Raw genomic sequence first — 1,050,007 nt, 5'->3', positions numbered from 1 at the left:
TTACTATACTATATACGTACCTATACTAGAAAATGTTCGAATCTGTGAATAAGAAGAGAAATAAAAATTCTAAGAGCACGCTAATAACCATATCTTTGCGTTACCGTACGAGTTAATTAAAACCAGGAACGGAACAGAGAATCTTGTTATACGCGATGCCAGCTATTTGTTCCCTGATTTGAAGCTCTTTAGCAATTAATGCATAATGCAAAAGCATTTTATTTTTCCCGATGGCACGCGCGAGCGGCAAGGTCAGTGACCGGCGTTGACCAAACAGCGTGAAAAGCAAGGTGTGCCTTCGTAAATATAAGCGTATGATACATTCCAGTGGGAGTATCGGAGAAAAAAAAAAAATACAAAGGGAGATATCGACTCGTTGGAAGCGAGCACAGGGCGTAAGAATATCGGACAGTGACGTCACGAACGCGTGCACTTCTTTACGTCACCGGAAATGCAGATTCGCAAACGCTAGGAGGACTGTTTCTAATAAAAAAAATGAGGTTATCGATGTTCCTTATAAATTTTAAAATTTTCCACAGAGGAGGATATATTTAGAGCTTAATTTTCATAACATTTCCATATATGATGTTATTATACGAGCCCTTGAACGAGAAGTTGTATCGACTAGTCTACTTCAACTTTTATTAATTTTCTAATCTCATTACGTATTACGAGCTTAATTTTCATAACATTTTCATATATGATGTTATTATACGAGCCCTTGAACGAGAAGTTGTATCGACTAGTCTACTTCAACTTTTATTAATTTTCTAATCTCATTACGTATTACGAGCTTAATTTTCATAATATTTCCATATATGATGTTATTATACGAGCCCTTGAACGAGAAGTTGTATCGACTAGTCAACTTCACCTTTTATTAATTTTCTAATCTCATTACGTAAGTGAAATAATTAATATTGAGTTCTCGAGCGACGAATGATTTGCTCTCGCAAGTTCACTCGTCGCAACAAGATAACATAAACGATGGTAAATTCTATGGTATTTAAAAAATAGCATTTTTAACATCACCACTTTTCTGTAGTTGTGAATTTATGAAGGTGATCTGTGTGGCTTTCGTATATTATAAAATCATATTGTATATTATAAAATCATTGAAACTGTGAATAATGATCATATTGTATATTATGAAATCATTGAAACTGTGAATAATGATAAAGTAGAAATTCCACAAGCACAAGATTTATAATGTATTCTGCTTATAATAACGCGGAATAATTATCGTCAAAATTATCAAACGTTTCAGTAACTCGAACTTGGAAGGAACAGCATCGATTTATTTGTCAGATTTGATTTCTTTCATCACTAGAATTGCTCACGAATATAATACAAAATTTGTACCAAAGAAATCAGAACAAAAGGTATACTTCAACAAAATACATAATGCATGGACGAACTAACCTAACCCAAACGTTCGACAGACCTCAAACGAAATATTAAACCTCAGAAAAGTCTCTACAAAACCTTTGTCCTCAAATTTCAAAAATATCGTTCAAATCACCCCCAAAAACACTTATAAAAGTCGTAAATCCCCAAAGAAACGCGTTGCGTATCTATATTTCTACAAAAATTACAAATTGGTCATTTTAAACACTCTGACGATTGTACTCTTAACTCCCGCGTTCCCAGGAGGTGTCAGCAACGTCCGGTCATGTTCACCGAGGAGACACGTTATATAACTCGGTAACAATCGAAACAGCCGATTTCAATCAACGTAGCTACGGAGTCAGTCGTTAAACAGCGAAGCTGTGGCTGTTTTCATAGGATTTCGAGGGATTTCGGGCGAAAACAAAGAGGCCAGATACAGTGGGACAAAGATAGCTCGAGGAGGAAGCCCGAAGAGGCTGGCGTCGCCACGGTCGTCGGCCACGAAGAGGTCCGGCAGTGCTGCACCGAGCCTCGTGCTATATCGAGCCGAACACGTTCTTCCTCTCTCTCTCTTTCCTTCTTGCTCTCTCGCGAGTTCGGTTCAGCCATCGTTCGAAAGACAGTTCGGGGAGACACCTCGAGGGCTTTCCCCACTTTCCTCGACCGATCACCACGGAAACTCTCGGTCGATCGATGAGGATCTTTCGACGCTCGATGGTCCAAGAACCGTCGAAAAACTGGCCAGGAACGGAGTGATCGTCGAGCGGGGCTCGACGTGGAAGAGGAAGAGGAGGAACGATCATGGGCAACACCACCACGAAGAGCCACTACTCCAAAAGTCAGCCAGCCTCCGCCACTAGGAGACCACGTTGGGAGGGATCAGGTAGACACATTGCTTCTGTGCAAACGCGTTTACGTTGCTTGAACCGTGCCGTCTGATGCCTCGCGAACCGATCTCGAGGGATGAGATCGTTAAAACGCGTCATTTGGAACAGCGACAACCGATCGCCATCTTGATCGAGACTCGATAGACGAATGAAAGTTTCTAGTTTGCATACGATGCATTTCCACAAATTTTCTTTGTCAATTTTTCGTTCATTTAGTTTAGAGCTTCTCTCGTCGTGAATCGGACTTTTCGAATGAAATTATGGAGGGTTCGAGAGGTGTTTGAAGGGACGTGGGATATGGTGACTATGGGCTCTGTGCGGTGACACAGAGCTTCCGGTAACGGTGTGGCGAGTGTGACGATGCTCAGTGTGCCTGTCTCTCGATTGGCTTGCTTCGATAGTGGGATGATAGCTAAAATTAGGCTGCTTCTGCCGACAGATCTGTCATGCCCGCGCAACGTTTGAGTGATCGGTAATGGACGAGGAATTAGGCTAATCGGCAAGTTCATTAGGTCAGTGGGATCGTCGATTTTCTACATCACGTTGTTACAGAGGGTGAAATGTTGATCGATATTGGAAATTGTTGATACAATTGGTAGAGTATCGGTGAAATTTTCCGTGATAGTCTACGAGAGACTGTATCTCTGTCAGTGGCAGCTTCTATGAAGGTTTATTCGAAGATCGTGTATTTATTTACTATCAAATCAACCGGTTATCCAAAATTAACTCGTACGCGTTGAGGGCGTTTATTTTAATAGCCGATGGTGGGTCGGTTAGCGATGGGCAGGCAGCGTGGAAGGAACAAATGAAAATACAATCTATCGGATGAAACATATTTTTGTCTACTTTGTATCATGCTTACCAACTATCTGTGAGAAACAGTGAGAATCTACGTAATGTCTCAGTTAATTAATCTCTTAAAGATAATCGCTTTCATTAATACCTTACTTACTCATCTTTTATGACGTATGTGTGTATGTTTCATTTTTGTTCGACTCAAATATTATTTTAGAAGATGTATGAAATATTAATACGAATAAACGTTTCTAAGTGGGTAAAATCCTTTGACGAGTAATTAACTTCAACATCTAATAGCTACGTATGTATACATCATTTTCCTCATAAAAATAAAATCTTCCTTTTTATACGCTTGAGGAATTAATTCTTGAAAAAATATATGTACTCTTCCCAAAAAGTAGAAGATTTTAAAGAAATCAGTTTGATTTTTAGCATTTGTATCATAACGATACGCGTTAATCAAATATTACAAATATTAAAATTTTCTAAACGATTCAATTTTTTCCAAGGATTATAAAATTCAATCTATAATTTCGACTAAGTCGTTAACAATTTAGTATGAAGTTTAACATTGCTATAAATGATAGATTAAAACGATCAAGTATTTACAATTTCTTTCTTTTCTTCTTTAAACACATGCTCGATGGTAATCGATTGTCACAACATTTAGATAGACACAGAATCGATTCAAAGACGACAGGCACGTTGTAAAAGAGCGCCGAAGACACGTCGAGCCGGTGTCCAACACCACAGACTCGCATAGTTTTCCTCGACCTGAGGACAACGAAGCAGCGGCCCTAGGATTGCCAAACATTTTCAAATTTTATTTTGGGAGCGCCACCTGCGGACCTGTATTAGAGAACGTGTGTTCTACGCATATGCGAGCATCGTTCTGGCACGTGCGAGCTTTCTGTGAACTTATTAACCGAGGAATTCTTTCAAATACCATTATTTAGGCTAATGAATCATTTTCCCAAAATATACCGTAACTCTCATTGTTTTTCACTTGTAATGTAACCAAGTATTATCGAAGTAAGAATAAAAAGAAAATAATTCACAACATATAGATGGACAGATAGCAGGTAGCCATGTTATGTTCAAAATAGCATATTAAGTAAACAAACGTTTAAAAAAAACGTGTTGCCAAATTCTACATGATCCGTTCCCAAAGATTGAAGAAAGATGTAAAAACGAATTTAAAAAATTTGATGAAGTTTTGACAAATAATAACATCGTGGTAGATTTCATAGATTCTTTTAAATGTACTCGATGTAGAGGTTATGTAAAAATGGGATAACTTAATGCGTTGTCTTTTTAGAGTTACAGGTTATTCTAACGATTCTGATAGTCTCTAATGATTCTATTAACAATAAATATTAACCAAACTGGTCCACGAAAAGTGACGTTATCGAACTAAATTTGCAAATTTAACCCTACCATACTTTTATCCATCAACGATCCGCAAAAATAATTGATTCTTATTAGTAAATATAATTATTGACATTCATTAATCAATTATTAATATTCGCTAAACAAAGATACGTATTTATTCGTATTTTGTTCGAAATAACAACACATTATCTTCCACTAATTATTTTTAAACTGTAACTGCAATACCCTTAAGAATACCAAAGAGAACTAACAATAACTCATTAAGAATGTCAAGGAGAACTAATAATAAGTTATTGAGAATATAAAAGGAAACTAATAATAAAACTCTAACAATTCTTTTGTTAAGCATCGAATAAATGACATGAAAAAGATACAGAAAGCATTGCTATCCGTGATTTTAGGGCTTCCGGCGCCACCAGGAAAGCCAATTTTGATACCAGGAGCAGACGAATCGCAGCCGGATGTGGTCGCTATTCGTTGGGAGAGGTCACCAAGTAACGGTGGCTCGGCCATTGTCGGCTATTTGGTCGAACATCGAAGGCTCGGCTCGCAGCATTGGGTACGCAGCACACCAGGGCTTTGCACCTTTCCGGAACTGACCTTGAGCGGCCTCGAACCAGGATGGCGCTACCAATTCAGGGTCAGGGCTCAGAACGCGGTTGGTTTGTCTCGACCCAGCGAGATCTCGGATCCGTTGACTGTGACCTTGCAGAGATCCGCTTCATCCGCGCCCCAATTTGACCTTGAAGTCAAGGACACCACCGTGCTCGAAAATGAGCAGGTAATTCTTTCAATTGAAACTAAACCTACCAAAAAGAATCTTTCATTCTTGTAATTAAACAACTAAATGTGAACTTAATTGAACAAATTTAATGCTGACTTTTATTCCAATAGAAAGATGATTGAGGTTAGGTTTATGTCTCTTTTCACAGCCATACTGGGTTGTTGATAACGTATAGTGACTACAAAAAGTATTGTCGCACCGTGGTATTTATTGGTATTAATTAGATCAAATACTCTTACATACGTGTGAAGTTTTGATATTATAAAAATGAAACGTAGAAACTGATAAAGAAACACTTGCTTGGAAAATAGGAGTGTGCACTAATATTGTACTTTGGTCACTGTAAGTGAAACTTTATCCTTGAATTTATGTCCTTCCAATTTTCAATCTTAACGAATAAATTTTGGTCATTTGACTCAGAAAATGATTGTATTGCATAGCAGAGACATTGATACGTATTCTATAATTTTGTCAGATTTTTAAAGCTCTAGAACAGTGAGAGATTTAATCTTGAACATAAACGGCCTATTATACGCAGAGTATGGGAAGATATGGCAGGGACGAAGCTACTTACGTACGCCGTATCATTCGGACCCTGATAGTTCCAACGATAAACTGTTCTTAACGCGATAATATTCTAATTTTTGAGAATAAGTCTTTTAAAAAAAAGCTCAAGATACGTAATTGATCGATCGACTGATTTATTCGTTTTTGAAAATAGATTATTAATTACAATAATATTAACTCTTCTACGTTGTTTGTTTTTATTTCTAGGCTGAGTTCGTGGTGCGATTTACAGGATCTCCGCTGCCAAAAATCGCATGGTTCAAAGATGGCTTCGAGATTTTTAGTAGCAGGCGAACGAGAATCATCACGGACAGTGGCAGGAGCGTTCTCCTGATTCATCAAACCGCGCTCAACGACGAGGGAGAAATAAAATGCACCGCCACTAACAGAGCTGGTCACGCAAGCACCAAAGCGAGATTAATTCTAGAAGGTTCGCAAATCGCTTTCTCTGTTACGATTTAATTAGCAAGTCGATATAAAGTAAAATTTTAAATTATATTTCTTAAAACTAGCACCACCAAAGATACGACTTCCGCGTCAATACGAAGATGGACTTCTTTTCGAGCAAGATGAAACAATTAGATTAAAAGTGTCATTAGCTGGAAGACCTCCAGCATCGGTGATTTGGTACCACGACGGTGAAGTGGTTTCAAGCGACGAAAGACACATTTTTGAAACGATGGACGGTGAATCGATCCTGAAGATCCCTGATGCTAAACGCATTGACAGAGGAGAATATACCGTTAAGGCGATAAATAAGCTTGGAGAGGATACGTCGTCGTTTTTAGTAACTGTAACAGGTTGTTATTATAAATAAATCAATATAAATATATTATTTTAAGTTATTAGAAATAAAATTGGGATTACTTTGCATTGTATTTTAATAAATAAGACAAGTGTTCTCTTTGTAATCGAAATAAGTAAATTATTTCAATTTGATAGAAATGTAAAATTGGAATTATGTTTTGTACGAAACTTTTAATGTGAAATAAATTGCCTTTTCGGTTTTAGATCGACCCGCAAGACCTGGAAAAGCGACAGTCACGATGACCTTAGGGAGATCGGTTACACTGTCGTGGACAGAACCAGAAGACGACGGTGGTTGCAAAATTGGCACATACATTGTCGAGTACTATAGGGTTGGTGATAAAGAATAATATTGGAATTGTTTTTATAAAGATACAGTTTACCTCTAATCGGTGATTTGTTCCTTTTAAAAATCATTTCATAGGTCGGTTGGGACGTGTGGTTAAAGGCAATCACGAGTAGACAGACCAAAGCAACGTTGTCCGAGTTAATCGAAGGATCTGAGTATAAATTTCGAGTAAAAGCGGAGAATCCGTATGGTGTGAGCGAGCCCAGCGAGGAGAGCGACGTAATCTTCATTCCAGATATAAAAAGAGGGTGTGTTCGTTTCACAATTAAACGATTAAATAAAGTAAAATTATTTGGAAACATTATATTCACGCTTCTCCCATTTTTATAAAATTTTATTTTATTTTTTGACAAATATTATCCCAATGTTCTAAATAAAGTACCATTTTTTGGAGATGGAATATTCACGTTTCCTTTATAAAAAAAAAAAAAAAACAAAAAAAGAAAAATGCAAAGTGGAGCAAAGTAAAATTTACATATATATTTCATAATTTCTAGACTTAAATAAGATTTCTGTGTTACTAATTTTAAATAATAAATATTTCTTCGAATGTTCAGCATAATGGCGCCTTCGTTGAGCGGAAAGTCGCAGAGTCATAGAGAAATTAGATCGCGAGAGAAACGAGAAGTCAGTTTCGCAGTGCCTACTCAAAGAACGAGAAGCTTGACAAGAGACGAGGCTCGAAATCGGGACGAAGATGACGACGTACCTTTTGGACCAGCTAGTAGATCAGTATCAGCTCAAAGACTCACAGGTCGACCATCCAGAGCCGATAGTAGGGTGAAATTTGCCTTGGACACGGTAGACAATTCGGAACCACCACCTGTTCCTCCAGCCAGATCGAAGGATCATTCCATTTCAAAGGTTGAAAACCAGGTTGGAAATCACGTGGTTCGTTCGAGTGTTGCTATGGATCTACCAAGCACTGAGGCAAGTGAATTGGTTTTAATTCTGATACAATTCTCGAGATTTTATATTTCAATCTTGTTCTTATTTCAGAAATATTAAAACATTCTTTGAAAACCTGTAGCATAAAACTGGCACGAAAAATTGTAAATAGCAATGACAATTCTTTTATATTTTACTGAAGATGTTTTATTTAAGATATTTTTCTAACGTTGGAAAAATTGAGTCAGAAATCCTCTGGTACATGTGAGGAATGTTAATTGCCATAACTGTAGTCGTATTCTTAGATATCTTTGTATGAAACTTTATGAATTTATTATTTACTTTTAAAAGATATATGTGTCAATGTAGCAAATTTATTTTTCCCATTATGTGAAGAAAAATACTTTCAAAAATAAAATGAGAACAATAAGGAATGAAATTTTTCGTTTCGGAAAAGATCACCGAAATACATTTCTCATATTTTTCTCTGTGATCTCTGTGATATTTTAATTTTAATATAAATTAATAAAATGCTATTATAATTGGTATTAAAATATTAATAAATATTTAGTTCTAATATTTCAAACAAATTTTATTTCGTAAATAAATGGAAATTTTTCTTGTGTTTAAAACAGGACTTAATTCAGAATAAGGAGCCTTCGTCAGTGCCAATAACTGTTGCCACCGTAACGGTAACACCACCAGAGGTAGAAGAATCTAATAGACGGTTAGCGTACAGAGAATCACGATCTCGATCAGTTTCGATGTCCAGAGAACGCAGTATGTCACCGTTGTCTATGCCTAAAATTCAAGAACAACACGAAGAAGAATTTTCTTTAAGTTACTCGCCTCTTCGTTCATCGTTGAGTTTAAATTTCAAGAATCAAGAGGCGATCGTCGACGAGCCACAAATCGTTAAAAGTCACTCGTTAGATGATAAAACAGCATCACCTACCACTCCTAGGGAGGATGACGATACTGTTATACATGGAAGTTCAGAGTTTATGCTAGTTTTATACCCTCAAGATCAAGATAAGAAATTGGAGGATATTGCTGGAAGACGAAAGAGTTTAGGTGAGATTATAACTGAAAACAGAAATTTATTTCATTTCTATAATAATATAGATAAAATAATGCGAATTTAAATAATTTCTTCAGAAGAAACAAAGTTAGCTTTCAATACATTAAATATCCGATTTTTAAGAATTCATACTTCATTCAATTCTAGAAAAAGATTATATATATGAATGTTAATATGTGAAATAGAATGTTCTCAAATTCAGAATGACGTCAAATGACACATCTTTAAAGGTAAGAATATCTATCAGAAAAGAAGGGTTTAAAAAGATCGATACATTAAAATTGTGATATCGCTAATTGAACATTTCCAACAATCAGGATGCAAAATATCAATAAAAATTTCATTCTGAAAAAATCAACGATGAGTTTTGCTATATCGCTACTAGGATTTAGAGCAGTAAAATAATTCAGAGTAATTTTTCGATTCACAGAAACGCCGCAAATCACAGGGGATATCATAGAGGACATGGAAGACCTGATACCGCCACCCATGTCTCTCTCCCTGCCAGAACTATTCAGCGTGGAACACCAAGTAGTCGAAACCCTCCGCGAAGCAGTGAGCTCCACAGAACTTCTTCACGAACGTGCCATGGAACGTTTCTATCGTGCAGTGGCAGCCGAAGAAGCTTCCGAAGTAGCCAAAAGAAAAGTGCAAGTCGAACGAGCAACCGGAGAGCTGGCCTCAACAATGGAAACTAAACCAGCCACCGAGACAGAAACTGACATCTTCAAACGACGACTATCCAACCCTACTGTCGCTTCGCCAATTCTAATGAATTGGCAGTCAAAGAAAAATCGCAGGAGGCTAAGCGAAGGCCTACCAGAAAAAATTAAAAGTCCATTAAAAATACTAATTCCTAATTTATTGCCAGACGTCGAAGCAATGTCTGATCCCAATATACTTAGCGATTCAGAGAATCCAATTGTCACTTCGTGGGGGCTGGACAAGCCAGAAGACACGACCATACCACTGCGCAGGTGGCACGACGCCAACATACCATTGGTCGAAGAGAAACCACCAGAAGAATCGATAACCTGGCAGCCCAGCGCCAATGGAGATACTCCGCGCAACGAGAAGATGTTCCCAGACACCTCGCAAATAGACAATTTGTCTCCGATATCGAAACAAACCTCACAAATAGAAGAGAAGACAAAAGAAGAGGAAATAGAAGACGAGGAAGAAGAGAGTATCGAAACATCTGAAGAATCATCGGAAGAGGTCAGCACTGCCGACAGCGAAGACTTGAAGCTTCTGAAGACCAGAATCCTTGGCAGGCTGGTATTGGAAGAAGAAGACACGTATCATCCAAGAGGAAGACCTGTTCCACACGTGGAACCGGAACCACCACCAATTCCTCCGCACAGGATACCTATTTTAGATGTCACACCGCCAACGCCTCCTAAAACAGTTGCTCCTGTGTCACCAACTACTGTTGTCCCCAAATCTATACTGAAGAAGCCTAAAGAAGAACCGATTCCACTGAACAGCTTTGGTAGACCGATTCCTCCTGAGAAACCAATTAGAAAATCACTACCTCCGAATGTTCAAGCTGTGAATAGGAACGAAGAAGGACAAGTAAAGGCACCAATCATATCTGAGCCTCTTAAGGTACCTGTCATGTCCGAATCTGACACTGACAGTGTATTATCAGCTGGCGAAGCTGCGAAGAATCGCAGAATCCAGGCTAAGGCAAGGACCACTACGCCGGAAGAAGAGGTCGACGAGGAAGATATCGAGGCACGAATGGCGATGGTTAATCACTATACCGAGATCGTCAGGGAACACTCTAATCGGTTTAATTATAGAAGCTCGGAGGAGAGAAGACTTGGAGACAGTATAGCTAGTTCTAGAAGATCTTCGTTTTCCGAGGACCAAGATTTAAATCAGGTAAAGGATCGTGCTGCAATAAGCATGATCTCCGAGAAACTAAATGGAAGACAGGGTGTTAAAGAAATTCAACAGGTTCAACAGTCGAAAGAGACGAAGAGAAGTGAAGTTGATAGACAGGAGAAGTCGCAGATTAAAAGAGCTGCTGGTTCTCGAGGAACGACTCCAGCCAGGGATACGAAGCCTGTGAAAGAGAAACGAACGAGTAGACCAAGTTCAAGGAGCCAGTCACCTATATCAAGGTCACGAAACGTGTCCGTAGAAAGAGGAGTTTCTTCAAGGTCCTCCTCCAAGACCAGAGTCAGAGCTCCGTCACAAGATAGAAGACCTCCTTCGAGAACTGGCTCGGAGGAACAACGATTTGTCCGAGAGAGATCTGTCGATGAAGGTCCTCGCCGATCGAGGAAACCTTCTTCGAAGGCATCTTCAAGGTCTAGTTCTAGAGACAGGAATAGAGCTGAAACACCGGTAGAATTGAAGATGGAACGTTTACAGAAAGCTCTTGAGAGTAAAAAGTATAGGTCTTCCAGACGTGGGTCCAATGCAAAGAGAGAATATCCTGAGAAAGCTTGGCGCGAGAGTCGGCTGAACGAGGAACAATTGGCAATGGAGGCTAAGCATAACGTTAGGTCGATGGTGGGATATATAACTGACCTAACTTTATTATTGGCGGCTGTTTATGTTTATTTGTTTAAGAAGGAGACTATGGCTATTCCTTTCATCGCGTTGTTGCTCTATAGAAGAGTGTCGGAAGAGATTAAGGGAAGAGTGGTGGAAGGATGGTGGTTCAAACGAAAGCAATAATGATTTGTTTGTATATCCGCGCTTCGCGACAAAAAATTTCCAATAAAATTCGAATGAATTCGGAACCAAAGGAATGACAAAATATGCGATAGAAATTCACGAAAATTTCTATATCTTTGCAATAGAAATTGGAACGAATTTGAAACGAGAGCAATGATAAAATCTGCTATCGAAATACGTAGAAACGTTTATAGTTCGCGATGGGAAATTTAGAATAAGATTCGATTGGATTCGAACCAAAAACAACGATGAAATTTGCAATAGAAATTTGCAGGATTGTTTGAAGCAAAAATTCGAACGAATTCCAGTGATGTTCGCGGAAGATCAAAGTATCGAAGAGATTCTCAATTCTCGAAAGCGAAAATTGCTACAAAAAAGGTGATAGTAGTCCGAACGATGATTATTCGAAGATCAAATTCCTGACCTTCGATGCAGCGGCATTGCAGCGTGCTGATTTAAGTTTGTAGACTTCGAGATACATCGTGGCAATCTGTCAAGTGTACCTATCGATGGTGCCTCGCTTTTAAGCAGCCAATAGTTGTATTTCATTGAGGAATTATACCAAACGAGTACCAAAGATAATAGTATATTTTAAGAGATTATATTTAACGACAATGGTATATTATTATTGTTATTATTATTTATTCCTATTTATTATGAATATTCTTACTCGCAATAAATGTGTACATAACTGTTGAATTTCAAACCGAATCTTTTCTTTCTTCGATTATCCTATTCCATGTGTTTCTTATTTCAATTAACTGATATAATCATCGTTTAAAATTTAATTATTTGCGAATGTCGTACATGTATACATTTTTGTGTCATTTTTTAAATTTTTCACATGAGAAATACCAGGAATGGTTGGAAACTTATCACGTCGAAATATTTATGTACACTCTGTGCTTACCATTCTAATCTAGCGAAATGCTACTTCACATCGAATCATGACCACGACAGTTCGCTGCTGGCCAAGAATCTGTCCTTCCTTATCTAATTCTGACACTCTACGTTAAGACAAAAGCGAGCCTTAAAATCAAAATCGTGATAGCGGAAATACCATTATTTCTATTTAAATCTCGTACCTTTAAAATTTGTTATCGAGTAGATCAGACAGTTACTGACGAAATTGTAAAACTTGTAGGAAAATAAATAATAAATTTATGGATATTTCTTTCGTAAAGGAAGAAATTATAAAATTCACATCCTATGTCGTTAGACAATTGATATTCCATGTCCTAAGCCAAACATTTTATGTTCCTTGAAGATAACATTGTACTTCATCGCTAACAATACGCTACTATTTAACAAGCGGATCACTTTGCGATTCATAAATCACTCTTCTTACTGTTATTGCTGATTTACGTTAGCAACAGACACTGTCGTAGCGTCCTACTAATTTGCTTATACGCTACAAACAAAGTCACCGCGTGTTGCAGAAAATCCAAGAATTTCGAAAAAATGCCTTGAAAGATTCATTCGTCGAAAATCGATTCAAATAAAGGAAATTATTATTTCCAATAATAGTATCGCTCGTGAGCTTTGCACCATTAGAAATACGCAACCGTAGAATTGTAGCGCCTCACTGTTGCAATATTACAACTATGTTGCATCGTTTGTTTGCATCAGGCCTAAATCTACCGAAACGCATATGCAATATATTTATTAGCACGTAGTAGCATCGCCACTGTGAAATCACAACAACACCGCATCAATACCGAGTCTAAGGTCTAACGCAGACGAGCGACGACTGCATCTTCCGATCTTCGACATTTCAATTTTCGATATTTTAGTTTTCGATATCTAAATCTTCAACATTTCGGTCTGTAAGTTTTGAATCTCCGTAATTTTTAAACCGACGATATTTTAATCTTCGATATTTCAGACGCAACGGTAGCCCGTTGTCTACACCAGAAGCGATCTGCAACACCTGAATCTTCGATTTTCCATCTAATCTTATTCTACGCAAACACACGCACACACACACACGGCAAGAAAACTTCACTAAACAACAAATTTTCCTCAATAAATTGCCCGAAATGAAATTGAAACAGAGAGGAGAACGATGTTAAAGAAAGCGAAAGGAATAATAAAGAAAAAGAACGGCGAAGACGCAGCAAGATACGGGACAAGTTATTCAAAGATAAAAAAACAGCGATGCGCCGGGTTACATCAGGGATAGATAGGAGGCCAAAGAAAGAGGGGTAAAGAGGGGCGTGCCGATGGAAAGGGGAGAAAGGGAGAAAAGAGGCGTTGGGGCCGAACGCGTGTTAAACGGCGCATGTGCGCGTTTCGTTAAAACGACGAAGCCGAGAGTGGCGTGTCGAGACGATTTTAGACCGCAGCAGGGCCTCCTGCCGTCAGATTTCGTGGCGCAGGGTGTGCTGTGCCACAGGTCATCAGAGTGAAGAAGAGGTCGCCGGAGGGAGGAACGGAAGCTTTGGCGGTCGAGGCGCCGGAGCCCGCGACCGGAACAACGTGCAGGTTGCCTCTTTCCTCGAATCGAACGCGACGTGCTGCGTGCTCTCTTCCGCGAGTGATGTCAATGCGAGGAAGAATCGGTTTTCGTATCATCTGACGAGATGACCTTAACAGGTAAGGAGTCTGTGGCTTCTATCCTCGAAACGTGAATCGGTCGGAATCGAAACTGCGAAGGAAACGTTCGATGAGTCGCGCGTGGGAAACGCGCGAGAATCTTTCGAAGTTGTCGAACGTTACGAGAAACGACGTAGAGTATTTAGAGGCAAAGAAATATAAGAAGTTGCGTCTCGTTTTGTCGTTTGAAAGGTGAATCGTTAAAGATCGGAATCGCGGACGAAACATTGGATGAATCGCGCATTGAAGAAACGAGTGAGAAGATTCAGGATTGTCCGAGATCGCGGGAATCGATACAGAGTATTGAGAAAATAGTTTACGATTAAAATCGTCTCGGCCGAGTCGTATTTTATATTTTGAAACGCAAATTTGTACAAGTTGAAACTCGTAAAAATTAGTGAACGGAAAATTCGATGAACCTCGTGTGGCGAACGCGTGAAAAAGTTCGAAGTTGCTGAAGATCTCGAGAGAACCGATATAGAATGGTATTAAAAAGGGATAAAAATTACGTCTCGTTACTATTTTTCGAAATGTGAATGGACAAACATGGAGATTGTGATGGGAAGATTCGGTGAAACTTACGCGAAGAACGTGTGAAAAGGTTTAAAGTTGTGGACGATCGTGAGGGTGGAGAAATGCGTCCGGATGGGAAGAATCAACAAAGCTTCGATAAACTTCTCGGTTCGTTAAGTTTCGGTAAAAACGTGGATCCTCTTCGATCGATGACGTTCAGTGACGAAATTTGTTTAGATCGCTGGTCGTTGAATCTTTCTGCTGGGTGCCAGGTGGAGGCTCGTTCTCGCGTGAGCAACGTAGACGCGTTTAACATCGTTTGTAGGTTGTTTCGCGATCGCTGTTACATAAAAATCTCGAGACTGGTGGTCCCGACAGAGGCTGGCGGCAGAGTCAGGATTTATGCGTGCCTCGTACTCCAGGGACCGGTAATAACACGCGTTTACGAGAACGAAATCCACGTTAAAAATAAGAGTAAAAATCAACTTTAATCGTAGCGTGGAAAAGATCGGACCATGAAATAGTTTGAGAAAATTTTTGTCGATGTCGTGTTGGGAACAAAACCAAGTGTCCGAAACAATCGCGGCCATGTTTATTTTTTAATGTATTTATTTACCTGTTACGTCGAGTTCGATGGAGATACACGCGAGCGAAATTGCCACTCGCGGTGGAAATTACCAAAGAGACTTGCGAAGATGGATATGGAAAAATAAATTTATTATAGCAAAGATTTGATGTTGAGCCTCGTTTTATTTTCTTAGGCGGTTTCCATCTTGGTTGCTTTCTCCACTCAGGTATCTATATTTACACCACCGGTCAAAAATATTAGGACACTTATTGAAATTTGTACAAATTCAATGCTTTTCACTGTTTTTATGTCATCTACTTATTTTATTATATAAATTTATTATTTTTCTTTTTCTTGGCATCACATTCGGCGTAATCAGTACAGTAAATTCTTTACAGCGATGTACGTCAATGTTCTGACAACATAGATTTTCTCGTGTATTTCAACTTTCGAGACTATCGTGCCTTTAGTTTCGCAATCAATTAAATTACAATACTATAACTTTATTCTATGCCGCGATATATTTTCACGGTTCGAAAGAATATAATAAATTTTGTATAACGATAAATGCAAATTGTTATTTTATGGAAAATTACAGTGAATTAATTTACGCTTTTGGTACTTTCTACGTGCATTATAATTAAAATACTAAATAAAGTATAACTCATTAGAGTTTTCCAGTAAATGTAAATGATCAACTGTCGCTATACGTATATCCGGCAATGTAACTGCTGTACTTAAACACATAATTAGTCTCTAGGTATAGTGACTTTTTAATATACCCAACAATAAACCGTTTAAATTTTTTATCTCTTTGAAACATACATTTGTAATAAATACGTCTTTGTATTCGCTTCAAATGTAGCCAATATGATCATGATAGTTACGTCTAATTACACTGTTCATGATATTTTTCAAGATACTTTATACAATGATATATTATTATATTAAAATAATATATTAGTAAAAAATTTCTGTCCTGACCTACTGTATAACGTACACTACCGAGTCAGTAGCCATTTTTGATACTACGTGAAAGGAAAAATACCAAGTACCGTTCGCGAGTAATAGATTTTCGCCTGCGGTTTAACGGAATAACGTTATGACGATATCGCGTCACGTGCTTTTCGCTTGGAACGCGTCTCGTTCCTCAAGTAAACGTTGTCATCCGTTCAAGCTGTATTTTCATAGTCGCGTTAGTAATGGCTCATTATACAATTTCATTATACAATTCGTTGCAGATCAAACGACGAAAGCCAAAGGACCGCCGCGATGGCTGGAGCCGGACCAAGTCCTTCCGGTTCAAGGACGCGTCGGCGAAGACATCGTCGTGGAACCGAAATTACGGTGGTCCGACGTTTTCGACGAACTACGATTCGAACTGTAAGTTTAATTTCGTGCTCCATAACGTTTGGTATATTTTCTTTCGGTGTCTTCGAACTTTGTAACATAGATATTCTAATTATAAGATTTCGCTAACCTTGTGACGAATTTCGATAGTTTGGTAATAACCAAACATCTTTGGTTCGTTAAGATCAGACTGCAAACGTTTATGCAATTTTGTATTTCGATGAATATAAGTAAAGAAAAAAAAAATGGAACTTAAGGTAGAAATTTATTTCTATTAAATTTTGTCTATTATACTTCGTAACGAGTACTTTACTTTGGATACTTGAATTCTTTACCACACAATCTCATTTTTGAGATGTTTCCTTTCTCGATGTTTCAAGCAAATTTTTAGCATAACACCAGAATGAAAAATCACGATACAGATCAATAACGATTCCTCTTGTGGTTTAAGAAATATTCTAACAATAGAGAAGCATAGTTCGGTGGAAAATAATTCAAAGAACGCAAAAGGGTTGCGTTTCTTAAAAATTCATAAAAATCTTTAGCCTAAATATGATCCTTAATTTTACTATACAAAATATGTCTATTTATATAATGTTATTTACTATCATCAAAAATTTGTTAATTATATTTTTGGTCTAATTCCATGGGTATTATTACATCGTTTCAATACATTTACGATAGTAAAATTATGTAACAAGGATAATTATAGCGTAAAAATGAAATCGACGGAATACCTGTTGCGATCGGAAGTTAGAAACGCGGGTTGAAGCAACCGATAACAACTCGAAAGTTCACGACCCCTGAGCGTTGTTTCGTCCCGTGCTATAATGATCGAGCATCGTCGTTTACCCGTTATCGTTCATTCTCGACTATTGGCCCTAATTTCGGGTGGAAACCTTGAAACGTGCCAAGGATCAAACGCAGTTTATTTCGAGCTGTCGCGCACTTAATTTTCGCGGAGGACCAAATTACACCGTCGTCTCGTGTAATTTCGTTGCGCGAGTTTTCGCATATAATTCTCGCGTAAATTTTTCAATGCCAGGGACGTAATTGATCGGACGTAATTTTCCCAATTTTTTCAAACGATATCAAACGAAAGAGAAAAAATATTATTTCTCTCCGATATCTTCAACTAAGAAAGAAAAAACGAGAACCAAAAAATACAAATTAATTACAGACAATTTCTCCCCCGATCCTTTCGAATGAAATTAAAAAGAAGAGAATAAAATATGTAGCTAATCGCGGACAATTTTTCTCCAATTTCTCTAAGCGAAGCTTCAGTAAAAATAGGGAAAAATATATACTCGATCATAGATAATTACTTCCAATGTTTCCATGTGTAACTGAAAGACAGATAAAGCAAACGACACGAGAGTAATACGTAATTTAATGATTAACACTTGCAAACGTACATTCGATGATCTTGAATCAATCTCCGAGTACCAAAATGAAAAATATTCAAAATTAAGAATATAGAAACGTGTTATTTAAATGAGTGACTAGGTATAAAAATAAATTGTAACTGCAAGTAAACACTGACCAAAACCTTCAAATAGTCAACATCAATAATTTTCATAATGTATAGCAGAACGTAAAAGTTTCGTGTATTAGCATAATCGATGTTCCTTATCAGTGGCAGTTAGCTTTAGTGAGAATGTTTTTAGTTTCGCTGAATTTCAGGTAGTCTTTTTAGTAATGAGTAATATATCAAGCTGCCTAGGAAGGTGAAAGATTCGGTGCATAACCATCGAACGCTTATTTCGGGAACGCGAAACGTGACCTCATCTAGCCTCGCCGCTTAAATAAGACAAGGGTGACGGATCGATGGTAGTAATTGTTGTCTTTTTCAGGACGATTCGTCATCTGACTCGTTTCACCTGTACTTGCCGAATCCTTCTCCTCGAATACATGCGTCGAGACGTTTTGTCGAAGAAAAGTTACCATATAACGTACTATTATCAGGCAGTGTATCGCTATACGTGTATTAGTATGGCAACAATGTACAGTAGCATATTTTGTCTATTGTACGAAAGCTCCTTTTTTTTATCGAAATTATTTTCCTCTAAGTGATCGCTACGGTTTCAGAAATAGATTTTCAGCCGAAACCTTGACCTCGATACAGGCTAATTTCTTAGCACTATGTAAAGAATAGAAGGGACAAGAACGATACGCGGTACAGGAGAAAATCGTTTCGATATTACGAATTGGAAATCAGACGTTTAAAATTACTATTTATACTTCTGTAAGACGATCAGAGAACCAGTTAACAAATAAGTCCAAGCAATTCTTAACGCGTGCACTCACTTAACACGTTCAGAAAACAGTGCTTTTAGCTTCTCGCTTTATAATTTATTTTATTTGTTAACGACCCAAGTGAACCATTTAAGCTTTCCGCTTTTACAACATCGTGTAGGATTACGCAATATTGAAATACTGCACATAACGCGTATCTTTAATTATCTTTGATCCAAAGAATCGAAATCAAACTAACCCAATTGCGAATACGAATCTCAACTTCTATCGACTCAAAACTGTAACTCACGTCGCAAGTATGAATGAATATCGTAAGTGAAACAGCTAAAAACAAAAGGATGGAGCGTCTCTTGTAAAACAATTTCAAACAATTTGATTCCCAAAATCATTTCGAGGAAAAATATCACAAGAAAATTGCGCTCCTTTTACTAAGCAACCACCGAAATTTGAAATTCCTTTCGATAGCAAAGAAACGTAGCAGCAACGTTCAACGATCGTTTCTTCTTTCATCGACGAGTTGGCCAGTGACGGTCCCCTGACCATTCAGACGCTACGTCACCACGACGACGGAAGCGTTCCTCTCGCGAGTTACGAAAATTCCGACACGGCTTTGACGTTCTTCTCTTCGACCATCCCCCTTCTACCCCTCGATGCAGGCTAAATTCGACCGAGCTCGAAAATTTTCGCGAAAAGACGAAAGTGGCGCTGCTCCTTGGTTCCGACTCTAGGATGCTGCACGCATCTCGTTGCTTATAGCTTCCTTCGAACTATAGCGGAAGGTGGCGGATGTGGAGGTGGAAAATCGGGCGCGGACGATCTGGCGCTGGCATCTCGCTATCAGTCTTCCGAGGGAGCGTCGCGACGATCGACGAGCGGCTAAAAATCAGCTCGGACCTCTCTTTCCAACTCCCCCTCTTTTTCTCTCTCTCTCTCTTCCAATTCGTTTTAGCTTTACACGCATCGACCGCTAATTAGAACAGAGAGGTCTAGAGAAACAATCAGGATCGATAGCTGACAGATCGCTCGACGATCGCACGCTACCCCCCTCCACAGAGTTCGACCAACCCTCCTCGAGTACCTTTTTTTTTTTGTTTTTAACATAATAATTCCCAAATTTCGACACAACGATCGTGTTATAACAACGGTAGTAACGTTGCATGGTGGTTCACGCGAGCGAGTTTCAACGTCGAACGAAGATATATAATGGAAAGAAGAATAGAGTGAATTATAATATACCAGTGATAAGGAGCAAGTTTCGCGATCCAGCTGGAGCGTATTGTCGGAAGCCGTGGATAGAATGACGATCGGTATCATCGAGATAGACGAAGTGAAGTCATCGAACAGACGTGTCAGGGTCGTGAGACACGAAGAAACGCTTGTCGGTTTATTTTTGCGCCCCTGTCACCGTGCACACCAGCAATATCACGACAACGATAAATAACGCAACGGCGATGCCAACGTGTGACAGGACGACGCGATCGGCAATGAAATAAAAATCGATCGGTGACTAAGTATCAATGCGAGTACAGAACCGCAGGACACGGAAGAATCGATGCATCGATTCGGATTTCATCCACCTTTTCGTCCCTTATTTAGCTCTCGTATACGAAGCATGCAACTGTCGCGTTTCGTCTGGGATGGTTGGTTTGACAAATTCGCGAGTGATTATTGGTGGTGACTGTTGTTGTTTCGCGAGTGGTGAATCTTGATTCTAGGAGGAAGAGCGTCGAACGAACGTGTGACATGGGGAGCGACTGCTGCAAGTGCGCCAATGGCAACAAACCTGCCATTGCGGGATCGTTTAGAAACCGTTCTGGATACCGGTAGGATTTTACAATTATTGGTAGCATACTAAAGGTACTATACAGGATTTAGACTTATTAGAAGACTGTAGTTGTTTATGCAAATTCATATCTTTATGAAGATAAAAATGAGATCTAAATTGAGATTTGTAACGTCTAGCAAGTATGCCAACGAGTGCTATGTCGTTGATATTTTATATATTTTGTGTATCGTGTATTTTGTACATTCTTACTGGTTAAAATTTACAACGAATATACGAAGATCCGTAATTTAGTTACTGAAAGCGAAATCCTTTACGTCCATTTGGTTTCTCGTTTCTTTCGTTTGTTTGTATTAGCAGAATCTAGGATAATGTGATCGAAAAATGTGGAATTTTACTCGTTAGACAATTAGATTCTATTCTGTAAGTGGACTCGTATTGACATTATTAACTCTAATTTTGTTTAGTGAAGTTAATAACGGATGCCTCTAAAAATCGTCACACTATTCTCGAAAATTTCCTTGCCATAGCTGCTTGTCACGGATTTGGTTTCAATTTCTTGGCAATAAAAATCATTAGCAATCTTTACTATATAAAATCGAAAGTACAAAGCGAAATTAGCGGAATTATAATTATCGTAAAATCAGAGATCCTAACCTGTTGCGATTATTCGCAACTCGAGATACTAATCGAGATATTTTACGCCTTAAATTCTTCCATCGAGTCTCAGTCGTCCATCGTAGGACAATTATTCTCATCATTCAATTCGTTCAATTACAAGCTGAATACTATAGAAATATCAAGATGGCTATCGTCGAGTACGCAACCAAAATTAAATGCAAATAGAGTTTCTATTCTATAAAATCCTATTCTTATAAACATCAACGTGAAACGGATAGAAAATTCGATGTTAAATCATATTAGAGAAACCTTGAGTTTCGGTTCGGTTGTGCGAATAACGCAGGTCTTAGACGCTACAAACGAAGCTTATTTACACGATACTTCTTTCACTCATAAACACCCTAAGTATATACATCGTACGTTTAACGAAATTTTATACCGTTTTTACAAAGTACCTCGTGGTATCTTGAATTTCGAGCGCTCTAATAGGAAAATTCTGCGTTCCTATCGTCCGAAGGTATCTAAATAAAAATCGGTTGCACGCTTCCAACGTATTTTCGGCAAACAAATGATCTAGAGCGCCTCAAACTCTTGGCATTGCTCTACTGCCCTATTTTCGTCGTGTTTTTAATCAAGCGTGTATGCACGACAGCGACAACTTTGTCGTTCGATCGTCGCGAGATCGAGATCGCGGCAACTGCGAGTATCGATCGAATTTTTCGGAGGCCGTGTTACAGCGTTCGAATCACTGAAATATCTCGTAACGATCTAGAAATACCGTAACGCGAGAGATCAGTGGTGCAACCACGGCGTGCGACTGACGTAAGGGAATTAGGTACGCTTTGACCACGACGTGACGCTTCGTATTTTCCATTTTCTTCCCACTTGCGTCTTCTTCTTATCGCTATGTTGTTTCGACTAATGTCAAATCTCTTGACAGGATTCGAATATATTTATTTGTCGTGATGTGCACGCGACGATGAGGTTTTTATGGAATTATTAAAAAATTATTTTTTCGTGCGAAATTATTAGATTACTTTTCTTTGTGAATGAAGTAAGGTATAACAGTGATTGTTTTTATTAAATAGACTTATTTTGATGGAAGATTGATATGGACTGGAAATTGTTTCCGTAATTAAAAGTACATATGAACTTTAGACGTTATTATATTTGTTTTGAACGTCTATGTTTGTTATCTTACTTAAGTTTAATGTGAATCTTTATGTTACCTTAGAATTTACATTATAATTACTTGATACAATTGCAAACAATTTATTAGAATTCGGTGTTTCTTCTCTTCTCTGTGGCACCAATGTGATTAAATACTTGTCATTCCTAGATAAATAAATAGCCTTTCTTCTCGAGAATCCATAGCTGTTTCTGTAAAAGCTCTGAAACAGAATTAGAAAATTTCTAATGTATCATAGTATCTAGTTACGCTATTTAATGTATCAATGGAATAAGAAACTCCTCGTTACAAGATCAAAATAAAACAAATGTAACAATTGGAACACAGATATTTGGCGTCTATGAGAGAAATTTCAGCAAGTAGAAACCTACAGAGTGTACATAGTATGCAAATATCGTAGTCACAAGAATATAAAGTTACATAAACAACGTTCTAACTTCTAGTTAAAATAAATCGCTTAACTAAAATTCTCGATTAACAAACCAATTAAACTACAGGTCTAAACCTACACGCAAACACCAAACGACCACGTTAAATTCTTCCCAATTTCACGAATTGTCCTCCGATCGTATAATATTCCAAAAAGTTCGTGCTATTTTCTGTGAAAATTCCATCGGTTTTCCATTCTATTTGTTTTCACGCGAAGTTCCTGCAGCTTTTGAAACGTAAACGACGATAAGATCGATCGATATTGCGGAACGCGTAATCTGTTTCACGGTTAGGCAAAATAGATATTGCGTCATCGAGCTTGAGCGCGCGCGTTTGACCGCGTCGTCGTCGAGGAGGCGCCTATGCACGCGCCCCGAGCTTGCAAAGGGTTGCGCTTTTCAATGTGCGTACACATTGCGCAAACAAAGATTTTTTCACTATGACTAGTGACCACGAATCGAGCGAGCTTGCAAATGATAGCCGATCGTGTCGTTCAGACGGTGAAGAAATAAAAGATAGACGAATGCGAAGGTCCGATTGGACTTCGGCCATCGCCCTGACAAGACACACAAATTGGCATTTGGATATTGCAAAACCGACCTCGTTTCGTTAGAAAGTGTTCCTCTTCGCTTTCTCGCTGGCAGTCGATTCGTCTGTGTTTTCTTTTAAATCAGAAGTTCAGGGGACAAATGGCACGAGTGACGAAACTTTTAATTTAAGAAAACTCCGAGCAAAGTTCACTTTAGCAAAGAAATCTGTAAATCTCGAAGCTTCTAATTGTTGACGATGACACGATACTATACGTAACCATCGTTGAGAAATATGAAAAGTCGATCCTTAAATATTAATTTGTTACATTCCAAACTTTTAATTTGCAAACCAAAGTTGTGACGAAAACAGTCGACAAATCTGGGGGTTGGAAACATATTTGACGGAATATCCGAGAAATTATCAGATTTAGAGAAATGATTCGAATGTAAAAAATTTGGGCTGCGTAAATAATGGTTTAAAGAATTCATTCGTTCGAAAAATGTAACGAAAGTTACCATGTTTCTGCCAATTTTTGCTAAAAAATGTTTATTCATTTTTATAAAAATTTACGCGCACAAACTTCGAACAATTATAGGAAATACGAATAAACTGGAATTTACTCTTTCGGCGTTACAACAAACGTTATTTATTATCATATCAAATTATTTTTGTTCATGCTATATAAATGAAGTGACTAGTCACGCATGATCGTAAAAATTGTAAAAATTCTAACAGTTTGTGACCTTCCACATGATTATAACACATCGTCTAATGTCTCGTTAGTTTTTCTTCGAGCAACCAAAATTAGTATCCCACGTAATGGTCAAATAGAGATTGATGCAAGTCGTAAATGCCGAAATTGTGCAAGACGAGGAAGCTGGGAATGTTGGAATGTTCGCATAGGGTGTGAATTCGTTTCCGCCAGTCTGTTGTTTCAATGTACGCGATTCGTTCCAAAGATATTTATAGAACGCCCACGTATACCGAGAAGTCGTAACTCACTCGCGTTATCTGCGTACCTGTCTGTGATGATTCTGTGAATGATTGGATAATTGTAGAAAAGAAGAGACAACGGTTATCAGATGATCGAGTTTAATCGTAAGACATCTAAAGGTTTACGATTAGTAGAAAATAGAGACGAAGAACGATGACAATGACTGAATAGTATCGTAACGAAGAAAGACTAACTGAATTAAAATACGAACTTTTCCTACTTTTTTATATCTGAGTTTGTCCCTGTGTATTACTACGTTTTCAAACGTTCGAACAATTTTTTTAAGTAACAGAACTCTGTTAGAAGAATTGTGATAATTATAGATTTTTGTAAAATTTCTAATTAAAGCGCATTGGAATAAGAATCGACTAAACGAGCTTATAACGTTGCACATGAAATAGAAATTGAACAAGTGAACATATACAGGGTGGACCACACAGTTGGGACGGGCTATAGTTTCGATTTCGTTGAAGATAGCGATAAATCGTAGAGAGTACAATGGAATGACACGATAAGACCTATGTTCCTAGATATTTGCTGTTTGGCAACAAAATCGAAACTACAGCTCAACCCAACTACATGGTTCATTCTGTATATCTATGGATAAAACGCGTGAATCGCGATAAATGCTTTGGATCAGCTATCAATACATTTATTTTCTGACAGTTTATAAATATTTAGCTTTAACCAAATATCAAAACTGCCGATAAAATTATTGAATGGTTGCATAAAAAATGAAATCAATATACGTTACTATTATAAAATAGTATACTACCAAATTAATATACATTAATTAATGTAAATTTCCATATACATCTTACTTATTATATTTATCTATTATATTAATTTATATTATATATTATATTATTTTATGTACGTTAAATGGCAAAATTCCAATTTTACTGTAGGCTACGCGGAGATGTACCGATACCATCCGATCGATATAGAGTACAAATGAGAGGCAACGTCGTCCAGTTGACTCTGAAGCAATCGCAAAAGGACGACACAGGACACTATGCTTTGGTGGCTACGAGAGTTGGTCAGGGATTCGACAAAGGATCTTCCAAGAAAATTCACCTCAGCATCGATGAAGCTTCGGAAGAGGGTGATCCACCAGTCTTCTTACGAAGATTGACAGATCTTGCAGTTAAAGTTGGCACCAGGACCAGATTCCTCGTGGAAATCCGGAGTTCGACCACACCGCAGGTAATCATTTACATCGCTATATCGTGCTGATCACTCAACTCTTAACTACTACGATGAAATAGTAAAGTATATAGAATTAGGTAAATTGACGAATATTATGACAGTTAATATTACGTAGTATCTACTTGAGATTGAAATAATGACAGTTCCTAGATCCTCTTGCCCAGTTGGATTAATATTATCGGTGAAATTTTACAACTTATAAATATTATTAATCTCTTTGTAAATCAGTCAACAACCTTGGTAATAGAAGAAATATAATTATACAAGTGAATTTTTCCACCTGTAAATTATCCAATTATGCTAATAAGCATGTAAATAAAAATGGAAGTGAAACTGATAATGCTAAATTAACCATCATTGTGATTTCTTTATCTGTACACAATTAATCCATCTCTGCAAAAACAAATTACAGAACAAATTATCGACAAAGTGGAAAATAATTCCATAATTTTCTAACAGACACACTGAACAATATCACACGATAATATTCAATTTTTACAAAATATCATGTTGCACTTATTCTTCTCTGACAATGTTACCTAAGACATTCGAATTGTTGAAAATTGTCCAGTCCATGAGATTGACTATATTTTAATCGTTCTAAACAATTTACTAAGAAAACACACGTCAACGATGAGCACCGGTAATCTCACGGTAAACTTGTTAAACCGGGAAAAAATTTTATTTAGAATACACGTTCGATACCAAAGATCAGAAGATCGATCGACGAATTGAGATTCGAATAAAGAAGAAGCCTGGTATGTTCCAAAATTGGTAGACAAAATTGGTAGACAAAATTGGTAGACAAAATTGGTAGGCAAAGGAATCCGTGCCAACATCGGTGATTAACCCGGAAGAGTTAAGTCGAAATCAACCGGTGACTTATTGCGACGGTTTTCTGTTGGTTCTTCTATGGTCGACAGCGGACGAAGCGGGAAACGCGCGCTAAAAGGGAGCCAGCCGAGGTCCATGACCCGAGATTCAGAGACGAAAGGTAGAAAACGAAGATCGTTACGCGGTCCTGTGCGTCGTATTACGACTATTATTACGCGCGCGCGTATACTATGGCCTGAAACTATGCCCGCAGATCGGCTAAATCTGCGTGCGTTCTGACTGCTCCTCGGGAGCCCGTAAACTTTCGAATGCTCGTTTTTCGCGCGGCGATTCTCTCTGACCGGGTTGCGTAACGCTCGAGGGAAGAGAATTTGCTACGAAACGGTCCCGGCGGAATTTCTCGTTGAAATTGCGAGGGCAATTTTGAAATAATTGATGTGGTCTTTGAGATTAAAACCGAGACGAACAACTTTCAAATGTGGAATTTTGGTGCTGGCTAGTGTCAGAAGTAGAGTTTGTTATAAATAATAATTATAAAAATGTTGATTATCGAATAGATTGAATACGACGAATTATGTATTTATTTAGGTTGAATAGGAATTGTATGTTTGCGTGATTTGTAACTATTAAGAATTGACTATCCATCTGCTGAAAAGGTCCGAAAGAAAAATTGGACTTTACTTTCTCCTACCATTCGAGATTTCATGCATCTTTCAGATGAATTTTCATAGAGTTAGAGAACAGAACCGTGATAAAATAAAAATGTAGGTTAACAAATGAATAGATAGGTGAAATAAATCGATTTGCAGTACGAGCAGCTTAGGATTGTTATAAATGTTATAAAGACTATCAAGAATTTCTATTTCTCTAGAATCGTTAATCTGCTACATCCATATGTCAGAACCATTAATACCGCGTTTAGACTTTTCAAAAGTATTCCGAATTTACAAACTCGTTCCTGTTAATTATCTAGGCTTTAATGACATTTCATAACTAAAGAATAACGACTTTTAGATCCAAGGATATAACTTTATGTTTTCCTATAAAATCAAAGCAACATTTTAATACATTCAATATTTCTACAATTATGAAAATGACGAACAATGCGGGTTCAGCTTCAAAATTATATAAATAAACAGTATGCTAGCGTGTACAACAACGTACTGAATCTTAAACTTGCTTTTCCATAAAAGATTAGAAAAAGTCACTTATCGCCTTCTTCTTCTGTAATCTTCATATTTTAAATTGAAGTATAAAGTACAATCGATTATATTCTCCCCTATCCTGTCATAAATAAAATATACTCTACCATAAATAAAATATTGATTACGGACGACCAAGTAGAATATTAATTACAGGGGATTACGTAGGAGACTGATTACAGATGATTAACTATAATATTGATTATAAAGGATCAAATAGAGTAGCAATTGCAAAGTATTAAGTAGAACGAATCTTCCTGTCGTTCGTTTTCTCCGAAAGCACGTATCGTTTGATTTGTTGTTGGCGTCAGCAGGCTTGTCGCGGCTTATATCTCTCAACGAATCGTTGGTGTTGAATTCCAGATCACTTGGCACAGAAATGCCGAGCCGGTCCACGCGGGTTCAAGATTCTCTTTCGTCCACGAGGGAAATTTCTATTGCGTGGATGTGGCACCTGTCACGGTCGAGGACGAAGGACACTGGACCTGCATGGCGGAAAATCGAAGCGGACGATCATCCTGCACCTCCCGTCTTACCGTAATCGGTAAGAACACGTGTTCCTGTTTAAGTCTGAATTCGATAAAATTACGCGAGTGTCCTGGGACTCCGGAATTTCCGGAACTCCGATTCGTCGCGGCTGTCTTCTAGACAAAAATAGATACGAGCCGTACGTGGTCAGCGTTTTGGGATTCGGACGGAGAAATAGCGAATTTTGATCGAAGGTGTTAGGAAACTCTTCGAATGACCGTAACTTTGAATATTTATCGTTTTTCCTTTAACATTTTTAAATCAAATAAAAAGAAATATGTTTGAAGCTGCGGTCTTTTTGCTTTGTAGCTTTCTTTAATTCAATTTAATGACGTATCGTTAATAGAGAGTTAATAATAATTTGTTAATTTAAGATAATGGTTCCTTTTCTAAGAGAAAGTTTCTTCTAAATAGATTTTTTGCATAATAAATAATAATTACATAATTACTACAGGAAAAGAATGTTCCCAGTAACTATGTATAATGAACAAGACAACGATCTTTCTTTATCTTATTCAGCTCATTAAATCAAACTTATGTTGATTATTAACACTGTAAGTATCATAATTTTTGTCGGAATCTTTTCTTCCGGACAAAAATTCCTCTTAAATGTATTCGTTTCATACCGTAAATATTATCTTTGATGAATGTACTCCTTTCTGTATCGTATGTGCGAACTTCGACCGTGTACTATGAGTGGACTATGCACTTTCTTCTTATAATTAATTCTCTCTTTCGATTTGTTTTCATTTTTTAATCTACAGTTCCAAAAGCGTACAAAAGGCCAGAATTCGTGGAGGAGCTTCGAGCTCTTCTTACAGAGACAGGTACGGTGTCCTTGGAGTGTAAAGTAGTCGGTGTACCTACGCCGGTGCTACGATGGTTCAAGGACGACAAAGAAATCAAGGCTGGTGATGTCTTCGCTTTAACTGCCAACCTCGACGACCCAACCTCCCTTGGCATTTATACTTGCGAGGCAGTAAACTGCATGGGAATTGCTTATTCTTCTTCAAAAGTAAGCGAGCTTAAACAGTATTATAACGTTACATTACGTTTTCTTATATTATATTATATACGCGTATATTTTTATTATTATATTATATTTAAAAGTTTACGTCTTTCCCATTAATTGCCTCCGTTATCAGAAAAGAATTTTCACGACATTCGGACATATACACGAAGTATATTTTTTAGGTACATGTGGTTGGGAAAGGCAGTAGGGAAGGTTCTTTGAAGCCAGCAGATTCCTTAACACCGTCCGGTCCTCTTCCTACTTTCACGAGGATTCTGCAGGACGAATGTTGCAGGATTGGGGACACTCTCCGGCTTTCTTGCCAAGGTATATCTTTTGCAATTCCTTCTTCTTTTGTTTGTTTGTTTTTTCTATCAATCTTATCCAGTTACGACGATTATTTCATATTCAAATTATTACATTTCATTTTTCTATTTTCTGCTAGTTTTTAAGGACCGTAAAGTATACACATACTCGTACATCTATGTAACTCTTTTCTTTTCTTATTGGATATTAAATAAACGATGCGATTAATCGTCGAAGCGATTCAATTTATTACGATGTAACAGTTCAAGTACCACCATGGCCGAAAGCAATTACGTGGTACAACAAAGAAGGACGCATCGAGCCGAGCGAGAAGTACCACGTGATGGAAGATGGCCTTGGTGGATACTTTATAGAGGTAAGCCCTGTGGAAGCCATGGACGAGGGTGAGTGGAAGTGCGTCGCCACGAGCGCTGAAGATATGAAACAGTTTACTACTTGCTACGTTGCAATGTCCAGTAAGTGGAAAACTAACACTTTCTCCGCTCGATGCATTTTAAGTTAATTTCATCAAAATTTGCTAATTTTAAATTTCTTATTATAATTAACAATTTAATTAGAATTAAAATTAGAAATAAAACTGCTCGAATTTTCATTAGACGATTTTGAGAATCAATTAATTCAATCGTATTATTGGGTTGGAAACTAAGCGATTGTAGATTTTGTCAATGTTAACGTTATTTGATGTATGTGGAATCAAAGAAACGCGTGGGTAAATTGTAAGGTATTGTAAGTATATATATATGTCGGAGTAGAATTGTTTGAGTTTTGATTATGGGCGTGTAAAGAATCTTCGCCTGGATTGTTCATTGTAGTTTCACAATCAAGATAACGTTTATTAACACAAATACAGAAGAAATAAGTCTGAACAATAACAATGGTAACTAGACGCTGATGGCAATGACCTTAGATTCGATATAGCGAATCCACGGCTCACGGGATAACTGATCTACTTTACTTCTAAGTCGAACTCGACTTACTCCTTGTGATGCAAGGATCGCTTGATTAACTCTTTACTAAGACGTAGAGTATTCACTGATCGTACAAACACAATAGGTATCTAACCAGTGCAACTGTAAGAAAAGGAATGCCTCTCCGTCGCGACGACGCTGCAGAGGAAAACTATGGTGGGATGTGCCTAAGGTCACGAGGTCATAGGATTCGTCAAAGAAAACCTCCGCTCGGAGGGTGAGGGAAATAGACGTTGCTGTTAATTGGTTAATCTCCATGTTGGCGATTAGAAAAGGATGCTAGCCGCTCTTGAGAGAGAGTTCCTAGCGGGAAACGTCGTACTTAAGGAAAGCAGACGTCACGTATCCTGCCGCAACAGGCGACAGACACACGGGCTGATATAACAAAGACTGTTTGCCAATCTAAAGGACTTTAGTTATGCGTCGGCATCTGGCGACCATCTCACCCAAAGAATGGGGTCTGTGCGTGGCTGCTGGAATGTCTCATTGTCAAGTGCCGGTACGGCCAATTCTTTAAAGGAAAGCTATGTAACTTCGTATCTCTGTTAGGTGTAACGTTCATCCCGTGACCGTGGCTACACTCGGCGACAACCGGTCACGGGATGAACGTTCCACCTAACAGAGAAGTGCCAATATTATGAGACACACGTTGTGTTAACAATCAAACTCCGAGCAGGAGCAATGTCGCAGCTACGCGGGTCTGCCTAGCAACGGTGGCTGCAATTTTGTTGGTATCTCCGGCCAATATTCAACAAAACGAAAGCGATCGTAAGGAGAGGAAAGTTTTCATCAGTCTTTTATTCTTGCGATCTCCTTGGAGAGTTACACATCGTCTTTACGAGCAGTATATACCGAGCGTCACAGCGTACGTTACTTTGTGCTTCAAAATATATTCTAAGTTTAACAAAGAGTGGACCGTGGATTCGTCATATCGAACCTAAGGTCATTGTCATTACCGTCTAGTTAACGCGGTCACTGGTCGATCTTGTACCATCTATATCTGTGATAATAAACGCTATCTCGATTGTACAACAACGATGAACAACCCAGGCGAAGATTTGTTACACGCCCCTAATCCAAGCCCAAACTTCAACCCGACATATCTATATATATTGTGAATATTAAAGTACAAAGTGTGGAATACAATGTAAGCTGGTCCAGGTCCGCACGCTAGCAATGTTACCCTGAAACTAAAAGAACCCTGAAGCCAACGTCGCACATGTACCGCTTATGGTCTGTCATCGACGCATTCTTTTGTCTATGCGCTATTGTCACGTCGGAGACACAAAAGATCGCGAAATTAACGGATCGCCGGTGATCTCCTCGCGCCGCGGCACGAACGAAATGATTCTTTCTCGAATAGGTTGAAGAAAATAGAACTTGATTTGGGAAAATGAGATTTATTGCAGAAATCCAACAGAGTGACGGTTACAACAGCGTGGTTTAGAATGTTACAACAGATAGCTTCGAGATGCTACGACAGACTGTCTTTTCGTTGGTTTGGGAAGGTCCCTCCACCGAGGACATAGTCCCTTTGGAGGGGGTCTCGTTAGTCTATTGTTTCAACAGATGCGGCATGCAGGGTGTTCGGTCTATCTGGTTACTAAGCGGATGGTTTTCTTGAGTGCGTGACACTATCGATGGCCTCAGCGCTTGAGAAAACCGAAGACCAGATGTAGAGTTTTCTTAGAAGTGGCGATCACTTCGACAGTCAATACCACCTAATGACAAAATCCGCAATCACTTAGTTGCCAACCCAATATAACAGAAAAAGAAAATGAAGATTTCTGAATCTTTTTAAATCTTTAAATTGTTCAAAGGTAGATTCGTTGTTGATTGATATTTATATGGCATTGGAGATTTATTGTCAGATCGTGTAATTAATTTTGTATTCGTCAAGTTCCAAAGAACTACAGGAAACCCCGCTTCATGGAAAGCTTGAAAGCTGTCCTGACAGAAGAAGGTCTGGTGTCCTTCGAGTGTAAAGTCGTAGGATTCCCCACGCCATTGCTGAGGTGGTTCAAAGACGGTCAGGAACTAAAACCAGGAGATGTTTATCAATTAACCGGGACCAACTCCTTAGGTATCGATCGTACAATTGAAACATCCAAATACGTAATGGTCTTACAAATATTTGATTTTCTATCGACATATAATCGTTTCATTAATGCTCGTAATATTCGATTTCGTACCAGGATCCTATTGTTGCATCGCAAGAAATTGTATGGGAGAAGCAAAAAGTACAGCCGAATTAACGATCGAAGATATACAAAATCAATTAAACGAAGAAGAACGTCTGCAACTTTTAAGCACAAATCAGCCGCCCATTTTCATCAAAGGTCTTAGAAGTTGCGAAGCGAGAATTAACGAAGATTTCCGATTTACGGTGCAAGGTAACTGCATGCAGAACTTAATTTATTATCTTAATCTTCGACTTAGAAGATACTATTACGAATAAAGCATACTATTACGTTATTACGCCACAATTTTCTTAAAAGCATCAAGGTAATTGTCAAAAATTATTTTACCGTCGATTCTATATGACTTTCCAAATTTCTTACACATTTCAATACTTGCATTATCAGAACTGAGAAAAGCAAGATTGTCATAGATAACAAATTTCACGTTACGAGTAAAAGCATTACTAAACCTATATATTAGGTTGTCCGGAAAGTGCCTTTCTTTCGCAAACGTGTATTTTACAACAATGCACCTTCGCACAAACGCGAAAGCAAGTCTGCGAAACGTCGCGGTGTTTTTCCTCGACAGAAGAAAATGGATCGTACGTAATTCGACAAAATAATATAAAAGAAAAAACGTCGTGCGTCTATTATTTCCTCATAAAACGAAAGAAATTTTTCGGACAACCTAATACGTGATATTTATATCAGAAACTAAGCTTCTTAAAACTATCAAAAAAATATCTTCCTATGCTAATATCATATTGTCGTAAATTCTGTATGACTTTCAACCTTTTAAACGTTTCGGTACACGATCATAGATAAAAGACGGGACTGTCATCGATAGAGAATTTCAAGTTACAAATAACATTGGTCTGTGTAAATTTCGCAGTCAGTATTTCGCCCGAGCCAAGCCTAGCTTGGTACAGGGACGACCAGCCAGTGGAGGAGAACGAGAAATACCAGGTTGCCAAGGAAAATCTTGGCACTTGCCATCTCGACGTACAAAAGCTCGAATTCCTCGATCAAGTGAGTAGTAACTGTTTACAAAAATAATAAGAAGAAAATTTGCAACGTCAACAGACTAAATGGATAAATAATAACCGTTTCCGATCTAACGATTTAGGCCGAATGGAAGTGTGTAGCTTCCAACGATCACGGTCAAAGCGTCACTTCCTGTTTTCTCAAATTAATCATTCCCAAGCACTACAAGAAACCCAAGTTTCTTGAGAGTTTGCGCGCCATATTATCGGAAGAAGGCGCGGTAAATTTAGAGTGCAAAGTGATCGGTGTGCCTCAGCCGATTCTGAAATGGTACAAGGATGGCGTCGAGTTAAAGCCAGGAGATATTCACAGGATCATTTCTGGACAAGATGGCACCTGTTGTTTGGGCACTTACACCTGCGAAGCGACAAATTGCATGGGAACTGTCAGCAGTTCAGCGTCTCTTCTTGGCTTCGAAGGTATCCTAATTATCGTAATTGAGGATCATTTATCAGATCGGACGAAATATTTACACGTAACCGTTTCGTAAATTGAGACGCGTAAACGGTATAATTTGTACGTTGGTTCGTCGAGATTGTTGAGATTATTAGATACGTGAACAGAGAAACGCGTGGATAAATTGTAAGGTAGAAAATAAATTTTAATACAGAAGTGTAAATACAAGTAGGAATATAATTTGAGCTGGTCCAGATCCGCACGCTAGCAGTGTTACCCTATGACTGAAAGCCCTGAAGCCATCGTCGCCTGTGTACTGTGTTACGACCGTTCGCGGAGAGACGCGGTCGCGAGGGAAACGCGTGAGCGAGAGGCGTAAATTCTCGCTACAATTCGTATAATCGACGCCGCGAATTAGTCGTTCCCCTGTTTCGGTTAAGATAACAGAGGTGGTTCAATGAATTTAACACTGTATTAACAGGTTAATATAGCTTGTACATTTAACAATAAATCGTATAATAATAAAAGCGTCACGAATTATTTAGCGATGAATACAGTTAATGCGTTACAGAAATTCGACCCGACTTCACGATATCTCTCAATAAATTCGTTAGACTAAGCGACTTTAATTTCAATCGTCAGACCTCTCGATGTATGTCGTTTGAATCTTCAAACGAGACTGATTGCCCTTGGATCAATTCTTTGTCTTCTCGGGGAGACGACCCCCGCTACGCTCGGATCACGCTACCGTTCGCGCCTATGATCGCGTAGGCCACCTTCTTTGTGAGAATAAAATAATGGACCGAAATCGACGTTTCTGGAACTCGCTGCTTGGTGACAACTATGCGCTCGTCGATACATTGTATATTTTCCGTCGGGCAGATTAGACGATCCGTCTGCGACGCTGTAGGACCGCGAGCGACGGTTAGAAATACAGCCTATACTAAGCCTCGTGGCGTAACATACTGTTCATGGTGTGCCTTCGTCCTAGTCTTTCGTCTATACGCTGTCGATGGCTTCGGTGCTTGAGAAAACTAAAAAGACCAGATGTAGAGTTTTCTTAGAAGCGGTGATACAACAGATTCTTTAAAGAGATTTACTGCATACGACAAATTTCTATTATTAACAGAAAGAGCGAATATCATATCGCTAGAAATATTTCATAGTAGTTTATAAAATTGTAGGATCTAAACGAGGAATAAAATGTTTGCATTGACACGCAGTTAGGCAACGTTATAAATAATTTTAGAGTATTTTTAGCGACAGCAAATTTCTTATGAGTATCAAAAATTCACTAAATACGTTGCAAATCCAGCAAATGTATGTTTCATAGATAAACTCCCGGTTCAAAAAGAAGCGAAAGAACCACTGTCGCCAAACGGTCACGAACTCGCTAGGAACTTGTCACTTTCAACGATTCACGAAGAAAGAACGTCCCAGTTATACGATACACCACAAACCGATCATTCCGTCACGTTAGACGATCGAGGAGAAGTATCCTTCAGTTTCGATGGTAAAGAGGTTTCCGTTAGCTTATACGAGACACCTGATCTCACCGAGGAAGAAGCTCTCCAGATCGTTGAGATGTACGCTGATCAATTATCTGAACACGTAACAGGTAAACTTCTATGCTGTGTATAATTTAATCTTCAAATATTTTATTACTACCGTGATATAACAAAAGATATAGAACGTACCTTGAGGAAGAAAGTAGACTTTTATTTATTATAAATATAATTATGCGTATTACTTCATTTGTATGTTATTATTTTATGATTGTTTTATTATACGATGCCTGGTGACTCTGCTTTATTTTTCTATTTTTCATTGAATATTAGCTGCAATACTTTCCCCTTTTTATCTCCCGGAGTGCAAACTGTAATTCGCCTAAACAAATATCGCAAATCAATGAGTACACAAAATTTCGCAAAATTCATTACAGAAACTTTGTCTATCGGAATTACATGAAATAGAGTGAATATTATGCTTGTTGTATTATTATGATATACCCAATTATGTTAGACATTAAGTTTAAACAATTAGCAAACCAAATAGAGTATGTTACATATTTATTTATGAATTATATAACGCCTATTTAACGTTTTTCAAAACTTTTGCGTCTTTTAAATTCTCATGAAAACCGATAAGAAAGCTAACAATAAACTAATGATAAAAGAGGCTAACAAGAACCAGCAAGATGAAATCTTCAAAACTAACAAAATTATAATCTTCAAGACTTTATTGCCTATATTTTATAGAGCACAACGTGATCGAACTGCCTCCAATGCGATTCGTCAAGGAATCTTCGAATTCCGGAAACCTCTTAATGGAAGCAGTGGTGATCGACGTGTCCCCGGATTATTTCGTCAGCGCGGAAGATGGCGACGACCTTCGTACAGAAGCCGACTTCGAGGACGTGTCCATCATGGACGACGTAACCCGTGTCTTTTCCTCCCCGGATCAAGACTCTCGCAGTTCTTTAAAACGATCTGCCAGGTATAGCCTGGAAGAAGATGACAAACCACCGACGAGACCTCCGAGAAAAAAATCGAGCTCCTCGTCCAAAAGTGAAAAGAGCGAGAAGAGCCACAAAATGGAATCGGAAAGCTTTCACAGCGCTCAAAAAGACGAACCGTTTTCACCAGTGTCTCCAATGTCACCGGTTTCCTCGTTGAAACAAGATGACAGCGACACTTTCGCCGATGCACTGTCTTCAGCGAGACTTTCCATCTCGGAGAATCAAGTTCAAAGACTACACGAAGACGGACGAGAAAGGAAACGCAGTCTGAGTGCAGAGAAAACAGCTGGCTCGAGCATAGACGATGGAATAGGCGGAGATTCTTCCTTCGATTCCGTCACTGGTGCTCCAAAGAAGAAAAAACACCGAAAGAAGAAGCATAAAAGGGAGAAAGGTAGCTCGGAAGAGTCGTCCATTGGCAGCGAAATCGATGGGAAACGAAGAAAAAGTGGGTCAGCAGGCGCCAATACCGAAATGCTTCAACGTATAGAGTCTATAAACAAGACCGAAGAACCTTACGTAGAAGACGTGGCCGACAAATCTAGCGAGAAGAAACAGACGACCAGTGAATCTGACAAGTCATTATCGAAAAGTAACAAGGAAAGATTGTTGGACAATATGAGGAGGCTCAAAGAACCTGTTTTTATTGTTAGAGACACTTTAGTGAGCATCGACAATCTGGAAACAAAATTGAACGCTGGTAGCGAAGAAGAGTGTAAGATGATCGTGACGAATAACGTTATCAAACCTATTCAAAACTTATGCGAAGAAGTGTCTTCTATAGAGTCAAAGGCATTGAAGAACGCGGGTGATAGATCTTTGAATCAAACCATTCGAATTTCTTTGTTGGAAGCTATCGGTGGTCCGACAGAGGAGCTTCTTCGTGGAATGGAATTAATAGAACGTCAGGAAAACGTGAAAAATCGTAAGATGGATTTAATTGCAATTTTGGAAAGCCTGACAGACCCGGTGGATGAAATTCTTATGGGAATCACGAAGCTCGAACATGAGCTAACTGGACGAGCAAAGGGCGAGAGACCGATTGCTTTAATCAGGATGATTTCTGCAGTTTCTAAGCTCGATGAAAATGTCAGGAATGTTTTAACTGTGGATAAGCGAGCTACAAGATTGGTAGCAAGCTTAGAGGATATTCTCAATACCTTAGATTTCTTTTTGAACGACGTTTCTGTGGATCCAACTAAAGGGACGATAGAAACTGTGGATACGGTAGTGGTCGAGTCTCTTTCGAAGTCTATAGAAGACATGGCGCGAGCTCTCAGTCGGTTTCCCACCATCGAAGCAAAAGCAGACGGTGCTTCTAAAATTGCAGAAGAACTTATTCTTCCAACGCGCGAATTAAAAGCAAAATTAGATACGTTGAAGTCTGCCTTGGAGACTTACGAAACCAGGGGCATCTTATCCGAGCATCGAACGAAATTGATCGAGTCTCTTCAAGAATCCGCTGAACAAACAATCGTCGAGATTCAAAGAGTAAAAGATAAGAAGCCAATGGAAGATCAGAAAAGGGTAGTCGAAGAGCCTAAGCAAGATATTCTAAAGGAAGTGAGAGTGAGCCTTCGGGAAACGTTGAAAACGTACGAAAACATTGCTGATACTCTCGATCCTCGACTCTGCTCCATTTTCGACCGAGTTGACGAGATGTACAGAAGACTGAGAACACCACAAAGACGAGAAATTGGCTTGGAATCTCTAACAAATCTGGAAGGTCCATTGTATTCTCTTCAGTGTGCTCTAACCTCAATTTCCACCGCAGAGAACTGCGAAACGATATCTAAACTCTTGGAACCCGCCATTTCTCAATTGAAATCAACGATAACTAATTTGAACGAGAATTCTTTGCAATCTATATTGGAAATGGTTAATAATATCGAGCGAATTATTTGTAAAACGGACAACGAATTGGAAGAAAGTACATCTTCGAGATCGATACAGGAACAGCCTCACAATTTGACAGATAGAGTCCTGGATCCTTTAATAGATGTTCAAGCAGCTTTAAGCAGTGCTCTACAGAATATAGAAGACGTCGAACCTGTTACAAATGGAGCAGCTAGTTCTCAAAAATTAGCTTCTTCCGAAATAGCTGTTTGTCTCGTAGAGCTCAGACAATATGTATCTGACGCAGTTCATACAGCGATGACCTTGAGAGAGGATGAAACGATAAATAGCCTGATAGATCTGAAGGAACCATTGCTGGATCTTCAAACGGCTCTTGTTTCCAAAGGAAGAACTTTCCAGGAGCTTCCAGTGATTCGTAAAATGTCGATTCCAGTTGAAAAGCTGAAGATCGTTGTATCGAAAGCGTTAAAACACTTCACATCACAAGAAGATATCAATTCGATAAAAGATCTTTGGAAAATGATAGAAGAGATTGAAACTCAATTACCAAAGACAATATCTCAGTTAGTGGAAGCTGAAGAAGCGACAAAACATATTTTGGACGGTTTGAACGTCGATCAGAATCTCAGTAATGTTCACTTTGCTTTGTCTTCGGCGTTAGAAAGACAAGAAAAGAGTTATCCTAATTATACCTCGTGTCTAACGATATCTATAGAAGATCTAAGGCAGAATATTGGATCTTCAGCGGTGGCGATTGCTAATTTAAAGAATCCGGTAGACGAACAGATTGTAGAACAGGTTTCTTTACTAAAAGAATGTCTGTTGAGTCTGCAGAGATCTTTATTGACCCAAGAACATGAACCCGAAGAGGAGCAAATTTTAAAAGATCTAATAAGGCCAATCGAGAAATTGAAGAGATTGGTTCAAACTATGGTAAACACCGATGCAAGAACGGACGTAATTCTTCCAGTTTTGGAATTACTCGAAGAAATAGAGAAAGACACTCCATTGATTGCAAGGGAGGCATCAAAAAAGAAAGCTAAAAGAGAAGCAGAAAAATTAATTCCGAAAAAGGAAGAACCGAAGAAACAGAAAGTTCAGTCGTTCGGTTTAGCAGATAGGATCTCTCGATCCTTATATCCTATGAAACATTGGTTATCAAATACATCTGAAGAAAGCACGAAGGATGAAGAAGAATCTGTTTTAAGTTCAACCGTCGACGAATTGAAGAAAGACGTAAACAGAATTGCTATTGAAACATCGTATTCTGAACCTCCGAGCGACGAAAATTTGATAGAGGCTTTGGTAGATCTTCGTGAACCTTTAACAAGATTACGAAATGCTATATCGATGTACCACGAACCAGCAGATTTGACAACTTTGGAGGAATTGGGCAGACCAATGAAGTATCTCTTGCAGACTATCATGGACATTCTTAAAGACCACGCTGGAGAAGAAACACTTCGACCTGTAGTGGATATCGTGGAAGAAATTGAAAATCAGATACCTATTTCTATCAAAGAAGCTCTTTACAGGAAAGAATTGAAAGAAATGGTACAATCAATGACTCAAGAGAAGATGGTGGAAGCAACAACGTCTCAAGAAACCATTCAAGTAGAGTCCATTCCTCAGGAGACTATTCTTCCAGAAAGAGAAGAAATTACAGCACACGCCTCTCAAGAAACTATTCCTGAAGCGACTCTAATGGAAAGCACAACGAAATTGCTTGAAACACAGTTTACTGAATCGATAGTTGAACAGACTGCAGTCGAAGAAAGTTCTCAAAGAACAGAACAGTTAATTACAACGATAGAAGAATTGCCAAAGGAAAAGAAAGATATGAAGAAAGCGAAGAAAGAAGAAGAAGCAAAGAGTTTGGTTGTTTCTTTGTCTAAAACTCTGGAGAGTGTTCAGATAGATATAACAGGGATTTTGGAAGATTTTGAAGAACCTACAGCTGGAACTACCATTGTTCCAGTTTCTATATTAGCTAATTCTTTGGAAGAACTTATGAAGACGATTTCTGAGATGAGAGTGACAACTGGAACATCGGTTAATTCTTACGAAGAAATAGTTAGTCAGACTGTATCTGTGCTAAAGAACCTTCTCCAACCTTTGAACAATCTTCAGAAAGTTCTCCAGCAGTCACATCAGCATGGTGCCCAAGAACTATTAATCTTGAACCATTTAATTCATCCTTTGAACGTGATCGAATCTGAAGTGATCAATAGTGCAATTGAGAAGCTTGATCAAAATTCTGATCTGAAGAAAAATTGTGAACCTATTTTGAATCTTCTTAGAGATATCAAAGATACGGTACCAATCGTTGTGAAAGATATTCATTCTAGGCAAGAGCTTCTTGGATCTCTTCGTGAGATTTCAAAACCTTTAGAAAATATCGAGGAAAAGATGAAAATTCTTGAAGCTCAAGCTGATGTTACTCTGGAGACAGATGTAGCCAGAATTCTGGTAAAGCCTTTGGATTATTTATTAAACACAGTAAACGTCACTTCGCAAGAGCTTGAGCTCTTAGATCAGCGAAGAGAAATAATTGTTGAATTTCGAACTCTTGTTGAACCTTTAGTGGAATTTTTGAGCAGTCTTTCGGTCGTTCAAAGTAGCAGAAAAAGTTTAGTTCCAGAATCAGCTTTGTTAGACGAAAGGCAAAGCGTTATTTCAAAGGCAGTCGAAGGTTTACAAAGACAAACTTCAACTATTTTAGAAAGAATTTCTAATTTAGAAGGAGCAACACTTTTTGAAGGTGCATTGAGTTCACTGAAGAATGCTACTATCTCTGTTCAACAACAAATTGGTGGGACTGATTATTCAAGAAGATCTAGCAACGAATTTACTCTTCAATATAATCTGTCGAGTTCGTTTAATCATTTGAAGAATACAATTGCAGTTTTGGATAAGAATGTGGATAAATCTGTTCATCAAGTGATTTCGAAGTCGCTGGAAGCTTTAGAGAAGCAAATTACGTTATCAGAAACACATTTCATGCAAACGTTCACTGAGCAAGCGGTAGATGAAGAAGCTATCGTTGAAGGATTTTTGTATCCGACTAATCAACTTCGGTCAGCTTTGAATGTATTAAAGGAAAAAATTAATCAAAAATCGATATCCTCTGTTTCCGTCCAGACTGTGACTCTTCTACAGGCTCTGGCTAATTCTACGACAGAGTTGGCTTCCTCTTTGTCTCTTCATCGGGTCAGGTTAATAAGAGAACGAGCTTCTGAAGGTTCTTCGCTTGTCGAAACCTTGTCTGCTATGGTGGATGTTTTGGAGAGTGTAAACGATTCTATAAGAGAAATAGAAATGGTGGCGAATGTAGAGAAAATTATGACAGAAGAGAAAGAAGAAAATATTTCGCCTGATGTCCCTATTACTATTACACAGATTGAAACTATTGTGGATGAGATTATTGAAGTTTCAAGGGAAGAAGTGGAAAGTGTGTTAACTATTGAAAAAATATCACCTGAAGAAGAACGATTGAAGATAGAGGAAATAAAATCTGAAGAGAAAATTCACGAGCTTCGAGAACAGAAAACAGGAAAAGTTAAAGGTGCCGAACCAATGAAAGAAGAAAAGGTCGATACCTTTGAAGCAATGAAAGAGGAAACAACAAAAGCGCGTGAAACAACTGAAGAGGAAAAAATAAAAGCTCTCCAAGTAATGGGAAAAGAAAAAGTTGAAACCTTTGAAGGGGTGATAGAAGAAAAAGTCGAATTTCTTGAGGGGACAACAGAAGAGAAAGCTAAAGCTCTGGAAGTAACTGAAGAGGAAAAGATCAAAGATCTGCAAGTAATGGGAAAAGAAAAAGTTGAAACCCTCGAAGGAGTGACAGAAGGAAAAGTTGAACTTCTTGAGGGAACCACTGAGGAGCAAGCTAAAGCTCTTGAGGTAACTGAAGAAGGAAAAATCAAAGCTCTCCAAGTAATGGGAAAAGAAAAAGTTGAAACCCTCGAAGGAGTGACAGAAGGAAAAGTTGAACTTCTTGAGGAGAGAACTGAGGAGAAAGCCAAAGCTCTTGAGGTAACTGAAGAAGGAAAACTCAAAGCTCTCCAAGTAATGGGAAAAGAAAAAGTTGAAACCCTCGAAGGAGTGACAGAAGGAAAAGTTGAACTTCTTGAGGAGAGAACTGAGGAGAAAGCTAAAGCTCTTGAGGTAACTGAAGAAGGAAAACTCAAAGCACTCCAAGTAATGGGAAAAGAAAAAGTTGAAACCCTCGAAGGAGTGACAGAAGGAAAAGTTGAACTTCTTGAGGGGACAACTGAGGAGAAAGCTAAAGCTCTTGAGGTAACTGAAGAAGGAAAACTCAAAGCTCTCCAAGTAATGGGAAAAGAAAACGTTGAAACTCTCGAAGGAGTGGCAGAAGGAAAAGTTGAACTTCTAGAGGGAACAACTGAGGAGCACGCTAAAGCTCTTGAGGTAACTGAAGAAGGAAAAATCAAAGCTCTCCAAGTAATAGGAAAAGAAAAAGTTGAAACCCTCGAAGGAGTGACAGAAGGAAAAGTTGAACTTCTTGAGGGGACAACTGAGGAGAAAGCTAAAGCTCTTGAGGTAACTGAAGAAGGAAAACTCAAAGCTTTCCAAGTAATGGGAAAAGAAAAAGTTGAAACTCTCGAAGGAGTGGCAGAAGGAAAAGTTGAACTTCTAGAGGGAACAACTGAGGAGCAAGCTAAAGCTCTTGAGGTAACTGAAGAAGGAAAAATCAAAGCTCTGCAAGTAATGGGAAAAGAAAAAGTTGAAACTTTTGAAGGAGTGGCAGAAGGAAAAGTTGAACTTCTTGAGGAGACAACTGAGGAGAAAGCCAAAGCTCTTGAGGTAACTGAAGAAGGAAAACTCAAAGCTCTCCAAGTAATGGGAAAAGAAAAGGTTGAAACCCTCGAAGGAGTAATAGAAGAAAAAGTCGAACTTCTTGAGGGGACAACAGAAGAGGAAGCTAAAGCTCTGGAAGTAACTGAAGAGGAAAAGATCAAAGTTCTGGAAGTAATGGGAAAAGAAAAAGTTGAAACTTTTGAAGGAGTGGCAGAAGGAAAAGTTGAACTTCTTGAGGAGACAACTGAGGAGAAAGCCAAAGCTCTTGAGGTAACTGAAGAAGGAAAAATCAAAGCTCTCCAAGTAATGGGAAAAGAAAAAGTTGAAACCCTCGAAGGAGTGGCAGAAGGAAAAGTTGAACTTCTTGAGGGGACAACAGAAGAGAAAGCTAAAGCTCTTGAGGTAACTGAAGAAGGAAAACTCAAAGCTCTCCAAGTAATGGGAAAAGAAAAAGTTGAAACCCTTGAGGGAGTGGCAGAAGGAAAAGTTGAACTTCTAGAGGGAACAACTGAGGAGCAAGCTAAAGCTCTTGAGGTAACTGAAGAAGGAAAAATCAAAGCTCTCCAAGTAATGGGAAAAGAAAAAGTTGAAACCCTCGAAGGAGTGACAGAAGGAAAAGTTGAACTTCTAGAGGGGACAACTGAGGAGAAAGCTAAAGCTCTTGAGGTGACTGAAGAAGGAAAACTCAAAGCTTTCCAAGTAATGGGAAAAGAAAAAGTTGAAACTCTCGAAGGAGAGGCAGAAGGAAAAGTTGAACTTCTAGAGGGAACAACTGAGGAGCAAGCTAAAGCTCTTGAGGTAACTGAAGAAGGAAAAATCAAAGCTCTGCAAGTAATGGGAAAAGAAAAAGTTGAAACCCTCGAAGGAATGACTGAAGGAAAAGTTGAACTTCTTGAGGGGACAACTGAGGAGAAAGCTAAAGCTCTTGAGGTAACTGAAGAAGGAAAACTCAAAGCTCTCCAAGTAATGGGAAAAGAAAAGGTTGAAACCCTCGAAGGAGTAATAGAAGAAAAAGTCGAACTTCTTGAGGGGACAACAGAAGAGGAAGCTAAAGCTCTGGAAGTAACTGAAGAGGAAAAGATCAAAGTTCTGGAAGTAATGAGAAAAGAAAAAGTTGAAACTTTTGAAGGAGTGGCAGAAGGAAAAGTTGAACTTCTTGAGGAGACAACTGAGGAGAAAGCCAAAGCTCTTGAGGTAACTGAAGAAGGAAAAATCAAAGCTCTCCAAGTAATGGGAAAAGAAAAAGTTGAAACCCTCGAAGGAGTGACAGAAGGAAAAGTTGAACTTCTTGAGGGGACAACAGAAGAGAAAGCTAAAGCTCTTGAGGTAACTGAAGAAGGAAAACTCAAAGCTCTCCAAGTAATGGGAAAAGAAAAAGTTGAAACCCTTGAAGGAGTGGCAGAAGGAAAAGTTGAACTTCTTGAGGGAACAACTGAGGAGCAAGCTAAAGCTCTTGAGGTAACTGAAGAAGGAAAAATCAAAGCTCTCCAAGTAATGGGAAAAGAAAAAGTTGAAACCCTCGAAGGAGTTACAGAAGGAAAAGTTGAACTTCTTGAGGGAACAACTGAGGAGCAAGCTAAAGCTCTTGAGGTAACTGAAGAAGGAAAAATCAAAGCTCTCCAAGTAATGGGAAAAGAAAAAGTTGAAACCCTCGAAGGAGTGACAGAAGGAAAAGTTGAACTTCTTGAGGAGACAACAGAAGAGAAAGCTAAAGCTCTTGAAGTAACTGAAGAGGGAAAAGTCGGCACTCTGCAAATAATGGGAACGGAAACAGTTGAATCTCCTGATTTGGTAGAAGAAAAAGTTGAAGTTCTGAAAGAAATGAAAGAAGAAGCAGTTATGGCTCTTGAAGCAGCAGCTGTGTCTCCTGAATTAGTGCAAGAGAGAAAAGTTGAAAGCATTGAAGTAATAAAAGTCGGAAAAGTCGAATCGATTGAAGGAATGGAAGAAGAAAAAGCTGGCGATCTTGAGATAACGAAAGGAGGAGAATCAGTAGCAACATATAAATCAACAGAAGAATTGTCGAAAGCAGAGGAAAGCTTTATTGTGTTATCCGAAGAGACAAAAGAAGATGCTGGCCAAATATTATTTGATATAGCAGAGAAACTATCGATAAAAGAAGAAACAGTTGAATCTCTGCCTCAGATGACGGAGGAAATGCCAAAGGATGTGGTAAAAGTGGGAGCTCCGCTTGACGAAACCGAAAAGTTGGTAGAAGAAGAAAAAGCAGAGATTTTGGCAGGTGGAGTAGCACTGCCGGCTAAAACTGTGGACGAAGAAACAACATCGTCTGAAAAAGTGGCTGTAACAGAAAAATTAAAGGGAGCATCAGGTGTTGAAGAATCTGTGGAAGAAATAGACGCACAAACGATAGAATCAGAAGAAAAAAAAACAAGGAATGAAACAGCAGTCGAAAGAATGGAGGAAGGAAAAATTGAAAAAGAAGAAGTGGTAAGTCAAGAAATAAAAATAGAAGAATCTAAAAAATCAGAAGAATTAAAACAAAAGCATGATGCTAAAGAGCAAGTGTTTGAAAAAGTAGAGGAAACGCTAACAACAGAAAGAGTCGTAGAAGAATCACCAAGAGAAGAGAAAACAAAAGAATCAAACGAGGCAGAAAGACAAAGAGAGATTATGGAAGCTTTAGAACAAATAGAAGACCTAGCAAAAGCAGAAGAAAAGGCAGAGGAGGAAAGAAAACAGGCAAGAATCAATCTGATACAAAAGACAGGCTCGCTGATCAATGCTCTACAACAACCTTTCAAAGAACTAACCAGTCTCGTGTCTGTAGCACTAGACGAACCTCTTTCCTCAAGATCGGAAGAAGAGAAACGAAGAATTCGAGAATTAACAGCCCTCATACAAATCCTTTACGACTTAAAAGCAACCAGCGTATCGATTCAAAACACATTATCTTCCTCTTCAATCTCAGAACTTAAAACGCAATTTGTTGGTCTGTTGGAATCTTTAATAAACGTAGATCAAGCCACAGAAAAGATTCTTCGTTTGACTGAAAAAGAGTTAACACCAGCACTGAAAGAAAACGTAATGGTATCCTTGCAAATACTTTCAGAACCTCTAAAATCTCTTCAACGTGAACTCTCTTCTATCCAAGGAGCAACTTCTCAGCTTCCTACAGATTGTATTCCACTACGTGGAAACGCACAAAATGTAAATGAAGCGATTTCTGAACTCGTAAAGGTTATTCAACAGACTGCTGAAACGAAGAGTATGAAAGTGGTCGAAGAAATCAAAGTGATGGCGAAAACGAAAGAAGAAAATTTGGATATCGAGGAAACCACAGCGAGACCTCTTCAAGAACTGATAGAAGTCCTCATGGTCTCTCAAGAACAAGTGAAACCAGAGGATGCCTCGCCACTTGGTTCTGCTCCGCCTTCGATAGAATCAGCTGAGTTAATCAAACAGCAAAAATTAGAAGCAGATATCGCGAAGAAGATAGTCAGCCCAATACAAAATCTTCGTGAGGCTATTGCTAAAATCGAGGAAGAGAAATTGGAAGAAACTGAACAATTAGATTTGCCTACGAAGACAGCTGCAATTATCTTGAGTACTATTGTTTATCCTTTGGAAAAATTGAAACAATCTTTGGATATCTCTTCTCAGCAACAAACTGTAGAACATGAAGAAATTACGGAACAAACAGAATCAAACGTTCCATTTTTGCAATCGTTACCAGTAGCCAATATTCTAGAAGAACTGGAGAGATCCATCGCCAGAATTCAAGAAGAAATAATCCTCGAAGCGACTGAAGAAATGAACAAATCAGAGGATAAGGCGTTAATTGCAAAAGAAATAGACAAATCGCTAGAAAATCTTAAATTTTCAATCGGTGCGGTACAAAAAATAGTAACTTCTGGAACTGAAAGTGCCGGAACATTTTCCAATATAGAAGAGATACCAGCAGTCAAGACATTCATTGAATCGGTGAATGAATTAGGAGAAAAATGTACAGCGATTGTCAGTTCTCCTCCAATAAAGATAGAATCTCCAGAAAAAATTCGAAAAGAAGAATTGGAGCAAGTTTTAGAAATGATGACTCAGCCTATTCAGCTCTTGCGTGAAACAGCTTCTGAGATTGAAGAACAGAAGACTGACGAGGTACGAGCTTTAGATGAAACAAGCAAAAACGTAGTAGAAGCTTTGAAACCTCTGGTGCATCCTTTAGAAGAATTGGAACAATTATTATGCACAGCAATTGAACAAATTCGTCCATCGAAAGATGAAACGACCGAAGAAATAAAGAGTACTACTTTACCTACGGAGCAATTGAAGGTTAGTCCTGTACTGGAAGAACTGCAGAAATCAATTGTTATGATAGAAGAACAGATAGCTCTACAACCGAAAAAACTTGATGTGTCCACTACAAAAGTGGAAGCTTCTGTTGCTGAATTGATAGAAAGTCCATTGAAAACTCTCAAATCTACTGTGACGGCCATTCAAACTCTTGAGGCAGAAGAAACCAAAGAATTAACCAGTGAAGAGAAAACAACAGCCCTGAAAACACTTGCCAAGTGTGTGGAAAAGATAGCAAAAGTGTCTTCGGAGATTTCTAGTCAACAGAAAGTTGAAATTAGTATTTTGCAACAGCCACAAGTTGCTAAAATAGATATGCAAGAGTTTGGACAGCAAGCTCTTGATAATATAGCAAGTCCAATTCAAATTTTACGTGAGACCATTTCCAAACTTGACGAACAACAGACGCAAGAGACTGAAACTTTAATTATGCCAGAAACGAAAGAAATCGCTGGTGTTTTACACACCTTGGTCGAACCTTTGGAACAATTGGAAAAGTCTTTATCAGTGGCTGTTCAAGAGACGAGCATCGTTAAAGAAGAATCTACATCAGACTTGGAAGATGTCCAATCCTCTATGAAGTCGAATGTCGGGCCTGTTTTAGAGCAGTTAGAAAAGTCTATTGCTGTAATTCAAGAACAAGTTTCTTTGGAACCTACTAAAGAAGAATCGAAAGATAAATTGGTAGATTCTGTCGCGAAGACTATAGAAGAACCCTTGGAACAATTGAAATCTTCGGCAGCAGCTATTAAGGAAATAATATTGGAGACTGAACGAACGGGTGATTTATCAGACGCGGACAAAACTTTAATCCTAAAATCGTTCGCAAAATCTGTGGAAGAAATTGGTGAAAAGTGTTTAGCAGTAATTTCCCAGCAACAGATTGGCATACAGCTAGTCCCCAAAAAAATAAAACAGTCTCAAGTGGAAATACTAGACATGGCTGTCAGTCCTCTTCAACTATTTAGGGAAACTATTATGAAAATCGAAGAAGAAAAATTGCAACATGTGGAAGCTCTCGATTCTTCTAAAATAGCTGCATCAGAAAGTGCTTTGAAGATCCTGGTAGAACCGCTACAAAGATTAGAAACTTCGCTATCTTCCACTGTTCAACAGGCAATCTCGATGGAACTCGACAAAATTGAGGAAATTTCTCAAGCAGCTCCACCTTTGCAAAAACTGGATATTCAACCTATCGTGGAAGAACTTCAGAGATGCGTAGCATCGGTACAAGAACAAGTAAAATTGCAAACAGTGGCAGAGCACTCCATTGAGGAGACTACTATCATGCAAGCCACAGAAAAATCGCTGGAAGACTTGAATTCTTCTCTCGCGATCATTCAGAGTGTGGTATCCACTGAACCAGGCGTAGAAGAAACACCGTCGGAGACAGAGAAGGTGACAGCGCTGCAACACTTCGCCAAATCGGTGCAAGAACTAGAAGAATGCTTGGCTATGGTCAGTCAGCATCAAGTGGACGCGAAGGAGACAGTGATGGAGTCGATGGAAGCTGAAAAACTGGAGACACGAGTTCTCGAGACGATTATCGTGCCGATTCACACGCTGCGCGAGACTATTATGAAGATACAGGAAGAGAGCACCGAAGAAATTGGCACGTTGGAATTGCAAAAAGGGAATGTGCAAACGTTGACTCCTTTGATGCATCCTCTACAACAGTTAGAAAGAACTTTGGTGAACGTGGTTCAACAAGCGAGTGACCAGAAACTCGAATCCGTGGAACAAATTCAAAAAGAAACTCCACAGGCTGTTGTCCTTCGACCAATTTTCCAAGAATTAAAAGAAAGCATTGTTAATATTCAAGAACAGTTAGCTACGAGCCTTGAAGAATCCTCAAAATTGGAGTCTGCGAAGGATATAAATGAAGCACTTGAAGAACTAGAAACAGCTACTATCGCTGTTCAACAAGTAATCACGCTTTCTTCGGAAGGGACTGAAGAAATAAAGACTCGGAAGAAATCTGCCTTGGAAGCTTTTGCCAAATCGATAGAGCAGTTAGAAGAAAGATGTTCAGCAGTGATAAGTCAGAAGAAAGTAGAAAAGAAGTTGGAAGAAGCTGAGAAGCAACAGGCAAAGATGGTGGATGTTGAAATTCTTCAGAAGATAAGTAATACGGTTCATGTTCTACGCGAGTCGCTTTCTCACATTGAAGAAGAGAAAATGCAGCAGGTAGAAGAATTGAAAATACCTAAAGAGGAAACTAATGTGAAATTAAATGTTCTTATAGAACCATTGAATATATTGGAACAAGCTTTACAGGCTGCATTGCTAGAAGGTAAAATGCTAGAAGAAGAGACTACAAAGGAGTTGAAGAAGAGTGAAATTCCTGTTGATAAATTAAATTTGCAACCTGTATTGGAAGAATTACAGAAATCTATAATTACTATTCAACAGCAAACGAGCGAAACCGCGTCAATTTCAGAAGAAGTTAGTGAAGTTAGTATGATGCTAGCAGCAGAGAAGTCTTTAGAACAGATGAAATTGTCTGTGGCAGCTGTTCAGGAAATAACAATTGCTCAGCAAGATCAAACAAAAGAATTGAGGACAGGCGAAGAAAAGTCTCGATTGGAAGCTTTTGCACGATCGATAGAAGAAACTGGAGAAAAACTGTTAGCTGCAGTCGAACAATACGAAGTGAAGAAATCCGAAGAAGTTCCGGCGAAGAACAAAGTGGTCGAAGATTTTGTAAAAACTGTCATTGAACCTATTAAAGAGCTACAAAATACAATTTTGAATGTAGACAAAGAAAGTGAATTATTGGGGAAGAAGAAAGAACAAGAAGTTGTACTCCTCTTGAGCATGGTGCAACCATTGCACAAACTCGAAGAATCGTTCTTATTAGCCATGCAGCAAGAAGCAGTAACAAAATACGAAACTGTCAAGGAAATTTCTCAAGCAATTCCAGCTTTACAAGAATTACCAGTTAAATTGACGTTAGAAGAACTTGACAAAAACGTGGCAGAAATTCAGAAGCAACTGGTTTTTGCCAAGGAAACTTTAAGTTTAACAGGAGACGCTGAAGACTTTGCTGTAATGAAAAATCTAGAAAGATCATTAGGTGATTTAAGAACGTCCGTAGCTGTGGTGCAACAGTTGACAACGATAGAAAAACCTGGCGAACAAATTCCAGACGTCGAAAACGCGTCTGCGTTGCAAGCATTTGGAAAAGCTGTGGAAGAGTTCAGAAAACAATGTTCTGTGGCTATCTCAAAACCAAAAGTGATTGCTACAATTATAGGAACGATTCAATTAGAGACACCACAAAAACTTGAAGCTCAAGTTTCAGAAACAGTTACTGTTCCTGCCAAGTTATTACAAGAATCCATTTCGACTATAGCAGAGATCAAGCTTCAAGAAGCTGAAATATTGGAAACATCGGATACGAAGAAACCTATGACGATATTAACCGAACTTATTCCACCGTTGCAACGATTAGAACAATGTTTCGTTGCTGCGATTCAAGGAGAACATGTGATAGAGCACGATACGAAGAGTTTAGAAACTGATAAAGTATCGTTTGAAAAGACAACTTTAAAACCAATACTCGAAGAGTTTCAGAAATCAATCGCAGTGATTGAAGAGCATATGATGGTAGAAGAGGGCATGCAAAGTATGTCAGAGGCTGAAAATGCTTCTCAATCGAAAACAATGGCACAGACGTTGACAGACTTAAAAACTTCTGTGGCTGCTATTCAACAAGCCGTTGAATTTGCTCCAGAATTTTCAAAAGAACTCCCTAAAACTGAAAGTGTCGCAGCATTTGAAACATTTGCGAAGACTCTTCACGATCTAGTAGAACGTGCTGCTACTATCGATCAACAACAGATAATTATCGAACCAGCAGCAGATACTATCTCAGAAGAAGCCTCATCTTTGAAGACTTGGGCGGATGTTGTTGAAGAAGCAAATGTTCAAGTCACAGAACCGATAATTGTGGATCAAGGTACCGTAGAATCGCCTTCAGAAATGGCTCTTTCAATTTCTGAAGAAGATACACAAACTTTGAAGAGTTTGGCGAAGCCGCTCAGTGAATTGAAAGAGTGTTTGGCGATAATTGTCGAAGAAAGAAAATCAATGGACGCGAATGAGATTGCTCTGACATTATCCGAAAAAGAGGACATTTCTTTATTGAAGGCTATGGCACAGCCTTTGTTAGAACTGAAGAACGTAGCTGTGTCTGTTATTAACGAGCAAACCGCTATTGAATCTACGAAAGAGAAATCTTTTGATAGTGGGGAAAAGCCAGAAATCACGCTAAATCCATTAATTGAACCTTTAGAAGAACTTTGCAATTCGATTGCATTAATCGAAGATCGTATGTTGGTTGAATCTGTGGAAGATCGACCAGTCGATGAGGTGTCTTTGTTATCTGCTTTAGCCGAGCCCTTGATAACTCTGCACCGAAGCATTTCTGTACTCGAAGAACGAGTGATGTCTCCTGAAGTGGAACCAATGCCAGAAGAATCGAGTCATTGGATCACAGAATGTTTGGCAGTTCCTTTGCAAGAAATAGAAAGATCTATTGCTGAGATTCGAGAGTGCGTTGTGGTGGAACCTGAGCCTGGACTTGCCGAAGAGATGTCGAGGATCGATACACCAGATTGGTCTGTCGTTGAGAAATTGGTGCAACCGGTGGAAGTTATAAAATCGACGATCATTGAAATGGAAGAAAATGTTATTAAAAGTATGAAAGCTGAGAAGGAAAGTGAATACGAGGTAGTGAAGATATTGGTGCAACCATTAGCCGACGTGCAAGAAAGCTTCTTAGTGCTGAAAAATAAGACAGATATGAGTATAGAGGAAGAAGAAGCTAGTATCGATGCTATTGTGGATTCATTAGCTAATCTTGAGAAGAGTATATCGTTTATCGAAGAAGAAGCTGCTGAAAAATTACAATTAGCCTCAAATATAACAGAAACTATAATTGGATACTTGGCTGAACCTCTGTTGCAACTGAAAGAGAAGATTATGACAGTGGAAGAATCTTCGACTGTATATCTTGAAAACTTGGAGAAACCATTGAAAGGATTACAAGCTGCTTTGGAAGCTGTCCTGTCTGATCAACGCGAGGAAGTGCAAAGGCAGAAGAAAGAGAGTGCTATTTCTATGGAAGAAGCTACGAGAATATCGACGAAATTGATTCACTCTATTAAAGAAGTAAACGACTCTATTGAGTCGATTGATAATAAGATAGAAAGTTATAAAGGTTTGCTAGGTCTAGAGATTCAGATTGAGAAGGAAGCTTTGAATATGTTGGCTAAGCCACTTGAACAACTTAAACAGGGAATTCAAAGTGTTTTAGATAAACAAAAGATTGGAGAAGAGCCGATGGAATCATTGAAAATGCTTCGCAAGGCAATTGCGATTGTTAGAGAGCAATCTGCTGATAAACCTATAGCTGAACCATCGCATTTGGAGATTACGGAAATTTCTGGCGTGTTAAAAACCTTGAACGTAAGTTTGTATGAGCTGGAAGATTCTACTAAGAAGGTTGAAGCACTGTGGAAGGATAGTTTAAGCGGAGAAGGGCTTGTGGAGCTCGAAACGCCTATTTTGAATTTGATGAATGATATAAACTTGCTTCGAGATAAATTGTTGAATGTACAGGTAGTGTGGGAGAAGGATAAAGAGAAAAAGAAAAGTAAAAAGGAAGAGAAAGAAGAAGTCGAAGAAGAAATGAAAATAGTGGACAAGGACGAGGATGAACGTAAGAAGGAAGAGGAAGCTGACAAACAGAAACATAAGGAGGAAGAAAGGAAACGGGAGGAAGAACAACAGCTGAGAGAAGAGGAGGAAAAGAAGAAAAAGGAAGAAACTGAGAAACTGAAGCAGGAGGAAGAGGAACGTAAGAAAAAGGAAGAAACTGAAAAACTGAAGCAAGAGGAAGAGGAACGTAAGAAAAAGGAAGAAGCTGAGATAATGAAACAAAAAGAGGAGGAACGCAAGCAAAAAGAAGCTGAGAAATTACAAGAAGAAGAACGTAAGAAACAAGAAGCAGAGAAATCAAAACTTGAAGAGGAGCATAAAAGGCAGGAAGAAGCTGAAAAATTGAAACAAGAAGAAGAATTAAAGAAGAAACGAGAAGAAGAAGAACGTAAAAAGAAAGAAGAGGAAGAAAGACTGAAGCAAGAAGAAGAATATAGAAAGAAGGAAGAACAGGAAAGATTAATACGCGAGGAAGAAGATCGCAGGAAAAGAGAAGAGGAAGAAAAATTGAAACAAGAAGAAGAAGGTCGAAAAAAGAAAGAGGAAACTGAGAAACTAAAACAACAAAATGAACGCAAAAAGCAAGAGGAGGAAGAGAAAATAAAACGAGAAGAAGAAGACCACAAGAAACAAGAAGCTGAAAACCTACATCGCGAAGAAGAGGAACATAAAAAGCAAGAGATGGAAAAAATAAGACTTCAGGAAGAGGAAGAGCGTAAAAAGAAAGAAGAGGCTGAGAAACTAAAACAAGAGGAAGAGCGTAAAAAGAAAGAAGAGGCTGAAAAACTGAAGCAGGAGGAAGAGCGTAAAAAGAAAGAAGAGGCTGAGAAATTAAAGCAAGAGGAAGAGCGTAAAAAGAAAGAAGAGGCTGAGAAACTAAAACAAGAGGAAGAGCGGAAAAAAAAAGAAGAGGCTGAGAAATTAAAGCAAGAAGAGGAACGTAAAAAGAAAGAAAAGGCTGAAAAACTACAGCAAGAGGAAGAGCGTAAAAAGAAAGAAGAGGCTGAGAAACTAAAACAAGAGGAAGAGCGGAAAAAGAAAGAAGAGGCTGAGAAGTTAAAACAAGAGGAAGAGCGTAAAAAGAAAGAAGAGGCTGAAAAACTACAGCAAGAGGAAGAGCGTAAAAAGAAAGAAGAGGCTGAGAAACTAAAACAAGAGGAAGAGCGTAAAAAGAAAGAAGAGGCTGAGAAGTTAAAGCAAGAGGAAGAGCGTAAAAAGAAAGAAGAGGCTGAGAAATTAAAACAAGAGGAAGAGCGTAAAAAGAAAGAAAAGGCTGAAAAACTAAAGCAAGAGGAAGAGCGTAAAAAGAAAGAAGAGGCTGAAAAACTGAAGCAGGAGGAAGAGCGTAAAAAGAAAGAAGAGGCTGAGAAATTAAAGCAAGAAGAGGAACGTAAAAAGAAAGAAGAGGCTGAAAAACTACAGCAAGAGGAAGAGCGTAAAAAGAAAGAAGAGGCTGAGAAACTAAAACAAGAGGAAGAGCGTAAAAAGAAAGAAGAGGCTGAGAAGTTAAAGCAAGAGGAAGAGCGTAAACAGAAAGAAGAGGCTGAGAAGTTAAAGCAAGAGGAAGAGCGTAAAAAGAAAGAAGAGGCTGAGAAACTAAAACAAGAGGAAGAGGAACGTAAAAAGAAAGAAGAGGCTGAAAAGCTAAAGCAAGAAGAGGAACGTAAAAAGAAAGAAGAGGCTGAGAAACTAAAACAAGAGGAAGAGCGTAAAAAGAAAGAAGAAGCTGAGAAACTAAAACAAGAGGAAGAGCGTAAAAAGAAAGAAGAGGCTGAGAAACTAAAACAAGAGGAAGAGCGTAAAAAGAAAGAAGAAGCTGAGAAACTAAAACAAGAGGAAGAGCGTAAAAAGAAAGAAGAGGCTGAGAAGTTAAAACAAGAGGAAGAGCGTAAAAAGAAAGAAGAGGCTGAAAAACTACAGCAAGAGGAAGAGCGTAAAAAGAAAGAAGAGGCTGAGAAACTAAAACAAGAGGAAGAGCGTAAAAAGAAAGAAGAGGCTGAGAAACTAAAACAAGAGGAAGAGCGTAAAAAGAAAGAAGAGGCTGAGAAGTTAAAGCAAGAGGAAGAGCGTAAACAGAAAGAAGAGGCTGAAAAACTAAAACAAGAGGAAGAGCGTAAAGAGAAAGAAATGGCTGAGAAATTAAAGGAAGAAGAGGAACGTAAAAAGAAAGAAGCACAAAAATTAAAAGAGGAAAAGAAGCGCAAAAAGAAGGAAGAAACTGAGAAACTAAAACAAGAAGAAGAACGTAAGAAACAAGAAGCTGAACAATTAAAACAGGAGGAGGAAGAGCATAAGAAGAAAGAAGCAGCTGAGAAATTAAAACAAGAACAAGCACGCGAGGAAAAAGAAGAAACTAAAAAATTAAAACAGGATGCAGATCGTAAGATGGAAGAAGCTGAGAAATTAAAACAGGAGGAAGAACATAAGAAGAAAGAAGAAGTTGAAAAATTAAAGGAAGGGGAAGTGCATAAGAAAGAGGAAGGAGCACAAAAATTAAAAGAGGACAAGAAACGTAAAAAGAAAGAAGAAACTAAGAAATTAAATCAAGAGGAGGAACGTAAGAAGAAGGAAGAAGCTGAAAAATTAAAACAAGAAGCTGAGAAATTAAAACAGGAGGAAGATCTTAAGAAGGAGGAGGAAGAAAAACGTAGGAAAGAAGAACAAGCTGAAAAGTTAAGACAGGAAAAAGAACAGCAGGAGAAAGAGGAGGCTGAGAGAAAGAAACAAGAGGATGAAGCACGTAGAAAGAAAGTGGAAGAAGAACAAAAGATCGAATCGGAGGCATTGGAACAAAAAGAAGAAAAGTTACGTGAAAGGATAGAAAAACGAAGATCACAACAGGCGGAAGATGAGCGCATAGAACGGGAGGAAGCAGAAAAACGGAAGAAGGAGCAGGAGCAGAGAAAACGCGAAAGGGAAGAGCGTGCGAAGAAAGAGGAAGAGGAAAGGCTGAAACATGAAGAAGAGGAGCGCAAAAGGAAAGAGGAAAGGGCGAAATTGAAAAAGGAAGAGGAAGAACGTAGGAAAGCTGAGAAAGCAGAAAAATTAAAGAAAGAACTGGAACGAGAAGACCAGAGACGAGAAGAAATCCGGCGTCGAAGAGAAGAGCAAGAGAAACAGATAAGACAAGAAGCCGAGAAAGTTAGGAAAGCTGAAGAAGAACGGTTAAGAAAAGAAGACGAAACGCGCGAACGTAGAAGAAGGGAACGCGAACAAAGAAGACAGGAAGAGGAAGCGAAATTACGCAGGGAAGAAGAAGAAAGGCTTCAAAGAGAAGAAGAACGCAGGAGAAAGAGGAAAGAAGCTGAAAGACAATGGAACGAAGATAAAGAATCTATGAGGAGGAGGGAAACTGAACGTTTGGAAAGAAGAAGAGCTGAAGAGCGTCAGAATAGAGAAGAATCCGAACGTTCGAGGCGGGAAGATGAAGAAAGGAGATGCAGAAGGGAAACAGAAAGGCAATTAAGAAGAGAAGAAGCAGCGCGAGAAATGAAGGAAGAAGAAGAACGCGTAAGAAGACGACAGGAAGAAGAGGCATCCAGGCTTCGTAGACGAAGACAAGAACAACTAAGAGACGATACTTGGTCCAAAATAAGACAAAGCGAATCGGATCAATTATTTAGAAAAATGGCGGATGACGCGCTTCGAATTGGAAGAATGAAAGCTGGTTCTTCTGACGTGGAATTTTGGCGGGACAGACGAGACAAATCTTATCGACACGACTCTGGTTTCGATTCGGGGCTCTCTAGCACTTCTAGATCGTACAGCTGGAGAGATTCCCTGACATCTTTGACCAGGAAGAGAATCGATGATTTTCTTGATTATAAACTGAGGGATACTCCGATCGATAGATACTACTACGATACTGGGACGTACTACAGAAGAAGAAGAAAAAGGGACGATCAAATTACTCGAACAAGATCCATTAGTTTGTTGAAGTACGATGACTATTCGACGGGTGATAGTGATACGACTATTACAGCTGCTACTGTTAGCAAACCACCGAGATACACTAGTAGAACAAGGACTAGTTCGCGAATTGATTTAGACGATCGTGGTTCGAATTTGTCTATATATTTGCCACCTATCAAGGACGAGGTAAGAATATAATAAATGTTCTTATATCTTCAAAAGCCATCAAACGTATTTCATTATATTCCAAATACCAACAAAATAAAGAATTAAAATTCCAAAAGAAATAATATATTTTTCAAAGGACTATTTTTAAAAGTTACATATATAAAATGATTTCTTACACAGCTTACGCCGCGTGACAAGGGAAAGAAGCCATCGTTCTGCACAAGATTGACGAATAGAACCGTAGGAGTTGGTATGAGAACGAGATTAACCTGCACCGTACTTGGACACCCAGAACCAAGAGTTTACTGGACAAAAGATGGCGAGAAGCTTGACATAACTGCGAACAAATATAAAACTCGATTCGATAATGGTATGGCTTATTTTGAATTGCACGAAGCACTCCCTGAAGATTCCGGATTGTATACCTGTGTTGCCGAAAATATTCACGGAATCGCGACCACCGAATCCACATTAAAAGTTTATCCCGATTTCCAACCAGCATTGTCACCCCCCACTTTTACAAGATCCATCAAAGGTATGTATCTAAAAGTATTCTAACTACTAAATATTTGTGAAATAAACGAAAAATAAAGAAACGAGAAGATGAAGCATAGTGTTGGACAAAACTATCGTGTTCTCTAATGTTGCAACGTTATACGTTGTGTATAACACGATTAAAAATAATCGAATTACCCTTGTGTTAAAAAGAATTGCATGAATTTTTGGAATTTTGAAACGCTAAATGTTGGAAATCCTAATTTTCTATGATACTTGTAGAATCTTTACGCTTGAAACCGCAAACTTTTTATTTTTAGTTGATTTGATTTTGGGTCGTAAAAGCCCGAAAAGGTTTGGAAATTTTAATGGTATTAAAATATTATATCGATATTCTTGTATTTAAAGATATACATCTATTTTTAAACATATCTATTAATCTCTCTTAAGATTTTAAACCTTCACGATGATCGGATAACATAATTGTGGTTTTTCGAGTTTCGATCGTGTTTTATTAGTATGACGGAACAAAGTACAACGCACTAATATGTAAAAACACGATAGAAACCCAAACTACCACAAATATATAATAATATTTAATTTTCTAACATATTATTGATATTGCAATAAAATTATCATGACACAGACACTTATCGACCATCTGACAATGAGTTGATCCTGGAATGTCGAGTTCGTGGCCATCCGATACCGATCATCTCCTGGTTGAAAGACGGTTGCATTCTTCAAGGCGATCGATTCAGACAATGTTACTTAGACGACGGTATCTACCGGTTGGAAATTGCTGCACCCAATTCGACGGACAGCGGTCGATATACCTGCAGAGCGATGAACGATCTACGAACCGAAGAGATATCGCATGTCGTTCAATTCAACGGTAATCTTTGTAATTTTAGTTAACAAAATATCTCGTCCAAATATCACATTCGGATTAATTTGTATATTTTGAAGAACGGGAACGACGAATCGTGGGCAAACACGAGAAATCGTTCGACGACTACTTCAACATCGAAACTTACAAGAGACCGCGATTTTCTAGCTATTTGAGCGATTACAGCGTTCCCAAAGGCGGTACTATTGCTTTGCAAGTCGAAGTCAAAGGTATTAAACATTTAATTAATGAATATTTACGTTATGACATGTACATAGCTGTTCGCTGCAGAATTCAATTTCATCTCACTCGAACAATTCCATCCTTTGTAAATTTCTAATTTCATTAGAATAAATTCCCAGACGTGTTAATTTTCGATTTTCAAGAAACAAATGACCTAATTCCATGAGTTTATTTACAGCAAGAAGATAGCATAAATAATGAAAAATACTAAGCATTAATAAATTACTTGGAAAAATAGTAGTAAACTTAAGGAAAATAGTACTTGTAACATTATTGCTTTTCTTTATTTCCTACAGATTCGAAGATCGGTTCGTAGATTTAATCAATGTGATTCCTAAACGGTTGACATATACTAGGAACGTAAAAGATGCTACAAGTTCGAAATTAAAAAATTCTTTCTTCCCTTAAAACTGACACATGTCAAAAATAATTAGAGAAACGAATTGAACGAATAAATCTTAATATATTTGTTTATTTAATATAAAATTGAATAATTTCTAACAAAATGCCTATGATTAACGATAAATACAGGTGTTCCGGCACCGGAGGTAAGATGGTTCCGAGGCGAAAGGCGAGAGCCGGTCTCGATCCCGAAAGCGAAGACGTTCATAGAATCTGGTGTTCACACGTTGGTTTTACCGGAAGTCACTGAATCAGAAAGGGGCACGTACATTTGTAGAGCTATTAACGCTTATGGCCACGTAGACAGTATCGCTACTGTAGATGTAATATCACCTAGCGCCATGGATGGTGAAAAGCCAGCCATGTTCGTTTCCAGACCCTCGGAAAAATCGATTACAGTAACTGCTGGAGAGGACGTCAGTGTTTCCTTTAGGTTCTGTGGAGTACCTAAACCTCGTGGTAAGATTCGTTATTTAACACTAAAAATACCACAACAGTCAAAATGATTGGTTCTACAATTTTATAAATGTGTCAACCCTCGCTTAGGGATCATGGTCCCAGGTGGATTAATGTAGTATCGGGAATAATACTAATAATTAATAATGGTTTATTTACGAATATATGAATTGATACAGATGTTGATTAGACAGGAAACGATGGTTGTTTAACGTGAACTATAATCACAATAACGTACTATACTTTAGACAACTCAATAATTAATTTGCAACTCTCGTCACAACGGATCCAACGCTCTCTCTCTCTCTCTCTCTCTCTCTCTCTCTCTCTCTCTCTCTCTCTCTTTCTCTCTCACGCGGACCATACTCTCTCGACAACGCTAGTGTCGCGTAAATTTTAGTGATGACGATTTGACTGAGTTCAGTAGATGACTACTCTAATGGTAAGACCGTTAAGTTGACTACTCGAAGATTAGATGAACAGTAGTAGACCCGTCTCGTACTATTAAGGAGGAAAACTCGATGTGGGTGCGCCTTTTTGAACTAAGAACGCGGATTCGTCGTTCACTCTTTTCGGTAGAAAAGTGAGGGTAACGATCCGCGATGCTCATTGGTTAATAAATAAAATTATGAGGAGTTCATGGGAAAAGCCCGCTATTTCGCTAGCAAGCACCAGCTTTCTCCGTAATTGGCAAGAGCGTGTAATAAACATAAGGAATGTTTTAAGGACCATCCGTAAACCGAAAATACTTATATGAATAGAGATGAAGCTAAAAAGATTCGGTTTAGGGTTTTTTCTTAGGTTTATCGCGGGTCAGTGTAACAATGTGTAGGTCTTGGCGGCCAGACCGTGAGGGATCTCGCACGGACCATTTCACGCGACGTAACACATGATAATTAGAATTTGATCCGTGACACTAGCAACACTATCTCGACAACGCTAACAACACTATCTCGACAAGGCAACTCGTACTCTCTAACTTCTCGATTCACACCCTCTGACTTCTCCACTGACTGTGAATTTGTCTCTCTGCCTTAGCATCCCTTCTGTCCCTTTGTCTTAGTCTGACCACGCACGTGTTACGCAACCGCTCGTGGCCAAAGCCACGTAAGTCTTTTTCTACGAAACTCTTCAACCGAAGGACCGACGACACGGTTTATGGTTTACCCGATATTTTTAGGCCTTTTTGTCCACGATACTACATTAATGATACCAAAAATGTGCTACATAATATGGAATTGCTTCTGTAAGAAAGTAATAACTCAATAAATATAAAAATGTTCTATTATTAGGTATTTTTTAAAGACCAGTCATTTTCACTGGTTTTGGTAGAAATAGCTTCGTGTTAACTATACTTCGGTAGTTCTAGTGTTAAATGAACAGTTCCTGTATAATAATAGCAGTTAGGTATAATTTAATTATACTTTATTTTTTTAGTAAAATTATAAGAATTAAAATATTATCATCTTTATTCATTCGCTATTTCATAGTTACGTGGATGAAGGGATTAAAAGACATCACGGACGGTCCTCGATCTTACAAAGAAACTATCGACGATTACGTGAGACTAACACTGAAGAGAGTGGTACCTTCGGACGAAGGCACGTACTGCATTTTGCTTAAGAACAGATACGGTTGTGACAGAAGTTTCTTTTCGATCAAGGTAAATTTTCATACATATATGTAAGATTGTAAATCTCGGGATAATTCAGGGGATCGATTCTAAAGTCTAAAAATCGAGATTTATTGTGAAAGTATTTAAATAAAATTCAGAAGTAAACAACAATTGATATCAATCTGTAACAATAAATAACAATAAATTACATAAAGGATAAATAACAAGTTCTGTGCAATGTTTACCTGAAAATCGAGAATCGATTTTCAACGTCCTGAACTACCGATCTTTCTCCGTCGATCTTCGATATTTTAAATAATTATTCTGTGATCTTGTCTATCTCTGATGTTGCTCTCTGCCCGTCCGTTTGGCAAATGAGTGTCTCTCAAAATGGTTGTCCGTAAAACAAAAGGGGGTCGCTCTGTCCGTGAAACAAAGAAAGTCGTGCAATCCGTAAAACAAAAGGAGTCCCTATCCCACGTGAACTCTAGGGAGTTTACATATATATCCGACATATATACGATTAAAGTGTACTTTTATTAATCACTTTATTAATTGTATTAATATTATTGTATTAATATTAGTATTAATATTTATTAATTTAGGTAAAACAACGGGCAAGATCTCTGACACCTGACTGGAGCACTTTGAGCAGTCGTACCGAGACCGGAAGTTGCATTGGTCTGTCCAGCGAGAGTCGCGACGAAGATCTGCCCTACGTGAAAAGTAAGAGTATATATTTCGATTTAAAGATAAGGAAAGAGAAGGGAAATTGTATTTTAACAAATAATCTACTATCAATTGGCTACTTAATTTAATTCGACCGAGAAATTGTTATTAATTGTGGCTTCCGAATATTTTGGAAAGATATATTCAAACATTTTGCCAGCAACTGCAACTAGTCTCGTGAAAGGTTGACTAATGTTAACAATGACTAATACTAAAACTACCGATTAGAAAAAAGCATAAAACTTGTAGCAAAGAAGTCAAGATGAAAGATACATAAAAAAAAAATAAGCTTTTATTTATAAACGTATACACTATATTAAAAATCATATGAATATTTAAAGATGCATTGTTTTCAAATGAATAAAATTTCGATGGAAAACTACGTTATATATTTACAATTTTGACTGTGTTTAAGTAATAATAATGATTATAAGGATTATCAGTGTGTCATTCGGTTGCTGATGATGTATTCTTCCAGAAGAATATGGATTGTATCCAAAAGTTTCAATGTTATTGCTGATTGCGCGATTTTATATCAAATCATGACCGCCTTGAATTTCAATAGATTTTCACAAGCTTCTCCTTTTTGGAATCATAAATGGAAGGCATGCGTTTCATCCGGGATGTATCGAAAATGTCATGCATTACTAATTACGTTCTAACACGTATAATCAAGTGATTATAATTAGAAGTTCAGCGACAGTGACTGTAACTTCACTCGTACACTTGGCCCAGGTTTTAATGGACATAGTCCAAATGAACTAGAGTCGGACTATAGTTTCCCTTGAAATTACGTCAATATTTAGGATGATCATTCGTCGAGCATCCACAAACAAAAGGTAGAAAATCTGTTGATCCTATTTTCGCAGATCTTTTAACGAGATACCGAATTCTATTTTGGTTTTGAATAATTTGGCGCGTTTTTCTGAAGTAGCGGAAAATAAGTTACAATTTATCGTATTTTTAATTCGCTGAAAGATTTTTAACCCAAAATTCATATTGAGAATTAATGTAATATTAATACGAAATATGATTTATAATAATCGCTTTGTAATCTATACGCATCAATTAAGCATTGGAATTAGTTGTTTAATCGACAAAGTAACAATATCGGAAGCGCAAAATAAAAATTTGCGAAATGAGAAAGTATTTTTTATCCTAATAGCGAAAATCTCTTGGAATACGAATAAATCGCGTAAATAGCTGTCATTAAGCTTTTCAACGTCAGATACCAAAAATGCAGGTTAAAAAACAGACGATGAAACAAATTTCAATCAGATCGTCGTAAACCTTCGAATAAAATTATAAACATTTCCGATTCACGAATGGTTGATCTCGATGTTGGAACAGGGCCAAGTGTGACAGTTCCTTGACCAAACCTTTAAAATATAATAGCGCGCTATACTATATATAAACGAAACAAATGTAATATATCACATGCACAATTAAACGAAAAGAAACTCGGATGGCATGATTAAATGCGTACACTGAGCACAGAGAAGAAAACTACCGCGGCGACACGTTGGAAGGGAATCATGATTCTCAAATTAGAATCAAAGGTCCCGACGTTTATCGCAAATTAATTTCAAATATCTCGATGGTCTAAAATTGCATAATAAACATACTATATCATCTAAATATTTGTAACATTACTTAAATATTTTATATAAAATGTGATGGTTAAACTGTTCGATCAACTGATTGAATTTTTTAATCATAATGTACAACGTACTTCCTCCAAACGCCAGAAAACGTGCAAAAATAAACATAGCAAATTGTGGGAACAGCTGATTCCTACAAAGTAGGCCGTTCAATAAATAAACATCCTAGATCGTATTACGGAATTTGTAATATTAGATACAACGCTTTCAAAAATCTCTTTCCTAAAGATCGAAGCGCTTAACAACGTTGGAAAAATTGTAAAAGTTCATCGACAGAATGAAAAGAGGAAATGAACAGTTGCAAACGTTCGTTACTCTATTCTAACAATCGCATGAAAATTATATTGCACGTAGTAAATTTACCAACAACGAGTAAATGTCAATTGCACTTTTCTTCAAAAAAAAAAGGAAGAAAAAAATGAAGAAAGGGGGAAAAAACATTACGAACTTGTTTCTCGTCTGATAAGACGATACATACAAATTATTTAGAACTTTAAACATTTAACCATTGCAAAAAACTAATCGTAAAATTACAAAGAAAAGTATTACAAATAAAAATTAGAAATAAATACAAGTGTAACGGTTACTTAAGGATCGTTTCACAATTATTGGCATTATGATAATACACGCAAAACGCAGTTAACTATAATACAGGATAATATAATATAATAAAATTGACAAGTTGCTAACTTGAAACTGTTATCCAATATGGTAGAAGACAAACAGCTGTTGATCTAAATCATCGTCAATGTCATCTCCTAGCTGACTATACAATTGCCAACAAATCAATGTAACAGCAAAACATCAACGATATTATCGTCAGGACGTAACAAAACGAAACGAATTAACGAGAAATTACGAAAGAAAGGGGATGCTGTTACGATTTATGAACGATCGGCTGAAATAAGTGACACAATTCCAACGAAATATATAACGATCGTGTAACGACAAGCAAACGTGTGACATCACCTACAACACCTACAACACCTACGACACCTGTACTTACCTAAGCTCTGGTGGAAACACCTCTCTCGTGTTGAGTTATTTTCGTTTGCCTTGCTTATTCGACTCCCTCCAACATCCTCGTATATCCACAAATTCAAAATTCAGTCGGCGTCGGGACGCGAGTCATCTCGTATGCCCTACTTTTTTTACGAGCCTTGGAGTCACCAGAAAAAAAATAAAAACCTTGACATTTTTTAAATTTCTTCCTTGAAACGCTACTCGCCAAAGTAACAATTTCGCGAACGTTCGTATAAGAAATAATTTTATCGAATCATAGCTTTCGTATTTCTCGATGATGATTCAAGATCGATTCGTGAGTAATATCATTAATCGAGAGAAGGAGAATGTGATTTTTATCGCTGAAAAGCTGTAATGAAACGTGAGGTGAAATTAGAACGAGGATGAAGCCTCACGATCATGGAATCGTCGTGAACGACGATGAAGACACGACGATTTCTCGTCTGAGACGATCGTGGTCTGATAAGGATTGCTTGATCATCGATTTTTTGGAATATTTGTATGGACATAGAGGTCAGCTGGATTTGTGTAAAATTACCTGAAACCTGTAACTGTGAAAAGTGTGCTGCAGAATAATTTAATGTTGCTGACGCTCAAAAGCTTAGAGCATGTCATAGATTCAAAAGAAATAATAACTTTCTCGAGTAAAAATGAATATTTCATTTATAATAATACCATTGTATATTATTGAAACTGTAACACATAATTAATTATATTAGAAATGATATTTATCATTATAATATTTTTATTTGTCAGAAAAATGTACGAAAAAATGTATTTCGTTTAGAAAGCGAGGAGTGCTCCAAACTTGTTATATTTGTATGAAAATTTTATGAAAATTGATAGTAAAATGGAGCAAAGAGTGAGAGTAAATTGTTTCCTTTAGATGTTCCAGGACCAATTACGAGCGAACCGGTGGTGGTTGACGGAGGAAAGAACTGGTTGTCTTTGAGTTGGGGAAAAGCAGAAAGGAGAGGACCAGCGCCTGTCATCGCATACAAAGTCGACGCTTGGTTGCTGGGCAGTGACGGTGGTGCACGATGGGTCGAGGTATCGTCCATATTATTTATCGTTCTTTTAATATCAGATCTTGAGAAGTCAAGCAGTAAATGCTAAAAAAAAAAGGATTGAATTACAATGTTAAAAACTAAAATTTAAGAAACCGTTAACTCTATTTAAAGATCAGCTGATGGAATCTATACGAAGTTTAGGATTCGTTTTCGAAAATTGTGCAACTTTGAACACGATGAACTTCTTGACAGTTCGAGGTCTGGTACTGTAAAACTACGATGAATGTTTGAGTAGTAACATAAATCTTTTCTCTGTTACAATCTGCCACTTTTTAAGGAATCTATATAGTAAGAAATATCTCTGTTACTTTAACTTGTAGCCAAGCCATACTAACAAATCTTGATCGTAAGTTTCTTTTATTCCTGCAGTCTCGTATGTCCCTGGTCTCAATTTGACACATTGTGATACATGTAAAAACACGGTATTTCGTACAAATTTCCTTTGCAATTAATGAAAAAGTGGAATAAATGTATTTTTCTTTTACATGGAAAATTTTATCATAGATTTCCAAAGTTTTATAGCTACTTTTAATAAAAATGTGTATCTTGTTGCTTGAAAGCACACGGTTTGCTATATAAGGCGTTAACTTTGTCCATAATTTCCTCAAATTGAAGATTTCGTCTGCATGAACAATTTTACATCAGAATGAATTGAAATTTCATTTCTTTATCTTCAATTCTGTTTCGTGGCCAATTTTCTTATTTCATTAAATCAAATTGAGAAACGAGATTAAATTGATTTCACTATCAGCTGGGTATGACACCAATCAACGCGTTCGACGCGTTCAATCTGAAACCCGGTGGCGAGTACAAGTTCCAAGTAACGCCAAGGAACCGTTATGGATGGGGCGAGTCCGTCACTATGACGAATTCCGTCAAGGTCAGCGAAATCGTCGATCTTCCGGAGTTCACAAAGATTTTGCCAGGTCAGCTCAAAGTGCTCGAGGGGGCCACAGTCAAATTGGAATGCGAGGCAAGTGTGCTATTATTAGTCAATCGTTCGTTTCCTGCTTTTATTCCGGCCTATTTACTATTAAATTCAATACACGTACTCGATGCATGTTTACGATCAAATAGAAACCTCGAAAAAGGATGTAGAGCACATTCGAGTATCTTAGAGGCTAAATTGATCGACTCCGTTTTTATTAATTTTCAATTTCATTGCATAAGTACGTTATTAATGACTTTATTTATTATGTCAATGAGTTCATTTACTACCTGAAGATCACATCCAAAAATTAATTTAAAAGAAATAGCATTTATTTGCAACATCATTTTTCCTTCTTTCTAATCGTCGATTCAACTTTGATCAAAATTTGCTACAGATCCTCATTCGAGGTTTCCACGCTATTGGTCAGAATCTTGCGAGAGATTTATGAATCTGTGTAAAATTTTGTAGATACGGGCTGATTCGAAGGTAGACATAAAATGGTACCACGAATCGATGGAAATTGATCCCAACGGTGACTCTAGGTTGTCGATTTATCACAGTGCAACCAGGTGTTGTTTGACGATTGAAAACGTTCAGGAAATCGACAGTGGCAGATACGTTTGCGAGGCGGGTAATTCGATTGGAAAGGTTTCATCGTTTGCCAGAGTACTCGTTGTTAATGATCCGAAGATCATTGAAGCTGATGAGAAACTTAGATCGAGGTATGAGTAATCGATATGAAATCAGTGTCTAAATTAATAGGAAATTTACGTAACAGTTAATTGTAAATATTATAATAATACTATGGATTCTTGTTTATTCATTTATGAGGAATTTCAAGCATTATACAAATATGTAGAAAATACACGTATCCATAGCAAAATATTTGTCGAAGTATTTATTGAGACAGTTTCTATTTACAAAGTGAAACCTATTTAAGTTCCATATTCTATTGGATTCTCTATATTTCTATAATTTTCTATCTATTTCTATCGTGAGTGTTGATGAAACTATAAATTTGCATAAACCTTAGCGGTCTATCTATCACTCTTTCGCAATATTATAATTAAATTTTCTATTCTCAACGAGCGAAGATGGGAAATAGGAAATGAGGATGTGTTATTCGGTGAAATTTCATTTAGAATCAGCGAATGATAACCGATTATCGATTTTCATCTAATATTACGTAACACTGTGCGCATATGTAAATTTTCGATCATGTTTTTTTTTATCTTTCTCTAATCTCTGTTGAAATAATTTAAAATAATTTTAATAATTTTAATTATTAAAATGAAACTTTCGCGTTGATACGCAGAGGCTTGGGAGACGAAACGGAAGATAGACCACCGCAATTCACAATGAGAGTTCGAGATAGAAGAGTTCAAGCATCCTTTCCAGTTAGACTCACGTGTCAAGTGACAGGATATCCGGCTCCAGAAGTCACATGGTATAAGGATGCCGAAGAGATTCGACAAGATGGTAAATATGCTTTGTCAATATCTGCCTACTTCGTAATATTTTCAACAGATTAAAAGCATTCCTATTTTCTCGAAGAACGTCACGTATTCTGGAACAATGATTCGAACTTCCACACCCTGGAGATTATTCACTCCATGCTGGAAGATTCCGGCTGTTACATGGTTATGGCGAAGAACGCGAGTGGTTCGGTGTCCTGCCGATGTATCCTGGTAGTAGACAAAGGAATTCGCGCTTACATTGCTCCAGAATTCCTGTGTGGCCTTGACGCTGTTTATACCGTGAAACTAGGCGAAGATCTGCGAATGACAGCTCAAATAGAAGCTTATCCCAGTGTTGGAATCGTATGGTAGGTATCCACTTAGCAACCACGATATCTACAAAATATTCACGATTTAATAATACTATAAAAGTTATAAAAGAGTAATTTCTATAATAATAGTAAAATAATAAGCTTGAGAAGCAGTTGATCAAGGACGAGATATCTGGCGACGTAATTTGATTTATGTAACTCTAGATAAAAGAGATACTCGCCTGTTTCTTTACTTTTTTTCTCTCTAATTTTAATGCTGCTTCAACATCGAGGATCATTGGCAACATCGTCTAAAATTATAATCGTTTCACAATATCTAAGATTCAATATCGTTTTGTACAAAAGAGAAATAAAACACAGTTATTTTAACCCTTGTACATTCGAGACGACGATAGATCCCAATTCGAATACCTTTTTATCTGAATCTGTGGACAAGATATCTTGTTAGGTTAATGAAAGAGCGCGGGAAATACTTCGTCTGAAGCGTAAATGATATTCTCGGAAATGGACGAGACTTTAAATAAATAAAATAATTGATCGAAATATCGAAATATGAAATATGTCATCGACACGTATCGATGCCGAAGAGTGAATCTTAAAACTGAATCATCTGTTTAGGCATCGCGACGGAATTCGTTTACGTCCAAGCAGAAGAGCAGTAATGACCTTGAACCACGATGGTACCATCGAGCTGTGCTTGGCCAAGGTCACTCAAAGGGATGCTGGCGTTTATTGTTGTACAGCTACAAACGAGGTTGGCTTCGCCGAGACTTCAACAAGGGTATCCATTATTGGCACTGAAACGCAGGATGACGAGGTGTCCGTTGAAGGAGTGCCAACTGTAACGATCGTGTCCACGCCAGACATACCGTAAGTTTTGTATAACAATCAGTCGTATGAAGATCATTTTACATTTACATAACTGAATTAATTGTATTTGCTCTTGATAAAAATTTGTAGATACTCGAAGGAACCTCTTTTCGTCACAAAACCGCTGTCTACCGAGGCGATTGAAGGCGACAATGTTATTATATCCTGTGAGGTGGTGGGTGATCCAAAACCGGAAGTGATGTGGCTGCGCGATTTTCTCAGGGTAAGATTTTTTATTCATTTCTTTTAATCTTACATAATTTTTATGTTTAAAATAAATAATTTTGTTCAAACAATCTGAATACTGTTCGTATGCTTATCTTTGCGTTTAAGATCACAGTAAACAATTATTATTAGATTGCGGATGTTTATGATTTTAAAGATGCAGAAATATATAAGACGCATATGAGAGACATTTAATTTGAAAATGTAAATAATCCACACGAAGGAAATTCAACGATGTAAGGAATTTGCGTTTCTTAAATGAAACTTTATATCAAACAATTGGATGAAACTTAATTTAAAAGATGAAACGAAAAAGTAAGCTTACTTACTTTAATAGACGAAATATGTACTTTAATAGATGAAACAAATCTTTGTTTAGATTACCAGTGCTTTAATATATTTTATAATATGATACATTTGTGTAAACATCCGTACTCTAATAGTTATAGCTTCAACCCCATATTTGGAAGCTCTTCTCACCCCTGGTTGGCACGTACAATCATCGGTAGAAATGAAATGCGTATCAAATAGTACTTCTTCTCCCATATAAATTTCATTCAAACTTACATATCGAGTATATACCGGTTCTATAACGATCAAGAAAAGTCATAAATGACAAGCAGCGATAAAAATGTGGAAAAAAGTTTTACGAAGCACGTTCGCCACGTGACCAGCATGAAACTTAACTCTTCACTTTCGAACAAATCAATGACTCAACTTTCCTTCGGTCTTTACCATTTATCATCCTTCGTCACCAGTAGCCCTCAATCTTCTTAAACAATGTCGATCAAAAATTGAAAGAAAAATCGTATAAAATCCAGACTCGAGTCGATCTTTCGTACAAATCGATTCGTATCAGATAGACATCTGCGGATCGGCGGGTGGTTGATCGAACGGACAGGGAACGATGGAGAAAAAGAAAGAGAGAAACGTTGTGCAATTGGTGAAATGACGTGTCCCTAATGCCGAGTTGATCCATGATGTGGGTCAAGGTGATTGCGAAAAAGAAATGACAACGTAACATACCGCATTATGCCCATAAATGGGCCAAGCATTATATGCGTCGGGGAAACGGCATTGATATCAGACGGCTCTTTAAAAGGTAATAGTAAGTTACGTGAGGTTAGACACCCGGCTTCGGGAGAAAGAGAGAAATTTATTGCTCAATCGCGTGGAAGGTCCCAATAACAATGGGAATCGTCCAGGGCCCAGGAAATCTTGTCACTGCGGTCAATGCAGTCTGATCACTGAACGGATGAAACTACTTCGAACTACACTTCTGGCGTTCACGAGTGCTGAGACACCTGTTACACAGCGCAGTGGAAAACATTAGTCAAGATTTTGAGTTCAGAATTTGAATTTGACGCATATTTCAATTTTCGAACGTATCATGCATTTAGTTTCGTAGTTGATCGAAGTTTAGTTTCATAATTAAGTGAAAATTTCGATACGTTCTCATGACTTGGAGAAAGATAATGAATTGTTTGCAACGATAAACGCAAAACATTGTTTTAGGGAAAATAACAGTAGATTTACTTAGGTTACTATGATTCTCAATATAGTTTTATGCAAAATGTGATTAATTGGGATTTTCAAGAAAACGATTAATTGATCGAAATTTGGTTTTCGCATAAAATTAAGTTTGAGATACGCACAGAAATAATTTGATGGAACTATTTATTGCAATCGTTATAATAAATTAATAATATTATGTTACTCGTCCCCTCGCCTATCGTAGTTCGCTCACTAATTTTCTTTTTTTTTTTTTATATTTATTTATTTGAATTTTTACAATTTGTCCAGAAGGACATTTGGTAAAATATTATATGTTAGTGAATAAAAAAAATAAAAATGTAGCATGTGGGTGGCTACCCCCAGCGGGGTACCATCATCGTGTTTGCTAGGTTATATCCTTTGTGATCGCTCACTAATGGCTCAAAATTCCATTGAAAAGTTTAAGATGAATTAAATGGGAAATTTCAAGAATTTAAATTATGAAGTCATTCACACAGCAATCGTATGAATATCAAAACAATGATCGAAAAAATGCAACAGATATAGACGCGGAAGAAAATTAATTTTATTGCATCAAGTCGATAAAACTCGTATGAATTAAAATAAAGGTTTTAATAATTTCCTAATGTCTTTTTTTTCTTCTTTAACTTTAAGTTATGCAAGTGTCCTGATACTTATGAACGGTGTTGTACTTTGTATAGTCGTCTACTTCATATTGATAATGCTATCCGAAAAGCTAGATCGAATTTTATTGTACTACTAGCGACAAAGGAAAAAAATAGCCCAATTCGATGTAATAAACGTTTACCGGATCGACAGGAGTGATACGAAAGATTTGATGAAAGAATATGTTACTGTTGTTATTTCTGTATTTAGAGGTAGGACCACAACAGCTATTATTTTGTTCTTTGGATATATCTATCACACCATTTTGAGCCGAAAAACCTTTATTGCACTTTTTTACATGGACTAGGGATAAAAACAAAAGAATACCTTAAACCTATCGATTAAATCTGTCGATTATATCTTCTAGTTACTATTTATTGTAACTAGCGCATCTGCATATGGATGGCGAGCGCGAACTCACGTTATCATTTTCAACAGTTACTGCAAGCTACAGTCAGTTATATTCCATTCACGTGTTCATACGAGTTTCGTACGAACTCTTCCGAGTTTATTCTGGCGATAGCACGCGCGAAACTACGGTCAACGAATGCTAATTAATAATAATTTTAAACACGTTGACGTCATTCTAGCGTTGAATCGTCATCGTCACTGTCTGACGCTAGGCATTCCTTAGAAGCAAAATGAAAAATGACCGGAAGATCTTGTACTGATAATGAGATTTTTTAATTAAGTACGATACCTATGTCCTTTGAATGTTCAATTACTTAACTCTCGCGTTATAAATATTATATATACATATATGTGTGTGTCATTATTATTTACATAATATATAATGTGTTTACATTGAAAGAGGCACGAAAATAATAATAGATAAATAATACGAAAAATGTATTTGTCAACAAGTAAAAGTATAAGCTGCTAATATGTAGTCGAAAAGGAAACCGGAAATGATTGGTAACCGGAAAAAACAGGCGTATATGGTATCCGCGTGACAAAGGGATATCTGCATTATCGAAAAGCGTAAAGAGAAGAGGCTCCCCACTTATCCTGACGAAGCTGACTTTCTTCGTCGATGGATCGGTAGTGCAATAGCACAAGGCGGCAAAACAGTCGTCGCGTGTCTTTGGCGAACGAATAGCCACTCGTCCTCCTACAATTCCTCTGGATCGTAGCTTCTAAGATCGATAAGTGACATGGATATTTTTTATTTCGATCATTCTGAGTACTCGTTGAAAATCTCCTCACTAAGAAAGTGGCATTTATCTTTCGGACGCTAATTCTTCGTATCGCTGACTCTTTTATTTCGGATTTGGATATATTCGATGTGGAAATTTGGAACGTAAGCAGAAACTCATCTTTTATACTTTTTATAATATGCTTGTACTTTTTGTAGCGTTATCTATTACAATTTTTCCGCTGCATTTTTTGTAACTCTTTTTGAAAGCTCGAAGAATTAAAAAAATTACTTGTAAGAATCAGTATGTGCATGAATTTACTGTCTTGTAAATGCATTCTTTTTAGAACTAAGATATAAAAAATTCTTTCAAGAAATTTACGTAATTTTAGAATCTTTTTAGTGATCAATAATCGAACCAATGTATATTTTTTATAGTTATTTCATAAAGCTTCGTTTTCAATCTTCGTACTAAATTCCAAGTTGCGTAAGTGAATGTAGTGCTTGATAAGAATTAGCTTCTCTTTTTAAAATGCGGTTCACATTTATCAATTTTAGTGTCGCGTTTCTACTTTTTGAAATATGATCAATTTTCTTCAGTACTTGACACCCAATTTACATAAATCTGTCAAGTCGTTTTTACGTAGTTTCCATCCAATACCTTTATTTTCTTTTCTACTTGAGACCGCATAAATCCATGAAACCATTCATATAAATATTCGCACGTTCTTTACAAATGTTATTAGATTTTTTTCTTTACTTGACACCTACTTTGCATTAATTTCTCATATTTAGTATCTAATAACTAAACTACAGACACTTATACACTTATGGGAATATATCATCGTTATTATAATATTATTGAAATATATAATAACATATCAAATATATAAATATATAAAACATTGAAAGAATAAAACAAACTTTTATCTAATCTCACTTCTTTGAAAAAGAATTGAGTACTCGTAAAGATATAAATTTATACAAATATCTACACTATGCTAATATTAACACATTAACGTTAACATTAACATTAACACACAATATCTACGAAGATATCCTTCTATAGTAATAATATTACTCTTATACTTCCTCCATTCGACGTCTAATTCCTATAAATCTGTCTTACTTGATATCATTCTCTCATCTAACGATAATACCTACAGTTCTTATTTTTATCGATAAAACTATCGTTCGATCCACGACCAATTTATTGAAATATCATCGAGGATCTAATCGGGTTGTAAGATCTCAAAGCCGTGATCTCCGTGACGTGAGTCATCCATCGATCTCAGCGGAGCTCGTTAGGACATTCATCGAACTGGTCGACGCTTAAGCGCGAATGTCAGCGCCTGTTCGCCGTAATGTTGGCCGAGTCCGAGTTTCCTCTCTCGTTCTTTCGTCCCATCGTCGATCGGAGGGACGCGACGCGTCGCGACTGCGAATGTGCACCGCCAAATACGTCCAAGTTTGTTTTCAGTGCAGCTGCAGCTGCTAAATGGGGATAAACGAGTTGCGATTTCGCGATAGGGATCGATGCTCGTTGATCAAAAAGTTCTGGATACCGTGAAAGATTATGTTTTCAACGTCACGATTCCTCTTTCCTTTATCGGATGAATATATTAGATATACAAATATATTTAGTAAATAATATCTAATAATATTTTTATTTATTAAATATATATACGAATATTGACATCACAGGGGATGTGACATAAGTGCAAACAACTTCTTGAGATTCGTTAAAAATGATTACATCGATTTTAATAAAAATATCATCGTCTAAACTATGAATTAAGTATATTGTTAAGAAAGTTACAAATAATATCCCGTGAAGAATATTAATTTTCTGTCTGAGGTTTATCAAAAATATCTGTTTATTTTTATCAGCTATTCAGTGAAAAATTCATTTTAATAAAAACATGGTCGAGAATTTATTTTTGTTTAAGTATAGAAGAATGTAAAAATAGTGATCTTAAGTTTAATTAGAACTCTTACCACGAATTTTAATGAGAACATCAATTTATTACTTAAACATATTCTAGAAAACATTGAAAATAATACTCTAGGAAGATATTATCTCTATGCGTGGCTGACTAAAAATTCTTCCACGAATTTCTAATATTAATAATACAGTTTTTAAAATATACTATTTATGTATATCGTAGAACAGCCTAGAAATAATACTCTATTAATCCTTAAAACAGAAATATTCTCGGAAACTCGGAAAGTTTCTGTTCTCTATATGTCCACCAGCAAACAGATTTCTTGTATGTCGACAATCTGTTTTACACTCGTAAATATAGATCTATATAAGATGACATTGCAAGAAGTCCTTGCAGTAGCCGGCTCTGCTTCGGTTTATGGCGCCTCTCTTCCGTAACGGGAAGTGTCGTCCGCATAAATTTCATCGTAGGCGAACCGCGACAGGTGAAAGACAGATGGGTCTCAGAAGGTCCATTATGTCACGATTCGAGTTCGAGCATTAGAAATACTGAAAACTTCATTTCGTGATGACAACCATACTGCTATAAATCAAAGTCAGTTTCGGTGTTCAGCACGTGACAAAAATTTTTACAAACATCGGAACCCGTAATACGTATTTCGAACATTTATCATATTTAATGGAACTAAATTAAAACTACATAAATAGAATTTATTAACGACAGAGAAAAGTATTCCGAGGTATGTTAGAGACGTCAGGTGCGGAACAATTAAATGTAACTTAAAGCGCGTTGAAACGCTAGTTGTTCAGATTAGTTCGGTCGAAAAAGGAAACAATCGAGCCTTTCTTTTTCAACGACCTTAATTTTCGAGGGTTTAAGAAGGGCGTGTCTGGCGAAGAGACGCGCAATTAGTAATGAAAAAACGGTAATATGCGTTGGCACTCGTGTCATACGAGCAACGAGATCAGTCTCGAACGATCTGTTCAACTTTCGCTCCCTATATGGACTAGAGCCCCGACGAAGACGTTTCCCATCTTACTTTTATCAACTGCCCTTCCTTCTCTTTCTACCTGACTTTGCCTCTATGTATCTAGAACATTTTTTTCAACTGGATTTTAACCCCGGATTCGTCAAGCTGCCAAATTTATGAAGAATTTCTATTACCGAAAAAGAGACACAACGCCATAAAAAATAGTAAAAAGCTTTGCAAATGCAGCAAAAGATTTATAAAACGGAAGATTATGTAGCGAAACAATGAAAATAATAATTTCTTTCTCAGAAACCACAGAGAGAATAAACTGTAGTAAGAATATTGCAAGTTTTCCAAACACGTAGCGAAATGCTTATAAATTTGTTAATTTTGTAAACAATCGATAAAAATAATGGATAAATAATGGTTTAGCATTCGATCACAAGGGGTGACCTCGATGTGGGCGTAAATGACGGAAATGTCGGTATTCAGGTCGAGGTTGTACTTCGAGGTTGTACTTCGAGATCACTTCTCATTAACAGGGTAAAGTTCTTTTGGACTTAAAACTTCGTGGCGTTTCTCTTTTCTTCTTCTATGGCTCTTCCAGCACGAGTTTGCGTTGGATATTTATACACGCACTCAGATTACGTGTTATCGAAGTCAGCAATAAAAATTGCGTTTAGTAGCGTGAGATTTCAGAGTGCGTGCGGATAAAAGCAACGAATACATATTCAAGTTCTTGGTGGCGCTATTGAAATGCACTCGAACGTAAAGAAAATATCAGAACGTTATTTAGTCATCTAATTCGCTTACTGTAAACGTTGCTTTATTTGTGAAGAAGAAATTAATTTTTTTACATAGACTGATCAATTTGTGATTCGCTCTGAACCTGGTGAAGAAATACACAATATACACGGTTCATACAACTTGAGTTTCTATCCTATCTATGATCTCCATCTATGATTCAAATAAGAGCAGTTCGTGTTCAGATAAGTAAATTCAGTCGGCAACAATCAGACACTGAACTTTCGCTCCATAAAATGGGGCTCTACTGTATTTCAAATTCCATGTTCTACATTCTCCAGCGAATCACTAAATTATTCAGACCTGATGGAGAATGTAAGAAAAATTTGTGGAATATTTAGAACTTTTCAATACCGTGTAACAAGGACCTTTTAATATTTTTCATTTAGAAAAATGTACGGTTAATCTTTTACGATTTTGTTACCTGAAAATCTCAACTATATAGAAAGTCCTTTATGTTATCTTGTTACTTCATATATTTTTGTCAAATTCTCAATTGTATCAATAATATCGTGAGCCACTTTGTGTCTAACTTCTTCAACGCTTCTCAATTTATATTTTATTTCCAATTTTCATTCTTTTACAGCCTGATTACTACAGGGACGCAGCCCACTTCCGGCTGGTCGGCGAAGGACCTCAGTATCGGCTGGAGATACCGTACGCGAAACTCGACTTTACGGGAACGTATTCCGTAATAGCGCGGAACTGCCATGGGGAGGCCAAAGCCGTGATTTCTTTGCAGATCTACGCGAAAGGTAATGTTTAGCATTCGAAAGAAGCATGGACGATTTGCTTAGACGAAAGGATAATACATGTATCATGCTTTCAGGTCAAGGCAAAGAGGAGAAAATGAAGAAATCAGGGGTCACGCACGGGTAAGTGGATTACTGGCTAGATAAATCCTGTTACATGACGCGACACGTGGCAAGTTCCGCCACGTTTTATGAAACAACGGCTAATATTGACTAATATCTCGATCGTATTTACTAAATGACGCTTGCGAATTTTAATTGGCAGAAAGGTGCTGACTTTGCCGATAGTTACGAGGGAGCTGCGAGATCTGAGGTGTTGCGACGGCGATGCTGTTACCCTTGAATGTAAAGTACACGCTACTCCCGAGGCGCCATTGGTGCGTTGGGAACGTGGAGGAAAGGTAAATATTAATTGCTAACTAAGAAACATTTTCATATCTGGTTATGAAATTCACTGAATGGTATAATGTAAAACGAAAATTAAACTCTATAATATATATATATATAAATGTAGTATAATATCATATAATAGTTAAATATTCATATAAATCCGTATTTTTATGGATATTTTTATGCGATTCAAGAAATAGAATCTAAATAGAAATTTATGTAATCGTGTAAATTTGAAATTCATATAATTTTACTTTAAAGATACATTTTGTATGTTTTCATATATTATACTATACATCCTATACATTTTTGTATATTTGAATTTCCCATAATTTCATAAATATTTGCAGTCTAATAATAACATTCCGTATACCACATTATACCATTATACATATACAAAATTAGAGATATTCTATGTATTATTATTTCATTTTATACGAATTTAGAAATATTCCACATATTCCATATATTGTTATTCCCTGTGTTAGAATTATATAGCCCATCCGGTATATTGTATTATATACGTGTTAATATCCCACTACACTGTATGAACTAATACTATAATAATAATAATACTAAAATACATATATACAGAAAAATAAAGAAACTGCAAGTTTATATAAGATTATATCGTCTGTGTAGTGATAATTCTTACTTGCTTGTAATATGCACATTCAGATTCTACAAATGGGTGGCGATTTCTCCGCTGACTTTGATGGAGAAACCGCGCGTCTGTGCATCCAACATGTTTATCCGGAAGACGAGGGCGAATATACATGCGTGGCATATAACGACCTTGGAAAAGCATTCACGTCAGCCTGCCTAATAGTGGATGGTAATTTCGTATTTAATTCACGATCGTTTAATAAGGCAATATGGAAACGTCAAGTGATACAAATACGTGAAACCTTCGGTTTAAGTGTTATTCAATTACCACTGTATCTGCAAAGTAAATCGTGTCTCGAGTGCAGCCAGATTCTGATTTTATTGAAGTTTCTCGCGATAAGAAACACGTTTGCTACCTACGTTCTTGAAATACGTGTCAGAAATATGGAAAGCTGCCTGTTTGTAAGTCATTTTGTTTAAATACGTTTTAGTGCCTGAAGGGAAAGAGAATGTTTTGAGCCAAAGATTGACGAGGCCCGCAGGACTTCTATCGGCCGGATCGACGCCGAGATCGACGCCACGCTCGACACCGATCAGGAGTTTGTCTCCTGCAGTTTCGCGTAAGCGTAAAAAAATAGATCGTGTGAAATAATAATAATAAATTACTAATATAATAAAAAAATAATCTTTCGGAAAGATTTAACTCATAATTGGTAAAATGAAATCTGTCGGACTCCTGCAATTGTTATTTCATGATAACTTGTCGAGTGTTGTACACACAAGTACGTGTTAACGGTATAATTTAACTAAAATAGTTACATAAGGATAATTTAAATAAAGTAATAACTATAATCCCATAATACTAACCTTTTCTTATTTTTTTACGTATTCATCTTTATCCTTTTAATTATTTATTCTCATCGTAGCAATTACGGGTTAATTTAATTTCCATAAATATATCTGGCCTAATAACAAAATTTACGTTGACTCGATTAAACGGTGCTGACCAAACTCTTGCGTTGAATGCTGAAAAAGAAAAGGTTTACGTCGCTTGTACCAATCAACTTTTTAAATTGAAAAAAAAAATGTGACAAAATGGAACAATTACAGATGGTCGAGAATTAAGGTCTCCGCAGCTTCTTCCACGAAGTAGGTCGATGTCAAGACGGCCAAAGATCAGTCCACCGAAATTTTACGCAGTTCCGCACAATCGCGTGGTCGAGGAGGGGGAAACCGTGCGATTCCAATGTGCTGTAGTTGGCCACCCGTCACCATGGGTAAAATGGGACAAAAATGGCATAATCGTCACGCCGACTGCTAGAATTTCGATAAAGGAAAGAGACGACGTAAAGATATTAGAAATCGTCGAAGTGACTCAAGAAGACGCAGGACTGTACAGAGTGATCGTGGAGAATGATTATGGTCGTATCGAAGCCAGTGCCCGCCTGGAAATAATTAGTATGTAAATTGAGATTATATTTTATCGTATTCTTTAAATTACGGTAGACTTGTTGATATGACATTATCAGATAAATTGGCAATTTTCTATTCAAATATATCGTAATTACATAGTCACGTAATTATAACGTGTGTACGTTAATTTAAGTTACAAGAAAAATGGGCATTTCCTTTTTACACAAACATTCGAAAAACTGAATAGGATTACCTGTTGTTTCATTATTACAATTTTGATAATTTGTTCAAAAAGATCGTCAATTACTTGGGTCGGTTGCCAGAACAATCAGAACTAGGAGCGCATCGCCTAGAACGTATCCATCTTTTAGCCGAAGCCTCTTAGACACGACCAGCAGAATAAACGGAAGATTATATCTCGACTGCGGTATTAGAGGAACGCCTAGTCTAACACCAACGTGGTTCAGGTAAAAGTTCCCTTCTGAAACATTATTACATAATCATTTTTGTGAAAGACTTCCAATACACAATTATGTCTGAACAATTGCCATTTCTTCACACGTACAGACTTTTTGAGATTTTTCTGTGATTTATCTATTTCTGATTCGTTCAGATTTAGAGATGCATTTTAATTTTTCACGCGTGTTTCACGTAGCAAATAACGTAGTCATAAATCTCGGAGTGTCTAAAAGGTCTTGCGACAATGGCCGAACACCTAACGATTTCTGCATCGAGCTTGAATCCTGTAGAACTTTTCACAGAATTTTTTACACTTTACCCAGTTAGAATAAGACTTCCTTTGTTCCTATTTCAAAGACAAATCGCGTCGAGGATATAATGGAAGAGAGGAAGCTTTAAAAACTCGTAGCATAGTTTCTATGTTGTGTTCACGTATCTAGTTTGTAATCACAATTTATTCAAAGCATAAAGTATCAAAGGATCAAATTTGCAGAAATGGACGCCCGTTGGAACGATCGATTCGAGTAAAAAGGTACTTCGACGGGACAACTGCGAAAGTCGAAATTTTGAAAGTGAAAGCGAGCGACGCGGGTGAGTACACCTGCGTGGCAAAGAACGTCCTTGGTTCTACAAAGAATTCTTGTCAGGTAAATTATCTTAAACATATGCTAACTACGTGGCATAGACTTCTGCATTCTATTCGTTTTTCAACGCGACATTAGCTTCCTGCAATGGAAAATAATTATTTTCGTAATTGCTTCTTCGATAACAGGTGACTGTTCTTGATTCTCATAATCCGTCTACGTGCGACAAAGATCCACCGAAATTCTTACAGTCTCTTCCAGAAGAATCGATCGTCATGGAAGGTCACTGTTACGAACTACAGACGAGACTTGCGGGTATAGTAAACATAAAAATAATGTTAATTCAACGAACAATATAAATTGGCACTTATCGTAAACTATCGTATAATTTTTGGTGCTTTCCATCTTTTGTTACGAGCTTCTTCTGAAACCAAACTAAGCAACTCCATTCTTTTGTAAACTTTTTTTCATTTCCTGACTGCACATTAACGCTCAATTTCTCAAAAAAAGAATTATTTCTTTCTATAAGTTTATTTATCGCTAGGAGATATCGTAAATATTCGCAAACTCCAAACTAAATTAGTATCGTGAGTTTTCTCTATTTCTCAATTTATGGAGTCGATCAGTGCGACTTTTGAGCAACTACATTTCCCGTGAATTCTTTCGACTTTTAAGGGATGAAATCAATTGCGTCAATTAATATAAATGGTTGATTATATAATTCAACGAGCATTAAATCATGTTTTTCAGGTACACCGCCTTTTTCGGTGACTTGGTTAAAGGATGGTCGTGAGATACCTGACAACGATTATCATAAATACGTCATATATGGCGACGGTGGTGTCGCACTAAGATTGTCCAATGTTTGTCCACAAGATGCTGGCGAGTATACTTGTCTCGTTCGCAATAATTTCGGAGAGGTGTCTAGCAACGGCCTGTTTGCTGTTCAAGGTACATTTTTATCAATAAAATTTATTTTTAGAAAAATTTTAATCTTCCACACTTATAGGCAAAATATCTTAAGACTATACCGTGAATTTTTGTCCAAATTTATATTTTTGAGAAGATATTTAAAAAAGTAAAACCTCATTTGAAAAGTGTTTTACCTATCAAGTATACAAAGCACTATACTTTGGATGTTTTACATATTTTTTCATATTATGCGTAGTCTGCGTAATTTTGCACTTTCAAATTTCCTATAAACAGATAAAATGACGCGATGTAATTCATGCAATACTTTAGACCCATGTCTCGTCCTTTTATATATTTAACATTTGATACCTCTTTGATACCTTTCTATACGTTTCTTTTAAAATCTGACCTATGTAACAACTTATAATCTCAATACGAAGGTGTTAAAAAGTATTTTACTTTGTGCACAAGATTACAAAGGTGTTCCGAAATTGGCGCCGCAGTTCACGAAAACTCCTGTGTCGGTCATTACACCGAAAGGTGAGACTGCCTGTTTCTGTGCTCGGGTGCAATGTGGAAAACCCATGGAAATCACGTGGACGATCAATGGAAAGGACATCAGAGAAAATTCAAGGTGCAAGGTGCGTCAATTCGTCTAATTTAAGAAACTTCGTTTATGAGTTTTGTAATTTGTTAATTTCATTCGTTAACTTCATTTGTTAATATCATATTTCTGCTTTTACATTTAGGTTGAAAGAGATGATAACGTTAGCATTCTTAGGATACACGATGTACAACCGCGAGATATCGGTGAGATTCGATGCATCGCATCCGTGACTGGTAAAGGACCGTCGATTAGTTGCACAGCAGAACTACGATTGCAGCGAACGGTACAGAATTTTGAAGAATCCAGACGTCACGATACGCTGGAAATTAACAAGGAAAAGCCATCAAAGGCTGTTAACTGTAGCCGTAACAATTCTCTGCGAAAGACAAGAAGAGACGTTCTCTCTTCCCCTCGAAATCAATTAGACGAGTCTCCTATGCGAATCAGATCATCCTCGTTGCCTCTCAGATCTACTTCAGGTCCAAAACAACTGTCTCCTGCACCCGCGAAGAAGAACATTCTTCAAAGTCCGTTACTCGATACCAGGAAAACACTGGCGACCAACAAAACGAATAAAAGGAAAGTTCGCGGCTCGAAAAAGTTGGAACGTAAAGTTACTCAACAAGTGCGCTACAAATCGAATGAACACAGGATTTCGTCGTCTTCAGACGAGGAAGAAACAAAGGATATTTATAAAGAAAAATCTTCTGAAATATCGAACGAAAAGATATCAAAATTAGTTGAAAACAAAGAAGAATGTATAACGAGTTCAACAGAGGTTTCTGATCCGTGTAAGACTGGTAACAATGCGAAACAAATTCAAGATAACTATAATAAACACGATAATACACCTATAATATGCATGGAAAGCGCTCTGCAAGAGTTGGAGGAGGATTCGATTGTAAGGAAGGAAGAAATCGTGACGAAAGAGGAGGAGAAAGTTGCTATTAGGTCGGAGGAATTCGCGGCTGCCAGTATCGTGAAGGTACCAGCTGACGTCACGGTTTTCCGAGGAAACAGAGTAGTCCTCAGGGTCACGTATCGAGGTCATCCGGAACCAGTCGTCAAGTGGCTTCGAGCAGTGAGTATCATTTATATCTTCCGTCAGATTCTCCTGTCAAAACGTCAAACTTTGTTTAATGTAATTCGAGAACAAAATACAAGAAGTTTTTTGTTCTCCGTGCGGTTAAAGACGCTACTGTTACGAGACAAGAGAAGCTTTGTTCGATATCGTTCGTCAATTAAATGAAATCAGTATATTGTGACTCCCGGAACGAAGTATTTGGACACTAATACGAAAGAATTTGAACAGTCTGTTATAAAGATCTTTCATGAGTGTATCGAGTGTGGCATATACGAAAAATTTTGAAATTTTATCGGCATTAGGTATATTGACTGAGGTATATCGGTTAAGTTTGAACGAAATCCGAAGATGTACCTAAAAGTTACAAAATTGCGAACGTAAATTCACAGAACTCGCAAAAGCATATAAATTATTGATGATGTTATATTGTTATCGATATTATATTAATAAATTTCAATGTATTTAGCGAGATAACGTTGATTATACGTTAATTACATGCTTAGAGGCAAATATTCTACGAAATTTATGTGTATAAGATAAGCATAATTATGATAGTCTTATCTCATTATTAGACTTCGGACACACAGTGTTCTCATACATTAACGGGAATATTATTAATAAATGTACAATGAAAAAATACACGATACGTTTACGACAAAGTATTTATTCTGACGTCAAGGTGATAACAAAATTTCTATTTAGTCTTTGCTCTTTTATTTGTACATAAGAGTTTGAGTTTCCGCAACTGATTACAATGCTGATTACAACAAAGTTTCGCTATATCTACGTAAATTTTCTGTAGTAGATAACCAAATACTTGCATGAGTCACTATATATTCAAAACACGATACCAATATCAAGCTCAAATTTACCTTAACAAGGCCTAATTGTACGTTAATAAAAATTGCATCTTCAATGCCGTATTTAACTTCGTGTAGTCATGTACAATCGCTTGCGGTTATGTAGATATAGTAACTTACGAATTCATATATAGTAATGTCATAGTTATATATATGTATGGGAATCGTTCATAGGCACCTATCAGTCAGTTGTAATCGTCCGTCTCTGGTCGCGTTCAATCAACCGTTTAATCGAGAATTTTGATTAAAGGGTCGAGAGTTGACTGCAAACAAAAAGACTGCTATTACCTACGGCGGTGGAGTGTCCTGCTTAATATCGGACGATGTTACCGCCGATAATGCCGGGAAATACGAAGTGTCCGTGGAAAATAAACTGGGAAAGGACCGACGGTGTTTCAGCGTTGCTGTTGAAGGTATGTACGTGACAAAGAAATATTAAAATTGACGAACGAGCATCGTTACCTATGTACGAACGATGAGATACAAGCTATAGTAAAAAAAATTATGTTGGCATTACGTAAATGTAGCCTCAAATAGAGATGGAACACTTGTTCAAATTACCAACATAGACAAGAGCCACAAACACTAGAAGACGATTTATATTTACAAAGCTTTGAAGCGAGCGGTGTTACATCACAGAGTTTAAATTCCCGATATCTTATACTGCAATAAACGCCCGTTAATATGTGTGCGCATAGCATAAAAGTAAGTATTCAACAATACGAATCAGTGTTTTCGTTTGCGAACTCTATGAAACTAAGAATATTCTAGGCTATCAGCAACACTAATAAGAGAGAGAAATCCTACCTGTCCACTAGATAGAAGGAAATAGAAACTTCTTTGGAGTGAGTGCATTAAGCGGAAACGTTTTTACCGACGCGATCAAACTGCTGCAAAATATTGTTAATTAATACGTGAAAGTACGTGACTCAGTGAGACAAAAATTTAGAAAACTTGTCGAAGCATGAGAAATCGTAGAAATCTTCGACTGAATTAATTTAATTATACTAAAATAGTTGTCTCGACTAATTTCGCAGTTTGTCTCTTGCGAAAGTGCTAGAAATTCGTAAAAGTTTAAGCAGACAAGTAATCCCAGAATCACTGCACAGAATCAACTATTTCCAAACCGATTTCCGAACCTGTTTCACTTCTTGGAAATATATACAAATGCAGAAAGAGAAGGCTAGAAATCTTAAGAAATTTCGATTAAATTTAATTAATTATCTCCATCAATTTCCAAGCTTACCATGTTTCATAAACATGAAAGAGGCAAATAATTCTCTAACCTTTTTTATTTTTCACTAATTTAGAAGACTAGATCGATAGAAGTAAAGAAAATGAGAAATCGTAAGAACTTTCGACCGAATTAAATCAACGATTTCGATTAATTTCTATCGCATTTCCTGGTGTCTTCAAACGCAATTTAGAACGAAACATCCATTGTTCCACGTGCGTAAGCGCGTGTCACACGGTCCAGTTCCGCTTCTTATGTACAAGGCAGACGACAGTCTCACGTGACGTGTCGCGCAATAATTCCTTCTTCCCTCGTTTCTTCTTCCATCCCCACCATTTGCCTCGTCTACTCTTCCTCTTTCCTTGGGATCACGATAAAACGAACCAGTGCTGAAAAAGTGTGTGCGCGTCATGGCAGTGTTGTGCAAGACGAGAGTTGTGTAGAATAATTCGCGACGCCGAGAACATAAAGAAATTTTTCACGTCACACTTTCGCCAAATATTTTAATTAAACAATTTCTAAAATTCATTAACAGTGTTTTCTTTGTCGAGTGATTGCAAGGAAAAGGACGACACTCGAAGAGCAATGGGTAATGGCGAATTATTTACTACTGATTGTCAAGCGAGTGAACGTATTGCAAAATGTTGTATGAAATTGTCACGATAAACGAGTGTCAGTGCATGTAGTGTAAAGACGACACTTTAGAGCGTGCAACCTTGTTGTAAAGTTCTTTCATAAATCTTGTGAAAACGAATAATTCGTGTTTACGAAGTACGGTATATGTAGATACACAGATTGATGACTTTTTAGTTTCAAGACATTTTGATACCATATGATCGTTAATGAGACCCGTTCGAAGAAAAACAGTTTAGGCGGTTCTTGTTTATAATTTCAAATGGACTGTTGAACATGACGCCCTTGAAACATTCTTTAACGGCGAATGAGTTTGAAAAAACTAGCCGACTTAAAAATAAATGATACACAGGCAACACGTGTTCCGATTGTCAGTTACTTTCAACAAACCGTTATACCGAAGGCTCTACTTACGAGTTTCTAACATTTAAAGTAAAAATTATAAAATATAAAATTAAGTACAGACACCATACAATAATATAGTATAGCATAATATAGTATAGGTATTATACAATAGGTATATACAGTAACGGATAAACAAGTTTAAAACTGATATATAGTGGATTTTAATAACTTTTGTCCTACAAATTTTTCACTATATTCGTAAGTCATTTATTTTTTAACACGGATTATATTTATTCATTGCTTTTATTAAATGTAAGTCCACTTTGTAAAATTATGTACTGTCTCTTAAATATTTTATAAACATTATAAACATTTATATCATACACTTATGGATGTACACTGTCATCCATAAGTAATCCATTGTAAAAACAAAATACTACAATTTTACAAAAATTCTATATTCGTAATAGTCATTTATTTTTTAACACGAATTATATTTATTCATTGCTTTTATTAAATGTAAGTCCACTTTGTAAAATTATGTACTGTCTCTTAAATATTTTATAAACATTATAAACATTTATATCATAACCCGTAACTTATGGATGACAGTGTACATTCATAAGTGTACACTGTCATCCATAAGTAATCCATTGTAAAAACAAAATACTACAATTTTACAAAAATTGTAATGGTCCGCAAATCTTTTTCACAGGTCCACCAGACCCGCCAGCGAGTGTTCCAAACATATGCTGTTCTACAGGGGCAACGACCATTAATTGGCGATCGTCTCCCTACGACGGTGGTTGCACGGTTACCGGTTATACCGTGGAAATGAACCGTGCCGATGAAAACACTTGGATGACGATCGCAGAATCCTGTCTTTCGTTGAGTCTCACGCTACCAGCTGTTGGAACAGACACCGTGATACCTGGTGAAAGATATCGTTTCCGCGTGAGAGCTGAAAACATACATGGGGTTAGCGAACCTGGAGAGGAATCTGAATTTGTTCGAATTCCGAAACAAGGGGAAACGTGTTTGCAAGATGACGAAGACGGTAAATATGTAATTATAAACGATGATAGTACAGTCGAGAAGAAAACTAAACAGGCAGATATGATCAAACAGATAGGAAGTTGGTATTATGGAAGTTTAATAAAACTACACAGTACTAAATTTTATTTATTATATTCTTACAGTACACAAATTATTTAGTAAATAATTCAAATTAATACTTACATGTTTATGTAAAGAAGCTGTAATTAAGGCAACATCGTTGATATTTATTTTCACTATCTGTCCACTTATCTTTGTCTCTGACTACATTTTGTAAACTTATTGCAGTTCACAAGTTATTCAATTTCAATCATGCTGTTACTTTGACATATAAAAAGTTTGATATTTTAACGAAATCTATGAAAAAATTAAGACGAAAAATCACGCATATCAATACCGGTTGTTTTACTTCTTCCTCGAGCTTATGAAATTTGACAATGATAAAGAAATACGAGTGAGCTGAGAAACGATTCAAAGTACACAGCAGCATTTCAAGTATTATATATTTTGCATGTAACGAAGAAAATCAACGAAACATTTGACATTTCCAGAATTCAAGCCACCGTTCGAAGCTCGAATAGTGGACATGGAAGATGGACAATTGTTTAATCATCGATACGAAATATTGGAGGAATTGGGCAAAGGTCGATACGGAACTGTACGGAGGGTGGTGGAGAAATCTTCAGGTACGAGCTTCGCGGCGAAATTTGTCAGGACAATCAAAACGAAGGATCGAGAGCAAGTTCGAGAGGAAATTAGAATCATGAACATGTTGCGACATCCGAAGCTTCTCCTTTTGGCGGCTGCTTTCGAGAGTCCTCGAGAAATCATAATGGTTACGGAGTAGTAAGCTTCCATATTAAAATAAAATATATATTTATCCGTTTATAGAAACGTTAAAAAATAATTTGATTCGTAAAACGTTATATTCTTTAGTATTTCTGGTGGCGAACTTTTCGAGAGGGTTGTTGCTGACGATTTTACCCTGACCGAAAGAGACAGTATACTGTTCATGAAACAAATTTGCGAGGGTGTCGAATATATGCATCAGAATAAAGTGGTGCACTTGGACCTAAAGGTAAGGAAAGGTTTCATTTGTTTAGTTGAAACCTTGGACATTGATACAGATTTTACTATTCTAAAATTATTTAAAAATTATTACTGTATTACCGTAAATTATATTAATTACATTAATGATAAGTAATTTAATAATTACGCTATCCCACAGAATTAAAGAATCGCTAAATTTGTAGGGAAAAATTGTCGATTTTTAAACTGTTGTAACATGAATTATTATTCAACTTATGCTAAAATTATTTTATTAATTTTCTTTAGTTAATACAAATGAATTTCTTGCAGCCGGAGAACATAATGTGTCGAACACGAACTTCTCATCAAATAAAACTCATCGATTTTGGTCTAGCACAGACACTCAAACCAGACACACCGATCAGAGTCCTTTTCGGCACACCAGAATTCATTCCACCAGAAATAATAAGTTACGAACCGATCGGTACCGAATCGGACATGTGGAGCGTCGGTGTAATCTGTTACGTTCTGTAAGCGATTAAAATACTTGATTGCGCTCTTTACAAGTTTATTATATAATTAACAACGTCGTAAATGCTCAGCTTAACCGGTTTATCACCATTCATGGGCGACAACGACGCCGAGACCTTCGCCAACATTACTCGAGCTGACTACGACCTGGAAGATGAGGCCTTCGATGCGATTTCCAACGACGCTAAAGACTTCATCAGCAGCCTGCTTGTCAAACGAAAGGAGTACGCGTTTGATAAATATACTAGTTATAGCCTTTGCACTGTGCAATTAGTTTTTTCAATTGGCGAGAAATATCAACTTCGCGTTAGAGGAAAGATAAATTCTTCAATATTCATTTGTTTCTATACTCTCCTAAACTAACTTTTTCTGCGCAACGTGGGCATACTCGTCGTTGCATATAATGTGACAGCAAAGGAGAATATGTAAATTTTCGAAAAAAACTACAAGTAAATTATAAAACCAAATTCGACAATGATTTACGATTGAATCTATAGTGCAAATGTATAGATACCACGGTGTAAAGGTTGAAAATTATCCCTATGTTGGTTACGTTAGAATATTACAAGTAGAAATTACGGATGAAAACTTCGAACAAGGCATTTAATACATTTTAGGAAAAAACTGTTTTTAAGTTACGCCTTAAGCTTTTACATTCATAAGTTTCAAACATCTGACGTGCTTCTTCTATTCGATATTATTTACATCGCCTTCTAACGAAATATCTGCAATCTGTGTGTACTAAAACGATCGACAAGGATTGTAGAATCATATTTTACTACTGATTCAACTGTAACTAAAATGTTCTATAAATTCTTAATCGAGGTTTCTATGTAATTAATTTATTATGTTTACAGATCGCGAATGTCGGCGAGACAATGTTTGGAACATGCTTGGATGGCGCAACACGCGGAAGCCATGAGTAGGATAGCTTTGCCGACAGAAAAGCTGAAGAAATTCATAGTACGAAGAAAGTGGCAGGTAAGAATTAATAACTCGATACTCGTTACTTTACTTTATATTTTTCACATCGTCCGTCATTGTGATAGATTGCAATGTTTTGAGCTTGTTTAAAAACGATAAGTAATTTACGGTAAGTAATTTGATGCTAATATCTGAAACAACTGTTGCAAATTATCCCGAGTAAAACGGTATAGTATCTTTTCAAAGAGCAAAGACGAATATAGTTTTTTTCCAAAACTGTGAAATTGACGTATCGAGAAATTCTTTCACGTACAGTTGATACACTCATAACAAAAACGTTCTCTGTCAAATTCTTCGACTTTTCGAATAACGATACATTCCAGTAGTCGAAAAGAAAATCCACAACGTGGTCTAATTAATATTATAAAGATTAATTAATGTCTTGACTTATCGTCGAATAAAAGCTAATAAATTCAATAGAAGCAACATTTGTTATGAGATCCATAAATTTATGATTGCGATTCAGAGATACATTTCCAGCAATTGTATAATATGATGAATATCTTGCTAGAAAAAAGAAAAAACAAGTTTATCAAACCGAAATGGAAGATACTAGAGTATCCTTTTGCTCTGCTGAAAAAAGAAAAACCTGAACGAGGATCGGTTTTGTTATGAGCAATTCATTTAATTATGCGATTCTTTTTTATTAAAAAAAAAAATTATTTTGTTTTTATCAAAACTAATCACAAAAATTCGATACCGTAGTTCCCACTAATCTAAGCATGGATTTGATCGTGTTGCGTGTGCGTGCGCTTCTGTTTGTTACGATAGAAAACAGGAAATGCCATTCGTGCACTGGGAAGGATGGCGATACTTTCAGCGAACAGCAGACGAAGTCCAACAGCGACCGCAGAATCTTCACCAACCTCGGATCCCTCGAATCCCATTGAATCGCCACGAACGATCGATTTTAACGTTTCATCGAACGAACAAAAATCAAGTGACATTGACGACGCGATAGGAAAGAACAGCGAGAGCACGAGCGAGTTAGATACTCGAGAAAGGAACCTGTATTCGTTCTGTTATAAGACAAAGATGAACATCTCGCCAGAAGAAACGTTAGACTTGTCTCTAAAGGAAGAAACACGCGTATCGTCGGACCTTGACGAGTCGGACCTTGACGAGTCGTCATTGAAAAATGAACCGACGATGGATCACGCGGGATCGTGTTCTCAGGGAAATGGATCCGGAGGGACCCGAGAAACTGATACAGCTGAGGAAACTGAGGGCCAGAACGAAGTTCAGTCAGAGGAACTGCTTCCTATGGAGAGAATCGAAGAGGAAACCGAAATCGTGACGCGATGTCAGGTCGAGGAGCGTACCTTGATAACCGAAGAAATTTCGATTTTGACGAGTGTAACCGTGGAAGAAAAGAGTTCGATCGACTTCAATGGCAAATCGGAATCTTATCAGGATTTACTTTGGGACGAGGTTACTACAAAATCAACGATCAGTGATGAGATTAATTCTCCGGAATTAACGACTTCAGGATGCAAACAAGACTCGACCTGGAACGTCGAAGAAAAGACGATCAGTGAGGATACGGTCGTAGAAATAGACAAAGAATTGAAGCAGAAAACGGACCGAGAATCGAGTGTAAACTCGCAGAAGTCGCGTCGGGTTTTCAGAGGTGACTCGCGAGATTCTGGCATAGGAGATTGTATTTCCAACTTATCCGCGTCTTCGCAACAAGTGAACGAACTGGGTATTTCGTCGATTAAAGAAGAAGAGGCGGACAACGAAAATAATAGTGACAATCTTAAAAACGTGTTACAAAAGGTGGAGCAATTTGAAAGTCGTAGGACATCGCTGGAGGAAATCAGCGAAATGTCAGACGCAAGAAACATTGAAATTTCGGACCCAAAGAAACATACCAAAGGAAGTATCGAGGTAGCTACACTGAGTGGTGTGACTAAAGCTTCGCGTGAAATTAATCGACAGCATGAAGGTGTGTTCAATAAATAATTTTCCTTCTCCTCTTTTTTAACTAATCGAATTCTAACGAGTAACAAGCATTTTTTGATAAATGATTTTGCTACGATATTTATCAATTGATATGTTTTTAGTGCCCGACGAAATTGAGGACCCAAGGCTACTAATCGGAAGAATTCGTAGCAAGTTCGTTCCGACCGGAAACGTGAGTCGTACCGCCAAATTATTCGAGAAAGAGGCAGCAGAATCTAAATCACCGACCAACGTATCGCAAGTGTCGCAACGTACAAATCCTGCGGTCGCTATGACGCCAGGAAAACCACACAACGAGAGGATACAAAAAGCTTTCGCCTTTTGGAATAAATAAACCGTGAACGAGTGCATATGAATCATCATCGATATCACTCGGAAAACAACCGGTATTTTTCGATAAATTGACGAATATTTTAAAAATCGTTTGACTGAAACTCTATGTGGTATTACACCTAAAAGTGTTATTTTCGTGTTTTAAAAGAGTCACGGATGAATAGAATTATTAATAATATATAAGTTGTTTTTTAAACACCGAAACGTACGTTGTGTTATTACACAAACAATAATTTAATCATACACCAAACCTCGTTAATAATTAGGAGAAAAAAAAAAACAAAGAGAGATAGGGTAAAAACTGGAACTTTATCGACGCGATAGTGACGAGTTGAAGTTTAGTCTAAAACAATTCTAATCGCAAGAAAAGAAAAACCTATTTATTTATTTAACAAGTTTCTTATCAGCCCTACGTAACCTGAGATGAATATTTATAGCATAGGTACAACATATTTACAATTTATTTCATTGCCATTCTTTATCTCTTCTTCTTCGTCGAAATTACACTGAAAAAACATTTCGGCGCATTGAAGTCACGAATAAGACTTGATCTTTGACATTTACATTTTCCGTTGTGTAGATATTTTCGATGATTTCGAGAGTTTGGATTTCGAGATACTCGCAAATTTATTGCAAACGAGAAAGAAAGATTCGTTTGCATGGTCGATGCGTGTAAATAGCTGTCAGTAACATTTTACAAGCGTAGAGAATATGTAACGTATTTATTACTTCCTTTGCACCCTTTGCTTTCTTCTAAACGTAAGAAAGCGATTACATGTATTATTATAAATTACATGTGAATAAAACGAAATAAAAATTCTCCCAAAATTAATTTTCCTCCCACGCAAAAAAAATATTGACGTAATCTACTTAGAGGATAAAAGATGCGGTGAAATAGGCAGCAACTGTAACTCGTCGTCAATTTTCAAATAACACAGATCTTTCCTCGTTGCAGGCTTCCAAGTGACGTTGACAAACTCGTCCTTCACTGAGGTAGGATTCCTATATTAAACATATACGATATATAAATTCTAAAAATCAGATTTGTGCTTTTTAAAATCACGTTGAAAATTTACCCAGTTTTAGCAAAATTCGTCCACATTCTGGTCATTCGTTCTAACGTAATCCTATCCTTCGTACCAACCGTTGGAGGATCAGGGTTGTCAGTTTTACATCTAGGTAAATATAGTAAATACGCGACATCGTCGGTATGAGACGCTCCTGCGGTATAAGAGCAAATATCGTGTTTGATAGTTGTGCACATAATCCGATAATTATGCGGTAATGGATGTAAAAATTAAAGTTACCAGAAATCTGTCGTGTTATTAGGAGATCCGTGGGGGTTTTCTCATTGCCAACGTATGAAAATACACAAAAATAACTAGGCGCGGTCATTTTTTTCACCCGATCCTCTAGCACCAACATAGCGGGAATACCGAAATGAATAAGACTGAGTAATTCTGAAAATTCGGTTAAGTTTTCCACGCTGATCGGTTTTCCACCGAAATATTGATTTTTTACCAACTCGAACAATTGTTTTATTTCGGCATCCCCTAATTTCTTCAATGATCCCAAACTTTTCACGTGATCATAGAGATACTGGTTGAAAGCACTTATTATTTCTTCGCTCTTATCTGAGAAACACGAAAATCGCACAGTATCATTGTTCGTGCAATAAACAATTATCTTCAATATCTTCCACTTCTTTCCTTTAATTTTTTACTATACTCACCTTTTATGATCATCAAATATTCGTGTTTCGCGTAACTGATTATCACAGGCACATCTGCTTCTTTCGTAATTAATTGTTCGATCGGTTCTGGTAAAACGGGATTTTCCGCCACTTCGTCACTGCTTGGTGTAAAAGGTAGGTCATTGGCCTTCTCTCTCTACGATACAAAATGACGAGTTCAAATTCTTTGTTCGTTCCAGTCTCCGATGTTTGATTATAATTAACGAAGTATGTTAAAAGAAAACTTGTTGCCTCAGGAGATAAAAGCGTAATTTGGGCTTTTACGATGTCCTCGGTGGGCACTGTTCGTAGAAATTCAAAAACTTCGACAGGATCGTTAGAATCTTTGCCAAGGAGCGAGGCAAGTTTAAAACTGCCTTTGGAACTATTTTCAATCTTCACAGTTGCCCAAGGGCACGTCAATGTGCCACTCTGCAAAATCGCTTTGTGAAAGAGTCCTAAAAATCAACATAAGAACTAATGGGATTAACAAATCTTTTAGGATCCTCGATATATCTCGATGAATCACAAAGATTTGATTTAATTTTATCAAGAACGTAGTCAAAATCACGTTTCACCTTTTGCCCGAGGCGATACGAGTAAGCAATGCACTAAAGCTCCTCCAGCGCTAACTCCAAAAATCGTAACATTATTGGAATCTCCGCCAAAGTTGGCAATATTTTCCTTCACCCACTCTAAAGCTATGATCAAATCTTTCAAGCCCAGATTTCCTGGCGCGACTCGGTGACCCAAATTTAAAAATCCTTGAAATTTAAAAAACTGGATAATTCTATAGCTTTTCTGTTTATTCAGAAAGTAATAATTTTGTTTCTAAATTGCAAGCACAATCTCTTTTTTGATATTTTCCGAATGTATGCATATATGATGTCGACAGAATTAGGCGTCGTTTTACCGTAAAACTGAACCAAAACTAACCGAATGCGCCAACCCTGTAGTTAACTGAGACAACCACAACATCTTTGGCGAGTAAATAATCAGGCCTCGATTCGTGGAAACTCGAATTTCCTAGCATGTATGCCCCTCCATGAATCCAGAACATAACCGGCTTCGATTGATCAAGAGAATTCGTGTAAACATTCAAATAAAGACAATCCTCGTTGCCAATCATATCGAAAGGTGGAACTTCTTGCGATTGTGGGCAAATGTATTTCGTGTCTTTGGATGTATCCTTGATACCAGTCCATGGTGCAGGTGGTTGAGGATCCTATTTTTGTAAGAAAAAAGAAGGACACTTGGATGGAAAATAAATACAACATTACATGACACACTACTTTAACTATCTGTGCAAATCACTCGTATTAATCAGATTCTATTAAACGGTACTTTAAACTTACTGTAACGTTAGGTAATTTCCTCAACTTGTTTCCAATGGTAAAATAACTATTTCGAATGGTTTGAACAAAATGTAGTAAAATAATTTCAATTCCACAATTTTTCGATTTCGCATAAACGATATAATTATGGGAATTGAGTTCACATTCGAAAACCGAGAATCATGAAATAGGAAATAGATAGGAGACCTCGGTGCCGTTTTTAACATAGAGAAAGATCGGAGTTTCAACTCCGCTATCACATATTTCTTACAATTCATACATATTACGATTACTACAAGATGATGTTTGACATGGCGTGATAAATAATAAAAATAAATCAAGAACAAGTACCGGAAACGTACCTTAAATCTAAGATTTCCGATAGGAGGAGCAGCGAAAGGTATCCCTCTGAAAGCGATATATGATAATCCTAGGGCACTTTTCAATACTGCGCCCTTCAATTTTCCTTCCTTCACAGTTACTAACGGTTTGCTCATTGTTCACAAAGTTCTTGCCAACTTGACACTGTCATACCTTTTTGCGCACAAAACTATGTATCCTCATAGCGATATGAGTTCTATACAATTGTCACTGTCACGTCCATTACTATTATCAGACAGTTCGTCAAAGCTACATATTTCAAACGACAATAATCTACGTTAAAAAACTTATAAATATGTAGTTTAAATATTATATAATCTTCCTGTCTACATAGTACTACATATTATTACGATTACCATTTATAAGTAGATCGCTAAAGAATACATATAGTCTGGAACATGTATAGTATGGAATATAAAATTTATTTTTTGCTAAACACTAAAATACCAGGTATGTAACTATGAAACCGAAATTTTTAAATACACGTTTATTGTATTAAAACGATTAAAAATATTTTCCAAAAATGTTAGAGTATAGGAAATCCTTGGGACCCGCTATCCCACGACACAGTTCCGCAGAGAATTTCACATATGGCACTCTCGAGTATTTTGCCCTCGTCTTCTTAGAACCGAGGGTGACGAAAGTCAGACAACCGCTGCAAGCGTTCGAGGCTTCGCGTTTGCTTATATTTGTACGAAACATTGTTCGTATCATCGATGATTAACAAAAACCGTGTGCGCGGGTATGGAACATGAAACAAATAGCAACTTCTGTTTTCGTTTTCCTTATCCTCCATACGATCCATATCCTCCATAAGTTTTACGAACTAAGAGTTAAAATATCTACTAAACTATTAGTTTGTCGACGTAAGAGGGTTAATAATTTTCTATAGAGAATCTCGAGTTGCATCGATTAACGTTCTTAAAAAATGTATGATTTTATTTAAAAAACAAATCACATGACTAGTAAGTAAAACTAAAAACTGGATACACTAAAATATATCTCTCTCTCCGAAGCTATTCAACTTTTATTCGAAAAACTTCGCGATATAATTAACAGCATTGAAAATATTTCAGCTTAAAATCTCGAGTAACTCGCCCTGTATACTTTGCGGTCTTTTTATCAGATATTTTTCTAAAAACTATCGCCCGACAGTGACATTAGCTTTAGCATAACGTTTGATTTAAAAATAATCGAAAACAACTGATAAGTAATACAGTACCAGGAAATATATCGCGTTCAAAGCAATTGTTCTCGCGATATTATACGTATACATATATCTGTAAATGTAATACAGTAAAATCTCATTAACTCGAAACCTCTGTAATTCGAAAACGTCTATAAGACAAAATTTGTCTTCGTTCCCTTTCGCTTCGCTGTAAAAACTTCTGCAAATCTATATAATATAAAGATAGAAAAATATAGAAATATAATCTCCCTCTAACTCGAATCATTTCCTGTACGTTTAGTACAGTTGTTTAGAAGCTCGATTTCTTCGAGTCGAAGTTCACCCACATAAGTTACGGTTTTATCATCGCTGTGTCTATAACTCGAAGTACCGTGTCACCATATGTCTCCTATGCAAACTGTATGTGTTTCGTCAGCCAAATAAAAAGCAAATTACGCGCCTCTGCGCCTCTGAATATGTGTAAACCAAACAATATGATCCACGTAAGCGGCCTCTGTAAGTCGAGTTTTGTTCGTCGAAAACCTCACTTAGTCGAAAAGTTCGATAAGTCGAAACCTCTGTAATTCGAAAACGTCTATAAGACAAAATTTGTCTTCGTTCCCTTTCGCTTCGCTGTAAAAACTTCTACAAATCTATATAATATAAAGATAGAAAAATATAGAAATATAATCTCCCTCTAACTCGAATCATTTCCTGTACGTTTAGTACAGTTGTTTAGAAGCTCGATCTCTTCGAGTCGAAGTTCACCCACATAAGTTACGGTTTTATCATCGCTGTGTCTAGAACTCGAAGTACCGTGTCACCATATGTCTCCTATGCAAACTGTATGTGTTTCGTCAGCCAAATAAAAAGCAAATTACGCGCCTCTGCGCCTCTGAATATGTGTAAACCGAAAAATATGATCCACGTAACCGGCCTCTGTAAGTCGAGTTTTGTTCGTCGAAAACCTCACTTAGTCGAAAAGTTCGATAAATCGAAACCTCTGTAATTCGAAAACGTCTATAAGACAAAATTTGTCTTCGTTCCCTTTCGCTTCGCTGTAAAAACTTCTGCAAATCTATATAATATAAAGATAGAAAAATATAGAAATATAATCTCCCTCTAACTCGAATCATTTCCTGTACGTTTAGTACAGTTGTTTAGAAGCTCGATTTCTTCGAGTCGAAGTTCACCCACATAAGTTACGGTTTTATCATCGCTGTGTCTATAACTCGAAGTACCGTGTCACCATATGTCTCCTATGCAAACTGTATGTGTTTCGTCAGCCAAATAAAAAGCAAATTACGCGCCTCTGCGCCTCTGAATATGTGTAAACCGAAAAATATGATCCACGTAAGCGGCCTCTGTAAGTCGAGTTTTGTTCGTCGAAAACCTCACTTAGTCGAAAAGTTCGATAAGTCGAAACCTCCACAACTGGAAAATTTCAACTTTTCCCGTGAGATTCGAGTTAACAAGATTTTACAGTATTTATAATTGTCATATCGTCGATTTGAAATTTATTGAACACCTCTCTGCCAACTTTATCGTAATGTTTTCCTTCGTACAAAAAAGATTGTTATATTCAACATAGTCAAACATCTGGTGGTTTGTAGCGATTGATAAGCCGTGAATTGATAGTGGATATTAAAGGAAAAAAAGTAAACACGATAATGATTCATTTTCATGTCACACTCTGATTGTAACTAAGCCCGGATGAGCGTTTGATGGATGATATAGTGTTTAAATCAGTTATCAACTAGCGGGCTGGTTTGAAGTTTAGTATATAAAAGTCTGAGTCAACATATCTGAGAAAAAATTGCTAGTCGGTACCTAATACGCGATAAATGCGTTTAAGATACTTGTCGGAGTTAGGTGATATATCAAGTCCCTTACGCTTTGTGAACTGTGACATACCGATACCGGCTGCGGCAAGTGCAAGTTGAGCTCTGCAAATTTTGAAGCAGGTAACGTTTATTTAACAATTCTTATTTATTTAACTTTGTTTTATATTTAATATTTATATAGCGTCGTATGTGACAGTAGATAAAAGTTCTATTTTACTGTGTTAGTTTTCACTGCGTTAGTACATTTTATCGTGAAATATATACTCACGCTTGAACATTTCTTTCATTTAGCAATGTTGTCTATTTTTAATATTTTTCACAGTGCGCTTTTCATTTTATACGGTTTAGCGTTATTTGTTATTTCAGTTTTACAGCGAGCAAGTAAAGACGTCGTTCGTCGCTATTTGTCTTACATACACACCTGTGTCAATTTAAAGGTAAAAGTATATTTGAAGTATAAACGTGACGTTCAACGATAGATTTATTCAAACTCCTCTTTGAAAGAATTCTTTCGCGCATTTTATTTTCACAATTTTATAGCTAGTGCTTGTACAACGATATGTGTGATCTTGTTAAAATCGATAACAATTTAATTAATCAATTTTAAAACATTAACACGATATTTCGAATTAAGCTCTCCGTTATTTGCATTTCCAACGATGAAATTTCTATCGTTAATAGTTAACAAAGGTTGCTTATTATCAGATGTTGAAGGCGCTGTTCCTGATTGCTTTTATGGCGTATGCCACTGCGAACAACACGACCGATAGTAAGTATCAAATACATAATTACTGATAAAACTAACGACCGATAAATTTCCGTTTAAACCTCGTTATCAGTAACGTTAAATAATTCCGCGATCTTAAATATATTCTGTTCTATCGAATTGCAATAACGTGCAGCTTAAATTACAGTAATAACGATAATCCGTTTCCGATATTCAGAGAAAATCGTTTGCTACTATGGTAGCTGGTCAGCTTATCGTCCTGGACTTGGAAGATTCGAACCAACCGATATAGATCCCGCTCTATGCACTCATATAATTTATACTTTCATTGGTATCTCTGAGGATGGTAACATCAGAATATTGGATAAGTGGATGGATCTACCAAGCGGTAGAGATGGTTATGGAAAATTCACCAGACTTCGTCAACTGAATCCAGAACTGAAAGCCTTGATAGCGATAGGTGGTTGGAACGAAGGTTCCTCCAAGTATTCCAGGGTTTTCGCGAATCCTATAAAACGTGCGCGATTCATCCGGAGCGTGATTAGATTTCTGCAGATGTACGATTTCGACGGTTTCGACGTCGATTGGGAATATCCGAATCAACGCGGTGGCAAACCAGCCGACATACAGAACTACGTCACGTTGTTGAAGGAGCTGAGAGAAGAATTCGACAAATACGATTACATCCTCAGCGTGGCGGTCGGTGCTGCTGAAAACTCGGCTTCTAAATCTTACGATATTTCGCAAATGGCGCAATATCCTCACTTAATTAATTTGATGGTGTACGACTTGAATGGACCGTGGAACGATTTCGCAGCGGTTAACGCTCCTCTATATCCGTCCTCTCAGGAATTTGGGAAACAAGCTAAGCTCAACATGGTAAAATTGCATTCTCGGTTGTCTTCAACTTTTATTCGACAAATATTCGATACATCGATTCTGATGTACGGGAACATTTACGTTTTAGCATAAGTCTGTCGAATATTGGCTCGAACAAGGTGCACCAGCTGACAAGCTCGTTGTTGGCGTTCCTGCTTACGGTAGATCCTTCACCTTGGCGAAGCCCTCGAAGAATGGCGTAGGTTCTGAAACCATTGGTCCTGGAAAAGCTGGTCCTTACACGCGAGAAAGTGGTATGCTTGGTTACAACGAGATCTGCGAATATATTCAACGAGGATGGACGGTGCAACGCGAACCTGAACAACGTGTACCTTACGCTTTCAGGGGCAACCAATGGGTTGGATACGATGACACTATGTGAGTATTCGCTGTTACGAGAACGTGAAAAGAGAGATTAAAGATATAGAAATAAGAATGTAAAGTAATATGTCTACGTTGCTAGATCTGTTGAAGAGAAGGCCAAGTACGTCGTGTCTAAGGGACTTGGTGGTATGATGCTGTGGAGCATCGAAACCGATGACTTCAACGGTGTATGCGGTGAAAGGTATCCGCTTCTAAACACCATAAATACGGTGTTGAAAGGATATATTCCAACTGCTGCTCCTTCGCGTGGTCGAAACTAAACTACCAACACTATCGTCATCGGATTCTGCGTGCACGCAGGAAGACTATGTTCGAGATCCAAAAGATTGTTCAATATTTTACTATTATCGACACGTACGCAACAAATATCTGGTAAATACATTTCATTGCATTTCTGGAATTGTATTTGATAAAACGTTCAACGGTTGCAATTATAGATGTGAGATGTGATGTTCCTGATTGTTAGATCGATACGAAGATATAAAATAAGATACGCGTTACATCAAACGAGATAATGTATTTTGTAACGGAACGTAATATTTTAAATACAGTTCTAAACATACTGTAATAAATGATTATTTCAAAAAACGACTATAAATGATTATAAAATAAAACTAATATCAGCTGTCATCATTACCAGTTATTATCATTATCATTATCACTTATCATAGCTACATCGTCATGGCATGTATTTCCTCTAACAAAATTATATTAACGCAAACGTATACATACACAATTCTTTCATGAGCAATAACATCGTAAAGAATTGGAGAATAAAGTTGAGAATTAGGAGAACACGAATATTCTTCCTGTGTACAAACTTGGTCCAAAATAATAATTATGAAACTCGTTTAATAATAATCGATCGATCTCGAGCCATTTGTATAGTGCACTTAGAAGCAAAAGGCACTTGTAGTTTGAATTCGATTGGAATAGGAATCGACGTTCCCTGGAATTGCTTCAACCTCGAGTATCGCAATAAAAATTCATTTTCTTACTCGTCAAAGTAAGTATGTATTCGATAATACGTCGATTCCATCGAATTTCAAAAATATCTATCTAACAACGTCGTCTCTCATGACAAAAATACAGCTTTTCAATTTTTCTCAATGTTTTCCTGCGATACTCTCCTATTCCGAAAAAGACTATTTGTGAACATCAAAATAGTAATACCGATACCTCGTATTCACTAAAATAAGAACGTCTTCATTTCAATAATATTATGTTAATTATTGTTATGCATTCTTCTTGTGTAGGAAAAGTCTTCTGGAGTTGATACTAAAGTAAAAGTAAACTGTGGTGGTCATGTAACACAAATTTATGGTATGTGCCAAGCTATTTCTAAGGCTTTCGTGGCATATTATCAGAAATGTAAGTATTGATGAAAAATTTAATAGTAGATACACATATGTATATAAACACATTATTATTATTATTTAAATGAAACATTTCTTTGTAGATATCGATGTAATAAATAAATAGGAAGTAAGAGATATTGTCATTCGGTATGGCCATACGCTTCTAGTTGCTGATCTAAGACGGTGTGAACCAAAAAAATTTGGTGGTCCTGGTGTCAATTTTTGATGACGGATGCCTTTCGAGTCATTAGAAAGCATCGATAGCCCGATTGCCTGTTTCGTGCGAAACCTGAATTTTCACTTCTTGTTTCTTTCCTTTCTTTAAGAAGATGTTCTTTCTCTGGTGAAAAATTGCGGCTATAGAATGTGGAGTTTGCCGATTGACGAAGGAATTTTAAAGGAATTTTATCTTGTTGTATGGTGAAATTGTGCAATGGGTGTCATTTTATAACTCTTAACTGTATTTTTGTTTTATCGCTATGGTCTGAGGGAAAATTGTAGAAACATAATAAAGGGAAAGGGAAGAAAAATTCAATCGAAGAAAAAAGTTTAATAGAAGAAATAAATTCAATACAAGAAACAAATTCAATGGAAGAAACAAATTCGATCAAAGAAAGCTTAGTAAAATGCTATAAAATATGTATAGTTATTCGCTGATTGGTAAAGTTCAAACATTATTTCGTAATATTAGCTTCATTCTTTTGTTGGCTTCGTTTATTTCTCTTATTCTTATGAACCTTAAGCATATTGCATATTTAAGATGCTATGAAATAAAAGGAGAATAGTTCTTTATATTTCGCTACAAGTTAGATAAGTATCATTGTACAGAATGGGCACACAATGGAATTAACATATGTATCTATCTTACGATTAATTAAAACTAAAACGCACGCATCCCACGGTGTCCCTGGGTGTCCCACGGTGTCCCAGAGTATCCCAGAGTGTCCCACGGTGACCCACGGTGCCCCGCGTTGACCTCGCAGGGGCGTGTCAGCCCAGTCTAGATCATCCAAAATTCTCTTCGGTGTCTTTTGGTGATCTAAACTGGACTGCTGCGTAGTTCTTAGCTTGGTTTCGTTTTCCAAAGATTAATTAACTGATCAATTTTTGAAAAATGAAGCCAATTACCAGGTCTCACCACGAGGAGGTGACTACGCGCGAGACCCGCCCATGAGTTATTTAACATTATGCATCGGTCTCGACATTCAACCTATTGGCAAGAATGTCGAGTTCTGACTCTACTCGATCATGGGCCTGCGTGAAGAGATAGTTATTTCGTAGCCTAACCGCGAAACACCTATCTCCTACGCAGCAGTTACACGAATCTTTACAAACGTAAAACAAAGCTTACACGACGCAATATCTATCTCCCACACGACGCAACATGTATCTCACACACAACGATTACATCGATCGGTACAAACATCGTACAATAATTCGCAACCCTATCGGCAACATTCCGTATCAAAGATACGTTTGTCTAACTTGGAACGAAAGAAAAGAAATGAGGCTACTATGGGAAAGGAGCCTCAACAATCAGACGATGAAAAAAAAATCGCGGCCTGCCCCGAACCAACGTAATCGCGATCTCTCGAAAGAACTAACAAACCTACGTGACGTACCCCCGTGCACCAGATAACCCTAAGATTCAGTGGAAGCGCAAGCATTGACCTTCGCTCGATTCCTGTCGCGTCGTTTGGATCTTATCACGGTCGATGGCACATACCGATCATACCAGTGTCCAGCAAATGGGCCTGCAATTTAACACACTCCAACTGAACAGTTGAACCCGGGGAGGGACCGCTGAACAGGATTACAAAGGCAAGGCCCCAACTGAACAGTGGGGTCCACCCCCGCGAGTTCGAACAGAATTACGGAGGACATTAAACGCAGGTCCCCTGTCCAAGTACCGAAGTACCAATCGGGCAGGATTCCGGTCCTGCGACTCAATCGTCAACAGATTCACAGGTATCACCAGCGTGATGACAACGCCCGCGATTCGAGGCAAACGACGAGCAGTCGTCGAGTAGTCACCAAGACAAGAGGTGTTCTTGTGCGACTCGCAAATCCAAAGAGTTGTCCAGTGCACGTTGACCCGCACGTACCCGGAATACGCGCAGGCGAGTACGTCACGCGACAGTTTGAAAGAACTGAGCGATCGCGAACCGATAAATCTCGGGTACAATTTTTCAAGTGTGGTAAGCAATGAAGTCAAGGGAAACGAGATTCTTATTTTTCGTTCCAAGATGGATAAGTATCGTTGTACCGAATGAGATCACAATGCACTTAACATAGGTATCTATCTTAAGATTAATTAAGGCTAAATCGCACGCATTCCACGGTGTCCCCCGGTGGGTGTCCCACGATGTCCAACGTTGTCCCACGATGTCCAACGTTGTCCCGCGGTGTCCAACGTTGTCCCACGGTGTCCAACGTGGTCTCACGGTGTCCAACGTTGTCCCACGGTGTCCAACGTTGTCCCACGGTGTCCAACGTTGTCCAACGTTGTCCAACGATGTCCAACGATGTCCAACGATGTCCCACGATGTCCAACGATGTCCCACGATGTCCAACGTGGCCCACGGTGTCCAACGTTGTCCCGCGGTGTCCCACGGTGTCCAACGCTGTCCCACGGTGTCCAACGTTGTCCCACGGTGTCCAAAGGTGTTTCACGATGTCCCGCGTTGCAGTCCAGTCTAGATCACCAAAATTCTTTTCGCGGCTTTTGGTGACCCTCACTAGACCGACGGTGTCCAACGCTGTCCCACGGTGTCCAACGTTGTCCCACGGTGTCCAAAGGTGTTTCACGATGTCCCGCGTTGCAGTCCAGTCTAGATCACCAAAATTCTTTTCGCGGCTTTTGGTGACCCACACTAGACCGACGGTGTCCAACGCTGTCCAACGTTGTCCCGCGGTGTCCAACGCTGTCCCACGGTGTCCAAAGATGTTTCACGATGTCCCGCGTTGCAGTCCAGTCTAGATCATCCAAAATTCTTTTCGCGGCTTTTGGTGACCCACACTAGACCGACGGTGTCCAACGCTGTCCAACGTTGTCCAACGTTGTTCAACGCTATCCAACAATGTCCAACGCTGTCCCACGTTGACCAACGCCGTGCAACGCTGTCCAACGCTGTCCCACGGTGTCCAACGTTGTCCCACGGTGTCCAAAGATGTTTCACGATGTCCCGCGTTGCAGTCCAGTCTAGATCATCCAAAATTCTTTTCGCGGCTTTTGGTGACCCACACTAGACCGACGGTGTCCAACGCTGTCCAACGTTGTCCAACGTTGTTCAACGCCATCCAACGATGTCCAACGTAGTCCCGCGGTGTCCAACGTTGTTCAACGCTATCCAACGATGTCCAACGTAGTCCCGCGGTGTCCATCGCTGTCCCACGGTGTCCATCGCTGTCCCACGGTGTCCAACGCTGTCCCACGGTGTCCAACGCTGTCCCACGGTGTCCAACGGTGTCTGACGGTGTCCCACGGTGCAGTCCAGTTTAGATTACCCAATATTCTCTTCGTGGCTTTTGGCGATCCAAACTGCACTGTATTTGCGTAGTTCTTAGGTTGGTATCAAATTATTGTACAATGTTTGTGCTGATCGATGTAATCGTTTCCCAAAAATTAATCAACTGATTAATCTGCGAAAGTTATTACATCGATCAGTACAAATATTGTACAATAATTCGCAACCATACTGGCAGCATTCGGTAACAAAGATACATTTGTCTAACTTGAATCGAGAGAAGGAGAATGAAAATACCGATACTGCATATACAATTTAGAGTCTTGCAAAAAGGACATAGAACTCTTTGTACTAAACTTTTGAAGATATCGAAAGATATGAACTCTGGCGGTACCGTAATATACTTCTTTTAATAATGTGATAACAAGAACAATCAGGCTATGAAAGAAAAATCATTTGGGCCTCTTGCATATATATTTTATATGCTATGAAACGTTAAAATATGTAACTGAAATGTATTTTCTGTAAATTAATAAATCTGAAACAAACTCATTTACTGAATTTGATATATAAAAGAAACAGGCATCTCTAAAACGAGGTCATTTTATATATGAAAAATAAACTATTAATAATGTCCAATTATAGATCAAATTACTATTGTTTAAATTTTAGCAAATATAGAGAATCATTTGTATCTTTTTAATCGAAACTAGGGTTACGTCGAGAATAAGAATTTTAAGTAATTGAATTTAAACTGAATTAAAACTTGAGAATTTCATATGAAATAACTAAGATGAGAGAAATTCCGATTATTATAAAATCACATACTTTGTCTTTTAACTTTTAACGGTATCTGTTATTTCCTACAACAACATAGTGACTCGCAACATAGTGAACCGAAAGATATGCGCATAAATCGTATTTTGCAGAATTTTTGCTACAAACGTGACGATGATCGCGAATGAACTTTTGTTTCATGCAAATGAAATTCGAATATTTATAAAACTACTGTTACTCCTATGTTACTGTTAAAAGATTGAAAATATCGCGGCCGAAAGGATTCTAAAAGTTATGGTTCTAAGAACGAACAATCATCAGCATTAATTCTAATAGCAATGAATTAAATTTTTTAAAATATTTCAAGCCTTCGTAGCAATATTAAGATATTTCATTATAATACTTTGTTACGCATGAAATCGTTCATAATCTCATACATGTATATATATATATATTACATTCGTAATAAAGTACTGTATTTTAACAATCATGGTAACGTTAACGCTGATACAGGAATAAGTCTTTTAGCAGTATTTTCAGTAATAAACGTACTAATAAGGGGCGCATTAATAAGGGGCGCTGAAAAAGAAACAAAGCAGTAGCCAGAAGGGCTACAAAGATTCGATCGTTTTCCACTCTATATAAACCCGATCAATAAACCGTGAGTGGAACGGATTATTCTTGTTTCGCAACGCTAATTTACTATTAATATTTATGAAACAGAAAATTCTCAAAATAAAACGCGACGAGTGCTTCATTATGTCTGCAATATAAATAAATCTACCATTAAAAAAAAAAAAAAATTCTGAAGATTCCCGAAATTTGATACGCAACGCTAATAAATATAGATCTATGCACTCGTATTTAAGCAATACGCAACACTAATAGCAAGAGATCGTAGTGCAACCATTTAGGAGGTTGCCGATGAACGATCACACTTGCACAGCTTTTGCAGCTGTACGTGTGATCCAGGAACAGTGTCCGACAAATGCAGTCGGAGGGTTTGGGCATTTTGTAAACGCAACTCTACTTGATAAAACGCGATCATTCGTTATCGCAACGCTAAAGGGAAAAATTAGTAGAACTCGCGATGGAACGGTATCGCAACGCTAACTCTTAAAGTGAATTTAATAAAAATTACTATTTATTATATGAAAAATATTCTGGTATTGCTACTTGCAATACTATAAAATTAATTAAGAACTAACGTTTGTACAATCTAATTTTAATCAATAGAAAACAGGATAAATTCTTATACGTATAGTTCTATAAGCAATTCTAAAAATTCATAATAAAAATTGCAAAAGACAATCGCGCTATCGTAATTCGCAACTCTAAAGCGATTAAACGCGATTATCATTTTATCGCAACTCTAATTCAAACCGTAATCATTTTCCGCCACACTAATGAAAAGCCGCGATGTTGTTTCGCAACTCTAATTCAACTCGTAATTAATCTGTCGCGACACTAATAAAAAAAATCGCGATGTGCCCAATGGGACGATGGACCGATATATACATCGGCCAAAAGAACAAAAACTACTACTACTACTACAAATACTTAAAGCGAGCATAATGACAAAGTAGTAACAATAATGACTTCCCATGCTCTGGATGACCCAGAGGGTGGGCAGCCATTAGTAGTTGCCCTCTTGAGTGACAGTTTGTCGGGCCTCTTCGGCTTATAGCCTCTTCTTTCTTCGAGCGCAATGCCCGCTGAAACTTAAATCTAAGCTCGAGACTTCTAAATCGCAAACAAAAAAAAAAAACTTATAAAATAAAAATATAAACCGCGGAAGCTGATCGAAATGCACATGGACTGACCAACGATCACAGCGGTGATCGTTGCCCACTCGCACGTGCGTGCTCGAGCGATAAACGTTCGTTCGCCCACTCGCGACCGCGACCGCGAAATTCGAAAAATCGACAGACAAAACCAGAGACGAGAGCATGCTCTACTCGTGCCAGTTTCACCGTCGATTTTTCAAACCAATTTCCAGAAACAGGTTGGTCACACGAAAACGCGCCTACCCGACCAGAGACTGTGCCAACCTGCCCGGCCCTACCTACTTATAATTAACAGACACACCAGAAAGTATACTACCTATCCTACCTAGCGCTATATTTAAAAAATAGCAAAGCAGGCACACCAACACACTCGCTCCACGGTTCTCACGCAAACGCTCGGGCGCAAAGGTCCTACACTAGAGAGGACGTCCCGGGACGCCTCCGACACCCGAGCTTAGCAAACATGCACACTCTAAGGTACGTACCTTTTTCCTGAAATCGACCGACGAAGGCTAGTGACCATCGCGTAAAACGTGATAATTCACGTCTAAAGAAATTATATTTTTAAAATAAATATAAGCAAACTTGGAATTATAATTGCAATTGATAGCAATATTAAGACTGTGATTACACTTAATCGTGTGGATGATATTATCACAAATTGTGATCGTATCGAGACGTAAACTGAATCGATATATGTCTCGACATTTTTAATATTTGAAGTTTTAACGAATGAGAAAAAGCGACGCAATTCCACGGCCTAATAACACACATACACAATGTGGAAATTACGTCGTGCACGATACACTAACGCGTCGTCAGTCGCTGAGAAATTATTACATCACTTAATTCTAGATCATCGTGCCCAATGTCTTTCTCCCATTCAAGTAGCACCTGGGCACGTGAATGAGGTCCTGACAATGGGCACGGAAAGGGTTAGACCTGAAAATCCTGATCTAAAAAGATGATTAGTTTGTCCAATTTTTATTTAACGGCCTAACGTTCTTTGATTTTATATTTTACTACCTCGTTTCTGATTAACTCTACTTTATTAATTTAATAGTAACCAAGTAACTCTACTTTTTAATTTAATAGATCGGAACAAAATTTTAATATTGCAGAAAAGGTAGCGTTAATTAAAAAAAAAACTGAGACTCGATCAAATGAAATAATTGACTCTAAATATATTACTAAGAAAGAAACAATCTCAGGCGATCTTTTTATCAAAGCGCATACTCGAAAATGCAAAAACAGCGTTCAAAATTATTGCTTTGATTCAAAAATCTGCCTGTCGCGAAGTGTCTTCTTGCACGTAAAATTTCAAACATTATTGTACGGGAAAAAATGAATTTTAACTCATATTTTAAATTCTAGCCAAAGTGAAATAAACGAACATGACTTAATATTGTCACGATCAATTCATTGCTTAAGATCAAGTATAGTACGTCATACAGGTATATTCGTGTAGATATTTTTGCCATTTGCAAATATTCATACGGAATATTAACACGCATATTTATAAATAACACGAATATATTCGGAAATGTATATGTTTAACCTAACTATTAAAAAACTAATTATTATAATCGCGATGTGCAAGAAGACCTATCCTAAACTAATAAATTTGAAAAAAGAATGTTACTACTCACGGGTATAAAAAATACCCGCGGTCACTATGCTCGCAAAAAATTCTACGTAATACAACCGGTCACCCGTGCCGATTCGGACCTTTCATCCTACGACATGATTGAGTGACCGGAGGAACAGAAACGCATGCGACTCACCGTTCGATGCGGGGAAACAGAGGACGTACCATGGATGCTGCGCTATCCTAGCGAATATCATCAAGGAGACTAACATCAAGCAGGTACCGTGTAAGGTCCAATGGTAGCAATGGGGGTTGCGAAAGATCTGTTACAGAATAAAAGACGATGAGTGATCGCTGATTGTTTGAAAAGTTGGAGATAATGAAAAATGAAGTTTTATTAACTGTAGCAACTTTAGTAATAATAAAGCTTGAAAATCTAATAAACTTTGATAAGTATAAAAACCGAAACTTTAATATGAAAGTTGAAAATCTAAAAATTAAGAATCTAATGATTTCTGAAATATGTTAGTCATTTGTTTCATAATTCGGTATTAAGACTTTAGCACTTATTTTATTTTAATGAAAGAATAACCTCAGAAGATGCTAACCTCCACAATTTTTAATCAAATTGTATTTTTTAATCGGTAGTGATCAAAGAAAAATATACAGAATAGATATAATAGAAATACGATATGTAAAGATACTTACATTCTTGGCTTTTGAGCCACTGTTAGAAGATTCCCAAAGAAGGTGAACTAGTTGAAGCAGTGATATGTCTATAACAAAACATAAGATATCATTAATATCGTTAATACATAATAACAAACTCGAAACTTTAGCAATAATAAAGACTAAACTCTAATAAGTATGTAAATTGGAACTCTGATATAAAAATTTGAGAATAAAACATTCAGTAATTTTTCATACGTATCAGATAGTTTTATTGTACTTTAATGCTAAGACTTTATTTCAATTAAAAAGGACATTTACAGCTTTCTGAATTATCAATCATTTTTATTTTATAATTAACAATATTTCAAACAAAATATACTAAATAGAACAAATTGAAATACAATATATAAAACTACTTACATTCTTGAGCTCCTGGAGAGGCTTTATCCTCTTGAGGGTGGCACTGACTCTAATACCGAAAACGAATATTCAACAAAATAAATATATAAAGAAAGAAAAATAAAAGACTACGTTACCGCGACCGCTTAAATTATAATCGGCGAACAAGAATTCTATTATCGCGTACAAATTTGATTGATAAAATTTTATTACTTTCGCGTGTGATTATTCGATCGAATTTGATCAAAACTATCGTGATTTTAAAATATTGAAAAGAAACTGTTGCGTAACAAACACTGACTCTACAACCGCATTGCGCGCGGTCACAAATATTCCCTGAAAATAAAGCTGTTTAGTAGCGCGGGCTGTGGGGGGAGGGGCGGGGGTGGAAAAGAAGCGAAACGTTGTTTCGATAATTTTTTCTTTTCCCTATCGAACGTTTATTTAGGAAATACTGCTATTGTTTTATACTTAAAAATTATTATTAAGAAATTGGAACAAATATGAAAAATATTATTTAGTTGAAAATTGTGAGATATTTCTCGATAGCGAACAAATGCTTACAAATATCGTGAATGAAATGCAAATGTTTGCAAGAATTATACTGTTCGCTATTAGAATACATACTGTGAATTTTCGTTATTAGAATACGAAATATACATTCCATTAAAATACGCTATAGTCGCGTGTTGTAAATATTGGAAAATATTTGCAAGAATTCAAAAGTTCACTAAATATACTTAAAGAATACTCGACAAACGCGCGCGAAACCTTGTATCGAGGTATTTGAATCTAACTGTTACTAAGTTGCAAGTTTATGACGTTAACTGTAGCAAATTCACATAATACAACAAAAGAAATTGAATTCCATAAGTGAATTATTGAGATATAACTCAATTTGAAACAATAAGATAATTCCTTAAAAATTCGTTTGAAATAAGAGAATGATTTCATAAATGGGAAATAGAACGATAATTTATTTAATCGAAGCTATCGACACAGCATATACAAAGTCGCATCTTGCGAAAGGAACATTCGAGTCATTGTGCTAAACTGTTTAACATTCTCTAACATCACCACAATAATCTTCCCTTAAAAATGAGAAAATAAAAAGAAGCCCGGACAAACAGACAATAAAAGACAAATCGCGGCGCGAACTCGTTCGTTAGCGATCTTTCGAAAGAATCAATGGACTCGCGCGACGCACTCCCGTGCACAAAATAATCGCAAGACTCAGTGGCAAAGCAGAATCGATTTTTATATTTCATTCCAAGTCAGATAAGTATCATTGTACAGAATGGACTCAGAATGGATTTGAGAGTCAAGACATATCCCACGGTGTCCAACGGTGTCCAACGGTGTCCAACGGTGTCCAACGGAGTCCAACGGTGTCCAACGGTGTCCAACGGTGTCCAACGGTGTCCAACGGTGTCCACCGGTGTCCAACGATGTCCAACGATGTCCCACGTTGCAGTCCAGTCTAGATCATCCAAAATTCTTTTCGCGGCTTTTGGTGACCCGAACTGGACTGGTGCGTAGTTCTTAGCTTGGTATCGTTTTCCAAAGATTAATCAACTGATTAATTTTTAGAAAACGATACCAATTACCAGGTCTCACCACGAGGAGGTGACTACGCACGAGACCCGCCCATGAGTTATTTAACATTATGCATCGGTCTCGACATTCAACCTATTGGCACGAATGTCGAGTTCTGACTCTACTCGATCATGGGCCTGCGTGAAGAGATAGTTATTTCGTAGCCTAACCGCGAAACACCTATCTCCTACGCAGCAGTTACACGAATCTTTACAAACGTAAAACAAAGCTTACACGACGCAATATCTATCTCCCACACGACGCAACATGTATCTCACACACAACGATTACATCGATCGGTACAAACATCGTACAATAATTCGCAACCCTATCGGCAACATTCCGTATCAAAGATACGTTTGTCTAACTTGGAACGAAAGAGAAGAAATGAGGCTACTATGGGAAAGGAGCCTCAACAATCAGACGATGAAAGAAAAATCGCGGCTCGCCCCGAACCAACGTAATCGCGATCTCTCGAAAGAACTAACAAACCTACGTGACGTACCCCCGTGCACCAGATAACCCTAAGATTCAGTGGAAGCGCAAGCATTGACCTTCGCTCGATTCCTGTCGCGTCGTTTGGATCTTATCACGGTCGATGGCACTTACCGATCATACCAGTGTCCAGCAAATGGGCCTGCAATTTAACACACTCCAACTGAACAGTTGAACCCGGGGAGGGACCGCTGAACAGGATTACAAAGGCAAGGCCCCAACTGAACAGTGGGGTCCACCCCCGCGAGTTCGAACAGAATTACGGAGGACATTAAACGCAGGTCCCCTGTCCAAGTACCGAAGTACCAATCGGACAGGATTGCGGACCTGCGACAATCGTCAACAGATTCACAGGTATCATCAGCGTGATGACAACGCCCGCGATTCGAGGCAAACGACGAGCAGTCGTCGAGTAGTCACCAAGACTAGAGGTGTTCTTGTGCGACTCGCGAATCCAAAGAGTTGTCCAGTGCACGTTGACCCGCACGTACCCGGAATACGCGCGAGCGAGTACGCCGCGCGGCAGTTTGAAAGAACTGAGCGATCGCGAACCGATAAATCGCGGGAACAATTTTTTTAATGTGGTAAGCGAGGGGATCAAGAGAGACGAGATTTATATTTTTCGTTCCAAGATGGATAAGTATCTTTGTACGGAATGAGCTTACAATGCACATAACATATGTATCTATCTTATGATTAATTAAAGCTAAAACGCACGCATCCCACGGTGTCCTACGGGGTCCCACGATGTCCCACGGTGTCCAACGGTGCCCCCGCGGGGGGGTCTTAGTCCAGTCTAGATCACCAAAACTATTTTGGATGATCAAGACCAGACTATATTCAAGTAGTTTTTAGCTTGATATCGTTTTTCAAATAATAATACTAATATTCAAAATAGTAGTTGGTGTATTATTATTTGGAAAACGATACCAATTACCGGGACCCACCACGAGGAGGTAACTACGCTCGGGTCCCATTTACATAAACAGTGTTTAAGCATTGGAAGCAGAGATGTAAAATTATTTTATAATAAAGAAGTAGCGTGTATTGAAATTTATTAATTAGAATGGCTGTAGTACTTGGATCTGCACAATCATATTTGAATATTGAACTTATCATCGAAGAAACGAAACCATGCAAGATACCAATTGTAGTGCGTATGGATGAATGGTGAGTTGTCGCTGCCTTCTATTAAATTGCACTTGCTTCCTTCATTCCACGAATACGGTGCTGTTTCCTTGGTTTTGAGCAGACATGGAAAATTACATTCCATCCATAGACACTCAATAGGTACACTCTGCGTTACCACTGGTTTTATATGAAATAGTGAAATGAGAAATTAAATACTTTAGAATTTAAAATTAAAAAACAGTGCTATATAGAAATACAATAGCACTTCAGGAACTTCAAAGATTTCGTAAATATTAAATAAAACAAAATAAATCGGTAATTTACTCACAACGAATTGATGGTATTCATTTAAATCAATGAATGTAGAGTTGCTTCCAATTAATGGTACAACTGTTATAAATTAAGAACATAATTACTTTGAATTAATGGGAGGATATGGTTATAAATTATTGGTATAATTGTTAAGAATTAATGGAGTAATTGTTTTAGATTAATGGCTTAAATGTTATAAATTAATGGCTTAAATGATATAAATTAATAGTTTAAATATTAGAAATTAATGGCTTACATGTATAAAATAACAGTTTAAATGCTATAAATTAATAGTTTAAATGTTGTAAATTAATAGCTTAAATGTTGTCAATTAATAGCTTAAACGTTAAAAGTTAGAATGTAATGTTAGAATGGCTTAAATATTATAAATTAATAGTTCAAATGTTATAATTTAATGGCTTAAATACAATATATTAATAGTTTTAATGTTGTTGATTAATAATTTAAATGTCAATAATTAATAGTTTAAATGTCGTTAATTAATAGTTTAAATGTTGTTGATTAATAGTTTAAATGTTATTAATCAATAGTTTAAATGTTATTGATTAGTAGTTTAAATATTGTTGATTAGTAGTTTAAATGTTGTTGATTAGTAGTTTAAATGTTGTTGATTAATAGTTTAAATGTTATAAATTGTTATTGTAATTTGTAAAAGATACTCATCGATCTTTACGGTACGGGAGACGACACGCAAATGAGCTCGCGCGCGAGTTTCACATTGCATATATACCTGATGGCATGTACTTGCGAAGGTGACTGAAGGTGCATCGAACGTTAACGGTTTGCTGTTGTTGTGAAAGGTGGTTTTTCCATTATAACACGATCAAATTTAATAATTTTTATTGTAAATTGACGCCATTAACAATTTAATAAATTAGTGGCTTAAATGTTATAAGTTAATGGTTTAATTGTTATAAATTAATGGCTTAAATGTTATAAAGTAATAGCTTAAATGTTGTCAATTAATAATTTAGATATTGTAAATTAATAGTTTAAATGTTGCTGATTAATGGTTTAAATGTTGTTGATTATTAGTTTAAGTGTTGTTGATTAGTAGTTTAAATGTTGTTTATTAATAGTTTAAATGTTGTTTATTAGTAGTTTAAATGTTGTTAATTAATAGTTTAGGTGCTATAAATTAATGGCTTAAATATTATAAAGTAATAATTTAATTGTTGTTGATTAATAGTTTAAATGTTATAAATTGTTATTGCAATTTGTAAAAGTTATTTTTCGATCTTTACGATACGGGAGACCACACGCAAATGAGGTCGTGCGCGAGTTTCGCATTGCATGTACTTGCGAAGGTGACTGAAGGTGCATCGAACGTTAACGGTTTGCTGTTGTTGTGAAAGACGGTTTTTCCATTATAACACCATCAAATTTAATAATTTTTTAATTTTTACTGTAAATTGACGCCTTTAGCAGTTTAATAAATTAATGGCTTAAATGTTATAAGTTAATGGTTTAATTGTTATAAATTAATGACTTAAATGTTATAAAGTAATAGTTTAAATGTTGTTGATTAATAGTTTGTGTTATAAGGTAATAGTTTAAATGTAATAAATTGTTAATGTAAGTTGACGCTTTTAATAATTTGTTACAATAACCATTTTTATAATTATAATTTTTACAAGCTAAAATTAAATTCTCATTTCTGTGATTCTTGTTTTTGATTTAGAACTGTGTTAATTTGTATTGAATACCAGTTTATGATAAAAATAACTGCATTATTATAGTCGAACGATATAACTATTATAAATTTAGAGCATAATTGTTTTTAATTCAGGCAAGCATATTGTTGTAAATTAAAAGTATGATTGTTGAACATTAATGGAGTAATTGTTTTAGATTAATAATAAATTGTTATAAATGAATAGCGTATTTATTATAAATTATTAATTTGATTGTTATAAATTAATAGTTTAACTGTATGGAATTAATAGATCAAGAATTGTAAATTAATGTTGTTTAATTTTAAAGGTTATAAATGAATGACAATTTTTATAAGATAATAGTTTAAATGTTGTAAAGTATTAGTTTAATTGTTACAAATTAATAATTAAATTATTAATAAGTAAGTAAAACTTCTATTTCGATCTATACGGTATGGCAAATCGGGGAAGAATATACTCCCGCGCGAGTCGAAGGTCCTTATGCAGAGTGTCCGGCTACAGATGTCAGGAAATTTAAGGGGTGATTCTTGAAGCCTAAGTAGGACGAAGATCAACAAGAAAAGAATTGCATTTTCCGTTTGTTTTTTAGTTATTGACAGTTAAAAATCGACCAAGATACCCCTGCACGCGAGTAAACCTGCTTACAAGAACGAGAAAAGGTCAACATAAGCAGCGGAACATACAGTCAACCTCTATCCGAACGACATATGGTAAGCAGCTTACCACGTACAAGTCATAAAGAAGAAGACTATGGTATTCAGAGACGTAAACTGCGATTGACCCGTCCATAAATCATATATACAGTGCCCACAAAAAATACAACAAATTACAATAGATATTCGATATGTCCTCGATTTTCTTGTAAATAGAGCTGACTCTTCTCTTGCAATTTTGACGTATTGTGCGAAAATTTCTCATCGTATTTTGTGCGACTTCCACTATAGTGGATTATACATGTGGAAAATGCAGTGGTGCAATTATATTGTTATAAATACCGTTGATGCGTACATAAGTCTGTTCTTCCAAAACTGTTTTAATTTCTTGCCTCAACATGGCTAACCTATGACAATGTAGCGATGGAGAATTCATTCAGAAAGAAAAATGTACGATACTTTATTTATGATACGTATTGGGATATTGTCATTGGAAAAGTGGACCTTCGTTTTTCCTACGAGATCACGCTGTCTTTCGGATTACTGATTTGGACGTATTACGTCAGTTCAGCTGTGTTTGCAATGCGATAAACAATGATTCTTCCATCTGTCGTGAAGTGCAGTGATTCGTTTTTTGTAGGTTCCTATATGTAATTTCGATCTCGCAGAAAAAGTAATCACGACATTAAGTATTAATTGTAATATAATCAAGAATATTATGAATAGAATCAATAATTGCATTGTAATATATGTAAAAAGATGAATTAATAGTCATTTAAGAAATATGAATATATGTAATTATGGGTAATAAAAATACATGAAAATTATACAATACATTATATAATGAATTTGATCATTACACATCAATACAATATATTATATAAATATAGAAACAATTTTCAGACAGGCATTGTTTCTATAAGTACAATTATATAAAAAATATAATTCGATCAGTTTAATGAAGACATCGAGATAATCTAACACTCAGACAGATTAATAGAGATTGCATTTTTTATTACGTTTTAATATGTTTCCCTGAAAATGAAAATATTTTTTGATAATTTGTTGTTGTAAGAAAAATTGCAAATTGATCTTCCTTAAAACAAAAAACAATTGATGAGACCTATTTAGAGGATAAAAGATGTGGTGGAAGAGACAGCAACTGTAATTCGTCGTCAATTTTTAAATGACAAAGCTCTTTCGTCGTTGCAGGCTTCCATTCAACGTTGACAAACTCATCTTTAACTGAGGTAGGATCTCTATATTAAACATATACGATATATAAATTCTAAAATTCAGATTCATGCTTTTTAAAATCATGTTGAAAATTTACCCAGTTCTGGCAAAATTAGTCCACATTCTGGTCATTCGTTCTAACGTAATTCTATCCTTCGTACCAACCGTTGGAGGACCAGGATTGTCAGTTTTACATCTAGGTAAATATAATAAATACGCGATATCGTCTACATGAGATGCTCCTAGAATATAAAAGTAAATAGCGTGTTTGATAGTTGTGTACATAATCTGATAATAATGCGATAATAAATTTAAAAAATGTATTTACCAGAAATCTGTCGTGTTACTAGGAGATCCGTCGGGGCTTTCTCGTTGCCAATATACGAAAATACACAGAAATAACTAGGCGCGGTTGTTCTTTTTACTCGATCCTCTAACAGCATCATCGCGGGAATGCCGAAATTAATAAGAGTAAGCAATTCTGAATATTTGCTTATGTTTTCTTCGCTGATCGGTTTTCCACCGAAATATTGATTTTTCACCAGCTCGAACAATTTCTCCATTTCTGCATCCTCTATCGTCTTCAATGATCTCAAAGTTTTCACATGGTTATACAGATTCCGATTAAAGAAATTTATTGATTTTTCGCTTTTATCTGAGAAATACAAAAATCGTATAGTATCGATGCATGAACAAGAAACAATACTTTTCTTTCTTCGTGTTTTAACTGAACCCACCTTTCAAGAACATGATATATTCTTGAGCGGTGTAACTAATTATCACAGGCACATCTGCTTCTTTTGCAATTAATTGTTCGATCGGTTTTGGTAAAACAGGATTCTCCGCCACTTCGTCATAATCGAGACCAAAAGCAAGTTTACTAACCACCTCTTTCTACAAGACGAAATAAAGAATCCTGTTTATTTCAATCTCCGATATTTGATTATAATTATGAAGTATGTTAAAAGAAAACTTATTGCCTCCAGAGATAACAGAGAGGCTTGAGCCTTCACGATGTCCTCAGCGGGTACCGTTCGTAAAAATTCGACAACTTCGACAGGATCATTAGAATCTTTTCCAAGAAGTGAAGCGAGTTTAAAACCACGTTTAGGACGATTTTCAGCACCTCGGCTTGCCCAAGGGCATGTCAACGTTCCACTGTGCAAAATCGCCTTGTGAAACAGTCCTAAAATCAGTATCGAACTAACGGGATTAACATAAGTCTTTTAAAAACTCACAAAAAAAAAAAAATCACAAAGATATGATTTAATTTTATCGAGGATGTAATCAAAATACGTTTTACCTTTCGCGCGAGGCGATACGAGTAAGGAATGTACTAGAGTACTTCCAGCACTAACCCCAAAAATCGTAACATTATTGGAATCTCCGCCAAAATTGGCAATATTTTCCTTCACCCACTCTAGAGCTGCGATTAAATCTTTCAAGCCTAGATTTCCTGGCGCGACTCGGTGACCCAAATTTAAAAATCCTTGAAATTTAAAAAACTGGAATTCTATAGCTTTTCTGTTTATTCATAAAGTAAAAATTTTGTTTCTAAATTGCAAGCACAATCTCTTTTTTGATATTTTCCGAATGTATGCGTATATGATGTCGACAGAATTAGGCGTCGTTTTACCGTAAAATTAAACCAAAACTAACCGAATGCGCCAAGCCTGTAGTTAGCTGAGACAACTACAACATCTTTGGCGAGTAAATAATCAGGCCTCGATTCGTGGAAACTCGAATTCCCTACTACGAATGCGCCTCCATGTATCCAGAACATAACCGGTTTCGACTGATTAAGGGAATTTGTGTAAACATTCAAGTAAAGGCAATCCTCGTTGCCAATAACATCGAAAGGTGGAACTTCTTGCGATTGTGGGCAAATGTATTTCGTGTCTTTGGATGTATCTTTGATACCAGTCCATGGTTCAGGTGGTTGAGGATCCTATTTTCGCAAAAAATATTAAAATTCCTTTATAATAAGTGAATATAACCCACGTAACGCATCACATTGAGTAACCTACTTTTATTAATCGTTTTTCAAAAGTAATGTCATAATAAAGTAAAAGCATGATAAAGACAATTGTCGGAAATATACCTTAAATCTGAGATTTCCGATAGGAGGAGCAGCAAAAGGTATTCCTTTGAAGCCGATATATGATAATCCTAGGGCACTTTTCAATACAGCGCCTTCCAATTTACCTTGTTTTACAAGCACTATCGGCTTACTCATTGTTAACCAAAGTCTTGCCAACTTGATACTGCCACTCTTTTCTGTATTCAGAATCCGAGTGTTTAGAGCAACTCGAGTTTGTAATCTTATCATATCAAACAATATTATCAGTCTCTTAAAGATTTAAATGTCTGCTATCAAAAGTTGCACCTTAAAGTATATTTGAACACTGTTTATCACAATATTGATTAAAAATTGACTAAGATATATCCACAAACAGCGATACTTATCAAAATTATATATTAAATTATAAATATAATTAAATTATTAACTAAATTATATATATAGATTTTTGCCAATGTTTCAGCACTTAGCATACCAGCTAAATGGACTTTGTCCGCATAAAACATAATATGTATGCGAATCTAACTTTCTCTCCACCATACCGACGATAAATTGAGAAAGAAACTTATTATTCAGTTTAGTTATTTACTTCAACAAATAAATCATATCCGAAATATAAGAAAATATATTGTAAATATCTTTAGTCACTATTTATGTATTACAGAGTTTTATTTATTTTCATTTTAAGATACAATATATCAGGTTATAAAATGGCCATATTCAGAGTGAGATGATAGAAAAAGTAATAGTCACATCAAGTATTAATTATAATTAACATTCCGTGCACCAGAATGTATCAACAGAATTAACGATATTATAAAATCGATCATATTATACATGTATAAAAAGACGGGTTAATATCTATTTGGAAAATGTGAATATGATTATAGACAATAGGAATACATGAAAATTGTATAAATAACAGACAACAATAAACTTGCTCACTATATATGAACAAATATTGTGGAAGATTTTCGTAGGCACATTATTTCTTTAAATACGATTGTATAAAAAATATAATTTAGTTATTTTAATAAAGGCAGATCAGTTGAGGCTGCATTTCCTAATGTAATTAGCAAGTGCAATTTGATTACGTTTAATTAGGTTTCTTTGGGAATGAAAATGGTTTTTAATTAACGATATAAGAAAAATTATATCAAAAGTTATCTAGTAAATAGTAAGAAGTTATTAAAAAAGTCGATGCATATATTCCTTATTTTGACATTTTCAGATCTTTTCTAAATTTTGCTACGAATTTTTCGAAGGGCCATGTTGCCACTTCACAGATTCTGATGCCCTTAAACCCTATTGTCAAGATCACCATTTTAAATGAATTTTTCGTATGCATACAACGGGTGGTCGGTTTTAATTTTCTAATTATACGTTAAAGTACATTTGGTATTATATATACCGTATGAAACTTACTATGTCGATGTGTAATCTCCTCCTGAATTTTAATTGCACTGTTTTAGTATCTTTATGGTGACACAAACAACAATAAAACTAATAAAAATACCAATAACTAAATTCCATATGTGAAGGAGTATTTAACTGCTGGCGGTCCGGATGGACATTATCAATAATGAATAGCGCAACTGAATCAGCATAATTATAATTTGAACACACATGCGCATGTACAAACAATAATTATTATATCTAACCTTCAATTTTGTATAAAATATGGAAGCAAAGTACATATATGATGCCAAACATACTTTTATGTGTAACTCGTAAAGTGAAACCGACTACCCTATATATGTATATATGAGAAAAGATTGTTTAGAATGGTGATCTGACAATATACTTCAAGAGCATAGATACCGGCGAGGATACAACTATTCGGGAACTTTACCTTTCGAAGAATTCAGTATGTTTCGTCAAATATAAATTAATATGTATTTTTTATCATTTAATTATCGTACAAATTTTGCCCAAAAGATTTCTAGCTTATAATAGTTAATAAAGATTATCTTTCATCAACCAACTTCGATTATCTCTATTAAAATCTATCGACAAGAAAACAATAACGAATAACTCATACAAATGACACTTCGTTTAGCGAGTGTCCATTTCTAAAACTATTTACCAGTTTATCAAAAATATTCGAATATTTTTCTGCTAAATTGTGTTCATTGCGAAAAGCGTCGAAAAATAATAATAAAAATAATAATAGTTTCACTGGTAAAGAATGTATTCGATAGAAAACAATTTGTATCGAAAAGATTTAGTAGTAGTGATATTCTTACAAGAACGCCGGTTTTACAACTGAATAATAATAATTTTTTTTTAAGAATTTTTGTTCTATATACTGATACCGATTAGCAGGTACAGTTTTTCGAAACATTTCGTCAAGTATAACTATGTGCTTCTTCGCAATTCAAATGAGAATCGCTCTTTTTGCTTCGATTTACTTTATCACGAATCCAAACGAATCATTAAGTAAACTAATTTGCAACAATCTTTGATTAATCGCATTCGCAATGAAACACATGTTTGGACGAAAGCCACGATTCTTACAATGCACAGAAAAATTATATCAAAAATTAGCGTTTCATTTTATCGAGTATAGGAACGACCATATCAAAAGACGGGCGTTTCCCTGGATCTTCGTTCATACAAATTCTAATAAGCTTAGCAAGATGCGGTGAAATTCCTGGAGGTATACTGACACGTAAATCCTCTAGTGCGATCTACAACAAATACACAAAAAATGAATATAATCACTAAATTACCGACTTATGTTAAATGAACGATGTACAAATCTTAACGAACTTTCATGCCACATTCCATCGGCGAAAGATCTGCAAATGGAACTTCTCTTGTCGCAAGTTCCCATAACAGGACGGCAAAACTCCACATATCACTGGCCTCGAGATTTATATCCGCCGGACGTTTACTTAATGCTTCCGGAGACATCCACGCTGGTTCGTAGATTCGACCCACCTCTTGAAATGAAAATTTCGAATCCGCCATGTTCACGCGAGCTGTTAAATCTTCATCAATCTATACGAATATCGAATATATTCATTACCGAAACTCTTACATAATAATATTATATCATTATAAAGACAAATGAAAATACCATAATATGTTTACTATTAAGGTGAAATCTACATCTATTTTGCCTTTCGAGCCCATGAAGAAATGCCATAGCTCTCGCGACATCGAGGGCAAGTCTAAGTGCACGGGCAGTGTCGACAACGACGCCTGTACCTCCATGTAAAAGCCTATGCAAACTCCCACGTGCCATATATTGCGAGACAGTTGCTAATTGCGGTGGTTGATTGACACAACCAAGTACAGGTAGTACATTGGGATGTGAAAAAATTCTTAATTTTGGGAATTCTTCGTTAAAGTCTCTTGAAATTCGAGCCGTACACTCACGTATATTCAAAATTTTTGCCACAATGTCATTGTTTTGCCAACGCCCACGCCATGTTTCACCACTTGGCGTACTAGCTAAATGAGTATGCAGAGAAAGATCTGCCATGTTTATTCCTTTGTGCCTTGATAGCGTTGCATCACCTAAATGATATAACTAGACATTAGTAATTAACAGTTACTAATTAGAATTCTTAAGTATAATAGAATACGTATAATACAATGTTACTCACGACTTCTAGTTTTCAAACCTAGCCAGCTTTGATCTTTAAACTGAATCTTTTTTAAGTCCTGTCCATATTCTACAGCTAAATCTAAAAAATCAATTTGGTAGTACAACAGTTCATATATTACAAATCTCCAAACAATGTATCATATATCAATAACTCCTTATCAATTATTAAGTACCGTGTAATCTTTTGGCCAAATGGCCTCGTGCTTTATCTAACGGAGTATCACCATCCTTGTTTGCAATTGATACCAAAGCACCAGCAGTTACCAGTTCTTCGGCAACTGCTTGATCACCCCAAAAGCACGCATAATGAAGGGCAGTGTTACCATGCTCGTTTGTGACATTGACATCTGCTCGATTCCTAAGTAACTATAAAAATAAATTCCATTAAATTCTTAAAAATAAAGAAACATGATTATTTTAATTTTTTCTGCACTTGACTCTCCAGCATTGATTGTTTCTTTACGTTACAAAATTTTTCAATATGTGAGTATATTTCTATCTCATCATTTTAACATACAATCAATTATATTTGGCTTACCAATTGAACTATTTCTTTGTGCCCGTGGGCAGAAGCAAGATGAAGAGGAGTATCATCACCTCTGTTAGTTGCATTAATACGTGCTCCTCTGCTAACTAACAACTCGGCCAATTTCAAGTGTCCCTCTTTGCAACACCAATGGAGTGGACTGAACCCATGATCATCGCTATACATAGAATATGAAATCATAAATGAAATCAGATTAATGTTACAATTTAATATAATTAAATAAATAAGAAATATAAAAACGGATACAATGGGATGATAACAAGGATTAGAAAAACCAATATATATTTTTTAAATTGCTATTATTATAATTAAAAAGATCGATCCAGATAAAAAACTTTAAACAACAACAAAAATACATTCGAAAGACCGGTATTAAAGAAAACAGAGAAGAATAATGGTTATAAAAAAGAATAATAAAAAAACGAGAACAGGAGACGGTGCTTCTCGGAAAATGGAATTTTCCTATATTTACCCTTGATTCATGTCATGTTCGGTGTCATCTAGCCAAACACGTACTTGCATGGCATTTCCTTCGCGACACCATTGAAATATATCTTCCATTTTTTTCACTTACAAATAAAATAAAAAAATTGTAAAAATATTATAACGGAAGGAGTGGCAGTGCTCCGTGCTTCAAAACACCGTAGTCGTCATATACTAAATATAACCATAATTCCACACACAAGCAACGCTGACACAAAAACTACACATTACTTCGCTGTACTTAGTAGGCGGATTAGTAACGAGATTCGAAATCTGCGGCGTACACCAGTTTACAAAATAACACACAATGTTGAATATAATGATTTTATTGCATTACATTAAGTATAATCGAACATCTGACCATATATGACGCGTGGTGTTGTGTACAGTGTACTCCCCCAACCACGAGATGATTACTTCATACTAGTTCATATTATTAGAGAAGACACTCTCTCTCTAAGAGAGTTAGAGGCTAGAAACTATATAGAATAGTAACTCTATCTACATGTACCAATAAAATCGAAAATCAAAAAGATTTGCTATGTTATAACCTCAGTTGGTATCTACGATCAAAAGAGTTGCATAGTAATACGCCAGATGGCGCGTTGCAATTATTTGAATATTTCATTCTTATAAATTGGTAAAAAGATTATAATTTTCCGTTATTTTCTGTATTTTATATATCCAGATACAAGACTAAAGCGCTATAAAGGAAAAATAAATTTTAAGGTCATATATTAAATTATATTTCATTCAAAATATTAATAAATCATAAATTACATTATTTTGTTATATAATATACTATTCTGGTATTTTAACCATATAACGCTAAATAATTTATATTGTTTTTCCAACGTTTTTCCATATTTAATTAAGCTACTTTATACGTTTCAATATCTCTTCTGCATATTTTTGCTTCGAGCGTTGTTTATTTTACTTCGTTGCAAAGGAACGTTCAGATACGAGAAAGATTTATAATGAATATTCTATAGAGTTTTTCAAACGTAATTAACATATTTTTCTCTTAAGAAATAATAAGCAATACATATTTTGTATCATTCAGACGAAGCTTATTAAATAACTAATTTAATAATAATGCACGATAATATCGCACGATGCTTTCTTTTCTTTCTTTTTTTTTTTTTTTTTTTTTTTTCGTCCATCCTCGATATAACACGATGAGTCTCAACCCCACCAGAAGAACTTAATTACACAAAGTCAGGAATAAAAGAAATCCATAAAGAAATCCTCTTATCTCTCTTTCATTTCCCTTCTGTTTCTATATCATCCCCAATACTTTTCCAAGGATGGCTCTTGTACTTACCTTTGGATTACCTTTCCCTTCGTGTACAACGGTAATTACACGATCTCCACGCGAATCGATTCTCTGCTGTTCAGGTGGAATTTAAAATGATATGTATTTTCTAACGAACGTCATCCGAAACCATAACTCCTCCAAGGTGGACAGTTAACAAGCATTCAGCCGATGATTTTTCTAACAGTCGATGATCTTATTGGTCACCAGCCAGGCAGGCCTCCGGTACGTGATATTGTGGCAATCTTATTTGAATTGTTAATACGTTGTTAATACGCGGAGAAAAAAATCGCGACACGCCAATGGGTGTGCGCAATTCACGTAACCACGAGTCGATAATTACCGAAGGTGTGATCTCCACCTGTTTTCTTGCATTAAATTATTCTCTTCTATACCGCTGATATTACAATTTTTATAATAATCAAAAATAATTGAAACCACAACGTTCATCAGTGAGTCTTTCAATAGTAAAGCGACGCTTTAATTTTCATATCGTATTAAATAAATATTCGCGTAATATTATAATATACCGATACGTTTAAATTAAATGCAGATATCAAATATGCATAATGTTGTTGTTCGCCCTTGATCCGTACATACTTGAAGCACTTCTTTTTTTTTTTTTTTTTTCATTAGGAAAAAAAGTACGATAACTGCTGCACATTGCTATTCGATCTTGTCGTGTTTGCGATCTCAGGCAAGCGTGCATTCGGAAAATTCACACGTGTATAAAATATGTTAAACAGTTCGATTAATTTCATTTGTCAAACTGAACCGGCAAATAATCTTCATGAATGCGTCGTATACTTTAGAATAACTTAACTCGCGTAGCTCGTAAGAGCTCGGAAAGTAGGTTGGCCACGTGACCAGAAAATAATTCGAGATCTTAGGAAAAAGTTGACAAAGAATAAGGGAAATTTTTTCCGAAAAATTCCCAAGACATCGAGCTACGTTACGCCGTTTAAGAATGAGAGAAGGAAACACGTGAAAGCAATTAAGATCGACATGGTACGTTGTTATTCGTATCTTTCCCTTTTCCAGTTTCCCTTTTATCGCGCGATATTAAATGGCACCTGTCGTAGATTCCGTTTGACTAATCAAATTCAACCTTGTCTCTCTATTAAAGTGATATTGTCATTGAACGGTGCACTTTCGTTGTTCTCTAGTGTATCGTAGGAATATGTAATGCGAATGTGTTGGTTCGTCACGCCTCTAAACATAGGATGAAATCGAGGATAATAAATTACTAGCACGTGAGAGAACTTCACTGGCAAGAACGACGGGTTTATGATGGATATCGTTAAAACCATATCCCTGTTTTATGTGGACCGGTGATTTAGGAGGAGGAACAGTAGCACGTAACGTAAAAGTGCTTAGCGATTAACGATCGATATAAATTGTAACTATTTCACTGATGATTCAGCGAATTAATGTTCGAAATTACCAGTGTTATTATTATCGCTGGTATATGAAATAAGAGTTGAATTAATCAGATTGTTATTTCAATCTTGATCATCTATAGATAAAACGATTTCGCAGGAGCGAGCGAAACAATTGCAGGGAATCGTCGAAATGGCCGATAAGAAAACGCATAGGAATTAGTGGAATGTGACGAAATAAATCGGCATTGTGGAAGCTAGATAGAAGTCTTAGCCTTGCATCGTAGGTGTGGTCTTGCGCGGCGTAATATTTACGATGGTAACACGTCGTTACGATATGAATATTATCGGCTGATCCACGTACATTACGAATAATAATCCGAAAATAACACGTGGTGCCGTTCAACTCGAGCGTATTACATGCAAAATGTTTTTTTTATTTTTCTTCCTTTCTCTTTCTTCTCTCTTTGTGTAAACTGTATACGATGACTAAAATGATAAAAAAACGAGAAGGAAGAATCGATCTTATCTAAACAACTTTCAAACAATATCGTAAAGATTTGGTGAAAAGAAGGACGCTGTATGGCGCAATGATACTGCCCTTGTTCTAGATCGTTTCTTTGAACAGTCTGCACTCAACCTCGGGCAAAAGTGGAGGCCATACATAGACAGAGGGGGAAAAGTATTGTCTACAATGTTGAAACTCGGAGCAATTATTCGTATAGCTGTAATTGAGATGTATAGATGAAACGTCGAAATGTTTCAACGTTAAATACGAATGTTATATGGATTCTTTAAACGCTAATTGAATACAAGGACACGCGTTATGGTTGTTGGTGAAGTGGCCAATTCGAACATGAACGTTATCCGTGCGCATTGCGAGCCTTGATATAATAATTAATAATTGATTAAGTTGTCTTATTTATCATAGGAATTTAGGTATACAGATCCTCCCACAGGGGAGCGTACAGGGATAGTTTTAATATACGTTGAAAACGCCGAGGCCGATAATTATGTAAAATAGGAACGATCATGCAGCATAGAGAAACGTGTATTTAGAAGTGGATTAATCACAGAGACATATGATAATAAATTGTCAATAAAATCGTATAATTTATTACTTGACAAGGTTTACCAACTCATTCAGATCACGTTACTTACGAAGATTGGATTATTTACGACGTCTAGAACAACGTTTGATTTCTTTTCTTACGAAAGTTATTCTGTAAAATATATGTAACAGAACTATTTGTCGTTCTAAATATTTCAATCGTGTGACGTATAACTCTTTGCTAACGTTTGAGAAAGAGAGATTGTCTCGTTTCATTTATGACAATAATATTATTAATAATAGTAATATCGTGCGCAAGAAAAGAAAAATAGAGTTTACACTCGTTTAATACTATTGCGTGGAGATTACAATTAACTGGAAGATCTAATGATTTAATTCGTTCGACGTGTACGACGGAAAGTGCTCCTGTACCTTGAAACGCGTGACAAGAGATACGCAAATTAACTGCTGAGATACGATCTTAATTCGCCTGTCTATACACCATTCCTTCGTGATATATGAATAGCTAAACAACTGTTCAAAGTTGGAATAATTAATCGTATCGTTTCCACATTCTTATAATAACCTTCATTCTTATAAACAAATTTCGTAATTTTTCTAATACCGTTTATGATGTCATTTTGTTCCATTCATCGAAGTCACCGCATACAAGATAAATCTACAAATCGTTCAACGAGTCTATTATCGGATAAAATCAAAGATGAATCGTTTGCCAATGATATCCCACACTAATCATTGTCATTTCTCTTATTGTTTTACCTTTCCCATTTACGCGCGCGTGTCGAACGATTATGCAAGGATCCGAGCGTGGCTTTGTTCCATGTAACTCGAAAGCCCGAGGAATAATTAAGACGTTCAATGATTCATCGACGTTGATGGATCAACTCGAACATTTTGCTTTCTCTTCATAACGAGTTGTATTAGCGCGTTTCAGAGAGAAATCCGGCCGATCACCACGATAATAATTAGAGGAAGGAAGCCGATTTACCCCGAACGAAATCGGAAACAGAGTGCAGTAATACTCGCGTAAGGAACAAAAGATAGGAATGTAAGTTGAAAGGCTACGGTAAGGATAAAAAAATGTTGGAAATTTGAAATATCGAGCACTTTGAAAATGAAATTTTTAATTGAAAAGTAAAGAATTTGCACGTGTTCCAAAATTCGAGAAGGTAGAAGGTTTGAAAACACGAAAAGTAAAAAATCTGGTAACGGAGGATCTGAATGTTCTAAAATTCAGAAATATTAATTAAAATAAATAAATATATATATATATCAAGGATACGTTTACGTTATTGAGAGATAGTCCTGACGTGAACGTAGATATACGGAGCGCAAGTCAAGGACTCTTTGTTCCTAGAAAGCCTGCATTTTTCTTCTTTGTAATGCACAATAACAGCCATCTTAACATTTTTTTGTTATGTATAATAACTCTTTAAAGAACTTTATCGAGACAAGGACAGGCCGAAAGAAGTTATTACATATTAGTACATTGTTATTACATTTATCATGCTTCATTAGTCAACGTAAGTTTCCTATATCCACCTTCTTCATTTTTGTAATATATAAACAACGAATTTGCGTACTAATTTCTATTTTAACAATTTTGGTATTCCAGTCGTGTTATATTAATTTTTCAGCAGTAATTAAAATGCATATACTATGTATATATGTATATGAATCGTGACGGTAACGATGGAAAAATAGTTGAAGGAATTAATTAAATGTAACTTGTAGCAGACTGTTCAGATTCTTGTAGCGATTATGCGAATTAAATGAACCAAGATTTCATACCTCGCTTATGCATATACGCAGCTGTCTAATGGCTACAAAATGCCAATATTATATATATAATACGTACGTAGATATACGTATAGTCCTTTCAATTTCAATATAGCAAGGCACGCCTTTAAAATATTTCGCGCAACAAAAATTTCATCACGACATTTTTGAAAGATATTTTTTGGAAATTATTTTATGACGTTATTGATTCAATGTTGACGAATTTTTATTTACGACACCTTTCTATCAGACTATGACAATCAATAAATTCCTGAACACGATCACGAACACTGATCACCGCAGCGTCATGAACATCCTGTATAATAAATTCATACAATTACGTAACACGGATAAACGGAAAAAATTGGGTAGATTTAAATGTAATAAAAATTTCTCATTCACTCTGCGCTAAACAAAACCGATCGAACGTGAAATCATTTCATGACATTCACTGCTGGCTTTTGAATAACGCGGTGATATCAGTCGTGCCATTCTTGTCTCTAATTTCCTTCATTGCCTATATGTATTATCGTATTAATTCTGTTTCGATAAAAGTTTGTTCATTTTTCAGCGTACAAAAGGGAAATCCGGCATTTTTCGATACGCACCATGATGAAAATTTATGGCGTGTTATCCGATACTGAATCGTAAACACGATCCAAGCGAAATTGGCCAACAACAATAATTTTTAGACGGAGAAACTCGTTGTTTGACTTCAACCTCGACCTCAGGTTCAACCAGAAGAACAATGGATATTTTCACGTAATTTGCCTCGACCAGGCAAAGGCGAATTTCACGATTTCCTTTATCGTTTCACTTTTTTTTTTTTTCTTTTAGAAGCAAATACCGTTGTCTTGTACAATAAACTGGATTTATTGATATATTAGCGAAACATACGCAAGAAAAAGACAGGATTTAATACCCTAAATCGTCCATTATCTTGTTTGAGATTTTGTTTGTTCGTTACTCGATATGAACAAATTCTTTAAAAATATGACTTATTTGGTCTCGCTGTTAAATAAAATTACTTTTCGTCAAAATAAAAATTATGAAATAAGGGTAATTATGATAGTTAAATTGGCTCGTTATTTCAAGTTCTTAGTTCTTATTCTACCCCAAATAATATTTTCCTGAGCCAAATTCTAACGACACAATTCTTCCCAGTTTCTTAGTATCCTCTTTTTCTATACTTAGCTTCCCTCGTTTTTTCTTATTTGATGTCATAATTCTGTTTCTTTCCTCCTTGAACATAAGTTGTAAATCCAACTCTATATATCAATATGCTATACATGGCAATCTTTATGACGAAGTCCATGGTACAAGTAGCGTTTAAGGTATTTCGGTCTCGAGATACCTATATAAATAACCATAAAACAAACGAGCTACGCGGTTCATCTATCATTTTTATCACACCGGTTATGCGAAACTTTAACGAATCGAAGAAACCGGCAATTACGTTCCGTTTTATGTTAGTTGGAATCGTGTATCAGACACCATTTGCACGATTCAGCATCCTTGTGTAACGCTGATCGGGACGAAGTTGTGAGAAAAAAATCGCGTGACTTCTTGCAACTTTAAATTCCAGAAATGTTTCCCAGTCGAAGTATCAGTGATTGTCGATTGCGTAACAACGTCGATTATCGTAATTAGTAAATGATTTCTTGTCGTTAACGATCATTCGAACGTTCATTACGATACGCCGAGAATTTCTCATGCTGTTACATTGCACGAGATTAAGAATAACACATACCGATTTTTACGCAATCAGAATGTCTGTACTTCGTTAAATAGTATGCAAACTTGTCTATATTTATATTTTCTTCGATTAATGAATCTACATTATGGAATCAGTTATGATTGACAATACAGTTGCAAACGTATGTAATTAAGTACGTGTAGTTGAGCATCAGTCGATTAATTCTCGAAAGTTTTCCAATTAAAAGATTTTCCATTACAAATACCGACTGTTAATCGTCAGTTCTTAATAATAAAAGGAACATTGAGAAATAATAAATGATAAATAGTTGATATTGTCATTAGATAAAAATATCAATGATCGATCGTGATTTTCCAGTTTTTAATTGAAATTGAACGAAGTTTTAGTCGATGTATAACGAACGCTGTTAACGATGAAGGTAACTATACGATCAATCGACGAATACAGGTATTCCATAATATTTATCGATTTGACATTGACTTTTCTTATTTCTTCGTTATATCGTTATTTGTTGGACGGTATCGAATAATCCATAACTTAACGTACACTAGTTCGTCGATGATATAGACGTTAAATGTAAGAATAAAATGTTGCTGTATCTGGGTGTAGCGTTGCTATCTTGTATAATTGAGATTGTAAATTATTGTATCGGACAGTATTGTTACTGTAAAAAGTTGTGTCAACATAACGGTGAGTGTGTGTTACTAATTCCTTCAATATTCATTATCGATAATTGAATTCGAATTTTTCATACGCGTCATATCAATTATTGACAAACGACATCGTTAATTAATCGTGTTTTAATCGCAACACAAAAAGTTATATCTGTGAACATTTAATTACGAGATTAACAGCAGCAAGAAAACAAGCAGATTAAATGGAACACGATATCGAGCTTCGTTAAAGTTACTGATACGATCTATTGGCATAACCTATTTATTGTTCGAAAAATGAAATTGATCGACCGATCGAAAAAAGTATTTTTGGCAATGAACTTGGTCGTGATACGATCTTTTGTTTATGTTATCGAAAAGTAAAGTACGTAGGAAAATCGTTGAAACGATTAATCACGCATAATCGATCATCAGACTGTGGATAATTATGCAAATTGAAGAGATGTGACGAAGGTGACAAATGAAAAACATGAAATGATTGAAAGAAACGAGAGTTTGAATATTTTACGCACATATGTTTGCATATTACGCGTATTCTGTGTATTTTTACAATTAAAAATTTCATTAATTCGAAGGATGTAAAACCGTGGCCGAATTTTTTTAGACGGGAACGAACTTACCGAAGACAACGAATCAACTATAGTTCGTATTAGGGTGCCATGTTCAGAACGAAACTGTTGCTCGGGTAAAATCTCTTCCACTGTGTCAGATAAAAAAGAGAGTGATACAAATTTGGACAAAACTAAGGAAATAAAACTTGTGCAAGAGGCAAAACCGGTTTTCTCGGAAGAAACACGGACTGTTTCTGCAAAGTTACCTCACAATGGACGCAGGTAATAACCGTGTTTATTTATTAATTTAGAAACACTTACATCCTGATAATAATAGTATCGGTGATTTTTAATCGACGAGCTAAACATCTTTAGCAGTGAATTAACCTGTTAACCGAGAAAGACAAATTAACTTGTCAGATGAATTGTCAATTTGTTAGACATAATAATCACTTTATTTAAAAAAAACTACTTATCTTTTTACACGTCGTTTTCTTTCCGTTCAAAATTACGTCGTATTCATATTTCCAAGGAATAACTGAAATTGATCTTTATTCGTTTCAAATTTTACGATTAACTGTACGTTGAAAATGACAACGTGAGTTTGTGCTCGCCACCTATATGCAGATGCGCTAATTACAATAAATAGTAACTAGAAGATAGTTCTAGATATAATCGATAGATTTAATCGATAGGTTTAAGATGTTCTTTTGTCTTTTATCCCTAGTCCGTGTAAGAAAGTGCAATAAAAGTTTTTCAGCTCAGACCGTTTTCATAGATTTATCCAAACAATAAAATAATAGCTATTGTGATCCTACCTCTGAATACAGAAATAACAACACTGTATCGTGATTAAATTCCTTCCTTAATCCTCTATGATACTATTACCAACTATGAACTATCGAATATATATATCTAAATACATTACACTATAGGGAAATTATTATAATCGAAATGGTACAGTGATATCAATGCTTTATACGTAATTATTTTTTTTTACCTGACTAAAAGACGATATTAGTTTTATAAAAAAGTCACAAAAAACCCACTTGTTTATTTTCTGCGCTAGTTACAAAACCGAAGAGTCTGGAACTATTTGTTCTTTGCAGAAAGAAAAATCGTTAACAATCGCAAAGATAAGAAATGTCACTAGTTCCGATACTAAATGAAGTTACATTAAGTGGAACGCAAATTGAGAATTATCGAGCGTGACAAAATGTTTCAGAACAGCGATTTGGGCACCTGCGCTGCAAAATCAACTAGATAATATTACAAATTCTTCCTCGGAGGCTTGTAGAAATACGACAATAGTGCAAGCTCAGATGGAAGTACGTCCTATGAATATTGCGACGGACGACACTGCCGAATCTGTCCGAGACGATTACGCTAATTCTCCGCAACATTCATCCAAACGCAGTTATTTAACGGATAAAAGAACCAAGAAGTTAAAATGGAAGACGGAAATTTGCTCGAGGTTAGTACGCAAACATTTCGGTATTTGCCATAATTCTTATTTTCTTTCCAACCGAATGTCATCAGATATATTCTACTTATAAATCAAAGACTCTGTCGGGTTGTCGGAAAGTTCGTCGTGTTTCTAGTAGTTTTTTAAATAATCCTGATAGGTTTATTCTATTATATTTATATCATGTACTTAATTATCGTGTAGATGTTACATGTTATAAAACATTGTGCACATGTACATAGCTATCAGCGTTATGAATTTTTATAAGATTTGAAGAGAATTATTTATTATATTCTTTTGTAAAATATTGCTCGATAATACCGCTTTCAGACCAAACGCATTGATTAAAGAGAACGATCTAGCATTTGTCGGTAGAAGCAGTATTATTTTTAAAGATTTTGCATTTACATGAAAAATAAATAATCTTTACAAAATATCTGCGAAACTATTCAAGAAATCCATTGTTAAAAGATGCATTTTTTTTTTTTTTTTTTTTTTTTTTTGAAGCAGCGATTATAAAGTTATACGATAAATAGTAAACAGCATTATAAGAAAAGCATTGTAAAAAATATTGATTACTATGATAGAATATTTTCAAATTTTTCGAAAATTTCGCTACGAATTTTTCGACGAATGCGATATGTCGGTATTTTTATCATTCAATTATCGTAGAAATTTTGTGCAAAAAATTTCCAGATTGGGACAATTAAGAGCCAAAGACTTAAAAACCAATGAGAGTGGCCAGAAGTTTAGAAACCAAATGCTAGATATCCCTACTCGAACTTCCAATAATTTATCGCCAATTCGACACTCGATGACGCTGCACAAGAATCGATCTGCCAGCGTATTCACCTCAACGAGGATCAGTGTCAACGGTTCGAACTTTAGACCGATGGATGACGAAGCCATGGCGACAAACGGTAATAAAATGGAAGAGTACGATGGGATTTCGAAGAAATTCCAGAACGACTATCCATCGATCGTCAATCTGAACGAAAAATCCATTTGCAATCTGGCCATCAATGATATAACGATGAATCGAACTCAATTGTCAGATATATTCGAAAGTAAAAGTATGTCAACGTCTGTTCTAACAACCACAGGGGCTTTGATTATTACTCTGAAATTCTATCGGGAAGAAAACAATAACGAAATGCCTCGTAAAAAAGACACTTCGTTTTGCGAGTTCCCACTGCTGAGATTATTTGCCAGTTTTTCAGGTATGTTCGAAGATTTTTCTGCTAAATTATTCTCATCGCGGCAAGCATAGAGAAATTCTATTCGAATCTCTGATTATGCGAAAACAGGGACTAATTCTAGGAACGAAACCATGTACATGGAGTTTCCTAACGTTGGAAAGAAACTTACAGGTAACGAATCGGTATACGATAGGAGATAACGCGTATCGAGAAGAACGTCGAGTATAATATTCTGTTATAACGGAATAATATAAATAACATAAATTATTTAACAAAATAATTTCTTTTCTCGTTCTGGAAACAAGAATCTCAGCTAAGATTCTTAATACAAATAATAATTCGTTATATAAATAATAATGGTAATGAATCGTTATCTTCTATCTTTTATATATTTATATTTATGTTATTTAATTCTTGACGATTGTTTGTCGTTGATAATTATTGATATAAATTAATTATATACATGTATCTAAGTCGTATGCGTTATATATATTGTACATATCGATATGATCGTTATTACAATTGTTTTTCATGGTAAATTAGCGATTGTAAATTAATTAGGTTTCCGAAATATAACGTTTTAATTATACATGATCTTGTAATTTTTACAACTGGATAATAATAAAATGTATTGCTTGAAATTACCAACGTACTTCGTAGTATCAAGAATTGATTAGCATATCATTCATTTCGATCAATTCTATAAACGTTCTTCGTTCTTCTCTCTTATGTGCTGACACTGATTACCAGCTGCATGTTGCTTCTTCGCAATTCAAACGACAATCGCCCTTTTTGCTTCGATTTGCTTTATCGTGGACCCAAGCGAAGCGTTATGTAAAGCAATTTGCGATAATCTTTGATTAATCATGTTCGGAAGGAGACTCGTGTTTCAACGAAAGTCACGATTCCTGCACAGTGCACTGCTCATCCTTGCACGGTGATTTGCAAATTGAATAATTGAATAATTTAATCTATTCTTCCTACGTAAATCATTTAATCGGGAGATAATTATTACTTGAAAATTTGATGATCAAAAAATATTTATTAGAAGCAGATGATAGTAGTATAAGAAGTAACTTGTTTAATTTGATCTTGTAGAATAGACGAAGTAATTTTATTATAGTAAAACATGTCTATTCTAAGAATAGCCTTCAACGAATACTGTTAATTTTCATTAGAAAATTATTTTCGCAATTCTTTAAAGGCAATTTTTGGCATTTATTTTAGAAATCTTCTCCGTCAAGGCTGAATTCTTAAGATCGACTCTTCGCCAAAATTTCGATATAAATATTTGTCCATCACAGTGGTCAGTTCACGTCAAAGGTATATCATCAGAACAGTGGGCGATTACGCAATGATACACACCGCGCATCCTTTGTCGTCGTTTCCTCATTGAATCATCCAGAGACACGCGGCTTAATTAATCGAGACGAGAACATATTGCAGGTATTCCCACCGTTGGGTAACTGCAGGCGTTTTTCTTCGCGATAATAGCATTCTTCTTTTCAATTTGTGGCATCCTCGTTTTCTTACATTGCCACTGGCATAGGGACTAGAAATTTAATGCTTTTATAAATCCATTCGCTATCTTGATCAACCGGCAGCCAACTCGTATTTCTATTCACGGCGTGCATTGACACGATCAGATAATGAGAGACAACGAGACGATCGAAAACCGAATTCCTTTTCGCACGGTAAAATTGTTCACTCGCCAAACGTTAACAATGCTCGACTCAACTAATTAAACTTGGCCGATAGGAATCGAAGAAAAATGAAACAAATCGTGTTTTGATTTTTCTGATGCGCGAGTTCTTCTTCCTCTTTTCTTCTCTTGTTTGTTTCCTTCTTAATCACCCGATCGGATATTTCCAGTGGTTTTCCTCTGTTTCTGTTCTCTAGCGGTTGCTACCAGCCTTCCTTATAATCGTTTACTCGAATCAATCTTATCAATATTCAGGAATAAATCGTCTGACACACCTCCTGGTTATACAACCAATAACTTCCCCTGTAATAGAGTTGCAAATAAAACAACTATTGTAATGTCGCATGCAAATAAACCAGAGCCAATGAAACTTCTACGTTAAACATATCTTTGTATTAAATCGCGTTGCATAATTGAACATCTAACTGATAATTCATTTAAATTACGCGATCATGCGGAAGCTATTGTATCCGCTTTTTATGCGGCGTGACTTTTGTATCGCGTTCGCGCCTGTACTTGATGATGGATGATCTATATCTCAAATAATAAATCGTCCGTAACAAACTCTGTATCCTTCGCTAATTAATCGCCATTGACGAGTGAACGTGTGTGTCACAGGACGTCGGGAAGGGACGTTGGATATCAGTTTATGATTAGGAGACGCGTCGTTAAGAGATCGATACGACCTTGACCAATTAACGCGGAATTTAGTTTTAGAAATCTGTCATAGGATTAGATGATGGAGTGCGTAAATAAACACAAGCGACCACGGGTATACACGTCAGAAGCATCGAAATGAAGTTTTTGTTTGACGCGTATACTCGTCAAACGCAGGTAACTGGTCAGATCGACGAACAACTGCGCGTTTCGATCGCGTCTTTTCACGAATAATGATCTTTATTGGTTGTATCAAACCTCGGCCGATCGACTGAGTACTATAGTACTATAGTGTTATAACTAACTTGCAATCAACTCGTTTAATTCATTATTTCCAGAAATAGAATTGCGAATTCGATGGATCGTCGATGTCTATTGTTCGTTCGATATAAATCTTCTATCCTTTTCGAATACCAGGCGGTAATTATCACGATGGAATGTGCTAGAACAAAGAAATGCTGCGAATAGACTGCGAATGTTTATGCAAATCGAAGGAATGGAATCTAAGTAAATACGTGCTTACTAAATATTCGAAATATTTTAACAACCAATAGCGTATATTTCGGATATGTTACATAGTTTTGCATATACTGTAGATTTTAATATCTCAAAAGCGTAATTGTGTAGGTGTAATTGCAACAAAGTTCGAATACGTGTGGCGCTGGTTTACACAAGTTATTAGAAACGATTAAACTGAAGTAATCGTAATAAAAATGGCTCTATGTGTTTATCTCTCTACAAGAAAACCAAGCAACTATACAACTGAGATTTTTTTAACGAAACATTTTGTGAATATATCTGTAATTAGGTATATCATAAAACTGTATTTAATCAAATCACCACGTTGAGGAATTATTCTTATTTCTTTTTATTTATTATAGACAGATGTGCGTATATCATTTTTAGTAATTCGATTTATTCCACCATGTTATGAATTCTAATTGCTAAAACACGTTATTATTTAATAAGGTGGCAAATTTGACAAAGATCGTTCTTATTAGAAGCCTGTCGATCGTTTCCATTCGCTATTGCAAAAGAGCAATATATTATGATAAGTAACACAACCATTATATTTCTGCTACTTCCGAGGAGTGTTCCCAAGGACACAGTTAATGAACCTCGTTATTTGAAGTTTTTTTTTCTTCCTGATTTTGTAACTATACGCTTCGATAGTGTTTCCTGTTCACGATAAAATGGCATATCTATCTATCTGCAAAGCTGGATCATACTATAACTATACGAAAGATCCTATAGCAAACTCACCGTAATATAAATAACCATGATAGACGATCGAGATCTTCTTACGAGTCGATTAAGGCCAGTTTCGTGAGAACCAGTTACAGGTAGTCCCGCCAAAAGCCGCACATCCGAAACTGGCTTGTAGAAGGTTTCCTTATACGCGAGTTTGATTCAACATTGTCGATTAATTGAAAACGAATCGTTTCACAAACCTGATTTCACGCTTTTGCCTTCTTTCGACCATTCTCGACTCAACTGTATTTTTCTAACGCAAAAAAAAAAAAAGATACTTCGAGCTTGAAGAAAATATAAATAAATTTTTATTCGAACGAATGCTTTCACCTTGCAATCTTGCGTTATACATTTTAAAACGTTACAAATGCTTTTTGTTCGGTAAAATAAAGTATCATGAATTTTTCATTCTTTCGCAGGCGACATGTATATATGTATTTGGATCATAAAGGTATAAGAAGATAGATCAGTTTGAAATAGAACCCTGATGATAATTCGTCTGATAATTCTCATTGAACCTGCCGATTAGTAAGAAGTGAAGCGTTGCGTAACTGATTTATTTTCCTTTAACAATCGATAAGACACAATGACTGCTCATTATCGCGATATTTTCTCTTTCTTTCCTTTCCTCGGTTGACGCACGTGATCCCAAGACAATCTGGTCATGGATCTAAACAGACTTGTCCTGCAGCTGCGCGATCCCCTTGCAGACCTTGGATTTCCTTATCCTGATTAGACGTTTGATCTTCCATATACGGAGGATTACACGTACTTTGTCTATATATCAGGAAGAATCGTTCTTTCATCGTTTAATTGATCCACGTGTAAATTACCGTCACGGATCATCCATTTGATGAAAAATCTTTTTGTTCGAGGAAAGTTTCAATAGTTTACCGAGTTACAATCGTGAAGATAACAAGGTATAATTATCGATGTGATATTTGGTGATTAATATAATTTGTATTAAAAATTCTTTTTCTATAATATATTTTTTATAGACCGTAACGCTAAATTTCGCGCTCACATGCAAATTATTTACGTATCACGAGAATCTTTATTTCACAAGTGACATTTAGAAACCATAGATTATCGATGAGTTATCGAAGACGCGATTATTCATCGTTTTAATAAATCGAAGGTTTCTTTGACAATTTATTTACCTTCTTCGAAGGATAATTATCTTTGATCCTTCAGTTACATCTATGTAATACATATGTTTAATCTGTAAATGTATTTTGAAACGATTGAGAAAAATAATATAAGTAGGTACGTGTGTGATACCCAGCCTTGCTTCAAAACTGACATAAATATATTTAGTTTCCCAAAAGGATGCAAGAAAGTAATGACAAATTATTTTCCTAATTGAATTTATTAACGAGATTATCTTTCATAAAACAGTATCGGTCGACCTGTCATATTTATGATCTTACTGAAACCTATGAGATTTCTTATGGCGACAGCTTGAGAAACGTGTTCCTCGAGTTATAAAATATGCACATATATCACTCATCGTGTAATAAAATATATATTTACGTTATTATAGCAAATCAAGTCTCAGAGGACAGATAAATAGAGATATCAATGCAAAATTATAATACACAATTGACAATTTAATTATTCGAAAACGTATGGTCTAACAAATGGGCATAAATACTTTTTATCCCTGTTATTTTATAATGTTATCTTCTTACAAATATTTTTTACGTAATTTCATTAGTGATAAATAAAACTGCTGTGATATGGATTTATAAGAGATCATTATGCTAGCTACTCCTTACCAAATATCGGATATATTTATACATTTTTTCTGTGTTTCAAATTGGGATTTTGCAATATCAATTATCAGCATGAATTCAATTTAGTATAAATACAGCGAGCATCAGTAATGTAGGTTCGATCAATTATTATTAATACATTGCATATAATCTATTGGTTCCACTTTTGTCAGTGTGTCATTGGTAGATTCTCAGTAATCGTAAGCAATAAAATATTGTAATTATAATTGTAATAAAATATCTCGATCCTGACAATGATAATAGAGTTTATACGATCAGTTGCATATATAATTTCGTAACAATTTATAAGAATCAATTGTTATTCAGGTTTACGCTTAAAGAAACTAAATCGTTCGTTTCGTTGTTATCAGTTTGTCATGTTACCTAGAAGGATTCATATGTAGGAAAAATGTTCTTATACTTTACGACTTAACCGCTTCCTCTACGTATTAATCGTCGACTAATTTAAACGTTCCTTCGAGGCATTTCTTCGTATTAAAAAATATTGCACCTGGTTCTGCAATATTGCGTTACAGTGCCACGGATTTTTATCTCAGGCTCTCTATTCGTCTATTAGGTCTCTCGTAAGTTTATTTCGTAAGTAACCTTCAGTCGAAAATTATAAATAATTCATTTTCAGATAATTACGCTATTTCTACATATGATATCTTACGCTTCAATGCAATTTTCATTTATTTTTTTTTTTTTTTTTTTTTCATTGTCACAGACTTCTAATCTCTCGAATTAGTCGATATTTTATTATATTTATTAAATCATTACGCCACAAACATTAATTTATTCTAACTATTTTATTTCATCACATCGAATACATTTCGTCTACTTAGGTCTTTCACGATCGAAGCATTTACTCTCTAATCCTCGAGATTATAAAATTCTCCACTGCTTTAAGGTAATCGAATAAAAGTTCAATAAATCAGGCGTAGCAAGTAAAAAGTCGATACTCTTTAATCGTATCGTCTAATGCTACTGAAGATATTCAAGATTTTTGAAGTTTCTAAAATTCCTTACCATATAGTTTATGGTAATAAAATAAAAATTCAGAGCCTGCTGAAAGGCCAGTAATCTGTAATCAAGCATTAGAGTGTTCTCATTTTATCAGAAAATTTCTCAAACTCGTCACGTCGTAGAACGTTTTTAATTTTTGATCCTCGAGGAGTCCATTGCCTCGACAAGACACGTACTTAGAAGAAGCAACGAAGATCTTCGGGGGTTGCTACGTTGCAACGGTTAACCTTGACAGGTTTGTGAAGGCAGTTTTTTATTGCACCACTTCTCGGTAGAAAAGCGAGTATCATTCCCTCCATTAAACATTCCATACGTACGATTCGTCGAATACATGTTCTGTATGAGTGCCCGACAATTATATCAAAATCCGAGGGATACGTGGAAAGAGCAATTACAGAAATTGGATTCACCTGTTTCGTGTGGTGAATGTTATAAACCGTTTGCGGAACGTACGACGACTAATCGAGCTTCTTGGAATTGGTTACAATTTCTTGCGATTCAGCTGTTTTACTCGTTTCATAATCATCTATTTGCGTTGAGCGTGTTATATGAATATTTTATTTGCGACAACATCTTTAATAGGGCGTTACACAATATCGATAATAACATGATTGCTTTTGATGATAATCGACGCTATAATTATAAAAATACTGGTCGAACCAAACAGCATATCGAAATAATCAATCTGGAACTTCTTCAGCAAAACTTCATAGATTCACAGCTGTGCAATCATACGGGGTTTACAGGAATTTTTAACAAATATTGGTCTTTTCTTCCCGTGTTCGTTTCTTTTGCAAAAATTCTAGTAATATAAGGTATACACTCTACTAAAGTATTGTGTTGACAACTGAGTGATTACGGATTTTGTCATTGGGTGGTAATCACTTAGTTGCCAACCCAATATACAGATTGCTAAAATGTATTTTGACGTTTGGAAACCTCTATATTGGAACGTAACGTTACCCACAATCTTCTAAAATTAAAGTTTTCTCGCTTCTATCACTTTTTCTTCCAACATACTCAAATAAGAAGACGCTCCAATGTACTAGCTTCTTAAATGTACGAGGAAAAGATTTTAATTACGGAGAAATATCTTCTCCACGAACTCGAATTACACGGTGTGATGTCGGAAACGGGGAAAGACCGCGACACGACAACCGGTCGACCTACTACCGTAGGATTTCCCCGTGAGAGGTTACTGACAGATACGGAGGAAGAGTAGTCGAAAAGGAGTCGTCCTTAAGAAAGTGCAGTAACTCGAAACGACAGATTTTATCGAAGAATCATGTTGCATATCTTTTTCCTTGTAATTCTCGTTGGAAACGTTGTTATTGATTAGCGATTTGATTTTTTCCTTTCAGCTATTTTTCATTCCGTAATTGACTCTAATTAAATTTTACATTTAAATCGATTGTTGATATTACGTCGTAGTGGTATTTAATTACGGCATATTTTTTATTCTCGATTACGGTTAAAAATATACCCAAGCGATCGATCGAACAGAGTCGATCACGCTTGCCCTTGAATCATAATATCGTTAGATTTTTTCTATCTAGAATCAATCTATGAATTTTTCTATGTAACAACGAATTCGTTTCGTGAATAAGTCTCTCTCCTTTCGTCTAAATAATGCAATAATTAATAAAATAACTTGCTGACTTTTATGCAATTTCACGCTATTTCGAACAGAAACGAAGTTTATTTAGAAATTTGTTTTCCTAAAACCATACACTACCCAGTAACCTGTTTTCCGACGTGGAAACATCCCATTGACGAATCATATCAATTGGTCGTGCAGTTGCTGGAATACCAACGACGAGCTAAAATACCGAATTGCTTTTATCCCACTTGTTGTTTATTCAAAGTAGGTCATCGTCTATTAATAAAATTATTGACGAAATTACATAGTGTACGTAGATGTGTGCAATTTCGATCTCTAATTTGCGTATTGACTTTCAACATGCTGTCAAGCGTTATTATTTTACCGAACATTTCCGTATTTGATATGTAATTTCCGGTGTCACTAGATAGTTACGCTGGCAACTAATAAAATTCTAAACGTTCGAATAGCGATAGACCCGCTTATCAGATCCTATGCATTGACAGCTTAGACACTGACAAAACATTTCAACTGCTACTCGATCGAGTTAAACCGACCGTGCTGCAACGCTTAACGATCACATACATTCTAAATAATTACAATAATTAACGATTAATTTGCATCCCTCGCTGTCTTAGGTTTCACTCGAGATCCACGCAAGGTCGCCAAGCACACGTAGAACGCGTGTCTCGTTATATCACAATCCTGATACGCGAGTAAACACACCTTACACATAGAATGGAACTTTCTTGTATTTTATGCTACGTTTGTCCTACACCGACTCGTCCATCAAAATAATTTTCTCTTCTTTCAACCCTTACAGCTGAACATTATGCTTTAACATGTGAATTTCGCTTTAGTATCATTGTCCTGTGATCGTAACCATGTTATTCATAGTTATTACGAGTAGTAACTTTTCTATCTTTTGCGTAATATCGAATGATAATTAGAAAAATCTACTTGCATTTCTTTGACTCTGTTCGTTCTTGAATTAAAAACGTGCACCGAAACTCTATCCACTCTATCCGCGAAACAAAGCCAACATATTTCTCTGATAGCTTTTAAGAGTAAACTCCACTGCATCGTTTGGTTCATTTTCTATGGAATCATATTTTTCCGTTATTAAAGAATTTCTTAAATCTAACACACAATCACGAAAGGATCAAACGTGAAATAAGAAAACGATTGATTTCTCGTTTCAGTTACGTGCTAAAGAGTTTCTTAAAGCATTAAAATTCTTTTCCTCTGTCATCGATTGCTTCTACTCAAGTTCTTTCGAAATTCTTATTTTTATCGGATAAATTTCTTCGAGAAGCGATCGTACAGTTATCGCTGAAATCGTAACAGCAACTAGACGTTTAAAAGCTTACTTACGATTCGCTAACGACGGTAATAGAAAAGGTGGCGCGGTTGTTCGATCTCTTTGTCTTCGAATCAAGGATTAAAACGTCTACATGCGATATTTGTACGCCTTTTACCACCGGGTTTTCACTGCTAACAAAAAGTTATCGCAATACCGATCAACATATTAGTCACCGATTTTAACATCGCTCCTAATGTATTCCCCGTTTCGCAACAATTTCACGGTACAATGTGCCCACTGTTTTTTCTTACGTTCTATATAAAATCTAGATTTCTGTATCGCGTCTGATTGCAAGAAAATATATCTCGTCGATCGTGAAATAAATCGGAAAAGACCGGCATGAGATACCGGCATGACAATTCTAGCCATGCGGCGTCTTTCTCTTCTTCCTTCGTATCTTTCTTCCTCCCGTAGTTGTGGTTTTCTTCTCGCCCTTTGCCTTCGATTTAACATTGCGTTGACTCGTATTACTTGGCGAATAATTAAGCACGATTATAATACAACTTTCTTAACGAGAATCATGAATTTTGAATGTTCCATCGATAAGCTTCCTGTGTGGAAAATAAGAATATAGAAAAAATGGGAAGCTTCTTGTTCAATTTAAATGGATATCGTTCACATGACGTCTTATACGCTGAATTATAGATATACGTAAATTTGTAAAATTCGACAGAATCGCAAGATTCTTATTCGGTAGTTTTATCGATAAAATATGGTTCGTTAGCTGGAAACTGGAAATACAGGAAAACTCGAAGAATCGTTGTTCGATTAAATAATATATTTTTCAAACGTCGTAGTATATGTTACGTTATAATACGATAGAATCAACCAAGTGACTGTTGATTTCGTAACATCGTGACATGAAGGAAGACAGTCGGTTTCCGTCGGGATGTCACCGCGAGTCAGAAATCTCGATTATGGTTGCTTATCCAGAATAAGTGGTTCGTGAATCGCTAGAAGATCCCTATGAAATATGTCGTGTCTTAACCGAGGTACGTCGGCCATAAAATTCCAAGGCATTCCAAGAGCTTAACTCGCCGAGGGTGGAATTATCGTCGAATCATGAAAACGTTTCGAGAAGATTTTCCGCCAAGTAGATACGAAGAAAAATTCCTCGCACGACCTTTATCTTCACTTTTAATTTTCATTTTCCTGTTCACATCTGTTTATTTAATCGACGTTCCGTTCTAACTATTCTATTTACGCACATAGAACGAAACTTGAACGAAAGATACATTGTTTCGTTGAACGAAGATACAAAATCTTTTCTTCCTTCGAAATTCTTAACCTTTTGCGATTCTATGTTAAAACGAACTCGACGCTCTAATTCGTTTCGTTCATTTCGATACGAAATATTTGGTTGTCCGCAAAGTGTCTTTCTTTTACAACGATGCATCTTTATACAAACATGAAACCTAATTTGTCGAACGTTATTAAAAATAACTATCATAAAAAATTTTGTATTGTATTGATGAAATTATAAATCCTTATTTTTCTATTAAAGCTATTGGTCATCAATGATATTGATAATATGAATATCCCGAATTTAATAACTATGAATTTGATTCTTATATATTAAATTATGAATCAAAAAATCAATTTCGATTATTAGAAACAGATAATCGATTAATCATTCCATTAAAAATTTCTATGCGAATAATTATTTCTTCGTTAGATGTAATTCATTCTTGAACAATTCCATCATTAGGAATCAAAGTTGATGCAGTTCCAGCACGAATTAATCAATTAAATTTATTTTGTATCCGACCAGGAATTTATTTTGGACAATGTTCTGAAATTTGTGGTATAAATCATAGATTCATACCTATTATAATAGAAAGGACTTATTAAATTAACTAATTTTTCAAATTTTTTTTTAAATTCAATTTAAAAAATTATTAGATTGTCATTCTGAAATTAATATATTTTTATTATTTTTCTAATTTCATTAGATGTCTGAAATTAAAGAATTGATCTTTTAAATGATTTACAGTAATTTAAATTTACTTCTAATGAATTCCACAAATAATACCAATTAATTGATTAATTATTTTTTTAATATGTTTATTATGTATATTTATTTCTATTATTTTAATAAACTCATTAATTTTATTTATAAAAATAGAAAATACAAACAATAATTTTTTTTACAAGAAATGAATATGATTATGATAAATTTATTTGAAACATTTGATCCATCAATCAGTAATTATATTCAATTTAATTGAATTTTTATATTTATACTAATTATTATATTTCCAAATTTATATTGATTAATTCCTTCTCGAATTATAATAATTTTTAAATTATCAATTGAATACTTATTTAATGAATTTAAAATAATCGTAACAAATAAATATATTATAAATATTTCTATATTTTTAGGTATCATAATTTATATTATAATATTAAATTTATTTAGATTAATTCCTTATATTTGTACTTTAACAAGACATCTAATATTTACTCTATCAATATAATTTTCTATATGACTTAGATTTATCATTTACTCATCAATTAATTTTCCAATAAAAACTTTAAGACATTTAGTTCCCCTTAATTCTCCAAAATTTTTAATAAACTTTATAATAATTATTGAATTAATTAGATTAATCATGATCTTTATTTTGATAGAACAATGTGGGACATACGTCATTCGATAAAATAACATAAAGCGGAAAATATCGTATATCCATTATTTCCTTATAAAAGGAAAGAAACTTTTCGGACGACCTAATATATTCCTTTGTGTGTAACAAATTTAACAAATTTGAATATAATAATATTCACGATATATGTATATATTATAATAAATACCGTAATACCACAATATAACAATAGATATCGAAGGAGCCAAGAATTCAATTTAAATAATTATAGCGCCTATGGTATATGATATAATATATAGGACATGGTAACACAGATACGATTATCACTTCCAGAAATATGAAAATTCATCCAAATTATCTGTTTTGAAGGAATCTCTTATCGAATATAAATCGCTGTTCGGTGTGCAAAGGCTTAAATTCACTGCAGAAACTCCAAAGTCACGTCGATCTCGCGAGCATTTCACGATTCACTATCGATCACGACTCAAGAAAACGATCACGCTTCGTTGCTCGTTGATTAATCGGACGCGACACAATGGCAGGTTAAAACTAGGATGAGCGTTCCTTGAACTCGTTGAATCGCTTGTCACAACCTCCGGCAGACTGAACACGTGGTAAAAACAGCCGATCAGGAGTTCGACCGGTATTACGAAATACCGATCGAAATTACGTAAGAAAATGACGTGTCGGTGGAACGTGCAGAAGATCTTTCTTTTCCATTTTTTTTTTTTTTTTTTTCTCTTTTGCCAGACCAACGTAATGCCGTTTTTTGTTTGTCTCCGTTGCTAAAATTTACAGATACACGTGTTCGATCGAGATCTGGTTCCGGTGCGATGACAATCTATGGCGAAAATTGAAGGTGAAACGATGGAATTCCGGGGCCTCGTGTAACCTAAAAAGCGACTGTCGAAATTGCCCGTTTCAATGACATTGAAAGAAGAGAAAGAACTTGCTCGAGGGAGCGCGATGATTCGAGGAAGTCGCGAATCGACAGGGTAAACGTGGGACTCAAGGTCAAGTGGTGGAAGCAAATTGACGGATGAGTGATCGTGGGCATTGGTCGTCGAGGAAATATCTAAGAATGATTATCGATGGATTTGCACGACTCAGACTTTTTAACGCGTTCTTTGACCTCTTCAGGGACAAATTCGATACGATTGAAAAGAAGATAACTGTTTTCACCTGATATTATACGATATTTTTTATAATATTTCATATTACCGAATAACGAAATAACATTAAAATATGAAACGTATATGAAACTTAGATAATAATACTTCGAAGATTCTCCGAAGAATAACGCGTACGTAACGCAATTTACAAACAATGAACAAAATGCAAAGAACTATCTTCGAATATCGCAACGCGTCCTATATTTTATGGCGGTGGTAATATTTTCATATCTTTTGGAATCGTGGAATTATTTCTATCTATAGAATACATTTACATATATATATTTTTGACACTAACCTTTATAGCTGTAGAATGTGTGTCACGTTCCAGGTAAATGTCCTTCGTTGTACTAATTTAATTCAGATATCGAGAAATCTGCAAAAAATGTTGCTAAATATTTCGAGCTTGGTCGAAACTAGTTGGTTAAGCTTCTAAAAATAACTGGAACGCGTATCGAGTCAACATATTGTAAATGCTTGTACATAGTGTAATTTTACTAACGGTCCCTCGACAGCTGTTACGCAGACTTGATAACAGGTTTGACAAAAAAAAAAAAAAAAAAAAAAAAAACTACGTGCGATATAAAACATAACAGATAATTGGCGTTTTAATTACGCCCAGTTTCACGGTGCAAAAGCGTAAAAGCATTGACATTACGCGCACCATAGAAACGCGTAGGTCTCGTAGCCAGAGCTGTTTTCGAACGTTCCACGCGTCGATGTGCAGGATCGTCGCGATGGCGAGCTCTCGTAATTATTAAAAACCTCTCGGTGGCCTGATAGAGTGGCCTTCGTGCCACTGGCACGCTCATTGTTGGCCCGTCAATCTCACAGCAATTTCCCGCGTTCTGGAACCGAGCTCGACTTCGATTGTACACGCCGAAGTATCGACCGTGAAGATGTTTCTAAATCAACCCTTCCAAAAAGTACGAACAGAAGAAAAGTAAAAAAACAATGGGGAAAAAATGGGAGAAAGAAACAGAAGTGGAGGATTTGATGTTTATAAACATGTTGATGATTAATTCAACCAGGGTCAGAGATCGACGGACGTTTTAATCTTTTCTACCTTTCTCTAAAACAATACTTATATTTAGAATATTTACACTGTACCAGTATATTCGTAACTAAAAAATTTTCTCAAAGAAAATCTATTTATAGCTATAATAAATAGATATTTTTTTTTTTTCTAGTCAAATAGTCAAATTACTTTTTTAATGAGATTTTTATTTAGTTTGTAAACAGGAAAAGAACAAACTCTTTTGGGAGCTATGAATAATTAGTATGATTAATACTAAGAAAACGAAAATTTCAATCTCAATTTGCAAGTTTCATCGTTCTTCTCGTTTTAGGAAGTTCCTCAATTCCGAAATCTAAATGTATAAAGTTCGAATAAAAAATTAGATACGAAATTGTATCGTCGTTTTCGAAAGAAGCGAATCAATAGATTCTCGAGCGAATTGAAACGGTGAAACAAGAGCTGTACAAGGTGCGAAATTCTAGAAAGACGTCGGCGTGAAAAACACCCGGAATGAATCAACTGAGATTCGTGAGATCACAGATATCTAAATATAGCGCGATGAAAAAGGCGATGCAAATGTCGTCCGCGTACAGCAGCGAGATTTACTTACCACATTTACTCGGTTGTTGACTCGCGACAACATTTTCCTTTACGCAAGAATTACAAAGAAACCAATACGACGACCTTCCGCAAAGCGAAATCACCGTGTTACACAAACACATTCTCCCGTCTTGGATGTGGTTTTCCCGGTGAAACGAATTAATTAGAATCTTACCATTCCGCTATCAAAATTCTGAGGATCGCGTTTATGTAAAACGCGTGATACGTAATTTTGAAACCCGATTCGTTGATCGTTTCTGAGAAGCAAAGCGGCGGTAAAAAATAGAAGAAACTGTAGTTTCTTTAAAAATATTATAAAACTAAACAAAATTATCGTTATAAAACAAAAATTAGAAATGTAGCGCAACTTCGTGTTGTCACGCAGCTGCTCGAGATCGCGTTTGTAATCGATCGTAATCGGTTCGTAATCGAACCTCACGACGATACAAATATTTAACAAAATATACGATAAATCGTTTGTTTCTACCTTTTCCGATAACTAAGCATAGTTTTCGACTAAATTCCCTCTTCTATTCGATCCTATCGTCCAGGTGTCCTCGGATTTGTACGTTTATTCTTCAATTCATAAAATTTAGAAAAAAATCCAACTATATAGTTAATCTTACGACAGTTGGTATTTTAATATTCCAGAATATATGAATATGAGATTAATTAACAGCGTGTTGAATTTAAAAATTGAAAAATAAAAAAAAGACTCACGTTTCTCTCGTTTTATCTGCAAACGTAAAAGAAAAACAGTCATTAACCTACGTAATTTTCCGCTACGATTTCACATTGAAAGTTTATTTTTCTCGGAAAAGCGCGGGACTCGATGATAAAGAATTGGATCAAAAAACATCGAGGCCGTGGTAGGCTTAACAAAACACAACGAAACGTAAAAATTCTTCGTCTTCTTCGAACGATTTTCTTATTTACTCGTGTTCTTCCGTCTCGGCAGATTCAAGGTACACCGAACAGGATACAGATAGATCTGTTATAAGGTAAATCCATCTATACCCGATCGCGTAGAAAGAACAGTAAAAAGGAAGAAATCGAACGGATTAGAAGAGAATCGATGGAAACGAAGTCTAAGCGGAACCCTGTCGTAGCAGCGAAACGAATTCTTCGTTATAGACACCCCTCCTGCGGTGACGCAGGATCGCAAAACGATCTACCAGTCGCTGGATAATTGGTCCTTGAGTTTGGTTCCGGGCGAGGTCGAATTGCTTTCTGTTTCGCGGCGTTAATCGCCCCGCCCGGACGTGAGTAATCGTTCAGCAATCGGTGCATGTGTTACACGGTAGTCGACTGGCCACCATACAACCATCGATGTCTATTCCACGGATGAAAAGAGAGAGGTAGAGGCATTGAACTCACCCAGACCTCATTCGATGAAAAAGTTTTGTTTCTTTTGTGGAAAAGCCCACGAGTAACCCGTTGCGGTGCTTCGTTTCACGCGATCATCTCGTCCCGTAGTTTTCAGTCTTTTTCTCCCCTCCTTTCCTTTTCTCTTCTCTTCCACGTGTTACCTTCTTGTTCGATCGATTCTTTGGGTTAATTTCTATCGATTAGTTAAAAAAAAAAAAAAGAATCTAAGCGTAAAGAATTGTGTTTTAGACTAAACGTTATAATAATAACTATGCTTTGAATATAATTATATAGTTTCGCGTATTATATGTATTCTATGCGTCTTTGCACCACTTTACCTTCTTGTTCGATCGATTCTTTGGGTTAATTTCTAGCGATTAGTTAAGAAAAAAAAAGAATCTAAGCGTAAAGAATTGTGTTTTAGACTAAACGTTATAATGATGACTATGCTTGGAATATAATTATATAGTTTATTCTATGCGTCCTTGTACTACCAAATTTTCCGCGAAAGTATAAAACGTCGCAATCTATCGTTGCTTGTCGCGCTTCTTGTTAATTAAAAAAATTGTTTCGCGAATTAAATATCGCAGTGGATGTAGTTTTCATATATTGCACATTTTTGAATATTACGTATATTTTATAGATTCTTGCTGTTTCAGTTTTTCTCGTAAATTGACAAAAATTCACGATCTACCGATGGCATCGCGCTACTAGTTAATTAATCTGTTTCCTAAATATCATCGACGATTTGTTCCACGATCGAGTTCGATCTTTTATTTTCATCCTCCCTTCTAAGATCCAAACGAAATGGAACAGCGTGCGTGACCGATGGGGCACGCGCGCGATGTCACGAATTCCCGACCTTGCGACTGAAACCTAGTAGAATTCCACGCGGAATGCAGTAGCAGTGATAACATTTCTGGTTCGCGTACGCGGGGGACGGGGGACTCGTTGCGATTTTTCTGCGGTTCCGCTTCGATTCGATTCCCGTCGACGCCGGGTTTCTTTGTGCGATCGTAAAAACAACTCCTCTCTCTTTTCATTGGCATAGTTATCGATCGATCATCTGGTCGTTATTACGCATAAATATGTTATATATTATATTATGAACATAAATTGCAATTGAAACAGTTTATCCGCCACTGTGTCGACGCGTCGATATTAGCATCGAAGTGTCGTACTTTGCTTGATAATCGCGAACCGCTGATAACGATTTATAAAACGTCCAATATCGATCGTTTAAATATCAAACGACGTTATCGTTATGCAGCGGTTAGCTTTACTCGTACGCGGCCGAGATTCGCGAATGCATGTTTAATACCAGCCACTTATGAATCCCGCCGGCTTACACACCCTCGATAATGAATATTAATATGCCAGGCATTAACAGGCAACGTTAAGTATGCCTAACGGATATTACTTGCGGACGAATACCAACGGATGCGTAATAAAAGATTTTATCCGATTAAAAGCGGTCGATTAAGAAACAAGCCGTTACCTATCGCGAGTCTCGAAATCGTTTGGTGGCTGCAAACGCACGCGTTCGCCGATATGTTTCACATTGTTTCGTACTTTGTGACGTATAGGTTCGTGCAAATGTCTCGATGAATTTTTTTTACGAACGAACATAAAGATACACCGAAGTTGTTTCGAATACGCTGTTACTTCTTAAGAAACACGATTACATTACTTGTTATTACCTTTCTTATCGTTCTATCGTTATTCGTATTATTCTTCTTAACTCTGTTATATGCAACTGCGTTAAAAACTTGGCGATACGATTTTTTTGTCTTTCGGTATGCAGACTTACCTCTTCCTGGCCTGTTCTATTTTCTTCGAAGCTTCGATTCCTTTCTCGTCTTCTCCTACAGTTTTCGCAATTGCTTCTGTACCCTTATTTTTCTTCGCATTCCGCTATGACATATTTTAGATTCCTCCTTTCCATCTTCGCATATCCTACGTACATGTCTCTTCCTCCATTCCTTCGCAGCGTTGATTACCTTTCATACTTTTCCCATATCTGTACCTCGTTAATAAATTTCTGTGCTTGTTCTTCGCGTTGCCTTTCAGGTACCTCGGTAACTGTTCCGTTCGAGACACTGGGCTCGAAAGACGTAGCGGCAAAGATTATTTGCCAGCGGAATGATAAGTTGACAAAGAACATTTGCCACCGAATAAAAGGGTCGATAAAGATAATTTGCTCGTAAGATAAAGCGTGGCAAGAATCACTTGCTGATATATGTGATGTTTATTACGAAGTGGACTATATACAAACTGGGTGTGGGTGGTGTGAATGTTTCTGAATTGAAAGCGGGTTATCAAGCAACTAGCGAAAAACTATCGATGCACGCTAACTCTAAACTATGCGAGATGAGAGTCGTTGGTAGAGGAATAACACGTGGATTGGTTTTTTTTATACATTTTGATCTTGCAGGGATGGTGATCAGTTTAATACGATCGGTAAAACTTTCTCCGCAAGTGACACATCCCCGCGTCACTGGCACCCGAGGGTACGGAGCGACCCGCGATGGGCTGCACGGGAATTCCGTATAGAAGTTAAAGAGAAGGAAAGTCCAGATAGCTGCCACTGACGGAATAAGTTTTTTATGATTTCATAAGCTTATTGGTATTAGGAAAGTCAGAATTTCTTATAAATGTAAATTCTTACCAGTAAATTTATACAGATATAAACGTTTAAAGCTGTAAATGAATGAAAGGATAAAAACATAAATCGCGAACATGGGATCGGCATAAGAAGAAATTCTGACTTGTTGTATAAAATTTTATATATAATAAAACGTGCAGGATATCTGTGCATAACATAAGAATTAATAAAAAATCTCGATGCAAAGTAAAATTAGAAAAAGTACAAAGAAGTAGGCAGACATAAAGATTTCTATGTAGTACCATATTGAAGATATTTACGAAATATATCATTCCCAATATATGATGAATTACTATTTCTTTAGCCTTAATAAACGTTTAAAACAGTAAATGAATAAAAGGATAACAACATAAATCGCGAACATGGGATCAGCGTAAGAAGAAATTCTCACTTGGTGTATAAAATTTTGTATATAATAAAACGTGCAGGATATCTGTGCGTAACACGAGAATTAATAAAAAATCTCGATGCAAAGTAAAATTAGAAGAATTACAAAGAAGTAGGCAGACATAAAGATCTCTATGTAGCACCATATTGAAGATATTTACGAAATATATCATTCCCAATATGTGATGAATTACTATTTCTTTAGCCTTAATAAACGTTTAAAACTGTAAATGGATAAAAAGGATAAAAACATAAATCGCGAACATGGGATCAGCGTAAGAAGAAATTCTGACTTGTATAAAATTTTATATATAATAAAACGTGCAGGATATCTGTGCGTGACACGAGAATTAATAAAAAATCTCGATGCAAAGTAAAATTAGAAGAATTATAAAGAAGTAGGCAGACATAAAGATCTCTATGTAGCACCATATTGAAGATATTTACGAAATATATCATTCCCAATATGTGATGAATTACTATTTCTTTAGCCTTAATAAACGTTTAAAACTGTAAATGGATAAAAAGGATAAAAACATAAATCGCGAACATGGGATCGGCATAAGAAGAAATTCTGACTTGTATAAAATTTTATATATAATAAAACGTGCAGGATATCTGTGCATAACATAAGAATTAATAAAAAATCTCGATGCAAAGTAAAATTAGAAGAATTACAAAGGCACACATAAAGATTTCTAGGTAGCACCATATTGAAGATATTTACGAAATATATCATTCCCAATATATGATGAATTACTATTATAAGATCACCGTTAAAGACTTAAAACTTTCTGCACAGAACTGTATGTACGCGAGCCTGTTATCGAAAGTAATTTACAGGGGATAGGACAGTGCACGTATACCCTTCGAAGTAAAGTGGCGAACGTGTCGACTTACCGCATTAGCACGCTTTTCGCACGTGCGATTTAAATCAGACATCGTGCGTATATCACGGCTCGATGCGAGTGCATAATTACGCGTCCACGTCGAAGTCGTAGGTTGTTGCCCGTCGTAAGAATAATCGGCCATTTGGCAAATGGGAATCACCGGTCAGTGTTGTTCCGAGTATTTCAACCTCTGATTCGATCGCGTCACGCGTTTACGTATTATACCTACTAGAAAAGTTTTCCCTGAAACTCGATTTTTCCATGTCTCCTAGAATCGAGCGGAAGAAATCTGCCACTTGCACGTGAAAAGAAAGCGTCGTTAAAACGTCACTGAACGTTGCGTTCGACTATTTGCCTATCTGGTGTGGTCGAACACTTAAACTTAAAGATTGCAACGACGGATTTTGTTGTTCCTGAGTAAATTATCGATGGATCTTACAAACGAGACAGGCTTAACAAACGGTACTCCGATTAATTACATAATCAGGCGTGGAAATTAAGAGTTGGATACCAAATGGACGAGTTTATTGCCGGCTTAATTACCATAACCGTGCCTCCGTGTTGCGTTTACAGTTCCGACGCGTTCAAGGCTCGCTTCTAGACGATCGATTTGCATTAGGAAACTAATTATCCGGATATTGTATAAGTTATTGCTTGCGTCGGATGATTATGCTACTAATAATACGATTGTAATCTCGTATCGCGTAAAGTGTATACAGTTTAAGTGTATTAGTCGACTACAATTAGCGGCTGAAAAATATCAGAACGAACGCAGAGCGGAACTAGTTGCCGACAAGCAAATAAATTGTATCTTGTGTTAAATCTTACGTATCCTTGAGCTTTTCTTGTATCGACGAAAAAAAGGTTGTTTACGGATTATCTTAGAAACTCTGCAGGATACGCGTACATTCGTATAGATTTTCATTTCGCTTCGATTGCTCGGTACGACTGCGCTACTTGATTTTTTCTATTTAAATATTTCTTTCATTTTATCAGTTTCGGCAAAAATACTGTCAAACGAGCGAACAAACGTTCTATTTTACGATACCATTGAAGCGATAAAAAACTAATAAGTTAACACATTCGCCTCCGCATGTGCGACGCTCCGAAATTCGTTTATATTTAATTTTAGGTTGCGTAATAAACGAATACGCGTAACAGAGATGTTTCATTAAAATAGAGATAACGGCATCTTAGATAGATAAAAATATATTACGTGACAAAAATAGAAGAAATAAAACACGACGGGTGGCGTGCTTTTGAGAAACCGATTTACCTAAAAGGAAAGAGAAATTGATATATTCGTTAAAGATCTCCGAATTATAAAACTAGATAATATTGCTGAAATGTACAGAAACTCGTTTAGAATTTGAAAGAAATCGATCGAATGAAATATTTCGAGAATCTGGGGAATCTATCGTTAATTATCCTGTAATTGATTACATCTAGATAACATTTCTAACACACGTACATACCAAAGATTTCGTGAGAGAAAGTTATTAGGAAAGAAGGATCCGTAGATAGAAACGTAAACCCCTAAATTATCGACTCTGCCTCGTCTATTTCTTGCTAATTTCTTTCTAAAATCGGAAATACGCGACACGCGTTGCAATTTATCCGACGATTTCCCCTTCGTTTTTCTTACCTATGCGACAAGTAGGGCGACCTTAAACGCATTTCCGCGATCCTGCGTGGCAATTAACGTTTGCCGCGAGTTTCGTAGCACAATGGCGAATTTCAAACATCGCTCAACCACCGCACGTTCGAGCCATACTTTTCGAGAAACGCGCAACGAAACATATCAAACTCTTTACATGCCTGTGACGTTATATATCGATCAAGGCCTCTCGATTGTTTATGCGCGAAAAAAAGACAAAGGAAACTTTTGTACTTTCCTTGAAAGCAATCAGTGTCTCGTTGCATTTATTATATTTTATAAACACATCAATCGATGGTAATCCCGAACGTCGTAATGAATCACATTGTAACAAAAAAAAAAAAAAAAAAAAAAAAGATGTTAGTCAGGTATCACGGGGAAAAATTTTATCCTCGCGAAACTATGCCACTTAATTGCTGCAGCGTGTTTCCCCTTAGGACGCTCTGTTAGAGTTCCCTTATTTTTTGTTTTCCCGCCAATAAGGAAAGTCTGTGATAAAAAGATTCGAGCAACGATGGACATCACTGACACGACGATAGGTATCGAAGATAAGGAAAATAACGGAGAACCGCCTTGTTACTTCGCTTTAATAGGAAACAGGATCATTGCGACAGTGATACGATGACTGTTGCTGCGCAAACGAGGCAGATTATATATTTGAATATACGTGTATATGCGTATATGAGAATATGTTTGCGGCGGGAAATTGCAGTCGCGAGATACGCCTGAACTTTTCGACGTGTTATTTATTTAACCGTGTTCACAAATGCCCGAGACTAATTGAAAATTGTCTGAATTACCTGGAAATGTTTAAAACACGGGAGGAATAGTCGTTAAGAACTATAACCAGAATTATTAGCTTCGGGACGTTTCCATACAAGTTGGCGAATGGCCATATGGAAATTTTTACAATCGTCCGTATGAAAACGGAGTAGTAGAAGGTCTTACATACACTGTATTCGCTAATGGTACTTTTCAAGCTTCATTTACTTTGTAAATCATTAATATGTACGTTAAGTAAGACATTACCAGTTGAATTTTATTCGAAAAGATATTTTAAAAATTACCATCGCGCGTGTTTTACTCGTTACGTGTGGACAGCTCGAGGATACTGACATATAATAAAATACGTATATGTATTATCTTATGTTAATAATCATCGTACGACTGTGAATGGCACAATTCTTGCGTTGAAACGTCACATAAACGTACATGTGACATATTGGTGTTAGGCGCGCCGTAAATATTTTTATCTAAGAATTTTCTATCATCTATCCCAGATTCCTAATATTGAAACGTCTCGAATAATAAATATCTCGATAGTATGCGCGTCGTATTTCGTAAAGTCACAAGGTGCGCGTAATAAGTGAAAACACCTAAGTAGTTAACATTTCTCGTTGAGAATCGTTTGCCACGATTCTCTCGTTGTTTCGTTATTCTTCGTTCAAACATGTCGATACTCTGCACATTTTGACATACATGACACGTTCTTATTAACGAATCTTCTCATTCACGGGGAACGTCGATCGTCTCATTCGTATTTTTACGCAGATCTTTATATTCCATTGATGCAGGCAAGATTCGTGCAACGAAGAGAAAATGAATAAATTAATAACAAAATAAATATTATTAAAAAACTATATTTTAAACCTAATTATTGTATTTTATTAATATTCATTACTTTTTTAATATTTCTATTACTAATTATAACAAAAATTTGTTTTATTAAAAATAAAAATCTTCGAACAAGAGTAGCGTTACCAAATTCAATGTCGAGTCTTACCATAATTTCTTTATCAGAATTGAAATAATAGGAATCGAAACAATAGGAGGGCCGCTGCTATAAACGTTTTATCGCATCGGCAAACAAATAGAAAGCGAAAAGATTATAATAACGTATACTTCGTAACTCGGCACGTTGTCTAAACTTAACAAATTGACGTTCGTATGACAGTGCGATAAGACATAAGAACGCGAGAAGGGGCTATCAAAATCAGAATATAACGTAAACGATTCTGCAATTGCTTTGAACGGTATACCTGTTGAAAGAACACGAATTACACCCGTAAGCCAGAACTTTCCTAACAGGATCTTTCAGATTTTCCATACTTTAATAAACTCGAGAAATTGTAGGAAAGTGATAAGATGTCGCAAGCAGCAGGTTACTTTGTTACGTTAGGTACTTTGCAAAATTTTCAAAGGGAAAATAATTTAAGATCCATCGTGTCATCTGGCTGCTATAAATAAATTTATAAATAGAAGGAAGTTGTTTCCATCTTAAACTGAGAAAACGTAAAACGAAGTCGATCGATTCGTTGTTCGAGAGGTTGAATTGTGCGAGACTTTCAAATCTCAAACGTAGAGGAGCATTGTTCCTTGAATATTGCTTCGTCTACCGGGATCGTGGAATACCTCGTTTACGCGTTCTCCTCCCATTGACGCAAGATTTATCTAATGGAAAAGAGGAAAAGAAAAAAGAGAGAAAAAAAAGGACAGCGATAGAAAAATGAAAAAATAGGTATACGCGTACGTACGAATCGAACGCGTAGACCGGTTTATGGGACTCGGTAATTCGAGAACCGCTGGATTACGCGTCTTGTTGCCCTGACGCAGAGCAAGTGCCACTCCGTTTCCGTGCTCCTAGAGCGGCCTTGATGCATGAAAGTAAGATCTCGTCTCATTTAGAACACCACGACGATAGAATCAAGGCGCGTATGATCGCCGTATATGTATGCACGGTATCGTTGAGATCTATGCAATTTTATATTCTTAATGATCCTATTACTATATAATGTATGGATCTTTGACGTTAGATAAGAAGAAGGCCACTCGGAAACTTCCGGCTTGTCGTTTTTCTAAAATCTAAAATCGATTCAAAACGAAAACAGAGAGTACAAAATCCTAGCAACTTCGTTCCACGATTTACACTGATACGCGCAAGTTTATAATTCTGATAAGCAACTTAAATATTGAAATGTTTTGATTTGCGGTTAGCGATATGGAAGAGAACGTGCGACAACTGTCAAGTTTCGATCGCGGCACTTCCCCGCTGGTTTAACCGAGAATCGGAATTCCCAGAATCACGTCACCGTGGAACAGGTGTTTAACATAATGTAACGATACGATACCTGTTCGATCGACGATCCGAATGAAGCGTGATTAACGTGTCGGCATAGTAAATCGATCGTGTGTTTTGATCGAACGATGCGACGGTGTGACTCGCGCACGACCGTCTACTACGGAGGAAATCCAGGTACCTGGCCCTCTTTATCTTTCTCTTTCTATTCTATTCTTTCTACCAGCGGACAGGATCTCTTCGCTTACAGGGAATCCATGGCGTGAATGGAACGAACCGCCGTAAAGGATTCGCGACTGGGAGTTCCCAAATGCTTGAATCTCTAATGACTCGTGACGTGTCAATGACGTCGGTCGCGCCGGTCACACGGAAACGACCGTGGAAAATTTCCTACTTGTTTCGAAGAAATGACATTTCGCAGATAATATCCCAACGCGTGCTATTTATAAAGTTGCTTTACAGAGATTACTTTCGCGTTAACAACCACGTTAATAGCACCGTTAATAACACCCGTGCAAGCTAATTATCTATCCGATTATTCAGCAATTACACATCGTTTACAACAAAATCTTTATCCCATGTCAGGTGTTTGAAAAATCCGCGAGAAACATCGCAATCTTATTTCTCGTGACTCATACGAACGAGAAACTTGTCTCGAGTTCTTTCTACGCGACGTGCGAGGTAATTTAGCGACCAAAGAATCATAGGTCGTTCCGTCGAACACGAGTAGAGAGAATCGTGTAAAAAGCCTCCGATGATTCGGCGATCGATGATTAACGATAGCAGAGAAAAGGTGGATTGACAACAGAACGTGTCTTAGGGGTTAGCTTTGATAGGAAAGAACGAAGAGGAAGGGGAACGACGGTCGAACCACTTCGTGGTGTTCGAAAAGCTGGTCTGCGCGATCGGTGGAAGCGGCGATGCTGGCAATGCGAGGACGCGGTGGTGGTGGCGGCGGCGGTGCTAGACCACCCGAAACGAGGGGTGGGGTGGGGGCACCCCTGACCCCGGCATTAGCCGGCGGTGAAGGGAGGCAACGTTTATATGCGGCAGCAATCCGCCCCGTAGGCGCATTCGCTCGTACGCTTCATCGAAAGCGGACTAAGACGAGAGAAACCCGTTGTTTTAACGTCACAGCGTCGCCGCCGTTGTTGTTGTCGTCGTTGCCGTCGAGTCAAATCAGACGAATCGAATCGAACGGAATCCAAAAGGGAGAAGAAGTCGTAAGAGGCGAAAGAAAGAAAACAGACAAGTTAGAGAGAAGTCTCTTGCATCGAGAGAAGTTGCAGTGCGAAGCGGTAGCCAGTTAGCCGAGTTATTTAGCTCTTTTTGGAAAAGAATAAGCCATCGAGAAGAATATTTCTTCGGTGGTCCGTGATTGCCTGTACGAAAAATAAATCATTGTTATCCCGGTGATCCATCGACTTCGTTCGATCAGACGGCAGTGAAAAGCTCCAGGCGTCGAGTAGCCGATCTTTGGGCTTGAAGAGTTTTCATTACGAAGAACGACACGGCGGATATGATGGCTGTTGCAGCAGCGCAGAAGAACCGCGAAATGTTTGCTATCAAGAAGTCTTACAGTATCGAGGTGAGTAGTTTAGTATTTGGAGTTTTAGATTGTGGTAGAGAATGGAAATCGATCGTGGTGATTTTGATCGTAAAGACGAAATTGGTAGACGAAATTTTAAATTTTAAAATACGGTTAAGAAGTTGTTAAGACGAATGATTATGGCAGGGTAAACGCCGAGTCGAGTGTTAAACGGAGTCGAATAGGATCGCGGGAAAGCGCGGGAACTTTGCCGCACGTTTAAACTGCCACGATTCTCGCGCGTTGTACCGTAATTGCGAGTACTCCGCTCCACGTTCAATCGTTTCGCTTCTCTCGTTTCTTACAGTTAATGCGGAGCACGACGAGTTTCCATCGACGATTCCTCGCTATCTTGGCGAACCTGACTTTTTGAAAAATTTCGTCGTTCTTTCGTTTTATTTCTACGAAACTCGTAAAAATTGAAACGAAACGTCTTATAACGCGCAAGAAACGCGTACATTATTCAGTGATTCGAGATGTTCGGAACTTTCTTACGGAAGAATTCTCTTTTATCCTTGCCTACGTGACTTTCATGATAAACACTCGGTATATTTCGTAACAGATAAAAAAATAAACGAAAACCTATGTTCGTGTAAGCGCGTGCATACACACACGTATACGAACGCGACGCTCTTCGTCCGACCAAACAGCACGAGTGAAATTCTGAAACTGGAAACGAAAAGGAGGCCCAAAGGTCTAGAGAAAGTACACGTGATCGATTACAGCGATGATCGAGCGGTGATCTCTTATTCAAAATTCGTTGCATTCTATTCTATTCGGAGAGCCGGAAGATCGTTATCGTTTTTATCATCTTTTCCTACGAGCCGAACGTTCCGACGCGAGACGAAACTATTACGATACACTGACTCATCGTCGTCGCAGATCAATCGCGGAAGTTTCAAATTAAGAATCACGCTGAGAGAGGAAAGAGGGGAAGACGTTGAAACAGGTGAAAACGACGTAAGATCAGAAATCGACGAGAGTCACGAGTGCAGCCAGTGTGCTTCGATCTTTCACTTTTCCATAGAACCGCCGATGAAACAAATACATACACGCGTGCATACGCTTTTCCCCTCGATCATTCAGTTTCCATGGAAGAATTTTATACGCGTGGCATCATTTACATTTATCGGTAGAAGTTACAGCGACGACAGAAATTATCTATACGTCGTTCCATTTATTACACCATTTACACGTTGATCGCCTAAGTTCAAGCGTACGAAGCTTCGTGTATCGTACTTTCATATTAGCATAAAAATTTCATAGAAAAAATTTTATTTGCAAGATAACGCTTCGTTGGAAAAGAAGGATATGTACAAACGCTTTTTGTAACCGCCGTATATCGTATAAGCAATCGTTGCTCGATTGTGTTGCATGTTAAATCGTTTCAACGAGACGATAAATCGTGTTGCACCGGTTCTATAATTGCGACTTCGTCTCTCGCGGTTCTTCAGCGAACGCGTAATTCCGTCGATTCCGCTTCGGAACGTCGTCAGGAAATCGCGTGCTCGCAAAGTTCGATCCTACGTATCCTGGCGTTCGGTAATGGCGCGTTACATTAGAACAGTCGCGCAATAACGACTTTCGATCGGAGCCTCTTCTCGAGGCCGTGATTCTTTTTTCCATTCATAACAGTTACGGGAGCTCCGTCTCGGAACAGGTCATCCGAGAATTAGAATCACAAGGACGCGTCCCTGTGCGTTTTCTTCGCGCGCTTTTTTCTTTTTTTCGAATCGCACGGTAACAAGGCTTAATTGGCATCCCGACAAGGTCTGCGGCAAACTTTTTCATTCATACGTGTGCTTCATCATCGAGACGTCTGCCGTCAATTGTGATTTATTAGTTGCACGCACTGTCTTGTTCTAACGTTGCGTTCTGTTTGCGCAATCCTTTGGCTTTCGCATTTTTTCTTTCTTTTCGAAGGCTCGAATCCTTCGAGTCCATCGTTTCATCGTTTAATTCGACGCTTCGTCGATCAGCGATTCTTTGTTCATCGTAAACAGAAAAATTCACGACATGGAAGTCTGTTCGAGCTATATCGATCAACCATGAATCGAACCTTCTTTTTCCATTTACTTTGCTATTCGCGATATTTCATTTCTATGCTTGCCGTAAAATAGCAATTTAAAATTAAAATAGCAAATTAAAAGTAGCAATCTCGTACTAAAGTAACAATATCGAATCGTTACGCGTTCCGAGTTTTCCTGTTTCCAAGGAGCTTAACAATCGCTAATGAGTAACGCGTTGAGTAAACTAATAAAACGATGGATTTCAAAGCGTCAAACATCGAGAAAGACAAGAAAAGCGAGGAAAAAGGCGCGAATAAAGTACGAAAAAATGCAGTCGATCGGTTTAACTTTCGAGAAGCTGATTTAGCGATCGTCGAACTATGGAGGATGAAAAACTAAACTTTTTAATCGACGACGTGAAATTCCTCGGTTCCGAATTTCACCAGCGAAGACACACAGTTGGTCTCGTGTTTGACTCGTGAGCTTCGATCCTTTACTTTCTCCGTGTAACTTTACGAGCTTGAACGCTTCTGCGCTAACCCGTGTCGATATACGAACACGCGGTTAGGCAAACAGTTGGGTCCACTATCTGACGAAATTTTGGAAATCACGGTATCATGCATTTTCGTTATACAAGGTTTCACAAAGGTTTCGAAATCCTAACGGCGTAAGAAACTTACGTTTTACTGGCGAATTGTGTCTGTTGATATACAATGAAACGTTGCATACGTAAGCATATTTACGTATGCACCGTTGACGACAATGGGAAACAGCCACGACGACTCTGACTCACTCAAACGGAACTCTCGCACACGCCGGATCTAGTTACCAGATTGGATCCAGAATCCGCTATTCGCGCGCTCGTTCGATCGTTATCGATCGTGTTCGCGTCATTCTAACGGAGGGGTGAAAAATGACACGGCCTTCGTTGCGTTTCCTATTAAAACATTTCCAATGGCTATTTCATCGCCTATTACGTAGTCTCTTCGAACTATAGCTTGTTCATTTTTTGCTATTATTCATCTTTTTATAGACCGTAACGAATATTCAGAAATTAATCGATCGGCTGCCAAATGCTAATCGTGTATTCTAATAAAAAAAAAAAAAAAAAGAGAGAAAGAAAAGAAGAAAATGGAAACGTTCAAAAAATAGAGTGGATCGGTTTGGAATTATCTTTCGAATTGTTTCTTACGTCGATTCGACGACGTCGTTGCGACGTATGTAAAATAAAAAAGCATTTCTTCATATTCCAACAGTGAGAATAATATTCTGCTGGAACGTACAGATTCGTACATAAACATTTCATTATTTCCCATTTTTTTTGTAAATGAATTTAACGCATCCCTCGTTCGCATCGATTTCTCGACGATGGTCGAATTTCTCGGATCGTCGATCCGATTAATCTCGATGGATTAATTAAATCGGTCGATCACGCGCATTAGCTAACGAGCTAGCTGTTGATCGACGCGCATATCGATCGGTTTATTACAAAATCCCGTAATTAGTCATGTACACCCTCGATGAGTGACAGAAAAGTTAGCCGACCGCGCGGCAACATCGTATAATTGTATCGCGTTGCAAAATCGATCGACCTCGGCTCCCGCATGATAATTACGAATATGTCATATAAATATGAGAACGAAGTGATTGTAAGTCCAATGGTTACCGAGAGTCGCGGAGAGGCCCTGAACGCTGTTTTAAACTCCGTTATTCGCCTTTGGAGGCTCGCCGCGCGTGCGACAACGCCTCTAATCGCTCATCGACGACATCGACGATCGATCGAGATACGTTTACGTACATATACATACATATGAACAGACAGCGTGTATTAATGCCCGCTCGTCCATCCATTAATATGCTAATCGTTCTATTTAAATGTCTTGTTTTGCCCATTTCAATCATCGAGTCCGATTCCTGTTTGAAAAAAAATCATGCTAATGCGTCAACTGAATTATGCATATCGATCGCGTAACAATCCGTGGTGGTTGTCGTCCTGCAACGTTTATCCACGTTTTTTTCTTTCTTCTCCTTTTCGATTTACTTTTTACGTAATCGAAAATCCGAATCCCAATGATATTCACAGGAATCTCTGCCTCTTGTTTATGCGATCGATTCAATGCGAAACCTTTCTAAAAGGTTGCAATTGACCGTTCAGAGAATTTCTTTGCTAAACACCTCGATCGTTCATCCTCTTGATTATCACTCGAAATAACCGTGACTTTATCGAAATGAATATAATTTCGAATTTGCACGGTCGGCCAACGTCGAAGAACTCGTTTCGTTGTTTAGCCGGTAATTACATTTCTATAACGCATAATAGGTGTTACGCGGACAAGTCCGTGTAAAGTAACTAATAGCGCTAAGCTGGTATGAAATGGCGAAATAATGATCGACCTTGGATGCATTTGTTATGCATCATTACGCGGCTGTATCGACAAAAAACACCAATACTATGCGAATATCTCAATCAACCGCGAAACTCGTCGTTGATTTCGCTTGAAACGCCGACTGAGTTTCTTGATTCGATCGACGCGCCATAAACTTCCTACGAGATTTAGAATTAATTTAAATTAGACAATATCAGGCAAGCAGATAATAATACAAATAACGATAATAAACAAATAAATTAAGATCGTGAAATATTCGATCTATTACGCGATTTTTCACTGCTTGGCTTAATCGTACGATTTTACCTCTTCTCTTGTCAAATATACTTGCAAGATACACCGTACGCGTGAAATAAAAAATAATGTATATTAGAAAATGGCTCGAATAGAACTGTACGAACGAATATGAGTCACGATAGGGATAATTAACCATGAAGCAATGACTGAACGCAAGCGCTGACTTTACCCGACCGGTAAACGATCATATTGGTCAAAGTCGGTCGCATTTTTTTTTCATTAAACCGAACGAGACAATATTTTTAAATCGGTTAATCATCGAGTGACGCATTTGTCCGATAGAGTCATCGGTCATTTATCCGATCCATCGTCGAAGTACTTGGCCCAGTTCGCGCGATGTGTTGGTAAGGGATTACTACACGTTTTCTGTAAACCGTGCCAACCGCTTTGTACGCTTGAAAAATGAAACTGGGTGCCACCTTGCGTGTGCCATTCGTGAAAAACGATCGTTCTGAATTTGAACGACGCTGTTGCATCGGGCTTTGCAACGTCTAAGAATTTCTAACGAGCTTCTCGGTCGGTCGATTCTCGATATTCCATTAAATCTCGTTAAATTATCTTTTTATCCTTCTTTTCTTTCTCTAGCAAAGTTTTACCAACTCTTTGTAGTACTGACCAAGAATTCTCTTTTCCAACTTTCTTTCGCCTGTAACAATAAGAACATCGAATCGTAAGGATTAGTCGTCGCGCAATCCTCTTTGAGGCCGCGAAACGCTTTGTGTCCTCTGTCCCAGGATTCGATCCTAATTTCCGATCCTTCAACGGCAGCCGGATGACCGCTGTGGGCGCTAATTTCCGCGTCTTTGAATCTTTATCGGAATTACCAACCGTGCTCTTTGAACGTCAGGTAAACTTTGATTCGTCGCGAACAGGCAGTTGCAGCATCGAGATTTCACTTACCGATAGGATATCCGCCGTTTAAAAATGTAATTTAATCGCGATGCGTAGGATATCCACGTAAATTCATACTTTTTTTTTTTTTTTTAATAGAATCGAAAAACTGGAATTTCGGATACTTGCTACATTTTTCCACTTTGCGCATTTTTGTATCTTCAACGTATCGTACGCTAAATTAATTTGGCACTCGTCGGTTTAGAATTGTTTATTTAAGAAGCAAGAGATTCTCATGGTACATATCGTAAAATAATTATCGTTTATTATTTTTATTTCAAATTTTTAGAACTGATCGTCAATGGTCTTTACTTATATTACTAAATGATAATTATTCATGCTTTGTGAGTTCTTAAATTATTAAAATACACAGTTGTTGACTATCAAATTATCGATTCTCTACGATGTGACACACGGCTCGCTCTCGTATATATGTATTCAATCAGTATGCAATCAGTTAAATTTTCTATAAATGCACACAAGTGATGTACGTTCCATGCTATGACACGTTGTAAATACTGTTGATTAAATATTGAAATATCGTTTTGTTTATTTAGAACGGTTATCCAGCGAGACGGCGATCTCTCGTGGACGATGCTCGTTTTGAAACTCTGGTTGTCAAGCAAACGAAGCAGAGCGTTCTCGAAGAAGCGCGTCAACGAGCAAATGGTAAGTAACAGTACGTTATTTTTAACATAATTTTTGTGCATCTTAAGCAAACGAGCATGATCTTTTTCCAAATTTTTCTATTCAACGTTTCGTGTTGTTCGATGTTGCATTGCGTAATCGATGTTAAGATTATTTTCCAAATAGTTTTTTTTTTACTTCGTATTGCGGCGAATACTTTTGATGTTACTTGGTTTCAACTTGTTTCGTAACAGTATCGATGTTGCACGATAATTTTATTTGCTGTTGAACTCGATAGGCGAAGAGACTATCTGCCCAGATACGGAACGTTACGCTTCGTCGAGCGACGATGAACAGGTGGAAACATTGGCTTGCGCTGCTAAGGACGGAGGTTTGTATTTATCAACTTTTTTACGAATGTCCTCTGGACGAGCGAAAATTTCGATGCTTCGAGTTTCCTTTTTATCGTCAAATTTGTTCGTATCCGAGGGAATACGACAAAGTGTCGATAGATGTAGCATGTTGCATGAGCACGCAATTATTTCTGACTTGCAGAAGCCAAAGCTGAGGTTTCGTCGGACAGCGATATTGGCAAACCAGAGGATTACGACAATGGTAAGCGTATGCAACATGTTTTTCGTCAGATCGCAGATAAAGGACTTTTAACGCGTCAAGGATACTTCTTACGAAATTAACTCTGAAACGTAATTAGAGCTTGGGAAAATTTTATTCCAGATAAAGATAAAAGATGAGAATCTGAAATAACGATTCGTTTCAATCACTTCGTAAATTTCTCTCGTAGAGTACGAGTAATCGGACGAATCGTTTGATCCGTACTACGAGTAATTGAAATATAATAATTCCAAATAATCTGGTATTTAATATAAATAAATGTAATAAGAAAAAATATGTCGTCCGCTTCGTGAGAAATCGGAAAGACCGGTAAAATTCTGGAAGATGCGATCGTTATTAGGGTGCACGAAGCGAATAGAGTAAATGGGGAGTGAAGCAACTTCTATTGTAAATGGCATGTACCTGACCAAAGAGAGTCGAACCAAGCGCTTTCCGACACTTGGTTGAATTACGGGGGCGACCTTTTTCCGCCTTTTCCCGACCACTTCTCCGACGTCTCCGCTTTTCCTCACCCTCTCGTCACTTTTTCGAATCCGCTTTGTGCATTTAGAATCGTATTAGCCGGGGACCCCTTTCTCCCGTTTCTGAAACGCCTCCGCGCGTCCACGATAAATGTATAACAGAGTTATTTCTTTTTTACCGTCTCCATCTTTGCTCGGCCGAGTCCCGGCACGTTCGTGGGCGACAATAAGAGCTACTTTATTCTGTCCCTATTCCCCACCTCCCCAGCTGCACCGTAACCCATATAAAAGTAGGAGACATTTCGCGGAAATGGACTTTGAATTGCCCGATTATTACACAGTCCAGAGGAAATCACTTAGCGCCTGGAAATATCGCGTAAGAACCTCGGAGGAAGAACATTCAGTCTGAAATTTGATAACGCGAAAGCTCTCTTACTTACTTCGACGTATGCCTGTACTTTCAAGAATTTTATTTCGAAGAAAGAAACGTCCGAATTTCTTACGGTTTTCGCCCTCGAATTTGATAAAAAGGTTCGACTCTCCTACTCGGTTAGATGTTTCTACGATCTTAGGAATTCTGTTTGACGCGAGCGATTTATGGTTTTCCATAGACGTTGGATTAACAGAAGAGGAAGTGGTGCTCGCCAAGACGATCGCGGAGTGTCCCGAAAGCGAGCACACCGTGCAAAAGGCAGCGCTTGTTTTGCGTTTGAGAGAAGGCATAGGCTCCTTGGCTAGAATCCTCAAGACGATCGAGAATTTCAAGGGAACGGTGACCCACGTTGAGACACGACCATCGAAGAAGGAAGGACTCCAATTCGACGTTCTCGTGAAGATCGACATGACCAGGCAGTGTTTGCTGCAATTAATCAGGAACCTTCGTCAGAGTTCTGCGTTGGACGGTGTTACTCTGCTCGGGGATAATTCCGTCAGCATCAAAGATCCCTGGTTCCCGAGACACGCGTCCGAGCTCGACAACTGCAATCACTTGATGACCAAATACGAACCTGATCTTGACATGAACCATCCTGGATTCGCTGACAAGGAGTATCGTGCTCGCAGGAAGGTCATTGCGGAGATCGCTTTCGCGTACAAGTACGGTGACCCTATACCTAACATTCCTTATACCGAAACGGAGAACGAGACCTGGTCGCGTGTGTTCAACACGATCGTCGACCTGGTACCGAAACACGCTTGCGTGGAATATCGAAGAACCTTCAGGAAGCTGCAAGAAGAAAAGATCTTCGAATCTCATCGCATACCTCAGCTGCAGGAAGTCAGCGAATTCTTGAAGAAGAACACTGGATTCACTTTGAGACCTGCCGCTGGATTGCTCACGGCTAGGGACTTTTTGTCCAGCCTTGCATTCAGGGTCTTCCAGAGCACTCAATACATTCGTCATATCAAGACTCCTTACCACACCCCGGAACCGTAAGTATCTTCCTTCAGGATCTTTACACGTATTATATCTTCCTGAATTTATATCGTCAGTTTTTCGAAGCATTTTAAGGGACCAGTTTGTTCGTACGTTTGTCACGTTGTACTTTTTCTCCTTGTCTTATTCTCAATTTTGATTTTCGCATTTTTAAGTTCATACTGAGAAGATTTTTTTCGTACGAAAGTACGCGAGAGCAATCGATACTGCGTTATGACGAGAGCGACATCCTGTTACACAGGGAACGATGATAATAGAATTACCGTACCTCTCTAAGCTCGTAATGGAGCTCTAATTGGCTTTTAACGACACGATGGCGTTGATAACTTAGTTTCACAGTTGCGAACTTGTTTCTCCACTGAAACGGTTCGTTATAATTTTCGATTTCCGTCGAAGTATATCGTGTGCATTGTCGTAAGAGAAATTACAATCGACCACATTATTCCCTGAATCTTTGCACGAATTTCAAAAATATTCTTTCCTCTCGTCCGTCTGCTCATTTTCATCCTCGTAGCGCATTTTCCATAATTGTAATATCGTAGAGTTCGTGTAACGTTCATAGACACCTCTCACAGATACATCGACTCTACTTGAACGTGAAATTTTAAATAATGAGATTATGCATCGTAATTAGTCGAGAGATGAAAGCCTATCCTCCATTTAGTTGCGCGAGAACTTTCACCGCCGTACTTTGTCCTCGTTCTCTTACTCGCTCATCGGTACTCGGTTAATTACCTTCGACACGAATAAGCGAAATGAAAGCAATAACGTCACCGATATCGTCAAGACGTCTAATTGGAACGATTTTGTTAATTCTCCTTTAATTTGCAGAGATTGCATCCACGAGCTTTTGGGTCATATGCCGTTGCTAGCCGATCCAAGCTTCGCTCAATTCTCTCAGGAAATCGGACTTGCCTCGCTTGGAGCCTCCGACGAAGAAATCGAAAAATTATCCACGATTTACTGGTTCACCGTTGAATTTGGTCTTTGCAAGGAAGGTTCCGAGGTGAAAGCTTACGGCGCTGGTCTTCTGTCTGCTTATGGAGAACTTCTTCACGCATTGAGCGACAAATGCGAGCACAGATCCTTCGATCCAAAGACCACCGCCGTTCAGAAGTATCAAGATCAAGAATACCAACCGATTTATTACGTGGCGGAAAGCTTCGAGGACGCCAAAGAGAAATTCCGTCGTTGGGTAAGTGTCGATCGATGCTAGAGACTTGAACGCGTGGTAGTAGCGCGTATCTCGGCTATATATCGTATATATATATATGTACATATTAGAGTATTGGTTTCACGCGGAATATCGTAAACGGTGTTACTATTTTTACCGATTAAACATAAATTCTTTCGCAGGCGACTTTCGTCGAGCGTCGATTGAAACTTGCATTTGACGTTATAAATTAAAGAAACAATTTTTTATCACGGTGATTCACGAACTATAATCTTCGATATTTTCGGTTTAGGTATCCACCATGAGCCGACCCTTCGAAGTGAGGTACGATCCGCACACGCAACGCGTCGAAGTGTTGGACAGCGTGGATAGGTTGGAAAATATGGTGTCTCAGCTGAACACGGAAATGACCCATCTCACGAACGCTATCAACAAGCTGAAGAAATCCTTCGCGTAAAGACGAAGGGGTCCTATGCCCGTGTAACAGGATACGATTATTTCGCGAATCATCGAGCTTCCCTCAATCTTTCACTGTCTGTTTTTTTCTTTTCTTTTCTTCTTTTTTTTGGAAAAAGTCGCAGCCTCTCAGCCAGTTCGAAATTTGCTCGTTTAAGTTGCGAATCCTATTCTCGTCGTGGAGAATCGTTTCAAGCGGAATGTACATAAAAGTGTCGTAATTTCTTTGTCTTTTTTTCTTTTCGTTTCTATTGGAAGGACGTCGAGATCTCATTGACCTGGTGGTCTACGTCACGTCATTCGCATCATTGTTCGTCGTTTGCATTAAATCGTTCTCACTCTATGTATAAAGTCGTCCATCCGCGTAGTTGAATACACGTGCGCGTATCCAGGTCGTTCGAAGCGTGGACTCTGTATTTATGCACTGGTCGATCAAACGGATCACTCGTGTCTTACGTAACGCGAGTGTTCGATAATCTTGTCGCGCTTCTCGTCTTATTTATCGAATTCGCGTTTTACGTCGTTCACGGGCCTGACGTTCTTACGAAAAAGTATTATATTAAAAAGTATTGTCAAAAAACGGACCGAATTTGATACGCTTTGAACGTTCCACGCGTACATATTTCGTTATACGTTATTCCTTATTTCGTTCCGATACACGTATTGTATTGTATTGTATTGTATTGTATTTTACTCTACTGTATTACAAATTATTATTATTATTAATTATTTTATTAGTCGTAGAGTATTGCGTTGTCGCGTTTGAATTTGCTTCCTGCACCGCGACAGTACGTGATCAACGCGTCGTCGTCACTTGGATCAACTTTATTTCGAGACGACCAGTATTATAAAGCAACGTAGATTCTTTATTTTAGATAGAGTTATTAACGAACATATACCGCATCTTGGGAAACATGCTTGTTCTCTACCGGTAAACAGCAACGATCCTCTTCGTATCGGATCGTATAGATTTAACGCGAAACCTTAGTTAATACGATAGGTTCAAGGATTTTCCTTTATTTTTCCAGTCGGATTATAGGTTTCGAGAAGAGAAAAACGAGAGAATAGCATCGTTTCTCGAGAAACTAGTTACTATTCACGAACACAACTTCAATAACGAAGTCACGGATCAGTGTTGCATTAGAGACGCACTATGTAGCGTGTAGTGCGAGCACTTGCTTGCGCACCTTGCACAGTTTCCCGTCGCTAACTCGTACCAAATACTTTTCCGCGTTCGTATCGATGCGCACGTCACTCTCGCGCTTGCTAAGCTGTAGAAAACTATTGGCGTGTCCGCTAGATTTCCTTTGTATTATATTGTAAAGTATTCAGAGCATAATAAAAGTATAAAATACGAAACTAAGAAATTATTTTCGTTCACGAATTCCGCACAATCGTTACATATTATCATTCCTTCTATTCTGATCCTCTCTTACTTATCATTTTTATCGCAGATAACAGAAAAGATAAAACGCGAGAAACTGTAGGAATTCCGTGTGCATTTCTGCTTATTTAAGACAAAATTAGTACTCGTTCGACGATCGTTATCTCGCGAAGAGTTAAATCATCGCTTGTCTTATTACGTGCTGGCATGTCACTTTTCGTTTGCCTCGCTGTGTCGCATGACGCATCGATCTGTTGCACTATACCGTAGCACATCTCAACTTTTAATGTAATTTTCAGATCAACGACATAGTACGAGTTTGTTTTACCGACAATACGACGCATCGAGCGTATTTGCCTCTCGCTAATGTAACGTTACTTCGATTTTCTTTTCGTTCGATCGAAGCCATTGGAAGATAAGTCTCTCGTATAAGTTTCATAAGTTTTACATGGCGTTACACGAGGAAAGAAAGGAGAAAATTACTCCGAATAATCAACGTGTTAATATCATACGCTTTAATTCGATGTAAAAGCTACTTAAGTTTCGTTGTTCTTTACGTACGTGTTTGTTATAGCCGTGCCAATTCTACTTCTACGCTCTTCGTCTCGAAAAGTTTTTTTTTTTTTTTTTGTCGCTATTCACATGATCGAAGTGAAATTCGCTTCCCGATAATTCGCCTGGAGGCGAACGTCGCGTCAAAGAGGCTCGTTGCCATCTTCCGTCGTGACTTTGTTCTTTCTGAAAAATCATGGCGATTCCCACGTAAATCGAAGATCGGGTATCGGCCAACGAACGGCGAACCGGCAGTCCGGTTTTTAGAGATGAAACTGTTGGCGGTGCTTGGCGCGCTCGTGATACAGTGCGCCGCGACAAAATCATGGAACAGCGATAGTAAGTGAAAGCGTTTGGTTCGATGATCGAAGTCACTTTCTTCTCTGCCCGTCAGATTATTCAGAGGAGACGTTCTTCGTGTTTGCCTGGATCGGTTACCTGAAACGTTTCTCTCTGATTGTGCTGATGCTGTCTGGTGTAGTTCTCTACTATATCCCGGAATCGCGACCACGTAAGTAAGAAAACAAGTTTAAGGCGAAACGGAAGCTGGATGAAAGATTTATTTCCAGAAGCTCGACGATAATTTTATCTATTCCGATAAATCACTGTCACGCAGAATTCTAACGTGAAATCAGATGTTTATTTGTAAAGAGCGATGGTTTTCGTTTAACGAATTACACGCGAGATAGAGCAGAATCGACAGAAAGCCGCTATGCGAGAAATTATACAAAATATTAGAGTTAACGAATTACTCGTGTCAGGACTACATTTTTTTTTTTTACCAGTAGAAAGATATCGTTCGCATCTTTCGATCGATAGGATCGTGTACATATTTTTAGTCGTATGCGTTATACCGGAGATTTGTGAACAAATCCAACGATACGTATGCGTGTAGATATAGTGATGCCAGAAGTGTTTTAAAATTCAGAACCTACATATACGTAAACATTTACTTTGAAGTTTTACGATTTTTTAGTAGATTTAAAAATTGTCAAAATATTTATATTTCAGACGCGCGCAGAATCTGCTACGCGTTGATCGATCTCACAGCGAATGGTTTGAAATCCGCTTTGAGTGCCCGGGAGAGTGAGTTGTTGTACGAAAAAATGAAATCCAAGTGCCATCGCGGCCGATACGAGCCATCGTCGGCCATTGAAAAGTATCTGTCGCAAGAAATTCAAGATGACGACGAGACTTTCGAACGACTCCAAAGAAATTACGCTAAGAAGTCGAAAATCTTCATCGACGCGGACGATGTATTAGGGTTAGTATATATACATATATAATTATTTTCCATCGTTTTACAAAACGAAAAAAAAAAAAAAAAAATAATTACAAAGATATCTTTCACCGGAAGATAATTTTCCAACGATACGTTTATTTTAAATATGTTACTAAAAACGTTATAGAAGCAAGGATAAGAAAAAAGGCAGCAAACTGTATAAAGACAATCGACTATCGCGTCAACGTCTACGTAACGTGATTAAACACGAGCCATCTATGGAAATCGCTAAACCTGTCTATTTTTACTCCGACAAGGCGAACGATGGCCAAAAATACTTGAAAACAAACGTGTCTGGTTCGAAACACTCCAACGGGTCGGCAATGGAGAACTACGCGCTTTTAATCAGGCAAGAGATATAATAAATCAGCCCGAGCTCAACGATATAACGTTTCTCGAATTATTTTATTTAACGATAAATGTATTCGTTACAGCGGCAGTCCACGGCAACTGGCAATGTTCGATGAAAAATACGAAAAGGATGACATGGTGATCGTTGAAGATCCTTACGTGAGAGTTGATTACAGGGAATGTGGTACATCCACCGATAAACTATCGTCGAAAGCGGAAGCTTCGAGCTCGGAACAAGAGGGACCTACCAGAGATCATAACGAGCAGGTAACAGACTTGGTAATATAAAACGCTTAGAAATTTCGCGTTTCTACGGAAGACGTAACAGACTGACAAATGTTCATAAATATAGGAAGTAGAAACGTACGTGAAAGAAGTTGAATTTAATTCGACGTTGGAAGACAATGGTTCGCGTTACTCTGTTGACAAATCGTTGCATCGAACAAGCCAATATCAGTGCGGCGGTGAGTGTTGCGGGAGCAACGGGTGCTCCATATCGTCGGCAAACTTGAGTAAGAGAGCAAACGTTACATCCAACTCGTCGGTTGATGCGAAGAACGCTTTAAAGTAAATGACACACCGTACAACGTGACGAACGTTAACGAGAATATCGTAATTCCATAAAGCGTCGTTTAAGATCGTCTCGAAGCATGGTGACTCCGAAACTGCAGAAAAAGATTGAAGACAGCACGGAACACTCGTATACGGTCGATTATACGAACTATAATTACGTAGGTGATCGTCCTATGAGGCAAATTAATTCCAACAATAGTCGCAAAGTAGATTTTCGCAAGGAACACGTAAATGTCTACGAAGTAGGTACACGAGTAATCGATCGATTTGGATCCTATCTATAATTATATATTTGCGGTATTTCGAGAACATTTTCTATTTTACCATTAGTAACTTTGTATTTTGTTCGCGTTTGTCAGAAGCACGAAGAAAATGGACTCTCGCGTGAAAATATACCAAACGCTCGAAGAAAAAAGCCTAGAAACGAATCAACGCATTTCTGTTCTAACGACGGTTTTTACCTCACCGATCGAGGAGGGGAAGCGGACGATGAAAATTCTCAACACGGAGAACGAGCGACTAGGAAGCACGATCTCGATGAGAAACCTCAAAGAGAAAATCCCTTGTGCGAAAAATGTTCCGACGACTCCGAAGTCTTCGATTACTACAACGACATTTACATGGAACAAAACTTAAATAGTAGGTTCGAGTACTCGTCTCTCGAGTTATTACGACTCAGAAATATAAGTTACTCGACCTTTACGCTGCCAAATTGCCGTATAAATTTCTATTTCTACTTTCGAGATACGTGTATATATATATCTATGAATTTCAGAAGAGAAAAGAATTTTCCAATTCCTATTTATCGAATTACTCTTTTGTATTTTTTATATGACTATTTTTTATATCGTCGATTTTCCTAGTAAAAGAGAATACATTTCGAGAGAACGCGAATTAAAATCGAATTCTACGATAAATCACATTTATATCAGCGTGTGAATATGATCGAATATCGGGGCGTAAAAGCTACAAATGGAAAAAGAGATAGTAAGAATAGACGATATAAAGGTATTCCGCGATGAATATATTCGACGAACCAAATTATTTTAATGATTCAGATCAATTTAAGCCAGCTCTGCTACGAGCGGTAAACTGGATCTTCGGCGGTTGTCCGGAAGCTACGAGAAGAGCGGCTTTGGAGCGCGACAAGGTCGGAAAGGAAGAGAGCCAAGGGTTAACCGACGAGTGGCTCCTCTAGCCAAGGACGTTAAACCTGTCATCGTGTGAGACTCAGACCGTCGGCAAAACCGATACTCTGCCGCATCGAATAATCGCGATCTCGTTAATAAGCACATGGCGATCGTTCGATTTACGAACGATCGTGGAAATATCGTTTCTTCGTCGTGAAACTGCAATAAATTCGAAATATCGTTTCTTCGTTTATTTGTCTTATCTCGAACAGACGCGAAGTGCATAGCGTATGCTCGAAATAATAACCGAACGATCGTTCCGTTCCACGAACTCGTCGATTTACAAACAGATTTTCGTTCGATTCCCACGACGCATCCGGAAGTGGTCGGTCGTGAAAATATCTCGTCGACTGATTTTACGAGACTGACCGTGGCACGTTCGTTGAGTCAATATTTATCACGATGCAGCGCCAATTGGTAAGCGAATCGTCGAACGTACAGAAAGCGGGCGAGTTTTTGAAACGCAAAAGTTGCCGTTGGTGCGCGCTCTGGCTGCTGCCGGAAGTGGATATCGGCGCGTATATACGTGGCTTAAGAGCAATAAAGGAGGCCCGGACTCACGAGCCGCTAAAAGAGAATGGGGAGAGACAGTCGTGCGGAGACCAAGAAGCGCGTCGGATCACGCAACGGAACCGCGAAATTGTCAGGAAGCACGTGACTCGCTCGATATATGTACGTACGACGATACATTCGATCGAACGTTCCGTTTTTCTTGTCGTTTCGAGAACGCGTGGATTTTCCAATATCGATCCCTTCCGCCCTGTTTCGCGCGATTAAACGTACCTCTGCTCCCTTCGCAACATCGTCTACGAAAAGGAAACTTCCAACGACTCGGATAGTAGGGACGAAAGTATCGTCGTGAGTTCACGTGCACGCTCGGCTCCTTTTTCCCTTCCGTTTAATACAAGAGCTCCAAGAGGGTCCGCGATGTCTGCCTGTCGTACGAGTTGATAGAAAGTGCGGCGAGGAATGCTGAAGGAACGGTACATCGGTGTGTTCTAGGCGACTGGTAAGTAAGTATGCGATGAAATAAAAATAACGCGGAGTTTTTAATAGTACGAGTTATTGGAAGACGCGTGCAGTACGATCGACCGATATCTTCATTTCTCATATGAAAATTATTTCCCTCCGCGTAATCCAAAAAAGAAGAAAAAGAAGGAGAGAAGGATCGTGGAGCTCGGAGATAAAATTGGTAAAATTTGATGAAATTTCGTATAATATTAAACTTTGATACGAGAAGCTTCGTATATTTCCAAATATCGAAAAATCTCACTGCTATCACGAAACAACGTTATTACCATTTTTCTTTCCAACAAGTACGCATCTTATTTATATCGTAGTTTCTCGTATCCGTTTCATCTTTGAAAAGACGTATCCCGATTACTTTTCCACTCAGCTCGTCAATAATAAAGAGAAACATACGATAAATATATACACGAGTAAGAAATCTAAATATAAATTGTCTTAATCTTAATGTACGATAAAACGTTTATCGGTGGTTCAAGCGCACGATACGTGACCAAAACACGGTCGTGTCTAAGCCAGCGAACTGGTTGATCCGTAACGAGACTTACGTGCCGCGGTGGTACATTGTTAGACGCCGGAGTAAATTCCTTGAATTCCACGGGACATGTGCGAACTGTTCTATTAATGTACCCATCGTCTCTTCCCTTCTCTTTCCAGACGACGACGTCCGTACACGCACCTCGATTCCCGCTCTTTCCATCGCGTTCGTTTCTCCTTTCTTCCATCGCACCCCTCTTCCTCTTCTTTCACCCGTAACCGACGGAACAGGAGAGCACGGCGTATTTAAACTTTCGTTCGAAGGGGAACACGAGGCGAATGCCTCGGCCGATCGTCGCGGATGGTGCCGTTTTGATTTCGATGAAAGAGACACGGGACACCCGGTAAATGGAACCGCGTGTACTATATCCGAGAACGTCCACCGGAGTCTTAAGATCGGAATGTACAAATTAGTGATGGGTAAACGAGAGTAAACAGTAATTTCGTCCCAGAAACATCAAAACCATCCTCGAATTTCTTCTCCGTATCTATCTTCGCGATTAAATTTGTTTATTTGTCGATACCGAACTGGTATTATTAACCGTTCGTACGCGAATTTACAAAGTTGGACTGCGTGTTTTCCTTGGCAGACGGAATCCTCGTATACGGACTCACCTGTGCCGGTATTCGAATGTCTTATATGAAATTCAAAGGTGTTATCGACATGGAAGCCAGCCAAGGAAAGATGTAATCGTGACAAATTTTTGCTTGGTCGCTGGCCACGCACACGCGATCTCGCGTCACGGAAACGCTCCCTGTCTGTTCCGTTCGTCCGCGACGCTTCTTCTGTCTTGCAATCACGCGCTACATGGTTTTGTTACACTTTGTGCAGTGACAAATGCGCGGAGTATGACGTCAAATGCGATTAGAGGTATTCGGAGGAAGAAGAGTTCGCTATGCGAGGTAAAGGTGGCTGTGATTGGAGCGCCTGGAGTTGGAAAAAGCGGTGGGTACAACGCCTTATCACTAAACTGCGGATATTCCTACAGATTAATATTTTTATAAACGCGATCAAAGGAACGAAATTTCAGCAGAAATTTGTTTCAATAACTGGAAATTATAATAAAAGCGATACTTTGAATATCTCACATATTTTTGCCTATTACGCGCATTCTAGCAATCTCAAATTTCTCACGAATGCATAAAAACGCATGGTTTACTTATTGTTCTACATTCATATTACATTCAGAGATATTCGCGCCGAGATCCGGCATTGTCTTCTGCTTGAGATCGAGAAATGGTCTACAACAATCGACGTTATTTATACCAATAGATGTTTTGATACATTTGAATACGTTTTGCTATACCAGATGCCAAGTTTCGCTGGGATAGTTATGTAAAATCCGCTTTTACTTTTAGCACTGTTACTTCGTTTTCATCGGCTGGCGTGTTACAATTCGACCGCTTTCCTCGCATTTTCACTCGACTCGCTTTCAACGCGAGCACGCTAACACACGCGGTAGCGCTTAATTTTGCTATAATGGTAACGGGCGTGACATTAACCGTAATCCTTTGCATACAGCACCATACAGGCGCGCAATTAGAAAGTGTTATATTAAATAGATCGTAAGGATATCCGAAGGGAAGAGCTGTTTCTCCATGTTTTCGTGTGATGCATTTATACTATTGTTACGTTGATTGTCTTTCCTTGACATTTTGCCTTACAATCCCGAATCACACTTATCGCATGAATTATCGATTAAATTCAACGAAAGCGAGATTTACTATCGTATCGAATATCGATTTTAACTCTGATCCTATTTCGAATTACAAGACTGTAAATTACTAGATACGGACGTTCAGAACTGAATGTCCTTTAGACTTTGAAAAAAATTTGTTTTTGTCGATCATTAACGTAGATCAACGTAGAGAATAATATAACGACAGAGACATATATTTTCTGATATTTTTGTAAAGGTTACGCAACGCACTAAAACACGAAGCCAATTTATTTCTTAATTGGTTAATAATTTGTAAGGTCAAGTACGTTAATCAAGTACGAGTGGGTTAAAACAGAGAATAATCGACTAACGTGGAAACGTATCGGTTCGACTGTTTTATACTTGTTCATAGAAATAGATCTTTCTTCGCGAGATAAAATAATTATCCGCTAGGAATGAAATTATTCCGACTAATATTCGCATAAAAACGATCGCCGAAAAGTATCTCAAGTACGATTGATTCGAGTACAAGTGCATGCGTCGCGTATATCCACGCGATAGGTGTGTTTGTGTGCGTATGATGAACGTGGTTGGGACCCTGAAAGGAGCCAACCGCGTGTATTTTTGGTAATGGCACGTGTAAAGCATAGGTGAGTACATAATTGGTTGGGCCCCAGCAACTGTACATTTCAAACTGACCGCAAACCACGCTCGCGTCCTATTTATAAAGTTTTATTTCAAAATTTCCTTGAATCGCGTTTTATAAACGATTAAACCGCCCTGTCAATTCCTCGCGAATAAACGAGAGACCAATGGTTTATATATCTCGAAACAACGATGATACTGTTTTCCCATACGATGTATACTTTCCATCGTATATACGTATTTTTAACTCGGCAAATAATTGCTCGGTTCGTTGAAAGACAGGGAACAAAGGCGATTCGTATAACGGAGTTGATCCGTGCAGAAAATTGGCACGAATAACCGGCGAACTTTTAATGATCCGCACGAGGGAAAGCGCCGAAACGATGTTGGTCTAAGGACTCGAACGTAAATACACGGATCAGCAATAAATTTGTTTTCCACGAAATGTTCAGGTGGTCCTGTCAATCATGAAATAAAGCACACCGCAGAGTCTTCGGTGAACGTTCGGTAACGTCGGTCTGCGGTCAGTTTTGCTATTTTAGCTACCTTTAAAACTCGAGTATTCCGTATGAAAAAAATCAACGTTTCGGTTTTCACACTTTTCACGAATCAATGTTTCAGTTCTGTGAATAAAAATTCCTCGCAACGCTTACAAAAATTGATAAATCCATTCGATCGCTGGCTAGCCGACTCCGTATTCGACCGCATTGTCTCAAGTTTGCTCGAAGGAAACTTGTTCGCGGCGCTTATAAAGCAGGTCACTTTTCATTGAACTTAAGGCGAAACACACCATGGTGACGTTTAACGCGTGTACAAGGTTTTGTGGCGCCGTGGCAGGTTCGAGTTCGAGGTAAAAATAGTGTGGTGTGCCTCGAAGCGGGTCACTAGGCTGTAGCTCTCGTTTCTCTCGATTGAATCACGATATGTCGGAACGCGTGCATCGTATCGAGCAAGATAGCGTACGTTCTCACGATATCAGGTGGAAAATGATTTCGACCGGTCCAGAATGGAGGAAAGGTCGAGGGAACTGGAGGTTCGAATTCGGTTGTCTACATTTTCTATAAATCAAATATAAAATCAATAACCGAATATGGCGTACTATATTCTTCTTTTGTAAACAAATTAATTGTTTCTTACAATTACTTTACATTTAGAACAATTTTTATACGTCAGATAGCAAAGGAATCGATGTAAATAGGACGTACGATTAAAGAAAGCATAGGTTGACAACTTTCTAACAAGCGTGTGCATGGAATTTGTGTTGATTTGTATTGATGGCGATCTAATAAGTGTCACGCTCGTGGATAAGCACGATAATAAAGAAAAGTTATACAGATACTGATAGAAACAGAATCGAACGCGACTACTACTCTGTGTTTTAACAAATAATTACACAGAGTGATTCACGTGATCGTTTCTAGATTACATAGAACAATAACGTTTCAACAACGTTTCAATAACGTGTATTGTTCTTAAATTCCAGCATTGACAGTGCGGTTTCTAACAAGGAGATACATCGGGGAATATGATCACCAGTCGGGTAAGGAACATCTCGATTTACGAACTCGTGACCAATAAGATGCGGTTACTCGATGCGGTATAAATTACGATGAAATGTGAATAGAATGGACAATAGACCGATGAATTTTTTTGAAAAATTGCCAACAACCGGCGTGGCACCTCAGGGACCGCCTATACTCTCCCTGCGCGTATCTCGGTCCGCGTCCGATCTAAATTTATCGAAAACGAATTTGACACTAGACAGGACTGGTACTAATGCGACGTTGATACTCGAACAAAACTTGTTTTTTTGTACAAATACAGAGACGCGGATAGGATGAGCAAGCAGCTTCTCTGCGAGCACGTGTTCCCTCCGAGATCTAAAACTAGACCGGGCTGGAAAGATCTACTTAACGGTCGCGATAGCTACCTGATCTTTCTGTTGCAACGCGTTCTCGCGATGAAAATTTATTACACAATTTTTCCGTTGCCGCATCGAGGATGCTGATCGTTTCGAATCGTCTAAAATTTATCGACACAAGTTATATAGTTCACATTAAAAGAATCTTCCGATCGTTCTTTTCATTCTTGTCTCCTTTTTTTTTTTTTTCTTCAGAAAACAGATATAAACACGAGGTGTTGGTCGACGGTGAACCGATCCTTTTCGAAATTTTGGACACCTGCCCGAAGGTAACGTATTTATCGATGATCGTAAAGATCTATGTACATTTGCCGAGACGATTTCATTCATGGTCGAAAGCAAATCAAATTCTTTCACGTTTTTCTCGCGTCCTATCCCGGTGTTACAGAGCGAAGATGAATTACCTTCCACGGAAACTGTACAGTGGGCGGATGGATTACTTTTAGTCTATTCGATAACCGACAGGGGTTCTTTCAATTTCGTGAGAAAGGCGAAGGAAACGCTGGCGGTGGTTGATCCCGAAGCCACAATGCCCCTCGCTTTGGTCGGAAACAAAGCCGATATGGTTCATTTGCGGCAAGTTAGCACCGAAGAGGGAGAAATACTTGCGAAAGATTTTGAATGTTGGTTCAGTGAAGTGTCTGCCGCGGAACAGGTACGCTTCTAATCTTATTATTAGTTAGAAACAATGTTTCGTACGTAAATTTTATTACGGAAGTGTAATATGGTTTCTTAGGTCACACAAGTTGCTGAATCTTTCCATGAACTGTGTCGAGAAGTTCTGGCAGCTAGAAGAAGGAATAAGCAATCTTTACTGGACAGAATGCTTGGTAGCAAAGCGACGCGTGCTTATTCACGAGGTAAAAGTGACTCGGCGCTTCCAAAAGATTAATACACATGTAAAACCAGTTCATATCTACTTATATATATATAACATATAATATATAATATATATATATAATATATAACATATATGATATATATAATATATTATATATTTATATATATATCGTTTTATAAAATTTATATATATGTAAATTTTATAAAAGAAATGTTTAAAAAAAATTTATAATACAATCTTACGAATCAAAACTGAATGATACGTAGCTTATCTATATATGTGTACTTGTTATTGAAAGTTTAATTACCAAAGATTTATGTAACATCGTGTAATGTTTTTTGACTTATATATATTACGTAAATTATATACAATACATAAAGTTTAGAAGTTTCATATTACAATTTTGTCAACATGTAATGTAAGCACAATTTTTTAATATACTCTCGTGTTTTTTAATGGAAGAATTTATAGTTTTAATATCAATTAATGTATGTAAAAATTTGACGCAAGATATAAATATTTGAATCAAACTTTCACGCACTATCTTGCTATAACATACATATGAAAATTGTATCTGTTCACTTTGCGAGGCTGATTACAAATGTAACCTACATGAGAATAGATTAGATAGATATCGAAACATGTAATATATATAATTGATCTATATTTATTTTGTACTTACAATGAAATTATGACAATAAATATTTCTTATTTATTATATCACTGTGATATGTAACACTAACATGTTAACTCCAAAATAGACAATTTCTCTTACATAATGATCGTAAAAAGTTATGATAATAAAACATTCTTATCTCTCTTTTAACACTTAGGTCATAGATTTAGTTTCTTTACAAAATTTGAGTATCATTTCGTACTTATTTCGTATCATCGTACGTTTCTAAAAGATCTGCTAAATGTTCGTTATCTCTTGGTCTTTTGAACTGTTTTCTCCTACTAACAGGTTTCTTTCGTTTAATCGGGGCTGGTTTCTTGGGACCATGATCTTGCATAGATCGTATTCCTTGTTTTTCTAAGTATTCGTCGATTTTCTGATCATCCATTGCATCGACTGCGACAGCTCTCCACAACTTTTGAAATTCATCGTCTATTGGGAACTGTGCTGTTTTATCATTATAAAACACGATCTTTTTCTTGTCCAAGGGTCTTGTTATAAATAATATCTCATTTTGTAAACTCTAAAATGATTAAGTTCCGATTAAAATCGCTGACAAAACTGGTATACTGTAATCAATTATATTGGTATCGTCGCAGTTCTACCTATATTTATACCTTTAAATGTTTATCACAGTGTGGCAGACTTTCTTGTATATCTTCTAATAGTATTCCACCAAGACCTTTTAAATCTTGTTGTTTTAATAACCTCAATAAAGATTTTTTATCTTTAATTTTGTACATAGCTTTGAATACAAATCTACCATCCGAAGTTACTTCTATCTTTGGGTTTTTAATGAGAGCTTCTGTTTGAAGCCATTGTTTTACCTAATGCAAGAATAGCATTATATCTTTATATTTTCACAAATTGTTTAACGCATTATTAAACTTACCTTAGATCCAACATCTAATTGATTTGTTTCATCCAAGATTTCTTCTAACGTTAAAGGATGATCATCTCCTTCTTGATGCCTAGCTTTCATATGCTTTACTATTTTGGCTAACACACCAAATTTATATTGCGTACTGCCAGACATGGTTTTGTAGTTAACTATGTCTAGTTTGGGTCCGCTAGACACGGAGGATAGTTTTGGCTTCTTTTTGAATGACTCATCTCGCGTGGTATCTTTCTCCTGTTCCTTCTTTCTTTTCTCCACCCTATAAGAACATAATTTATTGCCTACAATATCGAACCAAACAAACAACAATATTCTATCAAATTGTATATAGGTTATGTTTGAAATTTGTATCTATCTTTTTAATATCTTTTATCGTAATTTGTAATATCTTGCAATCTGGTTCGAACAATTCGTACGTTTAAATTATTGCGCGAGCTTTACGACAAAATTTACGTACAGAACATTTTAAATTCAATATTTGCTTTAAACATAACATATACTTTCTACAAAAGTTGAGGTTAGAAGAGAAAATTCACAGATAATACTCACGATGGTGTTGTAAGAGCTTTTTTCTTAAAGAGCTCTCGCTCTCTAAGCAATGCTGGATCCATTGTATTATAAAATTTCAATTACACAAATGTTAAAATGTCGAATGTCAACTTTCTTTAAGAACTACCACTTCAGGCACATTCTAAAGCATAATGCATAATGAGTCACCTAACCACCTTAGTATTCGTTCCATGTTCATAGCGTGAAATGAAACTATACTGCGCATGCGCGTATTTGCTTTCGATAAATCGCTTCATAATTTCGATTATTCGATAATTTCGTTTCAATAGTTCAAATATCGAAATATGGCCGCACGAATAAAATAAAATGTCACGATGAAATGTGCGTGTGATCTGAAAAGTGAACAAAATAAACGAATATATTGGGGGGTCACCCGGAAAGTTTGTTCCAATTTACATTTCGATCAGATATACATTTACTGAACTGTATATTAGGTGCCATATTGTCCCACAACTTTTCTCCATTTTTCACGCAACTTGAACATTCAATCCTTTCAGAACCTCTCAGGTTTTTCGATAAAAAACTTTTCAGTATGATCTTCCGTGTCGACGAAATTCCTTAAAAATCGGAACGAATTTTCCAGGCAACCCAATATATATATATAAATTATGTGAATACAGTGAATTTAATTATCAGCTCGCGGGGTTCCGAATTATTCAGTTTCGATAATAGTTTCGATGAATATGATACGTATTTTTGTTCTTGAATTTTACTCACGCTATTTTCGTCTTTATCGAGAACTAACCGAACCGTCTACAATTCGTATATCAAATTCGACATCGATCGTCACAGTGAATTATGATTTTATGATTTTTTTGCAAGTATGAACGTTTTACGTGCTATAAAGTGGACATAATTCGTCAAAGTATTTCCACGCTCTTTGACGCCTGCGACGTTTTGCGAGCGACACAGCCGGCTTCCTTCATTTCGCACTTTACGAACGTCGCGTCAAAAGGGTAAAGTAACCGCTGCTTTAAGAGCAGTTCCTTCCACGAGCTTAAAAAGAGTCGACAGAAAGAACATATTGTTCTCATTGCGAAAGGTACTAACTTTTATATGAAGCAAAAATCGACGTTTTCCTTTGTCACGTAACACCGTGTTATCTTTACGCTTGATATTTGAATCTTATAAAATATATCCTGTATAAAATCTTTCATAATATATTCTATATAAAATATTCGATTCTTGTAGAGTAGCTATAATACATATATATTTATTCGGATTTTATTCCGTTAGATGCGTAAAAAATTTCCCGCCAATTTTATAACCGCCATGTTACGTCGCGTGCCTGCACATCGTTACACTGACCCGCAATAAACCCAAGGAACCACCATAGCCCACATCTGTTAACAATAGAATTGCATTCTTTGCAGATATTCGGTCTATGAGTGGTCCCTTAAAAGGGTCCTTAGGTTTATTGCACGCTCGTACTCATTACGGAAAAGCGGAGGTTTGCCCAGCGAGGTAGCGAGTTTTTCCCAAGGACAGAAACAAACATGAGTCATATTTGCCGAGGACTGTCCCCTCGTATTTAATTCATTAACATTGGGAATACCCAATGGGCATCGCCGATCGTTACCCTCACTTTTCTACCGAAAAGTGTGAACTACGAATCCGCGTTCTTAGTTCATCAAGGATACCCCCACAACGAGCTTTCTTCCTAAATAGTACGAGACGGGTCAATCACTGTTCTACTAGCTCTCAGACAGTCAAGTCCACTGCTCTAAGATCCCTTGGACAGTCAAGTCCACTGTTCTACTAGTCCTCGGACAGTCAACTTCAAGTTCTAACATGTCAGTCAAGTTCTCGCTTCTATAACTACCACGTCTAGCAACCTTCGGGTTCATCAACACGCTTTCCAAACACGGTCTGTTCACATCTAGGTCTGTAATCCAGTGTAAATAAATACATATATAATATAACTGTGAAGTCCAGTTATATTCCAACCCAATCACCCTTTATTCTCCCACAAGAAATAAGGGGATCGTCCAATTCATGGTGTCGATTCGTGCAATCGTAGCGGGAATTTACGACTCCCGTTGACGCGCTATAACGCGACCGTCTCCCCGCGACTGGACGAAAATACACGCCATGTTTATATAAACGGGCGTAAAATTGTCAGCAACATCGAACAGCCAGACCTTATTTTTTTTTTTTTTGTAAAAGCGTAATTTGCATCCGTACAAAGACAGTAACTATTCCAAAAGCTATCGCAATCTAGTGCAGCGTAAACATTTCGCGGGCGTGGTGCAAGAAATCACAGTTAGTCTGTGGCGTGGCTGGATCGTAGCAATTGCGCGCAAACATCGTAATCGTGAACAGCGGTCGAGAGGGGGGGGGGGGAGTGTCGGCTGGTAGGAGTGGTAGCAAAACAATTCGTTCGGTAACATAAACATCATTCCGAGCAGATTCGTAGCGTGTCACGATGTTTACATTCGATAACCCGCTCCATAACTTGTTATCACTTTCGCAGGAACGTTCGCCGTATTCCGTGTGTGTCCGCACGTTCCATCTTTTTTATTCGGTTCGTATGTACCGACGGAGCAACGTTGGCTCCTGCGCATCGGTATTCGCGATAGAAAGTAACAGGAAATGCCGTACGTAGGGAACGCGCGCGGTGCGCTAGGGTCGTAACATGCGCGTTAAGCGTGCGCTGCCGGTTCTCGCAGACGAGCGATAGAGAAGGAGGGGAAAAGTAGTTACGCGAGTGAGAGGGTGAAAAGAGGGCGCGAGGTAGAGAGGGTGTAGGACGGGGTTGGTTGGTGGAGATGGCACTGAGACCGGGATCTGTAGCAGGAGGAGAGTAGCAGAGGCCATAGGAGGGAAGAAAGAGAGGGAAGACGAGGGGCGAAGGGTAGGGAAGAGAAGGGCGGTAGGGCTGGTTAAATGACGACTGGTCGTAGGCGCGGGGTGACGCGGGGAGACACGAGAGCGTGGAAGAGAGGGATGCTGGGGCGGTTCAAGCGAGATCGAGTTCACGCCAAGTGGAGTACGGCAGTTTGTGTCAGACCACGGAGCACGGAAGATGCTCCCGGTTGTTTACGGAACGGGTGGACCACCCTCGTCGCGACGACGACGTCGCGCCACGATTTTTCTCGGTGTCGTGTCTTCTGCGCTTGGAAACACCAGGAACGTCGCGAGTTCTTCATCCATCATCAGGCCGGCTTCCACTGCCACCGTCATGACCACCGCTTTGGGCCTTTTAATGATCCTGCTGCCAGCAGCGTATCCGGACAAGATCTCCATCGGTGAGTGTAGCTATCGAGTGTTCTCTATCGAATTGACCGAGTATTCCGTGTACATGAAACACGCGTACGGGCGTCGTACGACCAACGACAGAGGCACGTTGCGCGACATCGCTGGTCGAACGTTGTGCAACTGCTCCAACGGTTATGGAGGGTTGTTGCACTCCAGTCGACCCGTACGTGTCTATTCAACGCTGGCTGGAAGTAAATACTCCGCGTTCTTGATGTGCAGTTGCTACGGTCCGCGTGAAAGCTTTTGCACATGATTCTCTTTGACGACGTGAGAGGAGGTGAAAGGGGGGAGGCAAGCGATGATCGTGTAAATAACGTGTTTTTCATGCGATGAAAACGAACGAACGATCGTCGTCGTTCCCAGAATCCTCGGTACTTCCAATTTGATACGTTCGTTCGTTGCTTTTCTGTTTTTATGAAAATACGCGTAATCGTAGCGAAGTAAACAACCCAGGTAGAGTTCGAGACGGAACCTCGTAGTTCTTTCGTTGTCCCCCGGCTTACGTGCTATTTCTAGAAACAGTAAATAAAAATCAGTAGCGTTATGGCGGTTTGTCGTGATTATCAAAACATTCACCGTCGAGTCTTTTCGGTTGAATTCGTAACGAAGGGAAATACGTTCCACTTGAAATGTTTATAAATCGCATGTACGAACGTTGTAGTCGTGACGACGTGCTTGTTATGCTTTATCACGTAGAATTATATTGTTATATCCACACGTACGATTGTTCGGAAAACAATAATGAAAAGAACGAATAATAAATTATGAAACGTATTAAATTTGCATTACATGCCGTTTTGTTAAGTAGCCTCATACATACGAAGTATTATTTCATCGCATGCTTCCAATTAAACATCGATTTCAGTAGTACAAAGCAAAAGTATTACTAATATAAATTTTACGATTTGCGTTATTACTATTTTTTTTTCCATTACGCTAAATTGGTATTTGCCTCTGTGTTTACGAGAGGAATAGATTCGAGTAAACCATCTGATAACGAAATCATGAAATGCAAACCCGTGATAGAATTGTACCGATTGATCGATCCATCATTGGTTACGGTTCTGGTTGAAATAACCACGATTTAAAAAATATACGCTATTTATCTCAAAATCATTGGTTGAACAAAATACTGAAAAGTTTTAAAACACTGAGCACGTTTCTCGAAACCTGCGGCGTTTATCCGATGTCATAACAGGCAAACAATTTGTTTCTTTAATTTTCTACGAACGAACATCATCACGAATCTGTATATATTGAGATTCTATTATCAAATAGTAAACATACACGAGTATCTACGTAAATCGTTTCGGTACCATCAATTAAAATAATTTTCTCGAAATCGGAATCTTTACGTCGAAGTTTCAACTTAATTAAGCTGAGTTTAAAGTTATTTCATATAACGCTACAGCAACCCTAATATTAACTCTGCCACCGAATGACGCCATCGTACATATAGACGCTTGGGAACATAAGTTTGAACGACACGTTTGTGAGCACACAAAGTGCGCGTAATTAAACAAGAAAACGGGGAATACGTTAAAAAATATTCGCAATTGAAGATAAGGAGAAACACGATAATTCACATTTTTCGTTTTTAGAGTAGAACTGTAGAGCAATAGTGTGATACTTAACGTGTTAATTAATTCGATATTATCGATACTGTGTTTTTATTCTCTAGATTAAATATATTTGTTTGTCATTTACTTGAACGCTCGAAGAATATTTATTATTTATTATTATTACGAAATTATATTGTTCGTTTCATGGAAGATTTCGTAGATTCGATAGTTAGTTTTAAGAGACGTGCATTTGTGGATTTATCAGTCTTTTCAATTTTTATATTACCACACAGTGATAGTTTCAAGTATCCATCGTTATCGATCAAACATTTATTGCGAACAATGAAAATTTAATAAAACATTAACGTCTATCACACGTCATATTTTGTTTCCGTTACTTTTATGCATCTTTAATAATACGATATATTTTTATTATAAACATTAGTCTGAGATCTTCTTTTTCTGTTGACCAAGCACATCGGTTACGTGTTCATTTATTTCGCAGTTTAAAATTAAATCGAGATTAATTTTAAAGCGTCACACATATGTGGCGTTGGTTAAGCGTACGCGTTAAAGAGGCTTTGGTTATTATTCCTGCATTATTAATTTAACATTATTTAAATTACATATTACTTGAAATCCTTATGTCTTCGCAATATTCCATTATTAAAGCGTTAAAATTAACCAGGTGCCAATATCGAAATTAGAATATCAAAAAGATCAAAATACACGTCAAGCAGACTCGAGCTATACAAACTATTTCTCACCTATGGTCTTCGATTCTTACCTAGAGATTATCCTTTCAAAAAGTTTCATTCCCCACAGAATTTCTCGGAAATATTCCTTTGTCTGTCCCCTACTCTACTTACTCTACGTATTCTCTTTCCCCTCTTCCTTCTTAATGCCAATAATTTCCCGGTGGGATTCAAAAATCGGTCATCAATGTCTCGCTCGACGGAGAAGCGTGATATTCGGTTAAAAGCCTGCTAGATTACCGTCAATGCGCATCTCAGCTGCGTAACGCTGGAAGTTGTGGGAAATGACTATGGAGAGAAGGAAAGCGTGGCGGCCGCGGGTGAAAACGCCGTGGGCAAGGGTAAGACGGAGAAGAAGCGAGCGAGATGTCTCGCGCGAGGGTGGAAAGGGAACGGAGAAAGTGGACGCGAGAGTGAGACGAACAAATACAGAAACAGTGGTTGATGTAAGAGGGCGCCGAGCAAGGGGAGGAAAGAATGCGCGAGAGACAGAGAACGAGGGGGAGGAAGAGAGGAACGTTGAGCGAAGAGTGAATGATGAATGCCTATAGAAATGGCGGTGTCTTTCTTGCACTCGTGTAGGTATGTAGGTAGAGAACTACCGGCTAAGTCGACGAAAAGACGAGGAGGAGGTCGTGGCACGAGAGGTGGTGGTGACGTTGGAGGAGGATGAGGATAGTTGGAAGGTTCGTTGCCTTGCCAAGTTATATAGCGCACGGCGGCTTTCTTTGCTACTCGAAGGGCGCTCTCTACCACTTCACCACCACTCGCTCTGTATATTTTTACGGAATTATGCGAAAGACCGCGGCGAAAATATATCAACGGAACGCGTCATCGGTACTTGACCTCGCTTATGATACCCGTCCTCGTCTCTCGTCCACCCCGATTCACCCGAGTCGCTCGTTGCGGGGAGTTTTAAGAGAGTTTTCAGTCGATTCCTGGTCGACGTCACGTCGCACGTACATTACGTATTCCGATATAAATCGCCGGATTAAAATACACTTGCGGTGGATTGTTGTCCACGCGGTCGCGCCACGCGTACTTCCACGATACGCTGTTTCTTCCAGTCTATCGAAATACTTGGTATATCTGCTGAAAGAGACATATAAGAGTCGTAACTTCTGAAGAAATTCAATCGAGTATGTTGAATCGTAAGATGCAAAAGTTGATGATTGAAATGTACAATGTAAGATAGTCGTCAATGGAAATAATTAGATTTCTTTACGATGAACATGATTTTCGAGTTTTATGCCGTACAAAATTTGTGTAAATGTAAATAATTATATTTACGATGTGTATGATCTAACGATAATATGAAAATTATGTAATAGGTCCTGATTTCGTGTTCTTTACGTACCTCCTGTTATATTTTCCAACTTATTATGTTAATTCTCGAAGCACGTATACTTAAACTTCTCTAAATTTGATTCGTTATATTTGTTCCATCAACATTACCTCCTTCTTTCGTATAATAATTATAATTTCATCAATCGCACGGCGTTCTAATTATTAAGTAGCGCACGTTGCGTACACGTTGCGTACACGTTGTCATCGCGTTATACACAGTGTCTTTATAAACAAAATTGTTTGCTGGGGATCATTAGCGTTCTCTGGTATGCTTTAAAATTCAGGGGAACGAGTTCGGTCGTCAGGGGAAAGCTTGACGCGTCGGAGGTTCGTTTTCACCTCGTGTAGAGTGCACTGTGGCGGAATCGCGGTCAAGGTTCAACGTATAGAAGAGTAGACTTTTTAAGCAGTTGAACTTAATTGCGAATTTTACTTACATCGTGTACGATGCTTTTACGCTGATGAACAAAGAAGACGCGAAAAAATTCCATTACACTCACTTTTCGTGGCAACCACCTCAGCTTTTTATCTTCCATACAACTTAAAAATTTTCAGTTACAAACCTATTTCGTTATCTTAACGTTCCGAGCTCGTCCAATTAACGCCGGCTTTCTTCCACAGAACTTTCCAATGGAATTAGTCGAAATTTTAACATTAAATCCTTCGTAAAACGCACGCTTTGTGAGATTTGTATTTTATTTGAAAATATAATGCATCTTCTTCGTACTTGTCTTGTCTATCCACTAAAGACGCTTATACGGCGGACAAAGGAATCATATAGCCGTATTTCCCCATTGTACGCAAAGATCCATACTACATCAATTTGTTCGTATAAAGTAGGTACTATGAATACAAACACGACAATAATCCTGACAAACATCATCCATAAAGCATTAAAAATCAACGAATTCTTTTCGACGTTTCATTTACTTTGATCTTTAACATTTGATTGTTTTGATATTATATATGGTACAAAGGTTACGGATGTAACACATAAATCACATTTTCTCTCTTGTATGCTACTATATACTTTAAAACTCTGTATGTTATTAACCAATTCTACGTCAGAACTATCTTCGCATTTAACTTTAGCATTAAATATATGTTTTCTGAATGCTTTAACGATATTAATAACGTTAAATACGCAGTCTAATATCGGTTAAATTAAATTCACGTGGTAACTAAACTAATATTATTCGCTTCTTATAAAAACATCGTACACTTATCATCAGTACCATTTTCAACAGGTTTATATCTTCAAATCTATCAGGTTGTTCCTTTCTTCCGCTGTATCATATTCAAATAATTCTTCTTAGCCATCAAGCGACATAAAAGTGTCATAATAATACACGTAAAATTAACAAAGATGGATTTATCATATCTTCCCGCGATCTTCATATAGTACAATAGTTTTGTGCAACGGTACAAGTGCACGTTGTCTTCGATTCAAATCGATCTGCTCGATGAATGCAAGGAACTCGCGCTGTACGACACAATAAACGCGAATTTCAGCCAGCATTAAACGAAAATTCCAAAAATTCAGCACCGAAGTAGTTGCGAGACACTGGCGTCAATTATATAGCGGTTCCTTCTCGAATCTCCGTGTCGACAAAATGGAATTAGAATGGCTATGGGGTGGTCGGGCGAAGTCTTTTGATTCGATGAGAACAGAAAATTTCTGTCTTCCAACTGTGTGCATGCTGGCAACGTCTGGCAAGTAGCATCTCGAACGACGCGAGCAAAGGTACGATGCCTTTGTAGAGGAAGGTAGCGGTACCTACCACTCAAGCGACCTACCGTCCGACTAATGCGATTAATAGCACGCCCGCTATCAGACAAGAGAGACAGGGCGATGTGCTCGTAGCTTCTGTATCGTCGTGTTCATCATTGAAGAATTTCCCTCTCGCTGCTAGAACGCGCACGTTGCGACGAAATCGAATTTTACCGCGTTTCCCGGGCATTGGCTGGCGAAATGAGTGCTCGATCGAGGTGTCTGCGGAAAAAAGTATTTTGTTGCTACTTCGTCACGGTAACTCTATGCATATGTATATACCGTTATGGATTATTTTCGAGTGGCGAGATTTACCTGTGAAATGGAAGAATTTTTAACGTAATCCTTAATGAATCCTTGATGTACGCGTCTCTTCCGAGATAACTACGTATCGAAAAAAAAAAAAAAAAATGATCGATTTTAGAATTGGTTTTCGACTATATCGTTTGTGTTTATAATGCTTTGATTTACATTTTAGCGGAAAAAAATGCTACTTTTTATAAAGGTGAAAAGTATCATTTTTAATCGATGTAAAACTATTACAATACAGGACGTGTATGATGAATTTTAACATTGTTAACAAAATATTTTAACATTGCTACTTAGAAATACTAACTTACTCTGGAAAATCTTTCAAATTATTATTCCTTACGTATTAATTTCTAGAACGAAAAAGTAAGAATTGTGTAAGGTATATGCATATTTATATGTACGTATCTTGCTCTCTCCAACTCTTAAAATAAATAAATCACTGGTAGAAATATATCCACGATGTGTCACGAATTCTTTAAGCTAAAGTTAAGATCTTTTTGTATATTACTATCGAAGCTTTTCTCAAAAAGTTACGAACGAAATTCATATTCACGAGACGATTTCTGTTGTTTCGATTCATCGGACGAGTTTTAGCGGTACAAATACCATAGACGCGATTCGATTTCATACTGTTTATGAATCGGCACGGCGTTGTGCCTGACCTTTCCTCGCGAATTATACTAATTCGCGCACAGAGTAATCCGTACAAAAGGTTGGCATTCTGAACGGCGAATGTCTCGGGTACCGATAGCGTCCGAATGCCAATTTATTATTCACATAATCGGGCGCAATCGGACCGCGTTATTCGGCGGCCGTGTAATGCGAGACTGGCTCGGCTGTGTTTCTATAATTGATGCATTGGCTCCTCTATTAGAATGACAAAACCGCCGGCTCGTGTATGGCCATCGACGCATATTCTACCATGCTTGAACACGACGGCCAACCACGCGAGATATCTCTCTAAAGCGTGCTTTACAATATCGTCTGTATTCCTGCGAAGTTACTCGCCATTAAAGCCACCGATCTGGAGAAATCCGCCATCCAAGTTCACGGAATTACCTACGATTCACGAGACACGTTTTTTTAATAAGATTCATTAATTGCTTCATTGGGCTTAGATTCATTGCGATCATTGAAATTGTTTACAATTTCGTTCAGTCAGTTACACTGTTACGACATTTGGAAATATAAAATTAATTGAATGTGTGTGACGAGACTGGATCGAGTGCGAGTCTGTATTTTATGAAATTGAAAGAAGGTCAGGCAATTATCATTTTTCCGGAGATAAAACAAAATTAGATGGGAGATTAGATTGCTTCGGAATATGTGGGTGTAGGTTCAAAGGTGAACTCGGAAATAAGAAAAGACATAATTTTATTCCTGTAGTTTTACGCTTAAAATCTTCGATTTTCAACATATCAACAGACAAGGACGAAGTGCTCCGACAATTCAAATCACATATATAACATCGAAAGGACTGAAACAACAGCGAATTCAAATAATATTTGCCAACTTTGATAACAAGATATTAATTAAAAACATTTATCAATACAAAGCTTAATATTTCAATCGTACGTTTCTTTGAATCTTCCTCTTATATTTACATTTTATTTGAAATATCATTTGTTCAAATTACGCGTAATATCTTCTACGAAATGTTAATGAGAGCATTCAGATATATACTATCTCTTGTAACGCCTCAACGACCATTTACAACGTATCAACAGGAATTCCGAGCGTCGCTACGCTACAAAGCTTATTCCAGATACGACCAACTTATTCCCGCCATCCATGAAACCTGCTCTTGTCCTCGTGCAAGAGTATACCAGCTTTTTCGCCTGTACCATATAATCTTCTATCTCGTATCTTTGATCAAACACACTCTACGATATACATACATCAAGTAGACATCATTGATAAATTTCGTGTTATAAAATGTAACTTCTCTCCCGTCTCGTTGAGTAACAACTCGAAGAAGAGCGAACGTTAACGTATCTGTATGCAGAAGAGCGAAATATTTATGTGAGAGCATTTTAAGCGTGTTTCGACGTTCCGCAGTGTCGTGTCTGCTGTGTGATCGTCAGTGTCAATGGAACGTATATCTGTATCGGAAAATAATGTTACCCTACCATTGCACACGAGCTTTGCCGTATCGCGGAGGCGGAATACACCTGCCATTACGAGCAACGTAGCAATAGTACGTAGAAGCATCAGACACGACCAAGAGTAATCCGATATTACCGAGCCGCTTTTCCACATAGAGATGGGTATGTCTTCGGTGGAAAGCATCCTGAGGGTTTTCAGCCGATGTCGTCTTGCTGTTACGAAAGATACGTTCAGTGATGTAGCTGTACGATAGGTCATACATACGTCTTGTCTCGCGGTCACCGTTGTCTCGCAAAGTGGTATTACATTTTTTCTATCCATTTTCCGGCATAGCATACCTTTCGAGAGAGACGAAAAATTATTCTTCAATTTGATCGAGTGACGCAGTTGCGACGAATTTTTTGGAAAACGTGCATTATGCGACATGGTAATTCAAGTTACCGTTCGTATTCGTTGTTCGTTGTTACGAATTCTTGGATTCTTCATGGCCTTGCAGTGATTAACGACGCGAGATCGTTTTGTTAATTGAGACGACGAACAATTCGACGACTGACTATTTTATATTTCCACGTACCCTGTCAGGACTCAAGACGAACGTTCGCGAAGGTGGAAGCGGTTTAAAAAATTTAAGGCAGAAAGATGATGGAAACAAATGGAGGGTAATTTCTTGATTTATCGAGGTGACTAGGTAGTAAATCTTTAGATGAAGCTCGACCTGCTTCGTAGTTTTTATGTAAACTCATAGTCTTGCGATATGTTCAATATACACTGCGTATAAAGAGATTGCAAGAAAGAAGAACAATTAAAATTAAAAATACAGATGAGAACCATGAGATTGAAATAGCATTCTAACGAAAGGGGTGGAATCGAAGGGTAATTGGAATGTTCAAACGAGAGCGTGTTTATCCATCGACGTTTGATTTGCGAGATGACTTTTACATTATGCAGTGCGGACATCAAAGCAATCCTAATGTTACACGACCGATGATTACGCCTGGCATTAATCAAATAGGATTCTCAGTAGGCAAAGTGGCATGTACGTCGCCACTGTTTCCAGATTAATTCGACTAGGGAATAACGTTATCTTCGACACTGGCTCGCACGCCATCCGCCGATATGTGTTCGTTTAACGCGTCGTTGCTCCAGCTGTATTTCTGACGCGTTACATTGAAACCCTGTGACTCGCAATTCTGCATAAAATGCCCGTGTAACGTCGAATTAACGTTGCCCCGTTTCCTTATAACGTAAGAGCAACGCGAAGAAAGATGAAAAGAATCTAGAATTTTTCTATCTTGGATATTTATCTCGCGAAAGAGATACTTCGCTTTGATGTTTTCACCGAGAACAGCGCGGGTCGTTACGAAACTCAAGCACGCAGTTACGCGACTCTCCGAAAAAGAAACTGTTTTTAGTCGCCTTTGCGGCTGCGGTGTGTGCGCCCGCGAAAAATTTTTACTCGAGATAAGCGTGTCGTCGTACGAGAAAAAGGCGAACCGGGGAAACAGCTAAAAAGGAAGAATAAGGCGACACAAGATAGAGAGAGAGAGAGAGAGAGAGACAGATCTGCAGGGTGTTAAAAAAAAAAAGAAAGGTCTGCGACCTTAAGGTCCTATAATATCCACCGAGAAATATAAGAAACGTGTAGTCAATGTAAATCACAAGAACGATACTTTCTATGTAAAATCATTCTTATTTAAGAGCATTCGACGTCGTAAATGAGTTTTACTTTTATTCCTTTGGCTAAGTACTATAAACTCGTTAGACATCCTTTCTTTAAATTCTTAATTACCAATGTATATTAATAAAACAATATCCATATAATTCTTTCGTGTACGGTACATGCGTCATCTCGCACTCAAGTCGATCTACTTGAAGAGCGCAAGCAACTCGCGCTGTATTTAACGATACAGACGAATCTGAGGGAGCATTGAACGAAAATCCGCAGGGTTCACGAGGCTGAATAATTCAACGCTACTCGCGAGACACTAGTTGAATTATATAGCGATTCCTTCTCCAATCTTCGCGTAGTCTCCCTTCTTTTTAACACTTTACATGTATGTATATGAAATTCACGAGTCGAAGTAAGAGGGTGTTCTTAGAAAATGATGCTTTAAGATCGTGCGATAACATCGTGTATCGACTGTCTGCGGAGCAGAGGCAGGCTGGCTGCTACGAGGCAATGAAAAAAACGTGACGAAGGGGTGAATACTGAAGTAGAGAAACGGCGAATAGACGGACATAACGAGACATGGGGAGATAGATAAGTAGATAGACGTGTCGCAGCGAGGAAAGACGGAGAAGATAGCGAAATGGAGGAGGATGGTATAGGTGTAACTATATGAAGAAGAGATGGAAAGGGATAGAGATAGATATAAGACACGTTCGAGTCTTCCGAGGCAGAGACGGTGATTCCAAGAACGAAAGAGTAACGAAAAGAAATTGGAGAAGAGCCGAACAGGGATAGATATAGGGAGATAGAAGAGACGAAGTTAGAGTAGGATACAAGCAGAGAGATCGATGCTTGACTTCGTCGAGCTCGGATACTCTTCTCTCTATTCGACTTCCACAGCCAGCAGCTACGCCGTACAGCCATTTGCCAGCTTCTTCTTGGCCTGGAGATCCGGGACGGTTATTAAAACCTGCGTGGCTGCTGTGAGCCGTTCGGTAACTGCCGCTGAGAACTTCTCCTTACCTTCGATTCTTTGGAATTTAATTAAAGTCGGGATAAGAAACGCAACCGGTCGGCTTCCGTTCGAAAGATCTTCCGATTTTTATACCAACATCCATTAAAAGATGTATCCGCGTTGGGCGCGCGATGAATCCTAAATAATATATAATAAGGTTTTGTTTGACGGGGATTAAAAGTTTCATAATTATAGATCAGGTTAATCTCAGGTTATTTTAGGTTCTTCTGACTTTTTAATGATATATAATGTTTCGCCTCTTCTCTTTTTTGTGAAAACGAGGGATCTCTATATCTCGAAGGAATTAAAAAGAAGACGAGAAGAATGGAAAGAGGGTAAAAAGAGAAGGAAGGAAATGATCTACTTTTGCTCCTATTGATTCCAGACTTCTGGAAATAAGACTTAATATCTTCTTTAACATAAGATTATTTCCACTATTTCACTGTAAATCTATTTCGTCAGAAATTTTACAGTAATAAGATACGTAAGCTATCCAACGTAATTATAAATAGTAATACAATAAACATAATACGTTACAACGTTGGATGTATTTTACATGTACAAAATTAATACAATAATAACGTTCTCCCAGAGCGACGCGAGCAAATTTATTATTCATCCTAATAGCGTTTAACGTAGGTATGATAAGAGTGACCACAAACAGGTAAGAATATCATCGGTATTCACCGCGTCTCGCATCGAACAACTTTTCGAAACTTAAGAAAATCCAACGTCCCAGTTGTAATTCTTCGCTTTGGTGACTCTGTTACGAGTTACCTCGTGGGTTCACAGAACGACCAGAATCCCACTTGGCAGACCGCTGCGGTTTAAGAACTTGACAGGGGTGTGCCGTCTAGCCTATTTCTATATAGTAGCCTTGCGTGGTTCACTCTCTTCTTCGGATCGCGATATTCCTATTTATATGTCGGGACACGCAAGGAACCTTCTTATACGCGTTCCCTTCCCTCGAGTATTCGAGTCGTCAAAGAATACAAGTTGACTTTGCAGCTTTTTCCACTCTTCCTTTATCCATAGCCGACCGTTCGATCCGACTTTTTGTCGCGAAAGCCTCAAAAGGTGAAGCTTTTTAATATTAAACGCAGAGATTATGTAAAACTTGAAACATCTCTGTTCTTATATTCACCAGTCCTAGATTCAACGAGCAACGGTTTAGGTTAGGTTTAGGAAATTCAGTTGGCATCGTAACTTTTGTTGGGAAATCGTGAACGAGGTGAAACTGGAATAGCGTCCATTCGGCGACCTTTACTCTAGCGAAGATTATGTAAGATAATGGATGTCGTAGAGAGTAAATTCCATGGATGGCTCGAACTCGCCACCAAGAGATATTTCCTACGGTATTTTATCGCCCACTGTGCGTGATACGATGACCCATTAATCCTGTTCTTGTTCGTCATTTTATCTCCGACGGTCCCTGTACGAATGTCCTCAGAGCCGGAAAGATGATAACAGGATCGTAGAAATAGTTTGTTACGTCGCACTGTTACAAAGCGACGTGTAGGTAGCTGTATTAAGAGAAAATGGAATAGAATAGAGAAACCTAGAGGCTCGTAGATCGCAGAACGTTTAATATTCCGTAGTCTTAATGCACCTCTTACGACGATAAAATTCATTGTGTATGATTTTGAACAATTTCGTTCGCGATTGAATTATTTATGTGTTTTTACGATTACTTTATAGGCGTCTTTTTGCCTATGAAAGGTTCCTATTTCTTATTTATTCGCCACCTTCATCTCCGAGCTTTCGTACAAGGGGAATTTCTATTCCAAGTTTACGAAGAAATTTGGCATTTCAATTACATTGAATAACTATTTCCTTATATGATCGTGGAAATACAAATCTGATATGACTAACTTTCAAATGGTAAGGATAAATTTGTAGAAAAACAGAGTCTGAGGTTAGGAAGAAGGAAGAGTGCATCACCAGTGAAGATTTTAATTATGTCGCTTGCATTACGCTCGAGTTAATGGATTGGTTTTCTTGAACGACAATTTGTCTGCAGATGTTTACGTAGTTTATTTGGAGCAAGTAAAAGAGAATATGCAACAAGAGAAAGAATAAGTATACGAATATTAGAAATAAATAATTTCATTTTACACTGCCTTTGAAGTTTATATGTTTAATACAGTAACGTACAGATTTACTTAACATCAAAATGAAAATTCGCCTAGTATAGATGCATTTAATGGCGAAGACATTTAGCGCAAATTCTCTAGCAAGACAAAATTTCAGTATTTCCATTAAATTGTAATTCTAGTCACTTTTCTGATAATGTAGATGATTCAATGTAAGGTACATAGGTTAAAAGGAACGCTAGGACGAGGACGAGACACAAGGATAGCAAGAAAGGTTTGGGTAGGAGATGTAGAGAAAATAAAGCGATAATTATAGGGAGACGTGGGTCCGGGAGAACGATTTTGCGTATGCGCTTACACGAATGCATGCGGGCTGTTTCGTGTTTCATGTTGTACGCTTCATGTTTTACGTATGTAATGGGAGGGTAACTCGCAAGTTACAGTCCCAAAGTTGACTCTGGTTTTGCCTTTAACGCCGGATTAGTGCGGCATCGCTGAGACTCATGGTGGCGTTTAATCATTTTCACTGCACACGGAATGTTGCGAATCGTGGAAATGTTGGGGATGTAGGGTAGCTGGTGACGAGAAAGCGATTCAGTATGAGAATGCAAAAGGGCGCCGAAGCTTTATCCGGCTTTTCTTTTGTACCACATGAAAATTTCATGCATTCGTTGTGTCTGCAGCCGAATTTTAACATCGTACAACCTACCTTTTTTCTCTTCCTTCGTTCTTTCATTTTTTGCTTTCGTCACGTCGTACTGTCCCCATTTCGAAAACGTTAACGTGCACCGTCGTTCTTAAACGTCTGAACACTTTGGTCGATTCGTAGAAACTATATAAATTAATAAATATCTGCTATTGTCTGTACTTATGCAATACGATATTGATATGTAATATGTATTCATATAATACCATGTAGCATATCTCATGGAATCAACAAATATTATTAATGCACGTCGCCTGAAATTTAAATTCTTCAATTACAATCGTGTCATTAGTATATTGAAATTAAATAGTAAATTCGTTGAAGTATGTTAACCGGTTTTAAATATTATTAGAACTAATCACGATAGTCTTTCCATCAATTTGAAAGATCTTTTCTATCTTATCAATGGTTTAATAACTAAACGAGAAGTATAATAGATGAACAACAATTTCTGTTTTATATTATTTTATTGAATTAGGTATGATCAATTTCGTTCTATTTCTATTATTACGTTCGCGCATAATTCAATAAACTAATATAAAACAAGAAACATTGTGCGTCTATTATTTCCTTATAAAACGAAAGAAACATTTCGGACAATCTAATAAATCCCTATTTTTTGTAAATTTACCAATAAATTATACCCTATCAAAAACGAAGCAAGTGTCCACATACACCCGCGATTAAAAATATTACGAAAAGAAAATAATTGTCAACAGTTCATTTAAGTTGAACATAAAAGAAGATATATATGTCAATGTCAACGTGAATGGCGCATACAAAGTTCATATGTGTATTATACATTGAAGTTTTCTTAAAAGTAGGTGTTCTAAGGCTTTTGAGTGGAAATGTACTTCTGAACGATAGCATAGATTTGCCTTACTTTGAAAAAAAGATAGAAAAAAAGGTGGAAGGCAAATAGAAAAGATTAATGAATCTCGAGCTGGGATAGCCATTTCTATTTATACATATGCAAGATTCGGCGTTTAACTCGTACAAAGGCAAAAATCCGCTAACCGAACTCCGATTTCACGTTTGACGCTGGATTAGGGTGGCTTTGCGACTTGGCGTTTAATCATTTTCATTGCTCCCGCTGCTATTCAAAGAACGAAACGGAGCCACGATAAGAGGCAAAAGAGGTCGAGGCAGAATTTACTTTTAGACTTGACGCTGGTAAGTCGCATGCGAGAAAAACGAGAAAGCGCTAAACCGAATTTTAACGATCTACTGAAAAGTATTTTATACGTGCGTGCATTTACTTAGCTTTGCACGTGAAATTGTTTCTTCGTAGATTATTGACAATTTTAATTGGAAAATCCTGCTCGTTTCGTTTGCCACTGAGATTCGAGGAATACAGAAGAGGAGCATCTGTTTCGTTTTCTATTATACGTCACAGGGAAGCAGTTTTCAAATTCGGTACGGTGCCGATTAATTCTATTTTATTAAAATTGACCTTTTTTCTTGGTTCTAGAACTAAATTCGTGTTTTTCCAGTCTTTAAAATTTTCGAAATATTTGTCGTCGTAATATCAAAGTACTACTCGTCTTAATAATCGAAGGTTGCGGATGAGAAACGCGATAAATCACATTTGCTCGTATTTTAGAGCAAAGAAGAATTTTCAAATTCGATACGTTTTTAATCATGTTGAACGTTAAGAAATATCAGTGTTACCAATTACGAAGACTAGAATTATTACAATATTCGTTTCTTACAAAACATTACGGGTCTGATGCTTACTCACAAACGATTTATATCTTCGAACCTATTACGTTATTCCCTTCTTCAACTATTTCATACCAAAACACTTACGTACAAAAATCAGAGAATTAGCAAGGATCAACTGTTCGTATTCTGTGCCACGTGGTCTTTGTCAAATTGTGCCTTTGATCGTCAATTAATCGATTACTTTGAAGAATTACATCTGTGGACCACCTTTTCGTTTCATCGTATTAAAATCTGTCTCTTCAGGTATAAAACGCAAAGTGACACTAAAAAACAAGAAAGATACACCTCTCGTAGCTTCCTCTTGCGATGTCCAGTTATTTTACTTTTCTTCTTCCAACTCATTTACGTTTTCTTTTGGAAAGCTTCGTCTATTCCACAATTCGAAACCAGAGACAATTATTCTTGGAAAGTGGATCACCGGTACACGGTCGAGTGCACAATCGTGAGCGTTTATCAGATACGGTAATGCGAAGAAATTTCGACGATTATCCAAGTCGCTGTTCGAGTAATGCGAATTCATACGCGTAGTTTGCCTTATGAATCGCGAAGTAGGCCGTGTTATATTCAAAACGGGATGGGAATAACGGCGCTGCAGCCGAGCCAAGAACTGTTTTGGAATCTGTATCGAAGCAGGGCGCGTGGAAAATCGAGGCGAAATGGAAAGAGTCGAAGTAACGTGGAAGTAGGTTCGAACGCGAGAAGGTGGCCAACTGATCGTGCCATGGAAAGGGGTACCGTGGATCCGGGAATTGTTTTGTATCGTACTAAAACCTGGGAAAGTTTCCCGTTGGCATGCATGTATGCTCCCGTTGAAAAGGGTGGAAGGCGGAAAAATCGTAAAAAGAAAAAGGACGAAACGGTGGAAGGATGTGGAAAGTATCGAGAACGGGAAGAAACGTGGGCGCCAGTTCTCGACAAATTATATTGCCGAGCTTGTTTTTGCTTTTCAGATGTTACGAGGAACGTGTTCGACAACGTTTTACCGTAAAAATGTGTCGCGGTATAAAACTTCTTGAATCGGCCGAATAATAGTGGCAAGCAGACGAGAAAAAGGATTCAACGACGTTAATCTTTGGAAGTTAGCGAAGAGAATTAGAGCTATGATAAATGTGTAGCGGATGTTGTTTTGTCTCGGAGTACCAAGTGTTTTAACGACCAGTATCGAACAATCTACGGTTGACTCTGTATTTATAATTATTTTAAAATATATTTGGCGGTTTCAGCATCGAGTAATCTCGTCATTTAAACTACCACACGACAAAACATCGTTCACAAGTGAAATACATGTTGCTACATACACAGTCTTCTTCTTCTTTCTTTCATTTTAAAAATCGAAGTTGGGCAAATGCAGTTGAATGTTTTTACATTTTTCTGTTGGAAAGATCAGGCAATTAGGCTCGTGTGGTTTTAAATTCGAATCGTTTTCCGAGGAACAACGTAGGACCTTCAAATCTTTATACTTAGTTTCAGGGACGCTAATTACTAGTTTAGGGCCAGGGTTAGGGTGTTAGGTTACGAATAGGCAACGAATTTACCTTGGAATATGATTGCGTCTGTTGACAATTTGCAACAAGTCCTATCAACACTAGTCATACATATTGCTTAAAAAGTCTAACTAGCAATTATATGTTAGATTCGCTAAATGTTCTTATTATACAACAGCCATTATTACTATACATTTCAATAGACTATTTCGACAGAAGATTGTTTACTAATTACTTGTTTTACCCCAAGAAACTGCGCTATAATTAATTTAAATGAAACGAATCAGTTTTGAAACGTCGAAACAGTAGGATTACGGAATGTGATAAACGGTGTTTACGAATTGAAGAACATTGCCGACGCAAAAGGCAGGTTAGAGCGATTTCGTGGGTAAAACGAGGGAAAGAGAAAGGGGAGAACGGAGCGACGACAAATCCGAATGTTTATTTGGTCCAGAAATTTTCAGTCACGAGTCACAATGAATATTTTAATGACTTCCTGTGGATGCTCGCGCCTCGCAGCTAGTTGCAAAGTCGGCATCCGTGGAGTGGCATTGCGACTGTATGGAGGATGAGCCAGGGAGGGTTGGAAAGGAGCTGAGAAGAACAGACTGCAGCAGAAGGGAAGTCCTCGGTCTCTCCTTTCCTTGGAAATTATAATCGCGCCACTTACCGTGGCACGGCTCGTCCGTTGCTACGTTTCTCTCTTCCTCCCGTCTCATCTACCCTTAGCCTTCTCTCACTCTCACCCCTTTGCTTTACAGAACGTTGATTTCATTTTACGGTAATTGTGTTTACGGAACGACACGCGAGTTACAAGCCTTTGTAACTCCGTGGAATCGTCAAACTTTAGTTACCTTCTTCAATGGAGGCTGCGGATGGTTCTCTTTTTCAACAAGTTCGCCGAATCGTTTTCATCTCTTCACATTTTGTTCCATCATCTGATTTCTTTCGATTGGAAGGGATGGTCATTCGCGCGATGTGTCGTGTTGGTATTTGTACGATAGTTGAAGATCGGTAAAACGGGTTACGAGAATAGGATGATCAAACGTGCGTACAAGATGTATAAAAATTGTATGTTACGACTGTCGTATTCAAATTTTGCGCTGTATCGTTAGAACGAATTTTAAAGTTAAGAGCAATTTTGTCTACTTTCTAAAATAAATCTGCAGCGGGAAAACTAACGTTGTATGCGTTTCTTTTCCTTCGTGAAAGTAATTAACGACTTCTGATATTCTTTTAAAGAAATGTGAACATTGCGCTACTATATGAATGTAGAATATAGCTACATCGGTGGATCAATGCCTTCTCGCTTTTTATTCCAGTTATCTTACGCCTGGCTGGATATCTATGTCAATGAACGAGCTACTTACTATTTCGTTATTGAACGAAGGATAAATGTCGTTTCTTATTTGACGTTTCGCTTTGACTTTTTATTAACGAAAGAGACATGCATCTCTCATTTTCTAAAGGAGACGATTTCGAGAGACGAGTAGAAATTTATTTCTGTGAAATGAAAGACGCACGTTCCGAATGGTTGTCGTGCTCTCCTCCCCCTCCCTTTCGGTGTATTAAAAATGCTTTTAAAGCGAAAAACAGTAAAGTGCGTTATAAATTACTTTTCAAGCGTGAAAGAGTAGCTTTTACGTGAGAACATAGAAGTTCCTACTCGCTCTCGCATATTTCTATCCGACGATGTATAAATGCGTGACTCTCGTAATTTCATGCTCTTTCGATCGATAACTCATATTATATAGCGTAGATCAACGATGCCGGAAGCTACGAGTAAAGATAAGTAAATGCAACGATTCGTATTTTGCCGAGAATCTTTAATTAATAAATCGTACTATTGGCTTCAGATTTGAAATCAGTGTTATTACAAAATTATAAAATCGATCGTACTCCACGGTAATTTTGTTTCTCTCTTTTCTTTCAATTTTTTAATACGTTGAACGAAGATTCCCCTTCATATCCTATTTTCACGCAGGGGATTTAAATCTGATTTCCTCTGACAGAGCGGAGCTTTATCGAAATTAGCATGGAAATCCACGTTACGTTTTAATTAACCTGAAAATGAAATATTTTTCAGATTCTTTTGAAACACCCTCCCTTTGTATACCTCTGGTAGTATGCTCCGCGCGGTATCGTTTAAGGATCGTAGCAGAATTCTCCAGATAGATGATCTGTTACCCTAGCGTCGCGACGCCTCGTGTTCAGGGCTTTCCAGTTATATTGAAAACGTCTGTCGTCTGAAGCAAAGTAAATCTAATCTCGATTCAGCTACCATAAAAGCTAGTGCGACATCTCATTTTACGATACGCTGGCTACATACGTTATATTCCACGTATGAGGTATGCATTTACACGGCCAGGCCCAGTTCCACTGTAAGATATATATTAAGCGGTCGGCTTATGGGTGTAGTAATATTCCATCCCCCGTGCTATCCACACGGCAAATCCTTAATCGAGTACTTCGACGATCCTGCATCGTCGCGATGTTAAGCCGAGACCGGAAATTTCGATCTATTTCGTTTTATGAATGACGCTCGTGAAATGGAAATTTCATCGTCTATCTTTCTTATTCGTGGCAAACGAACATATATAGAATGATTAATTAAAATGGGAGATTAAAAGAATTCCGTGCCGTCGATAAATGCTTGTTAGAATGCAGGTTTATCGTTGAACGGTAGAGCGAGGATGTGCGTTATTAAATTTATACAGCAGCATATTTAATCATTCATAGAGGAATGCAAAATTAGAATATTGAAAGCAAAAGTACGTAAAATATCCGAATTAAAGTACTCGTTGCGGGTTTCTTTGGATGAAACAAATCTCTAGTTAGATTTTATTTCTCTAGTAATATTCGTAAAGGATAATCTTCTAATCGGTTTGAAAGGAAGATCGAGGTATAAATGAAGAAAGACTAAGAATTTTAATAAAATTGCAAAGTTAGAAAACGATGGAAATAAGAAGAATCGATAAAAAATTAAATATATCAGCGGCAAAGAAAAACGAAAGAAATAATTTTTCGTGCCTCCAGTTTATTCCGAAAAATACTATTACACAAGATCGTCTATGCTCTAGGTTTAGGACATATTTTCCGTACTGTGTTGGTTAATTATCGTAGAAAATCCGATAGCACAACTCGATATCGTGGTTTTGCAGATATTAAATTCCTTTCGTGCATATTTCATCAGTTACGCAACGAGCTTGTTATACGTACACCATTACCTTGCGTCTGTTCACTTCGATTCCGTGTTATCAACTTTCTAATAAGACTCGCGGCGGTGTGTGATCGATCGCGACCCACAGCAAATTTAAGACAGATTTTTTTGTTTACAACAAGTTGCTTGTTACGAGAACTTTGTGATTAGATATATCGTACCGTGCAGACCTTCATCAAGATGCGACAAGGTAGCTAGTCTGCGACATTATTGAATGATAATTTCTGATCACTCCCTTGGGAGAAATGTCTCTTGGCATCCTTGGTAACCATACAGCCCGACCTCGAAACAACGTCAGCATCCATTATGCCATGTATTCTCTCGGTTTCGTACGCGTTCTACTGTGCACGCTGCACACACTTAAATCTTTGGCGCATAGTTATGGTTTTGCACGCGAAATCGAATATGTACGTTCTGTATTCCGTATCTCTTCCAACGATAACTGTAATTTTATTTTTCCTACGGTATTTCATGAACAATCGATTTGCATTTCTCTCTCTTTCTGTCCGTTCTATCAATGTTAATATCGATATGCTACAATGGGATATTGTACGCTCCGTTACTTTTCGTTTCACCTATTTTTTTATAGCACTTCTCTCAGTATCTTTTTGTTATTTATGTATATTTCCTGGTAATCTTCTTCTAGGGGAACATCGAGATTATTTAATAACAGATCCGAGTAACAGATCTTCTTTATTATTTCAAACTTCTAACGATAAAGAGTAGACTTGATATATTGTAGAGTTAAGTCGTGGTTCGTCTAACGTTCGTCTACATTTCTCGAATTTTTACGTCCTAATTTAAAAATAGATTCGATTTAGTATTAAAACCGTATGCTTAATCTTGCTACTTTCAAATTGTTATATCCCGATTTCACTGTAGTTCGGCCAAACGAAAGAATTTTTAACGTTTCGAGGAAAACATTAGCGTAAAATTGGAGGGAAAAATCACGCGTATCGATAAGGATCGTTTCATAATTTCTTTAAATTTAGGAAATCTTTTAGCGATTAGGAAACGTTACTCGAGTAGAAGAAAAGATACAGCTCGGTTAAAAACAGTTAAAGAGCATCGATTTGCATTTTCCGTATTCGCTATCGTTCTTTATGCTTGCTCTTCGAAAATGTATTTTCCGGTACAATTGCTGAAAGAGCTCGGCTCTTATTAGCATATAAACGAAAGGTATAGAGCCGTGCAGGGGGTTAAACATTGAACGGGTGTACGTAGATGGTGCATGTACGTCGTTACTCCGAAATCTATCTGTAATGGCACCCCTGGCACGGAAATGACTCGAACGTGATATTATCGGTGATAATAGCCGGTGTTAGCGCGTTCAAAAATTAATATCCTGGTGAATTCACTAGCGTGCGCTCGTTACTGGAAAGTGAATGTAATCAACCGACCGACATAACGCAATTATCGTTCTGAGTCTTTATCATCTGATTAAAACTAGCTGCGCTGTTCTATGCAACGTTTATCTAATATCAAATTAATCGCGGGACACCGATTCTCTTAAAATAACCAATAAAGCGTGCCGATCGGTCACAAAACGAAGGATGTATCGTATTTATTAGTTATTTTTCGATAAATTCCTGCCACTCCTTGTTTCATGTTAATTCTTTGATGTTAAAACAGGCAGAATTGTCAGGAAGGTAGATGTATGTGTATTATTTATTATATTATTTAATGTATGAGTAGATTTGTATGGTTTTATATCGGAGATATAGAAGAAGCTTAAGAAAAAGAAAATACTCGGCGTAATTCGACATCAGCATTATTCGATTTTCGACGTATTCCATGACAGAAAGATTCCAGGTACGCGATGAAAAGGGATTTTTACTGTTAAATTCAGCCATTGTACGAGTATAATATCGGTATTAGCTTTTTTCTAGCGTTCACATTGTAATTATATTGAAATTACGCACTGAGGTTTGTATAAATTTCAAAATTAAATATAACGAATACTCGGGGTTATGCACAATTTGCACAATGGTGATCTGTGCTTCTTTCATACCTTTATAAACCGAGTCATCAATGATACGGCGCACGATTTAAACATTTTTTCTTCGTTGCTATGTGCGCAATATTAGAATAAAAATTCGGAACGAATATTTAAACCATATCGTTATGTGGTAACTAAAAGTAGGTAGATAGCAAACTTTTAACGCGTCTACTTTTTCTTTTTTTGTCCCACTGACGAAAGTTGGTATTTCAGAGGATGATGCTTTTGACAAAGAACAGAGTGTCGATAAAATTTTCCAGTCCTATAGAATACTTTACCTCCGACAACCTGTGTATCAACCAGCTTTCGATCGAATATATCGAACTTGCGCTTTATCGAGCTTCCACGTTCCCTTCTGAGAATACAGATTTTGGAATGTGTGTTCGAGGAAAGTTCTTAAGAAAATACATTCCGAGCAATCGGTATCGGAGTACGAAGTCTGGTTCGAACTTTCACGACCACTCCACCTTAGTCGACCGACTAAGCAATCTTCTTGAAACTCTTCCTGGTACCTCGAGAGAAACTCCTCCTCTTACAAAAGCTAAGAACACGTATGCATCTCTAGATCATATCATTCGATCAACGAACGCTAATGAAGTAACACGAAACTACGTATCAATAATCCCGTTTCGATATTTTAAGACCTAGAAAGGAACGTGTAATAAATTGTAAGCTACTCTATATACATATATTATCTTGGACTTTTGTTTAAAATGTATGATTTAAAATTTGCAATCTTTATCTATCTTAAATTTGTGTCTCAATATTGGTGTTTCTAATAAATTTGGAATTTTCGAAGATCAAGAGAATCTTTCGAGATTTGGAAGGAATATGCAGAGCCTGGTTCGTAACACGATAAGCTATGCACAAAATAATCATTTTAAACGATAACCTAATGACTATGCGGTTGTCTCGTTTGTAATTTAATACATTGTTTATCGGACAAAGATGCTTGGTAGTAATTTAAGTTTTATTAAAAACATTTAGGGAAGTACTTTAGGAACATTTTTGAAATAGAAACGAGATTGTTAGAAAAGAATTACGTACAAAACCATAATGAACGCAAGAGTTAAATAACGAAGTTAATTACATATTTCAACTTTCGTACATTATGTAATAATGAAATAATTTAATTCGAAGAATAATTTCTCGAAGTTTATTTTACGATTACCCTTTTATACGTCACAATCTTTTATATTTTCCTGTTATTCGTTCAAATCTATATTTAATACTTTAATATTTCATACTTAAGAAACTTTTTGTAAATAGTGAAAAATTCCGATTTCGACCGTACGGTAAGAATATTTTCATTATCTCGTTAATATTTTCAATATTTTCATTATTTTGTATTATGTTATACCTCTTTATACAGAGTCGCAATATTTTGCAACCTTAGCTACAATAAATCGGATTAAATGTTAATAACCCATCGTTTTTATTTACCGATGGAATTTGTAAGAGAAAAAGAAGGAAGGAAACAGTACAATACGTTCGAACGTTAAATAGAATTCTCTTTGTCTTTGTCATTATTTTCCTTATTTCTGAAGTTACTGTTTCAGTGTTGATTCAATACCATTCGATAAGACAACTACGACCGTAGATTGAAACAATAAATAAAAATCGGTCAAGTAAAGCTTCGATTGTTTCATACATGTTGTTTTACGATCAAACTTAATGCGCCAAGTAGTCAAAGATAAACATCCTGCGAATGGAAGTTGAATCTGCTACTGACCTACTTAATTAATTGCTCAACCGGATCGAGTCTCGGAAAATATTTATCCTGGTGTTGATCAGAAGCAAAAGACTCCGGGCATTCAAAACAAGAAAGTAGAATTAAAGTTCGCCAAGTTGTTTATGCTTTCACGACTCTTCCAAGAGACACGGTTCTACACTTTGAAGTACGTTTTCATTTCCATGAAGATTTTTAACTCTCTTTAGTTTCTTTGTTTAATATCCACGGTCGCTGCGAGTATATTTTCAGAAATCCTTTAAATATCTGAAGAAGAAAGATACTTGTTCGCATTGCGATTTCTAAAATATTGCCATCGCTATTACCGTGCACCCGATCTTTCTTCTTTCCTTAACTTTCAAAGGCTGATGGTTTTACTCCATGCGAATTTCGTTTTAATATTAATGTTTCGTAACGATATCGTCGCTATGTTATTATTCCTGATCACCGCAAACGATAACTTTCCTATTCTACATACGATACTGAATAATACCGAATAGTAAAACGTTTAATTTCTCTTCTTTAACTTTATTGATTTTTTAATTAAAACAATACTATTCCGCATTGAACTTCCACGCATGTAGCTTTAATTGATTAACGTTAGAACTACGGTAGGCTAAAATATAAAACTTGTATCAAATAAACTAAAATGAAAGATATGTAACAAAATACCTGATACAAGAAAGAGAAAGCACGAGTCTTTAATTTCGCCAAGAATCCAAATTCGCAAGAAACGCGTCATTGCAAATCTATAAAATTTCAATGAAAAATCGTTTTGGCTACTTTAGTAGCTGCAATTTGAAATTTAGAAGGATTTATACTGTTCCTCGTAGAACGCTTAGATTGGTTTCCATGCAACGTCGAGTTGACAAATAGGGAAAAATTTCGTGAATACCAAAAGATCGTTAAGAGAGAATATGGAGATGAGAAGAATGGAATGAGGACGAAGGGAGGGCGGAAGGATGCAGATGACGTGAGGCCGTAGCTCTGCGAATTATAATTAAACTTAATTACGTAGCTCCGGTAGTTACCTAGAAATGCACGTGAGATTTTAAAGCAGAAATTACTCGATGTTCCTGTGAAAACTCTCGTCGCTCCGTCTTATCTCGAGCGATTCTAACGTCGACTGCCTACAAATTAAATATAAACCGGTCCTCCTTTTTTAATTTTTCTGTTTTATTGCTCGCCACGCAAAAGTTTCACGTCGTTTGATTCGTTCGCGTCTTCGTAACCGTGTCGCGTTGTTTGAAAGAGGAGCGAGGTATGGCGTATCTCTTTTACGGCATAATACAATACAAAGAGAAACAAAAGCTACAAGGCTTGGTCGTAATAATTAGCGACCATAGAAAATTAATGTAGCGTGGAATGCGAGAGAATGGTAAACTTTCGAGTACTCTGAAACAACGGCATCCCGCGTTATGGTAACATACAGCCAGCAACTCGTTGTCGTTACTGATCATTAATAAGGACGACGAGTCTTGCTTCTTATGTTCCCTCCTATAAACATGTGACAGGTATGCCTGGCATCGACTTACGAATTAATCGTTTAATGTCTTGTCGTTACGTCCCGCGATCGTTTATCACGCGAGACAAAAGGTAAATTCGAAACAACCAATTTCTCGGATAGCCGCGCATCGACGAATATTAGTTTTATAATTCAATTCTGCTACGTTCTTCCAGATATTTTTCTACCCAAATCATAGCTACCAATTATCTTTCTATCGTTTTTAGATTTAAGGATTTCTTTCTAGTGTAAATTTCATGTTAAAGATTCTCCTAAGATATTAATTTACGAGAAGAAACATCTCTTAATCATAAACTTCCAAATTACGGATTTATTTCATTTCTTACAAATGTAAATACGATGTAATTCGCTTGAGATAAAAATAGAAGGATACAATGAAAGGCGAAGGATCCATAAGCAGAGAAATTAAGAAATCCAGGACATGGAAGATCCAAGTGAGATATTAACAGGTTAAGAATCTGTTTATTATAGTCTCTATATCCTTACATTGTTTTAAATATTCAAAGACTATAACAAGATTAAGTTCATATAGAATAAGTGAATACAGTGCAAAGATACGAACGTACCTGTGTATTTGGCAATTTTATAATAAAATTATAATTAATATTTAGTTAATACTTAGTGGGTCAGAGAACCGGACATCCTTTCAAGGGAGCGTATGTACCACGACGTCTAATTACGAGGATGGCTGTCATTCGAATCTCAGGTTATTTCAGTCCCTGACTAGAGAGGATGAAAGTAATTACCTGCCGTGCGAACGATTAATTAAGTAGCTGCCGGTGGATGCGCGAATTGTAGATGGCCAGGGTAAATTGGAGGACCGTTGACGTGTCCCGTTATGTACAGCCCAGTATGTACAGCGGATATTCAGACCGTGCAGCATCGTCACGGTACGATAAAACACTTCATGACGTTCCGACCGGAAAATTTCACGATGAAAATTAATTTTGAATTCTGGCCAGGTCCGATCGCGAACACACAGTATCGATCGACGCCTCGCCTGATTTTTCCATCGTCCAACTCTGACACGTCAAATGTGATATTACTTCTCGCTAAAAGAAACATAGAAAAAAGAAACATAAGAAGAAGAAAAAAAAAAAAGAAAAGTAAAACTGCGAATAAAAAATATATCTCTGTGGTCCAGGATGGAAATACAATGGTCTAATAAGCGTAAGAGGCAACCCGAGGGAATACCAGCGGTACGAGTATTAAAAAATTCGTGTTAATTACGACTGTGTAAATGAAGAAGCCGGTGGTAATTACATGTTTGAAGAACGGGTCGCTTTGATACAGTCGCGTGCCGCTGTTGAATTTCTCAAAGAACATTCGCGTCGCCACCGCGACGCTTTATTACAGACCACCTTGGAAATTGTGCGTTCACGTGTGCGTGTATTTGACATAGATATGCAGGTACACGCACACTCTTCATATGCATTCGTCCGAACTGGAAGCTCGTCCACGTTGATGACACTACCGACAACGGGTTAATGTAATCATTCCTGAGTGTGCCGACGGTATACGTGTCGCGGCATGCAGCTGCACCTGGTCTTTCCTCTCTCTCTCTCTCTCTCTCTCTCTCCCGCTTTCTCTGTGATCAACGTCATCTCCTTGTGCACACGATCACAGGAGGAAAAGAGGAAAAGCGGAAGGAGGCGTGCGCTCGAAGGTGTAGCATCGTTGAAGTGGATACGTACGTACTTATGTGGGCATACGATCGTAGCTACGTGACTGACCTCATAACTACCATTGCTACTGGATACGCGTAGAGGACGAGTATCGCTGGATCAATAATAAAGCGTGTTGCTAAAGGATGTAACAACAATCCGCCTTCGTGGGATCTTCTTGAACGAGGCAACTTCGCGTACTCATTCAACGCGTTACGCGATCTTACGCCGTACAATTCTCCTTCGTTTCCTTCGAGTCGTTCGAATTTATCTTGGAATCGTACGTTTAGTGCACTCTGCTATTCTTACGTGGTGAATCGTTGATCAGCCAGGAAGGAAGAGGATAATCAGGGAAGGAAGAACGTTTTATCGAAAGATTCTTAATTCTTAGTCTCTGGCTGATCTTTTTCTTCGGTAGAAACGTCAGCGTCGATTACCTGTTATTTTAGAATAGTACGTTTAAACCACAACGTGGAAATATCGTGATTTATATTCAGTAATTTAGTCTGCAGTTTAAACGCGTTCAACTGTTTGGAGTTTAATTTGGAATTAAAGACGAAGCTGGAACATTGAATCTTGATAGAAATACAAAATCCTCTTCGTTGTATCTTATCTTCAACTTGTACACGATACAATAAAACGAAAGAACGAGGAACGTATGGGTTATTTTCTGATCGTCAAGATTCATTAAATTTCCGCTGTCAGATACAAGAAATACTTATTTTCAGTTTATCATAAGCGATAAATTTCGATAACCGCGTTGTGTATAACAATTGTCACGGTCTGACGTTTGTATTAGGTTGTCCGAAAAGTGTCTTTCTTTTACAGACACGTATTTTACAACAACGCATCTTTATACAAACATGAAAACTAATCTGTCGAACGTCGTGATCTTTATTTTGATAGCACAAAATGGATCATACGTAATTCGACGAAATAATATAAAACGGAAAATATTGTGCGTCCACTATTTCCTTATAAAACGAAGGAAACTTTTCGGACGACTCAATAGTATGTAGTTTGTACGATATATACGCGTATATACTACTGTATCCGTCACACTGTGAAAAGGATAATCTACTTCGCGAGTACGACTAAATATAATAAAACAAGAAGTTGACAGAATCAACCGAAACTGCTTTACTAACCAGAATATTAAAAAAAAAAAAAGAAACACTTTAGCTAAGTGTTCTGTTAAAATCTATGTTTTCCAAGCTTGAGCAGTATTGTCTGCCAGGGAAACGGTGAATTCTGTAGCGAAAGGGGGCGGTTATTCAATGCATGGCAGTCCTCGCGATAAACGACACAGCTAGGAAAAACGTTCGCATTGTTGATGTGGATAATTATTGCGGACATGATTAAACGCGAGAATAACTTAGCGCGCAAGTGTGCACGACGGCGGAAATGCCGCAGTTTGCACAGTAAATTGCACGATTTCGATATCTCGCGTTGGCGAGAGCAACCGGAGAATTAGTTGCGGAGATTCCAACGAAACCGTTTGTATATGCTTTGACCAAACTTGCCCGGTGGAATTTCACAATCTCGGGGATTGATCGATGTTTCGCCGCCAGTAAATTTCCACTATATTTCTCGCTTTTTACAATCTTTATAAAATGAGCTGCAACATGATCTAATCTACGTAGCCAGAATAATTTAAACGGAGATGGATCGTTAGCTCGATATTTCGTAAACTAAACGCGCAATATGTCGGTATTATCTTATAGAATGTTCCAATCGAACGTTGTTTTCATATACAATTTTAACAAAAATCAGGATTTTCACTGCTGGTCCTTTTTTCGCATAATCGAGTGAATGTTATTAATGAGATTTTACGAGCCACAAATTGCAAGTTATCGGTATTAATTGGTTTTCTTGTATTATAATAACAAGTTTGTTTGTAAACAAAGATTTATAAGTGTATTTGTACAAATTTGTAAAATCGTAAAACTATAAAATTTTTGTAACTCACGTTAGTCACGTGTAGATCGTACACTGACAAATATTTAACAAATTAGTTAGGTAGTTGCCTAGGTAGTTGGTAATACTTAGTTTCGCAGTTTAATTCTAGAAATATCATGAACGTATGATTAAACAGTTACACATTTTGGAAATAATATTTCGCTACAATCCTCAAGAATTATATCCAGTTTTCTCAAAATATTCAGGTTTGAAACATTTTAAAAAATGAGAACCATCGCGCTTGGAATCACCCTACGTTATCTGAATTGTCAAATGATAAAACGATCTTTGCCTCTTGCACGAATTTAATTATATATCGCACGAAACTCTGAAAACTACCAACGCGTTAGAGGATGAAATTCATCGGAGAGAAGGGCTTGGTCATCGCAATGCGCAACGAGAATAGTCGAGGTCAAACTTAATTGTAGTTAACGATCACAGATTAGTGTTTGGTCCCAAGGTAGCTACTAGATTATTATTAACGTGATGTTAGATACACATAATTGCCAGTGTAGTTCCAACTGCAATTGCAACTACTAATTTTGCTTGGAGGTGGATGATCTTGACGGAACATGTGTCTTAAGTCATCGCTAATGCAACGTTATGCTGTTACTGATAAAGTTAACAACACTACCTAATATATCTATATACAGTAAATTCTTCATCAGTCGAAGTCTCCGTATCGTGTTAAACTTCGTGACGTATCTATATAATACAATCTTCAGGTCTATCTTCAACTATATCGACTGTAACCTCTCTATTTCTTCATCGACTATAATACTCTCGTAGTATACCATTTGTCAATTCTTTATCGGATAAAACTGTATGAAGCGAACCAGATATAGTTAACAACTTCGATAACCAAAATATATTTTTTTTCTATCAGAGATATTTTCTTCAACTTACCGTCAAATCAAGGAGAATTATTTATTTACTTTTCTGAACATTAATCACAATCAGATATGAAAATATCAATTTCACGTTTATTCATGGACGGCTATACGATTAATATTCAGCGTTTCGAAAACAAATGACCTATTTTTATGAATTCATTTGTTACACGGAGTGACAAATAGTATAAATAACTGAGAATTTTAAGATAAACTTTATCATATAACGTTTATAGTCCTCGTGTTTCTCTGTATTTTTATTTGAAGTTGATTAGTAGTTTTTCAAGACAATCTTAATGCCAGTTCGACGCCAGTTCTTCTACAGAATTAAATTTTATCATTGAAAGCTCTCAACAACGTGTTATCGTAATAAAAGCTTAATATCTAGACGAATCATTCGTTGTGCAAACACACGGAAAATGATACATAAGTATTCCGTATTTGCCGAAAACGCATGAAACATTCTACGAGAGAGAAAATTGCATCCTTGGCGCATAAATATCCTTCATATAAACTATCTACATATGTACGTATATTCGGTTGCGACAGTATATGCTCTAGCTCGCAAGTATTAGGTTGTCCGAAAAGTGTCTTTCTTTTATAGACACGTCTTTTACAACGACGCATCTTTATACAAACGTTCAACCTAATCTGTCGAACAGATTTGTAATATTTATCTTGATAGAACAAAATGGATCATACGTAATTCGATAAAATGTAAAAGAAACTTTTCGGACGACCTAATATTAAACGGAAGAACGAAGAACCTTGGAACCTTGGGTTGTTCCATTCCCGTCCTTATAGATTTCTCGATTTTTCCCATACGCGACAGACAGCACAGATAATCGGCTGCTCGACACCAGTTGCATTCGGCAGAGCTAATACAGAGGCGGATAGCGTTAAACTTCCCGTTGACAGAAACGCGTCTGAAATCTTGTCGCGTGAAACGTATCGCGGCTTGTAGAACGAGCGTGTCACGGGTAAACGTGTCTCGAGTCACTGGCAGCCAAGTATCGTGTATCACGGCATGCCGCATAGGGTGAAACCTCTACGCGCAGGATGATAACGCTGACTATTATTAATCTACGTAGGACCGCGCGGCAATCAATTACCCTATCTTATGCCGCCTCTACGTGTAACCAGGGCTCCCGGGCTTTCTCTTCCCCCGCAAAATGGTAACGCCGGCAAGTCTGTGGAACAATCTACCTATATACTAACGAGTTTCCAGGCGGACGTCGTGTATATCGGGAGTTAAGTTATCGGAGCACGGTTGTGCACGGGCCTGCCGTGTCCGTGTGTGGCCACCCCTTAAGTACATACAGGTGCCGTTTACCGTTGCGCCACGTAGCTTCTGTAGTTCCATCTATGAATTCACGTACTCGCAATTCCTACACGGATATATATCTATATATATGTATATACGTGCGTATCTGAAACACGAATACACAACCGAAGAACATCATTAAACCGTTCATATACCGGAGCAATAATACCTTCTGAACGTGATATAAGACTGCTTCTACGTGGCTGGTCCAACGCTCTACTTGTGCACTTTAGATCGATGTATTAGGTTGTTCGAAAAATGTCTTTCTTTCGCAAACGTGTTTTTTACAACAATGCCAGTCTGTGAAATGTCGCGATGTTTGTCTCAACAGAACAAAATGGATCGTACGTAATTCGACAAAATAATATAAAACGAGAAACCTTGTGCGTCTATTATTTTCTCATGAAACGAAAGAAAGCTTTTGGACAACCTAATGATAAGATGCTATGGACGGAAGTTGTATTTATGCGTGTTAATCTATCTACGAGTAATGACATAAGTATGTTGGCATACAGAAGTTTTAATGGCCATTTACACCGATGATGACGTTCTAATATCTCGAAACTTTATTGGACATTTGTGATATTATATCACGAATGATATAAGTGTAACGATCTTCTTATATGATTCCTTGTCTCTATGTTTCTTTTAACAATTTTTTCACTTGCTAGTGAAGATGTTAGAAAATCATCATGAATTCCTATTCTTTGGATATTTTTGTTGTACGAAGACTTTTATAAGTCTGAAGTTTTAAGTTTAAAGTCCCAAAGCTTACATTTACTGTAGTTAGGTAAACGCAGAATTTTGCTTGTTTGCACGAGGATTAATCCTTCGCTTGTTTCAGTTCAAGCTACACGTGAACACTGTCGTTGCAAATGAATTGAGAAATTTACCAGATTGTGAGCGGAGAGTAGCTTATTTACGAGGTCCGATATCGCGATATTACGCGTAACACGTATGTACAAACGTGTATGTACGAATGTATGTAAGAAGCGTTGTTTAGGTATATCGAGGCAGCAGAGCCTAAGTTGGCATTCCCGGGTTGACCCGTCAGGAGGATTGTCGATGGCAGAGTGGTTTACTTTATTTGATTCTCAAATGGAACACATTAATATCGTTGTTTCGCCATTTTCATGATTAATCGAGTTACTCGATCATGCGACCATGTAGTAATACTTGTAAACAAAAATGATCGGTCCAAATATATTCGATGTTAGGAAATGTGGTTAGAGGTTTAAGATAATGGAACGATAATCTGTCCTTCGTTATTTAAATGATCAAGAGCTATTGGTTAACAGATTGTTTAAATGTAAATTTCAAACGATTCGATCTTAGAAAATATTCAAAATTGATTCGAGCATTCGATTTTGGTAAATTTGTTCACAGATATAATATAGCGTTGATGTATCTTTTTTTATTCGGATGTTCAAGAACTGTTGGTTAATATATCATTCAAACGAGATTCTAAAATCGTTAAATTTCCTTAAAATTGATCGAAACATTCGATTCTAGAAAATTTATGTAGAAATCTTAAGCAACAGGATAACGATATGTTATGTGTCCTTCTTTATCCGAACATTTCAAAGTCGATGACTAAATTTGTTTAAATGGTACACTGGAACACAATGGTACAATGTAAGAGAAGCAGCAAGACGTTCATAAATTTTGCACATTGTTCAACTTATCGAAGATGGATCGAAACATTTCATCGTAGAAAATTTCTATAGAAATTTAAGGTAACTTTAAGGTAATTTAATTTAAGACGATAACGTGTTCCACTTTCTTCGAACGTCCAAGGATTGTTACCCGATAGATCGTTTAAACAGGGATTTCACGATTCCTCTATAGATTCTGGAAATTGTCAAGCTTGTTGAAAATCTACTTAAGTGCCTCGTGATAAAGACAAAGGATAGGTCGAAACCAGGAGACCGGCTCCTCGAATCGCGGATATAGGTAAACGATCGGGCTTTCGACGAAAGCAGAGGCGATCCGGCTAATCGGTGCGGACGTAAACGACTCTCGTTATCTCTCTCTCAATGCTTATCGATTTAGCGAATCGCACAAGCGAAATCCGTTTTGGATGACGCTATTTGTCAACGGCAAATGAGCCGATTACACGTGGCTGCCAGACATGTATATATCCCTGTAACTGATATTTAATTAGAAACCGATCGTCGTTACTAAAATCGTCAGCCTGCAACCCTACGCAATCAAACGAAGAAATATTTTTAGAAAATCGAACGTTACATAATACGCAACGTTTGAACCATCGCCGAATGTCTGTCGAACTACTCTACGAAACGAGAAAATTTCAGCTGGTTTCCTATCGTTTCTCGCATCGCAAGATGAAAAAACACGTATATATATATCTCTCTCTTTTCTTTTTTTGCCGCGAATTTATTTTTCGACCCGAAGAATGCCGCTGTCGGGAATAATAGATTATACCGTACAAAATTCTCGTGGCTACGAAGGCATGCGCGTTCGCGGCCAACAGATGCAGACGAGCATGCCAGAAAAAAAGCTGTAACAATGAGTGCCATTTTGGCGTGCTTCGTGGCGTTTAGCGCCGTGTAAAAATGTTTGTTGATGCGTTTTGAACCTGTCGTTTACAGCGACACATTCCCGCCGGTGGGTGAAAATTTTTAGACAGTTGGGGATTATAAATGGAAACGTTCTTGCGTTATTTTTATCGTCCTATCTTCGTACTAGATGCTCGTTTTGTTCGCTATGATTAATTAGTAGCTGCAATGGGCCAACGTTTGTTTCGTCGAAATGAACTGGTTCGCGTTTACTGAAAAAAGAGAAAAATACTGACTGCGATATTTCCTTTTTTCTTTATATTTTGTCAAGAATGATTCGTATTAAATTTACGTTTGATCCTACGGAAAGTCAAGGATAAGCCGCCTGTGGAATCGAGATGGCGATGCGCGAAGGGTGAAAACGGGGCAAGATGAATATTCCATGCTAAATCCGTGGTAGAATCACTGCAAAGAAATCCAAAGTCGAGTCGGGCAAAGGAGACGAAAATCGTAGTAACCCTTACTCGACCAGGATTTACTGCTTCTCTGGAAGTTCTGGCGTTGGTTAACGTTCGTTCGAAAACGCCAACCTGTCCTTTCTATAACTTGTAATCGTCATACGTGGAATATTTTCCACGTTACTATTGTTTATCCATCGACGATAGATTTTTATTGAACGTAAACGACTTACGAATTTTTGAACCTGCACATTTATGATATACAAGAATATTTAATATAGAAAGTTGCTACGTACTGAGTCATTTAAAGCTCTATGTATGTTCGCGTTTCACCAACGAAGAAAGAATATGCATCTCGAACGATCCTTCAAAGCACGAGCTTGAGATGTAACTTTGAAATTGGATATCGATGAAACAAGGTTTCTTAAAGAACTTTCTCATTTTGTTGTTTATTCTTTGTTAAGCTTGGAGCGCAGGGCTACAAATAAAACGGGGAAGGGGGAAGAATATATAATTAAAAGTAAAAAGAAAGCGAGGAACGGGGATGGCTTCGTATTTTTTTTCAACCGAGAAATTTCGCGGTTTCGTTTCTTTTGTAGATAATTTTAGGTCATGGAACAAGTCGGTATGCAAAGTCAGGCCAGCGACGATGCATCAGCCTACTTCCGCTCGAGTAAATACAACGTTAATTAACGCCGCGTCTGCTCGCATCTTCCTTTGCAAACCTTGCTGCATGGACTTACGACATAGTAAACGGACGTAATTCAAATGATTGTCTTACGAATGACTCGGCGAACGACTCGGAGCCACCAACTATGAAGACAGTGCATTCTTCCTCTAGGTCTCCGCTTGGAAATTAAATTTTGATTTCTCGCTCGACAAGCTTTCAACCGTTATATTATACAGCATGTTAAAAACATTGACGATATTCACACGATGTGATTCTAGACATCAAGACAACGAAGAAAGTTCATGTACAAAAATGTCGTTTCAGTCTTATTTCTTAAGTTGTAAACAATTTATGGCTTGGAATATCAGAGATACGAATTGCCTGCCGTAGGTCAATGAATCAACAGACGAATCTTCCTCTCTGTTTCTCTTACGCTTCGTGTTTCTCACTCTGATCAAACAAACGACGATAGAATTTCGACAGTTAAATTTAATTTCGTTTATTTGTCTCAGAGTGAGAAACATCAGTTGTAAGCGTAATAAAACGTGTAATTGCAATAAGAAGAAAAATTTGTCAGTTGATTCACTGAGTTGTCAGTGTACTTGTAGCATAAAAATAGATAGTTAAAAATGATATTTCCCATTTTGTATATATATAAAATTACTTCATATAAGTATCATTCAGTTTTCAACATCCTCTCTATATATATACTCGTGCTCTCCCTTTTCAAAGATGCTTTCTCAATCTCCCACGATGGAAATTTCGTCACGATCAAGATATAAGAGAAACATTCTTCGTGGAACGTAGAAATATTTAAAAAATTCAATGATCGCATCTGACCACCTAGGAGCAGTTTCTGTTTTTATGGGAAAAGGTGAACGTGATCCACATCTTCTTCGATCATAAAATGTGATTTCCAGAATCCAATGGTAAATAACATTTTTAAAGCCGATGCTGGAGTGTGTGTGCCTTCTCCGCTCTTTCTCTACTTATTCATGAGTTTTTCACTTATTCAGGAAGCGAGGGTCCGAGAAGAACGAAATTCTGGCGGCGGCGTCGGTCATACATCCACGATCGATGCGAGCGTAATATAAATCAAAAAACTAAACGGAGCTTGTATTTCAGATTTTTCTCGCGACGTACTCTCGAATACACCGTAATAGGAAAAATCGTTCACGTCGTCGTACGAGCGACGAAATATCAAAAAAAGATGAAATCTTTGGACGGTTCGAGCGAAAGTAGAGAAAAATCTTACATTGTATACTTTCTTTGGACGTTTCGAAACCGCGAAACCTTTTCGAATAGTTTTCAGAACTTTTCTTTTCTTTCGCTATACGTATGTATAAGAGTCACGCGTCGTTTCGTTTACTTTCGTGTCTGACTCGAAAAGTTTTGTAACGTCGTCTGGTTTAATGCTCTTTAGGTTTCGAAAGGAAAGGTTGTTTCTGATCGGCCGTCAACGTTTTCCGTCCTGTGTTTTTATCCTGGCTCGCTGTCAAGTTAATACGGATCGAAAAGTACGAAGAATGTTTTAGCAAATTTCATGTTGCAGTTAGTCGTCCAAACTTCTTGAACTTTAATCTGTTTTTACGTGTCTCGCCAACTATGCACTACGCCGCGCTGCTTCAACTTTTCCCTTTCCAAGCGACCACGCTCACTATAGTTTTTTGCTATTAAATAGTTGCTAAGTTAAAAATGTTCTTATTTAGTTTCTCTCTTATCGTATAATTGTATAAGAAGTTTCATATCGGTTTTAAGCCAATGACTCTTCGCCGAGTAAAAGTAACGTAACTGGTGGCATAAAACGAAAGTGGGAATTTCTCTAGGCATAAAATAACTAAGACTTTGTCTTTATTCTTGAATATACTGAAAAGAATACCAAACGTATATTTATTAATCGCAAACATACTAATAAATCGTGAACGTGGATAAATAACAAAGAATACCTATAGAAGGCGTAAATTTCATGGTATTATTATCGTTCGTTCTTCTTTCTGAAGCAAGTTTTATCCGATCTAAAGTTAAATATAATTTGTTTCTGTAACCTTCAATCGCACAACGGTGATCGTTTGCTAAAACATTTTTTGTACAGTATAGAAAGAAGACATTGAAAGTTAGAAATATCACGTTCGGTAGAAAGTTATGCTAATTTTAAAAATACCGAACTACGTCGTATTCCAACCGTATCTTCGCCTGATTAAACAACGTACTAACGAAACATTTTCTGAAATTATAATTGAAGCTAGAAAAGATTTTAATTTATGAAACAGAAAGCATAATTACTGTTTAGAATATCGAAACTCATCGTGAACAATGATAATGTTGCCGCGGTGTCAGCTGCTGGCAGATGTGCACGAGAACGTTACGCGTTCGACACGGAGCATTAAATATACGGTTTGCATAGAGAACCGCGTAAAATCAACAGCTAGTGGCAATTGCTTTAAAGTACCTTAAAGTTCAGCATGGTTTAACTCGATTTCTCAAACGCAACGGTTACTTTTTCATCCGAACGGTTGTTAATCAACTAATTTGTTCGTATTAAACTTTGTTTGACATCCGCTTCCCGCCTTTAGCTACATTCTTTTTATCTTTAATTTCATGATTTTCTGAATAGATTTTCGTACTTGCCAACACGAACATATTATAGTATGTAATATTGGAGCTGGATGTCACGAAAATTTATACGGTAATTATGTTGAACGCAGTGTCGTTAATTATCAATTTTAAACGATACTCCGGTTATCGTTACCTCGTTGTTAAAGGGCAGCAAATATGTTATTTATTTCTGTCGATGGAGATCGCTTTGGGTAAATTTCATTTGAACCTGGTGAGTGTTAATCCAATTTTATTCCGTTCAAATATTCATTTCCTAACAGATTTATCAACTAATTCTTTTTTCGAAATAAAACATTTCGATATAATCTCTGTTAACATACTTGCGAAACGATACGACCAGGAAAGTAGAAGTAAATTTTGTCAGAAAACTGATTTGAAATGGGAAATACGTTGAGCTAGAGAATATTAATTATTCTACCATTTAACGATACATACAATTTTCTTTCTACAGCTTAGCTAATAGACTTCTGCTTTTGAGAGACTTCCACAAACTATTACGCATGTGTATTATTTACTACCGTGCATCTTCTTGCCTGTTGATTTTTCTAGGCCACTTTAACGATCGTTACCTGCTCATTCTACTATGACATACGGCCTCATGCAAAACTTCGAAACGTTACATGTGATTTGTACCTAGAAATGTACAAACTTAAAGTTGAAACTGAACATTGATACAAATACTATCGTATGGAACTGTAACCGATCTGTAACAGGCTCGTGATACGACGTTAGAGGAGAGGGTTGACGCGTTTTCTTCGAATTATGACGTTGAACCGTGTTAAATAAAATCGTCTTCATATTCAAAATTCATTTTCGTAGATAGTCGACAATTGGAAATATTTTCGATATAACTGTTCTAATAAATCAACGATATTAGTCGCGAACGTCTTTAACTCGAATATGGATCAACCATAAGAGGTCAACGCGAATAGAAAGATCGTTAAAATATTTTCATTAGAGTATTCCGTAACCGAGTCGTCGTTAATACTGGTACAGCTGATACAGTAGCAAAGTTTGGGATAAAAGAATGACGACGACGACAACGACGACGACGACAACCTCCTTCCCCTGTGCAGGCCATTGCCTCTGTTTGCCATCACCTTATCACTGACTTTCTTGGAAGAAGAGTGCTCACCGCTCTCCCCTCTCCTATGTATACTCTCATCGGATATGTCGTGCTCCTGGATAACGGGACACCGATATAACTTAAAGCCAGACACCCCCTTCGAAAAGACGAATGCCAAGCCGTCGACTGGTCTTTTGCCCGGATTAAGGGGCTCCTTTTCTTTTCTTCCTTTCTCTTTTTCTCCCTGTTAGACTTTCACAGTCGACGACTGCCCGCACGGTGTCTCGGGGCATCGCTCGTAAACAAAGCCAGGATAAATTGACATCTCTCCATCCCGTCCTATTTACCACCCTATTCGTCGGTTTTCTCTTACCACTTTATTTCGAGTTGGTTCGACAGTCTAGAAGTCCTCTTACCGTTGCGGTAGCTTTCGCGGAGGGGATACGTCGAATAATCCGGCCAAGTCTAATGTTCGAACATCAAACTCGACTCTGGACTTTGGCCACGTTATCGACTGGCCAGTTAAACTCGGTTATCCATTATGCGATTCGACCTGTCACCAGAGACAATGGGAATCAGTTTATTGTGCCAGGATCGAATATTCCGTTAATTGTAATAACTAGGAATGTAGAACGTTCGTTCTACGTTCGAATTACCTGTCATCTGTTTCTACTTTAAAGACCACAGCGAAGTGACGGGAGTCGTACTTTTTGTTTTTCACATAAAGACCACGCGGGAGAAGATAGGATAATTTCATTGTTTTATTCACTTTCTGATTTTTACATAACTCTATAGAAGAAATAGAAGAAATATTTTAATACGTTTTTGGAACGTTGCTTGTTCGTTGAATGATTAGTTTTTGTTAAATCGTCGGATTGTTAGAGTTTCGTCGTGTTAATTTAACTTGATTGATATTAGTCTGCAAATGGAGAGATACGTTCGACGAACGAATTGGATTCTTGTTTTATAAAAGACAGGAAACGTGACTCATCGTATGATCAAAATTACCTGTCTATTAAATTTGTTTATGGGGATCTGTTGAAAAATAGTAATTTCTCTGTTCTCTCGAAAACTATCTCAAAAGTATTGTTTATCGTATTCTAGGTATTAACTATGCCGTTAGATTTTTTTTTTCAAATTCATGGATCTATCGCTGAAATACTTACTTTTGTATCGTGTAGGTTGTTTCTCTTTTTAGGTATGTCATATCGAGCCACGATAGTCAAAAAAATTGTACTTCTCGTATCTTCCTCCTGTAATCGTTATTCGTGGACGTTTCCATGTGATTGTTATTGCTTAGAGAGTAAAAAAAAAAAAGAGAACGTTTACGACTGAAAGTTTTTGACGAGAGTCGGTTGGCGATAATATTATTCAGAGCCCTTCAAACGTGTATCTTAGATACGGACGGTGAAATGTTTAACAGTTTCCTTGGTGGAAAGTTAAAAGAAAAGAAACGAGCGGTGGAAATGCGTTCCTTTTGTTCTCTTTTGCATTCTTGGTACTTCCTTCTAGCGTACAGCCACTTGCGAAGAGCTTATTTAAAAGAGAAAGATAGCGAAGCACAATGAAGGATAACGCATTGTCCACCGACGGGGTAGTTAAAACTTGTCTCATAATTACTCTCATTTAGCACCATCTACCTCCGGCTCCAGCCACTCTTAGCTTTCTTTCGCCGCTGTCGAGCACCAACTTACTAACGCTTCTGTTTATTATTTATTTGCACGTCATATTGCGTTATAATTGAATTATATAATTAATTATTCTTTCGTGCGATACGTTCATCATACGTTCATCAAAGTACTAGTTATGTCCTATTTAATAAAAAAAAAAATGTACACCCAAGGTAAAATATAAAATTTGAAACAACAACAATAGGGCGACTTCGCTCTAATACTTGGCTCTAATAAAATCTTGAATTAATACTCGTATAGAGTCCTGAGAGGCAAACAAGAAGTTGCGATCATTGAACATGTGTTCATATCATACAGAGTCACGGCGTCAAAGCTCGTTCAGCATTGTGGATCTTACTACGGTACATAGAGGTAGTAACAGCTGATATTGTATCAACTGAGGATGGCAATACACAAGTCAGGATCGTTCGTAGGATCCAAGTTATACAGTCGAGGGATCTGGTCACAGTTAACATAAATACGGCAAAGTAAGTCGTCAGATCTCTCTCGGATACGAGAGACCAACGCTCAAACTTGGATTTAGGTAGATCGAAGTTTGTTTCTGAAGTAAAACGTCTTCGCATAGTTAGTATTTGCATTCGAAGGATCTAAAATCTTAGAAAACTCCGAGGTATCTAGAGTTCAGAAATTTTGATATTCCAACTTTCAGACTCTTGTATTTAGAGTTGTATTTAGAGTTACAGAAATCCTGTGTAAAGTATTCTAGCGTGGAATCAGGTCTGAGGCACCATTTTTGGACTCAGTCTTAAGAATCATCTATGGTATGATCTTCCATGGTTCAAATGGTTCACAATCTTTAGATTTTTATTATATACTTTTATATTTTATTTCATATTGAACCATGTTGGAAGATTCCAGAGTGGACACAGTCAGGATCGATCGTTCTCCTCATCATAGAATTCTATATGATTCGATTTGTAAACATTCCTAAGTAATAACAAAGATTTGTATAATGTATCTTCGTGATTATGTAAGAAAGATCCTATCAATGCATTCTTTGAAAATGAAAATCAATCTATCGTGCTACTCTATCCCATCCATATGTACATCCAATCAGAATTCAAACTGTTCGGATCTTTCGACTCAAAACCAGGATCCTTCGATACTGAAGTAACGTGAATCCTCAGCCCCTGGCGATCAAAGTTTATTTAGTTGGAAATCCAGTTTCGATCAAATATTCAATTTGAAAAACGAAAGGTTCGCCACCAAAACGTAACCGAGTAAATACAAACAGAAAGCGTCGGCGAAAGAGAAATTCACTCTGCGGCAAGACTGTTATACACTGCATACCGGACTTGTCTTCTTTTTCGTTTGATACGTTCCTGAGCCTCAAATATACCGTGAAAAAATATCAGTTTTCCGCAAAGTAACCAGATTGCCGGATTTACAAACGATTGTATTCGGTGAATTCCGAAATAGAATTTACGAGAAGATTCGCCCGACGTTTTAGCTGGATAGTATTTAATACGGGAAATATTTAACACAAAAAGAGAGAGATAAGTTGCTTCACTGTGACGTGAATAGATTAAGCGGCGTCGCGGCTGAATTACTCGTAAAATGAATCTCTCTGGCGGGTACCGGAGGCACGGGGGTGGTAAATAAAGTTTAGCAGCTAGCCGGTTTGACGCTGGTACGACGTTTATTCCGAAACTATTAAAGCCGAAGTTCAAACCAACTGGTTTGCGCAGCTGGTTATTGGACAGATGGCGGTATTATAATATGTGCTCGGAAATTGCTGCAAATATTGCAGCATCACATCCGAAAATTGTTAATTAATTTCCGAGAATGCTAATTGAAAGTACTATAAATAGACATCAGTAGAAGCAAGCATTATTAAACGCGTAACACATTTACGTTAATACTTACGAATTTACTTTACGAATTTACTGATCCATACGTTATTACATATATGTATTATTAGTCGCAGATCAAGCAGGACCTACATTTTCTTGGACCATTGAAATTGTCAAATACAACGACCAGAGTTTCACTTGTGAATACTTCAAAAGGAAAGATCTAGGCAACAGGAATTAGTACACGTAAAATATGAAAGTGCAACGACTCCGTATGCAATCTAATTGTTAAAATTAGAAGAACTGTAAAACATAATGAGTTGAACTTTTGTATTTCATTAATTTAGAATGGAACTAATTTAAACGTCGCCAATCTTATAACTTTTTAAACAAGCACTTACGAGCCTATGTTTATATGAAATAATTTTCTTCGTGTAGGGTTGGCAACTAAGTGATCGCGGGTTTTGTCATTAGGTGATAATGGCAAAATCCGCAATCACTTAGTTGCCAAGCCAATAGTTCTGGAATACGATAGTATTTACGGAAAAGGTCTATGTATAGAGATTGGTCATTTGAAATTGTAGCTCGCTATAGTATCTTGTTCGTTCCTTAAATTTTCCGTGTCGAAAAAAAAAAAAAAAAATAGGACGACAGACGAGAGATTCAGTTTCTTCTAAATCAACGTCGATCTAAGCTCATCTCAATTTAGTAAGTGTGCCATTGTCGCCTTATCAGGTTCACGCTGCGGAACCAATTTTATCGACGACAAAGTAACAATTTACTCCTGCTGGCAATGTTCCTGGTACCGTGGTAGACTTCCGATGACCAGGTCAGCTAGTAAACGCTTCCGTTATCAACCCGGGTTTACGTGTCATAAGTTAAACGGCCAGTCCCCTGGAAATTTGCTTTCCACGGTATTCGAATTCTGAGATATAACTGATCAACGTCAATATTGATTATAACCATATTTTGGTAACAGAGAATATAGGAAAAATATATGTTTCGAGTAAATCTTGCATTCGAAATGAAAAATTGAATAAGTTCTGATTAAGGAGATTCCTGTTATATTTTTATATACGCTTATTTATGTAAGTGTCGCCATATATATGTATACATATGTATGGTATTTTACACAACATTTTATAGTTGTGCATTTTTCCGTTCTTTTTCAATTTCCAAATTTTTTCTACGATATTTACATCCAGTGGATTCGCTAGAAAACAGACATACGTACGTATTTTAAATTGTAAAATATGACTCTAAGAAGGAATCATTTTGTAGAATATCATTATAGAATAGATACTGTAAAATAGATAAGAATATCGTTATTTCATCGAATAAAATTATATTATTTAATACGACGAGCATGCAGCACAATTCAAAAATTGTTCCAGCTCTTGCTTTAATAACATACAATGTATGTAAACAATACTTTTCTTTTTCTAACAGAGATCGTTGCCTAGCACAGATTGTTTCCTAAATTCTGAAAGATGAAACATTCGCTCGTCACCGATTGATCGAACGAATAATGTCCTTTTATTTGAAATTTACTTCTGAAGTATTTCTTAAACTCTTAAGAACTTACTTCCTCAAAATTTTACTTTTCCCAGTCATTGTCAATCTCGTAGCAAACTGTGATATGTATATAAAAATTCGAGAAAGAATTTGGGTAAGAAGGACGAAAAAATAGACAGCTGCGACGTTGATGATAACTGATGCGCGCAGAAGAGCAGCGATAATTTATATTTCACCTCATCAACAGCTTTCTGATAAAGCCAATATCCCGGCTGTACGTCCGTCTCCAATCCATCGTTCGTTTGCGATTTTTGGTTAGCGTGCACCGGTACGCGGAATTTCCTGCCGTGCACTTTTCAATGAATACACGCACCCCTATATTCGAAAGATATGCATGTGGATGTATAGTATAGGAATATAGTAGGGGCGCCAGGCCCGCGGCGCTGCGAAATAGAAAATTGGCCCATCCATTTCTCGTAACACTTTTCCTGCCAAGCGGGATTGCCTGAACCGCGTTGAATAAATGCATGTATCTCGAAGGCATACCGTATTTCAGGCTGCTTCTTCGAGATGTACGTATTCTTCTTCGGTAGACACGTATAGAAAGAATCGAGAAACAATGAATCAGACCCACCAAGACCAAGACATCATCGATATGTACTCTTTCGTTTAATTATTCTTTCAGAGCTTTCGGTTCGTTAGTCGAATGTATGGTTTAATAAGTACGATTAAATTTAATATAATGAAGGAAGAATTTCACTGGAAGAGGAAAATTGATCAGTTTTTTATCGTTGGATCGATAGAAACGCGAGCGTTGATTCTTACGAAGTGGATGTTTCTTTTAAAAGAGATCGTAGTAACCTAATAGTATCTCAGTAGGTTTAGCTAGCCTATTAGGTTAGAAAAATCATCAGTTTCAGAAGGATTGACACTAGCACTTTTGGTCAACTAATCATGGGAAACTGATAAATTGTTTTCGTCGGTGAAATTGTTTCTGCTCATAGTAGAGAGAAAAATGCAACGTAGAGGGTAAAATACTAAACGTAGAAAGCATAGTTCTTGTTTAATCAAACATTAATATGATACGTATATAAAAAAATTAATGCAAAATACCCATTATACGAGAATGAAACGTATCTTTATTTATCTTTAGGTTCTATTTTTTCAATCGCGCGTGAAAGTATGAATTTGCATGAACGTCTGCAGCTTGGCTTACTTATTAGCTATTTGTCTGTTCGAAGTTAGCTTGTTTAAACCTAAACGACTCGAAGTTAACGAACTTAACTAATCCCAGCACAAACTTAAAATTAAGCAATTTGACTAATCTGAACGACGAGGTGCTTTAGGATCTCTAACCAGAAGATTAATTATCTCTCTGTCTCTATTTCTCTCTGACACTCAGTTTATTGAGCTATTTGTGATCGATTGGTACATGGCGATAAGTTTCTTCGCTGTTTTCGAAGTTCGGTTATTTGGATATCGCGTTGCAAATTTATCATTCTTTATTCATTAATCACTCGGTGGTATTGTCAGGTCGACGTTGCTCGCCAGGCAAATGGAACGTCGATTATCCGGACAAGTTGACCGATAACTTGACCTAGTAACATTGATAATAATCGTATCTGTTCCATAATTCCGGCAGTAATTGTTCTTATATCTCCAGTATTAGAATTTCGTGTTACGGTATGTGGACGATTAGGAATTAGGGAATCGATGTCAGGATGATCGATGTCCGAATAACCCACGTTCCATTACCATATCTGTATAGCCGAAGATGATACGATACGTGCAAGTTAGATCAATTTCTAATCATTTCTACCCTATACGTCAAGATATCGTGTGAATGTGATTATAACGATTCAATCATTAACAAGCTACAGTGAAACTCTAACTATAAGAGTGATATAGAGATCGAAATCCAGTCGTTGAAAACACTAAATCCTGACAGATGACGGATCGAGTAGACACAGCTAACTGGAGTTGATACATATCAAACGACATATTTTGTTAAACACGTTGAATGCTGTGAAAGACATTGCATCAGATCGGCGTCAGTGACGCCATATAGATCAGCAATGCTGGAAGTAAATCATATATCTAAAGTAATGAAACTTCATATTTTTGAAATTTCGAATAGTTTTAGCAATGCAGCAGCGATATAAGATACTAAATGCAAGATAAAATACCCAAAGAATTTTATTCTTCTACCAAGGTGTACGTACCTACGATGTACATACAGTAGCGTGTGAAATATGTTAATTTTTTTCGGTTAGGGTGAGTATGCTTTCGCCTTTGATCGAAACAGGTTTATTAAACATCGTACCGTGTCATTGAGACGCGATATTTCTATACGCTTAACACTTTGTGTTACGACCGTTCGCGGAGAGACGCGGTCGCGAGGAAAACGCGTCAGCGAGAGGCGTAAATTCTCGCTACGATTCGGCTAATCGACGCCGCGAAGTAGTCGTTCCCCGTGTTTCGGTTAGGATAACAGGGGTGGTTAATTGAAATTAACACTGTGTTAACAGGTTAATATGATAGATATATTCAACAATGGATTATACAATCTTATGAGCGTCACAAGTATTTGACGATGAGTACAGCTTATGCGTTACAGAAAATGTGACCCGATTTGACGATATCTCTCGATGAGATAGTTGGACTTTGCAAACGAATTGATTGGGGTTAGGTAGAACCATGGTAGACTTACTGACTGTTCGGACGACGAAAATAGACTACTCCGAGAGTGACGATGCTGTGTCAGAGGAGAGCTAGGAAAGGGTGTGTCTAACGCACGGGATCATCGGATTCGTAGATGACAGTTTTTTGGCCAGGAAAGTGAGGGTACTAGACATTGTTTCTATTGGCCATTACGATTGTTGGTGGACTAGGAGGGGTCTTAGCCGCCCTCGATAGAAGGTTTGTGGTGGGAAGCATCGCACGTGTGAAAATAACTAATTTTTAAGTGTTTTCCGGACACAAACCAGAGATCTTAGAAAATACTTTCATAGAAAAGATCCTTGTTCGACCTGAGAGTCTTTAGTTCAAATTTTCTAAGATTTATGGTCGGTCCTTGAGGTTCTTTAGAGTACGCAATAAGGATGTGCAGACATATGGTTGCCATCCCGCTCGCGATGCGACGCCTGGTCCAGGTAGAGAGTCGGCCGACGTAACACTTTGACTGCCACGCCGAAATCACATGTGTCGCTCAGGATGCCACGGGGTATTTTTATTATTCAAAGCATATAATTCTTCCTCAATGAACCGTTTATCTTATTGATGGTCACGAGTGACCACTGTGGCGCCTTGCTAATAGTTGATAGCGACATATTATTGTTAAGGTATAGAGAAAATTTGGAAAAACAAATAGTTTAAATTTTACTTACAAATTATTCAGCTCTACATATACGTTACACTCTGACGGACTCGACATTCTGCTCGCTTGCTTGTTTGTTTTCTTCTGATGATTCTAATCACCTCTAACGGCTTTTAATAATTTCTAACCGCTTTTGATCGCTTTTGTCTCAACTGAGACCTGGACGTCCTTCAACGCTCGCATACACTTTCACACGTACAGTATAAATGTGCCATATATTTAACAATTATAACAAGGCTTCGTTTATTTTAAAAAACCATTCGCATTTGTTATTTCGTCGTAAGCAAAACGTCCAGAATATATTGTTGAGACGTGTAGAGAATATTCGTAAACAGTATTTGTTCATTCTATATATAATAGTAAGGTATGTGCACGCTTCTAACTTCAATGATGTGATTATAAAGCAGCATTTGCGATTATTTTCTAAGGTGTGTTCATAATAATATTCGTAGATTACCCCTCAAAGATGTGGATGCAGATATCGTTAGATCCAAGATTTGTGTTGAGGTTATTAGATCTGTGTGAATACAAAGGAACGCGTGGATAAATTGTAAGGTAGAAAATATATTTTAAATACTGAAGTGTAAATACAAATCGGAATATAATTGAGCTGAAAACCCTGAAGCCATCGTCGCCTGTTTACAGTTTATGGTCTGCCTTCGACCCAGTCTTTTGTCTATACGCTGTCGATGGCTTCAGTGCTTGAGAAAAGACCAGATGTAAAGTTTTCTTAGAAGTGGTGATCACTTCAACAATTTGTTCTCATTTTTTTTTTTTATTGATGTTCTAATAAAAATGTTTAATATGATATAATAAATAATAAAAATAATTATAAAATAAAATAATAAAAATAAATATAATATAATAATATAATAAAAATGTTCTAATAAAAACACTCCGGTCATCAATGATCACTGTGGCGTCACAGGAGAAACCGTGGTCGGTCGTATATGATCAACGCGGCGGTCAAAGTATCAACCCACTGAGGGGTTTCTCAGCGAGTTAGTCCGAAAGTTACCTCAAATATCTATCGTTGCCTGAATTCGAAAAATGTCTGACTAGTATGTACTCTGACTACTCGTGTCTCTGGTGAAACTTTCCTATTCCTTCGCCGGTTCGCGATAAGAAACAGAGAGCCTTGTCCAACATTCGAGTTGTATGCGATAGAAAAGTGTTACAGGACACCGAGTTTGCAACTGTTTGCAAACATCTTGGTTGAGTTCGTTCGTGGAAAATCGGAGGAAGAAAGTCGGTTCCGGACGTAGGAGAAAGTTTCTCTCATTATTCGGGACTCAACAAAATCCTCATTCTTGCAGTATTCACCTATACAGTGAACATGGTATAGATGAGTCAGACAAACTACTATTTCATAATGTCGTTAGCACGAAAACGTGTGGTAATCTGCTCGCTTCGGTTCGTCAGTTTAATCGATTTTACGTCTTACGAAATTTGTTCATTAACACAATTCTCTGTCTCTAACAATTTCTCAGCTATTCCAGAATATATGTGCGCGTTCTCCGACTGTGAGGACTGTTTCTATTCTGTACATGAGAATAATTGCCGAGAGAAAAAGATCAAATATTTTTTATATAATACCACTTTGCCCAAAAATTTCACAATTCACAATTAACACCTTTGTTATAAATAATGCAGTCGATACGTATTTTTTAGGTTATTGTATCGAATTGTTGTTTGAGCGTGAAACGCGAACCAAAAAATACGAAATTTTGATAAAATATTTACGGAATACATTTACAGAATAATGATACGATACAATAATAATTCACGTGTAAAGTTTTAGAATGTTAAATTATCTGTTAGCATCGTAGAAAATGAAAATCGAATGCACAGCAACTGTATTAACAGTTGCAAAATCATTCCTGATAGTACGGTTTATTAAATGATATTTTTCAAATATTTCATTCGATAGCTCTTTTGCATTACAAACCAATTGAACCTGTTAGCGTTCGTCATAGATGTGGTACAATTAATATCCCCTGAGAATGTATTTCAGGGGATGACGATTTATAGATGAAAGCTTTCAACGTTGCTCGTTCCTACCATGCAATTGTTTCCAATTGGTTGTAAATATATCTGACAACATTGATTTTATGTATTGCGTCGTTGCTACGGTAATGCTGATTTTTCGCATTTTCTTGTTGAACGAAAATGGTAGAAACGCTTTGAAAATAAGCAAAATTACGGTTTACAGCGACCGTTATTCTCCAGCAAGAATAATCAGCGAATTTGTGAAATTGTCAATACGTGCGACACTTGAAATTATACCAATGTAACCCAAGTACTTTGCAAAAGGCTTTCGAGTGTCGCGTTTGTAACCTATTGTCGAATAATAATGATATTCGACCAAGTTTAATGGCTTTGTTACGGCCGATTATATATCGACTTGCCAATTTTACACGACGACCGCGATTACTCAAATTATCACGTTCCGCACGCAAAAATACTCACGTAATATACATTATACATATATACACATAATATACGTAACATATATTACGTAGAAATTTTTAAATAAACCATCGTTCTGTAGGCTTTAAGGAATTGTAGAAGCGTAATCATAAGAAATTTTACGAAAACAACAGTGAAAGTGAAAAGAGTGCACAGAGCAAAAAATTGGAAATCGATAACTTCAAATGATCGTAAGTTTGTAACAGATGCGTGGGACGCAGAAATTCAAGCGCTATTTTGTAAATAAAAATGGTTATTTAAATTATACGTAAAAGATAGCTTACGAAGATATTACTTTACGATCCTGGAATATATATACTTTTATAGTCCTGGTGTATTTATTCGTAAAGCATTTTTTCATCACATCTGCGATAAATAATAATAATAATAATAATAATAATAAATAATAATCTTGCGTTATAGAAATGAAAATATCTTCAAGCAAGAAAATCGCGATGTAATGGAAACGAACCACAGAATCGGACGACCCGGTTAATTTTCCATAACGCGGTATCAGCTCGAGTTTCTGATGGGTTACGCATTATTCGGGTGCGATATACATTTGAAAATGTAGTATATCGTCGATGATGGATTCCGCGGCTTGATCAAGGGGCGACCAGGTAAATGCATATTTAATATGCCGGTGTCGAATGGATGCCTGGTCGAATAATTATTTTCTGCACGGAGCTGACTGACGTTTACCCGGTCAAATTACCGTTATTTGCGGCCGTACAGAGGTGAGGCCGATGAAATGTAGTAACCTGGACGAAAATTAGGTGATTTTAAGCGTGCCAGAACGGAGTCACGTTTGATGTATTGCATACACAACGAATTGTCAGTCGTATCAAAGGACGCAATTCGAAACCAAAATCACCAATTTCTGTGCGATTGTATCGACGTCCATTAAACTCGCAACAACGCGTCACGGTGCAAACCTATAACGACTCACGAAAGTATTTGGAAACTTAGCGTACAAAACTTTTATGTATATATATTTTGTATATATATTGTATATAAATGATTGTATGTATTATATAAAATATTTGAAAATATCGTTGATACTATAATCAGAAACGATCGTCACGATTAATATCGTTAACATGTGAAAGTCAGAGGGCAAGAACGTAATAAATCACATTCTTCATATTTTATAGAGGAGCAATTATAAAATTTAATATATTGTCGAATTTTATATTACCAATTTTTCTATTTTTCATTTCAGTTGGATATTAAATGTACGTACATATATGTCATTTTCTCGAACATTTCAAAAATATTAATTGTCATAGCGATGTGCCCATTGATTTGTTAAACTTGATAGATTTCAGTTGCTCTTCAAGGGCTTGTATCTTTCGATTTACTGCACTTTTGCTTTCCAATTGCGCAAACGTATTAAAATATTTCCTTGTGGCTTCTTGAAGTAGCGTAGAAATTAGAAAATCGACAAAATGAAACGTGTGCATATAACGTGCTTTTTCTCTGCCTGGTGCTTGTTTCAAATCGATCTCATAATGCATATAGAGTATTCTGTATATAACGCTATCTACTGCGGACATACATTTGATAAAAAATCAGTATACAGCACAAAGTTAGCTTAAACACACGAAAAGCGTTTAATAAATAGTCTCGTTGAGATACATACTCGAACTTAATACTTTGTAACTTTTACGTACATTTGCAGATTTGTTTCAAACTTTAGGAACATAATCACGATAGTCGTATCTCGTTACAGTGCCAATGACATTTCAGAATGTTTCGTATAACGTACATACTATATTCGTAAAAAGTTGGCGCAGAATTAAAAGTTTGTAGGAATACTTTGCCGAGCTATATTGCATGTACATATCGTACCATGACATAAACCATGAGGTAAAGTCGAAACGAAAAAGGGTAAAAAGGATATGTAGCGAACGGGAAACAAAAACTTTCAACGAAGGCTCCATATATTTGTCTGCATGGAACTTTTAAAAGCTTTACCATTCGAGAGGTTGAAAGCCATTATCGACCAATACGTTATCGACACGAAAGTATAATCGGTCGATCGGAAAACTGACCCGGACTAGGCTGTAACGTGGTACTTCTTAATTCCAAATCCTTTCTCTCTTTTACCTTTCTCCTTCTTTTCTCCTCCATTTTCGTTCGTGCATCGTAGGTAGCTTCGTCGATCTTCTTCTTCCTTCTTTGTTTCTCTTTCTTTTTCGCTGGGTTCCGCTCTTATACACGCATCTAGCGTTCATCTATCGAGCGCAACCAGCACGAAAAGGCCGCTACTGGAGAACTTCTGTTCGACGAACCGGTAGCCCGTCGAGTAAAGTAGAGTGCTTGGCCACGAATTTAAGTTCGATGTTCTTCGCGGAATGCTTTCCCTCTTTCCAAATGAACTGAGAGTCTGTTGTCTTGCTACTCCCACGTTTAAGCCGTCGTTACTGTTCGCTTCGTTTAAAGCTTCCGGAAAAATTGGATATCGTATAGAACGGTTTACTTCGATAAAAACGTTGCATTCTATTCAGGAAGCGAATAATAACAGGTGTTTTGTGAAACTCTCTTTTTCTTTTTTTTTTTTTTTTTTCGAGGATTCTCTGATAGAATGAAGTGCTATTGATCCTACGCGTCAGCTTTTGTACGGAGGAAGGTTTGAAAGGAGACGCGCGGACATCGTTAATCTGTTCGATTTCGGTTCGTCGATATCATGCATTGTTAAAATATCGGAAACAATCGGACGATTTCATATGCTACAGCTACTCGTCACTCCGTGTATTTTCTGTTTGCTTCCATAATCGTACAAAGTTTTCGAGTGGCGATCAAAGAGGAATTTAAATGGACCTCATGAAACGCCACTCGAACTGGTAAATGGTTTATTTACAATTGACATAACGCACAACAACGGCTCTGTATATTCTGAGCGTCTTTCTTTTTTTCTTTTTTTTTTTTTTTTTTCTTTTGCATAGCTGTTTCGACAGCCAGCCAAACAACCAACAGGGCTCGCCGCTTTTGGCCCGTTTCAAAGGAAGCGATAAATTTCTTTTTCGTTTTCTTGCAATCGCACGGTTGCTCAGTCGGTGAATTTTTACGCTGAATTTATTGCATAGCCGACTTGGACAAGTACGATCGAACAGGTAAAAAAAGCTCGTTCGCGAGCGCGGAATAATGAATTTTCAGAGGTTTGCCTACGGGTTTTGCGCATTTCCACGAGTGCTACCTCTCCAATGGTATCACCGATGAAAATTCATAATCGAGCAACGATCTCGCGAACGCGATACATTCGAGTTATTCTGAAAACTTGCTATTCCGTAAATAACGCGCCACTCGAGCGATCTATTCTCGGTAGATGTTACGATTTCTAATTGGATCATTAGAGCATTTAGTGGCTCTCGCGAAACGAACCGGTCATTGCGGTAGGAAAATAAACGGAAACGAGGATAGCCGCGTTTTATATCGCTTTGGCCGAATTTCATGGCGGACTGCAGGTATCCGACTCACGTAAAACGTATCAGGAAGCTTTATGCACGACGTACGGTTCGATGAGAATGAAATAAAACGGAACGTTTATGCTTAAGTATAAAACAGCAATTCTACTCTTCCGGGTGCGAGCGTGATTCGTTTTCTTAAACGCGAACAAGATAAAAGCAATGCCACTGTATCGTTCAACCCTGCTGCTATTTCTACAGTCGATTTGATTCGAAACGAAAATTGGATACCTATTTAACTAAGCTAAAGCTACCGACCAGGAACCAATGGCTAAATATATTGTATTTTGTAAATGTTTCTGATTAAACTGCTATAGTGAAAATAAATAGATACACGTGACTATGTTTTTGTCTTAATAAGGGTGAAGTAGATTCCCAGTAACTATTTTAAATTAATTAAACGATCTACATTTCATTATCTGGATAGGTTTGAAGTTTCTAGCGCGAAGAGCGTTTTAATTACGACGCTGAATACCTTTGTATTGACTTTTATTACTATTGGGTTGAAAACTAAGTGATTGCGGATTTTGTCATTAGGTGGAATTGACAAAATCTGCTATCACTTAGTTGCCAACCCAATATTATGCGTGATAGATGGTGAATGCAAAAATACGTGTAATCTTATTTAACGACATTTAACGATAAGTGCTTGTTATTGCAGTACTGTTTTTAATTCTCAAATTAATTAAAATTAATTAATTAAAATAGTGGACTGTCTACGCATAAGCAATTTTTTGTTTTCTAATCCTTACGTGTTATGATTCTCAGAATCAGAATTATTCGTAGCTTTTTCCTACTATTTTCTTTTATTACAAAACTGTCCATGCAATCGATCTATCGTATTTATACAATAATTAACTTTTAGTTTTGTTGATGATTTTGGATCTTAATAGCCGAAATAATGGTATGGGAACACTAAATTTACATTTAGAATTTATATTAGAATAATTATATATTTATTTGATAAACGATTTCAAAGATATTCATCGATACATACTTGCACGCGTCTCGGCACTTTCTTCCATTGCGACTATTAACCGACTGAACTGTTTACATTCCTTTGTTTTCGAGAAGCCGCGCACGCACATACTTCCACACACTGATATTCACATACAAGTATTACTACTACGCAGTTAACCTAGTCTAGCACATAAAATTATACATATCTCGATAAGTTTATTTCTATGTTCTATACACGTTGTAATGGCATAGATTTATTACATTATTATCATGTATTGTTATACTATTTTATTTACGTAATTTGACAATTCCGACATAACGTTTATTCGGATATTACATAAGGTTTAAAGAACACGGAAGGAAGAATTCTATCGGAAGATTGAAAAAATAGTGAGTTTTTTGGCGTAGTAACGCGAAGTACTTACATTTGCCCTGAAGTGCCAAGAAGTGATAATTTGTATACCGAACCCACGAAACTGTCTTCTCTAGCAGCTTCGTCGCTAGTATATCTTCGTTGTTACCCTCGCGTGTATGCTCGCCGTTCTTTCTACGCATTTATGGTTCAGCCGTACATTATTACGCTATTATCGATTATGGGAAAGAAAGAAAGAAGATTACTTCCAGAGAAAACGATGTTTTCATGAAACCTTTTCCGTGCTTTCGTTCAGTTTGTCTGTTTATTCCTTTCGCTGCTTCTTATATCATGTACGCGCAGAGTCACGTTGTCAACCGTGGTAATTTGAATCGGAGAAATTTCGAGATTCAGCTGGTCATTGGATTATTTCCTCGCTCCATTGCGAACCGGAGTGAAACTGCTTCGATTCGTTAAATAATTCCTCGCTATGGGGACAATTAATTTCGAGACACCGAGAACCCCGGAGCTTGTCGCTTTGTTTTGTTCGCTCGAACGGAACGGAAAGGAACGACAATTGGAATGCTTTCTTTAAGGAAGTAGAAACAATTCCATCTTTTCTCTTCTACCTCCTGCGTTTGTCTCTTTTTTCTCCTTTCTTTAAATAACGACGCTGGCAACTGGCTAAGAATTCATTGTAGAATTGGAGCGAAAACATTGTAAAGGCATAGAATATATTTTAGGAAAGATGTGTTCTCGATTCTTAACGTGGTTAGGTGAATTCTCGTCTTATTTTCGATCATTGTTTTTATCGACGATTTATCAGGAACGTGTTATCTGTCACGGAATTTCATAATTCACGCACAAACACAAAATTAGCAATACCAACACATTTTATTTGCAATTTTTTTCGTTCAATTTGTATTACTGAATTATACTTCTGTGGCGGCACTCGACAGCAAAATACCACCACTCGACGCTAATTAGCGTCGGACGACGGCAGCGCAGTGGTTAACGCCTTAGGTTACGAACGTTCGGGATCAGGGTTTCGAATCCCGGCGACCGGAGTCCGATTTTTCTTCCGCAGCATCAAAAATGAGAAGAAAAATGCAGTAGTATACCCCAGCAGCGACACCGGCGACCCGCAGCAGAACCTGTCTCTCACTCTACACGCGAGCAGTAGCGCACTATCACTCCACAACTAATACAGGCTAGCGCGCTAACTGAGGAGACTACAACAAACCACATCTCACTTCTAACATCACCATTACGAAAGAGAATTCGGAGATTTTCCTCTGAATTTTATTCGTCGCCAACACTATTCCTTCTTCCACCTATTTCTTACAATTCCATGGAATTTGAAAAGACTTAAGTAAATACTTAAAATGTATATATGTATGTAAATGTGTATGTAAATACTGTAAATCAGCTTTGTAATATAAACTATTTGGTTTAATGTCAGTTACCTTATGTGTATTATACTTGACCGGTACGTTCTTGTTACACGGTGCAAGTTTTGACCGATGTCCGAACACGAGTTCTTCCAACACGGATACAGGAACAAAAATAGATGTCGCGGAAAATACAGTTGACCGGTCGCGACCTGATAAGTCGGACGAGTGTACCGTGTCCGATAATATCCATATTGAATTGAATAGGTTCGTCGGTACGCGGCGAATACAGTTCTGGCGCGTGACAGTGAACAGTGAATCCCTTTGGCGTAATTGAATGATGGCCAGTGAATGATATTAATGCACGAAGATTGGCACCAGGACACATTGGAATGGTCATGGATCTGCGGCGTGGTTCGGTGGCTTTCACAAAGCGTCCGCTCGTAATCCAGCATCCGGATTTCTCGGAAAGGGTAGAGAGTATATCATATGTACGGCGAACCAGAGAGAATTATACACGGAACTCGACGTAGACGATCCGTCATTACATCTCTACAGTCGAATACCGGCCGATGATAGATGCTCGTCTCTGCACGAAGACAGTAGCCCGTGTCAGCGAACGAATTTAACCGAAGTCGGTATGCGGAGCTTGCATGCAAGATTTCGAACGTGAGCTATGACTCGCCTGTTCGAATTACACGTTTGATGGATCTCTTTCATTTCCTTCGCCAACCTCGCCGATATTAGTTCTTTCGTTACACGGGCATAAAATTCTGTAGGGTTTATCTACGTTCTAGCGAAAGATATTATGAAACTTTTTATTAATATATTATATATTATGTGTAATACAAAAGATTTTGGGATTTCGCCAGCGCCGTAACGAGAGACGATGAATTATGGTTATATTGGTCAAATTTGAAACGAATCTGAGAATGTTTATAGAAGTTACGAGATGTTATCGCGAGCATATGCTTCGTGAATATCACCAAACTGTTTCAACGATCAACTGTCCACTATATTAACGAATCACAATATTTAACGAGACCGTCTTTGGTACTCATTGTATTAGGTTGTCGGAAAAGTTTTTTTTACAACAGTGCACCTTCATACAAACGTGAAACCAAGTTTGTGAAATGGTGTTTTCCTCGACAGAAGAAAGTGGATCGTACGTAATTCGACAGAATAATATAAAAGAAAAAACGTTGTGCGTCTATTATTTTCTCATAAAACGAAAGAAATTTTTCGGACAACCTAATATGTTTAAGACATCTACCGATGCTCTCTATATATATATTAATCTTTAACCAAGCGTACTTGTATAATCTTCCACTTAGATTTTGACTCTAGATACATTGTCTGAAGCTTTAAAATCCTTCCTTTCCTCGCAGTTTCGAGAGCTTTTTAACGGCTCGCGCCCTTTCTTCCATTATGTCCTCGACGCGCTATTTCCCAGAAGGGAAATAGTGTGATTTCGCTATAGAAGGGGACCAGAGTTTGAATAATTCTATGAAAAATTTTCCAGGATTTGTCTGATCACGGGAATTATTGGACGTTCATCGTCGTAATATTATCACTTAAAACTAAGAGATTTATTTGCGACATTATAATTTGCTATTGATTGTACAAAATTGTAAGTACAAAGGTACATATACTATCGGAAAATCGCACAAATACTCTTCAAGCTACGTATCATCTAAATACTGACACACAAGTGACAAAAGCACCAAATGTAAACTCTAAAAAGTAACTATCGTCACTGACTATGTCGTAAACCTTTAACATTTAACTCGTAGAAACACAGCATTGTTAGAATCTCTACGCAAGTACTTTAGGTTTCGATGAAATCAAACGATTAAAACCTCTGTTCGTAATCGAACAGAATCTAATTTTAATCCTATAACTGTGACCATCGAGAATCGTTGCAGCGTATTGTCCTTCAGCGTTAAATCATCACGGTATTTAGCCAAATCCGTCGTTCTATTCCTTCAGCGAGTCTAATACCATAACTGTACGTGCGCGCGTCCCATGGCATTTACGAACAGTTTAATAAGATCGGTTAGCCGCGTGGCCAAACGTGTTTCCGCACACGATACAAATTCCAGGCTGCACGTGGGATTAGAACTGATCCATCTACAGTCCGACTTAATGGTACGTGTGATTACGGGAGTATCCTGTCGGCTGATAGCTACTACCGGCAGACAGTTGCTCGCACCTACTGGTCCCGTGTATTCGATAATTGTCACCGGTAGTTTCGATGATCGGTGCCAATTATCGCGTATACGCGCTTGCAATACTGTTGGCGCGCCAACTTCGATCTCGATCGGACGAAATCGAGATTCGAGCGAGTATGATTCGAATCCGCGTCAACGACCAGCAGCGAAAAATTACTGTAGTAAAGTAAACGTTTCCATGTTGCGAGCGACGTAGCTAACTTGTTTCGATGCATAGAGGGATCGATAGAGCAATCTGCTTGATGCAGTTTGATGCTCGCGTAGATGCGTTCTCGCGTGGCCATCGAATCGACTCGATCCTGGCTTTTCGATGAAAAAAAAAAAAAAAAAAAAAAAACGGCTGAACGTTCCGGAATCAACGATCGCGCACCAATGGCGGACCGTTGTTGATGACGAGCAGAAAGGTTTGGACGGGTACTGGCGTTCTTGATAGCGAAACAATTACACAGAACGCGTTTTAGTTTCGTTCGACTGTTTGGCTTTCCACGCGCATCCATATGGCTCGTTAACTCCGTTAATAGGAAAAATGCAATTTCTTCTATGTTTATCTGATTACGTTTAATCTAGTTCTCGGCAGAGTTTATGGTATCCGGAGTCGCGGAAGATAGGTGGATCTAGTTGAAATTTTTGTTAGACAAAAATAGTATCGAACCTGTTAAGACATTTTCCGTTGCTGAAATATGACTATAGCTCTTCGGAAGCTGCATACATTCTGCGAATGAAGTTCATTTGAACAGACCGTTAGTCGTTTCGTTTGTCTTCCAAAATTCTATCGAAACACGTAAAATTAAAAAATACAACGACTGTGTCAACGGCGATGTTTGAATAGACGCAACGTGTGCGTCAGTAGCACTTACCGTGTTTATACCGCCGCAAGTGCTTTCGCTCATACTTGTATATAGGTGCATCGATTTACTGAATCGTTCAAATTGTGCAAATTGTCATTATAGCGTTATCGAATAATGTTTGCCACATTATGTTATACGCGTAACGTTATACACGTAACATTATACACGTAAACTTATTGAAATTCAATCGTTCTATTCGATAGAATCAACCTGTAACGCACAATTAGCTTTTGCATGATACGACCAGTGAACAATATGTCAATAAACAAGTTTCATCGATTTCTGTGAATATCGAGGGAAATAGGATACGCAGAAAATACGGGAACATCTCTCAAAGCTTTACGAAAAGTAACGGTAAGAGGAAATGATCCTGATTAATGAGCGTACACGTATGTACGTATCATAATATATACATGAAACCGATTTTTGATCATATACGATGAATACGTATCATAACGTTGACGGATACGCGCACGGTACTTGACCGCGTTCGAATTGGTATTGATTTTAATAGCATGTCGATGGTCTGCATGCAAATGAACCGATACGAGGCATTTGGTCTCACAGATATGTAAGGAGCGAATACTAATGTGTGTGCTATTGGTCTATGGTATCGGTGGTCATTGAATGCTAGGTAAATATTATTAACACGAAAGGACGGAGGTTATCTCCGTACAATTTTTTAAATTAGCCCAAGTGCTATCTCTTGTTACGTACAAATTTAACTGTAACTTATACCGTACAGTAAAATTATACTATCTTTCAACGCTAGAATTATTAAATTTATCAAAAGCTTCCTTCTGCTTGCAATTATTAAGAACATCCACACAGCGGTACATAGAGGTAGTCTTTAAATTTATTTTTTAAATTCCCAAGAACCTTGAACGATTGATAGTTTTTACTCGTCTTCAATATTCTTATCTCTATCTAAAATATACATTGCATTAACTAAGCTTATTCCATATAGAACGTACATTTTATTTATACTGTATCGCATATACTGTATGGAATAACAAAGATTAATTCAACGTACATTATCATTGATAAGAATTTTCAGATTTTCTCAAAATTCAACAAAAGCTTCCTTCTCCTTGCAACTATTAAGAACATCCACACAGCGGTTCACAGAAGTAGTCTTTAAATTTATTTTTTAAATTCCCAAGAACCTCGAACGATTAATATTTTTTATTCGTTTTTGATTTTACTCATATTCTTATTTCTATCTAAAATATACATTGCATTAACCAAGCTTATTCCACATAGAAGGTACATTTTATTTATACTGTATCGCATATACTGTATGAAATAACAAAGATTAATTCAACGTACATTATCATTGACAAGAATTTTCAGATTTTCTCAAAATTCAACAAAAGCTTCCTTCTCCTTGCAACTATTAAGAACATCCACACAGTGGTTCACAGAAGTAGTCTTTAAATTTATTTTTTAAATTCCCAAGAATCTCGAACGATTAATATTTTTTATTCGTCCTCGATATTCTTATCCCTATCTAAAATATACATTGCATTAACTAAGCTTATTCCACATAGAAGGTACATTTTATTTATACTGTATCGCATATACTGTATGGAATAACAAAGATTAATTCAACGTAGTTTATCATTGATAAGAATTTTGAGATTTATATCGTACAAAAATATCGATTGTTTAAAGTCTTGAAAAATTAACGCTATTCACGCAATTACCGTTAACTCTTATCGAGTTTGAAATATAATTATACACATCATACCCACCTCGTTCTCAGCATATAATTTTAATCATAATGGTCGCTTATACGCGGTATACTTATACCGATATTAGGAACTAATTATTCTAGCGTTAATGTCACCGTGACACGGTAGAATTTGTCGTAAGGTAAGTGAAATTCCAGCTTTTACGGCAGCAACGCTTAGTTTCACTATGATATTCAACGTTTCTGCTTTACTGTCTTACGCGTATATTAACGTATGAGTGGAATGCATCTGTGAATGCATTCTATTTACCGGATATTCCGCGCGCTACGTATAACATGGTATATGGTCAGATCGTGTGCTCGATATTGTGCTGTTGATGCTTGAAATGCAAGGAAGACGTTGCAGAGGGTTGGTGTCAGGTATCAACTGTGTTTGTCCGTGACATTGTTCAAAGTGCCTACGATTCTGGCTAACGCGTTCTCTTTCTTCTCAGTTTTTCCACGTCTGTGTAAATTTTTCCGGACCAACGTCAAAAATCGATACTATCAACCAGACCTTATCAGTTTGTTCTAAATACTCTTCATCTCGTTTCGTTCTTGTTCTTCGTAGATAATTAATATTCTATGTAATATCTCTAATATTAATCGTTAAATCGTAGAGCTTTTGAAACGTGGGTCTTTCATGTCCGATGTATCTTTCGGTAGATAATATTTGTTAAAAAAATCCAAAAAGATTCGTATAAAATCTTCAAACATTCTAAATTAATGTTATCACAAAACCTTTGTCAAATAACTCCTTTTAGCCGGGGGAAAAATGGTTTTCCACCTATTACCTTGAGAGAAACTCAACCCGGTCAAAATATCCCGGGCATGAAATACCCATCTTTACAGTTCAAAGTTTAGTTATAATTGGATGGACTAGGTCGTCTTTATTTTAACCTTTTATTTCCCGCGAATAAAATTGTTTCTATCGCAGAAGATGATAGAAGATGGAAATCGTGCGAATATACAGAATATTTCTTATACGGAATTATGCAAGATTTAATCACTAAATTTTCTCCATGATTTTACGAATATTATTAAGCAACAAATATTGTATAAACATATAATCTCCGAGTCTCGTTAACAAATTACAATATAAATACGAAATGAAAGGAAATGCTTCGATCTCTAACATCGTTGTATATCGAAGAAGAAAGTTATATCAAACAAGCATTAATACAATGTGGCAACAATACGTTTCTCTGAATCTTTCACAAACGTTGTAGAACTATGATTTTTGCAAGGCGTTCGTCACATACTCCTCTTACTATGTCGCACATTGTGTTACTCGATCCGAACGCAATTTCGAACCTCGTTACCTTCCAAATAATCCACGCTGAACCTGCATTTCAATTCTTCTTCTTCTTTCGCCCATCCGTGTACTCTTCTCTTTCTTTCTTCCATCCACGGCGTACGAGCGCTCCCAGCTGAACCGTAAAAAAATGTGGAATTGTTGTTTTGAAGTTCAGCGTACAAATCCTATCTCTGCTGATGCTCTTTTTCATGGAACGCGTGTATAGAATATTTGAGAGAGACACAAGGAACGCGAGGAACAGAAAAAGAGAGACAGACTCTTTCGTTGTACTTGTGGTTCTCGCGTAGAAATTTCGTTCCATGCCTTTCGACTGTGCGTCCGGTTACCGATGCGTAGCGCGTACGCGTACGCTGTAGGCACACTACAATCGCACGATACACGCACAGCCTGTGCGTGGATCGACTTTGGTCGCAACGCGTTCTCGGTGTACCGCTCACCGCCCGACAACCACGCAAACGTGGAAAATAGTTGCCAGGAATCCAGTGCACCCGTTGTCCTGGCCATGTACTCTCTTATATCCAGAATTCGCTGTATTCTATAATACGTCTGCGCACAAATTCGTCTAATTTTTTCTTTTTCCGCCGCTTCCATACCTCTCTTTCCGGTCGACGAGGCGCGCGGCTCGTTGAAATAGGTTAATTATGAAAATCGTGAAAGCTCCTCCCTCCTCTCTCTCTCTCTTTCTCTCGTTCTTCTCTTCCACCCCTTAGTCACAGCTTCTACCGCTTCGCAAAAACGTGGAATTTCAAATTTTTGTTCCACCGTCTGTTTCTTCTCTTTTCGATCCTTTGAAAGCCAAAGGATGGGCAGGGGGAGACGTAACGTTTTCTTGCGCGTTTGCGTTTTACAGTCGTTACAAGTTTTGACGTCAATGCGCTTAATGTAACCTGCATTGTTCCACGGGCTGTGCCGGGAAGATTCTGTTCCTCCAACGTTTGCCGCATAATCGTACATACCTACGTATGTACGCGTTATGCCCACGTGTGCTTAGAGGCTTTAAGCGCGCGTGCGCCTCCTACCCTGTGTCGTATTGTGGTTGTATCGTGTTCTCGGTGGACCGCTTGGCACCTGCATGGTATGCAGACACGGAAAATAGTTACCGCGAATTCGTTGGCCCTGGCCATTCTTTACAGCATGTTTTGGGTGCCCCGCGTTAATGCTTCGAACGAATGAAGGAATTTATAGTAAAAGAGAAAGATCATTTTTATGTATATTAGGGTTGAACCATCTTAAGTAGCTCCGTAAATTGAACGAACATTATGTGTTAATTGAACGAAGTTTTAGATTGTATTTATATGACATTTGTGATTGCGATGTTTTTTATTTATAAGTTTGTCTAATTATTATTATATCGTTGTGAAGTAGGTTTTTCTTAAGCCTCGTTCAACGTAGTCGAGTTACTTGAATTATAGCGATTGATATCATTCGTTTTAAATTCACACGATTTCAAGTTAAACATATTGTTTTGTGTAAATACGAATTACACATAGCTTTGTAGATTCATTCTATTCGTAAAGGAATAAAAGCCTACAGGTTGCTCGTATTGACCGAAAATATCGATTAATCAAGTAGTTGTTGCGTCTTTCGCAAGATTCGATCGCTAAAGAGCGTGCTCGAAAGAAAATAAAACTTCCAGATGCTTAATTATGGGAAATATCAGCTCGTTACACACGTGTATTTCGTGAATATTCCAACTCGATTTTCTCAAAAATGGAACCTTTAACCAAATCGCTTTATTGTACGTTTTCAACTTGATTCTGTACATGGAGTAATCTTTCGTCGATCGACTATTCTTGTCTAGTTGAGATTAGGCAAATTCACGCGTACGTGACTATCGAACTCCATTTTCTAAAAGGTAACCTCCGATGTGATTCTGCTATCTTGGACTTTTATTTTAAACCACAGAATTTTCTTGATTTCTATCGTTTCACGAATTTAGCTACGTGTTCTGTAGCTTTTTAAATTTAATTCTTATTTTTATAAACATTACATTCTTCCTGTGCATAAATCATGTCCTTTTTAAACTCGAAAGAGCGTGATAATCCCATTATATCATCGATTAATTAAAATTAAATTGCTATAAAGCTCAAACCAAAACACACGACCTTTGTTACATCCAGTTCTAAACCGAATCAGCCATAAAACGAACTTACTGCAAATTCACGTTGGTCCTTCGCACGATCGTGGCTTTCGAGTGTCTGTACTAAGCAAATTAATGTCTGACCAACGAGTACCGTTGAAAACGATCAGCGGTTTCACGCGATGTGATCGTTACGCAATCCGCGTATTATTTCCCGAATATTGGGAATCTGCTGTACTCGATGCTCAACATGTCACGTCTCTTCTTGTTATGAAAACGTTGATAGTTTCTTTGATCTGGATCGATGGTATAAACGTCACGGTGTGGCTCGTTCGTTTACTTTGGTCTAACTACTTTGGTCACAGAAACGTATTAGGTCGTCCGAAAAGTTTCTTTCGTTTTATAAGGAAATAATGGATGTACAACATTTTCCGTTTTATATTATTCTATTGAATTACGTACGATCCATTTTGTTCCATCAAGATAAAGATTACAACGTTCTACAGATTAGATTTCATGTTTGTATAAAGATACATCGTTGTAAAAGACGTGTCTGTAAAGGAAAGACACTTTTCGGACAACCTAATATCTAAATACGTACAAGTATACTCGTAAATTCAATTAATAATCGCTCATAAATGTTGAGGTTATTAGATGTATGTGAACAAAGGAACGCGTGGATAAATTGTAAGGTAGAAAATATATTTTAATACAGAAGTGTAAATACAAGTCGGAATATAATTCAGCTGCTCCAGATCCGCACGCTAGCAGTGTTACCCTATGACTGAAAACCCTGAAGCCATCGTCGCCTGTCTACTGTTTATGGTTTACCTTCGTCCCAGTCTTTTGCCTATACGCTGTCGATGGCTTCGGTGCTTGAGAAAACTGAAAGACCAGATGTAGAGTTTTCTTAGAAATGGTGACCACTTCAACAATAAATATTAAGATTATGTATAAAATAAGATATAACGCGATAATTACTCGAAATTGTTAAATAATTAATTGGCTACAATTTTTGTTGAAGTGGTCATCAGTGCGGATCAGCTCATATTATATTCTGAACTTTGTATTTACACTTTAGTATTTAAAGTATATATATATTTTCTACCTTACAATTTATCCACACGTTCCTTTGTATTCTCATACATCCAAGAATTATAAATTATTATATACACCAAGAATTATGAAAACTATCCACCTTCTTTTTCTAAAAGATGTCTAATACGTGTGAAAGGGGCGCACATTTAAAATAAACACGATTAAAGGGAAAGAAATCGGCACAGAAGCACATTTTTAGGTCAAGATACGTCGACCTTCGTGCGATTCCTATGGCGATCACCTAAATCCGCTAACCAAGAGTTTTCCTAATTTCCAGTCAAGGCCATTGCAGAAATTCCCCTTTCCATTTATCGGTATTGTTCGTGGCAGAAATCAACAGCCGTTTCCGTGAATTTTTCGCGGTACAAATCGTTGCCACGGAAAGCCAATATTATTCGGTGAAATTATAAAGCAGCATTGATTAAATAATCGATCGGGCGAGAGCGGAGGCAGAAGGGGAGGTTTATAAATCACGCGACACTGAATTCGCAACGATTGAATTAATAACAATCCGCATTGCATTATCCACTCTACGCCTGTTAACGAGAACGTCTACGCGGTTTATTTGTAAAAACGAATTCCCACTCGCAATTACGTGATTTCTTAGTGCGCTTTGATTATCGCAGCGTACGAGTTTCCAAGCTACAAATATCATAAATGTTTCACAACATCTTTATCGTTGATACGACGGTAATAACAGAGGAAAGTTTCACTTCAAATTTACGTACGATATCTCTCACGGTATCGTCTTTACTTCCGTCTCTCTCTTTCTCTCTCTTTCTCTTTCTCTCTCTCTCTCTTTCTATTTTACTACATTTTTCTTTCCGCTACGTTTTCCAATATCGCGTATCGAACGACAAGAATTCCTTTTAGCCGTTGTAAAATCGAAACGATGGCGCACACGTTCGAGGAACTCGAGCGCTCTTTTCATTTATTTACGTCCTTTTTGTCTCGTGCGCCGCTCCAGAGAAGCTCTAATCGAAACTATTTGCTCATTCCCCGCCTACAATGTCGTGCCGTGTTTAAAACTGCACGGGCTTAGAATTTCTAGCAACCGGATTCCCAAGTTTCTCCCATTTCAATTACAAAATAATTCTTTAGCTATGTATCGAACGATAGTACATAGAACTGCGGTTATACGTCGTGGTTTTGTCGTTTCTGTGCTTGTAACCTCAGAATTTATGTTATACCATGCACTTCAATCAGGCTTCTTTTATCTGGCAATGCCGATCGACGTAAGCTCGCGCGACCATGGCGTTGCATCTAATATAAAGCAATAAAATGTTCGTCATAGACGCGTATGTATGTCATAAAAAAGGAGATGCGTGTTGGAGAAATCGATAAGCTGCTGTTGCGGAAACGGGTTTCCTCTAGTAGTCGATGTCGTGGGAAATTCGTTCGAATGTCTGCTCCTTTATAGTTTACTTCTATGTCGATAACAAACACAGACTTCGTAACAACGTGTAATTTATGTATTTCTAAAGAATACAATGTAATAGATAATAATGTTAATGGATACTAGGATACATACTGGTCCTCGTATAAAATAGTAAATTAATTATGAGGAAAGCAATTTTCTATTCGTATGATATGCATGATTTTAACAGTTCCAATAATTTCTCAGCGATTACACGGGTTTATCTAATTTTTCGTAACGATTGCACCGAACACGGCTGTACTTACATATTCACGAATTTCCATGTTCGTTTCAGATAGCCCGGATTAAATAGCTTTCTATATTTACCGCGACATTACGAGGATAAAATTACCAATTACCGTGGGATTATTCGGTGGTGTGTTATCGACAGAAAATTAGTTTGCTCTTTCGCGGAGGTGGTAACGATGGCGTCGCCGATGACGACGCAACAAGGAGTCAAGGAAACGCTTATCGTCGAAACGGTGACGCGTGCAACAATGACGACGCGTGCAACTATGCCGGCGCGTTACGATCGATCCCTCGGACCCAAGCTGAGTTGGGATAACGAAAAGTAGCAAGGAGGGGAAGGTTGCAGGATTTTCTGAATTTCCGCGGCATTTTCTCGCATTTCCTTGAAGCGTCAGCGAAGCTTTTCCTGCGCCAGCAGGTTTTCAGTCCGCGGAGCAAGCTCCATACAGGGATTCGGGTCAGCCACAGCCCAGCCGTACTATCGGTCTTTTGCTCCCTCTCTCTCTGTCTCTCTCCCTCTCTCTCTTTCGGTTCTTCCTCTCTTTGGCCGCGTTCCTTGTCTGTCTTGCTAATATTTGAACACAATTAATCCGAGCTTATGGCCGCTTGCTTTGCTCCATCCGCATTCGTTCATCCACTACATTGAAAGCACGGCTTATTACTGCAGATTTCATTCTCTAGCCCTTTTATTTTTCCTCTTTGACTTTTTGTTTCGACTTGAACAACTTCAACTGAAACCGCGTTGCTAGACGCAATTTTTTTGGTTGAAAATATTTGAAGATTACAGAGGAAGAATACGATAAGTCGAGCTTTTTACAGGGTTCAGTAGGTTATCCATCAATCCTATGTTACTAAGATTGTCCTTTTATTTGGTTTTGGAGCTTAATATATAATACTGGCGTTTTCAGTAATTTTTACAAAACCTTATCAACTTATCAGCTGTTTTTAAGATGTTTATATCTTTCGACTTAACAGATTATTTGCATTCTCGAATATGTCACGTTGATATACTATGTTTTAGTCACGAAATGACATCAAAATCAGAAAATTAACAAAGATGCATCCGTCATATTGTTCTATGGTCATCCTCGACGAGAAATATCTCGTGCTGATTCGTTGACTGCTATATATTGTGGTTGTTACGTTCGATCAAAAGATGACGTGCCCAGTGGTTGGTAATTACATCGCGCTAAGTTATTCAATGTGTAACAAGTTTATTCATAGAAAGCTGCGATTAATTATGAAAGTCCATTAAATTCTATCATTCGTTAAGAGCGGTAGCCCACAGGTTGAAAGCGAATTGATGAATTTCAAATGGAATGAAAATCCTCTGCTTGGATTTAGCGATCGATGAATGCTGTTTCAGCAACGAAAATCGAAAAGTGTATTTCTTTCGTATTGAAGCCAAAGGATCGAATTAATTAATAAATCATACATTGGACGCGCGGTGATCGATAATGGAAATTTCGTTGAATGTCCATTTCCAGTACCGCTCATTTGAATATCGAGAATATTCTTCGAAGTTTGCTTAATTTCTCTAAGAGAGTCGATACTATTTACCGAGTTTCACGTCGTCCTTTTCGATAACATAAAATCATGGAAGACATTGTAAGATTTCTCCGATTTTCATGACGGTACTCTGTAATGTATGTTAAATTAAATTAATGCAAGTGCATCGTTGATTAAGGAAATGAAATTTTCTCATTAGAGACTGTGCATTTATTTAAAAATATCGCCATAACATGGCTTACTTTTGTAGATGCTAATATCTCATCGCGTATCTATCAAACCAGAAAATATTGAGCTCACAACTAAGTGATTGCGGATTTTGTCATTAGGTGGTATTGACAAAATCCGCAATTACTTAGTTGCCAACCCAATACAATCAATATTTATCAACACGTAAGTTCTTACTCCTGATCCTCTGATTAAATCGCATTCGATTGATGATCACGGGAGAAGAACACCAAAGGTACATTTTTCTTCATCACTTTAATACCATTTTAGTACTGAAAGAAAATGTTTTAATATAAAATAGCTAAAAGATCCTATCAAGTCTAGAGATATGAACCGTCGAAGAAGCCGCAGATAAAGCTACTAAGATAAACGATATTTTCCTACGTATTATGACAAGCAATATTTCCAAAGTTATGAAGAGAATGAAGAGAGACATGTTTAAGTACATATCAAGTTTTTACAATCATTACAGATACATGTTGCAAAATCAAAGGAAAGAAGAATTTCATTAATGTTGAGGTTATTAGATGTATGAAGAAAGGAACGCGTGGATAAATTGTAAAGTAGGAAATATATTTTAATACAGAAGTGTAAATACAAGTAGGAATATAATTTGAGCTGGTCCCGATCCGCACGCTAGTGTCACACACTCAAGAAGACCACCTGCTCAATAATCAGATAGACACCCTGCATGCCACATCTGTTGAAACAATAACTGAAAAGGCCCCTCCAAAGGGACTAGACCGTCGGTAGAAGGACCTTCCTAAACCAGCGCTCGAACAGTCCGTCGTAGCATCTCGAAGCAGTCTGTTCTAACATTCCGAACCACGCTGTTGTAACCGTCACTCTGTTGGATTTCTATAATAAATCTCATTGTCGCATACGAAGTTCTATTTTCGTCACCCTATTCGTGAAAGAATCATTTCGTTCGAACAGCGACGCGAGGAGATCACCGACGATCCGTTAATTTCGCGATCTTTTGTGTCTCCGACGTGACACTAGCAGTGTTACCCTATGACTGAAAGCCCTGAAGCCATCGTCGCCTGTTTACTGTTTATGGTCTACCTTCGTCCCAGTCTTCTGTCTATACGCTGTCGATGGCTTCGGTGCTTGAGAAAACTAAAGAGACCAGATGTAGAGTTTTCTTAGAAATGGTGACCACTTCAACGATTAATATAGAATCAACTGATGTAAGTGCAGTGAATTTTAAAATTGCTGCTCTCTGAAAGATAAGAAATCTCACATATCATACCCTTCACCTGTAATCTTCAAACAACCAAGTGTCCAAATATTTGTAAGTAGACATATTATTCGCGTGTTATAAACAACCGAGATTCTTTAATCACTTTCTCAATTTATTCCGATGGAAATCGAAACGTTTACCAAATTTCCGAGTCATCTTGGTGGCGGATACGGAAAATTCGCGAGAAACGGTAGATTCGTCGGCCGTTTTTCAACGCGAACGAAGTCGAGACGAAGCCATTGTCCGGTCGGCGGTGCGCATCCAGCCGAATCGGCGTTACCGAAAATATTTGAATGTGAATATAGCGTGGATGCATATCGCGATTCCGAAAATATAATTCAGAAATCATTTCAACAATGGGAAGGGTGCTGGAACCCGGCCGTTTTATCTGTTATGTAAATCGATGCAAAATAGTGGCGGTGTGCCGTGGTCTGACGCAGATGTGTACGCGGGCTAGCCAGTCGTATGCCATTATGCTCGACATCTCGCAGCCTTTCGAGTTAAGATACGTATATCATTTTTGGTTTAACAGATCGGTTTGTTTCTAGTCGTTCCGTAGCTGTAACGAACTATCGTGTCGATTTTATGATTTCAACATTTCTAAAAGTATCAAATGTCCTTGCGTACAGATGTAACAGCGAGTTCAAAGAGCTGTACGTCGATGGTTTTGTTTTGATATCGATGCTCTCATTGTACCAGTCCAAGTATTAGGTTGTCCGAAAAGTTTCTTTCGTTTTATGAGGAATATTTTTCGTTTTATATTATTTTGTTTTATATTATTTTGTTTTGTTGAGATAAACGCCGCGACATGTTGCAGACTTGGTTTCACATTTGTATGAATCTGGGCATGATTCTCATGACACTCTTCGGACCACCTAATAAAAAGTTTAACATAATCGAAAGGTATTTCCATGGGACTCGAAAGAAAAGGAAGATTACGCACCCATATAACATTATATTATGTAAAACCTAACGTAATTCTATATTACGTAACGCTCATAATTACAACCATAAACATTTGTCTTTTTCACTTTTCTTTTATATAATCAGTAGGTGATTCGTACAAACATTGTGACATTTAGAAACGTAGCTACGATATACTGTTTCATGTTTTTAAAAATAATACACAGAAGTAATATGACAATGAGAAGATTAATAAAAATATACAATATATCTGTATTACCTAAATAGAGCAGAATTTTATTTGTATCGGTTGTATATAACGAATAATTATATTGACAAACATAGAACGTTTGTAAGAATCATTCGAGTAAATAGATAATCCTTGAAGACAATTTACGGAAGAGAGGAATTAACAAGATTTATTTCTTCGCACTTTGATGAATAATTTAGTTGTAGAATTTAAGATTTAACACGCTCCACAATACAGCATTTGTTCCAGGATTCGGGACAAAGATAAAAAAATGCATATAATATGAATGCCTGTATAGGTTTTCCTGAAACTTGATATCAGGGGATTCGAGGTGAAGAAAAGTCTGTGCTACTATTTTCCCTACTTCCTAGCACAGTTGAAATACCTTGAATATCTATTTCTTTGTTTAACCACACACGATGACGTTCAAGTAAATAGCGCCGATACCGGGAACAATGTTTCCATTTTTTTGTAAGTGTAATGCAAAAATTATTTATCCTTCCTTCCGTTTCGTTAAATATTGCGCTGACATTTACCAAAGAACAGAGTTTAACTCTAAATATTTTCTTGGAAGAAGCGTGGTCGGAAATCCGCTCATGAACCAAGTCGCGGTCACAAATGAATTTCACTAAAAAGAACAACGAGTGCAACGGTTTGTAGCAGAAAAAGATTACTTAGCAACGTAATACAACACCTTGTCGGCACAGAGCGATCAAAATTACAGTATGGTTTGAATAACTTTTTAGAAATTTCTCCCTGAAGACAGAAAGAAATTTTTAAATTGGACATTAAACTTACACGTATCCTTGCCCAAATTCTCCATGTTTAACCTATAGAAGACACTGTTTAACAAGAATTAAAAAATAAAAATGTACACCGAATAACCGAATTAATTTTCAAGCGATTAGGTTTTGACGTACAAACGATTTCTATAAAAACACATTTATATTGCTTACTTACAGACTAACGATATCATCGAATAACAAGATCAGAATCGAACAATAATTATTCCGATTTCTATTTATTCCGATTTCCACAGCACGCTGCACTGTGAGTTCGTTACGAAGGTCGTCAAATATGCTCGTTTTCATCCAAGCGGTTGTATCTAACTTGGAATTGTACCTGAACTTGTTTTCCTTCCTACCTCACCCGATACAGACGCGATTTTACGAACGACGACCAGCTCGTTGGGAATATCGTATTTACCGATGCTACGGTATCCCGTTAAAGAGAAAACGCGGAACTACTTTGACAATACGTAATAACATCGAGGAGGAAACAATGGCTGCCTTTATAGCGAAACGTATCGATGGCGGATAATGCAACACTCGACAGTATTTAGAATTTAACAAACGCCATTCGACCGATCCAGCTTCTCGATATTTAACCTGGTAATTTGAACAAATAACGGTCTACGTTCGCTTGTCGGCATTGTGCTCGAACGTTTTAATGTGTCGCATAATAGAGGGTTGATTTATTCGCGGTTCTGGTCGTGCAGCAAAAGCAGATATTTAAAAATAGCTCTCGTTTCGTTCGTCGTTCGCAAATGTTTCGCGATGAATATAGCTACAGGTGTCATGGTCCTCGATGAATTGTCAAGTCTGTTTTTGTTCCAGTTGTTTATTTAACTCCACAAAACGAAAGAATAGAGAAACTCGACGAAGTCGTATAATATAAATTATCGTCAATTAGGTGCTTCGCCAAGTAAAATTTCAAAACGTGGATCACTTCGCTCTGTGGAAATGACTGGCATCAAACTTTTTTTGATTCTCCAATTACTAGAAACGTGTAACTGCTTTCGATTATACTTTTATCGAGACATAAACATGGTTACGTATACTTTGTTATTTTCGTTATATCGCTTTAATTCTAAATAACTATGTACAATATATTTACGTATATATTAAAATTGTATAGCGTTAATTGGATAATATAACGTGTAATGACCATACAGCGACGTTTTCCAGTAGATCTGTAGAACATCACATTAGAGTATTATTCGAAATCCCCAAATCTATACACATTTCCATTTAATATGATGATATAATAGATAGTAATATGTACATAATTTCGATGGACGTAACGATGGGTCGATCATGACTAGTGATATTTTCCATTACATTTACAATATTATATTAGGATATTACTCGAAACTCTCGAATATCTCTACTGATTTAATACGACAATACGGATTTAATCGTAACACGATTCGATTGACCACGACTATAATAATTCCCATTACATTTGAAACATTAATTAACAATTCTCGAGTCTTTCATTTAATACACTTCTCATTTAATGCAGTGATATAATAGATCGTGATACAAAGTACGGGTACTTATAAATAATAAATTTATTGCAATTTTCGTCGTATGCCCTATCATATTTGAAATATCATATCGAGGCTACCTGCTTATCGTCATTTATATTTAATATTAGGTTGTCCGAAAAGTTTCTTTCGTTTTATAAAACGATAATAGATAAACAACAATTTGTTTTATATTATTTTATTGAATTAGGCATTCATTTCGTTATATCTGTATTATTATGTTCGTGCATAATTCAATAAACTAATTGTTACGCCACGAGGTTTAGTATAGATCGTATTTCTAACCGTCGCTCGCGGTCCTACAGCGTCGCAGACGGATCGTCTTATCTGTCCGCTGAAAAATATGCATAGTTGTCACTAAACAGCGAGTTTCAGAAACGTCGATTTCGGTCCGTTATTTTATTCTCACAAAGAAGGTGGCCTACGCGATCATAGGCGCGAACGGTAGCGTGATCCGAGCGTAGCGGGGGTCGTCTCCCCGAGAAGACAAAGAATTGATCCAAGGGCAATCAGTCTCGTTTGAAGATTCAAACGACATACATCGAGAGGTCTGACGATTGAAATTAAAGTCGCTTAGTCTAACGAATTCGTTGGGAGATATCGTAAAGTCGGGTCGAATTTCTGTAACGTATTAACTGTATTCATCGCTAAATAATTCGTGACGCTTTTATTATTATACAATTTATTGTTAAATATACAAGCTATATTAACCTGTTAATACAGTATCAAATTCATTGAACCACCTCTGTTATCTTAACCGAAACAGGGGAACGACTAATTCGCGGCGTCGATTATACGAATCGTAGCGAGAATTTACGCCTCTCGCTCATGCGTTTTCCTCGCGACCGCGTCTCTCCGCGAACGGTCGTCACACTAATATAAAACAAAAAACATTGTGCGTCTATTATTTCCTTATAAAACGAAAGAAACTTTTCGGACAAGCTAATATCTTCGTTTTGAAATTTGCTAAATAAGAAACAGTTAAGCGTGACCGAACGACGAAGAGATTGAGATACAAAAGATAAAAGCTCCATCATATTCGATGCACGAAATAACTGTTAATAGCAAAGTAGGTGTCTCGATGGTACACGTTCGATGGCGTCTACCGTCTCTACGACTGTCCATACTTTTTCGTTTCCCCATCTTCTGCTGGAAAATCGTAGCGAACAAACGAGAGCAACCTGGGGGCTGTGGCAATCAGGAAGGTTTTTCTACGATCTCGTTGATTCTCCTTTTCTTCCCTCCTACTTCTTCCTGCATTAGCTATTTCCTTTCTTTTCTTGCAGCAGCTGCAACCACGCAATCGTACAGTCCCGCACCTCCTTGTCCCATCGCTATCTGATGGTCCGTGCTAAATCGCCCATTACCCAATTGCCATGGTGTATGTACCGTACATATGTAGATACGAGTATGTAGTACTTCCACACACGTGATTTCAGATCGTGTGGGTGTACCAGATACGCGGAGGAGTTCGAATCTGCACGCTTCGATCTTTTCTATATTTTTCCCTTTTTGTTGTTATCGTCTGTATACTAGGTACGCGTGCCTTAGATTAAATTGAGCTTCGTCTATATATAGAGAGACCAATTTTAATCCATCAACTACCAATTCTTCGGTTTTTAAATCATTATTTTTCTATAGATTTTCTATGATGTCCGATGAATTTAATAAAAATTTGTGCATAATAGGCTGGCTCACGTTAAATTGGATTCTGCGTATATAATATTAATTTACTTATTAATTACTAGCTTCTTTCTTCACGAATTTATTATATAACGCTGTAGATTTTTAATAATAAATTTAAATATAATAGTAGTAGTAGTAGTAGTAGTATAGTAGTATTCAAATATGGTTTGAAGTATCAAATATATATAGTTATCAATTATAAAGATTTTTATTTTGAGATCATCGTATGAAATTTGTACAAATCGTATTCTATGTAATATCTGTCTATCTCGAAAATAAGAATCGCTGCGGTTGATACGTTAATCTGTACACGCGTACATTTTTTTTGTAAAACATACAGAATTGATATTCTTAGATTTTTTGGCAAGCATACTGAATTGAATTTCTTGAATTTCTTATGGAAAGCATACTGAATTAAGAAAGTTCGATAGAAGAGAAGTTGGAAACGTTATTAGAATTTCATGTGGATGCATGGAAAGTTGGTTGGCGGAGATGTTAAGCTTACTTTAAGATGGTCTTATTATTTTAAATAGAATCTATATTTTCCTTTTTAATGTGAGGGGAGGTAGAGGCGAAACGAGGTCTAACCGTGCTTTACATATTTTATTGAGAATTTCGAAATACGTTACATTCTGGATTCGTTTCATATTCCGACGCACCACAGAATATTACATTTTCTAGTTGATAGAAATTTTTCAAGTAACTTACATACATATCGTACTTTACAATTGGACGCACTTGTATTCTTCCCTTCAAGAAATTATTAAAAAATATACAAATAACTTCAAAAGCTCGAACGTGTTTCTATATCAATTTTTCTTTCGTGAAACATCAACAACTCTTTCAATTTTTTTAATTTTAATTCCAGTTACACGCGAATGAGTCAATAATTATTCGAAATTTATTTCTACAATTTATCAGTGCACTGTCGTATGGAAGGATAATATTCCAGCAAGTACATGCAGTTCTTCGTACGATACGATTCAAAAGGTAACACGGCGTATGTGTACGATACACGGAATGACTTTTGCCTTTCGCTCTTTTCACCTTTCTTTTTGCGTCTCCTCCTCTTCCTACCTTGCTTCGAGCCTCTTTCAGTCTTCGTCACGCTATGGTGTTAGCGACGTCGCGTCGTGGACGTTCCACCGGTTCGACCGTATCGCTCGGTTTGTACCACGATGTCGTAAATTAAACTCTTTTTCTCTTTCCTCTCCCTTTTCTACAATCCCTGCTGTTTCTTGACCGTTTCCACGGATAAGTAGTTGCTCGATTGTGGTATGACAAGGTTTTCGGATTACACGCACGTCGCGTGGAACTCGTTTCGTTGAGAAAATCACGTAATCCATAAACCATGCACCTTTTTTCCTAATTAATTCTTAAGCTCTTCGTTTCATTACGATACGAACTAGTCGAGTAGCAGAATCTCAGTAATTTCGCGTCGGATATTTACGCCACTATTCATGAAAATATTAATTGCAATATTTAACGCACGTAGTGATCATTGGTGGCCGCGAATTTCCTACATATTTTTCTGCCAACGTAGATTAACCAACAGGTACACGTTAATATCGTTAGAAAATTACAGAGAAACGGGAAGAAATGAATTAGAATTTAATTAGAGTGCAACAAGAACTGAGAAAGCATCCGATAATCGTGAAAATCCTTGCCCAATCCGTCGACTGGAAATCAATTTTCATATACATTCTAACGAATATATTGAAAAATCCAGAGAGATGGTATAACGTACAAAAATATATAAAATATTCGAAGTAGAATATTCGTCATAATTTCTTGCAGACAAAATAAATTACTAGGTACAACTCGTTTCTTTCAGCCCAGTTCTATTCATAAAAATATGAAATCGTATTGAACTTCACAGTCTCAAACATTTCGTATGAAACATTTTTGTTACATGTTGGACTCTCTTTAATGCTTGGAACAGGTATATCATACTGAAAAATGTTAAACGTATATTAATACGAAGTATAGCGATGAAAATACACGAGTGTTGGAGAAAGCGATAATTTATTTGAAAATTTTCACGCGTTCGACAGTTTGTTATCCTAAATTATGGTCACTGCGAGTTAAAATTTGGGAACAACGTTGTTTGCGAAAGTGGTTGATATTTTCTTGCCCGACGATGGATTATTTCCGCGACGTTCTCACGTTACTCGATCTCCATCGGGACGGAGTGTTCATTTCCAATCAAGTTATCACTGAGTAAATATTTGATGCCGTGTGTGTGGTGCACGATATTGTATTCTTGCACGTTGTTCGGTGAACCGTCTGGGACTACGCTCGATTACAATGGCCCTTGGTTGTATTGGCTGTCGAAACTTTGATCGATCGTTACTTCGATGGATTTTGTGTTTCTCGGGTAATGGAGTTGCATTTCGAATGGACAGACGTACTTGAACATCGACTAGAATTATTGCGACTAAGTAACTACTTGTTCCAAAAATTCCAAAGCGTAACGCTGGCGGGCTGCATAGAGGATTAATCCTAACGACGGAATTTCCTATGTCGATTGAACGGAGAAGAACATGAAACGAAAAGGAAAAGATAGGAAGAAAAGTAGAAAGAAGAAGTAAACGAGAGAAAAGAAACAGAAAGGAAGAAAAAAGATGGGAAAGAAGAAGTTACGAGATTGCAAAAATATGGTGCCATTTAGAAAGATAGATATAACATAAGAATTAACAACCACGAAAACCCACAGTTACTCAATTACTTGATACGACGGATCAGATCCGCAGGCTAAAAACATATTATCCTCTAGATTTAAACGTTAGATTCAGCTAGAATCAAACATACGATAATCACTTATTATTCACGTTATAGTATCACGCCAGAATAATTTACTTATAATTCTCAATGAGAATTGATTGTAAACTACTTCCAAATAAAAAGAAAAAAAAAAAAGAAAATTAGAGAGATGAGAAAGACTTGTTTACATTAATTGGAATATTAATTATTATAATTATGAATTATTATAAAACAGTTTTTGGCCAACTTTCCCATCTATTTTGTCTTATTCTGTCCTATTTCTATCTACGTATTTGGCTACTGCATTTTCATTTTGTATAATTTTGGTATAATTTGACGAAAAATAGTGAATACGCGATTAAATGCTATCGCATAGGCACAAACGCGCAGTTCGAAACGCGCGCCGTTCGTTTGAAAACTTTTCTCCAGATATTTATTACCGTCGATCAATTTATACGGCCGCCTTCCTGCCGTGATACGCAGCGACGAGAAAATTTTTGTCAGCCAGCAATCGGACAGAATACAGCGGCGGCGGCGGTAGTGCTGGAAACTGTATATTACTTTGAACGAACCTCGCCGTTATTAGTCTCGATGACAAATCGCTGTTTACCGGCTACTTCTACGCGAACCGTACATACGCTCATCCTTCTCAGCTATCGCCCCGATACAGAAAACGAGGCAACACGCTCATCATTTTCTCGCGAGTTTTCGTTTCTCGTCGAACGTCGTCGCTATAACGTAGTAGCGCTGATGTGGGTATACGGGAGAAATATGAGATCGTAGGAGAAATTCTTTCTGGCAATAATCTTGGTGAAAACTGTCCAAATATCTGCCTGGCGCGTGACGCAAATCGATACAGTTCTACACCAAGATGTTCTTGCTGAACACGTTCGTCGCCCAGCGTGATTCGGCTAAATTTCCTGCGGGGCCCAAATCCGACCGCCGGTACGCAGAATGTAAATAAAGCGACAAGCAAGAATTCATTGTTTATCCCCTTCGATTTATTGTTTATCGCCTTCGATTCAATGTAAAGAAAAGATTATTTATTTCTGAAAAGAAGAAAGCGATAAGCTTTCCAGTTAGAGTATTCCGAGGGATTTCATGGCAGATATCTCAGATCTTTCATTTAGTCGAGAAGCATACTTGTGAGACGTACATCGGTGATTTTTTCCTCAAAATGTTCGGTAAAGATCAAGCGTGAAAATATATTTGAAAGTGAGGAGAGTAGCGACGACGGAGTCTATAACTATTTTTCGAAGCGCCCAAAATCACCCCAAATGTGTTTGGAATGTTTTAACGAATACCATGCGATATAGAATAATGTAATATATTATCCAGAACATAAATTAATAACAAGTATGGTATAATGTGTTTTTAATATTTTTATGTTGTATATCCTATATATGATATCGTATATTTAATTAACTCGAACAAGAAGAGCTACAGGGCCCCCACGGAAGTATACCCATCGCATAGATATGTGCGACGTGGCGACGAACGTATTAAACCAACTAGTATTAGGTCGTCCGAAAAGTTTCTTTCGTTTTATAAGCAAATTACGAATGCACAACATTTTTCATTTTTATTGAGATATATATATAATTGTGTGTGCTAGACTAGATTAGCCGCGTAGTAGTGACACACGTATGTGAATATGAGTATGTGGAAGTATGTGTGTGCACGCGTCTCGAGGAACAGATGAATGTAACTGTTTCGTTGGCAGTCTGGTACGGAAGATGATGAGAGACAAAGAAAGTGCCGAGACGCGTGCAAATATATCGACGAAGATCTTGGAAATCGTTTATTAAATAAATCTAAAACTATTTTAATATGAATTCTAAATGTAGTCTTAGTATTCCTTTACTTTTATTTCGACAATTAAGATCCACAGTTCTCGACAGTTTTATATTATTTTATCGAATTACGTATGATCTATTTTGTTCTAGATAAAGATTACAACAGATTAGGTTGAATGTTTGTATAAAGATGCGTCGTTGTAAAAGACGTGTCTGGAAAAGAAAGACATTTTTCGGACAACCTAATATTATTAGCATATTGCTAATATTATTAGCAGAATTTCACAAGTTATGAGTTTACGAATTATCGGATACCTTCTGCGCTGTATACTAATTATCTTACTAATTAAACTAATATTATTAGTGAAATTCTTACAACTAACGGATTACAAATTATCGATATTGGTAAGTTTCATTGTATAAGAGTAATGGTTGGTAAGAAAACAATGGAATTTTATATAACACAAGACGAAAAATTACGAGATCGTAAAAATGAAGTTTATAGATAACGTACAATCTGTACTTTTTAATTTGCTAATATTAATTGGCAAATTATTGCGCGAGAAGACCTCCAAGTAAAATACGCGAACGAACTTGTGAAAATATGTAACTTGTTTAAACATTGAACTTTATTAATTTACTGATCGTGTAGCACTGATGTAACGAATTTACGAAACAGGCAGAAAGTGGAATTGATCAATTTCGCTTTGCTTCTGAAGGACTCATATATCGCTGTATAGAAGCATTCAAAGGTTTCCTCGTAAAGCAAGGAGAGAATACCTCGAGGAATGTTAATAACGTGGAGTCTACGTTAACGAAGGAGCCAGCAGTAGCGTAATGGATCATTCAGAGGACGCACGAAATGAAATTAATTATAATTCTTTCCTGTTTAATTAGATTCGTAACTGGCGAAACGACGTAACTGTACAATTTCCTTCTGCTCTGTTTCGATAATTCGAAAATTGCCATTGCACGTCGTCGATGTAATGGCAAAACTGCAACGAGATAGCGGAAAAATATAATGAAGTGGCTCGATTAGGAAACGTTCTTCGTCGATTTTGGCTTTCGAAGAAAAGGAGAATGAAAGATATCCGGCGAGCAGATCAAAGAGCTGCGAGGTGCAAAACGTAATATTCGGCATTCCGAAAAGTTTTCAGTTGATTAAAGCCAGTTAAAGTCCCGAACCCGGTTTTAAAAGGCCGTTGGAAGTTGCACCGACTCCGGTTATATCTCGGCAAAGAGTGGTTGGCAAACTCTTCGCAAACACCACGACCCGCTCCCGGCGTTATTCGGGTCGAATTTAATATTCGCTCATTATTCAAAATTAGCCTGACTTCCCTCGAGTCTCGCTGCTGTTCTACCAGCTAGTCGTTGGATGCTGAAAATCATGATTGTTAGAGATCCCTCGGGGTGACTCGAAGATGGGATGAAAGGAAAGAAGGAAAAGAAACGATAGGGGTGAAATTAGCGAATCGATACGAGACATCGAAAATTGTCGTAAGTCGACCGATTTGTTGGAAACTATATAGTGGTCTGGCAACGAAGTGATTACGGATTTTGTCAATACCACCTAATGACAAAATCCGTAATCACTTAGTTGCCAACCCAATAGTTTCATAGATTTCAACGTCGTTGATAGGTTCATTTTGCAAATTGTTGTAGATCGATTCTCTCGGAGTTATTGCGTTTTACAGATTTTATCCTAGCTTGGATTCATCGTGGAAATTATCATTAAATTATCAATTCGTTTCAAATTCTTGCGAGACTTTGAAAATTGTTTGGATTCGATGTAGTTCGTGGATTTTATCGTAGTTGAGATATCGAAAGTTGTTGTTAGGCGATCGTAAGACGAGTCGATTGATTTCTCGAATTTTATTATAAGAGTAAAAGCAGTAAATCGATATCAGTAAATGGCAATTTCGAATTAGCATAAACCTATGGATTCGTTTGAATTTATTGTGATTTATGCGTTGGATCGTAGTTAAGGTTTGTCTTAAGTAACGCGATTCGTTAGTGTGAAAGTTTACCTCGGATATTACATGAACGCGAAGATGACTCGTTTGGCAACTGTAACGTAGTCGCTTTGCAATGTACGTTGTGTTAATTAATATGTGTATGCAAATATGTAATAAATAAAACGACAAGCGGAATAGTAGCAGCAAGACATTATTTCAAGTGTGATTTATTTACACAGTTTATTCAAAATCGTTCACATAGTTGCACCTTGCACTGTGCAATTTTCTCGAAAGCTTTTCATTCGTGTTATATAAACGTAAGTAATTTTCTCTGCGACTAAGTAGATTCTCTAAGGTAATTGAAAGTCAAGGATATGGACACCGAGTTAGGAGACACTTTAAACTAACTTAATTATTCAACCTTCATTTGACAGGCTGAAATACTGTGTCTACGTAAGGTTGGATTTTACCTTAATCAAAGAACCAGGAAGATAGACACATTTCTTGATTTACCTGTATCGTGGCAGGCAAACTTACAAAAAACTTTCTCTACACACGGAATCTAGAAATTCATCCGCGAATATAAGTTGAGAATAAAATAAAAATAAAATTTCGATAGAAATTTTTATTTAACGCGAGTGTCGTGAATGATTTAAGAGCGTTAGAAATACATGTCAAGATTATAGATACACGCGACTGAATGTTTCTTCAGAATTGTGTAATTCGAATAAATTCAGTGCAGATTGGATATATATACTCTAAATGAGCGAGTCAACAGAGTTTGAGATATATTCTCGCTTGGCTGTAATTCAGATGGATGTACCCTGAATCGAGTGAAAAATACTCTCATAGAAGATACACGTACAAGTAGCGAATGTGTTGAATCGTTTGAATAATCATACAGATATAATCGGTAGTTGTTAAATATTCATTTTCGAGTAATACCGAAAACGAGAATTTTCCATCATTGAATCGTTTTATCTTCCATATTATCGAGTTATAATATTTATATCAAACTCTACGTATACCAATCTTATTTTAACATATTTTAGTTATAATCTTCCACAATCGTACGTTTGCATAAATAATACCTAGAATCTGTAAAACTAATTTCTACGATATTTCGATACTACGTGATGTACGTCGTTCCAAAATTAAGCAATAAAAATCTCGCAAGAGTCCAACACTCGTAATAAAGCTTTAATAAATCAAATGAAAATTCATTTTCTTTGCGTAGCGAACGTGGACGTGTAAAAAGAATAGAACAAAGTAGGTTATCACGGGGAAAGAAGGGAAAATGGTAGAAAAGGTAGAGATTCCGTGAATATACATATAGTTAGCCCTGATCGGGGCATTAGCATGCGCGGTGGCCGTTTTAGCCGATGATACGGTGGTATAGCCCGGCGTATCGTCCGATTATTTGCCAGGGGGTGCATACCCTGCCACGCTGAGTGCGGTTGATATTGCCTATGCGGAAAACGTGCCCTCGGGGAAGGGATACAGCGAAGTTAATACGATCGCCATACGAAGTACTATGCTGGAGAACGACAGAGCTCGCTTTCGTGCTTGCACCTCGATGCTTCAGCTACGTTAAACAGAACTGCAGCACGACGCTACGAGGTTAAAATTAAACATCGATGCTATTGTATAAAATCTGTTCGAGTTCTATGTCGTTCTAGCTAATCAGAAAGACGTATTTAAGTACAATGAATTCATAAATTATAAATTCGAACGAGACGAAGATTAACGTCAATTTGCTTGACTCTAAATGAAGAGTAAATCTTGTACGTTGCTTGGAAATGGCTCGACTCGTTATTTACTGTTGTTTCAAATGCTGTTCTTAATCTTTGAAACTGAAGGCATTTTCGTAAATATCTGAGTATTTTATAGATTACAATGAATTACGATGTAACACGTAGAAGACGAATATAGCAACGATTCTACAGATAACGCGTATGTGTGGTGTTTTAACAAATAAATACTCGATATTGGAGGATGTATGTGCGCTGCATCGTGAAACACTCGATCTGAAACTTCCATATGCTACGAGTCCTTCGTTCTGATTCCGAGTCTTCTTCCACGAGAACGTGAGACGTACGAGGTTGTATTTCCGATACAACGCCGATTAATGTGAAATTAGTTCATTTTCAAACGACTCTCACGAACGATCGACTGCTTTCGGGAAGGACTGCGTCTCAAGGAAAACTCACGCTACGATACGTGCTTTGCTACCGAGAAGCAGAAGAATCTCCGAGTTCTCTTCGAAATCTCCGAGGGTTTTCCGATACTAAATGAACACAAACTAAATAACGCGAATCTTACATTAGAATCTTACCTACGCAAATATATTCACACGAGAAATAATTGCATTCCTACGCTGTGAGAAGATACAGCGAACGTAAAAGAGACCAGCAAAGAAGACGACAGATATCCCATTATATTTCATATCGGTTGGAAAAGGCAGAGTATGGTAGCGGAGACGCGAGATTGCGGCAGAATCCAGCGAAATCGCATTCTGCCGCGACTGTATCGCGACTCGAGGGAGAAAGAGCCATGGAAGCTGTAGGTGGATGGAGAAGCAGAGGACTTCTCGGCTCGGCACGTCACGGCTACTTAGGGATTAATCCGGTATCGCTGATATCTCGTTGGAAGCTTGCGAAGGGCAGGTCAGAACCATAGAGAAGGACGATAAAAAAAGAGGAGGAGAGAGAGAGAGAAAGAAAGGAAAGAAGGAAGCGGCGATGAAATTACTTGGAGGTTCGTGGCTGAGAGGTTATGACGCAGAGTCATGGACTGACGAGGGAGAAAATTTTATCGGCGGTCAATCGGCTATATGGGATTATCCTGCGCGGTGATGTGTGGGAGTATGTGTACACAGCGAACCGTAATCCAGTTGGGGTCGGCAGGATAGTTTGCCGATACACCCTCCTCTGGTATATATGTGTATGCGTTCGTCGTTTCTACGTAGGTCGCGTCTCTCAATTTGGCCGCGTATAGTTGACAGGGCCAACAATGCGGAGTACAACCTGGCCGCAGCGTAAATCGCCTAAAATCCTTTCGGTCTTCCTGCCCCCACACCATTGTCTCCCTAATTCCGATGATTGTTCCATTGGAATGGCCGTCTTGTGATTAATCGAACGCGCAAGCATCTACGCGCTGTCATTTGCACGATACATCGATTCGGTCATCGTAACGTTATTTTTGTAACATTTGGACAGTTTTTTGGATAGGACTTTTACATATTATACGTATAAGATAATAACTGTACTTGATGATGATACGAGTTTGCGATAATTCTTAATTCAGGACGTGTCAATTCTTTCGAACGACTCTCTCAATTCCTCGATGATTTGCAGACAAGTTTCTTCAACTCTCTGAATAATATTCTTTTGGAAGATTTCACGCACTGGTTACAGAAAGTATTTGCACACCATTGTGTTTATTATGACCGCCGATATATATATATATATATATATATATATATATATATATTTATATGTCTATATATATTTGTCGGGTTAACATTAGGGTTAGGGGCGTGTAACGAATCTTTCTTCGGATTAGACATTGTTGTTATGCAAGAGCGAAGATATTTACTAGTACAATTATGATCATGACAGAATTTGACAAGTAACCGTGGTAATTAGATACTCGGGGTGTAAATGGCAATGATCTTAGACTCGATAACGAATCCACGGTCAACGGGATGACGAATGCGATTTCTTCCACAGTCTAAGTCGAACTCAACTCACTGATCCACGATTCGGGTGTGACTCGACGTACTTGTCCACGGTACAAGTAGAACTTGTCTGACTGCCCCTCGGTCCAAGTGGAACTGCCCTTATATACTCCTCTCCGTATCTCTCTGTACCCCTCGGGTCAATCTTTGTTTTTAAGGAGAGTTATTTAATTACTCCAGACTTCTGTTAGGTACATGTCCCTCCCGTGACCGTGGCTACGTTCAGCGACCCGTTATGTCACTTCGAGCCCGAGCCTACTGTCATTAATCTCTGTCACCCATACTCAGATTAAATCATAAACAACTATTTCTCAGTTTTATTATTTAAATACAGCTATAATAAAAAGTCTGGACTAAAGTATCGGGGACCTACCCAAACATTTCGAAAGAAAGGCCCCGATGTTCTTTCATCTCCGACATATTTATATTATAATATTTATAATGCCGATTAATTAAGTTCAATAGTATATTGCGTTTCGAGTCATTTAGCAGTACTTTTCATACGATTACAAAAATTGTATACTGTACAAATGAAACGTAGAACGAAAAGTAGGGAGATATCTTTTATTCTTCAAATTCTTCAAATCGTCTGTGACTTGGTATTGGTATAAGTACAGCATGCTATTACGTTTGTACCGCTAGTGTAAATATTCGCTCTGCTCTTAGCCACGTGTCATTCGCGCGAATTCTCTCTTCCGCGATATCAAAGACAATGAAGCGAAATCTGAATACCTATTGAAAGAGCAATGTTACAGCGAAACAGACAGTTATATGGAAACTTGTATACGCCGGAGTAGAAACTAGATTCCTTGAATTATTCCTAATTCAGGTTTTTGCTGTATTTCAACGTTCGCAGATCTTGTAACTTCATTAAACCGATACAGGAAATTGGCTGAGCCGGCGAATTTTTGATCACTGCATAAACAACGTATAATCCCATCGCTGTTTCATCGTTACAGGATTTTCCAGAGGATTTTCGTTAACAAATGCTCTGTTCCTCCGCTACGAGTATTCATCGACCGCTAATTCATTCGATCGTATCGCTTCGCAACGAACAAAGAGGTGCATCGTATTAATGAAGCGGCGTCCACCGTGCTTATAATATCGGCGTAGCTCGTATATTCGCGCATTATCATTTTGCATTGTAATTTCGGAAATCGGATCGCGTTCCTTTTCGCCTGACTTGCTTTTCTAATGGAAACGCTTTTTCTGGCACTGTAAAGATTCTCCAAGTCGACATCCCCTGGGGTATCATTAACGTTACTTCCCGCAAGCCAAGTCCACAAAGAGGGTTGCGTTATATTCGTCACAATTTAGGTCTTTCATCGCACAGATGTTCCTTCAGACGGAGAATCATTCGATCCCCTCGGATATACGTCTGATTATTTTCTTTCTGCACCTCGAAGATAGATCCAGATTCGCTTTCTTCCTTTTCCCTTGCCAGGGAACGCCGCCTATCGTTTTAACGATTACGTTCCTGTTGGAAGTCGTTGAATTCTGGCGCGAGCCACCTGGCCATCAAAGCGCGATAAATACGGAGACAAAGGTTTCGCGCGATCCATCTACGGAAGTGCTTTGATCGACACCGGAAATGTAGAACGTAGATGAAACCGCGAGCGTGTTCAACGCGAACGTGTAACGAAGCGATTAGGCTGAGGAAACGATGGTCCTGTAAGTCGCACACACGTAGTAGCGCGCACGTTAATTCGTGATAAGTCGTGGGATTGTTACGCGTGGTCGTTTCATGGTTTTTGAAAAATTGTAGATTTGTAGCGGCACATGAGTCAGTGGAAGATTTGAATCGGCAGAGACTCGTATTATTGTGCCTTGGAATATCAACGTTGTTTTCGTTTGCTAGGTTCAAAGGTAAACGATCTGCGGACAAAATATTGTCGCCGTTATTTGTAATCGTCACCTGGAGTTACATTCGAACTTCTTGTTGAGAATCGTGGATCTTAATTGTCGAAATAAAAGTAAAGGAACACTAAGGTTACACTTAGAATTCATATTAAAATAGTTTTAGGTTTATTTAAAAAACGATTTCCAGGATCTTCGTCGATATACATTTGCACGCGTCTCAACATTCTCTTTGTTCACCATCTTCCATACCACGCTGCCAACGGAACAGCTACATTCGTCTGTTTTTCGAGACACCGCTCACACACATACTCCCATACACTCATATTCACATACATGTGTCACTACTACGCGGCCAATCTAGTCTAGCACACAAAATTATACATTCTCGATACTTCTTGTAATAACATCGGTCGATACAGATAGACGACCGTACTCTCTAGGACAATGATTATAGCGAGTCATACAGTGGAATAGCGAGCGTAGAGTTGAACAGTAGCATTGAGCGAGCGACGATTACGACCGGCATACATTATCTCTGTACTTGTACTTAAAATGATTTTAATATACAATGACTGTTACAATTGTAGCGGAACTCGACAGTAAACTTCCCAACAGTTTCTGTTCCGTGACTCGCTACACAAAGACCCTATTCTTCGGATAAGATGATCGTCGATACATCCTCATAAAATATTTTCAGCTAGCCTAAGGACCCGCTATAAATCTTAGGATTTATTTAGATAAGGTTCTCCAAAGGGACAAATAGTCTTTCTCTTAACAGTCCCTAAATCCATCACCTACTACGGGAACATACGAGAAATCTATTTTTCTCACGTACGATGCTTCCCGCTAGCAACTTCCTTCCAAGGGCAGTTAGTCTCCTTCTTCAACCACCGATATAGAAATGAACTAATTAACAGCAACGTCCATTTCCCTCGCTTTCCTCGACGAATCCGATGATCTCGCATCCTTAGACACTCCTATCATAGTCTTCCTCTGTAGCATCATCGTGACGGAAAGCCAGTTGTTAGACACCTATCCGAATCGATAGTTCGTAGTTAGCAGTAATAACTGATCCGAGTTTCTCGACATATTAGGCAATCATCGTCCGAACTTGTATCGTACATCGAAACGCATCGACCCGAGTTCGAACTTGTAATCGCGAACCGCGAACCGCTAATAGTAATCGCGAGTCCTACGCATAATGTACAGATAGAGTATATGTTAATAAATATATATTGTTAAATATACGCGAGTGTCTCTTCCGCACCTATGACGACCTATCCACCTCACAATTTTATCACTCGTTTCTTTCGTTGAGGTTATTAGATGTGTTACGTCGGCCGACTCTCTGCCTAGACCGGGCCACACGTCGCGGGCAGGATGGTAACCAAATGTCTTTACATCCTTACCGCGTACCCTCAATAATCTCAAGTATCCTCCATAAAACTCAGGCATTTTCTATTTAAGGTCCTTCAGACCGATCAAATATTCTTTCACCGAATAGTTTATTGTCTACGGGAAAGTTGGTTTCTCTCACGTTCAGTATCTTCCTTTAGCGACTTTCTCTCGAGGGCGGCTAAGACTCTTCCTAGTCCACCAGTCGTCTATTATCCAATCAGAAGCAACGTCTATTGCCCTCACTTTCCTAGCCAAAATTGTCATCAACAAATCCGACGATTCCGTACGCGAGACACACCCATCCTTAGCTTTCCTCCGCCACAGCATCGTCACCGAACGGCACTGATTTTCCATCTTTCGAACGGTCATCATCTTTGACCGGGTTTCCACCTTTAGATCAGTCACTTAACTTATACATACGCACCAGTGTAACTATATTCATTACAAAGTTGTTGGAATAAACTGTAACTTATAACTTGTTATATCAGTGTCATATTCAATTTAACTACCTCTATTATCCTAACCGAAATAAGGGATCGATCATTTCGCGGCATCGATCGTCTAATCGTAACGGGAATTTATGACTCCCGTTGACGTGCTTCCTCGCGATCGCGTCTCTCCGCGAGTGAACTAAACAAGATGTATGAACAGAGGAACGCGTGGATAAATTGTAAAGTAGAAAATATATTTTAATACTGAAGTAAGTACAAATAGGAATATAATTTGAGCTGGTCCCGACCCGCACGCTAGCAGTGTTACCCTATGACTAAAAGTCCCAGTCTTTTGTCTATACGCTGTCGACGGCTTCGGTGCTTGAGAATACTAAAAAGACCAGATGTGTAGACTTTTCTTAGAAGTGGTGACCACTTCAACATCTTTAATAAATCAACGCGTATAATAAACCATCTGAGACTTGGTGAAAGATAATTATGGGTGTAGAAATACTAGAAATTTGACGCGAGATTAATTCACTTCTTCCGCAGGAGCGGCGCGATGTTATTCGCGCACCGCTTTGAACGAGATACTTGACGTGTTTAATTTTTAATATATAAATTTCGATATTACATTCTTTCGTGAAAGAGAAGAATGCAAACGATTTTAGTTTGAAATTTATAGCACGCGCTACAGTTAGCATCCATTAGGTAATTTCTCTTCATTTACGTACTTGCAAGACGAAAGTGATTTTTACAAAATACTTGGCGTCTGAATGAAAAGCCGCGCGCGCGAGGTACCTTCTTCGAAGCGTTGCCTGAACGACGTTGCTTAACGAAATATCTCGTCCGTAGAGGCACCCTTTAAATGCATCTTTTGCCAAGAAAAATTCCAGTTTCTCTTGGAAATAGTCTGTAAAATTGAAGCTGGCAACGAAGAAGTGACTTCCGCTACAGAGGTAGAGAAACGACAAAAAGACTTCGCAAGTTTATCGATTCGACGAGCTCCTTCCATCCGATCGGTGAACCTACGAAATTTCCTTTCATCGTGTTTAATAAAGACCCTATTTTGATTGGTCGCTGTATATAAGAACAGCTATACAGTATCATCATGCATCGGCCGTCCGAACGACAGTTTGATTAATGAGCGGCAAAGCTCGGTTCGATGCGGCTTTTAATTAAATCCCATGAAAGAGATCGTTCACTTTGCTGCTTACTTTATCAGGATCGATAAGACTGATTTAGAACAAGGCAAGGGCATAGAAGCAAGCGAAGTAAGGAAGAAAAAGGGGACGAAAAGTTAGCTCGACGATGGTTGGGGAACGCGACGAAAGCTCGTGTAGACGCGAGAACAGAGCGAACTTCGGCATGGCGGTTGCAAAATTTGATCCAGCGCTCGTCATCCTGAAAACATAATCAAACTTCATGGATAAGGGATCGCGACTTGGGACCAGCGTTCTTTATTTTTGCCCTCGAGCGATTTCTTTCTACGCGAACACTCTTTCATCTTCTACTTTACTCGCTCATCCCTGCTCGCAACGTGGACGAGAGTGGCGCGTGTCCGCTTGCTCTTCTTCTTCTTTTACCACTAGGCGTAAATTGGGACGTAAAAGATGAGGTCGACGCTTGATAACGTTATCTCGCGATAGAGAAACTTTTTATTTGTCTCCCTGTGTTTCTCGCCCTCGTTATCGACCTTAACTCATCTTGCTCCAAATTGTTTCCACTTGATAATTTCGTTTCACTTCCTTGTCCTTGAGGGACACGAAATATTTGTAGGAATGGAAGCAATGAAATATTTATAGAAACATGATAGTAAGATTTATGCGTTTTTGGCCGTAGAGAAGCGAGAAATCTTCGTAGCGAATGTTTCTAACGATATTGATGTCGAGATAAATGTCAGGTTGGTATGATCATTAGTTCCTACATGCAGAGTTGCGATTCTCTTCTGTTTTTCCTCGTTCGCCACGTTGTTTTAATCTGAGTATCCGGTGTGTGAAATGGCTGTACAAGGTGGTGAAATACAAAGCATACAAAACTAATCTGTGTGAATCAATTAAATATCAAACCCCAAACCTATTTAACAACAATTAATTTGTGGGGTGTTATTCACTCTAGAAACGTAGACGATAATAAACTCATTGCTAATTAACAAGAGCAATTTTGTTATTTATCTTCGAAGCGGAAGAAAATTTGATAGATTTTCCGAACGTCTATATTTCGCGCAACGTCTGCAACGTTAGAATTATCGAAGCAATCAAAAGGAGCAACTCAAAATTTCGCATAAAAATTTTCCATTATATTTCATGGGTTAAGTTCCTTTTTTTTTTTTTTTTTTTTTTAGTTGAGTTTCTTAGTCGCATCAGGCTCTCCACCAAAAATTGTCCACCACGTTCTAACGATCAATCATCTATATTTGCTACAAACGTACATTATACTCATATTTTACACATATCGTTGCGAACTCTCAAAAAATTACGACGGACTATTCGTTTTCTATTGCCATTTTGCGAATTGATTTATTATTCGTCTCACAGCGAAATGAAGTGGCTGACGTTTTGCGCTCGAACATCGGTAAACTATTTCAAGTAGAATATTGCCATGTTGACACGGACAGAAAAATCATATTTATTTACTCGGCACAGAGAGGCAGCTTTATTTTTCCGACTTTCTTTCGCAAGCAGAAATTGAATCGCGAAAAACAGCATCAAGTCTTGCCACTGTTACGCGATAATAGTGGATCCCCCTTGTTTCTCTTCAGTGCAACGCTGTCGTTCGCGTCGTTTCCAGCGTGATGGAAAAACTCTTTCTTTTTCGTTCGTTGACGTTTTCTCCTTTCTTTCTTCTCTTTTGCCTCCCTCCATCCCTTTTCTTCCCTTTTTTTGTTGTATTCTGGGATGACCTATATTCGCGCAAAGGTCTGAGTAGGTTTAACGGAACGCTTTCGGGTTGGGCTGGAACAAGCCAGGTGTAGCGAGCGGGATTTCTCGCCACAAATGGATGTAAATTGCGGAAATGAAAAAGCGATCGCACGTGAAGCTCCGGCTAAAGTATCGAACCAACGCCCCTTCTCTCTTGCGACATCTTCGCTACCTTAACGTGTCTCGATAACGAACCATTTTAAGCGAAATCACGAGAAATTACCCTGTCGTCATTTTTCATAATCCCTGATATCTTTGAACTGCGTCATAAACTCGATGGAAAGTTAACGAGGTAAAAAGGAAGTAACAAGAAAATTGAAAATCCCGACCTATTCGAGTATCGTGAAATTTTTGTCAAAAGACTCGCTCGTCTTGAAAGTTGATAAATTGAAAGAAAAGAGGAAGGGAGAAAGAAAATTGAAAATTTCGATGTATTTGAACGTAGCGAAATTTCGGTCTGATGCGTTTGGAAATTTTCCTACGCTTTCGAATACCTACATCGTGACGTTCTCTGACGCAGTTGATGATTCCAGAGAAGTTCAACGACCGTGCTACAGTTCCCGCGAGAGTACCGAACACGATGTATTATTCTCGAGTGTCATACTCGAATCGTATACAGCGCCTCGTTTTTCCAACCAAACCGCGTGTATAGGAGAAACGTCGACGAGGTCGCGTCGTTTGTTCTTTGTGTGATAACACACGGTGATGCTCTCTGTCATAAAGGACGACTTTTGACGAGTCACCGGAAAGGATCAGCCACGTGGATGCTTCAGGCCGAAGGATCAACTTTATTGGCCTGGAGAACCGCGATTTATTCGGGTTACCCGTGGATCTATTCACTCGGTCAAACCAGCTAAGGATCTTCGATACACAAAAGATTCGCTTCCCTATTTCGTACCCGTTGCATTTCATGCTTATTCGACCGCGAACTATTGTTCGATCGTGTCCTAGAGAGGGTGGATCGTATACCTATGGCGAGGGACTATCGTTCTCTTTTATTCGGTGGATCGACGATTCGTTCTCCAGAAAAACGATTGGCGAATTAAATCTGGAGATAGAATACCATACGATATCGGAGAAACCGTATACCTCTGATCGACTTTAACGTCACCTTTTGTACATTCGTCTTCCATGTTCTTCCATATACAACTTTAAAAAAGTTTTTTTTATAAAACTTTACACATATTTTTATTTTATTTATTTGCGTTTATTTTACAATCAATTCTCGTCAGAGAATTTTAAGTAAATTTATCTGACGTGGTACTATAACGTGATTAATAGGTGTCTATAGTATGTTTGATTCTATTTGAATCTAGTGCTTAGGTCTAAGGTGTAATGTCTTTTTAGCCCGTGGATCTGTTCCGACGCGTCGAGTAGTTAAGTAGTTAGAGGGTTTTGGTGGTTGTTAACTCTTGCGCTGTGTCTACTGCTGAATTTGGATATTTCTTCTTTGACTGTGGGTATCTCAAGGTCGTGGTGTATCGTTTCGTTGGTGACGTACCGAGGTGCATCTATGAGGGATCTTAAGGTTTTCGATTGGAATCGTCGGAGAATTTCTATGTTGGAATGACTCGCTGTTCCCCATAGTTGGATTCCATAGATCCAAATAGGTTTCAATATGGCCTTGTATAGTGTAATTTTACTTTGCGTGTTTAAGTTGGAACGTCGGCTTTACACATATCCATCGAATTTAGTCTATTCAACTTATCGAGAGAAATTGAAAACGTAGTTTGTTACTAAGAGTTGAAGTGGCCATCGCTTCTAAGAAAACTCTACATCTGATCTTTAGTTTTCTCAAGCACTGAAAAGACTGCGTCGAAGGTAAACCATAAACAGTAGATAGGCGACGTTGGCTTCAAGGTTTTCAGTCAGGGAATTTAAGAAATATGAATATTTAGATCGTACAAAAGCTTCGAGATAGAATTACAACTCTATTTATTGCAGCGAAATTTTATTTAATGATTAATCGAACTCCTGTCGATTGAATTCACTTATCTGGACATGGATATCTATTATGCGAATGAAAAATAATAGGAGGAGATTGATTTCATTGTACGAACTATTTATCCTCGACGAATGCAGATAAATGAAATTCTATTGTATAATTCTATCGTATCGGGAATAATGAAACCTTTTATCAATTTTATCAATATGAAGAAAAAAACAGTTCGTTATTGATGTATGTGAGAAACCTATAACATATTACGTATTATATACATAATAAAATAATAAATAAATGTGTCTATACACTATAAATCCCTTTCTTTGTTTAAAAATACGAGTTTAAGATACAATTAATGCGAATTTCGGTATCATAAAGTTTCTGGAACTAACGTGTTTCAAATTTAAATTGCAAACTTTTGTCACTGACTGTAGTTCAGCAACCTCTGATCGAGCATTGCTCTCGCATGAACAATAAAAGTATCACGCGTACTGGACATATATCACGCAGCAATGGAAATTCATAAATTGGTCAAAAAACTTTCATTGATGCATTGATTATCGACAGGTAGCAATGATTGATTTAAACTGGAAAAATATTGCAGAATCCAAATCAAATTATATTTATACATTGGAAAATATTTATGCTATTAATCCCCAATGTTCTTTATTTCGTAACCAATAGATTTGTTAGATAAATAGAACAACAACGAAGATAAAAGATACCAGGCTTTCACGGCCTGGATCGTCAACGTTCAATGCTGTCGTACACAACTGGTCGAGGCTTTCGGATAGAAGCCGTGTCCAAAAAGCATTTCTTTCCGACGTTTCGCTAACATTGCGGCATTGCACTGGGTATGTTTTTAGATCTCGAAGGATATAGCCGGAATGCTGGCGAAACGTCAGGAAGAAATTCCTTTTCGACACGGAGTTTACCCGAATACTTCAGACGGTGTTGTGTAATACAACAGTATTAAGCGCGAATAGTAAAAATGAAGGAATTTCCTGCGGTTTTTGACAAATTTATAATAATACGACCAGACACCAAACAACAGAATTTCAATAAAATCTACAAAATATTCCATTAATCGTTATATCTGTAGCGGTACTCGACAGACAACTTTCTAACGGTTTTCTGTCTCATGGCTATCCTGATGACGGTAGCGTAGTGGTTAGCGTAGTTGGTTACGAACGTTTAAGACTCAGGTTCGAACCCCGGCACTCCTGTTTTCCGGTAGTCCTGTTTTCCACGATTCCTAAAAGAGAAGAAAGAAGCGGTCCGGATGGTTGGAAGAAAATCCATCATATACAGTAGCAATATTTATCACGACCTATCTATACACCTCTTATCTCATTGACGTTGAACTATACACCGTAGTATCTCGTTCATTCCTCTTTAATATTCGCTGTTATACGACATAAAAAGAATATTGTGATTATCAATTTGAGAAAATGCATGGTTTCTGCATTGCGTAACAACCATGATAAATTAGAAGAATGTATACAAGCGTTCGTATTGCGTAGAAAATAATAATAAACCATAAAAAGATAATAATACAACCAGATACCAAAACAACAGAATTTCAATAAAATCTACAAAATATTTCATTTATCGTTATATCTCATTAACGTCGAACTATACAACGTAGTATCTCGTTCATTCCTTTTTAATATTCGCTGTTATACGACATAAAAAGAATATTGTGATTATCAATTTGAGAAAATGCATGGCTTTTCTGCATTGCGTAAAAACCATGATAGATTATAGAAGAGTACGTTTGCCTTTTTCTCCATTTGCCAGAAATATACTCGAGTGGTATACCCTGTTGTATAGCTTAATGATCATTCTTTCGAAGTGATCGTGGACCTCCTCCTCCGATAGGTAGTTGATAGCTCTAAAAATACGCTGTTATTAGTAACAGGATCGAAAGTTCACAAAGGTTGATTACCCGTGTAGGTTTCTTTCATCCGTTTAAAAGAGCTCGTCAACCGGAAACTCAAAGGTGATGTGGTGAAACACGCCTTTTCTGAAGCAAGGGCAAACGAAAAGCGAGAGAAGAAGCCGTCGTCGCGTTTCTTTTTCTTCGCTCGACGCGACTAGTTTTGCGGTGACTTTCGGCAACAACGGCGTTCGTGGAAGTGTCAGCTGGAGATACATGGATCGGTCTCAACGTACACGTCGTTTCATGGATACGTCACGATTCGCCGGTGAACACAGGCCGTCCATTTTCATAAAAGTTGACGAGGAATGGTTGTTTTTACGCGTCGGGACGTGCCAGAGTTTCCGGTCTCGCGACCACGTTCGTCTTCATCTTTGTCCGTTCATAAGATCCGCGAAAACTCCCGATTACGATCTGCTTCCGCGCGACTGCTTCTCGTGCCACGCTGTGTAACTATCTTCGGTTTTATGGCTTCACGCGATGCGCTTTTGGATAGTCGAACTGAAAGGCCACTTTAGGGATGATCGTTCTCTTTCATGACATATTGTAGACGTTTCTGACAAATGGCTGGCACCCTTTTCACGTTTCCTGTGTTGTCAATTATTCGAAGACTATAGAACTCGAAAAATCGAACATTTTTCTAAGTCATAGATTTTATGGATCTTCCAACTGTTCTACTTTCCATCGATATTGTTGGGTTCTAAGAGGTTAAAAAAAAATTTCTTAAAAAAATTCCATAAATTTATTATATATCGCTTCGACTGTCCTTATTTCGGTTGATATTATTTCACAGACGAGCGCAATAATTTGGCTTATATTGGATTCGCGTCACGTTAGGGTAGGATAGGATGTTTCGTTTCAATTTCAATTTATATTTTACACGAAGATGGAAAATGTGGCTGATGACACCTATCGCGTAAAGCACAGAATATAAACTAAAACGAGGTGCTATGGAGTTAAATGACATAATTCCAGCCACTGTAAATCGTATATGATTTGAAGGTACACTAATAGAGAGTTAAATGCGACTCACAAATAGTTGCACGTATAAATTTGCGGTATTAAACATGTTACAATTTGTTAATTCAATTAGCATACTGTACCATAGTATATTTGTTCGAATGCGTTGACATATTTGAAACTGAAACTAAGTGGAAAATATATTGCCAAAGATACAGTGTACGAAACATTGAACGAATTAGCGTTACAGAAATTAAATTTTACTTCAAATGATATCATTACTAGAATTTAGCTTAGACTCTGTCATGCGTGTGAAAACGTGCGTGTAAGTAATCGCGATGAGGTTTTAAAGTAATGCGTTCATAATCGCGGTGAAGTTTTAAAATAAGTATTGATATTTGCGAGAATTTACAGCGGTAGGTCGGTGGAGCAATGTTAACCAAGAAAATTTACTTCTTTCGTTTCGTTGGAGGTGTGTCTGGCTGCGAATGAATTTAAGCCACGAGAACGTTTCTCAACTGAAAGCATTTTCACCCGTTGTACTCGCTCGCCAACGTTTTTCCGGATTCTTGATTTTTCGCTCGGTCAGTGGTTCACCATTAAGCAGTTGCTTTTCATCGCGCGACACTTCACGCGTAACTTTAGTTTAACTTGTGCCTGCGTTTACATTGCTAGAGGCAAAGGATGCGGAACGGAATAACAAGTCTCGGGTAATCGATCCACGGAACCGGTTTCTCCTCTTCAACTCGTGGCTCTAACTCTAAGAAACTAATTAAAGAACGAAATTGCATGCTTTTTTTTCTTAAGAAGTTGGTAAAAGAATCTCGAAAACGCTAATTTTATTAATCTGTTACTGCTCGTTGTAGATAAGAAGCTTCCTCGCAAACAATTTGTTTCCCAAACTTTGCATCTTCTCACAAATTTTTCGACTTTTAAATTAATCACGGAGATCCATCCTAAGTAGACGATGCGAATATTTATGCGAATTAATATTTTTATAAACATTAAATGCAACGTAAGCGCAAACTTTCAAGTAACGAGTACACCGTTTTACATATTTCATATATTTTTCCATTTTTACGTGCGTTCTACGTATTCTTATACTTTTAAATTCTCCATAAGAGCATAAAAATCCGCGGTATAGTCAAAGGAATTTGAGAAAGAAGAAACGAATTATCGCGACCAAGGAAATTTTATTGCCCGGAGTCTTGGCGCGTTGATTTTAAAATCGGAATCGACGAAGTACCATCGTAAGCTTTATTTCCACGCCGATGTAGCGCGTCGCGTATCGCGCATAAAAATTCTCGGCTAACGTACGATGTAAACGAGCCTTTATGTCTGTCTTTGATAAAACGGCGACGCTTAGCGAATTGCAAAGTACGTAGATACGAAGCCGTCGAGGGCGGCAGCACGCCAACTCCTTAAACAAACATAAGCTTTTAAGCGTGAGCTCGCTTAAACTTGGCGCAACGGAGTTTTGGCCCAGTTAGGACCCTGGCCGGGACTTGCAAATTACGGCTACGGAACGCAACGTACGTTCGAAATGGACCGACCAAACGTTCCCTCTCTTTCCTTCGACCCTTCAACTCTCCTCTCCGTCTCTTCCCTTCGCGCTACCCTCTCCGATTCCATTTCTGTCCCTTCACCGTCGTGGCCGACGCTCTGTCAGTTTACAACGCCACCAGGTATACGTTGAGTACACGGACGAGACTTTAGTCCTATCGCACACAGTAGCTGGCTAAGCTAAGGCATTGTACACTTGTAATCTTGATACTATGGTTGATTATTACCGAATAGCCTTTAGAACTGTCGTCGTGACGTCGCACTTGACGAATTACGCGATACGGAGCATCGGTTTTTAATTGCAATTGTTGATCGCCAACGTTTTGCGTTCGAGGTTTCTGACTTTGTACTCTCGTTTGGAAGATAATCGTGGTGGGTATTTGTGGTTAATTCCTGATACGCAATGTCATTTCGATTTTTTGAAATTGCTTTTTTTTATTTGTTTTCTTTTTTTTTTTTTTTAAGACTAGTTGAGAAGAATTAGTAGAGCTACAATTATATTGTAGTGAAAAAAGGAGATGTCTTTACCGTGCATTCTCTCGAATCGGTTGTTAAATGTATAATGGAAACGTTAAAAAGTTCGTACTTTCGCGAAGGAGTGGGAATTCAGGAAAAATTATCGGATTCGATAAAACGGGTATAAATTATTCCCGTTAAAAGCGAAGTCATAAAACAGGAAAAGAAAGGAAACGTTTTGTTGTACACATACCCACTAAAATCGAGTAGTAAATTTATTTCCCTCTGATATTTGCCCGTTTCTTACGTCTGCGACATACATATAACTCATAACTCTCAACATTTATTTCTCTCTTGAAAGAAAAGGAAATCACATTTTCCAAACCCTAAAATATTACCAACAAGGTGAAATGAAAATACGTACTATTAATAGCTACATTTTAATATAGCTATTATAGCTATTTTTCAAAGAAGAGAAATAATTATTTTATAAAATTAGATGTTAGATGGGTGCTTGGATAATTTTCTTTTTGTTGTTATTTTTGTATTCAGATAACTATTATTTTATTCTTTGGATAAATCTACCACACCGTTCTGAACCGAAAAACCTTTATTGCACTTTCTTACATGGACTAGGGATAAAAAACAAAAGAACATCTTGAACCTATCGATTAAATCTATCGATCGTATTTAGAACCATCTTCTAATTACTGTTTAGTGTAACTAGCGCATCTGCATATGGATAGCGAGCACAAAGTCACGTTGTCATTTTCAACACTTTTTTAAATTCTATTTTGTTGAAGTAATTACTTCATCTTTACTTCTGTATGTCCGTGATCCGAAGACCGCTGTTACGAAGATAATAAAATTTAGTGAAACAAAATTTCGAAATAAGGAAAGGTCCATATTATCGTATCCTTGAATATAAATTATGTTTTAGATTACAAAATCTAGAAACAAAAGATCTACAAGTAGATTTCTATTGCTGTTTCTCGTAGCCTTCAGCTAGAGCTACAAGGTTAACTTTTTGGCAATGTCCTTTGTTATAAATATATGAACGTGCTTCCTATCGTAGCTTCTTCTATCGTATCGTAACACTATAAGAGAGAGGATCTGAATAAATTATATTTATTTCAATGTATTTTTCTATTACAAATTCATCCACTCGTTCTTCTATCAGTCAATCTCAACATTATTTCAATAGCAACCTTTAAACGTTTTACGAACTAGTAAGAAAAACTAAAGAAAGCAAGTGAATAACGTGGACTTCATCTTCGCGGTGGATACTTTCACAAGAGGATGAACTATGGTTGATGTACGAGTATTTAATGATATCGACTGCAATGCGGAAGAAGACTAGGGAGTGCAGGATAGTGTAAACGACGAATCTTCGATGGTGGTTCTTCCCGGGTCGATTTCAATGGCAGTTTTATGGCGAATCAGATAAAAGCCACGACCCTACTTCTTGGGAGTTGCCACCATGGCGAATACGTTTGACGACTAGCCGCTTGTGATCGTTTTTGCCGTTTCTTCAACGACCGATTCCACCGAATCGCTTTATCCTCGTGTCGTTTTAAAGAACGCGTTATTCTTCGACTCTTTTGATCCACCATCTTCTCGCAAGTTACACTTAAATTTTTTTCGACAAATTTTTTTATCCACCGTGGAAGTATTATCTAATTTTGAAAGAAATATTTTCTTTCCAAAGGTACTATTTTCTTTTACTCGTCTCTTTGGAATTCGCGATTGGAAGAATAAAAAATACCGAGAAAAATAAATTACATTTTCTTATTTATTATTTTGACCAAAATTTATACATTTTCTACTTGTCGTAGCTGGTCGACTCGATGGTAGAAGACACGTAGACATATCTGAAATTTTGGTACAAATAGTGGATCGGTCTAATGCATTCCAACGGTGACTATCGATCGAAACGGATGTTAGGGGTGAACGTCGACACGAGCGATACGACTCTTTAACGACAGTAACCCGAGGGCTCGTGTCGGAGTCTGAAAACTCTCTGGGGGATCATTAGAATACCACGTAATCGCGTGTGTCGATCACCTTCTGTGAGAATCGATGACCATACGAATGGAACGTAAATCGGACGTTGAAAGAGCGTCGAACGAAATCCAAGAAAGAAAAGAATTGGAAAAGAATATCCGTTGGAAACTTCATAACTTGGACTTTATAAATTAACTTTATAAATTGCACTTTATAAATTAACTTTGTAAATTGCACTTTATAAATTAACTTTATAAGTTACAAAACTTTATCAAACTTTGTAAATAGAAAGATTTCGACGCTTTCTGTCAATGTTTATGCAATTTCTTATTTTTATAAACGCAAGCAAAGCAATTGTTTACAGCAATGGAGCTTCCAAATTCAAAAGGTTGTCGATCAAAACTCCACGTCATCGCAATTGTCTTTCTATTCGATTTTGAAAGCTAAACGTGCGTCCGTCCAAACCCTTTATAATTTAAAAAATGTTTCCCATCTTTGGATCTAAGGTTCTTTCCATCTCCAACTATATCGTATTATGTTTCTTTTGGATCATAAAGCGATTAATTTGTTAACAACGAAAATCAACGTATGAACGTTCGTTCTTGCGATCCTCGTGTCACGTACATTCTCTACATTTTTGCACACTTAGCTTCCATAAACGCATCAACATTAATTATCACGATAATCATTTACAAACGCAAGATTCCTTCTCAATGTTCAAGCTTCTCCAATTTAATAAGGACGTGGGATAATCGTTCTTCTTCGGTATATTACATTAAACGTACGTTTCCATATGGCAATGTTCTTGGAGATAAATTCCCGTAAAAGCCAAGTATGACCGAGGGAAAAGAAAAAAGAAAAAGGAGCGTGTCAGGAGGAGATATGAAACGTCGTCTTGACACGACGCCCATGCCGGAAGTCGTAGAACTAGGAGGGTGACGCGATCATAAAATCATATCGTAAAATTCGAAGTAAAAGAAAGGCGTAACGACGGCCGACAATAAAGTATCGTTTCGGGGTGTCGTGCCTTGCATGCACGATGTCTATCGCGATAAAATGTCGGTGCTACCCTTTTAATGGGGCGTGTCGCTACCGAGAGAAAATCTGGTATTACCGGTCGACGCACTTATACTCCTTTGTTGACACAGCATACCCTCGGATCGTTCTAGTCGGTGACTTAAAGTTGCAGCATAAATTTCCGTGGAAAAAGACTCGAGCGTGGCGATAATGGTGGCGCGCGATGACGGCGTGACAATAACACGGCTGTTATTGAGCAAACTATCGCGATCGAAGCGTTTCTCGTAGCTGGAAGAATCGCATCGGCTCACGCAACTCTCTGATATATGGTTTTTCGACGTAAGGTTGGATTTATTTGGTCCCTTAAGTACCACGTTTATTACCTGTACTGGTGTAGCAGGAGGTCTGCAGTTAGCGGAAGAAAATAAAGTAAAGCGCGAGCAGTTTCTCCTTTTAACGACGCGAGTCCTAGCTACCGTTGAATGCCTAAAATTTTTACGGCTTATGGTCGTAAGATATACTCTTGGCCGACGTTTACGAGCAGCCCTATCGATACTAATGCGACGGATTTCGCGTATTCTTGGACCAGAACTTGTTAGAACGTCTACGGTGTTCGTGGTCGTTTGGGTGATAAGTTTCTGTTGTCGCGCGATAAATCGGATAAAATGGTTTGAAAACGTTGCCATCGGCGAATCCACGTTCTCACGAAGGTGATGCCACTTCTGATTCGTGCGTTTCGCGACGCTATCGTTTTGATAATTCCGTACAAGCAAAAGAAACGTATCCTGCCTCCTTTGACATTTTACGACGATACGATAAACGTCGAAACTGTACTCGTCGATCACGGGTAGCTCAACTATTCTACCATAAACCTTGACTACATCTGGGTTTATGGTAGATTTAATTGCTGCTAAGCTATTCTGAAACTCATAGGTGTAAACTATCTATAAACGTGCAACATTATTACCCGATGAAACTCTCGATAAATAATTGACGCTCGGCACATTTATCGCGACATCCTTCTTACGCTATATTTACAGCAGATGCGTGACCTGACGAACGAAACATCTCAAGATCGAAATATGTACCTACATACACGCTCGTAAAAGAATCTATACGTGTATAGTTCGACTTATTCGTTAGGACGATAGTTGATCGGAACACGTGTCCGCTGTAAGCATAACCTTAGCAGCCCTCAATATGGACGATAAACGAGGATGTAATTTCCATAGGTTATTTATGAATCAATAGGAATACTTGACGCACCAAGTATGAAATTCTTCGGAGGATGCCCGACGGCAGTCAATATTGCCTCTCTGGAAGTCGAAGGCATCTGCGGCGGCACTAGGTAGGTTTGAAGTTTCTCGGACCGGCATGGCAGCGGCAACGATTTACGAGGTCTCTGGGGTACCGACTATCTTTCCAGGAAGTAATACCTTTTTCTTGGTGCGAATACCAGATACCAGATACCAGATCCCGGATCCTGGTATATTTTCCATGCTTCTTCCGTCGTTCTATGTACCTCTACTCGCAGTTTCTCGGAGGTCTACTGACCCAAGAGGTACGAACGAACCAATCTTTCGGTACGGCGGATCCCCATAAATTCTTTCACGCAGATTCTCGCCGGAACACGCTACGAAATCATGGATTACGATGTCGGGCGTAACGCTTTCGCTTCCAACCATCCTCTTCTCGTTCCAACGTCCCTTTTCCGCCCGCCCCCACTGACGTTTCAGCCCTGCCGAACGCCCGCGCCTCACTCCTCCACTATTGATTTCCATTCTCATTCGACGCCATTTAATACGGCCGAACAAAGAAGCCTCGACATCCGTCGATCGCATTTATTTCAAACGGTGCCCGATTTCATCTAATTCATTGTCCCGTCCCAAGTTCCGAAGGCCCTAGCTTCCATCGATATAAACCAAGCAGCTTTCTGTCTCTGCGCGTTAATCCCGTCGTCCGCGGAACCCAACTTTATCGACGAACACCCCCGCCCCGTCTCGCGGACTCTACTTTCTTGCGTCGATCCTGCCGAGTTCAAAGATTTTTTAACTTTCCCTTCGATCGACGCACGCTTTAACCCGCTCCATGGAACTTTAGTATCTTCTCGAATTCTTTCTCTCTTTCTACTTTTCCCTAGAAACATTTTTGTACACGTTTCTTCAACAATGAGCTACGTTTATGCGTATTACGTGCATTCTATGTACATTTCCACCAAATTTCGCAGAAATACACAAAAACCCTTAGTCTACCTCAAACTTGAAAATTCAATAAAATATTTGATCGGTCGTTTAATTTTCCTTGTAGCACGCACGACTAATAAATATTAATTTCGTTTTAAACACATCTACATCGAGCGTATCTGTAACATCCATTTACGTCTACACTAAACGTGCAAAGACGTAAAAAATGTGTCTCGTAGCTTACGGAGGGCAGTTCGTAGCTCTTACGGAGAAAACGTCACAAGACGATTGCAGCTACGCATCCAGATATCCATCGCGCGGGAATTGTCCGCCAATTGCCAAGAAAAACATTGCAACCATCGTGTACGTACATAGGTCGTAAATAGCGGAGGCATCGCGTTACTTCCGCCACGTGTACACTCGGCACACGTAAACCAAGGCTGGCTTTTTAGCTTTCGGACATCTGTTCCGAGCCATACTGGCACGGTCCTCTAATAGTTCTCGTTTCGACGATATTACCTACGAGCCAACATTCCCGAGATAAGAAGTTTATCCAACGCGACATTGGAGTTGGCTCTGCGAAACATTGTGCAAGGACACGATTCGTCAGAGAAACGAAGGAAGTGACGCGAAGTAGACGCGGAAGGCGAGAAAAGAGAAAGAAAGAGGTCGAGGTCAAGATGGGAAAGAGAAGAGGCTGTCGGTTGACGAAAGAGGATATAGAGAGGAGAAAGCACGACAATGGCAAGACGACTAAACTCAATTAGAAAAGTTAGGGGCTCGCAACTCTTCGAGTTTCTTTTCTCCTCTTTCAACCTATCTATCCCTTTCTTGCGCCTTTTCCACTCGCGCTCGCGTCCATGTCGCGCTTCGAACCTCGGCCTCTTTCTCTCTTCCAACGCAATCGTGTTTCATCTCTTTTCATCCATCGGTCTGGTCCTTTGCACGCCGGTTTGCGTGCCTCCGCCACATCGTGCGTCTTTAATATGCAAGACGCGAACCGTAGACAATACGAGAGAGAAACGGCGTGCTTTCGACGTAGCGATGGAGTGGTCGCGAGTTCCGCTGGGGATCGTTTCTGCGAGACGAATAAGGACGAGGCAGAGATGACAGGAACGAAAGGGGCGACGAGAAGACGAATGGAAAATGAAAGGAACAGCCGCGAGTGGAGGTGATCGTAGTGTGTACGAAACGGAGATGACAGTTCCATGCGTTTTCGGATAATGTATTTCCGCTGGATCTCGTTGTAGATGATTATTCCGAAAGGCGAAATTTCTCGGGGAAAATTTCATGGCTTCCATACAGCTTTCCCCGTATTTCATAGAGCTTCGTGAGATTTTGTCGTTACAAACTGGTCTTGTTTACGCGATACGTATAAATTATAATTATGTAAATCGTGATTTAATGTTAAAGTTTCAAAGTTTCGTTATTAAATGAAAGAATGTAAGGTTCTAGTTGAAAATACAATTTCTCGCGTCAATTTTGATTCTTCCAACTACTGGAAGTTATCCCCGTCGTATCTCTCCATTCCTATCTCGTTGTCGCGTTATTTCCAATTTTAACTTTCGTCCTATACCGTGTGGATCAGTGAAAGACGTTATTCTTTTCGCTTTAAATGGAGGAGGACGCTCGAAACTTGGACATTTCAGAAACTGGTAATTTTCCAACAGGGATGAAATTTTACAATCTATTCGACATTTATTCGCAGAAGTTTCGTAATCGTCTTTTATATCGCGTTTATATCGCCTGATGGTTCCACATGGGCCCAGCTGTAAAAGAGAATTCAGATGGGAAATATGATAAAATATTTTGCACGGTTCCCTTGGCCTGTTTGCGTCGCAAAAGGGACAATATAGAAGAAGCGTGCGAGAGGGTCAAATGAAAGACGAGGGTGAAAAGGATACGAGATAGAAATGGCTGCAGGTTTGTCATGTCCGGTGTGGAGATGACAGTTCCGTTCGTCTTAAAGTTTGTTGTCTTTTCTGTGTGCCAAGGGGTGGAATCGCTACGTGACGAAACTACGTTATACCGTCCCTTGTCGCGGTCGCGTTCGAAGGAAATGAGTTTCCCTCGAAGGGAACTTTCACGAAAAGCGGGCTGCGCGTGTCTGCGGCCCGCGTGATTCGGTAATATCATTATCTTTATCACGGATAAAGGAAACGTTACCGTCGATCATCGTAGCCTCCTTTTATAAGTCGTAAGATCGCGCAACGTGTTCGTTCGTTCGTTTTAGTCTCGAAAATTGTCCGCACGTTTGAACATCTGGAACCTCGAAATCTCAAAACAAGCTCGAACTGTTTGCCCTTGCGGAACATCACCCTACGGGTAAAGATTTGCGGGTTGATTCAGTTATCGCGCGAAATTGAACGACTCCGTTTGGGTCGACCCTTTGCCACCAGCGAAATGATAGAGCGGCGTGAAACGTTTGTGGCGATGATCGAATGAAATTGTCTTCCGGCTGGAGTATTTTGTTTCTGTATAAGACGAAGCGAAGATGTCGATTTGTAAGTTGCCTTCTTTCTAACGCGTACAGTTAATAGCAAAATTTCTATCTCGCCGGATTTTTTCTCTTACGTGATACGAAAGTGATAACGAAGCTGGAAATTGTTCGCTATTTTTTCGTAGAATTTCATCCGACTGTGATAACGCGAAGTATATCTAATTGCACGTGTTACAATAAAAATAAAATAAAATAGTGAAAAGAATATAAAATATTTGTATATTTTTTACACGAAAGTGTTTCTAAAAAGTTCACTTGTTAACATCTTTTTGAAACTCGCATATGTGTACGTACCTATAACGTGGTTAGATTATTATATTTCGCTTCGTATATTCAACATGGTCGTGATATTAGAAACGTTTCTGTAACTAAGAAAAATGAAGAGAATTTTTATTTAAAAATTCCAAACTCATTTAATTCTCTCTTAAAGACATCGATATTTTCGTAATCAATGATTGTAAACTTTTATTCAAACGTCGTAGAAAAAATGTATCAAAATCGTGATAATTCCTCGAACGTTTGACATAGTTCCATGTCCGATCGTAAAACACGATAACGAAATGGCACATCACTGATCAAAATTCACAATATCGCCGATATTCCGTGTATTGCCTATAAATATCGTGTATCGAGAAGATTGGAAATGTCGACTGACTTTTCACGCCTCCCAGGAGACAGGGAGAAACTATTGCCTTTTATGCTTTTTCATTTAATTTTTGTTTGCCCGACTCGAGCTACAGTCGAAATCAATCCGAAAGATCACACGCGTCTGAAACGTGCAAATCGAATCTCCAACCGCAAGACGAAAACCAGCGAGCAGTTCGTAAACGGAAATGCGATTAATTTTCGTTCGAGGAGGATGTTAAGCCTCGTTCGGATTAACCAAGTTGCCGGAATTCAAGTGACTCGAATTCGATCAACTTGGAACGTCGTGCTTAACGCGAACCTGTTATTTAATTGGCTTCAAATATTTATCGAAGTTTGTACGCTCGCTTCCATTAGGTAAATTACTCGACTTTTAGTCGCCTAAATTCGAGTAATACGACAGAGTCGCGGATTTTTATGCAAATTTATACTTTTAACAACATAACTAAAGAAACAGAAGTTACAGAGTGATTCGTTTTATTAATTTTAAATACAAACACTTACTGCACATTATATATTTTTGTTTATTATATGCGTTTTGTGCACTTTGATATCTTTGCATTTTCCATCTACGTATAAACGTTCGCGATTTAGATATGATTAACCTAAACGAAACTTTAGGATCGCCTATCCACTTTGTATATCGCACATCGGATGGTGGCATTTAAATTTCTCTTATTAATTTAGAGGATCGTCCACGCGTGTGTAAACGAATTTCAAGTCGGATAAAATAAGGATAGCGATGACTATCGAGCGTTTATTCATTGACACGTTCACTGTTTTTGTGTGTTCTATAAAATTCTATCTACAATTCTGTTATCCGTTATGCTTCTACTAAAAGAACTTTACTGTGTTCTATTTGCTATTCTATTAAATTCTGTTTGAAAACTCCGTCGGATTCTACGTGCTGAGGGTTTCTAAAACCTCGTGTACCATCTTCCATCACGCTTCCAGCGTGTTATAGTTCTGCAAGGGAAACAAGAACCTTCTGCTATGGGGGTGAACGGTTTAATCAATCCTCTACGAGATTCCATAAGATTCAGATCTGATCAGAGAAATCATTAGGCAATTGTTTATTGTTGTAAAGATATAGGAGGGATTCGGAAATACAAATAATTTATTTTATTCAGCACACAACCGTTATACTTATATCTAATACTCTGAAGACCTCGTAAACCTACTCGCACGCACGCTTGTTTTCAACCAACTCTTTCAGATGCTTCTAAACGACTGCCAATCGTCTTTTGTCCCAACTAAGGCCTCTGACGCTTACACGCACGTTCACATGTACAGTGTAAATGTATCATCTTCCTAACAATTGTGTGCACGATTCTCAAGAAATTACGATTAATCTTAATCCTTTAGACGAAGAAAAAATGTTTGCATAATTCGTTTAGGTATAATACGATATAATATTAGAAGACCCTGGTCTTTCTATTTTATAGTATCTTTTTACGAACTACTCGCATTACTGAAATACGATACAGGCGAAAATATTAGGTTGTCCGAAAAGTTTCTTTCGTTTTATGAGGAAATAATAGACGCACAACGTTTTTTGTTTTATATTATTTTACCGAATTACGTACGATCCATTTTCTTCTGCCGAGATAAACACCGCGACATTTCACAAACTTGGTTCCACGTTTGTACGAAGGTGCACTGTTATAAAAAACACGTTTGCGAAAGAAAGACACTTCTCGGACAATCTACTACGAAAGACAAAATGTACGCTGCGTAAAATCCAATAATTAATTCATTGTCAAATTAGTTGACATTCGAGCGTTAGCGTCCGAACAGTAAAAAATCTAGATTCCAATTCTAAAAGAGAAAAATCGCCTGTAAGCGTGTTGTAAATCTTTCCTCGACCCGAAGCTGCAACAAAGCATTCGCTTTTATTTTTCACTCAGCTTGGAATCTTTTTCGAGATAAAATTCGAATTATTCAGAGCAAGTGTGAGAAAAACATAAACGTCGGTGCAAGCAAGGAGAGAGGAAACTGCTCGTAAGCTACGTTGGCCGTCGAGTTTCGTGAATGTCGAGGGGTAATTTGATCTAGTTGAAACGCTCTAACGTCGCCCCGAAACGCATCTACTTAGAGGCGAGATGGTTCTGGTTGTCGTACAAAGTGGTGGACACGCACGTTGCTTAGTGCTTCTCGTGGTTGTCTGCAGCATGAAGACGAGCACTACTGCGACGCGGTTAATTGCTACGTGGAGGAGGGAAAGCGACGAATGGCGGCGATATAGTTCTAGTACGCGAGCCACTGTACTCTTGGGAACGCAAACGGCAGACGGTTAAACGCGCCACGAACCTGCTGTGGTATTAAAATGGAAAAATTATCGCGATAATCGTTCGTCAAATTTGTCTTCCTCTTGAACTTCGATCATCGTTTCGATCGTGATGACGGGATACGTGTGTTATATCAATTATTTCTATCTCTGTCTCGCTTGATTATTTATCCTATGCTATTTTCCATGCTGATAATTTCAATGATAAATGGAAAGCTGAAAGTTGCTGTTAATCTTGACTTCTTACGTAGGCTGCGATATTTTTTTACAAGATTCTTATCCTATTTTATACATCCTTTTATCTTCTCTTGTCAAATATACTGCTCGAAACCATTAGGAAATTGCTATCGCGAATAGATTCATTGCAGTCAAGCAAGCAAATACAAGTAAACGAATCCTGTAGACTCTATAGATACTCGCAGGATATCGTAATAAAGATTGACTTTATGAGAATCATTGAAAAAGATATGCATAAAATTAATTGGCAATATAACTAAACAGAACTGTCTACATTCAACCACTGGATCTGATATATTGGGTTGGCAACTAAGTGACTGCGGATTTTATCATTAGGCGGTATTGACAAAATCCGCAATCACTTAGTTGCCACCCCAATATGTTCAAATAGACAGTAGCAAGCATATTTAATGAGACAACGAACTTTCTCTATTATTCTGCAATTTTCTGTATAATTTTTCCAATGTTCCCTGCCGCTAATCGAAAATAATTTTCACGCTGTATCACCCTTCCGTAATACTTAATTCTCAAGGTGGAAATCAATCGCCTGTTACGTTTCTTTCTGCGACTTTCTCTCAATCGTACTTTCCAAATTTCTTTCGTAATTATTCAAATGACGATGTTACTTGGTTCATCGTCTAGTGGATGATTGCTCTTAAACGAAATAGCCTACATAGAGATAGATGAACATAAACGCGTTTGTACCTTTGTGTCGCGAGCTTGTCCATACGGGACGACGTTTTTAATCGCGCGACGAACGGTGAGGTGGAAGCCTGAAAACCGGTCAAAGTGAATTTGCATTAATAGCTCGCACCGTCCATTAGCCTGCTAACTGAATTTTTGTTTCATTCTCCGAGCGGCGCGAGCGCGCGACGAACCGTCGTTTAACGAAGTCACAAAGCGAACAATGTTACGGACAGCCTCGCTTAATGGTTGATCAAGATTATATTTCACTATTACGTCGATTAATTACCGACACTAATATTCAATGATATACGTATACAATTTCGTGACGCGAATTACTCGCTGCTCTTTGATTCCATTAACAACTTAAATACATATTTACGTTTTCGAGCAAACGGTATTTCATTATGAGACCCGTGAAATATTTACCCGTGTAGGGGACATAATTTGCCCTTTGATTTATTACACGGCGTTGAAAGTTTCGCGATGGATCGAACGACCCTTTGCAAGTCACGTGCTCGTAAGAGGGTGCGCCCTATCGAGGGACGCGCTTCCTTTACGAAACATTAAACGCAAACGCTCTGATTCACAAGTTGTAAAGCTAATTGTGTTACACGTATAATGGATAATTTTAATAGAGTGCAACTTCGTTCGTATGAACGTAATTTATTTTATTTATTTTTACTATTTTAATAACTTTAATTATTTGTATTTTTAGCTAGTTACCTGTATGGAATTCTTAACTGCTTGTAGGCAAACATATTACTGTTCACGCTGCATATGTGCCTTTTCTTTAAGTTTATAAATAGAGTTTTAAATAATGTGAGAACGTTCTGTAATATATATCAATATCCTTGCCACGTTACAAAAACAAAAGATTGTTAAATCAAAAGATTGGAAATTTTCCGACAGAAGAGAAAATCCAAAGGCAAAGGCTGAAAACCAAGCGTGAAATTTCTGTTTATGACGCGTTAAAAATGATTTTTCGTTGGTTGCCAACTAAGTGATTGCGGATTTTGTCAATAGATGGTCTTACACATTCTTTTATTTTGTCAACGTGTTCAAAGCACCTAACTTATATTGTTTCTTGTTGATTGGACTTCCACTTTTAATTTAGTAAAGAAATTGTATCGATTAATTATTTAGTTTCGTTTTTATCCCAATTTAAAAATGGAAAAACAACACTTTCTTGCTAACCCATAATTATTTATAACTGGTTCGTGTAATTTACCCTCGTATTTTGCACTTTTCATGGATACTTCGATAAAAGACTCTTACAAAAGTAAATGTTGTTTAAACGCAAACTCAGAATCGTGAAAAGAATTTGGATCCGCTAACGATCCCAGCTAAGAAATGGAACGATATTTAGCGCTTCTAAAGTAAACCGAAAACTCGATCTGTTTAACCTGCAAATTAAGTAGTTGATCTTTGAATTCGCGATCGGTAGATGCGCCGCTTCTTCTCCTTCACTTTCATTTAGTTCAATGTAAAAAAAAAAGAAGAAAAGAAAGGGAAGGAATGCCAGTGGTGGAGAAAAGTTGGCAAAAGTGTCGTGACAATTCGCGTGCAGAGTGTCCGGTTGCAAAACTTTTCTCGATGTTGGCCGTCGGCCCTCATGCAGCTCATCGAGAAGCTCGAAGCATTGTCACCTCGACTCTGCTCTTCGTTCTCTTTTTTCAGATATTTTACACGAACACGTCGACTATCGTTGTCAATGCTTCCTCCCTTTGCGAAAGAAGCTTCATAATTACCTCGATTCGACTTTCTCGCAACTCATTCCTCCGCTATTCCATTAATTAAAGTTCCTGCCCATTCTATTACGCGAAGCTTTGTTTCACATAATCTGTTATAATCTGTACGAACAATGATAGCTCCTCGATTCGTGGTTTAATCTAGAAAACCATGTCATAGATCCTGGCGTGCTTGAGAAACGTGGTGAATTTTGTCTCTACTGTGCGAATTTGTGCATTAAAAATTGTATTAAAGTATCAGCGCTTGGAATAGATAGCATTGATATTTATTAACATTTATATTTCCAGAAATTCAAATTTTTGGTATCACGAGTAGACAAACAGAATCTCAGCAGAGATTTATTTCTCTTACCAAATATTGCTGTAACGAATATTCTACTTTGAATATTTTATATATTTTAGCATATTACGTAAATTCCATGTATTTCTACACCTTCGAATTTCCTATAAAAATATCCACAATCCAATAATTATCAATTGAAACTTCTTCAGATTTAATTCAGCAAATTTTCCTATTAAAAATTCAATTTCGTTTCTTCCCAGCTTCAACGAACAAAAATTTCCGCAGTTATCAAAATCGCAATTGTATCTTAGAAGAATTAGAATAAAATCGATAACATTCTGATGTCACTCATCTTGGAATTCGTTAACTTTGTAGAGTGTGGTTATCGCAGCGTTTTATGCGGCTACGTATTCTTCAAAGAACCGTTCGAAAGGTATCAAATAAGGGACTTCGTCTCGCAATCGTCATCAACGTGGCGCGTATCTTTCTTGAAGACTCCCTTAAAACAATAATGTCGCAGCGAAAGCTCACAAACTGAAAGAACTGAAGTGGCAGCGGATAGAGAATAAAACCAGTCGGCACGTCGTTTAGCTTCGTTCTTATAGTCTATGGATCCGATGTGCAGTCGAGTCGAACAGCTAATTCGAAACGTGAGACGACTGGGAATGTCGAAGCGATGTCGATTCCTCACGCGGCCATGCGAAAGAAAAGGCGTTTCGAGGGTAAAATAAAGAACGTTCTTTTAGCGGGGACTAAAATATACCAACCACTTCTGAACGCTATTCTCGTGAAAGGGGGAATTAAACAACGGTGATATATTTCCTCCTTGAATCATTCGTATTTTGGATCAAGCGACTGCTTATCGTTCGATGTTGTTCGTATAAAATGTCGATTGTCTTTCAAGAAATCATTTACAGTTACCTGTTTCTTTGGTGCGATAAAGCTGGAAATTTTATATGCGACGTAGAAACTTGTTCCGATGCATAAAGTGTATTTCTTCCTTTCTCTTTGTATCACGTCGCTTAATTTACAATTTGAAATTTGGATAAAATTCGATTGCAGAATAAATTAAATAAAACTGTAGCAGAGACGTAGAAGAAAAGAAATGATCGTTCATTGGTCGGTATTTTGTTAATTCCTTCGTGTAATAAAATTGTTAAACCTTCTTCTTAGTCCAAAGAATTGCATCGTGTACAGTGTACATCATTTGTTCTAATATATTGCTATTCATGACATACTTTCTTCATTTATAATAAATTAATATAATTACAGAACGAACAGTTACGCTTACAACTATTAAATAAAGTTGGCTGAAGCAAACGTGTCTCGATAAACGTTTTATTTAAAATTAGAAACTACTGGTGCTATACGAGTTTTACAGATATTTGATATGACCCATTATTTACTTTTCGTGAAAAAAATTTATCAAACATAGACATTCAGACATTTTTGCTTTACCTTCGATGTGTTTCTATTGAACACAATTTATTCCCAGTATAGTACGTATATTCAAAGAATTGGTCAACGTTTAGATCGAAAGTGCTATCCTACTTTTGGAAGTACGCATATATCTGGTAGTCTCGTGACGCCAGGAAATGAACTTCGCCAGAGAATACAGTCTGTTGATACAAAGCAGCGTTCCGTGTGATTCCTTGCATGCTGGATTTGTTGACTTTCGACCGAGAATAATTTTACCTCCGCTGACTGGACGATGAATAGCGACCGCATATTTTTAGCATCGGAAAGAAAATACGTGTTCCTCTGACATGCGTCTAGGGAGAGAATCAAACTTTCACGGCAGGATGATTTTGTATGGAGCAGTGGAAAGCTTGTTTTGTCGGTTAATTGCTTTTCTATGACGTTGGGATTCCCTCCAGATCATCCTTCGTATCACTTTATCAACTAACTCGATGAAGACGTTAGTCATTGTCATAATATCCGTCTAAGAGTAGATATTGAACGGAGATGTTCTGTTTAATGCAAATTTAATGAACGGAATACGTTTAAAATTTGAAATTTGTTAGAAAATATAATAATTTCAATTATGATACTAATTGCTTTTTAGTCGAATGCTTGCACAAGCGTGGGATTAACGATCAACGAGGACAAGCTAATTAGTAGATTTTATTCGATTTAAATGTAAAAATAATATTACCTGACTCTAACAGAAACGATACGATTCGCTAAAAGACAAAATAAATACGAATATCGTACAAATAACGAATTAACTCGATTTTCCATTTACGTTCTCATAAATTAAGTTACTTCGATATTTTACTTTCTTAAAAACATAATATTACGAAGAAATAAAATTTTCTAAAAGTCAGTCGAAAGGTACACGGTGTCAGTTTATTGGCCACGTCGTCGTCTGTGTAAGAGTCGTTGAACGTAGCTGGCCGAGCTAAGAATGCGAACCAGCTACAGCAATATTACACCAAGTGTGCAGTTTCTTCGGCTGACCGAGGTGGCTGGTAAATCTTAAAAGCGGCAGCAGCTGAACGTTCGCGATTGCGAGAACGCTGAAACCATATTTCATCCAGCAACTAAATAACCAAGTAAGCTACACTCCGTCGTTTGTGTCTACGTATACGAGTGAAACGTCGTCCTTACTCTCGATGCATTGTTTTTCCTTCACGCGTCGACGTGTACGCGGTAATTCTACGAACGACGGAGAAGTCGCTTGATTATTGAAGTTGGAGGAACAGATGGGAATAATGAGATCGGAGAAGAATCCAAAGGAAACGAAAGGGAATCGGCGAGGAATGTGCAAATAGAAGGATATTTATTCATCGATGTTTACTTTGCAAGGTGGTGCCTCTTGAGATCGGCATTCGTGGATGGCGCGAGCTTCGTCTATGGCGATCGTGTTATGTTACTGTGCAGCTGCAACGAATCAAGTACTTATCGATTTTATATAATCTTCTATCGAGTTTACTATGTAACATTCTACAGTTATAAGGAAAATAGCGTTAACGTATTCTTATATTATATTTGCATTCTTTCCAATTAGTTTCCATTGTCGAATTTTATTTTTTTGACATTATGTCCGTGAAAGAAAATTCCATGGGTTTGATTAATATTTTCGTCGTCGCTATTTTTCAATTTTATAAAACTCAAAAAAATCGAAGTATTTATAAGATTGTAATAGATGAAAATATTGTCTACTTTTCGATGATTTAACCAAAATATAAAAGAATAGTCGTCGATATGCATAAATTTTTCTTCGAGACTTATATCGAAATCGTTCTTACAGCAACAAAGATCTCAGCTTGTTGAAACAATAAAATGATCAATGCATAAAGCCTCGAAAACTGCAACAGAGTCAATCCTTGCTACGTTCTAATTTTTTAACATCATTAAAAAATATAATACTAAGTGTAGTAATTGAAAATCTCTAAATGGTCTTCCAACGATTTTGTGATCTTCGTTCAACGATCCAATTCGTATCTCTCGAACGAAATGGGTTATCGCTTTTTCTACAGCAAATCCCGGAGGTTTTCATTCAGCCTCTATCTCTAAACAGCGCTACAGCAGGACAAAATCCGTTTCTTTCATAATAACCTGGTAATTTGCGCATTATACCACGCACATACGTTCGTCGAACAAGAAGAGAAGAAAAGCGAGCTCGTACGTGAATGAAGAACGATCGAGTCGAGAGCCTCGCATCGCGTTTAAAGATCGCGTTCCTCGAAATATCGCGAGCAAGGCGAGGAAACCTGTTTTTCACGAACGAATGCGTCGAACAGATGACGATGGCGAGGTGATTCTCAACGTCGTAAATCTCAATTTCATTTAGACTTCTTAGATTTCTGCTGGATGTGCAGCCGCACAAAGGTGGAATTATTTTAGAAACACACGGTATATTTGGTAATATCTGTGGCCGATCCGTAGATCGTTTAGGCCTTAAAATTTAGAGCATTCGTGGATACTAGCGCGGGCAAGTAAATTGAATCGTTAGTTATCGTTAGACTGGGTTTTTATATGGGAAAATATATAAAATATCTAAGATATAGTACCTCTTATAATATTTTGCGAGTGAAACAAATTCCTGACTGGGTCCTACTCTTTTAGCGGTGTCCATAAAAATATGAATTTGCATAAATACCCACAGTCGAGCTACTGTAGCGTTATTTTATTTTGAGACTGTCTGTGATCGTCCACGAGTTTTCGTAGACTTACAGAGAGGCCATTTTTGTGAATATAAAATGTGAGAAAATTTCATTGCGAAAATGCATTTCACGCAAAAAATATTGAAAACTGCTTTGTCATTTATTTATGTGTTAAGAAACAATTATATTGTTATACCATGTTATATGTATATATCTTATTGAAATACAAATTGCCTTTCTACAAAGTGTACGAGGACTGTATGTGCTTCGCTACTTGCAAAGACTATTACAATCGCGTGTGTGTTAACTCGATTGGGAATTACAATTGATTGTTTTCCTTACTAGAAATTTAACGTCAAAGTTAAACGTTTTTGATTAAACGACACCCTGATTGACAATGTCCTTTCATTGTATCCTTGGCACGTCTTGAGCTACGTGGAACGAAGGCGTACTCATGTTTGCGTAAATTGAGTAAGACGTAGCAACGGGTCGGAATTTCCCTCCAGCTCAACTTTGACCATTCTAACGTTACAAGTAAATACACTCGTGGGAAACTCTTGGTTTACTGCACTCTTGTTGTTGAGAATAGGAAACGACGAAATCTACGTAAGACGTTTAATTTCTCTTTTGAAAATGTTTTCGATATTTGTAGAATACTTGATAATTCCGATATGGATAAATACAGCGGTTCACGAAAATATTTGAACAGTTAGCGTAGAAAACTTTCATATACACGTGTTATATAAAACAGTTTGAAATTTCATTAGTATCGTAATAAAACAGATTTGTCCTGACTATATTAGTAAAATTTGAAAACAGTATATAGAAATGAAAATATATGCAGAAGTTACAAAATATTTACTACAATCGTATATTTAGTAAAAAATTAATACGTAGCATAAATGACTATCTAAAGCATATGATAACTGTTAAATATGATCCTATTGAATATCGAGGCTCATTAATATACCGAATAACTGGTTGTTTAAATACTTTCGTAATCTCTATGAAATACATATGTGTACTGAATGTATCGTAGTTTCTACGTATCCTTTCACATTTGTTTCAAATTTTGCCAATATAATCACAATAGTTGTATCTCTCTGCAGCGTCAATGAAATTTCTAAATGTTTCATACGGTACACATAACGTGTTGCACATACTACAGTAAAGATTTCTACGAGTGTTTGAATACCTCGAGATACACATAATGTATTCGTAAAAGATTTCTGTAAATATTCGTATACCTCACAATACGCATAATATACTCGTGAAATGTTTTCATTAAAATATTAAATGTTGGAATACTTTCATCAGCAACTGTAGAAGCTATTCTTAAAAAGTAGCATCTCTGTCCGACGATATCGTAAATTGTACTTCGACGATGCCAGTCAGGATCACTCGATTCCTCGAGAAAAGTCGTCACATCCCATCCGTCTCGTGGTCACGCGCCTAACCTTAATATCGTAAGATTTAACCAGCGCGTGAGAACTAGAAGAATAAAGAACTCGAAGGCGTCATGTATGCAGAATACGAGACGATGTTACGCGCGTAAAAAACGAGCTTCGCTTCGGTTGGTCGACGTCGTGACTCTCGCCGGTCTCGTTAAGGTCGTGGAAGAGCATCAGAATGATAAAGCGCGCGACCTTCCAGCGTCTATTCGACGATTTCCACGGAATTCCACCTCGTGCAATCCGGCACGCGTAATTTTCACGCGGTCACGGAAAATGTTCGCCTGTTTTTCACCGCGTTTATTTGGTCGTAAATATTCAAGTCCGTTCCCTCTTTCAACCTATGCATACAACATGTTCCAGAAAGTTGGAACCAATCTTCAGGAACCTGTAATATTTATCGAAATAAGCGAAAAGGTCTGAATAAACGTGCGTCCAAATATCATTAGTTTCAGAATTACAAGACGTTTTCATTTACATAACACGAACAGTTTTGACTATAACGTAAGAGATTTTGCTTTCCTGAATCCCAGACATCGAACCAGCAACGCGTGCAGTGCCATATTTCAACGACTAGGACAGATTGGTATATCGAAGGGTGGAATTTTTTAGACTGTGAAATGATAAAATCAGTTCGTACTTCAAATGCGGAAGAAACTATTTTACAAAGAATTCAAAGACTGTTAACCATGTCACCGTATTGAAAATTGTACACGATCGATCGTTGTCTCTTCATCATACGAGCCGTTAAAGGTCAAAATAGTTAACATGATCTTCTAAAATTTTAATGTCAAAACAGTCGTGGTTGATGCTTATCTCATATAATTTTCTCCACTCTTTGTTGCGTGAATTTAACCGATTTGACAAATGAGTAACTCATACAATTCTATTTTCTAAACGACTAATACCTGCTTTGAATACTTTGACGAACACGTCTTGCAATATCTTAATTAACGATATATTAATGGACTCACGTCTGTTAAGACCTCTTTGATTCTTTTCGCGAGTATACTACGTACCCTTCAAGTTTGATACCCTGTACACCTTAGAACAACCTGTATAGCTCGTAATATACATATTGAAGGAGGGAAGGCTCGACAACGGCATAACAGCGTCGGAACACAAGGTCGTTGACGTTGGTATTTTAGCCGCATTTCGAGTTCTATGCAAGAAGAGTAAGACTATCGGTACCGGGCAAAAGGTTTTTCTAGCGCCTCATAGTTCCAGAATAATCGTCGAAACAAGAACTATTCGATGTATACGCGTCCGTGCGGCGAAGTTGGTGAAAGCGGCGGAGAGACCTCGAGGAGAAACACACAGTGGCAATTCCATAGGGCAGTTACCCTGGTCAGTATGGCATTGTCCGGCCGGTAGCCGCAATGCGACGTGTACCCCGCCTCCCTTCCACCGGTTTGCCGGCGTTTCTCTCTGTCGAAGTGGAAGTTTTCGGCCGGGTCGGTTGGTTGTTAGCGAAGTAACAAAACCCGCTAGGAATTCCACCGGTCTTCCTTTAACCCAAACCTTTCTGTGTCGTCTTGAGGCTATCGTTCTTTCTTCTCGTTTGTACATCGGTTTTCACTCCTGTTCTCCGAGTTTGGTATTTTCCTCTTTTCTCCTTTTTTTTTTTTTCTTTCTTTTTGACACTCCAGACTTAATAGGCTATCACTGGTTTACGATGGTTGGAAGAAACGAGGTTTATGAAAATATGGAACTTCAAAATCGAAATTGTATTCAGTAGAAAAAAAAAAAAACGATATAGGTTTAAAAAGGTGTAGGTCGCATATTCAGATGCACACGAGTTTATTCTACGAATATTAATTGGCTATGAATTTATAGTAGGCCACAAAAAGTGATATGATTTTGATCGATTCTGAGCTGGTTTTCGTTGATTTACCCGTACCATTGGAAAATGGGGCTGCTTCCCTGTTGCAGCGATCCCATCAATTATTGGCACGCTGATTTCATTCGTGTTTACAAACTTGCTCTTCGCACACATGTGCGTGTACATCTAATGGCTACGAGGCTTCGCCGAATGGACGATAATCACAGGGAAAGGAAAGAACGAAACGTGGAAAACGGGAAATAATTAACAGAGGAGAGTGAAACAAAACGGCCAATACCGTGAGATGCTGGTATTATTCGCGATGAATGGAGAACCCATACTGCAGCGATTTGGAAATATGCAAGCGGTTACGAGTGACAAAGAAGGGCGATGAAAAGGAGGAGAAACGCGGACGGGTTCCAATCAGGCGCGACAATGTGGCGGACGCGTGCGACGCGGCAAGATTCTCAATTCGTCAGAGCTGCGACGGTGTAAATGACACACGGTCGCGTACGTGTGCATGCGTGAAACGGCGTTGCGTTTCAATTTTGCCGCGATGATGGATTCCTCGCGCGCCGACCGTCAGAAAGAAAAGAGTTTTGATTGGAAGCAGACGCGGCCAAGTCGCGCTCAAAGAATGCCTTTTGTTCGTTTTCGACATTGCCGGACAAATCCCCCGGAGATTTTTCCCAACCCCCCTCTCTCTTTCTTCGTGTCCGTGCACTTTGCCTGGAAATTGCACGGCTGAACGAACGAACGGGATTACCATTGATATCGGTGCATATAGCGTCGAAAGGAGACTCACGACGGGGATGTCTGACGGCGTAGATCCCACCAGGATAAGAGGCTAAATGCCAGGAGACTTTTTGGTCCCGAAATCCCCCGTATACCCTGGTCTCAATAAGCGTCGTTCTCGACAGCGTGTCTCGAAACCGCGCGAGAAGAAAAACGATCCGTGGCAGGCGAGATGAAAGTCGGTTCGATTGAATCGTTGAGAGGAATGCCTGCATCGATAGCCCCCAATACCGCAACTCTCTCTCTCTCTTTCTCTCTCTCACTCTCTCTCTCTCTCTGTATTCTTTGTGCTCGACGCTGAAGATCCGCCAGCCAGCTTTTATTCTTTCGACCTTTTTCATCTCTCGAGATCGCCTCTTCTTGCCCATCAATATTTATCAATTATCCGCACCTCGATGGTGTCTCGAGCCAGGCTAACCATCGAATTGCAATTACTTCATCGAATTTCAAATGTTATCGACTCGAACGAGATTTCGGTTCTACGGAAGATTCTTCACTCGTTAGAGATTACGTTTGTATCGCGAGCAGAGCAAGGAATTGGCTGGATGATGTCTTTAGCATCGTTGAAGATACAGCGTTAGATCATCGATGATATATGAGACGGACTTCCATGCAGGTTCATATGTTTGAGAATATAATTAAAAGAGTAGAAATTATTTTATTTTTCAAGTACTATAGAAAGCGCAATAGTTTTGTATTACGCGTATTTTCTGCAATTTTACACTTTCGAATTTCCTACAAATGCGTTATAATAATGTTGCTATTGTTACACGATCATATAACGTAATATAGTAGGTACGCGTGCGTTACAATATATTATGATCGTACGTGATGCTCGTTATTCGTTGTATTTGTACTTTGTAATATTATACAGTTATATACAGTTATATGTATATACAACTTTGTGCTGGAAATTCCTGTAAATTATCTGGATGAATGATATTTATTCTCTGTATTGTTTATACTCGACGTATATGTACATATATAGCATGAAAATAATTGAACAAACGATGATACGTAGCACGAATGAAATATCTAAACAACGTTAAGGCCTGGACAGTGAATAAATTCATAGTTAATTCATGGTTGCGTCAATAAAGAATATGCTCCTCGATCTCGTCTTCGTATCTCATTTATTTTCTTTAACGCGTAATACGAGATGAAAATTACAAGAGAGAAACGCGATAAGCTCATTTTTCTTAATTTTCTGATTTTAACGTCGCTTTACGATCAAAGAGAAGAGTTTTGTTATGGCATAATAGAAAGTGTCTGTCAAGTCTAAAGGCGTATGTCTTTTAAAAGTAGCTGATAAGTTGATGAAAGTTTATGAAAAATAAAAAGATATAATTATTAATACAAGCGATATTATTTATAGCGATATTTCAATATCTTCGGTATTCTAATATCACGGTAAACAATATTTTGAAAATCTTGAAAGGCACGAAAAGATACAGTAGCTAGAAAATGGAATATAGAAGATGTAATTTATAGCGTTCTTTTCTTGCAGTCTTCGTACGATTCGAGGTATAACAGTTTCGACATTAACAGAAAATCTCGTGTACGCTATCTTTATGACAGGATAAAAAAATATTGACTGTTACACCATGACCAATTATTATACTATATAATCTATCACATTCACACTCCTTGCACTAGCCAGCTCTTCAGTTTTCCACGATACGTTCCTAAACGCAACAGCGTAAACATTTTTCTGTAAAATTCAAGTTGTTTGACTCCCGGTGTATGGAAAAAAAATGTACACGTCAGAAGTAACAAGGTTGAGACGAATGTCGGCCCAATCGAATTCTCTGGAGGAAACACATCATCCGGCCCGATACGTCGTTCCATGGCGGCCGCTGTTTTTCCCACAACAACATGAAAGCCACCTTACGCGCTTCCCTACCTTCTGTTCTTTTTCATCTGCACCGGCATCGTTTCTTTCTCGACTTTGCCCACCTCTTATGCCTCCAACCACCAACCCCTTGCTTCCTCTCTTTCATCCCTTCTTCCGCCTGCACTCGCTGTCGTCCCAAGTTCTTACCCCCTCTAGGTCTTGTTTTATTTCTTTCTTTCTTCCGGTTTCAGTTCTTTTTTGTCTCCATGGTATCCGGCCACCGACCGACATAAAACTTCATAAAGAGAGAGAGACGCCCTCGGGGGACTGTTCGCGCTCTAACAAATATTTTCAGATTGTAACTAGAGTCAGTCGCCACGGTTGCACGGCAGGACACATTATTAAAATTTACACAGGTGCAATATGGGGCTTATCAAGTGCAACTGGGAAAAACACAACGTCGCCAAATACTCGTCGTTTAATCTTCTTCCCCTCTTTTTCCCTTGGTTTTTCTCTCTTTTCTTATTGCCGAGGATTGCAGTCCTTTGCGACGAATCGCTATGAGAATTGTTGTTTTCTTTACCTTTGTAGTTGGTGGTAGAATAGGCCTGGGCAGGATAGACATCCGTTCGCTTGCCACTGCGAACTCCAGCGTTCCTTTGCCATTATTTCTGACAGGAAGCGTCGAAATTGTGAGTAGCTTCGAGAGAAGCGACATTCTTGAGTGGAGGAATAGGAAAAGAAGATGAAAGGAAAGGTGTCTGCAGTGGTAAAGGAGTTTGTAGAGAATTTTTAGGTGTGAATTGTCTCGTATTTGTATCGTAGGATCAACGAATAAATTTGCGGTTATGTATTTTATTCGTTTTATTACTACTACACTTTTACGACTATTCTACCGAGAATTCTACCATTCTACGCAGAATGTCTATGACTACTCTGATGCTTCGTAATTATTTTTCTTTGCTTTCATACTCTTTAAACGTTTTATGTACATGACGTACAATTTTGCCATGTGTCACTAAACACCTAAATCTCCAGTTAGCACGATCGATTCTAATCTCCAGGTGTGTTCTTAAAATCACGTACTCGCACTAGCAAACGATATCCCCATAATCTCATCACGTGGATACATGTAACACTCGTCACCCACTGTGTGTACAAGTCATTTTTTCCAGTAAAACGTATACGACGCTATACTTGCTGAAAGAAGAAGCGAATTTTAAACGTCATATAAAATTGTTTATACTCGTATTATAATTAATAACAAATAGAAAATTCTTGCTTTTGCAACTTCACATAGCGGTCATATTTAACTTACACTTATCACACGTTCAAATATCCTAAGGAATTTAATCTTATCCAATGCTTTGAAATTCTATCCAGTTGAGTTCACTCGTATATCTACGATATCTACGATAACGAAATTTCAAGCTTTACTACTTTTTTCACGCATTTAATAGTTCGGTGTTTTAATAAATAAATTTAGAATTCAATATGTGTCAGTACATAGTCGAAGCTGTCTTTCTATTTCGTTTTACAATTAGATGTCTGATTTTAGGAGCATTTGTCATATTTAGAAATATCAGTTGTTCTTCGATTTATCCAAACGTATTTTTTCACGCATTTACCACAACTTATCCTCTTGCTACATTTTCAAACGATCCTTCCAAGGATTACGAGCACCGCGTGGCCGAACAACGCCATTACGAAGCTTCGGTGTATTCCACGCGAGAATAGGAAGTTATTTTCGAAAGTTGCAGCCTCCGTTCCCTTTAGGTGCAGGTATTCGGTTCAGGGAATCGTTTGCAAGCGGCATTAATTTTGTACGTGGTACTTGTTTCCGCGGGCTCGATGTCGCATCGAGTTTCGTCGTTGGCGCGAAAAACGTGAACGCCATGTTCAACGGAAACGCTAGTAAGAATGTAAAAAAATGTTTTCTTTGTCGTCAAATACACTTTACTTTTGGAACGGTGCTTGCGCTAGCCGTTTTTTCGTACCATGGAACAATAAAGCAGCGACGCGGCGTAAAACCATGCGCAGCCAGTAAACAGAAAGAAACACAAACGAAAGGAACCGTGGAGAACGGCGACGTTGCGGGAAATCTTGGAGGGTTTATCCTGCGGGCTTCCGGCGGCTGTTTCGGTGTTTCTTCACGGTAGCCGTCGTAAGCGAGAGAATAGTGTTTATGGCAACTACTGCGACGGTTATTTCGCGAAAAAAGAATCATGAAAGCGTTTACCTTCGAGTCTTTCGAACGTTTTGGAAAATGTAACCGACGAAAACATTGATTTTCAGTTCAAAAAATAGTTAATATTATATTATATTAGCGTTAATATTAATGACGTTTCTGTTTTGCGCGAAGGACGAATACGAATGGTGGAATACAATTAATATTATGAAATGGTATCATTTTTCTTTCTATTTAATTAGATTTTAGAAACGCAGTTTCTTTTACAGATATATTAATTTTACCGTAACTTTCTCTTAACGGAAGAATAAAGAAATTGCTAGAAAGAAAATCGTAGTTATAGTAGGATATTTCTAAAATATATCCACTTAATCCGTGTTTAATTACAATTTTCTTAAACTATTTATAGCTGTGTGAGAAGTATTTTTCATATATATTCAATGTCAACAGATATTTCTTCTATGCTTTGGTTTGAGTGATTTGAAGACGAGCAATATACGAAAAACAAATCTTTTTTATAACTTTTTCAGAATCTTTAAATATCGTCTATATTTTTCTGTTTGAAAGCATACACGTTTAGTTACTGTACCTTGTAGCGAGCGTTAAAACGCATTCAATCATGTCCACAGTTTGGCCACTTTTTTGGTATCTAACGTGATATCAAGCTCATAAGTCAAGCATGATTGAATGCATTTTAACACTGCTGCGAAGAGCAATAGCAAGATAAATATATAGTTTCCAATAAAAAAGATACCTATAATTCGGAAAAATATTAGCTTTTTCGAAAAGTTTCTTTTACAAGGAAATAATTGACGGACAATGTTTTTTGTTTTATATTAGTTTATTGAATTATGCACGAACATAATAATAGAAATATAACGAAGTGGATCATACCTAATTCAATAAAATAATATAAAACAGAAATTGTTGTTCATCTATTGCCACCTTATGAAACGAAAGAAACTTTTCGGACAACCTAATATCTTAAATTAAATACTAAAAAGTAATTGAAACTTCTTTTCCAAAGTTATACACAATTACGTCATAAACTGTATCACCGTAAATAGAGAAAATACTCAAACACGTACTAAGCTTCCAACAAAGCGTTGTATCTTTTACCAGCCATAGAATGGTAACAGTAATTTTCTTTTTTATTTAGTAGATTATTTACAATCAATTCTCATATATCATAGAATTTTAAGTAAATTATCATATTTTGGCGTGGTACTATAACTTGGATTATAAAAGTTTATAGTATATTTGATTCTAGTTGAATCTAATGCTTCGATCTAAGAGGTATTTCCTTTTTAGTCTGCGGATCTGATCCGTCGTGTCGAGTAATTGGGCAACTAATGGGTTTTAGTGGTTGTTAACTGTTATATTATATCTGTTTCTGAACTTGGTTATTGTTTCTTTGACTGTGGGTATCTTGATGTCGCGATGTATCGTTTCGTTGGTAATGTACCAAGGTGCATCTATTAAGGATCTTAGAGTGTTTGATTGGAATCGTTGGAGAATTTCTATGTTGGAATTGCTCGCTGTTCCCTATAGTTGGATGCCATAGGTCCAAACAGGTTTTAATATGGCTGTAACAGCAATGATAATAATTGTTCAATATCGTAACGTCATACCGACTGACTTGATATTACTATGCATCATTTGCATTTAGCGATATTCAGTTTGAAGAATTATACCTGAAATCAGAATTCACACCAAACTTCGTTAAGGAGTATTACTTAACAAATATAATTTTTATTGAATCGGAACTATACTCGGAAAAAGGATCAGCATTTTCCCACAGATTACTCAGAAATCCCTACTTTTATCCGAAAGCTCATCCGAAAACCATCAATCAGAATAGCGACAGAAATATACTAAAACGTTTTGAACATTAAAAAGTAAAAGCTACGAAAAGGCCGCGAACGACCAACGAAAAAATGTTTAATCGATTGAACAAATCTTAGTCTCGTCCAAAATTCTCCACGAGAATAATGACAAAAAAAAAAGAAAAAAAAAAAGAAAAAATACTAGATACCTTAAACTCTGAAAGCAAAGGAACAATTACAGGAATCATTAAGTATAAATTATAAACTAAAGAAACAAATCTTCTAACGAGAAAGGGAAAGGTATTTAACCAACCGAGATGCAACACTGGAAAGAGCGATAGCCAGGGGGCGTTTAGAAAGGAACAGGGACATTTTCGCAACGACGATCGGTGTCTCGGCACAGAAAATATTAAGGACGTCGAAGAAAGAAAATCGCGCTCCGCGAACGGGAAATTTGCGCTCGCTCGTGTAAACGTTTTCGTCGTGAACTCTCAGACAAGTTCGGTCAGCCGTGAAACGGACCAGCATCCATCGGTAGTCCCGCTTTTCTTTGTAACTTTCGAAACAGTTCCCTCGTAAGCCGACAACTTTATCGCTCCCTCGTTCTAGTCGGCCGTCCTTGAGCCAGCGAACATAAAGAGCGGAGTCGTGCGTTACGCGTTTAAGGGTGGCAAAGGTCGTCGCGGGGGAAAGAATAAACGACTAAGCTACACACGGCAGGGTCGCTCGTATAGCCGACGGCTATAAAAATATAAGCACGGCCACCTAAAGCCAAGGACGACAGGAATATGCTTTTAGCTACCTTTTTGTCCGCAAGGTGAAACTTCTTCTATGCTTCACGCTCGTTCGAACGATCGTCTCTACGAACGACATAACTCGTCTCTCCTGTTCCGTTTTCATCGTTCGATTTAGTTGCGTGTTGTTCGATGGGGTAAGCGTGTTTTCATTTTATTTACCGCTTGATTTGCTGCGTGTTAGATCGTGGATAGGTTGATCGGCGTCGAAGGATATCTACTTTTGGATCGACCAGATCCAACGTAGCCTCAGGGACGTTGTCACGGACGATGGGGGAAAATAACCGGGGAAATTAGGGTCGCATTCCATTTGCGTTCGTACAAGAAATCCTTGGTTTTATCGTGCAATTGGTCGATCGTTACAACGTTACACGGTCTTGTAAAACGTTCGTACGGTGGCGCGAGCGTGAAATATGAATATCACCGAGACAGGTAGCGAGTCCGGCAAATCGCGGGCCGTAGAATTCGCGCGAGGGAATTTTATGTCAGCTGCAGATCACCGGATTGTCCGTGACGACGACGACGATGACACGGCGACGACAATGTAGCTTTATGACATGGCTCGGCGACACGAACGCGCCGGTGGAAGAGCCACCGAAATGTAGAAAAATGTAGCTGGCTTACGCAGCCAGCCAGCAGCCGGAAGCTTTTGAATTATCCACTATTTTCCGTCTGCGTGTATGCATTATGAAAACGTTCGTCTTGTTTCTCGCTTTGAGATCTCGCGATAAATTCTTCATTCGTCGAGGCTGTGGGGTTACGTGGAGGTGTAGGGGAAAAGAACAGGGGTGGGGAAAAAGGGACGAAAAAAATCGTCGCAGAGAGATTCGCGAAAGAGAAGACAACCCGACCCGAGTCGTAGAAGTTAGGGGATGGATTTCAAGAGCGTTGTAAAAATAAATAAACGCTATTGTATTTTTACACGTGACACGCTCGTATCGCCGTGACCATAACTCCGTCAATGTATTCCCTTGTTGCAGACCTCTATCCTCTGAATCGTCGTCCTTTCATCTTTACATCGTACAACCGTTTCCGTTTTACGGGTTTTATTGGCTTTCCATTCACCTGCACTTCAGAAGAGGATCCCTCGTTTTCCTTGTGCTCCGATTCGCCTCGTTACGCGATAGAAGCGCATCGTCGTCGAGGCGCTCCTTCTTCCGGCTCTTTCCACGTCGGCTTCGCGTTATTGTCCTTAATCGTATCCGAGACTTGCGACGCGAAACAACCTCACAGAGCTAACCAGCGCTGCGACCAGCAGCCCATTATCGTCGCGTGAACGCGTCTTCGTCGCGATTTTACTGCTAGCGAAATCATGAAAACGAGCTAGTCACGCTCGTTCGTTTTTCTTTTTCTTTTTTTTTTTTTTTCGTTCGTTGGTAACCCATTTCCTGGCCCAGAAGCCCGATTCAATTCACCTCACTCGTTGCGCAATTACAATCAACGTAATGGCGTTCCTCCCGGTTCACCTTGTTTCGTCTTTCCACTTGGCCCGCTCTTTTTTGTCATGCGATCGCATTATTGCCCTGATTGCCGACCTCTGATTGTACAAGTCGGGGGAACATTACGACTGGGTGAAAATTAAACGTTAAAAATGCTGTTCAATCGTAGACAGCGTTTATTGGTGAACGCTGGTTGATTCGATTTTGTTATCTTTGCTCGAACTCAACGGCATGATGAGAATCGACATCGGGTTTGTGTAAGAAGATGTCGAAGACTCTGATCTTGCTGTTTCATGGCCCCTGCAATTTGAAGATTCTCGTGCATAGTAACTCACTGGCTACAGACTTCTGTTGCACAGTTTCTACAATTTTATTGATTTTTATAAGGGATGACGATCAGAGCTGGTTTATGGTTTGTGAAATTTTCAAGTTGTATCTTATTTGTTCTATCGGCAAAGATACTATCACTCAAGAGAGTTTATTACAATTTGATAACTTGAAATTTTTAATTTGGAAACTGTCGCTACTGGTGTTAGTTATATCGTGTGTGACAGTCGGAAGCTTCAGAATTACCCACTCATTTTCATCGTTCTTCTTAGAATTATTAGAGATCCAACCACTAAACACTATCTTTCACTCACACGCGCTTCAACTTTCCTAAATATCGATCTTTTTCTTTCATCTACGCTGCGTGTATCAAATTTAAGATAATCTGCCTCGTTGCTTCTTAGCTGAATCATCGCAACCATACGTCTACGTAGTGCGACACTATACGTAATCATATTTTATTTATAATCAAACTCGTAACAATGGAGCTCATCGACTAATCGCTTTTAATAACACGGACGGACAAGTTCTCGTTAATTAGATGAAATTTATTTATATCTAGCTTTAACGAAACTATAGTGGCAGATGTAATTAATTTTTCAGAATATGTATATCGCGCTTGATTCAGAAATGCGATCCATTAACAAAATCGGTCGTTTCCCCTGCGAACTGGCATAGTCGGTCTCGACCAACGAGAACACGATTTCCGTGGACGTGGAATAACGTGTTGGCGAGGGAGATCGTATTTTCGACAGTGGATTACCCTTTCGAGGGGCTGCGTATTCGCTGGCGCACGCCCGACATCCGTACTATGAGTGTCTTAGCCGTGATCGCTCCATTTCCGGCTCCATCAGCGACGCCGATTCCGCTTGCCGCCGCTGTCTCGTTCATTGCTAATCCCCACCCCGCCATTAATAACAAGAACGAGACAAGATGGCCCGTTGGAACGACAGGACGAAACGCTAGCGGAAGGGAAACGCTTTTTCATTTGTTTGGCCTATCGTGAATACCCCTCCGTTTCCGTTTGACGGCCGCGTAGCAATTTGTTTTGAATGTTGCAAGAATTGTTAGACGAAGTACTCCATGTATTTTTTTTTTTTTTTTAAGTAAATATAGTGCTTTGAAATATAGTATATATATAAATTGTTGTGGGCTGTTATATAAGAGTTCGGTGTTTTAATAAATAAATTTAGAATTCAATATGTGTCTTCCTATTTCGTTTTGCAATTAAATGTCACACAAATACAAATATCAGTTGTTCTCCGATTTATCCAAACGTTAGTTGTACTCTTAATTTTTTATAGAATCTCTTAGAATTTTATTCGTTTTCAAACAGATCGTTTCGATTGTGTGTTATATCGTAACACTTCCTTTTAGAGAGTAAATAAGATAGAAATCAAGAAACGAGTTAAAATGAATATACAATCGAGTTTTCTTCTGTGACCATCATGATATATATTCTTATATATATATATATAGGATCGTGTAATTGTAAAAATTGGAGCTTTTTATATTAGAACGTTAGGAATATATGTTGTTAGTGACAGCTTAAAATACATATTGGAACGCTGAGCATTATAAAGTGATCATGGAAACCGTGTTTCATTTTAACTGGAAATTCGTTGAATTATATTCGTTCAAAATTCATATTGATTGGTACAATTTATTAAAGTATTTAATAACCGGCAGTGAAAAGAGATACATTTACATACATAAAATCATCGAAGTGTAATTAATTCATAACATTTACATAAGGATCATATTATTATTTAATTTACACGAATTATAATATACCTCTACAAGTATTACACGTACAAAGGAGCTTTTAACATTTTTCCCCGAATTAAACTAAAAGGAGAGCGCAAAAAAGTTTCGCTATTATGGCCATAACTTTAAAGCTAAATTAATTACAAAATAGAACAATGAATCTTTGAGTTACAAGATAAAGTAACCCGTGAGGAAATGAATGTTCGCGTCGTAAACGAACGAGAACGGGGATTCGGTATAATTGAAGGGGAAAGGGGGATCAGTAACGTTCATTCGTGCTGGTTCTCGCATTTTTTAACGCCTTCGTTCTCAATTATATCTGACGCGTCTCATCCTCGACAGTTTCCGAGATTACGCTCTTTTCTCTTTCTCTTCCTCTCTGTCTGCCTCTTTAGCCTCTTCTTACTCCCCCGTCCTTTCTCTATTCCTTTCAGAGGGTACGGCCGTGCTTGCTCCTCCCCGGAATTAATTTATTACGGCGCGCGGCTGGAACGTGCACCGGTGATGCTAACTCTGTTAATGGGTAACAATGTTTGCGGAACGCGCGTGGACAAAGAGAAAGAAAGAGAATAGGAAACGAGGGTACGGGTCGAACGATTTTTTTTTTTTTTTTTTTTTACCCCAACTGACCCAATTAATTCGCCGAGAGTTGGTGCTGTTCGACCGCGGCAAATGCGTAAAAACTCAAAAATGTTCGCAGCTTGGCGAAGCGTATCCGTCGAGGTATAGAATTGCCTTGCTTCAATCAGGTTGCTTATTCTTTCCTCTTCCAATTTTTCTCTTTGCTTCCTCGTGAAACAATTTCGTGTATGGTAAGGTACGGTTATTTCAGCCATTGTATTATCTCGAAATTCAATTTTGAACTTCTCGCGGAATAATCAAATTTCTTGTACGCGCGTACGAATATTATCAGATACAATTGGCCTTTGATATAATAAATATTTTATCATTTTCATATACATATACGTATCTATGCCTTCAGGTTTGTGTTTTAAACATTGCTAATGTATATCACGACAGTGGAGTCTGATAGGAATGTTAATGAAATTTCACAATGTTTCGTACAACGTACATAATATGTTGGTAAAATGCTTCTACGAGTATCGGGCACGAGCAACTGTACGTGATTTGTTTCGCTGTTTATCGTGTCACTGTGAACCGGATAAATAGTCTGTTTTCAGACGATCGGCAAAAAATTGTTCATGGCCGAGTTTCTTGGATTCATCCGGATATCCTATTGCCGCAGATGACTCTGTCAAACCCCGTTTCCCATTCTGCAGCTTCTCTCGCAAATCGCGCGGCCATTTAGATAGCATCTTCGTTCTCATCGACGCGATATGAATTCCCGTTTTATGGTGAGTTCGCAAAAACCGAGTTTCGAGAGAGTAATCGCATGCAAATTGACTTTGAAAGCTGGCACACGCTGCAAAGATTAAGGTTCGCGCGACTACACAGCATCTGCTGTAACTCGAGATCAAATACTTTCGATGCGTACGAGGATATTCGTCAAACGGCGCATGTTGCGCCTTTTCGTATACATTTTGCGCGCCAGTGTACGTAAATTCGAGCTCGTTTACGCGGCAAAATTGCGGAATATTTTGCGGTGAATCACCGTACGGTTACTCGTCGCTGTTAGAAAGTACCATAAGAATAGGGGTTTAATAAGCGAATGGGTACGTTGCCACGGGGCTCTGTATGAAATTTAATTAAGCAAACGCAACGTGGTTCTATATTACAGCAGTATTACAGCAGGGAGGCCGGGGAACGGTGGGATTTTTAATATCAAATGCTACGAGAACGCTTTATCGAGCGCGAAACTAAGAAAACTCGTGAGGGACATAATCGTAAAAGAAAGAGGAGCTTCCCTAGGAAGGTATCGAGGTCGTTCTATGGAAATCCTCTCGTGCTTTCTTCTCTGCTGGCTAACGATAAAAAAATATCAAGATGTGCCCCTCTAGGACACGTACGTACACATGGTGTAACACGATCACCGCAAGAATCGTCCGGACTTCCTTCCATAGTTTTGAGAGGGATGAAAATCGTGACGTACAGTTCGTTCGAGTTTGCCGGTAATTCGAATCAAACCAATCGACCAGAAAACAGAGAAACGTGGGAAACGTGGATAAGTGAGAGCACGGAAGGGGTTGAAAGAGAGAGAGAGAGAGAGAGAGAGAGAGAGAGAGGAGAAGGAGAGAGGGGAAGAGAGACAGACGGTTGGTCCGAGGGGTGGAAATTTCAACGTCGTCACTGGTTTTATGTCATTCCCGCCATTCGGCGGCTTCCATTTCCAGCCTGGGCTACTAGAGCTCGTAATTCAAACACGACCCAGGAACGAACGCCGTCGTCGTCGTCGTCCTCGTCGTCGACTTCCTCTCCCACATTCTCATCCCCTTTGGCTCGTAACTCACGCCGACTTGCTCCCTCTTTGGCGTCCGGTCTTCCTACAGACCTGTTCCCCCGACTCTTTCCTCGTCCCCCGACTCGATCCCACAGCAAACCGATAAATTCGATATTTGTTTCAACTTACGCCGCATTTCGTCGAACCTCACGCTCCCTCCCCCCCCCCCCCCACTCCTCTACGCCCCAGGACGTCCAGCGTCCCGACGGGTCGGTTTCTGTTTTTCCCTAGGTCCTGGCTTGCTAGCTCACAGCTCGAAGAAAATTGTTTTCCGTACAGGCAACGGAATTGGGCACGCCACACACGGCTCGCGTCAGACGCATGCCCCTTCCCGATGATGGACGCCTGCCATTACTCATTGAACGTATAAACGTAGATATATATGGTTCATATAATGCCCGGCTGTGCCGGAATTAAACGGTCGAGCTGCGCCAAATACGTTCACAGCTGTAAGAAAAAATGCGTTGCCGAGAGAAAGAGGAAGAGAAGCTGGAAAAGGAGGACGAGAGACGATCGATGGCCTTTGTGTCGGATCGAGACGTGAGACGAGTATTGAGTTTGTTGGGTGATTAGTAGACTAATAGCTGGATGTCGATTGGAAAGATACTGCAAAGTGGCCTGATGGAGAGTAATTAAGGAATCGATGTTGAATAAGGGTGTCGGTGACGATGTCGAACGATACGCTTTACTTTGCAGTCGCTTTGATACAATATTTTTGCTTTAGTAAAGTGTATATTTATATGATCGAGCTTATACGAGATGTAATTTCTTGCCATGCTTTTCTGTTTTTTCGTGTCTAAGGGAAATAGATGTTACAGATACACTAAGCTTGTATCGACTCGTGAAATCCATATGAATCAGTCTCGAATCGTAATAAGAGTAAGAGCGTTGTGTAAGTAGAAGCGATTCGCCTATAGTCAGACACATTTCCTTCTCGATGCAACGCGTACGTTGTTTGCTTCCAACATTATGTGTTCTAAGTGTACATTAATCGAATATTATTCGTATCAATATTTACGTTAAAAATTCTTTTTTTTATCGTGTACTATTATAGTTTCCTAGGAACTTTTCAAAGTAACATTTTGAGGATCTTCTCCTTTAAAAGAATAATATACATGTATCTTCCGTTTCGATATTTTCGTTATTTCACAACATTTATAAGATCAGTGAAACTATTTTTAATCAAATACTGTCATCAGCTCTTCTACGTAAATTTTTTACTATCAGTGAGATTCTAAGAATCCTTGTAAAAGTAGCACATATTCCATTTTTTCTCAATCCGTTTGCTATCTAATTAACATTTCTAAGATCGGTGAAACATAGAGCGTACGTGGTTGGTGAAATATCACACAACAGAGCGGGAACAGTTCTTTGATTATGATTTTGCGAGCGTGCGTATCGCGAATGCAGAGAATTCAGCCGGCTTGAAGGAGAAAAAAAAAAGTATCTTGCGTGGCATCCGCCTCTCTGTGTGCACGTACGCGGCCTGTGCACAGGTCTAGAATGGAATTATTTGTTGGTTATTCACGTCGAGTGGAGGACGAATGGTTTTGACGTGAAAAACGAGAGAGCTTTTCTACTCTTCTCGCGACGCGTGACCGTGGTATTTTTAACGGGCGTAACGTGATATTTGTCGCGCTTAGACCTTTGCCTTCGTAAACTTTCCGTTTTCATTTCGATATTCTTTTTAAATTCGCGTATTCCATACTTGAAATATTTCTTAGAAATATTTCCATTGTATTTATATTAAAACATTTATCGTATAACGTTATGGCATATGGAATGTAAATATACAATCGAATGTTAGTACTCAAAGTACTCATCCTTATGAAATAGGTAAAAGTAACGGGATCAATGTAGATCGAAACATCAGCTTTTATCGCGGTAATAAAACTTTTTATTATTGCTTCCTGCCAGTGCATGTACCATGAAACTTTATTCCAAGGACCGCATCAGTCTTGTCTAAAACCCGTCTCTTTATGGATGGGTAGCTCTTTTCACGTGAAACTGGCGTTAAAAAGAATTATTTCTTGAAATACTTCCAACTGTCTAAGAATGCAAGCTTCACGCTTTAATATCCTCTTGTAGCTTTTAACGTTTATCAAGCTGCTGCTGAATTATTTATTATTATTATTTATTATTATTATGCTCTAAAGTACTTTCACCGTGTCATATATTATTATATTATATCAATAAACGTCAGCCACAAAATGGGGGATAGCAACAATGTTAATTACCGTAAGGTCTTTGACGATATACGCTCTGCTTGACATTGTTCTTCGTACATTGTGTGAGCCAACCATCAAACTGGTATACTATATGACTTCTCATCAAGGCGTGCTTGTTCATTTCGCCAGAATGAACTTAAGCTCAATGCGAGTTTCTAACAAATTCTGTTTCGAACGTTTAATTATGAAACAGAAGAGAAGTCAAAAATGTATCAAATAATTTTGAAACAAATTTCTATATCGTCAATTGTTACTATTGCGAATGCAAAAGTGATATTTTGTTATCAAACAAATCAATTCGATATACATACATCAGAATAAACGAATTAGTGTTCCACAGATGATTAGTTTACTTTTTCAATGGCTTATTTGAACTTCTCAATGTCTTTTATTCTCAGGTACACAGACACGTAATTAGCATTCGAGTTCTCAAAGATCAAACTTCTTCCCATAAGTTTGTTCATTATCCGAAGATAGCACAAGTAATCATTGTAAATTACAAGATAAAAGATCGTACGATACTTTCGCCTGTTGTTCGCTAATTTATAAAACTAATCAATATCGCTGTTTAGTAATGCATACTACGATGACACATATAAAGTCGCTATAGACACATTGAATGAAAATCCGATAATTACGAGCAATTGCTCCGAAGTAACTGTAGTTAACAAGAATCTGTTTAGCTGTGAGCACGCGATTAACTGTATCCGTCTTCCAACCTGTCTTATACTTCATCCTCTCCTTTCGTGCTATTATAGGGCGTAGCTCTTATTGCACGAGCTTCTAAATGCTTCTAGCAACGCCCTGTTTCTAGACGTGCCTTCGCAATTCCGTTCCTGCTTGATGTTCCTGTCAAACGATAGGTAGGTACAAATCTTGCCAATATCCTCGGCTCATTCGCTTAAGCAGTCGATATGGTAGTGGCTAATTAATTCTGGGATCTGCGGTATCGCGATATGCTGCGAATTTGTCTGCAATTTGCCGAATGCCTCGTACGTGGCAAGTATGAAGATTAATGATACGATTATTCGACGGGAGAAGCTTCGATCTTCGAATTCCACGTAGATTGCATGTTACTGTGTTTTTAAGATTTTACCTTTTAGCCGCGACATGTCCTCGTCAGAAACTTCTATCGATAATTTCTTCGCGGAATTCGAAATTAGAAAAATTAGAAATTAGAAAGTAGTTCTAGAAAATTAATATCAGTTTCGGTTGTTCCAAATCGATATATTATACGATTCATTTTTAACAAGAGCAGGGAATTAATTTCTTTCCTTTTCGAGTATAGTAAAGCTATATTTATCGGCATACCATTGGTACGAAATCAATGAGGTTTTAATCAGCAGATTATTAGTACATTAGTACACAAATTAACCGAGCTTCTGTCGATTCCATTTATTTATATGTACGCGAATTCCAATTATTTCAACGAAAAATCAGTAAACTCCTATTATATAGATTGTAAATTAATTATCTTCATTGCAATGTTTATTTTTTAATCGTTTTTAATCGTTTAAAAACTCGCTTTGACTTCGATAATAGAAGAATTTAATGTGAAATCGTACAGCACCATAAACTTCCTTATTTGTGTTGCAAATAAATCTTCGTGTTATCCGATTTCACAGATGTCGACGTCCCAAGTCCTTGATTGTTAAATAGGTCGTAGGTTAGGGTGATCATGGGTATACGCACAGTAGGAAGCGATAATATTGTCCGTACATGATCTCGTGCTAGTAATTAGGTGCACGCGGTCTCGATACAGGCTTGGTTCGGCTGTTGTTTAGCGAGAGTCGTGATGTTATCCCTTCGATAGCATTGAACGGCCAAACTGAAGATCAGGTTCGTTCCCTTCAGCTTGCTACATACTCATCGAACGATACGTAACCGCCAGATGTTGCCAATATCCTTGGATCGCTTGCTGGAACAGCAAACATAGTAGCTAACTGGTTCGAGGCTACGGCTCGTGGAAGCTGCAAAGGAGCAGAGAACCAAGTTTCTCAGGCGTAACCTCGTAGTAGTCGAGAGATTTGCCGTGTGTACCGGTCGTAACCGCCGCTGAATCGTTGTACAAAGGATAAGTTCAACCAAAGTATACAGAAATTTTCTTAAAACCGTGAACATTCCTCCTTCCTTTCGTTCTCCTATAGCTGTCACGCTTAATTTTTATATAGCTATGTTGCAGTCTTCGATTATATGGCAACCATCGTTAGCTGTTTCGCTGTATTTCAACGAATATAATACAAAAGAGAAATATCGTATATATTTGGTTGTAAGATAAAATCAACAGAAAATACGTGGAATATTAAGATCCGACTCTCGAAAACAACAGAGAAATCTCGTTCAAGTCATAAACGTGGCGTAACTTTAATTATTCTTAACAACGGTATAACGAGTTCCCTTCTGTTATCGTAAAAATTAACGAAAGTAATTAACAACCCATTTAATCTGAATAATAATCCAGATATCGAGAAGTTTCATCGAATTTCGTTTGTAACTACGAATGGCTCGATGTTTTCACGATAACGATCGTCGATAATCGATAACCTATAGCTGTGAACAACGGTGACTTTATCTTTGGCTCGACGTTCTTGTCGTCCTTGTGCGGCTGGCTGCTACGTATAGCTCATCGGCCATGAAACGAGCTGCGCGTATCGGGGATGTATTTATACGTCGTGTCGATCGTGCACTACGTTGAAGCTTCTTCTTTCGCGAGAACGATCGCACGACAGGGAATAATCCCTGTGTACGTACATCGTGTAACACGTTGGTCGTGTTCTGTAGTCGCCTGCTACACAGCCAACGACAATATTTTGCTCGATACGCGAACGTGTGTCTAACAATTTCCCAGTTGTTGTCGTACTTCGTTAAAAGCTATCCATTAAGGAATTATTATTGAACGTAGATCGAGTTCCGTTTTTATTTCCATTCGGTTTTGTTCTTTAAAATCGAGTTCGAATATTTAGTAGTAAAATCCATCGTGGATCGGACATTCTATCCTTAATCATTTACAGTAGTCAAGTATTTTGCATTAAATATAAGTTTAAACTATGTATGGTTCGTCGATGATTGATCTTAACCTTGTTCTTTATTTTCAAATTTTTCTAAATTCGATCGACTGTCTTCTATCGTAATAAAACATCAAGCGATTAAGGAATTTCTAACACGGTTAATTTTTTCTCTCTAAAATTAACTTGAAATTAATACCTTCCATCGTTGTAATCGTTCGAACAATTTTTACAGTTTTAATTTTTCATTACCGCTACAACTACAATTATAATCGATATAGTTTGAAAAATCATCCACTTTGTTTGAAACTCTTTTTCACTGTTCGTTCGGTACTTGTAACTAAGTTACAATTTCTCTTGACTGATGCACACAGCATACGAGATCTCTCGTACGTAGCCTCTTACAGTACTATACGAAATACATTTTGTAAATTTACAAATTCCATCGTGCCACCAAGTACGCAATTAATATTTCATTCTCGAGGAGCAGATAACTTACTTCAACAAGTTCGTTTATCCGAACAAGTTGACGCAAGTAACGCTAACTTGCAAGATCAATTTCAAAAAACTAATATTTGCAATACCATTATTTTTCTCTACTTTCCAATTAACAAAGTCGATCAGCGTATCATCTGAACGACTCGTATGTAGCGCAAACGTTTTTGAAATACCATTGAAAGGCACGTTATCCCATCCCATACTCCGCGAGAACAACGAAGGAACTATTAACGCCGCGACATTGTATTCGCCCACGACAAAGCATCGTAGATAGCATTTCGAACGCTAATAGACTGCTTCTCTATAGCAAAGTCTGCGAGGCATCGCCTACATCCTACAAAGACGAAACGCTCCAACGAAATTATTATTTATCTGAGAACGTTTCGCTAAATCGAGAGAAGTCGGATGAACACATAGCTGACGAATGTTTGGCCGATCGGATCGACGAAATCGACGACAATTTTTCAAAAGAGTGTGCTCTACGTAACGTGGCGTCCGACATCTTCCCCTCGACGCGACTCCGTGAAACATCGAGGCAGCGTCGTGGCGTGGGGTTCAGCGTACCCACCCGATATGGGTATCGAGTAGGCTGCCAGAGTTGTACCGTCGTATCCTCGCAATCAGTAATTCGATACGCCAGAAAATCGTGTTCCGACGTCATCGTCGATCGAGCTTCGCCGTTGCCCAATCTTCTACTCCCTGGCCAAGATTTGATTTTTCGATTTTCGTTCATCCTCTCGCCTCTCTTCTCCCCTTCGCTCCTATCCTTCGACTTTCTACTTTTACCGGCTCTTCCTTTTCCCTTTTTCCTTTTCCTGGCTCATCTCTGATCATGGTAGCTCGGTCGTCCAGCCCGTAATGGGCGTACCTTCGCTTCCTGGTCGAGCGTAAGTCAGAAAAGAGAGGAAAGTTGCACAGGTTCGTCGGTTCTCCCTTCTCTTCTTTCTTCCAACCTGTCTTTTCTTTTTTCCTCCTTTCAATTGGTCCAAGTTTTCGGACGAAACGACTTATTCCAGTCGATCCAATCTGTTCCATTCTACTTTCCCCCGCGTAACCGTGCCGTTGAGAATCCTTTGTCATGGACGCTCGACGTTGGATCTCTCGGTCGGATGCTGGACGGAATGCGATTTCTAGCCAGCCGTTTCCTTTTCGGTTTAATCGATCGATCTCTGCCTCGATGAATCCAAGCCGGTAATTAAGTCTTTGGAATTTTTTTCCAACGGGAAATTTCACCTTTCTTAAGTAAAAGATCGAAGCCGACGCGAAGTTCGTAATATGGAACAAAAGTTTCGTAGGGTTCTTCCGTGGTCTATTTTAACCACCTCTGGAATTCTACTTTTCCATCTTGACGATTCTTCTATCGAATCGTCCAATTGAATTTACGAGTCGATATAACGAGCCCAAACTAACCTACATCAACGATATTCAAGCAAATAGCGCTTGACATAATTCTGCTTGATTTAGTAGAGGAAGCTTCGGAAGCCGAACTGATCAACTTGGTTTTTTGTTGTTAGGCGATTAATGTTCCATTCTTAAGAAACAATGACTTACTTCCAAGAATTCATTCATCGCGAGAAAATGACAGAGATAAGTGCAAAATTTCAAGGAGATTAAAGAAGAGATGTTTGTAATTGTCATTCTTCTGTGCATCGTAATTTATGTGTCTTCTCTCTATTTATTACACTGTTTGCTATATTTATATTATTATTATATTACCGTAAGATCAGCACAGCTTGGCTCAGTTTCTTTTATTATTTAATTTGTACTTTACAATTTGTCCAGCTGGACATTTGGTAAACTTTTCTAATTTAATTGCTAAATAACACGTGGATGGCTACTCCCAGAGGAATACCATCTTCGAGTTTGACTATTTTATTTCTTTAGCGAGGTCAATGGGGTGTTATCTTTTTAATCTTCTTTTTATGAGTTTTGCTCGCTTCAGCAGCCAGCTGATTTAGACGCGTTGCCGTTCTTTCCTTGTATTTTTCTACGTATCTGCCGATTCCTTCTTTGACCATTGGTATTTTTAAGTCTTTGCGTATATCTGACATACCATGGAGCGTTGACTATTGTTCTCAGTATCCTCGATTGTAGCGACTCTAGTTTATTTATGCGGCTCATTGCTGCTGTCCCCCATAGCGGTATTCCGTACGTCCAAATTGGTTTTATTACCGTTTTGTAGATTTATAGTTTATTTTCTATGCTGAATTGAGAGTTTCGACTAGTTAGCCAGTACATCTGTCTTCTTTTTATCCGTATTTTGTCTATAATTGATTTAGTATTGTCGAAGTGGTCACCACTTTTAAGGAAACTCTACATCTGGTCTTTTTAATTTTCTCAAGCACCGAAGCCATCGACAGCGTATAGACAAAAGACTGGGTCGAAGGCAGACCATAAACTGTAGACAGGCGACGATGACTTCAGGGTTTTCAGTCATAAGGTTACACTGCTAGCGTGCGGATCTGGATCAGCTCAATCATATTTCGACTTGCATTTACACTTCAGTATTTAAAATATATTTTCTACCTTACAATTTATCCACGCGTTCCTTTGTTCACACACGTCTAATAACCTCAACAAGTTTGTTGTTTCCATGTAAGTTGTGTGTCTAAGTGGAATCCTGGGTATTTAACTTGCCTTGTTTGTGTTATGCGCGTGCCATTCAATTGGATATTTGGTGGTTTCCGTTTCCTTAGTGTAAATGTAATATGGTTGCATTTATCGAGGTTTGCTTTTATTTGTTTATCTCGTAACCATTTTTCTTTTTTTGTAATGTGCTCTTGTAGTAATGTGACTGCTTTTTCTGAATTAGTGTGCCTGACTAGTACAGCTATGTCGTCTGCGAATGCGACTCGTATTTGTAAATCGTACGTTACGACAGAAAAAGGACAGAAATAGAACTTTCGATAATAAAATTCGTAGAATATACGACTTATTTTTCTTATTTATATCGCTGTGGAAAATCGAACCAGGTCGAATCGTCCATGAAGGACCTAATTGGTCGAGTGATTCCGTCCAATCGTGATCTTGGTACGTACCTATTTCAACCTTCCTTTTACGATCCGCTGCCGATCTTAAAATCTTTCGGCTGCCCTACCTAATGGACGTTTCATCTTTTCCACGACAGTCGGAACGAAGGAAGGGGAGAATAACTTCTTCCACTGTTCCCTCTTCTTGGCCATTATTCCTTTACCATTGGACAATGTCGTGGAATCGGGCCGACTTATTCCGCTCGATCCGTTCTATATAACCGCGTGTCGTTCCATCGTTGCTCGACCGTCCATCAAGGATCTCGTTTACCGGACCGGAGGAACACGTCAACCAAGATTGGATGAAGCCGTTAGCTACAGCCTTTTTCGTAAGAGTTGGCACACTTATCTCAAAACGAGATAAACTTGACAAATCATTAGAAACTTGGAACTTTTATCTATTATTATGTGGCTCGTCACTTTACGAATATATCGTGCGTGTTATACAAAACATTTGAAATTTTCGTTAGCCTTGCGATGAGATTCTACCATCGTGATTAATTTGCTGAAGTTTGAAAACGTATTAATGAGATCAGTTAAGTAATAAAAGAAAATGCTTTATCGAAGAGTTATAATGGTTCAACGATTTCCGGGAAAGTTCTTCGAACTCGATATACGGAATTGCAGACAGAAACAGACAGCATTTACTACAATAGTATTTCCACGACAGAAGCTTAACATCTTGAAATCTCGAACATTTCTTCAAACTGCCAAAACTACCAATGCAAATGTTTGAACGCTTGTAACTCCTCGATGAGACATTCTCGAAGGTGAATTTATATGAAAATGTTTCATCTCATTGACACGTAGAGACCGTAATCGCAGAGACCACAAAAGTATTTACATAATCAATTGTCTATTACGTTAATAAATCCAATATTCTGCGCGCTCTACTTTAATCCAACCTTCTTGTTCATGTCTTAACCTTCCTTCTACATAAACCTCGTCCCTGCTTTCCTCTACTTTGTCCGAAAATTAGGTAACCTTTGATAAATTCAGAGGAAGGTCAAGGCAACTGAAGGCAAGATATTCTATAGATAAATAATTTCCATAAACGTTCTGCGCGTATTTTGTATCATCACGAACGCATCGTACGAATACAAGCTTCCATTTAATTAATAACAACCTTTCTGACCAATTAATCTGAATTGATTATTTCAACCAAACCAGTAAACGTCGTAATAGTTCTGAACAGAGATGTATATCGTGCGATTCAATATCGCGATGGCTAGGAGGATTTATATCAGGGGAAAATTGCGTTAGCAACAGCTGGCTCGCCGTATATACCTGGCTCTTAACGGCCACGAGATCCCGTTACGGTGTAAGACGTGTTAATAAAGCGACGGGGTCTCAAACGCCACGCGAACCCATCTTGTTCGGTAACGTTAACCGTCTTTCCTAGCTTACCTCGGTTTTCCTATCGACTATTTCGCCAGTGAGCAAGGCGAAACCTCCGGGGATCACTCGAGTGCCAAATTTTCTTTCGACGTGGAAACACGAGCGTTGCACGTTGCATCGATGGTTATCGAGTTGGAGCGTGGTTGTGGGCGATGGTGGTTGTTTGTTTGGCTGACGGTGCTCGGGGAAAATTTTGACGTTAACGCACCAGGGGAAATGGGCGGTCCGGTGGAAATGATAAAGTAGTTTGGTGAAATAATATTTGCTCGTGTAAGGATACACGGCTTCTTTAACGGTTTGTACATATTGATTTTCTGCGAGCATTCGCGCATTGTGTTTTTTAAAAGTTTCTTCATACAGTTTTCTAGGTATATAATCCAAATAATCTGTTAATAATATACGTATACAACTATAATGATCTGTCTGCCTTTAATAGTAATAATAATGATAATAAAGAATGCGCGGAATCGCGTAAAAAGAGTATTTTCTAAATGAAACGGAGTATCGAAAAACAGCATGTATCTTGAAAAATTAGCCCAAAAAAGTTTTATCCCAAAACGATAGCTCGCAGAATTTATATTATCGAAAAGCGCCTGGTATAACACAATAATGTCTTCTTCGTAAAATATTGTTCAATAATGTAGTATATTAGGTATAGTAATATAAATAAAGCATAATAAAATGTATGTAATTAGATATTAGTTTTCCATAATTGTAACAACTCAACAAACATTTTTTCAAGATTTATTGGTTTCATAAAAAGATTACATTCTATTCTAAATTCAAAATTCATCAACCTATCGATAATAAGTTATATTATAATTTATATATTTATGTAATATTATTATTATTTATATTTCTATAATATTATTCCATAAAATATATTTTACTCCGATGCTTTTTTCCACAAACAAATCACTTTTCTCCTATCATAGGAGCATTCAAAAGCCCTTGTTACAAAAACCTATAATAGGGAACTCAGATTAAAGTTGCAGAAAGAAACCAGCTCGAATTTGCAAGCTTATCTACTCATAATCCACGTCCCCTTTCTATTCATGAGCATATCGTATAAACAGGATATCCAAAGAGTCTTTTAACCATGTTTTCAAAAGGGGGCTGAATAGGAGCAAGACGAACACAACTTTGGTAATACCCTGATCGTCTCTGGCCAAACATATCTTACCGAAGATAGAGTGGACTCTGGTTAATCTTGAGCTTTATTTGCTCTACGATCTGATTTTGATTCACCCAGTGTGACGCTGTTATTATTATAGGCTGTTTATTTTCGTATCTTCCGAAGGGTAGACAGATAGGGGTATAAAGTTTCAACATCGGAGTAAAAATATAATTAGACATATTCAAGTATAAGTATAATAATTGATTATAATCAATAATGTGGGAAAGTATAGCGCTAGTAGGTTTGGTAACGGTGTAATTTGTTTCAATATCGTTAACGTCAACACGAAATTAAGTATGTCAGTCTATATGCACGCAGTCATTATTCGTCACTCACTCCTCTCGTTACAACGGTTGCAACGCTCCTTTTTCACGCTGACCACCCTCCTCGACGACTAACTTCTCAACTAACGACTGCCTGTTAATTCGTCTTTCTCCCTTAAGCATCCCTTTGTCTTCTCTCATAGTCTCACCATGTACGTGTTCCGCAACCGTCCACGGCCATGGTCACTATTGAGATATGTATAATTTTGTGTGCTAGACTAAATTGGCCACGTAGTAGTGAGTGTGTGGAAGTATGTGTGTGCGCGGTGTCTCGAAAACAAAGGAATGTAAACTATTCAGTTAACAGTCTGGTACGGAAGATGGTGAGACACAGAAAGTGCTGAGACGCGTGTAAATGTGTATCGACGAATATCCTTGAAATCGTTTATCAAATAAATCTATAACTATTTCAATATAAATTCTAAATGTAAACTTAGTGTTTCTTTACCATTATTTCGGTAATTAGGATCCAAAATTATCAACAATCACATAGGCCTTTCTTCCGCGTAATTATTCGACTGAAGCATCGACGAAGCTGCTCGGCCCATTAAAGTGTCCAGATTCTTTTGACCTGTCGGCACTTAGGCTTTTTCGCAACATTGTTTATGGTTCACCCGATATTTCTTAGGCAATCTGTCCACGATACTACAATAATATTTTTTTTATTATTATTTAATTTGTACTTATTTGTCCAGTTGGGCATTTGTTAAATTTTTCTAACTTAATTGCTGAATAACACGTGGATGGCTACCCCCAGCGGGATACCATCTTCGAATTCGACTATTTTATTTCTTTAGTAAGATCAGTGGGGTGTTTTCTTTTTAGTCTTCTCTTTATGTGAGTTTTGCTCGTTTCAACAGCCAGCCGTTGTGTTGCCGTTCTTTTCTTGTATTTTTCTACGTACCTGTCGATACTACGATCATGATCAGACATTCTAGGCCACAAGGTGAAAAACAAGGAAACGCAACTCGATATAGCTCATCGTAATTTAACATAGCGCGAGATAATGTAACGATTACCTGAGAGAAAATTTTTCTTGAGAAAATTTGATTTCGGACAAAGGTAACGCGTAACGATTTAAAGTACTTAATCATTTTAACTAATTTATTAATTTTATGTTGGAAATAACACAAGGAACTTCAATTTATTTTATATCAAGATTTAAGGTTTAAAACTTTAAACGATCGTGCGCTCCTCGTTCACACTGATATCGAACACTCGTTTTTAGTATTTGAAATTGTCGCTCGCAATAAATAAAAATTGTCCGTTTTCGCAACAGAATTTTAAATATTGACAGGCTGTACGTTTCCTTCGCGATATTTCCTCGTAGTATACCTATTCCTCTTTCATCCCCAATTTCCACAGGTTTCAGTCGCATCGCGGAAAACACGCAAGCTCATCCGGCAGAAAGAAGGAAAATTAGAAACGAGATAACAAACGCGCCGTAGAGAATAAAATTTATCTAGGACCGATATAACCGTCTAATTTCTCAGCCGCGCTCTTTTTTCAGATTTCATAATAAGAGTTACGATTTCAATATTCCGGGAATACGGTTTTCACGGACTCGCGGCCAGATCCGCGCTAGCAGACGTCGTACAAAAAGATTTGAATTTATGGAAATCGCATCGAGAGCAAACGAGAGAAGAAAAAGAGAACAAAAACGAGACGGCGGTTGCTGCCACCATCGTAGACGCTTCTGTATTTACGAGCATCGACGAGCGAATTGCCCGCGAATCGTTTCCAACCTCGGTTACAAATTCTCGATCCGTTGGAATCCCCGATTCTTACGTGACGGTTTCGCGAAAATTCAAGAATTCAATGTCAGCTATCTTATCGTCTATCGACGATTAATCTACTAAAGCGAAGTAGACGTATAAACGAAGAAAGAATCGTGGAAAGACGAAACGGAGAAACGAGGCAGATAACCCTGGCCTTTGTGGAAAGAAACATGTTACAGAGAAAGAGAAAAGCGAAGAAAAGAGGGCAAGGTTTATCCCAACGGCAATATTTCTATTCCATCGGTGTCCTGTTAGAAGCTCGAGATTTTCACTCTCCCTTTTATTCCTGTTATTTCATATCACTCGCGCCCATCCACGTTTCTCTTTTCAACCTGAGATAGGACTGACATAATTTTCCGAGATAGGACCTTCTCCTGGCCCGAAGTCCCGCTTCCATCGTCCCCTGTCTTCCTCTCCAGAATTTGCCTTTCTTTCTCTACCATTCTCAACCTCACGGACCGTTCCAACCTCTTTTTTCTTTCCGCCCTCTTCCCCGACCATCCGTCCGCCACCCTCTTTCGCCTGGCGAAAGCAAAAGGGTCGCGTAAGTCACTCGATTCGAGGATCAACGTTCTTTCTTTCCATCTTTTATCTCCTTCTCTCCTTTTTGTTCGTTCGTTCTTCTTCCACATTTTTTTCTATCTCTACCTCCGTTCTCTTCTTCCTTTTTCCCCCCTTCCATCCTTCCTTCCGTTCCACCTTTCCTTTCTGTTCGGTTGCCATCACGATGGCACGGGTCAGATGATGTACGCCTTTGCGAGTTCATTATATCGTATTTGATAATCGTCGTCGTCGTTGTCGTCGTCGGTGAAACAGGCCTCATTATTCCTTCATCGTGGCGCACTTTGTCATGGCCCGCGCGCAACGATTATTAAGAACGCGTTTATCGAGTCGGTGCGGTGGTTTCATGGCTGTGCCATGATATGATAATCACCCGCGTTCTTTCGCCTTTAACGACGTGGATCTGCGGTTGTTAATGGACCCTCGTATTGACTTGTTGATCGGGCTGTTGATATTGATCGTGTTTACCAGATGTCTGATCAAAGCCGACCGTATTTACTGCGAAGGGTTCTTGCGACGATTTAATTTGATGCGCCTTGTTTTAACGTTAAATGTTAACCCTTCGATGTGGGTCACTTGGAAGCTAGATTTATCAATCTTATTTTCTAAAAATCTCCGTTGGTGTAACAATTAGTGTTTACTGCCTGAAAAATGAAAGAATTAATCTCGATAGAATCGATCGGCTCAGCTTATGTATAATTTGTGATAAAACATTTTGAAATTCTTAATTTATGTGTTGTGACATCAGAAAAAAAAAACTATTTGAAAAATCTATTTTATATTTTACATTTCGAAAATATAATAGTTCGTTCTACGAACGAATACATAAGTAAATTACGAAGTAATTATCGTAGAAATACAAAATGGTATAATACTTAGAAAAATTTCAAGGCATTATATTTTTATGTATATAATATAATACACGCACCGCTTCTCTTAATAACCTTCTGCTAAAAGCAAGGTAGATTTTCTTGAAAATCTTGCAGAATGTTTCTTTTAGAAAGGATTTCCTCGAACCACTTATTGAAATTGAGTAAATCCTCAGTGAACATTGAAGCATTTTATACTTATATTTTTAAAACATGTAGGACTTTTTTTGTCGACTAATACCAATTTTCTCTTTAACTAAGTTTGATATCCAATTAGAAGCTGTATTTTACAGCAGTACTGATAAATGATGATAAATGATTCTCTTCAAATTTCAAACATATAATGTGTAACATAAAACGCTACGAACTTTTCGAATAATCCAACACTTAGCCATAACCATATTCCTTAAGCCATAAACTTGCTCCCTCGCCACCAATATTCAAAATTAACACGTTGTCTGCTATCGTGGTGACAGTGACTACGTTGGTGGTCACCGGTGGCCCACGTTATTAAATCATTTGGAATGATCTGAAATAAGATAAATTTCACGGAGCAAATAATTTTCAACAATGTGAACAATTTGAGTAACATTGTCAGTAAAAAAGTATACAACTGCGATATATTTTACGAAAGTTTAATGTTATGGTACGTTTCAATGCATTTCAAAATATATACTTATACAAAATTTATAAATAAATTGTTGAGGTTATTAGATGTATGTAAATAAAGGAACGTGTGGATAAATTGTAAAGTAGAAAATATATTTTAAATACTGAAGTGTAAATGCAAGTCGGAATATGATTGAGCTGATCCAGATCCGCACGCTAGCAGTGTAACCTTATGACTGAAAACCCTGAAGTCATCGTCGCCTGTCTACAGTTTATGGTCTGCCTTCGACCCAGTTTTTTGTCTATATGCTGTCGATGGCTTCGGTGCTTGAGAAAATTAAAAAGACTAGATGTAGATTTTCCTTAAAAGTGGTGACCACTTCGACAATACTAAATCAATTATAGACAAAATACGGATAAAAAGAAGACAGATGTACTGGCTAACTAGTCGAAACTCTCAACTCAGCATAGAAAATAAACTAAAAATCTACAAAACGATAATAAAACCAATTTGGACGTACGGAATACCGCTGTGGGGGACAGCAGCAATAAGCCGCATAAATAAACTAGAGTCGCTACAATCGAAGATACTGAGAACAATAGTCAACGCTCCATGGTATGTCAGATATACGCAAAGACTTAAAAATACCAATGGTCAAAGAAGAAATCGGCAGATACGTAGAAAAATACAAGGAAAGAACGGCAACGCATCTAAATCGGCTGGCTGCTGAAGCGAGCAAAACTCTCGTAGAAAGAAGATTAAAAAGATAACACCCCATTGACCTCGCTAAAGAAATAAAATAGTCAAACTCGAAGATGGTATCCTTCTGGGGGTAGCCATCCACGTGTTATTTAGCAATTAAGTTAGAAAAATTTACCAAATGTCCAGCTGGACAAATTGTAAAGTACAAATTAAACGACCACTTCAACGTAAATAAATGAATAAAAATATACCTAATATAATGAAATAATAAAAGTTATAAAAAATATACTATCGTAACGTCAGTACCTGATCGCGTTTCCTGTGTATCGTGGCTGCAGCTAACGTTCATTAAATTAAAGAAACCTGTTTTGGTAATCAATCGGGAAAACAGGATACTAATTACCCACGGAAGAAGCAACCAAACAGCGATTAATTATCCCGCCGATTTAAATAATCGATGCACAAACAACTACATGGCGAAATTACCTGATTCGTTACGCAATCGTTTAATTATCTCGATAAAAGCCGTTTCCGTAGCGCGAATTACATCGAAACAGGCGTTCGCCAGGAACTTGGTCAAGCGTTTCCATGGAACGAAAGCGAGCTTGTATACCGCAACGTAATTTCGCTAAATTTACGTTCCGAACTAACCTCCTGACGTTCAAGAACCTATTGAATAATGAAACGTTTCTTTCTCCTTGTGAAACACACGCGAGAACCGGCTTTGTCGCTAGAATCGCAGATCGACGATGCCTGCAACAGACGAACAGGCACGTTTGCGACGTTAAGTCACCTCTCCTGGTTGCCAACGGTGACAATCGACAGTAAAATTCCACGGAGAAACTTCCTCGGCTGTGCATATGTTCTCGATCGAACTACGACAGAGGAAACTCCGGTGTCGTTCTTCCTTCCTTCGTTTTTCTGCATCTGTCGGATAGAGGTTGGTTGTGACATGGTTTGTTAGATGTCTACTGGTTAAGACATAATCTTTTGGAAATGCACGTACGTTGTGACTAGACGGTTCTTGTAAACGTTTCGTATAGCAGTTCTTCGTCATCGAGAATCTCTGTTTCCTTGTTCAATTTCTTTTACTTTCTTCTGTGTTTCTTCTTACAAATTTTCTGTAGAAGCGCATACAGAAATATTCAATGAACTTTGTTTACGTATGATCCTAAATAAAATATGTTTCAGTCGATCGATCGAAGGTAGTACGTATATCGACCATGACAAATATTAGGAAAAAATATGAAATATTGAGAATCCTATACCGAATGAACGAAGTCCGAAACTCGGTAAAATGCTATACACGAAAGCTTATTATTAGAAACCTCGAGATCATCATAAATATTTATCTTGTTAACAGAAAGAGATTGACTCGTAACGTATATGACAATTTTTATTCGTAATAATCCGCTAGATACGAACGATTCGCTAGATACTCGGTATACAACAGTTAAAAAGGATATCGCCACATATCCTTATTCTCCAACGAAGCGTTTCTTTATCAGATTCTACGATTCATGTTTGAAGTATCAAATTGTTGTATTGAAATGAAAATACTGACAAACGTTACGAAACTTAATGTACTTGATCGTAATTAACTAATACCCAAACACTACAATATATATATATAATAACATTCCAATAGCTTTCGCAACCGTTGTATGTTTCCATTTCGACGCTGGATACGCCGCAGGCACGTCGAGCAAATTCGCAGCGTCAGAGCAGTTAGATTTTAAAGTGTAATATTCAATTCCACCGCTGTAAATCCGCGACTTCGCCTTCTACTTTCGTCTTCCGCGTTCCACCTTTTCTTTCCCATCTTTCCTCGGACCTTAACTCTTGGTAAGAACCGGGCGAGCTGACTTTTATCGGAAAGTGATATCGCTTGAGCCGCAGGCAGCGCGTTTTGAGGATGGAAAAAAGTAAGCCGCGGCGAGGGCGGAGGGATAGGGTCGACTGAAAGTAGCTTAAAGAGAGTAGAAATACGCGGAACCGACGAAGCGCGATGTTACTTCGGACGAACGAGAGAAAAGAAGAAGGAAGAATATAAAGAAAGTGGAAGAAGCAGAAGAAGAAAAAACGGGTAAAGGGGAGATGTTTGAAAAATACTTGATCGGTTTGGGACTACGCGGAGAACCTTTTAGAGCGAGGAAACCGATCGGCGTCACCCATCGGGACAGTTCCCCTTCTTGAAGAAGCCGGTGCTCGTCCTTGAGTCTTCGACGTCGCCTCCAACTTCTCCGTCTTCGTTGCTTCTATCCCATCCCTCTGGTTTCTGCTCGTATTTTCGAGCGTCGAGCGGCGTCGATCAGCCGTAGACCGTGGCGCTGAGTGAGACGCGATTGTGCTGCCCAGCCACTGAATTCACCGACATGGAAAAGCCATTCTTCCGTGAAAAGAACCGAACTCGTTCACGTGGCCGCGGACCTCCATAGCGTAATCCACCGTGTACCCGCATCCCAACACCAACACTTCGTGTGTTTCTTTGCCAGTGCCCGCACTTACCGCTCCTCCTTTTTCTTTTGCTTTACCGCTGCAACGAGGACGAGACACTTTTCTCTTAAAGTTCGTCGATAATTGACAATTACTGGAAGAAGGTTAAATTAAGTGAGTTTTGTAATTCCATGTATTTTTATTCCACCACTTTATGATTTTCTTCCGTGCGTATATATTTTGGTATCGGCATAATGCCATTGTATCGAAGCCAAACGTTGAAATATTTTTAGGAGAACGCGAAACTTCCATATGAGACGCACAGAAGGCAATCTGATCAACCGCGCTAAGAAGTTCGTAGGAAATACGACTAGAGCTTAGAAACTAAATTATTAATACGAAAAGAGTGCGTCGGTTCCACTGTAGCCAATAACGCTGTAAAAAGAAATTGCAACTTCTTCTTCTTCTTGTATGTAGAGGTCGAATTTGCCGCTTAAACGTCTGTTATTCTCCGCGAACTAACGGTATTATTAACGTTTTACTTCCGTAACAATCGATAAATAGAAACGCACGAAGCAAGAATCGCATCGGTGCAACTTTCCTAATAAATTCACTGCACATTCCGGTACAATCGTCAGGAGCATCGAGCACCGAAGCTCGATGTGCTCCAGAAATTCCACCAGAATTTTACAGCTCAGTGCACGAGAATGCTTCGCGAATTAATTCCATTGTAGAATATAAAAGCTCAAAAAGATGGTCGATTTTTTACGCTGATTTTACTCCCTGTTGTCCAGCATCAAAGATTCTTTTCTTGTTGCATCGATCTTCCTTCAAGGGCATCTTCTTCCGGTTAAGAACCGTAAGCATTCGCGAGTACATGCGCTCTTGGAAGTCGAAGGCCGTGCTCAAGTATCGAAACGGCAAAGACCGGCAAGCAATAAAGCCTTCTTTGCCTCACAGGCTATCTTTCGTTATTACAGAATGCTTTACGAACCCTCGAGACATTCTCATCCGCGGATTTCACAGAGTTCGAGGGCGAGGAACGTTGAAATGCGACGTCCACGTGGTTTCGTTCGTATCAATTACGCGAACACGTGTGTGTTCCCATGAATCTCTATTGCTGGCGATTTGTCGAGTTAATGGATCGATATATTCTCCTAGTTGGCTGCCGTGTGATCGGTGTAGTTTCCTTTTAACGACCGTTTGATACGATGTCTGAATGTCACGCGATTTGTTTCGTCATATTCCTTCGTACAGTGATAGAAGATTCTTCGGAAGCTTGCAACGGAATGAAATTTGGAGAAAATTCAAATCTGTCGAACAATTGGGATTCTTCATCTTCTGTCGTATTATTACTCAAGATTTTGATAAAAGTCTCCTAATATACGCGTGGATCGTGCATTTATGCATAATTGTTATACAGTTACTATAATAATAAGCTTACATTGTTGAAGTGGTCGCCACTTCTAAGAAAACTCTACATCTTTAGTTTATCATCTGTAGGTCTTTAGTTTTCTCAAGCACTGAAGCCATCGACAACGCATAGACAAAAGACTGCGTCGAAAGCAAACCATAAACAGTAGATAGGCGACGTTGGCTTCAGGGTTTTTCAGTCATAGGGTAACGTTGCTAGCGTGCGGATCTGGACCAGCTCATATTGTATTCCAAACTTTGTACTTATACTTTTTTCTACCTTACAATTTATCCACGCGTTCCTTTGTATTCACATATATAATTCATTTCTTATGTACTTAATGATCTAACAATAGGATTTAGACATTGGAACATTTCGGATATTATTTTACTTATACTAATAATATATGGATGTGCATTCGTTCTGTTAGTCGTAAAATTACTTGCTGCTGCATAGCTTCATTCTGAATAGAGGTTTCTATGTCGTAGTCAAAAGATTAATATAATCCAGGATATTGAGGTGCGCTACGAAACCTCTGCATTTAAATCGCTACAGAAAAGCGTAATTTAAAATGTTAATTTCTTCGGGGATGAATATGGTGAAATCAAAAGAATATAATAGAAAATAATTATTTTTTATTCCCTAAGAAAAACAATAAAAAAAAAAAAAAAGAATCAATCATTTTTTCAGAAGCATGATAGACATATTTACATTAAAAAAAGGATTAAAGATACTGTTGAGAATTGTGGATCTTAATTGCCGAAATAAAAGTAGAGGAACGCTAAGGTTACACTTAGAATTCATATTAAAATAGTTTTAGATTTATTTGATAAATGATTTACAAGATTCTCCTCGATATACATTTGCACAGTTACATTCACCTGTTTTTTGAGATGTCGCGCACACACATACTTCCTCACACTCATATTCATTACGTGTGTCACTACTACGCGGCGAATCTAGTCTAGCACACAAAATTATAATATACATATATGTCAGAGATGAAAGGACATCAATGTCTTTCTTTTGGAATTTTTGGGACGATCCCCAATACTGCAGACTAGACTATTTATTATAGCTGTACTTAAATAATAAAACTTAGAAGTAATTGTTATGATTCAATCCGATTATGTTTGCCCAAGATTTGTGACAGTGGGCTTGGGCTCGATGTGACACAACTGGTCGCTGAACGTAGCCACGGTCACGGGATGGACGTTTTCACTTAACAGAGAAGTGCCAATATTATGAGACACACGTTGTATTAACAATCAAACCCCGGGCAGGAGCAATATCGCTGCTACGCGTGTCTGCCTAGCAACGGCACTACTAGCTTGAATTTTGTTGGTATCCCCGGCCAATGTACAACAACACGAACGCGATCGTAAGGAGAGGAAAGTTTTCATCAGTCTTTTATTCCTGCGATTACTTTGGAGAGTTTTCACATCCTTTTTGCGTGCAGTATATACCGAGCGTCACAGCAAACGTTATTTTGTGCTTCAAAATATATTCCACGTTTAACGAAGAGTTATTGAATCGTGGATTCGTTATTGAACTTAAGAACATTAACATCTCGAGTGTCTAATCATCACGGCTATTTGTGAAACTTTGTAAAAATCATATTTATACCAGTAAATATAATCTCTATTGTGCAACAGCGATGGCTAATCCGAATGAAGACTCGTTACACGCCCCTAAGTCTAACTATAACCCGACATATATAAACAGTGTATTCTTCACGAAATTAAATAAATCACGAGAACAACTACACTTTAATTCCCCATTATACATCGTACTCTGGTTTCTCTTTTTCCGTATCGATTGCAAGGTTGAATGCAAAGTTGGAATGTTTCGTTTATTCCTTTTGTCGCGTCTCAAAAGAAGCAAGTATTTCAGAGTTTACGAGTTTACCGAGAGCAGTGTATTCACTGGAGGTTATTTATCTTGTTCGGGATACGTCTGAAGCTAAAAATCAACGGGATAAGGAATTCTACTTTCGAAGTGGAAGTTTAAAGCAACCCCCATAACCCGTATAATTAATTCAACCGGAGAAAACCGACAAACGAAACTCCATTGGTTGGAAAGGAATCCCACTGAAGAGAATGCACCCCGATAAACGCCTAATTGCGTGAAACTTTCGCATAATACACTCTCGACACTCAAGTTCTCTATTTAACGTTTCACGAGACTGTTTATCGTGTTTCACGCGATCCCTCAACGTATATTCGTGGCTTTTAATCAGCGAAAACAATAGTAACCTGTCGTGCAAATAGCCATCGGCTATTTTAAATATTACCAAGGACAAATAGACAGATTGTATTGTGGCGAACGAATCTGTTGATCCGCGTACATAGATATTTGCTAGCAACGAAGGAATATGGTAATTAGGCGTGAAACTAGCTGGAATTCGGAATTTCATCATGGAAATTCCTCCACGTCGTTTTGTTGCGTGTTCCGCACTGTTACCAGCTTTGGAAGCCTTCGTTCGAGTAATTAAATAGCTTAATTCGATACGACAGTCCCAACTGTAATAAATCTGTCGAAATATTCCATTTCTTCGTTTACAAAATGATTCTGCGAATATAAAATTATGATATAACAATAGTACATCGATAATTACGTGGAAATGACGATAATTAATTTTGTATTTATCATGTTCGCTATTTTCCATCGGTAACAGTTGTGGCAGCGATGGGATTTTATCGAGAAACAATTGGGTCAAAATTATTTCATCGAAATGGTTGCATCAAGATCATTATCAATTTTGTAAAAAGAAAAAAAGAAAACAGAAGGAAATGTCTAATGAGCTGAAAGAACGTTCGTGACTGCGTGTTTGAAATTATCGCGCGGAAGAAGAATAACAAAAATGACGCATATGACTATCTTTCGGTAGAAAAAAAGGAGAAAAAAGAATAGGAGAAAAAGAGAGTGTGTAGTGTGTGTGCAAGGCTAAATGACTGAGAAGAATGCATGCCTTGGTTAATTACTGAAAAGTCAGAACTAGAGTGGAATGTTGAAAATACAGCGTTGAGACAGACAGAGTTTTTAATTGTATAGTATACAATGCTATTCTGTAGATTGAAATGTCTACTTTATTCCATAATCCTATAGAGTAGGCTCGGTATACATCTGGTATATTATATTGTTTCTCATACATTTTCACTAAGTTTTAATCAACAGAGATCGCATCATTCGCTCGTTGTAAACACGACTCTGACACGCATACGTTATGATAAATACGTATAGTAACTACATAAAATGTTCTGTTTATTACAACATTTATTAAAACATCGTGTTTGTTATAGCACTTACATGCTATGTACTTAGTAAGGTCACAAGTATATTAAATCTCGTATAATTTAATAGTACTCTCATATGACTAAAAAAAAATTTATACTTCAAAAGCGAACTCTAAAACCCGATGAAAAAAATATTACTTATTAAATATAACGACATTTTCCGCAGTTATCGTACACGCAAGTTCCACAAGTAGGAACCTAATTACAACTCAAAGTTCCCATTACAAATCTAACAAATACCTCATCTTCACGATGGACACATAATTTCCAACGGATAATCCGAGTGCGCTCTTCGGTTTAACACATAAAACAAGCGTTGCGCAAAAGGACGACGAGGGGTGCGAGAGAGAGAGAGAAGGTTGGCAAGGGTTGCAGGAGGAAGACGTCGACCAGACTCGTCGAGGCGTATACAAAATTCATAATCTCACGGCGTTATAATGTTTGCCAGGATAGTGGGCGGTATAGAAAGTCCTAGTATGCATAAAGTGCGGTGATGGGGCGGTATACGAGCAGACCAAGCGGTAGGACGGGCTGATGCTGGCTGTGGGAAGGGAAATATTATGACTCGAAGCAGCAGGAGGCTGTAATGGATAGCCATGAGCGGCACTCGGCCCACCGAGCTGCATTCCCACTTTATAAATCACCACCTGTACTTACCTACTGAAAAATCGGCCGAAATGGCCCAAGCTACGCCGCCGCGGGAATAATCGGGCCCGACTGGCGAATTTTTTCGCAACATCATCCTTTCTTCTTTCCGTTCCAGTCGGCGTTCTATCCGGAACGCGATAATGGCGTAACAGGGCGAAAGAGAAACTTTTGTTCAATGAGCTTTCTTTTGGTAATGGTTTTCGGCTGGCGGCGTTCCCTTGCGAGGGATTAGGGAAAATGAAGCAGCGATTTTTGGTATTTCATTCGGGAGTATGCCGGTACTCGGTTATTTCTTACAGAACATAATCTAGTTACGAAATTATAAATGAAGAGATCCAACAAGATTTTGTTCTTTATTAGAAAATGTTGTGTCACGATGAGATTTATCTTTGGAAGCTAGAGCTGTTTCACAGATCATTCCCGGCAAGATTGGTTGTCGAGGTATAGACAAGATAAAGGGAATTATTTCAAATTAATGGATTATAATTCATTCTACCAATTGTACATCTATTTAATTGTAATATATCGTTGGCAAACGTTAAGTAAACAATTTATACTTCATATTGTATGGATATATATCTGTTGATTCTACGAAAGGATAGCGAGTTTCTGATATGCAATTTGTTTACTAATTCAAATATTCCGGTAATATTCATGTATCGCCAGTACAAATTGACCCAAGTGGTCATTTACGAGCAGCAGCGTACCGCGGGTACAAGAGAACCTTCATGGAAAATGAGGAAATAATACACATTACTTACCTCGAAAGTTTCAAAGTCTGGCGAGAGATGCGTTCAGAATTTAAATAGCCAAGGCGATGAAATTCATTATGCAAATAAAAAGTCCACTTGTTTAAATTTCATGTGGAGATATTTCCTTTTATCTTTTCTTTTTTCCTTCTTTTTTACGTAGAAGTTACATTCCTGGTGCGTTAGTGCTGTAAATCCAAACTCGGAAGTACATGCAAATGTAGGAAAGTTACACGCGCGCTTGCGTGATAAATCATTGTTAAAGTAGAGTATTTCCTTTTTTCTTCTCAGCCTCTATCCTTCTACATAAACAATCATAAATCATAGCCGTAAATGTAGTGACTAGTAAAAAGATGTCAGGTCATTACTTAAAAAGACACTTTGGCGATTTGTCATAATCGTTGAAAGACGGAGAGCCATTAATAACCGGTTGAAAATTTATTCATAAACCTCGCGTGTATGCTAACAGATGCTTAATCTTTATAACTAATTTCCAACGAGGGCGATAACGCGGCCGAATAAACAGGAAATTCGCGGAGTAATTCGGATATAACTATAAGCCGTAGAACTGAATGTTCGGTTCGACCCATTTTCAATGGCGTCTATCGCGCGGACCGATGCCGAAAACAAGCTTCCGGACGTAACTATTGGGAAATATTCCTTGGAGGAAGGCGATAGTGGCGCCGTGAAAAATACAAGCAGCGTGCACTTCAATCGCGCGTTCAGCCAGTTCAAGAAAATTTATGACTTGTTCGAGCACGCCAATAGAGTTCTACAACGAGGCAGTATATCAAACAGTTTGATAGGGTACATCAGTCTCGACGAGCACGCTCATGAGAGCCACCACCACTGATTCTTGATCGAACTTGTAGACGACCTGTTCCGAACTCATAGCTTTCCGGTCAACTGTCTACCGGGAATAGATGGATCGTCGTCAAACCACCTACCACTCTGGAATATAAATTCTGATCGTTGCCTTACCGTAGACACGCTTCGACCTAATACAATTCGATCCAAGTTATCCGTTTCTTTTTTTCTTTTTATTTTCCTTTCGTGGCTCGTTCGTTCTTCAAACGATGTTTACGGGGACTTAGGATGAGAGAAAAATCGACGTGATATTACGATTTGACGTTACGATTCGTTTCTCGGATTTCTCACGAATATCTTTCGATATATCGTTGCTTGATTTCGTCTCTGTTCTCGACGTGAATTTACGTTACGTCTCGTGATACGTTTTACACCACTGTTCTTAATATAAAGAAGAATATAGGCTTTTTAATATAAAGAAGAATTGGCTTTCATATGGAATCACGTGATAAATTAAAACGATTAATATCGTTTATATCGTATTAGGTTGTCCGAAAATCTGTCGAACGTTGCGATCTTTGTTTTGATAGAACAAAGTGGATCGCACGTAACTCGATAAAATAATATAAAACGGAAAATATGTGTCCATTATTTCCTTACAAAACGAAAGAAACTTTTCGGACGACCTAATACATTGGTTACAGTTGTAAGTGCATATTTCTTGTAAAAATTATTTAATCGACCGAAAAAGTTGTTCGAATAATTGCGAAGTATAGCAGTTTCTCTATTTTGAGTACTTCGATATGTGTAAAAATCAGAATGTCGAGAATACTTTAAAGTCAACGCCTTTCGCGGAATATTTTATTCAAAATTCATGACCCTTTTCGAATCCAGATTAAGTGGCAAACTGTGGAATGTGAAATTTATCTGAGAACTGACAAGTTTCCCAACGCCATATAATTACAATATTTATTTCTTCGCAGAGAAGATATCGATAGGAACAAACAGAAGGAAAGCAAAAAGAAAAGGATATATAAATAACAACTAGACGATAATTAGAAAAAGAGGCCCAACGAATAACAAATATGCTATTATAAAACTCAATTTAAATTTCTAATTCGTCTTTTTTCATATCATTATCAGACACTGTAATATTACCGTGATAATATTCTTGCGAATATTTTTTGTACTAGATACAAATACAAATACTCGCTATAACGAGTCACCTAATATAAAAATTTTACAAATCCTAAATATCTATATAGTGAAATATTTGCGACATTTGTAAATGATACGCCTCACTTAATTTTACGAATAAAAATATTATTCTTGCACACTACACGTTTAAATTTTGTGCCATAATTTTCGGTACTCTTTCGATTGATAATAGCAATTCTTCCGCGGCTTAATTTTCAGCCGAACCATAAGAATTTATCGCCACCAGGGTATTTGGTTAAAAGCGAGTTTCGTAGGTGGCAAATGCGACGTGAAATGCGTTAACATGGAAGTTGGACTAATTCCTGGTGGCGGAACGTCGTTGAAGCGAGAAACGTCCAGCCAGAAGATTCAGGGACAATATAAAAAGAAACAGAAGGAACGTTATAGCAAGAATCGAATCGAGCACTTTTAACGGAGTCTCTACTCGTTCGAGTTCCCCTGTCCACTCGTAAATCTTTGAACAAAAGAGAGAAAAGACAGGATCTTCCGTCCGCTGGAACCATTGCCATTATTCGAAAGAGCTTTTAAGGCAACCTGCCGTTTACATGATTAAGAATGTTCCTGCTTGGTCGCCTCTTACTTAGCGAGGACTTTCCTCTCCAGCTTACGATCTTTAATCTCCTTTGCCGAAAGATAATTCCTCGCGTGTTACGTTCGCCACTTTGACTTGCGTGCGCTTAACGCTCCGCGATGACCCGCTTTGCTTTAGTCAAGAGAAAACCACGCTTCTTGACCGAGAAATCTTTTCGTCCGATCTTTCTTCGTTTTTAAGAAGATCGAAGTTAAAGTCACGCTTAATACGAAAAATTCGCGTATTTTTAATTTAATTACAATTAAATTCAGTATTTTAGAGTAACGAGATCATAGTGCAAGAAGAAATTGATGTTTTCATGAATTCAAAGAAATGGAACCTAGGTAGAGATTTCTTTAATCCGCTAAATATTATAACGAGAAAGAGAGAGAGGAGAGAGAGAGAGAGAGAAGATTTGAATCTATTTTACATATTTGTGCATTATAGAATATATGAATATACTATGCAATATATACAACACTGTACATATTTTTTAACATTTTATGTACATTCTGTGAATTTTTACATCTTTAAGTTCTTCACGAATATATAAATATCTACGATCTAACGATTATACCTTGAAATTAGTCGATTACCAAATTACGCGTAAAGTTTCTATTTAACGTCGCGCAAATTGTTGAAATTGAATAAGAATAGCAGAAGTTAATTACGATTTACCAAGATACGAATACTGTTATACCACTATGAATTCAGGAGAATTATAAATGAACAATTACATCGTAAAGTCTTTCCTTTACTATCTTATTTAAACGCTTCTTAAGTTCTAGCGAGCATGTAATTCTGTTGGAACGTACGTCACGCGTGAATTGAAAGTTACGAAAAATTCGGCTAAAATTTGTATAGTTCACTCTTCGGTAATTCATCTTGTACACATTATACATAATAGAAATCCAATTGGAGGACACTGTGTTAAGTCATCAATTTGTAAAACGTGCCTCTCGTACCTAAAAAGTTTCTTAATAACTTCGTGAACTATTCGCTGAAAAACGAAACGAAAGTTTTGCAAGTAGATGAAGTTCTGTTGTTTAAAGTTAACGGTAACAGTAGCTCTATATGCAAGCATTTCACGTACCGTAATACACCGCAACTTGTTATTCCATAATATGCCAACATGACTGTGCTAGCCTGATAGTTCACGAAAGTTATGTCTCGACAAAATTACCAGCGACCCGTCCATATGGTAATTACGGGCGAATTGGCAGTGATTTCAAGGAAAGTAAAGGAAAGTAAAGGAAAAGTTGAGCTGGAAGTTTGCGTGCGTGAAGCCTGTTATCTAATTATTCGATAAAGGGTAAGTAGACTTATCTCGATACGATATGGTGATTAAACGACGCCTTCGCGCGATAATTTGTCGAGCAACAAGAGAAGTTGAACGACTGGTTGCTGGTAGACGGACGAGGAATTGCTTGGTATTACCCTAAATTGCAGGGAAGTATAAATGCCCGCTCGTAAACGCGACGAAGTCGAGATTAAGCAATATATTGTGCGTGATTGAAGTCGCCTGCATGTTGGAGAATGTGAAACTCGAAAGTTCGAGATTGATCAATTTGCGTACGAAGCGCTGATTCTCTCGGAGAATGGCGATGCAGCAGGGATAGGTTGCATATTAGTTTTCAAATTAAATATTCGCTATTGAAACGGAATTATATATAGAAGTAATTCTCCGTTTCAGGATCAATGAATGTTACGTTAGAATATTTGTAAGAAGAGAGTCAATAATTTAAAAAAGATACGATAAAAATTCTAGAAAATATTTCGTTGAGAAATATTTACGTTTTTCTAATGTACGTTTCATAGAGAACTGCGTTGTTTATGAAAGGGTACAAAGATTTGGAATTCTTACCGATAATTACAGAATGAACAGTATTGGAGAATTCTGATCCGAACATTAATTAAGACCTGTTTACACTGACAATCAAGTAATCAAATTTTACTGGAAAGAAAGTATGATTATATGTCCACGTTATTCATCCAGAATGTGCAATAACATACTCTGTAATACTCAACTTTATAAATAGTCAAACATAGTTACACGTATAATTGAACAATTTTGTTATATCAAGTCTCGTAAATCGAAAAGTGTCACACATTGTAAATGTAAATAAAATTCTTGCGTTCCATTCGCTTTGGAATTCCATCTAATAAGATCTGCCTTTCGCAAACAAAATCTCGTTCATCTTCTTTCTAAACATTTCCCCGATCCTATCAAATAAATCGAAACAGTCGAGAGACTGCGACGAAACCGTTCATTAAATCGTTTAATTGAATTATAACCAAGGAAAAAGCTTGTGGCAAACGAAAGGACAAGCCAGTGTCAGTTGATTTTCGAAGAAACGGATCAGCGGCTCGGATCTTCCTCCTCTTCTTCTTCTTCTTCCTCTTCTTCGCCAGTTTTCTTCCAAGGAAAAAGCTTTCGAAAATTATTCAGCCGTTCGTCTTCGAGTTTCTCCTGGTGGCTTTCGAGGGTGGCGAGGATCACTCGGTATTAACATAAAGTAGATTCAATATCTACGGGCAAGAACTTAATTTAAATCCTTGGAACGTCTTAAGGGATACAATATCGGATCCAACGGGCGACAAGACGTCTCGCGGATAGTCTTCGTGCGGTCGTCAGTCGGTAGACTTCTCGAACGATATTGAGCACGGATTTAAATCGAGTTTGCTCGTTAGGTCATTGTCCTCGGATTGGATTTGTCATGGAACCGACTCGCTGATTAGCCAGGGTGTCGGGCAAAAGAGATTGCGCCGTTAACCTTATGAATCTCTGGCTCTCTCTGGTGTCCTTCGACTCCCCTGACGAATCGATTATCGCAAACGCGATAGACATAGAATTGTGTGACGCGTTGAACGCGCGGTAGTTTATTCCCTTGACACTCGTTAAACGAAGTGGAGAAATGTTCGGAGAATTTTTAAGTCGTTTAGGATATTTACGATGAAATTATACATGGTGAGTGCGTTTAACTACCTTGAAAAATATGTACAATTGTGTTCGGACACACGGGAAAAGGAAAATGTTTCAGAGAAATGTTGTATATATTTGTGGGAAATTTATTGATGCAGAAATGTATGGAAATATTTGTCACGGTATCCGATGTACATAAACAAACATGTATTATTATGTTCTTTATCTTTGTACAAGCTCGAAAATGTCACAAGTTTTTCGAATGTATAGGAAAGTCATAATCATATTTTAAAATAGAAATCTACATTTTATATCGGATATTTTTGTAATTAATATCGAAACGTTTACCTATCGCCGTAGTTTGGGTTATATATTTTTTGGACGTATATACAGCATGTTTCATTCTGCTTTCTATCGACTACATATAGCAAAACGTGGTTTTCTATAAAAGAGAATAAAACGAAAATAATAGCGCTGTATCTGAACGGGCATTCTAAATATTTCAGAGTAGCACTTATACCGATATTTCTAAATATTCCATAAATCAAGGGACCGTGGAATTCTGTAATACCTTACAGAACATAATACCTGAGAAAACATATCTGTAATCTCTTCGTTCAAATTTCCGTAGCTCTACTGATGTACGTGTACCTATATCCAGATGCGCACAACATCCTGACTTCCGATCCTCTCGCAAAAGCTATCGATCAGCTGCAACTCTGTATCCTGTAGCGCTCCACTTTGTCAAAAATCTACTCTAGTAAATTAAATACAAACATCTGCTTTTTTAAATGCCAGTACTATATTCTAAAAAAAAATTACGAGAACGTCGTTCAACAGTTACGCGAGTTTCATCGTAAAATATATGGCGAAAAATTTCTTTAACCGATAGATATCTGTTACGTAAAATTGACCAAAGTTCTATCCGTCTTTTTTTTTTCAGAATGCGGTAGCTTTGTAACATTTAGCGAGGTCCGAGATACGGAATTCGGCGCACGAAACACAGCGAATCAAAAGCCTGACGTATTGCCCGGCGAGACGAACGAATTTCGCTGCATGAAACGACCACTAATTTCCACTATCGCGTCGAATATTAAACCACTTCCCTGGAACTGTTTCTATTCGACGCAACGTATTGCGTTTTATTTAAACATTCCGCGTAATTTCTACGTACCGTTGAAATCCCAGGGAAATTTTCCACCGGGTTGAACACTATTTGGACACTATATTCACCGCTCGTGCTCGTACTTTCATGTTTAACGAGAAATCCTGTGTATACTCGTTTGCGAACACGCTTCGCGTGCTCGCGAACACACCGCCATAAACTCCATATCGACGCGATCGACGCCTGTGCGGACACCATAATAAAAGATAACGAATAAAGTTAATGGAAAACGCTGAAGCGAATCGTAGTAACCGAAACATAACGACATTGTCGATCGGTTCGGCGTCGTTCAGCTTGTAACGGCTATTATTCGAAATTTCCTCCATTTCGCTCTCTACAGCACCGATAATTTCAAGCTTCGCCGATCAAACCTTCAGCCGTGGCCTCCCTTTTCCTTCAACGACGTCGATTCAGCTGAATCCCCGTCGGTTCCTAGATTACTTAAACGTTACGTGTTTTGTATCGAAAGTCACGCTGTCCCTTTGTAATCGCTAGCTGAAGCGTTTGCTAGCTTGTGGCATGAATACCACAGCGGTGCAGACCTTCGTATTCGAAATCCTCGTTGTTAAGCACATCGTCGTCGATTTATCGTCGTTTCACCACTTTTCTCTCAGATGATTCGATTTAATTTAGTTATGCAATTAGATCGAATTTAATTTGGAGTTAGGTAAATTTCTTTGTAATAGACGCGTGCAGGTGACTCTGGTTAAGAACAGAGAGAACAGCGGAGAATACAGTGCTTCGCTATTCTGTTTCGCTGAATGTTTCATCGACAGAGGCTATTAAATATGTAAATACTATATAAATGAAAAGTTTGGGATCATTAAACGAATATAAACTCGGAGAATTTAGTAAAACTTGAGTAAATTCTTCGATCAAAGATCTGTCTATCGAAGTAAAAAAAATTAGTATTTTTATTCGTAGCATTAGCTTCAAATCTAAAATCTTCTAATAATAACATTGACAGGAAATTGTATATAGATACAATTAGAAGAATGTTTGCAAATTTTCTAGTGGTAATGTTTTCATGACATGAACGTGAAACATATATCCAAATTGATTCGGACAGACCCGAATTTTCATGGGATGTTTTTCAAAATAATATCGTTTTCCCTTCATTTCTGATTTCAATTAAATATATTGATTCCATCATTTATGACCAGACAATGGCCATCATCATCCGCCAGGAATTACTATCTCAAAGAATATTAAACAACATAAATACTATTAAATAAAGTCGTGTAACGAAATTATTTGCTCGTCGTTGTTTTGAAGGATGATAGACGTATTTACATGGAACAAGCGTTACTTCCAATTGCAATATAAATAAAAATCAATGAAGAATTTACAATATCAACAGAAATCTTATAACATAAACTTAAAATTTTTATGATATCAAAGTACCACGATACTTGCTCTATTGACATTATGCTTCTTGCGACGATCACTGATCGTCCAACATCGTTAAACACTTCTCAACGTCGAAAATCGACATTGATCGTCGACATTGCGGCGTGCTAGAAAGGTTTCAAGGCACAAAAAGCTAATACAAAGAGAGGAGCAAACGAACCTCGACGTTAACGAAATCAAGAGACGAGCGAGAAAGAAAGGGACACGCTAGGGGTTCGTCGAATTTTACGAATTCCTGGTGGATAGGGAAGGTCGGTTGATTCGGTCGGAACGGTCTAGGACAAAGCAACGACCAAGGACGATTTGTAAGAACGCGACTAAAGAACGCGGACAAAGAGGGGAGCTAAAATAAATTACAGGGCGAACAAACGATTAAGCACGTGTACGAGGGGAAGAAGAGGTGGAAAGCAAAGAAAGAACAGAGACAGGATCAAACTTGCAAATGTTCGTCGAAGGAAAACCTCGAAACTGACAATGTGTCTGACTCTCTGAACGAGAAAGTCCGAATATACTGGAATACTTGGAACTGGTAACAAATGAGCGAAAAAATTGGTCGTTCGACGTCGGTGGATAGGAGAGGAACGACGTTTGAAAACGAAGCGAGTACGAGGAAGAGAAGGACAGACAGAGACTGGGGGATGCAAGAAGCGTAAAAGCGGCGGTTCCAGGCGAATACCGATGTCGGCGAGAGGTGCAACGCCGAAAAACGAGGTTCGCGGCCGAAAGAAAAATATGAAGGACGCGCGAAGAGGAAAAGGAGAAAAGGAATGACACGCGGCTGGAAAATTGGGAAGCGTGGAAGGAAGAAGGTTGAAGAAGGTTGAAAGAACAGGGTGGCTCGACAGGGGAGAGAAGGGGAATCGATGTGAGTGTGAGTGCATGGTGGGGAGGTTGGGCACCAATCAATAGACGCGCGGCGGCGCCCCACCTGTCAACGCTCCCTGAGATAAACACGGCCACCCAGATTGGTATTTAAAGGTGCTATTGTACTCGATACACATACTTTTCACCTATTAGTTTTTAGAAATTTTCAGCGAACTGCCATCTATAAACTCGTGAATCTGTCAATTTTTGTTTCCAATATACAGGATTCGTCGTTATTAAGGGGGTTGATCGTTGGCTCGATTGCCTTATCTTGGATTCGCCTGTGTTTGATTTAGGATAAGTCGAAGGTGAATATGATGTGGGAAATGTTATTATACGAGGGATGAATAGAAGAGGAGTTGAAGGGGTTACTTTAGGGTATGGTTACTTTAAGGAGGATTGAAAGGGTAAAGTTGGAGAGGGTGAACTCGGGCTTAAGTTAAGCGCACTGGAAACCTTCGATCTTAACCTCTGTGATTCAAATTTTTAATTCTTTGTATTTTTATGCTTCCAGCTTGAAATTCTGATTTGAACTGTTTTGGCAAAGTATACCGCTTCTAAAATATCTCACGATATCTCTTACTTTTAATACGAACATTAATTTTTTACGTAGACCATGAACTTTGAATTATATGGATTTTTCAATAAATTTGTTAATACATTAACTAGATTCTTTGTCATACAAAGTTTCATGTTCAAACATATTTCTTTATACGTTTTAACGATCACTTAATATTCTCCACTTTTGAAGCTTATATATAATAATGATGAGCCTAAAATTTTTGAGTGGCTGTGTGTATGGAAGAGAAAATCAATTTTTACGGTTATTCGAGATACTAATATTTATTATATTTTCTTCTATTGTTCTTGGATTTCATGAGAAAAATTGGCAAATCCGATATGTTTTCGCGTATCAATCATACACGAACGAATTTAGAATGAAAACCAATAAAGGTTTTGATTTCATTTTCAATATTAAAGTGTAATCCATTCCAAGTCTCCTGTAACCAGTGGATACGTGTAACGTAATTTTTGATATTCGTAATAGTTTAAAAAACAAACGATGAAAAATATTTGATGAACTCTGTTTACTATTATTTGGCGACAGTGATCGAACAAAAGTTGTCACAGCTTCTCACATTGACAAAATCTGAAACACATTAGGTCATGAATGGTTGATTGCCTGTCGCAACTTTATGGTCGCAGTTCATCAAACTTTTGGCAATTATATTAGAATCTTGTTTCACGAACAAGCACCAACGTCTTAGATATTAAACAATGTTTACGCCTCTGCTTGTATAAATTTCATCATTCGCATCTACTTGCAAAACTTTCCACTTTCTAAATTCGTAATTTTCCATTAATCTTTCAGTAATCCTTAACCATAAATAAATAGTTATCAGCTATTTTATATCGTATTACAAACAATGAATGTGTTGATGGAGTATGGGAATCGTAATATATATGTAGGATCATCTTTGGAAAACGGGGCGTGTGATGAGTCTTGCTGCGAGTTGTCCATAGTTGTCTTATACCAGATGATGTTTGTTTATGGATGTTGAAGTGATCGTCACTTCAAACTCTACATCTAGTCTTCGGTTTTCTCAAGCGCTGAGGCCATCGATAGCGCATAGACAAAAGAATGCGTCGAAGACAGACCATAAGCGGTACATGTACGACGTTGACTTCAGGGTTCTTTTAGTCTCAGGGTAACATTGCTAGCGTACGGATCCGGGCCAGCTTACATTGTATTCCACACTTTGTACTTTAATGTATTACAAAAGTTAACAAGTGATATCGATGATCGAGTGATCGAGACGTCTATGACGATGAATTTAGGTTCGATAACGAATACACGGTCAACGGGATGACGATTGCGATTAGGAACTCGATGTACGTGTTCACTGGGTTAGTCGAACTTATCGGATTCCACCTCGGTCCAAGTGGAACTTGCCCTTATATACTCCTCTCCGTATTCCTCGGGTCAATCCCAGTTTTTAAGGAGAGTTATTTAATTACTTTATACCTTTGTTAGGTGCACGTCCCTCCCGTGACTGTGGCTACGTTCAGCGACCCGTTATGTCACTTCGAGCCCAAGCCCACTGTCACAAATCTCGGACAATCATAATTGACTTGACTCATAAACAGCTATTTCTCAGTTTTATTGTTTAAGTACGACTATAATAAAAAGTCTGGACTAAAGACCTTCCCAAATATTCCGAAAGAAAGGCTCCCTTCATCTCCGACATATATAAAGTTACAAATATATATAAAATTATATAAAAATATATAAAATATATATGTCTGGTTCACATTATGATTATAGTTAGGGGCGTGTAATGAATATTCTCTGGAATTAGCCATCGTTGTTATGCAATCGAGGTAATGTTGATTAGCACAAGTATTACAGAATCGACAAGTAGCCGCGGTGATTAGACACCAATGACAATGGTCTTGGGTTCGATAACGAATCCGCGGTCAACGGGATAACAAATATACTCTCTTCCAGAGTCTAAGTCGGACTCGTAGTTAAAAACGTGGAGTATCCACCGACCGTAAAGACGTTGTTTTACTCGCTGACGAGATCGCACGAGAATGTTCCTCTCCGTCACAGCGATGCTGCAGAGGAAAACTATGATGGGGTGTGTCTCAGAGCACGAGATCATCGGATTCGTCGAGAACAACCCTCGTTCAGAAAGTGAGGGAAATGGACGTTGCTGTTAATTGGTTAATTTCTACGTTGGTGGTTAGAAAAGGATGCTAGCCGCCCTTGAGAGAAAGTTGCTAGTGGGAAGCGTCGTACGTGAGGAGAGCAGATCTCTCGTATCTTTCCGTAGTAGATGACATATTTACGGACTGCTAGGATAAAGACTATTTGTCAATTTGAAGGACCTTAGTTAACTAAATTCTAAAATTTATAGCGGGTCCTTAGATTAGCTGAACATATACCGTGAATGATGCATCTACATCTGGCAATCATCTTGCCCGAAGAATAAAGTCTGAGTGTGACGAGCCACGGGGCAGGAACCGTTGGAATGTTTATTGTTAGGTGTCTGTACAACTATTTCTTTTTAAGGAGAACTATGCAATTCTATACCTTTGTTAGGTAAAACGTTCATCCCGTAACCGCGGCTACGTTCGGCGACTAGTTGTCGCCTTGAGCACAAGCTCATTATCGCAAACCTCAGACAATTATAATCGGGTTGCTTATGAGATTAAAGTGTTACGGATATTCCTAAAAATTCCAAAGGGAAGGCCCGGTGTACTTTCATCTCCGACATATATATAGATAAAATTGCCATACGAAACCTCTAAGCATTGAATTACGATCAAATTAAGTAAAAATAAAATGATTATGCGAAGATACTAGTTATTATATAAAAATAATCTGATTAAAAAAGTAAAATGTTGATAAGAAAATTTGTTATTGAAAGATACTCTAGTTAAAGTATAAATGAGGAACAATAACGAAAGAAAATTCTTTCTTTGATTATTAAAACACTTAAAAAATTGGAATCCTGTGATAAATATTTCTCCAAATATGTTTTACAATTTTGTACAGAATCGAACTAAAAGGAAATTGCAAGCAACGTACCAGTTGATAAAATATGGGAAATTTAATAAAAAAATCAAATTGTCACTGATACTGGATGTTGACAAATAATTTAATTAATTAAAAATGATACTGTGTAAAAATGTTAGTCATTGGAAAACAAGCAATTTAAAATATAATTTAGGAACAGCAATAAACTTAACGTTGTTTATTTAGTTACTATAAAAATTAAGAAGATAGATGTTGTAATAAATATTTCTTAAAATCATGTCTCTAGTTTTCTCTTTGTTAATATAAAATTAAGTCTCTAATTTTCTAGAAAACCTAATTTTAACAAAATTGCAAGAATGTACAATACATATAAATGATAGAGATGCATTCGCGTTATCTTTCGATCGGCTACGTTTAGTAACCTCCGGCTGAATAATAATCTCGTTTCTTCTGATATGGTTTTACAAAGTTCCCCGAAGCGGCGTATCTGAAAAGGCAGAAACAGCGGTGCTCCGATAAGAGAACAGAGAGAAGCGTGTCGCGTTGATATCGCAAGTAGAAAAGACGGACGAGCAAGCAAGAAGTTCTTTCATTCTGTTCGCCTGCGTACCTTTGCACAAAGAAAGTAAGGAACGCTTTCTTCGCAACCTTGTTCTTACGATTTCCACATTGCCACGAAATATTCAAGTTCTTTCGCCGCTAGGAACAAAAACAAGGCGGAGATTGTTGCGAACACCTGTTGAAAGTATAATCGACCTTGTTTCTATGTTCATTTGAGACAATTCGCTACGCTAGATTTTAGAAAAATCGATATATTGTTGCTTTTTTCGTGTCATCTCGCTTGACTGCTCAATTAGAACACCACATAATGCTTGTTTAGTTTGAGAACAGGAGTTCCAGTAACCTTCGATGTACCGGACTGAAAATAACGTTTCTGCGAGAGTTGAAAAGCCTGACCCTGATTGCTGTGATAATTAGTTCAGAAAATTTGAAAATGATTTTTTTTTAAGAAATGTTGAAAAATAAAAGCAGAATTCTGGAAGAAATTATTACATTTCTATTTGAAGATTTTTATCTCTATTTAACGTTACTATCGTATTTAAGATATATGAAATATGAAATATTAGAAAAAGAAAAAAAAAAAGAAAAGAAATGCTTTACTTCCATATAAAGACCAAGCCATGTAGGATGAAATGCATCAGTCATTTATAAGTTTAGTTCTCAGGAGGGGAAATCAGATAGCATAAGATATGAAGTGGAGATAGCTCGCTGAATGTTCGAATATGCCAATTTATCATAAAGCCATAAATTACCAAAATCATAGCTACCTTGACCTTCTCAAACTTCAGACACATGTATATCTAGGTTCAAACATCTCGACGTTCGCTTCTCTCCTAAAATCTATCGATCAGGTACGTCTGTATAATCATGTGGACTATCGTCTCGTCAAGAAGCATCCGCTATACTAAATACCGTGTTGTAAAGAAGTATCGAAGCATCGTCTAACATTTATGAAAATTTCGTCACGATATATGAAAAGTAAGCAGAAAAATTAATCTTCAAACAAACGTATATGTAAAACAGCATTTTTATTAAATATATCAAAGTATTTTGAAAATTTGAAAATTCTGATGATACACAATACAAATTATATCGTAATAGAAATGAGATTCGAGTAATTCAAGCTCTTAATTTACACTGGACCACGTACACTGACACAAGCATCAAGATACCTGACTTTTGTATTCATTGGAAGAATCAAATAAATTTTATCTTAATTGGTACCTTGTATCACGAGACACGTATAATGCAGAAACGAAATTATAAGAAATTTAAATAATTAAATAATAATTAGAAAATTATCATGATAAAACAAATAGCGAAAGATAAAAGCATTCGATTAAACGTCAGTAAGTGCTCTATTACGTATGCAACGTAGCTCCTTAACTTTTGCTCTGCTATTGTAAATAGAAACTTCAAACGAAATAAATAAAGATATTTGTAAGGTATAGGAGAAAGAAATAGAATTTTCGAATATTCGGTGCTTCGAGTATTCCCTCGGCGTAGAACAGCATTTGTTGGCTGATTTAATGGAGCTCGTGAGATTCGTTTCACGGTGATACGCGATTCTTTAAGGATTCGCCGGATTTGCAACGACAAGAAGAAATTGCGTAAAGTAGAAATAGCATTGGTAGCGGAGGCGCGCCGCGGTGCGAAGGAAACGCGAGAAAGGCGAAATAAGAAAAATCCGTGAAACGATATTACGTAAGGTTACGGCGTGCACGATGGCGTAGGGAAAGAGCATGCGAGAAGTTCTCTCATTTCGCGATGGAGAGGAGAAGCACTCGGAAAAAAGTCAAATTCAGCGTGGCGACTTTGAAAGTCGTAAAGAAAATCATTCCAATGTAACGTCTCGTTGCTTATGTTTGTTCACCAATCTGGGAAAAACACGCACGCCGCGTTTCTTTGGTTTGGCAAAATTTTTCCAAACTCTTTTCCTCTGTCTAAAAGTTGGAAAGAATATTCTGCCGGGCTATATGCAGCCGCCTTTGATGAACATAACGTTCGTTTAACCGTACACGGTATCGAAAAAATAAGAGAGCAGAAAAAATACTAGAGGAACGTGCGCCGAACTTGTTTAATTTTTGTTTACCGAAAAATCAATGTCTGTCGTGACAAATCGCTTGGAAGCTCGATGTTTGCCAACTGAAACGACCGGATATCATCGAACCACGATAATCGGGACGCGATGCTCGTTGAGAAATCTGCATTTTTTATCTTTTAAGCAAACTATAGCGTTTTAAATTGATCGAAGAAATCCGAAAATAAAGATAGACGAGAGAGTTGAGCCAAGTTAAAAGTAGTTCGGTTGTGAACAATTTTTGTGCGATTTACATTTGAAAATAAACTATTCGGCTTGTTATTAGTGGCGTGATATAAAGAGTGAAATATATCGAGTATATACGTCGACAGCGCGACAGCCATAATGTTTTACGAGCGTATAACTTCTACTCATCGGAAAGCAAAAAGTTGATGCGATTAATGTTAGTATTCTCAATTACAATTATCATGATTCAGTAGCGTGTGTATATTACTTTACTTTTTTTTTTATTTTATTAATTCTGGCATACTTGCCATAATGCTACACATACAGGGTTATTCATATCATTCTCACGTTTCTCATATTATTCTTTCTAAACTTAAGATCAATGGCGTTTCATAACATACGACAAGCTTGATTCTTCCGTGGAAAGTTTAAGACTGAATTTTAAAATATCGAAGCGTGGATCACCCAAATAAATTTACTTCACCATGCACCCTACATAAGTGAAATCATTAAACTTATGTATTATTTTATTAAGAGATATTGTAATTAGTGATTGAAGGAAATATCGATTGTATAGATAGTTTAGGATAAACCGTTGGACAGGTTGGACAGCATTAATATCGGTACGTATTACCGACTATTAACGGCGAATGGATCGACGTAATTACACGAGGGTCGTGGACCGGCAATGGCTGAACAGACGTCGGCTCCTACCACTGTACCATATGTTAGCCACTAGCAAACGAAATTCTATGCTATCATATATCCGATACAGGTTACCACTGTCGGATTATTATACCGTATTTCATTAATAAACTGGATAATCGAATTTTCTGTGAACCTAAAAAATGATACCACACTTTTTCTAAACATTTTCATTTTATTCATAGACGCGAAATTAAGGGTAGTTGTTTAGTGGAATATCTTGTTACATTGCCTTTTACTAGATGTAAATTTATTTATAACGTCATTTGAATATTAATAACGATTCTTATAAGAAAATTAACGATGATAATTAATCGTATAGATTTTGGTTTTGTTAGCAGGATTTAATAGAAATCTTTCTTCGATAAACGAATAAAAAATATGCATTGGAAATCCTACAATTCTTCGTTATATCGTTCCTTTCCCCTATAAATTCTCAGTTCAGCTTATCAAACACGTATGTATTGGTTAATCTATAGAAATTCTCCATCTGTTGAAATATTTGGTTGAAATATTAGTTTCTTTCGTTTTATAAGGAAATAATAGACTCACAATGTTTTTTGTTTTATATTAGTTTATTGAATTATGCACGAACATAATAATAGAAATATAACGAAGTGGATCACACCTAATTCAATAAAATAATATAAAACAGAAATTGTTCATTTATCATCACCTTATGAAACGAAAGAAACTTTTCGGACAAGCTAATAATACTTGGAATACGATATAATCCTAAAAAACAAGTCATTAAGAGACAACATATAGAGAAATTTTATTTACAAATTTTATTACAATTTTATTACAACGCGCCACATTTGATGTTGCGATGTGTATATATGATATGTATGTTATATTCTTAAGAAAATTGTTTTGTACTTTTTTAAATGGTTACAGAGCAACATCAAGTGCGTGCATACGTCCTTCTACAAATTTGATATATTTATATCAATTGTGTCGTTAGTTGATAAAATAACTAAAGTAATCGATATATGTGTTTTCTGATTGCAGGTGCAATCTTCGAGCAAGGCACCGACGAAGTTCAGTCAGCCTTCAAATTTGCGATGTTCAACCATAACCAGAATACCACGACTCGGAAGTTTGAGTTGCAAGCTTTCGTAGACGTAATTAATACCGCAGATGCTTACAAACTGTCTCGCCTTAGTAAGTATGAACTTCATATATCGGTCAAATTGATGGATAATGTTTGTCGATAATTTCGTAATTAAGAGTCAGACCGATCCAAGGCTTCTTTTTTATCTGTCAACAACCATATTCGTATAAAAATCAATTATTTTTAACAAAAAGAAACAATCAGAAAATTATAGTCTGCTGAAATATGTTTATCAACGATGTTGCATTTATTTGTACATAAAAATCGAAAGCTAGTGTACCTTTCTACTATAAAGAATCCACATCACAGAGAAGAAAACGAGACTTTTAACGATAAATAAGTTAGTAGTGGCTTTGAAGTACGGAATTATGCATGTTTGTCCGAACATTAAGTATATAATACTTCGTGTCTTGCTAGAAAAATTGCTACCATCATCGACGTATATCTCTAATAGGAAACTTGGTTTCTAAACTTTATAATTCGATTGATAGTTAAAGAACGGGAAGTAACAGAAACTTATATACGATGACCAAACTAGAATTATGTTGCTGCGAATCGCGTAACTTCTCTTTCCTTTTCAAACAAGAATTATTATCTAACTTCTTTAGAAACTGCCTTTGAGTTCGGAGAAAGACTGTTCGATAGATCTTAATAACACAATTTCCAACAAAATCGCAGTAAAACACCAAAAACTCGTACGTTTTACTGGCAAACATTTATTTGGCTATAACAGGCCGAGTATCGAAAAGTAGAGCACGTTGTGGAATATCAGGAATCGATGTCATTTTGTTCGCGATATCTCTGGCGTATCAGAAATGTCGAATGATCAACACAATACTCAGACTCGTACGTGCCGGAAACGCGGCATCACGCTTGCTATTGAATTCGGCGCTGGTGGAAATCGTTGGTAGCGTGTGGTCCACGAAGTAACGTTTCGATGTCACGGCGGAGATACTAATCTCGTTCCTTCATCGAGACATCCCTATTTCTCGTCTTTGGAAGTCATGCACGTACGACACAGGGTTACATGTCCTTTCTTATCGCGTCGATCGTGAACAGGAAGCTTCCACGTGGATATTACATCCTCGATGCTTTTGATAACACGCATCGATACGCCATACGACAGATTGGCGCGTGAGGCGAAAGATATTCCGTATAGCGTTGTATCATTTTTTAAAGTATTTAATTACAGTTTTCGAATATTCTACAACTTTTATACAAAGTAATTACTTTTAATTAGATGGATGGAGTTTCATTGGTTGATCGAATGTTAAAAGGAAACCGTAAATAATTTAATTAACTGGTAGAGCAAATCGCTTTGCAATTGCTTTTGGGATATGACTTTTGCGAAATTAACAAATTGATTACTTTTAAGAAGAATGAATTTTCAGGGATATAGTAATTATATTTTTCAGTGTAAAAAATCGATTTCTTTTTTCCTAGTTTATTCTCACGCATGATTGCCAACCAGAAATTTGTTCAATGGTTTAAATAGTTCATTCATCGCTTTATTAACGCGTAATTGCTATATGTATACGATATTGCAGACATGAATTCGCAATCGGATAAGAATTCGTTACAGAAATTTTCTACATCGAAAAACCAAATCGCAGATTTTGGTTAATCAATGTCAATCTCACCCTTGGCTTCATTAATTAACCGGTTGATTAATTTTAATTATTATTATCCTATTACATAACTATCTTCATAATTTTATTTGAGTTATTTATATTTTAATTAACTCGTAGTAATTTGATAAATTCAGCCATTAAAAACAATAGGCAGTCTAAAATCGATAGGAGAGATTGAAACTAACTAGCAATCATCTTTCGGCTATGATAAAATGGTAGGGGCAACCGATATCCAAGCTGAGCGTCCTAGTGCGAAATTGATTTGGAGCGTGACGACGCCGTCGTCCCCGCCGATTCTACACAGACTCATTGTTCACTTTGTCCTGGAACGTGTAGATTTGAAACGCGAACGAGCTGGCCGGCCATCCGCAGGATCGTTTGATGCTCTCTAACCCGGGGGTGTCGGCCAATCGAGCCGCGTTGGAATTGCCTTTGAAGCTGATCGGCTTCGTTCTAAACCGTAAACGAATAGCCACCTGGGTACCAAAGATATCGGTGTCTTGTCATCGATGAAACCCTTATAAGTGTGTCCCTATAACGGCAAAGGAACAGCGGCGTTCCAATTGTAACGTTAATGGCTTTTCATAATTCGCTTTCACCAAATTTCAATTACGTTCCTAATAGATCTGTTTGCAACGTATCGGTGTAACCATTATGGTTACACCGTGTATGGTAGGTTGTAGCATATGAAATGTCCGTTTGAATAGTTCAACCATTTCATCTAGATTATAATTAGTGGTACATTGTTTATCTGCGGTGTGGTTTACACAAACGTGCAATGTTGATTTATGCTATATGTTTTATGAATTGCTTGTTTAAAATAGAATTGACAGTTCTTTGGTATATTTTTCGCAATGAATTTACATCTCCTACTTTTCTCTCTTGCGTTTTCTTATGACTTTAATTAAACTCATTGTCAGTCATATTAAATTTGTAAAAATTTATTTGAAGAATAGTAAATGTATAAATGAAGAACAAGAGTAAGCTTGAGAAGGTTTATATATCTAAATCAAATTGCGAACATTGTATCTCATGGTAAAAGCGTGACAATTTTATCAGTGTTCATCTAATGCTTTGATCGATAAATTTTATATTTATACGTAGTACATTGTATATTTTAATGAAAAGCAAAAACATATTCTTCTTTTAATTGAAGAAAATATTCCATATATAATTCCATACTTAATATCATATACTTACTTATTATCTCTCTCTTTCTATATATATATACAAACGTATATTGTTTAGTCAGGTGACAATCTGTTACGCTATAATGTTGCACATACACAATATGGACCGTGATAAGATTTAAATTCGTATCATTCGAACAAAAGAAGAAAACATTTCATATAACGAACTCTATATATACATACATATAATTATATATATACATACATGTGTATAATAACAGATATGTTTGTACTGCGTGGTGGATAGTTTTACTACCTTTCTCGAAAGTGTTTTAGTAATTTATTGTTTTAATCGCATAATACAGTGTAGCGAAAGATAAGTACGTAGTCGTATGGTTCTCTGAGGGTAGGTGGATATTAAAACGAAATAGTTTTATGTACTTCAGTTGCTACTACTCTCGCGAGTTAAATTGCTTTCATTTTATTTCTAGCATCATAGAAACTGTTGGTACTCTAATATTATGCATATATGAATCGTGTAACTCGTATATCAAAAGCATACAGACAAGATTGCCTTGCATTATGATATATACGAGTATTAAAATACTGGAAACCTACGTATCTCGTAAATTGTCATCGTAAGTGAAACTATTAATCGTTTTAGAAGCAAATGTCGTTCGATCTATTGGGCAAAAATTTGTTGCGAATTGCCGATAATAAAAACGCATATTTTCAAGACAATTTACTAAAGTTCGAATCAATTTTATTACAAACGTATATTGTTTAATCAGGTGACAATCTGTTACGCTATAATGTTGCACACACACACAATATGGACCGTAATAAGATTTAAATTCAACAAAAGAAGAAAACATTTCATACAACGAACTCTATTAGATCGATTCGTCGAATAATAATTTACATTCTTCTTCTACTTCGTCTTACGTTTATTTTTCTCAAATACGTTGTTCCTTCTTTATCCTACATACGCAAATTCCATCTCTTCTATCTCAGTTTCACGATCATCCTACTTTTCGTCATCCACTAGCATTTCTGTCGAACTTGATGAAATATTCGAGGCACAGGGGCAGCATATCGGAACAGAGATTCGGTAATAGAATTCGTGGACAGTTAGCGGTGGCTTGGCCCCGAAGTAGCGAATATTTGGGCCAAGTCCAAGGGTCAGGCCGACCGTGCACCGCGTTACGGTACTTAGGAAAGCTCTGCTAATTGTATTAATGCTAGTTGGTTCGCCCGGATCAAGACCCCGTTGTTATAATCCCATGGTAAGCCATGTTGCTCTTCTGCCATATCTATCGTCGAGATGCGATCCATTTAAATGTTTGCATTCACTGAATCATCGCCCGAACAATTTCCTTGGGGTCGACCAATGCGAAATGCGTTTCTTCGTTTGAAAGTCTTGAAAGGATTGTTATATTTATTGAAAATCTAGCAAAAATGAGATGATTGGTAACAGATATTCCGTTATACTTATATTACATTTACAAGCCAGTGAAAAATATTTTGTTACATTGCGTAGCGTATTTGAACAGGACAAGTATGGATAATTTTATTAATAAACACATGTAGTTCAAAGTTTGTAATTTATACGAAACATTAGAAATTCATTCGCATCAAAACTAATGAAATTATCAAGGTATGACAGATATCATGTGTTTTTATTTTACAGTTACTTGAATCATTCCATTGATTTGGTATAATTAACCTCTAATTTCAATTTCCTTATCTTCCTATTTTTCATTTCATCGTCAAACTCCGGGGTGAATTTTAGAGTTCATCTGGATATTCGTTAATTTGAATATTTTTAATTGTACAGAACAACAATAGGCAAATATTAATTACTAATCGGTAATGATATTTAAGGTAATACCTTTCGTTCAAGGTAAACGCAGAGACTAATTTGCTTTAATCCTATGTGTTACACGTAAGGTAGTAGTTTGTAAATGAAGCAATTTTCCTAATTTTAATTACTTTTATTAAATCTCTCAGGTAATCGTCGAGAGTTAGTTCAATTTTGCGCGGTGCTGAATCTTATACGTCAGACATGTTCAAAGTTTGATTACCAAAGATTTCGCCACGAAAAATTTTAGATTAAAAGAGACGAACTTAAATGAAGATTTCATTTAGTTAACGTAACACGAGCTAGTAGCGTTCGATATTTTTCTTTCCAACGTTTCAACATTGCACGAGGATAGAAACGACTTGTCCTTTTCTTATAATTCAAACGTCGTATTTTCTAGTCGAAAATTTTACTTTTTTGGAAACACCAATTCTTTCTGAACGACCAGTATATCAACTGGATAAAACAAATATCTGTTTCTCATCGTTTTCATGTAATACCAGGGTGACATACACGTCGTCGTCGAGTTTCCTGGGGATTTGGACGTAATGTACCAAGAAAACAACAAACTTGTGTATTGTTCTAAATAGCTTTCGAAATACAATTCCATCGCAATTTCGAGAAATATAAATGATAAATGAACGACTGCGCGAAACAATTCTACAAGTTAAAATTGCATATACAAATTATTACATCGTGTAGTTTTGAATGATTATAAATTACCATCTTGAATTACGTATTATCTATGCATTACTTTTTACACTTTTACCAGAAATTCTCATCGAATCCTGTAAACAATTTTAAAGAAGAAACCACACAGAGAAAATAGTCGGTACGTTTTACTATTTATAAGCAGACCGCGAAAGTTTATGAAAATTTACAGCTTTACAAATATATCTAGAGAAATGAAATCAAAATCAAAACTTATCTCACCCTGTAAATATTATAACGAAAATTTTATTTTGGATATTTCGTATATTTCTGCACGCTGTATCCACTATATACATTTCCGCATCTCTAAATTTCTTGTAAATGCACAAACATCCGGAGTCTAGTTGTAATTAATTCTAAAGCCAGTTCGACTCGTACTTTTCCTCCGGTGAATACTACTTTATCTCTTTCGGTGGCGCACGTACGTTATAAAGCAAATTTCCCCGCGGCACGGCGGCATGGGAAAAAATTATGCTGAACGAAAGACAGCGGCTGGACATAAGTCCTCATTTCCGTTACTCGCGTCTCGTCCAGCAAAACGTATTACGATAATGCGTTTTCCGTTATTGCGAGATCCCACGAACACTATTTCGCATTGTATAAATTCGTCTGAAGAATACCGATTTTCCTGAACGATTGAACGCGTTCGTATTGGATATTTAATATGGATAAGTATTGTCGAAGCGTGTGAATTCGCTTAATTATAAAAAAAAAATTTCATTCGAAGCATAAACTAACCCATTGTTTCTTCATCCGCAACCTAATATCGTATAATAAATTCTCGATGAACGTAATTCTTTATTCCTCGAGTCGGTAATTTCGCGTGTAGTTGTTATTGGCTCAAGCGGTGATTAATTTGCAGGAATTTCCTTACTTTTATTCGAACTTGTTTAAAATTGTATATCACGAAACTAATGCGGTAATTTTCAAAAATTGCGAAGATACATTTAACGAAAGACAGTTTACGAAGGCCACTATTTCAAGGCTACTATCGTCAGCTAAACGAGAAACACATGAAATCAATTGCAATCGATTTTGCGACATGATTTGAGGAAATATTGTCGTTTCTATGAAATTGTCTCTGTTAAAATAATTTTCGATCCTAGATTTCCGTAGGATTCCAGTGAACGAAAGTAATGCCAGATATAAATACATTTGCTCGATGGCTATTGGTTCCTTATTTCGTAAACGCGATGATGTTTGCAGTACATGACATTCTATAGAACTGTTGTGCGTATCTATCAGTTTCCTCAACTATCGCTGTATGTTATTATTTCAAAATAAAAAAAAAAGTGTATCGATAACCGTACAAAATTCCCTTTGTACGCTTGAATTTCCAGAAAATAGCATTTTCGTCCCTTTGTACGAGAAATCAATTGAAACGCATTCCCATTTTTCTGACAGGTGATAATGGCTTATCGTTCTGCTCAAATTCAATGTAATACAAACGTGGAAGTTTCATTCTATGCGTAATCAATATTCTTTCGCATTATTTTCCACAAAAGTTTGACATAATATATTGTTGTCAGTATCTTTTACATCGGATAGCAACTCGCCGCGTGATAAAAATCTTGGTGGTTTTCGTAACGCCATTTCTATTTTCTATAACAAAATTATCAGTAACACGTTACATTGTCTGATAATTATAATTTACTAAACTTACATAAGGATACATACCACTCGTGTCATGTACCGCGGAAAAAATAAAACGAAAAAGGGGCAATGTAACTTAGGAAACATACGCTTGCACGTCGGATCACCGCGCTACAACCAACATGGTTACTCTGACGTACGCGTGTCCGTCAACCCGGCTTGAAGGGTTAACCACCTCTGATTTATCTGCAGGAGTCGTGAATAAATGCAGGAAGGTTAAAATTATTTCATCAACAGAGTTTCAAAAACTATTAGATCTATTAGAATCTTTCTATTTTTCCTTTTTGTCTTTCTAATTTTCCGAGGAAGTTCCCAAAGATAAAGTCATTACAAGCGAGTAACAAATATTAGTTGAAAAACTATTTCACCTTTTACATTCTCGTTCGAACATTAGAAGATTATATACAACAAAATATACGTAACAAACTTTATTGATAAATTGGTACAGAAACGCTATGAAGATATCAAGGAACCATAGACAATCCGAAAAATCATATTACAGAACAATAGAATACAATGGTTTCTTTCTATTTCTACTGGTAACTTTATCAACGTACGATTATTGAATTGTATATATAAATGCACGATCAGACAAGGTTTCACGAGAAAATTGTTCCACGTGCAAAATCAACTTTCACCAACAATCTCGCTAAACTGGCTATTAATTATTCTCCATATTCTTAATTATCAAATTCTGCGTGTATCCACATAAACTAAAAAACAATTATTATTTATTATTACTATATATACACATATTATATTGAAAACTATAATCGCTCTAAAATTGAGATAAATCTTTAACATAGAATCGAATACGAAAGCATTCGGCAAACTTAATAAAATTCTACCATCGAGTACGTACAATAAAGCGGTCGATCGGTCAGAAATCCTCCCTCTGTTAATATTTCTCTCGAATCGTTTTTACTACTCAAAAATCTCGCGAGGTATGTGGCGGTAAGGAGTAAAAAGTCACAGACACGGTTCAGTCGTTTGCACGAGTCAGACGATGAACGAGGGCCAAGGGAATCTTTCCACCGAAAAATCACATTCGTGAGCTCGAATACAGCCGAAGGATCGGCACGAGGGTAAGGAAGAGAGAAAGGAAGGGAAAAAAGAGGTGATAGACGGAGAAAGAGCAGCAGAACGTAGCATGCTCGTCTTAGCGGAACGTAATAGCCATCTATCAACTTTCGGTGCATATCGTATAATATCCTGCAGGATCCTTTGGTTAGGGGGTTACCCCGCGGCTAGGGGTGGATGTAGAGTAGAGGTATGTATATAGGGTGCACGGACTTGCCAGCCAGCCAGCCAGCCAACCAGCCAGGAGCGGTATAAATCTGCCGTGGGGTTCCCAAGAGTATTTCCCGCCTTTTTTCCTATATAGGGTGTCTTACACCATAACTCGAGTTCTTCGATATCTCCTTTATTTTGAACTTTATTGGAAAATACTTAAGACGTAAACCGCTTTTAAGTTAAATTTCGAAGGAATCCCCCGCTGTTTATGATTTATTCATTAGAATTACTTTTTTTTTTTCTTTAGATTGACATTTCTCCAAGAATTTTAAATACGACGATCTTTATCTTTCAATTTAGTCGAGATAATTATATCGTTATATGCGATTCAAACTGGTGCGATTTCGCAGAATTATTATACTCTACGAGTATCTATATTTCTCAGTTTTTCAATATCATGAATACCTTTTATGCAGCAAAGCATAAATTTGTTTTCTTGTTGTATCCTATACCGATTAAAATAGAAATTTAAAATGCTTTTAGGCGAAGAGTTATAATACAGCTATGAGATGGCTATGAATGTTACGAAGGTGATTAAATTTCAAGTGGCAGTTCATTCTTTTGACAATTAAACTTTCTTTTTATTTCACTATATTATATTATAGATTTTCAATTAAGCAACTTAAGCTTTAATTAGTCTTTGTAAACACGTGTGATATGTTCATAAACGTAACTCGGTACACACATTTAACGGCGGAGTAACATAACGTTACGGAAGACATGATGAATCGACCAATTAGAGCTTGCACTGTTATGCCAGTAATAATTTCAGAAACAGTGCACTTCGTAAGTACTCGTTTTAGATAATGTATCCTCGATGAACGCTATTTTCAGCATTTATGAACATAGGCAATAGGAAGTTCATTCGGTATCCTGGCACTGTATTGGAATTTGATCAGTAGCCTTTCGATATTCAAGGCCACGCTTGAATACATTTTAATACGTGTCACATGCAGTAGAAAAACCGATACGTGAAACGCCAATGAACTTTGCACTTGAATCATTGGCCTGTATTGTGCGCCTAAAAATATATGCTATACATAGATAATTATATTAAAATGATGTAGTAAATATAAACAGGCGTATACAATTATGTCTCAATTCTAATGAGAAAAACAATATTGATTTTGCCCAAAATATCTACAGACGCTAAAACAAATTTTCTAATTTCCGTTATTTTATTAAGTTTGTTAGTTCTATGAATTCCTTAAGAAATTCGTTCGTGGAAATTCATGCCCGATGAAAAAATCTATTTCTAGAAAGCTTAGTTGTGTTACAAAATTCATTTCGAGAAATTTGGTGGTATCGCGAGTTACATTCCTTTATTAAAATCATATCTTATAAATTTTCCAACGCTATTAAAGACTAACGAAATATTCGAACGTTTGACTTTTGTCGAGACACCCTATGTACAGTTCCATCGTTTCTCATCCGTTTCTCTCTAGTCATTCTCTTCTATTCCTGCGCGCACTTCGTCCTCTTCGCCGCACTTTTACACTTTCTCTCTATTTCTTACCTTCTTTTTCTCTTTCTTCCTTTTATTCTTTCTCGTTGTCGCGCTTCTGGCCGCGTACTATCGCCAGACGCGAGGCGAATCTCGAGCTTCAATTCCCGCGCGATTTATCTCGGAGCAGACATTGGTCTACTGTCACCGCAACCGAGACGTTCGGTACAACAGCAAGTAACCACGCAGACAATACACCTCTTTGCCAGGCATCTTTCCCAGAACACGCGACCGTAGGATTATGACTTTTAGGTTTGGGAACAGCTGCTGACATTTCTACGTGGTTTGGGCAGATTTACTTGGCAGAAGATAGCGCGATGAGTGACGCCCACAGCGGAATTGTTGATTCTATTATGTTCAGGACTTTTGGTTACTTCTTGGGTTTCGCTAACTTTGTTTGCAAATTAAGCTAGATCGCTTGAAATTTTCTTGAGATATTTTATAAATCATCTGTTGCTCGGCGCTTCCTTTAACGTTACACACATATGCGTAATACATAAATATATATGAAAGGACATCGGGGCCTTTCTTTCGGAATGTTTGGGAAGGTCCCCAATACTTTAGTCCAGACTTTTTATTATAGTTGTATTTAAATAATAAAACTGAGAAATAGTTGTTTATGATTTAATCTGCGTATGCGTGCCCGAGATTAATGACAGTGGGCTCGGGCTCGAAGTGACATAACGGGTCGCTGAACGTAGCCACGGTCACGGGAGGGACGTGTACCTAACAGAAGTCTGGAGTAATTAAATAGCTCTCCTTAAAAACAAAAACTGACCCGAGGGGTACAGAGAGGTACGGAGAGGAGTATATAAGGGCAGTTCCACTTGGACCGAGGTTCAGTCAGACAAGTTCTACTTGTATCGTGGACAAGTACGTTGAGTCACACCCGAATCGTGGATCAGTGAGTCAAGTTCGACTTAGACTGTGGGAGAAATCGCATTCGTCATCCCGTTGACCGTGGATTCGTTATCGAGTCTAAGATCATTGCCATTCACACCCCGAGTATCTAATTACTACGGTTACTTGCCAAATTCTGTCATAATCATAATTGTAAATATCTTCGCTCTTGTATAACAACAATGTCTAATCCAAAGGAAGATTCGTTACACGCCCTAACCCTAATGATAACCCGATATATATATATTTTTTTACTTTACATTTATATGTACACATTGTAAAATATATTTACAATATATACTTCTATAATAGTATTTCTCTTCCTTGAACAATAAAAGATAATTTTCCACTTATTTGACATAATATATGCGTGGCGTATCAGAGTTAGTGAAGTGAATTTTTGCATGTGGTTCTACTTTAATAATCAAGGACTGTAGGTTCATCGTTAAGTGAGCTATATAACATATGTTATTCTGAGTACACAAGGGATACGAAAACACGTGGGTATAAATGATGAGTATAAACTGGGATCATAAGAAGAACGAGAAAGGTTGCTTTAAATATTTGTTCTGTCTGTCCTGGTTTGCAAATTGAGAAACAGATTTGTATTTTAATAATTTTCCCCACAAACTGTGCTCTCGTAAATGACTTTGCCTGTACTTTATGCACGATCTCATTGTCTATGCACATTTTCAGAATATTGTACGAAGCTTGGTAGGTGTAGTACGTATCTAAGATCGAGTTTGAGTGAAGTTTCTTAGTAATTGCCAACCAAACAGAATTCGAATGTTATTTAATTTTAATTTATATTTTATGGTTTATCATAGAAACCGTCGGTGATATTTGTCGTGTAAGACATAAGATACAAATATCACTTAAATACTCTAACTTCAAATTTAATCCCAGCTCCAGTTCTAATACCAATTTATGGCTAGAACAAAATTGATTGATTTGGGGAAAATCGAAATTTACATCAATGAATCAGGTTGTCCGGAAAGTTTCTTCCGTTTTATGAGGAAATAATAGACGCACAACGTTTTTTGTTTTATATTATTTCGTCGAATTACGTACGATCCATTTTGTTCTGTCGAGATAAACACCTCGACATTTCACAGATTTGGTTTCACGTTTGTACGAAGGTTGTAAAAAACACGTTTGCGAAAGAAAGACACTTTTCGGACAACCTAACAGTCTTTACACGAAACAAAATGACATACATACACATTATTAAGAACAAAAACAGTTTGTTGTATACAAACAATTTTATATTTTTCTCATCCCAAAACAACGCTATTCTATTTTATTCTATTTATATCATTCTAAAGCTAGCGGTTATTCTAACTCTTCTAATGAGTGTGTCTTTCAATTTTCACCCGTATGTATAGGTATGCAAATCAGACACGAAAAACGCAAGAAGCAAACCGTCCTCGTTGGCAGTGTGTGCCGTTGTTGCCCTCAGTCTGTCATAACTCATAACAAATGTACGTCGCCGATAGTTGACAGCCAGTTTTCGAAAGTCGGAAAGTTGGCCAATTCCGATACGGTATTAAATTCTTTTCTCAGCGAGACATTTTCCATTAGTGTTGAGCCCCGCGGCACCGAGGGGCAACTATCATTTAATATTTGTTCCGAGCGAGTTGAAAGGGTTGCGAGGGTTGGAATTCGGTCGTTGTCACGCCAGGCCGGAGAAACGTTATTTGTTCGGAGCGTGGTAGCGAAGCTTCTGGTTAGCCGGGATCGTGTCATTTCCGATTGTCGTTTCTCACGAAAACGACCGTTAACTGGTTAAAACAGCCAAAGTTATGCAACGTGGATTATACGGAAGTACCGCCGATGGCAGTCCAATTTTTGCTCCTAATTGACTCACAGTTTAGTTCCTTTTCGCCTCGAAAAATTAAAGTTGTTGCGTTATACCGTCGACGTGAGCGGAACTTTTAATACAAATACATTGGAAGCATAATTAAGGACCTAGTTAGATGGTTAAAAGAAATGGTGTAAAGATAAGGCAGAGGGTTAAACGCGAACTAAATCGCGTTAGGATAAAACGCAGGAGGTGAGTTAATTATTTTGTTCGGATGGAGTATTGTAGTTTAATAATAATATGGAAATGGAAATTTGGCGTGTGACTATTTTGCACAGAGTGACGTTACCGTTTGTAACAGTGTAAAACTGGAATAGTCATCGGAGACACCGCATTTTTCGTTATATACGCACGGATGCTTTTGAATTGTTCGATGATTGGAAATTAGTCAGCATAAGACAACATTATTCAGCAATTTGTTCCTCATTAAATAGAAATTGAGCGGCAGATAGGTATATTTTGTTCAATTTCTTGCTAATTGGCGGTCGATCGAATAAATAAAATCGTTTTACGATCTCTCGATGAGATTATCTAATTATTGAAATATAGTAGACAGTTATAGTTACGTGGATAGATAGATAGATGAAATCCCTATAACGTTACTGCTACATTTTATGGTAATACGCTGGCTTTATTGCACATAAAACGGTGTTCAAGATTAAACAGAATAATAGTCGTGAAAATTATAAGGAATTGCGAAGGGCGAAGTACGACGCTTCCAGGTAAATCGTATTCTTTAAAAAAAAATACGCCAATATTTCAGAAACATCGTAGCATCAACAGGGATTAAGTGACACGCTGATAGGACGTATCTAGCTTGCACACCGAATTTACATAATTTTAATACCAATTGTAATCTCCTATACGTAATATTATACGGAAGAATCTTTGTCACATAAGTTTCATATATTTCATGATATTTCAGATAAAATAGTATACATTTTTAATAAATTTTTCGACAAACTTTAAAACATACAGGAAGGCTAAATTTTTTACAGGCTTTTAATAAAATAAAACGTCAATTATTATTTCTCCCTAGTTCACCAAGTATTCCCGTTTCGCACAAACTAACGATCCTTCCTTCGAAACTCATTATGAAGACTGCGCATAAACTGGAAAAGAAAAAAATACAGAAAATAAATGGAAGTAGAGGGGAAAAAAGAGGAAGAGGTCGGGATTACGCAAATCTCTGGCGGGAATCGGACAACGAACGAACCCTCGACCGCGGAATCCACGCTGATTGCGTGTCAGGCGTAAAACCGCGCGTACAGTCTCGTCAGCTGATTAGCCCAGCCTCGATTTAAAACTTTTCAATTAAGTCGCGAAACAGCGGGGCCGTTCGAAAAGTTCGTTCGCCGACTAGAAAAAGACTATCGTTCCTCTGGACGTGAAATCTCACCTGCCCTCTTCCCTCGGGAGGATTACTTCCGATCGTTTGTACCTCTGGCTCGTTCGCGTTTCTTCGAGATTGCCCGGCGACCGACCAGCAAGCGTCGTCGATTAATTCTCCATCGAGTGGACTCGATAAATTCCGGACGCGTTTCAGCCACCTCGGTTAGTTACTCTGCTCTCAGTTACGATCACTCGTTACGTTTAGCGGCTCGTATTTTCCGAGAGCATCCAGCTACCATCGGAATACGGGCCGAGAATTTCTCATCTGACGATCACGTCACGGTACACTTCGGAATTCATTCCGCGATCTCGCGTGAAACAAGCAAAATTTATATGTTAAGGCTGGGTCTATTTGTGTATGTTACGCGCCATTCAACGGTCAGGATAGTTGCTATATTTAAGTCAAAATTGAACGGATTTAAGTAATCGTAAAAACATAGAATGTGTGTGTATGTAATATCATTTAATTTGGGAATTTATATGACAAGGCAACTAAGCTGATGTATTAACAATTTTCTGACAAAATTCATGTAATTTAAAGTTTATTATTTACATCAATTCGCTTCGAGCGCCGCTTATAGGCGGCGACCACGCGACGAATCCCAAATCCGGCACCCCATATATCCGGCATCCAAATGATGCATATACAAATGCTATATATAGTCAATAATATATTATATATATTGACATATTGAATTAATCACTTCTTAAAGTCACTCATTGTTGAAACAACGTCAAAACGTTTCACGTAATATATTTCAAACATCCAAACGATCGTATACCGTTTCATGTTAAAAAATCCATTAAATCCATTGACAGTGAAACGATATTTCATATACGGTTCTTACAAGAATTATTGTTATTTAAGACTCAGGAAGACGTATAAACAGCAACCATACACACCGTGCGTATTTCTGGCGCGCGTTTCCGTTCAGTGACAGTACTTCGACGGACTGAACTACCGAAGCGAAAGGGTTAAAGGTAAAAGATGTCCTACGATATCTTAGGAATGAGTCTTAATAAAATCTTCAATAAGATCTGCAATAAAATGTTTAGAATTTCGTATAATTAATTTCCTTTAGAACAGACGCGGTTAATAAGTATAAATTTCATTTTGCAATTATAACATCTACTTATATCTGTTCTAGATATATTCTCTCGAGTTATAAGTGGTATTGCAGGTAATTAAGATTGAAGGAATGTAATGGAGCTGAATAGGTATACACGTGAAAATATATTTCTGACTCGACATTAAAAAATAACATTAATATTATCGAAAGCACTTGAATGTTTCTAGTAAAATAAAAAATCCGTAACCTGTCAATTTCATGCGTTTTACTGATTAATTTGAAAATTCGTTGAAGTAGGTAAACTTGACCCAATTACATTCTTCGAGTCATTAACATTAATCTAATCGTGTTTTTCTATCGTAAGAAATATGTTTTCAGCTTATGAAAAATATGAGCCACGCGCACCACAATTATTAAGTTGCTTTGGTAAAACCGTTGATCGCTTGTTACTTTGTAATTGCGATGTATCGAAATTGTGTACTTGTCCAATAATCTATAGCAGTGCAAGAAGTTCTTTGTTTATGGTATTTTAAGAACAGCACAGGAGAAAATATAATTTATAAGTTAAACGAATAGAAATATACGAGGAAGTACTTTTTATTTGACCGATATCTTTGTTTTAAACTTAGTTCGACCTCGATGAAAGTTCACGAAGGTATCTTTTATCGGTCACCTGATGGTTTTCCACCGAGAGGCGTCGTCTTCCTCGGTTACTTACACTTGACTACAACGAACTTCACTTCGAGTCTATAAAGGTTTCAACTCTCCCACTGGAATCATCATCTTTCTCGCGTCCCTTTCCTTGCAACAATTTGTTATTTATACGGAAAATGTTTTTAGCGTGATCATTTATTTAGAACTAGGGAAGCTTTCGATGGCTTTAACGCATATCGTGTAACGATATCAACCAAGGAAGAGGAAGTAAACTTTCAGACAACGAAATTTATTATTATCGTTTTCTACCGTTAGTCTTCTTTAACTGTTCGTGGGACTATTATTTATGTTGTAATTTTTTAAGATATTTTACTTATTTAAAATCCATCGTATTCGTTACATCTAACGTTTACTATAAACTGATCGCTCGTGAGGGTATATTTAATCTAGGTAGATTTTAAAAATAAGGAAGATTTTGTGACGCAAAGTAAGATAAAAATCAAGAACCGTAAAACTACATTAGAAGTTTTATTTTCGAGGAAAATCAATCGAGTCAATCTAAATTATTCTCGATATGCATCTTATCTTAACCATAGAATTTCCCTCGTCTTATTTCTTCCATGATCTTCAGCATATCGTATATATTTAATTACTTCGCTACTTCTTCGCTCTATTATTGAAATACTTCTCCGTATATGGAAATCGAAATTTCTCCACTTAACCGAGAAATTCACTCCGTGTCACTGGAAGCTCCCCAAGCTTTCAGCAACACAGTTCAACAAGGGCAATAATCAAAAGCCAATCACTCTGGCAAAATCGTAAATGAGACCTGAAAAAAATGGAGCCGAGAAAAGAAATAGGAAAAAAAGATGGCAACTAGATCAAAGGAGAAAATCTGCGAATAATTGGATCGTTTGAAAGCACGCTCTTTGATCGTCGTATGCACGTTGAATAGCTGAATCGCGTTGGGTATTCACGTTCGTATATCCGATCGATACGTTCCTCTGGAAAATATCGATGACTTTATCGTGAAAAAATAGGGAGCGAGCTAGTGAGAGAGAAAGAGAGAGAGAGAGAGAGAGAGAGGAGTCGCGTCGACGGAAATCCGATATGTTCGATGACGCGTAGGGTGGGTAGGTCGTCGTTCTTCGCGGATTTTCTCGTCAAAAAGAGTCGAGAGACGATCAGACGGGACTTGCTGACACCGGGAAACATCGTCTTGGTCGGAGATTAGCAAGAGGGCGAAACGTGCGAGTAACGACACCCACGAGACGACACCAGGCATCCGTGGAACGATCTCGTCGTCGTTGGAGGGGCACGCCTCTAAGTAATAAGAAATCGATAAGAGCCATGGATTGGATGCAGAAGGAAGGGAAAATCGGTCCCGAGTATCTTATCGAAACTTGACGGATGAACGGTCATTATTTCGTGGATGTGTTAGCGGAGCATAACCAGCCTCGATAACAAAATTCTTTAACAGGATACACCTTCGAGGTAGAGAGCGTAGAGAGTTCGATATTAAGGATGAATTATTTGATAAATCCGATCGATGATTTTGCACGGGAATTGTTCAATAAAGAAGTTCGAAGAGTAAGAGAAGCGTGCGTGTGGTTTAAAGATAGCGTCTAGAGGTCCTCGAGACGGCTATCTTGTAGAAACGCTCGACAATGGATCCACTTGAAAGCAAGTTTTACGTATTTCCGCAGACGTTTTCTGAATGCAAATCAGCCAAGTTTGCCAGACGCAGTAATAAACTATTTAAGAAAGTTTCTTGCCGGAGAGCGTTCAAACTATTGGTCTTCCTAATATTATTTTGATGATCAGTAAGTATAAGAGCTTCACAATCATGATACTAATATTGAATTACGAAAATTTTACAGATATTCATCGTTTCGCGAGGGATACGGTTACAGTTAGGTTTTCAGCAAACATTTTTTCCTTACAAACTTCCTAGGAGATAGGTGTAGCTTTTTCATTAAATTAAACATGTTTTCAAAAGATACAATCGACATTACCGTGAATAAATGTGGACATTTTTCCTTTAGAAACTTCGTGCGAGGTACGTTTAGTTTTTTCATTAAATTAAGCGTGTTTTCAAAAGGTACAATCAACATTACCGTGAATAAATGTTGACCGAATGTACCAATTTCTCTCACGAATAACCATAGCTTGTTACGCGTTTATCGGAAAACTCACACATGTTTTACTTTATTTAGCATTTTACAATACAGAGTTATATAATGCAGGCGAAATAGCGGATTTGTAATAACAAGATGAAAAGTTAAAAGGATCGAAAACCGTTCGATTTCTATCAAATACCAATTTTGTTCAAACACGTCGGATGTACTAATATTTAATATACGCGCACCCTGTATAATATATTTTTCTCGAGGAAATAACAAATAATTCTATTTTTTGAGCCTGAGAAATTCATCATCTCTGAACAGAGATTACGAGTCGATGATTCGACAAATAACGAAGTTTTCGATGATTCGTCATAATTATGGCCTACAAAGACGCAAGCCACTGGCTACTGGTAAATCTTAAGTTTCCAAATGCGTCCCTCGAGACAATCCATCTTGGTCGGCACTCGCAGCAAAGTACGAAATGATTAATTTCGAAATCGAACTGGTTAAATCTGACTTCGTCGAGCGACTTTGTACAGGCAACCAAAGTCGAAGTTCGATTTTCGATCGGGTGCTTTGTAAATCGAATCGAAAAGGGACAAAAGAAAAAAGGGTAAAGGGGAATGGGAAAGAAGGGAGGAAGTTCTCGCTTTTAAGGTATACCGTATTCTTTTTTTTCTTCTTTCTCGATGAACTTTCTTAATTCGGGCTCGGTTCAATGGACTAATTAATATTGATGATTAAAAAGTGCCCTCGCGGGTGATCAATTTTCATCGGTATTAATATTCGTCGTTTCGAACGGAACCAAAGCCCCCGGGCTTCGCTTTCTTCGCTCTTTGGCTTTAAGCGCGTCCTCGAATGTCGCTTAATTAAAATGGAACGTGAATTTTGATTAGACTTTGAGAGGGAAGGGACGCGATCACGATGACGTATGGCCGTGCGTGTTTCTTACTTACCGGGCGTTCGTGTTATGTTTTAACTTTTTACTCGATTGGAATTCGTTAAATATCAGCGAGACGTATAGCTGAGATATTAAGAAAGATTATTCACGGTGTATCGATAATTTACCGATACATTTTGTGATATCGAAAGTTGGCTAAAAGAAAATAAAGATGCAATAACAGTCATTAAGTTATATATTATAGATTCGATAAAGAAGAGGAAGAAATAAAACGTAACACTCTAGTAAACCATTAATATTCTTCTGTTCGCTTTTGCTTTGAGTTTTATGCGACCGATGTATTAATATCGTTTAATATATCATTCCACTGGCGAATAATTTGTCATCCCCTGGAAGAAAAAGGAATCGATGAACGAATTTCTACGAGGGGAGAGACCGCGTGAATAGCGTGACAAACAAGACGCGATACTCTTCAACGAAAAGAGGATTTCCAGCATTAACCGAGGTTATTAAGTCTTGCTTCTTTGTTGCACTCGACGTTCAGTTAGTCAGGGGAAACCAGTAAAGTAACCGGTGTAATTCACTCCGTTTGATTTATTCGGGCCGATTTATCTCGTTTGCATATTTTTTGCTTTAGCCGAACGGTTCTGCGTTAAATCACGCGGCGATATCGCGCAGGAACTAACAACGCCCGAAGCGAATCCTTGAAAATCACGGCTCTCCACGCTAAAAAGTTTCGCTTAATATTCTGATGTATTAATGCACCGAGAATATTAATGCATAGAAAGTTCAGTACAAAAATAGATTCACGATGAAAAAGCAACTGATTATAACTGACTGTTTGAAAAGGAACGACTAATCTGTATATTTCAATGACACGAATTTATAATCTCTAACGTATATATTTTACAATAAGGAAACATTTTATAAATATTAATAATTGCAAATCTAGCAATTTTATTATATTGAAAATGACAGCGTGAGTTCGTGCTCGCCATCCATACGCAGATGCGCTAATTACAATAAACGGTAACTTGAAGACTGTTCTAGATATAATCGATAGATTTAAGATGTTCTTTTGTTCTTGACCCTAGTCCATGTAAGAATTGGCAATAAAGGTTTTTCGGCTCAGAACGGTGTGATAGATTTATCCAAAGAATAAAATAATAGCTATTGTGACCCTACCTCTGAATATGGAAATAACAACATTTTATGTACGGATATTAGATTAATTATTTCCAAATTTAACGCGATCAAAGAATTAATAAAGTATAAGTATAGCACGGCTCACAACTTGGTAGAAAATACGCGATTTTTATTAGCGTACACGAAACCGTGTAAAAATATCATAAAACATCGATAACTTTAATGTTTGAAAAAGATAGTTAGAAACGAACTACCGCTTTTAGTAAACCATATACTGTTTCTGACACAATTATCTGAACGATGTACTATAGATAAAACAGTGATAAAAATATTTTAGCGTAAAATGTCGGTGACAATAGCAATTTAACTAACGCAACGAGTTTCACTGAAGGTCTTTGCTCCAATTCTTTACTGGCAACACAGGCTCTGACTTTTAACACTGACGCTTAACTCTGACACTTAACTCTGACACTCGACTCGAAACTAGTTCTTGTTTCAACTCTTCACTAACTAGCACACGCATTTTTGAGGACCATTTAAGTCTACACGCGCCCGTTCTCTTTTCTGTTGATTCTCTTATCCTCCGATTAGACGTCAAAATCCATCCCATGAACTCGACATACTTTTACTAACAAATCATCAAACTAGTCGAATTATTATAAATATGAAATTATGTATATGATATATTATATCTCCATATAACGATTAATTTCTATAATAATTTTATTATTAAATATTGCTTTACTTTTCAATCTTTTATTTCTCAAATTGTGCATCTTGACATCTATTGGGTTGGCAACTAAGTGATTGCGGATTTTGTCAATACCACCTAATAAATCTTTTATTTCTCAAATTGTGCATTTTGACATCTATTGGGTTGGCAATACCACCTAATGACAAAATGCGCAATCACTTAGTTGCCAACCCAATAGAACGTCTTGTTCCATCGGTATATTTGCACAACGATACGAAACCTTGCATAGTAAATCCTCGAAAGCATCGAATCTAAGAAAGATTTCACATCGCACATCACAAATGTCGCAATGTGCCTATCTATTATTAAAAGACTCGTGCATCCGAAACCTGAGATAGCGTTGTAGCTTTCATTCGTACAATAATCCAAACATTCGGTACAAGCATCCTTTTATTCGCTTTTCCAACATTGTAAAATTTAGAATCTAAACCAAGTACGTACACAGGAATTATTTGTACATATATGCAGCAGTATGGAAGTTTGTACTGCGAGTCTTTAAAAGTGTTGATCTAAGAATTCTAAGTTACCAAGATCTTGGTATTACGGAACGTCGTAAATTTTTTTATTCACTGCGCCCGTTATTCAAAAGTTTTCGCTCGTATAATAATCTCAAGCAGTTTGTATCCATCTCAAATACCCTTTTGTTCTTCTAACACGCTACAGTCTAGAACAAACATAATAGGTATCTGAAATGAAGTGCCCTGAAAGGACCGCGAGCTCGATCGGTTATTTCTTATAGACCTAACGTAGTGATAAAAATAAGTACCGGTCGAAAGTGTCACATACATAAATAAAACAGTAGCCATAACGACGCGTGACGATAAGCGATAGATAGGAATACCACTTAGCCTCTCTGTTGCCAGCGACATATTTTTTCAGATCCGTGGCACTTACGCACTCGTCATTCTATACATATGTAGTGTATTCGTAGAGGATTGGTAAATAGGTAACGAGAACTTGCTGTTGCAACCCGTCAAATATATTTGAAATAATTAAATAAATATAAATAAATAAATAACGTCGTGACACGCTCGTACAAACGTATTCGCTAGATAGTGTATAATCGCTCGCAGATAACTCGTACATGCTCATAGATACTGGGTATATACTGAACACTTTTCGATTGCGTCCGTTTATTTATACTGGCCGGGGAAAGTCGGAAAATTTAGATTTGTCCTTGTTCGACGGTTGCACGTAGCGGCGATATTGTTTTGCCCGGAGTTTATTTATTCTTACATTACGTGTATCTTAACGATCTTGATACTCCGAGGCAAAAGAACAACATGATTTGAATTCTCCTCTAACCATGTGCCGCTACACACACATATATATATCACACTGGCCCAAATATGTACTTTTCGCGGGTCCGTCAAAATTCTGTCACTGTCACAGAACGAATCTCGATGCCGTCGGTTTATAACCGATTCCCAGTTAATCGTGCGATCGGAAGAATTTGCAATTTATAGCTAATCGCTAATAATAACGCAAGTCGACAAGGGCCTAGCGTCGGGTAACCGATTTATGATTATAACGCGGCGAGAAAGTTAACGAGAAAAGCGGACCACCCGTTGGTCGCTACGTTGCAAACTCGTTTGTTAAACTTAAAATTGATCCCTTGGTCGTTCGACTAGCGGGGCGTGGGTCTAGGGGGGCGACCGAGAGAGATGACTGAGAGAAGTAGAGAGAGAGAGAGAGGAGAGCGTTACATTAATTACAACGCGATCCCTGCGACAGCCGGAAGAGGATTTTCAGAGCGGGTTTCTCGACGCTAGAATTAAAGGGCACTTCGCCTGGAAACGCGGCGCCTTTGCACGAAACTTTAAATTTCTGCCGACGTCTTCGCCTTTGAAAGCGGGGCAGAATGTCAGCCGGACCGTTGCTTGAAAGATCAACCGTGAGTCAAAGAGGATCCTTCGAGCAGCTGTTAATTCGTTAATTCCCGTTTACGTGCTCGACGATACAAAATGGGAATACGGCATCAACATCGCTGCTTGGTGTTGTTACATATACGTATATGTATGTATAGCATGAAACGAGAAAAAAGAACGAATTGAATAGTTTAGGTATGTGTATACGTGTAATATGAGTTGAGAGGAGCAAACTATCGTAGACTCAGGAATTAATGTTTCAAAAGATATAACGACACTTTGTCTTCCAATGACGCTGCTATGCAGATATTCGCTGATGTTCCTTGTATTGTTTTCGCGTATAAAAGAATAAATGGAAGAATACTATTTGAATGCTTGGATTCGAGAAGATTCATTGTAAAATTGTATGGAAATTGTTTGACGATATCGTAAATATTGCAAAATTTAATTAAGTTAAAAATTACATGTGTCTTTTCTGTACTGTCACTTGACCTCCAATCGTGTAAAGATATTTAGGCAAATGTGTAGATTAAAGCGTTAAAGTTCTGAAGTTCTCTTTATATTGATTTGTATTAAGATCTCTTTCGATTACAGCAATGTTTTTAAATTTGTAATTGTGTAATTTTTAATAGAAATATAACAATTTTATGTGAAAATGAATCGTTAGATGGTGTTTCGGCAATAACTTGGTTTCAACAATGAAATGTAAAAAATATTGTTTTACACGATCAGCGCGGAATACCGTGCGACAGAAATGAACATTTATTTGAGCTTTTCTTTTCTTATAACAGTTGTCCTATGTATTTATTTTCAATTTAAATGTAATAATTTGACGAGATGTTGACTTAAAATATTTCTTGTTTACATGGAATTATTCCAATGCATTCTGTATTTTGTGCAAACAAGCAAATATAATTGGAGATGCGAAAAGTATCTTTTTCACGATTAATTTACACAGCTATATTAATAAGATATCTTTTTTCGTTTATTTTAACGTAAACTACTGTTTACCATATTATCTCGAATAAAACGTATTTGGTGAAGTATTCGACATTTAAAAATGCCAGAATATATTATTCTGAAATTCTTCAAAATTCGATCAAGCCTTTCTATTCGATTCGTCGATACCACGATACCATTGTGCTTGCTGATCGCGCGATTTCCATTCAATCCGTCCCGATTATCGCCGATATTTACGAACTTTTTGTTTCATGTAGCCTATGGCAGTAAGTGTGAACAATTCGTGATCGACCACTGTTTCAAACTGTGGTTACACAAGCTGCGTTTCTTTTTTGTCAGAACAACAGCGAGAAAATTGTTTCGATTATGATTCTTTGTCGCTTATATGGCTGTTAATTAATGCGACACATTCGAAGAGAACAAAGCAGTTGACAATCAATGTACCTTTTTATTTGTTCAAAGTTACAATGAAATAAGGCAGTAACTATAGTACTATAGAAAAAACCTATTGCCAGGTCATTTACTATAACGATCTCATAACAATAATTAGTCATATTCTTAGAAAATATTTTCATATAGTTACATATATAAGAAACTAATCTGCCTTTTAGATATTCCTTTTACGATGCTTGTAATTTGTAATTAATAATGTTTTTTGTTGATTGGCACATTGTTTCGGAATATTGCAATGAATAAAATTTTGAACGAAATGTCATGAAACAAATATATAGTACAATATAAAATACTAGTAAATATATTTATAATTATATTCACGTGAAAGAAATATTTCGCTTTCTCAGATGGTTTAATATTTTTAAATAACTCTTCATAATGATATGATCGGAGGAAATAAAAGTAGAACTCTTTTCATGGAAATTAAAAATGTTCCTTAAATCACGTATCGTGGCATATTATTGCTCGATGTTCGTTTACGTTGATTATAATTACGCGACGAAATAACGTGACACAAATTATTATTAAAGTTTCTTTATTTCGAACACCTCGTTATCATATTTATGCGTATACGAGTTGAAATTTTATATTTAACGATTAACTTGCTTCTCCTTCGAAATGAAAGTTTATGATTCAAAAGCTTGAGATAGTAATCTCATACCTTTTGTTTATGTTATAGTTTTGTGTGTTCCGTCTTTTAATTAATTTCTCGCCGCTCATAACGTTGCATAATTATGTTTTAAAAACGTATACGCAGAGAAAATTAAAGTAGCACACTTTTAACCGCTTATCGCAAAATAAAAAGCAGAAAAAGAGTGGGAGAAAGAATTCACAAAACAAACGTAAGAAAAACGATCACGTTTCTTATGTTTTAATTAATCTTTTCTAGCACGCGGTAATTCTACTCTCAAAAACACGCGTGCATGAAGATTAAACTGACGGCTGACCGGCATAATTCGAGCAAGAACTTTTCTTTTCGCAACGATTTAATTAAAGTTCCCTCTGTTCAACGCTAGATAAGCATATACATGTATATCGCATTAAATTCGTTCTTACGCGTTATTTCAATATAACAATTTAACCATTTCTGCAAATTTAAGCATTCCCCGGAGTTTCCTCCGAAACATCGCCAACTCTCATATCGGCAACTTTTGTTTCAAAGGAACTATAGGCTGCGTTTTAACCGCAACGTAGTCGCGAAATTCCATCGAAACGCAATCCGTAAACAGAGAGAAGTGGAATCATTACCTTAACATTGCCGAGCATCCCCTAACTTTCGTCTATCAGCCCCTAGACATCCGTTATATTATTCAAACTTATCTGCGTTCAGATATATGCATATACATATAATAAATATATATACACAGCATATATGGCGAAAGTATTCGAACACTTGTAGATACCTTTGATGAATATATTACGCGTATTATGCGAAACATTTTGAAATTTCATTACAGTTATTATGACAGCCGACTATCGTTATTATATATCAAGCGAGGGCTTGAAACAAATCTGAAAATATACTATGTAGAAATTACGAAGTATTCAGTACAAGTATTACATTTCATAGAAGTCACAAAAGTATTTATGTAAGTTACTCGTTATATCAATTAACCTGAATATTTAGCGGAGCCATATTTAATACTTATTATGTGTTTAAAATACCTATTCATGTTGTAATTATCGTGGTAGACTTTTTCATTAAATATAAATAATGTTTTACTAGTTATATGCCTGCAATATATATCTTGTAATTTCTACATACGTTTTCAGATTGGTTTCAAATTTTAAATATAATTACATGTCTCCCCAGAGCTGTAAACCTAATGACTCCGAGGTCAGGTAAAAAACCTCGGGAAAGGACTAGCCGGAAGGGCACGATGAACGCACGAAACCCAACGGCTGGTAGAGAGAATTAGCAACGTAGGAGGACAGATCATCATCAGACATCGTACCGTACGGGCGAAATACTTCACTCCCAACAAAATCTTATCACCGCCGTGCATAATATCACGCTTTACGTTATTTAACAAGTGCAAATACAGTGCTAGACTACTCTAACACTCGATCTATTAAACCTCCTCCTCCACCTTGAACGTTAAGTCATTCGAGGTACGCGATATCGGTTTGACCTGACCGGTTGCTCTTTAGTCGATAATTCGCAACATATAGTCACGACAGTCGTGCATCGCTACATTATCAATGAGATTTCAAAATGTTTTATATAGCACATACAATATGGACATAAAAGTGTTTTTTATAGAAAGTGTTCAAGTACCTTCATAGGTGTATACGGTATACGTACATACATAGATGAGTTCGTATTCGATTTACGAACGATTCGAATATTACGCTCGGTCCTCCACTTCCCTGACGAAAATATTTTCATTTTATATGTTACAGTACAGCTTTTTTCCCCGTTAAACTCATTTATTTTAAAGTTCCTACACGTGTTCGATAGAATACGTTCTGGAAGCACATAACGTTATTCGATTACTTCTTTCTGACTTTATGGCGCTCCTGCTATATACACAGGCGTACAAAGGTGTTGCTATAAAAGGGCCATTTTTATTAGAACAAAATTTAGTGCGTTCTGTACTAAGAGGAGTAAGTGCTGTTTTATTATATTGCTTTATATATTATGAAACGATATGTTATGTTATGTTTAAATAAAAATGCTCCTTTTATAATATGTATAATGAATTTTGTGGATAATCGTACGCACCATAGATAGATGAGTTTCAGGGGACATTTACGTGCCATTTTGAAATTCTGCTTTTTCTGTGTCGATACTTAACTTTTATAAAGAACAGCGAAGGCAAGTATAAAATTAACGAGCAATTAAATATTCTAGTCGCCAATATTCACTAATTTTTTTACCCGTCCATTATTTTAATATGACACATTATGATAAACTCGAGGCATCATTTTTCTCTACAAGTCAGCTCATTCTTTGTGAGCAATATAATCACGAATAAAAAGTTTGCAAATGTAATTATTAATTTCTTTATCATTATGCCAATTTAACATCAAGGGAAAAATGAAATTGAGAAAAGAAGAGTTGGATAACGATTAATAAACATAAATATACAATGTGACTATTTAAAGGTATTATTTTACAATCATTTATAAATCATTTATAACCCGTTCTCTTAATTCTACCAATTATCTCCTAATTTGCGTTACTTGAGAACATAGCAGACATTCTTGGCATTGAAAATGTAAAAAATGTTCATATTGCTACCATCAATAATCTGTAATCCAAACGTCCAACTAACACGAAGCTAGCAAAACCAAAAAAAGAAAAAAAAAAACTGTCTGCAAAACTCGATACCGTTCACTGCTCAGCAAAAAATCTACCGATTAATACATCTTTCCAAACAATAATCCTCCAGTCCGTTTCAAATCCCAGAGAAACGTCGCTCGATTTACCAGTCTCCTTCCAACAGCCACGACCCAACCACCGACACAAATCCCTTTCATTTTACCCTTCGACCTTCGAGCCAATCACCCAATCGTAACCACCCAACTAATCAAACCCAAAGAGTCGCTCACCCTTCTGCCTAGGAACCCGTGTTTCCGACATCGATCTCAAGTAAAACGTGACACGCGTACCTACGCACGATCTTCGAATTGACACGTCCATCTACAACCTACGCTGTACCATATACCAAAGGTATATTACGGCTACTATTATATCAAATGTATTATACAGTCTGCCGAGGAGGCGATTTTTTATTCATTTTGATGAATTTATTCATCTTATCCGACCACAAGAGAGTAAAAGATTTTTTTCTTCTTGTAATTTTTAGCTGTACCTTCCTGAAATCGTGGTCAGATTTTTCTAATCTTTCTATCTCGACACTTAAACGCATAACTTCCTGTAGGTGTGTACGTGACACAGCACTGCGTTTGCTTTCCGCCTAATCGACTTTAGGTAACTTGTTCACAAGGGAGGTGTTGGTCGATGAATGGTACGTACCAACGACACTAAGAGCAGTGCTTCTCCGAACGATGAGAAGATTTCGAATTGTTTCCAACTGTTGAGGTAAAATTTACGAATGATTGGTTTTCACCGAGCGCAAGAAAACGACCGAGACTCGCTCGCTGAGCAACACTCGCTGCACTTTCGCAACTTTGTGTGCTAGAAGCGCGGGAGATCCGGACGAGCGTGAGGTTCTGAATTTAATTAGGTGAGGGTCACGGAAATTCTTTCGAATGGCACTCGATCGATCGGACCGTTACAAGTAGCTAAATTACCCTTCGGTGTTAACATCGTTTACGACGCGTTCGATTATTAAGAACACAACGGACAGGGAGAATCGGAGTACTAGTAAAGTTCTAAGTACTAGAGCTTCGATTCAAAAGTTACCTCTTAACTGTGAAAGAGTGCGTCGTAAAATTACTCGCGAAAATTATCATTTTCTCTTTCCTTCGGACGAAACATCTTCCTTCTTCGAGAAGACGAATTATCAACTTTTAAACGATGTCCTTCAGCACGTTAGAGATTACTGATTTCTATATATCCACTGGTGTATTTAAATAACGTTCATCGGTACGTATACAAACAAATACAGAAACACAAACCCCCAGCCGCGAACGACGTCGAAATGGCGTTCTATTTATTCTGTTAATTTCGACTAGCCAAGCTGCTTGTAACTTGTAGGTTGATAAATAAAAATATTTCTCTTTTTTCCATTCATCTTGTTTTTCGTATTGCGTTAAAAGTTTCCTAGTGATAAACTTGTACAAGGTATAAATTCCGTCCACGATTTTACACAGAAAAATATGAAAATCGTCCGTGACTGGAAGGTTAAGGAAGCCCAGAATCGAATAATAGAAAATCATCAAAATTATACCTTTACCCACTCGGACAACCATTCTGAAACAGTGTGCGTTCTTTTACTCCAATGCTTCACGCGCTTCTTCTTCATCCACCGCTCCCTTCCTTCACTTTCCACTTCGCAGCTCCGGCTAGCCTTTTTACAGCTAGTCGTTAGGAACCGGACCGCAAATGTCTCCGCATGAATTCTAATGTCCGACCCTTACTTCATTGCCCTCGCTACCAGTGTTCTAGCCACGGTAATCCCGGCCAGTTTTCCTTGGCGAGGGGGGAAGGGGTTCGAACCAACCATTGCCTGCTTTCCTCCAACCCTCGAGTCGTCGTCGTTCACGTCGTCCGTGGAATTTACGCAGGACCACGAAGCGCGAATTCCACGGAAGTCGTGTGAGACCAGAAAAGCGTTTTGCCCTGCATTTTCATAAGACGCCGTCGACCGGCTGTTAAGGCTAATTGTCCTTCTAATCTACGTTCTCGCTGCTATACGCTAACGAGAGGCCGGCAATTAGCGAGCTGTTCGATGCACCGATGCGTGGGCGTTCGACTGTGTTTCTTCTGCGCCAGAACCTCTCGACGAGACCATTTTACATTTCGCTTTTAAGACTTTTTCTTTGGTGGGAAGATTGCACTGGAGTATTGAAATATCGGCGCGTGTATAGTTGAAAATATAGATATAGTTGGAAATTAGATTACGTACTTAAATAGGCTACGTTACAAAAAAACGTTGTTAAATATATATTTATATATATAGTTGAATATTTTTTGTTTATTTTAGAAATTGCGATGTATAAGTTTTAATAGTTTGAACGAGATACAAACGAAATATAAACTCTCGGAAATTAGATCAATTAATTACATAATCTTGTGATTTTCCCAAGGTATACGAGATTGGTGTTGAAGTTTTATAAAAAAAAAAAAAAAAAAAGAACAAATCGCATAGTTCTATAAATTTATTTATCTCAAGGAGATGATACATAGTATCGTAAATTCCAAGGTGAATTTTGGAAAGTAGCAGACAATGAAAACGGTAGATGATGAATTTTAGGGAAGAACATTACATGTAATAAGCTAGAAGTTCAATCGTTGAAAAATATTGTTGTAGTTAGAAATTTCAATATCTATAGATTATAAAAGTAGTTGCTTCTGACGTCTACGTTTGTGATCCTTTTAATTATTATAAAAACATTAGCAAACATTTGGACACAGGAGTGCAATTTCCGTTCGACCAATGTTGTTGCATACGTAAAAAAAAAAAAAAAAAAAGGAGAAACAACAATATTGCTACGAAAACTAACGATACAAGTTCCATATTTGACTTGCTGTCGGTACCCGAAAACTCTGAAATTTGACAAATATTCCACGGTATTTACAATTTCGGTTTTACATAATAACGTAACATGCGAAATTTTAGTAACATTGGAAGCCACATTTTCGAACGATTATAACGTGAAAATCATAAAATCACGTCGAAATAACGCATTTTATAGAAAAGCCGCGTTTCCAGTGGCTGAAAATGATCTTGAAAACCAAGTATAAACCGAAGCAAGAGCTTCTGCAGTCTTTCTTTAAGATAATCTTCGTACCCGATGCTCATCTTCTCGTTTCTTATTTCCTTTTGCTTGTGTAAACGTCATAATTTAAAATTTAATCAACGTAACGCAGTCGAGAAACGAGAGTTTACCGACTGCGAATGAGATATTCTATTCCAAAGAATTCGTCCGGAACGTTCGTGAAATGGAATGACGGATAGTACGTTTGTACAAAAAAATAAAAAAATAAATGTTACAGAAAAAGAGGGGGAGGAAAATAGAGGAAAAGAACGGTATGGCGCTATTTACGCGCAGGATAAACAGCCGTTCGTCGTCGAGTCTATTCGATAATTCCGTTTGACGAGCCAGGCGACTCGTTTTTTAACGAACCTGCGAACGACTCGTCGATAAAAATGACAGAACTTTATCAGAACACCGCGCGGCCATACTGTCGCTGGCTCGATAACGCGGCTCCGTTCCTGTTGCGCGATTTATGTCGGACTCGTTATCGGCCCGTGCGGATCGCGCATTTTGCGTCGTGAAAAATTGGAAAAAATTATTTCTGTCCGCTCTTCGATGAGAAGCTAAGCGGCCCATACGTCATGATATCTGCCGTATCGGTTTTCATACAATTGCGCTCCGATGTTTCGCGATCCATCGATGAATTACTTAGCAGCATCATTTGAGATCGATAAGAAGCAGAACATACTTTATAGAGGAAAAAGAAATTTTAGAATCAAAGAATTGAGGATAGATGACTTTTTTTTGGAGAATATTTATATAATATTTATTTTAATATATATTTATATTTATATATAATATAAATATTCTAGAGAATATTCAAAAGAGAACAAGATTTTGGATGTTTTAATATGAAAATAATTTTAATAAAATTTGGAAATGCAAAATCATAAGGGACGTACTTTAATTGCTACTGTCCTTCGCGAGAAAAAGAAATAGAAACATTGTATTTTTGTTGTATCTATATTTTTATGGACATTAAAACAGTGCATCGAGATTTACTTCATACTAAATATTATAACGTGTATTATAGTTTGAATATTTTATATATTTTTACAAATTACGTATCTCTCTTTAAAATTCTCATAAATGCTAGAAGATCAGGTTGGTTTGATTGTTATTAGATATCATTAAAATATATGTATATGTCGGAGATGAAAGAACATCGGGGCCTTTCTTCCGGAATGTTTAGGAAGGCTCCCAATACTTTAGTCCAGACTTTTTATTATAGCTGTATTTAAATAATAAAACTGAGAATTAGTTGTTTATGATTTAATCTGAGTATGGGTGCCCGAGATTAATGACAGTGGGCTCGGGCTCGAAGTGACATAACGGGTCGCTGAACGTAGCCACGGTCACGGGAGGGACATGTACCTAACAGAAGTCTGGAGTAATTAAATAGCTCTCCTTAAAAACAAAGATCGACCCGAGGGGTACAGAGAGGTACGGAGAGGAGTATATAAGGGCAGTTCCACTTGGACCGAGGGGCAGTCAGACAAGTTCTACTTGTACCGTGGACAAGTACGTCGAGTCACACCCGAATCGTGGATCAGTAAGTTGAGTTCGACTTAGACTGTGGGAGAAATCGCATTCGTCATCCCGTTGACCGTGGATTCTTTATCGAGTCTAAGATCATTGTCATTCACATCACGAGTATCTAATTACCACGGTTACTTGTCAAATTCTGTCATAATCATAATTGTACTAGTAAATATCTTCGCTCTTGCATAACAACAATGTTTAATCCGAAGAAAGATTCGTTACACGCCCCTAACCCTAATGATAACCCGACATATATATAACTGTTATCACGTTAATCGACATTTGAATCTCTAGGCATACAATACCATTTCCTTCGATTGACATTGTTCCAAATTAGGTATGTTTTGTTTTTCATAAATCGGGGTTTTGATTTATACCATGTAATTGGTGCATTTATCTCTAGAACTACGAGGAAATAGCACGACTAGCAGAACAAATTACGCTGTTAACTTTTGATCAGATCATTCTGCTACGATACGAAAAACACATTCTTTAGGTTGCAACTACCGCACAAAATTACGATTTTGAGATTACCAGATAAAAATACGCAAAGTGGATGGAGCGCACAAAGAGCTCGTTTATTTCTCTTACCTGAAATTGTCAATCGATCACTTTTCCCTTGTCACTTTCGTCTTTTCCAATGAAGACGAATGTTTGGTTAAACGCAGCGAAAGTCACATATTAACGCTATCCACAATACTAAAATTACCAAATTGAAACCACCGAGAGAAACAAGGAAAATATAAAAATTTCTTCCGCCCAAAACAGAATTCTACTCGCTATTAATATTATCGAATAATCTTGCAAATAATACATTTTATTCGAGAGTTGTATTTAAATTCGTCGTAGAATTCTTACTGAAACGATAATGATCAAATTTATGCAGAAAATATTTTCTATTCTAACAAATAACAAACAACAAATAATTGTAGAACTAAGGGACAACATATCGCTGATTATTTATTTTCACCCGATACACATACATACGAATCGTACACAGCCCAATATTTATAAAATAACCTAATAAACCAGATATAAAAAATACAGAAACAACGAATAATCGTAGAAACGACATCTAGAGAAAATACATCGCTAAATATTTATTTTCACGTAATACATAAACATTTTGTAATAAACCAGGCATGAAATACTTCTCCTCAAGGCCATATTTATTTATTCCAAAGTCTCGACAGATCTGTACATGTAACTCTGTATAGAAATTAAGCGACGCGATTCCCTGTGAATAGGAATAACCGTTGAAGTTGCGCGTCTATCCTGTCGATGAAAAGTTTTCGTTGAAATTTGGTCTTTCCGCGATGAAAAAGCGGCTACGTCCAAGTTTCGAACCGTACGGTCGAAGGGTCGTCGTTGACGCGCCTAGAAATGCGTTTCCAAGATAAACCTACTGGCGACACACCCACCTCTCGTTTGTTCACTCGTAAAGTTGCTCGCAAGACGGAGGAATATTCCGGATCCTGATGCGCCGAAAATTTTCCAACCCTTTTACCGGATAAAAGATATTGAAAAAGCTAAAAGTTCGAAGAACTCTGTCAAATCCATGAAAAGTTGCAGCTTCCTTGCTTCCACCACAACGTTTCTTTCGCGCGTTTTGTTTCCGTTTCCATTGTGCTTTGTGCCGAACAAGCAAGTTTCTTCTCCCCCGCTAACCTTTTGCTTGTTCGTTTACGCCCCTTTTCAGGCATTCATGTATGTCGACCGCTTTGTGGTCTTACTTTTCGTATGTCCATTCCCAGTTACTCGTTCGATTGTTGGTTTTTCACCGTGTTTTATTAATTCTATCGTTCCTCGTTGTCGATTTCTCTTCTGTCGACCTGTTGAGTATTTGCGTGCATGTTACGCGTCAAACTTTTGCCGAGTAAACGCCAAGTAGTTGTTTACTTTATATTTTATTTGACTTAAATAATCGTAAAACGAATTAGAATGCGAATAGGAAGTAGATTTTTGCGTAACAAATTTATTAAATGTCTTTAGTTCAGCGAAACTATCAGAGTTGTAAATTTAGTTTCGTCTCGAATGCATATGCAATATTGAACTGCGTACAACGTCCCTGTAAATTGCAAAAAACTTTCACTTATTAAAACTGTCGATATTTGTCGATTTTAGTATATCTCACGGAATCATTATTTTCTTCGATTGCCATGATATTTAGTAAAAACCATTATTATCTGTGTTAAAGATAATTTAATATAGAAATTAAATTACCATGAAAGTCAGTTTCAACGTGTTCTCATTAAACGACTAGAAACTTTAAATGAAATTTTAACATTTTGCTGGAGACTATCAAAAACGAATTTGAAATTTTCTTGTACAATATTTGCCAATCTAATCTGGCTCTGTAGATTGTAGATGGCAACCACTCTGGATTATTAAATTCAAATAGCATGAATCCCTGAGCTCCAACAGCTAACCCAAGCAAAGAAAAACCTCTCTCTCTCTTTCTCCTGTTTACTATTTGCTCTTTGTATTTCTCTTTGCCAGCCTCTCTCTCTCTCTAACAATTTCCAAGGCAATAAATAAATAGACTTATGAATCTACAAATAAATCGCAGATAATTCAATAAAAATTCCATCGCAAAACTTTGAATTTAATTAATTTACAGCTCCGAATGTAATACTTATTTTGTACAAATGATATGAATTGTCATCATAAAATATAAAGATACGAATTAAAATTGAAAGTATTAACTACTTAATTTATCTAGATATTATTTGTAAAGATGTTCTCTCGAACATAATATAGAAACACGAATCGGCCACCGAATTTACAATGTATTTTACGTAACACATGCACCAGGTTTCGAGTCGTTCGTTTCAGTTGCTCGTGAGTTATGATATTCTTACACTTGCCAAACGAACACGCGTGTACATTACATGCAAGCAAGGCTTATGTACATCCCGACCATTAGGTTATTGCTACACTACAATTTCAACCCTATTCGCGTTCTCCCTACGACGACGCGACGTCTCGTAATTCACGAACCACCTACCGACCCCGAATTCGCTATTCCGCCATCGCCCTCCCCTTTCTTGCTGTTTCATGGTTGTTTTACGACGTCTCATGGAGTTAAAAATGCCTTAGAAATCTGTGCTCCGTTCGAGTTTCTGTAGTTTCTATCTTGTTTGATTTCTAACGACGATTTTCTCCAGATTGTGCAGTACTGTGCAAAAGTTCTCTGTCAAGCAGAAATGGTTTCTTTTTTTTTAAACGAATACAGACATACTTACTTGATGCTACTTTAAATTTCTACTTCTAATCTACTTTAAAATCTTTACTTCGCAAAGAGTATTCGATTCGTAACTAGTTTAAAATATATTAATTAATCGAAGTGATTATTATTTTGCGAACTCTCTCGAGATTAATTTCACAGATCTTGTCAAATAATTTCTCGATAAACCCTTCTCCTACTGTAATTTGTCTTTTTAACGTTTTCAACCATTTATTTTCATTTTTGATTCCGCTTTGTCGCACGACTCATTTTACCTGCAATTTATCAGCATTAATGAATCAGTAGGAAATCAAGAAAATCTTAATTTAATCGAAGGCTCTATTTATCAAAGTGTTTCGAGAAACTGAAGCAAACGAAGCTGTAATCCAGTAATGCTATGAAAAGAATATTCAAAAATTCGTTTCTATGTTACATCTTTCTCGTTATATTTCTTATTAATATAAAATATTTCTCATTAAATGCCATTATGAGATCATTATCGCAAACGAGCGAAGACTTTTGCACGGCGCTAAGTACGTCGAATTGAAAACGCCATACCGTTCGTCATTTGCAACTTCTCATTTTATTTTCGCTACCTTTCTTAAAACAAGTCGAAGACAAAGATATATTTATACATACAACGTTTCCATCCTTTTTCGTAATTGTTTCTTAAACCGTTTGAAAGCAACTGGCGACTTAAAAATCCAATCTTTAAAGAATCAAGGGAACAGAATCAGCTTTGTCCATAAAATGTATCGCAATAAGCATGACAATCGCTTGGAAATTACAAGGGATACATTCAAACCATCAACAAACACCGCCCACTCATAAAATTACCTTAAGAGCCGTTTCTTGTCAGATTTCAGTAGAAATAGAAGCGAATCCAGTTCTCAGAGCTGCGAGCAACGATTCAGACAAATTCTCCTCGTTTTTCTCCTCGTCCCTCTCTTTTCTCCCCTGTCCCGTACCTGCTGCGGCAAACACATTAAAGCTACCACTGGTACGAGATGAAATTCTGTTTCGTGGACACAACAAAGAAAAAAAAGGAATCACGTACATATGTATCCACGTGGAAGGGAGGTAAATATGAAATAGAAACGAGCAGTGGTATTTTTCGAGGACGAAAATGCCAAAAGGCTAATATAAAAGAGTAATTGGATTTTGTTAAATATCTCCGTAATTGCGATACTTGAGACCGTTACGATTTAATATGGTTGAAAATATTCCCATGGTTCGTCGTTGAAAAAATCTGTCAGAAAGATGGTAATATGGGATATCCATTTTGATTTTTGATCTAACAAATCTCGGATTATAAATTTATAATGGAAATCTCGTGGATTTAGAAAACAAGAGAGAAACGAATTAGGGAGTTTTATGCGTGAAATGTGCTGTATAAAATGCTGCGGACTTTGTGCAAGTTACGAATTTTTCCAGTTGTATTTCGGAGCAAAATAATAAAATAGAAAGAGCGGTTTATTGATTTGATGATTTAATATGGTTGAAAATATTCCCATGGTTCGTCGTTGAAAAAATCTGTCAAAAAAATGGTAATATGGGATATCCATTTTGATTTTTGATCTAACAAATCTCGGATTATAAATTTATAATGGAAATCTCGTGGATTTAGAAAACAAGGGAGAAACGAATTAGGGAGTTTTATGCGTGAAACGTGCTGTATAAAATGTTGTGGACTTTGTGCAAGTTACGAATTTTTCCAGTTGTATTTCGAAGCAAAATAATAAAATAGAAAGAGCGGTTTATTGATTTGATGATTTAATATGGTTGAAAATATTCCCATGGTTCGTCGTTGAAAAAATCTGTCAAAAAAATGGTAATATGGGATATCCATTTTGATTTTTGATCTAACAAATCTCGGATTATAGATTTATAATGGAAATCTCGTGGATTTAGAAAACAAGAGAGAAACGAATTAGGGAGTTTTATGCGTGAAATGTGCTGTATAAAATGCTGTGGACTTTGTGCAAGTTACGAATTTTTCCAGTTGTATTTCGGAGCAAAATAATAAAATAGAAAGAGCGGTTTATTGATTTGATGATTTAATATGGTTGAAAATATTCCCATGATTCGTCGTTGAAAAAATCTGTCAGAAAGATGGTAATATGGGATATCCATTTTGATTTTTGATCTAACAGATCTCGGATTATAGATTTATAATGGAAATCTCGTGGATTTAAAAAACTAGAGAGAAACGAATTAGGGAGTTTTATGCGTGAAACGTGCTGTATAAAATGTTGTGGACTTTGTGCAAATTATGAATTTTTTCAGTTGTATTTCGAAGCAAGATAATAAAATAGAAAGAACGGTTTAATCACTTACTCTACGATAATCATATGTATAATCAGAGAAAATAAATATCTTAATTACGATACGTATATTTCTTTAACATTTTCAAAAACTAAATATTCTTTCACTTTGACAATTTTAAATAGCCTTTACTTTGACATAAATTTCATTCTTTGCATCTCAAAATGCGATTGGATTGCCTCTTGTTATTTTTTAATACATTTTTATAATCTATATAATTATAGAAAATTACAGTCACGTCTCGTGACTTAAATCTATTGCTATCAACGCAGAATTTTACTTTTCAATATTTTATCATATTCGAAAGACAGAATTTATCGTACGTTTTATGAAACACAGGTTTTGCAACGGTATACTGTCGTCGATATTCTGAAATTGCAGTTACAACAGAACGTTTCATGCTTTCCAGTTTTTTGAAAATCAGAAGATAAACCACCGTAAATCAATATTGGAGGGAAATGTGATATTGGGTAAATAACAAAATTGTTATGAAAATAAACAGCTATTATTTCGAGATCCTGTGAAACTTACAAATAATTTACAAAATAATAAATATCGCTGTTGTAGCTACGTAATTCAAAATCGTGGCGTTCCATATTGCTACCCTATCCGATATTACTATCACTTTGTCTATTTATCAGATTCCAGTCGTATCACATCGATTACAAAGGAATTAATCGAAAATACTCGTTGTCTTTTCCCTGTAATGACAAATTACTGGATCAACGTGCTTGTAAACATAATGCGCCGCGATCGATGAAACGACCATAATCCGAAATATTCTCCGATAATAATAATCCTGAAATTTAACAGAACAAATCCGGCCATTGGAAATAGGCAGATGGAAGGGGAAAATTTACGGGCCTGGCAACGATGGCTCAATATTTCGTTTATCCGTAATCGTTGCTGGACGACCGGTTTTTATCGATTTCGTTTACCATCGCGCAAAATGGCCGTTATATTTACGTTTTGTAATTCACTGTGGTTCATTCGACGTGGTAAAATTGGCACGGCAACCATCCTCCATATTTCATACAATCCGCGTTAATTCTTTATTTCATTTCATTCCTTGTTTTATGATCCTTTTCTTTTGCGTTGTAACGGTCTTTTTACACGTAATAGTCCGAGCGTTTGACATCTTTCGAAGCAACGATTGCTTTATGAACGCGATTAATTGATTGGAATAATTTATAGAGTATAATAACTCGAGTGTGTAATTTTTATGCTGAGAATGGTTTACTGAAGTCTAACGCATATATTATTGAAGTATCGAAAGATATTAATAAAGTTGATTAAAGTTTTGTTTTAGTAATTTGTATAAAGCACAGGTGAGGTGCAGAGACAATTAAAGAAAACGAGTCAGATGTCCAGGTGAGCAAACGTTTATTTAGTCTAGTATTCATTTACATTACATTTTTACATTTTACATTAGTTTACACTACATATAATTTGTATAGTAGAATTGTATGAAATAAATTGCTGTTTATATCGTTAATTTACTTCCTACATAGAAAATATGATATAGGCATTCTATGAGAAAGATGAAACAATTGGAAGTTGTGATAATCTTTTTATTATCTACGTAATTATTTTATGTTTATTATTTAATTAACAAACAATTCGTGAACAAGCATACTTTTTGCATCTTTGGTAGACAATCTGAGTCGTTTATGTGGACGATTAATAAGATTCTATTTGTATTACAGCGATCGATCAAGGCGAATCTGAAAAAGCTTCCCATATATTAGGAGAAAAAAAAAAAAAGAAAAAAGAAAAATACAAATTTACTTACTTCGGAAAATACTAACGTCGTGGGCAACCTGGGTCGTTTACGTTTTGGAACAAATTTCGATTTGCACCAAATTCACGTTGGTTTCAAAGACCAGTCTCTTCTCCCTCGTTTTCCCCAAAGATAACCAAAATTGAAATTTCACTTCTCTTCTCTGACTCAGGTTCGGGAAATTGAACACCGTACTTTATTCCAACATTTTTTTTTATTATTTAATTTGTACTTTACAATCTGTCCAGCTGGATATTTGGTAAATTTTTCTAACTTATATTCCAACATGAACAGCTGTAAATGACACATTTCGAATAACACGACGATGATAATTAACCATACTCAAGGAGATAACTCAAGAGACGCGTATATTTCTTAGAATTCAAAAGCCACTGTACCAAACAATAAAAATAAATAAAATTTAATTAATCATAATTATGAGAAAATTATAGCGATATACTTCAATATATTACAGATATCATTATACATAGCTATATTATATTATATAAATTCAACTCCTAAAATTTCCATTCGTAGAGAAAGAATCAAGCGATTAAAAACTAGCGATCGACAAACGAGAGTCTCGTCTCGGAATCGAGGCCAACGCGAATATATTGAATAAGAGTCTCGACTAATCCGGCCTGAAAATAATCGTTTGTTATCAGCGTTAAGGTCAGTGGTACGTGGGTGGGTGGCCGCTAATCAGGCTATGCTATAGAGAGGACGACGAACCAGCGAGAAGAAACGTGGGTAGTGAAAGAAATAGAGCGAGAAACGTTGGGTTTAAGGGGGTGAGAAAGAGGAAGGCAGAATTGACCACGCGTGAAACGGAGGAACAAAGACAGGGGAAAAGGAAAAGACAGAGAGAAAGAGATAGAAACGTAGAGATAGAGGGGTGTGAGGTTGGTCCTCCCAATAGGATTAACCCTCGTCCCGTTAATCCTTTTATTGGGGCGGCAAATCCTGCGACAGGTCACGAAAGAGGGTGTCTGCTAGACCCGGATTCGCGGCTGGATATCCAGCACGATAGAGACCGGGACACGAACCGAAGTATATCGAAATCGTTATCAGGCTCGATGGTCTAACGATTCCGATAACGGTCTAATAAAGGATCTACGTATGTCGAAAGGGTGGCGAAAATTTCGGATCTAGTCGTATAAGACTATTTAGCTGGATCGTTTGGTGATAATTCGAGTAATTGCCTGGATTCGTTCGATTCTATTTTGTCTTGGATGGTGTTTAACGGAGAAGCCAATAAGGAATAGGTTGGTAACGATTACGTTAAAATAGAAAAGGGAATAGTGCGGGACGTAGGAGTTTTATTGAGCTCGCGTTTCAAAGAATAGGATAGCGCGTGATCTGGGTTTGCTAAGGCGCAAACAGACGCGTTTTTTATTGTTTCTAATTGGAAGTAAGTAACGCGCATATCGTGGGAATAATATTATCTATGCAAAGATGACAGGCAAATTCTATAAGAAAGATTGTAAACAATTCAATATTGTATTAGGTTTGTTGTATTAGGAAAAGTTTCTTTCGTTTTATAAGGAAATAATAGATGAACAACAGTTTCCGTTTTATATTATTTTATCGAATTACGTATGATCCATTTTGTTTTATCGAGATAAAGATCACAACGTTCGACAAATTAGGTTTCATGTTTGTATAAAGATGCATCGTTGTAAAAGACGTGTCTGAAAAGGAAAGACACTTTTCGGACAACCTAATATATCACAGACTTATACTAATACTATGTATCTTATGCAAGTTTTATTGCAAACTATCAAATGCTCTTTGATGGGAAAAAGTATATCGATGTTATAATTGTCTTAAAACATTTATATAGCGTAAATAATAAAAACATACAGTACAGTATATAAGGAAAAGCGAAAGAAAATCATGTCTGTATATGCGTATGTAGAAGAAGTATTATCCAGACATTTTCTCAGAAGTTTGTAATAATGACAGCAAAATAATTCTTCCAAAATCAAACGATTAAGCCCGATATAGTCGATCAATCTGGCTTTCGCGTGGCTCATATTTGCAAGTCAAATGCTGTCATGCATAACTATCAAAATAAGAGGGTAATGTAGCGTAGAATGGACCACCATTTCAGGCCACTAAAATACCAGGAAATATCGATTGCATCGTACGCATTGTCACGAAAGAAATGTCACAGGACCCGCAGCCGGTAAAAGGCTTTCCTTATCAAGCCCGGTGACCGTTTGAAAATTCAGCCGCACGGATCGAAGAATAAAGCAATTCCGTTTAAATTCGCGCCAAGCTTTTTCACCTCTGGCTAGCCGCATCGTTGCCAGCTTGGACATGAATATACATATATGTATAGATTGCATGTACATTCTGGGTCAAAAGTTCGGAGCATCCATTGCTTTTTAAACGAGACAGACTTTTTCTTACATTTTTCTGAAAAATAAAGATATATTGTGATTATAAACTTTGTTTTTAGATATAATTGATTATAATTTTAATTCCTAACTTTTAATAAAATAACGCATTCTACTCGTCAGACGTTGAAGTTACAGCATAAAGTTGATGTTTTAAAAAATGATCTATATCTTGACTCGTTGTCGAATGCGAATGAACTGGTCCTATAAAAATCTTTTTCATAATCTGCACAATTTCAGGATTTGATTCGATATAATTCTTCCACGGTATATAGTGTGTCGCTAAGGTATTTGAATGTTTAACACAGGAAATTTTTATGAACAGTTTTGAAATTTTATTAACAATGCATTCAGGGCACCACTGTCACAGTTATACCAGTAAAATTTCAAACCAATCTCACAATATATATACGACTTACAGGAATAATTAGTATACGGGATGAATAATTACCCACTAGACACATATTACATAGTAAATATTAAAAACAGTTCCACTATCAAAGTTTATTAATATATTGGATAACTGACTATTTATATACTTTCGCGTACTTAATATTTCATATATTTCATTTTCATACTTGTTTCAAACTCTACCAATATAAGCATGACAGTCTCGTCACAAAGCCAACGAAATTTCAAAAAAGTTTCGCATAAAGTACATTAAATGTATATATATAATAAAGATATTCTATAACTCTTTTCGTACTTGTTTCAAACACTACCAATATAAGCATGACAGTCTCGTCACAAAGCCAACGAAATTTCAAAAAAGTTTCGCATAAAGTACATGAAATGTATATGTATATATATAATAAAAATATTCTATAACTCTTTTACGCGTTGAAATAAATTTCATGATCCAGTGTACACTATAACAGTACAACAAACTGTACGTGCTTACATTTACACGCAGGTAGCCAGAACGAAACGACGAACGTGCATTAGCGAGTATCGGAAACGGAAACGGGAACGACGGAGGCCTAAAACGCGATAAATAGGGATGGATAGAATACATCTACTTGGGTCAATGGTCGACTTAAGTAGTTGTATACCACTCGTAGTGCCGTATGCACGAAGACGAAGGATAAGCTCGTTGGATCGCGATCAAAAGGAAGGGCATCGATCTCCATTTAAATGCGGACCCATGCTCCAAGTCAGGACGTGCCGGCTACCGATCAAACGACAAATTTTAGGCGGCCTTTGATGTCTGGCTGCGCGGCTGATTAAGTTGGACCCTTGCACGGTCAGATTCTTCGAGACGTGGCCAAATTGTCGAGACAGCGAAGCAGACGAAAGGAAGTGTGAAAAAGCGACGAGAGAGATAGGCAAGAAAAAATGATGGTAGGAAATGATCGAAGGGTGAAAGATAAGGGACGAGAAGGGTTCTACGTCTTGTGTTTAAGAAAAGGGTTTATTTGTCGAGGATGTTCCGAAGATTTCTTTAATTTATCGTATTAGCCAATTTCTTCGAAAATCAGATTTTCCAGCGACAATTCCGTGTTTTGCATTTAAGAAGATTTATTGATTCAGCATCGTTTGAAGACTTTTTTTAATTTATTGTGTTAGCAAATCTTCCTGAGAATTTCATCTTCTGGTGCCTATTCTATCTTTCGTATTTGAGAAGGAAATTTAAAGATCTTTTTAATTTATTGTAGGTATGAATTTCTTTGAAAATTTAATCTTTAAGTTTCTATGTTTTGTATTTAAGAAAGTTTGATTCGTCGAGTATCGTATTGATCGTGTTGATAGTTTCGATGAATTTGTTCTATGTTCTTTACATTAGAAAATATTGATAAAAATTGTTAAATTTTAGAATCGTGAATTTAATTAGAAGAAAAGGGATTGTTATCGTGGTATGTTAGCATTGATATGGTTTGTATAAAAAAACGCATAAATTAATTTTAGTTTGAGATCATTGAACAAGAAAAGACGTGCAAAAATGCATAAGATCCAAAGAAGTGGAACTCCTCTTCTACCCTGTTAGAGGCAATATCAAGTGTACTATTTATTGCGGTTAATTCTGTCGCTATCGCGTAATTCAACAAGCACAGTGATCGCAACAGTTATTCTGCATAATTTATTCGATTCCTTTTATTCGCTGGCAGACTGTTCAAACACGAACGAGACATCTCAAAATAAACTTCCCGTTCGATGAACGAACCTTAAGAAGAGTATCTACGTAAAGTCGTTTCTCTAAATTATCAATGATGCGACAATCGTTTTACCTGGTATTCCTGAAACGTTAGACAATGTTAAATGTTAATGTTATGAAGATTAACGGCACGTTATTAACAATCTACAAAATGTATTAAACAACAGAAAAGAAACAAACTTGAAAGTAGAAGAGATAACAATTGTTAAAAAAATTCATATTTTAAAACCAATTGAAAGCTCAAAAATTGGATTAAAAGTTTATTATCGAAACGTCCACGTGAAATTCACAGATTTAAACTCAAACGCTTCGATACGAAAATTTTCGTACAAAAAATTCCAAATTGTTCCGAAAATAAACCTTCGATAAACCAACACCATCACCGCAAACCTAAAAAAGGTTCGATCAATCCTTCTACATACAATCGTTTCTGCATACAATCAATTTTCCTTGCGATCAAATGCAGCAGCTCTCGCACGAACGAACTTACAAATCCAATCGTTTCGTCGGGTATTGAAAGAAACCGAATCCTGGCACCCTTCACGAGCTCAGGAGAGAAAGCAAGAAAGAAAGAAAATAAGATAAAAAGGTGAGGAAAACTCATGAGACAACATCGGTGACGAGAAACGACTAATGGCGGAAGGGTAGTAAAGGCCTGTGGAAAAAAAGGGTCGCGAACATGGTTCGGCCTAACAAATAGAAAAGCGAAGAAACGGCCGTTCTTATCGTAACCGATAAGATCTCCAAATACGTCCCCGACCGAATCGTTTGTCTCGAGCAAACGACGACACGTATGAAACCCTGATTTTCCTATTCCTCTTGTAATTAATCTTCTTTCGTGATCTTCGCAACCGGGCGTTCGATCGTGTGTTGGCCGTTTACGCGGAACGATAAATCCCTCTGGAAACTTTGACGCAGGGGGCGTTTCCAATATTTAGAAGGAACAAATTACTCGCGTCAGAATTTAAGCGTACCTTCGTTAGGTTTTTTTTTTTTTTTTGTTTTTTGATGGTAGATGTTACGTATTGAGAATTTTCTTCGGTTCAATATGACTACGATTATGGGAATTAGCTGTGTTTTGGATAATTGAATTTTGCGATTTATCGAACAACTTCCATTTAACTACATTCCATACGAAAAATTATAATCTTTTACATATATTACATACATATGTTTTAATTATCTTTATTCTGCTAATCTTCCTGAGTTGCTAAATTGCATATAGAGTTATTATTTCCTCGGCGGTACTTTCTTCATTATCTTCATACGATCCGGTGATTATTCTGATGTTGTGTGCGATGTGTGGAGATATCGTCTTTTTCAAAGTTTCACACTTTTGTTTGTTTTCTTTTTATTATATATTTTGATGTATTTTACGTAGAAATATGCGTGGTTATTGCATGAAATTTCATTGTATGAAAACAATCCGATTAAATTCATTATAACCATCTTACATCAGTGAACGAATATTCGTAAAATAATAGAACTTTACATATTTACATTGATTAATAAAGAATTATTTCTTTATCCTCGTGTATGTGTGCGTTTTTTTTTTAATACAGCAAGCTTCTGATCCGTTAATTTGAACGTAAACATGATCTACGATATCGTGGTATTGCTACATGCTCCGGTAATTAATCTAACTTTTTCAAACTCCGAAACAACGTCCCCGGTGCTCGAGTAACAAACATTTGAAGTTGGAGCACCTGTTTACCAGCGTTGACGCCGGATTTTCCTGAAACTTTCCTGCTCGAGTATATACTCGAGGCTTTCTCTTCTCTCCATTCGTCTCTTTTTTAGTATTTGCAACGCGAAATTCGAGTCAATAAATCAAACCACTTGATGGCTGATTAAATCGTGAAAAACATCGTCTTTTTTTTTTTTACAAAACCGAAATAACGTTTACGACTGAACCAGCGAACATTCGAAACGTGTATAACGTTTAAAATTATTTTGTATGACTGTGAAGCTGCTGTTAATTACCTATAAATATTAATTACCTAAAAATTCTGAAGTACGAATAGATGTATGTATGAACAAATATGATCTTTTTCATGAATTTCAACAATTTTTAAGTATGTTCCTCTCTCCAAACTGGTTACCTCTTATTTTCGTAGCTTTTAATTGGGATTTTGTAAAATCTCAATATTTGTTAAATTATTTCCCTGTATTTATACAGTCAGTTACTATCAAATCATACAAAAAAGGCAAATTCAATATAACATCTAGAATTAAGCATTAACATTTAGAAACGTAGAAAACTACAATATTTAATTTACGACTAACAATACCAGAGGAAGAAGCAAACATTCCAAAGCACATTTTAAAGGGAAGAATTTAGAAAACACTTTCATTTAGAAAAATTTTCGTACAGTCTATTACTATCAAAATTATACAGAAAAGGCAAATTCAATATAACATCTAGAATTAAGCATTAACATTTAGAAACGTAGGAAACTACAATAATTAATTTACGATTAATAATACCAAAGGAAGAAGCAAACATTCCAAAGCACATTTTAAAAAGAGGAATTTAGAAAACACTTTCATTTACAAAAATTTTCGTACAGTCTGTTACTATCAAAATTATATAAAAAAGGCAGATTCAATATAACACCTAGAATTAAGCAGTAACATTTAAAAATGTAAGAAACTATAATAATTAATTTACGATTAACAATACCAAAGGAAGAAGCAAACATCCCAAAGCACATTTTAAAGAGAAGAATTTAGAAAACACTTTCATTTGGAAAACATTTCGTACAGTCTGTTACTATCAAAATTATACAAAAAAGGCAAATTCAATATAACACCTAGAATTAAGCATTAACATTTAGAAACGTAGGAAACTACAATAATTAATTTACGATTAACTATACCAAAGGAAGAAGCAAACATCCCAAAGCACATTTTAAAGGGAAGAATTTAGAAAACACTTTCATTTAGAAAAATTTTCGTACAGTCTGTTACTATCAAAATTATATAAAAAAGGCAAATTCAATATAACATATAGAATTAAGCATTAACATTTAGAAACGTAGGAAACTACAATAATTAATTTACGATTAATAATACCAAAGGAAGAAGCAAACATCCCAAAGCACATTTTAAAGGAAGGAATTTAGAAAACAGTAAGGTAAAAGCAGATATTTCTGGGTAAGATGAAATTTAATGGAAGATAACAATAAAAAGATGACGATAATAGAATTAGATCTCTATGGGCAATGCACATTGTAATAAAGTAACTCGATGCAACGTCCAACATAGTTATAGAGAATTACGAGGCCACAACCGGACAACATTTGGTGTTTGTTAATGGCGTCGCCGACATTTCAATTACACGATAACGCAACGAAAGCTTTTGTCGTTTACTTGCAAGTTAACGTTCGCTCATGAACGTTATAAAAGGTCGCGCAGCCATCGTCATCATAGTCTCTATGAAAAAGTATTTTAACAAGTACGGAGGAAAAAAAAGAGGAAAGTAAAAAATGAGAAACAAAAAAAAAAAAAAAAAAAAAGAAAGGGAAGAGGAAACGTTTGTAAACTTAACTACACGAAGAATATTCATGAAATGTAACCGAGTTGGAAGAAACATAGCGGGCTATTTCAAATTTTAATCAGACCCCGTGCACGCAAAATAAATGTCGATAAACTGCATTTAGATTTCTATTCCTTCGAACGAAACTCGCTCGAACTTGCTTCGAACCAGAACTTTCAGCTTGTTTTTTTTAGCTATGATGTGGAATATTGAAAAGAAAAAGTTTCGTAACAACCTACGTAATTTAATCGATTAATCTTTAACCACTTCTAAATCAGGTCTGTAATTTCCAAAATTGATGAAACTCGTTCATTACAAGTGGTATGTTCGCTTATCGTTTATTAAGCAAATAACACGTTTAACTATTAATCAAGGACGAGATCCGCGATATTGTATCGTAATCGTAAAAATCTGTAGAAAAGTTTACGAACATTTTAGTAGCTCGCCGATTTTATTCCACAAAGAGAAAAAGAAAAAAGGAATTCTATGTAACAGATATCTTGAGGAGACGAAGATTCTCGATCTAAGTCTCGGTTCTCGATCTAAGGTGGTTCGTTCGAGAACACATCTTCTCGCGAGCCAGGTGCTCAACATCTCCGTTTCGTCGTTTTGCCATCGGAAAGCTGTCAGACACAGGCAGTTTCTTATCGTGCCGGTGATCTTCCATAAAACAAGTCGGAAAAGGGCGGATGTTCGCCGCCCGTTTTCTCCCCTATTGCCAGCTTCCGTTGGCAATCGAAGAGCTCCTTTTTTCCTCGCCTGTTCTCTTTCCTTTTCCCGATGGTTTCGCGGTTTGTTAAAAATGATCGCGATACGAGACAAATACGAGGGTGAAAACTTCTCGCGTCATCCGCGAGAGATTTCATCCCGGCCTTTCTTATTCTGTTTTTTTTTTTTTCGCGTCGTGCTAACTTTTCCGATCAAAGTGCAGATAGAGCGTGTCGAGGAAAAAGAAAATCTCACGGCGTTGCTATCTCCCGGGAAAACAGGCTGAAAATCAAAAAGGGTTGCGAGAGAACGTTAAGGCGAGCAATCTGGCGCTCTCGAAATTGTACAATACGCGGTATCGTTCTTCGCTGAAGTTTAATTGTGCAACTTGTTACGCGTATTGCACGCCGGGCTTGTGCAATTTTTATTACTGTACGAAAACACGTTTCATAAATACACTGATACGTTCATTGCGCTGTTCCAGGAATAATCAGTAACGTTCTATTTGACGAGTTATCGTAATGTTTTAATTATGCGTAGTCGATTTCGATTGGTAGAATGTTAAATATTTAAATCGAAGTTTCGATTCGACTGTTCGAGTTGGAAATTAAACGATTTCAGTTTGATCGACGTCAAAAACGCTATTGAAACTGTTTCGAATATTCCATTATTTTTATTGTATTATTTATGAGATACATAATAGAGATCGTTGTACCATTACCAGCAATTAAGATACTTGTTCCTTTTTTTATAAAATGTAGTGTGTGTTAGTTAGTGTAATTAAATTACAATATAATAGAATTAAGTTATAATTACATCTGTTTCTGACGATTGTCCAGAGTATCGGTAAATTCAATTTAATTAGAAATATTATTTCACCTCGATACTTTCATCGAAAGTTAAATCGAATATATAAAAACTCACATTTTCTGAAGAATCGAACGAGTGAGTATCTCACCATACAAACTAAGACACGTTTCTTCTATAAAATTTAGCAAAAGAAATATATATATATTTACACATCATGTGTCGTTTACTAGAAGCTAAATTGAATATATTGAATATACATAGGTACACATAGTAAAGTGGGATCGTTTGAATCACTTAATCCCCAACATCTTAAAATTCTACTTTGAACTTCGTACAAAATAGTCAAACTTGTTATATATTATGGGACACCATTAGTCTTTGATACAATAACGAAAGAATTAGAAAATATCCTGTACTTTACTTATAGCAAGAAAAACGATGAAAAACGAGAAAGTAACTGAAATTTTATTATTTTTTATTACTTAGTAAAAGTATAGCAGAGTTATTTGAATCAACGAGAAGTTAGTAAATATAAATAAGCGATACAACAACTTTAAAAAATAAGATAATATACATATGCTATTGAATAATGATTAGAAATTGTTCATAAACAATGTCCGAAGGAACAACAACACGCAAATCGTCGATAATTCTATGACACCAACTTTCGAGGACAAGAGACAATTTTTTTAATCGAGACATTAACACGGTTTCTCTTAGCCATGATAACAGTGCTTATAATTTTCCATGTCCATCGTGTCTCGATAGCCGAACCTGTCATAAACGCGATTACTTGCGCGAACGATAATTTAACTAATTATAACGGACCGATCTGTCGATATCATCGGGAGGAATTTCCACGACCATTACCTAAGCGTACGAAGTCTCGTGTTCGTCCACGTGTTGTTTGTCCGCTTCTCGCCAAGGGATGCTCGCGTCTCGAGTGCACGGAAATGCGCTAGTAACATCTAACGAACATACCGATTGGGTCTCTCATGCACATTTTTGGACTTTCGTCTGGGCCTTGACGAACTCTCCATCGAGTCGAGCAAGACAGAGAAAAATCAAAATTGATTTAGCTGTCGTAGCAAATTCGCCGATCGCCAACCCTATATGACGGGATATTTTATTTGAGAATCGTCTCGAGAAGCAATCCTTCAGCGCTTCTGTCTCTTTACTCCAACCATCGATCCACGAGTTTCTCGAAGCTTCGCAAGATAGTTTCGGTGGCGCATTTTTTGCGGATAGTTGATCCTTTCGCGTCTATTCCACTTCTTTGAATCAGCGACCTAATATTAATTTAACGAGCGACAAGCGCGGTGCATCGAGTGATCGAACGCGGAATTTGACAAATTGCAAGACAAACTGCTTGACTCGAATATCCTTATTCTAATAAGCCTAGCTTAATCTAATTCTTAAACTCATGAAACCAAGTATGTGGGCCGCGATAAAACCTGCAATTTTGTCAAAGTCAGTACCTATTTCTCGTCACATTTCTGTGACACAAAGTTGTTCGAGATGATAGGTATATGTATCTATCCTTATTGATAGAATGACCATCATCGATCACTAGCGCGTTGTCAAGTAGAAACAGACGCAACACCACAGACTCTCTCTTTCCCTCTTTATCTCTCCTCCGTCACTTCTTTCTTTTCTTGCTGTCGACCGCAAAGTCTAGGCGTCCATGACGATGAATTCTCCTGAATCTTGACGCTAATACGATTCCGCTCGCGTCTCGGCATGCTCGATCAAGCGACGAAGATGAAAGGGTTGAAAGTGGAAGTCTCACTTTGTGGAAAATCTCAAAAGAAGATCGACCAAAAAAAAAAAAAAAAAAGAAGAAGAAGCAAAAAGGAAAACGAAGAAAAGAGAGAGAGAGAAAAAGAGATATAGGGTCCGCCAGGGAAACTGGACGGTTCTCGGGAAATTCCATTGCGTTATTACGCGTCTTGTGCGCCACATATAGCGGAGAAAGAATAATGGCTGTTTCCTGCGCCGACTTCCAGCCCTTGCTCGAAATGAAAAATCCAGGGACACGCCGACGGTTCCGGGCATGCGCAGGAAATGAAACAGCGAGCTTGATCTCCCGATTTTTTTCGCAATAATATCCAACTCAAGATAAATATCGCGACTGGAAGCCTTAATCCCTGTTTGCGAGGGAAGTTGGCCTTTGCACGTTTTTCTTTTTTTTTTTTTTTTTTTTTTTTTTTATTTAGTCAAACCCGCGATCCGATGAAGTTAAAATCGAGAAAGGGAATTCTCGTAGAAGCGATCTCTTAGGCTTGTGGCGGGAGTTTGCCTTGCGATTACCGTCTTTGATTTAAGAGATGTTGAATGATTTGCGAATTTCAAAGTTTCGTGGAAACACTTTTCTTTTTTGGACGTGTATGTGTAGATAGAAAGTGCAGATTTATTTATTTTGATCTACGACTCTGTTAGGAGCGTAAGTTTGGTTAACTGAGCAAATAAGGATATATTTTTAATTGTAATGATTAATGCTGGTCGACCATAATTATTATTTACCTTCAGTTTCGTTAATTGTCTACCCATATTAATTTTCCAGTGACTCTAATAACTTCATTTTTAGTTTATTTATAAGTAGTAATATAAATTCTTTTTTTATTGTTTTATAAAGATTGAGAGGGAGTATGAAATGTCTTTCCTACCGTATTAATTGATATCGATGTACAACGATCCTTAGAAATAGACGTGTCTTTATACAAATGAAAATACATATTTTTTATTCTAAGAAAAATTGTTCGGAAACAACTTTTTCACGCGATTTAAAAAAATCCTACAACGTATGATTTAACTATAAGTAGACTCTTCCCTATTTATAATTTTACTTTTCTTTGACAAATTTGTCATCTTTTTCGGCGATAAATTCTCTCAAACATTTTCCAAAGTATTTCGATTCTTACCTGTGCCTTTCGAATAAATTCCATAAAGATCGCAATAAATAACAAGAATGCAACATTCAGCGAATCAGACAAATACAGATCGATCGACAGTCGACATCCAATTAAGAGCGGTTATTATCTTCGAACTATTTCGATACTTGATAGATATATTGGGTTGGGTTTTGTCATTACCACCTAATGACACAATCAGCAATCACTTAGTTGCCAACCCAATATACGTACCTATTAAAAATACTAGAAATTTCACGCGCAATCCAACAACTACGCTAATATCGTTAATCTCCTTTGTGTCCAATAGTCATAAAAAATAATATTTGAATTGCAAAATTGTTAACTCCTCTGCAGAGATTCCTCTCTAAACTGCATTTCCCTTGGATGTCTGTGCTTCTCCTAGCCCGGAAGCGCGTGTTCGCCTTCCGCCGCAGGAGTGGCTGCGGAATTCTGAAAACATAATACACCTACACGATCACGTCGAGCTGATATTCACTTTGGCTCTCGTATATAACCGTTCATCGGTGAATTCTAGAAATCTGGCGGCCGAGCCACTGCAGTAACTTTGCTCGAGGCCGAGATAATCGGTAAATCGAGGAAACTTTCTCTATTGTGCGGCGGTAAGTTCGCGGCGAGGAAGGGATCCCAGGAAACAGAGGCCCTGATAATTCTGATAAGAACGCCGTGTACAGGTGTCTGTATGTATGTGTACGTGTATGCACGTACGTATGTATGCGCACGTAGACCGTAGAGACGGCTGTTAAAGGACAAGTAGGAACACGCGTGATAGGACGAGTTAGCAACTTAAATGGCCCGTGAACCGTAGTTGGAATTACTTGTTGTCTAGTTGCTAAATATAATACGAGGGGACAATTCCAGATACGCGTCTATACTTGACGCTAAATTACGGTTTCGAGTGTCTTAGAAGACGGGAGTAGAGCGCGCAACCAGCATCGCGTCGCTGCCGCCGTCGCATTGTCGCGAATAATATTCGTTGAATTGAAGATCTAGTTGCGTTTACAGAACCCTTTGGGCGAGGAAAGTTGGTGAGTTTTAGCCGAGATCTTGTATTTTATCGAATGTGAAAATACCTTGCTTTTGTTGACTTCTGTGTGTGTTACTTACAATAGCGATTGCTAGACTGATAAGATTTACGAAAATTTATATTTTTATAAATATAAATAAGAAATGTTTTATATATAATTATTTTTCTAATATAATTACGAAATTATTTCACGAAGATTTCTCATTTAACAAATCCAATACCAATCTCATACCATTAACACGCCTAATATCAAAGCATAGTCAATAACTATTTCAAACATCAAACATTCATCAAGTTTTATTTGCCTTCTATTAAAGTAAACTTGGAAGAACTTACGTTTCGTTCGAATTTTAATTCACTCAATCTCCTCTGAAAACGTTTTCCATTCACAAACACGCTTTAATTTCCATACAGTATTAGTGGTACCTCTTTCAACTTATTAATTATAAAATCTCTCATTTGATGAAAGAGAAACGGAAGAACGCGGTCAAATCCGTACGACTCCGTCGCACATCGAAAAAGACTTCCACTAACTTCTAACGTTTCATTAACCCATTTCCACATACATGTCGCGTGCGTGATCAAGCTCGTTAGTACAGTCCTGTCAAGTGGGAATCGTGTTTTTTTCCTTTCATTTCCTTTCCTTTTCCTTTTTCTTTTTTTTTTCTTTTTTTTTTTTTTGTCATCAAGTAGTTCCACGAGAATCGCCCGACTTTCTTCGTTCCGGGCCACTCGAGATCTCGCGGAGAGAGTTTGGTTACATTACGGACCGGGATGTTTGAAACTTTTCGAGTGAAAAATAATTCCTGCAATATTCGAGTCTTCCAGAAGAATTTCCTCGACGACGAGTAGCGAACCGTTCCCGTTGACGGCCCCTGCGAGTTACGTCCCGACTTCTGGAAACTTTTTCGCGCGGGAATACCACGCGGGAATAGGGGTCAGACGGGGAAGAAAAGCTTCTTGAAATAATTAATAAGTACACTCGACGCTTCCATGACACGTGCAACTTCTTTGTTAACTGAACCGAACGCTTACGAATGTATTCTAGAAAGAAAATTCTAGATAGATTTCCACCTTTAGCTGTGGCTATAGAATATTTATAGTCAAAAATGACGGTTTCTTGAATTTTCTGTTCCGATTCCGAGAAATAAATCTGGAATTATTCTATCTGAAAGAGAGGAATATTTAATAAAATGATTCTTAACGTAGAACATATTCGTATTATTTCTCGACGGTTTGTTATAATCCTTTATACCAATTAAAAATATATATTTTTGGTAAATGCTACAAGGTTCGGCAAGAGATATTTACGCACAAATAAAATATCAATATGTCGTTCTATTTACAAAAAATGAGGCAACAAACTTTCGTTCCTCCAGCAGTACATTTAAAATTCATTTTATTCGAAACGATTATTCCTGTTCTATTTTATTAAAAAATGAAACGCATTTCAGATTTATAATTTAAAAAAAGCAGCAGCTAACAATTATCACAAGGACTTTGTATAACTATAAGGAATTTTAAATAGTATATTTCATTTTAATGTTAAATGTACAAGAAAAAAGGAGGGAATACTAGTTTTTTAAAATTTACTTTTTATATGGTCCATGGGGCATTCAATGGCAAGATCTCCCAGTAGAAATCTTCCTGTTCGTTAAAATGTAAACTATCAAAGCTACATACTAAAACACTGCAGTATCGTAGTTTCAAAGTAGAATCGTAAAAGTGAAAGTACAGGACAGGGAAAAGGAACGAGGTCTATCGGTAAAACCCTCAGTAACGTAGGAAAGCCGCCATCGCATTTACCATATTTGGGCCTGGGTGAATGATGGGCTGCGTTGGTATATAAAATAGCGCGAATGGACGGTTATAGGTAGAGAAGGTGAAAGGGAATTTTTCCTCAATATAAAAGAGAGTTGTAAGTCGTCAGAGCTGTCGTACGTACTTCGGTACGTAATATTCGTCGTCATATATCAATTTTCTATTTTTTAAATATTTCGTATAATTTATTCAGTAAATATATCAAACGATATATATATCGTTTTGTGTTAATAATAAAACGTGTTAATTCGTTTTTTTTTCTTTTTGAAGAATTCATCCAGAAAAAAAGAAGAGGTCTATTAAAGATTTATTTTGCCCGTAAGATTTTTTTTCATAAATCTACAACATCCATCCAAACATCCGTTTTAATTACAATAAGAAATTATACTTCCAACGATAATCCGCTAATATTTATTACAATCAAGTTACTGATTTAATTTTAGTAACCGCTGTATCATAATATTGTACAGGTTTCAATTTTTCTTTCCTTTCTCCCACTGGACTTCTTCCTGTTTCCCTCGTTTCACTCCATCGCTTCCCGTTATATAGATATACGATTTCAAAGAGCTTTTTCCCATTAACAAACAAATAAACAAATTCTAAAACCTGTTTCTTTGATTGAGAAACACAGATCTCCTTACTCAAAACTAAAGTGCGGATATTCATGGAAATTCATATCTTTATGAATATAATTTAGGAAATGGAACCTAGAGAGGAACTTGTTTCAGCTACTAAATATCCATAATAAATACCACACTTCGGATATTTCATATATTTTTTGCCTATTATGCGTATTCCGTGCATTTCTGAACCTCCAAATTTCTCACAAACGCATAATACTATTACTCGTGACGTTTTTCCTCTGAGCCCTCTCATTTATCACTAGCACTAGTAACCAGCCTGCGGATATTTATGCAAATTCATACTTTTATTGTAGTAATTACAGAAGTGGAATTCGTGGAGAGATTTATTTCATCCGCTAGATAATATAGCGTGTACGTACTTTATTTTAAATATTCTATAGAATTTTATATGCATTTTCCTTAGTTTTGAATTTTTCATGAATGCGTGAAAAATCCACAATCTATTAACACGTAACGAACCCACTATTATCTGTCATCCACATTCCGCGATATCGTTAAAGAAACGCGAATCATTTAGAAAATCTATTTCTTCCGAGGACACAGCGAATATTCTCGTTTATCGACGTCAATTTGTTAGACGAAAGACGCGTTACAGCCCGAAGCGAAGGGTGTGCATCGTGCGGTTGGCTGGTGGGTGAGGGTGTCATCTGCACGGATGGCAACACCTCCGTGTGTGCATGGGATGGAAACTTCGCTGGCATCATTAGTCTGTCCGAGGTCGGCAAGCAAGCGTAATCTATATAATAATAGACGTTAACTTGTTCGAACCAATACGAGGAGTCGATAATACCATGACCATCTGCTGCCTACTTTATCGCGAAACCCTTCTGCATACTTGTCGCAACTTTGGAATATGTATTTCGTAGGTTGGAAGGGAGAAACAGGTGTTCTTCGGTTATATGGTTGCTCGTATAATCGATATTGTTTATTACCGGTGAGGGAAGGATACGGAAAGTTATGTTTCACGGCCACGTGAGACCATACTAAACAACTCCATCGAAGCTGGTCATTATTAATTTTTGGAAAATTATATAGATCAATCGTGTACTCTGGTTATGGCGAAATGCAGAAATTTGGATGAAACGAAGTCGATCGGTGTTGATCAGGAATTGTCCATTTCCTTGTGAAGAAAAGTTTCATATCGTATACGGCAATGAGGTAATACTGGAAGTTGTTTCCGATTTTACGATTTTACGAAACGAACATGTTTTTTTTTTTTTTATTCGTATCAAAAATATTTAGTTCTGGCTTCTACAAATTTTGTAATTTTCATTTCAGCTTCTCGATAAAATTATGAAACGCTAGAAGTTTCTTCAGATATAGAGAAATATACTTCATCTTGTTGTACAAGAATTAAGAGTAACGCCATTAAATATTCAATAGCATCTTTATTCGTTCGTTCCTCCTTTTAATTCGATTTTATCGAGTTTTATCAAGATTTTTAATCCTCTTATATTAACAGAATCAGGATCGAATTGAAAGTTAATAATCAAATCAATGTCAGTTAGATCAATCTAAGAAGATACAAAGTATCGAAGGAATATAATTTTAAATTCTGTTTGATGGTACTTTAAACCAATACATCGGTAGTTCGATCGCACGGATCAAATAGGATATTTCCTAACATCTCCGAGTTTCAGAAACTGTGTACGTAGAAGTTTCGTAGGCTACTTAACGTACACAGGACCAAACGATCCGGAAGCGGAACTGGCGAAAACACCGAGCGAATTCGAGTCGGCTAAATACGGCTCGTAAATGTTCCGATAATTCGGGACAGTTGGTGGAACGGTGCGAAATCGTGCAACACGATCGATACACCTGCGGCGAACGAGCCGACACTCGATAAAACGGACAGAAAGGTTTTCGAACTGCGAAACGCGAAAAGGAGAGGCCGCGGTGGCGATATGATATCGAGTAAAGCAACGATTCAAACGTTTGGAGCTTCGCCAACCCGAGTACGCGAACACATCTAGTAAAAGAATCGTCTACACGAGAGAGAAAGAGCGGAAAAAGATATGCTTTGTATAAGATGTGAAGGGAAAAAGAATACTTGTTACTCCTTTGTTGGTGAATTTTTATATTTATATTGACAGACGTTTGGTACGTAGCTACGGAAAAATTATGGAAAATTCTGTCATTCGTGAATTTAGCTGTTTGTAGGTAAACTGAGTCGTGTATGTTCAAGTTGTAATTTTTCGGTTATTCTACGAGTGCAGAAAATTTGACGAATCTATCATTACTAATTAATATCTCTTTTACGTTATACGATCATTTACATTGGTAAACATTTTTTAGTAAAAAAGAACTTCAGAGAGAGTATATCAAGGATGAAATTTGCAGGTGAAACGAGATAATGACAGGGTGTAGATTGTTCATTAATGGTTAACACGTTTAACATGTTATATAAACGTTGTATTAACATACGAGTGAGCCTTCCTCGTGTTTTGTGATCAATACGCCTCTTTTTCTTGTCAAAGTTCAAAGTTGAAAGTTTATGTTAATCGGTATAGGTGTAAAAATAGATCCTTTAAATATAAAATCTACTTTTGTATTTATAAGAGTTTGATACTCTAAATGGATTTTATCGACGACGTTAAATATAAATAGAAAATACGTGAGGTTTTATGCGTAATTTAGATTTTGGACTATTTATCAAAGATAGCGAAGATTACCACCGTAATTAGAAAATTCACGTTATATATTTTTGAAGAATATTTCCGAATGTTAGGAATCAAGAAGAAACAGAGATCGATTGGAACAGGCGCGAAAGTTCGGTGACCAGTGTTTTTGCAAGAAGAAACCCGCTTCCCTCCAATTACCGCGCTCGAGAACCCGTTTTCATGTCTGCATAATTCATGAGCTTCGAAAGCGGGCCACCGTATAAATCCCAAAATTCCGATAGTTTGCATCCCACAACGTTATTCGAATTCCATCGAAGAACTTAACGGAAGAAATTCCATCTTGTTTAATGAAAATGAGAAAAGAAAAAGATCGAAGTATAAGAATGTCAATGAGCAAGTCAATTTCTAGACAATTTCCTTTCTTAGGAATCTCCTATAAGAATGGAAATTGAACCTTTGTTGCGAAATTGAACAATCGACTAAGATAATCTGTTAGATACATACAATATATTTATAATAAATTTCGTTACGTATAAATTGCTTATTTTTGTACGTTTTACTTATCTCGAAGATAAAGCATGTCATATTTGCATTACAGAAATTAAAATCGATCTAAATTATACTGATGCTGATTAAAGTACGATTCGATGTTCCGACGAACTGTCATTTTGTCGAATACGACACATCAATTAAACATACAGAGTATCACAAGATATATGGAAATTAATTATAGACGATGAAAACAGTTCACGTACAAAAATATCGTTTGACACTTACTTTGAAGTTATAAACAATTTTATTTTACGCTAAAAGTATACTGGTATCGATGAATTAGCCGACGAATCATTCTTTTTATCCCACTCACGCTTCATATTTCTTACTCTGGTAGAATGGACAAAATGCTATTCACATTCTGTCATTTGCTGAAGTTCGTGAATCTGGAATGAAACTTTCTTCATCATTCTGATGTCTGGCATTAACACTATAAATATTTCCCACATGTTCTGTGACGTCCTACATAAATTCTTATGAATAACTACGTGCATTTCCATCTTCACGTGTTTCATTCGTCACAACATGCACCCGCTGTAACCACAGCATAACAGATTAAAACAAGTATGGAAAGAGCCGCAGAATGTTGAAGTTCAACTATAACGAACCGCAAACACAAAAAGAATTTTAACACGAAAGAAGGACAAAATATTTATCTTCATTCTATTGATACAAAATGACACTTTACGCGCATCATACAACTAAAGAAAGTAACCATAACAGAATTTTTTAAAGAACGATATGAAAGTGGTACGCAACAGGGAAGCCAATAAACTTTTAACTTGCTAAAAAATTAATTCTCGGATCGAACACGATCCTAAAACATCTTTTCTATAATATTTTTTCTAACGCCGCAATTAGGCCGACGAGGTTCATGTCCTTCTGAGGAACGGCCCCTCATTAACTATTTCGTTGTTATCGTTATTGTGACCGCGCCACAATTTCGGCAGAATTACACGCAGCCTACTTTATTTTAATTATTCTTTTATGCGGACTGCTACGCGGTACCTTTCGCGGTCGCGCCCGTAGAAAAAGCAAAGGGACGCAAACGACCGTAGATGAGGAGATGTAGGCGAAAGAGGGAAGTGCATGGGAGGGGTATGGGTGAAGAGGGTGGCGAGGTGGTCAGAAGGGGCGGACGGAAGGATAGGAGTACGAGAGAAAGGAAGAAAAACTGGCCGGCGGCGCAGCGACGCCTTTTATTTTTGTTACTCAACGGGCAGCGCCGCGTGTACGCTGCCGTTTCCAGCAGAATTCAGAGATCCGCGCGGCGCTGTGACCGGCATTTATTGCGGCCACCCCCAAGGGTGCATTTATATTCATAAGCATAATGGGGCATCGTGACGTATACGGTCGCGGCACGCTCGACTCTGTCCCTTCGCTCTTTCATCATTATTAATTCCACGGGGCCCCGTTGCGTCCCACGAATTCGTCTCTGCTTTCGCCTTCGCCACCTTCGACCTTTCAACCACATGCTATTGATCTCTAACTCGACCAACAGCACACGACCTTTGATAACGACTGCTAGAAAGTCTCGATTTTTCATCATTTTTGTATTATTCAATTCTTCTTTAAGTTTCTATATTCTTACGAACGTTTAATTAGAATATCATTCAGTTGTGAAGATTTATTAAGTAGAATAACAGGCGTTAGATGGAAACGGTGTAGTTGAAACGAAAGCCACTGCCAAATCGTAAAAGTACGTACATTTAGATAAGTTTCGTGAGTATCGTAAGATGAAGGTACCCCTGGAAACAAAGTTATTGACTTTGACATTTTACTTTCGCTATTTTTCTACATAACTAATAGTTTAGTTAGACGATTACGTGTCAAGTTCAAAGTAGAGTGCTCCGTATAAGGACGATTCTATATGAAAAAATAAATTAATATATCAGTTGATATACATGGTTAAGCGTTGAATAACGTTAGTCTGCGCAACGTCCGCTGGATTTTTCCTACTCAGGCAGCCGTTCTAAAGCACTGCGCGGCATTAAGATTCCCGTAGCGAATCCGCATTTTGCGCCTCTCTATTTACGATTTCACGGTGAACGACTCTCCACCCTGCGGTTTCTTCCCGATCTATTTACACCTCGTCGCGCCACTTTACCGCCCCTCTAGCTTCGCTCTCCGATCTATGCCATGCTTGATTCGTCGTCAGCTGGCGGACTTTGCGTTCATTAGCTTTTCAGCCCCCTTCTTCTGTCGTATAACGACGCGCAGGAGAGTCGTTCGCCGCGAGAACCTTCTAATCGATATGCGATGCCGCGTGTTGCATGCAAGTCGTTGCATCAAGTAAGCGAGAAGGATGCACGACCAAGCCTGCCTAGCAAATGACCGACCTATTATCGGCTTTGCATACGTACCGACTCCTTTTTTTCAAAAACACTGCCCCGAGAAAGAGACTGCTTGATTCTGGGCACGTTTTGCTTTTGATAGAGGCGATGTACAGCTACCCCTACTCGCAAAGATACGAGAACAGACGTGTAGTGACTCGTGTAGGTTTGACGAGGTGGAAGTTAAATTTTAACGTCGGTAGTGTGAAAAGACAGATAATTGGCGAAGTCAAAGACGTAACATGACGAGTTGAGAATCACAGTGGTGTATGTAAAAAGTTTACAAACTGTGGTTCTTATCTTTAGTACAAATATTAGTTCCTCTTTGGAAGAGGGTACAGCTGAGACACGAAAGGGAACTTTTTTTTTGTTTTATTTAGTAGATTATTTACAATCAATTCTCATTCAGAATTTTAAGTAAATTATTTTGGCATGGTACTGTAACTTGAATTGTAAAAGTTTATAGTATGTTTGATTCTAGTTGAATCTAACGAAAGGAAACTTGGTAAATAGTTGATGAGAAGGTAATAAAATTTTTAAATAGATAGTGTGAGAGAATCGATCGTAATCGATGATATCAAAGTAATACGACGAGCTAAGAATCATAATGGTGTAAGTAAAATATTTAAATACACAGTTATTCATATGTTTTGCAGTCTCTAGAAGAATTATCCGCTTAATTCGGTAATGAAATAAGTTAGAAGTTTAATATCCTGGCATGGTTTGTTAACTTTAAAGATTATGCGTAGGTTTTTTTACGATGGTGAAAGTAAAACATCGTTTTACGCAAAGTAGCAGTGGCCTGACTTTATATCACTATGACTTTTAGTCCGCGATATGGAGGTTGAGCTAGGATTAAAGAATGGAAATTATTAAAGCTTATAGCGGAGAAAAAAATGTGTTGTTTTAAGGTACAGAAGTTAGGTACGGAAGGTTATTCATAAAGTTTGACGAGTTTAAATGTTTGTATCTGTGTGTTACAAAGTACATTACAGTATTAATTGGTTATACTGTTTAAAACTAGCTCACTATTTATGAAAATTCTCCATTTACGTTATACGAACGTCTTATTGCTCTTAAATATGTATACATTATGAGTCAATCAGCTATCGATTGCTGTTGTTACACATATTCGCAGATTAATCTATCCGACGAACTATTTTCCCTCAATATGTTTCTACATTTAATATCGGCAAAAAAAATTCAAAAAGAATTCAGATCCCGCATTAATACAAATTAAAAATAAAAGACAAAAGGACGAGATAAAAAATTGCGAGTTAAGAGATAAAATGAAAAATATGAAATTAATGATTAAACGTGAGAAATTAACGGCTGGAAATTGAAAATTAAAAATTAAAAATAAAAAACTGAAGATGGAAAATTATAAATAAAAGGTAGAGAATTAAAAACTAGAATATTATAAATAAAGAATGGAAAATAGAAAATTATAAATTACAGATAGAGAATTAATAATTGAAAATGAACAATTGAGTAGAGGTAGAAAATGAAAGATTGAACATTAAAATTACGTTCTACCTGCAAAATACTTTTTTACTGTAACTAGCGTGATAGATGAGCAAAATTTTCATGTTAATGAGCTGTTACTCGCGTAATTCAACGCGAGCGCTCGCGAGCGCGTGCATTACGCGCGGCTGTAGGAAAACTCGCGCAGACAGCGAAGCGTTCGATGGAATTCTCTTCGCTTTGTTCGCGACCCGATAATGAAAAACAGAGTTATTGGACTTCTGGCTATGCTTTGACACCTTTGAATGGATATTACACGTTTGCCACTGGGCGAGGCAACGAGAAACGCAGCTTGCGAATGAAATTACGCGTGAAATGCCGACGCGGCTCGTTGAACTTTGTCGCATGATTTTCGTGCAATTCGCTTCGTTTACTCGTTCGTTATTCGGTCTGAGAGAGGGTATACCTAAATGGCGGTGATCATTCTTTTATGATAATTGGCAAATTATAGCGTAGTACTTTTCTTTTACTACCGATGAAATTAATACTTTTATGATATTGTTTGGCTAGAATTACGTTGCAACATGTCCTATACATTATCATGGAACAATCGCATAAGTAGCTATTAAAATTTTACGTCATATAAAATCATGAGAAATTATGCGTAACAATATATCATTTTAATTCTGAGAAATCGTTTAAATACAATTAGAAATAATTTCAAGAAATAATAACTTCTAACGATGTTTCTTACAATTACAAAACGGATTGAAGTTTATAGCTATATCTCTAATTTATGATAATTTTCAATTGCATCACTTTGCTATAATTTACAAATCGTTACTGCGATAATCAAGGAAATACCACTCTATCTGTACGAAGTCTTCGATACATATATATGTATGTAAGAAATAAAGGAACGAAATTTTGTAGTCGTTGATCTTAATTTACATTAATTTTATATTGCATCATTTTTTAATAATTCCCAAATCGTTACTGCAGTGGCAAAGAAAATTCCATTGCATTTGTCCAAGCACTTAAACATTCATAGTACCTATGTGTATAATAGTGAAGAATAGAGAATGAAGAATGTGTATAGAAGAAGATTATACACATAAGAATGTGTATAATAATGAAGAAATAGAGATTTATAGTTAGCAGATTATAAAATAAAATATTCATTTATATTTATTGTCTGTAATTTATATTAATTTTCAAATTGCATCCTTCTTCGATCATTTCTAAGTCGATACTGGTATGATGAATGAAATTTCAAATTCTGCACGTGACATATTAAATACATCGAATGGAATTAAAATAAAAAATATTAATTACATTTCTTTTGATCGTTATAAATTAATATGCGATGGATGTAGAAATTTTAACGAATCGCATGTACGTGTTTGTTGCAGTCTGCAGTCAGTTTAGCAGAGGGGTGTTCTCCATGCTGGGTGCCGTGAGTCCGGATTCATTCGACACCCTCCATTCTTATAGCAACACGTTTCAGATGCCTTTCGTGACGCCCTGGTTTCCCGAGAAGGTAAATAGCTTTCCCAGCGTGGCTAAATAAAAACTTATAATATCGCCGAAGGGAAAAACGCACCGATATTTATTCTTATCTTACCCACCCCTGCGTCTCTGCTTATTTTCACTTATCGGCTTTCGACGCTTATTTTTATCGCTTTTCTCGAAGCTCAGCTGCATCGATAAAAAATTAACGCGAGCTTACGTTCAGCAAGTTTTATTAGCGAAAACGTCTTTCTTGCAACGTATAATTTGATCAGGATTTCCGATGAAAATGGAAGCGTTCTTTTTACAAGTAAACAGCGGAGACAGGAGAAATTGATAGATTAAATTCTCAGATTTAAATTACAATCTGGATTAATTGTTTGTTGAACGATTACTTTTTAATCTGTTAAACTGCCTTCGTTAAATTTCTCGACTCTTTAATACGAAAGAGAATTCAAAATATATCTCCAATCCGGAGTATTCTATCCCTATAATGCAAAGTATTTCTAACTTATTTGGGAATCGAAATTCTTTTTCCTCGATCATATAGAAATACCTACGTATCAAAAAACCGCAGAGAAAAGTTATTTTTTAAATTTTGTCATTTATGGCTTCCAGACTCAATTAAACAAACAATCGTCCAATTATACAAATTGATCAGTTTATTCTTAGTGAACTGAAGTACAAAAAAAAAAAAAAAATTAAAAAACGATAAAACGTTCTATCGCAAAAGGCAGAAAATATAATTCACTGATTACCAAAGAACAAACATGTGAGACATTACTGTGTCGAAGGAAAACGAAGGATACCTATCATTTCAAATCACCAACAATCTCAACAACTTAATTCAACTCAATCCGTAATTTAATCGATCAGTAGAGACTGTCCACCTTCCCAGGCGACCTTGTTAAACTTTTCCGTAACTACCATACGTACATACGTATATTCGTCGTCGATTGACGCGCGCCATATTCTTAGAAATTGCTGCGAATTTATCCTCGTGTGGTTCCAGCGATCAGTCAAAGCAGTTTTGCTTTCGTTTCTCTATCCTCTGGTACCTGGCGTAAACAAACATATAAACATTATCGTGTACGAGGAAATTCGAATCGAAATCGATAGAGATTCATCGTGCTGGTCGATAATTATCAGTTCGCGGACAGAGCTTGCTCGATCGACGTACAACCGTTTTACATACACTTTCCTATACCTACCATAGCTTCATCCATAAATACATAAATATGTATGGAGTGTATACAAACATATTACAATTTGAATTTCGAAATGAATTGGTCCGGTCGAAAATTTATTCGCCACGTCGAATTGCAAACGGTGGACGCATTTATCGGGTGGCGGCGTGGTAACGCCACTTGCAAAACTGATATCGTACGTCCATATTGGATGAATGGCGACCCCGTATATTCCAACCAGGATATAAGTGTGCGTTTTTATCCAGCCGTGTTTCGATACGTATGTACGTGTACGGTAAGTACGCACGAGCACGCAACACGATCCGCGCAACGAATGTCCATGTCGTTTAAATGCTAATCGCGTGGTAATGCTAATTCGAAGCCCTCTCTTCTTTTTTCTTCTTCCTATCTATCCTTCCCACACCACATTTCCCTTTCCCTACAGTGGCTGGTCAATTACGGTTCGCGAGGAGGAAACGACCATTTATATAAGAGCAGATCTTTTACAATTTCTACCGATCCGTACGGTACAGTGGCTCGTGAAAGTATTTGGACATTCGTCATGGAAAACTTTTACGTGTACATTGTGAATGTTATATAAAATATTTCGAAATTTTATTGGCAATGTAATGAGGCACGACTGTCACGATTAAATTGGTAAAATTTGAAACCAATCTGAAATAATGGAATGTAATCTGCGGAATGGAATGGAATGTAATAATGAAATGAAATCTGAGAGTACATATATAAGCTACAAGATGCGAATATGTAAACGTATAGTTAGCGAAAAATTAGTATATAGCATGAATAGCCAATTATAATAAGTATTAAATACGATCCTACTGAATATCGAGCTTGATTAATATATAATGGACAATCGGGTATTTAGATACACTTGTAATTTCTGAATTGAAATATAAATCGTTCGGAAGCCACGTTGATCAACTCAGGGAATTGAAAACTACAGAGAAATAATGATGTTACGAAACACTATTTTTTAAATCTGTCTTAAAATTTACTATTACTGTAATTATGTCATTCTCTCGTGATTAATGAACTTACGAAAGTATATAATTTGCTTCTTGTCAGTCAAATATTAATCATGTATTTATGTAATGAAATTAGAAAATTAATTAAAAGTGGAATCGATTAATTTACACCTTTTAACAGGTTCATATAGAGTATACTTGTACCAAGTACCTTGTATATAGACTTTCAGATTTGTTTCAAACTTTATCAACATAAACACGACGATCGAGTCCCATAACGATGCTAATGAAAATTCAAAATGTTTCATATAATACGCATGATACATTCAAAAAAGGTATCTACTAGTGTTCCAATACTTTCGTGAACATTTGTACAATGCTAGTTTCTCCTGGTATCTTACAGAATGCGACGTGTTCCTTGTTATTATATTTCTTCCTCCTTTTTCTCTCTTCGTAAGGGATTATTCTGTTACAGCAGATATTGGATGACGGGAAGTTGCTTCTGTAGTTAGCTCAGGAAACTTTAATGGCCAGCTATGGTCATTTTTACCGAAAGAAATCCCAAAGTGTTACCCTGATTTTTTTATGAGACTTCGTGACGTGGTAGAGCTTGAAAAACTGAAACTAATGGCACACGGTTTTTGACAGTGGATTTTTTAATAGTTTATAAGATACATACGAGTAGATGACGGTCTCATAGCTGTTCCATCGGATGAAGTTTCATTAAAAAATCATCTTGGAACCTCTCTTTGTCAATTGTGGGACGACTTACGAAAAAAAGACTAAGTTACTAAATCTTATAAAAACCTACACCATTTGTTACGTTTTTAAGTCAGTTATGATTTTTAATGATTAAAAGTCATTGTATTGTTTGAAATATATCTTTCCAAGAAGTATTTTTTAATTAGATGTACGTACAATTTAAAGTTTCGACAAAGATTTACACGATTATTCGCAGGTGTCTGGATACACACGTGTTTTTTGACAAAATGTATTTTAATTTACAAAATTACAGATGAAACGTACTGTCACGACTTTTATCTTCATAATTATCATAGCAACGTACAACCGAATTAGATGGATTTCTAAGAACTAATATTTAATAATGAAACTAACTAATTTGCAATTGTCAAGCCTATTAAGATTACAATATTTCTTAATTGTCAATTTTGTAAATTTTTTAATTAAAAGCCAGATAAAAAAAGGTTCTTCTAACTTGACAGTAAGACTTTCGATATTGATGGAAGCAGTAATATTTAAATGCTAAATGTATATAGTAAGCAGTGGAATATATTTCTAAATTAAAAGAAAAATCCCCTTATTAAAATCTAATATAATTTTAACTTATAGCGTACCCCGAGTCCATAAAGAGATAGTAAGTTCCAATTCTGTTCATTAATTCCCAATCAGCTATAATCTTCGTTTCTTTTCAAATACTTCAAATACTATTCTACAAATTAATATTACTACTAAATCGACTTATCATAAAGTGTCCAAATGCTTACGAACATTCGTACGTGAAAAAGTTCTTTCTTTCTGAATGCAAAAAAAGCACCAACGACCCCAAACGAAAGCGTAATTCGCTTAAATCAGCTGGTTACTTCGCAAGGGAGAAAGAAAGCTGGCGAAACGGTCCGATATTACGTAGCAAGGAGATTTGAAACTGACCAACATTCGTGCCACGGTACGGCATCGTAAATATTTACGGTTACATTTGCACTGGCGGCGTTTCCGTCCTCGTCGTGCTCGCTCGGAAAAACGGCGCCGTTCAACAGTTCACCACGCGTTCCCGCAGTTTTCGGTTTTGTTCGTCCCCCGACCGAATAAAATCTGAAAGTCGAAAGCGTATACGTGAGTGTCCGCCCTACGTGTTTCAGGTTCTGACACCGTCCTCAGGTCTCTTGGATTTCGCCATAAGCATGCGTCCGGATTATCATCGCGCTATCATCGACACGGTGCGATATTACGGCTGGAAGAAAATCATCTACCTCTACGACTCCCACGATGGTAAGTAGCCGACCTTTCTCATGCATTTCTCATTTTACAACGTGCCCCTATAGGCCACACAGAGATCTTGCTCCCTGCGTTGTATACGGATGTTTCTATTTTTATTTCACTCGCTAAGGATCCGGTCCCCGGTGACCGTGGTTCGGTCGATATAGCGAAAAATCGACAACGTTCGTTGGTCTAACGTTTGCATCGTAATCGCAGAATGGTAATGGACACGTTGGGAAACGAGAATTTCTTCGTTCTTCTGCCTCTATCGTGAGACGTGTTTAAATCTGCTGCGTTCTTTGCATTATCGTTAACAAATTTCTTAAGACCGAGGAAAAGATGAAAGGATCGTTGCCGACCTACGCGATTTCGCCTCTTGAGCACATGCTGAAGTTTTTCTTGAAGTGCTGGAAATATTCTTATCTGTTAAAAGTAAGAGAATCAGATGGGTTGAATCGTGGGGGTGGATTATGTTGTGCGTTAGTTGTGCGTGTTTGGTTCGAGTTTGAAGTCTTAGACTTGCGCCAAGTGGAATAGTATCAAATAGTATCATGTGTTTGTAAGTTTGATTAAGCTGATCGTGTTTCTTGTTGCGTAGTACTCTTTTAATTTCTGTTATCAATTGGGTGTTGACAATATTTGACATATAATTCGTATGCACAATTTAAACGGGTATCGACGAAGTAAATAATAAATAAGCTACGAATGTTTACTTCGTTCATTTATATCGATGTGCATAGGTCATGTGATATTGCAAAAGTATACAGAATAGTCAGAAGTACAGAAGTACGTGTTGCAGTATGCAATTACAAGAGATGAAACAAATATTTAATTAAGTTTCGTTCCTTAAGTCTTTTTCTACAAGTATAAATTTATATAAATATCCGCAGTATTTTTCTGGTTACAACCACTGGACACTCTAAACTTCCGAGTCTTCAAAGGAAGCGTAAAGGAAAGCAGAAATATGGAAGTTCGAGCACTTGTGAATTTAAATATTCTGAAGGATATCCCCACGGGGCTTGAATTAAAATATTTGAATGATGTTTTGAAATTTTTGAAACGTCGTAGGGCAGCGAGAAAATTATAATAAATTAAAGAGGTTTGGCTAAGTTTCTTTGAAGTTTCTGGAAGTATATAGTTGCACATATATGTATACGTATATGTACATAATTTAAAGTTAGGTCAGGATGAACAAATAAATTTGTTAAGTCCGCTTTTATGCAGTTTAAGTGAAAATTAATTTTTGTTACTTTTGTTAGACATTATCTTGCTATAAGTTTTCCTACACGTAAATTCTAAAATAACGTATTTGGGCACATAGGAAATCACAAGAAACTTCAAGAACGTTCCAAACAAAATAATTCGACATTTCCTATTTCATGTAAATCGAAGGTTCCTTCGCAGAATTTAAAATTACGATTTATTCATAGAAAGAGAGTTACAATTTGCATGTATAATCACTACACTGTATGTGAGAAACGTAACGGAAGGTTAATCTTTTCCTCGTTTAGTACGTTTCTTATTCTTATATCTCCAATGTCAAACGAATAAGTCACGAATAAATTTGACAAATACTGAAATGTTTATTACTGCCGTGAATATCAGATGGCCAGGGCCGATTTTCAACGCTCGCACGGAAAGGAAATGCATTTGCATGCTTAACTACGACACTGTGTTAATTTTAATTTCATACCGACACGGTCTAGTAGTTCGTAAAAATGAAATTTTTCATCTCCATCGTGATTCCGTATGCAAACGAAAATGTGGGCGACATTGAGTCTCGACGAGCGTGCTAGAAACCATGACACAGTATAATCTGTGGTATTTTTCACCGTTTACGCGACCTAATATTCTCGCAAGGAATACGCCTGTATAAATATCGAGCCGATATAAAAATTCTCCAATGACATTGAGCTCTAATTATTTCAATATTCAAAGTGAAAACGTTTAATGAAAACCTTGCGATGCTATTTTCATCAAGGATACCAATCCCCTCAATGATCACGCGCGTAACTGATACTAATTGCTACTTACAACGTTCGCGTACTATTTTATTAACCGTTAAAACGAAATTGTATAAGATAAATTAAATAAGTACAAGTGATTAGTTCTCATAATGCTATCAATGTTCAAAAAACGATATGTATGAGATCAGCCTCTGGATAATATACATATATGACTCTAAAAATGAAAAAAAACAAAGATTATCGTATCTATTGAATTATTTATTGTTTTCTAGTCCAATGTCTCAATCATCTACTAATTTTTAGATTCCTCTATAAGAAAAATGAAGAACTCGACGCAGAATATTCTATTTCGATTTTAATGTGCTCTATTGTGTTGTATTTCTTGAAACGAATGAAAATTATTATTCGTATGAAACATAGGAAATGGAGTAGATCTAATAATCTCCAACTATTGTATTAGATCGAGAATTGTTACAATGAAGCGGAAAAACCTTTTCAATTTATTATTATCGATCATTTCTGTATCATTGCACTATTATTTGTAGTCTTTCAAATTGCTAATTATCAATTCCGATACTCGCCGATTTGATTTTACCTGAGAGATTCGAACTACGATCTAAGAAACAACGTTGCTTATGGAATTACTTAATAGTTTACTGCAGTTTAATTTATTTCAAAGTCACTTTGATATTCTTCCTGGACGATCCATAAAACAATCACTTTAGACAGAACGCAAGACGTGCAATTATTCGACAAGGAAATTGTAAAATCGCGAAACGATCGCAGTTTTGCCAACGCCGGTTGCCACGCTATGCTTGAAATGCAATTGTGCTGCACGAGATTAGTGTCTGTAGGTTCGAAGAAATAATTTGGCCTCGAAGGTCGAATCAGGTGAATACCTAGGCGCATTCAAGGCGACGTTTTTCCTCTTACTTTCGCCATTTGCGTAAGCCGCTGATACCGCGATTTTATTACGGCGTAATTCCTCTATAATGATCATATCTCTCTATCAACATATACATCAACCTCCATACTGACGATTACGCGTATTTTCAACGACGTAGTTAAAAGTTTCGCGAATTCGCGATGTACACGATATTTGCGTCAATGTACGAAGTTACGACGTTCAAAGATTCGAAAATTTCTCTCGGCATGTCGCAGTAAATAAGTAGGATAATTGTTTAATAAATCGACATTTATTAATGCCAAGATTACAACAAATGCTAAAGCATTGCTATTGAAATTATAATAAAATACTTGATAAAGTATTCGGATCTATTTAAGCCACTGTGTCAAATAATTACTGTAATCATTATAATTAATAAAAATACTTATTGTAATTCACAACATTAACATATTATTGGGAATTTATCTGCATTTTATGTTTTGCATATCGTATATATTACAAATTACGTATTCGCTTTATTGACAATATTAATAAGAAATTTAATCAATAAAATCGATCAGGAAGAAGTACTTTTATAATACATTTTGATTCTTTATGATTTACAATGTGAAAATTGTGTGCACTTTTCACCAATAATGGGGAAATAAATGATTTAAATACCAATTATAGCGCTTGATTACCACTAATAAATCAACAGGCAAATCTTCCATGTTTTCTCCTTGATTATTACATCTCCTCGACGAGTTCCTAACCCGATTACCTTCGAATGATGGCAATCGCGTGTAATCACAAGATTTGCCTTTAAATCTTATACAACCGGCGCGACGCTTCGTTCAATACTCTTTATTACTTCTATTCATGCTTGATTCCAGATAATACGAATGTTGGAGCGCGTCCTATCGTCATCTCGATTTAAATTGTCAACATTCGTTCGGCCAACGAGTAATTATTCTTAATTAAACTTATGTATTCTTAAATTTATCAAATTATATCACATTTGCATGAATTATCACACATATAAGATGGACTAAGAAAAGATAAATTAATTGTTTGAATAAATAATTTTCAACCTAAAATACGGTTACGATTATGTCTTTCCCATGATTTTCTTGAAAAAGACAGGTTTAGTTATAACATCGTAATTGCAAAGAATAAAATGTGAATTGCAATGAATAGAATAAAAAAGAATAAAATGATGTATAAATTATTTAATCGTCAGTTGTCGGCTTTTTTCTGCCTATTACATGAAAAATAATTTCAAATAAATTACACGAGTATGATATGTAGATAATTTACTAATTACGTATAATAGAATCTTGTCAGAATTATTTACGAACGAAATGAAACTTACGTTGCTGTACGATGAAATTTTCAACACGTGTACAACTGACACGAATCTACGAACCGTATCGTTTAAATTTTCGTTGCAAGCTTAGATTTCAATTATTTCCAAAAACGATCTTTACTGTTTTCTTCATGATCGCGACCAGTCTCAATTTTTCCAAATCTTTTTCACACATCACTGTTACACTTTACCGTTGTTAAACTAAACCGTTTAGCTTTTAAACAATTTTAAGAAAGTTATTTCGTTTTAAAGGATATTGGAATATTAACGTGGCCGTCTGTATATGAACAAATTCACGTGTGTATAATTAAATGGTTTGGGATGAAACGGACGATCTCGAGGAAGGAATCACCACGAAAGCGCTCTAATCCTTGCAGGCGATCGAAACGTTAACTCTTGTGAAGGGGGCGAGAATTTAATTACTTAATGAAGCTAGCGGAACGGTCGTTCAACCGAAACTATTAATCACCAACTGCCTGCCTCGTGACCGTTCCGTGCCTTACCGGTTTCCGTTTCGTTATAACTCGGTCACGCGCCCCTTGTGCTAAATTATTTAGGATTCCCAGCAATTGCTCTTCTTCCACCATCGAACGATAAGAACGGCCATCGCGCAAACCCTACAGGGGTTTAATTACCGAATGCAAATGTAAATATACTTTAGGGACCATCGCGTGGCCTTTGTACGCAATGGTTTCTCTCTCTCTCTCTCTCTCTCTCTCTCTCTGTCTATCTGTTCGTATGGCGAACGTCCTTTACAGTTCGCCCTTTACCCTCGATTTCAGCTTGCATAACGTTGTACGATGCGATCTTACCCGATTAGTGCTACAATGTTAACAGAAAGAGATAACAGCAGGAAATTGTATACGTGAATTGGGAAGCTTTAGCCTAGATTTATTGCTCCTTTATGCGTCTAGTGCAACGTTTTTTCTTCAACTATCTGTTTACCGAGTGATAGGTCTGGATTAACGATTTGGGATATGTAAATGTTGTAAATTAGGGACGGGTTAACCGTTTGCGATTCTACGTCTAATTGCGGTATAATTCTGTGAATTTGTTAATATTATGTAGTCAGCATAGGGGCGAATGAATGGTAATTACAAAATAATGATAATAGTTATTAACTATGTACATTGGGAAGAAAATTTTACTGTGTTTATTAAATTAGGTCTATAATGACATCTTCGAAAGACAATATAATTTTCTTCTTAAAATATATATTATTTATAGTTAGTGTCTGATGACAATGGATATGATATTTTTTCAATCTGTATATGTAAAATACGTATGTGTATTTGTTTGACTTGTAACTTAATTTTGAGTATAAGAGGAAACTGTAAAATGTAAAAAAGTAAGTTTGTTGCTCGAGACAATGTTTAGTACTTTAATCCACTATTGAAGACATAATATTCGATTTAACTGTATTCCTTGTAATGTGCATTTTACGTCTTAATTAAACATCGATAAAGAAAATTACGAGTTTTGCAAGCGCAATTGCTACCAACAAAACACGTTATGCAGTATGCAGTATAATAATTAAAAATGGACACACGTGTATTCCCAGTTTACCTTTTCAACAAAAGTATCTAATTGTTTATGTTTTTCCATAAAATATGAAAATACAGCTTAATTATGAACAACTTTCAAAAACAGGTTAATGAGTACGACCTATTCGGAATAAAATATCAAATTTAACTGGGATTACCAATTGTTTATGCAATATCGTTGAAATTTCAGTTTAACGGTTTTATTAGCATAGATTATTGCGAATCGTTACATTCTCGCGTGCAGTTAACAGCTTTCAGAAATGTTCCCATTTCGTATTTTTTCCATTCAAATGAGATACTAATATGCATATACCTAAGTACATGCAATGCAACAATCGATAAATCGATCTAATCGAGTGTTTAATAATATCCACAATCTCAATTACGACAAGCTTGCTCAATTAAACTGATTTACACGTTTATTTTATTCCGTGCAAACCTGTGACTTATTCCTATCACGGATATGTGACTCTAGCACGTCGTATACGCTAATATTGAACAATTGTTTAAAATATTCTACGTTTATTGGATAATAATATAAAATTGGATAAAACATTTCAATGAATCATTTACATTTAACGTAGACAAAAAAACGTTTAAAAATAAATTCCTTATCGCAAAATTCCTAATTAGTTCGTAGAATTTCTTGCAGTTTCTTTTCCTTATTTCTTTTTCTTATAATTTCCAGGTCCTGAAAGAAACTCTTCGAAGGATAAAGTCTATTCTTTATAACTCGTAACTAAAAAAATTTTTAATAAACAACATCTTTCCTTCAAAATTCCCATCTGGTTGAAAGAAATCTTTTTCGCAAAATTCTCAATTCGCGCAAAATATGTTTATTAATTTATCACAGAGGAATTCTCCGGACATATCTATCAACATTCATCTCCACTACAACCACGACTCGATTTATACAAATTTCTTTACAGCTATCGCAATTGTCAAACATACCACTTAGATGTCCATTCACCCTGCCAAAGCGATAGAACCACATCTCAAAGACTGTCTCAGAGTGTTTGGAAATGCATTTCTGCTTGGTCAGTTTAGCGTCACGAGTTTCGCTTTTTCTTATTGGAACCGCCTTCTGACTCGGCGAGGCTTCCCATTCCTTTTCGTGTTCACAGATATCATCCTTGTATCGCCAAATTTTTTAAAAGTTACGATACCGTTGCAAATCTTTGCCTCTTCGATCTAAAGATCTCATCGTAGTTGTCGATTCAAAAAATCCCAAACATTTCCTTGTAACTCAGTTATTGAAAAAACGTCGTAAGAAATTTCTCATTTCTTCTGGTTTCGGCAAGTTTCGAACCTTTGTTAATTTGCGAAACTCGTTTCTGTCGTGGTCTAACCGTCAGGAATTGGTGCGTTCAAGGCCATCGAGTTAGAGAACCCTTGGTTACGCTCGGTCCGCTTTTTCTCTTCGCTTTGTTCAAGACGAAGGAACGTGTTTGGAAAGGATCAGAAAGAGTACAAACAGCGTTCGCGATCCATGTAAAAATACTTCGTGCTCCGTGTGCTGTACAAATTTCGTTAAACTAATACCCTGAAATTTTTATTTCGCCTGGCAAATGGCATCGATCTGTCGGGATTAAACAGTGAGTTTAAATATCTATTGGACTGATTATTTCGACAGAGTCGTTCAGATCGATATCAATACGGTTTTTCATCATCCGTGAACAGAAGAGAAGTGTGCATTTCCATCGAACGAAACGGAGAAACACAGAGACACACGTGTTTCGTATTTGCCACAGCAAATACGCGATTCGAATAAAAGTTAATTTCTCCTACTGCCTCATTGTATCATTCCGGTATAATTATATGCAAAATTTGTGTAAATATTTTTTTTCCTGAATGCAGAAGCGCGTTAAATAATAGCCGGAAATGAATGATGTGCGTTTTGATTCGATCATAATGGGAATATTAATTCAATTAAAATAACAGCGAGGCTGGCCAGTTGTTTGACTATCGTATCGTTGGAAATACGTAATAGAAGTGCAACGGAAACGAGAGGAAATCAATCAACACGGGCAAAACATGTAACAACGTTTCCCATATTCGATGTTCGTATTTCGCATTTTATATCGATAGTGAAATTGCACGGGTGTTCGACCTTTAATAACTTTTGCTCGAACGGAATCGTTTGTTTAACAATGCCTCGATGTTTTTAATGAAAACGTGCGAGAGCGTGCGTTCAATTGGATCAATTAGAAACATCGTTATGCGTAACGTCGTGCGAGATTCGAATGGATCGGATATTATCGAATTTCTTCCTTTAGAGCGTTTTATTGCGGTTCGATAAATTTGGGGAAATGAATTGTCGTATGAGGTTTATGTTTGGAATAATCCTATACAGAGACAGTAAGCCTCAAAATCTCTGGGTATCTGGTTAATTGGCTGCAGCATTGAATCAATAGCGTAAAAGCTGGTTCAATAATTTTATATCGTTCCTTTTTGCTTGTTATTAGCCATTTTCTTCGTTAATACGAGTTATATTTATTGTAGATATATGTAGATCAAGTGAAATAAACATATACATTATATTACATGTGATAGTACATCGCTGGCTATACTTGTTAAAATTCATTCATATACATTTACGTATATATTATATTTTTCTATAAATTCATTCAACAATTTTATTTGACGATACTGCAATAAATCTGCAATAACTCTGCAACGACTCATTGACGATTCTACCACTTGCTAAAGATTCACTGACGATTCTCTTACGTTTCTCTGGTATCTGTCTCACGACATTCCACGATGATTTTACGATAACTGTTTGATGATACACATCATACCGATGTCACATATTATACAATTTTTTCTACTGCAATCTCAAATATTTTGCACGTGTCGTCATAAGCCTAAATCTCCACGCTATTCACGCGTATTCATGGAAATCGCTATTTCGTTTTCTTTCACTCACTGTCGATGTTCAAGCACTCGTCGCTCGACGATTCACTGCATCCGCAAATCATTCCACGCAGCTTCTACATTTACAAACTTCTTCATATCGGATTACCGGATATACATGTGTGGAATTCCAAGTATTAATTCCGAGATCTCAACTTTCAATATTCAGTAGACTAATTATAATTACAAAAGTATTTCTGTTCAGAATAAACAAACGAATGTAAGAATTCCCAGGGAATTCCCGATTTCGAGCAATCGGTTTTTATCTCTATTTCCACGCGATCGGCACCCGCATTATTCGCAATTAAACTCACGGGAGGAAGAAGGATGCAGGCCAAGTCCATGGAACTGACCGCGAGGCTCTCGGGTGGAAAACGACTTTTCTTTTAAATCAACCAACGAGGAAAATGCTCGTGAAACCGCGAACTTGATGGTTTACCTCGGTTCCTTATTTCTCGTTGCGCTCTTCGATCCTGATCGATTTCAACTTTCGCCGTGATCGACTCACAATCAGAGAAGACGATTCTTCAACCCATTGAGGATCAAGTAATACAATAACACGCGTAAAGTCAACGTTATAATTAAATAAATTTTACATTTTAAACTTTCTCGATGTCTGTCAGACGACGTATTCGTGTTTTTCCGCATTTCGATCACTTTTATTCTGACGTTTCTTCAGGGCAGGAAATTTCAGGTACGAAAACAAAGCGTAACGTTAAAAACATAGTCGAAACAGGAGAAATCACAAACGTATCGACGTAAACAAAGTATGTTATTGTTTCGTCGAGTTAATGAAAAACGTATTACAAAAAGCGATACGTTGCAAGAAACAAGACAGACGAAAACAATCTTCACGTTTCAATCTTCTCTATTAATTAGCCGCGACGCATATCCAAAATGTCAAGTCTAAGTATGCCTTTTACGTTTATGTCGTGAGAAAGAACAGGAAAATAATTAGCCGCGTTGGAGCGTGTCGTCACAGTTTATAAAAGCGGACGAGAGTGGGATTGGAACAAAATCGAGCCGTGAGTTTTACGTGTCTAGGCGTCTACGTATCGTTGTCGAGTTCAGTTTCCTCCTTCGTCGTCTTCGAGAATGAGATCGACGCTGACTCGCGTCGACGGCGTTCGATCGCTTCCCGAGATCCGCGCGCGTGTCGATCGCGTGCTTCCACCTTTTTGACGGAAGAAATCATCGAGCCATTGGGAACAAGAAGGCACAAGACTGGCAACAAGTGAAGAAGAAAATTTTTTTTATTCAATTTTCTTTCCCAATTCGTATTTATTAGAAACGGTTGAGTTTTTTGAGAAAAATTGTGCGCGACAATCGAAACTTCAGAATCTCGAGTGAAAGGAAGTTTATGGAAAAGGAGAAACTTGGAATTGCTTGGAATCGTCAGACTTTCTAAGAAAAAGTGTCCCGAGTGACCTTGGATTTAGCCACATTTTAACAGGGTAACTTGATTTCTACAACGTTTTGACGCGGTTTATAAATATCGTATGAATAGGACGTTCGTAATTAACCGCGAGATGTCTTGTTTACGTAGTGTTGTAACAAATAGACAGAGTATATGTACAATATAATGACTTCACTTAATTGAGATCGTTGGATTACAGGTGAATCGCAACAGTTTGTGTTATATTCATTAATATTGGAATACTTCATTTTAATTTTAATTTCTATCCTATCCTGTAATATGTATTCTGCGTTTCACGTGATATGGTCTACAATATATATATAACGATATAGACTACGATTATAATAACAAATAAATATAATAGTATAAACTACAAATTCAAATTAATTGGTATAAGCTGAATTTAATATAAACTACAAATTAATATTAATCGATCTAATTCCAATGTAATCGAAATTGTTGCGATCATTGATAATCTAACGAACCAAGTTCAAGGTTGAATGGTTCCATTGGAAATTGTCAGACAGTTTATAAACAAAAAATGTTCCGCATGAACAAACTTTCGAGTATATTAAAAAAATTGACGATTCGGTTCGATAAAAGCGTGTGCTATTGCTTTGACGATATATGTATAATATTACAAGTACATATGTAGAGTCTCTGTTTACACAACCACGCCACAGGGTGATCCGTAATTAAATATCTATTTTATGAAACTATTTATTACGATGATAACGTTATAGCGTACATACATTGTACGTATTATAAAATACGGATACAGAAAAAGTGTTCTGCGTGCAGACGTAATTGGAAAGTATCCAAAGGTGCATTTATCCCACTTGACCTTGAATCTTGATAATTCTCATTACGACTTTAACTCGTTTCACTGGTTTTTCTCAGTTACTATCGAGATTGTATATCTTGTAACTTGATCTCACTAACCACTTTCATAATCTTATATGAATCATAGTCCTTACAATGGTAGAACTATTCGACGTATTGTTATTTTCAATTCCTGTGTTCTAAAGGTAACAATTATCCGATTAACTAGAATCCTTTGTGTTTCTTGATAGTGAAAGAATGTCTACAGATCATGTTTTGTTTCCAATTTCGCGCAATACATTTTTATTATAAACAGTAAATGTCTGAAAACTTCTATTTTTTATTAACCAAATGCTTGTTAATTTTAATGATATTGTTTGATCCTATCATAGACAATTTATACGATTAAATAAAATTCGAATTTTTAACCATCGGGCTTCTAGCAAATAACGTTTCCAGCAAAAAGAATTCCCAAGCTTCAAAAGGATAAAATCGATCTAGTAGTCTGTTCACAAAGGTCAACAGTGCTGTTACAATCGTAAAAGCTCAATTAGCGGTACGCGTGCTTACCCATCGCATAAATGACAGATAATGTTATCAAGTAATTCATTGAGCCATAAACACCTGGGTTACGCTCTTAACAAACAAAGACTTTCGATTTTCTCAGTCTTATTCTCTGCTAGAAAATTTAACAAGGTCGATATTACTCGCTTTTAAATACATAATGCAACTGTGATAAAAATTAGTTACAATTCTTCTCTATGCGGGTTTACTAACACCTCGTGCAATTATCACCATGTGTCACTGCCTGTACATATACACAGTGACGAAATAGGTAATACCGTAAGAATTCATATGTCGCAGTTGCCTCTTGCGCTAATTTAATGGCTGTTCATAATTTTCTAACATTCCACAAGAAAATAGTTAACCTTTAACGTAAGCTTCGAGTGAAATAGTTAGGCTATGCGTGTTTTCGTTCGAATGATATATAAAGGACTCGAGTAACAAACATCGATTAACAAATGCCGTTAAATATACAATATGCTAAATATAAAATACGTTATACGGGAAAATAAGGTATAACGGAGCAGATGAATAAAATTGAACGTCAATGTTTCTCTTAGGTAGGAGATACGAACGAATTGTTGTCGTATGACACGAGACTGAACGTCCTCGCAATAGTTCATGATCGACCATCGACCAGTGCACACGTTATTTCTTAACTGACAGACTTGGACAAATTTTTGGTGTGGAAATTTCGATTTTATGTTGGTTTCTCTACCATCTTTTAAAGCTTGTATTTTGAAAATTTAGAACAATAAGTACAACATTGAATTCTATACTGCTTACGTTGTATTTTGACGTTTTGTCTGGTTCTTTATATCACGTTGAAGTGTAACTATTAAATGTTGATTAAGTTCCCTCGACTGAGACAAAAGGACATTTTGGTAGTAAGCGAGATAAGTGAGGTACAACGTCTATACATATATCTGTAGGAGAGATTAGAAATGTTTCCTGGCAATTATTATTCTTTCTTGCAATTAGTAGATCGTGAAATAAAATTGTAATTACTGTCCTAATTTCCCAGAAAATTGACACGATTCGTTGCACCGACGCTGAGTAAGAAGATGACGTATTTATTTGTGATCTTTGTTCATGAAATAATAAAACTAAAACATATATATTGACATATATTATATAAATAAATAATTTTTGAATTCATAAGAATAAAGATTTTGCAGTTTTAAATCTACCACTTGAACGAAGCGAATATTTCTAGACTTTCCTAAATCTTATTTTCTTTCTTTAATAATCTAAAGCCTACTTAAAGCTCCTATTGAAACCCTATGCTTTTATCGCCTTTCGATTTTTTATTATTACAAACCAAAATTACCTAAGCGTTCCATTATGTCCCACTTGCCTGTATATATTTTGTAAAAAATCAAAAAAGAAAACATTTGCTTATTTTTACAAAATAAATCTAGAAAAATAGATCTAGGAAATGTCCCAAACATTGCACAAATAATAGTGCAACGCAAGATTTTGTTCGAAATTCACTTTTCAAGAATAAAATTCGAAGAAATAAATGCTATAAAGACTCACGTGAAGAATCAGCAAACTATATTCTATGTGCAGGGAAATTTGATGACTTTGAATGTTTGAAAAGTAAAAAGTTGAGGACGATAAACACTAGAAAAATTGTGCACTAACTTACATGGCACACCAGTGTAGCGTTATTGCTCGTCGTACCATCGACGCAAGTAATTTATCCTATCGATGAAATTAGATTTCAGCAACCGAGAAGAATACAAATATGTTATGTGACAATGCAGAAATCCTGAACGTTTCATTATCGAAATCATTGAGTTTCACCTATTGTTTTAAGTCGAGTGATTTTACGAAATCGACAACCGTAAAAAGAAGCTAATGAAATACCAAGATGGAATGGTAGAAGATACTTCGACGTCGAATAAAAGACAGCGACTACGGTTGTCAGCAATCTTATCATCGGTAATCGAACTTCGTTATTCATACAGTTGCGAATCAGCGTTTTTGTTATCGACGAAATTGTGTCGCGATCACTCTCGATCGACGAGTTATCGTTACACTGATCACAGTGACGTAATTGGAACCGCGAATCCCGGTTACATTTAACTAATTGCGATTTCGTGATCACTCGTCACAATACCGCGAAATGGTAACCGCGTTGCTTTCATCTTTGTCGTTAATTCTCTGTGGTTTTCCAATCAATCATTGCACATTTTTTCGCGTTTATATAGGTTAAACGACGTGTTTCTTTCTGGTAACTTAATTCGATTATTAAACCTTGCGATAAAGACCTAGTGAGATCTTTTAGTTATTATTATTATTGGCGACAGTATCTTTATCGTTTTGTTGTTCTTTGTATTAAAAATAGCTTTCGAAGAAGTATGTTTTTTAATTAAGATGCCTTTAAACTTGTCTCAGAATTTATCTCGTTGAATAAATTCAACTATTCCAAAGAAACCTCATCTTCTTTATTCCTTTAGTAATTTTCACTTTAAGAATCTTCTATTATCTTTTTTTTTTTTTTTATTACAACTACCTCTATGAATACATATCTTGTTTAAAATGCCTTCAATCTTCTTTTTAAATTGTTACGAAATTCAATACTTCGTAAAATTCTGTATCTATTATAATTAAATTTATGTAAAATCAGTGATATTAAATTACAAGAGCTGAAGGTCGTTGAATATATCATAGAAGAGAATCTCACGTAACATAATCCACCATAGAGGTAATAAAGGAATGGCCGTAAATATCACGGTGATCATGTTTTCCAGAATTGAACCGCGCTTTTACACGCGACGAACTCCGCGAAAATCCACATAACGAATGAACGAATAACGAAGGTAATTTAAGGTTTGCATACCGTATCAAATTTCCCCATGTATCCATACCATACTCAACGGAAAGTTTGCTTCCATAACAAGATACACGTAGGTTTCACGTACGTGGAAACAATTTACTTGGAACGTTCGGAAAATGGAACATGATATTTTAAATAAATCGTCGACGAAGTTTCTTACCATATTCCATAACCATAATAGGTATATATCATAAACTAGTAGATACATCAGATTTTTCTTCTTGTAGTAATAATATTTCTTCCTATTTATAGCTTCGTCCATAACTCATCCAATGCTTATTAACTTTAAAGGAAAATTTTCATTAAGATAAATTCCTAATATGATTTTAGAAATAGTATAATTTAGAATTCTAGAAAAGTATAATATAATTTAATTTTTAGAACGGTATAATTTAGTTCCATTATAATACAAAAATTTAATAAGCTTCATCTTAATATACCATTGATTTATTGCTTATTGGTGTACGCGTAATTTTAGTCCACTTGATGCACAATTCTTCTTTTAATTTAGTGGTAGGATATAATAAAATTTGTTAATAATAAAACTAAAAAAGAAACACAAAAAAGGTTACAAAATTTCGTTTGCTCAAGCTTTCACAGAAAATTTTCTTCTTCTAATCATAAAGCTATCCAAGATACCCAATATACATGGTATTAATTAATTAAAAATAACAAATAAAATATCTGACCGTGTATTATGGTCATCGATACAATTGTTGGTTATATTTTGAAAAATTATGATTGAAATTCATATATCTACATGTATTTTAGCAATTTAAGGACGCGATAGATCTATTTACTTACACGAACAAAACAATTTTAACGTACATATATGTAGGCTGCAATTTTGGAAATGGATTCAGCGATAATTTTTTAAATTAATCAAAAATAATGTTCAATAAGAGAACTTAAATTAAAGGTAGATAAATACGAATACAGACTTCGTACGTTGTATCCATTTCCGATTTTTTTCTTCGATTCCAACATACACGTAGTGGTATGCAATACACAGTAGTGTGTTATAGGTTACAAAATACGAAAAGAACTCTCAAACACTTCATTCGTCACGTACACAAGCATATGTTTCATTCACAAAACGTCTGATCGAAATAATTGAGACTCGACTGACTTGTAGCATCTAATTTCCAACGCTTATTGTTTATGGTTTTCAACGGCGATGAAAAGCGAAAGGACTCGAGAGAGTTCATTGTTGGTGAAACGTGCGAATGAAAATTACTCGGGACCGACAACGAAAACGCAAGATACATCCGATGCTCGGATGTAACTTCGTTTTCGATTACTCGATTTATTAATCGACAGCCGTACACTTTTCTACGCGCGAAGAACACCAGATAACTCTGGATAATAATTCGTGCATTCGTCTGCGCTGAATTTTCTCTCGTGCGCTAAATATTCGCCGTTGGAAAAACAGCGTCGTAAATTATATAGGAGCTACGACGACGGTAGAAACTTCCTCGGAAAAATACAATCTTTCAGGATTGCATTTTTCCAGCGGCAAAGAGGGACGGAGATTCCTACTGGCAGGAAAAAAAAGTATAGGTTATTTTGTGAAATGCGGAGGATAAAACGCGGATTATTTGTGCTTATGCGAATCGTTCCTAAAATATCGAGATTAATCTGCAGCACTGCAACTGTTGTAACTGTTAACTGAGTATATTCCCCTTATTTTAGTATCAAGTATTGTATCGTATAGATGTTTGAACAAATATTTCGAGAAAAGATAACTATATAAATGTAATATAAATATACATAAATATATATATTCTGTACATTTATACTATACACAGAGTGAGAGTCAAAGTACAAAAATGTGATTTGTATAATATTAATTTACCTGTTTTCACTTATGTCTTTTTTACTATTAATTTGTATTCCTACATACTTTATATCTGTTCAATCGATTCTTTTATATCTTCATATCTTTCCAACGAAACTGTGTGAACAAATATTTCGAGAAAAGATAGCTATATAAATGTAATATAAATATACATAAATATATATATTCTGTACATTTATACTATACACAGAGTGAGAGTCAAAGTACAAAAATGTGATTTGTATAATATTAATTTACCTGTTTTCACTTATGTCCTTTTTACTATTAATTTGTATTCCTACATACTTTATATCTGTTCAATCGATTCTTTTATATCTTCACATCTTTCCAACGCTACTGTGTGAACAAATATTTCGAGGAAAGATAGCTATATAAATGTAATATAAATACACATAAATATATATATTCTGTACATTTATACTATACACAGAGTGAGAGTCAAAGTACAAAAATGTGATTTGTATAATATTAATTTACCTGTTTTTACTTACGTCTTTTTTACTATTAATTTGCATTCCTACATACTTTATATCTGTTCAATCGATTCTTTTATATCTTCACATCTTTCCAACGCCACTGTGTGAACAAATGTGTCAAAGAAATAGTTATATAAACATAATAAATTGTCCATTCTGTGCATACGTCTATTGTACTATACGTATATACTGAGAAAAAGTGAGTATACATCTTATAAAAATAAAGTTCCTATGATATTCATTTACTTACAGACTCTTACCTATGTTCTTGTCTATTAATTTCTATTACTGTATACTTCATGCCTCCCTAATGAATTTTTAATTTACGTAACATGTGTATATATTTTTGTTGCGTGTGTATATAGAATCATGTTAAAAAATATTTCTGTTATTCACATTTTTGACTCTCGCTATATCTCTGTATGTATAATTGTATGTCTGCTCAGTTTGATTCCCGTTCTTCTGGAGCATCTGGCCTTCTGAAGTTACAAGTAAATGGAAGAAATCTGTTGTGTATAAATAGTTGGAAAAGAGAGAGAGGACACAGAGAGCATTTAATTATTCCTATATTATACGAACAAGAGTAGAAACCAATTTTCGTGGAACCTTTTTATACATGCGCATAAATGAATATACACTATGAGCAATGTCGACAGCAATTACAATGATAAAAGACACTCGTTTATCCTATTTGAAGAAGAATTCAAATTTAAACGCATTTCGATTAAAGAAAATGATTGCAGCTTTAATTACAGGTTCATAAATCGTAAAGATGGAATTTTTCCCACAAACATACATACATATTACCTATGTGTAAATAATATGAAGGAATAGATTGTATTTACTGAATATAAACATACGTAAGGTGGAAAGAATTCATATAGAATTGCTTAATTCTTTTAGAACTCTTAGAAAAAGTTAATAGTAAATCTTACTGAAATAAATTGAACTCGCGATGTTTACAAATAATAAATTTTCATATTTTGAAAACTCTATTACAGTTTATGTAACAGCGAAGGATAGATACTATAACAAGATTCTTGGAAAACACCGTCTAGATCATCTGCTCAAACTCACATTGCTAACAGTTTGCCATTATGCAACAACAGGAAGATATATTATCCGTATTACGAATCGGTATAATTATATCCGTTTTCTATAAAAATTGCGTAACGATGACGCGTCAATGCGCTTATTATCATAATTAGATTTTTTTTCGTGCGCCCTTTGTTCAACTGTAAGCAAGAAACGCATCGTAGGTCCAATTAAATATCGGTCTTTTATCATAATCCTCTGAATTTTCACATTTCCTCGGAAGTCGTTAAAAATAAAACGAAATAAAAAGTGTAAGTTATCAGTTCTAAGTTGATACGATTTTGTAAAATCCTTCGACTCATAGTAATTAATAAACTGTGCGTTATTATGCAGCTTCATATTTTCAGTAATATTAAGAACAAGTATGGAATCTTGCCAGTAATTTGTTTCACCTGATAAATATTATAATAATTTCATTTCAATATTTTACGCATTCTGGTATATTATGCGCGTACCTTATTTTTAATTATATAATAAGATCCAAATAAATAAATAAGAAGAAGAGTACAGTAATCCCTTCACCATGGAAATTCACCGATAAGTGAACGACGCTCGGACGCGGCGGTGCGCCATAATTATCGCAATTATGATTTAATTGTGCGACAATGATAATGGACAGAATTCACGTGATAATAATAACAAACGGAATAATAGAATAAACAAGGACGAGACTGCGTTATCAAGCAAAAGAAATGACAAATGGACGGATCCAAGATTTATATCGAAGAAAATGTTTGTGAACGTATGAGCAAAAGCGTAACAATGTTTCCTTTTCGGCCCAGTAATTGAAATGCAATATCGAAATGAATTCGGAATATTATTCAGAATATCGAATGCGCCTGAAACACGAGGAATCGACGATCATGTTGATAATATGCAATATAATAAAATGATTGTATTATTGACCAATAGGAATGATCATCGATAGGGGTGAATGTTAGCGATGTTGTTTAATATATTTAAAAAATAATCAACTAGTTAATTATTAGAAATAAATGTATACAGCAATACAATAATAATATTCAACACACTATAGTGTCTGAATATTAAGAACCAACATTAGGAATAAATCAATAGACAAAAGAAATAGATTTCGTGCACAACAACTGCTTCTATATCCGAAAATTATGAATTATTATAACTTTTTGATTTAAATCTTACGTTTAAATCGGTGTTACACATAATACGCGTAATCACATAATCTAAAAGTACGTGCCAACTCGGATTTACGCTGTAGGCGCTGAACGTATTAAACGACTCAACTCATTTAGTTTTCATCCCTTGATAACAGATGTAGCGTAACGTCGGTCATAAAGCCCCAGTCTACAACGTAACGGAGTTTCAAAACGCGCCTAGCGTGCAGGCGTAAGTGAATTTTATGCGAATTTTGTGTGCAACTGTGGTCGAACTGTCGAGGTAAATGAAAAAATTACAGGATAAAAACTGTTTGCGATATGACAGCACGATTTTCTTTTTCATTATCTTACCGCATTTACAAAAGTGATAAGTTATCGACGTACATACTTGTACGTACAACGATAATCGGTTTGACGATAATCGTCGCTGACACAGTGTGTAAAGATAATGTCGTATAAAGTCACGTGGCACGTAATGATCGTGTTGTATGCAAGAACGTCAGCTTGAGAGAGAAGCTCGTCTTTATTGCATGCTTTTGTCGCATAACAGCTTCCGAGATGAGATTAAATAACGCAGTTATATCAAGTTATTTGAAGTCGTGAACGCATAATACAGTTATCTCGAAGTTACATTGACGAGATGAACGTAAATCCTGACGAATGTCAACGCGTTAAACATCGTGCAGTGCTACTCGAGTTTGTGATAATGCTACTACTATTACGTATCATCCAACATCCTGTGGATTAAGTGTTTTAAATATGGATCGTTATTAAACTTGAACACAAATAATATTTGATTAGAGTTAACAAGTATGTATAAATCTTTCTATATTGGCAACGACGTGTCAAATGTTTGATGTCTCAAAATTCTTCTAAACCGTATCGAATAGTTATTGTCCACAGTTTCATTCGTCTCGACAATATTACAATGATAGAATTTTTACTCTTTTAAAAAATGTACAAACGTGACTTCTTTCGTCCTTACGAGTTTTACAAATTACTTCTTGCACTATTTGGAATATTCATCGCTCGCAAATATTATTTACAGACTTTAATTTATCTTTAAATAAAGCAACACTGTATCGTACGTATCGCGTCTATTACACCGGTACTCGTTTCTTCGCAAATTAATTCCCGTATTATTTCGACCACTCGTCGTTCACAAACATTGTACACAAGCATTCGTTCATTTTTACAGTAGATATTATCGTCACTACACTAAACAATCGATTATATTGAGACTTAGAAATTCTTATTTTGCGTTAATCACGCCAAAGCTCGTTATTCTTCCAAATATATCCCTAAAAGAACACAATTTCTCTCGTTCCCTTCTTGTCCGAATTACGTCCCTTCTTAATTGAATCGAGACGATAATGATTAATCGAATTAACACGGTAAAAGTACGTAAATGAAAAGTAAACCGAGAAAATAAGCAGCAGCGGTGATAAATTCGTGTCGTGAAGGATTTAGGGTGAGAACCGCGTTTCCCGTGTCCTAATGGCACGTCGGCCATAAAGCGTCGACTCGTAACAGAGGATCGAAGGTTACAAAGCGAAAACAACTGGCTCGAAACGGGGGAGGACAAGCGTGCAAAGCCGTTTCCATGCTCGCAAGCGCGGCCTTATTGCAGCCCTGGCTACGGGATACGTATCACGGGATCCTGTTAGTATCTTAGTTGGCTTTATTTCCGTTATCTCTGCGCCAAGCTAAACCGGAATCGCCGCGCTGTTCCGACACGTACTACCTGTTTACGACTGTTCACCGCGTACCACGGAGGACCAAGATTTCCTCGTATGACAGAACTTGGCCGGATCAACCGTTTGGAAACGATTTCCAATTGAATAATATTGGTCGAAGTTGTAGAAAATATAGAAAGGAAGGAAATCTTTTGGCAACAAATTTTAACATTGTCGCGTTAATGCGATTTGGATCGCTACGTGATTTGTTGTGTAGAAGCTTAATCTTTCTTCGGAATTCTATTTCCTTTTTCTTTAAATATTATTATATTTTTTTAACATCTCGACATGCGTCTATTTTGTGATGTCTTGCGATAATCTTCTTGCAAATTGTACGCCATTATGATTATAATTAGCGATTATAGTTAGCGATTGCTAATAACCGAGATAAACTCGTGTGAAAGTGTTAAGATAATGAAATGGTAGATAATGTCGATCGTTTTGATTTTAGGGCTGAATGTTCAAGCTACAAGGCTATTTCTAAGCCACTGAATATTCTACAAGCATAAATTCGAAGAACTTAATATGAAAATAATTTTTGAGAACCAATTTAACTTTGAATCTGAAGTGTAATTGCTTTCGTAATCTTTTTGAAACTAACCTTGTTAAAGTTCGATCGTTACAGCAACCTTAATTATTTAAAATCTTTTTGTATCCTGTTTGAAAAAATTGAGAACTAATATAATATTGGAAATACTAATATAATAATCGAACGACTCTATCTTTCTCTATCTATGGATTAACTGAATATGCTCACTTATTCTTGCTTTTCAACATAAAATTGCTGGCATAATGGGATTCTATAAGGACATATTTTTCTACAAAACTTCTGGTCCTGAAATTATCATCAATCCTTTGAGAATACTTGAGATCATTTTCCGCCCCCAATTATACTCATTGTTTGAATCATAATGAAACCCATTTTCTTATCTAAATATCTCAAATATTTCAATATTTGCCCGCTAAGAGAGATATTGAATTCTTTATTAGAATTCTTATAGTAACAATAATATTATAATAATTCAGGAGTCTATAGAAACGAATATAGTTCTCCAGAAGCTTTAAATTTTTACTGATAACTTACTATTACGATATCGACTTCTAAGCACGGATTTAAAGAAATTTATTTAATCAAAGATTTTAACTAATCTCTATCCTAACAAAATTAATTTGAAAAGTTCCGCAGCATATTTACCTCGCAAACCAATGAAACAGACTCCACAACTCACATACGAGTATCTACTCCAATAATTCTCTCGTTCTTCAACTTTCAAACCATCCGACTATAAAATCTGAAGGCTCAATGACAACCATGGAGCGTGGAATATTACGACAGATGTTTATTGGAATCGTTTGTAAGTAGTACTTGATCAAAAATCAAACCAGCATCGTAAATCATTGACCTGAATAGGAAAATCGATAGAAAAAAGAAGCGGCCGAATATTTTCAAATTATTCATCGTCGCATAGGCAACCTTCTGATCATCGATAGTGGATTGAACGAAGGATGGAGCACTCCTATTATACCAAAATTCGACCAGGACGATCCTTTGCAAGTGTCCAGCGACAAAGTGGTTTGGATAGTGAATTTGATGTACGTCGGTGTTGGTCTCGGCTCAGTCGTGCCGTTTCTTTTGATGGACAGGATCGGTCGCAAAGGAACGCTACTGTTCGCCACGATACCAAAGATTGCCAGCTGGATTTTAATCGGTTTGGCAGCTACCGTTCAACAGCTTTACTTTGGTAGAATACTTGCTGGCATTGGATGTGGAATAACGTACGCTGTGATGCCTATGTACTTGGGCGAAGTTAGCAGCAAAAAGACTCGTGGACCGTTAGGTAGTACTAATTTTTATTTTTTTATTTTTTACTTATATAGTATGAGATCGTTACAGACGCAATAGTCGAATTTTTATCGAAATGTTCGACGTCTATAATTTCATTGAAAATCGCTCGAATCATGGTGTAATCTTAATTCAAGCTAGCCGTTGCTATATTTATGACAGAAAATGTTGATTCATTACTTGGACAATCTTCTATTTTATAACTTTTATTATAACAAAACGGTTGATGATAAACCTGCAAACACCTGTTATATCGCATTCGTTTGGTTTCAAGCGTTGAAACGATACGTTATGACATATTTAACTATTAAACTGTGAAAAAGTTTAGAAATTTCTGATGTATCTTGCAACCTATTTTGCTTTCTATCTTTTGTTCTTTATCTACGATTATTCTTGCATTAAGTTGTTAAGTATGAAATGTCGCAATATCAATATCGAATCTTGACTAAATTGGTTGTTACTTTTAAAGATGTTACGTTAAAACAATCTACCATTGGTATGAAAAAATTACATCAGAAAATAACATATAACAAATAACATTATCAGTAATATTCAACGAAAGATCTGAACTGTACGTGATAAATATTTTACGGTGAATTAGGTCTTCCTTAACATTATTTTCAATGAAATTATAGACTGTATTCTCTAATATATACTCTTACTTTTATCATATTCAATTCATTCCTTATCCCTTTGGTTTGATGTTTAGGTACATCGTTATGAAATTTCAAAACTTCTTTTCAATGTATAATGTATTCAAGTCTACGTAGAACTTCAATATATTAGCATAGGCAAACTTCGAATAACAAGGTTAATTGGTCTCGCGTTATTAAGGGCCGTGTTATACAAATATTATTACACAAGCGTTACTATAACAATAATATACATGTATCACGTAATGACTATTTGTTCTTAACAATACAAAATTCTGTTTTCGGTTCTGTACTATCCGTTAACCTTAATATTCAATAACGCTAAATATTCCCAAGAATAGCGAAAAAAGAGAATTTCATAGAACCCGTAAAAACATCGCGTTACACGATGATCTCTTGTACAGAATTCTTAAACCTTTGATTGTACGGTTAATGAAAAAGAAAGCAATCTTTTATACAATTAATAAAAAATTTTCCCTCCCAAAGAACTACCATTCCTGTTCCTAAAATCTAAACCTAAATTCAACGATGTAACCACGATTAATCTCTCAAATCCCTTAACACTGTCCGAATCCCATAAAATAAACCGATCTCTTAGATGATCCAAAAGATAAGCAAACTTGTCGTCCAGGTACTCTGATGGCTGTGCTTCTAAACACGGGGATGATGCTAGCGTACGCGATCGGCTTATGGGTGTCTCGTTTCACGATGTCCATGATCTCGGTCTCGATACCCTTAATATTCCTCTTGACGTTTGTCTGGTTACCGGAAAGCTCCGTGTTCCTCACGAAGAAGAACAAACTAATATCCGCGGAGAGGACGTTGAAATGGGCGTTAGGAAAGGACGACGTCATGGAGGAACTGGAAGAAATCAAACGGATCGTGGCGACCGAGGATCACAGCCCCGATAGAACATTGGGAAGATCATTGAAGGAGATATTCACTAGGCGTGAGAATCGTCGTGCTTTTCGTATCGCTGTGATTGTCATGAGCGCGTTGACGTTAACGGGGGCGGCTCCTTTGCTCGCTTATCAATCGTTCATATTCGAGGAAGCTGGCTTCGAGGTCGCAACGAACGTTAGCATCGTGATGACTGGATGTGCAATTGTATTAGCTGGAAGCGTGTGCGTGTTGTTGGTGAGGATGGCCGGCAAGAGATTGCTGTTGCTGATCTCGACGCCCATCTGTGTGGTGTCCTTGACGATGATGGGAATCTTCTTCGGGCTCCTGACGAGCGACCACGACGTCTCCAAGCTACGATGGATACCTAGCGTGTTCCTTGTGATTTATGTGCTTGGGTACGGACTCGCGTTGAACCCGATCCCGCTGGCCTACGTAGGCGAGATCTTTCACATAGATGTGAAGGTACCCGCCGCGATATTCTGCTCAGTCTATTACGCCATCGCTACCACTACAATGGTAAAATTCTATCAGGTAGGTATTTGAGAGATATGGTAATCATCGTTGCTTAATCATTGAAACGGCGATCAGGTGACAGATTTTTAATTCGATTTGAGTTAAGACTTTGGGATGTCTTGAGAATAAAATTATTCGGTATTAATCGAACATGATGGCGGTTCACTTCAATTGAACATTTTCTTGGAAATAGAGCCGGAATGCTTTTTCTTGTTCGTTTACGGAGTATAGGATTTCACGTATAAACGAAACGTTTAAATTAAGGAAGAAAGAAGCGAGAAGAAATGATTAGAAGGTTTACACGATTTTAAAATATACTTGGTAACGGTAATTAAAAATAGCTGTTTTGAGATTATTAACGTTTCTTACGTATCAACATCTATTTCTTGTAATGTAGAATATCAGATTCAGTTCTTGAAACCATATAAACTTTTAATTACTTTTTCCTATCTTCGATAATTGAAAAAATAACGTAGATATTCAATTTCGACGAGATGCAATGTATAATTGTACATATCAAATATCATTCTTTTCTCTCTTTTTTTTTTTTTTTTACAATAGAATAGAAATATTTTTATTTTGCGATTGTTTTACAATTCTCATTTTTCTTTTTTTCTTCTTACGAATAGGACGAGAATATCTTTGTTAGTTACGAATGGAAGAAGATATTGGTGTAGATTAAATATTATCCTTCCATTTTTATTTTTATCTCTATTTTCGCGGTAGAAGCGTCTTTTTATCACCATGGAATGTAAATTTATATACGAACGAAACGTTAGCCAGTTTCTTTATTTTTATTTTACCGGTTCTTTTTATTAGCGTATGGCAGAAACTTGAATGTAAACTAAATATTATCCTCGTTTAGTTTTATTTTCCCGAGGTTCCCGAGATATTTAATTGGGAAAAATCTCATATCAGTAGCTATTTGTTCCGAATAGTAATCGGTTTTTACACTTTCGGTGTTTCAGACACAATAGCAAAATTGAAACGTTTATCGAACGAGAGATACCGTTTGTCGTAGAAATATTCGACTACGTTATATATTGAATATATTGTACGTAAAAATTATTTATTCGACAAAAATATTAATTATAAATCTAGCATTAATAAATATTTATTACTTTATATTGCAGTAATGACATAATTTTTTTCAAAAAAAAATATGTGTTAAGTACGTGAATGCTTATACTTACTACACTAGTACAAATACGAAACACGTGAATGTTATTTCTGTAACGAACTGTAATTCCATAATCTAAAAACATGCGTTTCGTAACGCATCGATGGAACGCAAAAACAACGAAGAATTTATAACATATTTTTCGAACGACTTTTTCCTCCTACGTTATTGCATAGCAGAGAAGATCATCGTCGTGTATCCGCATAACTTACGCGCATGTAATAGACTCGTGCAAACTCGAATAATTATTTCGCCTTATTCGTAGGTGCTGCAAGAATCGTACGGGACGTACATGCCAATATTGGTGTTCGCTGTGATTACTTTACTTATATGGTTACTAATTTATCGATACGTGCCAGAGACCGAAGGGAAGACTTTGGAGGAAATACAGATAGAATTACGAAGAAAATATTGACAATTCTTATTGACTCGATTCAGCGTTGTAAATTATTTAATAAAGTATATATGACACTCTTGAATAAAAGTAGTGGATACTTCGTTTTCCTTACTTTATAGCGTTACTTTGTTGAACTGTGAGTTTGATATACGTATGTACGATATAACGATATAACGTAGAATAGATGTTAGAGTTTCCCCGTAACATGAAAAGTCTAATATTAAATCGAGTCGAGATTTGAATATTTAAAGGACATTATTAGTTCATCCGGAGATGATCTAACTTTAATCAGAGTTTCAACAATGTTCGATGTATAATAATCTCGTCTTTGAAACTTGTGAATTAACATCCAATGGCAACGTATTGTTGGATCAGAGAGCTAGTTTTCTGCTAATTAAAATCTTCCCGTATGATATCCAATTATACGTCTAATTCACTATAGAAGCAAGTTTCGTTATAAATAACGAAATTTATTCCATTAGATCCTCATATTTATTACATTGGATATATTGATATTGTATATTACATATTTTATGTATTGGATATATCATGGATAAATTATACATTGGATACATTGATTATATCGAATGTACTTTCCGATGCTCTTCAATACAGTTTAATAATTGTTTTAATAAGCACCATTCCAATCTTCATTCATGAAAATTCTACATTTTTATTAATTTATTTTATTATTATTATTATTATATATTAGTATTATTCCGTAATTGCTATATATAATTTGCGACTTCTCGCTGCCAATTATATCCAATAAGAATTGTGTATATGCATGTGCGTATGTATGTATATACATTGCAACTAACTTCTTCAAGATACAGTAACAGACAATCATCTGTTCCACACGTTACATCGAAACTACATACATTTTCAAGTATTTATTACGTGTAACGTCAACGTACAAGTTAATACTCTTAAATTTCGTTTTACTATTTCCATTATTCTCAAACTTTCTCTTAATTTATGGGGACAGAAAGAATCCCTTTAAAAGTCAATCAAATATCATTTAATCCTTGGAGAAACTTAACTACAGCACTGAAACAGCGCGTTATTCCTATTGAAATCTACATTTAAAAATCTCTAACCGCGACAGCTATATAATCCCATAAAACCCGTGGAAGCCAAAAATTCGACCGGCCAAAAAATCCAAAAAATTCAAACAACCCGCTATAGATTAAATACCCATCGTGGTCCAAAAGTATCACGAAGAACGCATAGAATGCAAACCGATTACGTAAACGGCGTGGTGAACGTGATCATGGAAATTCGCGAGAGGCGGAAGATGAAAAACGAAGACGAAAGGGAGGGAAAAAAAAAGGACGAAGGGGTGGACGGTGATCAATACCGACGTGCTCTTGATTCCCCCGGAATCAGGCACGACGAAGAGGGCAAACTGTAATTTCGACAAATTACACTCGAAACTGCGTCAGAGATAGGGGGTGGGTGGGGGGTGGAGCGGGATAGCTTAGAAGAGGACCGTGGGACTTGTTTGATCGCGAAGTTCGCTATCTGCAAAGAGAATCGTTAAGCAGCGATATCACGGACGCCGAGGCGTTCTCGCACGTTTCCCTCTTTCTCTTTCCTCTCCTGGCTAAACTATTTGAGTTTCCGTTTAAAAAACGCGCGTGCCGCGTAACCGAACTGTGCTCGAAACGCGGTGCAGCAAGCTTTCTCGTTCCGTGTTTATTTAGAGTGGGCCGCAGAGGATTTGTTTGCGTTCGCCGCGTCATACGAAATTTTCCCGGGTCAGTGTACACACTTTACCACCGGTTTAGCGAACTTTGACAATCTTTTTACCCTTTTTCCCTCTCTCTTTTGTTGTTTTCATTTTGTAGTTTTTTTTCTTCCTTTTCTGTCCCCTTTTTTGTTTTTGTTCCGGGCTTCGTCTGTTGGCCTACAATTAGACTAGCTCGGACAATTGCAGCGCGTTGTCAAAGTATCGTAGAACGTTTCGTTGAATGGCGAACGACCACGGAATTGGTCGTAGTTTAGAAACGTTCTTCGAGTTGCCACAGTTGTGAATTTAGTTGAGCCTGAAAGGCTTTGCGGGTTATATTGGTACGCGAAATGTGTTTGCATGGAATGCAGATGTCCTCTTTTCTTTTTTTTTTTTTCTTTCTTTCTTTCTGTAGAAAATTCGCTCGAGATGCTTGGTCGAGTACTACGAAACGCGAAGATTTCTAGTTGCACATTTGTATCGGTATTTATTAATATTTTATTACATCTTACGGTTCCTCTCGTATTTTTTTATACAATTTGTTTGGGGAAAAAAATTACGTCCTATAAAATAAAAGTTGAGTTATTGTTGTAGTCGTTGGAACGATAATTATTCGAAACAGCATGAAATCGAAACAGACATCGGAACGAGCAAAAGAAAGAACAAGCGAACGAGTGTACAAGGCGATATTCTGTTCAACCAAAATATTTTTATTTTGTCGCGCTTACGCGAGACCTGGTGCACGATGCTTAAGCAGAGTGCAAACAAATACAGTTTGCAGATGTAAATAAAATCGTTTCGGTTCTCACTTAGTCGAAACTATGCAGCGATTCGTACAAAACTGAAATTACTGTAGCGGATATTAAAATGTACGCATTACTCCTCCGGTGAAAATTACCGGCTTCCTGTTTATTTTATCTCGAAAGTTACTGCACATCGTAATAGAGCAAATATTTTCATGGAAACGTGAAACCGGGATCAAAGAAATTATGCGTAATTATAAGTAAGTACATGTAAATTCGTGATAACAAAAACACTGTTCCGTGCTGTTTAAGTATTTCGATGTCTTTCATAATTGAAAAATATTCGTTTTTAAATATTTACAAATAAAAATATAGAACGATACTAATTCTATAATATAATATAGCAGTTTCATAACGTCGTAGTAGACGTATAACAATCAAAGCATCATTTTCTGTATTATTTTCTCAAATATCGGAAAAGTCAAATATACAACGTTGTCAATTTTATAATATCATAGTGCAGTAGTAAATGTTTAAAAACCAAAAACTATTCTTTCGTGTATTCTACACAAATACGATCTCTTGAAAAATCTAGAAAAATACAGATACATAACAATTTAAATTTTGTAACACGATAATTCTTTTTCACAACAGTTGTTCTTTTACCTAATCTTAGGTATTCTTCTATAATACAATACTTTTATAATACGACAATAGACGTCTAACTGTTAAACATTATTTCTTCGTTTATTTTCCATTAATTCAATATCTCCAATGATAAAAACAAAATAGTTTTCAAATATCTAAAAATACAAATATACAAAAACGTTAATTTTATAATATGGTAACTTTCCTCTACAATTATTCTCTTTTATTTCTTTTATAATGTAACAAAGGAGCTTTGATCTAGAAAAGTATGAAAAAAAAACGATACAAAGCAAGTTTATTAAAATTTCGCGTGAAATTCCGCTGCTTTCACCACAAAAATTTCGCTTTCGTGTTACTCGCAGCGTTCCTGGCATTGGCCAGCTAGTTCTCCAAAATTCCATCACACCGCACAATATTTCTCGCAATCAAAGTCCACGCTTCCTCGATCGTCGCTTTTCCACGTCCTTTATCCAACGCGATAACAAAGGATCGCTACGGTATCCTGGTTTTTATAAACTTCAGTGCGAACGATAGGCCGCAGCTTCCGTGCAGGCAATCTGAGCCTCGAAAATATTCAAATATACCGTGCGATGAAACACAAATAAACGTCAGTGAAAGGAAATTCAAAATATGGCTATAAATAACAATTCAAACAATACACTTCGCTTCGCAATGCGCAGTCTAAACTCTGAAATAACTTAATTTAAGTTTTAATACATCGATAATGTCTTCTGGTAAGTATTTTACAGAGAAAATATCAAGGATTATTACATTCAAGTGGATTTCTTGTATCTGGAATTATTATTATTCTCCATTCTCTACTATCTGTCATTTATTCTTTAATGTTTATTAAATTACTTGCTGAGAAATTTACCTCGCATAAATCATCGTGTAACACACATTACAGATAACACACATGATATACTTCACGTCAGACTACAAAAGTAACAGCAACTTGAAAAAGAATCAGAGTCATATTCAAATTATTTAATCAAACATCGCATCATACGTTATAACGTTAATGGAAGATGTTATGCATATAAAAATTATTATTATTACTATTATTATTATCAATAATAGGAAGTAACAGGGAGCATCCATTTTATAGACTCCTATAAAAAGGAAAAAGACGAATACGAACAGTAGAACGTGAAAATATATTGTTTCAAATAAATACAAGAATAGTGTGTATCGATCATTCGTCGTCTCATCATGTTTATTGACAAATCGCTCTTATGGTCATTAATTTGTCACGTATAAATTCGATAATTCGTGAAATATTGACACGTAAATTATGACGTGAGTTACTAAATCATGTACGAATAAATTCATACGAAAGAAACAATGTACTTTTACATCAACAATTACAAGAAACGTTAAACCGTAAAATACGTCGAAATCGAGTGAATATTTCACCAAGTTTACCATTCTTTTTTCAACGACAGGAATATTCACGGATGATTAAAGACGATTTTTTGGTTTTCGTAGTTTTACTTTTTAACCCAAATTCACACGCGACAGTCTTTTTTTTTTTTTAAATGGAAGAAATCCGCACGGACACCCACCGCTTCAAGGGGGAAAAGCGGCGTGGTAGTGTCGGATTTCAACCGACTAAAACCTCCACGATGACCGTCCCTCTTGCGATCAAGGGGTACCCGGGAACCGCTGGGGCGATACACCAAGCCCACAGTCTAACACGTGTGCTTCTTGCGGATAATCACAATCGTAACAGCGAATTTTACAACATAACGTTCGATAAACATATGTTTGACTATTTCCTGAAACTGTCAATTTCTGGCAAGTCCACTTATACAGAAGTCACTGCAACAGAGTAGCAAATCATTTCAAACAGAGAAACACAAGCACTTATGGTGTTAGACTAGCAATGCTGGTTCACTCTGTGCGATTTACCATGTACACGTTGTCAAAGCGTTACTCTACACCGAGCTGTATATGAAACTCATCCTTCTGTGTTCATATGTGTACAGATATGTATATGTACATATCATGCGTATACGTCTTACGTATTCCTGAACACTTATATGTACCTATATAGCCGTTATGCGTTTGTCGTGGCATGTGTTACGTATGCAAGTGCTAATGCGTTTCTGTGCTCGTGAATCGACCTCACACGTGTTTCGAATACGTGTGTCGGTTGACGTAGGTGCGCGCGAGCTCACGGGATCAAGATTGATAGGGTACAAATCGCAACACGTACGGAGCATCCACTTAGCAGTGCATTATCCCGATGAGAATGTGTACAGGTTGGATCTCTTACCTAATGCAACGGTTACAATCCTGATAATAGCAACCACTTGTCCACAGGAGGAACAGACTTGAATCGACTAATCGACAATTTCGACCATTCCGTGACAAACAATTTTGACTTCAAAAAAAAAAAAAAAAAGAACCATTAAGCAACGCTGATATAATTGAAAGTATGCTATCAATACGAACGTAAGATACCAATTGATTCTTCATGGGAGAATGAAGATGTTCTGTAAATATTTTTTGTATTTAGTATATGATTGTTTTTATGATATAAAGTGGAGTAATAAACAGGTCGTGTCAATGATATAGTTCTAACGTGGAATAATAAGTAGAACATCGCCACGATATAATATAAAGTGGAATAATAAGTAGAATATATCAACATCTGGCGACAATTCTGTCTTCAAAGCGAACGAAACATCGGCATAATTCATATTGCGCTACTAATATGAAACGCGAATATTGTAAAACACGAATTAGTTCCACGAGAGGAAATAAAAATTAATGTTTCTTGTAGCGTATGATTAATTTTATGATATAAAGTGGAATAATAAGTAGAAGATGTCAACGATATAATATAAAACGGAACAAAAAGTAGAATATGTCAATGATCGGTGGCACTACGCGAAATCAGTAGAAAGTGACCGCGCTATGTCGGACAATGTCTCTCAGCCGCACGGAGAGTGACCGTGTCATGTCAGACGGAAGTAGAAGTAGTCTTACCGTCTGGAATTTACAGAGGAGGAATAGGACCTTGTCGACGATTTTGCGCAGTACCTGAAACACAAATGGCCCAGCCTGGACCAAATATACTCATACCCAAACCCAATTTCGTAAAATTGGTAAATCGTGCATACTCGATGTATTATGTAGAAAACAAAGGAAAAGTTCACAAAATTATTCTGCATAGATTAACCATTACGCACAATTTGCCCTTTATTTGCAAGTATTAAATAAATTTCTAATCCATAAAATTGAAAAGTTAGACATTTTATAATTAATTATTTGCTTTTGAAGGTACGAAGGTATTTAAATTATAAAATAAAAAATGCAACGATGTTACAAGTGAAACACAAATGGCCCAGCTTGGACCAAATATACTCATACCCAAACCCAATTTCGTAAAATTGGTAAATCGTGCATACTCGATGTATTGTATGTAGAAAACAAAGGAAAAGTTCACAGAATTATTCTGTATAGATTAACCATTACGCACAATTTGCCCTTTATTTGCAAGTATTAAATAAATTTCTAATCCATAAAATTGAAAAGTTAGACATTTTATAATTAATTATTTGCTTTTGAAGGTACGAAGGTATTTAAATTATAAAATAAAAAATGCAACGATGTTACAAGGATTATTGTTTTCTTTAATTTACTTGTCCATGAAATATATATTTATCTAAGCAATTTCCTTATGATAAATAAACTTATGAGAGAAAATAATTTGTTTTCTAATGAAATTGAATACTAATCGTGTATCCGTACAATGAAACTAAGAAATCTTTAAACGCGAAGTTGATCAATTTAGTTCTCACGAGATTCATATTCTATTAGCTTCAACACCAGACGAACAATTCTGTAGAAAACTTTGCGTAAATTGGTGGAAACAAGTTGTAGGTTAATCGTACTATAAATGAAGATAAATATACCAGGGAAACCCGTATATTTTTGTTTTCTACCGCTTTTGTAAATATCCAGAGTGAAACGGACAAGGGAAGAGAAAACGAATGGAGAGAGGAAAAATAATGCAATTCGAGAGACCTAAAGAGGCATGTTAGCGCTGGAAATCTGTGGTATACAGTTCGAAATCGATTGTTGGTATCTGCACACGATTTCGTGTTCAATGAAAAACGCATTTCGTGTTTATTAAAAAGAGATAATAAAAACTGGTCGGTCGAGAACAAAAGCGTTCGGAAATTTATTTCGTCTGATAAAAGGGATCCCGTTTACAAAGCCATTATATTGTAAAAGTTGGCGAACCCGCGAATATCGCAGATGCTTTTAACCCGATGTTAAAATAATAGAAGTTGTGATTAAATAATTCCTCCTAAAAGTTCTCGTTAATCAACCAGCTACATTGTGAAAAATACATGAACAATGATCCTATACTTATTTACTTTTCCGAGACTATGTAATAATATCTAATCCTTTCAAACAGCGTAACCTAAGAAAAACTGAATCATTAAATATATTGTAGTAGCATAAATTTCACATCATAAGTGTCATATACAATTATTACTATTAAAGTAACGTATTAAAGTAACATAATATACTCGATACAAGAAATGCAAGAAGCTTTGACGATACAAAAGATTATTCTTTAAAAAAAAAAAGAAATTAAAAAATTGGAAAATTAAAACTATTCGGTAATCTCCCATATATCATGTATCATATTTTTATTCCTACATCGTTTAATGAGATTAAACGATAAAATGAGAATTCTAAGACCTTAAACGCAATATTCTAATGCATCGTTTTACTTAATTAATTGTATACATTTTTTCTAAAAATATAGTCAAAGTGATGATCGAATATTATAATCCAGCAAGGTAGAAAATAATTCATCGACGAATTCCTCTTCTTTAGTCGTCTCGACGTGTAAACAGATCGCGCGATCCCATCCATTTCAGCGTGTCGAGCGTAAGCCGGTAATTGCGGTTGATTCATCACTACGATCGTTCTTCATTATCGCCGAAATTGTCCTGGAGAAGTTTAAATGATCCACACCGCTGAACTTCGGCTGCCATAGTGGCACACTGGCTTCGCGAATTTGTCACGTGTGTCGAAAGAAAATTGCATCCATTTGAAACGATGGGAATCGTATTTACAGTAAAATATATCGTATTCAAGCGAATGCGACGTATTGGTTGTTAAATGATTTACACGCTCAATTCATTACCGCTACATATTATGCTTGTAACTGTTAAACTGCGCATGATTATACAGAATTCGTATTTCTATAAATGTAAAAAAAAGTGGATCTTAAACAAAAATTTGTTTTAATCATTAAATATTATAGCAGGTATTTTTACTCTCAATGTTTCGTATATTTTCGCGTATTATGTGTATATTATACGCGTTTCTACACTTCCAAATGTATAAACATTCGCAGTTTATTAGTTATTATTTTCTTATTACTTTTAAGATATTTTATCCATTTTGAACTTTTAAAGGTTTTAAATTTTATTATTTATTGGGTAATTTAATAAATGTAAAAATGTAAAAAAGAATTCCGTACATGCTAAAGAAAATGCAATGTAAATAAAAATACCCTTATCACAGATTGAAATTAATATTCAAGAGTACCATATTTCGCAAGTATCGATGTTGTTTGGTGTATAATATTTATATTATACACTGTTCTGACAACTGAGTACTTGAAATGACATATACTACTTTTATTTGATTTATTAAAACAATATTTTTAGTGATTCGGTAAATAACCAATAAAACGATATTTTGCGTCTCGTTGTTTTAAATTACATTTTTCAACGCGTTTCGCGTAACCCTTTATGATTAATATTTGTAACAATTGCCCTTCCAAAAATATATTCAGATTGTGTATTAAAATATATTTATTTACGAATTCGAAATAACTCGAACGAAAATCCAATCATTTATTTCGTTGATATTTTTGCCATAACTTTGTCATAATTTTAATCATAAAACATTCTGATACCGAGATAAAAATGAAACACCCTGTACATTTAAAAAATGTCGATCCAAAGAATTTTAATTAATACTATATAAAAGAGCCCAGGGGGAATATGGGGAACGTAGATTTTAATGAATTTTGAGTTTAACATTTTTTCGTATGCTCCTGTATGTGCTCTTTATCATTACGACCATATCGTAGTAACGTGAATTAAAATTCTCAAAGTTTCATGGCAGTTATTAAAATTGACCTGTAGAACGTACTTTTAATTTTCTTACAATTTTATTAATATTACATATTATTTAAAAATACAGGTAAAAGTAGAAAATCATACAGAATACATAAGACGACGAGTAAAAAGTTTTATTTTCATAAAATATCCACGAAATAGTACGAAATCGTTGATATTAGTTGAAAATTAAACTTTTATTTTCTGAAGAATGATAAAACTTGATATTCTCCCTTTTTCTCGTGGACTAAAAGTTATTATTTTCAATAGTAAATTGTAATAATAAATTGGATAAATTATTCGGAAATATACAATTTATTCGCAAGTATCGAATGCTGTTAACCGGCAAAATGCTCAACACGATCGCTTTTTCATCCTTTATACCAAGCTGTCGCGTCGGTCGCGGTTTCAGTGGACGCGATCGTTTCACACGCGGCTCGATAAATCCCGCGGAAATAAAAAGCGCAGAAAACCCGAGCGACAAAGCGTTGCTCACGACAAGGGAAACACGTTGATGGCGAATTATTCACTGCGGAAGATCAAACAAAATCTTGCAAGAGCGTCTCACGCTCTTCTGCCTCGTGTCTGTCAGGACAGAAGGTCGTGCCTGTCCCTTTCAGCATCGCGAACAAGGTTCACAAGGTTCGGATGTAAAATCGGTCGGGTTCATGCTTTATAGCTCAAGGGTAACCGTCGTTATCGACGCGACAGCAAGAAAGCGTCATTACGGATATGTTTCTAAAGCAGTGCGTGCATCGAAGAAAGAAATGAAAGAAATTGTGAAGAGAAATCAAATTTGACATGTTACACGTAGACTGGGGATATTCAAATATGTAAATGTCGAAGTGGTTATCACTTCTTAAAAAAAAAAAAAAAAAAAGAAAAAACTCTACATGATCTGTTTAGTCTTCTCGTAGTTCTTTTTAGTAATAAATTAATTTGAATGGTAAAGAGAAAGGCATTGACGAAATTAAGCTTCAAATATTTACGAAGAGATAATTGTCTGTAGGAATGTATGTTGGAATACAACGATATTTCACGCATAGGCACAATACCCTTACACAGACACCCACACAGGCATTTGAACAGGACACTTACACAGGTCATACTCATTACTGTATAGAGAGTGGGGCTCAAAGTATTTAAGGGATCATGGGTCACTACCTAAGTCTAGTCTGAGAGTAACTGACCAACAATCAACAATTCTTGTATACGTTGTTAATTATATACATCAGGTTCTGTAGTTCTGTTTAATAAACATCACTGAATATTACTTCAACACAAACAGTGTGTCTTCCAAAGATTATTAATCTTAACTTCAAGATTAAATTCTAACAATGTAGAGTTTTAGGGAAGGTGTCGAAGTGTTCAACACTTCTAAGAAAACTCTACATCTGGTCTTTTTAGTTTTCTCAAGCACCGAAGCCATCGACAGCGTATAGACAAAAGACTTGGACGAGGACAGATCATAGACAGGCGACGATGGCTTCAGGGCTTTCAGTCATAGGGTAACACTGCTATCGTGCGGATCTGGACCAGCTCAAATTATATTCCTACTTGTATTTACACTTCTGTATTAAAATATATTTTCTACCTTACAATTTATCCACGCGTTCCTTGGTTCACATATCTAATATCCTCAACAGTAAATTTATATTTTTATAGACATAATCAAAGAAAATGAATTTAAATAGAAAATAAATTTCCTTTATAGGTAGATGTTATAATCAGTAGTTTCTTATCTCGTATATAATTCTGGTACATGGAATTTCTTAAGAAATATAAACATAATAAACGTGACACATAAACATTCGCAGTCTAGTTGTATATTTATATACACAAATTTTTATGAGAGCAGCTTTGAAAGGATGACAAATTCGATATTAAATAAGATTATAATCAAGTACATTAAAGATAATTTATAAATATAGTAATATCAGAAATACCATGCAATCTTCTTTTGGATTCAAACTTATGGTACACGTATATTATTGACGATGCGAATTTAATTTTTCACCCAGGTCATTCAATTCTCGGGACGTAACGCAATAATCAAATATTGTGTCGTGTGCAAAATACGAACGAAGTATAGCGATATAAACAACCAATTTAAAAATGTAAAAAAGTAACTCGAGAATGTCAGCAAACTTGAATGTAAATAAACAATACTAATACAAAGAAGCAAACAAACTGTAATTTATCTAAAGAAAGAAAGACGTAAGATTCAAGTTTCCATATAAATTCTTAAAACCCACAATAATGGCAAGAAAATCGTATCAAAAGAACATTGAATTGATTTTAGGGTAGCGTAGCTTTCAGCCAGCTATGAAACGAAATTGATACGACTTATATAGAGCTCGTAAAATAAGTATAATCCAATCGTCGTCGGTGACCGGTTGAATCAATAAAAAAATAACATTGAAGATCGTTGATGGAACAAACTTTACTCGTTTCGGTGTGTCTGTAATCGTTTATTGCTGGCTACGTTGGCAAAAAGCTGGCGATCCGTAGCGCTCATAAGAGGAAACGACGACTGGATAAAAGAAACAAAAAAAGAGAGAAGGAAAACTGTGTGACGTTGGAACGCGTAGACGCGTACGGGAAAGCGGGAAAAGAAAATGGAAACGGAAAAATACGGGATAGACGCGAATAAGGAAAAGTTCTATCGTGGAAAATGGATTGCAGCAATTACGGCGTGGTATCGAATTTCACTTGTCGGACCGTGAGATAGCAGTGTGCGGCCGTGCATGTCTACGTCCAATGAAATTACCAAGCGATTCTTGCCTGGAAATGGAAAAAAATTGAATATTTCCTCGCCTCCTTCGAGGACCCTGTTCGTTGATTACGTGGGTTCCAGGTCGCGGCTTCTTCGCGGTACGTGACTTTCGAATAAGGGAAAGATGTTGGAGATAATTTAAAAAAAAAAAAAAAAAAGAAGAAAATATATCAGATGTCGACGGTAATAGGATTGAATCTGTATAGAAGATAGAAAGGAAGGGTTCTTTCAGGAAATTGCAGTTTCTAGTAATCTTGTCTGTGTCGAGTATAAGGTACTGTGATTGGACGATCGTGAAGCAGAGTATGGTTAACACTTTCTTTTGTAATAAGAGCTTGGTAGAAACTTTGCGATAAGATAAACATTACCCCAAAGAAGCACAAACATCGTTCTGTTTCTCTCAAGGAATTTTATGATCGCATTGCACAAATGTGGTTGACAGCCATGATAATGTAAAATGAGTTTACTTTCGGAAATTAGATTTTGTTATGGTGCATGGAATACTTGGTAGGGGATATTTTCAATATTACTCTACGATCATCGAAATTTTCATTTAAAATTTCTCATCATTCTGTTTGTTGAAGTTTGTAATCGTCTTCTCCGTACGAAAATGTCCGCTGTGCCTGAATCTTTTTTACAAATTGAAAATTGCATGCGTTTCTACAATTCGCTATATTTATATTATACTTAGTCTCTGCGTGGTTCGTACAATACATCTTTATATAAAATAAATCCAATAATAAATATTGGTTCTTATTCTTCTGTATGCAAAACCGCGAAGACCGATGCAAGTGAAAAGTGATAGTAATAGCCGGACAATCAAAACTTCGAGTATGAAAGATACTTTCGCATTATTCGTTCATAAACTTTCTACGGGTCAGCTGAATATACCTTACTACTTTAAATATTCCATCGATATCCATATAAATTATAGAGAACAGTCAGCATCAAAGGGGTTAATCATAAGGGTAGAAATCATAGAATCTTATCGATAATAGCCGAGGTTATAGGCCAATGTGAAAAGCACAGGGTCATGTAAATCGATATTGACGGGACGTCGAACTCTCGGCCAAGTTTCAAGTCGTAAGACTTGATCTGAACGACCCTGGAGACGTAAGTAATACTGACTATCCCCGTGTCGTGAGGTCGGACATCAATGACTCTAGGGACGTAAGTATTAACATCGTTGAAACTCAATGGCGATGACTCAGGAGAGCCAGGTACCATTATCGAGGACACAACGTGACGCGAAGTCGTAGGATCCAATATTTATGATCTTTCGAAGTGTAAAGCTTCTATCGATTTTACGACTAGAAAATCAACGGTAATTTACGCATATGTTATGTTTGTTACGGATGCCGAATGGATCTCAAAGTAGAATAAGACAGTCCCTCTCAGACCAGTAACGTTGATTCAATCAAGCAATTAAATCGCCTAATGTTATGTGTCTCTATGTAATTTTATTTATATCTCTGATTGATCGATCTTGGATTTATGATTTACTGTGAATTTTTATGAATTTACGCGAAGAGGCAAACATGAACAAAACGCACGTAGGAAGCAAATATATATAGTGTATGTAAAGTACAGTTCTCGTTGTAATATTTAGTAGAGGAAACAATTTTCTATCTATACTATATGTTTTTAATTATTTTCATAAAATTATGAAATTGTATGAATATATTTAGTTTATAAATCATTCTCGAAAACCTGTTAAATTTCACCCGAAATGTGATTGATTGATAAAAAAAAAAAAAAAAAAAATTGAAAAAATCTTGAGAAAAACAATCTTGAAGCTGTCCAATAAATGCCAAAAGGTCGTCGTAAAACAAACGGTGCAGATCATTTAATATAATTCTGATTCTATAAAAATGTATTATATTTTAATTTTGTATAAACTTGATTATGAACTTTTCCAATAAGTTAATAATTAATATATCCCCGAACTTGAAGGTAAATTGCGAGATTCTGAAATCACTCGTGTCAGATTTGCTATCGTAAGAATATTTGATGTCGAATTCCAAGACTCGAGTGTCATGTGGTGTGAGACTCGCTAATTAAGGGGCAGTCACACGGAGTTTCAGAACCGACAGAGTCATTGGCAGCAGGCTTTGCAAATGAGAAGCGGCTCGTAACGAATTGCACTGCTTTAATTGGTATCGAGTTTCGGTATTCAATTATTTACGTGGACTCGCTGTGATCTTTAATGAATAGTTTTTATCCTGCAGCCAGCCGCATCGTTGCTGTTCTAACTAAAATTCTTTTCTAAAAAAGACATAATCGATATACTATAAATTTGTAACTATTTAAGATATAAAGAACTAAAGAAAAGAAACAAAAGAAGAAACACGAGTTTTTGCCCATTTATTTTACGAAAAATCAGTCATATTTTTAAAAACGAATCGTTGTAAATTTTGTACATTTTTATGGAAACTTATCGATTGAAAATCCCAGCAAGAAATCAGGATTCTTCTAGAAAAATCAGTTCAAAATAACAGAAATATTTCCTTCGTTTTAAAGACCCATTTCAACGCTTCGTTTCGATATTCTTTCTCTTAAGAATCTTATCGATTAGGTGGTACAAATCAAAGTCCTTTCAGGCTTAGATATCCTCGATAAAACAATGTTGAATCTATCGAGATCAGATTTACTTATCTTCTTGAGCAAAGGTAATCGTCTGTCAGAGAATACGAAGCCGGTGAAAGTCCCCGGAAAGCCATTGGGGAACGAGAAAAGGAGCGAACGAAAAACCTTGGGAACGAAGGAAGAGCAAAATCGAAGACGGCATTAAAGTAATCTTTGAGTGTTGAAACGCTCCGATTGATCTTCGTCGATGTATCTGTACATTACCAGATACTTTCTCGTTTCATTCGAATATAGAAATATGAACGGAAAAGTAAAATTAAAAAACATGATGTAAGGAATTTGTATAATTCACGGAAGTAACAATATTTTTCAATTTCGAAAATAAACACACCGATGAAAACACGTGGCACGTTCCGCGTCGCTATATATTAACGTATCTGTGCAGGATAGAGAATAAAATTGCCAATGTCTGGCCCAATAATTCAAAAACAGCGTGGTGCTTTGCAACAAATTTCGCCTGGTGCTTGCAATTAGAAAAGTTTATCCCCGTTTTCCAGTGAATCTTTTATCGGCTGGTAATCGTTATCGTTTCGAGCGTTGAAGCGCTTAAAATTGTTGCAAAATATTACTGGAAAATTGAAGTATGTATCGTCGCTGTCGTGTCGACTAGCTTGCATGCGTTGCGTGCACGCACGATCACAAATAAATAATACAACGTATTTCACTCTGACACGAGACAAATTGTTTCGGGACGAAAATACATTGAGTGCATAAAAATTGACAGAACGGAGGCGAACGCGTGAATAAATATGAAAAGCCAAAAAAACAAAAAGAGGAAACGAAGAAAGATAAATAAATGAAAATAGAATGAAGAGAGGAGAGAGAAAGGAAAAATGATATTTTCAATGCGTATCGTTTCGACGAGAGATTACTCGCGAACAGAGCGCCGATGCACAGCTAAAAATTGTAAATTACGTTTTTAACTATTTCATGTTTCTGTCGTTTAATATACGCAGCAACAAGAATGCCAGTCGAAATTTATTCTGCTACTCGATCAAACAAACACCGTAGCTAATTTTATTGAAAAATTCTACATATTGTACAAGCAATTTTTTCCGTCACGTTATTTGACATGTTTTGCGAAGAGATTTTTTTTCAAAAAATAATTTCGTTTAATCTGTCTCAATGAAAGGTGTTTACGTCATTCGATAATTCATTTCGAAAGAGGAAAACATTTTTGGCACTAAATTGCTGTTATCGTTCACGATAAATAATCAGAACGACGTCTGTTGAAAGAAGAGCATTTTATAACAAAATACTTGCAAAGTTCGCCGGATGAAACGAATACAGAATTATCAAGCGATTCCTGAAAATATATTTTAATAGAATATATGCCTTCAAATAAATATTTGTAACCGAAATACGCATCGATACATTTTTTTGTAATTATATAGATTTATTGATTTCAATTTTATAAACATCTGACATTTTTGCTATTTTCAAATAAATTCGCCAAGTTTTGTGTAATATTCATACAGAAAAATGGTGCGATATGAAAGAACTAAAATGTTATTGGTTTCAGAAAAAACTAGTAGTAAAAAGAACGCTTTGAAACCTTTTGAACGAAACAGTGCGCTGATAAAAACAATTGTTGAATATTTTTTTACTTTAATTCTTAACATTGTATTGTAAATTTAACTTTATTTCCTGCACGTGTTTTCAAGATTTATCGTTCATTTCTTCCATCAAACATGTGTTAAAATGACCGAAACAAAAATATTTATCGTGTAACAACATAGTGGAGTTGACGAAACTGTTCTAAAAAAATTCTACCCATACCATTTCAGTATTATTTATTTATTTTCTAGTAGAAAAGATAATTAGATTAGCGTTAGCGACGTTAGAATATATTTTGTTAAAATGGCTCACTGTCGTCATTTACTAGTCACGTGTTCTCCATAGAAGTGCGATTATTCTATGTGAATGCTGGAACACGAAATTAATAATCCAAGCAATTTAATAATCGCTGGTGTAGTTCCCCGGAACAAACTCGATTCCCGCGAGATACGATCGATTCGTATCTGTCGAGCCATGTATCTGCAGGACCACGTTTTGAATACCCACATACTGGCACAAATACTATTTCGTGTCTGTCGGCTAAAAATTTCTCCGAATTCTGTTACAGTTTTTAACAAAGAGATATAAAAATCAGCTCCGCGTATCCAATCAAGCCAACGTATCTTCTACTCTACCAATTTAGAATGAAATCCATTTAATTTCGAGTTTCGGAAATGTACCTAACGCGATCACGAACTAGATGTCGTAGGTTCCTGGTTAACGTAAAATTTTCCTAATTCTGCTCCAAAAATCTTTTGTAAAAATTCTTTTCTAAATATCATTTTATCGTATAAATGTTTACAAAGTGATATTAAAAACAATTCTTTAAATAGAAGTTCTATTTTGGACTCGTATTAAAGAGTTGAATATATTGAATGTTAAAGCTCCTTAATATTAGGAAGATAAAATTTTGTGTTAGTATAAAGCAAACGAAATAAGTACAGGATGCAGCGGTAATTAAATACGTACGAACGTTCATGCTATCAAAATGAATTTTAAGTCACATTTAATTTCTGTGTTATGTTAATATAATTCCTGTGTAATGATTGATTTGATTAGGAAGAAAGAGAGGAATCTTTTGCACCAAAGATTTTGTACAGGAAGATGGTAATGTCGAAACAAGTTTGTAAAAGATACGATAAAAACCATAGAGAAAGAAAACAGTAGTGGAAACAAGTTGAAAAAAATCTTCAATTCATATTTTCGAAATAACTGTTATGATATTTCAAAAATTCTAAGCTTAAATCAAATTGGTTTACTATTTCAAACGGGTAAAATCACAAACTACAAGATATCCCCTTTAACATTACGCTACGTACTAATATAAAAAGGCACGCGTTCACCAATCTTTGCCGAAACATATAAAAGAGGACACTTGGCTATTGATTAGTGCAAAATGGAAACAGCAGAGCACAAAAGGAAAATAGTCGACGGGTTCGTATGCCGACGCAGCAAGAAGCTAATGAAAATTCGATCATCCGGCAATAAAGTGAACGGGAGCGTGGCCCGGAACAGGAATCGCGTTCCGTGTACCTTCCGGGTTCGATCGATATCAGGAACAGAGTCCGCAAATCGGCAGAGACGACAAATACCGGTAAGCGAAACAAGAATTTCAATTTGCGTCATGTACGTGGTGAGCATTCCGAGCGACGAAAAATTCCTGGCCTCGGACAAATCCTCTAGAACTGGTACCTGACCGGCTTGGAACACCTACTTCCGGTGTGGACTCGCGCGTCTTATCGTCGAAAATACGCCGGCTATTCCGTCGCGTTCCATTTCCACCGTAAGACGCCTTGCAGTCAACTGTTCTCGTAAGTACCGCGATGATCGAGGGTGTTGCTTCACCGACGAATTTCACGAATTCGAGCTACGAACGAGTCGTCTCGTTCCTCCGCTTCCTGTTCGCGATTCCATTCGGCCAGTATGCTCGATTACGCTCGGTCACGTCTAAATCGCGACGTTGCCCGCGCGCAAATTGAACGTGCAACGCGAGCGGCACAAGCGAACGTTACTTTGGGACATGACAACGTCGTGGATTGATATCTGGAACGTTTACGTCATGGCTGAGTTACACCAAGTCTGCCACGGTTCTAACGATTTCTGCCACGCACAACATGGCTGGAGTCTGGTCCTAGGCTTGTTAAATGTTTAACGGAGAGCTAATGGATAATCCGGCCTGATGGATAATCTTGGCTTTAAGCCGCGCTTTGTCTTAGCCTAATTTTCCATCCTGATTACTCCAGACGTCGTCCTAATGACGAATACAAATTCAGTTTTATTGATAATGAAGCCCGATGTAATGGAAATTTAATATGTTGTTGTAGGAAAGGCTCGGTTTGGATGGTTAGTTTTCTTGGAGTTATTTTTCAGGAGATTCCAACTTTCGGCTAGAAATGTCTTAGGTTATCCGAACGTTTCTTTCGTTTTATAAGGAAATAATAGACGCACGATGTTTTTTGTTTTATATTAGTTTATTGAATTACGCACGAACGTAATAATAGAAATAGATTATATAATTCAGTAAAATAAAACTTTTCGGACAACCTAATACAAAATATACTCAGATACGTTGTACGCGTACGCGTATAAAGGACGTTCGGTCTGTATAAGTTAAATTTGATTGACAATGAAATTTAATGCAATGTAAAGGTACGTTATTTTAAGAAAGAGTCGAATTGAACGAATCGAATGATTTGTTACGTTGGAATTACGTTTAGGAGAGGAAATTGCAATCGTTAAGTAGAAATAGACGAAGTATACTCAGACGTATCGTACACATACAACGTTGGGGACGTGTAGTCTAAGCAAACTTATATCAAAGAAAACATTTGACCTAAGGCATTATACCAAAGAAAATATTTCATCTAAAGCAACGTTATATCGGAGAATGCATTTGGTTCAAGCAACTTGCGCAGAAGAAGACATTTGAGCGGAATTTAAATCTACGATTTCGGTGACAATTCTTATTGCATCAACAATTTCGTTTACCTTATTAAATTAAAAGTAATACAGATAGCACAGCCACAGTTCTGTTACGTTCTCGCCTTGATCCTGCTGGATAAAATGTAATTTGAAATATTTTTACATTTTAGAATCAGAGCTGGCTGCTTGGTCGCTGTTGTTATTTCAAGCTTTCCACTAATGAGAAAGACAAAAAATACGACCTAATAAAGGCGACTTTTTAATTTGAAAGCAGAATTTATTATTCATTTTATTTATGAAGTAGAATAACGCAGATGCGCATGTTTGGACAACCACGCTTGTTTCGTCCAGTTTAAACCATTTATTTTCTTGAAAGCCAACGCATTTTTTTGAACACCGCGAAACATTAATTATCCACGGAAACTAATGACGACAAACAGAACAACTGTTGATGATATTTTATCTTAAAAAGAGATTCTTAAGATTTGCAATTTTCAAACTCAAAGTATATGATATTTGTTGAATTTAATTAGATTCAATGCGATTTCTTTGTAAAATAGATATCTTTGACATTTGTAACGTGAGTTTATTTTACAATAACAATAACTCTCGAATTTCCTCTTACAATATTATGAAACACGATAGTATGTGTTTCATAATCATCGAACACATACTATTATGTTTCATAATATTTGAAACGCATACTATGGTGATCTCTATGAAATATACATTTGCAGTAAATATATATCTTGCAGTTTCTGTATGTATATTTTTTTCAGACTTGTTTCAAATTTTATCGATATAATCGTGATAGTCGAGTGTCATAACTGGACTACATTTGTATGCATTTATGGAAAATTTAAACGCGCTAAAAAAAAACACAAAATGCACAATGTGCAAAAATATTAAAAAAAATATTCAAAGCGAACTACTTACGATAAAATTAAATGGATGAAATAAATATTTACGTAGGTTCCAGTTCTTTAGTTGCGTTAAGAAAAATATGAAATTTCATAAAAATCCTCGGTCTACTCGTAACAAACATCGAGATGAAATTTTGAAATTTCAAAATACATACTACATGTAATATATTCGTAAAATATATATTCTAACGCTTGTAGGAGCCTGTGTATTTATACAGAATCTGGATCTAGTGCTTCCACCGAAGCGTAGATATTCCTCCAAGCCGCGCACGTTACCCACAATCTGCCCAATTTTACGCCAGAACAACTTTCAGAATCAACGAAATAAAATTCAACGACGAACACACGCAAACTCATAAACAAAAACCAATCTGGAATTTGGAGAACGTTCGACTGGATCGACGAGGCGAGTATAATTTACGAGCAGACCGCGGTTCGCATCTAGAGGTGTTCGACCCCTCGATCGAGCCACATCTTGCTGGCACTGGCCGCACACGGGAGATGTTTATGTCCATTTGAATTCCAATTAATGGCACGTCGAGGACACTTTGGAACGCGTGACATATCGCGGCGCATTGTTCCGTCGCCGGCGTCGCCGAACAGAAATGCTGCTTCGACTCTGACCGTTCGAGGGGTTCCTGTGGGATCGATCGATAAAGAGATAGAGAGAGAAAAGATCGAAGAGAAATGGGGAACGTTGGAGAAACGTGGGATTCCCTTTTCATGAGGTCACAGTGATTCTTTTTTTTATTTTTTTTATTTCTTTTCCCATTATTTCGCGTTCCCGTGAAAGCACGGGGCTCTTTCATCAAAGCGGCGAGATGCAATATTTTATGGATACCTGGGCCATCGTATGCCGCAACACGCCCGATATTCCGACCCTCCGGCTAACAACTAACTGGCAACTTTTTTAATTACGGTATTTGTTACTTGTCCTGGATTCGAGATCGTATTGCTCACCTACGGTATCGATGATAATCGAAAACTATTGTACGACTGTGAATTTGAAACTGAATAGTGGGTGAATAGTGACCAGATTTCGAAGACTGGTTGAACTCTAATAAACCCGAGTTCGACTATTTCGGTCGAACGATGGTTGATTAAAAGCTCGTGTGATATTAGTTATAAAAAGGTTACAGGGGAGGAAAATAATAAGTTGCGTTTTTCATTTTTTTACGGAGAAGCAGTTTGATAATTGGATATGTTTTCAATTCATCCCACGTTACCCAAATTGTCCTTTTTATTATGGTTGTAAAGCAAAGCATGTATTTTTCCATGCTATAAATTAAAAAATATCGTTTGTCATAATATCAAACCTACGATCACGCACGTACGAACGAACCTTACATTTACATATTAGCCAAAGTACACACGCTTAATAAACCACTTTGCCAACGAAGGACTAATTACCGAAACCCAATTAATTTATCAGGAACCTAGAATGAAGTTCCGAAGTACGTTTAGCACATTTTGAGGAGAATGCGAATTTTAAGTTACATTGTTCCACAAGTTTCAAACATCTACTCTTGTTTTCAATACAGTAATTTGATTACATCCACTTCCGACAAAATATCTGTGTGTACTAAAACCATCGATGGAAATCGTAGAACCATACTCAACTTTAAATCAAAAATGTGCTATAGACTCTCGTTCGAGATTTTCATTCAATTTGAAGATATTTCAACTCCATCGACAAAAATTCCACGTTACCTATCAGCGTCGCAAAAAAGGAAAAAAGAAACGATAAAAAGAGCGGATCAAAATTCACGCTACTTTTACCATTCGTAAAATATCCGGGGACAAAAAAGTAGCGCGGAGTATACGAGGACGGGTAAAAGTGTGCCAGGATGAAAAATTTCCGGCGTGGATTCCCGTCGTTGGGCGCCGTTGGAGCGCGTGCTCGCATCAGTCTCGCTTCGTGGCGGACAATTTAAGGCGGGCGATATTAAAAGGATATTAATGTCTGCTAATTAATTCAGCTTTTTTCCGGCGTCGATTCGCGCCACGGCGGTTCCTAACGCTGAGAATCGTCGCGACGCGTTTTCCTGTGATCGTGAAGCACGTGCACACCAAGCTGAACAGGGAAATGTTGAAAGGAGACAAAGTGTTCGCGCGTATATAGAAGAAATTAGCCGCGACTCTGTGCGCGTTTTCTCCTCGGAAATTCGACGAAACGCGGCGTCGACGAGCGAACAAACCGTGCTGAAGCACTCTTCCTCGCCGAGTGGCACGGGCGTCCACCAACTCTTTCGATCGTGGTCACTACGGTAATCGAGCGGAAGAGCCGTAGAGAAAAATTGTCGTCCGGTCGATTTTCCACGAGCATTTTGTTCGGAGAAATTTTATCATAGCGTTTCTATCGCGAGGCGTTGGACTCGCATTTAGATTTGCATTTACACTCGTATTCGCTGAAATCGATGCTTCGTTCCCTGATCCTTCCTTGTGAGACGAATTATAATTGTCGTTGCGTTCATTTTCTGACAACGATTAAGAAAGGAAGGATTTTAATTCTTCCACTTATGACAAAAAATTGGACGTATAAAATCTACAAGCTGCTTTAATATTACTCAGGTAGTATTTTAAGCTAATACACGATAAAGAAGAAATGAATTTCGATCTGACGAATTTTTTATGCTCTAACGACAAATTATCATTGTAAGAGTGGTTTGATATTAATGAGATTATATTGATAAAACCGAGTACTTCAAATATAGTTCTATAGTCTGAGTCGCTGATAAACCAATTTTGTGGTTGATGCGACGTAAAATAAGTAAATAAAGAAAAAGCTGGTAAGGTAAGGTCCATGAAACTATAGGAGTTTTTATTTCTGTAATAATTTGCAAGATATATGTCCTCTCTGAAACGTTGCACGGTTAGCCAATGTATAACTTAATGATTACCAATATTTGTATAACCGACAATACGAGCTTTTGTTTTCTGAACATTTCTGCGATCTATTGGAGTGTAAGATAAATTCGTTCTGTTCTTAAACGTATATATTATTACAATATTATACAATATATTATACAATAAATATAAACACAGACCGAATTTATGTTTCAACCACAGTTATACTAATTGGGTTACACTGTAATTTAATTACACTGTACTTTAATTACATAGTGATAAAGTTACATTGTAATCGCTAATTGGTATAATCACGAGTGTAATTAAAATACAATTTAACTGAATTACAGCTGAGAATTTTGAAGAAGTGTGATAAATATCTATGAATAATATCACGTCTGTCACCGATAGGATTTTTTCCTGTTTAACACCTTTAAGTGGTTTTTCTCCTCTTATTACATCTTAATTCGTAACTCTGAGTCAGGTACGCGGTAACTTCAATTACGCATTGCACGAGAGATATGAATTACGAATTACAATCTAATTCGATACGACGTAACTGAATTACTTCGTGATTATAATTCAAGGAGTAATTCATTTGCAATTCTGCACGACTCGAGTTACAACCCAATATATTTTGATATCTACATACGTGATAAAATAACCAATATATCAATTACGTGTGAAAGGCGATGTGGTCATCGAATAAATAGGTTGAATATTAGAATAGTATTTGGTCCTGAATGCCTAGAGATTGAAAGATAAATTTTGCATTTTGTATGATCTGTATAATTATAAATGCAGGTGGAGCTCCTGCTACGTTGATCTTTTTTCTTTTTGCAACGATTGATTAATAATTTGGTTAATCGGATAAAATAACCAACATATCAATTACGAGTCAAAGGCGATGTGGCCATCGAATAAATAGGTTGAATATTAGAATAGTATTTGGTCCTGTATGCCTAGAGATTGAAAGATAAATTTTGCATTTTGTATGATCTGTATAATTATAAATGCAGGTGAAGCTCCTGCTACGTTGATCTTTTTTCTTTTTGCAACGATTGATTAATAATTTGGTTAATCGGATAAAATAACCAACATATCAATTACGAGTCAAAGGCGATGTGGCCATCGAATAAATAGGTTGAATATTAGAATAGTATTTGGTCCTGTATGCCTAGAGATTGAAAGATAAATTTTGCATTTTGTATGATCTGTATAATTATAAATGCAGGTGAAGCTCCTGCTACGTTGATCTTTTTTCTTTTTGCAACGATTGATTAATAATTTGGTTAATTGGATAAAATAACCAACATACCAATTACGAGTCAAAGGCGATGTGGCCATCGAATAAATAGGTTGAATATTAGAATAGTATTTGGTCCTGTATGCCTAGAGATTGAAAGATAAATTTTGCATTTTGTATGATCTGTGTAATTATAAATGCTGGTGGGATGCACGTGGAGCTCCTGCTACGTTAATTCTTTTTTCTTTTTGCAACGATTGGTTTGCTTTTAATTGCTACGAGTGTTTTTACCGGATGTTTTCCAAACGTCATTTGGCTTGCATTTTACATAATGGTGCCAGTAGCAGCGTGGGCGTGACCAAAATCAACGATTCAGCGGTTTCGTTTGTTTTTCGGGCAGTCAGCCAGATACCCTGTAATCGATCTTATTAAAGAATCATTAATGAGAATTTTGTCGACAAGTGCCGCGATCGACAACTAATATTTGGCATGGTGATACATTTTATGGAATATTTCAAGAGATCTGAGTAACGGACGCTTAAAATAGAATAGGTACCTTTTATACGTATATCATTTTCAAATTATATTAACAATGTTACGATACTCAACTATCATTATCATATTGATAAAATTTCAAACTACTATACAGTACGATAAAATTATAACAACTTCACGTTTCATGGGCTCTCCTTTATTTTTTAATAACTTTGACTATTTGATTTTGCGTATCTTTAATCAGATTTTGTCGCATTTTGTCACTTTCGTATCTCATACCTCTAGAAGAATTGGAAATTTCAAAGAAGCGTTATAGTTATGAGATACAGGCTGCAGTAGAATGAGAAAACGTTTGTGTAGAATAAAAAACAACGATACGACACACTGTAATAAGTAACAATTCCTACGAGAAATGAATTATAATACTCCTTCAACGATTCTTTTAAATAATACTCTGTCAAATAAATCACGAGTTGATGGTCGGCCAAACGGCGGTCGGAAGTAAAATTAATTTCGCGGGGCAAATGATCCCGGACGACGTATGGGAATATTCTATTTACTTTCATGAGCGACACTAAGCGGCAGACAATACTAGTCTCGCCATGACGGCGTTTAACTCAGGCTTAACAGGGCTTTAACCCTTGCGCCTCCCTTTACCCGTGTGTCCTGAAAATGGTTGGCGCAGATATCCAAGTCGATCCACTGTTTCAATTCATTCGCACGTGACCATTACGTCGTTCCAACCCTCTTCTGTTTGCCCTGCTTTGCCTCCTTCTCGTTGCCCTAACAATGCGACACAGGCTGCCACGTTTCCACGTAAAATTCACCCTTGTCGCCGATCTGCGAACGCGACATCCGGTTATAACTTCCTATGCTGAATTTCGAGCGTGAACGCTGCGTAAAATGACGTAGTTCGTAAATGTTACCAACCTGCCTCGCTCGATCTCAAAATATCACGATCTCGACGTTATTAGAGAGAGGGTGTTTTAGAATTGCGAGCAAGATACGGGGAGGAATGAATTATAGTTTGTAGTCTATATATAGTTTAGTACTTCATATTACAAGTAAGCTGCGAATGTTTATAGATCTGTGAAAAATTTAACGCGTTGACTTCTAGCGTGATCATCGGTGATCAGTGTTATTGAATATTTCAGGGTGACTAGAACGAGATAATAAAAAATAAAATTTTTTTAACAATGTGAGAATGACTTGAATATCATTGTCAGATAAAAAGCGCGCAAATGGAATATGACGTTTTGTAAAACTTAAATGTTATCGTACAGTATACTTCGATCTATCGTAGTTCTCATTGTTAAATGTAAGTGTAAAATTCATGTGGCAGTCAGCATATGTGAAAATGGACAGAGTGTACATGTACAAAATTATATAAAACATCCAAAGCATAGCATATGTCATATTTAATAGACGAAACGAATCTTTCCTTCGATTTCATTCCTCTAATTGTTTTCATAAAAATACAAATTTGAGCATAAAAAGTATTCCTAGGATTGTTACGAGTATTGGGATCTAAGATAGATATTATGCTGTAACATATGATATGTACGATGAATTTGAACGATTCATATTTCATTAAACCTTAATTTTCTCTTTCCTGCATGATTTTAATGTCTTAACGTTTACATATATAATATAAATATATCTTTTTTAAGGTTTAATGAAATATGAATCGTTAAAATTCGGACAAGTCATCAGTTTTAAAGTGATACAAATATTTGGTGGAAGAAAAGGTTCAGAAAATTTATATAGAAGTCACAGTAGAAACATATCGTATACGTCAGACATTTATCGCGCCGCTATTTCCTCATTGCGAGAGTTAAATATTTGCCTCGGAGAATATAAAAGGTGTCTAATAATAAAACAACAATTTTTGCTTTATTTCAGTTTGCGAATAGAGTGGCATACTTAAATTTTTATAATAAGTAACGTAGAAGATGTTTGGTTATTCCGTTTGCATTTATTTTTTAAATATTTAAACGTCGCGTTAATAAATATTGTACTGACTTTTTGAGTGAGTGATTATTTAAAAGACTTTTCTACATCATATTTTTATCCTCTTCCCTTCGTTTTATTTATTTATTCTTATTTCTTGCTCCCCTTCTTACTTTCCATTGAAATATCATCCATTTTGAATCCTACAAATTAACGTTGAACTTTCCTACATTTTCGTAAAGCTCTCCGAATGCTAAAATGCCTGCAGCAGCTTTTACGGAATATTATCCAAGTTTAAACTCGTAAAAAAGTTACGAGGAATATTTCAATGATTCATAACGTGAAATAACGAAGTTCTAACGCTTTTGTTATAATACTTATTAGCATGCAACGCTCATACATTTTTAATATTTTAATTTATAACAATTGCATATGAAACTATCCTAACTTCCAACTTTAAAGTTTATACATATACATTAACGTAGCACTACTATTATTAACGTCTTCATTACCTTGACACCGTAGAAGATAAAAAAGTGTATGCTATATAGTATACTGTTATAAATACAAAGGTGTGCCAATACTTTTTGTAGCCACCGTAACGCAGAATTAACGAACGATTTACTGAATTTTAAAACTATTAGGTTGTCCGAAAAGTTTCTTTCGTTTTATGAGCAAATAATAGACGCACAACGTTTTTTCTTTTATACTATTTCGTCGAATTACGTACGATCCATTTTGTTCCGTCGAGGAAAACACCGCGACATTTCACAGACTTGGTTTCACGTTTGTATGAAGGTGCATTGTTGTAAAATACGCGTTTGCAAAAAAAAGGACAACCTAGCACCATATTTAACTAATAATACTAATATCTAAAGCTATTGTACTATCGTGGACAGATTGTCTAAGAAATATCGGGTGAACCACAAACAATGTTGCGAGAAAGCCTAAGTGCCGACAGGCCAAAAGAGTCTGGAAACTTCAATGGACCGAGCGGCCCGTCGAATAGTTGCGTGGAAAGAAGGCCTATGTGACCATGGCCGCGGATGATTGCGGAACACGTACGTGGTGGGGCTATGAGAAAAGACAAATGGATGCTTAAGGGAAAAAGACGAATTAACAGTCAGTCGTGAGTTGAGAAGTCAGAGTATGGTCAGCATTGTGAGAGAGTGTTGTCAGCGTTGTCGAGGAGGGTGGTCCGCGTGAAAGAGAGCGTTGGGACCGTAGTGACGAGAGTTGTAAATTAAATATTTAGTTGTCTTAGTTATAGCACATTATTGTATTTAGTTCACGTTAAATAACCATCGTTATTTAACGTAAATTAACGTACACTACTATATGTGTAAAATTACGAATATGGAAAGTGCAAAATATCTTCCTCTTCCTCTGAAACAATTCTACTTGTACGATTTCGCTCACCGATCATAGACGATATTCGGTGACGCTTGCCACCCGATTTCGGCGTTCCGTATTTCCTGTCGATCTTGGATCCCGATTCAGAGATTAACGCGGTCGCGCGCCGGATTATTCACCGCAGAGCACGAACCGCGGACATCGATATTTTTTCCCGCAAGAGATCGTTCGCAAGCCGACAACCGCGCGTTCTGATTACAGCTCGTCGTGTTCCAGGCCAGCCCTAATTACTATCCGGTCAGTAATTCGAACCTTCCATTCACCTAAACGCCCATTGTACGCGCGTTAAAGCGGATACGAAAACTGATTACAGATATACCAGCCTGCTGAGAAATTCTTGCGCGATCGATCGATAGATTTTAAGCCCCGATTCGCAATAGTAGATCGTATCGTTTTCAACGGTGAAAACGACCGGCCAAACCGGAAATAGCTGGGTGACTGGGTTGGGATAAACGCTGTCCCGATTATGATCGTCATGCACGGTTATTCGCTGTATGCTGGCGATCGAATATCTGGATTTAGAGTACAGTGAAAATTGGCAGATAGAGTTTCAGACGAATGACTGGCTTGAATGGTGTCGAATGTGTTCGTAAAAATGGTGATTATTTAGTTGAATAATTTTCCCTTATACTGAAGTTTCACGAATTTTATCTAACTATATATAATAGTACTGAGTTGGGTAGAAAAATAAGTGCGTTATAGGATCTGCTTAATGCCTATTTGTCGTAATGATTTGTGCATTAACAGGTTTATACATTACGAGTCACACGACTGAAACGATTCGTGTCACTTTTTTAACTGAAGTTAGAAGAAAATATGAGAGGAAAAGATAAGAGGTTCGAGGGCAACTATATTTTCACGACCACGTTTATTTCGCAAGTGCAATTACTTGTATTATTTTTTTTAATGTAAAAATGTAAGTATGTAAAGTAAAAATGTTTGAACGCAGAATAAAAATTTAATTTTTGTTCTACGTAAAAAGCATTAAGGTAACATGGTCCAAAATTGATTGATTTAGACGATGCTTTAACTTCACTTTTGTAAAATAGCGTCACTTGGTCCTGAGGAATTGTTTCACATAACCATAAATAATAGAGATATTAAGGTATTCCTATTTAAATGCTCGGCTCTGTATTATACATAAATGACCATAATTAAAGAGGTATAACGAAAGCAAGCAACTGTATACGAACATCATCTTATCTTAAAACTTTAATAATGAAGCATAACGAACATCCTAACCAAAATTTACATTGTCCGTTGAAAACAGTATTTAACATCTTACGTCAAATGATCATATTGCAATTTATAATATAAAAGTTAAATACGCTTTAGCGCTCGTAAAAAATGCGTATGTAAAATCTTCCAGTAAATACGTTACATCGTACTTAATAATTGTTATCTATGAACCATTCTGTGTAATATTTAGTGAACAATGCTTCGTCGATCAAGTGCTGATAAAAGTCAATATTAATTTTGACAAAAATACCTGCATATTATCAGTAAACAACTGTTAGTCATTTTGCACGATATGCGATTAAAGGAATAAAAACTAACGCGATAAATTTAATTTTACTACTTTTGCATTCATCGAATATATTCACGAAAGGAAAAAGAATGAAATTTATAATTTTACAGTATTAATTATCACGAAATACAATATTAATGATCACTCGGATGCAAAGCAATGATTCTTCTAAAATCTGAGAGATGTGATTTTTATAAATTTGATGATTTCAGTATTAACCATTGCGAAAAGCGTTAATTACTCAAGAGACAAAACACCCGACGCAAAAAAAGTTAATCATTAACCAAAAGCTCGGTTATTCCATCCTCCGTGTTTCTGCGACTTCAACCGAGCGTTGATTAAACAGTCTCGCTGATATAAGGCAGGCGACAAAAGCGGAACGTGTTTTTACGCGAGGAAGTTGCAGGCTTTAAAGCGCGTAATAACAGAAGCGGAACAGTAATAAGCTCGGTTGTCCGCGCGCCTGTTGTTTCATGGTGTTCAGATGAACGCCATGCGACACCTGCTGCCTCTGCTCGTCTTTATCGCACGGCAACGGCTTGCCAAGATCGATTATGTCCTCCGTGCGAGATATTTGCGCGAAAACACTTCATACTTTGAGGATAAATTGAGCTCTCCCTCTCTCTCTCTCTTTCTCTCTTTCTCTCAACTAAATAGACTTTTTGATGTACAAAGAGCATTTAGGTGGAAATTGCAGTTAAGTAAATGAATACATTATAGCAAGTATAATTCTTTAGCGAGTATAATGTGTCAGAAAATTCTTTATATAGATTTTTAGTAGTTATACACGTTATCGGTGGTGGTTATGTACTACAGACATTAAAAGTGGTTTAAAAATAGTATAATTTCTTAAGAATAATCTAAGATGAAAATGAGCAATATTTCTTTCATATTTTTTATCCTCTATGGTATGTAATTGAAATGATAATGAGCAATAGAAGTTCGATTACGTTCAATATTGGCATTTTTTGCGTTCATCGAGTGCTGTTAATAATAAATTTTCGGAAGAAAATAGATATAGCTAAAAGTCATAAAAATCATTACGAAGATATCTACACAATAAAATGTCATTAGGGAATTGTTTACAAGAAGCTTGAAGTACACCATCATCAGATTATTTAGAAATGGATTATTTTAAAAAATTTTTCAGAAGAATATTACATATAAATATACAGTATCATTGAAAATCTACAAAATAAATTCCCAACTTGCAAAAATGAAAAAATTCTTAAAGAACGTTAATACTTGCAGCTTTTTTGTAAGAGCGCAGATATTTTTTTTTATAAGTAAACATTCTTATAATAAAAATATGTGATTCGATAACAAACGAAGGAGAAATGAACAAAGGGAAAATCTGAGATTGAAAAAAAAAAGAAACATCCTATAGAAGAAAATTTTTTACTTTAAAGTCAGTCCTACGAATTAATTAACAAACTTGTTTCTTCTCATACCTTGAAAGACAAAGTATCTCTGACTCTTCCGAAGCACAAAGTTTAACCACCAATAAAGTCTCAACAATCCGCGCAAAAGGAAAACTTTCTTCGGCAACTTCTTTTCGTCACGAACCTCTTTTCCACTTAGCAATGGCGTTTTTACGATTTTCGCGAAATCACCGGGACGATGATGCGACTCTGTTTGTCTTGGTAAATAGGACACGAAAAATGAACGCAGGAAAAAGCGAGAACATTGTCTTAAGCGAGCCAGCGTGACACGAAGGATTAGATTTATATGTCCCCGTGGTTGGCTTCGTTATGAAACGTATTTTCATTACGTAACTCGCGTATCCGCTTTCTCGTTAAAAAACAGCGCCGGTTCTCAAGGATGACCTTTCTAATCCCGCGCTTCACCGGTGGGAAAAACACGCGAAAGCTTTTTCGTTTTATGTCACCGTTGGTTCTTGTTGGGACGCGAGTAATAATTATTCCTCCGACCAGTTTTTGGTCACCATTTAAACGTTAAATGAAAAGGAAACTTTCGCTTTAATACGTTCCATAGAGCGCGTCGTTAATTTGCCAAAGAAACTTCGTTGCGTTTTCCTTTCGCAAATTATAGATACCAAATAAATCGCACAAATTGGATATATTTTGACAAATCGAAATAAATAATCGTTTGTTGAATATATACATTTGAATTATAATTGAATAAATGGAGAGAAGGTTTGATTATCAAGAAACTAAATATGAGCAGCGTTAAAATAATCTTGAAGTGACAGTAGCGATGGTAAATGCACATCAGACAGAATCTCTTTTCTGTCATTGACCATTGCTAGTATAATAGGACGATGATATCGTAAAATAAAATAGGAAGAAATATATTAATCTAATTTTTCAAAAAAAAAAAAAGGTACAACTAGTTTGATATAAATATTATACTTAATAAAAAAGTAACTTCACTCACAATTCTATGCATGATCGCATTATTCGCTTCGACAAGTTGATGTGAATAATTGTTTGTTGAATCTTTGTATTGAAACAGTAATTGGATAAACAGAAGAGAAACTTAACTACCAGGAAACTTGGCGCGAATAGTATCAAGTAAGACGTTCTTATAGAGTGGCAGTGGAAACGATGGATGTTGGTCAGACGGATTTGTCATCTTCGATATCGTGGAAAAACGAGGTTCTAAAATGGTTAACAAGCAAATAATGTTATAAACAAATAGAAGATAAATATTCCATAATGTAATAATTACGAGATAACTTTCATTCTCAATTTCATACAATTACTGTGGCCACTGTACATTTATAATTATCCACAAGTTTTTAAATCTCAAAGGAACATACGTAGCTTTCTGTGTTTTACTTGAGATAATAAATTATCTGCAGCGATTATTTTTAACATATAGCAAAGATGTATTTAAGAGAAATATTGGAAGAAAGAAACGTTGGTATTATCAGTGTGACGAGTCAGTAGAACAAGTTCTGAATCGACAGACTCCTCTTTAATCGTTTCGATATTTATATTATTTTTCTGTTAAACGTAATCACAGTATGTTTGCCATTATTTATCAAAAACATTCGCAATAATATATCTCGCATATATCCCACACCAATGTATGCCAATCTCTCCTCAAAAATCCAGACTTAATATCATCCCACCTCTAATCAACAATTCAAATCTGTCCACCTTTTCCTCTGAAAAAGTGCTTCCTACCAAAAACAACGAACTCAAACCAATTTGCATTCTCAGCCAGAACCAAAATTTGGTCCCTGGGTACGGAACAAACCGCAATCCGCTTTAAGGCCATGCTCGAGCAGGATTCGACATTGGTCAAGACGAAAACGAAAAGGTGTTCAATCTGACGGGAAAATTTACCAGCGGAGAGATCCCGCCGTCCATCGCGTTTGTTCTACGCAGACGATGCGACAACGAGACGCAATGAGACAAAAGTCTCGGGACAAAAATTCTCAAGACCTCTCGCTCGCCTAATATTCCAACCTTAAGACGGCTGGTTGCGCCAGCTTCTGGCGAGATTACGAAGAGAATGAAGCATTTCGCGATTGCCCCAGGGACGATTACCAAGACACGGAGCGCTGCTAATCAGTCCTCCACCCTTGTGTTATTACGGCTCATCCGGGATCGTCGAGTCGTTTTCGGGACGCGGGTTTCCTTCAGTCACACAGCCGCTTAATTCGAACCGGGGAATTATCGTACTAGCTTAGCAGTTAATCGGAGCCACGCGGTATTAGCCCATTGAATGGCGCGGTCGTTAGCCTGGTATGTCGATTATCGACACCGTTACTAATGCTATTATTGGCCTCTTACCTCGTCGAGCATCCTCTGGGGGGGCGAGTCCGCGCCGCGCCGAGGCGTCGCGCCATGTTTCGATTGAATTCGCGGCCGTCTCGTCAAACACGATGACAGTGCAATCAATAATAATCGTTGCTGCTTAGTAGCTTATATACCAGGGACTGACGTTAGCGAAGTTGAAGCATTTCCAGAAAGATTTGTATTTAGGATTTATTGAGATTTACGATGCTTCACTTTAAGATTCGTTTCAACGAGCACGTTGAAAATGTGGCGCTGAGTCCGACTCTCTATACGCGTGGTCGTCTCGACGTCTTTGACCAGAGAGAAGGAAGCGTAGGCGGTCTCAGGTAGCTGTTGTTAGCCGGCTAGGGAGAGATGGGAGGGAGTGAACAAATTGGGCAAATATTTCGGCGATGACTCACTCTCTGTACCTTTAAGACATTCGCATAACTATTGAATAATTACCGGCGCGTACAAAATGTTTTTTAAGATTCTAAAGATTTACATTTAGGTTTATTAAGGATTCTGTTGAGGTTATTAGATGTACGTGAATACAAAGGAACGCGTGGATAAAGTGTAAGGTAGAAAATATATATTTTAAATACTAAAGTGTAAATACAGGGACTATAATATGAGCTGACAATCTTTTGCCTATGCGCTGTCGACGGCTTCGGTGTTTGAGAAAACCAAAAACCAGATGTAGAGTTTTTTTTAGAAGTGATGACCACTTCAACAGATTTGATGATTTATATTGAAAATTGTTTGATACTTTTAACGTTTACGTTTAGATTATTTAAAATTGTTTTATAGCGTTGAAGATACGTCAAAAGAGAAAATGTGTAATCGTGGAAAATAATTTAGCGATAGAATTTATAGAGAATGTTAGATGTATCTGTAAATTTGATTGTCTCTTATTATAATGCTGTGTCGTGTTGTGACATATTATAAATAGTTTACAACAACCTGAAGAACAGAAAGACGATGTTATAAGAACTGGAAAACCCTAACGATTCTAAGGATCCTCGGGAGTTTCGAACATTCACACACCTCAAAGAGTATCGTCAGCTTTGTCGACCAGTGGAATTCCTAGGACTCGAGAAGTCATTGAATCTCTAAGATTCTTCAGCTGTAGGACACTCGCAACTAGGATGCCTCGAAATGTTGCCGAAATCTCCCAATTCTCCATAATCTTCGACTTACGATATCAACGGAACCTTCGCACTATTTAAGATGCTTCAATATCCTTAGGTCCTTGAAATTTCCACGACATCCATCGCGGTTTTAAAATTTTCTTGAAATTTTTCTAGAAATAATAAATAAGTTTGCTGCGACGAATGTTAACGACAAACGATGACAAATATACCTGTTGAGAATTGTGGCTCTTAATCGTCGAAATAAATGTATAGGAATACTTAGATTACACTTAGAATTGATATCAAAATAGTTTCAGATTTATTTGATATGTGATTTACGAGATATTCGTCGATACACGTTTGAACGCATTTCTTTACCACACTACCAACGGAACAGTTGCATTCTTCTGTTTTACGAGACGCTGTGCACGCACATACTCCCGCACACTCATACTTATAATCACAGCGACATTTGCTGACGATACAGCCTTATTAGCCTCACACTCAGACCTGACAATTGCCTCCTCTACTCTCCAGCGAGGCCTCGACTCTATGGAAGAGTGGTTCCACAAATGGCGCTTCAAAGTCAACGAAAACAAATCTAGCCACATAACTTTCACGCTACGAAAACAAACTTGCCCACAGGTGACGATAAACAACATACCTATTCCAGATAAAGAGTCAGTCAGATATCTGGGCATGACTCTGGACAGAAGATTGACATGGAAACAGCATATCTTAGATAAAACCAAACAACTCGAAGCAAAATTGAAAAAATTCTACTGGCTCATCGGCCGACGTTCCAACTTAAATACGCAAAGTAAAATTACACTATACAAAGCCATATTCAAACCTGTTTGGACCTATGGAATCCAACTATGGGGAACAGCGAGTAATTCCAACATAGAAATTCTCCAACGATTCCAATCGAAAACCCTAAGATCCCTAATAGATGCGCTTTGGTATGTCACCAACGAAACGATACGTCACGACCTCGAGATACCCACAGTCAAAGAAGAAATATCAAAATTCAGTAATAGACATAGCACAGGAGTTAACAACCACCAAAACCCTCTAATTACTCAACTACTCGACACGTCGGAACAGATCCGCAGGCTAAAAAGACATTACACCTTAGACCTAAGCACTAGATTCAAATAGAATCAAACATATTATAAACACTTATTAATCATGTCATGATAAATTTACTTAAAATTCTCTAACGAGAATTGATTGTAAAATAAACGCAAATAAAATAAAAAAAACACTCATACTCATATATATGCGTCACTACTACGTGACTATCCTAGCGTAGCACACAAGATTACACATATTTCAATAATACCATTAAAATAAATTAACACGTAAATAAACGTGATCAAAGATTCAAGGGACTCTTACAACAATTTTTCAATTTATACTCGACTCTAACAAGTCTCGATATTATTCCAATCAATCTGTCGGTTGACCCTAGCTGGCTGTATAGTTTTGTGAAATTTAAACAAATCAAAATATTTATAATAATATCGTAATTAATCCTTAATGGGTCAATTACTCAACACGAAACAGTGAAAATCTTACAAAACTATTTATATTAACACGAAAGTTTCTTAAATCGAGTTAAAATCCCGACACACAGTTTCGCGTCGATCATTTTCGCGGAAGTTGGTGTACAATAGTTTCAGAAGACACTCGGGAAAGATTAAAACTCATTGGGACTTTCCTATCGTTTAATAAATTCGGCACGCGAAGCAAATAGAATATCGATCTTCGGCAACGCGTGCAAACGCGGTGTCGAAGTTTCCCAACGGCGACTATTAACGAGCGGGCAGAAATAGCGGCGGAAACCAATATAGGGTGGGAAGTTTACGATAGCCGGCTACCGAACCGGCGAATTCGTCGATCACGAACTCGCGCCAATAAAACAGTTCACGCCACGAACGTTATGATCATCGTTCCACTCGACACGCGTTATTCTACGCTCACACTGCAGTTTCTGTATCTGTTCGCTTTTATTGTTACAACCTACGCGTGGTTTCCGCGACTCTAACCTATTATTCAATCGATAATTCAATTTCCCCTGTTACGGATGCTTTTTATTTTGCTTTAGAAAACCGCAGATCTATGGTCTATCTATAGCATTCGAATGCCATGTGTAAAAACTTGTGAAAAGGTTCAAATATTCCACGGAATTTTATTTTAATTTCATTGTTCCTTCTACGTTTTTTTTTTTTTTTTTTTATTTTCTTATTTTATAGTTTAATGAATGTGATTAGTATCGTGACTGATACGATACATAAAATAAGACAATGTAATATTATCGTTTTCAATGTTAAAGAACATAGCAGAATATATGATTTGTTTGAATGTTGCTATTTCAGTTCGTGTGACATGAATCTCGTAAAATATTAAATCTAGTTAGCCATCCACACACTCTAATCTGTATGTTCGTGCTCGTCGCTGAATAAGTCAATAATTAGCATGTATATTCATTTCATAGTGTATATAGAAGTCGATGATATTAAGATCATAGTATGCGTCCCATTCCTCTCTTCCTTTTAATCGAGCCACAGCTTACTGTTTAAATTATAATTAGCCAATCCTAATCGTGTACTCGACGCTTCAACCGAACATTTGTATCGTGTATTTTGTATATACTTATAACTGTAGATATAGGCAACGTTTTCCCCAAATATCATTATACTTTAAACGATTATTAGATCAAAATATTTATTATTGAATATGGAATTTTTATTTAATTTTCTTTTAGAGAAAATTATTTTGATTATGACAAGTCCTGTATCAGCATATTATACAAGTAAAAAGTTATATAGTAAATATAGTAACTGACAGTGAATCTAAACGAATATAAATAAAATATTTTTTTAGAACAAAATAAATCCTATGTGTATGGTATGAAATAAATAAAAAAGATACGATGCCGGCGTAAAACTTGGAATATTCTCGAAATCAAACTACAGACCAAGCAATCCGGTTCATTGTGACTGCGAGCAAGAAGGTGAACGACCAAACGAGTAAAAAACGAGAGAAAAGTCAACGTCGATATAAGATCGTTCCGCGAGAACGTTCGCGCAGAAAATGTTGTTTCACGAGGACGTTTCGCAAGGAAATTCTGCTTGACGCAAACTTTTAGAGGGGAATTTCTCTTGAACGTAAACCTCTCGCGGAAGGTTCGCTCACAAGAAATTTCACTCGACGCGAATCTTCGCGGGCAAATTTCGCTGTCCGTAAATCGTCGCGAGAAAATTTCGTTGCTGGTGATCCATCGCGAAGAAAATTCTACTTAACGGTGTTCCTTGATAGAAAATGTCGTTTAGCGTTGTTGTTTAAAAGGAAATTTTACGTAACTTTAGCTTTCATGGAAAAATCCTATTTGCCGTTACTTTTCGTCAGACACTTCTATTCGAAATTATTTTACACGACGAAAATTCTGTTTGACGACAATCTCTGCAAAGTAATTTTATTTATCGCTACCTTCGTTCAAACAATCTCATTAAATTGATTTTTACAAAATCCTTTTTTAAAGATTCAGCTACGGGCGATCCATCACGGAGAACATTCTACTTAGTAGTGTTCCCTGATAGAAAATGTCATTCAACGTTGTTGTTTAAAAGGAAGTTTTACGTGGAAAAATTTTAGTTCTCGTAGAAAGATTCTACGTCATTTATATCGTTTACGCGTTCTGTTAAAAAATCTGTTTGAAATTATTTTATGCCACGAAAATCCTATCTAATGCTAGTTTATAATAACAAAATTTTATAATCCGCCTTCAAAAATTCTAGTAGATTGATTTTCGTTTCTATATTATTATATGAATTAGTATTATATCTTACTACATAATATAGTGTATAGTTGTGATATATTATTACACAAACTACTATTTTAGTTATTTTCTAGCAAAATAAATTTGTACTATACCACAAACAAACAAATATTCAATTTGTTGCGATCAATTAAAACAAATAAGTACACACGTAACATTATTTTTGGTGGAAAAATCCTGCTCAACTCACGCAACTTACTAATATCAATCAAGAAAATTACACCGGCACAGTGTTGTACGCAAAAAAATTCCTCAAAATAAATTTGTAGTATACCACAAACAAACAAATATCCAATTTTTTTGCGATCAACTAAAACAAATAAGTACACACGTAACATTATTTTTGGTGGAAAAATCCTGCTCAACTCACGCAACTTACTAATATCAATCAAGAAAATTACACCGGCACAGTGTTGTACGCAAAAAAATTCCCCAAAATAAATTTGTAGTATACCACAAACAGAGAAATATCCAATTTTTTTGCGATCAACTAAAACAAATAAGTACACACGTAACATTATTTTTGGTGGAAAAATCCTGCTCAACTCACGCAACTTACCAATCTCACCCAAGAAAATTACAGCGGCACAGTGTTGTACGCAAAAAAATTCCCCAAAATAAATTTGTAGTATACCACAAACAAACAAATATCCAATTTTTTTGCGATCAACTAAAACAAATAAGTACACACGTAACATTATTTTTGGTGGGAAAATCCTGCTCAACTCACGCAACTTACCAATCTCACCCAAGAAAATTACAGCGGCACAGTGTTGTACGCAAAAAAATTCCCCAAAATAAATTTGTAGTACACCACAAACAAACAAATATCCAATTTTTTTGCGATCAATTAAAACAAATAAGTACACACGTAACATTTTTGGTGGAAAAATGCAGCTCAACTCACGCAACTTACCAATCTCACCCAAGAAAATTACAGCGGCACAGTGTTGTACGCAAAAAAATTCCCCAAAATAAATTTGTAGTATACCACAAACAGAGAAATATCCAATTTTTTTGCGATCAACTAAAACAAATAAGTACACACGTAACATTTTTGGTGGAAAAATGCAGCTCAACTCACGCAACTTATCAATCTCACCCAAGAAAATTACAGCGGCACAGTGTTGTACGCAAAAAGATTCACCACTTTCGTAGAAGCATCCTGCGAGAAAGATAAACAAACTTCATGCTCACCACGAAAAATCCTATCTTAACACTATTCTTGGCAACAAATTCTCCGTTTCTCTCACTGTTCATCAGAAATTCCACTTAACTCCATTCTTCGCTAGAAATTCCACTCGACGTCCATATTTCGCCCGAAAATTTACTTAGCTGGAACCGCGCTGTCGCGAGAGAAATTTCTTAGTTCGCGACTCTTCGCGGGTAAACAATTCCTCTCTTTCCTTTTCTCTCTCCTTTTCTGCTTGGAAACACTCGCAGCGAAGATTCACTTGGCGGCAGCCATAGAAGATTTTCGGGTCCGGGGTCGTTGTCTTCCTTAACAAGACGTCCTCTCTCCTTTAAAGCCGAGGCAACGAGGCTTACCGCAGATAGAATCAGGCTGCAGTCGATGCCATGGACCATCGCGCGTCTCTCTAGCTTCGTCGTCTATTTCGACGTTAGTTTCCGGCAGTCACGATGGCATTTCCGTCTCCAAGTACACGCCACGAGAAACCACAGACCTCTCGTATGAGGCGGCAGACAGGATTGTTCGCATACCGAAGCTAACATGCCGTATGCGTTTATCCGTACGGCATCCACGTGGATCGTTGATCGTTGGATTCTCACGCTCGTAAACGCTCTGCGTATATTGGTTTGCAGATAAAAATAAGTGGCCAGGTAATATGAATGGACTTTCGTTCTATACAGCGGCGGACAAGAGGAAATTTTAATGTAAGCGGTACAAGAAATATCATAATTTTATAAAATAGAATTATATTTGATAGAAGCAATGAATAAATACGATATACGCTACAGAATGGGTGACTGTGGGCAATATGATAATATTTACACAAATATCACACGTATGTGCGTATAAACGCAGATAGATTACTTGGTAAATTTAAACTTTCTTTCGTTCATTACTGTACGTCTCGTTTACACAAAAATGTAAATATTAATTTCAACTATTTATTAACTAATATATATATAATGAATAAGACTTAAGAATATGAAACTAGTACAAGTTGTACTATTCCCACTACCTTTTATCCTCGACTGTATTATCCTTAACCGATGATCACGTTGTGCGACGTTTAAATGGAGCAAAAAGAAATAATGGTGAGTGGAGAATATTTCTGTCGATCGTATCAGTTTATACCAATGTTCAGATAGTATTGGAACTATTCCATTTACATTTCACGTTTCTCATTTTAAACAAACAAACGATAATAGAATTATGATGGTCGTATTTGACAATAATTTTGTTCACTTGCCTCGGAGTAAGAATTACGGAATACGAGTAGAAAAATAGTTTCGCCAGCTAATTCACTGATCTACGCAGCTATTGGCGAATTTCTAACGTAATAAATATTATCCATCATCGTCATTGATCACTTTCTTCTAAATCAAATTCATGATATATTTACAAATCGTAACTATCGTAATTTGTGTCGTTAATGTAATACGATGTCCGAGGCAATTTTAATTACTCAATTACCCAATTTAATTTTAATTGCCCAATTAAACCGTTATTACATTATACTTCAGGCAGAAGCTACAGAATTTCAAAATATTTATGTTTTAATTATCTGTTACTAATTAATCGAGAATTTTCTACAAAATTTAATATGAATTTGCCTTAATACTAAATACTTGCAATAAGCTAATTAAAAATACTGGGGCGCTTCACTAGTCTCAAGTACGTTAGTATCGAAATTAATTGAATTATCTAAGGCAGTGTTTACGATCAAAAAATTCTCAGAAAAATAAAGTAATTCACGTAATTAAAAAAAATGTATAGGATATCGTGACTTTAATAATGATACGAAGAAAGATACTTCTTTATCGCGACACTCGTGTACATTCGAGGACGTAATAGCGAAAACAAAGCACTGGGATCGAATTATCACATTCGAGTACCTGTGATTATTCAATTACCGACCAACGGCGATCTCGAAGCATCGTACAAATCCTTGGAGACACTTCGTGAGTCAATTCGCAACCGGGAGAACAATAAAACCGGTTGTGCCATTTCGTGGTTCATTAATTCCACTGTTTTGATCGTCGTGTCCCTTCGTTCCTTTTATTTTCTTATTAAACGAATATTTGCATACCGCCCACTCCGTTTCGTTCTTCGTTAAGTTCCCTCCTACGCTTTCATAAACGGTAGGATAATTTCTTGGCAATAAGTAAGCAACGATAGTTCTAATTAACAGTTATCTGTACATTATCGAATAGAACTTTGAGAATAATAAATCGTCTGATCATACACCGAACAAGGAGAATTTAAGTAAGAAAAGTAGAGTTCAATTTCTGCGTTTTCCTTGTTTTATGATTTCCAAATCTCTCGGAAGTTGGCTTTCGAATCTTCAGAAATAGTCAATAATACGCATTTTAGAAGAGTAGCGAGGAAAAGAAGGAAAAATGAAATATGAAAAAAGGAAACAAGGAAAGTTGGAAAAAGTAGAAAGTGTCAAATAGAAAATAAGGAGAAAATTGGAGAAGGAAAAAGATGAAAAAGAGGGAATGCGAATGTGAAAGAAGTATAAAGTAGAAAACTTTATAGAAGAAAAAAAGAAAAAGATAAGATAGAGAGGAAGCAATTCGAAGAAATCCAGCGAGTATTTTCGAACTGAAAACACGGCAGCACATTCTATAGCCTATTTCGAAATGAAATTCCACAGATGCTCTGTTTCTTCCACTAATTTATCTATTGCTGCATCGTTGTTGCTTTGGTCAGACTCGATCGCTTGACAAACGCTTGCTTTTAGCGTAATTTCCTCGGCAACAGACTGCTGATAATGGAACCAGCTATGGAACTGCTGGGGTTTCTGCGAAACATCTAACTAAACAGGTAAAACGGCAAAGACCGCCGACAGAAGAAAAAGTATTTTACTAGATGATAATGTATCCTAAAAAATATTGTAAACGAATTTGATAAGTAAACAGAGACTAATAACTAATACGGAAAAATCTTTTAAGCCATTAAAGCATTAATGCATAATAGATGAATACACAGGTCAACGAAAATAATTTAATAATAACAACATCTAATTAGAGCCTTTTACCACCCCGTGCCATTAGCATTGTTAGATAGTTCAATAATAACTAGAAATAAAACTGACCAAAGCTTCGCACTATTTTCTGAAACATCTTATCAATAGACCTTTGATTTCTTCTTCTGAATTCAATAATATAGGTTTGAAAGATTTTTTGAAAAAGTAAGAATTTCTCAATGGTCATATACGTATCTAAGATATGTAGATATTGGAAAGTTTATATGTATATTTTAATATGCGTGTAAGTATATACATATTTATCATATTACACAACACAACGACTTAATCTTCTTGTCCCTTTTCTTTTATAATTCTAATTATTTAATTTTCTCAGAACTTGCTCAAGGTTAATTAAAATCTGCCTCACGTACTTATATTACGTATACAGTAGCGGACAAAAGAAAGTTTATAAGACAAGAAATATGAAAAGACACTATAATTTTAATTAACGAAATGAATTTATATTTAATAAAGCAATGAAGAAAAAATATGTACCACAGAATAGATGACTATTATTAATGCGGTAACCATTCGTTTTGGCACGAAAGTTGCTAAAATTTATAATGTAACAATTTTAAACTTTCCGTTGTGCTCCGCTGTATATGTTCCATGCCATAAACTCTCTCTCTCTCTCTCTCTCTCTCTCTCTCTCTCTTTCTCTCCCCCTTTTCCTTTCTCCCTTTTTATCTTTCTACTAATTTAAATAAATTTTCTAGACATTCCCAGAATCATGTCTCGCGTCGCAACTTCAAACACATTCGCGAAATGCCTTGGAAATTCGCGCTAGAACATTAACATGAAATTTTCAATTCTACTAATTTGTTGCTGAAAAGCAATTAGTTGGCCGAAATCAGACGAAAGCCATTGAATCGGTCACGTGTCGCCGCATAGACATCATCGGCTTAGTTGCGCGTGTCACTAAAGCCTGCGAACATTCACAATTGACGTCATATGGCTTTCTGTGAACCGTGGTCGACATCCATGTTGACAACGCGTCGTTAATTAGCCACCCTTATAATCATTACACCGATCGATTCGCGTTTCAGAGCGTATTGAACCGCAAAAGGTGATCGTGAATCCCCCACCGCAACCTTCGTGTAATTAATTTCAACGAATTTCGCGCACCGATATCATCATTAGTTGAATAGCAACAATTTTTGCAATTGCCCTGTTGCTGGTACTCCGGCATACACGAGGTTTTGGAAATTAAGAGATTAGAATTTCCTATCGTAAATATTTACAAAATTACCATTTAATTAATGACGATGTTTGTCAGGTTTCCTTGTTAATTAAAAGATTCAAATTTCTAAACTTAAATTACTTACTTATTTATTTATTCAGATCTTTTTAGTTACATCAACTCTACACGTTACTCTACATAACTCTAAATTAGTTACGTGTAAAATTAAAATCACGTATCGCAAATATACGAAGTTATTCTATGATAGTTTTGTCAGATTTATTTGATATTCTTATGTGACAAATTAAATAAAAATTGATGTGAGAATTCTCGTGTAACAAATTATATAAAGTCGTCGCTTAATACTAATCCGTACATCTTTTCGCAACAAATTACAAAAATTAAATGTCAAAACCATCGTGACTATAATTCACGTAGCATGCGCAAATTCTAGCCAAAGTATTATTTGGATTACCATCTCGGTGTGTAAAAAAATATCCACAAAAATGCTGCTTTTAAAAGTATAAAAAGCAATTCCCGGGAAATCTGTTGGATCGGTTTCCTCTGACCATACAAACCTAACACCACCTCTTTTGCCTTAATCACCGATCTATGAAACGGTCCATCACGTTCTCCAACGAGCGTACGGCGAGATTCCGCGCTGTCCGCGTTCCACGCGGAAATAAAACGCGACACTCACGGCTAGGCGGTTCGAAACGCGATCATAAAGGATTAACTATAGAGTCGCGGCTGCTTAATTGCTCGTGAAATGACAGCAACCGCGGAAAACTGAGTCACGTTCCGTGCATCGAATAAAAAATAAAAGTTTACCGGAAATGGTAAACTGATTAGCCTCGAAGAGCAAGCACGCTCGCGTTGTTCTGCAAATGAACGTCGACGCTTCAAACACGCTCCTGCGATCAGTCTGGCTCGGTTGAGTTGACTGGTTAACTCACACGACTAAAGGGCAAGGACATATGCGAGACGCTGACGCTAGGAAAAACGATCGCATAATTAGTAGGAGTAATTTACAGTTGGGAACAAAAATCAATGGGCAACTTGTTTATGAGAGAATTTAAATATTAATTTCAATTATTTGCTGAATAATTTACGTATTATAAGGCTATATAATGAATAAGACTTAAGTATGATACCATTGGGTTGGTCCGAAACGTTTCTTTCGTTTCATAAGGTGATAATAGATGAACAACAATTTCTGTTTTATATTATTTTGTTGAATTAGGTGTGATCCATTTCGTTCTTATTACTATTTTACGTTCGTGCATAATTCAATAAACTAATAAACATTGTGCATCCATTATTTCCTTATAAAACGAAGCAAACATTTCGGACAAACTAATACATGTTCACTTATTTTTGTCCTTGACTGTATATTTGATGTTTGATAGAATTGCATGGGACGATCCAGTGGTAAAATTAATTTGTTGTATAAAATTAGTATTTTTAACGATATTGATCAAATTATTGAGGAAGATGTATAGATACAATCATTGATATAATTGAGAAATAAACCCAAACTTGTATACAAATATTGGTATTATAGTTTCGAATACCTAGAGTTTCTAAACACTATCTTTGTCTTGTTATAATATATTTCAAAGATTTTTCGATAAATACAATTTATTTTTTATTAATATATAATACACTGTATATAATATATTTTAATTTGGCAGAAATATTTTTGCGACATACTATTTATAAACTTCACTGTCATCTTATTTTAATTTCGCTTTACTCTTCTAAAAATGCATAAATTTATAGCAATTAAGATTAAAGCAAATTTTTAAAAATTTTTAATTTATGAAAAATAACTACAGATCTACCTGAATTTTTCGATATCCACCATTTTGCATAATATATTACTATTTACGAAATTGGTTTATGATCTCGCTATATTTTTGTTAAATTGAAGCATATCATGCTTTTTTCGCATTAAAGAAAGCAGCTTCTCTGTCAGGCTAAATTCAGGTTAATCAGGTTAAATTTATTTTTATGTTTCTCGGAAATTTAAGTTTGAAATCGAAAGATAGTTTCGAACATCTAATTTCGTATAACAGTAGAATATCTTGATAGATAATTTACGATTAGGTGGTAGCCAATCAAAGAATTAGAGGCAAATTGGTTGGTTATATTGATAACAGAAATTTCATAGCATTCCGTGTATCAATTTGAAATGGACGTAGTTAAGAGAGTTCGTAAATTCAGCATTTCGAATTTTGGGAAGCTATTAATGTTAAAGGAATTCGATTAGGTACCGTTCAAACAGCAACAGAAATCAAAGTGAATACATTATCATACGTAGAATATTTTTCTTATGTTTCACATTTCGTGTCCAAGACTGTCAACGATTTCCTGTTCATATTTTACATAAAGATTATTCCTATGAATTTATAAATTGGTACTTTAAAACAGTTTAAAACTATCCTGATCGATGAGTGATTGATAATCCTGACGGGATATGTCATAAAATCTCGTCTCATCTTTTTTTGAAAAGTGTATCAAAGACTTCAATAACATCTGAAGAAATTTTTGAACGTCTTACAGAAGAACGAAAAAAAAAAGATACTTTGCAATACGCAGCAACGTTTAAAATAAATTTTACAAGAAAAATATCTTACAAAATACTAAATCAATTTTTCCTCGTGAAAATTGTTGCGGAAATGACGAGCTTCCCAAAAAGTATGCAAATATTAACGTAATGTTACGACCAGACATTGATCCATTTAAATTAAACAATATAGTAAACATTAGAAATTATTTATACAATTATATGTACCATTCTTGTACTTTTGTCGACAACATTTTGTAACAACGTAAATGTAAACGATGTAGCATACAACTAGACACTTTTTGGGCGAATAAACTTCTAACGCGACGAAATAACTTGTTAACCAGCCAAAAACTCTTATAATCGCGAAATTAAAAATTGACAGAAACAAATCAATCTTAGGTCGATTTTAATTTTTGCAGATATAGATATAATTTAACTTACTATTGCTAGAATTGAAGCGAAATATTAAATAGTAGATAGAAAAAAAAAGAAATTATTATATCAAAGAGGTCGAGTGTTGGCAGGTTCAACAGATTAAAAATCGTATAATGTGCAAATATTAAAGTCAATCACTGCTTGAAGAGAGAAGAATGACAGCTGAAAGTCTATAATCCTGCGTACAACATTTTTTGATATCGAGATCGGTTTAATATCCCTCCGAGCATTACACTGCTATTAAAAAAGAAGCAGAATGTTCAACGTGTTTGTGGGACATAAAATATGCAGCGACCAAACTCCAGTAGCCAAATTAGCAAATTTGTTGCTCTGCGACTTATGACGGAGTAACTATAATTTCTATGCTTATCGTTGAACGATAACAGTCGCAAGTGAAGCGGAAGTGAGCATCGAGATCGCATGATTCGCAGAAACGAGCCGCGTGATTTTCAACGCGGACATTATCGGCGCAAGAAACGGGACAGGAAGAAGCCACCATAGGACGGCGATGTTCACGTTACTCGTTGAAACGCGCCGTTCTTTTATAACGCGCCACCGGGCATACACGTGCACGGCGCTCGTTAACGCGACCATCAGTTTCACGCAGCGCGCTGCAAAAAAGCAGGACGACAACGCAAAACGTGGCCGACTCTCGGCTGTTGACTTTTCCGGACCCCTCTTTTTCGCTCCTACCACCGATCCACCCCAGCCGGTTGTCCGTTCTTTTATTTCTGATTTTTCAATTTCTATCCCTTTCGCATTACGCTCTCACCCGTATCCGCGGTTACGAACCACTCGATCCTTTCATGGCGAACGATTGTTCCACTTCCCGAAAGCGATTCCCTCAGCAAACAGAAAGACCGTTTAATATCTGCTTCTGCGAAACAGAACGGATGAATGCGAGTGGACTTTTGATTGTAGCCGCGAAAGATTTTCGAAAGATGCCGGGATTCTGGCGAGTCTGCTGGATTCCGCTATGAATTGCAATAGGAATTTGTTCGATAAGTATGAAGCAGTATGCTATAATACTGCAAGAATGGGAATTTAGGGCGATTTCTTGCGGGCGGTTGAGTTTTCAGTGTTGAAAATACAGTGAAAGTATATCGACAGTTATTATAGAAATCTTGTATGCGTATATTGTGTGCATTATATGTATGAAACATATTGAAATTTATATTGGTAGAATATAATTGTAAAACAATGTGGAAATGTATATTGAAGTAAGAGAACATTTACTGCATACACATATTTAGTAATAAAATAGTATGTATAGCCATCTCAAACATACAATATATGTATAATATTTCAGGCAGAATCGATTTGTCAAATTATTAATCTATTTATATATTTCATATATCGATCTATATTTTTAAATAAAATGTAAGAAATACAAATAAAAAAATCTATAACTGTATTTTAAAATATTATCGTTTAAAGTATTACTGATGGACATGTAGAGATATACGAATTCGTTCTTGAACAGATAGAGCTTTCTTAATGTTCAAACTTAAATATTTCTCATAAGTTTTTTTACAAAAATCCTATAATCTTCTCACTACTTACCAGAAATTATCCAAAGTATCGATAAACGTTCCAGCACGCGTCAATTCACAGATGATGAAAAAAACCGGGCGATGAAATTTTCGGATGAACGCATCAAACGAATCGCGTCATCTGATTACGAGATTAGAGGTGGTTCCGCTACAATCACCGCGGAACATTTCGGCCTCGACGGGCACCGCAGACCAAACACAGTGTCTGCCAATGAATTACGGCCGATGTGATGCGCAATCGTGCACGCATAATTTTCGGAAAACGCGAATAGTATAATGCATAATGACGAGTGGCGAACCGCGCGAACGACCGACCATAGAGAATTTTCACGTTTGCACTGCTGACGATAAATCTCTTGCTTGTTCCAGGATTGCTCAGGCTGCAGCAGATCTACCAGGGCCTGAAACCAGGCAACGAATCGTTTCAAGTAGAAACAGTGAAAAGAATACAAAATATGTCCGAGGCGATCGATTTTTTGCGCAGCTTGGAAGAATTGAATAGGTAAGAATTGCATTTTCGATAAAATTTTGTTGAAAATTAGATGTGTTTGGAGATTGGATAAGTTCGATGTTAAAATATAAAGCATCGAACGTAACGAATGATATTTTAACCGATTTTTGGCCTTCGTTAAGGGATTTAACGAATGAATGGTTGCGTACATGAAGCTCGAAAATTAATATTTACGTTGAAATAGAACGCAAAATGTAATAATAAAAATTGTTGAGAATAATAAATAATAGCTTTGCTCGTGGGGCTGATTCGTTCTTTGAATAACAGATTATTTCACAATTTTACTCTAAAAGCGCTATTTATGTCATTACGGGCAATGAAAGATTCAATTGCAACTAAAAACGAAGGTAACGAGAGAAACATATAAATCTATGCATAATAAAAATCACGAATTTTAATTCCTTCGGAAATAATCATTTTATTTGGCAAATTTGTCGAAAATAAAAATTTAGCAAATCGTGAAACATACAGAATTTATAAGAATATTCTATGAATCTAGGATGCTTCGGTCGTTTGCTTACGAAATACAGCGAAGTATGAAAGAATAGTCAAAAGAATAGTCAAATTTGATCAAAATTTAATACGCCAAAAAAGATATAACACGTGGACATTCTGCAAATCTATGATGCTTGTGATTTTTTGCGATATACAGGGAAAAAGAATAGGCTCTCTGCGATCGTTGGCGCATTAGTATAGCTTTATTTTTCGAGCAGTAAAATCTGGCCGCATTCGGACAGGCTGACGGATCACGCTTTTGTGCGAGTACGAGCGGTCACCGCGTATCTCGGCCGCAATTTACCATTGGCCACGCATTTGCACGGGCCAGGTAATCAACAACCAGCCTGACAATGAGCCCGAATCGAATGAACGTTCCCGTTACCAAAAACAAAACGTAACAATTTCGGATCGTTGCAGGCAAACGGCTCGTTGTACAGCGACTTTATCGTTGGAGGAACGACGCGACTGGAATTATGTAAATTCATTACGGGTCCACAGGGTTGTTAAAACCTGTTCCGTACCAGAGAAGTCGTGAAATATTTCACGAAATGGGGACGACAACGAATGTTCCTTGTTTAATTGTGATACTCACTTAAATGTGATACTATAAGCGAAATGAAAACGCGAAGGATATTCTATGAATAAATATATATATATATATATATAGTTTAAAAATTGGAAAATTTGCATACTAAATCCTTTGGAACATAGTAAAATCGTTTGGATGTGGTATTTATACGTTTAAACAATTGTGTAAGAAGATTATATTAATAAATCTTTCGAGATACGATAAAATTATTTGGATATGGTATCAAAATATGTATCTCGTTTAAATCGTAATTTATTTTGTTAACATATTAGTAACGTTTCATTAAATCGTATTAAGACATTTCCACATATTTTAACGAATTTGTAGCACTCTATCAAAGTAGATTAAAGTATTTCAATATTTATCCGAGATATTATTTGAATTATTTTATTGACAGTTCTCGCGTCTTTAATATCGTTCTCCTTGAAACTTTTAAAGATTACTCAAAGTGCCACCAACGTTACATCAGGACCACTCAAAGTCAATAGGAAACTCGATTTAGCTGTTATAGCGAGATTAAGTAATAAACGTAATAAACGATGTAAACTCTTTACAGATGGAGTAACAAGTACGTGATACTCGATTGTCCTACGGACATGGCGAAAGATATTGTGGTGAGCCACGTGAGGGATGTTGCGCTTGGGAAAAGAACGTACCATTATTTATTAAGTGGATTGGTAAGTATTCGCCTTATGATTAAATAATGCGATAAAAGCGATGATCATTTCGAACCATCATATAATAATAAAAAATACATATTTCGCTTTTGCGTTATAATTTATATATAAGTTGTAATTTTTAATTTGAAAAGAAATCTTTCAGCAACGTAGAAGACTTCACAGTTCAATCAAAACTACTATGACGTCCGCATTTTTATTCGTGGTTTTATCTCACCAATCAGATAAATTCTGTATCGACACGATGGCTCGAGTAATTTCAAATAAACGAACACGTTTCTAGCACACGAATACAAAACCAACCCTTTTATTTCTATGGACGTTCAAGTAGAAATGCGGAAACACTCGACTGATTGCGAGCTTTGTGTCTTTTATACGATGTTGCAAACACGTTGTTTTCGTAAAATCAGATAATGGACGACCGATGGGAGAGCGAGGTGATCGAGTACGGCGCCATCAACATTACCGGGTTTCGAATCGTGGATGCTACGCGACCCTACGTCAAAGATTTCCTAGCTGGTTGGCATCGTCTCGACCCAGCTACGTCTCAAGGAGCTGGCCGCGAATCCATTTCTGTACGTATAGTACTCGTTCTTTCCTTACGACTATTTCGTATCACCCATACAATTTCAAAGTTAACGATACAAACCAGAATATCCTTATTTCTAAGGATTATCATACTCCCATTGCACTGTGTTAGTGGGTCGTCCGAAAAGTTTCTTTCGCTCTATAAGGAAATAATGGATGCGCAACATTTTCCGTTTTATATTATTTTATAAAATTATGATATTATTATCATTTAATGATTCATTTTGTTCTATCAAGATGAAGATTACAACGTTTGACAGATTAGGTTTCACGTTTATATAAAGATGCGTTCTTGTGAAAGACGTGTCTGGAAAAGAAAGACACTTTTCGGACAACCTAATATTTAAACATTGGAAATTTGTAAGCAAACTCGTACATTTGTAAAGCCAATTAAACAAATGGAATTCACCATCGAGAAAATATCGAACATTTATGTAATTGGCGTTTAAGTGGTGGACGTTTCTTGTTCAATAACGATAGATATATCGTAATCTCATTCGTAAGACCAAAGATTTGAAAGACGAAATTTTATATTCTTCTGTTGCATATATTTTTAAAAAGTTATCTCGTTTCTCGTGGTAAAATGATCTTTCCTTCTCTTTGAAAATCAAGTATTATCCCTAGTTTCTAGTACCCCCAATAGCCTTGAACGCTCTCGGTAGTACCTGTCAGGCTGTAGTCGTCTTTCCAAGAGGGAGACGCCTATTCGAGTTCCATATGGGCTGTCGAGTACCATCAAGTACTCCAATTTTCTACCCTAAGCGAACCAGTTTACTCCGGTTTCCAACTTGTTTTCGGATACTTAGCACGGTCAAGTGGACGCGATTGCACGTAAAAGGGACGTTTCGAGTCGCCTGGAAAGAAAATCAAACTGAAGATCCGTAACCCGAGTAACCTGACTCTTTGTCAGACAAAAGGACCCAGGTCTGAATCAAATTAATGTTGGCTGAGTCTAAAACACTACACATGGCAATTTATACTGCTTTCATCAATTTTGAAAAATTACCGAATAAAATTAGATCGAGAAAACTTAACAAAAGATGCAGGAAGTTTAAGATGCAGAAAAGAAAGAATATAAAGCGTGTTTAAAAGTTTTGTTTTTTAGCTATTTGGTTGAATTTTGTTGATTCTGTGACTTTTATTATTTAGTGTTATATTATTCGGTGGTTGACACGAAATGTTTCAATATGACAGGGTTAAACGTAAAAATGATGTGTTAGTTACTTCAAATGTAAAAAGAAATGATTGTAATAGATATATAAGATTTTTTATTAAAAAGTTAATAAATATACAGAATTTTTAATATTTTTGAAATATTCAAGAGGGTGAAAAAATAGACATTTAATCTTGAGACCAAATAAAAATAATTTGTTATAATAAATATAGGATTCATTGACATTATATTGAATTTAAAGATTTCTCCTCTACAAAAAAGAATGAAAAAACGTGAGTTATATGGCTCCATAGCGATCTTCTATCGAAAAAAAATTTAAACTAATGTAATTTGAAAAAAGATTGCGTCGAATAGTATTACACAAAGCTACAAATAAAGGTAGGGAAAAGTTGAAGTGTTGAACAGAAAATTACATTAAATTACATGAAAAGACGTTAGAGAACGCTTTGAAATATCGTACGAATATTGTACAACATCGAATATCACGTACCTTCGTAGACGATCTAAAATTCACAATAACAGGGAATGGTAGCTATGAATCATTTTTACCTTTCTAGCACTATTGAAGTATGTTACCGAGTCCATTGAAATCATGCAACAATATTTACACAAGGCTATCAAACATTTTCAGCACTTTCAGCAATGTTATACAATATCAAAAATCGATAGACACGCCCTTACATGTTTTTTCCTTTGCAACAATATTGCTAAGTGCTCCGTCGATTCGCAATAACATAGCATACGAATGTTAGGGTAGGATACGATTAAGTCAGAAAGTCTCTTGACTGCAGCTAAGTAATTTGCCTTGTAATTCGTCAAATTCGTCAAATGCAACTCAACTTATTCGTTGTGGTATTGCGTTTACTTTAACGCGGTATCTGGTGATCCGGAATCCATCTAACAGCTGTAGATCCCACGTGCCTCTGACAGTATAAAAATCACTGTTACTCGCTCTGTGTATACGCACTGAGACATTACAGTACCATTAGAGTGTCGAAAACAGAGGATGCGTTGTTTTACCTAAATTAACGGTAAAAAGCTCGTAGGTTGCAAGCATACGAATTGAAATGACAATAAAGAAAGAAAGAAATTTTTAAGTAACCTACATTTAAGAACAGACTAGACTCGTTGTCGGTGGAGTGATAAACAGTAAAATACATATTCGTGTATCGTATACTTACACTGACAGCTCGACAACTATAGTGCTCTAGGAGGATACAATTTCTACTTGTCGAAAGGAGAAATGTTTGTCCAATGTTACTATCTTCACTTATAATTGTTATAATTCAATAACGTGCGTAGGTTACTTTCTTTCTGCAAGTTATTTTGTTAGTTAATTTATTAGTTTCTATATTATACTTTTTCATTGACTCGAACGACTCGAAAGTTGTTCCCGTTTGTGGTATCTTTCCTTGTCGGACCTAAAGTACACGATATTTTCTTATTTTTTCGTTGTTATATTAAAGACTAATGATATCTCATAATATACATATATATAATGAATTTGATTATTCGAGACAAAGTTCAAGACTGAATTTTAAGACGTCTAATCTTGAGTGACTCAAATATCTTATTACTTTACTATACAAAGTATTCCAAGATGTCGGGATAGTGTTACACAACGTAACGATGAATTTCATTCGACCATAACCGTTACCCCAAACCGGTATCAACCCTCGCACGTCCACCGTAGAATTTTACTGCGATCTATCAATGAGTCATAATCTCACCGAAACGATCGACGGTTATCACGATCTTGAGTAACGTTGCACTTCCATAGTTTTGGGAAAGATTCGATCCATAAGATCCGAATATAATGGTACGCGAGTGTGCTCAAACGCTTCGAGTAACTTTTCATCAATATTCTATGTGTGTTGTACAAAACACTTGAAAATTTCATTAACACGAAATTTAATTAGACAAAGCAATCGTTAGCATATTGATAAAAATTGGAAGAGATCTGAAAATATATCTAGAACAGTACAATAATAAAAAAATAAAAGTACAATATTAATAACCTACAATATTTATATTTATGTTCAATTTCTTTAATCGTGTGCATATGAAAATGAATCTGCATAAAAATCCGCGATCTAGCAATGAGTCATTACAGAACGCATAAAGTTCAAAAGTTTCGTACGATGTACATATTCTTTTATTATTATTTAATTTGTACTTTACAATTTGTCCAGCTGGATATTTGGTAAATTTTCTAACTTAATTGCTAAATAGCACGAGGATGGCTAAGCGGAATACCATCTTCGAGTTTGACTATTTTATTTCTTTAGTGAGGTCAATGGGGTGTTTTCTTTTTAGTCTTCTTTCTATGAGAGTTTTGCTCGCTTCAGCAGCCAGCTGGTTTGGACGTGCTGTCGTTCTTTCCTTGTACTTTTTGCGTGCCTGCCGATTTCATCTTTAATCGCTGATATTACGTACACATTATACAAATAAAAATTTCCTATAGTAAATGTTCAAAGACTTTCGCGAGCCACTGTAACTTGAAAGACTGTGTGCGACCCAACGCACCGATTATCCTGATCGATCCTCGTGTAATTTCTGCCCACGGTTTCCCAACTTTGGCCACGTGCCCGATGTGTCCCCGTACTCGTGAATCTGCGTACGTCCCGCGAGAACTATAAACGATTTTCTCGGTTGCCGGAGTCAGCTTAACCGCGCCGTCCGGAAACGACCACGAAGAAACTTCCCTTCGTCCTCCGGTAATCGTGTCCACGCGATCATTTCAATTATTACGACGATTAACAGAGGACTTGGATTGCCAAATCGAGTCTGGTACGTTTGCTTGTCTCCTGTAACAATGACGAATGGCCCATTGACGAGGATCGATTGAATGTTTTGAAACTGGCCAGGTTTTGCGATTGATAAAACGGGTTTTGATAGGGGAACTCGATGTGACAGGTGGAACTATGAATTGGTAATTTGTTTGATTGCGTCTAGAATGGCGGGAATAATTATAGGATTCGAGCAATTTTTAATACGTTTTGTAGACTGGAAAAAAATCTTTGAAAGTAATATGATTTGATTAAGAGTCATTTTTTCACGTACATCCTAAGGAAATTATAAATTATTTATTGTATATCCATTCGAAAGAACTGTCACTAAATATAAATTTTTTTTATTTAATTTGTACTTTACAATTTGTTCAGGACATTTGGTAAATTTTTCTAACTTAATTGCTAAATAACATGTGGATGGTTAAATAAATAACAGATATCCTCAGAGGGGTACCTTGTTCGAGTTTGACTATTTTATTTTTTTAGTGAGGTCAGTGGGGTGTTTTCTTTTTAGTCTTCTTTCTATGAGAGTTTTGCTCGCTTAAGCAGCCAGCTAGTTTGGATGTGTTGTCGTTCTTTCCTTGACTAAATATAAATGTATATAAATTGTATGATTATATTAATATAATTATGTATGTACAGTCCTTTAGAGATTCTAAACGATTTGCGTGATTCAAACCATTATATTAATACTTTTTAATGTTGTATAGTTCGATGAGATAACGAGCAGAAAAATAGAAGCAATGTTTTAAGAAACTAATGATTTTTTTCATGATATACTGCGAGCATTACAGTTAAGAAAATCTTAAGTCACGAAAAAGGAATTTTATATCGCTTTTAATGCATACATGATAAACTTTTAGTACATCGATGTTGCATGTATATCGGGTTACATTCTGCGAGAAAACTCTCTTTAGATTCACGATACTTACTCCTCGTGCCGCGTTTAAAAGCAAGCTTCATGTATAATTCATACCGCTACTTATAGCGACTGTATCTCTAACTGGAAAAGAAAACAGCACTATAAAGGTCATTGCAATTACCATGATTTCTTTCTTACTCTAATCACTTTAAAACCGAAAAATGCCCTTCTCAATTTTATTATATATACATACACAAATAACGTACTATATAACATTATCCAACATTAGATATTGTTGAGAACTGTGTGAGAAAACACTATCCAACATTAGATATTGTTGAGAACTGTGAACCTTAATTGCCGAAATAAAAGTAGAGGAACACTAAGGTCACACTTAGAATTCATATTAAAATAGTTTTAGATTTATTTAGTCATTTTCTATGTGCCATCTTCCTTTTTCTTCGTTCACGATTGTTGAGAATTGAGAATCTTAATCGCCGAAATAAAAGTAGAGGAACACTAAGGTCACACTTAGAATTCATATTAAAAATGTTTTAGATTTATTTAATCATTTTCTATCTGCCATCTTCGTTTTTCTTTGTTTGCGATTGTTGAGAATTGTGGACCTTAATTGTCGAAATAAAAATAAAGGAACACTAAGGTTACACTTAGAATTCATATTAAAATAGTTTTAGATTTATTTAATCATTTTCTATGTGCCATCTTCCTTTTTCTTCGTTCACCATTGTTGAGGATTGAGAATCTTAATCGCCGAAATAAAAGTAGAGGAACACTAAGGTCACACTTAGAATTCATATTAAAATAGTTTTAGATTTATATAATAAACGATTGCCATGATCTTCGTCGATATACATTTGCACGCGTCTCAGCACTCTCTTTGTCTCACCATCTTCTATACCCTTCAAAATAAATGAAAATAAATCCAGTCATATAACCTCCACGCTGCGAAAACAAACCTGCTCACAGGTGGCCATAAATAATATTCCAATTCCAAACAAAGAGTCAGTCAGATATGTGGGCATAATTCTGGACAGAAGAATGACATGGAGACGACACATCGTTGACAAATCCAAACAACTTAAATCAAAATTTAAAAAATTCTACTGGCTCATTGGCAGACGCTCCAACTTAACCGTGCAGAGTAAAATAATGCTACGTAAAGCTATATTAAAACCTGTTTGGACCTATGGGATCCTACTATGGGGAACAGCGAGTAATTCCAACATAGAAATTCTTCAACGATTCCAATCGAAAACCCTAAGATCCCTAATAGATGCACTTTGGTACGAAACGATACGTCACGACCTCGAGATACCCACAGTCAAAGAAGAAATATCAAAATTCAGCAATAGACATAGCACAAGAGTTAACAACCACTAAAACCCTCTAATTACTCAACTACTTGACACGACGGATCAGATCCGCAGGCTAAAAAGACATTGCCCTTTAGATTTAAGTATCAGATTCAACTGGAATCAAACATACGATAAACACATATTATTTAAGTTAAAGTAGCACGCCAGAATAATTTACTTATAATTCTCAATGAGAATTGATTGTAAAATTCTTGCAAATAAAAAAAAAAAGAATCTTCTATACCACACTGCCAACGAAACAGTTACATTCATCTGTTTTTCGAGACGCTGTGTACACACATACTTCCATACACTCATATTCACATACGTGTGTCACTACTACGCGGCTAATCTAGTCTAACACACAAAATTATACATATCTCAATAGATATATAAAATTTTATAAAATATCTTTCGACGATACAGAAAAGATTTTATTTTCCAAGACCATATGACGAAACAACGTTAGAAAAACGAATTTCATTTCTGAAATGTTAGACACGTCCTATGTTACCCTAAATTACCTTTTTCTGACCTTAAAACAAAAATGATCGCTGACGACTCCAACACTCATTCTACGATTTTCTTCGCGTTAGGCGCAAGCTGCGCTGATGTACGACGCCGTATTCGTCCTCGTCGAGGCGTTCAACAAGTTTCTGAGAAAAAAGCCGGATAGAAGCAACGTGAGGCGAACAGGGATTCCTGGCGGCAGTCAGATTACCAATGGCACCAGGGCACTGGATTGCAATAACAGTCGAGGCTGGGTGACGCCATTTGAGTATGGCGATAAAATTTCCAAGAATCTCAGAAAAGTAAGTCGACGCTAACTTCTTTTTTCACAAAACTTACAAATTGTTTTAAAAATAGATATCATGTAATTTAGTGAATCTAACCTTTGTCTTTGGTTTTACAGCCGAGTATAGACTATATAACTAGATAGTTACTATAAAATCGCCACTCATTGCCAGCTGCAACATAAAAATTCCATTACTAATTATACGTTTCGTTCCCTGTTCAAGCATCTATTTTGATTTTCAAGTCTCACCTTCTATTTGCATTCTGTAAAATGAGTATTTAATAGAAGTTATATATTGTACATCGTGGCATTCACGCAGACAGAATTTATTTTAAACTATCGTTCAGACATCTTAATAGTAGAAAATTCACTTTGTAACAACGAAACGCACATTTTATTTAAAAATTGACTTTGTCGTCTACAAGTACATACACTGTACCAAACATGGCATGCAACGTTTGGAGAAATACAATAGTCTAAAACGTGAACTATTCGGTTAGAAATTAACACACCGTCTTCATGAGCAAAATTATTGCCACAAGCGCAAGTTATCGTGAAATTTGTTCTACAAAAAAAAAAAAAAAAAATAAAAAATAATTCTTCATTCACAACTATCTATTTTTCTCACATATACGAAGTCAGATAAAATATAGAAACAAAACTTTTTCCAGGTTGTAATTAATTATTGTAAGATTTGCCGAGATGAAGTTGGCACAATTTATAAACCGAACACTCCTGCTATAAGAATTTCGTAATCGTTCAATTTTGGTACCAAATGCACAAACTGGAAATCTATTTATGTTTCATGAATTCTTCATGAACAGCTTTTACGACATGATCGTTTATTCACTACGCGTACATCTAATATTGGCACATATTTCCAACGAACGCGGTATTCACATTAAAAACATGACAAGACTACGCAGCTCTGTCGAAATGATTCATTCGGAAATTCTTGAAGCGCGGACAGAAACGCAGAAATAGTCAATATATTTGAAATACCGGTGGCAACCGAAATTACCAAGGACCCTTGCCGACGTTCCTCTGCCATTGACAGTAATTGGCGGTTATTCTGACTCTAACGGCATTCCTACGTCCACGTCAGATCGTCTCCCTTCGTTCTATATACGTCCGTATATAGTTACACCGGAAATGGCGTCCCTATATCTGCAACTCTGCCCCTCTTCATCAATTTGTCGTCTGACAAGATCAAGAAATTCCTCTCAGGCGAAAGAAATTTTTCAGGATTGATAATCATCGATAAAAATTTGCGCGTGGCAGTAGCGTATAATTAACGATTCCAGAAAAATAAATTGAAATAAATAAATTAAAGAAATTAATTTTCGTAAAGTGTCGTACATGTTAGTTGTGTTTATATCTATACAAGTCAAGTTGTATTCGACTCGAAATCACTTCAACTCAAATAACATGAATTTAAGTAAATTAGAATTGATACTTAATATAGCATATATCTAAAGTTAATTTAGTTCAAGAAATGGAGATATTTCGAATAATTTTAGCTTCGCGTGAAATGTGAAAGGATATTTTAGTAAGTAACCGATACACACTGATAAAGTGCGTTTGAGTAGCTTGGTTTTAAGTCGTTCGAGGTACGTAAATTGACTAATTTGAGGCGAAGCTTATTAGTGTATTATTAGTGTATTTGGGAAAAAAATAAAGAAATTTGAATTTATTTTGCTTCCATCTCATTTTGTAAATTTTTATGCTATGAGCGATGGAGATACTTTCTGTTGTGTTTTAGTGTTTGTTGATCGCTTATTAACTTCTTCGCCCTTCCGCTACAATCGTCTGTAAAATTTTTATATTTTCTCAACAATGGCAACGAACGATAAACAAATATTTTCGAATTTTACTAGATTATTATAAAACAAGCATACGCTATCGTAATATTCGTAGCACGGAAGTATAAAAGAGAAGTGAGTCATGACATACTAAAATCTTGGTTATATGAAACTACACCTTGACTGAAAAATACTAAAGTTACTAAATACAATGTATCTCCATTTTAATCGCTTCGTGTATTATTAACAAAAAACTGAAATATTATTTTTAAAAATATCGATAAAACATAAATAAGATACATCTTATCGAAAAAGGGCTACATTTGGTTTTAGACAACGTAATCTTCGCAAGCACGTGCTACTGTGTATTTAAAAACCATAAAAACAGAGTTGCAAAATTTAACACTCACGCGTGTTTAACTTTCAGGTGGAAATCGAGGGACTAACTGGGGAGATCCGCTTCAACGATGACGGTCGCAGGCACAATTACACCCTCCACGTCGTCGAGATGACGGTCAACAGCGCCATGGTCAAAGTAAATATTTTTTTCACCCAACGAACACGAGCCGCGTGCCTCCGCCCCCAGAGACCGAGGCCAAAATGTAATCGGACAGTTTCGAAATTTTACAACGTAAAAAAAAAAAAAAAAGAGAAAAAAAACATGGAAATTGTCGCGTGGAAAAACTCGACAATACCAATCCCCTTTAATTCCTCGTTTTATGTTGTTTGCTGTTTGACGAAGTCTACGGGTCCGATGACTTTACGCAGCAATGTTGACTATCGGTGACTATCGACCGACACGGACGCGAACATCGCTGTACGAACTTCATAGAGATAGCGACGTGGCTGAAAAGCTATTAACCGTTCACGATTTACCTTTCAAGGTAGCTGAATGGACGGACGAGGCTGGATTCCAGGCCATCGCCGCGAAATATATTCGACTTCGACCGCATACCGAAATTGAGAAGAATAAGACCTACATTGTCACTACTATTGTGGTAAGACATTATGTTACAGTTTTTCTAAACACTCAAAAACCAATGGACACGTAATATTGTCGCTTAAAAGCGGTAAAACAATTTTTATAATTTTTAAATTTTAAATTTTCACGATAACCAGATGACATATTAGTGATTCTTTGGGTTTCAATCGTATTGTTAATACATTGTGCTTTGTTTAAAGTCGCACTTGCTCGAGCCAGATTTGAAGTGTCTACGAAATATCAGAATAGAGCTAATAATATACTAATAACACGACTGAAGCCCGGTAACTCACAAATATGTCATTGTTACGCTTTTACTACAAAAGGGGAAGAAGTTACAGGATCTGTAAAAAACTTTAAGAAATGCCATTTAATTTAATACTCCATACGATAGAAAACGCAGCTAATGCATAAAATGATAATGTATTGGCAATTTGTAATTTAAAATTGACAATCTATATCAAATATTGAAATTTTACCCCAAGATTTTTGAGCGTGCATGTAAATTTACATATGTATGTGTAAATGAAATGGATATAAATTGAATATCTGAATTGAATATTGGTTGAATAAATGGAGACCTGTATCGACTAAATTGTCTTATTTATTTATATTATTTTTTAACGACGCAGGAGGAACCGTACATAATGAAGAAGAAATCAGACACCGGAGAGATATTGACTGGCAATGATAGTTACGAGGGCTACTGCAAGGATCTAGCTGACCTTATAGCTAAGAAATTGGGAATATCGTGTAAGTATTTTATTTTCAATGTATATACTATTACACGGTTTTCAAAGTTTATATCTTTATGTATTTCGTACAAGATAAAAAGTAATTAAACTGAACTAAATGAAATTGCAAGGACGTCTTGCCCTCCTATTTATTCTCTCGAGTCATTGGCAATTGTTACACGATAACTGAAGCTCATCCAATCGAACTAGCTCGTCCATATGACTATCATTGATATACCAATTTTACGATGAAAAAGAATAAAATTAAAAAAGAGGATGTTACACAAGAAGCCCCTAGTTACCCCGCCCTAGAGGTTCAAGAACCTTCTTCTCGCCCACTATGCATCCACATTGAGATTATCATTACTTTAACAATAATTTCACAACTTGTAAAATATCGATAATAAATTTAATATACATATTATAAATTAAATTTCCCTTTTCTAGATGAGTTACGAATAGTTAAAGACGGTAAATACGGAATGGAAAATCCAGACGTTCCCGGTGGTTGGGACGGCATGGTTGGCGAGCTGATTCGGAAAGTAAGTTTCAAAGAAGTCAATGAATACATTTCATCGCGATCTAGATGCGTTTTTCGCAATAATACACTTTGGATGTCGGTGTATTGGGGCGGACTAAACGATTTCGTGTAACTACGCGAAAGATTGTACTATTGATCGAGGTCCAACGAAACGAACGTTCAACGAGCTGTTTTATCTTTGGGCAGAAAGTACGAGGCTCTTCCACCAGATGCCACGAGCTTGCAAGCTCTTTGATCTTGTCTGCTGTATTTCGAGCTACATCTGGTGGACGAACTTCGAAAGAACGAAATGAGAACGCGAGAGCTGTTTATTCGCATTTGACGAAAATGATTCCAAAATGAAACATTTAGTGTATTATTATTATTATTAAATAGTTATATTAATATATTTTATACTAAATTGTTTAATAATTCTTCAAATAACAAGCATATTGCTTGGACGACGTATTTTATTCTAAAACTGAAAAGTGTTGTAAATTTTACCTTTTGTAATATTATTTATTGTTATCTTCCTGTTTTATAATGTAAATTGTTTTATTAACAGTTGTACTATATTTTTAGGAAGCAGACATTGCCATTGCTCCAATGACAATCACTTCTGAACGTGAACGAGTGATCGATTTTAGTAAACCTTTCATGTCACTGGGTATTAGTATCATGATCAAGAAGCCCATCAAACAGAAACCTGGAGTGTTCAGCTTCTTGAATCCGCTGAGCAAAGAGATCTGGGTCTGCGTTATCTTCTCCTACATCGGTGTATCCATCGTTCTTTTTATCGTGTCCAGGTAAATGCGATTTTTCCGCAACTGTTCGCTTATTTCGACGGATACACCGTTAAGTAGATACGGTCGGTATATGGTCAGACATACGGCGATACGTATGTTCCATGCGTTTAATGTTTCTTTTATTATGAAGCACACTTAATACTTTTCAAATTCGATTTAAACATAGTATTTCGATTAACAATAAAGAAGTTTCTCAATATTTTCAATACGATGACTAAATATTTTACAAGTGAATTTCTATGAAATATTGTTATATATCGCATCGTGCATTGCGCTTGTATGATAAAGCAATGATAATGCGTGTAATATTTTATATAAAAATCTTTGCTATTGCTATAACTACTTTCAAAAAAAAAATTTTTTTTAATGAAGTAAATAAACGAAATTCGGGGAAAACTACGACAAGTATATGTAGTAGCAAGGATTATGAATTTTTATTTTCGTTTATACGTATTTTTATATATTCTATCCTCCAATATATCCACTAACACGCATCCCTGCATTGTAAATCAAGGAAAAGGGAAGCTAGGCTTTAGAGCTGGAGAAAGCAGTAATGTACTGTCACAGAAATTCCCGTATTCGCGATTGACCGGCACATTCAATGCCGCGCATAAACCGCACGACATTAGCTTCCTTTAGCCTTTTCCTGTTGATGGCTAATTACACAACAGTTTGTTTATCTCTTCGCCACAGTTAAGAACTCTCGGCAATTATACGTACATTTATCACGATTCTCCCCTGCTTCTGTTTCAATTCCTATCTTGTTATTTATCGTTCCTTATCTCACGTGACCTACCCAAATAGGATTTCAAACGATCACGAGAATACGATCGTAATCTCGATGAAAGACAGATAAAACCTAAACAATTGAACGTTTAATTGCCGAGTAGATGGATACCTTGGTCGATCATTGTTTTTCTCTTGAGTTCCTGATTAATTAACCAAGAAAAATATAACCAGAGGGACCTCAGATTTTCTTTTGACGATTAAATTTTATCTTCTTTAATAAACGTTTTTCTTAAACCTCAACTCGTATTGTTGGGTCATACGTGACTACTGTAGATTAGCTCCGGTCAGATAATTTTAAGGTATTTTATATTTTGTGTTTTATGTGTTCTATATTTTATATGATAAAGATCACAGGTATCGGTAGTGGGATCATTTATTGTATAAAATAAGAATCCTAATATTAGCTGACCTAACATACGTTATTGGGGTGATTCAGTGATAGAGACAATACCTATAATACGATAATTTCAATTCCCGATTAATCCAAATCTTTAGTCGTAAAATTAATTTTCCTTGAAAGAAGTTTACGATTTAAATCGAACGAAGCTTTTAAAAGAGCTAAGAGTCGAAAAGATTCAAAATTAAGAAACTACTCCAAATTGAAACAGCTCACGGAATATCAAATTTATTATTCAATTTATTTATTTTACGTACAGAATATTAAATTCTAATCGTATGTCTTCAAAAACACAAATACATAAAGGACTCGTCATTAATTTCACACGTTTTCCACAGATTCTCCCCATACGAATGGAGAGTACTGACTCTAAGTACCGGTGGGGATCCCACAATGGGTACAAGGAACGATCCCACTCTACAACACCCACACGGATCGCAAGGATCTCCTCACATTCCGACCTCGAGCATGGCGAACGATTTCAGTATCATCAACAGCCTTTGGTTCGCTTTAGCCGCGTTCATGCAGCAAGGCTGTGACATATCACCCAGGTATTCGTTCATTTCCTCCTCCGCAACGATCATCCTCTGAGCCTCGTGGTAACGCGAATCGCTATCAAGTGCAGGTGCTTTGTAAAAATTAATCACCTTAATCTCGGTCAATTATCAAGCTTTCTTTTTACGTCGCGCTCGAGTCCTCTTATCAGTCAGGTGGTGCTATCCTGGGAGCTTCTAGAACTACTCTTATCTCGAAACATTTGAGTAAATGCAAGCTGAACATCTTTTATCAGTATCGCGATAGCGATCGAAGCGCACGTGGAGAAAGGTTTGAAAAATGTTTGCCTGGTCGTTTAGCGGAACAACGCGACGATAGGAAGCGTCGCGTGTTACGAGGGGAAAGATAGCTGGTTTCTTTCTCGACTAATTATAGCTACTTTCGCCCTGCGTCCTGTTTCCATTTCCGCGGTACAAGTAAATGGGGTGAAGTGCATAAAGTACACAGCGCACACGGAAGAATGGTTGTCTTTTAGTTGGAACAGGTCAACCGAGTTGTCTGCTAATGAGATGAATTGGATAAGATTCTAAAGGTTCGTCGCCCTGAACTCGCTTAAAGTCACCTGGTTAAACACTTCGCGGTTCTTCCTTTGTTTTCGTGAGAACAGGCAGCGCGATTCTTTTAAAAGAGATTATTTCTGCGTAATTAACAAGTTCCGATCGAAGATATGATAAATTGTGAAGGTTCTAATAGGCGCGCTTATAAACGCCTCACGATGATGTATTGTTTCATTGTGTGATTGTAATTAACTGTGTTGAATAATGTATCGAACCTAATACACGCTAACTCTCCTAATACGAAGCTAATACCTAGTTCTCATTTAGACAGCGATTAATATAGAGAAAGTATTTCTAGAAAAGTGTGTTCTACTAAAAAAGAACCTTTCTATTTTATCGGAGACGTGTTCATAATAAACAATAATTATTACTCTAGCATTCTATCTGTTATTTTGCTTACTTTTCAAAATCATTTCATCGAAGCGTATAAGAATAAAAATGCGATAGCTACGATATCAAAAGTATTACTTATCGTTGGAAAATTGCACGGAGGCAACGTATGCGCCAATAGCAGCGATTACGTTAAAGAGGAAAACAGATATTTCATACGTAACGACCTAATACAGGTTTAAGATGTCCTTCAACGCATGATCTCCATCGCCAACCGGTAGCAGATAGCTGAGCGATGATAACCTTTAGGAGGGTGATTTAGTAGGTTCGCCACCCGGGGGTTAAGGTGCAGGGTAATTACTGTTGCAAATTCCTTCGTTTAAATTACAACTGCGTGCCAGGTAAACGGCGATTATAAACCGCGTGGCCAGAATTATCAGAATATAATCGGATTACATTTCGTAGTCTCGTGCCGGGCGTAATTTAGAACGGCTCTCTCGCAATCAGCGCCGTGATTAGGCCTCCTAGGCTATTCGAGGGTGGCTCATTTGAATGAGCGTGCCGTTTCGTAGCCGCGGCTCGAAAATTCCATTAGCGACACGCTTTGCCGCCAACCGAGGCCGTATGTGCTACAGTGCCTAGAAAAAGTATTCGAACGTTTACCATAAAATTCTTTTATATGCGTTCTACGAAACCTTTTGAAATTTCATTAGCGCAATAACGAAACACGGCCATCATGATTATAATAATAAAATTTGAAGCCGATGTAGAGTTAAGTTATCGGACATTTATTGCAAATATACTTGTAGTGAATACTTGAACGTATAATTAGTGTTAAAGATGATGTCATTAAATATCGTGGCTTGCCAATATTGTAAGTAATCAAACGTACGAATACTTTGCTGATCTTGGCGAAATATGCGCTTTCAATAAATATCTTGTAACTGTTAAATATATCTTCAGATTTGTTTAAAAATTTACCGATATAATCACGATAGCCGTATCGTATTACAATGATAATGAGATTTCAAAATATTTTCCGCAATATATACAGAAGAAGTTTCTATGATTTTTCGAATACTTTCGTGAGTCGTTGTACAGTGGCTACAAAAAGTATTTACATACCCTTATTTTCCAATAAGACGTCTTTTTATCAAGTTCAAATGTAAATGAAAGTACTACTAAATCGTAGGAAATTTAATAGGGCTGGATTTAATTAATTAGTATGTAGATGCGATAATAACAACAATGATATGCAAATATCTTTCATAGCCATTGTACATATGTATATACGTATGTATGTATGTACGTGTTCGATCCAATTCGACCCCCTTTTTGCCCGCCTTTATATCCTTCTTCCCACGCATGGAACATTGATCAACTGACCTACGATCGCGGATAATACATTTCATGCTGAGCTAAGTTCTCGCCTTCTTTTTGCATAAATGTCCATATGATTTTACCGCATTTTTACCCACTTTTCGTGTACAACGAATAATTCACGTGTTTCTTCTGCTCGTAGAACGTGTCGAGATTATGCAGAGTTATACGGTCATTCTTGGATTACGATCAGATATTTTTTATCGCTTACTAACTATAGAAATATGTATGGATTTTTAAATATTCTTTAAAGAAGTAAATAATGGAGTTTCAGATTAAGTTTACTTGAAAGCTTGTTAAAATACGCTGTTACATATGAACCTCTCAAAGGCAAAATTGATCAAGACCACTTTTTATAATGTTATCGTTATTCAGGCACGTAATTAGTATTCGGCATCCTAGAGAGGAAATCTTATTTTCATAAATATATTTATCATAAAGAGATGGCATAAATAATTGTAGGTTCCGAGAAAAATTTAAAGAAACAACACTCGTCGTTCTTCGCATTTTACTTTACAACGTTGCTTCTATAAAACTAGTATACATATACACACAACATCGAACGTGAGAAATTCACGATAAACAACATGTCACTTGCCAAACATTTATGTTATTTAATTTTAGTATATCTTAACCTAGACACGAATATGACGAAACTCTTCAAATTGGCATAATCAGGCAATAATTTTAAAGTGTCTGAGAAAGTATCGCATAACTTGAAAGAATTTCCCAAACGATGTAATACTATCAAATATCAAATATCACAAAAATCGTATCTTTTTCACTAATTTTCTTTAATTGTCGACTAAATGAATTTTCATTTATTCGTCTCAACCTACGTAAAATTATCAAACGTGTAATGTATTTTACGGAACACTGAAACAAAACATAATACATTTTCGACATGCGTTAATCCTTCCTAAATCCCTCTAACGGGATATATCGTTCGTTCTAAAACAAACAGGAGCTAGAAATTGCGAAGGATGAAACCGTTCGCGACTGAACGTCTCGTAAATCTTTGGAGGGGCGATCGCGACGTTTTCGCGGGCCGTTTCGGTCGCTTCGGAACTGGGTCTCGATTAATTTCCATTCCACCATGCCAACCCATCGCGAGGTAGCCTCCTTGATTAATGGTTTAAATATTCGCGCAGCGCCCATATGAATTGTAAATTTCGCGGAACCTTCTGTCCCCCACCTTCGCCGCCTCTCGTTCCGCTTCTTCCGCGATACGACTTGCGATTCCGCCGTGGACACCATGTAAAGCTTCGTTATTTAATATCGTCACATCTACTGGACGAAAAGTGTAATCACATTGAAAAGCTGCCCTCGAGAAAGGAGAAGAAAGAGAATAAAAGTTACAACTTTCTGGGGATTTTGTTCTTATACTTGGTAAGAAGTTGAGAAAACTAATAAGAAAAGGGGTGCAAAACGTTTACTGCTGAGGAATTGTAAGTTTAAATTTGCATCGTTCGTAGGTGAGAATGTGCAATTTGAAAGAGAGAGAAAATAATAATTATTAATGTTACCTTATTATGTATGATATTACTATGTGTGTTATAATATGTGCTATTATATATAATATATGCACATTGCAAATGCGCTATAATATATAGAGGTGTTTGCTATGTTCTTTAGAAGTTATGTCCGAAAGTGATTATCGTGATGTTTGATAAGATTGCAGCTTAATGCTTGCTTTACAATATGATAATTTTTACCGACGTAGATCTCTTGGTTTCTCAGCAAATAAACAATAATCATATGCTCTGGTCTGTGGATTATAAATTTCTTTCTTACTATTTCCTAATTTTCCACCAAATATGATAGTCAGATAATTTGTCAAATTAAAATTCCATTTGTTTTATTACCAAGCTTGTTAAGGTTATACAAAGATAGTCATTAATATTGGTAACTTGTAACTTGTAATATATTAAAGTTTAAATGAACAAGACGACCGACACTGAAACTTTGTGCTTTATAATTAGTGGAGGTGATCAGTTCGACTACTCGATGGCTCATTTAGTATAAGCTTCGTGGTTTTGAAATGAAATAACAAATTTTAGAATTTTCACTAGAATGATAAAGTGAATTTTTCAAGAAAAAACATATTTTATATATTCGTCGACTTTAAATAGACTACTATATAATTTTTTAGTATGTTAATTCTCTTATTTGCAAGTAATTACCAATTAATATTCAGCACTCGTAAAATCACATTTAACAGGTCGATATCAGGACGAATCGTCGGCAGCGTCTGGTGGTTCTTTACCCTGATCCTAATCTCCTCCTACACTGCCAACTTAGCCGCGTTTCTAACCGTCGAGAGGATGGTCGCGCCGATTAACTCGCCGGAAGACCTGGCCTCGCAAACGGAAGTGCAATACGGCACACTATCTCACGGATCTACTTGGGACTTTTTTCGCGTAAGTTCGTCTCAGATTTAACGAAATAAATGCAGTAAAATATTAGATCGTAACATAGGATATGTATGATTTTTAACGATCTCTAATCATTTTTGCTTCACCGATCGTAAATCTAAAAAAACATTCGTTTATACGAAGAGTTACACAATTTTACTCAGAAAAGCATGGAAGAAAAAGATTTTAATTTTAACCTTTAACATGTCAATATGGGAATATACGACGATAATAATAGTAGCGAAGAACGGCGATCTTTAGTACACTGGAGATTAGAATAATATCTAGTTTTAAAATGGCAAAATTAATCGTTAAAAACACAAGGTTTAGGACACTGGCACAAAATTTCATATGTTACGACCTAATATGTCAAAGCTACATCAAAATAATGCATTATTTTAAATGCTCGATTAAAAAACACATAAACGTAATTAGAACTCCTATTAAAGACTGTGTTCCTTTTTCATAGAAATCGCAGATTAATCTCTACAGCAAAATGTGGGAGTTCATGAACTCACGGAAACACGTGTTTGTAAAAACGTACGACGAGGGAATACGAAGAGTGAGGACCAGCAAAGGAAAATACGCTCTCCTGATCGAAAGTCCGAAGAACGAGTACATAAACGAGAGGGAACCCTGCGACACAATGAAGGTCGGCAGAAATCTGGATGCCAAAGGCTTCGGAGTAGCAACGCCATTGGGATCTCCTCTCAAGTAAACTATACTGCTTTATTGTACCGTTTGCTTTTAATTTATCTCATTCCATGCAATTACGTTTGCATCGATGTACCGCTTTGACATCCTTGTTGCTTGAAACTCGCTCTATATTCTTTGATCAATAATTTGTCGACTGTCAGATCTTGTTTTCTCATGTACTCGTGTACATTACAAGTACAGGCTTCATTCAAAGTATCGTAAAATTAAAACATGTTTGATGATAACGTTCATGGAGGTAAAAGAGATTCAAGTATGTCTCTGTACGTACCATAGGAATATCTGATATGTTCAGAACTGCGTAGCTATCGTGTGCCGCACGTTAAACTTTTCATTTGAATCACTGAAGTTTTCAGTGTATAAAGACGAGCAGGTAATAGCATGCAACGCTGGTGGTACACGTAGCTTCGATATAAATTACGCGAAAATAAGGTAATATTAGACGTATTAGAGGATTAATAATAATCTTCATAGAAAAAGTCAAAAGTGAAAATATTAGGTTGTCCGAAAAGTGTCTTTCTTTTACAGACACGTCTTTTACAACGATGCATCTTTATACAAACATGAAACCTAATCTGTCGAACGTTGTGATCTTTATTTCGATGGAACAAAATCGACCATATGTAATTCGATAAAATAATATAAAACATAAAATGCTGTGCATCCATTATTTCCTTATAAAACGAAAGATACTTTTCGGACGACCTAATAAGTATAGGAAATACAGTATGCTGAAAAATATTCCCAATTATAGGTTGTTGTTGTTAACCCGTTGTTAATGGCACAATATGAGACAGTAGAACGTATCGTGGTAACTTTTACAATTACTGCAACGATAGCTGCATTATTATAATCCTTTTGACATCACTGATCCTATGATCTAATCTCATTGTAAACGTGGAACTGCATATTTCCTTTTAAACATTATATTTAGTCTATAGCATCAATATTGCATTAAGCTATATTTTTAAATTTGAATACGTTATAATTATTATTCGTTATTAAAAGGAAGATCTGTTTCAAAGGGATTAAACCAGAAATTTCACACGATAATGAGGAATCGACGAAAGCATCATCTCCTCGCTCAGTAGCACAAACAGCCGAGATTTAAAGAGCAACGTGCTCGACACGGTAAATACGAAAAGTTTCGAGCCTTCGATAATTCTCGACAAAGCCACTCACGATGCATTCGAGCAAGTGTAACGCACGAATTGAATGGAAGGACAGGTTCGACCTATTTCTTCCATACGAAAGCATAATTAACGAGGTTTTTTAGCGATCAGGAAGAGGCGAAGCATCTGCCCCTCTAACCCGCCCCTTTCGTGGTTCTTTGAAATTCCGTCGCCCCGGGTCTGTGCCTCCCTTTCGAAACACGCCACGTCGTTCCACACAATTAGCATAGAAAAACTCGTACACCCATTTTTCCGTATCATTACCGCTTAAGGGACGAGTCGACCCACTCTGCTCTCTCGTCTCGACTAACCAATTCAATCTCGTCGAGGATTCACCCCCTCGTCCGGGGAACATTCAATTTGTAATTCAACGAATATACGAACATCGATTTTATTACATTTGTTTGCGGCACAATCGGCTTTCTCCCTCTGATATCTTCTATGTATTTTTTCCTGTACGCTTTCTCCTTCTTCGGTCATTAATCTACTTTCTGTGGACTTCGTCTAAAAAGTTGTTGAATGTCATTTTACAAACTGGCTAGAAAACCTTCTTTTGTTCTTTCACCTTGTATATTTTATAAACTAATTTTACATTTTCGCTTACTGATATACGTCGATACATCGCCTCGATTTATTTATAATAAGCAACGTTATTCTCATAAAAAGATATCGGATTTTATACAGCCGTATTTTCTTAACAGCAAACCCGTTAATATACGTATAGTTCACAAATCTTGGTAAACAATTTTTCCAGTATTTTCTCGCATAATATTGTTGCCGTGAATATGGATGACGGATTGTTTAATCGACCATTCGCGGAGAGACGCGATCGCGAGAAAGCACGTCGACGGGAGTCGTAAATTCCCGTTACGATTAGATACTCGACGCCACGATCCCCTTATTCCTGTTACAATAACAGGGGTGATTCAATCGAGTATACACTGAATTAACACGTATAAATTACAGTTTATTCCAACAACTTTATATAGAAGGTAGTTACGCTGGTGCGTCTGTACAAGTTAAATAGGTGATTGATCTAAGGGTAGAAACCCGATAAAGATATGTTGACTATTCTAACGCTGAGGAATAAGTGAAGTTCAGTGACGATGCTGTGGCGGAGGAAAGCTACTTATGGGTGTGTCTAGCGCACGGGACCATCGGATTTGCTGATTACAATTTTGGTTAGGAAAGTGAGGGCAGTAGACGTTGCTTCTGATTGGATAATAAGAAGGTTGATGAACTAGGAAGGGTCTTAGCCGCTCTCGATAGAAAGTTGCTAGTGGGAAGCATCGTACGTGAGAAAAACTAACTTTCCCGTGTCTTCCCCTAGTAAACAATAAATATAAATTCGAAATGAACGATGCTTGTTTGGTTTGAAGGACCTTAATTATGAAAATGCCAAGACTTATGGTGGGTCCTTAAGACAATTGAGGGTACACAGTAAGGATGTGTAGACATCTGAATGCCATCTCGTCCGCGGTGAGTGGCCTGGTTTAGGTAGAGAGAAGGCTGACGTAACACGGATAATAGAATTAATTTAGGGTATCGATGAGTATAATGATAGAATGAAGAGTTATTCTTAAAAATATATATGTTGGATCAGCTTGCATGTGCGCAGATTTGATTGCGTGTGATAAGAATGTGTCGTATGTGCGAAGTCTTTAAGAATAATCGAGAGAATCATTCGGGAAGTCAAAGAAACAGCGTTTAAAAAGATCTAATCGTACTGAGTGCAAGTCATCATCGTTATTGTATTATCGTTATTTTATATTTAACAAGTAAAAACCTGGCTACAGTCCAGTATTACTGCAATGTCATATTTATTGTATTTTCTGTAATATTATCCTTTTCTAATATTCGACACGTTACAGAGATCCCATAAATTTGGCGGTGCTATCGTTGAAAGAAAACGGAGAATTGACGAAATTGGTGAATCGATGGTGGTACGACAGAACAGAATGCAGGCACGGGGACAAGCAAGACGCTTCTAGAAACGAACTATCTCTCAGCAACGTGGCGGGAATATTCTACATCCTCATCGGTGGTCTGCTTTTAGCCCTGGCCGTCGCGCTGCTAGAATTCTGTTACAAATCACATACGGAAGCTACCAGAGCAAAGGTAACGAGCTGGCGCCGCTCCGGAATAAAACTTTCTTCGATACTAATCTCAAACTGTGCAACTTACACTTTCGTTCGTAAGTCACGGAGCACTTGCTCGTTTCAAATATACGCTTTAATAAAATCTTCGAAACGTAATATAATTTGGTTCTTCTTATGATACACGCTATTGATAAGCATCAATTTTATTTTCTAGTTACCAGACGGCGGATACTTAAAATTTTCTGAATAGAAATTTGTTTCATTCACCAAATACTACAATCAGCTTACTTACTTTGGATATTTTACTACGAATATTTCAACGCATAAACGTATATAGATCCGCAGTCTAATAATTACAGTATCCACTTACGTATGCGTATGCGAAGTATATCCGTCACTTGCGAACGATATTGTAAGACTGTATCCGATGTTTCTTCTTGCAAACAAACGGGTAACAATCAACGACCGATTTTACCGCATCGCGCGTCATTAAGAAACGAAGGAAAAAAAATTCTATTTAAACTCACAATTTTCCAGATCCCATTGTCGGACGCGATGAAGGCGAAAGCTCGATTGACGATCGGTGGTGGTCGAGATTTCGACAATGGCCGGGTAAGTAGCCTGACGAATCTACACTTCTAGATCCTTGTTATCGATCGCACGCGTACCACGCGGTTAGAATAACGAGCTCGTAGAATCGTGTTGGCAACGGACAAGCAAGGAAACGGACTGAAACGTTCCACCTATGTTTCTTCGTTACTCGATGAAATAAAGCTTGAGAAACATATTTGTAACTCGGCGTACTTTACCATCGGAGAAGAAGCTATATATTTTATATTCAGGAACGTTTTTATCCTTTTTCCCCTGTTTCGAACCAACGATCTCGATGTATCGTGTAACATACGTCGGTAACATGGCGGCATCGGGCTGCATTATGCATATCCGTGTAATACAAGAACCTATAATACATATGTATACATAGAAGCATATAATAGAGTACGTTTGGCATGCAGTTAGCAGCGTGTATACGTTCGACGTGTATATTGTGATCGAAAGACGGTCGAGTATCGAGAATTTCAAACAGGGGTGTGGTTCTCGAAGGCTGTTTCGAAGACACGATCGACCCAAGGACGATAATCGATCGTTGTCGATATGTATATCGTATATAAATAGATACGAGATTATATACATATATATAAATAAATATTATATATACATTTATATAGGTAGATATATATATAATTATATATATATATACATACGTACATGCGTGCGATGTGCGGCTGGCTGGATGTGTTGCGCTCTTTTCTACTCTTTCTCTCTCTCTCATTCTCTCACTCTCTTCTTCTTCTTCTTCTTCTTCTTCTTCTGTCTCTCTCTTTGTACTCGATGGATGCAGGAGACGTAATTTTTGCTCGTTTTGCGCGTTTCGTTCTACTTTTGTTTTTGTCTCTAGTGGTACGGACTGCAGAGTTAGACGGAGGATGCATGCGCCTTTCCCGGGACCATAAGTGAGTACTCTCTAGCCCTTAATTTTAAATCCCCATCGTACGGTCTACGTCTCTCGTTTGCTGTACCTATCTTCTCTCTCTCTCTCTCTCTCTCTCCCAAATTTCCTTTCTGCTTCTCGTGTACGTCATCTTACGTAGCTTTCGTCATTCTCATTCATTTCGTTCTCTTTCATTCTCGCAATAGAGATATCGATATGAAATTAGTGAATCATCAGCGATATACTATGTCTGTAAACTTTATTAAACTTAATCAAAATCGTAGATATTCGATTTTTATTCAAAACTTTTCACAAACACGGCTCACTTTCTCACACTTTCTTACGTCACTGTTCTCGATCATTCGTTTCGAAGCAATTTCTAAGTAGATTACGTCCTTTCGTGTAATATACCGTTTGATAAATTCGTACACTTCTCTATATTGATGCACGATATCATGAGAGAAACCGAGCAAAGTAAATTCAAATAAGAGGATTATTAAAATTCTGAATTGTGTAATTTGAAGCTTAAATCGTTAAATAGTTTGGATAGTGTAAATCGACCAGATATTTGCATTTCTCTGCAATTTAAGTACACACAGGCGTCCTTCTACCTCCTGCTTTCGTTCCACGGCTCTTCCTTTACTTTCTACAGCTTTGGTTATCATGAAAACGCTGGCTTATAATCGCGAACTGAGCATGGCTTGTAGCGACGTTTTTAGAGGATCGTGCGAATGAAACGTGACTTGATCGAATGGCATGCAGCTTTGAAAATGCTTGTACGTTGGACTGCGTTTACACTGCTACTGTTGCGCACGCGATATATTAAAGATGGATCGTAAAGCTATACATTAAGTTACAAATATTCTAAACCGTCGATAGCAACGTTCACAGATCGCCAATATCGAATCATATTTTTCGAACGATCGATATTCGATTCTATGCGTTTCAAAAGGAACATTTTATGTTGCATTGAATTTCACGAATTTACGAATATCTGCTGCGTTCGGTTTGACAAAACGAAGAATGCTATATCGTTCCACAAACCTACATCGACAAATTTTTGCCCTTTTGTACAATTTTTCTCAAACAATATGTGTCAAGCGCGGTTTCTTTTTTCTTTTTTTTTTTTTTTTTTTTTTTTTTATTCCGTTTCAAGCGCTTTAAACGCTGCAAATGGAATTTTCAGTAGCAGTGTAAACAAACCTTTGAACGGAACTATGCATCGAATGACAACTCACCTTCATAGTGACGTTACTCTCGCGCCAAACGGGCGATAGAATGAATTCTTTCTCTTTCACTTCTCTACTCTTCCGGAGCAAGTACGTTTCACAAAAGGCAGGACGGTAGAACGACGACCGAGAAGAATTTTATGCACCGTTCGCGAAACACGCTTTTTTTTTAACGAACGGGAAGTCGTTTGTAACATCGCGATTCACGGCACGATTACTTTTTACCACTCTCGCGCGATACACGCGACCACGTAATTCCCACACAAGCCTGGATGGTAATTATCTGCAGACTGTGGATGTTTATGCGGATGAAACGTGTACAACTGTACAAAAAAACTGTGTAAGATGTGTGTAAATGTATAATTACGGAATTTCGAAGAGAATCTCAACAGGTAAAATTCGAATAATTCGACAAAGATGAGTATTTGGATAGCGTTAAATATCCTTGCAGTAAATTCGTTCATCTTATTCTGGAAACTTGTTTCGGATGAAAAATACAATTCGTTATTTAGAGATTACAAACCGTTTGATGCTTGTAAAAAAATACTGTATCTGAGAATTGAAAAATTGCATCATACAATTGTATTCTTTATCTATACGACAGTAACGGTTCTAAGTTTATAAACAGCGTACATGAAAAATATTATAATTCGTTCATGGTTCGTGTATAACATGCTAACAGCGACATAAATAATTTCTCCATTTTTCATTCCAGTTGAAAAATAGATATCTCAAAACAGGTTTAAAAACAAAATTGAAATAAGATTAAAGATCCTATAAAAATTTATTCGAAGAGAAAATACAATCTGGTTTGGAGATGTTCGTCTCAGGAAAAAGGACGTACAGCGAAGTCTGAGATAAACTTGTAATTTTTATTACAAACAGAATTTCAGATGTCAACTTTGAATCTATTATCCTATCATTATCCTCCCATTGTAAATAACATTATTTTCACAAAGCAAAGTGAATGAGAAATCTCAATCTCCCTCGCACAAACGGTACATGTTGTTATTTGTACTTTTAAATCGAAGCCATGTTTTAATGTATAATATTAATTCTTGCAGAAAGAAATTTAAGATTTCCATTATAAAGCTACGTGGTATCTGTTCGATCTTTCTACTATTTAACGAGATTATTCCGTAGTATGAAACATTAAAGCATGACTTTAACCAAGACATATTGAGGACTAAATATGTAGTAAGACGATGCGTAAAAGTTGCCCAAATGCAAAATTATTGGAAGAACCTGTTAAAAATTATTTTATCAATGTACGAAAGATATATATTGAAATAAAAGATTAGGATTTTAAAGATCTCCGACAAAATGTTGCTTATGTATATTTTTCAATATATGAAAACCGGTGAAAATAATATCTTAAATTATAAAATCATTCCTCTTAAACGTATATTCATTGTAACACCCAATTTCCTGTTCAAGTAAAACTCTCTGACAGCTTAAACCCTCGCCTAATTCAAGTCGATTCACAGTCCCAGCAGCATAAACATCCGCAGTTCACTCACCACGAAGAGCACCGTTCACACGAAAAATCGCCCCTATCCAGCCCCATGTAGAAACCACCGTAGGCCTAACGCGCGAACCATTGGATTTCCAGTACTACGCTCCGGCAAACGCGATTGGCAATACCGAGGGCGACCAGGTACACAGCAATACGCATACCCAGGTGTAAATTACCCGGAGGAGAGCCCAGGCGAGTCGCCCGCCATCTCCCTGCCCACGCCTCCACCGCCGCCGTTGATGGCGGCCCTGCCTCCACCGCCGCCGCCGCCGCCCAGAAGACCGCCTCGAAGAAGCGTCACCTTCGCGGAATCACCGCCGAAGAGCCCGAAAAAGTCGAGGTTCTCGCCTTTCCTGCGTAGGCCGAGCATCACGATGCTAGACATCGCGGTGCCCTGGACACCGGCTTCGCCGCGCGTCTGGGCTGGTCGTCTCGGCGACTACAAACCCGAATACATCACGTAAAAACGAAAACAAGGAAATAAATCATAGCACGAGCACGGAAGCTCTCCTGTCCCGTGGGCTGCTCATAGATCGTTAAAATTTCGATCTTCCGACAGCCTGGCACAAAGATCCAAAGATCCAATAATCCCGAGCAACGCGTTTGCCGCAAATCGAATCTCCGCGACGCTCGATTTCTCGAGCGCTTCCCTCGATCCTTGTTAGTTCCGTGTTCCAAAGAAGCTCGAAGGAATTAGAATTTCGAGCGTCGATCACGAGAACGATTCGTCTGTTTGTTCAAGTTCCTTGAATCGTACTGCCACACACACACACACACACACACGTGATTTGAGATCGTCGATGACATGTACCGAGTCCTTTCGGAATGATTCGTTCTTGCGAACAGGAACTAAACGAGTCCGAGGAATCGCTCGAGAGGAACGCAGAGGAGCCGTGTGTCACGACTGATCGACGAAGATTCTTGGTATCCATATTTGTTTCAGTTAGACGAGACGAACGATGGTTTTGCGACAGGAATCTTCGTGGACAGCCGTGTTTGTACATTGTATATATTACGTTGTAATCGAATCGAACGAGACGAATCAAATGGTGTAGAGAAAAGAAGAGAAGGACAACGCGTACGACCGGCTACCGGCGACGAGAACAGGTCGCGAAATTCGATAGTAGAATTCGATGGTCCTGGGGTGGGTGCATGTGCAACCAGCAACTCGAACTAACACACTCAACTGCCATTTCCGTGAGAGAACCCTGTATACACGCGAGACACGAACGCGTGCACGCGCGCGTGCACGTACGTATATGTATACATTATATTTCGCGAGGGAAGATACGCGGGTCGACCGAGGAAACGAAAGAACTTGCTGGAGAAACGATGAAACGCGTAAGAGGAGAATTCTGAAAGAAGTGACTGCGGATGAAATTCTGGCAGACATCGAACGAAGAAGAAGGAAGAAGAATAAAAAGGAGGAAAGAAACTGAAGAAGTTTGAGAAAACTGTGTGGAAAAAGAGAATACAGGTCGACCGCGACGTAACACTACTATTATTATTATCATTATTCTGATTACTATTATCGCGACAGCTAAGTTTTTATTACGGATTACGGTTCGTTACAGTTCGTTATACACCGGTGCAAACTATTTTGTGGATCTCGCGAGAATGGATAATTCGTTGCGTAAAGAAATAAAGAAAGAAAAGAAATCAAAAAAAAAAAAAAAAAAAAAAAAAGAAAAGAGGAGAGAGGAAGAAAAGAAAAAGAAACAACACTGGAGCCGCGATGCGTTTTTTAACTGACGAGAACGGTGTATAATCACATCGATGCGTGGGTACTGCGTGTGTGATAAATAATATATATATAAATATAAATATATATATATATACAAATATAAATATAAATATACATACGTATAGGCGTTTATCGAGAGATGTGAGATGAAAGCGTAGGAGAAAATGTGTCAGAGAATGCGTGATGAAAGCGTATGTGAAGAACATAGGATTAAACGATAATCGTGTAAACGCATTATTAAGTACCTATCACTGCCAGTTCGCGCCGATCCGAGCCGAGAGAGGACGAAGGACAATTTTTCTTTTGTCCACGGACACAGACTTTTTACACACGCCGCCGTTTTCAGGCCCCGTTTTCACGCCGCAAAACGAACAGGTTTCCTTGCGTTGTCGGATCGCCGTGATCTGGCTCGAAGAACGACGTTTACGGCCAAGGTTTTTCGTGCCAAAAGACGATATCTCTCCCGATAACGATAACGTCCAGTGCTACGCTGTTACGAAAGAAGAGGCTGGGGTAGAAGAAGACCTCCGACGCAAGGTATAAAACAAACTTGAAATATATACACACATATATATACATATATCGTTGGTCAAGAACAGAACACGAGAGGAGAACAGAATACGTAAAAAGAACGATGCTCTATTAGTGAAAATGTTTGAATCGTTTGGATATTATTTCTTGGAAATATTCATGGAAAATCAATGTTCTATTCGAAACACGCGTGCTTCCTTTAAACCGAATAAACAGTTTTTGTAATTGGAAATTTTCGAGCAATTCGCTATATAAAACACTGTGTTCGAGAGTTTTCTTTCGTTGATACTCTTTTATATTAATACGATAAATTCCACGATTCTAAAGGTGTATCAAGAGCGAAAAAGCAAAAACGCGCATGTACATATTTTTTTAAAGGTGATATAGATACCCTTTTAAAATTATGGATATTCCTCTGTTCGAAGCGGAGATTAACAAAATCAAAAAAAAAAAAAAAAACACTGATTCCTCGAAAAATACTTCTCAAGACGTTCAAAATATTGCGACTAGCGAGAAAATAATACGCCAGTAGTATGAAATAAAAATCAAAAGCTCGAGGATGTGCACGTTGAAACGTAAAGTGTAGACCGCCTGGAGCGTTTTTAAACCGTTTTGATCGATCGAAATCAAAATTAAAAATCAGAATCAAACTGTGTCGAACAAGCGTCGATTGTTACTCGGGTATCATCGTAGCACTGAACTGAACAAAGGGAGAGAGGTCGCGGAGCAAAATTGCATGTTGCGACGTATAAAACTATTTTTCTGGAACGCACTCTAACTATCCCGCCGAGAAACTTCGGTTCACATTTATTTACCGAAACAAACTGCCATAAACCGACGATTGTCGAAGAACGAAAGAAAAAAAAAAAAAAATACTCGTCAATTGTTCGTGAACCTTGGTGACTCTTCGTTTCTTCCACCACGAATTTTTTCTATTTCACGATTCCCCATAGATCCATAAAAAAAAAAAAAAAAAAGAAGAAGGAAAGAGAAACGAGAATCGAGCCGACAGTCGAGCAAGTTTTATACGTGGCAGCGACGAGATCGATTTACCTATCATATCGCCAGATTTTCTTATTACGACTAATTGTTATCTATCAGCGGTTTAAATAACGATAGATAATGCGTATATCGGGTATTAAGCCGTTAACGTAACGATGGTAACACACGATGAACACGGTGATGCATTTATCGAAGCATCAGAACGGTGCGGAAGAGAAACTCGAGTCATCTTGATCGAAGGCCGCACGTTCTCACGACTTTACCCAGCGTGATCCATTTGATCAATGTACAATTTACAGGACGGGCGTTATATACGTCTTTACAAAGAGGATAAAGTTACGAACGATTCGAGGGAAGTCAGATATTTAAATGGTCGTTGGAAATGGAATGAATCCGAATCGCCGGAGTAACTTATTCTTGATAGTAGCATGGCGCCAAATTCAAATATAAACGCGACGGTATTTTTGTTTCCTCCGTCGTTGTGGTCGTTAACGTTTTCATGTTGATGTTCGTCGTCACTTTTTCTATCCCTCGACAAAGTCACCGATACGAAGCGGAACGAAAATAAAAATGAACAATGTAACAGTCCCTGTATACCGTCCCGGCGTCGTTACGAAACAACTCACCTGTTTTCACCTGTTCTTCCTGTTCATCTTCTACGCTTTTCTTTTTTTTTTTTTTTTTGTGCGTACAATCATCGAAATGAAGAAGAAGAAGAAGATAAAGCTCGAAAAACTTTCAGGATATTCTACGACGGATGGTTGTAAATATTGTTCTCCTCCGAAAAGATCGGCAACGTGATTTTTCTATCGTACGAAGGAATTTCTAATTTTGTAAATAATAAAATAGAAAAGGATCGCCTTTCGAAAAAAAATTTCATAGTGACCGACGTTTTTCAATGTTATGTTTGACGAGAACAGTCGAAACTGACGAAAACAGAGTTATTTTGGAAGTATTTGCGGAGATTCGGTAGAATAGGTCAACGCATGATCAGACAAGATTTCTATTTCTTTATTCATCCTTCCTTCTCTGTTTATCTCTTTATATTTGAAATAATTCTTACAACATGTTACACTGAATGATTGTAAACGCTTCCATATTTGCGTAGAATAAATAAGAAAATTTTTGTAACTTTTCGTAATTTGTTCGAGTAATAAACATATAATGAATTTTTTTAATTAGTTAGATACATAGAAAAGTTCGATATCGTTGATCGAAAGCGATTAAAACGAGCATTTGGTGAATAGTATTTATGAAAATCCAGTAGAATATCCCAGTATCCGATCAGACGGTGCGTTACCAGCTGTAAAAGAAGGAAGCGCGCGAAGAGACCGGAAAGAATAAAAGCGAAACTCGAAACTCGTTCGGAAAAAAAGAGCAATTACGTAGAAAAAAATGTGGAACGAGATCACGTGACGAAAGTCGAACGAATTGCAAAACGAAACATGAGAACGAACAAGCAAAATTATGAGGGAAAAATAAAGAGAAATAAGAAATAAAATAGCGTCTTCCAGTTTGCGCTTTCACGGATCGCTGCATAAGAATTACGCTTGTACCTTCGATTCGAGTATCCTTCGTCATCTCCCGTACCATTCCGTGGCATGAAACGATCGATTCCCTTGTAAACCGTTGTATACCAATCAAATTTGTCACAATACAGGATCGTTTATTTAAATGTAACCTGCTATGTGATTCGATCCGACCCCTATCCAATTGCGTCACAGGTAAGTGAATCATTAATTGGTAATTTATATTTCAATCTGTACGCGAAATTGTCTCCTTTATTACGAACAAAATTACAAACACGAAAATATAAAAATAATCGAAAACGGGACAAAACGTAGAAAAGGAAAAAAATTGATTGAAAGTTGTGAATATAATCTGAAAAATTGGACAGTTTCGAAAATAAAGATTTTCCCGGGATAGGAATTTATTTTTCACGCGATTGGCCACGGTTTATGAAACAACTAAATATTCGGTTAATGCAAATTGTCCGACCGCAGTGCGGAAGCGCGCACAATGATTTATGAAGAGAGTTGTCAGAAATCCTCGCGTACTTTTGCGCTTTTGCATCTAAAGGTAGATACACTCCACCACCATTGGATATCGTATAAACCGCGCGCCATGCGAAATTTCGATGAGCAAAACGCGAATAGAAAGTTGCCTACGAACGTGGCGTTGAAAGTGTATAACGTTATAAAAAGTAACGACCAAGCGGAACAACGGGGTATACCGGACAAATTAACATATAATGAATAATAAAGTGGTAGAAAATCTGCTTTTACGGTAAGTACAAAGTAAAAACCGTTTTACCGGACGATAAAGAAATATTCTCCATTAGACTAAGTACGAAAATTGAGGTAAATTGCTGTTTAGTTACGCGATAAAAAAAAAAAGGGAAGGCCTTCCAAGGGGAAATATTTACGTCCAATGCTCTTTTCGGAATAGTAGGCGTTACTTTTTTAACGAACGACGTTTGTTCGATGTAGTTTTCAGCTTTCAGAGCTTCTTTCTTTCTCCCCCTTCCTTTTTTTTTTTTTTTTTTTTTTTTTTACTATCTCGAGGCTAGAAAGGTCTCTCTTGTATTAAATAACAGGATGTTCCTTTAAAGTTGGATCTGTTGCGATTCAGACAACGTACAAAGCGGTATTCAGCGAAAAAGAGTAGAACGAGACTTTAAAAATTGTATCTTAAGGCGAAATACGTAAACAGAATGGTAGACGCGAAGAAACAAGGGCAAGTATATAAATATTTCTACGACGCGGTGTAAGTGTTACGCTTCACCCTTTAACTCGACTCGGTAATTATTTTTAAAGGGGAAACGTCGATACGCGGTGTCGTTACCAGGCTTTCTTCTAAAAATAATCAAATTCCGCAAGCTCCCATCGTTTCCAGCCTCTCGTTTCTTCGCAAAGAAACATTCTCCGTAAAACGTTCAAGACGTTTTGCTTTCATCTCTCCTCGTTAAATACTCGACGTTTGTCTTGAATAATGTCTAAAGAATAACACACATCTGCTATTTTATCGTCAGACGGTTCTATTCGTTTTTAATATCCATCGTATACGGAGCATGGAGGATGAATTTGCTGAATATAAATCACATCTAAAAGAACAAAGATAAAAAAAGAATCCGTAAACGCAGTAACAATCAACGTCTGTAAATCATTAATTACCTAAAATCTGTACACAAGCAGCGTGATCGAGGCAAAGTAAACAACAACCACATCTCTCGATCATCTCCCATCATACTCAATTCCACGAACGTACCACGTTAATTTAGCTAATGCAGACTAATACGACCGATACAGTCAAAGGCAACCAACCTGCTGTGTACCGAGCGTCGCTGAAGAGCTATTTGCGTCAAAGTCTGGCAGAAGGAGCGTTAGAACATAAACAGAAGATGCCACTCCTCTTTCTCTCTCTCTTTCTCTGTCGCTCTCACTTTCTCTCTCGCTTTCCTTTTACCACCGAAACCGAAACATCAGATAGTAGAACACGTGACACGTAGATCAGATACGAAATAACGATGAGACGGAGGTAAAAGGAAAATTTCTCGAAAGAAGGTTCGAAATCGAGATCACGCGAGACCGCGGCCACGTGCGACGTACTAATTTCACCTATCGGACCTGGATTTACCTGGAACGAGGGATGACCATCGCGAGACTCGTGCTCGTAAAGGTTCTTCCCCGCTGTGTCGTCTGTTCCGCGGCGCATTTGCATTCGAATTATTTCAGCCAAATGGCAGGTGATCGATGGATCCCGCTGTCCTTTCCTTTCCCTCCCGCTCGTGTTCTCCGCCGCTATCCATGGCGAGCGGAGCTGAATTCGAACGACTCGCTTCTGCCTCATTCACATGCTAACGACGAAGCGGCACCGCGATCGATGCGGGCCAATCACGGGACGAGACGCGCCGCTCTAGATGTATTATATACACCAACTATGATGAGCTTGTCGATAAACATTAATCATGATAATTTAAACGAACTTCCTACGGAAGCGGGAGAACGCGTATCGATCCCGACTCGTCTACCTGGTGAAAACGCGGCGGCCAAGCCAGCCGAGCTGCCGGGGCTTGAATTTAAATCGGTCGAATTTTTACGGGCACCTAGCGCGTTGGAATTCGGAAGTGGGGCTGCGGAGGAACGAGTTTATCGCGCTGGTATGTAGCAAGAGTGGTTTGAGGTAGGCGCCGGTTGGAATGACCCGATCATTCTCACCTTATATTTCACGGTTTGTAGAAACGATTGTGTTGCGGTTAGATCGCGTATGCTCGTGGGAATTCATGTTTTTGTAAATATTAAATTGAGAAACAAGTTTATGGATGTTTGCTTACAACGTCGAGTCTTATTACTGTTGCGTAAGATTTATGCAATCGAGGGATAATTTGTCTATCTTACTTTTTTTCTTTAATAGAAATCTGTCATCGAAAAATTCAAACAAATATACTTTTGCAGTCTTGAAAGAATTTCCATAATATTCTTCGAAATGTATACAGTAGCGAAAGACGAGCGATTTTATTATTTAAATCAGTACAATAAAAGAAATGAAATTAGATAAGGAAAAAAGTTTTTCGTGTGTCCAATTTTCGAACGAGTACTATACCTTGGATGTTTCGTATAGTTTTGTATGTTCGGTGGATTCTGTACATCCTTGCGTCTATCTCAGTTTGCTAGAAATTCATAAACATCCGTAGTTTGGTCAGAGTATTCAAATAATGGTTCGACAGAAGATCTTTATACAACTTCATACTTTCGCGAATATAATTAAATAAATAGAATTCAAGCAGCGAATTGTTTCATCCGTTAGATATTATGAGAAATTCGGATATTTAAGCGTGTTTGTGCATTCTGTGCATTTCTGCACTTATAAATTTCCCATGAATGCATAAACAGTTACAGTGGTTGACGTTCAAATTATGTTGGATTTAGGATCGTTGGTATCGTATGAAGGTAATGAGAAGTCCAAAGGAAAGGAATCGTAGGATGCTATGGATGATAACGATGCTTACTTCTGTGAATAAGATATAATAAGAGAGTTCTTTTGTGCCATAGTCCTTTAGTTATACTAAATAACGATAATCCTATTTCCTTTCAAAATATGGTCTTCCGTATCCAGGTATTTTATTGGGTCAAATATTATTATTTTTATTCTGTTCCATATGAAGGATTCTCCCTCGCACTCTATTTTAGGAATTTATATTCTTGTTCTAGTCTATTTCTATTTTATCTTTCAATCTTGTTGCTTTGAAATATATAACGTTTCTTTCCAATTCTATCGAATGACAAGAACACAGAAGTTACAAAATATTTATCATCCAATACATATATATAATAAAATATTTATCAAATCGTGGACCAAGAGAGTGGCTCTAGATAAACCTAGACGATCGCGGAAAGACGAAGATCGAGCTCGATGGACGTATACGGAATTGACTGGAAAGGGTAAGAACGTTACGCAGCAAATTTAGAAGATACGCCTATCGAGCTGACACGATCATCTAGAATTATCACGCCGGTTTATCGATAGTCTGACCGTTCAAGATGAATCGTTCTTCCTCTTATCTACATCTCAATAGAGCCACGTCGTAAAATCTACGGCATGTCCCGCAATAGCACCATAAACAAAATTCTTTCTCTGCGACCAACTGTCCAGTTACAAACGAATCTTCTTCTTCTTCTTCTTCTTCTTCTTCTTCTTCTTCGTTCTCAGATACAACTTTGCAACAAGTACGTACCTCGCTAGAAAGGAAAAGTAATTCTACAAAAGATTTGGTTGTCAGCGTCTGAGCGAAGAGTCACGCGTGACCTCGTGAAACGATCTCATGCAACGAGTTTCTATCGGCAAGCAGCGATCCCGTGGAGGCCTAGAACGAGGAAGAGGATGCGGGAGACGAGCAACCCGGGCCTCTCTTTAGTTGTGTCTGTTGATCGGGCGTCGTTCGAGCCGCCGCCTCCCGCGGTCGACGCCGGCGCAGACCGCTTGTTTATATCGTTGCCTCGTCAGAGGGAAACACGCTGCTGAGGCTACGTAAAACGAACGGAGATGGTACGACAGCAAGAGAGCGCGAAACTGGAGAATAACGAAGAGCGACGGAGTGGAAGAGAGACTGTGACGCAGCAGAAGCCGCGGGAATAACGAAGAGAATACGGTACGAGGGTGACAAGGACGCAGAAGCGGGTTGATCGAGTGCAACGGAGAAAGGGAAGAAACGAAGAGTCGAGAATTCTACGCGGGGAATAGTAGATTCGCAGGCAGGAGGAAGAGAGAGGGAAAGAGAAACGCGAAGAGGAGATCCCTGGTGGGGAATGGAATGGATGCTAAATATAGACAGGGTTGCCAGGTTGCAGAAACAGCCGCCGCCCCTTTGAGTACTGGGACGGGTTAGTTCAGCCCGAAGGGGTAACGTGGAGAATCGTGGGTCGCGGAGGGCGGAGGAGGGTGCAGAAGGGCGGCAAGGTCGCGTCATTGATCGAGGGTGGAAGGGGTGGCGGTATGACGCTCCTAGTGACGTCATAGCTCTCTACAACCCCCTCGAACTACCCGCAGGCGCCCTCTCTTTCACCAGCTCTCCGCGCCAGGCCCGTTTGTTGCCTCGCCCTGATACACCTTATTCTCCTACCCTCTTCCCCCAATCCTCCTTTCAGCCCCTCGTGTCCTCTCTCCACCGAACTCTATCGGTGGCCTATACCCACCCCCATCTCATCCGGCCACCCTCTCCCGCCGCATCATCTTCGCTTTGCTTCGCTTTGACTCGCGCTTTTTTCGGTACGCTTTACTTAGCGCGCTACGTCGTTGTTCGACGCGTTGCTCTCTTTTTTTTTTCCCGACGCCCTTACTGGATTTCCAGCTTCCCCTTCGCGATGTCCCCGGTCTTCTGCCACCACCTCGCCGCGGCACCGTAGGGCGAGGATAATTTCGGCCGAATATGGAGCACCTCGAACGAGCAGAGGGTGCCTTCGCGGGAATCATACCACGGCGGTCGCCCCCAAGATCGATTAATCTCCATTACAAACTGTTCTAACTGCGTGCCACGGTTTTGTCGTCGATTCTAATTACCCCTCGTTAGCGGGCGCGCTCCCTCCCTCTTTCAGCGGCGTTCTTTTCGCGACAGGAAAAACATCGGGGAGAATCGATGATTCAGTTGATACCGTAAGTGAATAGAGGCGATGCTTGGGTCGACGATTCAGAATCTCTGGCTCGTAGATCCAACAGGAACAAGAAGGGACTCTTCAACCGTTGGGAACCGTTCATACAGTGACACAAAGAAAAAGGGAGCGAAGCAAAAACCATAGTACAAGGACGAGTGCTCTCGAGCAGAGCCCGATATGTTTCTCCGGGAGAAAAAATATTCTCTTCGGTATCATCGACAGCGGCGGTGGCATGGTGAATGGGGAAACGTTGCGATAAAAAAACCATGCTCGAGTAGCTGGCGGTAAAACGCAGAGACACGGAGAAGAGGCGCGGATGAATTCTTGCCAGGAGAGAGGAGAGAACAGAGAGGGGCAGGGCAAGAGTGGATAGCGTGGGGACCGAATAAAAAGTACGGAGAGCGTGTTAGTCGTGATCCGACAAGCCGTGCGTGTTCTGCAGCTTTTCGGCCGACAGTTTGGATCCCAGCAGACCCGCGCCAGCTCTCCCGTTCCTAGGCATGACGGGTATAAATTATGCCGCTGGCCTATTTACATGGCTGCCATCCTGGCCAACTCGACCCGGTCGCTCTTCATAGCAGAGATACCTACTTACGTACATACGTACGTGTGTGGTCCTCTGCATTCGGCTCGCTCGATCGTCGTGAGTGAAGGAGGGAGGGTAGAGGGGGTTAAAACCGATTCACGGCCAACCAGAAAAATTCTGCAAACCGCGCGACAGGATGGACGTTCTACTAAAAGCGAAGAACGTGGTCACGCCGCAGCTGCCTGACAGCCATGCTTTCCACCTGTGCAACGTGAAACTTTATTTCGGCTAAGATACGAGGTGTGATCGTCATGATCGAAGACGATAAAAAATTGGCTTCGGACGAATTCTGCTAACTCGTGCTTTTATGTATTTTCTTATGATTCGCGAATAATAGTAGTAGGAAGATTAAGAAGTGGTGAAAGATAAGGTAGTAGAAGTAATAAAAACAGAGTAATTTAAGAATTCGAAATGGGATGACGACTAACAAAATTTGCATAGTTTATTCTAGGAACAGTATAGTAATTCATCTGGTAATTCTTAATATTTGAATTCCATTAAAAAAAAATGTTCCCTCCTAATTCTTGAGGTATTGTAAGTATGATAGAAAGATATGAATATTCATACAGAGTATAGAACCGTATGTGTGTAATATAGATTACTATAATGCATAATCGTTTTTATGTTTTAAATATCGTCGTGTCTAGTATATAGATCGAGAAAGATTGAAAATTTGAATTAACCAATTTGAATTAACGCAGCTTATGATAGAATGCAAGCTTTCAGCCAAACATGATATCTTTTTGGTATATGATGAATCCTGTTTAAAACAGTACAAGATTATTTTGGTCATTTGGGACGTGATTGATTTGATAAATGATCATAATTTGAACGTCATATTCCTTCAACTCGTATATCACATTTTATAGGATTAACTGTAGTGTATAGAAACTTTTCATAAAAATAGTATTATTTTGTTTGCCGTTGATCGAATATTCCTCGTGTAATATACGTTTGCTGAAAAAAAAAAAAAAAAAAATAATATGGTTTTCTCAGAATCATAGAAATCGTATGAACATCGTGTAAACATTAACGAGACGTCAAAATAAAATTTCACGTACTCGTACTCATAAAATAGATTATATGCAAACGAGTTTTTTCTCCAGTCCCATATCAACATATATGCAAGAAAAGTGTGTAGATCATAAATTCTCTGGTCTCAGAGGGTGAGCAAAAAGATCTTATGAATTTTTAACAATAAGTGACAGTGATATGTGCTCCGAGCTTTTGAGCGTCGGTAAACAGTAAGAAACGCGGGAAAACAAAGTAGCTCCGAAAATAAAAATCGATTCTCGTTGAACTCGAGAAGACACGAACAGATTACTACACGTGCAACCGAAACAAATCACAGAAAAGTAGAGTAAAACAAATCATGTCGTTACTTTTGTTTTATCAACATTTGATCAACATTTTAGAGCTATTCTATCGATTTGTATTATATTTATAAAGCTACCATAATTATGTCGTCAATCGTATTTAATTAAAGAAATTACCTTTACAATCACGTTATCGTTATAATCACGCTACTTTAACGAAAATCCGTTTCATAAAAACTCAATAGCTTACGTGAGATACATTTTAGAAAAGGTCAACAAATTAACTTTAAAAGGCGAGAGATCCACCATCGTCTCTTATTTCTTAGTCAGAATTACTCGCGCTCATTTCCATGAAACTTCCTCTTTCGTCAACTCTGGTATTAAAATATTACCAGGTGAACACTGGAAAAGCGAGCGACGCTCAAAAAGGGACAATTTCGCTGAACGGCGAACGTCACTTGCCGGTACAGTTATCTCGTTAAGGAAGGAGCCATGGCCGGGAAAGGGAAGAGGAATGAAAGAAAAACAGGTAAGGATAGAGTAAAAAATTGGTGAAAACAGGGAAGAACGTTCGGATAGCGTTTAACAGCCCTGAGGCGCGACGATTTTTTTCAAAATATTTGCTTTCAATTCTGAAGGATCGGGGCACCGAGTGCAATTTGCGATTTTCAAGCGCCTGTCCCGCGAGCTTTAGTTTCAAACGAGAAAAGAAAAGACGTGGACGATGAAAGAAACGACGAAGAAGGACAGAGGAAACGGCGAAGAGAGAAAGGACGGTGGGAATGAAAAGAGAGAAAAAAGGGGGCGAGGAAACGCGAAAGAAAAGCGAGAAAAATAGACGGAGGCGGGATGTATCCGCGCATTCCATTTTCCGTGTCTTTCTTTTCTGCCTCTGCGCCAGCCAGACAAAGGTCCTTCCGGAACTCGCAGCCAGGTATTCTCCGGACCAATTAGAAACGGGGTGTCAAATGGAAACTTCGAATGAATAACCACTTTCCTCGGGGATGAGGAAGAATTATATTCTCGCCTCGTATCGAAAACGAAACTGTGTTGCGATAAATACGTCGGTCGACTGATCGCATTGTAATCGTTAATCGTCTCGATTGAACGACTGGGACGATTCTTCCGTTCTGGGGTTCGAAAGGGGGAAAAACAACAGAAGTATCGAGAGACGAACGCCGTGAAAGAGAGACAATCGACTTTTCGTGCAAAAGCAAAATGATCCGCGAAACTGGGTTACGAGACACGTAGATCCTATTTCCTGGCGGGTCCCATTGTGAGGAGCAAAAACTGGCAAGAAAATGCTGCCACTTCGATCTTCCACTTCTCTAACGATACTTTGAATCGTTCGCGCCCGGCGTCTTCTTATTCGCGTGCTTCCGACCTCCGGCTCGTTAAATATAGTCCACGATCGCCCAAACGGAGCGACTATTTCTCTGCGGGTGAACAATGGCCGCGACATGATTGATCGATCGACAAAAGAAAATTTCGAGAAAATTTTAACGCGGAACAAGTAGAAAGAAAATTTGAAATTTTCGGTTATTCTTCTTCGAGTTAACACAGGAAATTGAATATGAACGTGAAATATTCGTTCGTTCATACGTTGCACGTGTTATACAAGTCTTGGTGAATTTAAATAGTTTCATTGAGAATATAGAAGAAAGAAAGCAAGAAATTATTGCACGGAAGATCAAAGTGCAGTCAGCTGCTTTAATTACGGGGTATTCCAAAAATTATTCCCATTTCTCGTTCAGTATGTATAAAATCGCGTTTATTCCTCGAATTCACTGACTTCGCCTACACAATTCATCTGGAATAGAAAACCCGAACCTACGCGATCTTTTATTCCAGACACTTGTTATTCACACCCACGCTTTCGCGGAACATTCACCCCTACGGGAAACAAAAGTTGCTACCGCGTTATAAGCTGTATTCGATATATAAGCTGAAAATTTGAGCGAATATAAAACAGAGGCAATTTTCAAGACATAACCTGCTATATTTTATTTGGAACCGGACCAAAGCATACATAAAATAACTAATAAAAATAGTCAATAAGGAAACAATTTTACACGATCGAACAATTAATCGTAACAGTCGAGTTCCATCACAGTACCAATAAAAGTCCAAAATTTTCTGTATAACATACATAACGCGAGTCTATAAAAGATGTTTACAAATTTTCAAATACTTTCTATTTACCATAAATTTACAGGTCCTTTTTATTTAGAAAGCTTGTCGATTCTATCGCCAAATTTTACCAAGAAAATCGTCTATTGTAATAGAAATAATAAACGAACCACGACCTGAATCGCATCAAAGCGATTAAAGTGGAAAATAAAGTTTACAACGTCTCGTGCAGGCGTCCGAAATTGGATCGATGAGAACGCCGTCTTAAATGGTCGCTAAAATATGTAAATTGATAAACGGGCCGCTTTAAATTTGTCAAATCGTGTTTCCTCGGCATTCGATTGGCCGGAAACCGATCCTGGATCGTTAGGACCAGTTCCCGGGGACGGAGATATGGTTGGCTTGATCACTGCCACTTGGCTCAATGAATTAATTACAGTTAATTGGCAATTACCACCTTGCACCGCCTCGCGACCCTGATAGGTTGGCGCAGTGACGCTGCGGAGGAAAATATATTTTCTTCGTAATGCGATCCTGCGCCTCGGTGTTCCGCGTTTTCTGGCCCCGAATTGATTTAATAAACGCTTAACATCATCCTCCCCTCGCTCTTCTATCGCCCTGTCGCTCTCTTTTTCTCCCTCAATTTATTGGATTGACAAGTTATTAATTCGACAACGAGTAAACCGTGCCGAAGTTATTTCTGTAACAAGCTTTATTTATAATTACTTTTATCGATATGATCGCTTAATATAAAGTTTCATCGATGGAGATGACGACGAGAGACTAGTTACCCGAGAGGAAATGAAAATCCTGTGTGTACGGGGTGAATGGCGTAATTTACCATAGTTCTCTTTGTTAGCAGCGAAGTGATACTACTTTTCCACTTTTCTACTTTTTTATTTTCTTTCTTCGATGTTGTTTTCTATCGTTCGATATCGAACACAAGCGGCACCACAAAGGCCAATTGAACTGATTTTTTAATTAGAGCGATATCTTTCGAGATCTATGCAATTTTCACGACACAATTTTCAATTTAACCGCTAGCACTCGAGGCGATGCGTCGGTTGAAAAAACAGGGTAGGAATTCGAAAATATTAATTTGATAATATTTCCTTAATTAAGTGGAACCAATTAACTTTCGTTTAGGATGGCTTTCCTCATTCTCGTGACGTCTGGCTATATCAAGCACGGACCATTAAACACAACATTTAAATGGGAAAAGAAAATAAATTTCGTACCAGGTTGAAAACAACTCTCAGAACAAACTATCGTGTGTCAAAAAAGAAAAAGAAGGAAGAAGGAAGAAAATAAGACAAAATGAAAATTATAGGAAACCTAAGAAATATACACTTATTTTATTATCCAACGAGATATATTAAACAAATTATTAAAAAATTACTTTGGAGAAACTATCGTCGAGAAATAACATTGAAATTGCGACCCATTATGACTAAAGATATTTTTTAATCTACCGATTCAGTAGGGATGATTTAGTAAAAAAAGGAACAGTCACTCACTGTAAATCAATCATGTTACCCGTGTCACCCATTACAATTATGGGAGAACTCCGTTTATGAATGAAATATGAATTTGTTGAGAGATAATTTACACGATTCCAGTTCATATAAAAGGAATTTACGTTCAAATAAGTACTAAAGACGAAAATTCGACTTAAATAAACGGAGTTCCTATAAACGGAATTTTACTGTATTTTTTCTTATATTACATTAGGCTATTCATATCTTTATTAACAAATTCAAAAAATGCAACCTAAATAGAGATTTGTTTAAATTAATTTATTAATAACGTGTGTTTTACTTTATTTTGTATTCTTCTTGTGTATTTCTTTCAAAAACATTTTACTTATTACTCACTTCTGTATAAGTCAGTTTAACTTTAATCGTTTTACAATCGACGATTTAGCATTTCACAATCTACGTAACATCTTCTTTTTATTACCACAAAATAGATTTGTTCGTTGATAAATGATTAAACCCAACAAATTACATCCAATAAATCTAGTCGTTCTCTTCCAAAACTACTCGACGAAGAAAAGTCATCTCAAAACAATTCCAAATGTCTCAAAAACGAAAAGCTGCCGGTTTCGAGATCGGAACGAGCCCGAGTCGACGATAAAACGATTTCACGGGGCTATGAAAAGTTGGAAAGAAGATGTAAAAAGGTAACCGCGAGGAGAGAGAGAGAGAAAGGGATAGGAGTAAAAGAGAGGATTCGAAAGGTGAGTAGACGAGATACTCATTAAGAAACACCTGCGACGGGACATATTCAAAGGGCGATGGTTTGTCACGTCATTAGGCCGCAGCCTAATTTACTTTTTCCCGCGTTTCGTTTCACTTGCCTTTCCTCGTCGACGTCGTGCCGGCCTGGACGCGAATCTAAATTAAATCCGTCGCTGAAAAGCATGCCTGTATACATAAGGATCCCGACACTCGAGGACACATGAATGAAGAGAAGGACCAGCTCGCGCGTTTTCGCATTCACCGTCACGCGGCCACGTGTACGTGTGCGGAGGTCGCGCGCGCAACGCCACGTAACGTCGCCGATTCAGCGACGCCAAGGAGGCATGAATAAGCGGTATTATACTTACGAAGGTAACACGTTCGCTGTGCGTTAACGCCTCGACGGAAAAGTCGTCACGAGCCGCCTGACGATGTAACGAACGCTCGTGATATCCACCTACTCGCTGTGACCACGTCCATTTCCGTTTCCGTTTATTCGCCGATGAAGCTTTACCGGTCGTTTGTCGCTTTCTCTTTGTAGTCGAAGAATTTTTATGTTTTATGAAATCCATTGGGAACATGGGCTGGAAGAAAGAAAATAGAAAATGTAGAGATTATCCTGTAACCGATGGTGCAATCAGAGACGGATGGATTTACCTGAAAACTGAGATTGAAAATATAGAATAACATTTTCTGATACGAGGCAGTGTTTATGAAAAAATCGAATTTAAATATCTGATTTCACTGCGCTCGGATTTTGCACATGGACTGAGATTATATAAAATCGATCGTGCGTTTTAAAGAAATTGTCGTCGCAAAATTGTGTCCGTAAAAATGTTAGTCGATACGAAGAGCACAATTATGCGTTCAACAACATGGAAAGCATTTTTAACCGTTCTAAAGTAATGAATTTTATCGTACATGAGCATGAGTACTATTCTATTGAATATTTCCCATTGCACAGTGTGATAAGTACAAACTTGGACACGAGATAAGTAGACATAGATAAGTATATACTAGGCAAATACTTGAAGTCAATTCGCTAGAAAATATATGCATCAACAAATATAAAATCGTATGTTTGAGTTAATTTCAAGTCGTGTAGGTTAAGTAATTGTGTGATCAAGCAGTAAGATGTAAGTTCTAAGTAGTACAAATATAGCGACGTCGGACGATACTGCTTTAAGTAGCTCGAATCTATCGGTATCGGACGATGTGTACGATTTACAACTCCTAATGGCCGTTTATAAATGCTTTAATCGTTAAGTAGCATAGATCAAACAATTAAAAAGTTATTGAAAGCAATTTCAATTTTAAGTAGCTAATATAAATCTGTCCATGCAACGTGCAATTATATAACAAGCTTGTCCTATTCTCTTTGTAGGATTAAACGCAATTTCCAATTTTCTGATTATCTTCTACGAAACGATACTCCCCATAATTAACATAACACGATATTATCATCTCTTAACCATCTTCTATACATTTCCAAAAACTAAACATCGCTACCACTTTCTCGTTCCGCGCTATATCCTTTCCACGTGTAACAACGTATCCGACCATCAGGATTAGAGTCAACACGATCTAAAGCAGCTTATCAACGTGATTAACGCAAAACCGAGAGTGAGAGAGGCTTTGGGAATCGAGGGTGATCGTTAATTAATAGGCTTGTGAAATTCAACAGCGATCTTACGAGCTGCTTGCCAATGAACGAACAGAACGAAGGAACGAACGTCGCCCGAGAAATTAATCAAACATTAAACCCCATAAATTTAGCGAGCCCTCCATCGCATATTAAATACGATAAAGTCCGCTGGTGGCTAAGCTATCCAGGCGGTTGTAACGTGGTTAATTAATGTACCCGGTAAAGTCGACGCGTCGAAATGAACACACGTAACCGATGTGCTCGCAATTAACAGAATTATGCTTGCCGGTGTCTGATACTCCATTAACAGAATCGATCAATCGTAATGGCGGTGAAGTGGCCCGCTCCAAGGCCATCTTATCCCATGTTAGGAGCTCACAGGGGTTAAGCACCGGAATTATGGTGACGGCGATAATTAACCGTGAGGTTTCGAGGTACCAGCTATCGAGTATTAATTAATTATACGCACGCCCGGTCCCCATTTTCATTACATCGATATTTCGATTGTATGTTCGCCTAAATTCTCGGAAATACATCCCGAATAGTCGTTAGATATCCGAGGTAAGTCGATTTCACGGTGAAGAGAACGTATACCGTACGAGGAATTTCGGAGATGATTGTGGCGGAACCGTGAGCGATCAGATTTATTCGAACCGATGAGCGTTTCTTATGCGTTTTGATTAAAAGCATTGGGTTGCTAAACCGATATCTGTCAGACGTTAATACTTTAAACTGGCTGGTACTTGATATTTTACCTCATCTGATTTATATTCAACCAGTTATAATTTACAGCTGTGCATAATTTGATTACAGCGATTTCAGTTTTTCTACGCAAACTATAGGAGCACAATTTACAAGAGAAAATAAAAAAGATGTTGTACATGCATAAAATCTTACTATAAAGTTATAGGTAAATATTCACCTTTTTCTTATTTTTACTTATAGACGATGCTTCTGCAGTTTGAAAAATCCAAAATAACCCGTATTGTCATTATTTTGTATCCAATGATTTCTCTACACTGGTACATTTCTTTCTCGAATATGTTTTATATCCTACAAGCGACGGGAATAAGATAAATAGATCTTGCGGACAGCTCTTGTACTTTTCGATTTATATAACAAAACAATGTTTTCTTTCGTTCCTTTTCAACTTACAATACATGATAGTATTCCCTTATAATGGAAAAAATAATTTCCATTTATTCAAAAATATTCTCCTAATATCTGTTCAAATTATACCTATATATATATATATATGTCGGATTATCATTAGGGTTAGGGGCGTGTAACGAATCTTTCTTCGGATTAGACATTGTTGTTATTCAAGAGCGAAGATATTTACTAGTACAATTATGATTATGACAGAATTTGACAAGTAACCGTGGTAATTAGATACTCGAAATGTGAATGACAATGATCTTAGACTCGATAACGAATCCACGATCAACGGGATGACGAATGCGATTTCTTCCACAGTCTAAGTCGAACTCAACTCACTGATCCACGATTCGGGTGTGACTCGACGTACTTGTCCACGGTACAAGTAGAACTTGTCTGACTGAACCTCGGTCCAAGTGGAACTGCCCTTATATACTCCTCTCCGCACCTCTCTGTAACCCTCGGGTCAATCTTTGTTTTTAAGGAGAGCTATTTAATTACTCCATACCTCTGTTAGGTACAGGTCCCTCCCGTGACCGTGGCTACGTTCAGCGACCCGTTATGTCACTTCGAGCCCGAGCCCACTGTCATTAATCTCGGGCACCCATACTCAGATTAAATCATAAACAACTATTTCTCAGTTTTATTATTTGAATACAGCTATAATAAAAAGTGTGGACGAAAGTATCGAGGACCTTCCCAAACATTCCGAAAGAAAGGCCCCGATGTCCTTTCATCTCCGACATATATGTATCCATTTTGTAAAATTCGACCGCTTCTTTTATAAAGAGTTATCGTTAAATAATTTTGTAGAAGCATTCCTAATATGTTGTATGTTGTGTTTAAAATTTGTTCAACTCAAATAATACAGTACATCCTACTACAAGGATAAAAGAAAGATCAATCTCGGTGAGAATATACGCTGAAATGATTTCTAGTTGCGCGCGTGAAGTTGTCGGAAAGATAGATACGCGATGTAAACACGCACTGTGTACATAAACTGTAATGAAATTTAAGGGAGCTCTGTATGATGTGTAACGAGATTTTGGGGGTGCAGCGCGACCGAAGTGAAGCTACTAGATCAGCGAGTTATTATTGCATTAGATGAAGAGTTGATGTTGGTACGCAAACTTGCATAGTAGCTGTTTTAGCTGAAAGTTTGTTGCTCTTGAAATCGTTTATTAAATTCACAATCGAGGATTTAACTGCCAACTAAGTATGAAAAACGATTATCGATGGAAATGAAATTATTAGGAAATTAATCAAAGATTCATGAAAGATAAAATAATATGACAATATAATGTTCAACGAACGTAAAATAATATTATAATGTAATATTCAAGGACGATCAAGGCAAAGTACAGGTCAGCGCAAGAGAAATGTCTAGATATTACGTACACGACCACACGCTTCTTAATATTCCTATTTGGTGACGGCTATTAGGCGAGTAAATAATCGTGCGAACTCTCGCGTTTCCATTTCTCTCGTGGTACGCGAAATTGTGCGGTAAAATGGCATCGTTCCAGCTCATTGCGTTGAGTTATACGTCGTTGGATCGAAGATACGAGTCCTTACGAAGTGTTACAAAATTAAATAATCATACGGAGCTGATACGTGACGAACGTTCCTTAAAGAGATCATGGAATTTTAACGTTTTCTATAAATATTACAAACAACGAAACATGATACGATATCATCGAATATCTTAAAAATACCATAAACGCAAATTTATAGCAACTTGATACGGAGAAAGCGAACTAACGAGAAATAATTGAATGGTTTGCCAAGAACCTCCGTAAGTTGCACCAAAGAGTTTAATTTAACAACGACCGCAGTTCCAACGGATAGTTAGAGTTTTTAAGCCGGAATGGCGAAAAGGTTTCGCTTCTGTCACCGTCTCAAGGACTTTCGAGATTATCATCAGCGTTCTTTGCTGGAACACGGAAAAGCATAACCGCAACGAATCAAAAGGCATAAATCGGTAATTTTCCTTTTCATTCGACGAACCTGAGTCGCGTGTTGACGACGACGATTTTCCACGCAAGCCCCCCAGAAGGATATGCGTCAACCGTTAACGAAGTTTTAATTAATTTTACGTCAGAAGGCTTTTTCTGCTTTAGCTCTTCAAAACAGAGGAACGGTGTATGTGCAATGACGGGTCAAGGCTTAAGAAACTTTCTTTATTTTTCCTGGCGAAAGAAAAGATCAAACTTCCTAGAGACGCCAAGCTAAGGATACTTCAAACATTCCTCCGTCAATTGTTTCAACTTTCGGATAATCGAAAACTTCGAAACGCCGCTAGAAAGGTGTAAACATAAATGAGCAGAAGATGACAGAAACTGATAAAATTTCTTAGTAAGTAAAATATAACGCGCAAGAATAAACCATAATCTGCATAATAATAGGCGACGCGATGTATACTACTCGTATTACGGAATACGCGTTCTTTAAACATGCATGCATGTTTGAGTGCACGCGAGTATAAATTAAAATAATTAGCCATGAAACAGACGGATACATAAATGCACGTAGCACGTACAGAAAGTAGGGAAATGACTCATACGAATAATACGAAAATCTACATTAGCACGATTACGTTAACGCGAACTTCTAAAATTGTTGTGACAACATCCGAGTCAGACCTCGCTAGTCAGATTCGTTGAATTTTATTGGAACTTGAACCGTGTTGGTATCACCTCGTTGGTGTCAGCACGAAGAATTTATGACTTGGATGAAATTTCGGAACTGAATGGAATTATTTTGAAATTATCATGCCGAATTAATAAAACACCAGAATCACGAAACCCGAGTAACGGCATATTAAAATCTTAAAACTCGAATATTGGTATTCTAAAATTCGGGGTTCGTGCCATGATACAGTAATGTCATGGGACACGAATAACGAGATAATGAAGTCATGGGACTCTAAGACGCTACGTTAGAGTCGTTAGAGCAAGATGGTGGCACAATAGAGGCAAGGGACCTATATAATAAAATACAGGAGTTATGGAACTTTGATGACATTCTAGATTTGGGATTGACTTCCACGTCCTCTTAGAAATACTTTTATGTACTTGCTACTATTCGCTAGTTATGAACATTACATTCTTCTTGAAGCACATAGCAGGGACGCTTTCTATTTTAATTTGCCTGTTTTATTATTCAAAAGAGAGCTTACTATATCAATTTTATAAAATAGACGACATATTTTGTTGAACATTTAAGCTTCACAAAACATAATTTTTAATAAGACAATTCAATTTTACATAGTATCACGACTGTACAGCATTTTTACTATCTTGCCATTGGACAAATAGTGTGCAGACAAGTTGCTGTACGAACAAATTTGAAAATGTACATAAAAGTTACAGAATATTTATTATCACTTTACAAACATCTATTGTCATTATTATATCTCTACAGAGACGACTATTCATATTGTAGAGGATACTTTTGTGACTTTTACGAAACATACTCTATAAATATTCTACATACATACTGTACATACGCTATAAATATCTTCTAACTTTTACGTATATCTTCAGATTTGTCTCTGACTTTAACAACATAATCCTGGTAATCCCATTAGACAGCTAATAAAGTTTCAAAATGTTTTACATAACAAAGTAGTATATCTACATAAATTATATTATATTATATTACATTTTATTAATATTATATATTATATTACAGATATATTATGTTTTCTAACTTTTACGTATATCTTCAGATTTGTCTCTGACTTTAACAACATAATCCTGGTAATCCCATTAGACAGCTAATAAAGTTTCAAAATGTTTTATATAACAAAGTAGTATATCTACATACATCATATTATATTATATTACATTTTATTAATATTATATATTATATTACAGATATATTATGTTTTCTAAGTTTTACGTATATCTTCAGATTTGTCTCTGACTTTAACAACATAATCCTGGTAATCCCATTAGACAGCTAATAAAGTTTCAAAATGTTTTACATAACAAAGTAGTATATCTATATACATTATATTATATTACATTACAGATATATTATTATTATATCCATAAAATGTCTGCCATAATTCCACATTGATGTTTCGATCTCACGAAAAGATTATATCTGTTACTGCTATCTACCCCTGTCGTCGTAATAGCTGAAATCTTGTATAATGTTAGGAATAGGATCTTGAATCTTTGGATACCGTGGTAATACGTAAACCTGCGTATACGTCGAACAAAACCCCAAAGTTTCGATTGACTCTAGAAAGTCGCCTGCAGCTATGAGATCGAACTAAACCGCTGTTGCCTAGATTCGAAAGGGTGGCCGAGGGGGATAAATGAGAAGGAAGGAAAACGCGGAGGAAGCTTAAATCAATTCGGTGCATTCGCGCTGGAATACCCAGCAGGTATATTATGTACCTATTATCGGGAAAGCCAATCCACCGAATATCGTGGGCTTCGCGTATGGTGCAGGAAGCTCGATTTCCCCAATCGAGTACCAGTTAGTTAACTGCGTCCCTTCTATGTCTCAGCTTGCGTTTGTAAACCTGATCAACCGGAGGATATTGTGAGCTAAATTCTCAGTTTACTTTCGTTCCCCAGATATTTGATTGGATCTTTGATCCAGTTGCAATAAAAGTATCCAAACTTTTGTTAAAGTAATAGAGCACAGACGTTTCAATTATAGTTGAATATTTGGAATTCCATCGTTAGAATATTGTTATATATTTTGTACGAGTGTAGTAGGTAAACGAGGAATGAACGAAACAGGAAACATTTCAGCAGTTACAAACCAAAATAGCATCGAGTCCGAACTGTGAAGTCGAATATTAGATCGTCGTGTAATTAACGTGGATTTTTCAAGAGTCGAATTTTAAACAGCGGAATTAATCATGATAGAGAAAAGAAACATTAGTTGACTAATGATTAATTACCGATATGCAACTTATTTATATAGATATTTATTTCCCTTACAGTTAAAACTCACACTCTGATGTATCATTGAGTTTTGTATCAACTAATTTATTCTTGGTAGTTTAAAATCTAAAAATAATTTATATAAGTTTAACGAAGAATTAAAGTCATTATAAATAAAAAGATCGCCTATTAAATCTTTTATTTGATTGTTTCTAAAATCACGAATAACATCAAATTAATAATAAATTGTAACTTGTTAAAGCTATTATTGCCGGTACAGATCTCTAATACAACTATTTTTCTCTATTCGTATCAAATTTTAACGGATTTCACGCTTTCAGGCTAACATTTGCATTTAACATATATGCATATAAATATATATAGAAAAAACCGTCATACATATGAAATAACCTTATTCGACACAAGAACCCAAGAAAATATCGGACGGAAAATAAACTTTGAAACGTAGCTTGGAAAACGAGGGAAATCCAAGCGCACGAGGTGAGGAAAATCTCATCTGGTTGAAAAATCCTCACGTGTGTGTCGAACGTTGCGATTTCAACGACGTCGCAGGAGATTCGATAACCGATTCAGAGTCGAGACGAGGGGACGCGAGCCACGATTGCCATAAAAGTGAACGACGAGTATCACGGTTTTGATACAGAATCGCGACGCGACGAAGGGGAAACGCAGCAGAGACGTAGGAAAACAGACGGTCCCATCGAAAAATCCCGGAGTGGCTCGTTGACGAGAGCGGCGGAAAGTAGTCGCAGGTCGGCGCCACGTTGCACAGGCTGAATAATAAATACCAGGAGCGGGCACTGCGACCCCGAGAGTGGTCACAGATGCGCTAGGCTTAGGATGCACTTTACTGCAGTGCAGTGTCGCCGCGTTCCACGGCCATGTACGCCGCGTCCTCCTATATAATGCACGTATGTGCCGTAAACCTGCTCCTAAGTATCCTCCGCGGCGCTACCTTTTCCTCGTGACGAGGCCGTTTCGATTCGACTCGTGTCGTACATCTTTCCGAGTATTTTCGCGGTTCTGTCCGAGGTTCGTAATCTCACCTTTACCGCAAATGCGTCAATTTTGCTTGCGAATGACGATAGTGCTTGCTTTGTAGATTGTCAGTATTCGAACTCGCCCTGTAGCAATAGTTGGTGCAGTGGTACCGAAACTTTTTTCGTGCCCTTAGTATATCAGAATTTTTTCATAGCGCGTAAAATCAGAAGGCAATTATACTTAACAATTGTAGTAGGTAGTTGGTTAAATTAAAGAAACGAACGATGCGCGTATCTGAAATTGGGAAATCGTTTATGTAAAAAGTGTTAAATAAGTACAATGGCTGACTAAAGTATTTGGACATTCTTCGTAAAAGATTGTCATGTCCATATTATGCACGTTATAAAATATCTTGAAGTTTCATTGGCAGTGTGACGAGCCACGACTGTTATATTGGTCGAATCTGAAACCAATCTGAAAATGTTCATAGAAAGCACGAGATATTTAAATTGAGGATGAGTGAAAATGTATATTTCTATGTCGTGGAGATTGCTTTGGAATAGAATTGAGGTCGAAAGTTTCCCGTTGGTCCGAAGATTGAACTTCTCCGAGATTGTTATATCAAAAGCTAGATAACCGGCAGGATACGTGAGAAATATTTACCTGAGAGAAGAAGAACAAAACTTAATTATGAATATTAAAGTGGAATCGGACTAATAGCTTACCGATTAAAAAATTAATTTCCTACGGAGTACAGTCCAAGAAAAATAGTTTGTTGTTAAAAGTTCAGAGGTAAAAATATCGAAGAATTGCGCCGGCGGTAAATTTAGAATGAGTTCTACTACATAGACAGAGTTAGATCGATTCCGGTATGGTATCTTGGATAATCTGAAAAGTTTCTTGGATTCGGAGTCTCTTAAACTGGAAAACTTATCCGAGTCGACACAGCGAAAGTTCTACTGATTACCTGCTGATTAGACGCAAACTTGAGAATTTCATTCGCGTTGCATGCAATTTCGTAACAATCATCGATAACACAAGACACACGCCGCGTTGTTACAATCGTCAAATGTTAGTTGTCATTTTTCGAAACAATTAGCCCTACATGGATAACTAATTTCTTCGTCAGGTACTTCATAAAGAAATGCCGATCTTCTTCCTCGTACAGTTTACCTCTGGCAAATCGATTAAACCAATCATAATCCCCCAGCAGTCATATTGAACACAGATTTCCCGTGATTCTACTTGCACAGCAGAAAAGAGAGCAAACAATCCGAAGAAAAGCCATAAAGTGTAATAGCTTCGTTACGACACGTTCCTGGTGACACACCCATGCCACACCACTCCCATTTCTAATAAAACAGCGATTTTCCAAACGAGAATGGCGTAACGTGTTAATTAACATGCGATTAACAATTTCTGTTTCAAGGAAAATAAATATTTCCCCAGCGATTCAACTCCAAGTGAAACAATTATATTTTCACGTATAAGTGTTCGGATACCCTGATCGATTTCTTCGTAACAATGTACGAATTCGACGAAATGTACAAATTAACGATTAAAGGAAATACTAGGTTTTTATTGAATGAACAAATTATAAATACAAGTGGTCCGTTAAAAAATGTATGGTTTTAAATATGGTTATTCGAATTTAAGACAAGTACATATCTTTCTACGAGTTAAAACAAGTCTTCTATATTTGATTTATAATTTAGGAATGAAATAATCTGGAGATAAAAAGCTACTCAAGTAATAAAATAAAAAAATTATGGACACCAATTTTACTATTATACAACATCGTTTAAATATTAATTTTACACGTCATAATATCCTACTGTATCTAATATATTCTACTTTTTAGTGCTTTTATTCTACTACTCTACTATACTACGCTGTAACAATTGTTTTACCCGGAATTTCATAATCGATAGTAATAAGTTCGACTATCTGAAAAATAATTAACTATCGACATATTCCTGAACGGTAATATAAATATTTCATTAGCGAGGGATGACAGCAATATTAAACAAATTCCTAGTACCTTGATCTCCCTTTGCGTCTATCTTATACATAATTTTATCATCAATAACGATAAACTACGCCGTGTAAAAAAATAATGAAATATCCAGACATTTCTGAACGGTACTGTGAATATTTCATTAGCAAAAAACGATATTAATATTAAAAAATTCTTAATACTTTGATCTTCCTTATACGTCTACCTTACTTACATATCACTTTATAACCAAAAATAATAAATTACATTCTATGCAAAATGATTAAATATCCACATATTTCTGAACGGTACTGTAAATATTTAATTAACAAAAAATCCTATTTGATATTAAAAAATTTCTATTTCTTTGAAATCTACCCTACAGTCTACAAATATCTTTTTCAGTATAATAAAAGCTTCGCTTCTTAACTTAACCGCTACAGGCCATCGGTAGCTTACGGTAGTACGAAACGTGTCAGTCGTCGGTGGAGGATTTTAACCAACAATTAAGCAAATCCCCGCGACTCTCTCGTAGCACACTCTGGCGTCGCGGCATTTTCTTTTCAAGCAACAACCAAAAGTTGAGTACGAGCAAACGCGACGGCAGAGGGAAAAAAGAGAAGAAAGTGGCATGCACAACACCATGAGGGAGGTGTGCCAAAGCGGAAAGGGCGGCGCGCGGGGTTCAAGAGAACTCCAACGGCTTGGGACGAGGAACGCCAATGAAATAACGTAACTGAGTACGTACGTGCGACGGATAGAAGTCAAATGGAAAATGAGAGTCACGCGATGCCACGTCGCACTGCACCACGCAGCGGTTAGGCGCGTACGTTTCTTACGTGTGTGTACACTGTGCACGTGCTCGTCAATCCGTTGCTATTTCTTCGCATACCACCGCAAGGGATAACAGGACTCGACGACGCTCGGCGATTATATTCGCGTCGAAACTACTCTGAATTTATGCAAATTCGACAAACAAATTTTTAGGTATCTTCGAGCAATTGTTTATGACTGATATCATTAGCGAATTATATATCGTAAGTTATATACTTCTCTGGTACCATTTTACGACTCGAAATTAAATTGCAGATCAATTTCAAAGTCAAATAGAATATTCAACAGTCCTTATAATTTGTAAAATTTGCCCCTAAAACTTTATTTATTTCATTAACAAACTTGCCAGTAAGTGAATTTCTTAGTACGGAGAACTTGTAACTTGTGCAATACTGGTATCTCAATTATTCAAAAAGGTTTTGGTATCCGTAGTACTGATAAATTTCTACGGTTTTCAACGATAAATTTCAACAACTTCTTGAATCTTATAATGAAACAGATTTAAAGGATAGGAAAAAATGTACAGAAAGAAAAGGAATTTAACTTTTCGAGGTCTTAGAGAAGGGAATTTCTTCTTAAGTTTTAGTTATACGGAGGATATTTTATGTATAAAAAATAATTAGGGTAATGATACAGTCCATAATAGTGCGGGGAATTATACATATGTGCCTACGTATAAAAGATAATAATTAGGGTAATGATTCAGTTCATAATAATACAAGGTACATTCGCTATTTTAAACTTGCAATATTTCACGGAACTAAAATATTAATTCTATAGCAACCTATCTCTGATAGGTAAAGAAGATTGAATTTTGTTTTTGACTTTTGAATCGAATTTAGATGTCTTTTCGAATCCCCAGCTATGTGTACAATGTACTCTTCCGTTTGAAAAAACGTTCATTAACTTTAATAAAACTCTTATACCTGTTGTATATGTTGATTTTGAATTATATCAACTTCTCAGTACAATTCTTAACGTATCAATATCGTATAAAAAACCATTTTTTTAATTTTCTCAACTATTGGACTTACAAAAAGATATAGTAACTAACTTAACACCTATGTACCTGTTATGAAATTGAAACATCATTGGAACACTATTTCTACAATCTTTAAACAAATTTAAAATACTGTACGAGATATTTTCGAATCATTCTAAATAAATAATTACCATAATACTAATACTGTCTTAAGTTCTTACGAATTTCAGTAGTTTAATTTTTTCTTACTCTCACTTGATCCTATCGAGTTACAATTTTGTTACGAAACAATACTTAGAAAATAATCGAACAGAAAGCAGATGAATTAATCGAAGTTGAAATATCACTTCAAGTTCCCGTGTTTTGCCTCAGCCTCTTAAAATTCTCCTTGCTTCAGGTTTGCAATTTTATCGTGGCAGCGGTAGAATTTTCGTCTACAACAGCCACGCACTAATCAAGGATAAGGTCTACATTCGTATAATATTTTTTACGCCAGATTACCTCCTAAACAACCTCTCGAAGTTTTATACACTCGCTGGGAAACACCGTGCGTAATTCAGGTTTTTGACAGTTCGTGAGCTCGAAAAAAAAAAAAAACAAAAACAAAAACAAATATACGGTAGCTTTTATTTGGAACGAGGCAAGTCTTCACAATAACAAAAGGTAGTTACATGGATGTTTTGATATCACATAGACCGAGGTGAACGATGAACTCGCGCGAACCGGATAGTTTTTATTGCCGCCTCGTTCCGACCGTAGCAATAAAGATAAATAAAATAAATTCAAGCGTGCGATTATTATTCGAGCAAGTCGGCCTTTTTTCCCGTCGCGATGAGAAATTGCCGAACCCCCTTTTTCCCCGACCGCCATGAGTAGCGCACGTTTTATCGCGGTATCAGGTTAAATCGTACAATTGCCTGAGTATTAAATTAAAGGAGGAAAGAAAGAGAAAGAGAACGCGATGGACGAACAAAACGATCACGAAATATCGCGATTTCGATGAACGATCAAACACGGCACTCGATTTACATACCGAATTTATATAAACCGAAACGTCTCTGAAATATCGTACGCAACGTCACGATCGTACGATTAACGTAACAACGAATAACGGGACAGCTAAATTCGACTTTCCCTATCGAACAGTAACAATCTATAACATATATATGTGACAATTTATACGTGTATCGAAAGATATACGCGAATGATTCCATCCTTGTCGGCTCTGTCCCAAGCGAAATACGCAAGACGACGTAACGCGCTAATACCTTGATTAAATCCCATTGAAGGTATAGAATGTAACGTGTACCACGGAGGCGGAATTTCACCGTGCAGAATTTAGTTGCCTGCCGGTTACAATACGCGGGGCGGTTGTTCGTGTACGTACACGGCCGCAAGGTAATCCGATGGCATTTTCGTGGAAGCTAACTTCGCGACAGGTAAGAAGCTTAAAACGCTCTCTCTAGCCCTCTGTGCAAAGCGTCGCGACACGAGCAACACGAATACGTTTTGACGAGTTTCGTGCACGGATATCACGCGATAAGCATCGTCGAATCGCTGTCGGCTGCAGCTAAAAGTAGATCTACCCGGTCGTCTACAGTATCGAACGATAGAAGAAAAAAAAGCAAAAAGAAGATCCTTAAAGTGGAAGACCGGACTTGATCGGTCTGAGTAATTGTCTTCCTTCGATCGATCCATCGATCGAGCATTCGTTATCGCATTTCTCTCTATTTAATTATCGTTCGACCAACGGCTTCCTTCTCTCCACTCTCGCGCAACTTACCTCTAATAATGATCACTTACCAATACTTTCCATTTAATGCCCGCAATTACCGAGCTTCCATGCCATTCCTCTCTCTCTCTCTCTCTCTCTCTCTCTCTCTCTCTCTCTCTCTTTCGTCCTTTCCTCCTTCTATCACTTCGAACGATTACATACCACATACAGAGCGCATTTCATAAATTTTCGATACATTAATTATGCATGTTGCTGTACTGGCCTATTAAGGTCAGATTTGGACAATAAATTTTAGCAACCCCCTTTCCAAACTTCTTTTAATCTGTATCAGAGACTCTCGAACGCCGCCGGTTGCTGATCGACCAGTTCAGTTCGCTTAGCGATCGCTGAAACGGTTAAGATCGTTCGAGCAAACGAAGGTCGAATGGTTGAAGACGAAATGTAGGAGAGGGGGGGACAGAAGAGAAGGAGGAAAGGGGGTGAGAGGGACGCGAAACGAAAGGTAGATGCGGGACAAGGGGGTGGGTTACCTTATCGGACGAGCCGCCGAGCCGTGAAATCGATAGCTCGATACTTTGCGCCGTCGCGCGCGGCCTCGTTCCGGCGTGAAATCCTTCTAACGAGTTTCCGCGTTTTCTGAAGCCACCCCAGCACTCATGCCCTACCCTTCTCGCCGGTCCTCCGCGATCTATCACTAACCACCTTCGATACTTTTTCGAGCAATCCATTTCTCCGACTTCTCTGAACGGCACTACGTTCCTTTTCGCAGCTTCTCGGGTGAGTCCTTGCACCATCCGCGCCGTACTTCTCGTGCTTTGCGCTACTTCCGTGTTGAACAACGTATGTGATTCGTACCGAGGTAGTAAATCTAAAGGAGAAGTTGCAATTGTACGATGGTTTTTCGAGGTAAGAGTTAATTCTTAGGATTAAATATTTATCGCACGGGTGGTAAGCGAGACGCGTTTTTATTGTTGATGCGTTATTGAAAGAAAATAGATTTTTATATTTTCCTATTCGTGAATTCAATACGGTTAAAGAACTCCCAAGGTAAAACGCAAAGATATCAATATTTCAAACGTTAGGATGGAGAAATCAACGACTGGGGATACTACGTCTTACTTATTGCACAGTTATACTACTGAGACCACTGCATAGGTATACATTGCTATACAGAATGTCTTAACAAGCGTGGTGATTCCTCGTATAAATATGAGTAGTATAAAGCGTAGAACAACGTTTTTGGATATGATATCGAACTCCATTTGCGAGAAAAACAATTTTGAAGGCCTATCCGGTACACGTGTACTGGCTGTAAGTTTTCAGTTTACAAAGCTACTCGACGTATTTATAAACATGGATAACGTCATGATCATTATTACACTATCGATTCGTACAAAACCATCCCATGCTTTTGTATTTGACTAAAATAATCTCATAAATAGGGATAAGACTATTACTCTAAAAAATTAATTTCACTGTGGTTAATAGCTAAAGAAGATAACTAATATTTATTATAATTGATGCAAGCGATGTCTCGATCAAGCTTTACGTCCACCGCTGCTTCTAAGTGTATTTTCGTACTGTGAAATATATCGAAACTCTACTTCAACTTGGTTCGTTAAATATTCTGAAACTCGTGCGGTAGCGCGAAAATTACTTTCAAATATTCGAAATATTTTATCGGATATCTAATCGTTCGCGCTAACATCTACCCAATAATCTGGACAGTTTGATTTGCCGAATAAAAGTGGAAGAGTAAACCATCTGAACGTCTACGAGTTAAACTTTCCACCTCGCAATTATTTTCCATGAGTTCAGCATCGTAGAGCTCGTTAGCAAGCGTTTTTCCCTGCTGCAAGCTAGATTTCTTAATTGAGCTTTGAGAAAAAGGTCGGAAATTGCTATCTGGTTTTCAATTTCCTGTTATCAACTTCCTTCTCCTGTCGAACTCCATCCCCTCTCTCTTAACCAAGAGACGGGGGAATGAATTATACGCGATAATCGAGCAAAATCTCGATTGTCTAGAGAATTGCAAGTATCCATTTCCGATAGTTACATCGAGGAGGACTTTGAAGTGGCGCGGCAAGAAGCACGCTACCTGTCGAGCGAGCACTTGTCGATAAGGAATCGCGATAAGACGACCGATAAGCTGGCGCCAATTGCGACTGGACGTTTCGTGAATCCCACAACCCCTTGCAGAAGCACGCATTACAACTCCGAATGGAAACCAGATTCCCAACGGTAACGAGGAGAGTGTTACCTTTTCTCGAAGAAAATTCCTGCCGCAAGTATCAATGGTTACGCTTGTTGAAAAGAGTGTTTATGACGAGCACTTGCGATAAAGTAAGTATCATTCGAGCAGAAAGACAGAGTAGAGAAAACAATAAATACAAGTACGAGCCATATGGACTTGGAAATTTTTAAGTTTACCAAAAAACACTTTATAAATGAAAAAGGCGGTTTTCATGCTTGTTGAGGTTATTTGATGTGTGAACAAAGGAACGCGTGGATAAATTGTAAGGTAGAAAATATATTTTAATACAGAATTGTAAATACAAATAGGAATATAATTTGAGATGGTCCAGATCCGCACGCTAGCAGCGTTACCCTATGACTGAAAGCCCTGAAACCATCGTCGCCTGTCTACATTTTATGGTCTGAATCGACCCAGCCTTTTGTCTATACGCTGTCGATGGCTTCGGTGCTTGAGAAAACTAAAAAGACCAGATGTAGAGCTTTCTTAGTAGTGGTGACCACTTCAACAATGCTGGACATTGTGAAGTATAAATTAGCCTTTTGTTTGTTTCGGTGTATTGTGTCTTCTCCACAAAACCAAAAGAAAATATGTACATTTGTCGTTAGTAAATGATAAAAAGAACACTTTTTAACATAACAGATACTCAGCTCCGATGGGGTTAGAGGATAGGTTTACTACTCTTTTAGAAATACCGATATTTAGATATCCATAGAGTTAAATATCATATCCGAAAGAAATATTATTGTAATATTATTAGAATATAAGACGGACAACGAAGGAACATTGTTTTATTCTAATATTAGGATTGGAATTATCTAACATTGATTTAGGCGACGAAGTCTTGCCGAGGTAGTCGTTAGATCGTGCACCCTAGCTTGAGGCTTAGCGTTAGGAAATCTCAATAGGATACGGCACGATAGTGCCTTGCAGTCTCCCTCGAAGTACAGATAAAGTTACACCGCGATTCGATTCCAACGTGCAAAGTGATTCTAAATCCAAAAGAAACAAAGCCAAACCTAATGGAAATAATTCGAGAAACTAATCTAAACGAAATTCACATGAAAAGAAGAGGCAAAGAGTAAATTGCACGAGACTGCACTGATTAAGACTGTAAAATCAAACTTACGATAAGCGAGATCCTGCAAATCTTAGTGGACTCTAATCAAGCCCTATAACCTTAAGATGACTTCAGGGAAACCCATCGATCCCAAGATGACGTTAACCGGACCTTGCTCCGCTAGAATTGCTCTAGACATCGAACGACCCACAAGTTAGAGATCGTTGCAACTCTATCGTGAGTGAAATTTTCAAGACTCGAGTCCTTCGAGACTGTTCAAGATTTTCGTTCTCATTGAATATTTGCGACGCCGCTTCAGGGATCCTTTCGGACTAAAATCGTTCGAATCTAACTTCTCCAATTTAAAATTATACCAACAGAGTGGATTGAGTTCGTGGTGATCCTGCTCGATCCCTTGAGTCTCGAATGGTTTTAGCCAAAACTGTTGGTTCCGTGATAACGCTAACTCTATTAAACGAGTTATAGCTAGAGATAATCGAAACCGACGATATTAGGATTATAACGGTCGACTCTTGTATTAATGTAAATACTAATCATATACTTAAACGATACATGTAGTCAAATAGTAGTTTAAATGAAAGTTCGCTGCTAATGAAACTTGGTTCGCTGGTATTCGCTTAAATTCCAATAGAATTTCACCTAAATTCAAACGACCCAGCTTCGCCGCGCCTCGCTAACTCATTGTCAGCGCCTCGAGCTTAGTATAACATAAAGCTATTAGCGAAAACAATGAGTAGATATAGCGAGATTGGACGAGAAATATCGTAACTTTTTTATTCGTTCTCGCTAGATTTATCGTGTGTTCTTGACCAGGGGCTTAGAAATATTTCCAGAACAAAATCTCTATATGATATAGATAAAAATATTGGCATAACGAGCTTAGTATAGCGCACTACTAAAGCGATTGACAAGGACAATAGTTATAACGAGAATAGGCGAGAAATAATTGCGTCTTTCGAGTCTGTTCTGATTACGTAGATTTATTCATTTTTCTTGCCCAGGAACTTAAGAGTATTCCTGGAACAAAATCGCTACCTGTATCGCAAAAATTACAATGCAATCCCCCAATTCATTGGAATTTAAACGAGTACTGTTATACATACATATAGCGAGCTAAAAATTGCCGCAGTATAAATCAAGATTTTGAGAATTTGAATTTAATCACATGTTTCTCAATCCTTACAAGTATCGTCCTTGTAGTTGTATAATTAATGAATTTGCAAATTAACTCTAATTTTATTCGCTTCTAATAACTTATAATTTTCCTCGTGAAATGGTAATTTTTCACGGCTTCAGAAGATATAACAAATTTTATACAATAATAAACGTATTTTACGCAAGATAACGATAAACTGACTTAAGCTGTGATCGATGATACTCCATCGGTCATACGTATACAGCCAATTGTACGATCCTGTATTGCGAACTGAATCGAAACAACTCAATGTGGCCGATATCTGAAGTTTCAAAATCATGAAAACCGCCATTAAAGATGCTTAAATCGGGTATCCAATATCAACGAGTCCGCCGGTACTGAAACGCAATACCAGCAAGCTTCGAGTTGTGAAACTCGAGAGGCGAGACCTCGGAGTCGCGAGACCGATTTCCCGATAACTTCTATTGTAGTCGTTAATACCGGCTACTTGCAATTTGTAAGATAACCTCGGTAAACGTATCTCGTTACCATCAGCGAAAAGAAACAATCGCCGTTCCTCGATCCTCGTTGAGAGCACGAGTAACACATTTCCCTGGCCTGTCGAACGAAATTTTCCCGGCTACCCTCTGGTATTTAGGGTGCGCGCCGCGCTAACTTTAATCGCATTCGACGCCGCGACTCGAGGTCAATTCCGGTCGAGGGTAAACCGTGCAAATAACAGGAAGTTAGTTAGTGGCCGTGCGGCTTTCGAGCGGCCTTCGAGCAGCCGCACTATAAACGCGAGCATAAATACGTCCGGATGTATCCGATGCGAGTTAGAGTCCGGCAATAGATCCACGAGATGCAACAGTAACAACAATCCGGCTCTGTACGTGTCCATGTAACGTATACCTAACGCGTATGTAACGTGATATAGTGCTTGCTATATACAGGGTGCCTGGTAACTGGTGATACAACTAAGGTAGGGGTGATTCCTCGTGAAAAGATGGATGGAAAACGTAGAATAATTATTTTTGCATGTGAGACTAGGTTGTCGAGAAAAAGCGTTTCGGAAATCTATTCGGCACGCGTATACTTATTCCAAGTTTCAATTTAATACACTTCTATTTCTGTATTTTTTTTTATTTGTTTCTTATCGTTGCTTATTATTTATTATACTTTCTACCAACCTAGCTTCTTTGTTGTATTTCATTTGGATGATTTCATAAATAAATATGTATCGCTTTTTAAAACGAACTTAAATAATTTGTTAAATAAAAATTATCGAAGATATCAAACACGATATTGCACACAATTGTGTCTCTTAAGTTATACAACCCTTGTAGTATACTATTTGTATCTCTTAATTCTTCGAAAATAAAAACAGTGTTTGCTTTTAATTCTTCGACACACCTGTTAAAAATGTACCTCTGATTTAATAAAACGTCGTTAACGGAAGTTCGTCGCGTCGAAACAGAATACACATGTACCGAGTAGATTCTTTAAATCGTCTTTCTTCAACGAGAAGCCTCATACGCCAAACCTTTACCCTACGTTTTCGACTGTTTGGTCACCCTGTATGGGCACGTGTATGTGTACGTACATACATCTACGTAGAAGATGGTCGATGATAGTGTTGAGGCACCCTTAGCTCTTTCATCCTTTTTTCCGCCTCGTTGTTGTACCGACTCGAAAGAAGGAAAACGGAAGGAGAGGAAGACGGACAGAGTGGAAGAAAGAACATAGAGAAAAGGAAGGAAAGGGGAAGGAGAGAAAAGCAGAAAGTTGGCTGGATGCCAAGCCTGTTGAGCGCCACGCCCTGGGGAAAGAAAAGCAAACGAAAAGGGGATGGGCTCGGAGGCTGGAAAATCATCGCTGCGATTCGAGCCAGGTGCCGATCGGCCGACCGTCCGACCGACCGCTATATAGATATATACTCGCTCGACCAGGCCTTGTCGTTGCCTGTTGCATTCTCTGTGCTGAATACTTCCGCTCTAGGCGCGTCCAGAGGCTTTCCTTAGCATGTAGATGTAGTCCGGATACTCGTCTTTCCTCCGATAAAACGCCAGCCAGTTTTCCGCGTTTTCTCTGCCGCGAGTTTAGCGCACCCGGCAAATTAGGATGTAACCTGGCGCCTGTGCGGCCATTAAATGCCAGTCAGGAAAGAATAAAGCGGTGTAAACACTGTTTTCTTCTCCTTTTTTTTTTCTCGTTTGTTTTTCTTCCTACTTGTTCTATCTTTCTTTTTCTTCTTTTTCGCTGTTTTTTTTTCTTTTTTTTTTTTTTGGACATACACGCGTTACGTTACATTATCGTCGTAATGTACGAGTTTCAACGAGGAAAGGGAAGGAGGCGGCGGACTTTATTCGTTGTTTAAAGCGTGGAACGTAACACGAGCGTTATTATCGTAAAGTGTCTTTTTTAAGTGAGATAATTTGGAAAGAAGCTTCGAGATGCTGTTGGTTTACGGAGAAGAATACTAGCAACGGTGGCGTTAGTTTAATGCAGAGTTTGTCGCGGCTGAATTTTTCATCCTATACAACGTCCCCTCTTTCTCTTCCGCGTTTATTCGTTTTTCTTTCAAAGGTATACGAACAGGAAGGGACCAAGAAAGAAAGAAGAATCGCGTTGCCGCCTTATTCGCTCGCTGTCCCTTTAAAAACAAAGTTCCCAACGATTGTACGCAAAGTAACCGAGTTGCAAATTTCAGACATCAAGGTGAATTAGCGACTCGATGGTGCATTCTAATTTCTCTATCCTTCTTAAGGTGGCATTAATTCTTAAGTAGTCCCATGACTGTAGTAAATACTGATGGTAGTTGCCAGCAATAAATACTGCATAAAACACAAGTCCGTAAGCTTCCCACTAGGAGGATTCATTTAATCTCTCTGTAACTGTTTAATACTTAAACAATCATCCCAGGGGAGCGTGTGCCGAGGATTAACCAGAAAAAGTCGTTCGAAATTGCGACAGAGTAAATTATTTTCAATTTTAACGAACGAAGTAAAAGATAAATACAGCGGTAATTAAATGACTCGATTAACATATTGTCATTTGCAATTTCTTTCGATCGGCTTTTATCATTAAATACTGTTATTTAACGTGATAGTTGTGAAAGAAAATTCCAGCAGCTCGCTCGAAAATAGAGAGAAAGAGAGAGACTATGTTTTTTAAAGCAAAGAAATTTTTTTTATTTTTCTGAATTTTATAGATTATTATCCTACTACGGTTTCCGTACTTATCTCGATAAAACACATTATTCATATTTCTCAACGATATTGATTTCTCACAACTTTTGCGCATTAATTCACCGTTTGATCCTCGATAGGTCAACGTGTTTAACAAACGCATTTATTCTGAAAAATTCATCGTTCGAAATATGTTGTAGAACGAATACGAATGTGTTATCTACTCATTTATCGGTTGTTTGCATAATGGATAATAGAACGACGACAAGGTCTGCACCTACACAGGTAGGATCTAGATAGGATCTCGACTACGTCTGACTGCCACCGATTTTATCCAACCTCGTGTTCGCGGTAAACGATAAGACTTCCGGTCATTACAAGGATTTTGCTATCCAGGAAAACGCGAACACAGCCGAACTTCTCTTCCTCGAGTAGACAGCAACCACCGTCTTTCGAGCGTGCAACCCTCGTGCATGGTGGCTGTAATAACAATTTATCGCGGGAAATAATCACGAACCGCGTCGGGTGAAACAAATGAAACCGCGTGGATTAGGAAATCGCAAAAAGGAAACGCTACGTCGCGCGTCCCGCGAAATATCGCGCTCCTTTTCTACACGGCCCTGAAAATTTATTATATGTTCGCGTTTCTGCAACGTATTACTCATTTCACGGCTCATAAGCGTCAGGGAGTCATAAACTGGCGAGTATCGATTGAAAAACTTGAAAAATTTCTGGCGGCAGAACGTTTCGTAAATAGAAAGAAAAGAATATAGAATAAATATAGAGAATAATAAATATCGAAGAATAAAGTGAAACGTAAATAAATCGAGACAAAGGAGCACAGAAGCGAAAGGAAACACGGATGAAATAACACGGCGCGAAGATGTAAAATAAAAGACAAATGCAGGGTACGCGGTGTAAAATGTAAAAATACGGTTTTCGTTGAATTTTTATTAAATAGAACGAATGGAGAATAAATTTAATTGAAATCATTCTTGATGTTAGACACTCGACGTTGAATTATTTCTACGGTTTCAATAAAGCGCTTTAATTAGTGATTCACGATTATTCCGGTGCCTTCGCGGAGTTAAATTGGACAATCTTATTTATGAGGAACACGGATTCCTGGAGAACCAGAGACGCCTCGAAACGCCGGTGAACCGTGTCGCGTGATATTACGAAGTCAAGTTAGGGACCATGAAACGAAGGATAGCAATTGTACATGAACGATCTAGGTATCGGTGGGACGATACCGAACCCAGATCCGAGTCAAAATGACAGATACGTTTCAAAGTTTGCCGTGGATTCGGAATTTCGGACGAAACGAGAAGGGACAAACCATCGAAGCGATCGCGTTTCGATTTGAACTAGCGGCATCGATAAGCAAGGCACGATAGTCGAAAATTGAGGAAATCGATAAGGAACTCTGATTGTTTCGATGCGAATTGAAATTCGGCGATATTCGTTTCAACGAAAATTTATTACGGAGATTCTCTTAACTGTAAAATCCTTGTGGTGCTGTTAATTGAAAGAAGATAAGAAAAAGAAGATGGATGAAAGAAAAGGAAAAGAAAAGAAATGCATTTCATCGTGAATTTACCAAAGGTCTTGCCAATAAGAGGCTTAGAGTCCAGAATAGTAGAGACCAAGATAGAGAATACGTATACCACTACCGCTCGTAATTATTAAAACAACATCGATAGTCGATGCACATTTCTTGAATAATTTAAATTTAATACACGTACAATTTCTAATCGATAATAAGATCAAAACAATTTTTAATACTCCAATAAGAAACTGTATGTGTTAAGAAAAGTAAGGACTCTTTACTTGATTTTTGTGGCAGAAACGAAGTAAATAATACAAAGTGTATCGAAGAATTACGAGTGCTACTATATGTATGAAAAAAAATAATTGGACAAGACGTTTTACTACATATGTTTTTAGCGACGATCGAGGACCACCATCTTTAAGATTATACAAATGAGCAAAAATAAATTTAGATTAAATTACGACAGTTCCAAAGAAAAAGACGGAAAGGGTGTTATACAAGAAACAGACGGCGCCGCAAATCACGGTAATCATCCTTACAAACTCGACGCCTTACCCAACCGCAGTTACGAGTGTAGAAAAACTGCTTAACGAACCAAAAGTACTCGGTGTCAAACGCTAGCCTACAATAAACCCCAAACCAAACCACCGCTCGAGCCGAAAAAATCCCATGCAAATACCAACAATCCTCGCCTCTGTGTAATCGACCCAACCTTCCCTCTAAAAAAAAAAAAAAAAAAAAAAAAAAAAAAAAAAAAAAAAATAGCAGAATGATACAGGAATGGTATCAATCCCATGAAAAACTCAAAGACTTAATCTCGTTTGAAAATACACTTCAATCTATTGTACTAACAATAAAACAACTAAGTTCTTCTTTGCTTTCCTTAAGCTCGCATCTTCCTTGAAGCACTCGGAACAAAACGAAGAGGAAAGAAAGGAAGCAAACCCAAGGGGATGATGAAACATAAGGCCACCATTACGATGGATGTGTGTTGCGAAGAATGAAATATCCGCAGACCGAAATACGTATACTCGTGAGAATCTATATACACTGCCGGCTTTAAGTATCACGACATCTACCGGTTAGATTTACTGGAAAACTCTAACAAAGTTTCACTTTGCTTGATATTATACGTTATAGGACACACGTGTTTCGAGTGAAACAACTGATTTATAATAAAATAAGGAGAGAATCAAAATTGAAGAAAGCAATGTATAGCTGTGAATTTATGCTAAATATCGATAGATATCTCAATGTGTGCTTATGGTCGACAATGTACGTATTTGTTTGCTCTGATTCCTATCCTTCGGAACGTGCTATAATCAAGCTCTAAGAGTATTATATTAGCGAAGAACGCATCGGCTAGCGAGAAGATTTCCGCGTACGGCCAATTCAACTTAGTCTCCGTGGTCGGTGTATCATTTCGGGCCGGTGCGGTCCGTAGAGAGCAACGAGCGGAGTCGAGCCGAGGCGGGACGAGGTGAGCAACGCTGGCGTGTACGGCGACGAGGAGAGAGCGCGCCTCGTTCCGGCGCGCAACGTTGGCCAAGATCAATAGACGGGCCACGAGCCATCATCCCAGGCGACAGAGAACCCGCTGGTTTTGATCTCTCGCGCAAGCGCCCCCCGTCCGCGTCGTTCCTCCGCGTCGGCTGCCGCTCCGTTAATAACGGCCACGCTACCGACTATAATGATAACGTCATCAGAGAAATTCGACCAGGGCCAGGAATTCTGCGTGCATATGTACGTACTGTTCACGCTCGGTCACGCACATTCGCCAAAACGTCGCTAATACGAAAGGGGCGGTTTGCTTGGACGAGAGGTTGGATCGTAGATCTCGAGGCTGGGGTTTGCAGGGGGAGAAGGAGGGTTAGCCAAATCCAGAGGGTTTACTGATACGTTCGATCGGTCGCGTTAATTTGATTTAGTAATTCGGTTTGTTTGGGAGGCGCACGGATGATTTGGGACGAGCGTGTGTACGCGGTGTGCCGGATGGTGTTCGGTGATTTAAGGGGCTCAGGTTGAAGGAGGAGCAATCGTGGCAAGAAATACGAGAGGCGTTTTTTGCTTCGGGGGTATTTCACTTTCTAGGGCGAGAATGAAGGAGATAATTATTAAGAAACATTTACGGGGGCTACGAATGTGCCACGTAGTTTTATTTCCCAATTAAATTCTATGCATTTCATTTTGTATAACGCGACATTTTTGAATGTACTATTAAACCATAGGAAATTTAATATACTTGAACTTAATTAATTCGTACGTAAATGTTATTATAGGCGCAATCTTGTGCTAACACGTTTCATTGTTCCTGTAACACCAATTTCTCTTTCTATTTTGATCGAGTTATTTACGTTACTGAATTTGTCAAACGGTAGTCTACGTTGGTAACAAATTTTTCCATGTATATTTCAAAGCAACAGAAATGAATATAATTATAAAATCAATAGTATTGTAAAATTTAAAAACGATCGAAAAGCGTGTTAATTCTCTTTGAACAAATACGTGGTCTAAGAGACCAAAGATATCCCCAGCATGCTATTTATTTCGTCATCGTATTTTTCAAACGAAAGTATAGATTGTGCCCCAAATAAATCAACATTTCGAGTTCTGAGAAACTAGCGAACGATATAAAAGATAAAAGATAAATGAAACATTCTGGCCACGAATTAATTATTTCGTGAGAATTCCGAGGTTGTGTGTGTGTTTTAGAGTGACTGTTGGAACGACGTGGTTGTAATCGAAACAACTGTACCCCAGCTGGGCCATTAGAGGGGATGAAAATAACGCGTGAGTCTGACCACTGACCTATGCTACTTACGAGGGATTCTCTCTCTCTCTCTCTCCCCTTTTCTCTCTATCCTCGATACCCTAAGGCCAGGGCTAGGGGCAAATGCTCTTAATATGTGCCAATTTATTTCGGTTCTGTCGTTAACCTCGTGACAATTTTGGACGTGTGACGAAAGTTTAATTTATGCCACCGGCAACTGCACGGACATATGAATATTATCGTAACCAAAATGGGCGAACGTGACGTTTCGTTGATATTAACACGAAACGGAGATAAATATCGAACACTGCTTAATGTGCCTTGAAACGTTTCTCGGTATAACAACCCGCGATATGATTACATCGAAACACGTACTTTTTACACGTGTACAAGTACGAAAAGATAGATCCAGTCGTAATGTCGCGAGTTGTTCCAGATCGCGAGTGAAATCACACTCCGTATGTATAAATAACATTGTTAGAAGACAAATGTGCCGGTCAGGAGATACGTATCGAGAGTAAGCAAAATTATTCTGTTTTCGAGTATGCACAGACAACGTAAACCGCCGCTTGAGTAAGTTCCTTTATCCCCTACTATGAAAATATCCAAGAAATACACTGTGCGAGGCATTAACCTTAGCCATATTGTACCGACGTAAATCATCGTCGATTACAACTAAATAATCGATAAAAACGAAACCGTAGGGAACACGAGTAGATAGAACGAGACGAAGCAAAGCGCGAAGATTCACCGTAAAACGCTGAAAGACAAAATTACACGCGTTTGCTCGTGACGCGTGGAAATCTCAGCTCGACAACGTAGATACGAAAGACAGGGGTGGAAATCGGAGAAGCAGACAGGCAAATAGAGAAACCGGTAGAGGAAAAGACAGAAAGGGCGTGAAAGTAGTACTTGCACGTGTCGCTTTGTGATGAATGCCGAAGCGGAATTCACGAGTGAGGCTGTAAGACGAAGGTTCGAGGAAAGAACATGCTCCGCGCTTTCGTGCACCCGCCACCCCAAGTACAATGACACGTACAATATACACGTCCGTATTGACAGAACACGTCGACTCGACGATCGTTTCTAGATCGAAAGTAATTTTGCCTTGATCTATACACTTTTCATACGATCGATTAACTTTAGAATCGCGATGGTAACGCCAATGTTGTAGGCGAACAAAGAACGTGTACGAGTTTCACGACTCGTCGTGACTACCTCCAATTTACTCGAGATGCACGATCGTCTAAGACGCAGCAACCCCTCTTCTTTTAATTAAACGTTAGTCTCTTAATTAGAGGCGGTATTTTATATTTGATACTCCGTGTTTCATTCCGTCCCGCTTATTACGAGCACTGGTCGACAAAAGGGACGATGTCGCGCAGCACTAATTAGAAATCTTTGTCCATAATTTTTGTCTGCGATTAAGGTAATCGGCCGGGACAACGAGGTCAACGACGAAGACAGTATCAGCTCGCCATACAGCGGTACGATCGCGTCGAATGACTCCACAATGAGGCGTCTCGCCACGAAACGCCGCGTCCTTAATTAAAACAACCGCGCGTCCACGCTCGATTCTGCCTTCCTTTCGGCAATTTTCTCCCAACAAATCAATTTTCCGCAATTAACGAGCATCTTCTCGACCACCTTTTCTATACCTTTAAACAGAGACACGCATATAGACGCGTGTGTATAGATTACAAAGAAAAGAAAAGAAGAGACACTTGGTGTACACGTGTTCGCGAGGAACGCGCGTCGCGTTAAACCTCGACACAGTTGGTCCGTGAGGCTCGCTGTACAGGTTCAATTTTAAATGGAACGCTCTGGAGGTTGGACGGCGTACACGCTGGATGCGGTTATTAACGCGGATAGAGGCTGCTGTTCTCCCTTTTAATTAGCTGGCATCCCCGTGGACGCGTTAAGAAGGAAATAACGTGCTGGACGTGGCCTGTCGGCTGACAGGAGCAGACGCTCCTGTCAAACGTGTCCGAATGAGAATGTAGAGCGCGGGGTACAGGGGTGATCGATCGTGTGTCTCTGGAGCTTTACATTTCGATACCGTTTCTATCCGTCCGGCCCCGATAAGCACCGGAGCGGATCTTTATTTCGAATAAAATCCAATTTTCCAAACTGCTGGAATAAAGAAATTTATCGAGCCGCGTCCTCTCGACGCCGTCCTCAAATATTTTTCTATCGTTCGACGACAGACGCTGGTCGGAATCCTTGCCGTGCAGAGAACCGCGCCGTTTCGTCCTTTTTCCGCTTCCTTCCATCCCCTTCTCTCTACTCGTGAGATCAAATAGAGGAAGAATCTTAACCAACGTCGAACGAAATCTCTCTCTTCTTCCCGTTCTTCTACTTCTTTTTCCTCATCCTCCTCCTCCTCCTCCTTTTCTTTTTTCCTCTCTTCTATCGAGTTTTAAATGTACACCCGGAAACGAAGCTGCCACGAAAGAAAGATCCGATCGGACGGGGGTGAGGAAGGCGAGTCCTACGAATTCGATGAATCGAGGAATTTACCGAGACCCCGCCGGGACACTCGAGGATTATTTTCATCCCCGGAAATTCGACTGCCGCTCTGCAAGCTCCTTTTCTTCCTTCTTCTTTTCCTCGTCGTTTGCCTCTACCCTCCCAACATCCGTACCCTCCACCTCCTTCGTCTTTCTTTTTTTTTTTCTACCCTTACACGCTCCTAGTTTCTGCCAAAGCTTCTCCTTCACGACGATCGCAATTATATTCCGAGTCGACCCGCCACGGGTAAATATGTACCGAGACGCGAGCGCGACGAGATACAAAAGCGTTTCCCCTGCTATAATCCGCGTTTATGAAAGAGAAACAAAACGCTGAAGGAAATTAAAGTAGACTTGAGTGAACGGCGAACGGTGGCAGTGAGACGGCAGCTAGCGAAAAGGGTGGGAAAGAACGTTCAATCAGGTGGCTGAAATTAGACCGAGCGCTTCTTAGAAAATATCAAAATAGCGTGGCTAACCGAGTGACTCGGAGTAGACAACGACCGACCATATCGACGATCGTATAGAAATGTGAGCAAGAGAGCCGGCTGATGCAGGGGAAAAATATTCTTTGTACGTATTAAGCGGTTCAAGCGACTCGTGATAGAAGCTTTTCAGATACGCGAACTCGCATCCATGCGAAATAAAATCGCCGCCGACTCGTAATAACTCGCCGTGGCCAATATACACCGGAGAAGGTCGACGATCGTTCGAGACCACCCAAAGATACTTTCGAATATTCTCTCGTTCTCTATTCAACCCGTTGATCAACCTCTTGACCGATTCGTTTCACCGGAACATCCCACGGTATCGGTTTCGAAATGACCACTTGCTCCCGGCGTGATTCGATCGAATGGAAAACTCGATTACACGCGTGTCAAACGCAATATTTGTAACGCAACACGTGTGGTGCTTCGCATGATATTTCGTCAATTCTGTCCGTGTGTGATCGTAACAATACGATCGTAATCGTAACAATACCGGCTTTCGAGTAAAAATTGACCGACGGTCTGCCGAAGTTTCACTGACCGAATTCATTAAACGCGCGAAAGTAACAGAAAGAGGTAACCAGACCGATGGAAACGGGCAGACGAATAGAAAGAAGGATAGAGGAAGAGCCCTTGAAAAGGTATTCCAGTTTCGAGGATCGCGGCAGGGATCGATCCCGTCGATATGCAACGAAGATTCGACAATGGGTTCTCGAGTTACCGCGAAATGCCACCGTTAAACCGTCGAACGAACTTTTGCGCGAGCAATAGTTCGAGAACCGTAATATCGACTCTGTTCCCCTCTGTCTCTGTCCTCGTTCGGACAACCAACGCTCACCCTCTGACCTCTCTCTCATTCGCGGCTCACTTCCTGCACATTCAGCCGTGCGAATGCACAGGGCGAAACCTTGCGCTCGGTTAATTCGCGAACACTACCGATACCAAGCACCCTTCCTGTTAAAATCGCAACTGAAATTCTTGTTTCGGTGTCCACATCGTGTATGTCGTTATCGTGTATGCTGGCATCCTCCTTTGTAATCAATGGCAAGCACGGAAAAGTGTCCCTCAAAGCTCGAACGCTCTCTGTCGAGGCTCCTACATACATATAGATGTGCTTAACCTGATAGATTGCTAACTACGCTTGGTGGTGGTTCGTTTACTTTCATGGCCATAGTAGACGACTCATTTGAGGCTGCCTTACGCTCCGTGACACGATGTAATGGAAAATAAAATACAATTTTGATAGATCGAATAATTTAATACGCGAAGAATCTTTGTTTTTTCATTTTATTTCCTTCTTTTTTTTCTTCTTTTGGAATATGTAACGTCGAAAACGAATGTCTCGTTTTATTCAAATTTTTGTTTATTGTGGTTAAGAAATTGATATAACTTGAAGATAAAAAAGTAAATGGAAGGCGACGAAAACGATGAGTTAATCTTCTAGGAAAAAAATCGATCGTAACTCTTTAGATTTCGAAATTCACGTGTTTCGTCGCCACGAAGGTTTCCGCGCCCTTATTTCTACATTTTTATGAACTGTGTATACCGGGCACGAGACATCGAAAACCAATGCCATACTAACATCACCCTAAAATTCAAACTACGTTACAGGCCACGAGTTCACGGTGTATTCAGACATTCCTATACGAAATCTTAAGGCAGCATCGTGTGTCGCATCCCGTTTTCAGCAGTAGCACGCTCTGCGGTAGAAAGAGGCCAATAAAACTTGCCCCGTATACTGCCTCGTTTTATCCTCGCCATTCTATTGTACGCAAGGAACAAAACCAGAGCTACATCAACGATATCCTTTTGAAATCGAAAAATATATTCGAAAAAAAAAAGCTGCGATGAATAACACGGTGCGCTTTTAAACCTTCGATTGGGGGAACAAACAAAAATTAGCAACTCGACGCTATTCGATAATCGAGACAGGGTCAGAAACCATCGATAAAGAAATCCCACGAAGAACGCACATTGTGCGTATATAGGGAATAAAATAAAAAATGGAAAAAATGATAGAGGAAGAAAAATTGGAAAAGCGGAAAAAGCTTTCGACGAATGGGGCACCCACAAAGACAGGCTTTCACGAGCAATTGCATCGAAAGGTTTCGAACGGGATACCTGACGGTTTGCGTGGTTGGTTTGAGTACGCAGGTGTGCACGCGCAGACGCGCGTTTGCACTGCGTATTCAATGTTTGTCCCGCAAGCACAGAAAGAAGGAAAAAGAGTGCTTTCGATTCAGAATCACGCGGTCGGAAAGAATGTGCATCTGGTCGGCCTGCGACGATTCCAATTACTCTGCTTCACTAGCCAGCACGCAAGAGAGGCGCGGATTTTCTTACGCGAACGTGTGGACGTGCATATGTACGTACGTTCTTTCCCTTTTGTAGCCCTGTGTATTTCGTCTTTGTGACGTAAACCGGTGTTTAGCGATACACGCGCTGAATGAACCTCGGCCAGCCACGTTCTCTGTACAGGCAACCGGCAGATATGCAAAGTTCAAAATTAAACACGGAACAACTTCCTTTGTTGGAACGAAAGATTCTCGGATGCTGGTATATAATAGACGTAAATTTTAGATACGGTTGGAAGAAAAATATTTCGTATCTTTCCATATCGTTGATACAAGCGGTTAAGAATTCATAAATTCAGGTGAAATAGGAAATTACAAGAAAGAATAATGGGTAAGTGTCTTGAACGGATCTGGCCAGGCGCACAAGGGACGACTAATTTATAAGAGTCGATAATTTCGGTTTGTACTAAAAGAATAAAAATTGTCCATGCCTTAAAAAAAGAATGACAAAGTAAACATTTATCGCGTAGGAATCGGTATAACTAAAACATTCCAGGAATCTCGAAAGCGAGCGAAACTGTATAGAATCGAGTCAGTAGTTCAAGACCGCGGGCTAAACGTCCGATTGTCAGACAACCGAGGAAAGAAAGAAGAAGAATCGAGGGGGACGAAAGGAAACGAAAGGAAATAAAGAATTATTCTCGTTGTCGTCCATTACGAAGCCTTGAAACAGCGAATCAAAGAAAACCACGGGTAAATTCCAAGGAGAGGAAAATACGCTCGCAGGAAAGAAGTTTGGAGTGAAATAGACAGTCAGGAAAGTAGTCGACGGAGGTGAAAAGCATCCTTGGTGGTTTCGAAGCAGTCAGACGCGGGAGGACTAATCAGGGACGAAAGAGCAAGGCAAGGTAAGCAGGGGAACAAGCAGGCAGGCAGGCAGGCAGGTAAGGCAGGCAGACAGGCAGAGCAGGTGGGCAGGCAGGCGAAACAGGCAGTCAGGCAGAGATAGGCAGGGAAGCAGGCAGGAAGAGAGGAAGGAAGAGCGCTTGCGCGCTGATACGGCCGGGCTAGACGCGAGAGCCGCCACTCCCGAGCGCGTAGCGGTGTAGCGCGGGTGCTGACCGAGTGTCCCCGTGAGAAGAGCGAGAGAGAGTGCGAGAGCGAGCGAGCGAGCGAGAGTGCGAGAGCGAACGAGAGCGAGGAGAGTGGAGAAGAGAGAAGAATGTCCATCGTGGAAGGAAGGATCCCTAGGAAGCGGAGCCTGCGGCAGGACATCTTCTACGATCAGGCGGCTCCGTGCTTGTAGGACGAAAAGAACGGAAGAGAGGGTTCTCTTCGAAGAGGATCTCGCCGCTATCTCCCTCCTCCACCACACAAACCCCTTGATCGTTCCCTGTTCCCCAGATAACGTTGGTCCTCGTCCTTCTTTCCCAGGTGAACGAAAACGGAGGAACGAGAGGCTCGTCTCGTCTCGCCGACAAAATTGAACCAGAAGGTGTAAGCCGTGAGAGGAGAGAACGCTGGCGAAGGTACAAAGCAGTGCGTTTGGAAGGAAAGCTCGCGCCGGAGCATCGCGCGATTTAGTGAACAGAGGAAAGCATCGTGCTCGTGAAACCTGCGTCGCAGGGTTGGAAATAGAAGGCGTGTTAATAATATCGTGGAAATCGACCCGGGGACTATGTATGCGTTAAATCAGTGAGCCACAAAGATAACGAACGCTGGTGTGACACGGGTACACGATAATCGCACGTACTCTGCGAAGCTTCGAAACGAAAAGAGAACGATACAGATCGAGGGAAAGAAAAAGAGAAAGGAAAGTTGTTCCATACGTTGGAGAAAGTAGGAAAGAAAAGATCTCGTTGTGATCTAGTGGCGAGTGACAAAGAGGAGAGAGACTATTACTCTTCGCGCGAGAGCTCGAGGAGCACCGGTCTCTCGAGGCTCGGTCGCGAGCAAGAGATCGTGTGAGGTGATTGGATTTCGAGCTGCGATACACAGTGTTTCCGAGGAAACGTCGAACGCGAGTGTCAGTGAAGCCAAGAGATCTGGGTGAAATTCAAGTAGTAGCTGACTTTACTAAGCAGACCAGGCTGAACCGTGAATAAAGAGGAGAAAAAGTACAAGGAAAACGGAGAGAGCGAAAAGCGGACGGAGAGAGCAAGACGGAGGTAGGAGGGCGGGGCGGGTGGGTGGGAGGTAGGGTGGGAGGAGGAGGAAGGAGGGAGGGTGAGACGCGGACGGCACGCAGAGAGGCGCCGGGTCAACGCGCCAGGTAACAACGCCTCAGGACATCCGCTGACGTCCTCGTCGACGTCCTTGTCGTTGTCCTCGTCGTCATCGTGAACGGCAACGCGCCGTGCTTCTCCTCGAACGTGGACATCCCGTCTTGTTCCACGGATAATACGATGTCCTTCCACGCCGCCTCCTGGACCTTCGCCCTCCTCGCGGCCACGGTCGCGTTGCTGCCCGCCACGCATCGTGCTCCGTTCGCGCAAGCCGCGTAAGTACAATCTCTTCCCTGTCTTTTTACTCCTCGTTCGATGTAACGCGTTTCCGTTTCCTTCGAGGTTAATCCGATTTTCTCGTAAACGGCACGTTCGCGAAGTAAGTAATCGTCGAATCGCCTAAAAAAGAAAGATATTCTAGTCGATCCGATGGTTTTACCATCCAACGTGATTCCATTTCTAACAGCGACGCGTCTCGTTGCTCGAACGAGGCAGTCAAATAGAACGAGTAATCGCGTAGGATCGGTAAATGCACCGGTATCCGTGCGTAATCTGAAAACCCGGACGTGATGTCAGGCCACCGAAAGTAGAGACGCGTAATTTGCGAGGGTAGAAACGTAGCCGAGCACGTCTAAATCGATAGACGCTGAAACTGTTGGCGGACTTGCCGCGTGTATGCGAAGGTCTCTTTGAACTTTACGCTGTGTTCCGCTCGAAGTTGATGTACACCCACCTCCGCGGTGAGACAGTCACGCGCTCACATTAGGCGAACTCACGAACTCGAGTCTCCGACAAACTCTCCGAGAATAATTCTCTCTCTTGTCGTGACCTCGAACGGACGCCGAGTCGAAGTTAATCGACGAAGCCTAATGTGCCTAGAATACCACACGCTGGCAATCGATAGACTTGCAGCTGATTCTACGGCGCGAGCTAGGTGCAAGGATTTAATTAATGATCCATAATCCTATATCTCGATTACGTGTTTCGCCTGCGGTGAGCCGTGCATGCACACCCATCGAGGCACGCGAAATTGGTCGATAAACGGCTATAATGGGCACGATAGAAGGGCGAGAAAAACAATCACCTCGTTTGAGTTACGCGCGCGTTACGTTGCGATCGCATTTTCGACCATCTGGTTCTACATACGATTTCAAGTCCACGTGCGAGCGTGTATTACGCGAAACATCTATCTTTGACACGGTACCGTCGACAATACGGAGCTGCGAGGTTGTACAGTGTACAGCCTTCTCCGGTGTCTGGATGTACGTTCGTGATTGCATGTAAATGAGCGGAAACATGCAGACTACGTTGCATGCCCAGACATACGACACACCAGCCGGGCGCACACGCTCTTTCAATGATCACAATGACGCCACCCCTCGTGACTTCAAGACGCCTTGTCGTCGTCTCGCGCTTTAATAGTCGCGACGCGTTCGCTGTTACGTTAAAAAATTCATTTATCGAGCAATTATTGCGTCGTCCGATCGTAGAAGTTGCTCTCTAATTAGACTACGTTTGGTCCTCGTCTTAAACGTCCCTCTTCCGTTTCAACGTGAAAAATTTTTCTCTCGATCGTTTATCTCCTATGTATCTTTCCTAAAGTTCATCTTTCGACTTTCTGTGCCTCTCTCTGATTCGACATTCGTTTACTTATACTACTTCAACGATTCTACCACGACTCGCAATTCATAGAAAGTCAACAAAGTAATTTTACGAATCACAAACGCACGACTAAAGAACTTGTTACTTGATAATTATCAGAAACTGATAATATGAGAAATAAAATTGCTAAATTTGTACGGTATGACGGTAGGAGGGGAACGAGAGAGGGGATTGTATAGGATCAAAGGTCTCGCAAAGGCAAACATGCTGGCTTTATAACGTTTAATAACCGAATGGAATATACATTTGGTTAATAAATACACGATCGTGTGTATGCGACGCAGGAAGGTTTAGTCGGTACACAGCCAGTGTCTCGAGAGTGACAGCAGCACCGTGAGAACAATGGCGAAGCTGAAATTAGTTGTACCGGCTCATCCCTTCTCGCATTAACGCGCGATCCAGTTGCCTCGTATATGTGTAATCCGCAAACGTTTCTGTAACCCGAGCGCCTGATATCGAGCGCTATTTTCCGACAATGTTTAACACGTTTACTTATCAACCGCCGCTTCAGTGACAGCTTAATCGATTACAATAATAGAGATAGTTTTCAAAATGCACCATCATCGATAGTGACGCGGTGTTTTACAGCGAGGTCACTTTTTTCTCAATTTTCCTCGGTGAAAGGTATTGTTCATAAATTGTTGTTACGAATAGAGAATGTAGGTTATAAGTCTGAAATCTCAAGAGATAAAAGAGAATAAAAAAGATGTGATTAATCGACTCGATGTCGTTTGATAGAAGAGGCAAATTAATTTTACCGTAGAATAACAGTAACACTATCAATAAAGAACGAACGCTGCTATGAACAGTAACATTGAATCAAGGATTCTAGTTATATAATACGCATTACAAAGGAGCGAGTTAACATTCAAGCGGAAACGTTATCTAATACTTTGTATAATTTTTGATTTACGAGACTTTATCCGATTGCGGGATTGAATCCAAAGGATCCGTGATACAAACATTACGTCAGAGAGAAAAATTACAGAACGAAAAAAGGTCAGACAGATAGGAAACGATACCCTTTAAAGAAACGTCGAAATTTCTCAGGAAGAAAACTAAAGCCTCGAAGGGAAAGACAAGGCTTTATCCAACGAAACGGCGCTCATCTAATTACGTTGCAATCCTATTTCCATCGTGTATACGTAGAGCATCGAACTGTTTACAGAAAATCGTATCAACAAAATCCTCGTTCAATCCGCAACGATATTAACCTTAGCGAGGAAGGCGGTCCGTGGGCCGCTCGCAACAATTTTGGCCGAGACTACGATCTAATCCAGGAAGAGGATGGGAAGAGGGTAGTTAGGTATAGTCGAAGGGATTATCAATATTTACGCTCTTCCAGCAAGCTCACAGCTCGGGTCGTTCCACCTGTTTTCTCCTCGAGGGCCGTGCCTCTCTGTAGCCTCCTCCAAACCCCTAAGAGTACCAACCGCGGACGTTCTGTAGTGTGGTATCGGTGATCGCAGTAGAGCTCTCGAGCAAGAGGGTGCTCCCGACGTGGCAGAGCTCCAAATCCTCCTACGTTGCCACCCTCTCGCACCGCTGTCGTTACCACCACTCTCTTCGACCCACCGCCAACCGATTCCTGGTCCACCGACACATATCAACCCTCTTTTTCTTATCGAGAGGAACGTTCCTTTTCTTTCTATCTTCCTTGCTTCGTTTCCTCCACGTCGATGATTTTATTTTTATCCGGCTACAGCTCACACCCCCGTATCTTATTCTCCCTTTTTTCGGTCACCCGGACCAAGCTCGACCCGGAATCGTAGTCTTGCCACCATCTTCATTGACGTTTTCTTCTTCTCTTTCCTTGTCCAAGCCCAGCTTCGTGAGTATGCCGGTCGTAGATCCATAAGGGCGGACAGCCACCGTTCTTCCATAGTCGAGTAGTACGTCCCCGATTTCATGATTGAAACGGGTCTGAAATGGGTTCCACGTACACAAGGAATATGAAACAACGTTTCTTCGAGCGGCACGGGGCTTCGGGCTAAGCGGACGTTCGTTTTCTCTCACTCCCTCGCTCTCTCTCTCTCTCTCTCTCTCTCTCTCTCTTTCTCTCTCTTCCTCTATCTATCTATCTATCTATCTCTATCTTTCTCTTTCGCTTCTTTTTCTCTTTGACATTTGAGGTCGCTGTTTCGAGTGTTTTTCTTCGCGTCTTCTTTTCACCTGAACGAAATCTACTATATTCGTGTCAAAAATTTATGATCACGAAATATACATACGTTTAGACGTGTATAAATCCTGTAATGTTGCTTTAATTAAAAAAAAAATTGTGTAAAAATCAATGTAACAGCGAGAGGAAGAATATAAACGATGGTTAAATTGAACGCTCGAAAAGACGAAAGATTCTCGTGAAACGAGCTAGCATCCGTAAAGACCACGGTTGCTCCGAATGGTCGCGACAAAGCGGGACTCCAGAGCGGAGAAGCGTCGAAGAAAGATCAGAAGGTCTGTGATCTTGGAGCACCGCTCGCGACGTATAATGACGATGTCGTTAACCGTGGCGCGTCATCTTTCCCCTGGACGGTTCTGTGAAAGCGAATCTCGTGGGCGGAAGGGCGCGTGCTGCAGGACTAACAGGAATTGAAAACGCTACGGATACTCGTGCGGTCGCGAATGGTCGTGTTTTTGCTGTGAAAGCCGGCAGAATCGTCTACCACGGAAACGAGAGAAAACGTGCCAAGTCATTCGGCTTGGTCTGACCCACTTTTCGCGGAAGCGTAAAACGCGCGCACTTTGCGACGACGATCCGACGAAACTGATTCTCCTTTCTCCCCCTGTGCTTCTATATAGTTACACAGCTGCCTCGCGTTTTTTCTTCTCTCCTTCCACTTTTCCTCCCTTTCTCCCTCCTTTTTTATCTCTGTTCCCCTCTTTTCTCTTCCTCTTTTTTTTTTTTTTTTTTTTTTTTTTTGGTAGACACAATGAATGACGGCTGAAGAGCATAACTCCTGAAAAGAAATCCCAATTTCGTCGCGCGGGTTCCCAAGCCCGGCCTCTGCGCGAAGCCTCGCAAGCCTCGACTTTGTAATTCTGCGATACTTCCTGAACTCGACGAACCACGTACTTGTAAATTGCTTAAGCTATTTGCTAGAGACATTCTTTGAAATACTTTTTTACAGTTTCGTTAGATGGTAGATATAGACATTTCTCTTATTTCTTTTCTAACTTTAAACTGTTCAGAAGCCACACTGGTCAGCCCTACAAATTCAAGTGGTAAAAAAGTAATAACGTTAGAAATATTATTTATTAAGAGTTTCTTTGAAATTTTCGATTATCTACGGCACTTTGTTGTATCGAGTATTTTTATGCTCGAACGCAGTAATTGCGGAGTTTATCATTTATTCAGCTGCGAGATAAACGTATTAAGTTGCAGCATATGAAATGTGCGAATTTATTTTTCTCAAAGCTCTAGACGATATATGTAATCGTCTATAAAAATCTTATAAAGAAAAAACAATGCCAAGCTTCAAAATAACGTACGAGACGTATACAAAAATATTTATTGGAAACAGAGAAGCTTTACAAAATTTATTTAAGAAAATCGGACATTTCATATGTACAGCCTAATAATATCGTTCAGGTATTCCATTATTGTTCGTATTGTCCATTATATTCCACAATATTCTTCGAATTAATGGTACCTTTTCGTCATAAAATAACGACAATTAGCACGGTGTTAAGAATGTTAACAAACAGTATAGGTAAATTTAACGGTTCGTGTTCTCTCTCACGCCTTTTGAGCAGTTGCTTAACTATGCACATCAAGATGTAATTAGAAGTACGGATAATTATTCGCGAGTTCAAACAATTATACGTAGCAACTTACGAGGAGTAAATTTACTAGTCGACATTCACAAAGAAAATGTTCAGCGAGCGTAAGGTATCTTCGCTTAAACAAAGATGAGGAAAAGTAGCGAATTGTGTTTTTAAAGCTCTCGGAACGTACACGTGACGGTAAAAATAAAGATGAAAAATAAAGAGAGCAGGCATTGTCAAACCGTTGATTAAAAATTCGCATAATTACGCGTGGCAATAAAACAATGGCAAACAGAAATCGAAGCAGTACGCGGGGTATTTTCGAGCGTATGCAGTCTCTAGCCAACAACTGAAAATCAGTGGGCTGCTGTTAATTATCAACGACACTAATGGATACGATTCGATTGCGATATTGCAACTCGCGGGAAATCCGCGCAAATTTGATAATTCACGTGGGATAACACGGCCGCGTCATGTAGACCGACCAATAGCTGTCGCTTTTAAAACATTTAAAACGCGGTGTGCAAACGCGTTTAAATCTCGCCGACTAATTGACTAGACGATTACCCGTTAATCGTTCTGTTTGAAATAACTGAAACGCGGCCCAGTGTATATATATCGAGCGCGAGACCTAGGACCAAATTAATGAACCGTAATAACTTGACGGTATTCTATCGACGCTATCGAACGCAAAATATCGACCGCTTCGATAAGAGCCGAACTTGAAAAGAGAAACAAATCAAAGCACCGAAGAAATAAAGTTTCTAGTAACGCGATGATTAATATCGAATGAGAATGGAAACACACGGGAGAGAAAGTTGGCGCGAAGAGGGAACATTGTGGGGGGTGAGAAGAACTGACCGGACGACAAACGAATGCATATTTAATAGTAAACGATTATTAATGCGCGCTTACGAGAGATGATTGATGAAACTATACACACAGCCGCCTGGGGTTGGGCTTTTAATGATTTCCGGCCGTCATACACGAGCCGCGATTATCGTGAAATTTCCGTTTGGCTTGATGCGGTAATGCTTTTCATGGAAGGGGCGGGGGGGAAGGAACTCGGAAGAATCGCTACAAAAAAAAATGGACAAAACATGCAAACGAGAACGATAGAGATGGAATGGGGCGGGGTGAAAACAATGGAAACACTTGCAAATATTGCGACCGACCTTCGTATTGTGCAAGAACCGTTTGAAGAATTAATTAGAAGCGACCAAACGACACTCGTGTACGTCGGTGAAAAGCCGAGTTGCTGAATGCGCCGTTTACAATGCGCGTTATTAACCCTCCGACTTCATTTATTTAGACTCTGTTAATTATGGTTATAAAACAATAGCGGTGAACGCGAGGGTAACGCGCAACTCGCTTATTATTACCCCGCTTACGGATTACGCTCACAGGTATCCGTTACATTTTGCTGACTGAATAGCTGCTACTTTTTATCGATAACCAACGTTTCTCGGCTTGGAATTAATACATAAGGCTTGTCGAGGTAGACGATTCTTAACCTGGATATTCCCTTTATTCGTATACGAACCAAAAGATATCTGTAATATTATAATGCAAATACGACGGAGATAAAAATTCACGGTTAGAACAGCAGGGAGAAAGGTAACACCGTTCGAGATTTAACCGACGTGGAAAAAACATGAGAATTCAGGATCCAGATCAATGAACGAACCCTCCTAGTTACGTGGAAATCAAATATTCTTCAGTGACTGCAATATCCGACGTACTGCGGTTCAATCGAATCCGACCTAGGTCTGACTACGCGTTGGCCTATACCACTGCCGCCGCAAATTACATATTCCACGAGGCGAGGATCTCCAGGAAATCATCGCTAGAGATCGATGCTAATCATTCCATCCGCCATCCGATTCCAACATAACGTCTTTCCAGCTTTACTTAATTATTCAATAGTTCCTAGTCCTCATCCTTCTAACTTAACGAGGTTTCGTATTCATTTCCAGCGAGCCTATCATTCTACCAGCTCTCAACAGGATCGTTGGTACTTGTGGCAATCGTGGAAATTAAGGATAATCAAGTGAATTTCATTTCTGCGTACATTCCTTCGATTTGCAATCACCTTTTCGTTCAATATTTTACTATTAATGCGTTATATGTTATTACCGCGAACCTTTGAACAAAGTTTGTCGTTCCACTTTATCTTTCTCAACTACCATCGACGAAGTATCAATATACGAAGTACCTAGATAAAAACAAAACTTTCTCATTGTCAGTTACCAAGTTGTCGCCTCGAGTGATCAATTAGCAAAATTATAAGGAATTTTTCAATAACGTTTTTGCAAATTCGTGTTTTTACGAACACGTCTAAAGAAATGCAATTTAAATGGAAATTTGTTTCACTAAATATTATAAAATACGATAGAGCTCCGTTTATATAAAATTGTTAGGGTAATTTGTATATAAATAATTTGTATTGTTCGTGTAATGGCAGCTCGTTTATTCTAATTTTTATCTGTGATTTCTTGTTCATGTAGGTATTACAGTAAAAGTTCACGTTCAGATGGGTAGCTTCGACCAGCAAGAGGAGCTCGTTTAATCAGGCATTTACTAAAATTTCGTTCACATAGATATAGTTCATATACGCGAGGACAAGCTACAAATTATTTTAGATATTTTGTATATCTTTACATGCGACGATTACAGAGAAAATATTTGATAAGTATAATTCTGTTGATTTCCTGAGCTTCGTGTTATCTAGTAGTTAAAAGGATATATTTTAATATAACACAGTAGAAAATAAGAACAATCTATCGAACCCAAAGATATCGTTTTGGCGATAGATAAATTCATAAAGTTTTGCAAAAATCTAACAAAATACCTATTAGGTTATTCGAAAAATTACTTTCGTTTCATAAGATGAGAATAGATGAACGACAATTTCTATTTTATATTATTTTATTGAATTAGGTATGATCTATTTCGTTATATTTCTTTATTATTATGTTCGTACATAATTCAATAAACTAATATAAAACAAAAGACATTGTGCGTCTATTATTTCCTTATAAAACGAAAGAAACTTTTCGGACAATCTAATAATATCCAAGATGAAATAATCAATACTTTAATATTTTTTACGTACGATTTTCCAAAAGAACTGCGTAAGAAAATCGAATAGAATTGGTATTATCTGATAATACGCGATTGGATTATAAAGTTAGTATCAAAAAACAAAATATCGTGAAAGATAAAAGATGAGAATTATCGCGTTTGACATTTCCCTGTGATCTTCATATTCCGTAAGTTTTATAAACGTACGAACATCCGTAGTCTAATTATCGGCAAACGAAATCTCAAACGAAATCTACCCTCTTGATGTACCAATAAGAAAATCTGCCGCCCTAATCTTCGCAAGTACTCCCACTTCGCTTCTAAAACTTTCGCCTCGCACTCTGTTCTTTCTAAAACTTCCGGCCATCGTACACTGATCTCCCTTAGGAACTCTCTCGCGTCTGCAGCAAAGCGTATACACTCGGTGTACCGGCTGCATGTTGTGTCTCTAATACACGAGAACACGTTCTCGAAACCTTAACTTTCGAAACACGAGACCGCCCCTCGTTCTTGAAAAACTCTCTCTCGCCACGAGAAGTCGACACGATCGACTTTACCGCAGCGCGAATTATATAAAAACCGCGAAACGTATCGGTCAGAGTTGTTAACAGCCGAGTTAAGTACAAGGTACAATGGAGGGTCGAGTGGTCACGCGATTCAAAGACTTTCCCGACCGCTTCTGAATTTTCGTTTCGCGACCCTCGAGCTCGTAAATTCGTGCACAACGCCGGGTGTCACGATTAATATGCGGTCGTTCTCTCCCGCAAGCAAACCAGCAACCATGTCGTGACGATGTCCATACTTTTCGTATTATTTTCAAGTTAATGCGGTGGTTCTGCGGCATATACAGGTCGAGAAATTAGTAGAATTGTTTAACAGTCACCCTGCGAGTCTCGATATTTGCTTGCTCGCGATTCAGTCGCGAACTGGAAACGACACGCAGTTTGTTACAGTTTCTAAGTAATTGCAACGCAATGTCGAGACACGGTGTTATAGCTATGCTCGATGAAAATATTATAACGCAGAATTCTACGTTTCCCTTTTATGTTAATTGAAATCGTTTCCTTGAGTCGAGAGAATAATGCATATATTTTAATACGTTTAATCTCAGTCATCGTTAGAGAGCAAAGCGTTAAGGATATAAAGTTAAAGTAAGCTTTTAAGTTTAACTCTTAATAATAACATTTTTCTCTTCGTTTATCCCAAACTGTTTATGCTCCTTTAACACGTCCATTGTCGCTCACATTTTCATTATCTATTTTATATGAGAAACTCACTGAAAATGGATGTTTTTTGCAAAAAACGAGATAAGCAGGGGATAAAGTAATCGTATGCAAACTTTGTCTACAGAATTTTGCTATGAATTTTCAAGGTTTTAACACGTGTAACAAAGTGCTTTAATATTTCGAAACATACAAAACTTCAGCCACGATCTTTTCTCAAATTAAAATAACTTGTGCCACCTTTCTCCGCACGCCTCGTATATTAACTTAATAATTTTCATACAAAATCTGTTTCTCCATCGAAAAACTTAACATACGTCCTTGACGCGAATTATTCTACAAACTTTTTTCTCCAACTTTCATAATTTTTCATTTGCATTCCGCATACGAATCGGTATCAAACCCGTATCGCGAAATTATGCGTCAACCAGTATCCCTAACGTATGTAGTAAACGCGTTAGATCAAAACCATTCTACGATAATCACCTCGGCTGTTTAAAACTTCATCGTCAACTAACTATACTCTAAATCAAAGCCAGTAATATTATCAACCGCTGAAAACGAACTTCTTATGACGCGATGTTCACGGCAGCGAAAATCGCTCGGAAACAACGACGTCTGGCTGCAGATAAGTACGTTCGTCGCAGACGGAACGAGTGCATACGGTGCATTCGTTCCTGGCGGACGCAGAGAGACGACACGGGGTCGAGAAAGAGGAAAGAAGAGGGGAAGAAAGGAACAGAGAGTCGGCATGAAGCGAAACGTTGGTCGCGGGCTGCTGGCCGCGACGAGGGTGGGGTTGGCGGTCGCAGGAGGTCGAAGGGGGTTGACGGAGGTTGTGGGTGGTCGGAGGCGAACGGGGGTTCCTCGCGTGCAGCCTTGACATGGGCCAGGAAATCAATGGGACCTCCAACACCAACGCAAACTCGGTCAGTCGAGCCGTGCACACGGCCCATGCCTATAATTCGCAGTCGTACGCGGGAATGTTCGGTATCGTCGACGAACGATCGATCGTCGGATCCAATCGAGAAACGCCTCTTTTCGTACGGTCCGTTTTCCCCGCTTTTATTTCCCGATTAGAAACCTCGGTAGAGGGGTAAAAAGCATAGGAAGGGAAAGAGGAGAACAGGAAGAAAGAGAGAGAGAGAGAGAGAGAGGATGGAAGGCGATGCGAAGTGCCGACACTGCTTCTAACGTCGCTCCCGAAGATCGTGACCTCGATGAAACGTTCATTATTCGGTACACGCCAGTCGATTATCGAGAACGCCGGATGCGCGCCGTTTCTTTGCTGGGCGAACCTAGCGAGGGATAGGGCGAGTCGTTGTCTCACTCGATGTCGAGTGAGGACGCGGGTTTTTCGATCGCGGTGATCAGCGTTGATGATGAATATGATTAGGCTGGTTGGGGAGAGAATGAAAAAGCGATGATGATGGAACGAAGAAAGATCGACGGAGGGAGGTATCGAACGTTAGGAACGAATAGTTAAAAAAAGAAAGAGGTAGCAGGGTGTAGGTATGAACGATAGCTGTTTGAAAAATGATATTACAAATTGAATTGAATGAAACTTGACCACCGTTTGGAACGTTCAGAGTGGACGTATAAGGTGGATACAGTTTAAAGAATGACGCTAGATGTAGTGTTTGTAATTTGATTCTATCGACCAGCCTGAAGATTGAATTTCTTGATGTGAAAGGGTATGAGGGAGAAAAAACTGGTTAACGCAGTTATCGCAGAAAGGTAAGCTGTAATAGATCGATTCGCGAGCACACCTCGCGGTCGAGATCTCGATACAATGTCCATTGCAACGTCTGTCCCGATGACGACAGCGATACCGATAGCTGGGAAATGAAACGACGCGACGTTTCGAAGGAAACGTCAAACGGTTGAATAAGGACACACCGATCAGAAATGGAAACAGCGGCAACTTTCTTCAGACTTTCGAAATCTATTATCGACCTTCTGACTTCGCGTAATCTCTACATTTTCATTCATCAACGATATTATTCCATAAACACGATGTAATAGACGTATACAATCTTCAACAATTTTTATTCGTTATTCTCTTACGAAACTATTTTTCTGCTTCTATACATATATGATTGTGAATTTATTCTTAAATTAAATACATAAACTTCTTATCTACCGATAATTTTTTTAATTTCTTCAAACATTATCCGAATATTTTCATACACATGGAATAATTATTTTCACGAGGTATATAAAGAATAAAATTATTGCGTAGAATGGCCTATTCCTCTTGGTACTCTACGTTACAATTGCTCCGTGTAGTCAATCAAGGCCTATTCGAGTCGATCATGGCTTACGTGTATTATTCGATTAGTATGCTAATTTACTACATCGATAGGATATTTTATTAATCATAGATTTGATCAAGAACTGCCTAAACCGCATCGCGAACCATTTCACAGAAAATAAAAGGTAATCGAAATCGGTCTCCGACGTAATCCGCAACCAAAGCTATACATATATCCGAGTAAAAGAACCTTGACGAGAGCGCGGCCAGGGCTGCCAATCAATGGCGAGGACATCACCCTCGGCGACTAACATCTACGTCCTTGATCGTCCGTTCGCCGCCACTTCTAAAATGGCTATTCTTCTAAGTAATTACAACACCGAGGACAAGCAACTTTTAAACCTTATTTATCGTACACTTCGAGTTCCATTATATTTTATACATTTCCACGTTTAACGAAATATCACTTAACTTTGTCAATGTTACATCAAAATTGTTTTTTATACCAAAATTTATTATCCATAAGTCAAACTATACTTTCATTTTCGCACGGTTAATATTACTACAATGTTCACTTAATTGATCTTAATTGAGTTCACTCGTTAAATCAGGGTACCACGCTGTAATTCTTAGCATCGTGTAGATCGTGGAACGATTTCTATCTATAACATAGATATTTTGTTCCAAAAATATAAGAAAAAGAGTAGATCTAACAAGAACGAATGAGAAAGCCAGTGCTTCTCGCTGGCTCTGGCTGTAGCCATTCGCCGTTTTTGTCAATAGATTAAAGTTACACTGAGAGCGAGATATCTCGTGTCGAGTCATTTGAATTTATACGAAACCACTCTGTTGGAATTTAAGCGAGCCACTACCGCGCTTCCCAGCCATAAAATGGTCCGTGACTAAATTTTGGAAAATATTAAAGACTCCTAAAAACATCGTTAACGATTATCAACCATCGTCTACTTGTTGCGGTCGTGATAATCCTTCCAAAAAGAAAAAAAGTTAATTATTTCCATGAAACATGCTAAGGGATCGGGGACGAAAAAGGATTAATCACGATGAAAAACATTAGAGTTCCAAAAAAAAACGGCGTTCACCGACTAAAAAGTGGCAGAACTATGCTTCTTCTTTTTCTTTTTCTTTTTCTTTTTTTTTTTTTTTTTCAATTCAGCATAGCAATAGGATCAGAAGCAGCAGGGCATATGTACGCGATTGAGCGTGTGCGTGTAGCGGAGCATTCGGCCAGCGTAATGTGCGCGCCTGAGTACGAGTGTAATAAAAGAGCTTTCTGGGTCGCATTAAGGTAATGCTTCCATGGCGCGGCTAGGCGCGAGCGAGGCCCAGCTTGAAAGTTAGGCGAAATGGTGGAACAACGAGAGCCGTCGTACTTTTTGGCGGTATCAAAAGGGCAAGTCGCGCGATTTGTGTCTCCTTGGCGCCACCTTTCCATTTACTTCGCTTGAAAATACTCCAAGCAACGAAGATACAAGACTACGAACTGTTCGTATGTGCACGAGTATTTGAATACTTATCATAAAATACTTGTATGTTCATGTCGTACGTATTATATAAAACTAAATTTCAAACTAAATTTTCAAACTACAATTTCATCGGCACTGTAATGCGACAGGTCTGTCGTTATATTGATAAAATTGTAAATTCATTTGAAAAATGTATATAGAAATTGCAAGATATTAATCGTAAACATATATTTAGTAAAAAAAAGAATTAGTAAGCAGCATGAATAGGCATTTTAAGCGCATCGCAAGTGTTAAACACGGTCCCACTGAATATTAAGGTTCATTAATGTAACGAATAATTGATTGTTTAAATACTTCTTTGATCGTTGCGACGTACATACTTGTATTAAATATTGTAATTTCTATATACATTCCTGGATTTCGAGTTTCGCGACAGCGTTAATAAAATTACAAAATGTTTCATACAGCACAGATGATATATATTCGTAAAATAAGTGCTTTCGCGAGCTTGTGTATATACAAATTCTATGTACAGACTGTACGAAATAAAGAAATGCAGGAATAGTCCCGTAAATTCGTTGCCGATAATGTTTGTCTCGATGATTGTTTGTTCTCTTCGTGCAATCGTTTGTATTTGAAAATAGATGGAATCTGTCTAAAAAAGATGGATACGTTTAGCGAAAAAGAATTTCTCAAGCTGACCCGTTAATTAATCGGAAGCCGATGACGCGGCTGATAAATTATGATCTGCTTATCGATCGATCGTCCTCCAGCGCAGCCGGTATTGTCTCTTGCTTTTTTCCACTTGGTTTTTCTTTACCGTTTCCTGGACGGACTGCATTCAACCCTGAGACACTGATCACTGGAACACGCTATAAATATAATAATGAATCGAACGGTGCAACTGGAAGCGTCATTGACTAGACACACGATACTCGGCAGCGACACGGCTAACTTCGCGAAATCGATTACGTCTATGTCAGGGTCACTCGTTCCCTTGCCTATGGAACGCGTTCTACGACTTTTTTCCAGCTACGAAACCGTCGCTGTTAACGAAATAACAACGTATTCTACACCTGACGTTTCTCGTTCCTCGTCCCTCGTCGTGGCTCGATCGACAAGACGCACTCGCGTTCCACGAGTTTCCATTCAACGAGACCTCGCCGTCCTATGAAATTTCATTCACGCCGTTCGTATCTCGATTCTAACTACGCCAACCTTTCGTTTTACAAAGAACGAACTCGATCTTTACCGTGATGATCTTCTGTTGTAAAAAGAAAAAAAAAGTCGAAGTTTTCCCGAAAAACCGGCGGTTCCAACGCGATAATTAAGCGCCGGTGAAAAAAACCGTCCGCGTTTCGAGTAATTTTTTGTCGCCGTCTGACCGAAAAAAGCGCCAGCCTGCTGCAAGCTAAAGAACATCCTGTCGAATAAATTGGAGACAGAAGAAGAAAGGGAAAGGGGAGAGAGCACGAGAGGCCCTCCTTTTCGGCCGAGCATTACCGAGACGGTTGGTCTGACGGTGGTCGAAGCAATCCCCTAATTGGATAAAACTCAACGGCAACCCGGTAACTGGTAATTTCCCTGCAGCAACGTAATTACTGGCCCGTATTTACGCAGAGGACTGCGCGCGGACCAAGGCGGCGCGGCGGTGGCGGCGGCTGCGCTCGCGCTCACCGCTCCTCTGCTGTATAGCCAGGTGGAAAAAAAAGGCAAGAACACATACGGAAAGAGAAAGAGAGAGAGCAAGAAAGAGAGAAAGAGAAAGAGGGAGGACGCGCGCGCGGCAACGGCAAACCCTTGCACAGAGTGTATAAAAAGCCATCGCAATCTCGTGGTATAGTGGCACGCTAATGGGGCACTGATATAATTAACTGCTATACCTACGCTCTTATCGAGCCCTAGCAACGTTGCCGCCGTCGCCACCGCCGCTGCATACCTTGAATAAAAATAGCACTAATCCGATATATAACGGGTAACGCTTTGATATCGGTGCACCCCCTCTCTTCCCCCTCCTCCCTACCTTTAAGACCGTGCAACTTACACACACGCGACCACGTCATTTTCTTCGACTTCCCTTCTCCAACGTCTTGCGTCAATGCGCAACCTGTGCTTTTCCGTTTCGCCTTCCTTCTCTTTCGAGCAACGTTTCCCGCGTCGGGATCGAACGGTCATGGCGAAAAGGAAAAACGAGGGAAACGGTTTGTTTTGGCGTCGCGTTCCGCCAATCGGACGACCAGAGGACGCACGAGCGAAACCTTGAAACACGCGGAATGGAACGGTCCGATGAAAGCACGCGAACGCGACTGAAACGACATTGCAACACGTTAAAGGGATTGATTTTTATATACACGTGTAGATACGTACGGATACGCGTAGATCGAACGCGAATGCAAAACGTTACAGGTACATTTGCGAAGATTCGAAAGATATAGAATTTCGAATAAGACCAGGGACCACGAGAGTCCCAGAGGCGCGATGCTCGACGACAGCGAATTGAAAGAATTCAGGGCGTCGTCGGAGTGATTACGGGTTTAACGGTGGAACTTAAATCCGTACAGCCCTCGAGAGAGAAACCTGTAACCTTAAAGATAAACCGAGCCTTTGGCCCAGACCTTTGAGACCTCATTATGAAACGCAAAATGGATTTTAGACTCGATGACCCACTTGTCCGCGGAACCTCATTTAAGAATACCGTCGTGCTCGTTTTAGAAGCTTTCCGATCTATTGTGCGACTGAAACGTATGAAAAATTGTGAAATGCCGGATGATCGTGTTTACGCGTTCGAAACGACGAATTTTAGCCAAAAAGGAAGATCGACTTCCCGAAATAGACCATCCATAAAATTCAATCGCAAATGAAATTTAATGTCACGTTATTTAATCCATTGACTGTCGCGTGGGCCGTTTGGTTGCGGCTAATTTTCAGCTGTACACTGGCAGCTACTTCGAAAATGTCCCCGTTTAATTGGAGCGCACTGTTTTCGGCCGACTGGGAAGCAATGTTCATTATAAACGAACACGAGAACGACCCGTTAACAACCAGTGGGGTTGAGGGTGAAAAGAGGAGGGTGGTATATCGTGTCTTGCAAATTACACGAATAAACAGCCGTCAAAATTGATGTTCATTATAATGAGCAATGTGACCGAAGACATCAATTGCGTTTAACGATCGGGCAATCGCTAAACTTGGCGAATTAACCGTTAATTAAAATACCGTGTTGCCGAGTACGCGTTTCGAAGTCTACATATACTTTTGCTGCGGCTCTATGCGAGTATTTTCGCGCGTTTTCACGCACAAATTAACCCATGATTGGCGCGGTGTAATCAAAACTAACCGCATTATTGCATCGAAATATCGTACGATAATACGTAGCGCGAGCCTTCTATAATTTCGATACAAACTCGTCCAAATTGTGCCAATGATGAAATTTACCAAGAAGTTGGAAATAGTTCGTTGACTACTTCTTGTTACGAATTTGCAGTATATACAGGGTTTCAGAACTGCGAATCGATCGGGCAAAAATGATAGGAAATTATGAAAAGAGAAATTTTTCTAATCTCAGGTTATTTTCGGTAACGAAGCTCTAAAAATGTAGATTTTATAGTTGTGGATAAGAAATTGCATATCGTTTTGTCGTTAACCTTTCAATACGAATATTTAAAGCTTCACTATAAAAAGCAAAATTGAATATGTGGATGACTGCAAACAATTTCCACTGAATTGAAAAAAAGACAAATCGAGATTGTACGATTGCCGTACAATTCCACCATCGTCTGCACGAGCAATCTGCATATTCTTAATACATCTGAGATAATATTACATTCTTTTATCTCTATCTTGCTATAACCAAGTAATCTTTGAATATTTAATTTCCTCGATTATATAAAAACCCTGTTCCCCTTTTGAAACAATAAAAAAATGCTTTTAGTAGATTTAAAATAAAATAAACGCGTATTTAACCTACTTGTTCAATCATCGTACGAATCAGGTATATCTCGTCTCATCGACTTCAGGTCGAAATTAAGCGAATCCACGTGCATTGTAACGTACTTGCTTACACAGCGTTCGCCTGATCGGTTGCCCTTCGACCCGGTGCTTTCCTTCGATTGACCGCGTTACATTTCGCCACGAGATTGCGTATACCATCGAATCGACTGGTGCACCTTGAATAGAAACGGCAAGGCACCGGCACGCAGACCTTACTCTTCTTATCTGCTATTGTGGCCGCGTTATCGCGCGCACGTGAACGTTTCATTGTAAATTTTCCTTTCGACCCGCGAACTGTGCTTTAATTAACACGCAACATCGGCCACGCACAGACCGTTCTAACGACAGCAATTCCAAATACGCCTCTTACTTGCTGGATATCCGAATACAGTAGAATCGCCTATAAAGCGAGAGATACGGTGATTGCTAAAAGTATTTGTAAATATTCTCATTTTCCATTGAAACGTTCTTTCATCGGACTTCGCATTTCATTTTCATAATATTAATTCTTGTAACCACGTGAAAGTGATACGACCAAATGATACGAAGCTTCATATACTTGAACTTGATTAATTAGTTTGTAAATGCTGCGATAGATACAATATATTGTGCAGCTGCTATACGTTTCACTTTTTACGAATTTAGTGTTCGTGGACTCGCTCGTACTGCGTTTCTGGTCCTGTTAAATCAGCTTCAAATTGAAGATTGGTGTTTCTTCAGCGCGCTATGTCACATATACAGTCGCTACAGAAAGTATTTGCCCATCATTGTATTTATTATAGCATCTATGTATTAATTATTTGCATCCAATTGCATTAAATCTTACAAAAATTTGACGCGGAAGCAAAATCAAAGTAGAATCTCGTAAAAAACGCTTCGTTAAAAAACAAGGCTACGTATAAATACTTTTGGCGCCACTGTATAAAACCTCGAATATAGTAAAACTCTATTTACCGAAACTTGACGGAGGAAAAGCAGCTTATATGTATAATTAGAGTTCGTAATATTTTCCTCATTACCTATTATTTTTCTTCCGTGCATGTAACAGGAGGTCGCGTGCAGATAAGTGAATCCAAAGAGCAAAAGTTCTGCTAATCGAGCATTAACGAAAATTTCGCTCGAATAAATGGAATTTAGATAGACGGAGTTCTACCGTATCTAAATAGTAAGAACTAATCGAGTACTCGGGTCTCGATGGAGTGGATATCCAAGTACTCGAAATATGTTCAAATTCCAGCGATAAACGAAAGCATTTTATGCCATAAAAAAGCGTTATAAAAATCGGATAAACGTTTTCCACGATTCTCGATGAAGGAGGTATGGAAGCAGATGTGTATATGACGAAACGCGGAGATTTAGATGCATCGGATAATTCGAAAGTTTCAGCCATTAAATTACCAACTTCATGAAACTCGGATGAAATCTGTGTCCGGCCGAAGCTCGTTCTCCTCGAGTTTTGCGTAACGCTGTTAATTCCTCGTCTAGTCTCGTTGGATAGCCGAGCTTCGTGTCGGACACGTCCTGGATTAATCCGGGAATCGGTAGTTTTTGCACGTTGCCGCTGAAATGGTCCCGAGAGTATTCGCGAAATCCTGTATTCGTGTGCGTCGCGAATTAACTGTTCGCTGTAGGTTTCGTTCTTGAAGATATATATTAATATTAGTATTATTATGTCTTTTAAACACCTCATTAGGGTCGACGTATGTGGCAAAGGAAAACAATTCGTAAGATACCTACGTTAAACAAAAGATACAAATACGATATCAAATCGTGGAGCAAATAAGAATAATAATATATATATGTAATTTAATTTTCTGACTTTCTCCACGATTTAATATCGTATTTTTATCTTTCGTCTAGCGTATTTATCTTCGTACGAATTGCTTTCCTTTGCTAGAAAACGTCGACCTTATTGGGATGTTTAAAAGACACGTTGGTGATCCGAATACGTTTTTAATCTCTTTGTAAGAATTGTGAACAAATAACGCAAGAATTAAGGGATGTAATCACAAGCAACGCAGACGCTCGTTACGATAAAAATCGTTCGTTAAAATGGTAAAAAGCATCCAATTTTTCGAGAGTACTTTGTTGAAATTTCGGTTCACGGTTTAAGGAAGTAGATTTTAACGCGTATGCAAAGTCCTATTCTAGCCAATTACGAAGGAAGGCAATCGCTGTTAAACAACTAATTTCTGGGAATTTGCCATAAAATTTTACAGCCACGCTCTCTACATTTCGTCTAAAGATAATAAATATAATACTAGTTGTTTTGGCTTGCTTCTTGAAATCGATCAAAATACAAAGTTTTCATAACAATTTAGCTGGTTTTATATACTTTCGTAATTATTTAAACAGCGCATGCCTTATATGGCAAAAATAATAAATAACATTTAAACAGGTTTTTGCATGTTTCCAGTTCCGCGTTAAATTATATATACATATATGATCATTTTCACGATGAAATTTCGTTCGTTCGAGTTAATTAAGAGAAGAGACAATCCTTGACGTTTCGACTTGGGATAGAACGATGCGATCGTTGAAAATAATATGGAAGTATATGGAAGTAATAACGGAGAAAATCGTCATTAATTCGCACTAATTGACAGCGACGATAATTCGAAGGAAAATCCGTACGGACATGTTGAGATTCGTTTCTGTATGTAAGATGGAACTTACGATCCTGCGGAGCTGTCATACTATATCTGCACTTAAATTTGCACGACAACGCATCATACATTACGCGAATAACTACAAACAGCAAGTCGATGCGATCATGCTGTGTCAACATACTTTGCACTTCTGTGTTATTGTTGATCGATCTAAATATTTAATGTCCCTAACGTTCTCTCCTATGCATAATCTTCCCGAGTAATCAATTACAACCAATGAAAGATACCTATTTATGTAAGTTGTGTAAGTTATTCAAACTCGTGGATTAAAAGGTTCAAACAATTTGAAGAAATATGAGATTAAAAGTAGAGAACAGCTATACACGTTTATGTGCTAATTCTTGGCTAAAATTGCATGGAATTAATTTGTTATAATTAAAGCATAGTATGAAATTATCGTGCAAAATGCGATTTACTTTTGTTGAATCTTAAGCAAAGTTTAAGAATAATCAATAAGAAATAAATCACCAATGATCGGAGAAATCATAAATCGAAAGAGCAAAAGGTTGCAGAATTGATCATACTATCACAAAGTCTTTTCCACGACCTTTGGATTCACTAATACAATTACTAAGTAGAATTTAAGTACTTGAAAATTTAGGTAAGACAAGTTATCTAATTGGTTAAAACACAATATCGAGTCTACTTGAATCGAGACTGTCAAATGTCTACCAAAACATCCCCTAAAAATGGGGAAACATCCTTTCAATGAAAATGGACCTAAATACGCAAGATACGAAAATAATTCTAAATCTAAAATTCTAAACCAAACGGTAAAACTATCTTTAAATAAACTTCTATGAAAAAATTCCCGACAACGGAACGAACGCTTCCCAAAAAAAAAATAAAACAAAACAAAATTAAATCTTTCCAAAATATAAAAATAACTACGTTATTTTGCTAATCAGTCGAAACAAAAATTCGTATCTGTTTCATTTAAACATGCATCAAAAACTCCGCCGAAAATAAACAAAAATCCTAACAAAAACGAATCCAAATTCTCCAGGGCACAAGAACAAATCCAAATCGTTCTCGGTCATACAACCGTCACAAAATAAATGTCGTCCATAAAAAAAAAAAAATCCATCAAATATCGTTGGAAAATTGCTAAACACTAACGAGCAACGGCCAGGGTAAGAGAGAAGTAAAATCCGGGCCGGTAACTAAAAGCCATTTTCATCGACTGTCCGAGGCTTGTGTAACGCGGTTAATTCCTCATCCACGTCAGCTAACCGGAGAACGAGTTCGCGCGGACGGCAGCTAGGAACAGTGAAATCAAAGTAATCCGGCAGCCGGTCGCTTCTGCACGTTGAAGAGGATCCATTCTGTCTCTTTCCCCTTTCTCTCTCTCTCTCTTTCTTTCTATCTCTATCTCTCCTTCTCTTTCTCTCCTGCTCTATCCCGACACATCGACGAACAACAACCGGTGCATACAGTGGTCCGTGTTGGTTAGCCGTTGTAGACGGAAGCACGAGGTGCGCGATTACATCGACGGCAGCATTATCGGAAAGTGCATTACCAGCCGCGTCGATCGCAATTCCTATGCGCGATTTCCAGCGGCCGCCAGTTCGGCCGACGCTCCTTGATCGATGCTCAACGATTGGACGAGGATTACCAAGCTGCCGATTATAAAGGCAAAACTCAGGATTTCGTCTGTAATTACTCGTACCCAGTCGATTTTGCCTACCGGTGAAACGAGACCGAATTTTGAGCAGCGTTTTCCATCGGTGACGACGATAGGGTTAATTTGCCGCTGTTCCAGAATTTCGGTATTAACCATTTAACACTAATACCGTCGCGCCAGTCAAAATAACGAATGGGATCATCATACTAAAAATAATATAGTTCTGGCAATCGGCGAAAATGTGCAGGTATTTTTTTGTAATATTAACGTTTACTTTTATCGGGATAATATCGCGGTTACATAGAGCGGCTACGAAAAGCGTTTGCACACCATTGCGTTTGTTATAATATTTACGTGGTAATTAATCAAATCTTATGTTATAGTAAATTAAATTTCGTATCATTTAACAGTGCTTTCATACGAATATACAGATTCGACGCTGTGGAATTGAAACGTAGAATCTGATAAAGAAGCGCTTCGTTAAAATAGGGAATAGAGAAATAAGGGCATGTGCACATAGCTTTTGTAGCCACGGTATAGATTCTATTAACTTTTGTCACGAATAATATTAGTATCTTAGAGATAGAAATTTCTCATATTTACACGAACACATACTGTACTCGTAATATAGGTACGTGATATACTTGTTGGAAGAGGAGGGAAACTTTAATCAAGGTGTAATTATCAAAGCGAGTGAATAGACCGGAAGAGATTCGTACAGTATGCCCATTTTAAGGTATATGACACGAAAAATACGTCAGGAGAAGGTAATCTTCGAGGATAGAAAGTAGCGAACGTATTGTTTATTAATGTGGACCTTAATTTCGAGAGAAGGAAGATCCTGGTTAAAGCGAAATTATCCGGTACAATGAATAAGAAAAAGATTCTTCTCCGGTCTAAATTATGACTTGGGAACAAGATAAATTGAAAGATAACTTGATAACTTGAACGTACGTACCTTACGAGCTAGAAGATTGTTATAAATGCGAACGAAAGATAAGGAACAAGTATATATTACGAGAAATAATTTAGAATTCTATTTTAGAATCATGGTTATGCGTGCGTGCGTGAATTTAGTTGATGTATGAAATAATAAAAGGATAATAGCGAACAGATGGTGGGAAAGAGTTATGGTATTGTAATATTCATAGCGACAGAATGAAACACGGTACTTTAATATGCAAGGAAGAAGAATGAGTATGTCCGCGTATCTGATGAAAAAGAATTAATTTCATTCTAGATATACCCGCGCAAGACAATATTCAGACAAGAATCGCCATTCTACAATGGACAGGAATCATCCAAAATTGAATCGCCTTGACATAATGGAATTGTAAATTAAAGTATCAACTAGTGATACTGATTAATGCAGTAACATAGAGCCGATTACAGTATTCCGTCCCTTTCGATATAAACGAGCTAATGTTAAATGTACTTCGTGCATCCCTCGCTGAAATTTTCGTCTATAATCTTCGCAATCGATCAATCATCTGTCAATTTACTCACTGAAACGATTAAACATATGTACAGCGTACATACTGCTAGATGATTTTATGATTTCGCTATATTTCTTCTACCTACCAGCGTTTGTTGTATCGTTAAAAAATATTAGACAATTTACATAAACATCATCTACGTACGTACGATGATCGATCGTGAACTAAGATTTGCAATTAATACTTTATCGTTACGTTACAACGACGTTCGATGAAAATTAATCAAGATGTTATTTTTACATCGTTTATTTAATATTATCCGATTTATATATCGAACATTTGAAATACCTGTGTATCGTATTTACACATTCCAATGCGATTGTTTCGCATAGAACGTCAATTGATGTACGCGTTCATTAAAGTGTTCATAAAAAGCGTTCTTTCATGTGTGCGTTATTGAAAATTAATCGACTTGTCAGCAGAGATGAGAAGAGAAGCATCGATCGTCAGACTTTACGAAATAATGGATAAAACTGCGTATTTTTCACGATTCTAATTAATAAATCTAATAAATCTTCTTCCAGTCCTTACAAATACTAGAATATTTGAAACGACTCTAAAAAAAAAAAACGCCTCTTGATCGAATACCTACGACAGACAGTGTTCACCCACACTGTCAGCAGTCGCCATTCCCTCGAATTCTGTACCAAGTCGGCCTATACGACTACCTAACTACTGTCGACGTTTTTGGGGATTCCCTTCCAGCTCTAACTACTTCCGCGAACAACAGCCATCCCGAATTAGTGGTAGGAAATAATCTATCACTCTGCGGGTTTCACGTCGGCAATAGCTTCTTATGGTACACTCTACCGTGATGAAATTGAGACTTGTATAAAAACAGGGAAGCAATCTTACCGCAAAAGGGATAGTAGGAGTTCTAACAAGATGGAACACCAACCCTCTGAAGAAAGAAGAATTCCGACGATAAAGCGGACATGACAAGGGCATCGGGAAAGAAATTTCAACAATTTTTACTGCTGAAATTATGTTTCATTATGCTGCTTTTATAGCGACGAAGAAACATTAGAAGAGGAAAATAAAGGGGAGAAAATACTGGCAATGAAAATAATAAGCGACAACATAAAAAAAAAAAAAAAGTAGAGAAAATCAGAACACTTGGAAAAGTAAAGGTTTTACAGAAAAAGGCGTGGAAAAAGTATTTCAGGGTGTAAAATAACCTGCTACAAGTTTCTAGAACGTCTTGGAATTCTAGTGGCACATATTCCAGAAATAAAAAAAATTTATGTGCCACTATGGAAATGTAACGTGATACACACGAATTATACACGGCCGTTAGTGTTATACGCTATAACGTAAAGAGATCAACGTTAAAGACCGAATGGACATAGACTGACAATGTTCCTATGGCGAAATTAAGACCGCATGATAGCCCTGTCGATGTGTAATATAACGAATGGAGGATAGTTGAATAGAGAAGGAATAGGCAAAAGCGAATCTAAAGTGGCCGTTATCGTGAACGCAGATCTTCATTGCGTGTTAGAACAACCATATAGGTAAGCTGCTGGCAATTGCAGGGCTATGCTTATCGGAAGTGGCCTGATACACACCGCTTTGCCTTTTCTTCTCTACACTTGACCTGCCCTATCGGGAACGACAGAAATAAATTACAAACGTTTCCATGTCACTATAGAACGAAGCTCTCGCGCTACTTCGCGATCAAGTCGTTTTATAATTCTCTTTTGTTACTTCTTCCAGTATTTCCTTGCGTCAACTCCTTCGAAATTGAAATTTTTTTTTTTTAGACCATAGGAAATTTTTGTAAATTTTCTTTTGTAAATTTTCAACGATTTCTTTTGCACGAAGATCATACTAAAAAGATCATACTAAAACGCACTAAAATTCGAAATAGTTTTAACGAAAGCAAATATACAGTAACATCTCGATTATCAGAGTACCGACTAACAGAACGATCGATTATCGGAACATCGATTAGCGAAAAATTTGCAGATGGTCCTCTATAAGAAAAATTATAAAACGAGAATAGAAAGTGAAATAAATTATCGCAATTTTTATCCAAAAGTTTTTGTTTCTCTTCGCAAAACGATATTTCTAAAATAATTTGAAACAAATGATCGGCAATGAAAAGGCAATTGTGCCACGATTGGTTCGGATAATCAAAGTTGTAACGTATTCGTCATTTATGCAATCGATTTAATTGACGATCGCTTACCTATCTCGTGTATTATTAAACTGTATTTAATTGATAATTTGTCTGAATTAAATAGCGCACAATATCGAGTACGAACAAATTAACGACATTTGAATATTTTAGCAAAACGTGATAAGAACGATGGCATTCTTTCTAGTCTGATATCGTATCAAAAAGAATGGAACTAATTTGAGAAGAAACGATGGAAGTTTGGCTGTTCGTCCAGCGCGTGAAAACGAAGGCAAGGCTGAACGATCGTTCGAGTCGATTTCATTTTGTACATCCTGGCACGAACGCGGGTAGCTTCGCGTTTCCAGGAGCCGAACTCGTGATTGGCAGATCGAAGTAAGCCGCGTTCATGTCAGGGGAAACACGATAAAGCGTAACTTTATGACAAGGTCTTGGTACGCCATTCGCGTGGAACTGCAGTTCGCAAATCGTTCGAACTTTGTAAGACGGGTTTCGACGACGCGACGCTGCGAACGAACACTGTGCATCGATGCATCGGGGGCTGTGGTTGTGTAGCCGTGTTCCACAAATAACCGAGGAACGCTCGTTAATTAATATTCATTCACGCGGGCGAAGAAACAACGTGTGTATTAGTTAATTAAGTATTACACGGAACGACCGTGTTCTGTTCGTGGAAACACGCGGCTAACTGCGATATAACGGAAACTTGGAAATTCTCTAATAGATCATTATACGCAATATTTTAGGATTATATATACTATATCGTTGTACGAAATATTTTTAAAACTACGTAAACTACGCTGAAAAATCGAATCGTTTCCTGACTATACGATATCGTTCGTAATTGTTTTATTACCTTCGTAAACGACGTATGATTTATCGTTAGATCGCAGATTTTCAAAATATACACGTGACATATAAAAATGTACGAAATATTTAAAATAAAACGCTGAGGTCTCTTATGCAATTTAATATTATTAACGGCATACGTAAATCAATTAATCATTCTCTTTTAGAAAAGAACTTGTTAATTCTTTCTAAATTCAATGATATTTTTAGCTGGTAAACTGCTATGCGAGAAAACCTTGGCTGTAATACGCAGAGGGTGTTTATGATACTTAGCAGTACAAATCTTCGGCTTTAGTTTGTTCGATCGTAGACAGAAAAATACGAATTTGCATAAAAATTCACAGTCCAATTACCACCGTAACAACGTAGCAACAAAAACTGCTAAAGTTGCCATTAAAGAACGATCGTAGGAAATGAAAAACTTGGAAACGATATTATCGACAGAGAGAATCAGAGAAAACGGAGCGAAGGGGAAAAAATGATAGCGTGCCACAGCTGCATTTCTTCGGGCAAAAACCGAAGCCGAAATGAAAAATGTTATTTGCCAAGATTACAGTAGCACGTATATACGATGCATAATCCCGCGTCGGGTCGAAATCGCGCAATTTCTCCTTTCTAGCTATGCAGCCACTTATTAGAGACCCTCGGATGATTTGCATGCTGCGAGAGAGGCGCAGTCCCGATTTACTGCTTATTGCTTATCGATCGCGAGCTCACGCTTTACCAATTCCCGTCAAAATCATCGTGATTTCGCGTGCACGCTCTATTTTACGAAGACCCATACGTCATTATCGTCGATAACAGTTGTCCGCCTTTATCCTGCTTCTTCTAGGCCCGGCCGCGCATCTCCAACACCATTAAATCACGCTATAATTACAAGTACGAACCGATCGACCAGACTTATCGTTAGTCGGCACCCTGGTTCTCACGGCCGTTGATAAAATTCTGCTCGCCGTGTGTTTAGAATTTACAGCTTTGCTTGCAGATGCTCCGCCAGATAACTGATTAATGCCTGTCGAACAAACTTTTAAACAACCGCGATTCGTGATATTTCGAGGCGAGGATATTTCAAAAATACGACCAGTTCTTTCAAAGTCGAGTATTTCCCTCGAGATAAACCAAATTCCTCGGTATATTACGAATTATTATCACGAAAGATTTACAAACAGTCAGTCGCTGTTAGTAACATTATTCCTTCCTTCGTGTTTCCAAACGCACAACTTCACTGATCGTTATTTTTAAGACACAGATGTGGTAAGTAAAAATACTTACAATATCTAAGTAAAATGCAATTTTTCTTCTCTTTTTTCTTCTCTTTTTTATCGTTCGTAGAATAAAGAAATCAGAAGGGACTGATCCAGACATCATACGATAACTCAAAGAACTCAAAGACGAATGCTACAAACGAAGCCATCAAAAACGTGACACAAGTTCCGCGATATTTCACTCAACCATATATCGTCTGAACTACTCATAAATCTACGTCGCAACACAATTACAAAACGAACCTAATGTTCTCCACCCTTGTTGACTACATCAAGCCCGTTATGTCTGTAAATTACAGACTAGAAGCATAACTTCAACGGCGAAAATGATCAAGAAGCATCGAGGCATGCAACGATGCCTGTCATCGTAAAAAGGAAAAAGCATTTTAAGGTTTCCAAGCGTGAAACGATACAACCTGGATTTATAGCGTTTCATCTAGCTTCCTTGGAGCAGCGTGAAACGCGTAAACGACTGTATAAACCCGGTCGACCGGCATTTCTAACGTAAGAAACGGGCGGCCGGCTAATCTAGCCGGTTATAGTCTCCAAGCTGTGAACGAGGCTGGACTTTAATAACGGAGCTACGCCCTGCTGGCTACGAGGAACCAGTGTAAGACGTAAGAATAACGGCTCGTTGCATTCGACTGGCATGTCCATTAGATAATGGTAAACGCCCTGCAGCGTGCTCGTTGCACCCACCATCGTTGTTGCGTCGAGTCGCGACCCGACGTTGGTTAGTCGACGCTCGAACGATCTTTCTTGTCCGCGTCGTTATCGCTGTGAACGCCCGGAATGTACCTCTTTCGCGTTCGTTTCACGCAGGTGAAATTGACTTTGATTTAGACAGGTGATTTTATAGGAATCAGCGAAATTATGGCCCACTATCTACGAATCGTCGCTTCATAGAAGCGTAAGCAAAGTCTATTACACGCGGCGATACGTCTATGCCGGTGTTCGGTCTACGAAACGTACAGTAAAGCAAGATACATTTTGTGTTATCGTTAAAACGTCGAGCGATAAGGAAGACGCTTTCGTTTTGTATCGTGACATTTCTTTATAGCTGCAACGTGTGTCTTGCTACTGGCGATGTTAATGCCAATCGTCGCGACGGAAACGATTCGTTGCTGTTTCGCGAACAAGAAAATGTTTTGGAAATAAAGTACCGTTATGTGCTAGACAAAACATATCTCTATTTAGATTCCATTCCATTAGTTGCGTTTATAAAAATATGAAATTGCAAGACACTATCGCATTTTTATATTTAAATCGCCGTAAATCGATCAGAGGCGTAAACTAAACTACATAGAAAGATTTTGCCCGCTATACGCGTGAAAAATATTGAATTAAGAGAATCTAAGGGAGGATCATTGAATTGAAGATATTTGCATGATTGGTAACAGAAACGTTCGCCAGGTGTCATTTCCAAACAGCTCCAGAGAAAAGGAACGGAACAGATTGTTGAATCTTCGCGAGAACGATAATTACTCTTTCCACTCTACGTAAAGCAAACAAACTTTGCGGCGAGCAAAGACGGAAAAGCAAACTGGCCCACTGTTCCCGCCACATCGAAGCGTCGATCATCAAAGATTGTTTCATCGAACCGATATTGCTGGTCGCCTCGCGTCTTCAGTATCATCGATCTTGGTTAATTATACGAGCCATAGAAGCGACCTTTAATAGCTTCAACACATACATTGCATATGACACAGATCCCAGTAGTTTTATGTTATTTGTATATTTCTCTCCTCCTCTAGTTAAAATATTCAAATCTACCATTTCGAAATTGAACGAAACAGAAGTTTTGTTATTTTCTATGTGCCATTTTCGCTTCTTTTTTTTTTTTTTTTTCTTGTTCGCGATTGTTGAGAATTGTGAATCTTAATGGCCGAAATAAAAGTAAAGGAACACTAACGTTACACTTAGAATTCATCTTAAAATAGGTTTAGATTTATTTAATCATTTTCTATGTGCCACCTTCGTTTTTCTTTGTTCGCGATTGTTGAGAATTGTGAATCTTAATCGCCGAAATAAAAGTAGAGGAACACTAACGTTACACTTAGAATTCATATGAAAATAGTTTTAGATTTATTTAATAAACGATTTCCAGGATCTTCTTCGATATACATTTGCACGCGTCTCGACACTCTTTTTGTCTCACCATGTTCCATGCCACAGTGCCAACGGAACAGTTACATTCGTCTGTTTTTCGAGACGCCGCGCCCACATGTATTTCCATATACTCATATTCACAAACGTGTGTCACTACTACGCGACCAAACTGGTCTAGCACACAAAATTACACATATCTCAATAGAAAACAAAGGCTAAATATCGCTAACTTTCGTGTTAATATAAATAGTTTTGTAAGATTTTCATTGTTTCGTGTTGAGTAATTGACCCATTAAGGACTAAACGATAGTTTATTACGATATTATTATAAATATTTTGATTTGTTTAAATTTCACAAAATTATACAGCCAGCTAGGGTCAACCGACAGATTGATTGGAACAATATCGAGACTTGTTAGAGTCGAGTATAAATCGAAAAATTGTTGTAAGAGTCCCTTGAATCTTTGATCATGTTTATTTACGTGTTAATTTATTTTAATTATTGAAATATGTGTAATTTTGTGTGCTATGCTAGATTAGCCACGTAGTAGTGATACATATATATAACAACGAGTGTGGGAGTATGTGCGTGCACAGCGTCTCGTAAAACAGAAGAATGCAACTGTTCCGTTGGTAGTGTGGTAAAGAGATGGTGAGACAAAGAGAGCGCTGAGACGCGTGCAAATGTGTATCGACGAATATCTTGTAAATCACATATCAAATAAATCTGAAACTATTTTAATATCAATTCTAAGTGTAATCCAAGTATTCCTATACATTTATTTCGGCGATTAAGATCCACAATTCTCAAAACTTTTCTAACAACTTTTTCAGTTGTATAAGTTTGCTTAAAAGTTAACAAGGCGCAAGATATTTCAAACGTTTCCAAAAGAGGAGCAGTAGTTTTAGAAACGTCGGAATCGAAGCACAACAAGTTCAAGCTGTCTATAAATACCTTCAGGCAGAATCGAACACCGGTTTAGGAGCACTTATCAGAAATACACCATTTATTTAGAATCGCTTCTCTCTATTATTTTTAAATAGAGATTAACATTTATGGAAATTCTGTTCGTTATTTATAACTCGGTATAATTTGCTCAAATTTCTTCCAAGAATTCGATAAAAGTCTCCGACTGTCGCCATTCGATTACCATTGAAATATCAAAGTTTTGATATTGAGGTTCAAAACCAACTGATGAACATTCAATGCATAAGTATAATAAGAATGGATCATTTACATCTTACGAATACTATTCTACGAAATGAATCTTTCTATGAAGTGAATTTTGGATGTTTAATTTTCATTCGAATTTATAAGCAAATATTGAACTTAATCGCGTTACTACTTATATAACGCTACTTGGATAACGAAAATTGGATCAGTTACAGACGTGTTTCTAAACCGATTCGTACGGCGAGATACATCCTATGACCAACGTAACTCTGCAACATAGTAGTTCGCGTTTAACGCAGAAAAACGACTAAGTTCATCGTCGAACGACACGTACGCCGTCCCCGCAGGGGGTAGCTATGCATTTTTAAAGCTGCTCCGAGAAATACATAGTAGCCGTTCCTTGGCCCACCGTCTAATAGCCGTCTTTAAACGAGTCGACCTAGCTGAGAAACGATGCAGGGAAGGTTTCAGAAGAGAGGTGGAAGTCGTGTACAAGTTCCGATTCCGACGTTCGTACGGTCTAGGCCAAGGGATGCTTATCTAAATTCCCAGGCACATCGCGTGCTCCTCGGATAAGCCGACCACGAATCGTAATAAGGACAACGAGAATTTACTTGCAGCGAAATACGAGACGGCGCCGTCGACTCGGCCGAGAAACTTTTATGAGAAAACCTACCCCCGATGGTCCCTACGCCCTCGCCATCCCCACCACTACGATATAGAAGAGTTATTCCTTGAAATTCGTCCGGCGACTTTCTTCGCGCGTTCTCGATCCCCGCAGATCCTTTCTCGTTGGCCTCTAGCTTCGACGTAACGGAATTTCCACCCCTTTCACGATGTTCCAAGAGAAATTTAATTTCAAGGGATATTCCGATAAATATCGAAACGGAGAAAGCTTTTGTACGATGATAAAAGTATCAACACACGATCGAATCGAAAATCGACGGGAATACAAAATTTAGAGGGCATAAAGGGACGAGAGAGATTAATAAAAGAAAACTTTGCGCATAGAACGAAGAAAAGGACGAAGGAACGTGCTGGGGGGAAACTATGACAATTACGTGTCTACCGAAAATGGTTCAACCATAAGAGAGACTTTTTTTCTCTGCCGTATTCCGCGGACAATGCGAGTTTTTTAAGCAGCAGCCGTAACGATGATCATAGTAATAACACCACGAAGATGTTCTTTGCTGTTTTGAACGAAAAACTTCTTATCTACTAGAGTTCTTGGGAACATCGCGTGTCCCGCAGATAAGCCGACCATGGAGTTGCAATAAAGACAATGAGAAGTTAGTTGCCGACGAACCGGCCTGGCCCCGCGTGTCGTTGTCGTCGTGGCCGTCGTTCTTGTTGTTGTAGTCATTGTCGACGACCGTTGTATCTTCGATCTTGGTTAATCGTTCGAGTTCGTGATCGTGAAACGCGTCACGGCTAAAAAGGCCAACGAGTAGCAATAAGGACAACAAGAACAGTGTCTTTGTCGTCTCGCTGCGTATCTACGATCTCTCTTATTCATGTGGACTGGCGCAGTCTCGTTATTTACGTCCATCACTGCGAACACGGCCACGGTCAAGAGTGCGACGAATGGCGATAAAGAGCCGGCTGTCATCCCCATTGACGAGTTTGTAATCACATGCGATTTCGATTTCCAGCCAACTCGTTCGTTCAGGTATAAAAGTTGCGATTCGTTTCGTTCGTTTCGTCAACAACAAAGAGAATCGATAATAAATCGAGAAACTTTGCAATTTACAATCATATCTCGAATAGAAAGAAAGAAAGAGGAGTTTCGGAAAACTAGCAAATTAAAAGAAGATGTAACGCGTGTAAGATAGAATGGCGCAAGCAAGTCTGAGAGCGTAGGATTAACGCAAATCCCGTAGAAAAAGAACGACGTATCGTGCAAGAGGGGGAAAAGACAAGTACATCGACCGACCGACTCAAACGCGTCCCGTTTTCCGCGATCTTAATTTTATGTTTGATATCGCGCGCCAAACCAGCGTCCCGTGGATTCCACCGTAAAACACGTAAGTCGGTCGACCCGTATGCGCGTGATCGTATCTGGAACCATGATCCTGAAACGATGCAACGTGAAAGACGTTGCCAACGTCGCTGCTACGGTGTAAGCAGGCCAGAGACTCTCGAGACTTCGAGCCGAGATTTTCGACTCGTGTTCACCGTCTAAAACGCCCATGCCAAACAAGGAGAATAAAATAAACGAAGCGCGCGCGGGGGTAAGATTGAACGGAGAGAAAGAGAAAGGCGCAGTATTCCTCGTTGAATAATATATGCGCTTGCCAAGAGGCTGCAGGATAAATGTAGTCGTATTTGCACAACAATTTCCAGCGTGTAGCTCTTGTACCGTCGGTCCGTTTGCCGAGGGAGGAGGTCGACGTTTAATGAGCCGTGTCTCACCCTCGCCCTCACCCTCGCCCTCGTTCTCATTCTGGTCCTCGTCTTCGTTACATCGCGGCAATCGTTTGACGTATACAACCCCGTCGTTCGTCCTTCTATGCGGACGAGCAGGACCGTTAGTATGGCTGGACACAACCGACGAATTCACGCGAAACATAATTGAGATCGAGCGATCGTCCAACGTCGAGAGATTTGTCGAAGGGGATGCTCCGGGATTTTTTCGCCCTGGCTTTTTCCAACGGATGTTATCCTCGTGGTTTTACTCAGTATAAAACGGACTTGTTGTAGCAAAGAACGTTCCTAATTTCGCTGACATACGAGTTAGCTTCGTAGAAGTGGTTTCTGGTTTAAATGTAGAAGAAGATTTCGAGAAAGGAGTGGCACAGCAGAGATTTCAATGGCTTAATGAGCGAAGATTCTTTGGAAATGATAGTAGGGTTGTTAGATAATTCTTGCGAATTCTTCGTTAAAAACAGCGTTTCACGATGAAAAAAATTGCTGAAGTACGACTCGCTATATGTATTTCAATAATTAAAAAACTTGTTTGGTGTTGTTAGAGCTATGCTTCCACTTTCCTAACAAGAAACCCAAGAATATCCCAGCGGCAAACCCAATACCTAAATGAGATTCTTGAGACTTTCACGGGCCAAGTGTTTGCAATTGAATCTATTAGAAGCTTCCGGATCTAAACCGTGCCCTTTAGGGAAATAATCCCTAGGCTCCGTTACGGCTGGCTTTATCAGAGATCTTAAGATTCGTGGATATTCTGAGAAGAAACAACTTAGAAACCTGTGATAATTTCGTTAGCAAATTTTTCTCAAATTCTTCTTACAATCTTTTCTCTCCGATTATCGTATTTATAAAGTTATACATTTTGAAGTGAAAGAATTTTAAAGAATTAGTTCTTAGAGTGCTGGAAATTCGAATTCAAGTGGTCATTGACCTTTAAACTCGAACATTGGATTCGATGATGTATAACGGAAATGAAAAATACAGAAAACATCTGCAGTACCAACATATTCACTCGTCAATTTTTTAGAAATCCTCGTAGAATCGTTCTTATGATTTCTTATGATTATTTACTAATATACAAACTCTAAAACGAATGAATTTTTACTTCTTTTATGATCCGAAAATGCTTAAAATGTTAATCGAACAAGCGTTCATTAACATTTCAATGCATAAGTCGGAACAGACGTCCGGAAATTCGGAAAATATATCCAATACCACTACATTTTTACAGATCTCTCTAGAACATTTGTCTTAAATCTATATCTATAGAACGTCAAAATTTCAAATAATAGAGTCGGTAAAAACTTGTTTAAAGCGCTCGAAATGTCGATTCAAGCGTTCGTTAACACTGTAACACGTAACTCGAGGCAGATGTTCGATTCCATGAACTATAACATCAAGCACAGCACCAGCTGAACATTCTGAAAGTATCATCAAACGAGTTAAAGAAACGCCGCGACTGCAAAATCCGTTTCGAAAGCTCTTTCTCGCCTTTTCTCCGTCGACGTTCCGCCCATATTTACAAACCAAACACACGAACTTTCGCGCGGAAAGCACGTTTCAAATGTTTTCCTCCGTTGAAACGTTCCGTCTTTCAGTGAAAACGATGGCGCACAACGGGACGCCACTGGAAAATGTTATTTTTTCGGGTTAATTTGAAGTCAAACGATAATGGCCGAGGACAAAAAGAAGGGATGAAACGAGAACAGAGGCAAGACTGATAGCGACTTAAGCGCCGCCAGGGTCGCTCGTCTAATAGGGCTTCTTCGTCTTTCTTATCGTCCGTCGACGCCCGCAACAGTGTCGCTTACCTAAATACCGGACGTGGTTGCCTCGAAAGCGACGACGCTCTCACACTGCGATGGTCCTCTCCTTAAGCCGCCCTGAAACAAGAAACACGGATGAAAGGAAGATTAACCGAGCGCTACCTACCGTTCGCTTCAGCCCACAAACAATCACACAAAGGAACACAGACAAATTTAGACGCATGCGAAACAAATAGATTAAGTTTTTCATTGATCCAGAACTGAAAGCCTCTCTCGCTGTCGTCCGATTTCTCTTCTGTCGTGAACGCCCACGCGCCAATGCCACGATTTCTTCGCTCACAAACGATAAACGTCGAGCGAATCAAGAAATTTTCCTTGATCCGTTTTCTTTGTCGCGTTTCGCTACGTTTTTCGAAGTAACGGAAGCACACACCTCCGGTTGCATTTAAATTACTCGAATCCACGTTCTTCAATTACAGACCACCTTGACAACATCGCTTCGAAACGAGATAAGAACAAAGGGCAAAGAACGGGCGAAAAATTTCACGAGCCGCGTGAATCCGTTTAAAAAACAGGCTTGCTCGTCGGGCCATGTGAAAATTTCTCTAATTCGTTATGCTGCGAGGCAGCCGTCTGGCTTTTGTCGAAACGCGCAAACACAGCCTATGGGTTGGGAAACTTTCCACCGACGTTCGCGCCCGCTTTTCCAAACTTTTACGTTGTTTCACGGTGAAATCACGATTCGTGGAGAATCAGTGATCTCTGACTGGGCGAAAAGAGAATAGGCTGCAAGCGGGACGAAGGGAAAGAGAACGGACACGAAAAAAGAAAAAAGAAATAACCGAGAGAGGAGCGCGGGAAATTAACGCACACGGTCGTTGAAGGCAACGCGCGTGTGTCTATCCTTGTAACGGTGTGCCTGTATTTATGCGCGTGCAAAGTTGGCCAGGGGATGCCTTCGCATCGTGCACGCGGCTGTTTTCGCAAGCTTGAACCAAATACGTACACAGCCAAGGGGTTAACCGAGCGCGTATCCCCTGCTATCGTCATAACCCACATAGAGGGCGTCACACCGACGGGGTAGAGAAAAGGGAGCGAGGGCGAGAGGGGTGGCCGGTGACGTCAAATTCGCGCACACAGTCTCACACAGATGCGTCGATAAGCTTTGCTGGATGCTGCATTCCCCTTGCCTCTTTTCACCCTCTCCCCCCTTTTTCTATCCTAACTACCGAACTATGACGTAAACCGTTTTGCGAACGGTTTTCCATTTATCTTCGCTCTCTTAATTTCCTCCGGAAAAATCGAAAGCCGCGCTCGGCCCCGAACTCGGCCTGCAACCCCCCTGCACCGTAACATCCCCTCCTCCTCCCCCCACCCCTTGGGTGTAATACATTTCTGCGTCAAAGTGTCAACTCGACGTTGGATTCGCGCTGAAAACGCGGCCGGATTTTCGAACCAGGTTCGAGCATCTGTTTCGTTGTACCGTTAATTCGACGAAGCCGAGATACGGGGCTTGAATTCGTAATCGCACATCGTTGTTTCGTAGTTGAATAGGTGGGGATAGAGAGATTTATTCGTTGAAAACGTGACGTAGCGTGAAAATTTGTTGCAACAAATTGAAATATATACACGTAGCTCACCGATGTGGAGATAAATCGTTCCTAGAACACGGTATCCCTAACTCGATTTTAGTTGGTTGCGATTTAGGGAGCACAGAGCGTATCATATTCGTATAACTCTGGATTAACCCTCTCAACCGTTCATCTGCAATTCAGGATTATCCTAATGTATTCAAACGGGAAGCACAAATGACGGGTACCGACGGAAAGGTAGTTGAAAATGGTCGGAATAAACGTATTACTACGTGCATTAATTATACTTCCGCGCGATGTTGAACGAGAGAGGTGTATTATACACCTTACGCGGAACCGGTTCACATTCGGCGTTTAATTACCGCGGGATCCAATCTTGGTTGGCCGACAACGGGAGTAATTCACCGGGCGCCTTTATTAAAACGAATAACGCCGAATGTGTACAGGAAGTGATGCGTTCCAGGGGAACAGTAACCGTTTTAATTGAATTTTAAAACGGCCACGGAACCGCTTTGGCGATATTCCAAACAGCTTTCTACATCTCCGACTTTCGGCCAATTGTCTTCCGTTCGATTAAAAATCAACGGAAATAGCCGAGAGTATTGTTGAACGCATCGTTTAACAGGAAACAATGCTCCACTCTCTTATGAAATCTTTGGAAACGTTAAAAATGGTCACGTCATCGAACGCGATGATTTTACGTACAACGAAACGTAGACGAAGATTTCGAATCGTTTCGAGCAATTCTCGAGAAAATCCGTGGCTCTTGAAATCTTACGATTAGCGAACTCTTGTTAAAACAAGCTCGATGCTTCTAACAAAAGATTCGAAAATTCAAATATTCGTTCTATACGGTTTAATACATCGTGATCATCTATCTATGAAGCTGTCGTATATACTTTTGCTCCTGTAAATTAGTCACGATGCTTTTTACGCTACTTCGAAACCATTGGAGGATTACCTTTTTTTATACCAGGGCCCATAAATACGTGATAAACGAGGTAACACCGTATTAAATATAGTTTCATTACCAGGTAACCGGTGAAAAATACATCTTTGTTTTAACCACCGCTCGCTTCAGTCACTTTTTTAAGCTACTTTAGCGTCTTAATACCGACATCCTACGTTTCTATGGAAAAACAAAACTTTCCACCGCGAACGCTTAAATCCATAAAGACAGCGTTAATATCAAATATCCTTCGATACGATGAATTTTAGAAACTCTTAAATTCGCCGAACGTTAAACCTTAAACTCGCCAGCCATAACCGAACAGGGAAATATCTACTCGCTTTACGAAGAGTAGATTAATAACAAGTAAAAAATAAGAAGAACATTCTTAAAACTTACGAACTATCTTCTTCTGTTTATTAAATACAAAACTTTCCGCCGTCCGTGTGTGATAAAAAATTACTTACAAATTAAAATTACGAATTTTGAAAGCTTCTAAATTTACCAAAAATTAAACTCGTCGTCTACAACTAAACAAAAAGGTTTTTTGCAAATAAATCACGGATAAGCGAAAAGGTAAGAAAAAAAAGGGGGATTCTTAAAACTCTGGAACCATCATTTACACATTTTTTAACGCACAAAAAACGTTTTCCTTTGGCGCACGCTGTTAATCCCTCGTACATGATCGATCCCTCGTGAACGTTATGTGAGATTTTCGCGCACCGATGCCGTCGAAAGCGACGAAGGATGAAAGGATTCGCGAGCACGAAAAGAGGTAGGAGGACACCGTGCTCATTTGGACAGTGACAAATGGATTTAACGATGGATGACGCGTTCCAACGTTAAATGTATCCGGTCGTGTTCAAATCCGACTGCTTGTATCGGCAACCGGCTCCATTTCGAATTTTTTCGCAGGCTGTTTTTTTTTTTCTCTCTCATCGCTATCTGCACGACCATCCGTGAACACGTTTTTCCGATCCCATTACGCGCGTTATTTATTACCGGTCGCCGCGTGAAAATAGCACCGCACGACGTCAATGAAAGCGTCGTCTGATAATTATGTGGCAACGGGGTGAGGGAGAGGCAGAGGCAGAGGGACAGAACAGGGGGTTGATGGGGAGACCAGCCGCGGACGTTGAGAAACGACCAACGTGTGTATACGCATAACAGCGGGGGAATATTTCGATTTATTCCATCGCTGGAAAATCATGAATATCTATGAGGATGTTGCGTAAAAAACAGTTTGCCAGAAACAGTCTAGATTTAAAAATTATTATCTGTGCAACTGTGGTAAACAGAGTTCTCGATGTTCTTGATAAAACAGTGAAGTAGATAACATTTTTAGCTAAAAAAGGAACTGAATTTATACATAGGACGCGGTATAAATTTGTTGCCACGATGTCCGATTTGGTTCCAGCAATTGAACAAGAAAGTGTTTCAGACGAATATTCATCGTGCAGTGGGTGAAGTATCTCTCGCGTAAAGAGAATCTTTGCAAATATCTTTTCTCCTAAATAACACCCATCTTCCAATTTTTAAACGGCATTGTATATCTTTTGGTATTCTTAAACTGCAACCGAATCGGTATCGTCGTGCAATTCGAACGTATGAACAGAAAAATGTGCAATGTCATTTAGAAAATTTTTCGTGGAAAGCGAATACTTTCGAACGTACTGCGCTTTTAAAACATTTTCATATACAACAATTTTATCAACTTTGTATAAGAAATTATCTATTAAAAAAACCAAACTATAATCGTTGTTACTTGCAATGCTAAAATAAACATGACGCAAGACACTAGAGAAAGGGCCGACATTCGAGATACGTCGTTTCAACAATTTCTCGAGTCCCGCTAAAAATACAGAACATTTCCGTCGGTTCTCGTAAAACCTAGCAAACAGCCGCAGCAATGAATTCGCTAAGAGCTTGTAAATAAAACACGCGCTCAGCCAATGCTTCTACCGCGCGCTACACCCTCGTCCCTTTTTGCGCCATGCTCGCTGCCAGGAATATTAACCGACGGGCAAAAGATAGAAATTTAATCAGCACTCGCGTTCATTAGCATGAGGTAACGGCGAACTAATTCTGACTCGTACAACCGGACACAGAAATATGGGGGGCAAACTGAGAGAGAGAAAGGCGACGGTGGGAAATTTGTTGGCGGAACGGCGATAAAAAGCGCACACGCGACACTGGCCGGAAGGATGCGTCCGCGCACTTACCGGCTTCCTGGCTGTGGTCGAGCGTGTAAATCGGTGCCGAAATTAGCGTAAATCACACTGCAAAGCGTTTTCGTTCGCGCACACACGCCTCTTCTCTCGGTTATGTACAGCGTCCGGTGACCAGAATATAACCCGGTTTTTCGTTCGTGCCCGCGTCGGCTCGCTTATCATGAATAATTCATAACCGATAGCCGGTGACGTTGGCTGTTTGGCAAAGGAATAAAGAGAAGGGACGACGATGGTCGGAGAGGATGGGTAAAGGGGAGAGTGGAAAGAATTGGTGGAGACGAGAACAACGAAGAACCGGAGAATCCTAGGCGAGACGATGATCGATAGCTAGAAGGACCAACAGACGACGTCTTGTAGCCGATAACTTCTTAATTGCGAGAAGAGATCTTGACAAAGGCCGCGGGGCTTCGCCCGTGCAGCAACACTTGCGCAACTTGTAGGTGTTGCCGAAACTTGCAACGACGATTGTTCGGCCTTCTACCACGGTGATGTAATTGAACAGGCGGATAAACAAAGACCATTGATTAAAATACAGCGAGGATTATTCGAGTCGCAGGAACTTCAACAACTTAAAATTCAATCTTGAACTTTCCACGGAGTAATCAAATTTGTTGTATATGAGGAAAGTTCAGAAGCCACAATCGAAAAGTACAGGAACGCCATGATGTTACGAACGCTGCTTTTTACGTTTATCTTGCCATTCGCTGGTATTTGTGTGTACTTCTTGCAATAAATCAACTTATAGGAGCGAACTTTTTTTTTTCTTGAGAAATGAAAGTTAATCGTGTACTTTTCTAATGAAACTAGGGAATTAAGAGTAAGAGGAGTTTCCGAAAGGTAACGTAATAAAAAAAGAATGAGAAAATATCATGTACCGTAGGTCCAACGAATATGAAAAACGAGAAAATGATTCCTAATAATTATATAATAAGATTATTTACACAAAATCTAATGAAACAAATAACAAAAGAAGGTCCGGAAATAAAGTAATGTATACGCGGTACCCAAGTATGACAATTACACGATGACAATATTAACTTACAATGAGAATATCAACATTCAACGAACAATTTCCATTTGACGAATAAAAGTGATATTCTCGTAGAAAAATATAACCGCCGAACTGTCCAATGTAAGTGCACGATATATTTTACTGTTTATCGCGCCATTAACAACAGGTCAAATAATCTATTTTGAAACATAAGTCGCCTAAAACTCGTTCGCAATCGAATTTAATAAATTACAAGGTAAGAGACTTGGCTTCGCTCAAATGTCCTTCCGACTCAAATAACCCTATCTTATTGTACGTCGACAAAGCGAAAATGGGAAACACTTGTCTTCCATCGTCAAGCAGAGTATTTCAAGAAAATAAAAAAGGTAGTTGTATTTAAGTAATAAGAAAATAAAAAAGCACGGTATATATGTCCCGTAAGACGCATGGATCGTTAAAGCGGAATCGTTTTATCGAGATACGCGCGGCGTGGTCGAGAAAATGGATTGCACAGAAATTTCCCCTTCAAAAATTATGGTATTAAACAGAAGTTAAAGGAGGGTATCGCGAGGCGAACGTACGAAAGAAATCGGCCACGAGAGGCTGTGCATTTTACTGTCTTGGACAATAAAGCTGGTTGTACCAGGCCGAGCACAAATCAAATCGAGAAGAGGTATGAGGGGATTTCGTAGAACGATCGAGTAGAAAGAAACTGTTGGATACACTGCTAGCCACGTATGCTATATGTTTTGCGGCCACTCTTGATCTCCCTCCTTTTTCATCCTGTTTCTTGGCAAGCAAAGGGAAACCCGGAAGGAACAACGAATGGAAGATAAAGCTGTCGCAACGTGCAAGTTCTGGAAAAGTATTCCACGAATAAAAGAAAAACGTAAGTTAACGCAAGAGATTCGAATCCGAAGAAAAAGAAAGCAAAATGAGAACGACTGCAACCAGACGGAGAACGAAATAAGAAATAGCGCCACTAGTCGAAAGTACACGGAAAGAAAAAAAGGCACTGCGTTTGAGAAGGGAAAAACGTTGAAACTCAAAACCCGACATTTTTTCGATACTTAAAAAATCACAATTCGATGCATAACTTTACTTGCAAGCGAAAGCACTTCGAAGGGACATAATTGTGAAACCGCGATATCCGGTAGATACCATTTTAAGCTGATAGGGCATGACTGGTACAACCACGAAATCATGAAACTCGAATAACGCTACCCGGAACTCGAGAATTCCTCCGGAATTACTGGAATTATTGCAGCTGAAGTTATTTCGAACCTAATAGATCGGGATAGGATCTGCGTTAGCTTCAACTTGCCAGACCCAGCTAGGATCATACTGGATTCATAGAACCTGATTAGAATTACCACGGCCCTTGAAAACCTCGCATTCGATTGAATTGGTATTGAATCTCTCGAGATGACGGATCTACCTGGGATCATCCTAAATACAGTGTATTTTCTTCCAGTCGCGGGGAGACGCGATCGCGATGAAGCGCGTCAACGGGAATCGTAAATTCCCGTTACGATTATAACAATCGACACCGCGAACAGGTCGATCTCCTTATTTCTTGTGGGATAATAGGGGTGTTTGTTTTGGAATAAAATTGTAATCAACGGTTCTATAATATTTATATTTTCAACAACTTTTTACACTTGATATTGCGCCGTGTCGGAAGATATATTTGATATAAACAATTGATAGTTGTGGACTTGATAGTTGAGTCGTATAAGCAGAGAGTAGATCGAATTGATGTCGCGTAGACCGTAGTGAGGACTAAGTTTGTAACAACAGTAGATGGCTGCGTCGAGATTGAAAGAACAATAGATTCGACTGATCTAAGTTTATAGCAACAGTAGACGACTGCGCCGAGATTGTGAAAACAGTAGATGACTGCGCCGAGATTGTGAAAACAGTAGATGACTGCTCCAAGGATGAGACATTTGAGCTGACTACACGAAGATTGGAAGAACAGTGAAGACCCGTCTCGTACTATTACGGAGGAAAGCTCGGTGTGGATGTGCCTTTTTGAACTAAAAACGCGGATTCGTTGTTCACACTTTTCGGTAGAAAAGTGAGGGTAACGATCCGCGATGCCCATTAGTTATAGCCAATGTTAAGAAACAAAATACGAGGAGAAAGGCTCCTGCAGATGTGGCTCATGGGTGTCCTTGTTCATGGAAAAAACCTGCTTTTCCGCTAGACAAACATCCGCTTTCTCCGTAATTTGTAAGAGCGTGCAATAAACCTAAGGACTGTTTTAAGGACCATCCATAAACCGAAAATACTTACATGAATAGAGATTAAGCTAAAAGATTCGGTTTATGGTGGTTCCTTAGGTTTATTGCGAGTCAGTGTAACGATGCGTGGACCTTGGCGCCCAGACCATGAGGGACGTTGCACGGACCATCTCACGCGACGTAACATACAGCATATACAATTGATACCATACTAGTCCAAATTGAGATTGTTCTGGGTTCGTTACCTGTCGTTAGATTCATCACAAATCGGACCAACGTCGTGTTAAGTTCATTAAATCGCGATCTTTAGATTCTGGTGAGTTTGGATAGATTCTACGCGTTCAAGTTTGTTGAATTTGAATCGTCATGATTTCTCAGATCCTAATTAAGTTGGATCGAATTATACAATCACGAGCTCAACAAATTTAAGTTCTTACCAAGTAACAATATTGTTACAATGTATTAACAGGCACCGTAGATGAGTACATTTCATAGTTAGTCTAACAATCTTACGTCGATTTCTAATTCGTCGATTTACTCGTTTTGTTACCGAACTTGTTACTAATAATAATTATGAAACACTATTACTTTATCGATACTAACAACGAAATGACTAACGACTAATGTCCAAAAGTCACATGAATTTTGATTCCTATTTCTAAGATTTCAGACCTCGCTTTGAGGTGAGCCAAGATGATAAAAATGGGCGATATAAAGACATTCGTTGGTAGCTTTGTCACTCCATTTCATCGAAAACGGAAACGAATGATATTCAATCATAACTTCCCCTGCTTTCACCTAAGACATATAGCGATTTCGTTCTTATAACTTCTCTATCTGTTTCCCGTGGCATTTCTGTTATGTGGCTACGACGCATTTGGAACCTACGACGTGTACACAGGCGCTATCCACGCGCAGATGCTCTGACACCCGCCGACAGTATCATACCTTGCAAAATGTCAGATCATCGACTAACCTCGGCGTTCACGGTCCGACGCCTCCTAGATTGACATTGACACGGGTAACTTTCTTATTTGAACTTCTTTCTCCTTTTTTTGCAAGAAAAATTATTAACGCGGTGAACGAAATACTCGAATAAGTGCCGTATGTAGTATATTAAATGCATACAGACACGTGGCTTTTAAAATTCGAAATTTATAAATTAGTATCGTACAGTAAAGAAACTTGCCAAACTTGTAATTTAGAATATATTTCAAAGCGCGATAACTTTCTAAACCTACAGTGTCTATCGAAATTGTAACGTTATGTCTGTGTATACATCACTGAAATTCTTCTTGCGAAAGTTTAACTGACTTGGTGCAATACATCTAAAAAATGACAGGATCTTTATATCATTTCCGACATCATTGAGATCTACTACAACATAGAGTTTCGTTACAAATGAAAATACACATCCCTTTTAAGAAATTACCATTAACTTTTATTTTTTTCAAATTTGCGCCACTTATTGCGTTATTTATATATAATGTCATTTGTATAACAAACCTTTGGTCTTAGAAACTGTTCGTGTAAACGATACGACAAAAATATCTTCAAACGATTCAGGATGCATCGATAACACGAACGCGCAAAACAGCTGAAGTAAACGCTAAGACGCTCGCGATAAACGAGCGGGAGTAATTGTTCAAAAAAGCGAGGGACGTTGGCGGGAAGGAAAAGATGGGCGACCGAGTGACATTTCTGAAGGGAGTTCGCAAAAGGCTGCTTGCCAGGCCTGTACGCGTTTCATGCGCGACAAGGAACACGCTTTGGTCTGCCCGGATGAGACCAGTCGCTCATCCCGACGGAGGTCTTCCCGAATATTTCAAGCGATCGAAAATGTCATCCGCCGAGGACACTCTGCCCTTTTCCTGTCTCCGCTAACAACGAGAGACTACGGATCGCTCGAGTCGAAGTTGATTAAAGGGACCTGTAGGCGGTGTCTCCTCTGAAGCGAGAACGCCGTAGGAAAAAAGAGCCTGCCTAGGCTGAAAACCATCCGTCAAAGACTCGCCGGCTAAAATTTAAATAAATTCGTATCGCTCCTTCCCCATGCGCATCAGTGAAATACCTGTGCCACGACCACGTTTTATATAAAGAGAAACTTCCTGGCGGCGCGCAGGCGAATTAATCACACGTGACTCCGCGCCGCGAACTCCGTAGCGCATTTAATCCGCCGGAATTTACCGTGCTTCGAAGTTTACGGCACTTTGGCACTTTCTGTGCAATTAACGTCGCCTCCAGCGTACTGTTTCTCCACCGGCGATATTTCTTCCCTTTTTTTTTTTTTTTTATTTCCTTTTCTTTTCCTTCCTTTCTCTATAATTCCGATACTAACGAGAGGAAATTACGCGTAATTTCGATCCTTTTAAACGTCTGGCGACGATGAACAACGATTATATACGCGCATTATGAGAACCCACGATCCTTTCGCCAGATACGATCCCCAAACGATTATGACGTATTTGTATTCTCTGCGCGCGAGGTGTTCATTAGTAGGGACGCAACAACGCTCTGATGAGAGTACCGAAATTATACCATCTCCCGGTAATTTAATATAAATGAATCGAGGCTTTCCCCGTGTGTTATCCAATGAAACAAGAGGCTACCAGCACTCTGACGCAGAATGTGTATCTACACGTTCGTAACAGCGTCGACGATATTCGCACCCTTGTTCTAAGAGCGGGTATCTGCGTCTAATCGATACGCCTAACCTCTGACCTATTATCGCAGACCGCTAGTAAGTTCTTCGTAGATATCGTTGCGCAAGATTTAGTTCACAGCGGCTTCTGGGAGTTGTTCGATAAATCGTCCAGCTCCCCTTCCTCTAGGTACATACGTACGGTCAAAGGCACTTCCGCTCGGTGCACTCGTCAGCCAGCTCTTTTAAAAATAGTAGAACGCCAACCGGCACGCGGCGTTCCACCCAGATCTCTCTCTCTCTCTCTCTCTCCTCTTTCTCTCTCGCGCCATGATGTAGAAAATGGTTACCGTTCTGTTGTTTGATCGAAAAATCTCGCATATAGAATGTCAGGGGAAATGATGCATCGAGGACACTTTTATACGATAGTCGGATATTCCGTCGATGGATCGTCAGCGTTGTCACGCACGGGCTAAGCCAGAACATGAAAAGAACATCCTAATACCCTGGAACGATTTTCATGAAATTTACTCAACGCGTACGATCGAAGAAATCGGTTATTGGAGTTGACGAGCTTGCGTGCCGATGGAAATATTTAAGAACGTTGAAATATAATTTTAGAGGACGTAGTGCGAATAGTGCGTAAGAATGGAAAATGTAGATAGAAATGTGTGTTACGACCGTGCGCGGAGAGACGCGGTCGCGAGGAAAACGCGTCAACGAGAGGCGTAAATTCTCGCTACGATTCGACTAATCGACGCCGCGAAATAGTCGTTCCTCTTGTTTCGATTAAGATAACAGGGATGGTTCAATGAATTTAACACTGCGTTAACAGGTTAATATAGCGTGTATATTCAACAATAAATTGTACAATAATAAAAGCGTCGCAAATTATTTGGCGATAGATATAGTTAATGCTTTACAGAAATTCGACTCGACTTTTGATATTTCTCGATATTCGCTAGACTTAGCGACTTTATTCATCAGAGCTCTCGATGTATGCAGTTAGACTTTTCAAACGGACTGACTTCAGGGTAGAACCGTTATAGACTTGTTGACTGTTCTGACGACGAAAACGAACTACTTTGAAAGTGACGATGCTGTGTCGGAGGAGAGCTAGAGAAGAGTGTGTCTAGCGCACGGGACCATCGGACTTGTTAATGACAGTTTTTTGGCTGGGAAAGTGAGGGTAATAGACATTGTGTTTGATTGGCTATTAAGACCGTTGGCGGACTAGGAAGGGTCTTAGCCGCCCTCGATAGAAAGTTGGTAGTAGAAAGCATCGCACGTGTGAAAAACTAACTTTCCCGTGTTATCCCGTAACAAACCATAAACCTTAGAAAACGCTTTCGTAAAAAGGGTTTTTGTTCTATCTGAAAGACTTTAGCTAAAATTTTCTGAGATTTATGGTCGGTCCTTGAGAATCTTAAGGGTACGCAATAAGGATGTGCGGACATTTGGCTGCCATCCTGCTCGCGGTGTATGGCCTGGTCTAGATAGAAACGTAACAATGTGGGAAGGGAAATTTAGAAATTTGAAAAGAACCTACGGAGTTCTTTTGAAGTTTCAGCAGATTAGAAAGTCTGAGAGAATTCGAGGGTTTTAAAGGTTTCAAGAGATTACCATAACTCTGGCCATCCTGACAAGTTGATCCCAAAGGTTTCTAAGGATATTACAAGCATTGACGAATTCAGAACTATCGAGAGATTTTGCAAATACTGAAAACATTAAGTTCTGATAATTTCACACAATTTAGATAATTCTGGTTCATGAACTTTCGGTGTTCTGTAGTTTCTAAAAGATAAAAAGATCTTACGAATATGCTAAAGTCCAGGGGTTTCAAAGAATCGTCGTGCGTCAAGGGTTGAAAAATTGCAAAATTCGAGAAACCTCCGAACGAGAAATTCCAGAGATATGTAAAATCTTCTAAATCTTCTCGAATCCCTAGGACTTGACTATCTCGAAACCCGCAAGTGTAATTGAAGTACTATTTCCTAAACTGTTAAAAGCAGTGGAACTCGCTGATACGTTTAGAACCGTTGGAACTCCTGTATTCCTTAGAGACATCGAGGATCTCTAAAACGCTAGAATGCCTCGTGAAACTTCCGGAATCGCCAAAACTCTCGAAACTTCCAAAATTCCCGCAATCGTCGAATCAATCAGAGTCCTTCGACTCTCATTCTCAGCCGCTCCTTTAAACTTTCTACGCTTACAGTCGATATGTCACCGATACTTATCGATATATAAAATCCAGTAAATGATAATAATGTCAAGATCTTTATGCGATGAAACCAATCAAAACTAGCTATATAAAAATCGCGAGATTAATTCGCTATTAACGTTGAAACTATACGTGATTAAACTGTAACTGTGATATTAAAGAAAACAATATGGAAAATACATGGAAGGATACATAATACAAATCAAAGAACGAATCTTTGTCAATGTACGTACTTTACAAAAGTTCGTTCGATAATAATCAATGCTTGTTACTACCGTGACACGTCTATAAAATTTCTATGAAAGATGACCGATCAGCGATTTTGAATACTCTGATAGTTCTAACGTTAAAGATCAAACGGTGGAGTAATATGTAAAAATTGCATTGGTAAAATATTATTAAAAAACCTAGATGTATATAAAATAATAAATACCTTACAGAATTCTGATACATAAGTTGCAGATCTAAAAGGAAATAAATAATACAAAAAGAAGTTTCCATGATCTGAAAAAGAACAGTTTGTGGTTTCGATCGAGTAAATTCGATTGATAAAGAAGAATTGAAACTGAAATGTCGCGTTGTCGCAACGTTGGTCCTTAGTAGATTAACAGATAAAAGACCATAAGACGATATCTTAGGTCGTCCGAAAAGCTTTCTTTTATAAGGAAATAATGAAAATAACGTTTTATATTATTTTATCGAATTACGTATGATCCATTTTGTTGTATCAAAATAAAGATCACAACGTTCGACAGATTAGATTTCATGTTTGTATAAATATGCGTCGTTGTAAAAGAAAGACACTTTTCGGACAACCTAATAAGATGTAGCATAGACGTAGAATGTCGAATTTTAGAGGCACTCTATCTATAAATACGGTAACTATGCAAACTGCAATCGGGAGCAAGGCATCGATTAACAGTGAAAGGAAGGTCGCTCGAATTTCCACGATACCGCCGAACTGATCTGCGATAATTGAAGCCCGCGCAAAGCCTCGGTACCGCCCACTATTGTCGCATCAGTAAATTAACTTTATCACGCGTACGGTCATTTATTCCAGCGCGTATCTCGATCGAGCTACCTTTCACACCTCGGCAAAGATCACGACTACGTAGCAAAACGGCTAAAACGATATCGCTTCAGTCGGCGTTGAACGATCTTCACGAAATGATCGAACCAAACGTCTAATTACGGACTTCGATCTTCAACAATATTAAAATATCTTTTGTAAGAATAGCGTAAGTTTCCCTTACTTTTGTTTTTTCTCTCTTTTTTTTTTTTTTTTTCGTTAAAGCGGAGTATCTTCGATGGAATTCATTGATTCGAAACCGATTGATCGGCTGATCGAGCCCATATCTGCTGACCCGTTAAGTCAAACCCAGACGTTCTGCATTTTACGTGTCTAAGCTAACGTATAAGTTCCATCGTGCACGACTACGTTACACAAACCGTTACAATGTCTCTCCACTCGGAGGAAATCTCTGGGAAACGTAAGATAAGAGGGGAACGATAAATTACCCGCTATTGGAGAAACCTCGGATATTAAAAAGCTATTAAGCGTTGGATATTAAAGAGGTATCTGTTTTCTGTCTTTCTTTTTTGTATGCCTTTGAAAATAATTATTGGAAGAAAATGGAAGTACCGTACGGCAGAAATTTAATCGCCGGAATTAAAATTGAATTGAATTTCTTTCTCGTATTAATTAGGTTAGTATGTAAGAGCGTAATGTAACATTTAATGGATATCGTGAATTTTAAAAGGATTAAGAATACCAATGTCCTTTAACCTTCTTCTTTCGATATTATAAAAGTAGGAAAGAAAAATAGGACAATGTACGAGTACGCGTATGGATCACGTCATCGAACAAAGTATGGAGCAGAGAGAATATTTCATTGACAAACTCCGTTTTGCGCATCGACACTGAAATATAATTATCTCTTGCCGTTTCGCGTCATTGGCCATTTAAACGCGTTAGCCGCTTGTAAGCGTCAAAAGCATATTTTTCGTTTAACCGGGCAAGCGCGGTTGATCCACGAGAATCAGCCACCGCACGCTCGTTTCTTTGACACACAATTCTGTTTATCGTTATATACAGATGCGGTTGGCGGACTAAACAGTTGCTTGTTGATGCATAAAAATTCGAGCGTTTATAAGAGAAAAGGAGCAAAAAAAAAAAAAAAAGTAGAAACCGTGGGGGGAAAAGTAACAAAAAATAAACAACTCGAGCTACTCGGGACGCTCGTTCCACCGTGTACGAGGAAGAAAGAGATACGAAAGAAAAAAAGAAGTTGCTGTCCTAAATTTATAGTCGCATCGCTCTTTCATAATTAAAACGCAGTACGCGCGGAAAGTACGCGTACAGAGGGCTCTAAAATTCTTTTTTAAACTTCACCATAGCGGATGAAACTTTAATATCCTCAACGTGGCTTAAACATCAGACTTTGTACCCATTCCCCTTCTGTATCGTAACTCGCGGCACGTCAGTCATATTAAAAGTATTCGCCGGCCTGTGTTGTATACGCTGGTCTCGTGCCACCAGTTTCATACCGCCCCAGAACTACTTTACTGGTGTGCCGGTGGCGCAAGTTTTCTCAAAATCGTTATCCTCTTTATATTGCAGAACCGGCGGTGGCAGTATGCTGAATGACGTCAACATCTCCGCGATATTGGACTCGTTCTCCGTCAGTTACGATAAAAGAGTAAGGCCGAACTACGGAGGTGAGTAGAGGATACGACGTCTTTTTTTTTTCTCTCCTGCCTATCGATAGTCTGATCATTCGACCACTCTCTGTGGTAGCGTCGATATATCGTGCGCAAAACCGCAATCACTGGAACGACAACCGACGCGACTAACGCTGCCGCCAGACTAATTATCGTTGCCCCGACTAACGAACCTAACAACCATCCATAGAGAAATCAGGTTTTGCCTACGATGTTCGATTACTTTCGCATATACCTGCTTAATCGTCGCATTTCTGATAGTCGTTGCACGGACTGGGCGTACCGAGAGTTTGTTCCGCAGCGAACAAAGTATCGTCATTGAAAATTAATATATCACGCGTCTCTCTTACTATATAAAAAGAATGTTCGAAAGTTCGAACGAAAAGCTCGATGCTTTCAAGACGCGATGAATTACGAAACTTGCGCTTGGTTCGCTGCGAACATCGAACGAAGATTGCAACGTGTGCTTGGATCCAAATGGAATGAAATTCGCGATGAAAGTGGCTAGATAGCGGTGCTGAAACGTGGCTTTCATAACGAACCATACGAACGCGCAGATGTCGCGAAGGGAGAGGGGAAAAACGAGCGGCGAAAGAATAAAGTTAAAATCGATCAAGATCGAGAATCGGTCCTCGAAATAAGAGGAGCACGATTTTAACGATTGAAACGTGAGCGCGCGCGAACCAACCAACTCCGTGAAAACGCCGTGATAACGAACGAACACCGTCCGGAGACGTTGATCGGTACGTGACAGAGGGATAAAAGCACGACGATAACACGGAAGGGATAGAGAAACGCTCGGGGAAATATTTTTGACGCCGTTTACTCTTTCGTCGCGGACGATACAGAAAAGAATATTCCGGACAATGGGGAGCAACCTCTCGTGGGCGTGTACTTTGGCCGTGCGATGAAAAATCTCAGTTAGATACGAATACGGAAAGATGAAAAATTCCCCATTCGTGGTCCGCTTTCTCTACGTCAGTCATTTATTGACCCACTGATAAGCAATTTCGAGCAAGCTCTTTTTGATAAGCGTGATATTTCTCAGAGAGATTAATGATACATTTTATTCAAAAAGAATCGTAGGTGTATTTTATATATCGATGAATTAGAATTCGATCGAATCATCTCGTTTCCACGGAATTTTTATGGCTACGTACTTAGAATTATAAAATGGAATATTATCTGGAATGGTATCAAGAATTGATCATACGGTTATACATTAGTTTTATTCCATCCGTGAACAATGCTTCCGCCTTTCTAAATATCGAAATGATCGTACGAAGACTATCATTCCAAAATCTCACTTAAAAAATTACACACTAATATTCATGGTAATATTCATGCTTTTTTATCGTTTAAACATCTTTTAAGCAAACTTTATCATTTCAGTTTCACGTTAAAGCTTCTTCCCAAACATTAACTGTCTTTCCGTTTGTTAAAAACGAGCGAAATTACGATAGAAAATTCGAAAACAACAGGATCAAATTAATTAAGTAACGAAAAGATTAACAAGCGAAGAAAAATATGTCTCTATCGACTTGCCGTGAACGTAAATCGTTCTAGAAGAAAGTTACTCGGTTTGGTAAACCCATCGCCGGGACAGGGGATGCCAGCTGGCGTCCAAGAAACCGATAGGTGAAATTTGTTTACGTTGGAAGTGAATGGAATCGGTGGCGTTCGAGCCCCATAAACCGAATCCGCCGTTTTCAATTCCCGCGATAAAGTCGAATTTTCGGCCAGCTCCATAGAGGCAGGGCGGGGCTGGAGCGCTTCGATAAAACTTGGATCGATGCTGGGACGCGGCACGGGTTGCCACGGGTTACCGTTAACGGCATCTCTCTACTCCAGCCACGTTCCGCCACACAGTTCTTCACCTTCGATTACAATTTCAACATTCATTCCGTTAGTCGGCCGTCATCTCTCTGTCACTATATACCGCTGCGGTCCGTTCTCGAATTTCCGCTTCGGTCTCGCGATCCTCCTCGTGGTAATCCCGTCACCACGTGTCATACTCGAGAAATATGTGAAAAGTTTCCATACATATATAAACGAAGATGATTTATTACGCGATTCTATAGATAATTCATTAAATGCGAATCTTAGATTAGCCGAGTTGAGATTCTATTAGAATTCGGAATGAGGTATTAATCAGCGTTCGAGACAGTCGCTCAAGAATAGCTGATCGTTCTTCGATCGGTTAGATCGAAAATAAGAGAACTTCTTGTTAGATATTGAAGCGAATCGTGATTCGATCGGTATTCGGATCAGCCGAACAATTAACACTCGAGTTAGTTAGGCAATCGCTGGTCAACCGAAATCGCTTCAACCGAGAAGCAATTAGTTCCCACGTAGAATTAAAGCCTCTAGCAATTATTCACGGTTATCTCGGTTGATTTAGACGTTGTTTGCTAAACAAACCAGTAAAATATAGCTGTGTCCAACCGAGTTACTTTTCTTATATTTCGATAATAACGTAAGATATTTCAAACTTGACAATCGAATTTAAAAACTTCAGAAATACCTCGTTTGTTTTGTACGTTGCTTGTCAAACAGACTAACAAAACAGAGGCGAATCACGCAAATCACGTTCATGATGTTTCGAGAATATCGCAAACTATTTGGAAGCTGAGAATTGAATTTAGAGTCCGCGTCGTCGTACGAGGAAGAGACAAAGAAAAGAGGTCTTGGCGGCGAAATCGCGACTAACGAGATCGTCGGAGGGAATTCTGTCGGAAATTTTCGGTACGGTTTAACCCGCGAACGTGTCCAGAGCAGGGAAAAACAGTAAACAGCAACACGCTTTATTTATTCGCTACTACTTCGGAACGTGTGCATTCATTTTCATTCCTGGGCTGATCCTGTGCTGGGACAGTTCCAGGAGCGACTCCTGACGCTGGCCGCGAGCCACGGTGACCCACGGAGGCACGCCACAATTGCGGTTTCTTGCTCTTTTCTCGCGGGAGACAATGCCGGAGAATTGCAGACTCCGAAAAGTGTGCCGACCGCGCGAATTACTCCGTGAAACAGTTCCCTATCGGTTCTCTTGTTTTGCCTCGAGACGATCGATTTTCTTGGGCTACTTTTAGAACCGCGCACAGGCCCCCTTCGAGATCCCCGATTCTCCCGTTGAATATTCGACGAATGTATTCCCAGTAAATTACCCAGGGGAACAGGAAGAAGAGAAAGAAATATAAAAATGCGACAAACGTCGCGGATTGATCTGTGCGCGGAGTCAAATGGCAAACACGCGTTGTAAATAAGAGACCGATCGCGGAATTTCATTCGAGACTCGTCTCGTTCGCTTTTTCTCGTCGTGGCTCGCTTCGATATTTCGCGTCCGATAGAATGCATTACATTCGCGCGTTTCGAATTTATCGCTGCTCTGGCAAAAATGCCTATAAATCCCGAAGAGAATTTTCAATAGTCCCCTTATTTTTAGCGCGTTCGCCAAAGCCTGTGGTCGTCTCGAACCGTATCGGTTTCCCGCGGCCGAGCCGAGCCGAATCGTCGATCTCTACGCGGCTGGATGGAAGCGGCTCGAGCCTTCCAGACAGTCAGGATTTACTGGGTCCATGGAATACGAGGTTTTAACATTTAAAATTTAAATGGCTACGGCTTTTTCTCGGACATTACGGACGGGCAAACGGAATATCTTGCATCCAGCATGGAATAAATAGACATCACTGTGGCTGTTTTCGAGTAACCGGCCTTCGTTCGATATTCCCCGTAGCACGGTTAAATTTCCAGCATACGATTCTCTTTCGTTCCGGTCAAAGTTTACGTAAAAATGACAAAGCACGTGACGAGGAAACACGATGTGTGGATATATGTTTGCGTCTTTTTCTTTTTTCGTTCCTTTTGCTTGGCTTTCTCGAACGTCGCTACGAGGCTCGCGTATATTAGCGAGCAAACAATTCGATCGATGGGTGGCTACGTAATTCAATATAGTTCAAGGACTCTGGTGCAACGATGCGCCCTTGGGTGTTCGTTAAACCGCTGATCGATGGAGGGCGTAAAGATTCGTTGTTAGCTGTAACAATGTTGCGACGCGAGTATCTTCGACGAAACGGTGTATCGGCTGCGGGAATACTCGGTTTCAAAGAGACTTAATAAGGGTAGGATATTGAGACGTCGAGAGGCTGATACCGAATACTCACGATTTAGGGGCGATAACGAATACAGATAGGTAATAAGATAGGCTACGATAGGATATATACTGTCAAGGATAGCAATATCATACTCTAAAGTAAATTCTCTATTGTTTGAAAAAGGACCGACAGTGAAGAAACTCTTAAAGACGTAGGGAAAACTAGATCTCATTGTCAAGTGGAAACAATTTCGAAAATAAATCTTGAGACTCGCGTAGAAAAGGAAGAAATACATTTTTACGTTTAGACGAGATCTTTTACTAATATTTGCTAGATAAATTTGTTTGCTGCTAGAATAAAATTAAAGTAAAAAATGTATCCAGGGAATGGAAGAATTAATTTTTACGCTATCCTGGTAGCTATCATTTGTTGTTAGAGTAAAATTATTAGAAGAAATGCAAAGAAATTATCCTTTCTGTGAAGAAAATGTCGCGTATTCAAATATAATTGTAAAAGAGTTCCAGATAATAAAATAAAGCAAAGCATGTAGAACGGTGAGGTTGATATTTTTCGTTGGAAATTCGTTTCCACCGATGTCTGTCGTGTTTGCATTTTTTCCATCTGTCTCTTGTTTTTTTTTTTTTCTTTTTTTTTTAAACACGTTCTCATGGGCGATTGGCTTGGAAGGGTAAGCCATACCAACGCATTTCAATTAACCTGATACCACGTACGTTCGTTGCGTTTTGCAACGTGTACGCCGACCCGTCATTGTGAAATATGTGTCCCATATGGGACGTTCACTGGCTATAGGGTTTTAAAAACATCCCAGAAATGGAAATGAAGATATATCGAAGCAGCGCACGATGCCGCTGGCAGAGCCGTTGTTTACGAGTCAACTTTATCGCGAAAATGCCTGCCCTCGTGTTTCTCTCCCTTGGCCAACCTTCCCGACTCTTATTTTTCACTTCGTTCCCTCAAACTTTTCCAACAACCACCGTCTTCCACAGTTCTAATGAAATTCTTACGTCCTCTTCGTACAATCAGTCGATGCTCAGACTCCAACTTACACATCTGCGATAATACTCGAACAATTTCGTTCATTTCGATATTTGGATACTAAATATACGTATATATTAAATTATTACCTGCGCGTTAAACTGTCAAAGTTTGAATCGAATCTCGCGAATTTCTCCACAAAGTTTACCCCGTAAACTGTAACGTGGAACGAGAATGATATCGACAAACGCGTAGAAAGAATATTTAATGTTTTCGGAAAGTTTTAGCTGGGGCGATTTTTAGGCGTAAAGAGAGAAAGAATCGGTTAGATTGCTAAAAAAAAGAAAGATCTTATGTTTGTAAGAGGACAGGGCTAACAATCGAATCGTTCAATCAATAGGTTCTTTCTCTTTGAAAGCTACTATTCCGGCCATAAAAGACATGGAAATTCGATCAACGTTTCAGCACCGCGTCCAGAGTATCAACGAAGCTCTAAAGAGATAACCAAGCACACGTATCGAGAAACGATGATCCTGGTGGTCCTCTAATCGAGAGTAATTACCACTTTCAGCGATCCATCCGACGTAGCGATACCACTCAATACCCATGACATTCCACACTCACAGTAAAAAAAAATTATTCACGAAATGAAACGAAAAAAAAAAAAGAAAAAGCCAAAAAAAAAAAGTATACCATACATACATACGTATTTAGATACTGTAACGAGAATGATAAGAATAATAACTTAACGATCAGTGAACAAAAAAAAAAGCCATAGTCACCCCATCGTGTAACTTGTCCGCGGCCGGAAACGGTCGACTCAGTCTGACTAACCTTCGATTTCAGGTCCTCCTGTCGAGGTGGGCGTCACCATGTACGTCTTGAGTATCAGCTCGCTATCCGAAGTGAAAATGGTACTATACCTCTAGGTCTTACTCAGTCATTAACGCTGAAAATCGATTACTAATCATTTCGATCGTTCGATTAAAACATCCCCCACCCCATTTGCCCGAGCAACCACTTCTCTTTTTAGTGCCCGTGTATTTGAAACGACGATTGCCGTCAATCGTTACAGCCACGATCTTTCATGTACATATACCGACACACGATGCACAGATACACGAAACGAATAAACACACACGTATATGAATACGAACACACAGCCACACAATAAAAGGAATTGCTCTTTGAAACGTAACACGAAACATCGGACATACGAATGCACACTCGCAAACACTTACATTGGATGCATGCACGCGCACAGGAATGCATAGATTCTCCCTGAAACTCTCCGTCTTTCGTTTCCTTGTCGCTGGCATAACGTTCACCAAAAGGTTCGACCATACTCTCTGCTCGCATCTTTCTTTTACGTGTTCGTGGAACCTGGAAATACTTCGATGATTCGAAACGGCCCGGAATATTCCAGCGAATATCGAAAGACGAAGATCGAGCCGCGCTTCGAAGTTTTAAATACAATTTTCCGGATTGGTTCTCCGATTGGAAATCGCCCTATCGTGCAATAACGTCGTAGCCGTGATCGATCAAGCTGCGAGACGTGCAAGAGATAATCGATTAATTGCAGTCCGACCAGAGGAAATTCGTAGGTTTAATCTGGTTCTATCGCAGAGAGAAAAGGAGGAGTCGAGTCCCCGAGGTCTCGGATAGGGCGAACCATCCGTCGCCCATTCGTTCGCTCAACCGCTCGCTCGTTCGTACGTGTCGAAGGCCGATTGGCGCTCTGTCGATGAAATTAGTTCGGTTGCCGTGCACAGAACCGCATCGCCTCGAGCTGTGTGCTCCTTTGATCTACTCTACGTTTCGTGAGAACGCCTGGAACCGCCGCGACAATCGTGTAACACGATTACGATCAGACGATCGTTGTTCAAGCGCGTCTTCCAACCGGCTCGATGTCCAATTCCTTGACACGATGCATCGAAACGCCAATCGACGCTAAGAAATTCTAATTACAAACCTCGAGGTCGTTTTATTTAATTTACATCGGCACGAAAGTTCTCGTTTGTACGATATATAGAACGATAGGTGAATCGATGTCTACGAAAAAATTAAAATTAACTTTCCGCTTCCAAATAGGATTTTTTCTTGCATATTGTTTTATTAGGTTTTTCAACCAGAACCTGGCAGATAGTTGTTAAGCTTACGTTCGTCCTTTTTTTTTTTTTTAACCGTTATTTACTTTCCCGAACATTTTCTTTCCTTTTTTTTTTATTTTTTAATTCATTTGTTCCATACACCGAGACGCGTGTTGATTTTATCATACTGAGAAACTAAAATACATAACGGCAGAATTGTTGCGTTTTCCCCAGTTTGCAAACAATCGAGTATCATTCTCGTTCGTCCGGTTCGAATTGCAGTACCAGAGTAAACAAGGTACGATACAAATTTAACTAGCTTTTCATGTTTAAACAATCGAGCCATATTCTGATTTTTACGATTAATGCAAACAAGTACAACCCAAGCAGAATAATGTACGCGATAAATAGAATCAAGTAGCAGAGGTAAACGATTCGAACTACGCGACCATGGCTTACCACCGCAACTTCGTTAATGACGAGGCGAACCTAACCTTTCTTTATGGTCAAGAGGTGTGATCAGCTTGATACTGTGCATTAAGTCAGCCTGGTTACCATAGTAGCGACTCGTGTTAATGTTAGAATAATTGTGCGCGTGCATGGAACACACCGACACACGAAATACACGAAACACTCTCGTGGCAAGAAGTCACGAATAGAAACACGACAGAAACACCGAACCAAAAATGGACAAAGTACTATTTCGCGTGTGTGAAACGATGAAAGTGCTCGCAATCACCAAGTAGGCTACACTCAGAAAAAAAGAAAAGGATCGAATTCTAATCGTAGATAGAAGTCGGCTCGTGATACCTAGTAGTCTGGGCCCGTGAATCGTAGTCCGGTTGGATGGTTTGTATCTGTATTACACGCATAGTTTCTAGAAGGCACAGAACGTTCTATCTTTTTTTTTTTTTTCACTCTTCCTTCTCGTCGAATCTCTGGTGACCAATTTGTCAGTACTATACTGTTTTTTGCATACATATATACACATTCTAAACGGCCTGAATCGTTCTGATCTTACGTTTTTCCGAGTGTAGACCAAGTTATTACTCACTGTCTCCTGCTTGTTACTTTTTTAGCCTTTAAGCTGTCTGAAGCGTGGTCTGCTCTTGTAAGGAAATGACAAGAAAAAAAAAAAAAATACGAACGAACACTTTTGTTTCCTCTCTATGTAGAAGAATAGTATCTTGTTCAATTTTGGATATATATATATTATATATATATAAATATATTACATACGCACGAACCGTCCCGTTTAGACCATTTTTTAGACGCTAGCTGCTATGCCGCGGTTGCTAAGATGGGCTGCCCGCCTGCCACCACTTACAATTATTATTATTCTATATTTTATTCCACCCGATTAAACCCCTGTTGCCCCCTTTTGCCCCCCAGCCGCCGCCGCCGCCGCCCGCCCGCCCGCCCGCCCGCCCCCCTTCGAAAACCCCGCCCATCACCACCGTTCACCATCACACTTTCTACCTTCACCCCCTGTGTCTGACACCGCACGTATCACACGTTCGTTCTCAAACACGAAAGACCCCGATTTTTCCACGTCTCGAACGACGTCCACACGTCCGTCCGATAGCTGATTTGTCAAAGCAAAAAATAAATTAAGAGAAAAGGCAAAAAGAATAAGAAAGGAAAGAGACGCAAAGAGATAATATATAGCTATTACAATTACACGCGACTAAGATTCGTCGGGGATCGAAGATCGCAGTGACAATGACAGCGAATGTTTACGAGTATCGTTCGTTTCTTAGCTCGAGGGTGAAAGACGAGTAAAAGAGACAGCGAAAGGAAAGAGACGAACGATAGAGTTATAACTGGAAAATAGATAATTAGCGAACTTTGAAGGTCTGAAATGAGAAGGAATCGACATATCGCTCGGGGGGATGGACAGGTAAACGACAGGATTAAAACGATGGAGAAAAAGAGAAAGAATGACAACAACCGGAGATAAAAACAGTACCGGATACGTTCAAGATATACGAAGTAGAGACTCGCGTATAGCTGGCGCGATATAATTAGAGTGACTCGGTTAACAACACCGTAAAACAAGAAACGGAAAATGTATAAAAGGAAAGAGTAACGAGAATAAACCAAAAGAAAAAAAAAAAAAAAAAGAGAGAAGTGACAAAAGAGTATAAAAGGAAATGAAACAAAAGACGATAGTCGAGCAAGGTAAAGTCACCTTGCTTAACACGTGACTGTGATGGGTGTGTATATATATATATAATAAGAATTATATATATATAACGAGTCAAGTGTGTGTGAATAATTCTTCTAGCTTGGAAAACAACGTGGCCGACGAGTGCTGTTGATTTGGTTCCGTGCAGGGTGCGAGCTCTCTTCGACTTGTACGCTTGCATTGTACCCCTAATTCGCGATTTTTTCGCGCTAACGTTTGTCCTAGAGCAGTTGGTATTATCTTATCGATAGTCAAATATCGTTCGAATCTTTGCAAACAATATTCAACGACTATACTATTCTATTCTAAAAGAAATGCCTCTACTTTGAGCATTAAACGAATCTGTTCTATTCGCTTTTTCCATGTTCCGTGAATCAGGGGTAACACACGAACTTAACCGTTATCTACGTACAATGTACCTGTCACATGTACGGTAACTTAGAAACTAGCGGATAATCAGAGCGACCAAGGCCGGATGGTTTTGTTGATTGCAGGTCCACCAGTGGAGGTTGGCGTCACCATGTATGTCCTCAGCATCAGCTCCGTGTCCGAAGTGTTGATGGTACAGTTTGCATTCTCAAACTCATACAGAACTCACATCGACAGCCGTTCGTTCATTTCTTTCTGACCCTTCCTCTTCGTTCGTGCGTGTACCGACGCGTGTACCCCATTTTCTTTCACACTGTTCATGGAAAACTCGACTATTCACCGTGAGAGCGATCGCGGCGAATTGAATCGTCGCACACACGATACGATCCATCGATCGTTCCTCCACGCAAACGATCAATCGGGGTCGATCGATCGTATCGAGCCACGCGATACCAAACGCGTCGTCCGAACGAACCAGCTTTTCGAGCGCGTCGTTCATCCAACTATGCCGCTTGTTTCCGATTGTTTGTTTCACGATTATCCGATCCGCATGTGTGTACGTGTGTACAAACGTTCTCGCGCAAATATCAATACGCTCGCGTTCCACGTGAAATTCAACGAAAGAACAACACGAGACAACGCGAGACGGATTAATAAATATTCGTCCGTGAATATTCATCGTTCGTTAGCATTGTTCGAATCCGGTCGCGAAATCTTAGCGTTCACCGATTGGAACCGATGTGGCGTAAAGTTCGTCGTATAGAATGTGATCGGTCGCGGCGCATATACGCGTGTATCTATACGTCTCTGTTCTCGTACACAGAAGCCTAAACCGAAGTATTTCATACACGCATCGAAATCTCGAGGAATTCTCGACGGGTGACTGGAGAAACGTGCACCAAGAGACACATAGGCATCGCGGCTCGCGATATTTATGTTGGCAGCAAGGGGCATATTGGCACGTACACGTACACATTTGCATACAGATGCATATACTGTCTACCACTCACACGAAACAGAGACACACATAGAGAAAAGGAGAGATACATACGATGATACATACATACGTATAAAAACATACGTACACACACTCACACACCCTACACGGATGGCCTACTAACCTACGTTTTTATAGCTCGTCACAGCTGTTTGGTTGGCTGAACTGTTACAAGGGAACCTTGCTACGTTCCACAGTCTTCGCAAGATATATTCTTGTCTACTTCGTTTATGGTTTATGGTTGACTCGTTTAATTCGATTTGCGATGTTCTTGTTGCATGGCCCTACCCGCAGTGCTCGAATCAGCGACGAGAGCTCGATCAGCAACGAAAACCAGCCGCGAACAATGGGAACATATAGCACCCACGGACAAAAAAGTCAGAAAAATACGTTCCACTATACACGCCAATCTGCTCTAACGCTTTTTACGGTTCTCTCGCGCAATATCGTTTTCTACCAATTCGTTTTATCGCTTAGAAAGGATTTACGAATCGAAAGGTAAAAGCAAACGAACGATATACTGCAGGTTATCCGTTCGAGTGGCAAAAAATGTTGCGTCCAATAAACATCCGCGACGTTATCAAAATTTTCGCGAATTTTTCCTCGTCTCTAAGCCGAGAGTTTAAGTACGACTGCTCTGAGCGAGGTTGAAAAGCGAACGAATCGCGATTCGAGTACTGCAGGCCGCACATACGTTGAGGCACGCATATATACGCGTAGACTTACACGTATTTTTGCAATTTCTAGATGTATACGTATATAAGCGTGTATACAGCGTTACGTATGGTATATATATCTATATATATATTTTCTTTCTCAATATTTAAGATACGTACATAGCGTAATCATATAACGTATTGTGTATTGCGTATACTCCTGTAGTATTCAAAAGGTATCTGTTCCGGTGTCTGCAATCAGTTTCAAACTGGCACGAAACTGGATCCATTTCCGTCCGTCACAGTTTCAGGCTTCATACTTTTTTCCACCTTTATCGATCGATATCGAAACTTCAATTTGTGGATTATATTTTTTGTCGGTTTTGTTTAGTCGTGACTTATGGACAAATGACAAATACTACAGAAAAGCGAAGAATAAAGTTTTGCAAGTTGCGGACGATATAATCTGCCGGTTTGTCGAACGAACTCGTAAATCAAAAAGAGATCATCGACGCTCGATCGTGATCCAGAATGCGAGTTTGGAGCTGAATGTACGAGACTGGACCCCAGGTGTTGAGCCCTGTGCGGAAACCAAATCAAGTCGACACTGTCACCTGGGACGTGACTCGCGATTTTTATACCCGTTGGCGAGCCTCCACTGTATATTCCTTTTTGCCTGACCCTCTTTCCCCTTATCCGTCGGCTCTTCCGTTCTCAAGTCTTCCTTCGTACCAATTTAAGCAAGGAGTGCAGTCCATCGTCGGTGATCGTCTAATCGGAAACTTGTCCCCACTTCGGAAACTCGTCGAAGAACGACCCCAAAGTAGCCAATTTTCCTATCAATTTTCCCTCCTTTGTATTTCTCACTCGTTATAGGCGCATCAGTGAGAAATTTCGCGCCGAACGATGCTGCACGAAGGCTCCTTCTTTCCTCGCCCTTTACTCTCGTAGATTCTGGACATCGCGTTTGTCAGACGGACGTCTCGGATACCACGACGGAGACACGCAAAGAGGAGCGGAAATAGTGGCAAAAGAGAGAGTCCGTGAAACAATCGAACGAGAAAGACCATGTTCCTGAATTCCTGCTTCCTTCTGGCCAGCCGACGAACGCATAGAATATAAAAAAAAAAAAAAAAAAAAAAAAAAAAAAAAAAAAAAAAAAAAAAAAAAAAAAAAAAAAAAAAAAGAAATGAGTATATAGCTTGTGCAACGTTGCGACTACGAATCGAGACTATACGAAATAATGTGTCTATAGATATCTATACATATATATATATTTCACATATATATATTTATATTATATTATGGATATAATACGACACCTATATTGAGCTGTATCATTGTCAGTGTGTGCAGTACGCTTCTGGTAGCTATGAATCACTATGATGCCGTACACATTCTAATTATTATTAATATTCAAGTATGTGTGTGCGTGCGCTTGTACAATCATACACGTGCACATGTTAATATCCACGCAGGTGTATCGCATCGAGATTATGTGCACGCGTACACACAGACTGGCCACTCGTCGAGGCGCAGAAAGCACAATGTGAAATACACGTTGAGCCAACCAGTGTTCTCGTACGAGCCTCTCTTGCCTTCCATCATTCGTCGCACACACTCTGCTGTTGCGTTTTTCCTTCGTTCTCTTCTCTTTTCCGTTCTTTTTTTCGTCTCTTTTCTTTTTTCTTCAGTTTCGATTCGCTTGCAAGCTTCTGCTTTTGAAACTGCTTCTTTCTATGTATGTAACAGCTTCGTTACATAGCCGCTAGTTGTTTCGTACTCCTCGTTCTTGTCCTTCTTTTCTATCTCGATGTTCGTAGGCAAACGCTTACCTGCGCTACTTGCCTGCCCGCGAACTCTCTTCTCTTGCCAAGGAAAAGTTGCGAAGTGTCCTTAGAAACACTCGACAAAGCGCGACCGACGTTCTTTGCATCGTTACGATGCTACTCGAAGAACGTGATTCCGAATTATATACCACTGTGCCAGTCGAGAACGAAATATTTCTTGTAGACGTAACGCGATCGGACAGGATCACAACCAGGTCTTGAAGAATACGCGGAAGATACATTTCCCGCACAAATCGTTCGATAACTTTAGGAGGAACGGTTAAACGGTTCGAAGATTCGTAAAATCGATGGGTAACGAGCGTCAAAATGCATAATACGACAAATTAGACGTCCAGTGCGCATCACGACACGACTGCACTGCGCCTGGAGGAACGCCAAACGAAGCAAAGCTCGCTGCCATGACAACTTCCGCCCGAAGTGACATCAACACCACGTTACAACGGAGTTACTTTCGAGCCCACTTTAATTAAACTTGCATTCACGGATTCGCGTTCGCATCAGAAACTACTTATGACCACTAGGTAGACAATACCCAATTAATATAACAACCAGAAACTTTGCGCGCGTTCAATCGCCAAAGACGCAATATCATTTGATATTGAAGACTCGTTGAAAAGTAGACGATGCCAGATATCGAAACGTAGCATACGTTGTTGCGATCGAGCACCACTTCAAGGATCCACTTTCCACGGAAATGAAAAAACCTCGTGTATACAATTGCAAGAAGTTGTTTACATGTTAAACATTGCATAGATATTGTTCATTGAAAATTTTCTCGTATTTACATCACGGTTCGCTGTTCCGTAAGATAATCTAATATCGATACGTTGTTCTATCGCTTGGAAAGTTACGATTTATATTTAATATGTTATAAATGATGACGATGACTACGTGCTAAGCTTTAATTTTATATTCTATGCGTGCATAGTATTAGTTTAGAAAGTAAAAAAAAAAAAATTGATTTAGTTCGTTGACTCGGTAAGTAAGTAAATAAGTAGCAAAAAGTAGAGCTTCCATGCTCGATAAACAGGGTCGTTCGACTAATATCAAACGAAACAGTACGGTGAAATGGACTTCTCTATTTATTCCATTTTTATTATTTTCGTCTCCCAACTCCATCCTTGAAGCGGTATCCAAGCATCGCAATAGCATAAATCCGCACATTTATCCGGCATAAAACTTTCCGCGCTTGAAAACGTCACAAAAATATCGCGGCAACGTATACAGCGTCGATGACGGCGGTAAGCGTCGCCTCGGGTTGAAATCTTTCCAACATAGCTAGAGTGAGTGTCAGCCGTTATTGGAGCTGTAAAATGTCCAAGTTCGTTCCTAAAGTTTCCTGAATTTCCTCCTCCTCCTCCTCTCTCTCTCTCTCTCTCTCTCTCTCTTCCTCTATATATCTATCTATCTATCTCTCTATCTATCTATCTATCTTTCTATCTATCTACCTATCTGCCTATCTATCTATCCTCTATCTCTCTCTCTCACTCTCTCCTCTCTTCCAACAAAATTTCACACCTATAACGGTTGCGAAAATTTCAGTGCAACGTTTGTAATAGTCGTAAACTTCTCGATAAAGTGTACAACGGGACAAGAGAACGCGAACCTACGAATTTATGGCGACAATTGTTATTTTATCGGTTGCACGATCCCGCAATTTTTTTCCTCTTCCTCTGTCAGTGAACTCGTATCCTAAATCAAAACTTTCCCGACAATTTTTTCGTGCACGCATAAAAGTCATTTTCACATCCTCACGAACGAATCAATTACGAAATAAAGTAGAAAGGTGTCTACACACGTGCATCGCACGCGTATAAACGCGTCGAGCGAAATAACGGAAACATCGCCTCGAACAAACTGGACTACATAATCGGAACACCGTGTTTATGCAACATGCGATTATGATCTCACGTGCAAGGTGTACGGCGCAAACGCACGTGAAAGATGTTTCATTCCACGCTCAATTGTGTACGGCATTTTTGGTGCGCTTCGCCAACTGACGATTTAACGAAGGAAAATTTTCGATACGAAAATAATTCAACATAAGTATTGATACACTGATCCAGAAGTTGATCAGAATTTCCTTATATCCGTTACGAGTAAGAATCTAATCGATCTCAAGGATATATCATATTTCGAAGATGATCGTTATATTGGACAGAGTGTTGAAACAAAATGATATAATTAATCAAATTTCACACTAAAGTTCCAACAACTTTCAGATCCTGCTGCATATCGTTGCTACTGTTATCAAGTTCGAAGTTCGATTAGACATAAGTATTTATAATTAGACTTAAGATTCTCTCTTCGCAAGTACGGTATAGGCAATGCATGTTGCTTCGATAGCGTTTCGTAGCATGCTTGCACGTACTAGTAGTGTTGCCCAAGTAATAATAGTCTATATATGGAATACATATAATCACCATATACACGGTCCATGCACCTTACCGCTTTCGCGTGTACACACGAATTACCCTCGCGTCGTGGAACTCCCCAACTGAGATCGACCACGTCGACGGAGATCGGATGCGAGTGAACCGTATACCGAGCGATACAGCTCGGCTTCAACCTGTATAATTTCCATTTCTATAGAATTATCTTATCGTCGAAACTTCGAAATAAGTGTCGAAATTTCAGGAACAAAGTACGACATGTAACCAGTAATTGACTGTTCACGCTCAAAGATCTCGAATTATTAAAAATAACCTGGTATACAGTGGCGAATAAAAGAAAGTTTACAAAATAAGAAATATAAAAAGACACCGTAGTTTGTGTGTGTGTGTGTGTACAAAATGGGTTTGTATTTAACGAGAGCAACGTATAAATATAATACGTGGTGAAAGACGTTTAGTATAAAGTTTGTTAAAATTCATAGTGCCAATTTAAAATTTTCCTTTGTCCGCCACTGTATTTAAGTCGTTAAAATTAAAAACAAAAGCTTTCTGTTTTTGGCAGCTTCGCGTTTCTCGCGTTTTAAGAATCTCGGAATATTTGATTTCTAAAAATCTTTAATACTTCGAAATTCTAAAATTACTGGAAGACTTTTAACTTACTAAACGGGATGCAAATGTGATTTATAGCACGATCGATATACGCCTTACTTGTCTTTAATAAGTGAACTTTTAATAGCGTCTTCGTTAAATGGTGAAACTTTAACCGTGTTTAAATGTGTTCCCTTGTAATTACATCTCAATAATAATAGACTAATCGAGAAACTTTGATCTCGAATAATAAATCTAGCCATCGGAATCGGCTGATTACGCTCCAACTATTCGCACGGCCACTTAAACTTTCTTCTTGGAACAAATTACTCGCCTCGTAAGTGGAAATATACGACGAATAGCAGCACGCTACAACGTTTGATGAATTCATGATGAACTCGCGCGAGATCACTTCTTTTTTTTCCCCTCCACTTTGCCCGATGAATCGAACCAAGTAATCAAAGTTTAACGGAAGAACCTTGAATATTTCAAGACGCGTAACTCCTTTCCGTGAGAATCTATTCCTAGTCCCCTTAAATTACAGTATTTACGTTGGACGGCCGTCTATTAAAACGGCGCTACCTTTAAATATTAAATCTATTCACTCTGCGAACCGCTTCACATAAAATCGCGCCCATTCAATCGCGCCCCGATTTCTTCGTCATGCGTAAAATTTTTGATTGAGCGTTTCACGATCTTCCGTTCACTTGAACTCGAATAACCAACCCGTGAAATCATTTGTTGCGAGTGAAAATCGTTCAATTTTATGCGATGTTTTAACCGCTCTCTGGATTCGATGCATTTGTACAAAAATTGTATATAAATATACGTTGGTTAATACCATCGACAAATATAACATCAACTATCGAATACGAAACTATAGCTTCGTGATAGAGAGAAAATAAAAATAATTTCATCTCGATTCCAAAATTAAAACGTACGACGTTAAAAATTTTCGCGGGACAACTTGCGACAAGTTTCGCGAAAGACTGGTGTCTTGGCTTGCCTTAGCTGCCAGCGTGAGATCAGAACAGAACACCGAAGGAGAGTCTCGATAAGGTTACGCGAGTGTTCAAGTAGGCGATTTAGCGCGTTACGATAACCACGACACGTGGTAACCAATACAGAGAAGTCGTCAGCAACAATCGACGAGAGTTTCCAGCTACCTGTCGACGTTCGCGATCTCAGTTCTGCGTTTCCTCTCCCATCGATCGATCGCTCGAGCCCCTGTCTCCTACAATCGCGCCGCTTCACGTTTTCGTTTCTCCGTGTTACGTCTCGCTGTTTCCCCTAACCGTTTGAACCCTCCGTCAATTTCGCGTACAACCGTATCTCTCTTACTTTCCGTTTGTCTTTCTCGCGATGTCTCCATCCCCGTGGAAAGACGCTGAATCTTCCTTCCCTCACAAACTGCCCCGCCTCGCAAACAAACAAAGAGAATACGATACACGCGAGAAAAACGAGGAATAACGTGTAAGATAATCGCGTTCTCTCGTCAAATAGAACGACGAATATTTCTTTTCGCGATACGTTCATAGATATTCGCGTAGACGCGTTTTAATGACAATACGAACAGGGCTCTCGTATTCATCGACAGATAAACCGCATGTTTCGAACGTGCAACGTATCAAATAAATCAGAGAATTTAATCGATGCAAATCTATTTATTCGTATAAAGGGGGATGAGAGGCGCGTCAGATAGAAGGCTCCGCGTTATCCCGTCGCGATATCGGTTTGCATTCGCTCTCTTCCTCACGTATCCGGCGAAACTATGTTATTTTTAACGAAGGCATTGTCGCGTAAATGCTGTTAGTCTGTACGAACGTGTCACGTTGCATTGTTCGTACCCGATGCTTCGGCGTCCATTGTAATTCCCAGACGATCGTGTCGATCGAAAATACGATTCTCGCGGCGTTTTACGATCCGAAATTCGACCACGGAATTACTTACTTTTACGTTCTTCCATGCTCGTTCTCGCGTGTCGTATCGCACCACGATTATTTACGACTCTAATGAAAGCACTCGCGCGTGTGTGTGTGTCTCATGCCAGGACTTCACGCTGGATTTTTACTTCCGGCAATTCTGGACGGACCCGCGGCTGGCGTTCAAGAAACGAGCGGGCGTCGAGACGCTCAGCGTCGGCTCGGAGTTCATCAAGAACATTTGGGTACCCGACACGTTCTTCGTCAACGAGAAGCAGTCGTACTTTCACATCGCTACCACCAGCAACGAGTTCATTCGTATTCATCATTCGGGAAGCATTACACGTAGTATACGGTGAGTGACAACGATTATTTCATTTCTAATTATAAAATAAGAATATTCTCATCTATAAGTTGCTATTATAGAAAAGAAGCAAGGATAAATATTTTATCCTTTGCAATTCCTTGGTGCCTATACTGAAACGTTAATCCGTTCACGATTAAAGTTGTACATTGTATCTCAGTAAACTATTTATTTTCGGCAAAACTAATCGCAAGTTTTAGGTTGTTACGTCTTCTTCATTTTTTCTTTGAAAAGACCTGATTCTACTATTAATAATTGAAGCCACATCGACCGACTCCATAAAATGAGAGATAGAAGAATGCAATGATTTTACAAATACTGTTCCTTAAATGTATCTTAGACGTATTCGTGTCACCTGTTTGTAACGAAGGTAGGAAATTATTTGTTTCTTAAGAATCGAATATTAATCGCGTGCTTCTGTAACGAAATTAATTAATTAACAAGAAGTAGATCGGTTTGGCTTCTAAGAGGATCAATTAAGAGAATGCAATTTTTTTCACAGGCTGCAAAAAAATTCTGTCTTAAAAGGGTTAACGACGTAAAAATTTGTTTTGATATATATCCAAAAAATTGGAAGAAAGTTCACCTGCAACTTTACCTTTCTCAAAACGAAATTTTTGGTCTCAAAAACTTCACTCCAAAAGTATGTTGAAATTGCTATATCGCACGTAAAATTCTCAGTGTGCAAAGGATCAAGTCTGCTAAAAAGGCGATTTCGATTAATACCAGCTTTAATTTGTAATTAAAATCGTTGAAAAGTATCCTCGACAAAGTATCTTCCAATTTCTCCGAACACAAGACGCAGCAGTATTTCGTAGCACGACGTCGGCAAAAGTCGGCGAACCCCTAAACGAAGAAGACTTTCCGAGTAATGGAATATATTTTCTAGCGTGAGGAGGAGCGCGCGATAAAACTGCCACGTTCAGACGCGATTTTAACCCCGTTTCGATACCCCGTACCATTCAAGAACCGTCTAAACACCGGAGAAAGCAGTCGTACCAACGACGACAAATTTTCTTCCGAGGATCGGTCGTCATCGTTTCCATTCCCTTCTTCCTTCGACACTACGTCGTATTATCCCCCATATCCATTCCCCTCTAAAACAACGCCAAGTGTTCTGGTATTAACGGCGCTGCTATATTCACGCGATCCATGCATACCTAACTTTCCCGTGCGCACCCTTTCGTTGCTTTATATTACATTGCCTTCCGGATCTAGAAACTCAAGGCCGACTGAACGTAGGCAGAAAAGCGAAAACACCAAGAGAAATTGATCGGAACGGATATCGATGTGTATATTTGGACATAGATTCTCTATGGTCGAACGAATATTATAACGATAACCGTTGCTTGAAATTGGCAATAGTACGAGAGATTTGTACAAATTTCTTCTAGCGGACTTGAAGTTGGTCCTCTAGCAACGATATCGATGTACGAATTTTTAATGTTGGACAAACGTTTGATCGTAATTTTCGTTTATCACGTTCCATAGATTGAGAGTAATGTTTGCGTTTGTTACAGTTTAACGATCACGGCATCGTGTCCAATGAATCTGCAATACTTTCCGATGGACCGGCAACTCTGCCATATCGAGATCGAGAGCTGTAAGTACGCACGTGCGCGTGTATAAATGCATACATAACTGAACCGAAGTGACGATCTCAGAAAAGTTCGACACCCTCGCCTCTGTCCACTGTCACACAGACACGCTACATACTTTACATGGAAACATACGATTCGAATTTATCATCGGAGCATTAACAGTGTCGATCTTGCGAACGGCAATCGACGTTACCAGTATATTTAAAATATCGTTCTGAATGCTTAATATCTAAATTTCGCTTGCTAATTTCCACTCGTTATATACTCGGTTTCGATTAAAGTTAAAAACATTTTATCGCGATGAAGTTGAAGTTAAAAGACGTTTCGAATCGGACGAAGGAAGTCGATTGCCGTTGATTAAACGCGACTCAACTGTACATCGCTTTCAAACCCTTTTTCAGATAAGCTCAGAAAGACGCTTCTGTCGTGTTACATTTGCGTCAAACGTAACAGGAAAAAGAACAGATTATGAAAAAAAACGAAACCTAAGGGAACCTCGTATGTTCTACTTTTACACGCTCATACGAAATCTCGTTACCCGACACCTTACAGCCCACCCCCTTCAACGCGACCTCCCCCGCTCTCTCTCTATCTCTCTCTCTCTCTCTTTCTTTCCTCTTCCCACCTTTTCCCCGAATCCATGATAATCTCTTCTCTTCCTTTTTCTACTCTGTCTTCTCCTCTCTAGCTATCTATCTATCTGTCTGTCTGTCTGTCCATCACTCGCCACTTTACACGCTCACTAACACGAATCAGTCACACGATCCGCGGCATCGTCGTGGATCACTTTCATTCACTCGGTCCACTCACTCACTCGCTCACTCACCCGCTCTCGCTCACTCTTATTGGGTTTTCTATACCATTCACGATGACTGTTTTACCTACGTGACATCGTGAACTTGCCGAGGCAGACGCGTGCTTTCGTTTGAAAATTCCAATCATGGGCGAATCGAACAAAAGAGAAAAAAAAAGAAAAGAAAAGGAAAAAGAAAAAAACCAACGTAAAGAAACCTTACACCGAAGGGGATGATGTTTCAGAATTTAATAGTCGATCGAATCGCTCGATGGATATCCTCGAGAAAACTTTTATCCGAAAATTTGTCTTAACGCGTTCAACGGGGCACATAAGGAGGGAGTCCCTGGTGAAAATCAATTTTTCTATAACGCGTATCCATTTATCGAAGCATCGTTCGCGAGAAACTATAAAATTCCGATGATCGTACGTACGTTCGCGTCTTGCACGTTGAATGCGTTACATAAGATTGGACGTAATTAACTGCCTTTTGAACGAATCAGGATCCTGGAATAGTTGCAAGGTTCGCCTATTTCGATCGTTTCGAGTCGAATCACGCGTGTGGCTCGGCAACGAGGCACAGTGTGCGAACAACAAGAGCACCTTGACGAGAAGCGTGTCCGCAATAGCCGAGACGGCCGTCTCGATCGGGTCGCTCGCTGTATACGCAATCAACCCTGACGTTGACTTCAGCACGAAAACGAGTCGACGACACACGGCTCGATTAGACGTGCCGCTACGTTTAGGCTGCTAATAGTGTTACGAGAACGCATAGAGAACGAAAGGTCTCGCAAAGCGAGAAACAAGCTAACGCCCCTGGTAACACACCAGTGTACGGTGGCACGTACGGGAAAGCTAACCCAACCACCTTGCGTGGGTGTAGATGTGCGGCTACGAATTCCTCTTTGTGTGTATGTATAAACGCGCGAATGGCCTGTGTGCGTGTGCGTATTATCACGAGCTCGCGCCGATTATCACTGCTGCAAATTGCACGCGATTATTGGGTGTGTGAAACCGAAAGAGGATGCCCGGATGCTCACCCTCTCTCTCTCTATCTATCTATCTATCTATCTATCTATCTCTCTCTCTCTCTTTCCTCTATTCGATCGAAGGGTTTCTTTCAATCATTTTATTAGCAAATCAATTCGAACGAACGATTTTTTCTCGTTCCTCTTCGATCGAAGCATCGTATCTCGTTCGAGAGAGGGCTAGCTCGCGGTGAAAAACGATTAATTAGTCTTCGAAAATCGGTGATCGTCGAAAAGCGGGCAAACCGCCGCCTCGTTAGAAATATTTATCGTAAACAAGTTATTAACTCGTTAACGATAATCGGTCCAGCAGTCTGATCATTTAGCAGCCATTAAATCATTGCCCCTGTATCAATAAGTTCGGTAATTGTACCGTATAATCCAGTAGCCAGCTATTCGCCTCAGTTCTCGATAACGATACAATATGTATTATCGATGGTCGGATAAGCAAATAAATGATAAAACGAACGCACCTGGTAACCAACCAGCTAAATTACAACGATCGTTTCGCGTAACGATTCAAGCCGAGGATTGTATAAGGGTTGAAACGAGGAGAAACAAAGAAAAAAAAAAAAAAAAAAGAAACAAAAAGGAGTCGTGAAACGCATCCGGTGCCTTTGATTATACCAGAAGTCTAGCGGAGATTGGTAATCTATACGGGGACAATGGAAAAAGTTTCGGCCTAACTCGTTCCGGCTAAGAGATCTATATTAAAACTCAGTCGTTTGCAGGATACGACGAAAGGCCGCCGGAAGTCGGACGCTCGAGATATCAAAGTAACTTGACCAAGTTCGTTGATTAGTTTCGCGGAGTAGAAAGCCGGATCGTGCCGTCGTCCTTAATTGCTCCAGCTTCGTCCCCGGCGAAATTATTACTGTCGTTAGAAGTATTTCTGTTCCGATCTGTCGCGGCCCATGCGCCATTCCCACCTACCGCCCATTCCACTTCCTCACGAAATGGTAATTAATAACGATTAATATCAAGGCTGATACTACTTACGTAAATGGACGAAGCATCAGTCGTCGATGCCAGCCAGCTCGAAACATTCGGCAAACATTCCACTTCCTGGAAAACGATATAAAAGCGCGCTCTTAGTAATACCGTAATGGAGGAAATGCGTGCAAACGCAACGCGAATAGATTCCAATCTAACTATAAACGACGAGTAATTACAGAAAATTGTTCGATGACTTTCAACGCTACTCGTTTCCAGAATATTTCCATCGGTCGCTAATGTTCTCGCGTAATTTATTTTAATTAATACAACTTTATTCGTCCGACCAAATCCACGTTTTAATTCGGTCTAATTAAAACAATGCTCGCTTAATTATCGATCGAAATGTACTCTCCGTTACCCCGAAAATTCAGAATCGTCGTTATTCGTATTTAACGAGTTACGTAATATTTTCACCGTAACTATTTTGATTCGTGGAAAATAATGAATCCATTGTAACCCTACGCTGAATGGACACGGAGGAAGGATATTAATTAAATTTTTTCAAACGCGATTCATTGGCATCGTTATTTTTAATCCCGTTATCGGTCGATGTAACACGCCCACTCGTTATTGTCGCGATTTATCGAGCCGGCATAGGTCATCAACGACAAACTTGGTCAAGCCCGAGAATTCATTTGCGAGCCCGAGTGAAAAAATAAACAACGGCCTTTGTTATCGAACCAGTTTGCGATGTTTGGCCTGCTACGTGGCGCATTAACGTTATTGTACTACCGCGTTTTCCAATATAATCGCGTTTCGGCGTTACACGATGTTGCCATCGTCGACGAAAGCGGACGTGCAATTTGCAGTAACTCCAAACGACAGGTAGTGAGCTCGATCACGCAGAAGTACGGTCAACCGTTGATCCACCGTTGGTGGATATCGAGCTGACCGACGTTTACGCAGCAAGGGCAGACGCATTTCGTGGTGGTTTGTAGACATTAAAAAAAAAAAAGGGTAAACATTTAAAGAGTAAAAAATACATATCGAAAAGTACATAAAAGAAAAAGTTGAAAATGTAAAGAGATTATCCTCGTCGAAAATAATTCGAGGACGAGTACGAGTTTCCGCATCTTCGATCGCAATCTGCGTGACATAACCGTACATAACCGTAAAACGTATTTACGAGCATCCTCCGAAGGGTCTCCACTGTACCAATTTACCACAATTGTGAACTATCACGTCGGTCTTAGCAAACTTTAGTGTAATTTCTCCGCAACCGCATACAGCGAATGTCTCGCTGCCGTGTCGAGTTTCTGCTCGATCGGGAATACGCGCAGAGAATATCGACTCAGAACGGAGGTATTCAAAGATATCGATGTAAAGAATCGAAAACAAAAAAATAAAAAGATGCGAAAAAGTAAATAGAAAAAAAAAACGAGGAAAAATTTACGACACGATATCAAACGACGGAGAAATCGCACAAAAATTGAGAAAACCATAGAGCACACGCACAGCTGTATATATCAGACAATTTTTCGAACAAAAAACGATGATCAAAACATATTATAACTTTGGCTCCGACGACGAAATGTCTTTACGAACGTGTGCTACATGAATACACTAAAAGTCACCACTTTGCCACTGTCACAAAACCACCACCACCACTTGACCATCACTATCACAAAACCAAGCCCCCGGCCCCCTCTAAAAAGCCTCCGACATATAGCACTGAGCCTCGTGTCCGGGGACGTAGTAAAGGGCCGACGACGGCCAGCCCCGAAGGAGGCTAAACACAGAAAACGACGTGTCGACTACGATGCGACCGAATTAAAACGCATTGTGCATCTAGCCCAGCGCATGTAAGAACGAAACGACTGCAGCATTTTAGCCACGACGTGACGTGCCGTGGCCCCGTTCTCGGTATGCCTACATATTCATTTTTTCGAATATCTAGTTATGATATATCGACCTTGGAAAACCGATTTTCTCTTATTTTGTTAATATTCCAAAAACTGGTACCCAATTCCCCCGGCCACTTTTGCGTATGCTATTAATCATACTTATAGTAACCGTAGTTTGATGATACTCCGTCCTAGATGAAACTCGGCATGCCTTTGGCACGAAAATATTTTGTTCCGCTCTCTTAATCCAGGACCGAATTTTCGACTGCGCAACTTTAGTCGGCATCGAGTTTTTGCTTCCTGTTATTTATACTTGTGCGTGCCTTTAACGATCCGTTGAATGTACAGCTTTGGGTATCGTCGGTAATCTACCGTGTATTCACCAGAGAACGACCGGTTCTCGTTGCTTAAGCGAAGCATTTAGAATTTAAATATTTTTTTCCACGAGATCGTAGTGAAACGACTATCTCCCTGAAATTGAATTCAATAACGTTATAACGGATCTTGATCTATCTCTTTCTAATTCTACGAATTATCCGCTATGAAATATAAAACTTGGGCAAAGTTCCTGAAAAAGTTCAGACAGATAAAAATTCGATTTCAATCTTTTACTTTGAACGATACATTTCGCGAGTATGCTATCGCGATTTGAATAATTCGCTCGTCTCGTTTCAAAAGAAATAGTTGCCGCGGCGGGTACGGGCGATCGTTAAAGTAAAAAAATTGATCGACTGAATTCGATCCAGGCTAAATGGGATCCGATAATAGCATACTTTGCGAACGCGAATATTGCAAACGACCATTCCAACGGGAGTAAAAAGAAGTTAAATTCCGTGTTCAGAATTCGTGTCACTGGTAAAGCACAAAGCATGCGGCATCGGGCATGACGTACAAAATTACGTGGCACGAAGCATGCGATTGTATATGCTGATGCATGTATACGTGTGTGCGTGTGTGTGTATGTATATTTTGTGTGTGTACATTTGCGAAGGGAGCGCGCGCGCGCGCGCGCCTATCCGCTAAGTCCACCCACGTATTTTCCAAATCCTGCACAACCACCGCATGCCGAGGCACGAAACTTTTTTTCTTCGCTTCTCCATATCTACTTTATACACTTTCCACTTATCGTCTTATATAACCTAAACTTGGTACCACCACTACGATCCTATACGGTTCTCTTTGCTAATGTTGCCACAACCCTCCTTTTCTTACGGTATTTCGCCAGTCACTCTGACCTCTCCTTCTGACCCCTCCGCACCCCTTCAACCCAGTAATGCTTAACGTTGCCCCAATCCAGGAAAATTTTTTTTTTTTTTTTTTTTTTAGAGAAGAAAAAGAGAAAAAATGTAACCTGTCCATTTGTAATCGGTTTACGCGTATTGCTACATTTATAACGTACGCTATATTGCTATATGCGGCGAACATCGGCGAACAGAATATTCTTTTAGCGTTTATAAAAAAACATTTTTTGCAAACATCAGAGAGTAGTAACTATATTTTATACCGATTAATGTTTCGTTAAAATGTAGAGAAATAATGTAAACGTTTTACATTTTGTAAAATACGATATATTTTGTAGTATATGATGTATATTTTACGCTTTTTATCGGACGCGTTGACGGATACGTGAAATATGAGAAAATTAAAGTGTAGAGGAGAAATGTTTCAAAAAATGAAAACGACGAAGGGGAATTTCGTTTTCAAAAAGCGGAAACGAGATGAAAAGACGACGCGAATAGGAGAAAGCAGTAAATCGTTTTAACCAAGTAGAGGAAAAAGGGGGGAGAAGGAAGACACGAAGGAAAGATCGATAGTTTAAAATTAGCGAAACTCTTGCGACAATTAAATTACACGGTTTCTTGCTGAAGGCAGCCCGTTGAATGTTAACGAGGCTAGCTCGTGCATCGGGAAACATCGGAATCAGGCTGGCAATCGACACACGCCAGAGTCGCGAACATTGTACAGATAAATCTGCCGAGCGGCAAAGCATTCGCCAGGCGGAATTACAGAGAGGCATTTACCGGCCGAAAATGAGCAAACGGAACGGAGAACGGCGATAGTATTTCCGTGTTCCAAAAACAAAAGCAGTTAATCTCGAATACCCGGTCGTAGATCGCTTAATCCACGTTTCGCCGATGTTCGCGCAATGTGGCCGACGCCGCGATGGAATGCCACTTTGGTGCCTGGAATGCGGTGTAACGATCGTAATCACCTAAGATTCAGTTACGGAGGAATGTTTCTCGGGCCGGTATGTGCACGCTCGAGGCCGCGCCGAGGAATTAGAGGAACATAAATAGGTGCGAATTCCGATCGATCGCGGAAAATTCGCCGTCGATCGCGAACGGATACGTTTTGTGTCAGCGTGATTAAAACGCACGATCTGTCCCCGCGTTCGATAAATTGTTCCAACGTAGACATTCGTCTACAGTTCGGTTATTATTTTCGAGAGATACAACTCGTTCCTCGTGGCCTCGATAGCTCGTACCATACTCGAAAGGATTTTTGCGAGAAAGATTATGGACGTATGGAAAGTAAATCGCCGAAACGTCGATAGCATCGACGGATAAACGCAAGAGTTTACGAGAACTCGACGACGATTAAAAAGCGGATGATGCTGCATACGGAGGACTTTTTCTACGTCCATAAGAGACGATTATAAACGCTGCACACGCGCAACGGTTCAAAGTATTGTCGTTTTCGATCGCGTCTGATAATCGGCCGAATTGACTCAGTCACTGCGGCCGACGATTATTTCAACGCCTAGCTCGATTATGCCAACGATTTTTGCAGCGCAGAAACGCACCTTAAGCCGATCTATACCTACGTAGAATAGAATAGAACGAGAGAGATAAAATTGTACAAAAGCGTTGAATAATGGATAATGTAAATATAGCGATAGACGCCGTGTAGAAGCGGTTTAGGGTGCTAGATACAATGTTTTGCTTCTCTCTACGTCCTTACCCTCTATGACCCAACCTGCCCAGTTTAACCTCGTGACACCTCTGTTCTCCTGAAAAGTCCTCTTAATACCTACCACACAAAACTTGAGTGTCTAATTATTGTATGTTAGAGCGAAGATATTTGTGTTCTTGTTCTCCCGGCAGTTGGATACACAATGCGCGATATTCGGTACAAATGGAACGCCGGCCTACAGTCGGTCGGCATCTCGAACGAGGTGGAACTACCGCAGTTTCGCGTGCTCGGTCACAGGCAACGACATTCAACCATACACCTATCTACAGGTAGATATCCCCCTCTTATTAGTTCTTCCTTCTGAACTTCGTCCAAAAGGCTCGCGCAGATGATTAAATAATTATTGACTTATTGTAACATAATTGTCACACGCGTGTACACGCCGTTATATACAGTACGATATGTGTGAAGCGTTGTTTTCTTTCCTTTTTATAATTCTTATTTTTCTTCAACATGTATATATTTTGACATTTTCTTTTCTTTGTTTTTAATGTATATTTCTTTTCATTTTTTTTCCTGTTTATTGACTCGCACCGATATGCACCGATCACCGTTTCGCCTTCTATCGCGAACACAATCGATCGTTCCGATCAAGGAAGAGCTTACCCGTTAGGACGAAACCGTCCCCGGGGCTAACTCATTCGACCAACCGACCGATCGACTAATCAATCGACTTCATCGATCTTTAAATCCACGGAACAAAGGACGAAGACGAACTCTCCCAGTTCATACGAATCCATCGTTTCCGACTTAATCCTCTATCACGGGTCGGAAGTGGACGACGTACTTATTTCACTTACGATCGATCGTACAATCTTATCGTCAGTTTTTCTGTGGTAACTATACCGTATGGTAACTATCTCGATACCGTGATTCGAAAGAAGAAAATAATACCGAGTCAACTTCCGACGAATCATCCACAACATCAAATCAAACCGACACGACGGGCTCTCAGCAAAATCCAAAGAAAAAAAGAACCGTACGACGTTACCGTCATCTTTTTTTCTCGATCGTCTCCGTCGATCGAAAAGATCGCACGAATCAACTACGAGACCACTACACCAAAGAAAATGAACAAACAAACGAACAGCTAATAAATTCCGCTTGCACGTCCTCCTGCGCTCGTGTTCGATCTTTATTGTCCCCCCGTTAAATGGTTCTCTCGTGAGAAACGCAAAGAATAAGAACGAATGGATGGGACAGATAGATAGAGGAAAGAACGGAGAATAGAACAAAGAGAAAAGAACGAAACGAATAAAGCGAAACACGCACAGATTGAAAGAGAAACAAATAAAGAAACATTAAACGTTAATCAAACACGTGTGTGTAATAAGAAAGAGAGGGAAATAAAGAGAGCGGACTTGTTGGGGTTTTGACGGGGGTGCGAGGTAAGTGGAGGCCCCCTCGGAGCTGAAACGCGTTTGAGGGCTTCCGCGAAGGTACGTACCAACCGCGGGGGGTCTCTCTATTTTTTCAGTCGGATACACGATGAGGGACATCCGGTACAAGTGGAACGAGGGCCCGAACAGCGTCGGTGTCAGCAACGAGGTCTCCCTGCCTCAGTTCAAGGTCCTTGGTCATCGTCAACGAGCCATGGAGATTAGTCTAACTACCGGTAACGTATGAATAGAACCCCACCCCCACCAACAATCAAAAAAAAAAAAAAATAATAATTCAACCCTCGCTTTTAACGGTATGGGTAAGGTGGAGAGACACGTTTGCGCTATCCGATGTCCGCAACCACGATGTCGCTCGCAGCAACGTTACTCTACGTTGATCAATCGTCGATCGATCGATCGATATCTCTCTCTTTATCGAGATCTGCGGCCCTCTATGCAGATACATCACGTTGCTGGATGTGAAATCCTTAAGCTCGTTTCGTCGTTGCTTTTCATTGTCGTTGCGATTCCTAGAGATTTTACGTATTTTACGTATAGTGATTTCTAGTGATTCTACTGTTGCAAATAATTCCTAGAGATTTTGATCGTGTACTCTTAACGAGTCCAAACGGTCTCGATTATTTCTAACGATCCCCGATGATTTATTCCTAACAATTGCTAGTGAATGTTAGTAAATTTTATTATTCCTCATGATGCCTAGCGATTTCGATTATTTTCGGTAAATTTCCAACGATTTCAATTATTCCTAATAATTACCAGTTTTCGAACGTACGCTTCGATCGTTTTTTACGTCAGTAACGATCTTCCGATGAGTCTGATGTCGAAACTGTGCTTCTTCATTAAGGCTCGAGTTAATATCCTTTGGTCGGAAGACAAGCGGTGTAATCGTCGTTCGCGTCGCTACCAACGCATCACGCGAGTAATCTCACCACAAGACACGCCATCGTTACTCTCTTCCGCGCAGCATCTCTTCTTTGAAGTTCCATCTGCTCGGAGCTAACGACTGAGCTCATAACCGTGGGATCCGAGCAGCAATCAGACCTTCCGAGCAAATCCCATTTTCCTCCCGTGAACGTCGTTGATTCTTCTTGCGATTCGTAACGGAGAAGACGTAAAGCGAGAAGAGCTATAAACCGACGGGAATTCGCTGGGCGAAAAGAAGCAGCGAGGCAACAACTCGATTTTCTATCCACGCCGATTCCTCGTTCCGTCTTTTTCGCCTCGCTGCCGACCCCGCATAAACCTCTTTTCCTCGAGCACACGCGACATCCTCTTGTACTCTCGAGCACACGCAACAGATCTATCAACGCCGCGAAAACTTTGCTTAACATCTTGCGACGCGTATCTGTCTGACGTAACGAAGGGGAACGACGAGATGGAGAGAAAAGGAAGAGAAAGAAAAACAAGAGGAAAGGGAAGAACGTTTCTCCTTGCCTTTCGTAGTCGATAAGCATCGTAAAGAAGGCAAAGAGGAAAACGAAAAGAGAAAGAGAGAGATATCGATTCTAGAGAAGGGAAGTATAAAAATGAAAAGGGGCCAGAGTGAAAGAGAGACATGAAAAAAGTAACGACAACTAAAGAATAGAAAGAGACATTTCATGGCGCCTCTCCGTCCCCCTATCCTAACTGTCGATCTTTTCATCGTAGGAAATTATTCGCGGCTGGCCTGCGAGATCCAGTTCGTACGGTCGATGGGCTACTACCTGATTCAAATCTACATTCCTTCGGGCTTGATCGTCATTATCTCGTGGGTGAGCTTTTGGCTGAACCGTAACGCGACCCCCGCTCGGGTGGCCCTCGGAGTAACCACTGTGCTCACCATGACCACCCTTATGTCATCGACGAACGCGGCGTTACCGAAAATCTCCTATGTCAAGTCTATCGACGTTTACCTAGGAACGTGTTTCGTCATGGTGTTTGCCTCGTTGCTCGGTGAGTACTCTTACGTGCTCTTCTATAATACGTATGTACAAATATTGTTCGTTCTATATCGTTTATCTTAATCTTCGTATCTGGGAAATTTTATACCGCGTCACGATTTCTCCGTGAACAAAGGAAAATTCTCTAGCGTATAAGTTCTCTCGGTAGTTGTATATATATGTGTGTATCTTGTTTTATTGTTTGCGTGGGATCTTTGTCTTTGCAGAATACGCGACGGTGGGTTATATGGCAAAGAGGATTCAAATGAGAAAGAATCGGTTCCAAAAAATCGCAGAAAGTATGAAGACAGCGAGGGAGAATCCAGGACCACCTGGAGTACCTGGTGATCACGGAGATCACGCGCCTAAGCAAACTGTGAGTGTAACATCGACCAATCTGTCGCGCCCCATTCATCTTTCTTTCCGATTAGAATATTTCTGTTGCCATCGACATTCCATACGCGTTATGCCTTTAGCCATGTAAATAGTTCGATCGAATTGATCGAATTGAAGAAAGAAGCAATTTCTAGCTGCGCAGTAGAATAGCGTTATTATTACTAGCAATCACGTTAGTGCTGCCACGTTACTTTTGCTAGTCCAGCATTGCCTTTTTATCGTCGTATACCATCAATTATTTTCGCTACTTTTTCGCAAGTTTCAAGTTTTAACGTCATGACACGACACTTTCGACCACGAGGATCAACCGTATAGTTTGTTCGCGATAACCAGAGGTTCGATCCTCGCCGTGCACCAACATGAAAAACAGAGGGACGAAAAAACGAGATATTTTTTTTGTCGTTCGAAAAACGAGTGAGCCGCGAAAGGTCAAAAGCTAAAAGGTTCTCTGAAAAGAATTCCCATTCGGTCGTGTTACGCCGGTCGGTGGTGGCGGTTCGTGTTCGGACATGCGATGCACTATAAATTTTCTTTTAATCTCGGGGATTGTGAAACGAGAACGAAAAATATTAAAGGGACGAGGGGAAGGCCAGGGGAGAAACGACAGACAGAAAGAAGACTGGAAAGAAGGCGGTGCCGTCGGATGGATTGCATTGCGGTATCGCGCGTAAAATGTCGCCAGGATAAGGCAGTTTAATTAATTTTGAACTGGATTAATTACTCGCTCTTTGACACGCTGTGCGGGTCGCACCGCGCGCGATATAAACAAGAGTCGCTTCGTGTCGCACGGCTCATTTCATCGGCCGGTTTTGCAGCTTCGGAAAAGAAAAAAAAAATAGCACGCGGCAAAGAGAAAAGGAGCGAGGGGCGTTAATGAAAATGACACATAGATAAAAGCACAACGACGTTGCCCCGATGTCTTTCTCTCTGTTTTCTACTTTCAAACATGATTAAACGCGGACACGAAGCTTGCATTAACGCGGAAACCGCTTTGTACATCCGCTAGAATTCCATTACATTTCGAGCCACAGATTGAACGTAAATGAACGGTGGGAAGTAAAGAAGTCGCGTAGATCTTAAAAGTCAGGTGAGTCGTTTGATAGATTTGCGACTCGTGAAAGTATTTCAATACTTGCCATGGAAAACTTTTGCGTATATGTAGATTGAACGTGTTATATGAACACTATATAATATATGTATATCGTATATAAAACATCTTAAAATTTAGCTGTATAATAAGACTCGACTGTCACGATTATACTGTCAAAATGTGAAATCAAACTGAAAATATACGTAAGAATTACAAGATATTTATTCATACATCCACATTAATCCACTACGTGAATAGCCATTTTAAACGTATATTAAGTGTTAAATATGGTCCGATTGAATATTACGATTTATTAATATAGTGGGCAATTGGCTGTTTAAATACTTCTATAATCTCTGCAAAATATACATATGCTATATATTTGTAATCGTGCAAATGTCTAAATGTACTGAATACATAGCTGTACCGAATATTTTTGCAATTTCTATATATATTTTCAGATTTATTTCAAACATTACCAATATAATCGTGGTAATCGGATCTCGTTACAATGCTAATGAAATCTAAGAATGTTTCATATTATGAATACACGTAATGTATTCACAAAAGATTTCTACAAGTATGCAAATACTTTTATGAGTCACTGTAGGATGTGAAATTACGGAAGAAAAAGAGTAAAATATAGTAGAACTCGCGTTTGTCCATCCTCGATGTCGCATGCCAATCTACCAAAGTAAGGGGTTCTCCTCGAAAAAGGACACCCCACGCCGAACTGCCGTGTCTCTTGTAAGTGGTCCCGTGTTGTCCAGGAGGTGCGGTTCAAGGTGCACGACCCGAAGGCACACAGCAAAGGTGGAACACTCGAAAATACCATAAACGGACGAGCCGATGAGGAGGTAGCGCCAGCGCCGCAACATCTTATTCATCCTGGCAAGGATATCAGCAAGCTCTACGGTACGACCGAATATTCATTCTATCTCTCAAATTATCGGCTTATATCGAGATTTTCCTTTTGTACTCCTTTTACGAGAAATTAAAAAGGCATTAAAAAATGAAGTTAAAATATCTGATTCCCTAGGTTACCTATTCTTAAATTTTTAAGCTGAATTGACAGTAATAATCGATAAGTATAGAAAATTCTTAAAACCAGATTTGAACAATTGCATAGCGAATTACATAGAAGAATGTTTCATAGTTGTAAACTAACTCTATTCAAACCTTTACCCACCCACAGTCGTTGGTAAAATTATTCTCCGACAAGAAGCAAGACACCAATGTATTAATAGAAAAATATATTTACATCTGTACATCACGATAATCGCTTTCTTTAAGAAAAAAAAAATACATAATATGAACACACATGTATATGATTTGTCCGTTAAAACAAGTTAACGCATAGATGAATTTTTCTTGTTAGGTATGACGCCATCGGATATCGATAAATATTCCCGCATCGTGTTTCCTGTATGTTTCGTCTGTTTCAACCTGATGTACTGGATCATCTACCTGCACATCAGCGACGTCGTGGCGGACGATCTGGTGCTTCTCGAGGAGGCGAAATAAACGAAGAGAAGGCGACGATCGCGCGTGTACGATGGACGAAACGTGCGGTCAAAGACAGATACGAAAGTATTGGGAACAGGGGATAAAGTCGATTCGCAGCAGGAACTACGAAATAGGTCTAAAAATATTGAAAAAAGAATCAATGTCCCGCCAGGACTAAAAGTCCTAAGAGTGCGACGGACTAAAAATAACGTTGTGATTACTTCGATACGAAGGGAGATAGATAAACTGTACAAGCTAGATCGATATTGGCATCCTGGATCGACGAATAGAACTAGAAAAAGAAGAGCGAAGAAGTTCGAAGCGAGAACGACTAAGGAAGCGTATAGAGATCGGGGTTAGCGATTGTTAATGGCTAACTTGACCGCGAACACTGTTTCGATGTGAAATGGAAAGTGTCGAGACCAAAGACGTCGACGAAGAGGTAACAAACGAGCCGGGCGCCTATGTGCTTCGATCGAGTAAGGGATAGAGACAGCCGCTGGTCAGACCGGTCGGACGACTAAAACGCGTTGTGACTACTTCGTGACATTCCAATCGTAGCGCGCTGATCGTAAATCTCCCTGCGCCTGCGACGTGATCTTCGATTTTACGCGACCCATCGCTGACTCTCGTTCCCATGTTTAATCGCGAAGACGACGCGAGCGTATATTATCCACGATACGCGAAAGATTGAAAGTGGAAAACTTGCGATCGCTGGCGGAGGACAAAAACTAAAAAGAAAAAAAATGCGAACGAAATAGAAAAACAGAGAACAGTAAAGAAAACAAATTCAAAAACTAAAACTGCGATTCCACGAGAGTGCATACATTAAACATTGCCAGTCTAGATACCTAGGTCTTTAAAAAAGAAGAAGAGAATACCTTCGATATAAACACTTGTCAATTTAGCCACCATTATATACATACATATATACATACATATAAATAAATAAATATATATATATATAGTAAAAAAAATTAACTAAACGTAAGAGAGAACACAAAATAAAAGCCCGTCAGTTCGAGACCGACGAATCGAGACGAGGCCGATGGAAAACGAGAAATTCTAAGAACGAGTCGATCGAGAATTCAACGATCGTCGCTCGAATGGCGCTCGAGTGTACATGTGATTGAGCGGAACGACGAAGAATCGCGTGAATCTGCGTGTGCGAGACCGCGTGACTGTGTGTGTGCGCGCGCGCCACTGTCCTACGTGTACAAGTGCGTGCCTTCGTGTGTGTCTGCGTGCGTGCCTATACATGTGTGTATATGTACGTGCGTATGTGCGAGCGTGCGTGCGTACGTGCGTGCGTACGTACGTGCGTGCGTACATGCGTACCTGCGTATCTGCGTGCGTACGCGTGTGTTACTCTACGAGCGCCAGCGCACGTGCACGAAAGAATAAAAAGAGTCGAGGAGAAAAGGTTTTTGTTTCGAACGAAGACAAAAAACGGTTCACTACCGGAGACTGGTGCGACTTAATCCGTTAAGTAAGTACGTTTTAAGTATCCACGTATGTAAGGAGACATACGTGTGCATGTGCCGCGTAAATGCGTTACGTACGTACGCGCATGCACGTTAGGTAATTACGTGCAGACACACGTACACGACTATCCGCGCGTCGACAACACACGAGGTAACGGATCCTCGAGAAGCGTCCTCCCGATGAAATACGATCGATCCTTCGTCTGTATCGAGCCAGAAGAAAGATCGATCGCGACGAATCGCAAAGCATCCCGATGGACGCGGCCGGATCGACGAGCGGAGCGAGCAACAATTTCAACGCGAGTCGCATCATTTCGAGGTAGAGCTGTTTTCTCGAATGTCTTTTTTATTGCCACGAACGTTATGTGTGTCCGTTTCATTTTATACCACTTTTTTACCATTTATAGAACTCGTCGGACGAAGCGACTTTTATATTTCCGTCACTTCTATGATCGCGATCCTCCCTCGGAATCGTGTAACTTCCGTGGAATCGTCGCGGCGCGCAACCCTGTACGTGTTCGTGTACGTGGCTCAACGGGGAGTAACTTTTTAGCTCGTACTACTACGTAGCCGCGAAAAAAAACTGTTATACGTAGAGATCTACTCCCAGAACGTACGATTAGGTCGGACGTAAGAGTTATTCCAATTTTTCGCGAAATTGCAAAACACGAGGTTGGGAGGGGCCAGCCAAGGAGAAGTCCGCAAATTGAACGCGAGCCGCTCCAGGCTGCGAAGTAAGCTTTTTTCCTCCCGTCGTTTTAGCGTTGAAACAGAACACGAAAAGAAAAAAAGAGAAGCGCACCGCGATCAAACGAAATCAAACAGCTTTTTTCTGTTTAGTGGCACGCAGGCGTAGAGAAACGCTTTCGCGAAAACGATTTAAAATACGTCCTCGCTGAAGAATGCGGTAGAAAGGACAGAAGGGAAGAGAAGCGAGAGAGCGACGCGAGAATCTCGAGGAAACAGAAAAGAGAAAAGAGTAAAAAAGATCTCCCTTGAATCGTCCTTCTTTTAATGGTTCTTCTTAGTCGCGCGTCACTCTGCAACGAGTTATTCTCAACCGTAACCGTAAACGCAACATAAACGCTCTTGTTTCCTATTCGAAATACTTTTGACGTCCTATCGAGCAAAACGACAAACGAAATTGTAAGCGAAGAACGGTGTCGCGATGGTTCGTGCGACGCCGTGCATAAAGCACATCCGAGAAAACGAGCAGCGATCGCATTTATCCTCGCGCGTGGATTAGTTTTACCGTCGAACACATGTACACCGCGGCGCGGTCCTTCCGTGGAGAGGCCCTTGGTCTTCCCCGGTAGCTGTTCCGTCGGTACGTTTTTGCTGAGTTAATTAACGCCAATTGTATGCCGTTCTACTTCCGTCTTTTGGATACTCCATGCTGTATGCTCGCATTTTTCCATCCACCATCTCTCCTACTCACTGTGTGCGACCGCGCGCGTTCACGGACACGGACCTTAACCACATCCACGAATGCCAGTGTCGCACACACGAACGAGAATCATCTTGATTCCCCAAGTGCATATACGCATACGTACGTACGTACATGTAACACACTTCTGCTTTCCTGTCTCTCCTTTTCATTTCATCCCTCGTCCCTCTTTCTCTCTGTCTCTTCTGTCTCTTCCAACGTGGTTTGCTGGCTGCAGACTGGGTCGTGGAAGCTTGCCATTCAGGATATCGACCAGCTGACACGCCCAACCCACCCACCACCCTCTATTCTTCTCTCTCCTTCTCACTGTCCATACCTGCCTCTCTTTCGCTCAAATTCTTTCCCTGTCTTTCGCGTCTATCTCTCGATCTCTCCGTTTCCTTCTTTTTCCCGAGCGCTCTCCGCCGCTCTTCTCTACAATCGCCAAACAGTCCGTTTGCCAGACGCTCTTGCTCATTGTGCATTTAATAAGGAGCTTCTTGCCTTGGTACTCTGCGAGAATTCTTTATAAAAGTAGGTAATCTTGCTCGAGGATCTCCTTGGTCGCCATCCCCCTCGAATATACGGAAGAAGTGGCCGAGGGAAGTTCGTGTTTGGCCGTCCCGTTCCACCACCCTCCAAAAACCCGTGCAACTTACGAGAGAACGAATGCCCCTTGATTAACCTCGCCACCACCGTCGTTGTTATCGGCGCGTTGCATTACGCGTTTGCTTGTTATTACGTCGAACGATCGAACGATACACCGTTGAAGGGGCGACGCTCTATCGATCTGTGTCGATCGGGCGAGAACACGATAGTCGAAGCGATAATACGCACCTAAGGGAGATGAAGGCAAAAGGGTCGATCGATTCTGGCAGCGAGGTGGGACGGGACGTAAATTAACATTCTTAACCCTCGTTCGTCTCTTCGTTCTGCACGTATTATGATGATAATTGTAAGTAATATCGACGATACTTCCACGTCCGCCCCAACGGAAGCATTATTACGCAATTTATATATAATTGTACATCTGTTATCTACTTGGAGTCTCTATTATAGCGAAAAAGAAAGGGAAAAGGAACTAGCGTTTTATCGTTGTGATATATTCTACAGTGTCTATATGCATTTATTCATACGTATATCACGTATGCATTCATGCATACCCACGTGTTTGTACGTATGTACGTTATATACGTGTGCCTATTGTTTACGTTGAATCTATGAAGCCGTGTGTGCGCGTGTACACGAGGAACTGGCACGTCCACGAAGGTGACGAGGGTAAGGAGCTCTTCCGTAGCGAGCGAACTATAATAGGTAGTTAGGCTAAGCTACAAGCGAATTATACCGATAGAACGAAGGAAAGGACCTTCCTCGATAATCGTTTCCTTTTTCTCATCTTTTTCTCCATTTTATTTCTCCCGCCATAAACTACAAATTAGATAATAATCCGAGTGCACGAACAGAACACCAAGGAAACGAAACTGTAATAATACAGAAGAGTCGGGAGACCGATTCGGTGAATCACGACAGATCGCAATCGTGTACACTCGAACATTTCCTGTCCATTTCTGCGCGAAATGATTACGTGTGCGTGTATATATATATACATATATATATATATATAAGCTTATTCGATACGTTTCGGCGGAAAGTAAACGCGCGTGAAGGCGGAAACGCAATAGATACGTTCCAAGCGCAAAAAGATAGAGAAATTTCATATAGGATGTAACTCATACCTCGTACGTATATATTCACACAACTAGACACACGCACACACGTCTACCTACACAAACATATATAAATATATATAATCTATATTTTCGAAAGTTCGTTCGAGGAATGTTTCTCTCACCGTCTAGATCTCGAGCACCCTCGAAACACCAGCTTACGCTGAAAACACCATTGGATAACGATTGGCAAGCGAACAAACGTCGATTCGCGACAAAGTGTCGAAACGATAACGCTTGGAACTTTCTTAACGTTTCTCTTCCCCAACGACGCCACGCGTGACAAAAAAAGAAAAAAAACAGAGAAAAGAAAGTTAAAAAAAGGAGAAAGAAATTCTTAATCCGCGATATAACGTCATCACGAACAAGCTGACGCACGTGTTAAAACGTGCCTTGAAAATCGCGCGCCAGTTCCTCCGAACCGACCACGGTCAATTATTATTATTACTATGATTATTATTGCTATTATTATTATTATTATCATTATTATTATTATTATTATTATTATTATTATTATTATTATTATTGATACTATTATACTAATATATATATTATATACATAAACGTTTTAAGGATGAAAATTAAGAAATTTACGACGATCTCTGTCCTCTGGCAGGATAAAAGACAAAAGAAGAAAAAAAAAATGAAGAAAAGAAAATGAATAAGAGAAAAGGTGAAGACACGCGTTACCGACGGTCACCTACGTATATATATAGATATAAATATTACCACGTAATTATATTACCGAAATGAAACGATATCGTTTAATTACCGGTGAGCACCATCGACGCGCGCGCAGGCATCTCGGCATTTAAACGAGACGAAACAAAAGAAAAAGAAAGGATGAAACCAAAACATAAAAAAAAAGAGAAAAATAATGAAAATAGGGAGAAAGAGAAGAAACCTATTAATACTATACAAATCGATCATCTTGTAAATACGAGTTTTATACAGAGCGATTGTATTCGTTAAAGAAAAAAAAAAAAAACAAAGAGTACCTACTGCGAAGTAATATATACATATTATATATATATACATATATATACATATTATATATATATATAAATATATATACGCAAATGTAGTGCACACGAGAATGTGACTGTTCGCACATATTTAGGTAAATCACTTTTAAAGTATAGGAAGAAAAAAAAACAAAAGAAGTAGACTGGAGGCACGTCGGGGGACCGAAGTGAGTACGTACATTCGTTCGTTCGTTCGGTAGTGAGTGATTAACTGGAAAAAATGTTAAATTAGTGTGAGAGGAAGGAAGACAAAGAGAAAGAGAGAGAGAGAGAGAGTATTTAAGTATTTCAAATAAAAAAAAAGAAAAAAAAAAAGAAAACGTAGCGAATGATTGATGCGCGGCGAGCGAGAGTATTTTCCAAAATCGACGAATCGATCGAGAATCGTGCACCAAACAACGTAGGCGACCATACGACCACAATGTTCGAATTAGTTTACGATTTTCACGATTTTTCACGTCTACCCTAGAGAAATTCGTTGGGATATCGAACGAACGTGCAGGATCGAAACGATTCTAACGCTAACGATTCCAAAATAGTACCAAATCAATTACTCGATTTTATACGATCGTTCGAGAATCCTTGAGCCCTATCACGAAGTTCGGGAAACGCATAATTGCTCAAAACGAAACTCCTCGATCGGCGTACCCTTCGGTGTGCACAGATTTTCATTTCGAATCAACGTTGTTTATTCGCGTATAACAGCAGAACAGCAAAAAATCTTGCTCTTGATCTTGTTTCTCATTGTTTGAGGATACTCTACGGAATGTGCACACAGAGAGAAGAAAATGTTCCTATCGAGAGCGTAAAGTATTTTCTACGATAGATCGACCAAGTGGAACGAAGGTTTTTTTCGTCGGCACGATTCGATATCGTGGTCGATGGTCGTCCTCGTCGATGCACCGATATCGTAAATGAACAAGAAATCAAGCCACGGGCGTGCACACGACAAGACCATGTGAGTTCAAATCGCGTTGTAACGAAAACTGCCAACTTCATATTGCAATATACGTTTTAGTCAATCGTGGCGATGCACGGGGGGGAAAATAAAAATAATAAACCAGTCGACGAAACAAATGAATTAGAGAAAAACAAGCACTAAGCGACTAAGGAATTGGAAAATCTGTCTGAACGGGTGTTAAACTCCTCGAGACCTATTTTCGGTTCGACGATCGATCGATAGCAGGAGAATACTCGGAGCAACGTTTCTCCCGTTGTATTTTCGTTGCACCTAGTTCGATTTCACGACGAACGATCCGCGGTTCGCTGCACCGCCGCTTTGCTGTTCGCGTCGACGCACGGGACGAAACGCGCGCAAGCTCAACGATCTCGCGAAACACGACGAACATTTCGATCAACTCCAATATAGCGATGTATCTTCGAACGGATAAACCGTGTTCAACGTGTTTTGTAACCTGTATCCGTTCCCTTAGGTTTCGTAGCCGAACAAAAGAACAAAACAATTTGTATCATCCTGCTCAAAATAAAATTAACACCGCCGGGTTACGAATATATACCATTGGGCGTGTCTGACTACACATACAAACATATGAATTGATTTGGCAGCCAACCTTTTTCATTTAGGAAAATTACAAAGTAGAGAAAAAGAAAGAAAGTGACGGAGAAGAATTTAATCGAAAGAGATACATACGTTCGGAGTAACTCGTTGCTCAAATCTCGATTTTTAAGCGAAACACCGATGTTAATGTGAACATTTCGTTTTAATGTTGCTCGTAGCATATTAAAACAGATGAAAAAAAAAAAAATAAAATGGCAAACATGTGAACTTTGATCGATGGATATTAATAAGATGGTTTACGTTAGACTCGAACAACTATCGAATATTTATAATTTAATTTAGCCTCCCGTTGCTTTCATACCATGCTCTGTGTGTTTATTAGCGAACGAGATTCTTCAGACTTTCATGACCTCGCTTTTTTGCAGTTTATATTGTTCGAGGCTCCAGCGGGTGTAAATCATTTTTACGATCTTAATGGATCTGCTTTAACGCTGTCGCGAGTACGGCCGAGTTTATTCTCCAGGACAGCTTGCATTCTGTTTTTTCGTCCAGTCGCGGGGAGACGCGGTCGCGTTGAAGCGCGTCAACGGGAGTCGTAAATTCCCGTTACGATTATACGAATCGACACCACGAGCAGGGCGATCCCCTTATTTCTTGTGGGATAATAGGGATGTTTGGTTTTGAATATAACTGGAATCTACAGTTATATAATATATATACATTTATTTGCACCAGCCTACAATACTTATTGCGTCGACAGAAATTATTTGACTTCGTCGTGCCGTTTGATTTCGTCGTGTCGGAAAGTACAACAACTGATTGACCCGAAGGTTGATCGATTTGATGGGTAGAGCACCGAGAACTTGACTGCCCGAGTTGTGATAGAACAGTAGACTTGATTGCCCGATGAGTGATAGGACAGTATACTTGACTGCCCGAGTAGTAGACCCGTCTCGTACTATTACGGAGGAAAGCTCGGTGTGGGTATATCCTTTTTGAACTAAGAACGCGGTTTCGTTGTTCACACTTTTCGGTAGAAAAGTGAGGGTAACGATCCCCATCGGTTATAGCCAATGTTAAGAAACGAAATACGAGGAGAAAGTCTCCTGCAGATGTGGCTCGTGGATGTCATTGTCCTTGGGGAAAAACCAGCTATTTCGCTGGGCAAATCTGCTTTCTCCGTAATTAGTAAGAGCGTGCAAGAAACCGAAGGACTGTTTAAAGGACCATCCATAAACCGAAAATACTTATATGAATAGAAGTTAAGCTGAAAAAATTCGGTTTATGGTGGTTCCTTGGGTTTATTGCCGGTCAGTGTAACGAGGGGTAGACCTTGACGGCCAGACCGTGAGGGACGTCGCACGGACCATCTCGCGCGACGTAGCACATTCTTTAAGCAAATTAACTTTTTACGATCCAGCGTCACGTATGGCGTGACGGTTAAACCGTACGTCGAGTTGATCAACGTTTTTCAAACGAAAAATTGTTAGTCTGTTGATTAAATAATAAAACGAAAGGTCCAGTCAATTTAATACACTTAACATGGTATACTATATTTTTCATTGAGAAAGATATAAATGGAAAAGTCGAGGATGATATTGGGAAAGTTGTATTATATGCTATGGATTCCAGTATTTCGGTTCAAGTTACACGAAACACCAACGAAACTTCTCGCACTATTTTCCAAGCGGAAACGATTCACACTTTGAAACCTCGAACAATATTAGCAGGCGTCGGGCGTAAATATACGCGAGCGTATTCGGCGAGAACGGTGTATTTCTGTTCTCGAGTCTGATCAACGAGAAAGCATGTCCCGCTTCGTATTACGCAAGTTTGCAATTTCGTTCGCGTAGCTGCCAGAATCTTCCGAGATTTGGCACGTTTCTACGTTCGTAAACCGCTTGAAAACTTCGAAACCCCTTCGAATCGGAACTCTGCAACCCGCGTTACATACAGCGAAGAAAAATAAACGAGTTGTTCCAAGAGTATACTAAACCGGAGCTGTGCGGAACGTCTTCGATCGGATGGCGAACGACCGCGAATGTAAAAGATGCGGAATTCAACGGCCGAAGATCGGATACAGCGATCGTGCTCATGGACGACCGAAGGAAGAAGAACGAAAGTACGACGAGGTATCGCGCGACGGACTGTCTTGACGAGAGTATCAAATTCTAAAATGTATTTAATAACACACACTAATTGCATTATGTTGTAGAAACGTATTCTACGGTCGTTAACGATAAGAAGAACAATGTAGATACACGCAGTCAACAAATTCACATATACATGTACGTACACGATATATAAGCAAAAACGAACACATACACACATAAAGAATAATACTTATATACATGCATACACGCAGTACATAACACTATACAATATACACGTACACACGAAGCATACCCCGTAGGTTGGGTGATTACCATCTCGATGCGATTATACATATATATAATTAATTATAAATATATATATAAATATAAATATATACATATACCAGCACTTGGTAGATATAGGTACACCCATACGTTTACCTATACTACCTTAAGAAAGAAAATTAAATAAAATTAAACAAAAGGAAAACACATCTACGTGGCTGTAACGCGCCGATTCTACGAAAAAAATAAAGAGAAAGCGCGACGAGAGAAACGAAAAGAGAAGAATGGGCTAGGGAGAGAAAGGAGAGAGAAGAAAAAGAACGCGCGAGAATGGGCAGTGTTGCATTTTGCACGACAGGGGCGTATATAGCAGTGCGAACATACAAACATACATAACACACAATAGCGTAGACTTAATAGAATCCGTGAGAGTGTGGCTGATTTAATCGGGAGAGCGTGATTCGTCCGTGAAAGAATGTCCGCGTGTACACTATTGCATACGTGGTACGTGCGTGAGTATCTCCGTGGTCTGTATTTTATTGCGGAAGTTCCTGTTCCTCGAGAATTAACGAGAAGACATTTAGACGAAGACGATGATAACGACGATGCAAGTAGTCGAGAGCGGATGACAAAGTCGAGCCGTGAGAGTCACCGAGTTTTTGTAGATCCTTAAAGAACAAAAAAAAAAATAAGAAAAAAATATACCGATTGCGCGGGTGCCTCGATATCTGCCCGATTGTTCGATCTTTTTCCTGCGTTTCGTTCGAAAAAAGTCGAGAATCTCGTTTTGCAACCACGACCACGAAAAACATTTTTGTCCGCATGAGAAACGAAATAGAATCGATTGGCGAATGTGATATACCTATATTTCCTTTTCAGATTAGACAAACGACGAGAAACGATATAGAGAATATAAAGAAAAAAGAAAAAAAAAAGAAAGAACGGGCAGATTACGGTACGCCCTGAATATATGATTAGCCGTGCGCCATTAAAGAAACCGTTTTTTGTAATATCCGAATAAAATGCATGGTCGACGACAACGTATATAAATATCAGCTCAATTACCATGATCGTCCCACAGAAAGGCGACTGTCCGCTGAAGAATAACCAATCCCACCCCGTCAACGAATGGCTATTGGAGAACGCGCGTGCATAGACAAAAATTTATCCTCGTAATCACGACTATATAGATTACGCGGTACAAACGAAAATTCTATCGACGAGAAGGAAAAGTATAGGCTATCTTTAACGCTCACCGAATGCCAAACAGAAAATTGTTCGTTATACGAGAAAAACGAGAGCGATTTATATGACCTACCAAAAGACCAAAGAATACACGAAAGGCGAAACTCAACGAAAGCAACGTTCAGTCTTTGATACTTTCCAAACCTAACATCTTTTCGTTACTCGCGTTCCACTATTGCTCTTCTTCTATTTTTGTTCCCTGTTTTTAACGCTATTCTGGTAATATTACGCTTGATCCTCTTTGTTGCGCAACAACACGAGCAAACGCTAAATCGCGCCCGTCGTGTTACGCGAATCGCGTAAATCGAATTACAGTGTCTCTCGACCGATCTCACTCGCGATATTTTCAACGAGCATCTTCACAGCTGCAGCAACCGAAGCTAGCTTTCTTTGTAACAGACCAATACCTCGAAACCTATTCCCTCTCCCATTTAGCAATGTCTATTAATTACGAATAAAATTTTATCTGGTTTTCGATATAAATTACCGAGAGACGATAATCAATGGAAAGATAGCTAATCTTCGTTCCATCGTTTTGCAACAATTCAAGACGCTCTTCTTGCAAAACAGTTTACATTCGTAGTGGAATGAATTCTTGACTGGTAGAATTGAAACGATCCACTATTACACCATAACAATGGTATACTGACTCCTTCGGTAATGTAATGAAATTGCGAAAAATTCAAGGTGAATAATCTAAAAGATAATTATCCACGAAATTTCCTGAGTTTCTATCTTTTGTATCGGATACAAAAATAAAAATGTTAAATCTAAGATAAGATATATATGGAATGAAATTTATAGTACGACGTTTGACCACTTCTCCGAGCCTCTCTCCACTCGCGACGTTAAAGGGCTAAAAATTTGAATGAATAAATTTTTACTCCGATATGTCGTGAACTGTAACGTCCTACAAATTGAAATTATCAGCTATTGGAAATATTGATTTTGTTCGATAAATATCAAATTAAAGTTATTTTTTAATTAAATAGCGGATATTTCATTCTGCCAGTGGAAGATTAATTTCCGTTCGCAGCGTTTCGTCGTACACCGTGCTTCACCTTCGTCCACTGCAGCAATATTTTCGCGTTCTCATCGATAGCTACGCGTTTCTTCTCATCATTCGTAGTTCACGATCGTGAAACTGACATCCAACGAGCGCGATTCGAGGCGAAACGATTACATTGTAAATAAATCAGATGATATTAAAAAACTCAAAGAGAGAGGGGAAAAAGAGAAAGAGAGAGAGAGAGAGAGAGAGAGAGAGAGAGAGAGAGAGAGAAAGAGAGGAAAGAATGAGAGAGATTCATAAATGAGAGAATACGAATGTGAGAGAAAATGTGAGGGAGAAAATGCAGATGCGATAGGGGAAAAAGAGAGAATGTACGTATATGAGCGTGTGTATTAATAAGTTATAATACGCAATCGCGTGTTAAATGCGTTAGAATCGGAGAATCGCTCGTGCTAACTGCCGAGAAAAGGATATATTAAGGGACGTAAGCGTGCCCTCGCGTTCGTGTGTCGTTTAACTAAAAAAAAGGATTTAAGAAATATATTATATATATATAGGAAAGATAGAAAAAATGAGATGGTCAAAAGAAAAGATAAAAAAGGAGTAAATAAAACAGAGGCTCTCCTAGTTACTTGCTCATTGAAATAATATTCTAAATAACGTTCGTAACGGAACAAAAGTCTAGATATGCATCAGTATAATGAAAAATAATTTTACGTACGTATAAGTAAGATTCACGCGCGCGCGGCTGCAGTCATGCGCGCGCATACACGCGCCATTTCTTTACTTTCCAAACTATGGGTCTTTCGAACCCAATCTTACCAGTGATCCATATCGATCTCGAAACTTCGCGACTTGTTCCGTGAAATCCGTAGAATATATCGAAAGGTTGTAATATTTTAACGATATTTTCGAGTAATAGCTACTGTTACAAAGGAAAACGAAAAGAGAGATACGATCCTTCCCTCCCTTTATTAATATTTATAAGTTCATGCTTCCTAGCGAAAGAATATTGATATAGTAACGGTGGAACTTCGACTTAATCGAGTAGTAGAAATTGTTAAAAGATTATAAATATCGAAAGTAGACCGTAGAATCACTTTGCAACATTGGTGCTTTTTATATATATATATATAAAAAATATATTAAATATATATATATATATATATGTAAAATATATATATATATAACGAAAAGAAATAAAACGTTTCTAGATTCCGCACTGAAACATAACCCATACTATTTCCAACGATTAAGCACGGTATACATTTTTTATTCAGTGTAGTATATACTCGATAAATTAGAAGGATTTAATTGAGGACTGTATTTATGACGCAATTAATTTCATGAAATTGCATAATTGTTGATAAATCCATTAAAGATGAAAAAATAGTTTTCATTTTAAAAATATACACAAAATTGTTCATAGAAAGTTTTTAATTACGTTTGTATAAATATAGGGGAATATCGGGAAAAAGTGTGGTGTCGTGCGCGTGCCTGTTCGCCGCTGTGCGTTCACGAAGGATCACGATTTCTATATATTCAGATCGATCGCTGTAAGCCGTACAATTTACAGTGAGCATGTACGGCCTGTGAACAATTACAAGCTTGTAGCGAAAAAAGAAACAAACAAAAAAATATATACCAACAGAAAAAGAAAAGAGATGCACTCGAAATCACTTGGAGCATAACCATCTTTAAATGACGGCGAACATAACATACATTGTTACGTAAACGAGTATAACGGAAGAAAAAAAATCGTATCGTTGCATGACCGATATACCTAAATGAAACTATTACTACGTGATACGACGTTATTATGTAAAAGTTTTTATTGCGTGAGTAAAATTATGTTATGGATGAAAATGTGTACCTTGTAAATAATAAATCTCGTCCTCTTCTTCGTGCATCGAACACACTACCGACCAAACAATGTCCTTTCACGCACGTTTCGATCAGAATTCGACAATGATCGCCTTTCTTACATCCTCAACGATCACTCGCAATATCTATAAGAAAACTTTTAACTATCAATTCTATTCGCTTGCTGATTGGTCAGAGCATATCTTTGTGTAAAAGAACTTAATTATTTAACGAAAAAAAATAGAAAAATTAAACGCATGATTTGAACGCGTTATACGTCATTTGCAACTGACATCGTGAAGCTTATCCTTCGTAGTCACGTGATCGTAAAATTTTGTACCTAACGAAGGTATCTACGTTACGTAGGAAATAAGTATTTATTCCTACCGGTAGATGGCAAACTGATTTGAGGCCGATAAAATCATTACATCGGAAACGCTTGTTATTAAAAGTTAATTTCATTTTGTTTCGTCAATAAAGCATATTTTATCTCTAAATACATATGTTTTTTTATTTATTGAACTCCTTTTCCAGAATTTCAAATAGATAAACATTTTTAATGCTTTAGACTTTTCCAGAAGCTTTGTTCCTTCTAATCAATACTTCCGCAAACTATATTTTAGGAATGTGTAAATGCTATCACATAAAATTAAATTGTTAAATTGGATTAATGTTGTACGTAAAGTATATATATCTAAGTCTTTATAACATAAAGATGGTACACAAACTACAGAAATATATGTATATATTTATATTTAATACATATGTACACCTACACATCTTGAACAAACTGGAACTCGAATCGAATGTGAATTTCAAAACGACGGTTTGCGATTAAATTAAAGAATGTTTAAGTAACCGTTCTGTTAATGCGTGTCTTTCAGCATTGAAACTACGTGTATACTGTTTTAAGTTCGAAAATAAGAAGTTAAAGCCTACCTTTAGTAAGCTAAACCTAACCTTTTTCAACTTTTTCTGTAGCATTCTCTAAACAAAAGTACGTGAACTGCAGTTACGTTAACTTTTTCATCTACATAATCGTTTACTATCATCTTACAGATGAAAGACACAGATACAACAGCCTCGCTTTTGTTCATTTTATGTTGCTTTCATAAAATAAAATTAAGGTTAAGGACAATCATTTGAACGTTCTTGTACTTTGTATTCATTATCTCTACACATATACAATTTTATTATTTATGTGGTGTCGACAATGGAAATATAATATTTAGAACACTAAGATATACGTTACGTTGTCGCGGTTTAGTACTTTTCGCAACATTGTCATTTCTAGTAAAATCTATGTACTATGTTTACCTTTCATTGTAATATGATATTTTCCTTGTTTTACGGAATTTTTTAAACATGAGACTTTACTAATCGCACAGAATAAGTTCTATTAGAATTGTTTTTACAAAACTAGTGCAAAAATAAAAGTAAGATACATTGTTGTCACGCGAATACCGTTTCTGATACGGTTCTGCGAACAGAAATCATTGATCGTGCTGTGCCTAACAACCTTATGTTCACCTTCTTAACTTATAAAAACAAACCATTGTTTCAACAAGATATATCGTAATACTCTACTTAGAATAATAAAAATATTGATTTATGTTCGCTTTAAAGCATATAATAATATCATTCACCTTGTTTTCGAATAAAATTATTGATAAATAATTTCAGACATTCTAGAATAATTCGTTTATAATATATTGCAATATTTTGAAAACAACAATAATTAACAGTTTAAGAGAAAGAAATACTAACTAATTAATCACTAACTAACAATTGTGCCAAAACAATAATAAATGAGACAAAACTACAATTCATATAAGAAGTTTGGACGAACGTTGCTTATGTATAATGACTAGACTTATAAAAATAATATTGTATATGCAATACAACATGGTAAAGAAACCACTCAACACAGTTATATAAAATAATTACTATGATTGCAGTATTGAATATCAGTGTCGTAATTTTAACTTTTTACGATAATTATTAAGACTATTTTTACACGAGATAAATATCTATGTATTTCAACGAGTACTTTATGAAAAATACAATTCAGAGTTTTAAGAAATGATATCAGACATAATAAAAAATATCATAAACATGAAAAAATGTTACGTACACAACATCAAGCAGCGTTATACTCGTGTTTAATGTATAGATGTATACAAGCGTTATTGTGCAAAATTTTGATATTTGTCGCATCCTCCCTCAATTTCCAGCACCGAGGTATCGCGATGTTTCTAGACATGTGTATTCATGTCGTCATTTCCGCTACTACGTAACTGCGTTCAAAAGGGATTACTCTTGTTATAATCTTCACCAGAACCATTCTTAATATTATATGCTAAATACATTTAAAATTAATATTATGGATTTTAGAAACGTTTTCTCAAAAATATTCTGCGAAAAATTGCCTGAAAATATTGATTATAACAGCTTACATGATAGAATGTTCTAGAAAACGGACGAGCTTCCGGCAGGTGCCTTCTAGAATTTTCAAAGCTCAATAAAAGCGGCCACTGCGCGCTACTGTTGAATACTCTGTAAAGTGACGGCGGACGTAACGGATCTCCGAGAGTGCTCTAAAGCGACATTTCGTTTGCGATTATATTCGTACGATATAATCACAACATTAGTGTGAAACAAGTTATTCCTGATTAATTTCTGTGTGTCGTTATTTGATTATACGTAATCAAATACATTGAGGAAAGATGCCAGAAGACGTCACCATGGTCGGTGCCGGCGAGGTTGAAACCTTCGCCTTTCAGGCTGAAATTGCACAATTGATGAGCTTAATTATTAACACCTTCTATTCAAACAAAGAAATTTTCATTCGAGAATTGATTTCGAACGCATCTGATGTGAGTAAAATTTATTTTAATATTGTATTACATCACTGAAATCCTTCGCGTTAAATAGCTAGAATTCTTTGGATTAAATAATTTTAACCAAATTTTAGAGTTTAAAATGTTAAAATTACAAATTATATATCGTTTTGTAAAAATTTCTAAGTAATTTTTTATTTTTTCTATGCAGGCGTTGGACAAAATCCGTTATGAATCTCTCACAGATCCATCCAAATTGGACACATGCAAGGAGCTATTTATCAAAATCGTTCCCAATAAAAATGAACGTACCTTGACTATCCTTGATTCGTAAGTATTAGTTTTTATCGTATAAATTTTTTTCATATATCGATATTTTAATTCATTTTATTTATTCTATCAATCATGTGTTTTCTCAATTTATTAAAAAGATATGAATTATTTTAACTACTTGATGTAAATTCAGTACAAAAGGTATAAACCTGTATAAATCTAATCTATGTTAAAAAGCAGAAAATGAATAAAGAAATTTTCTTTCTTACAGTGGTATTGGTATGACAAAAGCTGATTTAGTCAACAACTTGGGTACCATTGCTAGGTCTGGTACAAAGGCATTTATGGAAGCTCTTCAGGCTGGTGCAGATATTTCTATGATTGGTCAGTTTGGTGTGGGTTTCTACTCTGCTTACCTTGTAGCGGATAAAGTTATTGTCATCTCAAAACATAATGATGATGAACAATATGTTTGGGAGTCTTCCGCGGGTGGTTCCTTCACGGTCCGTCCTGACAGTGGAGAACCAATTGGAAGAGGTACCAAAATTATCTTGCACATCAAAGAAGATCAAACCGAATACTTGGAGGAATCCAAAATCAAAGAAATTGTCAAGAAACATTCTCAATTTATTGGCTACCCGATTAAACTTGTTGTTGAGAAAGAAAGAGACAAGGAACTAAGCGAAGATGAAGAAGAGGAGGAAGAAGAGAAGAAAGAAGGAGAAGCTGAAGATACCAGCAAGCCTAAAATTGAAGAAGTTGGAGAAGATGAGGATGAGGATAAACCTAAAGATGAGAAGAAGAAGAAAAAGAAGACCATTAAGGAGAAGTACACCGAAGATGAGGAATTAAACAAGACAAAACCAATCTGGACGAGAAACCCAGATGACATCTCACAAGAAGAATATGGCGAATTTTATAAAAGTTTAACCAATGATTGGGAAGATCATTTGGCTGTTAAACACTTCTCGGTAGAAGGTCAATTGGAATTCCGGGCGTTGCTCTTCATTCCACGACGTGCACCGTTTGACCTATTCGAGAATAAGAAGAGAAAGAATAACATCAAATTGTATGTACGCAGAGTTTTTATTATGGACAACTGCGAAGACCTTATCCCAGAATACCTTAACTTCATCAAAGGTGTCGTGGACAGTGAAGATCTTCCATTGAATATTTCCCGTGAGATGTTACAACAAAACAAAATCCTCAAAGTCATCAGAAAGAATCTTGTCAAAAAATGTCTAGAACTTTTCGAAGAATTGTCTGAAGATAAGGAGAGCTACAAAAAATGCTACGAACAATTTAGTAAGAATATAAAATTAGGTATCCACGAAGATAGTCAGAATAGAAAGAAACTCTCAGAATTGCTTAGATATCACACATCTGCATCTGGAGATGAAATGTGCTCGTTGAAGGACTATGTTGGAAGAATGAAGGAAAATCAGAAACACATCTATTATATCACTGGTGAAAGCAGGGAACAAGTAGCCAATAGTTCGTTTGTAGAAAGAGTTAAGAAGCGTGGTTTTGAAGTAGTATACATGACAGAACCCATTGATGAATATGTTGTCCAACAACTAAAAGAGTTTGATGGCAAACAGTTGGTATCTGTAACTAAAGAAGGCTTGGAACTTCCAGAGGATGAGGAAGAGAAAAAGAAGCGCGAAGAAGACAAAGCTAAATTCGAGAATCTCTGCAAAGTTATGAAAGACATCTTAGACAAAAAAGTAGAAAAAGTCGTAGTATCGAACAGGTTAGTTGATTCTCCATGCTGTATCGTTACGTCACAGTATGGATGGACTGCAAATATGGAAAGGATCATGAAAGCTCAAGCTCTCCGAGATGCATCCACTATGGGATATATGGCTGCCAAGAAGCATTTAGAAATCAATCCAGATCACCCAATCATGGAGAATTTGAGACAAAAGGCTGAAGCAGACAAGCATGACAAATCTGTAAAAGATTTGGTCATGCTTCTGTTCGAGACAGCACTTCTCTCTTCCGGTTTTGCTCTCGAAGACCCACAAGTACATGCATCCAGAATATACAGGATGATCAAACTTGGTCTTGGTTTTGATGATGATGATACACCAAACGTAGAGGATGAGAAGATGGACACAGAAGTTCCTCCTTTGGAAGATGACGCAGAAGAAGCATCTAGAATGGAAGAAGTAGATTAAGACTTTTACAGTTTAAAATTACTTAACTAAATCCAAAGACTTCTAGGATGTAGAAAGACTGTTACAAATTAATTTTACTTAAGTATTGAAACTTTTCTTTGTCTTTCTATATGTAACAGAATGAAGTGTCATGCCTAATTAAGTATCGCATAGTGCTGATTAATATCTGTATTTATTTGAGAAATATGACAAAGTATAAGTTTCCTGCATTCCGCCAATAGCGCTCTTCAAATCAAGCTTGGCACTTGATTCTGTCCCCAAATTCTTTTTTATGATGTCATTTTCATGCGTCAGCATTATCATTTTATTTTTTTTCGTGCACTGTACATCATTACGATTTCATTTCGCACTTCCATCATTCCATATTGAAATCGTCATGTAGTCTGATAAAAGATTGAAACCGTTATAAACAATTTTGTGTGTAATAAAACAACCTTACACATTAAAGTAACCTGTGTATTTCCTAAATTACCATAATTTTATTTTAATTAAAAAATTTTGAGCGCAAATCGCAAAATTCCCCAACTTTAAATAAATGATTATATTTATTAAATTCCTTTACTTCCTGATAGAAGTTAACTTTTAAATTATGAGTAAAATTGAAAATAATGCAACAAAAATCTTTTCATGTTGAAATTTATAAGGATAAGTATACATGTTTCGAAATATTGACGTCACAATGCGTCGACCATGCTTATCGATTATAAGTGCATTCACCGCACATGGTGAATGGATTCATCGACCGCCTATAAATATACATAACTTTTTTAATGCAATAGGTTATAATAAATACAATAGATTAATCTAAACAATATTAAAGAGAAAAAATTGTATTCAAATCCATCTTGAACAATAAAGTCGTATAAATAATAAATAATTATATATGTACTTGTTCACAAGTTAATTATAAATTTTATAATATTGATACTTTTTTCTACCGATTGAATTATTGGTGTAGGTTGACCGATAGAGCGCGACACTGGAGATTGTCGAAGTGTTGCGTGTTGCCACATCACCACCAAATCAAACGCCTTGGACGATGTTTCTGTGTAGATTGCGCTCGTGCCGACTCCATCACAATACGTGGAAAGCGTGAGTTTCTCGACTCCGATTCAACATGACAAATTTTTCTTGAATTTCTAACGAATATTCACTAGAAAAGCAAAAACCAACGCGTAGATAGCTTTTTGTTTACCGAATAGCTTTTCCGGCTTGGCGTAGACTGAGAAATTATAAATTTTTTCGTGGTGCATAACGTGGTAAACGAACGACACGATGAGCGCACCCCAGGGGCAAGTGAAATCGAGAAACGGAGTAGTAAAACAGGTAAAGTATTAAAAATCCTATGGCAATCTGTTCGCTAAAGAATTTCTTACTCAAATGTAAATACGATTTATGTGATTACTGTTATGTATAACCTCATATTCTGACATGTATGTGGTCGTGTACGATATTGTTGGTGCAAATAATCAGTACCGACAACATATGGTCGTTACATGGAAGGAATTTCGTTTTATTCACTATTTCCTTTTGATAGCAGATTATTAATTGTTATTTGAACGTCTGACATGCCGTTAAAACATTATATACTTGATAAAGAAATACCTTTTACTTATTTATTATGTATTTTGTTTTATACCACTGTAAACCGAACAATCTACAGTAGAGCTTACTTTTAATCTCCTAGACTTCTATGAAAAATATAATATTATATTATAATATATTATCATTATACATACTGGTACACTGAAAATTAAAAATAGATTTAATTATATATTTTCAATGTGAAATTTTATATTTGAAGGTTATTTCGGGGGATACCATTGTTATTCGTGGCCAGCCTATGGGTGGCCCTCCTCCAGAAGTTACTATTACTCTTTGTAATATTACTGCTCCAAAATTAGAACGGTGGAAAGGAAATGATAGGTATATTTAATTTTTTATTTTATTTTGTCTACTTTGATTAGTTTATTAAGTTATTTACTAATATATATATTACAAAATCTTTTTTGTTTTCAGTACGGATGAAAGTAAAGATGAACCTTATGCTTGGGAAGCTAGAGAATTTTTACGTAAGAAACTCATTGGTCAAGATGTATCTTTTGTTACAGAAAAATCAATTAATACAAATAGAACATATGGCACTGTGTGGTTAGGAAAAGGTATATTTTACACAAATTCTTTTATTAATTATGTATTATATAAAATTGATTAAAGAATGGTTTATTTAACTTCCTAATAATAATAGATAGAAGTGGAGAGAATGTAATTGAAACATTAGTATCTGAGGGTTTGGTAACTGTAAAAAAAGATACCAGAAATCCGAGTCCTGAACAAACCCGATTAATTGAACTAGAAAATACAGCTAAAGCAGCAAAGAAAGGAAAATGGTCGGAGTCACCAAGTTCTGAACATATACGCGATGTAAAATGGACTGCTGATGATCCTCGCAAATTGGTTGAAAAATTTGGAAAGAAGCCAGTAAAGGCTATTATTGAATTTGTGTTTGACGGATCTACAGTGAAAGCACTGATATTACCTGATTTTTACAACATAGTATTAATGATATCTGGTGTCCGTTGCCCTGGATGGCCAAATGGAAGACGTGAAAATGCAGTAGGTGATCCGTACGCAGATGAAGCAAGATATTTTGTAGAATCCCGCCTTCTACATAGAGATGTTGAAATAGTTCTTGAATCTGTTAATAATAACAATTTCATTGGCAGTATTCTTCATCCAAAGGGTTGGTAGTTCAGAGAAAATTATGCAAATCAAGTCTTTTATGATTACATATTTGAATAAGCAATCATAAACTTTCTTATGTCCAACAGGTAATATTGCTGAAATTTTATTGAGTGAAGGTTTTGCTAAATGCCAGGATTGGTCAATTAATAATAGCAGAGCTGGTGCAGAGAAACTTTATCTTGCAGAAAAAGCTGCAAAAGAAGCACGTTTACGTTTATGGAAAGATTACAAACCATCAGGTCCACAAATAGAATTTACCGGTACTATTGTCGAAATTGTCAATGCAGATGCACTTATAATTAGGACGCAAAATGGAGAAAACAAAAAAGTGTTTTTGAGCAGTATTCGACCACCGTCTAGAGAAAAAAGGTCTAATGAGGAGCCAAATAACGCAACTAAAAAAGATTTCAAACCTCTTTATGATATTCCATGGATGTTAGAAGCACGTGAATTTTTACGTGAGAAATTTATTAGGAAAAACGTAAAAATCGTGGTTGACTATACTCAACCTGCTAGAGACAATTTCCCAGAAAAATTATGTTGCACTGTTACTTGCGGTAAAACGTATGTTATAACAAAACTTAGCTGTTTTTCACTTATCTCCATTAAAATGTTTTATATAACATAAATATTGCTTTAGGAACATTGCTGAGGCTTTAGTTGCACGAGGTCTCGCAAGAGTTATCAAGTACAGGCAAAATGACGATCAACGTTCTTCTCACTACAACTTGTTACAAGTTGCAGAAAGCAAGGCAGAAAAATCTCAATATGGTTTACACGCAAAGAAGGATATTCCTGTACATAGATTAGTAGACCTTTCTAATGATCCATCAAAGGCAAAGGCATTTTTAACATCGCTTAAACGAGCGCAGGGCATTAAAGCTGTGGTTGAATTTGTTACGAGTGGTTCGCGTCTAAAATTATTTTTGCCAAAAGAAGATCAACTCATTACGTTTGTTTTGGCTGGTATAAGAACTCCACGATGTCAAAGATCATTGCCAGGTGGTGGTATTGTTAAAGCAGATGAATATGGTGAAAAAGCATTAGCCTTCACTAGAGAACATTGCTTCCAAAGGGATGTAGAAATAAAAATTGAAAGTACAGAAACTAAAGGAAGTGGATTTATTGGGTGGTTAACTGTAAATGATATCAATATGTCCGTTACTCTTGTTGAAGAAGGTCTCGCAGAAGTAGTTACTTTTCCCGATTTCGGAGAATTAACAAGAACGCTTAAAGCTGCCGAAGAACGTGCCAAAACAAAGAAATTAAACGTATGTAGATTCAAATGTTACTTAAACGTTAATTAATAGCTGTAATAATTGTAATAATCTGAAAAAAATAATCTGTTTTGTATTACAGATGTGGAAGAACTATGTAGAAGTGCAAGTTGAAAATGAAAAGAACGAAAACGATAAAGAAATTGTTGAAAGAAAAATTGACTATCAAGAAGTAGTACTTTCTGAAGTTACCGAAGATCTTCACTTTTATTCGCAAAGCGTTGATCAACGTAGTATGTTGGAGAATTTACTTTTGCAATTGCGTCAAGAATTAGCATCCAATCCACCACTTCCGGGTGCTTATAAGCCCATTCGAGGTGAATTAGCGGTTGCCAAATTTACTGGCGATGATGAGTGGTATCGCGTTAAAATAGAGAAGGTTTTTGGTACAAATGTCAGTGTATTTTATGTCGATTATGGTAACAGAGAAGTAATTAATGTCACAAGAGTTGCGGATTTACCGTCAAGATTTGCTAATGATAAACCCTATGCTCACGAACATGTTCTCGCATGTGTTGCACTTCCAAACGACGTAAGTATTTTTATAAAGAAATACGGTTTAATTAATGAATGTTTTATTTTTAAAATTACAAATGGATTTGTTGTAATTTTCTGTTTATAACTATTCATAGAATGATGACAAAAAAGCGGCAGTTGAATTATTTAAGGAAGACGTCATGGATAAAATTTTATTATTGAATACAGAATTTAAGCTAAATAATATTACTGCTGTAACTTTAGTTAATTCTTCTACTAATGATGATATTGCGAAAGGACTTATTTCTGATGGGTTATTACTCGTTCAGAACCAACGCGATAGAAGACTTGTTAAATTGGTAAATTAATATTTACGTACTTTTATATTTACATATGTATATCAGTACTTTACAGTAGATGCATGAAATAATTTTTATGTATTAATTCGCTGCAGATTGAAGAATATAAGAAAGCAGAAGAAGATGCAAAGCATAATCGACGTAATATTTGGAGATACGGTGACATACGAGCAGACGACGAAAAAGAATTTGGACTGTAAAGAACTAAATGCTCAAGGAAGGACTGGTTAAAAAGTGATCAATACAGGGAAAAAAGACATGTTACAAACTGCATAATAATTATGTAAGAACCCATTACATAGATTAACGAAAAATAATAAATGTCCATATGAGAGTTATATGTTGCATTGATTATGATGCAGTTATACTTCATTGCATAAAAATATGAATTGTACATAACAATTTCATTAATTCTTGTAATTTTTAAACGAAACAGTGACATAATATATTGCATAATATGTTGTCATCAATCATTGTTTGTATTTCAGTGTAAAGTTCTGTTATTAATGAACTTCAAGAATTTCATGGTTAACTGTTTTAAAACTTTCACAATTTATGTGCAATTTATTTCTAATCATGTGCATTATAATTGTGAAAAATCATTTTTTTTTCTTTCTACAAATTTACATTACATTTAAAGTCATATGAAAATGGTATGAATGAATATAAAATCCATGATTGTATATTTTGTCAAACATACTCATTTAAGTATGTAGGAATTTATATTAAGAAAGCATATTATATTTTGATTAAAAATAGATCATTGGTCAAATAATTCTACTATTATACGTAATATATTACGTATATATACAAAAATTTTCACCTGGTAATATGAAAAGATACACCGTTATCTTATATCTACTTTGTTTCATAATTATATTTTTACTTTTCTTGAAATTGAAATCAGAATTACTTTCCTTAATTTTTCATAGATTTGCTTTTTTATAAACATTAAAAACAAAATATTTGTTAAATAATTCGTTCACTCTTCTATTTGCCTGATATAATAACAAGCTATTCTCATTATTTTTTTCATTAATGGAATGAATTATTTTGGATATAAAATCAAAAGAATTATTTCTTTTCATGAATATTGATGCAATTTACATATGATACATAGAATTTGAAATAATATTTCGTAAATAAAAAGTTATATTACTTTGAGTATAAGTTTGTGAAAAATGAAAGAAACATTGAAAAAACTTTTCAATAAATTTTGTATGAATATTCAGCTGAAAAGATTATGTATTCATCGTATCCTTAATAATTTCAAATACAGAGTTATGCCCATGTTTTATAACCGAATATTTATAAATTTATTGGAGCGAACAAGCTTGATTTAATTGTGAACATTTTAATAATTAATATAAATATATCATTAAAATACATGGTCAGGCAAGGAAGAGAGCAATATATACTATATACGTATATTTACAGTATAAGATTTAAAAGTGAAAAATTAAGAACCTTTTAAATATGGATGTAGTATCAGTTATATAATTTAAAGATTTGACTGATTTATAATTATTTTATGGTGACACATGTTACACATATGTGTACTGCAAATAAACTATGAAACTTTTTTATTTATATTGCTACTTTTTTTTTACATTAATAATAATTTTCTGATTTCAGTATCTTTATTCTTTAAATGCATTTTTTATTTTAATTTAGTGCGATTACACAAATAATTTCTATGTTTGAATAAAATTTTGTATTTAATACTTTATATAAACTGTATTACTTTTAAATATTCTGCTGTTTTATTATAAAAAGGTATAGAAATACTATAAAAAACAGTTACATAACTACAAATAATTTGTATGAATATAAATATGAACAATATAGAGGATTAACTATATGGAATGAAAGTGAAATAAACTAAATACACCAGTCTAAAAATCTATTTTTATGTATAGAAACACAAAAGTAGTATATGAGGTGAAACAATTTAAATCATAGTCATATTAATAAGTTAGACATTGTTTTGAAACTTTGTTGTATGTTTTAACACTGCATTATCCCAAGAGCAAGAATATAAATGGCGATCAAACCATGTAAGACCACGTACGAAGTCAGTGTGACGATCATCTTTGTATATTGGTGAAAGTTGATTGTTTACATCAAACACTTCTACAAAAACATCATCACAGCATACTGCTAACTCTTCCACCCTGTTATGTAATAATATTATGTAATTTATTATACTGATAAAATCTGTAATTTGTCAGCTTATATTACCTTCCTGAATCTGGATTAAATACGAGTCTATGCACTGGTCTAGAAGATGTAATTGATTTTGAAAATAGTTTTACACCTCCCTTTCTGATATCAACTATTACGACCTCTCCACTATCAGTACCAATGGCTACAATATTTGATTTATTGGGGCTCCAACATATTGCTCCTAAACCAACATTTTTTTTCAGAATACCTAACAAATAAAAGATTAGATTTAAATTACATTCATGACAACACTAAGTGTTATATAAGTATCTGTGTTATTATGAATACATGCTTTGGGCTGGTCTTGTTAGCCTTATATCCCACATTAATGCTTCACAATCATACGATGTTGACACAAATTCTGTGTTACTTCCAGGTTTAACATTGACACAAGTGATTAAATCTGTATGAGCAAAGCTAAATGAATATGTTGCCATTAACTCTGACATGTCCCATATTTTTATACTGTAAAATAGTTATAATTCATTATTATAAATATTTAAAATGCCTTTTAATATAAGAAACTTAGATTAGTTTTACCAACAATCCATTCCTCCTGAAACTACATGACCCTTATCAGCAAATGCAGACAAAGTTAATAGACAATCATCATGTAAAGTAGCATATCCTGCACATTGCAATTCTTTTGAATCATCAGACTTTGTAGATAGATCAAAAACTTGCAAGGTTCCACTATCTTGGCCAATTACAAATTTATCGTGTTGTAAGAAAATACCATCACAAACACCACTCTCAGTTTTTGCATGGAGGAAGGCTTTATCCCTATCAAAATCTTTAATATCATTGTAATACCAAACAGCACCATTCCAATAACGATCTGTCAGGTTACTTGCCCCAAGAATAGCACTTTTTTCTGCAAAATAAAGAAATGTTTATGTATTAAATGATATTTGTATAACAAACATAAATCTATTTACAAATAAATATACAATCTTTGTAAAGACTTCCACATAAAGAATTTAAATTATATTACCATTATATATATTGATAAACTGCAAGTGTTTATTAGAAACAGGTGGTCTATCTGTTATTGTCATGTTTCTATAAACATCGGTATTTAAATTGGGCGGTGTTAAAAAGTCCATAATAAATTAATTTTCAAAATTAATAATGTTAACAATGCCGAACTTAATTGATATACTGTAACATAAATTATAGCAAATAGTTATTTGTATCCGACTGTTAAAGGTATACTATAAATCATTGCAGATCACATATACAAATTAAATAGCACGTGAAAGACGTAGAATATTTATTAACCTGTATAATTTTATATTATAAGTCCATGTATGCGATCACGGTCGTAATACATGTGAAGAGGTGTGAGCACGCAACGAGGGAAATGTGACGAATATAAAGTCAAAAATATTTACATAGCTTGAGGATAGCTTGAGGATGTGTTTCGCGCATGCGTGATACGTACATGTATGTACATAGGTATACTTACTACTTACATTTTGTCAATGCTCAGATTGTATCGTGTTTACACCTCGCCCGTTAGAAAGTGATTTTTTATTGCAAAATACGAAGAAATGGTATTTTATTGTGTAATTTCTGGTTGCAAAACCAACCGCCCGGGTGGTTTAAAGTTGCCGCTTTTTTCGGTACCGAAAGATATCGTACGTAGACAAAATTGGGAAACTGCACTTGGTATAAAAAATTTGGAGTCCTCGAAACATCGTGTATGTGAAAAACATTTTCCTCCAGAAAATGTGATACGATGTACAGAACACAGGGATGCGTCTGGAAATTTAATTGCCAAGGTATAAATTAAAATACGTATAAATTAAATTTATTCTCATTCTTAAAGTAAACTCATATTCAAAATATTTTTTAATTGTTTTTGTTCTAGGTACCACTTCGAACTTTTCGACTTTCTGAAAATGCAATTCCATCTCTTTCTCCGAATGGTAATATGGATGAAAAGGAAAATATTGAAGAACTTGATAATCCTGTTCATGAAGACACATCTGAGAATGTTCTGTATGATACTACAAATCAGATTTTTGATAGTACAATTCATGACCATGGTTACACACACAATATAGTTACAATGGATATAAAAGAAGAAGTAATGATCGATTCATCAGAAGAAGAAAATATTCAGTGCGTAGATCAAGAAGAAGAAAATATTCAGTGCGTAGATCAAGAAGAAGAAAATATTCAGTGCGCAGATCAAGAAGAAGAAGAAGAAAATATATTTACGCAGTTATGTGAAAATATTAATTTCTTTCAACTACCAAAAGATTGGACTGTACATATTCCTTCTAATAAAAATAGCGTAGCTTTTTTAGAAATTGAAATCAATTTAACCAATGATAATTATAATGCTTGTCTAGTAAAAAGAAGTATTATAATAAAAGATAATATGGATATTGTATATATAGCATTGGAAAAAACTATATCTTCAGAAAAACTTAATCTTCCAAATAAATTTCACAATTTTGAAGAATTGAGGATAATACTAAATCATTTTTCTAATATGTTATTTTGTTCTGGGATAGCTGACATTGATGGTGTAAACCTAGTAAAAAATACAATTGGATATACTGATTGTCATGATAAATTAAGGCATAAAAAGTGTCATATATTAACTTTATTTGAAAAATGTGAAATGTGTGAAAAAGTGAGGAGAACTGTTAGACAAAAAAGACGCCGTATGTCCAAAAGAAATATGGGTGAGGAAATTACTGATTTTACAAACAGAGATGTTTTACACATCTGGAAGAAGAAGTTTGACGCACAAAGAAGTGCACTTTTCCGTGCAAAAAAAACAATTGGAACACTTCAAAATCGTATTAATGAAATGAAGGTTGATTTAAGTAATATAGATATACAAACTGTACTTAAAAAATGCAGAGAACACCAAATTCCAGATATACAGATGACGTTAATTGAACAAATTATAGCATCTGCAAAGTTGAAAAGTGTAAAAGGTCAACGATATAGTGGAGATTGGATGATGCTATGCACTTTAATGTACATTCGTTCTCCTGAAGGGTATGGACATTTACAAAAGTTGAATATATTGCCTTTGCCCTGTGCAAGAACTGTTCGTCGATGTTTATCTCTTGTAGAAACAAAGTGTGGTCTAGATAATAAGTTTTTCGAATAAAAGTCTATATGTTCGTTATAGAAAAGACTTAATTATTTAAGAATTTCACCTTTAATTCATCTGTTATTTCATCTGCTTATGACAATAATCTCTTGCAATATTTATATTTTCTTACTATTATTAAATTTATAATTTTCTATCTTCTTAACTTAAACTTTTAACTTAAAAAATGACATTTTGTTTTACAGCTTTTATTGCTTGAATTGATTATAATTATTTTAATAATAAAAACTGAATAAAAAAAAGTATCTACAAATTTTATAGTTAATTTTAATTACTCGAAATAAATCACAATTTTTTTGCGCAAATATGAAATGCTTCCTCAAGCTGACGCCATATGGAATTTTTGACTTCACTCGCACGCTTTGGTCTATGTTTGGTCTATGCTTTTGGTATACGATTTGTCATACGACTGTGTTTGCGGTATCACTTGTTTAAGGATGCATAAAATAATTATCGCTTTTGTATCATTTCCAATGTTACCGATTCAGCATAGAACAAGATTACGACACTAGCAGTGGTCAAAATTAAAACTAAGTACGACTATGAAATTACAATATGTTTTATATCGTTTGAGATACATGTAGCTGTATTTTGTGCATGTATTTTGAAAATGTTTGGAAATATATACGAATATGACTAATTCTTAGCGAGTTATACAAAGGTATATATAATTAGTATTACTAGCGATACTTCAAATTAATAATATGCACATTTGTAAATATAAAAAATCTGCATATTCTAATAATTATTACTTACTAGAAATAAAAGATTCATCTCTAAAAAAGGCAAACATGAGTGTTATCTTAAGATTAGCTTAGTTTCAAAGACGAGGATAAATTACTTACGCATTAAATCACCTAGTAATATTCTTTAAATACAATAACTGATAATAATAAGGATTTATCATTTTGTTTCATGTAATAAAGATCGGAATAAATTAAACAGAATCGGTTTGATCCCGGTAATTAGGAAATAGTTCCTACCGACGATGCTCTGGAATTCTGTTTATGTAGCGCGTCTTTTCGGCATTCCGAGTTTCGGGATGTACAAAAGTAGCGAATATGATTACCGCGGTAACGTCTGTCCGTGACGTAACGGCTATACTCTTGATAATTTCCGTCGTGACGCATGCGTATTCGATTCGGAGCAAAAATCAGAATTAGTTCAACGGTATCCCGGAAAGTAGCGAGAGTGTGAGACACGGCGGTGCCGCTGTATAAAATCATAAGGAGCGTTGATTAACCTGTCAAGACGTGGTCTCGTATCGTTATTTACGCGGTCAAAGGTGTTGCGGGTAATCGTTCGTACGATTCGGTCGGCTTCCAGACAGGATGGGGAAGCCTGAGCAAATTTTAATTATCGAACCGCGAAGTGAACTGCGATTCAAGGGTACGCTTTAAACGACGACTCATTCACTTATATTCGGATTTTACTTGCACATTTCCTCCTTACTTTCACTTCTTCTCCGAGTTTTGTTCGATCCATGACTGGCAGGCGCTTTGTTGGTTAGTTAACACGAGCTGCACACGGTGCGCTACGTTGTCAAGATGACGTAAGGTTGACTCCACTAGCCAATTTTATTGTATTTTCATTTATAACCAAATAGGATTACGTACGACGACCCAACAAAAATCATCAGCCTTTTCAGTTGTACCTAACCCTATTCGTCGTACGTCATTCGCTGTCAAAGCTAAGTGTAGTCACGAAGTCACGATTCAATTTTCAGCCTCCCCTCTCACTTCTCTTTTCCTCTAACTGATATACAGTCAGCATATTCGACGAGTTATAATTCTATGCACTTATTTTTCTTACTACATTTAATTTGTCTCTATGCTTTCCTAGACTTTTTTCAATAAAATACAGATTTTTCATATTTATGTAAACGGCATATATGGACGTCTATTTGGCAGGCAAATTTGTTTGCATTCAACGCAAATTTAAGAATACGTACACATTGTAAAAATACCGGAAGAACATTGTTTACAATACAATAAACATTTTTTGTTGAATGATATTTATGAAGGGATTGGTAATTTATTTAGTGTAGTTTTGGAAATGGAATATGAGTATATAAACAAAATATAGAAATGTTGTTTATAATTATATGCATCATTACAATTATATCATTTTAGTATTTTGGAGTGCATAAAAGAACGTGATATAGACAATAATATGACTAATGCATATATTTTGCAAAAGCAGTTGTGATTGCTTTTTGTTTATATAATCTTTGAATTAAAAAAGTAATAAAAATAATGTTAAACATTTCTTATGTTATATTTTAGGTCCTTTCCTAGAAAGAACAGTCACATCGTATATAAAATTAACTAATCCATCGAATCAGAAAGTTTATTTTAAAATAAAAACAACTGCCCCAAAGAGGTATTGTGTACGACCAAATTGTGGGTATCTTAAACCAAAGGAAATTTCACAAATAGCTGGTTAGTATTAATTCGCAAATCAAATTTACATATTACGATTGACTTATTATATAACCACAACAATTGTTAATACGGATCTTTACTAAAGTTAAAATTATTTTTATTTATGAAGAAAATGTAATTCATTACGTACTATATTTTTCAGTGACTCTTCAACCATTCGATTTTGATCCAGCAGAAAAAAATAAACACAAATTCATGGTGCAAGCTTTAGTAGCTCAAGATAACGACGATGAAGAAAATCCTGATATGGTATGTAATATATAGCTATTAATCTGTTTTCAGTTAATATTTATTTTTAATATTAGAAAATATTCATTTTTATTGGTTGTTTTTTGCGTTAGTTTTATTCCTGCCTTGTGTGAATTATAACATCTAATTTTGTTTCAAAGTGGAAAGGCATAGATCCAGAACAATTGATGGAATCCAAGCTAAAATGTGTATTTGAAAATCCAGTAATTAAAACTTTGGCATTTGAAGCAGTTAAATCAGAAGTTACTACAGATAATGGTAAAAATAAAGGAGTTGGTGATTTTGTTAAGTCATCGCCAAAGGTAATAATTAATATCACTTTTATTTTTAATGCTCCTTTACTATCGCTTATTATATAAGTAAGTGATATATTTATTTTATCAGGTCCCTGGAGAAACAGAGGAAAAATTGATAAAAGCAGCACAAGAAGTTAATCAGCTTAGGGAAGAAGAGAGTGCCCTTAGACAGGAAAACCTCCAATTGAAAGTAAACAATTGAAAAATATATTTGGCGTAAATTAAGTAAACAGATCAATAATTTTAACAAGAAGGTTAATAAAAAACATACTAATTTTTATTTGTAGGAGGATTTGTTGCAATTACGAAATGCCCTATTGGTTAACGAGGCTACGTTAGCCACCAAAAATTTTAACTCGCAGAACAGTAGCGAATCGTCACCACCGGTTACCAGCATCCTTATTGCTGTTGTCATGGTCATACTGGGATATGTGCTGGGAAAAATGATCTGAGCAGCCATTACTTTACCGCATAACTTGGCACATCCCCTCTTCCCCTGTGTTTCTTAGCCTGCCCCCCTGCTACCATATACCACGTACTGATCGCAGAGGTTGAAAACAGTCATCGTATTACACGATTGTTCATAATAAATACTATAAACATGAACGGATAGTGGTTTACAATAATAGAATTATTCGCTGCAGGAGTGTGCTTCTATTCTGGTAAAGCGACCAAATTCGAAATCCTTTTTTAAGAAATAAACACTATACTCGGATGATATATATCGGGGTGTAGATGCGGGAGATCCTATGGATAAATTTTGTTATTGTTACGTATCAGAAAGTACCATTAGTTTAAGTAGAAAATTATAAATAAAAACTAAATACTATATATCTTCATGTTTATATATTACTTCTGTTCTCACATTTCTTATAAAAGGATTCTCGCTTTACAAATTCGCTTGCGGCTGTGTCTTTGAAACCATGTTGCCACTAACTAAATTATATATGGGACACGAAAATTTATGAAATACAATTCTTTTAAACGAATACATTCGATTAGAAAAACAAGAACTCAATTGTTTCAAGAACTGTGGTGTATCCTTAACGTAAAATGGAAAAAACAGGATGAATTCGAATACTCTTTTTTTGACATTCTAACAGTACTTAACAATCACACAATGTAAGATTGTACATAATGTATTTTAAGATAATATATTAATGTCTAACGTATATAGTCAGGAGGGGGAGGGGGGCTGGCTGATCAGTAGTGGTTCATGATTCAGAATTTGGATATGCTGGCTCTATCCATCAGCAATGGAATATCATTTAAGGAGTTGATGCATTAAAGTTTTGGACGCTTCAGTGTATTTTTATTTCTTTATGTTTATCTTATAAAAATTCGAAATAAAGATATCTCGGATGTCACATATGATGAAAGTTTTATATTTTAAACCTTTCTGCTGGTAATTGTGTTTTCAAGTAATTTGAAGTGGTGCATGGTATACATTGATATGGTACCGCCTAAAAATGTTGTCATCACGAATCATATAAATTTAGCTATATAGATGTGTGTATAGTGTATATATACATATGTACACACACATTTATATAGTGGAAAATAGTTTGTAGATCGTCACATAACAAGTAATATCGAACACATCAGAATTAATTATTACGGGTGTGTGTATATCTATGCACTCACATACAAATATACATACGTATACATATATATATAATACTCATATATCTGTGCCTTAGAAATAGAGACAGCAATATAACATATTTGTGTTTCACTAAAGTTCCATTGTTCTAATATTTCCTGACTCTATAAGGTCTTTCCGACTCTTTTCGATAGTGAACATTTGTTTTTTTAATTGTAAAATAGGGATAAACTATAATTACATTGTCAAGCGTAAATATTTAAACTTTTATTATTTATAGACGGGCATTATTTATAATTTCGAAGTTATATATATATATATATATCTATAGTTTTTTCATCATTCTTCGAGTTTCTGATTGAGAAGTTACGAGTTCTCGATTTTTCAGATATTTCAAAAAAAAAAAAAAAAAAGAAAAAGAAAGAAAAAGAAATGAATTATCAGTAACTGGTAGAATGATGGTGTATGTTTAACGTAGCGCAAATTAAGTTTAACAGGATACAACGATTTTTTCAGATAAAAATTGTCGCATCATTTCATCGTTTTACACATCTTTACAGATTACGGAGCGTAATCGCTATAAAATTCTCTCTTTTATATTCTCGTGTTTATAATATAATTAAATAACGATCGTCCAGTGTATCGTCTAAGGTACAGGTATAAATTGCTTTTTCTATACGAATATACGAGGCACGTAAGAAAATGGTTTGAGAATTCTCCTCTGGCCAGATGCGTTACAGCTTTCTTGAACGAGCAACTTCCTAAGTTCCTGTTAAATATGTTATTTAAGATGATAAATACATAAATCCATTCTACTATACACCAGCACAAGTTGGAGTTTCGTCCAAGGGAAGAATTTTTTTTCACACGATTATTCCATTTATCGCTTGAATTCTTGATCCATTATAGAGTGTCTCACGATCAATGTTACTACGTTATTATCACTGTTGTAGAGAAGATATAACGATACATAGAATTATGATATTAATAATATGATTCGGGAACGAAACGAATAGATTGTCATTGTGTACATAAAAAAAAAAAAAAAAAAATAAGAACAAAATAAAATATGGCTGAACTTGTAAAAGTTAGAAAACAGTCACGATTGGATAAATATTATATATACGTATACCTAAACGATAATTTCTGACATACTGCGAAATAATTGTTCCAAACGAATGTAACATTCGATTTTCTTACTATACACGTTCAATAAAATTGCGTTAAACAAGTTCAAGTAATGATGTACTTGTACTTTAAATATCGTCGATCAATTACGACGAGGGTTACTCGATATCGCATATTGTTAGACCGGCATAAATATAGTTTCGAATCGATCGGGTACGCGAGATAATTTTATAGATGAATTTTAAACCCTTCATTCCCGAAAAATAGATACGCGAACCAAAGTAGAGTAGGTCAACTTATAATCAGACTACCTTCTCGGGTGCACATGCACTCGCATACTTTCTCCCTGCGCGACCATCGAACGGAAAAAGAGAGGTGAAAGAGGGTAGTGGGGAGAAGAAGGTGGAAGAAGATATCTCAGCCGAGAAACGTAAAGATCGTTAATCGAGCAATTTGCAAATTTTACTCTACTTCGTCATTATCCAAATATCTTTACCTAGCATAACGAGAAAGCAAATTTCAGCGCCATACTTATTTGGCTGAACGACGATATCTATAAATATATAGACGTAATAACGCCATATTTCTATACGTCAAGATAGGAAATTGTAAAGATCAGCGTAAACGCTACATCATTTTGTATACATAAGAATATTCGACGCTCGTCGTTTCGTTATCTCTGTGTGCATCGTACGAACATACGCGCGTTTTTTCTTCCGCGATAACACCTAAGTCTAAGACGGAAATAATTCTCACCGTAACGTTGCTAAAAGCGAAATTCGTAGTACGCTATCGTCGCCTAAGATAAAACGGAACATGAAAAAGATTGGTCGAGCGGAACTCGAGGAATAAAATTCGTTCACTGGACACGTGACTTTCTTTAATGGAGCTCGTCAAACGACACTCACCATAGCGAGACGTTCGACTGCGAACTAAGGTCGGACAGGAGGACTTGGTCGACCTGAACGTGCAGATAAATCAGGATCGGGGAAAAGGGAGGTGGATGGCAGAGAGTGGAGCGGCGGATACAGCGCAGAGCAGCCTGATCAGGGTGGCGGCGGCAGTAGCGACTGGCTATTGATTTCAAGGGCTTCCTTAACCCCCCGCTTTGCCGCTGAGTACCCGACAGCTTCAGGTCACCCCAAAGGGCTCTTGGTGCCCGCGACTAAAACAATTCCATACGTTTACTCCCACTACTGGTCCGCCTATTCTATACCTTTCGTCCTGCCAGCTAACCCGTATGCAACTCGCGCAAGCCTTTCTTCCTCTTTCTGTCTTCAATTTCCGCTATCTACGGAGTTGGAACAAACGAGACATCGTTTAAACGAGCAACTAGATTCTTCTAAAACGATAGACAAACGTTGAAAGGAGGAAGAAACGCGTCAAGACTCGGTCGAACGTCAAATTTGAAGATAACGCATGCAGATGGAAAGACAAAGACGGATAGAAAGATCGATTACCCTGTATCGGATTAGAATTCTTTCAAAGGGTACTCGATTATATTTCGCGTATCCGTGAGACGCGATTTGGGCGAAAAACTAATAGAAGGGATCTGCCTTGGATCGTAAACCGTCGATCGAAGCGAAAATAGGAAGGAAGGGAGGAAGAAAGCGAAACGATATACGATAGGAGAACACGCACGAATTAAAGGCGTTCTTCAAAATTTCGCGGTTAAGTAGCCGTTCGGTGGTAAAAGGAGACGGAGATAGGTGCGGGGGTGTATGAGGAAGCGACAGTGCACGGAGTCGGAAGAGAACGGAGAAGCGAAGAAGAGAGGGAAAAAGAGTAGGGATAACGTGGGGATCCTGGGTAGACGAGCACCCGTGGTGGTTACGGTACTGTGCGAGTCGGGCCGAGCGCAGACGGATCGCGGGGTGAGCCGTCGCTCGGCATACGTCGAACTAGGTGCCCCGCGTTGGGGCGTCTCCTGCCATCGAGCATCGGTGTCGTGCAGTCGATCGGGGGACGACCACCGCCTTCTTCGAAGTCACTGTTAGTTCCAGATCGTATCGGACTGGATTGGAACGGAACGGTGCCGCCTGTTCACCCGTTAATTCCCCATCGGTGTGTCAGCGCAGACACGGCGACGACGATGAGACTACGACGATGGTACTCGTGGTAGCGCGGCCACAGTGCGTCGTGGCCAGTGCGGGCGTCGGCATCGTCGTCGGTTGTGCACGCGATCGGACGAACAAGGAGATGGTGTCCCCGGATCGTTCGGAGGAAAGTGACTTGGTTGCTAACGCTACTACTGTCAGTGCCGCGTCCGCGTACAACGTCCTCGACGTCGTCGTAGCCGCTGCCATCGCCACCGCCGCCGCCACCACCAGCGTCGTCCTCGCCACCGCCACCGCTGCCGTTACTATCGCTGCCGTCGTTACCGCTACCGCCACCGTCAACGCTGCCGTATCCACCATCGCCAGTCTCGCCACTGCCAATACCGTCGTTTTTGACGCCACGAGCACGATTGCTCTTGCTGCCAACCAGGCTTCCAGCGCGACTCTTCAGACGGTCTAACCACCCCTATATCCCAAATGGTGAGTGTACATCGAAATGTTTCCATTTTCTACGGTATTCTTTCCTTTCTTTCGCGAGTCGAGCTAGCTCAGCTCGAGACTTTCCTTTCCTCCTTCGAAACCACCCTTTCTTTCTTCGGTGCGCTTGTCCTTTCCTACGGGAGAGGAACGTACGGATAGATTCACGTTTGAGTGAGATAGAACTAGGAAGACGGAAGTGGGAGAGAATGAGACGGAGAATGGAAATAAAGTATGCAGACAGAAATCGAGGCACAAGGAGAGAAAGAGAGAGTGCGAATGCTGTGTTGTATATGCGAGCAGAAGGAGGAGCACGGGAAGGGGGAGAGAGAGGAAGAGAGAGAGAGAGAGAGAGAGAGGTGAAGAACGTCACACGAAAGGGTGGAAGGAGGGAGGGGGTGACGATCAAGGATAAAAGGAAAGAAGCGCGACCGATATAAAAGATTTTATTTGTCTCTCGACGTTTCGTGTATGCCGTTGGAATAGGATTTCTACGCGTCCTGTGTTCTACGCGATCGTCGTGTCCCGGCGACTCGACTCCACATAACCTCCGTCAATCGATAATACAAGACGACGGCACCCGCGGCGCTCGGCAAGATCGGCCTAGGAACGAACACAACCCGCGTTCCTGAGTCGAGCTACCCTATCGATGAGCGTCGTCGATATTTCTACCCTTTCTCTACCTGACATTCTAATAGCACCTGGCCTTCACCGATTACACGTTCGATTTAAACGTTCACGCGATGAAAAGCGTCGAAAGTTGGTACGAATGCAATCCATTTGTTCGTTTCGTTGGGCGGTGAACGACGATGTTCTCCCTTTACCTGCCCTCCGATCGTCCACGCACAGGCACAGGATATATCCTGTTCCTCGTTGGTTCGTCGCACGGTCTCAACCTCGCCCATGTTAATTGGCGAGGATCGATTTTCCTAGAAACGATTACACGGCCGCGGCCTCACGGTTGTTCAATCGCGCGTTCGGGGCCCAGGTTTCGCGTCAACGTCGAAGCGAATACCTCGGAAAATCGGGGTTAACCGGTCGCTGAGATAAAGCGGTAAGAGACGAAGTATCGTTGGTTAGGAACGAAGATAACGAAGATCTGGCGTCGCGACGAGATCTCGTTCGTACACCTGACCGCGCCGTTACCTTTCGAACGCCATTTGCGTGCCGAAATGTAATAAAACGCGTTTTTTTACCCCGTATAGAATGCGCGAATGCGCCGCCGGCGATATACGCGCATACTTGCATATATCTATGTACGTGTATGCACGTATATAAATGGGTATACGTATAACGCGTTGCGCGAAGCGGATGAATGAATGCTGTGAATAAAAGTAAGTAGGTTAACGAGAACGAGATCGTCCGTTCCGAAAAACGCGATCTCTTCGTCTCGTTTTTTCCTTCGCGTTCCTCCCGCGCTCTTCTTCGAATCGTTACCGTAAACCGTGGCTCGTGATTTTGAAACTTGACCTATCATCGAGACGTTATCTCCAAGACGAAATCTCGCATAGGTCGGCCTGTTAAAACCAATCGAACGTTGGCCACTTGGACGCGAACGTAAAGGTACATTTTCTCCGATTCTTCTGTATACACGATCGCAAACTGCGCCCCATTGTCGTATTGTTATCTACACGCGAGCTATAATACTCCCAGGCCGGGGAAATAATCGTACGTATCTAGTTTCTGGTTCGAATCAATGTTTGCAATTGTGCTACTTGGAAATATACGGGCCTCCGTGGAAGCGTTTTACGCGGTGGCACGAAATCGGTAGAAAAGAACGCCTTCGCCTATCGGTTTTAACTTCTTTTCTCATTATTAGATAACGATCGGAACTGTAAGGCATGCCTTCCTTTCGCCGCTAGTTTCAACCGACCGTGTACCCGTTTCTCCAATCGTCGTTCCTCGCTTTCGTTTATATAGATACTTGGATCTTTCATCGAATTCGACAGATCGATGTCTTTCTAGCGTCACCGTCGTGAATTCCAATATCGCGCTTCCGTTCTTGTGCAGATTTTTAAACTCTCTGTACGCCCGATAAAAAACTGTTCCCTCTGTATCTACTTTTATCGAACTTTTATGTATATATATATATATATATATTCAATGGTGTCACGCCGCGACAAAACTATGCATTCGTGCGTCATCGGTTTGGAGTTGCGCTATGGAATCGCTGAATGGAAATTGTTCTGAAAAAGTTTAAGTACTACGTGAATTAATAATGATTCATGACAGACATTGACGGCATAATCTTCATTTAGCAACCTGCGTTCTAAGAAGTTCTTTAATTCAGTAAAGCACGTAAAAGAAGTAATCGCGTAAAGAAGAAGAAACTGTCAAGTTTTTAGATCCGTCGTTACTTTTTGTACAACTAAGCTAACGTGATATGCGGTCAAATATTCTAACGTGACATGTCGAACATTTGTTACCTACAAAAAGAAAAGAAAGAAACTTTTTAAATACAACGATGTTTTCAATTTTGAGTGTACAATGTCTAACGGCCCGAGACAGAATGGTAAAATATACCATTTATCTCTTGCTCTTTCTTCATCGATAAAAGCACACATAACGTGTGCATACGTGTACATGGTTATGATACATGCATAGGTAAAGTGCATATTCCTTACGTGCATATGCATATCCGAGCGCGTGTAGTATACACCGACTGCTTTTAGTGCGCTAAGTGCACGGAGCGCATACGATAAAGCGTGTGTACTTTTCTGATTAATTTAAGGTAACGTTCCCATCTTTCGAGAACGTAAGGCGTAATTCATCTTGTAGCTGTATCGAGCCGAAGAAAACATCGTGGCGAAGACAGAAAACGCAACTAACAATCGGCGATTAATTTCGGAACACACCAGTAATGACACGTTTCAGACACGCTTAATAATGATACGTTGTTACGCAATATATATTGGATTAAGACGATTTAAGTCTTAATTTGTTATCGAAATAAAACAAGAGAAGATAAAATTCTAAAATTCCTTCGTTGTAAATTTGTTTTATCTACTCACTGACACATACGTGTACATATGTACAACGATAACTTAATGTCTTAACTTTCAAACAGGCATTAATCATCGTTGGATATGTCCATTAATAAATCTCGCTCTCAACCATAGTCGAAAAGTTGCTACTAAAAAGAAGTTGAAGATTCACGGAAGAAGCGTAACTCGACGAGCGTACGTTCGTGACCTACTTCTCTCTTTTACGTTTGCTTGATCGATTACACCTGTACGTATACATATATATATTTTTTTTTTCTGAAAGTAAAAATTTTTATTTCCACGACTACCATCGTCCATTCTCATATTTTCAGCTAATCCCCTGTTTCACTGCAACCGAAATTAACATTCCTATCTTATCTCCGTCGAGCCCAATGACGATTTTCCTTGCCTCGTTATTTCCCACTTTTATCGCTAATCGCCATATTCACACGCTGTGCGGTTTAATGCGCGACTAGATGCTCTACCGACTATTTCGTTCCTTTTTCTTTTCATCATACGTTCGGAAATACGTATGGAAATCAAACGAAATGTACATACCTGGTCTCTCGACAAACGGCTTAACGTTTTCGGATTTACGTATATGGCGATGACGTTATTACGTGTACAGATACACACGTATAGATATAACGTATAGCGCAAATCTCCCGAAGGACCTGCTGGCGATTTGCCAATCCTAAATGCACCCTCGCGTCGTCTTCGTCGCAATGCCAACGTCTATGGTGCAGAAATGAGAAAAGCTTGGCTCCTGCCGTTTCGCCAAGCGCATCTCATTGATCCATTTAAATCACAAGCATCCGGAGACGTAAGTATGTGTGTCATCGTGAACGTTAGATATCACCAGATAACCGAGAGTTTTCGTAGGATCGGTTCTAGTATTTCTTACCAATCTCGACTCGATCTTGCCCTTAAAGTCGTTGAACAACGCTGAGAGAACTATGGAATTCTTTTTTATTCCACGAGATTGATGTTACAGAGTTACGAGAGCGTAAATATCATCTCGCATAATCCGCAATGTGTCATTTTCCAACAGAGATTTCTGGAGGCCAGCGCAGCGTAAATACCGCGAATGTAGGTTGTGCACCTGTTACTCGTTGAAACCGTTTAACAACAAACCTTATTTGGAAATTTTAACGCAACTTTCAGCCGGTTATATGCTTTTTAGATATAGAACGCCGCGTTATTACACTGCGAGCAGTCGCGAGTGGAAATTTCGCTCGGTACGTTCCACCGTCGGTACTCCTTTCCTAGTTTTCTCTGGTAGAACCGCGAAACGCGATAAATTTATTAGAATTGTGTTACTTTTGTTCAGAATGGTTGTAGAATCTTGTATTTATTTCTGATACGATTGTATCAAAGATTTCGATTAAGGAAGTTTAATTATTTGTCGTTTGTTCGCTATTCTAAATTTTATAAGCTACTTTCGCAAGTACTTGTTCGTTATTCGTATGTATTTTCATGTTTTCGTGACTAATAATGCATCTACGTTGATATACCTTTATTAATTTTCTATATGACTGGAATTTTCTTTGGTCACGAGAAACAGGAATATTATGTAGTCGACCGCAGTTTCTTGCTTTGATCTCATGATTATAGACCAATCATTATTATACATACGTAATTTAGTACTAATATTATGATAATTATATAATATATAAAGTACGATAATAAAGCGATAATAAAATAAGATTTAAAGCATATAGATAATAGAACAGAAATATGTACATGTTCTAAGGTACACGAAGTTATAGAAGATTACATTCTTTATATAAAAACTACAACGTAATAAAGAGGTACTAAATAACACCTGTCGATAATAATGATAATATCTTCCACATTCCTACCGTTCGATTCAATTTGTCGTTATTTACTTTTGGATTGTAAAAGCGAATTAAGAACACGCCTGACAAAATAGATAAAGAAATTAACGTAGTATCCCCACGATGATACGATAGCGAACAAGATCGCGTTGTTATTGGGTAGCAATAAATTTACGTAATTTCATAGATGGTCCGCTATGACTCGCGATACGTTACCTTTACTACCGATAAATATCGCATTTCGTTGGACGGTGAAAAATGTCGAGCGACATCATTCTCCGTTTCGCATCGAACTTTTTGCAACACATACACGTACAAACACGAGGAAAACAACCATCTCGAAGGAACTAGGAAACGCGACAAACTCCGTGAACTCGATATTTCTTCGTTGAACGAAGATCTATCGATCTCTCGTGACAAACATTACGGTTAAAAAGAAGTTGGGAAAAGAAAAGAGAGAAAGAAAGATTCACGCGCGTTCCGTATCTCGGTGTCGCTGGTGTTTAATCTTTCACGGTAGATGCGGACAGCTAAGGTACGGCGGAGCACAGAAGTACACAAGGAACTGGTATATAAAACTCGTTGAAAAACTGGACAACAAGACAGACACGTAACAGACTGTGAACAACGACGGATAGATTCCCTCGACAGATGGGACAAGGACGGTGAAGGAAAGCGATCTGACGGAGAAACAAGCGGCAGAGGAGGGGAGCAAGTCTTTGGATTTCGTTTAATCTTCGACGCGATACACAGAACGTACGCGTTAGTAGTACGCGACTCGTTGGCTAGTACTGTCGTTCCTTTCCGTTCGCTCGTCGCTACATAAAGCGGCATCTGTCCGGTTTGTCCTTGTGTTACTTGAAAATATTTCAAGAACGTGGTGTTTTGTGACGAGAATGCTGGTGAACGTTACCGAATTCAACGTCATCGAGGAACTAAATACAGTCGAGATTTTTGATACAAGGTGAGCGATTGAATGTTGTAGACTGAAAATACGATAGCATCGAGATCGTTGCACATCGTTCGAAAGGCCATAGATTTTGACAGAGTAATTATCTGAGTCGGTATATATACACAGAAAGAAAAAGTTAAAGGATTTCAGTGATCTTTCATTTAGGCTCGTTCATTTAAATTTTACTGTATGTCATTGTTGTCGTTAATATTCGGACACACTTTAAAACAGAGTGACTTTTTTAAAGTTTGATCGAACGAGTTGAGCTTTTTTGAGAAGTTAAAATTAGTTTACTAAATTAGTTGCTTAAAGAAAATGTCGGAAAATATACGATTGGTAGGAGTTGCGAGAAGAATAGTAAAAGTTACTGTTTACAATTTTTTATCTGAATCCGTAATGAGAATTTAAACAATACGTTTTGTAGATTTGCAGGATCGAAGCAAAAACAAGCGACAGGCATCGAAAGATGTAAGAATTTTAAGGTTTATTACAATTGGAGGAAAATTGCGAGAAAGTGTGATTTTCGTCAGTTTTAACGTTGTCTAGGTCGTAGCAACGTTAACCGATTCTGAGCATATATATAACTGTTATAAATCTACAAAACGTATTGTTTGAATCGTCGTTACAGGCTTGGATAAGAAATTCGTAAAAAAAGAATTTTGCTATATTTTTCGCGATGTGTTGAAAATTTGTTGTTCGCGCGTCAACTAGCAAACTAATTCGTCTAACGTTTGAAAAAAAGAGCTCGAATCGTTCGTTTCATCCATTTTAAAAAAGTTTTCCTGTTTTTAGAGAGCGCGTGAATATTAACGAGAATGACTGTACCTACATACTTATAGACATCGATCCTAGACGAATGAAAAATCAAACGTGTCCCTGATTTATCTTTTAATTATTCCGTTACTTTGTTTACGTTCATCGAGTTATTTATATATCATTTGATGTATCGACCCATAATAAATATACATAGATCCGTGTTGGTTGTTTTCATAGAAATCAATATAAGTCGATCGAACTATACTCGCGCCAAACTATAATTACAACGCTTTGATATCTTTACACGAAACGACGAAATCAATTATTTTTACTTTATTCGTTTACCTTGCTCGTTTAATTTCATTATCGGAAGGGAGAAACTTTGCCAATTAGCAAGCGGAATTATGTCGTTATCGCATAGAGGCAATTTAAACGCGCGTTCGACGTTATTGCTAGTCAGAACGCTACCGAGGAAGAATCACTGCTATTCCGTTCACCGGCTATCAAACGCATTCCACGCGTGTCTGTTACACGAATTTATGTCGAGTCGATTTTACACATCGTCTCGGTACGTCCGAGTTCTAGGACGACGTGCCGTGAGAATTCCGACTCGGTGCTCCGAGTCGCCAAGCAAGGTCATATTGGAAATTACACTTGCAGTCTGTAATTATACATTACTCGGCCGTGTTTACGACCGCCTTTGTACGGAGACGCATTCACGGTTTCTACAACAAGCGTGCCATCCTTTCCCTGGCATTCAGGCAATTTCACCACTCGCATTCTTTTCATTCGTATACCAGCGACGAATGGACGCTACAAAAACCGTGGTCGATCAAAGGGGGAATAATTATCGTCAACTGAATGCTTCTTCTTCTTATTCTTTCCCTCGATTCACCATGTTTTTCATTTCTTTTTCTCTGTTATTTGTTTCCTTGGTTTTTTTCTTTCGTCTTAGAGACGACCGAACTACAAGATGATCTTCCTTGAGATCGGTCAGGTAAAGAAGAATATTACGCAATTTTATCGGAAAATAGTTTGATGCATAACCGTGGATAAACACTATTTGTTACGTGTCTGATGGTAGATAACGATATATCTTTACAATGTACAGACGAGGATGCTTACGTTTCGCTGGAATACAATATTCTAAGTATCGTATAGTTCTGTTTTTACGACGGATTTTGTTATAAATATTATCTACGTAGAATCTTCGATATTTTATACATTGCTCGGAACAATCAGAGGATCGTTTTTCATCTTACTTTGATTTTTCCAGCCACTCTTTGTGGCCTGTACAATTCTTTGTAATTGTATTAAAAATTATCTTTATTACAATGCCGCATGAATAATACATGAACCGATCGAGTGCATAGAATTTACATTCATTGTGCTGTTCCATTAAAATTTTCATTCTGTCCGCTTAGTTGATGTAACAGTAGCGTTCATAGTAACGATCCTCTATTGTCCGGAACAAAACACGGTTACATTTTATCGTCTAAAAATGATTGCCGATACTATTACATCTGTTTTCTTTGTTTTCACAGGTTCACTTAGTGTATACCGCCGTCTTATAGTGAGTCGAAAACAATTCACGATCGGAGGAAGGACGTGGCTCTTCGGTACTCGCGATACGTCAGTGATTGTATCGCGGTGGAAATCCCACTGATTCCTACGTTTACGTCCGTATCGTTCGCGTTTTACCTCTTCTACCCTTCTTTGATCACACGGTCGAGACGTTGATCGACCTGTTAGAGAAACGGCGATTGTCTCTGCCAAATTGCAGGAATCCCGAGTGGCGAGTGGTCTCGCGACTCGAAATCGAGACACGAGAAACGTCGTGGCGTGATAGTATCATCGTCGAGCACGATGGCTTGCGAATTCTCTAAGGTGAGTCGAGAATGTTAACAGGAAAATGACAAATAAAAAGAGAAAAGAATAAAAGAGAATAAATACACATCATTGTTCATAGTTCGTGCACGTAAGCGCTTGCCAATTTATCGGCAGTAATATTTCATAGCCAGCTAATTGTTTCGTAATTACCGAGTATAACCTATTACTCCTACTTCTCGAGATTACGAGATTACCCGTTGTGAGATTACGGTGTTAATTGATCGAGGCGAGATGCGATTCAATGATTCCGTAATCGGTTGCACCAAGCCAGAAAATAAGGATGTTGCATACCTGTCATGCGGCTACGTGCAATATCCTTCGCTTCTAGAATTTCTGTATCACTAAACGCTTCGAAGTGCAGCGCACGATTTCATCGGCGACTCGACTTTCCCCCTCATACTTATTTATATCTTTTATTTTTACCTTCGTATTTTATAAATTATGCGAAACGAATTATACAGAGTGATTCTCGATACTCGAAACGATAAGTATGATTTTCCAACGATTAACGAAAAAAATTGTTATTGCCGAGATTCGAACGCTGCTCGATCCGTATTTGGCCGTGATATCTTCCCAATGTGCGATTTTTGCGAAGCATGGTCGAACGCTATTATTCAGAAGAGTGGAAGGAATTTGTTTCGGTTGTGGTATTTCGCATCGGACGAGAGCTGGAATATATTTAACGACAGTAAACGATATTAATAATGCTCGTTACTGTGGTACTTTAATTGTCGTCGTAAGACGAGCCAGTGCGATGCATGCAGGAAGCTCGGCTTAATTACTGCAGCACGATCTTGCAGTAACTGGCTCATCGTTTCCAATTTCACGTGCGCATCGGCTGGAATGAAAATTCATAAGCTTCGTTTCTCTCTAATCGATCGTTCGAAAGTTGTGTTGATATTTCTTCGAAATTTCACGATTCACGTCGTTCGGCCATGTAACGCTACAGAGCAGAACTTCGTTTTGATCGAATGGCGAAAGTAGCGGTCGATTTTCCCTATTCCCCATTAACGTTTCTCTATTTCTCTTTAAACGGCTGCACTTTCGCGGTAATATTCGCTGTCAGTGAGCAGGAAAGTTGCTCGGGCTTGGTATTATGTACGTTTCTAACAAACCGTGAGCAACTTTGCGTGAATTAATCATCGTGCTTCCTCGTTCTGGCTGCTGTCAGACTTTCAACGAATTGACGCGAGAATCGTTCTGATTAATTTGCAATAAAACAGTTATGGACTTGTACGGTTTGACTGCACGTCAAGCCGAATCATCAGGAAACACGGTAACACGGAATCACGCGTACACGCGTTCATCGTCGTCTTTTTTTTTATTCGTGGTCAGACGTTCTTTTAGCTCCCTTCCTTCTTTGCAGTTGTGTAATTTTATCGAATCCGCTTCCTGCGTGGCTGAATGACATTACCACTTGCGCATTTGTATCCACGCTTCTAACGTGGCGTGCCACGTAGCAAAAACCAAGCAAAGAAAGATCAAAGGCTGCTTTCACGATATCGCAATCACGATACAATTACGATAAAAAGCGATCGCAAAGATATTTATTTAGGAAAAAAAAAAAAAAAAAAGACGGAACTATAACACGTTAAGCTCACCGCAAAATCGCTGCTGTGCAAAGTCTAGACGAAGCTTATCAATCGATTTAGAATCATCATAATGTAACGCAAAAACACACGAAATAACGAAATCAACGAAACAAGAAAACGACAAAACAAAAAAGAAATTTATCGCTCGTTGCTCTTAGTATTCCTCGGATATGCAGCATCGGGTGGTCTTTAGTCAACACAGCCGAGGAAGACGTTGAAGGGGAGGATGATGTCGATGTTGTATAAATTCTTCTCTCTGTGTCTGTGTCCTGGCGTGTAGCTCAAACGATGGCCGATTCACGCGGCTTCAAGCCAATAAACCAGTTGTGGCAGAGCGCGGCAGTGTCGACGGACCCGGATTCGGAGTGCCTCTACGAAGAAATCTCGGGCCTTTCGGGGTCCCAGGATACGGAACCAGGGCCGGCTGGTGCCGCCGTCGGGGAGGAGGAGGAGGAGGAGGAAGAGGAGGAGGAGGAGGAGGAGGAGGAAAGAGGGAGGCTCGATTTTGGTGCACAGGTCGGCGGTAGCAGCTGGTGGAGGCAAAGCAAAGGAAGCGAAAGAATCGCCGCCAGCAGCAACGCCGGCACGGCCGGACGTAAAAGTAGCAAAAGTGTTGGAACTAGCGCGAGATCGCGCAGCAGATCGGCCGATCGGCCATCGAGCGGACGTCAGGACATTATCAGGGTGGAGGAGGAGCAGTATGCCTCACGAAGAAGTTACGTGGAGCCCGGTACAGGCGCCGTACTGCCGCCTCCTGTTACCGGTCTCAAGCTGACCAGGGGGCGTCCGACCAGCACCGTCGCCCGATATTTGCACTCGGCCTCCACCAACACCGGTCACTATCACCATCATCATCACGGGTCGCACGGACAGTATCCACCCGGCAATATCGGTAGGCCGACGACTAGGCGACATCAACATCATCACTCAAGTCGCGGCACGTTCAGTAATGAGACGCAGGAAGAGGTACAGGAGGACGATGAAGCCACTCTACGGGAGTTGCTTGTAAGGTACGTTTCCCCGACGTACCCACCATACATATCTCTCTCTTATACTTATATACCTTAACGTTTTCTGTGAAACACCTCCACGCGTCTTTTCGATTTTATATATTTTATATAGTATTATCGTACAATGATGACGCGGCTCTCTTCTTTATACCACGTACTACTATCAATTGTCGAATAGTACGAGCTTCGCGATCAGAGTTCGGACCTCGAGCGACACTACTATCACGGAAAAGGGAGAGTTTACGTTTTAAAATAAAATTATACACGATGTACAAATGATTTGTCGAAGACGTTGTCACATGGGCGTCGCCACCGACGTCTCTGAGAATTATCTGGATTGTTTGGATGTACCGGCCGAGATCATTTACGTATCTGACACCGGCGATCGTCTTCCGGTCCATCGATCATTCGGTCTTGCCGATCTGTTTCTCCTTGTTTTTGTTTCTTTTTTTATTTTCCTTGACGAAACGCGAACTTGTACATGTTCGAACAACGCGAAGGATCTCTTTCTTTTCCGGTTTTCAAACGAAACGAAGAAATTCGTTCGATTCGCGAGATGACATTTAGAGGAAAGTACGATCTGTTGTTTGTTAAGATTCGATCGTGAACTTTTAATCTTGGCGAATCCCGCGGGCGACGAATATCTCGAAACATCTTTATCATCTGATTTCATAGTTTAGCGCCTCTCTTCTTAGGATCCTGTATTGATATTCCGTAGTGATCTCTCTTTAGGCTCTTATATAGAATTATTATGTTCTTTGTTTCTTCAGCGATTAAAACGTAGTTGAATTACTCTTAGCAACCCTGCGTTTAAGTAAATCGTTGCGATCGTGGTTAACCCCTTAATCTACAGTATCGTGTGAGAGACGCGGTACGTCGATCGGGCCAAACATGAACAACACACGTGAGAGACGTGGTACGTCGATGTTATTGATTTATTATTTACTTGAAGATAATAAATCTTTCTTGTTCAATGATCAATTGGTAGTAATTATTTATGAAACATCTTGCAAAATAAAATTAGTCGTACCTTACACATCGCATTTATATATCAAAAGACATGTGCGATTTGCACAACTGCGGACGCTCGGCCAAACCGTGAAATGGCTCGACGTGTGACCGACCTCGTTGTTGTTTATGGCACGCGCTATTGGAACTTAAATCGTAAGGTAAGGGGTTAATCGAACTTTGTCAACTTTTTCAAATATTATTCCTTCTATTTTAAATAAGAGTCTTTCGAAGTAACTTTAGCTTAGTGCCACGGCAGTTCAGTAGAACAACGTATATAAGCTCTTAAGACTTGCATACCAATTAAGAGAACACTTCTCGCTCTCTATTATTCGCCCCGAAGTACCCGAATCGATAGCACTTACTTATCGATCATAAACTCTCTCGTAGACAAGAATTACTATCCAACGAACCTTTTCCATGGACATTGTTCTTTTCAATGTCCAACAATATTTGCGATATTCTCTAAACGCATCCAGGTAATTCCCGGCCTAAGTGGCGGTGCCTCGTTCACCTGAATTAACGATTGAACGGAGAGTACACAATAGAGAATTAGCAAAAGAAAAGAAAGAGAAAAAACAAAAAGCCAAAATGAAAAGAAGCAAACGAGATAAAAGAAATATAGAATGAATTAAGATAAAAGAAACAGACGTTTTCCCTGCTTATCGTTTTACATAGACTCTTTATGTATCAGAGAATGCAATGCAAGGCTTTGTGCCGTGCCATTTATCATTTATACATAAATCACACTCGCTCTAGTCCTGTACTTGTACATACTACACACCCTTGATCATAAACAGTAATATCGAGACACCGGTAATACGTTGTTATACGGTTTTACATGAAACTCTTTTGGCTGCGGCGCTCGCAGGCTTACCACTGATTGCTCATGTTCCATTCGATGTCATGTCACTTTTCTCGAAGTCAGGTACACAAATAAGTGCGCAAACAGCACCCAAGACGATAACGGAGAATATCGAAAACGGGACAAAGGGAAATAGATGCAGCTAGCGAATGCACAAGGCAAAACGCGACTAGTTTGTGTGAAACACACGCACAGTATATAGTATGTATATGAGCGTTTCTCACCGATCATTGTTTAAACCACGTTGTTCTGTGTGAATGCACTATAATGGAATTCACGCTCGAAAACGAACAAGAGAAATTCGTTGGTGATCAGAGGAAGGAGAAAACAGCTTTACCACCGACACGTGTACAACATAGATATACATGTATATGTTTTCCATATAGACGCGACAGATACGATCATTTCCTTGGCATCGTTCTAATCGATACACTCTCATATATCGTTACTTCGATGTGCCACCTTTGTGACTTATTTGTGTGCGTGTCTCCTGTTGTTTATCACTTTATCATGAGATCATGCTAATTTTTGTCAATTATTTTGCCGATCGATATCGTTTCGCATAAAAAGTGATGGGCCCAATTCAAATTGCAAGCTCGCTTGTGGACGCGGGCGACTAGGCAGGGGTGAGTAAGCTGGCGGCGCGTCGCATGGCGATGCGTGAGAAAAAGAACGAAAAAGAACAACAAAAAAAAAAAAAAAATAGAAATTAAAAAATTTACGAAAAAAAAAAAAAGACGAAATGTCTTCGCACGTGACGAACCTGTCCTTTAGAAGAATTGGACGTCACGTGACTAATTCGAGCGAATATACCATTATATGACATGATTTTGACTGAACCACGACTGTGTTTCCAAACTAGGTAAAGTTTTACAGAGTGAGATAAGAGGCAGGGGCGGGCGTCGTCGGCCTTTAAACCCCCCGCCACACGTTACCCCTCCACCTTTGGTTGTGGACCCACTTGACAACAAGCTGTGCAATCGTTCAGAGTCAATTGATTGGATTTGGTGGATAATCCAACGTACGTACATATGTCGTGAACAAAGCAAAGAACAAATAGATCTGTGAGAATAAGACGAAATACTGAATCAAGAGGAGTGAGTGGGGAGGCATAGAGGCTACTGTAGTTTCGGAACACAGCCATGGTCTCCCTACCTCCCAGGTACATGGCAACATCATCACTGCTCTTTCTTTCTCTCTATCTCTATCTATTTCTCTTTTTCTACCTGTCTGTTTACTTATCTAATTAATTATTTTCTTTAATCCCTCTTTTCTATTATCCCGTCTGTACCTTTTGATCCTTCTGTACAAGTATGTTTCGTTTTCTTTCTTTGTGTTTTCACTTTATCATCCGGGTCATACATTTTCTCTCTACTTCCACTAAGGCTCATGTGTTCATTCATTTTTCACTATTCACTTGTCACTCGACGTGCCTTGCGTAAATTTTCTCTCTTTTTTCACTCTGTCATATACTCACGTACACACATACTGTCTCTCTCTCTCTCTCTCTTTCTCTCTCTCTCTTTCTTTCTTTCTTTTTCTTCTTTGGTTTCGTCCCTGATTAAAAGATCACCTTTCTGCTTGGCTGTGCACATCGATCGATAAGTTTGCTAAAATCTCCTTCGATCGAGAGATTTCTGATCATTTATCATGATCTATGCGTATATATTATTTATTCATTGTCTACATGCAACGTTCGAATTGAAAATGTGCATCGAATCATATTTTTCTTACCCACTTGCACATTCCCGCATCGTGCCAGTAGAGTAATCACGCTTCGCGTGTGCCGAAGCTCTCTCGCGTTTATGGGGAAAACGATCGTGATATCGAGAAGAAAAGAAAAATATAACAAGGAACAAAGGATGATCGTTTTTTACTGCAAAATTTTGATGAATCATTTGAAACATGCGGGAGCGTACTTTACACTTCAACGGGGACTCTAGTTTCCATCTCTCACTTTCACAAACTTCCATCTAATGTGCACAGCTCCAATAACTATGTAATATATATAATGCATATATATATATATATTAAAAAGAATATATATATATATTTAAATATATATATGTCACCGTAGTGTTTCTCACCTTGACACTCACCTACACACAGTTTAGACGTGCTTTTAGTGGCGTTTGTACGTTGTGCTATTTTTCAATTTAATATATTTCTATGTTCGTATATACATAAACAGAATATGATATATTAAATACATATATATGTGTCTGTATATCTCTGTTTACACGCTACTCGTATACCCCCAACGTTTCCTTAGCTGCCGAGCTACCGCTGGCTCGCTGAGATTTAAAGCACGAGAGAAGAACATGGTGTACGTGATTACACCACGATAGAAATAGTATCTTGTCTTTTTCCCCAATCATAATCAAAATCACATTATCTCCTCGCGTATACGTAGATTAAAAGGAAAGAAATAGAAAAGTAAAAAAGAAAAAAAAAGTAAAGAAATAGAAGTAAAAAAGAGAGAAAGAGCGAACACACCCCGGTATAGTAAGCGTACGCTATTGAAGGCTCGGCAGTTTCCGCGCGGAGGTAGTTGGACTTCTTGTTTAGGGGACTAGGCATAGTTAGCCTTGATCGTGTCTAGTGTGTCAATGTGCTCGACAATGTCGATTTATTTTCCCGGGCGAGCCAGCGAGATTCACGTGAGGGTATGTGTGTGTGGGCAGTCTGCAGAAACAGGTCAGCGTTATGAGTATGAACTTGAGTGCCAAGCTGGACGAGCTGCAGCGGGGTGACCGCCAGCTGGAGACCACCGTCGCCCTCTGCGAGATCCGCACGCAGCTGCAGGAACTCACCAAGAGCGTAGAGTCTTGCCAGAGCGAGGTCAGCGAGGTCAAACGGGACATGGTCGCGATCAAGGTACTGTTGGTCTCTACGTTCAACGAGATATCGCTTCCGCGCCCCGAAATTTACCAATTAGTGATCGAACACGACGAAAGTCGATCGACTTTTCTATCCTAGTTATTGAAGAAAAACGGAGAAAAAGATATAGCGAGAAAAAAGAATTTGTCAGTTGTTTCGTTGTACATACACATATACGTCATACTTCCTTTAGAAAAAAAATGTATTCTCTTAAAAGAGGATGATATTTTGTCCTAAATCGTTCTAATGTACGGACGTGTTACGATACGCAGATTTCTAAATCATATTTCCTAATGTGTTACGCAGCACGAACTAGATACGGTACAGCAGGTGAAAGAAGAAATAGAGGAATTACGAGAATACGTGGATCGACTAGAAGAACATTCTCATCGACGGAAACTTAGGCTTTTGGAGCAGGTGACGCTTGATCTCTGACGATCAAAAAAAATTCTTATTTCTTGGTCGTGCAATTTTATGTTTCGTACAAAAAGAAACTTGCTACCGCTTTTGATGGCTGTTTATTTGTACCGATCGATTTGCATCGTTATTATCGTTATATCGATTATATTTGGTTACTTGCGTGATGTACATATTGTGTTATGATTATTCTGTTTGATTTTTCTTTTATGCGTCTGTTTGTACCTATGCACGATGATTATCTGTTGTAGCGTATGATTTTATATAGCAGAGCGACAAATTATTATTTAATAAACCATTATGACGTTGCTCGGCGCAGTTTTATTTCACCTCCCATTATTATTTCTATCCCACTCGCTTGTTATATGATTTTCGTTTCCGTTAGAATGCGCGTTCATCGATTATTTTGTTTGAAGCAGTTTGTATCGTTGGATTGAACTTTCAATTAAAAAAAAAAAAAAAAAAAAAATAATAATTTCCATAGAAATCTTCGAAATTTAATACTTTATTCGATGCTTTCAGGGGCTAACACTTTTCCTGTCGTATGCAATACTGGCAGCAGTTTTAGGAATGTTGCAGTTTGGATACAACACTGGAGTTATTAATGCGCCGGAAGTGGTATGTTCTTTCTTTTTTTTAGTTTCCATTTACTGTATTTATATTATATTCCAGTTATAAATAGGATCAGTTCAAAAAAATCAAAAAAATTCGTTCCTCATTCATAAATACTTAACACGTTCACTATCAACGCCACGCACATGTATAGACAGTTTAAAAGACAAATGTCAAACAGTTATTGCTTATTGCTAAAAATATATTATACTATTGCGCTAACACATTGTACAAAAATACAAGAGACAAAGTACGATGCGTTATAGACTTTTTGTTCCAATCCAATATGGTAGAAAACGTGTTAACGAACACGGAGGAAAAGAACTTAACGTTCCTATAAAATGTGATTTATTCGTTTCAGAATATTGAAAATTTTATGAAAGACGTGTACAAGGATAGGTATGGGGAGGATATTTCAGACGATTCCGTGAAGAAATTATATTCCGTGGCCGTAAGCATATTTGCGATTGGTGGTATGCTAGGTGGTTTTAGCGGAGGGATAATTGCCAACAGATTTGGCAGGTTTGTACTATTACTGTAGCAATTTCGTTTACGTGTAATTTCGCTAGGGCTTCCTACGCGCCAGACGTATCGATATTAAAAATCTGCATCGTGCAAACGTGTATCTTGCGATCAGGTAATCGGATGATCCGATCGTTTATTGTATCACTCATCTATATATTTTCTTTCTTTCCATTCGCTGACAGAAAGGGGGGCTTACTGCTAAACAACGTGCTGGGCATCGTGGGGGCGTGCCTGATGGGTTGTACAAAGATTGCTCACTCGTACGAAATGTTATTCTTTGGACGGTTCATCATCGGTGTCAATTGTGGCTTAAACACCTCGCTGGTTCCCATGTACATATCGGAGATAGCACCACTGAACCTGAGAGGCGGCCTAGGCACGGTGAACCAGCTCGCTGTTACGGTGGGCCTCCTGGTCTCCCAGGTGCTGGGCATCGAGCAAATCCTTGGAACAAACGAGGGTTGGCCTGTTCTCTTAGGGCTAGCTATCTGCCCTGCCATTCTACAGTTATTGCTGCTTCCAGTTTGTCCCGAATCTCCAAGGTAGAGACCATCGATCGTGTAGATAAAAAGAAATCTTCCCAACAAACTATCGCTATGGCTTTTAGTAGATACTAAACGATACTAAACGATAGATTGTAATATGTACCTACTTAAGTGGTTTGTACAAGACGATTTCTGTTCCCTGCTTTTCTTTCCCCGTCGACGATTACAGCTTCTCTCTTTTGATCCTCTGCTCTAGATATTTGCTCATTACCAAACAGTGGGAGGAAGAAGCCCGTAAAGCTTTGAGAAGGTTGAGAGCCAGTAACCAAGTAGAAGAGGATATCGAGGAAATGAGAGCCGAAGAACGAGCTCAACAAGCTGAGTCTAGAATATCTATGACAGAGCTCATATGTAGCCCGACTTTGAGAGCGCCTCTCGTTATAGGTGTGGTCATGCAACTTTCCCAACAGCTTTCAGGCATTAACGCTGTAAGTATCATCGTTTATAAATTTCATATACGTTGCTGCCTCCAAGTTTCGAATTCAACCGATGAACTTGCGCTGTGTTTTACTTCCACAACACGGTCCATTCACGAAAGTGGATGTAATAGCGCATGAAATTGCCCTCTGTGTGTTTCAGGTGTTTTACTATTCGACAAATTTGTTCACTAGTTCTGGTTTGACAGAGGAGAGTGCCAAGTTTGCAACCATTGGCATAGGTGCCATTATGGTTCTAATGACGTTAGGATCCATCCCGCTTATGGATAGGACAGGAAGGCGTACATTGCACTTATACGGTCTTGGTGGCATGTTTATCTTTTCAATATTCATCACAATTTCTTTTCTCATAAAGGTAAGTTCAAATTTTAGGACATCTTCGCTTTAATTATGCTACGTACTGTAATATCGATGTTAATTAAGTAAATGTTACGTCTTTCACCACAGAGTATATCTAATCCTTGATAGATCACGCGTATTGTCGTGTAAATCAACAATGATAATACATAGTATCTTTTGCGATTAAATTATTCGAGCGACAAGGGTCGAGTAGAAAATACTAATCGGCTTTCGCTAAAAGCTAAAGGGAAATAAATTGCCATCGACAAAAGTTATTTCGTCGAACGTAGAAAGTTGATGAAAATCGAGATCTCTTAGAACGTTAATTACGCCACAGAGAACGTGGATTGTATATAGCTGTCTCTCTTTGTGCTTTGTCACTTCATGCACCTTGGCGAAAGGTGTATCTAACACTTTGTTCACAGCTGGAGTGCAGCACTGCATCGACAGTGAGAATTATCACCACTTTACGTATATAAATATGCATTCGAGATACTCATTTTTATTTCTCCCGATCATTCATGTAATTTGTAAGGTCTATCCTAAATCCTGCATGTTATTTTTTAATTTGCGTTATAGAAATTAATAATATTCTGTGTATCGACACATAACGAATCCATTCTTGATAAAATAACAAGATTATTATTCATTTCTAATTACATAAATACAAACGTATTTGACGGAACAACGAAAATCTTTAAAGAAAATATCGATGTGTCGAATACCTAAGATGCATGCGTTTTATTTTATTTGCTTAGGCTTAAGTAACTGTGCTTCTTACAGATCCTGTCCCCTCCTTGCCCCATCCTCTCCCTTTTTCACTAACGGCCTCTTTCGTGACTGCCTGGAGGAGACATTTACTCCCTTTATTATTAGTCTATATTTCGGCTCAAACCTGTCACCCTCTTGCGCATAATTAAATCAACGATAACAACGTTAATATACCAATCACGGCTACGCAATTAATTACGACGATGAGATTAAATTTCATTTCTCTGTACGCTAAACGTGTGTAGCACTTTTGCTTCTTCCGCAACGCTATCCCGATGTGTATTACGATTCGTGTAAAGCAAACAGTGTAAGTCATACGCAGAAGCTACAAGAGTTCATCAGACTTTAACGTCGATCAACGACCTAATACGATAACGGTAGATATATATATATATATACGTGTATGTATACTTATTCGAACGTAAACGTTGTATGTCTGGCGCGTATTTATTCTCATACATTTAGGTTCTCCGAGGTCTATAAGCTACGTGTCCTGGTTACTCCTTAGGTATATAAAAATGGCCAGTCATATCGCTTGAACGCTTGAAACAAAAAGATGTTACTGTACATAATAACAGAGCACGTTATACGCATTGTCGCAATCGCATTATCGCCTTAAACACAGGGTTGAGCTGCACAATTTGCATGCAGGTTTATTACATTTCAGTTCTATTGGTTGAGTTTCGTAGGTCTTACGATTTTTGTTCTTCTGAGAGAGACTCCTCCGGCTGCTCAGGAAAGAAGAACACGATTCTACTGCCTGATAGGAGTTTTTCGGTTATGTGCAGGAAATGATTGACTGGATGTCTTATCTGTCGGTCGTGTCGACGCTCAGTTTCGTGGTATTCTTTGCTGTCGGGCCTGGCTCCATCCCGTGGATGATCACAGCTGAACTATTCTCGCAAGGTCCTAGACCTGCGGCCATGTCTATCGCGGTTCTTGTCAATTGGATGGCTAATTTTTTGGTTGGCATCGGTTTTCCAAGTATGAAGGTAAGATATTCTTTAAATTTTGAAAACGTCCAATTCGAGACAAACAAATTCTAGGGGATTTCGTGTTTTAACTTTAATCCAACAGTGGTTGAAACGTCAAATATTTTATTTCATATGGATAAAGCGAAGGACCAAATTAAAAGATTTTTTACATCTGTGCGATAACTATATTTATCGTACGTAAGAAATAAAATGTTTCGTTATAGTTTATTAGGATGATAACACGTAAATGTTACTTTGTTAGAAACGCCGTTTAAGGATTAAGGTTCTCGTAATTGAAACATAGACAAAAGACAGTGTTTCAAGCAGAAAGAAACGATCGACATTTGTTAGTTTTACGTCAGCCCCTTGTTTTAATGTGTTACAGACTAGCCTTGAAAACTACACGTTCCTACCATTCAGTGCATTCCTAGCCATCTTCTGGATCTTCACATACAAGAAGGTACCTGAGACCAAGAATAAAACGTTCGAAGAAATTCTAGCTTTATTCAGGCATGGTAACGACAGGTACGCAATAAATAAGCCACTTAATACCATTCCTAATACGTATAGCAAATCATTAGATAGATAATCTTCAGTTCTCAAGCCCTTTTTATTTCGCTGATTTCCATCGATCTCTTTCTTATTATACGTATCGTTCTATACGTACGGTGGTTCTATGAGAAGACAGCTTGTTCATTTTTGTTCGCTCCTCGCTTTTCGTTTGTTGTCACAGAGCGTGAAGAAATATCCAACTAACGGAAGACTTTGTATTCACGTTTTATAACACGTGTCCATCCGTTAACGATAAACGCGAAAAGAATTATTACCTTTCCTCTCGGAAAAAAACGATCGTATCCTGTCGATGCATGATATACTGTTATCATATCCGTCCACACGTCCGCCCGTCTGTAATTTACGACGAATCATCAAGCGTATACGCAACACGTGAATTCTTAATTGTTATTCGAATCAAATGAAAGCGTGGAAAATGAATAAAAACCGCAAGGCTAGAAAGTGCACGACTTCGACTCATTCGGCAATCGATATGATATTTATACGTTCATCGTGCGAAGATTAATAACGATTAAAAACGATTAATCGAATAGAGAGTATAACGATCACGAAACATCCGTTTGATGAGAGGAAAAAATGGAAAATACGAGTGCAGCAATTATCTTGGAATAAATCGAATCACGCATATAATATTGCACAGTAATACGCTATATCGAACACTTAATAATCTGTAAGAGCTTCTTTTAATCAACAATTACGCAGTACTATCGACTTCATTATTATTATTGTGTTGTCGTTATTATTACTATTATGTTATTATTATATCGAACATACAACAGCACAATTTCTTTAGTACTACTTTCTATACATTGTGTAGATGAGACATAACGTTACAAATGCGTTACCCTATAGTAAAACAGGGACGTACTATCAATTTGGTAGGATACTAATGTCATACTACGCGTCCATGCGTGTATCGCTGCCTAATCGAGGCTATAATACGGATTCAACTGTGATAGAAGTTCGTTCGATTTTCTCGAGGGAAATAAATTTCGAAATCAGTATATCAGTTGACTCGTACACGTACTAGTACGCTCGTTAATTGTATCTCCGGAGTAAGAGCAAAACTAAATAATATTTTCGCGAAGATTACGATTAGAATCGTGAACAGCGTTAATGTTTATAGGTTTCGAGATTGAATACCTAAAAGCTTATTATTGGGAACAGAGATTTGAAATTCGATCGCATACAAGACGAGATTTTAACTTCGTATCGTAACGTAGAAAATTATTCAGCAAATAATTGAGATTATAATATGTGTATAATATCATGAAAACGTTCATGATAATTGTCGCATGATTGTATAGTAACAATTTGTTGTTCATACCGTATCATAGTAGTATTTGCTAATAAAATTTTCGGCATTGACGTTATATCGAACAAAGTCTTTCTTGTAATATACAGAAGGTACAACATCGTTTTCGTAGATTCACGTGTTCTCTGTTTAACAGGTAATGGTTTCGTTCGACTATAAATACCATCTATCTAATGATTTATTTTTTTGTTGTTGTCGCATACGCGATTAAAATAAACGAGCCGAACTAATTGTCGAAGCTACGATCGTTTGTTTTACCTTCAACCTTGTGATTCATTTGAAGTTTCCGTAATTATTATAGATATTCATTTGTAAGACGTGCTCAGCTTGAAGCTTTATAGTCTTATCGTTACGTATTCCCCAAGGCCAAATGGATATTATTATATTTATTTGTTTAGCATATTGTACATGTATTATTTCAATAAATCGTTATTTGATGGTTCTGATAAATTCTTTAAGTTCTGAAACTTCCGTACTCTGTTTTGTTTTATACGATGACGAATTATGTTCTACATATCGTAATTGTGCTTTCTATGTTATTTGGAGCAGGAGCAGCTTGCGGGACAGCAGACTTTATGGGTGAGTCACGCAAAACATTCCCTGTTACTGTGGTGGCTTTATTACGATATACCATATGAATTTCTAAAGATTATTTAAATGCATGACAAACAATTATCAAAGACACCACTAGTCGTCTTTAAAAGAAAGGATTATTTTTTAGCGATCATTCATCCATTTTCTCCTCTTTTCTTTTTTTTTTTTTTTTTACTTTTTTATTCCCGCCAAGCCATTCGAATCTATTCGCATAAATATTTCTCTATATATTACTATTTGCTCTAACATTTCTATTTACACGAAGGTGAAACTTTGATGTGTGTCGAATTCGATCTGAATTTATCGTTCGATCATTGCTTTTGCAAGCGAAAAATAATCCTGTCCCTGCCTATTTTAAGTGACTACCATTAACTTCGGTCTAACAGCCTGGCATGTTGAAACATCTTTACTTACTATCAGCTCATGTGAGTTTCCATCTCATGCGCTACCTAAGTCAGGCTAATTAATCGTAATAAAGGAGAGAACATAGATTGCATGAATAACTCGTTTACGACAAATTGTAATTTTTCGTTTTTCTTTTGCGAAGATACATTTCACAGTTTCTAATAGTTCTTCAGGGCTATTATGTGATTAATACAAAAAAAAAAAAAAAGAAAAAGAAAAAGAAAAAAGAAGAATGCTTTTAGCGATCTTGCGAGAATATAAACAGAAAAAGAGAAAAGAAAGTGCAATTCCTAACGATTCGCTGGTAAGGTTTGCTATAACATAACAGCCCCGACCACTTGATTCCCTCCTGGAGCCTTGTATTTTACAGCATGCTCCTTTTTAGTCTACCAATACCCGATAAATGTTCGACGACAGATCAGTCTTGGAATAATTTTCATGTCGATAGTTGGCACGAGTTTATGGCGCTGTACTGTGCGATTGCATGTTAGTGCTTATATTACTGTTTGGCGTACAAATTCATTTCTGAGTTGTATACAAAGTGATATAGATATATTTTACTTCGATAGGCAAACGCAGCAAGAGCCGCTTTGCATATTATTCTATCATCGTTTGCGCAAAACGAAAAAAAAAAAAAAAAAGAAAATTTTTTTTGAAGTAGTAAGTAACAATGAAAATGAATAAAAGGAAAGAAAAGGGAAATGTTAACGCGAAGCGTGAAAGCAATTTTGCGTTCAAGTTCCCTTATCTGATCAGTGCAGCTCTTGATAAACTCGCAAGCTACGCAATTATTTTTTGTCTTCTTCTTCTCTTTTTTTTTTTTTTACTTTTATTTCATTTGTTTCTCTATTATGAATTACGCTAACACAAGGTTTTGCCGAAACATTCGATGAATCGTTAACAGCTTCTATATATATATATACATATACATATGAATGAACTCTAATCGATAGTCGGTCTATGGTTGCTTATGATTTAGTGGAATTTTATTAAATTTGTTCGTTTATAACAACCGTACGCTAGTTGATAAACGACATAGAAATAGTATAAAAAGCCATTTTCTTCTTGTCTTTTATGATCGAATGAGTGCTACTTATCAATTTATTATTGTGTATGTTTGACTTTTACTGTGCCAGTAAACGCATTTATGTCATCGATATTTTGTATCTATATTTATATACTGCTTAGGTAAATTATGGCAAATGGCAAAAGGTATAACATGAAGAAATTTCGATTTATCAATACGATTGTTCACCATGTTTTTCAATCGTAACGAATATACAGTTTGTGGACCATTATGCATTGGAAAGTTTTGAACAACAAACTGTATATCTAACTCGTTAATAAAATGATATCGATGATTTTTGTTAAGAAAAAACCAGTTTCTAACGATTGAAGCGAGACTGGTTTTAACGACGCTAGGAATCACTTGTCCTCAAAACTCAAAATACATATATCCTTCGATGGAGAACAGACTCTTTCTTTTTTTTTTTTTTCTTCTCGCTTCTTTGAAATATCTCTGCCGGAAAATTCTGTATTCTATTAATCATTCGCACGACAAAAATAGATAGCACGACTTAAGTCTCACGAAGTAGAACGGGCTACTTCGTATCGAACTGGTCGGACGACAGTCGATGAGGCTGTTGTTGCGAGCCGCGTGTGATAACTCGATACGAGTGTACTTGGAAATTGCGAGGGTGCTTGGGTATTTGGGAATCTTGAACGAACCCCCTTTTTTTCATTCTTCCAACGTAAGATGCGTAATGCGTTTGTATGTCTTTTTTTTTTTTTTTTTTTTTTTTTTAATAAATAGCTTCGTTGTACGTACGGTGCGAAACTAGGATTTCTCTCTCAAAATCGAACACAAAAACGATTCGAGGCTCGTTGGCCATGTAACATTATTATATTGCAGGGAAGAGGAGCTCGCCACTAACTCTAGCAAGGAGACCGTCCTATCTGACGCCACCACTGCCAACCATACCCATGCTACTGACAAACCATAAAAATATAAAAAAAAAAAAAAAAACTGATAATTGAGAACGATTTTAATCGAATAATCGAAGGTCACTATAGATTCTCGTAACCGGTCAATCTAATGGAATAATTGTTATCGGCAACGATTTAGCATACTCGTAGCACACAAACTGCTATAAGATATCATTGTATCACTGACTTACACACACGTTTAAGACTAAAAAGAAAACTTTTTGGAACACTCGTTACTAGCATATATTATATTAATGAACGAATATTTCGGCATCACCGATAAAATCGTATACATATACATATACATATATATATATATACATATATTCTATGTTGTAAAATAAATCTGTTTGTTTATTTAATTACCGGTTTCAGTTCTCTTCCACTCGTACATACGACGTCGACGTGGAATTTTTTTTATCGTTGGTCAAACTTTTTGACCTAATTTTCGTTTACCTTGCAGGGGAAGTCAATTAAGAATATTCGTCGCGCTGAAGAGATCGAAATGTCTCATGCAGCGTGCGTTTTTTTGTCTTTTGTTTCTCGATAATTAGCAAACGAGCCCGCGGACACCCGTTCCATTCGATTCGAGAGTAAATAATAATATCGAAGTTGGATAATTATGCAGACGATAAGTACATGTGTTTGAAGTCTACTACACAGGCCAGTGAACCACTGTAATCCTACAAGGCTAGAAACTGTGAAATGAATTATCATTTCTTGAGACGAGAAAGAAAACACGAACGTACGCGCAGGTCGGAACTAGATAATGAAATACGAACGAGAATAGGCAAAATTAAAGTTCGACTAATGGTAGCTTTGCAAGTGTATTATTGTGTAGCGTGCCACAGAACAAAAATGAAATACATAATGAATTATCGTAATAGTAAATAATAAGCGGAATTACGTCATAAACCTTGAAATTTTCAAATTCAAATCCAGGTCAATTAGGATAAAATAAACTAAAAAAAAAAAAAAAAAAAAACGGATATGTAACTTACGTTGACGAGTTGTTGATAAGACGCGATGTACTGTTTTGTCGTAATTCTACGACGTCGGTGCATGTTGAATCGATGCCCTTGACGAAGATCTGGAATGTAATAAGAGAAGGAAAGATTCAATAGACATGTATGAAGAAGCGGAAACTTGGACAAGTCGCGTGATGTTTTGCAGGAGCATGCTAAACTGTGTGAATGCATTAGAGGGACACATACCGCCAGCAGAGAGTGCAGCCCTGATGGTGGCCGAGGAGAAGCCACATCCTGATTCATGTAAGGCTTAAAAACCTGACCAAGATCGTCCACAATCATCTGTCACCAATATAGTCATTTCCGTCTTTATACGACAAACAATTCTTTCAATTTTCTTTTCGATAATCGACACATACGAATCGCGATAGAAATATGATATTACGTATTTAATTATAACATTTATTATAAAATAAAACTATGTCCAATCCAAGTTATTTTATGTCGTTTTCAAAGAATTGTTTGTTACTTGTCGCTTATTCCATCTACCTGTCATTGTGCATGTCATAATGCCATCTATGTATGTTGGTAAATTTTGTTTATTTGTAGTTTCATTGTGATACATTCGTTTTAAATTTATTTGCGACTATTATTTTTCTGCTTTCAGTATGATTCAAAAGTGCAGAGGAATCAAAGTGCTGATTATATGAAATCAAAATTACATTGCTGCTTCGCTACTACAAGACATACAAGTGGTCCTAGCAGAGAACAATATCACACTACCTATATTTTCGTGTTGACAATAGCAATTTAGAGGAGTACAATCGAGTATAATTCCGTTGTAAATGAGACAAGAAGCTATTTTAATCACGATCAACCACCGATCACAGATGTATTATACATATTTAAGACGTTAGACGTCGAAAATTTAACAACATCGGTATCTTTTGTAAATGCTCATTCCTCAACTGTTCGTTTCTAATTATTCACCTTTTATTATTCTATGGTAAGGAATTTTCACTAGAAATTTACGATCTCATAAATCAGAGCAACTGTGTCTCGTAAATTATTTGAAATGCAATTTATTATTACACGATGTTCTTTTCTTCTTAGGGAAAAAGAAAGATCGTTACTATCTCGAAAATTTAATTGTCTCGAGTTCATTTTCACTTTACGTAACTAAATACTTGCATTTCATCGGTCATAGTTCTATTTTAGCTTTTCATTACTCACACTGCTTCAGCCAAACACTCACACCATTACACTCGATTAAAAGTTGAATATAGTTGAATATACTTTCATTTGCATATAGAGCTTATATTCCTGACCTCACCACGTATGTGAATATAAATGATAGGTGTTGTAAATATTAAGGAATATTGTGAATAGAAGTAGACACGTACTTACTTTATCGTAATCCTTTTTTTTTTTTTTTTTTTTTTTTTATCATAGTTCGATAAAACTCTCAGCATTATGAGCTCTATGATTTATATACATATATATATATATTTATATATATATGTATGTATGTCTCTCTTCTGTCATCTGTGTGCAGTATGATAATCTGTTGTCCTATTATATATCTGATTCTAGTCAATTCTAAGTATTCCTATGATTCTTATAAATAACATTAGTAGATATATTGGCTTCATTTCCATTCTAAGAGTATACATGCGCTATTGACACTGGCCTTTGTAGTAGTTTAAATGGAGGTAGGCCATTAAGGATTCTTACATTAACACATATGGTCTCCACAGATCGATTTATCGATTTGTAAATGTAAAGGCATAAAAAGAATGAGGAGTCATATGAATGTTAAACTTACAAGATTTTAAAACAAATTATATATATCACATTATCATTATTTTTTATATGAAACTGTAAGACCGACTTTTTCAATACTACCGCAGTTGGAGCATGTGTGGCGTAATGGGCATGTCCGCATGAATGTAATTTACTTCATTTAGATTAAAAAAAAAAAAAAAAGAAAAAAAAAGAAAAAAGAAAACTCTGAATGGTAAATATTAATCTTCCGTATTTTTATTTCGAAATTTTCTCATCCTTGAGCTTATTTAAATGATAAGATGCTAAAAGATAATTATATCGTAGAAGTCGCAGTTTGCCTATTGATCGTGTAGACAAAAATTTAACTAAAATAAGTAACGTAATACAATTATTAAGTCTTCCAAACGTCATCATTCTGGTGGATACAGATAACGTTTGAATGGAATATTCGTAACATACGAATTAATATTCATGAGTGTATCGCATAAATATTTGTAATTATAATATTGTGTTTTTCAGGTATTTTTTAACATACTTCAGGATTAAGAAATAATTGAGTGAAAAATATTAATCGTTGAAAATAAAATTATTTTTTAATATTTTTCTAGCAAAGAATTATCTTTATGTCATATTTTCAGGATGCTGACGACAAAAAAATTTGTTTAAATTTATAAAAATAATAATACATAATTCAAGTATAAAAAAGTTTTACTTTTCTGAAAAATCTGATTATATTCTTAAATAAAATACAGAAACATGTTTGCCATGTTTTAAATACGCGAGACGTTACTTCTTATAGACAAACTAATTTTCTACTAATCGTTATAGAAAAATATTCAAACATATAATATTTACATAAATATATCAAGGTCACTTTAATCTAAATATATATTATACAAATACTAAAAAGGATAGCAAATATTTGCAATTATAAAAAAAGAACATAGTAATAAGATTTGAATCTCGGTAAGAGGATTACTTCATCTTAATATAAATCAGAAGCATTTAACAAACGATTTAATGCCTGAATATGCAAACGGCCCGAAGGTACATTGCTAAGAAACAGCTCGATATCCTTTAACAGTTTCTTTCTACAAAGAATCGTAGAGGCTTGCTATTTGTCGTCTATCTAAATTAAAACGGTTTGGTAGATGAATGCCAAGAGTAGTGTAACAAGTATTGCAAACGCGCATGGAAAAAATGTGCATCTGATTAATGTTGGTGAACAGTTGTGTTTGCAGCTGGATCAGAGCGATCTTCCGGCGCACCCGCTCAACCGGAGAGACCACCGCCCCCGCTTCCCCCGCCACGCTTTCCGAACAGCGGTGTCTGACAATGGGAAACAGCTCCTCTTAATATTGGTAATCTAGTGATCATGAACGCGTCAATCCCACTGCCGCTACTGCTCACCACCAACAGTCTCACATTGGAGAATCAACTATACGAAATCATCACGGAGAGGAGCAAGGCCTGCGCGGCTTTCTTGCGGAACAGTTTACGTCGAGCAGTGAACGCGACCACTATCAGTTGGAGTGTCGCGGAGAATTTCGAGAGTAACGTATCGTGCAATCATGCCTGATTCAATGGACGAAGAGGTTGGAAATGTGGATCACCTGTTGATTGTATTCGAATATCGAATAAAATGAAGTCGATCGCAAACGTTTAAGCGAGAAGCTCAAACGACCGATTTAGTTTGGTCTCGAGTATGCTCGCACGTGAGGTAACCTCTAAGAATGAATATATCTAGATACAAGATCGAAACGTTCTTGGTTTCGCGGAATTTGCCAATCGAACAAGATAGAACAATAGTAAGTGCAAATAGGTGGTCGAGACATCGAAAAGACTCGACGATGATTTGGGGATTTTTCGATACGATTTTGGTAGGCGAATCAACCGCAGCGTTCGATATGAGACGCAAGAATCTTTCCCGCGTGAAACGTAGGGAAAAAATAGATGAAGGACGAGGTAATGAGGATCCTCGAAAAAGAATCTAACAAAATGTTGCGAAAGTGATTGTGCCTAGACATACGTTTGAAAGATAGAAAATGAAAAGAAAAGAAAATAGAAAACGCGTAAGTTGAATCGTGATCACTAAAAAGCATTTGAACTTCGTGCGACATCGAAGAATATAGAACATATAATTGCTAGATGCGACGAATCGTTTAACGAAACCCCAGAGGAAAAGAAGGTGTATATCTATATATATACTTCACTTTTATATCGTTAATTTCATAGGTTTTATTGGACTTATATGTCATTTTGTATCACTGTCGTCTTTATAAGTCATTGCACTGTAATATGGTTATGCGTTACGTGTTTGTTGATAAATTAAATTCGATAAATTTTACGGCTGAAGTTAGGAACAAATTTCGGATCTGGAATCGACCAAATTATTATTCAGTCAGCATTAAACCAAAACACGGACTCGGTCTATCACTTTAACAGTCGCAGTGTTTAAAGACGTTAACTAAGATAACGTTGTATGTCGTTATACGGTGCCTCATAAAAACAACATTTATAAGTCGATCAATCATTTTATCTTATAAAAGTACGAGGATATAATGGTACAAACGAACGGGTGTTGGTTATTGCGATAGTAAGTTTTGAATTATGCGCATGCGCAGTTTTATTTCGATAGTCAGTTGTTTTAAAACTAGACAGATAACACCGACACAAACCTTTTTACGAGTTAAGATTAGTATTAATATGAAGCGAAAAATGAATTACGAATTAAGCTTTGACTAACAAATGTCAAATCATTATGAAATGTCAAACCCTTTCGTTTGGACTAGAAAATATTCTATAAAACCTCGTACATTTAGAAGCATGCCTTTTCTTACTACCTTTTGTCGTTAATATTTTACACCAAAATGCACTTCATTTGATGTCATGCAAATTTTTTGGGAAAAACTTCCCCTATATGTATATAGATGTATATACTGTATACTTCTATGGTACTTACCATGTCGTTGCATAAGAAGATGTATGATAATCCTATACTATTCGATATAGTATATTTAATGCCCTATTCAAAATAGCGTTACACGAAAATTAATTACATCGTTCGAGCGATATATCTATTCGATGCCGATACACACAAACATTTCAACCGATCGCTTTAATCGAACTGAGACGAACATTGACCGGATGCACTGTATAATGTTTCAAGCGCCATCTTTTTGTTGGAGAACGAACAACGCTTAAAATTTCATTCACTCAAAGATTATACTGGACATTAGATATATCTTATACAATAACATAAAATGATATGATTTTCACAGAGAAATTAAAGCATTATTTTAAACTGTTACAGCTTTTTATTTATTTTCATGATTATACGTAACATCGATTGAAAAGTGTAAACAGATCGGATTACTTTTAGTTCTTACACACAAATTAGGTTCAGAGATAGAGTAATAAGCACCAAAGAATACACTGACACCATCGGTAAATTCTCTTTCGCGCTAGCTTATAAATAAATTAAACAATCTCTCAAATCGGTTTGCTATTTAAGTATCGCGTTATAATCGCGATACAGTACCTAGAATAGAATGAAAAATGAATAAATAAATAAATAACATCGTGTGCAGTAAATCGTATGCTATAATTTCATGAAAAAAAAGAAACAAAATAAAGGGAAAACTTTTAATTATAAGCTGTCCAAAATCATACAGAATCAGTGAGAAAGGCAATAAAGCTATTGAATTGAAAATATGCTAAAGTAGATTTCCTTGCATTAGAGTATTATCAGAATTCCATTATTGATTATGGATACTTAGGCTAGAAATATACAAACATATATACATAGCTACTAGTTTATAGTAGCACATTGTAACGGGCTAATGATAACGATCGCAAACTTCGTTAATATCATACATGTATGTTGAACAAAAATGAACTGTACGTTTCCCACTCGAGTTATGGATGTACGATAATCGCGGACCGAGTGCTGGTAGCATATCCATTTTTTAAAATCATTACAGGCTTAAAGACGATAATTATACATAACTGTAGTTGCAATTACTTCAACTCAAACTAACTATGCATCTGAACGATGAGATCGATGAGTCGAGTTCAGAAAAAACTCTGTATTGTGTTAGAAAAATTATTTTAAGACAAAGGATTTACTTTTCACATCTTAAAATTTGTTAAACTATATGTATATTAGTAAGAGAAATTATCCGAGATTATTAGATGTGGGTTAACTACGTTTATAAAATTTTAACCTCTCATGATTTTTTTTGTTATTCTGTTGAGAAAAGGCATGCTGTGATATATATTCATTGAACATTTCGAAGCAAACACAAAATTATCTACATCTAAAAAGAAACAAAAGATAATCTATGAACGATTTTTCTACTTTCGCCACAATGAAAATTATAATTAATGTCATTAGATAAATATAACGTGAGATGCAGTTATGCCATATATATACATATGAATTTTGCAAAACACGAGACATTTCTCTTGTTTTTGAAGGTCTAAAGTCTAAAGTAATTTGTAGGTGTTCAAAGTGCTTTCAAAAAAACAACAAAAAAATACACTTCCTCGTACCAGAAAATTAATTTCAATATAATTCATCCACACGTAACGATATAATAAATAACTGGTTTCTAAAACTGTAATATTATGAATATGCATATAAATATATATATATATACATATATATATACATATATATGAACGGCAACCTTTATGCGAGGACCTATCCGTACTCGACATGACTTTGATAACAAAATCAGTTATAATTGCATATATAGTTTCGAGTCAATGATATGATACTAAATTCACCGAGTATTGCAACGTTTATAGAGCCTTAAAGAAAGATAAAAAAAATTGGAACAGTCCAACAAAGTGATCAGAATAACGATTTGTAAAATAAGTTCACTGCCACTTTAACGACTTGTGCTCCACGAAGAGCGCCAATATTCCAAATGTGAATGTGTACAGTTATGTGAAAAGTACTTATAACTTAATTATATTTACATAATATTAATTAGAGTTATGTAAAACTAAATAGCATGTAATAATATTAAGAATGGTATACATATGTAGGGTACAGATAAAAGAAAAAACCATCGATTGCAAAACTATTATATTCCAAACAAGAAAAAAATTATGCCTGCTCATTTGTATATTATACGTATATCTTAACACAGAAAAGTTTCTCTGGTAGAAATTCTACTTATTGACGTGATTCTTCTTTCTAAATATTTATTTCATAAAAAAGGTTATATCTTCTTAGGTTGTTTCATTTTAATTAGAATATATATTTGGTCACAGATATTTAGGAAAGAAGTTAATATTTCGTTTAAAAAAGATAAATTTCTCTTCAATGGTCTACAAACAATTTTTTATCTTCAAATTTGTTAAAATACTACATATTAACTTTATATTTATGAAGCATTATATAGATATTTCTTTTTTGAGGAGAAACTATTTCATATTTTCTGGAAAGACATTTTAATTATTTTCAATTCATGCAATGTTGTTTTGAGTTTGTATTACTAAAAAAGATACAAACATATAATATTGCAAACATGGTTTTATTTGCAATTGTATATATGCGTAGCAATTGTCTATAATATTTTAATTACATACTTATGATTAATGTATTTAAGCTGAACAGATAAATTTAAGTGGGAAGATCATATACAACATCTTTTAAAATCTACAAATAAAAATATTTACTAAGTAATATCGGTGTTTTTAATTATTTAGTTAGAGAGATGTATATAAAAAAAGCAAATATTCTTTTTTTCTGTATAATTAAATATATTTTATAAAAGAACAAAAGTATATTATATATAATATCAGTCTTAGAATTTGGAATTTTGTTGTGAATACTTATGGTTTACATTCTTGATGATAGGATTCCAGTGTTCGAAAATCTCTCCATGTTGGAGGTAAAGCACTGTGTAAATGTAAACCACAACGTTTACATGGATCACTAAATAAATTATTTAAACTATGGAACCAAGTCTGTAAAAATAATAATACGAATTGAATAAGTTAAATCTTATATCTGTTATATTATTCAAGTCCTATTATCCTTATTACTTCCTTACCATAAATGATCGTACAGCTAATTCAGGTAATGTAGGAGAATAAAAATGTAACATAGCAGCGTGAGCATTTTCTGTTACTTTTCTAAAAACCTTGTGTCTGGACTCTGTCCATAAATCCATAGTTTCTCCATAACCTTTAACTACTACCCATTCAATCATTAAACCTTTAAAAGCTATGACTCCTTTTAAAACATGTCCTAGGGTAACATGTAATACTACATTTGATGCAAATGGTCGAGATACAGATACTGTCATATCATTAAAGAGTCTATCAAATGTGGCTATTAATGAATCAACTTGTCTATAAAGGAAATAAAATATATATCAATAATCTTATTGATATTAACTCATAAGTTATAATTTAAACTATGCTACTTATAACTATGTCATTGAAACAATTTAACTTACTGTTGAGGAACATTATGATTACTCGTTTGGATTCGACCTCTTTTTACTCTGCTAGTAGTATTATAAGATCTTTTCAGAGAATTCTGGCTAAGTATTACTTGAGCAACATTGCTATATTCATGAACTTTGTCCGTCCACTTGTAACTATTTACTAATGTACTATACAATGCTTGTCTTTCTTGTGTTGTTTCTTGGCTAAGATATGTAGTACTTGCTAAATTAAATGGTCCTGGTGGTGGATTTAAACTGCTTACAGCTTGTTCAACATCTCTAAATACAAAAAAAAATGTTTAGTACGATATGGTTTTATGATAAGTGTATTGTTAGAAATTTAATACCTTAGGTTAACATTGACTGTTGTTAAAAGTTCTTGTAATTCAAGCAAATACTTGTTTTCTTTATTTTCTTCTCCATGATCAGCACGTAGTCCATTTCCTAAAGAATCAAAGACTTGGCCAACACTTGAGCGTAGTACCTTAATTGCTGTCAGTGCAGTCTGTAGCTGTTCCATTTTTATGTTAGTGTTGTATGTTAGTATTTCTAATAGAGCAGTCTTTCACGTTTCTTCTTTCGATGTACATATAAAATTGAAAAAAAATATGTAAAAAACATAAAGTCTGCTCCTGTTATTAAATCATCTTCCAATAACAACAACAATAGATTCGTAAAATAATTAACCTCTCAGAACATTAGGTCACGAACAAGATATCTTATAGATCTAACACTCAACGCATTCAGTCATGATCATGGTCATGGAAATCATGCGTCTATTTTCATGTACACAGTTTGGAAAATCCATAAAAGGGATAAGGCTTTTAATGTCGAAAGTTATGCTTTACAAATTGGCCACTATAGAACGCGACCGAAAAGTTGGGATTTTGTATTTAATGATATTTTGTAAGACATTAAAGGCGTTGAAAATAAAGAATATGAACTAAACCACTAAGCTTGTTGAATGACTAAACTAAACTATTTTTCATAATTTTTCACCATTTATTTGAAGTACGTAAATATACAATATTTCATTTGGTACAGAAAAATATTTATGTATATTATATAACATCTATTAAACATTAGTTAAATACAAAATAATAATAATATAATCATAATAATCATATATGTAAGACAAAAGTCTTTATTATCATTATCGTGGTGCCGCTTTTTCCTTCCAACCCCACAACTACTGTCCGTCATGAATCGTGTACGTGACTGCACTAAAAAAAAGAGAAAAAGAGGCAGAGACGACTCGAGCTATCTTTATACGATGATATTACACAACAAATTCTAACTTTTCGATTAAAGCGCCTTACTGCGGACAAATTGACTAAAACTGTCCGGTCGCTAAGAGTCTTATTCCCATAACAGAAGTTTCCAGACCTGTATATATGACCGTGGCCATATTAATCTTTAGAAAATTTTAATTATCTTCAGATGTAATGTAAATATTTCGAGATTAAATGATGGGATCGGTATTAAGGTCCTTAAATTTATGGTTTATTCGCGCTTTATAAGAATGTTGAAAAATAAATGATGTTATGTTTTAAAAAATACTTATAACCTTGAAATTTTGCAAAAAAAAAACAATCATGAGAAAGATCTATTTTCACCATTATGTGTGCCCTTGAAATGGTGTAACTTTGCCTTGAAAAGATTTTTTATATAACAATAAATAAAACAGATGTTTAGGTGATCCCATTTATCTGGTCCACTTTGTATATGATATACATACATTTACACGTATTGTATACGCACACATGCGCTGATAGAAATGATATTAAGTGAAAATTTGACATCGGAATAATACGGACTCAGCTGTCACTTTCTTGAATAATTTTAATGTATAGTTTTGTAATTTAAAACGTGACATTAAGAGATGATGTCCGAAAGAGATTATGCACCACTTAGTGCTGCTTGTGTACGTTCTCTTAATGATAAACTTTATGAAAAACGAAAAGCAGCTGCTTTAGAAATAGAAAAGTAAGGTTATATCTCTTGTTTACTTATTATAATATTATTTATTCTTGACATTTATTAATAATATTTTATTCCAGAATGGTAAAAGAATTTGCTGCACACAATAATACTGTTCAAATAAAACGATTGTTAAAAGTATTAGGCCAAGATCTTGCTACATCACAAAATCCACATACACGAAAAGGTGGTTTAATAGGTCTTGCAGCAATAGCAGTAGGATTGGGAAAAGATACTGGTCAATATATAGAAGATTTAATTCACCCTATCCTAGCTTGTTTCTGTGATTCTGATTTACGTGTAAGATATTATGCTTGTGAAAGCTTATACAATGTAGTGAAAGTAGCAAGAGGTGCTGTATTGCCACAATTTACAGATATTTTTGCAGCACTTAGTAAATTAGCTTGTGACTCAGAACAAAGTGTAAAAAATGCTACTGAGTTACTTGATAGACTAATGAAGGTAATTCAAAATTGTGTAATACACAGCATATATAATATAAAATTATTCATCTTAAATACTATTTCAGGATATTGTAACTGAGAGTGGTCTATTTGATCTAGTTGGATTTATGCCTTTATTACGAGAACGCATTTATACTAAAAATCCATTTGGTAGGCAGTTTGTAATAGCTTGGGTGTCTGTCTTAGATGCTGTCCCCAACATGGATTTTATCATATTTTTGCCTGAAATTCTTGATGGTTTATTTAGAATATTAGAGGATCCAATGCCAGAAATTAAGAAAGTTACAGACACAGTTCTGGGTGAATTTTTAAGAAGTATAAAGGCTAGTCCTGGAAGAGTAGATTTTCCAGGAATGATAAATATTTTAATTACACATGCCCAAAGTACAGATGAATTATTACAATTAACAGCAATTACATGGATTAAAGAATTTGTACAATTATCAGGTCCTCTTATGCTTCCTTATATGTCTGGTATTCTTGTAGCAGTATTACCATGTTTAGCATATGATGGAGATACTAGAAAAAGTATTAAAGAAACTGCAACACAAGTGAATATGAACTTGATGAAATTAATAACTATGGAAAATAAAGAAGTTATATATAATGCTAGTGAAACTGGTGCTCAAACTCAAAAAGGTAAAATTATATCTTCTTAAAATCTTCTAAAAAGTTCTAAAATACTTAAAGAATGATCATAATAAAAAAAACTGATTTTTTCAGATTCTAGTCAAACATATTCCCTAGCTGAAAGTTTAGATTTATCTAGTGTTGTTGAAGTGTTAACAAAGCACTTAATGTATATATCAGTCCAAACAAAAGTTGCTGTTTTAAAATGGATTCATCATTTGTTCATAAACATTCCACATAAAATGTTTAATCATATCGAAAATTTGTTCCCAATTTTAATGAAGTCTTTAAGTGATAATTCAGATGAAGTGGTGCAACAAACATTAGTTGTAATGGCTGAAATAATTAGCTCAAAATCACCTGAAGCAGCAATTCCAGATTCAAATGCAGAAATGCAAAACAAATATTTTACAAAATTTATTGTAAATTTATTAAGAGTATTTTCAACAGACAGACATTTATTAGAAGAAAGAGGAGCTTTTATTATTAGAGAATTATGTGTATTATTAAGTGCTGAAGATATTTATAAAACATTAGCAAAAATATTGTTGGAGGAACCAAATTTAAATTTTGCATGTACAATGATACAAACTTTAAACGTTATACTATTAACAAGTTCAGAATTATTTGATTTGCGCAATAAACTTAAAGATTTAGATTCTGTAGTGAGTATACTTCAAATATTATTTATTTATTTAATTATTGTTTTAAACTATATGTATTCTTATAGGAAAGTTGCGAATTGTTCAAATGTTTATATGTATCCTGGTGTCATAATCCTGTTGCAACTGTAGCACTATGCCTTTTATCGCAACATTATGAACATGCATGTAATATTATTCGATCATTGTATCCTTTATTATCGTATTATATCAAACTTTAATATTAATTTTTTCTAATCTAATATTTCTTAATTAAAAATAAATTAGCGAAAATATAGAAGTAACTGTCGAATTTCTTACTGAAATAGATAAATTGGTACAACTGATCGAATCTCCAATATTTACTTGTAAGTATATTGAATTATTGTGAAACTTAAATTATATTTACAGAAAAATAATGCATTTTAGATTTGAGATTACAACTTTTAGAAAGGGAAGAAAATGATGCTTTAGTATATGCACTTTATGGTCTGCTCATGATTCTTCCTCAAAGTGAAGCATATGCAACTTTACAAAGACGTTTAGCAGCAATTCCACCAACAACAAAATCTATACCAAAAACAGTATCGAGGCCAAAACCATTTAAAGATACATTTAATTTCTCTGAATTATTGAAACATTTTCACACTACTCAAGAACAACATAAAGAACAAAAACGTAAACAGCGATTAACAAATTTAACAGAAAGAAATACAAGTCATGCAGACATATAAATAACATTTTTATAATATTAAATTTTAAATAATTATAAATAATAATTTATGTGAAAGTAAACTTATGTATATGTATATATATACACAGATGGATACATACTTTTAAACTTTGTTATTGTATGAATTACTTGTCAAAAGAAATTTACACACTTTTATGATATTTTCTTTTTATTACAAAATTATGATTTTTTATCAAAATAAATTGTTTTTTCATAATATTTAATATATACAGTTAACTTTACAATTAGTATTTATTGGCTTTGTACATATAAGTACATCAAAACGATAAATAGAATAAATGTATTGATATTTACAGTCTTTTCCTCATTAAAAAAATAATAAAATTTACTAAACATTTTGCTAGAGTGATGTATACTCAGAATCATCTGTATCATCTAGACTATCAAGTTTTGATATACGATCAAGTTGATCTATAAGTAAATCATTTTTATATAGAATCATTGCAATTCGTTCCTGCATGACACACATGTTCTTCCATTTTTTTGTACTTTCTTGAGCGGGTAAATTAGTTTTTTCAATAGTTCTTAATTTTTCCGGAAATGTGTCTATTAAACGTAGGAAATTCTCATAACGTTCCTTGCTTTCATGGGACAAACGATAAGAATACGTTTCTAATATATGTTCATAATTATCTACATCTTTGTCTAAGATTTGAATTTGTAGGAAAACCGTTTGTGCCATTTTATACCAATCAGCAACACATTCAGATCGGCTTATCATAGATGGTACACAAAATGTTTCAAGAAGATTCTTTATTCTTTGTCCAGTTGATGTAACCTGAGAATAAGTGGAGAAAGATTAAAAATAAATATTGGTTTTCTTTTTATAATGCTCTGCTTTCTTGCCTACATGATATGAAGATATCTATATTGAAAAAATACCTTTATTCGTTCTAGAACATGAAACTGTTCATCATTGTATGTAAGGCCACGAGTAGCTCTGTCTCTTAATAAATGTTGCCAACCATCTCGTAAACGGTCAACTAAAGTCGACGCCTTTTGGCTTGCTTTGTTGGCCCATGGACACCACAGTCCACGAATAATATTGTCCCATTCACCACGCAGACTACCTTCCTTCATGTACCTATATTTGAAATAATACAACCAATTTTATTCAAATGGAATAAATCATTCTTATTAGACAAACCAAGAGAGAATGCTAACAAATATTAGTCACCTCTGATGAAGCTGTACTACTGCAGGTGCTAATTCAGTCAAAAGCTCTTTACTTTTCAAATCCAATTCTTTTTTCCAATTCTTCATTTCTAAAGTGTTTTGACTTCCAAGCTTTCTAGAAATTTGCCAAGCAAGATTTTCACTTCTTTCTATTGCTATAACTGTATCTTCTATAGCTTTTGTAAAATCTTTGGAATGTTGACATTTTTCTAATAATCTTGTGAGTTCTGTTGAGACAAGTCCACTGAAAGCTTCGATCGCATCTTGTGACAGTTTACTACACAATACTAGTTTGTCGATTCTTCTTTTGCAAACATAGCCTACAGAACAAGCTACTTTTGCTTGACTAGCATCATTTTCAACAGACACTAAATTCGCAAATACCGGGAATTTAGGTAATTCTGAATCCACAGGCAAATCAACATTATTGTTTTCTTTAGAAAATAACATTAATGGTTTACTCTCAGATGTATTTGGATAACCTTTTCCAGGAGTACATTCTTCAACAATATTTGTTAAAAATGTATCTCCAAAAAGAATTATCTGAGCATGAGGTGCAATGTCAGTTTGATCTTGTATATGTACTTGAAGCGCTGTCAACTTTTCTTCAAGATGCAGGAAGACTTTTATGAGACTCCCTTTATGAATGTTAAATATATGTATACGTTTTCTGCAAAGAGTATCAGTTACTTCTGAAAAGAATCGTTCAAAACTCCACATTTTTTGGGGATCGACTTCTAGCAAACCAGCTAATAATGGTGTTACAATTTTTTTTAAACCAATACTCAGCTGACAATTTTGTGGTAATTCTCTATTCCATTCTATAGGTCCACTTTCAGAAGTTTGTACACCAGATATTACACCAGATGCCTTTTTTGTAATAATATAAAACATCGTTTCTTTATTTCTACGACCACCAAACGGTCTAAATGGTAAATTCCCTGTAGCTACATGATACAATGTCACACCTATAGACCACAAGTCTACAGTTGCTCCAAAGGTTTTGCCAACAGGTTTACGTAAGACTGCACGTTCATATATATCTGGATGTAAATATTCCTCTGTACCGTACAAAGATACAAATTGCTGATCTTCTTGCAATTCTCTGGCAGCACCAAAATCAGTAAGTTTATAAATCGTACTACCATCATCAGCAATGAATTTCATTATATTACCTATAAGAACAGTAATGATTTATGACTTTATTAAACAGATAGATATATCATAGTTTTCAAACTTATACGTTTATATTTTTATATTATATAATTTCCTACCTGGTTTTAAATCTCTATGTACTAAATTATTATCGCGTAAATGTTTCATTCCAGCAGTTAAATGTTCCAAGACTAATAAAAATTCACTCTCTGCTAGCCCATAAGTATTTTCTGGATCGTCTAAGATGTTGAAGAGACTGCCTCCGGTACAAAGCTCCATAACAATTACCGTACCACGTCCATCTTGCTCTTCTTCGATTGCTAACAGTTGAACGATATTTTCATGATTTACTTTTTTAAGGACTTCAAATTCTCGCATCTGTACATCGTGTGGCCGCATATGACTGAGCTGATTGAACGTTTTAACCGCGACAGGTTCCCCATTGTTTTTATTCACACCTTGAAAAACTGCACCAGTTGCACCTTTCCCAAGAACGCTAGTCGTACACCACACAAAATTTGTTGATCCACGTAAAAAAGACATTTTTAAACTTTTCGGAGCCTATACAAGATTTGTGAGTTTGGAAATTTGACAAGCAGTTTAACCTATTTTATGATTGACAAATTTTAAAACTACAATTCTCCCGTACGTATTTATATATATTATACATCTGTAAACTTTCTACTTCTTACAATTACTCTTAATCGTTTCGTAACACGTTACATGAAAATTTATGCGAATGATTAATAATGCACTCTTGTCAGTGACCACCAACTTTCGAATAAAGTACATATGTATCGGTACAATTGTAAAATTTGTTATTCAGTGTGTACAGGAGTGTAACAGTACTTCGAGATCCTCGGCTTTTCATGCAGTAACAGATAGTAATAAATAATTCTTATTAAAAGTATATAATGTTTAGCGAGATCTATATTATGTTATCAATCAAATTCGTATAACAGTAAAAGTGAATAAAAATTAATAACACAAAAAATTAAATGGTTTCGTGTATTATATCGCGTGACATAAATAATGTATGTATACAAAGATGGAAAGAAGACTCATAAAACGTTATACGAGTAAGGAAGCTATTGCTGCCTATCGTCCGCTGTCATGCGATTCACGCGTTGCTATATTGTTTTATTTGTATGTGGTGGCACTTTCGGCCAATACGCGTGTTTAACTCTACGATCTGTCAAAAACAACCAATTAGATCAGTATTCCTTCCAGGAAACCTCTTTTCATCTCTGCTACGTATGCGACTGTCATCAAAGTAAAGACGTTTTTAAAGATTTCAAGGTTACTTCTATTTCTTTATTAAATTATATATTTTTTATACATCAATCGATGCGTTGTTTATCCTCTATAAAAACATACTGTGGTGCTTGTATACAGAAGCGATTAATTTAAAAGATATTTTAACCACAAGTTAACGAAACTTTTCATACGAAAGACCAGGGAAACATAAATTGATTCTGCTTTTCTTTGTCTTTTATACGATAGATTGTATAAAATTAAAGTTAAAGTATCTTTTAGACGAATCGTTTAAACCCTATACTTTTATGAATTGCGATACACTCTGTATAGAAATACACCCTGTCAGAGAGGAAATTTCCTCTCTGATTTTGTATGATTAAATAAGTTGAATGAAAATCCATAATAAACCTTGATAACTTTTATGATAACATGGAGTTATTGAGAAGAAGATATGTAATGCATGATGTAAACATTAGATCATTGCAACATTATTAATGTTGAATTAAGAATATTGGATTAAGAAACACGAATCGCAAGAAACAGAGTTTAGACGAACTCGTCCGCATATAATTTAATTATCAGTAATTAAACAAGAAGAATGTCCTACGAAATATAATATTACTTGTGACAAAGTTATTACAGCTCTTTATTAAGTATATTTCAATAATTTTATAATTATTCAAATTAGTACAAAAAGTTATTATATTTCGTCCTTTGTCGTAGATATCTTATAATTTTGTTAGATCAAACACGAAATTATACATTTTCTGAAATGTATAGAAAATTCTTTTATTATAATACTCCTTACCTCTATCAACAATTTCATGTTTCATTGTACGTTAAAGCTTGATAAGCGACGTAGGAGAAAATTGAACGTACGTCGTACGTGTTCTATTCGGTATTAGCGAAACGCTTAACCCTTCTCCTTACAGATTCAGGGGGTTAATAAGAGGGACCGAACGAATATCGTGCTTTCAGTCTGCGTACAGCGCAGAGTTACGTACATATATTAACGCATTGTTAAACGTTCTTTACGTCTTTATCGTACAGGAAACGATACTTGCCATTTAATGGACGAACAAGCTAGGTCTTGAATAAGCGTTAAGCATGTTCGCGAATATAGTTTGTCGAAACTAAATGTTAGAAACAGTGTGACTATACGAGATACGTACGATGGGTAAATTGGTGTTTTTCGTGCTGTTTGTTTATTCAGTGGGAATTTCACGCTACTGCGAAACTACGTCGACTCCAAATCGGTAATTGTAGCCGATCAAATTCTATGAATTCAAATTCAAGATAAAGATCAGATTATCGATCGCGACAATGTCTTAATGGACGTGTTAGACGTCGATAACTTTACGACAAGAATATACCGTCTCGAAGTACTAACCAATTGCGCGTATGATTTTCGTAAAGACTAGATAATATATAAAAGAAAGATAGGAAGAAGATAGGTAGAATATAAATAAAGTATAAGTGAAAAAAATATTTAATATATAATATTCAGGAGAAAAATTGTGTAAATACAGTTTTAATAGAATCTCCAAGCTTTCAACTTTCTTACTTAGTTACGATATTTGGTAATATACGGTGGTATGCCGATAATCTTTAACGTATATAAAGTTGATCGATGCAATATTACGTCGTTAAACATACGTATGCGCTGCAGGGTTTGCAGAACAAGACGAAGAACAAAGTTTGTAGCATATTATTTTGCATTTGTGCTAGCTCTATTTTGTTTTTAGGGGATATGTGTTTATGGCACCGAAAAGATTATTAGCCGGCAAAACAGAAAGCGGCTGTTTGTCTTTACACAATTTGGAACTACCGGCTCATGTTCTTCTCGAGCTAGTGTCCACGATAGAAAATCAAATATTGGCTCGTACTAGCGCCGTTGTAAAAACAGGTAAATACACTTGTAATTGAAAGAAGAACTGCAAATCAAAGAATATTGCAGGAGTAACGATAATCTTCGAAGAATTACGTGCACGCCATTATTAGTCACTTAAAAAATTCTTGTCATACGAAGAAGCAAAGTTCAATTTTTTAAATTTTAAATTAATAATTATTAAAAGATTGTTCACGCGTAACATCGTTAGTTGTCTTGATAGATGTTTGTAATTTGTATATACTCGTCTTTATTGTACTGCAAGAATAAATCCACAGTTCTTTGAGATCCAATCTAGACCTTTGACATCACATTGTGTATGTATATTATACATATTATGTATGTACTCAAGATCATCGGTATCATTTCGATAAGAGACCTCCGTCAATGGCATACATAAACTACATATAAAATTTGCAAGATGTATCTCAATTTATATTAATTTATACATCGCATTTGTTCAACAAAATGTTGATGATTTGTTAACATAGAAATACGTTTATTGCGTTAAATTATTACTGATTTTGATTTTAAACGTTAAACACGCAATTCTTCGATTAAAATTACTATTAACGAATTTTACTTAATTTTACGTAATCTCTGTTGCGATAACGAGTAAGCATAAAACTATTCAGATGTAAGACTGCTTAGGTGTGCAGTAACATAGAAGATAAAGATTTTACTAATAAAGATCGTTCCAAATTCTACGCTTTTACTGTTTAAGGGGAAAGATTAGTAGTTTTACAGTATTAAAGAATATTTCGAATAACTCGTTATTTCGTAGTTAATTTACAATTGTTTAGAAATGAAGTAGGAACTACAAAATAATCAGAGTTTTGACTTTTAAGAAATTCTTTTCCTATTCTTTTGGTTTTTCATTTTCTCCCTTATCTCTGTAAGTGTTTTCATCTCATATCGGACTCTTTAAACAAATGGTAAATTGAAATTGTCGCTTCCTGCGGGGGGACTGAATTGGCCGACTCCCTCTCTGCAGAGGAAATAAGCAATCGCTAGAATATATACATGAGAAACCCATTTATATTATTATATACGGGATGAACAAATTTAATCCTATTATTATTGAGAAAACTTTAGTATCAAATGTTTTTTTAAAGCTCGTATGGGCAACTGTAGGAACAACGATTATCTAAATCAACGTGTAATTAAGCAGCTAATTGTTTGTAGCCTTTCTTGGTATAGCAATTTAACGATTAAGGATATCCTTTTGCGTGAACGCATCTATGTCAGACGAAGACCGTTGCTTCGATGTTGCAAGCTGACATGGAAAATAACCACATGTTACATTTTCAAACTTAATATTAAAAATTACAAGCACCTGTTCAATGCCAAACTTGCTTTCTCGATGTTATCTACGAATTATATATATCGATGACTGTTTCCCTTTTTTAGGTACAGAAACATGCCTGCACTTAGCAGTACCGCAGACCGTTTCCAGAACCGCAAGGCTCCGATTAAAAATCAAATTCGACAAGTATCCCGATTACGTCGTGGTATCGGAATCAACTGTAGAGATCGAAGATGATTCTTTGATCACCTTCGTAGAAACCGATAAACCGACCTACAAGCCCGGTCAAGACGTTAAAATCAGAATTCTTATGCTTATGCATGATTTAAAACCGTCGCAAAAATCGGTGAGAAATTACTTGGTTCCAAATTTTTCGTTAGATTTCTACCGTTTCCCTAAAATTATCGTTTCATCGTTACTTTGAACATGTTTCGAAATTTTCGTTGCTCGCAGATTCCAGAAGTATGGATCGAAAGTCCATCGTTAGTGAGGGTAGCGCAATGGACGAACGTAAGCACGGAGAACGGGATGGCTCAGTTGACGTTTCCTTTGTCTCCGGAACCAACCTTGGTAAAATCGAAACGTCTATGGAGAAAATAATTAAATGCAATCAAGTTAAAGAGAAAGTTAGAAAGAAGCGAATACTTCGAATCAAAAGATAGAAAGAACAAATCGACTAAACGAGAAAATAATTGTTTCAAAGGCTAAAGACAAGTTGCTATTTTGTTAGATAAGAAAAATAAGAATATGATGGTTTTCTCTATGCTTAAATAATTTTATATAAACCCTACGTGTAATTTATGTAACAGGGAACGTGGAACATAAAAGTAATGAAAGAAAGAGAGTATTCTAAGTTGATTCACACTACTCGATTTGAAGTAGAGAAATACGTTCTGCCAAAATTTCAAATAACCATCAATTCACCACAATATATTCTTGCGGATGTGGAGAACGTGACTTGGAACATCTGTGTCAAGTATTGTTATCGTATCTTTACCATAAAATTTCAAATATTACGAACAACGTTGCTAAGCTATTACATTAACGCGTAAATCGTATTATATGTTAAAATTAAATAATGATTAACATTACAGATATAGTTACGGTAAACCTGTGAAAGGTAATCTATTGCTGAAGTTAACTCCTCAAACACCAAGTTGGAGAAGATTGCCCAATCTTCCGGCAATACGTTACGAAACGGAAGTACGTATATACGAGCCGTTTAATGCAAAAGTGATGTAAGTTAAAAAATGCTGGTTCCCGAATAACGAGGAATAGAGTAAGAGTTCCATAAGGACGATTGTCGCTTATTCTGCCATCCACCAAGAAACTAACGAATATATACTTGTTCTCGAGATTTACTGCTAAACCAAACAGACGAAAGATCGACCTATACCACTTTTGCATCAAACGGCTCATACATTCATTTCATTTTGATTATCGAAGTGGAAAGGTATATCAAAGACGAAATAAATATTTTAGCTCGATAAACCGGATGGTTGCACCGAATTTGTTCTTTCTGGAACGGTTCTTGGGTTGGCGCATTGGAAAATGGATCCGAACAATATCGTTCTCATAGCCGAATTCACAGAAGCCGGGACTGGCGTAGTAGAAACTACGATTAGTAGAACCGTGGTGATGCACGAAGCACTGAAATTAGAATACGAGAATTATACACCTAAATACTTCAAGTTCGGTTTACCTTATCATGGAAAAGTGAATTTTTATCTCATGCTTATGTTACTCGAATATAATTTTTAATCTGTCAATGGTAAATAATTACCATATTTAAATCGTATCTTTTTATGATAGTTACGAGTTTTGCGACACGACGACACGCCTGCTCCGAATGAAAAAATTCAAGTTTGCCTAAAAGTACGTGGAAAAATCGAATGGGACAAAGATGTTGTAGAATGTCGTGATTTTATGTCATCCCCCGATGGTTTCGTCGATTTTGTCGTACCACCGCAACATAAAAATATCGTTTTGTTAAGCTTCGTCGCCACCGCCGTTGATTATCCGACAACCTATTATCCACCAGACCAACGTTGGAAAGTATGTAATAGTAATTTATTAATATCGCTACTACCTATCGTTAGAGACTTATCAATCCTAATAACTTCTTAAGTTTATAAACATTCAGGTTTTAAATTCTCATAAATGTTGGTCTCATATACAATTTATTTCAGGTTTTTATGAATCAACCATCAGCATCTACCACCGTAAATCCTTGGTATTCTCCGTCCGATAGTTACTTAACGGTCGCTCGGGGAAATCAACCGATCACCTGTGGCGAAAAGTATTCCTTTAACGTTATGTATACGACACCTCCTAACATGAGTGAATCCATTTCTTTCCATTATTCGATCAATTCCAAGGGAGGTATTTTAATATATGGACACGTAAAGCACAAGCCTAATCGGGATACAGTGTTGAATTATTTCGAATTTCACAATTTATTGGGTTCTATTGAATCTTTTGCTAACAAAACGGAGGAGGAAGCTATAGTACACAGGTAAATTTTTCTAATATTTTTATATTACGATTTCTAAATTGTGTGTCATCGATAATTCGTTAACTTTCAGTTAAAAAATATACATATATATTTTTTAGATTCCCATTAAGCGTTAAAGTAACGCCAAGCATGGCTCCAGTTTCGGAATTGTTGCTTTATTACGTACGATCAGATGGTGAAATTGTTGCAACAACTTACACGATAGAAGTTGGCCACTGTTTTGAGAACAAAGTAAAAACCGCATGGCATACTGACGTTCAAACACCAGGATCGGCGACTCAGTATCACGTCGAAGCTGCTCCTGGATCGCTTTGTGGAATCTCTGCAGTAGATAAGTCGACCCTATTTTTGGGTAAATCGAAATCCAATCTGATCAGTGCCACTCAAACGTTCGACCAGTTGAGAAGGTTTCATCCAACTCCAGAGCCACATTTTCTATCGGCAATTCATTGCAAATGTACGTCTTTGAATTATTTATAACTTTGATACAATTATTGACGTGATTTGTGATATTAAATTTGAATCGTACAGCAATGGCATCAGAAGGAACGAACGAAGAGATCAATCATTTTCCAGGATTTACCGAATTGCGAAAAAGGAGAAACACGAAATACAACGTAATATACAACAAAAGGGTTAACTATGTGGACGCTGTACAAGCTTTTGTCGTAAGATTTTTTGCGTGTGCGTTATCCCTTTAATCCCTTTAAACTCTAGACACTCTAAACGATTCGATCTTGATTTTCATAGGACTTTGGAGTGATTGTAATGAGCGATCTCGTATTACAAACACGACCATGCCCGTGGATGTACATGGAACACACAGACATGTTTCTTGCCTCCCATGTGTCTTCTTTCAAGTCCTTCCATTCTGGCGAGTCATTGTTAATCTTTCTTATTACTAACGAATTTAATCTCGTGTAACAAATTACGGAAGGTACGCAATGCTATCGTTTCCCTTCAGTTTTTTACGAACATAAAGATATTCGTAGGTCATTTTATAAACTTCAATTAGCAACGAATCTGTTTTTAAAAAATTCCATTTACTCGGCATGTGTAATGTATGTGCAAATAAAAGAAAAGAAATAGAGTGTAAGTTTGTACGAATCGATGAGATATACATATATGTATATTTACAGAACTAGAATAAACGAAAGACGTTCTTCGATCGTTCGTCCAAGCTGACGATTTCAAAGAAAACGATTGCTACCTATGCATTCGCAAAACTAGTGGATTTTAAATTCAAAGCTTGCAAAACTTCTTTATGGAAGAAAGTGATTAAGTATAAAAACACTGAAATTTTTAACTTGTCCAACAACAGATGCTGTTGCTGCTGCGGCCATGGATCCAGGAGTAGAATATGTTGACCAAAATCCGGCTCAGACGGCTACACTTAGATCATATTTTCCTGAAACGTGGTTGTGGGAATTGGTACCTACTGGGTATGATCGAAATATATTTTAAAAGCGTACTGAATATTTCGAGAGTGCTAACAGTCTTTCTTATATGTATTGTGATAAATACGTTACTTGTTGGTCACAATCAAGATTCGATCAGATTTATTAATGTAACTATATATTTAATTATTCTTCATAGAAAGGAGGGCAAAGTAACGATAGAGCGTACACTTCCGCACACCATCACCGATTGGGTTGGATATACAACATGTATTTCGCCGGTTCACGGTCTTGGAATAGCCCCTCCGACCACTATAACAGCATTCCAATTGTTCTTCCTGGATTATAGTTTACCCTACAGCATAAAACGTGGAGAAATAATGCGTTTCAAAGTGTCCCTTTTCAATTACATGCATCACAGTTTACCTGTAAGTGCATAGTTATAAGTTTGTGTATAACACAGTGGCGGATCCAGAAGCCTTTCTGAGGAAGAAGTAACAAAACAGTACATTTTTGAACCTTATTTTACAAGATATAAATAATTTTTATTTTAATATTTCTATCTTGTACCATATCTAACTAGTTTTTCAAACTGTGACATAATATTTTTATATTTTATTAGTCTTGAGGAGAGGACAGGCGACCGCGCTACTGCCCTCACTACTTTTGAATCTGCCACTGTTATAACAAATAAATTTTTAAGTACTAAAAGACGTGAATTCTCTTATGCATGAAATTTCGTATTTTTAAATATACTTTCCAATAGATTGGTTTTAGGCGTATACCGTCTACCGAAATTACATCTTATTTCAAGTAATTTTCCCAACTCCAAAATCCATGTAACACGAAATTCGTATCCATGTATTTAATAATTCGTTTTATTTATTAATATACAGGTAAAAATTAAAATGGAAGAGGTAGAAGGACTTGATTTGCATTCGTCGGATTCTATCGCCTCGTTCTGTGTAAAACCACGAGACAGTATTGTCTATCAGTACATTTTGAAACCACGAATAATCGGAGAAGTTAACGTAACAGTTGCCGCTTTCATAGACACTGATTTTCCTGAACCATGCGGACCAGAGACTGTGGTATTTACGCGGTAATTAAGAATAAATAAATAGCTCGTATAGTAAAATAGTAAAAGAAAAAGAATAAATTCTAACGATACAAAAAAATAAGAAATAGAAATTAATAATAAACAAATAACTGACCTATTCATATTTAAGGAACGTAATGCTTGATCTATTCGTGTTTAAGGGACGTAATCATGAAACCGATTCTAATTCTACCCGAAGGTTTCCCCATGGAAGAAACGAAATCTACGTTGATTTGCCCGATGGATTTCAGCGATGATTCCGCGTTCATGTGGGAATTGGCATTGCCTGAAGATGCGGTACCGGATAGTGGGAGAGCGTATTTAAATTTGATAGGAGACATCTTAGGTCCGGCACTTGAAAATTTAGATAAACTTGTACAATTACCAAAAGGTTGCGGTGAACAAAATATGGTACTGTTTGTTCCAAATATTCACGTGATTAAATATCTGGATGTGATCGGCATCGATAACCCTGAACTTCGTGCGAAAGCGATTAGGAATATGGAAAAAGGTATCGTTACATATTTTTAAGAAAGAGGAATATTTTTTAACAAGAAATGTACTTGATTGAAACTTGTTTTATAAAATTAAAAAAAAAACCTTCCATTTTTCATTGATCAGTTAAGACAGTATTAACCGTTTTTATTATATATTGAACTTAGGATACCAGAGAGAGTTAACGTACAGACACGTGGATGGTTCTTATTCTGCGTTTGGAAGTAGCGAAAGCTCTATATGGCTGACTGCATTCGTATTAAAATCATTTGCTCAGGCTGCAACCTTGATTCATATCGACGAACAGGATCTTAAGCTATCTGTTAGCTGGATCACATCGCAACAATTGGAAAATGGTTGTTTCCCCGTAATAGGCACTGTCTTTCACAAACAGATGAAGGTTCGCCAAATTTTCAACTGTTCGAATGTCTCAATAAATTGCAACAAGTTTTACTTTAGGGCGGCCTTGAAGAATACGATGGTTCGTCATCAGGAATAACAGCATACATCCTAATTTCTTTGCTCGAATCTGGTGTTCCTTTGTCATCGTCTGTTGTTAATAATGCCCAAAGTTGTTTGGAAAAGGGAACAGCTAGTGGTCACAATAATCTACACACTACGGTTCTCACTACGTACGCGTTAGCATTATTAGGGGATCCAAAGGCCAATTCCAGCATGACGTCTCTGATGAATCTCGCTACACGCTACAAAGTAAGAATGAACATATATAATCAATCAGGAAATATATCTTATTTATAAATTCTTTTTCTTTTTTATTTGATACTTAGTTAAAATATATCTACAATTACGATTTTATTATTTTTAATACTTGATCTTTCTACGTTATAGAATCTAGTTTGGTGGGAGGATAAAACTAAGCCTTCGATCGGTCTAAGCATCGAAATGACTGCATATGTCATTCTTACCTTACTGAAATTAGGTGACGGACATTTGATCGAAGCCTTGAAAGCTGTTCGCTGGATATCGAAGCAAAGAAACGCCGAAGGTGGATTTACGTCCACTCAAGACACGGTCGTTGGACTGGAGGCTCTTACGAAATATGCTATGACTGTACAACATAGAAATATCGATTTGTCTGTTCTTGTTACTGCTAAAGAAGTGGATTATGTCTACAAATTGCATAACGAAAATCGTATGGTTCTTAAGCAAATTCGTTTATCTGTTTTACCAACTATCGTAGAAATCTTTGCTCAAGGCAAAGGATGTGTTTTAGTACAGGTAAAGTAAATGTCTTTATCTTTATTCAAGAATACAGGAACTTTGCTAGGATCTCTGTAAATAATTATTTACTTGCAATTTCTTTTTTGTTGCAAATTATATAAACATTGCGTTTCAATTTTAGAGCAATCTTAAATACAATGTCCCGCATAGTACCGGTTCGGATGCTTTTGATCTTTCGGTGAGAGCCCGTTCCGTTAGTCATGGAAACGAATGCTCGTTACAAGAAATTACAATCTGTGCTCGATATAAGCTGGCAGACGAGGAAAGTAACATGGCTTTGCTAGAAATTGGAATGATAAGTGGTTACGTGCCTGATCGAGCGAGTCTTCACTTGTTATTAGATCCGTCTTCAAGTAAATTCACTCTCTTTCCTATTACAAATTGAATTAACGGATAATAATACGATATTAATTGAAATCTATTCATAAATTGCAGAAGTTAAACGATTCGAGGAAGACCAAGATACTATGACGATTTATTTTGATAAATTAACTGGACAAAATACTTGCGTCTCGTTTAGAATAATACAGGAGTATTTTGTCGATCATCTTAAGCCAGCAAACGTGAGGCTTTACGATTACTATCAGCAAGAGCTCACCGTATCCACCGTAAGTCCAGACGATTTCTATTCAATTTTAATTAGAAAAAAAAAGATGTAACGATTGATAGAATAAATGCTTTCAGAATTACACAATCGCTTCAATTTGTAGCAGCGCGGAACCGGTCGATGAACAAACAACGCCAAATCAATTATCTACTATGAAGCAATACAAAGAATTTAATACCAGTCCGGTGAATTCCTCTTTCTTCGTCGTTAATCATGAACTAGCAATGCCAGATGGAATAGAGGGACCAATTCCAGTTTATATGAAACCGGATGCCTATGATAAAACAGAAATGGCTATCACTACCAATGGATCGCCTGATTTAACACCGGCATTTGAAACGGAGGACCAAACTGTATCAACTATACAAATAGAGAACGAAGAATCTGTACAGGTACTTATATACATTTCAAACTTTTTTAGTCAATCCAAACGACTTGCGAATAATTTGTCAAATAAAATTTGTCAAACAACGAAAAATTGTAGAAAATAAAAAGATTCGTCGAACTATCGATAGAGACAATTTCTTACAGGTGGAGCCAGACATTGAAATAAAGAATACTACGACAATCACCGAGACGAATATTCCGTGTAAGTAAAATGTATTTTACAATCTACAACAGTTACACGTACAATTATTGTTTCTCACGTTACATGTTACTTTAGTGCCAACGGGAGTAAACCAATCTTGTCCCGTCTGTATGGAGTTACCGTCAAACATTAGCGATGTTTATTGTTCGGCAAGTAGCGCGGTTAAAGTAGCAATCAGACGACTTCGCAAAGTGAGATTGCTGCTGGACTTGCATTCATCCCGAGAAGTTCAACGTCTTCGTGCCACGGTCGAGTTCGCTTTAAGCCCAAATTGCTCCTGTTTACAGTTAGATAACCGTACGTAACGTTTCACCGTACTAAGAGACGGGGTACACATTGATAAGTTAAACCACCATACCTCGATACACATAACACGTACACCGTTTTACAATGTATATTCAGTATAAAAAAATATTTTCTTGCAGCTGGAAGTTTTGCGTTAATTATAAACAAGGATAACGACTTTCTTGCATCCGGAGATCAGAAGCAAACACTGAACGATTCGTTTCATATATATGGTTTACCAATGGTAAGCGGTATGCCTTGCAAATTGGCCGAGGCACGAGCCTCTTGTTTCAATGAAGAGAACATTCAATGCGCGTACGAAGATCCCTCGGTTTACGGTTAGATTTACTATCTTAATGTGTTTAACGCGCAAAATGTTTGATACCGATTGTGTAAATTTCGATTACAAGGATATAACATACAGATGTTCTGTTTTCTTTTTTAACTGAAGTAATTTCGCGCAGGGTATATACATGAATCTTTGCTCTTTTCATTTTCTATTTTTTTTTTTTTTTATCTACAAATATATCAGTTACATAATATGTAAGTAATCATAGAATAAGCTATAGTCCACGTGAAAACATAAACGAACATCATCGTCGCAATTAGTTATATATGTATCAGGGAATGGAAAGTTCCTCTTTTTTTATATAGATTGTGAATAAAGTTTTCAATATAGTAAATTGATTAATTTATTCCTTCATAATTTTTTATATATATGTATATGTATATATATGTATATTGACAAGTGAACACGCAAAAAAGCGAATATCGGTTTTTTGTTTGTTATACTTTTATTTATTTATTCTTTGTATCTGATCTGCTACTGAAATAATTATTACAAATTAACAATCACCTCTCGAACTTTTTACTACATTAAATATTATTTTATTACAGCAGATTTTACGGTTATCTATTTTATTATTACGGCTCTTTTTATTTATCATACTAAGTATTTGTCATTTAATGCTGATGGAATTGAAACATATTCTCTTTCTTTCTTTTTTGCACAGCTACAGAGCATATTTGTTATAAAGCTATCGATCTTTCTTTCTTTCTTTCTTCTTTTCTTTATTGTTATTTATGTAATTTTCTATGTTCGACTTCAGCATTAAATACCAAATCGCATTATCACTGGAAATGTGTTAGCTATTTATCCACATTTGTAAACGGTAAAATGCTTGCTCGAAATAAATAAGACTATTTGCACTGTTCGCTAGAGAAACTACCCGTAGCGATGCTTCACTAAAGTAAAATGCAAAACCTAACACCTGCATCAGGAATGAAAGGAACGATTTTTGAATGTCTATAAATTGGCAGTAGCGTTTTCAGTTCAGTCGGCGTCGTTTCCAAAGATTTCAATTATACTCTATTCGATAGATATTTTTTGCTTGTAGTTAGTACATCACCGTTTATCCGTACGAATAAACAACACGGTACATGTAGTAGATATTATAGAATCCTATCCGCAAATGGTCACTTAAGAAAAAACGAGACGAGTACGATTAATAATACTTTGTTACACTGGGATCATAATTTTCATCAGTTAGTTAAATATGCGCAAAGGTATACATTCACCAAAAATGATGTATTAACGCACTAGTAATTTTCTCGCCGATCTGAGATACATATATACGTTTACTTTTAATATTTACCGATATTGGAACAGCATTGCCCAGGCAGAACACAAGTACTGTGACGAAATGTTGACTCAATATTTACGAGAATATTGGTCGAACACGTTGGCAGTAAATGCTCGAGTAAATAGTAAATGCACATATCTCAACAGCTCTCCTAACTTCGTAGATATCGATATTATAAAACAGTATTGTACAACACTTACCCTAATGTCAAAAAACACAGTGATACAAAAATTCGGATATGTAGAATCAATATGCATTAGACAGACATTGCAATCGCGAAGTATTCTAAATACAAATCCATTGTATTCTGAAATATGGATACGTTTTAAAACTAGGACTAAGTTGTTATCATCAGTTTGCTAGAAAAGTGATGCACAGTTAATAAAAATAAAATAGAATCTTTGAAATGGAAGATTACTAATTATTGAACAATTTAGTAATTATTTACCAATTTAATAATTTTGTTGTAATTTAACTAATAATTTCTAAAATTTTTTATAAAATATTATTCATATATATCGTTTAATATTTAAAAAAAAAGTTGGGGAATTTTTACAAACATATCGAAATTAAGGATTTTTTAAAAGTGTCACTTCTCTAGCAAGAAAGCGGTATGTGTAAAAGACAATTGGTATAATCTAAAGAAATCTACACTAAGTTAATACAAAAACTTTCAAGTGTGGTAAAATTAACTTACGAATTGTTCAAACAAAAAAAATAATGCAGTAATACTGTAGTCTGGAAAATACAATATTATTGTATATCGATATTGAATAAATATTAAAGATATAAATCTCGATGGAATCGGGCCAATATAAAAACTAATTCTAAAATTAAGTTCTACCTGGGCAGTAATACTCACATACATTTACGTTCAATTTTGTCATACCAAACAGTATTATATTGGTTGACAAATGCTACTATTAGAACCTGTGCTCGCATGGAACACGATACTGAGTAGGAAATAAAAATAGTCTGAAATAAAAATGACAATTGTGTTTGTGCGCTTCATACAGGAAAATGAAAGACAGACAATACAGGTAAAATTAATCACTACGTGTAAAATAGTAATATATTAAGACACGAGCTCTATATTAAATTATATATGCAGATTTTGTATTTCTTCTTTAAATTAAAATATAAAGTATTAAATTGCTACTAAAATATGATTCAGTCAGTCAGGTTTTCCATAGTACTGGCAAGCATCAGGCATTAGTATCAAACATCAACTTAAGTTAAAACTTAAAGTTGCAATAATATGTAAATATACTACTTTAATTTATAAATATATTATTTAAATCTTATTATTTTAAATTATAAAGTACGTGTACGATAAAATTGGGCTCTCTAATTAAACAAGATACGTCGTTTTATCTTTGCACTGAATTAATATATATGTATATATTATATATATTATGACACGCATTGTGAAATATAAATTAAAGATGGATTTAATATAGAGCTTGCCTTTCTTACACAATTTTACTCAAACTAAACACGATATTAACAAATTCAGGTAAAAAATTTGCTTTACTCTTTGAATTTTACGTCAGTGCACCGAAATGCAAAGAAATCAGTCTAACTGATTATCAATTACCAAATGTACGTTCGTAAAGGTACATATATACGCGCGATAAGCGCAATTTTATTTGGCGATGTAAACACGTTATTGTTCAGACTTGATAATGCGTGTTGCGATTGTTACAACAGTCGCAAATATCAGATGCATCAAAAATAACAAAGGAACTTGTACGAACATCCGTATTATAATACTCAATAAATTTTAGGTGCTGAACGATCGTTAATGGGACCACTGGTTTTCCTTAAAGAGGTACCTTTTCGTATTTGATCCATGAGAGAATCCCTGACTTGTAAAGGATCCATAATGGGTACACGATTACCCATTATGCGTCTTACGCTTGCGGATCTACTCGTTGTATTATTTCCCTGCAAGTTTTGCTGTTGTTGCGCTAATTTAGCATTCAAAGTCTCGAGAAAACCAGATGGTGTTTTAGAATTTTTACTTATCTGCTGTTCAATGGAGTGCTTTCTGGTAGATTTGGGACTACTATTCGTATTGTTACCACTTGTGGCATTATTACCTGTACTGTTAATGAGCTTAGCACTGAGAACCGCCATAAAACTTTGGCCAACCCCTCCCGGACCTTGCCCTTGAATATTTACACCGGTATTGACAGTAGTTATTTGTGTAGTATTTGAATTACGTTCTTGAGAAGCTGAACGAATGGCTGCACACGAACGTTCAACAGATGATCGAGTTACTTGCAACACAGCATTATGCGGTAATGTAGCAGACGCATTGTTATGCGACTGTGCTTGTCCTGTAGCCTTCCGTAATAGAGATGGACTAGCAGGTGTATGACGTAACTCTGTAAGAGTCCTTACCGTTTCCGACACCGAGATAGATCTGCAATATAGAATATATATTACATTACGTTAGCGTTTTACGTGCCATTGAAATCTTTTATAATAGAGACGGAAAATAATTATATTCTACCGTTGAGGAGTCGGACTAGCTGTAGGTGAAGAACCTTCTAACAAAAACGCTGGCGGGGGAGGAAGATTTTCAGTTTCGTCGCAAGTATTATCAGTGCGTTCATCGTTAGAACCTCCTGATGGATTATTGAATGTGGCAGTTATAATAGTAGACGTTCGTCTTGTTGGTGGTGGAGGTTTATTCACTTGCTGCATCGATCCTCTACGGACCGTTAAAGTAGATACAGCACCAGGTACATTCCATGCATTCTCACTTGGATTATGGAGTGAATGAGAATGCGGTATAGTAGTTTGACTTCCATATCCACTGCTAGATTCAATACTAGATTCTGATGTTTGACTTCCACCATCTTTTTCCGTAATTTCAGTCTAAAAATATATTTAGCTAAGCATTTATAGTTACAAAATGTTATATGTTGTTTCTTTACCTTTTCAGTTCCTGGTGCTGATAATGAAGCAGGAGGTGGTGGTAAAGGTAGCTGCATCTCTTGAGCGCGACTTGCAGCTAAATTTGCTAATTCATGCATGTTCACATACATTGGTTGTTGAAGTTGATGAGTTGCTAATTCTGTATTATATCGTAATATTATATGCTATTTTCTAAACATTTACATAATTCATAAAAATTAATAAAGACCTTTTGCTAAATGTGCTGGAAGTGGTAACTTAGGTTTCCCTCTAGGACTTCCAGGAGGTTCATTTTTTACTGGAACTGTTGGTCGCTCTAAACTGGAACATCTGTTTGGTATAGGAGGGCGATGACTACCATTATTTCTACGCAATTGTACTCTGGATGCTTGTTGATTAGAGGAAGAACATGAAGAGGAAGAAGAAACTGGAGAAGCGGGTTGACTATGACAACAGCCACTATTATCTGGAGCTTGGAATGTGTAGACACTGAGTGCTGGTCTTTGATGGCCTTTTTCATAAGCTACAAGAATAAGTGTAATATTATAAATAAATTATACGTTATTCTTTACTATATATTTTAATTAATAATTTTCTTACCAGAAGAGATCGTGTGCGGCCGTTCGTTGATTGTGTTTTGATTTTGTCTATCATACTGAACTGATGTTTCCTGCAAGTCAGGCCAAGTAGCAGTAGTTACAGGTCTTGTTGTAGTACAACCAGTATTTTGATTAGTTTGAGAAGACACATTTGATACCTACGACAACACAGTTTAACTTCAAAAACATAAAAAAGACAAATACCTCAAAGGATGCAGTGCTCTATTGAATATTGCAAATAAAAAGGAAAAATATGAAGTGCTAGCAAGCGACTAGTGTCTAACAACCTTACCTGATGTTCAGAGATTGGTTGTGTGTATAACGTGTCCTGAGAAGTGAAGCCAGAGTCACGGGAACTACCATTTACCAAGTGGCGTAGTGTCATCATACCGTTGATGCTGGAGGGCCTGACACCGACAGACTACAACGAGTACAACATCGACTACCACATACACACTAAGCCGATGCCAAGTGGCATTCATGCTATGATCTATAAGCAACTACTTGCTTAAAATACGGCTAGTGCATAAATAGTGAAACTAATATGCCATGCACAAATGATTCACATTCTTAATATAATAACGAAGCAGAACGAAAAAAATGTAATATCGGTTGTTTATGCTACCGTAATTTTCACCTGAGAAAGTGATCTGTGCCAAGGGTGTCCAGATGGACTTGGATGACTTTTACAAGAACCACTGCTGCTACTAGTCAAAGAACTAATTGAACACATTGAACTTTTTCTTGACCCAAGTGACAGAGAAGGACTTGAGGGTGGTGTAGCAAGTGACCACTGTGTTACATCGCAACCTTTTATATCTGTTATCACTTGTTCTGATGCCGGAGGTAAATGATGTGGAGAGGCTGCATGTCGTTGTAATTGATCAGAAACCTCTTGCAAGTGTGTCAGTTCCATTAGCATTGCAATTTCTTCATCCTACGTTTGTTTTTTTACATGTTGTTAACAGAGTTATTTGAAATTGAATTATTAATTACCCGGTAATTATAATTGATGTTACTAACAAGTACTGGTTTTAAAAATCTGGCAAGAAGACAATATCTGCCCCTTTCTTCGAGTAAAGCCGCGCGAACGGCTTTTCTTTCCGTTTCTTCTAAACTTAATCGTTTTTCTTGAACAACAGCAGCTGAAGATTCTAGCATTCGATTCAATTCAATATCACCTGATAATGTTCCATGCCCTTGTGACTGTCCTTGTAAATGATGACCTTTTCGTGCTTTTTTCTTTTGCAAACGTAATGTATCAGTAGATCGCTTTCTTAATTCTGCTTTTGCTTTTTTATATTCTGAAATTAACAGAATTTTAAGTATATTTCAACATTTTCAAATATGTTATCATTAAATATACTAACCTTTAGCATGTTCTTTATCTAAATTTATTAAAGATTTTTTCCAATCTTCTAATTTTTCTTGAAGAGGCAACACCAAGCAATCCATAATAGCACTAATAAAAAAATATATAAATAAAAAATGCTTATTTAACAGATGAATATTAAAAATTATTAAAATTTAATGAAAACTTACCTAGTAAATGATTTCATACGTGTTTCTACTGCTTTATGTCTAAGACATATCCGGGTTAAAGCAGTTCCAATTTCTTTTGTTGCACCTTAATTATAAATATTTTATTGGACTAAGAGCTAACATTTAAAAGTATTTCATAAAAAATTAAAAAAGAAAGTATGATACATATAAATATTGATGTATGATTGTTTATAATAAACATAGAAAATAAGACATAATTCACCTCTTGCACTAGTTGCAGCATCAGCAATTTTTTGAAAGGTTTCAAGATATGCAGAAATAGCTAAAATAGCAGCCCTAAAAAAATTTCTAATGTAATTAGAGTTATTATATTATTGTAAAGTACATTTTACAATACATCTGTAATTAAAATACAAGTTGCAGTAAATTTTATTTTTATGTTTTATGTACAATATAATTAGTATTACTATTGAATACAAAAGTCAAATCTTAAGTTTACTAATAAAATAAATATTAAACTGTAGTCAAAATATAATTATTACCTTAGACAAGAATGTAATTTGGTTGCTTTTGAAATTAAATCTTCCCATAATGGTGCTCCATTCTAAAAACAAATTTTTTACATTTTTTAACATTTTTTTATTTGTGAAATAAGAAATATATAAATAATTTATATATATGATTTTTATACATTGTACAAATACATATTATTACATTTGATGTAGATACTTTTATGTTATCATAAAAATACAACACATTTAATAGGGTAATGCAATCACATACGCCTACCTATCTTTTCTGATTAGATAATTTTATGAACTAGGAAGCTACCTGAAGAAGAAAATTGAATTGTTACATAGCTGCAATATTACATACATTTTTTGTGGCTGTTTAGTAAAATTAAGTAACACTTTATAAAAAATTTATATATGAAATTTATTAAATAGGATTATTTTATATAATTTACTTTGTTATAAATATTATTTGACGCTATATTCGTTGTTTACTAGTTCCATTAAGTAAAAAGAATATATACATTTATTATCTTGGAAATATGAAAAAATATTTCGGAGCAGTATTATAGAACTAGAACAAGTGTAAATTAGCTATCGTCCTCGTTTTATCGCATTAAAGTATCTCAATGGTTTCGAAGAGTAGTTTTCAGAATTAGGACAATGGAACCATATTCTTAAAAAGTACCATAAGAAGAAATAACTGAAGGAATATGTTGCCTCTTCGGTCATAATGATTTCATAATATTTACGAAATATGTATATGTATTAAGAACAGTTGCATCGACAACGCGCCTTGGCCTGCATCGTTACTTGTGCAAAGGTAGAAAAGCGTACAAAAAACAATGAACAGGAAAAAACGCGGTCGCGCTCAAGCAAAATAAATATCGAATATTGACACACCATTAACGTTACTTACCTTCATGTCAGTTATAATCTGTTGAAAGAGGCCACCCAAAGCACTGCACTCTCTCTCAATTGTTGCATCCATCTTTGACTATCCGAAATTTTTTCCTTACTTGGCCCCGATAAAGTTCTTCCACATTAGAATCGTAGAATAGTTTCACTTTTTGTTATCCATATAGATATATACAAAATTTCCATAAGAATATCGGCGATTTGTAAGATTCGCCATTTTCGTAACAAGACACAAGTTTGAAGTAACACAGGGAAATACAACTGAGTGTATTTACCTACACTGAGCCTCTCATATATCTGTATCACGAATAATTTCGAATAAAACTATTTGGAAATCGAATGATCACTGTACTATTTTCACAAATATTTTCCAACAATGTGCAATCATAACACCGATTAGTTTTGCCAAGGAAAATTGTAAACACTAGGGGACGGGTATCTCAACACAACGCACTCATTCTGACGAGCAAGTATGGCTCGCTCTCGCGTCTGCGTCGATTCTGTTTTCGTTGCAATACCTGAATATCCGTGCCCCCTACGGCGACCCCGTTTCACAACTTCAAATTGAGGATTCGGGGTATATCTAATCGTTACTCAGGGTAACGGCTCTCTCTACCCCTTAGACTTTAGACAATCACTTCCGGAGTGTCGACTACTTATTGAAAGAGGACATCCTGCATCATTGCTCGCTTATTCTGATTGGTTATTCAGAGCAGTTATGGGGAAATGTTTGCCACATGTAGATTCCTATCTGCTGTTCTTGTTCCTAGATCGTACGATTAAAAGGGGTTTCTCGATTCAAATATTGACACGAAACACAAGTGAGATTGGAAATAATTTAAAAGAAACAGAAACTATGAGCCTTATATTAAAATATAACGAATCATTTTACGATATCTTACTTAAATATTTTACAACGTTAAGTGAAATTACAAACATTTTTAAATTTATTGCCACTACTGGATTTATAGTAGTTGTTTCTTTTATACTCAATTACATTCATGGTACATACATTTTGAAATTTCAAACTTCTGATAGCTGATAATTGCATGTAAATTAAAATCTTATTAATTCAGATCTTTTTATATATTATATTCAGCTCTGTATATAGATTATAGATAAAAAGAATGTTTTTAATATCTTAAATTTTGCGTTTGAATTGCAGATTATCGTTCTAAAAGAATCACGAATGAGTCGAAATACAACTTATTAGAATTACAAAAGTTTAACACGTATAATCGAGTAATTGCCAGACATCAAAGTATTACCAGTCATAAAGAAATGTTAAATGCTTTGGAATATGCGACTGATGTAAATTGCTTATCTATTAAATATCGTTATATAATATGAGTTATACTGTAAATTATTAGATATAAAATTCTGTATGAAAAATATTTCTAAACATATTTATTTAGTTCTTATTATTAACTTTATTTTATAATGCGTCATATTTATAAAATATATAGAATTATATGTATTATTTCTTAGAAATGTTATGACAAATATTATGCATTAAAATGCATTGATATAATAGTAAATTGTCCACAATTGGTAAATGTAAAATCTCTACCTTATGGTTTAACACCTTTCCACCGTGTCTGTTTCCAAGGTCATAAATGTTTAATTGCTTTTATGTTAGCAAAGGGTATGTATAAAATAGAATAATAACACAAAACAAAATTACATTATACATAATATAATTAAATATTATAATACACATAGGTCTCTTTCATTTCTAAATTTGCATATAGGTGCTGATCCTTCCCTTGTCACAACAACAGGAGAGAATGCTTTATGTATGGCTATTTATTATTTTCTTAATAATTCAATGGACGATGACTTTTCTTGTCTTGAAATGATTGCAGAAACTGGTTAGTTATTATGAAAACTTAATTTATTTTACCAACATATTTGGTATTTTAAACATAATATTTTCTACTTTCATAGGATGTGGATTTGGCTTTGAAGACAAATGGTACAATAACTTATTAGAAATGGCATTTAATAATAATAACATAAAATTAGTACAATGGATAATTTTACATCACAAACTCTCCTCACACAAGTCCTTGCGTTGTTTTTCTACACCACCAATATGAAGGAATTATAAATTTAATTAAATATTATGTATATATATATTAATCATTATTTTTATTCATTTACGTATATGATATATAAAACGTAAGTTATGATATGATATGATATAAATTACAAATACAAATTAAAATATAGGTTATGAATGAAAAACGCAATATTTTGATTAATATTTGTTAATGTTAATTAATTACTTAATGTTTTTCACTAGAAATTCTTATTACTTTCAAAAATTATAAATATGTACTATTATTATTTGTAACAAAACCAATAATAAATTAAAAATTGAATGACAAAATTAAAAAAACTGATAGTAATAGGTTTGAGCATTTGTAATTACGTGTATATACTAATACTTTATATACTATTACGTGTATATGCATGGCAACTATGTGAAGATAATGAATATCCTAACACAGTTATATTCTTGATGATAAGAGAATTTTTTCATATGTTACAAGTAATCATGTGCAAAAGTTTAATATAATAAAACACGCATGAGCATAGCACAACAATATATGTTACATTTGAACTATCATCAAAAGATAAGGTTAAAGTTTTAGAAATTCTGTTACATGATGGCAAATACCGGTTTATTAGTTTTAACAAATCCTACAAAAGTGATGAAATTATTACCGATGATAAAAAAACACGTATTAAAAACTTTATATATCCAATATTTTCCAGAAAAGAATATATTTCTTTCTGGTAATCAAATGATTACAAATCCTCAGTGGGGAATAAGTCGTTACACTCAAATCGTTACTGATATTTATATTAATACATCTACTATATTTTCTCCACTTGATGTTCGAGTGTTACTTACAAGTATGAAAAATCCTAATATATCAGTAATAAATACCAAGAAACCTGTGGAAATAGTTATTTTTGATAAAGCTTGTAGTAAAAGAGAAGCTGACACATTCATTCAAGATTATTTAGCAAACACTTCCATGGGTTGTAGTTTTATTAATTTTACTGATGATCTAAATTCAGGAAAGTTAGATAGTATAACATCTTGTGTTAATGAAGAAAAAACTTACAAGAATGTAGTACTTGGTGGTACATTTGATCGAATACATAATGGACATAAAATATTTTTAAGTGAAGCTGCATTGCGTTGTACAGAGAAACTTACAGTTGGTGTAACTGATACAAATATGTTGTCTGGTAAGAGTATACAGATAAATATAAATTGTAAGAAATGTAATTCATATATTACTGATTAATAAATTATTACAGAATTTCATAAATGAAAAGTTTTTTTATAAATTAAATCTTGCATAATCCTTAATATTTTAACTAATCTACTGAATTAAATTTTCAGCAAAATTATTATGGGAACTGATAGAACCTTGCTCTATAAGAATTTTAAATCTCAAAGACTTTCTAGAAGACATAGATCCAACTATAACGTATGAAGTTATGGCCATAAATGATATGTACGGACCAACTAAATATGATTCAACATTTGAGATGATAGTAGTTAGCGAAGAAACAAAACGTGGTGGAGATAAAGTGAATGAAATACGTGAGAAAAATAATTTAAACAAATTAGATATTCATGTTGTGAAATTAATAAATGATGAGAATCATAAAGAACATGAAGAAAGTAAAGTCAGTTCTAGTAATCAAAGAATACGATTATTGGGAACAAAACTTAAAGCTCCTGTATGTATTATACTAAATTGTATTATACAAAGTTTTTAATCATATTAACTTTTTAGCAAATAGGGAATAAACCTTTAAAACCTTATATCATTGGTTTGACTGGTGGTATAGCAAGTGGAAAGTCATCTGTAGCTGAGAAACTACAAAAATTGGGTGCCGCACTTGTCAATTGTGATAAAATAGCACATGATTTATATTTACCTGGTAAAAAGTGTTTTGATACGATAATTGAAAATTTTGGTTCCACTATTTTGAAACCTGATGGATCTATTGACAGAAGAGCACTCGGAAATATAGTATTTAATGATCAAGTAAACTTTTATTTATTTCATATTATTACTAGTACCTAATATTGATATTTTTGGGCTTATATTTTAAGATATAAATCTATTTATAGACACAATTAAGCAAGCTAAATAAGATTGTTTGGCCCATAATTTTAGAAGAAGCAAAGAAACAAATATATGATTTCAACACAAAAGGATTTGATGTAATTGTAATGGAAGCTGCTGTTTTAATTCAAGCTAAATGGCAACATGAATGTCATGAAATCTGGACATGCATTATTCCACAAGAAGAGGTGAACTTTTAATTTATAGATTAAATTTTATAGATTAATATTTCATGTTAGAGTACTTTTTGTTAGTCAAATTTAGAACTTCTTTGTTCTTTTATTCATAGGCTATACGACGAATAGTAGAAAGAAACGGATTAACCGAAGCTGATGCAAAAGTAAGAATTCAAGCTCAACCAAGTAATGTAGAACAAATCAAAGAAGCAAATGTTGTGATATGTAGTTTATGGAGTCATAACATTACCGAAGAACAAGTGCAGAGGGCATGGAACGAGTCAATGACATTTTTAACCAATCAAGCAAAAAGTTAACAGAAATTATGTTAGTATAAAATCATAAATATCTATTAAAATCCTTATTATTTGTTTGTATAAAATATAATTTTTAATAAGTTGTGCTAATTCTAAATTATATTTAGGTAAATTTGAAACGTAATTTTTCCCATATTAATTGAAATGATTAATATGTCTTTAATCATAAAAATTATTTGTATGAGAGAATAAGATTAGTTTTAAGAAATAAAAATTTGGGGAGGGGAAGTATATTTAATTATATTATTACAATGTGTACATATTGCGCAAACAAAATAATGTTATATAATAGATCTAAACTTTTATATACAATATATAATATTTACGTGTAAGTATGCTATAATTATAATGCAAGGAATGTGAAGGTACATAAATATTTTATAAAAAAGATAATAATTGATTTTCTTACAATAAAATGTTCACGTCAAAAATAAATTGTTGAATATAATTCCTAAAAACAGATGATAAAAATTTATTATGCTATATAATATTGAATAATATTATTTTGCAAACAATATGTTTTCATTTAAAATATTTTTATCTTCTTGATTTGTATAATGATGCATTTTATTAAGTATTGTACTTATGAATGATGCAAAATCTGCTTTTAACTTACTTCCACCACTTTCTGTATTACATTTAACATGGGATACTTTCATAAATGTTGAAGCTGTTTATATAAAATAAAAATATATAATTTTTTTTTAATATTACGATTATTAATATTATAGGTCATAGGTACTCACAAATAATTTTTGATATTTCAGGATTTTTTTTTTCTGGGTCATAACAGAAAATTGCACATCTATCTGGATCTAATTTTGTTTGATCAATAAAATAATCATATAATTGTTGAATTTCTTTCAAACATTCATTCGATTTTTCATTATATACAAGTATAACACCATGCACATCTTTTCTTATAGCTGGCCAACAACTTTCAAATCTGAAATATTTTTACAGCACATTACATATATTACATTATTTTTTTAATAAATAAAGTACTGTTTATATATACTTATGATCTCCACTACAGTCCCATAATTCAATATCTTTTGTAATATGCTTATTATTCACATTTATATTTTGTACTTCGAATTCTAATATTCGAACACCTTTAGTTGGATGATAATCATAGGGTATTTCTGTAGCATCAGCAAGAAAATTAGATATTGTTGTTTTACCACTCTAAAAAGTATTTTTTAAATAATTGAAATTTTAGAATTAACTCAATTTGTATTTTTGTATACATTATAGATATACATATTGATTACAAGTTCTATTTAATACTACTTTTATATATAGTAGGTGAAACAAACAATGCAATAAATTCTTGCATAATAAAACAGTAATTACATAAAGATTATACAACTGAAATATTACCCTAATAGGTCCTGTAACAATTATTTTTAGTGGTTGCATATTGTATGTGTACTTTAATTTTATGTAGATACTGTACTTGAACCTAAGTGTTTGGAAAATTGTCGCCATAACAACTACTTATATTTACGTACTTTATAGTTTAATCAGCTTTCTAATAATAATATATTTAAATTAAAAATTTATATTTCGTTGAAAATAGAAGAGAATTTGTATTTTAATGCATGATAAATATTGGCAAACATAAAATTTATTTATACATGTCAATTTATTATGATATATAAACATCATTTGAATATAATAAAATAAGAAACATTAGATACAAAATAAGGATATATTACATATTAACCGTTTTAGTGCCAGGGGTTTTTAAGAATCTGTGTCTTATTGTGCCATGCAGCGCGATAGCGCTTCAAATTGACGATCGTGACCAAACATCGCGACACAATTCACCACAGTACGCAAACAGCGCGATCGCGCTGCGTGGCGCTAAAACGGTTAAAGTACAATTTTCTTAAGGAAAACAGATTTTCTGGAAAAATGCAATTTGAATTACACTTTCTTGTTAATTATATATTTACAAATACTTTTACATTATTATCATGACTATTATCAGTAAAATTTTTAAGTAAAATTTGATTACACATGAACTATTAATAAAAAATCACATGGTTATGAAATACAAAAATGTGAAAGTTGAAGCAAAATAAGATATTAATGTAATTTGATCAAATTACATGATAAAGAAATTTATTGATAATTCTAATATATGCTATTTGCTATTTATATCATAATGCAAAGTGTATAAGAAAGAATATTTCCACAAATCTCTGATTTTTGTAATCTCTGATATGTAGTATTTTGATATTTAAATACTACATATACATAACGGGATGTGTATAAATGAATTCGTTATTGTAAATGAAGAGACTGGAGAAATGGATTGTATTTCAAGGCCTTCTATCAGAGGCGACGCGCAAGCCGACTACGGGAGGAAAAACGTACGAATCACGTGACAAAAGAAATTAGCTAAAAAAGGAAGGAGCTTTTGCTATATTTATCCATTTAAAAGCTGCATTTAATAACGTGTTTAGGGAACAATTATAGATAATTATGAGAGGAAAAGAATTAAGAAAGATTTGGTAAGAAGAATAAAAGAAATATATGCGAAAATAAGAAATACAGCCAAAGTGAAAAGTGGTCGCAAAAAGGGAGCGTTAGGGGTACTGTCTCTTGAACAAGATGTTATTTGTGATTTTCATCTCGGTTATAAAAGAAGAATCGAAGAAGGGGCAAGTAAGAAGACCTGTAACTCGTAATAAGAAAAAACAATTTTGGTCATTGGATTATGCCAATGAAATGGAAAACAGTTGAAGGAGTAATAGTTTTCAAATATTGGAGATATTTTTAATAAAAATGAGAAAAATATAAAAGAGCTGACAGAATTGATAAAGAAGGGTAACTTAACAATTAGCCAACCGAATAAGGAGATCTCCCCTCTGTAAAATACATCGCTGCGTGACCAAATGGAATCTCCCTTTTTGACTTCTGCAACGCGTTTTCTTTTTTTTATTATCAGTTATTGTTTACTTGGAATTGTTCCCAATTAATTGCGCCACTTTTTATGCTTTTATAAAGCACAGTATATAATAAAATACACCAATTTAGTACTGTTAAAATTAATTAAAAAGTTACGACTAAATAAAATTATAATCGAACGATATCACATTGTAAAAAAATACTAAAATGCATTGTGAATTTTTAACTTCACGTTCAAGTCGTGTTATTTATCTTTAGTCATCTTTAATGTTTGTAATTTTATCTATATTTTTTTTATGCTTTCAATATATACTTATAATTTAGAGAAGTAATATACTTATAATTAAAATAGAAGGAAAGAGATGAATTAAGAAGAATACAACTAATATTTAAAATGAACTTTGGGATTAGACGGGCGGATTACATAACATTAGAAGGGATCAAAAATTAGAAGATGAAAGTATGTTTGGACTTTAAAACCATCAAATATGAAATAAAGGCAGAAGAGGTAACGAGAAGAACCTTAACTAAGGAAGTATTAAAAGAGAAAAAGAAAGAAACAAAAACGTCCGAATGTCAAATAAGTAAAGAGAGATAATTAAGAAGATTTGAATATAGTCAGGAAAGATTGGAGTATTTAAGTACAAACGAGAAAAAATGCATTCTTAGAAAATGTATGAGAATGTATAACTTCAAGAAGAATTATTCTTAAATTTATTAGGATAATAAATTCTAAGTTTGACTGTAGATATAAAGATTTGAAAACAGATGGGATACCAAAGCACTTAGTTAATAAAGGGATGAAAGGAAGCCAATAAGATTGATACTTAGGATGAGATATGGAAATTTGGAAGAATAGAATACATAGGTTTTGATATGATGAGAAACACAGAGTACATATGCTCGGCGGGGGAGCCCAGGGGGTTGAAAAAAGGCAAGATTTGAGATTTTAACCCAATAGAAGTTCAAAAGAAGACAAATAAGAGTAAAAAAGTGCAATGGAGCAAGACAATAGAAAATAGTTTTAGACGTAGTTAGTTAGTTCAGTTGAATTTTAGTTCTGTAAGTCAAACAACCAAGGTCGTTTTCAAGGCCGTTGGACTGAAAAATAAGATATACTAAAAATAATGTATAAATGAATTCTACATTTTTATATATTTAAATCTTTTTCCTCGTTGCAATTCTCAAATTTTTCGAATGTCTTCTGTAATATGCTACAATTCACTCAATATATGAATTAAAGCAGTTAAAGTAAAATGAATAATAGTATTATTTTATAATATATTACAAAAATTAATGATGTCTGTATGATGATTTAAGCTATTGGTTGGTCCATTACTGATGAAGCTTCATCTGGATAATTTAAACCATACAAAGCAAGAAGTGCAGATTTTGCTGCTATTTTCTTGGCATCCTTTTTGTTCTTTGCTGTAACATACATTTATTTTTAATCCAACATAAAAGAAACATATAAAATAAAATCATTAATTTGCAATTTGCTATAATATACAACACATTTTTTATATTGATGTATAAAATAAAGATATAAATGCTTAAACTAAAATAGAAATCACATTACCTGTTCCTGAATACTCAATACCATCAATATCAACAGCAAGAGTAAACATTGTATTTGGTGGATTACCAACGCGATTAAGTTCTACATATGTTAAACCTGGTCTCATTTGATTTAATAACATTACAGGATGTATGTTTGTTGCATTAGGTGGAAGTTCTTTCTGAACTGGAGTTTTCTGAACATGAGAAATCTCTCTTTTAATTCCTTTAACAGGTGACGGTAATCCTGGTCTTGGAACTGGAACTGATGTTCCTTGATTATGCCATTCAAGGAAAAGTTTATACAATGCAAAACTAGCTAAAGAGCTCCATGGAATTTCATCACTTTCATCAACATTAGTATCCATTGGCGTTACACCTTCTTCATTATTTTCCTCTTTTAATATAGTAGATGAATCCACAGATTGAACTGATTGTCCATCTGATTCAGCATCAATACGTGCTTTCATAGATGCTGCCGTCATTTTTTCAAGTAATAATGCTTTCAATGCATTTTCAGCAGCATTTTGACGAGCAAGTGGTTTGGATAATCCTTGTCCAACATAAGTTTTACCATCAAGCTATTTTTAATAAAAACAATTATTTTAGGATTTTAGTATTTATAATGTATGAACACACATAAATGTGTGCGCGAGTGCGCGCGCGTGTGTGTGTACACACTAAATTATTCTAAATACCTCTGCATGAACGAGATACAGGGAGTTTGGCATAGGTCCTTGAGTTTCAGGAAATGTGAACTGGACTCCAGGTTTCATTTCATTTAGTACCATAATTGCATTCTTGGGTTGCAATGTCTTTCGTAGACGTTGATTCAAGCGAAGTCGTTTCAGTCTTTTATTTACTCTAACTAAAGGTATAAACTTTATGTAATTTATTAAACAAAAGTATATTTTATTAATTTTTTCCATATATATATATATATATCAGTATATCAATATTCACAATGATTACAAATATGCAATAGCTCAATAGTAATCTATTAGAGCACATAGCAATAGTTTCAATCTTCAAATTTGCGCAGTGGATTATCATCATTACGTTATCTTTTAAATAAACTTAGAAAAAGCAGAACTAAAAACTGCTTCTTAATGATTATTTTAAATACTTACATCCAGGTGCTTTACGCCTCCATCTTGGAAGTTGTTCTTCTATTTTAGTATCTGTATCTTCAGGCACTTGATTTTCATTCTTTGCTTCAGATGTGCTATTACTTGTTGGAGGTGTAGGATTAGAGTTAGTTGTTAAGGGAGATGTTGGAGTAGGAACTAATGGTTGAGAAGATGAAACAGGATTATTTTGTATAGCAATTGCACTTTGTTGCTGATTATGGGGAGGTAGTTTTAAAATTGGTTTTAACCGTTGTATTTGAGATTGAAATTGTGATTGTGATTGTGATTGTGATTGAGACTGTGGTTGAGATTGTTGTTGGGACTGTGATTGAGGCTGTGGTTGAGCTTGGCTTTGAGGAGAATTGGTAATGGATTGTTGTGGTTGTTTAATTTGCTGTGGCAATTGTTGCTGTTGTTGCGGTTTCCCTTGTTGTAGATTCTTTGCTGCTACTTGTTGCATTTGTGGTTGCTGAGATTTGCTATGTTGCAAATTCCTTGCTGCTACCTGTTGCATTTGTGGTTGTTGTTGCTGTTGCTGCTGCTGTGGTTTAAATGGTTGTGCATTTTGTAAACTTCCTTGTTTGTAATTACTTTGTTGATTTGGAGGAGGTTGTGTTGCTTGAAAACTGGCTTGCTGATTGTACTGCAAAACATAGGGTGGGTCGCCGCTACACAAGGAACCTGTACGGTTGTGCTATCCCACCAAGGTCTAGCATCGCATATGCACTTGAAAGCAGTCTAATGCTACTCCCATAACTCATACCAGCCAAATTATTTCTATGGCCTATATTTCCTTATGTATAACTGAATTGAGTTTACATAAAATATAAGTCAAACAACAAGTCAATAAAATATAAAATAGGAAAAAGGAGAGTAAAAGGAAGGTAAGAAGAAGAATAAAGATTTTTAAACCTAAGTAAAAGTTTCATTACTATATGCCTTATATCAATAATAAATATAATTTTGTAACATGTTGTGTATAAAATTTGCTCATGTTTATGAAAACAAACACTTAAGCTAATTGTGAAATAAAATTTAATAAATAATGGAGATTTAAAAGAACAAAAAACTTACATGCGCCATTTTTATATTTTGTAACTATTAAATCATAATATTTCAGAGAAACCTACATATGTAGTACCAAGACAAGTTTATTTTTAGTTTGTACCTAAAGCATAATTACTAATAGTGACAAACAGTTTAGCCTAAAATGTTATGTAAACATCAGTTCAGTATGTTATTAAAAATATGGCCTATGGCAAGCTACGCTATGGGGGTAACTGACGAACTAGCCCCTGGCTGAATAGACCTCCTCGGTATTGTTGTATAGCTACTAGTTCCTGCATTGCAGGGGAGGGGAAAGTAGGGACCACTAATTAGTACATGCAAATGGATGAAATATTGAAAACAACAAATGGAAATATTGAAAACAATAATTACACATTCTAATTATGATGAATTCAAAATATTTCATTCTCTCTCCCTCTCTCTCTCTCTCTCACACACATACATAATTTCTTTCTTTATATTCTTAATTAATATGACATAAAATAAAAAAATAATATGCTTTATAAATGCTGTTATTTGTTATGAAAGATAATAATCTTATTAATATTTCTAAAAAAGTAGATTAGAAACAAACTAATTTAAAAATATTCAATTTAAAAAAGAATTTAAATTTTACATGTTAATATATTTTTTGGACAAAAACGGGATGATTCATTTGAATTAACCAATTTCGCTTTTGTTTTTATTTTATTGTTACTTGTATTATTATTTAGATTTCATAACTCTATTCAAAGTATGATGGAACTAAAGTATCAGATATTGAGTATATTAAAAAGTGCTAAATGTATTTATTTTAAGTATCAAAAGAATGATCAATAACATTATACAAATACTTATTCTTGCATTTATGAATCATTTTGTCATAAATTTCTGGTATACATATATCAAATGATATTAGTGAATATCATTGTATTGTATATCTAATGTATTGTATTGATATATACAACATAAAACTCTAATGTAGTTTAATATTTGTACTAGATTAGTATAAAAAATACTTCCATATTATTTTTATACTGGAAATATTTTTCGTGTATATACATATGTATAAGTTTAAGAAATGCAAATGTGTATTTTATATTTTGTAAAAACAAAAAATGCATTTTTAAATAATACTAATTTAAATTACTTAAGATATTAGTACTTTACATCATATTTTTTTCATTGTATTATGTATAAAATTAAATATATTATATTTTTAACATCTTTAGTACATATAAATAATTTAAATCAATAAATAAATTAAATATAATTATTGAAAAATTAAACAATTTTAAGATTTGGAATACTTAGATAACAAATATTGATTGTGTGTGTTTTGCTTCTTTTGATATATAAATTTCTAAATTACTTAAACAGATTTTATCGATTGATATAATGAAAATAATGTGTTATTAATTTATTTACATATTACATACTATATATGTTTCTATACTACATGTAATTATATGAATCATTTACTTGGCAAATTATTGTTTTCAAAAAATATATATACATATGCTTCTCTTATACTTTTTAAGTTAAAGTTATGCAGTAAAATTATTCTTAAAATAGCAACTTACAGTGCTTTGACCTTGATATGGTACATTTGGATTACTTTGGTTTCTCACTGGAAACATAATTAATGAAATTATTGGTATTTTTTATTGAAATCAATGATAATAAAATCAAGAGAAACACATTCACAGCTTTATAATAAATACAGTGAGTCTCAAAATTATTCACACATACAGGAGGTTAAGAGAAATATGAAAAATGAAGTGATAATAAAAGGATGTTCAGCACTCTTTATTTAAAAAATGTAATATTTAGTCTTTGAATTATGAATATTATATAAAGAACAATGAAATTATTAGTATAGTTCTTGATTCGCACTTATTCAGGTTATAAAATTAATGACACACATGTAACATTCTATGAAAAACAATTAAAGTACCCAAATACTGCTTTATAAACTCAATATAAGACATTACAACAATCAATTAACATCCAATTTGGAGAGGTGATAAAACAAAAAGGATATCTCATAAAATAAAAATTCTAATTATTATTATAAAAAACTATTAAGTTTAACAACATGTGTTGCTAATTTTGTGATTCTAATTAATTCTTGGAATTGTTTCACATTATTTTTTCATAACCACAAATGATAATTTTATTGTTTTTTTCCATAGATTTCTTAGTTAAAGAACAAGAAAACTATATTTTTTAAATAAAAAGTGCTGAGAATACTTTTATCATCTTTTTATTTTTCGTATTTCTGTTAACTTTCTGTATGTGCCAATAATTTTGTGACTAACTATGTATACAATTTTTACATTATTCAAGTTCAAATTAACATGTTAAACGAAAAAGTTCATTTTATATATAAGCATATTTAGAAAAATCAAAATAAATTATAAAAATTATTTTAGAACATCATTTTTAGCATCATTGAGGAAGTATAACGTAAAATTATGTCAAAATATTCATTGTAGGACGCCATTCTTTATAAACCGGTATATAGGTATTGATTTTCTTCTACTACAGCCATTTACATACCTTCAACTATTGTAAATAATGAACAAAAAATATACCATTACATTAAAATATCAAGGCAAACAATTACAAATTTACTGTAAAATTATTTAAAGCTACTTACTATTGGGATAGCCTTGGCTTTGTCTATTTCTTGGATACATGTTTTGAGTTCAAGTTAAATCACTTCAAATATAATTAGTTTCAGGACATAAAAATACTTTTTTACAATACATTTAACTCTGGAACGTAGGGTAGAATTAATTTTTATGAAACACTAATAATATTTAAATACTTTTACAACGTATTCACAAAACTAAGGAACGACTTCCTATCTCGTTACAGAGAAGTAGGAAACAGGGTTGCCGTAACCACTGTTGCCAGTTGCCAGGCGAATTCCCTCATGAGGGAATAATACATGGTGTCACATTAACTCCACTGCCACTCTATACTATGTCATTTATATTATGTGACATGAGTTACGTTCTATGTGATGTAAATTAATTACAGTCAAATATTTTTTTAGCAAAAAGATTTTCATAGTATTTTATTTTAAGAAAGTAAATAATAATTTACTTAATATAAGTTACATTTTTTCAATGAAATTATTTAAAAAAATACGTTGCCTAACCTAATCATAACAATGTAAAACAAAAAACCGCCGTTATTTGTCCCTCCACCTACATTTGTTAATAGTACGATTCATCAAATCATTAGTTCAGTAATTATATTACTTTCCCTTTATTCCCTCGACCTGGTCACGATAACCGTGATCATATAAACAGGTCTCGATATTCACACATACTGAAGCCTAGGGAAAACCGCCTGAAAATTGAGTCGTGATTAATTATGAAAAATCAACATGGAAAGTAAGAAAATTCTTGATTTACGCATGCGTGACATGTTATGAATGCTAAGACAAACACAGAGACGCTCTACTTACCTCTGTTTGTCTCGCAAGAACGCAGACTTTGTTGATAGTCCATGTTGGTTTTTCATGATTAAACACGACTCAATTTTCGGACAGTTTTCCTTAACGAGATTTGTTTATATGATAATGCTTAACTAGAAACTAGGAAATGAGGTTTACTATTGTCGGAAATAGCAAGGGCAAGTCTGTCATATTGATCATTAAGCGCATGTCTTAATAATAGTCTGCGATGTCATAACTTTAATGAAAACAAATTTTTACAACATCATTGTCTTTTCTGTTAATTCGTTAAAATTAAATAATAGAACAAATTTTCATTATGTATTGCGTAAAAAACAATTTTTTATAAATTTAAGTAGAAAAAGTACAAGTTCATGTTGATACTATAATATTGAATGCAAAATTTGAACAATTTTTAATTATTAGTTGTTAAACTTAATTACTAGAAAGTACAATATTCAATAAAACATCTTTTTGGTCAAAATCTTTTAGCTACGCTTGTGAACAAATTCAATTCATATAAATTTACATATAAAAAAAAAGCACTTGAAATTCATAAATTTTAAGAATTAAAAATTAAAAAATATGTATATATCATTAGTATTTTAATTATAGTAATAATAATTGCAATGTATTCTTCAAGATTTAATTTTTTGCTATCCAAGTAAAGTTTTATTATACACAGTATTACAAATTTAAAGTAATCCTTCCATTTCTTGCATAAACTGCATATATGCATCATCTTTTGTTTTAGGTTGAGTAGTTCGTATTGGTTGTGTTTCTGGTATCCTTTCTGAAAGTCTTGACAAAGTACTTGGTTTCTTTTTATCATCCCTTTTCACACGAAGAGAGGTAGGTAAAAATCTTGTAACATCAGCTGCTAAATTCCTAATTTGTGGTTTTGCTTCGATAGTTGTAGTGCTTTTACCATCTTTATCTTTTCGATTAATTAATTGTGGTGCAGCAGAAAGTACATTAGGTGTTTTAGGTTGTGATCCTGTTGCAGATTGTGTCTGCATTTGAGGATTTCCTATATTTGTCATATTTGATAGATTTGGCATTTGCATTTGTGGAGGAGGCATTCTTGGCATACTTGGTGGACCAGGTCTCAACATCCTTGGCATTCCTGGTGGTGGGCCTATAATCACAAACAAAGTAATGATTATCAATTTATTCATTATCTTTATATTGTCAAATCATTAAATAGTGCGTATTATCCTTACCAGGAGGTAATCGAAGTCCAATACGGGGCGGTGGGGGCGGCGGCATCCTTAAGTGTAATGGTGGTGGTGGAGGTCTATACATTAAAGGAGGAGGCGGCAATCCCATAGGGGGCATTGTGTGTGGTTGTGTATGTTGAGAATGAGAATGTGATGTATGTTGATTATGGTTTGATGAGTGGTCTGATGCTCCTGGAGGCTCTAGATCTTCTTCTTCTGTTTTATTATTACCAGATTTATTATTAGACTTTGAATTAGATTCATTTTCTGCTTCCAGTAGTGACAATCGAGCATTTAAATCTTGAGCTCGTTCAGTTTCCCGCTTTTTATGGACAACTTCCATTTCACGCATAAACTGATCAATATCTTGCCCTGCCATAGCTAACATTTTCTGTTGTAGAGTAGTTGGTTTTACTTTAGCTATGTCTCTTTCTTTTTCCTTCTCTTTGTCGCCGTCCTTATCTTTACCATCTGATTCTTGTTTATTATCTTCTTTATCATCCGCAAATCGAATTGTTCTTGATTTTGGTACTGGTTCTTTAGTCTATACATAATTTCATAATTATATAATATTCACATTTCTAAAGTAATAATGTATTTTGAACAAATTTAAACACTAACCTTCTCAGACATATCTTCATCATCACTTGATAGATCAGGAGGTGGAAAAGGTGGGACACCGGGTGGTTCTTTATTAGGTGCTAGTGTAGGTATAGAAGGGGATGTTGCATATGCACTTGTTTTCTTTAAAATACTTGGTGGTATTGGTATGTTCATAAGGGGATGATGCTGTGGTATGTAATGTGGATGAGGGGGATACATATGTGCTGGTGGTTGTGGCATATCTGGTAAAGGTATTTGTGAAGTTAAAGAACCTAAACAGATATAAGATATGTACATGAAGTGAATGAAATTGTAAATAATACCATAATAATAAATACCATAATAAGTAAATACCTGAGTACATTCGAGATATGTCATTACCAGCTGATGGTAATGGAATTTCATCAACTTGTACTTGTTGTGCATGTCTTACAGCTTCAAAATAAGAAACAAGATCTATTCTTCTACGTTCATATTGTATCAATTGTTCTTTTAACTCTGCCCATTTTTCCTGATCATCCTTTGCCTATAAAGAAACAAAAATAAATATATATGTAATATTTTACAATATGTTAACTATCACTGTTGATTTAATCTTACCAATAATTTTTGAAGAAAATTTATAACCATTACATAGAAAGTACTTACATACATTTTTAAGACACGATCTAAGGTCTCCTTTAATTTCTTTCGTTTATCTTTCAATACTTTCTCATTAAGTGGCGGTGGCTGCATGACATTATATTCTAAAAATTATATGCACGTACGTGTTATAAAATTAATAATGTTAACGATTCATAAACTATCAAATATTTTACTGACCCATTTGATCTATTTTTTCCATTTCTTCAATAATCTGAGCAGGATCTTTGCCCTTTAAAACAGCAGCACGTACTAACTGTCTTTGTTTTTTATTTTTCTTTAATTCTTTTTTACGTGCTTCTTTACCTGTAACAAATTTGTAAGTAATAAGTTATAATAATTAGTAAATTTATGGCTTTTAAGTAAATTGCTTGGTTATGTTATCTACTAACGTGCTTGATCAGTAGGATTCATATATTTCCCACTTTTTGTGGTATTTATTGAACGGCGACCCATGTTTTCTCACTTAAAAAAACTACTTATGACGTAAATTTATATTGTATTTTCACAATTTTTATATTAAATAAATCATTATTTACATTTGTCGTAACTATAAATTCACCATTAATACTAAGTACATTGTAGACTGAACACTGTACACCCTCTACTGAATAATGCATGAATTATCTGGCGCCAAATTCAAATTGTAAACTAGCGTAGCCGAAGCAATGAACAGAGAGAGTTTATCTATGTAAATATTGATTAATTGTCAAATTATCTATCAGTGATAATTATAATCATTTTCTAATTTACATATTTATCTAAATTATCATAACACATCATAATATCAAATAAATCTTTCGCTCTGCTATATGATAAACTTCAATAGGAACAATTATTATTGATATTAATTAATAACAATTTTTCTTATCGAACCATAAGCAAATTGCGTTTGTTATGTAAAATACGAAGACATAAATAGACTAAATAATGAGAGAAAGGGAGGAATATTGTAAAGCTAATCCCGACATCTGGGCGCTATCCAAAAAGGATGGAAATCATACTAGATTAAAGGTTTCTTAATCTGTAATTAGTTTATTAAAATATAGTTATTTGTATCATATTTAATTCATTTAAATTTGGGTTTCTTTGTATTCTTGCATGTCTCCTGTATGTTATTTTTTAAACCATTTGTTAATTATCAAGTTTGTTTATCCAAAACTTCTAAGCACGACTAGAGTACTTTAGCAACAATCCAATCTGAAATTCTCCACGCAGCAAAGAAATTTTAATTACAGTTGCAGCAATCAAATTTTGTTTACGTTTATTGTTTCAATGGATAGACTATACCAGAGAGGAAATTTCCTTTCTGACTATACTGAAGTTTTTACGGTTTGTCCAGTTTACATAAAGTGATTGGAGAATGGATTAACTTGAGTAACAAATAGGAAAGTAATACTGGTACATTAAAACAGTCTCTATAACATGTCATGTATGTATATTTATGTATGACGATTCAAGAAAATTTGTAACCTTGTTTTTATCACAAGTAAAAGCCGGCACGCTAAGAATTATATGTGATTATTCAGGTATATACTGTGGATATGCCCCTAGTAATACATAAAATATTAACAGTGAAGTACATTCATTTAATATATATATTATATCTATGTGATTGAACGAAATGATATAATATTAGAAAATAATTCTAATCTGATTTAAGCAGGTTAATACTATACTAGTATCTACGTAATTTCGTTTAAATAATAAAACTAAATTTCAAACAATATTTTTATAGTTATGTTACAGGAGAAAATAGAGAAAATGTCTCATATTATTGCACATGATATTGATAAAAAGCCACGGACAAAGGATATTAAAGTACAAGAAGATATTACATTTTATCAAATGGGATTTTCCCAAAAAATTTTGGATGGATTATCTCTTTGTGGTTTCCAAAGACCTTCACCTATACAATTAAAAGCAATTCCTTTAGGAAGATGTGGTTTTGGTATATAATATTTTCTATTTTATATATATTTAATACTTAATATTATATATATTATATTTAGTATATTTTAAGCTATAAGTTATTAATGTATGCGTTAACTACAGACTTAATAGTACGTGCCAAATCAGGGACTGGTAAAACTTTAGTATTTTGTATAATATCACTTGAAATGATTGATATAGATATATCATCTGTACAAGTATTAATACTAGCACCTACTAGAGAAATTGCTGTACAAATTGCACAAGTTTTTTCGTCTGTAGCTTGTGAAATAGAAGGTAAATATATTTCTAAGTTTAGTTAAATTTATTTGTTTGATGAATAATTGGAGTTATGAAATAAAATTATTTTTTTAATTTCAGGTTTAAAAGTTGAAGTATTTATAGGAGGAACAGCTATAGAAAGTGATAAAAAGAAATTGAATAATTGTCACATAGCTGTTGGTGCTCCAGGTAGAATTAGACATTTAATTGATAAAGAATTCTTAAAAGTTGAAAATGTTAGATTATTTATTCTTGATGAAGCAGACAAATTAATGGAAACCAGTTTTCAGAAAGACATTAAGTTCGTATAATAATGAAATATATTATTGACATTATTAAAGAAGTAAAAGTATTATTCACAATAAAAATTTTCAGCTATATCTTTTCAAAATTACCACTAAGTAAACAAGTTATAGCATCAAGTGCAACTTATCCGGGAGATTTGGAAATATTTTTACAGGAATATATGTGTTCTCCTGTTTTAGCATCTCCAGATAACAATGAACCAATACTTGTTGGACTCACACAGTTCATAACAATTGTTCCTTCTCATCCAAATGTTATGAAACAGGTTTGATTTAATTTTCTTGTTTTGTATAATCATACAAATATCAAGTCAGTTCATAAGTTTATGTCCATTTTTATTGCACTTATTATAAAAACACGTGGTGCATAAATTATTATAAAAATAATAAGTAATCATACTAAATAATGGTAAATATATTGTAAATTCATTTTCATATCCTTTTATTGATTTATTACAGTTAAAAATATGCACGAACTTATGGACTTGATCTACTATATTAAATGTTATAAAATTATTTTAATACTAAATTTTAGGTTCAAATAAAAGTAGACGAATTAATAAAAATATTTAACAAAATTCCATTCAAACAAAGTTTAGTTTTTTCAAATTATCAATCAAGGTAAGTATATTTTTATAATTTCTTTTATTTACACTTTTTCAAATAATTAAGCACCATGCATATATATACTTAAAATACACCGTCTTTTACAGAGCCCAATCTGTATGTAACAAAATTAGTGCTATGGGTTTTAAAGCAACCTTTTTTGCTGGAAATCAAGATATGAATAAAAGACTTGAGGCCATTAATAAATTAAAGACTTTTAAATGTAAAATAATGGTAACAACTGATTTAACTGCAAGAGGTATAGATGCAGATAACGTAAATTTAGTTATAAACCTTGATTTACCCATAGATGCACCAACATATTTGCATAGAATAGGAAGAGCTGGACGTTATGGATCTTATGGTCTCTCTATAACAATAATTGCAGAAAATGAGTTAGAAACATTAAAAAAATTATTAATGTCCATTGGAGGTCCAAGTTTTTATGTACTGAAACTTCCTTTTGATTATCCAAATGATATTTGGAATACTTCTAATACAAAATTTGAGAAACTTTATGCAAAATCTGAAAAAGATGAAAATCAACTTGACATTAAGCCTATCACTACAGCTATTAATGATTTATCTATGAATGCTGCTAATATAGAAATACAGAATAATATAAAGTCAAAAGTTAATGAAACAACAGATAATATAAATAAAGAAGTTACAGAAAATGTGAAAGAAGTAAAAAATAATATAATGAAGTTTTCCTGTTTAAGAAACATGCCTAATTTACAAAATAAAATAAAAGTTAATTCTTTGTTTGTACCATGTATTAATCTGATAGATGAATCTCAATGCATTAAAAAGGAGAAGAAAGAGACTACAATCATATCGTACAATGTGTCTAAGCCCAAAATTATACATAGTTTTACATTGGATGCCTCAATCAATAATCCTTCCAGCTGGCAGAAAAACAATGAAAATGTGATATTTGAAGTTGATTTATCAGATTTACAAGAAGATGATTTATCAAATTCTAATATTGATATGATTATTGAATTTACAAAATATAATTTTCAAAGTAAAAATACAGAAAAATCTTTCCATCATAATTACGTGAATATTAATGTACATTCTGAAGATACCATTTCTAGAAGTACTGTACATAATGAAATGCAGAAACAAGACTCGGAACAAAAAATTCAGAAAAAAAGTGATGTAAATGCTGATACTCTGATAACTATCTCAAATAATGTTCAAAATAGCACAGATGTTTCCATTTTAGAAGAATTGAATTCTCATCTCACAGAATATATGAAAGATTCTAATACATTTTGTGATGAATTATGTTCAAATGACGAGGAAATATTATTGAAACAGGCATTTATTTGGAAAAACAAACTTAATTTTGAAATCAAATTATTAAATAATGTAATGGAAGTAATGAAAGAATCTATACAAAAGTTCATATATCAGAAACACGTTGAAATGCTCAAAGTATTTTATAGAGTACAAAAGAAAGCTCTCTTATGTGTTTATCCAGAAATACGAAATGACGATGAAGTAAATGACACTTATTTATATTTTAGAACTTCTGTAGATGAAAATGTATTAGAACTATATAAAGAAATAGAAAATTTCAAAAGTTCCCATCGAAAATGTAGCAAAAATTTTAATGCATATTTTCCATATCCTGTTGAATTAGATTCATATATGCCAAATCTTATGATCTCCAACACAGACAGAGAAGATTATCTCAATGCATTACGATATTTATATTCAAATCCTTATCCTGGGGAACATTTATTGCAAATAGCTAGTTTTGTGACATTCATTGATGAGCCTAAAAAGTACAATTTAATACAAAAATTAAAAAGTTTAAACAACTCTACAGTTAATGAATTGTTAACAGTAATACAAAGTGAATTATCTAAGAAGGAATCAAATAAAAATGAAAGTAAAGAACAGGAAGACAAATTATTAGAACATTTTGATAGCACAAATCGAGGTGAAAATGTTATTAATTCAAAGGTTGATATTTTACATAAGGCACTAGATAATATTGGAAATATGACTAGTCAAGAAGAAAACGTCTCTCTAAATGATAATAAATGGGATAAAATGAGCAATAACTATAGTTCTGACAATTCTATATCAACTGATTTAGGTTTGGATGATCTTTTTAAAATACAAAAAGTTACACGCCATGAAAATTGTAACTTGACTAGTAGTACATCAAGTATATTTTCTAGTGAAAATGATACCGTTAAGGAACATAGACTGAATGGAAAAGTATATGCGAAAAATAAATTTCGTAGACGGAAAAAGATTCAGAAACAAGGAGATAATATTGCTAAAGAACAATATATTATCAGATCATCTGATAGTACTGATACATATGAAAAACAATATACGTCACAAACGCAATCAGATTTGTCATCTAGATCAATGACAGATCGGTTAAATTCGTCTTTTACGGAAACAAATTTAAGCAGAAAAAATAGTCAGAATATTCAAGATATATTTAATTGTCAAGAGTCTTATGTAGATAATGAACCACAAAGTTCTGTTTCTGTTCCTAGAATTAATGAACATCGAAAGAATAATTCATGTAATTTTTCTTCTACACCTTTAACAAAAAATGTTTCACAGAGACATTTAGATAATGAAGTTACAACTGAGAAAATCAATATTTGTAATTTATATCAACAAAAATCAAAGAAGCCTATAAATTCACAATATTATGCTCCTTTTTATAATTATATGCCTAATGTTCCTTATAATCAAGTAGAAGATTATATGTACGTACCTGGACATTTGTCCAGTAATATATTTTCAGAGAATGTATATCATTTTCCTCATTCATCACGTGATAACCTTAATGAAGTTGAAATTGATCAATTTTTATCATCATTAAGAGAGGAAACAAATCGATTGCATTTAGAACTTTATAAATCAGAAATGCTCCGTAATGCAATGAAGAATTATAATAAAAATTAATAAGATAAAACAATATTATCAATTTATTATCAACATCTGTTGTATATGTGAGGCGCGCATGCAATACACGTCTGTATGTGTACGTATTGTATGCATGGTTGATCAAATTGTAGACTGCGTAATTAAATTTTTTGATAATGAATCTGTGATCAATTAATGGAAAATCATTCTTAAATTAGAAATATATTGTACAAAACACTTAAAATGAACTATGTTTATAATATCCTAATAATTGTGGGACGGTATTCGTGTGCAACTCATTTAACATTTGCTAATCCTTGTTTATTAATTGATATATCCTTAATTTCAATAGAAATCACGATAATATCTTATAAAATGTAAAACTTGTTGATTATGAAAATAATATATTTATAATTATTACTTTCGAAAAATGTTTTGTAGCTTGTATATAATTATATTGTTTTACAATAAATATTTGAAATACATACTGAATTAACTGTTTGATAAGTTGTACATAAAAGTATTTGTGTGCGTTTTTTTTCATTTAATATAAATTAATGTTTTTAAAATATATAATCTTTACATAAAAAACAATTCATCATTCTTCGCGGCAAATCAATTTAAATAACATTTGTGTAATTCAACAAAATTATGTTTCTCTTGCAAACTTGAAATTTATTATTACTGATCTTAAATTATACAAAAGAATATTAATAATATGTAATGTTCACAGTACAAAAAATATTAAGTAATTTTATTTATTCGAATGTCATATAGTGATTGTGAGTTAGAGGGATCAGGTTTCTAAGGCGTTTCTTCAAGGGGAACGAGAAGAAAAAAGCCACCTTACGAAACTCGTCTCGTGAGAATTTGGGGTACGCGCTTGTTGTGTCCGTCCTTTATTCGCAAAATAATCGTTTGAGCAGCCCGCCTAGTATATACTTCAGTCGGTTACCACGTGCTTTCGCGTGAAGGAGTCTCTTAATCGTGTTCGTGAATGTCGTATGGTGTTAATTATTAAATATTTCGTAATTATCTTTTTTTGTAGATTACGTGCGTTCGTTCGTATACATTTAGTGCTTGGAAAGAAATATGTCATTCCCTAGGAAATACTTCAAACGGATCCCGATTTATGCGGTAGAGAGCCACAATGAAGTGAGTTTATGAATGACCAACGTCTTCCTAGTTTGTTTACATCGCAACTTATTCTGTCCAAATTTCCTTGTTAGCACACCAGAGGCGCTACAAGCGTTTCAACTACCAATGACGAATTGGTCACGTGATCAAAGGCGTTGGAAATTAAAATCGTGCGATGTTAAATTTAAACGATGGTACAAAATTCGAATTTTTTTGTGAAATTTTGCATTGTTTTATTAGGTGCTACCATTCATTTATCGGTGTTTGGGATCGAAACACCTTCCGTTCGAAGGAAACGCGTTCGTGCATTTAGATTCGCATCCTGACATGCTTATACCGAAAACGATGTTGGCGAACACTGTATGGGATAAAAATCAATTGTTTAGGTATTTTAGATTTTTTATTGTTATTGATAATAAGCTTTATTTTATTATTGAATAGAAGCTGTTAAGAACATTTAATTATTTCTTAAATATACTTTCTTATATATTCATTATAACGAACCTATTTTTTATTCTTTTTATTATTAATATTTGCATATTTCTTTCATTTAACGTATTATATCTTAATATATAAATAAAGTAAATATGCATAAAAGCGGAGCTACTCTCATTTCGATAATTTTTTAATGTGTTCTTAAGGTCACCAACCTGAAGATTTTAATGATAATGGTAAATCGAATGTGTGGAATTAAAATAACCTCATTCTGAAAAAAATTTAGTCTAACTCAAATTCATTTCTGATTAAATTAAAATTAGATGTGGGTTAGATTAGGTTTTGTTGTTAATTTTGTTGTATTTCGTTGTCATTCGTTGTTATCAGTAATCGAAATTAATGTAGAATATTTGGATACAACGATATGTTCTGTACTAATTGTGAGTCATCTTTCCTCGAGTTCTTTTTCGATTTCAGTAAGAAAGGTAAACAATTAAGGAATCTGGTTAACTACATTATATTAAATGCAAATAATGTGTAGAAAATTATATACTTTTGAGTAAACACTTTTTTGATAATAATTCTTTCATAAAGCGACCCCAATTAAAACCTTCACAACACTACTCAGGATGATGACAACATATATATTAAAAGATTATCGAAATTAGGGATAGGCCTTTTTCATAAATATTTTCCATAAACAAATACAAACAAATACATCAAAAAATATTTTGGACGACGTATCGCGTTAAACAGTTTAAATATAAAAAGAAAATCGAGTAGGACGCTATATTAAAAAAAATTTGTACGTAGGAGGGACGAGGACATTTTCAATTTCAATAATTTTTGAAAAAATAGGTTCGTAAAATCATTCTTGAAATTAATTTTTACATTAAAAAAATTATTTTTTTATTTCTAAATTTTAATCATTTATGAGATACTAAATTACATATCTTCACCAATAGTGAAATTAGCATCGAAAATTGGATGTTGCCTGCTGCATATGCCGGTCACTTTAAGCACCTGATCTGGGTCAAACCACCGTGGGCGAATCAAATGGTCGATGGCGTGATAACCTTCTTCATCGGCAAGCATAAGGACAACGGATCAATAAGGTAAGTTCTCATCGCATTATTTTATTTTTATTGCGTGTCAAACTGAACCGTGCTTGTAAATGCACCATGAAAAACTTTGACGCTATAATGGATGTTAATCATTACTTTGCATTTCTACATTGTGTAAACACATGAATGCAAGCAATATATGTGCAATGACCATTTAATGCATATTTTTATCGATATCTATACATTATATCACATGCTAGTAGAAAATAAGCATTTTCGGATATTGAAATATGGAATTTGTGGACAGCCTTTAAAAATAATGGTATTTATAATTATAAACGATAAAGATATGAAAACTTCTAATAAAATTATTAACCCTCCATAGGAAAATTGCATCGTTGACGAGCCAGGCAAAATTTCATCCTTGGATTTCTATTCTTTATAAAAACTCTTTTCTTATTTGCAAATATCTTTTTAACATTTGATAGCGAAGATATTGATAATTGTTCCAGAATCTTTTCAGGTTTTTCGAAAACTTAGAATAATGAAACAAAAGTAGGCTTAGATAATAATATAAATTACCTAGTTTACCTATGGACGGTTAATAAAGAAAAATGGAACTGAAAAAGAGAAAGTGAGACGTTTCGATAATTTAACATGATATTTTTATTTTACAACATGTAAAATAAGAATAACTATAGACCCATGACGAATCGTAAATTATATTTTCTGAAGGCGTGCCAGTTTGATTTTTTAATTACATTGCGCACGTGTCGTCTGATGCGTTTAGGATAACATGCGAAGCCATTCGTACATTGCGCAGAGATTAAGTTCCAGATAAAACAGACATTCACGATGCGCTCATCGTTTGGACCGAGAATTATTTTTCACTTCGTAAAAGCGAGCGAGGGTTAAGTGCCTGCTCCTGTGCCGATTAACATATATGAACATGCTACTTCGTATACATTTAGGATAGCTGTAGCGTAATATTACATGTGTCCTCTCGTACCGAGACAAGCATCAGAAAATTGTCGACAGGTGGTACCAGTTTTGTTACCAAACGTTGCATCTTATTATCGCCATTGCGTGATCTCAGTTTACGTGATAACTTGTTGTCGAATAGTAGAACGGTATAATTAATTAAAACATTATAATCAACACTGTACAAGTATGTAAAATGAATCTGTTACCGATGATAGAAAACAATGAATGTGAAAAATTTCATTTTGACTGAGATATCGTGCTTACTGAACGAATCACGCTAGTGTTGTATACTAGTATTCTTTGGTTGAGTTTTCAAGGAAATAATTTCTTTAAAATTTCTTTAAAATACAAAAACTGTTTCTATACAAAGCTGGGTTAGGTTAGTAATAGTCAGTAGTTAGCGTTAAAATGCTGTGAATGAGAACGATAAAATTTGAGATGTATATTAAACGATTTCGTATTACATTTAAATTATATATATATTATCGTTTTAGAGAAAGTTGTTTTAACGTTTTTCATGCTCGATTAATTATCGCAGATATTCATTACGGCAATATTGTTGCAATATCGGACAAGTATTAGATTTGATTATTTTTATGACAGAAGTTACATAATTATTAGCTGAAACATGTTCAATGAAACAGGGGTGTGACGCAGCGACGAAAGACATAACAGGACGGTAATGCACATAAAATACTATAAGGTTTGAGAATGATTCATGAAGTATGTGTATAGTGGTTTTATTGTTCTGTCGTGGTTCTTTGTGCGCGCGTTATTCAACGATATGAATGATTGCTTCTCTGTTATGAACATGAGGTCTAATGCAGATATTTAAACTCGTATGTTACATCTATAAAGACGTAACATCGTATTTTATAACTTGATCACGGTGTAATTATATTCTGACCATAACGCGATACGTTCAATTAGCTGGGTAATTTCGTTTTAAATTACTACGACTAACACGACCATCTAAATCAATGGTAACGGGCTTGTCAGCTCCTACGTGATATATCTTGATTTAAATCTTGATCACTGACCTTTTACGAATATGACGCTCAAAAGTGTATTGTACATAGTATTACTCATCAACTTCGATAAGCATTTAATAAATTTCGAAATATTTGACATGTATTTGGTAAATTAGTCGGTATTTTCAATCCCGTCTTTTTTAATTTCTCCTTTTCAATTACTGTCCATTTTTCTTTTTTTTTGAAATTTTAATTTCATTGTACGTAAATGATCGAATGTAATTTTGTTGTATTACTTGCATTGATCGATACATTTCTCCGGAAGAGTAATCGAAATATTACTTTCACAGATTCACATAAACAAAAATATATTTCCATCCGCATCCTAGATACGTTAAACTTGTAATAAATGTTATAAAAGGCTGTGTTTCTTATATCCTGCACACGATATCCTGATGTAATCAAATTTTCAAGCAATGATCCCGCAAAATCTGATATATCGATTCTTTATCTATACACCTATGATCTCGTCGTGAAAATAAGTATCGACTTGAATCAATTCTGGTGAACACCGCGAAAGTCTTGAATATCGGTTTACATGGTTCGCGGAAGGTGGTAGACACGCGTCGCGATGAAAAGTCGTCACAGTCGGTTAATCCACGATGGAAGGGGTAAAACTTGGTTGACAAGACACGAGGGTGAGCGCGGGGCTGACCGAGGAGTGGTAAAAGGAAAAAGGCAGGTAAAGTAGCAAAGGGAAGCCGACACGGTGCGCCGTGGCGATATCTGCCAAGAAACTGGTGGCCGTGATGTAGCGCTCCGCTGGGACTTGAGTTATGTTTCTCGAATTACCGTGGATATATGTCCGTGTACCGTGAGTGAAGCACGCGAATTATGCCGTTGTCAAGACTTCTTCGTGCTCTCCGTGTGCTTCCATTCATTCCTTATCCGATGAATATTTTGATTACGTCGATTCCATTGCCCCCTGTGACTATCTGGAATTCTAGCTAGCTACGCACCTAGATTGGAAGAGACGTTCGCAATTTTAACGTTTTAAATACTTGTCAGACGCTTAACGATTCGAGGAATCGGGTACATACAATTAAACCGACCGCAGAATTATTTCTAGTCTTCTCATTCTGGTTATCTCCGAGCGATGAGTATCTTGGTCGTAGCTATTCTCGATTTATAGTCCGGTGTATAAACAAAATGAAATATTTTCATATTTTAACGTATATATATATATATATATATACTTTAGACTTGCCACGTGCAAATGGTAATCTTCTTCATTTTTATATTCGAACGTACATACATATATATACATATATATACTTCTCTGGGGCAATTTGTATTTTATACATTTGATCGAGTTGGCGGGGAGAACTGTCGAGCACAAGCTAGCAGAGAGGAAAAGTTTATATCTGATCGTTTCATATGAAACAAGAAAAGTTCACCCTTGATTAGACTTTAAACGCGTAAAACGTGTAGTAGCGTCTTGGATCATTAACTGTACGTGTAACCATTAAAGTGAATTACGACGGATACAATAATTTGCCAGTTACTAATAATTGCCTCCTCGTATGATCGGGATACCGTGGATAGAATATCTTCTTGATAAAATCTAAAATACGACGGCATCGACCGCTTTTCGTCGAAGTTATACATATGTAATCGCGCGTACCCACGCGCAGGTGTCGATCGAAAGCGAATCGATTTGCATTGACGAACCACAGGATGCACGATTTTCTAACTTTTTCGATGCTCTGAATGTATTTTCTTTTTTTTCAATGACTTACATTACTGGATACGCGTAACAACTGATAAACTAGGATGAATATGTTTTAATCGAAACGACTGGCATTCGTAGACGCGTGGATTCCAATGAGAACGGTCGTGCTCGGATTTGGAATTACGTGGTTTTTGCGTCAGGCTAATTATTGGAATCGCTAGCTCGCCGCAGACTCGATGAATTTGGCTGTACATTGGATATCTATTTCTATTTCGACTTTGTAGCACGAGAGTATTATTTAAATTATTCTTCGATCAAACGCAATTTTCATTGTCCGGACTAAATCGTAGAATTTAAATTGCATATCGTATATTGTTATCTGGTTATCTAGTTATTTGGTAAAATGAGATTTACACATCTTCGATGGTAGAAAGAAATTTTTCTCAACCTCCACGTGTTTCCGTTTTCCATTCGCCTTGATTCGCCGGTGACTCTCTTTTTCGTTGTCCTCGAGGAAAGGCTCAAGAAGCTTGGTTGTGGGGGGATCGCGACAATGGACAATGGCGCAATAATCTACAATAGAGATCCGCTTGGAGATTCCGTGTCGAATGAATAGGGTCCCTAGGACAATCATCTCGTAAACTCGGTTTCTTTGCACGCCCCTCCCCTATCGTTCCGCGGCGTGTGTTCTTTCGTTCTATATTTCACGTTTTGTAGTTCTGCAGATGCAAGAATCACCTACTTATGCGAAGTTGTTCTAACTAAGGAAGTTCCCTCCCTGTGTTCCATCGTGGGCAACGTGACCTACGCTACTTCGCGTCTGCTTACCGTAGTTCGATCACCCGGCCAGTTGCTTTCGTTGTTCGATGTCGATAATGAAAAGCATGCGTAGCATCTAGCTAACAAATTACGCTAATTTACAGAACACCGAGCGTTTTTCGTTCCACCGGGGAAAGTTTAATTTAACTTGTTTGGGCTATTACGCGTAATCGTTTTCTTCGATCGCACGCGTTACAACACACAAGATTTTCTCTGAACAAACGCTATCAAACCTCTCTTAGAGAGATTCCAGACTATCTTCAGATAACGATACTCCTTCGGAATTCGCGGAATGTGATTCGCACGAAAACGCTTACGTAATTGGGACCTTTCTGTTCTTTTACGTCCGGTACCACGACCACAGAGATCTCAAGCATTCCTCGAATTTCTGGAAAAACAGCACCGATGTCACGGAATACGCGATCGGCCTAATGTGTCCCCATACCTAGTACATAGGAGTAAATACCTGCCGTGACTGAGAGACCCCGCGTCTCGGTTCTTTGAATACCGGTATGGTAGAAGCACGTCGAGATTTTCACTCGGTGTCTTAATCGCATAACTTGTTCCCGGTAATGCAAGCGAGGCTTATATTTCCTGCCTTTTTTCACCGAGAACGTTTATCAACACATTAGAAACGCGAGCTGGAGGAAAGTTCACGGGTTGTAGAGCACAAATTGCTCTACGCTTCGAAGTTTGAACGACTGTCTTTGTCGAACTCCTCAACGAAACGTTGATCGCTGCATTATTTACAAATTGCGTCTGTTATGCGAATAATTCTTTACGGAAACGTTCAAATTCACGCGTGAAATTGGTTCTAATTAAATTTTCCATCCTTTTCTTCCGATTGTTGCTCGAATATTTATCGCGCAAGTGTTTTTACTCGCGTGGAATTTTAACTTTTCTTCCCTCGAAGAATGTGAAAATCGGTCGTAATGCTTCCTATCCATTAATGTAGACTTTTCAGTCATTCTTACATGATATTACGATTAGTTGAAGTTAGGAACTTTCATTTTCTAGTGTTTTTCACAATGCTTTTTAAACTTTAGCGCGCTTATAAATTTCTAAAGATTCGGAAATGTATGTTTGAAGAAAGAAAGTTCGATCTCTTCTTTGTTAAGTTAGTAAAATTCTATGACTTCATTTTCGTATAAATCTATGATGTATCGAACTATGATAACTCGATCGAGGATTTCATACAAAAAACGATCTTTCAAAATTTCTATCTTTTTCCATAATAGCGAAAAGATATTCTAGCATCTCTAATTTCTATTCGATACATTTCGATTACTTTAAACAAAATATTCATCGCTACATTTTATGTAATTTCTGTGAATGTATCTGTAATTATATCGCAGAAGAATTACGTACCTAGGTATGTAATTAAATCACAAAATTGTGAATCTCGCGATAAAAGTTTTTATATAATCGGTTAATTTTCATTTGACCGTAAACCAACACGTAGATTACTTTTTATCATTTTTAACGATTCGCGTATCATCGTTATTATTTAAATTATTGAAAAATTTCACAATAATCGTCTTGTTCGAATTGCTTTATACAAAAATTGAACAAATACTATGCTATAAATAAATTCATTGTCTTCGATTAAAAATAGTAGATATTTTCATGTATATTGAAATATTTTAAATAACAAAGTCCCTAGCTATACAAAGCTTACACATTGAAAAAAATCGAATTAATTCCATCGTGTCTGCCATCCGTCGTTCTTACATACCCCTGTACATAAACCCGGTGAATTAAATTTCATTATATCGCGCTTTTCGAATAACAATAAACGCAGCTGCTAATTGAAATCCCTTTCGTCGATTCTCTTTTGCACGCTTTGCTCGTCGATCTTATCCAATTTTTACGTCCGTGGTTGTTGCGAAAGCGAACGTCGAACATTTTTACAGCTGACGCGAGAAGCTATCGGTTTCAGCGAAGGTCGCGTGCAATTAACATAAACGCTTCGTGCAACCTGAAGGCGTGACGTCGCAGATCCGAGTCGATAACGCATCGTGACTGCATCAGGCTACATCTGCACGTGCATCGCGTGTACCGCGCGGTGAATTTGTTCCGTGAGGTCGCGGGATTCCTAGGTGAACGCTAGAGAGACTGGTGTCGTCCAATTGGTAGCCTTGATTTCTATGGCATCCAATGGTCGACGATGGTACACTTTCCAGGAAGAGGTGGCCCAACTATCGCCGCGCCGCCAGAGTAGGAGGACAGAGGTTGCTCGAGGTGGGAGAAATCCTAGTGGATGGTGAACGCAATCGTCAGCCATCGAGACTCTTTTTTCCTATTGCCATTACGCGCATTGTATATCGTCATTGACCACTGCCAAAGTAGAATAGGTATTACGTATAATTTTTCGTTTTTCCATTGTTTTCTACGACGCCTCAATATAGGTTTGCACGTTAGAATCGTACGTTAAAAATGTACATCTCTTAACAGGGTAAAGGATAATTCTATGTGTAGTTATCAGCGTGTGTTACTGAATAATTCTCGTCGTAGATTTACGAGAGGTATTATTTCAGTACGCCGTTATCTTAATATCTTCCCTTGGTATCTTAATTTTCAAAGTTGGCTTCTATTAGCTACAGATTCTATTTCAATTTCTTTCCATCATTCCGAGCTACTAATTTCACGGCCACTAGAGATCCCTTTTATCCAGTCGTCTTCCACGATACAACGCAGTACGCGTTGTCGAGTTTCGAGGAAGTTATCGCTCATTTACGAATAGAAATGAATTCACCGTGGATTCGATCAGTATACGGTCGTGGTATCCCTATCTGATGGCTTATCGCGATCCAATTATTTCCCGTAGCGGTTACTATCTGATTCCATGGTGCCGTCGATCCATCATCATTAATGCCGGTGAATGAAAGCGTACAAGTATATTTTGAGGAATGGAAGGGCAATAGGTCGGGGCAATAGAAACACCTATACCCCAGGTGCAGCAGGTCCGGTGTAATCGGCGCGAAGAAATAAAAGGGTGTTGGTTTAAAGAGTGGTGCACGAGGTGATGGCAGGTCAGGGCCGAGAAGGTAGCACAGGAACGTGTCTCAAGTCGCAGGAGCGTGGGCGCCAGTTGGCATATCACGATCGTCGTCAGGTTGCTCTACACATATCGCCGGTTCTTGGTGAAAAGAACAAAAGGGGCCGCCACCGACGTGGACCAATCGCGAGCATGGTCGCGGCACGACTCGACCCCGAGGAATTAGTAGCATCGACCTCGCAAGGGGATCGGTTCCTAGGGATCTCGATCCTCCTACTCCTCCCTTCTCCGTCGTGGTCGCTCGTTGCTTCTTCCCCGTCGATTGATTCGTCGTGGTTGCCTCCTAATTGATCGTTAGCCGCGTAACACCAAGGCAGCTACGTGGTTGCCTGGAAATGTTCCCGATCGGTTCTCGAACGAGAGCTCGCACACAGGGATCGATCCGTACGTGGGATCTTGAAACGTTTCTCGGTGGTAGTTACGTGCGAACTCGCGGTTAATTGCGATTGCACGATATGATTGAGGGCGAGAGATCTGCAGAGGACTTGTAGAGGATTGTAATATAGAATAACGAGAACTTGCTGTTCCAACTTGTTAAATATATTTAAAAGAATAAATAAATTACGCTTGTACAAACATATTCGCTAAGACATTGTATAATTGCTGGCTGATAACTCGTAGATATTGACCGATAATTCGTAGATACTCGGTATATACCGATTCGCTCGCGATCGCGTCCGTTTATTTATACTGGCCGGGGGAGAGCCGGAAAATTCAAATTCGTCTTTGTTCGACGGTTGCACGTAGCTGCGATATTCTTTTGCCCGGAATTTATTTATTATTACATTTGTTGGAATACAACGATATTTCACGCATAGTCATAATACCCTTACACAGGCACCCACACAGGCATTTGAACAGGACACTTACACAGGTCTCATTATTCATTACTGTATACAGAGTGGGGCTCAAAGTATTTAAGGGATTATGGGTCACTACCTAAGTCTAGTCTGAGAGTAACTGGCCAACAATCAACAATTCTTGTATACGTTGTTAATTATACCACTCGCTTATATACATCAGGTTCTGTAGTTATGTTTAATAAACATCACTGAATATTATTTCAAGACAAACATTGTGTCTTCCAAAGATTATTAATCTTAACTTCAAGATTAAATTCTAACAACATTACGCGTATCCTAACGATCTTGATACTCCGAGGCAAAGCAACAACATGATTTGAATTGTCCTCTACTCATATGCCGCTATAGATCTTATCGCGACACGCGTGCGTGTGCGCGCGAACAAATAAATCTTTTGTCTAAACACTCGGCTAGACTTGAATAGCGTCGGCGATGTTAGGAAGGCGAGATGTTCGAGCGTTGCTTCTAATTGATTCTACGATTGGCATACGAATGGATAGAGCGTTACACGCGCGTCGTAGAATGTCTACGCATCGTTGGACATTCAGAATGGCAAAGTTGTGACAAAGGTCGAGTTTGTTCGTTGCACTTCATGGTCCGGTTTCGTTGGAATTTAGCGGGTACGCGGCCGTACTTAGGCTGTCTGTCTCGTTGCGAGATCACGGTTGAAAAACTTGACTGGAAAGAAAACTTTGCCGCGGTAACTTGAATGACAATTAGAGCAGGATCGGATGGAATTTAGGCCGCTTGGTCCGATCAGGCACGCACGCTTAGCCGGAAGCCTATTAAGCTGGAATTTCATAATGGGGGAGTGCCTGTTGACTATAGTTTCCATGGGTTATGCAACTTTCGCTCGTTACGGCGAACAATTGGCTTTCCTTCGGACGCGTATCTGGATTATCCATTCATCCATGTTTTGCTATTAAAATCATTCTATTTATCTAAATCTAAAATTAACTAAATCTAATTCAAACATCGTAAACGCAAGTTTATGCGTTTTATATTTTTCTTAATGTTTCAACGTAGCTCTTAGACGATAGAAGGAATTGAATATAAAAAAGGTAGAAAATTCAACTTGATTTCCCTATTTTCAATTTCAATTAGGATTAAATAAAATGTTTTTCTATCAGTCTACACGAAAAAAAGAAACGAGCGTACACGTCAGAATCCTTCGTATTGAATTATACGTGTATGGAAACGAGCGAGAAGTTGATTTCAAAATGCAACAAATAATTATGCATAATCAACGTTGGCGGATGTGTGCGTACGAGAGAAAGGGGAGTCCGATGCCTGATTTCTTCGAGTCCAGAGCAGATGTTTGTTAAGTAGAGTGCCGTATACGATACACGTAACTTTGGTAAATGTAATTCCAAGAAATTACAGATACGTTTAACGCGAACAATAATGCATAAGGTCTCGTTGCCATGAGCATTGCGCGACCGGGGCCTCGCGTTTCCTCCCCCAATTACATTCGATTCTTGGTATTACATACGTTCGCATGACTCGTTTTTAGATTCCTCAACAGAGATACGTGTATTGCCGGGAGGTCCGATCTGGATGATGATGATTATGATGATGATGATGAAGATGATGATGATGGAGATGGTGATGGAAATTGCGATCGTGACGGACGGTAAATACGTACATCTGTCCCTGAATCCCGAAGTGTAGTGTGTAGAATTAAGTTGTGTTTACGGTGTGAATGATACCTTAGCAACTATAAAGGATACTGGCATATAGCCGAAAAAAGTGCTACGCGAAATAAGCAGCTGGTGTAATTGCAGTTACGGAAAGGATATAATTGCGATGGGAAATACCATACAGCGTGTTACGTTACAGGCGATATATACGACTTGCGAAATTTTTCATCTTTACGCGTGTTTCTCCTTCAATTTCTCAACTCGAAGTTTCAAAGCTAAAAACCGATAATATCTAGAGAAGAAATTTCGTTATTTTGTTATAGTTTCACTTTCTCGTAACACACGAAACCAGTAAACTTATCGTAAAACACGCTCAAGTATCGCGTTCGTTGCGTATTTCTATATCTTTCGTTTCAAACGTTAAAGGCAGACGGGAATGTCTCCCAGCGAACAATTCGAGAAACAAACGTTCGTCTTGCTCGTACCAGTTTCTTAGTCCGTGATGTAATAAGATCGAATATTTTAAGACATCGATCAAACCGTGCTATCGTTTCCTGTTTAATATTTCTTTTGCGAGAGAAAAAAGCGAAATAAAAGAAAGAAATTCCATCGTTTATCGATGCATACGTGCAGTCTCGATTATCCGTATCAGTCCGGTGGATTCAAAGCCGAGCTATACGCAATTGAAATACGAAGACAGCTGTATTGCATTTACCGTCAATAGAGCCGCGCTAGTATTATGGCAGATCAAAATCATACAGAGAACCGTATTCACGTATATCGCTGGACCGGTTGTGTGTTTCACAGACCTCTGAATGATTACGGGTAATGCCCGACCGATTCCATACTCGATACCCGATAAAAAATAAGAGCAAAATATCTCACGTGGCTTGTCTGGACACCGGCGATTCGTTGAATGCACGCTCGAGAATGTCACGTTACAACGAGTTTACTATCTGACTTCGAACGAGGTCGCCTTGTCAGAAGCAGCCTTGCAAGGCTGATACCGCGTCAACCTCGTACCTACGCGGAGAGAACGGTTATTTTAGCCCGCCTCTAGAAAAATTGCTTCCCACTAGAGCAGCACGCGAGACTAGCGCGAACAGGAGAGAGAGAAAATGTATGGCATTCGAATTGCGGCTGCGCTCGCGAACGCACAATGTTCGAAGGAGGCCGGACAACCCTGCGTTTTTATATTTCTTCGCGTAGTATGGAGCAACGTATATCGATGGTTCTCGTTCACGCTCATGCGGTTACCAATAGTCACGATCGGTCCATATTTAAATACCAGACGGCCGTATTAAACCTCGACTCTATTATTTCATCAACCAGATGCGTAATAAAACTGGCTGTCGAGTAGTAACAGCTTGGAACTGAAATGCACCGTTGTGCAATCTCGTTGTTCCTCTTGGTACATCATAAATCTGAAAGCCCAGCTGTTCGTAGTCTATCAGAAGTAATCGTTTCGATTTTACACGCGATACCGAACAAAACTGTTCGTTACTATCAAATTCTCTGTCAGTAGGCACACAATCGTACATTTCGACTTTCTTATATCGTACAATACGTATTACCTGTATCGGACCAACGTCATTCCTGAAAAAGCATCTTGTTCGAATCGACCACTTCATATTTTTCTCTGGCGTTATATTTACACAAGAAATCGATGTTTCCACCGGATCTAAAAGGGGTTTTCAGCTATAGCGAGCCACGTTCCTCGGTGACGAAATTATACGGCGGATTATCTGGTCGTCTCGTTGTCGGCACGGCACTGAAAGCGAACGTACGCTTGGTTTTTGATCTTACCGCGACGATTTGTACCCGCGATCCACGTAAGAAGAACGTGCCCCGTTCTCTTGGCCTGGCGAAGGGGAAGTGTCCTCTCTCCTCCTATCTCTCTTTCCACCGCTTTTTCTCCGTTCCACGAGAAGAGAAGAGAAAAGAAGAGAGAAGAGAAGCGGAGGGAAGAGAAGAGAAGAGAAGAGAAGAGGAGTCCGTGGGTAAGATCCGCTGCCGTCTCTCAACCGTTGACAAATAGTCGTCGTGGTCTTTTCCACGTATAGAGTATACGCGCAGCCTTCTGGTGCGCGGTTATACGCGGCCTGGCTCCCGCCATGGGCTTTCGCGATTTCTTTTTCACCCTCGTGCGTTTCACCATGCGCATAATTGCCGGTGGGTGTCTCGCGTGAAATGCAGCTGCGCGCATGCACATTCAGACGTCTGTCAAGACACCGGGGACGTTCGTGCGTAGGCAGCCGATGCCACGACGCCGGGGATAAGATCGGCCCCGAGGCCCGGTGATCCTACCGTTTTTTCTTTCTTTTTTTCCTCTTCTTCTCTTTTCCTTTCTTTTCTCGATCTCCGATCGGATCGCAGGAAGAAAGATACCGGCCGAATTGTAAATTCATAATTTCCTCGAGTATCGCGTTTCTTCTTAACTCCTCCCGTAATCAGTCCAAACTCAAGAGAATTTCGTAAGCGTGTCGCCACGAATTATAGCCGCCTCGTGTGTCATCGTGCGTCGCGTTATAGTATTCGATGTTTCTTCGTTTTCTTTCCTTCGCGTCAGGGTGGCTTCTGTGAATACAAATGAATTTCTTATGAAGGGCGAAGATAAGATTCATCGTGATAAGTACGTTGGTAGATATCGGTTTATCGTTTTCGATCATATCGTTTCTTACGATGTTTATCTATAATATCGTGACACGCTATGTGCGTCCTGTTAAAAAATGCGTTTCGGTATTGGTATCCTCGCGTCTGAGTTTGCGTGCAGTCCTCTACTTTACTCGATAAAGTCTGTACCAAGGTATGTTACGTATAGCTCCTAGCTACGTTTTCAGGTTTTATCAATTCGTTCGTAAACGATATAATTTTATGATTCTTCTATTAACTATACTTACTAAGGATTACCGCTAAATACACCAGAGATCAAGTGATGTATTGTCATCAATGATTGACGCACATCGTACTCAATAAAGATTGCACAAGATTGCATTCAATAAGGATTGCTCTATCTTATTAAAGAATAATCGACTTGGGCTCGAAAATACCGTACAACACTTGTCGGTAACTAAGAGCTATTCTACATTAAGCAGCATTATTAGATAATGGGTGACTGTGTACTTTTCAACAGAGGTTACTATTAATTTCTGTGTCTTCAATTTTTACAAGTGTTGGAATTTTGCCTTATACCACTCCAATTACTTCTTGGATGGCGTATATTGTACGGTCAATCAGTAGCCATTGATCGTCATTCTGAAATTTATGTGATCGTTATTACTACGTGACTACCACTACGTTTCTACGATTTCTCTTCTGATCAGTATTGGGAAATAATTTATCAGCCCACGAGCTTTCCTTCGGCAATACCATTAATAAATTATACTTCTCAGAATATCTCACTGTGCCAGTAATGAAATTGATATGTGATTTCTCTGTATGTACGATCCTCCTTTTCGAACGCGCTGTTAAGAGGCTAGCCATTCGCAAGATTTATTCATTAATGTTTGCTACAAAGATGTACAAGAAGCAAGAGCACATCGTTGATAGAGCGAAGGTGTCATAATTCATCAGACTATATCCGGGTGTTTAGATTTGGCGTAAGGCATGTAGTCGACGGTGGTGGTACTTGGTGCGCACTAACTCGGCTATACGATAAATTCCGGCTGGCTTTGGATGACGTATAGCCGTCCTCTCGTTGCGAGTGTATTAGGCCATGTTGTAAATCTCGAATTCTTTCTGGCGTTGCACGTGAAATAAGGGGAAAACTGCAACGTGTTAGCAAAAGGAACAGCGTCGGGTATGAGACGCACGCAAGAAAACAAAAATGAGTTAACGAAAGGGGGAACAGAGATGAAGAGAGAAAATGTAAAGGAGAGAGTGAGTTTCGTCTAGCGCAAAGCTCTTCGAGCAAAGGATGATGGATAGGTAGCTTATTCGGTGCCCTTCTATAACAATCTCGTAATTTTGGGGCTGCGTAATTTTACAAGCAACGAGTCTGTGCACAAAAGTACGAGATTCATAACGCTGTCACTATGAAGTGGCTTCCCGTTTTTCCCTTTTACCAATGGACAAACTTCGTAATGTTCTCTAGTGAGATTCCATAAAATCTCTGTAGAAGTTTAGAGTGAATCCATTAGCGGGCGACAGCACGCAAAATTAAACGTGCCGAGGATTAACGCTATTAGGAGATACGAGAAGATTTATATTTTTGTGGTCGGCTTGGTTTTCACGTTCCTATCGGGCAAAATGATCGTTTGATTTATCGAAAAGTGTGAAATCGCTTGAACGACTTAGTTTGTGTATCATTTCGTTTCTTCATCTTCGCGTGGATAGCAAAGTTTTGTGCTATTTTTCAAAATACTATTGTTCCTCGTATATAGATTGCAACTATTTGCGAGCACTAATATTTTTATAAATAATAACTAATGGCGATTCGTTCCATCCTTTCTATATAAAATATAGGTATTACAATGAGCACTCTACTTTGCATATTTTATATACCCTTACATATTATTATACGTTTTATATATTTTTGCATTTCCATATGTATAATAATTATCTATTTGTTAAATGGTAGACAGGTTGCTTTCAGGATTTCAGTAATAATCCGGACAATTATATTTAAATTTTTGAATTTTTAAGGTACTACTTGATCTAAGATCCATTAAATCAACTCGCTTCAATTAAAGATTTTATAAATGCAACGATCAGGATAACGATTGTTATAATTAGCACTCGAACTATATGAAGTTTGAATCTTGTAAGATCGTAAATCTCGGGATAATTCAGGGGATCGATTCTGAAGTCTGAAAATCGAGATTTATTGTGAAAGTAATTAAATAAAATACAGAAGTAAACAACAATTGATATCAATCTATAACAATAAATAACAATAAATTACATAAACGATAAATAACAAGTTCTGTGCAATGTTTACCTGAAAATCGAGAATCGATTTTCAACGTTCCGAGCTACCGATCTTTCTCCGTCAATCTTCGATATTTTAAATAATTATTCTGTGATCTTGTCTATCTCTGATGTTGCTCTCTGTCCGTCCGTTTAGGAAATGAGTGTCTCTTAAAATGGTTGTCCGTGAAACAAAAGAGGGTCGCTCTGTCCGTGAGACAAAGAAAGTCGTGCTATCCGTAAAACAAAAAGAGTCCTTATCCCACGTGAACTCTAGGGAGTTTTCATATATACATATGAAGAAACTTGAGTCTTGGAATTAACTTTGGTTTTAGAATACGCGTTGAACCTAATCCCATCCTTATGTCTGTAACGCGAGCTACGTTTAGAATGACGAAGTTGACACAAGGTATTTTCTCTAATCTTTCACCGTAAGATTCATTCCAGCTTGTGTCTTCTGCGCATATGCTCCCTATTTAGTTCGTAATTAATTATGAAAGATGCGTGTAATATTTGTTTCTGCGCAAGACTTAGGTATATTGTACGTTTAGAGGGGACAAGTCTTTAAAGTCTAAACTTACATCCTATTCATCAATTGATATTATTAGAACTATCGCCAACACTGTCGCATATGCGTTGCACACGACACTTTGATCTGACCCTTTGTAATCTAGTCTCGACATATAGGAATCAGTCGTACGGCATTCTATCGCAAACCTTTTACTTGTTTTAAGTAGACCGGTTTCTACGTTGTACTCATACTGAAAGCAAGGAACATTTGATGTAATATATGCACATTTTCATACATTGTAGTACGCGTTAGGATCGTTACATAAATTAGCCCCAAAGTTAATTTACTTAAGAATACATTAAATATTTAAACGTGAAAAATGTCAGAATATATAATTATCTTATAACATAACGTCTATACACTTCTTTTGACGTTCTTATAAGATATTTATCGAAGTTTTTGTTCAGCATCTGAAATAACATCTGACGTCGTGTTTACTGATTAATGACGACACTCCTTAACTCTTCATGCTGGTCATTTACATATGCATATATGTATCTATGGTGTCGCGTGTCATTCATATACTTAGACCCCTGTCAACGGCTATATTTCATCCCCTATATTTATTACTTGTTTATTTCTAACATAAATTTTGAATTATTCCCCGAAACATCGATCTGTCGTACTCGGGATTGAAATTACATTAGTATCCGTCTAACCGACTACGGAAATATTGTTACGATGATCGATTTATCGGTAATTTATATGTTTGCTTGGTTGCACGGTTCTCTTCGGCTAATACCTGGTTAAATATACACTTCAAACGAAGGACAATAATTCTTCATCAAACGCGAACGAAATTATCTGGATCCCGTTTCAACCGCGCAAATTTGGATGCTAATATTTCCCAGATGTCACGACGCTCATATATCGTTTCCTAGAAACGAGATGCGCAGCGTTGGTTGGCATTCCTTGGCTCTCGCAGCGAAAGGTTGCTCTCTGAGTTATTGCCGGCGCATCGATCCGAGTTTTCACTTGAAACTTCACCGGCTAAGCGGGCACGGATACCTTCGCCATTCCGTTGCTCGCGAGCGCTGTCCTGGTTGTTTATTATGCGTTTGTCTTACTTACGCACCGACCGCGATTTATTACCCGGGTACACCTAAGTTTTCTGTGAACTACCCCGGGACCTCTCTCGCTCGTAAATGCTGACGAGCCCGCCAGCTTCGACCACGAACGTATTTGGAATCGCTAGGCAGGTTGCAAGAAGAGAAAATTGCTCATTGTTCCAGATTTGATCTTTTCTTGCTACATTGAACAGATTGCTGCTTTCGACGCCAAATACGTATAGTCGCTTCACGAACCAACTGACGTTTCCGATAGACTCTTCGCTTTCTTTTTCAACGGAGTCCTTTAAACATTTCTTTTTAGCATTTTTCGTCACACACAGTAGAAAGTTTAGACTAAGTTTATTATGATTTCTTTCTTTCTTTATTTCATTGACCGTAGAAGGAACATTTTTTATCGAACTTACATCAACGTACGGTCAAATGTACAGAGCAGATAAATGAATGATAAATAGACAACTCCATCAAGAAGAATCTGTCAGCCTTCCTATTAATTTCTGATCAACAGGAGATCGGTTGTTCGATGCTTGTTATTTGCAACCAAGTGTCATGTTCGATGATTAGATCGACACGTTCAGCGTGTATTCAATTACCCCTGGAAATCACGAAACAACGATTATCTGATCCTTTGGCATCGACACAGCGTGATTCTATTAAATTTTTATTTTCAATACTGGACGCGATTGGAATAACGTCGATTATCGAATCTGTTGATCGAACGATCCGCGACCTTCTATCGGCTTCCGCTTTTGAAGCGACTTCGAGGTTGTTGGTGGAGATCGTGTGCTTGTCAGGAAGGGAAAGAACAGAAACCAGGAGAATTGCGTTTCTTCTCTGCTTTGTTCGTTTCCCCGGATCAGTCTTCGTCGACCGGTAAACCTCGCGTTTCCCTGATAGCGTATCGTAATTAACGACTAATTACCGTCGACTCGTTATTTAATAGAGTTGGAGCCTTTTCTCGGGATTCACCTCTCGCTGGATCAACTGGTTCAACTTCACGAGCGCTCTGGTTAGCGTTAATTAGTCGCGCTCGTTTCGACCTTCGGTGTACCTTGTTAATTATCGTCCAAACGATCTTCCGGATCTATTCAACCTTCCTGCCTGTTTCTCGGAAGGATCCTAGAGAACCAGAGAAGACAAGATCGTGGCGGACGTGCGCCGGGACATATTTATTTCTGCCGGTGTCGATTCAATTCTTTTCTCCCACGGTAACGCTGCTCAGTTTCTATTTTCGCGGCACAGCCACGAGTTTAACACCGGCGTTAATCGACAGCGCTGGCAATTAAACATTGACGTATCGCCCCTACCGTTGAATGCGAGAATCGATCAGACCGAGCTGTAACGAGCTTCTCCTCTTCCAAAGATATTTTGTCGATGCATGAGAGACGGTCGATGAGAACAGCGCTATTGTCGTTACACACTCGTTCGTGTGTAGCGATGAACTTACGCAATAGCCATTACGCAGTAATTATGGCAAAAAGTAGTCTTTTTCTTGACGTTCGAGGATGGTTTTGACAATTTTTGATTAAGAGAAATTTTTAGATTGTATCATTGTTATTAGCTAATACTTGGGAGTGCAAGCACGTAAGAAAAGGCATTAAGTGGGAATAAGAGGCAAGAGATAATAACATGTAAAGATGATTTATGACTAGAAATTACAGAAATAAAAATTTTAGGGAATATCTTAGGAAAAACTTTGTGGAATAACGAAAGACGTGTGAAATGAAAGAAGGAAAACGCAATACGGAGAAGGTTAATGGTATGAAAGAGGAGTAGAATATTAAGCAAATGGAAAAGAAACAATCATAACAATATTATTATAGGTCGTCAATTGAAAAAAAATGTTTAAGTAAAATCATGGAAAAGATAGAGCGATAGCTTAGAAACAGAACGAACCAAGAATATTCGCGAAGAAAATAGATTTGAACCTAGAAATATAGAAGCAGAAGAACGTATTCTTGAAAGATATTGTTGGATTTTTTGAAAGTTTCTACCATTGTATCATTTAAATCGACGCGATCGTTGGCCATAAGAAAGCAAAGATATTTCGAAGAATAGGTGATAGAAATAATGTTCGAAACATAAATACTAAGCGTAGTTTACAAGTTTTACTTTTACTTTCTCGAATAAAGTACACGAGTAGCATCGCGAAAGCTTCGAATGGATTTCACACTGTAAAATAAACATTTATAACGTTGATCGAAGGAGCAGTTATACGTAGCTAGAACATCTTGTAAAACGAGTAATATTTAATCTATCGTCTTGCATAAACTTTACCGAACGACATTCGTCTTTTCTGTTAGCCAACCACGCACTGTCTTTTAGCAAAGTTCGAACATATCCGGTTGCATAGACGTTCAGCTTATTATTCTTCCTTCTTCGAAGAGCCGCATGGTTGTGTGCAGTTTAGAAAGAAAATCTAGAAGAGCTGCCCTAGCCAGGCGAATACGTGGGCGAATGTATACCGAAGATGGGCTGAAGAAGTGAATCGGCGGGGCCTAGGCAAACAATTCAACTTATCTCATGAATCAACGTTTGATCCCTGGGAACGAGTTGTTCATCGAACAGCCATTTCTTGTGCCTCTGGTAGTCAGGTTATTTGAAAAAACAGGAACGTTACTTGAGAAAGCAAACGACTGCATGGTTAGCGAGTGGGTGCTAAACTATCTGCGACACGAGTATTCGATTAACCTCGTGAACTCTGTCTAACGCCCGGAAAAAACGAGGAATATCTTCTTCTTATTTGAATTTCGCTTTCTAACGTCGATGTTTTGGTGCGTTCGTGATAATTAGCGTCGTGGTTAGTTTACTGTTTTATTATTCCATTCGGTTAGACTTGGTTGCATCACGTACGGTTTACGATCGTCTACAAACTTTACGCTCGAACCTTACGAAAGAAATAGTTTTTCGTGTCCTTCGTTTCTAATTTATTAATTGAGTATTATACAGCCAGCTTAACTATTAAAATAATTGTCCGACCAGTGAAAGGGAAGTTCATCGATCAAATTAGTAGACGGTAGAATTAACACGTTCATTGCCACCTGGGGCTGTTCATGATAGGGAAACTTTCATTAGATGAAAAAAAAAAAGGTAATCTTCGTTACAGCCGTTTATTTTGGCTTTTCTTTATATAATTAAATCAATATTTACTTAAACTATAGTTTGATTTAAAGTATCATCACCACGCGTTTAACATCATTTACATCGTTCGCTTCTTTCTAAACACAGAACGTGTTGGCTATCCACTTGACGTTCTTCTCTGCGAATAGGTAAGCATTTGAAAGTACGTAATTTAACGATCATTTTCGACTTCACAGGTTTCTATACGTTTCTAATCCTATTTGACAGCTATACTCCTAATAATCGTTTCCTCAAAGGCAGGCTCCTTCGACAGGCGTAAAAACTAAGGCAATTCCTTTTAATGCCGTAGCATAGTAACGGATGTAGTTCTTCTACAACGTACGCTCTTGTCATTAGTGTGTTTTCAATGAAAATTAGACGCGACTCAATCTGTATTCGAACCTTCCGTTAAAGGGACAGAGTCGGCATTACTTTAAATGAAGCGACAAGAAAAACTCTGCCATCTGTCGCAGCCTGCGAACAAAAAGGATAGCCGTTGCTCCTTTGACTGTCATCGACTTTTTCCACGTGGAAGACTGGCGGTTTTTCTCTGTCGGGTCCTACTGTACGCTGTCAAACCATATTCGATTCCGAACGAGTTCGTCTCGTTTCTTCGGCACATTAGCCTTTTCCGCGGTCTCGAGTTCGTTTTTCCGTCGCCACGGAATCGCACGGAACTCGCTGCTGATTATATAAACGAGCTAGATCGCTGTCACTGTGGTGTAGCCATTCGAATTGATCGGAAGTTGACGAATCGGCCTTTGCCTTTTCCAGAACATCGTCGTGTTATCGTGCACGCAACCATTCCACCTGGTAATTAATTAACGAAAAATCACGTTAATCGATCGACACACGCATGTACGGTGTCGACTTGCTTTCCTTATACAAGAAATCCGATCGATCGAAACTCGTTGCAATCGCTACACATGTTCGCGAAAGTATTCGAACGCTTGTAGACATTCGTTATATACATTCATGGATGTAGCATGTGTGTTATACGAAACATTTTGAAATTTCATTGGCACAGATTTCTTTCCGAGTTGTCGTTTCTGATTATCGTTATTATGTTCGTTAAATTTGATACAAATCGTGATTCGTTGAAAGTAGTAGTTTGTTTTAGAGATTTTCCATAGATATGAACTTCGGTTTCAGTAATTTATTGCCTCGATAGTAAGCTCGACATTCAATCGGCATTCGATTTTATAATTTGAAAATAAAGGCGGGATTGAAATCTAAACGAATATCAATTACTATCGAACGTAAGGGTATGGCAAACAGTAGCAATAAACACTGTTACATAGTAATACAATATTGCTTAAATTCATCAAGATATCTCGTTTGAGATACGAAGTGAAAAATATATCCGATAAAAAACTTTTTCACATCCCTGTAAATAAAGTCTGCCTTCGTTATAGTTAATTGCCAATTCACACCACAAGCGTAACTCGGTATCTCAGGACAAGAAGTTCAAACTATCCATAATCGATGATAAAATTCCGACACGGTGAATTTAAGCGCAAAATCGCATGGCGTGATCATTCGGTGGAATGTTTTCGCGTTTCGTTCTCTTTGTTGCTGCAACCAAGGAAAAGTAAAAGAAGGATAGGGGGAGGAGTTGAGTCGGTGGTTTTTTATCGATGCAGCTCGCAAATAACGAAGCCGGTATAATTGGTATTCCTTCGCGGTGCCGAGTCTTTGCAGGTTTCGAACAAAAGGTGTGATGAAAAAAATATCATAACGACGATCGGTTCTTCTTTTTCGCGTCTCGAGACCGATAGTTGCCACCTGTCGGAGGTTCTCGCCGTTCTGTCCGAGACACGAACAGACAGAAAACATTGCGATAAAAGCGCCGCGCCAAATACGGCCGAGTCGTCCGGGACATAAAGCTTGTTTTGAGGAATCATTAGAGGTGAAATAAAATGCGGTACGCTCCCTGCGCTACCGTGTCCGGTTGGAACAGGCACGTATATAGCCTTATGGCATCGGTACCTTCCACGGCTGTCGAGGGACTAACGTGTCCCTTGCCGGCGCAGACATGACGTAAATACGACATCCGGCCCACGGTGACTTACAATTTCATCCAACATATCGGAAAATTAATTACGAATTTTCATTAGTCGCGTTACGATATTCGTGTCGTAGAGTTCAGACGAGAGAAATACGGTAAATCCGATTTCGTTGATTTCTTGGCTTTTAAGACAAGTATTTTAAACTTTTATGGAGGCTATACTGGTTTACGAAAGTATGGTTTATGCCAACCACGGAAAACTTTTATATATTACGTTTACGTTTATTACACGCGTGTAAAGTTTTTGAATATTAAGACATTCGATGCACGTTCATTTTTATAAAAAAAAATTCTTTGAATAGATACGGTTGTTACGTAGCATTTCCTGCGTTTAGGTATATCTTCTTCCTTTTTAAGTACACCAGACTCCTGAATGTCGCCTGAAATAATTAGAGAATATAGAAACTTGTAGCTTTTATTTCATGCAAATTGCAATTTTAGTTTAGTAAAGGAAAAAGAAATAATAAAAATTTTGGCTGTCGGTCGTTCGTCATTTCGTATCTATATAGCAGATGACGTTAATTAGATATAATTAGATAGCAGAGGGTATCGGCTGGCGAACCGTTCGAATTCGAGCGTGAGTAACGGTTGTCACGATTGTTATCGATCGCGGTATCTTTGGAGTAAAACAGGTCACACGTGCATAGCATCGGCGATCGTCCTCAAGATCGTTAACGGTTCGAACGAGCGAGTTTTGTCAACTGCCTCTTACCGTATACGAGCGTGCATGTAACGTAAACATACAATTAATGTAAATCACATTCTTTCCAAGATCGATCTTGACGTCATGCTTATGATACTTTAACGTAGAGACAATTAAAAATTTCTGGGTCATCGAGTTTATGTTTTACCGTTTACTGTAATCTGCGGATGGATTTAAAGAATAAATAAATAACGTATTCAAAGTTATCTTCTAAATTCTTTACTTCTTCTCTTTTTATCAAAGAAGGGGAATTTGTGACCTCCCATCTATCAGTTAACCTTACGTTACAAATGCTTTCTTGAAAATTTTAGTTTTATAGGTACAATATTTAACCACCTTCCCGTGAAAGCTTCAAATCTCTTTTAATCAAACATATTATTTTCGACGAACGAAGGTCTTATTATTCATACAAATTACCAACATTCGTGTTGACAATTGATATGATAATTTAAATAACCTCATTATTAGTGCTTTTAATTATTAACTTATCTCTGGTAATTCGAATAATCTTCCATGTATGTTTGGTAATGTCGCAATATATTAAAATGATGAAAAAGCGCAAGACAATCTTTTACACAAAATACTATCGGTATCACACCGGTTTTCTTAGATTCGACAAATCTGAATTTTCTTTCGTTACAAACATTCTGAAAATATCCATATGAATGATCAAACATACTTCTTACTATCTGTGTAATATGGATAAACGTCTAAAAGCGTCGATTTAATGCAAGTAACACTATTATCGAAAGGAGAATAAAAAATCGATCGAGCGAACTCGTCGATGTTCACACTTGTCGTTTTTGTCCAACGACTTTGTCAAAGGGCGCAAAGAGAAATTGCCAATGTGGTAAGAACCAATGCGCGCGTGTTGTTTTCCGAACGGAGCTCATTGTTTCGCGGTGTTGTTCGCAGCAACGAAAAATCAGTGGATCGTGCCATAAAATCACGTTGGCATTTATTGCCGCGCGTCTTGCCCTCGCTGTGCTCAGTCCATTTGTAAAACAAATGCAAACTCGTTCCTGGGCTCGTTGCCGCCTAAGGTTGCCGCTCGTTGTCGCTCGTATGTCCCTTTCACAATCGGTAACCTGCAAAAATAGGAAGAATATATATATATACACTGTTTACGATTATCTACAAATCGTGCGGTCGTTAAAGGAAAAAGTCATTCCTTCTTCTTCCTCGCCTGTGACCCATGGTGAAGAAATTATCCTGCATATATGAAGATATCACATCGTATTGATGTTACGTGGAATGAGAAGTCGATTCAATGGTTATCGTTGGTGTAACTTCTTTCTCGAAAGGTTTAATCAAGTGGTAGGATATTATCGTAAAAGTTGAGCAAGCAAATTTTCCATTTTACGGAAAATGGAGCTTGAGTTTCAAACGTTTGCGGTTTAAAGAAAATTAATATTTTTATATAAATATCTTTGGTTCGATTAATTGATTAATCGTAGCTTTAAAATATCTTTGGATCATTATCGTATGATAGAATTAATTTTTTCTGTAAGAAGAATAACAAAGAAAATTTAATATTAATAAGTTCGTTTATAAATAAATAGTTACATATTTATAAATTTCTACCAATAAGATTACTAATAAGAGTACTGCGAACAACAAACGTAGGAATCTAATACGCGAGAAGCTTAATTGTTCACACAATTGCTAGACAAATAACCTATTAATCCAATAATACTCCAAGTAGTATAGTGTAGTAATTTTCAGATATCTCAAGATCCTCGATAGCTCGAGTACTCAATTTGTAGAATAATTAGCCGTGGAACAAAAGACGCGAACTAAAATTCCAATTTGTACAACGATCTGATCGGTTGACTCTCCTTTCCATCGAGTAATTGAACGATCATGCAAAAATGTGTGTCGGTGCTGCGATCTTTGATCTACGAAAGTGTTCGCGTCAGCGTGATCGTGATTGAGTCGATAGAACGAAAGTTCAGGCGAACGTGTTCATTTGCGGCTCCTCGTGTGTTAACACGGATTTTCACGATCTACATTATTCAAAATCACAAGCAGACCCCTTTTTTTCTTGGTTTAACTCTGGATACCGGCCGACTCGGTACTAGTTCCCAGCACGAGACGGCCATTTATTATGGGAGACAAAGGTTACGCTCGCGGACCGACAATGGTTGTAAGTGCGCGCTTCCAATGGCCGTCGAAGACAATGCCTGAAGTCGGTTTAATGTCAGAAGGGCGAACGATGCATAATTTATTAAGTTGGTCCTCGTTTCGCGCCGCGGTTTCAGCGTCATCCGCAACTGCTTATCTTTCTCCCTTTAACGAGACAGTTTCTTGCCAGAAATGAATATTGCTTCGTCTTGACATTCATATTATTCCGTATCTTTGATATAATCAATTTGTAATGAATTTCAACGCGTTCCAGATTGTAAACTTTTATGTTTCGAGGTATAAAAATTAATGTCCTGGTTTAAGGTAGTCTCATTTTAGACAGATTATTTTAATTCATGCAAATATATAATCGATTTCGGGTAATATGTACAGTGTACCGAGTCTGTCATAAAATGAGAATGCATATTAACGAATTTGCTGCTGTTAAGAACGAGAAGATGTTGTTCAAGCGTTTACTTTATAATTTTTTGGCAATTGAATGCAGAAATTCGAAGCGCGTTTATCTTTTTGCGCCTTATGCAGCACTTTTCGATCTTAAAGAAGGAATGAAAGTGACAAGGTTACGAATGAATAAAAAGCATTATCGTTAGGGTAAAGCGAACAATTGCACTGTTATTAAAAGTTGCTGTATATTCCCAAAAAGCATCAGTGAAATTGAAAAGATTCAACTCTCAGAAAATTTGCATTTAAACTTTGTCTGGTGTTCTTATCGATCTTTCTCGCTAACGGTGAATAAAGACTCGACTATGTATCGTTTTTAATCTAACCAGCCGAACCAAGTAACAAGTTTGCGCTGCAATTATTACTTCCTGCATGGAAGTAGGTCGTAAATGCGTATTCGGTGAATTTTCACCGACGTCGGAGGGGTGAAATTAATTAACGAATCGTCAAATCGGATGCGGAAGATTGACTGGTTATCGGCGTAATGCTTCAGAAGGGTGGTGAAAAAAATTGCCTTCAAAGGAACGATGGTCGCAAAACTGGAACCGAGCTGGGTCCGCAAATTAATTAAGGTGCTCACAATTAACAGTAATGGAAGCGAATGTTTCAACTACCTCGTTTTTAAGAATCCGGCTCCTGCCGGGCACGTTCCTTAATCGCAATTAACCGACTGCGAAAGTAATTAAGATCGAGGACCGTCGCCACCGAGTGTAGAAATGAAGAAAAGGTTCGGTCGTGACAAAAAAAATACGCGGGGGAAAAAGTGAATAAAACGACCGTCCGCAGGAACCCCGTAATTAAGGTGTCTTAATTGGACGCTTTCGCCTGCCAATTATCCTTGTGATTCACTCGAATATTGTGCCTGTTAACCCTATCACTGGAATTAGGTCATTTCTGATTCAACGAATAAGTAACGAATAGCCCAAGTATCATGCAGAGGGAAGGATGCTCGATACCTGGTATCTTCATCGTTTTCGTTTGAATTCTCGTTCGCCGCGACATTGGTATCTTTACTACATCGAATTGGGAATTACAGGTAAATCACGCTACCTGTTGAAGGTGAGAAAGCTGATTATTTTTCGCAAGATATATTTTAATTATCGATAAAACCAACGATATATCAATTATACGAATGTATGATTGATTTGCTAGAGTCAATTTGAAATAATAAAATCGATATCTCGTTACCTACTAAAATTTGTATCCTTTGATTCTTTATTCTCCGAAATCAAGTTAAACAAGGTCTTCGAAACTGATTGGAAAACTTCGAATGTTAATGAAAACAGCGATACTTAAGTAATAAATATTTTTGAGCGATAGTCTTTATAAAGGAATGTAAATTTTATACATGTGATAATAATCTGTAGAAATATTTATATCTTGTTAGTTGAAGAATTCAACTTTTTAATCATTGCTGCCAATTACGGTTCTCCCGTTATAGATATTTGAAAAATGTACTTTTGCTGAGAAATATCATGAAATTACAAACGCTAGGGAAAATTTCTGCGGGCAATTAACCGTTGAAAATACGTAGATTGAAATTCTGAGAAGATGTCTCGGTAAGAGTTTCAGATAAATGGGGAAGGCGAGTCATTTGTGTTAGTGATATTTTATTTTAGCTACATTTATACGATATGTACTTACACAGCGAGAATGTCAATGTTATATCTAGCGATATTTACCAGGCGCGTTATAACTATCAGATAAATTTATCCTACCTGCAATTACATCACCGAAGGTACACGATTCGACCATCTCTGTGTTCATAAAACACGCCTGCTAATCGTTATATTCGCTCTTTTCGGGACGAGTTCCGCCTTAATTGCAAGGGTTGGTGGTCAATTTGCTTTAGGTGCGGGAAAGCAGCTGAGTCTTTCGCATTCTGCCGCTAAACGCTTTCGTGTTTCCTACGTGATGGTTGTGCATTTCAAATATTTTATGTGGCTGCCTGTCTTTTATAAATTCGCGACTTCCATTACATACTTTTTCAAACATATATTCTTAAAAGCCGAGGCAAAAGATTCAAGTTAATAGAAAAAGTTTAATAGATTCGTTTAGGGTTATTCCTTAAGCAGACTTTTCTATAGTCGGGAAATTAAAAGTTAAGGAGACGAATCAACTTCAAACAGGTTGATTCGATCGATCCTTTTAAATATAAATAACGATAGAATCTTTAATAACAGTAGAATTTTGTTTTTAACAGAAACGAAACGATGCATTAAAGTATAGAAGATTTACGAATAAAGAAATTACATATTTGAAAAGTGAAGTATCGACTTATGTAACTTGTCTTCCTCAACTAATACTTTTTACTAATTACAAAGTTTAAATACACGTTCTTAGGTTGAATTTATCAAAAGATTTTGAATTAAAATACGCAGGATCCTCTAAAGTACACAAGATTATCCTGGTCCATTTTTAGTGCGCTAAGAAGATCGAATAAATGAAAAGCTAGAAACGAATAAACTTATAAACGACATAAAATTGTATCTTCGTATAATTTAAATATTTAAGTTGCATTAGTTTACCTATACGTCCGTATTCAATGTCACTGATTCTTTCTCGAATACCGTCTCCATCTACGAATTTTTATGAACCGGATAACGATTATCATCGAACGAATCTCATCCTGGGAGGATCCGTTTCTTCTTCTGCCTTCTATCACCTGCATCTGTTTCTTCTGGTGAACAAAAAGAGGGCGGAGGTAGCGAGGAAACGATATTTTTGGTGAAGCAGAGCCCGTCATCGCGATTACCGCGTAGGTCGTTCAACTTCTCCGAGAGGAAAGACAAAACGCATGACAAGTCGTGCAAAGCGAAAAACGAGAATTTCGCACGCCTAAACGTTCTGCTCCCTAATTAAACGATAAACGATGGCACTGGGCGACCGGAAATACCGTGGATCCGGTGTCGGAGGCAGCGTCCAGATAAATCCCCGTGCCGACATTGAGATTTGCATTCTTTTATTACACCGGACACGCCAGACAAAGCATAAACGTCGTATCGACTAGCAGACTTCGTTACACGTCAGAGTTATGGCTTCCTTCCTAAATATCTTCGTTTCTTTTTTCTGAATGATCTTATCGTTCTAGTTGTATCTCATTTGCCTCGGTAATGCGTGCTCGATCGCTTTTATCGTTCTTTTTATGATATTATAATTTAATACGTAGTCAACGAACCTCTTTTGTTTTCTTTTTCTTTCTTTACTTAAGCTTTCGAATCTTCTATGGATTTATTCGCTATGCGTTATAAATATAGATAAACATTTAAACTTACGCTTTGCAGTTGCAGTCTTTGAGAAGCGACAAGACACAATTGCACGCAAGTACATTTGGTTTGACGAGTAAAACGGTCATACTCGGGGGTAGTTGTAACTTAAGTTCCAGAAGTTGTAAAACTACTCTCATTCTTTAAGTCAGTGTCTTGATAGCTACGTGTACATGAGCATTTCGGGGTGGTAATTATGCGAACTCGAGCGAGAGACGCAGCAAGATTGCAACGATCGGCTCTGCAGCGAATCATCGTAACCATCGTTTCGCGAAGGAGCTTTTTATTAAAAAACTAAGATTCTGACTGGTTACTATAGAAATTTTGAAAGAAGTTCTTTCCTGTTTTTAAACCTACTTCGATAACTGTACTCTTGGAGCCGTTATAGTCACGGTTTTCTTAAACGTTTCGCGCGAATCTGGCAAAGGAATGGAAGGGGATCTAACAGAAGCTAATACTTAGAGTTCTAAATATCTAGTTATGATTTCAAGAATATAGGAATTGGTCGTTACGTTGGTTATCGGTCTTTGAAAACTTCCAAGTACACTGCGAGAATCCGAGAGGATGATGTTGCTAATCTCTCTTGTTCCGCCGAGTTTTTTCATTTGTAGGTTTCTTTTGGAAGTTACGACACAGATTTTTCTGATTTTGCTCCTTCCTAGCTTTTTATAGTAACTCGCTACTTTATCGTATCTTTAACGTTAAATTCTTGACTCTTGTCATAACTGTGATCATTGTGATCACACATCATAACTGTGTGCTAAATTTAATCCTAAGAAATATATCTATTAGGTTGTCCGAGAAGTGTCTTTCTTTTACAGACACGTCTTTTACAACGACGCATCTTTATACAAACATGAAAGCTAATCTGTCGAACGTTGTGATCTTTATTTTGATAGAACAAAATGGATCGTACGTAATTCGATAAAATAATATAAAACGGAAAATATTGTGCATCCGTTATTTCCTTATGAAACGAAAGAAACTTTTCGGACGACCTAATATATTGTTCTAGTTGTATGGTCATCCGCAAAGACTGGCCGATACTTCACAAAATTCATAGAAACTTTTAGAATGTGAGCGGACATATATAGTTAGATCGTCCTAAGATCTTAACAGCGATTAGACACATTTAACATCACATAAATCAAGTGTCTTCGCAAAACCAATTTTCAGCCATTTCCAGTTATATTGCTCTTTTTATTTATAATATTTAACATCAAGTATTTTTGTTTCATCAATATCTACTAATTATACATAGGTGCCTGAGATAAAGCCTGGAGCGAAAATTAAATTAAAGAGTTTCGTTCCAAGTATTTTTCTATATTTCCAGTCAATTAAGTGTCCAAATATTTATAGACGGTAGCATCCAAATATTTATAGACGATAGTATCCAAATACTTATGCATGCATGTTTCGTTACTCACGATCTTAATTGCGTCTTCTGTTGTTTTTTACTTTCATAAGAGAATCTCCGAACAATCCTCTGTACACGATGGCTATCTGAATTCATTACGGCCTATAAAATACGAGATTAATTGCAGCGATAGTTTTTTTGCCTTTTGTTCACGAAACACTGGACATCCTTGTCGCGTCCTATTTATCGTTTGTGCGAACCACCGCGGAGATATCGAATCGGACGAATATGATCGTACACTTCCGTTCATAAGTACTAGAACACCTGCTGGTTTCATATGAAAAATATCAATTGATCTAAAGTATCAAGGAAACAATTACTCGATCAACATTTTTTTTCCATTTTCGATCCGTTTCCAAATTTCGATCGATTGTTGTACATGGCGAAATTTAGTTAAAATTATTTGCAAGATAACATTTATAATAAATTATGACAATTAACCCTCGATTGACGTCGTTGAATTACAAATAATTCTAGTAATTTATGTTATTCTATTTATGTTAGATTATAAAATTTAGAGTGTTTCGTTTCATTTTGAGATGGCGCTATTCTATTTATGATCCAGGTTGAAGATGTCTTTCGGCTGGTACACCTGCCTTTTAGGATCTTATTTCGCGATATCAGATTGACTTGGTACAATACCACTAATTAATTGTTAATATATCGAACGAAGGCGTGTGTGGTAGATGGAAGTTGTAGATAGTCGAATAATATTTTGTTGATACGATCTCATGTAGAAATGAAAGTCGTTAATATTTGACAAGAGTTTCTGTTTCAGATAAGGCTCCTTGTATAGGGCTTGTATATTTTGTTCCGATTGTGTATGTTGCTGTGTGAGTTTGTTATTATTGATACGACTAAGGGTCAAACGTGGAATTCACTAAATTTAATTGAAATTTCTGATACTAATTCCGGAACTTGATCTTTCCGATTGATCTTTCCCATTTTCATGACGAATCTATCTTGTTGTGAACTTCTTGCGCTAATCGAGCTAAATGAGCTTGAAAAGCGTCAGATTTTACTTTTAATAGGAGAAAAAGAGATTGAATAACATTAGTAGAAATTAGTAGAGCTGTGAGTGGCTTTAGTTCTTCACTATGAATTTTAAACATACTTTTGCTGCATACGATACGATGTAATACACAGATTTATGGTTAGCGTTAACTAGAGATGAAAGTTACGAATGCCAGTTCATAATTTCGAAGTTTCGAGCATTGCGAATTCATTGTGCACTGAATATAAAAAAGATTATTTCAATGGTACGACTTTTGTATCTTTTTTTGGCCTTAAAACCGAGTGTAATTTTTATTATTTCTCATCTTTACTCGCCCGACGACTGAATTAACAATATAAACCAACTTGTTAGTTCTACCATTGACATGGTATATTCTTGCAATTTACTCGTTTGTTCCTATATTCTATGTATCATTCTCGACATCATTTTACGCGGATTAAGCTTTGCAACAGTCTCTTCATACGTCCATCGTTCCTTGATCTTTTCATATTCTTACATCCATACTATGTTGCTTTTTTGCCACTCTCCTGTCTTTGGTATACATCGCATGTAATTGTAGAAACTAGCGATTTCAATTAAGCTTATATTGTATTTAATCCTATACGCGTTACATAATAAAAAAAAAAAGAATTTTACAATTCGCGCTTGAATCGATTTTCAACGGTTATGCTTAATCAGGCGTGTCTAAAGAGATTTCTTATAACATTTTTAAAAAACTGTAGGTATATTACGAGAGTCAATCTTTCCTCGGGTCTTAGATACGACACGGAGATAGCCTGTAAAATTTCGTACGACTCGTGTCTTCCTCAAACGCTGTTGGAATCATTAACGTAAAATTACCGAATGAAGTACAACGTATTTGCTTGCCTGAAAGGTTTATGGACTAAGAATTCTTATTTATTTATTGTTGAGGTTGACTGATAGAAGAACGAGTGGATGATGTAATAGAAAAATATATTGAAATAAATAAAGGTATAAGTATATTATTATTTATTTTTTGTTGTTGTACATTATAATATATATATTATAATATTAGTATATTTAATAATATACAATATAGTATATTATTATTTATTGTTGAGGTTGACTGATAGAACGAGTGGATAAATTTGTAATAGAAAAATATATTGAAATAAGTAAAGGTATAAGTATACAATACAATAGAATCGATAGGGAGCACGTTTACATATTAATTAGTAGAAGGAGATTATCAAAAAATTAACCTTATAGCTCTAGCTAAAGGTTACAAGGAACATACATAGAACTCTATTTATTAGTTCCTTTATTCCTAGACCTTGTAACACAAAACATAATTTATATTCAAAGGCACAATAATATGGATCTCTCCTTATTTATGATATTTGTATGTAATAGCGTCTCCAGGTCACGGATATATATAAATAAAGATGTAGAGTTTTTCTTGAAATAATTACTTCAACATTTATGAAAATAAGATATATAGGAAAATAGGAATGAACTTTCCAACAAAATTCACTTTGCCTCCTCTTCATTTATCGAACGAAATTTTATTTTAACGTTCGACTGATCCCGCTTATTCAACTCTACGTAAACTCCTATTACGCGAACGAAAAATAAGAAAGCTGCTCTTATAACAGGATCTGTTATAATCCACTTGTAAAATGTCATTGAACGAGTTGAAGTAAACAGAGTTTTACGATATTTCCAAGGCAAAAAAGATTTTCAACAAGCAAAACATCGTACCATATACACGAAAGCTCGTTAAATAGATAGATTAAAGTTATCAGGGATCTGCGAAGAAAACACAAGAGCGGAGTAAGACGAAGCATTTACGAGGGCCCCGCGCAAGTATCGATCTTCATAGATCGAGGCAAGGTAGATGATAAGAAGAGGGGTAGGGAGGACGTTGGAAGAAACAGCAATTTATCGAGAAGAGATGGTGGCTCTAATATACCTTAATAGATATCCTATCGGCTGATTGGGGTACTTCACGGTTGCTAGCGCAACCCTAAATGCCGTAGCCGCAGCCACGGCCCTCGGAACTGAAAGTCGGCGGATGCGTACTATTAGAGGCCCGACGTACCGTTTTACTGCGCAGTAAATGCAGGTATAAGGCGCGACTTTTAAATTCACTTACACCGCGCCGCGGCTCGGAATTAAAACGCGAACTTTATTGCACTCGACCGGTTCTCTCTGTCTCGCTTTGCAACTTGCACCGTTTAGCTTGCGGCCGAAACAGCAGAGTTGTTCGTAGATGGTAGTAGCGGCAGCTGGTGGAAAACGAGAAGAGTATCGGCTTCTGTAGATACTTCGGGGGATGATTTGCGTGGCGAGGACCATGCGATGGATGTCCAATGCTCGGCTCGCAAATGGATTCCGATGATGGACAGATTGTAACCATTTTGTTGCTGAGACGTTACTTACAATTATGCCTCGGAGCTAGGTAACTCGATGTATATTCTTCGAACCTCTAAGTTTTGTTAATCCGTGGCTTGTGATTTGAACAAACAGCCGGCTATTGGCTGTCGGTCGTTTCGAAAGGATTTAGAGACTTTTAGCAGATCGTTAGTTTCGTAGTTCTATCGTGTAATCTTCGGATACATGTAAAGTATTTCGAGGAAAGTTCTAGGTACAAAATATTAATCTGCAAATTAGATAAGCGTACTGTAACTTCTGACGAGGACAATTAAATTATTCGTCTTTTTATTTTTGAAGAACCACGTCTTATAGATATTGTCGAGTAACAAACATTGGTTTTCAACGAGATTTTGTCTTAGTCGTTTCAAATGATAACATTCAGAATTATTTTCCTTCTTGTACGAACGATTTTTTCAACTCGTTCCTATATTCTTTACTGGATTGATAATTTTCTTATCGAAACATTTTCTTTCGAGAATATATGTGTTTCTATAAATTTCGCTACGACAAAAGCATCGAGTAAAAGGTTACATCCTAGAGACGATAATCAACAATTTTCATCTTGATACAAGACACACTTACGTATCTTTTATCTCGAAACACCGATATACAAGACTCTAATGTTAACTCTAACTACTCGTACAACGTTGAACCAAAGCGAACGAACCAACACGAGAGAACGAGGTCCCTTTTGCTCGTGTAGGAGCACGTGTAATCACGTAACTGTCTCTGCCAGAGAAAGGGCAATGTAGTCTTATGTTGCCAATTATCGTTCAACGCGAACGTTCGAAAACGTAGTTAGCCAGGGAAGCAGCCTATTGAATGCGTACAACATAACACGCGAGAATTATGAAGAACGAGAAGAAAATGGTAACAGCTTATTTAAATACAGCTTTATCGCGGTCTCCGTTGATCGTAAATTTTAGGATTCCATATTCTTCCGGTTTCACAAGCGGCGCGAAATGAATTTATGAATACGCGTGGGCAATACATTACGGCCACGTCTAATAAATATCAAGCCTCTTCATTTACCTGTCCGAGCAATATGCTTTCTGGCGAGATACCGGCCGACCATCGGTCTTAGAACAATGGCGGGAACGCGGAGCCGCGCGTGTTACGCAAACGCTCGGGCAAATTTCGCAATTCGTACTACGCTCGTATTTGTGGGATTTGTGGGTGGAGTTACACCGAGATGTTTTCTACGCTTGACGAGAAAATGGCAGATCCGTATCGTGATCGCGGAACGACCAGAAACGGGGCAGTTTCGTTTCTTATGATATTTGCGAGACACGGTTTTACCAGATCGTACAAAACGTCGCAATACAGCCCTCGTACGAAATAATACGCCCCTTGCTTCTCCTCTCGCCCACGGTCCTTATTTTTCAGCGCTAACATCAATCTGCCATTCGCTTGGTAATGCCAGCTACGTGGGCGATGCCATTCTGTACTATTCGTGTACTATTGGCGCCGCAATGTCGTTGACTCTGTTGATTTTAGCGTTTATGCTCTGAACAATTAGGGGAAACGTATAAAACTTGTACGATCATCTAATAGAGATGGAGGTTTAAAAGATCTTTAGATTTGTGGTGATATTGGCGTGAAAATTACGAATTAGTCACTGTACCCATTCTGACTGGTTCCAGTATTAATATTAGCTGAATGTATTGACAGCATTATCACTATAGTTTAGAAATTCAGAAGAGTTTAGGAATGCATTTAGAAAGTCGTAAAGGTGTTCTCTTTTCCTTCGATTAATTTGTATCGAGCTATACCAAAGTCCATTGGGAAACTTATCTTCATGGTTCGTTAGCTTTAAGCGCAACGAAATTAAGGAAGAAATGGTATCCATCAGAGAGGTCGTGATTTGCGTGTGCAGATCATAAAAGCAAGCGAGACTATATTTTTATATTCTACTTTCGTCTAACGCTTTCCTGCACAGCTTTTACACCTACGATATCCCATTCCACGTGTTTTTTTTCCCAGTACATTCATCTTTTAGATGACTTTCCTACGACGAGAATTCGAGATAAAAGCAAAACATTTCTCAGGACCATTTCGCATAGACACGATACGTGATGTCGTTGATCCTAACATTACGGCATTTTCCCGTGATTTAATGCTTCTAATGACAATGTCGGAAGGACCATTCAAACTCCATATGAGACACCATAGCGTTCTTATTATTCTTCAACGTCCGCATCATGAAACGCAATTATTCTTCGTCTTACAGTAACTTACTTGTCGGTGGACAAATATTTTACATAATTGGTACGTAATAAGAGTTCACTAATTCTTTATATTGTCTACGATTATCATTCGTATAAACACGTTCAAATACGTAAATTTAATCAGGGAGAAAGTTTATTTAATTCAACACTGATTACAATTTGCTTCGAACAAATAGAATTCATGTAAACGGAGTTTTACTGTTCTCGAAAGAATAAACATTCCGAGTTTCGTATTTCGAATACTCGATACGTATCTCGCCTGTGAAAATCAATTAAACGTTACGACGAGTCTACCTGCTGAGTGAAAACGTCACAATAAACGGCCTTTGATCCAGTTCCATTCGTCGGTAGACGGAGATCTTCATTGACGGTGAACGATTCGACGATACTCGTACGGTAAGGAAGGGCGTAACAAAGACGTAACGACAGCGGAAATAACAGGAAGTCGTATGAAACAGCGTTTTCCTAAATGGTGGCCATAAGCTCGCGAAAACTAATAGCGTAGGCAGATAAACGTTGCGCTCGTTTTATTATCGAGATAACTCGGTTCACGAGAGCTGCAAGTGGGTTTGATGTGAGAAACTTTGTTGCACAAGCGACGATTTTTTCATCCTCCTCCACGGTTAGTAGTAATGCCATTCGATTATCAAAATAGCTGACCGTATATAGACGATACGACGATGCAGGTTGACTTTCGATAGACCGTAATCGAACGACGGCGTGAAGCTATTCCTTGATTAGAAATCTCTAGGAGAAGTAATATCATACGCGTGATATCGAATATGGATGAGTAACTCTCGTGACGTAGATTTTTCTAAACAGAATAAAACGAAATTTTGAGTTAGTTCGCTGTGGATTAAAATGATTATCTGCTGGAATAATTGCTCCGAAACATTCGAACAAAATTGTTTTACGTGGATTTTATATCTATTTATTCATCTATCGATTAACACGTATATTCTTCATAGGATGTACGTTTTGAAACAGGGGATACATAGTTGTTCATACGTGGTCGAAACAATTAAAGTGCTAACAATTTATTACAAGTTTCTAGTAATTCTAAAGGATTTTCATCTATTATCGCTTCTGTTGCCTATGTTGTACGAAATTCGACGTGATTCCCTACAAGCAAATCTACTTTTCATTCGTTTCGAAATCTCGATCAGGCGCTATCGTATATTACAAGGTATATTTGCACACTAAGAACGAAATATCGTTTATTATAAATAATGCAAGGAGAAGATTTAGCCGAGAGTTTAGTGAGATGTATGAAAATGTTAAGATGGAATCTTTATGGGTTGATTTTCGTCGTACATGATGAAACATCGAAGTCGTATACCTTCTGAAATGAAGCAACATCGTAAAACAGTTTTCCTGGAAATTATTCCAAAGTCTCGCCCGCAGGTAAGGAGATCGTCTCCCGTCGATCAGGTTCTCGTCATTCAAATTCAGGATGTGCCGCGTCAAACGGGTAGATAGACTTACTTCCAGAGTAATTACTTGCATGTCCGCGCTGTAATATAGCCGTAGTTCGTTACACGGCACTGGGAGGCATGCTTACGTTGAATTTAGTAGCTAATTTCAAGTTAGCCGATATGGTCGAAAACCACAGTGTGTATAGATTATGGTTTCATTAAGTAAAAGGCAGAGGCAAAATAAGTTGGGGGATTACATGCCGAGCTTGCCGATCAATTTTTTATGAAAGCGTAGGTACTCCCGCTCGCCTGCCAGTTCTTTCTCGATCGTGTAATCATCCCGTGGATACATAATCAATAATCGATACTATAGGCGGCGAAATCATTCGAACCTTCCAGCTTGGGGCAGCGCAATGATCGATAAAGCCGCCCACGCAATGAAAGAACGCCCTCGTGCTCTCTTCCATGATTCCGCTGACGTGCGCTTTCCATGCGAAAGTTTTTCATTGTACACCACCGATGCCGGGTATCCGTGAATGCATCACCGTATCCATCAGGATGGGTTGCTATCGGTCGCTCGTCACGTTTTATTGCAGCCTGCCGGTAGCCAATGTAGAACATTGATTTGCAAACTCGCCTCGAGATGGGCACACCTATAGTTGCCACATACACCACGCCACCGGTATACAGAGTACAGGGTAGTTCATTTATCTTGATCAGTACCAGTAACTTTTACGTAAAATGCTATAAAGAATGTTTCACGTTGAAGTTGCCTCGGCCGTGCCGCGTACGTAATGGCTTGTCCAAGTTTTTTTTACGAGCTTCATCGCATGCTCGTCAATATTTTTCGTGAAATATCACTTACCGATGATCTTCCCAGCGAGTTTTACGAGCTTCGTCTTTCGCATCTTCGTACGTGTATACTTAGGCTCTTTTAACATCAAAATTTCTCGTCTGACAAGAGTTTTGGTATTTCGAAGTTTCATGTAGAATAAGAGGTCTTTTTTCATTCTCGAAGAGGTGACTAGAGAAGTCGCGATTCAACAACGAAATCGTTCGATTATGATTATGTGTGTGTGTGTGTTTTTTTTTATAAATAATTGTCAGGTTGTTTGGAAGAAACAATTTGTTGCAAAGGAAAAGTCTGTCTCTCTCAAGTAAAGAATAAAATTGTTCGATTAGGTTACGATTATGTATGTGTATCTGTTCCAAAAGCAGAGTTTATTTTCGTTTTAACGGTAGAGTAGAAAATTCTATGATCCCCGATCGATATGACGATCATACGATTACGCGTGATCAAGTATCAGATAAAATGACAATCTTCGATGAATTTTTTCATGCAGAGTAAGACCGATACGAATTTCTCGATGTCGAAACAGTCTTCTATGAATTCTACTTGTGTGGCAAGACGAGATCGTGCGCACACAGAGTACGAATTAGCTATTTGCTACGGTATCGCGTTCCTTCGGCACTTTAACCTCCTCATTCTTTTACCTGCCAGGCATACACAAGTTCTTGCCCCAGAAATCACAGTACTTTAGTCCTGCCAGGTTTATATTATCGAAATTGCTAGTGAATGTTTTACTGCAATCAGATACTGACAATTTCATACCTCGCGAAACCTGGTATGACACAATACTATGAAGCGAACGTTGATGATTATAGTCGGAATAAAACGAACTGTAGTTCAATTATTCTAAAGTGTATAGCACTCTCTTCTCCTATTGACTCGAACATGTTTGTTTTCATAAGATAAACAAAATATCGTTTGCATATTTATATAAGCCGATTGGTTTTATAGAAACTAATTTACATAAAGTATAAATTGCTATTGCAACGTATGTTTGTCCTTTTGCTTTTCTTATATATCTACCACTAATCTTAATTAGGTCAGCAAGCTTTCATTAACCTTTTATTAACACAGCCAAAGAGAAGGCTACGGTTACATATAACACTATAAATTGTATACACGTATCGTATGTAACGCAATTATCGATATGTATTTTCCATTAAAAGGTAAATTTATGTATTTTTCTTATCGGATACCAGAAATTCAAGAAATCTTGACGATAAAATTACCTACTTTCTAAATCGTTCATTTTGAATTCCCCGTCATTTTATCATACTGTTACAGTATTAAAGTAGGAAATAGATATTTTGTCTATCTATAATTGTATTAGTAAATCAGCAACTTTTTGTTCAAACATTACATAGACGACAGACGTATAACGATATTGACTCGCTCGATCCAGATAATCTTAATCGGTACGGTTGTCTCACGAATCAATGCTATCGGTTTTCCTAATGGCCCGTATCGGTCTTGGAAAACGTTCCAGCTCGGTAAAACAGGTGATGCCTCTGAAAGCTGGTCGAGCGAGGTCCGGTGCAGATCCTCAATGCGTAAGACTCCTACGCACGACTCGCGCGGAACATTATCCCTGGAACTCTTTTCGTAGCGGTGACGAAGAATAGGTAGCACAAAGAATAAGAAGTGGACGTGGCAGCGTCACGGAATAAAGGAGGAAGCGTAGAGGGTAGCGCGGGCAAAAGGAAGTGGTATGGAACAAAGAACAAAAGTGGGCGAATTCCCGCTCGCTCGAGATATAGAGGAGGATCTGGTAGGTGGACGAGAGAATAAGGAGAAGCAGAAGACGAAGAAGAAGAAGAAGAAGAAGAAGAAGAAGGCTGGTGGCTGCCTTGGTCCGGGAGATATTCGCCGACTAATTGAATTTACGAGCTCGCCGAGCAACCGGCGTGGGTCGTGCCGGTCTTTGGACCAGATTCAGTGTCGGAACACCGCCATTAGTGGCCGCTACGCCTGATTCCTCCAGTATTCCACGACGATAATCGTAAGTTCCGCGATCATACGGCAAACAGCCGAAAACTTCGTCTCTTCGCGTATACGTGACCGTGATATTTGATACGATACCAGGTGTTCGCCATTGGTGCCATTATGCTCCTGTTGTTGTATTTCTCTGTGCTTCTACCGGCGACCTAGTCGCCATACCGATCTGCGTTCACGTTTGCGGCCGACCACGGGACTCGTATAACACACGTCGCAGATTTTGTTAGGATCGAATCGTCGCATCTAATGCCGTTCTCATTTTCGTGGGAGGTTTCTTGGGTGATTTTATTGTTTATGGTTGTTACGCGTGATGGTGACCACGAGATTGGCGTGTTCTTTCAGTGGTCTTCTTTACGATTTTGTGTTCTCGTCGTGGTGAAGTTAATTCGAAGATAATTTTACTTTCATCTTTATTTTTTTTTTTATGTAACAATACATTGGAAAATTTAAGGATATTTTTGTGGCGGTTTATTTTAGTCGTACGTTATGAAGAACAGGAAAGGAAGAATTCGGTTTGAAATTCGACTTTACGTGCTTGCTCCGTTGGCATGGTTCGAGTGAATCTTTTTTCTCGATCTTTACCTTTTTTTTTTTTTTTACGATACGTAACTTGGTCGGAGTCCGGTCGCTGAACAGATCGATTCAATGGAAAGGAACCGGTCTCTGTTTGTTCGTGAACTCGCACCGACAACCGGTATAACTAACCTCCCTTAACAGTCAACGTGTGAGAGCGCAAAGTCGAAGAAAAAAGGTGCTATAGGCCACTAACACTCGCCTCCACACCTGGGCGTTCCTAATCTATTTTTGCAGGAATACTTCTTTTTCCAACTAGGTAACCGTAACAGAAAATCATTCATCGTTTAAAATATACTTTGAAAACAAAACTTCCAATATATTATCCACGTATATTCGAGATATATCTCTTCTATCTTGCCTGCAATGTGTTATGCAAATTCTGTTCGACGAATAATTATTTTTCAAATATTCTAACCTCCGCTTAATCTCAAAATGTTAAAACATTTCTTTATTCGAATCGTTCAAACGTTTCTAAAATTCCAACTAGAGTGTCTATAGAGAATATCTATGTATTTCTTCATCGACCTCTGCGTTTCGTTTTCAAACAAACTTCTCGTCGTTGTCAAATTTCTGTGATCGTATGAAAATATTATTAAACGATACGAAAAATTAATCGGTATAAGTTGTAATAAGTATGACGATGTGCAAATACCTTTTGCAAGCACCGTGTACCTACGAAATATTTTCCATTTCTTCGGTATCAGACAAGCTTTCCAAAAATATTAATTTCTGGAATGGAAATAAGGACAAATGTATACTATGGTGGACTATTGAAAGAAACACATCCCGAAGTAGTTCTTTTCATCTCGGTGATTTCGTAAAAAATTCAGCACGACGCAACGCGCCGTGGCCCCCTTTAAGGGAGAAACGTTTCATCCATTTTTTCTGCAACCGGCTCGCCCCATCCCACCCTGAGAAAGATGTCCAGATTGTGTCCGACTCGTTCTTAACGAGCGTGTACAAACAAAATTGCTGTTCCGGTAATGGCTACGGTTCCGTGGTAGTTGCCGAGCGCGGCGCGGTTTCGAGGATGGTTATACGCCGTGCACGAGACTGTAAAAGGTAAAGGAAGAAGAAAGTGGTGAAAGCTCGCGCTGCGCGGAGGCGTTTGTCGAATAAATGCCGACGCTTTTAGCACTTTTCTCCGAGCGGCTCAAAGCCTGCATCTTTCTCTTTCTCTCTCTCCCCCCTCTTCCTTTTTTCTCTTTTTCAATCCCCGTCTTTCTTTCTGCTTTTTTTTTCTTTCACCTTTCGTTCCTTTTTTCCGTTCGTTCTCTTTTTAACCGCGCGACTCTTGGAATCGCAACGTGGCGCGTTTTGGGAGACCGGTGTATACACTTTTTCTCCCCTTTCCCTTTTCTCTTTCTGCTTTTGTCGTGCTTTCCTGGCATTAAAACCGCGGCGCGACTTCTCCATGCGTTTCACAAAAACGTATCCGCGGTTGTTAAACGCTCGCGTTAACGTTAATAACGATAATGGACTCGCGAGATTAAGAGAGGAGAAAAGAGGGGAAGGAGAGAGAAGGAGAAGGAAGTGAGGAGAGAAAAGAAAGGAGAAGGAAAAATAGGGAAGAGTAAGAGGCCGAACGAGGGACCGACTACGCACGGGTCTCCTCGTGTGTTTCCATCGGTGTTGCATAATTAGAGAAAACGTCATTACGCCACCAATTACCAGAGCTTTCGGCCTACCACGAAAATTAATTAACGCGCGGTGAATGCGAGTAGCAGAAAACTCGTTACGTTCTTTGTGTTACGTCGGAGGTCTCGCGTGGACGCGTCGATGAATACGTGTGATTTGCGTGTGAAAAGACGAGAGGCAGAGGCATAGATGGCTGATCTCTAGAACATTGAGCAAGGTATTCGACCAGAACTTGCATCGTTTCTCTTCCGTCGTTCGTCATCGATCGCTTCCATGTCAGAATCACAAACGACACGTTCGAGTCTAGGAAAAGGAGAAGAAGAAAGAAATTTTCTTCTGTGGCACGAGTTTCAAGTTTTCTGCGAGAATTCGATATACATAATCGAGTCAAAGGATTCTGGCCGAACAAAGGCCTCTTTGTATCGCAAAGCATCGAACTTCTGTTACTCGTTTAATGGCTAACTGTGAATTTACAAGCACGCGAATAATAGTGGTAGTCTATGAAATGCGAGCTCCAAGGCGTACGACAGATGCACTATTCAAGATTTCAAGAGATCTCGAGCATTCGAAGCTCTTTATAAACAAGAGGTTTCAGAGGTAACGATCCCTTTATACGTAGCGGATATTCAAAGGAGCTTGACCAGATATCGACGCGCGTTCAAAGGAAGAAATAAAGAGAAAAGTACCATTGGAAAGTGCTTCACGGTAAAGGTAAATATCCGTGAAAAAGAAATCACCGCATAGTTCTCAATGGTCAACAATTAGCGTGGCGAACTGTTTCCGACGTGCACGCCTTGTAAATGTTCGTTTATTCACACCAGAAGAAACTCGGTTTCTTTTGATCTTCGAACGGCTTCTTCGTACACCTACGTACTCGCATTGATACGCGTACAAAGATTTAAAAGGAGTCTATAGGAATCATTTTCTAACTAACCGGAGATACAGAAAATTTGTTCATACGTGACTACGTCTTGGAAAAAAGATGGATTTGAACATTTTTACGATAGACGTGCATTTAAATTTCGACCAAAAAACTGAAGATTTTTGTGCGTGCCATTCTTTTCTAAATAAATCGATCTTAATTAACTGCATCCGTACCTATAAATCTTTCAACCTCGATCTTTTCAAAACTTGAATATTAAACAATCCGCGTATTTCCAAATGCTGAGAAATTCGTATTAATGTTTGTGAAATCGCGCGAGAGTTATATCGAATCTATCGGCTATTCCTCCGTACGCGCGATCAGAAATATTATCTTGAAAATAAAAACAGACCAATCTTTGCCCATCTTCCATCCACGATTCCACTCCGAAACAACGTTCCGTTGAAGTATGAAGGATCCAGAGCGGTGTAGTTCACTGCTTTACATGCTGCAAAACATAGTCTTGCAGCAATGGCGACTATTTTTGCACGTTCGTTGCATATAAGGTCCTGGCAAGCGAGTTGGCGCGCAAGACATGTTCAAGATGTACATACGAACGCGAAATCCAGACGTGCCGAGGGTCGAGATGATATCAACACGAGTTGGCGCCAACCTTCGGTTTACGACATATTGCTTCCTGCTGACTGTTAATACATGAATCATACAGAGAAGCACGACACCAACGTGACGGCGACGAATCGTCCTAGTTGTCGTGCAACGATCCCTTTTAACCGGCCGTAAAGTTTCCTGAAAACGTCTTACACGATTTTTCGCTTTGCGAGAAGAGAAACGATCTACGATGAAACTGCTCGACAGACGATCGTCCCAACCATGATCCCACGAATCGGATCTAAACGTCTCGCGCGTGTGTCGGTTCGTGTGTTAGACGCGCGGTTTTCTTTCGTCGGTCTGCTTTCCTCCTTTTTTCGCGGGCGTAAATGCAGATGATATCGGGATTTTTAATTACGCTCTTTCTAATCAAAGTCTCGGACGACTTTTTCGTATACGAATCGCTACACTCTATCGAGGGTTTGAATAAATTTAAACTTGGACGTTCGGTTTCTCTTTTTACAGCGGATAAAAAGCACAGAATTGCGTTGTTTGAGAAAGCAGAAAGTTAAAATTTCTGCTTTATCAAGGTTCGATTGCTTATCAAATATTTCCCTGTAATTCTTAGAAAGAAGATTTACGACTCATAATCGTGTAAGTCGTTCGTTTCGTCCTTCCCTTTGATCTTTTTACGAAATCGCAGTTCCGCTGCGTTTCTGCCGCAGTATTCTTCGTGTAACTGGAAGAATATCCCGTTGGAAGTTGGGAATAATTGGATCGGTACAATTAGGGAATGCACCCTTTCCCGAGCCTCCTTCTATGCTTTTTCTGGATCCTGCTGGTTCTTTGTCTCATTGGTTCAGTCAGCATCGGCGAAAAGGGACACTTCTGCCCTCCTCCTAATGGAATCGGATGCTTCTTGTTCCGAATGTGCTGGCTCAGCAATGTCAATAAAATTTAACAAGCTTCCCATTTACCATTTGCGGAATCTTCAGCGCGCGCTTTGCGTTTTCTTTCCTTCTTTCCTTCCTCTGTTCAAAGGATAATCGCTTTTATCGTCTCGCTTCTCTACGTCTCCGCGTACCTTTCCATCGACGTTCTCTCCGTTACAGGCTACTTCCTGTTTCGCCGTTTCTTTTCCATTCTTATCTGGCATCGCGAACGATGATACTGTTATTTCAGAAATTCTTCGCCGGATATTATCGCGGAAGAAAAGAGAAATTACCGTGCAAAGCGGCAACAAGGACGCGTTTCTGGTATTAAATGATGTTTCCGTCAACAGCCACCGACGTTGTTCCTTATATCTCGCGAAAAGGTATGGCCTAACGAACCACACCGCGGCTAGTTAGCTACGTTCAACAGTTTTTCGTCTTTGTAATTCCAGCGGAAAATTTATTATGTTCGTATTTAATTTTCGCATCTTTTCCCCTCCGTGCGAATTCCTCCTCCGTTCGGACGCTAAAACAACGACGAGTAATACGACGACAGTGAACCACCTGTACTCACCGGAGGTAATTAATCTGCCTGTTTTTAGTAAGCAGCGATGCAATTATCTCGTTGCGATCTTGCCGACGTTGTTTCCATTTTTGTGAGAAATATAGTCCAGAACAAAGAAACTTATGTACATACGTATACTTGAGAAGCAACGCTTAAGCGCCTGTCAGCTCAAAGATTCTCGAGTTTCTGCTTCCAATTGTCTGGATATTTCGTTCATTTCTCCGAATATCACTGTTAATATTTCACGATATCTCCGCTTTAATAAATTTAATAAAATTTAAGCCAATAGCGCATTAGTCTTCCGTAATTGCTTTTAAATTGTAGAAGAATACGTATGTACTTAGGAGGCCTGTAAATTCTGAGTACATTATACACCGCAAAAGACGTAAAATCGTTGAACGATTACCTCCATAGTCATTTCCCCGAAGCCTCTGTTGATTCTCAATGCAACCCGTATGTCGAAAGTGCGCGTTATCCGCGACGCGACGTAAGAACATCCTGGCGTTCATTTCGGCCACGTTGCATAGAAGTTGCAGACGTGTCGTGTTGTTCGCGTGTATGTACACGCGTACCGCTCGCGTCTTTGCTACCAGTTCGCTCCTTTCGCGTCCGAAGAACCGCGAAGAAACGCTCGATTCGGCGATCGCTGATCGCGGATCCGCTCGCGAAACCAGTTTCTCTGCTTCTGACGCTCAATCTTCTTAGAGTCTCCTAATATTCAACCGTGTCTCCCCCGTCCAATTATCGATCCGTCAAAAGCATCCTCTGAGAAACGGCGAATAGCTTTACTTCTCTGTCATTCCATTCGATTTCTCTCGTTCCTTCGTCGATCGTCGGGAAATCGATGGTCCAACGAATCGATTCGAGTTGTCCTTGTTCCGGCGACAAAATACGGTTTTACGTCTCGTTTGCTCGTGCTGAATCGATTGGAGAATTTACGGTAGCCGATGTTTAAAGTGCGAGTTCCGGATGAATAGAATAAATGAAATAAAAATGAAGTTGCTCAAAGTGGTTCTATAAGTGAGTCTTTCTGTCCTCTCTGTATCTCTTTCTTTCCGCTGCATAATGGACACGCGAGGAAAGAATTGGCAAAAGAAACGGTGTAACGGCTGTGTGTTTTCGCGAAGTAACGCTCGATAATCGAGACTCTGTGAAGCCAAAATGACGATGCCAAATATTGTTTTTTAACATTTACCTTCGGAATTCACGATAATTTCTGTTATCTGCCTGCGACCGACAGTTTTATGAAAATACCCAATTTACTTTTTTCGAGACTGATGAATATTACTTATATAGCGGAATAGCGAAATACAGAACTCTATGGTGTCGTTCAATTTGTCTCCTCAAAAGTTCGATTATCAAGTAGAACTTCGATACAGTATCCGAGATAAAAACTCTGCGCGCGATAAGAAAATTTGCAAAAGATAGTGTTATCTGTAAACTGTAAGCAGAGAATCCGCAGTCCTTTGATTCGATTCGAAAGGAATAAGCATTCCGTGTGTGCACCAATCAACACTTTCGTCCTTCGTAACGGCCAATTAGCCGGAATAGTGGTATTATGCATTGAACAGGGGGGAGGGGAAAAAAGCTTAATACGTTTATTCACGCACAACACACGGTTACCGGCGCTGGGTACCGTAATTCTCACTTGGCATTTTGATGAACCACAGAGATATGTATTCCGGGGCATTTTTCCCTATGCAGTTTCTTGCCTCGCCACGCCACCGTGTATTGATCGGAATAGACACATTAATCATTCGCGTCCCTCAAAGAAACCAATCAACGGCGCTTGTTGCGCGTGGTTTCAATTAAACATGGTAAATTACAGCGTGCTTCATTTACAATTAACCGTGCTTCTTAAGGTCGGTTGCCGGCGACTGAGTTACACATACGCAATCAACGTTCATAATCACGGGCGCACAGTTGCCGTATCCCCTTAATGAGCTTTGCGTACTGTTACTCCATCAACTTCTCATCGTAATTGTAAATGGGTCCTTAATTTTCTCGAACCGCTGTTGTACTCTTGCTTGTTACTCTCTGTGTTAACAAGAATTTTTTTTGTTATAAGCACACCGTGTAGCTTGCCGTTTTCCGCGCGTACGTTTCACCGCGGTTAACGTCTGACTACCGACGTCCGTACTCCCTTCGTCGATGTATGCGTTAATTCATTGTCCGTCGTGGTTACCTCGACGTTATTAAGCTAATCAATCCATAGTCAATCTACATTATCGTATCTCGCGTTTCCATCTTCGTGTTTTAATACAAAGATCGTAACCGCTATTATTCTTCCTAACAACGATTCCAAAGACTCTTAATTTCCGAGTCAATTTATTCCAGTAATATCTCATCTCGTTTCAAAATCGTTGAAATTATTGAAAAATAAACCTACGATGGCTACAAATGGAAGTAAGAATACCATAGATGGATACGAGAAAAACACAAGTTCGTCTCTGTCGACTATCCGATTTTTGTGTCATTTAGCGGTTGAAAGATATTTTGATAGGACGTAGTCGAAGAAGAGAATAACTTGGTAAGTTCAAAGATACGAGCTTAATAACATTTCTTTATCCCTTGCGTTAATTCAATTCGATCAGATCGTACGACGGATGTTGTCGATATCTTTAAATGTTCAACACGTTGACGAGAACACGTATACAGTTTCAAGATTAAAGGAAAAAATAATTTTAGCGTAGAATTGATCGACAACGTACCGAGTCTTGAATCTACTCGCTTGCTAAAGATAGGAAACGTGACTTATCCTGTTTCTTCCCTGCAGTCTTCGTACATAGTTATATATCGACGAATCGTTTCTATGTTTTTCCATTGATTTGTTCGTTCGTCGAGGAAGAATCGTGACAGCGAATCATCGGAAGGAGCAGGAAAGCACGATCGATAAGAAAACCTGTAGGAAAACCGCAAAGAGGAATCATCCGGTGTGACAAAGAAATATCGAAACTGAACGGCGATCCAGCGAATCGACTGGTCGACGGTGTACAATACTCGACCTAACCGTTTCCTTCCCTTCTCCTAAGCGTATCCAATAAAGGTATTATTTCCTTTTTTATCCGCGACATGTTCCATTAAGCTCGAAACTTTCTTTCTTACCGCATCGATAAGGAGGCAGAGTGCATCGGGGACCTCGGATACCGAGCACGTAAGTACCCAGGTACTCATCGGCACGTACGTGAGCGTATGTTGGCACGTACGTGCCGTTAAGAAACTTCCTTTCCCGGATTGCTGGCCTGCTGTCACGTGCAAACCATCCGGCCAACATTGTTACATTCTTTCGTCGAGTCTTTCGCCGAATCCGCGGCTCCTCGAACTCTTCGTCGAAGAATATTCCCGTCCGCGGAGAGAAATCGGTACGTGTTCGTGATTTTATCGGGTCAGCCGGAGGAAAAAAGAAGTTCGGAGTAGAAGAATTCTCGGCTGTGGCACGAGCAGATACGCCGGTTAGATGGCGCGCCGCGAAATCCACCGATCCTTCGCGATTCTGATCCTTCTTCTCTCCTTGCCGCCTCTTCTTTCTCTTAAACGCCGCGAAATATTCGAAATTATCTTGTTATCGATCGCAGAAAACATTATCCGCGTAATATTCGCATGCTCGATAAGCACGCTATCGAATACACTTGCCAGAACGCGACTCGCCGTTTAATCATAATTATTATAGGCGTGTACCGTACGAAGCCGTGTATGTTTGGACAGGGGAAATTTTATTGTTGCATAGATGTTATCTCGTTCGTTGCAACGCGGAGGTAACGAATTAACCGATTGGTTGCGTTCGAGGAATTGCATTCATTCCAGTGTTTTTCTTCTTGATGAATTAATCTCTACTCGAATTAATAGTTTTACAGCGTATGATGGATATATCGCGAGAAGCCCTGAGATTGCTATTAGCAATGGCGATATTTCATTCGAAAGTAGTCGCAGATATTTCTCCGAACGAAGCTAATTGAATTTTTCCAAGTTTGCGGCCACGAGGCCAAGGAGATATCGCTTTCGAAAACGAATTCTAATTACCTACGTATCTCGTCGAATCGATGCACTCGGTTAGACGAACGAAACATCGGTTCGACGCAACATTTACACGCGTTTGCTTACGCAAGCTCATCGAGAGTGAAAGGGTGTTTTAAAAACTTCATTTGGTTACAGTTTAACGAATATCCGCTAAGTATCCAATTTTTGTTGACCGCGGAATTTCGCGTCATAAAAATTCCACGAGCTCGTTATATCTTGGCGAATCGACCATTACGCGTAAAAAATTACCGTAATAAATGTAATCGTAAATCAGTAATTTCGTCCGGGGAAAAAAGCACTGACCTGCCGAAGTCATTAATCTACGGGCGCTGATTAAACAAATTGCTGCGAGGCGCGAGGCGTCGATGACCGGCTACCTTCTAGTCGCAAGGTGTTCGAGCATGATTTGCGCGGGCTGATCGATCGGTTAGTGCTCGATTAAAAAAGAGAGCTGCGTCATCGAGATAAGTGGGGCTACCTTATAATGAGAGGGCGCACTTTAGACGTCGATAGGTGTCGTGGTACCGTTCCTCTCGAGAGCCTATCGGGCCATTTTCAGATATGGAGATACGTCGCGACCGGCAATAAGCTAACGCAACGTGTTATTTAATGATAGCCCGTTCTAATTAATCGTACTTGTCCTTCTGTCCGGTTGCTTGATTTAATATCGCGTTACAGCATCCGAAAGTAGACGGTGCTTTGGAAGTTACTCTTCGATCATTTGCTTCTCGTTTCTAAGATATTTAAAAATTCGCAGTTTTCCACGATTTGTAGATAATATTGTCGTTGGGGAATGCCTTTGCTGGATAATAAAAGAATCGTGTTAAGTTTCGATTATTTTCTAACTTGGTCAATTGTATTTTGTCATTGATCCTCCAGGTTGTTTTAAAACTGATGCTTTCATAGACGATAGTTCCCCGAGTTTCGACAGTTCTGTGTTTTAAAATAGTTCAATCACGTAATTCAATTCAGTTAGAGACGAACGGACGACCTGAAGTTGCGTTCCAATAAAACTTACGTTTTTCTTTCCTTTTGCGAATTTGTGGAAGTTTAATATAGTTTGTTTCGAGGTGAAATTCAGTGTCTATATTAAGTGTAGAGAGAGACAATTTGTCGAACGCTTGAACACTTCAATCACGAGGGAAATTTTTTTTCAATTTCTGAAGTAATTTTCTTCGGCTATGTCTAGCGTCTGTGTCATTTACCGACCAACGCGCCCACTATTCGATAATATATTCACCTTTTCTCTTGCTTTAAATGCAAATCGGTGTCGTGGTGGCACACGTCCGCTTTCATCGAAACGGAGAAACGTTATCGTTTTCACAATTTCTCGCATTCGCGAGGACTTCCTACATTCCGTCGGCAGAGTTTCTCTAGTTGCGGACCACACAACGGCTGGGATAATAATTTCTGTATTGGATAATAGGTCGATTTAGCAAAAGGACCTGCCATCCGAGCAACGCCGCCACAATGGCGTAATAGGTAAAGCGATACAAAATGATAACGCGGAGCAGGCTGCAATAATTTTGCCTTCCTCTTATAGTAGCGTAACTGCGTGCCGTTTATTACTATCGTCTCGCTTATCTTAACAAACCAAACAGAGAGAAAGAGAGAGAGAGACAGAGAGAGAGAAAGATAGAAGTGAAGCCTAGTAGACTTATCGTGTCTAAAACGCTGGCTACTACAATAGCAAAGATCCTATCAGTCTTTCAACCGAGACGAGATCTTTTTTCCTCGATGGTGGAAACAGTTATGCCGAATCGATCCTTCTCGATCGGAAAATCTTTTATCCGTGCGAATTTATGCGCGATTACGATTATCGTTGTATTTCCAGACGGCCAGCAGCGAATAGGATACTCGTATTTGCGTCAATCGAAGTTTTCTTCACTGTACCAGGCGATAACGTATTTAGGGGCTGTTTGTATTTTAATCAATCGGTATTTTCATCGCATGTTGATCGACCACGTGTATATTTCTCGTCATGCGCGCGATACAAATCTCGGTTCTAATGGAATTCCGATATTTTCTAGGCGTTTATGGCGGTAAATTGCTATCCATGAATATTCTGTCGCATAAATGTTTGAGAATCGGCGATTGAATGAAAGTGTCCGGCTAGCGATTAAGTGTCTCGTGGCGCTCGACTATGGATGATCCGTGTCTTGCCAGTATAACGTTCAGTGAGAAAAGTTGCGAGCTATCTAGGAGGAAAATCAGTGAATTTATTGTAAATTGCGAGGTATAATTTTTGAATGTAAATTTAAAAATGTAATTTTCGTGGCGAGAGAAAGACGATGTGACTCGATTTTTTATCGTAAAATATAAAACAGCGTTCGACGAGTTAGTGATAACGTATTTGGTGAATATTTATTCGAGTTTCTAGCGATATTTAAACGATGCAATTATTTCGAAATTCTATTATCCAATCGTGTTTAACGTGTAAACGATGGTCATAGCGTGCGTGTTCTTTAGGCCTAAATTTCACGGCCGTCGGTAATCATTCTGGAGCCTATCATATACCTTTAAAACGTTTTTTTTAACGATAATGTTAAGAAAAATTCCGTATAGTAATTTTACAATCTTTTTCATTGCCTGACATTTTTCTACGAACTTGAAGATTCCTCCATCGATTCGTTAATCTTTAAATATTACTACGGTAATATAACTTTAAATATTTCTATACACCATAGTTAAGATATATTTATATATTTCTTATACTATAGTTGTTCGATTTACGTAGATATAATACAAGAAAATATGTTGCAAAAATAATTTTTGCAAGAGCATCGTAAAAAAGCGAACGAACACAAAGTTCCTCCTAAAAATGTTAGATCGGTCAATCGGAAGTGAACACGACTTTATGCCAAGTTGTTGCGTTTTCAAGCGACGAGGCAACGATTCGGCAATATTTTGTGTTTTATGAAACGCATGAACGATAAATAAAGATTATGTACATGTCGTTTATGACCGTACCGACGAGATTCTTCCCGCGCAAGATGGTGTTCATAATGCATTTACGACGAAACTAAGGCGTACGTTATTGGAGACAAAAATAACCAATTTCTTTGGTAGATAAACTTTATTTATTTATCGGTGAATAAACCAAACTGCGATAAATCAGCGAGTATTATTCGTAATTTACCAACACATGCGCCTTTCAGGCTATTTCTACGAATTTCTAACTAATAAAATTGCTTGCTTTATGCTTTGATGTTGATATTCGAATATGAAAATCACGCTATGAAATAAGCTCGTATAAAGATGATATTAATTAACAACGGTTTTCACGTGATTTGAAAGTTTTTACGTCTCTATTAATACCTTCACGATAGCGTCGCAGTTAAATGGTTAAGTTAAATTTCATGGATTCTCCAAGAATTTGACATAGTGAATGCCGAGCGTAGGATATTTTATATCTCGCCGCTAATGTCGAGTATTATTTCCATTATAGTTTGTGAAAGGAATATACAGAGGTTGTAAAATCAACAGGGGTTCAGGAATTCGTTCAAAAATTTATATCACGATTATTATTTCGCGAAACAAAAGATTTGATAGACTTACGAAGAGTTGAGATGTTACTTAAAGCTGCATGACGCGTCACGATGTGCAATTTCGTGTCATTATCGCGATATCGATCTTTTATTCGATAATATTGTCCCTGGTCTATGTTCTTCTCTTTTATTTCCGCCATATCGTCCTTTATTTTCATCCTTATGCCTTATGTGTATAGTTAAGCATTCGTGAATCATTTTGAATTACTTCGTTTCACGCTTTGTTTCATCGTGTATTTACTTTACTGTCCAGGTTAGAGATAATACCAATTAAACTCTGGCTCGGCGTTGGATTAGCAGTCTTATAAATGTTGTATTTGGTATAGTAAAAATATTGCAGCAATAACGAATGTACATATTTAAACAATTTTATGTTATATATAATTTGGAAATGAAATTTGATATACACCTCCGTCGAAAATCCTAATTCGTCAACAAGCAACTGCTTTTTAATAAAATTCTATTATTTAGATCACCAACTCTATGCTATATTTACTTTTAAATAAAATTGCGAATGCATCGACAACGTTTACTTCATTTTCAATTTTCAATTTTTGCTACATTTCTAAGAAACGATAGCTATTATCCTAAAACCGTAAAACTCAGACGTGTACGATTCCTACTGCAAGATGCACAATGATCAAATTTTCGATACAACGAATGTACAGGGTCCGGATTTCTATTACTCGATTCTACGACTCTTGTACGTAAGTTAATTAATAACATCGCCATATTACGTTCACCAATTGTACAACTCTGGAAGAAGCAACACTGCGTCACTGCGAGCACCAGGATAAACCGATTCAGTTGTTAGTAGCTATCTGGAAGAGAGAACGGAGCTGACAAATTGCCAGATCAAATTCAAGACACAACACCATGTTGTCGCAATTGATTCGGTCTCGCGAGCAGAGCGATCGATGCGTGCACGCGACTCATTGAAGAAGCCCGGTCGGGATCGTTCAGGTGGCTTGTACACACCGTGGCTTATGTTTGTTCAGGTACGTTCCTACCGACTCACCATTGGTATCATTACTCGAAGCGGTAGGTGGGCCAACGGAAAGCACGGCCGTGGCTACTTCCATTTGGCGTATAACTCAACGAGAGAGCCAATCCATCACGATGAATGCAATCAGCAGCTGTTCCATCTCTCGGTCTCGGTGTAGTCGTACCTATAGCGGCAGTCTGGTGGTTTTTAGTAGGTACGTAGCCGGCGTCGTTATCGATATCATTACAAGAGCCGTAGGTGGTCGATGCGACCATCTAGATCTAGGAATCAAACGGCGGGAACTCTCTTCGCCTCCTTTTCTTGCGATCGGTCTTGCAGCCTCTCGCAATCCATCATCTCATGCAGATGCATGCAATCATCGGTTGCCCTGGCGTACGCGCGGGTCCTTCTCTCTTATTTCCTTGCCTCTTGTTGCCGTCTCTCTGGTATCGAATGGTACCCATTTCGTGCATCCCGCTTCGACCATTTTCAAATCGTCTCATTTCCGTTTCATAACGACATCAAGAGCCTCGGTTTTCTCGTTGTTGCCGACGTATAGACGAGAGCAGCAGGTTCTTCTGTTGCGCGCTGTCTTGTTATACCCGGAAGGTTTCACGATTACGAAACGAACGGAACACGCGATTCCATCGTAGAATTATCGAGCGTACTCGCATATTTTTACGACCTTCGCGGTGTGTCTGTGTAATTTCGAGTTACATAGGCCTGGCCAGGTACGACCAAACGAGTACTATGTTCTATGTTCGTTTCGTTGAATCCTGCGTGTGTACCTCTGGCGTTTAAACGAACGTGTCCCGTTTAATGGTTCCTCGGTTTATCCTCGGTTTTCTCGGCTCTTCGATAATTCCACGGTTGGCACATCACCGCGCCGGTTGCTAAAGGTTCCCGGTGCACGCCGATCGTGAGAGATGCCGGCTATCCACGGCTAGATAAAGCAATAAAGCGGTAGCGGCCGAGAGCAAATTTCAGGCGAGAGCCGTGTTTATCTCGCGTTAGCTCGCTCCACGTGAATTTCCTCTTCCTTACTATACACAAGGAGGTTGTTGTCACGCGAAATCGTTCGCCGTAGCTGGATCGTAGCCGAGGTAGCGAGTTGCCTCGGAAGAGGATTGCCTTGAGAGTTTTGCATGCGGGGGTACAGGAACCGGGAACCAGGAACCAGGAACCGACCAGGCAACGGAGACCGGCTTGACTGGTCTCCTGGCTCCCTTCTATGTAGGTGTACCGTGTGCAGGTACACGTAATACATCAACCGGTCGAAATACATGTGCTCGGGCTTCGCTTACGTAATCCGTTGGGAGTGGCGTGTACCACCTATTCGATCTTGGCTTGTGGACGATATTATTTCACAGAAAAGATTCCTGCTGTTGCGTACTTTTTCATTACCGTAACAAACTTGTACGTTGCCGTTCGGTTCGTTAAAACCGGTCCGTGCTACACGTGGCCTCCCGACGATTGCACCGGGACGAATATTACGTTATATTGGGTTGCTCGGTTTCAAACGGAATTTTAAGCGAATTTAAGTAAATCGTTTTACCAAATAACGTGCGAAGTGTACGATCGATAATTACTAACGCTATAGTTTCCCATCGCGCTGTATCTTTGTGATTTCGTAGTTATTGCGCGTGTCATATATTCATAAGTCGATATCAACGTCGTATTACATAGCGTTGTAACAGTTGAGAATTTCCATATTACATATTACGTTATGATAATAATAATAGACTGCATTTTAGGGTTTAACGTTGCAGTTTAGCTATAGTATTTCTTTTCCGTCGGATCTATGATTTCACGGCACCGGACAAATCACCATTATTTGTCATTGATGAAGTAGCTTCACGATCGTTTCCAAACGATTTCCAAAACTTTTCATTTATTTTCTATAGTGAGTTATTTCAAAGTAATTATCGCAAACCTTTAGCGTCTTGCTACTAAAGTTTTATAAAGTTCTGGATAAACGATCGTCGGGAACGATGTAACGAATACGATTGAATATTATTATACACAAAATCGAACGCTATTTCCTTGAAAAATGACGTTTCTTTGGTGAATAATCTTGGATTTTCTCTTTGCTTTCGTTCAGTTTGACGGTTAACTAGGGATAGTACTTAATTCAGTGTTTCGTTATGTAGTCTTGCAATTTAGCCAGACAGGTGATAAAATTTTACATCGATCGTGAAATTACGTTAGAAACTTTTGCAACAATCTAATATACACGTGCAATCGTGCGTGCAAATATTTGTAAAAATGTAGCTGGTTGCACCTGACAGAAATCATTCGCGATTTAATATATCGGTACGCATTGTAGTTACAGTTGGTGCGTTTTATGGGAGTTTTGAGAGGGCATTGTGGAAGTCAATTTAAACAGCGTGTCTGTACACCTTTGCATGCGTGAATATTCGCCTCGTTTCCGTCTTCTAGTACTTCGTGCTTCGGTGCAGTTGCGTTTAATACGTACAGGTAATTGTAGATATCGAACAAGTCATTGATAGTTGAACGGAATAGTTACTTTGCTTTCGTAGTTGTTTAAGCGTTTACGATTCGATGAATTTATCGGAAAGGAGTTGTATTCACACGTGGATACTATCTAATATGCCTGTAATATATTTCCAGAGTAGCCTCGCAGGAATAAGAAACGCAATGACCTTCGTTAATTTGTTAACTCGGAAAGATCGTTATCGACTCGTATGTTCTTCTTATACGTACAAGCCACAGTGATATCGTTGCAACGACAATCGTAGCTTTCGATCGCATGTAGCTTTCCATTTTAAAATTAAAATAACGACACACCATTGACGCTTTATTATCGAATATTTAACGAATACCGTGTTTATATCGTTGTTGCTATACGAATAACATTTTTAGAATAAGACATAGATCGTCAGACAAGAAAGATGCAACGTCTCTTAGTTTCATTTTATATATCTGTCAAAAGATTTTTATTTCGCGCCACACTGAAAGTTTATTCGTACGAGATTGAAAAGTCGAAGACGTGGAGTTTGTTGAGGAATTTACATTTAGAACCTGTATCCCTTATTACCACTGTTACAGGTAATTTAAGCCGCAATATCGCGTTATTACTTTTAATAAGATTGTTTAATGTTCATAAGATAATGCTTACAAGGCGCTATTATGAGCGTAATTGTGCATAAGCCTTGCTACGCATTACCGCGTTATTTCGCGGAATTACATTCATATATCATACCGAGAGAACTTATAGAGACCAGTTAACGGTACGATTCTATGCGCTGCTTGATAAATGAAGAACAGAACATCTAATTATCTTAAAAGCTGACTGCTTTCACGAAGCAAGTCAGGTGTGAAGATTATCTTTTTCCAGCCGTTCGAAACCATTAATTCATATTTTTTCTTTCTTTTTTTTTCTTAAATACATTCTAGAATTATCTATACATACAGGTGTTTCGTTATTGAATCAATTATATAGTTTATTATTGATTATAACGAAGAACTATGTCGAAACTTTACATTCGTTTCGATCAGAGTTCAGAGTTTGATCGATTAACTGCACAAATGCTTCTGTAACGTGGAGCAACATCTCCAGAAAATTCGAATCCGACTTCGATCTCGTTTTTTCTCACATCTGTGACATTCAAAGAGTACAGGTACAATATATAAATCTCGCGCCTTGTCGAATTTAGTTCCACAAACTATCGGGTTAACACGAACAAATATCGCGCGAAGAAAAAATTATTTTAGTGTTCCGTTCACCGTATAAAATAATTCCCTCTGTTTCGATTATTTTATCCTCGATGTAAAAAGATTCCGCAGATACGTACGTTATTTCTTTTAAAATATCTAAAGTAATTAACTCTGTGACTACGATGTAACAATATGCATCCTTGGCTGGTCGTAATCGGCTTCTTTTCGAACAAAAAGACCTTTTCGCGTGTCAAAAGGTAACTGCGACGTCGTACGTACGCGAATTTATCGCCTTGCCGCACACACCGCACTTGTAGGTGCCATAAAGTAGGTCATATATCTTTGCTACCGCATAGTATGCTGATCCCGAAGTCCTTTTTGCCAGGGCTCTTTTATGATTTATCGTCCTTTGGAAGTACCGACACGCTAATTAACCTGCGTCTTACCTGTGTTTTTGTACCGATAGAAGTCACGTGAGCATAAATGCCGGAGTTTTCAGATAAAAAGTATCAAGCTCGCGACAGGTACTAATAACTTCGGCAGGTAGAGCAGGTTTACTCGTTCTTGCTTATTTTCCCCGCTTTTATCGCCCCCCTTTTGTGGATTTTCACCGATGGTCGTTCTTCCCCTCGTAATAACTGGCAATTTAATTTTATTATTAAGAAACAGAGTGCACTGTATACATCGTTAAAAATTAACTGCTTACGAAAACATACGTTCGATATTCGGTACGAAAAGTTAGCTAATAAATAAATAGATTTTCCATTAACAACGAAAGAAGCGGTATTAGAATAACTTTGGTATTCTATCTTCTACGTTTCTCGAGAACAATGCTACTAATTGTTGATTTCGTGTCGAATACACGAAGATTTTCGTTCGATAAACCGGCAGTCGACGCTTGGCTTATCGCCTGGCTTATGAATAAAACATCGATATTCATATTGGAAGAAATGAAATACAGATGGACAGGTGTGCTGAAGCTGACCGTGCCTCTCGCTTATCTTAATTGACAATTAAGTTTTGAGTCGCGTGCATCGGCTAATGACACGCCTACTCAAGACTCGTCATCGTTATCGTCGTTCTCCTTCTCGTTGTCAACTAAAAGTAAAGTTTCGATGTTGTATCGTTTCTATATTCTGGATGGATCAATTAGTCTGGTACGCGATTAATCGAGACATTATGTACGTCGTTGGTCATAAATAGACGCATATTAGACTACTTAATCGCTACTTTTATTGGAATCTTCTAAATTCTATTTTCTTTGATATCGTTATAACGATTGAACGAAATAACGATTTTTAATCAAGAAAAACCAAAGAAATGACACTAGCAAAGAACATTTTGTTTATACTAAATATATAAAGCGTCTTCTAAAATAGAGATATTCATTAATACTGAGAAATTGCACGTTGAGACTTGTAAAATTTGACGGATAATATCAGTTCGATTGTACGAGAGTCTGCAGCGAATATCCAGAAACTTTTTATCTCTATTCGCTGTTTCATTGTCGTAATTAGCTTCGTAAGTGGTTCACGTGTGCTTGGTTATTTTTGTCGTTGTAAAAGCCAGGAGCAAAGAGACGCATAACGATGTCGCACGACACGCCGCGTTGCACGCGTTCGTATTTACAAGTTAGAAATGAGCAATTGTGAAATGGAAGTTTTTATGCGCGTCTGCATATGCATGAGAGACTATTTGCATGCTAATGAGTTACTTTTTAATTACATCTGCGGCTGGATCCGAGAACGGTTTACGTTCTCTAGAGCATAGTTACCGTTCTTTTTTTTCTTTCTATTTTCAACAATACATTGCTAATTTATGTTAATGCGGCGTGGAAAATTAAAATGTGAAGGGTATGGTAGGAATTGTACAAGTTTTCAAGAACTTTGTACAAATATACTGCACGATTTTTAGTTGTGTACGTTCATGCGTTTATGTGAAGTATAATCGTTCGAAAATAAAGGAGGACGAGTAGAAATTGAAAAATATACGTTACGACATGTAGAGGATACCGTTATTGAAATTTTCGTTTTTTCACTGTCTATGAAAATACGAATTCGCGTAAACATCCGCGATCTAGCAATCGGTAAACGTCCTTTACGGTTCTGTCGAACAAACTAATATAGCGATCTTTCACGCCAGTAGATCTATTACCTATGCAATAATAGCAGCGTATATTTGTCACGGTATTTTCATTCGCTCGACGTACTCTTATAGCAGATATTAGCGGAAAATTCTTCGACCAACGTTTTCGAAAGGGAGCGCGTAAAATTTCTGCTATGTTTCGAAGTATCTCGATACAGGACGGTGTCCGTGGTATGTCGTCGAGGACGTGTACGAACGACTCGTTTCGACAAGATGTCAGATGCTAATTAAATTCGTGTCAAATATTTCATCACCGGAAGGAATGTGTTTTGTTCGGATATTTGCAAGTAGATGTATAACGGTGATATTTCTCGCATACAAATTGCTCCGATCAGCCGGAAGATCGTCAAAGGCACCGGCAGCTACGGAAATTTGAATTTTAACCGGGCTACGCGATCCACCGACGAATCGAGTGTCCGTAGATCGTGACATTCACGGGCTGTCTACGGTTTCCATTATTCAGGCCAGTATTATTATTACGTAGACGGCTCGTTATGCTGCTTAAAACGTGCGTCACCAAAGAAACTTCTGCTTTTTTCTCCCTGGACGGGCGTTCCTTTCTTTGTGCTCTTCGTCCTTCCTTCTCCGTTCCCTCTTTACCTACCGCGATTCAAAGGTGTCGTGCTTAAAAGGAAGCGAAGAGTTGTCTTGAGGATCTCCTTACAATTCCTTCTACTCTTCTTTTCCTCTTTGACTCTCTCTTTCTCTCTCTCCCTCCCTCTCTCTCTCTTTCTCTCTTTGCCAGATTCCTCGGGCGTGTACCGAGAAATTCAATTCAAGAAAGAATGTTCATTAAATTTTATACGCGCGCCAAGGCGGCATAAAAGTCGCGTGCCGATGTCAAACATCTTCCACCGGCGTTCTCGACTTGGTCGTTCAACGGCCGGGTATTTGCATATTTCGCCCGTTCCGGGTTCTCCAAAAGGACGATATTCCTTTCTCCGTGAAAATCTTTCGCCATCCTACCTTTTATATTATAGAAAGAACCTCCGAAGACAGCGAACTTCAACGACGTGCATCTTAATTGGAAAAAAAGCTCGAAACATCTCAGTTCGGCCGAGCTTCCGAGAAAGGAATAAAAATTCCAACGAGAAGTCCTGCAAGAGAGGAAGAGCGGGAGAGAGAAAGAGAGAAAGAGAGAGAGAGAGAGAGAGAGGGATTCGTGCGCGGCAACGAGCTCAGTCAAGTGTACCCGCACGTCGATACTGTACCCTCTGCATAATCCACCCTTGCTCCTCTACACCCTCGATGCGGCGGCCTTAAAGGAGGTGCTTTTCAAGGTTATCCAGCTGCCTTCCTTCCCATCCCAGTCGAAGAAGCAGCCGAGTGTCCTCCTCTCTGGCAGAGGGTTTCCAGGCAGTAGTTGCCATGCCAACCAGACCAGCTTTTCCCACTCACCGTGCTCCCCCACATTCTCCGTCCTTCTTCCGCCCCTTCGTTCTCTCATCGTCTTCTCTTTCGTGTTTCACCCCTGCGTTCCTTCCTAATGGAGGGATCGAGGGTGGCAAGTGCGCCCGTCGGAAGATCTTCAAAAGAAAGAAAACGCGATTTCACGAGCGCCATTCGTTCGGCTCCGAAACGCTAGATGGTGGAGAAAGACGAGGCAACGAGAAAGAGACAAAGAGAGAGAGTCTGTGGGAGCTTCGTCTGCTGCTAGAGGGATGAGGGGCGGCAGGCAGGGATGGGTCGTCGTCGTCGCCGGTGGCTACAGGGGTCGAAGGTAGGGTGGAAGAATACTCGCTTAGAATCGAAACGAGGTAGGACGGGCGTTGCCATGCCGACGAATTATCATTTTCGCCTCCATGCACCCCAAAAAGGGAGTCGCACCCTCTCCAGCGCGTATCTGACTCCGCCCCTCGTGTCCTGGTATGGATTTTTCTCGGTCGCCCGTCCACTTGAGAGCGGCGCGACGCCCGAATTTTTTCCCCCCTGTGCACGAGAGGATCTCTACCTCTTCCCCTTCGTTGTTTTCAAGGCTCCTTCCCACCCCCTCTCACCCCTTCTCTCTCTCTCTCTCTCTCTGCTCACCCCATGAACCCCCATTCTCTGTTCCTTCGTCGAGTGCGCCTAGCGACGACCTTTTGTCGCCGGTTTTTCGCCTCTCTTTTGTCGTTACGGATGGTTGGCACGGCGACGTCACTGTCGACGCCGTGCCAACTCGTCGTCGACGGCGTCGGCGTCGGCGACGCGACGCCTGAAACCCCGTGTCCGCGGCCGGGATTTCAAGGGTTCCAGCTGCTCGGCTGATCTTTCGACGGCGCCAAGATCGTAATTCAAGATGAATCTTAAGCAGCCGCGACGAAATACCGAGCCCCGTCGAGGAAAACTTGTCGTTCTGTTATCGATGGGGATGGCGCGAGAGACTCGGCGATCTCAGCGATCGCTGAATGTATTTAGAGACGCTTCTTTCTTCTTGCTTCTGTTTCTCGTTTATTGCCGAGCTGTTGGAAAGATGAATCGGGCGTGGTAAATAATATGCTAAAGGAAGATGTAGTGGGTTTCATCGAACGAGAGTCTTCGAATATATTTGAATAATCGGTATTTATCATTTAATCTTATCGAGATTAACGGAGCACACGTACAAGGTAGCTTTCAAAAGCATCGGCTAAATCGTTATAACTTTTTTAATACCAGCGAGATCCATCGGAACGTATCATCCCACGATAAATGCAACTACGTATTTCGTTTTAAAAATTATTTCTTAATTCTTTGGTCCAAATTTGCCTGAATTATAATCCGCGTTATTGTATTATCGTTGTTGCTGTTGGAAAAAGTGTGTCCCGAAAAGATTAAGGACAATTAATTTGTCACTCGAATCGTTGCATGTTCAAAGCGTGCCTATCGTATTCGTTCATTTGCGAGAACTAGAATGAATTAATTTTTAATTTCGGGCCACGAAGGTCTTCTTGATTACGAAACCACTCGATGGGAAGGTCAATTTGCTCTAGAAATCTTTATGAGATATTTCATCATCTATCCACTCCGTTCGACAGCGACAAAAGGTACTTACACGGTTCTCCAATTATCGCGCGAAATCACTCATCGAACGAGATGCTAGTATATTTATAAAAAAAATGCGACAGATGGATTATTATCAGGGATATTCAAATTTTTGTCTCGTTTGTTCTGCCCGCACGAAAATGCAATGAGAATCGAAGTCGAGACTTTCCGGCTGAGTCCACAGAGATAATTAAGAGCGTTAGAGTCTCGAAACGTGCCAGTTGGAAGAATGGTTTTACAGAAGAATGACTAAGTTTCTCTCTTTCTACCTCTTCTTTCTATTTTTTTTTTTTTAATTTCTGGAGGGAAATCCCGGCGGTGCCGGCGAATTTCTATTCCGCGTCAGTAAAACCGGCTTCGATTACGGCTAATTAATGAATGTTCTAACGAGTGCTCGTGTCTGGAACGGGTGGCTTGGCGAAAGGGGCAGCCGAGTGTTCTCGAGTTAATTTCTATGGGGATTTGAACGGATCGATATGAGCTTTCCTGTGCTTGTACGTGCGCAGACCGATTCAGACGAGTGGTGGACCCGTCTGCCCCCGTAACCATGCAACGAGTGTCCGTGAAACGTTCCCCAAAAAGAGGGATTTGTAAAAGCAAAACGTGCAAAAAGAACAAGAGAAAAGCACGGTATTAAAAAAAAAAAAAAGAAAAAGAGGCTAGCAGAAGTTGCGTTAACACGACGCAAAGGATAATTATACACTTTATCGCGAGTTATCGTAGCGAGAATCTGGCCGGAATGCCGGCTACTCGTAATTGAAACTACCGACGCCCACGTAGTGTAGATGATTTACAACGAGGCGCGTTTCGAAAATTCGCGGATTACGTTTCAGTTCTACCCCGCATACAACAAAGTTCCTCGAGCGGTTTCCTCTCCTCGTTCGCCAACTAACTTACGATCTACCGGCGTATAAATTTAATTAATTCGTTCCGCTTCAGTCGTTCATCGTAGCCGGTTGCGCCGTGAACCCTTTCGGTTTCGCGCGCGTTTCGAAGGCATAGATCCGTTTACGGCCGAGGTCGAACAACGTAAATCGCACGAAACAGTGGAGCGCGATACGAATTCGTTGGTTCGCCGCGCGCACGAGCTCCATCGAACCGGACGCGCGTAGCTATATGTATACGTAGATATTACGTAGGCGAAGTCGAGTTACCATGCTAAATACACGCATTCCGGTCTCCTTCTCTCGTTCGTCCCTCGGACGTTCGTTCAGACCGTTCGCCGAAAGATCGACGCGTCCCACCGGTGCTACGAGATCACCAGCCGTCATCCCGATCACCGAGGATCCTCTAGAGTCCCGCGTGCACCTAAAGCACACTCGCGATACGCTCGCACACTTGCTAACCTTACGAAGTACGCATAGACGTATACGTATAGATGGCCAACACGGTGGAACACGAGTGGCGCTCGTAGGGTCGAGGGTTCTTCCACGGTATACGCCATGCCCCATGGGGTTTCTGGCCACTGTGGATATTCTCGCCTCCGCCCTCGGTAACAGCAGCCCCTAGGATCCTTGACACGGGCTTGTAGGAAACGACGCTGGTATAGCGGGGGAGTGGATGACACGGGTCAGGATGGATAGCGGGGAGAGGTGGTGGTGACAGCGTCGGAAGAAGGGTAGGACGAGGAGATGACGGCCATGTTGCGAAGGGTGTGCCCGGGGGTGTAGCCAGTAGGCCAGTCACCATGACAACGTCGTTCTACCCCGACCGACCGGAAGCGAAGAGGTACGAGGCGGTGCTGTTCAGCCGCCAACCGGAAGTCGTTCTAACCGGAAACCGTGCGCGGTGGCAGCGGGAGCCGAAAGAAGAAACGACCAGGCTTTGGGACGAGAAGAGAGGAGAGGAGCGAAGAGGCGAGGAGAGGGAGAGAAAAGGGAGGTAGCATGGTCGACTGGCAAAAAATGAGGAAGAAAGATGCGATCCCCTGTTGATATACCTACGGTCGTACGCACCCTACCGTGACGCCGGATGATCGATGACGATGTCGGCCACGCATGCACACCGACGAGGACGCGACTGTTTCCATGTGGTTATATTTGAAACTCTCCGCGTACCGACGAACCCCGACTTTTCCATGTGCGTTATACTCGCAGCAGCGCACCGAGTCGCGATGCTGTCTCCTTTGTTGCCGGGTGTATACCGCGCATACACCGTGCGTGCACGCGGTGGATCGCGTTTTCCTTCCTACAGGCCGCGCTCATTCGGCAGGTTTAATCATAGGTTTTGTATAAGTGCATTAGCGTGTAACTGCTCGACGCAAATGTGCGTCTTTTATAGGGACGAGGCATGGGTGTGCTCGAACGCGCCTGGCCGCCGGCATCGGGATTCGTACCGTTCTTCTTCTCGCGATTGATACCGTTCTTCCGTTCCCGGCAACGGTTTAGCGTACCTTCGTACATGGAACTCGCGGTTCGTTGAATGTTCGCTACTCTCGATTCAAATTTATGCGTTGTCACGCTGCCTGGTGCTATAATTCGATTACTCTACCTGTAACGTAATCGTTTCGTATATTGCGCCACGGTATGTTCCAAAAGCTGCGTACAGAATGTTCCTAAGTCCGTTGCCGAGATACGATTTTATTCGAACGACACGTTTCCCAGTATAATCTATCTTTGCTGGATTATTATAGTTGGCGCGGTCTTCGTTAACGTATTCTAACGTATTGTATCGGTTTGGTCGAAAATATGGTAAATGGTTAATTGCGCTTTCAAAGTATAAAAATTACGAGCTAGTTAATACCCTTTTGATGTAAATCGTAGCTGTATTTGCCAGTTATCCGCCCTTTTCTCAGCGAACAAAGACTACGCGCTGTAAATTCTTGCACCGTGGTTTACCCGCATCTTATTTCTATAGTCACGTTACCTCGCATTTTATTCGTCGTACTATTTTCCTTATTATCGAGTATATGCGAAGCGCGCGTTAGATTCGAAGATCGTTGCGAGCTTAGAATGCGAATTGTCGTGGAACGGTTCCGTGAAATAATTCACGACTCTCGTGCACGTTATGGTGTGTTTGCACTGCTGTGTTCAGATTTTAAGAAGACTCGAAGATAGTACAATGGTAAAGTCACCACGGAAGATTACAATGGAATTTTATCTCCAAAAAATGTAAATGCATGGCTTAACGATAATAACAAGATCGATAGTTGGTTTCTCTCCAAACTTGCATTTCGCTCGAGTATTCTAAACAAATTTTTCACGAAAAACGTCGCACCGTATAAGTATGCATATATATTAGGTTGTTTGAAAAGTATCTTTCTTTCGCAAACGTGTTTTTTACAACAGCGCAAAATGGATCGTACGTAATTCGACAAAATAAAATAAAACAAAAAACGTTGTGCGTCTATTATGTCCTCATAAAACGAAAGAAACTTTTCGGACAACCTAATACGTACGTACATATGGTATCATTAATCATAGTCAACTCTCGTTATCAAAATCAATAACGAATATTTGAATTCTCCCTCGAAAAACATTTTAATCGTACAAAGAACACGTAGCGAATATTGTAAAGGAATTTAGACGAAAACCATGGAACAATGTAAACGCACCCTAACGGTATCACTGGCGGAGCGAGAGATGTCAGATTACCGGAATATTCCAGCGGCGCGCACGATCCAAGCAAACTCGAACTTAACGATGACTTACGATCGGCTTAAGTGTCAATGCTGGTCGCGTCTTGGAGCTGTGGAAAAGGTGCCTCTTCCTGTCTCCCACCGATAAGTGTCGGGCCAAAGGAGCGTCGTTCGCTCGATCCTCGTTGTTTCCTCTCGCCGCGGTGAATTTCACGGAATTTCTTCGTCTTCTTACCGCGGCACGCGGTAAATATCCTTTCTCTATGCCGAGACACCAGGGATACGCGCCGTATCTCGAATTCTAACGGTACGTTGCGCCAGCACGCAACACGCTGCACGTGCACCGACCGCCATACGTATATACGCCGCTAAATTATTTTACAGCTCGTAAAGTTCCAACCGCGAATACATCGGACTAGCGCTAACAAGAGAGTCGCATCTATCAAGATAATAACGATTACGATCGGTGCGCGCTCGGTAACGCGGCTGAGCGCTCGCGGATGGAATGGCGGTCCACCGAATCAAAGATCAACGGAGATTAAAGCTTGGTTCGAGGTGTTTCCTCTCTTTGGAATCGGTCATGCGGGATAATTTCGTAGAATTGCTAAGAATCGTCGGGGATTTTCCAGGATACCGCGTGCATAATAACGTAGCGCATGAATTTTACGTATGTTTGTACCGGACGATGGCTATAGAGCGCACAGACTCGCGAAAGTATTCCAGCACTCGTAAACACCTTCTATATGAATATACTTACCGTGCGTGTTACACGAAATATTTTGGAATTTTAAAGCACCGTTATGACGCTCCGCTATCACGATCGTGTTGCTAAAGTTTGATACCAATCCGAGAAATAAAATATTTAGTAGAGGTATATATTTCGCGAAATCGTTTAAACTGTTAATTCTCCATTATATTAGGTAATAAACCTCGACACTCGGTGAGATACTTAACGCTTATTACGTGCTTAAAATGGTTATTTATGCCCTGTACTTACTCTCTTTTTCTACTAAATACAACGCTGGCGATAAATTTCCATATACATTTCCAGATTACAATTTTTACCGATATAATCCTAACAGTCTCATTACGATGTTAATAGAACCTCAAAATGTATTATATACGACATAAACCGTATGAACGTAAAAGATTCCTATGCCGAGTGTTCAGATATTCTCCCGAGCCAATGTATTTCGAAAAAGTATCTTCTTCATACTTACTGTGTCAATCGAACATAGGTATCCTTAAGTTGCGAATGTACTATAATATTCGAGTCATATAGAGAGTCAATCGTATTTTTGATATTTTTATTTTTGTATTTAAGACGAAGGATAACACGTTACGTATGTTATGTATCTTCCTGCCTCGTCGCTATTATATTTATATTTATATTCGTGTTAGTGCAGCTTCAGCTTTAGTCTTTTAACTGTAATTTTAATTTAATCGTATTTAGCGGTATATTTATTGGCAGATGTTTTTCAAACTTCGGTATGTGTATATGGATGCATGCGGGTGCCTGACGAACCTTGTGCTTTCTAGCGCGTTTGCGTTGTTTTCATTTCTCGTTATACTTTGTAATTCTACGTGGATGTTAACATTAGAAGGACCAAAGAGAATACCGCGTGTAATATTAATCAGAAGACGATACGGGTATTGTATGGAGGAATGCGCGTCTGTATGGAATATTGTAAATCAAGTTCGTTCTATGGCCTGTTGGGAGCTGGAATTGCAATAAACATCGTAGTAGGCGTATGTTAATATCGTACTGAAGATAATGCGTTACTATGGTATTTCTATCGGCATATCAGCGATTATTAGCGATATTAGAATTTTTACTTTTAATTGAATGAGAATCCTACCCCCCTCTCTCTCTGTTCCGTCTTTATTCTCACCATAATATATGGTTTAAGTATTGAATGCGAGGCAATATTCCGTTGAGAAAATCATTAAACCAGTGTATTAATTTTCTCACTAGGTCACCATTATCATATTTCCTCGTCTATATTGTTTTTTGCCACGAGTGGAAGATCTTTTTCTTCCATCGAAGCGCATGTTTTTAGTTATAAATGAATTCCACGATCTCGGAGGAAACGTTCTCGCTCGCATTTGTTTCGGGACGCTTAAGAAAGATCAAAGAACAGAATTCCTCGTAATAAGCCGGTGATATTGCGCATTCATTTTCAGTTGGTATTCTGCTATTAACATACTTTCTTCTCGACCGTTTTTTTTTTTTATATAATTAGAGGAATATAATTGAGTCGTCAATGCGAATCTTTGTTCCTAAGCGTCTGGTCTATTTGATATCAATAAATCTCGTTTCACTGAATATTTTTCTAAACCCATATACGTATAATACTCGAAATGTTACACATTAAAATATATATAAGCTATTTAGCTCGTTCTAGGATTCTTAGAACTTCCTTCTATAATCCAATCGTATCGTTAAATTACTCGTTGTGGGTATAAAACGGAGAAATTATTTTAGAATATTCGATACGATTAGAAAAATAATCTAGAGATCGCTTTACATATCGTCGTTGCATTGCAATCGCGTTTATGCGAAGAATATTATAGAATATGGAAAAATGATATGAAATTAGTTTCATCTATACCTCATCATCGCTTAGTTTTAACAAGTGGATATCTTTTTTTGTCTACGACCAATTATCACCACGTGTGTCTATAAATTTATCCTTTACCAGTCAAGTATACCATTGCATGAAATAACTTTACTTCTCATTTTCGGTTCAATTTTTTCCACCAACTATTACGTCTCCTACCGTTTAGTATCATATTTTGCGAGACACCCTATATTACTCGTTAGGCGATCTTATCCTACGGTATGGAAGCTCGATTCGAAATGCTGCACGGTTCGTGTGTGTGGAAAAAGCGCGCGGCAAAGTTGAAACACGCGAGAAAGCGAAGGCTCGTGTTTACACGAAGTATAACACCGGCGTGGCCGCGAGAAACTTTAATAGCAGTAATTTCTGCCAGGTTCTGCTGTTATTGGCAATAACGAAGGCTAGTTCTTCTTGTTGGTATAACTTATAAAATTCACGGGGGCAACCGTCCTTTTCTTAAACGATGGGGAATCGTTTCTTTACGCTTTCGCGGCGAGCACGCGCGTCTCTCTCCTCCTATTCCGTTTCAACATTCTCGTCGACGTTATTCTTCGCGTTTCTCCCTTTTCTCTCTTTCCCCTTTTTTCCTTCCCTTCTTTCTTGCGCGACGCGGTCAGCCTTTCAAGAAATATTGCTTTCCCGTCGCATAATTCTAGAACGGCATTGTGCATGAAAGTTGCATTCAACTCTACTTCGCGGCAATTCCTCGTGGCCGGTAATTAAGTCGTAAAAACCGAGAGCATATAATTATTAAATTAAGTAACACAGTCGTACCCTCTCCCTTTTCTACTTTTTCCCCTTTTCTTTCTCTTTCTCTCTTTCTCTCTCGTGCTTCTGTTTTTCTCTCCCTCTTTTGCACCCTCTCCCTTTTGCACATCCCGCCTCCCCAACATCGGGCGCACGAATAGAAAGACCTACCCCTTGGCACAAAATCGAAACGAAGGGCGCAGAAAAAGCGGTGAGGCAGCAGGGTTTTTCGAGGTGGTACCCGATCGATCGGGCACGCCCAGTCGGCCATTTTCGTAGCAATTAACGAATTCGTAATTAATTAATGCACCCTCTATCCCTCCTCCCTTTTCTACCATGTTCCCCTTGCCCCATGGCTGTCTGTCCATGCAGTTCCCTTTCATGCGTACACGGGGAAAAAAAGTTTTTACGCGTACCACAGTGCTTTGGTGCGTTTCACGGATACATACATACATTCGTACGTACATACATATACACATACATGCATACGGTGAGTATATAAGCATCGCTGTCTGTGTATTCGAGCACGCAGTCGTCGAGTTGAACGAGTGTTCTCGTTCGTGCAATGGATCGACTTGTGTATCGCGACTCAGGGGCCCGAGACCATCCAACGATCCGGCGTAAATTAAATTTTAATTAACGCTGGTCGCGAGTAATCGAGCCGTCGAGATCGAAACGGGAATGCGAAACATCGTGCCTGTAAATGGAACGCAGCGGAACGTGAAGCGCGTTGCGTCTTACTGAATTTTCCGCCGATCGCAGCCCGTGGATTCCGGCATCGCTTTTAAAACTTTCGTCATATTCGAATATTTGCATGCCTTTTCTCCAATTAGGCGAGCCATCCTAGTGCCGCTTCTATTCTTACGGGATATTAAATTACGCGATGGTAAACTCGGTTAATCCACGCTACTTAGGATACTACGGATAATACGTAATTTGGTAATACAGAATCTGCTATCGAAATATCTGCGAGTAGAATTTTTTTAATAGACTTAAGCTCGGCGTTGAATTTCTTATTGCAAGTTATAGACACAGGTAGTAAAATTTGAAATAATGGAAATAACTATGAGAACAGGAAATGTTCGATGGAAGTGTAAGACCGCGATCGTAGTCAGGATTACGTATGCAAATTGATTATTCCTGGCTCGGAAAGCGTTAAAAGCTTGGTGTAATAAAGCATTACTATGCAAGTGTGGTAGACATACATAGAGTGATCATTTTGTAATTAAATGTATACTAATTTAATACTGATTTATCTGATTTGTTTTGATCTTAATTAACGTAGTCAACGATAGCTCGATAAAACCAGAGGACACGGCCGACGAATGTCTTTATTTTCCTCGGAACAAATGAAGCGTTAAAGTTTTAATCGAGCAACGTGGCATCCCCGTCGTTCACGTAGGTAGACACTCGGTATGCAAATTTGACCAATTCGGTGTGTGCAGCAGAACCTTGCACAGAAAAAGGGAAAATAGATACGGATAAGTGAAAAATCTCACGATTATCTCTAATTGTGCAATCGCGCAATTGCATATCACGGTTCGATTTGTCTTTCCAATAAGTTGCGTGGCATGTCAGATCGTTCGATACGATTTTGTATTTGGAAGACCTTCGCTTCCGTTCACTTTCCGACGCGAGAGCAAATAAATTAATTATCGTCACGCGGCCAATTAATCAGCATGCGTGACACGATATTTCTTTCGCAAAGCGCGCGCTTTGGATAACGAATTTCCGTGGGGCACGGAGCGAGAAGAGACCAGGAAGAAAGAGAAGGGAATAGACAAGGTACGAAGCTTAATCAGAAACCTGTAGTAGCCGGCTATACAAAAATCCCTTTCTCATTCCGCGAATCGCAATAAGTCTCGTTTGATTCTTGTTCTGCAATTAGTCGCAACAGGCAACTTCCGTTCGATTATTTTCTGCTTTGATCAGCATACACGCTTGTCCAATTATCCGGCCAACGAGAAAGAACGAGCCTTGGCCCTTAACGAGCGATTCATACGTCTTTGGAAAACTGATTTGGATGAGATTCTTCCTAATTATAATATTTCTTATGGGCATTATCGTGATAAAATTGTACAGTCTTCAAATATTTTTGAAATGTTGATATTTTCAACGTTGGAACATTGATTACTCGTATATTCAACCAAGCGTTTTAAATACTAATTAATAAAGATACGAATTCACAGGGAATAGAATTGAGTCAAGATTAATTAGTTAACTTGTGATAACATTTATAGATACGTGTATTTAATTATATTTTTGTTTGAATTGCTTGTACATGTATATTATATCCTATCGTTTATTTATACGAGGTTGTCCGAAAAGTTTCTTTCTTTTTATAAGGAAATAATAAACGCTCGATGTGTTTTGTTTTATATTAGTTTATTGAATTATGCAGGAACGTAATAATAGAAATAGAACGAAATGGATCATGCCTAATTTAATAAAATAATATAAAACAGAAATTGTTCGTCTATTATCACCTTATGAAACGAAAGAAACTTTTCGGACAACCTTCTAGATCAAGTACGTTGCAGCACGAAATCTTGGCGTTTGAACTAATTTATTTAATTAATTTACGAATCGTAACGCCTAATCTACAGCGATAGCCTATAGAAATAATAAAATTCTCTCGATCCAATATAGAGACGTCTATGTTTATAGAATTCATCGTAAAATTTTATTTCTCAAAAACAAATCTTTGAAAACTGAAAACCATTGTTCTGGATATCTATCGGATGGACTATTTATTTGATTTCTTTCTAACGTAATCACCATTTCCATTTCATCACCAGCTTTGGTAGTACATATAATACAATTATAAGAAACGAGGAACGCGCATCCGCGTAGCGGATACATATTCGCGAATTAACAATGCAATTAGAGGTTGTACGACCGGGAATCTTTATCACGTACATTGGATGGTCGCGAGGTCCAATTCGTTTCGTTTGATTCAATTTCCAAGGACCGCGCATCATCTGGACGGCCGGTACAAGAATGTACGTTCTGCACGGGATAAATCATTTGGGTTCGTTTGTTCAATTAAAATGTAAATCGAGAGTTGCTTCGGTGCACGCGCGTGTTCCACGGGCATATACGTTGCTCGCTCGTGGCGTTGGCCGTGTTAAACGTCGCCACAGCTTGATCGATGATAGCGTTGCTCCCCTAACGGAGAGAGAGATCTTTCTTTTTCAACAAATCGATTTTCTGCCGTTCGATCTTATCGCGCCCGCACTCACGCCGATCTTTACGCGCATTCCCCGGGTGCAACTTGTTATTAGATGTCGAATGCCTGCGACAGCTCCAACGTTCCTTTTAATATCGGTAATTTTCTCATTAAAATTTAATCGTTCCTATTGGCTGCTTGGTTTCCTGTTTGGCCGCGTTTTGCAATCGTATCGACGTTTAATGGACCAGACAAGTGGACGTATAACTGAAACAACGGCTGAAACTACAGGCAAAGCCTGCCAGCAGATAAATGTATGCTGATTGAAAACAATTAAGAGAAAAATGGCAGGTGTTTAGGACGCATATTCAACTGGATACTATCTTTTTCGAATCGAACGTTTAAATTGGATAAATAACAAGGTTTCTGGTATGAATGGTTCTGAATGCAAAAGTCGATGTTTGACGAGATATATGACAGGCAGATCGTTATCGTTAAAGCATATTTATGATTGAAAAAAAATAAAATTACCTACTTACTAGGACGTGGCTTATAGCTCTGTGCATATTTTCGTGCTTGTACGTTTCCGTTAACGTAGATTGTGTAGAAATATCTATTTATGATTACAAGTATCATTTTTTTCTTTTATTCTATTTTAATCCGTTAAATTATATGTATAAAGTTAAGATATTCCAAACTTTCTCTCGAATATAGTTTATAGCTCGAGTATGGTAAATTTCGTTCCTTCGATTAAGTTAACGAGTCGGTTTCTAAATTCTAAATAAATCGAAGATATGGAATGGATTGTCGAACACAAGATTAAAATTTAAATATTCAGAATACCATAATTTTTTAGCTGCCTATTACGTTAAGCAAATAGATAAATCTAACATGTTTCATATAATTGGCCACTTCTTGTACGAACGGAAATGATTCTGCATTTTACAACGCGAATATAAACGACATCGAAGTATCAAAGAATTTAACAACTTTCGTGAAAGCTAATCGATAGACTCAGAGACGACAATGATCAGGTTATAAGTCGTAAATTAAGAAGAAGAGAAAGTAACGACAATACAAACATTCTCACGTTGAAATTCGCGATTATTTACGCGAGCTTCTCTCGGCGAATAAACACATGGAAGTGATGTATAGATTTTTTGAGAAGTTCAATAGTAGTTATATTTCTGGGACGAGAAATCGAAAAATTCCGAAAAATAGAGTTAACCGGTTTAGCTTCTGCGAGATTCGTATAACATATTTAGCGAAAACGACGAAATTAGCAGTTTACTTACAGTAGTTACAAAAAGTATCGCTGTATAAACTTATTTCTTAATCCTTTGCGCTCTGAATTTTATTTCAATTTCGTTAGCAGCAGCTCCCAATGCTTTTAAGTGTCTTATTTGAAATTTGCTTTAACTAAAAAATAAGACAATTTAAATAAATAAAGGAAGAAACAAATTCATTTAAATACTAGTTTTATTTATTTTATTTTGTAATTTTTATGATATATCTTGAAACAATTTCCAGGATGCAATCCTGATATTCTTTCGCACGTTTCACGAAAATAGGTGGACATGAAAGAGTGTCGAGTGGGACTCGACAAAGGAGCTCCTGAGATAAAAACTGATGTCGAGTTACATAAATAAAGGAAGAAACAAATTCACTTAAATACCAGTTTTATTTATTTTATTGTGTAATTTTTAAGCGTATGATATGTCTTGAAACAATTTCCAGGATGCAATCCTGATTTTCTTTCGCACGTTTCACAAAAATAGGTGGGCGTGAAAGAATGTCAAGTAGAATTCGTCAAAGGAGCTCCTCAGATAAAAACCGATGTTAAGTTACACTCCACATAGGAGTGCAAAGGGTTAAATAGAGCGTTTTTTATTTATTTTATTTACATCCTATCGAATCTCGCCGATCCTATGAAAATACCCACCTTGAAATTTACTATACCTGGATCTAAGTTAATTGCATAATGTAAACGCTACAATAAACACGACGATGTCCCGATGTTCTTTACAGCCGCTGTACGACATGCCCCTTGTACGACAGTTACCTTGACGACGACTAATATCAAAGCAACGAAACAGACGCTAATCAATCGATTATTATTTTATCTGAACGCGATCTAAAAGACAACCGCCTTTGCGATTGCGCCGTCACGTCGTCGCCTTTGTCGCGGCTTATATATTACGTTACCAATATACGGGGACAGTATCTGTCTCGTATCGATTGGCACGAGAGGTATGCGGATACGTTGTAGCGGACCCGAATATTTGGCACGGCTAATAATTGTCGTCCATAGCATGGAATCGTTCGATATCGTTCGTCCTTGAAGAATTGTCCTTTTTCGATCGTAAATTTCGCGAGAATGTGGAGAAACGTCCTTTCTGCTTTTGGTTCGTTGGCGATTAAGATAAGAGTGAGAAAAGTCGCGGCTCGCTGAGCGTTTACTATTCTCGCTTAGGCCGCCGCGCTCGCGGTTCGATTTATGGCGAATTATCTTACGGGAAGTAAGACTCGCTTTGCCTCGTGGAACGCCCTGGCAGGTTAGGTCCCGTAATCTTTGTAGAATTTATGAATATTTTGGTTTCCCTTAGATTCGATTTACTATATTGTTTGGTCGCTGATAAAGATTCGTCGAAGTAGTAGGTGTTTCTACGTAGTCGCGGATAAAATCAAAGTTACGTGTTTCTCGAGCTGATTTATTTTAACATAACGCGAAAGGAAGATTTTTCCAATGTCGACGAATTAGACTGAAATTATAGAGTCGATGGTAAGAATAATATTTATGGAGTCGATTGTTTTATTTTCTAGAATTATCGAAATAAATTTTTCGTTGTTGAACGAGCGCTTAAATTATCGATTGAAAGAATCGGACAATTGTGTTTCTTTTTCTATCGCTTCTCAAAGCCATAAATTCAGCTTCTCGTTGCATCTTTTGCGACGTTTTTACTTTCTATGTGATAATTTGTCGCTTCGATTAAGAATAGCAGAAACTTCCCTCCGACTTGAATAAAACCAAGCCAACTGCTACCAAAAGATCGTTTCGCCCAACCATTAAATGCATCCTCGTCGCAACACCTTGATCCCTCTTTCGCACTCTTATATCCCTTGGCGAAATATCAAGAGCCTCGATCTATTCAGGCGACTCGTCGCTGAAAATATCAATCGGCGAAGAATTAGACAGCCTCGCCCGTTGAAGAGGCACGGAATTATGGTGTTCCCGTACGGACAAGTGGACGAGTTGTACAGTTAGGCCGGCTGGACAGTTAAAGGCTTAGCAGTAATTCAAATAAACGAGAGGGTCTACGAACGGATCAGACCGTCTGCCGGCGATCCTTATGATTCCTCACTTCCTGAAGTGACCAACCTTTCGTGGGCTCGTTCAAAGGTGGCTGGCAGGCGGACCTCGACCCCAATGATTATAACTCTCGTCCACCTTGTGCAACCTCTTCCCTCTGCTCTCTGCGTCTATTGAGAACCGTGATTCTCGTTCTCTCCATCCCCTTCTCCTCCCTGTTCACCGAGCCGTTTCTCTATTCCCCGGGTCTCTCCCTCCCCTTGCTCTCGACCATAATGCCGGCTGGTATGTATGTATGCAACGTGGCAGCTCGACGAGCGAAAGATAGAAAGAGACGGTGTTCACCAATAAATGAAGTCCCTACAGAGAACCTTTAATTAAGGCGGACTCGTCGAACACGTGGACTTGCCTCCTCGTGTCGCAGAGGGCACGCGTTCCACGACCTTCCTCGTATCCGCGTTATCCGCACCTCGTCGCATCCTTCACTGTTCGTTTACAAGTGCAACGAGATAATGAAATAGCCAGGCCAGGCTGGAATTCCACAGCGAGCGCTGAAACATGAAGATCATCGTTCAGATATTGATCACATGCTGCTCCTTCCTTCTTCTACCGAGGCCATCGCCATCAACCAGCTCCCGAGAGACCGGCTTCAGAGAGATTGATTTTTTTTCCAGGCGAAATGGGCCTGTTAACGAGTTGCGAGGAGAGGAACGAGAAAAACGGCGAACTTCGGAGGCTCGATCATCGATTCTCGGGAAATTAGAGCGAAATTAACGCACGAAATGCATTTCCTATGTGCGTTCCGCTGTACAGACGAATCGGATGTATACGATCGATCCCTCGAATCGTCTATTTCTACGTTGTCGAGTGTTTTGTCGAGGTTCAAGGTGGATCGATTCGCGTGGAACGCGGCAGTTTGGATTTACGACGGATTGTTCGAACGGGGTAAAGTCGTGGCTAATATATTATGCAAATCGTTGTGTTCTTACAACCGTGCTCCGCATCGTTATACGAATTATGAGAAAAATACGTACGTTTAATTGACGCGCTTAGTTATTAATATTTAATTAGCAGCGGAATACGCTGTTCGTAGCTTCGAGCGATTCTTCAGTCTGTTTACTTTTAAAGGAAAATTATGAAGATACTCGGGTCTAACAGCTGCGAGACACGCTAGCCGGCTTTTACGGTACTCTCGTACAATCGATCAAACGCCTGTGATCTTCTCATTCGCGAAAAATTAATTCTGACATTGCCTCGCCAAAGTTTGTGTACTTACGGTAGAAAATTTCTATATTCGTATTTTACGCGTTATACGAAACATTTTGAAATCTTATTACTATCGCATTGAGACACGACTGTTGTGATTACATTGGTAAAATTTATAACCATATAATCTGAAAATCTACGTAGAAATTACGAGACATCTATCGTGATATATGTGCAGTAAAATATCATCAACAGGATGAAAGGTTGTTCTAAGTCATATAATAAGCGTTAAATATGGTTCCGAATATTGAGGTTTATTAATATAATGGATAGTTGATCGTTTAAGTACTTGTATATATACTTGTACCAAATATATCTAAATTTTCATATTTATTTCAAACTTTACCACTAAAATCGCCATGGTCGAGTCTCGCGAGAATGTCAATGAAGTTTCAAAATGTTTCGTAGAACACGCGTAATATATTCGAAAAAATTTCAACAATCGTTCGAATACTTTCGCGAGCCTGTGTGTTTATCGATTTTATCGGATGCCGCGTTAAAGTTTTAATTATTACGAGTAACTCGCAAACATCGCCTTTTTAATTTTAATATTCGTAAAGAGACCGACTTTTCAGGTCCCTTTTCTATCTTGTTGCAGTCGTAAGAGGGTGATCGATCGAGATTATCGCAAGTTTCTGTAATGACTTTTAGGCATGCCACGTTATTATATCATATTCCGAGGCAGTCGCCACGTTGATCGTTGTTTCGTATCTCGTTTATGCGAAATCGAGTTCGGTACGAAACGCCCGATCAATTTATACTCGCGAGCTTAATCGAGATTCACGCGTGGCAGCGACCATTAAAGTTAACAACGACCTCGTATCGTTTTATTTTACTCTGTTGCAACTCTATACGTTTTATTTTTCTTTCAGTCAGTAATCGATTCGATACAGAGGTAAAAATGGTTTTATGAAAGTTCCAATTGTAAATGTAACATAATTTTCCTCCACTCCGTGTAGTTTCTTTACATACACATTTCAAGGATAATCCTCTCAGCGATTCGAGATTGCTATATTTTTCTTTTGGTTAAATCAATTTTGCGTCTGACCGATGCTTTCTTGTTTTCCTTGCTTTTGTGGATGTTAGTTTCATTTTCTATTTGCTAACTTGTTACACCTTTATTCTATATTTCCTTGCAACTACTTTATTATTTTTAATTCTCGTTTAAAATACAGATTATTTTATATATAAACTAAACTTTTATATATATTATTTTCTAGAAGATTTCGAATTTAACCTTACGATATATTTTAATCGTTTTATCGGTATAAAAAGTAAAACGTCATTTATCTCTCATTCAGTTGTTACTTGTAATATGCTCGTAACACGTCATTCCTCTGTATCAGCACGTAAACGGAAAAGAATACCATAGCATAGAAGATATTTCAATTTTATCACTCATGCTGCGACATTTGTCTGCGCTAGTCAACATTAAAAAATCAGCTCCCTTTAATCGGTGTAATCAAACGTTTCGTGGTCACGAACGAAAGATTGCGATCGCGACTCTTCCTTCTTCTTGCTGTTTGCTTAAGCGTTCGTCGCGATTAATTACTGCCTAACAAGTATTCGCCGACGAGTGTGATTCTTCTGACCGATAACAGTCAAACATCTAATCAACCATATTCAGCGATAGCAAAGAACGACCGAGAAAAAAGGAAGAACGTCCAACGGTAATTCTAATCGTGGATTTCTACCCGCGTACCTATTCGTTCTTCAAAGTTTCGCAACGTTTTATTTGAATCGTATTTTATCTTAATGGTTACATCGACCATAAGGTATATCGAGAAAGCGCAAAAACATTCGCGTTTACAGCGATTCCCCGATAACTTAATTAGCACGTGGCTCGACTATTTGACGCTTATTTAATAGTATTAAACGCTAGAAATACTTACGATGCAACGTATTTAGAATCAAGCTTTCCCTTCTATAATTCAAGACGTTGCTTCGCATAGGATAGACGTAAGACGCGTAGATAACGTCGTAAATAACGAACGGAGATACGATAAATTTTGGTAGCGGTGAAGATATTCTCTCGGTTAATTGGGAATTACGATTGTTCGAACGATCGTCCGATTAAAGTTTCGTAAATCATCGATATCACAATATGTTTGCAAGCATAGGGTGGCGTTTACCTTTTCCCGACGGCTCAGCTAATAATATGGGCAAGTCACGTTAGTACGGTGTGTAAGTACATTCTCATTAATTGGATTCCTGAATCAGGGTCGCGAGGTCGTACACGGTCAATTTGTTACGGACAGCCCATGCCCCCTATTGGCTGTTTTATTATTATTAATTAATTGCCAGGACGCGATGGCTTCATTGCTGGTGTTTCTTCAATTTATGGCTGGCGATCGGTGTCGCGATGACGGATCGTCGTCGTAAATCGCGCCATTACCGCGAATTTTCATCTACGAGGAGGGATAATTAGCCATAAATTGTCATACTTTTATGTCGGGGGTGGATCTTTTTGATCGTCGCTATTTTATAGATTCATTCGATATTAAGTCATTAAGTTATCGGTTTCGTTTAGAATTTATAGCGGTATCCCTTGCCGATCTCTATCTTTTTAATGTGTATAGTACTCTATTCTATAGATTCCTACAGGTATATTATCATCATGTGGTATATAGTAGCAATAATATATCGATAGGAAACATCTATGAATTGCATATATATCTTAATAGTTATCTTTCTGCAGTTACCTGTGCAGCTCTTGTTACAATGATAAGGATGAAGATAGAAATGCACATTTGTACCTATGGTCTTTCAAAGAACTATAATTATCTTCGAGATAATCATCGAAGGTGTTTTTACACGTAATTTACACGCTGTTCTATTTCGCATATCCGTTTAGAATTTGGAATACCGTAACTTACGGTATGAAACTTATAGTCTGTGATCGTTTCACGTAAAACGCAAAAGTGGTCTTCGTCTTGCTTTAACATTTCCACGTCTAACGAATTTTAATCTTAAACAAAAATTTTTCTTTACTCGACGTACCTTAGATCGAACGTCTCGTATGCTAAATGAAGCGGTAATTTTATTTTATTACGTTATTACCTCTCGATATTTTAGCAATAATTTCAATGAAAATGAAAATAAGTCAACGGGTAGGTTCGAATCGGCAGAGGCTCGTATCGTCGTGCCTTGGAGTGCCAACGTTGTTTTGGTCCGCTAGGTTCAAATGTAAACAAACTCCAGACGAAACATTATCAATGTAATCGTCAACAGTTACATTTAAACTTTTGACAATACCAGCGGTCGATACAAATAGACGAACGTACTCTCTAGGACGAATCATTATAGCGAGTCACACAGTCGAATAGCGAGCGTAGAGTTGTACAGTAGCATCGAGCGAGCGACGATTACGACCGGCATACGCTATCTCTGTACTTGTATTTAACGTGATTTTGACATACACTGGTTATTACAATTTTATCGTTCGTCTCTTTAATAAATAATCCACCTCAAAAAAGCTCATCTGTACCTCGAGCAAGTTCCAAAACCCACGAACTTTTCGGCTCTATGAAAGAAGCTTAATCTTGACGCGAAAAGAAAACAGAAAACACGAAGACGAGTCACGAGAGAAACAAGATTCGTTAGCTTAATCAGTGGAGAGTATGAAAAGCTCAAGACGGCGATGCACGGCCTATCAACCGGACGAAACACGCCATTGCCTTTATCGTCGACGCACCGCGTGCCTCAAGATTAATGCTGCTTTGCCGTTTAGAACGTAAGTTGGAATTGGCCGCTGACACACGTGAAATATCTGTGCGTTTCTTGCGTGAAAGCGCGATCGGTACAATAATTTATTTACTGTAGGATAAAGTTGGCCGACGTTGGGAACAGATGCGATGGTTTTCGGTAGCTTTGTACTCATTGATAGAGCCATTGTGTTCGTCGATGAGTTTGATTCGAATCGAGGTCTGGTAGATTTAAAGGTCTATCCGGTGTTGGTCGATGATTTTTATTCGAACCGAAGCCTGGTAGATTTAAAGGTCGAGTTTAATCCCTTAATGATGGAGGAGCTTCACCTTTAGAAGCATCGTTTACAGGTAAAGATTCTGCAAGAGAAATACCATAAAAGTTACGCTTCGGGAAAATATTATACTTCATTAGATATGACGTAGATGAATACTAAGTTACGTAGAAAAGTAATTCGAAAGAAAAAGTGTTTGCAAGATTTTCTCTCGATATATGCTTAAAATTTCAAAGTGTGTTGATACTTTAAATTAGCATTAGTCGTCGTTAATCTATTTTTCTTCCGAGTTCCATTCGAAAATTCAAGCGTATATAGTAGAACGATTGCTACAGTGAAATCCCTGATTCTAAATTGCAAACCGATAATAAAACTTTTGAGAGAGATAATATTGTTACTTTTTGTATAAATTTCGATCGTGGCTCGATAAATAAATAGCGTATTGCGATTCGAAATTTAGAAACGGAATGAAATAGAAATTGCCTAGTGGAATAATTCAACGTGTTCATCCTTCGAAGATAAAATCGCCCACATTACAACATCAAACCTACAGCAGCGTTGTAATTTCCGTTATTCTCGCAACATGCTCGCAAAATTCTCTTCAAAATATTATATTTACTGCCACGCATCCGCTATTCCTAGCAGTCAGATCCCGCATCCTCTAGCAACATCGACGAACAAACTGGTTACCATTTTATGGTAAACTTACGTTACATAGAAAATCATAAAAAATAACTTCTGCACAAGCGACGTACACCACCTCTTCGATGCGTTAACGATCATTTTTCGCGGGGGGAAACAGTTACAGCGGACTCCATTAGATAACTTGCACTAAGCACTCGATTGTCCATGCTCGCAAACGATATCCGTGTTATTGTTGGCACAGAGACGCGATACGCGTTACGTCTCGCAAGATATTTCCATGGTCGGTCGCAACTTTCGTCGAATCGTACGAATACGCGTCGCTGGAATCGCGGAAATTCCGCAAAAAGACACACGAGCGCGGTTAGTTGAGCGTAGGTATTCGAAGGTTGGTTCGCGTGGCGAAACGTATGCCAACGACGTTCCGTAATGGCGGTCGCCTCGGATCGCGAATTATCGTAAAACGCGAAAACGCCGCGGCTGTTTATGATATTAGTCCACATTGACTGAGAAAATTACTATTGGCTGTAAACCCGCCTCGGTTCTTACGGTTCCTTTACGACGAGACTTTACGCTTCGGCCGAGCAAAGCTTCGTACGACCAGCATCGCGAATGTTTCTTCGACTAACGATAGCTCGGCTCCAACGGCAGATAAGGGAAGATTTTTCAGTGTTTGGTCGAAGATCGACTAGCTACGATATCCTTAGAATGTCACTTTACCGCGATACATTCGGCGTATAAGAGAAAAGTTGGGGAATTTAAATGCACGCGCACATGGTAAAAGTGGGAATGTCGTTGGAAAATATAGAGAAATTTGCCAATCTGTAAATTGGAAGGAAACCAGGAAATTCCACGTTGCATATTGACTTTCTTAGATTCTGTTTAGATATGATTTAGGTTAATTATTTTACCTTAACTGCACAGAAGAGAAATTTTATTTTGCTATCGGATAGAAGATAACTTTAACAGAATCTGGGAAACGGCAAAGAACCGTGGAATTCTGAAAGATAAGATCATTAACAAGTGGGTCTATATCTTCGTTGGTCACTGGTAGAAAATAGTATTATACTTGAAAATCGCAACGATATCTTGCTTTTCGAATATTTACCGGCAGCGAAATATCGTACGCATTAACCGGTCGTAACAAATCATCGCGATGTACGCCATCTAATTTCGTAAGAAATGTTATCAAAAGTAAAAATATATACTTACGCTTTTTGCGACGATCTATTTTGTAATATCGTTGCACGCGAATAGATAAATCGACGACATTATACGCGTACAGTTTGACTTTAGCGTCTTAATCTTAAGTAAAGCTTTCGACGTTTAAAGAATCATATTTCTAATCGAACTTACGTTTTAAATCATCTATAAGACACTTTAATGAACGCATGTAAAATCCCCGTGAAGCTGTAGCTCTCCTCAATTAACAACTTTCTTCGTATGTATATCAGAAAAAAGTTCTTAGATTCTAGTTCAGCTAAACAGTTATTCGTATTTTAAATCGGATCAACCCATTCAAATATCAATCATTTCTCCGCTACCATAATTGCTCCTCATAAATCAGTCGGTGTATAGAAAACTCGATCACAACCGGCGAAATTTCTCCTGTCTACGATTAATTTCTTGTCATCGTACCAACTTATGTCTATACGACCATTACGATGATAACTGCCACAGCTTTGATCGATATCAGATGATTGTAAAAGGCCTATTAGAATACGCAGTACGGTGCAAAAACTTTAGATCGTTCCATTTACGTTTGACAAAGACTTATTTCCAATACATGGCAAAACAGAATCGATTGAAATTTTGTTAATATAAAAATTGGATGTACATATAGCGAAATATGGTTGAACATTTTTACTCGTTATAATTATTTATTGAGATTCGCTTTATCCTAATATTTGTCATAGAAGATGTGTAAGATTTTATTGCAACTATTAACGTTGTTTTAATTCCAACTTAATTATAAATGAGAAGTTCAACGTGGAAAAGTAATACACGCAAATATACTTTTTTCCCCAAAAATGAGAATAAATGTAGAAAATATAGAAAAAGTTACCACACGCGATATTCGTATTTATCCGAAGAATCCACTGATGTTTTTTATTTGACTTTATTTTCCAACGAATTCCCAAATCTTTGCGACTATGTATAGCAATATATTTTAATATTTAGGAAGGTATTTATAGATTCTTCTATTAAGGTTTATCTCTCGTTCGCAATTTTTTCAGCTTAAACACGTTTATCATTTTGCCTGCAGCCCTCCTTCGATCATTCCCGTGTTAAATTAAAATTATCCGAACAATGTGCATGGATTTTTGAAATTATCCAGATAGTTATCAAGAATAATAAGCAACGTGAACTTAGTAGCAACTGGTTCGACAAGCCTGCAAAGTAGATAGATATCTTATCATATTAACGATATTCAGGATAGCCACCTTGGTGGCTGTAAGCGTAGGTACCAATAAAACACACTGCACGGTCGACCACAAAATTAGTATCTACTATTTCCAATTTATGGACCGTGGCATGGCTAACTTATCACTATTACCAATGCGCCCATATATCAGGGGCTCTGGCTACGACGCAATCTGCATTGTATATCCGCATTGTACAGCGACAGAAACCGCATTGTAAAATATTCGCCAGCGGTCTGTGTTACACCGAGCAACGTCCTACTTTTCTCCACGGATAATAAAGATATCGAGACTGCGGACGTTCCGTTTCCTTGGTTCCAGTTTTCTTGTCCCCGTTGTACCTAACACGACCTGGATATAACCTAGGAAACATACCTCGTGGACGCAGCTACGTTCGTTTCATTTTTTATGAAACTTACGGGGACGATTATAATCGCGGTTATAATATTTTTGATCGCAGATGATCGAACCAGGAATTTTCTCTGTTGCTGCTACTAATTCCCGTTCGTAAACGTTTCTGCTGATTTACCTACTTTCGTGGCGACGCGACGGCCAGTGACCGTTCGTTTTTCTCTTAATCGCGCGCTATTCTCTTTTTCTTCATTTTTCTATCATCTTCTATTTTCTATTTTCTATTTTTCGTAGGAGTTGAAGTCGCGTGTAAGTAATTGTACGCTGAGTAAAAGAGTTGTAACGATTCGAATGGTTTCGTTTTAAATGGATGGCGGGAAGCAATTGGATATTTCGGGATAAGAAATTACTAAATTTGAAGAGGAAATGTAACTATTTAAATTTATTAATAATAAAGAAAGAAACCGTCGAGTTCATGGTAAAGCTGCGCATCTGGTTCGTGTTTCGTTCTGTGTTTCTGTCATTTTTACCTTCACGTACGAACGTAGGAATATTAACAACAAGCAGGTGTGACCACTATGATTGGAAACGAATAACGCTAGTCCGTAGTCCGCAAAATGCAGCAGCTTGACGACGTTAATTACACGACTTTGAAGATTGAGGATAAAATCGACGAGAATATTCGGAGGCAAAACTGACCACGACCGGGCAGGTTGCCTGAATGAAACGAAATTGGATAAAATAAAATCGACATCGATCCGACCAAATCCGTCGAGTCTGGGGTTACGTAGCGACGCATTATCATAATTAATTTTGAAGCTGGCTACGAATTGAAAAGGGCGTCGAGGCCAGTCGTCTATTCATTAATACCTATTATGCAAACGGTTCGGCCCGATTCATTCCCGTAACGAGCGTCCATTGTTTGCCGATCATTGTGTCCTCGGCCTCGTCCGATGGTACAATTGCCACTGTGCTTCGAAAGTTCGGGTATCATTTCTCTATTCGCCCTTCTCCGCGTTTCTGTCGCCTTTATATGTCATGACCGTCCGACTCGACCTTCGAACTCGATCTAATTCCAGTTCACCGGCTATTTCTTTTTTTTATTCCCTTTATTATTCAGAGTATACCGAAAATTGTGGCGAACTGGAAGGTACGTTCGTGTATCGCTTTCGCTCTCTTTGGAATATTATTCACGGCGTTCGTAGTTGCTCCACGAATTATTTTCTACAGTTACTTTCAAATTTGATATCAAAATTTTCTTTCTGCGAATTTTGTCTCAAGCGTCGATTTCTCGCGTAAAAATGTACAACAAGACTAATATTTGTTCCAATAAAGCAAGATTCCATTTGTGAAAAAGTCAAATTCGAATGCACATTGAAAGTTGTTAATTCTCGTTGTTAATATCGCGACAAGCATTGAAAATTTATTTGTTAGTGGTTTTAATTTCCTATATTCGTATTGTCGAGCAAATCGTTGAAAAACGTTCTTATAAACGTTTTTGCCCTAGAGAGTCGTGAAATTGTACGCTACTTGCTTTTGTTCCACTTCGATAATTGTGGTATTATTATCAAAGTTTTATTACTAAGTTGTATTATTTCTTCTTATGACAAATTAAACTTCGGTATTCATTTTTGAAATTCAATAGCTGATAAGAAATCTAAGACATCGTATTCAACTAATAGATAAATTTATATCTCACTATAACTCGTATCAAGAGGTTTTCCAAATAAATTTTATCTCATCTTCTCAACTTACATTTCCTAAAAGAATGCTGTACTTTTTAGTCTTCGATTTATTTTATATTCTAGCAATCTTACGGACTATCCAATCCTTTTGCTAACCATTTTGATAGACATTTTCGATCAGCCTAAACCAAACTAATTTTCTGTCTCATTTCTTTTAATTTACGCTTCTGTTTACGATTTGTTGACTTCTCGTATAGGCTGTGCAAGTGTGAAAGCAGTGGCAATAAAAGGCGCTTATTTCATGACTGTCCGCGTACTGAACTCGGAAAACACTTTAGCAAACCTGTAAACGAATTGATAAACCCGATCTCGCTTGTTCCGCTATTATTACGGCGCTGCTGAAACGTTCGCATAACGGTCTCTTAAAAACCTACGTTATCGCTATGCCAGTGTTTAATTGTCGCCTTATTACCGTGCTCTTAGTTATTTCACTGGTAAGAACGTTTAAAATCCAGACGTTCGACCGTTCAGCTTAAAAACGTGCAACTTTGAAATAGTCGCTGTAAATCGAAATATTTTCTAGCTTCTTTTAGCTTCGATCGCGTAATTATCTCGTAAATTAACTTCTTCGATTAATCTTCGATATATTAGACGTATTATTCGAGATATTGCTTTGTGAATTTCTTTTAAAAGTACGACGCAATGGTCGGCTTTCCATGTTATACTACTTCAATTATATTTTCACGTTACTGTCTTAATTATCTTTCCATGTTATTTCTTTCGTATTGTTCCGTAGCATTAGGATCGTGTATTTCTTGAATATCGAGACAATCGAGTTTCGTAAGAACTTTTCTAACACCGTAGAACCTTAATCCGAATCTTCGGTATACCAACGTTGTGATAAAATAGAATTACGTACGTTAAATGCTCGCAATACGTTCGTCATGTTTAATACGTCTACACTGTACATTTTATTAATATCGTTACTGGTAGGTTTTAGAAATTTTTCCAATTATTTACGAGCAAATGTTAACAGCTGTTTATTACATACCTATTAACTACGCTGCAGCTAGGCTTCGCCTGTGCTCATTTCCTAACTTTTTCTCTAAATAACAGAAATTGGCTCGCAGGTGTTAGATACTCGTTAAGCGAAAGGCTCGCTGAAAAAGTCGCGAGGCATACGATACCTGTGTATGTTCATGCCTTGGGTTAACCCAATAAATTATTATGATTAATTATTGTAATAAATTGTCATGTTTTTAATTAACCAGTTTGGCGTACCTGCAATTTTATCGCGTCGTAATGTTGTTGTGTAGTTAAGTCGATGTTTATAGGAGCGTTCTGTAAATTCCTTGCGCAACGAATCAACATCCGCCATTTTTTGGCGTGAACGTGGCTTAATAACTTGTCGTTGCGGTTCCATTTTATGGGATTTTATTTTTAACCGACGGGACAGACGGAAGCATTCTTTTCGACCGGTCGGCAATGTAAACAAATTAATAAGCGCGCACCGTTCGTCAATTTCTGGTTGACTAGGATGGAATTCGTGTTGCCTAATCGTGAAAAGGCCAGCAGCTTTCGATTTCGATTCCAGTATCGTTCGTATCGATCGGTCCTTATTGACGCGAACAGACGTATGGAAATGGCATTTATTTGAGCCAGTTTAGAAAAGATTAAGGACGTATATCAATGGTGTTCTATTTGGTCGTTTGCTGTTTTAAAAAGTGCTTCATAAAGTAGGATTTTCGAGGACAAGCGATAATAAGAGAAGTTTGTATAGGTAGCCGTACGTTATAAGGGATTTCGATTTACTGTCACAACGGATTTTAGTGTTTTAATCCGATTATTTATTTAGAGATTGCATTTAGTATATCGCATATAATGCAAAATATCTATTCGAATGCAGGTTTGTACGAATGGTTCGTGTCGATGGTTTATCGATTTTTAAATATTGATAGGTTGAATGTTTTTATAGATGCTTCGTGCGTTCGTTTATTTCATCAGACGATACGCAGTTTGCAAATTGCAAAGAATAGAGATACTTTATAAGATACTCTAGAGTTCATAAATGTCTGCTTTCTTTGAAATATGACGCTGATTGGAAATGTTTGCCCATGTTCACCGATCGTTTAAACGATAATCAAAGAATAAGTCGATAGAAGATCGTTAGGCGATTCTTCTATTTATCGTCTCGATACAGTGCGAAACGTTTCATTGCAATCTTCTATCCTACTTGAACATTTCCCCAAAACTTCTCGTTTTCTTAGAACGTGGTAGTTTCAATTGTAAGAAAAACTTGTTTTTATCACACGGTTTATTTCCAAATGCAGTTATTTCCACGATCGCCAGCATGTTGAATCTGTTAGTAGATGGCAGAGACGAGAACAAAGTGAAAGGATGAGTAAACCTTGTGTCCTTGCCTTTTGGAACGAGATCGTTTCGCGAGTAGATTGGCAAGCCAGGCTGCTTGATAGACACGATTATTGCGATCGATAATCGTCTAGTTGATCGTGATTCGTTGTTGTATATACATCGTTCACCGTGGCGGTCGAAACTGCTTTCTTTCGGCGCGATGTTAACTGGCTTTCTGAATCGCAGCTCAGAGAGGAGGAAATTATTCTTGGAGCGTGGTTCGAGTGGCGGAGAGTCGTTAAAGTCTCGCAAGAAAATGCTAAATAGGTCTTTGAACCGGTATAAACGAGCTCTAAGAGATCCGATAACAGTCCTCGACTGCGAGCCGTGAAGTGGACGCGCGGATGCGAGAAATCGTCTCGTTGCCGTGCACTTTTTACTTTCATCTTTGAGTGGACGATCCTATGGAAAAAGTCGCACCGAGCCGGCATGCATTATAAAACGCCGCGCTTCAAAGCGGCCATTTGCATTCGCGGCATCTTTCCACAATGTCAACGGCTTCTGTCAATTACTTTAACGAAGTCACGCTGGACGTTCCTTTGCGGAATGGAAATCGAACGTTTTTCATCGAGTCTCGTGCTCGGTCTGATCTCGCCGCGAATTTGTCCATTTAATTCGTTTAACCAACCCATTAACCGAAGAAGATGAATTGCCTCGTCACCCGGTTCGCCAGTATTTTTTGCCGACGTGATAATTTATTTACTCGAGTTCTCTCGCTTCTTTAACCTGTTAACCGAGTTGTTTCTTAATCAGAAACATCTGTAGCCGCGGAGTTGAAAGTTCAACAAGGACAAATGAATTTCAACTTGGTTGATTTTAATTCTCGTAGATGTAAACACAACGTAATCCATTTTTAATAGAAATTCATCGATGCGCGAAGAAACAAGGGCTGCTAAACGAAGATATCGTATACTTGAAAGATAGGAAGTTCAATTAAAAACCAGTAGGTAATCAAAGATACGTATACGGTATCGTGTTTATGTCGCAAACAATTTAACATCGTAAAATTTCTGATTAACATCGTAATCTCGTATTGCGTACTGCGAGTAATAGTTTTCCTTGGTTAGATAGAAATCGACGAATGTGAAGTATTTCGAAACAGAGACATTGCATTTACATAATTTTTAATTAAAGCAATTTAATCAAGTTCTCTGTTTGGTAGCAAATATTATTTGATTTTTTTATTAGGACGTAAGAATCGATAAGAAAACATTTTATCATTTTTTTCATTGCAATTTTGTAGAATTAAATGTCAGGAGAAAAGATCAATGTAAAAGTATTGTTTATGAATTTCTTAAAGAATGAGCTAACTATTTGAGTCTAGCTTGGTTATCTCGTAGGATCGAACGTTCATTTCTATTCGTTTTAATAAATTTTAACTCGAAGTAAGTGTCGTCTAATTGTTCGACAAACCTGTCTCGAAAGATGAACAACTTCCTCGACGTTTCTGCGTCGTATAAATGCAGGATGGAGTAAAATCTCTCTTCAAAGTTCACTCGAAGACCGTTAACCGAGAATATGGGATTCCGCTGTAACAACTTTTCAACTTAATTTACGGTCCTAAACGAACGTTTCTCTGAAAATGTCGCGGTAGAAATAATTCTTTGATACAAACGAAGCGAGTATTCTCAGAATCACTCGAAATTAGTGCTTTTAACGCAACACAGGGTACATTAAACCATCGCTTTTATTTCATTGGTATTTCGATGTTAAACAAATCGTAATCATTTTATTATTATAAGTATACTTTACAGGAATTCTAATTTCCTCTAAAATGCAAAGAACAGTCTCTATACAATCACGAATAACAAATCGTATCATCGTATCTACTATTGTATCGTTTAATCCTGTTACAATCCTGATGTATTTTCTTTTTCCCACTTTTTACAGACAGGGCCGGCGTGACCTTTTCAAATCCTACACTTAAATTTTACAACGAGGAATTATTTATTTACAAATGCTGTTACATATTATATACTTTCTATAAGCAGTTTTTTTGAACAAATTCAAGTAATATTTTTTCGCATCCATAATTAGCCTTCAAGGGGTAAAAAATTCAACGAAAGTACAAAATCTACAATCATGTACGACTTTTGCAAAAAATTATCGATGTAGTTTAATTTCTCTAAAAAGTACATTTCTCTAAAAGCGCCTGGATCTTTTTATCTAAGGTAGTTTCCAGGATATGAGTACTTTATGGAGTTACGCTGAACTTTGACGATTTTTGTCACTCCTTTAAACCGAATCATCGCTACTAAAAAAAATGTCTTGCATCTATTAATGGTATCATCATTCTGTAAAAAGTTAATCAAAATCGGTGTTTTTAATCGGGTAATTTTCGTAGACCACGGGGCTTCTCAAAACGCGGGGCCGGGTTCTGGCGAACGCGTTGAACCTGCCTCGCACCGGCCCTGTTTACAGAAATATTTACGTCGAAGATTAATTTTTTTTTATAAAAATGCAAACTACGAATAAAAATGCTATTGGTTCAAGGAAACCTCGACGACGAAGAAGAATAGTAAGGTCAAAGCGGTGGTGATTTGTCGAGCATTCTTGTTCGTAAGAAGGAGTTATTCCCGCGGCTGACTCGTGACATCGAATGTCGAGTATTTCAAAGTACGCCAACATAGGTAGTCGGTCATATTTTATCTTACTTTATTTATTCACGTTCAGTGACATACAGGTGTCGTAAAGTCAGCAGCGTTTTAATGGACGGTATCTTATGTGCGATTATTAAATAACATCCTGTAATTAATATTCAACGGTTCAACGATATTATTGCAGGATATTTTACCTCGTTAGATTTTATGCGTCTGATATGTGGTTCGTAAAAATAGTAACTGTTGATATTAAAACGGAACATGTGGTCGTTTGGTGTCGTCGAGGAAAGTAATATTTCTTTTAAAAGAAATAATGGCAATGAAAAATGTTCTGTCGGTATACTATCGAAAACACGTATGTAGATATTTGAACGCATGGGCGTTATTTGAGAAACTGGCATCGAGGATCTCGTTTGAGATGTCACCAAGCAATTAGGATCTTAGCAATTAGAAAATTGACAATCACAGGATCAAGGAGAATCGTGAAATTCTATCGTAGCTGTAAATGTAAATACTATAAATTTATTGCAACGTATACGTACACACAGATGCGACGTGTCGATTATATTTGCATACATTTGGAATTTGCATGCAACTAAAGACGGCAGATATGATTTAGAGTTAAAGAATTTTGTATCAAATTTACTTAATTAAACGTATACGTGTTCGACGCTGTTTCCGTAAGGTATTTTTTATCATGTTTGCAAGGTATTTTTTGTATTATCTTATTCTCTGTATAATTTTATTTATAACGATCATTATCCTTAAATATATATGTGTATCCACGTCCATAAGGGTTATTCCACGTATATTTCGTTTTCTCATAGTCGAGTATATACGGTTAAATATTTTGTGTGATTTTATAGTATAATAAAAGCTCGTTCGTCGCGTACGCGTGCATTTTACTTACTTTGTTGGCTGTCTAACTGCTGCCACGATTCTCTGTTTCTACTGACGTAACATCTCGTTTTATCATCTATAATAACGTTTATACGTAGCGGAATAGTTCGGTGAAATTATGGTTGTCCTTTGAAAGCCACACAGTGATGAAACTTCTCGATAACGATTTTATATACGCTGTAAATTTAGCATTCCGGGCTGGCATTATCGATTTTCTTTGGATTTTTCTTAAGACCAGAGGTCGCCTGCCCTGTTCGTAAAACTTGTATCAACGTTCGAGTTAAGCGGAGATGGTCGACAACAGGCAAGTTTCATCGAATAAAATTTTTATACCGAATGCTTGTTATATATTCACGCGAAGTTATTTGTTTGGTACCTGAATATTCTTCGAATTATTTAGGTTGACAGATGTTTAGTACATATTTGAATAATACGTTGCATACATACATACAAATATGATAAATAATCGTTCCACTTTCAAGATATTCCACGATATTCGACGATATATAATGTTCTAATTTCAGTACGCGCCCCGACAGAAAAGTACTAAAACGCGTAGCCCACAAATCACCAACGTTCCAAATTGTCATTCGTCTCGTTATACGTCGCGTAAAACGTTAGAAATTCTCGTAAAGTCCTCGAGATATTATCGATAGCTCCTTTGAAACTCCGTTGCAAATCGTCGAATCCCTCGATCGAGAAGCGTGGAACGAAAGAAGAAGAAGAAGAAGAAGAAGAAGAAGAAAAAAAAAGTACAGCTTTAACGATTCACCGTGAACGCGTAGCTGGGAAGACTGTCAGGAAATAAATTCCTGCTAACTTGTCCATGCAAGTGGGCGCTAGGGCCGGGCATCGGTACAAAACGCGGCGCGTCTCGAGGGGGAACAATAGGGCCGGCTAGAAATCGCTCATTGTGCCCGCGAACCGGCAAAAATAATCACGTGAAAGACTGCGAGGACGGACGGAAGGACGGACAATGAACGGGCACGTATTGCTCGGCTGCCACTCGTGCTTCGCAAACGGTTTCCTGGACTCAAACGCTCGTTCGTTTCGCATTTGTGCTCTTACGGCTCTGCCATTCTCCCTTTCTAACTCAAGTTCCTGTCACGGTGGGCGAGTTTCTTGCGAAAAGAAAGAAATAACAAAAAGAAGAACGTACACACACGCGTACAGGGACATACATATGTAAAAAAGAGAGGAATAGGAGGAAGCGAAAATTGTTTCACCGGTTTATCAGTAAAAGGGATGCAGATGTTGGTGATTTTTGCGGAGGAAGTAGCTTGAGAATCGAGCTAAGTAAGTGGAATGAGAATGTCTGTCTCTCGAGTTAATGATAGTTGATGGCGGTATAGTGTGCGCGTTAAGGCGAACATTTTAAACGTTCGGTGAATTTTTTCTTTGCACGAAGAGCGTTTACGTATAGCTTGATCTTGTCCGAAAAAGATTATAATTTTATGGTGTAAAAAATATCGTGTTTTTAAATTCATTAAATCACTTTATAACTGATCTGTAATGTATCTTGTTTCATTAAATAATATCTAGTATTTGGTACTACTACACGATTAACAAAAAGATAGCAAATTATCAACAATATCGGAACGCGAGAGATCAATAGCTGAAATATGCTTAGAAGAATTTACCTTTGGTAGGTATATTTGTCCTCGGTGTTTCAGAATAGAGAGAAATACCTTAGGTGAAATCATTCAGTAAAGAAGATGTAATTGGTAGAAAATTTTACCCGAGATTGAAAAAGCGTAGATATTCTTCTGCACTTGGTATTTCTATAACGAGGAACTATTTTCTTCGTCCAAGGTATGTGCCGTTTTACTCAAAATTCATAATTTAATATCTTTATTGATACCCGTAATTACTATCATTTCGATTATCACTGCAACCAGAAGAGAATTCAATATACTCTCTAATCACAATGTTGTAAAATATTAACACGTTCTTCCATTACAAACCGCATTTATCTAAACGATCTCTCGAAACATTTCGCACATGCCCATCCATATCGCTGTATCGCAGGAAAATAAACGGTCCTGCGCTAATCAAAAGCTAATTAAGATGCAGCACGAAATTTTCCATCCACCCAAATGTATCTCATCGGATTTTTCCGACTGATAGCATAATTACATTCTCCATTTCCGTTGTTTAATGCATCCTAATTATTGGTTCAACGTTATCCCGGCGATTCCTTTTGCTCTTGATCGAATGCACCCAGAGATATTAATTATCGCTAACGTTCTTATTAAACTATCGGCAATCTACGAACTACGCATCAGACATTCCGGATGATTTTTTCGCCAGGATAATAGAACGGGTTCAGCCGGCCCGTCGCGTCGGTTCCAACCAATCAAGTTACGTTTGTACGCGACGGGATGATCGGTTCCCCGATCGATTTCATCCTCGTGGTCTAACGTATATTCGCTTCGATCGAGGAATGACTGTAACGACGCACGTAATTACTTAATGGACGCAATTAGGAATGGTAATCAAGAGTCTCGCTTCGATTGCTAGAGATTCGATTTCTTTGCCCCTTTCCCCGAGGCTAGTTCGATCTCCTTCTTGATTACAGCCGTCACCTAAATTGGATTACGCATTTTAAACGCGTCAAGGATTTTCATCTCTCCTCCTCTTTCTTGGTGCATCGATACTCCATCAATCGGTCTTTGCTGACGCGTTCAATAACTGGATGAGATATGCTCGTTCCTCCTCTCCTAATTGCGACGTAAATCATCTCTTGGAGAATGACTGGTGGAAGACTTCTGAAGAGTCTATGCATTTTCGTTTCGTTTTCTTCTCTTACCGAATGAGCTGGTAGCCTGCAAATTGTCATGTTAGCTTAAAAACTGGACTATCGTGTTATGGCTACGGGGCTAATTGCGATTTGAAACGGTTTTGTTTTCTTTGAAGGCTTATCGACTACTCGCGAGCGTGATTAATGACGGAAAAGTATTGTACGAGATTAACACGCTACTAATAAGTATAATAACTATATTGATTTATCGAACTTGTTGTATTGGTATTGCTATATATCGTTTGTCTTTGATTATTTCTTCTTCTTTTGTTCTTTTTTCTTTTTTTCATTTTTTTTTTTTTTCATTTTTTGAGAAGGAAGATCTACGTTGTTTTTCGGCTAACAGCGAACGATACGTTCGTATTCGAACGCTCACCAATTCATTCATGGCGTTATTAATTGATCGTGAATTGTTGCGCGTTTATGGGAAATTTCAAGATGCAAACGTTCCTACATTGCATAGAATTGCGTGTAATGTTAAAAATTACGACGTAAAAATTTAACGTGCGAAGAAAACAACGACGATGGTAGAAGAATATAGCGGAAGATTAGAGTACGTGGATAAAGTAAGAGTAGTAGCTCGAAGAAAAGCATACGTACTTACCCCAATACGTCTTGTAAATCGTAATAAAGATCTCGTTTTGATCTGTTCGTAAACTTGCGTACACGCAATTAATCACGTAAGATACGTTCTCCTCGTACACTTCTGACTCGATTAATCTCTTTCTCTAGACATTAAGCATTTACGGTTGGATCTGTTTGCAACGAATCAAACCAGAGTATTTTTCCAAAGAAACATGACAACTCGCGATAACCGATCTCTCGAGCTACCGATGAAATTCTTCTGTCGAAAAACATCAAGAAAGAAAGGAAAAACGAAACGCACACGGTGACGGAGAATGTAGTTCTTGTTAATCTTCGTCCGTGTAAGTCGATACGGAAAAACGTCGATTCTGAAAACGATTCGAGAAACAGAGAGAGAGGGGCAAGACGGTGATTTTTCAGAAACGCAACGTGGCGCCGTGGCATAAGCATTTGTCATAATCGCCGAAGAAAGCGGGACAAGTTGCTTCCTCGAACAACGAGATTCCACGGTCGGTTCGTATTTCAAATTCGCGGGGGATCTACAAGAATCTAGCAGTCGTGGAAAGTCGTGAGGTATGCCGTTCGCATGCTTTTCGATAGATCGCCGCGATCGATAGCAAGTAGAAAATCGTGACGTTGCGAAACCGCGACCGATGCTTGATCCGCGTCAATGCAAAGTCCGAGTATCCGTCTTTTCTTCTTCTTCTTCTTCTTCTTCTTCTTTCTCCTTCGATTTTTCCTTTCTACTTCTTTTCTCGCGTGTTCGTTTCGCAGATCATCGATAGAAAGCCGAACAACACGTGATGCGCACACGAACGAGAAGAAAAGAGAGAGCAAGATCGTTTTACAGCTCGAAAGGGGTAGCGACAGACGACGTGCAAGTCACGACTTCTGTTTGCCGGAGAAGGCTCCGATGATTAGAATCTTTCGGTATTTCTATCGATCCAACGGGCCACCGCGTGGCTCTGTGGCAATATTCGCTCCGTCTTCTAAGTACTTGCCGTCTAAACGCTCTTCTGAGTTATATCGTTTTAACTCTCTCGCTTCTTACCTGCCTCCTCGTTGTTCACGAGCATTTTACGATCCATCGAGATTTCTCAACAACGGTCCGATGCTCCGTGATTATGATTTAACCCGGGTGCACGACTTCGGTGCTCGGCGAAACGGTCTCCGGATAACAAAGTAACGGGATTTTGAGAATTTCAGTGGCGATATTGTTACGGAGGAATTTTTGTAGAATATTTTAAGAAATCGTGGCTATCTGGAAACTTTTACGGGTGCAACAAATTCCAATTACGTAGAATCTCTTATAGGGTGACGAATATACACAGGATGAATGGACATTTTGACGAATATTTATATAAATTTATAGTTACGTAGAAATTCCTATAGAATCAAGAATTTAAGGAATAATTGGAAATTTCTGTTGTCACATCACGATCAAAAATACATTTTCACCGGTACGCTGCGATACGAAGATATTTATAAAGAGTCGGAACGATTAAACAGTGCATTGATACAGAGATAGTAATTTTTATAAGAATACTATATTCGAGAAATGTTTGTAGAAAAATGATTATAACGATCAACTTGTATAACGAAACAGCTACATAGAAATTTCAATCGTCGTATGCTATTGTAAAATTTATATTTGTCAATTTCTTGCAATTTGTTAACAAGACATTCGTTGATTATAACTTCCCGCGGGGAAGAAATTTTTTTACGTACCTCTTGCAATTTTATTTCATTTTCTAATTTTAACAAATATCGATTTCTGTTCCTGTTCTCGTATACTCGATTATGTCGACGATCTGCGCTAATTAATTCGATTCCCGTAGCCGACATTGATTTATTCCGGTTTATGGCTTCCGCAATCGGAATTGCGATCTGTATATCTGCGCGAGAGCAATCGACAGTAGTTTCTTTCGAGATACAGAGAAATTCGGTATCGAACATCTATTCTTGCGTATAAAACCGATGATTTTAGCACAGAGTGGTAGGAACACTGCAGGAAAAATAAGGACGTAGCTTCGTAAGAGGATTAATTTTCTTAATTTGTTGCTTTATTTAACTACAACAACGTTCATTTTAACTATCGTATATTTCATGCGTCGCGCGTGTTAGAATTAAATGGGAGTACTTTGTAGTTTCCTTGATTAAACACAATATTAACTAGGACGAAATGTTTATTTTATTCCTTTGTGTGTTGGATTTTATTATTTTTCTAATTAATATCGATCGATGTCTTTGCTAGGGAAGCTATCATTTAGAAAGATCATATTTACTTGAGAAGATGAAACGTGTTTCAAGTATAATTTATATATTAGATAAGGGTAAATAGGATTTCTATTTAAGATTTAACTTAACCTTTTTATCGCTACGACTTTTATTTTTATCTGTTTCTTGAAAATGGTTACCAAGTGTTATAAAAATGATCACCAACAAGGTAAACGATATTTATCCTTTTATCCCTCGGAATCACATGTTGACAGGAAGTCGTTTGATTTGCATGTCAATATTTGTACTTTATTTGTTCGATGAATCGATATCCAACTATCTTGTCACATAATTTTCTTAGTACTTTATCTACCGCTCATGACTAAGGTTGCTAGCTACTAAAAAAATACCGTCTCGGTTTTGACTTTCGCCAGGGAATGTATTAGGTTGTCCGAAAAGCGTCTTTCTTTCACAGACCCGTCTTTTACAACGATTCATCTTTATACAAACATGAAACCTAATCTGTCGAACGTTGTGATCTTTACTTTGATAGAACAAAATGGTAATTCGACAAAATAATATAAAACGGAAAATGTACATCCACTATTTCTTTATAAAACGAAAGAAACTTATCGGACGACCTAATATGTACCCATTTGTACTATAACTAAGCTCTATAACTTCAAAACCAATATCGGCCAGATTTTTTTCGTTGCAAAACAGTGTGACATTTACAATTGTCACAATACCACTGTTATATTTATTTTACGTAATAGAACTGCTTATAAATTGATATTTGTGTAATACTTTCGAATAACTGCTGCGATCTGATAAATTATCTAAACAAAACTCCCCCTCTCTCTCTCTCTCCGCTATCTTGATCCATTGTAAACGATGAAAATTGTGAGACTTTCGTAAGAACACGAGGAGCTTATCGTACGGTTTGTAACAAGCGAACGTAAAATACGAAGACTTTCCGGTCGATAAGCCTTGGCATCGAAAAGTCTGTTAATAAGCTTGCGGTAGATAAAGCGTTAAGCAAAACGACGAGATACTGACAAAACGGGCAAAGAATATCTATCTTCTTCCGTTTGAATTTATTTCTTGATACATCAACACCTGATTATCTTGTCGCACAACTGATTCAAAATAAGCCGACGAATAATAACGATAGAATTCTTTTGATCGATTTTAACAAGTAACGGTATTTGCCGTTTCGAATTCATCGATCTCCGATAAAAGTCGCATTGACACGTTTGGAATCGGCTAGTAGTAAGCTCGCAGCAAGAATTCAATCGTGGCCAGTCGCTTGTTAAAGTAGTCTGTCAGATTCGATCTGACGGTTTGTGACGTTTCGACTGAATAAACATAGTAGCGCTAATCGGAACGCGTTGAGTATCGAAGACTGTCGAGATCGAGTTAGAGATGACGGCTAGGAATGCATCAGCTTGAATAACAAAATTCTCCGTGGACAGTGATGGATAATGCGTCTGGTTGACAGCGCTCCGTGCCAAGACGTCTTTCTAATTAAAAGAAAAAACAAGACCATCGTGTTGTTGTTGAAACTGTCCATTCGTATCCAACGATGACTAAACGTTTTCACTTTGCTCCACGTCTTTCTACGATCACGTTCTAAAAATTTTACGTACAATATTTTTCTGAACTTTTTGAATTGTTTCCGAATGATTTCTAGTACAAATATTGTATGTTTTTAAACGATAATTCCAGAGAATAATTCTTTTATTATCGTGCAGCTGTGTCGTAACGTTTTACGGAATACTTTTTCAAATTCTTTAGCAACGGGAAAATATTTATTTTAAAGACGTTCTTAGAATCTTTAGAGCGCCAGTAAAAGATTATATTTCAAAATATCGTAGAAAATGATAGATTACTTCGTGGAACGTTCTTTAAGATAGAGCGTATTAAAAAGTTATGTTTCAAAATATTATGGTAAACCGTTAAAATAAAATAAAATATAAAAAATCGTATTTTAGAATGTTACAAAATATACTGAATCGTGTTGCAGTACATTTTGTCAGATATTGATTCACCATCGATGATAGATTCTGCAGAATTCTTAATATATAAATTCCACAACGTGCATAAGCAAAACGATATCAATTTTTCCTGTGATTTCTAAAAATCGGCACGTCGTATTTACCAAGCATTTCCATGCAAATTCTATTTGTTTCTTACGCTTTTCCCATTTCATTCGTGTTTCACCACAACCATCGGGATCCAGACTTTTTTCAACTTCGTATCCTATCCCGTTGTTGCTCAACCTTTGCATAATCCCGAGATACGGCCGCTCGATGATCTACACGGCGAACATCGTACGGAACGTCCATTATTTACTGTTTCGTAAGGTGCAAGCGTGTAAGTGGTTTCGTCGATCTCGATTGTTGTCGCGATAGTGGCGGTTCGCGAACAGCGGACACGGTCGACGTGAAAATCGCCACTGCATCTCGAGGATTTGTTCGACTCGCTGACGAGGATTTGTCGATACGATGTCCTTATCGAATCGCATCCGGCTATAGAGAGACGAAGGCTACTTTACAATTAATTCTCTGATAAATTCTGTCTAAACGTCCGAATGAAACTTCCTGGATTAATCGATGATAAAATGGAGATAGTGGACGTTGTAGTTGTAGTGAACGGTAGAGTTTCTGTATTAGAAACTAGTCGCATAGGTCACATTTTACTTTGTCGTAGCTTTTACTTACCTACATTTTATTATCGTTTGTTGCTTCAACGTAGTTTTAGTGTATTTCTTTTTCGTATAAACTCCCATCTTTTTTAACTTTGTTTCCTTTCAAATGGATTAAAAAAGTTGATGAAAGATGAATAGTTAGACGAATTAGAAATGTTAAAGATATAAAAGAATACGTATTTTCGTGTATGTATTAGGTTGTCTGAAAAGTTTCTTTCGTTTTATGAGGAAATAATAGACGCACAAGGCTTTTTCTTTTATATTATTTTATCGAATTACGTACGATCCTTTTTCCTCTGTTGAGATAAACACCGTGACATTTCACAGACTTAGTTTGTACGAAGGTGCGCTGTTGTAAAAAACACGTTTGCGAAAGAAAGACATTTTTCGGACAACCTAATATTTTTAGACGTTCAACGTGTCTAGTCGAAGTGATCGATCTTGGAAAAGTACTTATTTGCTAGATTTATCTACGTATAAGCTCTTTAGTCTTCGATATGACAACTTTATACGACCATCCATTATTTTCACTGCAAATGTTTATTAAAGCAATTACAAGTTTCTCTTTGTAACCGTATCGAGTATAGTCGGCTTTCATATTCATACATGAAATACGATCGCCTGATAAATTCACCCTCGATTGAACCTGTCCAATTCGATCTATTCCGCGCGAACGCACAGGAACTATCAGCCAAAGGTTTCGAATCTCTGTCAAAAATGTAAAAAAAAGTCGGTTTAAAATTCTGCTGTATCAAAAAGACGCTTTCACGAAAAATTCCATCGAACCGAAGAATATTATTATCGATACTCGTAGCATTCGAATTGACAATAAAATTAACAAATCATTCAACGTCTATACTATCGGAAAAGTAATTCCAAATTTTTTACCAATTTTTTTTTTTTTTGCGAAAGATATGCACGATAAAGGAAAATAATAAAATCCAAGGTTAAAAACAGAAAGGCAGCAACAAAGTGTAAGATCGAGATGCTCGTGCGTTGGTTGGTTGCAGGCTGATGGCGTGTTCTCGTTTTCACGAGGAGCCAGGTGTGGGAGTGACCGAGTGGAGATAGTTGGCTCGATAAGGCGATCGATCGGTCGGACAATACCGCTGTGGGATCGATGAAATCGTAAGGGGGCCCTATCGGCGATCGTTTATGCGATAGATGACCCGAATCGTTAAGGGCTTCTGTTCCTCGTGCGCACGCGAAACGCACGCGCCCCGATCGAACCACGCGATTACTTCGCACCGGTACTCGCGCGGCCTCGCGTGTAATTTTCGCCGCGACCAGGTTCCAGATAGCAATTTCGCGGCATGTCAGATACGATCGACGATAGATCGCGACATGAGAAAGAAAAAACGACGGTAATCGACGATGTTACACGCGTATCGATATTATTTGTGTCACAAGTCGAACGCTCTTTGTACAGCGAACGTGCGCGTATATATTTCATTTCGAATCGAGAATGTCAGTTTGCTCGAAACCTTTTATTCTGGTACGTATGGTACGCTGGATAATTTCAGTGAATGTTATTGTAGAGGAGAAAGAACAATAGTAATCGATGTTTATGTGCATTCATGTTATATACGCGTTACGAGATGACTGTCTTTTTGGAGCAGATATTATTTCGAATCGAAAATATCATTGTATTTTAATGTAGTATGTTGCTCCGATACGACACAGGCAATAATTTCGCTACATATTATCGCGGAGATAAAGAAACGATAGTAATTCAAGAATCTTATTTGATACGAGATAATTTATTATCGTGGTACGTGTTGTAACGAGTAGTTTTGGTACACGGATAGCTCGTCGTGCAGAAAGTATGGCATGCAAGTTGTGTTTTTCTCTTTGAATATCTTTGTAGATTTTCTATATTCGTTTATTCGATTAATATAATTTTTTGACATATTTTATAACTTATTTATACACGTACATATTTTTATAACGTATCGTCTAATAATGTTTTTTTATCGAGATCTTTATATCCTTGTCAGTAGTACGCACTTACAAGTACCAAACACTGAAATTCATGTTAGACGCGATTTACGAATGCCGTCGTGTGATAAAACGATGTTATTAGAAATATTGTCGCTTAAGTTCAAAGTACCGAGACGATAAATACCTTTCAATATATTGTCTATTAAATAAGCTGGTCATTTAGCAATTGGTTACGCATGTAGGAATCGGTAACGTGAAATTTAAAAGTGAAAGTCGAGAAAATTTCTTAAAACAAAAACTAGATATCGTTAGGAATAACATTGAATAAAAATTGTTCGATTCGTCGCTCAAAGGTATGTAGGGGCATGTACGAGTATGTAAGGACGCGCGTTCTTACTAAAAGCTACATACGCCAACCGTCACACGCCCATATAACGATTTTACAAACGATAGCCTATATTATCTCCATCTAACATTCGATTCACGTATAAAAACCGCTGGCTGAAAACGTGTCTGAATCCATAGAAACCAGTAAGAGAGGAGGAAGTCTGGCGCGCGTGTGTGTAAATGCAGGCGAAACGATTAAAGGAAGTAAATGGTACAGCCCTTGTTCGCAAGGGAAGCCAGAATGTTGTACACCGGGCACGCGATAACGATAAGGTGGAATAAATCGCCCGACAGAAAGAAAGGAGAGGCTGTAGAGAAATAAGGAAAACGTAGGTTGCAGCGGACGGAGGAGGGACTCACAATTAACGGGTTTTCGATTGGCCGACTGTTCGTTCGATACCGGCGATCGAATTGGTGTTGTATGTTACGAAGGAACTTAGGAATTCCGATAACGCATACACCGGTATGCAGGCCGTATGCCAAAACGCCTGCAGCGTGTGCACGTTGCGATCGCCGTGACCTACGGAATTTATATTTTCTTTGGCGAACGTTCAATGGACACCGGCGATGCTAGCGGCGGCAATCAGCGGCGAACGGTTGCGACCAGATTCGAATCGACGTGATCTCACGGCTCGAACAATGTCGGCGGTTGTTTGTTCCTTGTTAACAGACCAGATGAAATCTCTTGATTCAGTTTTCTTCGATTGTTTGCGCGGTTAATGTCGTTGTAATACTTTTTCAATTTCTTCGAATTTCTTGTTGTCTAGTTTTATTTCTCTGTCGTTTACGTTGTACGAAACATTTTAAAATTTCATTGACACCGTAACGAGACTCACGATTGTATCGGTAAAGCTTGAAAGCAATATGAAGATACGTTTGGAAATTGCAAGATATTTAGTAGGTATGAATATGTACATAGATTTCGCAGAGATCGAAAATTAGCAATTATTTATATTGATAAACCTTATTCGCGGGGTATTCAGTGGGGTCATATTTAACACTCATATGCTTAAGATGATTACCAATACCGTACATATACTAATTTTTTAATGTTACAAACATCTTACAATTTCTATATACATTTTCACATCGTTTTTAAACTGAACTATTATAATCACAACAATCGTGTCTTGTTACAATGTTAACGAAATTTCAAAGATTTTTATCCATCGAATAGTGTTTTCTTGTTCTTTTTCAGTTCATAATTAACGTAATGTCGGTATAAGTCGTTAAAAGTGTACTTATATATTATTTGAAGGGATAACAGATAATTGTTATATGCGATGAAATTTTGCAATGAATTTAATTCTTCGTATTTCTGGAAGTATTGAAAAACATTTAGCTTGAAGAATAGCTAAAGGTAGGAAAATTTAAAGAACAGACGAATGGTGTAGAAAGTAAAGAAATGAAATTTAATTTAAATTCGAAATTAAAATAGAAACTTTACATTAGTAAACTTTACATTAGTAGCAGTTAAATTGAATGCGAATTATCGTTTAAATGTAACTTGTATACAAAGTTAATTTAAATGGAATCGTTTAAACGTAAAATTCAACGCGAGCGTACCGAATTTTCGCTCTTTGTTTCGAATCATAAATTTCTGTTGATTTGTATCGCTAACAAGGTTTCTTTGCACGGTAGCACAATGTTGTCGGAATTACTTAGCATGGTTGAACAATAAACAAGTGTTTGAATGTACACGTATAAAGTACAGCCGCGTGGATGTAAGAATACGTTGTTTGCGTGGGTTTCCGTGCTCCAATGTGCTTTTGATGTTACCTGAATAGAATGTTCGTCGACGGATTACTCGTGTCAGCCTACGATCGTTACTTCGCCATCCTTTCATCCACGAATGACTTTTGATCCTTATTTCGCAGTTACACATCATTTCCTCGATATTTTGCATAACAACGTGACTCATTCTATCTCGTTCGCGCTCGCAAATCAAACGGGAACGAAACTAGTCCGAGGATCGAGTCATGGCACACGCGATTTTTTAAATGAAAAACTCCAGATATATATTAACTTACGAAACCTGTGAAATTGAGTACACAGGACCACGCGGAAGGTGAATTCAAACGATTCTAATAGTTTGATTTTCGGTCGTGCGTATCAGCGCAAAACTCATACAATTTCAAAAAAATGAACTTGGTCAGTTCGGCTTCCGAGTTGCTCATATTCCATTAGACATTTTAAAAAGTGAAATTTATATAATAATTTTAAAGTTGTACTTACTAGCCACTAGTTGCTTAATTACTAATAACAGTTTGTATCGAAAATAAAACTCGGTGTACATGCACAGATTTGAAAGTAAGTACTCATTATTGTACTACACGAACTCATCGGTAATATACCTAGGTAATTAAATATGAATTTTGTATTCAATTCTCGTCACGATAATTTTCAAATAACATAGCGCTAACTACTATCTAATTACAGTATTCATGCTTGAACGAAGGGAAAGACTATAAGCGTAGACGTGAAATTTGATTCTTAATTTCATAAAAATGTCCAAACAACTTGACTCTTATTACCAATCATAATTCTCTATCCTTCGCAATAGTAGAAATAAAACACGAAAATCGTAGAAATGCCAGAGCGTATGTTCACGTTTTGAAACTTAACGACTGTCCGTGAAACTATAGCCGCGTTTACCCGCGAGCGTATTCAATTCACGTAATTTCTGTCCGTTCTTCGTAACGTTCACGCACCTGTAAATGTTAAGAAACTCCGCTTGCTTTCAACAAGCGACATATACATGCACTTTCCCAACAGTACAGCGATACCATGTTCGCAGTACATCTTCGTCTTCGTTTTCGAGCCACGACTTATTGCCATAAGCGCCCGCGTACATCTAGGGCCACTTAAATCAGGCAGGTGCGTGATGCATAATAAATTGTCGAGTGTCCCCGGACGCCAAGTATTTCATATATACGTTTCAATGACAAAGTAAACTGACGAATTCAAATCGTGTCAGGAGGGGAAAAATAATTTACGAGCAAGCGGAGAAATGCGAGCGGAATGGCGCCAATGTTTCCTGTGGAATTCGTTATTCAGAGAGAAGGAATTCCACGCGGAAGTGACCGTTTCTGATAAAAACGAACGATTTTTCTCCTTCCTTCGTGTCACAGAACGTTAGGAATGTTTGTTAAAACGTTATTAATACAGCGCCTTTCAAAAGCGTAATACTGACGCATAAAGCGATCATAAATTTTTTCCTATCTTTTTTCTCTGTTTTTATGTACTTTTTTTTTCATTCTGTCATTTCATTGTTGTAGCGTAAAGAGATATATGCGAGTAGTTAAGTTCTAGTAGCGTTCGTTTCATTAGGCAGGAAACGAAAGACACGTAACTTTCCTGTATGCCACCATATTTTGAATTCATTGTACTACATGAAATATTCTTGTTCGCATGAGATATTGCTTGTATATATCTAACGATTTATGGGAACATTGTAACGTAAATTTTGGTTCTATCAGAACACCCGCCATCGATCCGGATTACAGTAGCATTTAATTCCATGCACTCTCTTCATTCCTCGTATATTAACTCTTATCTATCTCTTATTTCTATTATAACGAATAGATAACTAGTTACAAATTTGCAAATTATCTTATTGAAAATACCATTTCTTTTATACATTTGTATTGTGTCAAACTAACATATCAGACTTCTCAACTTTTTAACGAATGCTATGACCTTAAATTCTTGGAACACGTTAATTCGAAATTATTTCAAGATAGTGACGATTCTTGATCAACGAGTTCAAAAATGATTATGATTCACCATAGCCAAGTCAAGGTTCGTTATAAAATTATATTGCAGCTGTTGGCCGATCCTAACACAAAAAAATCTTCGGGGTACAAAGGGTTGATCCCAGTCGCAAAATTTTACCTAATTTAGAAATACGTAAATGATATCTCTTGCAATTAATTGCAATAACACGCGATACCTCATTATACTAAAACTTTCATTCTGTTTAAAATTGTTCTATCTAAAATTCAACGTCGTATCCAGAATCTTCGTCGATCTGAAAAAACCGGGAGCTAAACTTGTGAACAGAACTGTACGTGATTCTGTAAGAAACTGCGATCGTGTGGCAAGAGAATAACGAGACGGAATTCAAGTAAAGAAGTTTCACGAGAACGTGGTTCAATAAGAGGTCACGAATGCTAACACAAGCATCAAAGTCACATGTAGATCGTGTCACTGGTAATCCCGCGTAGAGTTACGAGTCAGTTCTATTATATGGACGTAGCTATTCGACTTTAAGACGGATGATCGTCGAATGGATGTTGTCATTGTCGCCAGACGATATCGAAAATCGTCGCCCGGTGAATCTTGATACGAACCGATTTTTCGAAACGGCGAACAATAGATTCGCCTCGAATCTACGCCGCGAAACATTTCCTGCACATAAATTCACGACCTTCGTGCGATTTCCATTCAATGAAATCGTCGTTCTCCAGTTGTACCGTATTCCTATAAATCAATCACTTTTTTTTTTATTACTACCAGTGCATTTACGCGCGACTGTAAAACTTCCAACGAAGTTGACCTCAAATGAGTCTCCAACTATGCTACGGTACACTGGCGACGACTCTGTTCGTCACGAATATATCGATACATTGTTGCATTTGTTCGAACGATTACGCGATAGTACGAAGGAATTTAGAAACTTTGTCTTTTTATTATTTATGACTAATTTTGTTGTTTCGAAAGTATGTTTTGCTGTTTTCGTGTAATCATTTGGAAGATTGGCATTGAGATTTTTTGATGTTTCATTTGCCGATAACCTTCTTAGAATTGGCTTACTGTGTGACAGAAGAGTGTTGTTTCTGAAAATATTTTCCACGTGCCCTACGATGACTTAATGCTTGTAACTATGGTAATTAAATGTAATAAATGAGCATCTGCATACAGAGAGGAACAAAATGGTAATACGTAAAAAGTATCGTGATTATCAACGTTCATCGCGTGTTAGTTTTATTTACACTGGGTATTTTAAAGCGGACACGTGCATCTCGATGTTCATAGTTATTATCTTATTCTATATTTGCATCTCTCGTCTTTTTAATTGCGCAACGGTGCAGAAACCGTGTAACAATATTCACCGTAGTCTGTAAACTGTTTGAAAATGGTGATAATGTTCGTTGAAAGAAAGAAACTTTTCTTATCCTACAGGTAGATACCTATTAAAGAAAACGAAGTACATACAATCGTAAGATCGTAGGAAGAAGATCACGTAGATCGTAGGGAACAAAGTGGCACATAGAAATTTTTGAAATTCAACAATGTAGAAACGAATGGTTATTAAAAAATCAACATTTATCGTAAATATTTGCTTGTTTCAACGAATATCGTATATTTTTAAATCATAGAAAATTAGGAAAAAGTTTCCTGTAAGCGCAAATTAATTTCTTCGAGTAACTTGTTACGATACACTTGCTACGATCAACGATCAATAAATAAATCTCCATTGCGATAAATATCTCTCTATAAACTTTTTTTATAACCTTCTTTCAGCGTTGTGTATAATTACGATTCATTGTTAGTTCGGTAACACGGTCAGACGCAACAGTTTCTCTAAAATAATGTCCGCAATTTAAATCATCGATAAGACACAAATTTTTTTGTTTCTATCGTTTTGCCGATCTCGTCGAACGTGGTGCTGCAGGCAATCGCTGAAATATGTTAGATAAGTCACTTTAGTATAGCAAAGAAAAACGTGATGCGATTTTGCGCCAAGTAGCACCATCAGATAAATTTCTTACAACCCTTAATTAGGGAAATGCTACAAGCTGTTATTTCCTCTTCTTTTTTTTTTTTTTTTTTATATAAGCACATAGTGACCAAAGGCGTTGTTGCACAATTGTGTGCAATTTGAAACGCATTTGTAACATCGCCACTGAAAATGAGATGACTATATGTAATAGTAATTGGATCAGCGGGTTTATCGTCTGACTGTGCAACCCGTTGCACTGATTACATCGTAGAGTTCCGCTCTTTACTTTTCTATCTTCCTTTATCCGCCTTCGTTCTACGATTCTCTCCACGATGTTTCTTCGATAAAACGTGAACTTCATTCCGTTACGGTGAACGCGTCTCGTTACACATGATATTTATTTATTTGGTGATCGCAACTCGCTCCAAACTAAATAGCATTTAGTTTTTTATTTAAAAAAAGAGGCGGACGCGCGCGTTTCCGGAAACGTGCGTTATACCTGAGATAATTGCACGTATTACGCATGAAATGTATGAAACCTTAGGGACAAAAGTAAATTTTCTTGGAAGTGAATTTCTTTCCTTCTTCTTTTCTGCAAAATCGTGTGCATAAGCGGTAGATGGGTAAGATAGCGTTTCGTCGGTACAGTGCTCACGAGTGCTCGTAAAAATTAATAACCGAAACATCGGCGTTATAGACGGTACGAGAACGGCGTGAACTCGCTGCTATCGTTCTCCTTGACCTCGTCTATTGTCTTATTGGTTTTTACTTGAGAAAGAGCTTAGGGTGAGTGATATTGCAAAACAGTTCTCTTTCGAAAACAGAAATACAGTCGCTACCGTAACGTAATTTTTTACATTTAACAGCGTAGAAACAAATCGTTATTAAAAATCGACGTTTATTATAAATATTTGCTTGTTTCAACGAATATTGTATATTTTTAAATCATAGAAAATTGGGAAAAAGTTTCCTCTAAGCACAAATTAATTTCTTTGAATAACTTTTTACGATGCAAAGTATTATGCGTATTTTTCTTTTCTAATTCCTTCTTTTATTTTTAATTTTTTAATATTTATAGTCGTATGAGAGTACACTCGAATGAATAAATGTAACTGGATACAATATATAAATATAAATATATAAGTAAATGTAATAATTTAATAAATGATACGCGAATATTTTTCGTCTTCGTTATATATAAAATACGTTGATATTTGTTTGGAAATAAATATTGGGCGGTTGTGAAGAAGAGATCATAAAAGTTTAGTTATTGTTTGAATAATTGCTTGGTCCTATGGCATTCAGAAAATTGTACATGAGATTTCTTTGCAAAAAGGTTGAAAGAAGTTTGTCGATATTCGTTGACGATTAATTCCGGCCTAGTGATGTAACGAACATTAATTTGAAAAGTAGAGATATTAAAGATGAAATGAAATTTGTTTGCTCGTTTTGGCTAGCATTGATCCAATTATTCGATCAGTTAGCGGCGAGGAAACTGCTTGGAACAACGAAGATGAATAAACAGAGTTTGTTAATATATTCGCCGAAAATTAAATGGTGGGCGACGATGCAACGAAAATTGGGTGTAAAAGAAAAGTGAAATTCTTTTGCGTGTTTTTGAGTGGCCTTAATTCAATTGGCCAATCAGATAATATCGGGGAGACGGGCACGATCGGTGCGAGATCCTGAGATTATAATTAAAAAAGAAGAAACGTAATTCGAATCAATTAAGGCGAAGAGCTACATATACATATATATTTCTACATGTACGCGATGTTAATTACATTTTTTTGAACAGTCTTAAGCCGAGTGAAATATAAAATGTAAATACGTTTGTTTATAAATATCCACGAATTCCTCGGTTAATTCGATTATATTTTATAATTCTTAATTGATATCGAGTTAATAATATCCGTTCGTTGATTTGTAATGGAAATATCATGAATTAACCTCAGCTCGCGGAATACTTAAACCGCGTGCTTCTATTTAACGAAATCCTACACCGTATCGAAAACGGACGATTAATTAATTCGATCTTACACAAGGGGAGCACTGTGTCAGATGGAATATTATAAGTTTCGATAAGTAGGAGAGAATCGGCGGTACTCGTTTTGTTGTTTTAAAACGTAACTTTTAAACGGATTTACCAATTTATATATTTCATTCTCTTATCAATTAGCAATTTCGATTTTATTACAGTATATCGTTGTTTAAAGTATCGTTAAGCGCTACATGTATACTTTTTAAATTTCAAACATAGAACACCGAAGACTCTTGTTTCGACGATAATTAATGTTATATCTAGTTTGATAAATTTTATTTTCGTTTCTTAAAGTGATATTTCGCGTTGCTATTCAGTTATTAATTACGACAATTACAGTAAACGGTAGGTCAGAAAATTCGTCTTAGCTTTTTGGAAGGTTAACAGTTGCCGTGTGCAGAAATTACTCGACACGATCGCTTCATCGCAAAAACACAACCTTGAAACTGCACGATCTCATAAAATTTAACAACACCGTCATCAATTACCTGATCGCGTCAAACAACAAATAGCGCTTCCACGAACAGAGCAAACAAATTTTCCATTGTATCACCTTCGTACAAGAAGTTCGACAATCAAGAAAGAAGATCAAACATTGTCACGTACGTTACGTTGAAGATTTCAGAGCAGTGCAATTAAATCCGGCGTTTCTTCATCGCCCCCGGCGCTCATGGACGTCATAAAAATTAATAACTGAGACCATCAGCGGACCAAGAGGCACAGGCCAGCACACGTGCATCACCACCGGTGCACCGGTCATCCTGATGATCTTGACGCTGCTGGTTTTCGCGGCACGTTCGAGAAGATAAACTGCCCCGCCATTATGGGCGACGAAGCGTTTATCACATGGATACTACTTTGTAAGGGAGGAGCCGCAGATAGGAATGTAATATAGTCGATTGCAACCTGTTTCAGTGTAGGTATCCCTCTTTCACTTCGTGGAAATGTTCATGAGTTTTGTTCAACATACGATGCAGACGAGTGATGATTAATTCAATACATGTATTTATTCTTCGGTATATTTCTTCATTATAAATTATGAAATTTTTCTTTTTCTAGATTGCTTAGCTATTATAAATCTTCTCTCTCTTTCTTTAAACATCTGTATTACATTTACAACTGGCTCTATCGAGCCGACCAGCAAACATAAATCTTAATCTCTTTATTTTCTATACGAGCAAATTATGAAAATTCTTTTTGTTCTAAGTTATTCGGCTATTTCGAGATTTCATTTCTTTGTTATGCGTATAAATCAACGTACGTGAAAATTCTTTTCTCTTCTTTTTTTTTAAATTCTACAGCTGTTCTAGATCTTATTTCCAAGTTGATGCGATTTGAACTCAGTTCTATGTTTCCTGACTTTTCTGAAAGTAGCTACGTTCCAATCGATAGTCATAATGACTCTTAAAGAATTTTGTACTTTTTGTATTTACAAAATAAACACAAGTAATGTCAATTATTTGACTATAGCAAGTATACTTGGGACCAATGGTAGTGAGAAATCCGAAAGCCATGCTATCCACTCTACAAATGAAGAAATACATTATTTTTTAAGTTTACAGTCTTGCAATAAACGGCTTACAGAAGTAAGTTATTTGTTTCTTGAAAATTACAAATTGAAATTAAGAAATTAACAAAAAGTGCAGTTTCATAAATTTGGATTTCGAGAGACTCGTATTTTCATAGACTTTTCTTTCAGAGAGCTTTTCAATTTCTTTTATAAAGTATACCAAAGTATACCATGGAATTATTTTACTTCTAACGATCGTAATCCGCATGCTTAGCAGTAAAATGACACTAGCACAAAAATGATTTTCTCTCTTCCGAATCACGTTACCCGGTTCTAATTGCGGGTTTTTCGCTGTGAATCAATTTCCTCCGAAACTATGCTCGAGGAAGGAACCGTGCGTTTGGTATCTAAACGTGGTGGTTGATCGATCAATCCGTGGTATTATCAAGTATTGCGGATTAAAGTTAGTTACGGTTCCTCCGATGTAATAACGCGAGCGTAGCCTGTTTAGCCGATACGCGTGACGAAGCATGAAGCCATGTCGTGAATATGGTTTCGTTTCGTCTTCAATTCTAACGCTTTACGCGAAATGGTAATGCTGATATTTGTTATTTTGTTGGTTGTTACACTTCGAAAATATCTCCCAAGATTAATATAAAAAAAGACGGATATCAAATTTTATTGCTGTTGCAATTACTAGAAATATGCAAAAAGATGTTTTTAACGATACTAATGTTCATTTTCATTGAGACAGAAAATGGATTATGTGCGTTATCTATTATCATAGAATTTTAATTTTGGTCATCTATGTATTTTATCGATGATTGGAAATATCGAATAATTAATTTATTATCCGAGCTGCTTCCTAATCAAAATTTTGTTTTAATTATAGGATTAGAGTGTAATAAAGCTAAATCAATTTCTTTTGACTGTCATAGAACGACGTGAATGCTATAATGTGTTTTTAATTACAAGATAATGAATCGTCAGAAAAAGAACATAGTAGAGAATCTAGACTAATTATTGTGTCTAAGATATTGGTAGTGTAGATAAGGAGCTAACTCGTTAACAAATTACACTTAATCATTAACACATTATAATTAACTCGTTAACACATTATAGATAATTCTCTGTTAACTTATTTCGTAGTCGACAGATTGAGGCATTATTTTTTACAAGTAACCATATATTAATCTTGAATTATTTTGTTGCTCACGAAGTATAAATGATAGTACGAATTATAAAGGAAAATAGACGAGTGTGCAACAATGTGATGTTTATTTGATTCATTTATGAAACTTTTAAAATCGTGATTAAAAAATCTGATAGTAGTTAACAATTAATAAATAATAATTAATCAGCGATCTTCCTCTTTTTAATTGGAATATTTCGGAAAATTGTTCAGTGAAATTTGATTTCTGTTATTAATAATCACCGCAGAGACTGTTCTTTAATTAAAGTGTTATGATTTATCTGAAGATTTTTATCTCGATACTTAAAAAGGTTAATTTAATCTATATATCATATATCATATATACCGATATGAAGCACGGTAGAAAAATTTTTTTTAATCACAACCATATATTTGAAGTACGTGTAATCATTTTTTACGTATATTTATCGTTATGAACATATTTAAGCAACCGTTTCTTACTACGTTCAATATAAAATACGATAAAATTTACAATCGTGTGTATTCACTAAATTTATGCTGTATCGTGGAAAACACAGTTTATAACCCTAATTGCAATTAATATAATAATTTCAACCTCCTATATCATATCACACGAAGAAACTCTGATCATAAAATGAAAAATAATAACACGAACAAACGTAATTACCATAAATGAAGTGGCCAACTACTTCAATTTATCATTAGTACAGTATCATTGGGCAAAATCATCTGATATTATGCATAATGAGTGTCTATATATATATATATATATATATATATATATATATATATATATATATTTAACGCCACCCACGTTTTCCTTTCGTTGATTTTTCTGAAATCGTTCGAGCATAAAGTACCCTTATCGCGATAACTATTTACAGTGCATCGGAGCAATACGTGCTTCTACTTACAACGTATGCTCTCAAATTTCTGTGGATCGCGTGTTATAAAAATTGCAACTGCGAAGGTGTGTTTCAAGAAAGCTGTAGCAAGTTCTGTAATTTAATCCTCCTTATCCGCTGTACTTTGTCGTTTGTATCGGCTGAATAGGTCCGCAGGTTAGGTTATCGTGTAAGCAACCGAGATGCGGCGAAGTTGCCCTGAAACAACTTGGTCAACCGTGTACTAAGTTTAACTTTTTAGTATATGCTACAGACAGTGAATAATGTTATTATTCCTAGGAAAAGTTAGATTTAGTAGACGATTGACCAGGTCGTTTTACCGCAACTTCTTCCTAACTGGGCATATTATCTTTTCGTGTACGTATATATACGATTTTGATCGGTATATATTTATAATTTATAACAATTGCAATGATTTCATTCGCAGAATTTTTAGAACAGAATGTTTTAGGGTCTCTTGAGATAATTTTGCAATCGACATTTTTTCAGTCTCACTCTTACAAAGGATTTGAAAAGGATTGTAGTTTCCTTTCTTGTAAATAATTCTTTATATCCTTATTTTTGTCAAAGTTTACATCGTCAAACTACGACAATTACAACTGCATTTTGGAATATTTGTGAGTCTACCACGAGTAAAAGTGATAAGCAATTTACAGAAATAATATTAATAATCCTTACGCGTTTCTTTATACTCTGTTCCATTCTTAGATGAATTCTCCTTATTCTCTATTATTATATTTCACTATCATATCGTTTCCCTACAATACCGATTGTATATTTAGAAAATCCGCATAAAATGGTGATCGGAAGAAAACTTTAAATCGATACTAGAGCTCTTTATGTCAGTAACTAGATCATTCTTTACGTTGATAACAATCATCTACTCCGAGGTATATATTATATCCACTTATCAAGCTCCTCTTATCAGGTATAATTCCATTTCGTCAAATTATAGCGTCTTGCCGTTTTAAACTTTCTTTTATCCATTACCGTATTGCTCTTTATTGATAGGCAAAAGTACGATTTACGTAAAAGTCAAACAGCAATATATTCACCGATATCCGCTCCTCGCTATCGACTAAACCTAGACGTCTAACGATTCGATGTTACAATTATGCCGGTATAATTAACGATAATGGAACGTACTCGCTAAAATGTGGCGCGTTAAGTGGCCGCGAAGACAAAAAGTTTCCCATGGCGAGCAGTTGGTTTTTTCAGTCGTTGGCCAGATACATAGTTAGAAACACTTCCACTTCCTCCGGCTGACAATGGAAGGCTTTCAGCCTTCCGGATAATTCGCGTCACGACAAGCAATTAAGGTGTAACCTACGTGCAGCATAGCTTCTAATTATCGCGCTCTCGCTTCGCGAACACTGCCACTTTTGCACTTGGTATGTCAACTCGACACCGTTTTATCGCAATGGATAAGAACAGGATCACGAGATACTTTGAAGATTGCGTTTCGCTGCGAGGTATCGAGTTTCAGGGCTGTATCAGAAATTTCATTATCTGTTAATTGCTCTACTGAAAGCTGCGAAGAATGGAATAATTTTCGCAACGTATCTGATAGTGGCTCGGAAGAAAAATACAAATCTCGCCAGGAGTTGATTTAATAAAGAATAGCGAGCTCTTAATAACGTGCTAACCGTAGTCCTGTATGTCGTAAACCAGCGTTTTCCAACCTTTCCGCAGGCGCTATCTTCTTCTCTAATGGTCGAACGATCTGTGATTTCCTCTCATATTAGCATGAAAGGTATCTTTAATGGCGCAAGGGAAACACACTTTCGCTAGAATTATAGATTTGCAATTTATTACTATAAATACACTGTATATAAATAATATGATTATAATGGCGCGATAAATAAATATATATTATTATTGCAATATATTTTTATCTTGCTAAAAGTCAAGATCAATTTTGCCATGAACATGTTTTCAATAACTATACTAACGAAGCGTCTAAAATTCGTCGTTTCGAAGAGCTTGGTTGTTCTAGTGTTAAAAATAGACGTTTTCAGAATATATTTAATTTAATATTTAATTAATTTAGTAATAAAGAACAACGTATGCATGAACACGGCGGGCCTCTAGTATTTTTAAAGTATCAGCCGTGGTAGATCTCGAGTCACCACTTTTCAATTATCACCCAGTAGAATATTATGAAGCATATCTTGAAATAAACAAATACTAGACATAATTTCCTCTTTACGAGAAAAATCTTATATAAAAATGATTATAAGTAAAAATAATTGTGACGAAACCGTCGAAAATATTTTACGACCTTCTTGTGGTCGCAACCGGGAGCTTGAGAATCTGAGTTCTAAACGATCAACATTTTAGCATCGGATAAATCGTTTATGGGCTATTCACATACGTCGATACGTTCGACGTGTTTCTCATTATGTGAATGGCATGTAATAAATTGTTCTTTTATTTTCATATTTTCATGATGTCATACGACTCATGCGCTTATGTTTGACACGAGTGTCAGGTGCTTATTGAATCGAAGAATATGAAATATTTATAGGATTGTAGAATATTGCGCAAAAGTAAGTACTTCTTTTGCTATATTTAGGCTCACTGTCCACGAAGCGCCGTTTCATAGACGCTTATTAGACGCTTTGGTGCTAACAGTAACTACGCTTGCACGCAGCGGTTATTGTGAAATAATGTGCACCTGCCCACGATACAGCAACGAGCCGTTTTCGTCGCTACGCGTTCTCGTCACGACGACTGGCGCTAATATTGCCATTAGCGAGGCGTACGTTGCAGCCATAAACGACTGTAGCGAAATATCACCGCCCGACGTTTTAATAACGAGACAAAATGTATCCTTCACCGTACGCTTCGTAGACTATGTACACCGGTGTAAACGTATCGTCGCATCTAATAGACCGTGCTTACGTTTCTACGAAGCAACGCATCGTGGACAATGGGCCTTGCAGTTATTATGCGACTGTATTCGATATTTAAAGATACAAGCTTATTTGAAAATTTCCTACTCTTTGAATTAACATTCACTAAATAGAATTTAAAGGCAGATTCTAAGTTCAACTTTGCGTTAGCACTCGTTCCACAAACGTTCTATCACAGATATTCCAACGATAAAATATCTGAGCGATAATTAAACAAAATAATTTTGAATATTCAGAATGGAGCAAATGAAATATCGACAGTTACGAGCGATACACAACCCGTCAGGATGTTGCATTCTATCAACAGTTCCTTAACATCGGAGTCGATGACTCTGAATTTCTGCTACTCATCATCGTCTCTCGTTAGAATAATGCAAAAGTTACACGCTATCTTCGCCATCTAACGCCAGCGTGTTTATGTGTGCCATGAGTTAATAACGTTTCATTACTCTTTGTAGCAAGATGATTAATCATGGAATTAGTTAGCTATTAAAATGTTCCTCGGCCTCGTTAATGACCGTAGAATTATTAGGTGCAACGCCGTGGCGAATTTAATGCGCGTTTTCTCCGTTGTTTCCCTTTCTCACAGCCCCTGCTTCTCACATGTAGGGGGAAGATCGACGCGTTTCATCGATTTACCAATTACCAGTAAATTATATATCTCGCGAGCGTATAAGCCGAGCTAGAAAACTGGCTGCGTTCTAATGAGGCAAAAGCCTTGCGCTTCGAATCATCAAACCCGATCTTTGCGAGCAGTGTTGATTTACTTCATTTATCCTAATGGATCGTAGGCGAAACGCGTGTGTTCGTTTAACTTTTACGTCGTACACCTTAACGCCTGTAATTACGATGCACTGCATTGTGGCCAGTTCAATCATAATATAGCTGTGCACAAAGACGTCGTTAGTCGATTGCAGAGCGTTATTTTCCCAATGTGCAACGGTGTAATTTGGATTAAACCCTTTTACGATGCTTTGTAAATTTCGACGAAGGGAAATTCAGGAAGAAGAAAGTCATTTGCATTGGCTATAGAAAATATAAAAAGACTTCCATCCGGTTTCCGACGTAACATATTTCGATAATTGCGAGAAGAGTGACAAGTTGAATATTCGGTTTATGTTGGGTAGTATAATATTACGTCTGTGTATGAATATACCATAAAACCTTAAAATTTCTTCAAGTAATAAATAAAACGATAAATCTTTTTTTAAATTAACCACTTTAAGAAGAAGAAGAAAGAACTTTCTTCTAACGTGTCAAAGACCATGCCTTCTGAAAGTTTGAAAACTTGTCGTATAAATAAAAATGCGATTCTTTCGAGAAAACACCAACTCTTCGCTACATATAACAATTATCACTGGACCGTATGCACGAAGACAAGTGAAAGTTTCATCCAATGATTTGTCAAGTAAATATTCAAGATTTAAAAGCATTTGCTTGTTTCTATGCATATGGCCCATTGGGAAATAGTTAGAGTTCAACAATTATCTTCTGCCGATCGGAGCATTTTCTCGACCAGCACGCGAAAATTAATTGAGCGGTTTAACGCAAAAGCGGGTAACGTTTCCGTAAGTGATCGGGTTAGGCGATTCTCGTTTATTCTCTCTTATCTACCAAGAAACTAACGAAGACAGCACTCCTATAGAAAACAGAACGATGGGTTACGCTTTCGCAATGTTGCGTTAACTCAAATAGAGAAAAAAATAGACTTACAGTACTTTTGTATTAAACGGCTCAATTTATAGCGTGTGAAGTCGCGCGGATGTCCTTTACTGGTCGTGGCTATATCGAATCATAAGCATTCCAGAGCATAATTGCGGTTCTTAAACGGTCGTAAAAGGTGTTTAGAGAGCGATAAAGCCCGGGGCCAAACGACGAGAGAACCGGAATCACGCGGCGGCCAATCCTTTAACCATATGCGATTCAGGTAGGCAGACCGTGTTTTATTGTTATTTTATTAATCGATGCTGTCTGGTTATTGAGTAGGCAGCTGGTACATACACGGTTGTTCGTAGGTAGCGAACAGTGCAATGCATGATTACCTGCCTACGTGTACGCCTCTTGTCAGCGCGTTAGACAAACCAGTACTGCAAGCTTGGCTCCATGATTTTCGATTTCGTGGAATTTCGATTCTATGGACACAGTTTATAGAGTTAGGCGTTCGATTATCATCGCTAAGTTTTCATTTTATTCCGTTATATCGTCCTCTCGTTATCGATATCCAATGAAACGTTGTTCGCTATTTGTCGAAAACGTGTCTGTTTTTATTTGTCTAGTTTTTTAAATTTGGATTTAATATGTATATGTTGCGTATAAATTTTAAAATGATTAATCGACTGACGAGCGAATTACAATTGGTAATTCGGATCAAGAATATTCGTGATAGTGAAATTATTTTGTTAGTATGTTGTTATTTAAGTAGTATTTGATCGTTTCAGGTATCAAGTGATAAATTAATTTTATGTTTAAATTATTCGAGTAATTGAACTTGTTTCGAGCAGATATATTATTGGACATTTTTCTTTAATAATTTAATCGTAACTTAATAACGTTAGAGGATCGACATAGTACGAAACAGATGGTTTGGTTAGAAGATCGAAAGAGAGTAAAAATATATAAGATAAGTATATAAAAACGCGGTACGAAGGAGTATTTTTCCCAGCTTCTTTTAAGAGCAACGACAATTTTACAGCATAAATAAGCGAGAAAATAGTATTTCGGAGTTGGTGGATGTATATTTTTAGCCACATAATATATAGAATTTAAAGAAAGCGTGTTTACGAATGTATAATTAATATCGATAAAATACGAAATTTATGGGAAACTTGTTTGAATATATCGCAATTAGTTGGAGAGTTGATAGTGATTTATATCCGTTGCTATTCTTTGCACGTTGTTATGAAATGAAGTACCGTTAACGATGAGAAATTTTCTTCGTCCATTCACTGTTATAAATTTGTCGAACATTTCCATCCGTTTGATATGCGCGCATTTGATTAAGATTCGATTTTTTTGTAGATTAATATGCCTACTCGTTTGCGAATTTGTAAATGTCGATAATAAAGTTCTGGAAAGCATAATAAATCTTCAATACTTTATTCATTTATTCCTTCTTAATGTTGGAGCTATTTCTATATATAAGGCTCGTAATCTACGATCAAAGATTCATTCACCTAAGCGAAGAATAGTATAGAATGCTATTTTTAAATTGTAAAAATACATTGTTTTTTTTTGCGTCTAGGAGATCCATAATTCATGATTAAGGGTTTATTCATGCAAAAAAATAATATCGTGAAACACGATATTATTTTTAAATTCTAAGAATATACGAGTACCTGCGAGTGCTGTTACGCAAATAAAATCTATAACCCATGAATAAAAGAAAACATTAAGGTAACATTTAAGAAATTTTTCTGAAACGATTGGACTTATTTTCCATTGCTTCCTATCAAGGAAAAGCTTCAAACGAAAAAAATACAAATTTTTAATATTCGGAAACCGTACTATTTCTTTGCATAAACGAATCAACGAGCCAATCAAAATTTACTTCTTCATCCAACGAAAAAACGATTTGACGTAAGCTAATTTATACGTGAAAATTCAAAGGGTGAAAATTTAACTTTAATTCGTCAATGACGAAGAATTCTTCGTTGTCCATAAATCTGTCAAACTGCAAATTAGGAAGATCGATAGTTAGCAAACAATATCCGAAATCTGCGTTACGTTCGATATGTCCATTAAAAAATCTCGTATCGTCCGTCAGTTTCCATTGATTTTTACTCACACACCGTATAAATGCTTATTCCATGATCATCGTCATCGCCGCACCTTGTGCACCGAGTGTAAATACACTCGATCATGGACAGCCACGTATATCCTTGAAAGTCAGTCTGTTCTTAATGTCGCTCCGGTTTTTCGACCCTTTGCGCGCTCTTTCTCTTTCGCAAACTTGCGGAGATCTTTTTCGTCCCGTTCACCGGAGGGCGATCGATAATGTTCGTAAAACGGGAAACGAGCCTTTCACAGAGGAAACTCCGGCCAAGCAAATAAAATGGATTTCAGGTAATTCATGTTTCCGCTATTGCCTCGGTCCCGGTGTGCCCGGCGAGCGGACGAGGTAAATTGCGACAGGGAAACGATTCGAAGGTAAACGCGGTAAAAATCGCGATAGAGTCGTAAACTACGAAACGCCGTGTTCGCGTCGCCTATGTTCACCGTAATTAATCATCGTTTCGACCAAGGTGGTCTGAAATTAATGCTGTTCGGGATATTACACTTACCTGATCCGTACGATTCCCTGCTATCGAGTTATTGGATATTTTACGCAATATTTTATAATAATCAATTTCAAATAAAGCAGTTTATTGGATGCTTAGTTTTTTATGAGTATTTCGATATTAAGAATTCAAGGCAATTTTGATATGAGAAATCAGATATGTTAATAAGAATCTTTTAAATCGAAAGGAAGGAAAAGAAAGTCGAAGTAAACGGAGAAAAGTTAATCGTATGAAATAAAAATCTGTAAATATCAATTTTTTGATACTATTTAATTATTTAATTATTAGACAATTCATTGTTCATTTCTAAATTTTCCGTGAAGCTAATAATATTTTGTGCGAGATTTCGTTGCTCGAACGACTTCTTTTTCTAATAAGACCTGTTCAATTTTATTTTTCTTAATTTTATTCTTGTGATTGACGTCTCGATCGAGTAATTCAGAAATGTTGACGTTTTAGAATTATTATTGTATATATAACTTATATATTTTATTTCAAGTTCGATCACTCATACGGTCAAAATTCAACTTGAATCTTCCTTAATAATTTGCTACAAAATTGAAGAAAATGCCGACGGTGACCAAAATGATTTTCCTTCGACCGTACCGACGATTCCTCGTACTATACAACGTTTCAAACTCGCCGATCATCGGCTCGTCCCTACCACGTACAATACAGCGTGCGTAACGGTACAAAACGGTAAATGCATGTTTGTGAAATACACGTCTGTAATATTGCCGAATGAAAGATAATTTACGGCAGGTAGGGATATCTCGCCGCTTTTATTGCGAATCTTTCGCCGGCCGCGCATCCAACTTACAATGTTCGCGTTTGCCATTGTGTGTCATTTCTCCTCGCGGAGAATGGATTATGTAAATACGCTTTTGAAGGATTGTAGGCAACGGCTGGTCGATAAATCACTGGTAAATCATAAACGTGCGCGTGTGCTCTCGCTATATGGAAATCCGCGAGAAGGAGAAGCGAATCCCTCTTTTGTCTACTTACGTGTCGAGAGGTGAATTTCAATGGACGGGATAATGAGAACGATTCATCATAATTTTATGCGTGGATACGAAGGGAGAAAGTTGTATTCGACGGCACGTGATACATATATCTCGGCGTCGATAACGGATTGCTCGATCTCGATCGATCGTTGAAAATTGCTCCCAGTAAGATGAGTAGGTATCATTAGATGTCGATCGATCGTTTCGTAAGTTCTATATTTTTCATCGAAGCATTGTTTCCTTCTTTTGTTGTGTTTCACCTTATTTCCTTAACTAGGTTTCAATAATTAACAGACATAAACTTTATGGAGATGAACGAAGTGGTAAGAAAATAGCGATTGGAAGATTGGATCAAGAGCATCGGTAACACTATGCTTTACGAATTTCATAAAGTAGATCAAGGTATTTAAAGATGAATATCTACAGTACTTTCTCTTATTACACGTATGACGGACAATTAATTACAGTTTTAATCTTCCTGTTTCGAGTAATTAACGTTAGAACTAGTCAAATGATCCACGCGCGTCTCGGAAGAAGAAGTTCCTTACCTTTCAATTTCACATTCGACTCGTATTGCCTATTCATATATTGTAAATCATGTAAGAATATATTTGTTCGTTAGTGACATCTGGAAATTGTATAGGATACGTATCTTAGTTGCAAAGGAGCGAAGGAAATTTAATTTAGGATAAAGTTTCTTACGGTGTAACAATTTGTTACGATACATATATATCTGTCTCATAAACTTGCTTCTATTTTACGATACGACCATGCAATAATTACAAGTGTCTGCCACATTTAATCCTGTATCGTATTCAATTTGTACACCGTTTGCGAAAATGTTCACGCAAGATCCGTTACGTTAACATTTTCCCATGGAACTTAATCACTCCGTTCATGCGAACAAATAGATCAATATAGGGAAAAATAATCGCTACATACCGTGTACGTGCTATAGAGCAGAAAAACTCCTGTTACGTTGAAATAATGCGTCGAAAGCGTGTAATAAAATTCCAGTACCGGGTGATTCATTGCGAATACATATTCATTGGCACGTTTAAACCCTCTCGCCAATATCTCACTCGCTATTTCTCACAATCAAGTATATCAACGGTGCACATATCTCACGCAACAACATCCACGCATGAGACCTGCCCGCTTTCAATTACTCGCGATTTCATTACGATTTGCAATCGAACTCCTCCTAAGCCCGCCGGTAATCGTACTTTGTGCACGAAACGACGGCCATAAATCCGCCACGCGGGTTTCTCTCCGCTACAATTACGGGAACGTTCCTTTGGAAAAATGATCTGGTTCGAAGTGATAAGAAGGAGGGGAAGAAGGAAAAAGAAAAGAAAAGAAAAGAGAAAAGAGGTAGAAAAAAAAAAGAATTGCTGGATCGAGGCGTTTTAAGTTAAACGTGGCAATTACCAGGGCGGCGGTTCGACAGTGACATAAACGCAAAACGCGGTATCAACGTGGAATCGATAAATTACACGCGGACACGAAACCGAATAATACGAAACGAACGCGGTCGTGAAATCGCGTTCTACCTTGGTCTCTCTCGATACGTATCCGCGTCAGAACTTTCGACGAGCGGCGGAGCCGCGTTACAATCGTTAACTTCAATTTCCTCCGGCAGTGGTACAAACAGTAAATAGCCCCGGCTGCTTGCCATTTACCCGCCATGAATTAGAAACACTGGCTTTTCAGGTTGCGTCCATTCAAACCGGCCCAGCAGCCGTACGCACACGAGAACGCGATATGTTGAAATTCCTGGCAACTTCTTTCTTCAAGCGCGATTCTTCTTGCGAGACGAGCGCTGGATTTATTTAGATTCGTTTTATTGCCTGTTCACCGGTCCAGCTGACTTTTTCTCTTTTTTCGAGCAGAGTTTTTCTAATTTCTATCGGAGACGAGAAGATCGAGAATTTTTTTGTCAATGGACAAGGTTATTCTTTTATCAGCGCAATCGAACGTTAAGTCCTGTATGCAGGATTAGAAATCGAACAATAGACTAGCTGACGTGAATTGGTATTTTATTTTAGACACGTTATAATTTATTTTCGTGTATTATAAAAGTGTTGATTTTATTTACTGTTCCTCGTGCCACGATTTTTCAAGTACAGAATAAACAAATTTTTCCAAAAAATTGAGATTAGGTTTTAAGAAGAATTCTTGTAGTTATCGTTCCGGACAGGATTATTTTCTTACTGAATCGATTCGAATCGAACGATTCCTGATTTCTGGAATTAAAAATTTTATAAAAATCTTGAAAGGCTTTTCTTGCAATGTTTATTGCAATATATTCACGATAATATTTCAAGCAACTTGAAATTGTTTCCAAACGGAAGGACGTTTACTTGTTGATATAAATGCAAATAAAAAAAAAATTAATACTTAATAAAAATCAAACATGGTGCAATTTTCCACCGGCATTCTCAATCACCAAAAACCTATTTACAAGTTACATTTTTTGCTCAATTTCAGACCCCCGTGCTTCTGTTTTCAAACGTTTTATACCCTGTAATTTCAAACCTGTAAAACACACGCAACGATACTTAACCGGCAGCGATACGTACAAAAATTCTCAAAACTTAATTCCCTGCTTTAATGGCACGATAAATCTCGCCGGGCTACCTCGCAAAATATATTTCTCTATAAGAAACGTCCGGATTTCGGAAACGTTAAGACGAGGAATAAAATTTACGACGTCCTCGCGTGTTCCTCGAGATCTCGGAGCGTACGATTCCCGTTGAAAGCTCGCTACCTTCGTCGAGGCAAGGTGAGAAAAAGGCGTGGACCTTGGATAAAACGTACTAGCGGCGCGATCGAACAATAAACAAATTATTTTACAACCTCGGGATTTCATTATTTAGCAATATCTTGGGACCAGTTAATGGCCATCTTAATATCGTCGACGTCCGCGTGAATGTTCCGCGTAAAACGAGCAACCGCCCATGGAATTTCGCGTGTGCAAACGTAGTCAACGATCCCATGATCCTACCTTTCCAGAATACAACATTTTATCCTACTCTTCTGCAGTCTTTATTTTATTTCATATTATTTTTCATTTTTATCTTCCAGTTAGCGTTCTGCACCGGAGATCTCACGAAGCAAACGTTTTTTTCATTCTTCGTTATATTCCTCATCTTTTCTCTTTCTTTTTCTTCTTTAACCATTTAACGTTCTGCAATGCGGTATCTCACGAAGCCAAGTTTACTTTATTCTAATTTTTTGCTTATTTTTCTTCTTTTATCAACCGTGTAACGTTCTTCACCGAAAGATCTTACGGAAAGAAATTTCCCTTCTCTTTTTTTCCATTTCTTTTTATCGTTCATTTAGCGTACAACATTGGGAACTTTCATAAAGCAAAATTTCTTTTTTTTTTTTTTTTTACTTTCTTCGTTATTTTACTCATTTTATATTATCGTCCATTTGCCGTTTTGCAGCAGGAAATTTTACGAAGCAAAATTTCAAGGGGTAATTTCATTTCTCGTCTGCCTAATGATGCGCGAATGAAAATCACGAATACGGTACGATGATTCGGTCTTATTAAATTCGACGAGAGATTGAGAAGCTAGATTGCAGTTAGGTTCGTGGATCGTATGGTGGATCGTAGAGCCACGACCCCTATAGGGAAATATGCATCCATTATTGCGTGACGAAAGGTTAGAGGTTGCTTCGAGGCTTATCTTTCGAATTGCTTCTATTGCTTGCGATCTTGTCTTACGATCGTTCACGGTAATAAAAAGCAATGGTTGATTAGGTGTGTATATGCAGAGGGATAATTCACGTACGTACTGCGAACGTTAAATGGATAATCTGCAAACTGTAGGGGAAGTAGCGGTGATATACGGAATTTAAGGAGCTGGAGAATCCATTAGTTAACCAGGTGCAAAGTGATTTACTTGCATTTTAAACGCAACATATAACAAAACAAACTAAACAAATTTGTCCATATTTTATTCGTGTTGTACAGTAACGATCTTGCGGAGGAAATAAAAGATCTTTTTATCGCTCGTGTTAAATTTGCTCTAATTTAGAGGCAAAACCTATCGTAGATTTAAAAATTATACGATACATCGTTAAAGAAAAATCGAAAACCTGTGAAAGTAAATGTACTAGGTTGTCCGAAAAGTTTCTTTCGTTTTATAAGGAAATAATAGACGCACAATGTTTTCTGTTTTATATTAATTTATTGAATTATGCATGAACATAATAATAGAAATAGAACGAAATGGATCATGGCTAATTCAATAAAATAATGTAAAACTAAAATTGTTGTTCATCTATTATCACCTTATGACACGAAACAAACTTTTCGGACAACCTAATATAAAGAAGTTAATGTTATAAGCGAAATAGTCTAATTTGTATGGTATCGTTCGTGATAAAAGGATTTTTGATCAAATGGCAAGATACGATATAGAAAACGTTTTCTGGTTCGTAAATATATAATATATGATTTCGATTTGTTGAAATAATTATTTCAAGAAAAACTCCACATCTTTACTTTCGTATTTCCGTGACCTGGAAATCGCTGTTACGAAGAGAATAGAATTTAGTGAAAGAAAAAATGCGAAATAAAGAGAGATCCATGTTATTGTGCGCCTGAATATAAATTATGTATTGGATTACAAGGTCTAGAAACAAACGAGTTATGAGTAAATTTCTATTGCTGTTTCTTGTAGCCTTCGGCTAGAGCTACAAGGTTAACTTTTTGGTAATGTCCTTTGCTCTATCATAGCTTCTTCTATTGTATTGTAACACTATAATTAAACTTATACGTATAGCTTTATTTATTTCAATATATTTTTCTATTACAAATTCATCCACTCGTTATTCTATCAGTCAACCTCAACACGATTTATCTTTCAACAGCTGAACTTTAAAAATACAAGCTTGCCATAAAATTTTGAGTACAAAAACTTACGATCGTGAGATGTACGAATTTTGCGAATAAAAAGATTCATTAAAGAAAGTTTTCGATTATTATCCTCGAAAAGTTCCTATACTTTAAAAAACATTTATTTTTGTATAGTAATAACAGTTCGGCGTACATGTTGCACCTTATTCGTGTATATATACTTCTCGTATACGTAATGTACGTATAATTATAACGATATCTTTGATATCAAAACGATAAATCACGTAAAAAGGAAACATACTAACAAACTCTCTGATCTGTTAGCGATAAGTTCAATAAATACAGTCTCCAACTACCGATCCAATAATTCTTGTCAATAAATTTTCAATGCTCCATTTTTATCTTTGCACGAGCGTGGACGCGAACGTTCGTCCACTCGGATTGACCAGCAGATAATGTCATTTATGCTTTTTCGTTGTATAATAAAATATCGATTTCGTTCTAGTTGACGGTGACTCGAAATAGTTTGGAAAACGGCGGTCGTTCCGAAGATATATCTGCGATAAGTGGCCATTCGTTTCAGGCCAGGTGATATAACGTGCGTGCCATTATATCTCGAAAAACTCGCCACGATCATTTTGCCACCCTGCGCGCGGATTTTCGTCATCGTCGTGTTATGACACTGGTCTGCACCTGTACTTACGTTCGACCGTTTTCCACGGCTAAACGAATGGATACCGATCCGGTTTGTCCTTATTAGAAAAAGTTCGTACAATAATTGATATGTTTCTAAACGAGAGAAATGCAAATCTCTGGTATTTACGCTAGGAATATCGTTCGTTGGCGTAGAATAAATATCTTGGTTAGTCATTTTATTAATCATTTTATTGGGCCTGATACGACGTCCTGTTCGATTTAGATATCAAACGCATGATCTCGTTTATGGAGAAACGCGGCTGCTGTTGCGGGATTATCGTTCTGTCTATTTTAAATCCCAGATTGGGTATAAAATGGTCACAATGTTGAAATTAATCGAAAATCGGTCGGATTCGGTTCATTGGTTCGATTAGAAAATTGATTAGATATTACGATTAACTGATTTGCTGGAAATTATGGTATTCTTTCATATTTATATTTAATTCTAAACGTAGAGGTGAATTTAATTCACTTTAGTTTAGGCAGAAGTTTCATATTACGCAAGAAAAATATTATATTAAGGTATTTAATCACAGGGAATTATACGTTGGTATTTAGTTTCTGACTCGACCTAACATATTTAAGAAACGAATATAAAACCGTAAATCTCTGCTTTAGGTTTTATTTTAAATACTTACGCGATATCAGAAGCATACGAGATACAGAACGTGTTAATAATCGATGCTCGTAGGATAAATTTCTTTCCTCGTGCAAGATACATCGATTATAATTCTTAATTTTGAAAAGTAACAGATCTGATATATCGTTACTATACATAAAATACTTGTTAGCGGTACAGTATTATTAACTAGCAAAAGAGAAAGAAAAATTCTGAATATATAGGCGTGCTTCCTTCGAATCAACTGGATGTTGTGGAGGTATAATTACATAGATACGTATATTGAGTAGTACATTTGCGAGACAATGGTATAGAAGGCAGATTGAATTTAATTTGTTCCACTTTAATGGAGTTGATGAGAAATAAATGCTCCGTAACCAGGTCTTCGTACACAGAGTAAAAGCTATTAATTCCTGCAATTCGCTAAATGGACTTCCATTTAGAAAGAGTACAGTAAAATTAAATTACTCTATCTTTTTACCAACAAATTAGTTGTTCTTCTTAAGAAACTTTCACGTCCTAATGATTTCATTCGATAATTTAAAATCACCAATCATACAAACTATTAGCATATAGGTTTTTTGAAAATTAATTATAACCGACTCCTGGAGGAAATTAACAAATTATCAGCTAATTCGAGTAACATTCTTCCACGTGGAATCCAGTTTAATATTCGAAAATTAATATACTCGAGCGTACAGCAAATTCGCCAGTTATTATCTAATAAAACAAGTCAAACGGCATTCTCCGAACGTACAACGAACTCAAACATCCTACGATGAGAAATCTCATTTCGTGTCTATCGATCCAACTAGTAGTTAACTAGTTTAAACGGAACACATCGATGGGATCGACCAGGTTTTCCTATGGAACAATAAGATGTTGAATAGCCGCAGGGTAAAATAGATAAATCCGTATGCGCACCCATATAGAAATAGACCTAACGATTACGTAATTCGTGCACAGTGTCCACACAGGTGCTTGGCCATTTACTCGCGCCTTACCCTCGCGCAAAATCCCCGGCCCCGATCGTAAAAACTTAACTGGCGTTTATATTTTACGTTTACGAGTTGAAATTGCGCCAGTCCGCCTATACGGTTATCGCGCATATTAAACTGGTTCGACGCCCTGACGTGCGGATTATACTACCGAAATAGTCGATCCGCTAATGAGTTACGAGACCCGGAATCTCGTTGCGTTTCACGCTTGTTACACGCTCGCGTTCGAACCTAACCCGCAAGGATAACTCGCTTTTATCTTCTCTCTTTTCTTCTTTTCTTATTTCCGTAAGTTCGTAATTACGGATACAGACAGGCGGGCAAGTATTATATTTAGAAGGAATTTATCCGAAGAAATGGAAACACGTTCCGTAATGTGTTGAATTCGTGATATTGCAGTTACTTGTAAAGGAATAATTTAGGATCTTCGAGGGAAAAATTAGAATCTTTTGATACGGATCGTTAATTTTCCGAGATCGAGCTATTAAGGATCGCGGAGTTATTTTAAACGTATTATTTGTGATTCTTAAAGGAAAAATCGGAATTCTTATCGATACACGTCGCTAGTTTTCCCAGATCTGAATTATAAAGTTCCTAGTTGTTGGTAATTTCGTTGCAGAGTTATTTCGAGTGTACCGTCTACGATTTGCGAAGGAAAAAAATCAGAAGTCCGTGATACGTATCGATAATTTTCTGCCATCTAACTGATAAATTTCTTGATTGTTGGCAATCTTATCGTAGAGCTGTTCTAAGGAGATTATTTGGGATTTTCAAGGAAGAAGACAGAATCTTTTTCCGCGCTTTGTTAAGTTTCTGAAACTTAACTAGTAAACTGCTCGATCGTTGGTAGTCTCATTTTAGGGTCATTTTAAAGGTATGTTTGTATGTTCGAAGAAAAGAGCAGACTTAGATACGTACGGGTCATTAGTTTTCCGAGATAAATTAATAAGTTACTTCGTTATTGATTATTTTATTACAGATTTATTTTAGCGGGATTATATAGATTTTTCAAGCAAAACGATCCTAGTTTTAGATGCAATTGATTGGCAATTTTCCAAAATCCAGCAGATAATCTTTTTAGTTATTAATAATTCTATTACGCAATTTCGTTTATATTTAACGTTATAAGAACACTGCAAAATTTGATAACCGAAGAAAATTGAAATTATAAAATGTACGTTGTTTATTTCAAAATTATACCGAGCATTATTTCTATAAAATATCTCATCAAACATTAAAATAAAATGCCGACTATTATATGGAAAAAAATTCTACTAGATTTTCTTGACATTTAACATACACAGTTAATATACAAAACAGTCATCGCAGTATTTTAAATGCGAGATACGAAAAATTAATTGAGTACCGATATGATTCATGTTATCCGTTTCACTAAAAAATTCTTTTCCATAACCGGTAATTTATTCATGTATATTTGGAACTTAATAAGCAAGAAAAAGAAAGAGCGAAAACTTGATCGATCGTTAAAACAAATTTACACCGCGCGTTCGCTTTTTCCCCGCCGGTCCGATTTACATAACTAATCACGAGCGGCGAGATCTTAAAAATAATCGAACGAACCAATGCCGATAACGAGAAGGATTTCTGGTTCGCCAGAAGCAAGTTGCTCGTGTCGATTAAACATAGCAAAAAACACATGCTCGCTAATAAACGAGCACCGGAAACAAGTGTCACAATAATGGCAAACAACATATGTACTTCGTGATCATTAGCGACTACTTCGTACAGTCGATTCATCACAGAAACCGATTTCCTCTAGAAACGACGAAAAATAAAAACCAAAGGGAAATAGGAAGAGAGAAGCACGAAAATGAGAGACATTCTTCGAATTAATTAGCATAGTCCATACTTGACCTCTGACGAGAACTGAAATTCATTTACCGACCTTTATTCTAGACACGGATATCTGTTTCGTCGGATTTAATCGCCGCAATTTCGTACGATTACTTCGTACGATTATTATTAATCCCCTCGATCGATGTTCACGAAAGAAAAAAATCCAAGTGGATGATTTACTCGCGCGAATCGCGCGACCTAACTCGTTGGTGTATTAAATAGCTGACGAGTCGTGGCCGTGAACCACACACGGTATACACGGCGGTTACTTCTTGCTAACTCGCGTTGCATCGAGTCATCGATTTTTCTCGTTACTCGGCTTATGACGCTTGTCGGCTCCAGGGAAATTAATTAATTATCTACCGGTGATTAATTTGTGCGCGAACACGTTGTTATTTTGTGTCGCAGCGGGATATCCATTTCGGTGAACAGCTCGGTTCCCTTAACATGCCAAGAATTATGGCGTGAACGAGCCTTCGTCCAGGCGAGAGAAATCGATCGTCCCTCTTCCGTTGACAGCCAGAAAAGTTCGCATAAAATCCGGGAAATATCTTATTTCACTTGTACATAAGAAGCCAGAATTTTAACGATCGGTTACGATCGTATCTCTTTACTTCTACTTAATAACGTTCGGGTATCTGCAAATTAAGTTGAAGTAATAAGCGTTGTGAACGTTACTCGGGGTGGACGGCGATAAACGATATGATATTTTAATTAATACATATATCCTGCGTTTGTGATCTGTGTACACTTGAGAGAGTTTATAGTTTGACCGGAGATTTTTGAAGTTTGCTAGCAAGTTATTCGAGCTGTAATTGAATACTCATTGGTAATTGAGTATCGAAGTGACTGTGCGAATTTACCGAGATGCTAGGTAGCTCTTATTCGTTAGAGGGACGTTCATAAATCTTGACATTTGAAATTTCAAACCAATACCGAGCATTCTTTATTTGAGATTTACAGTTTGAAATTCTATAGAAAAGATATCCTTTGTCAACGTAATTTACATTCTTATTTCTGTCGAATAAATATTGATTATCCGAGCTACGTTGAATTTTGAAACGATCTATCGTCTAATCATTTTCATCTTCTTATTTCATCGGTACAAATTACTTTCAAACGTCATAAACAACATTCCGGTGATACTTTTGACGTAATTTCGACGTGATGTAATTTTAATATTTGACGCAAATGGTGACTTTATTTCGTAATGTAGATTATTTCGTGGTATAAAATCGTGCACATTTTAATTCGACCGAGTAACTTGCGAGTAAACGATAAAATCAATCCAGAATATCGTATCTAACGATCATTTTGTTCAAAACAAGCGAATGTCCGCTGACCAAACAAGCGTACGTCTGACTAAAAATTCCAAATCATCTTTGCATCTTCGATTCCCTGAAACTTTGCCGAGGATCGTTCGCCAGTAGAAAGTGACGTCGATCGTCAGACAGGCTCTCTTGTTCGTTTGTTCATATATTTTCTTTATTATTTTCGGATGATACGATGTCGTATACAACATCAAACGTTGGAAGTCGTACGACAGTCTATTGATTTACGATACATGTGTGCACGCTGTGCTTTCTCAATCCAACTGTTTTGTTCCTTTTTTGTTTCAGGTAAGCGCAAGGTGAAACTACGCACAGTACAAAGTCGCTTCTTAGCGGAGGGGACGACAATTCCGTGGAAGGCCATTTATGGGATTGTCCATTACTGGTAGCAGGTGACTGCCATGCGGCTACCTCAATGACTATCCATCAAGCGTTTGGAAATATGTGGGTCAGCCGTGAAGTTAATCCTCGATGATCGGGAAGAGTGATAAATTAAGCGCAAAGTTATGGCGCCCACCTTTGACACCACGCACCATTTATTGTTCCATTAACGTAACTATGGCCGTGTCGCGAATAGAAAGCGCTTTGAATAACTCGGTTCAAATGTCCCATATTAAATTAGTTTCCTTTGTAACGTCCGTTGCACAATTCATTGGCAGCTTATGGAATTCTAACAGGACCTATCCACAGGATTATTATTCACGCGTATGATTTATCGATACGTCTTTGGTTCGATGTTGGTAATTTAACCGTGGCGATAAATATCGGGCACGTTTTTATGGTGGTCCTACCATAAATTAATACAGATGAGCCGTATTAATTATTTAGCGCAAGGCTTCGGTAATAATTTAATTATGGAAAGTTATACTTTTTTTTCATTACTCCGTTGGAATAACTTTCTTCGTCATTTTTGCAAGATTGTTTAATCACGTTTTTCGATATCAAGATTATTACGAGACGCGCAATTTAAGTGTTTCGATTAATTTTTTCAACAATTTTTTTTTAACGATTCTTCTTTTTTTTCCGGCTACTGCTGTGAGTCCTTGGTGACGGTCTCCCTTCCTTTTTGACGATGACTCAACTACAATACTTCCGTGTAATGTTTACAGTATTTTTTATTTCCCTATTATATTACGATGACTATTACAAATTCTCTGAAAAATCGTCGAGGAAGAAGTCGAAACTTAAGGGTTTTCCGAAGTGTATTTTATGATTTTCTAAAAGTGGCTAAATATGAAAATGGAAGACAAGGTGTTACCGATAGGTGATGGATAAGTCAAAGGAGAAAACGTGGCAATTTTATTAATGAAAATACGCAACGAATAATACAGGTATTCGTAATGGACAGGAAGATTGCTGTAACGCATACTTATAAATAACCAACTTCCACCGGTAGATAATTATGTACGTTTTTATAAGTCGCGTCGTACATTGCGAGCGAACACTGGTATGAAAAATCGATGCAGTCGTACCCTTTGCGGTTAATTTCATTTCTCAACTCTGGGGGCAATTTGCATGGTGCGGCAATATTTTATAAATTTTCATAAGTCTCGCGTTTCATTAACCCTACGGCCTGGATTTAAATGACTCTTAAACGATGCAACGTACAAACACTCATAAATCACGTTCTGTGTTTCCAGTTGGTCGAAAAAAAAAAATTCACATCGTGGCCACTTTCACGAAGTTTCAGATATTCGCGTTTCTTTAAACGATACAACAATATTTGTGCCAAAAATTCACGATTTAACAGGGATAGCTTGGGATAAATCAACGTTCTACGTTGTAGCCTAATTCGGTAAGTTTTTATCTACGAAATTGTTATTCCGTTCAATTCTCCTTCTCCTAAGTTTTCTTCCGGTACTCTCATTTTTCGATCCTAAAACGTGTTTCATTTTCTCTGCCTTTCCTCGTGGAACAACTAAAACACATCGTGAAATAAACAAAAGTTACTGAAATATTCTAATACTGACCAAGAATCCAACGACTTTGTCCTAACTTCTCTAATCTTTTTTTGCATTTGGATGGATTTTTATGTATTTATGAAAATTCAAAGGACGTGAAAGCGCATAAAATATCGAAGATGGTGGCGCGTACCCGTTCTAATACTTAATAAGCGAAACAAATTCCTGTTTAAATTCCGTTTCTTTAGCCATATTCGTAAAATCGCGGAAAAATTCTCATTCAATCACACTCGCTCCAACCTAAACCAATTTTCCTCGATACTTACTTCCCTTACCCCATTTCGTCTCTCAATATCGAGCCTTTTCCATACTCTCTTTCTTCTTACCTTTATACGCGATCGTTATCTTTATTCGATCGTTAGAGATTCTCACGAAACGGACCGCGTTGCAACATTTCCATCTCTCCTACGCGCGCGCGTAACTCGAGGGAAGATCAGCAAACGGGATAACGCGAGATCGGTATCAGAGGCTGCCGCGCATTCCGCCAGCCTGTTACAAGCATTGGGACATCGGAAACACCGCCTTTAACCCGAGTCTGCGCTCGCTGGAATCCGTTCAGCTATAGAGACGGGACAACCGGGTCGCGCTACGAATACAGAATCCGTTGTTTTCGTATTATATTTCGCCATTAAATCGTGATGATGTCTGCTCTTTAACAGCGGTGTACGCAGGAGAAAAACCTATTCGTGAACCGAGATACGAATAGTCGAATTAGGAACGGAAAGGTTGGTTAACGAGCGTAAAAATCATCGAACTGCTTGAAAACCGCGCGCCCTCGTCTCTTTGTACACATGCCGGTACTTTCGTTCGTCTATTTACGTCGCAGTTATTTATCTTTACTACTACCTGTCTCCGGAGCGTACAGTGTTACGCGCGTAACTGCACGTATCAGCGTTGAATCCCAATTGCTTCTCCGTTTCAGTTTTTGTCGGAGAAAATTGTGAGACGTAGTTTGGTGAGATTGATTGGTTGCAGGATAGGAGATTTCGGTCTTGTTCTTTTATTTGCCACGTTTGTTGGATCTCTGTAGGGTGCTGCGTCGATGTTACTTTGGATCGTAGGAGCGAAAGATCGGTGTAAATTGTTAGTTCTGAATTGCGTGTTGCGTATGTTGTTTCAGAAACTTGTTAATACCTTGCAGAATAAAATAGAATAAAATAATAAAAATAATTGGTAGGGAAACATAGGGTGGAATTTAATATTGATTTTCCTTTCAGCAATACAGGATTTAACTCGGAGTATAATTCGAATTATCTGAATACAGCGAATGATAGCAAATGATATTTTAATACAGATTGTAATAAGAATCAAGCTATCTGAGATAGCAGTAAGAACAGATTTTTCCATTCTATTTAAACGATATGTGATTCCGTTCGTGCAAATAACACAAATTTTACCATCCTTCGCAATTCTTTAATTTAAATATACAAATTTAAAGCATTCAATCGAAATTTACATACGTGGGTTTGAAATATAAATTTAAATTTCCATATGTAAATTAAAGAGTTGCATTCCATATGAGATTTTCTACGCGAAATTCAATCCAATTTTAATATCGTGAAACATCAGCGCTGCTAATTTCGCAGTTGGTATCTGCAGATTAATTTTCAGAACACTCTCATGAAAAGTATAACGAATGAGATAACTGCACATAGCCATATCGTAAATATTAAAAAGAAATATGTGATATTTATAAAATGTCTATTTTTATAAAAATTACTCCACATAAAAGCGGTATACAGCATATAAAACATTACTTGTTCAAAGAAATATATCACATCCTATGAAAATGTACAGCATAGAAATTGCAAAGTATTTGTCCAAAAAATAGCACTGGAAGATTAGTATACGCTATGAATAACCGTTTGAAACATACCAATAACAAGTGTTAAAATATGGCTTGTGTAAAATATACTTACGTTAAATATACTTATACCAAATGTCATGTAACTTCCATATATATATTTCCAGATTTGTTTCAAACATTACCAATACAATCGTGATAGACGAGTCTCGTAAAAGTGCTAGGAAAATTTCTAAATGTCCGATACAACACACGTAATATTCGAATAACACATTCGAAGAAGGTATATACAAGTGTTGGAATACTTTCACGCGCTTCGATAAATACGGACGAAAACGTTAGGAAAGCGCCGAATCTCGTAACTCTCCGACACATACGTAAGTTTCATTTGAGATAGAAGAGATATTTTGAAATAGCTCGCAAGGAACAACCGTCGGGTTTCATTTTCAACGAACTCACGCTGCGACCGGATTACAGACGTGCAATATAAATAATAAACTACGTAATCGCCGTTAGATTTTCAGACGGTTTGCCGTACCGTGGAAAATAAACGTATTAGACAGCTAGCTGGAAGATTTAGAAGTCTGGTTCATCGGTCGAAGAAGCGGAGGAACGGTCTTTATACGATCGCCCTTAAATCCGCTAAATGTCCGACCGTTTCTCGCGCTCTTTCGGTCTCGAATTTGCGTATCTTGTACGTAACCGTGATTTACCGCTCCCTCGGTCCTCCCACTTTCTGAATTCCCTAGAACTCGCGTAGAGAACGTACCTACTCGGAGAATGTAACGGTCGAGTAACCATTCTCGTTGACTTTTTATTCGTTTTATGACGTTTTCGACGTTAATGGATGGCCTCTTTGATGGATTCATGGAGGAGTAAGTGGAATAAGATGAGAGGTTTTACGGACGGATATGTGAACGGTCTATTGTTTCCAAGATGACGATTGTGCGTGGTACTTTATGTGTAGCTAAAGATTTATTTATTTGTCGCAAGAGTAGATACGTAGCCGAAGGTTTATTTCATGTAGTTATTTGGCTGAGATATCGATCGTGAATCAGAATCTTGCGACAAGTTTGTAGGAATACTATATTTATGACAGTGAATCCTTTTTTTTGTAGGTAGGATGTATAGGAAATTGAATATAAGTATGGAATTGTACATAATAAAAAAGAGTGGTTCTTTTGTATAGCTAATAACGGACAAAATATGCAAGACAAATTTTTCAAATTAATTGTAAAACAGATTGATATATATGTAGAATGAATCTTATATAGAATACCTATGATGTATAGAACACGTAAGATTTTATTATCAGCACTTGATTTCATCTATGCTCTTTCGTAAATTTTCTAAAAGAAACAGTTGTACAAAACAGGCTTATTCGATATTCTTTCTTAATCTTCGCGTCAATGATCTTTCACTTCTTAAATATTCATTTTTTTCCAATGACCATTTGCGTAAAGATATAGGAGAGATTCGGAGGTACTAATAATTTACTTTATTCAGCACACAACAGTTATACGTATATCTTATACTCTGAAGACCTCGTAAACCTACTCGCACGCACGCTTGTTGTCAACCGACTCTTTCAGATTCTTCTAAACGACTGCCAATCGTCTTTTGTCCCAACTAAGGCCTGGACGCCCTCTCACGCTTGCACACACATTTACATGTACAGTATAACCGTATCATCTTCCTAACAATTTGTTTGTACATTTTTTAAATATTAAACTAGCTTGTACAAAGCACTATTACGGTATAAAACTATCAACGACTAAAGTACAACTTGTATCAAATAAATAAAAAGGAAAGATGTACGAAGAGATACGTTTTACGGAATATCGCTCAAATCCACAAAATCCAAATGATTAAGCTATAAAATTTCTATGGAAAATCATTCTGACCTCCTTATATTAAAAACATTTTATTTTCCGCACTAACCTCGTTCGAAGAAGAGGATTAAATTCTTATTCGCTCTCTCCAGCTCGCAAAACCTACCTGAACTTCGATATCTCTCGAATAAGTCACAAGCGCGAAAGGCCAAATGTCGGAAAGATGATATTCGTGTTTTCGAAACGCGTTCTCGTCTAGTTGGTTAGGATTTCGTAAAAATATTCGACCATCGTATGAAAAACGATCGAACGTAACTCGTACACGTAGTTGTTAGAAAGAAGTTTCAGTCTGAGATTTGCGAAGATACGGAAAAATAGCAAATCCGTGGATGGTGTCGAGTAACTTCTCGGTTGGATAAACTCACTTCCTTCGTATAAATTGACTTTCTCGTTAGGGTGGGGATGTCCGCGGGTCTTCATATATATTTTCGTCAATATAAATACGCGTATGGTACGCGATAAATAATATCTCTGGCGAGATGAGAGATGCTCGTAGCCACGAGCGTCCGATGAAAGATATAGCGTTCGCTTGACTGCGACTGATATCGAGGATTCTCAATGATAGCTCATGGATTTCGTATTACGTTGAGTATGGAAATACGTGTTATTTATGGAATGAGTTACAGATTCTAGGAGTTGGCTAGTTTTACGTTCCGCTATTTGCTGTTTGCATTTATTTATTTATCCTGTTTACAGGATTTTTCGTTATCTCGTAAATGGTATCTCTATGCTTTATACACACAGATGACGGTATATCATAGTAGATGATTTGTTATGCGCGTTTTCCGTTGGAGCGGCTGTTAGTGACGGATATTGATATCTTATTTTATGATAGTTGGTCAGCGTTCATTTATTTTATGTCATAAATCATATTTAAATATGACGATATTATATCAGTAAGACGCGAGACTGTGAGTGTATACTTTCTTGTGGCAGACTTTCAGGTTCTAAATTAATTGATATTTTATTATTCCATGTTGGAAATATTTAGAATAGATTCTATGATCATCTTAAAATAATTGAAAGAAGAAAGCGATCATTGTCATAGCACGATAATAGATTCGATTATACGTAAACTGGTCTTTGTTGAATTGGAATATCGAAAAAAACGCCTCGTCTTCTCTATAATTGCAATATGAATATAAAAGGAAATGTGTGGACTTAAGACTCGGGAGTTTAACCGAACCATTTATAACGCTAACGTAACGTGAAACGAATATAAGATATTAAATCCATTAAGGTATCCAACTGTACGAAATATATTGCAACTTCTAAAAGAAGTAATACAATATTAATTGCATCGGAAAATTATCATAAAGATTCCCATGGAGACCCACTGAATATGCTTTATTAATGGCATCCGCGCATTACAAACTTCCAAATCGTTTTTCTTCGAATCGAACACTTACAAACCCCCGGAAGAAGAAGAAATTCCTCGTCTTCAGTTCGTTGTGCCATCTCCGTCCCCGTCTTCGTAATACCGTCAATTACGTTATTTTCTGCACAACCTACTTACACTCTGATTAATGAAAAACAACGCCAGAATCCAGTTACTCGAGGCTTGTCATTAATAAGTATGTTAATTTTTACGATCTCGCGTCCAATACAAAATTAACTTCCTTCTCTCCTCAGCTTTGCTGCCTCGAAAATCTTAATCATTTCATTTTAATTCCCCCCGTGTAACTTACACGTGAGTTTGGTGATCGATTCGAGATTATATCCGTAATAAGCGGATAAATTCCATATTGACAGAATCGCATGAAACGAACTCGTTATCCTCGTTTTTCGATACTCGTACGACGAATCGCGAATGATCGTTCATCGATGTTATTTTGCTGCACCGAAAATCGTTTTCACCTGGATGTGTACTACACGCGGATCGGTGTCGAACTTGCCAGCGATTTCACCGGGTCGATTCGCCTCCTTAATTAATTATGTACGCGTACGTGTTTCGAGAAATACGGCTGCGAGGTGAGAATCGAGGGTAATTGGAGTTCAAGCGATGTCGCGATCCCGATGAAATTATTATATCGACGGGGAACGAGCCATCGAGACGCAATTCGTACACGTCGGTCGATGAATTTATTTTCGTTATATCTCGGCATTTGTATCGATCGGGTCAACTTTCACCGTGGGAAACCGCGCTATCGTGTTCAGCTCTTTTTTTTTTTGTGTACAAATTGATAAATATAACGCGTATGGGGATTCATTTGGTGGAATTTAGTGGAATTCTTGCGCGAGTGTCTTCGTATTTTATCGACGATTTCGATTAATTCCTCTGTTAGTTTCTTACGTGGAACGTTATTTACTTTCTTCTCGTAGAACGTTCAGATAGCTATACAAATATTATTTTTTACCTTTATATAATCGCGAAGTCACTGTTACTACTGTGTGTAATAAAGTTTGTATATGAAAATTTTTTCTCGAGTGCAGAAAGAAAGAAGAAGGAAGAAACAAAAGAGAAACTGCGGTTCAACTCATCCTCTCGTTAATATGACAAAATATCATTTTTCTAATTACTCAGATTACTACTATTTCCTGAATTAAATAAATTTAATAGTCTCTAGACACTGGCGAAACGCTGAACGTTAAAGTATCTTCCAATCAATGGAAAACGATAGTAACGAGATTGCGTCAAAGTCATTGCAAATACAAATCTATTCGTTTATTGTTCAAAGTAATCAAAAAATCAAAGACACGATTAATTCCTAAAAATTGAAAAGTATACGTACGTATTACATACTTATACTGTATCATTTTGCATACCTTGTAAACGAATAGCTAGAAAGGCTCGTACTCGAATCTAATAATTTATACTTTGACGTTACACCAGGGAAAAGTTAGCTAAAGAAACAGTAGTGGATAAATATTTTTCCACGGCAGGGAGAAATAATTCTCGCGGTATCTGTTGCGTGTAATTTCATCGGAAACGTTACTTCACGTTCGAAGGCAAGAAAGATCTAGCGGCGGCATAAATCTTCATATCGATGTTATACGTGTAGGCCATTGTGAGCCAATAGGCGACAAGTAATAAGTTATTTTCACGACCGTGCTTGCAATTGTAAACGCGGACAGAAATTTATGACCGACGAGAGAACAAAAGTTTCCCCGGATATTTGATTGGAATGTCTTGTCCCCGCTAGTCACACCACGTGGTACACACATTCGATCGTAGTTTTATTAGCAGCGATAACTTTTACAATTCTCTGACGACGTTTAACAAGAATGCAAGATTCTCTTATGAAATGCGTGTAAAGCAATATCGAACGACGTGTACACGCTTATAGCTTACAATCTTTGTTATAGGATTGCGAGCCTGCAATGGAGAAATTTATTTAATTAATGGAGTAGTCACTGAGTTTCTTAGAAATAATAGAAAGAGTAGCGTCTGTTGTATCGATTTCAATAGCGAAGGATTAATCGAGGATCGACGTTGCGTTATCGCGACGCATTATTTCCAATTCTATTTCATCAATTTATATTACCGTCTCTTGGCATTCTGCCCTTAAAAAGGAATTTTAAGGATTAGATCAATATTTTTTTCGTTACTATTTCTTCCATCTGGATTCTACAATTTTATGAAATTTACAGAAATTGAAATATTTGTAACGTTTTAAACTATCGTTTAAATGGGTTAAATAGCTATTAGTACGATCCTTGCTGCGAAGAAATTAAAGTTTGTGGCAGTGTTGGAATACAACGATATTTCACGCATAGGCACAATATTCTTACACAGACACCAACACAGGCATTTGAACAGGACACTTACACAGGTCATACTCATTAGTACAGAGAGTGGGGTTCAAAGTATTTAAGGGATCATGGGTCACTACCGAAGTCTAGTCTGAAAGTAACTGGCCAACAATCAACGATCTTCCATACGTTGTTAATTATATCACTCGCTTATATACATCAGGTTCTGTAGTTCTGTTTAATAAACATCACTGAATATTATTTCAACATAAACATTGTGTCTTCCAAAGATTATTAATCTTAACTTCAAGATTAAATTCTAACAGGCAGTATTTTGAGAAAACGTTTGAATGCTATATTGGAACGCAGAGATTGTTTGAAGAAAAATTGGTGGATACCGTTGAATTCTTAGTGTTTTTAAACTACTATCCTTAAATTCACGTTCCAGGAATTAAAAGAAGTATCTTGCTTCACTTAATACTATATTACAAAATGCAAAATGTAATTATACCGCAAAATGTTACTCTTAAATTTCCTAATTTACGGAGAAGTCTCAGAAGATAAAGACACTTTCTGATTTCCCTACTAATTTAACGGAAGCATTGGTTACGTTCCAAATAATCATAGTCTCCAGTGATCTGCCGTATGATCCGAGCAATAGTTTTTTTATTGGAATCACGTTTCTCGGAGTTGTTAATACGTTTAAAATAAACGACTCGCCACTTAATGATACGGAAGAAATACAAGCCGTGATTCCTCGTAAATACATAGCAATGCAATCGATATAAGTTGTCCACTGGGAATAATTCGTTCGCCAAACCATAATCATCAAAAACACACACAAACTAAATAAAACGATCTGAAACGATGGGAATCTGCATATCGGCGAACAAAAAAAAAAAGAAAAAAACAAAATGACACTGCAGCGTCTAAAAAAATCCATAAAGATTTGCACGCAAATTCGAACCAGCAATGCAAATATCATAAAAGAAAAAAAAAATATATTATTTCTCTGAAACAAAAAATCTTTAAGCTGTTTAACATACGCGGGTCCTGTATCCGATCCAAATCGACGCGATGGGCAGTCCTGGTACTGACAGTGCGCAAGAAATATAGTCGTAGCTATAGGATTATGCGAGGCATAATGACTACACGTGAAACCAGGTATCACCGCAGGTAGAATACGTCGTTCGGCTAATTGCACGTAATTATCGCTGCAAGGATCGCTATCAAAGACGAAAAAACATCGAAAGATAAAGAAGAAAGATGAGTCTTAAAAAAAAAAAAAAAAAAAAAGAGAAGCCAACGTCCAGGTGAAAGGAGAAGAAACTGGCTACCGAAATGATCTCGATCTGACGGTCAGACTATTGTTACCGACGTAGAGTCTATTGAATTATTATGCTCTTTTTGCTCGAGAGACACGAGGAGGAGATTCAATGGGAGGCAGCGAGAGAAACGCGAGAATTCTAGCGAGGAGATAATTAAGGGTGACGAATGGAAGGATCTTAAATGGATGTTTAGTGTGTGTCGAGCGGCTGGCACTGGCAGAGATACCGCGGACAGCAGGCGATGAGAAATCGCTGCAAATTGCGAGGAGCGATCGGTATTTGTTCGCTTTGCCGGTCGCCATTCTTGGCTTCTGCTCTCTACCGTTGCTTTGCTTTAAAAGTGTTCATCTTCGTAGCTGCTGGACAACGACAGGGACGAGGCTTGCCTCATTTCCAGCCTATTATCGCGTCTCGCTTGTCTTCCTTATTTTGTGCTATTCCACGTGTTTCAATTGCACTTCGACGCGATCGCTTCGAAAGCGGTTCTTCTTCGACGAAAGTATCGACTGTTTCTCACGAGAGGCTCTTACGGCGCTTACCGAGAGGAATGGTGTGTACGTCAAAAATAAGAGTTTATATATAAAGAAAGGGATAATGGTAGATCTACGAGACGTGTTTTGGATTCAAGGAAGAGGAAACGTTTTAGTGGAATTTTAGTTTCCAGCGAATCGTGTTCAAGTGGAGAGGAATAGCGGCAATAAATTTGTGATACTTTGGCTTTTTCTTAGACATTAAAGGCTCCTTGTTTTTAAAGCGACGTAATTGTACTTTTATCGACTATTTCCAACTACTACCGGATCTGTATTACAAGAGGGAAGTACATTGAAAAGACACAAATCACGTTTAGAGAATACTTTAAATTTCTCCATTTTTCGATCACGATATTAAGATTGATTAGTTAACAGCGACGAAATATATTAATTTCTTGGCAATCTCAATTTATAGATTATAATTATACGATTGAACGTAGTTGAAGATCGATCAAACGTTACCTCGCGTGTTATTTTAGCGCTGATGTTTATGACAGTTGTAGTTAAAGGTTAAGGAATATATCTGTTAATTTCGACCACTACCTTAGGGACACCCTATATGCTCTCGACATTTCAACCAATTTTCCATAATCCTACCTGTCAACAAGAAACGTCAATTTGAAGGATATACACATGTACATAATGGGAACGTTTCACGCGAGGATCGTGCCAGGATGGCAGCTGCACTGCCACGCAACAGGGCGATTTTCCAGCGAGAAAGAAACGAAAACGGAATAACGAAACAGAGAAATTAGAAGCGGAGATGAAATTATCGAGCTCTTTCCCTTCGAACCACCGTTCTTCGAAACTTTATACGTAGCCAACCGCTAAAAGCGATCGCGTGTCACCTTCGCATGCCGCGTACGCAAAGAGAAAGAGCTCGATAACGTTGGATTCACTTGAGAAGCAACCTTAATGATCCGAGGCATCGCGGTTGATTTACGCACTGCAGCACACGGTACAACAGCTTTGTCTTCCGGGATCGGCTCGTTAATAAAATTTTCCATAATAGAGGGCTTCGTCATGTTGGCCCGCCGGCGGAACTCGCCTGTTTTATTATTGAAAACCGCCATAAAGCCAGATAACATTCCGTATGTATTCTATTCTAACACTGGCCGGGGACAGTAACATGGAACTAGAGGCTCAGCGAGTACAAGGTACTACGAAGAGTAAGGAGAAAGAGAGAGAGAAAGAGAGAGTGTATGTACGAAAGAGAAAGAATGGACATGGCCGCAGGGTCATCGGTGAGAAGCGATAAGACAAAGCATGCGCCTGCGGCAACAACGATACTGGAATTTTAAATTTGTCGCACATCGATGGATGGATGCATCGATGGCTGCATCGATCGGTGCGAAGGCTGTTAATCGATCGCTTCTGCCAATTCGGCCGAAGTTCGATCGTGTAAATCGATAGTCCACGGTGATTGGAAATCCTGGGATACCTGGACGATGGCAAACGACGTACTGGTATTGGACCCATTTGTTCGACGAATTTTTATTTCTGTTTTTTTTTTTTCATGCTTTTTGCATCTCTTCTTCTTCTTCTTCTTCTTCTGCCACTTTTTTCTTTATGTTTTGTCAATACTTTTTGCCGTTCGTTAGGAACATAGATGTTCTTTTAATCTAATCGTAGAATTAAAGTTTCAAGAAATTTGTGTGAAAGACGTTTAGAACGTGTTACAAGACGTTTATAGGATGTTTATTTAATGTTTATGTTCGGTTTCGCTTGACAGTAATGTTTTTGTGAATTTAGTGCCGTATTAGATTTTAAGTGTTGTAACATTGTAGGGAGGCGGAATTTTATACGTTGGATAGCGGTTTAATGGCTGCTGATTAAGCTTAAGAAGCATGGAAGAAAACATTTATTAATGGCTTGTATAAATTTTTTCTTCTCCTTCTTTGACTTCTTCTTCGTCGTCTTCTTCATCTCCTTCTTGTACTCCTCCTTGTATTTCTTCTTATACTTACAAGGTACTTCATTTTATTTCATGAGAGAAATTATTCAACGTAATTAGTTGAAATTAAACAAGAACATGATCGCAGCATTGCCCGATAATTTATACACCAACACAGATGTTCCATGGCTAACAGGAATTAATACTACAAGCAATACTGGCTTCAATCGATAAAACGTATAATTATTTAATAATTTCTTCCTTCCTAGATTATTTCTCAGCTCCTTCTTAACGTCGTTTAATAATTTATCTATTTACACAATTTATTTACAAACCGTCTTTAAAATGAATATTAAATCTTTCTAACAGTTGCTATCGTCAAAACGATTAGAACGATGCATTATAAATGAACTAGTATTATGATTTCCTAACTTCCAGGTTATATATCCATACCTTTAAAAATCCACGGAAAATTCTATAAGTATTATACAGCAGCATCGTAGCAATAAGAGAAATAAAACAATCGAGACGATAAACAAGAAATATACCAAATATCCAGATCTATCAGTAACAAAATTGAAAAAAGTCTTCTCGGTATTTATCTCCATGGAAACAATTCTGCACAGCAATAAACGAAAGAACATAGTAAACGTTCAAATTCTCTAACAGCGAAGTTACTCAGCGGGTGCAGGTTGCTCAAAGGCGACCAAAGTTTCATAAATATTATACAGCGATGTCCGATGTCCCCTCTTAGATAAAAGCGAGCTGATATAAAAAAAAAGGAACGGTATACATCGGTCCTATTAAAAGCGTATAAAAATCCCAAGACACTCGGGGCCGCGTAACGAGACGATGCCTGGAGAGAACGTGTCTCTCATTTTTTCCACGATTCGAGAGGTTCGGTATGGGGTGCACGTGGCGCCTCGTTAAGGGGTTAACCTACGACGTGCTACCGTGTAGAACCGTGGAATGCGGATCGTCGTCCACGGCAGCTGCGACAGCATTTTACGACGATAAAGGGACACTTTTTCTCTCCTTCGCCTTTTTTCTCTCTCTTCTTCCTCCTTTTTTTTTCCCCCTCCATAAGAGCCAGCCCTTTTTCGCGCGTTAACGCGAAATCAAGCAACCAGAAGACTCGGTTACGTACAACGACTGCGGGAACGGTTTTTCAACGTTATCGCCCGGTAATATCGAATGCTAATTCACGTCGTGTTACATATACGAGTGACTCCTGCATCCTCCAGGTGCAGTTTCTCCGTTAATGCGCCGCCGAATAAACGTCGATGGAAAGTGGAAGACAAATATGGAGCAGTTGGAAATGTCCAGGTAGACGGCCACTATTATCGTTACCCCTCAATTATTCATTTCGTTAACAACTTTATCTGGCCCGAGTTAGTATTTCATGCGACGAATCGCACGAGTGTAATTCCTTGCTCCGCTTAAGCGTTACAAAGTTATTGATCAGTTTACTTGCGCCAAATGCGTGTACGCGCCTTTCGATCGCTCGATATTTGTAGGATCGATTTGTACGATGCCTCGGCTTTGTTATCTATTATGCAATTCCATAGACTCGCGTTAGGAAGAAAAGGAACAGATTGAAGCGGAACAGAATGCTCGGAAATACGTGTATGCGATGTCATTCTGCGAAACGAATACATTACATGGCTTAATCTGAGAAAATAAGCAATATAAAGTATTTCAAGAATAGATTCAACCATTGTTTCTATGTTAAATTAAAAAGTTTGATCGTTGTACGTCACCAAAGAAAAAAAAATCTAAGAGTCTTAAATTCATAAAATTTTCAGACGATTAAAAGATCCAAAATTGTAAATTTACATAACTTCGTGAGACTTACAACTTGTTAGATGAGTAATAAAGATGAGTTTTAATGGCAAATGTAATATTTTTCGCGATCCTTATATGAAATTTTAATTTTCTTCAAAAGGACACTGCATTATTTTACATACATAATGCGTATCAATGTATCACTGGTAGCAAGATATAATTTTTATAAAATGTACCAGTCGTCCGAAACTTTCTCGTCGATGAAATATAGTCATTATAAAATATACATATGATATACGTGTAAATATTATATAAGGAAGATTATACAAATTAAAATATCAAGAAGTGGGACAAAATTGAAATAAAAATTCCAACACGCACACGGTGGTCGAACAACGTGCGTATGTTACGGAACTCCGACGCAAAAAATTTCACTCGAAAAACTACCTGAGCAACTGTCACACCTTATAATATAACATCAGACTCGCAAGAATATACGAAAAAGTCCAAGACTCGCCTATCATAATCATCTCTGGCCACCCTATCAAACGACACCGAAGTCGAACACGGCTACCCCGGAGATCCCAATCTCGATCGATGCTGCACGACACCTGCACGACCAAAATTCTACCTACGTTGTCCATTCACGGGCATCGATACTACCGAACTATTCCAACTTCCGGGCGACTGGTTGACACGGGCTACTCATCCGGCGACTAGAATCGCTTAATAACGGCCGCGTATCAAGCGAACCATACGAACAATCGACGTATCTCGGCTCGAGATCTTCGTTCACACAGCCGGCGATCAAATATTTATAGTTGGCTGGCCCTTATACGAGGGCCAGGGTCTTTTTTATCTCGCGCCACGTATGGAGGAGAGACACACGGAAGGTCGAAAGTCTCCTCCGTGAATCGAATACGATAGGTATCGTCGGTTTCGACGTAATTAAAGCAACAAATTCTCGCAGCCGCGTTGGCGCCCAACCTTCGGACTTTTCGTATCGTACGGTGATCGGTCTTTCTGATGAATCGCCACAGGTGCGAGTCCTTCTCGATATGGAGCTGTGAGTGTAAGAATAATTATGAAACTGAATGTTGTGTAAGCTGGTCACAAAATTACAGAATTATGTGCTGGATTCAGAATGATAGGACTCGGAACGACGCTTGAAACACTCGAGGACAGGTTTGCTTCGGGTTGATCGCGCGTTAGAAGGTTTGTAGCAAAATTCTGATATTTTTGTTTAGAGGTTGAGAGAGGTTTAGAGCTTGCGGCTATGAGAATCGATTTATGTCGTATTTCTAAAGAAGAACGTTTACCAATCTATGATGGATCTACTATTTTTTTACGTGAAAATAATATTAAGATAGAGTCAGAAGATAGTGTACATGAAATTTAGTTATTGTCTGGAAATGTCACATCTACAGATCGAATTATACGTTTAGTGTTGCGTGATGGATAGGGTTACCAGGACTCCCATGCACGATAATTTTTCCCTTTAGAAAGTTATCCATTGTATGGAAATTTGTCAGTAGGTGCTGACAGTTTGTAACTTACGACTTGTGAAATTTCGTTCGTAACACTGGTTGAGTCGGGTAGGAGTACTTAGACGTCATGGTTGGACAACTCTGGAATTCTAATTAAATTTGGGGCTGTGTACCGAACTGACAAGCTCGGTTAAAGTTGTTTCGTCCGATCGAAGTAAATCGTTAATTTATAGATCGTGCAGAAGAAAAATAAATTATCAATTTAAATATTAAATGAAACTTTAATAATACCTGTACTGAGATGAAAGCAGTTAAAGATAATATGTTAATTAATTTACTGAAAATAGAAATCAAATCTCGCAAAATTCGCCTATCAACTCTGATCCTCTGTAAAATAGTTTATTCTGTATCGAAGCAATGTTTCGTAATTATTGGATAAACGGCGACGACCCAATTAACACTAACGCTCGGTTCTCGGTCCTTTTGCTCGTCGATGCGTACGGAAAGACTGAGACTTAACGAGCGCCTCGCGACCGATTCCTATTTGGAGAACGGATTGCTTGTTCATGGTGGTGCACGCTGCTGGTAGTGCTGGTTTCTGTCTCTTCTGTCGATGGAAAAGGCTCAAGTGGAAGAATCCGTTTCGAACGACTTGTTTCGTAATGGCGCACGGCGGCATGGCAAAGGGATTTTGAACATTTTAATTGGGTTCATTGGAAGATTCGCGAAATAGCTTCTTTAATTATGCTGATTGATAGCGCATGGGTGAGATTCACTGATATTGCTTATTCCTTAGTACGTTTTAACTTTTACTGTATCCAAAAATAGTGGAGTATTCCGTAATACATTTGTCTTTGCTACGAGCAAAGAAGACGATGACTCAAGTCTAACAAAGACTGTGATAATACGAGTTAAATAACAATTCTTATTTCTTGCGATTTATATCTTATTGATCGTTTCATCGATTCAACGAATTTACTTCTTTTTAATTCAATTTACTTCTTTTTAACGTGTGTATAAAGCGAGTTACTTAAAAATTCCATTTTATCGTACACGTTACAATAAGTCAAACGAATGCGACTGAAAAAATCTTAAAGAAGGTAAAAGGTACTTTTGCGGTCGTTTAAAATCTGTTACGAGTAATTTTACGAGAGTATTCATATCTTTGGAAATATAATTAGTAAATTGTTTTACCTACCAAATATAGTAGAGAACACTATACTTTGAATATCCTATATATATCTCTTCATGTTGTGTGTATTCTGTGCAATTTTCCACCTTCAAATTTCCAATGGATACGTCAACATCCGCAGTCCAGTCGCGAGAAACATTGGAATCTTTAAACAGAGGATAAAAACAGAAGGCGGAAGCAGGGAATATTCCAAGCAATCATTCAGAACGATTCAGAAGAAAAAACTGATCGAAGATTCGAAAAATAGTCCACCTGAAGAAAGTAACGTCTAGGAAATGAACCAGGCTCGCCTTTTTTACGGCCGATTGAGCAGCGGTCGTTGCAGATGATCCATGAAACCCTCGACCGATTCCGTTTTTCTTCGCGGTTGTCAGCTTTCAATTGTACCTCTGTGCATCTGGATTGCCCTCGAATCTTCGGCATCGATTTTCTTAGACCATAATTAAAGAATCATTTCCGCCCGACACCAGCACGGAACTTGCTAGCGCGACGACTTTAATCGATCGTGCCGATTAAAGTAATCGCCTCGATATCGAACGTCGAATGTCTACGATCGAGATCCTGGAAGCGAAGGTTGGGTGGGAACGTAGCCGGTAATTTGACGTGGCAAAAGGCAAAGCTGATCGAGCGGATCACATTAGCAAACTGGTGTCGACAGCGGCGACATCGATCTACGATCGAAAACGGATGATTTCTATTTAAAAAAACGTCGTTTCCACGCCCATCGGTTTCTCGCAGATGTTTCTGTACGCGATCAAACGGAAGGAACCGCGTTGACAGGGTACACGATAACTTACACAGCGACAATGATTAAATATTGCAATCAAGATGGTTCGGTTTAGTCCACTGTCAGATCCTCGCATCGAGATTAACGTGACACATGTACAGCATGATGCTAAATGGATGTTATAAAATTCACGATATCGGGCAGGTTCAAGTTAACGATCGAATGTTGTGTAAATTAGTGTTCAATTGTATATTTTTTCTTCGAGTTAAAAGACTCGTAAACGTAATAATATCGGAGCAATAGTCGACAGAAATTTTTAATTAGACGACTGCTAGGTTAATCTCTAAAGCAAAGTTAATGATACTGAACAAAACTTGTTAATAAAATACTCGTATTGGAATATTTAGAGGCTGAAAAAGGATTCTCCGCTTAGGTTGCGTTTCTACGTTCGTAAAAATATAAATCTGTATAAATATTATTTTTTCCCCTTTTTTCCACTAATCTGTAGTATATCGCGTTACTTCGAACATCGTAGGATCAGAATTTATAGCGATGTTTTAAAGAAATGTTATCTTCGCGGCTCTATGATCATCGTTAATCAATAAAATACATATTTGATCGTCACATTGCGTTACGAAATTAAAAAAAAAAAATCATATTTTTCCGTTCAGTTACTTGCATTATAAAAACTACTACTTTCCAACCAAAGAAAGAAATTAATATTCTTTTACTTCAGTGGCAAAAAGTTAATCGATACGTATTTATTATCATTTTGTTCTCATTTGTAGATTTAATATGCAGGCTACATTGGTTCGGAATCACCCTGTATGCATAATACATATGCAAACGTGTTTGAAATATGCGTGCGCGTTGACACGAAGCGGCTCGCGAACAGGAAGGAGGATAATGACAGTGTTCGCGTTCGCTCGATCACGGGTAGTCACGGTTTTCGAGAAAAAACATTTCGTTGGCGGAGAAATAATCGCGCGGGAATACACGACCGGCCTCAGGTGCCCCCATAATGAGTGGTCCTCGCGACACGCCGTAAATTTTCAGTGTCAATACACGATGCACCTGGTAGCCGAGGCAAACTTAACGAGATCGTTTCGACGTTTCTTTCATTTCGTCTCGTGAATCCTTATTATTATTGGTTCTCGCACGGAAATTCGAGACGTCGTATTTATTCATGTCGCGATCTCGAAATACATAGGAATTATCATGAAACTGTTTTATGAATTCTTCTTTGATCGTTGTGTGTTTATAGGGGTGTGTCGAATTATTCGAAACCAATCGATCGACAGTTTTTTTGCAGCAGGTATTCGAAGCTCTTTCTTGACTTGTTTGTCAGATGCAGGGTTGGAATTAGTATTCTCTTTTCATGAACTTTTGTATCGAAGTTTTATTCCGCAATCTTCCTATCGTGTTCGTTTTATGAATCGTTCATGAATTACAATTCGTATTTCATGATTTTGCTGCTGTGTTTCATTTTGATGCGAAATTTTAGTGCGGCACGGGAGGCGTAGAGTAAACGATTCTTGTTTCAATTTGTTCGAAGAATTCTTATTTCATAAAGTTTCGCGGTTTAACGAGATAGTTTAAATTAATGTTCTAATTAATATACGATATAATATTTTGTGCAAATAAATTTATATTCAAATCTTTTTTCCTCAAGCTATCGTCAAGTTCAAGCTTTTGTTCTTCTATTCTGAAACTTTATATTTTCCACGAACACTCCTTGCGAAATATAAATTCGTCGTGAGGTATATATATATATATAATTAGGGGATAAAATAAAATAATTTAGGGGATAAAAGATGGAAACGATGGAGGAATGGTTAAAGAAGAAAAAAGGAAAGAATGGTAGGAAGAAACAGAAAAAGGTAAAGAAAAAGATGTTGGAAGAAATATCAAAGATTAAAAGGTGCAATAAGCGAACGGTTGGTAGTATGGTTGGCTGGCGGAAATGATAGTTTTAAAATAGCAATAACTTCTAACGTAGACTATTAATATGTACGAACGATGTTAATGGTAGCGTAAGAATAAATTATGAAAAGATAAATCAGAAGATCGGATAAGGAAATGTATGACTAACAAAAATTGTACGCAAGTATAATTTTCTGGTGGCAAAGTCGAAGCAAAATGAATTATTATTATTGTTATTATTATGTATAGTTACGGATATTCAATGTTATCCACAAAAACGCAATGACACCAAACTATATAGCTACTAATTATAGAAATTTCCAGTCAGAAAACATAATTCATTATGTAGAAAAGTTCTTACCTCCAAACATGCTCTGAACGAACATCCATCTGGGCCGCAATTAAACCAGGAACTCGTAAAAAGAGTATCCCCTTTTAAAGCAAAAATATATTCGCAGGCCATATTCGTCTTTCACGAATGAAGTCATTAGCCAATCAGACTTAAGGCTGGCCAAAAACGGCGGAGGCTTAAAATTCACAGTCGGTCGTTGCGATAATTACTATCCGCGTGTTTTTTTTTTTTTTTTTTTTTTTTTTTTTTTGTGCCGGAGGAAACAGGTCGGGGCTTCCAGAATTCGTCGACCGAAACCTTCCTCGTTGAGGTTAGAGGTCGACTATTAAATTGTTAATCCTCCGTTTAAACGTCGAAATTACGGTCTGTATTCAACGTTACACGCGGAATATATAATTCAACGGAATTGCGCCACCCACGGTTAACAATCTTAACATCATAATTCAAAGAATGGGTCGTTTGGCTCGTGAACGTTATACTTTTAATATTTCATACGTTGGCCCGCACGAAACCTTAATTGCGTAATTATTCTTAATCGGACGTGTCTTTTTCTCTTCGCATGTTTATTTGGATTTGACTCGCACAATTCATCTACGATGCGTACAAGAAATACCAGACCAGAATATAAACGTAGTGTAGCAGTGAATTTTAATATGTTAGAAATAAATTAGAAAATAAAAAAGATGAAGTGAAGAGCACAGGAGAAAAGGTATGATAAGCGTTCATCTATTTGTTTTAATTTTATGACTTTGATGCTAGATGGGGGGATTTATTAAATACAAAGGTACAAGCTTTTCCAAGATAGCTGATAAATCTACGGAAAAGAACGAAACCGGTGATGTTGTATGAAAAAAATACTGGTAAAACTGTGTAAAATTGATTAACATCGAATTGAATTTTAAGATTGTCTTTAGGAACGTAATATAACGTAAGGTAATAACAAAAAACAATAATCAAGAATATCTATTTCCAGAACAGTGATACGTTACACTTAAATTAAACACTTAAATTATCGAAATTCCTTCGAAGATAACGTCAAGGAACCTATATATAAAATTCCAAATCATTTTCTTTCTAAAATTTCGATTTTATAATCTTCAGATCATTGAACCTGTTAAATTTCATTTATAGAGCATGGTGCAATGTCCTTTCCTTAAACGTCGTTCTAGAAGGACTTTCCAGAAGGGCGTGACGATGAACCCGTCATTTCCGGTGACCGAGCATTACGTTTTATCTGGCGTATTTTTCTCTTGTGTAACTGGCTCCAAAGTCTGTCCACCAGAGTGATGTTTCCTTGATTATAGTCGGTCGCTGCCGTGGTCAGCAGGAAAGATAAATCGTTTGCAATCGAAACTAAGGCCCAGGGCGATCGTGATCATCACCTGAAATATCCAGTCTCCGGCCTGATTGCGATTCTCATTATCCCGAGCTACGTCTGACAAGATTACGTTATGTAGGTACGCTACTTTTTACTCCTTTCGATGCAGCCAGCTACTATTCCCTCTGATTCGTCAAAACGGCAATTAATCTTTCTTTTTCCGATTCGAGACGCGGATCGGGATATTTGTTACTTTGAGGTTTTCGATATGGTAAATGGTATCGATATCGATATCGATTCTTCATAGAACAGAACATTATAATTAAGAAAGTGAAACGTGTACCTATTACGTTCTGTACGATGATGAATAGTTTTCTGAGTATCGTTCTCATTCGTATATTCATAGTTGGGGTATTTGAAGTTTGTATCGATAGATGTTGTAGACATGTTATTTCCATCTATTTGAATTTTAACAAGTTTATATTTTTATCTTTTATTCTTCTTTAATATCGTGATATTATTCATATAGAGCGAAGCTCTTGGACTGATTCTATCTATGAACTTATGAATTATCGAAGAATTTGTAGAACCTTCGATTTCTGCAGAGTATTTGTCTCACTCTGAATGACCCAGAGTGGCATCGTTTTCATAATCGACAAGTACGATCAAATACTGTATTAAATATTATTTACAAATTACAAGGTACAATTTGTATAATTAATAATATTATACGCATTTCTATTGTATATTTTCTCTTTCTGTAGAATAATTCTCTTTCCGTAGAATGTAGAATAATTTCATCACGTATTACACTACATGCGTCGTAAAAACGGATCTAATTTCCATGTAATTTATCAAAGATTATTTCACGCTTTTAACCACTATATCATTCTGTCCACGTACGTCAACTTTTTTCTCTTTCAGAAATCCCGTAGAACGAAACGAATCGGATTTCTCGAAACAAGAAACGAATCAGTCTAAACACGAATGCGAGACGTGTCAAAAGATTAATCACTTTTATATCCCGGGTTGGTCGATTTTTAAAGGTCCCATTAAATTTACACAGATAATATCTACGCTTTTCGTGACAGGTTCATACGTTGAAACGGTTAGACGATATGCAACGATCGCACGTCAACACTTCGTGGAGCAGCAGGCGAATATATCTGATCGCGGTTTATGATTAATACTGTCTTAGTTTGCGTACGTTTGACCACAAGATCGTCGCTGTTGATAAATTAGCGGAAATAACGTACCGTGCTGAAGTTTCATTTCTTCGAGTCTCGTTGCCACGTACGAGCGATGAAACCCGAGTCAATCCTACGAAACTTGCAGATACCATCGAGCAATGCATATACGTTTCATTTGAGTATCGCGAAAAATACGGACCAGAGCGTCGTATAATCTGCTATCTTCGTTCTACGTGGAGAACGTCGGAGTATCCTCGATGATCTAATAGATGTCCATAGTAGGATGAGCGAAATTTTACTCGCAGTTCCTCGCCTTCTTAATTAAGGAGTCAGTTTAGAAACATTAGACGTTTGGTGATTAAGTTGAACGAGGTTTGTCGAGAGTTTGGTGGCAAGTTATGTGGTCTAACAAAGGAAGATCGACTTGGTTTTATGATTTGACGTTAACAGGTTTCTATAATATGACAGATGATAGTTCGATTCTTTAAAGAATTCCTCTAGTAGATTTTTCCTTGGTTTTTTTTCTTCTTTGTGCCTACTTTCCTGTTGTATCTCAGATGTTTAAAATAATAAATTTTAATAAACGATAAATTGGTTGGTTGAAAGAAACGGACTTGTCTCTTCGGTAATAATTTTCAAACACGAAAGTTGATTGTTTCATAGCTTATTTTTCATGAATTTATCATTCGCAATCTTTGAAAGGTGATATTCTTTACAAACACCAACCTCTATTTAGTATTTTCAGTGTCTCGTCTAGATGCAGCGAATTTCCTTCAAACATTTTTCAAAGATTTTCTTCATCCAAGTATCTTAACATCTGAATGTCTGAAATACAAATCTAATCGATCGTACTATTTATATTACTGTATATACATATGCGTATTTCAACTGGACTAATCAACAAAATGCATGGGAAAAAAAATATGCGAAGACGTAAAACGATCCAGAATAATACGTCATTCGGTTCGTTCTCAATAATCACCTTTCAGTTGTATCGACTTTGCCAGCGATATCGTAAAATTATCATAACTGGAGGACGTGCAGTTAGTGCACGGCGAATCATCTCGTTGAAAGTGTAGACTTAATTCGTACTTGTCGAGGTGTAGCTGACTATAAATCACGTATTCTCTAGTCATGCAAATGGAAACAAACGTAAATATTCTTGACTAATATTGATACTGTAAGATTCATAACTTTAAATAAATAAATAAATAAATAAATAAATATATATATTTGTCTCTATAACTCAACATAGTGGCAGAATGCAATTGGTATACATCGTTAGTTTTCCAAAAAGATGATACGACTGGCAAGATTAAATTTTGTAGGAAGTAGGTTTGAAATAGGAAGTTCTAACTGGAAATCATTATTTATCATTATTAATCATTCTAGACGAAGTTTCTTTTTCTGTTACAAATTAGTTAGAGTCCGATCGAGCAGTTTGCATGAATTAAGAAAAAGTAACGAATTAAGTTTTATATATTGACGCGTACAATTTTTCGACAAATTAATTGGAAAATTAGCGAAGTCTCCAAAATTCTGAATCTGGTTCCTGGAATCATTGATATTACATAGAATATATCAAACGAGAGACTAACAAACATAATGGAAAATCTAATAATTTTTATGGAGAAAAATATATCGAGAAAATCGAGAAAGTTCTGAGAGTGTATAAGTCTGTAGAATACACGTAATATGTAAAAAAAAAAAGAAAAAAAATGGTAGATATTCAAAGTATTATAATGTTTAGCAGATGGAACAAACTATGTAGATCGCGTTTCTTTAGTCTCATAATTCATAAAACTATCAAACTGCATAAACATCCGTATTCTATTCATAATCAATAGCCCCACAAAAGATAATAATAACGAAGATTCTAATAGATTCCTAATAATTTTTCGGACTTATCTCACTTATTATAAATATCTTAAATATTCGCGAACCAAAATGTAGTTACGTACATAATGAGAATTATTTATACTTTCATACTGCGTAACAAATTATTACATTTGAAACGCGCCTCAATGTACGGTACTTACGACAATAAAAATAATTTCATTTCCAAACGCCCGTAGACGTCCGTAACAGTCCTAGTCGATAGGTACACGGATTTAAAGCGTACAGGTTATTCGTTTCGTCGTTTCTCGCGTCCAGGTGAAGCGTGGGAGTAGAGTGAACACGCGTTTCCTCTGCGTGTTTCATTTGCGTATCCCCTCGTAAAGCCAAACGCTTATTAACTCGATAGGCAAGCTTGTGCCTCTAATGATCCGCGGACGAGCAAATAGGAGGCACGCTTCGCTAGTCTCTCACCACTTCCCACGATTTTCCTTCGCTTTTACGAACGATTCAACCTTGCCCTCCTCTTGTCGCACACCGCGCGTGGGTTTCGCCGTCTTTTTCCGTCTACGGGTCGATCGTATCGCGCGGAACCATTTTCGTTTGTTAGAAGCTGTTAGGAGTTGGGAGCGGTCGTACGCTGGTACTAAATCTCGCGGACATTTCACTCGAAGATCGTTAATATGATTAAACTAGTCAGCTTGTTTGTGGAAATTGGGAATTAGCGAAGGAGAGGTAGATGTGGTTTTCTGTTTTAGCTTGGGGATAACGGGAATCAGGTTTGGACGATGGGCTGGAGAACGTTCGAATCGCGCACCTTCTGTCTGATGTATTAGATTCAAGTGATTGGAGACAGTGATAGACTCGTTCGATTAGAAGATATTAAAGGTTAGTTAGGATTAGCGAAGGAGTGGTGTGGTTTCCTGTTTTAGGCTAGAAGCAATGGGAATCAGGATAATCAGTCGGAGAACGATGAGAGTTGATTCGCGTGCCTACTTTCGTTTTCGATTGAATTTTAGATTGTGCGAGTGAAGAAATAATCTGATCTGTTCGAGCGTCGAAACGAATCTATCTTTGGTCGAGCTCAGATTGTCGCGTTTCCTTTCGTTTATTCGGGATGCGTATGAATTAATGTCGAATATATTATCTTCTAAGCACAAGTATTCGTGACCATCGTTCGCATTGTTTTGAGATTATTTGATCATTTAAAGAACGCGAGCACGAAAGGATAACTTTTGAGAAAACTGATTATCATTGCCGCCGATACTCTACTCGACGAATTTCTACTTGAAAATAGCCCTCCTTCGTGATCGTGTTGCAAACTTTTCCATCGAAGATCTCACGCGTTCTCTTACACGTTTTGAGACTAAACAGCCTTTAAATATTTCATCGTCAAACCTTCAGCTCGTTGATCACGCAATACGCTTTATGTTTGTCAAAGACAGATGAAACTTGTCGCCAGTTTCGAATTTGTTCTATCGTAATCGTCGAATGACCGCATTTAAGAGTAATCGTGGAAAATTTATCGCGTCTTGCGTTACCACGGTGAACGTCTATAAAAACCAGCGACTGTTCGACCGATATTCGATGATTCTGGCATTTTCCTCGACGCTGATCGAACAGGGTGTTAAAGGAGTAAACGAGGCATTTATAGTCCGAGTAACGTCGATGGAAAGTCCCGGTTTGGTCGAACTCGCGGCCCTCGTAATAGCGACACGGTAGTCATCCTCCTTAACTTAAATCACGTCCGCATGCACGCGACTCACCGGGTCTCGTCGTCGTTCGCAACAAGCAGCTCCTTAGCCGAGCATAATGGCGCAATAAATTACGCCACTTTGCGAACGCAGTTAAAGCCACTATTATACGCCAGTGCCATAACTAGCCGGAAGAAACAAAAATGATCGTGTATCAGCGTGGAGCTCGGTAAAAATGACGGTTTCGACGCGTCACCTTTCGATTCCCCCGACATTGTGCCACGGGATTCGTGAGCACTTTGTCAATAGCGTCTGGTTTTACGATGAATTAATCACAGTTATACGAGGTTTAAGAAGAATCACCTACACACATTTTTAGTAAATTTATGGGTATATTAGCGTAGAGTATGGGTAGGGCAGGGATCCTGACGATAGTAATTGTAAATCGTCTCAGTGGTTGTAAATTTGTTGGTTTAATTGAAGACACGGTAGATGTTAATGACTACTTGGTTTTAGAAGCGTCAAAGTATTTTATTTGTAGTAAATATTTTTAACAGATTCATAGACATATCGGAATATAGATGATGATCGTTACATATACAGATACATATGATTGGAATTTATTTTATAAAATCACCTACAGTATTTTGACGATCGTACGTCTATTGGTTTAATTAAAGAATCTTCTTTCTTGAATCTCTTTTTCATGAATATCCTTGTAATATAACTAATGAAATAGCTCCTAGAAAATTTATACAAATACGGAATACTTTTCACTGAATATCCAGCACATTATCGTATCCTTTGACTATGATCTGATTTATTAAAGTTATTGATTTCAATTAACCAACTGAACAATTTTAATGAAGGATAACATCACTGGCAAAGAATGAAAATACAAACTCGTACGTAGGTACAGCGAAAGAAATTAAATATTTACATTGCCAAATAAGAAAATAAACAAGTAAATGCATCTTCTTTCTTCTCCCCTTACGTTCATCCGATATTCACTAAAGTAACTCCAATTTCGTTTCATTCGCCTGTATAACCACTGCAGCCCTAAATAGCAATTAGGAAAAGATTACGGCCGAAAGGGTAGTTACGGTTCGTTTAGAGTGTCTCTTGTAGCGAAAGCAGTCAGAAGAAGGAGAAGTCCTTGGATGGGTGCAAATAATGGCGCGACATATTACGCCATTTTGTAAAAGAGGGGCCTTGAAGAGCGTGAGCTCACAATGCAACGCTGGCTTGCGTATTTCTCTCTCTTCTCCCCCTCTCTTTCTTTCGCTGCTCTTCGTCTTCTAGTCTCCATATCCTCGCCATGTGGGTGCGGCAGGTAATGTCGTAAATGGGTTGAGTCGAGCTTAAGAAACCGCGCTTGGGATAAGCATCGATGCATTAGAGAAGATGACTTCATTCGCGCTCGCCTCTTTATAGTAGCTGTGGTTTTCTTCGAGTTCGTCCGATGATAAGTGGCCACAAGAATGATAACGATAATGAGAACGACGACGACGATGACGACGGCTTCGCCGCTATTATTTCTCCGTGTGTAACCTACCGCGAGTCTCGTTACGCACTGAGAACACGCGTTCGTTGTTCTGTGGATACGCCGATCGTTGATTCTGCTTAGCCCTTCCACGACGATACTCGTCGTTGCTTTGTTACGTTTTTTTTCAGTTCGTTGATTACACGACAGTTCGTAGGTGAAGAAGAATAGAGTAAGTAGAATAAAATAAGTAGACTAAGATAAGTAGAATAGGTCAAGCAGAATAGGATCAGTAGAATAATCAGTAAAACAAAAGGAGGGATTGTTAAGTCAAGTTTTGTTGCGAGCTTTAGGGAATTGTTTTGATTTCCTTGGTAGATATTTCTATTTTTGGATATTCTTAGATTCGGTTAAAACGAAAAAATTGTGATTCTAATTCTGGGTATCTCGAATTTTAGAAATTTTATTGGTATACTTGGGTACACACGGAAAATTGTTAATTTCAGATATCTCGGTTTTGGCAATCGTAATTTGTTGATATCTACGCATTATTCTGAGCATCTTCGAAGCTTTTTTAATCGTATGTATCAATAACTTGTTACTTTGTTCCTGATATTCTTCATTTTCGTTACTTTAAATTCGGCGTATTTTTAATTCTAAATATCCTTGATCGCTCTATTAGCTAGAAGTCGTTATTCAAATATATCGAATACGATAAGATGGAATAAAAATTTCGGAGAAAAAGTTGAAATTTATGTAGAATTTATGAAAGCTTAAATTAGAGATAGATCGCAGTGAGATTGTATTTATTGAATAGTTGGAAACAACTGGGGCTATTGCGTGTATATAGAATATTTTGCACCGCCAGAAGGCTAGTGCACGAACTACGACGAAAGGAATATCAGTATGTACTCTCTTAGCAAATTACAGTTGTATTCTTTTCAGAGTCCGTATCAATAGCCCATTGTTTTAGGTTATCTAGATAATAGTACTCTATTGTTGATAAATTGCTCTATTGCTTACAATACTGCGTACTACCTCCTATACACTATCGTTACACGACTTTTTAACTTTTTTACTCGCCGCTTTTTCTTTTACCCGTTAACCTCTACCTATTTGAATCAATTACCATATACGAAGTGTATACCGATTATACCTCTGTCCATTCGAATCAATTACCATATAGAAAATGTGCGCATCTACCTTACAATTACTCAATAATACTGACATAAACGTACCATAAAAATAATTTCAAACGCGGCAACCAACGTGAGATAACTGATTCATCTTTCAACATGAACATCCACTTGACCACAATTTCTCAGTTTCTTCAGAAATACTACCACTTATCTAGTAGAGATGTACATTCAATCTTTTTCTTCAATCTTTAATTCATGAACCATTTGAATGATTATCTCGAGTAAATATTTTTCAATGCAGGTACGATATTTTATTATGATTAATTATTCTTAATGTTAATGGTTATATACAAGTACGATCTTTTCCTTAGAAGAATGAAGAATAACGTTATTATATTCCCCTGTCATTACTTAATCGGAAGTTTCTGTAATTGTAAAACCTATTGAATAAATTACAGCTACAAGCTATTAAGGTCATATATATTTCACATTCAGTCGATTTCAATTCTTTCAAATATAATTGTAGATAGCGATCTGACTTGTTTTCGTTAAAAATGAAACGACGTATTAAGAAATAAACGAGGCACAAATAAAGAAATTATTACATCGAATCAGTTGAAAAGCCAAGCGACGAGTTTTGCCTGTTTAACGTATTAAACAACTAATTAAATATTCAGGTACCCACGGCCCCGAGAAAACCCTTTGCATCGTTCATAATCGCGAAATGTCCGTTAATTTAAGCTCTGCAACTTAAATTTACCCGCGAAACACCTTTCGGCGTCGTAATTATACCTGGACAATGGCAGTCGGTGAGAATACACCGCGTTTCGGACGAGAAAGGAGATGATTGTTCGTGTTGCGGTGAAATCGTGACAAAAGTTAACCTCGTGCAATAATTATAAACCATTCAACGCGCACAGTAGGACGGAAACAATAACCCTGCTAACGTAATTTGTCTCGCGCAAGTTACCGTGTTCTACACGAATCCTTCCATAATTTCCATAAATTCATCCACGTTGATCCTATCGAAGGTGTCGTTTCTTCGTCGACGACGTTTAATCGGCCGGATGCGTTCGACTGTGTTGAACGACCGTCGCTGTCTGGATACGCATTACCGTGATTACAATTTCGCTGAGTGAGTTACAAGAGTCGCTGGTAGTTGGCCAGGCTAGGCACCAAGGGTGAAACCGAATGAACGTACATATTCTCGCTTCGTGCCATCGAAAGGATTACGTATTGCGTTTTTCTATCTCTGTTTTTTTATCTGCGAAAAAGAGAAGGACAGGGATGAGGATGAAAGAAAAAGAAAAAGAGAGGGAGAGAGTGGTAGACGCATAGAAAAAGGGGAACGTAGAGAGGGAGAAACGAAGAAAGCGAAGGGGTGAACGAGCCAATCCGGAGGAAGCAGTTTGTATGAAGTACAGGGTACGAGGATGGGGAATGGGGACAAAGTGAGCCTGATGTACAGGGAGAGGTGTCGATGAGAGAAAAGGTAATTAGAAAGGCGAGGAAACGAGCGGCAGTGTTTATTGTTTTTTCGACAAAACCCGTCCGCGACGCGTGACACGCTTGTCGAAACGCGAATAAGAGAGGAGCGACGACCCGCTGGTAATTCTCGTGACAATCGATGCTCGTTCGCGCGTCACAAGCTTCATGGTCGACGTACACCAGACAAAGCCTCTACCGAAAACAAGCGAGTTCCGATTTCCTTGCCTCGCAGATTGCCGCGTGTCCGCCATTTTGTGCTCAAACGTGCAAACCTGCAAATGGCCGAATTAGATAGGTTGCTGATCGAGATTGATAGGGTGGTGGAATTTTCTAGGGGCAGGTAGTTTTATCGTTTCGTTGAATCTTGTCGAATTGCTGCGAAACGAAGTGGTGCAAAGGGCAGCTTAATGTTGGAGTTAATTGCTGATTTTATGCGTTCGATGCAATTGTTTGTATTTCCATTTATTCGATGTTGAGCACGCGCAAGTCAGTGGAAATATCTGATTTATTTTAGAAGTACACTGTATGCTTGTAGGTGCTTAGAACAGCAGTAGCTAGTTAAGAACAGAATGTAGACTAATATCTGTTGACTGATATTTAGCATCTTACGAGTTGCAAATTTCTTGTACGTTCGAACTAGGTATCTAAATCAGGAGCATTAAATGATTTATTTCGAGCAGGCGTAAAATATCAACGTGTATTGCTTGAAAGAATAACGGAGAATCAGCAGCATCGAAACACGTAAACTAAAATTGCTTCTTGCTACGAGATCGATGTCTATCGCGAAGATAATTACGATCGAGACAACGCGCTTATTCCACTTCTGATCTGTAAATTCGTTTCGCCTTATCTTACAAATTTCCTATCTTTCTATTCGTCGCAAATGTTCAAAATGCAGATGTTTAGTAGAAAAGAAAAACGTAGACATTTCGTTCATTTTACTTATCGTTTAACCGATCCGCTATCACAGACGAGATATCTCGCAACGTAATAAGGTATCTCGTGTATTTGTTTATTAGAGCGGGATAGCTCGTCCGTGGCATCGTACAATATTGTTTCGCGAGATATCTCGTCCACGATTGCGAAGCGGTCAAAGAATGAGACCGAACGTTCGAGTTAATTACCCTGGATTCGCGTCGCTATTTTCTTCTTTCGTTCTAACGGAGACGCATCGGCGTAAAACGTTGTTACCGGTCTTTAATTGCTCGCTACGCAAACGCGAAACGCGACGATTTTTCGTCTCGTTAAACCTGTTGCGATCCACGCGACATGTTAAATAGCTGCAACCAAGTATATATTTAGGTGCACGCGGCGCCGCGCGTTTAATTACCGTCACTGATAAATTCGTTGCTCTCGTGCATTTCGGTCTCCGCGGAAGGTAATGACCATTAACCCTTATGGTGCACCCTGGTGTGTACGATACAACCATCTCTGCATTTCGTTCTTTTTTATACTTCTATATTTATAGCGGATAGATAGTCGTTTATTCGGATTCCTAACTGCGTGTACCACGCAGGGGAGAAAATAGTTGGAGTAATAGAGATTTACCGATTTCTATCTCTATAAATAATTTCTTAGTTGCGCTGGAGGATTTCTAATAACAGGTGAATGCAAAACTATGCTCAAAGAGTTGTACGTAACTGTTTCGTTTTTGCTTGGTCGCTTATTAACACCGACGTAATTATTCTTCGAGTGGTTGCTATACGAACAGGTTGCTAGGAAATAACATTATAGGTACTGTAATTGAATAAAATATCTAAATATGTTAACGAGGAAGAGTAGAATTTATTCTATTCCCGGCAAGATACTAAAGTACTCAATTTTTATTTTAATTAATAGTTATACAAATGAATTACAAAATATTTAATACAAATATATATTTCGCATAGATTATAAAATATTAATAGATCAGCTGAACAATCATTATCTATTACATTAATAAATCTTAATATTCAATGAGCTTGCGTTTATTGAAGATGGCTACGCCAATTTTGTATTAAATATAGGCATGTTTGCAATAAATATATCGTCATTTGTATATGCATATTCAGAACGGTTACAAAAATTAGCCAGTGTATAATCATCACGGTCGTGTCTCATTGCGACATTAATGAAATTTCAAAATGTTTTATATAACACAATCATATGAACGTGATAATGTTGTATGTTAAGTATTCAAATACCTGGACACCTGGTGACACCTTTTTCACGAAGCTTCTCAAGAAGATAGAAGATGATAAAAGATAAAAGTAGGTACGTAAATTTAAAAGAAAGACTCTCGTTAAACTTCTGCTCGAACAGAAACTTGAAATGTCTCGTTAAATTTAGACAAAATCGTCAGTTTTTAAGGACAGGTGACCAAAAAGAGAAGGAAATAGTTTCTTGGTTCGCGATCTTTCTCCTATTGTTGTTCGTTTTTTCTCGCGTTGATTGCCCCCGCGTTACAAATTGTTTCACGCCTCTATTACTATTTCAAGATACGTCTGCCGATAATGGTCAAGAAGATCGTAGAATAAAGGTCTGCTTTATAATTCAGCGCGATTCTGGCTTTCGGCTTGGCTACGCGCGGCGCGTTCTTAAGTAATTCCTCGCGTATCTACGCGTCCCTAAACGCTCATTAACTCTTTCGTGACCGATATGCTGCTACGCCTTCGCCTCAGCTCGAGTTCAATTTCTTTCGCCTAATATTTCATGCTTATTATAAGTGGAAATTCTTGAACCATTATTCGATGCATCTTCTTTTGTTTTAATTATAATTTACAACTTAAAACAGTTTAATCTAAAATTTAAATGATTTAAATTGTTTCTCAGATCCTCGCCTAATTATGTATATGCTTATTATCACGTTGCATTTGCATTTATGATAAAATCTCCTTGCTCTACGCTTTTAATTATGTATTTCTATTCTGTAAGAATGTAATTATATATATTATTTCTTTATTTTGCATTTTCCTTTTCTACCCGGAATTATACTTTTCAAATTGTGATAATTAATGGAAATCTAGGATAACAATGAATTTATATAAATTACGAAATGAAGTGGAATTAGTTACTCACGCCAGGCTGGAAATACGAACTACGCCGTGTCTCGAAGATGTTATCAACGTCAATTGTATCTCAATTAAAATTCAGTCAGCCGATTCGTTTGATGCTAACAAGTGTCTAATAAAGTATGAACCAGATCAAGATTAGGAAATTAATTCCTGAATCTAGACAAATTTAGACAAATTTAGACAAAATACTATGTGCAGATTGAATAGAAGCTACAAGCTACTTCTTCGTGTGATGTACGATTCATTATAATTACAAATTCAGTATCACGATACACGTATATAAAATGGCAAGACCTCCATGAAGATATCAAATTATATCTTTTTTTATGTAACTGTAGATATGTGTAAAATTGAACAAAAGACGTATTAAATTCCTTAAATCAGACCGTAGAGAGAAGTAAAATTACACGAGAAACATAACTTCTGTCATGGTTCCATAACTTCGTGATTCAAATCTTCAGATACACATCTTCTGTAATATAATCTCAGACAAACTTAGCGCGATTGTATGATACGATGAATATTCTGTTAAAAAAAACATTGAAATAAAATATAGTACGCATAACGGATAGCGTTCTTTTCGTTTGGATAAAGATCGTTTTTATTACAGACCCCTCAATTCGTTTATTCTGCCACAGATTCCAGTGCCTATAGTCTGATTTCAAGTATTGAACATTTTTTCTATTAAAAAGTGTCTTACATAGCCTTTCAACTGCTACATAAATGAAAGAAAAGTGACAAGTAACAGGAATATCATATCAAAGATCGAAACGATTGACTTGTCTCCTTTCAAAGGACAACAACTACAAAATTTTCCTAATCATCTTGACATTAAAATCAGCGACTAAAATCAGTTAAAATTAGCAAAATTAATGTTTTTGCTATAATCGTAGGCGACCGTTAATCAGTTCTGTTCCACGGAATAGAGCGCAAATTCTCGCAATTACCGAGACAATAGTCGGTACTGTATCTCTTTGTAACCGTTTGCAAGTCGTTCGTCGGTCTGTTCGCGGTTCTTCTTCCCGGTCGCCTCTATGCGTATCTCGCGCAATTAAGCTCGTTGTCTTGCCACGTCCATTTCCATATTTTCTTTCCCATTGCGTGCCTCCGGTTCCAAGAAAAGGGCGTCGCGCCGCCGATCCATGGGAGCGGCGAGAGACGCCGCAACGAAACTGCTCGCGAATCGTTTCTTGTTTGCGCGTTTAATGAGCTATCACGATGGCCGCAGGGACTCGCGGAATAAATTAGTCCGTGCTCGATGCCCGTTGAACGGTTTCTACCGCGTGCTCAACCGCTCTTAGATCACCTTTCAGATAGCTTAACGTCCCGCTAGTCGCGCGTTCGCGCCCCCGTAAAAACCACTCTACCGCTCCTTTGCTTTTTCTCCTGGGGCGGGGGGGTTGGAGAGTCCGTTTGATTCGATAGACACGCGGACTCTGAGGAGGTTTCGCGTGATACTCGAACTAAACCACCGAGGATTACAGTCGCCGACGAGAAAATGTTGGAAAGTGCGAATAAATATTATATTATGTAGCTTCGTTAAGGTACGGAAAGAGCGTTAGAAAATAATTTATACAAGTTCGATGTACCACGTAAGAAACAAAATTTGCAAGAATTCATAAAAGTATGTAATATTCGAGTTATTACATTTTATATGGTTCGTCATGTTGCTATGAATATTTCGAGATTTTTAAGCTTCGTAAAATTGTACGATCTCGATCTGGAATTTTGTTTCATAACCTTAATGTTGAAAAATGGGATTCGATAATGTAACCCTTTTTAAATTAAGTTATTAAGTTATTATTAAGTTTTTATTACGTTATTTAATTAAGTTTCTTTTTTAATTAAAACATAAGAGAAATATTGCGTTACTATAGCGATAGATTTTAATGGAATAGTAACATGTTGAAGAAATGGGAGAACGATAAGGTTGTTAAAGATTGTTCAAACAATTTGTTCAGCTTTCTGTTAAATGTATAAAGGTTGTTCCTTATTCGCGTAAGGTGATCAAATTCGTGAAAGTAAGAAACCACCTGTTATGAAGTCTATCGGAAAATTAAGCAGTTAATTAATCGATTACACGTTCAATATTCGAGAGACTTCGACTAGAATATTTTGTCATTTTAAAGGAACAACGGATTGTTATGGGGCGCTTAATACTTTCTAATTGCTATGGAAACTAAGACGTTGAAGAAACAATATATTGGCCAGATAGGTTGTTTTAATTTTAATAAATTCAACGATGAGAGTCACATAGACAGAGACCTTTGACGAAGAAGAAATCAAAGTATGAAAATACAAATTACATTAAAACATGAATGTTTCATTATCTTTATCATTATTTGCTGAAACTACAGCATGCATCTTTCAATCATGGCTTTCTCCCAAATATTTCACGCTATATAGCAGGTTCGCTGTTTCCCAGTTATGCGTATGTGTATCATATACGAGTAATATGCAATTATCTAACATTTGAAAGTAGGCAATTTTACGTATAAAATTTCAAAAAAGCAACGTATCATTAACAGCGTAGATAAACAAAACGATAAAACCGAATGCACAGTAATTTAATCACCTACTATTTTAGTACGCTTATCTTTCTATGAAATTCTATATAGCCATAAAAGTCATAAAACTCCCCTTAAACTATGTAATCCTTGTTCCAAGTACTTAACACCTTATTTCCCAATAATATCCGGGACACTCGTTGCGCGATTCCATAATCGATAAGATAATTCATAATAATTTACCACATTTTTCGTCGCCTCGACCACAACGTGTTGACTCGTGTAACGAGCCTCATTAAGCCAGTCTCAGCTAAACGACCCTCCTCTCTCCCTCGAAAAGAAACGAAGAAAACGAAATGAGAAGAAAAAAAAAAAAAACCATCAGGAGCGGGATTAAGAACAAGAGAAACAGGATCGCGAGCGTTTTATACGGTGTTAAGGTCTTTCATTAAACGAATAGTTGCGCGTATTATGCGTGCGCGCAATTAACGTTCATTAGACACGGGGGAGCATCGAGAGGGCCCAGAGAATGCGCGGAATTGCGTTAACGAAGAAGAAACAGAGGATCAGGGAAACTGTAAATAAAATATAAGGAGGTCGGAGTAAATTGTTCGCTGGAACGTATCCTCGGAATGCAGAAATCTTTACCTTTGCCAAGAAACCCTTAACCACATAGCGGATTATCACGCGCACACACCTCCTTCGATCATTCTTCTCTTTTCTCTGTACCTTCGTCGAACGGTGTAGATGCTTTAATCGTCGGCCATACATTGTTGTTTTTTCCCTCTATTCTTACGGAGAAACTGCCGAGGATATTCTTCGAATTGCTCATTTCTGGATAACAGATATTCCCAGAAAGAGGAGAAAATGAAACACTGTATCATCTTATTTTTGTCCATTGTCCGTATTCCTGCAGATTTGACGATGTAATTGATCTTGGCATAATTTGTCGTATAATTGGGAAATTTGAGAAATACAAGTTGCGAAATGTGAATTTGCTTCGTCGAATAATTGGTAAGTGAAAATAATTTATTACGAAACATCCGATGTCGTTAGAGGTTTATAATATTTTTACATACGTGTGTATACACGTATAGAAGCATATGCATACATTATATGCATACAAGTTGCAGCTAAAATTTCATAGGTGAAAATTTTCAGTGGATATTTTTATATACGTTATCGAATATTAGAAAAATTATTCAGTTCGATTATTAAGAAAAATTTTAATACTTCGAGAATGTCTTTAGACCAAGTGTCAGCGAGAAATTACATACGTGAAAGATTCTTTTATATTTCTCTCAAACTTACAATATTTTTTAATGTTACGAAAAGAAGATTAGGTAAAAAATAATGCAAAATACTTGCTACAATTATTAAATTATCACATTAAAATACAAATTAGACATAGAAACAGAAAATCTTCGAAATCTCTCCCCTTCTACTATGATCGTTACTTTGTTCTACTCGCTTCTTGTATCTAAATAATAAGGTCGAAGTAATAAAATTCCATTGCACGATATAAATTTCAATAATTAATATCCAAAAGAAGCAAGCGTCATTAAATTTCATGAAACATGGAGTTGACGTTCACTCAAGAGACGGATCTATACTTCTTGTCTTTATTGTTCTTCATTAAATCTAACCTTTCTCGACGGTTGCGAGCATCGTACACATTCTTCCTTTGTGAATGTAACCTTTCGATCGTCGATCATTTCAAGGAAAGATTCGTGTAGAATCGTCGCTGAAAGTCGATGGATAAAACGCTCTGTAATAAAGAAAAGAGTAGACGAAAGTGGATAGAGAAGGTTATCACCTTCTCGCGAAGTTTCTACGTTATCAAACTCCATTAAGGTCATTTCGTAGCGCGACCACTTGTTTCGCATGGCCACTCGGCGAACACACGCTAGTTGTATCTCGTTTTACTTCCTTCTAACGTGCTTTACTAACCATCTGAAACACACTGTCTTTCTTCCCTGTAATTTCCCAATAATTCGTGTCTCGTTTCACGCTATAAATTAATTTAACTTTTATAACGACGACATTATTATCTTTATCTCTTGGAAGATTTTCATTGCGGTGTAAATCAACGATAGGCTTTCAAGTTAGGCTTTCAATATCTCTAAATCAAATTGTCATTTGATTTCTAAATTCTAGAATATATATCTACTTTACAACAAATATGAATTTAACAGATGTTATTGTGTTATACGCAATTTAAGAAGAATTAGTGTTTTGTTAGTTATGGACGGTGGTTTTTCTGACTATAAAACGCAAGGTACATATAACATATTACGATACGTTTATCGATCATTTTATAAGCTTCACTGAGATTCATAGATACTTCAACTGAGATTCTCTTCCACTTTAAAAAGATGTAAAACAATTTTTCCCATTGTAAGTTTAAATGAATATTCGTGCGTAAATAATTTATATTTAAATTAAAAATATATATCCTACCCATGCAATATTTTGTAACCTACACAAACCAGGACGTCGATAATTTTAATAAACCCATTTTAATTTTAAAAATCCATTCAGCAATTAATTCGTCATTGAAAATTAATGATACACAAAGTAGCACGTTATCGTTCAATATTTGTCCAAATGTGGTGAATGCTATGATGTCGTTTACCTTATTCTTCGCTATAAACAAAAGTATTTTAAATCCTAATATCGTCTTATAAAACCTCGATTTAGTATAAATACGGCACTGATTAAAGTGTTTAACGACTCGACTCGCCATGCAATAATACGAAATCGTAGAATAACCCACGGAACAACGTAATAAATATCGCGATGCATCCGAATCCAGTGTTATTCAGGTTCGTGGAACGAACTGAAGTAGAGGGGAACGTTTCATCAATCGCTATCACGATCAGTGATTACAAATTCTTAATTCTCACCGGGTAGCGGGTAGAAAATGACAAGCGGAAGTGACACGACGAGGAATCGAGGAACATCGTGGTGGATGGAAGAAGGTGAACCGTGAACAGATACAGACACCATCGAGGATCTAATCTATTCATATTCTGTATATTAATATTTTTGTAATATAGTGACATAAAAATATGAGCAGGAGGAATTGTGCAGATTGTGAAAATCATAGATATATCGCTATGAAGATTTCATAGAAGTAAAAGAGATTTTTTATCTTGATGATATGTGTAAAGGTAGAATTTATCTCTAAAGAGAATCTTTAAAACTTAAATTAAATATTAAATTATTTAAATATTCTGATAGGAAGAACAATATTAAGTAAATAATAGTATATCTATATATAATATTAGCGATTTATTGTTCTTATTTTAGTTTCATCTAGTTATACATTTCACATGTGATAAGTGATAATGAAGTATGATTCGTATCAGTGACAGCTAATTTAATATATAATATCGCTGAAAATATTTTTAAGAGAATAGTATTATTTTATATTAAATTAGCTGTCACTTAAATTAAAACTTAAATCGCTGAAAATATTTTTAAGAGAATAGCATTTTCAAATGAATTCTCAACATTGAATATTTTGTTCCAAGTGTAAATTTTCTAATTTATATAGTGTCCAAAATTTGTTATAAAAACAATCGCATAAAATCATAATAACCTACCTCTAAATTACCCTTTTTTATAAAATAGTAAATCACGAAGATACATCCAAATCAATTTCTACATTTCCAAATTCGATTCTACTTCCCTTGAAAACCATCGTTAACCCTGTTACGTTCTTTCCACCATTTCCGATCCAATTATATTTTTTCTAACGTTAAAGAGCATCTTCGCGCACAGTTCGAACGAAATATGAAAAATATCTCATCGATATGCAGGACTCGTCGATTCGATTTAATTCGTTTCTAACACCTACGATTTTAAATATCTTCTTACGACATCAGAAATGTTTGCTCGCTAAAATGAGAGCATGATCGAGGTTTAAAAATTCGAGGATCGTATCAGGGTTAAGCATTCCTTTCACAATCTTCCACACGTACGACATCGTCGTCCTTGCGCAGCGATCTGCAGGATCTTGCCGCAGGTGGTTCTCTTGCATCGAGATGAAAGAAGATGTCACTGTGTTAGGCTGGTGCTTAAGGTTCGAGCATAATAAACGTCTCGTAGCACGCGAGAGTCGATAGATTCCAGTGTTTGTTCGTCACGCAGGAATGATGTAAACTAGGATTCCAGCGTGTAGTTTATAGCTCGATACAACATGACGACATTAACTTGGAGGCACGGTATTAGCATAATACGAGAAAACACATTGTTGTCCTACCTAGAGAAAAAAGAAATTGCGAACGAAGTTAATTGGCATTTTGCAACCGCGCAACGCTAAACACGAGCCTACGTCGTGGGGGAGAAATAACGGTGACAGTTTTATTAGAATATCGTAATCGAAAAAAGTGGAAATCTCTGGAAATTGGTGTCAATTGTCGTTTGAGAAAAATATCATGAAACGGAGTCCATTTATCGTTGCTGCATTTTCAGGAAAAAAGTTATAGACCGTTCGAAGGAATTAATCGATTGAGACTTCATGCATGGTGAGATTGCATTGAATGTAATTCGTGAAGAATTATGGTTGGATAAGTTAGAGGTATACGTTGGGTATATATTGCTTTGTAGGTGTATGTTGTAACGTTGATCGGCCGTGATGGTCATTGTTTATCGATTATTTAGCAGCCGAAATAAAGTTTAAAATTGTTTGTGACTGGAATTTTAAATAAATTGAGAACTAGTTCCAGTTGAAGAAGTTTAAGATAATCAAAGTGGCGAAGTAATGCAGGTCTTTTACCTCGCATCTCGTCATGGTCTATTAAGGGTGCGTTACGTTTTATAACTCACGTTTACGAATCGTCCGCGTTACGCGCTACACTTTATATTTATTCGAAGGCGAGCCGTTTCAGAAACTGTTTGAAAATATTTACGTGCATTTACGAATAGCAAAGCTGAAATACACTCGCTAACAATGACTGTCTCGCGATTTGACTTGCTAATACGCTGCTGCTTCGAAACCATAATACATTTACGCCACGGTAAACTGACGCGCTATTACCCCGGATCATAATCGTCGGTGCAATATTTTCTAAATTGCATATGCGTACGCGTGTTCACGCTCTCGCCCTGTTAATATCAAGAAATCGTGCGTAATGCAACTTCATGGTCGTATTACCTTTTGATATTTCTATCTTTGATTCACGAGAAAGTTATTACCGATTAAAGATCTGTTCTGTTATTTATCGATGTTGCGTGATTGTTGGAAATTACTCTTCGTTTATTTCCTTTCGTATATTGCTATACTGTATCCTGGTCTTTTTTTCTTTTATCTTAGTAGTATTTTCTTCTAGAAATTCGTTTCAAGTTAATGAACATATGCCAAGAAAACGAGAAACGTTATGTGCTCTTACAGGAATGAACATTCTTCATATTTTAGACAAATCAACAATTAATCTGCCATGCGTTTACAAAACAACAATCTATTCGGATACAACGCTTAATTCCACTACAGCCGGTCTGCGTAACTCATTTTAGTCCGCTAAGACTAAGATTGTATTTAATTTAGTTTGTTCAATTACTATTAAAATATATACAAAACAAGAAACATTACATTTTTTGGAACGTTTGAATTCCCAAGAATCATCGAATTTATACTTACGATACTAGAACACTTCCATAGCAAATCTTAAAAATCTATATAAATTTACTAAGGAGGAGTTAATAAAAAACAAATTTATACTACTTCGTATACATTCGATTCGAGACAATTCATAGCGTAAGATCATTTTGAAAGGAGCGTAGTTCCTGTGCACGTGCACGTGCACGACCAACGCGTGAAATCGTCGGTACCTGCAAAAGCGAGCGCGTGGGCTGTGACAAACGAGGCTTGAATTGGGAGCCACGGATAGCAAAGCTCGATTGCGTGCCAGGTATCGATTATACATGGTATCGGCTGTAAATTCGTTGGAATCGTTGGATAAATCATCGTGGTGCGAACTTTACACCCGTGTGTGTAAACAAGTCCCCATTTCTGCGATGGACGTTCTACGGATACATCTTAAGGCGAAGTCGATTGCTCTGCGAGTAGCTAACTTTTCGAGGTGTTTCCATAGTTTAGAATCTAAAGCTTTCGGGTTAGAGTAGGTATACGTGTAACGAAGATCTTGATAATTACATTATTATTATTTGATAATTAAATATATGATATTTTTCAAATATTAAATAAAGAAAAGGAACTACATGCTTTCACATAAAGAATGTATTTTTATTTCTACAAAATAGAGGCACGTGTCATTTTTAATCGTCAGATACCCACTTTATCAACGTCCTGTGTATTCATTCGTTGTATTCGTGATCGTTCTCTGAATTATATTGAAAATGAAATGATAGGCGATAGATGCAACATCCTTGGAAATTAAATGTCGACGCTGAAGAAAGCGTTAAATATCTATGGAATTTCTTTCTACGTTTTTTGATTTTGAAATTGACGAGTTTTACGTCCTACGTGACCACAAAAAAATAATTTAAAGTACAAAAGAGATCTGAGGAATAATATTGTAGCATCTGAATGATAACATATAAAAGTGGTAAAACAAGAAATAATTTATTATATAATAGATAGATATTCGTCATTCTGCCTTATTCGCTTATATCGATATTTATCGTTAGTATGTTGATAGTGCGAATATATTGAGATATATTATACAATAATACATTTAAATACGTTATACGCGGAATATATCTTATCAGTTAAAAGCAATATCGTTATATTGCCAAATAGTAACATTACGCGTTTAAGGGTAAATTTTGTTTGTATTGAAGCTATCCATTTCTTCTCGAAGTACTTTACTTTATGCGTTAAGATTAAGGTGAGGATTGAGATTTAAAGCGGTAAAGACACATAATGACAGTATTGCCATTTGTTCAATATTTAACTCCTTACATTGAATTTAGTTACTGCTCGTTGGAATATCATAACTAGTATCAGAGTATTATACGTGATCTATACTCAGCAGCCTTCGATTTCATACATTAGGATTAAAGTCAAGATGGAAATTAAAATTTATAACAGCGTAAAACGACTTTGTTGATATTTATGTTATCTAATTCTTTAGACCGAAGATAGCTATTACTTGTTAGTAAATTGCATTTCCCAAACGAAGTACATAACATATCGAAACCTTATACTCGTATGACCCGTACTCGATAAATTTTGGTTTTATACGTTGAGATTCAGGCCAGGATTAGAATTAGAATGAATAACGGCAAGCAACCATGGTGCTGATATCTGTTTGCTATTCGACCGTTTACGTTAAACTTAGTTATTGCGTACTGTAGCAAGAGACGAATATTGAAACGTTATGTACATAGATATAGCCTGTGTTCGAGAAACTTTGATTTTATGTGTTGAGACTAAGACTAGAAGCGTAGGTAGAATCTAGCCAACGTTGATTTTCGTTTACTTCAAAATTAGCTAAATCGCGTTTCTAACATTAAAATATAAATTAAAAACGAAGTGTTGTAGAATACAAAAATTCCTGGAACGAAGCTATCGTAGGGTTTCTTCGCAGATGATTTAAATATCAAAAAAAAAATTCTTCAGCTGGAACGGGGAATATTCAGAATCTTCGTGAAATACTAAATTTATGCGTCCATTATCTTGTCCACGTGTAATGATAATGAACTCATCTAAGAAAATGATGCGAATATTCTGATTATTCGCAAAGGCCAATAATAGAAAGATCGTAAATGCGTTCTGTCTTTGTAATCTTCGTATCTGTCCTTCGACTATTTGAATACTCGCTAAGATAAGAAAACGTGATGGAAGAGAGATGTTTCTATGACATGAATTTCAATATACAATATACATACCTGTTCGCGTACATACATTTCTCACATGACTTTTCTTATCTTTTCTAAGAACATTTATAACTGACTCTTATATGACGCATTTCTAGATGAAGAATACTTAAGCGTACATCATAGTTTGAATGTTAATGTCTTGTGCCTTTTACGATTTGCTTATACAATTATATAATTAATTTCTGCGAAATTTCTCTCCTAAACGCTGAATGCATGAAACTGACATTTAATTCTTCTTTGAATATTTAATTTTTTATTCATATGTTCATGTGTACATACATATTAAACGTCGAAAGGGTTAATAATTCGCTATCCGTACCATCAAAATAGCGTTACGAAAGAAATGTAAAGTACACGATGAATGAACCGTAACGGGTAAAGAACGAAGAATTAAATGAAAAGTAGAAAGGGAAGAAACAGGGCGGCGTGGCGTTGTTACGGCTTCGTTCTCACTGTCCATGAACAACGAAGCTCCGCGTATCGCCCGGGTTAATTGACGCGTTCTTGTCAGTTACACCAGGGCGGCTTCTAATTACGTTCTTCCCATTGGCTTCTCCCGCGAGGCTTGGCCGCTGCATTTCGTTGCGTTTGCTGAACGCTTTACGCGCCGTAAAACCGAACGAGCCACGGCGTTCTTGCCGCCTTTACGATCCTAATTTTGATCACGGATCATTCTTACGCGCTGCGTCTCGTCGCCTGAAAACTCGCTACGCCTCCAGGCTTCTGCAAGCGGCGCGATTAAATTGCCCGTGAAATTTTCAGGCTGTTCGAGGTTGTCGTGATTTCCGTAACGTTGTTACGGAGACGGCTATGAAAAATAGATCATTGTTTTTGGTGTTTCACGGCAGGTTACGTTGTTTCATACAGTTCACCGCCGGGGAATTTTCAAGCGAAGGAGATGGATTTTTGTTGGTAAATGTAAACTGAAAAGTGATAGAGATACGGCGATAATCTTCCAAGGAAAATTAAATTGTCTAGTTTATCAGCGGGGACTATGAAGAATGGATCATTGTTTTTTTTAACGTTTCACGGAAGGGTAGGTTGTTTCGAACGGTTCTCAAGCGAAGGAGGATGGATTGTTGTTAGTAAGTGGAAAGTGGAAAGCGGTAAAGATAAAGAGATAACTTTGAGGGGAAAATTAAATAGCGTGATTGATTTATATGGATTTGTAATAAAGGATATAACGTAACGTGTAATTTAGTATAACGGTAGCATGATGACTCGCGGCTGTTTTATTGGAAGTTCGGATTGAAATGATGTTCATTAAGTAGAATAATCTCGAATTGGTCTAAGCGGGAATTTTTGATAATCTGTTGACTAAAATAAATTCCTCAACGCGGATCTTTAACAATTTGCATTAAAAAAAAGTGATTTCAATTTTATCAATACGTGTTTTAACCAATTTTTATAAAGAGCACTTTTGTCTTAAAATGTTCCCAATATTCTTATTTCATCTTCTTATCAAAAGTACCATCGTTGCATTTACTAATACTAGTCTAGCTATTCTCATAATTATGCTATTATTATAATTTGACTTTGCTTTTCATTTTGATAGTTTAATATCAGCGGATACCTCCTCCTCTTCTTCTTCTTCTTCTTCAAATAAAAAAGAAACGTAAAAATATTTAACACCCGAGCAAATTCCATGCGTTACGCACGATTATCAAATATTCAAATATAGCGTGACTCTTTGTCGGACGCGACGTATAAATTGTAGTGATTTTTAACTCTCGCGGGTCGCTTCTTTCGTCCTCGGCATGGTTTTCAACCCGACGAATCACCTGGTATAATATGCTCGCTCGTAAACTTTTAAACGGGCGCATTTATACTCGGACCTTTTGCCTCGGTCGATTTAAACATTTGAATATATTCGAAGGCAGAATAATATGCGGCGTGTCTCGAAATTGGGACTCGTTGCGCTGCACTCGTAATTACAGAAAGTAACGTGAACTCCTCTAAATTATAGGAGGCCTGTGCCGTTAACTTTAGCTTTTAATCTTTTTGTAATTGTTGGTTTACCATCGATTGCTATTGGTTGGATCATTCTTAGTAATTGGTTGGTTGGACCAGTCTATAGAATTCTATTTCATAGTCTATCAGATATCATTCGATATGTTGCCACTAGAATATGGAAAAATAATATTGCATTTATGAAGGATGATAACTCGTCTACAAAAAATTACTGCTACGTAGTTTGATTTTTATGTGATCAATACAAAAACGAAGAAATAAATCGTCACTATTTTTATATTTTATACAAGAGAATTTATATCTTGACTGATCTGAATAGTTTTTCAAAATTATTGTACTCGTCGCTCCTTTTGTATTTAAAAAAATCTTGTTTTATTTAGAATCTTCGCAATTTAATATACCAGAGACACGCATAAAGGGAGTGACGCTTTATTTTAAAATAACACGACGCTATTTTTTACGGTCGAGTTTTTTTATACAGATATACAGCCGATGATTTGAAGTTTAAACTCCTTGTTCAACGATCGAGTGACATTGAAAAAAGGCAGTGGATTCGAAACCCAAGGAAGGGCAGGAACCTTGCACACATGGCAAGTGTAAGATGGTCGCGATGATCGCGTATCAGGCTTATCACGGAAACTACTACCTTATCGTCAGAGGACGAAAAGGGAAGGAATTCGAGCTTTCACTGTTTCCCTCCCTTCTTATTTGGCGCTGAGCTCGTTGCACGTCGCTTAGCAGGTGGTTCCCTCTGCGGCAAAATATCGTACTTGCGTTGGTCCTGGCTGCGTATCCTGGAATATCCTTTTATCCCTGCTTCCCTTAAGTACGATCGATTTTCGCTTAAATTAAGATTATACTCGTGAAACAGTGGAACGATAAATTAAGACAAATGTCCGGCAGTTCAAGCGTAAAATAGAAATTAAAGGAGAAAGAATTATTTTGAAAATGAAAGATCCTTGCTCGAAGGATATCCAAAAAAGAAATCTTCTTTTCCATCAGAATCCCTGTCCTGTTGGCTGTTAATTCGTTTCAGAATCGAAAGAATCCTCCACAGCACTGATTTTCTGTTTTGTCTTCATCCTTAAGTTCACTAGTTTCTAACAAAGGACGAATGAATAGAAAAGAAAAAGGACAAGCTGGAATTCAACCATGAACTATATAACGCTGGTGATTTGAGAAGTACGCGTCGTGGGTTGCTGCATTGTTACTTAATGACTATTAGTGTATGTACAGCCCACGATACCTTCTCTTGTAATACTCGTAAATACTTCCTCCTATATGATAAAATGATTATCATGTCAGTTACAGCTCAAGTTTTCTATTAGGTTGTCCGAAAAGTTTCTTTCGTCTTATAAAGAAGTAATGGATGCACATTTTCCGTTTTATATTATTTTATCGAATTACGTATGATCCATTTTGTTCCATCAAACTAAAGATCACAACGTTCGACAGATTAGGTTTCATGTTTGTATAAAGACGTGTCCGTGAAAGAATGATACTTTCCGGACAGACTTTAACAGAATTTAAATAGATTCTCATGGAATACACGGTACAATTTTTAAGCGGCTACAATCGCGTTATTCTTTTATTTTTTGTAAAACATTCAAAGCCGTGGATGTATTTTCTCCACAGACTCGTTTCCTCTGTTCTCGCTGCTAATTACGAGATTGCTAAAATTATCATTCTATATATCACATAGAAAAAAAAGTGGAATAGTTTTCCATTCATTTATCGGAAGATGAACAGAATTTTGCAGCGGAGCTACCGAGACCTACGTTAAAAAAGGGTTGAAAAATGACATCTTGCAACGCATTAGGCAAATACGACAGGTGTACGAACGCAAAAATCGAAATACCACCCTTTCCGATACTCTTTCTTCGCGATTCGTTAATCGACATCCTGACAGTATACTCCACCAGGATACATCTAGTGGTTCTAACGCGAAAAGGGACTTGAAAGAGGCTAACCGCAGAGCTGCAACGGTTGCACTCGGTATACGCATACGCACAAGCTTCCTTTGTTTAATTACAATACGCCAGCGTACGGAGCGCGTAGACAGGGTAATTATTGGTTACAATGAACGGGACCAGGGTTGCTCGTTGTGCTTTCTCTCCTTTTCTTTTTTCTTCTTCTTTTTGTTCTAGTCGGCCAGCAACATTTGGTGGACGTCGGTTGCGCGTGTGCACACACGCTCGTACACGCGACAACGGTTCACGTATCGTTATGTGCCAGCTATTGTGGCTATTACATCGCCATTAATGGCACTTCACAATGTAATTTGCAGGCCCGCGCCTTTCCTCTCGGACCTCTTTGCTTCGCCCGCTCTTTCTCTCCTCTTTTCCCAGTCTACCTTGCTCTCTCTTTCTCCCTCTTCGCTTCTCTTTCGCCTTTCCTGTCTGATTTTCAAGCATCAATCCAGTCATTTTCTGACCAGGGAGGGGAAAGAGAGTTCTTCGATTAACCGTCCTACAGTCGATATCTGTTAGTTCGAGCTGCATATGTATGGAGTGGTTCGTGGAATGACGGGGCAAGAGCAATGAAATGTTAAAAATGTGAAATATTCTCTAACGTAGTCCGTATTCTATCGAAATACGCGGTTGGTTTACATCTGTTTTTGTGATGTGGTTTTGTGATTTTAATGAATAACAGCGAGTTATACAATAATTGAATATTAAAAAAAAGTAACGTAGAAACAACGATCGAAGCTTCTTGGATGTATCCTAAAATTTTCGTATCGATATATCGATTAACTTGAAAGATACAGTTCGAATGAATATTGCAAAGTTCCAATGGAAACATTTGACGAAGTTTTAATTTTTATGTTACCTAAGTATTCGTCTGTAGCTTACGTCTTTTAATAAAATTTCTCAATTTTAATTTATTGTAATAAGAGGCTCATATTCTATATGCGTAAAAGGACTTCTATTTTTAAAATAATTTTCAAAGCATCATTCTGTAAATAATAGATGGTTCGTAATAACGCGTGGATCATTATAATTATAAAAGGAATAGTTTGTGGTTTTTTTTATCGAAAGCAAAGCAGAATAGATGTCATTTGTTTCTGTAATGTGATAATCTATTTATGCAAAAGCGTTGCTTACGTGGTGAATATTTTAAGAATCATAAATACCAAAGCGACTAAATTACGCTGCTGGAGATTAGCATACACGCGTCTGCCTTTCGTCTGTGCGCGTTTCATGCGACCAAGCGTGTCGTTATCATTGTCTTCGCAACGCAAACTGCGGCTGCGGAACCATTAACGCGCATATGCTTATCATGCGTTTCCGCTCGTGCGCTCGTATGTTCGTACGTTCACGTACACGTATGAGCCAGTCCATGGAATACGGAATAACCTTGTATATTTTTCAGTTTCATTTAGATTTACATCGTTTTCCGTTTTTCCTCGCCTTTGTATATTTTTCGTAATTATCAAACGTCCAAGTTTACACGTGCAAGAATTAATTCGACTACTTAATTAACTAGAGTAGAACGAACGTAATAACGTAATAAAAATATCTAGATATTTTTCGTTTGTTCTTCAGTCATGTTAACTTTTGCAATTTTAGTCCGTTGAATAAGTTAGTATACCTATTTATATTATTGGAAATTTTTACAGGGACAAAGAACGTATCTTTCGATCTACGTCAAAAGCTTAAACAGTTTTACAGCTTTCACGTAGATTAATTATTTATAAGTTGACGCGTAATTTATATTGAATAGAAGTTTGCCATAAAACCTATCGTATCTTATAATCTTGTATAAACATTCTTCCATCTAGCCAACGTATAATATAAAAATGCAGCTTCTACGAACTCTCTTCGCGCAATGACTTTCTCTTAGACCGTATCATTACGCTACAGAATTTTCATTTCTTCGGAGACAAAGATCGTTACACGTTCGTTGCTATCGGACAAACGACAATTCACCAATTATCCCCGTTTACCTGTCATCTTTCGATTCATAATTCAAATTCGCGAGTTCGCTTTAAGGAATAAAATTTTATTCCCCTAAACGGAGAGCAACTATAATTCGGCCGAACGCGTCCACGTCACTCGGAAATCAACTCTCAACGATATCCAAGAATCGTGTTCTCGAGAAATCACAATTTTCGGCCGACCTTTCGTTTCTGAAATTGTCGGTTGCGATCGATCCATCGAAGGGGGACAATAGGTAGCGCCGGTGGTTCAGTGACACCGAATCACGGTCCGCTACCCTCGAAAAAACGGGTAATTTCAATGGAAGAAACTTATCCCTTTTGGCTTTAAGTGCGAGCTTCGACATAAACTCGGCACGACACGCGAATAAACTCGCCGCTCGTAACCGAAGGCGAGCGAACACGGAGCCGCCACTTAAGCGGATACTGAAACACTGGCCCTAGGGCTGCTTCCGCCTAACGATCGCCCTCCGACGTTCAATTGCCACCGTCGATTCGACGAAAAAATCCGATTCACACAGACCCCGCCATTGTCAATTTATGTGATCCTTCACGGTGGTTTCGTACCTTTTTCTTCTTCTTCTCCTTTTTTCCCTTCTTCCTCCTCCTTTCAAAGCTACGTTTTCCTTTTTTGTCGTTTGCTGCAGGGATCTAGTCGCGGCACAGGGAATCCATGTTTTAGTTTAGTTTAGAATTACCGTGCATGAAACACTAGTATCCTGTGTTGCCTCCTAACCCTGTGGGATCGCGTTCCTTTTTGTTCTAGAGGCATATTCTTCATGAGAAATGCGAGCGTTAATGTTCGTATATAATGGTCACGCTTTTGAAAGAGTCTTTCTTATGGAGATCGGAATTGTTGATTCTTCGCTTGTGATTAGCGAAACTGGTCTTCTGTTGCGTATAACGAGCTGTTTGTACTTGGTAGTGGGAAGCTTCTGTGAGAATGTTCTTTTAGGTAATACGTCTATGTTTATCCTTTCTAATTTAATCGATTGATCTTAATCTAAGGAATCTTTCTTAATTTTGGGTGTTTTTGTTGGTGATCTGCTTTCTTATACTGCAGAGAAATTGAATATTTTTCTATACGATCATCTATTTTCTTATATTCGCCAGATAAAATTAACACGAACTTGGATGGATCTTTTGTCCAAGATGGAGACGTCTGTTGCGTAATTCTAAATGTAGATTCACGGTCGTTCAAATCACGAATTATATATTATAGCGTCAAGACTGTTTATCAAAGCAACAAAGAATTTGCGATCTACTTACATAAAAAGCCTTAGAAAACTACTTGCCTCGTCATTCAGTTACCAGCGTACCTTAAAAAATCTGCAAAACAATTCTACGTCAAAACTCAATTTTAAAACTCATCGGAAGCCTCTGAATATCGAACTGAAAATCACAACGATGTGGGTTAAGATTCTGAATTTAATCGCGTATTTCAAGCCTGGAAAGTATATCAACCCTTCGGCTTCCGAATTAACTAATGATGTAATTAATTAGCTAATCAATAACTAATAATAAACAAAGAATTTTCTTTTACGAAAATTAGCAGTAGGTTTCGCTTGCATCGTTACGATTCCCTGTCCCGCAGATAAATTCCTATAAAAAAAACTACCCCAACTCTAACATCCAAAAATCCTTCTAAATCAAAGCAAAACCAGAAACGAAGCTCGTGTACGACCAAAAATCCGAAAATACGAAAGGGCATCGTTAAAAAGAAGTTGAGGAGCGCGACCGTAACAATCTACGAGCAGGAGCGGGGAGGGCAAAACAGAGTGAAAAGAGAAACAGAGAGGAGAATAGGAAGAAAGGGGATAACAGACGCAGAGAGGACTGTTTATCTTGCTACCAGCTGTACGTATCGGTCAATATGTGCCCAGCCTCTGTGTACACAGACTGCATACGTAGGTACATAGGTTCCTACCTCTTCCTCCGGGCGTGATAGCGATGCTGGCGAAGGAGGAAGGGGTTGGGAGGGGCCGAGGGTGGTTGCTTGTGGACTGCACATTACGTAGCGCATTATGCGCGTACACAGGGAGCCTTATCTGCGCGGCCACGTCCGGGTAATTTAGTTCGGCACTCCTCACGACGATGCTTCTTCTTCTTCTTTTTCTTCGATCGTTGCTGCTGTTGTTGTTGTTGTCGCAGCCGCTTGTCCGTCCCTCGATCTCCCGTTTCCAATCTCTCGATGCTTTATTCGACCTATTTGGAGAAAAATGTTCGGGAGATCGAATCGGGGGAAGATCTTTGCTGGAGATGTATACGGTGCAAAGCTTCTCAGAGGTTATCAGCGACGGCGAAAGTCAAACACGAATAAAATAAAAATACGCAAGCAGATGTATATATATATATGTATATATGTAAACTCCCTAGAGTTCACGTGTGATAGGGACTCTCTCTGTTTACGACTTTCTTTGTTTCACGGACGGAGCGACCTTCTTTTGTTTCACGGACAAGCATTTTGAGAGACACTCATTTGCCAAACGGACGGACAGAGAGTAACATCAGAGATAGACAAGATCACGGAATAATTTAAAATATTGAAGATCGACGGAGAAAGATCGGTAGCTCAGGACGTTGAAAATCGATTGTCGATTTTCAGGTAGACATTGCACAGAACTTGTTATTTATCGTTTACTGTTATAGATTGATATTAATTGTTCTTTACTCCTGTATTTTATTCTAGTATTTTCACAGTAAACTCGATTTTCAGACTTCAGAATCGATCACCTGAATTATCCCGAGATTTTCGAGACAGGTAGTGTATTTTCTTCAACGCCGAGAAACGCCAACAACAAGCACATAACCGATGAAAGAAATATTATTTAACTTGATATCGTATACGGCGAAACAAACATGGAGCGAATGTACAAGATGTTAGTGTATTAACAAATGTATCGAAGGATGCGTATAATTTAGAATCCGCAATCTGTATCAAATACCGAAGCTTTTAAATATTCGAAGGCAATGAATAGTATGATATGGTTAGAACGAATATCGTTGGTTGGAATAAAGATAGTTTTAACGAGAACAATATGGAATTTTAGAAGCAGAGTAGTCTCTTTTTTAAAATTGTACGTGTGAATCCTGTGGCTCATTATATCGTCACAATCGCGGTATGGATAGTGGTACGAAATAGTCATTTAAGTCTTGCTGTTATTACACGTGCCATAGAGTCCAGTCACTGGCACGTTCCAAGAATTCACGATAGTTTAACGCGTGTAGTCCAAGGAACTGCGTAAAACGTTACTATCGTTTACAAACATTTGGTCGATGGAAAGAAATCGAAGAGTTTGCAGCAATAAAGAGATAACTTCTCTTTTTTAATTGAATATATAATACATAATTTTATTTATTCGAAGATATATTCAAAAGTATTATATTCAACGTTGCAAAAGTTTATGTCACAAGTATCAATCTGCTACAAACTCATAGAACGTTCGAAGAATTGATCTGATTTTGATGGATTCCGAGTTCGTTTGTATCAAGTTTGCTTACGAATCAGTGGAAACCGGAGTTGCCTTTTCAAAGCATCTTCAAATAATTAAATTATATTCGTCGATCGATCATAGAAGCGTCAGGGAGTAAAAATTAATACGCGTTTCTATGATCGCACACGTTCTCACACAAGTAGTCGGAAGGACGATGTAGCAATGACCGGCGATGCAACCATCTTTGTCCGATTCGGAGAAGGATAATCGAGGCTCGCGATACGAATGACTTGCATCGAGCAGCTGGAAACGTGCATTGTACACGGTTGCGTAACAAAGGGACCAAGAGAGAAGATAGACGCTTCGCGATTCGATTGATTTTTGGATGAGGCTGCAGTTGCATTGTCACGCCGCTGTTGCGCGTTCCAATTACGCGCTTCTCGATAGTCCGAATTGTAATTAGCTCCGTTTCCAACTGCACCATTCCTTTGTCCACCGATTTCATCGACGACTTCGAAAAAGATAAATGATTCGAGTATAAATCTGTGAACATGGACATAGACCGGTCATATATATCATAGTCATATATATTGATTTTTATGAGCTTTTTAATTCGGGGAATGCTTGATGTATTCGCCGATTACGTAAATTTGTTGGCACATAGAACAGTTTTAATTGATAATACAAATCAAAGAAGAATTTAGCATTCGTTTGAATATTATACGCGACTAATTAGTACACAAAATTAATATTAAGTAAGCTATTGGTGATTCAAGATGAGTGCACGTCAAATGAATCATTGTGAAATTGCAAGTTCGTTATTACCGGTTCATGCATCCGTAAGAAATGTGAAAATACAAAAGTTCAAACGATACGCATAGAAAATATATAAATTATTGCAAGTATCGAAGAAACGGATCTTTGTTTAGATTCTATTTCTTCGATTGTGTTCACGAAACTATGAACTTGCATAAACATCCGTAGCATAGTTATTGTCGTTAACAAAGTATTTTAACAATAAAAAAAAAGAACATATCACAACCGTGTCACATTTTGTCACATACTAATTTCGACGAGTAATCGCGACGAGTTAACAGAACTTGTCAGAAAGGAGAAAAAGCAAAGAGATATAAAAGAGCACCGTGTGTTTCAATTTTTTCGCATTTTTACTAAACACAAGTTTGGATGAACGATCACGAACGGACGACGTTGATGATTTGCAGGTTCGACGGATCGTGTAACGCGTGTATACGCGTCGTTTAACGAGGCGCAAGTAGCCAGCAGGGTGGCACTATAATTACGATTTCCGATCGAGATATCGATTACGGTTACAATGGCAATTTAATCGAGCCGCGCTATCTTTAGAGAAGCCACCGGACGAGCCAACTTTAGAGGAGCCCCTTCTGTAACTGCTAGGTGTAATGTTAAACATTTGCATTTTCACAGGGAGGACGCGAGTAACGCTTATCAATCGACGGACGGAAAATTACGCCCGTCGTTGCCGTGCAAGATGGCATTGTAATTAGGCCGATGCCTGATTAAGATGTCGATTGTGCGTTACCTCTCTGTAACGATCGGGAACACGAGAACCGGGTTCCGGGATAGATCGTACGCATCTAGATCAGTTCGTTCAATATGCGTACGCTATCGTCAAACTGTTAATTCTTTCGTCAACTTATACTAATAGTATCTGAACTTTACTAATTTTGTACGAAGCAATTTATAAGAAGCATGAGGATTTAGCCTTGAATATGATTTTTGGAATTTGACAAAATATTTTGAAATTACCAATTTATATCAAAGCAGCATATCGAAAGTTTGGAATTACCGCTTTAGTTGTATCTGTACTGAATTTCTTGTTAATTTTGTTCATTTGCTATTAATACTAATTTTGCTATTGAAATTGGTATTAAAAATATTAGTGATAGGTAGGTACTTGTCTTTACTTCGGTAGATTTTCTGTCGAAGAATTTTCTCAGGCAGCAGAATTGCAAGGGAAAATTTTCTTTAAGTTCTTTGATTCGATGGGACTTGTTGTAGCGTATATGATACAAGAGCATAGAAACAATTTTAAGAATTACAAATACCAGTTTTATTACTGATTATTGACTGTAGAAAATTAATGTAACTCTGTTATAGGTAATGTTTTATTACACGTTGATTAGTATTGAAAGGAGAAGAAAATTACCGCGGTTTGATGTATCCATAATTTGGTAATTAAAATTCATCTTGTCAATAATGAGCATGTGCCTGAATATTTTTGAGCGACAGCGTATGTATGGAAGCGTGAAACTTTAATGGAAAATAAGTACATATTTAGCAGAGGAAATTGACCAGCGATATTGTAATTACGTCGATGTTCAATCGAGATATCTGACAAACACGAATGTTGTAAGAAAATTGAAGTAAAACGTGGACATTGTAAAAAATTATGTTTCGGAGGCTTCTTTAAATATCTTCATGGTCGACTTTTCATCTCATAGATCCTGAATTACCGTTTCGTACGTATCATCCGAATTTCGGTAAATCTACTGATCAGCAAATCGGAGAATTCTTAAGACTTCCGACATATTCCATCAAACCCTTTCAACTTTGAACGTCAAACTGCATTAGCCATCGCACCAGTAATAATAAGTATAATTATAGCGAGTATCTAATGAACCATCAAGGTTTTCTAACAGTCTGTCCGAATCTTTACTTTCGTATGATCCATCTAGTAGAAAATAAAATTGTTGATGTTATTAGATGTATGTGCATACAAAGGAACGCGTGGATAAATTGTAGGGTAGGAAATATATATTTTTAAATATTGAAATGTAAATACAAATCTGAATATAATACGAGCTGATCCAGATCCGCACGCTAGCAGTGTTACCCTATGTCTGAAAAGCCTGAAGCCATCGTCGCTTGTCTATTGTTTATGGTTTGCCTTCGACGCGGTCTTTTGTCTATACGCTGTCGATGGCTTCGGTGCTTGAGAAATCTGAAAGACCAGATGTAGAGTTTTCTTAGAAGCGATGACCACTTCAACAAAGATGAATTAATATAAAATAAAATAAATTATTCTATCCTCTTTCCATTGCATTTCGTATGAAATTTTTCTTTTTTTTTTTTTTTTTTTTTTTCTTGGAAGTTGGATCGTTGGCTATTTTAACTCCTCGATTAATCGTGCTTTAACTATGAAAAAAAGCGGACCTATAACGAATATAAAATCACCCAAGTCAGAGGCCATAAATGTATCAACGACGACACCGATTACTCTTATCACGATTAATTGAATGCAGATTTAATCGAACTATTCAGCGATCGTATAAAGATTTAGAAACGTAAGAGTAGAATCGTTGAAGAAGAATGATTTCGTCGAACAAGGAGATACGTTCAATGGCGGCCGCATCTGCGCGGCGTTTAGACTGGGAATCTTCGAAACGAATTTCTATAATTCGACGTCACCTGCACTTCCATGCCTATACAGAGACAAATTATCTCGAGAGCAGGTGTCCCCACTTCGTTGGGTGTGTACGGAAATTAATACGTATGCCGCACGCAAACAAAACTGATTGCATTGTAAGTAACGCTTTGTTCGAACAATGTAATTAAGTCCACCAGGACAAAAAGAAGAAAAAGAAACGAGAGAAGAAAAGGAACGGATAAGAGCCAAACACTAAAAGAAGAGAAGCAAGCAGTGAGGAAAAAGGATATACAGGATGTGCAGAAAAATTCGTATGAAATTGGTACGACACGTGTTCAAAGTTTTGTTGCGCAATTAAATTAATAGATATTACTAGGAAAATTTTGCAAGTTACAATTTACCCGCGGCCAACACCAATACGATGAACTCTCTTGTATAACAGTAATGAGTTTGATAATAAAATAAAGAAAATTCAACAAGCGAATTACAAAGTGCGAACCAGCTGATCGTCCTGTTTGATGTAAAATTACAAAATTTCAGAAACTATTTGCGCAAAAGTCAATTCACTGATGTTATTACTTAGTAAATTATTACTTGTATAAGGAGGAAAAATCAGACGAATGAAGATAATTTTTATGAATTTGCGAACAAAAGTATTTTGGTAAACAATTTTTAAAAAGCTAAGTATTCGTTGTCTGGTGAACGTCGATATACCTGAAATTTAGTATATCTTCTAGGAATAGTGTAATTTTTCTAAATATAATTTTGTTAGTTGCGAGAGAAATCAGAGTTAGAAATGGCAAAATAAAATTATCTTAACAATCGTTAATAAGAATGATAGGCACGTTAGAAACATCCGAGTCGAAGTAAAATCGTGTCTATCGGTGGTTGATGAGTAAATGACTATCATCATTGTCACTTGCAATTTGCATGAGTTTGTGATATTTAGGTTGCAACAGGTGTCCAAAAGTTCCTCCTTCTATAATAATACAAGCTTTCATTCGTGAAAATAACGACAGACCAACTTCTTTGACCATTCTTGGCGTTTTTAAGGTAATCTGAATACGCTCTTAAAGCTCATCTTCGCTCTCTGCACCTGTTATAATTTAAACCTTCTGAAAATTATGTTGAATAATAATCGATAATGATGACAGTCATCTTTTACGAACCTGAATAAACTTCATTATGAACTTTTTTAACGAATCCTTAATTCTTTCGCCGTGTAGTATAAAAAAACACTGTGAAACGTGATATGGCAAGTTTCAGTCTCAAATTGTTCGATATACAATATAATTATTCAAATTTATCAGATATAAACAGCTGAAGTCACGCATCTTTTGTCACGCTATATCTGTTATAGCGATCAACATTTTAACGGTGAAAACCGATCATTTTGTCATTTTCTCTTGCGTTATGAAAGGCTTAATTAGCTATTTTTGTAGCTTCACGTATCTAAAAAGAAATGTTCCATCTATTTGACTTCTTCAACGCGTCTCATCAACAGTTAACTGCAAATGTTCATGCATTTTTAGAAAATTCAAAGGTGCAGAAATTCACAGGAGCCACGTAATACTAAACGTTACATAAAATATCGAAAATACAGTATCTAGTCGTTGGAATATTTAGCGAATGAAAGAAATCTCTGTGAAAATTTCATTTCTGTAGACATGAAAATACGAAGACCACACGGTAAAACATGATAAATCTATACTTGTCTATTTTCTGGTTTCTATATCACTTAGTCGTGACAAAAAGAAAGCATTTTAATATAACTTGCAATTAGTTGAAAAGGAGAACGATTTGCAAAAATGTGTTACCTTTTCAAACTAGGCAGTAAATCGAAGGTTTTCTGTAAAAAATCATCGAAAGAAATAACATTACGACAACCAGTATTTTTTAAACATTGAGAAATAGATGGATAGATAGACAGCAGGAACATACAATACTTAATTCCTAAATAAAAAAAAAAAGAAAAACAGTAATTTAGTATGTATTACGCGAGTGTGTATTAAAATTGCACTCCTGTAAAGGAGAAAGTGTAATTTCTCCTGTTTCTACCCTGTAGTTTCAGTATGAATTTGCATAAACATCTACAATCTACTCGTCAATTTGGTATTAATCATTAAATATACTTACGTACAATAAACCGAAGGAAGTAAAATAAAAAAAAAAAAAAAAGAATGTAATCTGTGGAATAATAAAAGATTGTCAATGATCAGGACGCAGGAAAACGCAAAACGCACGCGTCAAAGTATTGGCCCGTTAATTGGAAACCGTCCATGATCATTATTGCCAGCGTTACTGCGCGCTAGTGAATCCGTACGCGCCGCAAACAATGAGCTTTTTAAATGAAATTTCAGTCACACGCGCGAGCGAATCGCGAATTAATGCACGGAAAGAAACGTAATTACCGTGTGTTCGCGTGTATGCATGTGGATATGTAACGCGGTGGTATTACCATCGTCGAGCATTATAAGGGAGCGTCATTATAATTACTCTTCATTACCGTTTTATCTTCTCTTTTCTATTTTTTCCTTTTTTTTTTTTTTTTTTTTTTTACCTTTGCAGTCGGCCAACAGAGAGGCGTTTTACAGTGAAAATTCATTAAACGCAATCGCGATGTAAGCGAACATTTATCGTCCGGATCGATAATTAACTGGCCGCGAGATGTTTTCGTAAAAACCTTTCTGTTCGTTGTGTTGATCATTTTTATCAGCGTGCTTGATTTCCATTTTTTTTTCAAACTGAAATTAAGGAATTTTGGGGGCTACATTTTTCTATGATAATGCAGCTTTTGAGATTTCACGTGCTAAACGATATTTGTTAATAATATTTAATTAGCCGTTGTAACATTGTTGGATTTATAATGTTCTATTTTTTTTGTCAGCGTATACGGTTAATCTAAAGTCCTTTCGTCAAATTTATAAAAGTATCGTATGTTTCTTCGTCCGAGATAAAGCACTGAATTTTTCAAAATAAAATGTTGCAATATATAAATATAAATTACGTGATATAACATCGAGTAAATGAAACAACGACGTTATAAACAAGTAACGTGACGATGTTGTTGTCTCGCTATACGGAAAACAGAAGGAAAGAAGTTATTTTACAGGCAGAACAAAGTAGAAGAAATAAAATAAAAAATAGAATAAGAAAAAAAGTAAAAATAGAATAACGAGCAAATATAACATCGATAGCTCGTAGAACTGAATTCTCTGAATCAAGATTTACACACGTGTCAATGCTAGCAATTTAATACTTCTCCAACTATCGTTGCAATTTTTTGTAATTGCTTTTTCTGCGTTGAGTTTCCACCGTTAATCTCGCACAGGTAGTAACCCCTTTTGACCGACAATGAGCAGCGTACTTCACATTTATTCCTGCAAGTTGTATTCGTGCGTGCCACTGTGAACGTCGTAGTTTTTAACTCACAGTGTCATGCAAATGCTGACTGGCCTACGTACGCATCCGCGTCCCGATTTAAATCTGAAAAGTTCTCCTTTTCGTGCCTCCGCTCGAAGAGAAGTTAGCATGAGAAAAGGGGCGTGCTCCTTTCGGAAAGGGCCAAAGAGAAAGAGAGCCTCTTGCCAAAAGGTGCTCGAGAATTCCTTGGTTAGAATTACGTGGAACTTTCGCTTCTATTAGGTCACTGCTGGGATCGTCAATGGTTCGAAAACTGTATGAGGAATTTAAGTTTAACTCGAGGCGTTAATCATGAAAATTTTCTTCGTTTTAAAATAAGAAACGTTTCGTTTGCGTTATCGAAGCAAATAATATTCGTTCGATATCTATATCAGTTACATTTTCATTTCATATTTGTTATCTAATATTTATTTGCGTTGACGTTCGTACGGTACATCCTTTTCATTTTATTTTATTTTCCTATCTTTGTATTATCCGTATATTTTATCAGCACAGCATTGCAGCAACATCAAATCATTTATCGTCATCCGTTTCAAATCGTTCATTTTATTTACGACGAAAAAATACTAATGGGTTTCGATTCTTTCCTCCCACGAGCAAACAGCTTTTAATCGTAAATGGTTGAAATTACTTTTCTCCAGAGAATTTGATTTTCTTAACATTTTGAATGGTAAAAGAATAACGCGTTACATCTATCGTTTTAACAGACACGCTATTAATAATTAGACGAGGGAACTTGCAGTATACCTAATATTTGATCTTAAATTTCGAATTATTTCAAACGTTATATTGGTTTGTCCGTAAAAAGACGTATAACGTCAATGTCTTTCAAGGAATATTAACGCTGGCAAACGGTTAAAGAGGAAACGGAGGAAAAACTTTGAAGGTAGAAATAAAACGAAACGAGCATCTGGAAACCGGTTTCCTCTTCTCTCTTTGCAGCTCGAACTGGGTGATAATCGAGAGTGTCGCATGTTGATTTGCAAAGCACCGTGAAAGGTTGAAACTGACTGAAACGACTGGTATGAAATGTGAATGACATGTGGATGCCATGACTTCATTATTCGAATGTTACGTACTCGTACGCGCGGAGAGCGTAATTATATGTAGCATCTCATTAAATCCAAGAAGATAGCCATAATGTGTACTGTACGTATAATGCAAACTCGCGAGTATAATTCCTGCTTTAATAAGCTGCCGTCATTGCGACGATTAAGGAAATTAAATTTCTAGAAAGAAAGCTTGGTTGAAACGTCGTACCATTCTTTTTGCGAACTAAGCAAACATTCATTCATATTTTGATTCACTTCAACTATTGTTGCATTATTATTGTTTAGCCAGATAATTGGGTTTCTGAAAGGGTAACTCATTCACACACTCACATACTTGTATTTCTCAAAGTGCTTGCAATAGAACTGCATTTACTTTAACTTGTCGAAGGACAAACAGTGTGCACAATTGGAGTTCGCTCATTTTCCCCTCTACTTGTTATTTTTCGTTCGCATAGCAGACATTATCTCGTTGCGATAAGTGGATACGATCGGCAGAAGTTCAGTTAATCCAGCGCTAACTAAAATTTTGTTTCGGATAAACGACGTTCTACCGTATAAACAGTTCGATGCTGCCTCATTTAGGTCCAAATCAATTTAGAAGTAGAATTTTCTCTTGTCAGTGTGCCGTATAAAATGTTCGAAGCTTGTAATTAGATTCCAACTGGCTGGTAATATACTCTGGTCGCTACTTTCAACTTCTCTTAAATCGGCGAGTCAGTCCGGAAGTGTTTGGGGTCAGCCGTTGAAAGAGAAGCGCAACCGAGAAGCCGAGGAACAGCGAGCATCCACGGCGGCTCGTGATTAATATAAATGTAGCAACTAACGAACCGTAACGACGTTGATGGCTGACAGGCGGAAACAGAATTTTCTGCGTGTATCCTAACGTGCCGCATTGTCTGTGACATTCCCGCGCTTCAGGTATATACTCTATAACACTGGCGCGCATGCACCACCCTGAACCACGTTGTGTCCCCAATGAGCGTATACGCGGCTTGTCACGCGTATAATACCGCAACTTTAGCATTAATGTCTCACCGGAGCCAGGTATGTGTCCTCGCATAATTAGCGCCGGCTTTTTATGCACCGTGCTGGAAAACGGTCGACGAAACTCGATGGTGTTCCACCTCGGGGGTTGATCGCTTCTCTCTTTCTCTCTCGACGAGACGAATCGTTGGTTCGAAAGGAGAAGCCCCGTGTTTCCCTCACCCTTTCTTTCCTAATTTGCATGTCGAGAAAGAAAAAAATATGCCCGGTGGTAGAGGCATATTTTTTGGTTAGAAACTTTCTCAGGCTCTTCTTCTCGGGGCTCTTTTCCAAGCGGTTAGATTAGGAGGCACGATCAGGGTAAAAGATACGCGAGGACGGTTTTAATTTTTCTATGGCGCAGAGTGAGACGGAAACGGGAAGGCAGGACTTGTTTCGAGATTTACGAATATGCTGAATAATTGTGATTTGTGAGACGAGCAGTTGGAAGCCCGGTTGCAGAGGTCGTAAGGCTAATGGAACCTGGTGTATTATGTTTTTGTAACGGTGGGATTACAGCAATGGTCCGTTTCTTTGGTTGACTGTGTTCAAGTTTTGAAGACACGACACGATGTGTTATATTTTCTTGCGTCATATATCATATTTTATATATTGTATTTTATACAGTATGTTGTAACAAAAGTATCAAACGCTGATATGAAATAGATACTCTGAAACGGTATTTGTACACAAGCGATTACACGGATATTGCAGATGATCTGCAGTAACAGTATACATGGATGTTGCTAAACTACGTAAATTAATGGCAAATCAACGATCAAACGCTGTATTTGTCATTTTCGTGGACAATTACAAATTATGATTGATATTACGTACGAATTGACGTACCTTGAAATCAACAACCTGATCATTGATTTATCTGTCTACTGATATTAAATAAGCTCGAATTAATCATACCATATGATATCGGTTCTAGAAACATATCTTACATACCTGATCTATAACTTAGGAATAAAACAATCTGAATATAATGGAGTGTATAAAGATCAAAACAGTTCATTGAATTTGACATTTATATCTTAGCACACAATAGCTTTGGGGAATTAATTTTATCGTATCGTGACATTCTATGATTTATCTGTGATCTTGCAACGAAATTAAATCGAGTCTGAAATTGAACAAATGCCTGGATATTTTTGAACGCTAATATGTATACACATGTATCAATCATACGAATCCACACTTGTTAAACCTTCCATCGTCCGAAGGTATATACTTTAACACGAGTACGCAAGAGATTTATGCGAAGAAAATGAAATGTAGAAATTAATACGCGCAATATACATGCAGATATGCTTTGTTATTATAGCTACTGTGTATACCACTAAACGTTACGACTAGAATCGAGGTAGAAGCGAAACTATTCTTCATACTCCGTATGAAGAAAGAGAAACGCGTTAGACGTGTTTGGGTAAGAGAGAAAAAAAAAAAACGTCATTCCATCGAATGTAATGTATCTCCCAATTACTTCGCCCGATCAATCATTTCAATCACGCAATCTATCGATCAAATAATACTGTCTTCCACGTGAAAGAATCAAACGACCAAAACGAGAGCCACGATATATGGGTATGTAAGAATCGAATCCCGGCCTCTATCCTGTGTCAGAGCAGATCCCATGCAGCGATTACGTCACCAGAAACCGCGTATTCACCGTTTGCAAAGAGAATTTTAAAGACATCCCGCGTGATCGCCGATTACTATCGTTGCATCGTAATATCGCTCTCTCATTATACCTATTACCGCGATCGATGCCTGGCAATCGATCATGGATCATTAGATCGCGCCCCGTCGATCGCGACCGTGCCTACAAATCCGTTCTTCGACGCATACACCTTGGGTACTTGAGAAGGTGCGATGCAGGAGGCGCGTTTTTATAAAAACGACGAAGAGATAAGAGGGAAAAATTATGTAAGAAAACGAGAAATAATCAATCTTCTATTCGATGAATCTGGTACTTTAAATAAATTGGTATTTTTTTCCTTTGTTCGTCCAAGGTACGCTTATTCGAAGAGCACGTACGAGGAACGTTTGCCGAGTGTCGATTTTATCTTCGCGTTCAAATTCTGATTAGCCAGATCCAGCTATTTTAAATCTTCACTTCTAATACGTTTTCTTGCTAATAATTTAGCCCCATGACGAGAAATGGATATTGAAGAGATGAATTTTAAGAGTTAACTGATACAGTATTTAATTCGTTTAGTCCTGGAGTTTTTAATTTACTTAATGACATGCAAAGTGTACATTTTTTTGAATTTCTTTCTTATACGTGAAAGTTTGCGAAGTTATTGCTTCGTATCCAAGTAAATGTGTATCTGTGAGTATGTTATAAAAATTGTCACGCTATAATTACCAAGTAACGTTTATTAAGCTAGATATTTTAATATACAACCATTCTTACAAATTGTATTTTCACAATACGACTACGCCCATTCTAATCATTTAAAATTACAAAAAGAAGAAAAAAGAAGAAAGAGAAAACGCAAGATCGACTTTAATAAACTCATCTCTATCTTCCATACTTTGTTGCTAGGAAATAGGAATTATTTGAAAAAAAAAGACATCTGCTTTACGATATTTTATTTCTCTCCGAAAAACTTCGATAAACTTCATACTTTATTTCTATTTTCTTATTCTCTTCTATTACGTACCTGTTCGTTTCCACAACTATTAGTCACAGACTTTTTGAGAACGCGTTAACTTCTGAGAAATCTCCCCCGTTCCTCTCAGCGTAAAGTCGTTGCTCGACAATGAGACTCGCGACACAACAATCGGCCCTTCGAGCAAACATAGAAACGAGCCTGGTGCTTTCAATTCGCCCAATGAAATATACGATTACCACGCAAAGGTCGAGTGGGGATCAATAGATCACGACGATCGAGAGCATTGGGACATATCGAATGGGATATCGACGTCGTTTCGATTTAGAAAGAGGGGAACCGACGCAGGTTCTACACTGGCGTGTACGAGCTGTGGGGCACGTTAAACCCCAAGGGCGGGTTCCTTGCAACCCCTTCTCAGGTTGTCCAGGTGGAAGGCACAGTCGAAGATCGGCCACTCGATCAGTTTTCTGTCGGTCTGCCGCGAATCTCCTCGCCTTTCGTCTTTCGCCAGTTTTGTTCACTTTATACGATTATCTTATATTTTTTAACCTCTTCACAGTGTAATATATTTACAATGGTAGAGCTCGAACTATGAGAAGATCAGTTTAAAAAATACTCGTTTGTTTTATTGTGACACTAGATACAAAAGATAAGTTAAAGTTGTAAGTAATGGATTTTTAATAAATATATTGCGTATAATAGGATACGAGGGATAAGATACAATTTATAGTTTCGTATTATACTGTGGAAATGTCAATGGTACAGATATCGCGTGAATTATTATTTGATAAAATCAAAGTGCTCGGGAGATTTTTAATGTTCGAGGCTAATAAATCATACAGTGTGTGTTTCGATTTTAGCGAATGTTTCTCCAAGTACGAAACCTTTCCCACTCTTTTTCTTATAAATCGTTTTTCTGTGAATCTTCATAATTCTAACTACGAACAATCCGATATAAGCTTCATCCGTTTAACAACTTTATCATTTTGCATTTTTTTTCCTAAAGAATGGGAGGTGAAAATCTTCCTCGCTAATTAGTGATAGTGCGTGTCTTTGTAAAGTGTGCTGAAATTAAAATATGCGTACTAGAAAGCTTCGAAATGTGCAAGATATGATACACAACCAAAAATCGAATTTTTAAAAAACTCTCGCCTGATTCTTCAACGTTGCAACATAAAGCAAAACGAGATTCTTATGGCAACGAAAAAATATTGTCGTAAAATACAAAGAAAAACAATAGGAAGAATATAGAAGAAACTAAAAGTCGATTCAAGTTTCAACGTTACCAGTTACAGAAACGTCGATGGAATTCAGTCGAATCGGAGAAAAAGAATTGAATTCCCATTCAATCCGTTCCGTGATTTCTGTTCGCGTTCGTAGAAGGTGTTCGAGGTATCGCCGACACCGGTACTTACCGTTCGATCGCTTATCGATCGGCGTAAATAGACGTGGATTAGCCTTAACGAGCTCCTAAGCAAATAAACCGACACTGCCGGTCAGCACCGGGAAAAGCCTTACTCGGTGAGGATTGAGTTACTAACTGAACGCCAGGATCAACCTGGTCGGGCATGGCGAACCTTAGACAAGGAATAAAAACGACCTTCCTTCATTCTCGAAACGCGGAAGAGGCAACGGTCATCTTATAGTAAATCGTGAACTGGTTTCGCATAAGACGAAAACGAAACGTGGATTCGTATTTTGTTTTGTATTTCTGTTATTGTGAAATACGATTGTCATAATTGAGTAGACACGAGTTTAACGATATTTCTAGCATTTTAATCTTGTGATTTTATGATGATTTATTAATTCATCGCGTAATCGATAGCGTAGATCGTAAGCGATTAGAGCAATCCACATTAGATTTCAGTTAGTAGTGTAAAACAGAAACGTTATATAATATTTTTCTAGTACAAATGTTCGTGAAATTTACATCGTTTGTCAGATTTTCGTTTTCTATCTAAATAAATCCTATGTGACAATCCTTAAAAAGTTAAAGTTAAAGTTACGAATGTTTGTGTGCTGGGGTTAATTTCAGGGTATTTAATTCTAATTTGTATTACACATCTTATGCAAACTATCTGTCTGTGAGTATAGAGTGCAAGATAAAATACAGAAAAGTGGAAATTTGAGAACACTTTCACTCAGTCAACGAAACAAACAATTTTCTGTATTTAGTATGCAAAATCAACTTTTAATGTAAATGAAACTAAAAACTAAATAAAAACGAATTTTTATTAAATCTAGATGAATTTTTTGTCACTTGCCTTTAGAAACTAAAGTCATGCTATAAGATACACCTACGTATTATACATAAAAATGATGCACGAAAACTCAGTACCAAAATGATTCAGCTCAAAGTAACCCACGATTCCACTAAATTAAAATTAACGGATTCACGAATTTACCAAATCTTACGATTTTATCAAGCATGTAAACAAGCTAACCACTAACAAGATACACCCATAAAGAATTCCGACTTCTCATCTCACGAAATCCGATCCAAGGAATCAAACGATTAAACGAATCGAACGACGAGCACGAAAACACATTAAGATCTGCGGAGAAAAGGAAAGCGGCGATAGAAAAGTGAAAAAAGAGGGATTCGAAGAAAGCCATGAAAACGGACCGTGGGGACCGTGGTAACTGGGCAAAATTAAATCTCCATTAGGCGGGACGTATGAATTATGAAGACGCGAGGTGGAGTCGAGCAGAAAGGAAGAAGAAACTTTCGTCTTAGCAGGGGTGGAGAAGCGGTAGATAATGATACACGTGATTTCTTTACGTATTTCCATCCTGTGAAAGCTCGCACAGACTCCGGTAGAGCAAAGTTTTCGAAAAATACAGCAAGAACCTTCTGAACTGTCCGCGAAGCGGTGAGTGTATAGAAGCTGTGGTACAACTGGTTGCATAATTAGCGAATGATTGATGAGATGAAAGCTATGAGTTGCTTGTAAGATGGCAAGACGTTAGGCTCGCAAGGATGCTTGCAAAAGAGCGGAATGTTTCGTTTGTGAACAAGGTTGGATATCATGGACGACAGGCGTTTATGCATGCTTTGTTAGGTTATTGACAGTAACCTGTAGCTAAATGCAAGGCACGTACACCAAGTACGTGTTAGCTACTTTGTGCAGTCAGTTCCTGAATAGGAGAAACAAAGTGGCAAATGTTAAAGAATCGTGCTTTGCAGTTGATGCGAGCGGGATTGTACGTGGGTTGCGAGTAGAAAAAAGATACGTTGAATTTAAATTTGTTCAAAGAAATGAATTATTAATATCGGTTAGAGCAAAAGCAAAAGAATATATCGAGTTATTATTTTAAGCAAAAAATTTGAATTTGATTTTGCGTATATTTTTAAATGTTACATTTAGAATGCTAGATTTCCTTCTTCTATCGTGTTGTACACTCGGTGAATTAACACGTGATTCAATTTTCTTTGAATGTTTCATGTGTACATGTTGGAAAATAAGTGGCGAAGGATTAGTATCCAAAGATCCTTAAAACACAAGTGTATAAAGTGGCGTTACTTCATCGTAATAGCGCATAGAATATATTTAATAATAAACGAGGAGCAAACTGATTCGTTGGAATTTTTTACAATATAATTTGTCAACTTTCACAACGTTTTGTTATATTTTTATGATTACTCAGTTTCTATAAGGATTAATTCCTCTTGGCATTAGCTAATGAACGAAGCCATTAATTTTTCACGACATAACTATTAATTATTACATCAGGATTTTATCACAAATAAATCCTCTGCCAATCTTCTAAATTTATACACAATTTAACCTAAGAAACGTAACCTAATTTTGTGTAGATTTTTCTCAGAAATGTAGTTATACCGCTCCATTTGTTCGCATCAAGATTCTACATTATAATGCACAATACGGATCATTGAATGCAATCTCGCGGTCTTCGTAATCCATCGTGACGCAACCCACGCACGTCGTAACGGAGCTAGGCCGCTCGAAAAGTGCGAATTTCGCTTTATTCCCCGTTGCCTTTTGGCCTGTATATCGAGCTATAGTTTTCAATCTTGAACCGCTGCCTACGTATGCTCGTACGTGTCAACTCGAGCGAACGAGCTTTCAACCTTTTACACATGTGACGGCAAAGCGTGCCGCAAAATGCGCGCGTGGGCGTAAGTTTGCAATTTGATCCCGCCGTGCGATTTGTTGCTACATTCTCCATAGAAGTAAATCGCGAAACTGCTTCGTTCTTGCACAACAACCATCTCTTATGAAAGTCGATCCAATGGAAATTTTTGACATTAATTTAGTACACATCTTTTAAAAGAAAGGATGAGACTTTGGATATACATATTTTTCATCTGCATTCCTGTTTTTCAAAAGGTCTTGTACTCTGTGCTCAATATAAAGAAGGTTTGACGTTAATTCACACACGTTTGTTATCATAGGCAGTGTGAGGGCATTTTTGTATCTCTTTCGAGATTTTTAACGTTTTTCATACTTAACACTATTTTCTAAGTAGACAATTGAAATAATAAATAAATAGAGACGTGTAATACGAAGATTGAATTAATATATAGAATCTAAATATGAAACAGGGTGTTAAATTATTCGGTGAATATCGTAAAAAGATATTTGGAGATATTTAGGTTAATACAGAACGTACTTTTTGAAATAAATGTTAAAAAATTTAATATTTAGTATACTAGATATATATATGTACATATATAATCGTGTATTTTTATTCCAATAATGAAATTTAACGTTTTAAACGAATGTTCTACCAATTTTCGAAATTTATTGCCGCTGTTATTTAATGGAAAATGTTTTTAATGTGATTGGATACAGGCAGCAAAGTTCATACGTATGAAATCAATACTTATTTGCCATCGAGATACGATACGTAATAATTTCAATATTGGTCGTTTGTGGTGTGTTTGATATATTTTTGGTGACAAGAAGATGAAAATATATTCATTTAGCGAGCGAATTTATTTTCATACATATGAAAATGTTCTTCCAATTGGACGAATAATTAAAGTATTCCCTAGAATTCGTCGTGAAAATCCAGATGAAAAGTGTATAGATATGTGTACAAAATCAATTTGGAACGAATAGCTTTTTATTATTTGAATGCGTCAGCTCTTTTGTGTAGCATTTTAATTGACGGAGAAAATAAAGCTTGCGTGTTTTCGTCTGATACTTTTCCTCTAAAATATGGTTTTTAGTAATGTCAATATTAATTATTTCCTGAAAGCGTTCGTATTAATTATTCCTCGATGGTACTTCGTGTTCGTATTGAAAAAAATTTTAATTGCAGATATTGTTAAAATGCATATTTTAATTCATTCAATACACATTCAACGCATTTTCCAAAAAATATAAATATCTCACGTCCATATTGTAAAATTATTGTTGTTGCTAACGTAGCATAAACATATTTTACATAGTTATTCGACAGTAAATTTATTTATTTATTAAAAAGAAATGCACATGTCCATTTTAGCGAAGAATTTGATGAATATGTATTTTATAATGTAATGGTAGATAGACGTATCTTCTCAGTTTAATTTCATTAAACAATACAACGCTGTTGCATATTTTACATTTTCTTTAGCTTATATTTCGTGAAATGTCATTTCCATCGGTAGCGCATCAATACTAATTTATAATCATAAACTCTGCGCATATATCTATACAATACTGTGGTCCGTTTTTTTACTACAATTTCAATTACTTTTGATAAAATTTTGTTGCGTATTTATAATCGCTGACGCGTTATAAATTTATAGAATCAACGAGATTTTAAACGTCAATCGAAACTCTTAGACACATAAATGCCACGATCATTCTTCGTTTTGAACCTGAAAAGAAAAACTATTCGTATTAAAATTATTATTATCAAATTTTATAATTCATAAACAAATAACACTCAAATCTACACTACCATCTTAACTGCCTAAATGTAAATAAATTTCAAAGTTTGACTGAATCGTACTATACGACATAACGTCATATGTATTATACTTTTGATAGCAATTATCTATGTCCAATTTATATCCGAAACTCATATCCAACACAAAAGTACTCAACTCTACGAATTCAAAATCCTCTCACTTGTTTCATCTTTTGTCATCCATTGAAGGGGAAGGAAGAAGAAACTCGAACGAACTTTGATAAATCCATCGACCACCATCCAATAAGCAACGCGTAATGATTTCGTTATTTAATTAGTATCTGGTTCACTTTATCGTTATAATCAATGCTGTACTTTCGATTCGGAATTTGTTCCCTTTTTCTCAAAATTACGCGTGTGGACATACGTGGAATGTGCTCGTTGGTACACGCACGTGCGTTCGCGTGCAATTTATCACGCGAGATCGAGAGATGGCCCGAGGCAGCATCGTCGACGAGATAACGAGGAGAATTCCGTTTCATGGAAATCTTAGGTACCTTTATGGTGGCCGTTCGTCTGTACGCGAAGACGCCATGTTTCGCCACGAGGATCCCGTAGGAGAGGCGCAACGAGAAATATCATTTCAACCGTGCTTCCTCGCCGCTGTACGCTCCGATGAGTTAGTTTTCCGAGAGATACCGGGAATTTTGCATTGCCACGCTGCTTCGAGAAACTTGCTCTGTTAATACGAAAATACGTTGTACTTGAGAATTAAAACTTCTTACTTGAAGCGAGAAATAGTTGCTTTAGGAATTTTTTTATGTTACAGTATTGCTTTCTAGATATGGCAGATTGTCTTATTCTTATTGCGAGATTACGTTCATCAAGAGAATTATTAGTAAGCACGTTGATTTACAGGAATTTAGATTTAGAGTTTAAGATAATCGAAAGGATAAACGTGCAGAGAAGAAATGCAACGAGAGAACTCGTGAAGTTACATTATTCATACTATTGGTATTGAGCTGTAGACAGAGGCGAAGTAACTTTGAAAACGAAACCCATATATTTCTTTCGCGATTCTATCTTATTCGATATCAATAAGCAGAGTAAAATACCACCGAATTTCTTCAGTTCCAAGAAACACCTAATTTTAACCTTAAGGGTGGTATTTTTTCATATTTTCCTCGAACAATCTCACAAAATATGAAAATAAGCAAGAAATGTTGAATGCTCTAGAACGAAGTTTAACCAATTTAATTATTACCAATTATTATAATCGTGATTTGCTTTTTATACTACTTATCCAATAATGTACGATGCTTGAATGCATATTTGTCGATCATTTGTGAAACGAATACCGTGGAAAGAATTATTTAGAGTACATCATGATAGTCAGCGAAATTGAAAATGCAATAAACGTAAGGTGAGTTAGAGAAATTAACACGCTCCTATCTTATACCACGGTACAAAGTGGCAACCTTGTGCTTAAATCAAGAACGAATGTCTCGTGCACGTTTCAGCTACATTGTACACAAAACTCGATAGCTACTTGGTGAATGCGTGGGCGACAACCAGTTTACCGTATAATATTTAAGAGCAAAGAATTTGTCAACGACCTGAATTGTTTAAATGATTTATGAGCCACAGTTCAGACCTTGATTATACGGTCCGAATAAACTATTGTCTCTTACAGCATAAACAAGCTTTAAGGTCACTCTTGAATAATATTACAGAGTATTCAATTGTAGGGAGTACGCTTTAGATTCACCTGAATTAGTTACCTGCTTTATCGTTCAACATTAATTCCGCTGTTTGCTTGCAATAAAAATATATTCAATGACACTAATGAAATAGAAAGACGATACAAATCACATTTTTAATAGTTATTAATACGATATAAATGTAATTAACTGCACAAGGATAGACATAAAGATTTCCTTTAATTTATTGTCCAAATTATATAAGACGATGTCAAAATGTCAAAAAGTCTGCTTAATTGCTATTAAAATTCCTTTTAATCTTCGTTGTGATTATATTTATATAATATCTTCGTTTTATAGACTAGTTTCCGTAGTTCACAGGTTATGCAACGCTATTAATACAAAACACCTTCGGTATAGCAATTTTGTTTTATTTAGAATTTATGGAACGAAGATTAGATCGTGTTTAAACAATCGATTCACGGTTTTCCAATTTTTACCGAGCCATGTTTCCTTTATGTAACCACATAAAGGCTTACACAATTGCTTTGTAAAACCTTTCAAAGTCTTCAATTGTTGCTTATTACTTCTCATTCGTTATACGGCGTAAAAAGTCTAGAAAAAATCGTAACGAATATAAAATACGATATTAAAATTTTCAATCGCTGCACACGAATCTTCACTCTCGTGCATTATTACCATTCCATTGCAGACGTAACTTTCGTAATTATGAACACAATGAGCGAAGAAGCTCTCCACGTTCTGCGAAAATATATCGTAACAAGCAAACTACAACTATCAACAACGCAGCGGTATTTTCTTTCCAAAGTGATTGAACAAATTCTCGACGCTCCAAGAAATTAACATAACGAACAAAACATAATTTCACCGAAATCTTCCACTGCCCATTGCAACGTTTCATCTCGCAGTTCCCACGTACGATCGTTAAAGCGTAATCCCTCGAAGAAACAACCAAAAGGACAAAACGAGAAAAAGTTCTCGAGAATCCGAAAAAAAAAAAAAGAACGAAGGTAACAAGCGAAACAGTAAAATAGGGAAGCGCTTAGCAGAACAAGCACTCGGTGTGTCTTTAGAAACATGGCAGTACGTAGTCCGGCGCGAGACGCATCAAGCACGAGGGTACTCGTTAGGCATTGTGATACGTTCTCTCGCGTGTCCGCCGGTTCGTCGAGAGGAACGGTGAGACACATACAGATAGAGAGACGTCGGCCAACAGAGAGAGAAGCAAAGTGTACCGGGTACAACGCGGAGATTTGTTTTTAAGCTTCGTTAAATGGCCGCTGCTTTTTGCAGCCGTGCTCGAGAAAGATTACCAAGCATGCAACTCGCGACTGGCGACTCGGTAACAAGGACTCCCCTTGTATGCGCCACACGAGTCGCCGTGCTGAACGTCTCAATCGTTCGTTCACGAGGACCACGCGGAGGAATGTCTAACGATTTGATTCTAGCTACGAGAACGAGGAGGAGTACGGATCGCCGAGCAGAAGCACGTCCAACGATACGGACGTTTCTTGCGATTCGTTTATCGAACGTCTTCCGTAATGATACTCTTTGCTTCGATAGCAGCTTCTTTTCGTCTTTCGAGAACAATGAGACGCGTTCTTGCGGCTTCGCGTTATCGGTGCTTTAGCGATGGCGAGGTTGGTGGTTCGAAGATCTCGTTACGTTTCAGAAATTCGGTGTGCTGTTGTACAGTGGCTACGAAACGTATTGCCACGTATCCTTATTTTCCAGTGAAGCGTATCTTTATCAGACTTCGTATATTTCATTTTCATGGGATTCAATTTTTCCGATCACTTTAATATACTTGTACTTGAGGCTGATTAATTAATATGTAAATCTTGGAATAAATACAAGACTGTATCGATAGTTTTTGTAGCTACTTTATTATTGCAGTTGGGCGCTAGGTTTGAGAGAATTTTGTGCTGCAATCTTAAAACAGAATTTCGTTCATTTAAGCTCATCAGGAGACAAATATAATTAAAGTTCAAATGAGCAGATGACAAGAGCAGGAGTTCGTGTAATCAAAAGTTGACTGAAATTTTGTTACAATTGGAAGAGTTCAGATATATAATAATTCTATTATAGCCTGAAAGTTAAACGAGTTAATACAGGGTATCTCGTATTAATTTATTCACGAACCTGTGAAATTTTCAAGTAACTTCTCAAGTAAGTAGCTTATTCCGAGACGAACTCATTGTGAACTACGATATGTTAATCTTTTAAAGTCATCCAAGTACTTAGAGTTTTTCGAATATAAGTTTGCACGTGTAAGGAAATTTCAAAAAACGATTCGGAAAAATCAGGAAAATTAATAACGTGAAACTCGAGGATAAAACTCATCGTGTCTAACGGTATTATGGAATAAGATCTTGACGATGAAGCGCAAGAATTCAAAATTATTTATCGTTAACTGTGTAGTGGAGAGTAGCGAATCTATTTTTCCTTGTCATAGTGTGTATTATTTAGCGTGTTATCAGGAAATATAAATTAATATGTTAGTTCTTTTTTTACTAATCGATTCCCTGTAATTATCTTTTCTATAAAAATACGCGATAGGATATATTTTAATAACAATTTCCTAGTTGCGAAGCATACATTGTGCATACTTAGAAGTTTTCTATTAATAGTTACATACATACACGTTATTAGCATCGCTGAATAATTTACGTCTAGACGCAAAAGCTACTTCTTACAACCACCATTACAATGCAATTGACGTATAAAACATTTTCTAATAATAAAACTATGCGCGCACTAAAGAATGCGAATTATCTCTTGGAAAAGATCTTCCTTCCACTGTAGCTCAAGTATACTTTTACAACTACGTTAATTTCAACGCACTCTAATAATTTGTAATTATTCACGGATGATACTAATTTCATCGGAGCGAAGCAAAACCGATTATCATGTATTTCCGACAAACTACGGAATTCTTCGTAAAACCATATGGCAAAAAAGCGGTTGACAGCATCTATTTAGCGTAACATAACGTCTATCTGGTGTGTCCTTTGCGTTTATCGAATGTTTCTGCGAACAGATCCGCTCTCGTCCAATTTTCTCCAGTTGCACAACGTATCAATCGCAACCTTGTTGCCACGATCCTCGAACGTTTGCAACGCGACGATCCGTGGAACCCGCTTATTCGGTCTAATTTATCCGTGGACAGACAGAGAAAGAGAAAGGGAGAGCGAATGGCGAAGATGCGTATGACGCGTAATCGTGGCCACGATTTACCAAACGAATCGATCTCGCTGAATAATTCATGCTCGTTTCTCGCGGTCCAACGTCTTGATCCACGATAAATGAACTTTTTTTGCTCGACTCGCCGCACAGAACGATAATGATCCGTAATCTCGATAATAACGGCCGACAGTGGCGGGAATGGTAATTTCTCGTGGCATTGACAGAGGGTAATCTTAAAAGCTCAAACGGCAGAGGATCGACGAGTCGTTGACCGTAAATCGTTGCATGGCGAAGAAAGAAAGCATCTCGAAGGATTTGAACTTTCTTCTTTCTCTTCTTTTTCCTTCTCTCGTTTCTTTCGCGCTTCTCTCTTTTCTTTTGCTTTTATTTTTCTGCTGGAAGATATCGGGACTGCGTTTGGTCCATTTAAGACAGCCATTCCAGGAAATATCGCTGATATTTCGAGGAACGGGTTCGTCGACTACCGCGTCATTGTTTGGATCATTGCACGCGTTGGCCATTCTCGTTTCTCCCGTTTATCTGTCGGTCGATCCCTCTCCTCCATCGATAGTCGCTGTATTGTGCAGTCGCGTTTATGATTATTGATTCTGTGCGCTCGAAGTACGGACATTTTTTGTTTTTCGAATTTTAGAGAGAATTTGATAACGTTGGATTGTCGAGTGGCGCTTGGAATTTGATGTCGCTGTTTGTTAATAATTACAGGTGATGATGAAATGGATACCAATAGTTGTTATTGTAATTTATGAATATGCTTTCGGCGAATTACAAATTGTTTAGATATTGATTCGCTGAAATTTTAATCCCGGCATATTAATAATTCTTCGCGTGTAATTGTAATTATTGGTATGGTTATCGATGCACTGTTAAACTTATACTTAATAAACGAAACAGAAAATGTTTGAAATTCTGAATAGAAATATCCTTGAAAGTATTACGTTAAGTCGTAACACGATGATCCCCGTAGTACAAAAGCAACAGAAGAGTAAAACTACCGAGGAAAATTAGAGAAAATAATATAAAATTACTCTGAATTACTGTCCGAAAATTACGATTGTGTTTTAAACTGTTATAAAAATATCGTGAACGCAAAATAACATTCTTCGGCTTTAAAATATTACCATCAAGTATACGTATGCCAAGGTGTTTAACCGCTGTTTATTGAAACCGGACTCGATGAAATGGAGCTTCAGATCGAACAAAAACAGGGAGATGCGGATGATGGGTGAAGAGGAAGAAAAAGTAGCGGGTAAATTGTAATTTTGTTAAATCATAGGAATCGAGTTCACTGGCTACCGTTTTGAAACCGGTTGAAATTCTTTGTAGACACCCGGATGGCTACCTAGTTCCTAGACGAGTTATCGGGACAATTTTACAAAATAGCTACTGTAAAGTGATTCGCCCACTATCATTTAGTATCACTTGTTTAGAAGCCAACGTATATTTCCTTAAATTTATTTATTTCCAAAATTCCATGTATTAATATATCAGTTTCAAGAGATCGTTGTTGTTTAATTTTAAATTACGTATATGTGATAATTAATCGTATTTACTGTTATTTATTCAACATCGATATTAGTTTAACGTAGTTGTTGGCGATATTTATTTTTCAGTTTGTTAATTTTCTGATATATTAATTTTTAACAATGTATTCCCTTTTCTTGCAATGTTGTAAATTATTTGACAAAAGTTCGTAATTTATCGTTCGTGAAATATATATTGTGTATGCTCACAATGTATTTAGTACACGTTTAGCGACAGATACCATAAGATAAGCTATTTCTATCGATTATACGTTCTTGCTGCAGAAACAGACTCATTTCCGCTGCTGTCATATTCTATTAAACGCGTATCTGAGACTTGAACGAAAAGATCTTGCGATACTTTCCTCGATTTGTAATTTGTAAATTCTTAATACTTAATTCTCACGTTCTTAATTTAACAATTCTTGAATTTAAGATTCATCTCTTTCGCATTTATTAATTTCATTTTATTTAGATTTACATCTCAATGAGATTAACTTTGAAGCCTTGCAAATTAATTTTTCTGACTTCACGAATTCATTCTACGCACGAATATAAAGCACGAATTAATTTGAAAAGATAATACAATTTCTCGTTTGAGAAAAGATCAGTCCGCAGACGTACGAAGCAACATTCTGTACGCTCGGTTTCAGCTTATTGTTTCCATCTGCAAAGACAATAATTACGCGCATTCGTATTTGTTTCCCTCCGTATGGTCTGCATGCCTGTTGATTTATACACGTCTATAGAATTTCTTACAGTTGAACGAGAAACGAGAATTACACCGATTATTAGAGAATTCTCGTATAATAACGGGAAACGATCACTTCCATTCGCATTCGTCATAACGCAACGCGACGTTTCCTCGGCATTTCTGTTATCGTTGTTGCTTCTTCTTTCTCTTCATCTTCTCCTTCCACTTCCCTTTTTCCTTACGAAAATTGTATATTGTCGTTTATTCTAGAAATTTAGGACCCGAAGGGTTAACAGGTCTCGATCGACCCAATCACTTTTTTTCTTCGCGCAGTGCTACGTAGGTTCTTGTAATTTTAATGAAAAAGCAAGCACACGAAGGCACGTTTTATGGCAATTTGCTTTCTTTTGTGAGTCGGTGTGTCGTTGAACGTTGCGGTGGCAAGACCGTATGGAAATTGCGAATTTCCTGTGTAATCACGTGCTACATTAAATCATTCCAGTCCTACTTGTTGCACTATTATGTTAACGATCACGGCCAATTCTTTCCCCCGTTCCCATGTCGAGCAAGCCTAAAATTTCGACTGACGAGCGATCATGATTGCGTAGGCTTTGAGAATGTATTATCTCTTCCTGTTACTATGATGTGGTAATCGAAAGACAATTTCGCGACGTTTATTGCCGTCATTGCATGGATTAGAAGCAATTTGTATGCAATTTCTCTGCATTAGAAGCAATTTGGCTTTGATTTGAAAAACGAATTTTGAAATTTGGTTTGATAGTGTCTTTTGTATTCCTGCAGCATTATTATGAGATTATGTTGTAAGAAACACATAGACATAAAGTCTCAATTTTTTTCTGCAATTCATGCGGCTAAAATATTTTATTTCATTCTATTCTTGAAGTACTCGTATCTCGCGTATAATGTCTATTTTTTGATATTCCTTGCAGATTTTATTGAAATGTATTATATCCAATAAAAGGAATATTCTCTTCTGTGTAACAGCTTTGTCTTGAATATATTAAAAAAATACGACAGACCATGTTAATATTTATACGATATTCTCTCTTATCGTTTGAAGGAAGATATTATTGTTTATGATAAATCAATTGATTTGTCAAATTGTAGCACAGAAACTAAAGCACTTACGTACGTATTTCGTTTGAAATTCCAAGATACGCTTCAACTGCAAGAAACAGATGATCTCGAAATCGTAGAACTCATCTTGGCAGATACTTTGGTTCTATTATTAATTTATTCTTCGAAAAAGACCACTTTTCCTCTTATATTACGTTATCGTATGCAGTTTGGCAATTTTTATGCCAATTGATTAACTCCGATTGGTTCGAATGAATTCAATTCAAGAACTTAACATTTGATTTTTAAGTAAATAGAATTGAATATGAAATTGATACAAATTGTTAAATACAACTTTCTAAATCTCCTTCTCTATATCTTTTAATATAACACTAATAACTAATCTTTTAGATAACGTTTTTTAACAATATAAAATCCAAACAAATACTAGAACCATAATTTCAAACACGTAGATTAACTCGCTACAACAAATTCATTTATTTTACTGACATTGGTGATATTTTTTCTTACTGAGCCTAAAGTATGCAATATTTTCTCATTTTTTCGTCGTTATATTAAAATCTAATCCGTGTCTCGTAATATAAATACAACAAATTGAATTATTCTGTGCAAAGTGCAAGGTAGAATTGCAATACGTTAAGATTTAGCTGTCTCGTATAATTCTACAACAACTCGATAACTTGCAGTGCGTCTTGCAATCGAATATTTTTCGAATATCCCTTATAGTTGATTCGATCGTGCTCCTTCGATAAAGATCCTGCGCGTGCTCGCGCGAACAATCGACGACCCGGTTACATTGCACGCGACACGAGCGTGATTCACGTAACCCACTATTTTGTAACCTGTTTGGTACAGGTCCCGCATCCTCTCGTGCTCATTGTGCCCCGGTAAACTTATCGTCGCGCCACACAACCACGCCACACACGAAGAGAGAACCAAGCTCATTTTTTATTTTTTTGTCGGCCGGCACACGAGCGACCAACCGATCGATTCGCTTCGAATATCTCTTCTTTCTCTTCTTTCGGTTTCTTCCATTCGTGCGTTCTACCTTTCGACGTTATCGTCTCTTCAGTTTTTACCATGGCATGGAATTTTTTAGTGGCAGGTGTTTTGGGTGAAAAAGTTGGAGGGTGGAAACGTGGAATAACGAGAGGCTGTCTTTCTGACAGACAGGTTTCTGTATTCCTTTTGTAGAACGTTCTGGGGAAACGCAAGTTGCGAGTTACTGTAAGAACGCGTCTTCGTCATACATTATCGACTAAAAGTGTGGTATTGTTACGTGTTCCATTAAAATTGAAAAGAATTTTTAAAAAAGGAATTAGAATTTTATCTGAGGAAACACATTGGCGAGAAATTGGATCGAAGTGAAAGATATTTGTATTGGTATTTGTAGTATTAAATTATGGGTAATTCAAGATAGAGACAACTTGAAAAGTATCTTCACGTTTTTGGCTGATTGTGTATATATCGGTGATGACCGGTGAGAATAAAGGGAAGCCACAGCGACTTAATGATATGAAAACGTAGGAGAGTTACTCTAGCGATGATTTTATTTCAGTTTACTCGTTGTTGTCGTTGTTAGATGTTACGATTACTTTAATATTTTATCGAAGAGTATGAAAAAGCCCACCTAAGAGTATGAAAACGTCGCATAAATTATACGACTCAGAAATCCTTTTTTATTTACTTATTCCATGTAAAGTCAATAGATTCAAATTGACGAAGAATATTTTTTATGTAATGTTATAGATATTAGCAAATCTATCTTGAAGTTAGAAATTCATACGATGACATTACGTATCTAGCATTAAAATCACAGAAACTAGAATCTTCGTTATTTTCATTAGCTATAAAAGTTTGATATATCACAATATAATATGTTTGAATCAATGTTACTAAGTGAAAAGTTATTTTCTTTTTGCACGCTCCATTTTCCCATACAACTGTCTTCACCATTGTTAATTACACAATAATCAGGATATTATGGCATTGTTTGAAATTTACTGTTCGTTCTCGATTCTTTAAATATTCGACATTCTGACGAAGCAATCCGTACCTTGATCCTTGAGTTGAAGGGTCGAAGCCACAGTGATTCAGTTGTTTCTTGCCTCCGTGATCAGTTGATTCTTACCAAACCGGTCTTGCAACGGGTCCTGGATCCATCGGCGAGGATGTAAAGGAGTGGGTTACGGCAAGAAAAGAAAATAAGTATCCTCGAACTTCGTTTGACGTCATGGAGGTCAATATCACCTGACTGAATCAGAACCGGGTGCATTTCGTCATCGTCCTGTACAAAAAGATTAATTTTCCATTCAAATCTTTTAAAATAAAATATCATTTTCTTTTTAATCCTATGTAGTAAAGGTGCTTCTTCGTTTAAAGTCTTTGAACATAACAATACTGGATCAGCAGTATACTACAATAGTCGAATTAAGATTACTTCCTTTTTAGATCATTTTAAAATACTTAGTGCGTGTTAGTTTATCACAAAGTATTTAATGAATTCAGATTTCTACGTATGATCATAATGTTTTTATTGTGGCTTCAGATTGTTTTACAATTAATCGTCGGTCGTATTTTCTAACAATATCGGTAGTGCCGCTAATATGTTCAAGTAAGAGACAATATGTGTTCGGAATATTTGGAATATAATTCTCAGATTCTATGATGAATATCTGATCTTTGAATAATAAATATAATAGTTTATAATCCGAATATTTCTCTATTTTCAAAGACAGAGCACGATTTACTTTCAAATTGTACACGAAATTCCACCTTATTTCACCGTGGTCGTCTGTCTAAACGTACCAGAGAAACATCATTCCACGTTAATTCTCATCCTTTATTTAATTTAAACGTTCAAAAGCTGAGATTGACCCACATATAACGCATTGCCAAATAACATTTCAACTTCCATTTTACTTCTCGTTATTTATCCTCACAAACGTATTACAAGAACCGCCGCATCCACTAACATAATACAAATCCTATTTCAACCTACATAAATCAAAATTTCCAACCAACCATTCCCGGCTACCACGCAGACCGAGTAATTCCAAGGATAATTCGAAAATCATCCCATGCGTACAGCAGGGTGGGCGCGTCATCATGGAGGGCGCATGTTTCGTCCACAATCATCACGAAGGCGATCGATAGCGGCATGATGGCGCGCGATTCCAAATTATCGGATCGTTCCACGTGCAGACTGGTCCTTTGATCCGAGACTCGTTATGCCGGCAAGTTCGTTGTCCTACTTTCAACCCTCTCTTCGCCTGTGAATCTCTTCTGGTCTGGCCCTTACCCTGCTGATCCTCGACAACAGAGTATCATAAGGGGATGGGAAAGAGAGACGGACAGAGATAGAGGGCGGAAAAGAGGAAGAGGGAACCGGTAGAGCGAAGGGGTGAGTGGAACCACCCCCGCGATCAATACGGTAATGACGCCCCCGTTCCCGCGATGTTACTATGCTAAGCGTTTCGCTGTTTTATACCCGCGAATATGCCGCACTCTCGGAATCTTCGAGCTCTTTGAACTCGATTCATCGTGCGCTGCCTTTATCGAGTCATCTCCTCGTCTTTTGCAGCTTCTTCTTTTCGTACCGAAGTCAATGGCGTCGATACGCCCTTTTCAACGTCGCTTTTCCGCGATATTCCAGCGACGAGTTTGATGTTTAAATCGTTGTTTGAAGTTTGTATATGAAAACGTGGCCGATTAATTAAACTTGGGAGACCGTAGGATGTGTAAAGCGAGTAAAGAAGAGGCGTTTGATTTTTTTTTCACGCCGTTTACATTATTTATGGCACGAGTTGGCCCGTGAGAAGAGTCAACGATCCGACAGATTCTAATCGAGAGAAGCGGAGAGTTTATTGTGCATCGCGGTTCTCCGGCGTTGCGGAATTTTAATGGATCTGTGGCTGATTGTTTGCTTGTTGCTCGAGTCGTTTGATAGTAGGAAAATCCTTAAAGAGATTTGTACGATTAACGTAGAATTTTTGTATGTTGTTTTAATTTTAGGTTGATTAAGTTGCAATCAATTGGCGATAAGGAAGTTAAGTGTTATCCACTTCTAAATGATAAATCTTATGGAAGCATCGCGTTCTAACGTATGTTGAATTATTTGCAGGTAAACTCCGAGTGTTTATTCCATGTTCTTTGAAATGAAACATTTGCTTTCTTGTTCTTTTCAAGCGTTACCTGTGTGCATATTTTCAATGTTGCAAACATATTTATATGGACAATACCAAATTGTACTTGCATTTTATTGGCATTAGTAATATTCGCTTCTCCTCCGATACTTCTACTTACAACTAGAGAAAAGCTATAATCGATCTCGATTAAATGATCTACCTTATACGTACACATCTATGAACTTTATTATGTACACATCATTGGAACGATTACACTTATCTGTTCAAACTCTGGTTCTTAAAAAGCATCAAAAAATATTATTTCATTAGACACTTGCCATTTTCTTTCTATTTAGTGTATACAATTGTTAGAAGAATTACCCAAAGTGTAGTGTGTAGAAGATACGAAGAAATATTATTTCGTTTGATAACCACTTTCTGTTTCTTCTCTATAGAGAGTGGAGTTATCTTCTGCAAGAAAGAAATAGACACACGTTTCTGAAATACACTATCAATTTTCCTGAAAGCTAAATAGAGTTCAAAATTCATGTTCTATCCGAAGTATCTACAACTTTCTTGAAAACTTTGTCAGCATCCGCTAAAATTTTCGATAAGGAGCGTGCTTACATGAGACAGCGATACGCGAAGAAATCATACTTGTTACATGGCTACATCGCTCACCGCTGAAGGGTTAAACGGTTGAAATTCGTGGAAAACAGGGTCATGAAGCTCGCGTCAAGAAGTTGGAGAGACGTTCGCCTCTCGAAATTACGTTTCGCCTCGGAGGACATATCGCTCGTTCTCCACGAGCCACACATCGTACCGGGACGCGAGCGCGCTGCCAACGAAATTCCAGTGTAATTTCCATAGCTTTCGGCGGGGCAGGTGATATTTTATCTGCGGTTACGTGGATGGAGCAGCGGGAGAACGTCACGCGAGCTTCATCCCCGGCAAATTGGCCTCGGTAAAAATGCGCCGCCTGATCAACATCTACAACGAGCCGGTGTTAATGCCCCCGGCCCACCTTCGAACTTCCCGTTCGAACCTCGTCGTTCGGTTACGTCGCCACTGCCGCCGTTGCGAACGATAAAGCGTCTCCTTTTTACAGCCAATGAGGCGAAAAATTGCTGACCTCCTCTCCCTCGGCGCACCCCTCACACGATTTTCCAATAACTCGTTTACTATCGGGCCGCCACCCTCCTGGCGCGCGCGTTTCGGTCTGGGTCTGTTCGAAAGTCTCATCACGTCATCGACCCTTCGATCGACCACACTATGCTGACTCTATGTATATAGCATCAGGTCGAGCAAAATGTTTTCTCCGTGTATTTTTAACTGATGGTTTAAAATTAGAAGATTATTTGAGGAAATCGAAGAATTTCTAACGGGATCGTCGCAAGTAGAGATTTTTATAATTATGAAATGAAAAATTAAGGGAGACGAATCAATTTCGCTTAGGTCGGTTGTAGTCTTTGTACGTGTAATTTTAAGCAAGTGACGCGCTACGTACAAAGATAAGACGTCTTTAATCTATAGAAAGAGAAATCGTACGAATGCTACGTTATTAGAAGGTGCAAATAAAATAGCTTATCGGGGTGAAAAAATGTATCGGAATGATAGATGCTACGTGGAAGTCTGTTACGAAAATTAGAAATGCAGGAAGAAGATTTTATAAATTAGAAAAAGCTACTATCTTATACTTATTGAAACAATTATATTTGACATATTTATATATCAAATCCTATCTAGTTAATTACTGTTTCTCGAAGCCTTTGTACAAAAATAGCCACCAAAGGAAACTTAAATAATAAAAAATTAACGAAAGAAAGGAATAACGATTTCAACATTCCTATATCTACAATAAAATCCAAAATACGGTTGACACTCTAATAATTCCCAACAACCCTTTGGCCAAAAACCGCAGACTCTAAACAGCCTCAAAACCAAATACACTCGTGCCAGAAACCTTCACCAATCTCCCAGCTTTAATTTCCCCGTGAGTCTCCTGGTTTCATCGAACCGGAAGGTCACGGTCGCGAGTAACTAGCTCGAAGTAGGTCTGGAGCACGCTCGTTGTTGCGACAGAGACCATTCAGCTCCGCTCTCCATCCACCGTTCATCGAGTACACGGTAGACAGAGACAGTGTCGGTAGTTCCAGTTAATTTTCTGCCGGCTCACCTTCATGGAGCCGGCGGCGTCGCGCGTAGAAAGCACATCGTGGGCTGCGAGCGGGGCAACGAGGGGGTGGTCCGAGGGGGTAGAGGACGAAGGGTGATTAGCGTGGTCCGCATGCGCGGTGGTGGCGGCAGCAGCCAGCAGCTAAGACCACGGGCGACCCGAAGCCCCCCTTTTCGTTTTGGGGGGGATGACCGAGGAAACGGGCCGCGACGAAGGGGGGAGGGTAGGCGTAGGGGGAGGGGGCGGGCGGTGTCGACGGGGGTAGAGGAGGAGGAAGCAAATTAATACGGGCGAGCAAGAGGGTCCAGCTAACGAACGAACCGACGCCAAGTCTAGTACCGACCAGCGCCGCGACGCCTTGCAATCCTCTCTCTCCCTGTGTCTCACCCCGTTGTCGTCGTCATCGTCGTCTCGTGGCGCACAACAGGAACCTTCGATTCGTTGTTTCGCAACGTGCAGCTGCTGATTACCATCGGATCATCGTCACACGGTGATGTCGTCACGATGCGATCGTTTTGCCCCTGGAATGCTGGAACATGGAAGTAGGATGGGACGCGTGAACACCGTAGTGAGAGCGTACAGTGTGCACGGGCCATAATAGATCAATCGCTTAGGCGGGGGAAGAGTTTCACGGGAACACGGTGAAGTGTGAACGTAGCTTTAAGCTTGACACGGAACGGTGATACCGTGACAGTGACGGATGCCGATGGGTTTTGGCGTTTCTTGGTTTTTCGTTGGTTTCGCTACCAGTTAGATTGGGTGTGCAAGAGGAGGTTCACTCGGCTTTTTGGAAACGAGCTTCTCGCTCGTGGAGATGGCGTTTTGTGAATCTTCGGCGTTTGGGTGGAAACGATCGTTTCTTTGTTGCCGTGACACGTTCCTTCAATCAATCGTTGTCTTTTGTCAGCGAGTTTTGCGAGTCGTTATTTAATCGTAAGAATTATTGTTTACGCCTGATATGGTTTCAAGTATGGTCGAGGATTATCAGTTGTTAGTTGTGTGTATTTTAACCTTCAACAAACATACGTGATTGGCACGTGCTGTCAAAATAAGAAAACGAAAAGATTCTTACGCCTTTTAATACGAAAAATACTAGACTGTTCTAGTATCTTAAGACATATTAATAGCTTTGTGGAACTTCTAAGATTTAAAAGATATTCTTGAAAGGCATACATTTTATAAATATTTCAGAGCAAAAGATATCGTCCTAAATTATCAACGCGCTTTTTAATTTACTTTAATATTCGGAGACATAACGAGTGACCTTTCTTCATCTTGAAAAATTCGTGAAACGCATGCAGAATGGCAAAGAACGTGTGCGGCTGGTTCGGGCCAGCAAGGCGACCGATTAACTCGCTGTTAATTAGTCGATCCCTTGCTTCGATAGCGTGATTAACACCCGTCTGCCCTTTCCAGTGGCTTAGCTCCGCCCCGTACAATGTATTTCCTTCTTCGAGCACCGCCATTTTGCCAGTTTACACCTCCCAAGATCGTAATCAAAGCTAATTTCCGCGTGGTCACACGAAAATTCTCACTGCGTCCAACAAAGGAGAGAGAGGAAGAGGAACAAAGAACAACGTTGATCGTACGATTATTCTTCCACTGTTATCCGCTCGTCGCAACATTGTTATTCTTTCATTGGTATTCGCTCGCCGCAACATTGTTATCCTGTTTTTTAATTTGCGTATCCATGCGCGACTTACTTTTCCCATCTGATACTTGCTGATGCATTCTAACTAGCCCTAATAATATAAGGGCCCTATTTACATTTATTTATTTCAACTTATGTAAATTTATGTCTTTCTCTTTCGAGGAAAAGGTTTTTTCTCGTTTCTCTATTAGCAAATCTCACGTTGTGTATTTTTGTATTTCTATTCGACCTTTTCCCTCTGTAAAAATATAAAACTCTGAACTTCCTCCGCATTCCTGTAATTATAATTCGTCAATAGTCTGATAGTCTCATGGACGTGGTTAAGTTTACTCGTGATCTGCTTAATGAAATGTCTATAAAAGAGCTGCTTTTTTTAGAGAAACTTTGCCCAAGTGAGACATTAATTCGGTATTACAGAAACATTAATGACACGACTCGATATTTGGAGACCTAGCAGTATAGCTCTATAATTCATAAAAATGTTCACTGAAGGCTTATTTTTTCCAATCTTCTATTAACCAAGAAAATTTTTAATCGATCGCGTATAAAACTCTCTGCCCCTTTGCTTCCTATTCCACCTTTCAACCCACATTTCATTCAGAATCTTTCACTTTCTCAAACAAATATCTTCCCTTCTCGATCTCCTCTCACCACTTCGTATCTCCAAACTCCTCTGCATCATCTTCCAATATCGATCTTCATGAAACCACCTCGATTAAACCGATCCACGTCCTACCACACCATCTCGACCCACCTTGAACCATCACGAACTCACTAGAAAGCATATGACCTGAGCCATCGCGGCGAAGGAAACTGGCGATTTTTCCATGACAGCGAACGAAATCACGAAACGCCCGGAGAAACGCGTATTCTTTCAGACGTTCAAACGTCTCGGACCAGCACTTTGTTCCTCTCGAGCTGACAGAATCGAAGAAGAAGCGAGCGGAGCGAGGCTGCCTCTCAGGAGAAAGCCAGTCGGCCCTACAGTCTCATTTTAATTAAACGAAATTCCGCGTGCAACAAAGGGCGGCAAGCCAGCCGGATAATTCGAAAGGGCAGATACGTGCTTCCTGGTTGGTCGGGTTTATAGAGGCGAGTGGCAGCAGTGGCTGCTGCGATGGTGGTGGCGTCTGCGAAGGAGGAGGGTGACGGAGGATGGAACCGGTTCTAGCTTTTCCCCGGGGTAACTAGGTGGTAAAGAGGGACGCAGACACTGGCGAGGAGGGAACGAGATGGACAGAGACGACGGGAACCTGGCGAAAGAGGGCGAAAAAGGGAGAGGCAGAAAGAAAAGGAGGAAAGAGAGCGCGAGGGAGGATGGAGCGAGAAAGAGGGCTGAGAGTGGGATCGATAAAGGGAGTGTCGGCATGAGAATGGGGCAGAAGGAACACAAGGGTGGCCCTTACCCTAAACGAGCACCTTAAGCGACTAAACGTGACGTAAGAAATTCGCCGGTGACTAGCAAACAATTGATCAACCTGAAACTTTAGTTGTCGAAGTTTGCTTTTAATTGGTCGCATTTCCCCGATTTCACGGCCTGTTTTGGGTTAGGTGATTAGGTTGTAGGATTCGTTGAGAGATTTGTGGAGATGCGTACGGCGTTTATTCGTAATTGGCACGCGAAGAAGTACGAGATTGGGGTCGCTTGAGTTTAGGCAACTTTGTTTCCTCGCGGATGAAGAAGTTTTTGGTAGAAGTTTCAGACTCTTTATTAGGAAACTATCTATTTTAAAATTGGAATTTCATTGTACTTGTCGAAATAGTTGGAACGATGTTAGGAAGTGAAAATTACGCAGGATTTTCTATCTTGATGTTAGAAGGTTAGGTTTAGAGTTAAGGATCCGTCGTCGTTGGATAAATATTTGTTTAATTCTGTCGCTCAAGAAGTCGGATTATAAATGTGAACTTTTAATTCATATCGTAATAAGCTGCGATAAAATTCATTTCTTGGATGCCTTCCCGCGCGTCATCAGCCAATAATAAAATGTTGCAAATTCTCATTACATACCGACGTATTTTACTACAAATTTGATAGCATGAAATTACTTGGAATAATACAATTTAATGTTACTAATTACATAGCTCATTGTTGTACCAGACAAACTTCTCCCTTTCTTTTAATTAAAGAAAAATCCATTTACAATCGATATCGAAAAGCATTAAGGGCCACAGTTGCGTTTATTATTAATTAATGCGTATCATTTGTAATTTTCCTCCATCAATTTATATCATCGAAATCTGCGTTTTAACATCGTAGCTATAAAAGAGAATGCCAATGATTCGCTCGATATTCCCTTCGTCGCTATTTCTTTTATACAAACCTCGTAATTTTATGAAATTTAGACATGTTGAAGAATTTGTAACATTACGACAAGCTATTTCTTAATCCTTTAGTAGGTTATTCTGCAACATCTCAAGTAAATAAAGTAGAAATAAGAAAGCTTATCCCCCGAGTTAATCAAACCAACTATCCCCGTCTGTCTCGCGACTGAAACATATTCGAGTATAAAATCACACGAGCAACGTTTGTCTCCGTTTCATACTGAGGTTTTACAATCCGGATTCCTTGCTTTCGCAACGTTTCTACGAGGGAAGCATTCCACGCGTTTTACAGCGGCTCGCGCGGTTTATTGCGTTTTCTCGTCGCTTTTATTCGCCGTGAATATGATTGCACGACGCGATGGCCAAACTAAACTTTGTTGCGAGGACGTTATTGCGAGACCAACGATTAGGTACTCAGTTCGTCTTTAACGCAATCTTTCCCTCGATCTCGGCGAATACCGCGTGTAATTTTCATAGCTGTTCCGACGCGATCACCGCCATGATTACGGTTACATCATCATAGAATCCCTCGGCCATTAAGCGGTCCCGCTATTCATTAATGTCTTTTAAATAAATTTATTGTACTATAAAACCGGTCAACCGCTTTCCACGCATAAATCTGTTCGTTCCGACGCAGTTTCCCAGGGTATGCCGCCTCGAAACCTTTTATGTAACGCCGTCACGATGTTACCATGCGTTCTGCACTTTCGCATTCTTAGAAGTGAATGTCGCTTATGGTTTCGGCCATAGACAATGTTTCGGTGGTACGAGTCAGTTCAGCGCTTTTTTCTTGCGAGTTATGAAATTCGCAGAGGTTTAGAAAATAAGGAAACGTTGCTGTACAGTTGTGGTAAATTGTCGAAGATGTTTTATATTAATTATCGTAACTACTCAACCCTCCAATTTACATTGCTCGACACATGACGCAATATGGGAATTTGTTAATTTCTATTTCTTTTTCCTGCAAAATGATAGATTTTAATTGTCTATTTTGAAACATGTACGAGGTAAAATATTTCCTCTTATAGTTATTATAAATTACAAGTTGCTTTGCTATATTTTATCGATCGGTGCACAGTAGTAAAATTTAATCAATTTTTATAATATAAAAGTGAATGAAACGATACTAACAGCAGTAAAAAATCATAATTTCAATATTATTGAGTATGCAATCTATTTATTTATATCAAATACTATACTATATTAAAGCATCTACCGATACTAGTATATTCCAAATGTATATAAAAATTCAAATATTAGGGAATATAATTTGATCAATGAAATAGCACTACCATCGTTTTTATCATTCATACAATGATACGAAATTTGATAAAAAAGAAGTAATTTACGATAATACTAAGTTATAAATTCCAAAAGAATAACTAATTTGTAATGATGACTTATCTGAAGAAATATGACTGAAACGATAAATAGATATGATAAAATTGCGCAATTTTGCCTGAATGATATTGCTTAAAAATCTTAAAATTTCATCGCTGAGAGGGTTAAATTAAATCGAACGACGATCCCGTCGTGCAAGAGCCACGGTATTCGACGAGTTATATAAAACAAGGGAAGTTCGGCGAGAGACAGGATAATCCTTGCAACCGGATTATTCGGGATTTTTCTTGACTGTAGGGTAAAAAGAGACGAAGAGGAGGCGAGTCGGTAGTTCCTCGGAGGAGGTTCCGTCTTCCTGCCAACCCCTGCTTGATATATTGCTCGCTCATTCTCTCTTTCCCTTCTTTTATTCTTTTCTATTCTCCATTCGTTACATTATACGTTCAGCGTGTAGAACGACAGCTTCGAGAAGCGCGCGCACTCCACTCTGTGCGCTATCTACCCTCTTCACACCTGTGAAAAAATGTTTCTCTTTGGTGAAATTGAAATATGATCGTCTCTGGACGTAAAGATGTTGTAATCCAATCATATGTCTATATGCCAATATAGTTGTTTCAATATATTGGTAATATTAATTGCAGTGATTTAGCGACATGTTTAATAGTAACACGAAACGAAAAATAATTATAATAATGGTATTATTTTGAGAGCCATTTAACTATTCCTACTTGTTTAAAGAACATTTCTTACTTTTGTAATTTCTTACGTATGAACATAATTGATATGTGTATAAGATGGTAACAAAATGACGTTGAAGAGAACATTTCTAAGAATTATAATATATTTTATAACCATAGGCGATGTTATTTAATCTTCGTTAACTAAATGTAAAATATACGTTGGTCGCATCTAATAAGATTGCCACATATATGATCTTCGCGTAAAAAGCTATTAATCTAATAAATTATTTATCGACAATCCAACGAATCTCTATGTTTTATAAATTAATATTAACACTAGTGTTTCTAAAATATTTCTTAGAAATTTCTATTATACAACGTCTCTGTTATATTGCTTTTTTTCTCTGATTTTCATATAAACGCTAAAAACTCTACACTATAATATATAACGTATTATATATACAATATAGTATTATATAAGAACGTTCGTGTCTCTTCATATTTGGCAAACAAACACTGCACGTGTTTTGTCAGTTCCACGTTCACACATATATACAGTTTACCACAAGTATCTTCATCAAAGACACAGTTTCTTCCCGCAGATTCTACGTACACAACGACGAAGAGGGAGACTCCTCAGACGTATCCTCTCTCTGTTTATAATATCATACACCGTCTCCGAAATAATGCTTCCAGCAGCTCGTGCTCCCGGCGCTGTGACCTGCTCTCTTCGTCTTCCTCATCTATCAACAGTTTTCTTTTCCTCCGCCCCTTCCGCAGCGGCGCGCGCTTTTCCGGCCAAGATTTATGAAATGGTACTTTGTACAGTTCCATTTTAGCGTACGCCTCGATTTACTCGCCCCAGGGTGAACTCGAGCGTCGTCTTATTCCGGAACTTTCTACGAGAACGTAGAACGACGTCATGCTTCTACAACGACGTTCAGAGATTGAAGATTTCGCGGAGAATGTAGCTAGTGATGCTTGTTTTACCAAGTTGGTTAATGTAATTGCTATTCCGTGGGATTTAGACGATTTCCAATGCAATCAGATAATTGATTGAAATGTTGTGAATAGACTGCGAATGTTTGATCATTTAGAAGAAATTTATAGACACGGAAGTTTCTAGAATATGCAACAATATACGAGTGGAAAAAATTCATTTTTTTCTTTTTTTGTGATATTCACAAAAATTCGTAGATTTATAATTGTCGCTTTACCTTTGTTTTTAATTTTCTGCAATATTTACGAGAATTTATATATAATAGGGTATTTCACAACTAATACGAAGTATATAAATAATTCATATATGAATATACAAGTAAAAGGAAGCTTATCAATGTTTTACAACTTAGTTTCACTGAAATTAAATATTATCATCTTTACTACTGATATTAACCGTAACCGCTGTATTAAAAATACGTGATTCTTAAAAACATATGATTCTTTTGATTATTTGATAATAAAATGAATCTACAATTATAAAATAAACGAAATAAAATAAGTGCAAATGAGCATTTCTAGTCATGTTCTAAAGAACATATAACATCGTACTTAAAATTCCTTAAAATTGGACAATGAAAGACAAAGTGAACTTAATAAGACAATGGAAAGCAAATTAGAACCCATGAAAGAACGAAAAAGAGAAAGACAAACCAAAGCCGATATAAATACAAGGATGCGTGTCAGTGCAAGAGCGAATAGGGGTTGGTCGAGAAGAAAAAGGGATCTCACGTAAAACTTTTTCCGTACGTGTGGATACGTGAAACGGCGTTCAATTCGGCGAAGAGATTCACTCTGTACGGCGGCCTGTTAGACGCGATTTCAGCGCACCCTCTCGCCACACCCAGACCCACCCCCTTGGAAGTCGCATCCATCAAGGCGGAATCTCGATTTCCAAATCCACCCCGGTCGCGACTGCTTTGCCTTTCCGCTCTTGTTCAGCCGTTTCTTCTTCCTTCTTCAAGAATGCCACGGATCGCGTGACCTGCCGTCTAAACGGGCTCGCCTTGTAGCAGAATGTTGCAACGCGACGATCACGTTTCGCGTTTACTGCCTACCCAATGGAATTCTATCGCTCGGGGATGCTTTTATCGCGATGATCATGCGAATACAGTTCTTCCATGTATCTTTGTCTGGATTTCTGAGTTACGTCAGTGATTTACATACACTTAGGACTAATTTTATTATACCATTTCCATACAAGTTTCAATTAATACACACGAAGCGAATATTCCACGCGTTAGTGGTCAGCTTCTCAGCTGCGAAAATTTTTTTTTTCAATTAGTATTCCCGTATCTTGTTGTCTCGGTAGTTTTGTAACAACCCTCGATCGAAACAATGTCTTGATTATACACACGCGTGACTTCTTACCAACTCGGTAACACTAATATACCGTAGCCGCGATAAATCATTCGATTCAAATTTCGTCGACACATATCGTCCGAAACGTAGATTGTGCGATCGTGCGAGTCGCGTCACCGTGCGTCCACGCGAACAGTGGCGCGCCATTAATTCACGGTTGTGCACGGCTGAAAAATACGAAACGCGGCATAAAAGTATGCGCGCTCCGAGACGCGTGCAAAGTATCACGCGGCGGCAGGTGCGTGATCACCGGGTAACGCTTTATCAAACACGTTTTTCTCTAGCCCGCCCGTACGGCCATATACACGCGTCGTACAGCAACGAAACGAACCGCGCCGTCACATTGTCGGACTCGCGGCTTCTCTGTGACATATTTTTACATAAAATTAATTAAGTCGACGCGGCCTCGACTCGTAAATAATCGTGACCCAGCACGTTGAATTTATTCCCGAAGCTTTTCGTGCGCCATTTGTAAAACACCGCGAACCGACCGAAACACGACGCGGAATAAAATATGAATTTGCCCGCGTCTTGATCGCATCTTTCTAGAAGCTGCGAAGAAAAAGGTTGATGGTGGGTGGTCGGGGTGAATATAATCGGGGTCGAATCGAGGAAAGGATTAAGCGGGCGGAAATTCCTGAATTTATTATCCTTGGAAATTTAAAATAGATCGTCGACCGGTACTCGGCGAAAATAGTTTTCTCCGGGCCACGAGAGCCGTCTCATTTACACTGGTTTATCAACGTGTCTTACCATAGGAAACTTTTATGTTCATATTGAGCTTATTATACAAAACATTTGGAAGTTTCATTAAGGCTGTAATGAGACGCGAGTGCTACGATTACATTTATAAAATTCGAAACGAATCTGAAAATGTATATAGAAATTACAAGATATTTGTTGCAGGCATATATTCAGCATATAATAAATATTAAATATGATCGATTGAATATTCAAATTTGTTATTGACTGTTCAAATACTTTTATGACCTGTGCAAAACGTATATCTGTACTAAATATTTTTTAATTATTATATGTATTTTCAGATTTCTTTCAAACTTGATCGATACGATCGTGATAGTCTTGCAACAAGGCTAATGAAACTTTTCATGCAATACACATAATATATTCATAAAGAACGTCCACGAATGTTCGAATATTTTCGTAACCTTGTATATTGCCTTCCGTGTAACTTGTGTCGTCGGATAAGCGCTCTTTCTCGTTTCTTTCCTCTCCTTTCATCGTTTCTTTCCTCTCCTTTCATCGTTTCTTTTTCTTAGTCGTTTTTAAATGCTGCTTTTCACCTTCAACTCTCCACCTGTCGTCTTTTGAGACGGTGAAACGTTGCAGGTTAAACGACCAGGACATTCTTCCGGCTAGCGATAAAGCACCGTTTTCTGGCTCGCATACGCGATTTTATCGAGGCGAGATCGCGACGAATTCTCACTGGTCAGAAACTCGTTTCGAGCGTTCGTTCACCTATGAATTCGCGACTGTAAGAACAAAGTCTACGCAGTCGTGAATAGGTTCCGGGTATTGGTTGATAATATATTGCTTGTGATACGTACAAATTGCACCTGTCCATCTCGCAGAGATGAAATATCGACGGCATGGTGATTAATTGAATTTTTCGCCGGATCAGTTGTTTTGCTTGCGCGGAAAAATTTGTATGCACCGATATCAACCGACTGCGTCTCGATTTTTGTACACGCGATCGATCGAATTCAGTTTGTTTACATCGTGTCTTTTTATGTACTGTAAGTGGTAATAATGATTAACGACCGTTGTCTAATTATTATTCTTTGATATCAATACTCATTTATGTAACGAATAATCATTTTTCGTATCTTTACTATTATTGTAAAGCCACGACATAAAAGAATATTGGTAGTATTGAATATTATTATATTAATAATATTGATAGTATGATATAAAGGTTTTGAAAATTAACACTCTTTTTACATTCGCTACTAGATATACTCGAATAATTATAATATGCTCGTGTGACTCGAATTGAAAGGATATTCGAGTTTACTTCGTTTCATATTACCTGAATTAATTACACTGTAATTAATACGTTAAGTAACACACGATAAAATAACGTGTAAAAATTGAATAAATACAATGTTATTAAGAAATATAAATAAAATAGCTTACATATGAAATGTATCGATATAGTAGATATGTTGCAGAAACGCGTTATATAAATCAGACATATACAAAAACATATTCGTGATTTAAAAAATATCATTTTGTCATAAATGCTTAAATATCAAAAAATATCATAAAAGATACAAAATACAAATAAATTAATTACAAATAAAAAATTACAAATAAATCGTAGGATCCAGATGAAAGATGCAATAATAACGAAAAATTAATAAATAAAGTTCCAAATGATGCTAGGGCACCGTCGCATAGCTCCTAAATGGATTAGTCGGACTTTTATGTACCTAGGATTTACTTACGCAATTATATTTCGAGCTCGACAATCCTAAATCACACTTGTATCCTCAACTTAGTGTTTAACGTCCCGGTTCGTCTTGGCTCAAGTGGATGGATATAGTCGTTTACGATTCCTTTCATCCGGCGCGTCAGGATAGAAAACGATGATTCACGATCATCTAAAATCTAACATACGGAGAACCGGACGTGGTTTCGTAAATCTCGCAGGTGGACAAAGTGGCACGTTTGGACCAGAAATAGATCAAAGCATCTTGAACGAGTTCACGTCGCAGATGCACGCACGATATTCGCCCTCATTCATCTATATTTATTACATTGCGGTAGACTGGCTGTCGCCTGTGCTTAATGACGGAAGTACCGTGAAACTGAAACGTTTGTCACATCGAAGATGTTCGTAGATTTTACGAATTCGGATTGTCAGTTTCACTGCAGACAGTCCTTTGAGAAATATTTCGTACGTGCAGAAATAAACTGATACTTAATACATGTGATACTTGTTGTCAAGATAGAAAGTACATCGTTTTTCCGTGTTTCTTATTTCAACTAAGATGAACGTTTATCTTTGGCATCATGATATAAGAACTTATCTTTTCTTACTCTAATTATATGTGAAAAACAGATATTTTATATGTATGTTTTCTGTGCCACTTCTTATTAACATAAAAGCAAGACCAGTAAAAATAGTATCTTGACTAAACAGCTGCGAAAGTTGTTTCTTATATATCTTTTTGTGCTCCAAATAACATTTTTAATACTTCGTAGTCAAAATTCTTTATTACGTCCTAACAAATATGTAAAATTAAACGAAAATTTCCTAAGAATTTCACAATTTTCACACCAAAATTAACGTCTGATTCCTCTTAAACAATTAATCTCGATTTATTATATAGCTCATCTTTTGAATGATTCAAATTGCCATTATAATTCCTCATTCGGAATTTTAATCAGACTACCATAGTCTTAACTTTCAATTGCGAAAAATCTCTTTACAAACATTTGAACTACTCTAATACATACATATATTAAAAATAAGGAAAAAGGTGGTCAAAAACCGAACTCGTCCAGAATCATGTCCCAGTTCCTACCTTGGAACCTTTCCCTGATTTCCCCAACCAGATAAGGGGCCGGACTCGTTAACGATTCGGTGTCCAGAATCGCAGCGGTGGAGCGTGAAAGAAAAGGAGGCTTCTGACGAGGTAATTATCGGGCCGTCTCCGGGGGCAGCTTGCGATCGCTGCACGCGCGCGCGAGCGGGTCCGCGCGGACGTATCCTTACGCGCGGCTACCAACGACCGCCACAAATTACAGTTTTCGAGCTGGAACGATCGGGCCCCGGCTTTGCATAAAAAATTATACGCCGTTTCGGAAGTAGGCCGCTTCCGGTCTCCTTGACGAACTATCCCACTCACGATGGATCCGCCTTTACGGCTGCACGCGCTCGTGTTCGCGTTACCGAACAATTTTCGTGTGTCTCTCCGGTTTTTCAAAGTGATGGAACTGACCGATAACGTACCATGACTAACCGGTTTTCCCTCGTTTTTTCACTTCCTTCGTAATTAACGTTGGAAAGACACGAATGCTCTGCAACTGTTCCCCGCGTCATGGGCTTTGAGAAATCGCGAAACGTCGTAATGATTAGTTGATTGCGGATGCTTATGCATTTATAAGAAACATAAAGGTGCAAAAATACGCAGAAACGTTATTCACTTTTTCGAATACGTTTAGTAAGTAAGCTACGCTATCGATTCAGCTACAAGCTGCCATGTTCTATTTTTGGTGAACAAAGAGCCGAAGAGCTTCGTCAATGGAAAACTATAGAAAATGAGTTTCTGTTTTGTATTTTCATATAGCGTTTGATCTTTTAAATCCACTGTACTTTTTTCTGGAAAGGAATATTGTCCGATTTAAGCAACTTTGCCACGCTGAATGATTCTCAGGTACAAATTTGGTTTTTGAGGAGACTATGGAGATCAGGTGTTGCTAGTTTACGCAAGTGCAAGCAACGAATGTAAAAGAATTTGAGTCTTTTAATAGGTTTCGCTATTGTTAAGTAATCTTCTACAGAAAAGTTATACTTTATACGATAGGTGAAAGCAGAAGATCGTGGAAAACGTAAAGGATATGTAAGAATTTGATTTATTCCTCAATTTGTTTGGCTACCGTTGACAGGATGATGTTAATTTAAAGAAATAAAGAAGATGAAAGAATGATGTTGTCGATGAAGATAGAACATTGCTTTCATTTATGGCATATTTATATTGTTCGCACTTCGCGAGAATTTATTGGCAAGAGACATGGATATTTTTCTCTTTACGAAACTCAGGATCTTGATCAATACGTTTCTTCATAATGAACTGCCAACTTACGTATGTTTTATCTGATCAATATATCACGAAAAGAAATTTATGAGTATCACAAGTTCTTTAATATAAATTGCTCAATTAACAACAAAAATGAGACTGACTCTCGGTAATATGACATATACTAAATTATTCCGTTCGTGTACAGGCTGAAGCTAAAAAATATAAATAAAAATGGCGAGTATCGTTTCTTCGAACCATTTCCATGATTCTATAAAACTTATTCATCGACACCGGTACTTTGGTTGCATTAAAGAGTGCTTGTAACGTATGATCTCATTGCAGAACTTGTTTAATTCGAAGTTACATCTTCTGGAACATGATTACTCTGGAACCGCGCCCCCTTTTACGTTTTGTATTTCAACCGCGGTTCAGCCGATGTATAACAATAAATTGTTAGTCATAAAATTGTTAGTTTGCACGTAATTAAAGGGTATGAAGTGCAGTACACCTAAAATATTACGCTCGGTTTATGTCCTTTCGAGCGTTCTTTATTAAGGTTGCGACTTGATTGTACATATTTCCTTCGATAGCTATACAGTTCGGTGTTCGATGAAATATGTTCCGGTTCGACCCACGTAGAAACGATTAAACCAGATGCAAATCTCTGTAAAAATGAGCAGCAATAGCAATCAGCAATCGGGAAGTTATGAACAAAAATTACTGCCGTTATCGTAAAAGCCATCCTAAGTATCATTTTTACTTTGTACAATGTATTAATATTTGAAATGTATTATACGGTAAGAAGGAATTTGATTGAAACTTTTATACATTTTTTGGATGCACGAGAGATCTAATATACCTACTGCACAAAAATGGTAACGATAATTGGTTTACGATAATTATTTTACGATACGCGAAGTAATTAATTATTCAATGGAATGTCTATTTTTTCTCTACGAAGACATAATTTATATATACAATAACAATAATGTCAACCTTCGTATAACATAATTTTCTCCACAGCATAATTCTGTGATAATACGGTTGAGAAACTCAAAGAATATTAAACGAGGACCTACACATTATGTGACGTCTATGGTGCCTAATAATACATAAAACGTTTTTATTACTCCGTAAAAAACATACAAAAGGCGATATAAAATGCAGTACTCGTTTTGTCCGCCATTAAATTTGCCCAACGCCATGGCAGAGCGTACAAAAATCACTGACATTTATAATTACGTTGCGTTATACACGATCGACAGAAGTTTAAATTCACCACACGTGATCCATAAATATTTTAAATCGACCAGAGAGAGAGAGAGAGAGAGGGGGGGGGGAGAGCAGAGGACTGATATCTACCTATTGCTATTTTTGGTGAATACAATGCCTCTTCTGATAATAAACGTAAATCCGTACATTATCGTACCAATTCGTAACGCAGTTCTTTTTTTCGTTTGTAAGCTGCGCAATATTTCAAAAAATCCAACCTACCTCTGCCGTGTTATACGAAAATTACGTATGAATTCAACGACCAAAAAGATAAATCGAAGCACCAAAAGGACAAAAGGAAAAAGGAGAAGGAAAAAAGAACGGAAGATATCGGAACAATTTTCTAATAGCGTCATTAAAAGTACAGCGTACAAGTGGCCGTGCTATCGATTAAACGGTGAATTAAGGCGAGGATCGGTGTGCTCAAATAACACGGTGCACCGGCATCGTTCCTCCTATCCTGTCGCATTTCCAATAAGAAGACGAAGACGGCACAGGTACGCCTATGTCGATCGTTTCCAACCCGTTCTCTGGCGCTCGCATTTACAACCTCGCATAAATCTGCAACGAAGTTTCGCCGCTACGTTCGTTCGCGCCCCTCTATTTCTGCATCGTGGAAACGACACTTTACGACTGCCGAACCAATTTGTTTTCCGTCCCGTTCGCGTCTCAACGACAAAGAAGGAACAGTTTGTCCGGCGACGATATTCATTAACGTCGTTTGCTACGTCCTTCGCCAAACACGAGCCGATGATATTGATGACGATTCCATTCAATTAATTCTGTCTCGTTTCCCTATTATAAATTTCCATCTGGTGGTTACGCGCCACTAATGTCGCCGCCATCTCGCGCGCGAATCATGCGTCGGGATTTACAATGGTACTCACGAACCGAATGGATTACCGGTAATACCATTCCGATGTCCAGCCGGGAATTATAAATTGTTGTCAAAGGGACGCGTTACTTGGATGTTCAATTTTGAATTTTGATACGTCGGGTCGGTACGCGATTATTTCGGCTTGGCTGCAGTCCGAGGTATTTTCAATGTGGTAAGGTTGTATTGTAATTTATTTGGCATAGTTGAATGGTTGAGTTTTGATACATCGGTGCGTTTCGGTGGTTTTGTCGGAATCGAAGGAACTTTTAATATTTCGTTAGTGGTATTGTAATTCGTTTGAAATTATTCAGAAGTTGAAATAATAAATAACGTAGGTGCCAGAGGCGAAGATTTTCGATACAAATAGAGAACATTCAATTTGGACGTTTATATCGTTTATCATTTGAACACTCGTCAATCAACGTTTTCTGTTTTTATAGATAGAAAATACATCGTTGTATTTGCTATATCTGGTATTTACGTATTGGTTAATTAGACGGAAGTATATTAAATTTACTTCCATACAAAAAAATTTGATACTATGAAAATGAAACGTTAGAATCTGATAGAACAACGCTTCATTGAAAAATAAAAATATTGCGTATCCTGCATTCACAATTATAATTAAATTGTTATGATAAAAACAGATAACTATATATAATTATATTTGAATCTCGATAAAGGTGAACATAAACATTTACTAAAAATATCTGTATATTCTTGGTACTTAATTAAGTACCAATCGTTTGTTTCATAATTCTTTGCGTTAAAATAACAAGCTTCATACATACTTCTTACGTAATAAAGAAGATAAAACAATCATTACACGAATGAAGTATCCTATCTGTTCGTCGTAAACTTTTCCAAAACCTCCACAAAAGGATCTAAAGTCGTTAAAGTATCCATTAACCCGTCACCCCGGAACAACTTCTCGCCTAGCAATCACTTTCATTGTATCAAAACTTCTTCTCCAACCTCTTCGCGCCAAAATTTTATTCCTCTCATATTCTCGCACACCTTAACTAGGCAAGAATCCCCACGATCGATATATTACCATGGTTGGCGCGATCGTAAACGAGCGTGGCCGATAAATTGCTAGACGTCCCGCCGACAATGTCGTCGTTATCGTGGAACTCTAATTTAAACGCTATTAACCTTTGCTCGTTCGACTTAACGATGACAGCCGGGCATGAGGATACGGACGGGGCCCGTGACAGTGATCGAGCCTGCGCAGGAAACACCTTTCGATAGATATCGAGTGTTAACGAAGTCAATAGGGCAATGCCTGTCCTGAACGGGGACAGGACAATAACCGATGTACCGTCCGTCTGTTCGCCTCGTTGACCGGTTGCGTCCTCGAATGGGGATGGCCGATGTCAGCGTAAGGAGCAGGTGCGACCGTGACTTGCCTTCTCCCCTACGTTCATGTACGTGTAATTACGCTTGCGCGTATCTCTATGTGGCCCCGCGTACACCCCCGTTCATAAGTATTATCATACTTGCTGTATATGACCAGCTTTAAATATTATTAGTCGATGTTATGCGGAGTTTTATGCATTTATGGGAAATGTATAGATACAACAACAATGCGCAGGGTGCATATGTAATATGATATCGTTCTAACGCGAGACTCTTAGAAATCAACCCGGCCAATTCTACTGTTTGTTCATTTCTTAAATCCATTGCATAAGTACACGATTAGTAATCGATGATCAAAGAGCAAGCGATTTATCTATCGGATTCCATCGTATTCCATCGGTTCGTGTGTTGCAGCAAGATGGTATAATTAGATTCTAAGGTAAATTAGAAAAAGAAAGAATACAGTGCTCGTAACATCGTCGCTTTCCTGTGCTTTTCAACTGACGAAGTTGATCAGTGTAACTTCTAAATGGCTCGTACAATGTAATATTCTTTTTCCTAATTTTGTGTATCTTTTTATTAAGTTTTCTATGCCAGTTTTATGGAACTCGAATGGTAACAATTCTCTTTGTTTTAAACGTAGCTGTTAAAAGTACCAGGTTGCTTATGGGATGACCTAATAAATTAAAAATATATTGAAATAGATATTATAGAAAATGTCTAAACATATTCGATTTAAAATTAATCGTTTCTCCTTTATTATGACGCAACTTCATAATTTAGTTCGATACAGTTCTTTTACGGCAAACTCACAACAATTGTATAAATATGGTAAATATCTTGTTTAAGGAGAGTGAAATGTATTAAACGGATATTGAAAATGTTAAATAAATGTGTTAAACGATTATCTTTGTTACGAGCCGTCTAATTATAATACCTTGTATCAAGTCAGGACGTCCGTTAATATGTACTTATGAACGGGGGTGTACACTTGTACTATAACATCGCACGTACTCTAACCTCGTCTAACTCGCCATCCGCTGCTTGTAACGACAAGACAGCGTTGCGATACGTGTGTACATACCGGGGCCATGTATGCGAACGGCACGATGTAATGTACGGGGTGGCTTAGCCTACGTGCATCGTGGTTGGTTGAATTCTGTGTAATACGGCTTTGCCTGCGTAATTGTGAATTTTTGAGAGGGCGGATCGTGAGAAATATGGTTTGGAATGTATAATTGAGTATTTTCGGAAGCGTCGTTTCAGAGAAACGTGGGCTGTGTAATTGTGTTTATGAAAGGGGTACTTTGCGAAGTATGGGTTTAAACGTGCGATTGTGGAACTTTGCCGAGAACTGGGGCAGGATGTAGATTGTAGGGAAGCTGTCTGGTAGATTTGATGTTGCGTATGCATATGTGTTTAAAATAACTTAACTGGTAGCGTAATTTATATTAGCGTAGGAAATGTGAGGAGGAAATTTGTTTCGATTAAATTCTTTATCGTTCTTCAATATTTTATCGTGTATCGTATATCCTATTTTCAATTAGATAATTCACCAATTGCGAGTAGTACGACGATTAATTTGTAAGAAATTTAAGGAATTAATCTTTTTAATTAATCCACCTCGTACTTTTTAATATCCTATTGCGAGTTATACATCGAATTGTATATCGTATTTTTAATCAAATTGTAAATGATCTAATGACAATCTTTTTTATTTGGTTTCAGGTAAGACTACAGAATGTAATTAAACTGGATTCTTCCGATTCGACGGGACTTGTGTAATGGAAATGGACTTTATGTTCCATGCTACAGAATGTAAATGCCTTCGTGTACGTTTCTTTTGAAATATTTATACATATAATCATTATACATAATGTTTAATCGCTTAATTAAGGTACGCCGTGATGTTTATTCATTTGGTCACACGTCATTTATCTCGCATCATAATGAAATATAATACATAATGTAAATTACAAAATGAATCTTTTATATGTTAGATCTATCATTTAGTACAGAAGTATTCTTATTTCCATTATCTTTTATTTACATAACCGGTACTCTTTTGCTCAATCGAGTTCTAACTGTACAGTGTTTATTCAATTTCTGTTCACCCAGTAAACTGGAGTGGTTCGCTTGAAATTACATAAGGCACAGTTAAGTGACTGAAATGCAGAGAAGCAATTAGTATCTTGCGCAAAGGAGCCGCGCATTGATTCAGAACGATTTTCCACGGTTTCGTTGGCAGAATTTAGTGGAACGGCGCCTTACTGCGTGCATCAGGTAATAGGTGCTCGTTCCGAAAATATTTTCATCACCAGTTATACACGTTTAATTCAACAATTAGCGAACAGTTATACGAAACCATTTATTGACCTAAATGCTCAGGCGTTCGTACGTTATCATTTTACGTTCGAATCTAACTGTACCATCAATAGACAGAGTATTTCCGCATGAGGTACCATGTATAACATTTGACTTTTATTTATTCTCACGGAAAATAAGTGGCATCTAAATACAGTAATCTTGCATATTTCCAACTAGCATTAAAATAGTTTATACTTTAAGAGATAAGTGTACCAGTGTTTCATCTCTCTTTTATTTTATCTCTTTGTTAATGTATCAAGGAATTATCGAGAGATATTAGGATTTCAAGCTGCCTTTTTCCAAAATTCTTGGATTCTATGAAACACGTGTCTAACGATTCTACGTTTTTCACCGACGGTGAATATACGTTCATTTTAATTTTTTATCCAAAACTCTTCTACAGATAATACGTTAACCTACGTTATCGACTAAAAGTTTGAAATCTCCTTCGTCTATATCAATTTTAATCGTGACTCGATATGTCCGTGAAATTTTTTAACTCTATAGAACATGTGCTTAATGATTCCAAACTTTGTTCGATGGACGATATTCGTTCCTTCGTGTTGCATAATTTATCACGAATGTAAAATGGTTCGTAACTATTTATTATTAAACTTACACGCGAAACGCTTAGAGTTCGCACACGATACTCGTTACCATAAAATTCATGAATTCGGTCTCTCGTCATAAATACCCAAAACTATTCGATTCGTTTCTCCAACATTTCCTAATAAACCTGGGAATAATTCACGAGACCGATTAATAACGGACTTCATTTAAGCAGTTTAGACATTCACGTGGTTACACGGCGAAATTAATACTCGCCCATCCCCTGGAGACCCAAATGATACTCCGCAACATAAATTATTAATTATATGTACACAGACAGACGCGCAAAAACACCTCGGTATAACTCGTGCACGCGTAAAGAATGACGCGAAACAGAGGGTCAGAAACGTATAGAGAGGGATGTTGTCAGACGGATTGAACATCTTCGTTTGGTGGTTGCAGCGGCTAGACTTATTCACAATGGTATGCATATATCATTTATGCATGACGCGCAGGTACGGGTTAGTATGCGTACGCGTATACGCGTGTGCTAGTGGATGCATCCATCTGCATATCCAGCATAGCGAGTATCGTATTATGGTCACTCCCCCGCACGGCGTGCAACGTTTTTCCTTTCATTTTGGCCTCGTTCCATACATTTTCACGTTGCTTTACATATTAAACAAGTGGGCTATTAAATATGTTAAGACAGCCGGCTACGTAATCCGAGCTGCGAGTATCGAGTACCGATGATTTATTAGAATCGTAGTGATTTTATCGAGAATTAATATCGCGGCTAATAGAAATTATGTGATTAAATTATCAGAATAAGAGGAACGATATTACAAGCTATAAAAAAACTTGCGCTTAACGAAATTATGGCGCACGTCGAATATTAAGGTATCGTTCATGCATACTTATCAGTATATGAGAAAATATGACAATATGCCAAGCTATTGAAACCTGTTCTTATGTACCAAGGATCGTACGTCTTATTAAATGTTAAGATTTGTTGGTTGCTTAATAGAGCATGGTGTAAAAATATGGGGAAAAAATGGAAGGTGGAACTAGTAAGATATGCAAAGATAAAATATTTTTATTAATTAAAATTGAAATTACTTCTGGAAGCTTTGGTGTTTCTTTTGGATTTATAGGATTTTATGTCTCTTAATTGTAGTATCGTGTTATGGTCTCGTCTATTACTGGATACTATTAACACCTGATTGAGTCTTGTTATATATGTCGATGAAAAATCAAATGCTATTATAATTAATTAGTTTTCAGTTGGGTCTTTAAGTCCAGAAATTACGAACTTGTTTTATATAATAGTCTTATTGTTTTCCTTGTCTCTTTTCGTATCTATTATACTTCTCAAGTTTTGTATCTATTATACTTCTAGTACTGTACTTCCGTATCTATTATACTCCTAGACTTTTATGCGTATTGGTTGTAAGCTGTTGAAGGTGCCATGAAAGTGTTATCTGTATTTTCAATTTAAATTTTCGATATCTTTTTATTCTCAGTCTTTTATTTCTTGTTATATCGTTTAGGCTTAGTTAATTCTACCGAAATCTAATGAAACAGCTATTTACTCATTTGGATAGCCATATGATCATCTAACATTAATTTATCCTCCGAATGTACAGCCCCGTGACGCACTACATTATTACGAATTAATCAGATCATTTAGATTAACAATCGGTACACGGTGAATTAATTTTAGTTCGATCAATTATTATTCTTGCAAATTTACATGCAATATAATGTACGTCTAATAGATAGTAATGATGCATATAGTACAGAGTATCAGCGAATAATAAACCATTAATAGGATTCATTGATATTGAGCTAGATGACGAGTTAACTCTTCCTGCCTGGTCAAGAACTTTAATTGTTTCCTCCAGATAAAAGTCAAATTATACAGTAAAAAAAAAAAAACAAACAAAAATCAGAAGTAATTTTATTATATAGGAAATATCAATACATACACACTAGCTTGTTAATTTAACCCTAAATACGACGAAAGTATTCGAACACCTCTTATGGATACGTAATGTGTATTGTACGAAACGTTTTAAAATTTCATTATGTGATACGGCTATCATAACCATATTGGTGAAATTTGAAACCGATCTGAAAATATAGAAATTGTAAAAGTATCTAAGCAGTCAACTACCCATAAAATTAATAATCCTCAATATTCAGTGGGACTATATTTAACGCTTATTAATATATACTAAATACAGCTATTGTATATTTATCTTTGTACCAAACGTACAAAGTATTTGCAATAAATATTTTTTAATCTTCATATACATTCCAGATTGGTTTCAAATGTTGCCAACATAATCGCAACAGTCGTGTCTCGTTGCATAACTAATGAAATTTCAAAATACTTTCTACAACATATACAATACGAACATAAAAGTTTTCCATGGTGAATAGCCAACTACGAATACTTTCTTAAGCCAGTACATATTTTATCATCGTCATAATTTTTATCATAGTATTTTAATCGACTCTCTGGTGTACCGATCTCACGCCAGTCAATCGATTCTAAGCCGTAAGAGAAATCTTACACGGGTGACGTCTCCTAAGATAGTAAAACCGCAACAAACAAAGAGAAACCATAAACGAATAATCGTCTATGTATAATATACTTAAATATAAAATATAGGCGGGTCGTTATAATGTTACGAAATTAGTATATGTATCCGTAGATACCAACCAGGCAGTTCGAAGTTAAAGGTGTGTCCAAAGCGATATCCATGAATTTCGCCGACGAGAGAGGCGATCGATTCGATTCGAAAGGGGTTCGTCCACCTTCCACCTGGAGGACATCTCCAACTGAATCGTTCCCGGTGGATTTATGCGCGGCGTTGCTCGCGGAAACACGCGTCCCTTATCTTCTTTAATTCATTAACCCGCTCGCCGCACCGCACCACGCGGCCATTACGAACTCCCGCAACGCCTCCATTAGTGCGTATATTCACGTCAGTCTTTACACCGCATTTACAAGTCACGACACGCGGGGTTAACGTTATGCAACGACCCAGCCGATCTCTCTCTCTCTCTCTCTCTCTCTTTTTCCTTGTCTCTCTCCGTTCGTATCTCTCTACGCGTATACGTCGGTGCGCGTACCGCACTAATTCTCACACTAATTCTCGCACTAATTTACCCATGATCCGGATACGCATTCGCATGCATCAAACCGTACACCATGCGCTTGTACCAACACGTACGAGGCCTTGTATCCCGTTCGTACACTGTATGAATACAATACGCGGCAATACGTGTGCATTATGCACGTATACATGTACAGGGTAATTCAACAGGAACAGAACATCTATATATCTTCGTTACGTTTATTCGATCTACGGTGATTTTAATCTGAAATCGAGATTCTGCGATTTCAAAACTTTGTCCTTCGATAATATTCGAAGATACAGTTTCGAGTAATATAACATTGAATAAGAATTATGCGAGAGAAGAATTTATTCTTTGTCCTTTCTAACGATACAAATAATCGTTGCCTGTACCTTTTCTTCTTTAACATTTAGGGACTTAATGAATATAAAATAATTTGTTTCACTGTCGCTTTAAACTTACGTTGTCGTAATTTAATTTTGTATTTTTTATTATTAGAATTTATCTTTTCGTAGATTATTATAAGGCACTGCCATATGTTTTTGATTCTACTATTGGTACTAATATAAGATAGGGTATTGAAATAAGAAATACGATATAAGACGATATAAGGTAATGTGGGGAGAGAAACTGAAACGATTCTTGCAATAGAGAGTAAAAACCGCGTGGATGACTTAACTCGAGAAATTAGTTAAAGAATAACGAAAACGGGTGTTAAGACGACGACAAGGTATCGTTGTAAATTTTTCCATTCTCTATCTTAATTTTTGCTACGACCCTTGAATTTTTATATTTCAATTTTCATTTTAACGAATAAAAAATATCTGTGATGCTTTAAAAAGACGTTTCACATAAAATTGAAACGAAAATATGCATAGCACAATAATGATTTATTCATTTTGTTGGAACTAAAGATATTTCTTAACGTTAGAAAAATATAATTGAGACGAAAATATAACCGAAATATAAAAAATGCATATGCTATCCTATTTTCATTATTCTTTGATAAAAAAATTGCTATTCGAATCGTTGTAAGTATCTCTTATCGATCCACCCTATATACAGGATATTCGCATAATACGTACATGTTCAGAGTACGCGGATCGCCAGAAGGATAATTTCGATTCCCTTGAACGCGATCGTGTGCGTTTCTATTGGTCTCCTCTACTGGGTGGTATCTTCGTCACGAGCATCTTTCTGTCACTTTAATATCTCGCTTGTATTTGCATCATGCGAGTACAAATAGTTATCGTAGATCGTAAAAGATACATCGCGTGTCTAGTTCGTAGCAGATGATAATCGATGTCTCGGAATTTACGAGCTTTAACGACGTCGCCTTGTCCATATGATCGAGGTACCATCGCGTTGAGATTATCGGGATCATCAACCGATGATCGTCGTCGGATGAAAGTGGTTTCGATGAATGTTCCTTTTGCATTTTAACCGGTTCTCTTTTTTCTTCGTACATCGTGATCGCGAAGCTTCTTTTTCTTCATTGTAACCGATGTGCTTCCTTTAGTTAGATCGATATACCAAAATAGATCGTAATTATACAGATTATAGATCGATAACATCTTGGTAGATAGGAAGTAATGCTACTCTACAACATTATAGAATAATTTACATATTGGTATAAAGATCGAATTTATTTTACTTGGAGTGTTGAAACATCTCTTTGCTGCAAGAGTAACGTCATTGTAAGAATAAAGTATTGGGTTCGTACAAACGTAAAATTGATCGTAAGGGTATCGGACCATTCTAACTATTTCATGTGCATTGTATGTAAAATTATGTTATCAGTAAAGAAGAGAAAATATGTCGAATTCTGTTCTCAAGAACTGCGTTGCAGATATCAATGACAAAGTATTCTTTGCTTCTATATAATTTTTTACAGAAAGGTTTTCTTTAAGAGTGTTATTATTTAGATAGCGAAATTCTTAACGAATCGTTTTTGAAATTTCTTGCACTCTACGAAACACGTATACTTCATATACTTTTCTACATTATATGCACTCTGGATTTTTGCACTTTCATTAAATTTATCACAAACACCTAATAATCCACAGTCTATTAATCAAAGAATAGCAATCATCGAGGCAACGTTCTCTCAGAATCTTCTTTGACGTTTCTCGAGCGCGAAACCTAAGGCATCGAGCATTCATACATTCCTTTCTTAATTCATCAACAATTTGCCCGGAGCGTGCAAGTCGCGTGGAAATTATTCATCGATGGCTTCCACCCTCTGTATTGCGGTACCGCGTGTCATTTTCTATGCATACGAGGCTTAGTCTCGTGCGTGTGTGTGCGACTAAGCCTGCGGATTCACGGCTGCATGTAGACTGTAGATAGAGAAGGGAGAGATACGCTCGTCCACGATATTGTTGTCTTCCGATTACATCGGACAATAGGTCCATTTCCGGAAGTGGAGCGGAAATTGTGCCTCCCAGCGTGACAGAGATGGCATACGCAGACACGTTCGTGGATGTCTTCGAGAGAAATGTAATTTCGGCCACCACCAAGGAGGAAGCCGGAAATTGAACGGATCCATTGTATATGATCGGTACGCGATCCGTCGTACTTTTAGAAATTTAAGTAGCAGCTTGCTTGAATTGTGGTTCATTTTTGGATCAAAGAATGAGGGCTAGGATTTGAGAAAAGAAACTAGACAAAGATGAATAGTAACTGTGTACGGTAAAGATAGTGTAGAGGAACGAATGAGGATTGTTTAAAGAAAACAAATAGAAACAGTACGTATACCTACGTAGGTTTCAAAGAATTTCGATGATCCTCCATCTTGTGTTTCTCTATGAAAGATGAGAAAAGTATCTTAGAAATTATTACACGTTGAAGATGTCCATTTAATCTAAGTTAAATCTCCGATAACTTATCGATAATTGATATTTGGAAACTTGAAACCTAAAAATCTTTAAATGAAACCTTTTTAAAGCGTTAAAAATTTTGTAAGTGTACTGTTAATTTCTTTCTTATAAATATAATTTATAGTTATTTATCATTTGTTAGATTATCGATAGATCAAATATTTGAGATCGACTCACTTTTCCTTTACCGTATGATAAATTAATGCGGTGGAACTTTTAAGAGGATCGAAAGGAAAGAAACTAAATACGTAAATGTCAGTGAAGCTGATAGTTACTCGTAACGTTAGTTTTCTTGTCACAAGGTGCTGATTATGCGAATAACTGAGGGAAATAACTTCATTCGATAAATTAGCAATAGTATGGCTGTTCGACCGTACTTCTATCATTAGGATAGAAATTTTTGATTACGTCAACGTCTATTGATCTTAGGACTTGATTAACTAGTGTCTAGATTCTAGACGTCCAAATAACTAATGATACAGTCATTTATCAAAATCACTTATAATTATTGTTCTCGCATAGAAATTATTTTAAAAATGTCAATAATTAAAAACGTGTGTAGTATTCAATACACTTGAAAGATTTTATTAATGATAATAAATGCAAATGATCATGCAAATCATGAGAATCATACAAATTGAGATTTTCCAGAAATTAACATTTTATTCCTAATGAGAGGTTTTAAAAATAAATTTTATTTTATACTTAAACGAATATTTATTACCCTCGAACAACAAAATATGTAACAATTCCAGTTCAAACGACTCAAACTTCTTAAAATTTCTCTATCAAAGAAACCTCTACTTTCTTGATCTTATACCAATACACGATAAGTATTGGCAAGATTTCATTTCCAACTAAAGTTTGTAAAATTCCTCTTGTATTTCAGTATACATATAGTTACTACCAATGAAAAATATTAATTTTTTCAAAATCTTTTTATTTATGTACTTCCTAGATCATACAGCTACCCAAACACAGTAGTCATTGACAATATTTTAAATTAGGTTATCGAGGTATCAAAATTTCATTGCCAATAAAAATTTTCAAGTGTATCTTTTATCTTGTATTTTAGTATATCGTTATCATTCACAAAAGGGGACAACAAATGTATAAAAATTCGATACAAATTATGTACTTGATTTTCTCGAAATTTCTCCATCGGTACGTCGTTTCTCCTAGATTTGGTACTCAACGATAGTAACCGCTGCCAATATTCTAAGCTAAATACCGGAACGTTTAAACAGCGCCTCGAAACTTACCCGGATACGTCGACGAAGCAATGCAAGCCAAACACCGAGTGATGTTTCATCATTATCGCGACGTTCTTAACGAAGCACCAAGAAAGTTTCTCGTCTGAAAGGGCGAATCCTGTTCGAAGCATCTCCGCGTCCGACATTAAGTCACGGCTACGAATGTGACGAACTGTTAAACAGCGAGGGCCTTTATTCTCGCGGCGTGGCGTCGCGACACGCGCGGAATGTGGTTTTTTTTTTCTCGCGACGCGAAAGAGAGACAAAAGGCCTCGCCTGGCGGTGGCAAGCAACGGCCCTCCGAAGGTGTGCATAATTTATTCTCATAAACTCGGAAGCTCGCGTGGCCTTTAAATGAAATAAAGACATCGCCGGTGTCTTTTCAGCGGGGCATGCATGCGCTTATGAGCACATAAGCGCATAAACCCGCACGACCATCGCCGCGTGCCATTTATTAGCAATTGTAATGAAACGCCTGTTGCAACGATAATTTAGAGTTCTTCTTGCAACAGTGTAAGCCATTAAGTACGCCACTCGTTCCTTTTTTTCTTTCCTTCTTTTCATTTTACTCCTCTCTCTCTTTTTATTTCTCTCTCTTGTCCTGTTTGCTGTATAGTCGAACCTCAGTAACTCGAAAACCTCTGCAAGTTTCTTCGTTCTCTTTCATCCCGCTGTGAGAACTTCTATAAATCGAAATATAAAGTTACTTTACATTGAATAATTTGCTACGTGATTGGATATGTTATTTTACCTCTTTAATTCGAATTTAAAAAGAAAAATCTAATCTCTGCGAGCCGCGATTTATCTCTGTATGTCAAAGTTTGTACAGCGCTCTAACTCGAAAAAATACTCAGACATGTACATATTTATACTTTACAATGAAAAATCGTCTTAATCTGCATCGTATCTTAATTATGCACCTAACCGTTGCACCACGTGTGTGTTCCTCATATCCAAGTTACATGTACGACGTACACCGTCATTTACTTTCGTAAATAAACAAATGATCCCCAAGAGTTGAATTAGTGTTTCTTCGACTAGTTCAAGTCGGTTTCGTTTGTTAAATAACCCACCGAAAAGATACATCGATCAATTCCATAAATTAAAAAACGTAGAACACTGTTTTTGAAATTTACCTTACAGTTTACCATTGTTCGTGTCATCTTCGATGAATGCCCTTATGGAAGCAAATCATTTATTTCTCTAACACTGAATATTAATGGTATACTTGCGTCTCTACGAGGAGAGTAAGGAACAAATAAACAGTGGAGTAGATCAGTTTAACTTCCGAGACGTTGAAATTTCGTCTTATCGGGGAAGCTTGATAAGATAGAACGTTCGTAACTCGACGATTTTTAAATTCTACTTACCAAGGTTCGACGGTATTATCGTTTTTGCCTGTCTCTTCATCTCTCTCTGGCGCGAAGTTCGTTTCGATTCTTGTGTGGCCGTGTTTACAGGCCACGGCGCCCAACCAACACCAACGGACCGTCTAATGGCAGTGCAAATAGTTTCTATTGAATCAGTGGAATCTCGCCGCGGCCATCTTGCTTAGAATTTCCTGCGTGCCCTCTTGCGCGGTGCTATCTCGTGCGCACGAAGGTGCCTTCAAAAGCGCAAATTTCCTGCCCGCCTATTTGCCATCCCATTAAAGCCAATGAAGGCGCGTCCTCTTATTTTGCCATGAAACTGTCTGGCCTATCTCGCTACTCGCGAGCCTGTGTACTGACCGGAGGAGCAAAGACCTTTGTACACGCGTTTCGTAACGATTGTTTGGTAGACGCGTGCGTTACTTAGGCATATTGATTTTTTCTACCTGAAAAATATAATATACGTAACAGCTATATTCGTAATAGTTGACAATATTTCGAATTTATCATGGTAGTTAATTTTGGAAGAAATAATGGATTTTTATTTGAAAAATTTGTGCTTTGGATTAAACGATTGTTCGTTGAACGCTCGCGTTACGTAGGGACGCTGCATTTTTTGCGAAGAATATAATATTGTACGAATTTTCGATAGCTTAGCGATATTTAAGATTTATCGCTAAATTATTTTTAAAATTACTCATTAATTTGCGTAGTGATTGTTTAGGAACATTGATTTTTTTCTCCTTATAAGTTTGCGATAGTTAAGTGTATTTGTGTGTGAGATTTACTAGAATACTAAATAAAATTGATCTTTTCTACCTGAAGAATATAATATACGTAACAGCTATATTCGTAATAGTTGAGAATATTTCTAATTTATCATGGTAGTTAATTTTGGAAGAAATTATGGATTTTTATTTGAAAAATTTGTGCTTTGGATTAAACGATTGTTCGTTGAACGCTCGCGTTACGTAGGGACGCTGCATTTTTTGCGAAGAATATAATATTGTACGAATTTTCGATAGCTTAGCGATATTTAAGATTTATCACTAAATTATTTTTAAAATTACTGATTAATTTGCGTAGTGATTGTTTAGGAACATTGATTTTTTTCTCCTTATAAGTTTGCGATAGTTAAGTGTATTTGTGTGTGAGATTTGCTAGAATACTAAATCTTGGTAGAAACAATTTTCTCTTATTGTAGAAATTTGTGGTATAAATCGAATGTACGCGTTGACGTATTCTTAATTCAGGAGTGAAATCTCAAGTGATATCGGTCCGTCCCTGCTCGGACAAAAATGTGTTCTAATATCGTAAACTTAATTTCACTCATTTCTCGGTTATTTTATAACTCTATTTATATTTTTAATGTTCCTAGTATCATATTCTAAAGATACACGAATTCGATGGAGTATAATTTTTATATAATTTTCAAAATCGCTCCATTTATCGCCTGGCACCATAACTCGTCTGTCTGTGCAATTAATATATAATTTAATTTCTTGTTATCCGATATCTGTGATACGAGCTTCCAATTTATTATCTTAATTTAATATTTAATTTTACTAACCTTGAACAAGAAACAAGAAACTTGACCATAAAGGAGAGCAATTTATATTTATCGTATTTCCTTATACTTCACTCGCTGCATTATCTTCAATAATAATTATCAGTTTGTTTTAACGGTAATAGCGTTCCTGTACCCCGTGTCTTGACAACGTTCAACGACTTTCATTTCAGTAATCGACTGGAGCAATTAATGCTTCACGATGATCGTTGACAAGAAATTTGCAGACTCGATTACCAATTCAATTCGCTGTAAAGCGAAATCACAGCTAATTTATAACTATATCATGTTCTTAATTTGACTTCCAGCTTCAATTATCCAATTTCGTTCTTAGAATCTGTTCCGCTTTCGAGAACAGATTATAACGCCCGTGGTATAAAACGAGCGCAATTTACTCGCGTATCGATTAACTAACACATTGTTTTTCGAGATCATTCGAGTATTATAATTTTCTCGTATCTAATCAACTGTTTATACGAGTAAATAAAAAGGATCGAAGTAGAACGAAATATTTAAAAAATACTCACGGGGCTAATCGATGTCCATCGCTGCACGTAACATCGTCTACGGTAATTAAACATGGAAGGAATTTGTAGATCTGTTTAATTAATGGTACACGTCTGCAAGGTTCTTAATGACCGCATCCGCAAGGTTCATAGAACACGAGGGTGGCCCGTCCTCGTTCGTTTTTCTTGGTAGCAAGGAGATCGAGTATAATTTGAAGCAACGCCACGTCTTTTACTGTATCTAGTTTTAATAACGTCACGTTGTGAAATATAATAATTGGTGTATTATAATTCACCTGTGAGACGTGAGTGAACGTTACTGGACCGCTCGCTCTTCTTCCACGATCTCTACTTCCGGGATCTTCTCGCCATGGTATTTTAATTGACACCGAGTGGAGATAGTTTCCACGTATTAAAGCAAAGCGCGGCTGGTTTAAATTTGGATTTTGGTTTTTATCGTTTACTTTAATATCGTTGACTCTTTTCTGTTCTCATTAAACTGTCGAAAGTTGGACTTCTGAATGAGTAGTAATAGTAGAATAAATAAAATAAGTAATTCTACTTATATTTTGTTGATTTATTGAAGGTTCGTTAATTACGATTCTGTGCGTATTGACGAAATCTAATATTCGTTTAATTCTTAGATTATTTTATTTAATTAAAAAACATTAATATTTATTGACTTTATTATATACATTGATTGGAGTTTGGGTTTTCTATTGGTGCAAGGTATCTGTCTGCATCGCTATTTGTATCATTCCGTATGTATATACTTTTTCGTACCATTTATTATAATAACAACACTGTCATAGTGTAAAGATTCATAAACAAAAATAATTCAATATAGATTTAATATTTTATGTTCTGACAATTACACGTCATTATATTTCATAGCAATGAACTATTGTACTATTTATTATGTACAATTAGTCGTATAACAATCAATGTTTAAATTGACATTTTGTTACATGTAATGAACTATCTAATCATAAAATGGATAAGTACAAGAGCATGTATTATTTAATATGTTCACGAAAATATTCACTGAAAGCACCAACTAGGAACACAAAGCTATTTCAGGAGATGACAGTGAGCTGTTTGCTACAATCTACTGGATTCAACTGCTCGTTATAATTGCGGTTGTTACGTTGCTCAGAGAATCATATTAGACCATTAATTAGCTGGACATTGGATAGAACATAGTCAAATTAGCAGTAGAATGTTAATTATTGCATCCCAATGGTCTCATCTGTTGCACAGGTTTGCAATAATTTATAGCCACGCAGCAACTTAATCTCGCGAGATTAGTGACTAAGCTGCCCCACAGGGTAGCTCGAAAAGTTTTACTTGTTATATGTTACGAACTAAAGATAAATTGCTAGAAACAAGTACTGATCGAAGCTCTTGCAGGATTTAACGTATCATCCATAGTGTTTCAGCTCCTTTTCTTACCACGTTTATTTAACATTTAACAGATGGTATATACTTATATATTAAAATACGTGGTATATAGTTAAATTAACTAAAATCTCGTTTAATTGAAACTCACATAGTAGATTTTATACAGTCCCAAATGTATTAGTAATTTCATTTCTTTTTTTAATCTCCCTGAATGTGCTTTCTTGAAGTTTATTATATATATATCCTTCGTTACAACGCAAATTATGAATAACTTGTTAGATTATGAACTGATGAGAAACTACGTTCAAATTCTTTAATCTCCCTTGTAATTTTCTTCTTTCCTTGTTATAAACTACACAGACAAGTAATTCGTAAAATGCTTATAACGTAAAGTCCTCGAAACTCAGGATACTAAATTTACATTGAATAATTTTTATCCCAGAATTATCACCCGATAATACGAAAGGACATAATACGATACCAATAAATCCGCAAACATTTCGCTAACATTCCTAATGAAAGCGCCAAATATACGATAATAACACGGTAGAATGTAATATTAGCAACGGCAAATGCAAATCAAAGTTACACCATGGGTATTACCATAGACGATGAAGCTGTCCCTATAGCTTCGTTTCACGCGTTCCAACGAGATTGGTGGCCAGTTAGTATTTCATTACCGTCTGTTCAGTGACCTTCGAAGCGCGACTTCAGATGGACGACCGAAGCGGGCCCCTATGGCGCATCCGGTCGTGTCTTTGGTCTCTCCGCTGTCAAAGCTATCTTCCCTCCTCTGTCTGCCGATTAGCGTGCCGTGCGAGCAATAAATTGCCTCGAACAAGCTGTCGGTCGGTCAAGCCAGGCCTGCAACCAGGATGCAGCCGAGCATACGTCGCCATTATGCGTGCGTGTGCGCGCGCGAACCGCGTAGGATTGCGTCAAATGTAAACAAGTCGCGTACGCTCTCCCAGTATCGTCGATAATTGGCGTAATCACCTGTAAACAGCTAGTTTATCCTGTCATTATGGATTTACCAGCGCGCAGACGGTTAATGAATAGCGCTGCGCAGCCTGTACCGCGGATTCGTCCTCCTCTCACCTTTCTACCTTCCACAGTTTGCTCTCTTCTTTTTTCCCCGTTTACGATCTTTTATTTTGATCTGGCAGGTTATTTTTCTCACAGGCGATTCATTTGCACCCGTGATCACGTATCCTGTTGCTGTTTAGCTGGAAATTTATTGGCATTGTCTTGAATCGATGAGTTGCGAGCTACGATCGATCGCATCCATCGCGCATCGCATGGTCGAACCTTCTTTATCCTTGACTTGCTCCTTTGAGTATAAAGTCCTTTTTGGATGGTTTGTCGTTTGATTGGTGTTTTTGCGAGTTGTAGTTTCGATAGGCTGCTTGATGAATATGATGATTTTAGGTCTAGATGATGGTTATAAAGGGAATTAAGATTTTGTGGTTAACGTGTGACAAGGCTGCGGATGGTTTGGTAACTGTTGGAGAATTTGGCAAGTTCTGTGGTAAAGATATGAAAGCTTCTTATTTTTAGTGAAGTTAAAATGAGGGGCTTGATTGCGAAAGCTTCTGCAAGTTTCAGTGTTTCCTATTTGTTCCTTATTTGTGTATAAATTCTTTTGTTCGCTGATGATATTCTTCTCATTTACGTAATTTTGTGGATTTGTGGATATTGTAGAGAACAATTTCAAACATTTGATATAACGAATGATTGTATGACACAGGTATTAATAAGTATCCAAAAGTTTGTTCAGCTTTCTTAATGCTTCGGACAATAAAAATATTACGTTCGAATATAAATAATCTCGTTTACCTCGCGAGGTCTAAATAAAAGTAATGAATTATTCTATACAAAACAAAATAGTACAAACTGTATAAAAACCTGTAATCTAAATAAAAATACCATCAACAGCATCAACTTCCCACTTTCGATAAAACAATTCATCTAAAAGGTAGTGTTTTAAGTTCAATTATATCGATATTACCGATCTGTGCAGAGACCTATAATCTAAGTAAGGAAACCATCGACTTCCCAATAAACGATAAAAATATTTACCTAAAAGATAGCGTTCCAAGTTCAATTATAGCAACATTATCAGACTACTATATGCAGTGGTCGGAAGTGGAGCGGCCTGGTACGGCAGCTCTTAAGAGAAATCGGAATGACATCGCCGAAAGGACGCGCTGAATTTTAATCGGAAATTCCACATGAAACCGTAGATTCCGGAGAAGGGCCGCCCTTTTAAGACGATCGTAGGTAACCTCAGCTCAGACCCACGAGGCCCGATGGCTGACTTACATGGGAGAGAGGCAACCGGCCGCCCCTCCGGTTTCATTGCGCCACTGCGTTTGATTCGAAACCTGCGTAAGATTAAATTTAATCGAAATTGCCGTCTTGAATTTCTTTCGCAGACCACACGGATGTAATGTAATCTCATACTTCGGTCGAATCCTTCTCGCTTCTTCTTCCTCCCTCGGACCATCCTTGCTCTATATTCGTTCGCCTTCATGCTTTGCCTCCTTTCATTACGTTCTTCCTTTTCTCCGTGAGCAGAGAATAAGAACACGGTCGCAAGGAATTACGCTTCTAATCGAATTTTTTATTGTACCATATTTTGCTCTGTATGTGTACAGGTACATGGAAGTATTTTTAAATTGGTTTTTCTAAAATTTGTTAGGTTGAGATTTTTGGACAAAGAAGGTTAGCGTGACATTTTGTTATAAGTCTATGTATGTTTGGTATTGTTTTACAGCTACGTATGGAATTATTATCATCAGAACTATCGGAGCGAGTAAATGTTTAATTCATCATTTGGCGTAGGAATTTTATGGATTTACAACGTTGCAGTTTTGGGAATTCGAATAATTGTTTTAGGTAAAGTATATGGATACAAACTTGCTTTTACTCTTGTCTTATTTATTTTGCATTGTTTGTCTTTTATTCCAATACCTTTGTTACAAATTGTATTCCATTAAGTTTTATTACTGCATTCGGTGGCAGTTCTAACGTTGAATAAGTGGTAGTCAGAGAAATTCCTTGTGAAATAAAAGACCTATTCATCTAAATTTTCAGTAGCTCCGATCATCTTCGAAAAATTATTCCTAGATCATAATTAATGTCGTATTATACATCAGTAAATATTATAAATAATATTTTTGCTTGCAAACAAAATTTTTAATTTTATATTTTCGCTCTTAATCGACTTAATATTTTCGTTTTCAATCAAACTATTCTTAATCCACCTCTTCGCTTTAAAAATAACCATCCAAGGTAACCGTGTAAAATGTTCTCCAAAGAAAAATGGATCCCTTTTTATTCCATTACAACCCTCAGAAAATAATACCATGTAAATGAAATCATTTATAGAAAAAGGAAAGCGTGAATCCTTCGGATATATTTCTAATTATTCGCTGTGCGGCGCATAGAAACGTCCATTTTTCTCCATTCGAATGATATGGAAACGTCGAGAAGAGCAAACTAAATCATACCGTATTCATATTGCAAACACCGACAAGTGCTTTCGTCGGAGCCTGTACATTAATCCAGCTCCGCGTAATTATTGATTGCATAGTGGCATACGGGGGTTCAATAAATGTTGCCGTCTCTCGTAGGTACATGCACGTGCACGTGCACGTATATACGTGGAATACATTGGTATGGAAGCTCATCCCGACGCAATCGTGCGCGCACATGTACACCGTGTGCACGTCTATTGTATAACGGACGTAGAAACGAAGCTGGCTGTTATCCGGGGTTGATTGGCCGCGGTGAACCCTTGCGTTGGAATATACGTTCGATGAAACGGGAGGATGGAGGA

The 1,050,007-nt window shown here is 37.4% G+C and overlaps 30 protein-coding genes, 3 long non-coding RNA genes and 1 pseudogene across 91 annotated transcripts; 22 read left to right on the top strand and 12 right to left on the bottom strand.

The window, feature by feature from the left end:
- The first annotated feature begins 1,896 nt into the window (after nucleotides 1-1,896).
- On the top strand, nucleotides 1,897-12,339 carry LOC139998047 (uncharacterized). The gene is made up of 9 exons (XM_072022269.1): nucleotides 1,897-2,272; nucleotides 4,868-5,247; nucleotides 6,025-6,247; nucleotides 6,330-6,617; nucleotides 6,829-6,956; nucleotides 7,049-7,221; nucleotides 7,531-7,903; nucleotides 8,443-8,935; nucleotides 9,373-12,339. The coding sequence occupies exons 1-9, from the start codon at nucleotides 2,191-2,193 to the stop codon at nucleotides 11,631-11,633; spliced, it is 4,401 nt and encodes a 1,466-aa protein (XP_071878370.1). The 5' UTR covers nucleotides 1,897-2,190; the 3' UTR covers nucleotides 11,634-12,339.
- Nucleotides 12,340-13,977: 1,638 nt separating this feature from the next.
- Nucleotides 13,978-93,507, top strand: LOC139996218 (uncharacterized). Of its 6 annotated transcripts, XR_011802171.1 has the most exons (49): nucleotides 13,979-14,228; nucleotides 16,551-16,692; nucleotides 25,371-25,668; nucleotides 28,071-28,251; nucleotides 29,000-29,250; nucleotides 29,430-29,574; nucleotides 29,817-30,029; nucleotides 32,443-32,625; nucleotides 32,738-32,935; nucleotides 33,615-33,751; nucleotides 33,849-34,185; nucleotides 35,496-35,780; nucleotides 36,421-53,922; nucleotides 54,109-57,494; nucleotides 57,657-58,011; nucleotides 58,618-58,866; nucleotides 58,941-59,090; nucleotides 59,635-59,964; nucleotides 61,452-61,624; nucleotides 62,182-62,302; nucleotides 65,876-66,039; nucleotides 66,811-67,032; nucleotides 67,459-67,712; nucleotides 68,306-68,469; nucleotides 68,545-68,815; nucleotides 69,398-69,649; nucleotides 69,740-69,872; nucleotides 77,497-77,665; nucleotides 77,740-77,785; nucleotides 77,928-78,063; nucleotides 78,731-78,887; nucleotides 79,150-79,278; nucleotides 79,769-80,116; nucleotides 80,367-80,538; nucleotides 81,024-81,177; nucleotides 81,303-81,429; nucleotides 81,865-82,065; nucleotides 82,498-82,667; nucleotides 82,776-83,714; nucleotides 84,828-84,990; nucleotides 87,505-87,846; nucleotides 88,397-88,691; nucleotides 88,782-88,923; nucleotides 89,205-89,404; nucleotides 89,477-89,629; nucleotides 90,263-90,386; nucleotides 91,161-92,337; nucleotides 92,456-92,740; nucleotides 93,268-93,507. XR_011802171.1 is itself a non-coding variant. In XM_072020474.1 (48 exons), exons 1-48 carry the CDS (start codon nucleotides 14,216-14,218, stop codon nucleotides 92,686-92,688), a joined length of 29,526 nt encoding a protein of 9,841 aa, XP_071876575.1. In that variant the 5' UTR covers nucleotides 13,979-14,215; the 3' UTR covers nucleotides 92,689-92,971. The 6 variants fall into 6 exon arrangements, 5 of the variants coding, with proteins under 5 accessions (XP_071876567.1, XP_071876575.1, XP_071876561.1 ...); XM_072020474.1 differs by lacking the exon at nucleotides 93,268-93,507 and having other exon boundaries at nucleotides 36,421-53,670; nucleotides 56,017-57,494; nucleotides 92,456-92,971; XM_072020460.1 differs by lacking the exon at nucleotides 93,268-93,507 and having other exon boundaries at nucleotides 54,199-57,494; nucleotides 92,456-92,971.
- LOC139996758 (uncharacterized) lies at nucleotides 79,407-79,908 on the bottom strand. The gene is made up of 2 exons (XR_011802346.1): nucleotides 79,767-79,908; nucleotides 79,407-79,684 (listed from the first exon to the last, which is right to left on the bottom strand). It is a non-coding gene; the product is annotated as an uncharacterized lncRNA (long non-coding RNA).
- Nucleotides 93,396-120,635, bottom strand: LOC139996390 (esterase FE4-like). 3 transcript variants are annotated; one of them, XM_072020761.1, is made up of 8 exons: nucleotides 120,406-120,635; nucleotides 95,356-95,644; nucleotides 94,998-95,183; nucleotides 94,672-94,877; nucleotides 94,420-94,576; nucleotides 93,995-94,321; nucleotides 93,764-93,908; nucleotides 93,396-93,689 (listed from the first exon to the last, which is right to left on the bottom strand). In XM_072020761.1, the coding sequence occupies exons 1-8, from the start codon at nucleotides 120,631-120,633 to the stop codon at nucleotides 93,554-93,556; spliced, it is 1,674 nt and encodes a 557-aa protein (XP_071876862.1). In that variant the 5' UTR covers nucleotides 120,634-120,635; the 3' UTR covers nucleotides 93,396-93,553. The 3 variants fall into 3 exon arrangements, with proteins under 3 accessions (XP_071876862.1, XP_071876871.1, XP_071876855.1); XM_072020770.1 differs by lacking the exon at nucleotides 120,406-120,635 and adding an exon at nucleotides 96,116-96,338; XM_072020754.1 differs by lacking the exons at nucleotides 93,396-93,689; nucleotides 93,764-93,908; nucleotides 93,995-94,321; ... (2 more) ...; nucleotides 94,998-95,183; nucleotides 95,356-95,644 and adding exons at nucleotides 117,893-118,327; nucleotides 118,402-118,546; nucleotides 118,633-118,959; ... (2 more) ...; nucleotides 119,608-119,793; nucleotides 119,964-120,252 and having other exon boundaries at nucleotides 120,406-120,618.
- Nucleotides 99,425-101,769, top strand: LOC139996432 (chitinase-3-like protein 1; annotated as a pseudogene).
- Nucleotides 120,636-121,132: 497 nt separating the features above from the next.
- On the bottom strand, nucleotides 121,133-125,491 carry Ilk (integrin linked kinase). Its single transcript, XM_072020939.1, has 7 exons — nucleotides 125,020-125,491; nucleotides 124,539-124,704; nucleotides 124,174-124,366; nucleotides 123,999-124,079; nucleotides 123,467-123,909; nucleotides 123,157-123,387; nucleotides 121,133-123,074 (listed from the first exon to the last, which is right to left on the bottom strand). Exons 1-7 carry the CDS (start codon nucleotides 125,106-125,108, stop codon nucleotides 122,928-122,930), a joined length of 1,350 nt encoding a protein of 449 aa, XP_071877040.1. The 5' UTR covers nucleotides 125,109-125,491; the 3' UTR covers nucleotides 121,133-122,927.
- Nucleotides 125,492-132,816: 7,325 nt separating this feature from the next.
- Nucleotides 132,817-136,829, top strand: LOC139994551 (uncharacterized). Of its 2 annotated transcripts, none has more exons than XM_072017337.1 (4): nucleotides 132,817-132,895; nucleotides 133,571-133,799; nucleotides 134,743-134,991; nucleotides 135,679-136,829. In XM_072017337.1, the coding sequence occupies exons 1-4, from the start codon at nucleotides 132,880-132,882 to the stop codon at nucleotides 136,250-136,252; spliced, it is 1,068 nt and encodes a 355-aa protein (XP_071873438.1). In that variant the 5' UTR covers nucleotides 132,817-132,879; the 3' UTR covers nucleotides 136,253-136,829. The 2 variants fall into 2 exon arrangements, with proteins under 2 accessions (XP_071873438.1, XP_071873429.1); XM_072017328.1 differs by having other exon boundaries at nucleotides 132,819-132,982.
- Nucleotides 136,830-162,056: 25,227 nt separating this feature from the next.
- On the top strand, nucleotides 162,057-174,322 carry Ple (tyrosine hydroxylase ple). Of its 2 annotated transcripts, XM_072014147.1 has the most exons (7): nucleotides 162,057-162,585; nucleotides 168,727-168,838; nucleotides 169,095-169,187; nucleotides 169,352-169,411; nucleotides 170,502-171,321; nucleotides 172,157-172,520; nucleotides 172,792-174,322. In XM_072014147.1, exons 1-7 carry the CDS (start codon nucleotides 162,517-162,519, stop codon nucleotides 172,954-172,956), a joined length of 1,683 nt encoding a protein of 560 aa, XP_071870248.1. In that variant the 5' UTR covers nucleotides 162,057-162,516; the 3' UTR covers nucleotides 172,957-174,322. The 2 variants fall into 2 exon arrangements, with proteins under 2 accessions (XP_071870248.1, XP_071870257.1); XM_072014156.1 differs by lacking the exons at nucleotides 169,095-169,187; nucleotides 169,352-169,411.
- A 653-nt stretch (nucleotides 174,323-174,975) lies between these two features.
- LOC139991982 (uncharacterized) lies at nucleotides 174,976-178,108 on the top strand. 2 transcript variants are annotated; one of them, XM_072012425.1, is made up of 8 exons: nucleotides 174,976-175,230; nucleotides 175,286-175,402; nucleotides 175,903-176,155; nucleotides 176,301-176,522; nucleotides 176,608-176,791; nucleotides 176,877-177,091; nucleotides 177,162-177,339; nucleotides 177,457-178,108. In XM_072012425.1, exons 1-8 carry the CDS (start codon nucleotides 175,161-175,163, stop codon nucleotides 177,958-177,960), a joined length of 1,743 nt encoding a protein of 580 aa, XP_071868526.1. In that variant the 5' UTR covers nucleotides 174,976-175,160; the 3' UTR covers nucleotides 177,961-178,108. The 2 variants fall into 2 exon arrangements, with proteins under 2 accessions (XP_071868526.1, XP_071868535.1); XM_072012434.1 differs by lacking the exon at nucleotides 177,162-177,339 and having other exon boundaries at nucleotides 174,978-175,230; nucleotides 176,877-176,988; nucleotides 177,457-177,617.
- Nucleotides 178,109-178,714: 606 nt separating this feature from the next.
- LOC139992011 (ras-related and estrogen-regulated growth inhibitor) lies at nucleotides 178,715-185,636 on the top strand. Of its 8 annotated transcripts, none has more exons than XM_072012455.1 (6): nucleotides 178,747-179,300; nucleotides 180,683-180,796; nucleotides 183,640-183,696; nucleotides 184,273-184,346; nucleotides 184,466-184,732; nucleotides 184,814-185,636. In XM_072012455.1, coding segments are annotated over exons 1-6 (669 nt in total). In that variant the 5' UTR covers nucleotides 178,747-179,299; the 3' UTR covers nucleotides 184,970-185,636. The 8 variants fall into 8 exon arrangements, with proteins under 8 accessions (XP_071868596.1, XP_071868606.1, XP_071868556.1 ...); XM_072012465.1 differs by having other exon boundaries at nucleotides 178,758-179,296; XM_072012515.1 differs by having other exon boundaries at nucleotides 178,769-178,959.
- Nucleotides 185,570-187,209, bottom strand: Tfiiebeta (transcription factor IIEbeta). Its single transcript, XM_072012443.1, has 4 exons — nucleotides 187,042-187,209; nucleotides 186,487-186,751; nucleotides 186,212-186,421; nucleotides 185,570-186,117 (listed from the first exon to the last, which is right to left on the bottom strand). Exons 1-4 carry the CDS (start codon nucleotides 187,101-187,103, stop codon nucleotides 185,797-185,799), a joined length of 858 nt encoding a protein of 285 aa, XP_071868544.1. The 5' UTR covers nucleotides 187,104-187,209; the 3' UTR covers nucleotides 185,570-185,796.
- Nucleotides 187,210-189,402: 2,193 nt separating this feature from the next.
- Nucleotides 189,403-541,080, top strand: Glurib (Glutamate receptor IB). Of its 2 annotated transcripts, XM_072017717.1 has the most exons (20): nucleotides 189,406-190,310; nucleotides 364,470-364,622; nucleotides 428,118-428,245; nucleotides 432,268-432,397; nucleotides 507,145-507,277; nucleotides 508,930-509,050; nucleotides 509,461-509,625; nucleotides 516,439-516,654; nucleotides 518,868-518,975; nucleotides 519,325-519,438; nucleotides 520,055-520,175; nucleotides 520,604-520,698; nucleotides 521,259-521,482; nucleotides 523,007-523,219; nucleotides 527,712-527,910; nucleotides 528,374-528,618; nucleotides 531,662-531,908; nucleotides 532,427-532,501; nucleotides 533,346-533,400; nucleotides 536,220-541,080. In XM_072017717.1, the coding sequence occupies exons 1-19, from the start codon at nucleotides 190,088-190,090 to the stop codon at nucleotides 533,364-533,366; spliced, it is 2,931 nt and encodes a 976-aa protein (XP_071873818.1). In that variant the 5' UTR covers nucleotides 189,406-190,087; the 3' UTR covers nucleotides 533,367-533,400; nucleotides 536,220-541,080. The 2 variants fall into 2 exon arrangements, with proteins under 2 accessions (XP_071873814.1, XP_071873818.1); XM_072017713.1 differs by lacking the exon at nucleotides 533,346-533,400 and having other exon boundaries at nucleotides 189,403-190,310.
- On the top strand, nucleotides 442,075-458,589 carry LOC139994905 (facilitated trehalose transporter Tret1). The gene is made up of 5 exons (XM_072017972.1): nucleotides 442,075-442,518; nucleotides 454,192-454,368; nucleotides 454,483-454,851; nucleotides 456,141-456,943; nucleotides 458,371-458,589. The coding sequence occupies exons 2-5, from the start codon at nucleotides 454,317-454,319 to the stop codon at nucleotides 458,518-458,520; spliced, it is 1,374 nt and encodes a 457-aa protein (XP_071874073.1). The 5' UTR covers nucleotides 442,075-442,518; nucleotides 454,192-454,316; the 3' UTR covers nucleotides 458,521-458,589.
- On the bottom strand, nucleotides 462,685-687,254 carry LOC139994931 (uncharacterized). 8 transcript variants are annotated; one of them, XR_011801810.1, is made up of 6 exons: nucleotides 684,886-685,149; nucleotides 660,072-660,137; nucleotides 621,600-621,671; nucleotides 553,189-553,404; nucleotides 463,904-464,011; nucleotides 462,685-463,446 (listed from the first exon to the last, which is right to left on the bottom strand). It is a non-coding gene; the product is annotated as an uncharacterized lncRNA (long non-coding RNA). The 8 variants fall into 8 exon arrangements; XR_011801820.1 differs by lacking the exons at nucleotides 462,685-463,446; nucleotides 463,904-464,011 and adding exons at nucleotides 544,484-545,138; nucleotides 687,010-687,254 and having other exon boundaries at nucleotides 684,886-685,021; XR_011801807.1 differs by having other exon boundaries at nucleotides 462,685-464,011.
- Rdl (Resistant to dieldrin) lies at nucleotides 586,568-678,404 on the top strand. Of its 10 annotated transcripts, none has more exons than XM_072017952.1 (10): nucleotides 586,568-586,851; nucleotides 637,046-637,143; nucleotides 647,006-647,073; nucleotides 655,415-655,641; nucleotides 657,171-657,253; nucleotides 666,363-666,500; nucleotides 667,933-668,217; nucleotides 668,432-668,580; nucleotides 670,464-670,605; nucleotides 671,069-678,404. In XM_072017952.1, the coding sequence occupies exons 1-10, from the start codon at nucleotides 586,757-586,759 to the stop codon at nucleotides 671,212-671,214; spliced, it is 1,431 nt and encodes a 476-aa protein (XP_071874053.1). In that variant the 5' UTR covers nucleotides 586,568-586,756; the 3' UTR covers nucleotides 671,215-678,404. The 10 variants fall into 10 exon arrangements, with proteins under 10 accessions (XP_071874053.1, XP_071874028.1, XP_071873987.1 ...); XM_072017927.1 differs by having other exon boundaries at nucleotides 670,461-670,605; XM_072017886.1 differs by having other exon boundaries at nucleotides 670,443-670,605.
- On the top strand, nucleotides 679,770-684,878 carry LOC139994950 (uncharacterized). The gene is made up of 2 exons (XR_011801823.1): nucleotides 679,770-680,509; nucleotides 680,593-684,878. It is a non-coding gene; the product is annotated as an uncharacterized lncRNA (long non-coding RNA).
- A 180-nt stretch (nucleotides 687,255-687,434) lies between the features above and the next one.
- On the top strand, nucleotides 687,435-690,615 carry Hsp90 (heat shock protein 90). Its single transcript, XM_072017846.1, has 3 exons — nucleotides 687,435-687,751; nucleotides 687,927-688,045; nucleotides 688,260-690,615. The coding sequence occupies exons 1-3, from the start codon at nucleotides 687,602-687,604 to the stop codon at nucleotides 690,166-690,168; spliced, it is 2,178 nt and encodes a 725-aa protein (XP_071873947.1). The 5' UTR covers nucleotides 687,435-687,601; the 3' UTR covers nucleotides 690,169-690,615.
- A 578-nt stretch (nucleotides 690,616-691,193) lies between these two features.
- Tudor-sn (staphylococcal nuclease domain-containing protein 1) lies at nucleotides 691,194-695,364 on the top strand. Its single transcript, XM_072017837.1, has 9 exons — nucleotides 691,194-691,494; nucleotides 691,973-692,094; nucleotides 692,188-692,330; nucleotides 692,417-692,911; nucleotides 693,000-693,477; nucleotides 693,554-694,184; nucleotides 694,273-694,722; nucleotides 694,823-695,026; nucleotides 695,122-695,364. Exons 1-9 carry the CDS (start codon nucleotides 691,444-691,446, stop codon nucleotides 695,224-695,226), a joined length of 2,679 nt encoding a protein of 892 aa, XP_071873938.1. The 5' UTR covers nucleotides 691,194-691,443; the 3' UTR covers nucleotides 695,227-695,364.
- Nucleotides 695,365-696,766: 1,402 nt separating this feature from the next.
- On the bottom strand, nucleotides 696,767-698,869 carry LOC139994924 (methylosome protein WDR77). Its single transcript, XM_072018007.1, has 6 exons — nucleotides 698,728-698,869; nucleotides 698,247-698,413; nucleotides 697,793-698,126; nucleotides 697,545-697,717; nucleotides 697,268-697,460; nucleotides 696,767-697,200 (listed from the first exon to the last, which is right to left on the bottom strand). The coding sequence occupies exons 2-6, from the start codon at nucleotides 698,356-698,358 to the stop codon at nucleotides 697,002-697,004; spliced, it is 1,011 nt and encodes a 336-aa protein (XP_071874108.1). The 5' UTR covers nucleotides 698,359-698,413; nucleotides 698,728-698,869; the 3' UTR covers nucleotides 696,767-697,001.
- LOC139994868 (uncharacterized) lies at nucleotides 698,806-700,413 on the top strand. The gene is made up of 2 exons (XM_072017861.1): nucleotides 698,806-699,036; nucleotides 699,126-700,413. Exons 1-2 carry the CDS (start codon nucleotides 698,806-698,808, stop codon nucleotides 700,386-700,388), a joined length of 1,494 nt encoding a protein of 497 aa, XP_071873962.1. The 3' UTR covers nucleotides 700,389-700,413.
- Nucleotides 700,414-701,510: 1,097 nt separating this feature from the next.
- On the top strand, nucleotides 701,511-704,751 carry Vap33 (VAMP-associated protein 33kDa). Its single transcript, XM_072017991.1, has 6 exons — nucleotides 701,511-701,780; nucleotides 702,677-702,832; nucleotides 702,978-703,084; nucleotides 703,225-703,386; nucleotides 703,469-703,570; nucleotides 703,668-704,751. The coding sequence occupies exons 1-6, from the start codon at nucleotides 701,723-701,725 to the stop codon at nucleotides 703,830-703,832; spliced, it is 750 nt and encodes a 249-aa protein (XP_071874092.1). The 5' UTR covers nucleotides 701,511-701,722; the 3' UTR covers nucleotides 703,833-704,751.
- A 2,966-nt stretch (nucleotides 704,752-707,717) lies between these two features.
- Nucleotides 707,718-740,288, top strand: Glut1 (Glucose transporter 1). Of its 14 annotated transcripts, none has more exons than XM_072017734.1 (15): nucleotides 707,718-708,648; nucleotides 716,720-717,062; nucleotides 718,938-719,667; nucleotides 724,225-724,417; nucleotides 724,727-724,837; nucleotides 725,360-725,455; nucleotides 725,811-725,971; nucleotides 726,157-726,516; nucleotides 726,716-726,947; nucleotides 727,099-727,311; nucleotides 728,834-729,058; nucleotides 729,426-729,565; nucleotides 731,478-731,507; nucleotides 735,087-735,184; nucleotides 737,896-740,288. In XM_072017734.1, the coding sequence occupies exons 3-15, from the start codon at nucleotides 718,946-718,948 to the stop codon at nucleotides 737,997-737,999; spliced, it is 2,685 nt and encodes an 894-aa protein (XP_071873835.1). In that variant the 5' UTR covers nucleotides 707,718-708,648; nucleotides 716,720-717,062; nucleotides 718,938-718,945; the 3' UTR covers nucleotides 738,000-740,288. The 14 variants fall into 14 exon arrangements, with proteins under 14 accessions (XP_071873835.1, XP_071873927.1, XP_071873832.1 ...); XM_072017731.1 differs by lacking the exon at nucleotides 707,718-708,648 and adding an exon at nucleotides 714,245-714,431; XM_072017737.1 differs by lacking the exon at nucleotides 707,718-708,648 and adding an exon at nucleotides 714,246-714,431 and having other exon boundaries at nucleotides 728,855-729,058.
- A 2,179-nt stretch (nucleotides 740,289-742,467) lies between these two features.
- On the bottom strand, nucleotides 742,468-743,802 carry Med27 (mediator complex subunit 27). The gene is made up of 4 exons (XM_072017977.1): nucleotides 743,481-743,802; nucleotides 743,143-743,412; nucleotides 742,735-743,035; nucleotides 742,468-742,648 (listed from the first exon to the last, which is right to left on the bottom strand). The coding sequence occupies exons 1-4, from the start codon at nucleotides 743,651-743,653 to the stop codon at nucleotides 742,514-742,516; spliced, it is 879 nt and encodes a 292-aa protein (XP_071874078.1). The 5' UTR covers nucleotides 743,654-743,802; the 3' UTR covers nucleotides 742,468-742,513.
- A 637-nt stretch (nucleotides 743,803-744,439) lies between these two features.
- On the top strand, nucleotides 744,440-748,432 carry LOC139997809 (protein VAC14 homolog). The gene is made up of 7 exons (XM_072021769.1): nucleotides 744,440-745,119; nucleotides 745,194-745,575; nucleotides 745,643-746,216; nucleotides 746,301-746,872; nucleotides 746,938-747,056; nucleotides 747,137-747,216; nucleotides 747,278-748,432. The coding sequence occupies exons 1-7, from the start codon at nucleotides 745,016-745,018 to the stop codon at nucleotides 747,580-747,582; spliced, it is 2,136 nt and encodes a 711-aa protein (XP_071877870.1). The 5' UTR covers nucleotides 744,440-745,015; the 3' UTR covers nucleotides 747,583-748,432.
- Nucleotides 747,815-751,022, bottom strand: Ikkepsilon (I-kappaB kinase epsilon). Of its 2 annotated transcripts, none has more exons than XM_072021767.1 (4): nucleotides 750,053-751,022; nucleotides 748,780-749,953; nucleotides 748,485-748,686; nucleotides 747,815-748,380 (listed from the first exon to the last, which is right to left on the bottom strand). In XM_072021767.1, exons 1-4 carry the CDS (start codon nucleotides 750,474-750,476, stop codon nucleotides 747,943-747,945), a joined length of 2,238 nt encoding a protein of 745 aa, XP_071877868.1. In that variant the 5' UTR covers nucleotides 750,477-751,022; the 3' UTR covers nucleotides 747,815-747,942. The 2 variants fall into 2 exon arrangements, with proteins under 2 accessions (XP_071877868.1, XP_071877869.1); XM_072021768.1 differs by having other exon boundaries at nucleotides 748,780-749,978; nucleotides 750,053-750,190.
- A 1,129-nt stretch (nucleotides 751,023-752,151) lies between these two features.
- Nucleotides 752,152-763,296, top strand: LOC139997804 (alpha-1-macroglobulin). 2 transcript variants are annotated; one of them, XM_072021755.1, is made up of 25 exons: nucleotides 752,153-752,446; nucleotides 752,936-753,096; nucleotides 754,489-754,730; nucleotides 754,838-754,954; nucleotides 755,194-755,360; nucleotides 755,479-755,587; nucleotides 755,867-756,100; nucleotides 756,197-756,439; nucleotides 756,574-756,899; nucleotides 756,998-757,356; nucleotides 757,431-757,567; nucleotides 757,650-757,773; nucleotides 758,221-758,341; nucleotides 758,496-758,724; nucleotides 759,193-759,398; nucleotides 759,557-759,906; nucleotides 760,058-760,290; nucleotides 760,350-760,601; nucleotides 760,740-761,129; nucleotides 761,254-761,485; nucleotides 761,568-761,740; nucleotides 761,817-762,131; nucleotides 762,271-762,328; nucleotides 762,404-762,625; nucleotides 762,754-763,296. In XM_072021755.1, the coding sequence occupies exons 1-25, from the start codon at nucleotides 752,364-752,366 to the stop codon at nucleotides 762,954-762,956; spliced, it is 5,286 nt and encodes a 1,761-aa protein (XP_071877856.1). In that variant the 5' UTR covers nucleotides 752,153-752,363; the 3' UTR covers nucleotides 762,957-763,296. The 2 variants fall into 2 exon arrangements, with proteins under 2 accessions (XP_071877857.1, XP_071877856.1); XM_072021756.1 differs by lacking the exons at nucleotides 762,271-762,328; nucleotides 762,404-762,625; nucleotides 762,754-763,296 and having other exon boundaries at nucleotides 752,152-752,446; nucleotides 761,843-761,886.
- Nucleotides 763,297-763,659: 363 nt separating this feature from the next.
- On the bottom strand, nucleotides 763,660-771,330 carry LOC139997807 (uncharacterized). 4 transcript variants are annotated; one of them, XM_072021763.1, is made up of 13 exons: nucleotides 770,715-771,330; nucleotides 769,826-769,887; nucleotides 769,546-769,619; nucleotides 769,323-769,407; nucleotides 769,151-769,242; nucleotides 768,804-769,084; nucleotides 768,418-768,717; nucleotides 768,073-768,201; nucleotides 767,782-767,851; nucleotides 767,411-767,704; nucleotides 767,202-767,341; nucleotides 766,775-767,142; nucleotides 763,660-766,684 (listed from the first exon to the last, which is right to left on the bottom strand). In XM_072021763.1, the coding sequence occupies exons 1-13, from the start codon at nucleotides 770,784-770,786 to the stop codon at nucleotides 766,030-766,032; spliced, it is 2,622 nt and encodes an 873-aa protein (XP_071877864.1). In that variant the 5' UTR covers nucleotides 770,787-771,330; the 3' UTR covers nucleotides 763,660-766,029. The 4 variants fall into 4 exon arrangements, with proteins under 4 accessions (XP_071877864.1, XP_071877863.1, XP_071877866.1 ...); XM_072021762.1 differs by having other exon boundaries at nucleotides 767,782-767,938; nucleotides 770,715-771,329; XM_072021765.1 differs by lacking the exon at nucleotides 768,073-768,201 and having other exon boundaries at nucleotides 767,782-767,938.
- Nucleotides 771,331-771,428: 98 nt separating this feature from the next.
- Nucleotides 771,429-772,905, top strand: LOC139997813 (uncharacterized). The gene is made up of 5 exons (XM_072021775.1): nucleotides 771,429-771,717; nucleotides 771,879-772,024; nucleotides 772,202-772,358; nucleotides 772,465-772,584; nucleotides 772,661-772,905. Exons 1-5 carry the CDS (start codon nucleotides 771,432-771,434, stop codon nucleotides 772,810-772,812), a joined length of 861 nt encoding a protein of 286 aa, XP_071877876.1. The 5' UTR covers nucleotides 771,429-771,431; the 3' UTR covers nucleotides 772,813-772,905.
- A 153-nt stretch (nucleotides 772,906-773,058) lies between these two features.
- On the top strand, nucleotides 773,059-775,594 carry Ppat-dpck (Bifunctional Phosphopantetheine adenylyltransferase - Dephospho-CoA kinase). Its single transcript, XM_072021771.1, has 5 exons — nucleotides 773,059-773,977; nucleotides 774,135-774,478; nucleotides 774,535-774,789; nucleotides 774,876-775,058; nucleotides 775,160-775,594. Exons 1-5 carry the CDS (start codon nucleotides 773,383-773,385, stop codon nucleotides 775,361-775,363), a joined length of 1,581 nt encoding a protein of 526 aa, XP_071877872.1. The 5' UTR covers nucleotides 773,059-773,382; the 3' UTR covers nucleotides 775,364-775,594.
- A 152-nt stretch (nucleotides 775,595-775,746) lies between these two features.
- On the bottom strand, nucleotides 775,747-778,598 carry LOC139997814 (intraflagellar transport protein 22 homolog). Of its 2 annotated transcripts, none has more exons than XM_072021776.1 (4): nucleotides 776,747-778,598; nucleotides 776,382-776,551; nucleotides 776,110-776,309; nucleotides 775,747-776,033 (listed from the first exon to the last, which is right to left on the bottom strand). In XM_072021776.1, the coding sequence occupies exons 1-4, from the start codon at nucleotides 776,852-776,854 to the stop codon at nucleotides 775,864-775,866; spliced, it is 648 nt and encodes a 215-aa protein (XP_071877877.1). In that variant the 5' UTR covers nucleotides 776,855-778,598; the 3' UTR covers nucleotides 775,747-775,863. The 2 variants fall into 2 exon arrangements, with proteins under 2 accessions (XP_071877877.1, XP_071877878.1); XM_072021777.1 differs by having other exon boundaries at nucleotides 776,110-776,300.
- Nucleotides 778,599-779,378: 780 nt separating this feature from the next.
- On the bottom strand, nucleotides 779,379-785,601 carry LOC139997812 (uncharacterized). Of its 2 annotated transcripts, none has more exons than XM_072021773.1 (7): nucleotides 785,498-785,601; nucleotides 784,679-785,379; nucleotides 783,600-783,646; nucleotides 780,970-781,612; nucleotides 780,538-780,707; nucleotides 779,862-780,420; nucleotides 779,379-779,710 (listed from the first exon to the last, which is right to left on the bottom strand). In XM_072021773.1, the coding sequence occupies exons 2-7, from the start codon at nucleotides 784,716-784,718 to the stop codon at nucleotides 779,598-779,600; spliced, it is 1,572 nt and encodes a 523-aa protein (XP_071877874.1). In that variant the 5' UTR covers nucleotides 784,719-785,379; nucleotides 785,498-785,601; the 3' UTR covers nucleotides 779,379-779,597. The 2 variants fall into 2 exon arrangements, with proteins under 2 accessions (XP_071877874.1, XP_071877875.1); XM_072021774.1 differs by having other exon boundaries at nucleotides 780,970-781,510.
- Nucleotides 785,602-786,117: 516 nt separating this feature from the next.
- Nucleotides 786,118-788,516, bottom strand: LOC139997810 (uncharacterized). Its single transcript, XM_072021770.1, has 7 exons — nucleotides 788,343-788,516; nucleotides 788,131-788,256; nucleotides 787,957-788,054; nucleotides 787,663-787,834; nucleotides 787,327-787,580; nucleotides 786,709-787,249; nucleotides 786,118-786,623 (listed from the first exon to the last, which is right to left on the bottom strand). Exons 1-7 carry the CDS (start codon nucleotides 788,404-788,406, stop codon nucleotides 786,181-786,183), a joined length of 1,698 nt encoding a protein of 565 aa, XP_071877871.1. The 5' UTR covers nucleotides 788,407-788,516; the 3' UTR covers nucleotides 786,118-786,180.
- Nucleotides 788,517-789,008: 492 nt separating this feature from the next.
- On the top strand, nucleotides 789,009-794,226 carry LOC139997805 (uncharacterized). 5 transcript variants are annotated; one of them, XM_072021758.1, is made up of 7 exons: nucleotides 789,009-789,382; nucleotides 789,689-789,901; nucleotides 790,006-790,179; nucleotides 790,264-790,465; nucleotides 790,540-790,735; nucleotides 791,005-791,090; nucleotides 791,183-794,226. In XM_072021758.1, the coding sequence occupies exons 1-7, from the start codon at nucleotides 789,376-789,378 to the stop codon at nucleotides 794,019-794,021; spliced, it is 3,717 nt and encodes a 1,238-aa protein (XP_071877859.1). In that variant the 5' UTR covers nucleotides 789,009-789,375; the 3' UTR covers nucleotides 794,022-794,226. The 5 variants fall into 5 exon arrangements, with proteins under 5 accessions (XP_071877859.1, XP_071877861.1, XP_071877862.1 ...); XM_072021760.1 differs by lacking the exon at nucleotides 789,009-789,382 and adding an exon at nucleotides 789,389-789,524; XM_072021761.1 differs by lacking the exon at nucleotides 789,009-789,382 and adding an exon at nucleotides 789,389-789,616 and having other exon boundaries at nucleotides 789,700-789,901.
- Nucleotides 794,227-794,829: 603 nt separating this feature from the next.
- On the top strand, nucleotides 794,830-796,748 carry LOC139997815 (UPF0489 protein C5orf22 homolog). The gene is made up of 3 exons (XM_072021778.1): nucleotides 794,830-795,137; nucleotides 795,360-795,505; nucleotides 796,520-796,748. The coding sequence occupies exons 1-3, from the start codon at nucleotides 795,075-795,077 to the stop codon at nucleotides 796,671-796,673; spliced, it is 363 nt and encodes a 120-aa protein (XP_071877879.1). The 5' UTR covers nucleotides 794,830-795,074; the 3' UTR covers nucleotides 796,674-796,748.
- The last annotated feature ends 253,259 nt before the right edge of the window (nucleotides 796,749-1,050,007 follow it).

The sequence above is a fragment of the Bombus fervidus genome, chromosome 2 (genome assembly GCF_041682495.2).
Source record: "Bombus fervidus isolate BK054 chromosome 2, iyBomFerv1, whole genome shotgun sequence".
Lineage (NCBI taxonomy): Eukaryota > Metazoa > Arthropoda > Insecta > Hymenoptera > Apidae > Bombus > Bombus fervidus.
Note: the sequence above shows the minus strand (reverse complement) of the source record. Positions and strands in the feature narration are given on the sequence as shown.

Excerpts from the sequence above, each read along its gene's own strand:
- Tfiiebeta (XM_072012443.1), bottom strand. The coding sequence starts at position 187,103 with ATGGATCCAGCATTGCTTAGAGAGCGAGAGCTCTTTAAGAAAAAAGCT. Across the intron at positions 186,422-186,486 it reads AATTAGATGTTGGATCTAAG|GTAAAACAATGGCTTCAAAC; the intron begins GTAAGTTTAATA and ends TTCTTGCATTAG. Across the intron at positions 186,118-186,211 it reads ACTGTGATAAACATTTAAAG|AGTTTACAAAATGAGATATT; the intron begins GTATAAATATAG and ends TAATCATTTTAG.
- LOC139996390 (XM_072020761.1), bottom strand. The coding sequence starts at position 120,633 with ATGATAAGATTACAAACTCGAGTTGCTCTAAACACTCGGATTCTGAAT. Across the intron at positions 95,645-120,405 it reads TCGGAAATCTCAGATTTAAG|GATCCTCAACCACCTGCACC; the intron begins GTATATTTCCGA and ends TTACAAAAATAG. Across the intron at positions 93,909-93,994 it reads AATAACACGACAGATTTCTG|GAGCGTCTCATACCGACGAT; the intron begins GTAACTTTAATT and ends CTTATACCGCAG.
- LOC139997815 (XM_072021778.1), top strand. The coding sequence starts at position 795,075 with ATGTCATTCCCTAGGAAATACTTCAAACGGATCCCGATTTATGCGGTA. Across the intron at positions 795,138-795,359 it reads CGGTAGAGAGCCACAATGAA|GTGCTACCATTCATTTATCG; the intron begins GTGAGTTTATGA and ends TTGTTTTATTAG. Across the intron at positions 795,506-796,519 it reads GATAAAAATCAATTGTTTAG|TGAAATTAGCATCGAAAATT; the intron begins GTATTTTAGATT and ends CTTCACCAATAG.
- Vap33 (XM_072017991.1), top strand. The coding sequence starts at position 701,723 with ATGGGGAAGCCTGAGCAAATTTTAATTATCGAACCGCGAAGTGAACTG. Across the intron at positions 701,781-702,676 it reads AAGTGAACTGCGATTCAAGG|GTCCTTTCCTAGAAAGAACA; the intron begins GTACGCTTTAAA and ends GTTATATTTTAG. Across the intron at positions 703,571-703,667 it reads AGGAAAACCTCCAATTGAAA|GAGGATTTGTTGCAATTACG; the intron begins GTAAACAATTGA and ends TTTTATTTGTAG.
- LOC139997807 (XM_072021762.1), bottom strand. The coding sequence starts at position 770,786 with ATGGATGCAACAATTGAGAGAGAGTGCAGTGCTTTGGGTGGCCTCTTT. Across the intron at positions 769,243-769,322 it reads CGTATGAAATCATTTACTAG|TGCTATTATGGATTGCTTGG; the intron begins GTAAGTTTTCAT and ends TTTTTTTATTAG. Across the intron at positions 768,202-768,417 it reads GGCACAGATCACTTTCTCAG|TCTGTCGGTGTCAGGCCCTC; the intron begins GTGAAAATTACG and ends TACTCGTTGTAG.
- LOC139994868 (XM_072017861.1), top strand. The coding sequence starts at position 698,806 with ATGGTATTTTATTGTGTAATTTCTGGTTGCAAAACCAACCGCCCGGGT. Across the intron at positions 699,037-699,125 it reads CTGGAAATTTAATTGCCAAG|GTACCACTTCGAACTTTTCG; the intron begins GTATAAATTAAA and ends TTTTTGTTCTAG.
- LOC139997804 (XM_072021755.1), top strand. The coding sequence starts at position 752,364 with ATGGGTAAATTGGTGTTTTTCGTGCTGTTTGTTTATTCAGTGGGAATT. Across the intron at positions 756,440-756,573 it reads CACCAGACCAACGTTGGAAA|GTTTTTATGAATCAACCATC; the intron begins GTATGTAATAGT and ends AATTTATTTCAG. Across the intron at positions 762,132-762,270 it reads AGAACGAAGAATCTGTACAG|GTGGAGCCAGACATTGAAAT; the intron begins GTACTTATATAC and ends AATTTCTTACAG.
- LOC139994551 (XM_072017328.1), top strand. The coding sequence starts at position 132,880 with ATGTTGCTGTATCTGGGTGTAGCGTTGCTATCTTGTATAATTGAGATT. Across the intron at positions 132,983-133,570 it reads AAAGTTGTGTCAACATAACG|ACGGGAACGAACTTACCGAA; the intron begins GTGAGTGTGTGT and ends GAATTTTTTTAG. Across the intron at positions 133,800-134,742 it reads TTACCTCACAATGGACGCAG|AACAGCGATTTGGGCACCTG; the intron begins GTAATAACCGTG and ends AAAATGTTTCAG.
- Glurib (XM_072017713.1), top strand. The coding sequence starts at position 190,088 with ATGCTCCCGGTTGTTTACGGAACGGGTGGACCACCCTCGTCGCGACGA. Across the intron at positions 521,483-523,006 it reads GTTCTTTTTATCGTGTCCAG|ATTCTCCCCATACGAATGGA; the intron begins GTAAATGCGATT and ends CGTTTTCCACAG. Across the intron at positions 528,619-531,661 it reads CCATTGGGATCTCCTCTCAA|AGATCCCATAAATTTGGCGG; the intron begins GTAAACTATACT and ends GACACGTTACAG.
- Glut1 (XM_072017734.1), top strand. The coding sequence starts at position 718,946 with ATGGCCGATTCACGCGGCTTCAAGCCAATAAACCAGTTGTGGCAGAGC. Across the intron at positions 729,059-729,425 it reads TCGGTTTTCCAAGTATGAAG|ACTAGCCTTGAAAACTACAC; the intron begins GTAAGATATTCT and ends AATGTGTTACAG. Across the intron at positions 735,185-737,895 it reads GAAGCCACATCCTGATTCAT|TTGTGTTTGCAGCTGGATCA; the intron begins GTAAGGCTTAAA and ends GTTGGTGAACAG.
- LOC139994924 (XM_072018007.1), bottom strand. The coding sequence starts at position 698,358 with ATGGACTTTTTAACACCGCCCAATTTAAATACCGATGTTTATAGAAAC. Across the intron at positions 698,127-698,246 it reads GTTTATCAATATATATAATG|AAAAAAGTGCTATTCTTGGG; the intron begins GTAATATAATTT and ends TTTATTTTGCAG. Across the intron at positions 697,718-697,792 it reads TCAGGAGGAATGGATTGTTG|TATAAAAATATGGGACATGT; the intron begins GTAAAACTAATC and ends ACTATTTTACAG.
- LOC139997805 (XM_072021757.1), top strand. The coding sequence starts at position 789,495 with ATGCCCCTAGTAATACATAAAATATTAACA. Across the intron at positions 789,525-789,699 it reads TAATACATAAAATATTAACA|GAGAAAATAGAGAAAATGTC; the intron begins GTGAAGTACATT and ends GTTATGTTACAG. Across the intron at positions 790,466-790,539 it reads AGTTTTCAGAAAGACATTAA|CTATATCTTTTCAAAATTAC; the intron begins GTTCGTATAATA and ends AAAAATTTTCAG.
- LOC139997814 (XM_072021776.1), bottom strand. The coding sequence starts at position 776,854 with ATGGCGACAATTTTCCAAACACTTAGGTTCAAGTACAGTATCTACATA. Across the intron at positions 776,310-776,381 it reads GACTGTAGTGGAGATCATAA|ATTTGAAAGTTGTTGGCCAG; the intron begins GTATATATAAAC and ends AAAATATTTCAG. Across the intron at positions 776,034-776,109 it reads TGAAATATCAAAAATTATTT|CTTCAACATTTATGAAAGTA; the intron begins GTGAGTACCTAT and ends TTATATAAACAG.
- LOC139997812 (XM_072021773.1), bottom strand. The coding sequence starts at position 784,718 with ATGTATCCAAGAAATAGACAAAGCCAAGGCTATCCCAATA. Across the intron at positions 780,708-780,969 it reads GAGGCGTAAAGCACCTGGAT|TTAGAGTAAATAAAAGACTG; the intron begins GTAAGTATTTAA and ends TTATACCTTTAG. Across the intron at positions 780,421-780,537 it reads TGTATCTCGTTCATGCAGAG|CTTGATGGTAAAACTTATGT; the intron begins GTATTTAGAATA and ends TATTAAAAATAG.
- Rdl (XM_072017886.1), top strand. The coding sequence starts at position 586,757 with ATGTCCTTCCACGCCGCCTCCTGGACCTTCGCCCTCCTCGCGGCCACG. Across the intron at positions 666,501-667,932 it reads GGAGATTAGTCTAACTACCG|GAAATTATTCGCGGCTGGCC; the intron begins GTAACGTATGAA and ends TTTTCATCGTAG. Across the intron at positions 668,581-670,442 it reads ATCACGCGCCTAAGCAAACT|TGGTCCCGTGTTGTCCAGGA; the intron begins GTGAGTGTAACA and ends GTCTCTTGTAAG.
- LOC139997810 (XM_072021770.1), bottom strand. The coding sequence starts at position 788,406 with ATGGGTCGCCGTTCAATAAATACCACAAAAAGTGGGAAATATATGAAT. Across the intron at positions 787,581-787,662 it reads CATATCTCGAATGTACTCAG|GTTCTTTAACTTCACAAATA; the intron begins GTATTTACTTAT and ends ATATCTGTTTAG. Across the intron at positions 786,624-786,708 it reads TGGACTTCGATTACCTCCTG|GCCCACCACCAGGAATGCCA; the intron begins GTAAGGATAATA and ends TTGTGATTATAG.
- Ikkepsilon (XM_072021767.1), bottom strand. The coding sequence starts at position 750,476 with ATGTCTTTTTTACGTGGATCAACAAATTTTGTGTGGTGTACGACTAGC. Across the intron at positions 749,954-750,052 it reads ACATAGAGATTTAAAACCAG|GTAATATAATGAAATTCATT; the intron begins GTAGGAAATTAT and ends CTGTTCTTATAG. Across the intron at positions 748,381-748,484 it reads ATGTTCTAGAACGAATAAAG|GTTACATCAACTGGACAAAG; the intron begins GTATTTTTTCAA and ends ACTTATTCTCAG.
- LOC139998047 (XM_072022269.1), top strand. The coding sequence starts at position 2,191 with ATGGGCAACACCACCACGAAGAGCCACTACTCCAAAAGTCAGCCAGCC. Across the intron at positions 6,248-6,329 it reads AGCGAGATTAATTCTAGAAG|CACCACCAAAGATACGACTT; the intron begins GTTCGCAAATCG and ends TCTTAAAACTAG. Across the intron at positions 6,618-6,828 it reads GTTTTTAGTAACTGTAACAG|ATCGACCCGCAAGACCTGGA; the intron begins GTTGTTATTATA and ends TTTCGGTTTTAG.
- Tudor-sn (XM_072017837.1), top strand. The coding sequence starts at position 691,444 with ATGAGCGCACCCCAGGGGCAAGTGAAATCGAGAAACGGAGTAGTAAAA. Across the intron at positions 692,095-692,187 it reads CGGTGGAAAGGAAATGATAG|TACGGATGAAAGTAAAGATG; the intron begins GTATATTTAATT and ends TTTTGTTTTCAG. Across the intron at positions 692,331-692,416 it reads CACTGTGTGGTTAGGAAAAG|ATAGAAGTGGAGAGAATGTA; the intron begins GTATATTTTACA and ends TAATAATAATAG.
- Med27 (XM_072017977.1), bottom strand. The coding sequence starts at position 743,653 with ATGGAACAGCTACAGACTGCACTGACAGCAATTAAGGTACTACGCTCA. Across the intron at positions 743,413-743,480 it reads ACAGTCAATGTTAACCTAAG|AGATGTTGAACAAGCTGTAA; the intron begins GTATTAAATTTC and ends TTTTGTATTTAG. Across the intron at positions 742,649-742,734 it reads TAGCTGTACGATCATTTATG|ACTTGGTTCCATAGTTTAAA; the intron begins GTAAGGAAGTAA and ends TTATTTTTACAG.
- Hsp90 (XM_072017846.1), top strand. The coding sequence starts at position 687,602 with ATGCCAGAAGACGTCACCATGGTCGGTGCCGGCGAGGTTGAAACCTTC. Across the intron at positions 687,752-687,926 it reads TGATTTCGAACGCATCTGAT|GCGTTGGACAAAATCCGTTA; the intron begins GTGAGTAAAATT and ends TTTTCTATGCAG. Across the intron at positions 688,046-688,259 it reads ACCTTGACTATCCTTGATTC|TGGTATTGGTATGACAAAAG; the intron begins GTAAGTATTAGT and ends TCTTTCTTACAG.
- LOC139997813 (XM_072021775.1), top strand. The coding sequence starts at position 771,432 with ATGGGGAAATGTTTGCCACATGTAGATTCCTATCTGCTGTTCTTGTTC. Across the intron at positions 772,359-772,464 it reads TGCTTTTATGTTAGCAAAGG|GTGCTGATCCTTCCCTTGTC; the intron begins GTATGTATAAAA and ends ATTTGCATATAG. Across the intron at positions 772,585-772,660 it reads TGAAATGATTGCAGAAACTG|GATGTGGATTTGGCTTTGAA; the intron begins GTTAGTTATTAT and ends CTACTTTCATAG.
- Ilk (XM_072020939.1), bottom strand. The coding sequence starts at position 125,108 with ATGGAAGATATATTTCAATGGTGTCGCGAAGGAAATGCCATGCAAGTA. Across the intron at positions 124,367-124,538 it reads ACAAAGAAATAGTTCAATTG|TTACTTAGGAATCGAGCAGA; the intron begins GTAAGCCAAATA and ends TTATTTTTATAG. Across the intron at positions 124,080-124,173 it reads TTTGGCCAAAAGATTACACG|ATTTAGCTGTAGAATATGGA; the intron begins GTACTTAATAAT and ends TTGATTTTTTAG.
- LOC139994905 (XM_072017972.1), top strand. The coding sequence starts at position 454,317 with ATGACAACCATGGAGCGTGGAATATTACGACAGATGTTTATTGGAATC. Across the intron at positions 454,369-454,482 it reads GATGTTTATTGGAATCGTTT|GCAACCTTCTGATCATCGAT; the intron begins GTAAGTAGTACT and ends ATCGTCGCATAG. Across the intron at positions 454,852-456,140 it reads AAAGACTCGTGGACCGTTAG|GTACTCTGATGGCTGTGCTT; the intron begins GTAGTACTAATT and ends CTTGTCGTCCAG.
- LOC139996218 (XM_072020439.1), top strand. Across the intron at positions 79,279-79,768 it reads TTTGTCTCCTGCAGTTTCGC|ATGGTCGAGAATTAAGGTCT; the intron begins GTAAGCGTAAAA and ends GAACAATTACAG. Across the intron at positions 82,066-82,497 it reads CGGCCTGTTTGCTGTTCAAG|ATTACAAAGGTGTTCCGAAA; the intron begins GTACATTTTTAT and ends TTTGTGCACAAG.
- LOC139992011 (XM_072012451.1), top strand. Across the intron at positions 183,697-184,272 it reads GGAATATGATCACCAGTCGG|AAAACAGATATAAACACGAG; the intron begins GTAAGGAACATC and ends TTTTTTCTTCAG. Across the intron at positions 184,733-184,813 it reads AAGTGTCTGCCGCGGAACAG|GTCACACAAGTTGCTGAATC; the intron begins GTACGCTTCTAA and ends ATGGTTTCTTAG.
- Ppat-dpck (XM_072021771.1), top strand. The coding sequence starts at position 773,383 with ATGATGGCAAATACCGGTTTATTAGTTTTAACAAATCCTACAAAAGTG. Across the intron at positions 774,790-774,875 it reads ATATAGTATTTAATGATCAA|ACACAATTAAGCAAGCTAAA; the intron begins GTAAACTTTTAT and ends ATCTATTTATAG. Across the intron at positions 775,059-775,159 it reads GCATTATTCCACAAGAAGAG|GCTATACGACGAATAGTAGA; the intron begins GTGAACTTTTAA and ends TTTTATTCATAG.
- LOC139997809 (XM_072021769.1), top strand. The coding sequence starts at position 745,016 with ATGATGTCCGAAAGAGATTATGCACCACTTAGTGCTGCTTGTGTACGT. Across the intron at positions 745,576-745,642 it reads TACTTGATAGACTAATGAAG|GATATTGTAACTGAGAGTGG; the intron begins GTAATTCAAAAT and ends ATACTATTTCAG. Across the intron at positions 746,217-746,300 it reads TGGTGCTCAAACTCAAAAAG|ATTCTAGTCAAACATATTCC; the intron begins GTAAAATTATAT and ends TGATTTTTTCAG.
- Ple (XM_072014147.1), top strand. The coding sequence starts at position 162,517 with ATGATGGCTGTTGCAGCAGCGCAGAAGAACCGCGAAATGTTTGCTATC. Across the intron at positions 169,188-169,351 it reads TTGCGCTGCTAAGGACGGAG|AAGCCAAAGCTGAGGTTTCG; the intron begins GTTTGTATTTAT and ends TCTGACTTGCAG. Across the intron at positions 169,412-170,501 it reads ACCAGAGGATTACGACAATG|ACGTTGGATTAACAGAAGAG; the intron begins GTAAGCGTATGC and ends GGTTTTCCATAG.
- LOC139991982 (XM_072012425.1), top strand. The coding sequence starts at position 175,161 with ATGAAACTGTTGGCGGTGCTTGGCGCGCTCGTGATACAGTGCGCCGCG. Across the intron at positions 176,792-176,876 it reads CCAGAGATCATAACGAGCAG|GAAGTAGAAACGTACGTGAA; the intron begins GTAACAGACTTG and ends TCATAAATATAG. Across the intron at positions 177,340-177,456 it reads AACACGTAAATGTCTACGAA|AAGCACGAAGAAAATGGACT; the intron begins GTAGGTACACGA and ends CGCGTTTGTCAG.